Source organism: Anguilla rostrata, chromosome 1, assembly GCF_018555375.3.
Source record: "Anguilla rostrata isolate EN2019 chromosome 1, ASM1855537v3, whole genome shotgun sequence".
In the NCBI taxonomy this organism is placed as follows: domain Eukaryota; kingdom Metazoa; phylum Chordata; class Actinopteri; order Anguilliformes; family Anguillidae; genus Anguilla; species Anguilla rostrata.
The window spans coordinates 68,261,163-69,399,369 of NC_057933.1; the positions used below are offsets into that span (position 1 = coordinate 68,261,163).

At 44.1% G+C, this 1,138,207-nt stretch overlaps 62 protein-coding genes, 7 long non-coding RNA genes and 1 other non-coding gene across 175 annotated transcripts in view; 34 read left to right on the forward strand and 36 right to left on the reverse strand.

Annotated features, from left to right (window-relative positions):
• The window catches only part of LOC135264174 (membrane-spanning 4-domains subfamily A member 4A-like), a 7,669-nt gene extending 4,797 nt beyond the window's left edge, over positions 1–2,872 (forward strand). For both annotated transcript variants that reach the window (XM_064352896.1, XM_064352904.1), the window contains one exon: positions 1,660–2,872. In XM_064352896.1, the coding sequence (XP_064208966.1) occupies positions 1,660–1,746 (87 nt within the window). In that variant the 3' untranslated portion in view covers positions 1,747–2,872. The remainder of the gene's footprint in view (positions 1–1,659) is intronic.
• Positions 2,873–5,003: 2,131 nt separating this feature from the next.
• On the forward strand, positions 5,004–12,183 carry LOC135264169 (membrane-spanning 4-domains subfamily A member 4A-like). The gene is made up of 8 exons (XM_064352883.1): positions 5,004–5,371; positions 6,365–6,534; positions 6,757–6,867; positions 7,218–7,274; positions 10,414–10,578; positions 10,773–10,886; positions 10,998–11,069; positions 11,710–12,183. Exons 2-8 carry the CDS (start codon positions 6,382–6,384, stop codon positions 11,794–11,796), a joined length of 759 nt encoding a protein of 252 aa, XP_064208953.1. The 5' UTR covers positions 5,004–5,371; positions 6,365–6,381; the 3' UTR covers positions 11,797–12,183.
• A 794-nt stretch (positions 12,184–12,977) lies between these two features.
• Positions 12,978–22,122, forward strand: si:ch211-135n15.2 (uncharacterized protein LOC557207 homolog). 3 transcript variants are annotated; one of them, XM_064352872.1, is made up of 9 exons: positions 12,978–13,696; positions 15,249–15,344; positions 16,299–16,459; positions 16,589–16,711; positions 17,047–17,103; positions 18,387–18,539; positions 18,910–19,023; positions 19,806–19,904; positions 20,734–22,122. In XM_064352872.1, the coding sequence occupies exons 3-9, from the start codon at positions 16,307–16,309 to the stop codon at positions 20,821–20,823; spliced, it is 789 nt and encodes a 262-aa protein (XP_064208942.1). In that variant the 5' UTR covers positions 12,978–13,696; positions 15,249–15,344; positions 16,299–16,306; the 3' UTR covers positions 20,824–22,122. The 3 variants fall into 3 exon arrangements, with proteins under 3 accessions (XP_064208942.1, XP_064208930.1, XP_064208935.1); XM_064352860.1 differs by lacking the exon at positions 12,978–13,696 and adding an exon at positions 14,318–14,668; XM_064352865.1 differs by lacking the exon at positions 12,978–13,696 and having other exon boundaries at positions 14,712–15,344.
• A 2,526-nt stretch (positions 22,123–24,648) lies between these two features.
• LOC135264008 (membrane-spanning 4-domains subfamily A member 4A-like) lies at positions 24,649–30,792 on the forward strand. Of its 3 annotated transcripts, none has more exons than XM_064352576.1 (7): positions 24,649–24,707; positions 26,571–26,697; positions 27,001–27,111; positions 27,337–27,393; positions 28,598–28,741; positions 28,986–29,099; positions 29,754–30,792. In XM_064352576.1, the coding sequence occupies exons 2-7, from the start codon at positions 26,590–26,592 to the stop codon at positions 29,805–29,807; spliced, it is 588 nt and encodes a 195-aa protein (XP_064208646.1). In that variant the 5' UTR covers positions 24,649–24,707; positions 26,571–26,589; the 3' UTR covers positions 29,808–30,792. The 3 variants fall into 3 exon arrangements, with proteins under 3 accessions (XP_064208646.1, XP_064208655.1, XP_064208642.1); XM_064352585.1 differs by lacking the exon at positions 24,649–24,707 and adding an exon at positions 24,912–25,026; XM_064352572.1 differs by lacking the exon at positions 24,649–24,707 and adding an exon at positions 25,957–26,054.
• A 1,268-nt stretch (positions 30,793–32,060) lies between these two features.
• LOC135264036 (uncharacterized) lies at positions 32,061–39,679 on the forward strand. Of its 3 annotated transcripts, XM_064352620.1 has the most exons (9): positions 32,061–32,315; positions 32,806–32,883; positions 33,064–33,122; positions 33,909–34,085; positions 35,554–35,700; positions 36,402–36,458; positions 36,990–37,106; positions 37,416–37,484; positions 37,983–39,679. In XM_064352620.1, the coding sequence occupies exons 3-9, from the start codon at positions 33,066–33,068 to the stop codon at positions 38,151–38,153; spliced, it is 795 nt and encodes a 264-aa protein (XP_064208690.1). In that variant the 5' UTR covers positions 32,061–32,315; positions 32,806–32,883; positions 33,064–33,065; the 3' UTR covers positions 38,154–39,679. The 3 variants fall into 3 exon arrangements, with proteins under 3 accessions (XP_064208690.1, XP_064208700.1, XP_064208710.1); XM_064352630.1 differs by lacking the exon at positions 33,064–33,122 and having other exon boundaries at positions 32,179–32,315; XM_064352640.1 differs by lacking the exons at positions 32,806–32,883; positions 33,064–33,122 and having other exon boundaries at positions 32,210–32,315.
• Positions 39,680–43,695: 4,016 nt separating this feature from the next.
• LOC135264024 (ankyrin repeat domain-containing protein 34A) lies at positions 43,696–56,960 on the reverse strand. Of its 2 annotated transcripts, none has more exons than XM_064352607.1 (2): positions 56,481–56,960; positions 43,696–46,503 (listed from the first exon to the last, which is right to left on the reverse strand). In XM_064352607.1, exon 2 carries the CDS (start codon positions 46,440–46,442, stop codon positions 44,856–44,858), a length of 1,587 nt encoding a protein of 528 aa, XP_064208677.1. In that variant the 5' UTR covers positions 46,443–46,503; positions 56,481–56,960; the 3' UTR covers positions 43,696–44,855. The 2 variants fall into 2 exon arrangements, with proteins under 2 accessions (XP_064208677.1, XP_064208668.1); XM_064352598.1 differs by having other exon boundaries at positions 43,696–46,523; positions 56,481–56,958.
• A 3,743-nt stretch (positions 56,961–60,703) lies between these two features.
• Positions 60,704–65,973, forward strand: polr3glb (RNA polymerase III subunit GL b). Of its 2 annotated transcripts, XM_064352654.1 has the most exons (8): positions 60,704–61,216; positions 61,916–62,072; positions 62,283–62,412; positions 62,567–62,635; positions 63,094–63,150; positions 63,790–63,860; positions 64,235–64,348; positions 64,453–65,973. In XM_064352654.1, the coding sequence occupies exons 2-8, from the start codon at positions 61,953–61,955 to the stop codon at positions 64,537–64,539; spliced, it is 648 nt and encodes a 215-aa protein (XP_064208724.1). In that variant the 5' UTR covers positions 60,704–61,216; positions 61,916–61,952; the 3' UTR covers positions 64,540–65,973. The 2 variants fall into 2 exon arrangements, with proteins under 2 accessions (XP_064208724.1, XP_064208734.1); XM_064352664.1 differs by lacking the exon at positions 62,567–62,635.
• A 27,424-nt stretch (positions 65,974–93,397) lies between these two features.
• Positions 93,398–97,419, reverse strand: LOC135264053 (thioredoxin-interacting protein-like). Its single transcript, XM_064352679.1, has 6 exons — positions 96,872–97,419; positions 96,220–96,295; positions 95,955–96,102; positions 95,283–95,642; positions 94,817–95,122; positions 93,398–94,698 (listed from the first exon to the last, which is right to left on the reverse strand). The coding sequence occupies exons 1-6, from the start codon at positions 97,125–97,127 to the stop codon at positions 94,651–94,653; spliced, it is 1,194 nt and encodes a 397-aa protein (XP_064208749.1). The 5' UTR covers positions 97,128–97,419; the 3' UTR covers positions 93,398–94,650.
• Positions 97,420–98,825: 1,406 nt separating this feature from the next.
• On the reverse strand, positions 98,826–108,401 carry hjv (hemojuvelin BMP co-receptor). 3 transcript variants are annotated; one of them, XM_064352702.1, is made up of 5 exons: positions 107,533–108,401; positions 103,180–103,314; positions 102,775–102,958; positions 102,008–102,498; positions 98,826–100,790 (listed from the first exon to the last, which is right to left on the reverse strand). In XM_064352702.1, the coding sequence occupies exons 3-5, from the start codon at positions 102,869–102,871 to the stop codon at positions 100,176–100,178; spliced, it is 1,203 nt and encodes a 400-aa protein (XP_064208772.1). In that variant the 5' UTR covers positions 102,872–102,958; positions 103,180–103,314; positions 107,533–108,401; the 3' UTR covers positions 98,826–100,175. The 3 variants fall into 3 exon arrangements, with proteins under 3 accessions (XP_064208772.1, XP_064208780.1, XP_064208761.1); XM_064352710.1 differs by lacking the exon at positions 107,533–108,401 and adding an exon at positions 104,900–105,523; XM_064352691.1 differs by lacking the exon at positions 107,533–108,401 and adding an exon at positions 104,732–105,523.
• A 1,461-nt stretch (positions 108,402–109,862) lies between these two features.
• LOC135264078 (uncharacterized) lies at positions 109,863–113,565 on the forward strand. The gene is made up of 2 exons (XR_010332598.1): positions 109,863–110,440; positions 111,281–113,565. It is a non-coding gene; the product is annotated as an uncharacterized LOC135264078 (long non-coding RNA).
• A 388-nt stretch (positions 113,566–113,953) lies between these two features.
• Positions 113,954–128,871, reverse strand: thbs3a (thrombospondin 3a). The gene is made up of 23 exons (XM_064352720.1): positions 128,578–128,871; positions 125,703–125,909; positions 124,717–124,970; positions 124,333–124,435; positions 123,766–123,792; positions 123,311–123,393; positions 123,066–123,117; positions 122,361–122,509; positions 122,081–122,221; positions 121,803–121,877; positions 121,456–121,608; positions 120,847–120,957; positions 120,338–120,445; positions 119,966–120,125; positions 119,768–119,886; positions 119,353–119,405; positions 118,922–119,115; positions 118,540–118,718; positions 118,288–118,336; positions 117,992–118,188; positions 116,929–117,101; positions 114,807–114,946; positions 113,954–114,709 (listed from the first exon to the last, which is right to left on the reverse strand). Exons 1-23 carry the CDS (start codon positions 128,669–128,671, stop codon positions 114,648–114,650), a joined length of 2,883 nt encoding a protein of 960 aa, XP_064208790.1. The 5' UTR covers positions 128,672–128,871; the 3' UTR covers positions 113,954–114,647.
• A 14,862-nt stretch (positions 128,872–143,733) lies between these two features.
• LOC135242009 (immunoglobulin alpha-2 heavy chain-like) lies at positions 143,734–148,382 on the reverse strand. Its single transcript, XM_064312873.1, has 6 exons — positions 148,221–148,382; positions 147,143–147,463; positions 146,619–146,921; positions 145,667–145,780; positions 145,291–145,352; positions 143,734–144,996 (listed from the first exon to the last, which is right to left on the reverse strand). Exons 1-6 carry the CDS (start codon positions 148,267–148,269, stop codon positions 144,925–144,927), a joined length of 921 nt encoding a protein of 306 aa, XP_064168943.1. The 5' UTR covers positions 148,270–148,382; the 3' UTR covers positions 143,734–144,924.
• Positions 148,383–149,829: 1,447 nt separating this feature from the next.
• Positions 149,830–160,487, forward strand: LOC135264195 (uncharacterized). The gene is made up of 8 exons (XR_010332629.1): positions 149,830–150,023; positions 151,438–151,628; positions 152,385–152,446; positions 152,714–152,847; positions 153,017–154,230; positions 154,509–154,655; positions 157,302–157,384; positions 158,418–160,487. It is a non-coding gene; the product is annotated as an uncharacterized LOC135264195 (long non-coding RNA).
• A 2,161-nt stretch (positions 160,488–162,648) lies between these two features.
• nudt17 (nudix (nucleoside diphosphate linked moiety X)-type motif 17) lies at positions 162,649–167,552 on the reverse strand. Of its 3 annotated transcripts, none has more exons than XM_064352958.1 (8): positions 167,129–167,552; positions 166,719–166,844; positions 166,358–166,517; positions 166,246–166,271; positions 165,871–165,963; positions 165,446–165,544; positions 164,805–164,941; positions 162,649–164,454 (listed from the first exon to the last, which is right to left on the reverse strand). In XM_064352958.1, exons 1-8 carry the CDS (start codon positions 167,201–167,203, stop codon positions 164,277–164,279), a joined length of 894 nt encoding a protein of 297 aa, XP_064209028.1. In that variant the 5' UTR covers positions 167,204–167,552; the 3' UTR covers positions 162,649–164,276. The 3 variants fall into 3 exon arrangements, with proteins under 3 accessions (XP_064209028.1, XP_064209019.1, XP_064209037.1); XM_064352949.1 differs by having other exon boundaries at positions 166,358–166,541; positions 167,129–167,550; XM_064352967.1 differs by having other exon boundaries at positions 164,323–164,454; positions 164,810–164,941; positions 166,358–166,541; positions 167,129–167,551.
• A 1,491-nt stretch (positions 167,553–169,043) lies between these two features.
• On the reverse strand, positions 169,044–189,640 carry LOC135264199 (semaphorin-4A). Its single transcript, XM_064352935.1, has 14 exons — positions 188,874–189,640; positions 183,949–184,109; positions 183,591–183,650; positions 182,985–183,083; positions 180,879–180,984; positions 174,048–174,170; positions 173,453–173,580; positions 172,967–173,148; positions 172,411–172,555; positions 171,932–172,121; positions 171,314–171,429; positions 170,507–170,670; positions 170,038–170,123; positions 169,044–169,783 (listed from the first exon to the last, which is right to left on the reverse strand). Exons 1-14 carry the CDS (start codon positions 188,971–188,973, stop codon positions 169,044–169,046), a joined length of 2,400 nt encoding a protein of 799 aa, XP_064209005.1. The 5' UTR covers positions 188,974–189,640.
• A 2,829-nt stretch (positions 189,641–192,469) lies between these two features.
• adam15 (ADAM metallopeptidase domain 15) lies at positions 192,470–223,017 on the reverse strand. Of its 5 annotated transcripts, XR_010332638.1 has the most exons (26): positions 222,120–223,017; positions 219,268–219,362; positions 212,297–212,373; positions 211,864–211,942; positions 211,418–211,494; positions 206,913–207,129; positions 206,667–206,732; positions 206,266–206,337; positions 205,852–206,021; positions 204,634–204,718; positions 204,381–204,529; positions 203,753–203,930; positions 203,353–203,445; positions 202,920–203,115; positions 202,504–202,612; positions 201,725–201,920; positions 200,541–200,618; positions 200,336–200,447; positions 200,068–200,224; positions 198,954–199,062; positions 197,172–197,237; positions 196,474–196,542; positions 195,372–195,440; positions 195,041–195,216; positions 194,340–194,930; positions 192,470–192,536 (listed from the first exon to the last, which is right to left on the reverse strand). XR_010332638.1 is itself a non-coding variant. In XM_064353002.1 (25 exons), exons 1-25 carry the CDS (start codon positions 222,397–222,399, stop codon positions 194,864–194,866), a joined length of 3,042 nt encoding a protein of 1,013 aa, XP_064209072.1. In that variant the 5' UTR covers positions 222,400–223,017; the 3' UTR covers positions 192,595–194,863. The 5 variants fall into 5 exon arrangements, 4 of the variants coding, with proteins under 4 accessions (XP_064209072.1, XP_064209084.1, XP_064209094.1 ...); XM_064353002.1 differs by lacking the exon at positions 192,470–192,536 and having other exon boundaries at positions 192,595–194,930; XM_064353014.1 differs by lacking the exons at positions 192,470–192,536; positions 196,474–196,542 and having other exon boundaries at positions 192,595–194,930.
• A 1,704-nt stretch (positions 223,018–224,721) lies between these two features.
• Positions 224,722–235,821, reverse strand: dcst1 (DC-STAMP domain containing 1). The gene is made up of 15 exons (XM_064353055.1): positions 235,644–235,821; positions 235,451–235,525; positions 235,011–235,139; positions 234,750–234,889; positions 234,438–234,609; positions 233,785–233,928; positions 233,555–233,676; positions 233,027–233,184; positions 232,533–232,632; positions 232,308–232,403; positions 231,951–232,077; positions 231,403–231,519; positions 230,694–230,836; positions 225,905–226,015; positions 224,722–225,422 (listed from the first exon to the last, which is right to left on the reverse strand). The coding sequence occupies exons 1-15, from the start codon at positions 235,804–235,806 to the stop codon at positions 225,183–225,185; spliced, it is 2,037 nt and encodes a 678-aa protein (XP_064209125.1). The 5' UTR covers positions 235,807–235,821; the 3' UTR covers positions 224,722–225,182.
• On the forward strand, positions 235,633–247,580 carry dcst2 (DC-STAMP domain containing 2). Its single transcript, XM_064353044.1, has 15 exons — positions 235,633–237,079; positions 237,333–237,503; positions 238,469–238,570; positions 238,894–239,088; positions 240,387–240,452; positions 240,890–241,103; positions 241,242–241,399; positions 241,739–241,903; positions 242,250–242,417; positions 242,967–243,067; positions 243,568–243,698; positions 244,060–244,187; positions 244,566–244,659; positions 244,981–245,226; positions 245,641–247,580. The coding sequence occupies exons 1-15, from the start codon at positions 236,758–236,760 to the stop codon at positions 245,894–245,896; spliced, it is 2,517 nt and encodes an 838-aa protein (XP_064209114.1). The 5' UTR covers positions 235,633–236,757; the 3' UTR covers positions 245,897–247,580.
• Positions 240,185–253,067, reverse strand: LOC135264273 (uncharacterized). Its single transcript, XR_010332648.1, has 3 exons — positions 252,795–253,067; positions 245,629–245,850; positions 240,185–241,917 (listed from the first exon to the last, which is right to left on the reverse strand). It is a non-coding gene; the product is annotated as an uncharacterized LOC135264273 (long non-coding RNA).
• A 45-nt stretch (positions 253,068–253,112) lies between these two features.
• On the forward strand, positions 253,113–267,420 carry trim33l (tripartite motif containing 33, like). Of its 3 annotated transcripts, none has more exons than XM_064352992.1 (19): positions 253,113–253,859; positions 255,278–255,378; positions 256,302–256,440; positions 256,605–256,722; positions 256,836–256,952; positions 257,708–257,822; positions 258,177–258,323; positions 258,496–258,607; positions 259,181–260,376; positions 260,989–261,426; positions 261,516–261,579; positions 262,149–262,176; positions 262,346–262,490; positions 262,749–262,907; positions 263,184–263,359; positions 264,159–264,264; positions 264,734–264,802; positions 264,928–265,062; positions 265,214–267,420. In XM_064352992.1, exons 1-19 carry the CDS (start codon positions 253,643–253,645, stop codon positions 265,475–265,477), a joined length of 3,846 nt encoding a protein of 1,281 aa, XP_064209062.1. In that variant the 5' UTR covers positions 253,113–253,642; the 3' UTR covers positions 265,478–267,420. The 3 variants fall into 3 exon arrangements, with proteins under 3 accessions (XP_064209062.1, XP_064209049.1, XP_064209056.1); XM_064352979.1 differs by having other exon boundaries at positions 253,115–253,859; positions 263,181–263,359; XM_064352986.1 differs by having other exon boundaries at positions 253,115–253,859; positions 263,181–263,359; positions 264,162–264,264.
• A 253-nt stretch (positions 267,421–267,673) lies between these two features.
• Positions 267,674–271,641, forward strand: zgc:171704 (Ras-related and estrogen-regulated growth inhibitor-like protein). The gene is made up of 4 exons (XM_064353070.1): positions 267,674–269,206; positions 269,406–269,459; positions 269,582–269,658; positions 269,836–271,641. The coding sequence occupies exons 1-4, from the start codon at positions 269,092–269,094 to the stop codon at positions 270,241–270,243; spliced, it is 654 nt and encodes a 217-aa protein (XP_064209140.1). The 5' UTR covers positions 267,674–269,091; the 3' UTR covers positions 270,244–271,641.
• An 855-nt stretch (positions 271,642–272,496) lies between these two features.
• plin6 (perilipin 6) lies at positions 272,497–293,918 on the reverse strand. The gene is made up of 7 exons (XM_064301600.1): positions 293,889–293,918; positions 293,215–293,422; positions 292,693–292,775; positions 291,959–292,244; positions 289,236–289,417; positions 279,799–280,056; positions 272,497–274,862 (listed from the first exon to the last, which is right to left on the reverse strand). The coding sequence occupies exons 1-7, from the start codon at positions 293,916–293,918 to the stop codon at positions 274,449–274,451; spliced, it is 1,461 nt and encodes a 486-aa protein (XP_064157670.1). The 3' UTR covers positions 272,497–274,448.
• Positions 293,919–298,548: 4,630 nt separating this feature from the next.
• On the reverse strand, positions 298,549–317,688 carry syt11b (synaptotagmin XIb). The gene is made up of 4 exons (XM_064353084.1): positions 317,377–317,688; positions 307,532–308,463; positions 304,434–304,554; positions 298,549–304,271 (listed from the first exon to the last, which is right to left on the reverse strand). Exons 1-4 carry the CDS (start codon positions 317,408–317,410, stop codon positions 303,961–303,963), a joined length of 1,398 nt encoding a protein of 465 aa, XP_064209154.1. The 5' UTR covers positions 317,411–317,688; the 3' UTR covers positions 298,549–303,960.
• A 1,078-nt stretch (positions 317,689–318,766) lies between these two features.
• smad10b (SMAD family member 10b) lies at positions 318,767–335,629 on the reverse strand. 4 transcript variants are annotated; one of them, XM_064353201.1, is made up of 12 exons: positions 335,346–335,629; positions 333,398–333,647; positions 329,721–329,895; positions 329,249–329,272; positions 328,686–328,925; positions 325,886–326,077; positions 325,664–325,765; positions 325,523–325,576; positions 324,988–325,171; positions 323,133–323,301; positions 322,548–322,686; positions 318,767–322,210 (listed from the first exon to the last, which is right to left on the reverse strand). In XM_064353201.1, exons 2-12 carry the CDS (start codon positions 333,632–333,634, stop codon positions 321,999–322,001), a joined length of 1,728 nt encoding a protein of 575 aa, XP_064209271.1. In that variant the 5' UTR covers positions 333,635–333,647; positions 335,346–335,629; the 3' UTR covers positions 318,767–321,998. The 4 variants fall into 4 exon arrangements, with proteins under 4 accessions (XP_064209271.1, XP_064209258.1, XP_064209266.1 ...); XM_064353188.1 differs by having other exon boundaries at positions 335,139–335,629; XM_064353196.1 differs by having other exon boundaries at positions 333,398–333,643; positions 335,346–335,628.
• A 2,648-nt stretch (positions 335,630–338,277) lies between these two features.
• On the forward strand, positions 338,278–343,824 carry chtopb (chromatin target of PRMT1b). Of its 2 annotated transcripts, XM_064353213.1 has the most exons (7): positions 338,278–338,375; positions 338,549–338,597; positions 339,159–339,248; positions 340,298–340,448; positions 341,116–341,290; positions 342,025–342,159; positions 342,307–343,824. In XM_064353213.1, exons 3-7 carry the CDS (start codon positions 339,184–339,186, stop codon positions 342,495–342,497), a joined length of 717 nt encoding a protein of 238 aa, XP_064209283.1. In that variant the 5' UTR covers positions 338,278–338,375; positions 338,549–338,597; positions 339,159–339,183; the 3' UTR covers positions 342,498–343,824. The 2 variants fall into 2 exon arrangements, with proteins under 2 accessions (XP_064209283.1, XP_064209282.1); XM_064353212.1 differs by lacking the exon at positions 338,278–338,375 and having other exon boundaries at positions 338,382–338,597.
• Positions 343,825–345,599: 1,775 nt separating this feature from the next.
• Positions 345,600–345,671, reverse strand: trnam-cau (transfer RNA methionine (anticodon CAU)). Its single transcript has one exon. It is a non-coding gene; the product is annotated as a tRNA-Met (tRNA).
• A 132-nt stretch (positions 345,672–345,803) lies between these two features.
• ilf2 (interleukin enhancer binding factor 2) lies at positions 345,804–352,636 on the forward strand. Of its 4 annotated transcripts, none has more exons than XM_064353208.1 (15): positions 345,804–345,962; positions 346,691–346,750; positions 347,205–347,247; positions 347,572–347,676; positions 348,118–348,195; positions 348,346–348,448; positions 348,599–348,664; positions 348,835–348,951; positions 349,208–349,286; positions 349,712–349,799; positions 350,337–350,398; positions 350,664–350,778; positions 351,304–351,394; positions 351,531–351,718; positions 352,352–352,636. In XM_064353208.1, the coding sequence occupies exons 1-14, from the start codon at positions 345,958–345,960 to the stop codon at positions 351,680–351,682; spliced, it is 1,164 nt and encodes a 387-aa protein (XP_064209278.1). In that variant the 5' UTR covers positions 345,804–345,957; the 3' UTR covers positions 351,683–351,718; positions 352,352–352,636. The 4 variants fall into 4 exon arrangements, with proteins under 4 accessions (XP_064209278.1, XP_064209279.1, XP_064209280.1 ...); XM_064353209.1 differs by having other exon boundaries at positions 351,531–351,709; XM_064353210.1 differs by lacking the exon at positions 345,804–345,962 and adding an exon at positions 346,392–346,554.
• Positions 352,637–354,319: 1,683 nt separating this feature from the next.
• npr1b (natriuretic peptide receptor 1b) lies at positions 354,320–427,486 on the forward strand. 4 transcript variants are annotated; one of them, XM_064353148.1, is made up of 24 exons: positions 354,324–354,665; positions 361,082–361,350; positions 362,069–362,171; positions 363,217–364,031; positions 381,399–381,586; positions 384,109–384,222; positions 386,392–386,527; positions 404,701–404,795; positions 405,781–405,916; positions 406,134–406,218; positions 406,627–406,747; positions 410,374–410,448; positions 410,673–410,750; positions 410,937–411,041; positions 412,251–412,322; positions 413,276–413,435; positions 413,601–413,756; positions 422,423–422,591; positions 422,997–423,143; positions 423,834–423,957; positions 424,150–424,218; positions 424,652–424,826; positions 424,996–425,094; positions 425,365–427,486. In XM_064353148.1, the coding sequence occupies exons 4-24, from the start codon at positions 363,269–363,271 to the stop codon at positions 425,511–425,513; spliced, it is 3,216 nt and encodes a 1,071-aa protein (XP_064209218.1). In that variant the 5' UTR covers positions 354,324–354,665; positions 361,082–361,350; positions 362,069–362,171; positions 363,217–363,268; the 3' UTR covers positions 425,514–427,486. The 4 variants fall into 4 exon arrangements, with proteins under 4 accessions (XP_064209229.1, XP_064209218.1, XP_064209206.1 ...); XM_064353159.1 differs by having other exon boundaries at positions 354,320–354,665; positions 361,082–362,171; positions 410,374–410,421; XM_064353136.1 differs by having other exon boundaries at positions 361,085–362,171.
• Positions 427,487–430,554: 3,068 nt separating this feature from the next.
• LOC135264300 (integrator complex subunit 3) lies at positions 430,555–443,980 on the forward strand. 2 transcript variants are annotated; one of them, XM_064353165.1, is made up of 29 exons: positions 430,555–430,886; positions 431,659–431,742; positions 432,103–432,186; positions 432,804–432,917; positions 433,407–433,491; positions 433,669–433,735; positions 433,848–433,992; positions 434,308–434,437; positions 434,739–434,836; positions 435,078–435,269; positions 435,397–435,484; positions 435,707–435,786; positions 435,972–436,063; positions 436,493–436,608; positions 437,489–437,608; positions 437,800–437,929; positions 438,017–438,071; positions 438,238–438,341; positions 438,756–438,920; positions 439,150–439,303; positions 439,656–439,724; positions 439,946–440,021; positions 440,573–440,686; positions 440,966–441,014; positions 441,202–441,369; positions 441,682–441,782; positions 442,097–442,169; positions 442,442–442,595; positions 442,827–443,980. In XM_064353165.1, exons 1-29 carry the CDS (start codon positions 430,803–430,805, stop codon positions 442,902–442,904), a joined length of 3,069 nt encoding a protein of 1,022 aa, XP_064209235.1. In that variant the 5' UTR covers positions 430,555–430,802; the 3' UTR covers positions 442,905–443,980. The 2 variants fall into 2 exon arrangements, with proteins under 2 accessions (XP_064209235.1, XP_064209242.1); XM_064353172.1 differs by having other exon boundaries at positions 436,493–436,599.
• Positions 443,981–447,117: 3,137 nt separating this feature from the next.
• On the forward strand, positions 447,118–469,114 carry gon4lb (gon-4 like b). 2 transcript variants are annotated; one of them, XM_064353098.1, is made up of 31 exons: positions 447,118–447,407; positions 448,233–448,498; positions 448,803–448,901; positions 449,125–449,381; positions 449,769–449,843; positions 450,041–450,091; positions 450,244–450,294; positions 450,570–450,665; positions 451,045–451,167; positions 451,395–451,574; positions 452,132–452,342; positions 453,444–453,545; positions 453,788–453,828; positions 453,943–454,058; positions 457,565–457,775; positions 458,165–458,251; positions 458,400–458,571; positions 458,893–459,043; positions 459,321–459,471; positions 459,656–459,772; positions 459,915–462,359; positions 462,558–462,843; positions 463,085–463,248; positions 465,214–465,411; positions 465,782–465,925; positions 466,012–466,323; positions 466,507–466,617; positions 466,859–467,042; positions 467,341–467,644; positions 467,789–467,891; positions 468,281–469,114. In XM_064353098.1, the coding sequence occupies exons 1-31, from the start codon at positions 447,382–447,384 to the stop codon at positions 468,398–468,400; spliced, it is 6,954 nt and encodes a 2,317-aa protein (XP_064209168.1). In that variant the 5' UTR covers positions 447,118–447,381; the 3' UTR covers positions 468,401–469,114. The 2 variants fall into 2 exon arrangements, with proteins under 2 accessions (XP_064209168.1, XP_064209179.1); XM_064353109.1 differs by having other exon boundaries at positions 447,118–447,375.
• A 148-nt stretch (positions 469,115–469,262) lies between these two features.
• Positions 469,263–476,071, forward strand: LOC135264350 (zinc finger BED domain-containing protein 4-like). 5 transcript variants are annotated; one of them, XM_064353204.1, is made up of 5 exons: positions 469,263–470,580; positions 472,412–473,394; positions 474,779–474,875; positions 475,003–475,175; positions 475,555–476,071. In XM_064353204.1, exons 1-2 carry the CDS (start codon positions 470,359–470,361, stop codon positions 473,384–473,386), a joined length of 1,197 nt encoding a protein of 398 aa, XP_064209274.1. In that variant the 5' UTR covers positions 469,263–470,358; the 3' UTR covers positions 473,387–473,394; positions 474,779–474,875; positions 475,003–475,175; positions 475,555–476,071. The 5 variants fall into 5 exon arrangements, with proteins under 5 accessions (XP_064209274.1, XP_064209275.1, XP_064209276.1 ...); XM_064353205.1 differs by having other exon boundaries at positions 474,840–474,875; XM_064353206.1 differs by having other exon boundaries at positions 474,840–474,875; positions 475,008–475,175.
• A 9,603-nt stretch (positions 476,072–485,674) lies between these two features.
• On the forward strand, positions 485,675–493,037 carry LOC135264479 (translocon-associated protein subunit beta). Of its 3 annotated transcripts, none has more exons than XM_064353214.1 (6): positions 485,675–485,904; positions 489,994–490,151; positions 490,484–490,582; positions 491,470–491,578; positions 491,750–491,827; positions 492,353–493,037. In XM_064353214.1, the coding sequence occupies exons 1-6, from the start codon at positions 485,812–485,814 to the stop codon at positions 492,461–492,463; spliced, it is 648 nt and encodes a 215-aa protein (XP_064209284.1). In that variant the 5' UTR covers positions 485,675–485,811; the 3' UTR covers positions 492,464–493,037. The 3 variants fall into 3 exon arrangements, with proteins under 3 accessions (XP_064209284.1, XP_064209286.1, XP_064209291.1); XM_064353216.1 differs by lacking the exon at positions 485,675–485,904 and adding an exon at positions 489,464–489,630; XM_064353221.1 differs by lacking the exon at positions 485,675–485,904 and adding an exon at positions 489,674–489,831.
• Positions 493,038–495,582: 2,545 nt separating this feature from the next.
• On the forward strand, positions 495,583–498,243 carry LOC135264521 (uncharacterized). Its single transcript, XR_010332720.1, has 3 exons — positions 495,583–496,614; positions 497,263–497,358; positions 497,520–498,243. It is a non-coding gene; the product is annotated as an uncharacterized LOC135264521 (long non-coding RNA).
• Positions 498,244–501,980: 3,737 nt separating this feature from the next.
• On the forward strand, positions 501,981–517,994 carry LOC135264563 (death-associated protein kinase 2-like). 4 transcript variants are annotated; one of them, XM_064353291.1, is made up of 13 exons: positions 501,981–502,370; positions 502,983–503,283; positions 508,334–508,493; positions 508,790–509,011; positions 510,668–510,806; positions 512,734–512,863; positions 513,423–513,471; positions 513,838–513,864; positions 513,977–514,129; positions 514,722–514,767; positions 514,918–515,007; positions 515,370–515,456; positions 515,880–517,994. In XM_064353291.1, the coding sequence occupies exons 3-13, from the start codon at positions 508,432–508,434 to the stop codon at positions 515,958–515,960; spliced, it is 1,086 nt and encodes a 361-aa protein (XP_064209361.1). In that variant the 5' UTR covers positions 501,981–502,370; positions 502,983–503,283; positions 508,334–508,431; the 3' UTR covers positions 515,961–517,994. The 4 variants fall into 4 exon arrangements, with proteins under 4 accessions (XP_064209361.1, XP_064209350.1, XP_064209354.1 ...); XM_064353280.1 differs by lacking the exon at positions 501,981–502,370 and adding an exon at positions 502,491–502,728 and having other exon boundaries at positions 502,962–503,283; XM_064353284.1 differs by lacking the exon at positions 501,981–502,370 and adding an exon at positions 502,491–502,728.
• Positions 514,447–516,004, reverse strand: LOC135264687 (uncharacterized). Its single transcript, XR_010332778.1, has 2 exons — positions 515,867–516,004; positions 514,447–515,590 (listed from the first exon to the last, which is right to left on the reverse strand). It is a non-coding gene; the product is annotated as an uncharacterized LOC135264687 (long non-coding RNA).
• A 1,075-nt stretch (positions 517,995–519,069) lies between the features above and the next one.
• Positions 519,070–582,875, forward strand: LOC135264529 (rho guanine nucleotide exchange factor 2-like). 5 transcript variants are annotated; one of them, XM_064353241.1, is made up of 28 exons: positions 519,070–519,304; positions 523,637–523,728; positions 524,026–524,282; positions 526,752–526,935; positions 527,871–528,006; positions 529,169–529,208; positions 529,505–529,658; positions 555,325–555,487; positions 566,907–566,974; positions 568,034–568,097; positions 568,706–568,835; positions 570,401–570,510; positions 570,724–570,867; positions 571,013–571,263; positions 571,828–571,953; positions 572,569–572,686; positions 573,189–573,437; positions 573,891–573,967; positions 574,169–574,341; positions 575,495–575,562; positions 576,339–576,527; positions 576,811–576,909; positions 577,095–577,150; positions 577,374–577,415; positions 577,671–577,721; positions 577,858–578,187; positions 580,115–580,289; positions 581,281–582,875. In XM_064353241.1, the coding sequence occupies exons 2-28, from the start codon at positions 523,693–523,695 to the stop codon at positions 581,358–581,360; spliced, it is 3,570 nt and encodes a 1,189-aa protein (XP_064209311.1). In that variant the 5' UTR covers positions 519,070–519,304; positions 523,637–523,692; the 3' UTR covers positions 581,361–582,875. The 5 variants fall into 5 exon arrangements, with proteins under 5 accessions (XP_064209311.1, XP_064209323.1, XP_064209314.1 ...); XM_064353253.1 differs by having other exon boundaries at positions 570,437–570,510; XM_064353244.1 differs by having other exon boundaries at positions 568,040–568,097.
• A 257-nt stretch (positions 582,876–583,132) lies between these two features.
• Positions 583,133–591,646, forward strand: anxa14 (annexin A14). Of its 6 annotated transcripts, none has more exons than XM_064353310.1 (13): positions 583,136–583,485; positions 585,328–585,387; positions 585,634–585,730; positions 586,064–586,152; positions 587,241–587,354; positions 587,941–588,031; positions 588,210–588,289; positions 588,623–588,682; positions 589,162–589,252; positions 589,382–589,477; positions 589,848–589,906; positions 590,171–590,281; positions 590,613–591,646. In XM_064353310.1, exons 2-13 carry the CDS (start codon positions 585,340–585,342, stop codon positions 590,673–590,675), a joined length of 999 nt encoding a protein of 332 aa, XP_064209380.1. In that variant the 5' UTR covers positions 583,136–583,485; positions 585,328–585,339; the 3' UTR covers positions 590,676–591,646. The 6 variants fall into 6 exon arrangements, with proteins under 6 accessions (XP_064209418.1, XP_064209380.1, XP_064209386.1 ...); XM_064353316.1 differs by lacking the exon at positions 583,136–583,485 and adding an exon at positions 583,840–583,909; XM_064353333.1 differs by lacking the exon at positions 583,136–583,485 and adding an exon at positions 583,864–583,885.
• A 468-nt stretch (positions 591,647–592,114) lies between these two features.
• Positions 592,115–620,293, forward strand: LOC135264620 (tropomyosin alpha-3 chain-like). Of its 4 annotated transcripts, XM_064353361.1 has the most exons (10): positions 592,115–592,392; positions 593,944–594,069; positions 603,908–604,041; positions 604,771–604,888; positions 604,978–605,048; positions 607,617–607,692; positions 611,420–611,482; positions 611,565–611,634; positions 611,801–611,879; positions 612,828–613,237. In XM_064353361.1, the coding sequence occupies exons 1-10, from the start codon at positions 592,279–592,281 to the stop codon at positions 612,829–612,831; spliced, it is 855 nt and encodes a 284-aa protein (XP_064209431.1). In that variant the 5' UTR covers positions 592,115–592,278; the 3' UTR covers positions 612,832–613,237. The 4 variants fall into 4 exon arrangements, with proteins under 4 accessions (XP_064209431.1, XP_064209423.1, XP_064209449.1 ...); XM_064353353.1 differs by lacking the exons at positions 611,801–611,879; positions 612,828–613,237 and adding an exon at positions 619,052–620,293 and having other exon boundaries at positions 592,119–592,392; XM_064353379.1 differs by lacking the exons at positions 592,115–592,392; positions 593,944–594,069 and adding an exon at positions 599,879–600,685.
• LOC135264697 (uncharacterized) lies at positions 592,609–593,977 on the reverse strand. The gene is made up of 2 exons (XR_010332782.1): positions 593,848–593,977; positions 592,609–593,378 (listed from the first exon to the last, which is right to left on the reverse strand). It is a non-coding gene; the product is annotated as an uncharacterized LOC135264697 (long non-coding RNA).
• LOC135264693 (uncharacterized) lies at positions 616,886–618,389 on the reverse strand. Its single transcript, XR_010332781.1, has 2 exons — positions 618,188–618,389; positions 616,886–616,953 (listed from the first exon to the last, which is right to left on the reverse strand). It is a non-coding gene; the product is annotated as an uncharacterized LOC135264693 (long non-coding RNA).
• On the reverse strand, positions 619,981–624,287 carry pmvk (phosphomevalonate kinase). The gene is made up of 5 exons (XM_064353431.1): positions 623,950–624,287; positions 623,759–623,822; positions 623,198–623,350; positions 622,574–622,703; positions 619,981–621,409 (listed from the first exon to the last, which is right to left on the reverse strand). Exons 1-5 carry the CDS (start codon positions 624,045–624,047, stop codon positions 621,258–621,260), a joined length of 597 nt encoding a protein of 198 aa, XP_064209501.1. The 5' UTR covers positions 624,048–624,287; the 3' UTR covers positions 619,981–621,257.
• A 6,165-nt stretch (positions 624,288–630,452) lies between these two features.
• Positions 630,453–637,708, reverse strand: zgc:174935 (uncharacterized protein LOC796019 homolog). 2 transcript variants are annotated; one of them, XM_064353421.1, is made up of 6 exons: positions 637,106–637,708; positions 636,058–636,106; positions 635,382–635,496; positions 634,151–634,268; positions 634,039–634,105; positions 630,453–630,584 (listed from the first exon to the last, which is right to left on the reverse strand). In XM_064353421.1, exons 1-5 carry the CDS (start codon positions 637,400–637,402, stop codon positions 634,073–634,075), a joined length of 612 nt encoding a protein of 203 aa, XP_064209491.1. In that variant the 5' UTR covers positions 637,403–637,708; the 3' UTR covers positions 630,453–630,584; positions 634,039–634,072. The 2 variants fall into 2 exon arrangements, with proteins under 2 accessions (XP_064209491.1, XP_064209485.1); XM_064353415.1 differs by having other exon boundaries at positions 634,039–634,268; positions 637,106–637,701.
• A 1,108-nt stretch (positions 637,709–638,816) lies between these two features.
• On the forward strand, positions 638,817–641,520 carry si:dkey-87o1.2 (uncharacterized protein LOC796684 homolog). Its single transcript, XM_064353444.1, has 4 exons — positions 638,817–639,285; positions 639,949–640,003; positions 640,602–640,707; positions 641,359–641,520. Exons 1-4 carry the CDS (start codon positions 638,989–638,991, stop codon positions 641,390–641,392), a joined length of 492 nt encoding a protein of 163 aa, XP_064209514.1. The 5' UTR covers positions 638,817–638,988; the 3' UTR covers positions 641,393–641,520.
• A 4,113-nt stretch (positions 641,521–645,633) lies between these two features.
• them4 (thioesterase superfamily member 4) lies at positions 645,634–650,601 on the forward strand. 2 transcript variants are annotated; one of them, XM_064353402.1, is made up of 6 exons: positions 645,634–646,543; positions 646,774–646,936; positions 647,103–647,265; positions 647,840–647,950; positions 649,429–649,553; positions 649,841–650,601. In XM_064353402.1, the coding sequence occupies exons 1-6, from the start codon at positions 646,388–646,390 to the stop codon at positions 649,873–649,875; spliced, it is 753 nt and encodes a 250-aa protein (XP_064209472.1). In that variant the 5' UTR covers positions 645,634–646,387; the 3' UTR covers positions 649,876–650,601. The 2 variants fall into 2 exon arrangements, with proteins under 2 accessions (XP_064209472.1, XP_064209463.1); XM_064353393.1 differs by having other exon boundaries at positions 645,643–646,543; positions 646,744–646,936.
• A 4,499-nt stretch (positions 650,602–655,100) lies between these two features.
• On the forward strand, positions 655,101–687,386 carry rorc (RAR-related orphan receptor C). 2 transcript variants are annotated; one of them, XM_064353514.1, is made up of 12 exons: positions 655,101–655,905; positions 664,566–664,595; positions 680,890–680,975; positions 681,365–681,506; positions 681,868–682,224; positions 682,401–682,535; positions 683,042–683,163; positions 683,612–683,744; positions 683,862–683,969; positions 684,187–684,297; positions 684,644–684,753; positions 685,584–687,386. In XM_064353514.1, exons 1-12 carry the CDS (start codon positions 655,845–655,847, stop codon positions 685,746–685,748), a joined length of 1,560 nt encoding a protein of 519 aa, XP_064209584.1. In that variant the 5' UTR covers positions 655,101–655,844; the 3' UTR covers positions 685,749–687,386. The 2 variants fall into 2 exon arrangements, with proteins under 2 accessions (XP_064209584.1, XP_064209592.1); XM_064353522.1 differs by lacking the exons at positions 655,101–655,905; positions 664,566–664,595 and adding an exon at positions 665,690–666,422.
• A 5,201-nt stretch (positions 687,387–692,587) lies between these two features.
• On the forward strand, positions 692,588–700,281 carry ecm1b (extracellular matrix protein 1b). Its single transcript, XM_064353534.1, has 10 exons — positions 692,588–692,958; positions 693,660–693,734; positions 693,944–694,018; positions 694,357–694,431; positions 694,529–694,791; positions 695,507–695,736; positions 696,119–696,377; positions 697,526–697,746; positions 698,053–698,140; positions 699,433–700,281. The coding sequence occupies exons 1-10, from the start codon at positions 692,886–692,888 to the stop codon at positions 699,610–699,612; spliced, it is 1,539 nt and encodes a 512-aa protein (XP_064209604.1). The 5' UTR covers positions 692,588–692,885; the 3' UTR covers positions 699,613–700,281.
• Positions 700,282–701,354: 1,073 nt separating this feature from the next.
• Positions 701,355–718,405, forward strand: LOC135264702 (phosphatidylinositol 4-phosphate 5-kinase type-1 alpha-like). Of its 3 annotated transcripts, XM_064353497.1 has the most exons (17): positions 701,355–701,502; positions 702,126–702,279; positions 708,866–708,900; positions 709,255–709,344; positions 709,859–709,989; positions 710,201–710,318; positions 710,542–710,694; positions 711,113–711,412; positions 713,136–713,362; positions 713,480–713,563; positions 713,806–713,854; positions 713,948–714,032; positions 714,147–714,308; positions 715,255–715,390; positions 715,554–715,616; positions 715,932–716,035; positions 717,164–718,405. In XM_064353497.1, the coding sequence occupies exons 2-16, from the start codon at positions 702,234–702,236 to the stop codon at positions 716,011–716,013; spliced, it is 1,761 nt and encodes a 586-aa protein (XP_064209567.1). In that variant the 5' UTR covers positions 701,355–701,502; positions 702,126–702,233; the 3' UTR covers positions 716,014–716,035; positions 717,164–718,405. The 3 variants fall into 3 exon arrangements, 2 of the variants coding, with proteins under 2 accessions (XP_064209567.1, XP_064209559.1); XM_064353489.1 differs by lacking the exons at positions 701,355–701,502; positions 702,126–702,279 and adding an exon at positions 705,205–705,535; XR_010332783.1 differs by lacking the exons at positions 701,355–701,502; positions 702,126–702,279; positions 717,164–718,405 and adding an exon at positions 705,197–705,535 and having other exon boundaries at positions 715,519–715,616.
• Positions 718,406–723,311: 4,906 nt separating this feature from the next.
• LOC135264743 (26S proteasome non-ATPase regulatory subunit 4-like) lies at positions 723,312–728,972 on the forward strand. The gene is made up of 10 exons (XM_064353569.1): positions 723,312–723,469; positions 724,370–724,510; positions 725,231–725,345; positions 726,389–726,475; positions 726,612–726,680; positions 726,949–727,164; positions 727,313–727,421; positions 727,872–728,009; positions 728,345–728,415; positions 728,541–728,972. The coding sequence occupies exons 1-10, from the start codon at positions 723,444–723,446 to the stop codon at positions 728,709–728,711; spliced, it is 1,143 nt and encodes a 380-aa protein (XP_064209639.1). The 5' UTR covers positions 723,312–723,443; the 3' UTR covers positions 728,712–728,972.
• Positions 728,973–729,113: 141 nt separating this feature from the next.
• On the forward strand, positions 729,114–737,771 carry znf687a (zinc finger protein 687a). Of its 2 annotated transcripts, none has more exons than XM_064353557.1 (7): positions 729,114–729,554; positions 730,380–732,981; positions 733,358–733,650; positions 733,791–733,975; positions 735,127–735,303; positions 735,412–735,574; positions 735,935–737,771. In XM_064353557.1, exons 2-7 carry the CDS (start codon positions 730,401–730,403, stop codon positions 736,217–736,219), a joined length of 3,684 nt encoding a protein of 1,227 aa, XP_064209627.1. In that variant the 5' UTR covers positions 729,114–729,554; positions 730,380–730,400; the 3' UTR covers positions 736,220–737,771. The 2 variants fall into 2 exon arrangements, with proteins under 2 accessions (XP_064209627.1, XP_064209616.1); XM_064353546.1 differs by lacking the exon at positions 729,114–729,554 and adding an exon at positions 729,583–729,961.
• A 3,827-nt stretch (positions 737,772–741,598) lies between these two features.
• Positions 741,599–757,160, reverse strand: otoa (otoancorin). 2 transcript variants are annotated; one of them, XM_064353587.1, is made up of 29 exons: positions 756,994–757,160; positions 754,395–754,489; positions 753,840–753,943; positions 753,321–753,342; positions 753,054–753,093; positions 752,783–752,933; positions 752,170–752,238; positions 751,553–751,743; positions 751,131–751,339; positions 750,223–750,338; positions 749,824–749,960; positions 749,384–749,492; positions 748,943–749,164; positions 748,594–748,755; positions 747,950–748,090; positions 747,811–747,866; positions 747,535–747,655; positions 747,083–747,201; positions 746,700–746,835; positions 745,981–746,174; positions 745,775–745,865; positions 745,299–745,473; positions 744,852–745,033; positions 744,504–744,656; positions 743,798–743,940; positions 743,538–743,674; positions 742,792–742,889; positions 742,525–742,708; positions 741,599–742,002 (listed from the first exon to the last, which is right to left on the reverse strand). In XM_064353587.1, exons 2-29 carry the CDS (start codon positions 754,450–754,452, stop codon positions 741,920–741,922), a joined length of 3,603 nt encoding a protein of 1,200 aa, XP_064209657.1. In that variant the 5' UTR covers positions 754,453–754,489; positions 756,994–757,160; the 3' UTR covers positions 741,599–741,919. The 2 variants fall into 2 exon arrangements, with proteins under 2 accessions (XP_064209657.1, XP_064209650.1); XM_064353580.1 differs by having other exon boundaries at positions 754,395–754,494.
• Positions 757,161–758,631: 1,471 nt separating this feature from the next.
• LOC135264771 (RIIa domain-containing protein 1) lies at positions 758,632–762,157 on the reverse strand. Its single transcript, XM_064353614.1, has 4 exons — positions 761,456–762,157; positions 761,124–761,200; positions 759,446–759,492; positions 758,632–759,267 (listed from the first exon to the last, which is right to left on the reverse strand). Exons 1-4 carry the CDS (start codon positions 761,534–761,536, stop codon positions 759,203–759,205), a joined length of 270 nt encoding a protein of 89 aa, XP_064209684.1. The 5' UTR covers positions 761,537–762,157; the 3' UTR covers positions 758,632–759,202.
• Positions 762,158–762,275: 118 nt separating this feature from the next.
• On the reverse strand, positions 762,276–775,086 carry LOC135264763 (double-strand-break repair protein rad21 homolog A-like). The gene is made up of 14 exons (XM_064353603.1): positions 774,929–775,086; positions 773,126–773,312; positions 772,536–772,665; positions 770,905–771,004; positions 770,377–770,483; positions 769,760–769,960; positions 769,230–769,355; positions 768,954–769,082; positions 767,942–768,165; positions 767,422–767,575; positions 767,063–767,211; positions 766,530–766,703; positions 766,196–766,279; positions 762,276–763,327 (listed from the first exon to the last, which is right to left on the reverse strand). The coding sequence occupies exons 2-14, from the start codon at positions 773,267–773,269 to the stop codon at positions 763,136–763,138; spliced, it is 1,914 nt and encodes a 637-aa protein (XP_064209673.1). The 5' UTR covers positions 773,270–773,312; positions 774,929–775,086; the 3' UTR covers positions 762,276–763,135.
• Positions 775,087–803,007: 27,921 nt separating this feature from the next.
• Positions 803,008–813,926, reverse strand: il6r (interleukin 6 receptor). The gene is made up of 10 exons (XM_064353698.1): positions 813,099–813,926; positions 811,367–811,915; positions 809,796–809,919; positions 809,275–809,450; positions 808,539–808,702; positions 807,644–807,791; positions 806,131–806,177; positions 805,901–805,970; positions 805,233–805,335; positions 803,008–804,045 (listed from the first exon to the last, which is right to left on the reverse strand). The coding sequence occupies exons 1-10, from the start codon at positions 813,193–813,195 to the stop codon at positions 803,835–803,837; spliced, it is 1,689 nt and encodes a 562-aa protein (XP_064209768.1). The 5' UTR covers positions 813,196–813,926; the 3' UTR covers positions 803,008–803,834.
• Positions 813,927–814,626: 700 nt separating this feature from the next.
• atp8b2 (ATPase phospholipid transporting 8B2) lies at positions 814,627–863,671 on the reverse strand. 2 transcript variants are annotated; one of them, XM_064353685.1, is made up of 29 exons: positions 863,414–863,671; positions 855,492–855,559; positions 846,171–846,229; positions 845,776–845,889; positions 843,820–843,918; positions 842,366–842,427; positions 841,701–841,773; positions 840,232–840,302; positions 839,566–839,645; positions 837,894–838,052; positions 837,457–837,545; positions 836,480–836,676; positions 835,279–835,487; positions 834,573–834,607; positions 833,930–834,095; positions 833,091–833,279; positions 831,839–831,954; positions 829,840–830,004; positions 829,292–829,403; positions 828,737–828,842; positions 825,156–825,417; positions 824,059–824,242; positions 822,444–822,667; positions 822,192–822,275; positions 821,780–822,025; positions 820,477–820,615; positions 820,161–820,291; positions 819,043–819,510; positions 814,627–817,006 (listed from the first exon to the last, which is right to left on the reverse strand). In XM_064353685.1, the coding sequence occupies exons 2-29, from the start codon at positions 855,514–855,516 to the stop codon at positions 816,908–816,910; spliced, it is 3,963 nt and encodes a 1,320-aa protein (XP_064209755.1). In that variant the 5' UTR covers positions 855,517–855,559; positions 863,414–863,671; the 3' UTR covers positions 814,627–816,907. The 2 variants fall into 2 exon arrangements, with proteins under 2 accessions (XP_064209755.1, XP_064209746.1); XM_064353676.1 differs by lacking the exons at positions 855,492–855,559; positions 863,414–863,671 and adding an exon at positions 851,946–852,868.
• A 4,574-nt stretch (positions 863,672–868,245) lies between these two features.
• On the reverse strand, positions 868,246–880,218 carry si:dkey-92i15.4 (uncharacterized). Of its 3 annotated transcripts, none has more exons than XM_064353710.1 (7): positions 879,626–880,218; positions 871,163–874,975; positions 870,678–870,885; positions 870,179–870,277; positions 869,627–869,873; positions 869,372–869,488; positions 868,246–869,244 (listed from the first exon to the last, which is right to left on the reverse strand). In XM_064353710.1, the coding sequence occupies exons 2-7, from the start codon at positions 874,453–874,455 to the stop codon at positions 869,087–869,089; spliced, it is 4,122 nt and encodes a 1,373-aa protein (XP_064209780.1). In that variant the 5' UTR covers positions 874,456–874,975; positions 879,626–880,218; the 3' UTR covers positions 868,246–869,086. The 3 variants fall into 3 exon arrangements, with proteins under 3 accessions (XP_064209780.1, XP_064209790.1, XP_064209798.1); XM_064353720.1 differs by lacking the exon at positions 879,626–880,218 and adding an exon at positions 876,142–878,468; XM_064353728.1 differs by lacking the exon at positions 879,626–880,218 and having other exon boundaries at positions 871,163–874,502; positions 874,664–878,468.
• A 388-nt stretch (positions 880,219–880,606) lies between these two features.
• LOC135264834 (ubiquitin-associated protein 2-like) lies at positions 880,607–910,438 on the reverse strand. The gene is given in 30 exon segments (XM_064353743.1): positions 880,607–882,301; positions 883,912–883,984; positions 883,986–884,089; positions 885,155–885,222; positions 886,375–886,527; positions 887,939–888,038; positions 888,581–888,801; positions 889,442–889,523; positions 890,332–890,385; positions 890,945–891,033; positions 891,134–891,401; positions 891,572–891,638; positions 891,735–891,891; positions 892,001–892,040; positions 893,622–893,829; positions 894,147–894,319; positions 895,843–896,150; positions 896,425–896,626; positions 897,004–897,184; positions 897,343–897,428; positions 897,612–897,664; positions 898,351–898,410; positions 899,589–899,695; positions 903,160–903,205; positions 904,106–904,285; positions 905,603–905,777; positions 906,364–906,474; positions 907,090–907,167; positions 907,690–907,826; positions 910,294–910,438. Coding segments are annotated over 29 exon segments (3,636 nt in total). The 5' UTR covers positions 907,786–907,826; positions 910,294–910,438; the 3' UTR covers positions 880,607–882,205.
• Positions 910,439–911,758: 1,320 nt separating this feature from the next.
• On the forward strand, positions 911,759–917,082 carry c1h1orf43 (chromosome 1 C1orf43 homolog). Its single transcript, XM_064353757.1, has 7 exons — positions 911,759–912,031; positions 913,413–913,514; positions 913,719–913,827; positions 913,926–913,979; positions 914,532–914,695; positions 915,424–915,482; positions 916,029–917,082. The coding sequence occupies exons 1-7, from the start codon at positions 911,963–911,965 to the stop codon at positions 916,234–916,236; spliced, it is 765 nt and encodes a 254-aa protein (XP_064209827.1). The 5' UTR covers positions 911,759–911,962; the 3' UTR covers positions 916,237–917,082.
• Positions 917,083–918,462: 1,380 nt separating this feature from the next.
• Positions 918,463–938,036, reverse strand: tuft1a (tuftelin 1a). Its single transcript, XM_064302841.1, has 12 exons — positions 937,627–938,036; positions 927,300–927,377; positions 926,210–926,329; positions 925,850–925,936; positions 925,175–925,243; positions 924,675–924,764; positions 923,616–923,726; positions 922,798–923,009; positions 921,415–921,443; positions 921,003–921,133; positions 920,755–920,852; positions 918,463–920,468 (listed from the first exon to the last, which is right to left on the reverse strand). The coding sequence occupies exons 1-12, from the start codon at positions 937,684–937,686 to the stop codon at positions 920,396–920,398; spliced, it is 1,158 nt and encodes a 385-aa protein (XP_064158911.1). The 5' UTR covers positions 937,687–938,036; the 3' UTR covers positions 918,463–920,395.
• A 5,549-nt stretch (positions 938,037–943,585) lies between these two features.
• Positions 943,586–978,737, reverse strand: LOC135264845 (cingulin). Of its 35 annotated transcripts, none has more exons than XM_064353987.1 (24): positions 978,505–978,737; positions 967,417–968,458; positions 967,083–967,183; positions 966,669–966,744; positions 966,271–966,366; positions 961,945–962,063; positions 961,545–961,677; positions 960,965–961,177; positions 959,493–959,641; positions 957,959–958,079; positions 957,020–957,232; positions 956,683–956,904; positions 955,999–956,247; positions 953,172–953,342; positions 952,761–952,922; positions 951,751–951,840; positions 951,305–951,388; positions 951,031–951,149; positions 950,395–950,503; positions 949,272–949,435; positions 945,588–946,152; positions 945,471–945,507; positions 945,332–945,367; positions 943,586–945,297 (listed from the first exon to the last, which is right to left on the reverse strand). In XM_064353987.1, the coding sequence occupies exons 2-21, from the start codon at positions 968,455–968,457 to the stop codon at positions 946,008–946,010; spliced, it is 3,777 nt and encodes a 1,258-aa protein (XP_064210057.1). In that variant the 5' UTR covers position 968,458; positions 978,505–978,737; the 3' UTR covers positions 943,586–945,297; positions 945,332–945,367; positions 945,471–945,507; positions 945,588–946,007. The 35 variants fall into 35 exon arrangements, with proteins under 35 accessions (XP_064210057.1, XP_064210076.1, XP_064209923.1 ...); XM_064354006.1 differs by having other exon boundaries at positions 943,586–945,080; positions 945,226–945,297; positions 945,332–945,449; positions 945,482–946,152; XM_064353853.1 differs by having other exon boundaries at positions 943,586–945,449; positions 945,482–945,643; positions 945,961–946,152.
• A 3,039-nt stretch (positions 978,738–981,776) lies between these two features.
• Positions 981,777–990,627, forward strand: she (Src homology 2 domain containing E). The gene is made up of 6 exons (XM_064354096.1): positions 981,777–982,850; positions 984,599–984,725; positions 986,607–986,858; positions 987,582–987,783; positions 988,239–988,358; positions 989,327–990,627. The coding sequence occupies exons 1-6, from the start codon at positions 982,371–982,373 to the stop codon at positions 989,508–989,510; spliced, it is 1,365 nt and encodes a 454-aa protein (XP_064210166.1). The 5' UTR covers positions 981,777–982,370; the 3' UTR covers positions 989,511–990,627.
• Positions 990,628–993,392: 2,765 nt separating this feature from the next.
• On the forward strand, positions 993,393–1,006,888 carry chrnb2 (cholinergic receptor, nicotinic, beta 2). The gene is given in 8 exon segments (XM_064354110.1): positions 993,393–993,724; positions 999,292–999,437; positions 1,000,000–1,000,044; positions 1,001,000–1,001,109; positions 1,003,297–1,004,183; positions 1,004,288–1,004,327; positions 1,004,329–1,004,401; positions 1,005,934–1,006,888. Coding segments are annotated over 8 exon segments (1,497 nt in total). The 5' UTR covers positions 993,393–993,681; the 3' UTR covers positions 1,006,087–1,006,888.
• A 2,314-nt stretch (positions 1,006,889–1,009,202) lies between these two features.
• s100t (S100 calcium binding protein T) lies at positions 1,009,203–1,012,111 on the reverse strand. The gene is made up of 3 exons (XM_064354137.1): positions 1,012,043–1,012,111; positions 1,010,565–1,010,739; positions 1,009,203–1,009,736 (listed from the first exon to the last, which is right to left on the reverse strand). The coding sequence occupies exons 2-3, from the start codon at positions 1,010,736–1,010,738 to the stop codon at positions 1,009,560–1,009,562; spliced, it is 351 nt and encodes a 116-aa protein (XP_064210207.1). The 5' UTR covers position 1,010,739; positions 1,012,043–1,012,111; the 3' UTR covers positions 1,009,203–1,009,559.
• Positions 1,012,112–1,012,355: 244 nt separating this feature from the next.
• si:ch211-105c13.3 (uncharacterized protein LOC325758 homolog) lies at positions 1,012,356–1,019,439 on the reverse strand. The gene is made up of 3 exons (XM_064354150.1): positions 1,018,740–1,019,439; positions 1,015,131–1,015,275; positions 1,012,356–1,013,857 (listed from the first exon to the last, which is right to left on the reverse strand). The coding sequence occupies exons 2-3, from the start codon at positions 1,015,254–1,015,256 to the stop codon at positions 1,013,681–1,013,683; spliced, it is 303 nt and encodes a 100-aa protein (XP_064210220.1). The 5' UTR covers positions 1,015,257–1,015,275; positions 1,018,740–1,019,439; the 3' UTR covers positions 1,012,356–1,013,680.
• A 61-nt stretch (positions 1,019,440–1,019,500) lies between these two features.
• Positions 1,019,501–1,021,735, reverse strand: LOC135264997 (protein S100-A11-like). 3 transcript variants are annotated; one of them, XM_064354179.1, is made up of 3 exons: positions 1,021,539–1,021,735; positions 1,020,915–1,021,055; positions 1,019,501–1,020,260 (listed from the first exon to the last, which is right to left on the reverse strand). In XM_064354179.1, exons 2-3 carry the CDS (start codon positions 1,021,041–1,021,043, stop codon positions 1,020,126–1,020,128), a joined length of 264 nt encoding a protein of 87 aa, XP_064210249.1. In that variant the 5' UTR covers positions 1,021,044–1,021,055; positions 1,021,539–1,021,735; the 3' UTR covers positions 1,019,501–1,020,125. The 3 variants fall into 3 exon arrangements, with proteins under 3 accessions (XP_064210249.1, XP_064210232.1, XP_064210240.1); XM_064354162.1 differs by having other exon boundaries at positions 1,020,915–1,021,145; positions 1,021,539–1,021,642; XM_064354170.1 differs by lacking the exon at positions 1,021,539–1,021,735 and adding an exon at positions 1,021,361–1,021,475 and having other exon boundaries at positions 1,020,915–1,021,145.
• A 1,468-nt stretch (positions 1,021,736–1,023,203) lies between these two features.
• LOC135264978 (toll-like receptor 12) lies at positions 1,023,204–1,031,787 on the reverse strand. The gene is made up of 3 exons (XM_064354124.1): positions 1,028,760–1,031,787; positions 1,028,151–1,028,359; positions 1,023,204–1,027,343 (listed from the first exon to the last, which is right to left on the reverse strand). Exons 1-3 carry the CDS (start codon positions 1,031,277–1,031,279, stop codon positions 1,027,196–1,027,198), a joined length of 2,877 nt encoding a protein of 958 aa, XP_064210194.1. The 5' UTR covers positions 1,031,280–1,031,787; the 3' UTR covers positions 1,023,204–1,027,195.
• A 151-nt stretch (positions 1,031,788–1,031,938) lies between these two features.
• On the reverse strand, positions 1,031,939–1,047,260 carry pbxip1b (pre-B-cell leukemia homeobox interacting protein 1b). The gene is made up of 14 exons (XM_064304002.1): positions 1,046,965–1,047,260; positions 1,045,570–1,045,665; positions 1,045,329–1,045,413; positions 1,043,932–1,044,005; positions 1,043,247–1,043,337; positions 1,042,726–1,042,799; positions 1,041,423–1,041,723; positions 1,041,126–1,041,200; positions 1,039,436–1,039,603; positions 1,037,717–1,037,745; positions 1,036,977–1,037,045; positions 1,036,726–1,036,836; positions 1,035,799–1,035,982; positions 1,031,939–1,035,546 (listed from the first exon to the last, which is right to left on the reverse strand). The coding sequence occupies exons 2-14, from the start codon at positions 1,045,636–1,045,638 to the stop codon at positions 1,034,180–1,034,182; spliced, it is 2,697 nt and encodes an 898-aa protein (XP_064160072.1). The 5' UTR covers positions 1,045,639–1,045,665; positions 1,046,965–1,047,260; the 3' UTR covers positions 1,031,939–1,034,179.
• A 394-nt stretch (positions 1,047,261–1,047,654) lies between these two features.
• Positions 1,047,655–1,049,462, reverse strand: lenep (lens epithelial protein). Its single transcript, XM_064354192.1, has 2 exons — positions 1,048,789–1,049,462; positions 1,047,655–1,048,423 (listed from the first exon to the last, which is right to left on the reverse strand). The coding sequence occupies exon 1, from the start codon at positions 1,049,137–1,049,139 to the stop codon at positions 1,048,888–1,048,890; it is 252 nt and encodes an 83-aa protein (XP_064210262.1). The 5' UTR covers positions 1,049,140–1,049,462; the 3' UTR covers positions 1,047,655–1,048,423; positions 1,048,789–1,048,887.
• A 676-nt stretch (positions 1,049,463–1,050,138) lies between these two features.
• Positions 1,050,139–1,082,521, reverse strand: shc1 (SHC (Src homology 2 domain containing) transforming protein 1). 3 transcript variants are annotated; one of them, XM_064354212.1, is made up of 14 exons: positions 1,082,210–1,082,521; positions 1,072,151–1,072,191; positions 1,064,352–1,064,516; positions 1,063,947–1,064,017; positions 1,060,796–1,060,859; positions 1,059,553–1,059,672; positions 1,058,899–1,058,952; positions 1,057,493–1,057,544; positions 1,057,206–1,057,332; positions 1,056,398–1,056,557; positions 1,055,883–1,055,931; positions 1,055,554–1,055,673; positions 1,055,234–1,055,463; positions 1,050,139–1,054,826 (listed from the first exon to the last, which is right to left on the reverse strand). In XM_064354212.1, exons 2-14 carry the CDS (start codon positions 1,072,160–1,072,162, stop codon positions 1,054,698–1,054,700), a joined length of 1,353 nt encoding a protein of 450 aa, XP_064210282.1. In that variant the 5' UTR covers positions 1,072,163–1,072,191; positions 1,082,210–1,082,521; the 3' UTR covers positions 1,050,139–1,054,697. The 3 variants fall into 3 exon arrangements, with proteins under 3 accessions (XP_064210282.1, XP_064210290.1, XP_064210273.1); XM_064354220.1 differs by lacking the exon at positions 1,072,151–1,072,191 and having other exon boundaries at positions 1,082,210–1,082,520; XM_064354203.1 differs by lacking the exon at positions 1,082,210–1,082,521 and having other exon boundaries at positions 1,072,151–1,072,205.
• Positions 1,082,522–1,084,701: 2,180 nt separating this feature from the next.
• flad1 (flavin adenine dinucleotide synthetase 1) lies at positions 1,084,702–1,096,188 on the forward strand. Of its 4 annotated transcripts, none has more exons than XM_064354233.1 (8): positions 1,084,702–1,084,822; positions 1,085,755–1,085,931; positions 1,087,967–1,088,726; positions 1,089,756–1,089,903; positions 1,091,272–1,091,370; positions 1,093,642–1,093,831; positions 1,094,852–1,094,925; positions 1,095,317–1,096,188. In XM_064354233.1, exons 2-8 carry the CDS (start codon positions 1,085,764–1,085,766, stop codon positions 1,095,450–1,095,452), a joined length of 1,575 nt encoding a protein of 524 aa, XP_064210303.1. In that variant the 5' UTR covers positions 1,084,702–1,084,822; positions 1,085,755–1,085,763; the 3' UTR covers positions 1,095,453–1,096,188. The 4 variants fall into 4 exon arrangements, with proteins under 4 accessions (XP_064210303.1, XP_064210332.1, XP_064210312.1 ...); XM_064354242.1 differs by lacking the exon at positions 1,084,702–1,084,822 and adding an exon at positions 1,084,845–1,085,192; XM_064354251.1 differs by lacking the exon at positions 1,084,702–1,084,822 and adding an exon at positions 1,085,431–1,085,555.
• A 15,339-nt stretch (positions 1,096,189–1,111,527) lies between these two features.
• si:dkey-246i14.3 (ephrin A4) overlaps positions 1,111,528–1,138,207 on the reverse strand; it is a 31,793-nt gene continuing 5,113 nt past the window's right edge. The window contains exons 1-5 of one of the 3 annotated variants that reach the window (XM_064354292.1): positions 1,137,157–1,137,447; positions 1,125,117–1,125,412; positions 1,122,652–1,122,720; positions 1,114,267–1,114,293; positions 1,111,528–1,114,095 (exon numbers count right to left, since the gene is read on the reverse strand). In XM_064354292.1, the coding sequence (XP_064210362.1) occupies positions 1,114,001–1,114,095; positions 1,114,267–1,114,293; positions 1,122,652–1,122,720; positions 1,125,117–1,125,412; positions 1,137,157–1,137,227 (558 nt within the window). In that variant the 5' untranslated portion in view covers positions 1,137,228–1,137,447 and the 3' untranslated portion in view covers positions 1,111,528–1,114,000. Of the gene's footprint in view, positions 1,114,096–1,114,266; positions 1,114,294–1,122,651; positions 1,122,721–1,125,116; positions 1,125,413–1,137,156; positions 1,137,448–1,138,207 lie in introns of those variants that run through there. The other 2 variants (XM_064354284.1, XM_064354275.1) reach the window with 2 other exon arrangements.

Consider the following 1,138,207-nt stretch of genomic DNA (forward strand, 5'->3'; position numbering starts at 1 on the left):
CTACCTGTATACTACAGATAATGGATCTCACAACTTGTGCTTGGGTGATTGACCTTCTCAGATTTTATCTTGTTTTATCCTTGGTTAAAGACTATTCTACTGCTCTTCCTCTGGGTGTTTTCCCCAAGCATTTCACATTAATATCTAGATGTGATGTGCATGAATGGTAATGCTTGAAAAGTACAGAGATTGTGTCAGCATCCTATGATAGTGCATCAGTATAAAATTATGCTAAAGAATACAGCAAAGTTAAAGGTTGACAGCAAGATGCTTGATTTCAGTTATGATCCTGTTATTTTCTGGTCTCTCGTTGAATGCAAACCTAAGTCATGCTACATAAAAAACATATACAGTACCAGTCAAAAGTTTGGACACACCTGCTTAAACCAGTTTTTTCATGATAAAAAATGCTTTAAACAGTATAAACTCTTAATATTTTATTATATGATATCTGTACTTATATAAGCAGATAATCATAAGTGAATTGCATTCAAAAGTTTAATTTTTAAATGAAAATGGAAATCTTGTAAGCTCATTGTGAAGGGGGGGTGCATTGTTTTGTTATTTAAATATCTTGGTACGTATTGGTATTCATTATGACGTCTATCTTAACAGGTGCTCCAGGACCTCTAGAATTTTTCATATTTAAAAAAAAAATAAAGACCACCCACCATACTTCAAAATGCATGGAATTTATTCCTACATCAGGTTCACCCTTCTACCCTCCATTGGAAATACACCCACCGGCCACTACATTAGGTACTTGCTAGTACCAGGTGTGGTCTTCTGCTGCTGTAGCCCATCTGCTTCAAGGTTCGACATGTTGTGCGTTCAGAGATGCTCTTCTGCATACCTCGGTTGTAACGACTGGTTATTTGAGTTACTGTTGCCTTTCTCTCAGCTCAAACCAGTCTGGCCATTCTCCTCTGACCTCTGCCATCAACAAGGCATTTTCGCCCAGAGAACTGCCGCTCACTGGATATTTTCTCTTTTTTGGACCATTCTCTGTAAACCCTAGAGATGGTTATGCGTGAAAATCTCAGCAGTTTCTGAAATACTCAAACCAGCCCATCTGGCACCAACAACCATGCCATGTTCAAAGTCACTTAAATCACCTTTCTTCCCCATTCTGATGCTTGGTTTGAACTTCAGAAGATCATCTTGACCATGTCTACATGTCTAAATGCTGCCACATGATTGGCTGATTAGATATTTGCGTTAACGAACAGTTGAACAGGTGTACCTAATTAAGTGGCCGGTGAGTGTATATGGTACTGCATGTGGTGAAAATGACGTAGGAATATACCCCATGCATTTTGAAATATGGCGGGTGGTCTTTATTTATTTTTAAATATGAAAAATTCTACAGGTCCTGGAGCACCTGTTAAGATAGATGGGATCATGAACACCAATACTCCTCCTTGACTGGTACTGTACCTAAAATGGTCATTTTAGATTTTAGACCAGAAATAGTGCACAGGCAAGTATCTTACTAAATACAGACTGAACGTATAATGTACTGGAATAGTCATGTTTGTCCTCTCCACTTCACAGTTGAACTCAAACTGTTGCCGTGCAGAAGCACTTGTAGCTGGCATTAGGATAATTAGACTTTTATGTATTAACCTTTTTCATTCCCTCTCTTTCTCCTTTCTAAAGACAACAGTTTCACCCGTTTTGGGCCAAACTGTGATGGGCAGCATGCAAACAGACAAGCCTCCTCAATATGATGAAGTCCTTCCTTGAAAGACATCAGTGGGCATGTTCATATAGATCCTCTCTTTTTTAATCTAAAAAGACTTTCAAGATAATAAATAATCTTTTGATTTTCCCTATAAACAACAGAAATAGATTAGCTACTTTGTGTTTTGTGTCTTTCATAACATATCCAGTATACATTTTTTATCAGCGGCATCATGTATTTTACAAAATATTGCTATGTATGTTACCAATCATATAAAGCAGGGCCTCCTTACAGTTCAGAAGGCTAAATATGTTTTGGTTACATTTGGTCTGTAGCCATGGAATAAACAGCACCCTTCATGTGTAATTAGTAGTATTAATGACACATTATATTAAATTACATTATACACATTACAGGGGAGATCCCACTTTTGCAGTGGTAGCCCTCAAACTCTAGAACGAGTTGCCTCTCCATGTTAGGCCTGCCCCTACACTGCCTGTTTTTAAATCCCGTCTTAAAATGCATTTTTATTCCTTGGCTAACTCAGTATGAGAGTTGCCCTTCTTTTTCTTTTTTTTCTTATGATCTTATTGTTTTTTTTTTTTTGTTGTCCTTTTGTCTTTTAAACTGGTCTTTGTGTTTTTATTGTGTTGTTTTTAGGGTTTTGCTATTTCTGAGTGTACAGCACTTGGACTGGATTGGATTATACCTGGAAATAAAATGTTTAAATTTCAAAATGTGCTTTTTGTTATCCAAGTACAAGAAACAGCAGTTCAGTGGTCTAGTTGCGAACCCACCCAAATTACCTTTCCAGTTTGTTTGACCTATGGGCAGCACTTTAAATGAGAATCATAATAAAGAGCCAACCTTGAACACAGTTCTGAACGATAAAACCACTATTAATGTACATGTCTTCAAGCCATGATGTGGCGCATGCAAACATTATGTAGCTGATTCATTGCCATGTTGAGGAGGGCCAATGGGGGGGAAAAAATCACCTTTTAAAATTCAAAGAAATCCCCAGCTAAATTTTGATGCAACTAATATTGAACAAGACAAAATTAAGCGGTGAAAATCAATAAAGTGCAGACTGCCAATTTGAGGGTATTTATGTGCATATGGGATGAACCGTGTAGGAATTACAGTCCTGCAGATTAAATCTGACATAAATGGTTATTTCTATGTATATTTATTTTTAAATACATTTATTTCTTTCTTGATTCCTTAATTTCTGTAAATATTTATTTCCATATGTATTCATTTCTTGCTGAATTTATTACTGTATATACATTTTTTTTTCTGAAATTTCTTTGTCCATATGATAATGAGGGGCTGTCAATCAAATATGTCATAGGTGTCACCTTCCCATTGGTTGATCGTACCAGTGTATGTAGATTGACTGTACATGCCTTGCTTCAATAGTTGCTTTTTACGACGTTGACATTAGTAGGGGAGATAAAATGCAAAATGTAACACAGAAGTGGTTGAATTGGAGCTTGAGCAACATATTTCTCAGAGTGAATTTTTTTATCGGAAGTATTTTTGGGGTGCTATATTGTGCGTGTATGTTAAGGAACCCAGATGTATGTAATCGTAAACAGTGGGCAGCACTTTCGCCTCAGAGCAAGAAAGTCCTGGGTTCAAATCCCGGCCTGGGCCTTTCTGTGTGGAGTTTGCATGTTCTCCCTGTGTCCATGTGGGTTTCCTCCCTGGTACTCTGGTTTCCTCCCACAGTCCAAAGACATGCGGGTAGGTTAATTTGAGACTAAATTGCCCAGAGGTATGAGTGTGTGAGTAAATGGTGTGTGTGTGCCCTGCGATAGATAGGTGACCTGTCCTGTATTCCTGCTCCAGTACATACTGGGTTAGGCTCCAGCATTCCCCGTGACCCTGACCAGCAGGTTTAGATAATGGATGGATGGATGGATGGATGGATATATACAGAAATAAATAAATACAGAGATAAATATACACAGAAATGAATGAAGCAATAAATACGGAAATGAATAAATCTTGAAATAGCCATTTATGTCAGATCTTATCTATTTCTTTATTTCTGTGTACATGTATATTTACATTTTTCTTGCATTCATATTTATATATTCATTTATTTATTTATAATTTTGCCATTTCTGATCCTCCACAGCAAACCTCCTTTGTAACATGACACATCCTGCTGAAAGTACCATTTGAAAAAGGGTAGACCGTGGCCATAAGGGGATGCACCTAGCCAGCAATAATGCTTTGGTATGCTGTGACATTCAATTGCCCATGCTCAGCTAAAATTGTTCTCACAGTGTCACGGGAATGTTCTGTCAGTGTTGCATTAACAATACACTGCAGCAACATTGTGAGAAGGTTTTGTATTAGCTGGGTAGTTGGTATTAAGAGGCCTAATGTGTGCCAAGAAAACATCGTTGACACGGATCCATGGATTCATACTGTTTAGGACAAATTCTTACCATCCGCATAACGCAGCAGAAATCGGTTTTCAAGTTTTAGTGATCACGTGCCCACTGTAGCCTCATCTTCCCCTTCTTAGCTGACACAAGTAGAACCTTCTGCTGCTGTAGCCCAGTCGCTGCAAGGTTTAATGTGCGTTGAGAGATGAACTTCTGCACACCACTGTTGTAAAAAGCTGTTATTTCAGCATTTGTGGCCTTGTTGTGGCATCTTCCCATTGCAATGTTTGGCCAAACAATAAACTAAACCTCTTCACTATGTCTGGATGCTTGAGCCAATATATTCGCTGTTTGGAGTATGAGTGTATTTACGTTAACAGGCGTGTGTATAAAGTAATGGTCAGTGCGCGTGCGCGTGCGCGTCTGCGTCTGCGTCTGCGACTCTGCGCGTGTTGTCAGATATAGTGAGAAGGGCAGAGGAATCATGAGCACCGTCAGTTCCTTCCCTAAAATGTCTGTAATGTCAATGACCAAGTTGAGTTAATCTGATATGATTTTTCCCCTTTCATTTGCATTTAAAAATCGCATTACAATGAAATGTTAAAAATAATTTAATATCAACAGCAAATGCTGTTCAAGTTCATTAATCAAATCCGCAACAGCACTTGGTGAATTCGCAAACAAGGCTGCAAGCTTCTGTACCTTAGACTAGTTCCATTCTAAAGAACTCCAGTCACCTTGTTAGTTGCTATAGCACCTCTTCCCACGGGCCTCCCCTGATTTCATCATCATGTTTTCCATCACAGCGTATACATTATTTCATCTTAAACTAGCATAAGCCATTCCACAATTTGAATAAAAACAAAGATTGGCTGTTTAAGATTCTCATTTGTGAAATATGTGTTAACCGTTGTATTCGTAAATTATAACTTGCCAGTAAGCTATTTATAGTTAAGCAGTTATCCTACTTTAACATTGAACAACAGATCTCTAAATGAAATTTAGCCTATAACACGACCACCCTCCTATCAATTAGAAAGACACAGATTTCCAGTTCGCTAGCAAATACTGCTACTTCGCGTGGCGTCCCCTCAGGCTCATATTTTAATAATGTATGCTACTTGCGTTGTTTTCTGGACTGAAACGAGTTAATTTATAATAGGGTGTAGCCTGTAGGCTACTGTTACCAAACAACGGTAGCCTGCTGGGAGTTGTTTCTTGAAGAGGTTTGTAGCGAAGTATCACGTTAAGTATTTACTGCGCAGTTTCTGGGCTCATCGGCGCGGTAAGAACATATACCATAGGCTACACCTTATACGTAGTTTTCGGTTAGGCTTTTGTGTTATTGCAGGAAACTTCATAATAGATGTAAATCATACTTGTCTTTAATTGACCACCAGGCCATGTTTATTTTACCGTATTTACACGCATCTCACAGGTAGCATTCATGTTAACTATTCTACAATTCCATTCCACAAAAACGGTTGGACTTTGTTGTAAAATATTCTTAAATTGTCGGCGCTGGGGTGACCCAAGAAGTCAATATTGCTCTGTAGCCTATTTACTGCATGGGGATCAGTTAGATAAAGTGATGTGAATTTTTAAGCTATTAAAGCTATTTTTATTTTGTTTTAGTTTCAACTTTAATCATTTGTGCATCCTTGACATTTAACTTTCTAAAGAAAATAAAGCCATATGCTGTTTGAATTGCTACTACTTGCTCCTAACAGGAAATATACATGAAGTAAGTATTAATTTCTGTAAGTACAACTGATAATGGGGGATAATGGTTGTTTTGATGTTTTCCGGATCAACACTGCGCATCCACAGAAGTATCAAAACCGAACCGTACCCTTTCTTAATCAATTCATTTTTTGAAATCAATACTAAACTAAAAAGTTGTCAGAGTAGAATATTCCTGTTCTGTCCTTCATTACTTAGGGACACAGTCAGATTCTTTGTTGTATTAGATTTTTCTTAGTACATTTAATTGAAATGGTATAAACACATTTGCAGTGACGTGTACAGAAATGACCTGTGTAAATGACTAAAGTGTTTGTAAAAATGTACGTTATTTTAGTTTTTTGTTCAAAATACTGTGAAAGCCATGTAGAATAACAGCATTAAGTCATTATTTAATAGCCATCCCTTAGAATGTATACAGTTGAATAACAGGATTAAGGTTAAAGTTTTTCCCGTTCATTAAGTGGTTTTCCTCTGGCTAAGTGGCTGCCAGTCATTTCACCAATTTCTTACAGTGCTGTGTCTATCCCTACAGAAACCCCTGCTTGTAATATGGCCAGCTCAGCAGGCAATAGTGGCCAATTCGTGGTCGTCACACAGGTGTACCCTCAGCAATGTGGTCCTACTGTACCAGCTTTCGGCCCTACCCCACATGTTTTCTCTGTGTTGGGAAAGTTTCTGAAAGGAGATACGAAGGCACTGGGGGTAAGATCATTGCTCAATTCTTGCATTTTACCATTCTCTGTCTGGAGAGGGACCTGCAAGCAAAGTCATTGCTGCAGCAATCCCAGACTGTCAGTGGAAAAGCTCTAAAAGAAAGACATTTATATAAGGATGCACTATTATAAAATTCAGTGTCTATATATTTTCTAAACACAGACTCACTTACACAGGCTGGTAACATTTTTTGTTGATTGTCTTTTACAGACAGTGCAAATAATGATTGGAGTGCTGAACATATTATTTGGCATCGTAATGGCCGTCTATGCTGACAGCATTGGTGTTTACTCTGGGATTGTTTTCTGGGGAGCACTTATTGTAAGTTCTTTCATTACCATTTGTTGTGCTTAAAGAAATTTTGCTGCACTAAATTAAGTTATTAGGTGTAAAGGATGTGGACAAAACACTAATCCACTATTAGATGATTGTGCTTAACCTCGATAGCTTGATATAGGTGCTGTTTTACACACAGTGCCTGGATTGAATGCCAGTTTAATTAAAATTCCAGAAATTTTAACTGGATTAAAATACACCCTAAAATATGCAAGGGATATAATGTTTTGCTGTTAGTAGTGTATATTCTCTATTGAATATTTTTTCAATAGAGAATAGACACTATTATAAAAGTTTCCAAGTCAAATTAATTTCCTTTTTTGATCTCCCCTCAGTACATTTCCTCAGGAGCTCTGAGTGTTGCTGCTTACAACAAACTGAACAAGTGCCTGGTGAGTTCTGGTAACTGACTGAATGTGACCATTCAGATGTTTACTGACAGAGTTCAATCGAACCGCTTTATCTTTCCCAAAGTAGCCTGACTGTAAATATTTATTTTGGAAAGTGGTCATGTAATGTGCGGTGATGTTATCTACACAAGGTGTCCTCAAACACAAAAATCCTAAGAGCACAGTCACACCAACTTCATTAACAAATGATTCAGACATCCAGCTGTGACATCTTATGGGTGGTATGCTCACAAAACGTTTGGGGATGCCAGGCCCGCAAAAAAAAAAAGAAATTACATAAATGGTATGCAAACGAGAGTGGACACACTCACACTGGCAAGAACAACTATGTGATGTCGCTCATGAGTTGTAGCCCCGTTAATGTTACACCCACCATTCTTCAGTGATCAGAGTTATGACTGGAGAAGGCTCTGATGAGGTGGTGGAAACACGAAGAGAACCGTTAGCCCACGTGACTTACGGTAAAATAATCAAATGCGTCATCAAAAGTCAGCATAATCAAAAATCCATCTGTACGCAGACAACATAATTGGAGGAGGCCGTGCTTCGCTTGGCCTCCATAAGAAGACACCTCTGTTGGAAAGTGGTCATGCATTGTGCATTGATGTGTTAAAGTACATCAACTTCACCTGTGGCCAATTTGAAACTTGCAATGTTTTTCGTATGTTATTTGTTTAATTTCAAGCCAGAAAGTGTTTTTGTTCAGCAAAATCAATTTACAAATATAGCTGCAAGCAGCGATGCATGGGGTCCATGCACAGACAGCCAATATTATGCCATATAACAAGCAGCTAATCAGTGCCAAGATGAGTTAGTGGCCATCGGGAGGGGCCCTGTACCACTGTGCCAAGTTTCATAGATCTCAACGATGTCTTCAGGCCAAAATTGAAGATAGAGGAAAATGGGCTACAGCATTTCCAAAATGGTGGCTAATCCAAGCGGTTGGCAACATAAAAGGTACAGATCAATCTGCCAGATGAGGAAATTGATCACTACAGCAAGTTTTACATTTCTAAAATACAGCATGGATTTAAAACCATATGATTCAATTGGGCCAATATTTGTGTTTGGCTCTTGATGTGACTGCCAATATAGCTACCAAATTCTATTGAACCATTTGGGCATTATTAGCATTTTTGTGGCAAGCTATATCTACAATTACATTCATTGGCTCCTTCTTCATCCTTATTTTAATGTATCAAAATTCTGCATAGGCTTTTCATAGAACTTGGCGTACTGAGGCTGTCCACCAAATTCTGATGAAATACATCAACACTCAGCTAGCTAAGCAGTTTGGTGTAAATATGTGCAGTATTTATTGAAATTAGCAAGTGTCCACTATGTATGATAATGCTATGTTGGCTCCCACCTCATCACATAGGTGCTCAATTGAACAGTAGGACTATATAGCTGCAGTTTTGAAACAAAGAAGCTGGTGGCTAGTTAGCTGTCCATGACAGAAAAAGTACTGTGAGACTATTTTTACCCAAGATCAAATATTATTTTAATACAAGGTTACGCGAGTGACAGGAAGCCTGGCATATTGGGTTGCTCTATGAATGTGGGATTCATAGCTGGCTGTTCATGGCAAGCTAGCTAACAATGTATAAATGGATGCTTACCATTTTAACGAGCCAGCCATGTCTGTGTAATGTTACCACACATAGGTTAATTAGCCTCTGTCTTGGTTGAATCCATAGGCATACATATTTAATGTTCTATGGTTGAATCTCACTGAAAATTAGTTTGATAATGTTTGCTAACTGTTAGTAATAAACACATCATTTCCTACTGGCAATTTACTGAAACAATTGTGGTCAGCCAGGCTACCTATGTAGTCTCTTAGCCTATCTGGCCAAATGTTACCATTCACAAAGGTTACACTCTGTCAATTTCAAACAGATGGTTATATTTGAATAGCTTTGCAACTGAAATGGAAGAATGAGTAACACAAGTAGATGCACTTAGTACTTTAAATAATTTAGCGAGTCTTACCTACCAAGGTGACGCACTTTTCCCCCAGCATTGTATGCACATCGTCTTTTGTTTACAACCAAGAGAAACTAAATTCTGCATGCATCCTTGGTTTGACATACCAAAGACGGAATTTTTGTGATAAGTCACGCTCATATCGAGGCTTATTAAGTGTTTATTTATTCATATCTTATCTTATCAAAATATTGTATAGGATTTTGATGGAGCTTGGTATGAGAGGTTGTATACCAAGTTTTGTCCAAATTGGTCAATTTTTGTAGGAGCAAAGCATTTTAAGCGCTTTTCAAAAAATGCTAATTTGCTAAAAATCCAAGGACTTTAATGGCCCTTGAGGCAAATGTGTTCGTTATAAAAGACCGGTTGATCGGTTTTTATGAAAGTTATGAAGTTTATGAAGTTATAGCCCAAAAAATAAGGTTCTTCCTATAGTGCCACCATCTGGCCAGTCTGGTTAATTTTTCTTACCTGAAGAGTTGGTGGAATTGGAAACCAGCCTATTAAATTAAGTTGCTCTACAATTAACAATTTTTGCTGTGCGAACACTTTTAGGGCAGAAAAATAATTTTAAAAATGAAACCAATCCCAACTGTTTTTTAGAACCTGCAGTGCTTGGACTCTTAAAAAAAACTTTTTTTAAAATAAAAATCGGAACGAAAACAGTAGGGTTCCGGCACTTTATGGCTGTAAATTCTTCATAATCTGGAGAACAGAAGGTAACTGTATCAAAGGTAAGCAGGTTTCTTCACTAGACATCAAGCCACAAGACCTGGCCCTTTAGCATGCATTTTCAGTTGCAAGCTGGGGACCACCCCCTAGGTAGGTGGCTCCAATGTTGTTTATGAGAAGCATCATGGGTTTAAGCATGAAATAAATGTTCAGTGCCAGAGATTTTATTAAGAATATTTTATTAATAAATAACTCAGTAGAACACAGTTATCTTTTATATTGTGCATAACATTGCACTAGTGCTGTCACTTCATTTGGCAATGCAACACTAGGTACTATACTACATTAGCAAAATGTACGTAAAGATATTGTCGGTTTATCAATCCTGTTCATATCCTGCATCTCCAAATTTACCAACACCTGACTTATGACTCTACTGGCCTTTGTCTCTTTCCCACAGGTGAAAGGAGCCCTCGTGATGAACGTCTTCAGTACAATCACTGCTGGCTTTGCTATCATCATTTTCTCTCTAGATTTGGTGATACGAACGAGATTTTACTACTGCTATGACAGTGACCATTCGTCCAGCAACAGCTTTTGTGAACAGCTTTGGATTTTACAAGAGGTGCAACAGTAACATCAATACAATCTCTGTGTTTAGATATCCAACAATTGAATGTGTTATACAAGTATGTAACTAAACTTGATCATTTGGGCTCTATAATTCTAACTATTAAAGTTTTGTTATATACAAGTTAGTGAATTATGTATGAATGAAAGATATACTGCCGCTGATGTGTTCTTTGTTTCTCTTTGCAGTCTAGATCACGTGGGATCTCAGGAGTGCTCTTGGTTTTCTCCATCCTGGAGTTCATCATCTCCATCTGTGTCTCAGCATTTGCCTGCAAAGCTGTGTGTCACTGCTTCTCAGGGGTGAGAACTACACAGATGAAGTAGAGGGATCATAAGACTTTTTTACAGCTATTTAATTAGCCTTGGGACAATGAGAATTTGGTAATGAACAACTTCCATGTCTTTTTTTAGCAAGTGGTATATATACCACACCCAAACAATGTCGCACCAGGAAACCTCATCCCAGCACCAAGTAATCATGAGGTAGTAATTCTGTTATTTCACTTCCTGAATACAACAAATAATGTCTAATCTTGTTCTGATGTGATTGGCATTCTCAGTTTTTGCTTTATTTTATCCTGGGCTTTAGAGTATCGGATATTCTACTCTGTGGGTGTTTCCTCGAAGCTTTTCACAGAACGTCTAAATGTGTTAATATGCACACAATGTCTATTCTTGAAAAATATAGTTATTCTGTCTATATACTGTGTAGGTTAAACACTTCCTATGGTTCAGTGTAAAATTATATGAAATGTTATTTAAATGATATTAAAGTTTACAGCACAATAGTTTTGACAGTGAGATGGCTGACCGCTGTTAGTATTTCTGGTCCCTTGCTCAAGACCATAGTAAGCCATCTTGCTGTACAAATCACATACAGACTGAAGACAGACATACAAATATTCTCGACTTAGATGCGGGCCATGGTCTTTTGAAAAATCAAAAGTAGTGCATAGCTGAGCACTTGGCTTACTGAATACTCTCTGATTATACTGTATAACAGTCAGGTCAGTCCTCTCCACTTCACTGTTGAACTCAAAAACTGTTGCCCTGTACCAGCACTTGAGGGTAATGTGACTTTCATTTATTAACCTTATTGTTCTCCTTCTTTCTCTTTCTAAAGATGGCAGTTCCACATATTTTGGGGCAAAGTGTGATGGGCAGCAAGGAAACAGAGAGGCCTCCTGCTTATGCTGAGGTCGTTCCATGAAAGAGAGGTCATAGTGGTCACAGGCATTACTGGTGATGTTCCTACACATTTTCTGGTAATGCTATTTGAGAAGAACTTCTATATAATAACAACATCAGCTGCTTTTTCATAACCAACAAAGATCAATTAGGTTTGTTGTACTTAGCGCTTTCTATAATATATTCCATTATATATTTACAGCGCTTACCGACAGCGTCATGCATATTATGAAATATCTTACTGAATGTATGTTACCAATTATATAGAACAGGGCCTCTCTACAGTTAGGAAGGCTAAACATGTTTTGGTTGCATTAGGTCTGTAGCCATGGAATAAAATCTGCTTTTAATGTGTAATGAAGTACAAATGACAGACTGTGCCTAAAAATAAAAATTTTAAATTTCAAAATGCTTTTTGTCATCCAAGTCTTGCTCAGAAGCAGCAGTTTCAATGGTCTATTTTAGAACCCATCCAAATGACCTTTCCATTACATTACATTACAGTGGTGTGGGGATGGCTGGTTTAAGCAGCCACCCCTGCCCTGGGTCAAGCTAATTAGACCTGGCCAATTGGATAATTGGTTAAGAATTAGATAATTGGCCAGGCTAATTGGGCCCAGGAACAGGAGTGGCTGCACCTGTGCGTAGTGAGGTGATCACTGCGCACAGGTTAAATCTGCCATCCCCACTCACACGGGGAGCTTCGGTCATGACTGGGTTACATCTGCTCACTTTGGCTGTTACCATCTTGCCAAACCCTCGTGAAATAAATCTGGACTGCTTGAACATCATCTCCCTGTGTCTCTGTGCTGGAGGGCCCCAAGGAAAGCCACTTCGGTGGCCTGTGGCAGGCGTGTTTGCCACAGTGGCGCCCAACGCGGGGCTGCTCCGGCACAGCAAAGAGGCACAGGAGGGCCAGCCAGGAAGCACACTGGAGAAGGGGCAGCTGAGGTGTTCCCGACAGGGCTTCGGGCGGATCCTCCGGGCCAAAAACGGGGAGCGGAAGATGACCAGGGAGGGGAAGGAAGCGATCCTCAGCTGGGACGCTGAGGAGCTGCACCTGGCCGGGAAGGCAGGTCAGCTACGGGCGGTGCACGAGAGGTGGTCGCGCCGTGAGCTGGACTTGGCCGGGAAGGCGGGTCAGCTACGGGCGGCGCACGAGCGGTGCACGAGCGGTGGCCGCGCTGTTTTGCTTCCTTTCTCGTCCGTTTGGTTGTTTTTAGTTCTTTGTTTGGCCTGGTTGGTTTGCCCGGAGCCCATGAGGGGATAAGCCTGCAGCCGCCCGCCAGCAGAGCTGACTGGCGGCCACCACAGCCACGAGGGTTCCTGGTCCCCAGCGCCACAAGAAGGCCAGCCCACCAGCCCAGCCACCCCACCACAGCCCCTGGAACAGCCCAAGCCGGTGACGCCCCCACCAGCCAGCAGAGCACACCTGCCCTGGGTCAAGCTAATTAGACCTGGCCAATTGGATAATTGGTTAAGAATTAGATAATTGGCCAGGCTAATTGGGCCCAGGAACAGGAGTGGCTGCATCTGTGCGTAGTGAGGTAATCACTGCGCACAGGTTAAATCTGCCATCCCCACTCACACGGGGAGCTTCGGTCATGACTGGGTTACATCTGCTCACTTTGGCTGTTACCATCTTGCCAAACCCTCGTGGAATAAATCTGGACTGCTTGAACATCATCTCCCTGTGTCTCTGTGCTGGAGGGCCCCAAGGAAAGCCACTTCGGTGGCCTGTGGCAGGCGTGTTTGCCACAATTACATTACAGGCATTTGGCAGACGCTCTTTCCGGTTTGTTTGGCCCATTGGCAGCACTTCAAATGGGAATCCTAAAATCCTTTACAAACTTAAAAAAAAAAAAAAAAAAAACACTTAATGTAGATGTCTTCAAGCCATGATGTGGAGTATGCAAACCCTGGTATGTAGCTAATTCAAAGTCATGTGGAGAGGGGACAATAGGATGCCAAGAAGTTTGGTATACTAAACTAATCAATATCAGTAAAATGGTCTTCAGTCTGGATGCCCTTTTGTTTAATGTGTATGTTGTGTGTAAATAGTGGGAAAATAATGTGTCTTAACACCAAAAAATCATGGTTGAATGGAAGATATGAACAATCTTGTTTTCCAAGGCAGCCGGTCAAACAATCCATTGTTTGCCATTTTGGATTTCCCCAGAGAATATTTTAAATAGGTGTATAATGGGTGGCAAGTGAAAGACCAGGCAGGACGTATAAACAATGTAATTTTGTATTACATTAGTTCCTTTTAACCCAACGTTTCTCTGTATCCTGTAAACGCCAGAAAATATTTGGCTGTGTTCTACAATATGAATCATTGGTAGAAATTAAATTCTTTGACATGACCATCTGTACTTGTCTCTGTTGCTGGACCACTACAGGTATGTTTCTGCATACACATAAAAATATAGTGTTAAAAAGCACCTAGTTCAATACATTCATATGCATTCAGTTATTATGCCTGAAAACATCTTTATTATCAAGATATGAGTATGATATTCAAAGTAAAAATAAGTACAAGGTATGTTTTTCCATTGTGCAAAGTGATGAAAGCAACGGGGAAAGCAAGTTTATCCTGAAACATAAAAAAAAGTTCTCCTACTAAACTGCCATAACTGATGTACGTGACATTCTGTATAGCAACTCATTTTAATGTGTTAATAATTAACAATGACGTTCTGTAACTCGCCTCACACGAAGGAGTCCAGAATGCAAAGGAGGAAGCAAAACCAATATTAATAATTTTGTAGACAGAATTTGAGCTATTCAGTCACAACCTGATCCTGTGTGAAACAACCGCCGCTTTAATGTCTTTTCATGCGTACATGCAGCACTGGAAAGCTTGTTTATCCATTTTCTCTGACAAAATATCGGTAAGTACTTTATTTATTTTTTTAATACTGTTCAGTGATTTACTATATACTTAGATGCATATCTAAGTGCACACTTAAGTGAGCTGCATGGCCTGATACTGATAAAAAAATACCATAATTCTGCCTCTTCTATTTTGATATGACTTTTTAATTAAATACTCAATCTTCAGTGTAGTGAGTCCTATTAGCCAATTCTGGGCTATGCATTTCTTTGTTTGACACAATAAATGGACTGCAAGTTGCTAGTGTTGTGAAACCACCTTGCTTACATGTTCTTTCACAAGTTAAACGTGCAATTGTATCAGCAGTTAATTATGCCATCCACCCAAAAAAGGTGTAATGCTGGTTGGAATGAACTGGTCAGACACTGCTGTGTAAAGTGAAGTTTGAACCAAGAGTCATGTGTTGCAGTCTTTATCCATAGCTTGCAGCAATTATGGAGTTATTAATTTTACCATCATACCCTTTCCCCTTCGTGTCAAGAAATTTGTGCTCATATGTATGATGACGTATAATGTTCACTGATTGAAATACTGTATTTAACTGTCCTGCTGACAAACTATACATTTGAAAACACCAGGAATAAAGGAACAACCCACAGATTACCCTCGCACAGGACAGAAGACAAGAAAAAAGAAAGAATAGATGAGACAGTCCATGGTCCATTTGTATTGAGGTATGGTTGCCTTATTAAAAAATTTGGAGTTTGAGCAGGGACTCTACAACTCATCCTTTTAGACTGGCAGATTATAGTTCCTATTTCACTGTAGTCAGGGGAACTGGCTTCTCTCTAGATGTGTTGTGTTCTTCCTGTAGTTATGGCGCAATTTTACAACAAAGTCTTTTGCTAGACACCACAAGATATTTTCCTACTGCCTCTTCTCCTGTTAACATTACTGGCATCAGCTGGAGTGTGTACTGAACACTACACCTGGAAATCATAAGCTTCTTCGCAATTTCTGACTGGGAATAGCCTAGCCACAATATTTTTACTTGGCCCTGCACATCAAACCCTAATGCCGCCTTCTTTTTGCCATATTTCTTGCAACTTTAGCGCCTATTTCGCTTACACTACAGGCCAATGATATAAGGCTACCTGAGATTTTAAAACAAAATAGATAAGGTAGATTAGATTTCAGTTTATTTAATTACTCCTCCAAATCCAAACCCCATTTGCAAAATGATTGGATAGACTTCAAATAATTTAATTGTAATTAAAGCCAAAGGAGGCTATTTTGTGAAAGGTTGTGTTTAAGATTATTTTTAAGTAAAATTCATCTTATTTGTAGGTAGAAAATGGGAAAAAATGTTTATACTTTGGTTAGTTATTCAATAAATGCGCACATATTAACTGAATTCTTATTTACTCAAGGTTTATTAAAGACCACAGAATACTTTTGGCCTATAACCTAGATATAGCCAATCTAGATATAGCCAACTTTTTTTGTCTGTGCCTATGTCTCAGTTTTTTGATTTAACATTAATATGACATAAAATATATTTGTAAAATTCGTATTTAAGCACTCACCATCGTTATCTTTTTTAGTATGACACCTGTCATCAGAATTGGTTTAAATTGTCTTTTAAATATTAACTTGGATGTCTTCTTTCTTTATCTGTCTCTACACAGATTATAAGATGTCCAGCTCTTTCTCAACAGCCAATGGAGTGGTGGTCGTTACCCAGGTGTACCCACGGGAATTTGGCACTGCTGTAACCACTCCCTGCACTATCCCCAAAGCTTCCTCTGTGCTGGACAAGTTTCTGAAAGTCGAGCCTAAGGCACTTGGGGTGAGATAATTATTGGTCTTGCATGTCACTCTTCTGTTCCTCTGTGCTCAGAAAACTATGCAGTGGCAGTGCCACGGCAAGACAAAGAAGTAGATCTAACCAGATTTTCTTGTCCTTTTTATTTTACAGACTGTACAAATAATGATCGGTGTGGTGGAGATATTATTTGGCATCAGCATGCATGTATACATTTCCATATATGGTGACTTAAAGGCTACCATTACTGGGATCACTTTCTGGGGAGCACTTATTGTAAGTTAATTAGTTACAAACAATTTTACTGAATGAAGCTCAGGAATGTTTTTATGAAGAATATATCAAGAGTCGGTTTCAGTGGCAGAATCACTGATCACATGCAAGTTGATTTCAATTGTTAATGGCCTCCTATTGGAAAATAAAATAATTTACCTTTGATGCTTTAATTGTAAACTACTATCAATATGTGCTTACAACTGAACTGGAACAATGACTTGAAGCTGAGGTCTGAAAATAAAGAGTTAACTATTTAACGTTACACAATGAAGTAGCCTAGTAATCTACCTTCCTGACCTGGAACACATTTTATTTCTCTCCTTTTCTATCTTCAGTACATTTCCTCAGGAGCTCTGAGTGTTGCCGCTAACAACAAACTCAACAAATGCCTGGTGAGTTCTGATTACTGACTGGTACTGACCATTCCAAAATTTACTCATTAATTTCAGTAGAACTGTTTTAGCTTTCCCAGATTAGGGAATCAGCTCAATTTCTTTTGCCAGGTATGGTAATTCTAATGATCAATAATATCCTTTCAAGCGCCTGACTTTTTGCAGTTTCATTGCCACTTAATCGTTGACTAGAAAATCTCACTTCAATCTACTTTCCATTTGGATAAGAAATGTTTTGCTGCCGCCTCTTATCATTAAGCTCACCTAAACTGATTTTATGCCTATATTTTTGTCCTGCAAACTCAAATCCGCATCAAATTTGTATCAAATGACAAAGGTATGCATGTTGCCCTAGTCGAGAGGAGCACTGCCTGTTTGCTTACTCTCAATACTGTAGGTAGCATAGAACTCAACAGGCAATAGATGATCCTCATCTTCTAACTGCAGCATCAGGGCAAATGTTGATTGCCAGAGAGTGTTTGTGAGAGCTGACCAATCAGTAGAGCTGAGAGGCTTGCAGGAGCATGTTTGTGGTTGCTGATTTTTATAGAACCATGCTGCATTGAAGTTTGAAAAACAAAAACAGAGAAGGACGCTGTAACTTCTCATGGATGAACAAGTAAACAGGAAACACGCTGTCCGCCTCCAATGATGCAATGTCGCAACGTTGGTGGTATGAATACAGTTAAAAGTCCTGAGTGAATTCTTTGCCGATGCGTGGTTAACTTTAATAGGTGCTTTACTTGCGGCATCTTCTGACTGTAAACTGTTAACTTAACATAGAAAGGCACATTTTTTGATGACTTTGGTTTGGGGCATTCCTCCGAAGGACAAGTGTAGTGAAAATAGGGAAAATTCTGCCTTCAAAGCAGCTGACTTAGTATTCGGGCCACAGGACATAGGAACTGGAGAGGATAGGAGGGGGCAAGTGGCGAAGCCTAGGAAGTAATGGGAAACCGCCTCTACTGTGCATGTTGAGGGAACGACGGTGACCGTTGCTTAGGCGTACCCCTGAGTATCACATACTTGTAATATTGAGATCAAACAACTGCGTTATATTATTAATTTCTGAGAAATATTTTAAATAAAATTGTTAGAGGAATTGCTGAAATATCCTACTGAAGTAGGACATTTTATTTGTCATTATGGTTATGCTGTTCTTGTGTACTAATGAGGCAACCAAAATCGTTGCATCAGAAAGACACTTGGCAGTCCTTGATTTCAAACTGTAGGTATAGACCCAGAATGTTCTGAAGTGACAACACAGTATCTCTTTCCCAAAGGTTAAAGGAGCACTTGGTATTAACATCTTTAGCACCATTACTTCTGGCATTGCTATCATCCTTAACTGCCTGGACATTGCTATTGAAAGAAGTTATTACTACAGCAATGTTTACTTCAACTTCTCACATTGCATATGTGAGCCTACATTTCAGGTACAGAAATAATGTTTCATTTCATAATTTCAGGTGTAATTAAATGTAAATATCTAATATACAGTTGTGCTGTATGACTACAACTCAAAATTATGATTAGATCGGACATCATTGTGCTCTGTTGCAACTTGTTATGGAAGTTGCTGGTATTCATAGAGGCATATTGAATGTGAAGATTTAAGGTTAGGGTTAGAGTTAAGCACTAAAATAAATGTCCTGGTGTAATGTGTGTAATGAAAAAGATTAGGCTACTAACTCTCATACTTTATATATGTCAGGAGTTCCATATTGCACACAAGTGCAGGTGCAGGGATGAAACTGTATGGGGAAGTGGCTAGCGTTCATTTATTCTCTGTCTCTCTCTGTACAGATCGAGTCACATTGGATGACAGGAGTGCTGTTAGTGTTCTCCATCCTGGAGTTTATCATCTCCATCTGTGTGTCAGCATTCGCCTGTGGGGCAGTGTGTGACTGTACCCCTGAGGTGAGGTTAGGTTTAGGGTTAGGTGCATTTACAGTGGTACTGTGGAGCAGTGTGCAGCGCACTACTGAATGATGGGCACAGGAGGGATGTTGACATTTCTTTGGAAAACTAAGAAATGGAATATGAGCTCAAAATAAATGTAACAATATGCCTATACATGGATTTCAAGTCAGCTAAAGCCAACTGTAGTTCACATTTAGTTTTTATAGCCTTTATGAAGTTATATAATCAGTAATCAGCCTGTTGTACTCTGTATTTTCATAGGCCTTTTATGTACTGTACTTTACTGAAAATGATTCACAAAATGCTTCTGAAAGTGAAGAAAACCCAGCTGATTGGCAGGTGAGCCAATCGGAGAAAGAGGGAAAGAAACTATTGTATTTTTTGTTTTATTTTGATGATGCTCTTCACCAAATTATTCTTGTCAAAGCTGAGGCTGTATAAAAAACAATCCTGATGTGTGCGCCTGAGCTTGCCTTCATGGCGCGGAGCATCAGGGCTCTTTCTGGTGCTTGTTCCAATTTTTACATTACATTACATTACAGGCATTTAGCAGACACTCTTATCCAGAGTGACTTACACAACTTTTTTTTTTACATAGCATTTTACATTGTATCCATTTATACAGCTGGATATAAACTGAAGCAATTTCGGTTAAGTAACTTGCTCAAGGGTACAACGGCAGTGTCCTGCCCGGGAATCGAACCTGAGACTTTTTGGTTACAAGTCTAGTTCCTTACCCACTGTGCTACACTCCGTCCAATTTCATATCTTTCCTTTAGGAAGTCGTAATCATGCAACATCCAAGCACTGAAGGCAATACTGCCCCACCAGAAAATCTACAGCTGTCCATTTCAACACAACCATATGAGGCATATGAGGTGAGAAATCTACTTATTCACACCCCCCTCCCCCCTCCACGATTACACTTCCTGTATTTTAGTTCTTGTTTTGAACTGTTGGCTTTCTCAATAGATTTTTGGTTCTCTTTTCCCGAATAATCTCAATTTAAACATAGGACCATTATTTATGCCCACACACTATGTTAGTTAAATCCCTATAACTGTGATAGAGGGTAATTAAATGAAATATGTACTAACAGAAAGGGCGGCATGGTGGTGCAGTGGGTAGAACGTTCTCCCAGTGTTTGCATGTCCTCCGGGTACTCCGGTTTCCTCCCACAGTCCAAAGACAGTACAAAGACTGCAGGTAGTCTAATAGGAGACTCTAAATTGCCCATAGGTATGAGTGTGTGAGTGAATGGTGTGTGTGCCCTGTGATAACTTGCACCTCCCTGCCTCCGCCCACACCGGTACTCCCCCCCCCGTGACCCTGAGCAGGGTATAGATACCCTGAAGTGGGTATAGATAATGGATGGATAGTAACAGAACAATAGTTTGACTGCAATATTGTTAACTTTAGTTATTATCTTGGAATGCAATCAGTCTCTTGCTGAAAGAAGACTTACTGTAAGTACAGGTCCTGTGCTGTTTTATAATTATTAATCACCTTTGATGTGCACCTTTGTCTATGTGAACTGTATGTTAATTATCTCCAATTCACCTGGAATTCACCAAGTTGATATTTAAAAGATTTCAAAAGAAATGTGCTTACAATGTGCAAATAGTGCCATGCACCCCAGCAGGTCTAGCTGCCTTGGGGTGAAAGTTTATATTAATGTCACTTATTTTGTTTCTTTCCCTATCCAAGACAATATCCCCCAGCATGGCTCAAAACCAGCCTGATGTCTTCATCAAGAGTCAACAGAATCCTCTGGAATATGTCACAGTCCCCCCATGAGACAAAGATCAGATTGAGTACTGTTATCAATAGACATGTTCATATGGTTCGTCTTTTCACAAAACTTTATTAGTGTTGAGTTGCCTATACTCTAGATATCCTGTATCCCCAATACTTTAATCACTGATATTGCATATATTTTTTCAAAAAAGGAATATGCAATTAGACAGTTTTTGATCAGAATCATGTGCATTACAAAATATCTTATAAACAAAGCAGCACTCCCGTATAAATCAAGAACACCCAGTAAGTTCTACGTTATGAATGAATGGCTTGAGCCACTAAAGAAATATATGATTAATTCAAATGACATACATGCAGGGTCAATATGATTTTCTACCTTCCATACCTTTACAATGTAAATCTTGCTATATTATGCACAAATCTCCAGCAGGTCCAATGATACCATTTCCTTGCATGTTTATGTTTACTCATAGAATCAGACTGGGAGACTTTATTGTCAGCATTTATTGTGTCGAGACAGACTTGATCCCTTTACAGATATGAACTGGGGAATCAGTGGTGGAGTAAGTGGAAAAATAGTTTCTTTGTTATTCTGTAGCTACTGTATTTCCTGATTTAATCATTATAGTGTGGTATTCATCTTTAGAGTAGATATTAACTAACTTTTGTGGCTTCATTCTGTTCCTTTATGTTTTGGCAAACAAAACAGGCATTGAGGCCCAACTTGTATTTCCTACCAGCAATGTTTTAATCATAATGTTGAGCTGTGCATCTTTAGAGTACATATTAACTAACTTTTATGGCTTCATTATGTTCCTTTTTTGTTTGTTCTGCCTTTTCCTTACTAAACCTAAACAATAAAACCTGTGTTGGATTAATAAGGACCTTGTGCTACATGCATGAGGTGCTTTTAAACAAGCCTCACCTGTTTAAGAGCAGATCTACTCATAGTGATTCTGTAAATACTGATCCCGCTAACACAGAGACTTTACTTACAAGTGTGACAACAAAGAATCTCCTTAGCAGTTTTCCACTGTGAGGCAAAATTCGCCTGGAGTTCTGCAGTACCTGTACAAAGTTCAGGAATAGAGAAATCTAACGCACTTTGCATTTCTCTCTTGAATCAGCTTATGGAAACCAGTGACTGTTTTTTTTTTATAGCTGCTTAATAATATACTGTACTACCTATACTAATAATAATTGATGACTACTCTATTCTTTTTTTAGATTCTTATTCTTATTATTGTTTTGCTCCAATTTATCAACACAAGAATGTGTGTTGCATTTAAAGCCTTGATCTATTTTCCATAAGGGAATAAAATCACTTTCACTGCACTGTGTCATATCAAGTTGTTTTCCTCTATTCGTGGTGGTATAAATTAATATTGTAACTTCCTGAATCTTGCTACACCCTAAATTTTTGCTCACATTTGCTCAGCACTCCTGTTTACCAACATTAGGCTTTGCAAGGGAAATTACAGAGTATTTGTGGTTTCCCCTGCTTATTCAAAGGAAAGTCTTGCATAATTTTTGGTAAATGAATGCAACAGTCAGATCTGTGCATTATTACCAACCTAGGTCAACACTTTACAATAAAACAAAGAACAAAGAATACATAAAATGATATGCATACATATATAGCAAACACACATCTACGCTTTTATTTTCTATAAAATCTGCTTTTCAACCTCAGAATTACCAACTTGTGCTTATTGTACCTGATTTTCTTTTCTTCTCTTTTTTCCGGGGGCGGAAGGGGGGGGGGAATGGGGTTTTTGTGTTGTTTGTTGTAAGAGGGGAAGGATTAAGATATATCGTTTCCGGTTGGGTTTCAATGTGTCTATTATTGCAGTGGCTATAAGACACCACTAGATGGCAGGTATTCTTAAATATCATGTCAGTCCAATGAAAAGAACTGCACATCCCTGACATGAAAATCACTTAGATACACAATTTTTAACGTGTTTAAACACACAGTACATTAATATATAAATATATTTAAAAATGTTGACATTACAGCATATCAGAAAATGCCTTACACTGAGGATTTTATTTTGACAATTTATTTCTGCTCTAGATTTGTCATGGTTCTATGTTTCCCGTCTGTCCTTCCTTGTTGGGCCGCCAGATGGCGGTACTTCTGTTTTGTGTCCTGCGCCCCCTGTTTAATTGTATTATTGGTTTCAATTGTTCAATTATTGGTTTTTGGTTGTCTCGTTTTCCCTTCCCTCTCTGTGGCCTGATTGTTCATGGTGCCCTCCTGTGTCTCGTCAGTGTCTGTTCTATTTAAGTTCCTTCTTCCTTGACTCAGGTGCTGGATCCTTGGTTGTGTCTGGTCCTCGTGTTCCTGCCCCATGTGTTCCTGCCCCATGTGTTCCTGCCCCATGTGTTCCTGCCCCATGTGTTCCTGCCCCATGTGTTCCTGCCCCATGTGTTCCTGCCCCATGTGTTCCTGCCCCGTGTGTTCCTGCCCAGGTTCTGTTTCCCACGTGTTTTTGGACTTTTGGATTTTCTGTGTTTCTTGTGCTTTTGATGTTTTTCTTTGTGTTTGAGAGTTGCCCTGCGAGGCCTTTTGTTCTTATCATTTGGAGTTTTGAGTTTTTCCCCCTCTGCGTTTGGGTCCTAACCCCCCACGTCGCACCCTGACAAGATTGTTGATTTATGAATATATCAATCGTGTCAAATTTGTGTGTTCAATTGAAGAGGTTTATGGAACATATGCTCTTTCCAGTTTATTTGGCTGTGCTTTTCATTTGTATCTCTACAAACTACAGCAACACAGACCAGTCATGCTTGTGAACTCAGTTATGGAGAGAAATGATAATGGTTTGCTATTAAGCATTACACATAAATTGAATGTTCACCTGATTTGGAAACTGAAAAGGAGTTTCTGGACACTTATCAGTATTTATTTGCCTTGATTGACAGGCTGTTTAATCACACAATCCAAGGGTATGGGGCATGGGCAGAAAATTGCTATTAATACTGTGTATGGAAGAAATGTGATGGACTAACGTGAAGAAGCCAGTGCAATGAGTTAAAAAATGTCATTGAAAAGATGTGTACACTTTGTATATACCAGCCATGAGCTGTATGTAGCTTCATACATTCCACAAGACTAAGTTAGTGTACAGTTTGGTTTCTTTTTCATGCTGTTCACTGATTTATCAGATATTTGTAACTGAGCTAGAGCTATAAAGTTCTGGATCTTTTGTCTGTGACCCTAAAAATATACTGCTCCCCAAATTAATTAACTTTTCGTATCCCAACATTTGCTATCTATTCATAGACATTCATGTCCATGACACATGGTTATAACAGGAGCACAATAAGAATTTTGTAAGGGCTGTATGAGAGTTAAGTTGAGATACTGTACATATTTAATCAATGGGCGTGCCTAGTACCAGCAGTAAGAATTAACATTCTATTGATAGTTATTGAGGGCAGATTGACAACATACACACCCAGTATGTCTCTAGGTTATATCATTTAATTTTATGTAAAATTCATTACATTGCATTGATTTCACTGTGCATAACAATTGCATATGACAATAAAATTGAACTTTTACATGATTACTCTTGTGTGCAATAGGTAGGAGTCCTGGACCTCAGATAAACTTTCAGGCAGTTAGGTTTGCGTAAGGGAGGACTTTGTTGCATTTGCTTATAAAAGTGGGTGTGCTCTTCTGGTAAAAGCTGGTGTGTTGAGCTGTTTAAAGTTTTTTATGATGGTGAAAATAGTATCCTTCAAAATGGTCAGTTGTCCAAAATGAACATTCTATTGATAGTTATTGAGGGCAGATTGACAACGTACACACCCAGAATGTCTCTAGGTTATATCATTTAATTTAATGTAAAATTCATTCCAGGCAGCACTATTTAGAGCATCATTCACACCCCTAGGATACATCACAGTCCGTAAGTATTTAGACAGCGACCCAGTTTTGGTTGTTTCAGCTCAGTACGCCAATGCATTGGATTTGAAATGAAGCCAAGAATATGAGGTTAAAAGGCAGACTGTCAGCTTTAATTTGTAGTTCCCACAATTTAGGGGAAATAAGTAATTTGACAATTGGCTGCTCAGCTATTTCTTGGCTGCCAGCTGTGTGTCAGTGCATAATTATGTCATGCACTAGAAAGCTATAAAAAGATCAAACATTTGCCTATACACCAGCATAACCTCAGGGTTAATTGCGAGATGCAAACCACTGGTACGCCTGAAGAACAGAAAAGCCAGGTTAGAGTTTGCTGAAAACATTAAAAACATTAGTGTTCTGGAACAAAGTCTTATGGACAAATGAGATAAATATTAACCTATGCCAAAGTGTTGGAAAAAGAAAAGTGCCAAGAAAGAAACTGCTCATGATCCAAGGCATATCACCTCTTCTGTGAAACATGACAGAGGTAGTGTTAGTGCCAAACGATTAGCAACCAAGTACTAAATACGACGACTTTATTTAAGATTATTTAAATTTGTCCGATTACTTTTGGTCCCATTAAAACAGAACAATGTATAAAAAGGGCTGTAATTCTGATATGGACCATCCGATATGGATAAGAATATCCTTTCATTAAAACTGACAGCTGTCACTTTAACTTTTTTAAACATTTTATTCATTGTGTCACTTCAAATTCAATGTGATGGAGTACAGAGTCAAAACAACTTAAATTGTGCCACTGTTAAAATAATTATAGACTGCATTGTGTATGACAAGGGATTTGGCCTATATTAAGTCCTTATGTTTGCATTAAAGCTGGTCATACTGGAGTCTGTATATGGAGTCTGTTTATGACTTAATGAAGGAGTAAACAATTATAAATTAACTTTCTTTTACCAGTAATTCATCCAAATAATTTTTTAAAGGAAAAATTTACATTGTGAAGCACCAAAAACATATTCAGGACTAAACAGCCCCTGAGGCACTGCCAAAATCAGTGAAAAATAACCATTCCGTCTCATTATTTGCCAAGACGTAAAGCGGTTTTCTGTCAATTGTTGGATTAAAGGACAGCATGAAGGCAAAATGGCAAAAAGTGGGCAAAAAGTTTCATGAACTCTAATGTATGAACCAGATTAATTGGCACCAAATGTGACAGATTGGCATACATCTGTCAGGAGGGTCTGAAGTTCACTGACTGAAAAGATATATCTTGCTCATGACCTGCCTATAAATGCCCCATGAAATCACTGCCAGTAGCATTAGACAAGAAAGTACACAGAACATCCTTGGCCAGAGACAGAAAGTAGGTCATTGGTTCTGTAAGGTAAGGTTGTCTTATACAAATTTAATTCCTCTTTCTATGCAGATATATTCAAACCTTTTTATTATTTAACACAATTATAATTTAACAAACGGTATTCATGCATTTAAGGAGTTATTTAAGTATTTATCTGATCTTTGAACGCAGTTCAGAATGTTTTAATTTTTCTATTAAAAATACCTTTTCACGTGCTATGGTTCTTTTTGGAATAAACTGTAGACTGCAAAGCTATGATTGCAGTCATTGTAAATATTTGTAAAATTTCTCTGTTCTGTTTCTTCTCAGATATTTTCTGGGATCTTACTAATGAATGATACATTTTTATATTAAAATGCTGTCCCCTCAGTATTTTGGGGGGGGGGGGGGCGGCGGCGGGGGTTACGTGGGTATGGGCTGTTGGTTCTCTCATGAACAGGTCAGTGTTCAGTTTTGTGGTAAATGTGGGGGCACAAACTCAACAAAATATACATGGTTCATGTACACAATACAAATAGATTTTCATTCCATGTCTCCACACAGAAAACCTGCCATTTGTAAGATGTCCAGCTCTGTCTCAGCACCCAGTGGGGTTGTGGTCGTCACCCAGGTTTGCCACGAACAAAGTGATACTGCTCTGGGAAAGTTTCTGAAAGGAGAGCCTCTGGGGGTAAGTCAATTTTTCTGCTCTTTCCCTCCGTACTTCCAGCAATTCCCAAAGCAAGGCCTTTTTCGGATGGCCCTCATACTTGACTTATGCCAGAACAGTACTGTTTAATTCACAATGATTTTACTGTTGTAAATACTTCTGTAAAACAAAATTTTTCGAAAAGACAAAAAGTTGTCCTGCTATTTTCAGCTTTTTTTGGTCTGGATTTTATTTAAATAAAGTGATGACTGCTTCACTCAGTTTGATCAACATAGAGTTGTGTAAATTAAATGAATTATTTGTTTTCTCTTTTGTTTCTTGCAGATAGTGCAAATAATGATTGGAGTGATCAACATATTATTTGGCATCCCCATCACTATATATGCTGACAGCACTGGTGTTCACGGAGGGATTGTTTTCTGGGGAGGGCTTATTGTAAGTAAATTCATTGCTAATTGTCCAACTTAACTAACATCAGGAGTGTTTGTATCAGGAGTAAAAGTGAATAAAAGTAAAAGACATTTACATAAATTATGAGCTTCAGTTTCACTCCTTGGTCAATCAGTCATCAACTGAAAGTCAATTTTATTTTAATGAACTTGAGGTTCATTAAAAGTACAGGATACAGATTAATTTATCTTATTTTTTGTGTCCTCTCAGTACATTGCCTCAGGAGCTCTCACTGTGGCTGCTAACAAGAAATTCAACAAATGCCTGGTGAGTTCTGATTGCAGACTGTAGCAGACTATTCAGTCTGTTTCCTTCTTTACCACCCCCACCCCCTAACTCCCCCCCCATATTCCATATTTTATTACTTCCTGTTTTAAGAAGGCATCTGAATGTGAATTGCTAATTAAGATCACATGCCTCCATTCTATACAAACAGTCAAACAACGTTGACATGCCCTGTGTCTCACACCCTTCTCCACCTCCAAAATAGCTTCTCTATTTCAATTGAAGGCCAGAAAAAAGTCACATGCTAATTTGTTCTTTCTGTGAACCTGAATTATGTTAATTCCTCATTGCAACTTCCCAATTACACTTGGTTTGCTTGCAGATGTCCTGTGGGGAGATTTATTTGTTCATGTGTTTGTTTGATTGGTTTTTTTATTCTGATGCACTCCTCCATTGCATTCACCAGTCATTGGATTCCACACAACAGACAACACAGTTCCAAATATGAACTACAGTAACATGACTGGAGGAGAATTATCTCTCTCACTGGCAGCAGCTGGCAGCCTTTGGGTGTCTGGCACATCATTTGGAGTAGCTAGTGCAGAGGCAACATAAGAAACCCTGCCAGACTTAACCAACATGACACCTGACCTGTGATATCTTAGCTGAAGGGGCAAATGATGAGTCTCTTCATCAGCAGTTAAATTCAGTTGATTTGGAGTGAAGCCTTTGGGTGTGAAAATCACAAAGCAATTGAATATTAAAAATAACCCAAGCAAAACCACTTGTGATGGAGGTTTAAAACTGAACAGTGCATTTGTTGGTTTAATACACTGGAAATGTGAGTGGCATGAATGCAAACTTGTTAAAGTTCAATTATAATTAACTTGAAGTTTGATTTAATATTCATTCCTGGTATGATATTTATAAGACCTTAACATAAAAAGTTGTGCTGAAAGTTTCCTGTATCAAATAGTTTGTGAGATTGGGGTTTCGTGAACCCTGTAACAGGTAGCAGTAGAATGAACTGTCAATAACTTTTTAATCACGCTAATGCACTATGAATAGCTCAGATCAGTGAATAACTTTACAGTAATACATGTTGTTCAAATTAACTCTGTGTAAAGAAGCCCTGAATTGGAATCAGTGGATTTTATGGATTTTAGATTTAATTAGAAATATGAATTGTACATTGGCCCCGCCATCATATCCCTGATATCATTTGACATTTATGTCTTTCTGGTAGTTGAGCACATCGCTTAGGATGAACTTCTGCAGCATGGTCGTTGCTGGCGGTACCATCGGCATTTTCTCTATAGACCTTTCGGTTCGCAATCTGGATTTCTTCTGCCAGAGCTATGACTGCGAGCAGATGGGGTATACGTATCAGGTACAACAGTCATATTTCACATTTCAGTATCCTCAGTGTTCAGTGTTCAGTGTTCAGTATCCACACCTGTTCTGCGGACTTTAGGACTAATGCTTGACTCACATCAATATACCATGTCTCTGTATAATGCTGTATTATGCACTGTGCAGTTGAAAAGTGCAAATGAAAGTGCAGTTACGTGGAAGAATCTGTATGGGGAAATGAAGGACTGGCATTCATTTATTCTCTGTCTCTCACTGCACAGGGATTATTTCATGGGATTGTAGGAGTGCTGCTGGTTTTCTCCATCCTGCAGTTCATCATCTCCTTCTGTGTGTTAGCATTCGCCTGCAGAGCCATATGTGGCTACTCAACAGAGGTAAGGTTAGGTTTAGGCTTAGGTTTAGGGTTAGATGCGTTGGCAGTGGTACTGTGGAGCAGTGTGCGGTGAACTACTGAATGATGGATACAGGAGGCATTCATACTATAAGACTGAAAAGAGCTCACCCCCAATGAAAGGCTCATTGCTCCTATAGCCTTCCCATGAAACCAACTCAAGTACATCTCATGTTTGTCTTTTAATGTTGTACTCAATGACCAGCATGTGTTACTTTGTGATGTATTTAATGAAAATCGCAATACTTCTTAAAATCAGGGGAGAAAAAAAACAGCTGATTGACATTTTCTATTGCAGCCTTTCTCTCAGCTCCTATCACAAAATGTAAGCAGACAATTGGGTGTCATGTGCAACTAAATCTAAACAGAAAAAATAACACAGTGATGTGGCCCATGATTCTGAATGCAAGTCAGTCCATGACTGTGGCAGGTGTGGGAAGCAGCCCAGCACACATCTGGCCAGTGTTGTATTTTTCATAACTGTCTTCAACTGATGAATTCTGGTGAAGGCTGAGATTTTGTGGTGAGGTTCTCCATTAGCTCTGTGTATGGAGAGCTTGTGCATGCCTGCAGTCACCAGAAGCCAGAGTGATATGCATCTGTTTGAAATGGTGTCTTGTCATTGTTCTTCTTTTAGCAAGTGGTGATAATAGAATCCCCAGAAGCTCCAATCAACACTGTCTCGAAATGATGTCTACCCAGCTTGACTATAAATTCAACTGACCTAAGAACATTACATGATATTACTTTACTCTCTTAATACAATAGTGTAGATAACTGGGCTTGTGTCATTCTCAGAGTCTGTAAGTTTTCTGTATGTATTTTTGTCTTAGGCTGTTGGAAGTTCCAAAATTCTTTTTTTTCATTTTGCTAATATACACATTAAAGTATAACCGGGAATTTCAGCAAAAAGTAAAACTTTCTTTGAGAAATATTTTACATCTATACACAAATAAGAAAATGATATTTCACACCTTCAGGTGTAGCTGGTATTACCAAAATAAAGATTTTACTTGTATGTATTTTCTCTGTGTGTCTCAGACAATACATGTATCGAGTTTGGGTCAAAGTGTTTTGAACAGCTATGCTCAGCTGGACATCAACAGCGAAACAGAGCCTTCGAAGCTGCAGTAGATATGGCACCAAGGAAGAAAACTCAAACATTGCAGAACATCAGCATAATATTTCATATCAGAATTAGTGTTTCTTTATATCACTTAATGAATATTAGTGACTATTATAAATACAGCCATAATGGCCAACTCGATTCAACATTTGATTGTGTATTTAAATTCAAATAAAACAGAAGAAGACTCCAGGTACATCTCTTATGCGCACATTGATTTGTTTTGCTTACACATTTCAAAGGAATCACTTCGTAAGTATGTTCTGTTAATCTTGAATACTCACTTGTGTAGCACGTTACTACTCTGGGACATTTGTCCTGAGAAACAGGTGTAAAATACAAGCTTGAATAATTGTTGCATTTTCATCTTTAAAAGGACCTCCCCAGGTTGTGTCAGAATTTCCGTTTTAGAATCTTACTGATGTTACATTTCCAGCAACATTTTATACAAATGATCACTGGGGATCCATTTGCTTGTCATGATGATTCGCCATCATCTTCATGTTGTGTGATATTCAGCGTATGTGAATAAACATGTGAACATTTAAAACTGTCCGAAGAGTCAGTTTCTGAAGCATCGTATTTTATTGTTTATCTGTCAGTGCTTGTTCATATGAATGGCTAGATATATATTAAAATCATTTTGACAGAAGAATTGGGCTTACCTCTATACAGTAAGTACATACACTGGCCATTCTACACTACAGTAAATGCACAGACACATGTTCAGGGCACACACTCAATGGCAACTTGAATAGGTACACCTGCTCAGCCTGCTCCTCCAAACAGCGATTCCTATGGCTGCAAGTCAATATATAAAGCTTGCAGACATGGAAAAAAAGGTTTAGCTGTTCTTCGACCAAACATTAGTAATGGGTAAGAAGCATGTTATATGTAACTTTCACTGTGGTATGATTGTTGGTGCCAGACATGTTGGTTCCGGCATCTCAGAAACAGCTGCCGACTTGGGATTTTCACACACTGCAGTCTCTCAAGTTTACAAAGAATGGTGAGATAAAAAAGACATTCAGTGAGCGGCAGTTCTGTGGGTGAAAACACCTTGTTAATGAGAGGAGCTAAGGAGGGCAGACTCATTCAAGCTAACACAAAATAACAGCTGTTTACGACAGTGGTGTGCAGAAGGGCATCTGTGAACGCATAATGAGTCGATCCTTGACGCACATGGGCTTCAGCAGCTGAAATGCCATGCCAGGTTCCACTCTTGTCAATGAGGGTGGATGAGGGTACAGTGGGTGCATGATCACCAAAATTGGACGATTGAAGATTGGAAAACGTTGCCCGGTATGACAAATCTCACTTTCTGCTTACATACAGGCTTGAAACTATGATACTCTGTTTAAACAAAGTTTTATTGGTCTGCAGTATCAGTTAACATTGTTGGCTCCACCATTGTACAGCTCTGTATGATGGAACCAAAGGTCAGAAGGAGTGAAGACACATACACAGTTGCGTTGCTATTCCTAGTAAAATTCCACCGCCCAACTTTCAATAAAAGTTTCCCAATAAAACTATAAAACTGTTATACGTTGATGATATGCTTCCCTGATGCATTGCATTTGGATATTGACAAATGTAAAAGATCATGGTTGTACACTCTGACTGAACTCAGCTACAGTCCTCCTTTAAATCCCATCATGTTGTGTGTACACGCCACAGAGGAAATGACAAAATAGACCAGAAACTTAAGCAGTGAGAATAATTGAAAAGTTACATGATCTCTGTTTTTGCAAAGCAATGATGGAAATAAAATATGCTTGCTGTAAGAGAAAACAATGAAGACTTTTTGTTGTCAAACTGCCACTGAAACTCTGATGCTAAATTACCATTTGCAACCTTTTTTGTTCACAAGTCTTTACAGCCTCCCACCTCAGGTTAGTACTATGGAAAAAGAAGGGAACACATTCTGGTAGATTTGAGGCCAACCTGGAGTTTATCACCAGTGTTTAATCATCAACCCATTGTGTTTATTTCCTTATTGCAGTCAATTCCACCTGACTGCAGGGAAGACAAGCACAGAGATAGCCCCGATTTTGCGTCACAACAACGTGCGAGGTAAGCTTTATGTAAACTTCAACGGTTTCTATTAGCTTTGTTTTGTCAAAAGTAACTCAGCATTTATTTTTTAAAACATTTTGAACATGTTTCATTTTTATATATGCATAATACTCATTTCCATTAGCAATTATTGCAGAAAGCAGGATTAAACATTCCGAAGAATAGAAAAATTTTATTGGCTGCTTTATGTTTTCTCTCACGGGGCTTCTGAATAATGTAAGAATAGACTACATGACTATAATAATAATTAATTCTGATTTTTATAATAATAGAATGAACAACGATTTAATCATTAAAGAAAATATATGCTGTTTTCCGTATGTCCATTACCTTTTGGATCACAAATTATTTTAGGAGAACAATTGTAGTTACTTCATGAATGCTCAAATCTTATAATGGATGAAAATGACCGTTCAAACAATTTGCTTTATTAGAAAAATGCTATTTAGTATTTAGCTTTCTATTGTGTGGTTTTCCTGCCATGCAGAATAAAAACAGTCACTTCCTCAAACTGCCGTTCAGGGGAAGGACTGCACAAACAAATAACTGGGACACATTAGACAATGTAAGTGACCAAGCAACTAATAAACTAAACAGATTAGTGGAGGCCTTTAAGTTATAAGATGGGATTTATCAAGGGTTTAGCAAAAATACTGACCTGGCTATCAGTCAGAATTCTGAAAAATGAACACTTAAACATAGACATGAAGGTGCTGTGTGGAAATTCTACACTTTTCCATTTCAGACATGACGCTACATCAGGAAATCAGGGTTCTCCTCACTCCTAAAATCTGTCGGTTTTTAGTAAGTAATCACAATGCTAAAGTTAGCCATCTTGGAAAACTTTTCAGCCAGTTGGGCAGCTCCCCCTGCATGCATGGCCTTCCGTATCTGCTGTCTGTTCTGGGCCCCTGGTGGTGGAATGAGCTTCCCATTGTGATCTGGACAGGGCAGCTTGCCTTCCTCTGACCCTCTTTAGCAATCCTTTCTTTTTTTAAATTTCCTTCTGAGATGATTTACAGCTGTATTTACTTTTGTTTGCAATGCCAATTATTGGTTTGTTTATTGAACTTTTCACTTATTGATTATAAATGGGCCTTCTGTGGCTTTGTCTTTAACTGAGACTTGAACTGAATTTCTCCAGTTTTGTGAGTCACTCTGGATAAAAGCATCTGCTAAACAATGTAATGTAATGCAATGTCATCAGGCCCATATGGGGGGAGGGGAGGTAGAAAGGGTCCTGCCTCACAGGGGCCCTCAAAAAATATGCTGTAATTGTACAGGGATGGGATGGCCTGGGGTGGTGGGGTGCAATGTGAGGTATTTTCATGGGACTCAAGATTCGAATGGCAATTGAGCGTTGCAACCTCTAAATTGGTAAATTGGGTTGGTCACCAACTAACTGTGACAGTCTATTTTAAAAGTATTTTCAGTTACTGCCAGTTGTAGCCACATACAGGCCTCAGCAGGGTGCACATGACGAACCATTTTATTGTAATTATTATTCTTATTATGACAGTTAGTTTTAAAAATATAAATACATGTCTTACTGTTGCGATGTCATGCCTGCCCACTTTAAATCATTTCCAGACAAAACATCTCAGCCAGAGAGGAGTGATGGCCATCACAGAGATGCAGGAGACCATAGTGCCAAACTACAACCACCTCATGGCACACCTGCCCCCCGCATACTTCTGCCCCCCGCCTCGTCCCAGAATCAAGGATTTTTTGTGCAACATCCTGTTTGGGGACCCAAATGTCCTAGGGGTAAGAATAAAGTAAAACGTCTATTTTAATTCTCAGTCAATGTCATGACAAGATAATATATTTTGGTTTGTATTTTGGGCGATTTAAGTGATGATAATGCGCCTAATTCATTTGTAGAACAGTTTCTGTCGTCTTGACCTCAGATGTTTCAATAAACACAAAGGTTAGAGCTGTTACCGTAAACAGCCAATAATTAGCCAATATACTGACAATATATACTGTAATATGCAATGAGTTACAGGAGGAAATGGCATGCCAGGGCCACCCAAAGAAGACAGGGACAAGTACAATGAAAAAATAGACATGATGGTTAACAACTGTTGTCCTTCCTTCTCTGCTTCATCATAATAAAAATCTGCATGCGATAAAGCAGATAAAAATGTAAGGAAAGAATGAAGGTTTACCTGTGCATGTACTTTATTCACAAGCACCAAGATTCTTGTCTTCTGAGAGCCTTTCAATTGGCAGTAAACATATGCTAAAATGAGAAAGTATAACCTAGAGGATTCTATTCCATATTCTAAATCTTTCTTGAAATATGTCTGTATTTTTTATTTGCACACATTTGAAATATATTGCTATTTTCACAGATATTCCTTTATATCACTTTGTCCAAAATGTCTGTGGTGACACTTTTGGACCTCTAAGGTATACCTAAAGAAGACTTTAAAATGTTGTCCACTTGGGAGTTACATTTTGGCAAGGTCTTCTTTTGGCTATGGCTATGGTTCAGTGGTGCTCTGATAAACAAAAAAGAAGCACCTCCAAAAAACAAGGTGTATACATTTATTTTTCCTGGTGGTCGCTGCAACTGTTGCTACTCATCCAGAAGCAGTCTTGGAAACGAAACAAAAAAGAGAGCTGGGAAATGTGCGTAAATGCATTGCAAAAGATCGTAACACTATCTGATGGACTAGATGGACTAATGAATAAAAGTCAATGCGTAGGCCCTCGTGAATAATTATGACATCTATCAGGAAAAAAATGCTGGAGAAATCTTTTTCATTGACCAATCATATTAGCATAAAAAAATGTTTTTTTTTTTTTGTTTTGTTTATTTTATTAATTTATTTTTGCTTGTTTTTATTTTAATCAAGGGTTTAAACACTTTCGGATGTGACTGTATATGTAAAAGTTAAAGGAGCACTAAATCTGGGGCCCCACTCTCACTGCCAATCAAACTCAAATCCCTTGTTCATCAATATGGCGTCCTCCAATATTTGGATGCCATCTATGATCTTTCAACCAGCCAGTCCCCAAAACCATTCTCCCCAAGGCCTGAACCGGGCCTTTTTATAAGGCCCAATCATTAGATAACTGACTGAAGCCATAGTGATTGGAATTTATCACAACGCTGGCTATGCCTGTGAGTCGGGCCTATGCTGCCCCCTGGTGGCCAGCACTCAAATTCCCTTCCTGGCACCGCACCATCATTCACTCAGAGGTTTAACCATTCTCTTTTCCACAGATGATACACATCATGACCAGCTTGGCTACAGCTGCCCTCGGTATCATTGCAACCTTGAAATTTAAGAGTATGTGGGACTGCACGACAAATATGAGCCCCAGCACCTATACAGTTACCTCTGGAATAGCAATTTGGGGTCCAGTAATTGTAAGTACAGCGATTGCAGTGCCTCATTTCACGTCCCATAATTTAAGCAGCATGTCTGCTGTGGATTGTCTATGTTTGCACCCTCTGACTTAAGTATGATGCTTAGCCTGGTGATGCTCCATGACCCCAACACTCAGCAGGGCCAATGATTTAAGGACATGTAATATGTATGCCACTGATGGACTCATTTTGCAATAAATATGCCACAATGTACTTTTCTTTCTGGTCTTCTGTGGAAGTGCAACATATTAAAAACCCAAATCACAAAACTAATGTTTAAATTCCAAATGTTTGTCAAATTTAAGCTACATTTACTGTTCCAAAACAAACTGAGCTAAGCTAAGGGTGTTTTTCTTAAATGGCACCCTTTAATACACATTTTTATTTCTAATGTACTAATGTACTGGTGGAATCATATGTCTTTAATCTAATTTCTGAAATGAAGAATGAACATTTCATTTAAATATTCAATTGGCAGAACAAGATCTATATACAGTATTTATTAGAAATATGTATGGCATAAACAGGGATTCACGTAAGAAAATATAAATAAATACATATATTTAATTAGAAAAGTGCCCAATTTTGTATTTTTATGATGCCTTCTATTTAGGTCTGAATGCATTCACCAGATAGAATTTCAACAAAATAAAATTTCCACAGGAAATTTCTGCTGAATGCAAATATTGTCTGCTTTGCAGCATGTGGGCACAGGTATCATCTCTATCATGACATACAGAGGCATTAACGGTGATTTGGTGAGTTTGTGTGTCTTTGTGTGTCACAGTTTTTCCCAAGACTTTGACTTGGCAATATTTGTAAGACTAAGACAAAAAAAATTAAATGATAAAATTGTATAGTTGTAATTTTTAAAATAACTGTTGATGCATAGTTAGACTTCAATCAGACATACAACCACATCTGATAGTTTTGTGAGGTTAGGGATAGTGACTATGGGCAGAAATTAGTGCCAACAATCTGAATTGTCTCAGATGTGTACTGTAGAAAATGTAAACTGAGCTGTGAGAGCACTTAAATTTGAATTATTCGAAACTTGAAATTAAAAGTGAAAATAGAATGCAATGAAGACAGTATTCAAATTCAAATTATTTCATTCAATTTCAAATAGTAAAATACAAATTCAAGTTATGCAATTCCAATTCAATTTATAAATACAATAATTCAGTTTTAGCTTTGCTAATTCAAATTACTGCTATTCAATTCAAATTCAATTTCTGCCTATACATGACTCTCGTGAAAGGTATTTCAATGCATTTTTCTCTTTAAAGGTGACCGGTGCTGTTTATATGAATATCTTCAGCTGTCTCATAGCAGCCACTGCTGTTGTCCTTCTCACTGTGGAGTTAATGTGGACTATTGAAGTCCCATGTAATGAAAATCAGCTGGTGAGTTGTCCAATACTTTGATACTGTATTTGACTTTTTGTGAAATATTTCACAAGGCCATTTTCTATTCTTCCCTTAAAAACCACCTCAAGAATGTCCAGTAGAGATGAAAACCTGCCCCATGGTGGAGATATGGGGTAGTGCCAGGGTGGGACTTCAGCTTGTCCCTTATTTATATTATTATATTAATTTAAAATTCCAGTTTCCTTTTTGGGGGTGGGGGTGGAGATTGGGGGCGCAGTTGTACCCAGTTTATTGTAATTGTTTTTAATCAGGGGAGAAAATAGTGCTAAGTGTTTTTTTTCACAGGATGAGGTGCACGGGATACAAGGAGCACTATTTTTTTTCTACATCGTGGAGTTCAGTGTCTCTGTACTGGTAAGACCAGCATTTATGCATATTTATTATTTCATTCAAAGGTTGTGGCTTAAAAGGACATTTAATGGTAAACAACCCACTTAAATTGTAACTTGGCCCACTCTTGTGGTTTCTTCTGTTGGTATAGAGATAAATAGAGATAGATCTACTATAAATAGATATACTATAAAGGGTGACATGTCTGCTGAACTTTAAAGACATTTCCATTATTCAATTGAATACTGCAAACAAGCCTTCTATATTAATATCTGTTTTCAATAGTCAAAACACAAAAAGGGTTTTTGATACAGTTCGAATCTAATTATTAGTGATTTTCATAGTTATCTTTTGTTTATAGACTCAAATTAAGTAATGTCATATTTGTTAGTTCAGATAGATTATACATACCGTATTCTACAGACTTAATGCTAATGATGTATTATTACACTGAAATGAGAGAATGACTGCATTATTTGCCCAGAATCTGTCCCTCTTCCTGTTTCTAATTTCCTGTTCCAGTGTGCCATGGTCATCAAGCAAAGAGCCCAGAGCACTTCAGACCCTCCACTCGACCCACCTCTGTATGTTAATGAGCCAGTAGCCGGTCCTTATTTGCCCATCTCTCTGCCCACGCAAGGGATCTACACGACGATCATGCCTGCAGCTCCGCCTCCAGAGTACACCCCCTGAAGTTTTGGCATGTCAGTGAGCTCTGCTCAGGGCCTGGAAACTGGGTTTTTGGGGCAGCGCAGGCTCCACGGTCCAAACCCAGCACCTGGTGCTCTCTGGCCTGCAGCCTTCCTGAAGCCTCAGATTTCCTTTCCCTTCCAAAAACTCCAGCTCTGCGACCACGCAGAGAACATCTCTGTCTAATATTCACATTGAATTTGTTCTTTTATTTTTGTACCACAGATGAATTGACTCATGCTTCACAGTCTGACTGCTGTACCTCCACTTGCCCCGCTGTTAAATCTCTCCCCTTTGTTTGTTAAGATGAGGTGTGCAGAGCAACTGTAGTGTCAGTTAAATACAGTACAATGCATAATTCTATCCCATTGATATGCAAATAAATCTTAAACTTGGATGTAAGCCATAGACACCTGAGGAGAACAAAATTAGATCATCCTCATGAAAATGCAGTGCATCAAAAATACCCTCCTTACCTCCACCTCAGCAGTTTTCAACAGCAGGTTAATTCATTTATACTGGTAATTATTAATATTTACAAGAAAACCACCATTTGCATTGGAATAATCCCGTGTTCAGCAGATGCGGTGATTATACGGCTCACCTTGAGATGGTTTTGTTTCAATGTCCACGCTAGCCTCGCTTCGGCGGGGGTCAGGGGGCTCGGCACTTTTCAGGGCGCGTCGTATTAGGCAGGGGCGAGCCAGGCTCCAACACTGATGGAATTTCAGATGGAAGTTTTAAAAGGATGCGGACACCGGAGACACAACCGTTCCCTCAGAACTGGCCGTTCAAGGAAAAGCACAGGCATCCTTCGCTCCGCCACTAGACGCTTTGACGTGCCCGTGCGATATTTTTTTTAAAAGGCGTTGAAAAGCCGTTGCTCGGTGGCCGAATTTGCATATTGATAGATGTATGATTTAAATGATCTTGTGGTAAATTGATTTGTCGCCTTGTGCCATGTGTACAAACTGGAGGTAATAACCGGGGAAGGGAAGGCTTATTCCCCATCTGCATATTCCTGCTGATTATTGCTCCCACATTCTGTTGCTCAGTCACAGTTTGATTCGATGCACAATTGCTTTCTCTAGCAATACTTTTTCATCAGGGCAATGGAAAAGAATCTCAAAGCTCAAAGGCAATAGAGGGGATGGGATGCAAATAACTGTTACACAACACCTCAGTGAGCACTACTGTGTCCCAGACTGCTCTGCTTCATGCTCTCCCCTGTACTCGGATTTCAGTCATTCATGTACAGTTATGAATTATGCCCACTTGCTCACTACTGATCTGGGACCAGTATAGAGAAATGAAACTATGTGGAACGTTGTTCAGTGAAGGATGTAATGTAGTTTTATGTAATGTAATGGTCATATTTTTCTGTATAATTTGAAAAATGGATTTAAAAAAGGAATAGGGTCAGTGATGTTGTTAATGAAAATTGTTTTTTTTTTTTTTTGTGGAACCTCTTTATTGGGCAAAATTGGACACTTTCCCAGTCTCCTGTGAAAAAAAAAAATCAACATGCAGATGTTTGGTCATAAAAGAGTTTTTATTGACATCAAATGTCACTCACACAACACAAAGTTGTTTCCTCAGGTCTCCCAGCGCCGTGTGTGGACACTCGAAATGCGAACCTCCTGTGTAGTGCACAATATACCGGGAAACAAACGGCACATTAACGTTGCGTGGCAGCAGCAAAATAATGTGTCTCAAGAGACCAGTCCGCAGGGTCCCTCAGAGTATTCTTCTCTCAGTGCACTGGCCTGCCTAGTGGCCTTTGGCACTCATTATATGGGCCATTGATACAGTCAATTGGTCCATTCCTGTAATCCAGGGTCTTGCCCTCCGACAGATCAGAACACCTGAAGCCTGTCGAGCAAGACATCTTTGTGAATGGATGAGAGTGCGCGCTTTGCTTGGCTCCCCATTGCAATTAAAGCAAGACTACTGTGGACCTGCATAATGCAACCTCTCAGACTCTCACCCGACTTTATTTCACATTCAAACAAACAATTTGTATCAGATTAAAAACAAAGGAAGCATGTACCCGTTCAACAATGCGTATTTCCATTTAGATTATTATCGGTTAGAGCATGAGCCCCTCGTGAAAAATGGCGATGTGGTCTGTGGTAGGGTCAAGTTCTGCAGAAAAAATAAGCTTGTTCCATGTTATAAAAACAATGTATTAGCTGACAGCTCAGTCCGGACACAATTGCTGTTCTACTCCAGACTGCTGCATGCTTTGGACATTGTATAGTTCTCTTTCTTGCTCTTTTCGCTGATATTTAAAATTTGTGGTTTCAAATATTAACGTAGGCAGGTAAGGGTGTTTGAACACACAGACGTTCAATATAAACACGTTTTGCTGAGTTGAGGTTATGGCATTTCTGTTGAGCGGAGGAATGTAACATTTTTACCTCATAACGTTGATTTGCAGTACCTATTTTAAGCATCAGGGATAAACCCCATATTAATACTGACCTTTGAGTACTGTTCCTTGTTCCTTGTTGAGTACTGTTCATAGAATGACTCATTTTTCATTCAAAATGGCTGCATACTAAGGCTGTCAAATAAAGACCAAACCCTAAATTTTAGTTGCATATGAACACTAACTGACACAATTAATCTGATTCTGAGTTCTGGACATTTTAGCATAAAGAGTAATTAGCCTGAATTGTGGGCACATGCAAGTACAATGTGACCTCAGACACACTAGGCTGATTTTATTTTATTTTTTTTGGTTATGGCTTAAAATAAACACCACAAATATCTCATTACCAAGATGCTGCTTGTATAATGATACTGATCCTGTTTCTTTCAGTTTTTGATACTTGTATTAACGCATATCCTGTCATATAGAACAGATGTGTCAAAAAGCAATTGAAAGGAGGGTGATGTCACTAGCACACAAAATTGTTTCCTATTTACAATTATTAGCTTATTGACATGTTATCTGTGCAGCAAAAAATAAATACACACAAATACAGAAATTTAGAAAAAACTAAGGGTGAATATAGACTTTTTTTAGGCATTTAGCAGATACTCTTATCATGTGCAATGTATACAGCTTACAATCTGTTACATATAATCCATTTATACAGCTGTAAATGTACAGAAACCATTCAGGCGCTGCCTAGACTTGCATATCTTTTGCAAGACAGCTGAGCGCAAATCACATTGCAGTCAATGTTTTTTTCTTTTTCTTTTCTTAAGTCAAATGTAAGGACAAATGGTGATTTAATCCAGCCCTAAAATGAACATTTAGCCAGCAGGAATTTATATAGTTAATAACTTGATTTATGAGGTGACATCACAAGCACGGCAATCAAAACCAGCAGATGCAAACAACTACGTGGCACACTGGCAGAGCGCCTATTTTAATTTCAAATCGGGACAAGTGACATAGGGAAGTGATAAACAGCCAATCTTTCTCACCGGTTTTTTCTTCATCGTTTCAGGAAGTTGAAATATAAATTGTCAATGTTTTGCCAGATCAGGAGTTCATCGTGTGGAAGCATAAAGGTTGTAGGCAGTAAAAATGAGAATTGAGGCATACATCGAGAGGGAAAGACAAATGTGGGATATATAGGTTGAAGGACTGAGTGTTGACAACATTGGCAGAAAAAAAATGTAGTTAAACAAAATAATCAGATATGTATGCGGCATGGTGGGGCCCAGCTAAGGACAAAAAGCTATGAGAACAAGCGTACACAGAAGCCTTTCCTAAGTGTGCCAAATGCGAGATGAAAAAGTACAGCAAATGCTGTGTAAAGTTATTGTTGTTAACACACCAGAGACTGGTCATGCCCTTGGACTAAGGGCAACAAGAAGTATCTTTGTTGGTAATCGTTTGGGAAATAAGCCAAAGACCATTTGCCATCGTATGATTCACTGCTTGATGTAATTGGGCAGTAGTGGCTCTGAAAAAGCATGTTCGCAGTTGTAAAAACTGCACTACCTCATACATTTTATCAGGTCCACAAAAGCAGCTGTCTTGCTGTTAGGCCATCTAAGGATTCACAATGCACAAGTTTCTTATTAGCTTGATTGTTGTAATCACAGTGTTCCACAGAGCAAAATAAGTCATGCTAATGTTTTCCAAATACCAACACTGACATGTAAGATATCTATTTCCTGTTCCCCAACATACCCATTTTTGTGATATCACATGGCCCAAAACTCCTTATTGATTTATAATGAAGATTTACATGTTTAGCTACTCTTTTTCCACCTCTCATGGAACCTAAGTTGATCAGAGAACATTCTAAAGCACTTCTTCCCTTCGGGTTTTGATCTGAACCATCTACACCACTAAAAACTTTTTGGCATTTATTTAATATTGACAATAAGTTGGCATGACCAACTCTGCTGTTATGAAATCAAACAATAGCTTTCACCTTCTGGGACTGCTCCTATGGGAAACCATCCAGATGTTTGGACGCGTCAACACTTCATGCCTACAGGTGAATGGCAAATGTGTGTTTTTGTCTTTGGTCATGGTTAATAGGGGTTTGTTAAATGTAATGATGTTTCAGACAGATACTTGAGCTTTTTAAATCAATCTTTCTCTAGCAAACATTCATTCAGTAACTGCAAACTGTAAACATAGGCACTGGTCTCAAGGGAGACGGAAACATGACTGACCCCACTCATCAGCAGCCAGACTGATATGTCAAATGTGGTGTACAGTCATTTACAGTCGATATTTCTACTCCTCCGTTACTTTCTCGCATGGTCCCGCTGAGATTGATGATCTCTTTTTCAAGAGAGGCCTGGTAAACAATTCTTTGTAATATCTTTAAAAATATTTGCTTTCTAATTCCACTCAAACATAAAGCTAAATATCAACATTAAAACCTATGATTGCTCCACAATTGTATTACAATCCATTTCAAACAACAAAATATAGGCAAAATCACAATGAACATTGCTATTTTGTAACAGGCATAGAAAAATATCCTTTGTTTGTTCTAAATATCTAATACATGTAGTTAAACCACCAGAATTGAACACTATATTTTGTTGCACTTTATATTTCAAGACAGAAATATTTCAAACAGAAGCTCAAATTTGTAAAATAGACGCAAATGTCCTATTGTAAGCTTGAAAACATCGTTGTTACAACAACATGTAAGAGTAGACATTATAAATGTCTGAAGACTTTCCTGCTCACAACCTAGCATGTTAACACTGTAGGTTTTTTTTTTCTAACTGTACAACCTCACAAGAAAATGTATTACACTGTAAACTGCCGTTGCATTTAGTGCCGCATCTCAGTTCTATATGTTGATAACCAGCAGATGTTCTCCGGTGGCCTCTGGCAAATTATAAAAGAGCACCTCACACCCACCACATGAAAGTAATTGACTTAGTAAAGCAGTACAGCATATTGCACACATCTTATATATACGATGTCTTATATAAAACACTAATATTTTCATTGAATAAATACACTATTTACATTTTATTTGTGCAGCTCCTTGGCACAAATGTGCATTGATTTGGGAAAGTCTGTCGTAGTCTTTAAATTAGCATTTAGACATTTATTTTTTTGTCATTTATTTTTTAATTTATGCATTTTGCTGGAGTTTCTTTGGAATTTAGAGTCACAGAAATTGCACTTCAGTCAAATATGTTAATATGTTCATAAAAAGATCTCTCCTATGGTATGACTTTATCTTCGATTAGATTACCTTTATGGGTACATAATAAAGCAGTGAATTGCAATAATAGAATGCTATGGGTAGGTCAAATGTGTGGTGGCTTGAATAACTATGATGTGTATGGGTGAAGTATACTTGAATTTAATAAAATAACTATCAATAATGAATTATTTCTTGTGAACTACACTATATATAGTATATATAATAATTGTACATATAATATAATAATTGTCCTTCAATTGATAGTAAAAGGTGTTCATTGGTAATTTGTCCTAATAGGAGATTTTTGTAGTTTGTTGTACCTCAGTGGTAACCAACCCTGTTTCTGGAGATCCTCCACCCTGTTGGTTTTTATTTCAACCCTAATTTGGCGCACCTGATACTACTAACTGTTGAATGAGGTGTGCATTCTTAGGGTTGGAGGGAAAACCTTTCAGACGGTAGATCTCCAAGAGCAGGGTCGATTAGCAATGTTGTACCTCATCTGAAATGAAAAACATTACAGCTGCTGTGTTAACATACATACGTCTAAAAACATTTTTTTCATCATGATAATCCTAGTGATATCAGATTTGAGAACATGCATGTCCTAATTTCTGTTATGCCCACATCATATGAGGGATCTATTTTTTTCTAATCCAGTCGCAAAATTTTTAATTTGTCCTTTAAACATGAACTGTATATAACTAAATCCTCATCTAAAATACACTGAAAAGAAATATTAATAGAACATCAGCATTCAAACCAACTACATGATTAATGAGATTTTCCAGCTCTGCACTGCACTAAAAAAGGAAACAACCAAGCAAACTAGGTCACCCAAACCAAAATAAGCAAAGCATCCATATTCAATACATATTAGGCATGCCTTCTCTGGAGAGGAGAAATTAAATGGCATTGAAGAAAGGTTAAGGATGGAAAAAGTGGTTCCTAATTATTTGTAATGGAAGGAAAATTGACCTTATCGTTTGCTATTTCTATTCCCACTGGCAACACGCCACCCACCTCCCCAGCCTTCAACCCCTGTCGCCTGCATGTCTTAGTCCCCAGTAAACTCAATCACCTTCTCTGCCAGGATCTCCTGGAACGTGGAAAGCTGCTTCATTTGCTCCGTTTGCATGGAGTGCCTCCTCATCAGCTTCTTCTTCAGCTTGAAATCATGGCCCCGCTTGGGGGACGTGGGGGCCACAGGCACCAGGATCTTGTGGCCGGAGTGCACCGGGGATGTGGGTTTGCCATTGGCCCGGATGTCGGGGATGGGTCGCTGGGGGTTCACGTTGAGCGGGGGCAGGAAACCGGGCCTCGTCTGGGAAATGTGATCCAGGAGGAGGGTGCCAGACCCCCTTCTTTCCAGCAGCCCTGGAGGCCGACGCCGCATGGTAATGGGCGACACAGAGTTTGGGATACTTTCCAAGGACTCCCGTGAGGAACTGGTCAGCAGGGAGAGAGGGGAGGCGTTGTACTTGCGACGCTCCACTGAAATCCGGCCTGAGTCTGGAGACCCCGGTATGGACTCAGGACACAGGTGCGTCTCAGACTCATAGTGGTCCATTCGAGTCAGTTTGGGGTGGGCTAAGGGACGGACGGTCACAGCGGCCGGGGCTGCATTCTCCTGAGTTTCAGGTGCAGTGTTCCTGCGGTACAGTATCTGGTGCTGTTGCACTTTGTCAGCCCATGAGGAACCACAGAGGGCCGCACAGTCCTCAGAGCAGGAGCGGTCGATGAGTTTGGGTGAGCAGGGGTCGTGTGTCTCGATGCTGTGCCTGCGGGACAGGAGGGGCCTGCCGGGGCCCGAGATGGACAGGCCATTCATGTCCAAGACCACCTTGTCCTCCTCCTGCAGGTCGCCATCCCCCCTGTCCTGTGGAGCGCCGCTCAGCACAGAGGGGGCCACCAGTCCCCAGGGCTCCGAGTTGAGCCGTTTGAGGAGCTTGCGAGGGGGAGCTCGTTTCTCCCCAGGAGGACGGGCAGAGGGCAGAGGTAAGGCAGAGGTGAGCGCAAAGCGAAAAATTCCTTCCTCTTCCTCCTTTTCACCTGCTGGGGAGGAGGAGGTGCGGATCTCCACCTCCGAGGGTGACATGCATGCGACAGGGGAAACTTTGTCAACCACCCCTGGGGACGGGGGAGAGTTGAGGTACTGTTTAGTCTTTTTGGTACCCGAAGGAGACGTGTCAGTGGTGATTATGATGACCTCCTTGCCTTTGGCCTTGCAGGCATCTAGCAGGACCTGCAGTGTGTCCCGGTCGCCCTTGTTGATGGCATGAACCAGTGCGGAAGACCCAGAGTAGTCCTTGAGGCTGGGGTCTGCTCCATTCTCCAGGAGCAGGGACACCACTTCTTTGCCAGCTTGCTCGGCACAGGCATGCATCAAGGCTGTCCGGCCGGACTTGTCCGGGATGTTGGGGTCTGCCCCTTTCTCCAGAAGATAACGAACCATCTTTTGCCGACTCTGGGGGTCCTCGTAACTGGCCAGACAGGCAGCGGAAATGGGCGTCTCCCCTCGTTCATTGCCCTCGTTAATGTAGGCACCTCCTTCCAGCAGTAGGCGGGCCAGCCGAAGCTTGCCCTGGAAGACCGCTTTGAGGAGGGCGTTGCCCTCTGTATGCAGGGTCCCACTGTCCCCCATGGTGCCTCCTCCGCTCTGTTGCCTAGTCAGGCCCTTCTTCGGTTAGTATTGCCTAGACATCCTAAGGGAAATTTGAACAACCTGAAATAAGATACAGGAGAGACTATATAAATCATGGAAGTAAAATAACTTATTTATAATGCACTAAATCATGCAATTATGTACTAAAACTCCTTATTAGGGTTATATATAGAGCAATGCACACTCTTCCCATCCTATCGACTTCAAAATTCAACCAATAAACGTTCTTGAGGTCCAATGAGAGCACACTTTTACTACTCACTTCTTAATTCATAGGCGCAGTGTTAAAAAGTACTGATAATAAAGCTTCAGAAAATGAATTGGGAAAGCTGAACATACTTTTCACCAAATTATAATGCCTTTAAATATAATTCCCAACGTATCGCTGATAGTCATTTTAAGTTGTATAAAATAAATGGCAAGAACACAAAGCCTATTTGGTAGTAAACCTTTGGGACAGACTCTGTAATTGCTTTGGATGCAATGTTTTGGGGGAATGATCCAAGGCTCACCCATCTCATATATATATATATATATATATATATATATATATACGTAGTACAGTGTACGTGTGCAATGCCTTTCTTACCACAACACTGTATCTCCATAAGTTATTCATAAGCAGGTTTGCAGGTTATTCTCTTCAGGGGCTGATCTTAAAGTCAAGTCAAATGATGTCATATTTGAGAATAACATTTTACATAATGACATCCATCTTAAAGCATTGCCACTGCTTTGTAATGATTTGTACATATCTTAAGAAATGTTAATAAATGCATTGTTCACAGGCTTTTAAAGTATCTACAGGGTGTATAAAATGTAACTGCCCAATGTATCCATTGGTTCTTAGTCAGGCCAAAAGGATTTGTTATGCAGTGTGAGCAGAGGTGAAAGGATGTAGCCTGCAGCCATCCATCATCCATTATGAGTCACTTTTTAGGGTCAGAGGTTAACAAAGAAAGCAAATTAGTGTGTGTGTGTGTTGGCCAGCATTTTAGCCATGGAATTTTTTAAATCTTTCCCTTGGGATTTTAATCAGATAAATTAAAGCAGCTAACAAACCAACAAGTAAATAAAGATTTTAAATATATTTCCATTCAGCATAGTTCTAATCTTGATGTTATGTGGTGTCAGGTGCTGTACATAAACAAAATTAGCTATTGTGTCATTTTAAGTACAAATTGTAACTATTTATTTTGTTAAGAGTCTGTGTCACATTCTTCAGAAGCACAAATCTTCAGTGGATCCAAAGAATTTGCTATTCTGAAATACATTTTGGGAACTGGCGCATGATAGACATATTCCTTTACTCTGCTCAAAGGACCCATTTGAATGTTTCTACAGTATGTAAGGAGGTAACTGTGTGAAGACTAAATTGATGTGACATAAACGATTTGTGAAATGCCTTTTCTTCTCTATCGGGAAAGTTCTTTGCAATGCCCTTTGATACAATTGAGCCCCATGGTGTGACACTGACTATACTATTCACAACGTTAAGCTTAAATTATACATTATGCACAAATCCCAGCATTTTTTCTTGTTTCTTCACCATGCGCAGAATTATAGATTCATCACTATGAAATGCATTGTGAAAAAGACTTTTCATAGCTTGAATTGGTTTTAGCTCCTTCAAGACATTGTGTTGCCTATTATGTCCATGTAAAATTTATATACTTTGAAGAAAAAAATGTTTTTAATTGTTTGAAGAACAATCATGTTTGTACCCAACTAGTGATGGACTGCCAAATGAAGCTGAAAACTTGAAATCGCAGTCGTCTCCATGACACGTTGTGAGATCTGTCAGGATATTACGATGCTGAGAAGAACAGACTGTGCTCAAACAAGTGAGCTGACAAAATCCATGCAAAAGCCCAGGTAAAACCATCAGCCTCACCAACCACTGCCATGATGGACCATGATGGACTTCTGGACCAAGGACAGTGAGCAGCTGTCCTGCAGCTGTCATTCATAAGATTTTCAGCGTTAAACTGACAAAAGGAGACTTTAAAGGGATAGTTTGGAATTTTATACTTTTATAGCTGTATTTATTCGACACATCCATGGTGTTGTCAATCAACAGAGAACATTTTCACATCAGTTGAATCGTAGCGGACATGCAGCGCCTGCTAGTCAGCCGCGGGTTATGGACGTGAATGGAGGCAACCCTCATGCAGCTCCAAAACCACTTAAACATACTTTACAGTGCACCTTCAGTGAACAGCAGTCTATAGTCACAATTTTGAGCCGTTATTTCATTATTTTTATCATTTGTATCATATGTATATCATGTGTATGGCTGACATAAATACATGTCATTTGACTTCAAAATGATGAAACAATGGCATATTTATAATGTAATTATTGACTGCTGAGGGATTCTGTTCGCTGAAGGTGCACTGTGGAGTATGTCTAAGGTTGAAGGTTTCCCCTGTTCACTTCCATTATAACTTGCAGATTACTGACAGGAGCTACATGATGATGTGAAGGCTGGACTGACATGAAAATGTCCTCTATCAATCAACACCAAAAAGGCAGAACGAACCCTTTAAAAATTCGTTTTTTTTTTCCATACATTCTATTTATGCAGCTGGATATATTTACTGAAGCTATTCAGGTCAAGTACCTTGGGTACAACAGCAGCACCCCAGCTAGGAACTGAACCCACCATCTTTGAGTTACAAGACCAGTTCCCAAACCAAAATGCTGCACTGCCATCCCATGCATCTATCCAATGGGAGCGCAGCTGCCCAGCATTCCCTGGTCAGCTGGGCCTGCACAGAAAGGTGTGGGCCCCGAAGAATGGGCAGTAGGCCAAACTGCGCACAGCCGGGGGGCACATCAGGGTCTCTCCTAGTAATGCTCTGCCATTTCATAACATGAAAGCTTCAGAGAGGAACTGCCCGAACTCCTGCCACCTGTGGCTGTCTGTAAACGTCAAACGCACCTCTCCAGAAGGCTGGCTCCCTTCATTTCCAGTTGTTCTCTCGGACTCAAGCCCCCTCTGGTGACCAAGGTCGCTGCTTTGCATTTAATGCCCCCCTTCCGAGAGTGTACAGAGCTTCCCTCTTTGATTTCTTGCCTTTTATGGAAGCGGAATGAATGGAGCCGCTGGTCCATTTTTATTGTAGCACACTGTGTTCTCTCACCCGCCTTATGCATCCCCCATACAGCACAACGGACATATAGACCCTGTCAGCTAACAACCAATGCTAAATTACTTATACTTTAAAAAAGAACAGCATTAATAGTCCGCCTTCCTTTCATATTTGTTGGATTTATTCTGAAAAGGCAAAAAGCGGAGTGAAACAGACAGAAAAGGGATCACAGTAGCGAAGGTGCCATGGAGAGGGAATCGAACCCCTGCCTGCATGTGGCTTGAGAGTTGCCCACCCTGCCGACTGTGCCACATGGCGTGCCCATCAGTTCATACACTACATTTGTATTTTTCCCAAACATGAAAATGTTGCCTAAGCAACTAAACTATATAGTATAGTCCGTTATATATACAGTATATATAATATGTAATATAGTCTGTAGGTAATCAGAGCACTAACTTAGTTAGGAAAATGGCGAGCATTATTGGGCTGAATTGCCTGTTCTCGTCATTATATTATGTTATGTTATATATATATATATATATATATATATATATATATACAGCCTGAATCAGAGGCTTCAGGATGCGTCTGAGGACCATCCCATCAATCAAAATGTGACAAGAGCAGCATGACCCAGCTGCTCATCCTGGAGGGGTGACATGAAACAAGGAAGGCATTTCCATAACAGCAAAGGCACCACCAGCCCAGCCTTATTCAGATGGACAGGACAATTAAAATACTGCCCCAGGAATCCCAGGAATTCAGCTGAGATGGATTTAAAATTGAATTTTCCCCTCAAGTCACCAGTCACATTTTCAGTGGAAACATCAGTTACAGCTACCTGTCAGAGAAGAGTCCATTAATGGGTACTGAGGGGTCCAGTGGCTGGATGGGGTCAGGGGAAAGAAAAAGGAATAAGAATCAGATTTTAGCTAAATTGCATGTGATCATTTTTCTCTCTCAGGTCTAAATTTGTAAAATAGCCACCATCATATCCCCCCCAAGCTCACTGAATGCACCACATATCACCATGGCGCTCAGCTGCTGTTCTTAATGGGATTTATGGCACTGAACTCCCTCGTCAACTGTTGAGCAGAGGGGCAGAGACAGTGACAGAATTTAATTAGTGCAGATGAGCAATGACAGTGATGTCAGAGGACAGAGGATAGTGTCACAACAGGAAGAGGAGCCCCAGGTGTCAGAATTCTTATGATTCACCATAATATTAACCCACAGTTAAATGGATGCCTGAACAGCATGGTAACCTGCAGTAAGACCTTTAACAAAGGTTGTCGTAGACCGCTGAAATTCTGTCCTCCAGTTGTACTTATAATATATGCGTTCACGCAGTGTGTACTGCAGTTCTGTTTTCAGGGCTGAAATAATGCTACAGTGAATGACACACCGTTCTTTTCTTGCCTAGACAGCTTTGTAAGTCATTTGGAATGAAAGCATCTGACAACCTAGTAGCAATAATAAGAATACTGTTACCAAGGCACTGGCATATAGTGCCTTTTATAAACGTACTGAAATCATTTAGGCATTTCCTGATGAATTACTTTATTATTAGCCATTGTCCAGTTCCTCCCTTTGCCACTTGATGGCAATGAATAGAGTAACGTCACTGTTTCTGTGAGCGATATAATTTAAACACTAAAAAGCCTCTATGTGGCAAAGACTTGCAGGCAAGCATGTGTCCATGAGGCAGCAGCCCACGGTGCAGTGTGGGTATCTCATGTCTAACACTCGCCGCCTACAGCACAGCACAGCACAGCACAGACTCAGGTTCCCTCATTAGTGATTCTCTGTGATTCTGCACCGCAAGATCAGCCCCCAGTGAGCAAGACTGCACATTCCATGCATACTGATGCTCCTGAGACAACAGAAATATTCTCAAGCAGTACAGCAAAGCTGTGCATGCTTTGTCTTTTAAAAATATATATTTTATGTTTGTTTGTTTTGTCTGTTTGCCTCCTGTGCTGGAAATAAAAGGAGGGAGAGTCATCCTCAGTTTTTTTTTTTTTTTTGACATGTGCTCTGAAGCATGAGTCATCACCGGCCAGACGGACCAGGACACATGCGCAGGGCCTAGCACTGTGGTTCCGTTTGGATCGCAGGGTCCCAGAAACATCCCACTGTGCCTCATGGCCTGACCAAATCACTGCTGACATCCTGGTATGGAGATGAGGTAGAACCATGTGAGCAGTGGCCTGGTGGGGCTGGGGGCACATTTCCCTCTGAGTGTTGTGTGACAGAGAATGACAGTAGGCATAGAGAAATGAGGGAAAGGGAGAGCTGGGACAAGAAACCATAGGTAGCAAAGTACAGTCCAACAAATGTGTGGTCTTGTATGTAGTATGAGAACAGCTTGTGGACCTGCAGAGCTGAAATTCTGAGGTATAACATTAAAGGGCACAAAATAACAGTATGTATCTGTAAAATGTATCCTTTTCATTTAACCGTAAAGCAATGTAACATGTGTTTAAGTGCGTGTAATTTGAGTTGTAACTGGACTCAAATATGTCCTTTAATGAACCACACACAGCACCAGAAAATTAATTTAGCTGGTACCAAACAAAATTGTATTATTTTCTACTTTATCCATCCATAAAGCATACATCCCTGAGTACAGTTTCAATAGGAACCAAGTGATCAGACTGGGAATATGCAGTATTGATGAATATCCAATGGTCAAAGAACTGGAGCTCAAAACTATGTTTTAATCACCTTGCACGAACTTCAGTACATCTTGTTTCACCACATAAGGGCTTTGGAAGTTGCATTTGTTTGAATCGTCTAATTCTTAAGAATGCCTGCTTTTCTTGGTACTTTAGAAGAGTAATAATTCTTCTAAGGTTACAATTCACTAATGACCCCCCACAATCCCCAATGAGTAAATAAAAAATAGGGAATTGACTGATACAATCTCGCTGTCTTCTCTCTCTCTCACTCTCAACCTGAATTCTCCTTACGACAGAAAAAAATCCTTGTTCATTTGTTGTTCCTTCTGTCACATTGGATACTTATGGAGGTATAAATCTGACAGCTCCAAGAACATAATCGTTTTCACTCAGCCAGTCATTCTCTGTCCAGGGTCTTACAGCACACAAGGCTGCAATACACATCTCCCTTGGCAGTCACTGACCTCCAAGGGGTTCTATGTCTGAGCCTGAGGGTTTTCTCTTCACCTTTAATGGATTTGTGACATCAATGTATAGATTCATAAAGACTTTCATAGATTCTCACATGGAACATGTTACGGCCTATTGGAACCTTATTGGTCTCTCATCCATTTCATTAAAGCTCAAAAGTTCTCTTTTACCCCAGAATCTATTCTCTTGGTCTACTCACTCTCCTCATCCACCTCCACCCCCCATTCAGATACAACTACGATGTGAAAGTCCAAAGCCAATGCTTACGGCCACCTTATTGGGCGAGTAGTGAGTGATGGTAGTGTTAGAAATTAAGTCACCCTTCCGAACCTGCAGTCACTGGCCTGCTGCATGGAATATTAGATATTAGACGATGATATGCATATGCATCAGCTCTCCGAGGCCCTGGATCCCCAGCTGAGACAGCCGCGTGCATCCGCAGCATTGCCGGCTCGCAATCACGCCAAACTGAGGTCGACCCCCTCCGCCGCTGCAATCTCAGACGATTGTTCCACTGATTGCCAATCTCCCCCTGCCACCGGGGGCGAACGATGCCTCATCGGATTATGCCGACCAGCAAGGCGGCCTTTTCAACAGGCCTAATCACAGCCGGCTCGGACAGTTCCTTTCTCCGGCTATATTACCGATATTAAGAAATTGCTGGGTTATGGAGGAGGATGGGATTTGCCAGAATTCTGCTCTGAGTCAGCATATGGAAGGATGACAGGAGCTGACAGGCCAATTTACTCCTTCCCCGCATTCATGTCATTGTTTCATTTAAGAATTATTGTGGGCTCTCTAAGGTTATGTTCAAGAAGCAAACGGGGAAGAAACCATGCTCCATTTTACCATCTGTTTATGGTATTATAATGCTTGTACTGTATTTCACATTGTCTGACTATTTTTTTTTATTACATGTACTCACAAAGTGCATGTTTTTCCACTTCTGAAAATTGCAATGAGTGCCTGTGTGTGTATTGTATATTACTGCCACTTAATTCTCATACACAATCATCATTAAATATGCACAAATCTCAAATCCTCCTTCTTGGCCTCCTGGGACGATGTTAGTAATTAAGCTACACATGCTGAGCTAATGGTATAGAGTCAAGAAAGAGACTATGGGTGTAAAAACTATTGTGAAATGATGGGTCTCTACAAATAAAACAACCATGTGAATGTAATGTAGCCTGTGTATGATATTTACTTTATTAGTACCATGTCAAGTTGGTACAGTGATTGATATTTTCCCACTATACTCGAGCATCACATGATTAGAACAATTGACTTACATGTAATTATAAAACTGGGGTCAAGATCAATGTGATTTAGCCTTAATCGCCACAGTTTAATTGTTAACAGTTAATTATTTTATATGCAATGGGGCTGCACAGATTTTAATATCACAAATGTAAACTTGTTTATGGTGCATGAAGCAATGTTAAACTGACATTTAATTTCATATGAGCAAAAATATCAATAAAATAAATAAATAAATCATGCCACAGTACTATTAAAATAGTTGTGTGCAATAAAATTCACAACGGGACAGTGCAAGGAACATATTCATCTTTCAGTTATCAAGCCATTAAGTTTTTTTGATATTGCAGTGATTACCAACGTCAGGACATTATATTGGCTGTCAGTTATGAAAACTATTAATATAATATAATATAATATAATATAATATAATATAATATAAGTCTGGTGCTATAAAATTATTGGTTAAAATACTTTGGCCCTTCGGAGGTTGCAATGTTCATAAACATTTGGATTTAAATTGATAGGCAACCCATAAATCAGTGTACTATTATTTCAGTCAGTTGTTTTTAATGGTTACAAATGGTATAGAGTACCAAACGAGGCCTGGCGTAGGTTGTCCCTGACTGGCTCCACTTCGCTTTCAGATAAAGCCAATTGCACCCGTCCATTACTAGGGTATTTTTAGCATTTAAAAAGTCCTCTTTTCAATATAAAGTATTATTTCAAAATACAATACTATCGCCTACTGAAGAAACATGTAATCATTTATTTAGTGGTGGTAAGCCACAACATTGAAGCTCAAAATAACAGGCTACTTTAACTGATCTGCGCGATGTTAATCAAGCAAAACAGTCACATTCAAGCAAGTTCGAAAACAGTATTTGCAAACGAATCCACTTATATTTAAATTTCAAAATATATTCGCTGTCCATGGTACTGACACGGCGTTACAACGCAGACGGAGACGTCTGGTTGGCATTGCAGAATTCACCAAAAGTGATGGGTCAGATTTTGAATTAATGGCCAGTGGCAAAAGCCAACATATTGCCACATAGCTTAAGAAATTAGGACATGTTCCTAAGCTACCTCTTTCGGTTGCTGAACCTATAGACGTTTACATTAATACGCGTTTAATGTGTGAAAACATGCCCTATCATAAATAATAATAATAATAATAATAATAATAATAATAATAATATTTGCAGTCAACTTAGTAAGACACTGTAAAGCCCAGTTCCAAACCACTTTAGAAACTAGTCTCCTTACGCCTTAGCTGTTCGAACCATATTATCTTTCTGGGGTAAACCATGCCTTCAATCTTACAATACTTGCCTCTGTCTGTTGCGAAACAATTAGGCTAACTGCGCATTATCATATTCTGACCCATGGATGTCAAAAAAGTTATTTTATGTGTGTGTGTGTGTGTGTGTGCGCGCGCGCGCGTGCGTGTGCGTGTGTGTTTTGTGAGTGTGTATATACAGTAGACTGCAATTCGAGTATATAAGGTTCTTATAAACAATGTCTGCCAATTGGAATTATAACGGCTTATTGTGTGATGATCCATTGATCCTCAGAAATATTGGCGTTCACGCATCATACCTGCATTCTTCCTTGTGTGACCGCCTCCCTCGTAATATTCCATAATCAAGCGATTTTGGCTGTCTGAACCGTATATATAGTAGCCCAGAGGACTGCAATGGATACAGTGCACTCTGCCCAAGACAATTCACCAACGAGCCTACTTGATTTTAAATTGGTTTATGCAAATAATGCACATCAGTCCGATAGCACTAGCAAGATGGACAATATTTGGTATAACGGCATATTAATTTATTATTATTTTAGACCTCAGTATTTTGGACAACCACATATCACGATTTATTACGATGCAACATTGACCTATTGCCAGGGTGTAAGAAGGCATACGAAGAAGCTATCAGAAGTCCCATTTATTTATTGCAGTAATCTTTATAATATGACTGAAATTGGTCACCATTTAAGAGATGCCTAGAGTCGTCTACAGCAGGTTCACTAAATAATGGGGAGGCATCCGTTGCTGTGCTGAGTGTGATTAGAAGTGCTTTCTAGGCGAAACGTAGCATAGATATCTCCAGAAGCTCATTGACCATGCCGTTACAATCATACGGTGCTATATGCGTGATTTTCTCTCAAAGTTCTTGAAAGAAATCAGCATCATGGCTTGTCAGAACATTGAACTACTGAACATTGGTTTTTATGGTGAGACTTGTGCACAAGGTTTTCCATTTGAAGAGGCTATTTTTCCATTTTCACTTAGGAGGAGGCTGTATTATATACTGAGACCAGATACAAATTACCAATATTGCATATCAATAGTCTGCTAACGTACCAATGCCCTTACTAGTAAAAGAAAAGAAACTTAAAACAACTTGTAGCTAACAATATGTTACAGATAACACTCGTCGTTGCGATTTCTTATTACATAACAGTATCTTAAAATAGCGTGGTTAAATATGATGCCTTACCTGGTATGTGATGCGATTATTTATATGGGTTCCATGGACTGGCTTCTTTCCCCCCTAAGCCCAGCTGTACTCAGTCAAGTACTCCGCAGCTATTCCTATTTGACAGTGTTCTGCATTTAGCTTGCCTTCCCCCTCCCCCATATCCCTCTAGCGATCGCGAGTTTAGGGTAAGACGAGTAGCGTCGCTGCGGGGGTGTGGAGTGGGTAGCTTGGTGGGAAAGAGAAGTAGCCTAACGCGCTCCCACTCAGTACCGAAGATACGAAGGAACGCTGAATTTTTAATGTGGCCAGGCTTGAATCTGTGGAATGAGGCAGAGTGAGGGGTAGCGTGTGTGTGTGTGTGTGTGTGTGTGTGTGTGTACATGTGTGTGCGTGTTGTTTTTGTGTGTGTGCGTGCGTGCGTGCGTGCGTATTTAGACAAGACATTCGTTAAAACTCGTTGTAACTAAATTGCAATTCTAAGAGAATATGCCGACCGCAAGATACCATTGGTGACTAAAAATAGATTTGCTTCACAAGCAACGTGTTCACAGCTGACAGTGTTTGCAGTTTCATACTGTTCTTCCCAAATATTTCACAGTTTGCAGCCACAAAATTATTTGCGCGAACACATTATTTACAAAAACGACTTGGCTACACAATTCGCATCTTATATAATCAACAGGCGAACTAATTTAAATGTCATCACATCTTGCATTAAGCAGGTTACCTCGGGGGTTCAACTGTACTGCCTCTCCAAGAAATGGAGTTGTCTGGCAAAAAAAAAAAAAAAACCTGTAGGCTAGGCTACTCCCCAGCTTTAGATTGCAACCCATACGGCCCAATAGTTTAATTAATTTAAATTATTACAATATGCTTTGGCATGGTGTTATACTTTAAATAGGCAGTTGTCATAGGACCAATTGGCTACATGATTTGTTTTGTATAACTGGAAAGTCTCTTCATCCTGGAAGAAAAGACAACTTCACTTACTTGATATAGGCCTGTGTATCCACTACCACAACAATTGGGCTGTCAATACATGGCCATATAATCAATGTGGCTACAAACGTTTAAATTGTATGCACAGTCCACCCACACAGAACGACTGTATCTGTCGCTACTGCCCCGAGAGCTAGATATGAATAATATCAACAATTTGATACAACATATTAATATGTAGGCTACAGCCTACATTGATATCTCTTTCCCGAATTGTTTGTCTACCTCCTTTGCATCACAGCCCTGGAATCCCAGAGTACCCCTCTTCTGATGATAAAGCTGAGAGATCATGCTGACTCACTTCACACTGCTGTCTTGGTGTCCCTTTCTCAATCTATTATATGTGGATAGTGAGCTTTTTTAAGACATTGTAATTAATCCACAATACCAATGTCCAATTGCAAAACATGGTGTACTGAATGCCTTGTAATGTGTCTGTCCAAATTTCATGAACTGTATATCTTATGTAGAAGGTATGTTATTTGAAGGACCAGTTTCTCTAATGATGATTCCAGTATTTTATACAATGTGTAGCAGGAATGGGGATGGAGCTAGGATGATGAAAGGATGTGAGGAGAAACAATTGTAGCCTATTCTCAGACTGCATAAATACCAATTTAGTGACTGTAGCTATTATGGAACGCAGTTTCTATGGCAACTGATTTGCTGGATTCCTACAGAAGCGTTCCCACGGTGACACGCACACTCCACTGCAAGAAAACCTCCGTAAGAGTGAGAGTGACGATGCTCGACTCTCTGGCATTCTTGATTTCACAGTTGACAAGGATGTAGCCTGTTCATGGAATTTACATTATATACATATATATATGTGTGTGTGTGTGTGTGTGTGTGTGTGTGTGTTTGCTGGTCTAAAAGTACATTTTTGCGTGAAAAAAGCTCTTGCTACATGCTTTTAACAAGAAAACTCAGGTGGGCCAAACACAATCAACAATGGACCAAGAAAGATTGGAAAAAGGCAGATATACACCCTTCCTTTTAGGCCAGCAGGTCATAGTTGCCATATTTTGTAGTGAGGGCTACAGGTTTCTTTTTAGTTGCATTGAGTTCTTCCTGTAATTGAGGTACATTTTTACGCCAGTTTCTTTTGCTAGACATCACAAGATTTTTGTCTTCTGCGTCTGATGTTATCCTTCTTCCTCCTGGTCTTCTCCAGTTGACATGACTGCCCATCAGCTGGACCCTTCTGTGTGTACTGAACACAGCACCTGGAAACCTAAGCTTCTTTGCAATTTCTTGCTGGGAATAACCTTGCCACAATAAGTTTAATTAGCTGCATTGGTGAAACTCCCCTCCCCCCCTTCCCAGTACATACTTCTGGGTAGGGGAGGAGTGGTATTGGGGGAGTGGAAGAAAGTAGGTGAGTAGTGAAAAGTAAAATGATGCACCCAATGCGTTCACTGTGATTGATGCCATCTTGTTTTCAAACAGTACTGCGGTCGTAAGTTAAGAGAAAAAGCGTATAGCTCAGGGAAGCCAAAATGTAATGTCACAGAGTCTCAGGAGAACACCTCCATATTATTATTATTATTATTACTATTATTATTATTATTATTATCATCATTATTACTGCTGTTTTTATCCTCCATTGCAAGGCTAACAGGTCAGAAACTAAAGTATCTAAAATATCATTCATCACACACCAAAATTGTATGGCCCAATGGAAAACATGCACAAAAATGTATTTTATTTTATTTTTTAAAGTCAGAGAGTGACCTATTCCTTCAAGCCAGTGCTGCCCAACCCTGTTCTTGGAGATCTACCATCCTGTACATTTTCACTCCAACCCTAACACAGCACTACATCTCATTCAGCAGCTACATTTGAGTGCCATTTATCAAACTTGCATTTTCTGTACATAATAATGCTTCGACAATCTAGTGGTTTTGGATTTTCTGTCATATTTCAGCTTGTGTGATTGTAAACACATCGCTGGCAGGCAAGATTTGCAGGACATATCGGGACAAATAATAAAAAAATTTTGGCTGAAATAAAGGATGCTCTGGTTAATATGATCCCGCGGACAATGCCAGGTGAAATCACCGCAGTGTCAGTATAAACTGACCAGAACATGGGCTTAAAAAACGAAGAAAAAACATGTAATGGGCCCTCACAGCATGCGACACGTGAAAAATGGTGTTTGTCGATACACTTCCACGGTGTCATTTTGCAGGTGAAGGGCACAAAAGATGAGCTTTTAGTTTGAAACAAAATGTTGAGTCTTTTCCACTATACAGTTACATATATTACACCTTTCCGATGGAGAAGTACCCAGCAAGCAGAAACATTTATATTCCATTTAACAGGAAGCTAGTGATCACAAACTGAAACAGATGATATGTTAATTATTGTTCTTATTTTTGTCAAAATTTTCGGTGAAAAAATGGACTAAAAATGACCCGTCTTTGAACTGAGGCTCAATATTACAGGTCCTGTATTTTATATTTTACCAAAAATGCCACATCATAGACATATTATTCACTGATAAGACACAACAATCAATTGTCCCCATCATTGATTAAGCCCAGAGAGATGTGTGAATGAATGTGCTAATCAATACCTTTACCAATGATACCACCACATCAAAATCAAAATTAGTTCCAGGCTTAGCTCCTCACAAATACTTATGAGAACAGTGATGAAGTATGCCTTTCATTGTCTGGTCCTTGGCAGAGACAGGAAAATATAGGAAGGGAGCGCTCTATCTATTAGGTTACCTTTGGCATCAAAATACGAGAGCAGTAAAATGTCTTACCATGGGTAAGAGCTCAGTATATAAAGTGATTAGTATCTTCACAATATATTTTTCTTTCGTTGTATTTTTTTCCACAAAGATTGCACGTATGTCAGAACAAAATGGGAAAACAACGTCGTATGACCAGCGTTTTTCCGAGGGTTCCAGTTTATTTAAATATGAAAATATATGAATTTATTGAAATACGCAGGTTTATAACCGAATATAATGCCTATTTCTAATATTGTTTGACGCAAGTCTTCATATGTCTGCACTTCCTCGACACCACACAAGGAGATAAAAAGACCATCAGTATCTGAAATTCTGTTTGATGCTATGCATGCTATTATCGTCTCGTATTAACACTAATAGCGCCAAGATTATACAATACTCTCGAATAGACACATTACAATATATATTTTAGCAAACTTCTAATTGATTTTAACTGAGTAGGAACCATCGGTAGGAACTTACCTACGCAGTTAATGTTTCCGGGGGAACATACTACACCAGAGGAATGAAAATAGAAAATGTAGTTAAAATTTCTTTGGTCGATGACAGCTGATTATTGGCCAGAACTGCAGTGTGGTGCATATCTTCCTTCAACATACTAATCGTCCAAAGTAGCTAATTAAAAGTACAGCAACATAAGTATGGCAGCTAGTAAATAGTTGGTATCGTAGCTAGCTAACTCAACTAGGACGATGCTGAACAACCACTAAATGAGACGTAGCGATGTTACCTAAAATAAACAAAAACAGTAATAGTAGAACATGTTATGAAATATTGGTTGCATAATTCTGAAAATACGTCGCAACTAACTTTAAACGTCCACCGCATTGTTTAGTTAAGAACAAAAGTTCCAGTGCGTGGAATACGAGTTGGCGCGAATTAGGTGGTTAGCAAGCCAGCCAACTGTATACTGACTTTTTGGATAATAAACTGGATAACTTCGCTTCCAGAGAACTTCATACCCTGGCGAAGAGTGAAAACACCAACTGAGGTAAGAAAAGCGAGCTATCAGTTTGTGCTTGTTAGCTAATTATATTTTACAGTCGTTTTATTTGTGATGATGGTCGGGGTACTGTACATGCTTAAACGCAAGTCTCATGAAAAGTTCGTTTGGTAAGTTAGGTAGCTAAAAAAATAAAAGATGAATTGTTGACCTAAGTAGAATTTTGTAATTTCTTCAATGCCACAATTATAATTAAAGATGCGAATAGTCTGTATCTAACTTTTTTGAGCTGATTGTGCTTTGATTCTAGCTCGTTAAGATAACTTTTATTTAGGTAAAGGCAGTTGTGTAGGCACCACGATTTTGCTATGAACATTCATTCATTCCACTATATGCACAATCATGGTAGTTGTTTCCAAGAAGCATCTTTGAAAGGTAAAAGAATTAACAGATTCCTAGAGGGCTAGCATATCCGTATTATTTAATCACAGCTGATATCACAGCTGATGTCACAGCTCTTAACGAGCATGTGGACAATGCTCTACAGGCTATGCCATGAGACACCCCAACCCTCAGTTTCTTTTGATTGAAAAAAGGAACTGCATATATTGAGGCCATAACAGTGTGTGACATATCGCACATACAAAAATGTACTCATGCGATACTTTTGACTGTTGGCAAGCATAGTGAAAATAATTTGTGAACAAAGCATAAAATGTCATATTGTAAGCCGCTCACTCTCCTCAGGTGTCCCGATTGATTTGTGTGGCCACCTGCATTCACCATGGCGGGAAGGGGTCGCGGCCGAGGCCGGGGTCAGCTAAGCTTCAACATGGAGGCTGTAGGAATTGGAAAAGGGGAGAACCTTCCCCCCTCGACTCTTCAACCCACCCCACTTTTTCCCGTGAGTGGTCCTACAAGACCTCATGAGCATCACAGCTTGAGTCTCTTAAGTTCAAAGTTCACATCTGTACTGTGGATTGGGTCTTCCTGTGGTTGTGTGTCTGTCCGTCGGTGTTTGGGTCATTGGTTTTGTGTCAGTGAAAAGTTGAGGATCTTTGGGCTTTTCCGGGGCAGTGTGAAAGCACATCTGTCCATTCCATTGTTTCCACAGCCCATGGACCACAAGCCCATTCCCCTTCAGACGAGCGAGGAGGCCGAGTACATGCTGGCGCTGAAGCAGGAGCTGAGGGGTGCCATGAAGAGCCTGCCCTTCTACATCAGGCCGGCCGCGCCCAAAAAAGGTTGACGAGTCCGACAGGCCGCTGTCAGGATCCACTGTGTTCCAATAATGGGAAGGGGATGAATGAGACTGGCGAGATTAGGATTTCGCTAGTGGAAGTGGGTGGATGCAAAGTTTTTCCTCAGTGAATAAACTGAGACTGTTTTGATTTCTAGATGTTGAGCGCTACTCCGACAAGTACCAGAGTTCAGAGCCAACCGACAACACCATTGAATGGGATCCTGGTGAGTGTCTCAGGGACACGCCCCCACCCTGGGCGTGTCCCTGAGCAAGACACCTAACCCCTAAATGCTCTGGTGAACGAGAGGCATCAATTGTAAAGCGCTTTGGATAAAAGCACTATATAAATGCAGACCATTTACCATTTACCATAAAGGATGCATTTTTTTTCTGAAAAAAATAAAAAACAACTAAATTTGTTTGGAAAAATGCAGATATACATGTATGTCAATAAGGGCAGCAAAATCAAGTTTCCAACTGTGGATCATCATATGGTGGATCAGCATATTCTCTACTGGATCATCCAATGAACTCTAGTGTCGCTGCAGAAATGGCAGTTGGTGGGAGGAAAGATTATTGAGTAAAGGCTGCCAGCTTTCTTCTCTGCAGTTTGGCTAGGCATTCGCTTGACATTTGGGATTGCAACCTGTGTAGACTCACAACACCTGAATCTTTGTTTTAGACTGGAAAAGACTACCCAGAGAGCTGCGGATCAGAGTTAGGAAGCCGCTGAAAGAGAGTGAGTAGCTGGGCTTGTATTGCATGAAGCATGTAATGGGTGCTGAACGGGTCAATGGTTTGCTGTGCGAGTCATAAATGCAACATCAGTATATCTCTATCTGGAAGGATTTCTCCCAGACTTTCTGTTTTTTACCCAAATTCTTCAATATAAATTTATGTTGGCTTCTTTCATGTAAAAAGGCAAAGAACAACTAGAGGATGATGTCCCTACCTAATCATTTTACATGTGGTTCTGAGACAGTGTTGGAGATGCAAGTGGTTACACAGACTTCTTTTTAATAGCCTTTTTATTATGCTGAAAAGAAAGATGAGAACTATAATTACATGCCATTAATAGGTTGTTTCATTTTGGGAATATTAATGTTTTATAACTGAGCTGGAAATCATTAGTAAAGTACTTCATTATAGTAAGTGGAGTATTTTAAATAGCATTTGAATTGATGTTGAATTTTGTCTTCTGTGTTTCATCGCTATATCTCCAGGTTATTCCTACATCTGATAGGCTTCCAAGCACATTGCAAAGTTTACCTTTTCTACCAGATGGATTCAATTTCAGCATGTTGAAAGGGGAAGTGTGGATTGCAATAGTGTTTTCTTTATCCTTTCTGCACTGTGACCTCCTTCTCTGTCAATCCAGAGGCTCCAACAGTTCCTAGGCCCAGCAAGCAGACTCATGTGGACAAAGAGGAGATTATCCGCAAACTGGAGGTAGGATCAGCTATCAGCAGTAAGACTGGCACAGGCAACATTTTTTGAAATCTCTTATCCAGGCAGCCTTATCCCGATCAATACAGGCTGCCAATTACTCATCACATTCATAGAATGCCTTATTTAGAATTTATACTAGCTACAGTATGGAGCGTCAGTCAGTATATGCAGCTGGCTGCAGCAGTGCCTGGAACATTACACCCTGTCATACATACATCATGTGGCTCAATAAAACAGTCTCATCTCAGTTTAGATTGAACTGTATTTGGAAAAGAGTGCATGTGCATTGCATGCATTTTGTATTGTGAAAAGACAAGGATTTTATGTAATAGAATTTCCATAAAATTTACATTCTGTTTTCTCTTATGTTCCAGACACTTGAAAAGAAAGAAGAAGTGAGCTCTGATGAAGAAGGGGAGAAGAGGAAGAAGCAGGATGAGGAAGAGCAGGAGGGCGAAGAAGAGTATGATGAAGAAGAGTTTGAAGAGGTGAGGGAGCTGGACAATGTGGCAAACCTCAGTTCACTCAGCATGTACTGCTCCACTGTGCTACTGTACCACTTCACTGACCGGGCTGCTGTTTCTCCCCATAGGAGACAGACTACATCATGTCATACTTTGACAATGGGGAGGAATTTGGTGGAGACAGCGATGACAACATGGACGAAGCCATTTATTGAGGAACAACGTGGCTGAACCACCAAGAGAACTAAATAATGTACAACAGCCTTTCATCTGAAGGTGTGGGCCAGACTAAGAGAGGCCAATGCTTCAGTCCATCACAGAGATCTGCGGATACTAGAGAAACCAGAAGCCAGAGTATTTTCATCATTCAGTCTTGGATCGTTTGGACCGTGATTGTATAGTACTAAAAACTCTGTTGGTCCTCATTTTCTCACGGCAGTGGCCCAAATGTAGAGTTCTTTTAGTGATCACCCAGCACTTTTTGATGTAGTGTAGACCAGAATAACTTCTCATTTTAAGTCTGAAACAGTTTCTTCATTTTTCAAAGTGTCTTTACAATTTTACTCTTTTATAGCAAACATTTTAAGGAGCATTTTTAGAGGCTACTTCAATTTTAATGATGATGAAGGTTTTATTTAAAATATTCATGGCCTTAAAATTGGACCATGCAGTATTACAGTTTTTTAGTTGTTGTTGTTCAGTTGTTACATCTGTTGATTTCAGCTTTTCTATGTAGTTTTAACTATTTTTAAAATTATATTTTTAAAGACTACTGTAAATGTAAAAAAAAAAAAAAAAGTAAATGTTTCCCATGTTTCTCTGCTGAGGGGAAAAAAGATCACTGAAATCCAATTGGATATTTTGTTTTATTTCATGGTTTGATGGTTGAGATTAGTTTTTCACAAATGTCCAGTAGGTGGAGTGTTTTAACTTATCTTTCACTACCATGATTTTCATATTAAATTTCCATGTGAGGTGTGAACGCTCAGTATATGGGCAAGTAAATATTTTCAATGTAATTTCATGTGACACTGTGGAGTAGAGGATTGAGGCGCATGTTGGCTGGGATTTGACCGTTCAGACATGACCCAAACACTCCACTTTGTGAATGTTTGGCTGATATTCTTTCTGCATTAACAGGAGAAAGAGGTTGGTTGTCCCTGCCTGCTTTTAGCCACCAGAGGGACTCCACTATTTTTTCAAATAATTGTCCAATTCAGGCATGGCAGGCACTGGAGTTTTAGTCCGGGGGAATGCATGCAAATCTGAAATATTCCAACAGGTGCAGGATAAAAAATAGTTAGTATAGAAGAGAGATTATACCCGCACACTGTTTTATCTGCTCCCAAAGTGATTTAATGGTAGAACGTTTCGACCTCAAAGGTCTTCGTCAGTTACATAAACCCTATAGGCACTGGAGTTTTCCCCCTGTATTATGTCACAGTGATGTGCATAAAGCTGTAGCATACTGAATGTTCCAGTACACAGTGTTAATATGGACTATATTAGGGCCATATGGAGAATGGTTGATCGGAACCATTCTCCATATGCTCCAGTGCTTCTTATAAAAGGCTGTATTGTTATGTCTACATTTGTGTGTATGGGCTGATGAAAAATATATTTTTTAAAACATTTAACTTACATAAACACATACAGTGCAGTCTATAATTATTTTGACAATGGCCAAATGCTTGTTGTTTTGGCTGTGTACTTCAGTACATTGGATTTGAATGAATTAAGGAATATGAGCTTAGAGTGTCAGCTTTAATTAGAGGGTATTTACATCAATATCCTGTGATGTGTGTAGGAATTACAGCTTTTGTATACCTAATTCATCTATTTTAGAGGACTAAAAGTAATTGTACAAATTATCATAATGTAACCATGGCCTCCTTACTGCTCGTCTGAACCAGAGACTAAAAAATATGGACAAAGCTACTGTGACGTCACCCATTGACTCTCCGTGGGTCTCTAAAACACGTTTTGAAGCTCAATGGCGGGCGCGGCCATTTTCTCGATTTGGAGCCAAAACCATAGAGTTAAGCGGTCTTGTGATTTTTACAATTTGATTGACAGTCCGGTGCGGAAAAGCCCATCAACCTGAACGAGGCTAGCTGACTGTCTGCCGTTATGTTTTAAAATATATTATCAGATGTTTACGGAGTTTAATTTCCATCCGTGACTGTACTGTGTCATGTAATCACGTTATATGTATGACATTAAAAATACAACTAGGCTATCCATCTCCAGGGCCCAGAGCCAGTGTTGCTGATTACACTCTGCCACGCCCATCTCCAGGACCCAGGTGTTGCCAGTGTTGCTGATTACACTCTGCCACGCCCATCTCCAGGGCCCAGGTGTTGCCAGTGTTGCTGATTACACTCTGCCACGCCCATCTCCAGGGCCCAGGTGTTGCCAGTGTTGCTGATTACACTCTGCCACGCCCATCTCCAGGGCCCAGGTGTTGCCAGTGTTGCTGATTACACTCTGCCATGCCCATCTCCAGAGCCGGCCAAGACAGCAAACACAGCAGCCACACAAACCACGTAACAGGCAGACAGGGTGGATAGGGTCGTCACACCCCTCCCCCCATAAGACGGGGGTCCCCACACGATCTCCGTCGCCACAACAAAAAATTAAAAATTAATAACCTGAGAGAAAAAAAAGCCGACACAAACTGAATATTACAACTTACACCCCCCCCCCCCCCAATACAAACCTGCCAATCCACAAGCCATCCCCACAGCAACCGCTCAACTAGCTAATCCAAAACGAGCCCACGATAGTGCATCCGCAACCACGCTGTCACAGCCTTTAATATGTCGGATGTCTAGATCATGAGACTGCAGGAACAGTGACCACCTAATCAGCCTATGGGTGTGCCATCGGGTGTGCATTTGCATTATTTCCACAAACAAGCTCGATCTGATTTGACTTGTTAATGTGATTTGTCATGTTCACCTGCCCTCTGCTTGAAATCCAGTCATTTGTGCTGGACATTTCAGGAAAGAAAGGAGGACAATCACCTGAATTATAACAATATTCATCAAACATTTTGGGAGATATTCGGCAGAGAAGACAACCACCAGCATCAAATATGGAGCCATTCTCTCAAACATTTTGGAAGATCGTCAAACATTTCAAGGTTTCTTTATTAATGCCCAAGGATCATTTTTATTCAGCGCTCAAGAGTTTAAAATATAAACAGAAAAGCATCTTTTTGGCTGTTTTTGCACAGATTGGCATTGCGCACACAAGTGTGGCAGTGGCCAAAAGCCGTTGCTGCTGCTGCTCCTGCTCCATTGCCGATTTAGTTTACACAGTACCGTCTACCTATTTTTCTTCTCTATCTGAGTTTTCGACAGGAAGTGGAGGGCTAACATAATCTACAAGTCTTTGGACTGCGGGTGAAAGCTGGAACACCCAGAGGAAGCCCACAGGAGGAGAACATGCAGATTTCACACAGAAAGGCTCTGGCTGGGATTTAAACCTGGGACATTTGTGATGAAGGGTTACTGTGCTACCTGCTACCCCACCACGTCCGATGTACCATCTGGTATTGTATGTACAATACATCCAGAAACTTGCATGAGTACGTCAATGCATGCGCTCATAGTTGAAAGTTCAAGACGATGAACGTAAGCGTTCATCAACAAGTAGCGCCCCCCGTGGATGGGGGAGAACACCTCTCCACGCGTTAACTGAGGTCGCGAGGGAGAGATCAATCATGGACAATAGAAATGATCGCAGGTGAGTCTCGCTAATTTTAATGATAGTAAAAAAAAAGTTTTTAGAATCAGTGGCCTGTATTATTGTAAATATGTTGAGGAATGTAGTAGTGCAAAGACGTAGAAAAGAGGATAGAGTGGATCACTTTTACCGATCGCAAAAGCCTACAAGCTGTTCCTTTTGTGTCCAGCTTAGCATACTGGTGTAATGGGTGCATTGTTATTCTGGATTTAACAGGAAGCTAATGTAAATACTTAATGTGCCTAGGAGTTTGAGCCCGAAAAATAAAATGCTGTGTTATCCAACAAGATGCATTTCCATGCTACGGAGCCGTGTTAGCTAGCTTGAATGCCCGCCCGATTTATGGCCGCGTAGGTAGGAGTTCGTGCAGCGTGTGGGTATGGGAATGAAAATGTGTCATCAAAGACGTATATTTGCCATATAGCCACATATCATCTCCTGTTTGTTTCTATCCCTCTCACAAACTGGCTAGCGATCTCTTCATATGTCTCTCTCGTTAGCTGCCTAGCAAGCGATCTCACTAACTCCCTCACTAACTAGCTGGAAAGCAAGTTGAAACTGCCGTCCAAGCATCATTTTCTGGGGCTTATCAATGTACTATTTTTTTTAAATGTTGCAATTGTACCATAATGATAAGTTGTTATGAGCTGAACAATAATTAGCAAAATGCAATCATATTGGTTGGAGAAATAGGAATCCAAGCTCCGATTGGTTGTTGACGGGCGATGCCCGCGAAAAGTTAAACTATGGGCAACATTTTTCGGGCAACTTTGATTGCACACAGTGCGTTCACACAGCGAGAAACTGTGGCCGCAGGGTCAGTTGCCCAGTTGATTGTGTTGCTGGGCGTCGCTCAGTTACATAGAGAATGAATGGACTTCCGAAAACTCGGTTGACGAGTCGCTTGCTGTGTGAATGCACCATCAGGCTCCAGAAACTATGCCCCTGTGAAGCAGGTATTCAGATGCAGTGACATCTGTATCTTTACATGTAATGTGAACAAAAACAAAATTAATGCCACAACATATGACCTTGAGACAGACAACTGTGATTTCACTCAACTAATTATGTGCTGACTTTTCTCTTGTATAACAGATGCATCCTGCTGTGTGGACTTCTGATGATTCCGAGCATCGGTAATGTATGATTTTATCTTTAAGTAATATTCATAACCATATAAGAACATTTGCTCATTTAAGCCAGATGAAAAGTTAAGTTATCTCTGGTTGGGATGGTGTTATTCGGATTAAAAGCCTCACCCGTTTTCCTCCATACATAGCGCTGATCATTATGGCCAAACAGTTAAATTTTTGTTTAATCTGACCGGAGAACACTCCTCCAAATGGCTTGGTCTTCCTCCTATAGATCGCCGGCAAACTTAATTCTGGCTTTTTAAAATGATTTTATGAATTGTTTCACCATAATGATCAGCACTATTTGTATGGAAGAAAAAGGGTAAGGCTTTTAATCTGAAGAACACCATCCCAACTGTGAAGCATGGGGGTGGCAGCAACTCCTAAGCCATTTTCATCAAACATCTTTGGAGATACCTTCCAAAGGAGAGTCCTAGTGGTTGGTCAGGGTACCTGTTCAGCAGGGAGGGGATCTGGAGAAACTCCTCACTGTCAGGTGAAAAGAAGTGGCTGGTGACTCCACATGTATCGGAGGAAGCATGTGGTAGTCTACACCCTCCCCAGACCGACCAAGGATAGCTCATAAACCAGGACCATGATACATACAGGGAACTGGTATAACAACTAAATTGTAGAGAAAACAGCAAAAAAAAAAAAATCTGAAGCCATTTTTATAATACATGTTGAAAGATATATGCTTACACACAACAACAGAGACATGTAAAAAGTATAAATAGTCATAAAACATGGACACAGGACAACTCAAATGTTACAGGAACAGCAGAAGTAACAAGTTTCTAACGTGATGACATGCAATGCATATGTTGTCTTCCTGCCTAATTCTTAATGTTATACACATATTACTATTTTATGTCTAAAAAAGGAGAAAAGATAAGCAATTTTTACATAATTTTATAACTTGAATATGTAACATGACCTCATGATGCCAAAACATATATACAGTATTTTGATGGTTGTGTTTTTAAATTTATCGCACCAGTGTGAAATCAATGCTCAACAAGACCTATTCATATGAGGACTGTGTGAATCATTTTGATGGAAAAAGTCAGTTTTGAGAAGAGAGAACATGGTTTTGAATGCATGAATGCATTTTGCAAGAGATTTATGTAGTTTTGGCAAAAGGTTAGGCTAACTGTTGCTGTGCTTTGTGTGTAGAGTTTTGAGAAATTGAGCTATAGTTTCAGAAAACGTGTTTAAACAATTGAGAAAAACTGTAAATACTGTAGATAGATTAATAAATAGAGAAAATACTTTATTAATCTTATGGAAAAACTTCTCCAGTAGCATATATTACTATTTTATGTCTTAACTGATTATATTCTGTTTTCTGTTCATTTTTCCAGAGGCAGGGGCTTTACAGGACGAGCCAATGGACTATGAAGGTAAAATATTAAAATCAATCGAAGGGTGAATACATTTAAAAATAAATCAATCAAAGGGTCTGTAACTGATTGAACGTTTCTTCCCATGAATGTCTGTTTATTCATGTGAATGTTACAGTTTTTCTCAATTGTTTACACACTAAAACTGGAACTATGCACACGATGGTGAAAACACATGTGCACATGTGTCAATAACAAAGACTATTTCTGCAAAACTCCAAGCACAATTCCTTTGTTTTCACTCAAATGGCAATTCTAAATCACATTTTTGCACAACTATACACACAAAATCTCATCATTTAGCACAATTTTCGTAATCAAGTCTTGTTTGTTCAAATGGAAAACACTGGCCTTCAAATGCCAAACTTTAAGTACCAATTGGTCTCACTCACGCCACACCTGCTCAAACTCAATTGGCTAAACTTTTCAATTATCTGCCAGAGCATAAAAGAGACCTCAGGTGACCTCTATTGTGTTGGAAAACAATGGAGCAACACGCAGCACAGAGAGGTAGAGGTAGAGGTAGAGGTAGAGGTAGAGGTAGAGGTAGAGGTGGAGGTGGAGGTAGAGGTGGAGGTGGAGGTGGAGGTGGAGGTGGAGGTGGAGGTGGAGGTGGAGGTGGAGGTGGAGGTGTATGAGGTTGACGAGGTGGACGAAGAAGAGGGAGTCGAGCTAATATTTCAAATGAAATATGTGCAACTTTGGTTGATCACGTATTTGTTTTTTGTTTTGTTTTTTACAGTAGGCCTACTAACTACAATTTTTATTTTTGCAGTCTGCTGAACAAATATTTATTTTACAGTAACAAATAAAGATTTGCTTTGTTACCTTTTTGAATTTATTCATTGATTTCATATATGATAACAGATCATCACATCCATTGTCCAGTCTAAGCATGTTCTAGTTTTGAGAAGACACAAATGTTATCTATTTTGGCAAAACTCATAATTGCACTGAAAAGGAAAATGAAAAAAAACACTTCTAACAATTTTCAGTATGACTCATGATGGAAACTGGGTTGTGAGTGCAGCCCAACTGGACCTCTTTGGCAGGACAATACAGTAAATGTGCATTGTATCATACACAATAACAACAACACTCAAAGTGATAAAAGTTCACACACTTTGCTGTACTGTACTGATTTAGAATTAGGTTTACCTAGCAAATGCACTATTTGTATGATGATATATTTACTGTATTGTATCATGGCAAGTCTTTATATTTACTGTAAAATTGCAGCGTGTTTTGGGACCCCTCAAAAGGAAAACTAAAACTTCAAAAAAGGAGAAAAGATAAGCAATTTTTACATAATTTTATAACTTGAATATGTAACATGACCTCATGATGCCAAAACATATATACAGTATTTTGATGGTTTTGTTTTTAAATTTATCGCACCAGTGTGAAATCAATGCTCAACAAGACCTATTCATATGAGGACTGTGTGAATCATTTTGATGGAAAAAGTCCGTTTTGAGAAGAGAGAACATGGTTTTGAATGCATTAATGCATTTTGCAAGAGATTTGTGTAGTTTTGGCAAAAGGTTAACTGTTGCTGTGCTTTGTGTGTAGAGTTTTGCGAAATTGAGCTATAGTTTCAGAAAACGTGTTTAAACAATTGAGAAAAACTGTAAATACTGTAGATAGATTAATAAATAGAGAAAATACTTTATTAATCTTATGGAAAAACTTCTCCAGTAGCATATATTACTATTTTATGTCTTAACTGATTATATTCTGTTTTCTGTTCATTTTTCCAGAGGCAGGGGCTTTACAGGACGAGCCAATGGATTATGAAGGTAAAATAAAATTAATTTGGTAATTAGGGCTTGTAGTCTGGCTTGGAGCGACACTATATTAGAACTGTTTGGAGTTAGTTGGGCAGAAAGTGCAATTAGGATTCAGCTGTGCAGGACCCGCAGAAGTTCTCCTAGAGCGGGCTAAGTATCTGTTTTTTTGCCATTAGTGTAGCTAGATTAGACTTCTACCTGTTTTGTAGTTTGCCCAGCATTAGTTTTGGTGTTTGTTTGTGAAGTGTAGTTTTGAAGTGTAGTAGCTATCTCATTAGCCTCATTTGCTCTTAACTGACTGCATCATTACATTTACATTACATTCATTTGGCAGACGCTTTTATCCAAAGCGACGTACAAGAAGTGCATTTTCATGATCGTAGACAACTGCTGAACACGGGTTCAGTAAGGTACAGTTACTTATTTTGTACAGCTATTTCTAGCCGAGAACAATGAACACTATCCTGGTCTAACATCTGCAAAGATGCATCAAGCAGGTATTGTGTGGAGCTAGTTAGCTGCTGGTTTGTGGGGCAATTGCTTAGTCACCAGCTGCTTTTCATTTGCTAATTAGAGCTTGTAGTCTGGCTTGGAGCGACACTATTGTTAGGATATTTTGCCCTTATTCGTGGAGTCAAATGCAGGACGATGAAGAACACGCTGACAAAGTTTCCTCAGAGGATTTGTGGTTTAATTCAATGCGCAAGGGAGAGACAGACCCAGCACACTCGGGCGCTGCGCTGAGAGAATCTCTGCCCATCACACTGTGTGGTGTCTAGATATACAGTTTTCAGTCATACACATCAAAAGGTTGAGTTAAGTGGCGGACCGGAGACAAATGGTCTTGTCCCTTCCTGGGGACCCTCGCATCCATTTAGCATAGGAATGTGACCTCCTTGCCGCAGACACTAGAGGTGTTATACAGAGACACACTACAGAGGTGCTAGACATACAGGCATGCAAACTACAGTCACAGCATGGTAGGAGAGGGAAATACAATACACTACATACAGTCTAATATATATATAGTAATACATGTACCTAAAACAGGGAACCTATCACTATATTAGAACTGTTTGGAGTTAGTTGGGCAGAAAGTGCAATTAGGATTCAGCTGTGCAGGACCCGCAGAAGTTCTCCTAGAGCGGGCTACGTATCTGTTTTTTTGCCATTAGTGTAGCTAGATTAGACTTCTACCTGTTTTGGTGTTTGTTTGTGAAGTGTAGTATCTTATTAGCCTCATTTGCTCTTAACTGACTGCATCAAGCAGGTATTGTGTGGAGCTAGTTAGCTGCTGGTTTGTGGGGCAATTGCTTAGTCACCAGCTGCTTTTCATTTGCTAATTGGGGCTTGTAGTCTGGCTTGGAGCGACACTAGCGTCGCTCCCTCCCAGTTTGTGTCATTGCATCCCTATCCTTCTACCATCACCCTTCCTCTCTCTACTCCCTGTCCTCACTGCTATGCTATGTTACATTACATTACATTATAGGCATTTAGCTGACGCTCTTATCCAGAGCGACTTACAACAGTGTAACCAAAATGTGCCCATCCCATCCCAACCTGTTCTCTCCCCTTCAGAACTCGCTTCTGCAGGCGAGGCCCCCCGCGGCGACGGAACCCCTCCATCCTTCGCTATCCCTCATTGACCCCCTGTGACAACTTCACGGTCGCAGGAGGGCTATGGAACTGCCAGTCTGCTACGCGGAAGGCTGACTTCATTTCAGCCTACGCGTCCCTCCTCTCTTTACATTTCCTTGCCCTCACTGAGACCTGGATCACACCAGGCAACACTGCAACCCCTGCAGCCCTCCTTCTCCTTCTCTCACACCCCCCGCCCATCTGGCCGTGGTGGGGGCACAGGTTTGCTGATCTCTCCCTCCTGGAAATTCTCTGTTCTCCCCCTCTCTCACCTCTCCATCTCTACCTTTGAATACCACTCTGTCTCAATCACCTATCCTGTTAACTTGTATATTGTAGTTATCTATCGCCCTCCAGGGCCCCTGGGAAGCTTCCTTGATGAGCTCGACACCCTGCTGAGCTCCTTCCCAGAGGATGGCACTCCACTGATCCTCCTGGGAGACTTCAACATCCACCTTGATGCCTCCCACTCCGCAGCCTTCCTGCCCCTACTCCACTCATTCGATCTCACCCTAATGCACTCCCCACCAACACACAAAGCTGGCAATCTCCTAGACCTGGTTATCCTGAGGAATTGCTCCTCTTCCAATCCCACAGTGACCCCTCTGCACCAGTCTGACCACCACTTCATTTCCTTCTCCCTCCCTCCCCTCCATCCACTCCTACTGTCATGGTCCGCCGTAACCTCCGCTCCCTCTCTCCCTCCTCTCTCACTTCCAGTGTCACTGCTTCACTCCCCACTCTTGAATCCTTCTCCAACCTTCCCACTGACTCTGCATCCTCCACTCTGTCTTCCTCGCTCTCCTCAGCACTTGACTCTCTCTGTCCTCTAGTCTCCAGGCAGGCACGCTCGTCCCCTCCCAGTCCGTGGATGTCTGACCCCCTCCGAACCAACCGGGCCAGCCTACGTGCAGCGGAGAGGAAGTGGAGGAAATCCATGGCTCAATCCGACCTGTCTGCCTACCAGTCTATGCTAGCTACATTTTCTACCGCTGTAACCTCTGCCAAAATTAATTATTATCAAACAAAAATTCATAAATCTGCCTCTAACCCTCATCAGCTGTTCTCCATTTTCTCCTCTCTCCTCAGCACTCCTTCCCCACCTCAGTCCTCCCTTGCTGCAGATGATTTTGCAGTTTTCTTCGATGAGAAAATTGCAGACATCCGCAGCTCCTTCACGTCCACCACCACACTTCCCCACTCCCCCATCTGTTCCCTCCCCTTGTTTCTCCACTTTCTCTCCCCTCACTGACTCTGTTTCCCAGCTCCTACTCTCCCACCGCCCTACCACCTGTGCTCTTGACCCCATCCCTTCCTCTCTCCTTCAGACTATCACACCTGACATCCATGTCACCTCCATATGTCCATATGTCACCTCCCTCGAACTCCTCCTTGTCTTCTGGATGTTTCCCCTCTTTCAAGCTGGCCCACATCACCCCACTGTTGAAAAAGCCCACTCTGGATCCCTCTGTCATCCAGAACTACCGTCCTGTCTCCCTTCTCCCTTTCCTATCCAAAACAATTGAACGAGCTGCTTCTAATCAACTCTCCTCTTTTCTCTCCCTGAACAACCTCCTAGACCCCTATCAGTCTGGCTTCAGACCTGGCCACTCGAGAGACAGCACTCCTCTCGGTCAATGAGTCGCTTCACGCCGCACAAGCAGCCTCCCATTCATCTGTCCTGATCCTCCTAGACCTTTCTGCTGCCTTTGACACCGTTAACCACCCCATCCTCCTGTCCTCCCTGGCAGCTATGGGGATCTGTGGCACCGCACTAGACTGGATTGAGTCCTACCTCTCCGGTCGCTCCTTCCAAGTCACCTGGGCTGGTGCAGTATCAGCACCTCGCCCCCTTCCCACAGGAGTTCCCCAGGGCTCTGTCCTTGGTCCCCTCCTATTCTCCCTGTACACCCAATCTCTTGGTCCTGTAATCTCTGCCCATGGGTTGTCCTATCATTGTTATGCCGATGACACCCAACTCTTTCTCTCCTTCCCGCCCTCTGACACTCAGGTCTCTGCTCGCATCTCTGCTTGCCTGAGGGACATCCAGAGCTGGATGGATAACCACCATCTTAAGCTGAACCCAGGCAAGACGGAGATGATCTTCATCCCTGCCCCATCCTCTAACCTTCTCGACTTTTCTATTTCCCTTGGGGACACTGTGGTCATCACCCACCGCAAAACCTTGGAGTGGTGATGGACAACAGACTGTCCCTCTCCCAGAACATCATGGCGGTGAGTCGAACGTGCAGGTTCTTCCTGTACAACATCCGGAGAATCCGCCCCTTCCTCACCACCTACGCAACCCAGCTCCTGGTTCAAGCAATGGTCCTGTCCCGCTTGGACTACTGCAACTCGCTACTGGCTGGTCTGCCAGCATCCGCCATCAGACCCCTGCAGCTCATCCAGAATGCTGCAGCGCGTCTGGTCTACAACCTCCCCAGACATTCCCATGTCACCCCCCTGCTCACTGACCTCCACTGGCTGCCTGTTATGGCTCGCATCAAATTTAAGTCCTTGGTGTTTGCATACCAGGCAGCTAAGGGGTCAGCACCAGGGTACATTCAGAGGATCATCAGACCCTACACACCAGCCAGACCCCTCCGTTCTGCCACCTCTGGACGCTTGGCACCTCCCCCTCTTCGCGTCTGCACTTCCCGCTCCCGTCTGCTGTCTGTCCTGGCCCCTCGCTGGTGGAATGACCTCCCCGTGATGGTCAGAACAGCAGAGAATCTCACCACTTTCAAACGCAGACTGAAGACTCATCTCTTCAGGCTGCACCTCTCCCCACCCCTCCCTAGCCTATAGTTCAGCTCACTGTACCTAGCTAGGATAATTTGATTATGTTAGTGTATCTGGCAGGATTGTTTTTGTATGATTAGGTCTGATTCCAGTGCTAGTTTGTACTTGGTAGGATTCTTGCTTGCTGAACAAGCTTACTCTACAGGGTTGTGGAGTCCTGATCGATGTGGTCGCTTCTGGCACTACGATCCTTACTTCACTCTAGTGTTTCTTTTGCGCCTCTACATCATGAAACCTATGCACTTGTTGTACGTCGCTCTGGATAAGAGCGTCTGCTAAATGCCTATAATGTAATAAAATCAGTCGAAGGGCTGAACGTTTCTTTCCATGAATGTCTGTTTATTCATGTGAATGTTAAATACTGTAGATAGATTAATAAATAGAGAAAATACTTTATTAATCTTATGGAACAATTTCTCCAGTAGCATATTACTATTTTATGTCTTAACTGATTATATTCTGTTTTCTGTTAATTTTTCCAGAGGCAGGAGCTTTACAAGACGAGCCAATGGATTATGAAGGTAAAATATTAAAATCAATCAAAGGCTGAGTAGAGTGTAACCGATTGAAGGTTTCTTGCCATGAATATCTGTTTATTAATGTGAATGTTATATGCTACTGAAGAAATTTTCCCATAAGATTATTAAAGTATTTTCTCTAATTTGTCTACAGTATCCGTCCATCCACCCATCTATTATCTATACCCGCTCATCAAGGTCAGGGTCACGGTGGGTGCTGGAGCCAATCCCATGCATTAGGCCAGTGGCAGGAATTCACCATGGACAGGTCTGCAAACTATTGCAGGTATGTACAACATTTTTATAGGTCTTAACTGAGGATATGTTCTAACTGCTGTGGATATATCCATAGAGCAAGATCCCCCACAATAAGAGTTCATGGAGCATGAAAGGAATATATTCAAATCAATCAATGAGAGAATTATACATTTCTAAATGAATTATATTATTTGTACTTATGTGTGGCCCACAAACAGACAGTACATAATGGGACAAACATGTTTGGTTATGTTTGTGTTACGATCCAGCATGTGTTTTGTGTCTTGTCTCTCTTTCTCCCTCCCTCTCCACTTTGCCACTCTATTCCAGATTTCCTGTTACCCATTGGCTGCCTAGATTCCTGTTACCCATTGGCTGACCAATCTGAAGCAAGCAGCTTGTCATGGTTCTGTTTTGTGTCCTGCTCCCCCTGTGTTAATTTTGATTCTTTAAGGCATCATTGTAACCCCAAAAGTGTAAAAGTGTTACTAATAAACCAAATAGTACACTTTATAAATGTTCAACTGTACAGTTTCATTTTATCAAATATTCTATCACTCTTTAACCATTAATCATGAATTATGATCAAGGTATTGTCCATGTAACTATAGCAAATAATTTTTTTAAACCATGAACTCAATATAAATACATGGCAATAAACCTTTAACAATCAAGTAAATCATTAATTGATTGTAAAATCATTTAAATGCATGTGAACTAACCCTCTTGCATTGTCATGCACAATAGAAGATATGGCTACATCATATACCCCAATGTAGTGCATTTGCTAAGTGCTAGTGCATGGTTTCTAACAGTACTGCATTAGCTAACTTCATTAAAGTGCATAGGCTCAACTAATAGCCACCTTGAATGAGCTATAGCCTACTTAAAATCAACACAAGCTTATTACATGGCACATTCATACCAGAGACTGAACAGTGCAGCTAAAAGCTCTAGTTCTTCATGGTGAAGGCAGTGACATGGTTTAGTCTGCATGTAAAAAAAAGTACACAATGTAGGTACACACATGCATACTTCTGAGGAACAGATCGTGCAAAACTTTTTAGGTGCTGACATCCGCAGAGATGCACTTCCACATTAATCCTGTGACACCCAAGAGAGGCTGTTGATCTAGTCATTCACTTGTCTAGGTATAATTATTTTTATTTAACTTGCTTCTCATGTTTATTGTTCTACAAAGAAGAACAAATGTAATGATGGTTAGCTAATATCACACTTTACAACCCTACCCTTAATGCACGCATCAGTTTCTCTGTGTGGAATGGAATCCGTGTTGTGCAGACTTAATCTGTGTAATCAGTGTACAAGACCACTCTGTCAACTGAAAACAATACTTTCTTAATATGTATTTAATGGTGTCCAGCACTTTATTTCTTCATCTTGTATAGTAGTGGTAAACATTCACATCTGTGTTGTGACATGAAAGTAGCTGCACAGCAAATGTTTTTGTACAGTGACAATAGGCAATGTGTGAATTAACCCTTTGCTGGGTACATAGACTTAATGCTTTCAGTAGTGTCCATGACAACAGTGGATGGTAAAGCACCATGAGTTACTTCAGTGTCCTTTTAAAATGATGGACAGTTCAGAAAACTTAGCATCAGGCTACGGACCTGTACGTTGTTCCCCAGCATGGGGGACAGTTTGAACTGGGCTTTTTGGTAAACAGCATGTTGTTTGTTTGTTTCCTGTGTACCACAGACACCAGGAATCCCAAGTCCTGAGCACTGGCATGTATTCTATTCAGAGCTCCAGCTACTGGTGACGTACGACCATGTATCCAAAAGAGAGAGCGTGACAGTGTTGAACAGCTGTGCAAACTTGTTTGTGTAGATGTATTCTGTGTGTTCGAGTGCATGGAGTATGCTCTGAGTGTGAAAGTTCTATTGAAGCAGATATTTTAAGTGTTTTGTGAATGCAGGTTATGTTCTGGGCTGGATATAGCTTTGTCACCCTTCAGGTACCCTCAGTTTCTTGAATATCTTCAGAATATCTTGGTGATTACATCTTACATTATATTTAATTGAGGATACAACTGTAGTCTGGAAGGGACCCATTCTGTATTGGGTGCCCCTGTCTCTGATGAGTGCCCACTGCGTTCCAAGAGTATAGGGAATCCCAGCTCAACAAAGGTGTTGTGGGGGCAGGAGATTCTATTGCCCTTCATGACCAGCACGCCTGAGATGCAGCCCTGGCACATAGCCTGACTCAAGCAGAAATTCAAGAGAAGACTGTGCTACATTAGCAGTCAGGGCAGAGGGGGCAGCTGTGGATCAGTGGGCATTGACCATAATCATGGCCTCCTTACTGCTCGTCTAAACAGTGCAGCTAAAATCTCTAGTTCTTCATGGTGAAGGCAGTGACATGGTTTAGTGTGCATGTAAAAAAAAAGAGTACACAATGTAGGTACACACATGCATACTTCTGAGGAACAGATCGTGCAAAACTTTTTAGGTGCTGACATCCGCAGAGATGCACTTTCACATTAATCCTGTGACACACGAGAGAGGCTTTTGATCTAGCCATTCACTTGTCTAGGTATAATTATTTTTATTTAACTTGCTTCTCATGTTTATTGTTCTACAAAGAAGAAATTGGAAGGGATTGTAACAAAGCTGCATATAAAAAATGTCTAGGACTTAAAGAGGCCTATGTTGGTCAATATAAGGTTAGTCATATAGCAAATCAGACAATGACAAAAAATCACTGCCATTCAAATAGAGGAAAAGAACTTACTGTAGTTGTCTACCTGCGCATTTCAATTATCATCTCTGGACAGTGTGGAAATCATATTAAATGTTGATGCACTAAAGTTGACATACTGAGGCACATCAGAACCAGAGCTGCGAGCCTCCAATTTACACCACAAGTAGGTCAACAGAGGTCCGAGAACGAGAAATACCCCAAATCACCTCTACAACAGTCAGACTACATTTCCTAATTAAGCTTTTCCCATGGAGGTCTGCTCAGAATAGATAGAGGACTTAGTTCCAAGAAATAGAGTCACTCAGCTTGTGGAATGCTATGGCCATTGAACTTGACTGAAACTAGAGCTGTTGGTCCTGTGGAGGGGTGCATTCAGTAGGGTAAGGGGTAGTGCTGTAAACTTACTTATCTTTATAGCATAGTACATGAGGTAATTGTGACAGTGATTAAATCAAATTGGTTTGTGCTTTGTGCATACAATAAACAATCTCTTTTACTGTGCGCTTATTGCAAACTGTGCACAAGTTTGAGAAATGGCAGTTGCTGTGAGACGTTCTTGGAGAAGTGTGCTGCACTATCCGCAGGGTGGCAGACTTTTCCGCCATGGATTTCCCTGCACGGTTGAGGGTTTGATCCTTTGCTAAGAATCTTTTTCTATGCCACGAACCCTTCTCTGTCTCAATCACTCTCTGCTTTCCCCTGCTTAAATAAATGTTTTTTAAAAATAACACAAAAATTTACTTTCTGCTCTCGTTTTATAAGATGGACATTCTTTTATGGCTAACCCATTTGCAAATCCAGACCTCATGCTTCTTATACCTTAAACAGAGGCTGCTATTACTTTTAAGTGCCCCCATATATTGCATATTCATGTTCATGTATCGATGCAGATTACATACTCCTACCATCAAATACAGTCACAGTTTTATAAAATAATTAATATTTTTTGTGCATTGTTTTCATATTTCATACATTTTTTTCTCTTTGTCCTATTCATCAGTGCTCGACGAACAGTGGTGATTCAATGGTATAAAAGTGCAGAAATACAAACTGTGGAGTGTAGCCAATTAGTGGTAGGTACAACCATTGGCTCAAGTTCAGTAGCATGCACAGCATGATATATGAGCTCTCAGTTTGGTATGTTGCTAGCTCACTGGTGTTCAAAGCTGCACGTAGTCATACCAGTTGAAAAACGTCTTCCCCATCTGGACTGGTAACTCAAAGAGTCAGCGAACAGATGGGGAAGTGGCCCATAAATCAGTACGGTAGGCCTAATGCAAACACTAAATTCAAAAAAATGTTTCAATGAACGGTGCTTTCTCTGCTACTGTTTCATTGCTGATCATCTGAAATTGTGAAATTTGAAAGACAGCAAAGCACTGATGTGTGGCTTTCAGAATATGTTCTTGGTTATATAACAGAGGAAAGGGCACAAGCTTTGAAAGCGTTAGATGTGCATGTCGTATTTACTTGGGGAAGTGGAAAGTACACTTATGTTTGGCAAACAAGCAAAGCCAAGGGCATGTAATGACATATATCTGTGTGACGTGTTACAGATTCAGGTGTACTTTTGTAACAATTACCTTCAATGAATTCACATTCGCAATGTCATGAAAAGATCAAGCATTTAAAAAATGCTACACCATTCAGAGCAAGCACAACTTAAAGAGGCTACATATAGAGCCCCATAACAACAACATGGGGCTAGAATAAGTGCTTATATACAGGATAAACACAGTGGAATCCTTTCGCACTAAATTACATTCCTACCATTAAAAACAAAATAAAATTAATATCCTAAAACAAATGCATGGAGGCATGCAAATCCCATTTTTTCACTATTCAAAAAGTACAAAAACACCTTTTTGTACAGCTCCTAATGAGCACATGCTTAGCACCCTACAGGTTTCACCACAAGACACCCCTGTATGACACTTTTAATGGCTGATGGCTGAGGTTTACTGCTAGTATTAATCACATTGCCACAAGTGCAAAAGCGAATGTCTCTTGCTGTCACAGTCACTGCATGTTGAGGAGCTCATTATCCTTGATTTCTCACAGCACCCCCACCCATTTCCGTGGCGCCGCCAATGGGAAAGTGCCACGCGGCGTCGCCCTTTCTCCAGGTTGACTTTTGAAGTATAATAAGAGGCGCAGTGCCCGCACCTCGCCTCTCGCAGCTCTCGCCCTCTCCACACGCATCGCGGCGAAGGGGAGATAACAGGAGAGCCACTCAGCGGCGGTGATAGTGGGGATGAAAGACCCTTTAATGTGATTCTGAATGCAGCGCTCTCATAACAGCCTCTACGCCCAGGGGCAGCCCTCACAACTGCCGGTACTCAGACCTCTCTCTTAACACACTTGTTTCTGATCGCACTTCTATTGGCAGGCTGCCGCTGAGGCAGCGGCTAGCCATAACTTGACCTCACGACTGGGAGTGCAAAACAAAAACAAAAAAACAAAGGTGGGAATCAGACAAAACAGGGCTGGCCAAGGCTGCAGCATCAAAAGCACTGCTTCTTTGTGCATCTCGACACCGTCTTCAGTGACATCTAGGTTGTGCTTTGCTTTGCTAAGACGTTAGGCCTGGTTTTCTCTCTGACATTCTATAGGCACCTGTCATAGATGTCCTGCCCCACACTTGTTCCTTATCTCCTTAGCCTCAGAGCATCCTTAGGTGATCTCCGGATGCTGATCCAAGTAAGGTGTAACAACCATAAGTGTCAGAGAAGTGTGTAGAAACTTTCAGAGAAGTGTCAGAGAAGCACCATTCTTCCCTTATTAACTTTACTGTGTAAGTTAATCTGCTTGAGATAGTAGCATGTCATATTTATACCATTTAAGCAGTGATGATGCAGTGGGAGGACTGTGGCATGTAAATTCATATAAAGGCCATTCATAAAATGAACTCATAAAATGTATAGTAAAAACAGATTCATATGCTCTTATAAAAGAGTGTTTGTGATGTTCTGTGTTTGTTCATTTAAACGTGCTGAAGGCCGGATCAGTAGGAGAACTCCCCTGTGTCACTTCTCTTGTGGTGTGATGCAAGCTGAAATGAAATATGATTTTTCTCTTCTCCATTCAGCACTAAGAGATACTGAATGAAGAAAGGGTGGTGTCATGTGCGCAGTATCATTTTTCAATCACACGACCTTGTAAGCAAACAGCATAGTTTGGCAAAGAGAACGAGCCGTGTTTACATATACTTTATTATCATCTTGCACCACGTGCGTATTGACCAAGGAGGCAACAACAGCTACGTGCTCAAGTGCAAGGCGATAGAAGTAAATAAGCCTTACCAGAGAGTTCAGAGGTACACCCACAGGGTAAAGAGTTATGGTTCACTGGTCTAGAGAACAAAACGTCCCGTCATCCTTGAACTGAGAAACAGGGCCAAGTCGCAACAATAAGAACTTACATCTGTGACAACACTGTAAAGTAATAAAGTTTTGATTGCTTTGAAATATTCACCTGGGCATTATTCAGAGGGACACCATGAAAGAGTCCAATTTTGTGTATGGAATTCATTTTGGATGCAGTTTCTACATTAACTCTTACTTTGGTCTCAAAGCATGGTATTTAAGCAAAAAAGATCTCTCAAAATGAATGAAACAATACCCACCCTTTTAATAGTTTATCATGAGACAAATGATGATCATTTTTTTGGCACTGCGGACTGGGTGTCAGTTAGTCAACACTGATCACTATTGCGTACAATAGTAAATCATGTCTCCAACGGAAACCATTTCTCCCCTTGCATTCTATCACATTGCTGACATAACAAAATCTTTTCGATTTTACTTCAACAGGCCAGTAGCCTAAAGACACTTTATCTGGCAGGTCACCTCTGCCATGTGTGTGAATGGGAAACAATCCTATCTAACATTTGTGCATACACTACTTGGCGAATGGGTCAGAGACAGCTCGTTGATCCTGCTAGCAGCTATTTCATTCTTTGTTTGGTAATAGTAAGACACATTTTTAAGAATGCCTATGTACACTGTACATGTACACACTTTTCTATTGCTTAAATTAAATTATATCACATTACTACAGTAGATGCTCTAATCTAGTCTGATTTACAGAAGTGGAGGATTCTACAGAACATGCGATAAATAATGTTAAAATGATAAAATAAGGCAAATGACAAAGATGACATCTGATCGTCTGAGTTTCTCCTTACAGAGGAGCCATAACAGTGGAAAAGGGCTGTCCTCTGTAATGTCCCTTTGTGCAGGCCAGAGCAGCGAGATACTGGCTCCAGCTCAGGAACAGGAGAGACCATGCTCTCTGTGAATGATCAAGCTCGTGAACATTCAGTATGACCAATCAGAGCACAAGTGAACAGATGCCAGCCAACCAGACATGAGACCCTTTGACACACATAGCTATGATGTGGCCTATGAAAACAAAATGTATTTTGGTAGCAATAAAGGTTTTTATTTTTCCATTGGGGTAGTGCAGATCATGAAATATATGTTAAAGTTCATGCTACTCTAAATGCAGATGGAATAGGAACTATGAATTTATATTTTCAGTATTTATTTTTTGTGCTTCTAACTGCATTTTATGGCATTCTAATGCCCTCATGAATTCATGCATGCAAAAACTGTATTTCTGTCCGAATCCTCAAACACACATCTCCAATATCCAGTCCCTGAATACATTATCATTTTTCTCTCTTAACATCAAATAATTTGCTAAGAAACACCTCTTGAAAAATCCTACTTTAAAGGTATTTTTAAACATTTATTTTAATCATTAATTTTGTTCTTTTATTTACTTAAATGTCATTTATTGTATATATTATTTCATAGTGGTTCGTGATGGGTGACATTTAAATTGCACAGAAGGGCTTTTCCTGTCTCTGGGCCCCTGGGCAGTCATGCAGCAGTACAATGCCAAACATGGAGAGGGGGCATCTCAAATGTCATAACCCAGTTATATAAGGGGCTTTATATGAAGAGTCCACTGTAGCAGCACTACTGTAGCATTGATATTGATTAGGTACAGTGTATTCAGTGTGGCAGAGGTGTAATTCATTCATACTAACAATATACCTTTAGCACATTTTAGAAGGAAACAATAAAATTGTTCTTAATGTGCATTCCACAGAGTAATACTGCCAGCCTGTGTGCTGGTCTATCTCCAAATAGTCATTAAAAGTCATTAAAAAGAAAATCAGCCAGTTTTCAAAGGTAATGCAGTTTCTACGTTGGGTCTTAATTTTTTATTAAAATCATTCAAAATTATAATATTTTAGATTTAAGCAAATTGTGCTTCCAGAAGGAGACTGCAGATGCATGTTTGGCTGAGCCAAGCCTATCACAGATCCCTATAGCCAGACTGGGGACAGAGAGGAGAGGGTGACAGGCTCTGAACAGGCACTGAGGTCATCAAGGGTGGTCTGATTGGGAAAGGTTAAGTTCAAGACTCTGAGAGTGTGTCATAGAGATGCCTAACTGAAGTAACACGCTCAACTTTACGGGGAAGTCTAGGAGACGGATTACTGTAGAGGCAATAAAAGTAATCAAATCCTTACATAAATATCCCATCCCCCAGTGTGTGGACTCTATCCAATAAATAAATTCAACACTTAAGTGCTGAAACGCACTAAAAATCAGTAGACACGGCAGCCCTTCAAGACTGCAAGTGAATTTTGCAGAATCATAAATATTATTTCAACAATTAAACATATACACTAAAACGAAAGGATGAAATTTACTTCATCCTCCACATCTACGGTTCTGTCTTCCTGCAGTGATGTTCTGGGGTACAGAGATGGTTGTGAATCTAATAAGCAAGGGGAAAACATATTTATACAGTGTTGTAACACATCTGTTGCAGCATGGATATGCTCTCCTTAATCTCTCAAAGCACTAAGCACTGCACTCAGCCCCCCCCCCCCCCCCACCCTTCTAACTTCCCCTTCTTATTTACTCCTCAGAAGAAGGCGAACAAAATGACTCAGCAAAAACATACCTTGCCAAAGGAGTCACATTGCACCAGTCAAAACTACAGACTCATCAATGACTAGGGGTGACGGAAAGATCACAGAATACCACAGAAAAAATCTGGTCAGCATTTATAAGTTATTCATTAAGAATCATTCAGTATATTCTGTCTGGTGCAATTAACAATTACAATGAAATGCAATTAAATGTGTGGATGAATATTCCTGTGAAAATGTTTGACATTGCAGATGAGGACATCTTTCAGCTGGCTTGCTTTAGTTCAAACATCTTCAAATGTACAAAGCAATACAATTGTAATTTAAATGCCTTTGGTGGAGACTGTGTCAGATTGCGACAGACTAAGCACATTCTGATTGGCTGACCTGATATTACTAAGAATCTTACCCTAATTCTACATGTGCAGCATTGGCCCAGACTCGGTGTCCCTGGCTCTCCAACTCTGTGACCCACAGAATGCCAAAGGTTTCATCATTAAAAGTGTCCTTAGTCAGACAAGATATATTTAGACAGATAGCTGCGCCTGCCTGTAATGTCCCTGGAACTGTTACTGCACCAATTTGGTTTTTTTTTTTTCTGTGCAAAGGACAGACTTTTTTCCACTGCAATGGAAAGTTACTTATAAATATTTGTAAATCATTTTCTCATATCCATGAGTACAACAGTTTCAATTACTTTAGATGAAAATATTTCTCTAAGCATTAATTTCAATGGTTTATTCTTCCCATTCCAATAATTCTATATATTTTATTGGTAACCTGGGAACAACAATGAAAAAGGTATAAGTAGTGACACAGGTTCCCTGTCTGGTTCTTATTGGCCACTCAATTAACAAATCCTTTATTGTTTTCGATACTCATGGTTTATATAGTGCTACTTTATTTTTTAATGCATATATTTCTGATATGCTTGAAAGGTACTTTTATTTACATTCAAGTTCTCATGATTAAATTGTGGGGACAGTGATGTACATTATAGTACTTCTCCCAATACAAAAATGTATCCTGTATAACGGAAGTGGAAGTATGCACAGAGGTTTGTTATTATATTAAACATATAAATTATCTTTTAGCTAGTTTACATTTCTGCAGTTGTGCTCATGATTTATTTTAAAACGCATTGTTTCCCAAGTTTACTTTACAACTCACAAGCATAATCATGATGTTGATGCCAAATAAAAGAAAGGATGCAGACAAAATGCAAAGCAGAGTGGTCCTTGCCAGTCAGAAATGTGCTATCTATCAAATATGCCCTTAGAGTTATCAGGCAAGGTCCAGGCAACTGGATTATGAGGTTTTTAACCCAATTATAACCATTAAATTGTAATAAATACTATTAGTTTATCCTGACCTGCTCAGCAGATAAGGACAGTGTGGGCGTGTATCCTACACTCATTAACATTCATATCTGTAAGACATGATATGTAAACCATTCCTCATCGCTTCCTCATTGGTTAGAGCAGTAACCTTACACTACCAGACAAAATTAAAGAAAGCAACACCTGCCATCCTTCCAAGTTGTGCCTTGGCAGGGTGGCATGCCCCATACCTATAGAGCACTGAGAGTTCGACACTTTTCAGGGTTCCCTACAGACCATAGACTATCAGCCCTTAAAAACATTCATTTCTGTATCTCCTGACCACATTTCAAAACACAATTTCACACGTCCACACAATAAAGCCCCAAACTTAGGCGATTTTGCCTTTTCTTCTTCTTCTTCTTCTTCTTCTTCTTTTTCTTGCCAATTACATCATCACAAATGCTCCAAGCCCACAAAGAAAATGTCTCCCCATTGGACATTTAAGTACATCCGCAAATAAAACACTGGAAACAGGCAAAATGGGCGTATAATTATAATTGTATATAAAATTGTGTGTGTGTGTGTGTGTGTGTGTGAACTTGTAATACTTGTAATACTATCTTTGTGGGGACCAAATGTCCCCAAGAGGATAGAAAGATGAGGAAAATCATGCTTTGTGGGGACCTTTTGCTGGTCCCCACAAGGCCAAGAGGCTGTTTTAGGGTTAGGACTTAGGTTTAGGGTTAGGGTTACAATTAGGTTAAGGTTAGGGTTAAGGTTAGGCATGTAGTGGTTGGGGTTAGGGTTAGGGTTAGAGGTTACGGAATGAATGTAGTCAATGGGAAGTCCCCACAAGGATAGCAGTACGGGACTCTGTGTGTGTGTTTGCATATGTTTATAAGAAGCGTGTTTTCCTATGGGACTTTTGGATGAGTGACAGACCCGGTTTCAACTTCTCCCGTGGACACTAATCAACTCCACTGGCTTGTGGGCTAACTACAAATAAAATATTTAAGCTGTTGCTTTCACAATCTTCACATGAAACTCATCTATAGTTCTGAAATCCAAATAAAATGCACCTACACTCCAGACAGTTTAGCTTTTGGCATTTTGACCAAGTTTAACGTTAGCTACCTTGCTAATGAGACAACAGACCCAAGTGTATAACGTTACAACAGGCGGGTCTGAAATTAGCACCAAAATTTGTGCTGCAATTTGGTTGGGTAGGTAACGTTACCGGTCGTATAGAAAATGGCACAAGATAATGACTTCTTCACAGCAGCTATATTAATCTTCTTGAAGTCAAAAGGACCACATTAACCGCTGTGCCCATACTGGTAACACCTTTTTAACTAGGCTTCTGTAGCTTCCCAGCAAGGCCACATTTATATATTAATGTTAGCTAGCCCTATAGATCCTCTACCGACACACAAACAATTAGAAGACCTCTTGTGTACAATAGCCTATTAAAAACACTTCCATAAAAATATGACATACACTTTCATTTATTTGTCTATTTTGTTTTTTTACTTTGTAATTTCCACAGCATGTTGCTGCCGGGGGTGAATTTGTATGTTTCATACTTACATGTAGGACGAATTAATTTGCCCTTCTCTGTATTATTTATTTATTTATTTTGCTAATTTCATATCCAAAACCGGACTCAGTACTCTACATGTGGTTTAATTCCAGCATTGCATTTGTACAATAAAATCTTTTTGGGTTCATGTTTAATTTTTTGTCTAAATATACAAAAAAAAAAAAAAAACATTTTTTTAGCTTCTTAATTTTTTTTTTTTTTTTACCATATGGAATTAGCTTTTATTTTTTATTCAGCACAATGTTGTTTGGCCAGTTATACTTTGGCTTGCTATTATACCTAACTCTTTTTGTATAGTGGACATTCTAGATGCCCCCTTAAAATTACCCTAATTGATGACGTTTGGGATTAGAATCGCTCAGGTAAGCGCGGATAGCTGTAAATTGTTCAGGGAATGTTAGGAGAAGCAGTAATCAATGCAAGACAAAGCACATTTCCATCACCTCATTAAGCTACAGCTATAGTTAACTCAGTTCCCTGAGGTCTCTGAGCTGCAGCTGTTGTAGTAGAAGAGCATGCACTAAGTGAGTGATCTAACATGTGAAAATGAGCTTCCTCCAATCAAAACCACCATGGTCAAGATCATTATCCAACCGGATGGAGAGATTACCTCATGCACACAGATGATGATAACTTCAAAGCATCAAGGCTGGGAGGGGCAGGCCATGGGGAAAAGATCAGAGCTGGTCAGTGCTCTTTTGGGAGGGTATCTGAGAAGTTCACACTATGAAAGTGCACCAGGGCCTAGATGGCTGTCTTAGCAAATGTATTTAAAAGAACTGTGAGACTGCTTACCTGTGACCATTTTTGGGTGTAGGGCAGCAATCTTTGTTTCTATTCTGTGCCGTGGCAGTTCATGACAAATTTCACTTCAAATGCTCTAATAATAACCCATGTCAGTATTATGGCAAATTTTAATTTGTGACTTTTGGGAAACATTTGAATAACTGCTGTATTCAATGTCCTGAATCCACTGTACCAAAAGATTTATCCACGTCAATGTTACGGACAATACCATAAATAAATAAGCAAGATTTAAATATGTGAATAACATAATTCAGGTTATTTATAATGATCTGATTTAACTTTAAAAAACAGGAATATGTTCCAAGACCTCCTTCTGATTGGATAAATAGAGACAACCACAGCACAAACAATAAATATTTCCATGCCGTGAAAACTTGGTAGCTGGCCTAGAGCTGCCATGGTATTAGTTCCAGGAAACAGAATGCGGTACAGTATCATACCTCTAGTCAGGGATGGGCTGGTATTGGACCCTAACCATGTGTGTGAGGGGTCAAGATGAGAGGCTATTTTACACTGATCTTTCCATCAGTGAACTGGACTCTCATGGGTTGCCGCCCTGTTTTGATTTTCAGAATAGAGGAAGTAAAAGAAATGAGGACAGGGTAGAGACAGCGTAGAGAGGTCTGAAACCATTGTTGAGAAGGAGCCCTCCTTCGGAACATCTGCAGAACATAAACAGTGGCGTCAGGTTTCTCAACTCAGAGGAGCCCGTTCATCATACACTGCTGAATCCTGCAGCCACACAGAACTCAAGGGACATTCTATCCGGTTGATCAGTTTATATTTCATAATGTTCCTTCCTTTGCTTTTAAGAGTAAAAATGACTCTTCTTTACACGTCATTTTTGAAGTACTGTTTATTTACAGATTTGAGCATTGTAATTGTGTGTTTGTCTAATTAAAGACACAGGACATTGCAATGTTTAGCTTTTTATTTTTCAGATTCTTCTAGATCTTCTCCCCTCAAAACTAACTTCTGAACACTGTGGATCACCTGTCCTTATTTTATCAAATTCTATTCAAGGTCTGTCTTAGTTCTGGCCATGGGTACAAAATGTAACATTTACCATTAGTGAACTATTACGTGTAGTGCATGGGTATTCGTAAAGGAACAGAACACATAAAAATACCAGTTTTATACTGAGACATCTGTTTTCTTAGTCAGATGAAGTTCTCTGCTCTGGTGCTTGTTGACTAGAGAGTCCATGCGGATATGTTTGTGTGTCTGGCTCCACAGAGTTTAAACATTTCAGGCTGGCGAAAGGAAAAGATGGATCTCAGCTACGGAATGTAATGGATGGGCCTCAGGTCTACGGACAGAATTTGATGAGTGAGAGACCTTGGCATTCTCAGAAGGAGGCTATCAGGCTCAACTGAGCCCACTTAAAGAGAAAATTACCTTTCTGCTGGTGGAGATCACTCTGAGGCTGAATCTGTCATACACTTATGCAGCTTTCCTGTCATTTGTGATGTAATGACAGTTACTTGGGTGCACTCCAACCTTAACCATACTGATTACAATCAGTATCATACACAATATGAAGTATAGACTTGTGTCTTAGAGTTCTGGACGCCTCTTATTTTTCATTTAAAAAAGTGGCAAATATATGTCATTAAGTCACACTGTTCTTTGTACATTGTCTTATACTATCTATTGACTCAATCCTAGTGCTGTGATTGCTGGTGTGGTTGTTTATATAATCCCGTTGATTATTTTTTTTAAAAAGATACTTAATCAAATGCATGAAAAACACAGTATGAACCACATAAGTAATCGCAATGACAATATCTGATTTCCTTGCCGGATTATATTTACAAAGCAGTTGTAATAATATGTGAGGGTGGTTCTGTCTAAGAACGAAATTCTATATTTTTTTGCCTCTTCCTCTGCCCTCCCGTGACCTGCAAGCTCGAGGCTGGAAATTGCTTTTGCTCTGCCGAAGAACGGATTTCCATGTAAGACTGGTGTTCTTTTCCAGCCGTCCTATTCTGGGAAAAGAGTCAAAGCAGCGAAGATGTATGTTAGTTTGCTAGTCAGTCGCTCAGGTGAAACGCATGGTCATTACGTGCTTGACAGCCGCTAACCTGGCGCATATTTTCTGAAGTGAGCAGCGGCTGCAGTAGGTTCTCCTCACGTTTTCTGTGCCTGGCACTGGCAGGTCATTACACAGCTCAGATGCCACTCTGCCGCACCCACCACTGGCTGGTATCGTGCTATTGGCAAGCCTTCGCCATGTGGAATAAAAACAAGAAGCTTGTCCTTGGACCTTTTCCAGCTGAATAAAAAGCGCACTTTGCTTTGCGTTGGGATGACAGGTGTCCAGGGGTTTATTTTAGAGAGTGTATCTCATCTGTTTATTTAAAAGTGTGCCCGTTAAATCCCCAACCTTTCCCCCCATTACTCTGATTACTTGGCATCAGCATTTCTTCACACTAGTTAAGCCATCTTTATAATAATAATAATAATAATAATAATAATAAGGCCTTTTGTGCATTGATTGCAAGGACATTAAAAATAATTTGCATTATCATCATCATCCTCACCATTACCAACACCATCATCCTCATCATTACTTACTAGCAGCTCAAACTATACATGTCATGCCTTTATACAGCTGGAAATAACTTGGAGAAGGACACAATAACAAAGCCTGACTGTGGATTTGAACCTGCAGCCCATTCCCATGTACTCCTATGTGATACTACCGCCACCAAAACATCTCTTTCTGGACTTCCTAGTCCCTGTTTTGACTCCCTGATGAAAGCTTGATGCTGAAACGCGTCAGAGTTTGTTTTTAAAGGTTTAATATGACCCTGCCACAACAATAAAGGCATTTTAATTGTTAAAAAAGAGAGTGCCTTGGAGTTTTCTTTGATTTTGAAAAATAAAAACTCACCAGACCTTAGAGTCGAAAGCTAACGCAGTCTGTAATGACAGAGCTTTTGGTCTAAAGGACATAACAGAATACTCATGTTAAATGTTCCATATTTGGAGACAACACGTGGTCCATATTCACCTAGGTGAGGCTTGGTGAAGGAGCAAACTGCACATTTACAGGCCTCGACTGAAGAATCCACCAAATATGACATCTGTAAAATACTGTGGATATGGAATAACCCCATTTGTTAAATGGGCATCTGTCATGACAATAGGTAACTGAAAACCTGCATTATACACACCTGCGAACCATGAAAATTGTACTAAACATTACCAATGTCATCCAGTTTTGGGAAATGCAATGAAGAATCATGGGTGGAACACAAGATACGATCTGGCCATTCTGGTATGTGATTAGGAGTATTTGTGAAATGCAGTGTTTTATTTGACCAAAGAAAATAACTTCCCAGTCACATGAAACAGAGAGAAACAATGTCTTTTTCAATAGTTTATTTTTGTCTTGTATAGAAAACTAACCCATAGGGTCTCATAAAAAAACACTTCATTCTTAATATATACAAAAATACAAGTGCATTGTAGGACGGATCAATTTCATCCAGCATTCAAGGGGGAAGAAATTGCACAACCTCTTCCAAGATGTCCTTGAAATTACAGGCTGGGAGAAATCCCATTAAAAATGCATTATTAGAATGTGCACTTCCCCGTTTCTGAAAGCACGTGTCAGATGCTTTTACTGAAAGTGCACCCTCTTTTCGTACATTTGCAATTACAATATCAAAACATTTTGGCAAGCAAAGTGTCTTATGGTGCGATGTGCTTGCCTTCAATTGCTTGCATACTTCATCATGGGGTTACAAGTGAATGTAATGGGTAAGGAGCTTCAGTCTGTGATGCACGCTGTAACAGCAAGAACAATATTTTCTGTTACAGCATTATGGTTCAGATTGGGAAGACTAGAGACTATGCAGTAAAACAGCAATCCACATATTTGAAAAAGTGCAATATAATACAAAATGATACATTTGAAAAATGGTACACAACAAATTCCTACAGATGCTACATGCCAGTTCCTAAATACAGGAACACTGGCAGATAGCTTTTGTGACATATTAGCTGCAACCAAACTGAAGTTCTATACACTTCCTCATAAATAAAAACCGTTGTGAATATTGGCTACTTTGTCTGGAAGATCCTGGCTTCTGTAAAAATCCTAAGTGATTTACAGTATATGGAATGACTAATTGCTTTTAAATGGACGGACAGACCAAAGAAAGCCAGATGTTGACGAGAACCCAAACTTGTGGGGTCTCCCCACTACCAAAACGGGGCATCTACATGGGTGCCTTTTCAAAATCCTCAGCTCTGTCTTTTGGAGTGAAATACTGACTGAGATGACCCAGAACTGCAAAGACCTTAACAGAGCGGCCCTTTTACAACTTAAAAAGAGCACATATGCACCTCTGCTCCATCTGCAGTGCAAGACTAAACATGTGTCTGACAGAGCAGGCCCTCAGCTTGGAGAGTTTTTGTCTCTCAACCTCTCCTCTCTCTGCCTCTCCTTCCATGCTGGGGCAGTCTCACGCTAAAGAGTTCCAACTCTAATGGTCCTCCTGCCACTGCCCTCTGTTCTCGCATGTTGGAAGCCCTCTAATTCCCACTGTCTGGAGCAGTAAGAGCTGAAGTGAAGGCGGGCCCACACGGCACAGCCAGAAGTCCTGGAAACCTGCCTAGCAGACCTGCAGCACACGGCCGTTGCCGTTGAGCTTCTCGTCAACCTGAGGGACGCAGGAACAGAAGGGAAACCAGGTTAGATACATGGTTTACAGTTGAGATTAGCTTATAGTCATGGCTTAAGAGCAAATTATCATGTAGCACGCAGATGTTGGCACGTACCTCAGTGTAAGCAGGAGGAGGGTACTGGAACTCTGAGTGTGTGTGAATGAAGATCGGGCCGTCATCGGCATCATGATCATCCAGCAAGGGGGTGAGTGGGCTGTCCAGCCTGTAGTCGCAGGAGATGTCACTGTAGCTGGGCGGGGCGGGCGGCATGCCCAGGGACGCCCAGCTGTTGGAGGCCATGCTGCTCTGCTGGCTGCTCATGCTGTTGGTGCGGCTGCTGAAGCCATTGTAGGGGATGGTCCCAATGACCAGGGGCAGCTCCAGGAGCAGCTTGTCACTGCCAGGGATGTGAACATATATCTGCAGGATAAAGGAAGAGACAGAACGTCAAACACCACACAAGACACCGGTTTGCAAGTTTACAAGATCCAAGGAAGTCCTCAGGTTAAATCTCTAGACAGCTGTGACAATAAAGTAATAAAGTTGTACAGAAGGGGAAGGGCACTGCAGGTGTTCTTACCCTGAGGGCGTACTCCACGCGGATGATATTGCAGCCCAGGATGGAGGGCTTGAGTTTGGGAATGCGTATGGCCTTGCCCTGCCAGGTGTCGCACATGCCCGAGATGATGTGGTCACCACGCACAGCTGAGAGCTTCTCGCTGCGGACCTTGGTGCGTCCATTAGCCTGGTAGGTGTGCTTAGCGATGATAGCCGCCTTGGGCACCACAATGCGGGAGCAGGTGTTTTCAAACTTGGCATTGATGCAGATTTCTTCACCCTCGCAATAGCCCTTGCGGTCAATTTTGGCGCTCAGAGACACTTGGCCGTCAGGGATGAACATGCAAGTGACCTTCTTCTCCTTCGTCCCACCTGTGGGGGCCTAGAAACATTACACAACGATTAAAATTCATCAAACCACTTTACTGATCTTGGAAAAATCTACAAGTGCTGAAATAATTATTCAAATTAGGGATTCAAATCAAACATTTGCAAAGGTAATGACTCAACTTTCCAAAAATTCTTGACCATATATAATTTAGTCCGTAATGTAGATACAATTTTCACAATGAAATCTCTTTTGCAAGAATGAGGCATGGAAGACCACAGAGGTATTACTCCAATAAAGCATATGAACTCAGACTTTAAGTGACCAAATCCAAAGGTCGTGTTTGTGAACCCAGCAGTGTCTCACCAGGAGGTCAGGGGTGTTGACATCCAGCGGCTCTTCCACCTCAAAGAATTTCTTGCACTCCTGGGCTGGCTCGGAGGGCCTCTCCATGACTGCCTTCACATGGTACTGAACGTAACCAAACTTTCCCTTGTAGGACGAGACCAGTTGCCTGCAAGGAAAGGAGGGAAGACAGGCATTCAGAACCTGAAGTCAAATTGAAATGCACAGAAACATTTCATTAATAATCCTTTGACTAGTTATAAATATTGCTTCCAAAGAGACCTACCCGTGCTGAGGAAGCTCAAATCCAAACATGTACTCGTATCTGTTGCCTGGTCTGAGGGTGACAGACCCATCCACATCTGTTGAGAGGAAAAGGAAGAGAAATGTTCACTTAGATTACATATATTGAGTGCCCCCCCTTGCATTTGCTTGGATGTGAACGTGTCAATTTGGGATTTTAAAACATATTCTGACAAGGTCAAGTTCTGGTTAAATCTAGAATCTCAAAAATTCAGCCAAGTAGAGTGTCCAGCATCCCTGATAATATTTCAACACAGAGACATCCCTGTAATTGTATCCACTCCGTCAAATTCCTACTGGCAGGACTCCAGACCAGGGGCAATATATACGCACACTCCCACTTTAATTACTACACAGCCTCCTAATGTGAGGGTATCAATCTCCCACTTCAAAATGACTGGCTGAAGTTAATAAAAAATAAACAGCCAAAATCTTAGGATATCTTAACAGAGGCTTGTAGGCTTATACAGCTAAATTGAATTTTTTTTTTTAAATGTCTATCACGTTATCTTCACACTTCCAAATCTGAACTGCACATTTCTATTAGCTTCTAACTATCTGCTTATTTGGGTGTTGTTCAAGCATTGTAAAACTTAAAATACATTACACCACTATTGTTCCCGGTCATCACTTACCTCGTGGATGGTTATCCAGGTGAACAACGTCTTCGTATTTCAGATATTCAATCTCATTACGGCAACGTTGTTTCCCCTTGGCGTATTCCACCTTAGCGCATCCAGCTCCAATGACTCTCATAGCCGAAACCTTGGTCACCACGGACACTTCCACGATGATCTTCCCCGCTACTTTGTCCCCGCTGCAATAGAAGGTCTTGCTTGGATCACTGAAAGTGATCTCGAAAGTCTTCATCTTTTTTGTCATAGCAACCATATTTGCCTTTCGTTTTGGTTATAGCTACAATTCGAACAAATGAGTAGCAGCACACAGACGTGTACGTTAACTGACTTTGCAGCAGTAAGCTAGCTCTGTTCTATTGCATGCAAATGCTTAAGAAGTAGCTACTACTGAGCAAGGTAGTACTTTTTTTTCTACTGCTCACTGTCACTTCTCACTGTGATAATATTAGAGACTGCAAACAGTAAGGAAGAATACTTCAGTTTTATATGCCTGGTTGAGCCCAGTGATTCACTGTTCTTGTTGATCGGTTTCAGTTATGCATGTGTAAACTGAGTGAGCAGTATGGCTCGCCGCATGCACAATCCTCCCATTGGTTGAATATCGTTGTTTGTGTCGCTCTCAACCAATCAGAGATCAGGACCGACGCGTGCACACCTCATGGCTGAACATAAGCTGCTAAATGCACAAAATCATCCCATTGGAATGGGGGACCAGCGGAGGTGTGGCACTTGAACAGTTATCCAATCGCCGAACGATGTTTTCCTGGAAAACTACACGTGCTCGTGCCCAAAATTCCAAGCTTCCTCAAAACAGCTGTGCGTTTCTCTTTACACGTCGCACCGGGGAGTTGTCAAATGTACCAGAACATTTTTGAAGACACGTCTCCTACCGCCTCACGCACATGTCTAATTCATTTCAAAACTGTTAATATATGATATCTCCATTTCAGAAATGCTGGGGGGAGGGGAAACATTGCAAACAATTTTACATGTTCGCATTGCATTCAAAACAGGCTTACGAATCATATATTGTGATGACAATTTTATGAGGTGAAATGTCACAGGAAAATGATCAATATTGTTTGCAATGATACACTGTTAATTGTAATGTAGCACAGGGGTTCAGATTTTTTCATCTGTGTAAATCGCTCTGGATAAGAGCGTCTGCTAAATGCCTGTAATATCTGGTGACACCCAAAAAATTCTTTCTACTGAAACTGTCCATTACATATTACAATATAACTGATTTTTTAAAATTAATTTAATTCAATCAAGTCTTTAATCTCAGGATATTTACCACTTCACTTTGTAGCCCTCTGTTGTGGTGCATACTAATAACCAGGGCTGATTCATTCAGCAAAACATAAATTATTTTGCGATGTGCATGATGGGAAGTCCTGAATGTATGAAACATTCTCCAAATATTGAATGCTGGACTTAACACCTAATTAAATACTCTGTAAAATGTACAGTAGTGCTCTGTTGAATACAGATAATAAGCATGCTTATTTTTTTAAATCTTCCCTAAAAATGGTGCATTCTCGTAGGCACAAGTTGTGGGATTTTAAACATTGCACCCGCTAGTGCTTGCCTTCCACATACTTATCATACTTATGTGTGGAGTATATCATGCATATATTCTATTTTATACTTTGTTGTGGCGTTAGATAGCGCAGAAATGGTGAGATAAATGTTGCTCGTACCTCTCTGGTCACCATGCTAGCGTCCTGCAGAGAAAAATCTAAACCCCCCTCCCTTCCCCCGCCCACCACCCCCGCGTATAGAGTTTTACTTTTGTTAGGCTGCCATCTACTGGCCATTGTGCCTCAATCACATCCGCTATCTGGAGTTGCCCAAAAGCACAACATTTAAAACAGAGCACTACATTTAAAACAACAGTGTGTGTTATTTAATGTGTGTCTGTGAAACACTGAAAGACAGAGAACCACTCTTCTTGAGTTTGGGACATACACCTCCCTTTTATTAACCATCACGATTGTACATATATGTTACATCTGTATAAATACAATTTCATCATTTTCACCCTTTGGTATCTTGTTATTTTGTTTCTTCTGTCCATAACCATAATGCAGTAGTAGTCGGCCTACGGTCTATTAAAGGATCTCAACAGGACACTTTGAATTTGAACAGAGAATAAATTCAAAAACAACAAAATGTTAAACAAAAAAAGTTACAGCAATACATTCATTCACTCTCACTTGATTTTTTAACCTTTACTTGTCAAACCAGCCCTGATGAACAGGGCCATGTGCTGAGTAGAAACACTTCCACCAAGATTAACACAGCAACTTTTAATGTTTAGATTTATGTTAAATTATTGCAGAACCCTGTGTAAACTAAATGCTTGGAGAACACTGTGAAATATTGATCATTTTATTGGTGCTCATATTGCTATCTGAAAAAGCACCTCACCCATGTCACAATGATCATTTGATCAGCAAAAAATCAATTAACCTTGGCTACTGTCAGTTACTAATACAGACAGTATACATGCACATATGCAGACACACAAAAGGACACACACACATTGCATATGTATGTGCAAATGCACAGGTCATATGCACACACACATACACATGTACGCATGAACATACACATGCATGCCCACACACACCCATACATACATATGCACACATGCACACATTCATGAGAATCACTGCTCCAGTTCTAGATTAGAATATAAAGCAAGTATTATTCTTCATAGAACAGAATCCAAAGTTCATATATAACAAGTTCATGTTTAAAATACAAAATGCATCCAAAAGCATACAGGCAAGACGCTGGAGATAATTCTGTGAAAGTACATTTGCATTTACGACATATCCTCCAGAACACCTGCTTGTTTAGTTTAGACTCTGAGATATGAAGATTCCTGCTGGCTGGAGTTAAGAAATATCCAAGTGAACAACTAGACATAATCTGTATGATATTTGTACATCGCTATCCATACCAAAGGGGGGGGGTTCAAGACTGTCTTCTGCTCCTGCAGGACATAAGTGGCAGCCATCTGAAACTGCACAAATTCAAACTAAACAGGCCTTCCAGACCTTTCAGCTGTTCTTCCGAAATGCAGTCCTGTGAGACATTACACAGCTTGAGCTGCTGCACACTACATTTCCCACTGGGGCCACCAAGACTTCCTACTCTCGTTGTTCCAGAAGGACAGGGACCACGTTTCCTGATCCCAGCTCTTCCAGTAAGGTCAGAGGTCCACTGATGCCGATGGCTCCACTGTGCAGCGGGATCCATTCTGATGGAGTGAGGCTCATGTGATGTGGAGCTATTGATCGGTCAGCAAATTCAGCAGTTGCCCAGCTAAAACGACCATAGCAAGAACTACAGGCAGGCGGGGCAGGTGCTGTGCAGTCCCAGCTGTCACTAAGTGCACCTTGTCCGAGTCTGAAAGCATGACGCGAGCGTCCTCCAAGGCAGCGACAGCGGCAGCGCTGGAGTTGACATCCCCAGTAGCCAGGAGATCGAATACACAAGCCTGGAAATAGACGTCCTGGACGGGGAGGAGGGCGGAGCAGTGGGCGTGGGCATTTGTGGAGGGCTGGGCCGGGGGGCGGGCCAGCTGCTGGGATGCCGGACAGCCCCACATGCACAGCTGCAGGTCCTGCTCGGGGGTGAAGGTGTCCACGATGGCCCTGGGAGCGCGTACCGCCAGGCCCAAGGACCGCCCGCTCTGCCGCACCACCAGGGTGGTCCCGATGTGAGCCGCCCAGATCTCGGCCTGGCGCCCGGGGTCCTGGGTGCGCACCTGCAGGCTGTGCTGTCCCCGCCGCTCCCCGCCCACCATGGAGCCGTCCACGAAGGCCGGCGGCACGTCGTCCAGCTCGGCCTGGTAGATCTGCTGGTCAATGCACTCACGCCAGTTCTTAAAGATGATGGTAATCTGAGAGGAGGGACAACGGAGACAACAGAGTCACAGAGGGACACACAAAACCCTGAGTACTGAGTCCTTACAAGCATACTGAGAAGAACTGTATTGAAGTATTGTGTAAATTAGATTTATTCATTTATATTTACCCGTCAATAAATACTCAGGGTAACAAAATGAAGAACTTGAGCAACACAAATACAAGGAACATATTCATCTTAATGTAGGGAGGGTATTTCTTTTACTAATGGAAGTTTCCATTAAGTGGATAATCTGGCTTTCCTTCATAGTGTTAGATTGCACTATTTTTGCACTTTATAAACAAGCACCAGTATTTCTATAAGGTGTAGGACAAATGAATACTGATAAAACATACTAAGTCTGCACAGTACAGTCATGACTGTAATGCCTGTGCATGCACGAACACACACACACACACCAATATATATTTTTAAACACTCAGACAAGAATGTACAAAAAACATATTATATTGGGAGTGTAAAAGTAGTTTGGAGACTTTATTTCCTCTAACAAAGCTATTATTGTAATGGCAAAACAGGCGTATTGCTCTTGGAAAGTTAGTGGGACAAGCTTATATAACTGCAGCTGAAATAAGCCTGTCTGACTAGAGGCAGTAATGAAAATGTGCTTTCAGTTAATTTTCTAATTATTTTTCTGACATGATGCTATCCCCTATGTTATGCATCAGATCATTGCAATCATAACAGAGAGGTCGCTGCTCGAATACAAAGCAATCTCATAAATCAAATCTCATCCATAATTGTGACTTCTTATGATGAGGTTGTCAGATTGATCGCAAATCTCTGCATTTTAGAAGTTTTGGAATACAGTAGAGTAGCAGGCATTCACCTTGCCTCTAAGAATGTTTTATTTTAAGTTTTTTTAAAGTTATACTTTCAACATACAGCACAGATATGAACATCATAAGCATAGTTGTGTTGAGTTTGGAATCAATCACTGAAGCAAATTCAGTAGAGTCATGAGGCTACAGCATATTGTAAATTATATACTGTAGCTATGGGGAAAGCCTGATGACTCTATTTTCAATCAGAGGAATATTCATTCGTGATCATAATTTTGACATTCACCTTGGGAGCTCAGAGTGGATACTAACCATCATGAAATCAAGGAAGTTTAAATGGTTCTATGATTAAAGATAATCGCAGAAGTATGTAGAATTCCTGTGCAGAGGCACCGCGTGAGCTACCCACCTTGGTGAGGGCCGTGGCGTAGGCGCCCCCTCCCATGGGCGCGCTGGTCGCCTGCACGTACAGGTACTCGTTGTCAATCAGCGGCCACGCCCCTTGCACCGCACAGGTCTGGAACTCGTCCTGGAAGGTGCGCACGTGGGGGTCGCCAAACACCCCGCAGTGGACGTACTCCGGGAGGCGGCCCTGTCGCTGCTGGTAGACCCGCTCGTAGCAGCACGCGTCCCCTGAGAGCGGGGCTTGGGGCGGGGGGCGGGGCTGGGCGGTGGGGCCTGTTTTAGGGCAGCCGTGCTGGATGAGGAGGTCCTCGATGCCTTGCACGGCGGAGTGGTAGGCCAGGTCCCCCCGGCAGGCTCGCGCCATCTTCTTGGTGCAGTGGGCGTAGGAGCGCAGGGGGCTGCAGTACCTGGTGTCCGCACCCTCCCGACCCCCCAAGTGCTGAGTGGCAGTCACATACTCCGAGTTACACCTCAGGATCCGGCACTGGGCCCACACTACGGGGAAGAGGAGGGGAAAGGAAGGGAAAGGAAGAGAAAATGATGAAAGGAGAGAGAGAGGAGAGAGAAGGAAAGGATGAGAGAGAGGCAAGAAAAAGAAAGGGGGAGAAATGCAGAGGGTGTTTTTACAAAGTTTTAATAAACTTTGTGAAAGATAGCAGACATTGTAATTTCCAGTTGTATTAGCAGAGGCACATTTAGTCTGACTCAGTTAAACTCAGTTTAATATTTCTATTTAGGCTCCAGTCACAGGCACGTCCTCGTGTTGTTTACCCTGTGAGCAGCACAGTTGACTCAGCAGCAGTGCCACAGCGATGCTTCTTTTCCATGACAGCAGTGTGTAGCTACTGCAGACAGGCAGTTTCCCCATTCCCTTCCATACAGATAGAGCCTGAGCAGGCCACCAGCTCTCACAGCACACGGGCTGCAGGCCTCACACCAAAATGAATTCACCACACTGCACACCAGGGGGAGACAAACAAAGATTACACTACTAGTGTGTTCAATAAAACAGTTATACAAGTTTTCACACAGTAATCACCCAGAAACCTTTTCAGTGATAAGAACAATCACTTCATATGATTAATTAATTTAATTAATTAATTAACTAATGATCTAGTTAAAACAGATTAATGTTATTGTCCTTCCCTCTCAGAATACTGAAAGTTGTATGCATACCTTTAATGCAAGGGGTTGATTACGAGCGTGGCTGTTTTGTCCAGCACTATAAGCAACACTTTTAGGACCCATCAACTGGACTCTGCATCCTTTCTGTGCTCAGACTTCACTGAGACAACGCAAAGATATACAAGCCTGAGGGAGGAGAAACAGAGATGGTGAGAAAGAGAGAACAGAGAAAGCGGAGAGACAGAAAGAGGAAGGTAGAGAAAAAGTGGGAGGGGCTGAGAGAGAAAAGAATTTGCCAGCTTCACATCAATTTCAAAAAGGCAATAAAATAAGACATTAAATGGATAGTGAGGTGCCCAAAGAAATCAGCTTCTACCCCTCGGAAATAAAGAGTAGGACCGATGTGTAGCTTGAAAGGGGACAATTGCACTCTGGGTCCACCTAAAACATAGTGACCCCAACTCCTATTACCATAAGGCCCAGCAATTCCGAGATCTGAGCCCAGAACAGTCCTATCAATCAGTTAAAAGATGAATTGAATATAAAAGATATTAGAGCTAAATATTTAAGTACAAACTCGGCAGAGCCTAAAGACTTTTGGCCTGCTATGAATGACATTGAAAGAGAAGGAATTATACAGAAATATATCTCGTTACCTTCACATAAAGCGAAAGAGAGGTGTGATGAGTGGGGGGGGGGGGGGTAGATAGGTGATGAGTATACACAGGTGATCATGTTGATGGCCAGTGGTATTACATACTGTTAGGTGCAAGTTCTTATGATGCCATTTGTGTGCTCAAAGTTCAATCACAGGCCTAAAGAAAGGGTTTTATACCACTGTAAATCCCTGGAATGTAATATGTACATCTTATAATTTACCTTTTGTTTCTATTTACTAATTTACCAGCTATTCTTATCCAGAAAGAGTTACATGGCGATCATAAGAGCTTTGTGGGCAAAACAGAAATTATCAGATGTACTAAAGTGTGGAGCTAAAGAATACTAATAAACATATAACTTACATCATACTAGCATTCACACAGTTCTTACACATTGCATCTAGACATATACTGTACACACTAGGCCTATACGGTGGAATTAGCATAGCACACAGTAATATGTTTTGGAAGCAGGGCTCCTCTGAGACCTGATTTCAGTAGGACCTCTGTATAAACAAATTAATAGTTTAATGAGTTAATAAAAAATAATGTCCTTTCTAAAAAATTCAACCAACAGAAACTGGTTAAACTATGTGCACACCAAGCACAGGCCACACACTGAACAGTGCTTATTGATAAATGATTGAGGTGTTCAATGAAACCCTTCCCAAGAGTTCATTCTGCCATTAAATGGAGAACCATTATGTTATTGATAGGGCATTTCAATCTGTGCCAAAACTCTCCAAGTAATTTCTGTAAAGGGAACAAATTGGTGTGCGACTCAATACACGGATATTTTTCACTGCAATTCTGTGAGTCTGCCTCGGCAATCAAACTAACCTCTAAAGTCCCACTGCATTTTTAATATTCTTTCATGCTATCATGAGTTTTTGGTAACGTTACATCAATGAAATATATTTTGTAAGAATAAAACAAACACTTACACTGATCATTTCTTAAAGCACCGTAGCTGTTAGACTGGCACATGATGCACGGATTTTATTTCTATTGCTGTTCCTTCATGTCACGTGTGTCAGCCATGCACCGTAACCGACAATGAAAATACGCCAGACATGGACTCCCAATCTCAAACAAAACAAGCTTGAATATACCTCTCCCAGCCTGGCCCATGTCACTCCGCTTCAATACCCTGCCGAAGGCAATTTGGTAGTTCCTCACAAAAATGAAACATGGGGTTCGTTGGTAGAAAACGACAGTAAGAAAAGCAGGCCACCACTCTCCTTACAAATAATACTGATCAAAAGGACGTTTTGCAATTTGGACTCTCTCCCTCTCTGTTTGCTGAAACTGATGTGCAAACAAATGTTAGAAAGAAGGTGTGCAACTTGAATCTGCTTTTCATATTGTTTCTCATTCTGCTTCAGGCACTGTTTTGCAAAACGCAAAGTGATACAGTGGGAGCTTAATCTAGAATTTAAAAATACAGTGTGGTAGTTTTGTTTGGGCCAGGAGTACGATAGTGACAAGTTTTTCATTGAAACGGGACCATTTCTGCACACAAGCATGCAATCTTTGGTATTATTCCTTAGTATTAGATATGTGTTCCTTACTGTAAGTACCAATTAATATTTTTGCTTTTGTTCATATTTTGCAGAAGAAAATGATTATAGGGCATTGCATAATGCAAACATTTATACAAATACTTTGCAACATTCTTGCGCAAAAGGCCAACATGATACTTTATAAATTGGACAATATGTTCCTATTCTCTTTACTGTGAGGTCATACAGTTAATATGCAGGAGTGGATTAACCTACCTAACACAAAACATTTCGGGAACATTGGGAAATGTGCCCTTTCAATAGGAAAAATAAAAGTTAAAAAAAAATTGAATAATGACTGAAAATTAAAAAAATATATGCGGCATGCATGACACTAGACACACTTACTTACAACTTCTTTTTTTAACAACAAATGTTTTCATCTGACCTTTATCACAGTTTACAAGACCTGGGCCCTTCAGAGACACTGAGGGAGTTGCAGGGCAGAAATAGCGGGCTCTATATATATATATAACTTTGCCAACCTCAAACCCCCCACCCCCCCAAACCCTACCCCACCCCTCCATGTGTCCTGGTCTGAAATAGCTGCTGCTAAACTGGTGGAAAGAGGGACTCAGATGGCTGAAATTCTATAAGCCACTGGACTGAGCATGTAATGTGCATAAAGGGCTGTTCTGTTTCCTTGGCAGATAAGGTTTAATTGGAGTGTTAATGGTCTTTGTTTTTTAATATTGTGCCCCACTGCAGTGCAGTGTCGGTTTGAATTCAATAGGCTTGCTTTCTTTTGTTGTACAGACTGCATTATTCTTGCAAATGTGCACAGTGGTTTGGAATGCAGGCGATTTTGTTGTGGCTGCACTTTTGGGGGGGGGCGTGTAAATTTTCCTCCTTTCAGCACTGCTTTACAAAATCCCATGACATCCCCAGCCTGTGAGTAAAATCACAACATTGACACTCCTGTTATCTCACGCCACAGGACAAACCGTAAAATACACACAAACACCCGCCAATATAGAATGGCATCACTGTCCATCCCTAAGCCATCCCAATCCCAAAACACTGCCCATTTTCTACCTGACATGGACACACTATCAAAAATCACACATCACTAACCCCTCCTGTTATCAGGTCTCCCACAAACCTGCACATGTAAGAGTAAAGCTGGGTAATGATGTCAGCATGTGAATACACATCCATGGGTCAATGATCTCTGTTTACTGTCTGTCTCACACATCCGTGCATGCCTGCATGACAGTGCTCAGTTTCTCATCAGGCAGACATGTGTGGCTATATTGATCTGATAGCCACTTGAAAATGAGCATAAGCAAAGAAGTATCAATGACAGCTAGACTCTTACAAACACAACTCCTCAGTGCCCCTTCTAGCATAGGCATGTGCTATATGATTACATATGATTATGCCACGAACATTGGGAAGAAATCCTGTTTGCAGATGCAATAGTGAAGTACTTACATCATCTATGCAGAATTCCTCAGTACAAGTCTGTAAAACGTGTAGGACAACAATCTAAGCCCTAAAAGCCATGATTTAAGTAATGCTTTTTTCCCCATTTGATTTAAAAAAATTAAAGTTACTTTAGCTCCTATGAAGGCCTCATTTCTATCATCACCCGAATGTATCAATTTGCTTTTGGTGCTTTTACATGTAACTACCAGTAGAGGACCAATTTGAAATTGTTTCTCACTAATGATCAAGTTTTTGTTCTGCGGCAGCCTATTTCTGCCTGAAAAAAGTACATAATAATAATAATAATAATAGAAATAATAAAAAATTACATTAATTCTGTTACAATCTGTTTCATTACTTTTGTTAAAACCAGTATTGCTTGAATAGTTAAAATAAAGTGCATTCTAAGAAGTAGCCTACTCTGTGACAGACTTCTTTTAAGGCTTAATCCGATTGATTGCTTGAATGATGAAAAATCCAACCCAAGTTCAAGGAAAAGGGCTATGTCACTGCCTCGATATTGATGTGGGGTCTTCCAGTTTTTAAAAAAATCATGAAATCTATATTATCAGGGTTAGATGAACCTCACACAAATAATATGATTTCTCAGTAATAACACCTAAACATGATCCTTTGATCTCATTTTGAGAAATAAGACTGTAGGCCTAACAGGGAACGTCGTTTCATGTGATGTCATGACAGCATATAAACTGAATCGAGGAATCATGCTAAATATACATACCAGCATATCTTACCTTTAGATTGCAAGCAGTTCCGTTTCTTGTGCGTAAATGTCCACCGGTCAGTTAATAAAAAAGAAGAAATTCCGAAGACAACTACCAGAAGGCACAAACGCACTAGTAGTGCAGAACGATGGGTCAACGCACAATACCGGTGTCAGTCACAAACTGGCCCCGTTACCACCAGCTTTTCCGTTCCCCCCGATGTCAACTCTCGAATGAGTGAGATTTTTGACAGAGTTCCTCCACGAGCAGTATAAATCACCCACCGCGGACACCTGCTGCTCGCGCAACAACTGTCGGCTTGGGAGCGCACTCATTTAGCAAAGGCAATCTATTTTAAACTGGCACAGCGGAGGAGGCAACCTGTTCTATTTGGAACCTGTTGTTGCTAGTGTGTTTTCTTATTTATATACGCATATATTTTATCTTCTTTACCTCCAAATAGGCTGTTCAAATAAATTGACATTAGTTGGACCTATCTTTCACGCAAAAGCGTGTTTGGACGACTGACACAGGGATCGCGAGTCATATGTTGCCTTTCTTGACAGGCCTAGTCAACGCATTTCTGAAATATCGGGCATTCTGTTAGTTGTGGTGTTCTGAATTAAGTGCGTGCGGCAGAGCAAGATAGTGATTTGTCCGGCAGGAGGTAGGCTAGTCCGCGCAGTGCACACGCGACGCCTCCCAATATTTGTCTCCTACCTTGGAAATTCTAGAGGACCAAGTGCTAATTGGATTGTCATACGGGAACAAACAATCCAACGGGTTACTCATTTGCTACCACAGAAAGGCAGTTTGGTGCCAGTTTTATATATTTGAGGTTATCGTTTCTTCAATGATGAAGGCCTTCTTCCCACACTGAATTTTTAGTGTTTTAGGAAGAAACTGAAAGGGCCATATGTTGCAGATGGTCTGAAAGCAGTAGGCTACCATTATTGTTCTAGTCCTGCATGCATGTTGAAACTAAACAGGAATTGGCTTGGTTAGGTTGGATCGGAAACCTCATAGGGTAAATTACTGTAAATTGCTGCTGGAAGTGATGGTATCCGTCCAGTATAGGGAGAGTGTTTCATATTAAGAAGCATAAAATCAGCTTCCTGGTGTCCTGATTCTCTGGAAACGTTGGCTGTAATATCCTATGGGACACAGAATAAATTGGAATTCGCCGGGAATCCTGGCTAAATTTTTCATTTGGTCACCAAATCCCCAATTTTATTAATTGTATTCAAAATACATGTCAATAAATAGGTGAAATTAGGCGAGTAATTAAATGATTAATAATTAATTTAATAGTTCCCCATAGTTCGCGCGTTAGGTGAGTGAAATGACTAGGCTACGTGGTTGTGGTTGAGATGAATTTATATCCATTCACTGTATATCCCTGAATGATCGTGAGATTATGGTTAGAATTAATTAATTAATGGTTCGAATCCTACAGTAACTCCAAAGCGAAGCCTTGTCGTATCAGCAGATATCCTTCGATGAGGTTCCCGGTTTGATGAGCCCAAACACCAGCATGGCGAGCGACTAAATAACACGAACGCGTATGTGATTTATGTGCGGGTAGACAGGCAACATACTACCTATATTTACTAGGATGTTAACAATCATATAACAAATTACTAAAAATCGGCACGCGACCACCTATGGACTAATTGGCAAGCGTGTGATCAGGTAGGCCTAGCTGTAATGCAAGACAAGAACGACAGGTGGAACTATGCACTAGGCCTAAGTGTGAATCACTGCTTTAGCCATAATAGATATTAGGCATACAAAAATCAAGAATATTTAGTTATCAAATGATTATTGTTCTGATTATTGTGAATATGCTATGATCAGTAAATTATTATTATTCGCTTTTATCATAGGCTTATAATTTTTCAATAATTAGGCCCACTAATAAATTCTACTATTAGTACTACTACTACTAGGCCTACTACTACTACTAATAATAATAATAATAATAATAGCCTACATATCATGCATTTATTACGAGTTTGTGTAGTCGCGAATCGTAAATACAGGACAAATATCAATACAAGTAAGTTTTTCGATATGTCACGCGGACATAACCACTTACAACTGCATTATCTAGCCTACTTGTATGGGCTAATCTGTAATGTTTCCCATCTCAATTTGTTTTTAAAAACCACGTGGCCACCACGTAACAACACTGCATGGGCCATGGGGCTATTTTACAGTCTCTGGGCTATACTGTATCTCTGAGTTTGCTGGGGTGTACATTGGGTAATGTCATACCATGTATTTGAATTTGCTCTTGTGAAATACTGTCCATTTTGCTCAAAAGCGATTGTTGTGTACAGTCAAAAAATAAGTAGTCATAGACATAGGAAACGCAGTACCAAAAGTTGCGGAAAATGCAATGACTGATAAAACCGCGGGAAATGACCCGGGAGTAGTCGCCGTTATTAGAGGAGAGCGATGCATGCATCAGTGAGCATTGCATAGTGGCCTTTGTTTATTGTGGCAGCGGAGGCGGGGCCCACCACCGACCAAAGCAGAGGCTATTCAGAACGAGGGGTCTATTGTGAGGGAGATTTGGGAAAAGCGAGAAACGCCGTTCACTCGATGCAACAGACTGACTAGCTTGTCCCGGGGAAGTGTTGGAATATGCCAAGAATAAACAAGTGAATTTAGGAAGGATCTTGATTGATGATGCCCACTCATTCGACCTGGCATCCCAGAAACATTTTCAAAAGTTGTTAAATTTTGTGTTCTGCTATAACTAAGTAGCTAGCTGGTCATCTTGCTACCAACGTTAGCTTACTAGCAAGCCAGCTAGCCTGCTAATGGTAGCTAGGTTGCTAAAACTTTGATAAACATATAACACGTAATTGTACACATAGCTAACTAGCCAGCTACAGTGCGGACGGTTGTGACATGGACAAATTAGTTTAAGGTAAGTGTGCAATAAATATGTTGATTTAAAGTTTTTGGTAACTTAAGTTAAATGCTGCTATTGATGAACGTGAAACCAGATTGTACAGTGCGCTAACTGGCTACGTGCGTGCACGCGCTCTCACAAAACTGCTGCGATAAAGCAGCGTAAAGTAACATCGGCCTTATATATTCAGCTATTGATACCACATTGATTAGTTACTGAATTTATGTGAAAAGTTATTTTTCTTTGTGATTGCGCCCTTTCATAGTCATTTCCCATTCTTGGTGCTTAACAGATTACTTTATGTCGCTAGGAGACAGTCTCCGTGGAAACTGTTTAACGTCGCTTTGTTATTCATTAGCTCATGTTTGCACTGAGAGGAAAATAAGCAAGACAGCAACAGAAAACACTTGCAAGCAGTTGACTTCTCACAATGAATAATGCATAAGAAAATGTCAACCTTGAATTTTACATATTTAACTTGACAGTACGCATACGCATTGTTGTTTGTTTATTTAATCTTTGACTTGATAATGCTAGTTCTGCCTGAGACTGATTATCTTCCCAATTTTCACCTTATTTCACTGTAATAAATAAAATCTGATACAATATAGTACTGACCATCACTATAAACGTGAAAAAGCAAGAAGTTAACACTTAAAAAATGTGTTGCTCCATTTGTCCTGCATTTTAAAAGAACTGGGAGCTCATAATATAGCCAGTGAAAACAAAGCCTATCACACATTTTAAACCTACTTCGATAAAAAACAATATTTAACTACTTGTGAAATATGTGCCTGTTACACACATCCCTGTAGTTCAATCTGTGACCCTTGCACTGTGATTTGTATCCTCCAGAGGCTGTGGCCAGTATTGCAATGTCAGCTGTGACTCAAGGCATGCAGGGCTGGAATTCGTGATCCAGGCCCCTCCCACCCCTCTCTCTTGTCCACTCCCAGGGTCAGGTAGGTATGGGATGCAGTGCAGTGTTGTACGATCTTCTCCCAATATTGCACTCGTCCCGGCCTCCCTGACCCTTGGGAAACCACATCTCCCTTTCAGGGGAGTGAGGGAAACAATTGCCAGAGGTACCTGGTGGGACAACCAAGAATTTCTCTGCAGGTTCACTGAAGCAAACAGGTGTCTGTTGGACAGATGTTGTCAGATGTTTTAAGATATGGAGGCATTTGATGGATGTCAGTCTCTTAAAATATCTTTGTATGTTTATAGAATATTGGGCCCTTTCTTTGGAAAAAAAATCAGCCATGTGCCTTACTCCTTGCAGATGTCTTTATGGTTGTCTGTGTACACATTCTATTGAATGGCTTTCTGGTACAAATGTGACATTACTGCACAGTTGTAGAAAAGGAAACAAGTTATTCAAGAATTATGTATTTTTAAAAATACACTAAGTCATTTCACAAGGATACTATATATATATATATATATACCATAGCTTAGTGTGTGTATCAGCATTACTATGGCACGATAACACTATAAATGAAAATATCAGAATTGTATTTAAAGTGGATTATAATGGTATACTTTATTGGCTTTCCTGTTTTTGTTTCGCTGAGGACTGCACTGTATAGGACCACTTTTGTTTGGAAGTTTGTGACATTGATGGGGTCATAATACTATAGGCCAACAGCGGCTGTGCATAAACTCGAACAATAAATACGTTTGGTGTGCAAAAACACACAAGCATACCTTAGAAAAGCAAAAACAACAAACAGTAAATTGAAGCTCTTTGAAGTTGGCATCCATTTTATTCATGATGGAGAGGTGTGGAGATTTACACTCCGCCGTGGCAGTTTCGACATGCTTTAAAAGCAAAGAACAAGACTGTGGCAGCGCTCCAGGGAAAATAAACAGGTACTGCATTGTATCTCTGTCCCATTGTGGACCAGGGCGGTCTGCCAGGCCCAGCAAACTCTTCAAAAACTGCGGTTCGCTTGCTCCACCTCCCACTGTCCCTGCCTGACCGCTGGCTGGCTGACTGCCACTGCCGCAGGCCCGTGCCAAGTCCGCCAGAGACCCTGTCAGCAGCCCTGACACCCTGCGAGAGGGCAGCGATGTAGTGCACTGTGGGATTGGGCAACGGCAGAGTATCCCAGCATTCTGAGGGCAGGGAATCTGCCTGGCAGTTGCTAGAACTCACCAGAGGGAAGGGAGTCAGCTTTCACATGTCCAGTTACTTTAAAGCACTGGTCTTAAACTTTTTATTATCGAGATCAAAATTAGAATTTTTTTTTTTCAAAATTAGAATGCTTTTTTTTCAAGTACACATACTAGCATAGCCTAGTGGACTCTAGACTCATTCCTGGACCCATCTCGTACACTCCCATGACCCATAGTTTTAAGAAACACTTTTAAAAGTATCCTTTTAGAAGAAACTTGATTACGATGTTATGATGCTCTGCTCAAACATGCTCTGTCAATGATCTTTTCATGGAGTGACTAATTTTGTTTGTTTTTCTATTTGACATCTTTTATGAAACGTATTGTGTGTGTGTGTGTCATACACATGTAGACACACACATACACACAGACTCAATGTTACTTGTGATTCTGTGGGAGCCTTTTACAAACCCTGTTTAAATATAATATTTATTGGTATATTTATGTCAGGTTTCAAATAGGATTGCTTATGGTTACATTTAAAAAATTTGAATTAATATTTATTAATTCAAATTGTGACTCTCTTGAACAGCGGTCTAAGCAAGAAGGCACAGGTTGAGTGTGCTCTCTTCCTTTGCTACAGAAATAAGTAAGGCATGAACAGTGCCTCCGACAGGGATCTGAACAGCAGACGGTGTTGGAAGTACAGAGATGTGATGCAAGCCACAGTCTTCAGTGCAGAGTGTCTGTGTCTCCTGGGGATAAGTCTCGCTGGTAATAACCAGGTATCTGATGTGTGAATCAACAGCAGATTACTGTAGAGCATGTCAGTGTGGACTGGCGAGCTGCCTTTGTTCAGTGATAATCGCAGAAAGAAACCTCCAAGTTGAAATTTTTGATGAATGAGGAATTCAGCGACCTAGGAGTGGTTGTGGTTGAGGCGAACCTTTCATATTTGCTCCTTAACAGTTTGATGTTTTGTTGAATTGTCATTTAGGAGAAATAAAGGTTTTTTAAAATGACACTCATTTCATTTTCCTTCTTATACAAGAACAAAAGAATGCCTTGTGGAATGCAGCAAGTCAATGCATCTGATTTCAGTCTACCACAATGGCCACTAAGATAAGGATTTAGTTTATTAGTTTATTAATGGAATATGAACAGGGTCAAAGTTAATTTTAAAAAGGCCAAAAAAAAAAGAACTTTGTCATCAAATTGGGCAATTTTGCCATTTTGGAAGATCGTTGTGCTTATGGAAGTAGTTTAGAGGGAAATTGTCAGCTTTTTCAGAGCTGCTACCTATGGCTTATAGAAGTGGGAGCTAGATACGTTCAGTGACTCCAAGGTATGAACTTTGAACATGGTCCATTATTTTGTGCAAGCAGGAAAGACCAGCAGTTATGGAAGCAGTTATATCTAGTATCAAGTCTTTATTTCATATTTAATTATTGCAAGACTCACAGCCCTATAAAGTACAGTATAAAAAAATAATCCATGTACTAAAAAAAGACATTCACACACTCATTTGTGGGTTAACAGGATTGTATAATAAACTGTCTTTCACTATTGAAGTACACATTTCAGGGCCAAAATGTTATTTTTACATTGTAACAGAAATGTCTGGGTAATAGTTTACTGTGTATGAATTTTCTGTTAGTTTTGTTTCTCAAGATTTTGTGATTTAAAAAATGATCCGTTGGGAAATTAAACCCAGTTAGGATAGTTTGTGCGCTTTATTTCAATGGTGACATTTTACTGCATGCACACGTACACACATATACACACGTTCCGTTCTTAACGCTCATCACATTCATCCACACAGTGAGGACGGGACAGAGACATCACTACCCTTGCACAGCACTAATCAGCCTGATGAAAATCAGTTTATACATTTTTGTGTGGCTTGGAGCTAACGTTAGCCCTCTGCTTCAGTTCAGTGCGACCGGGACAAGAAGGGTCTGTTTCCTTTCCCCCATACAGACTCGGTCACACTCATAACAGCTCACATCAGCTGACAGACACAGGCGATGCTGTGGGTTCTGTGTCCAGGCTGTGCGCACAGGGTGTCCATCTGCCCCACACCTCCCTCGCCTTCACCCCTCCCTCACACCTGGAAGTCCATCTGTACTTGTTTACGATAGGCGCTGAAGTCATCTGGGACGGTATCTGGTGGAGGGGAATACATTTTAGCGCATTCAAAGTAAAACCGAATCTGTTCTGTCAGCTGAAAGCTGCGCACGTTGGACTTGAGCGAATGACGTACCGTTGCAGCGGTAGCCCAGGTTGGACCAGATGATATTCTCCTGTGAGAAGCAGAAGACGCCCAGACGTCCGCCCCTCATGGTGGTGTCGATGACCACGCCCGAGTCAGCCACCAATACGTGCCCTTCATACAGCTTCAGTCTGCAGAATGGCATTCGGCACAGCCAGTGAGACAAGGACAAGGGCTCACGGGTCAGAGTAGTCATCATTTTTGTACGTCGCTTTGGATAAAAGCGTCTGCCAAATTAATGTAATGTAAAAGGAAGACTTCACAAATGCTGTATGCCCAGTGCTCATCATCTCATTTTGGCCATATAAATCAGCCCACTGCACACAGAGGTGTTGACGAACTCCATGGCCATCTCCCAGCTTTCCCTAGCTGCTTAGAAAGGGTGGAGTGGGCCACTGGTGGCTGAGGAGCTTGCAGTGGCGCAAAGGCGGAGAGGAGAGGCCGTCATCCCTGCCAGTGCTCAAGTGCTGCGCCGCGCTCTATTCACTCCTCCGAGCAGAATACAAAGCAGGTGCCTTTCTGTTTGTATCTGAAAGGGCCTCACTGCCTCTACAAAGACCTGGCTCCCTGCTCGGCGAGCCCCTGTGGGACCCCCTCTTTCTCCACATGCTAATGGGGAGAAGGCTGAAAAGGCCCAGTTCTGACGAACTCTACACGCGGGCACGTTGACATAAATCAGCCTTCAGCTGTCGTGTCTTTTAATGACTCTGCTAACAGTAGTTAGGCCTTTTGTTTCAGGCTGGGTACTCCATCATGTAGAATGAGCGCACCTTTGTGGCATCGGTCTTTTGGAGCAGATCTTGCGTTTTGATGACAATTCTAGACTACGTTTATTATCGCTCTTTGTCCATCGCTTTCTCTGCTTCTGTATATACTGTACTCTGTTTCAGCATTACCACTGACCCCCTTCATAGTACAGTAGTTCCTTTCCTTATTACTCAATATCACGGTCTGGGAATTTTATGAATGTCTTCTATCCCCAAGCCACTGCTACCATACAAATACATGCTACCTCCATACATGTAGACTGAAATATTTTGCCTGAATGTTATTTTGCCTAATCCCCCAGTTCTCTTATACCCCAGCCAGCCCCAGAGTCCTCTCTCTGTCCTTCACTCCCTCTCTCCCTCCTGGACCCCCCACTCTGCAGTAGCTTCCTCTGGATCTGCATATGAACAGATGCCAAACAAATTCCTGCCAAGGATTTGGTCGGCATGGAAACGGGGACAATGGGTAGCCAGGGGGCCCGGGTTCTCTGTAAAGTCACAGAGATTTTAGAGGAAAAAAATAGAAAATAAAAAATTATGGGAATAACCCCCCCCTATATTTTACCCCCGTTCTCCACTGCCCATCCCACAATCCCTCTTCATATCAACCCATCAGGCACCAAACGAAGCAGCACCCCCTCTAGTGTTCACTGTTAAGACCATGGACCTCACCCACATGAATTCTGGGAGGCTTGTATGATGATGAGTCAAATGACAAACATTCCATCTATAAGCACAGAATAATGTCTATAAATGTTTAAGCCATGAGTTTGTGTCTCACGTGCATACCTGGCAGCAGTAACCCCTTCCACTTATATATATGTACAATCCATAATAAAGAAAATGTATTTCTATATGAAGCATTATGCACCTATTCATTATCTCCTTTTACGTTCCAGGCATTAAAGCCATTAAATAATAAAATGATAAATTCATATGAAAGTAATTCTTTGTTTCCCATATTGAACTTACTAAATGTTTTTGGTAGAATTGTCCTCACACTGAAAAGAACAATGTTTCCAATACATGAAACAGAGCAGGGTGGGTGGTAATAGTATATTAATGGACAAAGCAATAGACTGCAGCGAATTGTGTGTTCAATCCCTTGTTTTCTTAAGTGGATATTTATTAAATAAAAATAAATATTGGAAGTCAGGGCCGGAGAACACAAAAAAGGCAAAAATGGAAACAATATAACTTGTCACGCATAATCAAATCAGCGAAATAAATGACCCAAGTATAAAAATAACTTGTTAAATCCTCTACAAATGAAAAGTATTACAAAACCCTGGATTAAGAGGGCCTGCAGTGAAGAGGTCAGCTACAGCAGCGCAGGGTCAGCTCACCTGATGTAGCCCACCTGGGGGCGGTGGCTGAGCTGCCAGCGGTAAGACGTCTTGTCCCTCCAGCCCACGTTGCGCGGGTCTTTCCAGAGCAGCTTGACCTCCCCCGCCGTGTTACCCGTGTTCCACAGGGCATTGCGCAGGAACTCGCCCGGGCCGGTCCGGGACTTCACCGCCTGCGGAAGAGAGACAGGTGGGGGAACAACAAACAAAGATTTAAACATAAAACAAGCATGTGCTACTGTGGTGTGGGGATGGCTGGTTTAAGCAGCCACACCTGCCCTGGGTCAAGCTAATTAGACCTGGCCAATTGGATAATTGGTTAAGAATGAGATAATTGGCCAGGCTAATTGGACCCGGGAACAGGAGTGGCTGCATCTGTGCGTAGTGAGGTAATCAGTGCGCAGAGGTTAAATTTGTCATCCCCACTCACACAAGAAAGCCTCTGTCATGACAGTTTTAAGATCTGCTCTTTGGCTGTACCACCTTGCCACCCTTCTAAATGAACGTGGACTGTTTGAACATCGTCTCCCTGTGTCTCTGTGCTGGAGGGCCCCATGGAAAGCCACTTCGGTGGCCTGTAGCAGGCTTGTTTGCCACAGCTACTTGTAATTTCAGCTAATTGACTCGGCTGTTCTTGCAGGACAGTATTGTGTATGACGCAGACTGTCATTTCTGTACTCTTGTCCATCTGTAGTAAGACGGTTTAACACGCTTTTATTTAGACCTAATGATTTCCTGTGTAATTCAGACACTAAGACAACTTTTTTAAGCAATCTTCTCGAACTTGGCGATGAGCCATTGGCCCAATGGGCTGAATCTAGGAATGTAAACATGAACTAATTTCTACTGGTAACAGGACAAGCAATGCTAACTCGAACCGAGAAAGAGAACCGTTCATAAGATAACATAAAGCCATGACATCTTTACCCAAAACATAGATTTAACATTTTCTATGCAATAACTGGGGTTTTTTGGTATAACCCAACTTACACCTGCATTGTTTGTAGCATCCATTCACTAAAGCAGATAGTGCCCTGTAGCGAGACTGTCGGTCAGTGCTCACCTTTAGCTGCAGGCCTGGCTCAGCTAAGGCACGGAAGGGCACGGACTGCCAGTAGGTCTGTTCCGTCTGCTTCCACATCACCACGTAGAAGCTGGAGGAGTCCTGGTAGCCGAAGATGAAGCCGACGTAGTCGTCGTCTGTCACTGTGTTGATGTGGAACGTGCCTTCGAAGTCCACGCCGTTGAAGGCCGTGTAGCCTTGGAGAAGAGGTCAATTTTACAGTAAGGGGAGATGGTCAGAGAACTGGGACAGAGACATGGACATGAACGTAGAGAAGCGTGTTTCAGCTGACATACCCACAGCTAATCCAGGATCGCTGTTCATGGTCTGAACAATCTCCATACCCTAAAATCAAGACGCAGCATGTTACGGTTAAATCATATGTCCTTCTGAAATGAAAACAGTAATGTTTTTTACACACAATAAAAACGTAAAGTACAAAATGTGACAATAGCATGCAAAATAAATGATGTCTGTGCTAAAGATTAACTCAAGGGGAACTATGGGTTTCAGGACTAGTGAAGTGCACAGCCGTTGATGTTAGTCACCTGGTTGAGCACCACCCAGTTGGGGTCAATCTGGGCATCTCCCTCAGGGTCCAGGATGACTGTCTGATAGGCTCTGAAGTCCGTCAGTGTGACCTCTGCGCTCTCTGGGCACACGTCAAACTGGTCCATCACGGTATCATTGTCAAAGTCTTTCTCACACACATCGCCCATCCCATTTCCTGTACAGACAGAGTGGAGTCACATTAAATACAGTGAGACATATACATGTACTTGTGCACTTATTATCCCAAAGCATGAAATAACCTGCTTTGGAATAACTGTATTTTTCTCATGCTTTTCCATTAAACGTGTGATATGGAACAGTGAAGTATGGAATATAATGTAATAATGTGTGTACATCTGAATGCAGGTGAAAAGTTACCATCAGAGTCTTTCTGGTTCGGGTTTGGTATGAGCCGGCAGTTGTCAGGGCCAGGATGTACGTAATCTGGGATCCCGTCATTATCATCGTCGTCATCACAGTCATCACCGATGCCGTCGTTGTCCGAGTCCAGCTGGGAGCTGTTGGGGATGTCTGGGCAGTTGTCCCGTGAGTCCTGGTGTCCGTCCCCATCCCTGAACATTGGAATAGTGCAGTCTTATTATAATGACTGCAGTTGCAAGGCAGCAATATTCCTCTATTTAAAGCGTCCGTCAAGTGACATTTTTGATGGAGGACTACAGAAAGTCAGTAAAGCAATCCGTTTTCTTTTAATTATCTATAGATACAGGTAAACAAAATAACTTAAACATTAGAATCATGTGTACTCTTGTGTGTGCATGCATGTTTTGAAGTGCAGATTTCTGTCTCACATGTCCTGGTTGGTGTCACACATGTCTCCTACCAGGTCATTGTCAATGTCCGTCTGCAAGGAAAATGGATCATATGAAATTTTTAAACCATGATAAATGTCAATACATAACCGTAATGATCAAATAAACAACTCTGGCCCATGTGCTTAGAAAAACAAATCACTCCAACAAACTGCATTTCATCCACTGTAGTACAGGTACTCAACAGCTCAAATAAATGTCTTATTTTCTTGGCAACCTCTTATTTGCAAGTATTTACAAGTACACAATAAATCGACTGGAATCACTGGTTTAAATAACATACACTAAATCAAGTATTTGCTGTTACCAGCCCAATAACAATGTACATATATACTCCCAGCCCCCCCTCCCCCTTCTCTCTCTCTCTCACACACACACAGACACACACACAGACCTGCATGGGGTTGCTGATTTCAGGACAACTGTCACAAGCATCCCCCACCCCGTCTCCATCCCGGTCTGTCTGCAGGGGGTTGGGGACTTTGAGGCAGTTGTCCAGTACATTGAGGATGCCTGCACAGAAGACACTCAGGCTTCTTAAACAGTATATGACAGAGGGGTTGCAAACGAAGAGTATGATTGGAGGGCTCACCATCTCCGTCGATGTCATTGTCACACGCGTCACCCTCTCCGTTGTTGTCAGTGTCTTTCTGGTCAATATTGGGGACGTTTGGGCAGTTGTCACAGGCGTCACCAAACGAATCTGTGTCAGAGTTCTGCTGGTCTTTGTTTGCCACCAGGCGACAGTTGTCCTGGGAAACCAGAGTTAAGACGCAATATAATTATGTCTATTGAATATTAAAGGCTGCTGAACACAAATGCACTGGGACAGTATTTGATTGCCCAACAAAACACTTTGTCTGGGGTTAATTCTGTCCAGAATACAACACAATTCCAAGATGATTAAATATATATGATGAATGATCATATCAAGCGCAGTAAACATATAGACACAGGGACACACCTCAACATTCTTGATCCCATCTCCATCAGCATCATCATCACACTGGTCCCCAATACCATCATTATCTGCATCCTCCTGACCAGAGTTTGGCGTGGAAAGGCAATTGTCCTGTTCAAGGCATAAATGGTACGCTAATGTTGGTTAGTACACCTCTGTAACTGAGCCTTAAAATGAACAGGCAGTGCACTTCACTCAAGCTAACCCAATCCATGAAACACAGTCAATAGTCATCCAGGCATCACCCTCTCAGAGCAGAGTTTCAACCTGCAGTGTGCATGGGAGCATGGTGTACAGTAAAGGGAGTATAGTGATCATTGCATGCATATGGGGTGTGGAGTCCATAAATTCTTTGCAGTGTGTAGGAGGTAAAATTATCAATGTTTGATACGTAAGGAGTACAGTGGCCTCCAAGCATTGTGTTTGGAGAGTGTTGTAAATACTGTGCAGTGTACAGCATGTACTGTAAAAGGTGTAGTGGCAGCGCTATGTGTGAACACAGTTTCACTGACCGGCTTGCAGTGTTTGTCATTGTCGATGCAGGGGAGAGACTGGTCCGGGTATCCATCAATGTCCATGTCTGGACCGCAGGTGTTCCCGTTTCCAGCCCAGCCCACATTGCACTGATGAAGATAGAGAGGCAGTGTCACTGCACAGGCACAGCAACATGATGTCTGAGTCACAGACATTTCTGCTCTAAATCAGCCACGAGCAAAAGGCTGTAAATTAAGTTGGCCAGACTGAGTTCAGAATGAGTGGTGGTGCAATTGACTGGGACTGCAGAACTGGAAACATTCTGGGTTGGTTATAACTACTTGGCTTTAATGTTCAGCCTTACAGATGTACCTGTCCAGGGAAACCTACGTTACTTATGCCTGTATGTCTTCTGAAGGCTATTCATTTTTGTCCCCTGTCAGAGACATGAGTCTCAGATCTTAATTTCAAGAACCATATATTCTGCTATGGGGAAACCTACACTGCAAGGAGAATTCAATAAAAATAAAATAAATAATAACTTCGATCTATCAGACTGGCTCTATATAGCTCTATCCCACTGACCCTATGTAATTCCCTTCCAAGCATGGCTGCTGCTCGTTAGGGGTCTATATGGCCCGGCTCACCCTACAGGCTACATCCCCGTTCCACTTGATGACACAATGCGCATTGGCATCACAAGGGTTGAAACTCAGCGTGGCACAAGATGTCCGCGGAAAGCAGCCGACCGACTGGTTTCCAAAAAAGCCTCCTTTGCATTGGCCACACTCAAAGGAGCCCTAGAAGAGAGAGAAACTGGCTATAACTGTTAAATCTTTAAAACTATAATCTGTTAGAACTGTTAAATCACATCAAACAGACAGAGTGCATTCTGCTACAACCTGCATTGTTTTGGTGAAGCGCTGTGTAATGTGCTATAAATGTGACTTGACTTGATCTGGATCTGTCCTGCTTTCCTTTGATTAGGACTCACCACAGTGTTGGTGCACAGAGAATTGGGCACACAGGCATTGCTGACCTCAACACACTCATCAATGTCTGAACACTCCTGAGGAAAAAGAGCAAAGCATGTGGGAGGATAGAGAGAACACACACACACACACACACACACACACACCTTACGCACACCTTCTTTTCAATGTTTCAATCTGAAGCCACCATATGTCTCTACAAGTAGTGAGAGCATTTTTGATTCTGTGAGAAAATTACTTTATAAGAGTGTTTGTCTGTGTATGGATGCTCGCCTCTTACCTGTTTGTGACTCTTGGCGTACGCCAAACCAACCCCAGAGACAGGGGGGCCCCAGAGTCCGGGGGGGCAGGGCTCACAGGTGAAGCCCTTGGCAGTGTTCGCACACCCTGCTGCACTGAAGCACGGCTGGGCCAGGGCACACTGAGGGAGACACACACACACACACACACACACACCCCAGTACTCACTCAACAGGCACCTGTAACCGCCTGCAGGGTAACTCATCAAGCATTAATGACTTTGGGACAAAGATTTGCACACCAATGTGGGCGGTACACACCTCATCAGTGTCCCTGCAATGAGTACCATTGCCTTCCATGCCCTCGGGACAGGGCCCACAGCGGTACCCAGGGAAGTTTGGGGTCTCCTGACAGGACACCCCCTTGTAGCAGGGGTTAGGGGAACAGCGGGACCGTGGCTCAGTGAAGCCTATAGGGAGAAAATGTAAATTTTTCCTTTAAAACAACCCCGTACAGATTAGCCAGTCGCTAAAACAGAGCTCTGCCTTTCCCCCAAGCAGCTCTTATAGCCTAGATATAGAGAGCAGCAAGATGCAGACACCCTCCTACAGAAGGGACCTAGTCAGCAGTTAAAATCGTCCCATGAATCATTTAAAGGGCTTTTTTTTTTTTTTTTTAAATGATTAGCAATTATTTACAACTGCATATATTCTGAAATTCAGGGCCTTACACGTGAAATAATCTGGAGATTGATTGCTGAATTTCGCTTCGCAGACATATTTTCAATAGGGTTTTAAACTAACAAATATTACTTCAAATTGAATTTTGTTAAATATATTCATTTATTGATATGGGTGACAAAGAATTAAAATGCAAGGTTGGATTGTGCTGAACATATCCATGTGAAACACCCTCCTTCAGCCCATTAGCCTGATGTCAGCCTGAAGCCAGAGTAGGAGCCTTAAAGGCCTCAATACTGGTCAATCTGGGTGTGCACTGGAGTGAGTAAGTGCTCTGTCACTCACCACACACTTGGCACTCTAGTATAGTGTTCCTGATGAGAGCCATCTCTTTGACCTGAGGAAATAATGCACAGTATAGCAACAGACTGAGAATCAATAAAATACATCTAAACACCACCCCTAGACACACCTATTAACCACCTCAACCCTACAAACACACACACACACACACATAAACACACACACATGCTTGGAAACACACACACATGCCTACATAGACACACCTCACAATGTCAAACCCCTCTTACCTGTTCTCTGATATCTTCCCGCAGCTCCCCCAGAATTTGGTTGAAGATAATGAGCTGACCAATCAGAGCCTTAGTGTGATCACCTGATGGGAAGAAAGCCAAGTTAACATAGTAAAGAATGGTACCAATACCAATATCAGTTATACATATAACAATATGCATTAAGCAAACAAGTACGATTGTTGAAGAAAATATAAGTATTTATCAATAAATTTAGCATTAGCATTAACTTATCAATGAGGTTCAACATCTAGTTATTGAAAATCTCAGTTGGATATTCTGGATAACTGACATAGAAATGAAGAATCATAATTTCTAATAGAGCAATAGTGAAACACCAGGAGAAAACTGAATGAATTTAATAGACATCAGGGCACAGAATGACACTAAAAAGATTCTTGCACTAAAGTGATGAACCGGTCTCAGGTTGAAATTACATAGCATATAACACTCACCAAGTATGGAGTTTACTTCCCCATTCACTGCAGAAAAAGAAATTAATACTGTTATAACCTTTATTGCAAGCATATTTAGGACTGATACTGCAATCCAACAGATTTAATGTAAATGACTTAACTACTTAGCACTAAGACAACTGTGTAAATATTAGCTATAATTTCAGACGAATGTACTATTGCAGTTGCGGCAAAATAATTTCATGTTTCAGCATGCTTGGCCATTTCTAGATTTTTCTCACTGCATATGACTCAGATATTTACACATAATGACAAATGACTTAGCGAGTGATGGCTACTCAGTGATTACCAAGCGCATCTTGTTTTTTGTTTTTTTTACCACCACTAGATGGAGCTATAAGAAAGGTTACGTATTTGCTTTAGTCATCCTGCAGTTTAGCGAAATATAAATCACTAATAATTTGGGGGCTGGATTGATGCATTGTTCATATAGTTTTATGGGTTGCTCTTCATGGTATCTTGCTGTGTTCAGGGAAATAAGTATTAGTGCAACTGAAAAACTGACAGACACATTTCTGCATAAATGAAAAACAAAGAATGGGTTACCAGTGTTGTACAGTGAGGAGTCTCCCTGGAAAGGGCATTCTGTTAGGGCACCTGCTGTTGCTACACTGCCCCCAAGAGCCAGCTTTAGGGTCTCCACATAGCCCTAAAAGCACACACATGTGCACATATACACACACACGCACGCACGCACACACACCCATGTACGCACACACAAATACACACCTCATTAAATTAAACGGCTCAGAGCAATACAGCCAAATTGTTTGGTATTAACTGGTTATTAACTGGTAGCCATTTTTACATAAAAATATGAAATAAACCAATGAATCCCACCTCAGGTAATTGAGAGCATTAGTGGGGTAATATCCCTTACAGGTGTAAAGGTGTATAGAAGCACTCGAGGCATATTCAGTTGGTTGTCACCTGTAGCCTGGCGTAGGCTTTATAGCCGTTACGGATGTCCACCGACTCTGCATCTGATGGAAGCTGGACCAATGAGGGGAGGCCCTTGCTGGTGTCGGCCAATCGGCAGTCAATGTAGAGCTCCAGGTTAAGGTTTGCCCGGCGGAGCCCGCCCACCCGCAGGATGATTGAGTGAGTGCGTCCGTCGGCCAGGTTGGCATTCTGGAGGTTAACGGTGTGGAGCTTGTCGTCCTTCCGCAGGTAACGCACAAGGACTGAGGGGTGAGGGGAACGATGGGGAAGGAGGAGAAAAATTAATGGAGGCATAAGGAATGAAATGAGTGAACTGAGGGAGTGAAAGAAGAGAAAGGGGTGTAGGTGAAAAGAAAAACCAAGGGATGAGTGACAAAGCAAGGAGTTGAGGGGCAAAAAGCAGTGCTAAGAACATGTGAGGTGTGGGTCACAGGGATAATTATGCATACACCAGTAATAACAAATGGGTGTGAAATATTTGTTTTAAAAATATTATTTCTCACTCTAGCCTTTTCTTTCTTTGTATAAACGATAATTAAACACTAATATGACATGAACAAAAGCAAAGGAGTTGCCTGCTAACAGGTCTGGTTTTATTCAACCAATTGAATCACTTGTTATGTAACCAAGTTAAAAAGAAGTGTAAACAGCTTTTGGCACAATAATCTTTTTCCAAATTTCTGCTACCTTTAATACAAGCTGGCGCTGGTGCATACAACGGAAATTTAAAATAAATAAACAAGAGTCTATCCTGTGGCAGACCTGAGTCAAATATGTACTTTAAATAATTCAGATACCTGTAAAATACGTTTAAACTGAATTTTCACACAAAAAAGTACCATCTTTAAGAATGACTTTATTCTTAATATTAGTGAAAATATGATCCTTTTAAAATAGTCTGGAATCTGGTGTCTGAGGGGCTTTTATATTTAAAATATGCATTTTACCCAGGTCTGTTTACTACGCACAGGTACCTTTATTGATCTTGCCCATGATGGCCAGCTCCAGGTACTTCCTGTTGTCCTGCTTGTTGTACAGGCCGAGCAGCATGCCGCCCAGCTTTGGCGGCACGCGAAAGGTGGAGGCGATGTAGATGTCATCGGCTGTCCCAAGAGCCCTTGCCACCTTCTCCACCGCTGCCACGCTCTGCTTGGCATCATTCAGCGTCAGCACGTCAATCACTGGGCACAGAGAGAGGGGCCACGGGGGAGGGTTATGGCAAAGTATTCAGCGTTAAGTCACCTCTGATAGAGTCTCTGTTCATTCCCTCTGGTCTCATGTAAACTGGTTAACACATGAACCCTGAACGTTTCACTGTGTAGAAGGGAGTATGGCAGGAATGTGAGGACTGAGTGAAGGAGACAGAAAGCAAGAAAAAAGAAAGCAGTTGTCGTTGACTGCGATGGCAGGGAATACCATCAGGAAGTCACCTCTCTCTTAGCCTGTTATTTTGTCTCATGATGCCTGAGGCATTAGCCAAGATCATAACAGAGACAATATGTTTATTATTATGGCATTGTTTGGTATACAATTAGGCTTTTTGATTTTGTTACTGGCAATATCTGTAACTATACTGGTGTTCATCTAGTCTTATTGCATGTACAATTTTATACATTCTTTTAGATAAGAGCATCATTTAAATGACTAGATATAAATGCTGTTGTTATTAATTGACTGATTGAATGATTCAATTATTTATTTAGTTAAAACCTGGGTTCATAGATGAAGGCCATTTTCATTAAATTCCAAATATCTCACTTTATTTCATCTCATATCACTCATACCTTAATACTCTTAGCAGCAGACAACTCAAAGAGTGACGTTTATGTGCTACAAAATACAGGGTTTCCTGGCCTTTGAAAGTAGGTTAATTTAAGCCCACAGCAGCTAAGGTCAATTAATATTATCTCATTAACACTGATCTTACAACTGGATTTGTACAATCTAGCCTAGTTCTCACTTGACCTAATTCTGATATGGCTTCCACATCACACAGAATACGTAAGATTTGTTAGAACTGTTTAAAGAGAGAGGGGTGTGCATGCCTGCATACACAAATACAAATTCCCATGACAAAACCATGAATTTAGTCCCATGACATCACAGTGAGCTCTGTGTCCCCTGATCCAGGTGTTAAGGGACCCCCCCCCCCCACAATTGATTGATTAATGGCATAGAATGTCTCCGTTTCCCCCTGAGAAGTTAAGTTTTGAGGTCAAGGTCATTGGTGTAGCAATCAGCGCCTCCTATTTCAGTAGCCTTTTACTACCCTTTTCCATAAATGCCTCTGGTTTAAACATGGAAACTGAGCCAGTTATGCCCATTATTTACTTTTTCTCTCTTTTCCCAGAGATCCTCTCTTCTTGTCTACACCCTGAAACATTCTCTTTCCTTTAGTCCTCTAGTCACTGTTATACTGTCATACATTTTCACCTCTCTATTTCACTTACTACTTTTCCCTATCACTTCTTCTACCTAGCCATAGCTGCTCTCTCTCTCTCTCTCTCTCTCTCTCTCTTCTCTTTCTTTCTCTCTCAGGCTGCAAGAAATTATGGAACAAAGGAAAGAAAAAAGAAAACGGAGATTTCCACATGCTCTCCATCATTGTTAAAAACAAGAGGGGAAGCGAGAGTAATAATACATTTCCAGACAGAGGGATAGAAAATCAAAGATACTGGTGAGGCAGATTGGAAGAGACATTAAATGAAAGAGCGCATAACATTGTCTGTCCACCTTACTGACCTGCTGGTCTGCCATGAAACTCGATGTCCATGGTCATATGTACATACTGAATGTAAGGTCACACCCCGCATGTTTGAGAAGTGATGCAGAAAAGATAATCAAGGCTTCTTTTATGCAAACATTAAATGTACAGCATTTCAAATGTGAGGTGTGAAGGAAACAAGAACACACAGCATGTTTCTTTCTTTTTTTGTCCAGCAGGTGTTTCTGCCCAGAACTACTTGTTCTAAAAGAATCTGTCAGTTGCATCTGCTGTGTCTCCAGCCATTAGCACGAGCCTGGGGATCTGATACTCGTCTGCAGCTGGAACAGCTTGCTCACCGGCCAGGTCTTTAAAGGCAATGAAAGACCCTCTATTGCCAGTGCTCAGCATGAACTAGAGGCTACATGGTCTGGGGATCTTTGAGAATCATACCGTGTTCAAAATACGATCAGTTGAATGGTCTCAGCCAAATAAAACCATCACTCAAATGGTATAGAACACAAACGATTTCTTTAGGTTTGACTGACTACGCCATTTATGACTTCAGTAATGGGCCCTGTAATGTGTCTAAGGCTAATTCAGTACTACTCTCATGAATTTGGGAGCTGGTAAAATATCCATTACATTGGAACTTTAACATTGTCTAAATTAAATGTGAGATTATACTTAGCATACACTGTGTTCATAGGAAAATAAAGTTTTACGGCACTGCATGAAAATGGTAGGTACAGTACGACTGTAAAAGATAACAGGGATTGTGCCAAAACAACGTGTTGTATAATACTAATACTGAATGGTTTTCCCAAGGAAATGTGCTCCAGGAATTAAAAACAGAAGACAGGTACCACAGCGCGGCACGCGGAGTTGAAAATGATATGTAGGCTACTGTATCTCAGTTAATATGAAGCTTAAAAATGGGCCCAGTCAAAATGACTATGAGGCTAATGATGATGCTGATGAATATTATTTAACAGTAGTAGTATGCATGTATGTATGTATAATAATAATAATAATAATAATAAGTAAAGGGCACTTAAGTGTAACGCACGCAGCCACGCTGTGTGTGTTATTTTAGGGAAAACTACTACTAATACTTCAATGCATAGAAAAATATTTTTTATTACCTTCCATCTCCTGCATATCTTTCGACCTGCATAAGCCGGCGAACAGGGCTGCATACAGGACAAGTAATTCTGGCACAGATCGCCTCGCACCCATGTTCCAAGAAACGGTGCGTGGAAGACTGCCAAAAATGTAAATCCCTCAGTGCAACAGAGATGAACGTGACTGCAACTGAAAAGTTGTTGTGCTTCTGCCTTTAGTCTTCAGCCAAGCCCTGACCCGCTGTTCGGGTTAAAAAAGACACACACATAGATGAGAGATGTCAGCACGCCACTGCCTGCCGCTCTAGTCCAGACTGTGACCGCACTGTAGTGACGGGGATGCTGTAGCTCGTCCCTTTTTGTGATCCTCGCCGGATCGTGCTGCGAGTCAAAAGTTTTTTTTTTCCTTTGTTAAGTCCAGTAATGTTGTACAAGAATGAGACCTAAAAGTTGTGAATGGCAACCTAAAAAGTAGCCAGTGATTGCTATTTTACTTCTTTTTCATGCATTTACAAAAGACAGACTTGCCAGATTATTATTATTTTTTTGATTAAATGGAAAATACCGAAAGATCGTCTTGAGGATATTATAGTATTGACATGGAAAACAAGAATAATCTTAGCCGCACTCAATAGCAGACTGTGGTTTTAAACGATCGAAACTTATTTTTTTTAATAATATGCAGATGTATCAGTACACGGCCAGTTAAGGAATTTACTTTGTAAATGTGTAGGTGAAAAGAATGTTAGGCTACTATAGATGGGGAAACCAGGTAATTATTTCATAAAATAAATTTAAACAGGCAACCGAATGAAATGAACCAACTGTAGACAAATGCCACGGCCTGTACACCTTCATTTGATTTGAATGTAGAATGTATTACCACCTGGCCCCTGCATATCCTTATAATTCGATTATTGATGTAGTCCTTCATTGACGTTCTAGGATATCATTTTATGCGCTAGTAGCTAATGGGTTTTGGAAATGTAATTGTTATATGGAAAATTGATTTTAATGCTAACAAATCAAGTACATTCCGAGAAAGCGTGATTATCCGGAAACGAAAACATACCTAACCCAAATGACTGAAAAATACAGATGACCTCAGCTCGGAAAACTGCAGTGACCGGTGTTTTACTCACCGTAAAATATGAGTCCCCGAACTTCTCTATTTCCCCCGTCTCCTCCCCATAACTTTCAATACTTAACTACAACACGTGTCGACCTGAAGGTAGACAGAATACTGAAGGAACTGAACTCATAAATTAGAATTGTGCATTCACCTTTCTATTGTGGAACTGAATAATAATAATAATCAGCTACACCTATAATGATGCATTTACTGCAACAGGCGGACAGTGCAGCATTCATTTCATCGATGATTTCTACTATATGGAACTTCCATGTCACAAGTTAATTTAAATGTAGGCCTAATTCTAATATATTTGTTTCCAAAACCCATCTGTGTTCCGTTTTCATCCATGTTCCAAAAATAATTTATTTTAAATTACATAAGAGTAGTGATGTGTAATAACAGCTATGGGGAATTTTTCATAACCCCTTTTATTTGGCCCTGAAATGTAAAAGGCACACATTGTTAATATTTTCACATAATCTAACTACCCCTCTCTACAAATGATCTTGTGTGTGTACCTGGTTTTGTATGAATGCCTGGCTCCTGAGCCTTACCGTTGAAGCTTTTTTTCCTAGCAGGAAAATATGAGTAAGTTCCAAGCACAGAGTCTACATTCTCTTTCTGGTCTTCAACATGAATCCAGTCAGCATACTTTTACACACAAATTCCAGCCTTATTGATGACGTGCGTTCAGAGAGCGTAACCTTTCTGCTTCCTGGGTATTTTTTGTTTTGTTAAAGTAATGTGGAAAAGGTAATCAATCACGAAGAGTATTTTTTTTTCTCTGAACTGGAATTCTTTCCCAGATCATTTTCTGTGGTTATTATGTACAGCCCTCTGGAGGAATCACTGTAGGCAGAGGGATTTCATTTAACCAAATGCTTTCTACACAATGAGTGAGGGTTTTGCCCCACACAGATAGACATACCCAGATTCATGCGTGGACATGCATACACACATACGTTTGCCGGCTGGTAGGCATGCGCACACACACACACACACACACACACACACAGGAACCAGTGTGGAGTTTCTTGGTGGCTAAAGTGTATGGTTTGATGCTCTAGTTGTTTGATGGAGTTCAGATATATCCAATGAAAATTGCATTTTAAAAATTTGTATGCTGGATCAGGTTGAGTTTTCTCCTAACGCTGTTGAAAAAAGGGTGTCTTCGAAAAACAGATTCAAACCCTAACCAAAAACCCTCCAGCAGCTTCCAGCTGGCCTACTTCAGTCTCTAGAGCCTATGATGAAGGATCCTCTCTGTCCTCGTCTTATCAAGCTAAGCATGTCCTCTTATTGCTGTTCTGAGCAAGCCCCATCACTTCTCATGTACTTGACTTAGACCCCTTTTTTCAGTTCCTCATTCACTACCACACACTCTGAGGTACATTTCCCAAGACCCACAATACTTAACAATCATTAAAATCACTTCTTTCTGAGTGTTGACTTTTTTGATTTTTTCTTTTGCAGTTTTAGACAAATACTTTCTAACAAGCAATGCCTCACTCCCTCACAGGTTGAATATAATTACTTTATCATTTAAAACTATGAAAATAAACCTAATTGAAATATTAAGTCCTTGAATATTATGATAGAGTGGCTACTGCAACATTTTCTGCGGTGTTCTGTGTTTTGTTTTATGCACAATTCTGCGCCTCTATTGTTGTGTGAAAATGTAGGGGAACAGACAGCAGGATGCTTGTTTCCCCAAGCCCTATGCATCACAGAGGGAACGCCTTACTGGGGCAGCAATAGCACTGTTTCAGAGACCACACAGTAAATCATCGATACAGTGTTCAATAACTTCCTACCTTCAGTTAATAATCAAACAAATAACCTCAAACTTTATCTTGGAAACACGTGCATCCATCAGTCATTTTTAGCACAAAAATCTTAATGGTCAAGGGAACAGTGAGAGACATCCAGCTTTTCTCCATTATCCCTTATTCCTGCTAATTATGGCACTTAATTGGTCTGCAGTTCATTGGTCTGTAATGTTTCACAAGCAGACAACATGTCCAGCAGAACATCATGTTCCACAGGTGCTTCTGTTTGCTCCAAATTTTGAAACCAGAAAGCAGTTGCTGTTACAGTTGCTGTTACAATTTCTACAATATGTGAAGGGAAAGTAATTAAAAATATTTCATAGCAAAAAGACGTAGGAAAAAGTGAGCTATGGATTGTTTCATTGGAAAGGACCTTTTAACATTGTAGCGTTTTTTTTCTTTGGTACAGCACACGAGACTCATGTGTGGTTTTAGTGATCTGGTGCTCCAAGACTGTAATTTACACATCATTTTGTGGCAGCTGGAAAACTGTTAACCGCCCCAAACTACAGGCTGAACATTCCACTGGGACTGTCGCACACCGACCAAAGAGAAAAAGGAAACTGAGCCCTAAGAAAACGCTGGTCGAACCCTGGTACTCATTTTTGTGTGCAAATGAGCAAACACCTTGTCTCCAAATTCCAATCAATGTGAACTTACTTTTACCGTAACGAGCTGTGATAGCATGTGCAATTTACCGTTTGCATTTCCTAAAATAACTTAGACATGTCGTCTAGAAAAATGCATTTCTATGTCATTGAAACTTTAGGATAGTTATCAGTTAATCGATATTGCCAAAATTTATTGGTTTGGAAGTGTAGGCCTTACCATTCATCCATTCGATTACAGCCATTATATAACTGTTCCACTAAACGTCCACATATCATACAGATGCTTCCATTTGGCCCGATGAAGGATTATGAATTCTTCCATTGAGAAGAGCATTTTAGTCCCATGGCAACCATATTTGGGTTCATTACAACAATTTTATGAAAGCAGCTATGATTTATGTTCCTCCAGTTACCTAAAGCATGCCTCCCTCTGACTGCTGTGGAGCCGGACCACTTCTCTCATCACAAATTACATCACTATATTACTTTAATAACTAAAACCCTCAGTCAGGACTACTTGTGCTGCTACCTTAAAACCGCACTGTGCCCTATTTAAAGAGCCTTACTGGTCAACCTCAAATGCTGTTCTTAGCAGCATGCCACCGGAAATGTCAGCACCTAGCCATGGGTGTCATGGGTCCAGTTGCAGTGGAATTGTGAAACGTATTCAGTTCAGCTGTGCTGTCTTTCCTCACTTCTCAGTGCACATGTGTGTTCCCTCTAGCTTCCATGGTCCATGTTCCAAGTTCCAAATAGTCTGCTGATGTACTCCTGGCTTTAAGCTTCTGTCCTCCAAAACGCTTTAAAACAAATCAGTTAGAAATAAGTGGAGGCCATTATGCACTTTCAGTTAGCTGTAGTCCTCACCACACAGTCATTCAGTTGACAGGCTGAGCTTGTTGGGTGAGGAATATGCGGTCTTACAGGACTGGAGGTAGGCAAGACAGACGCTTCCCAGACATCTGTGGCAGTTGCCAAGAGACCAAACTGGAGCAGAAGACGCACAGTTTCCATATCCCCAAGTCTGTCCCACAATCGCCGCCCTGTAAGCTGGCCCTGCTTTCTCTCTGGCTTTAATGCCTCCAGGAGGTGACCAATAACTTCTGCCTACCCAAAAAAAATCTGCCTTTCCAAGTCTTCTGGGACTCTAATCATCATCAGAAGCCACAGTGGTTGGCCAAGGACAACTCCTAGTGGAATTTGTAGGATTGACTGCTGGAAACAGTTCCTCAGGACCACAACACCCCCCCCCCCCACACACACACACACACACACACATACACACACACTCTTCTTGTATTACTTCATCAGACCTTTTCCCTCTTCCTCACTCTTCAGCTGCAATGAATTTCTGTCTGACTCATCTATCAATTCTCATTGCATTTTTACACCTTCCACCACCAGCTCTTTCCCCTCCACCACCAGTCTTTCCTGCCCAAGCCCCAATGCTTGGCTCAGTCAGCGTGCGCTAGCTCTCTGTGTTGATTGATTCCATGTGGGCATCAGCTGTGTCATACATTTTTGGGGGGAATAACCCTGGAGGGGACGTCATGCCTCGAAACAAAAATTATGGTGAAAATAAGGTTCAATTCAATTAAATTTTTATTTGTATTTTTACAGAGACACAATCACAAATATACTTTACAGAAAAAACAGAAAGAGGAAAAGTAGGTAAAAAAAACCCGGCCTGGACCCCTAAAAAATGAGGTAAAAAAAAAACTTAGCAGTAGAAGAAAAACACTGAAACAGCAGTGAGAAAAAAAAAACTCCCCAATGGAAAGAAATCTCTGGTGGAACCCTTCTATAGAGGGGGAGCCCATCCTCTCCTGGCCAGCCCAGTGTAATAGTTAAGATACAATGAATGCTAAAGGAAATGTAGTTATTCTATTCTATTCCATAGAACAGTCTAAGCGAAGAATGGTGGGGTTTGGCATTACTTGCATGCATGTTCCCAGATCTTCCACCACAGCATCAGACAGGATGTGCTGCAAGTTGGCTTCCCCTTTTGCCATCGTCTTTATACAGGTTGTTACCTAAAGGACACTAAGTTTGGTCTAGCAGTCTACATATTTAAATTTGACTGGGGCCCAGGATTTGGGGCCCTCACTGTCAGAAGCCCAGTGGTGACAGTGAGGGAGAATAAAGAATGCGCAGCCTCCAATAATAAAACTCTTGGGGGGCAGCCAGTCACCTGTTTTCTGTGCTGGAGGGGGGTCTCGCTGCCTCCCGATCGCTGATTCGTAGGCCTGCAGGGTGGCTGGCAGGAGGTCGTAATCATCAGAGCTCACACCTGGTACAACTCAGCACTATCCATTTGCTGCAGATGTGGCGTGACCGTTCCGCACAGACAGTGGAGTTTGATGGGACGAGACCATCATACCGTAAAGGAGAGGAAAAGAGGCATTAGGAAGGTATTAGCTATTGAAACCAAGCTACAAAAAAAATGACAGAGCCCAGCAGGAGTGTGACAGGACTGGGGACACAGTATCTGGACAGAAAAGTAAAAAAAAAAAAATGGAAAATGAAAATATAGAATCTTTTTTTCTGATTTGCTACCATAAAATCAGTCTCTTGCTCCCACTCTTAGACTTAATCTCTGCAATGTGGGCTCTATATCTGCAGTAGCATCTTGATTTCTGTGGTTGTACTGTATATACAGTGGTTGAATGGAAAGAGACTGATTAACAAAGCAACAAGTGAGGAACACATTGGGCTGTCTGGAGCATTTCCAAAGATTGCTGATCATTTAAGTGTAATTTGATAGATTATCTGTAAACCTGGTATATGCCCAGAGGAATGACAGATGCACACCAGTCAGTAAAGATGGCATGAAGGACACGGTCTCTGGTCACACAATCCTTCAGTTGGATGTTACATGTACACACACACACACACACACACATGTTTTTTGTAAGCAGACACACAAACACTGCTTCTCCACCTACAGCTGCCTGGTAGCCCTCCCTGAACCTCCAGGTCACCTGCAGAGATGGACACTGGAAAGCGTGAGGATGCTGAACATGAGCGCAGTGTTTACACAACCCGTCTCTGGTGGAATCACGTGCCTAATTATTCCTTCAAAACGCACACATATCTTCAACACCTGACATTACTGCCCAAATGAATTTAATTTGACCTACTGATAAATTAACATCTACTGCCCATGCAGGGAGGGGTCAGGCCACCCCAGTCTTTACAGCATAAATGCTTCTTCTGACATCTCTTTGATTTGTGTTCAATGACTCAGTCCATTCAGTGTCTGAAGAACTTTATCATGTAACCGAAAGAGCTTGTCAAAGTTCTTTTTGCTCTATGGTAAGAGGCTCTGCAGTTTTATGGGGAACAAACTAATTATGATGTTATGGATATGAACAGATACAGTAGGCATCCTGAGCACTTTGCGTGCTTTAGAATTGGTGTCCACAATCTCTGATGTTCTCTGATGTGTTTGATGTGTTCCAGTTTCATAGTTTGTCGATGACTTTATATTTACAGACTGCAAACTAATTCCGCTGGATGATCAGGTGATCATAATGAACCCAGAATACCTAGGTTGAGTGACCATTAAACGCAACTGAAGCACGACTCAAAGTAATTGTTTACAATTTGTACACATACAGTAGTCTGTATGCACTTAATATGTATATTTATATAAATATGTATGCACTGGTGCTATGTTTTCTAACGTAGAGATACTAAATCAGAAAGTAGATAAAACTTCTGTTTGCCAATGAGAAAGAGCTCTCAGAATTCATTCAGAGGTATTTGGACACCACTCATTTTATACAAATTTTGACATGTGACTTGTTGGAAGAAGCTATCCTTTGACATTTATTTAAGTACAGTAGACTACAGTAGTTATGGAAAATGAATGGAAAATGGAAAAGCTTATTCGTAATTCTGAAATTGGTGGGAGTCAGTTTTCCAAACGGCTAAATCTCATTTTTAGTGGCTTACTATTTTTGGCCTTTGTTTAACTTTCTTCAAACTCAGTTAACTTTTGCACTATGTATTCCTTAAGTGCAGTTCAGTATTTCAAGTTTTTTGCCAATTAGAAGTGACTTGTTTTAGCTCATTATGCTAATTATGTTTATCACTTTTACAACTGTATTCATTTGAACGGACAGAGGTACAAACTCTGAGGTTCTCTTGTCAATGGAGGAGTCATCTAGCAGATGCTCTTAGTGACATATACAACTTACATTCAGAATGAGCAACACCCAGTTGACCCACTCTGTAGCACCCCCCCCCCCCCCTTTTTTTAACACAAGCCTGAAAATGACATATCCAAAATAAAATGTTTGTTTTCCAAAAGTCAGCATTACTCTAAATATTACTGAAACAAAATGAACAGAAGCCCAAACATGGTGGAACTGAATTTTTTCTCACCTAAAATCGCGAATTCATTGATTGACGTTTTAGTCAAATACCCCACCCCAATCAACATGTCATCCCACAATTTCACATTTAAATGCCACATTTATTATTAAAGATCAAGCCTAAGCATACTGAATAATAATAAAAATGTTTTGAGAATGTATTTAGATGCTTACTAATATAAAATGGGGTCAAATTCTTCACTGAACATGCCCTCTGCTGTGGAGCTGTTTTCACTGTCCTCGCTAAAACATTTCATTTCATTTATTAGAATCCCCATTAGCTCCAGTAGAAGCAGCAGCTATTCTTCCTGGGGTCCACATGACTTCTTCCAAGGCCTTCAAATGCTGAGTCTTCAACATTACAAACTACATTACAATTAAATATCTGCACTTTTGTGTGTTCCATGCAACAAATGTTCAGCACAGACCGGGAAATATGAAGGGTCCTGCTCTGCTGCAGATGTGGACCCCGCCCCATGGGGTGCCAGCTGGCTGAGAAAGCTCAGTGGACAACGCCCAGAGGGGAAAGGCACAAGGGAACAGAAGGACGGGTGGAATGGTGCTGGATTTTAACGGTGTGTTTTTAGACGCAACACCATGTACCCTGGCAGATATATGGGAGGGCAGGGAAGACAGGACCTGAGATCTCTCTCTCTATCGGTGACATTGCACTTAAAGGGGTTTCCAAGCTGAATAGATCCCCTTGTTTACCCACAAACCTGTCGAATCTCTGTAGGCCTGTTAAAGGAAAGCACTGCCCATAATTCACATGCCATTGTTATGCACTGCAGTTGCGTGTACCTGCAGTAACTGCTCTCAGCAACCAGTTGAAAGATGGGGGAAAATAAACAGGATTAACTAATGAAATGTAGCTGAGCTCAATCCGCCATGAAAATTGAGACATCACCTTCTGTGAACCTGAACGACAAATAAATAAAATGTCTTTCTAACAAATGCTTTCCTGGAAAGGCCTGACGGGCAGACCTGACCGCACTAGCAGAAAGGACTGAACAACGTCACGGAAAAGAAATGTAATTTCTTCCATGGTGTCCAGTAGCCCTCACAAGCCCCTCTCTCTGCCATTTTACTTACAGTGCCAGACCCCTCAACCCCATGCGCTTAAGCACATTCTTTACAAATCTATTAACCTGTAGTACATTGTGTGATACTGAATTGTGCTATATGTAAACTCTTAGCTCCTTGTTTTCAGAAAAAAATCTAACGCTCTTTCAAACTCCAGTGTCTTGCGCAAATCTAAAACGAATGACCCATAACATGAAAGTTAGAAGTCCAGATCTGACTGTAAATTTTGGGTCGAAAAAATTTGAAAAAAAGAATGGGCCTTTCTCAATGGTTTAGTAAAGTTGTGAGTGAAATTTGAAAATAAATTACAGATGAGGTTCATGCTGTCTCATCTATCGAGCACAGGGTAAAACATGGTTCAACATGAAAACAGTAAAAAAAAGAGAATAACTGCTAATCGTCAAAGTCTGCAGTTGAGGAGGCCAATGCTCGACAAAGCTTTTTAAAGTCAACTAGCACATTAGTGCCAAATATTGTAGAAACATAGATTTCAGGTGGACTACCAGATGTCATTGGGGACAGTGACATGCCACCAGTTGTACAAAAGCATTTGTCATCCAAATTGTTGAGCTATGTGTAATTTGCATCAAATTCAAGCACAAAATGTAAATAATTATTTAAACTTGACAAATATCTTTGTCAAAAAATTTATGGTAATGTGTTTATCCAAGTCCAAATGAAAAACTTGAATGTATATATCCCCTTTTACATAACATTTACCCATGTTCAGAAGGTCATGTAAGATACAAACATTTTCCCCAACTAACTTGACTCCTTGAAACCTTTCATGAATACCTAATATTTTGTGTACACATCTGTACAAATGATTTGCGTAGAAATTTGCTCATACCTGAGTTGATAAATGAGGCCCAATGTGATAATCGTGCATTCTCTCATTTTACGCTCACAATTACCTTTTAAAAGAAAAATTTGAGGGGCCGGGGGTGATTATTTTAAATCTCAGAAATCATTTTCAGAGAACTGAGAAGGGCTGGATAAACAAAGGATCATTCTGGCTCTACACGAACAAGTCATCCAGGATGTTGAATACTTGAACCAAAATTTAGATGGCTGAGTTCAAGCCAAGCACTGTAGAAGTTTGCACTGAATCACAAGGCATAAATGACTATGTGCAGTATACTATTGACATTGTAATGTTATTGTGGACCAGGTAATGCTAAGTAAGTGAGAATGCCTAAATGTGACTACTGGAGAGTATGAATCAAGGGGACAGTGCAACAGCAACACCAATCAATAGTAAAAAATATTTATAGCCTTCAATTGCATATATTTATACTGGGTAAGTCGAAGGTGGGGGGGGAGGGGGGGGGCTGGATGGTAGATTGAAGGTGGAGTTTTCCAACAGGTCGGGAAACCACCACCGTAAACATCAAATGCTGACATCATCATGGCCACAGATTTATGAGTAAATTCCACTATAATTTATAGTTTTTGATGTAAAAGAAGCAATGATCGAACATGAAAATAAAGCACCCATACATCTGTGTGCATGGAGCATCAAAAGAGCATAAATCATCATTAAAACAAACAAAAACATCCAAGATTCCTTGAATCAGCCTCAGTGCAACTAACTATATTGAAATATAAAATCACAGTATTCAAGACACAAGACTCAAGATTCAAGATTAGTTCTAATGCTCTGCAAAAATCAGCCAATGTCTGATTACAATCTTTTGACAAAATTGTTCCCATCAAGACCTTCAAATAAAAATGCTTGATTTGTAGGAGACACTGTTTCCGTCATTATTAAGACTATTCACACTCCAAATCTGTTCCCTGTGATGCGTCTCCAGAACACAAATACCCATACACAGGGTGAGGCATGACAAATTCTACGGAGTTAGTTCTAACAACTTTCTTAGTTTGCTACTTAAGAACTGATTGAACATTTTTCTTTCAAAAAATGTTATTTAATCTCAGGCTCCAGCTGTTCCTAAAACTGCAAAGTTTTAAAATAAATGTATGAGAGTACTGCACCAATTCTCTACAGCCACAAAGCATATCTAACAGTATATTCTGTGCTGGTTCAGATCAGTTTGGGAATTTAAGTTTACAACATAACCAGATAAAAGTCTACAATTGTAAAAAAATAATCTTTCTGAGCAGCTCCAGAAAGGTCATAACTTTGCATTACTGTTTCTAAACTGCCTGTGGCAAATGCGCTCACTGGAGGACAAACAAGTAAATTCAGTGCATTTACCTTGGTGCCGGTTCACTGAACAGAAAAAAGTACCTTCCCTCAGGATTCACCCATGAGCATAGATACACACACCCCACACGCACACACACACACACACACACACACGTGCAAGCATGCACGTACATACACACGTGCACACTTGCAAACACATGTATACATGCATGCCCACACACACACAAACACACACACATACATGCATACACACATACACATGCCGTACATGCACACATGCTCACATGCTTGCATGCACACAAATATATGCACACATGCCCACAGACATTAACATACATACATACACACACGCATGCACGCACATACACATGTGAAAAGCAAGCCTGAAACCCCATGTGGATTCTAAAATGATATAACTCTGATAGCTTACGGGAGGTATAGGGGGTCATAACCACCCCCTCCACTATTAATACAGCATGATGATGAGAAAAATAATTTAAAGATGCGAATAGTCAAGATAGGGATTTGGCTATAGGCTACTGATCAGTAAGGCTGGGTGTTTGCCATGGAAGTTGCAAATGTCCTGTTTTCATCATTTCCATGGTTTTATTGTTTGTTTTGGATGCTAACTGTCAACCTTAATGTAGCCTATACGGTGTTATTTGTCTATAGCCTAGGCCTACGCATTTTAAAAACAGCCTATTGTTAAATGCTGGGAGAAACAATGTGCGACTATCTAGGCCTATGCAGATTCTGGAATGTGCTGAGACCAAGATTCCTGTCCTTGTCAGTTGTTACAATCAGATGTTTGGCGGCCCCTTCAACAGTGTTTCCCAGCAATCCTCCCCCCAATTTATTATGATGTGTAATCATGCAGGTACTGTAAATAGAAAACCTATTGGATTTCACCTTAACTGGGTGGTATATGGGTCCTGTTTGATTTATGTTATGATATTTTTGACACATATTTCAGGCCTTTGACCACTGTAAGAGTAATACCTGAATTTTCTTTATCTGTGCTCACTCAATACAATCCTGATGAAATTAGAAAAATGTTGAGAAAATGGATAAGATTCTGTAAAGAAAACAGCAAAATAAAGTATAAAGTAGTGCACCGCTCACTGCTGAAAACAAACTGTGTTTCAGGTGAGGGGGGAAAAGTTGTGGAAAATAATTAATTTGGGGTTTGATTAAAACCATGCACTCTGTGGTTTCTGAATTATACCAGCTAACAGAATGGCCTCAAACTCAGTACCGATAAAAATACCATATAAACTCAGAAGGGCATTTTTGTGTCGACAGCAGACACTATAATGAAATGCTGTAATTAAAAAAAAACTGCAGTTGTTACTGATTACACAACTCTCATTTGGGTCTGTGTGCAAAGTTGCCATGGCAGCAGAGGTAGGATAGCCCCAACAGGGATTTCCTTCAAACGTCCAGAAACTCAGACAGGCGTGAAGTCCGCGGGAACCCTGAATCTCGCCCTTGCTGTTCTCAGTGGCAACCGGAGCTAGAAAAAACATAGCTCTGTGGCTGTTTTTAGATCTGCCTCTCGTAAAGGTGGAAAGAAACTGCAACATGTGGTCATGTAGCAGCTGCTGCCATGTGCACAATATGTTTGAGGCCAGTCTATTCACTACATATGAACAACCACTGTAAAAACAGCCTGATGGGCACCTGGCGCAATGAGGGCTTCAAGTCATGCTGTTACCCGTGGGGTCCGAATGTCCTGTAAGATTTCTCTGTCGTATTCTTCTAGTGATTAAATTTAGCATAAACTGTAGTTTTATAGAGAGAACTCCTGCTGTGAGGGGGCTGGGTTTTTCCTGTTTAATTGTGGCATGTTCTTTTTTGTGACAGTGTGACATATTATGAAACTGTGTAGTACTGGTTTTATATAACAGGTTTAATGCAACAGCATAAATATATCAGCAAATACTTTCTTTTGTTGTGTGCAATTCTTGCATGAGCACTTTGCACGTGTGCGTGTGTTAATTTGCATGTATGTGCACGGGTCTGTACATTGCTATATGATTCAAGTCTGGCATAGAAAACTGTAACAATTCATGATGCTACCACTTGATTGATAATAAAATGTGGAATGATGGTCCTGATGACTACAGTTTTCTTGTGAAATATTTATTGAATGTTAAAGAAAAAGTTAATCACTCAGGCTGTGGTCTTCAGATGTCTACAGGATGTAGCTTTTAAAATGAAGTTGTAAGCTTCTATTTCCTTAGGGTTGCTTTGTTCTACATTGTACCACTCACCTGCAATCATGACCAGCTGGTAGATTTTTCAATGCTGAGGCACCAAATCAAAATACAGTATCACACCCATCGAACATAGTCTCACACTTATCTCAATTACACATTGACAACGCTTACAATTATTGAAACCAACTAACATAGTAAGCTATTTCATTTCAGTTCATAATGGCATCATTTATTTCAGTTTATAAGGTACAAATAACTGGCACCTAGTTAAAGATTCTTCAATAAGTAATGCACTGTTGGTGGTATTACAACCAAACACTGTGCCAAGTGCTGCAAATTTTAAGCACTTTTGTGTGTGGGCCGCTAAACTGCAGTATCTAATGACAGTTAGAAACATTTAAGAATCCTGTGTTGTCATGGTTACCCCACTACAGCCAGGCTTGAAGTGAGGCCAATCACTGTGCTTCCATTAACAGACTGTGCATACCAGAGACTTTGCAGTATGGAAATTTAAAGTCTCTAGTTCCTACAGGGCAGATACAGTGAATGTGGACTATTATTTAAGAGCAACTTAGAATGAAAGAGAACATAAGTGTGTGTGCTCAGTTGTGTGAGCAAAAGTGCAGGGCCAGGCTAAACACATTCCCAACGATATACATTACCTATAATTTCAAATGTTCAGTTTGACTAATAGCCAGCTGTCCACCTCCTTGATCTCAATAGCTAAAGTGGTTTCTTGAGGCTTCAATGGGGCCAACATAGATAATCACTGATAATTTCCTTGTGATGTCAAGATAGCAAATTTGGAAATCTGAATATCCAGAGATATGTAGCCTGTAACACATGACCACAACATACTGCAACTATTTGAAAACAAATTTTAAAGTCACTACTAAAACAATAAAATAATATTTAAAATTAGTTCAACATTCTGCAGTTTTGAAAGATTTACAACTTCAAGGTGAAAGTTCTAATGATAAAAAACTTTGGTTGCAATTTCTCACTCTCCACCTATGAAGATAATTTCATCTTATTGCCAGTAGCTTTACGTACACTGAAAAATGTTCAGAGCAAAGATTTCCTTTAATTCAGCTTATATACTGTATGCATTGCTGCATGAGGTGATAGTAATTAATAGATATTAAGTCAATAGAAGTGAGCTGTTTTTTTATGTATTTAGTATATTAATTCTGACAGCTATATCTCTGGCAAATGATAGTGAATGACCATGGCTTTAAAATTAGTATGCCAAGACTGTTTTCTCTCTCTCTGGTGGAAATACCTTCAGAAAATGTAATTGAGGGTAGCAACGACTGGCAATAGCAATGCAGAAAAAGGCATTTTTAACACACTCAGAACAACTAAAATGAAAATTATGCAGCAACTGTTTTTGCAACCGGGTCAAAACAATTCAGCTCATCTGCTGGTGAAGTCTATGGCACAGGGGCATGCAGAAGGCATGATATCATCACCCTGAGTCCAGGAAAGGAAGAGTCCAGTCCCAGTGGGGAGGGAGACTGGGGCAGAGCAGTTGGTGCTTGGAACTCTCGCCCCCCCACCCCCCCACACACACACACAAATTGAAATCTTGCAGAATTTCTACCACTGCTTCTGAGGTCTACTTAAACTTCATTAAGGGGTTAAGGCAAGTTTTATGAAGACACCTAGCTTTCAATTTCATGGAGAGAACACCGTAAGAAAAGACTCTTTTACTGTTCTGGAAAAAAATCATACACAACCGCCTTACATGAGAGAAGTGCATAATTTTATTTAATTACTAAAAGAGAATATTTATATTAGAAACAGAAAACATGTCAAGAGAATGAAGTGCTTTGAACATGTGACGATTGCATAAAGACTTCCACTTCATAAAGGTTTGAATAAATCCTGAGATTAATTCATATAACGTAGCTGGGAAGCAACTGTACCTTGCATTTATTCGACAACATAAACCTGACCACCCTACTTGGCTTGTGACATGACAACTCTCTACAGGGATCCTCTCTACAGCAATGACTGAGGGTCAATAAAACCATAGGATTAGAAACCTCAGGAGCAGCTTGTGAGTTAATCGGGAAGAGTTCACCAACTCAATTATCATGTAAACTGACTGCTGAATATAATTTTTTTTATTTCCTGTGATTGTGTATCTGTTATTACTATTCTATGTGAATTCAACATTGCCCATTATTTTTCATGGTCTGAGTGGTAGCCTTGTGCAGTGGGGTAATACATACATGGTTTCTGAATGGATACTGCACTGATCCAGTGTTAAAAGTATCATATATTGTAGACAAGCAAAAAAAAAAAAAAAAAACTCTCTATGTCATGAAAGACTCCATACTTATTATTGTACATATTGGTAATCAAAATTATTTACATTTCAAAATATCACATACTGTATATTTTTCCAAGGCTAGTTTCAGAGGTAAATAGAGGGTGGGTTTATATACATAAAAGTTCTGTATGGAGCACTGTTAAACCACTCTCATGGGAAAAACTATAGTGCCATCTATTGGAGAGGTACTGAAATAGCATATGCAATAGATACTCCGGTCGAGAAAACATTCCAGAAAATGAATTAAGTTAGGAATTTAAAAATGAAACAGTATCAGTGGTAATATTACTCTTCAGCTATACTTATACATCTTATGCTAGCACAATATTATGTAAATAAATACATTTGATGGTCGCATAAATTCACATAAATGTGTGGAAACAAAAACAGTTCATATATAGCAACATTAAGTTGATGATAAATCATAGAAGATGAGATTATATCTCAAAGCAGAGGTGGCTTCCCCTTACAAAGTGACACCTACATCACACAGAGGATGCCTTCAGGATGACGAGCAAATGTACAGCCCTGGTCCTGTGTACGGCAGGGCACACACACACACACGTACACACACACACCACACACACACACACACACCGTTTCAGAAGTGAGAAACGGCCTCCCTTCTTGTGCCTCCAAACCTCAGACTAGTGTACTGCACTTGTTCTAAAACCTGTAAAAGACAGACATTTAATATCATTCCCACAGGTACCCAGTAACAGTGCATCATTTTCATATGAATTGTGAAAATATACCATAACAGCATTCAATCAGTTGAATGCCGTTGCAGTATAACAGAATGTAAGCATGACATACTTACTGTACAGGAGTTGTATTTAAAAACTGCATATTAATGAAAAATAGCGAACATGAAATAAAATCATGAAATGAGTGCAAAAAGCCAAACACTGAACGGTGAAATGCAATGGTAAAGTTGTCATCGATATTTCAGCATAATGTCTTTTACCTGTTGTGGCGGTCTTGACCAGTTTATACCAGATTTGGACCTGGGGTGAGACTTTGTCAGTCCTAAAAAAATAAATAAAAAAACAAAAAACAGACTAAATCCATTGTAGATGTTTTAGTGGGAAAATTAGACAAGATATTATTTAACTGTACTTTCTTGAAGCCCCAATAATCTTTACAGTGGAGTGCAACTGTATAAGCATGCAGGGCAAGCAGGAATGAAAGCCGTCCTGTAATAGTATCACTGGTGATGGAGACCTGAGATCCCAGGTCCGATCTGCTGCAGAATGTAGTGCAAACACACGCTCCTGAGAGGGCCGTCTGCATCCAGAACGGGCTCCAGAAATCAGACTCTACTGTGAAAAAGCAGGACTCACGGCTGCGTTTCTGCCAGATGACACAAACAGTCAGAACACTGGTAACGAGGACGAGGAAAGAGGCTCCACCCATAGCTGCCAGCAGATACATGCAGGGGTTCAGAGTCCATATTCCTGCAACCAACACAGTATCAAAAGGGCTGTAATTCCTACATGGTTCAACCCATATGGATATAAATACCCTCAAATAAATGCGGACAGTCTGCACTTTAACCTCATACTCATTGTTTTCTTTCAAATCGAATGTGCTGGAGCACACAGCAAAAAAAAAAAAAAAAGTGTGTCACTGTCTCGATACTTCTGCATTAACTGCATGTCTCTTACTTCATGGGACACAGTAACTTGGAGGAATATGCTTACTTTCCTTCAAGAGACAGTTCACTGACAGAAGTGCAAGCTTAAGACATTACAATCACTAAGAATGTACAAAGCACCTGGTGCTATCCACAATTCTGCACATATAAAATTGAGTTACTCCAGTATATGGCTGCAAATGAGCAGTTACCAGTGTAGTTTTACTGTATCAAAGGTTTCTATACAAAATACTCCCCTGTACTGAATATTGCAGTTATGATCACAGTACAGATGTTTATGTGTCCTAGTGTGAGTCTCCCTTCTGTCTTTAACCCTCGTACTATAGATCAGGGATGGACAGCCATATTGCTACAGAGCCACTGTGTTGGCTGGTATTTGTACCTAAATATCAGCAACCAATTCAGACCTGAGAAGCTAAGTGAGGTCCAGTAGTTAACCGCCTTAATTAACCGAGTAAGTGCCGAGTAATAACAACCAGCACACACACTACGGCTCTCCAGGACAAGGGTCCACCCCCCTGCTTTTGATCAGGAGGCCATTAAACTGGTCGCATTTTCCTGCACACTAAATTAGAATAAAGTTGTACACAAAGAAACATGCACGCTCTGATATGTGTCACCAGACCCTTTTCCCTTACCTGTCCTGCTGACGGTTCTGTTCAGATTCAGCCCCTTGGCGGTCTCCAGCACGCAGGTGACCGGTGCCCCGCTGGCCCAGGAGGGCCCTGGCACGGACAGCCAGGTTCTCACAGAGTCTGAGGCCAGCGCATTGGCCGGGGGCAACTCTGCATGCTCCACCTTCCCCTCCACCTGCCAGTGCACCCTGGCCTTACTGGGGTCCACCCCGGACACCACGCACATCACAGTTACAGGGGCAGAGGGGTCCAGAGGCTGGGTCCCAGGCACCAGGATCTCCATTGTGATATCTTTGACTACTCGCTCTGAATAGATTAAAGGACAGGTAATTATGAATAGGGAACTCCAGCCTCAAAGTTAATGCAAGACAAAAGCAGTCCAAAATGAGATTTTTACTCCATTGGATAACACATTTACTTTACTGATAGTCATGCAGTTGAAATCTTGTGAAATAACCCACAGAATGTGAGTGTCAAAACATAAAAGCCAGCCCTTCATTCCAGCCAGCTGCTACAGCAGGTCTTACCCGTGACGACAAGCGTTGTCCCATTCCCATAATGCACTGTGCGTGAATCGCTGACAGCACAGTAGTAGGTGCCAGTGTCTGAGGTCTTGGTGCTGGGTATGATCAGGATGCAGGCTTTATCTGCAGTCTCTGAGTTCCCAGTGACAGTGATGACTTTTGCATTTGTGTTGCGGTAGATTGTGAGCCCAGTTCTGGGCTGCACCAGCAGCCACCACACAAACGCACATCGGCCCATCGCTCCGCTGATGTCACAGTGCAGTTTGACACTGGTGCCCACGGCAACTCGCAATGATAGGGGGTTCTGCAAAACCACTGCTCCTGCTGTGGATGGACACACACGAGTCAACTCTAAAAGCACACGGCCTAATTAAACATGCTGTTTTTTTACGTTTTAAAGCTGTGGTAACTGTATATGAAAAAAAGAGTTCATCCCGACAGGGTAAAACATAATTGGAGCCATTAATGGGAAAGCTACTGAACTGTCATTGCAGGTTGTGATGTAAGCCACCTGCTTTTGAAATGAGAACACATCCAGTCAGTGGATCTCCCAGGCCAGAAACAGACACAGCTGGTTAAGACATTTTTTTTTTTTTTTTTTAATCAACTTTTGTTGGTCAGACATAGTAAAGTGTTACTCAATTTGATATTGCCCTATTTTGCACAGAATTAGCATTCAATCCATACAACTACAAATGTATAATTGTTCTCTTCATTACTGAAACTGTATGCATATACACAATAGACATGTATCTGAACTTCCTTACAAACAACATAATCCACCTGTGTATAGTTAATAAGGCCACCTCTAAAAACATGCAAAAAGATTTTGACAACAAGGAATACAATTTTCATAAAATTTCAAATATGAATTAAAACCAGCTGTGCACAAATGCAAAAGCTGTAGTAAGATACACGCCATTTTAGTTGGAATGCATTTCTCTAATTATCTTTCCTAATAAAAAATGCAAATGGAACAGCCAAGATAAAAATAGTGTGCACGCGGCCTATCATGCATAAAGCAAAATAATAATTTAAAAATGCAGTAACAATCAAGCATCAATGTAAAATTAAAGTTTACCGTTAGCAATCAGTGCGATGAACCAGATGAGAAGAGAAAGCCGAGACATTGCGCGCCACTGAAATACACCGAGGGCGTATTGCCAGAACGTCAAATAGTTACTGTGTCCCGGCTGAGTACCAAAAAAAGAACGTTAGTGACGCACTCGGAATATGTCACAGATTTCACAGGAAAGGCAGGCATCGTTCTTTATTTAGCTCTGACACAAAGATGGAAACCTATGACACCTTTAAACCTCCTCGCTGTCAGTAATGAGGAACCTATGGTCAGCTGTTTCATCGTTGTTCTCTTAATTGTTTGGGGGTCCAAGCAGTAAAACGGCTGGATACTTGTTAGAATTTATTTTAATTTTTTGGTCCCCTTTCACCTGAAATAATGTTATTGGGTATGGCTGCTTATTACCAAACTTGGTAGGCTTTTTTGGATGGCTCAAATTTTTGGATCCATTAAATAATAGGGTAGACTGAACACCTGGTGGCGCTGTAGTGCATGTGACAAAATTTTGATATTCACAGCCCAGCCCAGCCCCCGCACTCCGTTTGCCCTAAAAAAGGACTCTTTTCACGAGGAACAAATTTGTCTCAATGGCCTGAAGTCCACCAAATTTGATTTTCCACCATATAGAATTTTTTTTTTTTGGAAACACTTAAAATACTTCTCCTACAAAAATTGGCCAATGCGGATGAAATTGAGTATTTTGCCTAATTTTGGACACCTTTATATATGTATCACTTTTCTAGCTGTTATGTCAAATATGGCTGAAAATGTCAATCCGTTATATAGCCTGAACATACAGGCCTGTTATATCTTTTTATACCATGGCCTCAAGAAACCATGGCCTTAGAGACCACAAACGTATTTCGTTATTTCCCATGCGTTAGACCAACTAGGACGCACTTTCGTTGAAGTGCATAACAGCAGGCAGTAATTGTACGTTTACTGGTGTGTCCACGAGACGAGGGGGGAAAACACGACACGTCCTAAAGAAAGGAACCTGCCGATATAAAAGTGTGCACAGAAAGGCCTGGTACGGATGTCTAACCGTCATGTGACTCTAGCAGACAAGTCGTTGTGTTCACAGTTATTCGCTGCGATACGACAAAAAACATTTCTATAAGTGTCTGCTAGAACACTCTAATTATGTCTCGATATTTTACAGTTATTCTGCTCACATTAATTTCAAAAAGCGTGGCATGGGATGTTTAGTGAGACCTTAATGACTGAGGGACAATTCCGGTTAGAGATTTCAATTTGTGGATAATTCGGACACAGATGTTCTACTGCATAGTGCATACACCGCTGGGCGGCACTGCAACCATCGCATTAACGTCAGCGATAACGAAGATTTTATATGAACATCAACCTTGAAAAAAATACATGTGCCAACATAATTGTTAATGTTTTTAAAATGAAAAGTAATATTTCGCAGTATTGCGCCCATTAAATTCATATATGTAGTATATAATTTATGGTCACAAGAAGCGGCCCAAATAAGTCACATCTTGCAGGGATGCCAGGCCCCGCCCCGCGCGATACACCTGCTGGACTGCACCTGTACAGATCATCTGTGAATAAAAGAGGGGTTCTGTTCTCCCAAGATTTCAGATTGCACACACCATTTTGTTAGAAGTACACTGCAAAATTAGATAGGCTAGCTGTAATTACTCCGCAGATTGGATTTGGGCGTCTTTGGCTTTTACTTTTTACGAGGATCTTTCACACTTTTGAAACTTTGGCCACTCAACATGTTGCAACTACTCATATTAGGAACTCATCTTTATTTCATGTCACATGCAGTTTCAGGTAAGACAAAATAATTTATTTTAATTTGTTTATTATTATTGTTATTATTATTATTATTATTATTATTATTATTATTATTATTATTATTCATGTGTTACTCTTATTTTCTTTTATATAATAATGTTCAGATTTGTATTTAATATTTGCTTATTTAAATATGCTGAGAATAGATTTCTGACTTCTCAAAAAATTAATCACATTTAACCAAAATACATTTTACAATCTGGAGTTTTAAATGGTCAAAATCAATATTGTAGACATCCTGAATTATGGTGCATTAAGCTTTTAAAACACTTGAGTATAGTTCTTTTGATGCAGTGTTTTCTTCAGAATGTCGTTGTTATAATATTGGACAATTATTTTCCTTTTTCTGTCTGTTTTAAAAAATATTGAGTCTGTTGCTTGTACTGGGTAGGCGAGCTACTGAAACATTATTTATTTAGTTAGTTTGTCAGTTAGCTATTACACAAATGCATGTGTGGTGAATGAAAAATATTTGCATGAGACACTGGCAGGAGACTGTCAAAATACAAATTCTGAACCACTGATATTACTGGGTTTGGTCTGTACGGTTTGGTCTGTACAGTAGGTCATTTCAGTATCACACATTCCCCAAATAACTTTTATCTCATAATCGTGTAAAAACGCAAAGATCCTATTATCTTGTCACAGAACACTCCAGAGAGCTTGTTCCAGAATGATGTGGGCACTTCAAGCCTTTGAGGCTTGTTTTGGAGATCCAGGGTTGACTGAGGATACAGAAGTAAAAATAAGAAAGGAGCAACCATTGACATGCAACCAGTTTAAATATATTGAATGCTGGCATTAAATGAGGCATTAAATGGAAGTGTTTACTGTATGTTCAGTAATGTTCAAATTAAACGATACTGTTGCTCCCTTCTCTTTCATATTTACTCTGCCCTTTTGAACAACTTCTGTTTTTTCCACCCGTGATTTTGCCACATAATGTATGTCTATAATTGCAAAGGTACAGTATAAGCCTCTAGCATTATAAGAATTTTGGTCATTTTGATTGAGTGGAAATCAGTGCAGCCAAAGCATGCACAAAACAGTTGCTCCATTCAAGGCTTACTCATGAATGCTTGGTACAACCCCAAACAGCATTCTTTAGTGCCATTCACGAGGACATCATTTTTATACAGTGTTAAACTTTGTGCAATGATTTGTGATTTAGAAATCAGAATGTGTTATCCTTCAGAGACTTGTTGACTAAGACATGCAGGATTAGGTTTTATCTGCACTTATGATGTACAGAGAATAAAGACCTTTTTAATATAAAATATGACGTTTTTTTATTTTATTAGCAAGTTTTTCATTTGCTAGTATGGGGAGTATAAATGAATGCCAATTGTGAGTACGTTTTCAATTAAACTTCACTACTGGCCTTTAACAGGTGCTTCCACTGCAGGCATTCATTCTACACCAGATTCACAGGCCCTGGCCCCTGCCAGTAGCACCATCGTGCCCATCCCAGACTCTACCTTCTTCCTCTCCATTAAAATCACCAACCGAATCTTCAATGAGTCTCTCGAAAACCAGAGCTCAGAGGACTACAGGGAACTGCGAGGTGAACTCACGCGACTGGTCAGTGAACAGCAGACCTGCGAACTATGTCATCAAGTAAATGCATGCGCAGTTAATGGGAATGCTATAAAAGGCTTCAGACACTTGAAGCAGTTTTGGAATCGGCCATCTTGGCACTCACACCATCCTACAGCAGCACTCCTCCTCAAATACTGTACATGGTTGTGTATGTACTGTATAGTACCAACAAAGACATTGGCAACATATTCTCCAGATAAGAACTAAATTGTTTTTGCATTATTATGATTATGTTTCATTCGATTCTCATTTAGCTGATGAACATGAAAAACTTCTCAGCCATTGTTCCAGAATATCACATAAATGATTGACTGGGATTAGATCTGGCGAATGAGAAGATCATGACGTATGGATAACATTCCTATCATGCTCCTCAAACTCTGGGTGACTGCTTGTGCTTTGTGCATGAGGATATTGTCGTCATGAAAGGCACTGCAGGAAAATAATTTTGGTTAGATATAATGAAAATGATCACTTAATAAATTAATGGCCATTTCGTCTAGTCTTTGCAAATGAGACTAGAAAAATCTCAGTGGGACTTCCTGGTAAAAAGATTAAATAAATAAAAACTTAAAAGTTCACTTCTGATCGGCAACATTGCCTTTGCCTTTATGGACCCAGTACCACCCTTTGCTTCCATTTTTGTAAACTACCTGTAGTGAAGGCACAGGAAGGGAATGGAGAAAGCTGATTCAGGTGGAATAGCACACTCTGGGCTGTGTTTTTATTGTGTTTCAGCTGGATGATGTCTACACATCAGAGCCTTATAATTACTCAGGCATCTCAGCGATGACCTTCAGGTAGGTCCTTTTTATGCTCCATACCATTTCTGTCAATGCGAACAATAATAGTTTGTGAAGGAGGCAGAACAGTTTTATTTTTAATATAAATAAAAACTAAAGGCAACTTTGAGTGATAAAAATATATCTGAAATGAAAGAGTGCTGGAGTTCAAAGAGGTTAAAAGAAAAATGCACTGGGCAACATACGAGAAATGCACGGTTACACATGTTAAGACCACATTTTTTTATCCATTAATATTTTTTATGTGGTTTCTTCTTGTTTCAGTAAAGGATCTGTGGTAGCAAACACGACAATTGCGTTCAGGACCACAGACATAATCCCCTCTGTGGTCAAAAATCTATTTCTCGATTATGTAAAGAAAAATCCACCGTCAAATCTTGAACTCAACATCACTGAAGGTACAGTTATAATCTACTTTTACTGCTTCCATGTATCTGAGCTATCCTAGCAACCTGTTATTGGTCTTTTCATGTGGCTAAATTGAGATAGAAACACATAACTTCATGCTATAGTTGATTTAGTATCCTCAAACAACCACCCATGCAATGTTTATTTTTTTTTATGAAGTGCAAGAGATTCCCCTGCCAGATGTTGGACCTCAAGAAAATGGCACGACTAGTGCAACTACGCTGACCGTATCTCCACGTCCCAACACAGCAACTGAAACTACTGTAAACCATGAGTCCACCTCTTCATCAGGAATCACAAATACTAAACCTACAGTTTCTGAAACTCCTCCTTTTACTCAGACTGTGGGTAGCATGCCTAACACAACTCGTTTCCACTCAGAAAATGATACTATTATTAGTTCCTTAACAGGTTCCATTAGCAGTACCACGGACACAACTAACTCTCCATCAAGTCCATCAAGTGAAAGTACCCAATCCCAGCTGACTCATGATACTGAAGACTCCACAACTACTTCACATTCACTCAGCAATAGTACTGTCAATCCCATTACCAATTTTTCTATATCAAGTAGTAGTGGAGGTTCCACAAGAAATATACGTTTTACATCCAGTAGTACTACTAATGATTCCTTGTCAGAAACTTCTAGTCCACACATAAATAGTAGTATATATAGTAGCAGTAGTCCTACTGTTCACCCACCAGTTAGTACTTCTATGACTACAGTTATTACTTCCTCACATAATACTACTATTCATTCCACTGAAATCACAAATGCTACCTCTTTAAATATAACCCAATCTCCACCATTGGCAAGCACTACTGACCACCCTATTAATGGCACTCCCAACACTTCAGAAAGGAGCACAGCTAAGTTTCACTCACCAGTTAGTACTGCTATGACTACAGTTATTACTTCCTCACATAATACTACTATTCATTCCACTGAAATCACAAATGCTACCTCTTTAAATATAACCCAATCTCCACCATTGGCAAGCACTACTGACCACCCTATTAATGGCACTCCCAACACTTCAGAAAGGAGCACAGCTAAGTTTGCGACGACTTTTACGCCACACAGCGCTTCTCCTCATCCCAATCCCGGAACCACTGCTCAGCATGCTAGCAGCCGGCCTGCTAGCACTGCCAGCACAAGCAGCCCTCCGCTGGCTAAAACAACAAGCAGTCACACCACAAGAACCACTTCGGCACCACACCCCAGCCCCACCAGTTCAGCGAGCGCTGGCACGCATGACCACACCGCAGCTGCAGCCGACGGAAACAGCCAGGAGGTCCCAGGCTGGGCGATAGCCTTGCTGGTGCTCGCTTCCCTCATCCTGCTCTTCCTCATCCTCCTCTTCGTTGCACTGGTGAGGCTCTGACTCCAGAAGTTCTTGATTTCTCTGTTGCTTTCTTTATTTTTTTTGTTTCATACTGAGGAGCACCCTATTTTCAGAAAAACACAACACTCGACTTGGTTTTGAAGAACCTCTGCAAAAGGACATTAAAAAAAATATATAAGCCACATTTTTTTTTTAAATGCCAATTGTAATGAGTGATCATATATTCCATATTAAGGGTCATAGCCTTCAGTAAAATTCACTGGTTTAGATAATTCAGACCCTTTTGCCTTTTGTCTTTCCCCCAGCTGGTATACTGGTGCTGTAAAAGAAGACAGTATGACTTCATGAACATGTCTGAGGACCCTAGCATCTATAACCAAATCAACCGTGGCGCTGATATTCCCATGTACACCACCCACAGCCCCTTTGAGTCTTCCAATGGCAAGCCCTATGTAAGCAAACCTACAGTATCTGAAACCACACTCTATCAGTAGCTGTCATAAAAGACATTCAGTTACTTCATCAGGTGAGTCCTGGAAAAACACCTCTCGATCGATGTGGAGCAGCAAAATGAATTGAAAACTGCATTTTATTAACGTACAGAGCCAGACACAGTCTAAGTTTACTGGGTTGTTAAGCTGCCTTCATATCCCCAAACTGCTGCTTGCTTTTCAGTGACCCCTCGCTGACATCTTTTGGGGTATAGTAAGGAACTGCCATATCCTGGGCTGAATGTGCTAAAACAACTAATGGAATTCTAGTTTAGTCTATTTAGTCTACTATTTTACCACGATATTGGCATGATATTATGGGTGCTGGTGGACAATAAGTAGGCTCCTACCTATTGTCACATTAAGGAGGGATCTGTCTTAGCCTGACACTCAACATCCAATCAGCAAGGCAATGGTGAGCGGAGTAACAAGAAACGACTAGCACACGGCGAGCGCTCCCTCTCTCAGCAAAACATTCCAATCCGGTCCATTCAGGGTCCGGGGGTGTTGGACTGGGCCCCAGACGCAGTCCAGCTTAACCCCTGGATTCTGTTACTGAGAATCCCCGCTTCTCCCTCGCATCATAGACGCCTCTTTGTGTCCCGCCAGCTTTGACGGGGAAACATGAGGCGTGGGAAACACAAGCCTTCCATGGAGACGGCGAGCCCTGCCCCCTATCGCTGCTGCCTGAACAGAGTCACGCATAGTACGATGTGACTGGCCCCTCAGTGTGTCATGCTAGGTTCTCCCGTAAAAATACCAGCCCTACACTAAGCCTATGGAAAGACACATGTCCGGGTTTACCCCTTTTCGGGTGATCCCTTTGATCTTTGGTCTCATGTGCAATATTGCTTTGTGAGTTGCTTAAATAATGCAGTTCAATGGCAGATATCTTTGATTGAGACCCTATAATAACTTTCAAGACTTCTCATGAAAAATATATTTCCACACTGACCAATTCACCTGCTTGTTTTGCGTGCAAGGCAAAAACTCTGTTTCTCAGTCTTTCATGGCAAAAGGTTGTTCTGAGAAAAAAAAATGAAAAAAGGGAATCAACTTGCTGTGGACTGTTTGTCCTAAGTCTGCAAACAAAGAGAGCACTGTTAACCATGTGCACATTCAGCCATATTTAACATCTCCCTGCAGTTGTTGCCTTGGTTACAAAGACATGTAAGGAAGGGGGGGGGGGTGTAAAGTACATCAAATTGTTTGAGTTAATTGCTCTTTTTTACAAGAGAACAAGCAACTAAAGATAATGGGTAACTGGATCGGTACTGGCTGTGATTCAGTGATCATAGAAGAAAGTTTTGCTTCCTGAACATTGTACACTCGGTGGCCACTTTACTTTGCACATCTGTGTATTAACACAAATAGCCTGAACATTAGAATGGGCAATGCGTGTGATCCAAGTGGTATGAGTGTTGGTGCCAGACATGGTGGTTCCACCATTTCAGAAACAGCTGCCCTTCTGGGAATGTCATGCACGGCAATCTCTAGAGTTTACAGAGAATGGTGCAATCAATACAAAACATACAGTGAGTGGCAGTTCTGTGGGAAAATCACCTTGTGTCCAGAAAGGCATCCTTGAATGCACAACACATTGAACCTTGAATCAGAATGGCTACAGCAACAGAAGACCATGCCAGGTTATACTTCTGTCAGCTAGGAACAGGAAAATGAGGCTACAGTGGGCCTGTGACTATCAAACTTGGCTTAATTTCTGCTGTGACATGCAGACAGTAGGATTAGAATTTGGTGTAAACAGCATCAATCCATAGATCCATCCTGCCATGTGTTAATGTTGCAGGCTCCTGGGGGTGGTGTAATGGTGTGGGGAATGTTTTCTTGGCACACATTAGGCCACTTAATACCAACTGAGCATCATTTGAATTGTTGCTGACCATGTGCACCCCTTTATGACCACAGTCTACCCTTTGACACATGGATAATTCCAGCAGGATAATACTGGATGGGTGTACCTAAGATTTTATGCATCACATCGGTCACTGGGCATTACATAACAATATTAATATTATAATAATAATAAATAATACTAAATTGTTTAAAGGGCTATTTGTCTCACACTGTAAACCTTTCATACAAGGGCCTGAATCAACTATGCATCTTTTCAATTTTGTGTGGTTTGCATGCAAGCGGAAACAAATTTGTACATTATTCAAAGGTGGTGGTCATCTGTTGCATGGAAAACGGAAATAACCTCCAGCATATGTAAATGAACCAAGTTTGAGAGCATTACTTGCTTTTATGCCGCACTGCAATGACTAAGGACCTTTTGATATCAGTGAGGATGAGTGGCTGAGACTCACATGCACTTAAATAAATAGCAGCTAATTTCCATTTGTCTCACAGGCAACACTTCAGCCCATTCTTCTGTCTTTGCTATACTTGTACACTGAAAATGTGAGCACTGCTTCAGGCTTCAAGTGGGGGAAAATGCATCTCTGTACAGTTACAGCTTTTAAATCTCAACCAGGGTCTTTCAAAATGAATTAATCCAGTGAAGGATATTTCTAGGAAGCTGGATGCTGGTCATAGGCTGTTGTCTGTTACGGCTGACTCATCTCATTCAACGTTTTGCTGTGACAGGAGGAGATGGACAAACCAATAAAAAACCGAGCAACGTATACCGTGAACCATCGGTAATTTCACTGAGGAAGATTTCAATGTTGGTATGTACAACGGTTGTTCCTTCTTCATTTTTTTGTACGTGCATACAGTTTATGTAAGAAAGGTAAACAAAAAACTTTATTCTTAGTTTGCTCTGTTTGCTCTGGATGCAGGCTGAGCCCTGCAGCCCAGACACCACTAATTCAGGCCACAACAGTGACAGTGGAGAACAATGACCTGGGGGCTGCAGTGGCTTTACCAGGGTTCTTCTGCTTACCACTATACTGTATAGCCATTATAACCTAGCCTCTCACCAGGCACCTACCTATTGCATTTTAAAATGCACCTCTTCTCCAGTTGGTGCAAGCTCTGGAGTGGGTTGGGTTTGTAGGGGGGAAATAGCTGCGAGCTCAGAGGCGATTATGTTGGAGGAGCAGGTCTGAACTCCTTGCGCAGGTGAAAACAGTGGCGACACAAGATCACAATGCAGTGGGGCATTAAGTGAGAGTGAACCTCACAGCTCTTCAGGGGGACAGAGGGAGGCATTAAGAGGCCATCCCCCATGCAGGGCTCCTCTTGTTTCAGACAAGGGGGTCTGACAAATGCGGAACTGAAAAGATACTCATCTCTTCAGGCCAAAGCGCATTTAGATGGCAAGATCAGTTACACAGGGCAAGAGTCACTGAATGCCGCCTGCATTCACTGTGCAGTGACTGGTCAGCATGTTTTTCACCATCTAAACACACACTCAGCCACTGAGGAACAACAATCCTCTAATTACACTTCACGTCCTCATAACTCTCTCTGATTGATACAGTCGAATCTGCAATGTGATGATTGGACTTTGTATTTTGCATTCATGAAAGAAAGAGACTAATAGATTTGTGGAAATTTGTGGAAACAAAAATCTGAATACACACCAGTTCTCCAGGACCAGAATCGCCCAACCTATGATATTGCCCTTTGCTTTATTTTTGATGACCCATGAAAATAAGAATTCAGATATGTATACGGGACCAGCAAACTATTAAGGTATTGGTTTTTTTTTCCTTACCTTGCACTTTTCCCCCTGAAAATTTCTCTTTTTCTGCATAGACTCCAGCCAGTGGAATCCTGAGTACTGAAGTGCAGTCTATGGACATTTTCTGTAAGACTGGTGGCAGGAGGTATTGCTACTCCAACATACAGGGTATACTCATACATCCGCATCATCAGTGTCAGCCACCTTGAAGTCACACAACGAGAGCAAGTGTTCTTAAACTGTTTCTTTTTTGTATTTTTGGTCATTTTATGGTTGGTTTAGGGCTTGCACACACTCTAATGTCACTATGTGTATGTTTTTTCAACGTACTCCATTCTTCAAACTTGGCTGTATGGCACAAAATATGTATAAGATGTAAATGTGCTAATGACATTAGCATCTGTAGCAAGAATGTTAAACTTCCAAAGGAGCAGACTTTCATGTTATTTATAGCTTTGGCGATTGTGATATACAGCAGACAGAATGTGTAATACACATACTGGGGTTAATATTAAATGGAGGCTCACAGGTTTTTAACAGTAGTTCAAGACTAGAAACCACTTTTATATTCATCCATGTTTTCATGAATAGAATATCAGGGTGATTTCTGTGATCGATTGCTAGCTGATCATTCTTTTCTCATGGCTTCAAATTGGACCATAAAACAAACAAGAATTTGAGACTTGATAAGTGGTGCTTGGTCTGTAATATGTATCATAGCCATTGAATGATATACTCTAGATTGTGTGCATATACAGTACATTTCCAAAAGTATGTGGACTCCCCTTCTAATTAGTGGCTTTGGTTATTTCAGTCACACCTTGCTCATAGGTGCATAAAATCAAGCATACAACCATGCAAGCTCCATTGACAAACATTGGCAGTAGAATGGGTTGTACTAAAGAGCTCCGTGACTTTCAACACTGCCATTGGATGCCATCTTTCCAGCAAGTCAGTGTGTCAGATTTCTGCACTGCTTAAGTTACCCCAGTCAACTGAAAGTGCTGTTATTGCAAAGTGGAAACATATAGGAGCAACAACAGCTCTTGGTTGAAATACTCACTACAGTTCCAAACTTGGCCCCTTAGTTCCATTGAAGGGAAATCTAAAATGACATTCTTGAGAATTCCAGCTTTGTGGCAACAGTTTGGGGAAGGCCCTTTCCTGTTTCAGCATGACAATGCCCCCATGCACAAATCTGGTGGGGAAGAACTTGACTGGCCTTCACAGAGCTCTGTCCCTTACCCCATCAAACAACTTAGGGGTGAACTGGAATGCCGGCTGCGAGCCAGGTCTTATGGCCATCATCAGTGCCCAATCTCACTAATGCTTTTGTGGCTGAATGGAAGCAAATCCCTGCAGCTGTTCCAAAATCTAGTGGAAAGCCTTCCCTGAAGAGTGGAGGCTGTTTCAGGCTGTCCTACTCCATATTAATACCCTTGGTTTTGGAATGAGATGTCCATATGTCCATAAGTCCATATGGGTGTGATGTTCAGGGGTCCACATACATTTGGAAATGTAGTGTATAATATCAATTGCATGTTTTAACCCAACTGAAACATCTGCATATTTACAAATGTAAATATAGGTATTGTGAACATTTTACAATTCTATGATGTTACTGTATGAATGCCTGGAGTGCATTGTGTCTATTTGCAGTATTTATGACAGCAGAATGACAATGAAAAAAGATTTATCTGAGATAGCAGATTACACATTGACATGTTCCTCATGTTTAATTTACACATTACTCACCTGTACTGTTCTGAATGGTAGCTGCACAGGGTTATAAAACACAACATGAAACTGTGTAATGATCACATTTTATCAAAATCCCAGAGTCCCATTACAGTCTTATACCAGCCCAGTAACTGTGCCAAACCAGATGTTCCATTAAAAATAATTCTGTGCACAATGTTATTTTAACCTTCTTGTTTTATTCATATTAACTACATGACATCCTGCCCTGTGCATGCTCAATACTGGTGACTCAAAACTGATTATCCAAAGTTTGAACCTCAGTGACATTCTGTGTGACACACCCACTGAATGCTATTTTGAAAAGGGGAAAATCAAATAATAATTTGTAATATGCATTGTTTTTTTTAGCAGTGTTTAATCAAAATAAAAAAAGCACAAAACTAGATTCTTGTGTGGTTATGTGACTTGTGTCCGATTAAGGGTACTGCAATTAATATACCCAGAGCTATACCTGAAAAGGCAGTTAATCACAAAACATACAGTATATGCACTGTTGTGTCATTAACAAAAAAAAACTACAGTAATTTTAGGTGCTTTTCTCTTTCCAAAGTATGTCTAAGGCCGAGGGTTAAACAGTAGATTGCATCTCCTCCTAAGTGGGGGAGGCAATTAGAGGAGGACAGACATACAGTGTGCTTGTTTCTGTACCTGAGCTTGCACTGATCCCAACACCATTCAGTTTTTCTGAAAAGTGCTTTGTCTGCACTGGTTAGGAATGGGCACAGGGCTGCCTGCTGTCGCTGAAGGAGAGGGAGAACGAGGGAGCGAGAGATAGAGAGAGAGGGCAAGAAAGACAGGTGGAGAGTGCTATATTCAACAAAGAGATACTAATGCCTTTCTTTTACCTTCCAACCTCATTAAAACACTACATCTGAATGAGTGAATCAAAGATCCTGCAACAGAAAACATGGTAAATCATAGCAAAACATTGTAAAATGAGTAAATCATCACAACACAAAAATGTGGAAAAAGGAACATTAAAATACCAGCAAACTGATGTAAAAGAGGTCTGTAAGAAAGTTTTAGAAACAAAAATGTAATAGTAAAAAAAGCTTTCCAAGCCTGTTTATATGATAGGTTACCTTACTGAATTACAGTGCCTTTTGGTCACTGTGCTATTTCCAGTGGACTGAAAAGGTCAGAGTACTGTAAAGAGACACTATTGGTATTTGGATTAATTAAATAAGAATTTACTTAAGTATTGCATTACCAAAACTATTTCCTTCAACGTCTACACAGGTAGACCTACAGCACTTAAATGCCCATAAATTAAGATACTTAGACAAGTTGCTATGAAATATTTCAAGGTCAGCTTTCCCATCATCTGCATACAGCGCATATCACAGTGATAGCCACACACATTATTAAGCCAGAATGAGAAAGAGACACTACCCGTGCAAGGTACTACCCAGCATGGGTACATACATTTGCACATACACACTGTTCCTTCCTAGCACATCCTAATCTCATTCACAGTATCAACTCAACAACAGATATACATCAACAACAATAGAATACATCTCACTGGTGCAGTCACCAAGGATGTAATTCCTGCCAAATAAGGTTACCCATGGAGTTAAATTGTTGCAGCCCAAACATGATTGTGAAGTTGACCTCCCCCCACTCCAACCATCTTAGCCCAGAGATAAATTGAAAGTCTACTGCTCTGAAGAACTTCCTTTGATTTTAATGCACTGCTAAAAACAACCTTCTGTCAGAAGATTCACCATTACAACGTCCAAGGCGTATCCAGAACAACACACTCACATTGTCACAGACCAGGTGGGGTTTTCTTTGAGCTGTGTGGGAAGCCTGGTGCTGGTGGAGAGACTTGATAAGGAGTTTCATCTAGTGAAACAGAAACCAGCTGAACTCCAGCAGGAAAATTGTCTTTCCCATTTAAACTATTGCTTAAGTCCTCATGGAAACCTATAAGCTAAATTAAAGAACTGCACAAATTCTCCATGTGCTATCAAAAAGCATTTTGTATGATGAAAAGATAAAAGCTATAACCTCAATCTCCCCTTTGCTTTCTCTTGAAATGATCCCATTCTCGAAGAATGAAATGCTGCCATTTCTATTTCATGTTTTAGACTTTTTAATTTTGGTTCTTTTCTCTGTGAGCAATCCCCAAAATTGAAAGACTACAGAAAAAGTTGAAAGACCACAGAAAAATAAAAAACCACCAAACAAAAGCAACTCCCCTTAGTATTAATCTATACATTTGCCCAACAATTCAGGATGAAATATAAAAAATGTTTCTGAAAAGAAACTAGCTGTGCTCTGACTTGAATAGGATTATTTTATTGATTTATTTTAAAAGTGATGACTGGGCATTTAATGTCAGCACACTTTGTAAATTAATTTCACATTGAGAGCTAAGGGGGTTTCACAAGTAACAGCTGTCAGTGGTCAGGTAGAGCACCTCCACCTTTGCAATCTACAGTATGTCATAATGAGCAGCAATTTTGACAGGTGTGTTTGCTTGCAGTAATCCCTTGTGCTATGACAATTTGATAGCAATGAATATTAGACAAATCAAAGTTTGTTCAATGTAAAACTCTTTTATTATGCTTTATTTCATATTGTTTCTAAGAGCAAAAGTAAACAGGGGTGTTCACCAGAACAAAGTTAAATTTACTTTTAATGATACTGTTTCATTGCGAGCACTTCCACTTGCTCTTGGCTTGCCACAAAATGATTGCGAGAAGATAAAAATGCAAATGAAAAAAAAAAGAAAATGAAAAATAACCCAATCTGTTTATTTCAAAATAAGGCAAAACAGACAGAGTTAGAGAATTAAACATGCGAATAGCATGGCTATTAAGGTATTACTTGAGACAAAGAAATTAAAAAGAGTTTTTCATCCATCAAAAGCAAGTAATGTAAAGCTACATTGTGAGGTGGTTTTTAGATGGTGTTGCAAAGTTAGTTCATGTGAAAATCAGAAAGAATATGCTTCAAAATCCTCTAAGAATCAGGAAAAGCAACATTACCACTCTCCTGTCGAGTTGCACTTTAATTTTTTTAGATTCTAAAACATGAAGCCAACATTTGGCCAAGCAAAATGAAGAAGTAATCATAAATACATTCTGTTGGGCAACAGAAAAGCGTTCTCCTACCACTCCCTCGCTATTAAATAATGCATGGCTCCAGGGTGGGAAGATCCTGATACAACGGGCTCTCCTGATTCACTTACTGTGGAGACTGTCAGGCCCATGCCAGAGTCCCAGTGATGTAAATGTGAGCTAAAGCACCACATAAATGATTAGGCCTCACCTACCAAATGGGATTCTGGCAACAAGGGCAGGGCCCTGAAGATTAATTCCATTTTAAATGATACAGTTTGTCATAACGCCAGTGCAAAGTCTGAATCACAACGCTAAATATAACCACTCCGGTAACTCTGTACAGGGACTTGAATAACACTGGGATGAACCAGATGAAGATTTCAGAAGTGTTTGGTTTATCATCCACACATTCATCCAGAAGATTGGAAAACATTATTTTAATGGCCACCAGATATAATTTCAATTAAAGCAGACACACAACTAAATATTATTTAGATGCCTTATTATTTGAAGCAACCTTTTCATAATCACACACATGAATAAGGCATGTTTAATTCAGAAATTGTTTTAAAAGTTTTAATTTTCATCTTTTATTCTGTGCTGCACATGAACACAGAAATTTTGTATTTGGATCCAGTATATATTAAGAAAGGTATGGGAAAATATGATAAACGCACTTAAAATACAACACTCAACATTGTTGAGGCCTACTGTGATATAAATGTCCCTCTCATGATATTTGCCTTTCGTTATTCACGATTGCTCTGCCCCCTTGTGGCTTTGCAGCTTGCACATACAAAAAAGCAAAAGTTCCAAGTAAATTGCTTAAATATCCCTGTACCTGCTCTTCATCCCTTTATGAATGGACTCAAAGTGATAGACAGCAGAACTGTCCAGACTATGACAGTAAAAGTCATTAGGCCCTTATTAAACAGATACATTGTAGTTGTAAAACCTGCCCAGAGGTCCTGGTGATGACAATATTAACATATGTATCTATCATCACAAACTGCCAGTTCATATTGACTGGTTTTCTGGAGGCTGAGCTGGCTCAAGCCCCTGAGAAAGAGGCAGGCATGCATGGGGGGGGGGGGGGGGGGGTCACTCTTTGCTGGCTGGTTTCTGGGACTCCAATGTCTTCAGCCAAAGCTCCAGTGCAAACTTGGTACCAGTACTGACCCGTTCCACGTCCTCCCCCTCTGCCGGGGCCTGGTTGCACAGAACCGATGTGGGCAGGACTGATTCCCTGAGCCTGCCATCCAGGCCCACCTCAGACACGCTGCAGAATGATAACGGAACAGTGACCTCATGCAATAGCACACTGGTGGTCAACGGGTGCCGACGGGTTCTGCTAAATTCTCCATTGGCACCTTCACTTGAGATGACTATGTTGCAGCTCTTTCCCCTCATTGAACATACAACACAATATTATTGTGGGGAAAGTGCTAAGAGGAGAGGAGGCAACTTGGGATACAAAGATTCAAAAACATAGTAGAGATATAAAACATGAGGAAATATGCAGTGCTCTCAAGTGATATTCAATGACATTCACTTTAACCTGCAGTAACCTGACAAATAATTATACGCACACATAAATAATAAAGACTGCAAATGACAGGAGCATTCTACCTTACAGTGTGCAGCAAGTCTGCTGGCAGCACCACAGAATCCTCTTCCCCATCCATAGCGGACACAATGGCTTTGACCAGATCAGCATCCACCCACACACAACCACTGACCTCAGCAGGCTCTGGGCACAGGGCAGCCTAAGAGAGGGGGGAGGGGGGAGAAGTGATCAGAGCCAGAGGTACATCAGCCTTTTATAAAGCTACTGGGCCACTAAGACCACCTAAACTACTCCCTACTGACCACCGTCAGCAGCCAGTTCCCCAGGAGTGTCCTGTCAAAGCACTAACCAAGCTCAGTCCTGCTTGGCTTCAGCCGTCAGGCAGGAGAAAGTCACAGTGTGGTAATATGGCTGCTAGCAAAGCGGCTACTGCACACACATACACAGGCATACATACGCCTGTCCTTTTAAAGATGCATTTGGTTTATAGACATTGACAATAAATTCAATAATGCATTTCTCATTTCCATGTGCTCATCTTCATGGATTTTATTGTGATGTATATTAATAAAATGCATCGTTACCACCCAAGGGGTACAACAGTCTGTATAATCCCCCTCTTCCCTTACACTGGAGAGGACCGGATGAGGTACAGTGATTTGCATTACACACAAATAAAGACAAAGACAATCAGGCTCAGTACCTGGAGCTGCAGGTATGTGAGGGAACTGTGTACAAGAATATAGGTGACGATGTGATGTCTCTTTGGCAGGCCTCTGGATAACATGGGGGGGTACACTGACTGGAGAGCAAGATCAACACAAAATAAGACTTTTAATTACTGCTCAATATCATCTGATAGAGGTCAAAATGTTTTGGCTTTAATTCTCAATACCTGTTGAAACCACAGATTTGTTTTTGATGGTAAGATAGATGAGTTCTACGAAAATTGTACTGTAGAAACCACAGTTTAGATGGCCAAAAAGGCACACAACATGACAATAAATGGTTGACTTTTCACGTGCAGAAAATCACCAATTCATGCACCACTGTAAAATGCTGCTTTAGGAATGAGTGTCAGGGTATGGAACAACAGGCGTAATGCTGAAGGCGGAGTCACTCACACACCTCCCAGAGACCAAGTACCCGGGATGAGACGTCCTCTGGGTCCAGCTTCAGACCCGTTTCCTCCCTGAGCTCCCGGAGTCCTGCATCAAGCAGCTTCCACAGAGACAAGGCCTTATGATTACCCTGAAACAGCACTGCATCCACTCAAGCTTTCACAAAGACGGTGATAATAGGGGGCCCCTGAGATCTGATGCCAAGAGCCAACTCATTGCCAGAGAGGCTGTTCCTGTTTGAAACAACAGGGGACTCTAAATGAGGCTAATCTCTGTTGTTATTTGTATAATAGTTGTGTTATTGTGATATAAGAAAGGGGCATTTTCTGTTACTTTGACATTTTATGTTATCGATTTGTTTTTCCCAATGTGGAAGCTATACCCTTTCATCCAGTTCCACATGGCCACCTGCAAAACAGAAGAATGCATTTCACTCCAGGGTGACAAAGCTGTAGACCACGTCAAAAACAGATTATAATCTGGCATTGTCCTACCAGGTGGGACCCACACATTGGGGAAAATTCTCAGGTTCGCTGCACGTCGGGTCAGCAGCACCTTCTGATCAACTGACTGGAGCAGGACGGCAACGCCCACATCCACACCACGGCTCACCACGTCCGCTGGAAGCGCAGCGGCCTCCGTGTTCGAAAGGAACTTGAAGGGGCAGAAGGAAGCTCTCTGGGTGGCGGAAGCAACAACATACGCAATTCATATAGGGTCAACTGTGTTTACATTGCAATTATCTAGCTATTATACAAGTTATTTATCGCAAGCAACTAAAATAACTAGTTTCAATGACCAGACTACCAATGGAAACCAAGGTATGGAACACTGTGCAACCTCTTCATCTCTCACCTTGAGGGGTACTTCAGTCCCTTCCTTCCCGTTCTCATGTCCGAACAAGAGGAACCGATTGTTTTCAAGAGAACAGCTCACCTTTACCTGGTCGTCTAGGCAACCGGCGAAATGCCCAGTTATACTCTATACAGACAGAACATTTAATAGGAGTAAAATATTAGCCGGTATACAGGGTTAATGAGCAGCGCTGAAGCGGATTGAAAAAGCCTACGATGTCCATGAACAGCTTAATATCAATCTTGTATAGCTTGCCCAGGTGCTGTTAGTTAAGTTAGCTGGCTAACAAGACAAATATCTCTAAGACGACTTAGTAGTAACGTAAAGGCAAATGTTTGCTACATAGCAGACAACAAGATGCACGGGTTACTAACGTTACAGCTAGCTAGAAGTTAGAACAGTTCACTGACCTGCACGAAACGAGCACATTGGGGAACGGAACTTTCCTTCGACAAATGGACTAGGATTTTTCTGACTTTTTCCATGATTACTCTCGCACATACAGCTAGCTATCACAGGAGTTCGGGTTTGAAATTGCTTACATGCTAGCTACAAAAAATGCTAAACAAACTATCTGAATCCGCGAGGCACCGTGGTGAAATTCATACTAATTCCGCTTTACGAAGAGCGGGTATGCACTGTAAGTGCCTCACATTACATCTGATCCATGCGTGCAAAGTAAATCAGCTCAAGATCTCCAGTGCACGGTTCAAACGGACAGCCCACTTAGCTGACAATCAAAATCGTGTTCCATATTCCAAAAAGAGAACTAACTGTTAACAGAACTAAATTTACAGATCTGTACGTATAATTTTGTGGACACCCCTGCTTTGCAACGCGAAATGGGCAAGTGAGCAGTTATTGGCTACCCTGGTATTACATGTTATTTTGCGTAATGTTGAACCGCCCTCTGTGTGCGCTTTGACAAAGGCAGTGAATTACAACAAGAATCACTTGCACCGTTTTGGTAGGTGGGTGTGTGTGGAAAGTAACGCTGTTACTACAACAGTAGCCTCGCGAGCCTGTCTCTTTTTTCAACACCAACTACAAGGTCGTCAGATGTGAACATGGGAGTGATAGTAAATTCTCCTTGAATCTTCACTGAGAATTATATTTCACTCTTAAATATCTGTGTTCATTCCAGCAATAGCACTGGAGCTCTATGCCACAATGGTTGATTCTGAGTTTTGAGGTCCAGCAGGAACTGTGGGGCATCTCTAGAACTGGGTATATGAGCAAAGCTGGAGACACCCTGAGTTTCATTAGCCTCCATGAAACGAGAGATGGGGAGTTGAAGAGGAGGATGGGCTGTTATTAACTTCAAAATTTGTAGAAAAATCTGAAGTTGTGTGCATTATAGTTACTGTATTCTCTTCCCACCATATAGACAGACAAACAAACAAATACACACACACACACACACACATTGAATTAGAAAAAAAAGAATAAGCCATTCAACAAGGATTTCAATGCAATCAGACAAAACAATTTAATAAATTTCATCAATTTATTTTTTAAAAGAAAAGAGCGATGTAGCTATGTTTTATAAAACAGTAAGATTAGAGGATTCAGGCATATTGTGTAACATTTCATACATTCACAAAAGTTGAATTGGCAAGAATATGCATCTAAATAAAAATGGGAGAAAAGATATACTCAAAGCAACAACAATAAAACAATAAATAAAACTGAATACAAAAATAAAATCTCTGAAATGTGCATAACCAGGAAGAGTAGCTGTTACCATTTGTAACAGCTAATGGGGATCCTAATAAACTAAACTAAACATAACCAAATTTACAATTTTATTAGGTAATTGAGCCAAAAAATCAATCCGCTATCTCTGCCATTTGCAATTTCCCTTGTACTCACATGGAATATGCGCATATACAAACCTTTTAAAAAAAATTTAAACTTTGAAAACACCAGCCCAGCTTATTGTAAAAGGAATTTGAGATTGTGGTGTTAATATTATCATAATTTATAGAAAACATATTAAACCATAAAATTCTCAAATGAAACCATTAAAATCACATTTAAACACATTTCTGCCATTGTATTTATACCATAGCAATTCTGGTCTTTAAAAGATATGTGTTTGCAATTTAGATTGGTTTAGGTACACACAGTAGAAATCTACATTACATTGCTTAATTTCACACAGGGTGGAATGGGAGGTACAGGTCCCGTGGTTTACACAGGCACTGCAGGGAGCTCCTTGCTGGACCCAGTTGGAGTGGTGCAGCCCACAGTAGCTTCAATCTGCTCATGTCTCAGCACACTGCCAGGGGGTTGATCTTCAGATGGGGGGGGGGCGGGGTGACACTATTTAATGTTGACTGTCTCTTCATATGTGCTGGCATAGCCCTGAAGGGCTGTTTTAACAGAACTCCTCTGATAAAAAATGTAGACTGCACTTGTCATCAACATGCACAGAGACACCACCAATAGAAGGGTGACGGCGACCATCTCACTGTAGTAACTCTTGACATCACTTGAAGGGACGGGCTTCTGAATTTGTTCGAACGGCCTGCTCTCTCTCCAAGAGGAGGGGGTTTCATCGATTGGAGCGGATACAGCATCATCTGTCAGCTCATTCTGCACAGTGTCTGCTTCTGACACAGGCAGCGTCTGCATTTTCTTCCACACCTCTGTCACTTCCTCCCTCCCTGTCTCCGCCCACACCTCGGTCACCACCTCCTTCCCTGTCTCCGCCCACACCTCGGTCACCACCTCCTTCCCTGGTCCCAGATTCGGTTTCACTGTTGTTCTGGGCCGGCTCTGTACGGGGGTGTGGTGAGGGGCGATGGATCGGGGAGATGAACGCTGCTTGACTGTGATGACGGCCAGGGTCTCTTCGTAGCCGTTCTCCAGAGCGACACAGTGATAAGTCCCCAGTGTGAGGGGAGTGGCTAGGAAACTCAAGTTGCCATTGTCCAGCTGCAGGAAGCTGTTTGGGTGATGGCTGCTGCCGCTGGGGTGTTTCCAGCGTAGCTGCGCCAGTCTGGATCTTCTGGGACAGTGGAGGCTCACCACCTCATACAACTGCACATATTCAAACTTTTCTGTGGGACCAGAAACAACCAACAATCAAAAAAGGACATCTGACATTATAAATACCGGTATGTAAATAAGTACAACACTTACTAACTCATGGACCTCTGATTTTGCTGAAAAAACTGGCTTCTGGCAGCAGTAATACTACTGCTCTGGGATAAGATGTTTCAGTATCTAGACCTATTCATGTCTTTGCCTCAGTTATAGAGTACATTCTAAATCTACCTCTACTGCAGTGGTGTAGGCAATCAGTGATCAGAACCTGGGAGGGCTGTTCTACCAGCAGATCTGCCGAAATGTGAAACGCCGCACGCTTTCTTCACGTTTCCCAGCTCCACATCCTGGGCTCTGAAAGCAACACACCAACAGGGAAACATCAGTGTTTGAACATCACCACCCCCTGGCCCTGTTTGCACCACAGGATTGTATAACTGTACAGCAGCTTCCTGTTTTCTTTCATGCTATACAGGGTTGCAATACAACGTGAACCTTGGTTTAGATCTTCAGATCATAATTTCATTACTTCACATACCGTATATTCTACACCTAAATATAGAAATGACAGTGTAGGATATTTATTCTGAGCTTCAGTTATACACTATATATTATTTTGCCCCTTAAGTCTCACATTCTCAGTCTGCAGTGCTGCTCTATCATGAAGCCTCTTTGTACTGTTTGGCATTAATCCCATCCAGGTGGTCATTCCTCACCAGACAAAAAGAGGTACTCACGCATTAGATGAGATGCTGGCCACTTCCGCACAGGCCTGTCGATTGGGGTCCCAGCCACAGAAGGGGTCGCGGGCCAGCACACACTCTGCACAGGTTGTGTAGAATGAGCAGTTGGAAACTGGTATCTGGAACACACCCTCGGAGGAAGCCACGAACACCACTCCCTGTGACAGCAGAAATATCCATCAGGGCTGAGGATCAGGCCACCTACACTGGCTCAGCATACACTGTTCTTCTGCAGATCAGGAACTGTACAAAGGTTGATGACAATTGATGCCCTCACTATGCAAATAAGGTATGATGGTTCAGATATTTTTTTGGAGAAAATCATCCGCCCAGCCCAGGGTCAGGTTTCTATGAGCAAAAGGCCTTTTTTAAAATAAATAAATATAAAAATTCAAAATTCTGAGTCCAAGTGTCCCACAGAAAAGATCACTGCTGACACTGATCACCAACGAATAGTCATGTGAGTCCAATGGACAGTAATCACATGACTGTGTTGTGGAATGATGCCGGCCTTTACAGTACATTCATCCTTATTGCTCGCCAACAATGCTTGGGAGACTGTTCAATACTATCTAAGAGAATATAAACTCTTTTCAGTGTTGCCCTGTGATAGACTGGTCTGTCCAGGGTGTAATCCTGTCTCTCGCCCAATGCACGCTGGGATAGGCTCCAGCACCCCCCGTGACCCTGCCCAGGATAAGCGGGTATAGATAATGGATGGATGGATGGAAGATTCAGTGTTAATGCATAGAAGAGAGGGATAGGATGTGATGGACAGGAAGGGAAAGAAGAAAGGGGTACCTTGGTAAGGGAGAGGAGGATATTTTTAACAGACTGTGGCTGCTTGAAGACCTGGATCTCCTCTATGATATGAGGACCTTGGTCTGACAGCACTGTTTTGTGAAGGAAGCCAGATTCTAGAAAAAAAACATAACCAAAGACCATCAAGCAAAAATTTTCACAGGAACAGAAGATTAACATAAGTAACAATATTTTTGAATATGAAAATGGTACCTGGAATTGCAGATTTAATCTGAAATCAGTTAGTATTGACATGAAACTGTTGATAAAGTTGTTCAATTGTTTGAATAACAAGTGTGTGTATGTGTGTGTGAGAGAGAGAGAGACCGATTTCTTTACCCTGTATTATCATATTTTGTTGGACAAGATTCTTTAGCAAAAAGTTTTTCAGTTGTAAACATCAGAAATTATATTTCAGGAAATGTGTTGTACATTATTGTAGGTAATTAATATATTGTGGTACAAAAAAAGAACATACAATGCTGTGTAAAGCACGTATTGTTACCAGCCCATCTCCCACTCAACATGAATCACACAGGTATAGTATGGGAACTGACAACCTTAGCGTCACATCTACTGTAGTTTGTGTGGATGGGGACGTTCAGCCCTATGTCGTACCAGTGAGCAGGAAGAGCACTGTGAAGTTCTTTCCGCTGGCTGCTCGGGTCCTCTGGGCCAGGATCCTGCTGTAGAGCTGACTGCGAGACACAAGCGCCAGGCCCCGGTCCGCCGACTGCACACTGTCTTCTGCCAGGAAGTTATCTTTCACAAACCGCAGCTTGGTGTCCGAGGCATTGTGCAATCCACACTGTGCCGAGACAGCAGAGATAGGGAGGACTGTAAGCATCAGCAATCCCTAAATGAACACTAAATAGCAGTTTAAAGATTGATGTATGTGGTTGTCTTAATATACTGTACATATAGACCTTTTTTCCAACAAAGAATTAAGCCAATCAAATTTCTATTCTAGCAGTAGGGGATCCAGAAGGAATCAATAAAGCCAAGCCTAGATGGTTTGAATGGCTTGTTTTGTTTCCTTCATTGGATATTCTTATGTGCTTTAAGTTCCACTTCTCTTGGGAACCACAGACACTTGCCTTCCCTGGACTGGCCACCTTCTCGTTGTGAAGAGTATCAAATCGCAGTGTGCCCCGGTTAAGCGTTTTGTAGCTTCCAGCGAACACATTTTTTACGTCCCCAAGTCGAAACCTGCACACTGCTGACTGCCCTGAAGTCACTGACCTGGTTAATGCAGAGAGACGCACAGAAAGCACACAAACAAGCCTTCAAGTTAGTGAAGCAAAGCTCCATGCTTCAGCACTTCTCACAAATGCTGTTGGATTGTAAATACTGTCACTCCATTTCCATTGCAACCCAGAAGTGATGTATTAAGAAGTGTTGATCACACTTTTGTTTCACTTTGCAACATAAGTACGAGTAAGAAGTTTTTTTTTGTTTTGTTAAAAAGGCAGTAAGAACATCCTGATTTTAAAAATAAGTATTCACATGTATTATTTGCCATAGATGCTGAATGGATTTTGAGAGACATAAAAGTCATAACTACTCACAATCTATTCCATTGCGATTGTTCGTTAAAACATTTAACCTCGTATTTTGCACAATTTATAGTGAACAGTTATTTACGTGTCTCACCACTGTGAGCTGAAGACACCGTAAAATAGTGTGTCATCAGTAGGAGCGCCCTCTGGGGGTGGGAGGGTGACCATATCCTGGATGATATTGAATGGTAACTCTGTATCAGCCTGGCAGCGGAGCTGAGCCTTGGCAAAGGTAGTCCAGCACTTTTGCAGGATACGCTTCCCTCCCATATCACTCTGCCAGAAAACAAAAATATTCCAAAATTTAAACAAATTTGGCAATGAGGGTGAAAACAACACTGGATGAAATGGTGAATGATACAACCCTCCCCCAGATCAATGGTGTTGCTGCCCATTCTCACACTAAAGGGAACTAAATAGACCAGGCTTTGGGGATAACTCTCATGGCTGCTTTACTCCAGCTTGTGCAGTAATTACCTGTAATAAACCGTTGTCCAATAGCCTTTTGTCACTGACATAGAGGTTAGTAAAACAGGGAGTAATACATCTGGTTGAGAGGCCCAAGAGAGATGTGGCTTACCTTGCAGACCTGGGCGACACGAGAGACGGTGTAGTCATTGATGAAATCGTACTCCATGCCCGTCTCCCTAAAGAAGTAATAGACTTTGTCCTCACTGGGGATGAAGGTGGAGCTGATGAAAGTGGGCTCTGGCAAGACGGGAAATGATACAAGAGGCTCAGAGTGAAATTATACAATTAATAGAAGACAATAGAAAAACAACAACAAGACTCACTCCTGTCTTAAAGCTGAAGATAAAGTGAACGCAAGTTTGGGGCGTGCAAATTTTCAGGACTCTTTGGCACTCTCAGGTGTAAACATGCCACAGACACTGGCCATAGTCTGAGTATATGACTTCAGTCAATTGGTATCCATTTTTAATAATAATAATATTTAATAATAATGTTGGCATGCTTGACACTTCATTGCAAACCAGAGAAGAACTACTTACACATGACACTTCATTTCATCTTTAGAGTGCACATTTTGTTCAGTCTATAAGAAACCCACAATTATGGTCAGAGCTATTTTGTAAGATTTGGATGAGTGGACGTGTCTCTTTCATTAGAGAGAAAGAGACACGGGTCTGCATGAAAGTCCTCCTGTAGGCTCTTACCTGTCAGCCAGCCCTGTATGTCATCTAATTTGAGGTCTCTTTGCTTCCTTTCACTCAGGAAACGTGAGATGACTGGTCGGTCACCCAGAAAGTTGGCCATAGTCCCTGTGTACAGCTCTCCATCTAAAACACGGTAAAAACAAAAGTAAACACAAGTGAGAGATTCACAGCATACATATCTAATAATAAATATTTTCTGTGTATTTTATAATTGAGCATTCCCAAGAACAATGCTCAGGAAACAATGGGTATTTTGAACAAGCTCTGTAATATCTCTTTTCCCCACAGCACGGACTGTGAGGGCGGGGAAGGGTGAAGACCAGACGCGACCAAACAGGGGATCTATAAGTTACCAAAGGGCACTCCAGTAACCACTGAGTCTCGTGAGAGACGAAATAAGGGGGTGCTATACTCCTAGGGGACGTATCCCAAATAATGAATAATAAACCCCTAAACGGGTAACTGAGGAAGAAGGAGTATATAAGGAAAATAAAGGAATAGGGAAAAGAGAAATGAAAAATAAACAACTTCGAACCGAAGCTGAGAAAAAGAAATGTCTTTTCAAAAACAAAACAGAAGAAGTTCTGAGGCCAACTAAAACCAGGGGGGAAAACTGGTTAGTAAAGGGCAGAAAGGTTTGTGCCCCAACGGTGACACAATAACCCCTTAAAACCGCCGGCCTCAGAATCTGGACCTATACCGTCCTAATACCTTTTTCCAAAAAAACAAACAAACTGAAGAATTCTTTTTAAATCTCTTTTCTTAAATTCCTTTTACCTTGCTCAGGAATACGACAGGGAACTGGCTAGAGCAAAACACGTTATACTCAAGCACCGTTCCACTGCCTACTGACGCTTTAAATACCCAGCCACAGGTGTGGCTGGTAATCAGCGGAAGGTGTGAGCAACCCCCAGGTGAAACCGATCAGAGGTAACCCTGCAGGAATGCATGGAATGTTCAGGCAGGAACAATCCTCCCACAGGAACCAAAAATAACGATTAGCCGAGTGGCTAATCTGCAAGCTCGAACTAATCGTCCCCACACACCAAAATAACGATTAGCCGAGTGGCTAATCGGAATGCTAACCACTGAGCCGGTGCAGGCACAGAAAAATGATCTACCTGCACAGAAACCGTGACAGTACCCCCCCTCTAAGGACCGGCCCCAGACGGGCCCTCGGACCCACGAGAGCGGAAATCCCGGATCAGTTCAGGATCCAATATGTCCCTAGAGGGAACCCAACAACGCTCCTCCGGACCATAACCCTCCCAGTCAATGAGAAATTGTACCCTACGGCCCACACGCCTCTCGGCCAGAATGCGACGCACCGTATAAACTGGTTCCCCATCCACGAGTCTAGGCAGAGGTGGGGGTTTGTCCACAGGAGCCAACGCGCTTACTAGAACTGGCTTAAGACGAGAGACATGAAAGGTAGGGTGAATTCTCATGGACCGGGGCAGCTGTAGGCGAACCGTGACTGGGTTAATTCTCCGAAGGATCTTAAATGGGCCAATGAAACGAGGAGCGAGTTTACGAGACTCCACTCGTAGAGGGAGATCACGAGTAGAAAGCCAGACACGCTGACCCACCCGATAGGAGGGCGCCGGTCTGCGGTGTCTATCGGCAAGCCTCTTTTGACTGGCTGACGAGCGTAGAAGTGAAGTACGAACTCTCCTCCAGGTGGACCGACACCGCTTGACAAATGTCTCTGCGGAGGGCACCTCGATGTTCTTCTCCAATTCAGGGAAGAGTGGAGGTTGATAACCACATTGGGCCTCAAACGGTGAGGTGCCCGTCGACGCGTTACGTAGCGTATTGTGCGCGTACTCTGCCCACACGAGTTGACGGCTCCAGGAGGTAGGATTGGAAGAGACCAGACAGCGGAGAGTGTTTTCCAACGTCTGATTTGTGCGTTCCGTCTGTCCATTGGTCTCCGGGTGAAACCCTGATGAGAGACTGACCGACGCCCCCAGAAGTGAACAGAATGCTCGCCAAAACGCGCGGTAAACTGCGGGCCACGATCCGATACTACGTCTTGAGGTAACCCGTGTAATCGGAAGACGTGGTTAATAACTAACCGGGCGGTCTCCAAAGCCGACGGAAGTTTAGGCAACGCTATAAAATGAGCCGCTTTCGAGAATCTATCCACAACGACTAAGATGGCAGTGTTGCCATCAGAGGGTGGCAGCCCAGTGATAAAGTCCAGCGCTACGTGACTCCAAGGGCGACTAGGAACGGGCAATGGACGTAAAAGACCCGACGGTGGAATGCGAGAACCCTTGTTCCGAGCGCACACCGAGCAGGCCGAAACATACTCCCGCACATCCCTCTCCATGCCAGGCCACCAAAATCGCCGGGATAAAAAATCCTTGAATCTGTGGACACCCGGATGACAAGTCAGATGCGTGGAATGTCCCCAACGCAACACCTGGGCGCGTACCCTAGCAGGGACAAAGAGACAGTTAGGCGGACCTCCACCCGGATCCGGCTCAGACCTTTGAGCCTTCCGGACCACTGACTCAATCCTCCACATAGCAGGAGCTACAATCAGAGTGGAGGGAACAATGGGTTCTGGGGAGCGGTTGTCATCTGATTGGTCATAGATTCTAGACAGGGCATCAGGTTTGATATTTTTTGAACCCGGACGATAAGTAAGGATAAAATTAAATCGGGCAAAAAACAGAGACCAGCGACCCTGCCGTGAATTCCGTCTCTTAGCGCTCTGAATAAACTCTAGGTTTTTATGATCTGTCCAGACCGTGAAAGGATGTTCCGCCCCCTCCAGCCAATGCCGCCACTCCTCCAGAGCCAGCTTGACTGCCAAAAGTTCACGATCCCCGACGTCATAATTCCTCTCCGCTGGGGAAAGGGATCGCGAGAAATATGCACACGGGTGCACCTTGTTATCTAAAGGGGACCGCTGAGATAAAATGGCTCCCGCGCCAAGCTCAGAGGCATCCACCTCCACCACGAAAGGAAGTGCCGGGTTAGGCGTGATGAGAATGGGCTCAGAACAGAACATAGACTTTAAAACCCGGAAAGCCTCGTCGGCTTTGGGTGTCCAAGAAAAATGAACACTGGCCTCCTTTTTGGTCAGCACAGTGATCGGTGCGGCTACTGCACTAAAATTGCGAATGAAACGCCTGTAAAAGTTGGCGAATCCCAAAAACCGCTGCACCTGTTTAACCGATGTGGGTGGGGGCCAATTCTTAACCGCAGAGATTTTATCAGGGTCCATTTTAATAGTACCCTCAGAAATGATAAACCCCAAAAAAGAGACAGATTTGGCATGGAATAGGCATTTCTCTGCCTTCACGAACAGTTTAGCCTCCAAAAGGCATTTCAAAACCTGCCTGACATGACTGACATGCTCAGCAGGAGTGTTGGAAAAGATTAAAATGTCATCTAAATAGACAAACACAAATCTCTCCAACATCTCCCTAAGAACGTCATTAACTAAGGCTTGAAATACCGCCGGGCGTTCGTGAGGCCAAAAGGCATAACTAAATATTCAAAATGCCCGTTATGCGTGTTAAATGCCGTTTTCCACTCGTCCCCCTCTCGTATTCGCACTAAATTATAGGCATTCCGAAGGTCAAGTTTGGTGAATATAGTCGCCCCCTGGAGACGTTCAAAAGCCGAATTCATAAGGGGTAAGGGGTAGCGGTTCTTGACCGTGATATTATTAAGACCTCTGTAATCTATACAGGGTCGCAGACTCCCATCCTTTTTCTTAACAAAAAAAAACCCTGCCCCCGCCGGCGAAGTGGAGGGTCGAATAAAACCATTGGCCAGGGACTCTTGAATATATTCCCTCATAGCCTCGCTCTCGGGAATCGATAAAGAATATAAGGAACCCCTTGGTGGAACCGAACCAGGAAACAATTCGATAGCGCAATCATACGTTCTGTGCGGAGGTAAAGTAGTGGCCTCTTGCTTGCTAAATACCTGCGCAAGATCTACATAATCATTGGGGACATTGACTGGTAATGGAATAGTGACCGTACCCACTGTAACCAGATCCTCCATACTGGCGGAATAAGGATATTCCATTTCATCTTCCGTATCTTGTTCGCTATGGCTTTTAAAAGAACCCCCCTCACCCGAGAATTCCTCTGTGGCGTAATCGCAAGGAGAGAAAGAGTCAAAACACGGATCCCAGACTAGGCTCTCCTCCCTACCTGAAGAGGGCGATGCCGCAAACTGACTGATGGGAGTAACGGTCTCCTCATCACAGTAATCAAAACTGGGCTGGGAACTAGAACCAACCCCAGGAGCCTGCGTAGTCTCCTGCTGACAGTGAGACATGCATTCCAAACCCCACTGAAGGATGGCCTCCCCAGTCCCGCCCCAGTTGATGTAAGGTTTATGCCTAACCAACCAGGAATGCCCCAACACAAGGGGAAAGGTAGGCGATTCCACCAAAAAAAATCTGATATGCTCCACATGTTCACCAAAAGGGACGCGCATCTGAATAAAAGCGGTGGTTCTTTCCACTAGGCCTGTGCCTAAGGGACGACCATCAAGCGCAGTAATCACCCGAGGCTGTGGCAATAGACGCACAGGTAATCCGCGTTTCTTTGCCCATTTTGTGTCCATAAAACAATCCACTGCGCCTGAATCTAAAAATGCGTTAGTGTTAATGATCTGTTTATTCCAGGAGAGTTCAACGGGGATACAGGTGCGAAAGACTGATAACTCACGTCTCGCCAGTGGCTTACGCTTCACCGACGAGACTGATCTTTTGCTGCTAGCACTGGACAACTCTTTATGCGGTGCCCTATCTGTTTGCAATAGTTGCATCTCTTGGTTCTTGATCGAAAATCAGCATCCCTGCGAACGTCCACACTGTCCACCTGCATAGGTTCTGACCTGATTCCTGAGTCTTGGGAACGAGTGGAGAAAATGGGCGTACCCAAGAGAGGTGCGATGTAAGGAGTCGTTCGACCTCTCCTTTCATCCTTCTCTCTCTCTCGTTCCCTAACCCGGTGATCAATGCGGATAGCTCTCGCAACCAATGCCTCGAAAGTAGCGGGTGGCTCGCTCGCAGCCAGTGCATCCCTGACCGGATCTGACAGGGCATTGGTGAATAGTGTCATAAGCGGTAGTTCGGGCCAGCCTGATTCGCCGGCTAACGATCGGAATGCTATAGAGAATTCTGCAACACTATTCCTTCCCTGCCGAAGACGGGTTAACCTAGTGGCCGCCTCGCTGCCCGTAACATCGTGGTCAAACACCCTTTCCATCTCCTCAATGAGGCGGTCTGAACTTGTCATTATGGGTGAGTTTGAACGAAAAAGTGGGTCAGCCCAGGCCAGGGCTTGGCCCTTAAGGAGACTAACAATAAATGCCACCCTTGATTCGTCCGTAGCATATCGTGAAGGGTGAGCTCGAAACTGTATAAAACATTGCGTTATGAACCCCGGCATTTGCCGGATTCACCTTCGAACGGAGCAGGGAGCTGAAGTTTAGGTTCCTGATTACTCGAGAGTGCTGGTGTGTATGTCTGGGGAGGAAAGGATTGTGCTTGAGTACTGGGAGCGCGAGCATCGAGTCTCCGAAGAAACTCAGTTTGGAAACGCCTTGTCTCCTCGCGTTCAAGACGTCGCTCCTCCTCTACCCGGACCCGGTGTTCCTCGAAACCTCGCCTAAACTCCTCAGAAGCCACCTGCTGGCGACCCATAATCTCTAGCAGGCCGGTCAGTGTAGCTTCCTGGCGGCGTGACGCCTCCTCTTGTAGGGCCAAACGCTCGCACAGCTCTGCCTGTTGTGTAGTGGTGTTCACTTGTTGACTGTGCAACATTTGTAGCCCCTCTGTATGGGCCGTCAGGATGGCTTGTTGAGCCGTAACAGCCTGATCCAGGCCGATGGTCGCTGGTACTTCCATTTGGCTTGAGTGTTCTGTGAGGCGGGGAAGGGTGAAGACCAGACGCGACCAAACAGGGGATCTATAAGTTACCAAAGGGCACTCCAGTAACCACTGAGTCTCGTGAGAGACGAAATAAGGGGGTGCTATACTCCTAGGGGACGTATCCCAAATAATGAATAATAAACCCCTAAACGGGTAACTGAGGAAGAAGGAGTATATAAGGAAAATAAAGGAATAGGGAAAAGAGAAATGAAAAATAAACAACTTCGAACCGAAGCTGAGAAAAAGAAATGTCTTTTCAAAAACAAAACAGAAGAAGTTCTGAGGCCAACTAAAACCAGGGGGGAAAACTGGTTAGTAAAGGGCAGAAAGGTTTGTGCCCCAACGGTGACACAATAACCCCTTAAAACCGCCGGCCTCAGAATCTGGACCTATACCGTCCTAATACCTTTTTCCAAAAAAACAAACAAACTGAAGAATTCTTTTTTAAATCTCTTTTTCTTAAATTCCTTTTACCTTGCTCAGGAATACGACAGGGAACTGGCTAGAGCAAAACACGTTACACTCAAGCACCGTTCCACTGCCTACTGACGCTTTAAATACCCAGCCACAGGTGTGGCTGGTAATCAGCGGAAGGTGTGAGCAACCCCCAGGTGAAACCGATCAGAGGTAACCCTGCAGGAATGCATGGAATGTTCAGGCAGGAACAATCCTCCCACAGGAACCAAAAATAACGATTAGCCGAGTGGCTAATCTGCAAGCTCGAACTAATCGTCCCCACACACCAAAATAACGATTAGCCGAGTGGCTAATCGGAATGCTAACCACTGAGCCGGTGCAGGCACAGAAAAATGATCTACCTGCACAGAAACCGTGACACGGACTGAGAAACCGCCCAGTTTTGTTGCCACTGAACAATTTGGCACAGCTCCACCTTCATCCCAGTCCCACCCGCATCTCACCGACAGCAATGGCTGTGTTCCTCTGGTGCGGGTCGAAAGGGCAGCGCCCCCGACCGTCCTCTGGTCTCAGCTTGGAGTTGCTCTGGAGGGCAAAAGCCTCGGTGTTCTGAAAGAGACAAAGACCGAGAGATGCAGTAGGGTCCATCCAGGAACCGAGAGAACATAGGAACTAACTCCAGCCTCGATCTCAGCATCAACCTTTAGTATCTTACAGGTGGGGGAACATTACTGAGACAGAATTGTGCTTTCTGTATCTTCTCTCTATGTCCCTGTAAGATCCCAGGACTGTAGTGGAAAAAAGCCATCGACAGCACTACAGTGCTACAGTCAATACTACAGTATCTCACTTAAATATTAAATGTAATCATTACCAGTTACAGCGGTGGATTACAGTCCATCTCTGTAAACTAGAGGCAGTGGCTGCTCGCTGTACATACTGTATGGATATTGCTGAAACTGGATTGTTTTTCTCATACACAATTACATTTATGTGAATCTGTCTTGTATAAAGTTGCAGATGTTTTCTTTGACAAGGTGATCTGAACATGTCGTATGTATTGGGTTTTTTTTACCTCCTATTATGTTTGGGGTCAATTGGGGGCGGGGGCAAACTTATAATAAAGGCTGCACACACAGCTCTCTAAACCATTTATCTTTTCATTTATGCCTCAACTAAAGATTTTGAAAATGACCACCAGACAGAGGCATATATTTTCTTCCACTGAAGTTCTGTCACAGATCTTGGAGGATGAAAGTGATTTAGATGAGGATATGTCTGAGACTGAGGATAATGTTGAAGAGGACCCTGATTATTTGGCATCCTCCTCTGATGATGAGAATGAAGCCATGGAGATACCACATTCTGACACTCCTGTTGTTTCTCAACCACCAGTAAACCGTCGTCATCTCTCAACAACCAAAAGACCCTCCTGTCATCTCTCAACCACCAAGAAATCCTCCTGTCATCTCTCAACCCCCAAGAAACCCCCCGTCATCTCTCAACCACCAAGAACTGACATGTTCACTTCCAAAAATGGAAAACAACTATGGTCCGGATCTCCAATTGAAAGACAGGGTAGACTTAGTGCTGCTAATGCCATCAAAATGGTTCCAGGCCCCACCAGATATGCTAGCAGTCATGTACTAGACATAAAGCCTGCATTTGAACTCTTCATAACACCATCAATGCAAAAGGATATTCTTGAGATCACAAACTTAGAGGGAAAACGTGTGTATGGTGACAATTGGAAAGAGCTGGATGTGACCCACTAGTAATCCTATATTGGGTTGCTTGTTTTGGCAGGAGTGTACAATTCAAAAGGTGAAGTAACAGCAAGCCCTTGGAATGCTGACACTGGTAGGGCAATGTTTCCAGCCACAATGTCTCTGAATGAAGAATTGTTACCCACGGGTACCTAGTTGAGGTGTTATGTTCATTTTTTATCAAAACTCAATTCTGGAGACTAATTTACTTTTTATTGGTGTTTCTTCATTATTGAATAACTGTCATGTGTTACTTACTGATGTTCTGAAGTGTTTTCTGAACCTACACATTTGAAATGTTTGACATTTTTAATATTTTTTCCTGGGGTCGAATTGACCCCGAACATAAAATGTTACTATGCTTGATAATAAAAGGTGTGTTTCTTTCCAGATGTTATTTTTGTTTTTTTAATGAGCACTTAATACCAACATAAAGCCCTGCAAACACAAAAAAAATTATCTGTTTTCCATTTTATGTCAATGAATGAGATTGTACGGTCATTTGCATATTTTGCATTAGTCATATAAAATCAATACTTGATGTATAAGGGGAGGATGGGGGAGTCATGTTTTATTTACTGGGCTATTAAGATGGTCAGTAGAAAGGCCTAAAGTAGCTGAGAGAGAAACTTGGGTAACACTTTCAGTTACAATTATTTTCTGCAGGTTTATATTGCTGGGGTCAAATTGACCCCAAACATAAAAGTTGTTAGTTAATTTGAACATAATGGGAGGGTTAATGTTACATGCTGTCAAAGGCTTGCAATATCGTTGGCTCATTGGCTTTTAACAGGACAGAGGGAGGGAAGAGAGTGAAGAGCTAGAATAAGCCATGGGTTTTACTATGAAGGTGCAGGTGGGATTGAAGGCAAAGGTCCCGCAGGCGTAGATGTGAGTGGTGTTGAGGAACTGCAGGACCCGGACAAAATTGTGACAATCCGTCTGGCAAAAAGGAAAAAGCCAAGTAAGAGAGATGGGCATGTCTGTACCCCACAATTCACAATTTCATGTCTATTTTTTATGTTTTATGCCTTTGCCTGTCTATGCCTGAAGTCCAAAGTCCAACTTGAGCTGTAGTAGGAAGTAGTGGATGATCCCTCCCCCACAAAGTCATCCACTACTTCCTACTACAGCTCAAGTCGGGCTTTGGACTTTGGACTTTGGACATAGACATGAGCCGAAAATATCATATCACAAAAGTTGTGACTTTCAGTGCTCTGTAATGCAATTGCATTCTACCTCAATTGAACAACTAATGCGATATTCAACAGCTGGGATTCAAACAATATTTGTCTTTAACTTTGAATAACAATTAAAAGCAAAACTTGGTTTTCTTCTAAAACAGTTAGGCGAGTTCAGTAATCACAAAAACATTGCCAAGGCAACTTGAAAGTCAAAGTTAAGAACAAGGGTTGATCAAATAAAATGGCCATTGTTCTCAGATCTTACCTCACTCTTTCCTTTCTGGGTACACTCCTTATGCTCTTTTGTGGCTGGTGACCAATCAATCTGAAAAAGAATGCAGAGTCTCATGTCTGTTCCATCTATTGCTTGGAACACCACTCATATGTTGAAACCTGGTTGGGCTATACTGTACTTGTTCTACTCTAGCTATTACATCATTGACATAGTATATGACTATTCAAAGCAGCAGTTTGTTGCAAAGTGAAGATGTCTGACGAACATGGTCAGCAAACAGGTGGAGAGAAAAAAAGAGCCTCCAAGGTCAGATGTTTCTTAATACTATTACTTAATACCTAATACTATACTAAGACAAATAAGGCATAAAACTTAAAGACAGAGCCACCTTGCTCCTTATCTCCATGGCGCCCGGCTGGCTGACATCCAGAGAAAGCACTGCATCTCTTGCTCCCACATACAGTGTGGCACCGTCATCACTTAGCAACAGTGTGGTGGTGTTCTCGATGCCAGGGCTGGTGAAATGGATGACAGATCTACCTGAGTTTTCTGGGTGACAGGTAAGAAACAGAAGAAATAATGAATAACTGGCATCCACATATGAATTCACTACTGGTAAATTATACCTCAGGTTTTTTTCTGAACCTTAATTTTTATTGTTTACGACTCATAAACCAAGCAGGTGACCGCATGCATATAAACCGTCCATGCATGGCAGTACTTATTGGGTGGATACCTCAAACAAAGCTCATTACTACTATAGCAGTGTATGTCAATAGCAGCTCACCAGACAGTAAGATGGGTACTAGTACATGAGTGGATTCAAGTGTACTGTGTCCCTACTGTCACTAGAGGGCAGCTTCATCAGCGAAAAACTGTTGTGCTCTGAGGCACAGAGAGCTTTGTTTCATGTTAGCTTCATTCTATTATTAATATGCATTCAGGTTCCACTAGGTGAGATAATGTACTTCAGCCACACTAGAGCACATGCATACAATGCACAAATTCAATTAATCAAAATGAAGACTAAGGAAATAAAATGACCACCATTCATTTACTGAGGTGATATTCTGTCAGTGGTATTGTTTAAATATCTGACGTCTGACTGTAATGTCATTATATATTATACCTTCTGCACAAATACTGGACCGATTAAGGATATTTTGAAAAGCTATTGGGGTATTTGAAAAGTGAATGTTTTCTGCTAATAATGGCTTTGAATCACAGAGGCTGACACCATGCATTCTAGAATTTATCTGTGTTTTTGATGCTAATCTCACGATTTGTAAAGAGTGGAAAGTTTGATAAGTGTTGATAGTTTACCGCAGTCAATATAGAGTGGAAAGTGACATATATATACCTAGTTCTTGAAACCACTTTATTTCCGATCACGTGAGATCATTTGCAAGTTATTAATGTCCTGCTGTATACATGTACACCCTGCTCCACCACCAGTGGTACACCACCACTGAAACATTAGTGTAGCACGAAACATGTACTGCACCTCATTGCGCACTCATGGAACTAGCAGTAATGGGAAACTGTAGCATGCTATGTGTGGCAAACGGAGCCTGCATGACATTTATTGCAGTTTATTGTTCAGAGCACCATTTCTGAAGCACAGCTAGCCTTCGTTGCAGTTCAGTGAACCGTGCTATTGCTGGACTGTTCAATAAACTGAACTGTGCATGATTTAAGACAAGATTTAAGCTCAACATCAATGCATTGAATTATATCTCACTGAATAGCACTCCCACTGGATTTATTTGAGTTGATTATGGATTGACAAGGATTCATGGTGTGACATGATCATAAGATGGTGGTTTTCTGACAGCATCTGCCAACCAACATCTCGCCTCGTAATCATGCCTGTGGTGCACACCTGATCAAGCACACGCATAAAGATATGCGGGGAAAGCTTAAAAAGAAACAGACGCAGGCATGACCAGTTCATGAGTTTACTCGCTGTGGTTTCCCTGACCTTTCAGGTTCAGACCTGACAGCCTGCAAAAGGCAAACTGCGTAGGGTGCATGTTCTGCGCTGTAATGTTCGTCAGAGACAGTACACTGAACTACCTTAGTGGGGTACACCTCTGGGATGCAAGCACAGCACACTGCAGGATGAACACACGTGATCACCAAATGTAATGGTGCCTAATTAGAACTGAAATAACTTTAAGTTCAAATTTACAGGGTGAAAGAGGGAGAGAGAGACAGAGATAAGCACACATGAAAGAGTGAAGGAGAAAGCTTCAAGCTATACCTCCTGCTTGTGTGTTCTCTCTCTGACGCATCAGAACTCAGAGACAAACCTTCAGAGGAATATGGTGAATGACTTTTCATTCAAAGCCCAGGGGTTGCTGCGACACAGTAGGAAAGGTAGCAATAATATTAATAATGTACCATCCAGTCTGCAAGTATATGGACAGCGACACAATTTTTGTTTTTGACTCTTTAAAATGATCTCAGCTTTTGCTTTTTATCTGAGGAAATGCCACTGCCACCACCCGTGATGTTGTTTTTGACTCTGCCCTTCAGCTAATTGTATTTTAAATGAAACAATGAATATGAGATTAAAGTGCAGACTGTCGGCTTTAATTTGAGGATATTTACATGACTCACTCGATACGGATGTAATGTGCTGGAGAACAGCGCCATAGCAACAGAAATTGTGTCACTGTCCAAATACTTACGGACAGCACTATTAATGCTACAAATTGGGATAGTAAAGTGTTGCAATTGTGCAAACATTTAGGATATAAGGATATTTTAAGGGATTGATCAGTTGGGGGTGTTCACTTTAGTGGATAAGCAGTGAGTAAAATCTGTAAAATCCTTCGCACACTGGGTAAAACTGGGTCAAAAGAGAAACTTCCTGTTCAGAGAAATGAGACTAGCAAGCGCAGCATTATATCCTCATTCCTGGCGTCAGTCATGGTTTCAGAAATGAGAAGTGAGAAAGGCACAGACAGTCAGAATGGTCACATTGAGTCTGACAGGACCCAGAAATGTGTGATCTCAGGCTAATTGCTGCTCTCTCCGCAATCCATTTTACATCAGCCTTATCAGCCAACCACGCACTAGAAGCATGTTGCCTCTGGGACTGAGTGAAAGTCTGAGAGCCAGGTAATCCAACAGGGGTGAATCATCTCTTGCCCTGTGGTTACTTACCTGTGGGCGCACTCTCAAAGCGAAATTGTCATTTCAATCAAAGCCATAAAATTCTCAGTTCTCCTCTGCATTGACTGTAGAACAGCCTGCATTATAATTAACCGTTAGAGCACCTACACTTCCAGTCTTATTATCTTGGACAGAAGTCTAGAAACTAATATTATCCTTTCCCTCACCTATAACAATACTGTCGTCACAACAATGCATTTCAAAAAACAATTCCTGAAGGAACAAGCAGAAGAACGTCTATGTAGTGATCAAATTTTAGATCTGTAAAGATATTGAACTGTGTGAAACACAATATATTGCTTTTTGCACTGAAGGCATTAAAATTTCAATTAACGCTTGAATTTGGCACCAAATGAAGGGGGAAAAAATGATGAATGTGGAAATGTTTGTGCAAATGTTCTTACACAAATGCTTTGTGAATGAGGCCCAATTACTCTGGCCAGGGTTTAATTAAGTAACTCAAAACCAGTAAAGAAATGGTACTCTGCCAGCTCCACAGACAGGCGAAAAGGATGACTGAATTCATTACAAAAAACGAGCAGTGTTTCTGTCGTTCATAAACTCACTAAGCTCGATAAGCTCCTGAGACAGCAGACCGGCCCTGTGCCAGGGTTATGAGGTTTCACAAGGCCCGCGGGAGACACAGGGCACGACAGCGTGCTCATTTCTGCACAAACATGCAGCCAAGCAGGCTAGTGCAGAGGGGGTGATCACGGGTGGTGGAGGTGGCATTTCCTCAGATAAAAAGTAACGGCTGAGATCATTTTAAAGAGATGCACTATGATACACCAGGCCGGCCAGCAAAGGATAGCCCCCCCTCTTTGTAACCAGGTTTCTACAGCAATTTTTTCCAAACGGGGCTTGTTTTCTCACCTCCGTTTGAGTGTTGCTCTTCCCACCAGGGACTATTTGACCTTGCTTTTTGGGGGTTTTCCCTGGCCAGTTTTTATTTCCTTCTGTTTCTCTGTCAAGAGCCTTTTGAGATATTTGTCTATAAAAAGCGCTACACAAATAAAATAGATTTGATTTGATACAAACTGATTTAGCGAGTTGTATGTAAATGAGAACATGACCGCTCGTGTCTTTCGGTAACACGGACAGCTACTCAGCTATATGAATTCTGAATATTTAAGCCATTCTGGTTGTCTTAGCATAGCAAGAGAGAGAGGGGAAAGGAAGAAATAAGACGGTACGTAACAGTTTGTCACCCTTTAAGTATTAATGTTATTCTTTGATCTCAGGTTCCATGATATGTCCCGAAATGTTTTTTTATTTATTTTTTATTTTTTTTTACATTTTAAAAAAACATGATGCATAAATTGGTTGCAGACAAAATCACTTTCAAAAGAATAGTGACATTAGATTTTCCTTAAAATCAGGATGCAGTACACTGTTCGCTTGTTGTTCTCCATTCTGACTTGGCAAATACAAAACCCACCTTAATTGACTAAAGACAGGGGCAGAACAGGTAAGTGCAGAAGGGCAAATGCAGTTATGGCAGACAGCAGAGTTCATTACGAAAAACTAAGACACATTAATGACAAGAGCCATATGCAAACATATTGAGCATTCTATGTAGCAGTTTTTAGGAACTCATACAATACTGTTTCTGTCACATTTTCATATGTACAACATGTCTACACACTTAAGCTAACTTAGACTTATTGAGGTGTTTTCATTAGTTGTTCCAGAATCAGGTCAGAATTGTCTCCACCTTTTATGAAGTATGCATATACATGGTCCACGCATGGCAGGCTCTGCATTTCATGGTATGCAAGCAGGAGAAAGTTAAAATATTTGAAATAATTCTGCCCCAGAGTAACATTTTTTCACTTTTGATTTTTAAATTGCTAATGCATGGTCAAGTTCTTTCTCACAAATTGGTTATTTGCTTGAATTCGTTTCTACATAAGCAAAGCACTGTACCATCCTTCAGTAGCTACCTTCAATTAGATTGATATTTAACCCTGTTTATTATCAGATATTTCCCATTGGGAGGAGTGTTAACCTTGACCCTATTTCAAAGTTTGCTACGTACTAGTTTTTATCTCACACCGAATCTCGTCTCCATACGAGCCGGGGGCAGAGCTAAAGGCATTAAGCAGACGAACGCAGCGAAGGCTTACTGCTCACCAGCGATGAAAGACATTCGGGGGATGAGGAGTCCCTCGCAGGCATCTAGAAGCCCCAGCAGGACCCAGACGTGCCACGATGTCGGTGCCCAGCGTGCCATGGCGACGGGCGGAGGAGAAGGAGAGGGGAGCGCGTGAACAGAGACGCAGAGCAGATGGAGAGCGTGTGGATGCTTCAGAGGTGACGGGGCCTTTGGAAAACTCTGAGCAGAGCTCTCAGCCTCTGCCACTTCCTCTACTCCGCTAGCATTAAGGCCACCACATCTTAAGACAATGGGGGAGGGAGATGAGCGGCCACAAACTCTCAACACGCAGCGCTGTCAAACATTAGAACGCACTGAGTGGAAAATGCATGATCAGTTGTGTCTTCAACAATTTCACAATATTTACGTTCTGAAATGGTAAAAAGGTGTAGCGTACTGTTTAAAAGCTGAAGATTCTGTTCAGACACGTCATATTTTACTCCTACTATTATTATTTTATTATAGACTTCAAATTTGGACTTTGAAAATGTTACTGGTATGAACTTCATCTTCTAAGTGGCTATATGCTAGAGATGTTTGACATTTTTTAAATGTTCCTTTCATTCAGTACAAAACTGCACAGGTGAATATGTAACTAAATAGTCAAGTGAAAATCATTTCAAAGGTGGCTGTGGCCTTGATCACATTATGACTGTTGAATTACAACCAGACAGCAGACTGGAAATAGACATAGCCATCAGAATGCACTGCAAGTTTCATTTGAACTTTGCTGAAAATACATTGTGCCTGAGACATGCGATGTGTGTTGTGGTTTCTTCTTATAGCTATTGCAGTGTCTGTATTGGTTGACCAGGTGAGCAGCAAAATGCCATTAGGTAGGTCTCAAAGGAAGAGTATTTTTGTAACTCACACTTCCTCCAACCACCATATATTTATTTACACTCACCAAAATTTTCCAGAAATTACATCAGAGCAGAACTAAGATGAATACCTCACTTCTGCAGCCTCCATCTTAGTTACTGCTGCTCGAAGCAGATGTGCTATATGTGATCATGCTTTCAATTCATCTTCTGTGTAGGCACCAGACTCCTAGAACCATATGGGGCCACTGTGTAGAGTTTATCCTAAATGAAACAGGAGGCAGTCAAGACAGCAAAGACAGATTCAAAGTTGTTCGTGTGTAACAAGATTTCATGTGATTTGTATTTGTGAAAAACATTTTTAAAATCTCATTTAGCAAAATAGTGCAGGGTGGATTCACACATGCATGCAATGATGTACACTTTGATATTGCATACTGTTAATGTGTTGTCAAAACAAAATTTCAAGTACTAGTTAGAGGCATGTTTTACGGACATTCTGGTATATAAAAACAACAGATCACACAGATCAGAAAAGGGGAAATAACTACATAGACTTGTAACATAAGAGTCATTTATATCTAACCACTTGCAAGCACTATTTCTGACCAAATAAATCTACAAGAGGAAAGAAATCTAACCTACATCTGAAAAAACACATTCAGACCTCAACCTTAAATAACTACTATTAATTGTCTTGGAGTTTCATTGTGTTATTAATTTTATTTACAGGACATGGCAGGAACTTTGAGGATCAGAGTAGTAAAAACGCTTTCCTTCACAAAGAGTAAACCTTGCAAATATCTACCCACCATTTCACATGTGCGACAAGTACAACGCTCACATCTTGCTACCCAGTAAAGCCATGTGATAAGGCAGCTTCCTGTTTGAGTGTGGCTTAAAGGGTTATGGTTGTGATGGGTTGTTTTAGCCTCCCACAGCGATTAGCGAGTCTTCAATTAATCTTTCACTGAGACTTGATATTAAGAAGGTTCTTCTAGATGGTGACCTTAATTGGGATTGGATGTCTTCAACTGTTGAAAACTTCAAATCTGTCTGTGACTGTTTAAACTTCACACAGTTGTTTCATAGTCCAACCCAACCAAGTACAGTACTTCATAACAATAACAAAGTAACAGTTGGGCTCTGAGCAGTAATCACCATACTGTGAATGAAATCATGGGACTTCTAAATCTTTACTCTGACCACCATGGAATAATTGACTACAAATTATTTTAAGCTCTTCACTTCAAGAGAGACATTGAGAATAAAAAGCAGTTCGGGCATACAGCAGCCACAAATGCCGACAAAGCAACCAAAATAAGTCGGAACTGATCCCTGTACCTGAAACCAAACTAAAACCAAGAGCTCTCTATGACTAGGCAGACCGTCTCACCACTTCCATGGACTGTACATCTTCTTTTACTTTGTCCAAGTTGTTGTAAGGCCACCTTCTACTACCCCTTGGTATACTCACTAATCATTGTGTTTTCTAGTAGCTATCCAACCACTTACAGCTGTTTGTATTAAGCTAAATTAATTCCGAAGGGTGCAAGCAATGCTGTTTGCTGGAATTTATATATACATAGGTTGTGATGTTTAACTCTTCAACTCAGCTGTGTTGCCTGCCAGGAGAGGGATTGGCCTGTGCTGTCAGATGGTGTTCCACATTCCTTCACCCACAGGCACAGGCAAAGGAGACACAGAAGTCAGAAGTTCCCGGCTATTTTCCACACATACACACACACACACACAAACAGAGAAAGAGACTGAGGAGTGATAGTAAAAAGGTGCACTTAGTTACATGGTAAGTGTGTGTCAGTGGAAGTGCATTGTAGTGCGTTTTCCTTCAGAAGAATGTTGATGCATTTGAAGTGTGTGACATTTACATAAGTAGGTCAGAGCTCGTATAACTAATAAATAAACAGAGAATCTTCTGGGCGTAAACCATGTTAATGAAAAAATATGTACAATATGCTTAGCCATCATTCCAAGCCGTTTTATTTTTTGTGACAAATGCAATGACCACTGACATTACTTCCTTATCCAGAGATCACGTAAACAATATTAAATGTATAAAGAAATGTTAAGCCAAATGTCGGGTGAGACAGTGCAATGACATTGCTCTCATGTGCACATAAAATAAAACCACTTACTGTACACAACTGAACTGGGTGTGCTGACATCCGTCCAGCTGAGATCATCAGAAAGCCAGCAGTATAAAACCCCCTGTAATTGATGCAATCTCTTTGGGATGGTTAGCATCTTGAGCAGGACTTAGAACTCTGTGTGGTTGCGGTCCCCTCCCAAGCACTTCTATTAAAATGGCCTGAGAGCTATGTCACTGACTCAGTCTGGACTTCTTTTCCAGCTGCCACCTGAGCTGTCTTTCCCCTGGTTCCCTCCAGTCCTTCAGATATGGTATGCAAGGAGGGATGGATAGGGTCCGCAGAGAGGGATAAAAAGGTTCTGCAGATTGGGACAGGGTGTGGGAACAGGTGTGTCAGGGATAATATGGGACACAATGGGATATGTGAGATTGTGTAGGAGACAGTGGCTGAAGGAGTAGTAGACACGGTGGTAGATGCTATAGAAACGCTTTCAACTGGGTTTACTCAGGACATGATAATCTTTGCAACTAGCTCCTGATAAATGACACTATAGTACCTTCCCTATTGCAATCAGTATGCATTATTGTCTCTTGCCCTGTACTAATCCGAAATCTGCAAAGATATTCATCACAAGCTCCTCAGCTCATTGCATTTCATTTATTTTCATGCAGCCTAGGGAAATCTTCAGAAAAGCTTCAAGTACACCAGCCTGAAAACAAACAAATCAAACAAAAACATAAATAAAAAAAAGCACACCCCAGAAAATATGTTTTTCAACATAATTAATTTTAATTCTCGGGCAGCACAGGCCTCAACATGAGTGCAGAAAGCTGCATACCAAAGCCACATCACATTTTAAGTGCTTCATTTACCTCCCCCCTCTGATAATACTGCATTTGTTTCACAGGACAGATCAGAAGAAAGTTTTATATGGATTGTTCTGTTAACGTTGGAGCACTGAAAAATAAGCCTTGCATTACCACCATGAGAGAAAAGTCAGGAATACAGGAGTGACAGTGTTTGAAAACATGAAAATGACACATGCCAGTAAGGCAAAATAAGAATTTACAACTACAGTCAAGCCTACAATATGTCCATTGTCCATCTGCCATATTTGGTTAGGGGGAAAAACGTAGTTTCAGTCTGACTCTCAGATCAGCAGGGATATTTATGTTGCATATTATGTGCAACAGTGAAGTATGTCCTTGAACATAATTAATGACAGTGGTGGAGAGGTTCACAAACAAAATTAGGTAATGTCATTTTTACATTGATGTATTGCTACTTGACTCACATAATATGCCTGTCACTTTCACACTTTCAACTTTTTGTTTCCGATCACTCCAGTAAACAATGTTAGTGTTCAAGGATTGTTCAGGGGATGAGAAAACATATGTGGCAAAAAAACATCATGCTAGTCCAGCCTCACGCAAAAGATGAATCTACATTGACTTGGGACTCTCTATGGGAACTCTGGTATGGGTTAAGAGTTAAATTGACTTTACGAAAAATAATGATAATAATAAATAATAATAAAAAGTTAATTTTCCCCTCATTGGGTGCAACAGACTTCAAATCAGCTACTGTAAGATTACCTTCAGTTATTCCTCATCAGTGTGACTTAAAATGGCTTCATTAGATCAAGACATTTTCAACTTCTTTCAGTTGACAAAACCACCAAATAAAGGCCAGCGTAAAGTAATGTTTATACAGCTCATCTTATGTATTAAGGCAGAAGCTGGGACCAGTAGTTGATTTTCACAGGAAGGTAAAACAATTATTTTTCTTTACACTACGGGAAACTGTCACTCTGGTTTGAGCTGAAACCACAGCCATGTGCTTGGAGTCCATTAAATGTCCATTAGGGCAGCCTGGGTTCAACCAGGGGGCTGCAAACACATTCTAGAATAAATAAAAGGCTCCCATTATGACTGCTTGCGGCTTCCTGCTGGAGAATTTGTGTGTGTCCTCTTCCGGTAAAAGTCCTTCTGCGAGATCGTGTCTCGCAAGGGATAATAAATCTATTGCAGCAAGAAATCAGTCCGCATTCAAAGCATTCCTCCATCTTCTGAAAAACAACCCACAAGTTCCTGACTTGAAATGCTTTTTCATTCCTGTTTCCAGTTTTTCTCTCTCTCCCCCTCCCAGATACTTGGAGGGATAATACTACAAAGTTTGCAACTGCCATCTTTCTTCATAGTAAACACAGAACACAGAGCCTTCAACTTGTAAATATCCACCATTTAGAATATGTCCCAATATGCTGTCAGCTGAAGTGAAAAATAAGGGTTGTTAAAATAAACAGTTTGAAGCTCTTGACATCCCAGGATTTAGCAAGATTTTTAAGAAAGTGAGGTGAGGGCCACAGTTCTCTTAGTTCACCTCCTTTGGGGGCTACAGTGGTTAGCTTGTAAAGGTGGAGTACAAAACAACCCCCACACCCCTGTGCAAAGATCACAAATTCTGAAACGATGCAGACAGCGAGAGGTGAATGTTAATGACCTGTGCTTACCTCCCAATCCAGACGCTCATTCCAAATCCAGAAACATGGAGAATAAGCACAGGGTATTGGTTTCAGTGCAATCTCTCCAGCATGCTGAAGGCAGTCATGGCTTTATTTAGCCATTTCCTACACACCTCTTGCAGTCTGAAGGGCTTTTCTCTAGCTGAGTGTCCTGCAGTCTTATATAGAAGCTCATGTAAATTTCGCAGCTGATCGATTTTTGCAATTGCATCACAAAGGCATCTCTGGCTGCAGGAAGACGTTAATTGGCTTTCTTCAGGCTCTGTTCCCAGCCGTAACCCAACAGAAAGTGCCTAAACATTGCTGCTAGACTGAGCGTCTTTGTGTTAGGGAAAAAGGACTTCAGGAAAAAGAGCCAATGGATTGCAGCATAGTTAGGGGTTGGGGTGTGGAGGAGCTCACCAACAGGATTCTGTGCAGTTGGAAAGCTCTGAGCAGAGCCCTTATAAAAGATCAGTGCAGTTTAGTGGAGTGTGACCCAGTCCACAAAAATCCCAGCAAGCCTCAGCTGGTTAAACCGGGGGAGGTGCAGGGGACTTGCTGGATTCCGCCATCCGAATTGGTGGAAGAGGAGCACGTCTACAGGGGAGACACAAGGAACATGTCACATGCTTCTGGGCAAGGAAACAGCATCAATGCAGTCAATTTACAATGGATACAGACAGCAAGGTAAGTTAAAATTGGCTCACCTGGCTGGGACAATGGCAACACGCGGGCCATAATTTGGAACGGAAGATACACTGGCTCCAGGTTCCACAGGTACTCCAGAGGTGGGACGCGATGGCGGGACTCCGGGGACAGGATGTGATGAGGGGTCAGCAGGCAAGGGTTTCCTGGGCACAGGTGGTTTGCCCGGCCTGAAGGTCTAAAAAGGGAAAAAACCACCATAACAGCAAGTGAACAGGGGGAAAAGAGCGAAAAGGCCGTTTGATCGAGTCAAGTGAAAGGTCAAGGTGTCTCACGCTGGAGACTCTGACCCTCCCACCCCACCCATCCCCCACTCTTCCACCACACTGGTACCTGTCTGTCTGTGAGGACAGGGTCAGGAGGAAGAGGCTTGTTTGGAGGCGCTGGTCGGTCCCCCATCGGCTGAAACAGCAGACGAGCGACAGAGACGAGAAGAGTGGATGAAACCAGCCGGGCAGTTCCCGCCAACGTGCCTCAGACAGAGTGACCACCACGCACTGCTCCCCCATTACCCAATCACTGCAACCTGACACGGAGGCCCAGGCTGAGATACGGAAACGAAATACGCTTGGGAATTGCTCACAACCTCACATACTGTAATTAGGCCCATTCACAGCAATGGGACTATTTCACTGATGTTGCCAAAATCCTTGCTGCCGAAGCCCTTTTTCTCTTCAAGCAACAGGCTAAATGATTTGAAGCTGATTGGCTGTTGAGGTTCACTCATGTTGTAGACTGGTCAGCTCACACTAGCTGTGTGAGATGGTAAAGAGAGGGAAGTGCAGAGGCCACCCTTCACCATCATACTTTTCAAAGTACAAAGTTCTTTGGTTCTTACAAACCACTTGACAATAAGAGTGTAGGCATTTGTACAGATGTTGGCTAATTATTATTTTTTTAATCAAGTACTTTAAGAAGCATGGGGGTAAAGCAGGACAGTGTGGAAACACTGTAGAAACACTGCACATTCTATGGCATAATAACAACCACCAAACCCCTTTGTCCACATGCAATGACAGTGATCATTCACATCACATACAACAAACGTCCTTAAACAATTCAACACAACACAACACGACACGACACAGGCACAAAAGAAGTGCGACAGGTCTTCACTAACCTACACACTACCGCATGCACAGCACAAACGCTAAAATCACAATGCTTACACCAAAACAAAGACTTGATTGATCCAAATTCAGGAAATTTTAGAAAAAATAAACACCCTGAATTAAGTGAGCAGATGCACATTTCCCCCCACAAACATGATGCAGTTAAATGGTTTCAATTGTGGAAGAGACAATCAGTGGACAGCAGGAAGGGACACTACAAACTAAGGTATTGGATTATATCTAAAGGATCGGGAGCCATTAAGACAAGCACTAGAGCAGAGAGCACCCTGACCCTCATTCACCCAGAACACCTCCACCTGTACCTTGGTGCCAGTGGGAACGGGGTCAGGGGGTAGGGGCTTGCTGGGAGGGGCTGGCCGATCCCCTGCCGACTGAAACGGAAGACAGCAGAAGAGGAAGAAATCGTGGAAGAATGAGTGAATCCACACCAGCGCATGTGTCTGCACCCCCATCCAAATAAGGGCTGCTAAGATCTAATCTGCCAATGTCAGTCCATAAACATGCAGCAAGTCACTTATTCCACAAAATGGAATCCAAAAGTGCCACCCAGATACTGAATGTGTGCTCTGATACACAGAAAACAATCTGTTGGATCCAAAGTTGGGATGAAAATATGGACAGTAGTGACATGCAGAAAAGCCAATAAAATTAATAAATTAATAAATAAATGCATAAATAAAATTCACAATTTCATACAAAAACTATGAGCAACAATTTTCCATCTGATTTCATAAAAACTACATTAAGTAAATGTCAAGTATAACATTAATTTCATCATTTCAAGAAATGATAACTTTTCTGCAATTATGACCTACATGGTAACCAAACACAACTCAAAAATACGCCAAAACCCAACCTAAACTTATTTTATGGATATCAGTTTCCCACGTGGCAAACTGTACGGCAGAAACTGGAAAGTTTGGGAAATGCTAGCAGCAGTCTGTGTGGAATAAATCACTTCAGCTCCCTGTCATCCCCCAGTGGGATGGATGGAGGTTACCTGGCTGTGTTTAATCACTGGATCAGGTGGGAGGGGCTTATTAGGAGGTGCAGGCCTGTCCTGAACCTGTTACGAGAAAGCGCAAGGAAGAGTGGCAGCCCATGTAAATCATGCATCACGCAAGTCAAAAGGGGTTAGGTCCAATCCGGTTGAAAGTATTTGCATAAAATAGATAAGCAATTACAAGAATGTGACCACGGGTAACTTGTTACATCAAACACTGTAGTGTAGGTAAGTAGCTTTTTTGTAGTATAGTTTTATGCATTGCATCATACTTACTGCTTTACATCATGTCATGCATTATGAAGTCAGTATTTCCATGTAATATGCAGTATTGGAATGGTCAGTGTTATTTTCATGCATGCATTAGTCAGCAAGTGATAAAGCTTATGAAAGATAACATGCGATAAATAATCAAACAGATTTACATAGCTTTATAATTACTTTATACAGATATACTTGGGCTAGTTGCTCCCTCCAGTGAAGGCGTTTAAAAAAAATTTGAATTTCATCTCCTCAATATGGTAGATCACCTACAATTTCAAAAGGAATAACAACCTGACATTCTCTGAAAACAACAGAAAAGCATAAACTTGTAGGAAAATGTAAGCACTACAAAAACTACATCATACATCCTGGAATCAAACCTGTTGACCTAGACAGCAAGACTGAGACAAGCTGAGACACAGAGCACATGCTTCCCCCTACAGGCCTTTTAAGATTAACTTCTAACTTCTAAAAGTACTAAATCAAATTCATTCCTGCTCAATGACGATTCTTCACGTTCCCTTACAAGTCAAAAGAAATTTATCCTTGCAGGTTTAACTTAAATTTTTACAACACAGAAAATCTTTCTCAGCTGGCCTATTTTAGAAATATAACCGAAATATAACTCCCGCCATTTCTCGCTCTCCAAGCAAGCTCTCTTTTTACCTCAAAATCCAAGCAGGCAGTTGTTCTTTTCATTGTGATAGTCCTACGAATTTAAGTTATGCTTGTCCAAATGTTCACAAAATAACAACAAGACAGGGACAGTTCTCTCATTGTTCCTTCCTGTTCCCCATTTCCCATAAGCCATTGCACAATGCAAAAACCAAAAAAAAAAAGAAGAAAAAAAGCAGCACAGAAGATCAGCTTTCAGCTCAGACACACTCTGAAACCCTGCTAGTGGATACTGATTTATACCGGGGAATATAAACTACCAGCCTCCAGCATATTCTTGAGTAAAGACAGAACCAATAACGTGAGCCCATTAGATGAAATTATGTGTGGGCTCTGAAACTGCTGTTTTCTGATTCTGGTTCCAAGCTCTCCTGGCTGTAAACACCAAAGCAGGGGAAAATCTTTGTTTCAGACTTAGTAGAGAATTTGTGGACCATTTAACAAAATTTAATATCGATAACAGCTGCAAACTGTATTGTTGTTTGTGTTCGGCTTGTAAAGACAGTTTTACATTTTCATGACACATAATATATGACGCATTACAATCGAGCCATATAGACAAGAATATTCAGGCATTCAAAATGAATGTGGTAAACATTAATCATGTGGAATTTGAATGGTAATACAATAAAATAAGAAAATCAAAACCAGATGTGGGTGAAGTTGAAAAATAAATCATTTTCTCATTTCAATAGAGCTCTGTGACATGCAGGTCGAAGTTAAAATACTACCTCCCTCGTTGCTCTTGGCAACTTCTGCAAGCGTAAATAAGCGATACCTCCATTTTGGCATGGCAAGCTTGTGTGCACATGTACTCCTGCCGCACTAATGGGTCGGTACCTTGTTTGATGCCGGGGTCAGTGGGATCTCCGTCTGGTGCGTAACGTGGTATCTCAGCGGCAGGACCTGTTCTCCATTTCTGGCGTCCACACGCTCCGTCACCGGGGTCCTGTACAACGACAATCACCGGACATGTGTGAGGGTCATGCCACCAAACCCTGACCAATAGATAGTATGAGGGAAGTCTATACAGGGATGTACAATACTGGCTCTGGAGGGCCACATGCATAACAAGAGTTTGGTGCTCAAACTGAATGTGTTAAATTGGTCCCGACGGTGTAACTGGCTGCATTCGTGGATGTCTGACAGCAGTGTTTAAAGGTCAATAAAACTACGGCTCTCCAAAACGGCCACACAAAATATTACACCAAAACACCGGAATAGACCAGTCACCGTGATCATATTACACAGAGAAGACTGCCAGAGGAGAGAAAAAATCAATGAGATCTTTCTCTGATTTCCCATAATGACTCATTAATTATTAATTCACTGGATGCTGGAGCAAAACACATGGGTCAGAATCACTTAAATTTTCCACAACACAAAATTACCAGTTTTCAATATGGTCATCCCGCAGGGTGACGACCCATTACTCCATTAGTGCGACCCCAAAATACGACACAAACAGCCAGTGTGACTGCACTGGTGACAACACAGTTGACAAAACAGTTAGCTTCTACAAATCTTGCTGGTATGATTTTTGTACCAATATCAGACCAAATGGACCTTTCATGTTTAAGACCACTATATTTTCTATTATCTGATCAACAATTGAATTCCAAGATTGTAGATTGATAACCTAACATGATTGATCTGCTGCTTGTTAACTACTGAAATGCTACACAAACTATATATATTTAAACTGAATTCCATGTCCAGATGTGCAAAGCTGTTCACAGGGCAACCAGCTCTCCACCATTTTCCCCCCATTTTCAGCTGTGTGGTTCATTCTTTATTACCCTCTCTGCTTTTTTTTTTACCTGTCTAAATAGAGCAAAAAATACAAAGGGAGGGCAGACTGTCCCACTCTCCTTTAAAAATCAGTGATATATAAATAAACTGAATTCCCTGTTCACCGTTTCAAGGTGAGCGAGGTGTTAAGTGGGGCCCTTACCTGCTCTGCTGGCGGCCGGGGCCCTTGTGGAAGGGGCTCCCCCTCAGGCAGGAGAGCTTTCGGCGACAGCGGGGGTAACGCAGGGCCAGGAAGAGCAGCAGCACGGGCAGGACGAAGAGGAAGGTGACCAGCAGGGCTATGCGCACAGGGTCCGATTCTGGCACCAGGGAGACAGGGATTAATGATGGGCGGGGCAGGGGGGGTGAGAACAATACAGTCACTGTCACACTGCTGCTGCTCATGGCGGGCCACAGCAGAGGAAGTGTACCTTTGGGGTCTCTGGCTGGCCCACTGTCCACACTGCCTCCGTGGCCTGAGTATCTGCAGTCCGGAGGAGCCCAGCCCATGCCACAGTGGCAGTTCTTATTGCTGTTGCAGACCTGGGGGGCAGGAAGGACACGGCAGCTTCGTTAAGGCAGAGTCCTATGATTCCTCCGTCACATGATGTGGGCCGTCACGCGGCGCCGCCTCACCCCATGCCCGTTGCACTTCCTCTGACACTCCTCCACCCCGAACACTGACACGGCCCGGCACCGCTGGTTCACACAGGCCTGGAACAGAATCACAAGCAGGACGTGTCACTGCAGGCGCCACTGGTGCTCAGCGAATGCACCCCAGCATCAACCAGATCCAAAGCCGTACTGGCTATGACAGCAAAGTCGCTTAATAGATAATCACTGTCAAAAGATAAAGATGGTTTCTTTTTCACTTGTTTGGCTCACTAAATAACTGCCAAACATTCAAATTTACAGGGAAATGCAGGTCTCTACAGTTCAGTATTTACGCCTATCGAAAGCAAGGATTCAGCATTTCACAACAGACAGATTTCCCAATTCCTACCACAACTTCACGCTGATGTCAGCAAACAACAGTCCTATTATCGAATGCATGAGCATGAGCATGCTATGAACAGACACTCAATATAAAACTTAATATTTTATATCTTGATATGAACACTTGATATAAAACCTACAAATGTTAACACTCCCCACAGTTAAGACACAAACCCAATATTTTTCACAGAAACTATACTATAGCAACAACCAAACAGGAACCTCATGTATTCTTACCAAGTATGTTTCGCAACAATAGACCGAGAGGACAGGCAAACCAATGCAAACCAAAGTTTTTAAATCAGCTTCTGTTCTTAATTACTACAGCAAATGAAGGGCTGCACTGTTAGCATAATGACGTAAGGAACTAGTCTTGTAACCTAAAGGTCACAAGTTTGATTCCTGGGTAGGATGCTGCCATTGGACCATTGAGAAATTTGCATATGGTACATATCCAGCTGTTTAAATGGATGCAATGTAAAATGGTAAATGGACTGCATTTATGTAGCGCTTTTATCCAAAGCGCTTTACAGTGGATGCCTCTCATTCACGCACACACACTCACACACCAACGGTGAAAGGCTGCCATGCAAGGTACCAATCAGCTCGTTGGGAGCAATTAGGGGTTAGGTGTCTTGCTCAGGGACACTTCGACACGCCCAGGGCAGGGGGATCGAACCGGCAACCCTCCGACTGCCAGACAACCGCTCTTACCTCCTGAGCTATGTCGCCTCCTACAAAAATGTGCAATGCAATGCTGACGCCAGCGGCGCTAAAGAAATAAGAGCTTGTGAGGCAGCAGCACGGCTGCTACGCGGCCTCACCATGCCAGGCCCACAGGCGGCTCCTTGCGACACCATGGCGGGGTCCGAGACGTCGTCCCCCAGGTCGAAATAGGTCCCGCGGCACACGAGGTCCGTGTAGTTCAGACGCACTTTGGTGGTGAGGATCTGCGCGTTCGAGCCCAGGCGGGGGCGCTCTGTTCCCCCCTGACACTGGATCTTCCCACACAGCACATCACTGTCACAGGAAACAAAACTTCACTGCTGTAACCTCACTATACCCGTAACATTTACACTGTAAAATATAGGGAGGGGATTCATTTCATACTGCACTCTGTGGAAATGCCTTGAGGGGAACAGTATTCAGCTAACTGAATAGATTGATTCATGAAGGCAAGAGTTATCACTAACGAGAGGCAGCTGCAGGTCTTCTGTTGCTAACGGCAATTGTGTTAACACATGCTAGGCTTAGAGGAGTAAACTGAGACTGTCCAAGAATTAATTTATGAAAACTCCAAAGGGACGAGTATTTCTGACCTCCATTCAATACAGCAGATCATGTGGTGACCAAAGATGGTCACATGACAAGGAAGCAGTTTTTGAACAGGAAAGGACAGACGATAAACACATCAGCTGGGAAACGTCTGCGGAGGGGATGAAGTTGGCGCAAACCCAACTCGGGCCGCTGGGCTCAGAACGCAGGGTGGGCAGACGCCTTAATCTGGCTCTCTTCAGAAGTGCTGGCCCCGGGGAATTACGCAATGCCAAATGTGGATGATGATCCCATGATCCGCTTCAACTTGCAGATGAGAGAAACTTACGCAGCGGAACAAGGAATGTACGTCCCGTTCGGCGTCTGGCCACAGTTGCCGTGCTTACTTCCCTGCTTGTTGACGGAGGAGAAGCAAACCTCTGGACCCTTAGTGGAGTCTGGGTGGGATGAGAGAGAGAGAGTAACCATTTTCAGCTGAACCTTCCCAAATGGGCTATATGCGTACAGCCTGACCCCTGTAGTATTAGCCATATGTAGCACCACAGGTACAGATATGAACTTTCCCTATAGAGGAAGGTCCTGTGGGAGAATCAGAGACCCTTGGGGTGGCCAGGACCAGGCTCGACACAATGCTCAGCTGTCTCTACTCTCAGGTAAAATGGCTGGCCTTGGCTCGCCCTCTCTGCGGCACGCACTGCTTCTCTGTCTAATGCGGAGAAAAAGAAAAGGAGCTGGAGCACTCACTGGGGCCCCACAGCATCTGGCACTGGGAGTCCAGGCTGGCACAGATCCCGCTGTAGCAGTACGACTCGCCCCCCTCGCAGGGCGCCCCGTTCTGGAGGAAGACGTTGTCGGGGCAGTAGGGGGAGGCCCCGGTGCAGTGCTCCGGGAGGTCGCACTCCCCCAGGGGGTCCCTGCACACCCAGCCAGCCGGGCGCAGCTGCAGGGAGGGGGAGGAACACCACCGTGAGGAGAAACAAGGTGACAAGGCAAAAAAAAGGGGTTTGAAAAAGAAGACAAAAATGAGTAATTGGTTTGGGAGAGAGGGACGGTGAAGGGTTATAAAGGAAAATTTGCCACAACATTAACAATAAAGGAAAAAAAAAGATGGGAAATGCCAGTGTAGAGGTGAAACAGGCAGCTGTATTGCTGGCATCTCTCAGACTGACTGCCATACCTTGCAGTTATTGCAGCAGATACCATCAGAGGAACACTGCGCACCTGGAACCAGCTTGCAGGTGCTGGCGTTGCAGCACGGATCATTGCACTCCTGTACGCACACAAGCATGCACACGCACACACACACACAGTACAAGCACACGAGCAAATACAGAACACAAGCGCTCACAGTTCAGAACACAATGGAAAACAGCAAGGTAGCTATATGATAACATAGCTAAATCGAATACATACACTAATACACAGCAAGAGAGAAACATACTGTAGCACAGACCTGTAAAGCTAATTTTCAGCTAAAGTACTGCAGCACAGCGTACGGTCAGTGAGCTGGTACAGTGCAGAGTGAGACGGTACACTGGATCACAGTCAGGTGTATGTGCGCATGACAGGGTACGTACGTCAACCAGGCCACAGTCGCACTCCTCTCCCTTTTCCACGTACAGGTTCCCACAACGCGGCCCCCCCAGCAGCTTCTCGGGCTGGGGCACGTTGAAGAGGCACATCCCGCCCCCGTGGAGCAGGCTAAGAGACAGGTCCTGCGCGCTGCAGCTACTGAACAGCTGTCCTGGCATGAATCTGGGGGACGGTCACATGACAAAACGGGGATCAGGACACCTGCTCACGAAACTCACAAAAACCGCGAGACGCGCATGTGCCCTTCACTGTGGATTTCACACCCGTACTCACAGTTTTTTTCCCCATACTGTTATTTCAAACACGCAACAGAACACATTCAAATGCACACTCTCAGTAACACTGCGCCCCTTCACAGCACACCGCACTGGACACTCTCTCTCTCCGCAGCCTGGTCATAGGAGAGCGAGGAGTGGAACTATCACTCACTGATCTAAACCAATCGCACTGTTCTGAAGTGAACATGAAAGTCTTTTGATTGGTTCAAAGCAGTTTGTGACACGCAGTACATAACTGTAAATCCACCAGTCACGGGGATCATGAAGCCTCACCCTCCCGTCACTACTTTAAAGCCAGCCGCCGGCTCGCCGCCGGCTCGCTCGCTGGACTCACCCGGTGGAGGGCTCCATGATGCAGCCACCCAGGCGCGGCTCGTTCTGGCACTGACAGCGGCGGTCGGCGGTGTCGTGGCTCATGCCCAGGTTGTGTCCCAGCTCGTGGGCCACCGTGGAGGCCACGCCCAGCACACTCACCAGGTGGTCCTGCGGTCATGGAAACAGCAGTGACCGCAGGCTTCGCGCCACATGACCGCGTTGTGACCGGGAACACGGCGGGTCACGCTGAAGGACCAGGTCGTGTCACTCACCACGTTGACGCCACCAGACCGGTCCTTAGAGCACATGGAGGACTGAGACGCCATCCCCACTGTGGTCCCATCAAACGAGTCCCCCCTGGACACACACACACAGACCCAAAACACACACACACACACACACACACACACACAGACCCAAAACACACACACACACACACACACACACACCCAAAACACACACACACACACAAACCCAAAACACACGCATGCACGCACAAACCCAAAACACACACACACACACAGACCCAAAACACACGCATGCACACACAAACCCAAAACACACACACACACAGACCCAAAACACACACACACACACACACACAGACCCAAAACACACACACACACACAAACCCAAAACACACGCATGCACGCACAAACCCAAACACACACCACACACACCAGACCAAAACCACCACACACACACACAACCCAAACACACGCATGTCGTGCACAAACCAAAACACGACACACACACAGACCCAACACCGATGGACACACAACCCAAACACACACACACACACGACCCAAAACAACACACAACCACAGACCCAAACACACACAACACCCAACCCAAAACACACGCATGCACGCACAAACCCAAAACACACACACAGACCCAAAACACACGCATGCACACACAAACCCAAAACACACGCGTGCACACACAAACCCAAAACACACGTGTGCACACACAAACCCAAAACACACGCGTGCACACACAAACCCAAAACACACACATACACACACAAAATATCAGACAGTAATCCAACTAGCAAATGAAATAATGCTTCATAAAAGGTGTTCAGCTGGCTAAATACTATTATAATACATTACTCCTAATGGTAATGCTGTATGAAAAGCTCTATAGTTTTGCCAATAGAGCTGGTGTTCCCTGCTGCACACATTAAATTGCACTGCATATACTCACTTAGTCATTTTGACTGTTTACATGCTTTGACAGCCTTTTCATAACCATCCCTTGCAAATATCTTGTGATAACTTTAAAGGGGTAGTTCACCCTAAAATGAAATTAAACTATGTTTCCACTTACCCAAAGTGCTATCTATCCAACCAGATAGTTTCAATGAGATTTGACACAAATTTTGGGAGAACTGCCCCTTTAATACCAATCAATAAAGACGTTCCTGAACCCAAACGTGACAGAACTATATTGAAGCCGCATTCACTGGAGGAGGTCGTGTGACTCACATGACGAGCTGGGCGTTGTCATGGTGCAGGCGGGGCAGCAGCTCGCGGGTGCGCCATTCCAGGAAGCGGTTGAGTGTTTCCGTGGGGTTCTTGTCCACCCTGATCTTGTCCTGGTCATTCCAGATCTCCACACCCACCAGGGCCACACGCACATTGAGAGGTCTGTAAAACTGGACAGCAGTGGAAGAAGAGCATCACAAAAAAAGCAGCAGAGTTCTTCACCTCAAACAGGCCCAGGAACACGCCGTTCCAAGCTGCATCTACATGAAGCGTATTTAGAAGGATGGGCTGACTCATTAATATGAATTAGGGGCGTGTGAATAGAGCATTTCTCTGTCGTTAATTTTGAGAAACAACATGGATTAATGAAAGAAAGGGCAGTAACATGGACATGTGACAGGAAATATGCCTTACCCAGTCCACTTGGTTGGCCACATCCAACATGCGGTATAAGACAGTCTTGTCGTTCTTCTGATAGTTCTTGTACTATAAGCACCAAAATAAACAAAAATAAGCGGTCACTTCCATGGTATTTTACAACAGTTTACACAGGCTCAAGTGACATTTTACTGTGCCTGACACCAGGGGGCACTGTGTTATTGAACTCGAATCTTACAGTGACATAAAGTAACAAACAATGACTTAAACTATGTTATGGCAACTGTCCGCACCATTAATGCAAGGAATACATGTGGTCAGGCACGCAAGCTGTGTGGACACTACTGTATGGATGCTGCATGAGTGAGGACCAGTAAAACACCTATTGATAACGGGTTACATGGAGTGTAAAATGTATTTTTATAATCTCATCTTACCTCTTTATGATCAACCACCAACACCAGCTCAATGTACTTAGTCTCAGAAAGAATGTCTCTCTTACTCTAAAAGAAGAGAGAGAGAAAGAGAGAAAGTAGGAAAGAGAGAGAGAGAGAGAGAGCAAATTTAACACAATATATACACTAAACACAAGTGAAAAAGTCAAACAAAAGTCAAGCTTTGTGGTTGGCTGTGATTATCTACCCCACCTTAAAAACCAACCCTTTCCTGTCCTATAACCTTACCCGGTGCGCGTGGGGCACAGCAGCCAGGAGAGGCACTTGGGTGTGGGACACCCCACAGTCCCCGGGCCGAGACTCCAGCCGATGTGTGGGGATGAGCAGGTGCATCCCCTCCTCCTCTTCCTCCTTCCCTCTCCAACCTTCCTTCCATCCCTTAGGTTTTGCCTTCTCTTCAGGCAGTAGCTCAAAGCCAAGAGTTGCATTAATCACAATCACCCCCCTGTGGAACAGATCATTAATACTTAAGGAACTGCATCGAACAGACAATCTATTCTTCTTATTCACTTCATGGAAATAATTGTTATGGAAATGTATCGTTATTATTATTATTATTATCATTATCATTATCATTATCACATTATCATTATCATTACCATCATCATCATCATCATCATTATTCTTATTATTAGTAGTAGTACAAGTAGCAGCAGCAGCAGCAGCATAATTTCCAGTTAATTTAAGTAAACTGCAAACTTATGTTTAAGTGCTGAAATATATTAAGTTAAGCCCAAAACTATGGAAGCAACCGATTAACTTCCTTCTTTTGGCAAAAAAAATAATGAATTAATCAATGAGTGGAAGCACTGCATGAGAACTGCAGAATGTGGCTGACAGTCACATTGAAATAGCAAGTGAAACAGACACAAATATAGGAGCTTCAACATCATTACACTGCTTCACTATATGGCAACACTGAATCTGTACTGTTCTTATGGTAGGCACTAGCAGTTAAATGCACCCTAACAGGTTCCAGGCCTGTTAAAGATACCAGTTAAAGAGATCCCGATTATTATTACTCCTTGACGATGAATAAACACAAGTTCTTACAAACCAGAATTCACACTGACAAAAACAAACACAGAGAAGCAAAGTAAAATGCATCTTAAGCACTCAGGTCCAAGAAGGCTAAGAAAACAGTACAAAAAACTTCAATTCAAATATTTCATCCAAAAAATCCATATAGCACCCATTATATAAGATCAATATTCAATTAAAAGCTTAAATAAAGCTTTTAATATAATGAATTAGCTTTCAGCTAATTAATTGAGCTAAGTTTTAAGGAAAAACAGCATAGATGGTAGTCAGCAAATACCTGTTTGATGAAACACTACCTACAGGCAGACAGTATATCTAATATACTGACAGGCATCAACATTGGAAAAAAAAATTAATACAGTCCCTTATCATACCACGACCATACAGTGTATTCCAAAAATATATAATAACACTGCACTGTCATAATTTCCCCAATTTTCTTTTACTAAAACGTGAAAAGCATCAAGAGTGTATATGTAACATACAGACATGTATGTGGTACAGCATAGATCATACCCTCACAGAATTATGAGACCTGTACAAATTATATGAGAAAAACAAGAACTGTAAGAACGCAAACTACTTTCAAGAACTTTGGATGCAACATATATGTAGCCATGGAAATGTGGAGGCAATTTTGGCTATTTATGCACTTTCGCCTGTGGATAACCGAAAGCAGGTAAATTGCCATGGGGTAGCTGAGGAATGACCCCCAGTGAGGTCAGCTGTTGCTGAGGACGGGAATGTCAAAATGAACCGTATGCAGACATTGCTGTGCTTCGGCTGACAACATTCCACCGGCAGTCACAATAAAATGGAAACGATTCATCTCTTTAATAATTCCTGCTCTGCCAGATTGATAGGGGTATCTCCAGGATCTACTTACTCCTGCATAAAAACTGTAAAAAGTGACACCTGGACGATCGGGCCAGATTGATTCACGCACAGGAAGGCTGCAGCTCCAGATATAATTTCCAGTGCACACCATATAGGCTACGTCAACTTCATGCTGAACAATACGCATTAGGCAATACATCACGCCTGGGCACTAAGACAAAAGCTGGACCATACAGAATACACTGCATAGCACAGAGCCAGTCTGTATTTAACCAGCCTCAAGCTGAAATGTCTTAACACCCAGGTACAAAGCACAGGAAAAGGAGTAACAAAACTGATATGTCGCAGTATTGAATGCCTCTCAGTATAATTAACCCATTTGTTGTGCGTAGCACATTTTACCAGTGTTTCTCTAGCTGAGGTGCATGCAGAGTTTACTGGTTTTCGTTCACACCAGTTTCTCACTTAATTAGGTTGAGCTGTTCCAATACTCCTACTGACCTCTTGACATTTAATCTGCTGTAAATCCTCTGTGAAAGGAAGTTGTGTTTGTGCCAATAGAAACGACACAAGAAAATAGGTTTACTCAGCATATATTCACCAATTACTATTTGCTAATGTATAATTTCTTTCACAGGTACGAAATGCACATAATTAATACTTTTGCACCTTCGCATTAACACAAACACTATTCAACAGAATTTCTTTTCCTACACCGGACTAACAGCCAATATCTGTCTAACGGTCTTGCATTCATTGAGTAAACAGCTGAAACAAACCCGCTGAAGAGCTTAGAGGGAATGAAAACCAGGGCGAACACTACGACCAGGGTTGGGCAACACTGTACAGTAAACTATTCAGGTGAGTACAGAGCCAGACAAGAGTGTGCAAGAGCACAGTCCCACCCATCCTAAGCTCTGTGAGGTTAGCATTCCTCCCGATGGCTTTTAGGACCCCCCCCCCCCCCCCCCCCCCGTCCTTTAGCTCATCCACAGGGATCTCCCTGTAACCCTAGAGGGACCCCACTGCACGTGTGCCGCTTTTGAAACCAGCAGATTAGCCAAAAGGTCAAAGTTCTGACTTAATCTCACCAGGAGTGTGCCAGATCAAAGGTCGCTGCTCAGTTACAGCGATCCCGCACGGCATCTAGAGGCAGTGACTCACTCCCCGCTCTGCTAGCAGCAGTGTTAGCACTAATCAGCTATGTACACAAGGTTTTATTAATGGAATGATTTAATGAGCTCAGCGCTACCCTGAGTGACCGTTTTATTTTTTTAAATAACAATTTCATGCAGAGCCATGAAATGTTAATCTATTAAACAAACCTGATGCTGACAATGCCCTTATATCTCAATGGGAGACAATGACACCATTAGCACTGAAACTGCCATGTGATTTATACCTTTCAAAGCATCAGTAATCTCTTTAAGTCCACTGCCATTTACAAGACTCCATTGTTTCGGTTTCCTCTTTACTCTCGCATCTTAAATCACTGCTATAAATTGTAATCATGAGGCATAACTAATAATTCTGGGTCATAACCCAACCCAAGTTCTATCAGTCTTGGAGAAGGCATTAAACACCAGCAAAACAACATGAAACATGACAGACTGACGGACACACAGCCAGGACTAGTAGCAGGAAGACTGCAAGTCTGATTCCCATACAGCCCAGTGCAACTGTACTCCTAACGGCAATACTTAACCTGAAGCTCTTCAGAAAATATTCAGCTGTATAAATGGCAGATATTTACAAAGGTAGCAACCAGGGTTCGAAATTCGTTGTTTTTAGGGCAAGGCAACTTTGCCTTGGATGACACCTAATTGTACCAGGGCACCAAGGCGAATAGCCAGGGCACCATAGGCAACTGACTCGACTGTTCGCGGAGTTGTTCTGATTAGTCTTGAGGGCACTCCCTGACCTGCTGGTTGGTTTGAGGGCACTCCCTGACCTGCTGGCTGTTATGAGGGCACTCCCTGACCTGCTGGCTGGGTTAAGGGCACTCCCTGAGCATTGTCACGCACTTCCAAGATCTGAGCTTCTGGCTGGGTTGAGGGCACTCCCTGAGCTGCTGGCTGGTCAGGCTGATCTACTTTATTCTGACTAAAACATATTAAAGGGATCAGAAGTCAACTCTAACTAGGTCTAAATACAACATACCATCCAGCCCAGCCATATCCCTTTTTAAAGACAGTTGTACAATTTTTATCATACAATTTTTCATACAATACATACTGTATATCATTGTGAATAGATCACAGATAATAAATTGATTTACAGTGAACTTTATAAACTGACGCTTTATTGAGAGATAAACACTGCACATAAGATTTATTCTACCTAGCCAGCTGTCTAGCTACATTAAACTCATCTCATGAAAAAGGAATCCAGAGTTCTGCTTTGAGCAGCAGATATCTGGAGTAGCCTTTTATTTTGTAATAGTTTGCGTTCTTTTCGCGTTATGGTGCTGGAAAAAAATCATAATGTAGTAGCTAAGAATTAACGCGTGCAGTTAATTGGGCTGTCGCTTTTTTATTCTAACTTCAAATTACTGAACACGTTTTCATGCGCACCAGTCTTGGAGAAGGCATTAAACACCAGCAAAACAACATGAAACATGACAGACTGACGGACACACAGCCAGGACTAGTAGCAGGAAGACTGCAAGTCTGATTCCCATACAGCCCAGTGCAACTGTACTCCTAACGACAATACTTAACCTGAAGCTCTTAGGAAAATATTCAGCTCTATAAATGGCGCATATTTACAAAGGTAGCAATGCTGGACAGATAATGGTGGCATACAAGCAACAAATGGTAGAACTGAGAACAGGAACACAGCGTGTTGAAACTCACCGTAACCCAGAGCAGGTGCTCAGAGCCACTCGAGACTGGGGGAATCCCCTCACTGAACCATGATAGTGGCAGTGCATCTGCCAAGGCAACGTGAATGACAGAGGGAGTGAACCTTCATGAAGAAGCAGCATCCTGAGTCGTCAGTAGGAAGTGTTTGAACATTCATTTCTACTCTCATTGAAGCTTAAAGGATTTTTATCACAACCTTGTTCATTACCATCAGCTACAGTAGCAGAAAACAGTTTTGACCGCACGGCCCAAATAGCTGTGACATTAATAAATACATAAATCACAAATGAACATAGTGCCACTAATACATTGATATGATAAATGCTAGCAAATAAATCTGACTGCTACTGCTTTTAAACAGCAGGAGTTGGAGGATGGTAAAATCTACAAACTCTGCTCTTATTCCCTGGTAGCCTCCACTGGATATGGGTACTCACCGGCAGACTGTCCTCCAGCGAGACCCCAGTACCATTTGGAAGGTAGTGAAACACATTGGGAGGCTTGGGCATCAGACCACTGCAAGAGACAGGGTGGAAGACACATCTATAGAGTGCAAGGCCCAGCAGAGCATCCACTGGATTCCAGAATCAAAGGTGTTGTAGGCAATACGCTCGCTATGGTCAGCAAGAGTAGCTACAAAGTGAACTATCTAACCTGAACTACAGGCACACGCCACATCTGAATAGACTTTTAAAAACAGTACCGATCACTGACATACTTGGTTTCAAATTTGAAAACGCCTTTGAGTAATTTTTGTTATGTCCTAGGTGAGTCTCTATAAGTTCCAACGCTAACCAACACTATTACAGTAATACTGAGGATGGATGGGTAGGCAGACACTTATAATAATAAGTAAATATCCCTCCTTACTGATTTTTCTCCAGGTCCAGCTGGTAGAGGGTGCCTCCAACCTGCAGCTCACACACCAGCTTTTCTGGGTGGCCATCCTGTGGATTGGAAGAAGCATTTGAGTTGAGTGACGAGTACTTCTAATGCATTATCACTGCAGGCAGTATTACCTTACAGTATTACCTTAAAGGCCCAGACTAACAGTAAAAGAAAGATCTCAATAGCAACTGGCCAGGCAGCATATAAGGTCCCAAAACATGGCAGGATTGTATACTCATTGTCATTCCATAAATGTAGATGGTGAGCTACAAACAGGAGAGACAGAAAACCTTACTTTTATTTCATAATCACCCTGAAACCCAGTGAATCACCCACACTGAATGGTACAGAGTTCCTTTTACTTCATGCATCACATATGAATCACTTTCGCTGTAATATATAAAACAAGGCCACCAACTAACTCCCATCTAATCTCGTGATTATAAACAAAATTATTTAACATAATCCAATCATTTAGTTACAGCGAAATACTTGCTTAATGGTAATTGCACAAAAGTATTGCAATCACTGATCCAAATACTTTTAAAGGAATCGCCCGCTGATGGCTAGTTCCAAAATCAATAAGCTCGCTAATCATGAGAAACAAACAAAAACAAGTTCCAAGGAATTAAATTTACAGGTATTTTTGTACCTCCAGTGAATCGGGTACTTACGAAAAAGCAATGTTAGAACCTGCTGGACTTCAGCTGTACAAGACAGAACTTGCTCTCCCCTTGTTCAGACCATCATGCCAATTATTGAGCAAGCAAGGTCAGGTGATGTTATTTGATTTGGAAACTTAGTATTAGATTAACAGTTTCTGGGAAACAGCATAAAGAGGGGGAAAGAACCCAAAATCCCTTTAAATACAACCAAACAATATAGCCTAATCCAAAATAATAAAAGCTTAAAAAACAGAGAACTTCAGGTATCTGTTCTCAGTAGCTACGTGTATTAGTTTTTGTTGTTGTTAATTACCATGGGGTCTATGAGATGAGATTTAAGTCCTGAGTATTAGGGGCCCCACAGAACACACTGTAGCTCAGCATAAGGATGTACTGAGGCAGCAATAAACAAGCTTCTTAGTGTAGCCGAGTGTAACCTTTTGTGCTGCCCTAACTCGGGTCATGACCAGGGTTTAAATGAAGATCTTTTTCTTTTCTGTGAAACAGTCCACAGTCTCAATGGTATAAAGATATATATTTTTTTAAATAAGGGGTTACTTTTTTAATATCCGAATTATATAAAACAGCGATTTAATTATTAAAAGTTATTTGTAATAATTTTGAGGTTTATCCATCCTGAGTCACATGCAGACCTGGCAAAACACAGAGGCAATCCAGGCAAAGCATGTGACTCCGAACTGCAACAGTCCTGCTGGGAGTTCTGAACCCACAGCCTCTCACATCCAGGATCACTGAAAGCGAGTCCTTGAATGCCATCTGTAATCACATTACCACCGCAAAATAGGACGTCTCAAAAATCAGCTGACTGAACGGGGCACGCGCTGACTCTTGGGCTCAGGCCCCCCGCGACCTCTGCTCTGCGCCGGTCATTTCTCCGAAGTCATCACATTATCCGCACCTCAGCCTCCTGACCGCCCTTCCTGTGTTTAGATAAAAACTGGCAGCGGACAATGTATGGCAGGAAAACGGCGGAGAAGGCAGAGCGAGTTCCGCCCCCCCCACCCATCCCACCCCCCCATCCCCATCCCACCCCGGGTTCCGGCCGGCCTGACCCGGCCCTCCTCTCATCACCTCTCCCTGGCATGCTACCCCCACTTCACCTTTGAAGAGAGACCGCGTGAAACGGCGGGACTTCCTGTTACTGCCGCTGCTTCCGTGCTTTCTCCTCCGAAGCAGGGGGGCACGCTGCACACGACCCCTTTACTGCCAGACGTACGTTACAAAGGTCAGTGAGGTCGCACCCTCCGAGGGACGATTACGTTTGGGCTGCCTGATGGTCACAGGCAAGTTCAAGATCACTAACACTAAAGAGGCACTCCACAAAGATCATTTTACAAGATTTCAAAAACGTGATGAAATCGTCAGGCCTGCTTGCCAGTAATCGATGTACAGAATATACTTAAATAATAGATTTAAATTCATCTGTGTGTTTGAATAACATCCCTGGCATATGCTATACACCACCAGTATATAGAGCACACATTTAAACTTTTGAATTCAAAAGCCTTTTCATGTTTCCAAGTATGGGAGATATCCTTAATGAAGATCTTTATACAGGAGTCAAATGCATTTGTTATATGGTTAATGCCTCCTGGTATAAATGTACAGCTGACTGTGACAACTGTGTCAGTAAAGAGATGATGTTCCTTTCTACGAGATCAAAGAAGTAAATGAAAGCCGTCAGATTTTCAAGGTTCAAGAAGTCAACCTTAAGCAAGTGAGCAATAAATTTATCTTAATATCTATTTTTGGTATTGCTAAAGAGACGAGCTTCATGAATCTTAACGGGGTGTGAAGGACAGACAGCCAGATTCCCTGACTAAGCAGATAAGGGAACAGGGTAAAGGCAGAGAGTGCCCCCCCATTCTGGATGTGACTGTGGGAGGGCAGAACCCAAGGCTAGAATATCAGTTATGTCATCTGTTATATTGCTGTTGCAGAAAGGGTAAGACCCTAATTCTGACAGCCACATTAATAATATTTAATGTTTGATGCAGTGTACTCTAACATGACTGGTTAATCGAGAGCTTAGAATTAAAGTTCTAATCTGCAAGCCACAGCTTTTAGATACCAGGCTTTAAAATATCCCATAACATAGCACTGCTCTGAGCAGCATCAATGCAAGTCTTAAAATATTTAGACCCAACAAAATGATATATGAAAGGGCATTGTTATAGTTATGAGTGCAGTCTGTTGTACGACTGTGGACACGGTAAGACTATTGTAGAATGTTATTTGCTAACTAGACTGCAGACAGTCCATTTGTGCCGAGGGGAGTGGACTACGTTCCATAGCAACACACACAAATAAGAGTTTGCTCACATTCCACAGAGCACCACAACACAAACATTCTTTTAAAATCACTGAATCAGTTGACAACGCAAGTCACTTATTGATCCACGACTCCTCCAAAGAGGTTAGCGGCGGGAAACAAAAAAAGTGAAAAACCTCACACTTCTTTTCAGTAGTTACTGCGCACACAGCCTCTCTCTATAAAACGTCTGACATCAGACATCTGGAAATGGCATAAGTGCAATGGGTATGTGTGCAGGGAGGCGGTTCATCTCAGAACGCAAACGTTCGCGTTTGCTCCCTGCGGTCTCAGCCAAACGAACCCCAGATCCAACTATATCAGGAAAGAGTCCACAAATATTCGCCTGTTGTTCACTGACAACACCTTGGCTGAGACTGAATCAAATCGCCGACCCATGTTCAAATGAATATACCCTGTATCTTGCCTGAGCTAGGACTTTGCATGTGAAGAAATGCATTTGTGTATAATAGGCCTTATACGGGCCAATTTTTTATAAGGCATTGGCATGGGTCCAGGCGGTGACCCAGATCTCCACCATATGGGCGGGGACCTGGCTGTGGGTCGGGAAAAACAAGTATGAAAAGTCACTGTGGTGGGCTGGGCCCTAAAGAGGAAGAAAAGAAAGGGAGAGACTGTGGGGAGAGAGGGTGAATCAGACGACAGCCCTTGGCTGCTCTTCCTGGTCCGTGGGAGCAGTCGGAGGACACAGAAGAAAGAGGGCATATCTGGAGCTGTGGCTGGGACGTGGCGTTAATGAAAAATTACACCCAAAGCTCTGGCTCTCAGCCCAGGGACTCCCACCTCGTTTCTCCCCGTTTCTTTTGCTGTCGTCTCTCTCTCTCTCTCTCTCTCTCCTTCCTGAATTAGCAGAGCTTAGAGTGTGTGACGCTCCATGTCAAATTTCACTCCATTGCTCACTGCTCATTTAAGGCTTTTCCACTTTACAGTTTCCCTACTTTGAACACTGTCGCTCAGCATCTTTCATAGCTTCTGCTCTCTCTCTCAATGCCTCCTCCTCTCTCACAAAATCCAAATATCCCTCTTTTCCCCAAGAGGTAAGGGCCTCTCTCTCTTCATCTCCTCCCCCTTCCCTCTCTCCATTTTTAGTCTTTCTCTCTTCCTCTTACTCCCTCTCTGTCTGTCTACAGTATGTGTGTGTTTGAGTATGTGTGTGTGTGTGTGTGTGTGTGTGTGTGTATGTGTGGGTGTACGTGTGTGTGTTTGACTGTGTTCTTGTATGTGTGTGTGTATACGTGTGTGCGTCTGTGTGTGTCTGTGTGTGCATGTGTGTGTGTGTGTGTGTGTGAGGTAATGTCCCAGGATGTAGAGGTCTGGGCCAGCAGGATGAGCTCAGTGCCAGATGAATGCAGGGTGGGGTCCATTCAGAGCTCAGAGCGCTGTAATGAAGAGAAGAAAGCGAGGCGGGACGGAGGTGGGCTGGGGCAGGGGAAGGATTGAGGGCGTTTTGAGCATTTCCAATGGAAGACCTGCCCTTCAGAGGGCACTTCAGAGTCTTTCACTGTTCTTCCTCTCCCGTTAAATCTGCAGTGACCCTCATAAAAGGATCCTGCTTATCCGTCCTCTTTAACTGCAGCAGAGTGAGAGTACAGTATCCTTACCCAGATGTCTGGAGGATCAGGAGGAATGCCTGCTGTGAAGCAGTAGTACAAGGAAAGCTATTATCCTAGTGTAAGATAATACCCCATACAAGTGGTCCTAATCTGCCCAGAGGAGATGGATTCTATCAGCCAGACCCCCCCCCCCCCCCCCCAGCTGGGAGTTTAAGCCATCCAGGGCAGTCCCCACAGCGAGAAGCACTTTCCCACATTTTTATTCAGTCCTCACCTCATCGTTTCATCATTTGCTTTGTATTTTTTCATGGTCACTTTTAGCACTTTAAATGCACATTCTGGGTGCCTCTCTGTCTTTATGTCATCACTTTAAACACTGACGACAGAAAAGACAAAGAGGCACCCAGAACCGGCATTTCCATCTTTATTATGCAGACGATAGAAACCTGGCTCTATTCATTTGTTGATATCAAAATGCTAATCATGTCCTTTTTGTGTATTTTAGCATAATATTCAAGAATTATCACAATGTGATGTATGTAAACCATGTTCTGAACTGTAGGAACTTGTTTCACAAACACAGAATAACTGAAGAAATTGGGGGAAACACAAGCTGTTTCCTTGATAAAGTTTAAAACCTAAATAATGGGAAGTAAAAGTGTTGCTACTTTTTATTTAATTGCCCTCATGAAGCTTCAGAGGAAAATGCCTCTACAATGAGTTCAGGGATTTGGCTAAGCTTTAAAAAGACCATTCTAGAAAAGACTCCCCTTCTCTAACGCCCCATAATGACTCAAATACTTTCACCATCTTAAGAAGATAACGCGCTCCAAACACCAGTACAAACCTCAGCCTACTCATACAATAAGAATGTGTAATAATGCCAGGCCCCCCCCTGCTGTTTCCCTATGCATTTGGCCACTCTGGGTCAGCAGTGGCCATCAATACAAACAATGGCCAGAAAATGGTCTGGGGATTAGTGAGGATCTGCTGCCTTGTCCAGATCACGGTGGAATTCTCTGGAGCGTCTCGCCCGCCGTGGCTTATGGCACGGCTCGGCGGAGCCATTCATGTCCCGGCTGCAGAGCTCGGGTTAAGCAGCTCGGCACACACACAACTGTGAAACCCTTCACAGCAGGACACACGAGGCCGGGGGAGGCGTGAGCCTCATTTGGGGGTGAAGGACGGGGATGAACCCCAATTCTAATCCAATTGACAAAAAAGATACTATGACACTCATAATACTATGACTAATTCTGACATACTGGACAAATGGCTTGGAGTTCCAGCTGGCCCTGATTCTCTGGATCCCTAAACAACACCGACTCTTGTGGTCTATGTGGTTCCAAAACTATTTATGAACTACACCACTTTGGGGAAAGACACACACACACGCACATCTCTTTCAAGTAGATTATCTATAATCAAATGCTCCAAGTTGACTGATTAAAGAACAAATCAACAGAATATTGCATCATCAAAAAAATGTTTTTTTCAACAAAGAAGGGAAAAATACAAAAAAGTAAAGAAAGTTTTAAGTAATTAACTATTTTTTTAACTAAACCAAAAAATGTTGGATGAGGTCATTTTTAAGGAGAAAAAAAACAGATGCGTGATTTTTATCAGCAGAATTGGTTGGACTGGGGAAACCACACTAATCTCATTCCAAGCTGCATTCAATAGATGGGTGGTGAGGGTGGCGACTGGAAATTGTTTTTATTGTACACCCAACAATCCTCCACCTTTCCTCTCAACCTAAGAAAAAGGTCGGCGATCAGACGCCCCAGTAGCCATGACAATTCAATACCTCTGCTGAAAAATTTAAACCATAGCTTGCACAGAACCGCTTGTGATCCATGACACAGACACTATGGCCACACAACGATTTTGATTCACTTAGACATATGTCTTTGTGACATACAAAGCGTTCCTCACCACCATGTTTAAATTTAGACCTTGGCCAACAGACTGCCTGAAAGTGCAAAGATTTACCTCTGTTATCCAGTTCTATCTGCTTCCTGAGTGTGAGAGTGTGAAAAGAGTGGAGGGGAATTTGCTGTCTGGTTTCCGTTCTCCACTCAAACAGCAGAGAAGGAGGAAACTGGAGCTCTGACATATTTCACAGGGAGCTTCCTGCATAAAAGACATGATCTAAGGAGGGGAAGGAGGGGCCACTTTAAGGGGACGGGCACTTCCTGTGCAGCTGACAGGAGGTCTGAAGTCATTTCCTGAAGAATTCCCCCCTTTTTCCCATAAAAATAGAAAAATGAATTACTGCTGTCATGTGGTTGACCCTAAAACAGGAGTCTGAATTGAGACTGAAAACACTGAGGCACAGAAACAGGCTGTTTTCAACGGCAGTTTGGATGTGAAAAAACTCACCTGTAGCGCCTTACTCAGATCTGTTCTGTGTCCATCCACTAGGACAAATGGCCTGGTTCTCTCCAGTGGCTCACCATTCTGTTCTTGGTGGTGGTCTGCACCAGGGAAGGAAAAAAATAGGAGTGTGGATCAATTTGCAAAGCTCAGCAATTTTACTGAGTCTTTCTGTGACTTTAGGCAACCCCTACCCACCAAAAGAATCCATCAACAGCAGTATGGGAAGTAACTAGCTAATCAAAACTCATGAAACCTGAGAACCCCATTACATCAGTTTCAGAGGAAGTTGCCTGTATTTTTATGTCTAAGGCTATAATCAGTATTGATTTAATTTTTACAAATGACTCTTATTAACAAGCAAGTAATAAATCCACTACAACTCCCTAAAGAAGCTTATTATTATTCCTAAATGCAAACAGCTGGCGGGAAGGCAGTAAGATTAATAATGTGGGAGGTAACACACACAAGGAAATAAGATGCATAAGAGGTGTTCATGTATCACTTCAATCACACGGTAGGCTAGTGCAATGCATAGGCTATATATTTATGTCAAATGTGAAGCAGTAATTATCAACTACTCAAAATAATGACCATAGTAAATTTCCAATTCATGAATTAATGTATTAACATTAACAGGTAGCTTTAATACAAAGTGTGACCATGTTTTTAGTACTTTGGTTAACTTTGTAGTAGTTCCACTATACTTACAACTGCCACTTGATAAAGGCCTGATAAGAATAGAAAAATGACAACTCCTGCTGCACTTCTAAAGAGGGACATGAAAGGCCTTTAACAAAGAAAGAATATGATAGCTAATGTAATCAGTGGAAACTGTTCAAGTTCTACACAACGAATTATGAATGAACAATTAATTCATTAGAAAAACTGAATTGATAGTTATCACAATTAATTAATTTTTCCTGCTGGAAATTGCATGGCTTTAACAACAGCTACATATTTGCATTTTTCCATTCATCCTCCCAAACCAGAGAGCTATAGGCTAGTCCATGCATTGTTTAAAGACAAACATGTGGAATACCAAGAAGGGTACATGGGGAACTGAGTGTACTCAGTACATGGTTGCGCAATATATTGCATATTCAATCAAATTATGAATGCAAGGAACACCCCCCCCCCCCCACCCCACCCCCATTTTAAAAACTGTATGTTCAAATAGACAAGCACAGCTGCAAACAGTTGCAAATCATTTCCTGGTCTATCTTCCTGCCACCTGGCTTGTCTGTACAATACATCTGTGTCTATACTGAGACTAACACCAGTCAGATGTCACTCACTGAGCTGAGCTCAGGCTCCCCATCTCCAAGTTCCAGAAGATGAAAAAAAAATGCCTGTGAGATAGCCCTTATGACCTCACCCTGTTTATAAACAAACATACACCAGAAAGAACCTTCTTATAAGATTAAGCACCATCGCGTCAGCAGTAATACAGGGCTATAAATTACTTTAGCCTTAATCACAGGGGAACACTCACTCTTTTGTTGGAAAGAGCTAAAATACTGGGCTAATGACCTACCATTTTTACAGGAGGATGCAATTAACTCTTTCTGGAGACCACGGGGCCCCCTATACATACCTAAAACACACGGGCTCAACAAAGGGAAACCACCGAAGCCGGAATAAAATATGAATAGCGTGAAGGAGGCATTGCAAGCAAATCCTTAAGTCTATCCCTTGTAAAGGCACCGTACTGTACAGTGATATAGATAAGTGTTATTTCACAGTGGGAACAGGCTAATTCACAAGGCTGGACACATACTAAACTATGTCCGATGCCAGAAATCTATCCTAAGAAACTGTGAATGGGAAATCCCCATGTTACAAAATCATCTACATGATAGCCATTCTATAGCAGTAGCATCAAATAATGACATAGATTATTGGGACACTTAAAGTTCAAAAGGACATGCTCTGAATGATTTCTTATTGTGCTAAAACTCCTCATAACCATTCTCAATGTTTACAGATGAGGTAGACTGCAACAATTTCAGGTCTTGTAGTTTTAAGTAATCTACATGAGAACATTTTTCACTACATTAAAGCAGTTATTGAAATATTATGTCATGGCATATGTGCCGCACAAAACTTAGTCACCAACTTCAATTTTTAAAAATCTGTGACACCCAGACATGTACAGTATCCTGGCCATTTTTTGTGAGGGACCATCAGAAATTGGCTGAGTTCACCACACAAATGCTCATTGCCTTCAGGTAGCTAGAACATTGCAGGATCTTTTTACATCCTCCCTAGCTCTATCAATTAGCAATTCCATTCATTTTAAGAAACATAAAATTCTCCCATATGTATACAACTGTCATTTTGTATTTCACAAGACGTAGCCTAATACACTACACGGGCAGAAATTACATCAGTTTATGCACAATTCCTTTACCTTTGATATTCCCATATTTCATGGTCATATGGTCTATGTGGTCATATTGACCCGTTTGTAAGTCTGTAATTAAATGGGTCAAAACACATTTCTCAACACAATACATGATTGGTTGCAAGTTCATACACATGTGGTATATTTTGCCAGACGGCAATTAGTAAGTTATTACAGCTATACATTATTTACATTATATAAATAATGTAGAGGCACCCTTAAATGCTCTATAATTAAAAGAGAATTCATGAATGAACTATTAACACAGCGCAGCGACTAGGATAATTGGGAAATATTACATCTACAGTTGCCTCATGAGCATCACGTTAGTGCCGATCATAAGGCATGTCAAATAGCTGTCACTTAACAGTGATAAAATTGTGACCTACTGTTACGTTCTTGAACAAACCACAATCGACTACAACGGTGTATTGCTAGCGGTAGAACCTACGTTTAGGAAAACGAAGAGGTCTTCTTGTAATGCCATTCTTTGGAGTAAACTTTTCAGTAGTTGTCTCTTTCCATGTTGAGTTCTGATGAGTTTCCACAGGCGAAAGTGTTCCGAAATCACTGTCCTGCAGTAATCCAAGAGGACTGCTACTAGGAAATGTCAGAGTTTGACAAAGGGCGCATTTTATCGTAATTTGTAGCGTATTCGCAAGCAAAATGAGGGTTTGCAAGGCACGAGTAAGTAACATCACGCGGTGACTTTTCTTCCTGGTTATATTCATCTGAGCGTGACTCTTTGGTGCAAACGTTGGTCAAAAAAGAAACATCAAGAAGTTTTCAAGGTTTCCTTGTCATGCTACACGTTTCCTGGTTGCAGCTGCTAACTGCAAGTGAAGCACCTTTCACTTGCAATTTTGTTTCCATAGACAGCATATACCAGCCATGCTGTCATTTCATGTTTGAAAGGGCAAAACAACGTAAACATGTAGTACAAAATTTGCAAATAAATACGAATAGTATGGTCTGTAAAAAAACCTCTGCGAAATATGTCATGGGCACATACAGATTCCTGGCCAATTCACCTGTGCTAACTTCATATAAGCATCCCGCTGAAGTAGCCTGTCCACCCAACAGTTCCTCGGCCCAAAATATGATGTAGAAAGGAGCAGGCTTATCCTTTCCCTGGTTGGATCGCAGCGATCTAGCAAAACGACTGTGATTTAATTCCCTTAACTTTCGCCATTGTACTCCTGCATTGAACTGTCTCACACAGCTTTAATGGAACCGTTTTATATACTTTAAAAAACTCAAAATGATATCTTGCCGTCTTCCGCGCTCTCGGAAAGCAGTCTGACCGCACGCTTACAGGCGATGGTGTAGGCTAGTCCTGCTTCTTTTCTTGAAGAGCAACGAGGCGGGATTTCCTTACAGATCTTAACTCTTTGCTGTCCGAATAATTTTACAGTAACGCTTTCATCGTATCCTACAGCAGAATATCCTATGCCCAGTCGTGTGGTTCTCTCACATATTTAGCGGATAGTAAAATGATTAGGGGAAATGGGTTTCCATTGCAGGTTTGATTGTGAATCGTACTACCGTTGTTAACTTTGTTTTTATAACTATTCAGCTGTAGGCTATACAGTGGCCTCCGAAGGCATGGCAACAGTAGAGTGGAATTGTATTATTTTTGCTATATTTGTATTTCAGATCAAAATATGAACATGAGACAAAAGTGCAGACAATCAGCTTTTATTTCATGGTATTTACACACATATATGTTCTACCATTTTACAGAAATGGCCGTTTTTGTTTTGAGTCAACCCATTTTCAGCTGCACAAAGGTTAATGGACAGGTGTTACCTATTTCTCAGGTCCCCTTTGGATTAATTGTTTACACACAGAAGAGCAGTGAGTCTAATCTTGATTTTAGCCTTTGTTTTCATCTGTACAGATTGCATTTGCAGTCAGGAGGCATACACCACCATGAGAACTAACTAAGGCTGGAAAACAAATAATCTGATGAGCCAATAGAGTTCTGGAATAAAGGTTTATGGACGGACAAGACCAAGATAAACCTTTACCAAAATGACAGAAAGCCAAAATTGTGGAGAAAGGAACAGCCCATGATCCAAAGCACCCCATCCCAATCAGTGAAATATGGAGTAGGTAGTGTCACAAGTAGGCATGTATGGCTGCTTCAAGTACAGGCTCACTCACCTTTATTGCTGATGCAATAGAGGATGGAATCAGTAGGATGAATTTGGAGGTGTACATACAGTACAGGTTTTGTTGGGCTATTGTAAAAAAAAATCCTCCAACCTCATAGACCAGCGCTTCATCCGGCCCTTCATCCCCGAACACAGTGCCTAGGTAACCAAAGCATTCATAAATAGGATAAAAGGTTAAAATATGGAAAATTTTGGACTGGCCAAGTGAGTCACCTGATTTAATTACCTTGCTGAAAAGGAAACTGAAGACAGAAACCCCAAAAACAAAATATCAACTGAAAGTGGCTACAATGAAGGTTTGCAGTGAAGTTAAAGAAGATACCAAATGAATGTGTCAGACTTCATGCAGTTATCACATTTAAGGGCCATGCAACCAAATATGAGAAATATTGCTCTCATTTACTTTTAAGTTAATCTCTTAACTTAACTTAAATGGGTGGACTCAACACCAAAACAGTGGTTTTCCTGAGCTTTTGTCTCATGTTCAACTGTCCAACTGAAATCCAAATGTCATAAATTAATAGCAAAAACAACAAATTTCATTCTACAGTTCCTATTCTTTTGGAGGATACTGTACATGGATTGTATGTATAAAAAGTTTTAGCTGTCAATGTCGCTCTTAATGAGAGTGTCTGCTAAAATGCAATTGGGTTATCTATCAGTATTTTCCTGGCTATTGTGACAGTTTATCAGTGCTGAAAAATAGGTAGACTACTTATTTTCCGTATGAGTTATTGCACATGCTTTGACATCATTGCTCACACCTGTAGGCCTATCACTACATTTTGTCTGCATCAGCTAATTCTGACAGCAGCTTACAATTAGACATCGGGATGAGCAGTAATCTTGTTTCGTGTGAAAGAAATGAACCACGCGTCATTTAACTATACCTTTATAATAACCTTTGTTAATCAGAAAATAATATTAAATGCTACCAATAAATGTGCCCTTATCTTGTTCCTTCAAGCATTTTCTTAGTGTCCAAAATGGGCTTAAAAGTACTATTACTAAATTACTAAAATTACTAAGGCCTTGACCCTAAAACATACATATCACCTTTTTTCCTCAGAGCATCATTTACGATAAATTATCACACATGAGGTAAGCCACATGTTCATATTGCAACTAAAAGTTTAAAAAATCCAGTATTTACTAAAAAAGACAAGAAAGTGCCAATTGTATGTGTGTGTTTGAGCATGTCTTTGTATGTAGGCTTACTGGTGTGTCTACTTGTGTATACATCTGATTGTGCATGTGTGACTGTGTGTGTGTGTGTGTGTTTGTAGTAGATGTGTGCAATTATGCATGCTAATGGGTGCTTGTTTAAATTATTTTTTTTATTCAGGATAGTTGTTATCAGAATCACTCTCACTCTCATCAATGTCATACTGGGTATAGGAGGTGCAGGCAAAGCAGACCCTGCCCAGGTCTCTCCAGCACTGAGGGCAGTAGGCCACCTGGCAATCCTGAACGCTACACTCCACACCCTGGTTCCCTCTCTGTCTCTCCCCACAAACACAACACCACTGAAGCTTAAAGCCTAGCCTCCCAAATCCAGAGGAAATGATGGACAGCACCTGAGAGATAGGGGGAAGAAGAAAGAGTGAGAGAGAGAACATGAGGTAAGGGGAGACAGGAAGTTTGAGAATGTCCATAAAATAACAAAGAGATATTATGCAGTATAAGGCATTTAAAAAAATGTAAAACATGCAATTTAATACTTTCTGCAAGATGATTCCTCATTATCATGAAAAAAGAACGGTGTATAAAGATTGTGCCACAATGCATGACCTGTTGGATGGGAGTGGAAATCTGTACAACAGTTGACTGTGTGGTTTTTGTGCTGTGAAAGGGCTTCCCAGTTAGGTCAATGTCTGGATAAGACTCAGGGAGAATATGATTGTACATGATCAACCAGTCATTTGCTATTCCTTCAAATGACTGAGATTCAGCTGTACACCCAAAACAACTAAGGCCATTGAGGATAGTACCAATACTGTATTTGTAAAGCTACAATAGACGATTGATAATGAATGGCCATAGCACAGAGGGTACTCACGGTCCTCTGCGGTTTCCCACGCTTCATGAGACGTTTGCGCTGCGTGTCCAGATATGAGATCCGCCTCTGGATCTGTAGGTTGTACAGGAACAGAGCCCGCCTCTTCTCCCGCTAACCAATCACACAGGAGCAGATACAGACGCAATCATATGATGAGCACAACAGAAGATGCAGAACTTCAGTCTAGTATTTACTCTGCTCAGGCTCTCTTTTTGGCCAAAATTAAAGATCTACACACGTGGCATTTTGCACTTAAGTGTACACATTTGTCATGACATTTGTGCAGCGAATGTGATGCATGTTCCTGGACATTCAGGCTTCTTCCTAAAACAAGATTTGAAGGATAAATTTAAAAGAAGAACACCCATCTAGAATGTTGAGTCTTGTCTGTTAACAAGGCGCTCATTAATTTTTTCAAGTTTCAAATTTATTAATCATACCCTGAAATACTGAAATAAATACTAGAACTGAGGTTATGAATCTTAATTACTTTTGATGGCTGGACAAGTGAGGAAGATAGAACTACAGCCGGATTGACAATTACATGTCTTTGAGATAATGTGTTTCTGAAGTGTGCATCAATAGTTTCCCCTCTTCACCACTCCATTTGCATTAGTTTAATTGTGTTTGATTTAGAGGCAATCTTTTTAAATAACATAATGAAAGGGGGTAGCAATAATAACGGCACTTCAGCTGATTCAGTATGAATGGATACAGTGCGGCAATACAGATGTAATCCCACTGAATGTGCACGGCTGCAACATTAGCAGGCTCATTACAGGGTGTCTAATGCTATTACAGTAAGCCCTTTCAGCTTTACTGGACACAAATGTGAATATGCATTTCTTACCAGATTGCATAGATGCCCATGTTCATCCAGTGCACACTTCTACAGGTTAAACTGTATGTTGAACACTTGAATTCCTATGCAAACTTTAATACTGGGCTATTCAGAAGTTGTTCCTTTTCTGTAACACACTGCACATATTCAGAATTGAATACTTGTTACTACTTAGCAAGCCACAAGCAACCCGTCAGGGTTTTGGCAGGTTAGGACCCAAGTGCAGAGAAAAACACAGGAGGCTCAAAAGGTAGGGTTCTATACAAGACTATAAGACTTTACTACCAAAAAAAAACAAACAGGGAACAAAGAGGCCACAAGGGGCAAATCTAAAAAACACAAAAAATGCTTGAAAATAAAATAACAACCCAAGGAACTCAAAAACTCAAAATACAGGAAACTCGAAAACTAGAAACACAGGGAACTAGAAACTCTCAAAAGTACAGGGAACACACAGCGAGGGAACACAACAATAGGATCCAGCACCCAACTCAGGCAAACAAAGAAGTTAAATACACAGGGGGCTAACAAGACACAGGAGAACATAATGCACAATCAATAGAATAACGAGACAGACATGTGTGGGATGTGATCACATAATTAACCCATTACCACAACAATTAACAACCAGACACGAAACGCAGGCAGACCAAACTAAGGGGCGCGAGACAGGACAAAAACTATGGGGGAGGCGGGAACAGAGGAGGCACAACCATGACACAACCATTCAAAAGGCTGGTAGCAATAAATTAAATTAAACCTCATTCACACAAACTAGATTGTGAATGAACTGCTTTTCTTTCAAGGTCTAATCAATCTCGTACGCTCCATCTTTTGGGGAACTATTTGCAAACCCTCTGTAAGACAACCAGTAGTTAATGATTCCAAACCTACAGTAAATAATAACACAAAAAATAAATTAATAATACATGCAGGAAAGGCACTCTGTGTGACATTGTTTACTTTCACTTGTTTTTATAATGACTGACAAAAAGGACTAAGAATCCATTACTTGTCCAAACCTTCCCATGCTATGACCATAGGGCAACAATAAAAAGCTGAACAATAATAAATGTTCTCCTGCTGGCGCTTGATAAACATAGGCTTGCCTGGGAGAGGTGCCAGCATATCCATGTGTATTCACGGCATTATCAAGATGCCGCTCTTACGAGTGGTAATTAGTGAATGCACAGCCACTGACAAGGTCACATCTCACCCCATTTCCACAGGGAAATGGTCATAGGAAAGATCCAGTTCAGCTATAAATACTACTGGATATAATTACTGTGCTTTGAGTGCTTTTCTTCTCAAAGTTATTTGCCTAATTTAAAAAAGAACAGTTTTACGTTGTTGTTGAATTCATATGTGCAACAAATCTAATAAAGGAGTACGAAAACAGAATTTTGTCCTGAATTTTGTTTATAATCACACGTGGTAAAGAATGTTAGGGGTTCAGGATTAAGGCCAGGATTAAATGCAAGCAGTGCATTTGTGAGGCTAACACCAGAAATATGTCGCTCATAAAATTGCATCATCAGAAGTGAAAACTGAAAAGAATAAGATCATGGTAGTTTTAGCTGATTGAAAAAAATGTTGCCTTTCCTTTGACTGAAAAAAGAATCAATGGTCTAAAAGCGAGAAAATGTGCTGCCATACTACAAAAAAGTACAAAATCATTCCGCAATAATAAATAAATAAAAAACTGACAAAATATAATAGCAACCCACTTTAAGATGACAGAAAGAATACATAAGAACAATGAAAACATTCAACCTAATCACACACACACTTGCACACACACTCTCTCTCTCTCTCATATACACACACACACCAAGGATTGGTCAAGCACTCTATATTGCTTGAAGAAAATTACATACTTGTAATAAATGTAAATGATTTGACAGATTTAGTTTCATCAACTGCAGCTTTAGCAGTCTGTTGCTTTATGGGTAATAATGTTGGCTTTGAAAATCCTTGCTTCACAGTCTGCATTTCAGCAGCAGTTGTGATTCTAAAGCATTGGAGTGTTCAACATTGTAGCCGTTGTCAAGGATACAGACAATGACACTCAAGTGAAGTTCCACTCATTTCTGGGGGTTTCGAATCAACATGGTGGCAGCATGAATAGAATCCTAATGAATCAAAATTGTTTATAAAAAACATAATCCGTTGGTATTTTTTTTGGACATTGTCATTTTCAAATGAGACTAGGATACCATTGTGAGCAGCACAGGCTATAGACTATATATTCTTTACTAAAAATAAGGCTAATGTGTAGGCCTATTGCATAATGGTTTATGCAGCAAGCTAACTATAGTTAATGATTCGAGTTTCCACTCACTGATATGCTGAAGGAATTAGAACGATAGACAGCACAATATATATAATCTCTGACCGAAAGAGCTTCCATCTGGTCTATTTTTCGGTGGGCAGATGTACAGTTTACTCTGATATACTCTAATAATAAGTTATATAGACGTCCAAATAATGTTGTGTGTCTTCACATCCCTATTTCACCCCTACATTCTAAACACAAACTAGTTTTGTGTACTCCCTCAAGCACTGAAAATCATCCAAATGCCCATCACACACTTACATGAATATACACACATAATACAAACATACAAACACACACACACACACACACACACAAACACTCACATCACATCTCAAAAGTGATTCAACTAAAATGTGGAAGAGGTTTTCTGGTCACATGAGACAAAAATAGAGCTTTTGAGTGAAAATGGCAATTATTTTGCCTGACACATAGCAAAGACTGCACATGTTCCAATGAACAGTGAATATATGAATACCTACAGTGAATCATGGAGGTGGGAATATCACGCAATGGCAATGCCCCTGTTTGTCAGAGGCTAGGAAACTTGTCAGAGTTGAAGGAAAAGTGGATAGTGCAGGGGACAAGAAAATACTGGCAGAAAACCTGCTTCACTCTGATAAAGTTTGATCTGAGGCTGAGGCCAAAATTAACTTTCAGCATGACAATGATCCAAAAAGCACTGAGCCAAAGCAACATTAGACTGGAGTGGCTCCAGAATTTTTTTTAATTGAATGTCCTTGAGCGGTCCAATCAACGTCCTGACCTCGAACCCCATCAAAATCTGTGGCCCACAAAACTGTCCATAAACTATGTCCAAGCAACCTGAGAGAGCTGAAGCAAATCTGCCGAGAAGAATGGGCAAAAATCATTCCCAAACCGTGTGCAACGCTTGTAGAGACCTGCCCAAAAACCAAGTCTCTACGAGCATTAAAATCCCTTAAACGTGTTACTGTGAGGAGACATTAAGGTGCTTCCACCAAATATTTATGTGAAGGGTGTGAATACTTATGCACTTAACATACTTTTTAAGTTAACGTACTCATAAGTTTTAAAATATAGGTCGACATATTACTTATCAAGTGTACCTTCCATTATTTTAATATTTTAAATTTGATCCTACATAGTATATCTAACTATCCCAAGTCAATATAAACTGTATGTACTTGATACTTTGCTGGCTAGCTAACTGTTTGGGGTCCGCACAACTCTACTCAGGTTGCAACAAAAAAGATGATATGAGTTGATTAAACACAGGTGAACACAAAAGCAGTCCAGAGAAATTAATAAATATTTAAGTTTCGTTTTAAGATGACGTGTGCCTAGCATTTATTGTATTTATCTGACTACTGTGAATCAGCTCCATTCAGTCTTTCTGTCACGTCATTACAGCAGGTTTCCACATTCTGAATTTTCTTGGGCAGGATCCAGTGTGACATCACGGGCCAGCATTCCCCTTTTGGAAAGACTAGGTAGAGTAAGGATTTAAGTTCTGGGTGACAATGGTCCCAGGTGGAACAGTGGCCTAATCTGGGCCTGGCCACGACAATGATTAATTTTGTGACCGCCAATCTATTGTTTGCCAGAAACGGACAAAGGACTTTTTGGCTCACCTTGGGAAAGTAAAAAGCACAGATGACCCTGCGCAGGCGATTGCTGTACACCTGCAGACAGCACATGAGGGCCATTATTAGCACGGGTCCTGTCGCCCACAGGTATTCCTCCCAGCTGAGGGCCCGCGGCTGAGGCAGGCAGTCTGCGCAGGGGAAGCAAATGGCTGGTGAAGGGTCACAACACAGAATGCACATAACTGTATGCTGAAGGCCTGTTTAGCCGTTGCTTAGTCAAACATTAAGCAACAGTGATTAGCTTCAGAGCCAAAAGACGGCATTAGACAGCATTTACTGAGAAGCACAGCAGATGGCGAAGGCGATGTCCAGCCTGTGCGCACAATTTAAGCAAAAAGTCAAACAGCAACACGCAGAAAGAAGAAAACACAATTATTATTGATTAACAGCAGGTGAATTATTAATTTTTAGAAACAAAAATTGAACAGTTTAACTAATCTGGGGAATAGCCTATGGTCAAAAAATGCCCTGCCTGCGAAGAGTTATATTAGCAAATCATTAGTCTTCAAAGTGTAGACTTGGATCAATAATTGTTAATGAAGTACCATCAGACATGTGAGGGTCAATTGACTTTCAGTTTCAATTAGTAATTGAAATCAATCACAGGTAACTGCTTGATTTCAAATGTACTAACTGATTGGACCCTGTGCATAATTCCCTGGTAGAGGACAGCGTTAGAAAACAGGTGACGTACGGCGATTGCTGGACATCAAGTCTAAGTTGGAGGAGGTGTTAAAGGCACCAATGGTTTTCCGCAGGAGAGTTGCAAGCATAGATTGTCCACCAATGTTGATTTCTATCTGATGACTGCCTGGAATACAGCAGACATAATAATAATTTACATTAAAATGAATCATTTTGTTCAGCAGTTTCATTCTGTGTAGTGCTTAGGATGCTGTTACAAATTCTTCCATCCTGTTTTATTTTTTTTGTCAATATGTCTGAGTGGTCCACACAATTTAAGAGCTTTTTTTTTTTATTTGGGGTGCCTTTCAAATATTTGAACAAAATATATGACAAAAACAACCTATGTCCACTGCTATTGCAACATACATATCAAAAGAATATATGTCTCACGCTAAGAGCATAATTTTTGTGGAACTGAAAGGTACATAATTAGTTCTGTTTCATCGCAGACATATGCCTCTTGTGTTATTATGCAAATGTGAATAACACAACCGTAAACCCAGATCATGGACCTGAATGCTGAAATAGGCCATGCAGGATTGGGTTAGAACGCACTTGTGAAGGAGTACTCAGTAAATGTGTGCCTGCGGATGATGTCAAAGATGCGGTAAAGGATCCAGTCCATGGCCAACATAATTCCAATGAAGAGGGCCAGACCACAAACCTTCAGCAAGCCCAGAGTCTGTGGGTGACAGCACAGATAAAAAAAGTTCAGATTTCTCGTTTATTACTTAGAATGACCAATGATTAGTTGCTTTACGTATTGCACATTTTGAAGCGTTATATCCATATTTCCTCATAAATCTATTTAACATGACAGGGTTACATCCTGAGACTTTAAAGCATTGGGGCCGTCCCTGTCATTGTAAAAAAAAAAGATATATATATATATATATATATATATGTATATACCACAAGCTTGAGCTCGCTGGGGTGTATGGAAAGACTCCATGGGTATATGAAATTGCCACGTTCGGCTTTCTTCAGGGGTAAGAGGTACCGCTTGCCCTAAAGAGAATTCCTGATATAGTTATTTTTGTCATAAAATTCTCTCTAAATATAAATGTAAAAGAAAACAATGACCAAAATGTTATTTAATGCATTGAGTAAGAACAACATTTCCACTAAGCCTCTTACCGCCTTCTTCCTACGGGCGTCGATCTGTCTGAAGTAAGTGGTTATATACTTGTTGTCAAAGCGAATGGCTTGGCAGTATTGTCTAGCATAATCAAAAGCACTGCAAGAGGGACGGGAAGGTCAGTGGTTTTAATCCTTTATATTGAATTTAAATGCAATTCTCACTATGTCAATTGGTTACACATTAGACATTGTATGGCAATTCAAAACTTAGAACTCCTTTTCATGAAATTGTTCTACTTGTCACAATATAATATTTATCACACATTTACTGTAGATGAAGTTCAATTTAGCAGACTAAATGCAGCCAAATCCACAACTTTATCTTTAACTAGCTTAAAACACCAGATTCACCTAATTATACAAAGCATGCAATAGGAAAACACTATTCCATGATTCCTTTATGATTAATTACAGTATATACAGTATGCCGTTTCATACTGAGCATGGGGAAAGATATGTACTAAGGCAGAGGAAAAGCTGAAATAACTTACGAGTAAAAGATCAAGACAAAGGTACAGGAGAGAAGGACTTGGAACACCTCCAGCACCTGTTCTACAAAGACCTTTTTCTCCTGAAAGCTTTTACGCAGCTCCTCTGTGAATTCCTCTGGTAACACTTCCACCCCTAGCAAAGACTGCTGCTTTGTCTTCTGCAGAGACAAATTTCACTATTAATCACAGATGAACGTACAGCTAATTACCCAGTCTAGTTTTATCACTTGGATTCAACAGAAATAACCATTTCTGGACATAAGATTAGTGACTGGTGTATTTTAAGTATTATAAGTATTAAGTTTAAGTTGCAGAAATATCATACGATTGAGATCAGTCTTTATTTTTTGGCTACAAAAATATGCCAAACATACAGGATTGTAGCTTGCCAAAGATTAGAAACTTGTATTCTAGTTGTATTACCATAAGAAGTTGGACTACTATTAGTAAGTGTTTAATAATCAAAACACAGACAAGAAAGTACTGAGGGCTATTAAAGAGGAGGCAACAGAAATGGCTGTACTGTACTTTGGCAACCAAGACTGTGCTGAAGTCCTCTCCCAGACTGTTGATAGAGGTGTTTATCTTGTCATAGGTTTGTCCAAAGTTACCCTCCACTGGAATCTCCTTTTTGCACCAAGGCGTCATGACTGATGGAAAAAAGAGGACCTGACCCATGAAAAGCACCATAAAATATCATTATTATTGTTAATACTGTGCCCATTGGCTTTTCTCCACACTGCTGCAGAACTCCATACCTCTCATGACGTCACAAAGAAAGTGAAACTGCATGGGCACACAAAGCAAGTGGCTGATCAGAGGGGCCTTGACAGTTTCCATACAGTCCTGCCACTTGAAGTGGAACCAGTCCCGACAGCGATCTATCCCCTGCTGTACAACATCTGACACAACATAAACAGCCCAAGTTTAACCAAGCCAAATCTACAACAACTGACATTTAATAAAATGTATTATTAAATGTTTTATTACTGTAGCATCATGTTAGTTATTAGTCACTGAAGCAAAATAATAATAAAAAACTAACATATGCACAATGAGAGTAGAGTGAAAAAATGTATTTCTGAAGTTGGACGTACAATGAAAATGTTGCTAATTGTTATAATTTAATTTCAATGAAACAATCTTTAACAAAGGTTAAAAGGATGATAATTATCTCCATGGGACGGAGTTATTAAACTGCCATAAAACATATATATATTCATAAGTACTAAATTGGATAAACGACCATACACAACCCCATTTCCACATAATAGGAAGGCCCAGAATTACAGAAAAGGTCTGTTGAATAATGATTTAAATCATACAGTTGATGAGGTCACATTTGTAAGGGTGTATGGACATACTTGTGAAAACTGACAAACAGCACAGTGTATTCATCTAATGACCTCACATTCACACCGCAGCATGGTCTTGGCAACAAAAATCTCTTGGGTGCTCTTGCCCTTCAGGGCAGATTCCTGGTTGAGGGTGTTGTAACCGTATTCCCCCATCACCTCCTCTCTAATGCTCTGGAAGTTTCTGGTCACGTTCTTTGCCTCATCCTGGAACTTCCCTTTGTCATCCTAATGCAGCAGAGCACGATCAAAGCAACGGGTACATGGGGTTAAAAAATGCAGTGCAATGGCAGGATATTAAGAAAAACATTCCAGATTTTTCCTATAATTTTCCACTTCACCACCAGTGGCTCCCACTCTACACCCACCACAATGCTTTGCATCACTTGCATGAAGGGATCGATCACCACCTTCCACATAACCTTGCTGTGCTCAATCTGCAGTTCAATGTTACAGCCCATGGAGAAGGCTATGTTCTGCACGTTGTTGTAGATATTGGAGATGGGCCCTGTCAGGATGCAGTAAGACCATGAGGATCATTAGGCATTATCACTCAAGCAGCCAAACTATATATTTTTCCTAATTTATTTTTAACTGAGCCAGAAGAGGTTCGGGGCTCTGTGATGTACCTTGGTAGAGGCCACACATGACAATAAGCATTATATAGGCTCGACCCCGGGATCCAAGCATACTGGGAAACATCAGGAGAACAGCACAACGGAAGTAAGTGGAGAGTGCCCCACCCACAGCACACAAACCTGTCACAAGCACAGACAGGGAGAATGCTCTCATTTTCATCACTGAAAGTAGCAAGGTTTCACTACTACTAAAATGACAGGCCTATACTGAAATATGGATCCAATCTTATATTAAGCTGAAACAGGCACATCTGACCTGTTTCAAACCAAACCATCTCTTATCGTTTCTTTGTTGATTTGCATTAAATCCACATAACTAGAAATTACTCTTCACATATTTGTACTGTTTCAACAGGTTTCTTTTCAACGGGAACCAGTCCCAATTCTTCTATATTTTCAACCAAAACAACAAGCTCCATTAGCCAACTCACCGACAAAAACACAGGCAAAAATTATTTTGAGTGCGATGGACATTGGGATCTTGTACATAAGTCCAAAAAATAATGCTACAAAACAAAGGCAGAAATACACTCATTACTGTAGCCTCCTCAGTGACGATGGTTTTGTGAAATTAGTAGGCCTAGGCTATCGTAGGCCGTTATAGGCTACAGATCCATGTCTCACCGATACCACTGACAGCTCCGAAAAGCGCACCCATGCATAGCCGACGCAGGCGGAACTCTTTTGGCTTGCTGAACAGAAATGTGTGTGCGAAAACCGGGAGAATCCGCGAGCTTATCCTCTCCACGGCTGTGGAGAGAAGAGGTCGATGTATTTCACTGGTCATACGATTGTTTATAGGCCACCAAACCTGTCATTACGGACTTGGATAATATTAGTCTATATCAGAAAAAAAATTACTAAACTGTACTTATGTATGGTTGCTTTCTTAGATATATCCGGGCTTATGTCTAGAAGAAATGCACAGCTTTGTGTTAAAGTCTATTTTACCAAATATAATCAGCCGTTCTTTCCCATACTTTGTTGTAATTTTACACACCAGGATACAAATTCATCTGAAAATTAGTTCGAAATTGCGATATGACAATTTATTTAATCCAAACAATTGGGCAAATGTCTAGCGTTACCTGATAGCCTAATTCGTAGCCACTAAGAGAATTTGGCTAAATGTACCTGGCTACTTACTGGTATGCGCGGTTTTTATTTTACTGATCCTGCTTGACTGAATCATAATTTACTGTCTTTAGTTTAGCCTAATCTACCGAGTTAATTACGACATTTTATGGTAGCAAATTAGCTAAAATTTGCTCGTCGCGTTTTTACGGACACAATAATTTTGAAATACTGTGAATTACGTTAGCTTGTTTGGTTGCCACGCAACAAAGTGTTCTTATTCTTCAGTCCCATTTAATTCGTTTATACTTGGCAACATGATGTTCTTACGGATATTTTGATTATAGAAATATTTTTTTTCAGATAGGGTAGGCCTCGAGGAGAAAGTTGATTGACCAGCCTATTAATAATAGTATGATAGCTAGCCTAAGTAGGCCTATTTGGCAATGTTAGTTGTAGGCCTAGTTATCTAGATGAAGCGAACGTTAATGTAAGTATTGCAGCCATATGATTGCAGCCTAGCTGTTACCTATTTGTGGTTTTATTAGGTTGCTGATATATACTGCTTTCTTATTTGTATTAGGCATAATAACCTTGCTGTTTTGTTTTCAATTTCCAGTACTTTAACTATTATTTTGCCATCTTTACTTATTGGTGCGAAAAGATGGCCCACAATGGAAGGACAGAAACCAGCTGTTCGTACAGGGCTCAAACAGCTGTGGGAAGGAGACGTAATGTTAATGGACGAAAGTCTACGAAGTCGCACGATTCCCCACTTATGGAGGCAATGCGCAGTCTAGGCGCGTTCGCGTTTGGGCTGTTTCTTACCACCTTGTACGGAATGACAGCGCTATTCTTACAGAACTATGGGCTTTGGTACTGTCTGATCACTACAGTTACCATTGCCGGCTTCATCGCATTCGGCATGGGCCTCTCAGTCCGTGTCCGTTGCAATGTGATGCTCATGCTACCGATGCTCTGCTCCAGTAAGTGCCCATTAGTAAATGCACTGTAAATGTTTTGACTGGTTTCTTTGTGAAAGCAAGAACATATTGACCTCGGTGAAGAAGGACTGAACTGTTCCAGAAGTGCAAATATAGGGCTCTATGCCATGGAATTTAAACATAAAAAGTTTGCAGCTGTAACAAAAAATTAAATAGAAACAAATAATATTCAGTAACAACATTAATTTTGAGCGAAAGTTTATCTACCTTGACGTTTTTTTTTCTTGGCCCCCAGTGAAGGGACAAAAGGTGCTGTTATTCCTGATCTTTTCCCTGGTGGTCCAGGGGCCCATAGCCAACACGTTGGAGAACTTTGACCGTGCCGCAGGCAGCGTGGCTTGCGGGGCTGAACTAGCCATGAATCAGACCCGCCAGCTGATGGAGCGAGCTCGAGCACCGCTGCTTCGTGAGTGCCTATTCAGAACACACGTTTTTAATGTAGGCTACAGGTCAGATACAGACAAGGCGTCCAAGAAAAATGTGGATCTCGAAAAACAATCAAATGACCACAAGGCCTCTAATCGCATATCGTTTTGGATTATATTGTTGCTACAAAACACAGGGAAGTGCCCAGTGCTATATTGTTTTTCTGAAAAACGATGTAAGTACACTGGCCGCTTTCCTGTGTTTTGTAACAACAGAAAGTGATATATTTGAAGTGATAAAACGTACTATTTTCTGTCCAGTAATTCCATTTTTATGTTAAGTTGGGAGTAATGACATCATGCACAAGCATTTGCTTGCCAAGAAATGTAGAAGTGGTAAATATATCATATCTGGACATACATTCACTGTTTCAAAAATTGTAAATGACATGCACATTCTGTAAACTGGTACCATGTGCATTCAGACCATAATATAATGTTGTTGTGAGGGATACAAGGGCTTTTGGGTTTAAATAGGCAAGAGGCTGACCACTAATAAAATTAGATGAGCTGGCTGTAATGTGGTGGGAAGGAAGAAAAGAGAGCCTGCAAGTGAGTTGTGGTTTATTCTTTTTTTTTAGCATCTTGGATTTGTCCTCCGGCTTTCTATTTTCAACTTGCATAGCATTTATTTTTTTATCTATGTTTCATGAATGCAGTCATGTGACATGGTTGACTCCTACACCATTTAAAGACTACATGAAGGATTGTTTTATATTTGGATATTAACAGCGAGATAACTCAATGGACAGTCAGATGATGCTTTTTAGTACAATAGGCTTTCCTAAGAGGGCGTCTTCAGACTATTATTAGGCAGCTAGAGGATCGCGTACTGTATATGTGAATGTGTAAGTAAGAAACGTCAGCAGTACATCAGCAGTCCTCCAGATCTTTTTGCAGATCATGTGAAGGCAGCTGACCGTGGCACATTTGTTTCCCCTCACAGCTGTGCTGAATAAGATAAAGCAGATTACCAGGAACACCTATGCAGTTGCGGGGAGGGTGCAGAACCTCGTAAAGGCCTTAACGGAGTCGGTGAGGCACGTGGGTGAGTCAGTGACCTACAGAGGCCCTGCCGTCCACAGGGTTTTACAGCTCACTTTAATTCTCATCCCCCTCGAGAAAACACAGTTGTTTAACTGGTCCTCTAAAATACAGTTTTCTTAAATCAGTAAGTTGAATGGTTAGTTTTCAGTCATTGTGGACTATGGGCTGGGTTACTTTGACTGAAGCATAGTTCTCGTAGAATATTTAAGAAAATATTGGCGAATTGATAGTATTAACACAGATTGTGTTTTCTTAAACTTCAGGTCTTTCATTTTTGTCTGCACCCTTTGGCCCCCCCGCTACTCTTTTTCTCCTCCCTCCTAGCTCGTACCCTGAGGAACGTCCTCCACTTCCTGGTCAACATCGGCGAGGTGTGCAATGACAAGCTGGGTACCCCCTACAGGAAGTGCAACATGTTATTCGACGAGGCCCGTGACAACTGCATGGAGCTCCTGTCTGTGTTCTCCTTCCTCTGTCATGTGGTGGATGGCTTTCGCCCCCTTTGTGGTCTTGCTCGGGGTTGGTATCAGTTAGTAATTCACATGTACAACGTCTCTATCATTGCTGTTGTTTTCCTCTTTCCCCATTCTCTGTGGTGCCCAATGTTTGGGTCTTTAAATCTCCCAGTGTTTAGTTTGCTAAGGTCCCTGATGTGTGACAATTTATTGCCCAGGCTAGAGTCTCAGTGATTATGTTAGGTTCACCACAAGTTAATGGCTCCCTTGATAAGCAGTTGAACCAAATAGATTTCTTTGGATTTCTGCAAATTTTTGAAAGGTCTGTTGGATTGTGGTCTAAACCTGGAGACGACTGTTTTGGCTGCAGCGTGACAAGGTGTGAGAGAAACTGGGCTTCGGTTCCCACTCTGTCGAGATGTCTAGCAGCACTTTCTTAGAAAAGAAGAAAACAGTTACAGTGTATGACGTACTTGCTCGCCGTGTCTGTATTTCTTTTAAAGTGTATCATTGTATAATATCTGCTTCTGGCCAGACCCAGTCAAACTGGTACCGTTAATTGTGAATCCAAGCATGACCCTGGTCTGAGGAGAGCAGAAAGAAAAAAGGCAGGATAGAGCTGACTTCCACTGATCCTCGCCCTTTCGGTTTCTCATACTTTGTCTCCTGCCCAACTGTCTGTGCACTTTCCCTGTCCTTCTTACTGCTATACTCTTAACCCTCCTGTTCTGTTCATTTTTTAGGTACAGCAAAAATGTTCCCGGGTCAATCCCCATACAGGGGGGGGTTTGCAAATACATGAAATGAACCATTTTCATTTAAAATGTTGATTACACTAATTAAGGCCAGTAGAAGAAGTTTCATACTGAAAAAATAATTTTAAGTATTTTTCCTAGATTTTCAAACTTTAAAAAGGGTCAATTTGACCCGCAACATAACAGGAGGGTTAAATATTTAGAAGGGTTGCAAATACCATCTACTGACTCCACTCACATAAATTAAACCTATTAACTGAGCAGCAATGGCGCGGCTGAATTCCTAAATGACTAAATGTCAGTCAAAGCAGGGGGCCAAAATAAGGAAGTTTTTGGGGTTAAGTACTATGGAGGAGGTTGGAAAGAAACAACACACAAGGAGGATGACAAAGAGGGAAAAAATGTAAAGTGTTTGAACTGTATTTCCCTTAGGGACAGATAGCATATGGGTCTGCAGACAAACCCAAGCAAGTAATAGAATAACATAGGTCACAGAAGACACAACAGACTTTAGTACATGAATGTTTCCTATTGTATTTCATCTGCTGTACAATTCTAGCATACTCTCTCTCTCTCTCTCTCTCTCTCTCTCTGTCTCTCTCTTCAGTGCTACAGATGTTCTGTATAATACCTGAATATATAGCAAGTCATATGAAGACCAGAGTGGCTGCCTGTAAGTAGCATCCCAAACCATTAAAGATAAAGACGTCCCTAAATGCCATGTGCACTCCCTAATGGTAGTATATCATGCTTTGAGACAATCAGAGAAAAAATTATAAGCATATGTTTTCTGTCATACTCCAATTTACATCAACAAGACAACTGTTCAATCGTTATAGTTTACTAAAACAAACATACAAGGTAAAAAGGGCAGTGTATACAAGAAAAAAAAGATCATTGATTTTGGTTTTTGATTTTGGCCTTTCATTTTTTTACTTAAATTACATTTTTTTACATTTCATTATTGATCTTCTTAACCTGAGATCACCATGTAAACCTCATTGTTATTCATTGTAAGGAGAGGTATTGTAAAACTGGCCTGCACTGAATGTTGAATAATGTGTGAGTTTATAGTTGGTCAGTTTCTGATGTCATACTATTTTCTCTAAGCAACTATTGCTGCCTTTGAGCAGATGAAGCAGGAGTTTGAGTTCAACATCTCAGCCTCCATACACTTCGACACACAACTCGACAGCAGCCAGTCTCTACAACAGGTGGCCCAGGGAATCATGGGAGAGGTCTCCGAGGACCTTAATCGCATCCAGGAGTTAATGGGACTGCTGGGATATGTAGGCTTGTTCCTTCTACTGCTTATGTACCTGCAGTGAGTCTAATATAACTGAGCTCAAAAATGGTCTTGTTATCTTATTATCTCCTCTCTTGCATATAAAAGAGAATTGCACGGAAATATACAATCATGTGCTTATATCACCCATGTTGATTTTTTTGTGCCCGTGGGAAGGGCTGCCCTGTACAAAAGCAGGTTCCTCCACCAGGACGACTTTGACAACATATACATCACCGAACAGTTTGTGCAGATAGACCTTATGAGATCCAGACAAGGGAAACCAACTCTGCTGCCGCTCACTGACAAAGAGGCTGTCACCTACATCAGCCCTTGTGAGTCGAGATGGGGGGGGGGGGGGCGGAAAAGGGCTGAGTGGAATGAGGAGAGGTGAGCATGAAAGAGGGGAGGGGGGGGAGTGAGAATGACGCTGATCTCAGAAAGAATGAACAAAGTGTGATGGGCGGTGGCGGGGAAGTGCTGATAGTGGAGGCGAGGAAAAGCAGGAAGGAAGTGCTGGAATAGAAGAGAGGAGGGAGGGCAGGTAATGGAGAGAGGTAGAGGAAATGAAGCAGGAAAAGGGTTATTTTAAAGGGAGGTGCTGTGACTCAACCCTACAGTGCAGCGCGCCTCCCAGAGGTTTGATCCCTGCTCGTGCCTTCGTCTGTCCCCAGGTTCTCTGACCCTGACGGCCAGAGAGAGACAGGGAGCGGCCGTCAGCTCAGTGTCTGTTCTCAGGCACGTTGCCATGGGCTGCCTGGTGGTGCTGCTGGACCTTGTTGTCTTCTGGGCATTCGATGTAGTGCACCACCTGGCCCAGGGGGAGATTGTAGCCAGAGGTGAGACAGGTGTCCTGTTAGAAATAGGAGGAGACCCAACTTGTGGTATTGTATATGAAACACAGTGTACACACTCATAAGTCCACCCAGTTTCTGACTAACTGTTTTGTGTAGAAAAGTTATTTTACAGAATACTGTGTAATCCCTCAAAGAAATTAAGTGTAACAAATTGAAACACAAATACTCAGACAAAATAAGTACTCATTACTCTAATAATCCATGATGTGATGGTTTCAAAAAACCTTGACCCAAAAGAGCAGAAATAAAAAATACTGTGTACAATAAAGTGTTGGGAAATTAATGTATTCCAGCTCTAAGCTCTATTATGGGTTGTGTGTCTCCCCAGCCCCTATTGTGGTTGCAGTTCAAGTGAATGGTTCGGGCTACGCCTCAGATATCTTCAAGGATCTTGTGGCCTCTTTTGAGGTCCTGCAGAAGGGCAATATCACTGTCCTGAGTAAAAAGTGCCTGATGTTGCCCTCTGAGCCTGATTACTATGGCTTCCTCATTATAGGTAAGGTCATGGCCAACGTGGAAATTCACCTGGGGGTAATTTCACGAATCAGGATTACTGAGTTAGCTGGATAACTGCACTGAGTAAAACCCAGAGAAACTCTTTCTACTTAAGTCCATGTTCCAGATTCGGGAGGGTTCCAGGTTTTACTCTGTGCATTTATCCAGCTAATTCAGTAATCATGCTTTGTGAAATACCCCCCTGATCTAAACTGTGCTGAGCTAGAGCGCTTGGTGTACTTTACTGGCAAATCGTGACATCTAGTGGTCAGGGGACAAAATAGATGCATGAACACGTATGATACAAGGGAGGGCAAGCAAAGTTGAAATTGGTGCTGTCCCGAAAACCAAAATTGAAATTGAACACTGTTCAAAATCTTTCAAAATTATGAACCTATATGTGCATCAATACAATTTTATTTGAAATATTGCATCTGAAATAACACTGATTTTGTTTTAAATACACAAAATGGATCTTAAAACATGGGATGATAGGATGATGTTTATGTCTCCAGACCTCCCTCAGTTTTAATTCTCTTTTCCACCACAGGGTTCCTTTATGGTCTCTCCTTCTTTGTTGCAATGGCTGGTAGCTACAGCAACCGTTTACGGAGATTGATCTGCGCCAGTTACTATCCAAAACGCGAACAGGTGGGTCCACAAAATTAAATAATATACTCAAATTATATAAAAATTATATAATATACTCAAACTGTTTTACATTAACAGTAATATATATAATATCCACAAATTATATTATATACTGTTAATGTCAAACAGTTTGCCTTATACAGCAGCACCACCATCAGCAATGCTTCAGGTCCTAAAAGCTTCACATAAACACAGTACCCCCCGCCAACTAAACCAATCAAGGCACCACATGTGTGCTTCACTCCCTTAAAAGATTACATTAATCACTAAAATGGAGATGATATCACAGAAAAAAGGAACTCACTTGAATGTGATGATTGTAAATAGATGTGCATGTATATGTGCTAGAAAAAGAATTTGCAGTGAGCTGAAGAAACATCCTTGCCTTGATACTGCAGCGCTTCACAGGAGCCAAAACGGAAGCCCCCCAGAGGCCAACAAATGAAACAATATGTAATTTCTCTAAGACCTGTATTAATGTCCTTTCCTCTCTGGCACAGGAGAGGATCCTCTTCCTGTACAACCGCATTCTCAGCCAGCGTACCTCCCTGAGGAAGGCCTTGCTGAGGTCCGTGGCCCAGAGCAAGGCTGACGAGGTCCACGCCACCCTGCTGCAAAGGCTGGTGGCCTGGTGAGGCACTTCCATCCAACGCAGCCTAATTCTCTCTTTGATATTCACATCTTTGCAATTGTTGTGTGACTGCACTCATGTTTCGGGTGGACATCCGGTTGTTCCAGGGATATAGGAGGAAGGTTCGCGTATGATAGTTCAGTAGTACACTCTGCTTTGTGCTATCACTCAGAATTTATACAGTTTAGCCATTTTCAGCAAATTAGTTAAATATAAATGATGATTGGTTGGTTGTGTGGATTGTTTACTGATGACTTGTCAAGGAGTGATTGCATGATGGCAGGAATGGGAAGAAGTAGTTGTTTTATAGTACGCATAATAATCAGAAGCCAGGCTTCTCATTGGCTTTCCCTATACACAGCCTTCCTGCTCGGTCTTGCATCGCAAAATTCTTCAAGGCCCCTGAGGTTCACTGCATGGCTTGTGGAAAGGCAGCGAAAGGGAGGGAGGACCCCAATATGTTCGCCTGCATCACACCGCAGTGCAAAGGTACCTCAAACTTAACGTCTGAACCCACTGTAGGCTATCGCATTTCAAGGTGAATCTGGCGTGGTCAGCTCTTATGAAAGCAGCACTCCCACAAGCTATCTGTGGAATAAGCTGCAGGCATTCTTGACTCTTACATATCAATGGCACAAGATGCTGATCCAGTTAATTTTGAACAGTAAAACCAGAAAGTAGACAGAAACAGGAAGCAAAATTCCCATGAGATTGGAGCTGGCTGCTACTTTGGACCCAGGATTGGGCGGTGTGCAGGGGTTCTGTCAAGCTTGTGCTTCCTGCATGTTCATTGCCGTTGAGACCCACGCTTGGAGGCGCTAGCGCAGCGTCCTGCTCTAACAGGCCCTGTGTGCCCTTGGCCCACAGGCCTGTTCTGCCACCTGTGCCTCCACAGCATGGGCGGTGCGTGTGCCGTCTGCATGGGGCCCATGATGTACCAGGAGGACTGCGAGGAGGAGCTGTGAGTGGGCCCAGTTTTACACCCAAACGTCAACTTGCACGTCAGATACGAAGTTTGAGTAGATGTGAAATCTTTCAATTCATTCAATTCATGCAGAGCTTAGCAACTGAATTTGTCCTTTTAGCCCTGTATGTGGAGCATCGGTGTAGTCAACACCTTTGCCTGGAGATTGGGCCCTGAGTAATATCGTATTATTATTATATTGTATATGTTAGAATATGGTAAATCTGAACGAGTGTATTGCTGCTGTGTATTGTTGGTACTGATAGATAGACCACACACGTGTCTCTCTAGACCAGTGTTTGTGTTATGGCACAACAGGGACTCCAGTGATGATGAGCAGGTGGGCTTGTGGACTGCAGCCCTGAGGAACATGGGGCACGGGACTCAGACCAGCAAAGCCAGGACGTTACTGAAGGGGCGGATCAGGGAGGCTCTCAGGAGGAGGCCGCAGACCAAAAATGGGAGGAGCCAGCAAGGAGCCAATGAAAGAGTGAGGCTGGTGGACACGGATGGAGCCAGTGAAACAAGCAGTGACATCAGCACACAGAGCGACACTGACCACAGGTATGCCACAAGGAGGTCAATTTGCACACATGCAGAGCAATTCATGGTCACTATGCCAGTCATATGTTCCAACTGAGTGAGATGCAAAGTAATCTCTTCTGTATCCAGTGCATTCTAAGTACAGCACCCCAAGTACAGTATAAAATAGATTTTATCTGAAAAAGACTTGGCAGTTGGTAGCAAACTGCACTTTGATGTAATGCAGTTGGTGGAAAAGGGGCTCCCAATTTGTGACTCGAAGATTAGTACTACTGACAGCATAACTGTGGAACCTATGGATGTGGTTAAGCATGATTGCAATTGTCACGTAAGCAAATTTTTATTTTAAAAATAAGATGAATAACTTACGAGAAGGGATGCAATATGCTTGGCGATGGTGAGTGTAAGACTGATTGTGCAAACCTTTTCCATCAGTGAGCCAGACATGGTGTACCAGGACAGGTCAGCGCGGGACAGCTCTGACTCTGGCGACCACGACCCCCAGCCTTTTCTGGACATTTGCGCTCGGAAAGCCCAGGAGATTCAAGCGGAGACCAGCGGCTTTTCCACCTCGCCAGAAAGCAGTCTGTCCCAGGACGAGGAGCTGCGCGCCGTCACCATCGACACCCCCCCCGGAGAAGCCCCCTGCCCAAAAGAAAACATCACAAGAGCTTTGATCAACCAGGCCTGACTGTGGGGGTACAATGATGGCAGTGTAGTTTATGTGGCAAGAGGAAAAGGGTATAAAACCATAAAACACTGAAACATTGAACCACTTTATTCTTAAATGTTCTGGGAAGTGTTAAATAAAGCACAAAGTATAGGCTTTTAGTACACTTTTTAGTAAAACAACACTTTAGTGACTGAAACAGACATAGCTTGTAAGAAGAATAAACTTCTCGAAAGTAAAATAAGTTAATGAAATATTGTTCATAAACAGTCCAGTGCCTATTTTTTGTTAGATACTAGCCTTCTGCTTTTCTCCTACTCACTTACTCCAGATGCAGTGATTTATATACACAGTTGGTGGACTGCCAAGTGAAAAGAAGACGGGTATTATTTTTTAATCCGGCTGAGGTGAAGAATGAAAATAAATGCAGAGAATAGTTTGTAAGTGCTGCAGTGTATGGTTTCTGTAAATTAACATGTTAAGTACAATAAATTGAGAAAAGAAAACATGAGAAAGACTCAAACTGGCTGAAACCTGATATTTGATGTTTGTAAATGAAATATAATGTCCATTCCCAAAAAGTCCTAAAAGGTTCTAGATGTGTCTTGCATAGTGCACGCCTATGAGAAAGACTGAAGTGGAGAAAGTTTAATTGTACTTGTTGGAGCCACTTGACCTGTTCTTGTATTTCACATGCTCACCATAGATACTGTACCACTGTACAGTTTCAAGGTAACAATAGTTGTACACCTGTGTGTGAGGGGGGGAGTGTCTGAGCACAGATTTCAAGCGTTTCATGGAGTCACCATTGGAGCACGTGTATGCACACATGATAAAATCTTTGAGACACTTTATAGTTTAGATTTGGACATAGGGCACCACACGTTGTTGTTTTGTGTCATTTAGCCAGTTATAAGAAACCACCAGAACAGTAAACCTGGGACCGGACTCAAACTTGGTGAGTCGCATGCATCAAATGGCTTTCAATTAGGCAGCTTAGTTGACTTGTAGCCAGATAGTGAATCAGGAGAAGTCATAGACAGTACTATTTTCAAAAAAGAGGAAGAAAGCTACAGTCGTTAGAGTAGAGGTGATCATAAACAAACCTTAACTCCCCCCTGCAATTAATGCTTTTCCCACATTCCTGTATTTGACATGAAAGGTGGAAATCCAGACGCATGTTTCCCAGATGTGTGAGAGGACATGGGGACTGGAGTCAAGATGGTGACAGAAACTAGAGAAACCTCTCTCCCTCATTAGTGAGCACTGCCACATTTCTAAGGCTTTTTTGTGAAGTCTGCAATATATGGATATATTCATAAACAGGAATGACATGCTATTTCTGTACCTGGGCTTGTCATGAACTCAGACTTTCTCTTAGATCATAAAATGTCTGTTCCCAGCAGGAAGATCAGTCAGCTACCAGAGCAGGCACCCCTCAAGGCCTTGTGCATTTTAGAGTATGATGCATGGCATAGGGGTGTGGTTTTCAACCTGTCTTGACCCATGTGTAATGATTATTAATCAATTATTGTGTTTTCTGAAAGATAAATAAACAAGGATTAATGCATTCAAGTCCCACGATTCTGATGTACCCCAAGAAAGCACTAATACTCCTCATATGTTGCAACTACACTGAAACAGCCATCTGTTGCCTATCCATTGTATTTCATTAAAGCATTTCCTGGAACAATGCCAAACATTGGATTTAATGAAACAAGGAACTACTCAGTATTTTTATATATGCAATGTTCTTAATGGTGAAATGGCGTGAATAAATATAAAATATTGTGCATGTTTGCCCAGTGTCGTGGAAATGATTGTCTCTCACAAAGAACAGACTGTCCACGAGGCAGCGATGGATTCAATCAGAGTTGCTTTATTCAGCTGAAGAGAGTACACCCAGAAAACACTCAAAGTGGTGCTGTTGGATGACTCCACCCTAAGGTGGGGTAGGTCAGATCTTCATATACTTCCAGCTCTGCAATCTTATCATCCATATTACCTTATATAATGAACTTGTTTATTGGCAAAATATCAGTGGACCACCAAAATAAGATGGTTGAGAAGACAAAAATGATGGGGTAACATTATTAATGACATACTATAGTAAAATAAAAATCAGTTTGTTCTAAAGACATTCAAAAGGCACAAACAGCACGTCTTGCAAGTTTTTTTGGTTTCCCTAAATTGATGGTTTCATACTATGTTTCCTGCCCGAGACAGGGCAGGTTCCTCTTTTTACAATTTACCGTTACTGCTCAAGCATTTATTGGCACACAGAAATAGACATATTATTTCAAGCACACATGATGAAACATATTGGCACTCTGTATAAGCAAAATGTGTATAAAACTGATTTTTCTCCCACACCCAGCAACATGATATTTAAAGCCACCAACCATTTTGTTTAGAACCTTAATAGTGTTATAACGCTAATGTTCTATAAAAGCTCCCTGTATGTTGTCTTTACAAGAACAGCAGCTGAAGCCGGAACAGTGAGCTCTGTATCAGTCACTCTTCTCTCCTGAGCACTCATAGTAAACTGCCTGACAACCGCACACCGACTCCGACTTAAAGGTAGGTTTTTTCTTCTTATGTTTTAATGTATGTTTTCAATTGGCCCAGGCTAGTATCAGGAAGAATATTTTAGATACTTGCAGAAGATTCTGACAAACTGCAGGCTTTATAATGGTGGCCAGCAGGGCATTTGGAGATTTGTGGTCTATAGAAAATTCACTTGAAGTAGGCTAACTCCAAAGCAGCTACTCTTCTTCATCTCAAACAGTGTTTGTGCCAGTCACAAAAACATGCAGCAAAACTTAATCAAAACCTCCCTTAATCAGATCAAAAAGGGGTAAACTATCCCTTTAAGCAGTTCTCCCTGTATTAATAATTGGGCTTCCTTTAAATACCATCTTCCTACATTCCACGTTGTGGCCCAGGCTGCCAGGATAGTAGTGTAACCCCCACTGCTGACCCATTACCATAAATCCCCCCAACAGGGACAAAGGAATTGCATGGTAATTATCCATCCCCTCCTGCACAGAATAAAGCCGCGTTTCCACCAAAAGTACCCGGAACTTTTAGTCCCAGGAACTACTTTTCAAGGAACTAAAAGGTTCCTTCAGCCCACTGTTGTCTGCGTTTCCACCGCGGTCTAAAGTCCCGCGAAGATTAGGCAAATTAGCCCACTGACGTATGAAAAAGCGACGTTGTCGTCGGTCCATCTGTCCTATGATTTCTTCTGTAACCCCATACTACCACCGAAGTAGCCTACATTATTTTCTAATAACCGGGACAGCCCGGAGGGGTTTATTCCACTTATATACAACGGGTTACCAACAATGACTATATATGGTTACTTTTGTATTTATTGATTTTTATCGATTTAATCACCTGGAATTGAAATATTCTTCTGCAGCCGTTTGGGCATATTTTACCGTTGTCAAGCAAAACTGTCGTTGGTAGTTGAACTTGGACCGTTGTTATGCAACAAATAGGATATAACAGGCCAATAGTCAGATTGTAACTGTTTTATATATTCTCTCAAACACATTCATTGTTTTTATGCGAACATTCACTTGTCTTGACATCCGAGGCGACAGAATGCATTCACATTTCCAATATAACTGGCAATAACAGCAGAAAACATGCACACGTTGTAAACAATTTGCTGTTTGATTACTTTCTCATCGTCAATTCCATATAGGCTAATCGCAAAATGACAAGAATAGAACGAAAACTCGGACTTGTGTAAAAATTTAAATTAGCAGTGGTCCAGCCACCGTTTGTTTTCCTTCGAAGTTACTGCTAGCCGAGCAGCGAAGTGTGCCCTCCAGATGCGAACCATGCACCATAAATTAGTCCATAGCCTTCCTGGTCTTTTTGTGGAATTGAAGAATAGCAGAGTAAAATTACGGCAGTCTGGAAAAGCTAAAGGGACGATTACTAGAATTAACCTGTTATTTTACCCTGACAAAAAGTGCGGAAGGTGATTTCCAGTTTGATTTTACTGTATCACCAATGTGAATTACGCAGAACTACCGCATACCTCACATAACTGTATCAAACGTTTTGAGTCAATTACAACGGGCTAACAAAGAAAATCCAGAAGAAAATATTCAGCAACCGAATTAATCCGTTTGAATGTTTTGGTACGTAATATGCTGTCCCAGCACGAATGCTTAGCATTTTATAAAACGAATACTAAAGCAAGAAAAGAACAGAAGAGCAGACGTTATAATACCAAGACGTTGGCAGGCTATACCAAAACTAGGCTGCTGTGCCGCATAACATACAAGTTTGATTTGAAGTTATTATGAAAATAAATCGGTTTGCGGCTCTAGATTTTTAGATTTTTGGCGGTTGAAATAAAACACTGCAAGTAGTCAACCAATCAGAAATTTTCAGCGCTTGCGCCCCACCCCAAAGGTTCCGGTACTTTTGGAAAGTACTACCCCCCGAGCAGGAACTTTTTTGGGGGTAAAATAAAGCCCCCGGAACTAAATTTAGAATCTAGTTCCTGCGGTCGAAACACACTGAGTTCCTCAAAACGTTCCTAGTTCCGGGGTAAAGTTCCTGCCGTGGAAACGCGGCTATAGCCTATATACTAACATACACTTTCATTTCCTCCATCCCTACACATTACCAACCACACATGTATATATGACCACATTTATCAATTAAAAATATGTACATATCTCAAACAACCACACATGTACTTTCTCACACAATGCAGTTTTTCATCACTGTCTGGATGCTCGGTTCATTACTTAAACTTCTGGCCAGGGCCCTGATAGGGAGGCACCTCCTGAGCACACTGCAACACAGTTTACAACAATGGATATAATTTTTTATCTTTCAGGCACCCCATGTTACACCCCTAAGGATAGCAGGCAACCAGATGGGAATTTCCGTAGGCGGGTCTATTGCTCCCAGTAGGAGGGTAATAATGGGTGCTATTTCGTCCCAGGATGACAGGATGAGGAGGAGCACAGCTGGAATTCTAACAAAACAGGTAGTCGGCCAGAGGGATAAATGACTGTCTGCACCCAGGCAACAAAATAATTTTGCCTCAACCGTATTGGGCAGAACACCCAATGTTCTTGTTGCACACCTATTTGTAAGTATACTCTTACCAATGTGTCTCTCAGTGTGAACACAAGAAAAAACCTACTCCTGTTTTAAGCACTTAAATGCTTGCCACACATAAGTGGTTTATTAATTAATTGTTTCTAGTTTAATTACTTCAAATTGACTCCTCCTTTTTTTAAAGCACTGGATAGATCTCACTGTAAGCTCTCAGTGTAGATTGAGGAAAATATATTTCATATTCATATTTACCGTATATGATTACGGCTACAGACTCATTAAACATACACAAAGTATTTCGTTATTTGAAAAATACAGCTAGGTCTGTGTATGAATCTGAGAGGAAAAGAAAACAAGAACTTACTTCAAATTGACTCACTTTTAAGCTGGTGATCTCTGTCACCTCTGTAGACTGAGAAAATAATCACATTGTTAGTAATGGTACAGTCGTTACTGAAAGATTTCGTATTGAAAATACGCTAGGTCATGTATGAATCGAAGGGAAAAACAGAAGTTAAAAAAATTTGGGATCTATGCAAGTGCATGGTTTAAATAGTTGGGCGAGATTGTTTGGCACAGTCCCTAGGGCAGCCAACTCTACCCACTTACAAATCCCCATAGCACCCTCTGTACTGTGATCCTATCCCTATGTAACCCTCTTTGTTCCCCCCTGTCTGAATAAAGCTTTAGAAATACATAATAAGGGTGGACTGTCTGTTCTCTCTTTTTAAAAAAAAAAGAATTTTCAGTCATTCTTACAATAGTAAGCTGTGTTGTCAGTTACAGGACTTTTCAATTTATATAAAAAGCATGTGCATCTTTCTATGTGTATAATTTGAAGATGAAATATTGCCCTTGACTCATTTCATTTAAAGTACAAACAGATGGGGCCTCTGGGTAAAAAAATATAATTAGACTCAGAATTTACTCTTCATTTTAAAAACAAAACCAACAAATGGTACAGCTGAAAGGCCCTTTATGAAAGATTATTTAAACTCAGCAAGAGCAGAAGATATTTGAGAATATGAAAAACCTTTTCAATCACAGCAAATTGTGTTGAGGACATCCAAGTGAGAAAGAACTGCACTGAGCACTGAGATCAAAACAGAACTTAAAAGAAGAAATGGGAACATTTTGGAGGAGCTATATTTACAGCATAAATTATTCTGCTTGGCTATGATTGTATGTTTGCTTTTTTATAGCCTATAAATGTGCTCTTGAACATAATGTGCAGACTTTGGAAAAGAGATGTTTGCGACATTTATGAATGTTGTCTGCTGTGTATGTAGTGCCTTAAGCAACTGAAATTATCAAGTGGAGTGGAGGTTCTTGTAACTGAAGGTCACCACCGCTGTGTAATATCAAAATGTCATATCACAGTTTCTGCAATTATTTTCACTAAAAATGTGTTGTTTTTTCAAGTTTTGTCTCTTTAGCATATCATTTCAGTACATACCTACACAACAAAAAAAGGTTTTATGCAATCTCAGAAAAAAAACACTTGTCACTGGAGTGGTATCCTATAGGTAGGCTACCTAAAATTGCACCCCTAGCCAGCAATACATGAATATGTACCTTCTTTGCTTGTAAAAGGTAATTATTAGTACCCGAATATAACATTCTATTGTACTTCCAATACATTTGGGAAATTTGTTTCTTAAAGGATAAAAATGTACCTACACTGTACATTCATTTCTGAAAGTGCGTTTTCCTTTGAGTTCAAACGAAGAGGCTCACTTTGAGGCATAAAAGCTAGTCATTCGTTGATTTATTAAAATTTTACCATAACTAAGCAACCCGTGGAATCAAACAAGAACTACTGTACCTCTGGATCAGCTTTTTTCTGACAACAGATTCAAGGGCTTGATTACAATAAGAGCCTTCTGTGGAGCTGGCTCTCGGCTGTTAGTGGAAAAGAAATAACTTGGCGGAAGTTGGCGCCCAACACGGGGCTTTGTATTGCCAATCCAATACCCACCCTAATTTGGACAACCCAATTAATCCCAACGCGTTCATGGTCGAACCCATAGACCGTAGAAAAAGGTCGAACGCTACCACACGCGCTGCATATCCACGATTTTCAGCGGCCTTGCTCGGTCTCTGCCTGGACTGTGACGTACACCCAGAACTCCACCTCTTAGTTTACGGATTGGTCGGGATAAAGGTGCTAGAGATCCCCTAACAAGCTAGTTTGCTATAGTGCGTGAAGGGTTTCATTTGGTGTCGTGTTGTAGCTAGTTTATTTAAAGTTTAATTAAATTATTTGACAGTACATTCTGTGAACTGTTTGTAGGTTCTCTGATTGGACGTTTGAGTAAATCGTGAGAGATTATGTTCAAAGCATTCGCGCGTAAACTTTTTCGTTAGCTATAGCTGATAACTTAGCATTTTAGCTAACTTAATTATTGTCACGAATAGTGGAAGTGGAAAGGGCCCAAATAAATTTCAGATATGCAAATTGTCATAGTCTACTTGTAACGCATATTATGAGATGAGTCCATGGTCTTTCTGTAGAAAACTTTAGCAGCTGAACTGTGTTGGACTCTCCTTACACATGCCGGACTGAAAATATGTACGTTAACGTTACCGGGCTAATGCTAGCTAACTGACATAGCTGGCTATCGCTGAAATTCCTCTGCGTAAAATTTGATTTTGTTCGTTCTCTTATGAGAAATGTGTTCCGTCGATCGTGGAAGTGCTGTCGCACCTCTTGCAGAGGGTGTTGAGACAGTGTCACCCGTTATACCAGCTCCAGCAGCTCATTCTTACGAAAAATGCGCCGCTTGTGGGACAATATGCAGGCCTAATCGAAGTCCTCAACTTCTTCCTTGTTTGCATTCTGTGTGTAAAGTGTGCATACCAATAGCGGGTGTTGGGGAAAGCAAGAGAGGTAAGCTACATTATGACTGAGTGTCTTATTATAGATGTAAACATTCACTAGAGTAGTCATTGGAAGCTTGTGGGAAGGAATGTATTGAGATGAATTAAAATATGAATGTCCAGCTCCACTGACTACTCGAACATGAACATCTATCCTCAATTTGAATGCAACTTAATCGGACATTGAATGCTGGATTTAGCTATGTAGGTGGGGGTTCTGCTTATCCCAGTCATTGGAGATTTTTGCACATTTAACTCCAGTTGCGTTTATTATAACAGCTGTGTTTGTGGACACTGTAATAGCTTTGCAAGCAATAATGCACCTGTATTTTGTCAGTCAGTCCCATCCCATCCATATTTCTAACCCTTTAACCTAAAACAGAAGACCGGTGTTCATTTTACTGTCTCAATGGACAATAAATTGTGGCAGCATGGTCCGACAAAAATAACATACTGAAATAAATTATGCCAAGTTTAAAAACAAAAACAAAAAAAACATAATAGTAAATCGGCTCCTACCTTCTCTCATAATATAAATTGGCAAGACTGATGAGACAAATCTGGAGAACGATCCAGAATAATCAGTCGTTACTCTGATGTTTAGCTGCATGGGATTGCTAGGTAAGGAATTCTAGCAGTGTTTGAGTGTAATTTTCATTGGACTGTACCATCTGGAACAAATGGATGCAAACACAATAGGCCAGCCACATAATTGCTTAACATATGGGCCAGGCATTGTTTTATCCAATCACGTATGCTTATTTGTATAGGGTATTGAAATTGCAATATTGTCACATGTCATGAATTAGTGTGACTTTGTTCAGTGGTTTAAATTTTTAAAGATATTGAGTCATGACTATTGCAGTAGCCTTAACAAAACTCTTGGGTAGTTTTTTGTTCTGCGTTGTATTTCCATCTCAATTCAACTCTTCAAAGAAGTCTATACTTTTTGAGATCTTTTTTGAGAATGGTAAAAGGGAATTTTCAAATAAGTGAGATGCAGACATGTTTATTTTTAAGGCTGAATATAATAAACCAATGCTAAGTATTTGGTAGGTAATTAGTAGAGAATTAGCATGTGTCTGTATAGTGTATCTTAAAACTATCTAGTGCCACTAGCAAGAGGGCCACACCACTGCTGTTTTTGGAGAGGAGACGTCGGCTGGGATTCAGTTAATATTTGTCCTGAACTTTGACTGACTTTTTTTCCTTCACAGCCACAGTTTGAGTTCAGCAATCACTACAATTAACTCACCTCAATGATTGAGTGAATAGAAGGTGTAATGCTTTAAGTTAAGTTAAAGGTGTTTACTTTAAGTTCAGGACAAATCTTGATTGAATACATTACTATTGTTCATTGTAAATGAAGTGATCTGTGCTCATTGAGTCTTTCCTGTGTAAAACAATCCCTCTCCTACACCTCTCCAGAGTGCCCCTCTTGCAAAAGGTCTTATAATATCCTTGAGGTCACAGATAATCCCTTACTAAAGGATTCTGCCACTGGACCAGGCACTCATCCACTTACCAAGGTGAGCTTCAGGTTCAGACACTCCTCTTGCCTATAGCTATATCAGTATTTTATTGCATTGTAGTGATGGTTTATTTATATATATATATATCAAGAATATATTTAAATGTATGTGATTATGGGATGATCTCTGAAGAACACTAGGTATTCTGTGGTATGTCTAAGAATTTGTAACTAAGGAAAGACAGTGGTCTCCTTGTACACTGATGCATACTACCTAGAGAATCTTTGAACCCCAGTTGAAGGAGGGAAAAGTGTAAACATTTACTTAGTGGAATTTTGTAAGTAACTTCTGTTGAGAAACAGTCTTGTGCAGAAGACCTTTGAGTTGCAAGAGAAAGGATACTGACCTAGAAAGAACTGATTTGCTATATCTAGTAAATGTATAGATACGGGAGGTCTCCAGTACCATAAAGACACATAGAGAGTTTCCTTGCATTATGTTTTACATCCTTTTTATACAACCAGATCTCTTCCTACCCTGATGTATCTTCCCTTTAAAATAACCAATCCCAGCCTAGGTCAAACTTATGTTTCATCAGTTAGTTTACCAATAACTATTATATAATATTCCATTTTAATCAATAACAAATATTTCACTGCACACACTTACAGAGGAATGTATATGCATGACTTGAATAACAAGTATTTGTCCTCATGGTTAACAATTGTTCCATCTTCTAGTTCCAAAGTACATGCACTTTACATGCATTCACTACATGCTGTAATCCAACTGAAATATTGACTCATATACACACCACCATGTTCTAACAAACTGTGTTTATATCATTACCGTTGCCGTGATTACTTTGATTTTCATTCATTTTAATAGAATATGATCTAATATAAAAATAATCTTTAGCTTTTCACTCTCTCTCTATATATTTATCCTTCTATTTCTCTCCCCCTCTCTTTCCCTCTCAGTGTGCAGGGTGTGAGGACACAGCCATCAGTAGCTGGTGTGTGGAGTGTGGTGAGGCCCTGTGCTCCATTTGCGTGTCTGCACATCAGAGGGTCCGAGTGACCCGTGAACACACAGTCCTGCCCCAGAAACTGCCCACAGGTATTTGAATCGCAAAGCGTCACGTGCAGCGGGAAAAGTTTGCTCCTTTTCCGTTGAAATCGGGTGTCAAGCGTAACGCAAGTTGTGAGGAGATGGAGACCTGCACACCAACTTAAGTCACTGCTGTTCTGTGAATCTAAAATCCACTATATGTTTCCCCCTAGGATTCATCCCCACCTCGTTTTGCCCCACACACAGAGAAGAACCTATGAAGTTGTTCTGTGTGTCATGCAGTCAGCTGACATGTCGAGATTGTCAGTTGACCTATCACAGGAACCACAGGTATGCCAGTCACAAACAGCAGTGCACATGATCTAAAGACATCCATTGGCTTTTTGTGCCAATAAGCCATCTTTCATCTCTGCTTTATCATTTCTTCTGTATTTTCCCCTTAGCTATCAGTTTCTAGATGAGGCAGTAACAGCCCAAAGGAAAGAGATTGAGTCTCTGATGGTGAAAGTGAGACTGCAGCGAGAGACAGTGAAGCAGACCCTACAGGACCTGGATGGGAGGTACATGGTGTTCTGAACCCTGTCCCATTCGTGCTCTCTACATGGACTTGCACAACTCATTATTTTCAGTCAAGTCATCATGGAATACACTTAATAAATAACCTTCTCCAGGCCAGCTAACAAACAAAAGATTGATGCATCCAGTATATCTACAACTAGATACAGTAGCTAGGCTGCCACTTCAAGATGCTTAGTTTAACATCAAAAGCTGAAAGTATATTCTGTATACTTGCTAGTGTTGTTTTGAAGACACTATCGTCTACTGCTTTTTTGTGAAGTTTATAAAATAATAATTTGCACGAGTGCTACGGAAACAACAAGAGAAACCGAAGGGGGCCAGAAGCCAAACAAATTCAAAAAATGGATGGGGGACTCAATGAACTTGAGCAAAAAAAAATCACCAGCGAAGTGCACAGGACCCAATCATAACTACTGTATAATAGTGGCAGAAACAGCTTTGTTCAACTTCACCCCCGACCTTGCAGGCTGTACACCCGCTTTGGTAAATTGCTTCTAATTTGAGCCCTCCAATAAAATACCACGGTTTAATTGAGTTTTGTCCCAATGGCATATTGCTTTGAAACCATTTGATATTGTGTCTTGGTTACAGGGGACATTTGTTCTTCATTATAGGTCTCTGAATTACACTGGATACTCTGGTTACACCTCGCCTATCTAAGAAAGAGTAGTTGGTTGTACAATTTTCAATGAATTTTGTAATTTTAATGAATAACAGTATCTGCATGAACTTTCAGACTGCAGGACTTGGAGGAGATAAAATCCAGAACGAAGAGTAAACTGCAAAAAATGCTCATCTATATCCGCTGTGCCTTGATGAAGAGAACAGCGGAGCTGTTTAAGAATGTTCAGGTACCCGTTTCTTGTAGAGAAAATCTTTCCTCACCATGCCATATTTTTTTTTTGTTCCCTGCTACTGTGGGTAACATTTTCTGAAGAGGAGCTAAAAAAAAGTCTTTGATGACAAAGTGTTGACTCCAGACCTGCTCTTAAGTGCATTTTCCCTGAAAATCATCTTTGCGAGAGGTGGAGAGCTTCATGGAAAATGCACTGGATTTGGCTCCGAATGTGAAGTGTTTGCTCTGTATTTGTTGCATTGTGGTTTCATTTTTAGAGATAGTAACATCTTCAGAACATGCATTGCCGGTGTGCGGATGTACATGCATTGCACCGCGTACATTGGCATGTTGGTCGATTTGTTTTAAGGATTTGTGTGGGCGTGAGGCACAGAAAATCACTGAGAGGCAGAACAATCTGAGAACGCTGGAGGAGAGACAGGAATACATCCTGTCCTTCACAGGGCGAGCCCTACAGATGGAAAACCACTCAGCACTGCTCTCCTGTAAAAGACAGGTACAGTAACCCTGCACGCTGCTGTGTCTATGTGGCACCAAAGCCTCGCACTGACACAGACATATCATATGTGAATACACATATTTAACATGTATGCCATACATCACAAAGCCTTCTGAGGTCTGCTGTGAGTCACAACCTTATTTCTCCTCCTCCTCCTCCTCACCTACAGGTCCATTCACAGCTGCAGGACCTTTTATCCCAAAGTGCTACGCCTCCGGCTTCTATGATTGACGTGAAATTGCACTTCGAGCAGGAGGGTTACTTTCAGATCTCTGCGTTCGGTATGCTCTCCCCTCCATTTGTGCGCACAAGAGTGTGAGGTGTACATCACAGCTTCCAGCCCCACAGAGCTTTAGTTGTGCAGGTTTTCCCGCTGTGCGCAAATCGACAGCACACTTTGGCATGCGTTTACACCACCTTTGTTACGCATGCGAGAGTCCCCTGCCAGTGCACGTTATTTCGGGTTATGATTCATCTTCATTTGGGTCAATACAATGATTAGGCATCATTGTATTTTTGCCTAAAAACATCTATAACCTTTAAGATATTTTGGGTTTGTCAGTGGAAGGGTTTCTGGACTATCTTACTGAAATCTTTTGTAAATTCTATTTTGTTATGGCTTACTGCCCTGAATTTGTTGATCTTGGTTATGTTGACACCTTTATGACCTGTTTGTTTTACTAAATTAAACCGTTTTAAAATTTGTCAAATATGAGTAATAATTCACCCTATAGCTATTATTTTTTTCTTGGGCAAAATGTGTACTTGGCGTAACAAGTTGAGTTAGACCTGATTTAACTGCATCTGGGCTGCTGTTAAATATTGTTACTGTCGTGTGTTCCCTTTTTTGGCAGGTAAAATTGTGTCGAGCGAGGTCCCTTTTTTCCGCAAAAACCATGATTCTGTTCCAAAGAAGTCTTCGCCTCCCCCTGTACCGAGGCAGAATGTTCATCCTCCGCCCTCCTCCTATCAACCCTATTCTTCGACCGTTCCTACCCCCTCTTCTTCCCCCAGCCCCCTCGCATCTCCCCAAATCACCCCCACCTCTGTGTGCCAGTCCTCTGTTTCCCCTCCTCAGTCCTCTGCTCCCTCTGTCTCTACTGTAACTTCCTGTGCCCCCTTAGTGTGTGTTTCTCAGTCCTCCACCGCGTCTTCGCCCTCTTCAGTTTATTACTCCCTGTTCTCCACTCCTCCACCCACCTATTCCGCTTGCACTCAACCGTCGGCTCCGTCTTCCCCTGGCTCTGTCCCCCCTCCGCTCACGTCTCAGAGTCAGCCCTCCAGAAAGCGCAGGAACAAGCTGACCTGGTCCTTCCATCCCTACCAACCTAAAAATATCAAACCGGTCGCCCCTCAGCCAAACTCCTGCTCCCCGGAGCCCCCCCAGCAGCCGGCTGTGGTCGGGCCCCCTGCCCCCTCCTCCCTCGCTGCGGCCTCTGAGCGTCAGTCCCCCCCTGTCTCTGTCCTTCCCGCGCCCTCTCCCACTTCAATCATGGTCCTGTTCCCGCTGGGCCCTAACGTCCTGGAGGCCTCCCCAGAGCAGTGGAACGGCCGCTCTGGAGCCCCCGCCGCCCCACAGGGCCCTCGGGCTGAAGGCCTGTCCGTGGAGCCCGACAGAGAGGAGCTGCAGTCCAGGGCCCAGCCGTGCGCCCTGCCCGTCAAAGCGCCGGCCGATTCCCCGTGCGAGAGGGCGCCCCCTGCTGGCTGCGAGAGGCCGGCTGACCCCAGCCCTCCCGCCACCGAGAACGAGCCCACCTCCACCGTGGCGGAAACGGACGCCGCGCCTCCCGTCGGGCCGCCTCCGGCCGAGGGGGCGGGGCTTTCCCGCGCCGCGGAGTCGCCGGCCGGCCGCGGCGCCGGAGACGCGTGCGCCTCGTTCGCCGGCGGAACCAGCGCTCACATCGCCGCCCGCGTCGCTGCGGCCAGGTGGAGCTCGGGTCACTCCCCCGCTGTCCCCGCCCGCGCCCGCCACGGCGCGTGGGCCACCGCACAGCCCCGGTCCGCGGCCGCCGGCTACCCCGCCTTCGGCTGCTCGCTCCAGAAGCGGGAGGTGGGTGTCTTCCCCTCGCTCTCTCCGCCCTCTTTCCTGCGGCTCCCTCAGGGTTTCCACGTGCCCGACGCGCTGCAGCCGCAGGGCCGGCCTTGTCCTTGAGCGCTATCATGGCCCGGTGGCTAAATGGCAACAGCTGTTTTGACTATCAATTAGACGGACTGTGAGAATGAGTTTTGATGGAGTCGCAGTGTTCCCAGTCATTCGTAGTGTTGCCCCCCCCATCCCGAGACGGCCCTTGTTACAATAGCTGTCGGGTGTTTTCGCTTTTCCCACCTGCGCCTCTGTTCATTTCGTCTGTGCGGATCGCTGGCTGCCGGTCATACTGTGTCTCCAGTACACTGTGTTCCAATTTCGTTCCCCTGCTAAAATGTGTGAACCAGTGACAGTGATTTGTTTTGTGAGTTTAGGATGTCCTGTGTTCTCTGTTTTTAAACAGCACCTTCTGTCTGCCTGAAGGGGATGTTAGATTGCAGTCCTGTGCTTGTCCTGCCTTCTCTGTTTTTAAATGTCACTCACTGTCTGCCTGAACAGGAAGTTGGAGTGCAGTCCTGTCCTTGTCCTGTCTTTGTTTTTAAACATCACCCTCTGTGTGTCTGTCTGTCTGAACAGGAAGTTAGAGTGCAGTCCGGTCCTCAGCCTCGCCTCACCTCTGCTCTGACAGTCCGGAAGGATCCGCCCGGCGTGCCGTTCTCCACTCAGTACGGCAGCAAGCAGGCACAGGAACCCCGCTTCCAACCAATGAAAACACCACCTGAAGAGGGCAAGGCCTCCGACGTGAGAAACGCTAACCCCGAGTTAGCTGTCAATCAGCAGGCCCCGCCCACCAGAACTCAGCCTATCCAAATTCCCGTGCATCGGTTGGAGAAATGTACTGCTTGGCTACCTTCCAGTTTAAAGGAAATACTTGAAATGCCCTCTAGTGACCCCGCCCTGGCAGATTTTGAAGCGTGTGACAAAAACCCACTTTTACGAAAATTGCTTTTGACAACTCCCAGTGCTGAGTTCGCACCGACAGACCAGGTGGACTATCGGGGCTCCCCTGTGGAGGTAGGTTCGTCAGAGGGGACTGCCATCTGTACATTCATACTGACAGACCTCGCTTCATATTTTCATGGTGTTTCTTTTCTCTTCAATAGACAGAAAAGACTGATGATGATGAAGATGGTCAAGACAGTGTTGACACAGTCGTCAAGAGCGAGAGTGAGTTTTGGCTTTTTATGAAAATCTAAAGTTCCCATAGAATTAATTGAAGTGCCCACTGAAAGAAGTACCCACCTATTATTATTTCTATTGTCATTATCATTATTATGTCATAATTATGTCATTATTTTTCCTGCAGTATCATCCCATTTCAGTTTTAATTTATACCAGTCAAGTTAAACACAGCAGCCGTTTTATAGTGTTAAAGAGATATTTCTGTACACACTGCTGTGGAGTGCAGGTCTGTATACCAGCCATTCTAAAGCCAGTAGGTCAGCTGGAACTTCAGTATCTGAAATATCCTCCATCGCAAATAATAACTTTCTGAACCGTTAAATTATATCCAAAAACGGTAGATCACTAGGTCATGCACTAGATCCAACCCAAATGTCATAGTTATGACTTCAACATTTCCAAAGCAGTATCATGCAGCTCATGCGTGCTGAAGGATGACGACTCCTAGGACAAAAATATACTTAAAACAGTACATATTTCCCCTAAAATAGTGTACTGTGTACTGACTGCTATGCCATTCTCTGTCTCTCCCTGCCTTAATGGTTCTGGTGTAGATGAAGAATCTGGAAGACCTGTGAGCAGGTATTAATTGCGGATCGCAATGTACGTGTGTGTATGTGTGAGCAAGTGTGTATTGTAGTGTGTGTGTGTGTGTGGCGTTGCGTGTGCATGTGTGTGTGAGTGAACGTGGGTGCATGTGTGCGTTTGTGTGTGTGTGTGATTGCAGTGCTGGCACTAATGCTGTGCTCAGTCCTAGGCACTGGCTTCCCCTGGTCTCAGTGATGAGGCTGCCTGTCACTGTCCCCCCCTCCGATCAACCGCTGCCCCAGTTCCGCCTGCTCCCCGGCGTGACTGAGGACGAAATTCTGCTCCAGGTGATTGAGGACGATGACCAGGTAAGACTGGACCAATCCTGCGCTGAACTGTTCTGGGCCTGGATCTTTATGCACATTAGCCATTAAAGAGTGACTTATGGTTCTTTATTCCGTTCATTTTAGCTACTTCAGGGTTCCAAATGTGCATGTGTGTGTTTGCATGTGTGCATGTGCATGCGTGCATGCTTGTGCAAATACACCTGTGTGTGCGCATGTGCTTGCATTCCTAACCTGCTTGCTACTTTAAAGCTGTTGCATTTTGACTCCCGGTCACCTCAGTTCCCAGACATCCAGTCGGCTCAAGCTGCTAAGAGGAGGCCCGCTCCACATCGGCCAGATCAGACAAAGGCAAAGCTGATTGTGCTTAGAGGCCCCCTTGCCAACCCCACTCAGCCCAGGACGTCTCATCAGGGAGCCAATCACTGCTCTGCTCAGCAGGTAGATCAAGCTCTACTGCTGTCTCACTGGAAAAGCCGTTCATTCATCGATTCCCTAAAAGCTTTCTCTCCTCACCTGTGCATGCTAACCTTCCCTCCACTCTAACACCCATTGTCGTCCTCATTCCTTTCTGAAGGCATGTTCTTTTTTTTCTTCTATGATTTCATTGCATGTGTGCTCATATTTCATGTTAATATTTTGCTGCTCAGCCCCTGCATTGCCTCGGTCTCTGTGATGCAGTCGTTAATTTCCCCTCCCATCCCCCCTCTGCAGCAGCCCGTCTCTCTGGACCTGACCTCCAGGCCTGAGGGCTCCGGCCTCCGTCGCTCCCACAAGGCCGTCCAGATGCGCTGCGCCGCTTGTCGGCTTTCTGGGGGTCTGACTGTGTGCGTGCAGTGTGGGAGGGGCTTCCACAGGGACTGCCATATCCCACCAATCAGCTCCGCACTCAGGTGGGACACTCGTGTTGCTGGTCTTCCTGTACTCAGTAGAGACCAGGGCCAGCCTTTACCCCCAAAAAGACTGGGAAAGCATTGTCCTGCATGATGTTTATTTATTTATTTATTTATTTATTTTTAAGCAAAATGTGAGGGGGTTAGGGGCTTGCTGGATGGCTTATTTGGATGAGGCACTACAGTATGCATGGATGCGCCTCATGGCCTTGGATCAAATTTGGACTGCGCCAGTGCTGACTGGTCAGTAGCTCCATAAGGCAGTGTGCTACTGACAGGTGCATTGAGGGTTCATTCGGTTTGGGTTCATCTCTATCTAGCAGTTCATTCTGGTCGATCGGGTGCTTGTAGATTGCAGTCAAAGCCGCATATGAAAGGTCTTCCTCCGCCTCCACTTTGAGAGCTAGGCTGTAGTCTGTGGTGTGTAAACAAGCAGCTGACAACACCATGCGGACATTGGATATTCCAAATTTTGGTGGGATTTGGATATACTTAGCCCTATGTTTGGCACCAAATTTAATTTAATTTTTTATTTAAAAAAACTCTGTGGTTTTAATTGATTTGTTGGCTGGCTACATGAGTTGCTAACTAGCTTATGATAGCTAGCAAATTATTGCATAATTTTGTGCCAGTAACTAGCTAGCTATGCCAGAGTAGTCATTCAGTCCATTGTTGTTGTTTGGAAGATCAGCATTTCTGTGGGGCCTCAGCTTGCACATGGTATACCCATTGGAGAGGGTCTTTGTCTTGCCACCTTGCGTCATATTTCTGCTGTGCGCTCTGGTTCTGTCCTAACTAGCAGTGGGGAGTGGCAGTGCATGCTGTGCCGGGACCTGACGGACGTAGAGGACGTGTACAGTGATGAGAGACCCAGACGACCCTCCCTCAGCCTCCTTGATCAGAAGGTATGTTTGTCCAGTCAGTCCCGCTGCACTTCTCACATTGCGAGGCTAGCTGTGATGAATGCTGCTAGTTGATCTTTGATGTGAACGGTACCCTTTGTCATTTATGCTCCCGGCAGCTTGCAGTGTCACATTCCACTTCTAGCCCTTATGCACAGCAATTGGCCATTGCTGAGCAGAGCCCACTTTTAAAAATGCAGAAGAGCTGTCATTGGCTGAGGTCCCTAAATTGGTCATTATAACTCCTGGGACTCTCCTCTGCTCTCTAACAGGAGCCTCGTCTGTACTGGCACGATTTTTGGCAGTCCCCTAGGTTTTTAGCTGTGCAATTTGTTCAGTAGTTGCATGAGAAGTATGTCTTACAGTGGCCCAAAGTCAGCTCCTGAGTCTCTGTATCCTTGTATATGGTGTGTTCATGTTCTGCGATGCTCCATCTTGAGTCTTTATGTGGTCTTTCTCCCAACGATGACAGAAATGTGAGCATCTCCTACTCGCTCTGATGTGTAAGAAGTACAGCAGTGTCCTATATCGCAAAGTGGAGGTGGGTATATGCTTTAAAAGCAATGCACGCGTGCAGAATCAAAACATGAATTAGGCTGCCTTCCAAAGGTAGTGAATCGCTCTATGTTCGTAATGGATTTTAACTGAACTCTGTCCGTTGTTCAGCTGTCCTCACATTACATTGACATCACACTGATTCGTGGACGGCTGCTTCGGAAGCTGTCTCCTTCGTATCGCACCCCATCGGAGTTCGTCTCCGACATATGGGTTCTCCTGGAATCCCTGGCAAAGAATTCTGAGGTATGAAACCTGCACCTTGAATGTTTATTGGATTCATTTCTCATTTATCCAGTACTGTCACAGTTGCGCTGTAGATATCCTGTGTTGCACAGTGCTGTGCAGGAACAGAAATCCACACGTTACCACATCTTTCTTAACCCCCGCTTCTCAGGAATCTGCGCTGGTTTTCAAGATGCAGAAATACTTCCAGAGGAAGCTGAGTAAGATCTTTGGGGATGCGCTCCACCCGTCCCTCCTGAAGTGTCCCAGCATGGAGGACGGCGAGACTGCGCAGGACGCAGGGGACGAGACGGTGAAAGTGAGGGAGACGCTGAAGAGGATGCGGGCCTTCATCGCAGCAAACCGCCAGGGCCTGGCCAAGAAAGCCTGCAGGGAGGAGACGGAGCCAAGGGACCAGAGCCCAGGCCCTGCGTGAAGACCCAGGCCCTGCGTGAAGACCCTGGCCCTGCGTGAAGACCCTGGCCCTGCGTGAAGACCCTGGCCCTGCGTGAAGACCCAGGCCCTGCGTGAAGACCCAGGCCCTGCCTGAAGACCCAGGCCCTGCCTGAAGACCCAGGCCCTGCCTGAAGACCCAGGCCCTGCCTGAAGACCCAGGCCCTGCCTGAAGACACTGGCCCTGCGTGAAGACACTGGCCTTGCACTGCGGCCTGCCCTGCTAATATAGCTCACAATCTACCTCAGGTCCCCCTTATCCATAGGACAACTGTGAACATTTATGCAAACGCCCACCATCTTCCGTTCGCAGTTTTGGTAGGCAGCACTGTTCTAGCGTGACCTCGTAAAAGCTAGCAATCGCCCTGAAATCATGTGAATCGCTGGAACTTACACTGCATGCTAAATGCGTACAAGTTGCAACTTTTCACAGAGGGTTGGCCTCACTTATTTGTCGCTAGAGAATATAATTTTTACATTGCATTTGGGATTTGTATTGTTTATTATTTATGTAATTCTGTTTATTTCTTTGTATCGTCCGCCATTTTTTTCCTCCCAAATTTGGAATTGGCCGTTGTGTTTGGAGTGTAGCCTGCACTGCATGAAGACCGCAGCAGCTGAAGAGCATGCACTCCAAGTGCACCTGCCTGCAAGCCTCTGACCATTTCCCGCTCTTCAGGTGATAATAATGATAATAATGCACGGGAGGCTTCAACTTCCAGTGTTTTGGCTTTGGGTCCCTACCTGCTTCCATTATTTACTGTGTCTGAGACTGAGCAAGCCTACCAAATAATGCTTCTGTTTAGCATCGATCTGACCACATTAACAACGGCTATTTTCATTTCGAAATCAAAGTTCTTTTTGTGCAAGTATCGCTTGTGGTGTCCATTAAGGGTCCATTTTTGGATGTTCTTTGTTGCTGATGGAAAAAGCACTCTTTGATTTGGACCTTTGAGTGAATGATTACGTAGTTTTATTTTTATATCTCGGAAGTACTTGAAGTTTTTTTTTATTTCAGTCTGTTTATTCTGAGTAGATTGTCAGATCAATGCGCTTGAATAATGATTGGCCGGGCTGAGCAGCCCCTGCTCACTTCCTCTACATTTCAGTCTGCACGTATTTGGACAGTCGTGCAGTTTTGGCTCTCCAGCACATTGGATTTGAAATGAAGGCATGAATACGAGGTTAAAGTGGAGACTGTCAACATTTAATTTGAAGGTAATTATGTCCATATATGTTGCTGTTTATTCATTGTTTTACTTCAAATACAATGTGCTGGAGTGCAGAGTGAAACGACAAAAATTGTGTCATTGTCCAAATATTTGCAAACTGCCATGTTTGTGCTCCCAGTTCTTCGAGTATAAATTTTTTACTCTTAACTTTTAATTTGTAAGAAGGATGGTGTCTGGGCGCTTGTTTAAACTGTTATCTGTCTATGCAAAAGGACCCTCAAGTGTGAAGACACACAGGAAAGGACTTGCATGTGGCTTTCCTTAGCACAACAGATTAGTTATATCCTTTGTGGCATTTTTATGCAAAATAGTGACCTATTTCAGAACCTGTTTATTAATTCTGTAATCATCATTGATCTAAATGCGGTCAAACGGTCTATGCATCATTTGTTTCTTAAATGGTACGATTCCTAAATTATTTGGAGAATGTCACACAGTATTTGAAGTATAGTTAAAATTATCCTTTTGGGATTACTTTGGGGCCTTGATGTCAAATGTCTTAAATCCTCAGGTAGAGATGGAATGTTAAGTGCAATGTGTTGATATTGACTAATACAATATATTTTTGTATATATATTTATTTCCATTTATCTTGCCCATAAAGCTTTTGCTTGAACTGTGCTGTCTGTTCAACTGCGCAAACAAGCTGAGGGTGTTTTGCTATTGTACAGAATAAAAACTTGACTATGCACAAGCACACTTTCTGAGATCATTTGAAAATGTTTTGCAAGTGGCTTGGAAATAATGTAATATATTTTCTGAACATAGATATAAATATTTGCATGAGCAACTTAAAGGTCCAATAAATAGTTCAGATGAATCCTTTCCAGCATCAAAAGTGATTTGAATAATTGCTCTGCAGTTGAGGGCAATTAATCGGGATCTAAACAATTTGTGCGTGAATTATCCACAGTACGATGTAGTTTCAGATTAACATGTGCCCTTGCAGCTTTTCAGTAAACGCATCCGCAAGGTGACAAGGTTACAGTATGTGGTCATAAACCAAGTGTGGCCAGCCTGTTGCAGCTACACTGTATGTCCACTAAGTTGTGTAATTGAAGTTTGTTCCACCAGAGGGAGTCATATTCTATTACTTTTTCTCATCGTCATCCTGTAGCCCTGGGTTCTTCAACTGCTTCTTCCTGGGGCCCAGATTCTTTCTATAAATGGTGCAGACGGGCCAACACAAATGTCAAAGTACCATCTATAAAGCAATTTATGATATGAGGTGTTGTACTTGTTCGTCATCACGAGTTTTCTATTATTATTCAGTCACTGGTGGGATGTATACTCACACTGAGCAGATGCAGACTTGGATATACTCACAATCTGTGATGCGTCTGAATACTCAAGAACCTAAGTGACTGATAAATGCTCTAAAAGTATGTCTGTTAGGCTGCTTTTGGCCTCCAGACCATGAGTTGAATAGCCCTGCTTTAGCACGTCTGATAGAAAATCTGACCTGTTGATGACCTTCTTTTTCTTTTATTTTTACTGAGCCAGGTCTGAAATGGGGACCAGGTTCTTAAAGAGTAACACATCACTGATGCATTTGCTGTATGTCTCCTCTGGTCTCATGACAATTTGCTATTTTCGGTATCAGAAGACAATTATTTAAGGTTGACCTTCCAGTCATTAGGCTCCTACTGTAACCTGGCAACAGTGTTTAATGCAAAAATGTTGATCTCTTGCAAAATAATTTTACTGCAACTTTGCATAACAATGGGTAGGTTATATAGTGATATGCGCTGGAAAGTAAGGGTGACCCTTACATATTATTTTGATGCCCATACATGCAATTAACAGACGCTTCCAGAGCGTTTTACACAACTTCCTCGGTTTGTTTTCGGAATGTGGACTTCACATGGTGAGAAATAGTTTTAATAGCTTGGTCCATTTTCCTTTATAATCAGCTGCATACATTGACATAGTGTGTCCAATCTACGAAGTAATAAACTATTCACGTCTGCCGTGGTGATTGTGTCAACTACTGTGAATGTCATTTTGCCTGACGCACAGAGCTTTCTTTTTATATATTGACGATATAACAACTTATTTGTTGCGCAAGACAGAATGACACCAAGTCAGTTCGCTCTCACACGTCCACCAAACAGTTTATCCTTATCTTTCTGGAGAGTAGTTTCATGTTCAGCATCTCACATGGTGGTGGGCGGTTAAATGAGAATTTATCAACGTGACAATTTCTTTGTTGTGAGTTTCCTCAACAGGCTTCTCTCATTGGCTTAGCTGAAATTCATCCCTCGTAGGGATCCGCCTATCTGTATATATATACGCTCTGTTGTGCATGCATGTGGCATGACAGTGAAAACTCTTTGCAGTAAGAGCAGTACTAAAAGGCTTTCAAATGGTTGTTCAAGTCAAACCCAACACCAGTCATAGCGGGAAAACAATGGATGGAACGCAGCAAAAAGTGGAAGCTAACATATTGCTGCTTGGAGCCGAAAATGTGGGGAAGTCAGGTGAGTTCTGTGGTTATTTCACGTCTTAAAATTAATAGAAGTTAGGCTACACGTGAACGATGCTAGGTTTACATTATTTATGATACAGCCAAATCTGTGTCCTGTAAATTGTTTACAGTTTAGCTGTCTTACAAGTGTGCATTTACTTTTCAGGCTGTAGTAATGTCACATTTACCGTGTTGTGTTCATTTTTTCACAGCGCTCACTGTACGATTTCTCACAAGACGATTCATCGGCGAGTACGGTGATATAGGTAGGCTAATGCAAATGTAGATTTTGAACGTTGGCGCAAGTCGCAATCTTGCTGTTAAGTCTAAATTTCAAGAGCCCTTTGTTATTCGTTGTTATTAACCCGACTTCTTTATTTCTGCACAGAATCCATATACAATCACAACGACAAAATCGGCGGACGGGAAATTTCTTTCAACATCTGGGATTCGCTGTACCCACAGGTAAGGGAAACATGATTTTGTGGCTAAACATTGTGGAAACGTCTGGGTTAGGCTTCGTGGTTTATAAAAAGCGTTAAACAAATGACAAAACAGCGTAATATTTTTGGTTATAGTCTGTTATGTTACGGCGGGTGAAACTTGACCACTTCATTAATGCACTCTCTCTCTTTCTCTCAGAACTGCGAGACTACGGAATCAATCACCGAAAAGCATTTGCAGTGGGCGGACGGTTTAATTCTGGTGTACAGCATATGTGACCGTTCAAGCTTCGACGTGGTGCGACAACAGGTGCATCGCATCAAGCAAGCAAAGAAGACCTCCGGGGTGTCACCCATCATAATCGTTGGCAACAAGCGTGACCTCCAGCACCGACGCACGGTGTCGAGTGAAGAGGGTCGGCTCCTAGCTCTGTCTGCTGACTGTGGTTTTTTTGAGATATCTGCTGCTGAAACATACCATGGCGTTTTGCTGGTGTTCCACCAACTGTTCGACCTCATCAGGGAGGCAAGGGCTCTTAAGAAGGGCGGCATCAAGGGCATCGTAAGAAGCGTGTCGGCGGTTTTTGGGAGAAAACGTGCGGAGTAGTATAGTAATAACCTACTGGTTGTGTGATGTTCTAGGAAATGTCATATTTTCAAAACTCTTGTTTTGAATTGTTGGATGACAGAGCCGACGCACTGGACGATGCCTTCGTCGGTCGCCCCGTGTGGAGCATGTGCAGGCAGGATTGATTTTCTGTAGGTTGCGAGTTTGAACTCGGAGGGCAGGTGTAGAGTTTTGACTACTAGTGCTTTAAAAGCACTACTCTCATGCCTTGTCTGACTGTTTGGATTTGAAATGTTAGGCTGCTGACTGACATCAGGGTTTTAGTGATGAAAATGAGATGTGGTCAGTCTGTTGAACAGAAAGGAATCCTGGGCTATAGGTGTTAAGCATTCGCCAATGTTTTTTTCTTAACAGTTCGATTGACCATCATTTCAAAGTGAAGAGATGTAGTTTGAAGCCGTAGCAGACACTTAAGGATTGAGACAATCTGAGTGATGTTCAGTAGTAATACCACTCCAATATGATGTAGCATTTTTTTTTTAAAGGATGGGGAAGAGGGTTTCATGTATCTTTATGTATAGGACAGGGGAACTGTGCGTTTCTGCTGATGATGTGTGGCCGGACTGTGCAGAAGGCCATTCAGATCACTAAATGATCAACTTTTTTTTCTGCTGGTTAGTGAGTCACGCATACAGAGAAATATATGACCATTTGGTCTTCTGACAGGGGAAAAGTCTGCACGTTTTGGCTTTACTACAGCACTCATTGGAACTGAAACCATGTGAATCCCATTTTACAGTTGACCCATTCTGCTGTGTGACCGATGACACTGAGCAGGCCCGTGCAGAGGCTTTTTGAGGGTCAGGTGCTCAAAGTGAGAAAAGGACATAATCTATAAACTGTTTTATGACATCCAGTTATTGTTCAAATATTATTTTTCAAATATTCAAATTCAAATAATGTAAAATCAAAGGGGCACTTGGGGCAAAAAGGGCAGGTGCTCAGGCACCCAGAATTTCACCATCTCCCCTCGGTATACCTGGTACAGAATATTAGGCATTGTATGTTTTAGGACACTGGGAACACCTCTTTGCCATTGTTGCATCCATCGCTGCACTATCACTATTATGGTTGGATGCGATGGTAGCTGTTTGAACTGTATTGTTCCCAGAAAAATGTTAAATTTGCAGCTTATTTTCAATGTCTGAATCTGAAAAACTGCCATTTGTGTGAGCTCGTGCACATGCACATTATAGGGCATTGCAGGGTTTACCTACAGTAGCATCTTTCCCAGTTTGGAAAGGTATTGAAAATGTTATGAAGTTTTATTTTTTGTTTGTTTGTTTTTGTGTTATTGCTGAGATTTATTACCTTGTTAAAAGTGAAATTAATGAAGCAATTCCCCACTGTTTTGCTAAATAAATGTTTGGAAAAGTAGCAGTTTTATTTGTTTAATCTGGGTTCTCCCATAATGGCCCGAAGTTTGAATCGAACATTGTAAATGTAGTTTTCGGGGACTGGACAAAGAGACATTAGGGGGTATATAAAGGTTGTCATGCGATGAGGTATACACTGCAAAATCAACTTTATAAACCTTATTAAACATATTCCACACCAAGAATTCAATATTTTCTTTTATTGAAATCATGTGATTAAAATTAGGTTCCACAACACAAAGGTTAATTGCAAATCCTCAGTGGGTAACTTAACAGTGGTGTCCACTGTAGGCCCTAGAGGTCCACTGTCTAGATGGTTTTAAAACTTCAATACAATTAATATTATTGACATAAGTGCTTTTCCAAGGTGTCTGAACCTATTATTCATTTATACAGTTGTGCATTTCCAGAAGCTATTCAGGACAACCGACTCAAAGTCCCATAAAATCACTGGTTCATTGATTCAAGCCTGAGTATTAAACAAATTAAAAAATATACGAACTCTTGGATCTTCAGTGGACGCCACCGTTGTACATAAAATATATCAAAACATATTTAAAGAATACAAATGAAAAGGTGTAACATATGACCAAAAATTGCAGTGAAGGTATGATTATAGTAAGCATTATGAATTGAATGTGAATTTCAAGATTATAGTTTTGATAAGCTAAAATATATTTATAAACATTTTCACGAGTTAACTGCTTTATAATATTAAAGCCATGTCATGTATATCTCATATCAAGTCAACCACATTTTCCTTCAAAAAAAGACTACCCATTCACTCTCCCACACATCACCAAAACATCAACAGATATAGCAACACATTTCAAACATAAAATTTTAACTTTATGTCTCTTCCGTTCAGTTTTTGTATTTGAAAGAACATTTTTAAATGGGTTGCTAATCACAGTCAATCAATGTAGGCCCTATTCCAATTTCAAACATCCAAGTTACTATCCTGTTACTCCATTCATATGTAGCCTATGTTCTCGTCGCAAAAAAATACAACTGCTTACCACAGATTAACCTTAAATCCTTAATTACTAACATACTTATAGACTCTTGTATAAATTCTAAGTAATTGCAGCTCATCCCACAAATTTATAAGGCTGGAATTACTCAAACTACCAAATGAGAAACAGATACTGGCAGGCCCTACCGATAACCGCTCACGTCTGCATGGGCCTCTGTGGGTAAATTTAAACCGCAAATTTGTATGTTTTGGACACCAGTGAAGGTAAGACGGGCAAATGGAAATCCCCCACAGCGATCGATATAAAACCAGACATAAACAACACAGCGACAGGCCCCTGGTAAAACCCACAGAAAACATCACTATTCTTCCTCGCGTTCCCCCTCGTGTGGGCAGGAGTGTGGGTGGCTGTTGCTATGCACGCAGCCACGGCTTCTACCTTTCACTATCTAATATTTCTGGTGTCATTACCGACGCGTCTCTGACACATAGCGCCGGTAACGGAATTCCGTTCCTTTCTAACAGCGACATATAAGGCATCTCATGAATATGCAAGACTGTGACGGACACTCAGGCGTGCGAGCATCGCTCGCACTGGTCTGGAGGCGGCGTTTGAGTGGGTGGAATGAGGCCGGGTGAAATGGCTGCTCTGTGAAGCAATCCTGACTCAGATGTGAAATCTTCTCATTACGAGGGACACGGGAACTTTGAATTAAGGATTCACAACACAAAAAAAAAAGCTGTTCACCTTGCCAATGTTTTCACTGAGGCTTGTTTCCTCATACACACGCTGTGCATTGCTTTTGGCCCCCCTTCCTCCAAACTAGAAAAAAGGCTGGGTTGCCATGGGACTGAAGTGTATTTTATTTTTTTTCTGATGGGCGTGCATTAGGGGCAGAGAAGATCCAGAAAGAGATGGTTGGTAAACAGAGGTGAAAGAGAACATGGATATGAATTACTGAGGATGCTAAAAACCAGATGAAGAAAGGATGGGGTTAGTGAAAATGGAGGAGAGGAGCGGAGCTGCAAAGTGGAGAATTGGGAGAACAGTGAGGTAAGAATGATGGGAACACTGAGGAAAAGATAAAAAGCATTTTTCCTAATGAGGATGCCACGTCACCCAATTCTGTTTCCAGTTACATTCTGAAACAAATTTGTTTTTGGTATTTTTAATTGACAGATTAAAATGGACGTATTTGTACTAGCATGGTGGTGGAAGGGGGGATTGGCTTGAAGAGATTGGTGACAGGGGCCATGCAGTACTGTTTCACACATCATACCTGTCATACAGTCTAAATTAAGGGCCGGATCACACAGGCTCCTGCCAGTGGAAGTGTACTGCAGCTGTGCTACTCCTTGCGCTAGTACATCCAGCGCTCATTATGGTTGTGAGTCAGAGCAGGGAGAGCAATCAAAGGGGGTAAGAACAGACAGCATCTACCGTCTACAGGGAAAAACACAGTCTATAAATGTGGGGCAATTTATTCCTTCTGAAATATTTTTAGTTTCTAGTGCACAGAAAGGGCCCTTCCTGTGGGCAAAGGATAAATAAGACTTCACAAGGGACTCCAAATGACCCTTAGTCCATAGGAAGATGCTTCACTCGCTGCAAGTTGTTATATTTCAGATTTATATCTCGGCTGGGGCCAATAACCAAGTACAAATCTAAACATGAATACACTCTCATATGCATGAGGGAACAGTGGCTGACACAGCTCAACAATGAAAAGCTCAAGAATGATTACTTCTAATGACAGTCCTTGGCTAATATTATCTATTTGTTATCTAGTCGTATTTATTGGGCTTCACACTGGATACACACGCTCTTGGGCTTAGGGCTCTGAGGCTTCCTCCACAGGGGCTCCTGTGTCCTCTGGGTGTGGGGCGGGGCTGAGATACTCCAGGGCCCGCTGGCCCTGGGAGACCAGCTGCTTGATGGGGGCCAGCAGGGCCTCGGTGGCGGAGGAGCGGCGGCGGACCGCGCTGGCGGAGGGATCGGGCGTGGCATCGACCTCCGGGGGCGGGGCGGGCAGGCTGTCCTGCTGCTTCAGACTCCCCCGCCGCCCGTCGGCGGGGTTGGCGCCGGACGAGCCGCGGCGGAAGCGGGAGTATAGGCTCCGGCGGCGGCGGCCGTCCGGCGTCTTGAGGAGCAGGCTGTTGACGGAGGCGCGGCGGGAGGAGTCGCTCTCGGACAGGTACTCCTGGATCAGATAGTCCTCCAGCTGCTGCTCCGCTGGCTTCTGCAGCTGAGAGATTGAGATGAGCAGAGGACAGACGGAGGGGAGAAAGGAGAGAGGATTCAAAGGGTGGGGACAGAGCGAACAAAGAGGAGAAAGTATGGGGAGAAATAAATTACACACAGGTGAATGTATAGAGGTGGAATACAGATAAGTTGAGGAGAAAGGGGAGAGGGATATGCATATGTATTGAGGACACATTTGTGACCAGATGAAAAGGAGAGGGTGGAGCAAGAGAAACAAAGGAGGACAGGAGAGATAGAGAGACACACAGTGGATAGCAAGGAGAACACTGAGGTGAAGAGAGGAAATACCACAGAGCATTTCTCCTAACAAGAACGCCAGATATCCAAACCATTTGCTGTCTTAAGCCAATTAATCGTCTGCATTTTTCAATGCAAATGAATAACAACAAGGACAATTAATCAATATAATGAAAATACAGCTGTGAAAATGAACCTAAACAGACCTGAACAGACAGAGCTGGTCCATGAGTCCGTGGGGCCATAGGTGAGATCTTGAAAATTGGCCCCAAAATAATAAATAATAAAATGATAAATAAAAAAAACACGGGGGCCTCATAACTGTGCCAGGGCCCTAAATGGTTGCTTACATGGGTAAAAGGATGGGCTGGCACTGCAAGCAGGAAAGAAACGGCGTGAACAGAAACTGTGAAGCCCATTTTAACTGTGTGCTCATTTAAACCACTTGCCACAAAGAGAAATTGTGTATGTGTATAAGAGAGTGTGCTTCTCTGACTTTGGGCCACAATTTGGGCATTGTGATGCATGAACATACTCCTGCTAAAATCCTTCAAAGAGAGAGACAGAACCATCCATTTTGATGATTAAACAGTAATTACATTCAAGGCTAATTTGTTCCCCACTCTATACCAGTCCTTCCCACTGAAAATCATGACTGAACAAGCCAGTAAGTGTTTCTATATCAGGGCAATCGAAGGCTTAGAAGATAAGGGTTCTTGTCTCTGTCTCTGATACAGGACAATTCCAGTTAAGGGTGCAGCAAAAATGTTCTGATGGGTAACCTTTAATAGAATGGCAATGACAGAAAGAGAGGCCGAGAAACTAGAATCATGAGATGGTTAAGGTGCAGGTCCTGGGATGGACACCAGCTCAATGTATCATTCTTTATGAAAAATGATGCATTTGAGCGCATGCACAGCACATGCAGTGATGATAGTGTTGTGAATGGAAGATGAATGACTCATCTGACAAACACAACGGCAGTCTTTGGCTGTTTGTCAAGCTAAGGCCAGAATGAGTGTAATTACATGCTATTTTCTTCCCCTGAGAGGTCAAACTGTCTCCATTGATTAGGCTAATCTTCATTCTGTGAATCACAATTCATCACTCAGTGGCTGTGTTTGAACCCAGATGACTCAGAGTCAGTACTTTTCCTCCTACTGTGGCCAAAAACGGCTAATATAAAAGCTTGCCAGATCAACCAATCCCCTCAATGCTGATTACTGAAAAAAACAATTTACATGCCAGTCTTTGATGACACATGATGACACATGATGAGCTGAGAGATGTCATGGCTTTACAGTGCTTGGGTGTAAAATCAGACCAGTATGCCTCTCCCTATAATGTGCATCTTTCAAAAAACAATGTAAATAAAAAAACATAAAGCCAAAACTTCTTGAAGTCTGCAGCTTAGCTATTGGAGGAATAGCCTGTAACATTCCATTTCTACTGCATTATGCAGGAGTTCCTGCAGACTGCCACCTCACGGCACTCCATATTCAATAAGACAGGAAGGACATGCTGCCACCCAGTCATCTCCAATTCTGTCTCAGCATCGCCTCGCTGCAGACAGGCACTCACAAACAACGCACAAGCATGCACACACAGGTCGAGTGCAATGTCCCTGGGGCAAGGGTAAATAGCTGTAAATACAGATTATGCAATGGCAATATATATTACAATAATGCCAATTATGGTTCACCAGCATCTGCACATTGCAAGCGCCTGTGACTCTTCTATTCAGTGTTTGAAAAAACGCAATGTATCACTCTCATAATCATGCCCTGAGGAAGACTGACTAGCTGAAATGTGGTTACAGGACCTTTTTTTGCTATTTTTTAAGTCTATATTTTTAACAGTGAAGATGTGAAACTAGGCGTATTGGCCTATCCAATAACTGATTCATGGGACTGCTGCCTATTCCCCACTTTCTTTTATTGGCAGAAGCTGGAGAAATCATTGATATTTATGGTTCGAGGCAGCCGGAAGGTTACCAGCTGTTCACAGGTGGTGACTCAAGACTGATCTTTCATTACATCCATCCCCTGAAAATCTGCTACCAGTGTACAGGAAATCACATCCAGGAGCCCCATCTCAGACTCTGGAAAGACCTCTTATCTCTCTAGGCTTGGGTACACAGTTCCTGTACCGAGACAGAACCCAAATAACATATCATTGATCTCTCAGCACCTGAAGGAAATTAAGCCAGTGGCTGCCGGTAAACAATGGAAATGCGGGAAGCACATTTCTTATCGTACCCATCACATCTCCAGCTCGCCCCCGCACGGGCATAACCATAAGCGCACATGTACACACACGCACACACAGGCACGCACGCACACACACACACACACACATACACACGCATACACAGAAGCACTAGTCTCAGATTCGGAGACAATCACTCAGGAGTGACTCCACAGAGGACAGAAGAGAAACTCCAACTCAACACAAAATCAGTCACATTGGCAGATACTGTACAGTCACCTCTTGGCACATAGGTACCATTTGCTGGTTCCTGGACCCCCAAGACAGCAGCAAAGAAAGCAGCATTTAGCAAGCTAGCTGCCCAGAGTCTTAAGTCTGGGTGTGCAGTAACCCCTGCTGAAATAGGTTACGTTCCTAAGTGTGCATTGGAACATGAAAATCTCCCCAGAAGGTCTCATGCAGGACAATGGCATGATGCCGATCCCCTAGAGTGCCAGTGTGCCAAACCATTAACTGACAGCACTTACGGTACCTACCCCTCACATCATGGCTTGTGTATGTGTCTCCCTTACTTATTTTGGAGGTACACTCCCACTAAAACCATTGAGTCCAAGAATTCTTTTACTATTTGGCCAATACAAAAATGACTAAGAAAGGCCTATCTGTTCTTTTTATTGTGCCCCTTTTACTTCTGACAGAAATTGTGTGATTATGCTGTATCACTGTTAGAAAAAAATACATGCATTATTTTTTAGTCATGATTTAAAATGCAGATGAATACATTTAGTTGTGTGCTTTCCCCTTCTGCATGTTGTGATTTCATCAGTGTGGGTTTCTCCCCCTGGACTGTGACAAATAAGCATGGAGGGCAACCGTTAACTGTTAGTGACCACTGTGGTCATCACTCTTAACATATAGAGTGACATATTGCTTATCTTATACAATATATTACTTATCTTATACAATACATTTGTTATACCACACTTGGAGTATTGTGTGCAGTTCTGGGGACCGTACTACAAGAAAGATATAGAGGCTCTGGAAAAGGTTCAAAGAAGAGCAACCAAATTGATTCCTGGTATGAAAGATAAAGGCTATGAGGAAAGACTTAAGATGCTTAATATCCTCAAGTTTAGTAAAAGGAGACTCTGGAGTAATTTGATTGAGGCTGTTAAATTCATAAAAGGGATCAACAAAGTGAACTAAAAGATATTCTTTAGGTTGAATTCTGTTAGTAGAATGAGAGGACATAAATGGAAATTAGCAAAACATAAATTCCGTGCAGACATTAGGAATTATTTTTTTCATGCATAGAATATTCAATTTGTGGAATAGCCTGCCAGGTCACGAAAAAGAGACAGAATCTCTGGGGATTTTCAAGACTAGACTTGATACAGTGTTAGATACTATCTAGCCTGTAGGTAATCAGAGCGCTAGGTACAATTTAGTCAGGAAACTGGCCAGCATTGTTGGGCTGAATGGCCTATTCTCGTCATTATGCTATGTTATATAGGGCATGAGACGTGCAGTCCGGCCGAAACAAGGACCTCTTTTCAAATAAGTAACGTGAGTCTCCTGGACGGCGGCTAAAAGATGGGCATTCCTGACATGGCGGTGAGCGTCCTGCGCTCCCCGTCGTCTCCGCATTCCGCACATTTCAGAAGCGGAAAGCCACACAGGCCACGGCAGCCGAACACAGGACCCTCCTCTCTCCTCTCTCACGCACCTGGCCGACACGTCGCTCTCACTCAACAGCCTGCATCAGGCACCCAACTCCACACCTGTTCGGCCTGTATCGCTAGCCTAGCCGCTGAAGGAGGGGCACGTGAGGAGGCTAAACGCTGCTGGATGTTTCATGCTCTGACACAGATTGACACGGTAACCCTTGGGTTCCACAGTGAAGAGCTTTGAATGGCCAGCTTCCTAAAGCCTTACTAAATCAGTGCTGATTAAGTCAAGATGATTGATGTATTATTTCTGAGCATTTCACATTTAGTTCTTAGAGCTCTGAGGTTCCCACCACAGGGGCTCCTGTGTCCTCTTGGAGTGGGGCGGGGCAGAGATGCTCCAATATTAAGAAACATTCTGCAGATGATAATGTCAACTGCTTAAATCAGAGAAAAATTGGATATACAGTATTTTCTCTAAAGAACAATTAATTTTGATACTGAAAAATTACAATGAAAATAAAACAAAAAAACACTGCAATAAACTGTACTTCATGGGCAAGACTCGCGGCTGTTTTAAATATTTATTTTAACGTTATTTATTTAGAAAGTTTTTGCTGATAATCAAGTATGTAACATGCAACACTCCGGATTATATAATATCCAACACAGGGGAATAACACACACATACGTGTACACACACACACACACACAAAAGGAAACTCAAAAATACATACACACATCTTAGCCCATCTTATAGAGTGCCATGATATAACGATGTCATGGTGTCAGCGGTGGGATCCTCACCATGTTGTAGAGCGGCGTGGTGTTGATCAGCAGCTGGAGGAGGAGCTTGCTCAGCTCCTGCAGATCGCTCAGAAACACGGCCAGGTTATCCAGGGCCCGGCCGATGGGAGGCAGCTCCAAGGCCATGCGGATCACCTCAGAGAGCTGGCTCATGACCGCATCCTTCAGTGCCACCAGCTGGTGTCCCCGGGCAACGGTGAAAGTCATGAGTCGCCGAGACAGCCGGATAACTGCCTCCACCAGCTGGGTTAGACCCATCTGTTAACGAGAGGTAGGAGAGAGAGAGAGAGAGAGACAAAGATGGATGTTACCCTCAATGGTTTGATTTTTTTATGACCCAAACATGTTTAAAGTACAGTAATCTGTGAGGGAAGCTGGCTGGTGCATCTCAGGAAGGATTCTGTGCAGCTGACAAGAGTGTTGGCTGTCAGCAGGGGATCATCCTCAAACTACTGAGCAGCATCAGGAAGCTCACATCTGCAAAAATCACAAAGTTTGACTGAAGTACTGCACAGTTAAGGAAATTAATGAACTCATGAACGGAGTCAATGAAGCTCATGTGGAGAGTGACCATGCCTGGCCTGTTATAGACCTTCTGACCTCATTTAACAGAACCCCTCCTCCCCTCCTCTGCCTGGATCAATATGACTCTACAGGGGGTACTAAAAGTCACCCCAAATGCCAACCAATCACAAGCCTCAGTTCCTAAAGCTTTCCTCATTGTATTTCATCTAACCAGCAGGGTTCAGAAGGTCTGAAGCAAGTTACCACTACCCTGTGTAGCAAGGACTGACAGCCACAATGTCATTAAAACCCCTAAAAAATGTGATTTGCTCCTCTGTTAAGAATGCTTTTTATTATTTAATTTAGCCCCTTTTCCTTGGTTCAGATAGAGATAGTGATCTATTGAACTGCAGACATTAAAGGGAAAAGATTCTACTTCTGTCATGTTTGTGTATTATAATGTGAATGCAGTACTGTAGTGTCAAAGTACTGTCAGATTTCATACTGTAAACTACAGTACCTCCATTCAAACTATATAATAGAGAGCATTGACCCAAATTTTCTCCATTTTCCAGACACCCTTTTCCAGCCAAAATGCAAATGGGCAGCCCAAAATCTAATTAAAAATTGAGCATAATAAGGTCCATAATAAGGGAGCAGAGAAAGAGCACATTCAAAGCTCGGCACGTGAATCAGACACCACAGTGCCCAGTTTGTAGAGCTGCAGCCAGATGGACAAGCACAGGCACAAAAAAACATCCTGGGCCACATCAGCGACCTCCTCTCTTTCAGAGAGCGACCTCCTGTGTTCCCTCAGTTCAAGGCCCCCCCCCCCCTTCCCCCTCATTTAATAGAGAAAATAGGCTGGACAGACCGATAGGTATCCTGATCTCTCTGCTCGGTCAGAAGAGTCTCCTGGTGAGCGAGTTCTGCACCGGAGCGGAGATGTGGGTCAAACGTGACGCCACGCCACCACGATGACAGCTGGCGGTCAGGGCCGGGCCACAGCAGCCAGGTTCTGTCAGCAAGCGCCCCCCGCTGAGTCACCTTTCTGATCGCCTGCCTTTCAGAGTGCCCGCAGTATTTTTAACGAGTGCCTTTAAAGTGGGCTTTGACCCCGCGGGCTACCAGCCATAGCCTTTCTCTCCAATTACTAGCCGCCAATTGCTGGGAAATTGGAACTGCTGCCAGTTCTTCTCATGCACTTGACTCTCATGATTTGGCACCAGTCCTCTGTTAGTCCAGTGTTACACATGCACACACACATGCTGGATCCATCCACCCACCCGTGAAAACAGGATTTCCCAGCTCCACACAGCCCAGGGTACTTAGTGCTTAGACATTCATCAAAACACTGTCCATCATGATGGAGGTAGCATGCGATACCATTGATGACTTTGATTAATGCAAAGCATTACACCAGCCAACGAGATGACTCAGAATTTTTCTTACAAAGGGATGAATGTGTGAACGAGTAATGTTGAATCAGATACACAATCAGGTGATTAAGTGTGAAGGAGAAACACTTAGACAACATGCCAAACACACACACACACACATACATATACACTTACACACATGCACACACACACACTTACACATTCACACACAAACACACACTCATATGCAGATGCACGTGCACAGGCACACACACACATACACACGCATATGCACGTGCACATGCACATGCACACACACACACACACACACACACACAAACCCCCTATTCTGACCCCTTATTCTCCCAGGTTCTGCACAGTGTGGCTCCTCTCCAACCTGCCTGTATAAGCAGCCTGTTACTTATCACAGGAGGCAGTGTGAAGCAGGATTCAGCCTCAGTCTCCCGCTGGCTCTCAAGCTCCAAATACAACAGTGACAGCCTCTGCACATCAGAAGGCGGGCAGAGAGCTGTTTAATGAGGGCACAGAGCAGCCATTATACGGGTCAGGCAGACCACGGAAACAGCAGGGTGCCGAACACCAGCTCGGCTGCTTCTGTAAGACAGAAGTCAGGCTAACGATACGAACAGGGGTCTCCACACTGTCGGTCTCTGGAAGACAGAAGTGCTTTAAATAGCTATGTCACCTAATGACGCAGTAGGCTACACACGTCTAGCTATTAGGTTTAACAAAAAGGGGCAATTAGTTAATGCAGGCCAATCCAGTGCAGTGCACGGCATAGGTACTGTCGGGGAAGCTATCTAAAAGCCTCTTCACATCAAGCCAGTGCTTCTGGACTATTCCAGGATGGGCAGTTCTTTGGAAGTAATTATCATTTCTTACAGCACATCACAGGCACACAGGAGCCCTGGGCCTCTATTGAAATTTCCCTTGTAGGAAGAACAGAATTAAATGTGTGAGTGAAAAATGAAGGTGGTTGTCCATACGGAACACTCGATAAACAGCACATGTAGCAGCAGTAGCAGGAAAGAAAGCAATAGCATATTTTTTAAATAATAAATATTTTTATTTTATTCAATACGTCAATCGTATAGTGTGGTATGCAGGATTATCCACATGCTTTTTTTTTCTATTTTATATTTCTCATTGGCTAATTTTTCAAATAGTTCAGATTTTCTTTCCTGCATTTTTGGACAAAAAACGATGTCAGCTGCCTGTACTGTCTGTAGTGTTTACATCAAGATTATTATTATCAAAATAATCCTGCCTTCCTACTGCCATATAAGGTCTTTCCTGATGGCAAGACAAGGCATAGTTTACTAACTGTCTCTCCTGTAATGGGCTGTTGTGATCACAAAACAGTCTATATATACAATTGGTCCTCCCAAAATTTGGAATAAAAACAAAATGCAGGATAAATGGTTAAAATGAACAAATAAATGAAATAACCGAACATTGAAAATCCCTTTCATAATCAAAGATCACATGATATTGTCTGTTATTTATTATCATACACTCTTTGTTTGGAACAAAATCAGCTACAAAAGCACAAATGGCAGTGCTTTCCTAAACAGAACACCGCAAATATCTTGCCTGGGACCAGCGAGCTCTGCCTGGTGGACAATCTAAAGGGTAAGGGGGTACTGAGAGAGGGGAAGTCACAGTCCAGTGAACATTTATGTGGTGAAAAGTCTGTGAAAATGGTGAAACACCATCTTTTCTGGTGAAAACCCAGCTATATTTGGTGCATGTTTTTTTAGCCAACTAGGACATAACCAGGCTAAATCCGGGTAAAACCTGAGCTATACTGGGGTTAACCTAGTCCGTTCATGTCCAAATGTCTTGCAACCTAGATTTACACCCCTCTAGACATCTATATTCTCTCTTTTCCTCACTGGAAGACCAGCCACAGAATGCAAGAATCTGGTTTAAGTGAGGACCTGCATTCCCCCTGCAGACTGTACAGATTGTCTTTTCATACTGACAGGTCATGTACAATTTGGTGAATGAGAAATTAGTAGTTCTTACTAACTGCTAATTATGGATATTTGTGTTGATCAATTCTGGCACGGAGCAGTGTTGAAAGGAACAGACACTGAAAGGGGTCTGTCGTTTTTACATGCACGGCTGTAATTTATATATAACGGCATGCTGGCACAGTCGCCTGAAAGGAAAACACTCTTCAGAGCTTGTTTGTGCTTGTGTTCAGTCCAGGTTCTGCACATATATTTCCCAAAATGGAAACTACTTTCTGAGGCTTCAAAAAAGGGCAAATAAAAAGCAGAAAATGAAAAGCCTTGATGTACTGATACTACTTAAATCAACCCTAGCTGAGATCATGGACTCAGAAACATTCTGAGTCTCCCTCCCTGTCCTCTTAGTAGCCTACCTCTTGTAAAAGTTATCACTATGCCCATCTGCTTACATAGCACTGTTGTATATGACTCACACCTGCCAATTTTTCACCACCTATTTTAGCCTCTTACTGATACCTAACTTTAGCAGACCACTCCTCCAGTGCTGGAAAAACCCAAAACATTACCTAGAACTTCTCAATCTCTCTTCACTCGCCGTATAACTATTTTCTGTGGGATGGACAACATACAATTTAAGGACAGCACTAGGTGCTCACTCTTTCTCTGTCTCTCTCTTTCTTTCACCCTCTCCCTCTTCTACTCACTCACGTTTGTACTGTCCTCACCTAATCCAATTCTATTTCTCTTCACTAGGTCTTGTCTCTCAGCTGACCGTCTCCCATTCTCTATCTCTCTCCACATCTTCTAGCACAAGCCCTTCACTGATGTCAGAACAGAACAGAACAGAACAGAACAGAACAGAGTCACTGAAGCCTTTAATTGGCTTCAGAACACTCATGCCTTTGGTCTGTTCCTTGGATTCTCAAAATGAATTAGTTCCAGAGCACTATGCCTGTAGTATGCTTGAACTATATGACTGTACCACTGAATTATCATTCTTCTGTAAAAGGTAAATGTTTTTGTGTGTAGTAACCAACTATATACAACTGAAATATAGTTAAAACGGAATTACCAATAAAATAATTGTTGCAATTGTTGACAAACCAAAACATTCTTTCATAAACTGTACTTTTGTACTTTAATACTTTGCCAGGTACTTGTATTTCCACTAATACTCCATTTGATGCAATGGATAATGGCTAATGTCAAAACAAATATATCAATAAAAATAAGATTTATGCTTGAACAACTTTGCCTAAATCCCCACATGTCCCATACTGTATATTCTATCACCCTCATTGCCAAGTCACTCCGGCAAATACTGTCTGGGAGAGTCACAGAATACAGAAAGAGAGAGAGTAATACAGAAAGAACCAGGCCAATTCTGCGTCCTTACTACCTGTGGATTGAAGGCGACGGGGACAGGCGATGCACAGAGGACAGAGCCTGCCAGGTGCAGCATAAAGAGCACGTAGACCCGGGTCACACAGGCCCCTACGGCAGTGAGACCAGCTGACGCTGCCCAGCCTGTTTCTGTGTGAAGGGGCAGGCTAATGACGCCGAGCCATTATCCTAGTGCCTCCGATTAGATTTAAACCCACAGAGCCCGTGGCTTTGAAGAAGTGGCTTTACATTTGAATGTACGAGTGGAATTAAATTAGACTTTGATTCAAGACGGTTAAGTAACACAGGGAAGGCTCAATCAGGGCTGACTGGACGTCATTTGAGCACTCAGTCAGCCAGACAGAACCTCTTCTTCTATCATTCATTACGTGTACTTAATTCCCCCAATCATAAGACTTGAAAAAAAATTAAAATTGAAGTTAAAAGAACAAATTTACACAGACTATTGCAAATCACCGTCCCATAACCGAAAACCAGACACACTTATTTTTTGTCACACTTTGTCCCAAGCTGGTTTTCCCCCGCCCGTGCCCTCTGCTGTCCGCTCCTTATCAGTCCGTCTCCGTCCCGGAGCAGCAAGCTCCAGGCCTCACGTAGGCCCGCATCCCACGGGGCACAAGCCTCGATCTCTGCCGCCCTATCAGGCCAGACAATCGCACATTCTTTCCCCGCTCGCAGCCCGGCTCCGCGCAGATGTTTGGACAAAGAAAAACATATCACGTTTTCTTTGGCTTGGCTCGACCTCTAACATGACATCTTTCTGCAAATCTTAACGCACGACTGCTATTTATTTGTGTTTAGCACAGACTGAAAATAATAAACTAAAGTGAAGATTGCATGAGTGAAAGACAGGGCGCCCCTGTCAGTCAGTACTTAGCAACACCTCCTTTTGGCAGATCTAACAGCTTCAAAACATTCCCTGCAGCCAGCTAAGTCCTTACATACTGAATTTTGGGAATTTTTTCCTACTCTTTCTTGTAGAACTCTTCTACCTGAGAGAAATTAATAGGTGTCCTTGTATGCATTCTTGAATGAAATCTTCCCACAGCATCACCAAGTAAACATCTGTTCTGTTCACATAGAGATTCCTTCTAATGTAGACTGACCAGGGGTGGCCAAACTTTTGCACGCAGTTGTATAGATACACTTTCATACATTCTATCCCTCAAATAAAGAGATATGTATGAAGAGGATATAAGAACATACTGTAGGTGGGTATATCTACCAGTGTCTTGCAGAATTGTTATGGGATATACGTGCCACCTGTTTGTGTTTCTTTCCTCTCCCCTCTCCTTTCAGACGAGGGCTGGGCGTCACCCTGGGGTTTCCCTCCCGCCCTCTCATTGGCCGAACCCCTGGGACCCGGGTCTGGAACATTTAATTAGCCGGGTCGTGTCCTCCCAGGACGAGGCCCTGCGTCTGCTCATGTAGGCAGGAAGCGCGGCGAGTGCCAGGAGCAATCTGACTGCCCAAGCCATGGCACGGGGCACGTAGCCTAGCTATTTTCACCCCGAACCGCGCCGAGTTAAAGAGAGGGAGGATGTTTTGATGTTCTTCAAGGCTCCTTCAAAGTAAATAACGGATAACGGTTAACGGAGATCCAGGCTTTCAACGCCGCCATCTTCGCTTCTGATTGTTTATTTGGGCTTCATTATTATTATTATTATCTTCAGGGCTTAGAAATGTGTGCACCGCATGAGAGACATACCCCTGGCTGTGCTAAAAGGAAAAATCCATCCTATTTCAAAGCATTGCTGTTATCTGGAAAAACAAAAAAAAACTAAGGGAATCTGCTGTGGCACAACTGCCAGCATCTAACTTGTCATTTACCTCAATCAACAAAACTCTTATCCAATCAGAAAATAGTCAGCCATTAATGAAACCGCCACAGAACTTGTTCTTAGTGGTCTGTTACGATGACTTATCCAGTACAAAAGCGAAGTACGTTGCTCCCTGTGTGTCTGTATATTTCACATTAATACACTCACCAAGAGTCAATCACTAGCCCTCTGTATAATTTCAGGCTTCAGAAACATTGATTATACACAACCTTGGAGCTCTTAAGACACTGACTCATATGCTTTGACGAAGTGCTAAAATTACATCGGAAATGACAAAAATAGGTACAACTGAAACAGTATTATGAATTAATTACAGCAGTTGTATTGAATTTATATGTTATCTTCCTCCAAAACAACATTTGTGAAAATAACAATGTAGAATATGATAGAACCATAGCTTATGATTATATTTTTTAAATGTTTTTGATGCTTGAGGTTTTCACAGAAACACTGACCATATTACCATATATGTAAACCAAATTCTGAAAAGCAGAAAGGTAGAGGAGGATAATATCATTCACCTCACACCCACTTAAGCAGCTCACAGAGAAGTCAAATGAACTGGCCAAATACTGGGCGTGCTGATCATTCTTTACATAACCTGATTAAGCGGAGACATTAGCCTCTTTACGAAAGATGAAAGTGAAAGGAGTGAGGAATGCATAAACAGATCCCTGCTTACAGGAAAGATAAAGACCACTTATCAGGAACTATAACACATGTTGTGCTCTGTGAATGACAAAGCACTGTATGGCTTCCATACCGGGATGTAATGTAATGTAATACTGTATTTATACTATTTATCTTTATCAATCCATTTTATAAATCTGCATATTACATTCACAACAGTAGCGAAACAGTAGCGTTGCTACACTGCAGTTGACAATGCTACACCACACAATCCTGCACAAACCTGGGCTGCATGGGGAATTTTTCTCTTCCAAGTGTTATAGTACAAAAAATGTCAACATGTGAACATTATTTCCTGATTACAGTTCTGCCTGCTGGGGAAAAAAGCTGTTTTAAAAGGCTTTCCAACTGAAGTTGGTTTTGATGATGGGGCTCTTGACCTGTTGAAGGGGTATCTGACTCCTCAGATCATATTTCCATAAGTGGGATGGAGAATAGCAGTGAAATTCTTAGACGGGAAGGCTAGTACCTCTCAATAATATGAGATGCTCAGAAGAAATGACATTCCACATCTGAAGCTTCTATGCTGCAGGCTATTCTTATTCCTCTTTTGGCATGCTATGTTCCTGTCTTCTTTGTGTAGAGTAATGATGACAAATTAACCCATCCCTTTTCACAACTGGAAACCATTGCTTTCCATTATCTCCAGGGTAAAAAAAAAAAGATTTTCTGTGTCATTAACAAACTAATTATAGCAGGTTGTTTAACGTCATTAAGTGGATATCGATATTTTAAATGTAAGTGATGCCAACACCCTTAATTTCTATGACAACTTGGAGCTTTCTAATACTTTATTTTAGTCAGTGTTATATAATGCAGCATAAATTAAGTATTGCTTTTTTTAAATTTATGAAGCTGAGAAGCATTAGCCTTTGCGCAGCTGCAGGCTGCCTCTCTACCGTGAGGGCAATCTGACTCACTGTGCCACCGGCTGAGTTTATTCCACTCAACTAGGCTAAAGTGGTGAGTGTGAATCCCATGGAAACTGCTGCACCGCTGAATATAGAGCTATAAATACTCAGTGAGCACCACCTTCTCCCTTTACCAAACTCGGGGAGAACATGACAAGACCTTTGGTCCGGAATAAGCTTTTACCCAAGAAATATATGGCATTTCATTCTCTTCAAAGGTGAATAGTTATGGCCAACAGCACTGTATTATACAGCTCATACAACACACAGAGGCTTCAGCGCTGTATCGTATTTTGACTCACTGATGGGTTTTTATACCCATAAACTGCATGTGCCTCGATACAAAAGCCAGCCGTATGCACAGGCAGCATGCATGACATGAGCTGTGTAAGTGCTATGCAAATAAAGTGCAATGACACTTTATGGAGGGAGGCTGTGAGGGGATTTGGGGGAATGAGATGCTGACTCAGGGCTGGCTGACCCTGGTCCTGGAAATCCACAGTGAATCAACTTCATTGATTAATTAAAGCAGTTCATCTCACTGCTGATTCACTTTACCGGGTTCTTTGGGTCTGAACTGGTTGCTGATTTTATGTTAATAAAAGCCCAGCATACTCTGTGGCTCTGTAGCACCAGGGTTTCCATTACCTATACTGGCTGGTTAAGGGGTGTTAGGGAAGGGGCGGGGGGGGTGGGGGGGGTTCTGCTCACCGTGTCGCTGAGCCCCCCCAGGATGTACTGGATGGGCTGCAGGCTAGCCATCAGCAGCAGGGCACGGTGGTACAGGTACAGGTTCAGCCAGAGCTGCAGACTGCGCACACGAGTCCACATTCCCGGCTCCTCTTTGTCATCCTCATCCTCGTACTCCTGCCTCCTCAGCTCCAGCTCCCCCTCTGGGGCACAGAGAGACAGTCATCCAGGGTACAGAGAGACAGTCAACCAGGGTACAGAGAGACAATCATCCAGGGTACAGAGAGACAGTCAACCAGGGTACAGAGAAACAGTCAGCCAGGGCACAGAGAGACAGTCAGCCAGGGCACAGAGAGACAGTCAGCCAGGGCACAGAGAGACAGTCAGCCAGGGCACAGAGAGACAGTCAACCAGGGCACAGATAGGCAGTAAGTCAGGGTACAAATGAAATAATGAATGCATGAATAAATTCTGAATCATAGAATTATGGAAAATGGAGGGCGAAAAATGGAAAGGGGTACAAGCAGGGGTGATTAATTTCCTGAATTGTATGCAAATACGCACGCATGCACATGCACACACACACTCTCACATATACACAAACTCTCACACACACCAACAGAGCAGTCATCAGTAATGTAGTACCATCTCATCTCTAACACTTCACTGACACTTGGATCATCACCAGTGACAGATACATTCTTCCCTCATACAGTTTTTCTTATCAGACAGCCCAATCAAGCATGACTCACACAGTCTGGGCAGCATCAATGTATGCTCCTGGCTATTTTCAAAACCAACTATAAATACCTCATAAACCTGGGTTACTGCAACCTGCACATGACATACTTTGTTACTTTAAATATAAAACACTGCACTGAATACAGACTTACACTTACATGTAAGTGTCTTGAAAAAAATATATATATGGTGTAATTCACAAATAAATGTGACCTTTAAGGGTACTGGTTTCAGTTACTATCATGTTCTAATTAAAAGTGTGGTAGCTACTTTATGAATGTATTTATTTTTTATTTTTTAGTTTAACCCAGGGGTGTTCAATCTTATACGAAAAGGGCCAGTGTGGGTGCTCGTTTTTGTTTTAGCCCAGCATTATGACACTTGAATCAGCCAATTAACTAATCATGGTCTTCAGCCAAGACTTTTATAAGTAGCATCAGGTGTCTTAGTGCTGGGCTAAAACAAAAACCTGCACCCACACTTGGCCTTCTGGTAATGCAGTGGACAAATACTGAACAGTAGAACATCAAGCTAAACTAGAGCTTTGGCACTGACAGTGTAACACTGCCCTCTGGTGTCCATATGATAAAAGTATTTACAGCAAGGCTTGTCGATCGTAAAGCTCAATACAAACTGCGTAGTATCTTAATTGTTCATTAAGCAACTAAATAAGAACACTTTCCAGATGCACAAACAGGAAAATCATGATATTTCCTTTTGACGTAAAATATTTAAGTTCTAAACATGAGAGCTGGAGGGTGACACCATCTGAAAAACTTGTCTGTTCTGTAATGGCTATTCACTTATATTTATGTCTGATTGGTAGTCTCCTGAACAAACATGCTGATGATTGGTTAAAATGTAAATCTCCATGCAGCTTAGAAACACAGCCTGGCATTTGAAAGATAAATAATAATATCGTCCTCTAGTGGGCAGTAGAAGAACTTTATTGCCTTCAGGGTAAAAAAAAAAGAAGATCGCTTTTTCAGTCAAATAAAATTTGTTCAGACAAATAAATTTGCACATATAATAAAACCCTTTTAAGTTTTGTTGCACCCTTTTTCATTGATTTATTTCTAATCTACACAGCACAAATAATGTATGTTTGTGTTCTTTTATCCGGGGTAGATTCTCTCTAAATGAATGTCGACTGTATGTTGACTGAATTCTTACAACTCGGATGCATTGAAAGCAATGAGAACATTTTTACAGGAAGAAATCACTAAATTACATTTTATTTATGCAGGCGGTGGTGAGACTACCATGATAAAGGGGCTGTGAGATTGAGTATCCAGCTAAAGCCCACAGCCTGCATGTAAGACACTACTGCAGCCAAGAGCTTCATGGATAAGACTAATGAATAATAATGAAGCGGATGCCATGGAAATGGATGAGTCTATAATGTTTAATCATTTATTATTCACTCTGCTGAAACAATTAAGCTATTGGCAAAAACATACTCTCCAGGTCACCTGACTTGCTTTCAGCATCTCCATCTTGTGGAAACAACGGCTATCAAACGCACGAGGCATTGGCATTATGTAGGCCACTGGTTCTGCTATGAATTAATATGAAATCTCTCATTTGTTTTTTTGTTAGCAGCGCCAGGTGGCACAGCCCATTATCATTTCCATAAGGTGGAATAAAGGAGGCTCAGTCATGCAAGCTGCTCATTTGGCATTCATATACCAGAAATCCATATTTATGGGATATAATTATACAGCAATCAAAAAAGGAGAAATGTCTGTGCAATTATAAATTAAATTATGGTGTGTATTTTACTGTAACTGATGTTGTTTTTGATACTATACATGTACGTATTTTACACCAGTTAGTTTATACATTCTCAGATGTTTTCAAGTTTCATAGATATTTTCTGGGGGAAAGACAGGCAACAGACAACTAAGACAGCGCTAGGTTCCCTCTCTCTCTCTCTCTCTCTCTTTCACTCTCTCTCCTTCTCTTTTTCCCCCACCCCTCTCTCTCTCTCTCTCAGTACTCACGCAAATCGGGTGGAAGATGTAGGAAGTAGTCAGCGGCCTCCTCAGAGTACGTCAGCAGGTTGTCGATCCCCGAGGCCACGGATGTCCTCAGCGTGACCCCAAGGGCATTCTGGGTCCCTCCCACCAGCCGCTCCACCCCGTCCCTAATCCGGTCCAGCTCCGCGTTCACTCTCAGCTGCACGTCATCCAGGGTCAGGAAGAGGGCATCTTTCAAGTGACCCATCACCTGAGGGAGGACAGCGAAGCACAGGTGACACAAAGGCCCAGGAAGGCACAGGAAGTCACCCTTAAGAACGGCACATAAAATTTAAATCCAGTGCGTGGCTGTGCGTCTGTTGTTTTTCAAATTTAAGTGGTTGCACACAATTATGCCACAATAACTTCTGTTCAGTCCTGTCCTTAGGGACGAAAAAAGAAACCAGTCCAAACCATTCCTCAGTATTCTGAACAATTTAAGAGCTACTCAAACAGCCTGCAAAGAGGCACATTTAACCTGGTGAAACGGCACTCTCAGACAATGAGGCGTGGAAAGAAAAGATGTGAGTGCAAAGTGAGGGAACAGTGGGAGAACCATTAAAAGCAGAGGAATGAAAGGGAGAGAGAGTACAGCGCACATGCAGACGGGCGGGGGGGGGGGGCGGGGGGGGAGGGGCGCAGGTGTGGGCAGGCCAACTCGATGAGTCACGGGCAGGCAGACGGGCGGGTGGCAGGGCACCACGGTGCGGTACACCCACCTCCTCCACAGACTGGTGCAGGATGGGAACTCTTTTCTCCAGCTGGTCCAAACCCACACTGGCGAAGCTGTTGGCCACTCTGACTGTGGGAAGAGAATGGAGAAATTGAGAACGTTCTGTCCAGCACAGTGAAATGACTACAGTTAATTCAATAGGGACCATATGTAATAATAGTAATAATGGTAATAATAATAATAATAATAATAATAATAACATTATTTATATAGCACTTATCAAAACATGCTGTTTTAGTACTGAACATTTTACAGTGGGCATTAGTTTAAATGCCTTAGTGGCCTATACCAGCCATTGTGAAGCTGACGAGCTGTGAATATTTAAAATATACTTTATCTCAAACAAAATCTGTCCAGGCCAATCAAAAACAGACACTTAAATGGGAATAAAATATTTTTTAAACTCCAGAAAGTGAACTTTCCCTATAAATATGGCGCTATACAGTGCAAAGCACGGGCTGGAGACTGCCTTTGTCGGTCGGGTGAACGGTGCCATCGGTGGACTCACTCTGCGGCTCCAGCCTCTGCAAGAGGGGCGTGGCCTGGCGGGCGGCGGCCTGGGACACGCTGCGGACGCTGTCCTCAGCCACGCCTCCCACCAGGCCCACCAGCGCGTAGCGGCCCTTGGCGTCGGCGTACGCCGAGCTCACCATCTGCAGCACCGAGCTGAGCAGGGGCAGACGGACGATCCGCCCCGCCACGTTCTCCTGGACCCACTGGAGGGCAAACAGGAGGGCAGGGGTGAGAGGGGGAACAACTGCTGCTTTCCTCAGGCTGCATATCAGTCTACATAACCATAACACGTCTTCAGTGCATTTTCAGTACATGTAACTCTTTAATTTAGGTTAGTGTCATTTCTTTCTTTTTTTTAAAAACACTACATAAGACTCCAGCATTAAAAACACAATGCCAAAAGAAGACATACACTGGGGCTTTTATTTATTCATTTCTCACCCTCGCAAAAGAAATGCCCATAAAGCAAGTATAATTATAACATCAGACAATAGTGACCCTAATTAAATTAAAGACTAAAGAAAGAAAGTGTGAGTCAGTTCAGACAAACATTGGGCTTGTCACCCCATGGCCTTATATTATTCTCATTAGGGCCCAGCGTGAGTTCAAATGCAGCCCTGATCCGCCCCACTGCACCCACTGCAGTTCAGACAGGAGAAGGACACTCACCTCACTGTCCTGATGTACTGATTGCGACATCTCCCTGTAACTAGTTCTCTGGAACACAGACGGGGAAAAGGGGTTTTACGCAAGTCTTGCGTGAGTATCGGACCAGAAAAACCCCCCATCAAACCATTTTTCCACGTAGCTGTGGGTAACCGTCCTGCCCTGTTCTCCCACGGGGAAGTCAGCTGCTGGAGCTCCACAATGCCTCTGTCTGTTCACAGCACCATAGCGTGGAAATCGGGATTTCTCAAAAATCAGGATGCTCAACAACATCATCATTAACCAAGGCTGAACTAATGCTGGCTGACAGGTACCAAGCAGACGTATGACCTGTGAGCAAATATACAGGGCAAAGATTGCCTATAGAATAATGTACAATTAAGTTAATAAAACCAAAACTACTTCCTGATTCCTAGAGCACGAAAAGCTGATTAGCATCGTATAAACCATTGTGCAAATTACAACAGACTGGCCAATATTTAATAGACAGATTTTTTGGCTTTTCACCAACGGACAAAAAGAATATACACTGATCAGCCACAACATTAAAACCACCTGCATTTTTCTGCTTTTTTCTGATCTCATATTTTATTTTCTCTGTTTGTAATCAAACAATTCACACATGGTCAAAGCACAGAGCACTCAGGGCTTTTATTAAAGGGTATTCTTATACATTTTGGTTTCACTATGTACTAATTACAGCACTTTTTATACATAGTCCCCCATTTCAGTGTTTTAGACAAATTAACATGATGTCAAATAAAAGAGTCATGTTTTGTATTTGGTTGCATATCCTTTACATGCCATGACCTTCAGAGTCTGGATATCTTATTGTCAGGTTGTCCTACAAGCGATACAAAAACTCTTTGCATTTGAATGGATCTCTATGGGAATTGGGGGGTGGGACTAGATTCAGCTGTAAATTATGCTGATACAGTATGGAACACATTTGTTGGCTAAATGGCTTTAAGTCATCAAGGGTCCAAGGTATCAAATGAGCCTCAAACCACCGTGCTGCTGCCAGATATGCAGTAGATACTACAAGCATTGTTTCTCCTGAATATTTTTTCCATTGAGTTCAACAGGAAAAATGAATCAGGAGAAACAATGCTTGTAGTATCATGCAGGTTGTTTTAATGTTGTGGCTGATCGGTGTATAATAAACTCAAATGTGTATAAGGTAAACATCCACCTTAATGTCACTAGTACAATACAATTTATTTTTTACTTTTTCAATCGCGATCACCATGTTCAGCAAATAGGAGATTAAGAAAGAAATATGTTCACAAGAACTAAGCCAATAATTAAAATTATATCCAGCAATACAAATTAGATATTAATTCAGCACATGCCATTGTAAATTAAGGGGAAAGTATGGCTGAATTAATCTGAGCCTTCATAAACTTTGTTACACTCCACAGACATGTCTGTTGCTCAGAGAGGCATTTTGATGAAATTTTAAGAGGTGCAACTGCTAAATTGTTCCCACTGGAATGGGGAGACAGCAATTACATTTTCTCAGTGATGTGGCAAACTAAAACACTGCATAAACATGTTTTTTTGTCAAAATAAAGGTAGATGGTGGTCTAATCATCTTCCACAGCACATATTCATACTGTGTAAAGATTTGGCAGTAACAGACCTAGTATTAGTGATCAGAGGTCTTAAATGTGATCAATGAAAGTATGGTGTATAGGGCGCTAGGATGTTGGTGTTGTACACAGTACACGCAAAAGAATAAGAACTGTAGTGGCTACAAAGAAAATACTGGCAAACAGTCAATATTTGTTTTTTTTTACGTGTTTGAAATATACTTTTCGAAGTCCAGTCATATCCGTATCATGGATGGATATAATCATATATCCATATATGATTACAAGTCTATCATGGACTATATGATTCTGTTCTCCTTGAACATTGTTATTCCTTCCATGGTTTCCACAGGAAGACAATAAAGACAAAGAAAGTTGTGACACAAACAACATGTGAGACACCACAGTAAGCAAATCAAATTCCCATTGTGTGCCACTTTCTCCAGACAGTGGTGAAGCAAGTCATGCCTGGTGTGAGGAAAACTATGATCATCAAAGCTTTGTCATAAATCTATCCATAAGGCACATAGAAAATTTTTTTTCATTAGATACAGAGCAAAACCACCTTCAAATCTTGACTAGGTCCACAAAATCTCTAAAGCATCTATTTGTCTATGTTAGGACACTGCATCACATTGTCTTGAAACTATATCTTGGTTCCGGCAACCCTTATTTTATTTTATTTTTTACCTTGTCTAAAATATGGTGAGGCTGATGTTATTAAAATATGCTGAGAAACTGTTTTATATTTGCTGGGAAAACATTATGGCTTCGTCACAAGATATTATTTCTTTATTTATTTGTTGCTATTGCTGTTGCGGATAATGAATGAAGTAGGCTAGTTAATAGTTATTAGTTTATTAGTAAAGGTGTCTGTGGAACATCAAGGAAACATCTGACTGAAATTATATAATTGAAAAGCATATTTTCCTCTTACACAGACCGTATCAATTTTGAAAATAAAGCCCATTTGTTGGAATTATAATTGCAAAGGATTCTAAATACTTTTTTCAGTGATTTTTTTATAATTCATATTAGATATATAAAGTTAAATATGAATAAAGCTAAGTATAACTTAATAACTTAATAAAATATAAGTTTTATTGAATTGTATTATCTCATGAAATGAAACCTTATATCAACCATTGACCAAAGCCCAGTCGTATTAGGCAATTTAGGTAAGACACGTACAAACATAATTAACATACCTACTGTATCTGCGGTACGTAAAATAACCTTCTTACCTGTGAGGAGTTCGAGGATTCTGTCTGCAGCAGTATGTTGGTGTGTGCTGGCTATTTTATGGCACTGCTGGTCTTAAACTTCTGACTCAATGACCAGTTAAATCTCAGCTCCACACAATTTCTGTGAAATACAAAACCTCATGCAGAATAATATGGGGGTTTTTTTCATTTTCACGGTTTGCATTTAATCGTTGTTAAAAGAGAGTCTGGAAATGATCTCATTGATATGTGGAACGTATCAAATCTGCATGCAAAAAGACCTATTCAGTGATTCAGCTAAGTAATAATCACAGTAAGCAACTGACATTAATTCAGCAACAACTATCACTCGCACTGCTCAAAGAACTATATACATTAACCATTAGTCGTAAAACTTACTGTTATAAACAATATTTTTTTTACACAAATGGTTCAATGTATCTTGTTTCATTAGAGTTAAACCCCTAATTCCTCAAGCTTACAACTATGACTGTTAGGATATGAATGGTCAGTGCAATAGGGGAGATGGAGAGAATTGGAGATCATGGAAACCTTGTGCAGTAGTTTAGCATTCAGTCCATAGTTTTACCTTTAACATTTACCATTACTTTACCTTTATTTAGAGGAGACAAGAGAAGAATTTTAAAGGGCGATGAGGAAGATCTCATTTTGACCCGACTGAGCAACAACAGAATGCGAAAATGATGTCATTGAAATGGAATTCAAATCCAAATGAGGTCTAAACCACCCAAAGCTTGGCAAGCAGAGATTAGCAGTGCGTTCATTTGTCTCTGTGCTTGTGTACTATTCAGAAGTAAAAAGGGGTGTCTCTCACATGGGGTAGCTGCTGTTAGTGCAGTGACACACACACAATGGTCCAGATCAAATCTGGATTGTGACTGTGCCAACTGCGGTCTGGGGTCCCACAGGGCAGGACATCATCCGCCAACATCATGCGTCACCAAAATGGGGAGAAAACGATGGCAGGAAATGCAGAGAAAAGGGAAAGGATTCATTTGAATTTGCGCCGATGGATATTCAATGACAACTTTAAAAAAGAACATTTAAGAGATTTTTCACTTACATGTTGTTATTAAACGGAAACTAAAGTGAAACACAACATGAAATCATTTCTTGAACAGTGTTCCAAACACCTGTAATAGACGCAGTACATGGCCAAAAGTAAATTGACACCCCTTCTAATTAGTGGGTTCAGGAGGGGCAGTTAAAAGTTCATTGGTTCCACCAGAGCCAGATATGGGTATTAAAGATGCAGACACAAGCTAGCCTCATCCATTCTCACCTGACAGAGGAAGATCAACAGGGCACTGTCACTCAGACACAAAGCAGATCCGCAGGTTTTTACAATATCTGGGCTGAGAGATGGAAGAGTGCTGTACATGCAATTTATATGCAAGTATCTACCTTTACATTCGGATGTTTCACCACTAGTCTGAATTTCCATATGATGTAATGCACTTCATAACTTCAAAAATTTGGAGAAGAAATATATAGAAATCTTATGTTAATAGGAATTGTTAGTGACTTTATTTATTCAGGTTTTTAATATCGCATGCTGCCTAACAATTTGGGTTAACAACCTAACAGTTTAGGTTGTCGATTTTGTTCATTCCTTGTAGCAATATTTAATACCAATTTCATGTCATGAGCAAGAAAACTGAATAGGAGGGAGTGAGATAGTTGGAGGACAACTTATCTCCCCCCCTTTTTTTGTTAGCTGTGACGAAGTTTATACTGAAAAACAACACTGTAAAATGGTTTGTTGAGTGAAGAGGATGGAGGAGAAGATCGTGGGAGTCAAATGGGAAAAAGACATAGTCTGAAAAGTACTGGTGTATCAGTTTTTATTTGCACGTTCAATGTGTATTAACAAATTCAACATAGACGTTACCATTAGTGTAATATATTTAGCATAGACTTTATGGTATTATGCAGTTTACACAGTTAAGGTTTCCTGTTTTTTTACTCCATGTCTTTTTCACATGAAAGTTATTTATTCTGAATTGTGACTGGTATCAATTTAATATTCATTGGTCATTACTTCTATTACAGTTAATTTATTGACTTTTCATATATCATCCCCAGTTCAATGTACAAGAGAGCAGACAACAAAACCAAGACATGGGGTATCAGAGAAAGCCAGGGTAGGGGGAACTGGGCAAGTTCACACTTTACAGCAGTGGTAACCAACCCTGTTCCCAGAGAGACCTACCATAATGCAGGTTCTCATTTCAACCCTAATTTGGCACACCCTAATTTTGGCTGTTGAATGTGGTGTGGCTTTGTTAGGTTTAGAGTGAAAACCTGCAGAATGGCAGATCTCCAGGAACAGGGCTGGTTACCACTGCTTTACAGGGAGATCTCTAATGTCCGTGAGCAACAGTATGCAGACACCAAAGGGAAAAATGCTGCCTGGAGCCTTGAATTAAAGGAATATAAGGTAACAGAACCTGAATCACCTCCAAAGCTAAGAGGATAAGGAACAGAGAATAGTTAAAAATAGTGTACTGGGGGGTTCACACTTAGGAAATTGTGTTCTTGTAAGTACATCCTCTGCTTTTCAGGGCACCTTCAGTACTTCAGACTTTCAAAGATCCACTGATCAACAGAGGAACCAACTCGACAAAAATTTGATTTGCATTTGTAGGTAGGATACAACTTGTTACGATTTTTTTTTTTTTTTGCACTAAAATGTGCCATAGCCAAAATGCTTAAATTAGGCACAACATTATCCTCTGTTCTCTTCTCAAGAGAGAATCAATATTAATTTGATCCTTCCTTCTGTAAATCAAGATGTGGAATGGGTGATCGGAAGAAATTAAAGAATTGAGAGAGAGTGGGGGGGGGAGAGAGAGAGGCACAGCAGAAAAAGGGAGAAGGGTAAGCTTGGACAGAATGTACAGGACTACAGGAGAAATACAGAGAGACAAAGAGGAAGAGGAAAGTTCCCAAGGTCAGCCACGGGGGCTGCCCACGCATGCCTCCTCCTCCACCTGGGCTTCAGCGGGCCCAGACCGCAGGCCCACCGGCCCGCTGGCTCTCCCTGTGATCCCCCTGTCTACGGCTCCACAGAGCGCTCAGCCTGCACTCCGCAGCTGCACACAGCGCTGCGGGCGAGGGCCTCGCTGGGCGAGCCCCGCTTCTCACGCGCGCACCGCTGCGCTCTCCCTGTTCTTAGGCCCGCCGTACGGCATCATGGGAGTGCAGTCAGCAGCCTTTTAACACTCTCATCCAAACGCCTCACAAATGACTCATTGAGTTGTTTTTTTTTTTCCTGTTTTAGTTCCCACAAGGTGTGCTTTTGGCTATGTGCTCACACAAAGATGGACAAACAGAGCTTCCCCCTTGAGACTCTAACATGCTACACCATTAGAGATTAGAAATGACAACATGTATCTGTCAGATAGGTATCATAATCAAACACATGGGGCCCCAGCAGGCACAGGTATCGGAGGAGTTGACTGTGTACGTATACATCAGACCATGGATGGGCTTAAGATACAAAGTAAAAGCTGATTGGATTTGATTGCCGCTCAATAGCTTTCATGTGTGTTTATTGCAATCACCATGAAGACTGACAATTTTTCAATAAGTCAAGAGGAACTATACAAAAATTCAAACTAATACCATTTAATGGCCCTTTTCTTGTTAGCAGCCCAATAGCCATTGTTTTTGTATACCGTTACACAGAAATACAGTATATACCATATTTTAACCTGGTAGTTAATGCTGTAAAAGCTTTTCACAATGAACCAACCGACACATTGTGGTACAACAGACCCATATTCAACCAAGCACAAAATTGGATTCTTTTGCACAAGAGAATTCATGGGAAGGATTTTGCCCACAGTGTTTTCCTCACATAAAAATGCAAATGTTGCAAAAATACAAAAACAGACAATAAATAATGTGCATCCAATTGCTCTGGCTGCCCACAACCATGAAATCTTTCTCAGGATGATTTCTGTCTGCGACTTGTTACCTTAATGGAGAGAGAATGAAGACGAGTAGGGACATTTCTGACATATTAACGAAAGCACATGCTTATATTACAGTACATTTCCTCTTCATTGTTCCCAATTTGACTCTAGAGTTATATTTCAATTTGTTAAAAAAAACAATAGTAAGGTTTCAGCCTTCTATATTACAATATGTACAAGCTACCATTTTTCTCCCTACAGTAAGAGCAGTGAAACAGAAAATATACTATCTTTGAGTCTGAAATATCAGATGTCTACCACACCTTTAATCATGAAAGATGCATTTAACCAAACCCCTAGGCTATCCAGATGAGATAACTAAAACAATTCAAAACGCTGACACTACACTATATCTGCTAGCTTATACTGTACTAGCATGAGCTGCTAGGGTGTTTTTCTACAGGAACCAAATCCTTTCATGAGCCTTGCTGTGTGTGAATGTGCACATATACACTGTAAAGAGGTAGTTGCACCAAATTTACTTGTGAAGCCTCTAACTGGAAAAAATATTTTGTTTAAGAAACTGAACTGCACTCAGTGTGTCTATTTCAGAGCCATTTCTGCAGCTCAGTGTCAATGCCACGTTCTTGACCAGATGGTGTGCCAAGATACGACTGGCCTGATGCACTGTAGCTTAATTTAGCCACAGTCCCAGTGGTTCATACAGACTGGTCTACTCTATGTCAGAATTATTAGGGTGTAAGTACCCCAGTTTTGCATTGGGGATACTGAAAAATGTACTGGGGAAATATTTTCATAGAGGTAAAATCAGTCCATATCGCACTGTTGTTTTAAGTGTCTGATGGCCAACCCTCTCTATAGATGATTTGTGTTTAGAGTAAGCAGTTATGTATTACAGTAACACTCTCTGTCCCTGCAGCAGACAGAAACATGCTGTGCTACTCTGCCTCCTGGATCACGCACAGTTAAGAGTTTTCAAAGGCAACTTTGATGCAGGAGTCCCCAGGCTAGATCAGTGTATCAGTACTGTGATTATGACAAATGCAAATACGAGAAAAAGAGGGAAGAAATAACCTATGACATAAATGTACAACCTCCTTTGAGTCATTCTACGAACTCTGATTCAACTTCTCACTTGCGTGCGCACGCGCACACACACACACACACACACACATTTAGTAACCAAAGGGTCCCTTTGAACAATAAACAGTCGTGTGAGATTGGACAGCTACATTGAATTAATGTTTTGTGTTATCACCAAAGCATAAATATAATGGATATGAAAGTTCCATTATGAATCAAATGATATCACAACATAGTACTTTTTATGACATTTAAATAAACCCATGTCAGTCAAGTGAGCTCTATTAATCACCCAAAAATTATTTTTAAATTAGGAATGTATCTGAAATTATTACTGCAAAACTGACATGACATAATCAAGCCTCCAGATCTTTGGCAAATATAAAATCGAATCTTATGTGCAGGTGTCTTTCTAAGAGTCAGTTTGGAATGATTTCTTCACTAGCAACAAGCATATTTGAGTCATGGAAAATGCAAACTCGTCTTATTCATTTATAAATAGCAATGTTTTTTTCTATAGATCGTATACAGAAAAAAGCTGGACATCATCCCTGGCCAATTACACACCCGTGTTTCCTCTGCATACGCACTGCTTGGGTGAGAACATGTCTCTTATACACTCAGTGGGCACTCTGGTACATCTGTGCAATACAAGGTAGGACCTTTTGCCTGTGGAGCAGCCTGAATGCTTTCAGGCATGGATTCGACAAAGCACAGGAAACAGCCCTCAGGGATTTTGGTCCATGCTGACTCAATAGCATCACGCACTTCCTGCAGATTTTTTTTATTTTTATTTAAATTCATGCGGCGAACGTCCCATTCCACCACCTCTCCAGGGTGCTCTATTGGATTGAGATCTGGGGATTGTGCAGGCCACTGGTGTTAAACTCAAGTGACAGTTATTTTAGTAACCAGCTTGAGGTGATGCCTGCTTTGTGACATGGTGGACTATCCAGCATATCTCACAGAACTGCCGCTCCCTGGATCTTTTTGTTTATCGCACCATATCGTAGACTCTAGAGACTGTAGTGTGTGAAAATCCCAGGAGGGCAGCTGTTTCTGAGATGCTGAAACAACCCCGTTCGGCACCAACAATCACACAAACAACTGAACATCTTCACCATGTCTGCATGCTTCATATGAGCTGCAACCACATGATTCGCTGCTTGGCCAAGCAGGCCATTTGCGTTCATGTGGTGAGCCTAATAAAGTGGCCACTGAGTGTATATTTGCAGTCTATGTTTGTAAACAGAGGGGGAAACTCTCTGGGAAACAGAGAATATCTTTTACGGATGCTTGAATCCAACACACTGAAATGTCCGCAATGTCCACAATGTACCAACACATTTATCGTGTCATGGACTTTACAGCTGACATGACCCTTATAAGAGGTGATGAAAATGGTATATGCATATTTGAGATATAGTTAATCGAAAGATATTAATGTAAGGAGCCTTGTATCTCTGCCCACTGGCCTCTCGCTCACCCCAAGGAGATATCAGAGCACACTAAGATGACCTCTTTTTAAAATTCACTAGTATTAGTACAAGTATCATGAATACCCCTCTGCTAGCATTAGAAACACGAGAAAAAGTACTTGTCATTCTGAGCTCCAGCAATACGCACTTCTTTGTGTCCAATGTTTTTCATTGTTCAAACATGCAATACAATGAACGTATATACCACCGCAGTACAACCAAAGGAAGGGGGGTAGAGGGAAGAGGAAGGGTGTGAGTCCCCACAAGTGAGCAGTGTGTGTGTGTGTGTGTGTGAATGCATGTCTGTGTGTGTGCGTGTGTGTGTGTGCGTGTGTGTGTGTGAGCACATGTGCTCGAGTATTTCTAATCATATTTTGGTTCTTCGTGATCAGTCTTCTATTGTCATTGATAAAAATGCGTATTTGCGCACGTGTGTGTGTGCGTGTGTTTTTATCTGTGCACAGGAGGGTGGGGAGGAGGGTGTGAGCATGTGTACGCTGCTTTTTTTAAGGATACAATTGTAAAAAGTCCTTTCCGTAATTCACTTCGACCCCGTCATCATTATCACCATCAGGATGACCTTTGATGAATGAGAGCAGTTCACTGTACAAGTCCTCCCCGGGGGGTTTGTTTATTGGCTTGTTTGTAATGGGGATGTATGATGTGGGAGCATGCGCCGCTCTCTAAGAGAGGGGCATTTCTGCGGGATCGCTCGCGCGCGGGGTGCGCCGGCGCCGCTAGTACTCGACGAGGCTGTGCCACTTGGCGATCTGCCGACGGGGGCTCTCGCAGACCTCCCGCCAGTGGGCGGCGCCAGAGGAGCACGGGCTGTGCGCGCCCAGCACCAGCCGGCCCACCACTTCGTTCTTGGTGGTGCGGTCGAAGTCGATGACCAGGAACTCCACGGAGATGTCGGGCAGCAGCTCGGCGGGCACGTCGTAGATGAAGGACTCGTTGAAGATGGGGTTGAGCGTGCACTTCTTCACGTGCGTCTTCTTCTTGGCGATGCGCTTCCGGCCGTAGAACACGTTCACCTTCACGTAGGGATCTGGCGGGGTTTGACGGGAGGAAGTGGGAGGAGGAGAGACAGGGAGAAATGTCGCACTTTATTACACCTGTACAAACTACAGTGGCAATAAGATCAGTACCGTTTCCAGAAAGGCAGGGGAAAGCAGAGTGCAGGCTCAGTGCGCTTGTGTCTGATACTCACTGCCTGACAGGCCGGTGATGTCCATCTTGGGCAGGTGTTTGGCCTTCAGCACCACCACACTCAGCCGGTGTGTGACTGGCTGGTAGGACAGAGACACCAGCAGCTCCCCCCGGCTTACACACTGCAGGGAGAACAGCCCCTCAATCAAAGAACAATCACAGCAGCACATACACACACACACACACACACACCCGCACACATACATACACACACACACACACACACACACCCGCACACATACATACACACACACACAAACAGCAACACGCCTACACACCCGCAAACACCCATGCATATTCACGCAGTCTTTCCCTTTCTACAGTACGTTCCTGCTTTCGAAATCCCCCCACCCCCCGTGAAGCCTCCTGGCTTCCTGTCTCTCTCTCCCCCTTTCTGTGCGCAGATTCCTATGTTGCTGCTGAGGTTCACCATGGCAACATGTATTGGGAAGCAGCCTGTGGCTGTGGCTGAACTTTAGAGAAGGCCTAAGACTAATGTGACCTACTGTGAGAACCCAGTCCACATTACGTCATGTAGCATTGTGTGTGTGTGAGTGTGTGTGTGTGTGAGAGACAGTGAGAGAGTTAGCATGTTTGTGTGTGTGAGTGTGTGACTGTGTGTGTGAGAGAGGGAGATAGCATGCATGTGTGTGTGTGTGTGTGTGTGTGTGCGTGTTTGTGTGTGTGTGTGTGTTTGTGCGTGTGTGTGTGAGACAGAAAGAGTTAGCGTGTGTGTGTGTGTGCGTGCAAGTGTACATTCTATAGACATCAGTGTTCTAATACAGACATCAGCATTCTAATATAAGTACCAAACTAGAATGATTCCTTCTGCTAATTTATACCACACTGTAGTCAAATCCTTTGCGGGAGTTTAAAACTGGTCCTTGAATCCCTCTTGTGGCAAATACAGCAGCATAGACAGCAGTATTCACTTCCTCAAACTTGGCTTAAGTACAGTAGAAAGAAGGCAGATGGCTTTGAGCTGTATGGACACATTCTGTTTATGTGGTAACAAATTATCTATGTGTTTATATGCATGCATTTTACTGTACTACTTATCCATGTGAGATATAATCCTTTGAAAATACAATCTCCCCAAAATGTGTGTTCTCTCCATTATATCCATTCATGAGCGCATGCTATAACTGCTATGTCACAAAATGGATTACACAGGCCACATTCTACACATGGACAAATAGTACAGCAATATGCACGCATAAAACACACATAGATCATTTGTTACCACATAAACAATGTGGTAGACTACATACTAAATAATAAACTTATATCCTATATAATATATTATAACTAAGTTTATTATTTAGTATGTAGGCTATGACACAGGGTCTAAATCAATCAACTGGTCAAATAAAAGATGGACAAGATTTTAATGCCTTCTACCATTCTGATTTTTATGTGTTTAGAAATGTAACCGAACAATAATGTATCTTTTTATAAGAACCATAACACTGTCACTTGGTTGGTTCCTTGGTACTAAATTATAAGTCCCAAGGCTAAAATACATTCATGTTGTCCCCATATAAAACAGTCATGGTCATCTGTGCTGGAATTTAAAATGGAATGGCGGATTTTGTTGTTGTTTCTTTGTAATTTCAGGTTTATATCTGCTCTACCGCATCAATATGACTCTACCTCTCCCTCTTAACCAATCCAGGTTACTGCGCTTTATCTCCCATATACAGGAGAATAGATAGGATTTCTCAATTCCTCACAAACCCCCTATTTCTCAATTGTTCTCAAACCCACTTCTTAATTCTCCTCAAACACAATCAATTAAGGGCGATCCGCTAATTTGGTCAGGAAGGAAAGTGTGTGTGTGTGTTTGTGGTTGAGAGGGGAGGGTGGGCTCAGATATGTTTGTCTGTGGTTCAGTTTGGCCTTGGTGGACAGCCATCCATGTTGTATACCCAGCATTAAAAGGCTATGCAGACTTGGAGGGTCCTTGTGTGGAGAGCTGGGCTGGCGTGTTTATCAGAGGTTGAAGTGAGAAGGCTTCAATGTTCCTTACAGAATTCCCTCTGCTCCAATCTAGCACTTGACTTTTACTGACAGGCTTTCTGATAATTTTTTTTCCCTGTGCAATAATTTCCTGTAAAAGTAGAAAAAAGAACTTTCATCCTGTTATTGTCCCTTCCCAGCAGCGAAATACTTCTTGTCCTTCCTAGCGATTCCCGTATGTCCTACTGACCAATTAAGATGTCATGTATCTGGTGCATGGGAACAGCAGCAGCCTGGGCTGGTCTAAATGGCGAGTGAGTAAACTCTGGCCCTGTGTCAATAGCGTTTAAGGCCTGGTGTTCGCAGCGCTAGCAGAGGAGCGCAGACAGCAGTGCTCTTATCAGCTCTAATTTCTGCACTGGGCTTTAATTGATGCCGGGCTGCAGGTAGAGATAAAGCAGAGCTTTATTTCACCGCTCTCTGTTCTGTCTGCAGTTAAGACATTAACGGCGGCAGATTCAAAAGAGGCAGTGACCTTTCTGATTAACACTCTCCTTGGCTTTGCCCGCCTGCGAAACGTGTGTGTGCATAAACCTATCCTCCTCAGTAATGCTTTCATCACAGCACCTGTAAAGTGTGTATGCCTGTGTGTGCGTGTGTGTGTGTGTGTGTGTACATAAACCTATCCTCCTCAGTAATGCTTTCATCACAGCACCTATAAAGTGTGTATGCCTGTGTGTGCGTGTGTGTGTGTGTCTATGTGAGTGTGCGTGCGAGTGTGTGTGTGAGTGGTGTGTGAGTGTCTGTGTGCGCACGCATGAGTGTGTGTGTGTGTATTTCTGTCTTACAGCCTCTCTGCTCTGACTACCCTTCAGCAGCTGCCACAGCTCCACTCATGGAGACCCATCTGCTGCACTGGCCTGTCTCACTCTGCGTCAGAGTCCCTGTCTATTTTCTGTATTCCGCAACTGCCAGAGCCACGGAATCCTCCCTCCCTCTCACACGGACGTCTTCATTGTCGACTGACAGTCATTCACACTCCGCACTTAGTCACGGTCCGTGGGCACCGTGAGCAGCAGTCACTGTGTGGGTACATGTGAACGGGGGGGTTTGAGGGGGGTTTATGAGGGGGGCTCTCACCTGTATGTTCCTCTTGCAGATCGGCTGGGTGAGCTGGACGCGGCCGGTGCTGGGGTCCACGCCGGCCAGCGGCACCACGGCCTCGCCGATGACGTCGTCGCGGGAGAAGCGGTCGAAGCTGAGCACCAGGAAGTGCAGCACCAGCTCGGGCAGGGCGCTGTAGGGCACGCCGTAGAAGGTGAAGGTCTCGTCGAAGACGGGCTCCAGCGTCTTGCGCAGCACGCGGGTCTTGACGCGGTGCTTCTTCTCGGGCAGGATGGTCATCTTCACGTAGGGGTCGGAGCTGCCCGAGCGCTCGTCCACCGCCGGCAGGCCCCGCGCCTCCTGGATGGTCACCACCAGCGCCTTCTTGGGGAAGTTGTAGTCCACGGCCAGGCTGAGCTGGCCCAGGCCGGGCTCGTCGGCCGGGGTGAAGGGCGTGGCCGTCTTGCTGGCGGCGGTGCTGCTGGTGGCGCTGGTGCTGGCCGAGCTGCTGTCCAGGCAGCAGTAGTCGGCCCTGATGGGCAGGTCGCGCTCCAGCTTGGGCTGCCCGCCGCTCACCAGCTGGTTCATCTGCAGCTGCGGCGGGTGACGCAGGCCGCCCTCGGCCGCGTCCACCAGGAGGACCCCGCCCCCGCCGCCGCCGCCGCTGCCGCCGGCGACGCGGCCCCACTCGCGGTCCCGCTCGCCCCGCCCGCCGGGCCGCCGTGCCACCCGCACCATCTTCTTGCTGTTGCTGAGCGTCTCGGGGTAGATGCTGATGCCCTTGAGCATGTGGATGAACTTGTAGGGCGGGTCGGCGGCCGAGTCGCAGTGGTGGGCGCCGTGCAGCTTGTAGCCGCCCGACATCTGCCGGTAGCGCCTCTGGCAGCAGGTCCACAGGAAGACGGCCACCACCACCACCAGCACCAGCACCCCCGCGCCGATGAAGCCCGCCAACACCGGAGACACATCTGGGGACGGGCAGAGACAGACAGCGCAATCTTAATTAGACAAGCTGTTCAGCACTTTACCAGAGAGATTACAGAGAGCGAGAGAGAGAGAGAGAGAGAGAGAGAGAGAGAGAGAGAGAAACAGAAACAGAGAGAGAGAAAGACCTACTAATGACCACAGTAAAGCAAATCCTTGGAAAGATATACAAAGGTCAAAGAGTTTGATGAAAGAGCCAATGTCTTAACGATACATTTATGAAAACTGGCCAACGTGTGTTGACCTGATACTCATGTACAGTAACAATCATTAAGCTTTTTGCCAAAGCACGTCAGTGTAGTTAAAAGAGCGCAAACCAAGGTGGACCACAGTGTTAAATCACAAACTGAGTAATGATACACAGTAACAGTTTCTCTTCAGTTTGCTGCAGTGCTGTAATCTTGGTCTCAGTGGACCTGGGACTCTTCACCGTGTTTCAGACAAGACTAAACATGGCCACTAATGAGCTCAGCGTTGCGTTTGCACAAACTGTCACACGACCTAGTCTACACATCCTTTTATAATCACGCCTGAATGTGAGGGGGTGGGACACAAGTTCAGCAAAGGCCACCGTCAGTGTGGATTAGGGCATTGTGAACCGGCAGAGCCTGCATCTGTGCTTCTGTTTGTGTCAGCAAAGCTACACAGGGACAGGTCACAGAGGGAGAGGGAACGCCAGAGAGCGAGCGAGGAGGGAGGAAGGAGGGGGGAAGGAGGGGATGTACGGCCACTGGCTGCTCACCGAGGCAGACGCTGAACACACCAGGGGAGAGGAGCGGGGGACGTGGGGACGTGGGGGGGGGGGGGGGGGTGAGAGACAGAGGGCTACAGCGCCTGTACAGAGCCTCAGCCAGCCACACATGCACAGTGACCTTTCCTCCCTGTCGTGTACTAGCAGGTTGTACTCCGCTGTTGAAAATGGGCCCCTTGCTGTAGGCCGGTCGGAGCTGCCTCAGTGAACAGGGCCAGCCTTACGAGCCTGTTTTTATTCTTCCAGTGGGAGAACTGAAAACCAGGAAACCGTGTTCCAGGCTCAGGAAGGGATCTCGAGAGTCACTGTGTTTTATTTTAACAGTGTGGGTGGCTATTCTGCTAGAACACATAAAAATACTTAAAAACTAATTAATGAGAGTCATTCAGTTTTACACCCAGCCATAAACCTTTCATTTTCAAGACCCTATCTTTTTTTTTTTTTTTGCAGAATATTTTGTTGCTGACATGAACATTTCCTACACTCACAGGCAGAAAAGAGGAATTACGTATGACACCTTTATCTGCACCAATTTGTCTCCAACAGTAGAACGAATGTGATCTCATGCGGATTGACCGTGAAGCTAACAGCGCAGTGGCTGCGGATGACGTGGGACACAATGTCCATCCTTCCCTGGCAGGCATGAGAATCACAGCAGGCGGATTTCTAAAGGCGAGCGGAGAATGGAGACAGGAAGTGAGGCGTTCCAGCGGTCGGGGCTCTCTCTCTAATTGGCTGACCTGATTCGGGGTGTCTTATGGTCCTGGGGCACTGACACAAAGGGGACTCTGGCTTAGCTCCAAACTGTCGCCACTGCCCATGCTCTCTCTCTCCCTCTGTCACCTCGTTTCCTGTTTTTTTTTTTCTTTCTTTGGTTGCCATTTGCTTGTTTGGAATGTTCCTGGATAGGCAATGAGGCATGTTTCTGATTCTGAATTCAAACAGAGAAGTGTCAGAGAAGAGGAGGAGAGTGAGGGAGTGGAGAAAACAGGGATGGGACTGGAGCTGAACGGTGGGGAAAAAAAAGGAAAACAGGTTGTATGTTGGAAACACGTTGAGGAGGGGAATGGTTACATGGGGTTTATACAGCTACTGAGCAGTTCCAGGGACATCTCTCTGTAACCTCTTCTGTCCTTTCATTTCTGCAAAATTCATAACTGTGAGCATGCGCAGTCGTGTCTGCTATCGCCACAGTAACACAATCTGGAATTTATTACACCATCGGCACTATAAACAGCGCGATCAATGCAATAACCGCCGTGCAGTATATCTCATTTAACTTTCCGCTGTCACAGAATTATGTTATGCCAGTCAGGTGGAAGAAAACCACAGTCACACACCACAGCATGAATCACTTCAATGGTGATGTAGTGCTGACGTCCTCTGACGCACAATGCTAATCAGGGAAAAGTACAGCTTATGATGCATAAACAGCAGTGTTTCAGATTGGCAGGTAGTGGCTTGTGGGTGGGGGGGTGGTGGTGTGGTGGTGGGTGGGGTGGTAGGGGTTGTGGTGTGGTGGGTGGGTGGGTGGGGGTAGTGGTGGGGGTGGTTGGGGTGGGGTGGTGTGGGTGGGGTGTGGCGGTGTGGTGGTGGGTGGGGTGGGGTGATGGGCAGTGGTTGGGGTGGGGGTGGAGGGGTAGCGGGTAGTGGCTTGTGGGTGGGGGGTGGGGGTTGTGGTTGGTGGGTGGGGGGTGGGGTAGTGGTGGGGGGGTGGTTGGGGTAGCGGGAAGTGGCTTGTGGGTGGGGTGGTGGGGGGTTGTGGTTGGTGGGTGGGGGGGTGAGGGTAGTGGTTGGGGGTGGGTGGAGGGGCAGCGGGTAGTGGCTTGGGGTGGGGTGATGGGGGTTGTGGTTGGTGGGTCGGGGGTCATGGGCAGTGGTTGAGGGTGGGGGGGTGTCGGGGTGGTGGCTAGTGGCTTGTGGGTGGATGGTAGTGGGTGGTTGGTGGGTCGGCGGGCGGGGGGGGCTGGGGGGGGGCGGGTGGTGACTGATGGGTGGGGGGGATTCAGGGGGGGCAGTAGCTGGCCGTTGTGGCGTTCTGCGTTTGTCTCGGTCTCGCCCAGGGGCCTTGAGAGCCGACCGCGCGCACCCCGGCCCGCACATAAATCAGCCCGCCCTCCCCGCGAGGGGAGACAATGTGGCACCGCCAGGAAAAGATTAATAACCGGCGCGCACAACAAAAGAAAAACAGGTGCCGAGGCCAGGAGCCCACACACGAGCCAACAACGCCAGGGGGAACGTGACCGGTTGCCATGGAGACCGGGACCAATTAGAGGACGGCGCATTGGGCGCGATGAGTGAGACGGCCTGAAGGTCTGCGATACCCGCCCCTCCTCGCTGTTTCACCCCAGGGAGTCTCGCGGGGTGGGGGGTGGGTTGGAAGGCAGGCGGGGGGGGGGGGGGGTTGGCGCGGCTGCTCTGATAATAGGAGGCGCTGTAATCCGAGAGTAATGCCAATGACTATGGCTGTAATGGCACTTGAGTGAAGAGAGCACCAGCAGTGAAGATAATCCCCCTTGTCTGCCCTAGAGAACTGGGGGGCGCGGCTGCCTAGTGCCCTCAGCAACAGCCAGTCTGCTCTTCTCTGGATCGCTGCAGCACTGTGATACACCACGCATGCCCACGCCTTGTACAAGTACAGCTCAGCAGTCAAGACTGCTTGGCTCTGGCACAACATCACATTTCTATCCATCTCACCTCTCAATTTGAGGAGGAAAATTCTGGCACAAACTATAACACATAACAAGCAAATAGGACCCAAAAGCCCAGGCCAAGGAGATGGACGGAAGCTTTCGCCTCACGCAGTCTAGACTTTGGCTCCAGCTCCTAATTGGCTCACAAGTATCCAGTGGCAACCAGAGTCACATAATGCTTCAGAATAAGGGGTATTTTGAGGAGACTTCACAAGCACCCCCAAAAGGGTGTTGGTTCTTTGGGAAACCGTGGTCGCTGCTGTGGTCGACCGCAGCCCTGGATGCACACGGCTGTCTCTCTGCGAAGCTGACCGTAGTGGACCGGGCCCTCGCAGCGACCGGACCTCCCCCACTGGGCGGCGCTGGTCAGAGCCAGAACCACACTAATGAGAGGCAGGGCTCTCATCCACAGCAGAGACGCACAGCAGGAACGACCCTCACAAGAGCACACAGCCACTGATCACAAGGATCAATAGAGGAAGAGGGAGAGGAGGAGACAGGAAAGAGCAGCCACAGAGGGAAGAGTGACAGAAATGTATATGGAGTGGAAGAGCCGTTTGCTGCTTCTGCAAACTCTCTGTGGCCAGATCCAAAGAGTGTACAGCTACTGACAGAGTGATCGCTGTACATGGCAACACCATAGCGACGGAATTCAGAAACTGCCACTCAGAAATAGCAGATGCTTTGTGACGTTATTGAGCCAGAAACTCATCTTTTTCACAGTTCAACTCAACAATGCGGTTTTATTCAACGCATTGGCATATGTCTTTGTTATTCTTATTCCCCTAGATTATCACACCATCCCTCCAGTTTCCTCTCTTCATTGCCTTGGGGCTTATTTCACAATCTATTGTGTTTGTTTATTTTGCATAATGGGCTCTACTCTTTCTCTCTCTCGAGCACTGAGTTTTGTCCATGAGATTTTTGACCAAGCTCAGTTTTATCCTTAGTGTGTAATGTCCTTTAGAGTGGAGACAGTCACATTTTTGGACAATTGAAACTGACAATCCAACAATCATATGAGGAAAAACAGTAAGGTGAATCATCGTGTAATGCTTGCAAGAGAATTTAAAAAGATGCAACCAGAATACCATTTCCTTTTCATGACCTCACAATCCTGATTCATTTGATGTGGGAACAGAATGCACTAATGTAAATTAGGAAGGGGAGCTGGAATTACGACCAAGGTTAGGCAAAGCAATGTCCTGTAAATGTTCTGAAAATATTCACCACTGAGCGTGCGTCTCGTTTCTCACTTCAGGTGGGACGCTGATGTTTTGCTCTTGGACTGTCATTCGCTCTCCTTCTCGTCACAGACTCTAACCTTCCCTCTCAGTCACACGTTCCTGGAGCCCTAATGGGAATTCTGATAGGCTGACATCAGATTTTAAGATGTACCCAGCTGCTCCAGTTGCCTGGAAACATCCCCTGAGAGAATCCAAGCCATTACTTCATCCTTCCTTTCCCCGAGATCATCACACCATCCCTCCATAACCCTTTCTTTAAATCCAGTCGCATGGCCACGCCACACAAGTTATGACTTCCGCACCCTCACCATTGACCAAGAAGAGCACTGGATGCTCATCTCGGTAAATGACCAGTATTGTATTTTTTCAATCACTGTAATTCCAAGACGGACAACTGTTATTACACGTTCGTTTTTTCTGCAGTAATAATGATTAATTACCCTGGTGTTTGGGTGGGGCCAGTTTTATAAGCATCAAGCTGTTCCACTGAGATTGTAAAGACTGAAAATTTGTTTTGCACTAATCCCTTTTTTTCATATTTGTGTGAAATTATTTGATGTTTTACGCAAGCGGTACAATGAAATTGACTCCACCTTATCTGTTCTTCTGTTTTTCATTAGAATATGAGTACGCCAACTGTAACTAGCAATTAAATTGTTTGCATTTATCATTTGCTGCAGACTTTTTAAATAACTATGCAACTTTACAGGTTTTACCAGTTGTCACAATCACTTGAAGGACAGACAGCTACATTAAATCGTGGCTTAATTCTCCAAACTGTCTCTCAGCACACACTGAACACAATGCATGGACACAACCTACAGTATCTCTTTTAAAGAGCAGGTTTTAAGATTCCAGTCAGTTCCGAGGCAGTGGGCGTCGACGCTTTTGACGGGCGCTTGACAGAATGTGCTGGTTATGCAGATGGGACTGCAGCCTTGAGAGCGCCCTGATCTAGTGGAACAGATTAATGCCTCTCTCTCTCTCTCTCTCTCTCTCTCTCCGCCAAACGTTCCAGGATTAAAGAGCTGTGATGGGACAGCAGGAGGAGCATATTGGAAAACGCTGCCCCTAGACAACAGAGGGGCTTGCGGTGTTCCAACTGTTCCCCAGCACAAATGTTCTGCTCAGGAATTCTGGATGCACTAGCACTACCTCCAGAGAGCTCTCCAGCTCTGGACAGATCCTGGTGCCTACACAGTGAAATGCCCAGTGTTAATTCAACTCTAACAGTGTTACTTCAGCTCTGCCAGATAACATTTGGTGCCAATGGTTAGAGCTGAATTAACACTGGACGTTTTACTGTGTATATATCCCTGTATTCTTCTCCACACTTCCGTCTCTCAGAACAGGCCTTAGGGCCACTGAGTTTAAATAAGTTGAGTCATATCTGGCGTGAGACGCAGACAAACCCTGTAGTGTGCCATGGAGACTGAAAGATCCCCTGCAGGGAGGGGGGGTGGGCTGGGGAAGAGGTGTGGGGGCCGGCCGGGGTACAGCGCTGAGCGTGGAGCGCTGGTGGGAAGGTGACGCAGCTCTAAGGACACCCACTGAAGACACGAAACAGGAAAGAGTGGGAGTGGGAGGCTGTCCACACACCCCATGCGGGACATTTCGACAAAAGACTTCCGGTGACAGCACAGACTAGGAGGAACTGGGAAACGGCCTAAAGAAGCCAGAGGAATGGGGGCTGGCTTCATCAGTGGCATCGACAACCAGTGTGAACCCATTCACAGTCAGTTATTCTATTTTCTCCAATTTTCTACTGAACACTTCATAACTACAATTACAAGAACTGCACGTTTAGATACACAGAAGCTTTCCTCTGACTGCTTTCATGAGGACCCTATTAGGCCCAACAGCCTCCTGTACTGTGTGTATTTCAACTGGAAGCGCTGCAGACGGCTACATAAATATGAGCTATCGGCTAACATTCTGTCATGTTACAGGGCAGCTGTCTTTCACAGCGAGAAGCCTGTCAGCTTGTCAACAATTGTTACCACATAAATCACAGCTGCCTTCAGCCAGGCGAGTCTGGCAACACTTTAACCCCCTGCTACATATCATCAGAGGTCAGATTTGTTGTTTTGACCCTGTAAACCTGCTAAGTGCTGCTTCTGAATACAGCAGTGTATTTGGCCTAGTCCACTGCTCTGAAATACAGTACTGCAATTCAGTATTTAAGGAACGCAAAACAATCTCTAGTTATGTACGACAAACATGGCTACTATATGCAGGAGTAAATAAGCCTCCAGCTTAGATTATTGTTCGCTAAGCGCCAATAAAGCCCTATGAAATGTACATCTCTACACAGTACACAAGCAGCTATACATAATTTTATATTGCTATAAGAACTATTCTCGCAGTTTTGAGCGCACATTTGACAGGCTAAACATGTGCATACATTGCACACATTAAGCAAGCATCCACATGACTGTAGCGAGCATGATAACTGATTGTCAGATCACAATGGTGATTCATTCAGTATCTTACTTTTGCCAGTTTTCACAGAACCACCTACTCGTTCAGGGTTTCAGACCAAACGCGTTACAGAATTAGTTATTTTAATATATAATTACTCGTGTCTTGCAAGAGTAAATGCAACATTTAAATGAACAAGTGGGTCCATGTGCCTAAAGCATACAGACATAATATACATCCAATTCATTTTCATAGCCTTTTTGTGTTATGGATGCCTTAAAGCATCAAATAAACTCATAATTTCCCTTTCCATCGTTCACAATATTTCACAAATTGAGGTACTTTGATGAAGAGTTGGGCTTTGTGAGAAGCTAACAGTGGGCACGATTCGATTATTTCCTGAATTGAAGCCTGTTATCGTTCCCATGTCTTTCCGGCACATAAAGGAGGCAGCGATACCTGGTGTTCCGCACATCCTTTTGGGATGTCTGTAAGACCTTTAAGTGCAGTCTGGCGTGAGGGTAGGCTTCTTCTACGATTAATCTTTCCTATTCAACATAAAACATTTTAATTCAAGCCTTTCGATGTCAATGCCCAAATACATTTCTGAGAAGTATCGCTATATTTTATTGCAAACAATATCTGCCATGTAAGACCATAAATTAGACCAATAATAAGACGTCATGCAATAAAATGGCCATTTAATGTTATCAATGATGTAATATATTTTGATAAAAGAGCGCGGACGCAAAGCGGGATCCGAGCAGGTTGTTTTAACAAAAACAACAGATAAACGGGGAAAGGCGATGGCTTCCCAGGAATAGACATAACGTCATACTCGTCCACCCCATCGCACGCGCACAATCAACGCCAACGCCATTATAAAAAGCGGGGATCAGTGGGTAATAGCGAAGGCCACACCGTTGGATATTTTTTTTTGCTTTCACAAAAATAAAAAAAAACTGTATTATTCCATCTAATTATTCAACAGATAATACGGAAATATTCCTAGCCTCCCTTAATGCGCTCCCACCAGCCGCAGCCCCAACAGATGCCAATATTTTCTCCCACTCCCTAAGAGTGCGCAAATGACGAAGCAAGTGACAACAAGCAGAAACAGAATGATGCTATAAAATGCCGTATTATTTATACAAAAACGTACACTGTTCAGTAATAAGATGCGTTTTAATACATTTTGCTGTTTCCACCCAACAATATCTTTTTCGTTTTTCAAATGTTATGGCTACTCCACTTCGTTCTTCCGACAAGATTCAGAAAGGGTGTACATTCAGATATAGCACTAATAACCGACTAAAACCGCATCAAGTTTACTTTGCTATAATATACTGTATTGCTACGCGTATTGTGATAAAAATGAATACCTATGTTTTATATAGCTAGCCTACTGCAAATAAATCAGTATTGATAAATTCAGTCTGCTAGCGGCATGTTTATCGAAGCGACACGTAGCGTAGCCTATATAGCCTTGTTCATTTTTAAACTAAGTAAGAATTAGGCACAAAACATCCAACATCTAAACAAGAAATAGTCTAAGCCAATTAATTTGTTAAAATGACGCTATCCAGCACCATATGTCGTTAGCGACCAGGTGGCTAGCAAGCAAAACACAGTAGCCTACATCCCTGTGTCCTCGTAGCTCAGATTTATTAAAAATATCTCTAATTAAAATAAAAAATGGTACAAACTGTATTATATTGTATAATGGCAACTTCAATAACATTTTCTTATAATTGGCTACAGCAATTGCCGTAGCTAGCTACTCACCATATTCTGGTTTTAGATTGGTAATCTCAGCCATTTTGAAACTCAGTGAAGGATGCGTTGCTGTCAGAAAATAAAATAAAATAAAAAAAGAAAATGTCACGTCTCTATTTTATTTCCATGTAGCACAATTTCTCCCCCTTTATATTTATTTAGGTCGATGTGTTGTCTGACCGAAGAACTTCCAATCCTTCTCCTAGCGGAGCAATAATGGCTGAAGGTCTCAACAATGCGTTCTTGCTTGCACTACCCTTCTTTCTATCGAGCCCAGTGATGCTCAATCTGGGATGCAGCAGCAGCGCGAGACTGGTACTCGCAGACAGAGAGGAGAATTCAGCTCCGCCCACGTGTGGTGTCAGAAATTAAAAACACGCCCAGAGTGAAGCGTGTGTGTTTTGCAAATTAACGCAACTACGCCCTGTTTCTGAATCGTACATGTCAGTCACTCTAGACAAACCTATCCCTCAATTACCAAAAATGTGTCGATCAAAGGCGTTCCCGCCTACCAGGAATAATTGCCACCAGAAGACCGCGCCCAAGCCTTTGATTCCATGTTCGACGGAAATGAGTTAACCAATTTGAATTATAATCTGGTTTAAAACGTTCATTTCTGAACAATAATGTTAACAATGTTAATTATCAACTATGTTTGTGATCAATATCATTAATAAATTGTTTATATTAATTCATAAATAACAATTCGTGGAATTACTGGGGAATAATAATGAGCATTTGCACAGTAAATGTGTTTCGCACTCTGTCCTCCACACTGATTGTGTAACTTTTCCTATCACTATTAGGATCCAGCAACAGTATCCCCGCTAGCTACTGTAATAAGCATTTCTGGTACCTGAATCAGAAAAGACATTCAAATGATGATCACATGATGCACTATGACAGATTTAGCCACCCTTTCATTAATTCATGTCAATATAATGCACTAGTTTCTTCTTTTTGTGCAGAAATTAGAACTTCACTTTATACTGGTATTAGTACATGTCATCATTATTAAGGGTATTTAAGCTGTGTTTTTAATTCAAGCCATGGCATAGAACACAGTTCCACACATGGAAGACTTGTGATTATGACAGGTAAACTGTGATACTTCTTTATTACATGAGAAGTAAACATCATTTTTTTTCCATATTGTAGAATCTTTATGATTCTATTAAAAGCCCAAAACCAAAGGACATGTCAGTGTAAACAACCAACAACGAGGGATCTGAAATGGGCAACATCAGAGATAGGCTACATCGTTTGAGTGATGAATTATAAGTAATAACAGAGGATTATCATTTACATTACACAATCAAAATGACAGTGTACGTCAACGTCATGTTAACATTGCTAATACAGACACCACCAAAAACAAAAGACTCATTTTCACTGCATATTATATGAAAACAAACTTTTTTATTTTGCATTTGTACATTCAACATGTTGTACAGTTAACGCATCTATTTTTATAACAAACATAATTCTACCAACAAATCAACAAAAGCAAAAATAATTTAAAATAGCCATGTAGAGCAAATTCACATTATATAACATTAGATAACAGATTACATTTCTGTAAAAATAGAAAGAAATATAGAAATGGGTGCAGTGAGTGAAGTGAGACATTCCACATGGACGCCTGCACCATCAACAGCATCCATCTTAAAGCAACTGCTCACTTCCTAGGTTTTTTTTACACATCAGTTTCATTGTATGTTTTTGATTTGGTCCAGACAGTTTTTATATGCAATGAAGGCTATTTCAGATATTTACAGAAGATTCTGACAACCTGTCAGGTTACAATGGGCAAATATGGAAGTATTCAAAATTTGTGGTCTAAACCAAAAAATATGTTTTACTCCAGTTGGTACAGCCACATGGCATAAGAAATAGATAGAATCGGAAACAGTATTAAACACTGCAAGGACAATCAGGTAACATACACGTGTAAAACCACTAGTGGCCTAGCATTGCTGTATTTGTAGTTAATCTGGAGTTACGTGAAATGCGCTTTCTTGCTTTAGACTACAAACTGCAAATTCCCCACACCAACTACTGTAGGATAAAACAGGCAGGTCATCATAAATTACCCCCATTGCTGTCAAGGCCAAGTAAAACTAAACATATAAATTGTATTTTTTAAAATCCCAGAAAGTGAAACATCACTTTAAAGCATTTAAAGGCTGTTAATCAACATCTTGCAATATACTTCTCAGTCAATATTACAAAACTATATGTTTATATCACATGAGCTATAGAATGTATATACTTAACAAAAGAATATTAACAGCATCAGTGCTGATCATTTGTGACATGGTTACCATATTTCATTATTATAAATATATAACTATATATATAATAATATAGTTCATAATACCAGGGAACTGTATAGTTTATAACTATCATACAACATGGTTGTATTTCATGTTGAATAAAAAGGTACATATTGTGTGCACCCTGTATTGCAGTATAAGAAATTATACTTAGGTATCAATTGGATTAATAACACCATGATAAGGATCACTTAAACCTGACCTCATTTTCTAATCACAAAGCCCATGGGTTTTTGTCCAGGTTGAAATACCAATGCCTGCTGTGTCACAATGAACCACTACTAATCACCATCACAATATTTATAAAAAACTACCTCACATAAAACATTGATTCTACAAAAATACAGAACGGTGTCAGCGTGTAGTACCAAACAGGATCACTAGGTGTCAGCCCTGAGTGGGCTGATTGGTCAAAATGTTTAGATATAGATATGCATGTGTACATCTTTGTTTTCTCCACAGAAAGTAAGTGCATGTAGTAGGTTATGCTACCACAGACATACATTCAGTGCAATGCTTTAAAACAAATAGGATTACTGTATTTTTACAATGTAAAGTTTCTACTTAGCAATAAAAGGCACTCATCTGTTTCAGAGAGAACCTCTAACAAGTCTCCAGCTCTCTGAAAGTCATCTCTGACCTGAGACCATCTACAGTTCACCCAGCTAACCACTCAGGCTACAATTCAATTCCTTAGTACATACAACTCTGATGGCTTATACATATCAAATATGATTATGTTATAAATAATAGTCAATGAACAAAATTGTGGCAGTCAAAAAGCCTGACTGCACCCTCCTGTTTACACTAAATACAAAATATGCAATTTTATTGCCCTTCTATATTTTGGTTAAAGGTGGCCATTTAACTTCATTTACCACTCGGTCTCTTTTATGCTAGCGCCACAGATGGTTCTGCTAGCAAGAACAAGAATGGTTACAGGAGCAGTCCTAATCTTAGATGCTCTAATGCTCAAAGAACATACAATTTAGGTTTAAAACAGGGTAAATCAAGACCTCCGCCACAGTAAAACATTACAATTTCTAATACTTAGCAAAATGCATGGGTGCATGAAATAGACAGAAAAGAATCTGTCCTTCCACCAGTCTATCCATGGATCTGAGGAAGGTGAAGCCCATTGTTCATTTGGTTTTACAAATTGCATTTGTTTTAGCGTCCCTTAAAACCAGCCGTTTGCTAAATGGTGAGTTGGAGAACCCAGACTATGGCTCATTTGGTATGATGGCATTTAAGAATATTGTGCTCAATGTTGACATTTCTAGCACCCTATCACATTAGCCCCACTACATCAGCTGAAAGGTGCCATTTTCCATTAATTTAGTGGCTAGTATTGGCTAAAAATGCATATTTTACTCCTGTACTCTGCAATACAGAGTGTGTATCTTCCCCAAGCGGAATTACATTGGCACCGTTCCACAAGGACCAGACCAACAGTCAGGCCCCATCCCCACAGGGTGTGGTCAACCTACAGACTTGTCACAGTTCAAGCAGAGGTCACGGAGGTCAGAGGTTTCGGTAGTGGAATCAGTCGTGTGCTCCAGATACCCTGGCTTTGGTCATTTGTGTTATATTTTTTTTGGCAAGTGCAGTGCTTCACTGTCTTTTGAGATCCATACTGTTATTTTAAAGCCATTTATCTGGCTTTTTATTTTGGTTACTTTCACTCATTCAGAGTAGAACATTTAACATGAGGGAGAAGGACAACCTGAAAACGTCAACTTTTCAAATACACTATATTTAAATACACGAAGACACCAGGAAAAGAGAGCTTTCAGAGGAAGTTGACTATTGGGATTTTTTTTAATGCAACATCATGCTGGTCTGAGCAGCAGTATGTTTCTCTGTCAGGGTTTGGTTTTATAAACCAGATCTCTGTTCTTCAGTTTTGAGTAGGCTCTCATCAAAGGGCCGGTTCCATGTGAACTAGCCATGTGGTCCCAGCCTCTTCCAGATTCTTTCTAGCCTCTTGGTTCAGAGTCTCACTGGTTCCTCTCTACACCAGAAAGGGAATACAAAGGTGTCCGAACTCATTTTCAAGATCCGTTGAAGGGAGAAGCTTTGTTCTCTGTGCGTATACAGAATTTGGGTTCTCCTGCGGGGGAACTGGGGCAGAGATCAGGGTCCCAAACCCGGTTCTGACCCAATGAAGTCTTGAGTTCAGCTGCTTGGTAGTGGGCAGTGATAAATATAAATCAGGGTTTAGTCGTGGGAACCTTTCTGAGCGAATCCAGCGCCAGCTCTTTCCATCACGGGGCCCCGCCTCCTTCCCGCGGTCTAGTTAGCGGGGCCGGGGTCGGCCAGCGGCATGGTGTGCAGCACCTCGTCCAGCAGCTGCAGCGCCCGGTGCAGGTGCACCTCCACCCAGCAGGGGGTGTGCTTGATGCTCTGCCGGGGGTAGTCCGGCCCCCAGCCCTTCACGAAGCTCAGCCGCAGGATGCAGAGCCTGCGCAGGTCATCCACACCGATCCCCGCCGCCGCCGACAGACCTGGGGGAGGGAGGGAGAGAGGGGTCCAAACAAGAAAAAAAGATAGGGGAGGGAAGAGGTAAATGGAGAGAGAAATGGAGAGACAACGTGAAAGAGGGCCACCCACAGCCTTAGCTAAACAAAAGAAGTCAGTGGTTCAGAACAGTGAGCAGGGTAACAGAGAGAGAGAGCGTTAAAGTTTCATTTGCTGAAGAGCCGATGCACAAAATCATGAACCTCCCTAAGACAGGCACCCTGCATGCAGGAGAGGGGGGGGAGAGAGAGAGGAGAAACAGGAGGAGCAGCCCAGACAGGGAGGCGCTCAGAGGGCCCCCCCCCGCCGGCGGGTCGCACTCACTGACGGCGGGAGCGATGCCCCCCACGCTGCCGGGGCCCGGAATGTTCCCCGCCACGGCGGCCGCCTGCGCCGCCGCTGCCGCCTGCGCCGTGGCGGCCTGCTGCTGCATCTGCCGGTGGCACTGGCGCAGGTCGAACACCTGCGGGGAGACGCACGTCACCCACCGTCCGCGTCACATTCTCCCTCTCCATCTCCCTCGCCCTCCGTTTCGGCAGTGTAGTATAACGGGTAAGGAGTTGGTCTTGTAACGTAAAGGTCGCAGGTTCAATTCCCCGCTAGGACACTGCCGCAAGGTACGTAACAGCTGTATTACTGGGATACAATGTAAATGTGTAAAAAGTGTAAGTCGCTCTGGATAAGAGCGTCTACTAAATGCCTGTAATGCAATTTAATACTGCGCTCTTCCTCCTTTCACGCCTTCCTTTTATTACACACACCCCTCATTCAGGAATGACACCCAAGCTGTGTCACAGTGTAATAAAGGAACATTGTGTCTTTCTCTCTTATACTTTCATTTCCTTTGTCATCCTTTTATTTGTGCCCAGATGGCCTACTGTGCCTCCCTGGGGTCCCCCCCCCCCCCACCTTGATGTAGGCCCCGGGGTAGATCTTGTGCACGGCGTCCCCGGGCGCCCTCCCGGCCTCCCGGTCCAGGTAGTAGCTCTGCACGAAGACGGCGTGGTCGCTCAGGCAACGCATCCACACGTCGCCCTCGCCCCGACACTCCAGCTGCACCCCCCTCCCGATGTGCAGCCTGCGCCCAGCAGGGGGAGAGCGGGGGGGGGGGGGGGAGAGAAAGAGAGAGACAGAGAGAGAGAGGGAGAGAGAGAGAGAAAGAAAGAGGGAGAGAGAGATACAGAGAGAGAGAGAGAAAGAAAGAGGGAGAGAGAGGGGGGAGAGAGAGAGAGAAAGAAAGAGGGAGAGAGAGAGAGAAAGAAAGAGGGAGAGAGAGAGATACAGAGAGAGAGAGAGAGAGAGAAAGAGGGAGAGAGAGGGGGGAGAGAGAGAGAGAGAGAAAGAAAGAGGAAGAGAGAGAGAAACAGAGAGAGAGAGAGAAAGAAAGAGGGAGAGAGAGAGAGAGAGAGAGATTGCAGGCTTATGCTTATTTGTTCACGCTCTAAAGATAATTACCTGACAGACACAAGCCGACGGGCAGAAGGCTTACAGAGCCCACAGACAGCACAGATCCCCCAGCACAAAACAGCCAATTAAATACACACGGGCACTCGGGCACTTCAGCCACACTATCAGAGACACGCACAGGCGGAAGCGTCTTCAGGCACACGCACAATCAGCAAGTCCCTGTTACAGGAAGTTAGGCTCATCCACTGCACTTTCTCAAGTGACGTACAGCATGTATGCATGTGAAGCTCTGCCAATAGCCCAGAATAATAAAGTTATAGCCAAGGCAATACTAAACTAAAACAAAAACTGAACAACACCCTGAAGGAATGGATTTTCATTAAGCCACCATGCAATGATACTGAGCTGCACACCCTGTTTTGCCAGCACATTACTGTTTATTCCCCTTCAATTACCCTATTTTTGCCAGATACCCTATTGCAGCATGTGAAAATCCCCCTTTATTTCTCTCTACACTATGAAAATGTTATCACTGCAAGCACTGCCCTGGTAATTACACTGCATATTGTCCTCTGCCCAAGTGTCTTCAAGAGTGAACATTTCTTCAACGGATGACCGAATCACTTAATGCCTCCAGTCATTTCCGAAAGTATTAGAATCTGAAATTGCACATAACCCTAGTGGTAGCCGTTTAACAAGCTGAGCTTTTCCCGTGTGAATGAAATCCACCCTCTCACGCCCTCCCTGAGCACAGCAGGGCACGGGCCTCAGACGCAGCACAGCCCTGCGGCACAGGCTGTCCACAGACACACACACAGCCCACATCACATTACCTCCCTGTCTCACTTACAGGGGAAACAATGATCCAACCCACATTTTTCAGTGTGCACAAGGGCTTATGGGTACACAGACAGACACACACACACACACACACACACACACACACACACACACCCCAACACGAGACAAATAATCTGAGAGACAATCACATGCATGGCTGGACAGCCGTAGAGACAGACAGACATACAACCCAGAGTAAAACAGTCAGCATGACACGCACTCAGATAGGCAGATGGACATATGACAGAGAGTCAGATGTAAAGAGATACAGACAGACAGACAGGTAGATGGATACAGACACAGATGCACACACAGACAGAGAGGTGGATGGATACAGACACACAGACACACAGACAGCCAGACAGGTAGATGGATACAGACACAGATGCACACACAGACAGACAGAGAGGTGGATGGATACAGACACAGATGCACACACAGACAGACAGAGAGGTGGATGGATACAGACACACAGACAGACAGACAGCCAGCCAATCGGCGGTGGTGACTGACAGACCTGGCCCTCTCGCTGGCGTCGGTGCGGTGCACGTTGCTGAGCTGACCCAGACAGAAGCGGTCGCCCCCCGAGGGGTCCACGTACCCGTCCACCGTCACCACGGGGCAGCTGGCCGGGACCTTGAACATCTCCCCCACGTGCATGTCCATCTCAAAGTAGGAGATGGAGCACCAGAACTCCGGGCCTGCGGACCGATGGGGGGCAGGACTGAAACCAGCCACCATCACAGGTGCCTCCATGCGCTAACGCAGCCGTTCCCAGCCTCTTCCTGAAGATCTCCCACTGATCTCCGTTGTTTTCCTTCCAACCCCAATTCGGCACACCTGATTCTATAGCTCAAACAGGATTTCATAGCCGCAGAACGAGGTGTGGCTATGTCAGGGGGTGGAGTGAAAACCTACAGGACGGAAGAGCCCCAGGTACAGGGTTGGGAAGCGCTGCTCATGTGTAACACTAGTGCAGTCAGGAAATGCACTGTGAATGTGTCTATGCATGCGGAGTATCTGGGTGCGAGTGAGACAGCTGCAGAGTTCACCTGGATGACCGGAGACAGGCGGAGGAAACGGGGAGGAGCTGTGATGCTGAGACCCTAATTGGAGACAGAAACGTATTAGACAGAAGTTGAACGGAAAAACGGCAACATCATAAGCCTCCACTCAATGACTGACGGACATACAGAAGTGGGAGGGGTGGTGAAGGGGTGGTTGCTGATGGCTCCTCCCATTCTGCTGGGGTCCCACTGGGGTGTAGGAGGCCGTGCTGCTGCCTGTCCAGGTAGCTGAAAATTTTTTACAGAGAAAAGGAGAATTAAAAATATCAAAGCGCCTGCCACAAACAGCCCATACACAGAGGCCCTGATGAAGAATAAGAAACAGGCAACAGAGTAGGGGGGGCTCACTGTGGAAGGTCCCCTGCGTTTGCTTGTGCTTGGAGCCGCCGTAGCTGTTTTTGGAGGGAGGGGGGTGCTGGGGGGGCCCGTGAGCGGGGGCGGAGGGGGGCGGCGTGGGGGCCACGCCCTGGCCGTGAGGGGAGGCGATCTGCAGCAGACCCTCGCCGTGTCTCCCCTGCATGGACAGCATGGAGCTGCTGGCTGTGCGAGGGGACAGGCAGAGAGAGAGAGAGAGAGAGAGAGAGAGAGAGAGAGAGAGAGAGAGAGAGCACAGGAGGAACAGAGCAGGGAGAGGGAGGTGAACAACAGACAGCAGAGACGGGGAGGGGTGGGGTGAAGGGAAGACAGAACAGAGAGTACAATTCAGCGGAAAAGAGGAAAGTAATGGTGAAGGAAGGAGGAAGCGATAGGGAGGAAGAAAACAAAAGTGGTTGTTACAGGAGGAAAGGAGAAATGACAAGATAAGAGAAGGGGAAAAAAACCGCATAAAGCAGGAGACAGACAGAGAGAGGGTGAACTGGTTAGTGATGCAACGAATTGTATGTCAGCAGGTAAACCGTGTTTACACTCTGCTATGCCCTGTGACAAATCTGCCCCTCAGACTGCTTTCAGCAGAATCTCTCCTGGCCTGAAGCGAAGCTCTCTTTGTCAGTGATTCGTTTCTATGCCCGGGGTTTGTCTGCAGACTCCTGTGTACGTTCCCTTCAGTCAAAAGGTGCCTTTGTGTCACAATAGAAAGCCTTTATCTGCAGGGAGACAGAAAACCTCCCAGAACTTAGACACAGACGCGTGGAAGCATACCTGCGTAGGCGTTTCCAACCCTATCTCTCCTGAGTTTCCACATTTTCAGACTTCCATCAGATAAGCCGCACTTTACAGCAGATTGTGTTTCACGCGTCTGACACGCTTTTGTCCATTTAGTGTCGCGCAATTAGCCGCAATGCCAATGAAAGCTAGCGCACCGAGTAAAAACTCATGTCATTCTGGCATCATGTATGTGCGTACATGGGGCATGTAGCATAAATCATTCACTCATTTAAGTTAAATGATAGCATGCCTGTCTTCTAAAATATCTGTTTTTCAGTGAAACCATTTTAAAAACACCTCCAGTAGTGCTAAATAATCATACACATTACAAGGGATTGTGCGCCAATGGAGACAGAATTGAATGTAGATAAGTGATTGGGAGAAGTACAGAGAACTCTTGAAACCACAATAGCCCGTAGCATACATGGATACGTGATCAAGCGGCTACTCAAGCCAACCATTTGGAATTGAGTAGGTCAATAGTGATCAAACGGCTACTCTGGCCAACCATATAGAGTTGAAATAGTATTTAAGGTCACAGTTCTCACAAACCAGGATTCAGACAAACTCTGCTGAATCCAGAGTGCTTGCTGGTATTCTTGTATTACCTGTCATGTACTTTGTCACCGTCGGTATCGGAATAAAGCCTTTTTCATCAAGATCGGAGCTGTGTTTTTTTCCTTACACTAGCGCCATTTCTAAAATACCACTAAAAACAGTATCACTGCAAAAATATTCTTGATTATTTCAATTTATCAGGCAAAACACTGAAGAGAAAGGCTGGTTGGATCTGCACTTTTTGACAAGAGTGGAGATCAATCACAAATGAACTAACCCGCAACCAGTAAAGCAGCATATTTCTCTCTGAAGCAATTTCACTCACAGGCAGAGCGTGTCATTCCACCCACGGCCATGTCCCCCGGGCAGGCATCTCTCCCTGCCTCTCTCTGTGTGCGCTTCTCCATCTCCTCGCTCTTATAAACGTACAGGGACAGCACCTTTATCTCCGAGCGCGATAAAACCTGCTGGCTGACGCGCTCAATATCAGGGGCAGCCAAAGCTTTCAAACCTTTCTCTCCCCTTCGAGGGCCATATACTATTTATTTAAACCCTGCATGCTCTACATTAGACGCACGCAGACGTGCACACGCACACACACGCAGCCTACAACTGCAGCTGCATTTCTGCCAACGCTATCTGCGCCTAGAATTATGGTTTATTGCTTAGCAACATTTTCAAGGTATTTCAGCGGAGTTTATGTAATGATTATTGAGGCCTAATTAACCTCGGCAGTAGGCTGTCTTGCAGACATCCCACATTCCACATCCTATCGGAAGAGTCCTTTCATTTATTTCCATCTGTGTGCATGCAGGGGGATATTCTCAGTTGCTTTTCTTCTTGGTCTCTGAAGACTTTATTTCTGACCGGCTTTGACGCGTGCGGTCGATGAGGCGACCCGGGCCAGTCAGAGGCGAGCGCACACGAAGCGTGCGCGAGAAACCGCCACGCCAAAAACAGGACGCAAGCGACGCTACAACCAGCCGTGCGTTCTTCCGTGCTTTCCCTGTGTGCAGGCTGAGCGACCCTCTTGGGTGCGCACCTCCCCGCTTTGCCGGTGTAAAGAAACACATTCACATTGTCTGAGACGGTGAAGAGCAAGCCCTGTCTGGGCTGAGCACATCTGTGCTCTGTGTACAAAGGGATTGTTTAGTCTGTACCAGGAGTGCCCCATAACTGACACACGCGCGGGCAGGTTATTTACAGAAAGCCAGCCAGCGGGGTCAGGACAGAAGAACAGTGGAGGCATAAAACGTATCTTAAAATCATAATCAGATGTCAGTAAAACAGCACCCTCCTGAGTAATTAGCATGTAGGGATGGCACTGGTGGGCTAAGACACACACAGGTGCAGAGTGACCGTCTGCATCAGGCTGTACACACGACACCATTCTGTATATATGACACTCTATGAGCGTGTGTCTAAGGACAGTGTGCGTACTGACCAGGCGGCGAGCGGGGCATGCTGGGGTAGAGAGTGACGGGCGTGGGGGTGTGGGGCGGCTCCGGGGGCAGCTGCAGGGGCGGGAGGGGCTGGCTGTAGCGTTCGGGAGGGTGCAGTTTCAGGTGGTGGTCCTGCGGGGGCGCCATCCTTGGCGGGAGGTCCATCTGAATGCAGTCGTGGATGTACTCCTCTTTGATCTGTCGGCCTGGGTGCGCCAGCGGCAGCGGAGGCGAGGGGACCCCTGTGTAACACACACACACATGCGCGTCGCTGGCTAACCGGCTAGCATAATTATGCAAGTCATCACACCGTTCAGGTGCCCCAATTTAGCATTCCTTTAGCCAAGCCAACCGTGTCATTATTTTACTAAGCGCTTTTGTCATCTGGCCACTCATTTGGCAGAACTATTGTAATACGGAATATATCTCTGTATCATTAATATTTTAAACCTGTTTGTGTAATAGCCTACTGAACCCCTGCAGATAAGAGGACGCAGGGAGGACATGGAAAGGTAATGATAATTAAACAGAGACGACTGCAGCCGCAGCGCCGCGTGGACCTTACCTGTATTCTGGATACTGAGACCAACTGGATGTGGAGGCAAAATGCCCAGTCAGAGAAAGAGCCAGAGAAAAAGACAGAGATACAGAGAGAGAGAGAGAGAGAGAGGGAGAGGGATTACTTATCGGTGCATACAAACACAATAAAATATGAGCTTTTGAAATGTTCTGCTCGAGTCAAGTCAGTCTCCTCAGTGACATCAGGGTGCTAATGTCTAGCTATACAATCTAAAAACCTGATAGCATGTTAGAATTAATCATACAGGGAGATGGTGAATTCAAAATCAACCCACATCTTTCTTCGTTTGTCAGCGCAGCACATAAATGCTATAATGCTCAAGGCGTTTGTCTGTTACCATAGTAACATGTCACTCCATTTCACATAACGTTTTGTGTCTCTGTATGCACGTCTGTTGGTGTAATGTAGGTAGACAGCTTCAGCCTGTGTAGGTATGTGTGACGGTATCCAGGTTTACCGATGCCAGGGGACACCACTCTCTCGTAGTGATAGGGGTTGACACAGACGCTGTCGTACTTGAGGTCGAAGGCAAACTGGCAGAACTTGACGTGCTTCAGCTCGTTCTTGTGCAGGTCTGGCCACCGCCACAGCCGGGCGTAGATCACATGAGGGAAGCCCTTACGCCCTGCAACCTGAGAGACAGCGGGAGGGAGGAGATGGGGTTGAATGGGGGTTGAACAGCAGGAGGGAGGACATGGGGTTGAAAAATAAATGTAATGTAATGAACGGGAGTAGGACAGCAGAGCCAGGATTTGGGGTGGAGAGGGGGGGGTAGGGGAGCAGTAGTGTTGGGTGGGGGTGGGGTGAGGGAGAGGGGAGGGAGGTAGGAGAGCAGTATCAGGGTTAGAGGGTTGGAGGCGGTAGAGGGTAGTGTTGGGGTGGGGTGCAATCACACACATACTGTTGCCTTAAGAAAGTTCAAATGAACAGTAAAGCAAGATGCAACAGAAAGGGAATATGTATAAAAATCTTCAGGTATATATTTCACCAGTGAAAACACAAGGACAGGGAACTAAGAATTGTTGTGAGGTTTTAAAAATTCGGACACTGTAGCACTACATAAAAAACAGACGCTTTTATGTATTGCACTTGAATTCCAGCCTTCTGATGCATCACTAACGGTTTCCTGTGTCTGTGGGTGTGTGTGTGTGTGTGCGTGGCTGCTCAGTTTGCCTCTTTATTCAGCCATCGTCATATTAAAATGTTTTAAACCTTCCCAGAGAAGCTAAGATTTTGGAAAAAGCAATCCAGAAAGAAAGGAACAGACAGGAAGACAGAAACACTGCAGTTCACAGTCCTAATGCCACTACTGTTCACGCTCTGTTTTTCATGTATATTTTTCTACTGGCTCATGAATCCATAATAACTTGAGTAATTCCTTTGTAGTTAACTTGCCTTTGCTTTTTAACCCATAATACTTTCATGGTTTGCATTTTCAACATAATGATTTAACTTAAAACAAATGTTTAGCATATCAAATGTTACCATTTCATGTCCTTTGATCGCTCAAAGCAACCCATTTGAATGATACTACCACTGTTGCCACAGGGTTATTGTTGAAGCAAAATTCTGAAGGACTAAATTAGCGTACGTCACTAAGGTAGAGACAGGAGTAGCATGCAGCTAAAGCCTGTTTAAATTGAAGAGATTAGAGGAAGGCCGAGAATGTGTGTGTTTGAGAGAGGGAGAGAGGGAGAGAGGAAAAGAGAGACAGAGAGGAGGAGGGGGGAAGTTAATTCAATCCATCCAGCCAGAGTGGAGCCGAACTGATGACTGAAGTGATCACGTCACACCTCCTATGACCTTTGAGAGAGAGAGAGAGAGATGGAGAGGTAGAGAGAGCGTGAGACACACAGTCACACACACACACACACACACGCGCGCACACACACAGGTTTGGAAGCCATCTCATTCTTAACCTGGTTGAAAAGAAGTTTATTGGTGTTCTTTCCATTCGCCATGTTCATAAAACTCCACCCAGAAAGCCGACCTTTCAAACTTATAAGATTTGGATGAAAATGGTGAAAGTTCAGTTTCTCTCTTTCTCTGTCTCTGACACACACACACACACACACACACGCATGCACACACACACTACAGTGCTGCTGTATGGGAAGGCATACATTCATCCCACTACAAAGCCTCTAGTTGCACATAAGCCCTCAGTGTGACATGAAGGCAAGCAGTCACTGAGTGTGCACTCACACACAGAAATAACGCAAAAGGGTTTTTTGGCACAAAGAGAGGCTGGCAGTCAAAAGTACATTCATCCAATCACTCTCATACAAAGTTTCTTTCACTGTAAATATATGCATGCATGCAGATACATAGATTTTATACACACACTCTTACCCAGACAAAAACTAGGACCCACACACACAGACTCACATACTCACGCACACACACACAGACAGACAGGCTTAGCTAAACCCTGCCCCTTTCCTGTGTCTCAGACAAAACAACCCTCACTGCCACTGCACCCCTCCCTCCCTCTCTCCCTCTTTCTCTCTCTCTCTCTCGCTCTCTCGCACATATACACACACTCTCTCTCTCTCTCTCTCATACTCTTTTGCTCTCTCACTCTTTCTCTTTCCAAAAGCACGGGGAGGGGTACAATATACCACTGTCATCGTTTCTTTCTCTTTCATTCTCTTGAGATGATAGTTAATGTGAACTATGCACGTCAAACCACTCAACCGGAATGTCTCAATTGATTCAATTCAGCATGTATTTCCCCACCCATCTGAAAATAAATCTTCAATATGTGATCAAGGTCTATATGGTGTCACAGTCAATGGAACCATGAACTCCAGTAAGGACCAAGACATCCTACTATCCCCACAACGAAGCTAAATACTTGGCTGCAATTGGATCATTTCACGAGACAATGACCTCAAGCATAGCTCAAAATCACCCAAAATCAAATCAACAAATGCTCCCCAGAATTACTGTTTTGCAGTGGTTATCTCATTCCCCAGACTGAAAATGTATGGTCTGAATTGAAAAAGCAAGTCAACAAGTGCATCCCAAATAATCTTGCATGATTCTGAATGGAGGAATGGTGAAAGACCCCTCCAAATATGTTCACCAATCTCATAAAATACTATAGAATACCATTCAGTAGTTTTAACCGTCTGGAAAAGGGGTGCACAAAGTACTGAAAACAAGGCAAAACACAAAGTATAGCAAACGGTCAGCATTTCAGCTGCTCAAGTGATTGGTCTGCCAGTCAATGACTGTTACTGGTACTCCCTCCACCTCCTTTTTATACAATTTATTCCCTCGGGCTCTCAGGAATGTGTCAGTATGTCAGTCAACGCTTAAATCAGACATGTCAGTGTGAGCCAGAGAGTCATAACACTGTCGGTACGTATCTCTAATTTTCCAGCAGTGATGAACTTGCTGGCTCAAGGTACAAATCTCTCGGGGTATCAGTTAAGGTATCCGATGTAGTAGAGGTTAGGGTATCCGTTGTACTGAAAACTGAGAGGCAGGGCTTGATGACATGAGAGCTGGAAAAAGTGAGGTTTACTTATTGTGAGAGAAAAGCAATGGACTGTGAACTGGAGCAAGAGTGAGGTTAAAGTACGGACAGGAAGACAAGTAAAGAGAGAAGGGCAAAGCAGGGATACAGAAAGGGGCTGTAAACCATCTACAGGCCAGTATATAAAGTCAAAGTAAGAGCCAGTGCAGAGTGTCAATCGGTGAAGATTCAGTGTGCCAGTACACAGCCCAGTATGGATGATTCAGTGTGTCAGTACACAGCCCAGTATGGATGATTCAGGGTGTCAGTACACAGCCCAGTATGGACGATTCTGTGTGTCAGTAGACAGCCCAGTATGGATGAAGACCTCAGTGTGACAATGTGGATCTCAGTGAGTCCGTATAGCACTGAATGTCACATCAAACCTCAGTGCATCATTCATTTATTGCTGCGCTCACGTTTCAGACAGTGCAGAGGCAGCTATATCAGCTGGAGAGGAGCTCAGTGCAACTGCACAAAGCTTGATGAGATTTTCAGTCAGTGTTGCTCTCAGTGTTTCAGACAGTGTAGAGCTCAGTGCCCATCGGTATGAACCCCACTGGAACAGCGAGGGAATCTAAACGTTTATAACAATGCGTCAGGACGCTCACCTGCAGTCTGCCATCCAGGGTCCTCTGGATGGTGACACACTTGCTAGGGTGCACGCCATTGGTGGTGATAGCCGTGATCAGGGAGTCCAGCTCGTCCTTCTTCTCCTTCAGCTTCTTCACCAGGCTCTCGATGGCGCGCTTGGCGAAGCCCTCGTTCTCCCCGCCCTGCCGGTGGCACATCAGGCTGTGCACGATGCTGAGGCAGGCGTCGTTACTGCTGGGGGGGTTCACCGACATGCTTCCACACTGGCTGAGGGTTTGTGTTCAGACACACAAAGAAGCGAAATTAATGCACCGATGCACAAGAAAAAAATATAGAGATTGTACAGATATTAACACAGACTTCATAGAGAATGAGGAGTTTATATACATTAAGGAAGGAGGGAAGGCAGAGGGAGATAGAGAGAGAGAGAGAGAGAAAGAGAGAGCACAATACACTGCAGTTACGGAAATGTCTATGAAGAAATTGGTGTTACTAGTTTTGCCAACTGTTCGTTCCATAACAGACTGCACTGTAATATGTTATGGAAGAAGGACACAGTCAACAATCTACTCGGGGACGACACAGCGGAGTGTTTATGGTCTTAGCCAAAGCTATATTAGACTTGGTTAGAAACCTCTGACGTGCTGTACCATGTCTTCGGGATCAGTTTATGAATGGCCTTCAATCTATTTATGGCTCGAATACAGAAATAATACATTAGCCTTGGTAGAAAATGTTCTGACGTTTATGACATTCTCGCATCAGTACTATTGAATAGCCTGAAAAAGACCTACGGCCCGTAAAATCGACACAAACTCGCAAGTTTAGTTTGATCGGCACCTAGAAGAGTAATGCACAGACATTCAGGACAGAGAAATTAATTAAATATTAAGCTAATGAACTTTGACCAAAACAAACATTTACATTATTGCCTCATAAAGTTTGTCAAAATATTCGTTTGAATCTGCTGACACCCTTAGAGCAAACCCTGTTGAGGTTTGAGTTATCATGTTAATAGTATAGAGTAACGTTTAATAAATTAAATTATGGTGTAAATGGCAGATAGCAGTATATGGCCAAAATCTCATATTGTCATAATGTCCAAGCCAAACATCTTCTCTGATAGCGTCATGCAGTTGCAATTTGCTTTATAAACGCTACTTAAACGACTACAATAATTAGACTAGTGAAAGTTTAAAGCGGAGTTGAATTAGACTGAATAATTAATTCGCAAACATTCCACCTTGACACGATGCATGGCGAAGAGATGCTGCTAGCGAAACCAATACCAAACAGCTGTACATACAAGAATTGCATAGTGTATATTATGTATAAAACGCACGCTTCTTTTCGTAGTCAGGTTTGCTGAAAATGTAGCTATGTAAAACATCTGAGTACCACTTCCTGGTAGAATAAAAGTCGGTAAGCTTCACAGCACTGAACACACACGACAGTGATGCCACAGAAGTTCCCAACAGCTAGCTATTCTATCATATCCTGCATGCGTTGGGTTCGATAATATTATAATTTGGGGAGATATTCAAAATCTATGTAACGTCACGGCGATGTGAGCAAGGTAGCTTATCATGCCACAATACGAAAATATTCTCACATCTGAAGATATCTTGTCTTCTGGAAGGGCAAGCTTTTGGGGACAAAATTGTTAGTTGGCAAGCTAGCAAGGTCTTTTCGCAAATATAAAAATGTATTTTAAAGGGCAATACAAAGTCATGCTGTCTTGCTTTCTGAAATACACACCTGCCTCTCTTCCCAATCGTGTTTCTGGATTGTGATACAGAACACGTCTCGGGCGGGGGTGGAGTGAGGCTTCCCTGGTTCTCTTCTGTCTCACTTGAGAAACAAACTGATCTTGTGGTAAGGGACACAATAAATAGCCTGCTGGTTCGCACAAAAGAAAAAGAGCCACCCGCCGCACAAATAAAGTCATCAGCTAAGTGTACTCACAAATCTACAGAAGTACTTGGAAACAAGCAGAAGTGGTAGCTATAGGTGAAGTAGTATTCCAAATTGCCTTCCCCCTTTTCCACCTCTTTCTTCCAGTGGCTGTGCCTGTCTGTGCCTCTTATCTCAGTTGCTATCAGTCTATCAGCCTCTCTGTCTCTGTTCACACATCCTGCAGCTCCAGCAGCCTCTCCTAGCAGCGCGCTCGCTACAATAACAAAAAGGCAAGGCACCGCGAGCCCGAGTGTCTCTGCGAGCTCGTCCAATCGCAGCGCCTCTCTCTTTCGGGAAAGTGGCTTTCCGCCAACGATGACGCTGCTCTCACCATTGGCCGCGAGTCTGGGGAGCTGAGGTTTGTCTGGGGCTGTATTAGATTGAAAGGTCAGGGTGGCTGTTTTTTAAGGTGGCGCCGCAAAGATTAGGCCTACCCGTCCTCGTCCCCTCCCTCCATTTTATCCCCTGACTTTTCTTACTGTACTGTTTACTGGGAAATGACGGCTGTTGAAGTTTCCTTGAATTTCCCTACATCCATGTAACTAATTTATGTTAGAAGTTTTGTCTGTTCTGTTTGTTTTGTCTTAGAAGGGGAGAATGTGATGCATAATCAATATTAGTACAGTCATTCACATTGCATTAATATTTATATTTGCAAGATGGTTTACAGCTGGGGTATTAACATGTGCAGTGAAGATGTGTCCCTAAATCAGACTGAGAAAAATGATTTGGATTGAGTGTGTGCAACCAGTGAGATCTCTTTTGTCATGTAACTGAAAGCAATTTTCTGTGATCAAGATTATCTTATCAGCAGACCTAGACCCTAGACCCTAACCCAACCCATCAGAGCACAGGAATTCCAATGAGAATTGTTTATAATGGGCATCAAGCCGATCAAGGTAAGGTAAATATTAGTCTTAAATCATGTTTCCGTCAGAAAGGGGGCAAAGAAGGTAACACAGTGGGTTCCATTGTATTGCAGAGCTATGAATGACATATTTAAAGGGGTCTTGTTTATCGTTTGGATGGGTTCCGTATCATCATATGGTTTGCTTGCTTAAAAAGTCATTATTACCATAAATAGTAACTATGACAGTTAAAATGTAAATGTAATAACACAGATTTGTCAAGCAGTCGAAGCTGTCAGTCTCATTTGTATTCTTAATATCAGATGTTCATTGTAGCTCACAAACTTGGTTTAGCTGCAAATGCACAGAAAGATCCACTGAGAGTGATCCCTGAGACCCAGGGTCTTCTGTAGCCTTTGTGCCACCCTAGGCGAGGTTGCGGAGTGTGGTGGGGGGTGTAGTCAGGGGCACCACCAGAGATTTTGGGCTCCATGAAAAGATCTCACATTGGGCCCCACCAACCCAGAAAATCCAATGTTCTAATACTTTTTTTGGTCCCCTGTCAGTCAGGGCCATTGGAATCATCCTAACTTGCCCTCCCCTTATGGCGTCCCTGGATGTAGGTTGTTGAATCCCCCCCAATATGGATGGCGCCCTAGGCGACTGCCTAAATTGCCTGTTTTTATTGTCTTACGACATATGTTCCATCTTCATTAAAAGGTGACATACAGTACCTGCATGATCATATCTCTTTAGCCTCGCTTGTCAGGCTAATAAGCTGTGGTTCTTTGAACCTGACCATGTTGGCATAATGATATCCTATGCCCAAATTCCAGGGATGTGCTTTGCTAATAAACTGATGGATGAATCATGACCTGATATAAATTGGTAGAATCAATTTCTACAGTCTATTTAGTATTACATTACTTGTGACCTGTTTTCTTAAATCGTTTGAGTGTATTAAAACATGTCAAGCTGACAGAACCTACCCACCACCCTGGATCCAACTATACATCAGGGTTTTTGCCACACTTACAGTACACCATGTAGTGCAAGAAATACAGTGACCCCATGGCAAGGCACTTCTTAATTTCTTCATCAGCTCTGTTGACAAATTTTAATTGAGTAAGCCTGCACCGTGAGAAAAAAAAAAATGATCTTGACAGGTAATGGGTAAATATCAATATAGAAATCTCATTTTAGGTTAGTAATTAGATGTTCTTAAAATTCTCTTAGATCTAATAATCGAATGAACCTACAAATAGCAGGCTTGTCTAAAGCGCACGACCATAACCAGTACCAAGAACTAATGCTGCCCAATGGAACTCTTTTTCGCCTCGTGTTTAGCATTTTTTTATTATCGCGGATTAAAGGTCTTACACTACCCTCTAGTGGACACAGCTCTGAAAAATGAAAATGCAGCAAAAAATGAGCTACTTAGGGCCATATTTACTAAGCATGTCGCAAATTACCGTCAATACCGGGTTGATCAATGTGATCAATTTACAAAAAACTGCTCTCGTCTCTTATTGGACAACACTAGCATCCATAACTAGGATCATCCTGTTAAGGCATTGGCTATGTTTATATAGCCCACGCGCTAAATGACTGAAGACCGTGTGGTTATTACGTCGATACCCATGAACCAAGTAAAATGTAGGCAACAAAGACGTACGTGAATGTTATAAATTGTACCAACATTAAATATACAATTGGATATTGAAAACCTGGTGAAGAAAAAAATCAGGGATATAATTTTGTTTTGAAAAATCGGACATGTCTGCCTTGATTTAATATTTATTCATATAATATTTAGAATCATAAAACTGAATTTCATTTTTTCAGCACTTATTCAGATTTTAGTGATGCTTAGTCTTGGGCAGAGGACTACCATATTCCCACAAATAACAATGAACTTGAACACGGTACCTGTAAACAGCCATTGACAACACGCTTTTCCCGTATATTTTTGTTTTTTCAATCAAATCCCGACTGTTCTAAAATTATTTAATTGGTCTAAACAGCGCATGTGAACCTTGTCCATTTACCATTTACCATTTGTCCAATAACATACGAGTGCGCCTTGCACGCATAGAAATAAACGCAACAAGCACGCCACATGTGACGTAGCATTATAAAGTGCTCCATTTTCCCAATTTTGAACCTCGTTGACTACCATTTTGGGTACCTGGTGAGCGAGGAATGGTTTATTGGAGGCTTTGTGTTACCCAACAATGAATAATAGACACTGTTAGAAGAGCATTGGAAGTAGCCTAACTGCTAGCTCGCAGATAAAATATAAAGGATACCGTACTTGCCCTTATTGCTGCATCAACTGTTACCATTGCATTTGCTTGCTTACAGCCACCCTGCTCTCTGTCCAGCACGCGATATTTTTGGTTAAGATAACACCGTAAGTGTAACGTTATATTTTTTCATTACGATTAAATGTACTTCTGATTTTGATCAGATTTTCAAAGCCGTTTGGTTAGCAAGCTGTGTAAGTTGCTGGTATACATCACCAGCCAGTTGCTAGCTGTCGATACGTTGTAGTGTGGTAGTATAGGCTAGCTTAAGCATATTATGTTATATAATATGGAACGTTCGTCGTTGCTTTGTAAATCTATTGAGTCGGTGCATTCGCTTGTTTTTGGAATATGTGGTCATTTAGTTAACGTTATCTTGCTAGCTAGCTCATGGAGGGACAGGGAGGAGTTATAAGAGAGAAAGAGTCGGGGCGATGCGGCTCTTCAGTACAAATAGGCTAAGTTGCGAGTTGACATGGTGGCTCTGGCACCCATGACCTGTTTTCAGTGAGCATAGAGTAACGTACAACTTGTTTTAAGCAACGATGGTCGCATCTCTCTCAGCAAGCTCGATTCTCATGCGTCATAACAGTGTAGTGTAGAATTTCCAGGTAGCAAGTTACTGACTGTTCTCATCTCTGAATTTCCTCTCTCACGCCCCCCCCCAGAGCGTGCCAGAGCTGTGAAGACGCAATGAGTTCTCCCTCTTCTCAGAAGGTCGTGCTGAAAAGCACCACCAAAGTGTCCCTGAACGAGCGGTGAGATGCGCCCGACTGACAGAAGAGGGAGCGATATGTTCATGTATAGAACCAGAAAAAAACAGCTTGTACTGCTGCCTCCAAAGTCCTGTGCAGCGTGGAATTATAGCAGGACAGAAGAGGATACATGAATGGAATTCGGCTGTGCTGGGTTTATGCTCGCAAAAAAATATATATGATGGCGGTTGTAGGTTGTGTGTGAGAAAAGGAACCTACAAAGCAGCAGAAATGAATTCCAAAAGAGTGGGCAACAGTAGTGGGTGGTGAGGTGTCTGTTCTAAAATGAGCAATGCCTCCTGTGCTGAGATGGGAGTGGAGAAATGGTGCTGCTGCTCATCAGTGCTGCGATACAGCCACAGCGAGAGGCGCTCAAACAAATCTCCTCCTCTTCTCCAGCCCTCTCTAAAGCATTCTTTCTTCAGTCACCCCAGCACTACAGTGTGTCGTCACCTCTACCATTTCACATTCTCATGTCCTTCGATTTAAAGCCAGATGCCCAGTCCTAGCCCAGACGTGCCCTCTCCCCTCCACCCTAACCCCCCGCCCCCACCCCACTCCGCCCCGCCTCACACACTGCAGAGCACGGTCTGGGCTGTAAGAGGCTGGGTGCCTGGTCTTCTGTCCGGTCCTGGGCCGTCGACGCCTCCACTCTTCCCGCCATCATGGCCGCGGGGTGGCAGGCGGCCCGTAAGAGGCATTTCCTGCTCCAGTTCTTTCCCTTCATGGCTCAGTCTTTCAACTGTTTTGTCTTTGTCTGCATTCTGGATCCTTTCTAGCCATCTGGAAGGGTTTGCTCTTTGTTTTAGTCTTTCCCACTACTATTACTGCTACATTGTTTGTGCAGACATTGGCAGGTGTGTCGACTGTCGGAGGGCATTCTTCAGAACAAGGGAGCCGTTCTGAAATGCCTTCGGGAGAAAAGCGGGCATTTCATCCCTTGCTTGGATCGGTGTGCTAAAACGATTTGCTTTTGAACCTTCCCACCTCCTCCAACCCTTCCTCTCCCTTCCCTTTCCCCTCCCCCCTCCCCCTCATCTCTGTTCCCCAAGCTTCACTAATATGTTGAAGAACAAGCAGCCAGTGCCGGTCAACATCAGGGCCACCGTGCAGCAGCAGCACATGGCCAGCGCCCGAAACCGTCGCCTGGCCCAGCAGATGGAGCACAGGCCGTCTGTGCAGGCCGCCCTGCAGCACAAACAGGTGAGGGACAGCAGGGGAGTGGGGGAGGCTCTAAAGAACCATAGCCTCAGATGTAGTTGAGGGCAGCAATGGGGTATTGGAGCAGTGATAGACGCGTAGGAGTCTGAGGCTTGGGTCAGTCCTGGGCGTGTGGTCCCGTCACGCTTTCAGGTTGCGAGTTGCCTTGTAACTGAATCTTGTGGCTGCACAGTTTGAGTGTTCAGTCTGAGATTCATTCAAATGGAAAAGTAAAATGATTTGTTTACAGGTTAGTGCTGCTAATAAGTGCCCAACAAATGAATTTCCTTATGGCTGTCCTGGAGCAGGGCTGAGCTGAACTGGTTTCAGTTGGTGAGGTTGGCAAGGAGTGATGACTCGAGTTGTGAGAAGTGGTTTTTGATTCTGACTCCTACACCCTGAGGAAGGACTGGAGTTGCACTGTGTGTGGACTGCATGAGTGCATGCATGTTCTCGGATTGTGGAATCAAGACCTTGTGTCACGACTCTACATACACAGTGAGAAGTTCTTTGCTGTAGGTTTTTTTTTAAATCAGTTATTAGGTTAATTGAACTGTAGCTGTGGACAGTCACTCCAATGCAGTGAGGTGGTCCTGGACCCTTCCTTGCTCAGTCCCAGTCGGTGGCTGACGTCATTTCCCACTGTTCCTCCTCATTCTCTCGTACCCAGAGCCTGAAGCAGCGGCTGGGGAAGAGCAATATCCAGGCCCGGCTGGGCAGGCCCGTGGGGGCCCTGAGGGGCGGAGCTGTCGGCCGGGGGTTCCCTATGGGAGGACTGCGAGGGACGACTCGGGGGGGCATTAGAGGGCGAGGTGGTACCATGAGAGGAGCAATGTCTCTCAGAGGTGAGGTTGGTTTTGTTGTTGGTGGAGCTTGCTGCTTGACCGACATTTGCCATTAACCTTTGCTGCTGTACAGTGCTTTCAATGCACTAAACAGGACTGGAGTAGTTTTCAGTATGAGCAAAATAAAATGCTTTTAATTTGTTTCAAAAACAACACAATTCATTTATGTATTTTCACACCATGAACAGCAACAGTTTTTTACCAACAGTCAGTCCTTGAGAGAAACCCCCGACACTGGCTTTGGTCTCCATGGCTCCTTCACATTTCACAGAAATGCAGTTGTCATTTCAGGCTTGTCAATTACAGAAAAACAGGACCAGTTTCTCTGCTCCTAACACCTCAAACTGCTCTAGAAGCAGCCAGAGTAGTTAAACTAGCCCCTCACATATACTGAGAGAGCCATCAGGTTTTGGGTTTGAATCTTACAGTTTCAGTGTATTTGACCTATTGTAATTTGGTAACTGGGAATGCAGTTTATGCAAATTTAGTCAATGGTCCTGGTTGGGATTAACTGTCTACCAGTGTTATCTAGAGGCACAAGCTGCCACGTATTCCGTGGGAGTCACTCAGCAGCTCCTGCTGAGCTCCTGGGCTTGGGCTTGAGGTGCCCTGTCTGTGCTGCAGATGGTTACATGACATTTACATTACAGTCACTTGGTAATGACACTAAACCACTTAGTGCCTGAAATACCTAATGTGGAGGCGCATCCTGCCTGATGTGTCCCTCCTTGCAGGCATGGGGCAGATGCGTGGACGGGGAGGCCCCACCCTGCTGGCCGTGCGTCGGGGGTTGAGGCATCGAGGGGGCTTTGTGGGCCGTGGAGGGGCACTGATTGTCCGAGGGACCCGAGGAGGATTTGGAGGGAAAGGTGAAGATGATGCGATCGTGCTCATTTAACTGCTTGGCAGACTCCTTATCTGGGGTGACTTGTATTGTCTTTCCTTTCTGCTTTCATTACAGCTGTACATTTTCACTGCTGGTGAACGTGTGTCTGTGTGCGTTTCGCTTTTTTCAGGTGTGCGGGGCCGTGGCAGCTTCGGGGGCTGGGACCGTGGGCGTGGCCAGGGCAGAGGGGTGGGACGTCCCGTGGTCACCCGGGAGCAGCTGGATAACCAGCTGGACGCCTACATGTCAAAGACCAAAGGGCACCTAGATGCAGAGCTGGATGCATACATGGCCCAAACTGACCTGGAAGGCTTGGAGTAGGCTGCTGCCAATGCCAGCCCTGAGACTCGCTGCACTACACGCACAGTCCAACTGAATTTGTGTTCATGGCAAGATTTACCAAGCCACCTTTGGCACAGTCACCGGTTTACCACACAGGAGCATGGAACAAAAATACTCAAACCCCAGCAAAGACCCTCGTACCCTCTCTGCAATCTCCAGTTGACCCCAACTCCGACCAAAGCTTTAACTGACACCGTTGGTGTCTGTTGTAGACTTGTAATTTACCGTAGGCTTACGCACACTGACCAAATGCAGTTGTACATTTCAGGGATAGTTTCTACCTAAATTTGCTGCAGGTGGGAAGGAGAAAGGGGGAGACCATGCTCATATCATGTCAGCGATTCTTACTGGAATCTGGGACTAGGATGGAATGGGTTGTTAACAGGCCAACAGGTACAGATTTATGAAGGGTGGCTGTTGCTGTGCAACACTGGTTCAGATGCTAAGTTGGACCTTCAAAGGTCATTTGAACTTCCATGGTCATGTGAACTGAAGTTACTTTTTCTCTCAAACGGATGAGCCTCACTCCCCTCTTCTGCTTCTCCATACCTATTCCCCCTCACTACATGACTTCAGGCTTTTTTATTATTATTTTTTATTTTATTTATTTTATTGCCAGTGTCTTAGTAATGTATAACTGCTAATAATGCGATGACTGAACTGCAGCTAAACTGAAGTCCGGTAGCATGCTGAACTCCTGTATCCTGACCTGCAGATGTCTTTGAAGAAGTCTCATGGATGCTGAAGTAGTTGGTTTTGGTCTTTAAAATTTAATGAATCTGTTTTGTTTGAAGTTTATGCAACATATTCCCTCCTCAGTTATCATGCGTCCTCCCCTTCTAGAACGTATGCTCATTGGATCTGATCGTTTGGTTTATTGGCAGTGTTTTTTCAGATCTAAACTTTCCTCTTGTGAGTCCATGATTATGTGGATCATTTTTTTCTAACTAAAATGACCAGAGAATTCTTAGTTTTGCTGAATGTGTTCAAGTTCCATCTTAAGATGTACAATTCTGTTCAATACTTCAATACTTTTCAGCACAGCTGTTTAAATATTTTGGAGATTCTTTTGCTGTTGAAAAGAGGCCTCAAACTATGTTTTCCATCTCTTAAATGCATTTATTTTTCTTTGGGTACAAGGGGATTGTAAATCTAAAAAATAAGGTTCACTTGTTGGTAGTTATTGAATAAATAATTAGAATGAGCATTTTTGTTGAAAACAATAGTTCTGTATTAAATGTTTTCTTTTTTTATTCATATTTGATATGATCCTGTTCAGTATTTTAATAAAGACCAAATGCTTTAATTGCTGTGGTCTAATGTACAGGTCCCTGAATGGTAAGTTTTGCAGGAGACAATAATTTTGAGGGCCCAACATGAATGCTACTGCAAAATACACGCAGGCCAACATACGATTTATGAAATGGAATTTGTGGTGTGTGTCAATTCTTTGTCTGTACTCAGACATTTTTTTAATGGAAATTCTTTAAATTTTGCCTTTTACTGAATGCAGATTTGGCTTATTGCTCCCAGGGACCACATTATGATTTTAACCTCAAAAAGACATTGTATGCCACAAAGTGAATTATATGAAATGAAAGCATTGGTTGCCTGAACAGATCTGCCTGAAAAGGCATAACAATAGGAGCGTTCTTTAGCCGCGTTTCCACCAAAATTACCCGGAACTTTCAGTCCCAGGAACTACTATACCAGGAACTAGAAGGTTCCTTCAGCCAATGGTTGTCTGCGTTTCCACCGGGGTCTAAAGTACCGCGAAGATTAGGCAAATTAGCCCACTGACGTTGTCGTCGGGCCATCTGTCATATGATTTCTTCTGTAACCCCAAACTACCACCGAAGTAGCCTACATTATTTTCTAATAACCGGGACAGCCCGGAGGGGTTTATTCCACTTATATACAACGGGTTACCAACAATGACTAGGCTATATATGGTTACTTTTGTATTTATTGATTTTCATATATCCTCTCAAACACATTCATTAACAGCAGAAAACATGCACACGTTGTAAACAATTTGCTGTTTTATTACTTTCTCGTCGTCAATTCCATATAGGCTAATCGCAAAATGACAAGAATAGAACGAAAACTCGGACTTGCGTGAAAATGTAAATTAGTAGTGGTACAGCCACCGTTTGCTTTCCTTCGAAGTTACTGCTAGCCGAGCAGCGAAGTGTGCCCTCCAGATGCGAACCATGCACCATAAATGAGTCCATAGTCTTCCTGGTCTTTTCGTGTAATTGAAAAATGGCAGTAAAATTGAGTAAAATTACGGCAGTCTGAAAAAGCTAAAGGGAAGATTACTAGAATGAACCTGTTATTTTACCCGGATAAAAAGTGCGGATGGTGATTTCCAGTTTGCTTGTACTGTATCACCAATGTTAATTATGCAGAACTACCGCATACCTCACATAACTGTATCAAACGTTTTGAGTCAATTACAACGGGCTAACAAAGAAAATCCGGAAGAAAATATTCAGCAACCGAATTAATCCGTTTGAATGTTTTGGTAGCCTACGTAATATGCTGTCCCAGCACGAATGCTTAGCATTTTATAAAACGAATACTAAAGCAAGAAAAGAACAGAAGAGCACACGTTATAATTCCAAGACGTTGACAGGCTATAACCAAAAGTAGGCTACTGCGCCGCATAACATACAAGTTTGATTTGAAGTTATTATGAAAATAAATTGGTTTGCCGCTGCATATTTTCAAACATGGCGGGTAATGGCGGAAAATAAATACAACACAAATGCTACGAGTACTCGACCAATCAGAAATGTTCAGCGCTGCAAGCTCCACCCAAAAGGTTCCTGTACTTTCGGAAAGTACTACCCCCCGAGCAGGAACGTTTTGGGGGGTAAAACAAAGCCCCCAGAACTAAATTTAGACCCTAGTTCCTGCGGTGGAAACGCACTGAGTTCCTCAAAAGGTTCCTAGTTCCGGGGTATAGTTCCTGCGGTGGAAACGCGGCTTTTGTGAGCACGTCGCGTCTTTTTCAAAACGTGTTTGAAATTAACCATTCTTTTGGAAGAATGGAGTGAACGAAATGAAAAACGATTTTAGCAGAGGATGGTTTCGATCCATCGACCTCTGGGTTATGGGCCCAGCACGCTTCCGCTGCGCCACTCTGCTGTACGAGGAAAGGGGCTCTCGTATTGTAGTAACATGCCTGCAATCCTGTGTTTATACATTCATTCATTCATTGAGGGCTTGTGGTTCTATCGCTCGTAGTTCCACCTCCAGTAGTTGACGTCCAACCAGCACGCAGTACAAGCATCTTTCTTCTTTCGTGATTGGCTGCCGTACCCGGCTCAGATATCAGTTGTTCTGGAGGACACCCGCGAGGACCGCAAGGAAGAGGGGGTAGCTGAACATTTCTCCTTGTTGGGTTCCATCAAATTCCAAAACGTCTTACGCAATGAGGTACATTTATCATTATTATCCTACAATTATTTGGCAACTATTTTATGTTTTAGCGAAAGTGTATGGTGACGAATGAATGATCACTAAAGGCGGCGCAGTGTCTAGTCTGAGGTAGGCCTCAAGCCTCCGTGGAGCCAATGTTTGGTTAACGTTAGTAGATCTTGCCGGCCAGTCCGAACACTGCTGCAGTGATTAAAGCAGAGTGTGGTGTTTGAAATTTCACGTGGATGTCGGTTTTTTGATGAGCAAGTTGAATTACTTAAGTCACGATAAGAATGTGTGTGACTGTTTTCAATGATTGGCTAATTAGCCTGCTAAGTCTGTGACGCTAGCTAATGAGGCCTAGTGGCTGTTGCACCAGCTCGATTGGAATTGTATCATGCTCATTGGTTGAGTATTTAGTTTTTGTTCTAGTATACTAGCTAGCTAGTTTATTAATACCATTATTGCACATTCCCATGTAACTCAAACAGTGCGCTGGGGTATTGCAAAATTGTGAACTATCCGTTAGTTATCTAACAGTATCGTATGTGTGGCTAATCAGCTGGGTCGCTTCCATTGACTTTAACCGATTGATCCACTGATTGAGCTGGTGAGGCTAGCTAGTATGTTTATTGTTACCGTAAAGCATTTGTAGTGCCATGTACATCTTGGCGTTTTCCATTTCATTCGTTTCAGTTGTGTTGTAACTCATGATGGAAAACGTCTATTCTTTTTTGTGCTTCCAGAGGCGATCGGGGCCGTGGCCGGGGTGGCCGGTTCGGCTCCCGAGGGGGACTTGCTCAGGGGTAAGTATCTAAAAAACTACTTTGGGCTTTGTCTTTAAATTCGTTACTGAAACAACAGTGAACGAATAACTTCGCTTTAGTTGAAATATATGCTCTAGAAGTATTTTTTCACTGTTTTTTGGTAGGGTCCTTTACTTCCGTCATATTGTGATCAATTACATGTACAAAAATTACCATTTCATACACGTGTATGTGTTTTTATGCATACCTGCATACTCCCCCTTAAATACCGTTTTATTGCACAATTTTTTTTTTTTTACAACATTCTCTTTTCTACTTGTTTCTTTGAATTTCTGTTGTATGTGACCCCAGTTTTTGATGTTGATTGATAATATGCCCGGCAATGAATTGGGATAAGTAAAGATTATTAAATTGAATTACATTTTGTGAAGTGAACAGCTGAATTAACTGATGTTTGAAATCTATCTGACTGATACTGGGGGTTGTGTTTCAGGTATCGTCCCTTTGTCCCACACATCCCTTTCGACTTCTACGTGGTGAGAATCTCCCTATTCTTGTTAAACCTGCTGGCCTGCTGTATTTTAAGAGTGTCGACTGTGTTTATAAAAGTGGGTTTTATGTATTCACATTGTTTTTGCAAAGCGGCATTTCCCTTCACTTTAGTCCATTTATGTATTGAATGCGCGCAGTACGTGTTTGATGAAACACGGGGGCTGGTGTATTCTTACAAAGCAGGTCATGCTGTGGGATGTCATTCTTGGCTATTCCATGTAAATTCAGAGAGGCTTTGTTCATACATGGTTAAGTCCAGAAAGTGTGATGGTGGTTTTTACCGGGCGATGAACCTCTTCCCTCTCCAGTGTGAAATGGCATTCCCTCGAGTGAAGCCGGCCCCAGATGAAACAGCCTTCAGTGAGTGTCTGTTGAAGAGGAACCAGGATCTGACCCCAACTCCTACTGAACAGGTATCTGTATGTCACCCAAAACTTACAGCCTATGTTTGGTTAGGTCCTTAGTCAGGCCACTTTTACAAATATAAGTACCATTGCTGCTGCCAGCCTTCTCTGTTGCCGCCCCCAAACTCTGGAATGCCCTCCCCCCTGACATCCGTACCTCAGACTCACTCACCTCCTTCAAATCACGTCTTAAAACCCACCTCTTCCCTAGCCATCCCTTGATATTTGTCTTCCCCCTCTCACACCCCCTCCTACCACCACTGCACCATTGGTCCCACTGCATTTTCTGCATTGTATGTTTTTTTTTAATTGTATCTTTGTCCTTTTTTTCTTTTTTTTGATAATTCACGTATTGTAAAGCAATTTGAGAATGAAAAGCGCTATATAAAATTTGTTATTATTATTATTAGCAACCATCTGTCCTCACACGCCTCTCCCTCTCTCTATTAGTCCTCCATCCTGTCCCTGGTGACCAAGATTAACAATGTAATAGACAACCTCATCGTGGCCCCTGGAAACTTTGAAGTGGTGAGTGCTGGTTTACCCTTCCCAAAAATGGCATAAATCCTTGTTGACGGTCTGTACATTTTAACAGCCAAATAAATTCCAATTTTGTCATGAAATGGGTAATATTTTGGGGTCGTTATCGAATGCCTGTATGCTTTACCTCTTTTTCAGCAAATTGAGGAGGTTCGTCAAGTGGGCTCTTACAAGAAGGGTACCATGACAACAGGACATAATGTAGCAGACCTGGTCGTCATTCTGAAGATATTGCCTACACGTAAGTCATAGCCTAACAGGAGTGATGCTTGGTGCTTCAAAGTGAGCCTGAGAAGAGAGGCTGAGTTTCTGTAGAGCTGAACTTGCGTTCTGTCCAATGTTGGGGATGTTTGCATTAACACGCACACTTCCATTAAATGTTTTTTTAAAGTCGAGGCAGTGGCAGCCCTGGGAAACAAAGTTGTGGAGACCCTTCGCGTACAGGACCCCGCAGAAGGTTTTTATCATTCTTTGATTTGGCCTCCATCTTTGTCTACATCCTCTTTTATTGTCGCCAGTCTAAAAGTTCATGCCGTGTAAAAATATGTTTATGCATGCTAATGTTAATTTTCCACTCCTATTTTCTTCATATGGATACTGTGTATTGAACTATTCCTCCTCTCTCAGTGCTGTCCATGCTGACAAACGAAACGGGATTTGAGATAAGCTCTGCAGACGCCACAGTGAAAATCCTCATCACAACCGTGCCCCCCAACCTGCGCAAGCTGGACCCTGAGTTACACTGTACGTACTAGGAACTTGGGGGGTGGGGGGGGTTGGTTTGTAGTAATGTATTGTAAGAATCAGAGTTACTGTAGAGAACGGGGCTATAACACACCATTATAAGCCATTTTATACTGTAAACACCTCTTGTGGGGGACAGTAGTGAGGGTGAACTTTAGAAAGACTTGGAGAAATGTGATACGGCACGTTGGTGCTCAGGCTGTTGGATTGTTGTCCTGAGTGATGCTTTGCTAATCAGTCTCTCCTTCCCCCACAGTGGACATCAAGGTGCTGCAGAGTGCTCTGGCCGCTATCCGCCACGCCCGCTGGTTTGAGGAGAACGCGTCTCAGTCCACGTAAGCCCCTCCCCCTTTCCTACAGCGTTAGGCTCAGTCAGTGCTGAATAAGCCAGAGGTGGATCGTGTAGGACTGGGGTGGCCAACCCTGGTCCTGGGGAGCCGCAGGGTCTGCTGGTTTTTGTTTTTACCTTAAATACAACAATCACTTGGACTAAATAAACCAGGTGAGGCGAGTTAACTGTGTAATCAGCTTCTTTAATTGATCAATTAAGTACCATGTAGAAACAAAAAAACAGCAGACCCTGCTGCTCTCCAGGACCTGATGTTGGGACTGAGATTTCACAACTTTGCCTGTGCTGTGCTCTTAATGTATTACAATATGATGTATTGCATTACTGCAGTTACAGGGCATGTCTGATACTCTTGGCTTTGGCTCTTAGTCATTTTGACTTGTAACTTGCGTCCTGGTTCCTTTCCATCAGGGTCAAAGTTCTGATCCGCCTGCTGAAAGACCTGCGGGTCCGGTTCCCCGGATTCGAGCCCCTGACGCCCTGGATCCTGGACTTACTGGTGAGTTTGCTTTACTCGGATAAGCTGACATGTGCACTGTTTGCATGTAGCAGGTGGTGTCCCCTGGGTGAACTACCTAATGCCTGTGGCTTTTCATGGCTTTTCTGACCTGTCATTTTGGTTTATGGCCAGGTGCGTGTTTTGCATGATATACTTACTGTTTCACTGAAAAAGAGTGGAAGTGATCCAGTATGTATTTATAAAATGTGCAGCTTGGGTTTTCAACACATTTTTTGGAAGAAATAGAAGTCACATTATTGGATATGCATTCCATAGTATGTTTTTCCACAGATGGACATGATTTGCACTTAGCTCAGCCCATGCACAGAAAAGCTTGCTCAATCACATTTCATGAGAAACATTGTGAGTGCCAGAAAAGAAAGCAAGTCTACGCAGTGCAAATAACACACGTTCACTGAATTAAAATAAGTAATACAGAGCATCTGTTGTGGCAACCATGGCTGTTTTGAGGTGGTGTTTTGTGTTGTGGATGTATTGCTGTTGAAAGTGAGGGGGGATTGCTGTTGTGTTTTCCAGGGTCACTCTGCAGTCATGAACAACCCCTCCAGACAGCCCCTCTCTCTGAATGTGGCCTACAGGTAAGAGCGGGGCATTGGACCATCGCAATTTTTCGATCATCTCCTGTCATTTGTTCTTCTGCTCACAAGCTGATACGGCCATTAATTTTCAACTTGGCAGAAAGTTCTCTCTGTCACTTTGCAACCCAGCAGATGTTGAAACTCCTAGGTCTTGCGCAGTTTTTAGTTTTTTTTTGGATGCTTGTCTGCAGTGTTTCTCTCGGGCTCTGAGGGACTCTGAGGGTTCGGGCTGACGCGCGTGGGTTTGCCTTGCGTCTCTTTGCAGACGGTGCCTGCAGATGTTGGCGGCAGGGCTCTTCCTGCCTGGCTCCGTGGGCATCACCGACCCCTGCGAGAGCGGAAACTTCCGGGTGCACACGGTCATGACGCTGGAGCAGCAGGTGGGAATGCACACGCTCGCATCCTCTCACAGGCAGGCAAGCCCTGCAGAAACCACTCGCCCCTGGAACCTTTTCACATTTTGTCCTGTAACACCATAAAAGTGTAATGCACCGAGATGGCTTTTCTTCCCCTTAACAAACATAAAACAAATTCTACACTTATGATCATTTATTAATCAAAGAGCTCAACTTTAGCATCTCCATACCACAAAGTCATCTTTCAGAAGGTCTCTGTCTGTCGCATGGCTTCTGGCAAACTCCCAGCGTGACCTAATGTTGGTGCCTCTCTGAACTGGCTTCTGTCTCTCTCCCAGAGAAGTGCTGACGAGCCTGACCTCTTCACAGTTTCTCCCATTTCATGTGATTATTATATTATGGAAGTCATCAATACATCAAAATTTAGACTCACAGGAACGATGATGTGTAAGTAAACGTGGTCGCTGAAGCTGTGAGGGCTGGGCTCTCTGCCTTACTGGAAGCTGTAACTGTTACTGTTCCTGACCTGTGTGTGTGTTTGTGTGTTAGGACATGGTGTGCTTCACTGCTCAGACACTCGTGAGGATACTCTCTCATGGGGGTTACCGGAAGATCCTGGGCCTGGAAGGGGATGCCAGCTGTGAGTTCATCACCCTTCACTTCCTGTGAAATACTGTCCTCATGTCTATGTTAAACACACACACACACTGAAGAATTTAGTACCCTACCACACCCCTGTTTTTCTAAACTAAAAACTGAAACCCTCTCCCCCCCAGACCTGGCCTCAGAGATGTCCACCTGGGATGGGGTGATCGTGACGCCGTCAGAGAAGGCGTATGAGAAGCCGCCGGAGAAGAAGGAAGGCGAGGACGAGGCGCTAGAAGATGGAGGGGAGGGGGAGGAGGAGAGCATGGAGACCCAGGAGTGACCGCTGGGATGGTCACACACACCGCCAGTCGGGGAGGTGAGTCGGGTGTGGCCACTGAGGAGCCAGGAGTGATGAATTATGAATTATGCATACGCAGATAAAAATTGCTATATCCACATGTGCTGTTCATTACTGCATGCATCTCACAATCAACATGCCAACCAGTTGATTCTTGCATTTTGAATGGACGGTCGCACAGCATTCTCTATGCCAGTATATAATCCTTTGAATGTCATGATGAGTTCACGTGACTCAGAAATTTGGTAACATTTGAAATCTTATTGGGGACTTTGTAATAAGCGAGGTGTGTCAGTGGATCAAATTAGTTTACTTTTTCACATTGGTCTGGGCGTGATGCGAAAACCAATGTAGAGACATGCCAATAGAAAGCCAACCATTTAATGTTGCATCAACTGCCAACCTTTGCATGCTAAATTGCAAAAAGTGGAATAATTGAGTCATTAAAAAAATCCATCATTTTTTAAAATATTGCATCATTTACAGGCATGGCATGATGCAGTACATTTAAGGCATTTCAAATCTTTCTAAAAACCCTGTTTTCCCTCAGTCCCTCCCAAAACGCATACATGCAGGCCGGTGTTAAAGGGATGTCAGTTGTACTAAAAAGCAAACGTTTTATTTACTACCTTTTTCAAACTCTCCTTTAAGGTATCTACACTCTACACCCGTTCCTGTCTTGGTTGACACGACACCTCAAGAAGAGAGTCCGAGGATTTTTTTTGTTTGGTTTTTTAAATTTATTTTTTATTTTTTATTGTTGCATTTTTGTACACCCCTCTCCTACACAGACTAACATTTGTGAAGGCAGATTGTGTTTACCTGGACCAAAGGACAGGCAGAATCGCCTACACACCTGGTTTTGACTCATTAAATATGAATGTTTTCTTATGTCTGTAGGAAACTATAAAAAATAAACTCCTTTGGGTTTTTAAACAGTTTTTTGCCGTTGTTACTTTCTTGCTGTTTTGTGTGTTAATTGAATTGTGGCCTTGTACTGTGAATGAAGTTGAAGAGGTAATTCAGAAATGGTGCTTGAAACTGAACTCTCAGTGGGAATAGATTGCTTTGCATTATTTTTGACGTGGCTCTGCTTTGTTTTTAACTGCATTGCTGAGGAACCATTTGTGCCAGTAATGGCCTGCAAAGTTTATTTAACCGATGAGTAGATTCACGCACAACCTCGTTCTCCAAATAGGGTTTGAAACAAGCAATGGGTGTCATGGAGCTTTTGAAATGGTTATCCCTCTTGATTTTGGAATGCGTGCATTTGTATTATGTATGCACATAAATTAATTCTAGGTAGGGGTATGCAGTATTTACATCTTAGATGTTTAGCAGACTCCTGTCCAGAGTTATTTACATGGATATGTTGTACAGTCCATTGATATAGCTGGATGTTTACTGATATTAACTTTCGCTCAAAGGTACAAAGGCCGTGCTCCACCTGGCAAACAAGCCTACATTGTTGGAGCGACAAACTTGGTTCCCTACCCCTTATGCTACACTGTTGCCACAGTAGTGTTCTCATTGATGGTAGTGTTAAGTAGTCTGTTGACATTGGCCGGTCTGCCAGCTTTGTAGAAAAGAATTGCACACTTTAGTTATAATGCAATCTGTAACAAATGGAAGTGGCTATCAATGCCTGCTAGTAGAGGAGCGTTGCAATAAATGTAACGGTTTTTTGATTTTGGAAAATGTTTAGTCTAGCACTATGAAAATTTACTTCCAACAGCTTTGACATGTCAGTAGAGTTTGCCCATTTCATTTATGCTCTTTATCTAGTCAGATGCAATTTAAACCAAAGTACAAGCAGTCCAATGTTCCATTCACATGGCCGTGTCTGTATAATTGTCTCAAAGGGGCAAAATAATTGTAACGGTAAATAAGAATGCCCTATAATACAAGTGTCAATTAAGGAAACGCATTTCCGATGGTAAACTGAGACCTGCCACATCCTCAGATTATGAAGCAAGGGACGTCATGATCAAAGTCTGTGTGCAAACATTGATGCACAAGCCCCTTCCTAACCTACCGAAAAGTGAGCTGTGGCAATGCCAAATCAATGAGAAACTGCTTTTGTTTATGAGCACCCAGGTAAGCATTTACAAAGCAAATAGCCTACTATTCAAACCAATCTTGTGTGTGCTTATTAAAAAGGGGCTGTTTCTTTTCCATTAATCATTGGTATTCCAGCAGATGATGCTATACCAATACAGTAAGCAAACTGGCTGAATATATTTAACATTAAATACTGAACAAAAGAAGTTAAACATGTCGATGAGTACAATTAATTTCTTTAACAAATATTAAACACCATTTAAAATGTAGATGGTTTTCAACACCAAATCTGAAGCCATCTCCATGACCTCCCTGGGTCTCAAAGCTCTCATTTCCTCTTCAGATGGCATTCTGTAAACATGTAACCGCAAAAAGCACTTTGTTATAGCAAGCCTGATGTGGCATAATTGTAACACTTGTAATTGTTACATTTATACAGATGGGGGCATAAGGTTTTTTTTTTTTTTTTTTTTTCACTTAGGAAACAATTCCAACTAAAATTGACTCAGGAAATCAGTAACTTTTCTGATTTTTAAGACAGGTGACTGCTTAAAATGATGTATGATTTGATTTATTTAAAAACAATTACTGCCTTTTACCTGAAAATGACTTCTGGAACAGATTTTACTTACCCCCACTCAAAAATGTTCAGCAGTGTACGCTTTCGCTAGTCAAATTCAATTGCCAAGACTAAATTTAATTTGCCGTGTTATGCCCGAGATTTACCACGGAGGGTCGCTGTCTAGACATCCAAAACGAAAAATTGAGACCAAAAACATTTACCGCGCTGTTTCTGTACCGGTTTAATTAAACATATGCACTGCCTTAATATACCCCAGTCGTTTTGTCTGGGGTCAGCGAAATAAATAACTCTGTCATCAATATTTTTTGGGCAAGATTCCTGGTGAGTAAGACTTCAAGGTGTGGGGGGGCTGTTCACTTCATTATAATTGTAACTATTTAAAAACTATTTTTGTATTGGAAGGCTCACTTTATACAATGTTTATAGTACAGTCAAAATGTCGAGTCCACTACAGCAGTAGACTGTCAAAAATTAAAACGCACGAGAACGAAGCTTGTAGCGCGCGTGGTCAACGTTTTGATTGCTTTAGGGAATTAGCTTGGCTTTAAAGCTCATTTTTAAGCTCTGCGCTTATCAGCGTGACAAACCACCATACAACGACTGGAATTTATTTTTAAATTCCCTTAGTGTTGAGAACCATGTCGTTATTTCTGTAACCCTGAGGTTATGTTTTTACCGTATAGCTGTCTTGTACGTTCTTTAGTTTTCTATCGTTGTAAGCGAATCGCAGGACTAATTGATTATGATGGGCAACCAATTAAGTTTCTTTTTCGTTCAGTGGTTTACACTCAGTGGCCACTTTATTAGGTACGCCTGCTTGTTCACTCAGATAGCGCATCAAGTGGCTGCAACAGGCGTATAAAGCATGCAGACATGGTGAAGAGGACGGTTGTTCTACCAAACCTTAGAATTGGTCGTCTAAGCGTGATTTAAGCGACTTTGACCGCGGTATAATTGTTGATGCCAAACGCGATGGTTTCAGTATCTCAGAAACAGTTGCCCTTCTGGGATTTTCATGAGCTACGGACTTTAGAGTTTACAGAGAATGATACAATAAACAAGAAAATCCGGAGAGTGGCAGTTATGTGGGCAAAACATCTTGTTAATGAGAGAGGGCTGAGGAGAATGAGCGGATTCAATGTTCAATAACAGATGTTTACAACAGCGGTGTGCGGAAAGACATCTCAGAATGCATAACGTGTCAAAACTTGAAGCGGGTGGGCTACAGCAGCAGACCACCAAGTTAGGTTCCACTCCTGTCAGCTAAGAACAATAAGATGAGGCTCCAGTGGGCACTTGATCACCAAACTCAGAATATAGAATATAGGAAAAACATTTCCTGGTCTGATGAATCTCAATTTTTGCTGCAACATGTCGATGTTAGGGTCAGAACTTGGTGTAAACAGCATGAATCTTTGGATCCATCCTGCCATGTGTCAGCAGTGCAGGCTGGTGGTGGAGATAATGTAATGGTGTGGGGAATGTTTTCTTGGCACACATCTGGCCCCTTAATACCAGTTGAGCATCATTTGAATTCCACATCATACCTAAGTATTGTTGCTGACTATGTGGTCACTATATGACCACAGTCTACCTTTTTGTAAATGGATATTTCCAGCAGGATAATGTGCCTTGGCATGATGCACACATCATCTCAAACCCGTTCCACGAATACGCCAGTGACTTAAGTTTACTCCAGTGACCTGCACTGTCCCCTGATCCCAATCCAGTAGAGCACCTCTGGGATGAGGTGGAACGAGAGGTTTGCCGCAGGAATGTGTGGCCGAGAAAATCTGCAGGAACTGGATGATACTATCAAGTCAGCATGGACCAAAATCCCCAAGGAATGTTTTCAACACCTTGTCGAATCCACGTCGGAAAGAATTTAGGCTGTTCTGGAGGCAGAAGGGGGTCCTGCCCTGCACTTGATAGGCATACCTAATAAAGTCGCTGTGGTGACTGAGTGTGCATCGCCCTGAATGCCACCACCAACTAAGGTTAGGCACAGCTGGGTACACTTGAAAGGCTTATATGGCGCAAGCCTGCCACACAGCTGTGTTGATTGCCCTGTTGAAGGACAAACTGATTGGAATATTGAAAGATGAGGTCTGGTTCGTGTCTGAAATTTCTGAGGTATTCAGAAACAAACCTCTGCTAAGTTACGCGTTTATCATTTCATTTTCAGTCTCAGATGAAGGGTTGCTCCTCATATACGCCTGAGCGATGAAATGTTCACTCAGCAAATTCTGTGTTCCTGAGTCCCCCCACAATTCCTCGCATAGGTTTTAAAATAGAATAAAGAGGCTGACTTTAAGAAAAACAGTTTCCACTGACTGAAGCCTTGTCATTTTGAAATATTAATTGTTGTTCAAATGTCTGTGGTGCACAGCACCACAATGTATTAAATTATTAATGTGAAGTAGTTTTCAGTATGCACCATTTGAGAAGTCATTGACCTCAAGAAAGCGTTCACCGTCCCAGGTTATAACCGGTCTGTTTTTTTATTATTTTTAACTAGATGATTAATTGTAATTTCATGTAGAAAACACATTTCATTTTGTGTTTTTGTCCTGAAGTCACAAATGCTTGTTTTGCATAGTGTGTGTGCGCGTGCTAGCATGCGTGCGAGCATACATGTTTGTGTGGTTTTTTTTTTTTTCATTGGTGCACACAAGTGTCTGCACTGATATATGAACCATGAACACAGGACTGGCTCTTGGCAGAGATGACATAGTATTCACCACAAAATCTGCCTGGTATATTTTTTCACTTAGAATAAGTGAATCCAATAAGATTTTCCATGATTAAGTGATTATTTCAACCAGCCTTATGGCGATACTCAGATGTTTTGCATCAGCCACACTTTAATTTTTTGCACCACAAAGATCACTGCTTGTCCACCCCACTGATAAAACTATAACTGAAGATATATCACTTATGAATGAATCAGTGAAGCATCAGTGCATGTAGTCTGAGCCATACGGCTCATTGTGGTTGTTGTTGGGTCAATACTGTGCGTCAGGCTGGTACAGATGATCAATGTTCCCCTCCTGAAAATGACTTTAACACCACTGAGGCTACGTCTCTCTGGAACCTCCAAACCCCTCACTAAGAATTTGTGATATCACTTACACTCTGTGGCTGGATTAGCACTGGATATGCTTCTGACTGAATATCCAAGTAAAATACTGTGACCAGATTCCACTGTTAGCTGAAAAACATTTGAATTAAATAAATCACTCCACCATTACCTCGGACATTTAAAAAATGATTTTCTATGTGAAAGTGTCTAGTGCTGAATTGTTTCTTTTTTAAACTGTAGAACTCAAAGGCAACCTTAAAAATGACGTTTGTCACTTGCACAAAGTCAGGAATGTGTTTTGTCCCTAAAAGGAGTGCTATTTCTTTCCACCCAGATTATTTTCAAGCCTTCTGGAAAGGAATCAGAGTGTAATGAAAAGGCTCTGCTTATCCAATTCACAACTGCCCTTTCCAAAATCAATTTCTTTTCATACTAAATTTATTTATTTTTCAGCATTTGCAAAACCGAGATTTGCATTTAAGTAACTTTTAAAAGGAGCACATGATCTTTCATAGCTTTCCTTTGTATCCAGCTCAATAATCTGTATTTCACTGATTTGATATACTGCAAATATATTTGTATAAAAGGAAGTTATTATAAGCCATTTAGGCCATTGAACATTTTCAAGATACGCTTGCTCTTTCCCAAATCCTTAAAAATCTTAAAATCAATTGTGTATGTATCTCTAAAGCATCTAGAATAAGATGCCTACCTTCTGAAGGTCAGTACATTTCCTGTGCAAAATGCAAATAATTCAGTAGTCTCAGCATTTCACAAAAGTTGCAATTTATTATAAAAATGTGCTTTGACATTAAGTATATTCCAAAAATAGGATGTTGAGAGGACTTTAAGCGGTATATGTGAAGTGTTTTGAAAGTTGTATTTTCATCAGAACACAGGAAAAAATTTGTTTCACACTACTGAGTACAAATTACGTTAAAAATTATGTTCACAACAGTATAAAGAAAAATTAACTAAATTCATTCCTACCCATCTCAAGAGTAACTGCAACATAATTTCTCAGATACTCTTGGTTAATGAGGACTGCTATAGTGTGTGTGTGTGTTTCATGCATGTGCACAGATTAATATAGAGTTACTGGCATGCCCCAGGAAATAGATGGCAGAAATTTAGAGGGTTCTTAGAAAATATATCTACAGTCTCTAAGGAAAATTGGGTGAATCCGTACAAGAAAACTGCATAGAAATAGAAATGATTAGTCTCTGAACCACAAACATATTGCAAATGTGCTTGCTTTCAATTACCCAGAGACTAATATATAACATCAGTGTTCCAGGTTAACATATTTTCTGGTGCTTTTTTTTTCAAAACCCACAAGAGACAGTAAAAGATGAGAGTTTGCAAGGTGCTTTTCACAACAATTGTCCTATCCCCAATTCCACTTCCTACTTATCACTCAGATTTTCAATTCTGCACTTCAGAAAAAGTCAAAACAACAAAAAGTGCTGTCAGAGTGACCGTATTAGCTGTTTCCAGAACATTTTCATATGTGCATGATTACAGAAAGCAAATTAATATCTATTTTCACGCTAAAGTTCAGCTAAAGTAAATTATTTCTATGCCCACAAGACCGGACTGGATTTCTGTGACATGGTAAATACCAGCCTCGACTGAAGAGCTTACGAAGCGGCAAAGCAATTCACGCCTCTGGCACGGCAATAATAAGCAAAACGATGAACAACAGAACAATAATAAGCAAAATGATTAACTGGTATCCCTGTTTCCCCCGGCGATGGGGGGGTTAATGATACTGGTGTAATGAGAGGTAGTATGCCAGGGGAAGAGAGTCTAGCTTATCTGAGATATATACCTGAGGAGAGAGGGAGAAAAAGAGAGAGAGAGAGAGAGAGAGAGAGAGAGAGAGAGAGAGAGAGAGACATCAGTTTGAAAGGAGCTAATGACTTACTCCTACACAGACACACGTATGGGCTCATGACAAGCTGCCTCCTCTGCACTGTAGGTAACACATATTTGATGATAGAAAAGGCAAAAAAAAAAGTGATGGGGAAGAAAATAAATTAAATTCCTGTATTAACGGCGGCAGTGCACTGGAGGAGTATGGGGTACCTCTCCAGCCCTGGCACCGCACCTTCCACCCTGCAGGTCTCTGTTCAGCCGCATGATCAGCCACACTGCTGCGGTGCCTTTGAGCTGCAAAATATCTTCTTCTATAAAAACTCTCAAATAATAGTTAATAGAATCAGAAGCCTCTGGGGCTTCACAAGAAAACAGCATTTGAAGGAGAGCAAATAAATCACCTGAAGGGGATGGGCAAAGTTGAAGAAAGATAATTTAAATTAATTGAGAAAATAATGAGAGAGAGAGCGAGAGAGAGAAATAGAGCCAGACAGAGAGAGAGAGAGAGGGTAGGGAGAGCGAAAGGAAGAGAGGCAGTTAGAGCGAGGGTGAGAGACCATTGTTTTGCATCCTGTTTTGGAAGCACTTTCTGCACTTTTGAAGTGACTGGAGGGCTGCGTTTCACAAGGTGGACTGAAGGGGGCGATATAGAGTTAGCCTGGTGGCTGGTGAGGACGTGGACACGGTGACAGTGTTACTTAATTCTGCAGAGAGATTGTTTGGTGAAGAAACCTTGTTCAGTGTTAGTTTGTTGAGCAATGTAACCTATAGTTGACACAGACCAGTATGTACTGTATCTCTGATTAAGATTTTTTTCCCTTTGCATATTATTATTGTTCTGAGCAATTTTCAAAGATCATTGATCTGTAAGCTGTTTGTCAGGAAGAAGGGATGTAGTGAGAGAGATGGGAGGAGAAGTAAGATAAGACCAAATGAAAAGGGGTTCATATAAGGACAGAAAGGGGGAAGGTTGTATGGGAAAGAGGAAGAAAACAGAACACACTGCGTTCACACCACAGTACGCGTTCGGACCCAGACAGATATGGTGCCCTCGCCTGAAACCCGCCACATTGACTGCAAGCGCACAGACCACGTATGCGCCACCGAGCCCCATTCACACATGCCGATGAAGGGGGGACTGCACAGCAGGCTTCGCACAGAGGGAGCTCATTCACAGAGCACAGCGGTGAGCTCCTCCTCTGCACACAGCATGCAAAGACATGCTGATCAGTGTATACTGTGAAAACAACATGCAGAGCTTACAGAACACACGGGTACCGGTGCAAACATAGACAGCTGTTAGCAGCATACAGTCCACATTGACATAAAATACTCCTTGTGATGGTCAATGACTAAAACATAAAGAGACATAGGTGAATAGACAGACACAGACACATGTAGACAGACAGACAGATATACACGCACACATACACACGCACACACACACATAGACTTGTCTTGAGCTCCAAACTCAGTTGCCCTCCTTGCCTGTTACCTGTTGCCTCCTTGCTGTCATAGACTGCTAACTAGACTGACAAAAATATAAAAATTATTTTTTCTTTTTCTGTTTCAATTTCAACATGCTTTGTTGGCATGACATGCACAGTGTTGCTAAAGCAAGTGTTACAAAGAACAACAGTAATAACAAAACTAGATAAATAATCTATTATCTATATTAACTAAATTCTCTCTCTCTCTCTCTCTCTCTCACTCGCTCATTCCTTCTATCTTGCTCTCTCTGTCCTCCCTCTCCGTTTCTCGGAGGTGGGATGGGCAGTAGAAAGGGAAGCCAGCCCCTGTGCCTGAGCGAGGCGCTGCCAATAAGGTGAAGGCACGCGCACGCGCTCACTGCCGCCTCACCTCCAGGCAGCCAGCCAGACGGGCCGCCGCTCACTCTGCCCCGCGCGCCCCGTTTAGGCTCAGGCTCAGGCTCGGACTCCGCCACGCCGCGACCGAAGAGAGCAGGGGGTGGAGAGAACCCCGGGAGCCAGCAGACCCGCCGCCCAAGCCCGGACGCCGCCACCGAGGGACGCGTGGGGAAGCGCGGTGAGGGAAAACAGGACGCCTCGTGCGCCCGAAACTTTGGCCGGCTGGACGCATTCCTGCTCTGCCCCTTGCCTTCTCCCCGGCCGCTTCCTCCACCTGACACAGCAGGATTACAGCAGGATTACGGCAACACTTCCTCTGCTCCATCAGGCTCCGCAGCCCACAGCTTTCTACCAACTTTTTTCCCCTCCATTTTTTGATAAACATGGATATTCTTCCATAGATCTGTTGTCAAGCGGATGTGTTTTTGACCTGTTTTTTTTTTTTTTTTTTTTACACCAGGCAGTGTCAAAATCTTGACCGTTTTGTGACCTGTGTCTGTGCCTTCTGTGAAAAGGGGCGACAACGGAAGAGACAAGAAAAAATTTTTCTTTATTTTTTTTGTTTAAAAAAAAAAAAAAGAATCTGCTTTTCATCATAAAGTTATGGACATAAGGATGTGAAAAAAATTTCACTTGTAGAACAGTGGCCAGGTGCGCCCATGTGTGTGGCTTTTAGTGCTGAAGTTCCTTGAAGTTGATTTTTAAAATTAATTTAATTTAATTTAATTTTTTTTACATTTTTTGATTGCCAGCAAATTCAAATGTTTGTTTTTTCACACTTCAGTTCTTCAGGAGAAAAAAAAAACCTTCTGCTGTTTTCCAGTAGAAATAAGGCTTTGAATCCAGTCCCTCTCTGGGTGTAGCAAGCAGCTCATTCTTCTCTTGTTTCTACACAGCTTCTAGCAGCACGGCAACAGCTGAGAGATATTATTCATAGATCCCTGGACTTCAGCTCAAAATCAGAACCAGACATGGAGATAACTAACTCCTCCGTTTAAGGTAATCCGATTTTATAAATTACTGCAGCAGTGGGTGATTTGAAGGGACACCTCTGTAAATCACCGAAGTCATTAATGTTAAGTGAGGCATAAATCTTCAACCTTTATTTCTTTTTTTCCTGATCTGAGGGACATTAGTCCCCTGAATACATGGGGTACATAATGTGAACAGTTGCGCAGAGGAACGCTCAGCAGTTGCGCAAACCTTTTGGGTGTTTGGGCTGTTTTGTTTTCTGTAGTTTAAGTGGAGTAGGCATCAAATGTGAATGTTGGAGAGTGGCTGTGCGTATCATAATGAGAGCAGAGATGTTTAAATTCAATTTCAGATCTATTCCTTTAAAGTTGTATTTGTAGTTTGTGCTAAAAATGAATCATTTACACAAACTATTCGTTATCTTTAATAGTTAAGCAGCCTCTTATCAAGTTAGCTCTTGTAATTTGCGGTGTGTCGATTTTGTACTTACAGCAAAGCTCGTTTAAAATCTCCCATGTTCTCCGGCAGATTTAATGTTTAGGCAAATAAGTAAATGTCAATAGGCAGGTAACCAAGCCCAGTGTTATCTTGATATATCTAGATATCTAGATATATATCTATCTTCTATGCTCTCCATAGTGAAAAAGCATGCATTGAAGTCCAGGTATAAATTCTGAGAGGAAAAGAGTGGTTGAAGGAATGAAAGAGGACCAGAGAGAAATATTTGACATTGACAGGTATAAAGAAATTGTGGAGCCTTTGGACAAAAAGCAACATTCTTTTTACATTTTTACGATTTATGGGATACATTATAACACAACCGCAGGGTCTGACTTCATAGAATATAATGACTGGGATACATGGAAGAAGGGTATTCGGCTATGAAAGTATTCTTCATGTGGCACTTAATTATCAGGTGCTGTCCACAGGATCTTCGTAAGTGAGAACGTGAGAATGAATTTGTACATGACATACACTGTTGCTTTTTCATGCTTGTGCTTGCGCTTTTGAGAGAGTGTGTGTGTGTGTGCGCGTATGCCTGAATATATGTGTGTGTCGTGTTTTCCTCCAGCTCATGGTGATAAATAATTAACCCAAGGCTGGGGACTCCAGGACAGGGAGGGATGAGGCTCCAGGGCTGGAGAGGGGGAGCGAGGCTGCCGCTCCTGCTGCTGCTGCTGAGCTGCTGGGCGGAGCAGGCGCACGCCAAGTCCCCGCGGCACCGCGAGGCCCGGAGGCAGAGCCGGGAGCCCAGGCAGCCCCGGGAGGTGATGCTGGCGGTCATCCTGCCGCGGCACAACCTCACCTACCCCTGGGCGTGGCCCCTGGTGGGGCCCGCTCTCGTGCGCGCCATAGAAAGGATCAACGAGGACCCGACCCTGCTGCCGGGCTACCAGCTGCGCTACTCCTACAAGAACAGCGAGAACAAGATGGGCCTGTGCGACGAGTCCATCGCCCAGCTGGTGGCTGTGGACCTCAAGTACACCCACAACCCCTGGGCCTTCATCGGGCCTGGCTGCGACTACACCTCCTCCACCGTGGCCCGCTTCACCGACTACTGGGGCCTGCCCTTGGTGACGGCGGGCGCCCCGGCCACCGCCTTCTCGGACCCCAGCATGTTCACCTCCATCACCAACACGGGACCCACGCACATGAAGCTGGGAGAGTTCGCCCTGCACATCCACCAGCACTTCAAATGGCTACAGCAAGCAATGCTCCTGTTCTCTGACAACAAGGTGGACCATCGACCGTGCTTCTTTGCCACGGAAGGGTTGTACGCGGAGCTGCGGGCGAACAACCTCACCATGGAGCACATGTCGTTCGATGAGAACGACCGGCCGATCGACTACAAGAGCCTCCTCCGGGACATTGAACAGGGAGGCCGTGGTGAGTCACTGTCAGTCATGCCTTTTGCCGACCAGCGAGAAAATATTCTCGCAGTTTTGTTCCATCCTATTGTTTTAACAGACTCCCTGGTGACTTACATAGTTTTTCACTTTCATACTTGCATAATTTTGTAGGCTATTTTAAGTGTTGTGTTTTTACAGTTGCAATTTAGATAAAAAAGAAAGACTTTGATCAAGGGTACAGGAGCAAAGTTCAACACGGGTTTAATATTGGACACACACGGCCCTTGAGATCTACAGTCCAGAACTTTGAAGTTTAAACTGACATATGATTACCTTTAAACAAAAATTGTAATTATCACCTCACCAGTAGCCAATAATCACTTGGTCAACAACACGCTCTATTTCACATGCATTCCTTTTGATGACCATTTAAGCTATAGGGTGGTGTGCACATTCTGAGCATGGAGCATTCTGCTAAAAAATGGCAAAAAAAAAAAAAAGAATTTTCATTGAAAAATATACAAATCCAATATCCACGTCCAATATTTTCTAATGATAAAGATATAGACACTCTTGGATTGCATTGTTTCTTTCTGATCACTGTAGCATGTCATTCCAGATCTCCAGGGTCCAAGATTTAATACCCCAACATATGGTCGAATAAACCAGTGAGAAAAAATTACAATAAACATACATTTTTCCTGATCATTTAATGGACTTATTAACTGCTTGAAATTCACAATGGGTTGGATGTAGAAGAAACACCCTGACCGACCCATAGTGACTCCCTGTAAACTCTTCAGTGATTCTGTGACCTCGAGATGCACCCAGACGCAGAAACAGATTAGCTGAATTGAATGCCCTCTTCAGCCACTGTTAATGTGCCAATGGCTTTCAGAAACTGAGGGGCTTATCTTTGTAGAGATGAACATCTCAATTATTGCTGCTAAATTGCTACATTTATGCTCTTGTTCTTCGAAGGCTGTATGCATAGGTTAGACATTGGTATGATAGCATACGCCTCTTTCTCATAGCAGAGATACTGTGCTACTGCAGGAGTGAGGAGTATATTGGGGAAGGACAGAGAATGGGTGCCACAGGGGCAGCCTGTCCAAATATCAAAGAGAAATCCTCTCAGTCAGCATTTTCTGCCTGGCAACGGTTACAAAAACAAAATCGAGACAAAACTAAAAAGGAGAGGATGAGTGAGAGGGAGAGTAGTGTGATGTATCTGAGTACAAAAGGTAATACTGATTACACATGCGCACAAGCACAAACACACACACACACACACAATGCATGCACACACTACACACGCACACCCACACACACACACACACACACACTCACGCACTAAGGTAACACTAGTTTGCCTCATAAATAATCCCCTCATTGGTTTCTTATGCCAAACGTTTTCAGTTCCCACATGGACATTAAAATGTCTGTAGTAACAACATTTATTAACAGAGGTCAAATGCCTTGTTTCCTTATAAGGGAGCTGTGCACAACAATCAGATCTGTGGGTATTTCCTGTAAAACAGAATTCCTCATGAGTCTGTTTTCTTCAGGCCATGTGACTATCATTTAGTTTTATTGTCTGCCATTTTTCATTTCTCACCAGCGCTAACAGTCATGTGACCAATGAGTTAGTCTAGATGGGCAAGAATTAAGGTGGAAAAGTGTGCCCAAATCGGGGCCCTCTCTCAGTCATCCATAAGGTGCATTTCTACACGGTTTATATGTGTTTTTTTTTTTTTTTTTTTGCTTTATTTTTGTATTCTTCTGTCCGAAAGGAGCCACTCCCTGAATATGTGGCGTGGAACTGGGAAAACAAAGTCAGTGCTTTGAATGAAATGATTCAGAACCGCTGTGTTTTGTTGGCCAGCAATCCAGAAAAGTCCCACAGAAGTCTGCATCCTTGGCATGGACATGGGAATATAACTCACACAGCAAGGGAACGGGAGCAAATGATTCCCAACCAGTTGTGGTGTTTCTATATTCGACGTGCTGTTCTGCATGTCCAAATATACTGTCCATAATTCAAAATGTGAACACAAATCTCTGAGGTTATTAAGCAGGTTGTTGACAACCAAAATAATTCAAGAAGAATTTGAAACCACAATTGGGCAGAAACCTGGCAAATGAAATTTGACATAGAAAAATGTGGAAAATAAGAATTTGAATCAGGTTTACTTTATGGGAGGGAGAGAAATGTGAATGTTCTTAATGTATAATCTGGGAGTGATAGTTGACCAAAGTTTAACATGATCTAGACATTGTGCCATTACAGTAAAGAAGACCAGCAGGATGACCAGCTCTGGGTCTTACAATATGAGAAACGCACCTGAAAAAGTAAAAAGAAGGGCAACTGAACTGGTTGAAGATTTGAAACATTTCAGGAAAAGTCTTCATTAATCTTTTCTAAGAGGGGGCAACTGAGAGGGGGATTGTAGACCAGGCTTGATGTAGTGCTGGGTAATCTTCGCTTAGGGTGTGCAGGTTTTCACCGATGCTCAGAACTGAGAATGGATCAGTTAAAGCAGCTGATTAACTCACCTCGTCTGGTTTCTTGGGTCTGAATTAGGGGAGGCGAATAAAATAATGTAAAACCAGCCGCCAACAGCAGGGGTGCAGACCGCTGCAGTCGACGGTATGTCTGACAAGGAAACGTCCAGCCACAATCACAAAATACTTCTTGCATTGGATGAATTCATATGAATCATGCAATTTGGGGCATAATTTAAACTAGGTTTTTGGTCTTAGTTTACGAAAATCATTTATATTTAATTCCGTTTTGATGTGTAGCACCTTTTACAGAGACACCATCACAAAAAGGCTTTATAGGAAAATAGGAAAACAAGCTTTTTTATTAGACCAACAAGACCAACTGGTTTTTAAATGAGAATATAATGGTCTGTCATATCAAAGGCAGCATTTAATCAAGTCAGTGTGGAAATATAACTATGATCTGAGGAGAGAAGCCAATCATTCACTATGAAGATAATGACTTGTCTCTCAGTACAGCGATGTTTCCTCACCCCAGATTTAACCACTAGATATGTTATCACCTGCGGAAAAAGGTAAAAGTGTTAGGCAACACATTTCTCATGCATCTTTGAAAGAAATAGGTTTGCAGTAAGCCTGCCATTAGACAGGTCTACTGGATCCAAATTTAGTTTCTTAAGCAGTGGCTTGATTTCTGGTATCTTCAAGGATTTGTGAAGCCTGAGGCTGGTGGGGAAATTCTGATATGCAGAATTAATTTAGCAGGTATGGGTAATAGCTCTTTTAGTAGCTTTGTGGGTATGACGTCTAGAAGGCAGGTGGATGAAATAGAGCAAGCCACTGCTTTGACTAGTTCAGTCAAACGTATGAGAATTTGAGGCATCTTTGAGAAAATTCAGCATGTATACAATTTGCAGTCTGGGGTAGTAGCTTTTTATCTCTTCTCTAATTCCTATCATTTTCCCAATAAAGGAATTCTGGATGATGTTACTTCCACAGGATTTTGAGGGTCTGTTGCTGCTGTTTTGGAGAAGTAAAATGACCTAGCATGTTCATAAAAACCTAAACTTGAATACTTGCATTCCAATAATTGTTTTAAGCTTTGTTTAATAGCATGTGTGGTCAGCATACCAAGCGGAGAGCCTCTCAACTTTTAAATTTTTAGTAGATTAACTCCATCTCCAGGAGTCTAGTGGCATGGATCTAGTGAGGACAATGGGGACACTGTGCTGTAGGAGATTTGATATATTAAATGAGATTGTAAAGCTGAAACCTAAATCACCATGGTCATTAAACATCCTACGGCACTTACAGCTGGTGCCCTGGGCAAATCTAATTGGTTCTTAATTTGTTGTCTTAGTAAATCCCTTTCTCTCCACCTCCTGGTACAATAAGCTTCAGACATGGCCCTCTTTTTCCCATCGCTGTAAATAGCTTTATTCTGAATGCCACTGTATAAATGTTGTCTATTCTTCTTCTTCTTCTTATTCTTCTTCTTCTTCTTATTATTATTATTATCATCATCAATAATGCATTTTGAATTGCTATTATAAATTCAGAGGCTAAGGCTTCTTACAACTCATCAGTATTTATAATAGCAGTAATTCGTGAAGACAATTTTTCCAAAACGGGATCACCTCAGTGTTTTCATCCAGCCAGCTTCAGTTCTTGGCGCAGCGATGCACCTTGCAGTCCAGAGTGGTCCTTTTGCCAGCTGTGGCCAGGAGTCCTTTGGCACAGTGCACAATTGGTCAAAGCATTGCTTAGGGAAGGAGGAGGAGAATGCCCAATTTCAGCAGCTGTTCTGCGAGACCTGGGCGCCTTCGCTGGCCGTGCTTCAAGTGTAGTCCTGCAGTGCATTTGACTGCACAGGTCAGATGGTGCACGGTGCAGGAAGAAGAAGAAGCTGCAGCTGGCTGGAGACGCCTTGGTGGGCACATTTGTTAGTTTGTGGCCTTCTGAATGTTGCTGTGATGGGACAGGCCTACGAATGTGACTGAGCATTCCCCAGGGAAAGAAAAAAAATAAGGGTTTAAAAAGAAATTTGATTGAAAATATTGACTATTCCTTAAATATTTTCTGGAATGATTATCTCTCATTTTAGATTTTTTATTGATTGTCTCCCATTTTAGATTCCTGGATTGTACATAACCACTTTGTACCTTTTGGATAACTAGTCTACTTGTGCCCTGGGAAGTGAGCGTGTCTTTAGGGACCACGCAGATACTTTTTTGCAGTGAGCAATGAATGGCTGATGTTTGCACACAACCCTGAAGGTGGCATGCCTTTTATGGCATTGCTAGGGTGTTTCCTTACGCAAATCATCATGAACAGGCACGCACATTCAATTTACAAACAGCTGGCATTCATCCTGTGATACACCTGGGATACACACAGAATCAAAGGCCTGTGCATGTTTCTTGAATCCCACGTTGGTTTTTCTTTTCTATTAAGAACATGAGTAAGAACAATAGAAGAAAAGTTTTGTGAATGAGGCCCATTAAGAGTGTTTTTTGGTGCTTTCCATTCAGGCAGTCTGTATTTGCCCACTTTTAACCTTAAGCTCCTTGCACCCCTGTGCCTCAGCTAGTCAAAGTTTATATGCTGCTCAGCTAGTCAAAGCACACACAGGCCCAATGCATCCGTGCTCTCTGTGTGTAACCCGTCCCACTTCTTCCAAAGGAACCCCAGTGCACCATAAATCTAAACCCCTTTTTTTCAAACCAGCCACAGTCGGCAGCCATATGTTAAATTTCCAAAGGAAATCGTGCTTGCTTAGCTAGCTCTGTACAGAGAAGATTTTTGGAGGTTCTACAGTCAATCTTTGTTCCTAACTTAACAAATTTGGGCCTTGTAGGCCCCACTTCACATTAAATACCTGAAGTGCAATGTAACTACAGATGTAAATATAGTGTATATTGTGTCCATGCACATTGTTACATCATACAACAGTAGAAACTGTATCACAACGTTTCTTTGTGGAAGTTAGAATGTTGAATCTCATATCATGAGTGTGGGAACAAAATGCTGTGAATTAGCTAGCTGACTCTTGTATGTTTAAAGGCAAATCTCTACAGAGATTTAGTGCTAATATTGTAAAACTTAATACAGAATTCCCTATTACGCATTCATATCTCTGGGTCTCTATCACTAAGTTGATTCTGACTAAAAAAAAATGTCAAATGCACTTCAAATTTACTGCAAATAAGTATCTGCAAATAATTTTTTTTTTTTGACAAACAACACTATTATGGCAGGATGTATCTCAACAATAAAAATGAATGAAATAACTTTTGTAATCCGATAGAATATGACTGTGTGAGGTAGGGCTCCTCAACTGCTTATTCCTGGGGGCCAGACTGCTTTTCAATGTGATTATTTCTGGCCAAATATTTTTGACTTCAACTTATAAAGCAATGTATGGATATATTGTTTCTATTATTGATATATAATAATATATATGATAATATTATATAATATATAATATATATTTGATATCTAAGGATCAAGTGAATGCTTCTGTAAAAAACTTATTTTTCCCTACCACTAAACCCCACAACTTTACCAAACAAAATATTACCTACTGAATGCTGATTACTATGTAAAGACAGATTGGAATGCGGTCAGGGGACACGAGCCGATAAACAGAAATGCTAACACTGGAACGTATACGTTTAAAGAAAGAATGGCCTGGCGTGTAAACAGCGGGCGGGGGGAAGAGAAGGTACAGGCGAGGAAATGAGTGAAAGGAAAAGAGAAGTGGCGGGAGGCCGTTGTGCGCGGTGAAGTCAGCCGGGGCAGGTAGGAGCCCCCATTCTCCGGGGATTTTCAAAGCCTTTTTGTCTGTCACCAAGCTGTGAGCTGTGACCTTCTCCCTGCGACTCATCAGTGGAAAGGAAACATTTCACAATATGCCCCCTCCCCCCCCCATCCCCCGTCCCCAGGGCCCAATAAATAAATATCCACATCATCAACAGCAGGAAAGGACATGCAGGGGGGCTCCTAACTCAGCTACTTCCAGCTCAAGTGTCGCTGTCGACGCCTAGCAAATGGCTTCTTACTGTGACTGGGTCTCTTCTGCGCAGACAGCAGTGGCGCGTCCGTGAGTCGCAAAAGTCACGGCTCTGGAACTGTAGCTGCTGTTTTAAAGCCGTAGTCAAAGAGTTGTAAAGTCTTTGCCTATTTAAAAATGCACTGTTCCTTCCTGTGAGTGTGGACGGGCGGTGTGTTCCCTCCTTGTGTGTCCGTCTTTAACATCGCGTCACTATCAGTGCTGTCCATCTGTCCAGTTTCTCAGCGCTGGCACTGCCGGGAAGGGGTGCACCTGCCGTTGCCTCTTTTATGAGCCCGAGTTGAAGACACGCGCCTTTGTGATTTTATGTCGACTGGTGCGGTTGTGCAACATGCAAAAAAAACGCCACCGTTTAATCTAACTGTGCCTCACGCAGGGCAGAAATGCCTTCCGACTGTGACTGTGGGAGACGGACTGGTCTCATTCTGTATGGGAAAAGCACTTTGTTAATGCACAAAGGAAAATGACTGTATAATTAGCAGAGAGTGATTCAGCTGAGTGTGAGATTGTGTGACTACATCCTTATTATATCTGTGCCCTCTGTCTCTATGCAGAGGTTCTGAGAAGTGTTGAACCCTTTTGTTCTCTTTACTTAAAAGCACCTGTCAAACTGTCAACCTGGGTCAAATATGCCCAGGCTATTATTGGGATTTTAATGCAATAAAGAATAATATTTATCCAAAATGTAAATTGAACACAAGGATTAATGGAAATACTTGGAAATGGAGGGGTTGGTGGGGGCATCTGACTGCTCAAGTTACAAAGGGGTGCGATTAGACCCAATGCATTTGTAGCCCAGGAACTACATTTCCCAGCATCCATTATATAAACTCCGACCCCCAATTAAGTGTTGAATCTCTTGCATTTTTGATTTTGCTTGTAGCACCTGTCACACGTGTGACCTGTGTGACTCTGCGTTCCTTCAATAGAGCCAAAGGAATTGGGACTAACACATTGCATACTCTAAGTTTTAAAATGAGAGTATCTGTCACCACTGCGACTAGAATTTATTCCTGAATGTGCTCCTTAGGCCCATGCTTGTAGACCATGGTACACAGTTCTTCTGCAGTTCTAATTAACATTTTCAGAAATATCTGAATTTGGACCATGGGCTGTAGGTGGTCGCATATGCAGTCAGCATAGCATTTTTGAATGTGGCATTGTAGAGTGACTTATATTCAATTACAATTTCATAAGTTGAGAGTTTAAAAAGAGGCTAGAATCAAGGCTTATATATTTATGCAGTATTTACCTGGATTTATGAGTCATTCATTTTGGGACATGGTGCTTTACTATTGCAGTCCTTTATTTCTGATTTATAGTCTATTCTGTGTCTTCTGGGGACACAATTATGGATGAGTTTGAATGATGAACCTCAAGCACTATATCACAACTGAAAAATACTTAAATGTTAATGTGGATTTGTCAAAATGTCAACATTTTAATATATTCTGGGTACTAAAATACATTTTAATGGTGACACTGGAATTAATGCTGACTTCTATGCAGGCAGTTAGCTGTCTGTATATGAACAAGCTGGAGTCTCTTCCCTCCTGAAGTGTCGTCAGTGAGATGCAAAATCTATCACAGTGTAAACCAGAAAGGTGGTGGGAGTACACACTGAGCCAGAGCTAGCTGTGTTTAGTTTCAGTAAATAGAACTAGTCCATTGAAATGACTCTGTGGTGTCTATTTCTCAGATTGGCTCACAGAGAAGGGGATTTGTTGCCTGTTTTGATTAGCCTACGCAGATACAGCTTCATGAGTAATTATCGTTCAATGGGAATGATTATAATTGGAGGACAGGAAGGGGCCTGTGGGACTCAAAATCCTTGTTAATGATGGGATGTGATTGCAAATGCTGAGACAGCAGAGGAGAGTGACAAACATTTCAGCACAGAGATGAATCAGAGGATTTGTAAAAATGAAAAACTGATATATGTATATATTGTGGTATGCAAAAGTTTTGGACATCCCTGGTGTCACATAGCATGTTCTTGTTGATTTTCTAAGTGAAAAGAAGCTAACAAAATCTCTTCTTTACAGGGAACAAATTTACTTTTTATTTGGTAGATTTAACAGATTGAAAAATAAATGAAACTGTAAATATGACATGCAAAAGTTTAGGCACACTTGTCAGTCAGTACTCACAGTATAACACCTCCTTTGGCAAAAATGTACAGCTTCCAAATGTTTCTTCTCTTTCTGTTCTTGCTTTGGGTTTTTCCACACTCTTCCTTGCAGAACGCTTTTAGCTCAGAAATATTCTTCTTTTTCTTCTAGCATGCACTGCATGTTTTTAGATCTCCCCACTGATTTTCAATAATAATAATAAGTCTGTGGACTGTGAAGACCATTCCAACGCTAATCTTTCATTCCTTTAAATAGTTCATGATTGATTTTGAAGTATGTTTTGGATCATTGCCTTGTTGAAAATATTCAAACTCTTTTCAGTTTCTTCTCTGACTCTGGGACATTAGGACTTGTTGATATTTATTTGAATTCATTCTTCCCTCCACTCACGTGATATTTCCTGTGCCACTGGCTGCAACACAACCCCAAAGCATAATAGATCCACCTTCATTCTTAATGTTTGACAAGGTGTTCTTTTCTTCAAATGTTTCCCCTTTTTTGTGGTTGTGGCCAGAGAGTTTAATTTTTTGTTTCATCAGTGCAGTCCACTTTGTTGGAAAACACCTCTGGCTTATCAAAATGTTGTGTTGCATACTTCAGATGTTGACTTTTGTGATGAGGTCACAGGAAAGGTTTTCCTTCTGACAACTCTTCCATGCAGATCATTATTGTCAATGGCTGCAGATAGATGGCACTAGCTTAGCGCCTACCTTAGGATCTACTCTAATCCATCTGTAGCAAGTGAATTTGTCTAGCATCGTATGTTGATTTTACTCACTTTCCATTAGCATTGTTGCAATAACTTTCTTATGCTTGGCTAATTCTTTAATGGGAAAAGGGCTAGCTATAACTAATTTGACAGTATCTCACTTCCTCAATCTATCACGTCACAAAATATGAAGTAGGTGATCATTCCGAAGATTGTTGTGAAAAGGAGACTGGGCAAAAAGAGTAAGCAGTTAGATTAAGGGCTCATTTCTTGCCCTTATTTTTAAAAAATTGTGTTTTTTTTTTACATTGTGACTCATAATATAGGACACCTACCATTTGGCTGGTGAAATTCATTTTTTAATATTATCAGGTGCTTACCCTTTAACAGTTCCCTTTAACTTCCATTTCTTAATGATGTTTCTGACAGTGGAACTTCCAGGCTTCTCAGCCATAAATCTGAGCTCTCTGTGATGAAACCTTTAATCACTGCCAGTGACAGACTGCTCTCCGCAGGTGTAAAATCAATCCTCCAGCCCTGAGGATGAGATTGGAGGTCAAATAGCCTCCAGGAATTGATCCTCCATTATACTCCTTTCATCAATATTATTTTGCTTACATGAAGCAACATGTCATATGAAAACAATGTTACTGTACGTGTTGTATTGTCCAGCTGTGGGGCGATAAGTACACCCTTTCTATCTATCTATTTTGAATCAACTATTGTTTTTTGCTGTTGTGTCACTGCTATGGCACCTGCATCCATGTACGAAGCAATGCAACTGAAGCATGTGCACCCGTCCATTACAATCATCTGCAGTTGCTCTTTTCCATACTAGTGTCCGCACAGTATACTACAGGACAGCTAGCGTGGATCGGCAAACCCTGCAACTGGTAACCAATACAGCAAATACCTTTTAGCTAATGGGCCCTTATGCAGTGATAAATTTGGGAACCCTGGTTAATGGGAAGAAGCTGACTGACTCCCACCATTGTGAACGCCCAGTCATGGAGTCAGTTAATGACATATCCCAGGCTTAAACTAAGCAATGTCTATGCTATCGAGGTCAGCTTGTGGTCATGACAACAACATGCTAACTGATGACTTACAGGCCGCTGATTGCAGGACATTTAAAGATTAGGGGAAACAAAAATATACTTAGCCATTCCTGCCCACCAACTCTTCACTCTGCAGTGGAGGAAGTGGAACATATGATATGCAATATAGATGCAATATTTAGTGAGATTCGGCTATTGTGCAACAGTCAGTCTACTAGACTGAAACATAAACTTAAGAGCAGATGAAAACCTAATGGATTCATCCATACCAAGATTCCTTTGAAATGCACTGTAAGCAGGAAGAGGGAGGGATTATCATCCAGAGGGGAGTAAACTCATCACAGATGATCCAATACCAGAGGAACTGATGGGTACAACAGATCTCACCCCACCCTTCGCCTTTGGACTTTCCAAAACTGTGTCAACGGTATGCTGCCACATCACTCTCCGTCACCATGACTGCTGAGCAAGAGAGCGACCATGCTGAACTAAAGTACCCACAAGGCCGTGCCGAATCCTCTGTTTTCCCTTCCTTCCTGGTCCCCCCACTCCATATGGTGCTGGTTTAAAAATTAATCCAAAATCCAGACAGTTAGTATGACAGAGAGGAACGGGAGAGGTGAAATTAACGAATTGTGCTCTAATGCATGGGGGAGGATCTCGCGCGAATGCTCACGGGTCGCGCGCTAACTAGCTCCCTGACGTTCGGGCCTGCTTCTCGTCAGAAAGGGGTGTTTACTGCTGACTTCAGACTCCGAGGGTTTCTGTAGTCCGTAGGCTGTAGTATCCCATGCCTGTGAACAGAAAAGCAAACTGTGGCTGCAGTCTTCAGTGACAGGGGTGGTTTGATCTGTGCGATTTGTAACAAAATGCAGATGGCCAACATTATGAGAATGTTTGGTTCTGATTACCAATTACCAAAAAAGTTTTTTTTTCTGACTTAAATGAAGTCCACATGTAATATATCATTGTACAAACAAAATAAATCACTGAGGATTTCATGCTTATTTTATTCAGCATTTATTGAAGCAGTATTGAAATGGCTTGAGGAATAGACTGTTGGATTTGAATTCCATAACCTTTCAGCTTGTTATTTAACTATGTTATATTATTGACTTCATAATAACTCCTGGCAGGGTAAACTATGATGAAGATAGGGCCTCGTGGTGCAGTGACATATTGAAATCTTCATATTTATGAAAATGGCAGTTAATTTCTGCAAAGGTCAGCCGCTAAAATAAATATATTAGCATGAGTTCAAATGTACAATCATCCTGCAAAATTAGAGGATGTCGGGCTGCTTTATAATTACATCTGTTTGAGATTCAGGACCTTTCATCAGAAGATGTGCCTCATGACTGAAAATTCACATTCTGTACGAAGGCATGGCTTCCCAGAGTAATTTGTTTTCTTAATTAGGAATTTGTTCTTCCCAACTGTTTTTGCTGTAGCTACAGGCTTTTTTAATCAGTTGTAATGTCACACATGACAAGTCCTCATTGCCTTGTTTGCCCAAAATGCTCAGGTGAAAGTGTTTTCTGTCATTTTACCCCATGCTTATCAGAGTGTGACGTAGAGAACACCAGATACGACAATAAATATTATCTCCTTTCTCCAGTGCTCCAATTTAGCGGGTCTGTTCATGGCTTAACCATTAAATAGTCAGGTCAGTGAACAGCCACACTAGTCAGATGGCTTTGAGGCCCCAATGGAGATAATTGGTACTTCAAGCCCTGGGTGCCTGAGGCCCAAATAAAACCAGAGTTCTCATAATGATTTGTGTTCCATGATTTATAGCTCAGTCTTGTCTCTTCAGCGAGCTTTCAGTTGTCTTCATGGAGCAGTATCTCTTAAACTTTTGCAAAATGATGTATTTAATTCTCAAAATCTAGTAAGATGTTTCAGTATCTTGTACCCTTTCTGTTCAGAAAAACAAAGAGCAGGATTAGGCTTGGAAAGACTGGTCAAAACAGAGGTAGAGCTCTGTAAATCTGTGGCCCAGGGGAATGCATTAAACTAGATTTATTAAACTTGACAAAAATGAAGTTTGCTAGCCCATCATTATTAAATATTTACTCAAGCAATACATTTTGAATACAAAAACAAACCAAAAAACGAATCTTTATTGCACCATAGCACAAGTCCAAACCACCTACATTCATTTGACAAAAATTTCATTTACTGTCACTGTCACCTTTGGAAAAACAAAGAGTACAGGGTCTACAGATCCAACTGATTGCAAAGTACCGAAGTGGCTATAGGTTATGTCTCCTGTGATGAATGTTTTCACAATGCACATAGCCAAGAGAAGTATCAGTTGATGAGCTGAAAATAAACGGGGTGGAAAACTTCCTTTCAAATTGTTCTTTGGTCTCAATCACTCCTTGATTAACAAGGATGCCAACAATCTGAATGATCAATTTTCTGGTAAACATACAGCATCTTTCTTCACATCATTTTTGAGAGAATAAACAACAAATTACATTTTGAAAAATCAGCTTTAATCAGAAAGTATACACTGAATGGGAAAAAAAAACATCACTGTTTAGCTATGGCATTAGCTTCTAACACAACACATAATAAAGGCTAACTAGCAAAGCATGCACTTCAAGATAATTAAAATTACAAAATCTGTGGCCGATCGTCGATCTTTGCCGTGATTATTCTATGAGTCTGGGTACAGAGAATGAAGGTATTCAAAATTTTAAATGATGTCGATAAAATACTTTGTAAATCAAGTAAAAAGGATTTTATTACTCGCCTGAATGGCGTAAGTGAGGAGAACTGCAATATTGTGATTGCTGTTTTGTAATCAAGGAAAATGAATCAAAACGGGTCAAGGCCAGTGACCAGTTTTTTTTTTCCCACCCCTTCTATTTTAACTTGAACAACCACCACTGGTCAAGAGACAGTATTTTGTGAAAAGGATTACTTTTTATAAGAATGTACTAAGTAGTCAAATAGCTTGGCACCAGTAGATGCCGCCCACTTTCTTAACACTTGTTATTGCTGTAGTTTCGGTAATGCAAATGTATCACACAGACAGATGGTCTGGTCTGAAGGAGGCTATAAGGGTACGTGGTCTTGTGGATGTTTGACTCCTCTGCACTGAAGATCTGAGGCATCTGTGCTGTTCTTACGATGTGTACAGCCCATCCCCGATGTGAAAATCCCGAATGCTTAACGGATGCTAATGTGGAACAGGCTCTCCGCCAGTACCCAGTGGGCCCCTCGAAGACTTAGAGGTGCAGCTGTTTGAAACCGGGAGGGCTGCATGCATGCAGAGTTTCCTAACTGGTTGAGCATATGGCAGCCTTTGCATTGGTTCTGTTTGAGATTGTTGTCAGGAATGTAGCTGTCCGCACGCACTTCTCATGCATTGTATGAGTTACGGTCTCCGATCTGGTCTCAGTGTTCAGTGACTGCTGCCTTGTAACTCAGAGCATTATAGCAATTCTGCCATCTTCACAGGTATCCTTTTGGGCATTCTTCTGCAGTTAAAAAAAACAACTTATTTTTTGTGTGTTTTTGCTCAATTAAACAAAGTCATGTGTAAGGGGTTTACATCTTGATTTTACAGTTCACTTATAGTTTTACTTATTTGCCTCCGTTAAGTGAGCAGTGCTCAGCAAAGCAAGCAGGCAAGCGAACGTGCATCCTTATAATGCTAGTGACCGGACATAATTAAGCGATTTCCTGTTGACTGCCAAGATTAGTCTCTGTGGATGATGTGTTGTTCAGTCCCCCATGTGATGCGTGGTCATTAAGGCGCTAGAATGATGGCCCTTGGCTTTCTCAGATAAATGTAGTTTCTTCTGTACCCCCCTTTCACGATTGGTCCAGGATTGCTGCCTGGCAGTCGGTGTGCATTTGAATGCGGGAATATAATTACACTTATTTGGGAGTCTGTAGATACAGAGTGAGGTTCCAGTAATCACCTCTCGCTGCACTTTTTAAGGGTGGGGAGAGGACTTACGTCATAGAGAACAGCAGTCCTGGGTCACTCACAATCTGCATGTGTTTCAGGCACCGGTCAGCTTCCTGACTCAGATTGCTGTGACATGACCTGCTGACCCGAGGGGCAGTGGTTGTGATCTGTACTGTGCTTTTTACCCCCTCCCTTTCTGGTAGAGGTGCTCAGGGACATCATTTTTGGAGCCTTTTTTTTGGGAGGGGGTAGGGGGGGGTCTCCATGTTCACATCCTGCTTAAGCCATTAAACCTGAAACAATAGCACAGGAAAGGAAGCCAAGGCCTCTGGAATGTCATCACACCCCTGGAGACTTCCTGAGCCACTCGTCCCCGCTACACCAAACATGCCACGCGTCCCTGCTCCGCCAAGCGTGCCACTCACCCATGCTCTACCTAACATGCTGGTCATCACTGCTCCGCCAAGCGTGCCACTCACCCATGCTCTACCTAACATGCTGGTCATCACTGCTCTGCCAAGCATGCCACTCACCCATCCTTTACCTAACATGCTGGTCATCACTGCTCTGCCAAGCGTGCCACTCACCCATGCTCTACCTAACACGCTGGTCATCACTGCTCCCCAAGCTGCCACTCACCCATGCTCTACCTAACATGCTGGTCATCACTCCTCCACCAAGCGTGCCATTCGCCCATGCTCTACCTGACATTCTGGTCATCACTGCTCTGCCAAATGTGCCACTCACCCATGCTCTACCAAACATGCTGGTCATCACTGCTCTGCCAAATGTGCCACTCACCCATCCTCTACCTAACATGCTGGTCATCACTCCTCCACCAAGCGTGCCATTCGCCCATGCTCTACCTAACATGCTGGTCATCACTCCTCCACCAAGCGTGACATTCGCCCATGCTCTACCTAACATGCTGGCCATCACTGCTCTGCTAAATGTGCTGCTCACCCATGCTCTACCTAACACGCCAGTTATCACTGCCCTGCCAAATGTGCCACCACTCCTTCATGCTCTAACTAACATGCTAGTTATCACTGCTCTGCCAAATGTACCACTCACCCATGCTCTACCAAACATGCTAGTTATCACTGCATCAGTTTTTTTCTCTCCTAAACCATCTGTCTCACTGTCTTGGTTTCTGTCTACACCATCTTTGTTTATCCGATTCTGCTCAGCAGTTCTATCTGTTTGGCCTTGATAGCCATGCTTGTCTGTCTGTCTGTCTGTCTGACTCAGCTCACTAAAGTGTCTGTTCCTGATCCTTTGCCTGCCTGCTCCCTATGTGCCTCTGTGTGCTTGGCTCCCCGTTATGTGTGTCTGTGTGCACCATATCTGCTTAGTCTTGGCATCCCATGTGTTTGTTTGTCTTCCGCTTCTCTCCTTTCTCTTTTTTCTCCTTTTGCGTATCTGCAATAACTAGGTGTAATGGCACTTAAGCTGTTTACGTTGGATGCTCCCAATGTTTGTTCATCAGTATCTAGCTGGCTCGCCAAAAGCCTGACATACTTCCCTGCACAGCATAAGAAGCATTTGACTGGAAATTGTGTCATTAACTGTTTGTTGATAGTTGTGTTCATTTTTTTGACAGCTTGGAACCTAGGATCTGTTTTTGTTCTTTATATTATTCTGGGTCGAGGGCCATAAATTATTAAGTTTGTCAGTTACGGGGGAACATGGAAGCATTCTATCTTCATGCTGATTTCCTTTTTAAAAATGATGGTCTTGGTCATGACATAAAATTATCTGCTAAAGATAATATTAACCATGTCATGCACAGTGTCCACTACAGTGGACAGGGCTTTCAAAGTCAATTTTTATTGAGTCAAAAACATTTCTGATCTCCAAACTGCTTGATGGCAGATCTCTTGGACCTTTGCCTAAATTTTGATGTGCTCCATTTTGTTAAATTTGATTAGCCTTTCTAGTTTTGATACATTGAAGGTGAAAATGGTGAGGAGAGGAGGAAACATTCAAAGTACTTCTGGTATAACTCTGAAAACCTTCCATTCAGGAAAAAAGCGCAGGTTAAAAATATATATTCTTGTCAGGTAAGATGCTAGGAGCACTGTAAGTTATGTTTTAAATAAAAAATGACATTAGTTCTTATATTGTGTATGAAATATCTTCTATCCACTCTAGTGGACATCATGTATTAAGAGTTGTAATTTGCATGTGTGGCCTATGTTTTCATAGAGGCAACAAATTTTATGTATCGCTGCTCTGTTTAGCAATAATGAATACATGAAAGGGTTAAACCAGCTCGGGCCGACACTGTTAATAGAACTTTCACAGCCACTGGCGAACGAGGGAGCGATTTGTGGGAGCATGGCTGAGGACCTGCTCCCCGTGATTACCGCATTATGAGAGCTAATTGAGCCGGTGGAGGTTGACACAGAGGAGAGCGTCTGTAGCGGCCATTTCGGTGCGATCGTTATCGCCCCCCGCGTCAGCAGCGAGACTCATGCTGCCCCCTGTCAGCTGTGACAGACCGCAGGACCGGGGCAGCGTCGCAGGCCGGGGAGGCAGACGGGCATTGTGCTGTTTGTGCGCAGAGGTGCCTGGTTAATATCGTCTCCTCCGAACCGCCATTTTCACATCACTGAAGACAGAGTTACCGTAGCATGAGCTACCACCATTTCTCATAGTAAATCCTACAGTGAGAAAACAAGCATGTTAATCTGACTAAAGACTACGGTATATGTATAAGTAGTGGTAAACATCAGCTTCATGGGTGCAGTTTTCTTATTTGAGTAAATTATGTCAATGTGTGATAAAAAAATTTTTAAATGTTATTTGGAAAAAACTGGACTGGTTTCAGTCAACCATAGTCAAATTCAGTCAAAAAATATGAATGTTAAAATAAAATTATGATATGGTCATGAAAAATGTCTATTTTGGATAGAATATCATACATTCGTAAAATTTAAAACAGTTGGTCGGTATTTTTTTAAAATAGTTCTCTCCCCTGTGTCTGTCTCCTGGCAGTTGTGTATGTTTGCTGCTCACGGGCAATTTTTCGGCGGCTGATGTTGCACTTCAATAACTCCACCCTGCCACGGGAGGAGTACGTGTTCTTCTACATCGATATTTTTGGCGACAGCCTGGGCACTGAGCCTGCCTACCCCTGGGCTGGACAGGATACAGATGACAGCAAAGCCAAGGAAGCCTTCCAGGTAAGAGGGAAAAAGAGCCAAAACTTGGCAAGACTCGTCACACATTAGACAAGTGTAACAAAATGTTTCACACTGGGGGCTAACTAAAACTCGACTTTCCTGTGATCTGCAACTGCCATCATTAGTCCTGTAAAGTAGATCCTTCCCTCTCAAACTGCCCTGAACTTGCTATTTCTAGATAATTAAAAGTAACACATATAGTTCAATAAGCCAATAAACCTACCCATGAAATTACGAACTAATCTTTCTTTGGAAGTCCGGTTTACTGATGTGCAATAACTGTGTGCAGTGTGCAATGGTTGGAGGTAGCCATCCTCACTGTCACATCTTAGCCTCTTGAGTATTTTCCGCATTTTTACTCTGGCCGTTCACCTTCTGAAGTAAGCTAATCATCAAACTTTTCATGACTCATAATGTTGCTTAGTTACTAAAAGGAGGACACAGAAGACAGGAGTCAAAGAAATGTGTGCTTCTGGTTGCTCAGCTAAATGATCGCCTTCTTATATGGTTTCAGAAACAGCTGGCTCACCAAAGGTATAGTAAAAATCAACCATTAACAATTTCCCTGAAAAACGTGATGTAATTCCCACTGGTACCACCTCAGCTACTATTTCGGTATTTGCTCATAATTTTTTTTATTTTTTTATTCATGGCTTCAAAAATCCCTGAAATATTCATAAATAAAAAATCCTGCTACAGATTGTTCTAATAATGTATGTACATGTAATCCTTTCTCCTCAGCTTATAGCTAACAGCTGTTCAATGTCAGGAAACAAGTTATTAGTTATTGTAACATATTTGCACATGTACATGTTATTCCAAATGGGGGAAATGCCATATCAAAGTGTCCCTGGGACAAGGGGATATTATTTTAGTAATTTTGAAATCAGCTGTACCTCTGAGACACCCAAAGATAGCGGCAGAACAATCGCCATTTCCTGCTGTTATTGCAGTGCAAAGGGTATTATAAGAGGATGAAATGATGATCTAAATAGTTTTTTTCTCGCTGGAGCAGTTTGGTTTCCTTTTTTTAAAACTTTTTTTTAAAAGCGGCATTTCGAAAAGGCCAGTATAACACTGCAGACCAAGAACTACTGGTCCCTGTGCTCTTCATAATCTTCACAAGCTTCCGAAATGAAAGTGAGATGTGGTATGGAGCACACCTCAAGTTATTTAATCCTTTGTTATATCAAATCGCTGAGGTCAGTCTGTCTTTCAGGAATCAGATTTCAGAACACTGCAGTGCCCAAGCAGTTGTGAGGGGGAAAACACTATTAATTGAATTTACACACCCCGTCCCCCTCCAATTTGGAATGATCCTTCGTGTAATTGGCTCATCCCATCACAGCAGCATCTTCCGTGAATTAGTGAGAGTGCTCATGTGGCCTCCATAACCCATCCAGCCAGCCACCCTGCAAACCACCGGCTGAGCTCTACAGTGGAGGATCACATGACTGGGCGAATCGACCACACGGTGATGCGGGGAACACCCTTCTGACTATAACCCGGCCCTTTCCTGGGAAACATAATAGCCAATTGTGTGTCACCCCATGTGACTTCCATTCACGGTCAGCAATGGCACAGAAAGGAGTGATGAACTTTTTTTTAAAGTTACACAGTATGCTCTGGGGCTTCCGGAGAGAGGCAGGCCCGAGCTCAGAGTAATGTGCTTTGCATGGCTGGCAGAGGACAGAGGAAAATAAAGTTCAGGCTCAAATAGCAGAGGCCTGGCGCAGAGGGGCCATGGGCCCTGGGAACCCAGGGGAGAGGGGGGCCTGCTGCTGAGAGACCTCCATGACCCGTGCCTCACAGCTATCAGCTAAGCTACAGCAAAAAAAAAAAAAGTTTAAAAAAGAAAGAAAAGAAAGAGACACTTAGGGATGAGGAGTGAGCAGAGAACAACTGAAAAGAGGTTTTAGCCAAAGTGAATGGCCGATGAGTTGATGGGGGACGATTGAGGGATGTTTTTGTCCTGTTTTTCTGAATCTGTAATCACTTTGCAAACTACCCCCCTCCTTTGGATGAGATTGATTGCCGAGGGTAAATCCTTCAGAACGAGGGACAGAGGAACAGAGATCAGTGTGTACTGTTTCAATGAAGTCAAGCTTATACGCAGTAATGCAATACGTTTTACAGTAAATACTGTGTCAGTTAAAATGGTTTGCGTGTTTTTTTTTTTTTTTTTACATTTGGTATTTTCATACACATGCAGGGGTAAAAAGGTGGGATTAGCAACATTAGCAGTGAACATCTGTTGTCGTGGACAATTTAAACACAAGAGAATCAGGCTATAGCAGACTTTTTCCAACCCTACACTTGCAGTTCCTGTATCCTGGTAAATAGTTTCAAGTCTAGAAGGACGCCAGGCTACCACTTTTAGGTCTTCTTCGGGTTCCCCCTCCATACCTGCTGCCACACATGTGGTCTGCCCATTGTACGTCGGTTTTTCATGATAACTGCAGTGCATGTTGACCTGTGTGCACACTGACCTACTGATCCGTCTCTCTTTCCCTGTCTCACAGTACGTGAAGATACTGACATACCACGAACCGCAGAATCCTGAGTACAAACAGTTTGTGTCTGACCTGAAAGAGGACTCCAAGAAGATGTTCAATTTCACAGTGCAGGACTCATTGGTGAGAGGAGTGCGGCGGGGCAGGGCGGGTCTGGTTGGGGGGGGGGGGGGTGAAGTAAAGAGTGTTAGACGGGGAAAGAGGAAATGAGGGACATACAAAGGGCAAAATACATAAAAGGCAGGAGATGACAGCAGAGGGAAGCACAGAGGGAGTGAAAGTCAAAGAGGGCGGTACACTGCATGTAGAGAGAGTAGCAATTCTGGAGTGAGAATTCACATATACACAAATCAGAGAACACTGGATCACCCAGGCTGGCGGTGAGAGAAATGCAGGCTGGACCATTATTTTCTGAGCCTGAGAGGGGCCAGGGTCTGAGCTCTCACCGCAGGCCAACACCTATTTTCATAAACAGACATTTTTAATCCAAAGCTGCACTCTTTAGAAGGCTCCGTGCGGTTTTCCTCTATAACTGCAGGCCTTTATTTGCACTCAGCCCCATCCCCTCCGCAGCACCTGAGCTTTGGTAATTAAGGCCGATGTTTTTCCAGCACAAACTGTTCCCTCGCCTGAAAAGCACCTCGTGGAAGAACAATCACCGCATGATAATGGATTCTCAGAAGTGTTCTGGTGCTATTGCATCTTTGTTGTAAAACCAGAACTTCCCATTCAGAAACGAGGCATCTGTCAATCTAATAAATACTGTTATCACTCTCGATAATGGGGCATGTCTGCTCGTTACAGATTACAGCTGGTAATACCCACCAATGATACAGAATTTAAATATAGAATTGTGAGATTGAAAAAACAGACGTGAAATTTGAATATATGGAGAACAAAAACAGACATGAACTAAGACAAAGACATGAATTTGGCTAGTCATATAATTCCTTTAGATTGATTCAATCAGTTGGTTTCAGAAAGTTTATACTAACGGCAGTTATGAGTCCCTTTTTGCACTTCAAGTTCATACATGGTACCATTACAAAGAAAAACCACAACTGCAACAATTCCCAAATTGTGTAGAGGTTTGCATTATAGAAGGAAAACATGGCAAAAAGACAATAAAGGTTTCAAAAAGTGAGGCAAATCAAGTAACTCTGGCAGGCGAAGCTGCCTATGGCTGATTATGTGCCATTGAGCAGGAGAGAAATGGGTAAAGATGTTACTGACAATTACTAAAGGACTAAGTAGAGTAGGCATGGCCTCTCTCTTCATATCACACATTGGTGTTTCCTAATTTAATTTCTAACCCATTTCCATGTCATTGATATTTCACCACCCTATCAATCCTCAGTTGTTATGAAAGGCTGAAATTATTTCAATATATTTAATCAACATAAAAGAAAAGAACATTTTTATCACACAATTAAAAAGGCAAATACATTTCCCTAAACAACTAAAGGCGCAGGGTACTTCCAAACGGTATGCGGACCTCTATCTGTAACGGTTGGATCTACACACCCCATCTTACCTCCCACTCTCAGCTCTGGTTTGAAATGGAGTGGATGTGTGTGGGCTGGCGTGTCAAAGATAATTTAGAACTTGAAGGGAAAAAAAACATTCAATGCCTGATTCATTCACCAGCTAACCTCAGCTGTCCTCTGGGCCTCCCGTGAAAACAATGATATTTGCTAGACTGGTATTTTGTTATGGTGGAATGCACCGCATTTTTTTACCATGCAGTTTAGTCAAATAAATAGAGTTGTGATGAAGAATGCACACCGTGCATGGGGTTATTAGCCCCTGATCCCCCCCCCCCCCCCCTAGAGTAACCTGTGCCCCCTGCCTCGAGAGTTTCTTAACACAAAGGTGGCAAGGCCCCACGGTGAGGACAGAAGACCAAGCCGCAACTGTTCTGGTCATATTTGTGAAGCCAAGGAGTATCGACAGCTTCAAGTAGATATTTGAAATTGCTGTTGTGGATCTGGTCTACACTGGTACTGGTGAGAGAGTAAAAAGAGGAAGTCATAACTGTATTTATGAGTAATATGAACAGGGCCTTAGCAAGGGCAAAAAGATCAAAACGTTAAAGGAAGAGCTTAATTAAAAGACAAAAGGAAGATAAGATAAAAGCCAAAGATTACAGGGAGCAGGGAGATTAATCCATAAAGGTAGCTGAAGCTAGAGTGGTGATGGAGGGGGGAGGGTAAAGCTGGCAGTGGTTATTCTGGAGAATGAAAGAGGTCAACGGAAAAGACGTCACCCCATGTCTTTCATCTCTCCCCCCAGAAGAACATAATATCTGGAGGCTTCTATGACGGGCTGATGCTGTACAGCCATGCCCTGAACGAGACCATGGCCGGGGAAGAGGGTATGCCTCCAGGGACAGCCGTTACCAAGAGGATGTGGAACCGCACCTACTACGGTAAGCAAGGACCCCCTTTAGTTGAATGTATAATTTCTTGCCGTTGACTGATTGAGACGGCCATTCTGGTGGTACCACTGCTGTCCAGCTGAGGCACAAACCGTTAGGTCGGCCTTCTTGAGTTCAGTACTGAACCCATCAAATGGCTCCACTGGCCAAGATGATCAAAACATCTGGACCATCTGAATTCAGACCTAGAATTAGCGTGCAATCACTGAAGGGATAACTTTTCTTTGGCCAGTTTGAGTTTTTTTTTTTTTCTCCTGTGCAACTCATTTCCTGTTATCTTGCATTTACTGGCTTGGGTCAGAGTGTTCCAGTTACAGTGGAAAAGGAATTTTTGAGGATCGGACGAAGCCAGCCAAATGTAATGCATTCTCAAATGCGTCCCTGTACAGGGGTCGCTGCCGGGATTGAGAAGTTATATGAACAGTCATGAAAAACAGAGGCTTGATCTAATTCCTGTATCCGAATAGCAAGGAACCATGAAAAGAGATTAGACAGCCTGGTGTGGAGTGAGAATCAGGTTCTCTGTTCGATATTGGATTAAAGAAGGTGCTTTTGTTTCTTAGCCATGCCGCATAGTTCATAGTTTGTTTGGACTCCCGTTTGGATGAGCAGCTGTTTCTTTTCTTTGTCCACACAAACAGACACACATCCAGAACTGCATACGCTGCTGATTCTGTTATTAAACGCCACCCCGCCCCCTTGTTCTCCTCACCCAGTTTGCTGGTCCTCTGCCAAACGTGAAAAAAAAAGTCCCTCTCCCTAAGCAAATCCATCCTGCCACTGAACTCTGTGAAAACACTTTCCCAATTCCTCAGTGTAATTGATGAGCCATTTATCTAGTCAGGAGAAGCTCTGGTATTCTTTCATGCAGCATTTCCAACATACTTAAAACAGGGTACTGTAGTGTGACTTTCACTCATTCTAAATGGGATCTGAACCAGCAACTTGTTTTCTCTCTTCATTTGAACCAAAGCAGTAACTGGGAACTTTCTCACACATGGGTGTTTCTAACAAAAGCACCAGAGCCAGACGCCATGGCTGGCACTGTGCATCCCACAGTACTTTTGCAGATGTTGCCAAATGAGGGAGCACCCGTGATCCTAGGCAGCCGTGGTGTTGCGTAATAATCCCGGCAAATAACCCGAAGAGCCTTAGTGTAACATAGTGGCTTTGAGAACTTTTTCAAAGGCACCTAGAACTGTCAGCTGGAAAGTATCCATGCTTTTATCTGTGCTGTCATGGATGAACAAATCTTACTAGAGCTCAAAATGAATTTTAAAGTCAGGAACTTTTGAAAATGAAACACACACTGTATTAAAAGGCCACCAGATTTATGACCATTACAAGGCTGATAAATGTTTATTGTTGTTTGTTCGAAAAAGCATTTTTGTGCAGTCTGAGAGCACACCCGTAGGTGGGCCTGAATAATCGACTGAGTAATAATGATTTCTGGAGAAAGAAAGAGGGCTAGACAGGTCAGAACCAAACTCTTTCTGTGGAGCAGGGGCAGTCTTTGTTTTTCTGTTTGGGTATTCAAAGGCCTGCAGACGCAGTGTCTCTCTCATGGCAGGGGTACCCCTTAATCCCCCCCCCCCACTGAAATCCCCCCCAACCACCCCCTGTATGGCTTGCACCATCCCAGATCCACGAGGCAGTGACACGTGTTTGACATTATCAATGCCCTGTAAACAGGATGGAGGTTATGGGCCCCACAGACAGTTGTCATCACTCCCACCTTCCCATCATCCTCTCTGTTTATTGGAACAGCGGAGGGGGTGGGGGTTGCTGTTCTTCCTGTCCAGCCCCCTTGCCATTTTTCTGTCCACAGTTGTTTACTTGATGAGGAATGCCGGGCTGCTGTGTGGGCAAATGGCAGAAATCATTATGCAAGAATGACTTTCTTCAATAATACATTGCAAATGACAATACTAACAAACCCTAGAATTTAAAAATTCAGGATAATCCTACACCAGACCTGGGTCAAACACATATTTGTTTTGGATTCAGATACTTTTCTGTGCTCTGTTGATCTTGCCTGGTGCAACTGAGCCTGCCAGTAGTACCAGAATGTGGGATTTGCAGTTTTTGGGAGTATGTCATGGGTTCCAATACACCAGACAAGCTCAGTTAAGTGTAGAAAAGTATTTGAAGCCAAAACAGACCTACACTGTACAGTTTATGTTTACATCTATTTATGTAATTTCTCTCCGCTTTAATGAACACAAATTAATTCCTTTACATCTTGTTTACTGCATATGAGTCACGTAAGGTTTTAACTTAAAGATTGATGGAATATTCTGTGTATCTCCTGGCAATAGATCTCTTTATGACATCTTGGCAAAACATTCTGAAGCACTCCTACACTGATGACTATGGCACTATTCCTAGGTAGTATGGCCAAAAACAGATATAAATTGATTAAAGACTTAATTTATATTGTTACTGAGTTAATAGTAATACACATAACATCAGAATGGACTGTATGTTCAAAAAATCATCGCGTCAATAGACTAATTAACGAATCTCGACACAAATATAAAATAGAGAGAGCAAAACAGTGCATAGCAGAATGCAGAACAGCCCCGTTTGAGATTACCGAGGCAAGCGGGTGAGAGGTATTCGTCCGCAGGCCTGCGTGTTTGTGCGCGAAGTCAAAAGCAATAAACCGAGGAAAGGAAACGGTGTTACCTGGGTGCCGTTCCGAATCAGAGGCTCGGGCCGCCGCTCTCGGACTGTTTGCTGTGCACTTCCTCCCAGCGTCGGCGGCTGTCCTTCGGCTCGCCGTTATCTCCCCGCGACCGTGTGACTTTTCCCTCTCGTGCCTGTACGTCCTCTCGTTTTTTTATCTGCCGCCTAAATCTCTTCCATCAGTACGAGCAGCGAGGTCCAAAGTGCAAGTACCGTAATAAGCACTTCACTGAGATTAGCGTGGAGGCAAATAGTAAAAAGGAAGGAAGAGAATAATTGGGTCGCATCCACACAAGGCACAGTTTTGATTGAGATTTCAGCTGGTGATTTTTAGTTTCGAAATTCAGTATCATGTGATTCTTTGTGTTCCATCTCTGTAGCTTTCATTGTACCCATAACACACTTTTCAGACGTTAAGTTATTGAGTGCCAAAATTTTATTCCATGGATCAATTCTGCAGGAGAGTGAGAAGCTATTATCTACTGTAGAACCAAATGGCCCCCCTCCAAATCACAAACATCTGAATTTGGACTTCTTAATGTTTTATGATTATACTGTTGGTGACAGGCAGCACTTCAATGGGGTATCAATGGGGTGGGGGGTGGTCTAGGAATTAATGAGTTGTCAGTTCCAGTAGGTTTTTGCTTATGCTATTTTTAAATGTGGCCCTCCTCCCCCAGTTAAAAATAAGTAATATTCACTTTGTCTTCCGTTCAGTGTTTTATTTTGTCTGTATTTACGTATCTGTATTTTCTCAAGTCCTGCAAGTCTTCCTCTCTCATTATCTGCCCCCTCTCTCCCTAAGTATTCCTTTGCCACTTCCTTGGTGTTTATTTCTCTCCTTTCCTCGGCTATTTTCTCTGTCCGTCTCCATTAGTGGCCACACTCTGTACTCCAGCTGCACTTCTCCGTCCTGCTCCCCTCCCCTTCCAGCTGCACTCTCACTGAAGCATACATCTCTGTGTGGTCACCACACAAAAGGCCCCTGCACTGCAGAATTAGCAAAAAGGGACGAAAATCTAATCAGGCAAAGCCAGGCCTCCAGTAATGGTTTAGCAGTGTGTGCTGCTCTGACAGTGTCCCTCCAATCTCTGTTGCTTCCCTCAACAACTCCTTTCCCCCCACGTCCCTGCTCTCCATCTATGTCATCTTCCCTCATCTTCATCACAATCTTCCCCCCTCCTCCTCCTCCTCCTCATCCATCACCTCTTCCCTTCTTTCATCTCTACCCACTCCTTCTCTCCTCCACTCCTCGGAAAGGGTTCTCTGTTTCCTGAGTGTGTCGTAACTGACGGCAGGAGCTCTCGGCCTGGCCCTCGGTAATAACAAAGGAGTGGTCTTCCTAATGGCCTCTGTCACTCTGGCGGCGAAGCTGGGCGAACCAGCCGGAGCTCTGTGCAACCTGGGTGCCATGAAGTAATGGTGCAGTGCTAGCTCTGGCCCATGCTGATTTAAATCCTCTTTGGGGAAAAGCACGGGGGAAACGTAACCCTTGGGGTTCCATCTCTTCATCAGCCTCTTGAAGGACAGGACCAATGATCAAGTGAAGTCATACCATCCGAAATGGTGAAGAAAAGATAGAGAAAAACAGTGAATTTACCGTGTGTAGTAAACTCGGATAATGTCACACTAATGGACAGGGCGTCAACAATTACGATCACTCAGATCTGCGGTAGGTGTGCCAGTCTCCCCTAGTGTAATCCATGCTAGGAGATCCTCCAGACCAGGACATGCAATTGCCTGGATGTTCAAAATGCACCCTGCAGGTATCACCAGATACCTGGTGAAGCCTGTAGGGTGGGCAACTCTCAAGCCACAAATGAGCCCCCTGAACTGCTGGGGGTTGAACTCCCATACCATGGTACCTTTTGAGCCGCGATCCCTTCATTATCTGCGATCCCTCCTCCCTCCCAGTCTGAATAAAGTGAAAACATATAAAAAGGGACTGGGCTGCCTTAAACCTGTATAGGGGCCAGCTGCCACACCACCCTGCAGGCTTCCCATGCTGAGCAGATGAAGCTAAGTGCCATTGGCTTCGGTTAGTACAGGGGTGTCCAATCATATCCGAAAAGGGCCAATTTGGGTCCAGGTTTTTATTTTAGCCCAGCACTAAGACGCCTGATTCTACTCATTAAGGTCTTGATTGACCATGATTAGTATAATTAATTGACTGAAATCCCAAGATCCTCCTCTGCACGCGCAGTGGCTGACTAGCCACCCAGTCCTTTTCATTCCTGACCCTCCTTGATTGGACAAAAGGGGGTAAAAAAAAATGTTATTCTAGACATGATTTAAGAAGGCAATTTGCAATAAAAAAAAAAAAAACCTTGGTGGCATTACTCAGGCACTGAATACATTTTCCATTTAAAAAAATTAAAATTAAAAAATTAAAAAAATAATTTGCTTAATCCGTTTAGTGGCAACGGGCTAATTTAAAAAATGCGCATTGTAGCTGGAATGACTTTGTTTTTTGCAGGTTCTGCTGTTTTGCAGCCCAGGTGCTGCCCTACTTATGAGGGCTCTGTGGGAGGATCTGTGGGCTGAATCAGCAGGCAATAAATACAGCAGGGAGATGTCACACATTCAAAGGAAAAGGAGCACACGGATGAGAGGAAATACCTAGAAATACACAGCAGCAATTAGGCTACACTTTATGGACTTTCCACGGACTTTACACAGTCATTCCAAAGCAATGCCGTGTTTGTCTTTCTTGTGTTTGCCTGTTCACACCCTGCTGGAGAAAAAATATTTTTATCTTCTCAGAAACAACAACGGCAGCCGTTTTGACCAATCTGGGAAGGTACAATAACCTTTGCCATTCAAAACAAGCAAAACCAGTGTCCCAATGTCCATCCTTAAGCCCTCAACGCCTAAAGTCTAAGTACTCACACAGTTTCCAATGTGCATTAGGGTAATTTTTCAGAGTTTGAGTGTACACCTGACCAGACTGTAAAATGACATTATCACCTATGTATCTGACTTAACGTGCTTCATTTAAACATGGCCCTGGTGCCAGTTATCTGAATGATGTTTGCTCCTCAGTCCTCATGTTTGTTAGGTTGCACTCTTCTATTACTGTAGATTAGAGCAAGTTAGTTAAAGTGGGACAAATACTTGCCTATGAGGCAAGCCTAGCTTCTGATTAATAACTGTTACATAAAAACATGACATCATAGCTGTTCAATAGGTTATAACCTTCTCCACTATTTACTTCTGTTGATTAATTGAAATTAAGGCTGCTATGTTATAGTGTTGGCTCCTGGTTGTCATTTGATTCTGGAACATCATGGCAATGTAAAGAAATATGGGCAGTGGGCAATGGGCAAAGAATTATGGGTAATTCTCTTCATCAAAGTGTCTGGAGATCCAGACATCAGAAAAGTGCTCATTAAGTACTCATTAAGAGCAGTTTCACGCCCTGCGACACTTACAAAGCTTCTTATATGACACAACCTTAGCTGTCACTCACTCAGCTGTGAATGTGCATTGAATTACAGTATGTGAGGGCTCAAGGGTAGATTTTGGGACGGAGGAAACATTGAAAGTCAGTTCTCCGATGCTCTCAGCCGACCTCTGACTCGCTGATGTCCTTTCTACTGGTACTGTTGATCAAAAAGGTTCCAGGGTTCGGGTACCGATTCCCTCATCTTGTACACTACAGCATGATTGCAATGCAAAATAAGTTAGCCTATTGCTAATGACTAGAAATAGGTGGAGAGGAAAGGCGAAAATACGTATTGAACTGGTAAGCGCAATTACATAAGCTTATTTTCCTTCAAAAAGAAAGGACAAGGACATTTGATTTAAGAGAGTTGGGCATGCCATATTTTTGTCACCTGTTACCACCATGGCAACTACAATATTTGCAGGATCAACAATGCTGTCGCTCTACTGTTCTCCACACAGGTGTTTCTGACCCTGTGACAGTTTCATCACATATCGCTTACAGTGGGCAACGGCTGTTAGTACTGTGTTTTGGAAAAGCTTCCGCTTTGGACTACAGACAAAGTCCAGGCCTTGATTTATTTATCTGGGATCATTCCAGAATGAAGAATAACATTGCACTGGCTATGTTCTGTTATGAATGAGCTGTGTTGCAATTAGAGCATGAAGCAAGTAGTGCCGTCGCTGATCGCCACATCGTTTGACATGCATACATTCCGAACAAGGGCATTGGAATCAGAAGTGGGGGGCGGGGGGCTGGGGGGTTTAAAGCATGGCCACTCTCTGTTTCTGATCTCACTCTGTCTGACACCACAAGACTGGATGATCATTCATTACCACCATGCACCAAGCTATTTTTAATGGCTCTTTGGCTTGGCAGCATGAAGGTCGTCCTGCTATTGCCACTTTACTGTCTTCGTGAATTTGTTTATCTAATGTCTTAGAATAGACAGGAATTAATCAGAGCTCATTTATTTAGCTCTACATAGTGGGGGTCCATCAGTACGGAGAGACTCGCTAACATTTCAAAGGTGCCCAAACTTGAAGTATACAAACAGCAATTACATGAAAATCCCCAGATGTGTTCTTCCGTACTTGACAGAACCCAGAATTTCAGTATGCACTGATGCCTACTTGTATGCATACTCTTCCTTCCTAGAAATCATTGCACTAAACATAGCAATCATTTTCTTTTTGTGACCACCGGTAGAACCATGGATGAATTTGTTTACAGATGTAACCATTATGAAGGAACTTGAGGGTAATTATGTGATTATGTTCTACTTCATTAGATATTTCTCAGATATCGTTAAAATATGTTGCACTCTTGTTTTGCCGTTAGGTCAAAGGCATTGCAACTCTTGTGACAACATCATCAAGTGTGTTCCAAATTTTAAGAAAGTGAAGCATACTTCTGCTTTTGCATATTATGAAGAATTTTCAAGCTACCCTGCTAAGCCACCAGGTCCTACAGGCTTATAAGTCACTTTGAGCTTCAGCTTAGGCTAGGCTTGTTCCAGTTCTCCTGTGGAAAAGGGGTGAAGCCATTTTCGAGAGCCTCAGTGAAAATTGTCTGCTGCATTGTTTATAGTTGTTGTCAAAAACACTTGAAGCTCATGAGTGTGAATGCCCACTGTTGAAGCACTGTGGTGCTGGGCACAGTACCCATCTCTCCTAATCATGTGTCAGTCACCTCCAGCACATTTTCTGGGTTTGACATTATTCCATTCTACAAGATGTCCATATCTGCGGGCACAAGTGGCTGAAAATTGAAAGTGAAGAAGTGGAATCTCTGGGTGATTTAGCCCCCGCCCCCACCGCCTGTGTACTTGTGCCTGTTGCTCTCCCACTTCCCCAAAGACCTCAATCACTCTCAGTGAATCCCCTTCCCCATATTAGATTTTAGCCACTTGTGTCTGTGCAATGCATGTGCCTCTTCCATCGTGGAAATAAATGTTTGCCCATTTACTCATGAGACAGAACAGGGAGCCCATAGACAGGGATGACTGTAGTTTGTCAATGGTCATTCACCTTGTTCACCTCACACAATTGTTTCATTGTAAGCACTGCTACTACTCAAAGGATATGCCAAAATAAATTTTTGGCTACAAAAGAGGTGTATTGGACAAAATATATATTTCAATCTATTGTATAATATCACCGGAGATCCTCTGCAAGGAGAGAGAAAACTTACTGGACTGTTTTCAACCTGTTTAAGAAAATAACATTAATTATCAAATTTAAAAAGCAGTTTTTTGCATAAGCAGTTTTTTTTTTTTTTACTTATACTTAATCTTATAGAATAGCAGCTCCTTTCTCAACCTTACATTAAGTCATTGAAATTTTGGCTTAGAGAGTTATTTACATCAAATATGTTTGCTCCTTGTAATTAAAAATGCTTTATTGTGCAAAAGAAAAAGTAAGTTAACCGCTACAAAATACAAATGAATGGGCTGGTAATGGATAATACCTATCCGAGCATGATTGCTAATCACGAAAAACAAATAAAAAGCTTTCAAGGTGGCTATAAAGCTATAAAAATCTGACTCCACTACAGCTCGCCCACCATCAGTCAATAATAAAACCATATGGACCATAACTGCACAACATTTCCAAACGTGTGCGGACACCTGAACATCACACTCATATGTGCTTGTTGAACATCTCTTTCCAAAACCATGGGCATTAATGTGGAGCCGGACCCCCCTTTGCCGGTCTAACGGCCTCCACTCTTCTGGGAGGGCTTTTCCTGTAGATATTGGAACATCCTCTGAGAGGATTTGTTTCCATTCCGCTTCACGACTGAGCTGTTGTTGCTCCTATATGTTTCCACTTCACAAAAACAGCATTTACTGTTGACTGGGGCAGCTCTAGCTGGGTTGAAATTTGATTAACCGACTTATTGGACAGGTGGCATCCTATGACAGTGCCACGATGAAAGCCACTGAGCTCTTCGGTATAACCCATTCTACTGCAAATGTTTGTCAATGGACACCTGCCCCATGTGCCCCTTTGATTTGATTAAAAAATATATAAACTGAATTGTTGCTGGCATTCATTTAGGTAAAAATCTTGCCTTTTCTCAGGCATACTGCTCTGTACCAGTGGTCCACAAACTTGTCCCTGGACCACCCCTGTGTATGCTGGTCTTCATTTCCAGGCACATTTGCAGTCCCAAAATTTTAACAACCAGTTCATTTTTCTTAATTATGCCTTTCATGTTTTGAGGGATTATTTACACTCTTGAGCCACATTATGTCAGAAATAGTTATGTATGCCACAAAGAATAAAAGGCAGTGTTTAAGTATTTGGACAGATATGCAATTATTGTTGTTTTGGCTCTATATACTCTAGCACTTTGGATTTGATAAAACAATGAATATGAAGTTAAAGTGCAGGTTGTCAGCTTTAATTTGAGTGTATTTAGAGGCAACAGACTCCAAATGCAAATTCCACACCTAGAATCAACTCTCAACATTTTGTTAGCTTTCTTGTGCATGAACCAATGATGCAAAGACACACAGCTGGCCAAGAAACATCTGAGCAGCCAACTCTCCAATTATTTATGGGAGGACTAGGTATAAAAAGGGCTATAATTTCTGCATGCATCCCCTAATATGGATATAAATGCCCTCAAAATAAAGTTGGCAATCTGCACACTAATACCATGTTCATTATTCCATTTCAAATACAATGTGCTGAAGTTCAGAGCCAAAACAATAAAAATTGTGTACCTGTCCAAATACTCACTGCATTGCATAGTGTATATTGTAAACAATAACAGGAAAATAGGAAAATAATGTTTTTAACTTTTAACTTTTTTTTTTAACTAACTATCAATAGACGCCTCACTGGTGAAAGTGTGGAAACCTGGCCACTGAAGCGAACCATTAGGTTCTATAATAAAGAATTCAAAGACAAAGCAAATGAGAATCCACCAAACGTGAATTGTGTTCATACGATTAGGAAAAAAAAATGATGATCGAACTTAAACACATATGTTCAACAACTGTAATTGAGCGAGACATTGGCTGTAACAAAAAACCAGAATACACAGGGGTCCGCAGGACTGTGTTTGAGAACCACTGGTCTATAAAAAAACATCCAGTTGATGTTTCCTTCATTGCAACATCATCCGTGAATTTTGGAGAGCCTGTTTCATCACTGTCCTATGAAACCCATGCCAACAGCTGCCACTTAGGCAGCAATTAATTCAGCGCCCACCTTTTTATTGTTTGGTTGTTGTTTGATGCTAATTAGTGTTTATTGGCATTTAAAATCCATATGTGGCACTGTGCAGTTTGCTCTGCTGAAGACTGCCGTGTGGAAATTCATCAGGGATTAGCCGTTGTGGTCCCAGGCAAAATTAATTAACTGTATGGTGCAATGGGAAATAAGGGCTAGGTGATAATAAAACCGTGTTTGTCTGTCAAATTTTAAATCTCAGATGAGAGCTCTGTTTAGCTTTGTGATTGATTGCTGTCAACTGGAGCAGACTGCAGATGTTGCCTCTAAACTTTCTTTGAATATCGTAATATTTTTAATTGAATGCGATGAAGATAATGATTATACTTTTCACAGAATGAAACAACAAAAACATGCCCCTAATAGCAGTTCTGTATCTGTGCAGGGCTGCGACCACTGTACTGTACATATTTCCATTAAAATATGTTGCAAAGTAATTAACAGAATAAAATGGAGAGCTAATGACCTTAGATGAATGCATGTCCATCAAAGGGTTTGCTGTTCTGGGTACTTTCTGTACTTTTTAAGCCACAATAGTGAATGAAATAAAATTGGACAATTATTTAAGCAAGAAAAATGGATGAAAGGTACAGTTATTACTTGTGCATTAAGTTCTGATATAATTTACAGCAACTTACAGCTTTGAGAGAAGAGACGCTGAAGTGACATCACTCCACTTCCTACATTCAAGCAAAAAGCAATTGTCTGTGATTTTTTAAAATTACGTCTGATTTTATTCAAGCAAGAAGGAATTACCAGAAGGGATTATAATGGAGAATGCGCCACACTCAAACTTCAAAAACCTGCTTTGAACTTGGTTATTAATTACATTCTACCTCAGGTAGACTAGTGTTGTTGTCAGTACTATTAGCCACATATGTTTCCATGAGTAAATATTGATTTTGCCTTTGAAATTGTGTCCTTTTAACAAAGCACTATTAGTACAAGAGCAAAGTTGTACTAATTCAAAGTTTATGTACCTTTCCCCAATAATAAAAGTTAACAGATGTTTATGTAGAAACCTCCCAAAGCAAAGGTGCTTCCATTTTTTTTGAGGGGGCATAGTTAATGTCTCCCTTTGGTGGATGGATTGATCATGTAGCTGCACTATTTGATGTATTTTGGATATTTAGCTAAATGTATGAATCAGCAATTTATGAAATTGATTGTTTGACTGATTTATTCAATATTTACATTAATAGTACTTATAGTTATTGTTCATGTCAGAATTTCATCAACTTTAAGAATAATGCTGGAAAAATGTATGTTCTTCAATCACACTTTGAGGTATAGTATTTTTAATACCTTATTTGCCTCGTTGGTCTAGGCACTACCCATAAAAACAGAGAAGTAATTAATTTATGAGAAGACACATAATTCTTTTTAAAATCAGGGACCACTAAGTATGTTGTCATACTTTGTACGGACTCTGGTAGTAAATAGCATCTCTCAGAAGTCAGAAACCTGTTGTTAAGTAGTCTTACGTAGTTCTGGTAGACCATTTTGTCCAATCCCTAGCTCTGGCACCTATATCCACAGGCAATTACAGAACACATGAATTGGAACACACCTGCTACATTTCCAGAAATGGGTGCAGGCTTAAACTCAGCAGCTTCCCTTTGATGAGAAAACACAGCAAGCTATGTTTGGATGTTTAAATAGATATGTACCATATACTTTACATACGTCATACTGTAAGAATTGAACATGTCAGACTAATCTAATTGACTACTCATTACAACAAAAACAGCTGGCTCCACTGCTGTACCTCCAAATTTACGGACAGAACCTTTGCACAATTTCCTACGAGAAACCCCACAGGCCATATAGTGCACATCTGGAGATTCACCCCAGGAAAATAGTGGTATCAAGAAACGATGTGGGTCATGGTAAATTTAGCAAATTAATAACATGCCGTGGTGGATATTAAATTGGATGCTGTCAAACTGTATTACTTAGAATGTCAGTAATCATTTTATTATTTTTACCCTTGTCAAAATCATTTTGTAAGATTTCATTTTGTGAAATAACACCCTCTCAGAGATCATGCTCTTGAATGTATTTTTGTAGCTGATCTGTTTTTTTCTTTCTTTCTTTGTGGTGGGTAATAATGCATGTGAACCTTCTGGCCGCAGCACCCAACAGTCCCCCATGCACCATAAACATACATGGAAATAAACCATGTACCAAACGGTTTCAGTTAAAAATACATGACTGTATTTCTGTTGTATTTTTACATGGGAATTGTGACAACAACATGCAATGCACAGTGAGAGTTTTCAGAGGAGCATTTTTAATGGGCCAGTAAAACATTGCTGCCTTAAAGGGCTACTATGCAGGATTTCTTAGTCTGCGTTAACAATCAAAGTCTCCTCTGTCTTCAACACCACCCGCAAATGCTGAGCAAGTCACCCCATCTAATGTAGCCTGCTGGATAGCTAGAGGTAATGGTAGAACCGTGAAATGAGCGACTGTGAGTGACGGTAAAAAGGCACATTTGATTATAGCTTAATTAATTTCATTATGAGCGTTAAACGTAATTGTGGTTTTATCACTGGAACTTTGTGTTTAAATATTTCCCACCCTAGTGAAAGCCCTGTTGGCTTTTTGCTTCGCTATACCTGGATTTCTTCACTAGCTAGCTCTGCAGCCACACCCACCCCTCCCCACACAGAAAACAGAGCCACACCCAGAAACATCCTGAACTAATTTTAGAATAACAAATACACGTAAAGGTGCACAAATTTGGTGAAAGTGTGTAAAGACAGTGATTGCCAGTGTATCATAGATATGCTTTGGCGTGGCTATTTTATAATATTTTAAAATAAAGTAAAATTTATGTGTAGTATGTCTTTATCATTTAATTACAATCAAAATTGGGGAGAGGATTATGCTGCTTGAAAGTGATAAAAAAGGTACAAACCATACAGAAAGGAGGCAGGCCGGTGAAATGTGTTTGTGGTTGAATAGCATTAGGCATGACACGGAATGTGCCATTCATGTTCTAAGCAGCCACAAGCGGAAGATCAGAGAAGAACAAGGTGCACTGAGCTACTCAGGCAGTCTGTCACCCAAATGCCTCTGTTTACCTCCTTTCTGTACGGTTTGCACCACTTCATTTGGCTGTGCAAGCCTGCACCTCAGACCTTGCCTATTACAGATAGTTGGAGAAATGCCAGCAGTGCCCAGGGGGGGAATCCTCTGGCCTCTCCCCTGAATCGAGGCTTCAATTAGCCCTGGGAACTAAACCTTGTGGTCAACTGGTTATGGTAATCCTCCCCCACCCTGGATAAAATCCTGCCACCCTTTCCGTTTCCCTCTGCCCTGCCAGAACAGCCTTCCCAGGCTCTGCAATCAACCACTGTCCCACAGGTATCATCAAATGGAGGGTGTTGTTCTAAGCCCCTGACCCAAAAACTAAGCCTTTCTAAAGTCATCCCACTTCTACAGTACCTCAGGCCTGTGAACACCTTACCATATTTCACTGATCATTTCATTGATATGAATGCTGTTCGGCGGTATTTAGATTTCATTTTGAAACGATGGAAACGCAGACATCAGGAAAGTGTTCTTACCTTTAGGAGAAAATGACGTCAACCGCAAATGAGGTTGATTTTGTAAGCATCATCATTGTTCCGATTCTGACTGCATATTCAAGTCCGAGATGTAATCGGAGCTTCAGCTGGTTGGCTTTATTATTTAGCCTTCTGCTGTCTTTTGGTGCTTTAAAGTGAAATGTCCAGTGCTGACAATCAGTCGGAAGACGGATCAAGCATTCTCTTTCACTGTTGATTTGAATTGTTCTTGCTGTACGCCCCTCCTAATCATTCACCTTATCGGAGTCATTTCTGACTCTGTGAATAAATGGTCAATTACCTCAGTTTATTATGTGCTCACAGTGGCCCCTGCCAATACCATGTAATTTGATCTCATCAGTAGGTCTTTAAATGGGGCCATGCTGCTCTTTTGTCAGCTGTTTTATAATGATTTTGTTCTCTTTTTTTCTGGCTTGGGGGAATGTACCTTCAGCTTTCTTTGTCCATTCATCACTGTCTGTTGCTGCATGACCACCCTCGCACAGAATGTACATTTTGAGTGTGAACGTTGATTGCATGAAGGTGAAAGTGAGTGGGGTGGCTATTCAGGCAAGCTCACAATCATCTGGACTGCCTGACTAGGGTCACACTTTGTGTCCATCAATGCAGAATGGTCCTCTAAGAAAATCAATTGTCAAAGTTTCAACAGCATTTTCAGCCGATGGATTTGTTCTTCCTTTCTTTGACTTTTTTTCTTTATTTTTTATCTATACAGTATATGCTGTTAGCACCAAAACTACTTGCATTGTGCATTGATCTATCTACTGCTGTGACTAGTGCTAGTATGGGTAATTTTACACTGTATAATGATACCCTGATCAAGATTTTAAGCTTCATGCATTTTGCATTTTTTAAAACGAATAACAACGTGAGTGGAATTAATGGCAACTGACGTTAGCCACCTGGAAATGAAACAGGTGGCTGTTTTGGAAAAACAGTGTTCAAGATGTTGTGAATGACAATAAGCTGTGAATTTCTGGCTGTCAGAGAGATTGTTTGTGTGAACATTAGGAATACTTACAACGTGTTTCAGATATTCAGGCATGATAGGTTGTATGCAGAATTACATATAAAGTGTATATGTGAGGCAAATATTCACTTAATGGAAATGCAGCGGGCATAGCAATCAGTCTATGCTGTCTGTCTGTCTGTCTGTTAGTCTGTTAGAGTTGAATTAACACTGGACATTTTTGCTGTGTATGACTGTTTATCACTAAGAAATTAATAAAACGAAATACAATACATAACTACAGAACATGCAGAACACAGGTGCTTTAGTCATAATTTCTACCCACAACCGGGGTATTAATTTCTATGTTGTTTGTTACAACTTCTGTTGTTTGTCATGGTGCACTTAGAAAACAGATCGAGGCAATGCTTGTCCTGGCAACTTTACCAATATGCTTTTCTTTGCCTGAAGTTTTTTCAGTGTCAAAATCTATAATCTATTAAAGGTGCATTTATACTTACATGGTGCTCTGTCTTTCAAAAGTACAGAAGCTGGAAGCAGAGGGCATATTCAGGGAACTATTCACATCCTTTCTATGTTAGTCTGAAAATGGTTGCACTTCAGGAGAGCATTATCCAGGTTATTACTGTATGCTCACGTTCACAGAAGAATCTAATGAGACAGGGGTCTTGTTAAATACAACTACCCTCTGAATGCATTGGAGAAATTCAGTATGGATGAATGCTAATATTGACGTGATGTGGGTTTATTTTATTTATTCTTTGGCCAGGAAAAGAGTACAAACAAAGAGTATTTTTACAGAAGTTGAGGAGCATTTATAGCAGCATTATAAGCATAGCAACCGCCTCATTTAGATGTAACAAATTGATATTGGTTTTGCTTTCACAAAAATAATTTTTTTCCCTTTGACAGTATTTCTCAGGTTAACAATGTAGTTCTGAAAGTGTTTTGTCATACATTGCAGTTGTTGCCATAAGTTCTGTGATAGCCAGCTTTGGAGTCACTGATTAACTATATAAGTTGAGCATGAGGTTTGCTGTACTGCTTCAAAGGTTTTTAGGGCCATGGGGTATGTAATCCATTTGACATATAGAAAATTGGACTTTGCCCAATGTTGTATGCCTTAAAGACAGAATTCAAGGTATACATCTGTAAATTATCATCTGTTTTCACTGAAAATGTACCTCTTTGTTTAAAGCAACAACAAGAACAGTGTTAAGAGGTCCCAAGACCAAACCTTGCTCAGTGCTGTACTTTCTAACTTCTGAAATTCTGGAACATACTGCACAAACTGAAATCAGTGTATTAGACACTTTAGGTAGAACTACTGAGGCATGAAACATGAGGTAGGTCTCAAAGCTGTTTACAGGGTTCAGTATAGCCTGTCAAGCTACACACTTCTCAAGTGTTTCTGAAGGGAGACAAACTGACCTGAAGTTAATTTGAAGATTACTCGAGGTCAGGTTTGGTTTAGTCAAGTTTGGCTTTGATTGCGGCTGATCTAATGAATTTAGCACAAGGACATATTCATGACACTTAATGTCCAGATTCAATATGAGAACTTGGGACCCATCCCCATACTGGACCAAAAATAATGGCTTTACTTCACATGGCACAGAAAAAAGATCTTTCACAAGCATTATATAGGATTACGTAAACAGATTGACGTTTCGGATTACTTTTTTAAACAATTTCTTAAATTTATTTGCCATCATATATGACAAACTATCAAAACATCGACAATCTGTAGGAGATATGAGAACCCATGCAAAAGCATTGAGGTGAATGCGGAAATACATCTCAATCATCAATTGAGGTTGAACTCTTCTTCCTGATGTAAAATTTTCATTAGCTCTTTATTGACCATCCCTTTGTAGAATACATTTTTTTGAAATATAACATAACAAATATAGTCTAAGGTGTATAGCCAGTAGAAGAAACATTTTACATATAAAAACAAGAGAAGACACATCTACTGTTCTTAGCAGAACTCAATATATACCCAGATTGAAAAATAATCAGTGAAAATGTTATTTCAAATCACTCTTATTTTGCAATTGGAAGTTGTTAACTTCACTTAAACTGTTTGGCTTCTTCTGTGGCAGTAAATCCGAGTCAGATACACTGTGGCATTTTGAGGCAAACTGCTGTGACTGTAGCCTAATAGCAGGAAGCCATGATTTTATGAACAAGCATTAGACACAGGGCTAAGAAATCTGGCACACCAGTGGAAATGCTAATACAGCTAATACAGTTCAAAGTACTGTGTTGTACTGTGTCATATATGTCACTGTGTCATTTTAGAATGGGTGAATATGGGTATATATTGAATTCACAAGGTGGGGTTGTGTTTACTTTCACGGAAGCTATATACTCTCTAAGGCCTCCTTCCTCCTATTCCACTTATCTGGGTAATTAACACAGAGCACTAGCTGTCATGATCCTGGAAAGCAGGGCAGAGTCATGCAACCTGTTGATCTGTGCTGCATTTATATGGCTACATATTTAATATGTCATCCTGTGTTAGGTATTAAATCATATTCATGTCACCTCCCATTCACCTTCCTAAAAATTCACAAGGTTAATGATTCTTCATATGCTGCCTGTGAGTCACGCTAGGATATAGCAATATGGCACTTTTTTTTTTTTTTTTTTATGTAAAAGCTTCAAGCCACTGGTAAAATCCAGCAAAATCTTGATTAATCTACCAGATTCTGGGCCATAAGTCTTCCTGAGCCTTAAGTCTTCTCCTGTTTTGTCTAGGATGTGATATTTCCCCAACAACCCGTACCCCCCCTCATATATTATTTCCCATGATATGAACCTGCCCTGCTATAAATGTCATGCCTCTAGTGTCCTCTGTGTGTCATAAAAACATACACTGCCCACGCAGCTGCTCAGGATAATGTACGGCTCCTCCCAAAGAATTGCATTCAGAAATGACGGTGCTTTTGGGAGACCAAAATTGAACTTTCATGCACACTATAATGCACACTATATAATGACACTTAAATTTCTGTATCAGGCTTGAAAGTATTTCTGTAAAAAAAGCACTCTTTTCGTAAAATGTGAATTTATTACAGTTATTGTAGGTTATTGTGAAATTAAAATTATCCGCAATTTGCTTTGAAGGCAAATTTCTCTGCAGATTGCACAGGGCTTATTGTATGCAGTAGCGATTATTTATTTCTCTTCTTCTCCTCTGTCCCTTCTCTCCTCAGGAGTCACAGGATCAGTTCAAATAGATGAAAATGGCGATCGAGAGATAGATTTTGCCCTGTGGGACATGACTAACAATGAGACCGGCGTCTTCCAGGTACCTGTCAGTGCCCTTGACATTGTGTGACTAATACTGACTGATACACTATTAACAGATAATTCAAAGGGACATTATCTCTCTCTCTCTCTCTCTCTCTCTCTCTCTCTCTCTCTCACACACACACACAGACACACACATAAACACACACACACGCACACAAACACACACACATTCACACACACACACACAGACACACACACACACCCTGAAGACTTGTACTTGAGCATGTACGTTCCTCAGAACCATGTCAGCCTCCTCGCAGGCTAATATCAGAATTAATATTCAATGTCCCCACTTTGGGAAAATTATTATTTTTCTCAGGGCTGGGAAGGCTGGGTGCGATCATGAATTACATTCATGGCCACCTATAGAGGGTATTGTCCCCACATGACCAGGTTAAAGCCACATGACTGGTCTCAGGTCTACAATATAATGCGCAACTGATATGCATTCCAGGGTTGTTGAATGTAGTCGGTTGAAAGCCTCCTGACTGGTTATAGAAAGGTCAGCAATCACAGTGCAGGGAGAAGGCTGTTAATTCGCTCCAGTGAACATTGTGTTGTAGGAGCACGGATGCGTTTTATGCCGTTGCCTTTCGAGAGATGGTCCACTTTCGTTATTATTACTGTCCTGTCTCATACGCATATCTATAGCTGCCTTATCCTGACCCACTTCCTTTGAGGTCTGTTGCTACACATGCTCGATTTTGTTCTGTAATACCAGGTGTGTATTTTGCGTCTAGTCTGTTTGCTATGTTGTGTTTCCGTTTCAATGATCAGTTAACCTCTGTTCAGTCAGATACTGTACCTGTACCTTGTCAATTGGCCTTTGGTGCAGTTCCACTAGCTTTGAACTCCTTAGTCCTTTCTCCCAGGACTTACTACCTATCTTCCCAACATTCATACAGGCAGATCTGTATCCGTCCTAATGTTTGTCCTCCTCCATCCCTCCCCCCCCCCCCCAACCCCCATTTTTCTGTCAGATAGTGTCTGTCTATAACGGCTCCCAGAAGCAGATGGTATCAGTGCCAGGAAAGAAAATCCAGTGGCCGGGGGGATCCGTACCCCGTGATGTGCCATTCTGTGGCTTCAAGAGAGACAACCCGGCCTGCATAACACGTCTGTAGACCCACTGTCTCCCTTTTCTGTTGCCAGCATCTGTAATTGGTGCCACTGTCCGTATTACAGCTATTAACCCTTGGTGTTTCGCTGCCTTTACTGAGCAAATCCGAATAGAGCAAAGCAGCTTTACTTGTCTGTTTCAAAGTCCACATCTTACAAACATTTCTCAAAAGCAAAGGGAACTAACAATTATTTTTTCTCTCTCTGTCATCAGGGACCATCACAATGCACCAGATGGTCTTCATTGTTTTGTTCTTCGTCTTGGTCATTATCGTCACCATCACTGTATTCGTATACAGGTCAGTGTGCCCTGTCCAACAAGTGTTTGTTTTTGTTCTTTCTGCATCCAAAAGGCATCATTTAGATTCTATTAAAACTGTTGAACCCACACCCGCTCTCTCGGGTAAATTATGAAAATTCGCTTGGTTTTGTTGAGCTTTGTGTGTGTGTGTGTGTGTGTGTGTGTGTTTATGCTGTTAAATAACATTGATATTTTAACAACTTTAGTTTAAAGATCCAATACTCAAGTAACAAATTAAGATTTAAGAACCGACACAAATTTGTATGCATTTGTAGTTAATTTAAAGACAATAAACTATGATACATTTCTTAAAACTCAAGAAACTCATCTTTCTTATTGCTGGGTATATGACTTTTCCCTGCTGTTCATTTACCGCTCTCTCTCTCTCTCTCTCTCTCTCTCACAGGAGGGTGAAGCTGGAGAATGAGCTGGCTGCTCAGCTGTGGAGGGTATCATGGGAGGACATTCAGATGAGTAATCTGGAGAAGGTGCTGCGCAGTGTTGGCAGCAAGCTCACCCTCTCGCTGGTGAGTCTGTGCAAGCCATTACACACACCAGGCAGGAAAACAAAAGTGGGGAACTATGACCTTTATTATCGTTGCTGTTGCTCCTTTATTATAGTTGCAGTTGCTCTGAGCTGTGTAATTCCCTCTTTAATCATTCCTGCACACGGTCACCCGTGTATGACCCTGGTTCAAGGTCAGGCCTAAGCCTCGTCACTACACTACCCAGCTCAATTTAAACTTCTTTTCACATAATTATTCCTTTCAAGAGTAGGTTTTTAGGCATTTTTATTTTTTTCAAAATTCCCAGTCAGCGTTTTAGAACTCTATTGCTTTCAGTTACCAGTCGTGATTGTTACATCAGCATTAGAATGTTCAGTTAGGAACACTCTATTTACATATTTGTGATTTCGAAAGAGACATTGCTGCTGAGTTACTCGAATGTCAATTTTTGGCACATTCAGCTCCACAAAAAATCTAGGTCTATGGCAGTCTTTTGTATCAAGGTGAACTGCATAGTACTCTGGTTAAGTACTTTGGGTCCCCCTTTAATGCTTAATTTTTCAACAATGATAATGTTGGAATATATGTACTGTAAAAAAATAATCTTGAAAATGCATAGTTGCTTGTGCTTCTTCTGCATTCATACCCTGTCCTGTTGACCAGTTAGTCTAACATTCTGAGGTTTCCGTTGTTCTGTATGATGATCTAATGGATTTCATCAACATTTGGAATGGAAGACCTGTTTGCTGAGCTACGAGGGGCAACAGTGTTCTCAACAATAGATCTTGTCTATCACCAAGTGAAGTTGCGTGAGGAGAGTTGTGATATAACCACTTTTATTACACATAATGGATTGTTCCAGTTCTGCCAAGTCCCCTACGGCTTGGCCTTGGCACGTGCAGCTCTTTCAGAAACTGATGCCAACACGGTTAAATGATCTTCAAAGTGTCCAGAGCTGCTTAGATGATGTGATCATTACAGGAAAACTGCTGCTGAGCACGACTGTGACTTACAAGCTGCGCTAACCGCACTACAGCGAGCAGGCCTCAAGCTGAATAAACGCAAGACAAATGCAAATTCAGTTGCTAAAGCCTTCCCTTTCTTGGACATACCATTAAACCCCAAGGTCTGCTGCCAGGTGATGGTCACATTCAGGCCATTCTCAATGCCCCTGCCTCAACTGATCCTACCACGTTCAGATCGTTCTTAGGTCTGGCATCCTGGTATTTATGCTTTATACCCAGGGTCAGGGCTGAGGGTGCTTTCACCTGGACTGGCAAAGCTCAGGAGAGCTCCGAGAGACTCAAACAACTCAGTATAGGCAAGATGGGTGCCATTTTGACCCCGCCTTACCTATGCTGGTGACATGCGATTGCGATGCATCAGATTATGGCATAGAGTGCTGTGTTGATACAAATCAATTCTGCCAGTTCCGGTCGAATTTTCATCTCACTCCCTTTCTGCGGGAGAGCGTAAACATGCTATCGTAGCGGAGGGAGCACTCACCTGCGTGCGGGCCGTGGAATGATGGTGGACGGCCTGTGGGGCTGCCGCTTCACACTCCACAACGGTCCCACAGGGGCAACGAAAGTAATGGGACAGGCTGGGAAGTGCACAGCAAGATGGTCAGCATGCCTGCTGTGTTCCAGTTACGAACTGCTGTACTGCCCAGGATCTGAGAATGCAACTGCGGCCTATCTTTCACGCCTGCCCTTGTCTTTCAGTGACAGTTCAGACCCTATCACTGGACCTGAATTAGTGGCCCTCCTTTCCACTGAAAGAGTGTGCAGCGTCCACAGATGAGTTATCTACAAAGTGTGCTGCCTGCCCAGAGCTGTGTGCTTTGCATTGTCAGCTGGAACATGGCTGGCCTTGAAACAAAAAACAGTATCATCTGAGCTGGCACCTTACTTTTTTATTAGTGAACCAGTGAACCATTGTTCAATCGCAGACTGAGGATGAAACTAGATGTCTTACTACCCCGGAAATCAACCGTGACCAATCGATTCCGTGCTCACTTGAGTGCATGCTCACCAACACATGGTGAAGATTTACACCGAACATACAGCAACAGTATCGGGTTTGAAAGAGGGAAACAAAGTGTGAGTTAAACTTCTCTTTCATGTGAGAAAAGGTGTGCCAAAATTCAGAGATAGGATACCGCCATTGTGGCTTAAGGACTTTGTCAACTGAACGGCCTCGTGAAAAGAGTAAAACAAAATCGAAAGAAATTGTTACCTTGTGTGGAAAAAAACTGCAATTGTTTGGTTGTTGAGCTGATTTTGTTTTATGCATAGTAAAATATCCTTTGAAAAATGTATTTATTTAGTGGTGGAGCAAAACACTATTCTGCTTTAGTGTTAGTTAGTTAGTGTTTTACAGAATCTGTAAAAAGGACTGTTTTCTTTTTACATTGTTAGTTACATCATTAGTACTGGTTGTTTGCTTGTGCAATCCACATACATTTATTTTCTCACTCAAACGGAAAATTTTATATTCTGGTGTTATTCTCTACAGTCATCTCATACATATATTATCCTCTAGAGAGTAGTGTAGTTGGAGAACCTGTGATTGTGTAGGAATGTAGAAGAAGTCTTAAGTTATGGAAAGCAGATGGTCTGTTTATGCAGAGCTGCACTCTTACTTAAGTTGGTTAATTGTATCCCCGCTCTTTGTGCTTACATTGGAAACACAACACTTTGCCAACATAATTTGGCAAGTTGAAAGCGAACCAAAACAAACTTGTCAATTCCCAACTGTGTTGAAAAAGAAGAAACTGAACATGCCATTTGTACGACAACATTAAGGACAACAGTTAATCCAGTTTAATCCAGGCTCATCTGTAGCATTTGTAATTCAGTACAGGTATGAACAATCTTATGAAATATAGCTGGACCTACCACACACCAGTGTTCAGAGCCTGAGGTCCAAATCCACAAATTAATTTTATGCATATGCAGCTGCGATTTAGCTGAACCCCAGGTTGCCGTTACATTATTCAACTCAACTGGAAATATTTGAATTTCTTTTCCCTGTAGATTAAAGATTGTTTTACATGCAGCTGTGTAACATTCTTTTACATTACATTACATTACATTACATTTATTTGGCATTCTTCAGTACACTGTGATATCCCCCTTCAATGACAATTAAACTGCTAAAGGACGGTCTACAGAGCAAACTGGATTCAGTTGTACCAGTGTAGCAAATCCTTTTGTTAGCTTTCATGTGCATGAACTAATGATGCTAGCCAAGAAACAGCTGATCTGCCAATTGTCCAACTATTTATGGTCCCCAAAAATGGGCAAACTATATATAAAAGGGGCAGTAATTCCTACTGGGATCACACAGTATGGATGTGAATACACTCATATCAAAACTCTCAGTCTGCAAGTTAACCTCGTATTCAGTGTTATTGCTTCATTTCAAATCGAATGTGCTGGAGTGCAAAGCCAAAACAACAAAAATTGTTTCGCTGTCCAAATACTTACAGACTACCCTGTACCCTGTGAGCCCACTTGGCATGTGTGAAGGCGTTGACTGTGGTCAAGTATCTACTTTAAGTGTCACAGAGGGAGAGGCTTCCCACTCATGCGTCTTTGCTCAGCCATTCAGGTTTGTTTGTCTCTCTGTCCTTCTCTCCACAGAGAGGCTCCAATTACGGCTCTCTCTTGACAACAGACGGCAACTTCCAGGTATTCACAAAGACAGGCTACTACAAGGTACTCCACTCAATATCCACACCTCGCTTCAAGAGAATTTACCGTGTTACATTGTAGAGGCAGTTTGCATGCACAGCCGCGACCTTCACTGTCGGAGGATTAAAGGAACGGTAGTGGTCTACGTGAGGACAATTTCTGCAGCGAACTGAGTGACTGGAATTCAGCAGAACATGCTGGAAGAAAATGTAAAATGACTCATGGGTTGAATTGTTGTTGCTTTTCAGGGGAACATAGTTGCCATTAAGTACGTCAATAGGAAGCGGATTGAGTTGACCAGGATGGTGCTCTTTGAGCTGAAGCATGTGAGTGTGTGTCTCTTTGATGTCTGAACACTGCACTGTCTGAGCTGCCATTGATTCTGCGGGGTAGAAAAGCACATACGTTGTGCAAGCGTGCGATCAACATCTGCTTTTGTCCAACGCTCGTTGCAACCCCCCTCCCCCCTCCACTCCGCTCAACCCCGCTCAACCCTCTTTCTTCGACTCCAGATGCGGGACGTCCAGAACGACCATCTCACTCGCTTCATCGGTGCCTGTATCGACCCTCCAGATATCTGCATCATCAGCGAATACTGCCCCCGTGGCAGCCTGCAGGTGCCTCTTCCTGTTCAAAGCCATAGCGACCACCACAAATCCCTCATTCAGACATCTACAGGCTACATTCTGATGCCAGTACACAGCCAGTACACATGGCAGAATTTACATTTTTTTTACAGTCTGTGGCAGAATATGGTTTGATATCAGTATTTTGGGGGCTTCAGATAAGGGATATCAAAGGTACTGTTTGTTAATATTTTACATGCTCTGCATGGTCAACTTTAAGGTTACACTTAAATCAGGAATACTTATATATTTAAAGCATAATTTTCCCATAGAGCGCACATGTTTTAGCCATAATTCCTGAGGAACCTAATGTAGGCACAGGAGAATAGTTAAGAAGGCTGTACGAGGAAGAAATGCATAGTTTCTCACAAATGTATGTTATGATCTGCATGGCAGAGTGATACTTATGTCATTTGGGATTCATTCTTTTGACTAGACTGGGATCTTGCTCAAATGACACATGCTGTTTCCCAGTGGCGGTGTCTCTTCACGCGGTTCTCTCCGAACATCAACATTTAGCAATTACGCCAAAAATGGGCCCATTTACTGCACTGTGGAATGGATAGAGACACAGAGATTTGAAGGGAAGGAATGTGTTTTCGGTTCGTGCCCAGAAAGGTGAGCCCTGACCTCATTCGGTGATGGAGGAGTCCGAGAGCGGCGAGGGCAGGCTGGAGCCTCTAACAGGGCTCTCCTGAGAGGCTACATGAGCCGAACGACGCCGTAGTTTAGAAGCGCGAGGGAGGAATTTCATTAGCGCGCTTGTTTCATTTTAAAGAACCAGGGGACACAGCGGGAGGCTTTGGGAGAGCTTGTTCCCAAGTTTTTTGCGGAGGACAGATTTACGCACCAAACTGTCAGAGTGTGGAGAGGACAGGCCAAAGCCGCGGTCCTTCGCAGACTAGGAGACACCGGGGGCGGAGCGTAATTCATGCGTTCTGCCTCGGCTGGGGAGCCCCCTAAGACCGTAAATCTGCGCGTTGCGTAATGTAATTTCATATCTGTGCTGAATATAGCATGAGCTATGGATATTGAATAAAACATGGCATCAGCGTCTGATGAGTGCATTACGATGTGTGTCTGTGGCGTACAGCAGGGCTATAATGTGGGGAAAATATAAAGTTATGTACTGATGATTCTGTGTGTGTGTGTGTGTGTGCATGTATGTGTGCGTGTGCGTGTGTGTGTGTGTTTATTCAGGATATTATGGAGAATGAGAGCATCACATTGGACTGGATGTTCAGATATTCCCTCATCAATGATATTGTGAAGGTGTGTTTTCTCATTATTTGGTTGTGGGTGTTGGGCTTTGTTTCTGACGTTTTTACACCTGTGCTGTACATTCTTCCATGCAACTACAAATTATTCCCCTGAAATAAAATATTGTGCTCATTATAACCTAAACACAAGAACCCTAGAAGCAAGTAATATACTGTTGATGGATCACAACTGGTAGCAGGTAAGAAGAAATAATTAATTTTTAAAGCATACATGCTAGCAATGGTACCCAAGGCAGAAACTGAAAAATATAAAAGCTCAAATAACAAAAAGTTGGTTGGTCTCTTTATTTCATATCTTCAGAATTGTTTATGTAAAAAAACATGTTGCATTGGCCAGGTGGTATTAATTTCAAGAGTATTAGTTTCAAGATTAAAGGCAGCCTGCACTTGCTAAGTCACAGGAAACCACATTAAACTCACCATCAGTACCATTAGCAACACTAGCTAACTTGCAATTCATAGCTTTTGATCTCAAGCAACTGATGTATTTTAACACTGATGTTTTTGAAGGTCAATACAATGGCTTTTTTTGAAAATCACGAGGCTAGCTTTTCACATCCAACTTACAGCATAGCAATTGTATAGGTAACACAGCATTATCAGCATTTGTAAGTACAGTGGCTTATTTTGAAATTATTTACAATACAAAGCAGTTATAAATCCTTCATAAAATGCTAATAACTACATTGTACTTCATTCTACTAATATGCAAGTACATTGTGGAGTCCATTGTTGAGTCCAACAATAAATAAATAAATATTTGAAAATATGTTATTACAAATAAGGCCAGGACTGTCAGATCTAGAGATTTCACACAAGGTCAGTCTGTCAGTCTTTGCCTTCTTAATCACCCTTCTTTAAAGTCCCTGAACTTGTATGATGGTCATATGCTTCAGTATGTCTTTCTGTCCCTCTCTACTTCCTCCTTCCTTGTTCCTCACACAGGGCATGGCCTTCCTTCATAACAGTGTGATAGATTGCCATGGCAACCTGAAGTCCTCTAACTGCGTGGTGGATAGTCGCTTTGTGCTGAAGATCACTGACTATGGGCTGGCCAGCTTTCGCACTGAGGCCGACTCAGAGGACGCGCACGCCTACTACGCCCGTGAGTTCCAGAGCCTCCTTCCTCCTCCTCCTCCTCCTCCCTTCTCCCGCCACTGTCTGACATTCTCCAGGTCAGACCTAAAACAAGTGCCATCCTTAAACTTTTATTCCCGCTGGTGTTCACTCTCTCTCTCTCTCTCTCTCTCTCTCTTTCTCCGTCCACCAGGGAGGCTGTGGTCCGCCCCGGAACTGCTCCGGATGGAGAGCCCACCTCCTGGCGGAACACAAAAGGGTGACATCTACAGCTTTGGAATTATCCTGCAGGAAGTGGCCCTGCGCAGGGGAGCCTTCTACCTGGAGGGGGAGTCACTGAGCCCCAAAGGTCAGACGTACCGACAGAACGGGCAAACAGTGCAGGGCAAAGGCCAAGAGTGAGAGACAGCCAAACCAGAGCCTTTTCGTAAAATTTGCTGTTCCAGTGAATAATGTAGGCCTACCTGCACCACTGTGTCTACCTGTGTTGTGCTACAGTATGTGAGTGGAAAACTATAAGGCCTGGGACTGGATCAGCATACAGCTCTTCCATACAGTTCTGATATGATTGTGCAGGTTTGGATAATTATACTGCATCAGTGTATATCAGGAGGGGCAGCAGTGCTCTCTCTCTCTCTCTCTCTCTCTCTAGCTCTCCCTCTCTCTGTTTCTCTTTATCTTTCCATTGCCCTTTTCTTCAGTTCACTATGCCTCATTTACCTGTTTGGCAGTAAACCTCATAGGTTGTCAGGATGCGCACATTAAAGTAGCTTCAATAGACTCTCCCTTTCATAGCCCTTATTTGCATTCCAGACACATCCACTGCTGCTTTGCTGAGGCCCACAAAATACTGACATCAAGAGATTTAGTGCTGAATTTCTCTCTCTCATGTCTCTTTTTAAGCATATGCCTTATTGACATAAAATACAAGCCAGAGACTATTACCACAACACTAAACCACATTACATTATGACATATAGCAATGACTTACAACATTTAGGCTTATTTATGGAATTAAAGAGAGAAAAAAAAACATGTTTCAAAAAGTGCAGTTCAATGTGGTAACCCCTTTCTTTTTTATTGGCGGGTGCAACAGTAGTTACCTTGGGCTACAACTGGGAGCTGTGTACTTGACTATCAGATGAATCATATCCATATCTCCAAATGCTTCTGCACCCCTCCCCCAGTCTGAGGAGTTTTTCAGCTTTGGTAACGTTGGCTAAATCTGGGATAAATTAATTGATTTTCCTATACATTTTTCCCTTGCGTGGCTGTATCTGGCCTATTATACTGGCCTATACTGTGGTGAAAGCCCTTTTCTGAAGCTCCTGGAGTTCATAGGGTGAGCATAGACTGTTCTCCCTCAGAGAGCCGGGTTTCATTGACTGTTGAGCTGCCCACTCCAGTGTGGTGAAAGTGCTGGTGCATTTTCCTGCTCTGTGCTTGAGCACAGGAAATGGGCCCGTGTCCTTCGTCTGCAGGTCATCCATCAGCCTGCCTTCCCATCAGGCCACCTGCTCCCCACATACATTTACTCTCTTTCCATAGGGGCAGTTCTCTTATACTGAGTGCACTCTGAGCCCTATGTTTGTATGCCATGGACTCCAAATGAATAAAAAAAGAGTCTCCATAACCTCCATATAACCAGTAAATCCCTAGTTACCCTCATGACGCAGTTGGCAAGCATGGACTGCGGGCTGAATCTTTCCTTCTTTTTCTTTGTACTTTGGGTGGAGTTCAGGTCTTTTATTATCACTGTTTTATTAGTGACAGGGCAGCAGTGTTGGGTGCTGGTCCATACCTCGTGAACAGACTGTTGTTCGTTTAAAATAGAAATCCTTTGTGAAAATCCTGTCAGTTAAGGAAGGCTGCAGACCAAAGTGTAAATGGACAACATTACAAACAAAACCCATGCACCTTGTAAATATGTCTGCGCTAAAAATGCTTCCATCTGTGGCTTAAAGAAAGAGCCTTTAAAACGATCTTAGCTTTTTTTACTAAAATGATTCCTTCCTTTACAAACACAGAACCTTCTTTTGCGATGCTGTCCATTCGCAGTGCTGTAGCCTTGCTTGACCGACAGGATTTTCACATAGGATTCTAATGGACAGCAAGCCTGGACATGAGTTCACGGGCCAGATCGCCACCCTTTGCTACTGCTTTGCCACTACAGATAATTCAGAAAGACCTGAACTCCAGCCAAAGCAAAGGAAAACGGCACATTGCCCTACTGCAATGAATCAGCCCACATGCAGGCCACGCTCACCCATAGGGTTATGAAGGCAGAGTGTTTTTTGAGTGGACACTTGAGATTACACTAGAGAGGGCCTTCAAAAAGAGCGCTGATAATCGGCATTCACAACCACGCCCTTATACCCCTTACAGAAACGAAATATATATGGAAATATATAGTAAATAAATGTTTCAGATGTTGAATTGTTTGAAAATGTAATAATAAATATATTTCACAGCAGTGTTTGTAAAAAATGAATTGGCACAGCTGGAAGTGTTGCGCCAATAGTAGCTCATATGTTGTGAATATTTGTAATATATTCATAATATATCTTATTTCAGTACATTTCCAGTATTTTTACATTTCTGCGAGCAATTAGCTTACAAACCCAACTGCTGTGGACTTGCAGGCTATTCCCTTTAGAGCAGTTAAATTCAAGCTGTAAGCTTTAGCAACTGTCACAAGACAGATATTATGGTTTGTGAAATTGGAGACCTTGTCATTTTCTATGGAAGTAATTAGATTAGATTAGATCATTTTATTGTCCTCAATGAGGAAATTCTTTCCAGGGCACGAAAAGGAAAACAAGACTTACAGAGAACAGCTGACATCATAATGTAAGTGCGTCAAATTAAAATGCTGGGAAAACGGGTCGTTATCTCCATTCTCCATACTGTTGACATTCCAGCTGTCCAGTCATTTAGCAGCTTGAATCAACAACTGAGGAGCATTTTGGCAGTGAGCATGAAGCATTAAGTGCTATTTTACAGTGCACAAATAGCCTGGATTAATTGTGTTGTTTTTTTGTAACAATCAAGTGAGATTTGATTATTTGAATAAGCAGTGCAGGTACTTCTAATAGATTGGAAGCAGCAGTCTCCTTGACTGAGTTGGAAAGATCTTGCACTGCACATGCCGTGCTCTTGAAATCCAAGGTCACAAGAATGACCAACCTTTTTATATTTCCCAATAGAAGGAAACACAGTTCACGGCAGCAACAGTGGTTTCCAAAATGATTGCCACCCTAGATAAAGATGACCAAAAAGGATGTATAATATAATCAACACAGCTAATGCGCTAATGTTGCATGCTCAAAAAAATATTCTTTCATACTAATACAATATATCGGATAAAATGTTTTTTTTAGCCAGTAATAATTTTATTTTCCAAAATCACAGGTGTCAAAATCATTGCGGGCCCTGTCAGTACTTTAGGAACCCCTACAGTACTTTTATACAGTGTTATTTATTTATTTATTTTTGGTCTTTTTATTTTAAGTGACAATAATTTTAGAGTGTACTGTACATTTTCCTGGGGTTTCTGCCTCATTTCTGAATCACAAAACAGTTTGTGTAACAGTTTCTCTGATGAGAAAAGGAGATTACTGCAGCACATAATCCTTGGTCAGATGCACCCCAACAGTCTTTTTATCAATGGAAATACTGTACTTCAATAATAATAATAATGATATTCAAAAAAAAAAACGTCTCAGGGCCTGCACAGAGAACCACTTGTCTATGTCCCTGTGAAAGGACTCAGAGGAGTATCTAAGAGAACAAATCCAAAAACCAGACCATTTGAATTTATGTTCAGAAGGCAAGAAATCCTCTAAATGAGGTAAGTGGGAGGCCCTGGGGGCAGACAGACCCACAGCAGTGTAGGGGGACCTGTCTGTCTGCCCAGCCGACCTGCTATTCCCGTCCCTTAACCACATTACCTCCACAGTTGACAGTGGCATATCCTGTTTTCTGTCTCTGTGCTTGACGCCATCAGGTCTTCATTAAAAAAAAAGGAGTGAGGGGGTTGGTTTTGGGTGCATAGATCATCCCTCTTTCAGACGGGGACACAGAACATGCACACTTGTGCTCTCTTTTTCTCTCTCTCTCACACACACCCGTGTACCTACACACTTGCATACGCACACATGCCCCTACACACACACACACACAAATACACACAGGCCACAATGCCAAAGACATCAGCTTAGAGATAGGCCTTTTGAACATGTGTATGTCATTTGTGTGCATGTTTTGGTTCTGATTTAGTGCTTTATGATTATGATTTCTGTGGCTGGTGGAAATTTCATTTCCATGAATGGTCAGATCAATGCAGTGTCCATGGCAATGGGATTATGGAAGTGTTAATGCCCTGTGCTCCTACAGGACAGTCTCAGGCAGATTGAATTTGGACGTCAGCATGCTGGTGGTGAGATGGAGAAGATAAGGGGGAGCACAGGAGGAGGGGAGAGAGTGAGTGCAGGGGAAAGGAAATAATGCACAGAAGCCAGGACAGTGTCCTGCGTTGATACAATTACCATTATGTACTGCCTTTCAACCAGGAGCCTGAAAGCGCTTTATTGTGAAAGTGTGACTGGGGTTATCATTGTCTGTCAATGCACAAACACCCACCTGGGTAATGCAGAGCCTCCATTTTATACCAGAATGTTCTGTACCCATCTGTTGCTGTGGAGAAGCCAGGGCTTATGCAACTAAGTCAAGCAGGGAATGATGAGATGGCCAGATTGCAAGAGACAGATCTGGAATTCAGATAGAACACCAGGGTTAATACCCCGATATTTTCTGAATGTGCCACTGGATTGTACTACTACAAAAAACTGGTCTGTTTTGGGTGAGTGGGTTCCGTATGAAGCTTGAGATCAGACTGCAGGAGCCTCATCACACATCGTTTTAGCTCCTGGAACTTCTCTGCTTTTGTCTGGTCCAGGCTATAATAAACACAACGATTAAAAACCACACCTTGTTATGAATTTTCAATGTCAAAATAAGAAAATACGAATGGGACCGAAATAAAAAAACCGATAGAAAAACCAATGGTGAGTGGATCAGAGGTGGGAAGGTAGCCAGGAGAAGTAGAAGCAGGGGAGCAGAGTGGGAGAAATACAGAGGGAACGAAAGAAATTGATGTACGCAGTTCAGGGGTGCAGTGAATTTGTGGGAGTGTGAATGAAAGAGGGCAGCGAAAATGGGTTTTTGTAAAAAGGGGTGAATGGAGAGGTTTTGTTTGAAATTCAAAGGAAACTTATTCTCTTGCTTATATAAAGCTTTTTCGGTGTGCTTTCGTAAAACAATACAGCAGTTATAGGGAGAAATGGATCAAATATAGTGAAAGCAAAGTGGAGGGGATGTACAGTACTTCAGAAAGGCCATACAAAAGAATTAAGAAAGTGGACAAGGATCAAGAGAAACCTAGAGAGTTAGGTTAGATTATGACAAGAGATTTTGGTAAAGGAATGGAATGGGAAAGGGAGAACAATAAGCATGTGTTGACAGCATGGGGATAAAAGGAAAATTGCAAAAAGCTGTCATTGGAGACATTGGGCCTCATTCACAAATTAAATTTAAATTGTTCTTACTTTTGTTCTTAAAAATGTTCCTACAAGAATATGAGATTCATGACACATGTGCAGACCTTTGTTTTTGTCCATATCCCAGGTGTATGAGATGATGAATGCTGACTGTAAATTTTATGCGCAATCCTGTTCATGTGATTAACATAAGGAAACCAGCCATGAACATATACAGATAAGAAAAAAAATGATGAATGTTGAAATGTTTTGGGAAACGTTCTTAAATGCAGTTTACGATCAAATGTAATCATATACATGTTTCGTGAATGAGTCCCAGTGATATCTCAGTATTTCTTTTCTATATGCCTTGAGAATGAGTAAACGTCATTTTTTTCATTTAATGTTGTCATGTTGTCAGTGTTACAGCTACAACAATATATACCCTGCCAAAGAATATCCCAAAAACTCAAATGAGCTTGGCTTTCAGAGGGCATAGAGGTTAAATTTACACTGGATCAAACCATGTGTATGCAAACACACTATATGACCAAATGTATCTGGACACCCCTTGGTCTGTGACTGTTTTTCATGGTTTGAGCTAGGCCTCTTATATACAGTAAAGGTTTAATCTTAAAATCTTAATGCTACAGCATACAATCACATTCTAGACAATTTTGTGCTTCCCCAACAGTTTAGGGGAGGTCCTTTCCTGTAAAATCTTTTTTATTTTCACTTCAATATTTTTCATTGTTCTCAACTAACCTGTTGTAGGGCAATTCGCAGAAGTCTTATCAGGAGTAATCTTATGTGATGAAGTGCTCAGTTGCAAAACATCTGATTGGAACAGAATTATGTGAATTTTAGGTTCTCCATAATGCATTGTAATCATGTTTTGTATTGTTGGAAAACTTTGGTCTTTGATGGTGGGGTGCTAAAGATCTTGATACCTATGGGTCAGCACCCAGCCAGACACAAAAGTTAACTCAGTGTGATATTCTTACAGAGGTTGTGCAAGCAAGATTGTCGTTTTTATACTGTTTTGTCATGATTGTGTCTTTATCTGATAACTTGTCGTTTTGCTTTGATCGTTTTGTATATAAGGGTAAACGTGCAATAGTTCAGGGAGACTCGTCAACAAGATCTCCTGCGCGTATAAGCCATTTACACGTATAGCAGTTTCACCACGCACATTTTGCTCCATTGTATATTGTCATTATTGCTAGACACACACCAAACAACAAACTGCATTCATTTCAGCCTGGTATTTCTCTTTGACTCCTACCACAGCACACCTAGCATTTTTAAGGTTCTAAGATACACACAGAACTTAGGAACTTAGAACTTACATCTGCACCCCGTAGTCAGTCGCCTGTACACAATTGTATTTATGCAGGCTACACAAACCAAAGACATGTCCATATCTACCAAGTTAGATAGCAATTTTTTGAAAGCCACACTACCGGTGGACAGTCTCCTCTATCTATGCATGACTGTTAGCACAGAGGAAAGGTTAAAACACTATTTTTGGAGCCAGATAACTGAGATAACATTAAATTAACTTTTTGAGACCTAGGGTGATTTTGACGATTTTTCATTATCCTCACTTTTTTTTTACAGATTAAACAGGTTTATCTAATAAATAACCACTCATGTAACCCCTTATGTTTTTCATAAGGCTTGTCCCGATCAGGAAATGTCAAGGATATGATATCAATTAGTTGGTAGGCCCTATTATTTGAGAAAAATTAATTTTTGCTTGTGAAAAAAATGCATTCACTTGACTATATCACTTAAGCCAAAAGTGTCAGCTCAAGCATATCATGTTACATTATGAGAATAGGTTGTATGATGTATCACTATCATAGATTCATGTCAATACAACATACCATTGCTTTATAATGGGTAAAAATATCAATAGAGCACCTGGTGGAAATACGTTCATAGAACTGAAATGGTAAAATAAAACTATTTTCTTTTATTTTGATGATACTGCAACCAATTCAAACAATAATTATGTCTGCTTCAAAAGTTAAAGTGACACGAAATCTGAATGTACCAAACATAGTGTGAGGATAACTGCAGGTTTGGTATTGCCTGTAAAGCAATGGTTCAATAGCTGTAATAGTAAATATCGGTAGAATTTATAAGTAGCTAGTAACGTTCGTATTTTATTACACAAGCAGCATTCTATTAGAATAGTGGCATTCATCGGATTTAGGCCGTCCTCGATTGGGTCCACTGCATGCAAATAAAAATCCACATCCCCAGAAAGTGCACTTTCACATATGAAATGAAAAAATATGACTTGAACTGCCATTGAAGGCACGTTCTGAAACATAACAGCTACAAGAAAGTAACTTCTCCGTGGTCAGTTTGTGTTTTCAGAAGCTACTACTCATGGTGACGAAACAGTGTAAACAAGCGAAAGGTAGCCGTGGTTTTCAAATGTAGCAATGATTTTAATGTCGGTACATCCGACATACGTGAAAGTCGCAAGTCTCTCCTGCATAACAAAAACAAGAAAATGATCCTACGTTCAGAAATAAGAGAGTTATTCGACGGAGATTAAAGAGAGCAATTTGCGTTCCTCGGCCTCAAAAGGTTAATCCCATTCCAGTAGCCCCGGGTAAGACTACACGCCACTCAGATACTTCCGCTGTTTGGCGTATCTGAAGGGGTTATTACACTGTGGTGTGTATTTTTGTGCCTGCCATCAATAGGTTCACTCTGATAGTGTTCATCATTAACCAAGTATGACGTTAAGTAGATGAAAGACTGCGTAGTATATTGTATGCTTACGCCACTTGGCCTTGCTAAAACCGGAAGTTTGTAAATGGATTCTCTAATATTCGCCATTGCACATATCAGGCAGTTTTATCAGACCATTGTACCTTGTACCACGCAATCAGTTGTTATTGTTGTGCAAATTTCATGTCTTGCTGCATATCCGTTACCAAGGTTCCAACTGCTGCGTGAATCTTTGTAGAATAAGGGTTGTCCAAAGTTTATTACTGTTTGTGGGCCACAAAGTGCATTTCAGTACATTGTACTATCTCGTTACAGAATGCTAAATGAAGAATGTTAAGCTAACTAGTCTGTAACTCCCTGGATCATCAGCATGACTGGTATGCTTATGTATTGGTAGTAAGCTGCCTTTTTTGGAAAGGTGTTTGGAAGTGTTTACAGAAATCAATATCCGCTGATTTTCTTTCTGACTTTGTCAGTCAGAAAGTGGGCTGGTGACTGAGGGATTGTTGGACTTGTAGCATTTCTGGAACCAGCCACTGAAAGTTCTTTGTGAAAATTTCACAATGAACGTAACAGCCACAATGCTGTTACAGTGGGAACAAATACATAAGGTCATGAATAAGTCCAGTGAAAATTTGGCCTGCAGTCCCTCTCTCTCTCTGCAGGTAACCAGGTGACAGTTGTATGGTGTGATGTGACACCCTGTTCCTCTCCGTGTACCCCACAGAGATTATAGACCGGGTGGCCGTAGGGGAGTGGCCCTACCTGCGCCCCACAATCTGCTCCCAGAGCCACAGCGAGGAGCTGGGCCTGCTGATGCAGCGCTGCTGGGCCGAGGACCCCGCGGAGCGCCCGGAGTTCAGTCAAATCAAGATCCTCCTGCGCAAGCAGAACAGGTCCGTTTTCAAAATGTCACCGTCCTTCCGTCTGTCCGTCTCCTCTCCACAGTCTTCCTCGTGGGGCTTGAGTTCACCAGGTTTTCAGGTAACCTTAGCCAAAGGGTAAAACTGCCAAAATTACAGGACAAAATCCAGACCATTGGTGCTTCTTTATAAAGCTACAATATTGTGTTGTTTATAAGTATCATTGAATATTATTTAGGCTGAGAAGAAAATGGGCTAAATTTACTTTGGAATTTTTTGAATATCTTGAATATATGGCTGTGATCTGCCTTCTGCAAGAGGCCTGCATCCTCCATCATCTGTTGCTTTTGTGACTGAATTCTTCTCTGCCATTCTCTCTCTTTCAATTGCTTTTTTTCCCTCCTTCTCTGCCCTCTACCTGTTCGATGTCTACATCAGAGAGAACAGGTCCAACATCCTGGACAACCTGCTGTCCCGCATGGAGCAGTATGCCACCAATCTGGAGGAGCTGGTGGAGGAGCGGACTCAGGCCTACCTGGAGGAGAAGCGCAAGGCCGAGACCTTGCTCTACCAGATCCTACCGCAGTGAGTCCAGTCATCTACATTTCCCACCTGAGATTATGGCCTAAGGGTTTATTTCAATGGCTGACGGCTGGGTTTTGGCTTTTCATTTGTATTATATATTTATATACATTTAAATTCCATTTAATGTCAGACCCAAGACCAAAAGATAATTAATAAAACAAAACACACAGAGCGCAGAAAAAATTAAGTTTAGGATGAAGAACCAGTATAAACCAGCGGGGATACTCATGATCAATAGATAACTGGCAGCTGCCCCAGATCATTACAGCTAATAGACTGCGACAGGGCGCAAGAGTTAACGGCTGCGTGGTCAAGTTATGGAGCAGGTCTTCTTCTGTACGGCGCTGCCACGGTGTCAGAACGACACCGCTGCCACGGGGCTGCAATCTCCACTGCCCCCTACAGGCAGTAACACGAGACACACCCTTCGGTTGCGCTGGCGGACGTCCAGTCGTGACGCTTTAGATCAGGGGTCCTCAATCTTATCCAGAAAGGGCCGGTGTGGGTGCAGGCTTTTGTTCCAACCAAGCAGTTACACACCTGATTCTACTAATCACACGGATCTTTGCAAGATCTGACAGCAGTCAGGTGTGTAACTGCTTGGTTGGAACAAAAGCCTGCACCCACACCGGCCCTTTCTGGATAAGATTGAGGACCCCTGCTTTAGATCATTGCTGTTCGCTCTCACAGCTCGGTGGCGGAGCAGCTGAAGAGGGGGGAGACTGTGCAGGCGGAGGCCTTCGACTCCGTCACCATCTACTTCAGCGACATCGTGGGGTTCACCGCCATCTCCGCCGAGAGCACCCCCATGCAGGTGAGGGACCCCGGGCCGGGTCAGGTGACGCGCACAAGATGGGTGTCCCCCCTCGTTCCTTTTTCCCTTTTCCCCTGACGCTTCGCTCATTCAAACGCTCCTCATCTTCACTTTAATTCAGTTAGCCCTGTGTTAGCCCTGTGGAGTTCCCCATGCTGTGCTCCTGATAGTCTGCTTGCCTCTCCCCTCCAGGTGGTGACCCTGCTCAATGACCTGTACACCTGCTTTGATGCCATCATCGACAATTTTGATGTTTACAAGGTGAGGTCGGCTGTGATGTCAGTGTTGCGACAGTAATGACACTGCATTTCTCTCGTAGTTTGCCTGTGACTTCAGTGGCATTGCTTCACCTTCTCAATAATCTCAGAATAAAATGGTATTTGATTTAAGCCATATTTGTTTTCGGAATAAGCTTAATCAGCGAAGTAATTAAAAAACGTCTATAAAGGAACCCATGTACATGCCAGAGTGCATTCAGATATGCATGTATGTCTTGAGGCTGAAATGTTAAACTTGCTCAAAGATTTGTATAAATGTATTGCATTAGTGTGTAGTTTGCCAGTGATTTACGATATAGATGTTGAACTTAAATAGAGCTGGGTTTTCAGTGGCTTCCAGTCCTTTGAAGCATCAGTGTAATCAGAAAGGTCTTCAAGGCCTCGCCTTCATCCTGTGCCTCGCTGCCTGCCGGCAGGTGGAGACGATCGGCGACGCCTACATGGTGGTGTCGGGGCTCCCGGTGCGGAACGGGAAGCTGCATGGGCGGGAGGTCGCCCGCATGTCGCTGGCCCTGCTGGACGCCGTGCGCTCCTTCAGGATCCGCCACCGGCCCGACCAGCAGCTCAAGCTGCGGATCGGCATCCACAGCGGTGAGGAGGTCCCCAGCGCCGGCACGCGGGCGTTTGCATAAACACGCTCGCAGTCGCGCGCGCACACGCTCTCTCATTCTCACACGCGTACGGGCGCAGACAGTGAGGCAAAAGCGCACACACACACGGGCACACGTTCACACGCTGCGCTGCGCTTCTGTGTTTCAAGGCCCGGTGTGTGCGGGCGTGGTGGGGCTGAAGATGCCGAGGTACTGTCTGTTCGGAGACACCGTCAACACCTCCTCGCGCTTGGAATCCACCGGGGAAGGTGAGGCCACCTCTGCGCAGAATCACCTTTTATTTCCTCTTTGTTTTTAATCTTCCGCCCTTTCGAACATGTACATGCTGAGTGCAAATGGCATTAGCGTTAGGGTCTGTTTCTCATACTTTGGGAAGCGCTAGGGTTTCCAAAAGCAGCAGCTTCCCCATATAAATTACACCGGGTACGTTCATCTTAATTAGCTCCAGTAGAGTTGCTGTCCTAGCGCAGTAGCGGCCGGACTGGCAGTGAGGCGCAGTGTCATCTCGTTTCCTCCAGCGCTGAAGATCCACGTGTCGGCAGCCACGCGCGACGTCCTTCAGGAGTTCAACTGCTTCCAGCTGGAGCTGCGGGGAGACGTGGAGATGAAGGGCAAGGGCAAGATGAGAACCTACTGGCTGCTGGGGGAGACCACGAGCAGCGCGTGATGGCCGAGGGAGGAGATGGAGAAGCAGAGGAGACGAGGAGCTGCGGGGGAGCAGACGTGCCGTGCGAGAGCCGTGTACCTGCTAGCGCCCCCTCACAGCCTTCCAACACACAGCACAGTATCCACACCCTCCAGACTGTTTGGGCCTGCTACCAGCCGAAGTGTGTTTTTCAATGTACTGTTCCTCTCCATCGTATTATTCTCGTCTTGTTTTTTTCATTAATGACAGGATTCAAATTTTTTTTGTATACAGCATTTTAGTTTCCCGTTGTTCTTCTAGAGTTTAATCTGCCATCGCCCGAGTTCTCTCACCATACTTCTGAGACAATGGTGGAATTTACAGTTTGTGTACATTGCCATCTGGTGGTCATTTGATGTAACTGTATTTTCATTTGTGCTTTACGTGGACTTGTGTATCCTCAAGCCCCACCTTTTGAACTGTACTTGTACGGGGGCTAAAAAGTGTTTTAGTGTTTCAGCGTGTTCTTTGTCTTTGTTTACAGCAATATCACTATTTTTGTAGTAGTATAATACGATTCGTCCTGTATTTTTGCATTCACTCCATGGGAAAACCCAAAGTAGCCTATATGCCATGTCTTTGATTTACTGTAAATATAAAGACAAGCATGCTATGTACACAACGCAGTGTTTCACAGTTCACAATGCACATGAAATCAATGTTTTATCACTATAGTATTTCTCCTGGCATTCAGACAAATGGCATTCAGCGAATTATTCTCATATAAGAGTAGAATAATGCTCTTCTTCCGTCACATTACTGTGGTCCAGGTTTTTTTTTTTTAAGTACACAAGTGAATTGTACAGTTTTTGTTTTTGGGGTGGTGCCTCCAGACCTATTTTGGGTATTGTCAGCTGTCATAGAAAAGCATTTATATTTGAATTTGACCTTGTCATGGAGATTGTTGCCGTGGGCTTTGCTGACATGCTTAGGCATGTCATGAATTATCTGTGATGTCCTGAAAGAGATACTTTCCTGGGACTCCAGCCTCAGTATAAACTAGAAAGGGCCTGGAAATAGAAACAAACAGTGGGGTGCCAATTTGGAGTTTTTCCCAAATCACTGCGGCATTAGAACCCTTTTCAACAAGACAGATGGAGTACATTCTGGGATGTAATGCCTAACCCTATAGAGGCAAGGTCAGTCTTGTGCCCATGCAGGTGAGTAAAACACTCCACAGTGGTTAGGGGACTTTTACTGGTCTCTTCAGAGACCTTCTTAGCTCATTTTAATCATTTTTCAAAGGCCAGACAATTAAAACATTGTTTCCATTGTCTGGCCTCTTGTAAAATGCGTGTGACTGTGCCAAGTGTTGTAAGCCCTATGGAATCGCTTTGCTTCCGAGTTTGGCTGTAAGTCTGCAGGCATCAGAGTCTTCATCAGCATCAGTCATTTTTGTGGATGTCTTTGAAGTACTTTTTTTGAAGTAGTAAAAACGTGAACGTTCCTGGTATTGAATTCTTGTGTTTTCTGTATTTTTTAGACAGTGGATGTCTTTTCAACACACTTTCAGCAATTGCGTTCAGCACCAGTGAAAAACAGCTCCGAACTCCAGTACTGTAGACTACATTATAGAGTTTTTCCAATATTTTTCTTCTGCCACTGTTTATCACTAATTTTATTTTATTTTTGCTTTGTATGCTGCTCACTTTGGTCCAAGCAGACTGGGAGCATCAGAAGGTCATGTGCTGTCTATTAAGGTTACATACACACACTTGTCCCGTATAATTATATGCCATCACATTTCTGAACAGTTGTAAATTTTAGCTTCCCTTGTTTGACAGTGGCCCAATCAAATTAAAATTTGACAGCATAAAAGCACCTAAATTAAGGACACTTCATTTTTTATTAAACATAAAAAGCACAATGATGTTAGCTACTCTGACACTGTTTGACACACGCTTTGGGAGGGGGAATGGTGAAGTTATTAAAGTTTATTTTTCTCACTGTCAGAATGGATGTCTTTTTCTGTCAGCTTAGATGGGGGCTCCTGTGTATTTTCACCTGCAGTCTAACAAAGAGATGAACCCTGAATGGCAAATGGGCTGAACGTGTGTGTTTCTGAAAAGCGACTGCCCATCGGTGAAAATGACCTCCTGCTCATGTTTCAGGCTGTTAACCTGTTAACTGTGGACAGAGTGAACACTGGACTGCGATCAGCACTGAGCATTTCGATAGACTTCTGCTGTTTTAGCATGTTATATGAGCAGAAGTGAACGAAGGCTGCTATTGCTCCAGATATGATGATGTGGAAGACCAGGGGACTATGTGAACTGTTGGAAACTGGGGTTTAGGCTTGTAGATTGAACATAGTATTCTGCTATAAGCTTGGTTAGCCTGCATTTTTAAAAGCCATCATCCTTTGCGAATTGAGCCATCAGGATTTTTTTGGTGTGTTTGAACAGACAGTTGGATTTATAGAGGCATGGTAGATATATATCTTGGAGTCTCCCCACATAAGCCAAGTATTTTTTACTGTTTCAGAATTATTTGAGAACCTGAAGAAGCATAAATATGTCACAGAACTGGAATTAATTAGCATTTGTTTCATATGAAAACACTGGCACATACTTATTTTGGCATCGTCTTTGTTTCAAATCATTCTTCCATGTAAGGTCTGTTCTATTCATTAAAAGGCTGGGCTCTCTTCTGAAGAGGCTGCTCAATAGTACTCTCACAAAAAAGCAGCAAAATGCATATTGCTTTGTGTCGCAGAAGGTATGAATGACTCATCTGATCATCTGCTGAATACTCTCCGTCTACAGTCCACCTTTAATCATGCTGTACCTTTGTCCACCTTATATGCCAATTTCTCAATTCCCTTCATCATCCCTCAGTCTAATGTGACACAGCCGCCATGGCTCCCTCCGTAAGAGGATTTGACATGTTGTCTTGCGCAGCATTTGGACCATGTCATTCTCCCTCGCATGCATGCGCCACTGATGTCATGCCAATCAGCCACGATCAAAGCCCGCAGGTCAGAATTATGACAAGCAGTGAACTGTACACAGAGTCAAATTTCTGTCGCGTGGTATTGCATATCGATTAAAAAATATATATATATTTACATATTTCACAGTAAATGGAGCATAGACTTGACTTGCCAACTGGTGAACTGGTGCAATCAAACTGGAACTTAGGGAGAGTGGGACAGAGGCCACATCTATAAACTGTTTCGGTAATGGCGATGACGTAACCCATTCTGGCTTGAGAGCTGGAAAATTTCTAACCCAACACGGGCTTTAACAGATCAACTCACAAGCTGTTTACTTCAGTCAAAAATAGATACATGCATTATGCTACAGCAATTACCAGTGGTTACTTGAAACATCATATACCAATATTGTAAAGTAATACAATAAAGTAATATTACTTAGTATTATTACCTTTTTAGGCCAAAATATTGCTTTATTTAATAATTAAGGTATCCATAATTATTCATTGGTGATAATTAACATCACATATTACATAATATTAATAAACACATAGTATATTTGTGTTATGTGTTCATTAATAGTTTAAATATTTTGAATGTGTAATACTACAATGTAGATAATATTGCAATATACAATAATATACATAAATACCTATTTGTTTAAAAACACAACAGTCAACTGAAAAATAGTGGTATTCGACCTGGTGTGTGTCATATTTTCATATTCCACAGTCCTAGTTCCTGTTCCTGTACTTCAGAAACAGGTAGACTTCTACACAAAGAATACTGTATACAAAATATTTCCAGTTTGGGCAGGCATGCTGATTCTTGTCAAAAACTGTCACATCAATAACAGGTGCTAAAGCAAAAATTTTTGGAGCTGTTAATGCATGTTCAGAACATCACATCTTTCTCCCCAATTATTGAACTTGCTGAAAAATTATTTCTCAAATAATTTATATTATCATTGGAACAAAGGAACTTAACAATATAAGCATGAAGGCAAAATAGATTATCCATGTAACCGTGTGCAAATGAATTGTTCTAAATAATAAAAAACAAAAAAGAATGTATAAGTGTGAATCACATCTAAAGCACAGATCACATTATTGATGGGTGTAATGTGTCATTGACTGAGGTGCATTCTAGTGAATCTCTTTTTGCGTGATGAATTCACAATGCTATTGTGTAAGGTCATTGCGTAAATCACCCATTACCTGGAGAAACATGGGCAACTCAAAAAATATCTCACTCTGGAGGATGGAGAAAGCAATTGCAGGTAAATGGAGAACAGTAACTGTACCTATTACACAACCCCTGAAGGAACCTTGTGTGACCACCACTTAATGGTGCATTAACCCTGTCATGGTAAAGGGTACTTGTTCTCCCTGTGTCCACGTGGGATTCCTCTGGGTATTCAGATGTCCCCCCACAGTCCAAAGATCAGCAGGTTAGGCTAACTGGAGAGTCTACATTTCCTGTAGGTATAAGTGTGCGAGTAAATTGCGTGTGAGTGTGTGTGTTTGTGTGTGCGTGTCCTGTGATGGATTGGCGACCTGTCCAGGATGTATTCATGCCTTTCTCCCAATGCATGCTGGAACACAGCCTAGGAACACAGGCATTGTGTGGCTACAGGAATAGATTTTGGCACCACTGACTTTTAACATCAAAATGGAAACATGATCCAGTGAAAATGCTACAAAATGTTTTGGGTTTTTTTCACAATAACACTTTCCAATGGGAATAACTGTATTCCCAAGAATGCTCTAGCAACTTTTTCATTTAATGATAAACTTAATATTTAAAAAATAAAGATTGTAAGATTGCAATTTAAGAACACCTAAAATAGAGGGCAATTAACAATATCGAGCACTAGATCAAACATACCGAACCGTGTTCCCATTCGGTAACATAATCGATCATTCTTCTTCCACTGTAACCATTTATCCCTGATTGGATTTTTCACAACCGACAGTCGTGCCACTTGCCTTCCTAATTGTTTCACATGCATTGGTTGAATCTGACGCCATTCTACATGAGTAAGCGATGATTGGGTAAGAAGCGGTTCTCTGTGCTCCTCCCTTCCCTGTTTGTCGCGGCACTGCTTCCGCAAGGCCACCATGCCCTCCGGAAGTTAGTTTGTTGTAGTCGGATACTGGAATGAGTGAAAGGTGTCCACATACTGTTTATAAACAAACCGTGCATGGTGGCGAAGGGCAAATAAATATAAACAAGAGACACTAGAATATATTCGCGAACTATTTACAATATACCCAAACCCCGTTTTTTAAACTGTTCACTCCGCTGGAGCCAGACGGAAAGCGAGGCGGGAGGATATGGAGCCCTCGCCGGCAAAAGGGAAACCACAGGGTCGGCTGCTGGTATCCACGACCCTGGACGCAAAAGATGAGCTGGAGGAGGTAAGAGGCACTAAGCGCAGATCTTTTGCACGTGCACGGAACCCTTTCGCGTGAGCGATTACTGTGGAAGCTCAGTTGTATCACAAAACCAACAAGCAGGAGCGCCAACGAGCTGCCAAGCTAGCATAACAAACTATAATTTTATGATTTGGCGATCGATTGCATGATTGAGTGTAATTAATACCTAACTCTAGTCTTCTATCTGCCTGTTTGTCTGACATACTTGGCAGGATACCCATACGCCCAGTTCTTCGAAATTAAAACCCATTACACCTGGAATTTCATTGAAACGTCCGTGTCTGAGACAGTACCTGCGTCTCTCTCTCGGATACTCTCTTTCTCTCTCACACACACCCACACAATGTCAACTGGTGCACAGTCACATAGATGCCAGTGCACCAGTTGACATTGCAAATAAACCGGTGTGTACGTTTATTCATTTATTCATAATAAATATAATCAGGGTTTACTGTAATAAACAATACATATTTTTTATAATTACATTTTGCTTCTAGTTTTTACAGGCAACAGCAAAATGTTCTAATGGATTTATCTCTTCCCTTTTATTTGTCTGCCTCTGCACTCCTGTTTTTCTGTTGTGTTGACGATTCCCTGGGTCAATATGCTTTGTTATTATAATGTTGTCATCTGGCCACGTTGTTTTCATATTGCATTGCCTCTCTAGGTATCCTGGCCTGTGTATCCGTTTTGCTTGCATCTGAGTCTTTCCTTAATCATGATAAACGTCTGTCATCCTTTCTGTGTGTATCAGCGGTTGGAGAGGTGTGTAGGCATCGTCACCACCCTCATTAACGGTCTTTCAGAGCGCGAGGCTAATGATGCCCTCACAGCACACGTGAGTTTCTCTCCTCTACCTCTGTGGTGATCATGCATATTTTCTATACTGCACTTTGTTGCACTGATATGCTGCTTCACACATCGTGTAATTGGATTGTACATTGGACATATGAATAATTACTTCAACTGTTTTTTTCTAATCCCCAATTCCCTTCTGTAGTCGACATAATATACATCAACGCCTAGAAGGATTACAGTGATAATTTTAGTCTCTTTTGCCCTTATTGGGCTGAAATAAATGATAAAATGGGTGTCATTACTGAAAACAATCAAATGCGTGATAATGTAGAGTGTGGGTGGATGATTTCCCCTCACTGCCCTCTCCACCTGTGCTCTTTGCCCCCCCCCCCCCCCCCAGGTGTGTAAAGGCTCCCAGCAGCATGAGGAGGTGTGTCTGGGGCTCTTCTCATTGCTGTTAACAGAGCCCACGCAGGCACAGCGGGTACGGCACCACCCCTCTCTCTCTCTCTCTCTCTCTCTCTCTCTCTCACACAGCACACCCACTCACCTCTAGGCAGTCCCGCAGAAACACAAACTAGTCTGTGTGGGACCTCCCCCCTCCTCCCAATTTACAATCTGTATTGCAGTCCAGGGCTCTACGCTAACATTTTTATTTTAATTTTTTTGAGAAAAAAAAATAAGAAAAAAAACCTTTAGAATTTTTAATATAGTTTATATAATTGCAAAGCTTCATAATTCATTTACAGTAAAAACACCGCTCTCTGCCAATATTTGAAATAACAGGATAGGTTTGATGTATCGGTGGCTGGAATTTGCAATCGCATAATAAGTGAGCAGTGCACAAATATGGATTCTTTTTATTTGTGCCATGTTAGTTTTTAATCATATGCTTGGGGGTTTGGCTTTATAATCATGCAACTATCTAAAAGCTTCAGCACCTGGCAGAAATAGTTTGTGTTCCAGTGTCTGTGAAGTATCTTATTATGGACTAACACAGTGGTCTTTCTGGATGTACAGCAGAATTGCTGCATGAGTAGTGTGTATCGGCTGGCTGGGCATTAGTGTGTTTACTTTGTGTCTTCCCCTCTTCCTGTGCAGTGCTACAGGGACCTGACCCTGGTGAACCGGGACGGGATGAACGTGATCCTGATTAAGATCAACCAGATCCTCATGGAGAAATTCCTCAAGCTGCAGGATGTCTGTCGCACACAGGTGACCCTCATACAGCCTCCCTCCTCAGCAGCACACACACATTCATGCACACACACTCGCGTACACACACACACACACCCATACATATATACACACACACACCCGTACATATATATACACATGCCGGTGCACACATACACACTCGTACCAATATGTGTACACACACACACACACACACACACCCATACATACATATACACATGCAGATGCACACACACACACTCGTACCTATATGTACACACACACACACACACTCTGACCTCCCACCATCCCTCCTTTCTCCCTTCTCTCCTTTAGCCCTTGTAACCGTTTGCCTCTGTGATGTGCACTGGCTGAGTTTTCCATTTGCGGGCTGTCAGATTCATGTGTCTGAGTCATGTGCACTGATTCAGTGAGGAAGCCTTTGACAGGATCACTGTGGTTCTGCTGACTAAACCGTGAACCTGTGGACGTCTGTAACAGCCCCCTTTCTCTCCATGCACTGTGCAGTTGGTGTGGCTGGTGCGGGAGCTGGTGAAGAACGGGGTGATTGGGGCCGATGGGGTCTTGATGACCCTCATGAAGCAGATAGCAGGTCAGTCCTCCCACACATTCGCACATACCAACTTGGCCTGAGTCTGGTACGTCTCCCACGTAATGTCTCTCTTGGCTGGGATTGGCTACGCATTTGTTGTATTCGTGGCAAATCATTGTACTGTTGCACTCTGTTGACTTCTGTGGTTCTTGTTTACTTGTATGCATTTCTTGGCAGGAGGGGACATCTCCAGCAAGAACCTGTGGCTGGCAGAGAACGTGCTGGAAATCGTGGTGGATCAGAGGTGAGTTAGGAGACAGAGGGGGACCAGGGCACAGAGCCATCGGTGTGCTACGGGTGGCAGCTGGACGGGCTCGTCCCGTCGCCCTCTTAGCCCGTGTGTGGCGTTTTTGCAGGGAGTGGGTGCTGAAGAGCGGGATGCTGATCGCCATGTCCGTGTACACGTACCTGCGGCTCATTGTGGATCACCACGGCTCCCCTCAGCTCCTGGTGCTGAGGCAGAAGGAGGTGGACTTCTGCATCGGCCTGCTGAGAGAGAAGGTGAGCTAAGTACTGTACATTTCATAATGTGGACTCAGCGTCATTGTGGGTGTGCAATGAATTGCATCCCCCATTTTTTCCTCTCAACCTCAACCTCTACCTCTCTCTCTCTCTCTCTCTCTCTCTCTCTCTCTCTCTCTCTCTCACTCACTCACTCACTCACTCTCTCTCTCTCTCTCTCTATCTCTCTCCCACTCTCTCTCACTCACTCGCTCTCTCTCTCTCACTCTCTCTCTCTCTCTCTCTCACTCATTCACTCACTCACTCTCTCTCTCTCTCTCCCACTCTCTCTCACTCACTCACTCTCTCTCTCAGTTCATGGACTGCTTCATCATTGGGAGGGACCTGGTGCGGCTGCTGCAGTATGTGGCCAGGATCCCAGAGATGGACCTGCTGTGGAGGGACCTCCTGCACAACCCCCAGACCCTCAGCCCTCAGTTCACTGGTGTGTGTGTGTGTGTGTGTGTGTGTATTTGCATAGGTGTGAGTCCACACTGTGTGTGTGTGTGTGTGTGTGTATATGTGGATGTATTTGTGTAGGTGTGAGTGCACATGGTGTGTGTTTGGATGTGTATATGTGTGTATATTTGTGTAGGTGTGAGTGCACACTGTGTGTGTGTATATTTGTGTAGGTGTGAGTGCACACTACGTGTGTTTGTATGTGTATATGTGTGTATATTTGTGTAGGAGTGAGTGCACGCTTGCCTTGTCTGTCCTGACTCCCCCTCCTCTCCCTCACCCCCCAGGTGTGCTGCAGCTGCTGACCTCCCGCACCTCCCGCAAGTTCCTGGCGTGTCGCCTCACCCCGGACATGGAGACCAAGCTGCTCTTCATGACCTCTCGGGTAACCTGGCTCTGCGCCCGCCGCACCACCCCTGATACTCAGCCTGGACACTCCCGGCAGTTCCCTAAGCTTAGACACTGAGACGGCGAAGCAGACGCATCATCGCACGGGGCGCCATGGGCCCGGGCCACACGGAGCATTAGTAGTAATGTGTGAGAGTGAAATGGCTGCTGAAGCCACCTTTCTCTCTCACGGAGACGCTGCTGACGCCCGTCCCTGACCCCGCCTCTCCTCCTCACAGGTGCGCTTTGGGCAGCAGAAGCGGTACCAGGACTGGTTTCAGAGGCAGTACCTGTCAACGGCAGACAGCCAATCGCTGCGCTGCGACCTGATCCGCTACATCTGTGGGGTGGTTCACCCCTCCAACGAAGTGCTGAGCTCTGACATCCTGCCCCGCTGGGCCATCATTGGCTGGCTGCTCACCACCTGCACCGTAAGGGTCCACCAGCCCCGCTGTGTTTGGTGGAAAGTCGTACAGCCTACTTAAGCAGCAACAATGGTATCAACATCCAGCGACTCGATCACCGTGTGCTAACACTATATTTTTTTCTCCATATTAGTCCAATGTTGCAGCCTCCAATGCCAAACTGGCTCTTTTCTACGACTGGTTGTTTTTCAGTCCAGAGAAGGATAGCATCATGAACATAGGTGAGAGGAGGTGAAGGATGGATGGATTACAGAGCTGGAAATAAAAGATGTCAAATTTGTGTCTCGGTGTACAGTGAAACTTTGTGCCTTGTCACTGTTGGTGCCTGATCGCTCTTCCTCTCTCCTTCTCTTCCTGTCTTTTCCACTCACTCCCTCTCTCATCCTCTCCCTTCACCCCCCCCCCCCCCCCACCCACCCTCTTTTCTCTTCTTCTCTCCTCAGAGCCTGCGATCCTGGTGATGCATCACTCCATGAAACCCCACCCTGCCATTACTGCCACCCTGCTGGACTTCATGTGCAGGGTCAGTCCTGCTACACTTCGCATTGCAGGCGTTTAGCAGATGCTCTTACCATATTAGGAGAATTTCCTTTGTTTTATGAAATGTCTGTTTTACATCAAACAGGCCTGAATGTTGGTGACATTTTTCTGACTTTTTTTTGATGATGCTGATGGTGAATGTGACTTCTTTCTCTCTCTCTCAATCAGATAATCCCTCACTTCTACCCTCCCTTAGAGGGGAACGTGCGGCAGGGCGTCTTCAACTCTCTCACCTTCATCATGGAGAAGAGAGTTCTAGCGTGAGTCTGCCATTCCGCTGACATACACGTGCCTGAACACGTATACACACGTGCGCACCAATGCGCGTACGCTCACAAATACTTACATACACCACGTACATATAGAGCACACTTGCATAGACGTGCATACACCACACACATGCACGCTCGCGTACGCATTCTTACACTACACACACAAATACACACTCACATAAACATACACCTCTCACATGTGCACTCACATATACTGTACACACAGCACACATGTATTTCACACTCACATATACATACATACACCACACACATACCTATAATACACACACTCACATAGGTACATACACCAAACACACATAGTACACATTTGCATATACATACTTACATGTGTACTCACACACTCACTCATTTGAGAAATTGTCAGTAATAATCGCACCTCTCCCCTCTCTCTCTCAGTCACCTGGCTCCCCTTTTTGATAACCCAAAACTGGACCGGGAGCTGCGGTCCATGCTGAGGGACCGCTTCCCAGAATTCTGCAGCTCCCCCTCTCCTCCAGTCGAGGGTGAGAAAGGCACGGCTCCTACTTTTGTTTTTTGTGCCATGCAGCTTCATCAGGCTTCAACCAAAGGAATTATTGTTTATGCTGTAGCCAGTTCAGTCTTACTGGGAAAGCATGACCTCAGCATTGCAGAAACAATAATAGTCTGGGCCCTGTGGAGTCCCAAAGGTGTTGCTGAACAGCACAGCCAGTCCAAAGCACTTGTTTTTGGTGCACTAATGTGACCTGTGGTCCTGAATCAAATCCTGACCACTGCTTATGGTTGCTAGCGATCAACACTGGTTTAGGCACTGTTCAGAACTGAACATTCTAAATTTGGCAGGGGGATTTTTAAAAAAGATGTCAAAATATTATCCCGCTCGACTTGCATAATTGCAATGAAAGAGCCCTGTTCAGCACTGGAAGATTATATAACCAGCTACACGGTCCAGTTATTATAATGCTAGCTCACCTGCTAGAGCCTTGTTCTCACGGCAACTTGAAAAAACTAAAACCTTGAAATAAGGCGGGGGTCCAAATGCAACAGCTTTAGCTGGCTTGAGTTTCGACCAATAAACGAATGGGACTGGAATCTCCCTGCTGGAGTCATTGCAGTTTTTCCTGTGCATGACATCTATGAATTGTGAAGTTTGTTGTTTTTTAACATTTGTCTGTGGACAGTTGAAATGGAAATTAAAATTATAACTTCAATTCAAAACACAGAAAAAAGGGTTGCAAAAAGCCATAAATAATTTCAAAATGATGTAACATTATATGATTTTGTGTACAGGTCAAAATATTGTGTACATAACGTGCACATTGTTCATATTCTTAGATGGGTTTATACTGTATGTTCCCCTGTTAAATCTGACACACTCAAATCTGACACACACTACCTCCTGTTGATGCACAGTTAAAATGGAGGAGTCTGCTTCCTTGGAAATGGACAATCATGTTCTGGACAAGGAAGATGGTTGCTATGACAATACGGAGGCAGCGTTCAGTGATGATGAAGAGGAACTGAACAGCAAGGGTGAGAGGGCGTATGCACGCTAGTCAGATTTCACTATAAGTGCAGGCTTGTTTATGCAGAAGTCACTTTGTGATCGCGTTGCATCCATCTAGATTCACATTGAACTTTTTTTTATTCTGCACTGAAACTGAATTCATGTTGCTTTCGCATTGTGTTAACTTTGGCCCTTGTCCAATGTTGCTTCCTCCAAGGCAAGAAGCGCGAGTTCAGGTTCCACCCTATCAAAGAAGCGTATATTGAGGAGCCTGCTGATATCACACCCTTTGTGGACCAATTGGATGACACGTTAAAGGAGAAGATGTTGCAGCTGCAGAAGGAGAGGTGAGTGGCGCAAAGGATGCTGGGGTTTGCATTTTCACAGCGTAAGCACGGACCCGATCCTCATGTCCTTCCTCCCCTCTCACACAGCGATACTGAGATGCAGTGTGAGGTGATGCAGGATATAGTGGACCTAATTTTGGAGGTAAGTGCAAATTGGGTTTCATTTCTTCCCCAGTTTATTCAGATAGTCCCCATTGGTGTTTCACCTTCTGATGTGCAGCAGCTGCAAAGGACACCAGGCATTAGGGTGAAGTGCATTATCGCTGATGATGACCCGAGACTCCCGCGCCCCTCTCTCTCTCTCTCAGGAGGACTTTGACGCGGAGCAGATGTCCTCTCTGGCCTCCTGTCTGGCGGAGCTGTTTAAGGGTCACTTCCGGAGCGACGTGCTGCCCGACGAGATCACAGAAGAGTAAGTGGGTCCGTCAGACCGACTGGACGGAGGACGGAGTGTAGCACAGTGGGTAGGGAACTGGACTTGTAACCGAAAGGTCGCAGGTTCGATTCCCGGGTAGGCCACTGCCGTTGTACCCTTGAGCAAGGTACTTAACCTGCATTGCTTCAGTATATATCCAGCTGTATAAATGGATACAATGTAAAATGCTATGTAAAAAAGTTGTGTAAGTCGCTCTGGATAAGAGCGTCTGCTAAATGCCTGTAATGTAAATGTAAATGTAATGACTGGCTGCAACATTACTGCCAATATTTTTGGATGAGATGTGGAATGTCGGGTGTCCGCACACTTTTGGCCACGTTGTGCATCTGAACATTATTTGGATGGTACATTTTATGCAGCACCGTTAAGATGCACGTGTACTTTGTGCAGGTCCCTGGAGGAGTCCGTGAGCAAGCCCGTGTGCCTGATCTTCAGGAACCTGTGTCAGATGCAGGAGGACAACAGCGGCTTCTCCGTGCTGCTGGACATGCTGGCCGAGCTGTACCAGAAACAGCCCAAGATCGGCTACCACCTGCTGTACTACCTCAAAGCCAGGTGAGCCGGGGTCTCTGGAGTGCCCTGGGAAACCTGTACTTCTTATTACTGGTCGGTTCAGAATATGGAGACGCTGCCAAGCGACCATCAAACCCCGCTGTTAGCTCTGTAACGCTAGTCTCTTAACGCACAGCAGTGTGGCAGTGAAGGGCCGTGTTTGGCGTGATGAAGAGAGCTTGTTCTCGGGGCGTGGCCGCGTGCCTGTGAGCGTGTCTTGTGTGCCCCGCAGCAAAGCGGCGATGGGGAAGATGAGCCTGTACGAGGCCTTCGCTCAGGCCACGGCGCTGGGCGACCTGCACACCTGCCTGATGATGGACATGAAGGCCTGCCAGGAGGACGACGTCCGGCTGCTCTGCTACCTCACCCCCTCCATCTACTCAGAGGTCCGTTTGCCCGGGCATGCAGAGTTTTCACTTTACCGCTTATGCGGTTAAATGATGAGAATTCAGTAAGCATTTTAAATGCCCCCTCCCCCCATAAAAAAAACATTTAAATGCTTTCTGAAATTGGATGCTTTTTTTTTCTTTAAAGATATTAAGCATATTTTGCGAACCCTGCTTAAGTGTTGTCTTCCCCCCCCCCCCCCCCATTTTAATGGAGGTTTCCATTTTATGGTAAAGGTTTCTATGTAGTCTGTTCCATGTACTCTGACCTTAAGATGCGGTAAAGCGTCTGAGCTTCTCATAGCTTACTGTAGCACTCTCAGCGCCTCGTTCTCTCTCTCTCTCCCCGCAGTTTCCAGACGAGACTCTTCGTAGCGGCGAGCTGCTCAACATGATAGTGGCTGTAATTGACTCAACACAGGTATGGTGAACACGTATGTGCAGCAGTAGATCAGCAGTGGGCCTTCAGTAAAAGTGGAGTGGAGCCGTCTGGTGATGACTGGGCTGTTCTCTGCAGCTGCAGGCAGGAAGTGGTGCAGGAAGCATTGCGTCCTGCGTGTCGTACAGTTATGTATGCACAATGAACAGTACTGTCTCATGAATGCTTGCTTGAGCGCGCTCTTGTCTCCTGTCTTCCATCAGCTGCAGGAGCTGATGTGCCACGTGATGATGGGGAACCTGGTCATGTTTCGGAAAGACTCTGTTCTGAATATCCTCAGTGAGTTCTGCACCCCCGGGCTCCCGTATATCACTGGCTGACACTGACGGATCGTTCGGGTTGATTGGCCTACTGAGACACAGGCACATGCCCCCCCCCCCCCAAAGATGGCATCCTTACACATGCCACCAAGTTGTTTTCTGGCTTAAAATTCACTTGTGTGTCTACAAAATGGTAAACTAAACTATTGCTTGGATTTTTCTGGACATTCTCAGTTGTTCAGCTGGCCACATTGTTATATTACTGTTACATTAAAATTTAGCAGGATACACCTCAACTTTGACTTGAAAATGTAACTTTATCAACTGCTTTTATTATTTTCATTTTTATTTCCACTCATCGTAATGTCATACCGTTGAGTAAATAACCTCAAGTTGCTTAATATCACCAGGCTGTGTGCTGTCATCAGCCATGTAGCCAGTAATCATGTGCTAGTCACAGTGCAAAATTGCAGTGTTTCAGGGTGTATCACAGCACCTGTGTTAGCGCAGTGCTGTGTGCGTCAGTACACGGTCAGGGGGCGTAACCAGGCGATCGTTGCTCTGCTACAGTTCAGTCTCTGGACTGGGAGACGTTTGAGCAGTACAGCACCTGGCAGCTGTTCCTGGCCCACAGCATCCCCCTGGAGACAATCATTCCCATCCTGCAGCACTTAAAATACAAGGGTGAGGGTCGCCCTGCGCCGCTGTTCATTTATATTCATTGTGCATTACACCGTGCCAGGCAACATTCAATGGCACTATGGCGTTATATAGCATATAGCGATTGTGGCAGGATTGAGAGTAATGCTTTTTGGATTGGATTAATGTTCTGCACTGTGTTTCAATTATGTTAATTGTGAAACTCACTCACAATACATTTTGGTCCACACACACACACACGCCACACGCCGTTCCATTTTGCCATATCAGTCACTGTTCTGAAAATACTCTCTGTTGCTGTAGAACACCCTGAGGCCCTGTCCTGTCTACTCCTGCAGCTCCGCAAAGAAAAGTGAGTCTTCCTTCCAATTTGTGTAATAATACTGTTTATTTGTTGGCTGGTTCTGACCTAGCATACCCACTGTTCCCACAAGCCATGGCTTATACACGTGTGTGAATGTATGTGTCCGTGTGTATGCGTGTGTGTGTGAACGCGCCCTGCAGGCGCATGGATTTTAACTTGAATCTGTGCCCCCCAGGCCCACGGAGGAGATGGTGAAGATGGTGCTGAGCCGGCCCTGCCACCCGGAGGACCAGTTCACCACCAGCATCCTGCGCCACTGGGCGGCCAAGCACGACGACGTGCTGGGGGAGCACATCAAGGCCCTGCTCATCAAGAACAACAACCTGCCGCGCAAGCGCCAGAGGTGGCCCCACCGCCGCGCCCCGCCCCGCCGCACGTCGCCCGTTCACTAGCGCCCATCTGATAGCGCCCGCCCGCTACCGCCCGCCATCCGCCCTCCTCCCCTCTCCTGGGGACAGGCTTTTTTGTTCCATCTGTTAAAATGCACACCCATTTCAGAGCACAGATTTGGATATTTACCTAGTGATACAAAAACGCAGCCTGTTCCCCACGCCTTCTTAGAAGGAAATGCTTTGGTACTGCCTCTATTCTCACTGTTTTCTCACTCACCTGCTTTCTTTCTCGCTCTTTTTCCCTGTTTTTTTTCCTTTCTTAGTCTGCGAAGCTCCAGCAGTAAGCTGGCTCAGCTGACCTTAGAGCAGATCCTGGAGCACATGGACAACCTGCGGCTGAACCTCATCAACACCAAGCACAACTGTGAGCCTTAAACACAGGGACATACGCCAAAGCCCTGCACTGCACGCAAGGAGGACACACACTGCCACTCTCACACACTTGCACCACCGTCTGCCAGCAGCAAACAGTGAAAACACAGCATTCAGCATTACAGTCCCATCCATTGAGAAAGAATTATGCTTCACACCATTATCACATGCTAAAATTCACCCTAATAAACGAGCACATTTTATTTATTGTACAACACTGAATTTGCGAATCACAGCCGAGTTGGTTTCACTCATTTTGTTCTGGCGGTTCCCTGACCTTTGACCCTTTCCGTCTGTGTCTCTCAGTCTTCACCCAGACGCCCATCCTGCAGGCGCTGCAGCATGTCCAGGCCAGCTGTGATGAAGCGCACAAGATGAGGTGAGTTACCGCCCGTGCTAAAGCTCAACGTGTGAAAGTTAACCTGGTGGAGTTGAAAAGATGTTTTGGAACAGGCTGTGGTCCTCACCACAAGATTCAATGTAAAAAAGTGCATTGGGCAAAGTAGGTCTGAAGTAGGTGTAATGAGGGAAGAGTCTTTTCACTCTTCACTGTTTATGTCACACGGGACAGTGCGCTGTGGTGCTGTACAATGGGTGGGCTGGTTGTTGGGGTTTTCAGAAAGCAGGCTCTCCCTTTCTTCCTCCTGCCAGGTTCAGTGAACTTTTCTCATTGGCTGAGGAGTATGAGGACTCTACTAAGCCCCCGAAGTCACGGCGCAAAGCCGCAGCGACCAGCGTGCGAGCCCGGAAGGGCGCGGCCCCGCCCGCCAGCAACGAGGAAGAGAGCGCGTCCAGCAGCGCTTCGGTCAGTCCCGCCTCTCAGCGTCCGTGCGCCTGCACGGGTGTCCGTGTTACGATAATGGTGTCTGTGAATTTTCTTTGGCTTTGAAGAGCAATGCCATATGATTGGGAAGCAGCTATAAAATCTGCCTGTCTTTATTCTGGACCACTGATGGTGCGCTTTTTGGCCATGCGCTCTAATGCCTGTGTCCTTACTCATTCCTTTGCTAACTGCACCTGATTCTCTCCATGCCAGGAAGAGGAAGACTCCAAGCCAAAAGCCCCGAAACGAAAGAGGAAAGGCTCGTCTGCTGTGGGTTCTGACAGCGACTGAGACACGCCTACTGACTCTGCCCATTATTGTGATGTCATTGGGGAGACGCCCACTGCCTTACTTTGCTCCTCCAATGCTGAGCAGCCCCTGCCCAAAAAAACAGTCCCACTGCCAGGGGGAGGGTACCTACTTGCAACCACTGTCAAGAAGCTTGGTGTGGAGACAAGCCCCTCCCCCCACCTCACTGCTCATTGGCTGTTTAAAGTGAGTGTGGCTTGGGAGGTAAGGCAGGCATTGGGACAAATAGATATGTTTAAAAGCTTCTGTCACTGTGGCTGAGACAGACTGGATTGACAGACTCAAGAGATCCTGCATTGCAGACAGGAATGCACGACTTCTGAGGATGAAATTGAAGTGCCCCCCTCCCCCAATGCCAGCTTCTCACACACAGGAGTGTGTGACACTGTACACTGAGGTCTGCTGTTACTCTTCCGTTACCCTGGGGGTACGGCTTTGACTTTTGAGACCCCTTCTGTTTTTCGAGCCATGACTCAACAAGACCTCCCACCCCTTTGAGTCTTCTCAAACAACTCTTAACTGAAACAATGGACTAATTATCCGTACCTTGAAAACTAAGGTTGCTGTTGATGACAAAGAAGACTAATGCAGTACTTCAAGTGATGCACAATGCTTGTGTTCATAGGCTCACAGCTGTTTTCTGTTGTGGAGAATACAGGTTTCACTGGGCTGGGAAACGAGTTTGGTAAAATAGACCTTCCCTTGAAATTCTCCATATATATCCAAACCCTGCCAACACCATCCTATACTCTGACAAATGGGTATAGAAGCTGCTTGCTACACCCCATGCATGGTGTTGACATTCACCCTCCTCTTGTCTAGTTTACTGCCGTGGATGTCTGAACTGTGAACTGTAGAGAGACCTCTGCATGGTGACCAGTCTGATAACTTTACTGTACATGGGGAACATGCAAGGATCAGCAGAAAAGGACTCAAGTGTCCAAAACACAACAACCCACGTGACTTTTTTTAATCACCTGTTTCAATTGACTTATTTTCATACACAAAAGATCCTAACTGTGCTAATGAGAATAAAAGGATGTAAATTGTGCTTTGAACTTGTGATTTTGCCAGAAATTGAGACTGTTGTAGTTTTCTTCCAATTAATGATTGCATTGATTTATCTGCAGTTATGAAACTAGGTTACAAGGGAGGATGTTCAGTTTACTGATTCAAATAGCCGCACACAATACAATGACTAAATATCACTCTCCTCTGTTTAAATCTTTGCTGTGTTTTCAGTGCATCATAATAAGCTGTGTCAGTGTTTGAATCTGGCGACACCAAATGCAAAATCGCATTATTTAGCATTAAACTGTTGGAAATAGGTAGTCTTAAATTTCATGTCCCCAGAAAGATGTGGAAAAGATACATCTCCAAAAAAATTCAAAGGGTCTTTAAGGCAGACTGTTTTAATATTAACATGGTTTGACCAAAAAAGGAAAGAAAGACCAAGTACCAATTGGACTGGCGTCTAGAAGCACAACAGTTCTTTGCTGGAAATTACTGTGACTCCCATGAGAAGAGAAAAGAAACAGACACAAATAAATTAGAACACATTTTATTTTATGATATCAGGCTCATGGCACAAAAGAACGACAACATTTCATCAAAGTTATGTATACTATTCCAGCATTCTATGCATTGTTGTCATGGTCTCTAGTGGGACAGTGCATTTTTTTCCGGTTTAATGTCAATGGAATGTCGCTTTTCCACGCAGCGACTTGGTTTTAGTGTCCTCAGGGCGGCCAGGCGCTTCTTTAGCAGCCGCTGCAGCCTCCCTCTCCCCGGGGACGCAGACGCTGGAGGTATGGACAGTCGTGAATCGAGGCTCGTCTGCAAGCTCTGTGGGTAGGTTTCAGAATGGCGGGGGTCACAGCTAAAAGAAGTCGCAGTGCCGCAAGAAAAGGAGCGCAAGGTTCTTATCGTCCGGGGGAATTTCTCGATATCGGAAAGTGGGTAGGATTGTGTTCGGACAATCCGCGAGGAAGACATGGTGCTGAGTGTGAGGTGTTTTCCCCCTCCAGTTCCAGAGATGTAAAACCGTGGAATTTCGTCTTCGAAAAAGAGCGATTCCCTTCGCCGAACGCTTGGGCTTTCTCCCAGAGTGAGAAAGCCGTATGGGGTGGTGATTTTGGGCAGGTGTGGGATAGACATTGCAGCCCGCGACAATGGGTCCGATAAATCCTCCCTGGCAATTTCTCCCCAGAATATAAGATCTGACTCCGGTCCTGGGTTGCATACTCGGTGCGAAGCTGGAGAATGCGGCAAACAGGTCATTGTATGCCGGCGCGAAACATGGGGGGACCCCAACGTAGATTCATCCAGTCCACATGAATTTTGCGCACGTGTCCGGCGCGATGGAGCCAGGGCTGGGATGGTAAACTTGGGTACGCGATCAGGAGTCACCACCATATCCCGCAGTGACACTTGTCTCGTCTTCATTGCCCGTGGGGTGCCCCGACCCCCCGACAGCGCAGAGGATCCATTTCGTTTGTATTCCGGAGCACATGTCCCAATGACAGAAGGGTGTCTAGTTTGGATCACTGTCAGAGTCGGCATTTCACAGATTATTTCCTTAATTGTTAATTTATTTCAGTCGTACTTGGAGTTATGGTGAATATCAGAGGTTCCTCATAAACTGTTACTATCAGTAACTGTGAGGCGGTAGGCTAACAGTTATTTGATCTGCTCATAGTTTGATATCGTTTCATTAAAATAAATAGTAGCCTATGTCTATTTTCCACAGGTTACACAATTTGACGAGGAAGAACAATGCACTCAGTTATTCAAGTTTCACTATAAAATTAGCTAAAATAATTGCACGATATAGATAAATAGTCTGCGCAAGTTAAGCTATAGGCATAGCTGCATGTCACAGTAACCATGTAACTTTCAATTGATCGTCCGAGCAGTCCGCGGAAAAATATATCTCACGATGACGTCAATTCTGACTTTTAGGTGTCTGCGACTGAAACTCCGCCCAACAAGCTACTGATGCGGTCGACGGCTTGTGGGCTGCGGGAAAACAGGTAGCCTAAAATAGCAAGACTGCAAGCGGAATGCTATGTAGCCTATGGGCGGAAAAGTCTGAAAGCTAATGACACACATTTTAGATTTCTAAATAAAAAAAAATCGGAGAATTTATTTTCGCTACCGTTCTAATGAATCGCAGAACACATGATTTCTGATTTCTGTCACGAGGATGAAACTGTAGGCCAATTGAATTTTTTAAAACAAAATACATTTATAAGCTACAAAATTTATAAGCTATAAAATCAGAGGATATCTTTTTGGTGGATAAGGTTTCTAGAACATGCCATCAACAAATTGCAGGTATTGCATATAACGTGCATAAAGTGCTATTTTTCTAAATGCATTTTACATTTTAATAAATAGGGTAAATACATTTAAAAATACATGAATTCATATAAAACTGGAAAGTATATTTTGAGGAAAACGTAGCATACATTGTGCATCCTAGAGGGCCAGAACACTCTGATCTTTGTTTCAGATCTCTGTATCATGAATGGATCAAATGTTATTGAATTTTTAACACATTTTAATAAAATAAAATTGTTCTGTATAAAACTGTAGAATGCATTTTTATTTATTTATCTATTTTTATTTATTTTATTTTGATTTTTTGGGGGGTGGGGGTTGCAACCTTGCTTGAGTCCCTAAACATATTGCAGTTGATTTCATGCAGTCGGGCCCTTACCACAGAATCTTTTTAGTACTCTACATGCAATTTATATACAAGAGGCAGTATTAAAGTGATTCCAGTTTATGGATCTGGGGCATAAATCGAATTGTATTATTTTGGACCGTGCCGAATGGTACAGTATCAAAGCCTACACCTGTTAATCGGGAAACACAAACGCGTTTTAAAATGACATCGTGGTTTCCTATCAAAAGTTTGTCATATTATAGGCTATTGCACACTGTAACTTACCAGTCCACGGCAAGACCCAACCATTCTGATACATTCAGATAACAAATAAATGATCCAGTGAATAAGAAATAAAAAGATGAATTAACAATGACCGTAGGCTTTTCGACCTCCATACTCAATTCCTATCTGTTATTTCTTAAACTACAGGCCTGGATCATTACCTCATCCTTCCTCAAATTACTACAATCCTTGGATTGGGAGCAATGAGTTAAAATAGCGAATAGCTACATCAGTGCATCTGTGGGGAAGGGTATGAACGCAACACCCGGAAGTTGATTTTCAGGGATGGCGGATGAGGGGTTTGTAGTAGTTTCTATGATGGAGAGAAGCACGACCTGGCGGGCTCTGACTAACTGACTTGCATTATATAGCAAAACCCAACAGACCACTTGCATTATCGGCTGAAGCATAGAGGAAAAGGACAGTGCAACCCATAGACGGACAAATCTACAAGGTCCATGAAGCAGTGCGCTGCGGCGCCATGAAACGAGAAAACGGGTACGAATGAAAACATCAACAGCACTGACCAGGTGATTTCATCTGACTGCAGCCTGCGACATAGCTAGTAACCTTCTTTTGATAACGTCTCTGGTTTTAAATCACTTAACTGTGTTATAGAAAATTTTGTCTTGTGACGATAATTCCAGGTACATCAACTCTCCTGCAAAACATTGGTCCCTTGCTAGCTGGCTAGCTGTTAACTTCCTATGTAGCCCATCGATATATTTTGTTTTCTGGACAGCCGGCTAGCTATTTTTACGATTTACTCACTCAGTCTTGTACACTGCCGACGTATTACTGCGCGATAAAAATTGAAAATGGCTTGGCATATAGCCTGCTAGCCAATCTAATAAGTTTTACATTATCCTTGGGTGCATTACATTTTGTCAGTGTAGATTGCTATAGCTGGTGACCGAAGCTCTTGCTTTCAGTTTTAGGATTCCGTGTGAATGTGTTGATGATTGTCAAACTACGCAAGAGTTTTAGATTTGTTTTACTAAGCAGCCAGGTTAAAAAAACTTTGCTGTCTACATGTGTATATGGTGACAGACTATGTCATAGAATCGCGCAGTGTAGTTTAAGTATGGAGACTGTTTACTTTAGTAGCAGTAACACTTGACAAGACTCCGTCTTAGAGCTGTGGGGCCTAGTTTGAACTGGTTCCCAAGACTCGTTCGATTTTCAAACTTTTCTGTGTGGGTTCAGTAATACCAACGGCATTATTTGCTATCAATAACCTAAGTGGTTAAATAGAATGCATTTGTACATTTAACATGAGAAATTTCGTGTATGTCGCTCATATTTGCTGCAGCTAGTTCTTTTACCATTATTAATTATATGGTTTGGCCCGGCAGGTCCATCTTAAACATGAAAATGGCACGGAAACGCAAATCCAATTCTCCAGAAGAAAGGCTTACTCGTTCCAAAGCTCTGAAGGAGGATTTTGTCTCTAGACATCAGCCATCCCACAATGCACCTCTGAGGATAGAAAACAGGAAGATATCTACCCCTATCAAGAGGAAGGTCCAGGGGATTGATCCAGATGTACCATCGCCAAGACGATACTCCCCAAGGTTCAAATGTCAGAAGGAGACCCCCAGCAAGGGGCACAGTAGCTCAGGTACTGGACAGAATGAAAAACTGTGTAGTGTAGGCGTCCCCATCCTGGGTCCTTTCAGATCCAGTACATCCGGTGTGGTGCGTTAACTGTGCAATCACCTGCTTTGATTGTTCAAATAAGTGCTGGGTAACTATGGAAGCCATCAGACTGTGGATCACCAGGACCTGGGTTGGCAACCTGCTGGTGCACAAGTCAAATTGTGAAAGAAATTGCTGAGATGGATGATGAATCCTTAGCATATGAAAATATGTGCATTATATAGATATCAGTTAATCAATGCAATCACATACTCCTGTGTTTTTAGGCCAGGCTCAGATTGTGGAGCCTCAGCTGTGTTCTAGCCCAGTACAGCACCCCCTACAGGAGGAGGAGGACACTGAGCTTGGTCTGGTCATCACTCTGGGTGAGATTTGCACTTCATTTCTCATGCTAGTGTGCTCACAACTACTGTCAAAAATATAATTTTTTTCAAAATAAATTGAGCTGAAAGCAGTTGCCTGAGTGAATGTTGAAATATTGTCCTTTGCGTCTGTGTTCCTCATTGATGTTTTTTTTTTTTGCAGTCGCTTAATGCCAAGCCCTTTTTTGATCTGTTTGTTCTTGCCTACCACTCCCCCCCCCCCCAGATGAAGAGCAATGTACGGGGCAGCGGTTTGGAAGGAAGAAGGCCGGGGAAAAGGGGAAGCAGAACGTGACTGATGATGACAATGATGATGATGAGGAGGAGGGGGAGGGGCTTGCATCCTGTGGGGAGGAGCATGAAGAAACGGGCCTGGAGGGGCAGGCGGAGGAGGAGGAGCTCTGCAGGCAGCTGGACCGAGCGCTGGAGAGGAAGTCTCGGCGGCTCAACCTGACCAACGCCAACGTGCGCAGCATCCTCCACGTGAGTCCCTGCCCGCAGACCCCTGCCCGCTCCACCCGGCTCCAGAGACCCAGCTGGTCACCTCGCCACCTCTTTCCTAAAGGCAGCCTCGCCACTTCCTCTGAGCGAGGTCTTCCTGTCACGCTTCCTCCTGCTGATGTGGACATTTCCAAAACTGCCCTTATTTCTTGGCTCTGTTCTTAAGGTTGCCTTCATTACGGACAGTTCCTGCTGCTCTTTCAGATGAACACACATCGATGGCGCCTCCTTTAATCTTCCACAGCTTACCTGATTGTCTTTCAGCTGTTGTCCTTAAAGTAGCCTGTATTACATATGCACAGTGACACCGACCTAAGTGTCTGACATGTGGACAAGCTGTGATTTAGCATTTATTCCCTTTGCCCACAGGAAGTGATTACCAATGAGCAAGTGGTAGCCATGATGAAAGCTGCGATCAGAGAAACACAGGACATGCCCATGTTTGTGAGTCTCAGCGTCCTCTCATTAGTAGTGTGCTGCTTGAGAGTGCCGTGTGCACTCTACTCTCCTGTCTGTACTCTTGCAGAAATATTTGCAATTCCCTGTTTGCTTGTTTGTCATGTGCCCAAGACCATAATGCATCAAGTTTTTGTGTTCTCAAATTGAAGTTTTTGTTAATTTATTTATGTCTTTTCTCTTAGGAGCCCAAGATGACACGCTCAAGACTGAAGGAAGTGGTTGAGAAAGGAGTGGTAAGTTTTCCTGGCCAGTTTCTGCCATGTCTCTGGATCTCCTCCCCATGGCTTATCCCAATGGCCGATTTCTAATTTGTTTTGTTCAGTGTGTGCAAGCCGCTAGTTTTTGCTCTGAATCAGCGTGAATGTGGCTTGTCTTTATCCTGTAGGCCATTCCAACATGGAACATCTCTCCCATCAAGAAGGCCAGTGAAGTAAAGGTTTGTGCCTCTCATACATATGGGCTTCTGTCAGCATGGCGTCAGCAGACAGAAACGTCGCGCTGGAGTGGGAGCAGGTTTGGTGGGGGCAGTGGCAATTCTATAAATATTTTTATAAAATAGGGGAACTGCTACCGTTGAGTTTGTATTTATACACAAATGATTACTGAGACTGTTTAAGAACACGTGTAGGACCCAGTTAATATTGCGTTCTCGTCAGTTACACAGTGCAGATGACTGCCATACATTTGTTCTGCTCTCGACCCCCCTTCTAGCCTCCCCAGTTTGTGGACATCCCTCTGGAGGAAGAGGACTCATCTGACGAAGAGTACTGCCCTGATGAAGATGAGGAGGATGAGACTGCTGAGGAGGTGAGTGAGATTGAACACGTCCTCCATTACTCTTCAGATAAAAGTCTGTTACTCATTCTGTACCCACCATCAGTTTGCATGACACTGTTAGGATAAGTGCTGGGCACCATGTTTTTTTTATGGTTGCGTGTTTTTATTTTAACACTGCCATTTCAGCTTGATTTGTTATAATTCAGGCTTTTCCGTGCTCGTTTCTGTGGCTTTTGTTGCACGTGTCACGTGTTGTACGTGTCTCACTGTAATGGCCCTGTAACGCTCTGGGTGACAGCGCCTGAATGACGAATAAACCGTTAAATAAACGGAAACCTTGTTGTTGTTGTGTCAAATGTACGCTCCCCCTGAGCCTTACGGTCCTCTCTGTGCCGACGGCGTGTTGCAGACGTTTTTGGAGAGCGATGTGGAGAGCACGGCCTCGTCTCCCCGGGGCAGCCGGCTGGCTCGGCCCAGGACCCCCATGGACGCCTCTGAGTGTGACGAGGACCGGAGCTGCAGCCCCAGACAGGTGACCCGCCTGCACGCCCTAGCGTCCCGTTCCTGCTCAGCGGGGCTCCTCCACCGGCTGCACTTTTCACTCCCTGACCATAAAAGTAGTGTTTCCTACTAGAAGCGTTTTTTATATCAACCACCGTTGCGCTTTGAGTAAAAGAGTATTTCAAACGTCCTGTAAAACTTTCACCCGCTCCCGCCATCCCCCGTTCCGTAACCGGAACGCCTTCCCTGTTCCCCCAGGGATCGCGGCAGTCCCGACATCTGAGGGTGGAGGCCGTTCCCATGGGCCCCCCTCCACCCCCCCAGCCTGCAGGCCCCCCGCGGCCCCCCAGAGCCCCGCCCGACTGCAGCTTCCTGGAGAAACTCCACGCTGTGGAGGAGGAGCTGGACTCCAGCCTCATCACCATAGAGCCCTACCAGGTATTGCTATGCAGTCAGCTGTTTGACTTGATGAGGGTTAAAGGCCTAATTCTATAGACCAGCTCAGAGCACAGAAATACTTTACCCACAGCGACCACTGGTGACCTCTGTCTACGGCCGTGTAAATTATGTTAAATAATGTATTTCTGGAAAAGTATTTTTTTAGCATTCCCTTTAACAAACATGGTACATTTTTTTAAATGGTCATTTCAAAAAGACTTATTCCTGGTGATATAATCACATTAATGCTAGTGCTGTGCGCTTTTGCCCTCCTCAGCCATCACTGTGACTAGTATATGTGATACTATTATAGGGTAGAATATCCTATGGCTTTTTTTCATGAAAAAGATGTTTTCTTTAAAGGGCAAATGTATTAAAAATTATATATGATTATATTATACTCATTAACTGAAGGGATTCGGGTTGATTTCCTTTTGAATTCTACAAGCCCAGTGCTGTAATATCTGTGCTACTTTGGAACCGAGCATGAACAGAACCAGCAGTTACTGTAGACATCAGTAGAGCTGGCCAGTAATTAATCCCCCCCCCCCCCCCAGATGAGCGGCGGTGGGGGCGGGGAGGACAGCCTGATGGCCTGCAGAACCCGCTCAAAGCGCCCGCTGCGGGACGTCCCGCTGGGCCGGCTGGAGGCGGAGCTACGGGCCCCTGACATCACGCCGGACATGTACGACTGCAGCTCGGCCCTGGAGGACCGCGAGTGGACCCACTGGCTGCAGAGCCTCATGACCTCTGACGGGGAGAACGAAGGTGAGGGAGGAAGAGGGGATGAAATGGAGAGATGGAGAGAGGGATGGGGAGAGATGGGGTTAGAGACGGGGCTCCATTTAGACCTTGATGGTGTTTGAATGTAAATGTAAATATTTTCTGTTCGTTTATACATTTTGCAAAGCATTCCTATTTCTATAGATATACTTACCGTGTGCGGGTGAATTTTTCGTAAACACTTCTGGCCCCTTTGCTGAAATTCTTTATCATATAAATAATTTATGAATGAAGTCTTTGAGCATTGCAGTATAAATACTGAGAGAGTTCTGAGAAGGTGAAATATTTCTCTATGCCAGTATGATGCTGAGTGAATTTAGGACCTCAGTCCTATCCTGCACAGTAAGAGAAGAGGCAGTAACCTCAGAGAAAAACAAGAGATTTACAGGGAATTAGCTTCCAGTCCACAGGTTTGAGTGCGGCCGGTAGATATCGGTCTATATTTAGCCCGGCGATGTACGTGTGGCTTCAGGCTGAGGCTCTGCGCGTCCGTCAGACTGATGACTCTCACCTTTGGAGCCTTATTGACTGATGGAGCCATAATTTCCCCATTACTCCCCAGCTAACGCACAAACACTTTCAGACAAATGGGCTGACGGAGCGCGTCTGCGGGCGGCTAGCAGCCCGCCGCGCGCGGGAGCGTGAGCGTGAGCGCGCCGGGCGTGTCGCTGCTCTAATGGCGCTCCTCTCTTGTTTGCTCGGACGCGTCCCTGTTTTTACTTTTTTTACCCGATCCCTGACCTTTTCCCCACTTCCGCCTCACTTCACCAGCTCCCCCATGTTTGTCTCTCTGGCTGTTTTCACTTGGCATCCCTTATATGACTAGTTAAGTGCATCTTGAATCGGGTATCCAGCCCCTCACTAACAGTTTTGATGTGCTGTGTTGTTGAACCAGCATGTGAACTGTATAATACGTGTGTGTGCCGGTCTAATATTAATCCTCTGTGTGTCCTCTGCTTAACTGAGGACTGAATGATTTGGTCTAATCACAAACAGCAGAGGAGTTTCCCCTGAGCAGTATCCTTTAAGTATGCGTACGGTTTGCTGTCACTTTGTGCTAATTCTTCTCTCTCCTCTCTCCGTCAGAGGAAGGAGACGACGAGGACGACCCTGAGTATAATTTTCTGGATGACATCGACGAGCCCGACCTGGAGGACTACCGTAACGACCGGGCCGTGCGCATCACCAGTGAGTCCCGCGGCTCGGCTGCCTTACGTTCTGTTCGGCGAATCAGATCCCTCAAGTAGATCACTTGCTTCAGCTGCTTAGTCAGCGCTGTCATTTGTCAAGGAAGTGATTTTACTATTTAAAATTTTCAGCTGAAATGTTTTTCCTTTTCGTATTCTCTAGTGTTCATTGGTCAACGCCCCTTAATTGTCATCCTCTGTGTTAATTTTTTATCTTTCCCCTGTTCTGTCTTTCCCTCACAGAAAAGGAAGTGAATGAGTTGATGGAGGAGCTGTTTGAGACGGTAAGGGTTGTATTTTAACCAGTACAAAGTGTTGAATGTTTTCTTCAAGGTTGTTGTCGTGTCTCACTGGATTGCGTAAGTTTAATGATCTGAGTCTCTGTACCTGTCCTCCAGTTCCAGGATGAGCTGGGGGTCCAGGAGCGGGATGAAGAAGGGCAGGAGGAAGAGGAGAGGTCTGAGAAGACTTCGCCTCAGGGAGCACCCAAATTCAACGTCCCGCAAGCCATTCGGTAGGGCACTCTACCTCGTGTCTGTGTGTCTTCGCCACACACCCATTAGCTGTCTGTGTCTAACTTGACGCTGTGATTACCGCTCCCAGTGATGGATCACTCTCTGGGCCTTCCAGAGGACAGAAGTGCGTTCGTCTGACTGCACCTGTGCAAACAGGCTTCTGGCACTGATATGATGACATCAGGCAGAGAAAGCTGTGCCTAGAATTCTGCATGATAAAAATACAGCAAACGCCTTTCATAAGCCTCATATGAAGTATTATCCAACGTGACAAGAAAAAGCACGCAAGTTTTAAAAAAAGCCGATAAAAAGGGCCTTAATACAAAAAGGCAGACCACCTAGTTCAGATCATCTAGAATAAGTAAAGAAAGAAAAAACAGTTAAAGATTACTGAGTGATCCTGTACACAAACATTACAATACATTAAAAAATGATAGAAAGTATGATATATATCAGCACAAATGGCATGGTAGGTGCACTAATATCCCTCATTGTGGTAAAGATAGCTACTATTTTCTTTCTTTCTGTCTACAAACTTGCTGTTTATTATTTTCACTCTTGTGTCTTTGACTTAGAGCACATTTATAATGAAAGGTGCCCGAGTATGAGAACAGTGACACTACAGGCCAGTTTAAGCCCGATTCCCTGTCTGAGTCCCTGTCTGAGTCCCTGTCTGAGTCCCTGTCTGAGTCCCTGTCTGAGTCCCTGTCTGAGTCCCTGTCTGAGTCCCTGTCTGAGTCCCTGTCTGAGTCCCTGTCTGAATCCCTGCCCCTCTGGTTGTTTCATACATAGTAATTCGTTCAGTAGCATGGATCGGTGGGACGTCTGTCGTGTGTCTGCTAATCTACCGATCGATGTTCCTGCCTCGGTCTCCATCCTTCTCCATCTCCCCCAGGCCCCTCCCCTCCCTGTTGACACGAGGCCCGTCGCCGGGCGGTGGGGGTGACGGGCAGCTGCGGCGGTGTCTGTGTGAGCGAGCGTGTGCCTGTGAGCACGTATGCGGTGCAGCTGCCTGTCCAGCTGCCTGTCCCGGTGTTTACAGGGCTGTGTGCCGCGCCGATGGGGCTGCTCGTTCCGCACGTAGCGCACGCGAGCAGAGCTGACTCTTTTATGGGGCACTCCGGGTCCTGATGGACTTCATGTGCCGCTGCTGTCAGCGCTCATAATAGATATACGATGCATGCACACACACGCACACACACACACATATATACACACTCAGACGCGCACACATGTACGCACACACGTACGCGCGCACACACAAATGCATGTACACACACACACACATTCACACACACACACACACACACACACACACACAGGCCTCTCTTTGGGACAGAGCAGCAGAGGGTTGCTGTCTCTGCTTGGGTAGGGAGGCAGAGAGATGCTCTGTTGGTGCAGATGTCCCTCACTCCAGAGACAGGAGTCAGGGCTCCCAGGCAGCAGAGCTACACACACACACACACACACACACATATGTGCACATGAACGTGTACACGCATACACACTGTCACACCCATGCGCATATCACACACTGTTCAACAGCACAGCACACGGATGAAACAGCATGCATAGCTTATATCGTCAGTGAGAGTGTGAGGGAGTGAGTGAGGCTCCAGGGACGTTGCAGCCCTTCTCCTTCTGAACCCACACCGTGCTCTGAACACCAGACGTGAGCCCTGCATTTCACACAAGGCTCCTGCTCTATACTTTAATCCCACACTCAGCTCATTTAAATCACCTGCATGTTGTTCCAGGTTCGATTCAGCTGTGAAGGACCATGGAATTGTGTTATTAGGCCCCTGGGGGGGAGGGGGGGGGGGGGGGTTGTGGAAACTGTGAGCAGGCATAATGGTTTTATTTAAGTGCACACTTCTGTTTGATCAGTGCTTAATCAGCCAGGCTGTTGTTTTCGCAGGCATAAATGTAAGGGTTTTATCAGGTCTTCAAAAGAATCGATGATTTTTTTAAAGATCTATGAATCGGAGAGGAAAGTGATAGCGGGTGACGTGTGTGTGCGCTGGCTGTGCACGGGGTGCGGAGGTGGGCGGGGAACGAGTGTTCCACTGGCGTCACCGCGCGCTGATTACACTGCGGGGTCTGTCTTTTGTCCCCGTCCTCTAAATGCTAACAGCGTGATGGGGGGAAAGGCTGGAGCCTGGCTGGAGTCTGTAAACCTGTGGGACACGCGGCCTGCAGCTGCTTCACATTAGACCGAGGAGAGGCACTGTGTGTGTGCGTGTGTGCGTGTGCGTGTGTGCGTGTGCGTGTGCGTGTGCGTGTGCGTGTGCGTGTGCGTGTGCGTGTGTGTGTGTGTGTGCGCGCGTGCGGGCGTGCGTGTGTGCCTGCATGCGTGTGTGTGTGTGTGCGTGTGTGTTTGTGTGTGTGGTGCCTATGCGTGTGTGTGTGTGTGTGTGTGTGGTGCCTGTGCGTGCGTGTGTGTGTGTGTGTGTGTGTGTGTGTGGACCTACACCAGTGTGTCTTTGCTGGCCGTGTGGATTTTAAAGCCGCTCTGCTGCCTTCTTTCAGACGAGCGTTCTTGATCTGTAGCGCAAGTTCACCTTTCTGTGGGGACACTCGTGATGCTTATCGTCGCTCACGAGCCTCCATTTGCTAAATGAAAGCAGGACGGGACTGAGAGAGGGCGCTGAAAATGAAGGGGCAGATAACAGGAGGAAGTGTGATCACAGTCCCCCTCCCCTCCCCCACTTTATCTCCCTCACACATACCAAACACAGCTGTCAGCGCAGCCGGTTGCTTGGGACATTAACTTGTTTTGCTGTGTTGGTGTACCCAGGCGAGCTAAAGGTTAATCACTGTGTGCCACAGGGATGTTTTTAAAGGGTCCTGACTGGCAAAGGCTGAGTAATTAAAGTGGTATGAATCACAAGGCTGTTGTTCATTTAAAAAATAAATGGTAATAATATTAGGGCATGTGTCATTCCTGCAAAATGTAGTGTTAGCAAAGAGCCTGAGCCTTTTCTAATGTAATTTGCTCAGTGTGTTTTCTTTCCCGGTGTGATGTAGTTTACTTACATTTGATGTTCAGTATTATGTGCTTATAGAGCTGTTTCTTCCATCATATTGGTGTCATTTTAGATTTAACTGAGTGGCATAGCGGCAGTGTCCCATCCCCTCAATCCAATGGCCATTTTTAGTGTCTTAAGCCTTTAAGGTGTAAGATTTCTAAAATGTGATTAACTGAACATTCTAATTGCTGATGTAACGATCATTACTGGCAATTGAAAGCAGTGGAGTTCTAGAACGCTGCCTTAGAATTTTGAATAAACAATCCGCAACACCTACTCTTCAAAGGGTTAAATACCTCTCCTCTCCGCAGCCCCCTGATCCCGTTCGCTCCGGAATGGTGGCTAGTTCATTTTCTGCTGTCATAATTAGCGATGATTTACAGAGGTGCTAAATGGCAGCTGTAATAGTTTAAATGTCGCGATGCTAAATCTGCGAGGCGTTGGCCGGCTGTCACCGGGCCCCGTTTGTGCTGCAGGTTCGAGGAGCCCCTGGCCAACATGCTGACGGAGTGTCACCGCGCAGTGAAGGAGCAGCTGGAGGCCCTCCATCAGCGGCGGGCCCTGATGGAGAGCCAGGCCAGGGCCTCCCAGAGCCCCCCGGGCCCCCAGGTGCTGCTCGTGCCCCCGCCCTGCGCCCTCGTCCTCAGCCACACGCAGAAGCTGCAGCTGCAGCAGCAGATGCAGCAGGTAAGGCGCCCTCTGCTGCCCATGGAGGGAAGTACAGCAGCTGGTGGCAATGATGGGTGAACTGCAGTAGGGAATCGTAGTCATCAGTCTCCTTCATTTAAACTACAGCACTATTTATAGTTGTAGTTTGCTAGTACATACATATCTTAGCAGCTTTTGTTAGTTCAGTAATATTTGGACCCTGTCAGTGTATTGTTGAAAATAGATGTCACTGACACTACGATGATGCCCAGTCCCCCACTACCTATGAAATCCCACTTTCCTGTGCTGCTTTTCTGGAAAAGCTCTGACCTAATCAGCCATTTGGGCTCAAACACGGCTCAGCGCGTGGCTTCCTTCCGCTGCGGTTTCCCCTGCCCCTCCTTAACCTGCGGTTTCTCCTGCTGCAGCACATCCAGCTGCTGACCCAGGTGCACATGCTGAGCAGCCCGGTGGAGGCCCTGCAGAGCGAGGCCAGCACCGCCCTGCACTTCCTGGTCAGTCCTCCACCCGACTCGGTCAATGGCAAGCGGTCTGTGTGATGTGTGTCTCAGTGGATGCTTTACCCTGAGGATGGCTGTGGAAGTCACGGTATGAAAGGATGTATTCTGAGTCCCCCCCCCCCCTTCTTCCTTTGCACCCCAGTCAGAGCTGCAGTCGTTCGCCCAGCGCGGGGAGCAGGGCCGAACCGCCGTGGAGCCGGGATTCACCAGCATCTTCAGGGCCTGCAACCTGCAGGGGGCGCTCTCTCTCCTGGAGGAGCTGAAGCTGTCTCCCGCTCCAGCAACGCCCACCAAGCCCACGCGTTCCTACTGCGGTGAGGGGGAGAGGGGTGTGCGCATATGCGTGTGTGTGTCTGTCTGTGTGCATGTGTGAGTGTTTGTATGTGCGTGTGCACGTGTGTGTCTGTGCATTCATGTGTATGTATGCGTATGCGTGTGTGCATGCGTGTATGCGTGAGATGGAGAGACCTTGCAGGCAGCACTGTTGGTATAGAATAGCATGCTACATGTTTTCTGCTGGTAAACACCTATACTGTGCAAAATAGGTTTGAGTTCTCGCAGATGAACTGGACCACAGCTATGATCTGCGTAAAGTAGCGCAGCCTCATCAGCCTGTGTTTCGGCTGCCTTTGCAGTGCGCTCATACCCTCTGCTGCCCTCCAAGCTGGCCTGGCTGCTTGCCACTCGGCCTGTGTTCCTCTACCCCGAACTGCTGCCCCACTGCAGCCTGGACCCCACCCTGCACCCCCAGCGCACCAAGACCGGCTACACCAAGGGCGAGGACAGGTACGCGCCGCAGTTGCGTTCTCTGCCTCTGTCTGCTTGCGCACGTAGCATAGTGAGGAGTAATAAAATAGCCTTCATTAGCCTTTGGTCCTTTTTACACCGTAGAACCCGAAAAAAAAAAAATCTTTTAAAATCTCTATCACAATAAAGACACAGAATTGGTACTAAAATATTCAAACGATACCCTCCCCTAGCAGACTGTCCCCTGTGTAGTCACACTGTTCAGAGCTCCATGCAGAAACCCCGGTGTTCTCCCTCTCCCTCCCCCCTGCTCCAGCCTCATCCTCCTGGGCCTGAAGCACTTTGGCGAGACCGAGTTCCCCTACCAGCTGCTGTGCCGCTACCTGATCCGCACCAAAACGCACGAGCAGGTGCGCGGCCGCGTCCACGACATGTGCCACCGCCGCGGCCAGGACAACGTGTTCAAGGTGCGGCCCGGCTCGGCTCGGCTCGGCCCGGCTCGGCTCGGCTCGGCTCGGCTCGGCTCGGCTCTCTGTCGCCCGCGCGACGTGTCAGAAGTCGCTCGCAAACTCGAACGGGAGAGGAGGTTTGCTTTGCTCCTCTGCTGTCACACCCTGACCCTGACCCCCGGCTCTCTCTTTCTCTTCCCAGCTCTACTTTCAGCGCAAGCTCATGCCTCCCATGCCTCTGGTGTGCAGGAGGGTGATGCCGGGAGAAGAGCGCCCCCCGGTGGAGAGAGAGGAGGCCGTTCTGCCAATCTGGCTGCGGGTACAAAGACACTAAAGCTACTTTTGTGCTGCATTGCTCGTGAAGCAACTGATGGGAATGTTATAGTCTGCGTTTGACGGATTTAAAATGCAATTATGGTAATGGAACGTGCTGAAAATATTTTTTCCCTCTCTCTCTGCAGAAGAGCTTGCCATATATCCACAAAGCAGTGATGGAATATAACCAAGAGCCAGGGCAGGCCTCGCCTGAAACCGCGCCTTCCACCCCCCCTTATCTCTTTCCCCCAGGGACTCGCTATCCCCTTGCCCTCCCCAAAAATGTCACTCTACGACTGCACCCTGGCAAAAGATTGCACCCGCGCTCTGCACCCAAGCCCCGGCCTCTCCGTGGCTACAGACCCCCGTCCTTCCCCTCACTGGCCAAAGCTCCTGGAAATACCCCTTCCCAAGGGGTCCTCCTATTGGCTAAAGCCCCTTTCACTCCTATACAAGGAGCCCTCCCATTGGCTGCCGCTCCCTTGACCCCTGCTCATGGAGCCGTGCCATTGAACACTGCATATTCTGTGCCCTTAAACCCACTGTCTCAGGGTTTTGGGCAGGAGATTGGATGCGCTGTTCTCCCTCCCCACGATGTTTCCCCCACCCTCTCTCCTGCCGTACTCCAGGTCCCCTCTAACGCTTCCCTGAACTCTGCCCTCTTCAGTCCGGGAGGAGTAACTGCATGCGTAATGCAGACACCACAGGTGCAGGCAGAGGTGCCCAACCAGCGGATACGGCCCCGTAAACTCCTCCCGATACAGCCTGCTCCCCCAAAGCCTGCTCCCGAGCTCCTGCAGCTCCACAGCTTCTCTGTGCTCCCCTCGGGTGGAGGCGCAGCGGCAGGAGCAGGAGTAACAGCAGCAGGAGCGGGGTCAGGAGCGGGGGAGAAGAGTAAAGTGGGGAAAGCGGTGGGCGGAGCCTGCAGCAGGGCTCCGCCCACCATGATACTCAACCTGGCTGCCCCGGTCGGCACCGCTGTTGTCTGTCCCTCCACTGTAAGTCCGGGGCTGCCCAGGCCCCCAGCTGAGCCCACCCCTCCGCCGCAGGACCCCGTCACCCACCCCGACGGCGCCCTCGCCAGGCTCCGCAAACTGGTGAGGCCGCTGTTACCGGCACCGCCCCACTCCGACCCGCCCCAGAGCTTCCCCCCCACGCCGCCAGATAGCGCCGTCAAACCCAAATCCAGCCCCCTTTTCTTCGCGCCCGCCCCTTCTCCGCTCAGAGGCGCTTCGGGGGACGGAGCGAGCCCAGGCTCCCCTGCGGTAACCGTGGGAACAGAAGAGATGGCGGGGTGTCTCGCCGTTCGGAGCGCAGTGAATAAAGCCCAGTCCGTCCAGGACCACAGGACGCCCTCCGATGCTTCGCATTTCGCCTGCGCGGCTCAGTTGGATCCCAGTGTAAATTGCGCCGCTGCTGTTCCTTGCGCCACCTACACGGAAACGGTGACCCCGCCCCCCCCTGGCGACCAGAACTCGCTCATCTCCTCGGCCGAGGCCAGGGTAGCCGTGAGCCCAGCCGCGACCCCAGAGCACGCGGCCGGTCCCCAGTACATCCTGGTGCGCACCACCGCGCAGGGCGCCGCCCAGTTTCTGCTCCTGCCCCAAAACTGCCTGGTGACGGAGATCGCGGCCTCGAGCGGTGCCGCTGGCGACCCCTCCCTGAGTCGGGCGGGAGCACCGTGGGCTTCTGGGACCCGGAGCGGAGAGGAACTCCCAAACACAGCCCTCAGTGCGGGTCCACGAGAGCCTGAGCCTGTGCCACCCCGAACGGCGTCTGCAGGCCCCGGGCCCCCCTCCGGCGAAGGACAGGAACAGGCCCCTGAGGGGAGCGAGGACAAGCTCGTCAGGCTGATGGCCTGCATGGACGGACTGAAGGAGGAAGAGGAGGCGGACGAAGAAGGAGAGGACCTGGGAGAAGAAGAGGGGGGAGATTTTGGGGGCGCCCTGCTGGCTCTCTCGGAATCTTCCGGAAGCCCCGCCCCAAGCCTGGAAAGCTGCGCAGACGCCTTGGAGAGGATGATGGGTACGGAGGTGGAGGGGGGGGAGCGGTCGACACCCAGGTCCAGCGGGGAGGTGGGACAGAGTGACATGGAGAGGGACGGTGATGCAGCTGAGGGCGGAGTCGGGGACAGTGGTGGGGGCGGAGTCGGGGACAGCGACGAGGACGGAGAGTGTCGGGTGACCTGTGTGAGACTCAGCGTGACCAAACCTGCCTGGGGGACAGTTGTACTGAGCAGTGGGAGTGAGGGGCAAGAGCATTCTGGGGGAGGAGGAGAGAAGGAGGTGGGAGAACAGAGAGAGGGAGGTGGAGGAGAGGGCAAGGAAGGAGGCCGAGAAGGGCAACAAAATGGAAAGGGAGAGGATGACGGAGAGAAAGATGGAGACGGGGAGGGGGAACGAGGTGGAGAGAGGGGTGGGGACGGAAAGAGGGGGGGAGAGGGAGAGAAGGACGGAGATGGAGAAAGGGAGCGGCAGGGAGGGGACGAGGAGGAGGAAGAGGACTTTGATGATCTCACTCAGGATGAGGATGAAGAGGAAGTGATGTCGTCTGCCTCGGAGGAGTCTGTTCTGTCCGTGCCAGAGTTGCAGGTGTGTGCGCATGCGTGTGTGTGTGTGTGTGAGAGTGGAGTTAATTTTTTTGTGAATGTCATTTCATAGATTACTCTATCACTCATCCAATGCTCCATTGGATGTCCATCAGAAGAAAGTGTCTGTACGTTCAGTATGCTGCAGTGAGCCTGGAAAGGCTGCTTTCATTTGAGCCGCTGTGTGTTGCTCACCGTGCAGGAGACCATGGAGAAGCTGACCTGGTTGGCGTCGGAGGGGAGGCTGTGTGGGGAGGGGGATTCTGAGGAGGACAACTCCCCAAACTCCCCCAATTCTCCCAACTCCCCCACCTCCCCAGTTTCCCAGAACTCCCAGGAGGAGAACTCTGAAGAAGAGGAGGAGGGGCCGCCGAAGGGGGAGGAGTCGGAGTCCGGGGAGGGCGGAGCTGGCAAGCTGCCCGGCGGGGAGGTGCCGCAGGGGGCGGGGCCACATCAGGCCAGCGGGAAGGGGGCCGGCCGCGGCAGAGGTACGGGCGCAAGGCGGGGAATGTCTGCTGTGTCTCTGTTCATCTGTGTGAGAATCTGCTGCTCGACTCGCTTGTGTTCTCCTCTTTAGCAGCTGTGAAGCCAGGCTGTGGAAGTGCTGTACAGTGTGCTCTACTGTAGCTCCTCCCATCATCACTGCTGTCCATGTAGCTCCATCTCACATTTAGCTGAACTGCTTTCCCTCCCTCTCTCTGCCCCCCCCCGTGCCCTCCTCCCTCCCAGGGCGTGGCCGGCCTCCCCCCCGCAGCCTGAAGCGGAGCCGGCGCCAGGAGCGGGACAGCAAGGACGCCTCCAAACTGCCGCTGCTGTACGACGACCACATCCTGGACAACGACCCCCTGAGGGAGAGCAAAGACATCGCCTTCGCCCAGGCCTACCTCAACAGGGTAAGGCACAGCTAGCGCCCGCTCAGCCTGACCGTGTGCACCCATGCAGCTAGCGCCTGCTCAGCCTGACCGTGTGCACCCATGCAGCTAGCGTCTGCTCAGCCTGACTGTGTGTACCCATGCAGCTAGCGCCCGCTCAGCCTGACTGTGTGCACCCATGCAGCTAGCGCCTGCTCAGCCTGACTGCGTGCACCCATGCAGCTAGCGCCCGCTCAGCCTGACTGTGTGCACCCATGCAGCTAGCGCCCGCTCAGCCTGACTGTGTGCACCCATGCAGCTAGCGCCCGCTCAGCCTGACTGTGTGCACCCATGCAGCTAGCGCCTGCTCAGCCTGACTGTGCACCCATGCAGCTAGCGCCTGCTCAGCCTGACCGTGTGCACCCATGCAGCTAGCGCCCGCTCAGCCTGACTGTGTGCACCCATGCAGCTAGCGCCCGCTCAGCCTGACTGTGTGCACCCATGCAGCTAGCGCCTGCTCAGCCTGACTGTGTGCACCCATGCCTCCCTCTCACCTGTCCTGTAGTCCACTCCATTAGCTGAACGCCTTTCCCTCCGCCTCTGCGTGCCCCCTCCAGGCTGGCCTGCTCAGCCTGACGGAGCCCGCAGAGCGCCAGACGCTCCAAGCTGCTGTGTGCACCACATCTGCAGCCCTGAGGGAGCAAAGCTCGCCTGCCTGTGCCACCTCACAGTAGCAGCTAGCGCCGCTCAGCCTGACTGTGTGCACCCATGCAGCTAGCGCCTGCTCAGCCTGACTGTGTGCACCCATGCAGCTAGCGCCTGCTCAGCCTGACTGTGTGCACCCATGCAGCTAGCGCCCGCTCAGCCTGACTGTGTGCACCCATGCAGCTAGCGCCCGCTCAGCCTGACTGTGCACCCATGCAGCTAGCGCCTGCTCAGCCTGACTGTGTGCACCCATGCAGCTAGCGCCTGCTCAGCCTGACTGTGTGCACCCATGCAGCTAGCGCCTGCTCAGCCTGACTGTGTGCACCCATGCAGCTAGCGCCTGCTCAGCCTGACTGTGCATGCAGCTAGCGCCGCTCAGCCTGACTGTGTGCACCCATGCAGCTAGCGCCCGCTCAGCCTGACTGTGTGCACCCATGCAGCTAGCGCCCGCTCAGCCTGACTGTGTGCAGCTAGCGCCCGCTCAGCCTGACTGTGTGCACCCATGCAGCTAACGCCTGCTCAGCCTGACTGTGTGCACCCATGCAGCTAGCGCCCGCTCAGCCTGACTGTGCACCCATGCAGCTAGCGCCCGCTCAGCCTGACTGTGTGCACCCATGCAGCTAGCGCCTGCTCAGCCTGACTGTGTGCACCCATGCAGCTAGCGCCTGCTCAGCCTGACTGTGTGCACCCATGCAGCTAGCGCCTGCTCAGCCTGACTGTGTGCACCCATGCAGCTAGCGCCTGCTCAGCCTGACTGTGTGCAGCTAGCGCCTGCTCAGCCTGACTGTGTGCACCCATGCAGCTAGCGCCTGCTCAGCCTGACTGTGTGCAGCTAGTGCCCGCTCAGCCTGACTGTGTGCACCCATGCAGCTAGCGCCCGCTCAGTCTGACTGTGCACCCATGCAGCTAGCGTCTGCTCAGTCTGACCGTGTGCACTCACGCACTTAAAACACAGTACAATATACACTTTGCTGTTCCATTTGGGACATTTCTTTTTGCCAATTTGCTGCATTTGCTTTATCACCATTCGGTTATCAAATGAGGTAAACGCACATCACATTGAAGATTGTAAGATAAAGAGTGTAAAATTAAATAGTGCACTAGGCAGAGTGAAAGTCTTCCTGTTTGTCAGCTCTTTTACAGTGCATTTCTTCCCCAGATACACGAAGCTCCGTTTTTTATTCAGATCAGATTTCTTAACATGGAGCTAAGTTACCTGAGGAAGATACCGACAGGTATATTTTGGGAAAATGGGGGCAGTTGGGCGCGTGTAACACTGCCTGCGTTTATGGGTCCCCTCAGGTGCGCGAGGCCCTGCAGGACGTCCCGGGGAAGGTGGAGGAGTTCCTGGGGCTGCTGTACGAGTTTGAGCAGGGGGGCGAGGGGCGCAGCGCGGTGGAGCTCTTCACCCAGCTGAGGCCCGTGCTGAAGGACTGGCCCGACCTGCTGCGCGACTTCGCCGCCTTCCTGCTGCCCGAGCAGGCCCTGGAGTGCGGCCTGGTACTGCGCCAACCCCGCCAAACCCTGCAAAACCCTGCCAGCAGGGCTTTCAGTTACCGCTGCTAGCCTGTCGCGTCCAGACTTACACAGACCTAACTGCAGCTGTGTCCATTCTGTGCTGTTTACACTGCAGACTGCCTCGTCCCTCTCTCTCATAGCCCCTCTCTCTCTTTCTCTCTCTCTCTCTCTCACCCTCTCTGTCCTCTCTCTCTCTCCACCTCCCCCTCCCTCCCTCTCTCTCTCTGTCTCTCTCTCACCCTCTCTCTCCCTCCCGCTCCTCTCTCTCTCCCCCTCCCCCTCCCCCTCCCTCCCTCCCTCCCTCTCTCTCTCTCTCTCTCTCTTTCTCTCTCTCACTCTCTCTCTCTCTCAGTTCGCGGAGCAGCAGGCCTTCGAGCGCAGTCGCCGCTTCCTGCGCCAGCTGGAGATCAGTTTTGGGGAGAACCCCTCGCACTACCAGAAGATAGTGCGCGCCCTGCAGGGGGGCCCCAGCCTCAGCGACGCTGGCATCGACGAGGTAGGGCGCGGGACGTCCTGGGGTTAAAAGGGCGGGGTTGGGTGTCTGTCGCCATGGGAACCATCGCTTTGCTCTTTCCCTTCCAGCTGAAGGCTCAGATGGCCTCGCTCCTCAAAGGCCACACACACCTCCAGGGGGAGTTCTGGGTGTTTTTTGACGAGCTACGCCCGCCCCCCTCCCGCCCAGGGCAGTTTGAGGAGGCCGCCTGGCCCGAGGAGGGCGGGGGAGTGACGGAGGGCGGGGACGGCAGTGGTGTGGGACCTGGGGGAGGAGCTAGCGGGGGCTTCGAAGAGGTCACTCTTCCGGATTTGGAAGAAGAGGAAGAGGTTCACAAGATTCCACCAATGACAGCCAGGAGCAGGAGGCGGAAAGAGCTGGGCACGCTCAGTAATGACAAGGTTAGAGAAAATGCACAGGAGACCATGGCTCTCTAAATAAAGACAAAATGTGCTATTACAACATTAATGATGTTATAACACACAGTACAATAAATTTCACTGGGACCAGATACAGAACTGAAAAGGCTAAAAATCCTGCTGTGACATGCTGACCTGTAACTGGTTGTGTATTGTTGCTTACAGGAATGTGATTGGCCAGATAAGGACTGTTCCTGCCCCTGCCATGATGTAGCCCCTGATGCCAAGCTGCGGAGACACAAGAGAAAGGGATGCTGTCGTTGCCATACCAACAAGGTCTGCTGAAAATGATATTGGTGTCTGTATACAAAATGTATAGGGGATGGTGTGGGGATGCTCTGTTCAATTCAAGTATATTTGTGTTATTTATTCTTTAAATATTTAAACATAAATATAAAGCCGGATCAAATTTTAATCATTAAGGGGGGTGGGATATTGCATGAATTTTAACATTTGAAATATCCTTTAAAATTTTGGAATGGGGATATTAACAGAAGATTCATCTTCCCTCTCACAGGTCTCTGACTCCTCCAGAGGAATGAAGGGTCGGGACCCCTCGTACCCTGGATCCAACAGCCTCCAGCAGGACAGCCAGACGGAGAGAAGAGTGGAGGAGCGGGAGGAAGAGAGAGAAGGGGAGAAGGAGGTGGACGCGGAGGTTAAAGACGAAGGAGGCAGCGAAGCAAACAGCCCTCATTCCGGTACTCTCTCAGGACTGCACTTCCAGCATAGTCAGCTCTCAGAGAGAACAGTTACTTGTACTTATAATTTCCATTTATGTACATAACATATTGAGAAAAGGCACAGATGTGGCGTTTTGTGGTTATTTGGTTGTTATTGGGATTATTGGAAGGGTCAGGTCACACAGCACCTCAGCAGTTGTTAACTTTTTTTATTTAACTTGGTGTGAAAATGCAGTAGGTTCCCAAGAATGCACTGAGCAGTCCAAAATATGCAGCTTTCAGATGATCTCTCTCGTACCCGTTCTCACTCCCCCAGCGGACCGGGGGCCACAGCTGTGGGACGGTCCCGAGGTGGGCCCTGCCCCCAATTCTGAAGAAAGGGAAGAAGAGGAAGAGGAGTGGAAGGAGGTTGAGCGAGAGGGCAGCCCATCCCCAAAGAAGAGCAGGAAGGACGGGGAGGGAGCGGCGGTTTGCGATGGCCCGTCGGTACCCCCCTCAGGGGAGAGGGAGGCGTCCCCGGCCTCTGCTCACCCCCGTCCCAGCCCCGGCGCCGACCCCCCTGTCTGTGCCAAAAACATCTCCCTCACCCCCAGCGGGGAGAAGGTGATCTTGTGGACGAGGTGAGAGGAGGAGCCGAATGAACGCCGTCGTTCAGTGTAGCATCGGAAAGGGCCGAGGGACATGTATGCTAAGTGTCAAAGCTGTGAGAATGAATGCTCTGTCCTTTTTTATAATGACCGTTTCACTGCCTGTCTGGGCAACAGGGAGGCGGACCGTGTGATTCTAACTGCCTGTCAGCAGCAGGGAGCCAATCAGAGCACCTTCCAGGCCGTCTCGGCTCAGCTCGGAAACAAGACGGCCAGCGAGGTGAAATATTTGCGCCGTTATTTTTTTATCTTTCTGAGTGGAGGCTGTGACTAGAGAAGCCTGGATGAAGCTTTTTGTGTCATTGTTAAGCTATCCAGACATCAAAGTGTTAACCATACCAGGACAGTAGACGAACCTAGAGGAAGTACGGTCCAAGTCAGGCAACGCATAGTCATTGGAATACTGTTACTAACACGAGCAACAACGCACTAGGAAAAATAAATAAATCAAGTCGTAGACAGTGACTTACCGTGTGTGCTCATCCTGACTTGGTTTCAATGAAGGTGTGCACGTTTCATGTTGTTGAACAGTATGTGAATGTGAGGCGGGCTCGGTGTGGCTCTCCACGGTGACTGCCCCTGACCCGTAACCCCTCCCTCTCCACCCAGGTGTCCCGGCGGTTTCGGGACCTGATGCGCCTCTTCCACACCGCCGCCAGACAGGTCAGCTCAGAGGACGAGGCCAGTAACGCTGAGCAGCAGTCCGCCACTGATGAGGAGCTAGACTGAACAGAGCCTGAGGGCTCGGAACCAAAGACGACAGGACGGACGTACACTCCGTTACCGGCACGGAAGTCAATGACGCGGAGATGGAGCAAATGGGAGTGTGAATTTGCAGGAACCATTTGGGGACTACAGTTTTAACTTGGTTATTTATAAGATGTGTTCCAGCCTTTAAAAGTGTTAGTAACTATTTAAAGGTCAAAATGACCTGGTCTTGAAACACTTGAGGTGTCATGGTTGTTAAAGTAAAATACTGTGAATCTGAATTTCTGAATAGCAAACTTGAACCAGTCATACAGAAGACATGGGTTGACAGGAATTGAGTCATTGGAACCAGATGCTGAAAATTACTACTAGTTTGCCAAGAGTTTTATGATATTTGGAGACTTAGTAGACAGGAGACTGGAGTAACTGAATTGCACCTTAGACCAGTACAAGATATACCACTGAAAATATCCCTGAAACACACCAGCATAATGCTTTTAAATGTATAAAGTCCAAAGTGACAAACCTCTGTAAATACTGTAAATACGAACAAATGGGACTGAGAATGTACAGTATTTTTTAACGTATTTGACACTTTTATTCACTTTGTGATGTGCTTGCTCGTAAAAGCTGGAAAACCTGAACATACAGTGCTTGTATTGCTTGTGTGGTTGTGGAGGGAAAGATCTGTGAATAAAGTGCTCCACAAGAAGAGTTGTATTTGTGCAAGAAAAATTTGCAGGATTTATCCTTTACAAACTAATCATACCTGAGATGAGTGTGGAAAGTTTAATAACATGAGGCAATACTTTTAGGCTCTTCGTGGGTAGTAACAAGGTCTCTATTTTCCAGATTTTTAAAGATGTTTCATTTTATTTATTTGATTTAATACAACCTTAGAAATAAGATGCGAGATTTCACACTCCAGTGCAGTAGGTGGCGGTATACACCTTTCCGTTGGTTTAAAGTCCGCCAATAAACCATAGACTGCAATAAACAAGAAATCAGAAGCAGCAGCAGCTCCGGATTGAACTAGGCATGATTGTATTGGCTACCGATCATACCGTATACCTTGGTATTTTTTCTCGGTGTACTTTTACTGGTTTAGCATATTTGCCACAGATTTAAAAACACAATACAGGTCTGATTCAATCAATTGTATGCATGCATCAATCGCAAATGCGTCACGTGAGGTCATAGTAGCCAGAAAAATGGCGAACGCTGATTCCGAAAGTTTAGTCTCAAAGAAAGGTGCGAACTCATCCATTTGGCAGTGCTTTGGATTCGTTGGAGATGAGAATGGTGACCCACTTGACACTGATACTCCCATCTGCAAACTGTGCATGAAGAGCGTTGCAGCAAAAGGCGGGAACACTTCAAATCTCCGAACTCACCTTAAAAACAACCACCCTCTCAATGCCTCAAGACTACCGGTATCTGCTGACCAGCCGAGGTTTCCGCGAACTACAGCAGTCACACAAACCACCGGCCCATTTACTAGGAGTAGCAAGTGCGACAAAGACAGTCACAGATGGAATTTGTGCACAAGCGCGGTTACAAGATTCCTCGTTAAGGAAATGCTACCTTTCCGAACTGTGGAAAAACCGGCATTCAGAGATTTACTGAAAACTTTTAATCCACATTATGAGCCGCCTTGTAGAAATTTCTTTGCCGACAAAGCAATTCCTGAGTTATACGACCAGATTCGTCAGGATGTGCTTTGCTTGTTGTCACATGCGGAATACTATGCTCTCACCACCGATATGTGGTCGTCTGTTGGCATGACCACCTACATGTCCCTCACTGTTCATTTTATCACACGTGACTGGAAGCTTCAAACTTAGTGCCTGGAGACGTGTTTTTTTCCATCAGATCACACCGCCAGCAATATTTGCGCTTGGTTGCGCGAGGCAGTTTGTGAATGGGGGCTGGAAGACAGCAGAATCTCGGGGATAACAATTGACAACGCACCCAACCTAATGGCTGCAGCAAAAGACCTTGGCTGGCCATTGGTCACTTGTTTCGGGCGCAACGTGGACCTCGCTGTTAATCTATCTATCCAGGCCCAGAAACGGAGGACAGATAGGCTGTTCGGTCTTTGCCGCTCTATCGCCGGTGCGTTCTCGCACAGCTGGCGGCGAAAGCGTGCGCTGATAAAAGCACAGGCAGAGCTGGGACTTCCACAACACAGCCTAATCACAGTAAGTGCGATTGTCGTCAATCGAACGTACGTGATGCAAATATGATGCATTCTGTTTACAATATTGTATTTACGCTTGCGTTATTTTACTTCGTTAAAGGATGGGTTCGGTGTTATTGACCCTAGGCCGTATTTTCGCATATTCTGGGATGATCGCGAAGAATAGAGGCTATAATTTCGCTTATCGCTTCAGTTTGAGTTTGGTGTTACTCTCTTGCTGCATCCATCCTCCATTCAAAAGGAATACATTGGGGCAGCATTAGGATCCATGATAAATGCATTTTTCGAAAACGGGAAGCTCACTATAATGTCAGTCATACATGTCTTACTAGCTACGTCCTACTGAAAAAATTGGTCGCAAACACACAACATTGTATCAAAAGTTACGGGCTTGGTCAGTTGCATTCTTCCGGCTCTAATCCTGACTACATCGCTTAGAGCTGTGGGGGGCGTGGTTCTCGTTTGTTTACTGATCTGCTCATCTGTCGCTAGCTTGCAGCCTGTTAGCGTCCAGCTGAAGTAACCTGGTTAGCTACCGTACCATTAGCTTTTTTATTTCTTTTTATTTATTTTTTTACATTTTTTGCTAAAACATTTAGTTTGTAGCACGATGAATTCCCACCACGGCGATTGCATGTCAGACGAGGTTACATTTGGTTTTGATGAACGCCGAAAGCGGGTTTCTACAGTGCTACCATTTTAGGAGCATTTGCTCCTGAAAATGGATGTGTGGAACAAATAATTTAGGAGCAAATCTACTATTTGGGATGCATTAATGTGCTCCTATATTTTTCAACTTTGGAACACGTGCTCCTTGGAAGAACAATTTTGGCGTGTAACCCTGGAAAGCAGAGAGGCATGGTGGTGGAAACTGTCCATCTGCATAGTCAGGGCTATTAGAACTACTACGTCTCCCCAATGGCAGAGTACTGTTTTCCAGGAGGCACAGGACACCTGGATACTTCCGTGAAACTGTGACCTGCTACAGATGATTTTTACCCCTGACAACTCCCAGCAGGAAATGACTGCTTTTCTGGGCACCACGATCCCCTTCAGAGACATTTTCATGCTATCCTGATCACGTCCTTGATACATATTCCTTTCTTGCTTAACATGTTATCTTATTAACTAAAAGTCATATTTACCTAGCCAAGCTGTGTTTGTGATGTGTTCAGTGTCAGTAATAGTACAGTCATTTTTACCCTCCAAAAAGGAGTAAACTTTGTACGCGAGACACTTCATTGAGGGGGAAAAGCGAAACAATGGGCCGTTTCACCAATATTCTGGAATGTGGCCTATTTATATTATACCCTGCCATCAGCCACTTTAGTTTGATTGCCCTTGAATCTTGACCGGTGTTGAGAAATTCACTTGGTAGTTGCGACCCATTCGCTGTCTTGTAGTTGGCTAGACTAAAACTCTTAAGTCGTTTGGCTAGTTTGCAACTGGTTGGGCGGTAGTGCTTAGATTGAGGAAAATAGTTCCGACTCAAAAAGAACATTGTTCTTGTTCAAAACAATTTCGGAATAACTGAAAAAAACTTGAGGCAGGAATGAATATGCTGTGAGCCTCCAGTTTAAAAAAATTGCATTTATCTTTGTTTTTTTGAAGGCTGCAAAAATCCTATTGGAACCATGTCTGGAGATGGTCTCTACTTTTAGCGATCATCCCAGAATATCTTGGTATTTTACGGTCTAAAATACCAAGCCCTATCATTTAATTATAGCTGTGGTAGGCTAGTAGGCTACTCGGTAATTTAACAGCTTTTTATTGAGAGCATAGCACATAAACACAAAAATTTTATTTTCTTCTCTTGTGTCCATGTTTGACAGGACTGTGCTACTGGCTGGGGAAGCAAGCAAGAGATGGTCGCTAGAATAATTGAACAGAAGCAGGCCATACAAAATGTTTTAGCGGACGACCCTAAAGCCTCTCTTACGTTGAGGCGGCAGGACACTGACATGCTTGCAGCTGTGAACGAGGCACTGAAACCGGTGGCGGAGTTCACAAGCGTCCTCTCAGGAGAGACCCACGTCACCAGCTCCTCTGTGATCCCCATGCTGAGCCTGATACGAGAGGACGTAATGGCCCCGTCGGACGACGACGTCGCGCTGACAGCCGAAATTAAGGCGGCGATCGTGCGCAAGCTGGACGGGAAATACGCCGACGAGGCCGCGCGTCTTCTGCTGCGTAAGTGCACCTGCGTGGATCCCCGCTACGGCGGCACCTTTGAAGCGTCAGATGAACTGAGGCAAGTGATCGCGGGAGAGATCGCCGCGCTTCGGAGAGGGAGACAAGTGGCCGTCAGGGTGAAGGAGGAGGAGGAGGAGGAGCAGGAGGAGGACACGAGAGAGGGACAAGCAGCCGTCGCGGTGAAGGAGGAGAACAGGAGTGAGCGACAAGCGGGCATCAGGGTGAAGGAGGAGCACAGGATAGAAGCGGGGGGCGAGGACACATCAGCGGAGCAGCCCCCTGCAAAAAAGATGAGGACTCTGGGAAGTCTGCTGGGGAAAAGGACTACAGCTGCTGTTTTAAGTGTGGATGAACTGGCGAAAGCAGAGATTGGAGCGTATTTATTGGAGCCCGTGATAGAGGGGGATTCTGATCCACTGCAGTGGTGGCAGCTCAATGAACATCGATACCCAACGTTGTCACAACTCGCACGCAGGTATCTGTGCATTTGCGCGACAAGCACGGCCCCGGAGCGACTTTTCAGTCCGGCAGGGAACGTGGTCATTTCGTCCCGTGCGCAGCTCACACCGGATAAGGTCAACATGCTGGTCTTTTTGGACAGAAATTTGGCATAAGTGTTAATGTAAGCCGACGGGCTCGTCCATCACTGTTTGTTCACATTGCATTGCGTGATTGATGATGATGTGATTTTATGTCGATGGGAAGGGCCTAATTACACTCCTTAAGTGTTAATATTTTGCCTTTTTGGGCTTGGTCCCTTTTTTTGCCAGGAGTGTATGTGTTAGCCTGATGAAGTTTCCCCCTGTTTACAAGTTTCCCTTGGCCAACCAGTAATGCTGTTAATAATTTCTTTTTTAAACAATAGTGTTTTTGTGTATGAATCCCCTAATGTTTTACTGAAATATAAAGCATATTTAAAGGCATACAATGCAAGATTTTTTAGCCTTACTGTGGTCCTGTGTTTATAGTCAAAGAAGCGTCTTCCTCAGCCTTTAACCCCGCCCGCTTGCTCCTGAGTACCGACCAAGTCACAGACACAAAAATGTATTAAGAACTAGCGGCGAATAATAAAAACATTACATTGTCCGATTGGGTCCACAAACTGGACATTTCAGTATAAAACCTGACGTCTGGCAACCCAAGCTGGATAGCTAGGTGTAACATTACTTACAGGTCCAACAGAAAACAAGCCAACTCCCTGTTGATTTTTGTCCCCTTGGTGAACTTCAGCTGACGCCACGGAGGAAAAGCAGTTTGAAGGTTAATTCTTGTACTTGAACACGTCCTGTCCGCGTGTCTTTTTGCTTCGCTGTATCTGGGCCATTACAGTGACTAGCTAGCTAGCAACAAACGCTCATGATCCCGAACAACAGGCACTGTAGCCTCACCCACCTCACCATCCCAAACACATTTTAAAATGACAAGTGCAGGTAAAGGTGCACAAATTTTGTGAAAGTATGCAAAGACAGGGATCGTCTGCATTACAGACATGCCTTGGCATGGTTTTTTAATATTTAATATTTTCAAGGTAAAAATCCTGCATAGTATGCCTTTAAAACATGTAAAGTGATAGATATCGGTAAAATAATTTTGTTCAAGTACACAACTGAAAAAATGTACCACACGTTTCCTTCATAATACAATGTAATTCAGGAACAGAGGTTTTAGTGCATGGTTGAAAATGTGAAACATGCCAAGCGCAGTGTTTTATGGAAGGACTCCATTACCTGTTGAAGCGAGGAACATCACATTACATCACACTTTTTATTTCTAATGTTCAGATTTTGTGAACCAAAAATGAGTGAGCCTGTAGTTTGTACCTCTTGTACAATGGTTTCTATGTCCTCTGATGGTCCTATACCCTGTCTGGTGGTGAACATCTCATGGTATGTTGCTTGATTTCTCTCTCTCCATCTCCCTCTCTCCCTCCTCTCCCTTTCTCTCTCTCTGTGCTGCTGGACCCCACTCCCACTCTGGGGGCGAGGCCATGGAGATGTCATCAGCAGTGAGTGATCATCTGTGAGTGATCGTCTCCTTTGTCTGTGCTCTTCTCTCCCATCAAATCAGCTTTCGACTCCAGCAGACACTACAGCCCTCCAGAATGTGAGTTTGAGATCCCTGCTGTAATCTGCAAACCTGTTCGTGGGTTCTCGTGTTTGGTCCTCACGTTTCGTCCTCGTTGGTCTTTGAGTTTCTCATCTCGTTTCTCTTTCTCTGCTCCACTGTGCAGTGCAGCCGCACACTAGCCGATGCTCTCACACTCCACACTGTGCATACAATGCAGACCCAGGAGGGCAGTGCCTCCCTGAGGGGTGAATGGGGAGAGATACTAAACATATGCCATATTTTGGTATCTGGGTACCACCGGCGCTGAAGACCCAGGCATACTAGCCAGCAGGAGAGGTGAGTTTCCCATCCCAGCAACTGCTCTGCTCTGGCATATACGCCTCTCTAGTTCGGTAGGGAACCCATGCTGTTGTTTTCCTTAAATCGCATCCATGGGGATGGAGATGACATTCGTGACAATTAAAACTGGCTGGATTTTAGAGTTTATTTTAAAATCCGTACCCAAGACCCAGTGAGTGAAGAAAAGAAGTTTAAAAATAAGTCTTAATTCCAGCTTGTAAAATATATTTTCTCAGGTCGTGTTTGTGTCTGGATTCTGTTGGCTTGATGTGGCAAACTAGAACTGGGAGATGGAGGACTGTTCGGTGCTTGTGTTATTGTAAGGTGATCCACTGAAGTAGACACATTGATCCCCTCCGCATTTCTTCACTTACAGGCGGCTATCTTGCTCCTGCGTATCGGAACACAAACAGAAGGGAGCGGAGCAGTCAGATGGAAGTCCGGGTGCAGTGTAAAGAGACACAAAAGGGGAGGATTAGGGATGGGCAGCAATGTAGTACAAAGGGGATAGAAACTGGGCCGGCAACCAAAAAGGTTCAGGTTCGAACTTGGATTCCTACGTAGGCGTACTGCCGTTGTACCCTTGAGCAAGGTACCTGAATTGCGTCAGTATATATCCAGCTGTATAAATAGACACTGTAAAAGAAGATTTAAAAAATAGTGAAGTTGTGTAACTCACTCTTGATGACAGCATCTGTTAAATGGCAGTGATGTAATATAAAATTGTAATGAATGGAGGTGAAAAGAAGGCATTGGGGCTGAAGGAGGGACAATAAGAATGAGAGAATTGCAGTATTCACTGTGATAACTGCTTTTTATATATGTCAGTCCTTCCTGACGTTGAGTTGTAAATTAGTTTTTTTTTTTATCATTAAATCAATTTTGTATAAGTATATTTTGACTTTATGGGATTATTTTAAAATGTGACATTTTACAGTTCTTGCAGGTTTAAAGAAAGGGTGAAAGGTATCCTGGCAGGTGTGCCTTGCATATATGCAATACAGAGGAAAAGACTTTGACGTGCTCAAGTTTATTGTGAATGGCATTTTTATTGCCTTAATTGACAAACAAACCATAAATCCAGTAATAAACAACCCTGTTCTAATTCAACACCACATTTCCTTCTGTACAAGAACTGATCTAGTTACAGATACACCACCACACACAATTTTACTTTCACACAAAATTACAGCCTCTTCTGTTGAGCCTTTCCTTTTCTGTCAGTGCTCATTTTCACAGGGGAGTTATTTTCACAGAGTACTCCACTGAATGTAAAAGTGAATGTATTTTGTCTTTAGCTTTAAGTAATGCATTTACAACATTGTTTCAAATTCAGCTGCCAAGGACAGTAACCGAAAAATACAATACTGTCACAATTTGTCACAAAATGTTAAGGACAGAGCATGAGAGCGAGGTCAAAAAAGGCCAAGGTGTAAATGGAGATTGACAGTTGGTTTGAGGATATATACTTGCAAAATGGGTCCAGTTTGTACTACAGTACACAAGTGGCCACAAGAAAACAAAAAAAAATGGTATCTGGGAGTTGGGCTGAGTGAGGCTGTGCACATGAGTAAGGGACAAATATATTGAGGGGCAAAGGGACTGATTTAAGGGGAAAGTTTCACCTAAAATTCTTGGATAAGTTTCACTGGGGTGCCTGTAGTTTGTCTGCAGCACTTGCGTGTGAAGTATACTCCAGTGCATACTTTGCAGGTCACCCTTTTTACTGGGGAGTGAGAAACAGTGGCTTATCTAATTGCACTGCATCACTGCCGCGCCATAATTTCTACATTTGAACTTCCTTTGCTGCTTACATAATTAAGGCATCAAGGAAATCTGACTTGAAAAATAAATGGTTGATATTACCAATATAACTGATGTCCATCCATTGGGGGTTAAAAAATGTACACAGCAAATTCAATAAGCAATGGCATATGGTGCAAGAGGCAGTGTCAAAAAAACTTGCAATGAGCCTAAAGTGTGGTGAAATGCAGAACCTGAGATCTGGAAAAGTGTGGTAAAAAATTTTTAAGTTTTGCAGGCAATGGAACTCCAATAACCTGCAATCTGAGATCATGCTTATTACAACTACATATCCCAGGATGCTCTATTACTGCAGTCATTCTGGCTTCGCACCAAAGCATATTTTCTTCTACTTTTTTCTGTAAACAATTTTTCTGACTGAATCATTTACTGGATATGCCAGCCTTTCTATTTTATTGTTTATTAAATTTTTTGCCCAAAATTCACAACTGGCAAGGTCAAAATTCAGTCCAGGCTGCAGAATTCACACTGGACCCAAATTTAGCTGACTGTGCAATATGAACTCACCCCACTTTCTTACTGCACAGCACACGTGTTCCACCTTAACAAACCTGTTTTTTTTTAAACCCAAGGTCATATATCCACACATTTTCAGCCTGCTCACCTCCACAGGCGGCAACAGTGACATACTCGGTATGTTTTTTTGTCCAATAAATGATGGTTTGAGGCTCACAACAATTCATTACTACATAAAATACGTACAAAATTCCTCAAACTGCTTACACAGGAGTGTGTTTTCATGAAAACAGGCAGCCAAGACTAACTATGGCTGAAGGAAACCTTGCTCTCCACACAAGTGCTTCACCAGAGCCTTCACTCAGTAGCCCCCTCTTCAGTTTCAATGAAATAAAACTCAATTTTCCCTGCTGCCATTCCAGCTGCCAAGGCCTAGTTTACTTATAAGAAGCACAGGGAATGAATGAGGAACAGATGAATTGATCATTCATTGAAGACTTTCACAATTTATAAGATGTCTGAGCTCCATTCACGTGAGCCTTACAGTGTTGTATTGGACGGGGGTAATCATTAAGACCGTGACAAAAACCACCCGATTCTGAGAAATCCACACACTTACCAGTTAAACTATTATTCAATTTGCTACGTAATAGGCAGCCTATTCATGAACCCAAACAAACAAGCAAATTATGGATACCTTCACTTTTAAAAAGACAAAATATATACAACTAGATAAATTCCCAGCAAGACAGCATCGCAAATGTGCAAAAAAAATATACAAATGGTTAAATTCCCAGAAAGACAGTATCGCACATGTACACCAACCACGATTTGCCTTCAGTCTTCCATTTGTGGTGATCCTGGAGACTCAGCCTTGGGCTCTCTCTCCTGTCTCAGGGTCAACGCCATTGTCCAGCTCTGAAAAAAAGCAGCCACATCAGATGAACAACTCGGTCCTAATTAGTAGATAATCCTCTGAGATTATTTTGAGGAATACCCTGGGGTGCCACAGAACTGGTGCTGATTTCACCCAATTCATTTTTAGCTGCTTCAGAAAAATCGCTTTCACTCTAGTTTGAAGTAATCTTGAAGCTAACAGGCTCCAGGCTACTACTCCTGATCCACCTCATCTCTTTTCCTTCCCTCTTCACCTGACTTTCTCCCACTCTCCAGTACATTTCTTTTCCCTGCAATTTGTTTGCTGCCTTGTTCACAGTAGAGGGAGCACAGACTGACCTGGACTTACTAAGAATATTTAGCATCAGGCTGCTGGGTAGCTCACTCAGTAAAAGTGCCACTCGCGGCGTATGAGCGAGCACCAGGGTCTCGGATCGAATCCGACCCGCTCCAGCGCCGACTGCGGCTGGCAGCCCCACGGCGGCACATAATTGGCTCTGCATCGCTCAGCGATGTACGCGGGACACAGGCGGTAGGGATGCAGCATTGCTCAAAGGACTCCTGCTGGCCGCCTGGGCGCCAGTGGCTTCCTCACTGCACACGCACACACGTGTGTATGAATGGGTCTCCTCCGCCCCTGCTCTGCACGTGCGGCTGTGAAAAGAGGAGTTTTTCACGTGTTTTAGAGGAGAACCCCGGAGATTGTCTTCACTCTCCCGAGCTACCAGCAGGGTCTGTGTTTGAAAGTGCTTGTACATAGTATGCAAATTGAACATTCCAAATTCAGGTGGGATTGGAGATGTCAAATAAATTTTTTAATTATATCTGAGGTCAAATTTTTAAAAAATGAACTGGGTGAAAATGACAGCAATTCTGTGGTTTACAGGGTGGTATTCCACAACATAATCTCAAGGCATCTATAAATGACTGTTGAGCTGTGGAATGGGAAGAGCTACATTCTAATTACTTGAATTGGACACAGGAAAATGTAGCACACTCTACACAGCGGATCACGTGACTCACCCATACTGCTGTCAGAGTTAAAGGTCTGGTTCTGTAGGTGCTGGGAGACGGGGACAGGGGCTGAGGGGCTGGGGGCAGGAGAGGATGAAGCACAGGGGGCATCTGAGGGGCCTGCTTGGGATACAGCGGGTCTCTCATTGTCTGTGTCCATGGCTGTGAAGTATGGACAACAAAGGGAAAGCAAAACAATGAGCAAAATGTGAGGGTGGGGAAAAATAAGCTGGCTGACAAGTGGCTTTGCTACACGCACAGGCTGAACCATATCACTTAGATGTCCATCATTCTCTATCCCTGTGAGAAAAAGTGACACGTTTAAATGCAGGTGTTTACGGAAGCTGGAGGAAATATTACAACAACAAATCGTTCAAATCAGCAAACAGCCCAACAGAGCGCTCCACACTGCAGTGAAATCCACACTATTACTCTCCATACTGCAGCACAGAGAAAACAAATCTTTGGCAAGGTTCAATAAGTTACTGCAGCATAACTGAAAACTGGCTACTTAACATTTACCTACTGGCTGTCAGTTGTTTAAAGCTGTGTGGCTCAAAGTATTGTGAAATAGTCATGGGATCACGGACAATCAATCTGATCTAGAGGAGTGCACAGACCTTCCTACATTCGTGGGCGTGGATGGCATTTGAGTGACATCAAGCACCATTCACAAAAATGTCAATGATGTCTTCACTTTTGTGGTTAAGGAAGAGAACAGTCCAAGTATGGGGATTTTGTTTATTTGTATGCATGACAAAGTTACTTACGCTGTTCCTGTGATCGGTCGAGGCAGCAAGTAGACTGATGGAAAACCCCTTGGGAGCAGGGCTCCAAGCAGACGACAGAAATTCTACTGTCTACCTGTGGCAGAGCCAGGGTGGGGTGATCACTGAAGTTGGCCCAGTGGTCCCCAATGTTTTTAACTGGAACATCTTCAATATCTACACATTGGGGGGGAAAATGAAAACCAATACAGCTTTTAATAAGCTTACAGCTTTAACTAAATAACTATTAATTTGTTGAATATTTAGACCATCAGTGAACTTCCTGAAGGCTAGTGGGGTTAGGAAGCATATAAACATCCTTACTACAACTTTGACTACTCGAATCCGCGGTGATTTTGTAATTATTTTAAAGTGTTTATAAATGTGCTAAGAATGCGGCAAAACAAGCGAAGAAATTCTGGTCAAGTTAACTTGCTGACCCACTGAGGTTGTACGGCGTGCTTCCACTGAATTATTTTGGATGTTCCTGAATGCTTTCGCTTAAAAAAAAAACCCCCAAACTTCCTCAAACTTACCGTACAAAGAAGGAACATGATGCGTTTTATCGGCAAGCTTACTTCTGCTTCTGCTGACTGTTGTCTAGAGCATTTGATTTGCAACCAAGCGACTGTAGCCTACACAGGCTGGACACGGCACATACTACTTGAAACTATGAAGCCATTGCCTGATATAGAAATGCTTTTAGGGACATTTATATCTGCACCCTTTTCCAAATCTCTTGTTCAAAGCACTCTTTCAGAACATGATCCAGTATGTGCAAATGTCTATAGTGAAGCTGGTAAATAAACCGACAAACATTCGACGGAGAACGCTAATGACAGTCTAGAAGTAGCACGTATGAATCTGATGTTGCGCCTTATACAATACAGTTCCCCAATGATATACAGTTTCTATTTTAATAGAAGTTCCTTCTCAGGTACTGCGAAACTAAATTTAATATTTATAGGCACTGGCCGAAGAGATATCAACTTCCTGGAAATGCTTCAATGATTTCGCAGGGAATCAATTAAGTAAAGTACTGTTTAATGTGGCGTTAATTATTTAATTCTAAACGTGTTGATGAGTTTCTTACCGTAGCATTTGTTCTTCCTTAGTTTTCGGAACGGACAGTGTTCTTTGATCCGGAGAAAGCAAGTACCATGTTTCCTTCGTCCTTGCGTAGCTGCCATTCCTGCCACCCCTAATCCCTCCCCTGCCTACACGTACTAGCCTTGGTCACGTCTACTTCAGTCCTGTCACAAGTGCTGTGCGGCGCTGGTATCTCCCGCGAGAACCCTGTCAACAGCTTCGCCACTCATGACTCGGGGAGACTTCTTGCTTCGCGATCACGGCGCCCCCGGTGGAAGCGAGCTGAATCTTGCCCACGGCGTCGAATTTTTGCCCTCCGACAGGTAGAAGTTAGAAACCTGTTGGGCCTGTTTTTGGCTTGACGCCACAGCCACCTTGTTTACTCAATGAGGAACGCCAGAAGTGGATCGCATTCTTCCAAGAATTCAATGGGTAATTATTATGCACTCTCCACCACTGAAACTGTTCAACGTGTGATTTATGTTTGTGTACAATGAGGTTCCCAGTACCCTTTTGAAGTGTGTATTGGTCTTTATTTTTTGACGGTAGCAGGTAACAGCCCAAAGAACATTGTTTGGATGCATTAATTTCTTTGAAATGAAGATTAAATATTACGTAACCTGGTATGTCTTTAAGCTCCGTGGATTTTTGCCAGCAAGAACACGCTATGTCAGTGGTAACCAACCCTGTTCCTGGAGGTCTTGTAGGTTTTCATTTCAACCCTAATTTGCCACATCTAATAATAATTATCAGCTCAATGAGATCTCTAGTTGTTGAATGAGGTTTGCTTTGTTTGGGTTGGAGTGAAAGCCTATAGGACAGTAGATCCTCAGGAACAGGGTTGGTTACCACTGCACTATGCGTTTCAGCTGCTATCTCTTGTGATTGCAGTGTTGGTACTGATATGTCTCGTGATTGCACTATTGTTTTTATTGCCTACCTTTTGTATGTGCAGGACAAATTCCCCCAAGGGGCAAATGAAGATCTATTCGAATGGCTGAAAATGTATACACTCAGGTCACACAATGTATACTTTAATGTGCTTTAAATCAATGTTTCACAAGATTTTTTTAGAAAAAACTGCAAAGTTACAAAGTAAACATGGACTCCAAGCACGACCATTGACATTATGTCTTAAATGTGCAGGAAAAAATAGTTCTCTTAACAGATGTAATATTCACAGTACAAACAATAAAACAGGGTAAATCATTTCCATGTAGTGACTCTCAGATATACAACTTGTCTCATTCATTCAGTTTATACTTCATTTTAGCACAGAAATATTGTAACGCATAATGCTTAGTATACACAGATTGAGGCTGCAAGATTTTTGACAGATTGAACTATATTACCACCACTGGCTCAGCTATATATTGCTTTCAGGGAATATCCCAGTAAATTCAAATTTTGTTCCATGTAATATGTGGACTTCCTGGAAAGTCAGTCCTTGCTGATTCTCAAACTGAATGCTGCACTCTGTTATTAAGGTACTTGTCTATAGATGGAATGGGGAACATGCCCGCCATGTCTGTTTCTGGATTTCCCACCAACTTTTTTGAATTATTTAACTTTACATTGACATTATATTTCAGCTACATCCATCCATTCATCCATTATCTATACCCGCCTATCCTGGGCAGGGTCACGGGGGGTGCTGGAGCCTATCCCAGCGTGCATTGGGTGAGAGGCAGGATTACACCCTGGACAGGCTGCCAATCTATCGCAGGGATTATTTCAGATACATTTCTTGGTAATTTGATCAATTAATGTAAAGACTGTCCTTGTGTGTCTATATAAAGCATTTTACTGTGATATAATCTAGGAGTGACCCAGTATTTGTGTATGTACAGCTAATCAGCTAATTGAGTAACTGGTGGAAATAGAACTTGCATACACACTAGTCCTCCAGAAATGTACTTCCCACCCCTGTTATACAGGGACACAGGGAAAGGTGGGGGTGTCTGCATTATGGATACTAGTCGTTCTGCTGAGAAGGGGGGCACAGCATCATCATTCAGAGCAGTAGTGTTCTAATCTGGTCCTATACATTTGATCCAATGGCATGACATTACAACACATGGGTTTTCTTCTCCCTCTAATAGTGAGAATCAACACATGATAAAGCAGCAGGGAAATACACATTAAATATCAGTGTGCAGGTACACCGTTCAGAGCTACACTATCATATCACTGGTAAATACAGTGCAGCCGGTAAAATTCATTCCAGCCCAGTTTTTGCCAAAAACAGGTCTTCACAAAACCAGCCTCAATCAAAACCAATAAACTAGACTGACTGATTTGTCGACTCGTGTGTCACCTTAAATGAATGGGCAGGTAGCCATTTTGACTTACAATCCTGTCCACTATATTGTCATGAGTCTAAGCTGTTAGAAAGTTGATCCTCATCTGGGCACTACAAATAACATTTACACCTACTACAAAGAAAATAAAAGAAAAATGTACAAAAATGCAGGAATAAAATGGTTCAATTGCAGAATATTTCATTTTTAGTCTATGAGACTGAACAAAGGCCCTGTCCAACACTTCCCACTGAAAAACATTCCAGCCTATAAAATCCAGTCGATTCGAGTCCAAATATGATTTAGTCCTCTCTCCCAGTACAGTCCATTGCAGAGCTCCATCCTGGCTCTAACCCCAGAACCTTTGCCTGGGGGGAGGTGGGGGTTCTGGGATAGCCAGGTCATCCATGGCAAAGATGCTGCCCCCTGAATCCAGCATGAACATGAAGTACAGGTTGATTCCAAGCATGGCCAGTGTAGGCAGGAAGGAAAAGCCGAAACCCACACCACGCACACTGCTGCCCATCGCCAAGGACACCCAGTAGATTAGCCTGTATGGCAGAAGAGATCATTTCACCATTACGCAAAAAGGATAAAGTGCTTAATTATTAAGCAATATATATGATTATAGTACACAAAGCAATATTCCTAATAATGGCAACTGAAACCGGTCTAAACAATGTCATTATAGATCTATATATATATAGATCTAGATCAAATAACATGATTTAAAAAGCTTTTGAGAATACGATTGCATAGACTGCATTACACATGTACACAATGGGCAATATTGCTAGTATTTACCACCCAAGATAAGGATGCTTGGAATACAATCAAATTAAATAAACTGCACTCACTCCAAGTGCATGAGCTGGGTATATGAAAACGTGCATGCCTTTGTGCAAGAGGATAACATTTCTCATTTGTTTACATAAGGATATACACTCAGTGGCCATTTTATTAGGTACACCTGATCTTTAAAGCAAATGGCCTGCCCCTTTAAACAGCAAATCACAGGGCTTCCAGACACTGTGGTTCCAGCATTTCAGAAACAGCTGCCCTTCTGGTATTTTCACACACTACAGTCTCTAGAGTTTGCAGAGAATTGTGCAATAAACAAAAAACATCTTGTCAGTGGCAGTTCTGTGGGGAAGAACACCTTGTAACTGAGAGTGATCAGAGGACAATGGGCAGACTTGGTCAAGTGAACAGAAAGGCCACAAAAAAACTTTTTACAGCAGTGGTGTACAGAAGGGCATCTCTAAATGAACAACGAGTCGAATCTTGAAGCGGGTGGCCACTGAGTGTATATTAATGTTAATGCCATGTATCATAATAGTCCTTGCCTTTCATAGACAGGAACTTTTTCTTGCAGCTGAATTAGTGTCCCAGGAGTATTTTACATTAAGTAACGTGTATTTGCACAGTGTTATATAAAAATTAACTAGGTTAGATACTGGACTTCAAAAACAGCACATCAGATAAAGTATCTAAGCAGTTGTTTTTCACTACACTTATCACATACATACATTATTGTAAAAGGGTTTTTAAAAAACACTTGTTTTTCCTTCTAACCATCTAGTATAAACACAATTTTTCCACAGTGCAGAACATTAATAATGCTATATGTATGACAGTATAGATAGGTTCCATATTATTGTTGACAGTACATTTTTCTGAATTACACCTACACTATTACCCAAAAATATGCCAGTGTAACTCCAATATATAAAATGTATCATGTATTTCTGTAACAGTAAAGTATAACCTATGAACTGTATGTGTGTCTGAGACGTGTATTACCTGCCAAAAGCAAAGGTAATGGTCAGCAGAGGCACTAGTTTGAGTAGTTCATGGCTCAGGTACGTTGCCATGACGCCCAGCTGCAGGAAGTAGAGCAGGAAGAGGGAGATGGAGTCGTTGACGTACTGCCGGTGAACGCGGACCTCCCTGATCTCTTCCTCGCCCTCACACTGCGCCTTCACCGAGCCGAACCGCATGCGAGACACACCCAGCACGAACATGCCTAAGAAAGGAAGGAAGGAAGGAAGTGGGCGAGGAGAGGCTTAACAGGGAAACTCACTCTGCAGCCGCACAATGTTCAGTTGGGCACAGACAAGGCTCAGCATCATTCCATTGGAAGAATTCGCACGCTCACCCAGTATTATAGGAACCGTGGCAAAAACTGAGCAGCGCAGTGTGTAGATCAGCCGTAGGGGGGCGCTGCTGAGCAGTGGGGCATCGAAGGGCAAAAAGACGTAACCACCCCACACGAGGAGAGGGAAGATGAGGGCTCCTATGAAGACCGACACGCCAACTTTCAGAGCATCGCGGTCAGTACCGCAACATCCACCTAAGAGAGGGACCCAAGATCAAGCAGTAAGTTTCATTTGGGTTGTTTCCATCATACTCTGACAATCCCCAGTGAGAGGGGCTGAGATCTATTTTTAGGTTAAATGACCGCTGATGACCTACAGATGAAACCAAAGCATGCCGGTATTATCCCCTGTGACAATCTGATAAAGTGTGTGATTAAATTCATGCATTTATTTTTACATTTTTCATTTTGGATGTTTTATAAACAATTTATTCACTGTTGTAAACCGTTACAAGCCATTAAACAGAGAAGCTCCCCATTTTGGGACTGATTCCATGCTTAAAATGATAAAGTGACTGGCCAAATAAATACTAGCAACAGCAAACTATAACAATAAATGGACGACAAATAAGAATGTGCCTACACCTGTGTAGGCACATGTGCCTATATCACAGCATTTGATTCCCTGTATGTGTGTGTATATAACTAAATGTTGAATGGTACATAGGGCCTGGGGGGGGGAAGACTGCCAGGGTTCAGATGGGAAATGTAGATTGACTGATACTGTTTGCGGAAATTTGGATGTGTGGAAAATATTGATAAATAAAGAGTTTATCACAAAAAAGTATGTCACCACACATGCATTACATGCTTGGGTGTGTTTTAATGTCACACCTGAGATTAGTTCTTAGCATTACTCAGTGTGTTGTAAGCAGTTGAAAGAGAGTAACTGGCGATAATGTGTAATAGAAGTGCGGATGGTATTGTGTTCACTGTGATTAAGAATTTTATCATTTGTGCTGACGGTGGTATTGTTTTGTAATTTACAGTTGTATAATGTTTTTGCTGTGAAACAAATTTGTTTTTCCAACAGGTATGGGTAGTTACTACTGCCAATAGTTAAGCAGCATGTTATTCATATCTGACATTCCAATGCTGGTGTTGCTAATAATAGTACTGATAATTACATTTTGGCTTCTCTTTGGTCCAGTTATGGTAGTAGCCGTTCGGCAGGGTACCATGGGGGCCGAGGAAGGGAGCCTTCTCTGCGTCCCCTATCCAGAGTTGGCTGCTCTCTTCTGGGCACTCCGGGTTGCTGGACGAGTGAAGGATTGTAACATTGGGCCTGAAGACCTGAGCGGCTTTTTCTGGCATTGAGTTCATTAGGGCATCTTCCTCTTCCAGTTCTATCTCCAGAGGGTTTGGGTTATTTTCGTCCTTCATCCCAATCTCCTTCTCAACCTCCATCCACCCCTCCACCGACTCCCTGTCCCTCCTCTCCAGCTCTCGGTCACTCTCAGTCCTGCTCTCCTGTCCTTTTGCAGAGATGCACATAGACTCCACGCTCCCATCCGCTGTCTCTGTTTCTTTTTCCCTTGCTGCTCCTGCCCCCTCTTCCTCTTCCTCATCTTCCTCCTCTTCCTCAGACCCTGCACCTCCAGTCATATTAGCCTTTTCACTCTCTTTGTTATCTGGCCACTGTAGAGTGCTTGGCTCTTTTCCTGCCCCCTCTTCTTCCTCCTCTTCATCTTCTTCCTCAGATCCTGCACCTCTAGTCATATTAGCCTTTTCACTCTCTTTGTTATCTGGCCACTGTAGAGTGCTTGGCTCTTTTCCTGCCCCCTCTTCCTCCTCCTCTTCTTCACCTTCTTCCTCAGACCCTGCACCTCCAGTCATATTATCTTTTTCCCTCTCTTTGTTTTCTGGCCACTGTAGAGTGCTTGGCTCTAGCATGGCAGAGCTTACTGCCTCATCCTCATCTTCTTCTTCTTCTTTGTCCTCTTCATCCTTTTCATTTTCTTCATCCTCACCCTCATTCCCTCTGTCCGCTACATTTTTTCCCTCCGCCTTGTTCTCTTCGTGTTCAGTTTTTACCGGTGTTTGAGGTCCTGCAGCGACTCCACTGGTTTTGGAGTCAGGCTCCAGGTCAAGTGTCAAGATTTCAGGCATTTTGGCCTGTTTGCAAGTGTATACAAGCCTCTGCCTGTGTATCCCTGTTTTTCTCCCCCACTTAATCCTAACAAATCTCCTCCCTGTACACTAGGTCAAATTCTCTTTTTTTAAATCAGGTCCACGTGCTCCTTCTCTTTTCTACCTGCAAAGCATACATACATGGTTATGTGCCATGCAATCCAGTTCAACTGATGGGCTGTTTCAAAAAATAAAATAAAAAACATTTTTAAAAAGGTATACATTTTATTTAATCAGACGGCAAGGAATTTTGTGAGTGGCTGTCACCGGCCTGCCTACGATCTTTCTCGCAAACCCAAAACAGGTTAAAATACGTTACTGATTACGTTGCTTCGTTTCAAACTTCAATTCTCCGCCATCAGTAAAATAAATAAATAAATAAATACATAAAATTTAAAAGGGGGGGGGGGGGTGGGGGGTTGGGGGGCGGCCCCTATATTACTCAGGATTGATGTGGTTGGCCTGCACAACCTTCACTCAAATTAAACCCTATTTTGATTGGACAATTAGAGGACTTCTGACGGCGAGCAAAAGTACTTGAATTGAACTTCAAATTTAATTTTGTAGCATTATTCAGTTGACATATTGTTATATGGGCTATCGGAGCCGGTCTATATTCACACATCCTGGAATAAATTAAGGCTGTCTGTATAGGTGACTCTTCTGTTTGGCCAGCTTACCAGGTAGTTCAGTTCACAACCAGAGCTTTAACCAGACCAAAGACTGTCAGAAATATAGACGCTGGCGAAATATTAGCGATTCTTATAAAGATCTTACCTTTATATTTGAATTCACCTCTGTGGACCCATTTTTATCAGACGTTAAAATGGAATCTGTCGGAAACGCAGTCAGTCTTCCGTTGTTGTGAAACTTTTACGAGGTGAGGACTCAGGTGTGGCAGGTGAAGCATTAAAGGGGAAGATATGTCATAAAGGGGACGTACGTTTGCTTCCGAGGGTAGGTAGCGGGGCTTACAACAAATAAGCATTCAAACGCCAATTCTGTACACTGAGCAAATTTCTTCGCTGAGTCGCATAAGTTACATTCACACACACACTGCATCTTCTAGCTTGGCGACTTGCCATTGTGTCCCTGTCCATATCATGCTTGAGAGAGAAGGCAATTAATCACGAACGAGCAGTAGAATACGCAGGCAAATATAGTGTAAGGTTATCGCATATCCTAGGTAGCCTAATTCCGTTCTTTCCTTAAGGAAATTGTTCCAACGAAAAATAATATTAACTTTTTCAATAATAATTGCGTATTACACACATGCGCAGCCTTTGAAGATAACTTCACTGTAGGCCTATAAACCACTTCGGAGTTACTTAAATGTTATTTATGTATATATTTAAGTATATTTTCTTTCACAAACACCCAAATTCTCCTATATCAGCCACTTTAAAGCCAGAATGTCGACAGGAACCTGAATAAACTTCTAAAATATAATTAATCGCGCACTAAAACTGTCTGGGCCGAACGAAAACATAATCTAAAACAGAAATATTTTCTAAAGAAAAACAGAAGTGAGTGCCGACATTTTAGAAAGTGTGTTTCAGAGCAATGTTACTTTTTACCTGAATCAGGGGAGTAGCTTAGGCTATACATTGCTTTTGCTTATCAAGGGCCATGCTTATTTCGTGGACGTTTTGATCCTTTCGGCTGTCCGTACCTTTACGTCAGCAAAGAAGTTGGTATGGGCATAAACTTTCGCTGTGATTGGCCAAACTGTGAAGCCAACGCTTTGCTGACAAAGCTCAGGAAGGAAGTTGTAAAGTCAGTGGCTGTAGTCATATCGCTAGCACACAGAGACCACGGTGAGTCTTGAATGCTGATTCAGTACTACGATAGCTTACGTTTAAATTGTATTCTATACCAGTTAATATGATTTCACGGCGCGTAAAATATTCATAAGATTGTCCGTCCGATAAACGCTTCACAATACAACACTCATTGCAGAGAATAATTCTTAGCCGCTTAATGAATTATTCGACGAACTAGCTACTAGGCTTGTACACGTAAGCGTATTCAACTGGGTTCTCATTGATTTGCCTTTACATTCTGAATCGTTGCATTAAAATAATTACTGTCCTAGATAACTAGCTAGGTCGTTATTTTTGTCTTGCTGATGCAATGCTCGCTTTGAACAGTTTTCCATTAACGCTTCTATTTTGTTATAGATGGGAGCGTTGTATGTATTTGCTTTGCTGGCGGTGTTTGGCTATGTGACCGGCGAAGAGGGCGCTCGGCTCCTGGCCTCCAAGTCGTTGTTGAACCGCTATGCTGTGGAAGGAAGGGATCTGACTTTACAGTACAACATCTACAATGTTGGGACCAGGTGTTGTATTGCAGAAAATTTTGTTGAAAATTAACTTGTACACGCGCATGCACCACACTGTTTGAATTCATTACGATGAATACTAAAATCTGAAGTCTACCCCTTGTGCAACACTACACTTCTACAAATCTGCAATTCTGTTTGGTGCTAAATCTAATCATCAACTGTAAGTTACTCGTGGCAGTATTCCAATGGTACAGACACATTTTTGTGCATCACAGTTTTAAGTCTAAGGACCTTGTATGCATACTCACCAAATTATAGTAAAGTTAAGTTTTGAGAGCTTTGTATGTGAACACATTGTTTTAGACTCAATTTGGTTCTGTCAACAGCGCTGCCCTGGAGGTGGAGCTGTCCGATGACTCCTTCCCACCAGAGGACTTTGGCATAGTGTCTGGGATGCTTAATGTCAAGTGGGACAGGATTGCCCCGTATCCTTTACCTTGTGGCCGTTGTGTGTTCTCGTGACCTTGTCTGTTGTGCACTTTGGAAGAATTTTGTGCTCCTTGGCCAGTCACCCCATGCCTGCTTACACTTTCATTTCTGTCCTTCATGTAGAATGTTGTTTGTCCTTTATTTAAACATGTAGTGTCACTGAGATCGAGAACTTATTCAAGAGAGACCTGTTTTACAATGAAAGATGCATAATAGGTTTGCACACGACGAACACAGTTCAGGCATACATTAGCGTATGGCCGTCACACATCAGACAACAATTAGATCAAAGGAGACCAGTACAGGCAGTATTTAAAAGGTCAGCATTTAGGACTTTAAAATCTTCAGTTGGAATGAGAGATTCTAAGTTTTTTGTATTTCATTCCATTTATAGGGGACATGGTAATTGAAACCTGTTTTTCCAAGCTCAGTATTTATGCATGGATGGGCTAAGTAATCCTGTGAGCTAGTACTATAGTTGCTGTATTTAAAAGTAATCAGGGAGTAGAGATAATGGGGAAGTTTCTTGAAGGGATTTCTTATAAGCTTGCCAAATTTCATTAAAATCTGTGACGATAAAGTCCGAAAGTGTGTTTAATTGACCCGGACATACACTACTGTGCTAGATAATATGGTGTCTCTACACCTGACCCCTAAACAGTGATGTTCTGAAACATTGCATCTGTGAAAAGGGCTAATGTGTAGCCAGTTGTCTACCTCTACTTCTTTATTTGTATATTTGATTTCTCTCTCCTCTGTGTCTCCTTAATCTATTACCTCTGGCCTCATAGGATGCCTCTGGTATCTTAGATAAATTATATTAAAACTAAAAGTGTAAATTTTCTGCTTTATCTAGTTATCCTCCTTTAATCCATTCTCCCAGTGCCAGCAATGTCTCTCATACTGTAGTACTGCGCCCCCTAAAGGCAGGATACTTCAACTTCACCTCTGCCTCAGTCAGCTACCTTGCCCAGGAGGGAGGACAGGTTGTGGTAAGGAAACTTTCAGACAAAAGCTCACACATGGCAAATTGTGCTGTCATATTTACTCTGTGTACTCTGTTGTTTGTAAAGCCTTGTGTTGTCACATGCATTTTAGCTTCAGGTACCAACAGGCTCATAATCTCTCCTTTCATCCTACCGTCTGCTTGTCTTTACCTCCAGGTGGGTTACACCAGCGCTCCAGGTCAGGGTGGGATCTTGGCTCAAAGGGAGTTTGACAGGCGTTTCTCTCCTCACTATGTAAGTGACGCTGCACCAGTCTTCTGATGAATATCCTGTCATGCTTTGAAAACCGCATTCCAAACGTTCTTATTGGTATAAATCAGTTACCAAATATATCTCTGCCTGTTTATTTTTCCTATGGTAAAGTTAGTTATTAAGCCACAGAAATGGCATGTGTTCCTTGGAAGTGTGTATTTGAACTACACAATTGCTATGATTGTGTGGGTATATATACATATCAGTTTCCCCATTGTGTGGGAACTGACAGAGCCCTTAGGAGCACATGGCAAGAAACCCCTTTATCTTGATTGCAAAAGTTAATATTTCAAGGGAGAGACTCCCTAGCTTTAAGGAGCCAAAAATCTTTCTTGTATTGTGCCCTTGTCATTCATATCTCCTTGAATCCTTAAGTTTAGGGGCTTTTTCTCATTGTATTTGGTTTTTTAATGGCCCAAGAACCACCACATCATTAAGCCATCATAGAAGTTATACTATCTTTAAAAAAGAATAAAGGACAGAAAGAAACTCATTTGCTTTTTGCAGCTGGATTGGGCAGCATTTGGAGTGATGACCTTGCCTTCCATTGGCATCCCTCTGCTGCTTTGGTACTCCAGCAAGAGGAAGTACGACACACCCAAGACCAAGAAGAACTGAGCTCTCTCTCTCTCCCGAGCGATGGGTTATGGGGATGGTGGGGGATGGGCTAATGAATAATTTAAATAGTGCAAGGCAATGGCATTTTGACATAGGCCCAAGTACCCTCAAGGTATGTCTTAAAGGTCAAATGTGACCAGTACAGAATAATTAATAATTTATTATAATTTGGTCAGCATTGTCGTCCTGACAATGGTGCATTGGATGTGAACATAATAATGCTAAATTCGATCTTGCCTCGTTGTAGGTATTTTACTCAAGGAATATTGGATAACTCAAATATCAGCATAGGAAGAGTATGCGGCGCTGTTGTTCATTTGAATTTATTGCCCTATTGCAGGTGTGATGATATAGTGTGTTTTACAGAACTGCAAAGCCTGTTGGGTTTGATGTGGTTGAATAATAATTTGACATCCAGAATTATAAAATTGCAGCTGTTGATCCATATTTTTCTGTTTTATAAATACATTTGCATCCTTCTGGTGAGGAATTTTACCAGAGTAATTGTATACACCTGTAAAGTTTCATGTGAGTTGTACTTGTGTTTGGAAAATAAAGGTGCCAAGTTTTGTAACTGAGTGTTTGAGCAATATTTCTTGGTTTTGGAGCTTTCCATTTCCAGAAGGTAATCCTGCTTCTGTACTCCCAAAATGATTAATCAGTCAAATTATTGTGGGAATAGACTAAAGATTAATTGATGTGGCACAGTATAAAGATGTAGAGTTGGAGGGTTGATGTTTGGAGCTGTTGTAGTTATGTGAGTCAAGCAATAAAGGTGAATTTATTGGAGAGCCAGCACGTGGCAATTTTCCAAATGCACAGAAATCCTGTGCTTCATATGCATCCTATAGCTATTAAACAGTAGCCTGCAGGTGAGTGGGAGATGTACATCTCTTGTCTGTTGTGTGTCAGAAAGAGTCATTGGCTCTCTTAAAGAAAGGAAAATGTGCACTTGGGGATTACGAATGTGAGAGGACTGTAGGAATTTATTCACATTCAGTAGAATTGGTATTAAAATGTTTGTAACTCATGCAATTCTGTAATTACCTTGACAAACTCACTTCAAGGGCTGTTGAGTGTTGCATTGCTTAAAAGCAGATCTTAAGTTTAGCTTGGCTGTGGGTATTTCCTCTTGTTTATCCTCTGCAAATGTATTCCGTCTGCATAACCTGCTGTATCTTTTTCCAGTATTGCGTTTGTTTTGGAGGTTTACCCGTGTTCAGCAGTTGTCTACGACCATGAAATGCACTTTTTTTGTACGTCGCTTTGGATAAAAGCGTCTGCCAAATGAATGTAATGTAATGTAATGTACTTGTACAGCGGCATGCTAATTTTATAATCTAATTTTCTAGCCTATGTTTTATTCCATGGCTGCTTCGCCTCTAAATCTTGGTTAGACAAAAACCACAGTGAACCACAGTTAAAGAAACACAGATTCCTACCTGGAGATCATCCAGAAATGATTGCAAAAGAATTCTGAGCTCCCACCAGCAACTACAGAACAGACCAGCAGTCCATAAATCAGAAGATGAGACTGCCCGTGTGTGTACGACTGTGATGGCTCAGTGTCGTACCAAAATTGGAGACGGACAAAAAGGAACACTTAACATGGTAATAGGTGTGATTTCTGTAATCTGTGTATCCTCAAAGTTCAAGAGGCTATAATAATTCTTCAACCTCTCAGCCTGTGCTGTGGATGTTTTCGTGTCCCAGATTTACTGGCTCTACCTCCAAGGCTGTTTTCAGAAGCGGAGCTATTAGAGTGGGGCCTGTACCGATAAGCACAGGCATTCACCCAGGGTCACTTTTTCCCTTAGAGACTTTCTATAGAGATTAAACAGGGGCTGGAAGGGGGAGTTGACTGTAGCTATGTGCACAGGAATGTTATCAGGGATTAAATATTTATATAGGACTGGACAAGGATCATGGCTGGGTCAGTAGCAACCGCCAAGTCTGATGTAGTGATTAATACCTCAGGATCAGACTCCAGGAGCTCCAAAGATGAGACTGCAACAGCAGGTCCAATAAGTGACAAAACCAAAAACACCTGATCATGCCCGTAGAATGTAACCACCAATTACAATGACAATCATTCCTCTCCCCGGGCAGTGCTCCTCTCTGTTTACCTCATCAGGGTGACCCTCCCCACTCCTCCCGATGTTCAGGTGGCTGCTATCATGTGACGAGTTAGCTTGCCATTGTAGCCTTGAAGCAATGACGTCTGATACGCATTGGTTCCAAACATTAAGACAGTGGAAAACAACTGTGATTAAACACAGCTGAAACCATAATTAATCCAAAGGATGACTCCCGGACCCAGGCCTGAGCACATCTTGAGATAATCAGGTCAACTCCAGTGTGGTATGCATGAGATGTATACATGTGTCAGTGCAAGTGTATGTATGCATGACTGTGTACATTTGGAATATTCATTCAACACATTCCACTTCCCTCTCATACCATCCATCAGACCCATTTCCCTTTCCTTATCGATACTAGGTCTATTATAATTGCATAGGCCTCAGGACTTTCACCAGAAGGCCTGAACCAGCCCAGCAGTACTAGCAGGCCACTTCAGTTCAACAGACCCAAGCTCTGTTAAACTGACTCAGACATTCATTTTGGAGAGAAATTGCTCCATGGTGAAAAGCATTTGCACCTGGTCCCCAGTTAGTTGTAAGACACATTGGAGGGTACATCTCCTAGGGCACTTCATTCTCATTATCACAGCTAACCTTTCAATAATCAGACCCTGTTGTCTCCGATATTACAGTTATGGCACACAAACCAGTTCAGACAAAAGTTTGATATTGACCAGAAAGTGAACTACCTTTGATATTCAGTTGAACAACAAGTTAAAAACTCATTTTGAGACTATTGGGGCATTCTAATCTAAAGTAATATTTAGCACTACAACGTTTGGAAGGTTCTTCGGGACTGTAGAGGACTGTTTTCAAGCCTGGACATAAATGCAACATCCAATTTCATTGTTATGCTGATGATACACAAGTTAACCTACCAATCTGACCCAATGATCAACTAGTATAGCAACCTTTCCCAAGTTTCTTGCTAACACGAAAAGTTGGATGTCTGAAAATCTTCTCCAGTTCAATGTCAATAAATCTGAGATTATTATACTGTTTGGCCCTCACCATGCCAGAGTTCAGATTGAAAACGAGCATGGTCCACTGGCCGCTAGTTTAAAGCCATCTGTGAGAAACCTTGATGTCTTATTTCACCCAGACCTCAATTTAGAGCTCCAGCTAAAGAAAGCAATCTGATCTTGCTGCTATCTTTTTAGAACAAAAATGCTAAAATCAAGTCTTTTGTGTCTGTCACTGATAGTGAAAGTTCATTCTTTTTATTTCTTCTTGCCTCAATTATTGTACTTCTTTGATCACCTGTCTCAACCAGAAATCTCTCCATCATCTTCATTAAGCACACAATGCTGCTGCTCGACTCTTAATAAGCACCATAAAATTAGACCGTATTATGCCTATCCCAGCATTTTTGCACTGGCTTTCCAGTCGATAAATTATGTTCGACAAACGAAGACGTCCAAACGGCGTCTAAAAGGTTCAGTGAATGTATCGACAACATTTCACCGTACCAGAGACAATCGACTTTTCTGTTATCGACCCCCCATTCCTTACAATTTAATAGGCATTCTACTGTAGGCTGATTACATTTAGAGCAATCTGATGCATCTGATCGACACTACAAAGGTATGTCGGGACGGGGGAGAAATTGGGAAGACGAGGAAACAAAAGCATTGCTTGTCATTTGGTCGGATAGTAAAATACAACGGAAGCTTGGAGGGATGCGAAATGCGGCAGCTTATCGGGATATAAGTGGACGGCTGGCAGCCATGGGTTTCTGTCGCACTGTCGACCAGGTACGACGTAAAGTTAAATTGATGAGGTGTGAATTCAAAAAAGCCACAGACCACAACATAGGAAGCGGATCTCGCGGGAAAATGTGTAGATTTTACAGAGAGCTATCTGATATATTAAGCAGCACAGCGGATATGAATGTGCCGCAGGGTTCTGTGTCACCAGCACCGGCTTATTTCACCTCAAGTCCTGAAAGCAGCTTCATAATAAAGGAAGAGCCTACTTCTGAAGACGAGGAGGATGTGAAAAAAATGAATGGTAACGTGAACAACAATAGTTTTCAATTAAAAAGCAATGCTTAGACTCATTTCGACTAGCCATTGTATCAGTCACGCGTTGGCACCTGTCAGTAGGCTGTGTATAGCCATTGAGGAGCTTCAATGTTATTGAGAATGTATACGAATAATTATTGGCTTTCTATGTGTCTGTATATTGGAAAGTGACCAGTGAACTATGACAGTTCTAGTTAGCTGGCATAGCACGTGCGTGCGTGTGCGCGTTTATCATAGAGTATGCCCTAGCCGGAGTGCGCCAGCCTATTGACAAATTATGCGCTGTGTTTGTACATTTAAAACTGAAGAGTCCGTGGCATATTACGACTCCCATCGAAGTTTGATTAGTACAGAAGACTTCTACTAATTGTATGTCTAAGTTAAATGTGTAATGTGTTGCATTGTCGTTAAGAAACGATTGACATCGACCCTGTCAACTCAAACCATGCCACGACCATGTGTCCTAGAGCATTACACAGAACCAACAGACACCTTAACTGTTCCGTGCTCACCAGATACAGTTGTGTTTCCATTTTTTCGTTCGGCACCTGTAAGCGCCTATAGTTCCATGCTTGTTCACCCTTGCACTGTCACAATGCTGACCTCTTCCAAATTAATTTTGCTAACCCTTCAGAGCCCTCAATCAGTGCAGATTCTTCAAGTCTAATGGGAAATGTAACCTCCAGCAATGTAACTTTTCAAGGAGACACAACATCAACATCTGGTACAGGTAAGAATTAAGATTGCATGTTAATAACAAATGTTTTCTGAATTATTACATGTCAGGAGCTCGTAAATTATTCTCATCTCTGAAACATTCTTTTCTTGAAGAGAGACTAATTTCGTGGAACATTTTTGTTGGCTCAGTTTGCCCTGCAATTTATTTTACAGCCCAGAGAAAAGAATGCAAAGGCACAGTCTGTGAGGTTTTGAGTCAGCTGGCTGATTTCGATGCCAAATTCCTCCAGCTTCAACAAGAAAAGTTTGCCTTTGAGCAAAAAATGAGAAAACAGGAACTGGAGTTCCAGAGACAGGAGCTGGAGTACCACAAAGAGCTCACAAACATATTATCTAAACTTGCAGAAAAACTTGACCTGCCTTAAATGGATTTACAGTAAGAACAACTGTCAGCAATATCCTTTCAATCATGATTTTTTAAATGATTTTGGGACTCTCATGTGGGTATTGTACATAAATCCTGTTTGATATTTTTGTTAACATAACATAACACAACATAACATAATTTCGAGAACAGGCCATTCAGCCCCACAATTCACTAAATTGGTGCTCTGATTACCTACTGACTAGATCGTATATTGTTTTTATCCTTTGACTGTAAGTGTACCATAGATCATGAGAATGTGTTCTTTTAAATGAAGTAATTTAGGGCTCTTTAAGCACGCTGTCACTAAAGGAGAATGTGGCCATAAGGAGAATGTGAGTGATTGGTAAAGTTCACATTAACAACATTTTCAAGTTATTTTCAAATGGAATAATACATGTTCTCAAAACTTTAAAAAGTTTAAAGTTTGAGACATAACTACAGTAATTTTAAATATAGTTAACTACTTGTTTTGTGGTTACACTGAATCTTCTTTTTTTATTGCATCTTTAAAATACTCTAAGTACTTCGTACTACAAATGATATACTATATCGAGTGGGTAACCCGCTAAAGTAAAAAGATGACTGTATTGCTCACCACATGACTAACAGCTGATTCAATTGCTAACTCTTCACATGAGAGCATATTGTATCAGCTGTTTAGTGCATGTGTGGCGCAAATACATGGTCATTCTATGCGATATTCATGGCCATGTCGAGAAGATTAAACCTGGGTTTCATCTCGGGATATGATTCTTTTTGAGTGGATGAAATGTATGCTAAAATGACTGAAAGGCTGAACCCCATGGATGCAACACGAGGGGCAAGTTTACAGGCAGTCCAGCACTGAGTGGTGCGCAATTCAATTTACCTGCATTTAGTTTTCAGTTTAAGTTATTCAGTGAGGCTTTCAAGATAAACAGAATGCTTCATGAGCAGAACAACAGAAACAGAACATTTTAATATTAATTTAAAACAACATGAAGTAAAACTGAAAGCACTACAAAAAAACATGATTCTCAGGGTCATAAGTAGACATGCACAGCCAGCACAGTTTATCATCCATCCATAATATTGTTGTTTTCAACACCAAACAAAACCCTTTTGGTACATTAAAAAAGAATTGTGTTTAATCTTTATGTTCGCCATTGATGTGATGTTCTACTGTACATTTCCAATTTTTGATTTTGTAATCATGCATTTGCTTTGCAAATTTATTATTTACAAATATTTTGTAAAACTTGTATGTCCTTGTTGAAATGTTGCAGTGTGAATGATCATGTGTGTTTTCGATACAGTGCAGTGTGTAAGTATTTGGACAGTGACATATTTTTGTGTTATTTTGGCTCTGTACTCCAGCACATTGGATTTGAAATGAAACAATGAATATGAGGATAAAGCACAGACTGTCAGCTTTAATTTGAGGAACTTTTTATAAAACTGTTTACATAAAAAGTTGATTGTGACACCCCCAAAATTTTGACTATGTCTATGATTAATTTATTTTGATTTTCAGCTTCATGATGGTCTGCTTTACTGGCATTGACACTTTTTTGGTCCTTGTGTTGAGAGATTCCTTAATTGCTCTGGCCTGTAGGTTTTTGGGTCCCATTCACTGAGTTTCAGTTACACTTACTATTTCTATAGGCACATTATATTACATTTTTTATGTATATTTATTTTCTCATCCTGTCATAAAACCTGGGCACCAGCTTTTCCCCTGACCTTTTCCAGTGTTTGAAATGGAATAGAATCAGAAAAACACTAGTTTATTTATGGAACCATCTTGATTATGATATTAATAGATATAAAGTATTTGTCTATTAATTACTCAAAACTAAATGGGATCATATATATTTGTTTCACTGTTTAGAAAGATGGACAACAAAATGGATTTTCCCATTATTTCCCATATTAACAATTTCAGGAAATTTTCTGGGACTATTGTAATTAGTGTAACTGTTTACAGATATCATACACTGTATGTTTTGATTTTACATTACATTACAATCAGCAAGCAGATGCTCTTATCCAGAGAGACGTACAGAAGTGGAAGAACATCACTGTCCGTCTCTGGAGTACAAAGCGCAATATCGCCAAAGAGCCACAGGTGTCCCATTTATCAATAATTGGAACATTAACCTAACAACCAACAATTTGTACTGTGACAAAAGATAATATCACTCAAGAGACAACCTTTACACAGCCATTCATATCGCATTTTCCCAAAAGTAACGCCAAAGAAAGAAAGATTCAGTCTACCTATTTTGATGCTTTTGATGAATTTTTAATTAGTTGTTCATTGCAGTTGCATTTCACATTATATTACATTTTATTTGCCTGGCACCTCTATCCAATGCAACCCACAGTAAGTGCATACCGAAGGTCACTGGAACAAATACAAACAGGTCAGATAAAGTAAGGTTGGTAAGATAGATCCATCTGATTTGACAGAGCTGTTGCTCTGTGTCATTTCTGATGGCAGAGACATCTACACAAGCAGTCTGTTTAGTATGCAAGAATGAAAGTGGGGATCCGTCACTGTGGAACATATACATATATAGCATATACAGGACTAAACACAGTGCATCTTTTTAATTGAAACACCTGCTTTTCCTCTGAAAGGTTCAGTCAGATGCAGTTCAATTATGAGCCCAGTAGGGGTCGCGAGAGTCAATGGGGGAAGCACCAGACTTCATAAATTCATGCAGTTACCAGCTTTTTCCTTTTTTTGGAGAGTTGGGCAAAGGTCTTCTTAGGGGAGATAAACATTGAGGGATAATACTTTCCGCTGTTTTTTTGTTTGTTTCTGCTGGTATGACTACACCTTACTGAAACATTGATCTACTTGATTTCTTTTGAGTCACCAGATGACAGAGGAAGGATCCTAGATTAACTTGGCTAGAACACAGTTTACAGGTAGATATTTACTTAGTTATACATGTGCATTATGGTTATGGTTTGTGCCATGTATACAGAAAAAGTATTTTCCCCTCCCTGATCGCCTCCATTATTGCATATTTGTCACACTCAATGGATATGGATCTTTAGAAAAAAATGTGATATTAGGCAAAGGGAAACGGAGTAAACTCAAAATACTATTTTTAAATTATTATTGTATTTATTTAATTTTCAAAAAGTTTTCCTACTCCCATATCAACCATGTGAAAAAATAATTGCCCTGTCTGTCAGGTCATCCATGAGCCTGACAATGCAGCAAGCAAGACAATGATCCAAATCGCAACAGAAATCCACATATGAGTATATAATGTTTGGTAAAGGCATAGCCAAAGGCCTGACTTTAACCAAATAGAGACGCTGTGGCAGGACCCGAAAGAGCTGTTTATGCTCAAAAACCTACCAGTTTGTTTGAATTAAAGCAGTTCAGCAAAGAACGGTGGGCTAAAACTCCTCCAAAGCGATGTGAAAAAAGATTGATATCAAATTATAGGAAGTGTTTGGTTGCAGTTAAGCTAAAGGTGGTGCAACCAGGTTAAGCTTAAGGGGCTTAAGGGGTCTTTTCACATGGGTGATATGAGTGTTTGACAACTTTTTTCGTGAAATACATGAAATAATAACTTTAAAAATGTGTTTTAAGGTTGCTTGGGTTCCCTTTGTCTAATATTACATCTTGTCTAAATATCTGAAACCATGCAGTGTGACAAACATGAAATAATGGAAGAAATCAGGAAGGGGGAAAATGGGAAATATTTTGTTGTACGTTGGTATGTTAGAACAGGCTGTCCATAAAATGGTAGGCTATCTTAGGTTAGTTAGAAAGAGGAGAATCGATTTTTTTATATATATATAATTTTACTATGACTGCTAATGGTTTTTGAGCCATCGGTTCAAAGGAAGAAACTGTGCGGGTAGCAAAAAGAAAAAGAAAAAAGCACAGAGAAGTAGCATATGTAAGAAACATTTCAATATACTATGTTCGTGCGAGGTCTGCCATATAGTATTAACAAATGCCTCAACTTGTTTATACAGTGAAATATCCTATTTAATCCTGAATTACAACCTGTCCGTTCATAGTCTCGGCTAGAGCCACGTGATTCTGACTGGACCTTTTAAATAGTAGTTATCAACCGAAATTATAGTTTACGTCCAGTGATCTGTATTTACAAACCAGTAACTCACCCAGTAGTAGCCTATTCATTAGGACAGCTACAATCGGGAACACTGTAGCGTAACTGAAGACGTCGTGTTCTACGGGTCTAAAAGTTTAATTGCAGCGTTCCTACTGGCATCGAATCATCGAACCCGGACAGGCTGCAGAGCCCCAAAAAGCCCCCACAACCGCATCTGCTTTCGTTACGGGCGAGTCCTCCAAATAGGCAACATAACCTAGTGGAATTACGCTTGAAATTCAACAGCACTATTTAGAAGTTTAATTGCTGTCCGCTATGTCGAACTGTGTGCGCTCGGGGGCCTCTGGAATTCTTTCGTTTGTTTTTTGTCAACCCAAATTTTCAGCGTGAACGCGCGCTCTTACTCTGGCCTTTATGTTTGGCTATTTGTTGCTACATCGTTTTCAGAGAAGGGAGTAGGCTGCACATTTTCTTCCTCTTGCTACTTTTAGATGAAAAAAGAAATTAAACACAACGAAGAAGTACATTTTTTGGGCGAGACTTGGCTTGGTAGGGAGTTAATTTACATTTATGGAGCTTGTTCCGCTATGCTCGATTTCTCCTCTCCCTCTCTCTCTCTCTCTCTCTCTCTCTCTCTCCCTCTCTCTGTGTTTAATGTTATTTTACCCTGGGGGGCAAGGACACCATTGAGCCTAGCCTATTGAATTACCTTGCCTCGCCCAGAGAAATTTACATTGTTTGGAAAACTGCAGGACTTAAAAGTTCTATTCAAACACGCTGTGGAAGGATGCACTTGTGGAATTGGGTTATAAACTATTTCTGTCTGAGCCGATATTAGAAATTCCGACAACGTTTAACATAATCTACTTTGACACATTTTATACGTTGACCAAGCACATCCTGACAGGTGCGTGACATAGGTGCAGCAATCGGCGAAAGAAAACTCGCCATTGGTTACTTGGCAGTTAGGTTTCGTTTGATCTGGCAGCGTTTTTTAATGATACAAAAATTGTTTTTGATTTAAGCACTTCGTTATCTGTATCGATATTCCAAAAGATACTTGAGATGCAGCGCACATGCCTTAACTTCGTATATAGGCGAATATATGTACTCATCTGACCAATGTTGGGGGACCAACAGGTCTGTTTTCTTTTCCTTCAGAATCACGATGCTGAGGGACGGATGTGTGACTTCTGATCTGGAATTTCTCCCCAGCCCCCTCAGGGCTTAGCGAAACACAGAATGCTCTCCGATTAAGGGAGCGGTCGGACAAGTCGTTCAACTGAGACACGGAAACCGCCAAAGGAGAGAGCGGGGAGAATACGAGTACGGATAATATTTCAGAACAACTGCGACGAAGCTTGTGGGATAATGAGTAAATCGCAACAACAACTGCGCACTGGAACTCGGAATTGATTGCCACGTGAATTATCTAGCCTACATTAGGCTACGGGCTCCACAGGTAGGTTTATGAAACGAATGTACCTGCTTTGAACTCCAGATATAGCCCAAATGGCAACATTGTTTATCAGTCTAGCTGTCTCCTGGCCACGTGGACTGTTCACATTTGGGTTGGTTTTAATTGCCGTTCTTAATTCTCATCTGTATTGTTTATGTTTCCGTATTAACCATGTTGGCAAATGGAACGATGTAAAAATGCATCTTTTTGATCCTCGTTGGTAATATATTACTAGGCTATAGGCTAAAGTACTTTCTGAAAAGAAAAACGCAACAGAAAAAGCTTTCGGCTTTAGCTGATGGGCGTGACGTGTCCGTCCTTAAACCAGCGCAAGTCTTTTTGCGCAATTCTACAAAATGTCTTTGTGCGGGACTTCGTTTAAAGTAAAAAATTCCTTGCCTCGTTTGTCTTTGATTGTAGGTGTGATTTGTCTGTTGAAATACGTAAAAATGCTCACCCAAACCAGTGTTAAAGGTCTATAAAACAACTAGAATTCATTGGGTTTTTTCTCATTTTTATTAGAAATTATGAGCAAAAAGGCCCAGACGGCTAAAGCCTTCCAGTCTTTGAGAAAATGAAAAACGCAACCACGTACCTGTCCTTTACTTACGTGTATACACTTTTTTTTTCCAGTGAGCATGTGTTTGTTAATGTGAGTGTTTTATGAGCATGGCTTTCATCTGAGCACTTTGAGGAAGGAACGGGTGTGATTTACACCCTTGTGCATGTGAACCATGTGCTAACCTTCTGGATAGGTCATTGGGTGTGCTGTAAATCTCCGGGAGGAATTCCTGGTGAGAAGGAGTCCGTAATCAAATCCACACGAGAAGGGCTGGCTAATTCCGTTCCCTAAGGCCGTTCATTAGCAGTTTCTTTTTTCTTTCCTCTTCAGTCCCTCCCTCTATCTCCTGGTGCTCAACTTCGTACTGTAGGCCTCCTCGGCCAGTTTGTTTTCAGTCTCAGTGCGTCGCTCCATGTTATTCTCTTTTTCTGTTCACATAGAAAAGGTGCTTCCCTTTACTCATCCTGCTGTTATTACCCCTCTCTCTTTCCTCATCTGAATTCAGGCATCTGTGTTTTTTTTTACACCTTTAACTCCATTTGCTCCAAATTTAGAATGCCCAATTATATTCACCGCCAGTCACACTCTGTGCTGCAACCGCCGCTGTTCACCGCGAAAGCGCAGACGAGCACGAGCTCTCCCGAAAAGCCTGATGTCAAGCAGCTGCTTATTTTCACACCGCGGCACACGAGTTCCGCCGGCACAACTCTGGATGGGGACTTTACTGTATGTGCCGCTTCAGCAAGCGGACTTCGCGTAGCGACAGCGGTCACTGGTGAGCGATGAGACACGGTTAGCCCGGCCGCTTGAGTTCCTCCCACGCTGGGCGACTTCGCTGGTGAATCTGAGTCACCCTGTGGGGCTGTCAGATACAGCCAGCCCTGTCACAGTCCAATCGTGATATCAGACTGCGGGGCTATTTCACGCACTGGAACAGTACCTTAAGAGGATGTGCTGCCTACATTACATGACGTTACAGACGTTTAGTAGACGCTCTTGTCCAGAGCGACTTACACAGCATTCTACGTAGCATTTACATTGCTTCCATTTATACAGCTGGAGATATACTGAAGCAACGTAGGTTAAGTACCTTGCTCAAGGGTGCAACGGCAGTGCTCCACCCGGGAATCTAACCTGTGACCTTTAGGTTACAAGACCAGCACCTTACCCATTATACTACACCGCCGGCCCACGCAGCCTAGCAGCCTGTGCCTCTCTAAAAGGGATGTTTTTGTTTCCCCAGCAGCCCCATTTTCTCTCTGCTGGAGCATCCCTCTGTGTTCCATTCTTCACCCGCTGCCCTGATGCCCTCCCTCTCCCGTTCATCATTCGGTTTGGTGATATCCTATCTGAGCCTTAATCTCCAGGGCTATATGTGTTTTTCTCTCTCAGGGCTTGACTGTCCTTGACATTTGAAAGGCTTTTGTGCCATTGGAACACAGGAAGGATTGCCTCTGTGGTCCGCGGTGTGGCTCCAGCAACCACGCAGACAGACAGGCGAATACGTGCGGACAGTAAATCCTAGGAACCGCAAACGGTCCTAAGAGGCTGAATACAGAGGTGCCACACAGATGCAGGCATTGCACACCATTAAGTGCACACACACACACACACACACACACACGCATACCAAGAAACACTAACACCGATGCACGTTTGCACATACACAGGAACACATTTACCAAGAGAAAAACGCACAAAAACGAGACGGACTTGCGCGCATGAACACAAACACACGTACACACGGCATTGTGTAGCTCTTCATTACACCTATATTTGCAGAAACAATTTTTTTTAGGTTGTTTTTCTTATTATTAATGCACCTTTTTTTTTACTGTGGTTGTGTACTCTGCCCATCATATTAAGAAATTTTACATCTACTTGTGTTGTAAATGTGTTCCTCTGGCCATGAAAACCGATTCCATGATAAATGTCAAGCAGTTATCACTTATTGCATATGTGCAGAGTGCAGGCTGCAGCTGATTCTTGTGTGGGAACCACTTTACTGAAGTGATTAATGCTTGGTTAATCAATTGTCTGATTGCTTTTGCCTCATCACTCACACTAGCATGCAAGGATGTGAGGACCGGTGCAAACACTATGGGAAGGTCATTGCACAAGCACACGCTGTGTCGACTGAATGGTCTAGATTCACAAACAAAGTCCCTGCGACACATAGCAAACTCAAACAGATGTTAAAATGTGTGCGCATGCTCACACAGACACGTACGTATACATATGCACATGGAATCATATGACTAGAATAGGCCTAAGCATTAAATGCAGAGCTTAGATTTCAAGCACTGCGCTGCCATACTACCACAATAAGCATCATAATCCTTTTCAAGCCTCAGTGTAATTCTTAACCTTCACTTCATTTATATGTATATATTATCTAGTTTAAACTTCACAGATTCCAAGGTATTACATAACCATTCCCTAGAATTTGTGTGTACGTCCCTGTGTGTGGATGTTGAGCAGAATGTGTGTATTTGGAGTTGTGGCTGTACATTGGCAAGTTTACTTCAAGTGTTCGATTTGTGTTGCTTTTGTTTTTTATTTGTTATTTTGGATTGATAACCTTTAATTAATCATAAATACCAATTAAAAACTTGGAGTTAACTCTAACGTATGTACTGTAGAGCTCAGTACCTACCTAGTGCCCTGTCTTGTACTGCAGAGTGCAGTAGTTGGAAACTTTATGGAATGTGTATACAGAATAGCTGGTCGTATCACCATTCGGTGAAAGATACTGCAACTTTGTTTCATTTTATATAGGAGTAAGTGGATTGTCCAGGACACAGACTGAGCTCTCTGACAGAACCAGAGGCCAGGAATACGTACCTGCAAATGTGTGCTGTTAGGCAAAGCTTCTACCCAGGTGGAGACTCACCTAGATGCAGAGATGCAAGGAAATAAGTGCCACTGGTGTGGCTCACAGGTGTAATGACACATTGAAAACCTATTACACAGACATACTGATGTGTTATGTACAGTTATATTGCACAGATACCCTGATCTACAGTATAGATATTTGTATAATACTGATCATAGGTGTGCAGTGCACAGTTTTATACTCAATGCATTGATGTGCAGTGTAGATTAATATTACACGCACACACAGACATGCAGTATAAAGATGCCATATACGAATTTATTTTAGGCAGACATACAGTGGAGCCTTTGCACAGATATATATTACGTGTGGGCTCGGGTGCGGACAGATAGGAGCTCTTCTGTGCGCACGCCCATCTGGGTGAATTCTCTCTGATAAGCACAGTACAGTCGCAGTCTCTCTGTCTGGCGACAGGCCAAGACACACTCAGACTGAGCGCATTCAGCTTATCAGCATCAGGCCTTTAACATCAAATGCTTTCCTAGGCTCGACTCATTTGTTCCTTGCAATGGTCCTGTGGAGAGGGTCATTGGAAAAGGCATGGGGTGGTTTGGTCCCCCCCGCCCCTTCCCCGTTGCTTTTTAGTCTAGCTGGTATCCTGTGACAGGATGGGGTCTGGGTAGGGTTCTCAGAGTAGGGAGAGTTTACGTGACATGGATTTCATTTGGGCCTGCTTGCGGAACAGGAATCAACAACAGCTGGGAGGGGTCGGTGGGAGCAGTGGACAGAGAGACAAAGGAGAAGGAGGGATGGACAAATACAGAGAAAGGAGAGAGAACAGAGGAGGGCTGGGAGCTGAGCAATTATGCAAAGAAATACGTTGATTTGTTTGTACAATATTTGCTTACTTCTGATTACAGGAAAACTAGATTGCGTGTGTGTGAGAGAGAGAGAATGCAAATATATACGCCCAGAAATATCTCCAGTGGGTAAACCCCACGATAACTGCCAAATAAACCCTTTAACATGTGTTTCCCATCGGCAGATACTCTGTTTCTCATTTTCTCGGCCCATGGGACACGCATTCTCTCTAAAGACATTGCATCACACAACATACGTCATTCACGCCTCTGTCTTTTTAACAGTCCAACTTCTACTTTTTTTACTTGCGGTTCTCTTCCTTTACTGCTTTTTTCTCTCTTTTCTGACCTCCACCCTGCTGCACATTTCTACAGAGTACAGTACCTATTTTTGTCATTGTCGGTCACAGTCTTTATCTTTTTTTTTCCTTCCTCGCATCTTTCTTATCTCATCTCTGTCCTCTGGCATGTTATCATCAGACTCTCTTCTCCTCTACTGGTGGGCAGCCATTAAGGTTAATTATTCCTAATCTCTTAGCCCATTTCTGGAAGTTTTAAGGTTTTTTTTATTTTTAAAGAAGGCCATTAAAAAAAACATTTTCCTGTGTCAAGTCTATCTCAGCAGGGGACTCGGCAGTGTTATGGTGTAATATTTTATTTTTCGCCTTCAGCCTTCACAGCTGTGTCCTTTAATGTCTCTGCCTTGTCACCTTGGGTTGGTTCCTTCCTCCCTACACACTCCTCTCTATCAGTCAGTTTACACTCGTCTCTCTCTCTCTCCTTGGGTTTCTGCAGGTCAGTGCAGCATGCAGTAGCAGGCGCATGCAGTGGGACCAGTGAGAGAGAGAGAGAGAGAGCGAGTGAGGGCAAGCGAGTGAAAGACTGCAGGCCGGATGGCGCTCTTCAAGCTGCAGAATGTGGAGGACTTCTATGAGATCGGACAGGTGCTGGGCAGGTAAAGAAGTGCTGCAGCATCAGCTGCTGTAAACAGTCTCTGCTAAGGACCGGTTGCATTCCTCTCTCAAAAGCCACTTTCACAGCATGTTGTCATTCGTACTTTGAACCATTACCAGGGTCCCCTGCCAATTCCTCAAGTTCTGGTAAACCCAAAATGTAATTAATGAGTTGTTTAACTACCTGATGTTTTGTTTTGATTTTAAAACTGTCTTTAATTGACCTGTCATGTCTGTACTAGAACAGGGGTGTTTCACAAGCTACTCTCCTCCAACCTTCTCTCTGTCGCCGCCCCAGTGGGCACTTTGGGCAGGTGCGGGAGGTGCTGGAGCGGGCCACGGGCGTGCGGTGGGCTGGCAAGTTCCTGAAGCTGCGAAAGAACGCCAGCAGCAGGCTGGGGATCGAGAGGAAGAGCGTGGAGAGGGAGGTGGAGATCCTGCAGGCCCTGCAGCACAGAAACATCATGGCCCTCAAGGACGTGTTCGAGAGCAGAGCGGAGGTGGTGCTCATCGTGGAGCTGTGAGTGAGGGAGCAGGAGAGAGAGAGGGAGGAGGAGGAGGAGGGTGGACGGAAAGAGGGAGGCGTTGAGAAGGATAATGGTCGCATTGCATGTCACCTGATTTGTGTATTACACTGTAATAATTCATCGCAGCTTAGATTTTGTCCTTATATGGATTGCGATCTTCCGTTGTTTGAAGGAAGGGATATTAATGGAAGGGCAACACAATAACTTTCTAACCGGCTCTTTTGCGTGTCTGTAAGCACACTGGGTCCCGTGTTCTGTGTTTAGGGTCCTGGACAATGGCACAGGGCGCGCAGGACCTGCACAGCATAGGTGTTAAGGAATGGCAGCTACTGGAAAATGTATCAGTCTGTCAAAGATAAACAAACAGTCACAGTGTATTTGTCCTGCAGCTTTTTTGTTTTGTTTATTTTTATTTATTTTATTTTTTTGGCTTGGGGAACCCGGTTTTGCATTTATTGATATGATTAAAAAGATCAAATGTCTGTGTACATGAAGTTTCAAATTAGTTTCACTTCACAATCAATGAAAAATGATGAAATAATTAACTCAACCATAATTAATGAATATTATATTTCTATAGCAAATATTTACTATTGAATGTACTGTATGTGTACAGTGCTTTCATTACGTATTTATTAAGGTTTTGTTAAATTAAGATTGTTCCAGTTCTCAGATTTATTCGTGTTGATAATAGTACTGATCAAAAATATTTACCTTTATTGAGTTGAGTCTTAGAGCAAGCGCTGGATGCTTATTTAGTGAGTTATGGACTGGCCTCTTATTTGGGAAGGGGGGAGTGGTGAAGGGGCTATCTGAAACAGAAGCATTGGGAAAATGGGATGAGAGGGTAACCTGGTGTAAGGGGTATTAGGAACATAAGGACAGAAAGCCGTTCTCTGTGGTTCGGGGGACGGTATGAAGGAAGGATTAAGCTGTGGCACGTTTTTCCAGATCCGTTCGTCCCTCGGTATTTATAGGGTGAGCCGGACCTTTAAATCTTCTTTCTGATTGGCGAGTTTTGTACCGCCGTGTTTAAACTGATTGGGGGATTAAGTGACAACGGGGTCTGGCTGCCTGTGACAGTGTCTGTGACAAAAGTTGCCGGGGTGACATTTTCGTCGGCATACATCTGTTGTGGGGTGAGGTCACAAAGACGGGGCAGTGTAACAAGAGACAGGGTTTGGCTATTTAAAGACAATGTCCCGAACCTGATCTCATTGTTTTGTGTGGGAGAGGTTCACAGGACAATTAGTCAAAATGGAACTCTCCAGTTTTGAGCGCGGCCGCCTACGTGCACTGTAGTTAAAAACTTGGTTCCCTCAGGTTCTCTTCTAGCTGCTTTTTCTAGTTTCTAGCCATGGTTTGTCTGTTCCTGATACTTCCTCTCAACTGAATGTTTTTTGTGGTTGTTTTTGTTTGCACACGTATGACTGCGTTGTTTGGATTTTGTCTTGCTCTATCTGTTGAGGCAGGCAAAAGTATTGACTCCTGTTAATTTAGCCTTTGAAAAAGCAAATGTAAAATCCATCAAACAGTCTGACTAATTTAGCCTAATTGGCTCACGTTGAGCGCTGAATTTGCTCTCTTCCTCTATCTCTTTGCACCTGTGTTCTATCTCCCTCTCACTCTCTCTTCCCTCTTTTACACAGTATCAGTGGGGGGGAGCTGTTCGACTTCATTGCGGAGAAGGAGGCTCTGACAGAGAACGAGGCGATTGAGTTCATCAAGCAGATCCTGGAGGGGGTGGGATTCATGCACAGCAAGCGTATCGCCCATTTTGACCTCAAGGTAAAGATTCTGCCTAATATTACTGCATGGGGCTCAGTCCTGACCCGTGGAGCACTTATTGTTGGCCTTCAGTCACCTTTCACTGCGGTTTGCAGTTACCCAGTATAGCTGTGATGTGGGTCCATTCTGAACCCTAACGTGTATGACCTTTCATTCTTACGTCATAGGTCAGTAACTGTGGGGCTCTGAGTGTGCTGGCATACCACGTTCAGTGCATTTACTTTCATACTTCAGTGCAAAGAGCAGTCAAAAAAGCAGCTTGTGACTGTGACGCTATTAAGGACAGATGCACCCTCATACTTGACTATACTAGCTGGCAGTGACATTGGTCCTAAAGAGCTGGACTAGTGTAAGGCTGCAGGTGTGATTTTCCCATGGGACACTGGATTTGGTCAGTAATCTGTATTGTATTATATTACGTGGATTTACTGGATGGTCATTTACAAGATGACTTTAGGGAAAGCAAAGCACATAAATGCTTTCAGTTAGCATAATAAGAGCTATAGCGCCGTATTTATTCAGCATGTCAGTTACAATCTGAAGCTGAAGCAAACTGGGCAGCAAGGTCAGCGGAAGGTCAGGGGAGAGATGATCACCGGTGTCATCTTCATCATTGTGAAATTCTCACGATCCTTGTTTCCCGGCAGAAACATTCTCGCATCGTTCAGAAGGTGACGGTTGCAACATCTGCCTCACGCTCTCTTGCCAAGTCATCTGGGATGCTATAAGCCGTGTCCCTCTCTCGTATTTCCTGCAAAGCCGGGGCTATGCCAGCTTCGCGGAGCAGGCAGCACAGGCTAGTGTTCATGCGTGTCGTATGTACATAGTGCAATATATCACTCTGCGGGAGTGGGCAGGTGCATTCCGGAACAGCTGGTGCATATGCAAGTTTTCATTGTCACCAGTTACACTAGCCATATGAGCTGAAAGCTGAATGCGCCGATGCCGGTTTTACCGTGAAGTAGACCACAACAAGGTGTTGTTTGTCGGGACACTGGGGCAGTCTTCAGCTGTCATTCATTCATTAACTTATCAAGGATTGTGGATAAAATATTAATTATTATAAGACCGGGTTAATGAAATAAAAGAATTAGCATGAAATCGACAATCGAATGCCCACCCCTGTCACACACAATGCAGTCCCTGCTGCACAAGCCCCTGCAGTCCACTTTTCATGCAGCTGTCTGTTGGTCTGAGGTTATGAAGCTTGGCTGTCAGCGCACCGAGTGGAGAACTGATCACTTACTTACCAGCAAGACCACATATAACATCCTGTTAAAAACAAAAGCTGAATGTGATATAGTACCTTGGTTTACTTCTGCAAAGTCAGAACAAGCAAAAAGAAAACAATTAAAATTTATTCCGCATTCAGTATTTTATTGCATTATGTACAGATTTGAGTGGGTCTTTTTGATTGTCAAGTATTTGAATCATCCCACATGGATGTAAAACAAAGCTGATTTGATTGAAAAATAAAATGTACAATCAATACTTCCTTTTTGTTTTCAATTAAGATAGGCTACCCAAGGCTATTATAATTTCATTGCAAGGAGAGATGTAGCTAATGTACCTATTCCCTTGGATTTTGCCACAAATGGACTGAAATCCTGGAGACAGTTCATTTATGACATGTTTGTGGACAATGTGTCTACTTTCGGGGGAAAAAAAAGAAAATGGACTTCATAGTGGAAGCCCTTGCAACGCTATAAATGCTGCACATAAAACTATCTGGGTCTGGATTGTCTGCGCCCTGAATGATCTTCTGTTAAATGCATTAACTCACAGTGCGTTTTATTGCGCTAGATCAGTAGTATCGCTGTGGTTTCTGAACCCTCAGTGGTATGAGTTTCTTGGCTGATTAGAAGATGAATGGTGTGAAATTTTGTCGTTATGTGTTCTCCCTATATTTGCCCTGTGAAAACCTCAGCCGGAAAACATGATGTTGTTGGACAAGGAAGCAGAGCACCCACACATCAAGATCATCGATTTTGGACTGGCCCACTGCTTTACCCCTGGGGAGGTGTACCAGAGCCTGTGTGGCACCCCCCAATACATTGGTGAGTGGTACAACTGGTTGTTGTCATGACTCTGCATATATGTGCATTTCTTGGTCGTTTTATGTCTCTGTATGTACAGAGGTTAGTGCAGAGAAGGGGTCCAAGGGTCTCGGGTAACCATGGAAATGAGCAGCGCTGTTTCAGCACAGGATGTGACATCACAGCCTTATGTGGGGTAAAGCGGTTGTGAGAGAGTTTTGTGGCTGAGCGTATGAAGTTTCCACAGTTCAGACAGGAAGAGCCCAAGGGAGGGTGTGAACCTCTGTAGGACTACAATGCTTAAAGACAGGCCTTCTGTAGCCAGGTTCTCAAAGCATCACAATAGCACTGCGGGAATGCTGTTTGTCATCAGTTTCTTTCACTTCCCCAAGTTTCTTCAGTGGAACAGACACCACAGTACTGCAAACATAGCCACAAACTCCTGCCTTGTTCATGGCATTGGGTGCATTGCATTAACCTCTGCCTGTCTCCCTGATTCTCTGTTTCTCACTGGGGGTTCTGTGCACAGGCAGACTTATGTGTATCTAAACTGTGTCCTAACTTCTCTTCACATCTTCAGCTCCTGAAGTAATAAACTACGAGCCCCTAGGTTTTTCAGCGGACATGTGGTAAGCTGTATCATACGTTAATACACACGCAAGACAATAATAATAATTAGTTTATTTGCTTAGAGCTTTTCATGCATTCCAGAGAAACTTGTTTAACAGAGATGGAACTGGGAACAACAGAAAGGAGGATTATTTTTTTTTAAGTTTAAAGCCATATGAAAAGGACTTTAGGTACAATCAACACAGATAAAAGGGACAGTTACAATTTCAATCTGAACAACTAACAACAAATGTCACATGCCATAACCCTACCTTTAGCCTTTAGCAATGTCTTGACTCCCATGAGTTAAGAACAGTAATGAGTGTAACGCTTTTAAAATGAGTATTTTTTGTTTCTGCTCTCTTTCTCTTTCTCCCTCTCTCCAGGAGCATAGGTGTAATCACCTACATTCTGTGAGTATCAAATAGCAGAAGTCAATAAGAGAGGTTCAAATGTACTGTATTTTGCGACTTTTATGTTAGTACGCAAAAGTGCAAACTTTGACTGTGCACCCCTGTTCTACAGGCTGAGTGGTATGTCCCCCTTCCAAGGAGATTCAGATGAGGAGACGCTAAGAAACATTGTGGAGATGAAATATGAGTTTGATGACCAGTATTTTAGCCAGACCAGCGCCATGGCCAAAGACTTCATTCAGAAGCTGCTGGTGAAAGATCCAGTGTAATGAGTTTATTTGTATCTGACCATCAATCTTGTGTTTGGGGGGGTGGGGGGAGGGGTTGTGGTGGGTGCAGTGCCAAAGTAAAGCACTGTATCTTAGTGCAGGGATGAACGCTGTGTTTCTACATTGAATACTGACTGTCACAGATGTGGGCAGGGGTCCTGGGGGATGAATAATTGGTCAGAGTTTCTTGCCAGGAGGGAGGGTCTCAGTTGGCAGGCAGAGTTTTCACTACATGTGAGGGACCACACATCTATCTGTGCAGCTCAGCTGGTGGACTGCAGAGTGAAAAGACACAGCACCTGGCGACATATAATAATATTATAATAAACTTTATTTATATAGCACAGATACAATGTGCTTCACAAAAAGTTACATTACAAACTATTGAAAACTCACAAACACCATATAATTTTTGTTTTTAATTAATTTCTTCTTTTAATCTACTGTTGTGTGTGCTTTTGAAAGCAGTATGAGGTCAGGAGATATTTAAAGTTCCCTTTGGTAAATGATGATGCCTCTGTTATTAATTAAAGCTGTAGAGCTCAGCTTTGGTAGAGTAAAACCACCGCTTTCCGTCTGTCTCCACAGTGAGAGAATGACATCAGAGGAATGTCTGCTACATCCCTGGATCAAGGTGAGGAAAGAGCTGGGGGGCAAGGGGGGGGGAGGGGGGTGGATTAAGGCTTGAGCAAGCATCAGAGAGTAAAAGAGAGGAATCCTCAGTAGTGTGGTATCGTCATAACATGTTAAATGTCATTTACTTTTCCTTCATGTCCCAATTCAGCCACTCACACGAAAGCAGAAAGCCAACAGAAGTCGCTCGTCAATCAACATGAAGAACTTTAAGAAGTTCAATGCCAAGAGGAAGTGGAAGGTGAGACTGAATGTGAGAGTGAGACACACTGTGGATTCTACTGTATGGATAAGTCATACTTTTTAGACTGACTGTGTGCGCCCTCTGCAGTTCATAATGTATATTGCATCCACTTGCACACATATACTGCTGTTTTGTCTCGTGTTTCTCTTCTTTCTTCCTACCTCGGACACTAACCATTTTCCAGGAGTCTTTTTATGGCTTTTCCTGGGGTCATGGAATAATTTTGTTTTTAACAGTTATCTCAGGGTGTTTTTTTTAATTCCCTCTGAATAGCATGCTGTCCAGTGCTTTGAGACAACTGAAAGTATATTTTGACTTCTTACTGTATCTAACAGTTACTGCTGTCTCCGTTTCTGTAGATGTCCTATAACATGGTGTCGGCCTGTAATCGGTTCTGTCGGCTGAGGCTGCTGTGTAAGACCAGTGCTTCTCAGGACCAGGAGCTGGTGAGCGGGGGGCGGGGGGGGATTTTATACTCCCTTAAATTTCTGCATAACATCACATGATTCATGACAGAGTATTGTAATACTGAAAAATGGGGATTTGTGAGTTCAAGCTGGAGTCTCCCTTAAATGTTTTGCTGTGGAAAAAGGGAAGAAGTTACTACACTAAAAAGGCTCGTATTGTGACATACCACAATCACCGTGACAGCATTGCAAAAGATTTTGACATGACATATTGTATTCAGGAGCTTAACTTTACAAAGCAACCCCAATTTGCTGCCAGAATACTTCTTATCAATACTGTGCTCTCTTCTAATCAATGCAACACACTTTTGTAATAGCATATATTGGATACAAAAGTGAATTTTCCTTAGTTTATATTTCCATAAGTATTGTTAATGCACAACCATCACCTTCTCCCATCAGAGACAGTGTGAGAGTGACCAGGAGGACACTGAAACCAAGCCCGCCTCCCTCATCCGTCGCAGACTCAGTAGCAGCTCATAAAGGTGTCCACAAGGGGGCGATAAATCTCCAAATGGGCTTCCTCTCAACACAGCAATGCAGGTCTCCCATTGTACTGTCCAACAATGGGTAAAGGACTGCCTGAAAGATAAGGGGGGAAACATTTAATATTTTCAAAAATTTACCATTATGCTGTTTTTTTTCTTGTGTGATATTAAGGGTGATATTTATGCAGAGTGGTCACTAACATTACCTAGATAGAGAACAGCTAGTCCCTGGTGCTGAGAAATTAATGTTGTATATATGACCATCCTCTAATTCAGTGGAACATTTCTTCAATTGAATTTTCAGTCAGATCTGGTTCTGCTTTGGGAAAAATAGCTTTTCTGCACACAAAGCATCATTAAAGGATATTAAAACAATGACTTTAGAATATTGTGGCAGTTGTAACAGCTAAGTAATATGTTTAAACTGCATATCTGTATTTAAAAAAACAACATTATCAAGCCAGCATTTTGTAGACAATTTTTAATTTTGTGTTTCTTATTACTGTCTAGAATACCTACTGTATCAGACTACAGTAAGAGTTGATTTTATTCTCTGAAATTCATGAACATCCCAGAACATCATTGCACACTCACTGAAGTTTCCACATTATGGCCAGCAACCATCTGAAGCATGAGAAGGCAGTGCAGTTTTATAATCTCAGCTTCTCTGCTTTGGCATGTCATTTAATGCATACTTAACAATGTTTACACTAGGAGTGTTCATATTTTTGTTTTAAAGTTACTTGAAGTGAAGTTACTTGAAACTTTCATGTAGTAAAGTTGATAGTGCTGGGGTTTAGGTCATTGAATGAACTTAAGCTCAATCTCTTTCAAAAGGAGACTCATTCAATCAACAGAAATGGATAAATGAATGTACAGAGCTGCGCGCGTGTGTGCGTGCGTGCGTGTGTGCGTGTGTGCGTGTGTGTGTGTGTGTTGGGTTGGAGAGCAGTTCAGTGGATCCAAGTATAAGTCACATCCCTTATGGAAATTTAATATACTGCATAATGAAATTGTATTATCAAGAAAAGAAACAATTCACAATAGATGGGCAACTGTAGATATGATTGCCCCTTTCAGATTCTGCATTATATTTTATAAAAGTAGAATTCTGTGAAATATATTTATGATTATATGATTATATTATGATTATAAGGCCACATATTTACAATATATTGCAATGTATTCCGTTTCCATGAAGGATTACATCATTATTTACGCCTGCTGGATTACATGCTATAGCTTTTGGGTTTTGCATACTAAGTTGTCTATGCAGTTGAGCAATGTGACACTTGCAGTATTGAAGTACCTGGTTTAAGGACATGCTGATGCTCAACCAGGAAGCTGTACAGTCCTCTGGCTCTGTATCTCTTCAGTACCACTGTATGCCACATTTGTCTCCCATGCCTCCACTCGTGCCTACGTTTTTTAACCTTAGGCGGGCTCACGGGTACAGGCAGGGGCGTCGTAGTGGGGGGAAAAGTGGGACCGACTACCCAGGGCCCGAATGGGGGGAGGGCCCTCGAAAAGCCTGGAATGATGCGTGAGAGACATGGATCAAGAGAGGAAGGGGGCCCACAGAGACTGCTTATGTATAGGGCCCAGAATTTTGTGCTACACCCCTGGGTACAGGTCTTTTTTCCCTATAATTTAATGTATAATATCCCTCTAAAGTTCAGCTTGAACCATGACAAAGCTGTAAGGACATGGAGGTAAGTTCAGCTCAGTGAACTGAAGGAATGGGAGAACTGCTAAGGTAGTATATGGTGATATTGAAGTGCAATAAGCTGTTTTGTTTTTTTTTTTCATTTTTGGTAACCAGTACATTACAGGATTTCAAAATGTTGAAGACACAAGAGGTGCACAGCATTTCCAAATGTCCCCCTGTTTTTTAAAAATGTAGTTTTTTAGTGTGTATTTTTAACATTATTGTTTGATGTGCCATTTGTGTGCATTACAAGTAGTTACAGCAATTGCAATTTTACAAATGTGTGCATTGTGTGAGGTCCAATAAATAATTTCTTGTAAATTCTCATCTTTGCTAGTTCTGTTCTATACCCTTCAGTCTAAAGACTGGAAACCGATTTTGAGATGAATATAAGTGTTTATATTCATTTTACATATTCGTGTTTCATTATGAAACCATACACGTTCACTCAGGTAGCTTCAAACTATCGACAATATGCCTAAATTCAGAGTAGCCTACGTGTTTTTCTTGTTTCCCTTTCTGCAGTTATCGCACAATATTTATCATAGGCCTACATTTAATTTACCGCCACAATCTTGCAAGTACCAAAAAATAATACTTGCTTCAAAATGAAATGGAAAGTGCACCACACTTTGAATCTAGCCCTCCCGCAGACGCTACATCGAAGCTAGACTAATCCTGTCCTTCGGTCATTCTGGTCAGTACTGAAAAGTTGAACCGATAATCACAATAATGTTTACAACAAGTAACGTTAGCTGAAATCCAGCTAATTATTTGAGAAATATTTAACGTTTTATGAAACATTAAGCGCTAAAGCGTGTGCTAATTTGCATATTTCTGTTAGCATTTTCAGAGATACGGAGGCTGGTTCGGCAATGGCACAACAGTTCAGTGAAGAGGGAGTCAGCATTCCAGAAGGGAGAGAGGGAGGGAGAGGACAAAATGAAGTTCTTACTTTGTGCATTCCAAACGCTGCCCCTGCTCTCTTTCTCCCCTCCTCTCGCCCCCATGCTTTCCATCTGTTACCTTCGCGTAATAAATAATAAAAGTGCCAGTACGGTGGGGAAGGGATCTCCATTGAGAAGCTGACACTGAGACCTGTCAACTACAGAAATAAACACGCACACTGAAGGACAGCAAAACAGTGATAAACGTCAGCAGGTACGTTAATTTCAGGTAAACTCACATTAAAAATCGACTGTAAAAAAAGCAATGGCCACATCAATATAATGAGGTAGAAAAAATGAACAGATAGATACACAGACACTCAGGCGAAACTGTAACAGGATACATTCACGGACAGGTACTTGAGAAAACAGATATGCATGGGAGTGGCGACTTAGAGGACTAGACAGAAAAAAATGGTTAACTTATTTCCGTGTTCGGGTCAAGTGACACCATCCACCTGTGGACCAATTTCGCGTCGTCAGGCACGGGGAATACATATCGGATACAGCCACGGGAAATCTTAAATAGAGGTGGTTAGATGGTCTGAAACCTTCACTCTGCAGATAAAACAAGACTATGTTATGACCTGAAATTGTGCTTACCGCGGCGGCGAGGGAGGCGGTTGCCAATACAACAGCCAAACTTCACTGGGCAACCCGGACGAGAGAAAATCGATCTAACAGGTGACTATATACTGCGAATATCTTTTTGATAACAAATTGGCAACATTCAGAAATAGTAATAATTAAGAATCTAAAAAACGTATGCTTTTTGCCATGGTGATTCAGTTTTGTCGAAGTGGGCAAGCCTCTGCGCTTTCGCCTGAAGCATGACATTTAGAACAAAGTGCTAATTGTTGTAAAGCACCAAGCCGAACCTCTGTGCTTATCTTGATTAACACCACGCCTAGCTGATTTATAGGTTACATGTTTGAATATTTAGATGTTAACGTAATTTTTTTTTAGCTCTAAGACATTAAAAAAGTTTAAACTAATCCGCTACCGCAATATCGCTCTTCCATCAATCGACGCCTTAATAAATCTATAACTGCGATTATAATAGGCTACAGGACGGATCACTGGTGCAACACGACCTTAATATAGCCCTAATGATAATGTCACTGCACATTGAACTGTAATAAAAATGTGTACATACAGTGTTACTCATATTTACTCAGTCTTGTGGACAGATAATTATTCCAAATTCGTTGAGTCATAAACCCGGTCAACAAAGCCGTAGCTGAGGATTGATTCCACCAGACGTGTATAGTGAGTGTGTAGCCTACAGAAGAGCTGTTACGGATACGTTATATGCGGGAGACCAAGTTCCGTGTGTGTGAGTGTGAGAGAGAGATTGTGAGGAGATAAATAGACAGGATGGGGTGAGCATTAGATGTGCACGGGAGACTTCCTGCTACCTGCAGTCTTGTTTCACCTTGTTTACACGGTTGCTCACAGTACAGTTTATGTAAAGAATGTGAGAGATGGGGAGGGAAAGATGTACAAGCAACAAAATGGGGGAAGAGTGACAGCAAAGAATTGTTGTGTTTGACCTCCTGCATATTTCTGAATTCCTGTAGTTGTCATGTATGGAGACGTGTGGCTGCTGGTCTGGAGAAGTTGAGGCAGTGTCCTCTTTGTTATTTTCCATTTAATGGTGCTAAACATTATAAATAGTGTCAGAAGTCTTTTAGCTGTTGCCAAACTCCAGAATAAACAAGGCGGAAAGGAAGGTGAAGACAAAGGAGAGGGGGGATGTTTGTTTCTATAGGTGACTGATAAGAGGTGGGGGATAGAGACATATGATGAGTACAAACAAGGAAACGTGAGGATAGACTGACAAACCCAGAGTTTCAGCGGTTGGGTATTCCAATTTTAAATGCTGTACCTCTACATTGTCTCCCCCTCTCTTTGTCCAATCACAATGCTGCATACAGTATGTACAAATACACCTGTTCTGAAGGAAATACCTTTGCCCAGAGATTTCTGGATTCTAACAGAATTCATTCATTCATTGTAATTGTGAACCTTTTTCAAAAGTGGTTCAGTCCCATTGGAAGCAAGTAAAGGTTGATATAATAATGATTGCAGTCTGCCCAAAGCTTTGCTCTGTACATGAGATCAATTATATATTTGTCCCTAAGTTTAAATCACAATTAAATGTAAGTTAGTCATAGAGCTTTGTTTCAAGATCGCTAGAATTAACTTGCTAAATTTTGTGAAGAGAAATATTTCATCCATGTTTATTTATTAGTAGAAATTAAGTACAAATGTCTGACTGAATCCGGGCCTATGATACACCTACACACACTCACACACACACAGTGCACTAACATAAGCTCACACCCACATACTTAACTTGCATACACAAACAAACATTCTTACACACAAGATGGAAAGATAGGAAGCAGGTGGATTCCTCTCTTTGCAGACAGACAGGTCCACGTTATGTTTTATTTTAGTCAGAACACACAAGAGTTAACAACAGGGCTTTCATATTCAATCAGCAGCAGTTTAATAAATTATAAATTTGAAAAAGTTGGCTTCAGAATTTAGCCAGAGCCAGAGGGTTAGTGCTCCAACTTCCTTGTGTCCTGTGGTCTTCAATAACCCTGGTGAGTCATAACCTTGGTTTTAATGATTTACGTTCAAGTGTAGGATAGAGGGAATCAACATTTATGAGAAATAAGAAAAATTTTAAACACTAAATGGATCAGATGTTTGAATTGAAAAGCCAAGTATGTCAGAGGTGTAGGAAGGGAAAACACATGGACAGTGTTAACTCCCTGTTTCTGCCTGATAGTGGACGTGTGTCCAGTGGAATTGTGTAATGGGGTACAATCCCCAGCTGGATCTAAATAGGCTTTTATCAGAGATGTTTACCTTGTAGGCTGTATGAATGAGGCTCTCTCAGTAGATGCTTGTGCATAGAAACTTGTGCGTGCGCATTTGTGAAATCACAAGCTCTGCTCTGTAATGGACAACGTTTGCTATAGCAATGCGCATTTCAAACAAAATATAACAAAGGTTAATTCCAGCTCATAGTTTTGTGTACTCTTTGAGGTCGTTTGGGTGTTTTTGTTCATCAGAGCAAGACCCATTCTTAAGTGTTATTATTGTGTTTATTGAACATTCCATTACTGGTCTATGTAATATGAATAGAAAATGAGGCTACACCTAAAGTTTGGCCCAGTACATAATTACAAAATACAAAACCAGTGGCAGTGTCTTAAACTGGCATTAGTGTTGGATTCAGTTTTTTTTTTTAATGAAGCCTAATCTGCTACTTTTAATGAAGGCAGTATAAAATAATTTGTCAATGTAATGTATAATGTTTTGTCTTTCATATATAATGTGTGTATGTGTGTATATGAAAGCACACATACTGTCACAGACTAACTTGTGTCCATATATTAATACCAGGAAAAAAATGTTTTATTGTCAAGCACATACAGTTCTTTTAAAAGGTATATATTTCATTGATTATTTTTTTGTTTTGCTGTGTTTTACATGATCAAATTAGAATATAAAATCGAATATATTTACATGACCTAAATTTTCAAAGCTCATGCAGTCATCCCCAAGAATACTCTGAGCTGTAACTGCTGCCAAAGGCTTTTGTGTAAAGTATTGAACTTGCTCTAAAAAGGTGTAAAAGGAAAAACTAAAATAGTTCAAGGGGGTGAATACTTTCTGAAGGCACTGTATATGTATGCACACATTTGCATACAATCGTCAGGACATGATATCTGTCCTGCACTTGCATACAAACACATGCATTAGGAAAGACAGTGGGGTGGGAATAAGACTCCCTTTGTGCCTGGTCCTCTGTCAGAAAAGCTCTTATGTAAACAACTACAGTGGGAGTTTTCACTGGACATTTTTGGAATGAGGGAAAAATGATGCATAGTCACATTTTGGTAAATATTTGTGTAACTGTTAACAAAGTCCAGTCAAACCCATTCGCAGCCTGACACAAATGGCCCCATAAAACAGGCAGTTTCCTCCGCTTCAGCTGATCCCGGCTTTTTTGTGTTGTTTCTGCAGCATGTGTGTGTTCATGGTTAACCCTCTCCTTTCACAACCTTCTCCTGTGGCAGTCTATCATAAGGCATGTGCATGTGCAGCGCTCCAGTCACTCCAGCAGGTAGTGCGCAAGTCCCTCACATCAATGGCTGAAACTCGCTTGAGATCATATGAACCTCACTACTACTGCACACGCGTTTATATTTTAACGATTTGGAATGACTTTTGTTTCTTAGTTTCGCTTGGCTTTCTTCGGGGTAGTCCGTGTTCACTGAGGTGCTGAGATGCTGACAAAGAGCGGAGATAAAATGCTTTGGACAAGGGGTGTGTAGAGACAACACTATCTGCATCTGTTAAACCAATCTATCTGGAACAGGGGGATGTTAGCACTTAAACTGGGGCTCGGTGTAAAGTGTTATAAGATCAGCGTACGGACTCTAGGGAAGCCTTCCTTGCGATGATGTAAAGAACTGTGGCTTTTGATTCCGTGTGTGGTCAGAGACAGTGTGAAGTGTTAATGGCAAATTTAGAGAATATAGTAACGATAAGCATTATTCAGTTCTTAGGAAGGCAATATTCAGTCATCGCATAGATTCAAGCACAATAGAGAGTTACATGGTTACCTTGTGAACTCAGGTGAACAGCCAGGAAGGTTCCAATGGTAATCGAAAATTCAATCAGCCATAGATGTATGTAAATGTGATGTAGTAGGACAAAAGCATGACAAAAGGACGATACCATCAGCGGTCTGTCCTAAGAAATACCTGTTTTACTTCTTCACTTCTGACGGGTAGCAGGTGTACACAAAAGGTAAAGAAAACCCTTTCTCTCTGCCTGTCTCTCTATCTGTCTTTCTATTCAAATTCCTGATATACGGCTTTATTGTGTAAAATAAAATGAACTTGACTGTGTAAAATTGCCCAAGAGCAACGTTAGACTTCCGAACGAATGATTTATTAAGGCCCTGGTGTTTCTCTCTTTTGTCTGCAGTAAAACGGCGATGATGGTCGGTTACCTTTAGGGGGCGCTGTGACCCTCCCTTCCCAATGGGTCCTGAGAAAGACTGTGCACCGACAAACACGGTACTGACTGATCCTGCGCGGTTCAATGAGAGACTGTGTAAAAAATGCGGCGCACGTTAATGTCTTTGACCAACTCATTTTGTTGCCAGGCTTTATGTCTGTGACTGTTTTGTGTCTCGGCCCGTATGTTACCCTGAGTTTATGTTCGCCGTTTGCATATTTTCTATGCGTGACGACGAAATAACTTAACTAAAGAGAAATCATGTGATGTGTGGACACGCGTGGCCGTCCTTAGAAACCGGCGAACGCTCTCTGTGGAAAATTCGGTATGCCACTGACACTCATCTCTCCCTGCAGATGATCAGCACGCCTCCCCCCTCCCCACCTCTCCCTGGCTCCCCCAGGCTACGAGGGTGCCATGTGCCCTGTCCTGCCGCCCCGCCCTGTTCCCCCTGCCCCTCTCCCCGTATGTCACCCCGCAACAGCTCCTGCCCTGTGGGGGCCCCTCTGTACCCCCCTCGCTCCGGCCACCTGGGACTGCCGGACCCCCAGCGGAGACACAGCTGGGATCCCGGGGCAGCGGTGCTGGGCTACCTGCAGTATGAGGATCTCAGGTAGGGGGCGCCTCTGAGACCCACCTGCCCTTTCACTCGTCAAATCTCTCCCAGTCTGTGGCTCACCTGTAATGTCTTTCTAATTGGCACACTGTTAATGGACTTCCCTTCGTGTGCTTACACTTCAGTTTGCCTTATCACACAACTGCCTCATCACACAACTGGCTCTCCAAGTTCTTATCATCATCTGCCTTATCAACTGCCTTTCTGACTACAAACTGTGTTCTCTCTGACTGCCTTATCACTCTACTTCTCTCTTGATTTGATAGATCCTGATTTACTGTGTACACAACTACCTCGTTGACTGACGCCCCCCCCCTTTTTCTTAGTATGCGTTTACTTCCTTGCCACCTCTCCCCATCCCTCCCTACCTCCCTGTAAATAACTGTAAGCTTAGGGTTGTCACTAGGTAGCTGTTCTGTAGGTGACTTAGTTAATGCACCTGTCTTAACTACTGCTTGTATTTTTGCATAGACTGCGTTGTTGCTGTTCTCGTTTGTGTTAGTGTTAAACAGTTTAACCTCCAGGGTCCAAGTTGAACTATGCGGTTGTTCCCTGCACTTGGACCGGTACTTCTCTCTAGGGTTTTCGTCATACTTGTTCCTGGTTATGGTTATACACTTTGTTGTACGTCGCTCTGGATAAGAGCGTCTGCCAAATGCCTGTAATGTAATGTAATGTAAATGAAACTAACACTGGCTAATTGCCTTGTTCTCTCACTATCAAACTGTGAATCACACATTTACCTTACCTCACTACTGTCTGGAACATATTCCCATTATCCGTACAGTAGTCTTCAAAATTACAGTGATGACTTTTTTTCCCTTGCTTTCAGTGTGATAACAGGTATGTCAGTGATAGATACTTTTCTTGGTGGCTTTTAAGTGTAGCTGTTCTTTAGTAAAAGCACATTTGATGTAATTAATGATATTACCATACAATATTCTTATATATTTGGCATAACCTACATATGTCACAGCAGTCCACAACATGCTGGACATTTCATTCATAAGCTTTGCATATCACTTCCCTTCTGTTCCACAGTCACATCACATGATAGTTTGGCATTAACATTTGATTAATGCATGAAGCTGGATATTTACTGAAGAGTTAAGTATCTTGTGAAAGAGTACAACAATGCCACAGCTGGGAATGATATCTGCAACCTTTGTGGCACAAGCCCAGTTTCCCAGCTGGTATGCTATACTGCAACCTCCGTGATGTGGAAATAGCACTAGCTCTTTTACAACAACATTCTTTATGGTTAAATGGCATTGAGCATGGTATTATTGTTTGAGATATGTGCATGTGATTTAATAAATAATCACATTACTGATCAATATCTGGTGAGTACATAGTGATTGTAATGTAACTCATGGTGTAGAGTTTATTGTTTTTGTGTGTGGAAGAGAGATGTCGGTCTCAATGTTTCTCGAGTTTTTCTACCCAACAGATTAATAAATACATGAGTTCCATGAAACAGTGGTGTTTTAGAGAGCGGAGCTCTTGTCCCTGTCATCAGAAGTGTGACGGAGTGTGCGAGATGCCCCAGGCGCCCCGCTGTGACCGTCTCGCTGAGGGGCCCGGGGGCTTCCTCACCAGGCTTTTTAAAGGGCCTCTGGGAACAGAAGTGTGCCAGTGCGTGAGCGGCTGTGAGGAAGAGGAGCGCTCACTGTCCCTATTGTGTGTGGAGGCACACGCCGTCCCCCCCCCCCCCCCCCGCTGCCCCATTGTCTCCCGCCACACTGAGTCCCATTGTCCCGCGCTGTGCCAGTGTTGCGCTGGCACCGCTGGTGCAGGAAGTCGCCCAGCAGGTTTGAGGAGACTGAGGGAAGGACAGCTGTTGGCAGGAGGGGCAGTCTGAGCTACGCCCAGCCGTGAAGACGTATAGGGCTGTCTTACCGCTGTGGACGTGCTCTCACCTTGGTGCCATTAGCAGCAGATGCTCCTGTGAGAACGAGTGCAGCTATTGGGCCGACGGACAGAAGAGTAACTGCCGAAGCTGTGTGAAGCAGGGATGGAGAAACTCCTTGTGAGAGTGGCAGTGGCTATAGCAGTAATAGGAGTTGCAATAACAGTGGGCATAGCAATAGCTGTTACCTGTGCAGCGATATCAGTGATGGTGACAGCTCTGGCAGTGGGGGCGGCAGCTGTGGTTGCTGTATCAGTGGTGTTAAGGTCTGTAGTGCAGTGGCAATAGCAGCATGGCAGGTTTATTAGGCATGTTGGGAGTGGTAGAGCACAACTGTGAATGCAGTAGAAGCAGAATCTGGGATCATTAGAGCTGCTTGCTGAACAGATTATTTGCAAAGACCATCAATCTTTCTCACCTGCTCTTTTGCTCCTTGTCTCATTCTGTCTCTGTACTTCTGCTTTTCTACCTGTGCTGTCCATTTCCCCCTCCACCCATTCCCATCCCCATCCCATCCCGTCATTTAATTTCTCTCTCTCTCTCTCTCGCTCTCTCAGTGTGAGTATGGGGGATCTGAACCCTGAGGAGTTAGAGAAGCTGGTGGGCGGAGCCCTGGGCAGGCTCAGAGGGCGGGACCCACGGCGCGCTCCAATCACCAACTATGCCCAGGATTTTGGGTCCCTGCTGTCTCTCACAGAGGAGGAGGTGGCCCCTGACCCACCGCGCTTCTCACTGCTAGAGGTGAGGTTTGGCCCAGACAGGTGTGATTAGGCCACCTGGCTGTCACTCAGACCTAAGCATTCTGAATACTATTTAAAAATGAAAATATGATACGTGCAGGAGAGGGCTCCAAGATAACTGAAAACAGTGAGTCAAACTGCTGGGGCTAATGGGAGAGTTTAACTTCCATTTTAAAGAATGTTCAGTGAGGAGCTGTGATTGGCTGCCTGAGTTTGTACTTTGGGCTATTGTCCATCCTGACTGATAGAACCATTAGGAACATTTGCCATGTAGGAAGTGTGATTGAAGTGTAGTCTCTGTGTGTCTGTGCTGAGACAGTGCTGCACAGTCTTTTTGTGCGTCTGTGCTGTTAGCCGCTCTGTGCAGTATCTCTGTCTGTCTGTGCTGTTAGCAGCTCTGTGCAGTATCTCTGTGTGTCTGTGCTGTTAGCAGCTCTGTGCAGTATCTCTCTGTGCTGTTAGCCGCTCTGTGCAGTATCTCTGTGTGTCTGTGCTGTTAGCAGCTCTGTGCAGTATCTCTGTGTGTCTGTGCTGTTAGCCGCTCTGTGCAGTATCTCTCTGTGCTGTTAGCCGCTCTGTGCAGTATCTCTCTGTGTCTGTGCTGTTAGCAGCTCTGTGCAGTATCTCTCTGTGTCTGTGCTGTTAGCAGCTCTGTGCAGTATCTCTGTGTGCTGTTAACAGCTCTGTGCAGTATCTCTCTGTGCTGTTAACAGCTCTGTGCAGTATCTCTCTGTGCTGTTAGCCGCTCTGTGCAGTATCTCTGTGTGCTGTTAACAGCTCTGTGCAGTATCTCTCTGTGCTGTTAGCCGCTCTGTGCAGTATATCTCTGTGCTGTTAGCAGCTCTGTGCAGTATATCTCTGTGCTGTTAGCAGCTCTGTGCAGTATATCTCTGTGCTGTTAGCAGCTCTGTGCAGTATCTCTCTGATCTTCCACAGGAACAGTCCAGCCAATTGCAGGGCTGCAGCGCCTCAGCTCCCTCTCTTTGCGACCCGTTGGCCGAGTCCCGATCGCAGAGCTCCGCCACTTGCCCCTGGCCACGCCCCCAGCCTCGGACCTACTCCCACTACAACGGTGAGCTCCCGCTCCAGGGTCACGGGGTCATCGGGGCCTTACTTTCGCTTTTCTTGGGAGTCATCATCTGGGCCGTCCTCCTTCCTGCTCTCACGCTGTCCGTTTTGGGTCCTCTCTCAGCTGGCTTGAGGCTGACAGGCTGGAGTCAGGCAGCTCTTGTTAGTGTGAGAAGCTGTGTGGCTGCAGCTCCTGTGCACTTCTCAGCAGGAACATGGTTTTTGTATCAGTGGGTGTGCCCGTTTGCTCATTTCCTTTAAATAAATGTGAGAGTGTGTGCATGTGTGTGTGTGTGCGTGTATGTGTGTGTGTGTGCGCTTGTGTGTGTGTGTGTATGTTTGTGCATGTGTGTGTGTGTGCGTGTATGTGTGTGTGCATGCGCTTGTGTGTGTGTGTGTGTGTATGTTTGTGCATGCGTGTGTGTGTGTGTGTGTATGTTTGTGCATGTATGTGTGTGCATGTATGTGTGTGCGTTCGTGTGTGTGTGTGTGCGTGTGTGTGTGTGTATGTTTGCATGTGTATGTGTGTGTGTGTGTGTGCGCGCACGCGCATGTGTGTGTGTGTGTGTGTGTATGTTTGTGCATGTATGTGTGTGTGTGTGTGTGTGCGTGTGTATGTGTGCGCACGCGCATGTGTGTGTGCAGTAATGCGGAAGTGGTCTTCCTGTGTTTGTTCTGCTGTGCCTGTGTCAGTCGTTAGCGTACAAAGACTGTGTGCGGCGTCTCCTGTCCACGTCTCCATCTCCGCTTGTTTGTCCGTTGCTTTTACTGCTTTTATAAAGCAGAAGCTAATTTCTCTCTGTTGTATTAACCTGGGTCTCGCTCTCTCTCATACCTTCAATCTTTATCTGCATGTCTCTGCTGCTGTCATTCTTTCTTTATAAATCTGTCGGGCTGTGTACCTTCTTCTCATGGGCTCTGCCTACCTCTCTGCCTGTTACATTTTTATTATTAAACATTTGACTGCAGCTGGTGGCCTGGGAATAGTCTGGTGACCAGGTGATGTACTTGTTATTCATTCTATTTCCTTATTGACTTTACCAAGGCCACTGTTTGCATGTTGGCTGTTCTTTTCAACTTAAACTATTGGGCACTGTTTTGCAATAGCATCAGAGGGAATTTTCATTGTGGACGTGTTTAATAACCGCCCTCTCTCTCTTCTTCAGAAACCTCTCTGTACTCTGTGGTTGGAGGCTCCACACAAAGGTGAGCAAGACTTTTTGCTTGTGTCTCCATTTCCTCTGCAAACATTTTCAGCGCAGTTCCGTCTCGCCCATTGTCCTACTTTTGTGGCTTTTATGAGCTTTCTGTTGGCTTGATCTGTATGGAAACCGAACTCCCGCTTGGCCAGGTTAAGCAATGGGCATTAAGTTCTGTAAGGCTATTGTTGAGGTTTGCATTAAGCTCATAGTGCGTGTTTTATGTCTGTTTAATTGATTTGGGTGCAGAGCAACAAGCATGTCTCTTTCTATTGGTTGCCGGCCCGTCTCCCCCACCCTCAGTGTGGATGCAGGCAGCGAGTTGGGCTCACTGGACTGGGGGACAGAGGAGAGAACAGAGGGACAGCAGGGCGGCAAGGAGGAGAGGGAGGAGAAGACGGGCAGCCCGCTCGGGCGCACGCTCAGCTTCCTGCGCAAGATGGCCGGGACTCGCAAGGTGAGAGAGCGAGCGAGAGAGAGAGAGCGAGAAAGAGAGAGAGAGAGAGAGAGAGAGAGAGAGAGAGGTAATCACTCCCTCTGACTGATGTGTATAGTGCAGAGAGATTGCAGCTGACTTTCTGTTTCGGTTGATTGGAGAGGGCTTGTACAATTGATTGGAGAGTTAGTTGTGCAGTTTGTGTACTTTTTCGCAGAGGCTGATGATGTTGAATACTTGGGGACTGAGCTAGGTTCCTCCTCTGGGTGTAGTCAATGTGGAGGAAACTGAGTAGGTCAGTGAGGTGATTGTGGTCTGTTCAGTAATTCTATTGAAATGCAGTTTCCTTACCCCTGTGGTTCTGGAGTTTAAATCTTCTCTGCTCGTAACTGGCTACAGGGAAATTGTCTCATAACTCAGTAAATATCAGCTGTCATTTCAGAATCACCATAATTTTATTTATTTTTTTGTTTCTTTGATCCTAAATATATTTAAAAATTTAGAGTTAGGGGTAAGAAATGATGAATTATGGGAGTTTGGGTATACCATTCACATTACTGGATGTTTTACTAAGAACTTTTAATATGTAAAAGATGTGTTACAGATTAACTGCTCCCTCTTTCAGCTTTAATGTAATTGGACTTTTTACATAATAAGAATACAGATATGTAATTATTGATACAGCACAGATATTGCATATTGAAAGTAACAAACTATCTTAAGCTGAAATAATTTTCTATATTAAATTATCGTTTTTATTTTAAAGTGCTCATGCCCTTGGTTACCTGCAATGTAGTACTGAACAAGATTTTGCATGGATGAAAGGGCAAACATAAAGTACTTAAGTTATCTCAGTTATTTGTTTTGAGACTGCCTCTGTGTACCTTGGACTGTTATCACTTTCTCTTCTCTTGTTGGCATGGCTGTGTTCTCTGGCCTTGCTGTTTGACGTGGCTCATGTATGAAGAAAGCGACATTGCTCCTGGCTTTAGTGCTTTGGAAAGCTGTATGTGCTACAGTAAACATACATAAAGAGGCTTATTGTTTTACAGTACTTTTTAAAATTCCTTAACTACTTCCACATGCTTTTCATTTTCAGAAGTATTTTTACTGTAGATTTTGTTCCATTTCAAATTATTATTTAGATTTATTGAAATTGCTGATGTTGCTGATGTTTACTGAAAAGTATCAAACTGTATTATGGGTTCATGAGAGGTGTATTAATAGTGTACAACATTTTTGGCACGTTTGCATGATTATTGGCAGAGACCAGCAGAGGGCAGTATTTATTCCATTATTTTCCGTGAAGGCGCTTGAAGTTCACAGTGAAAAGATTGTACAGGATGACAGTGTCGTGGATGGAGGAGAAATCAGGAACCCAGTAATCTCTCGTCATCAGACTTCCTGTGAATTCATTAGGGCATTGCTGCAGCACTGTCTGATGACCAGCAGTACTCAGCACCTCCCCGCATACAGAATGTGCAGTCAGGCTCTGTTAGAGCACTTCAGCGATGCGCCTTGCCATGTGTTTGAGGTTGGGGGTGCACAAGGAGTGAGATAGGTACTGAGTTTGACTCTGGCTCTGTATGAAGTTCTTATACATTTTAGGCACCGCCACTGTCCAAAATTGTGTTGTCCAAGTTATTTGAATTGCCCTTCTGTGCATTGTCTTGCATATTTATTTACTCAGCTCATAGTATTATCATGGGTGACTTTGATCTTTTCTATTCTCTCCTCTGCATATTATTATTATTCGGGCAGGTCAGATTCAGCTGTAATAGCAGTGTTGCACTGGGGGGCTGGAAACCTAAACCCTCCTGGTTGCACGTCTTGTTTTCTCTCGGCACATGTACCATGTAATGGGCCCGGCTGCATCCAGGGTATGTTCCTGCCCTGTATCGCATGCCTGCTGAGTTCACATCCAGCTCCCTCTAAAACACGACACAGTCTCTGCAAATTATTGAAGCGTGAGCTATGTGTATGCAATTATCTGGGGGACACACGCGGTGCATTCTGTACAGTTTAACGGTATCTCTGTATGGTTTCTCATACATGGATACATATTTCCCTTGTACACCTCAAAAATCAGGCAGACAGCAGTCTCACTTTCTGATGTGACAAAGAGCGGGGAAGAGTGGAAGTTGGCATGATGCATGATTATTGTTACGCATCGTGGCAAGTCAGGATGTTCCAGCTCCCGCTTGCCTTCCATAAATAAACAACGCCGCAAAGAAATGCCTTTTGTTTATTTTATTGCGTCACAGGAAAAGCGTATTAGAAGAATAAAAAAAAGTGGCCGGTCAAAGTTCTTGTTTGGCTTCTAAGAAGGAGGAAGTTTCCACCCTGTGTTCATCCCCCCCCCATAAACCAAGACTAAATGATGAAGATCAGCAGTTGCTGAATCATTTTATGTGCGTCAGTTCCCATAGCTGTCTATTTTCACACTAGCGCCCGTACAGAGAGCTGTGTTTGCAGCGGTACAAACACACAAACCAGATTCCTTCCGATGCTGTATTAACAACCGGTATATAGTGGCTGGGTGAGAGGTATTTAAACTCAATATTGAAAGGCTCCAAGCCTAATAGTTATGAACCACCTACACCACACTGCAGCTAATGAGAAACAGGCATTATAAATCATTGGCAAACTTTTTTATGTCTGCAGTATCTATACCACCCACGCCTGTGCTGGAAACCATGGAGTTAAAGTATATGTACTCCTCTGGTATGGTACACTTGGCCATAAGCCAGGGACTATTTTCCATGCAAGGAGTCACACAGCATACTACGAGAGAGCTAGCACTAGTGGGCGTATTATCCAGTGGTATCCCAAGGAGCCCGACATACTCTAAGTCACAGTTAGCATTATGTCATGAACCAGGCTGAAGCTTCTGATGTCTTAGCTGTGGGGCTCAGTCTGCACTGCAAGTGTCTTTAGGGACTACACCTCCCAGGAGCCCCCCTGGGGCTCAACTGGGTCCTGCAGTTTTGGTCCCTCCTTTTCCCAAAATGTGGAGACTTGTTGTGCCTGACTGTAACATTCTGTACTTAACACTACCAGTGTGGATTAATGACAGGGGAAGGTTTCCTCCCTGACAGAAAGAACAGTGAAGTCTTTAGCACCTCGATCTGTGGTTTGATTGTGAAATGACATCAGTCGTCATGATTTCCTGTAATGGAGAAGTTGATGGTTCAAACAGAGGAGGATGTTTCCAGACTGTGTTACAGAAAGACCAGCCTCTTCTGTACTTTTCTGTGCTGCAAGGGTGTCTTTGTGTATGCATGTGTGGGCCGTAATGGGCCAGGTTTGGGGCCTTGCAGGCTTGGTGTTATGTGGGTAGCAGCAGGTTGACACGGAACGACGTTGGAACGAACGCAGACTGTGTGCTGTACCTGGGATACCAGCATAGGCTCTGAGCTCATATCCCTGTCCCTGGCAAACACAGACACTGTGAGCACCGTCTGACAATTCTCACTTCACAGGAACAAGCGGCAGGAAGTCAGCAAGCTGGATCTTGTGCTTGTGCGCGGTTGTGTGTGTATTTGTGTGGGAAGATCTCATTTTATATCTGCTTGAGCGTATAACTATGAATATTCTTAAGTTTGTGGTTATGCGTAACTGTGTCTTTGTCTATGTCTGTGTATGTGTGTTCGTGCGCGCGTGTGTGTGCGTGTGTGTGTGCATACATGCTTAGTGTACTCGTGATTCGCAGGTTTGCATTTATGTATGTTTGTGTGTCTTCATTGCTATATCAAAGCATTAGAATCAGTAGGTTGCATAACGCTGATATTGTACCTCTGTACTTGTCACTTCACCCACACTGGACTCAGCTTTTTGCATTACGGTCTGAAAGCCCTCTACAAGCTGTGTGTTTTGCAGCAGCTTACATTTCACAGGGTAGCTCAAATTTGCTTTGTCTTTCCCACCTGTGGACCGCTGTTAGTGGGTGGATAATTCCAAGGTATTCCTTGTAAAAATTGCAGGAGCTTGTGATTCACCGCCAAGCTGACACTGACCACCCCTGCACTCAGTTAGTGGTCAAGTGCTAAGCAGATACCATTACAGCAAATACTGTGTATTTGTATGTTGTGCATAGCAATGCTAGAAAACAGGCTTTAAGAACGTTTTGAAAAAGATTAGAAGTGCATAATTATGTGTATAATTACACAAGGTGATACTGAGAGCCAGACACACTTATTATGCACACATAGAAGGAGCTAGCACACATCTGGTCAACATATGTACCATTGTTAAGTGTGTGTGTGTGTGTATGTAGATTGCTGTCTCTCTTTTAGTTGTTTGCTGTTTAATCAGACACAGACAGCACTGTGTTGTGTATTTTGACACCTATGTTTTTAGAATTAAACTGCTTAACATAGTTAACTGTTAAATTTTGAATAAGTACTTTTTATGTCTCTCTGAGAAGCTTTTGTGAGTGTGGCATATAGCTTACTTTGTCTGTAAAAGTTAGGGTTAGGATTAGGGTTCTATTTCACTGATGTGTGAATGTATCCAAATATCCAGCACACCATGTGCTATACGGTGTCCTGTGTGTGCATACGTGGTACCCCCAACACCCCCCCCCACCCCCGTCTCCCTGTGTTTTCCTTCCTCTCGCTGTCTGGCCTTTTTCGTGTGGCGTGGTTGAGTTGCATCAGCAGGAACAGCCTCTCTGTTGCCTCCTCCTCCTCCCACCTCCTCCCCCTTCCCTCTCTCCCAATCAGATGTCTCACTTAGAAGCAGCCCAAAGTGCACGGCCGGCAGAGTGAGCTGAGAGCTGTTCGTAGCGAAGCGGATATTTAACATAGTAAAGACTGCAGTGAGCTCTGTATGGCCAGCGGCAGAACAGCAATTTTGAGTAAATTTACCCAGCGTGATTACAGGTTAACCACATCTGTCCACTGACTCCCACCTCCCTTCCACTGGCCTCTCTCTCCTCTTCTTTCCTCACCCCTCTTTCCTCTCTCTGTCCCCAGATTCTTCCTCTCCTTTCACTGTTTTCTGCTTCTATCCTGTCTCTACGCAGTCTCAGCATCCCTGTCTTTTTATCCCTCGTTATTTGTCTCACTCCATTCTCTTCCTTCTTTCTCTCTCTCTCTCTCTCTCCCCCCTCTCGCTCTATCTCCATCTCCATCTCTCTCTCTTTTCTCCCTCTCTTCTCTGGCTCATCCCTCTGTGTGTTGCAGTGTTTGTCCTCCCCACAATGCCTCTTTATGAGCAGTGCCGTGTGACAGCGAGTGCCTGTCAGTGAACGTGTGTTGAATAGCAGGTCTATGCAGCTGGCAACACCTGGCCATGATCTTAGAGGAGCACAGTGAGATCCCACACACCTCCTCTCAGCTGTGGAGAGCACCTCCGGTTCCACCCTAGCACTGCAGCTCAGCTGTAACCCATAGCAACTGACTTACAAAGGGCTGTAGAGTTTTAACAACTGGACTGCAGCAGTGGTAGAGCAGCATATACTGACTGAATGTTAATACCAGTACAGTACAATTAAAAAGATGTATGTAAGTGTTTGGACAGTGACACAATTTTTGTTGTTTTGGCTCTGTACCCCAGCACAGATGCTGGGTGTCTTACCTGGTTATGCTCTACCAGGCCTGTACTGCAGCCATCCTGTTTGTTCCTGGGGCATTTTGCCTTTGGTCTTGTCTTCAGCAAGTGAAATGCATGTTCAATTGGATTCACAACAGCCAATCACGAACATTCCACTTTTAGGCCCTGAAAAACTTCTTGGTTACTTTAGCGGTATGTTTGGACTCATCAGATCTGAGTAGATAAGACGTTTCTGTACCCTTCAGAATTAATTCTACCGCTGCATTCAGTAGTCTCATCGTCAGTGAAGCCAAGTGAGACGGTTCCAGTGGCAGCCATACATGCCCAAACCATAACACTACCTCCACCATGTTTCACAGGTCAGGCTTTGCTTTGAATCATGAAAGTCCACACTTTCCTCTTTCCAACACTTTGGTACAAGTTAATACTCATCTCATTTGTCCATAAGACATGTTCCAGAACTCCTTAAAAAAATTTAAACCTGGCCGTTCTGTTCTTGAGGCTTACCAGTGGTTTGCATCTTGCAGTGAACCCCCTGTGGTTATGCTGGTGTAGTCTTCTCTTTATGGTTGTCTTTGCCACATTTATGCCTTCATGCTGAAAAGTATTATTGATCTGTTCAACCGTTGAAAAGGGGTTTTTCTTCACAATTGAAAGTATTTTTCAGTCATCCACTGCAGTGGTCTTCCATAGTCCACCAGGTCATTTGCTCTTGCTGAGCTCACCAGCGAGTCCTTGCTGTGATCGATTTATTGTGATTTTACAACCTCATGATTTTTTGCTTTACTGGCATTGATGCTTATTTTGGTCCTCATATTGATGGACAACAGCAAAAGACTCCAAATGCAAATGCCATACCTAGAATCAACTCCAGACCTTTTGTTTGCTTTCTTGTGCATGAACTAATTACACGAAGACACACAGCTGACCAAGAAACCACGGGGGCCGCCAGTTGTCCCATTACTTTTGCTCCTCCAAAATGGGGGAACTATGTACAAAAAGGGCTGCCTATACAGATCAACGTATATGGATGTAAATACCCTCTACAAGCTGACAGCCTGCATTTTAACCTCATATTTATTGTTTCATTTCAAATGCGACGTGCTGAAGTACGGAGCTGAAACAACAAAAATGTGTGTCACTGTCCAACTGCTTACACACTGCACTGTAACTACGGATGTATTGAAATATAGCTCTAGAATATAGCTCAGTCAGTCTCTTTGTAGTCTGAGATGCTTGCCTACATTTTATATGATATTATTTTCATTATAAAATGAGAATCGTAGCACTGCAATAGAGAATGCTGCTTGATAATATTGTCAAACAAACAAGCAGATAACATTAATTATGGAACAAGTCGTTTTAATATGTGGAGATTATAAAAATGTCACTCAAATGTTATTATTATTACGATCTGCCTGGGCCATTGGTGCCAACTTTCCACTGAGATGCTATAAACGTAGACTTAATAAGGTGACAGTATTTACAATAACTATCATCATGTGGATGGTTTTGACTCCATTATTAAATATCAAATTGGAACAAACATTTCAGGCAAAGAAAATGTCCTATTTGTGCTTTAAGGATATTTTGCTGAACGACTGACTAAAAACTGATCAGCTGTCATGCATTATAATTCAGCTAAGGTGAGTGTTAAACGGTGCATTTTGTATTACTGCAGTAGTTCACCAGGTTAGGACCGAGCTGTCGCGCTGATGGCTGGTATTTCCCGTGGCACTTGAAGCAGCTGTGGGCGCCATTGGGTGTGTCCAGGCCTCCACCAGAACTGCATTCTGTACCCAAACAGTTTTATGACCGTTTAAGTGAAGACCAGCTCAGCACTTGTAGATGAGGCTCCTGCGGGGCCAAGCAGGCCAGCTGACACGGGCCGTCCCGGACCGTAACAGACAGCCACTGCTGCACTGCAGCTTTGCTCCGCTCAGCGTAGCGGGGCACGTCCAGGCCTGTGGGGCCAGCAGGCCTCCCCGCAGGGACCCTTAGGGGCCCGTTCTGATGCTATGCCCAGCAATGCCTATGGCGCTGGAGAGCCCGGGGCTGCGGGTTCGAATCCCAGCCAGGGCACTGCTTGTTGATCTTGAAGGCCCATCCTGAAGTATCCTGTTGCTGCATAAACAGGTTTACTGTCAAAGAGGAGACTTGTGGGTTAAAAACCAGGTAAAATTCTGATCTCATCCAGCATCCATCAATCCACAGGCAGCCTTGGGGTGGGAAGAGCCCAGAACCTTGTGTTGGCCCAGGGGCCTGGGTCCAGTCGCCCTGCTGTACAGTAACGGGTGCCGCACTGTCTGTTGAGAAGTGTGAGATAGAGACAGAGACTGGGGGACGCTCATAAGGGTGGGGGAGAACGGAGCAGGCTGTTGTGAGCTGTAAGGCCGTGAGCTGTGCAGGCTGCTTGATGTGGGGCCGGTGACAGCGATTAGCACTGCGACTGAACGGTGAAGAGCACACTGATGAGAGGGGGAATGAAGAGACTCTAAATTACTGGGCGGAATTCCACCCCCGGAACAATTTGTCTTCATTATTATTCTAATGGGTGGTTATATTTATCTGAGGTGAAAGGGATGGGGGGGGGTGGGGGGGTTGAGATGCAGAAGGACTTTTCAAAAGAGGAGAAAGAAAAGAAAGTGGGAAAGAGAAAAAATGATTTTACTACCTATTTACATGTTCAGGAAAACCCACAGTTAACTGAAGAATGATGAAGGCATGGTAGCTAGAATGCAGAAGGACTGTGAATAATTATTTTAAACAGCACCTGTAAAGCATGGCACAGATGCAGTAAAATTGTTTGAGAAGGTCCAGACCGTGTAGATGTAATATTTCGCAGTAAAAATACATAAAGGCTGATATCTTTTAAGAAGAGACTTTACAGTTCCTGGAAATAAATCCATAGCTGGAAATGTAAATGCAATTTCAGCTAAAAGTCTTGGCATCGTTGGTCTCTAGTGACACATTTAGAAGGACTTTGTGTCCGTTGTGTAGTTTTTTTTTCTGTGAGGGAGAATAATTCATCAAGGAAACAGTTGCCAGCAGTTCTCTGGCACAGAAGTAATGTCAGAACTGAAGTTCCCAACAGTTATACAAACAGAAACAAAACCGCAAAATGAACTCAGGGAAGCACATGGCCACATTTTGGGTCATGGAATTATGGGGCAGGGGTGAGCAGGGTGAAGTTGCTAAAGAAACACATTTTGGGTGAATTTATTTCATTGTCCTCCATTCAAGGGTTTAAGAGTGAGCTAGAGAACATAAATTGGTGTAATATGCTAAAAAGACAAATGTGTACACTCATGGCGCACCAGATCACACAAGGACAGAGAGTTACTTTTGTTGGGTACACATGCACACATGGAGAGTGAGTTTTGTGTGGGCCCGATGGAGGGTGTATATGCTCGTACAGAGAGAAAATTACAGAATAGTGTTTTTTTTTTTTGGCTGCGAGTGCGGTTGTGGCACAGGGCGTTCCCTCTCTCTCCCTTTGCTCTCTAAATATAGACCAGGGTTCTCTCGCTGCCTCCTGCCTCCACTTACCTTCAGCGCATCCCTTTTCTGCCTTTCTCCCACATTACTGAACTGATTTAAATCTTGTAGCCTACATAATTTCAGTTGTTTAATGTTTTGCTGACGGATTAATGTTTTGCTGACGGTAGAAACTTTTTTATTTTTCCGAGCGAAGAACACGCAAAGTAAATTCAGCTGGCATCGGAAATATTTATTAGCTTAACGGGCTGCCAGCATTGCCTGGATTCTATGCTAATTTGACCATGACTAAACATGATTCTTAGCCGTGAAATAACATACTTATGTGAACGAGAGATCCAAGGTCCATACATTTCCCACTCCGGAATATTTCGGGCTAAGAAGTATATGTTTGCCACACAGATGGAGTAGCCTCAACGTTAACTGCGTCTGTGAGCGCTGTTCAATCAATGGTACATTAAGGTACTGGAAACCAGAATCTTTACCGCAGCTATTAGCACACTACATGAAAGAAGCAGACGTGGCCTGCCCATCTCAACATCGCTATAGAGAAATACTCAGCAAACCCGCACCTCGAACCACTTCATTATGCAGAAGGCGGTGTTATTTAAAATAAAATACGAGCTGAGATTTTTATTGGTCTTGAACTCTACCAACAGAGTCTAGAGGTTGGCTCATGCAATAAGGATACGCTGCTATTGATCAAAAGTATGAAAAGGGCTGGTTTAATAACTTCTAACCCGCCCTAGAGGGCGTGGCTTTGTACGAAGTGGAATTTCTGCGAGACATACCTACTCCGAGTTTCCTGTATGAAAAAAGTGAAGACCTTGCTCCGGCGCATCCGAGAGAGTCTCATATAGGATAGAGAAAAGTTAACGGGTTATTATCCATGGTGTAATTCGTAGAATTTACCTAACCCGTCGCAATCACTAAGCCGGAATTAAATGAACTGGCGAGAAGACTGAAAAAAAACACTATACGTAGCAAATAAACAGTTGGGTATTAATCATATTTACTAGCTAATTTTATTAGCTAAAGGAAACCACGCTATGTCCCGTGTTACGGATCCTCTGCCAAAAACACGACAAGAGAGAATGAGAGAAATTAACTTACGGGTGAGTAGGCTAAACAAGTGAAATTAAATACAGTTTAATGTTGTTGTTGTATTGTCAGAAATCTATGATGGACCTGTAATTCTGTTGGGGTTGTATTTTCTATATCTGTGCTTTGCGGTATTAATCTATTTATAATAGCCTATTGATGTGTAGCCTGTCTGTGTATGAAACATTAAATGTTATTTAGAATTTTCATCTGTAATGGGAATTCCCCATCGCGCGTGGAGGTCGATGTATTTTACGAGTGGAAAGCAGAGGGGGTAGGCTACGTTCTTTTCAGTACCATGTGTACCGGTTAATGTGTGTATTTATAGATAATGGGCTATGTAATAGAATTCTCTGTGCTATTACTTCGCTTGTTTGCATGAGGTTCTGTGGACTGTACATCACGAATGTATATGCTATCATATGACGACCGTACTGCGCGTTATGTAGCCAGCCAGCTCGCTAATTAGCAAGTATTTGTGCAGAGGTGGAAGTTATTGTGTAGCACAGTAGCTTAGCCCTTACGGACCCCGAGCACGTTGTGGATTTTGGAGAAAGCGTGAGGGGAGAGTGACCAAGGGGTCGCGGGTGTGTGGCATCGGATCGGGACGAAGTTTGAATTGAGCACTCTGTTTTATTGATTTTCCGCGAGAGAAATTGCCGTTCGCTTCCCTGAACAACCGGTTTCTTTGAAAGTGCTGTTACAAACATTAGTTTCAATATCAGCGACAGTAAACTGCAATGTAACGTGTTCGAAGCATGTGTATAATTGTTCCAAGCAAAGGTCACGTGACGTGACTCGTGTATCCTCAAAACAGCATTCAAGTTCCTCAGTATCAATTTATGATTTCTACACAAAAAGTCCGACGGTCTGCCCGTTTGTGTTTTTGTGATAGGCTAGTGAATTTGACCTATGTTACTGAATGTGTTATCCTACTGTCGCCTATTTTGAGATCATGTAGGGATTTGCGAATAAAGTTGATTCCCCATTTTCATGATGATTGTTCATTGCCAACCGTATTTAAAGATCAGTAAATACAATAGCAGTAATCTGAATTAATTTTATTCAATCATACGGCAGATGACAGTAATGTAATGGCTGATTTAGTGTTCCACACACACGACCTTACTTTTATAGCACTGGGATCTTCATATGTTTATTGAGTTTTTCAAGGGCACATTTTTGTCCAGATAGTAATCTTTCCACGTGACCTTATGGAGTTTTATTGAAGAAGGATTTGTTTTATAGATACTGCTGCCCTTTGCTCGGGGCACGGGCATGACAGCTGGAGGGAATTTCCAGCACACAAGAAATGAGATGTTTGTTAAGATCGATATGAGTGTGGATTGGCTGTTTATGCATTTACCTTTTCAAAATGGCAACCCAAATTTACTTTGTCTTGTGTTTGAGAACTGTATTAGTGGCAGTGTTAGTATTTTTTTGTAGTAGAGCCACTGTGTGTGCAATGTTGATTTGTCAGTTTAACATTCAACTATGTGCATTACAGGGAGTGGGGCTGGGGTATCTAACTGAGATACTGATCAGTTTAATCATTTTTGTATGATTGTTCGACCATTGCTCCCTGTGTGTGTGTGTAAGTGTTTTTCTTTTTTCTTTTTACCTTACTTGTTTGTTTTTGGGGGTTCAGCCCTTGTTTTTGCCTAGTTTTCTCATTTCTTTTTTCTCTGCCAAGCATCTTTGTGACAGTGTCCCTGTAACAAGCGCTTTACAAATCAGTTTGGAGTGTGTGCATGTGTTTGCAAATGTGTGTGTGTGTGTGTGTGTATGTGGCTGAGCTATTGTGTGATTGTCTGCCAGTGTGTTGAGAAACATTTGCTTCTTCTTTCTGTTTCCTGTTTTTACTTCTCAACCCTCCTTGTTTTTTGAGTACTTTATATCCCCACCAGCCTGTCCTCTCTTTTCCTTTATTTACCAACCTTCCCTCTGTCTATGCACTGCTTGCCTCTCACTGTGTCCCAGCTATGAGACAAATCTGGAGCCCATCTTCTCTGTTTTCCTCTTCTGTCCTCTGTTCTCTAAAGACATATTCTCTGGAAGGAGTGTTTCCTTCTTGGTGAAAGGCATTTTCCTGTGAACTGCCTTTCCGGAAGCTTGGTAAAATGCAAATCATGCTTGGAATGACCTTTCGTTTTGATCTCAGGTGTGGGCACGGCGTGCGTGTGCACCTGTGCACACTGCTCTGATACTGCGTTCATCTGTGAGCGAGAGATATCGACGTCTGAATATATGTGCTTTGTGTTTGCTGTGGTTTCCATGGAAACTCAAGTCTGCATGTTTGCGGGGATATTTTTGTTTCGCAACTGATACTTTGGAGATGGCGTATATATCCCCATACCAGAGGACTACTTCCAGGAGCGCTGTGACACCGTGCATAGCATTGTGTTAGGAAGAGCCAGGAGTGGAGAACGACGTGTCACCTCTCAGCAGGAAGAAATGGAATCGCATGCCTCTAGAGACCAGTGACACAGTCAGAAGAGAGCAATGCGGTGGAGCCAATGGGAAGAATGAGTGGGGGGGGGGGGGGGTGGTGAAGTGAATCTGTACAGGTGCAGAGGGAAGTGCTGCAGAAAGATGGAGGACAATGCAAGTGTACTTAGTGAATTCTAATGGTTCACTGTGTGGGAGTGTGTGTGTGGGTGTGTGACCAGCAACTATGTCAGCAAGCGAGAGAGAGAGGGAGAGAGAGAGAGAGCGGGTTTGGAGTACAGGAAGTGCTGGTGGGTAGTAGCTGTGACTCAATTTGGGCAGAGAGTTCACTGTATATAACAGTGGGATTTTTATTCGCTTCACCAAATGTAATGGAGCTTTCCAGTGCTACCTTTCCTCTGGGGCTAACACACATGTGGCCACACACACACACGCCCATACACACACACTCACCCTCACACAGACACATATGCACTCACACACATACACACCCTTGCGCACACACCCAGCTGAAGCACATTTTATATGTAAGGAAGGTCATTATCTCTCTCACACTTTCTCTCTCTCTCTCAGTATCTCTCTCTCTCTCACAGTCTCTCTCATTCTCTCTCTCTGACTGTCTGCAGTCACATGGATGCCACGGTCAGTCCAATCTGATTTTGTGTGTGGGAATATGTGGCGAGTGCTTCCAGTACTCGAGCCATCTTTACTCCCTTTAGGCAACACTGCAGATGCCACACGGCCAGAGCGGTGCCTGTTGAAGGTTCACCGCTGGTTAGCGGATCTGCTTTAACGCAGTATCACCAGTGCTAGCGTACTCTGACCCCGCCATACCAGCCCAGCAGAACTCTTGTCTCCATTCCCCCGGAGTAGAGGGGGAGATTCTGTTCTCTGAATGCACTCTGCCCACCCTGAGGGTATTAAACACAATGGGGCTGCCCTCGGGGCAGGTAGGTACAGCGCAGGACAGAGTGGGATTGTGTCCAGGGATACGGGGGGAGGGGATTCCTGAGACTGCATAGAGATAAACAGTAGCATGTGCTAACACAACGCTGCCATTGTTACAGTGGGGGAAAGGCTTTTGCTGTCTGCCCACTCGCATTACCAGCAGGTAATAATTATCGTACTTCTATAGTCAAATCCTGTCCATCCCTCGTGGATCGGGGGTCGGGTTATAGTTTCATGTCGTTCATCAGCTGTTGTGTTTCCTGCAGTTTTTTTATTCAGTTCTATCTGTAGAGATGTTGACCAGTTAAATCCACTGGAGTCCCGGAGGTATCACATTGTACTGTCCAACAGACGCTTCTCTATGACTAAACAGTTTGGTCAATGCTAACTATCCAATGTGTTGCTAAAGCAGGTTTACATATTACATATATTAGTAACTGATGAATCAGATATCACCTTGAAACCTTGAAGCAAAGATGTCCTTTCTGACTGATGTGTGTAGGTGGCTGAGTGTTTGTGTCTGTGAGTCAGTGTGTCTGGATGCGCAATTGGTAGTGAGTCAGTGAGTTTCTTTGTGCAGTAGAAGGAGCCGTGTGTGTGTGTGTGTGTGTGCGTGCAACGTGTGTATTTCACATTTGTGCGCCATGCCTGTGTGTGTGTGTTTGCTCTTTATCAGCATGGGCTGCTTATTGTGAGCTGGGAGAATTTACATGGAGGACCTTTTCTCCCTCTCAAGTGTCTGACAGTTGGGTCCACACACTTGCAGAATGGATTTGGGCTGCGGTCCTCACCCAGTCACACTGTGAGCCAATAGCAGAACTTTCCGGACTGATGATGTGTTATTCCGCTAGAGCGTTAGCTTCCAGCAGACATCCGCCGGTGCTTATCTCCTGACCATGTCCAAACCTTAGCCTTGGCCTGGAGCCATGATGTGTGGAAGAGAAGCCTTTCCCCCACAGTACTGGTGGGATGTGTGGGGTGTACCTATTCTAGGCCACTCCCATGGTAGTTATACTGAACTGCTACAGTAAATATGGATATGGACATGTTAAATTCAAGCTATGTAATCTCCCTGGTTAAAGCATACAGTATGTTAAGCAAGTAAATGTAAAACTAAAAACAATGATAATAATTCTTCTGTGTGGCTAATTGTAATCAGACTGGCATTGTACATCGTACATCATTCATGTTCATTAAAGCTATGTACTCTTAACTACGATCAAAGGAAGGAGAAAATCCATTTCCCAGTTTTACAGTTGCCCTTTCTATATTTGTGTGCATAGTTATGTAGAGCTGGTTTAGAGACCAGATGCTGAGTCACACTTACAATGTTCTTGACCAACTGGGCATTTGTCAATTTCACGCTGATGATACACTTGGATCTGGAATGAGGCCACAAAGCAAAACTAGTGAAACTGAGCGAAGCTAGAAATTCCGTTAATGCGGGAATACTTTTGAGCTAATGGCAGTAAAACTGTGGCACGAAGAACGTGATGTCAATACCAAACGCCTGGCTAAAATATAACCCATTTTTGTAGCCAGTGGTGAGCTGTATTTTATCCTTACAGCCGGGGTGGGGTTTTATGATCGAGGGGGGGGGGGGGTGTTGTTATTTTAGCACTGTCTCCTCCCAGGGTGAAAATCTGGTGTTCAGGACAGCGGCTCCACACATGGCTGCCCTGGCCAGTCGCTCTGTATCAGAAATCCTGCAGTACTCACCGCCTGGCAGGAAACGCCTGTTTCTCATAGACTTCAAAAGAGCCCTACGACACCTAATACACTACGTACTCAAAACAATCGCCCTTCCAGGCCACGTACTCTTGATCTCTTCTCGATTGGAATTAGTTACACAAAGAGGTGTTATTCGGTGAGGTCTGTTTAAAAAAGCCCGGTCTGCCCCTCTGTAAAGCGTTTGAATGCTGATTTTGCGGAACAGGTAGAGATACTAACCGCTTTTTTTGTGTGGTTACAGCATTCTCTAGCTGCCTCGTTGACACACCTGTTTCACCAATCTTTTGCTCTCCTGTTACCCCCTCTACAATGTGTCTTTTCAGGCCTGCAACCTGAGAGCTTGGGAAAAACGCAATGAGAGAAAGGAAGAGAAAGAGAGAGAGTGAGGAGTCCAGTTACATGGAGGTTAGGGAGGTTAGGGACAGATAGAGCACTCCCGCTTTCTCCTGAAGTAGATTAAAGCACTGAGACTCTCACAAAAAACTAGCCATGAGAAAGGTGTACAAACATAGGGTCAATCACATGGACATGGTGTTGGTGTGTGTGTGTCTGTGTCTGTGTGCGTGTCTGTGTCTGTTCTTAGTGGCATGCACACATTCCCTGTCGCATTCTACATGTGATTTGTGTGTGACATGCGATTGTAAAATTGGCATTTTATGGCTGTCATTTGTTAGGTATGATCATTCATTTCTGTGACACGTCCAAACAGCCTAACAGCTGAGTAGACAGACAGTGAAAGGAAGAGATCAGAGGGAGGGAGGAGATGGGAAAAATGTGAACGTGTTTGGATAAGATTTAGAGGTTTGCAGACTCGGTAGCAGGAGCTAAATTCCTAACGCTTTGATATTTTTACTGCATTGTTTGCCTTCGCTGGGTTTCTACACAACTATCAGTAGTCTGGACTCTGTTGTCATACATTGAGCCCATTCAAACCAAAGCAGTTATCACTGACTAGCTGGGGAAATGGCAGTATTTGAGCCAAGCATGGAGGCTAAGGATTTATATCCACATATCCAGGTTTGCTATAGTTGGAATTGCCACATAATGCCCTGCTTAGCTAATTTTCTCTTCTGTTTTTATCAATTTATCTGTTATTACCAATTGTAAACAAATATGTATAATAAATGGATTAAAGATCAGCTGCAGATGAGGTGAAAAGAAACATTATTATTTATTAATAAGTAAATAATTAGATATTTATTATTGGTTTATTGTTGCTAATGTTACCGAATCCTTCCAGACTCCATAGTGCGTCAGTTATGGTGTTTAAAAATCTTGAATACGCTGAAAGGACACTGGAGAATTAGTGCATGAAATAAGAAATACATTTTGTAGATTATTAGAAGGAGGAAGAAAATCATGCTCTCAGCAAGAGTCAGGTCAGCTGAGAGCTCCACAGGGACCTGAGTTGTGGGAGAATAAACTTATTATATCAATCTGTACTCAATTTGTAACAGCCTAATTCTTTAAAAGTGGAAAAATATCTTTCTAGTAATGGAAGGCAGCAGTGACCTCTCTTGCGTTTCGTAGTGTGATTCAACGTGTGGCCAAACGACATATGTGAACACCATAGAGCTAAAGACGGACACTGCATAGGAAATAAAGCGTGATTCTCGTGTGAATTCAAATCAAACCATCTACGCGTGAGGCAGACTGGCTTATGCTTGACCCGGGGAAGGGGAGCCCGTTCCCATTCTGAACTTATATCGACGGTTGGCCACAAGCCCTGGCGTCGCCGTACGATGCACACGTAGTACTTTGACCTCACATCTGGAAGCCTCATGTATCCCCATAGACTTCAGTAGAGATTTTCTGCATCTTTATGTTGATGCCAAGGATAAACAAGTTATATCGAAGCCAAGGGTAAACGGAAACAGTGTATCTTGCTGGATCGTGACATAACCGAAATTAAAATCTAATGTAGTTGTAAATATTGTTTTTTTTGTATTTCACGATGTTACGAACAAAAAAGGTATACCGTTCCCCCATCCCCCGTCTACCCTTGGCGTCAATATGAAGATGCTGAGGGTTTCTATTGTAGTCTATGGGGATACCTGGGCAGTCCAGAAGTGATGCCGAAGGACTCTTTGTGCATTGTACAGTGACGCCACGGCTTCTGACCAAGCGTCAGTACACGACGAGTTGGGATTGAGAACACGGTGGGAAGGGAACACATGCTCAGCGTCTCAGCCCTTACAGTGGACCGTGGTATTGGACAATTCAGTGCGTAATCCTGAAGGATTAGCCCAGATGACTGCGGCTTGCATCACGCTGTTTATTTGCTTAACAGATGTCCACCTCCGGGGTGACGTGCGCTGCTACACCTTAGACCATCTGTCACTCACTCACACCTGGAGCCGTCGAGACGAGGGACCATGGTCAAGGGCATGTCCGAGAAGCATGGTCCAGTGCTCTAACTGCTGCACCATGTATTTCCCAGTTCCTATTTCCCATAGTCCCAAAAGTTGTTTTATGTCCAGGTTGTACACCAGTACAATATCTGACAAAATGTACTAATTCAGTGTGGCAACCTCAACTGTAATGGAGCCATTCTTTAGGGAGGAAGTGCCTTCGTTTGTCTAGGGCGGTACTGATACAGAAAAATAAGTTTAACAAACAAACAAGCCCGTTCGGGAGTGTATGCTTGTGCAGGGTCGTCTGTGAGAGCTGGCTGGTGGCGGCTGACAGATCACAGCCCGGCATTAGTGACGGCTACAGATCCCGCCGCACCGCCACAGGAAGTGGCCGCGCCAAAGGCTTGCCCATAGAAAACACCCTGGGTGAACTCTGGGACCCACAGTGCACTGTTCCTCTTTCATCCCGCCACCTCCGCTCGCGCGTTGTTCTGGGTCAGCTGATGAGCGCGGCGCCTGGTCAGGAGCCTGGACCGTGTCCCCCTTCCTCCCCCCTTCCAGGAACACGCAATGGAAAGAAAAACTCAAAACCTGAAAAACAAGGTGGATTTGCGGAATGAGAGGGAAGGAAGGATTGGGCCAGAGACAGACGGAAATTAAATGGAGACAGTCACCGAGACCAAGTGCAGCTGTGCACTTGGCCCAAGATATACAGGAAGGCTCAAGTTTACTAAGGGTGTCATAAGTGTGTTAGTGTGTAGAAGAAGACTGATTCCCCCCATGTTTTCAGCAGCAGTCCCCACTGTTCATTATGCGCTGGCCATTGCAGTGACAGACTGTTTGTCCGGCTTTCTTGCTCTAGTATTTTTTTAAATGCCGCTAACGAACTTATCCTCGTTACCAGACACAGGGGGGGTCCTTTTGTGTGTGAGGCCTCTGACGCACACAGGTCAAAGGGCGCCAAACTGTGTGTTGGCGGCCATCTGTCTCTTGACGGTCTGCAGGTCCACATGAATGCACAGGCTGACACACATGTCACATAATCATATGCAATGTAGGGACACATGAAACACACTCAACCAACGAAACAAATAAATTCACACACACACACACACACACACACACAAACACACATAGAAACCACAGATAAACACACTTTGTGGGCGTAAAAAAATAGTCATTTTGGCTAAATTCACTTTCCTGGTTAAAGTGACCTGCATTCAAAGGCAAATAGATCACTGAATACAGCTAAGCTCTTTATGTAAGATACGCATTTGTCCAAAACTTACTGTTACTCACATTCTGTTACCGCAGGGATAGATGCATCAGCAGAGATACCCGTCTCCTCTGGTTCCCCCTTCTATCACGGCTCACGTTTTCTGCCCCCCTCTCTCCGTCTCTTTTTGCCTGATGCCCTCATTGTTGGGCTGTCAGCACACACTGAAATCAGGTTACCTGCCCGTCTCCTGTGCTTTGTCACTTATCCTCTCCTTTGCTTCGTTTTTTTTTTGACCACATCACCCTCTCTGGGGCGTCTGTCTGCTGTATCTGTTTCTCCATCTGTCTCCCCCCCTCCCCCCACTCTCTCTCTCTCTCTTGCTCACACACACACTCATGCATTGCTTCTTTCACAGGATAAGAACATGTTTGTGCTATAAAAGTATACATATATATATATATAGCAATAAAGAAGCAATGATGTCACAAGTGCAGGGATATAATGATACACCACAGCGTTCCCAGTGCATTCTGGGCTACCAGCACTGACCAAAACTGTCTTTCATCAAAGAGGTTAACTAAGCTCTACCACAGCTTCATCCGAGAATAGATATATGTTTTTTTCGCATCTCTCAATCCCTCACTTTCCAGAACAATTCTCATTTTTGGAGCTCCTTGCCTCTTTCTCCCTTTCCCCTCCCCCCTCCCCCTTCTCTTACTCTCCCTCTCTCTTCCCCCTCTCAGGTCAGGTCTTTAGCTCAGCTGCTGGGTCTTCTGAAAGCCGCCCTTTTACTGAGCCCCCCGGTAGGATGACCCTGTGCTCCGGGTCAAGGTGCAGGAGGAATGGCGAGAAGCCCAATCGGGCCCCTGTGTGTTTTCAGTAGAGGCCTCCTTCGTGCTGAAAGGTCCTCCGTACGTGAACACAAGCAGGGCCTGAGTGCAGCCTACCTGCAGCCTGTGCGGCACTGAGCTGTAGCACATACTGAGCTGTATCTAAAGGATGACTTTCTGTCCGTGTGGCGTTCGGTAGCTGGCACATATGACGGGTTTATCCGGTTTTGGAACCCTGTCACGATTCACTGAATCACCCTTAATGTTTCACTTGCCACCTCCTGAATGACTCTGCCAGCGCCGTCCTTACAGATTCCAGGCGGGCAGGGCGGGCAACACAATACGATTAGCCAAGAAGCCGAGCATTAAACAGGGCAATTAAGAGGCTCAAAGTGCCTCACCACACCTCTGTGAATGTTGCAGTTACTGCATTTGGAACAGCCCTTGAAGAGAATCGCGGTGGAAGCTCGTTGTCAGGTGACGTCAGCGTAGGGTCGCGGCAGTGGAGCGGAGTGAAAGTGGCACAGAGACGCACTGAAAACCTGGTCGCCTGTAATTAGATCATTCAGCCCTCCCATCCTCCCACGGGGGAGCGGCGTGCTGGTAATTAAGGCTAACCTCCTAACGAAGGGGTCGTGTTTAACGAGGTTGGCGGACGGGGAGCATGTGCGCGCGGGGCCTGGGAGCCCTAGCGCTGCCGGTGTGTGCTCCTGCAGTTTTTGGGCAACGCTGACAGTGCCCTCCACCGTGAAGCTGCCCGAGGGGCCAAGTTATGTAATGATTTTTATTTTCTTCTGGCCAAAGCACTGTTACATCGCGAGTTTTCTTGTAGATCCACCTGATACTCAGACACTGTTTTCACTGCGCATTGCGCACCGCACTGTTTACAAACAGTTGTAGGCAGCGGGTGGTAATTATGGGTCATATTATTCTGGTAATGATATCAAGCTGATCACAATCTTTGTTCCGATGATAAATAACATTGCCATGATAAAATAAGTGATAAATAACATTGTCATAATAAATAAAATGATCATGTTAATTGTTTTTACCTGACTGCCTGTATTTCTGAACCACTTAACTGCTATCCGCATGATTGTAGACTGTCATAAGTCTTTAAACAGAAATCTTGAAAATGATGATCTTAAGTCTGACTACTAATTTTCTGTGTGTGTGTGTGTGTGTGTATGCATGTGTTTGTGTTTGCGCATATGCACACACGTGTACATGAAGTACAGGCCGATTAGTCTTGTTATTCATCACTGTAAAATTACTGTTAATCTTGTTAATAGGGCCGTTTTTGGTGTTGCCTGAGCGTCAGTTCAGCCCAGATAAGGGCGTGAAGATTCCAGTTCACTGAACCGAGCTGAATCAGGTGCTGGTGTTTACTGCCTCATCTTTCTCAGAAATCTGAGTGTGTTGAATGGACATGCCTTGTGTTAGCTACAGTCTGCTAGAACCCTTAATGCCCAATCCTGCCGGTACTGTTCAGCACTGTGAAGCTAATAGTATACACATGCACACAGGTTCATATTCACACACTCATGTACACACATGCTGCCAAGCACATATTATATAGATGGGTGTTTTCTTTCTTCTTCCTTGCTTTTGCCATCTGTGAACCCGGTGCTTTCGTTGTTATTGTGCAATGCTCATATCTGTCTTCCTCTGGCCATATCTCTAGTTTAGCAACGCTGTCTTTTACGTCCCCCCATTCCCGTTCCCATGGCAACGTCAAACCCCACCCTCTCAGGACTGAAGAAGGAAGTCGGCACAGTTTACTTCCTGTGCAGGATACAGTGCTACTGGCGAATGCATTGTCCATGCAGAAACAAATCAACCGAGAAAATGAATTAGCCCATGCTTAGACGAAGTGCAAAAGAATTTAACCCTTGCTTTCCTGAAAAAGTCCTTCAACTTGGTGCATTAGCGCTTAACAGTGTTTGCACATGAAGCAAGATATAATTATTTATGTAACGATTGAAGCAACAAAGCAAAAATGATATTGTATCATTTGTACCACTGTAACAGTATGGTGGTATTTTATGTCACTGTGACATTTTTGTGGTATTGGAGTATATTTTAGGAGGATGTTGTTGTGAAAGTGGGAAGTATAATGTGTGAATGTTTTCTGAAAAGGTAAAGTAAAGAACGGGAGGATGTGTGCACGTGGCGTGTATTTAATGTCAAGAGTGCTCTTATGGGTTCTCATTGAGTGCAATCTCAGCATTCACAGAACCAAGGAAACCCCCCCCCCCACCCAGCTTGGTTACCCTTTCTAAATATGTTCAGTTTCCTCCCAGCACAGCAGCAGCAGATTGTGTGCCGCGAGGAGGAACTGAAACTTCCTGAACACGGCAGCCTGAGTTGCCGAACGCAGAGCTCCATTTTAGCACTTAGGGGCCCTGGCCTCTGCGGGCCTCCTGAGTCTGCCGTCCCCCTCGCCGCTTGCCTCGGTCAGTCTGGATTCACACACCGCCACCTCGCCGTCTCGCGTCAGCCGTTAGCCTGGCCAAATCTAGTCTCGGTGAGGCCACGCTAGCTACCAGGTGCCACAAATCTGAGCGGCCTTTCAATTAATAATTGAACCGAATCATTCACCTGTTGCCGGAACTTGGAATTCCCCCTTGTGACCCGACCATTGAAATTAACTGCCTGAAAGGTTTCTGGATATGGTAGTTGTTTTCTTTGCATGGCAGGTTGTTTTTTTTATCGCTTGTCCTCGGACTCTTATCTCAGTTTATTGCCTGTGTAAGATCAAAGTTTCGGAGTTTAGATGCAGTCTGACCCGTAGTCTGGCGCTGCTCATGTGATCTGGCACCGTCAGATTGATTGATAAGGTCTGTTGCGTGAGGTTTGTGTGTTCGTGTGACCGAGCGCCTGTGAGATCTTGTGCACGCCTGCCTCAGCGTAATTATCACATGATTATGTGTTTGACAGGCCCCAGTAGAGAGAGAGCACAGGCACTTATGGAGGTGGGAGAGGGGAGGGGCGGGGCTCAACAGTTTAATAAACAAGCCGATGATAGATTTTTTGCATTACTATTTGCCAATGACTGGCTGAAAGGCGACAGAGAACAAAGCGTCTGAAAGCATTGAAGACCTGCCCATTATCCGAGACCTTTCTCTTCACTTAGAGGTGATGTGCCTAAATGTAACAATTTGAGGAAGTTTGGGACCAGGGTTAGAAAAAAAAAGCCAGAACCACCTGCATCTGGCAGTTTGCAAATCCCACACATACAATATGGGCTTCTCTTTCGCCCCTGTCTTTGTTCTGTGCTCAAAAGAGCTATTAAATACCATATGGAGGTAATTTGCTGTTGGCCGTTTTTCAGTAAAAGTGATTTAAGGATTCCTCTCCTCCCTTAGGTAAACCTACCCCTCTATAGCCTGAGATACTGTATTGAGAGAAATTGAATACGAGAGAGGCTGTTTCGTGTAACACCTTAATGGGTCTGTTTCCACGCTGACACAACGCATGTGAGAGTATGAGATGGCGTAACTTTGCCAGAACTGCGAACGCTTTCGCCACACGGACGAACCGTGGTCCGAGAGAAAGGGGATTGCCTGGGCCCACAGGTTCGGGTGTGAAATTGCCCTGTGCGCTCTGCGATTGGTGGAAATGAATAGCCGGCTTGTGCAAACGTCCCCTGGCATGCTTCATGCCTTTTCCCTTATTTTGAACGCGTGTCGTGATCGCAGTGCAAAAAAACATCAGCCGTAGCACATTTTCTCTTTAGTTCCAACTGTGTAACATTGGAGTAATGCTTCATCTAATGGTGATGGGATTTAACCCTGTTCTGCGTGTGTGCTAAACCGTCTGCCAGAAGTGTATTATTAAGCAAGAGTTTGTATAGGCTATATTGTGTATAAAAAGAGAGGAATTACATTGATAAAAATAAGACCTGTGCAAATGCATTACAGTAATAATGTTTACTGATATGATATCACTATAATAGTAATTATAGCAATAACATTAGTTTGGGAGATCTAGCCTGAACTTGCTGCCAGAGGATTGCAACGGCACTACTTTAAACCTTACAGTTTGTTTGTGAGAAAATGTTCTCTGTAGATCACAAAACTGATTTCTGTTCATTTCACACAAAAATGGCTTCGGTTATTTGAGGAGCTTGGATATGCATTCATATCTTTTGTGATATGAGCAGAAAGATGGGGCTTTACATACGTCAGGGGTTTGATTCCAAATTCCGACCGAGAGCAGATGTACTTCAGTCACGTGACTGCACCGCCGCTGTCAGCTGACCAAACGCCGCGGGAGCCCCACTGCACATACCTTAGGGTTTCCCTGCCACTGATCGACGGGTGGGCTGATCTTTTACCAGCCACAGCTGGGCCTCGCAGAGACCAGCCACAACACTGAGATCTCATCAGCTGTGTCCACAGCACCCCATCAATGACACAGGTCTACTCACTGCCCACGTGCAAACTGCTGCTCACAATGGCTTAAGTGTCTCTCTTTAAAAATTCAGGGTCCTATCTGTCTATCCTGTCTGCGGAACCACAGGAGAAACCTACTTACTTCACATCTCGTTCCTGTGACCTGTTTCGAAATTCCCCTGCTTTTTCGTCTCCGTATCTCCCCCGCGCTGTTCCTTTGGTCTGAAGCGTTGCGTAAAAACCGCAGCAACATCTTTGTCGAAACAGCCGCAAGAAGCTCTTTGCAAATTTCATTATCAAAATTTTAAAAAAAGGTTTGATAATGAATGTAGGTCTGTGGTGTAGATAGATGGTTAGGGAAATGGTTAGCTGTTGCTCTGGGGTTGCAGGTTTGATTCCCAGGTGGGGCACTCTTGCTGTATCCCCGAGCAAGGTGGTTCATACGAATTGCTTTAGTAAAGATCATACCATATAAATAGGTTGTATGTAAAATAATGTAAGCTGTGTAGGTTGTCCTGGATAAGAGTGTCTGATACATAACTAAAATCTAGAGAAAAAATAAGTAATTCAGTATCGTTCCATTTTTGGGTAGAGACAGGTCTGTATAATATTGTGGTTAAGGTCTTGTGGGCTTTGTTGTATATGGAATTAATTTTCCTCCCGCAGAACTGATCAGCTGATGTGTTGAAGACTGTAGGCCACATTGAATCTGATAGAACTGTGCTTTGTTCTTCACTTTGATTAATCAGCTCGAGCGCGTATTTGCCCCAGTTTTTCCCCATACAACCCCGTGAGCTTGATTCGTGGTAAAATTAACAAAAAATGCATGACGGTGGAAAAAAAATTCAATCCACAAACCACATTCAATTGTGTTGGTTTGATTGTATTCAGATTTCCTGCAGAAGTTGCAAATGCAGCATTCATGTTCACTTCCTGAATTTTATGGAAATCGTAATCCAGAGCGATTTAGAAACCTCTCAAATATTATTTAGCATGGACCACTGCTTGCCAGTAGTAGCAGTAGTCATAGCGAAGCAAATATCTTCAACTTCACGGTAATTTTGGGGAGTAAATGTAAATTTGTTGTAAATGTGCGCGTTTGTTGTTTTTACTGTCTCCTGTTATTCCTTCTGGAAATTTTTGTGCATGTCTGGTCATTCCATGAGCAAGCACACATACTGTTATTAAGAGGATAGCAATTCCTTATCCAAACACGTCTTAATTTGGCTCTTGAGTTTATTCTGTGTATGTGTGTTTATGTGCTTGTGCACGTTTGTAAAATATTACTTTTACTTTTCTGGCCTACACTATGGTTTAAAACATACAATGGTATCGTTACTGCAAATTGAATATCTGAAGCAAAATTTATTTTGTTTTGAATTTACACATTTCTGAATTAAATATGAAACTGTACAGTATCTCTAAATCTTTTTGTTTTACTGTATGCATGCACCTTTTCTGTCATTGTTCAGATGCATAATCGGTTCAAAAGGATTATTTGTGTGGATTTTACAGTTCTCTTTCGGATGTGATTGATGCTGCCATCTGTAATATAATGAAAGATCAGTTCTGACGTGTGATGTTGCGATCCTGTTTTCCCCTCAGAATAAGGAGAAGGAGAGGATGAAGGAGCGAGAGAAGGAGGCGAGAGAGAGGGAGGCGAGGTACAGCAACGGTCACCTGTTCACCTCCCTGACCGTTTCGGGAACGACGCTGTGTTCTGCCTGCAACAAGAGCATAACTGCCAAGGAGGCCCTCAGCTGCCCCAGTGAGTGACTCCGGACTCTAACGTATCAGTGAATTTAAACAAAGTCAGTTAATAAACAGAAATCTGGGTTGTCTGTTGGAATGTTATCGTTATATAGTACTTAGTTATGATAAAATGTTCTGTATTTAAAATCCCAGATAACAGAAAACGTTCTCACAATGTTGCTTGGCATGTAGTGGTTACAACTTTGGCAAAACATTGTCGGAGAATTTTATCGTAGCTGGGATGTGGCATGCTGGTATGTGATGTTTTTTTATAATAAACAGCGCCTGCCTTCATCCAGGGGGGGAATTGCTTCTGGCTTTTGATGTCTGCGTGTTTGTCCTGCGTCAAAGGGGCCGACAGTAACAGCGTTTTAAACATTGAAGTCGATCCTGAGCGGCGGAGGTTAGCGGTACGCGCCTGCGCAGCGCCGATGCGTTTACGCGCTTCGCCGCGATGCGCTCTGCCACGCTTTTGTTCTGGCACGCAGCCCTCGTGAATTACCAGCGACAGTTTGAGGGGGTCGCTGTCGGGAGGCCCCGACCACCGTGACCCCCTGTTCAAAAGGGCTGGCTTTGATAAGTAATGAGTATGCAGTTGGAATTGTGCGGAACATGTGTAGATTACACAGCGCATAGTTATAAATATAGCCACGTTTATGCAACAAGATTAGAAGGGCTCGTACTCGGAGAACAGAGGTGAAAATAAAGGACATTTTTCTCCAAACATGAAGTTACAATAGAGAACGTTTGTACTATGTTGGTACAAAAACCCAAATATTTGAAGTGATACAACATGAAGTAACAAATACGCCTTGAATATCTTAATTTATTCTAGCTATACATGTGCTTTACTGGCTATTTACGAAGTGGGTTCTTATAACCTCTGGTGTGCTCCAGAGTTTGGGGAAGCTCGTAGTTTTGCTGAATTGTAGCAATGGGACCATGAAGCTTAACAAACAACTGAGTGGCTGGTGCTGTCACATTGTAGCAGTTACTTATGCATCTGAACCAATCAGTGTTTTGCAGTGCAGAGCAGAGTCTTTCAATAGGTTTATTAGAGTCTGATTGGGTGACCATGGTGGTGTCAAATATTATGAGGAGGATGAAGCCTCACCTTTGCCATGGAAGCCAGTGTAGAGGTCACAGGTTTGATTCCCAGGTAGGGACACTGGCTGTTGAACCCTTAAACAATGTACTTGACCTAACGTTGCATAAATGAACATCCAGCTATGTGAATGTATTATATGTTAAATATGAGCTGTGTAAGTCTCTTTGAATAAGAATGTCTGCTAACTACCTAAATCAAAATCTAAATTATGGCTAAACTGGCTGTGTATGAACACGGTCTGTACTTGGATCACACTGCAGGCCTTCATTGCCACGGTAACAAACACTGAGAACAGGACTATGGGGGTGTTTGCTTTTCAGTACTCTGTAGACCAGTCATACGGTTATGAAATATAAAACGAGAAAAGAAGCCTCCTTCTCACTATCACAATCAGAGAGTTACTGGAAAAAGTTCAAGTCCGCGCAGTGTTTTCTCTGCGTTGCTTAACTGCAGTTTATACAGCACACTAGCCTTCTGTATTGCAACATTAGACACTGCTCAGTGCTAATTAAATGCGATCAGCGGTATTAATGACTAGCAGTGCGCTGCACTACATAAGCAGGTTTTAATACATCGGACTGGGGCACCATACTGCCCTGCGCAGATGCACACTGGCACCTTGCAGCAGAGGGATAATATTTTGTGCACATATGGGAGCTTACTGCGTTAGCCTGTGCGATTTGTCATCATCAGACCCCTCCCATAAAGCAGCTTTGCCGTGGAGTGGGGAAGTGCTTGATCAGTGCACTGGCCAGACAGAGGGAACTAGAAAGGGATGAGGCAGCGTCGGATCAGAGGGGTTTTTTTGGGGGGAAAAAAGAATAAAAAGACATCAAAAGAAGAGAGGGAGAGAGAGAACAGGAGCGAGGGAGCAAACGGGAGTGATTCCTCCCTTGTCCACTTCCCCCTTCTTTTTTCTTTTTTCTTTTTTTTTGGGAAAATCAATCAGCTGCTGACTTCCAACAGCACCACCCCCAACCCCACCCCCCTCCACCCACCCCCACCCCGCCCCTCTGCACCACCCAGACAATGGTGTCAGTGTGTGGGGAGAGAAGATCAGACGGCCTGCCTCCCTCCCCACCGGGGAGGAGGAACAGCTGGGGGGGAGGAGACAGGCAGGGCGAGGGGCAAACAAATAAAGGGGTGGGAAGAGATGGGAGCAGGAGCGCTGTTTAGAAAGAGGGGGGAGAGGCACAGTTTAAGTTGTAGCATATAGGTTTAGGAGAATAGCATGGGAGGACTAGAGGCCAGATTAAAAAGCGATAGCTAGGAGAAGACAGAGCCGAGAGACAGCCTAAGGGCAGCCATACGTAAACCCTGCTCACTGGGCAGTGAAAAGAAGACTGAAGGGGAGGTCTGAGAGAATGGGGTGAATAGACAGAGCACACGCTATAGGCAGAAACAGGAAGTAATGGGGAATGGTGTAAAACAGTGTGGATGAAGGTGTAGGAGACCTGAGGGGGTCAAAACTCCACTTTAGGACCTGTTGTTACGCTCCCGTGCTGGGTAGTTAGCTTGCCCTGTTAAAATGGGCATCTGTATAAATGGATTATGTGTTAAGTGCAGGTGAGGGCCTAGTCTGAGTAATGGGTGTATGCTGTGCATGTAGACAGCAGTAGTAGAAGTCAGATGGTTTAGGATCCCCTCGGAGGAGCTGGACTTGGGTATTTGTGGGTCGTTTTCAGTATTGGAGGGGGAGGTCTCTCGTCAGGCTCCGCCCCACGCATCTGTCATCAGCTTGTCATTACGGCCCAGCCCCAGCTCAGTGCCCTCACCTACACGGCTCCCCGTGTCCCTGTGTCACCTCCGTCCTCTGTCCCCCACAATGCACCTGCACCTGTGAAGCAGCCCACTCCATGGGGAGTGTGACGTGTGATCCCACTCACCACACACTCTTCTCACACACACACACACACACTTGTGAGTGTACACTCGCACACACACACACACACACTTGTGAGTGTACACTCGCACACACACACATCACACTTCTGAGTGTACCCTCACACACCATACACGCACACTTCTTAGTGCAGCATTTCCCAACGTTTTTCCTGCCTCCGCACACTTTCCAAATTTACAGAATCTCGGGGCACATCACTCAAAAGCAAGTGACATACTGATGTTGATGTAGGCCTAAAATGTTCTTTTGAGGTTTCACTTAATGGATATGCATATTAAATACATTTATTTTGGCTTTTGTTAATGGGATTTGTTCATTTAAGTTTTTTTAATTAATTTGAACATAAAATTTTTTTTTAAAGGATTTTTCACACAGACCACCTGACCTCGCCTGACGGCACACCAGAGTGCTGCAGCACACCGGTTGGGAAACGCTGTCTTAAGCCGCGTTTCCACCGCAGGAACTATACCCCGGAACTAGGAACCTTTTGAGGAACTCAGTGCGTTTCCACCGCAGGAACTAGGGTCTAAATTTAGTTCTGGGGGCTTTGTTTTACCCCCCAAAACGTTCCTGCTCGGGGGGTAGTACTTTCCGAAAGTACAGGAACCTTTTGGGTGGAGCTTGCAGCGCTGAACATTTCTGATTGGTCGAGTACTCGTAGCGTTTGTGTTGTATTCATTTTCCGCCATTACCCGCCATGTTTGAAAATATGCAGCGGCAAACCAATTTATTTTCATAATAACTTCAAATCAAACTTGTATGTTATGCGGCGCAGTAGCCTACTTTTGGTTATAGCCTATCAACGTCTTGGAATTATAACGTGTGCTCTTCTGTTCTTTTCTTGCTTTAGTATTCGTTTTATAAAATGCTAAGCATTCGTGCTGGGACAGCATATTACGTAGGTTACCAAAACATTCAAACGGATTAATTCGGTTGCTGAATATTTTCTTCCGGATTTTCTTTGTTAGCCCGTCGTAATTGACTCAAAACGTTTGATACAGTTATGTGAGGTATGCATAATTAACATTGGTGATACAGTACAAGCAAACTGGAAATCACCTTCCGCACTTTTTATTCGGGTAAAATAACAGGTTATCTAGTAATCTTCCCTTTAGCTTTTTCAGACTGCCGTAATTTTACTCAATTTTACTGCCATTTTTCAATTCCACGAAAAGACCAGGAAGACTATGGACTCATTTATGGTGCATGGTTCGCATCTGGAGGGCACACTTCGCTGCTCGGCTAGCAGTAACTTCGAAGGAAAGCAAACGGTGGCTGTACCACTACTAATTTACATTTTCACGCAAGTCCGAGTTTTCGTTCTATTCTTGTCATTTTGCGATTAGCCTATATGGAATTGACGACGAGAAAGTAATAAAACAGCTAATTGTTTACAACGTGTGCATGTTTTCTGCTGTTAATGAATGTGTTTGAGAGGATATATGAAAATCAATAAATACAAAAGTAACCATATATAGTCATTGTTGGTAACCCGTTGTATATAAGTGGAATAAACCCCTCCGGGCTGTCCCGGTTATTAGAAAATAATGTAGGCTACTTCGGTGGTAGTATGGGGTTACAGAAGAAATCATATGACAGATGGACCGACGACAACGTCAGTGGGCTAATTTGCCTAATCTTCGCGGTACTTTAGACCCCGGTGGAAACGCAGACAACCATTGGCTGAAGGAACCTTTTAGTTCCTGGTAAAGTAGTTCCTGGGACTGAAAGTTCCGGGTAATTTCGGTGGAAACGCGGCTTTAGTGTACCCTCACACACCACACTTCTGAGTGTACCCTCACACACACACACACACACACACACACACACACACACACATTTCTGAGTGTACCAGCAGGCACACACTTCTCTGAATGTAGCCTCACGCTCATGGCCAGAGGCAAAGCTGTGGTCAGAGAGAGACAAAGGTAGACCTGTGAAAGCAGAACAGAAAATACCAGAAGGTCAAAGAGGAGACAGAAAGGATCACACTAGGCCACAGACAGAAACAGACAAAGGAGAGAGGAGAGACGAAGTCGATAAGAGAGAATCATTAGCGTTTTTACATTCTTTTAACAGTCACCGCTTATCCTGATTTAGCCTCATGGCTCAAAGCCTTGTGTTGTTTTGGGGCATTTTCGTGTCGTAGACATGACAGAACATGCGTTTTGTAGAGCTAAGTCTACCTCTGCTGTTTCACCTTGACATGGGGGGGTTTTGAAGTAGGATTTCAAAGAGACAGACAGTGGGGAGGGGGGGGACAGAGGGAGCAGGAGGGGGTAGCCTTTTGGGTTGGGGGAGTAATTACACATGTCTGTTGCCAACGGGAGCGGGGGGCGGGGGTCTCTGTGCGTTTGTTTGGGTATTTGGGGAGGGGGGGGGGAGGTGCTGGAGAAATGGCAGGGGGAGTCGTTAAAACAACAGCTGCATCCCAAGGGGGAGGATGGGAGGTTATTGATTCGGGATCGGGGGTATAATTACATTTTGGGAGTAAGTGAGGGTAGGGGCGTGTCATGAATACATTATCATTGTGGACACCGCTGGAGGGGGGGGGGGAGGGGCTGAAATGAGCTGGAGGGATCGAGTGAGAGGGGGAGAGAAAGAGAAGAAGAGTGTCCTTCATTTGTTGAACCTTGATGGAGAGGTAGTGATTATTTGCACGCCAGAGGGCGTTGGGACTAGACTGTGCCCCGCGTGTCTGTGGGTCTTGGCCGTACTGCGGGGTCGTGTGAACTTTGGCTTCCATCGATGCATTGTGTTGCCGTTGGAGCTGAACCGTTGTGCATGGGTCTGGACTGCGTGTGTCTGCAGCTGTAACTCCCAACAGCTGTCCCCCTGTGGGGGGGGGGGGGGTCTACCTGCGTAAAGAGAGCCACCACCAGCACCTGCATTCCGCATTCTGACCCGCTGCCTGTGAGCCTCCCACTCCTGCTGATGACTCAGACCGGCCCTTCTGAGCACACATGCATGAATTGCGATTAGTTACGAAAGAGAAGAGGAATATAAATAAATGAATAGGAATGCAGATTTGCATTTCCGGCAAAGGGCACTTATCTGGAAAAAATTTCAAAAATCGCACGGAAAGACTTGTAAGAATACCGGTGTTTAGTTTGCTATTGTTTAGCTCGGCTTTCAGTCAGTCGTCATCACGGTTGTCATACAGTGAGGTAAGGTTTCTTCTGTGCACTGATGAATTTTAACCCAGTGCACATGCTCCTGTGGGCGGTACAGTCCCCTTCTCCTCTGATTCATATAATTTTAGTCATTTTTTCATCAGCCCTTTGCTGGATTCACTGCTGCCCTTATATATTAAGTACAATGAAATGCAAATCCCCCTGCCCAGCCCATCAATCTGAAATGAGCTTCAGATCCTCGGTCTCGGCTCCATTCGATGGTCCGAGCGGTTGTCATGGGGAGGAAGAGGAGCATTCTGGGATGGTGAGCTCCGTAGGCCGTCGCACAGGGTACAGCCTACGCTGACGACAAGGCCTGTGCCAAACTGCAGTACTCAGATTCTTTGTTTGCCGTATCTATGTCTCCCCCCTTTTCTAATACACAGCTGCAGCCTCCCCCCCCCCTTCCCACAGCGCCCCCCACCTCCCTGTCAGTCCCCATTATAATCCAGAATTAGTACATCTGGGGATTCCAATGGGGGTGCGAGTGATTAACCGCCAGTCTGTCGCCCCCCTCCAATCCCCCTCCTCCCCCCCCCATACTTTCATATTTAAAATACCTGCCATTTACAGCTCTTAAATTCAAATGATATATTGGCTTGGTTCAACCCTTTTAACCCTCTCTAGGGTTAATGGTGGAATGTATGTGTTTAAAATGTGCATAATGATTGATGCAGTATAATGCAGTATTACCATGGCAGACAGGTCAATGCTACAGTATCAGGATTTTGTCATGATTTGGGATAGGATCCTATGTCTCTGGAAATGATTTAGGGTAATGCTGTATTTGGTGTGATGCAGTGTGTGTGTGTGTATGGTGTGTGTATGTGTGAGTGTGTCTGACTCACAGAAATTACTTTCAGTCCTTGTCACAATTACGGCTGTGACTGGTATTACAAAGGCGATGGCAGGTACAGTGAGAAGTATGGCTCTCAAGAATTTAATGACAAAGAGAATTATTCATTTTTCAGGAGGGCGTTCTTCTGCTAAAGTGAGTATGTACTGCACCTGAAATACATATCACAGGAGGAGGAACACCACCAATCGCTTATGTACAGAGCAGATGCATTGAAAAGCCATTGAGCAGAAAAACAGAGGCACAGGAAAAGTGCATAACTGCCAAACCGTTATGCTTAAACGCAGCATAGCATGGATACAAAAGTGAACACAGAGCCTAACCATGAACTACAAAGCCAACCTGTTTATATGGTGCCAAACACTGACCCAGAAGAGCAAAGTGAACTTGAATTTTGCCACCACACTAAGATTTACCTGTAAGTATTAATACATATTTAATGACATATTGTATTCATGTAGCAAACACTCTCATCATGAGTGATTTACTGTGCTGTAGAAATGTAAATGCGTTACTCTGGTACGCTGGATCAGAGTTCACCTAACGGTCAAGTCCACAGATCGTGAGTGCGTGAATTCTGGGTGCCAGCCTTACGGAGGTGGAACCGTGAGCAGGTTTTACCTGGCGTCAGAGTGCGATTGGCCCTATGAAAGCAACGGCCAGCAGGCGCTGACTGTAAGACACCTGCAGTCTTTCACGTTTATCTTCTCAGCAACAGCTGATTCTGCAGCAGGTCTCGTCCAGGTAGCACAGCGAAGATGAGAATACGTATGCGTTAGCGTAGCCTAGCCTCCGCCCGCGCGCAGCGGCGGCGGTATTACATCACCACGGGTCCGTGTGACCCGGGAGAGACGGGGCGCGCGGTCGGAGCGGGGGTCCACGGCGAGAACGGTTCTCGCCGGAGGGTGCGGCGTACAGACAGACGGGTCGCCCCGGCAACGCTGTGTCAGTACACACGGGATTATCCCCACAGACACTGATTAATGTCCGGATTACGGGCCCTGGCTCAGCCCTATTGTTTCACTCCCCAAAGCCTAATCTGAGGGGCTGAGATTACGCAGGCGGGCAGATTACACCAGAAGGGTGTTCTATATCAACACACTGTGCGGTAGCATGTAGTGCTGTAATAAACAGTTTAGACTTAACGCATGCAATAAGAGGCAATTCATGTTTCTGTCGCCCTATAGAAAAGCATTGTATGAATATGTTCTGGGACTAGTGCTTTGGCTGCAGTCAGATATATCTATAAAAGATGATAAGGAGAGGTAAAGCCAGTGTAATTTTCAGCAAACATGAGCCGGTGCATTTCAGCCTCATTCCAACACCACGTGTTGCGGTTCTCTAGCTATGGGTCAGCTGGAGATTCACTTCTTGTCTAAATCTTTTTTTTTCTCTCCTCAAATTCACGAGGGATAATTCAGCTGTACGTAACTCCATTGACTTATTGCTCTGGGCAGAAGAGACTGCCTACTGAGCAGCAGAGGTCAGATCCATGCAGTAGTCCTGTGGAATAATATGATATTGTACAGAACACTCTGTGGCAGCAAGCAGGTGTGAGGCTGTATTGTATTTGTGGAACATTTGTTCTGTGTAACTTCGTTAAGGTGCTTCTGTTTTTCAGAGCGCTGTGGGAAGTTAAAATCTGAACGGGGAGAGAGGGGAGAGATTTTTTCCCTTCAGGGAAAATGTTTTTAGATTTGCACTCTGGGACGACCTATTTCCAAACATATTTCACCCGTGGAAAAGGCAGCGATTGTTCTAGCATAGGCACAGGCCCTGTTGGTTCAGCGAGGCAGTACCAGGCCTGTTTATTTAGGGCTGAGTGGGGAGTTGGTGAGTATGTGTGTCTGGAGTCTGGGCAATGAATAGAGCACAGTGTGCTTGTGATTTTAATGATCTGGGAACAGGAGGGAGTGTGAGCAGGGTGTGTGTGTGTGTGTGTGTGTGCGTGCACATGTGTGTGCGTGTGAGTGTGTGCGCATGTGTGTGCATGTGAGTGTATGCATATGTGTGTGTGTGTGTTCATGCGTGCGTGCATGTGCACGTGTGTGAGCATGCACTCGTGTGTGTGTGTACGTTTGCGCGTGTGTTTGTGTGTGCGCGTGTGTGTGTGTAATTGTGTATAAGTGGTCGTCTGTGTCTGGTTTGGTGCATATGAGCTCACAAGTCCTGGCCTGGGGCCACAGTCTGAGAGAACAAGGCCAGCCCTGTCCTGCTTAACACACAGACACACACACACACACACACATACACAGACACATACACACACACACACACACACACACACACACACACACACACAAGACACATACACACACACACACACACACACACGCGCAGACATACATAGACACACACACACGGACACACACACACACACACACACACACACACACACACATACACACACACACACAGACATAGACACACACACACATATACACACACACACACTCACACACAGACACATACACACACACGCAGACATAAACAGACACACACACACACACAGACACATACACACACACACACACACAGACATAAACAGACACACACACACACACACAGACACATACACACACACACACACACACACACACACACAGACATAAACAGACACACACACACGCACGCAGACATAGACACACACACACACACATACACACGCACACACACACACAGACAGACACACACACACACACACACACAGATACATGCACACACACACAGACACCCACACACATGTATCAGCTGCACTATGACCCAGTGTACCTACAACCACGTACGCATGGAGCAGTATTGTATCTACACTCTGCCTTTACGTCAGACACAGTTCAGCACACGTAGACATGAACACCTAAGGAAGTGACAAACTGCACACCACCGACACCTCTGCTGTCTCTCGTCTGCTGCACTTTGCTCCAATTATCATCTAATCTTCTGTGATGTTTAAACTGTAAATTATATGGACTGATTCTTGAAATTCTAAAGTTTGTATTCAGTCTTTTTAAAGCATTTGCGCGCATCTAATTTTGCACTTTTTCAGCACTTTGCCGAGCAATCGGTCTGAAATAACGCCCCTCCCCCGCTTCATTTTGGGAGGAAGTGACCTCGCCATCTCCTGATCATCTGTTTTCTCATAACTAGGCTTTTTATAAATATTGCTTTTACTGACGAAACTGAATTTCTGTCTGTCATGGAAACAGATGTCCCTGAGAGGAGTGTGTTCTCATTTGTAAAATGGACAGTAAATAGAACGATGTGTGCCATACTTGGAAAGAGAACACGTTCTTTATGTCTGTACAGTGGCTGAGAGGCTGAGCGGCAGAGTATTGCTGAACCAGGGACTCTGCACTTGCACAGAAGCCTTTGTGTGTAAGAGAAAGAGAATAGATGACACGGGAAGAGACACAGGGAGGGTTGAATGGCATATGTATGCATATAAATGAACACTTATGTACTGGCGCGCTGGTACACTGATGCATGTTATCATCCCGGCACTGTGAATGAATAGGAGCTTAATGCTACCAGCTGTTCTCTCAGTGTTTAAGAACCTCTTGAGGACCTCCCTTTTCACCCCCTTTGACTTTCCCCATTCCCCAGCTCTTACCCACTGTTCCCAAGACACAAACACCCCCCCCCCCCCTTCCCTGAATTCCCCCAGCACTGTTTAAAGAGGACTTCCTGTCTACACTGCACAGGAAGTGGGGGCCCTTTAACAATAGACCGGACTAAGAGAGTGGGTTAAGGGGGAATGGAATAAAGAAGGTGAAGAGGTAAAGTCCAGTGTTGCTGCAGTTTGAGCGGTGTGTTAGCCCCCCCAACCCCCCCGGTCCAATGCTGCCGCAGTTTGGGCAGTGTGCTAGCCCAGCTAAGCAGGAGCTGTGAACTGCTCCGCCGCCGCTGCCGCCGCCATGACTCAGCGATGAGTCACATGAGCGCTCAGACGCCAGGCGACGCGACTGCCGAAACGCCCCGAAACCGAGGGCCCGGCCCGCCGAGTCTGTGAATAAAACCAGCCAATCGGCCGCGTGTCCTGAACGAGCCCTGATGTGTCTGTCATCAAATGCCCTGTGGTGCAGTATTCTACACTTGTTACACACCCAAACAGTGCTTTGAGGCGTTTTACGTTAACTCACTCCGTTAAGTGTGTGTTTGTCTTTAATGTAGTCGGTTACTAATCGATGTAAAACGTGAGGGATTCCGGTGTTTTTATTGCCGGGCCTAACTGTCACTGTCCCGGTCGGTACTGTATGGAGACGAAGGACCGGTTACTTGACCTCCGTGCTTTCACAGCCTTTATGTGTAAATGCCTTTAGCTTTTGACTTCCCGGCCCTTTGTAGTGTTACTGAAACAGGTAGTGTTTTGATCTGCTTTTCTTTTGTGTCTTTCAGCCTGCAATGTCACCATCCACAACCGCTGCCGAGACACCCTGCCAAACTGTGCCAAAATGAAGCAGAGGGTAAGAGCCAGGCCACCGCTTTGGCCCTCAGTCTAACTGTCATACTGCAGCTGGGCGACACCAGTCAATCCGTAAATATTCTGGATATTTACTGTGATGTTTAGTGCAATAATTGGTGTACTCTTCAGAATGTGTAGTGTAATTTAAGAATGTAGACGTTTAGTCACTGATACAAGCTCTTCACACAGATCAAGGGCTGTGTTAGAATGCATTCTTAATTTGTTTCGCAGACAACAGTTTCCAGGGCAACGTACATAGATTACCATTCTTTCTTGGACTTTCATGGACATTGTTTCTTATCCACTTCAAATATACTACTGGATATGTGCTGAAGTACTTTGCTATAAGTAGCTTGTTCAAGGGTAAATGGTAAATGGACTGCATTTATATAGCGCTTTTATCCAAAGCGCTTTACAATTGATGCCTCTCATTCGCCAGAGCAGTTAGGGGTTAGGTGTCTTGCTCAAGGACACTTCAACACGCCCAGGGCGGGGATTGAACCGGCAACCCTCCGACTGCCAGACAATCGGTCTTACCTCCTGAGCTATGTCGCCCTATAGGGTGTAACTACATTTATTGAATTTGGCCTTGTAACCATGTTAAATGCTCATCTAAATGTAAATGTCTGTCTAATATAAATACAAAGGAGATAGTGTGTAGAGGGCATATACAGTTAACTGCAAAAGTATTAGGACAGTGGCACAATTTGTATTGTTTTGGCACTGTAATCCAGCACATAGGATTTTAAATAAAACCTGGAATATGAGGATAAAGTGCTGACTGTCAGCTTTAATTTGAGAATATTTACATCCATTGATGCATGTAGGAATTACAGCCCTTTACATACATAGCCCCCCCCCACCATTTAAGTGGAGGAAAGGTCATTGGGTAAATGAACATGAAATGAAGTCATATTTAGTACTTTTCAGGGCTTGTTTTTTGTACATGTAGTTGTATGCCTGCCAGCCTCTCCTGTCACAATGTGCAGATTCAGTCTACTGCCACTGTGTGTGTAAATGTGAGTTGTGATTCGCTGTTGATAATGAATCTGGCTTCCAGCAACAGAAGTTGGCTTTAGTGAGGAACAGCTCAGCACTACAGAACGTGGCCCTTCGGACAAAAAGTGAGTGCGTTTTTCGTTTACCTTTCCTTTTCCCACTTTTATCTGCAACTTCAGTGTCGTTTGCCTCAGCTTTTTTTTCGCTCACTTTTTCCATGCTGTGTGATTCTTTTCTTTCTGTTTCTGTCACGAAGTTGCTCAGTAGCAGCGGCAGAGGTGAATATGTCCGTGCTGTACGGGGTGGTGCTGCCACCTGTTGGTCAGACCTCAGGGCTGCAGTTCACCGCCTGGACACAGTGATTTTCTGATCAGCTCTAACAGTAACATAGCTGCGCCCGTTGCTGGGGGAACAGGCCGTGCCGGTCATAGATGACGGTCATGTGTCGACATGGTCTTAATCACATTGTGCTTCGCTATGTGTCCCTGGCTTATAGACTTTGGTAAACACAAGTAGTTTCTGTTCCTTTCTTTGCCGCTCTCCCCCTGTGTCGGTCTGCCCCGTAGCTGCACATGAAATGCTCCTTTATCTGCCCCCGCCGGACGACTCACGGAGCTCTCACTCTCTCTCTGCGCCTCTCTGCCTGCGGTCCTCTCCCCCCCTCTCTCCTCCATGTTCCCCTACCTCCCTCCCTTCCGCTCCCTGCCGCTCTCGCTCCCTCGCTCCCCTCCAGGCCCCATGCTGAAGGAGAGGCCCAGCTCCGCCATCTACCCCTCCGACCTGCGCCAGTCCCTGCTGGGCACCCGCCGTGGCCGGTCCGGCCTCTCCCTCTCCAAGAGCGTCTCCACCAATAACATCGCAGGGTGAGCCCGCTGCGGGGGGGGGGGCTGGGAAGGAAGGGGGGGAGGGGGGTGGAGTTTGGGGTGCCGGGTAGATCTTTTTTGGGGACAGGGGACAGGGCCATAGCCCGGAAGTGTCAGGCTTTTGCTGGGTGGCGGACTAGCGGCGTTAGGCCGGAGTTACGCGGGACGCGGGGCGTTCGCGTAGCGGAGGTGAAGCGAGCCGCGTACGGCGCGCACTTCACGCACGCGCGCTCTCTGCGCATGACCTCGGGTGTGTGCAGCAGCTGTGAGTCACTAGCACGGGCGGGCGAAAGGAAGCGAGCTCCAGTGCGCTTCCTCTACGCGAGCGCTCTGCGCAGCGGTGTGATTCTGACCTCACTGAACCGATACCTTTCACTACATGTGCTGTATTTAGGTTGAGGATGTAGGTTAAATTTACACACACATATACAGTGTACACATACACACGCATTCACCTGCATGCAGAAACATGCACATTACAGGGCAGTAGATAGCTCATGTTACCCTTGAAATCTTTCGTCCGAGTAACGTGCGTATCCGGTGATGAATTTGCTGTAGTCTAACCCGCCACAGCTCAGCAGTGTGTGCCACATTGTGAACGTGTGTGTTGAGTTGGTGTGCTATGCATAGTAAAGCATTACACTGGCTGTGTGTTACTGTCTGTGTCAATGCATTAGTCTGTACTGTACTGTGCTACACCGGATTGTACTTCATTGGTTTTGACGTGCCGTAGTTAATTGTGTCATTGTGTCTTTGTCTTTTTTTTTTTTGGTGTGTCTGTTTCTGTATGTTCTCACACTGCCTCCCATATCGCTGTCTGATGTGGTCGATCTGCATGCGGGCCTCTTTGTTTCTGCTGAACTGTGCATCTGTCTGGGCGTGTTCCTGTGCCTCTTCATGCTCGCCGACTGTGTCCTGCTGCCTGTGTCCTGCTGACTGTGTCCTGCTGCCTGTGCTTGGCTTGCTTGCTTCTCTGTGCATGTGCCATGTGCATGATGACTGTGTGTTACCTCCGTGTGTTGTGTGTCTTTCTTTTTCTGTGTCCATCCATCTGTCATGGCTTTATGTCTGTGTCCGTCTGTGTTTTTCCCTCCATGCCTCTCTGTCTGTCTGTCTGTCTGTCCATCTCTCCCCCTTGTGTTTTTCTCTCCATGCCTCTCTGTCTGTCTGTCTGTCTGTCCATCTCTCCCCCCTGTGTTTTTCTCTCCATGCCTCTCTGTCTGTCTGTCTGTCCATCTCTCCCCCCTGCGTTTTTGTCTCCTCTGTTTCACTGTGCGTGTGTGTCTGTATGTCCATCTGTCAATCCCTATTTGTGTTTTTTGTGTGTGTCCCTCTGTGTGTGCTCCTTGCTGTGTTTGCGTGTGTGTGTGTGTGTATGTGTATGTGTATTTCTCTGTTCCTTGCTGTGTGTGTGTGTGTGTGTGTGTGTATATTCCCTCCTTTGCTTGTGTGTGTGTGTGCGTTCCTTGTTCTGTGTGTGTGTTTGTGTGTTCCTTGCTGTGCGTGTGTGTGTGTTTGTGTGTTCCTTGCTGTGTGTGTGTGTGTATGTGTGTGTGTGCATGCAGGAACCTGAATGATGACTCTCCCCTGGGGCTGCGTAGGATCCTGTCCCAGTCCACAGACTCTCTGAACTTCCGGAACCGAGCCATGTCCATGGAGTCTCTCAACGACGAAGGTGAGTGGGCCAGAGAGGAGAGAGGGAGCTGTGCAGTAAGGGCGAGCGAGTAAGTGTTGGGGGGAGGGCCGTGGAGAGGATGATGAGTGCAGGAGGGAAAGAGGGTAAGGGGTAAGGGTAAAGAGATACAAAAAATTATTAACTATCTAGCTAGCTGTAGTTTTAATGAGTGTGCTCTTTCTCTATCTCTCTCTCTCTCTCTCTCTCTCTCAGGAGAGGTGTACTACGCCTCCATGCTGGAGGAGCTGGAGCGGGAAGGGCGGGACTTTGAGGTGGACTCCTGGAGCACAGCGGTCGATTCCTCCTACCTGCAGGCTCACCGTAAAGATGTCATCAAGAGGCAGGATGTCATCTATGGTGAGGGCGTGCTGCTTCCTGCCTCCCTGTACATATAAATATCTCTCTCTCTCTCTCTCTCTCTCTCTTTCCCCCCTGTCTGGGGCCCATTATTTGACTGAGGTAGTAATGCTGGTTGGGTCCCGGGCCCCCCTCTCGCCCGCAGAGCTGATCCAGACGGAGCTGCACCACGTGCGGACGCTGCGGATCATGGACGGGGTGTTCCGGCGGGGGATGCTGGAGGAGGTGATGCTGGAGCCGGGCGTGGCGCACGCCGTCTTCCCCTGCCTGGACCGGCTGCTCAGCCTGCACTCCCGCTTCCTGGCCCAGCTGCTGCTCCGGAGGAACCACAGCCTGGCGCCCGGCAGCACCAACAACTTCACCATCGACCAGCTGGGAGACCTGCTGCAGGAGCAGGTACGCTGAGAACCTGAACACCCTAATGCCTCCACACCCTGCTGTATCAGAGCCTGAACACTCTGCTGTTTAAGAGCCTGAACACCCTAATGCCTCTACACCCTGCTGTATCAGAGCCTCAACACTCTGCTGTATCAGAGCCTGAACACCCTGCTGGGTCAGAGCCTGAACACCCTGCTGTATCAGAGCCTCAACACTCTGCTGTATCAGAGCCTGAACACCCTGCTGGGTCAGAGCCTGAACACTCTGCTGTATCAGAGCCTGAACACCCTAATGTCTGAACACCCTTCTGTCAGAGCCTGAACACTGTGCTGTTTAAGAGCCTGAACACTCTGGTCTATCAGAGCCTGAACACCCTAATGTCAGAGCCTGAACACCCTAATGTCTGAACACCCTTCTGTCAGAGCCTGAACACTGTGCTGTTTAAGAGCCTGAACACTCTGGTCTATCAGAGCCTGAACACCCTAATGTCAGAGCCTGAACACCCTAATGTCAGAGCCTGAACACCCTAATGTCACAGCTGTCTTTATGGGAAATGTGTGTGTGTGTGTGTGTGTGTCGCAGTTCTCAGGGCAGAACGCAGACGAGATGAGGAAGGCCTACGCCGAGTTCTGCAGTCGACACCTGAAGGCCGTCAAACTGTACAAGGAGCTGCTGGCCAGGGACAAGCGCTTCCAGTACTTCATCCGGGTGAGAGAGAGAGAGAGAGAGAGGGGGAGAGGAAGGAGAGGGGGAGGAGGCGCTTCATACATGTGAGAGCCAGAGGAGAGGGGGGAGGGGCTGCGGGACTTTTAAACAGAAGGTTGTAAATTTGGAGTCCCTGGGCAGAACAGTGATGTTCATCTCCTTTGTGAATGCAATGTAAAAGTAAGCTGTGAAAGTTTCCATGGAAATGGTATTCCACATGCAGTAATGTGGAAATGAATGATACGGTGTAATTAACTGAGATGGGGGAAGAGAGAGGGTGAGAAGGGGGATGTCCAGAGGGAATAAGAGAGAGAGAGAGAGAGACAGGGAGGGAGAGTGGGATTGAGGAATGCAGAAAGAGGAGTGTGTTTACGTAGCTGTACCAGGAAGTGTCTGCCAGACACGAAACATTCCACTGGCTCGGACCGGAGGGGAAAGGTTAGCGTGTGAGCCAATGAACAGAGAGGAGGCTATTTGTGCAGATATACATTACCCTGTTGGGGCCGTTTATGACGTGAGACAGAAGGCGACATCACTCAAATCGCAGTCACAATCATGTCCTGTTTCCATGCGGTAGGAGACGTGTAAATAAAAACACCTGTCTTTCCCCCCTGGCAGCGCGTAAGCCGGGGGCCCCTGCTCCGTCGCCATGGCGTCCAGGAGTGCATCTTATTGGTCACTCAGCGCATCACCAAATACCCCGTCCTCATCCAGCGCATCCTGGACAACACCAAGGGTGAGACTGAACAGCACAGCGCGCTGGGTTATAACACAGTGCAGACCCGGGGAGGTCAGCTGAGGGCTTTAGCTGAGTCAGAAGAGAATAACATCTCCCGCTTCCACTTTCACCCCTCATTGACTTTAACATAGCAATATCCATCATCATCACCGCGGTAACCATGCATGCAGTTACATCCGGCAGATCAGTTCAGTTTCTCTGAAAAAGCTTCAGTGTCGGATCTTTAGGAGAATGGTGTTCAGTCAAGGGTGTTCATGTATCAATCCTGTACAGTGTCCTTACGAAAAGGTGCTTTGTGGATATTAGAAGGATGATGATGATGGTGATAGTGATGGTGGTGATGATAATAATTATTTTGATGGTGATGATGATAATGAAGATGATCATGATGATGCTGATGATTATTTTTGTTATTATTATTATTATTATTATTATTATTATATGAGGGTTGTGGTATTGGAGTGGGGCTGAATCCTGGCTCGGTCTTGTGCTCTCACAGGCAATGAGGAAGAGGCTTCCTCTCTGAGGCAGTCTCTGGTGCAGATCCGGGAGCTGCTGAGCTCGGTGGACCAGCAGGTTCTGGAGCTGGAGCGGACCCAGCGCCTGCAGGAGATCCGGGCCCGGCTGGACCCGCGGGCCGAGACAGAGGTGCGAGGAGGAGGAGTGTTCCGAGGAGGAGAGCTCCTGCGGCGCGGGCTCATTCACGAGGGGACCCTGCTGTGGAAGACTGCTGGGTCCAGACTGAAAGGTGAGAGAGAGAGAGAGAGAGAGAGAGAGAGGGGGGGAAGAGAGAGAGCGGGAGAGAGAGAGGGAGAAGTAGAGAGAGTGGGAGGGAGAGGTAGGGTGAAGGAGAGAGTTCAAAAAGGAAAGGGGAGAAGAGAGGGAGAGGGAGAAGAAAGAGCATGGAAGAGAAAGATAAGAGAAGGAAAGGGAGGACTGAGAGGGAGGAACAGAGAGAAAGCAGGAGAGGAGTAGGAGAGGGAGGGATGCGGAGGAGAGAGGGAGAGAGAGGATGTGGGTGACTGTGTGCGCATTTGATTCGTTGTGTAATAGTGTGGGCGAAGGTCTTTGAGAACGATAACTTTTATCACTGTTAATGCAATCGTTCCACACAGCAGGACACAAAAGCAAGGTGCGTCCAGGCTGCAGTCGTGTGTGCATGTGTCGCGAATGACATGTGTTTTACCCTGTGTATGTGTAGATGTGCAGGTGCTGCTGATGACAGACATCCTGGTGTTCATGCAAGAAAAGGACCAGAAGTTCATCTTCCCATGCCTGGTCAGTCTCAGCTTCTTCACCGTGCACTAGCACCATTGTCTGAGCTAACACACGCACTAATCTCTGCACTCTGTCTTCACTGTGCACTGACGCATAATCTGAGTTTGCACACAGTGATCTTTGTACTCTTCGCTGCGAGTGCAAACGCTGCTTCTCTGCATCACCCTGCATGTTAAGCAGAACACGCCTCTCCGTTCGCAGGACAAGCCCGCTGTGCTCTCCCTGAAGAACCTGATAGTGCGAGACATAGCCAATCAGGAGCGCGGCATGTTCCTCATCAGTGACTCCACCCCTCCGGAGATGTACGAGATCCACGCCGCCTCCAAAGACGACAGGAACACCTGGATGAGACTCATTCAGCAAACCGTCAGCTGGTGAGGAAACTGCAGCACACGAATACGCATGCAAAGACATGCAGAGACATGCACACGCGCGCACATACAAGCACACGCGTGCTCGCATGACGACTGCTCAGTAGCCCTGACAGATTTGCATTAGCCCATGAAATGCAAAATAAGTGATATATTTGGTATAAACAGCTTTTCATTGGTGGGTGAGTGCTCTGCACCGTATTACTGTTACTACCTAAATTAAATTTTCTGTAAATATGCACTGTGTTTCAAAGTAATTGAAGATGAAAGTGACAATTTGAAAATGAAATTTATGCCCAGGGAAAAACTGTTCACTTCTTTGCCAAAGTGGCACATTGCATAAGAGTCATTTCACACAGCACAGCTGAAGCAAATGATAATTGCTACGTAAAACCAAAGGAAGGAAACTTGGAACAAGGTGCTGTTGTTAAACCTTGGTTTGTCGTTTTATAAAATGCTGCTGTAGAGCCAACAGTTTTAATTCACTTTATTCCCATCTACACTCAGTATAGAGTTTTAATTTGGCATTCGCTGGTATTCAGTGTTGAGAGGGCGGCCTGCAACACGACCATTTTCTGAGCCATTTTGTGAGGCAGCAATGTACTGGCACACCCCTGATCAGCTGCTGCGGGGCTCATTTGTCAGTAACGGCAGAAAAAGGAATTCTCCATGGGATTCCAACAGAAATGAATTTAATGTGGGGACTTTGTTCTTCTGACAGTTGCTATGGGTTGCCCATGAAATCCTCCATAGAAACGTGGCTGTATGAAGTGCTTAATATATCAGTCCCTTTGAAGTGTCTGCTAAATGCTTTCATGGACAATATTTTCTGTATCAGAACCAATGGCGCCTTACGTACACTACTGTACTTTGAATTTTATGGTGTTTTATTAGCTTGGTGAACATTAGGGGGATCTCGACTATTCCGCCACACGGAATCTCTCAGATCCTTCAGATTTCTCCTGCTCGGTTTGTGGCCTGCCCTCTTCAATTCACACCATGAATTTTCTGTTGGGTTTCGGTCTGAAGACTAAGATGCATATATATGCCATAAGGGTCTCCTCAGGGTGGAGGGGCAGTATTTGCAGGTCCCAGGTATACAGGCGGCACACTGCCTTGAACTGCCCCGCCCACTTACTCTGCTCCCCTCCTTCAGCTGCCCCTCCCGAGAGGACTTCCCCCTGATCGAGACCGAGGACAAGGCCCTACTGCGCCGGCTCAGAGGTCAGCACTAAACCCACCCACACACACACACACACACACACACACACACACACACACACACACACACACACACACACACACACACACACACACACACACACAGACACACACACACTCATGCTCACACACGGTGATATCATCCGCTGCACTTCCTCTTCTCCATCCCCTCTTTCTCTCTATTGCTCTATACTCTATGAACCATTATTTGCACATTCTGTCTCCCACTCTCTCACTTCTGACTAACTTGCTAACTCTGCGTTCCCTCTTTCTCTGTCTCTTCCTCATTCTTTCAGTCTCTCTCTCCCCGCAGCTCGACGCTGTGTCAGTGTGCTGTTGCCATGTGTCAGTGTGTTAGCTTCTCCCTCCCACTCGCTCCAGCGCGGTGGCAGAGCTGTGCAGAGCCCAGTGTGGTGCACTGTTCTTCTGCCTGTCCTTCCCTCTCAGCCTCGGAGCAGAGGAAGTGTTAGCCTCCTGCACTCTCTCCCTTTGAGTACAGCACACACTGGCGTACATTTAATCAGTCTCCGTACGTCTCTCCCCATCTGTCCTCTCTCCTCCCACCTTTCAGTTATCTGCCGCAGAAGGGACATTGTGCCCCTGCCTGCTGAAGGGGGTTGATGGACTAAATTAGCGTTTGTCTGAAACAACGGCGGATGTTTCTGTTGAGTTACCTCTGATTAGCCCGCCGCCGCCTGTCACCCGAGCGCGCTGGCTGGTTGACGCGCTACGTGCTGTGGACGCGCTGTTGGTGTGTGACTGGGCTGTCCTTCTCTCAGCCGATATCCAGCAGAAGGACCGCGAGGTTCTGGAGCTCCTGCAGGAGAGGGTCACCCTCTTCTCGGATCTGGCCGAGGTCACGTCGGGCCAGGAGGTCGCCCTGCCCCACAATCCCCGAAACCTCTTCCGGGCCGACACCCCCCAGGCCCCGCAGGCCGAGAAGCTGCTGACTGAAGCCATCACTGAGGGTACGAGAGAGGGCGTCGGGGGGGGGGGGGGGGAGGCATGATTTCCACACAGTGTTTGGAGTAGCTTCATCCTCTGGTATATCCAAGGATGACAATTTTGACACAGAGTGTTGGAAGATTTGTTTGACTCACTGATGTAACTATGTATACAGTAGCATCATGCAACACAAGACCCAACTGAGTAAGTCAGATACGGAAACAGTCTGATGTGAACTGACTAGCTGTCTGCACTGAAAAATGATTGAACTACTTATTAACTTTTCTTAATCTCTCTCCCTTTCAGTGGACAAGCTGAGTGAGTTGCTTCTGGGCTCGTCTCTTGAAGTACCCCTGTCCTGCAGTTCCAATGGTGACCAGAACCACACAGTGGAGCCAGTGAGCAGTGAGTGTCCCTCTCTGTCTGTTTGTTGGGAATCCTGTCTTTGAGGACCAGTGAAATGGTCTCTGCCTCCATTCCTGGCTGTATGCCTGACCGTCATAAATCAATGAAATACTGTGCTAATTTAGCAAAAGTTTTCTTCATTCCTGCTACTTGTTTTCCATTGCATCTCTTTCCTTCCTGAACAGATGGAGATGAAATATCAGTCAATGGAACTCATGACCAGAACAGCCCAGTGTCTAAGGTGAGGGAGGGGGAGGGGGTGAAGAAACAAATACCTTCCACTGTTCTTAACCTTAAACCTCAGCTCAAAACAATGAGTCATGTGTGCATGCTGGGAACTTGAGTTCATTTTTTTAAAGAGTAGACCGTGTAGTCATTGTTTTAGTTTGGGTGTTGGATCTTGTACATTAACAGTGCAAAGCTGTCTTATATTTAAAGTTGTATTTGCCTTTAATCCTCTCCAGGACAAAAATGGGAACCAGTTGCAAGACAGGCCCCCAAATGAGGTACATTGTATTCACTTATTAGTTTTAAAGGTTTCATAAATCCCTGAGAGAGGTGTGAGATTGTGTTGTCAGAACCTTTTCATGTGAATCCTGGCTACCATAAAAAACTGGCAAGGAATTCTCCAGTTAGCATAATGGACTTTTGCCTGGAAAATCTGGATTGTGAAAACTTTACACAACCGCTTGTTACGGTTTCAGTTTTTCATTTGAGAATGTAGTATATTGTTTCCTCACATGTTGACGGGTTTCTTTCAGGAGGTGTGTCAAAGGCTGGTAAATCTTAGTGCCCATCTCCACGCACTACAGGTGAGCCACAGCGCCAATATCTCCATGTTTATTCCGTCATTTCATTTCTCTTCCTGTGGCTCCCTCTCTCTTAAACCTGCGCCCTACCTGACCCTAATCTCTCTCTCTCTCTCTCTCTCCACACCTCTCTGTTCAGGCCACTGTCATAAAGCAGGACTCCATCGTGGAGCTGAGTCTTTGGGAGGGCCCGTGCTCCACGCCCACCACGCCCGTCCCGCTGTCCTCCGCCCCGGCCAAGCTGTGCCGCTCCATGTCGCGCGACGCGGGGCTGGACGCCAGCGCGGGGGTGGCGCCGCTGGGGGAGCTGGCCCTGCTCCAGCGGCAGCACAGCCTCCTGCAGGAGGAGCTGGTCAGGCTGAGGGTGGTGGAGGGCAGGCTGAAGGACAGCGAGAAGGCCCGCGTGCAGCTGGAGAAGCAGGTGAAGGACTTGAAGGCCGCCCCGGTGGACGGTGCAGGTTTGGAGCAGGTAAGCGTCAAACTTCCAACCAATGAAGGTGTGTCTACGTTGATCTGGATTCTTCTGTAACGGTAGAGAAGCTGAAGGTTGTCTCAAGGTTATGTTGCCTCCAGGTGTAAGTCTGCCTAGCTTGGTAGTAGCCTCTCTCTCGCTCACTCTCGATGTCTCGATGTGACATGCAATGTGGTTCATTGCTGGTGGGGAAGAAGTAGCAGTGTTTGTTTTGACATGGATTGTGGAATCAGGGTGTGTTCATTTGTACAGAAAAGGCACACGTCTGCCAGAGCTAACCTTACATCAAAGGAAACTCTTTGTCTTTCTTTACATTGTGTGACTATGAGGAGTTAAATGACACTGGGTAAAAGGTGTGAACAATTGGAATGATGAAAGCTACTTTTGTTGGTTCAACAAAATGTTGTAGTTAATGAAACGTTGTAGCTCTTGTGATAATGGACAGAGTTCCCTAAATAGGGAGCTGCATTGGTAGAGCCTGAGGGCGAGGGGGGGGTTGAGGCAGGTATTCTGCATGTGGGGTGCTGCTGAGTCAAGTGGATACTCAGCTGTTAAATCCACAGAGCAGGGGAGTGTGCATCATCACGTGGCCAATGAAACTATACTCACAACAGTGTTTATTATAAACACGATAAGCTTTGATTTCTGTAACTGAGCAGTTCCAAGTCCAATTTACTTATTACTGCAAAGGCCAGTTTAACTGTAGTCAGCTGGAATTAACTTTAATTCCAGTACAGCAGCAGCAATCAGTTAAAAAAGCACTCTTCTGTTGTGTAAGTAAAGTGAAGTAGATCTGCAGTCCCATGAACTGTACCATTATTTAACATTTGTGTTTCCTAACTTCCACAAAGAGGTGAAGTACCAGTACTTAATCTCTGATGGTGTGGGAATATATCGAGTATACCTGCAGAGTTTTTTTTAACTATTTGGAAAATTTGAATTTTGAATAGCTCCAGGCTGACTTGGTATGTGCCAGGTACACTTGAAGGCCAATTCAACCATCTCATCCAGCCAATCTCCATGAGTGGGTGTAGGCTCTGGCAAGTCAGGGAGCAGAAAGCCTGGCGTTACCACCAGCAACAAAAAATCATTTTGAGGCAATTTATGTAATATACATCAGTTCGGTGCAATTTCGGCAAATGGCAGATAGATATGAGTGTAATAGATATGATTTATGTGCGTTGGAATTTTTGTCTTGATATACTAACGTGTTAAAATGTCATTCATTTTTAGCACTTAGTATTTCCTCCTCAGGGGAAATGGTTTATTACTTTTGTCTATGTTGAAACAATTATACAACACTATTCCTGCGTACTGTGTCCACACATCCATGCGTAGAATGTTTGTAGATGGATAGCACATACGTGCTCTTTATGAACATGGTATGTGACTGAATAGTAAGTTGTTGGCCCATGAGAGAACATGAGAGCAGCACAGCAATTTTCATTTCTCAGTTATAATGCAGTAGACCTAAAAGTTTTACACACAAAAGCAAAAGTTTATTTCAGCCACCTATTTTGCCACCTATCCAGCACAGGAGTCTAATTAGGACATGCAGAGACAATGTGCAATCAAGATGGATGTTTTAAAGCGCCCTCCACTTATAATTTAAACTATTTTAGAACTGTGCCTCCGGTGTTCACAGCCCTATTCTGTGTAGTCAGCTGTCATACCCACCTGCCATTAATGCTACCCGATCATAAGTATTTATGAGGCTTTAATATAGATTCAAGGGCATTCATTTGTAAACTGGCATGCAGGAACTCCTTATTGGCCAGTGTGCAGATCAAAGCAAAGCGATTGGCAGTCAAAGCTGATGCACAGTTTCTCCAGCCTTTCTGTGTACAGGAGGCAGTGTATGCGTCACTGAACACTGAACTGCTGAACGGTGCCTGACCCCTCCCCTTCGACCTCATCTCCGCAGGCTCATCTCCAAAACAGCAGGGGCGAGGGCGAACCCAACCCCGTGGCCCCGTTGGCCAGCGAGGAGACCGTCGACCAGCTGGACGGCCTGCAGGAGAGCAGCGACGTGGACGATAACTCCGACGACGACGACGACGACGACGTGAGAATCTCACCGCGGTCCGACAGCCCCCGAGGTTAGTGCATCGCATCGGCGCAGGGGCGGGGCGGGGCCGCAGGTTGTCCCATGTCTATTATTACCCAAACGGAGACGCACTCACTGACTGCTGCCATGGTAACGGTGTGTCTGTGCCTCCGCTCATTACGCAGAATTAGCTCAAATGCCTCCGTCTTAATATAACCACCCCGGCGTGGAGAAACCGCCAAAGCCGACACTGCTATATATACCATAGCAATATGCAGCTGACGGTTCTGAAGCTGATATTAATCAGCTGCATGCAGCATTCTTAGAAACATGCCCACTTCAAAGTATTCTAACTTTCTCTTTTTTTACTTTTACAGTTCAGATAATTTAGTTTAGCAGGTTTATCGATGTCAGCCGATTAGAGGGCGAGAGAAAAAAATTGCGGCCGTGGTCAAAAATTTCAAACAAAATTCGAAAGAGGAAAAATTCCTGCTTTGGGACAGCCCTCAATTCTGCGCAAAGCCCATTTGTTTTATTTCAGGAGAGGGAGAGACCCTGACCTTTTGTTCAGACTTCTAGGTTTCACCGCGTGCCCACACACTTTTATGTAACGTGAATTGATTTTGTAACTAGTCGCGCGCACACAGAAAAACGCTCATTTTCTCCCCCTGCCCTTTCACCCTGCGTGTTGCTCCAGCTCTCTCGCTGTGTATTGTGTAGGTGTGTCAGAATGAGAAATCCTGTCTCTCCAGCTACATTGCTGTGTTTGCAGTGTGGGTGGATAGCGCCGCACTGCCAATATTTAACCCCCTACATTTTTGTCCTATTTATTCCTCCCTCTCTCCATCGCTGCCGAAGCCTTCACAATTTGCTTTCGCTCCAAAGCTGTCCAAGTCAAACTCGGAGGAAGCTTTTATTGACATTACATGGCTATTTATGTTGGACCAGAGCTCTTAGCAAGGGGGGATTGACAGTTAGCGGGAATGACAGATTAGGAGAAATAACGTGACACGCATTTTCCTTCTATCCACAATTCCCTCTAGACCTGCAGGACATTCCCGAGGAGAGCGAGTGTGGAGCAGACTTGCGGGAAACGGAAGCAGACTGTGAGACGCACAGCTAACGACAGCTTCACCCGGCCTAGAACCTACAACCTGGAACCGAGAACCTGGAACCTAGAACCGGGAACCTGGAACCAGGAACCATGCTCTCATCTCAGAGGGAATTGCAATCCTGAACTCACCTTTCATTTTGTATATAGAAGTCCACCTAGAAAGCAATTATCATATTATGTTAAGGTATAAACCTGCAATGGAGATGTGCTACAGTTCATAACACATGGTATACTATCATTTTAGTTTAAATTATGTCTCTAGAATCCTCCTTTGAATCTTGTTTCTTTTCAGTTGCTCCTCTTGCTCCTTCCTCCTTTCATTCCATCCCTTTTGTTATCAAGAAGATAGATGCCAAATGCCAAAAGGAGATGAGAGGAAGGAGCATAGCATTAGCCACGCCAACGATAGGATTCTAAGGTAGATTTGAGGAGCTGTTTGTGTACTAAAATATAGAGTATGATTAATAATAGGCTAACCTATTTTAGCTGTCATTTCATCCAGTATCCTTGCATTTTCTGTGGTCTGGACAGCTCATTGACTGAAGCTCAATGTTCACACGAGGCAGAACTTGGGAGGAAGATGCAGAGGGCTGGGGGAGGGAGGAGGGGGGCATAGTGATATGTACTGTATATAAATATGTTAGAATGCTGTGCGGGTAAAGATCTGCTCTCACCCACCTCCCCTGTTTCAACACGTACACTTGAATTCTCTTGTACTTTGGAAGGAAAAAAAAAACCAAAATTTTTTTTACTTACATTTTATGAAGGGGGTGGGGGGAATTAAGAATGGATTTTTACTGAGGCGGGGGGGAGGGGGGGTCTTGCAATTAACTGTTCAGAATTGCGTGGGACATTCTTTAAAAATGTAACCAAAGCCAATTTATAATAATTATCATTTCAAAATGCAGGAGCTAATTTTTTTATCAGAAAGGAATCATACGAGCACTAACTATCTAACTGGATTTTTTCACTGGTGCATACATTAGATTTGAATATTGATAAATATTGGTAACTGAATAATCCAGCACACTAAACCACCAGAGGTTTGCCTTTATCACCCAGAGTTTCCTGTCATCTACCTCCCCAACTAGTTTTCAGTTTGGAATTAAAAAGCGTTTTCATTTTATGAATTCATTCCAGGGATTGGTTAATTAACTGGAAGCTTCAATTTCTATGTATTCACAAAGCAATCAACTGGAACTCAAAGCCAGTGTGTTTTTTAATGGCTTCCCTCAGTTCTGAACAGCTGTAGAGTAGACAGGGAATGTAGTAGATAAACTGGATTTATAGTGTTTCCTTGTTTGAATTGCAAAAGAAATTCAGTAGTGTTTTTTCTATATCATATTATATATATTATATATATAAAGTATGTATTTCTGTGTATAGATATCCGATCTGTGCTGAAAAAAAGAGTGTTGACTTTTTAAACTTATGTTGTAATTTTATTTTAATTTTAAGTTTTGTTTTTGTTTGACTATGTATTTGGTTGGTTTGTGTTATATTCATAAATCTGGCAGAAATTAATGGTATTGTGTTTGTATTTTTTCCTGTTTGATATTGAAAAAGTTTCACAACACTGAAATAAAATGTCATTCTTAAGTTTAGTCACCTGCTTTGCACACAAAACATGCACACTAACTGTCACTCATTTTAAGGTGTTCTCTTCTATTTGCACATAACAAGAAGTAATATATTAATGTTGGAAATGTTTATTATTTCCATTTTCGCTTCCCTATCCACGTGGCCTATTGGTAAATGAGTAGATATAGTATTGTATAGAGGTGGAAGAGAAGTAAATTCACTCTCTTGTGCACCAGTGAGGTATTTTTCCAGGAGAGAGAGACACACCCGAAAGCGCCGATTTATGAGCAGGTTGTTTGCCTGCCCTGCAGTCCCAGTCCGCTATCCAAACGGGATACTCTCCTCGTCGTGGTTCAGCTGCCTGACTGCACATCCGCTTTAGAAGTTGCTAGTGTGGTTCAGCGGCTCACGGGTTTACAGAGAGACGGATATCAAATAGGACTGCCTCAACGGAACAGTAAATAACAGTCGGTAAAGTATTTTGGCGGAGGGGGACCAGACGCTTAGGACAACATAAGTAGCAAGACAACGCACAGCCCGGTGCAAAACTGATGTAAGTCATGGCCGATTGCTCTTTTGTAGTATTGTTTTAAAGAAAATGACCGTAGACGTTCCGGAGTATTCTCTGGCCTAAAATTACAACAGTTGCTGTTAGTTGAAAATGCAACCGTTTTTTACTTACAACTGCTGCAAAATGTTAGTCCTCGATAATTAGGCCTTAATCGATAATCGGATCGAACTTACTTCGAGTGTTTGGTTGAACTATTTGTATTAAGTATCGGTGACATCACAGTTGATTGATCACAGGTTAAATTATGTTTTCCGTTATTAGTGCATTTTTGTGCGCACTTACATTCTGACGTAGCCTATTTAATACATTTTAAAGGAGGGTATTGAAAATGATAGGACATGGACAATATCGACGTTTCTTTTTAATTCAAAGGAATATTTAGGTAATTATACTGGGCTGGTGTGAAGTAAGATTACCTTGAAACAGTTAAATAGTTCAAAGTGTCAAAAAGATTGACTTTGGAGGTATGCAATTATTCTAAAATCAAAACTGATTGAAAGTCCAATATCCGTAGCACTGAGTCACAGCCACACCTACACAATTCACAGGGGGTTGGCTACCTGTTCTGTCCAGCAGCACACATACAGGTGTGCTCACCCTTGGTCATGTCTTGCATCTGCCACTCCTGTTCATTGTGTTGAGCTCACTTTCACCTGGAATTCCCGGAATGAAAGGGGCGTTAGACACTCCCTGTTAATGGGGCACTGCTGCCAGGGTCGACTCCCTCGCCCCTCCCAGAGAGAGAGAGGGAGAGCTGAGAAATTATTTAGCGTTACGGGGAATGTATCCAGACTAAAGGAGTAGGTGGCACCATGTGCAGTTTGTTGCATATCTTACATTTATTGGTTTACCAAATTGTCTTTTCCAGAACAAACCTCCAAAGCAGTGCGAGCAATTAGGCTGGATGAACCTCAGTGCAGGTGTAAAGCATTCAGAACTCTGAACGCTGCACAGTGCTGCAAACATGTTATCATACACAAGTGACATAGTGACGAGTCAAATGTAAGAACTGAAATGTCGATTGCAAAGTGCTCTGTTAGTCAAGGACTACTTGAAGCTCAGCAAATCCTGGATATTGCTTTGATTGGTGAGTCTGAATTGAGGATGCTTAGATGTAGCTCAGGGAGTTCTTGGTGTGTGTTGAAGGGTGGTCTGTGCCCCTGATGTTCTGACTACTGGCCCATACAGTGGGGGCAACATGCTCCACCACTGGGGGGCAACAAACAATCAGCTATGTGTCACAATTCATAGCTCCAGATGAAGTTAACCGAGGTGCGTGTTAAAATTTGCTCCTGTGCCATGGTGAAAAAAATTGTAGCTAACTGTTTTTGTAAAAGAATCAATTGTATTTGCAATTTAATTTTATTCTTCAGAAAATGTAAATGTTTTGTATTTTTTAAAGTTTTGTATCGGAACATTGGTGTGTCTCAGTGGTTCAGGAACAGCATTAAATCAGGCTTGAAGACTGGGGAAGCAGCTTTTAATTAGGTGCATACTACTTGTATGCCTTGCTCTTCCTTTCAAATCTTGCATGGAGGCCATAATCTTTTGAAAGCAAATCTGAATGGTATTCATGCTGCTGTTCTGACGGTTACTGTACTTTGGTCACTTGCGGTTTATTTCAGTGGCGGCAAGTGGTATTCTGGGTCTCATTCGGATGAACAACGCTTGATACTTGACCTGTTGTCAAGCACGTCATGTGACGAGTGTGATGAATTCTAAGCGCTGCAGTTTTACAGTTTTAGAGTTTTCTGTACTCTATACATATTCATGTGCAAATCTGAACCACTGTGAACCACCTCCACTGTTTTTCTCTGTCTCTAGGACCCATAAGACATGGAGGTTCTGTTGAAGACGGCTGAGACTGTGCCAGTCACCGAGCCTGTAAGCCGGCCAGCGTTTAGTTTCTCGGATTCCAGATTCAGTTTTTTTCTATCTGCCTCTCACTCTTTATTCTCCCCCTCTCTCATTTCCCTCTGTTTTTTCTAAACGTATCCCTCTTCTACCCTCTAGTTCACCTTTTCCAGAGCTCACCAGTGCTACTGGAACCCTGCTTGTAAGTTTCTGGAAGAAGTGCTAATGACAGCTTCCCCCCTTCCCCCCCTTCACCCCTTCGCCCGTCTGTTTCAGGAGATGTGGTGGGGAACGTTGGGCACTATGCGGCCCTTCCCAAATTTCAAACCTGAGAAGGATGTTCGGGAGATCCAGGTGGCCCTGGAGAAGAAAGGTACTGTGGCTTCTTCAGTTTCAGGCCCAGAAATATCACGCTGTCCACTATGTACTGATACTGGATTACTGTCTGTTGTATCATACAGTATCATGGTATAGTGGTGTGTTGGATACCAAGACTGGATTGGTGTATGCATACCATTTATTCCAGCATCTGTTGAATGTGCATATTTTATTTCCCCATTACGGGCTCAATGCTTGTTGTTGTTGTGTTGTTTTTTGTCTTTTAAGTACCTGTTATTTTGGAGATGAGGTCACTTGATTGTTGTCTGTTGCTGTGAGCTTGGCAGCTGTGGTGTTATTCATTGGATGGGATTTGTTTGCTTGATAGATGTTAATACTCTGGTGAGGATCTTGACCAACCGCACCAATGCACAGAGACAAGACATCTCCCAGGCCTTCCGTACCCTCAAACAGCAGGTACCACTGCGCTCAGTCAGGGCTTTCTTACGCAGAGCAGTTCAGTTCGTCTGCATGCTGCACTCTGTTGTCCTGTGCTTGCTGCTGCTATATGACTGGGGACTGCAGATGTAAACTGGCTTATAGCAAACTCTGCTGCAGTGCATCAAGGCTCATTTTCTGAATGTAATGTTAAATGAAAATAATGAAAATAAAAATATACTACTCATAGTATGCAACACAAACTGTTCAACATTTATTTATACAGGGCTAACATGTCATCTGTATTTTATAAGTATAATAATAATAATAATAATTATTATTATTATTATTTTTTTTTATTTTTTTTTACAGTAGTGGTAACCAACCCTGTTCCTAGAGGTCTACCGTCCTGTAGGTTTTCATTCCCATCCTAACAAAGTACACCTCATTCAACATCTGGAGATCTTGCTCAGCTGCAAATTAGTCAAGTCAGGTGTGTCATATTAAGGTTGAAAACCTACAGGTTGGTAGACCTCCAGGAACAGAGTTGGTTACCACTGCTGTAAAAAGAATATTGGAGGTTTGGTTACCTCTGTTTTCACAGGTTATATAAAATAATGCATTTTGTCCTATTCAAATCTGCGTGTACTGTATCTTCTATACAAAGGGGGATGACTAAGTAACTGTTTGAGCCAAATACAAATATATCACAGGCTGGAATGCTCCTACTCCTATGAGCCTTGAGCAAGAAGCAAGACAAAAGGAGAAGAAGAGAGCAAGTTTTATTTTCTTATCAAATGAGGTGGTTGTCCTTGATGCTAAGAGTCCCTCTTAGAGTGTATAAAGGGTCACTGTAAATAAGGCTTTTTAGCACACCATTGACTCTGTCAGCATGCCTGCTATTTCTACAGAAATGAAGACCTTCATAATTGGATCTAGTGTCAAATGTTTTTTCTGACTGGATTGCCTCTTTATTACAAGACAAGGGTGGATCCCATCTCATCCCATCACTACACATACTCTTACTCAACAGGTGTATTCTAGACAGTAGTGCTGTATACAGAAAAGCACTGAAGTATTTCCTATTTCCAATAAAGCAGATACGTCTGTCTCTCCCCCTGTCCCAGGACCTGAGTCAAGCTCTGAAGAAACTGCTGTCTGGGGCACTGGTGGACCTTCTGCTGGGCCTCTTGATGACCCCCGCACAATTTGACGCTCATCGCCTCCGGCAAGCCATGCACGTAAGAGGGCAGACACAGACCGGTGGACAGAGGGGTGAACATGATCAGACTAGAGGGTGTAGACTGTGTACAAGCTAAAGAGGGGCAGACAGCCAGAAGGAAACAGAGGTAGACGCCTGAAATTGGGTTTCCAGGTTGATTTACAGATCCCAAGTTGACCAATGTTATCTGCCTGTCATAGCAATGACGTTATATGGCCAAAAAAGCCCATGTCCTGAAGGATGCTCCCTTTGGAGTAAGTGAGAAACTTCTAACTGGCTTCTTACTGCAATTATGTTTCTAAGAAAACATAAATATGGCTGTAGCAGTCCAGAAACAAGTCCTCTTGCTGTTTTAATTCAAAATGTCTGTTGATATTAAGTTGACATTATTTTCGAAAAATTCCAAAATGTTATATGGCCTTTCAATTCAACAAGTCTGCGTGAACTTAGTGGCAGTTGGTAATGCGGATGCTAATGTGTAATGACAGGTTGCAGACAGGTAGGCTGTGTAATGGTACGTGGTTCAGACTGTGCATGTGTAATACATCTCAGTGCCTGCTTAGCTGTGTTTCTACAAATGTGTTTGTGTGCCTGTGTGAGCGCAGGGTTTGGGAACAGACGAGGAGACTCTGCTGGAGGTCCTGTGCACCAGATCAGCACAGCAGCTCAAAGATATCACTATAGCCTACAAGCAAGGTGAGAGAGTTATTTAGGGATTTAAATATTCCCAACTGCCATAGCAGTACAGTATCTGTACATCAGTAACACCAGCCAAATTGCACATTGAATACACACACACACAGACACACGCACACAGACACACGCACACACACACACACACACACGGTGGACTGATGGTGCTCTTTGCCTGCAGAGTTTAAACGGTATCTGGAGAATGACCTGATCAGTGAGAGCAGCAAGGTCTTTACCAACCTGATCCTCTCCATACTCAAGGTACGGCCCCGACCCTTCAGAAACAGGAAGTGCAAGACCTGCCGCTGCTGCATGATCCCTGCATGTCAGACACTGCCTCCCTCTTCCCTGCACTCTGCTATTACCCTCCCCTTGATCTTTGGGCCAGACAACCTCATCCATTTACGACCCTGTAGGGGTTACAGTGCCAAATACAGATGGCAAATAAGCAACCGCCATAGCCCATGGAATGCCATGGCAACTTACACACGTCCATTTGCTCGTCATCTTGAGAATTTTATTTTTTTAGAAGGCTTTTACAGTGGCAGTGCAGAGAAAATGGTTGCTGGAGATTCTGATCTTTCCTACCAACAGAAGGAGCAGGAGAACATGCAGGGGGTTATCGAATACCAGCTCATTGATCGAGACGTCAGGGTGAGTCTCCACACAGCAGGGCTGTCTTGTTAAGACGAACTGTTATGCTGTTGTTATTTTAACTGGTCCTTTCCCAGCATTTGATGGTGACACACATAGGAGTTAAAAAAAGCTTGATGTTTGAAATTGTTGGATCACTCTCATCCATTGGAAACGGAAAGTATGCCATCTGCTGGAGTTGTGACTTGTGGGGGAAGGTCTGTCAATCCCAAATGATTAATTATAGCTGAATGTATCATTTCGTTCTCTCATTATTCCATGCAGTCCAACCTGACCTTTCAACAGTTGCTGGTAATAATAGTTGTAATAATAGTAATTGTAATAATCATATCTCTGCTTCCCATAAGCTGGCAAGTAAACCAACTTCATCTCATCTTTATTTGTGTTCTTCTCTGGCTCTAGTGTGAGTGAAACAGTAAAACAGGTCACTGATGAGTGTGTGTATGTGTGTGTGTGTGTGTGTGTGTGCGTGTGCACAGACTCTGACTGAAGCCCTCAGTGGTAAGAAGGCGGACCCTATCCCCTGGATCAGGGTACTCACGACAAGGGATTATGACCATCTTGACAGAGGTACAGTGTGTCTCCCTGCCAACCCTGCTGTCCAATGGGCGTAACATGTGGAGCATCTGGCTTTCTCTTTCTCTCTCTCTCTCTCTCTCTCTCACTCTTTTCTCTTTATTTATTTTCTTTCTTGTTTAGTCTTGTTCAGGTGGGAGTGTATTCAGGGTGAGACTGTGGACAAAGCACTGCAGAAGCACTTTTCTGGGGACCTCAGACTGGGGTTGCGAGTATTGGGTAAGGTAATCATTTTGTAATTGCTGCATGCATGCTTTGGCAAGCATATATACAGGCAGGCATGTGTGTGTGTGTGTACATTTGCATGTGTACAGGGCATGTGTGTATGTTTACTTTAATGCAGGGGCCTGTGTGTGTACATTTGCTGGTGCACGTTTGTATGTATGTTTGTGTGTGTGCAGGTGCATGTGTGTGTACATATACGTGCTTGCAAGTGCATGTGCCTGTACATTTACGTGCATGCAGGTGCATGTGTGTGTGTACATTACATGTGCATGTGTGTGTACTGTTGCGTGCTTGCAGCTGCTTGATTGTGGGTGTAGACATGTTGTATTGAGGTCATTATTCCACTGTGTGTGCATGTCCTCAGTTCGTACTATCCAGAACACCCCTCTATACCTGGCCCAGCGGCTGCAGGCCTGCATGAAGGTGAGCATCTGAGTGTGCGTCATGCCTGTGTGGGCATCTGGCTGTTGCCCTGTCCCACCAGCTCAGTTTGTGTGGGCTGCCCCCTGTTGGTGCCATTGGCCTATCTGCTTATAGTCAGACATTAATTTCTCCCTGCCTGTTTCGTTCTGTGAATATCTCTGGATGTATCCTAAACATATCTCCCCTCATGCCCATATATGTGCATGTGTGTGTGTGTGTTTGTGTGTGTGTTTGTGTGTGCGTGTGTGTGTGTGTGTGTTACAGAAAAACAATGTGCTGTTTGGTATCCTGGTCTCTCGCAGTGAGGAGGATCTTCTCAGCGTGAGAGTGGAATATCGCAGATTGACCAATACCTCCCTCTACTCAGCTCTACAGGTCACACCAACACCAGCTCTCATACCTTACTTTACACTGCTCTACAGTTCAGACACACATCTGCTGTAAAATACAAACACATTTTTTTCTTGTGGACTTCAAACACATCTATATTCCAAATAAGATATTGACAAGAATCAACAAAATATTCTGAGCCAATGATTTATGCTAATACTGTGGGCGCATTAATGTACTGTATGCACGGTCGTATGCAAATGAATGATTGATGAATGATGATACCAAAAACTAGTGCTACTCAGAGGAGCTAGCTGTTCTCTGTTTTACTGTGAGGTGTTAATGTAAGTCCTCTCTCATCTCACTCTATCCACAGAAAGAATTTAAGGGGGATCTTCAGCTGGCCCTATTAGCCTTGTGCCGGGCCGAAGACGTGTAGCCAAACAGAGGGGCAGAGAGAAAAAGAACAAACAGTCGTCAAATATATACTATACTCTATATGATTACCTACATACTGAAGCACACCACAGCTTTTATTCACACACAGAGCCCACCTACATCCTGTAATCACAGGCATGGTCTGTTTTTGATCTGCCAGCGTTAATGTTCATCGCCACCCTAGCTATCCAGGTAGGATTTGATGTACAGATGAAATGGCTGGTTTTGTGCACGGCACAATTCAGTCATAGCATTAAGTGGCCGAGTTTCATTGTTCATCTTAATGGAAAAGCCAAAACTTGCTCTCTGAATATTTAGCTTCTCTCTAGCCCCGACTCCTGTGCGCCACTAGTTTTAAAAGATCTTCTGAACTCCAGCAGCTGAATGGCTTAAAAATTTTCACATTAATTCGATTTCCATTATAGCCAAAGAGCGCGAATGCGCATGTCGGAAAACTTCCGGACTGCGTGCGGACGTGGCTCCCTCCCGCCTCAGAGCGAGTGCGAGGGATTTCGGGCGGGCAACTGTGCGGGATTCTTCACGTTTAGGCTCCGCCTCTCTCTGATCTCACAAATCCCAAGACAATGTCAGCCAAGAGACAATTATTAATATCCCCGTGCATAGCTGCCATTTCTCCCGACCCATCAATCTTCAGCTGCAGACTGGGAGTAGAGTTTCCCTCCTGTTTGGGGGGGACGGGGCAGGCAGGGGGGTTGAGTTATATAAAGGTTCACATATCCAGATGAGGCCATCCTCTCTGGCCATTGTATGAGTCAGGTAGAAATGTATGTAGAGACTGTCTTTGTTCATAGGGGGCAATGAGCATTTTTTACTATTGTCTCCAATTTCCAGAGAGTTTCCTGAGATGTTTACATTGATTTGTGTTTCTCACATAATGGACTGTGATTTAGTTTGATTATTGTATATTATTGTGTCTAAATCAAACACAATAAAGCAATTGTTTTTGATGCATTTCTGTCATTTGTTTTTTTAACTTCACGAATTTGAATAACTGTACACCAATATCATAATTAGGGCTCATAATTGTGATCAACATTGTTATGAATCTCACTGTAGTTTGTCTATAATAACACCAAATTCTCAATCTGTCAGTGAATTCAGACAGTGTTGCTTTGCTACATCACACTTTTTTATTTGGACATCACATTTATTTCAATGTACGTTGTCACAACTGTGTGTGTTTGTGTGTGTGAATGTAAATTAGAATAAAGGAAGACCAAGGGAGGTACGAATGGAGGAAGCAGAATCGAGAAGCAAAAGGAAGGATAAAAGTGAGTGCCAAAAATGACTGATGTCAAAAGAGGGCGGGACAAAATATGAGGGAGGAGCTAATACAAATGTGGAGTGGTTGGGAATACAGAGGTGGGAGGGGCTAGCTAATCCTACAACTTGGATATAAAAAAAGAAAAACCCCAACTCAGTGGTGGTCTGGGCTTGGACACTCTTTCTCTCTGCCCTTGGCCCCATAAAGCTTCTCTCTCTCTCTTTCCTTTTGCGCTCTTTCTCTGTCCTACAGTGTTAGTGGTCCATTACTTTTCTGCCCCATCTTCCTTGGCTCAGAAGCTCAGTGAAACCCAGCAAAAATGGAGGCCGTTAAGAAGAAGATGCTGATGCTGAAGCTGGATAAGGAGAACGCCTTAGACCAGGCTGAACAGGCAGAAACCGACAAGAAGGCGGCGGAAGAGAGGAGCAAGCAGGTGGGCCAGCACAGAGATGTTTCTCTGCCAAAAATATAATGTAAATCACGAAGGCAAGGAGGCAGGTCAACTTGTGTGATTTCTCCGGCCTAGTAGAGATTTGAATTTAGTATGGTACAGTGAATTAAATAAGGCAAAAAAATAATAAAATTAATAACCTGTCATGAGAAAAAATTGCTTGTGGACAGGCATTGTTAAAGGAATAAGGACCGTACGTTATGTATCATGTCGCTTTATTGACTTAACTGGAATATTCTGTACCCTTTCAATGGGAAACTAAATGCAACTTGATGCAGCAACTTTCAATTAATAGTGCTAATTAAGCTAAATAAATTATTAACATTGTTTTACTTGAACGGTAGGAAAGCTTAAGTTTATTAATGAAGCAGAACATTTCAGTTCCAGGGACAAAGCATGCCTTGAGCATAGTGTAGCACAGAATGTAACAAAATCTCCTGCTACTCCTTAAAAGGCAATATGAAGGTGTTCCCAACTTTAGATGTTATTCTGAGCCAGGGTATAGACAACCCTGGTCTGGGACATCTCTGGGATTTGTTCCATCTGAGCTTGATCACCAGAGTTTGATGGATGATTAAAAGTCTGAGCCTGAATATTCTGAATGGTGCAATGCCGAGTACGTCCAGCACATTGGTCTCCTGCATTCATTAAACCTGATTAACTTCAACTCATTCAAAGGAGTCCAGTTGTATAGTTACATGTTTAGATGGAGCAGGAACCAGGACCATCTCTGGCACTTGAGGACCAGGGTCGCCTACCTCTCATCTACATACTGACCTTATGTGTACACAGAAGAAATGCTACATTTGTTCCATGTCACTTAATAATTGCAAGGTCCGGCACTGACACTGTATTTATTCTGTATTTATGCTGTAACGGTCCTGAGCACTCTTTAGGAATTACAGCTACAACTATAACGGGAGTGAGGGGCCAGGTCTCCCTAGAGACAGCAATCCACAGTTGGTGATCTAACGGGGTAAAAACAGTACGAGAGAGAGAGAGAGAGAGAGAGAGGAATGATTTTACTCAGCAGGAGTGAAAGATGAGAGCTCAGAGGGAGTATTTATACCCACTCTGTGGTGGCATGGCAACATAGCATACCTCCCCATTGTTATATGTACTTGGGTACAGACATGCATCGCTTTTTGATGATTATCAGGTTCTCTGCGCAGCCCAAGCCCACTCTGCCACTCTGATTCTACAGTCCAGAAATCATGTTAATCTAAGCCGCAATCAGCTATAGTATAGTCCACAGTTTTGGCTTCTGGATTTCTTTTCATAATGTTCCTTTCTCCCCCGTACCTCTTTATCTATCTCTGTGTATTTCTCTATACTCATCTTTCTCTCTCTTCCTATCTGGCTCTCTAACCCCACAGTCTCTCTCCTTCTCTCCCACTCTCACCCACTCTACCTATCAGCTCATTACGAGTCACTCACCTCCAGTACTTCCTGTCCTCTGACTGTCTCTTCTCCTCATCCACTGTCTGCATATAATGTTCTTCTCCCTCTTTCTGTCCCTCTCTTCTCCCTCAGCATGAGGAAGAGCTGCTGGCCATGCAGAAGAAGCTCAAGGGAACAGAGGATGAGCTGGACAAGTACACTGAGGCCCTCAAGGATGCCCAGGAGAAGCTGGATCTGGCGGAGAAGAAGGCTGCAGACGTGAGTGCCAGGACAGCTGCGCAGGGCCGTCAAGCATGCGCATGCAACAGCACTGCATCCAGCCTGCTGAGCTCACTCACAACAACAGCAAGCCAGTCAACAGCCGGCTGCTGCACATTCTGTAGCGGCAACACAATTTAGCAGAGCCCAGAACAATACACATAAAAACCAAAGGGCAACTCTGCATGCTACATCAATCAACGTTTTCTACAGACATGCTTTTAAACCTTTGAAGGGTACATATTTGGATTTTTTTTCTCTCCAAAATTATAAGTCAGTGTTCTAGAACTCTGCTTTTAATTACCAGTATTTATTGTTACATCAACATTGGAATGTTCAGTTATGAACATTCTAATCACGTTTTTTGTGATCTCACACCTCAAAGAGTAAAAAATTCAGTATAAATGCAGAAAAAGATCACTGTAAGATACAAACTAAATTTTGCCTGTTATTTTTCTAGACTTATCCACGCCAAAAATTCGACTCTTTCAGAGTCCAACCCCTACCCAGATAATATTCAGACACATTTGGACAGACAGACAAACACAAACACAAATGCTTGCATGCATCCAGGCACATGCATAGGTAGACATATATGTACAATTCTGTAGCTCTGCCTCCTGTTCCCTTCATTCGCTGATATTCTCTGCCTCACAGCTGTTGCACTCTGATCCCTCTCATTTGACAATGATGTCATCCTATAAAGTTATAACTGTGCTGTCCAACTATCCATTGTTGGCATAAACGTTTTAATACCCCAAACCTCAAACCAGCAGGATGAAGGAGGAGCCAGGCCTAAGCACTGACTTGCCCCCAACTCAGCTGTACAGTCTATCAATGTTAGATAGTCGGTTAACATATTGATCATGTACTGTAAATATCCTTTATATTTGTGTCATAGGTGTTTCAGTCTGTAAGCTTCTCACGGCCGAAAATCAAATATTTAGTTATGTAGCTAACTTCACGGTGTCTATCAAAAATCTGTCAAACAAATTACAGTCAGCAAGAAAAGATGGCCAAACATTTTGGCCAAAACAGCAGTACTACCATATTGCTGAATTGTGGATTTTGACCCTTACCCCAGCTCTCTCCCAACGTCCTCCATGGCTGTGATTAAACAGCCTTGGCTGGACAGCGCGCTCCGTATATAGAAAGCGCACCTGTTGCAATAATAGTTTGCCTTGTTATGGCAAAGTCATGCAGGGACAGGTCATGCCAAAATACCAGAGGGGATTAAAACAGACTACCCGAGGACCCACAGAAGGTGATGGGGCGTGGAGGGGAAGCAGTATGCGCAGATAGCTTTGCAAATGGTGCTGCACTGATCCAGGTCTGTAAGATGACGCAGTATTGCAGAACATGCTAAATACTCCCCTTTACCCATGAACAACATCAATGATGACCACGCAGTAAAGCATGACAAATATATTGTACATTGCAAAATACAGTAAATAGATAATTAGCTATTTCTTCATATTTCTGGTTGAGAAAGGCAAAATCAATAGCAAATGCAGAAAATAAGTAGCAGACCAGGTTCCCAAGGCTTTAGGAGTCATATTGTAAGGTTAATTATATACATGACCGAGCTAAAGTTTTACGCCTATTGTTGCATATGCATGGCCAAAAAACATGCACATTCATCCCTTTTTTTTATTACAAAGTGGACATGCCTCCTGCATAATTGACTATATGAATGGCAAGGACAGTATGAATGGCTTCCCACCTACAGGATGGATAAAGCCAAGCAAGCTTCCCGCTGCCACTTGTCTTTTTTCTGCTGCAGAATGACGCTAATATCTTCCCTAATCTTGCATAAATTCACAGAGCACAGACCCAGGACACCAATATGCTGATAATTAGGAAAGGCAAAGTGCTCTCAAGTCTTTAATCTCTGTGTCTTTCAGATGTTATCCAACACCTAGAATGGCTCACAGGGCCTTCCACAAGAGGCTTCCAGTGCAACTGGATCCTAGTCCTTAGTTTATACTGCTTGTTCTCTCAAAGAACAGGGTCAAACAGATTTAGACAGTGAGCTGCCCCAATTGGCCAGTTGGCTTCTTGTCTGTAAAGTAAGGGATTAGTTATGTTTGAGGTGATGATATTGCTATTATTACTACTGTCATCATTGCCGGGGATTTCCTCACTTCTTCTACAACCCAAGTGAATTTTGATGATACCAAATTCCACTACGCATATAATCCTGTCAGTTAAGCTATCCATTTTCACAGGCAGGAAAAATAATACAATGTTAATGAATCCTGAGTCACGACAACCAGATTCAGGCATCCTGGGAATGGAAGGCTTTTGTCCTGAGCCAAAAAAAAGACAGTGAAATGCCTTTCCTGCAGGCACTTACTTTCTAAACCAAATCTTCTTATTTTAAATGTTTGTGAATCCCAATTCCAGAAATTATTTCATAGATAAAAGTAACATATATAATTCAATAAAAACATCTGTAACCTTCTTGATTTTCAGCATGTTTACGTTTTCATTAATGGAGCAAAATTCTACAATTCCCACAACTAGTGTGTTCTCTCCCTCTGCGTGTTTGTATGTGTGTGTATATGTGTGTGGTGGGGGGGGGGGTCTGTGTGCAAGTCATTTTATATACAGCTAATTAGATAGCTAGCTCTAGTCAGTGCTGGATGGTGGATATACGTATTCACTGAAATTTATTGAGAAGATACTATTTTTCATTATTTGACCTTTATTTAACTGTGCAGCTCAACTGAGGCCTCGGTTCTCTTGCACTATCAACCTGGAAAATTAAATGAGTCAGGAACGGAAGGGATTTCTTGTCCAGTCTCGTTGAGGGGTAATGATTACATTTCAAGATACAGGGAACTCGTTTGGGAACTTGACCTGGAAACAAGATGGAACAGCCCTATTCCTTCAGTAAATTCAGTCAGATCTTTAATGACCACCATGAGTCAGGCCCTTTGTTTCATATCTGATCAAAAAGGACAGAATCCTCTATAGCAAAATACCCCCAACTCTGTATTTGAAGGAAGACTTCCCCCTACTGGCCAATCAAAATCACTCCCAGCAGCTGCAAAATGGTTTTCAAAACTTTTCTAATTCAAGTACTAACCACACCCAACCTCACAGATCTTCAGCTTTGCAGTACAAGTTACATGACATGGTATGGTGTGGCAGCTGTATTGCAATGCTGCTAGACCTCAAGCAATGTGACTTAAGTCACTGTGATATGCCAGTCTGAAGTCATTCTTTCTATTTAGGCAGATAGACATGTCCTTAACAATGCTCCTTCGAAAAGGGAAAAACTCAGATATTAATGAGATCACTAGAGGCAGTGAACGAAAAATGGAAACAACAATGTAAATTCACATGACGGTGCTGAGCCATCACTATTCTGCAAGAGGAATTTGAATGATAGCAATTGTTGAAAAGAAATCCAATTAAATTACAGTTGGGTGATGGAAGTAGAAAACGCTGTCTCAAACGTTGTTCCGAAATATCCCAAAACATTACACTAAGATCTGGCTACTGGAAGGCCTTGGCATATGAGTAATGTCAGTGTAATTTTCCTCAAACCATTGGCTGCCTACTCATGCTCTGTGAACAGAGGTATTGTTGTCTCTGTGCAGGAATTAAGTGCATTAACACAGGGTGAAGATGATCACGCAGTACCATTATGTAATGGCTGACATCTAGCTTGCCTTCTAAGGGCATGATTGCACCCAAACCATACCAGGAAATTGCACCCAACTCCATTTACAAAGCCACCGGAAGCCTGGAGTGCTGTGTTTCCATTTTTCTGTTAACTACTCGTATTTTATTCAGTCAAACTAGCTCAAAGTAGCCTGGCTATTTCTGAATAATACATGTACATTGTCGTTTCTAAATAACTGATATTGAAAAGGCTCCCGTACATGATTGGCCTATTGATCCCAAAGTGTTGTATGCTTTCTGTACGTGGCCATGGGTATATTATGACAATATATGTACATGCACAACAAGCAACGTCTGTGCCAAGCTCATTTAGTCTGGCCCTTTTAATAGGAATACATGCAACCATTATTATATGTTCTTTATGTCTTGGCTTAAATGCTAGTGGGTTCTTGAATATTCTGTTGCCATTTTTTAGTTGAAGTGTATGTTCATTGGAACCACTTTGGCAAATTATATTCCTCAAGAGCACAACAGCATCCCCTGTCAGAAAGGCACAAAATAACTACAGGCCTGGAATCATTCCATTATTTGCTGCCAAAAATGAACCCTAACTACATGATACTGGAGATGAAGACAGGAAGGAATGCAGGAGACGGCCTGGGAAAAACATGGCGTCCTTTGAAGTGAGGTCAACCGGCCAATTTGGCCCAGTGACACCTATGCTTAAGTAATGCTCAGAGCAGTGATGGGGGTGATGGATGTCAGATGAGACCTTAAAACGATGTCCTGACTACGGGTCATTAAAGTTCCCGCATTGCAAAGGAGGGTGTTCCTAGTGCCCTGACCAAATTTGCGGTCTTCAGTCTGGCCCCACAATTATTTCCCAGTTTAGTCTGCTAAATAAATCTTGCCTCACCACTCTAGAAGATGTGTCGGGCAGAGTGAACTCTGCATTAGCCAAGCAGGTGCTGCTCACTGGTGGTGACTAAGAGGTGTGATCCTTGTAGTGCACATGTAACTTCTTCATTCGGGCCAACTTCTCTGCTCTTATCTGAGAGACACCAGTACCAGTCCAGGCTTAGGTATACCTTGGGAGAAATTTAAACTACATTTTCAGAGATTCAAACCCTCTGGTCATTTTGAGGTATAGCCGAATCAATTTTTTACAATTACAATTTCCAGTTTAGTCATTTGATAAATCTTTGAGCTAGTTGGCTCAAAGCTCAAGTCATGAGTCCCTCAACAGGGTTTGGGTGGCTGAATACAAAATTATCTGACACTTTCAAACAATTAGATTTGTCATTGATTTATATCACTGCAGTCAACTGTCCAATGGAAAATCCGTTTGCTGGAACAGCAAGATCACATAGTTTGACTATCTGGACATCTGCTGGTCAAATATTGACATTACATGTGATACCTATTCAAGTCGACAACAATACAATCAACCATTAACCCACAGCTACTGGATTCCAAGTCCTGCGGGCCACAGTGTTTGCAGTTATTCGCACCAGTCATGCAGTACACCACCTGATTTCACCAATGAACTTCCTGAACCAAGCAGGTAAAATAATTCGTGAACTGAGGTGGTGAACTACATGGTTGGAGTTAATACCTGCAGACACTGTAGCCTACAGGAAATGGAGATGAGTAGCACTACATTGGTCCATTTCACAGACTTTATGGTGAACACTTGATGAGTGGCAACATAAAATGAGCTTTAATTTTATGGATAGCCATGCACCATAACAATGAAATTGGTTAATTGAGAATTACTGTTGCATATCAACCTTCTATAGGTATCATACGAGGAGCACAGCTGCCAAACTCCAGGCCTGGAGGGCTGCACTGTCTGCTGGTTTTCGGGGTGTCCTCAGCACCAGTGGTCATAGATTGACGAAAGAATTAATCAGGTTGAAAGGAACCCGCAAAAACCTGCAGACACTGTAACAGATGGTCATTGTGTGTGCCTTTGAGTACAGTGTTCCTGTGCAGTCTGTGTGGATTATTGATTTAGTGTCCTGCAATGTTATGATAGTTCATAGTATGCTCTGCCATAAATTAAGCAAAAATGGTTGAATTACCGCTTAATGAAAGATCATTTGCACCTGTCTAATGACGCACACGTAGTATGGCGGGAGGAAGTATGTCACTTCCTGCCCAAAACCGGGCGGAGTAAACCGGAAGTTAGCTGAAAGGAGGAAGAAAAGAGAGAGGTGATTGAGCGGTTAAGGGGAGGATTGTAAAATCGCTTCCAATATTTTTTTCCCCAAACGGTTAGCTAAATTTCGAAAATACGTACATTCAGACATTATTTGATACGTATTTTTCAAGTCAATTGCATTTTATTCCGTTAATAAAAATATATATTTTAGTTAGCCTCAACTTCGGTAGCTAACGGGTTAGGCGGTGAGCTAAGTAGATATCGCGATACCATAGACATTTAGTTATTAGCTATCAAAAAAGTAACCAGAGTTTACACCTCAGTAATTGGGAGGATTGGGGGTTACCCTCAAGAAAGCGAAAGACAACGCATAGATTCCTGGTTTAAGTTAAAGCGAAAGCTAGTTAACTAACGTTAGTTTGCTGGCTTCCCTAAGTGATCTGAAGAGACGAGAGAGGCTCAGATTTTCTAGTTTTGACTCGTTGGCGGGGCGTTGCTGCCTTGTCGGTAAAGCCTACCCTTGAATTGGAAAATTAGATCGCTAGCTAGCTAACTCTGAAAGTGGACAGCAGTTCTGTTTTTCCCACACCGATCTTAAATTCCAGCAGTAAAGCTTGATAACATTCCGTTTTTGGTTTGTTTATTACAAGTAATAATTTTCAGCAAAACACCCACAATTAATAGAAAATGGCCGGGGTGAACAGCGTCGAAGCGGTGAAGCGAAAGATTAAAGTTCTGCAGCAACAGGCAGATGAAGCTGAGGAGAGAGCCGAGAATTTGCAGAGACAGGTCGAAGAAGAGAAACGGAAAAGGGAACAGGTAAAAAATAAAATGTATCTTGCTAACCTCACATGTGAGCAACTGTTGAGAGACTGATGTCACTAACGTGACTTTCTGCAAATACAGTCTACATTAATATCGATGGCTGGCTACCTCAGTCATCTGCTTACTGGGTTCTGTTTTAAACGAGAAATATTAGTGTGTTAACGTGAATTAAAGTATAATTGCCAGTTTACTCCCAATTTCACGTCATGACTAATTCATTGTCTCGACGTCACACGAGTAGTTGCAAATTTAGATAGTGAGCTTGCTTCTGATTGTAAATCGGATGTTTCTGAGTTTGTTGGCTGGTTAATGACTTAACTTATTTCTTAGTGGTAAATTCATAACCGCTCGCTATCGATAGTTATCTGGCTTGCTGATATTGATGACTAAAGTTACATTTTGTGAGCTAGGTGGTTAGGTGAGCTACTGGTTAGGTATAGCTAGCTAGTGCGCTTTGGAATGTGCCCAGATTTTAGCTAGCTACCTGACTAACGTTAACAGCTTGTGAGCGGCAGCGGACTTAGCTCTGCAATAACGTTTACGCGGTTAATGATTGTCCATATTTAACTTCTTGCGTTTACTTCTTATAGTTGGCTTTCTATATATTGGCCGTGAACGTGAAAAGATTAGCTCGCTCAGTCAGTGGCATTTTCGCTAATGGTATTGTGCAGCATCAACTTGGTATAACGTTAGCGAGCTAGTTGTGAATGAACGGGCGGATAGATACATCGTAATGCAAAAGATAAACCCATTGACTATGTGAGTTACTTATCCCAATTGTAACAAATTGCTAGCTGTACAGGTAGCGACCTGCATTATTTGAACTAATTTAGTGTAACTTGGCTCATTGGCCTATGTTGGCTAATGCTAATTATGTCATCATAAAATGGCCTAGTTGCTAGCTGACCGCACACTGTGTTAGGCCCATTTGAAGACACTTACTTTTGTATACTCCCAATTCCTTCTCGGAATTCCTAAGGTTTGCTCAACTGTTAGTCGGCAACAATTCGACAAATTCCTTCTCTCAGGGCAGTAACCTGTGCAGAATGCATTGTTACACAACGCAGCGTGCGTCGCTAGGAATGTCTGCCCCAACGTTGGCCCAAAACTATTCGTGGATGTAGGGTTGAGGTATTCGACTTACCTGTGCGCACAGGTGCATGCATCCGCACATACATGTGATTAGCAATAAAACTCCATATGAACTTGTTGATATTTTCATAGGCCTTCTCATTTTTAATAACTGTACTTAGTGATTAGCCTTTATTACTTTACGAGAACCGGAACACTGACATGAACCTATTGCTAAGATCTTTGTCGAGCGGACGCACTAAGTAGTAGATTGTAAAATAGATTTGAACGACAGTGGCCCTAGCAATTGCACATATAATTGTCTTACAGTGATTAAGTGCATCGTGTGTTTCCACCATATCTAAGGGTGGGTGTTTTACAGGGGCGGGGTATAAAGGAGTTGTAGGTAACTGGGAACTGTCTGGAAACAGCATCGATAGTAGGTTTAGTGAAGAAAGTTATGGTGGTAGTTTGGTGTTGGTGGTGTGCTGTTTTTGACAGTGGGTATGTTTGTAGGGAAATAAACTACGCTAAATACGATTTTCTCGCGTAGTACCAAATGCTTAACAACAAATGTAGAGGCCATGTAATTGAATAGATAATGATGTGAGCTGCACTGTGCCCTTTTAAAACATTTTATTTATTTTTTATATAAAGTGTGCCAACTGCTGGCTGTAGTTTTTGAAAATGGGGCGCTGCCGTTGAGAGACGTTGAGAGAGGCCTGCAGCTCCTGCACAGTCATGCTGTGGTGACACAGGAAATGTCTTAACTGATTGTGGGGACTATTTTGAGTCTTTTTCTGATGCCAGTGAGGAAATGACTGTGAAGATTTTGTTCTTGGCATCTCGGTTTAAAATGACTGAGCCAATGGGACCACTCTCTTTCCCCAACCCCCTGCTACTGTTCATCCTCCAGTTTTGTTCGGGGAGAAAATATAGAGAGCAAAAGATGGTGTCTGAGTCGGTATTTCCCGTTTCTGTTCAGTGACTCGTTGGTGTCTGCTCTTGTGAAAGTATTCGTTAAATGAATGCTTTTTTTCTGGGTGGGGGTTATTGAAACTGCAGTTCAATTCTCAGGGTGTGGCGCTTATACACCCACCTGTTCTTACAGTAATGTTACTATTTAACTATATTTATCAGTTTTGCTCTGTTGATCTTTTAATTGACCAGTGGTTACTAAATAAACACTTATTTGCCAAATGCCATTATATGTAACCCTGTCTGCAGAAGGTACATTGGGGGCTACAAATGTACTCCTTCAAAGGTGTGATGAGTACTGTGTACATGGGGGTGAGAGTATGAGATGCAGGGGTGGACAGATTTGCATATCGCTATGGCGATCGCCTGCAAATGAGTGCTGTAGAACTGCGTTGGCGAGAGGACAGATCATGTCGACCATCATGCGTACACAGACGCTCTCGCACACCAGTGCCATGGCAACCAGGATCAATCCTGCATCCTGAAGTATGTGTTTGAGAGAGTCTGCCTTGACAGTTTGGTTTATTTGCACTGTTATTAATATGTGTTGGCTATGCACATGGCTGCATTCAGGCAGCTTTTACAATGCAGTACCAGTGATCGTTCCGTTATGAGAATGCAGAGTTGGCTTAAATGTTGATTGTGTGATTCCGCACTTGTCAGTCTCTAGCCTGCCTTTTCACTGCAGTGTTTGTTCGTCCCTCATCTTTCTCTTGCCAAAGCTTGCATTTTTTGTCCTCCTCTGACACACATTCTCTCCTCTCCGGAGGCGTGTGGAGGAGATGGAATGAGGCAGCTCCATCCAGCGTACTAAAACATTCATACAGTCCCCCCGCTCTGTAATGAGCCCACTGCATTTCCTTCCTCCTGTCGAGTACTGCAGGGAACCCGGCTTTACTGACTCAGTCAGGAACAGCCGCATCGGTGGCCTTGAATTAGGGCCAGTCCGGGTCTGGGAGTGCGCTGGCCTGCCCTGCAGCGCACCTTCACGTCGTTAGCGTGAGCGCGTGTACGGGGCCGAATGTGATGTATGCGTTTTGACTGGCGGTGGAAGGCCCCGCCCCCACTCTCTCCCACGCGCTGTCCTCCAGCTGAGTGGAGTGCTTTTGCAGCGTGCTGTCCTCCAGTGCTCTTACCCCCCCGTCTCCCCCTGTGCCTCCCCCGCAGGCCGAGGCAGAGGTGGCCTCCCTGAACAGGCGTATCCAGCTGGTGGAGGAGGAGCTGGACCGGGCCCAGGAGAGGCTGGCCACGGCGCTGCAGAAGCTGGAGGAGGCGGAGAAGGCCGCGGACGAGAGCGAGAGGTGAGCGCGGTGCGCCCTGCTGACCGGCTGGCTGATGGGCGTGGCCCCCCAAGCGACCTCACGCTGGGTCCTCCTCTCTGGTCAGGCAGAGCCTCCTCTCCACAATAGGGGAGCGGCTGCACCTCCAGGCTGTCTTTGTGTCTCCTCAGAATCCACTCTAGAATCCTCTCAGAGTTGAATAATGATTCGCATTTAAAGATCTAAGAAATCAAGACTTAATATGTACTGTTTGGTGTTCATTAGGAACCTTGCAGAGTTCCTGTCCAAAGGTATTTGAGTATGTTGCAAGATTTCATTAGAACTCATGAAATTGTGTTGTACTGGCGAGGTGTGTAGCACAGTCCATAGGGCCCCCAGCTCACAGGCATTTGTTGGGGGTTCAATCCTCCATCATTGAATATTCTGTGCTGTGACCCCAACTCTGTCTGTTACCTCCTCTGCTTTCCTCCTGTCTGAATAAAGTAAAAATGCAAAAGTAGGGCAGACTACCTGCTCCCTGTTAAAAATAAAAGAATTGTGCTGTCCACTGAACCAGAATTTTGTGCTGTCTGGAACAGAGGCAAACTCATAGCCAGGGTCACATTTAACAGTCTGGCTTTCAGTTTATCCAGAACTTACTCTGAGCCAAATGTATGGCCCTGCAGTGATTGATTATATTGTTATTGGGTGGTGGAGGCAGACGGTGAGGCTTGTTTGACCGCCCATTTCCGTCTTAACGCACGCACACAGAGGCATGAAGGTGATTGAGAACAGGGCCCTGAAGGATGAGGAGAAGATGGAGATGCAGGAGATCCAGCTTAAGGAGGCCAAGCACATCGCTGAGGAGGCCGACCGCAAGTACGAGGAGGTGAGCTCTCCGTGCCGGCCCAGGAAAGGCTGTTCTCCTCCCCCCTGCCTTGCTACCGCTAACAGCACCTCTCTGTGTCCCTGGTGCAGGTGGCCCGGAAGCTGGTGATCATCGAGGGAGACCTGGAGCGCACGGAGGAGAGGGCAGAGCTGGCGGAGGCGTGAGTCGCATTCCGGTCGACGCCCACACACCGCGCTCGCGCGTCTCCCGGGAGCGTTCTCGCCGACTGCAGAAGCACACACTCGTACGCCTACGCCGTTGAGCAAACGCACGCTCTCCGCTGTGCTCAGTGCCTGCTGTATGTGCTGAGCTACAGCCAGAGGGGGACCTGAACACACGGGAGATCGACACGCACACACGCACGCAAGTGCGCTCACTGCTTCGGTGCTTCGTGCGAGTGGGAAGTCTTGGAACAGCGCCTCACGCATAGATACACCCTCACAGGCACATGCGAGCGGAGTCCTATTCCACAGTCACACCGCTAACTGCTTCTGACACACCGAATCATTTTCTCAGAGTGATGCAGTGATGCGTAGGCATGCTCACCCATCCTCATTATTAGTAATGCTCTTGAGACCCCGCGACTGCACGTCAGGGTTTACCCACTACAGGTACCACAGAGCTTGTTTTCAGGCCTAGAGCACTTATGCTCCAGTGTTCTGACCTGTCCACATGGTGCTGTGGGGTCAGGTTTATGTGAAGACAGGCATTGGGCTGCTTTCCCTGTTTGCATGCAACTCCTGCATTCCTGATGCATGAAAACTAGTGCAAGCCCACTTCTATGGTAGTGTGTCCTTTAGCCTAAGCTGTCATCAGTTAATTGCAGATCTGCTTAATCAGCGTTGAAATTGCTTAATTGTCTGGTGTCAAAGAGATTACTGTGCGTTGGTTTAATTTGAGCCGCTTACTGTTGATTGCTTGTGGTTGCATTCAGGGCCAGCGCTATTTTACAGGCTTGTCTTTACCTGCTTTAAAGAGAGAGCATTGTGTTTCAGTCAACCTGTTTTAGAGGAAATGACGAAACCAACGTAAGGCTTTAGTACAAAACAAAATGCAACTGAAAAATCTTGCTAGGAAGGAAGATGGCATAAAAGTGGGAATGCCATAATGCCATGTCATAACATTATGAAACTGTCCTCCCCTTCTATCTGTTCCATGTCTTTGCATGTTTTTTAATTCAATTTAATTACATTTTTTCCTGGATTCACCCAAACCTCATACATGGCCCTCTCCCCTTTCTTACCTCACTACGCATGCCGTTTGTGGACACTGAGGCTTCGACCAACTCAACAGAAAGTCTGGAGGCCCGAGGACACAGGTACGACCCTCCCTGACAAGTCTGCAGGGCACTCAGAGTGCAGGCTCCGCTCACCCTCCTGCACCCCGTCCACTGTTCCGTCTCAGCGCGACTGTGCGAGTGCGAGGCTCCTCTGAGCCTCAAGAGTGCTAGGCCCCTGAGATGTAAAGTGTGCAGACGGGAGCATGAAGCAGGCCTGCTGAGCACGATAAGAAGCAGGACCCTGAGACTGAGGTGGTAAACGGTGCATTGAAGGGGCGCATGAGCACGGATATTCATTACAAACCCTTCCCTCATTTGTCAAAACCGTGTGTGTTGGGTGGCGCGTGTTTCGTTAGCATTCTTGTTGACAGATGTGTGTGGCGTGTGCGTGTGCGTGTGCGTGTGCGTGTGCGTGTGCGTGTGCGTGTGCGTGTGCGTGTGCGTGTGCGTGTGCGTGTGTGTGTGTGTGTGTGCGTGCGTGCTTATGTCTGCTGAACCCGTGCAGACCGCTGCTTGCACAAGGATACCAGGAGTCCGGTGAATCTTGCCCCCTCCAGCCCCCTTTGAGGATTTAGGAGTTTGACTCTGAAAACCCAGAGCCCCTCCGTAGGCTTGGCTGCTTCACTTTCATAGTAATCTGCTGCTTGTTCCCCTCGCTCTCCACACTCTCTCCCTCCCTCTCTCTCCCCTCCTCTCTTCCTTTAAAACACTTTAAAACTTCATACCTCCTGCATGAGTTAACCGGCATTTCTGCCTTCTCTCAGAAATGCACAATTTAACACTTACCACGTAGCTTATGTGTGAAAGCAGAGTCTGCGACCACGTTCTTATCCCCAGTCTCCGGTTCTTCCCAGCATCTCGTTCTCATTTTCATCCATGATTTTAATTTCAAACTCTTGATTTCCTGCTCCCAGGCGTGCCCGTGTGCTTCCCGTTCTTCATATTTATTCTATGTTCCCAAGTTCTGCACCCGTAGTCCGCTCCGATCAGCACTTAATTTGGATCATGCTCATCTCTTACACTAAAATACAAATTATGTTGATTTTAAATGCAATACAGATTCCAGTAATGTTGCATTTGCTTGATATTTGTTTTGAGGAGGCTGACAGTAGTAGCCTTTGAGTTCCATATATTTTCTTTTTCTTTAGTGATTGACAGGGGTTAAATTCATGCCTTTCTCTCCTGTTTTTTCTCGTTGTAAATCTCTCCTGTCTCTTTTGTCTCCGACCCCCCTCCAACCCCCTTCTCCCCCACCCTTCTCTTGGTCACCATTCAATTTTGCTCTCCCCTTGTCTTTCTTCCTCTCTTCTTCCCCATTTTATCATTTCTTCTGACATTCCCCCTTTCTCCTATTTTCACTCCTCCCCCTCTCCCATCACTCCCTCTCCCCAACATCGCACCCCCTTTCCTCGCAAAAAAAACGAAACCAAACTAAAACGTAAACTGCAGCAAATGTGCCGAATTGGAGGAGGAGCTGAAAAATGTCACCAATAACTTAAAATCCCTGGAGGCTCGAGCTGAAAAGGTAGGAAGGAGCGAGGTGTGCGTGTGCATGCATGTGCGCCCGGGCGCTACGTCTCAGACCATCAGTTCCAGGCCTAGAGATAAATCTTTGCCTTGATAGATTTCGCAAACTTCCGTTTGGTGCTCCGTCCTATTACAAATCCTCTGAGTCCAGCTAGCATTTGTAAAGAGACTTGAGCTCTGTTTTCTATCACCAGGCCTGCATTACAGGCTGTGTTCATTAATAGCGAATCAGATTAGCAGGGTGTGTCTTCTCCTTGTCAGTTCCCCTAAGCACCCTGCTAAGCACACTCATTGGCTGTTATCAGATACATTGTGCCACATAAGATTGGGTGCTGAGGATGACTGGTGATCAGCCCATAGTTCCTTTCAGTACCAAGTGAAGGATTTCTGTCCCTCCAGTGTGACAATTATTCAAATATAATAGTTTTAGCTTATTGTCACTTTGTTGAAAGTGGACTCATCAGAACACTGCACATGTTCAGTGCATGCATTTCTTTCATGTGGATTATTATTATTTTGTTTAGCTTTACTTCAGTATTTTTTCCCTTGATCTTATACTGTGAAATATGTACTTTTCTCATCTGTTATTTTGTTAATTTTGATAATCCATCTTTCACAACTGTTAAATGTGACTAATGTATTTGCTATTGAGTGCATTGCGTTAAGCGTAGAATGCAGTTATTTGTGGGATAGTTTATTTTATTTGTTTTAAATGTGGCCTTTTTACATACCCCAAAAAATGGTAATTGTCAAAACCACATTGCGAGATTATTTATGACTGCTGAGCTGGATGATGTAGTGTGGCTGTCTGGTCTCCTTTGGGATTCTGTGGTGATGACGACACAATTGGCTGATCATTCCTTCAGAGCCGTTTGGACTGTATGCTTAGTTGAGACTTGCTGCTGACGCAGTAAGACGGGCTCAGTAAAATGTATATTGACAAATAAGCCCTATTTATAATTAATGCAGGAAATGAAAGAACAAGAAGGTTGGGAACATGGTGGATCAGCCCATATAGACTTGATTCACTGTAGACAACAGTGCATCTAACTCTGACAGGCCTCCTAATGAACAATTAAAAAAAAAAAAATAATAATAATAATAGGATTGTTAAATACGACAAGTCCTATTTTTCAGTATTCAGACTGTAAATGGTCTTTCACTATGCTTTTCTGTTATAGATAGCTGGCTAGCCATACTTCAAATTTGTCATAGAAGAACCTTAGCTAAACTCTTCATTCAGTTGAGCGCCTACCTGATGACGCTTCCTAAATTAAATAAATATGGTCCGTGCCAACACCACACTGCTTAGCTAGCTCAGTGTTGGTGTAACTGATGTATTTGATGTAAATGACATAGTCTGCTGCTCATCTAGAACTGCTGACATTAGGGTGCTGCATGAGCTGGATGAGGCTCATTTGTTTATTCTATTTTTTTCCCCTAAATTTGAATTCACTTTTGAGTGAAGCTGCTGAAGGGCCCGTATATTCTTGAATGTTCTTACAGGCTGCCACGTGTTCATTTGCACATGTAAAAAGTTAGAAGTGAAATTTCATTTTGATACAGCACTTTTTATAATGGGATGTAATGAGTTTTGGCATGTTTTTCATTTCACATGCGTACGATTTCAACTTTCTACTGCAGTCAAATTAGAAAATAAATATTTTAAAAGTAGTAATGCATCTCCATATCCAAGCACAATACTAAGTATTGTGATGTGGTTTTTTGCGATACACTTATCGCATTGTGGCCCAAGTTCCGCAGTAATATCGTACCGTGAGGTCCCTGCTGGCTCCCACCCCTACCGGTCACAGCTTTGAGAGCCTCTTTTCCCGCTAACATGGCCATGCTGACCAGAGCCATTTGCTGCAACCTTGCTGGGCATTGCTGACAGAGCCTGGTTGGTTTTACCGTTATTGTGCGCGATCAATAATTCGTCAATCAAATATTAATGGAACAGACTGGGCCTACGCTGTCTTGGGCTCTTCTGCTGTAGAAGAGAGGCTTTCAGGCTCCCCATGCCTTCTGTTTGTTAGAAGGCATAACCATTGGTTGCTATGCCTATTTGTAGAACCTCTGTGGTATTGGTCCTTTTCTGCTGGTGAACCATGCCAGCAGCTCGTATGTGGCGTAGAGTGGACATGGTTCTCGTCTAATAAAAAGATAACGAGAGCCTTTGTCATATTCACTGTAAAAAAAATTTTTTTAAAACATTACGAAAGGGATATGATGGTAATTGACTGGAGAATCTCTGGTCTAGATCTATCCACAGCCTTTTAAAAAAACTGGTTAATCCTGAAGAATCAGCCAGAAGAAATATGTAGGTCAGCGTCACACATCGCTAAGGAGACCAAAAGAGCTGTCCTGTCATTAGTCATCGCTGATGTGATTCTACAGACTTTAGAAGTTCAGCGTTGAATTGGCATGGCAACCGGCAGTCCAACCTGTTGGTCTACCAGTGCATAGTTGGGCTGTTTGCACCGCCGCACGTCGGGACAGCGTGGCGGCGAGACCCCAGGGGGGTTGTAGGCTTGTGCAGCACGGGGGCCGCCACACACAGCTGGCCTCGCGTGGCCACACCCCTCGCTCGCACAGCTGCAGGAATGTTGGCCCACGCCCCCGAGTGACGGCACTGGGTTCAACAACAGCGCCACTCATCCGCGAAGAGAGAGGGCCTGTACAGCCGTGTCTGCTGCCTCCCTCGCCCCCTCCTGTGTGATCGCAGAGCTCTGAACCACACGAACGGGCTCTTCTGGAACTTTCTCTGGAGTGTCAGAGTGTGTAATCCAGGAGCATATGTCCCCTTATGTAGGTGTCTGACATTTGGCTCTGTTGGGGTAAACACATTTCTGGCCTTAACAAGTATGCTTGTTGATCTGTTAACTGGTGTGAAGATTAATGTCTACAATTGGCTGTTTTAGTTGGCCGCTCAATGTTTGTTTACACATCATGTGTGTTTGTTGCTGAATGGCAGTGCTTGGTCACAGGAAGAACGCCATTTCTTAGCCATTTCCACAGCAGTCACATTCTGAGCTTTTGGTGTTGCAGTGTGTTTAACCTTCACAGCTGCTCTGATCCGGAACATTATGAAAAATGTGAGGTAAAATGACCGTTTATGCTGTGGGGCTATGGATACATTAAATGGCAGGTGGAGGTTTAAAAAGCAGATTGGAAATGCGGAACAGGGTCTATTTGTGAGTTGAATGTAGGTGTTTGTACCAGAATATACTGCCTTCCAGTTGCTCGGTCTCTTCTCCTTTTGTTTTTATTCAAATGGGAAAAGGTGGTTCTGAGCGGAACTAGGGCATCCCTCTCAAAGGTCTGGTTTTCTGTTCCTCATCTCCACATTCAGGTTTTGTTCCAGTTTTCCACCCAGTATGTCTTGGAGCTATGAGCACATGAATATTCAAATGTTGGATCTGTAAAGCCTGGAGAGAGTAGTCAGTCTTCCATAGTCAGGGACTGCTATGCACTGGGCTAGACTGCAGCTGCTGTTAAATCTGACCTGGGTGCTCTATGAACACCCATCTGACGAGCTCTGTTGGGCCACAAAAAAGTTGGTCCTTTTGGTGTTTGAATTGTACAGTCCTTGCTTTACATTCTGTGTCTGTATGTTCTCTGTCGCACTTGTCTGTGCTGCAGAATTCAGATCTGACCATGGTCTGGTCTGACTGATGGTCATGAACCAAGGGGTTCTCTGATTGCCCTCCTTTCTGTCTCTACAGTACTCTCAGAAGGAAGACAAGTATGAAGAAGAGATCAAAATCCTGACCGACAAACTCAAAGAGGTGGGCCTCCATTCCTCATTTGGGCCTGCTGACGTCGTCGGTCGGTGCTGTGGGTGCTAATGTGTGACTGCTGTTCCTCTAGGCGGAGACCCGTGCTGAGTTTGCCGAGAGGTCAGTGGCAAAGCTGGAGAAGACCATCGACGACCTGGAAGGTAGGGCCATTTTTCCACCCTCTTTACCCTTTATTCTTCTCCTGCCTTTTTTCCACCATCTCTCTCTGGGGTTTTTTTATTTTTTATTTTTGCATCTTCTCCCCACCTTTCTCTCGTTCTCCCTCCCTCACCTCTCTCTCTCGTTCTGCCTCCTGCGTGCCCACAGATGAGCTGTATGCTCAGAAACTGAAGTACAAGGCCATTAGTGAAGAACTGGACCATGCCCTCAATGACATGACCTCCATGTAATTGCATTCTCTTGATTAGACGTGTTGCCTGCGTTTGCTGTGAGCTGGCGAGGGAGTGGTCTGTGTGACATGATTGCACTAACTTGCACACACCTTCAAGCCTTGATTTTGTTGCTGTCCACACAGAGAGAATGATTTCATTTTGTACACATCCAGATTAAATTTGTTGGGTAACACAATGTGTGTATGCCTATACGTACCCCTTTCATGTACATACATGTTGAGTTGCATAGTCAAGGGTAGTATTTATTCTGATAACAAAGCCCAGATCTCCATGTGCCTGTCTGCCATTGGACTGTACTGAAGTCTATAATTACACACACACACACACACCAGGATATCGATGAGCAAATTGCAACGGAAGACAGATCTCTCCTGGAGACCTCGAGCTTCCTCTTTATCTCTGCACTAACTTCTCCAAAGTAACTGCCACTAGCTGTAGCCATGGTAACGGCACAACAGAGATAAACACAGATCCTCACATATAGATAGGACCAGTTAGCTGGTTGAGGAACAGAGAAACCGTGTGTAGATGCAGACTGGGGAACATGTCTACCCGTTAACAACCACACGGCTGCACAGTTTTGAGTAAGAGCACATGAATACTGTAATTTTTAGGTGGGGTGTTAGTTGTAAGTACAGATGTCAGTGCCCACACATTTTTTGCCAGGCACCAGGTGGTGTTTAACATTTAATGGCTCAGCACAGCATTTTTTACGTCTATCGGAAAGGTTTGATAAACCACTTCATAAATATAATGCACTTAAGCTAAATCCTGCACGACAGAGGGCTTATGTTTTGCTGTGGAGTCATTGGTGCATGGACTGAGGTCTGCTGTGGGTTTACTCCCTTTAATCCCTAATAATAATAATAACCTCTGTTATTATTATTTGATGAGCTGAGCAGCCATGTTAAAAGCCTATTGCTCCACCTTCTCTATTGCAGATAACGGTGGGACTCTTGTGTATCGTGAAGCCCTTGTGTGCTCTGACTGCTTGTGGGCTTGCAAATTCTGGTCCACACCAACGTCCATCTCGGTTGTTTTGCCTCTCTTAAGCTGCTCTCTTTTTCCTTACTGTCTCCAGTTCATTACTTTCCCTCCTTGTGCCTGTCCTTTTCGCCTCTTCTCTTCCCCCTTGTCTGTTCTATCTCTTGTTCATGTGCTCCTTTTTCCACTCTGTCCCTCCCTCCCTCCTGTGTGTGGCTCAGTAGCAGCTGACTGGCTGTGTTACTGGGTTACTGCCTTGTCTTTGTTCCACACGTCTGCGCTGTTCTCTGTTGCACTGCTCTCGGTTCACTCTGTGCCTGTGACACTCTGTACAGTTCAATGAAGGAATGAAAAAACAAAAATCAAAGACTTTTGCCATCACTGTGTTCACTGTCTGGATGCTACTTTGCACTTGAGCATGAATCATGTCACCTGCATCACCTTAGATGATTGGCTTTGCTATTTGCAGGCAAAACGTACGTGTTTCAAGAACCGTGACACTGGGCACAAAATACTATGCAGATAGTCTGTACAATGTTGCCACTTATCATCATTAAAAATCATGTACAATGCCTACACGAATACAGCTGCTGAGCAAAATGCAGTCACTCTCCCACTCTCCACACCCAAGAGGTACAAGTAAATGTGTGGTCACAGTTAGGTCTCACAGAATAAAAAATAAATAAAAAATTTTTTTTGCCCATTTTTGAAGTTGGAGCCATGCATTCACATTTCCATAATCCATGTACCCAAAATCACCTCAACAATTTTGATGAATGATGCTGTCTAGATGTACATTAAACCATACTCACATCAGTTGATCAGAACCACACATGCTCTGTCTTGACTCAGCTGACTCATGTGCGTGTGCAGTATCAAAGAAGACTCCCTGATACATGAAGACCTCCAGAAAGACTGGTGCTGTCATTCCATTTGCCACAGTATTTAACACACCTGCTTCCTTTAATCTGGCTTTTCACCTTGCACAGATACAAATTCACTAGTGTACTTTGAAATTCTGTGTTCCATCTGGTTTTGGACACACACTACAAGTCCAAGCGACTTGAGTTTTTCCCAGACCTTACCAAGTCCTAAAAGAGTTAAAGTGAATGACTGCTGGTTACATTTCTTCACATGAAATTCAATCCAGATCAGACATGCACTTGCCTTGCTTCTGAAGAATATTCATTACCATTTGCCGTATAAACACCAAGGTTCATCCATGCAGAGACAGGACTTTGAGTGGTAGAGCAGTGACTTGCTTGTGAGTAGTGTTGGGTGCCACCATGTGGTGACATCGTTCTAGTGGTGATATCTGGTGTGCCTCTCCTGCAGCAGGTAACAGAACATTTAAATTTTGGGTCTTTGTTAGCACTAGCTTGCACCCCTACGCTTATTCAAATTGAATAATGCAGTATGAATTTGTTCAGTGTTTCATTTTTAAAATGCGGTGTTCAAATGTTTTGTGCGTGTTCTGAAAAAAGATCCTGAAGCCACATTTCAGATGTGTTGAATTTAGTTCACTTGCTTAATTTATGGCTTGGGCCGTTAAACCTGGCATAGCCAAAATACCAAAGTACAGCTATTTAGTGTACTATTCAAAATACAACTATAGCATGACACAGAGAGGGTTCATAAAGTCTGTTGGATTTAATGATTCAAGTTGGATTGGTTTGCAGACATTTAAACCCTGAGACGTTGTAATTCCTGAAACCCAGTTCGGTATTTTTGCGGCCTGTAGCGAATGGCTTTAATGGATTTCCAATTTATAGCATGTTTCAGCCACAGAAAGCTGTTTTCTTCTGTCAGCATAACTCAGTTTATGGTACCCAACCAGTTCTCCCAATTCACCCACGCCTTTCAGACCAGCGTGAAAGCAAGTGAAGACAGCTCAGATCCTTTTTACATCAAGCCTAGCTGAAAAGGACATTACTCACAGCCTTAAAATGGCTCCTGAATGACTTGCAGTATGAAACATTTTATTTATTATCTGTGAAATGCCTGGTATTTTGAGTTGACTTGCAGTTTGTCATACCATTTATTTCATTTAGAAATCATTAACATTTTCTGCAGCTTGTGGTATTCATCTAGATTTGCACTGATTAATCACCTCAAACTTAGTTGTGGTTTAGCCAGGTATTTTCAGTGATTTGAGGTCCCAAGCTTATTGCACTTATTCCGTCCTACTGTAGACAATGCTGTCAGTGGTTTATTCCCATAATATGAGCAATTTATTTTCAGCTGCTGAAATTTCGGATGTGCTTCTGGTGTTTTCAGGTACAACTTAAAACCACATAATTGGTCTTCCCAGTGGTGATCATGGAATGAGTTACCATCTGGTCCCATTAATACATCCTTGGCCTTGTACTTTCAATTGAAGCTGCTTGTTGTATTCAGCTCTGTTTAGGGTGGAATCACCTGTTGCTTGTACTGCACAGCCCATAATGTACAATTTTACTTGCCTGTGATGCACACAACCTCACCAGCAGGTGGAAGCGGTTACCATAAATGACCAGGACACCCATCATATATCGTTGTATTTTGAAATGCTAGGAAACTTGTTGTTTCCATTTGTTGTGTTTCCATTGAGTTGCTATGTGGATTGTCTCGTAAAGGTACTGGGCAGCAGTGTTTGGATTAACTCCATGGTCATTATTGAATGCGAATCTTTGTGTTTGGGACTGTAGCTGGTTGCCCAGGAGGGCAGTACATAATTGGGTGTAGCATCCAAGGGACGAGGGTACCGTCAGTGGTACAGTGCTAGTTTCATTACACACCGGTTTCCCGGTAGGGTTGGGTTTTCATGAAGTGTACTGTACTCATCTCTGATACGCTAACAGCACACCTCAGCTAGTCGGCTGCAGAGTTATTGGGATGGGAAACTAGCTGGCAGTAGACACTTTAGAAATGGCTATCCTACAAATACCATTAGACATTACAGATTTGGAGAAAAAAAGTAATGTTTGGAAATGACAAATAAAAACACAGCAAAGTGCAGAGCTGCTAGCTACATTGACATACATTTCCCAGTAGTGAAATTGCATCCTCCTAAAATACAAAATGAAATTTTGATGAATTAATGTACCCTTGTAATTCTTGAAGGGTACTAGCTAACATAAGGCAAGTATTTTATGAATTATTGCATATTTTACATAGGCAAATTGCATAATACATTTTGGCATAATCCAAGTCAAAACTAGACACACCAGGGATTTGTTGGAATAGAAGTTCTTACAAGTGGGAGTAGTTGCATCATCACAGATGTTGGTTGCAGAAAACCACAAAAGTTGCAAATGTGACTTGTATCAATGATTTTGGTCGTCATCATGGTTTTATGTAAATCTAAAAAGCTGGAATTTGTCCAAAATAAGTGAACGTGAATTAACTTAACGCCCATGATTTATTCTTGTATGCCTGTAGGAGGGGCATGACAGAAGTTTTTGTAAACTCATGCATGTAATAAGTTATTTCCAAGCAACTATTCTACACTACATTTCCAGAAGTATGTGGACACCTGAACATCACACCCATATGTACTTGTTGAACATCTCATTCCAAAACTATGGGGATTAATATGGAGTTGATCCCCCCCCTTTGCTCCTGTAACAGCCTCCGCTCTTCTGGGAAGGCTTTCCAGTAGATTTTGGAACATGGCTGTCGGGATTCGCATCCATTCAGGCACAACAGCATTTGTGAGGTTGGGCACTGATGTTGGACGTAAGGCCTGGCTTGCGGTCGGCGTTCCTATTCATCCCAAAGGTGTTTTATGGGGTAGAGGTCAGGGCTCTGCAGGCCAGTCAAGTTGTACCCCACCAAACTCAGCAAACCATTTCTTTATGTGGCGACATAGCTCAGGAGGTAAGAGCGGTTGTCTGGCAGTCGAAGGGTTGCCAGGTCGATCCCCGTCCTGGGTATGTCGAGGTGTCCCTGAGCAAGACACCTGACCCCTAACTGCTCTGGTGAATGAGAGGCATCAATTGTAAAGCGCTTTGGATAAAAGCGCTATATAAATGCAGTCCATTTACCATTTATGGACCTTGGTTTGTGCATGGGGGGCATTGTCTTGCTGAAATGGGTAATGGCCTTCCCATTACATTACATTACATTACAGGCATTTGGCGGACGCTCTTATCCAGAGCGACATACAACAAAGTGTATAACCATAACCAGGAACAAGTAAGACGAAACCCCTAGAGAGAAGTACCGGTCCAAGTGCAGGGAACAACCGCATAGTTCAACTTGGACCCTGATGGTTAAACTGATTAACACTAACAACGAGAACGGCAACAACGCAATCTATGGAAAAAATACAAATAGTCGTTAAGACAGTTAATGCACCTAAGTCACCTACGAAACAGCTGCCTAGTTACAACCCTAAGTTTAGTCATTTACAGGGGGGAAGGGAGGGATGGGGAGAGGTGCAGCCTGAAGAGGTGAGTCTTCAGTCGTCGTTTGAAATGGGTCATTGTCTCAGCTGTTCTGACCTCCACAGGGAGGTCATTCCACCATCGTGGGGCCAGAACAGACAGGAGACATGTTCTGGAAGTGCAGGTGCGAAGAGGGGGAGGTGCTAGGCGTCCTGAGGTAGCAGAACGGAGGGATCTGGCTGGCATGTAGGGTTTGAATATCTTGTGGAGGTATGCTGGGGCTGATCCCTTGACTGCCTGGTATGCTAGGACCAATGTTTTGAATTTGATGCGAGCTATAACAGGCAGCCAGTGGAGGGTAGTGAGCAGGGGAGTTACGTGGGAGTGTCTGGGGAGGTTGAAGACCAGACGAGCCGCAGCATTCTGAATGAGTTGCAGGGGTCTGGTGGCAGATGCCGGTAGTCCAGCCAGAAGAGAGTTGCAGTAGTCCAGGCGGGATAGAACCATTGCTTGGACCAGGAGCTGGGTTGAGTAGGTGGTGAGAGAGGGGCGGATTCTGCGGATGTTGTACAGGAAAAATGTGCATGCCCGGGTTACTGCTGCAATGTTCTTGGAGAGGGACAGCCTGTTGTCCATCACCACTCCGAGATTCTTGGCGCAGGGTGATGATGTCACTACGGTGTCCCCTAGGGAAATGGAAAAGTCGAGGAGGGGAGAGGATAGAGCAGGAATAAGGATTAGCTCCGTCTTTCCCGGGTTGAGCTTCAGGTGGTGATTGTCCATCCAGCTCTGAATGTCCCTCAGGCAAGCGGAGATGCGGGCAGGGACCTGTGTGTCCGATGGAGAGAAGGAGAGAAAGAGTTGCGTGTCGTCGGCATAGGAGTGATAGGACAAGCCATGGGCAGATATTACAGGGCCAAGGGATCTGGGATGTTACAGGGCCAAGGGACTTTCCCCAAACTGTTGCCACGAAGTTGGAAGCACACAGTTGTATAGAATGTCATTGTGTGGTGTAGCATTAAGAAAAGCATTTCCACTGCTCCAGAGTTCAATGGTGGTGTGCTTTACACCACTTCACCCGATGCTTGGCATTGCATGTGGTGATCTTAACACTTGTGTATGGCTGCTCGGCCATGGAAACCCATTTCATGAAGCTCTTGACGAACATTTCTTGTCCTGATGTTTCTAGAGGTAATTTGTAACTTTGTAGCGAGTGTTGCGACCGAGGACAGATTATTTTTGCATGCTAAATGCTTCAGCACTTGGCGGTCCTGTTCTCTGAGCTTGTGATTGGTTTATGGCTTCATGGCTGAGCTGTTGTTACCACTATACATTTTCACTTCACAATAACAGCACTTGCAGTTGACAGAGGCAGCTCTAGCAGGGCAGAAATTTTGTGAAGGGACTTGTTGGAAAGGTGGCATCCTATGACAGTGCCACATTGAAAGTCACTGAGCTGTTCAGTATGACCCATTCTACTACCAATGTTTTTCAATTGAGATTGCATGACTTAATGCTTGATTGTTTTATTTATTTGTATGCACCTGTTAGCAATGGGTGTGGCTGAAATAGCCAAAACCACTAATTAGAAGGGATGTCCACATACTTTTGGAAATATAGTGGATCTTTTATATAACTATTGTATTTGATTTATTTCTGATACTATGACTTGACATTACTCGAAGGAAGCCTTTTTATCCCAGAGATGTTCCACCTTCGGACCAGATGAACGGTTTCACATGTATCCGACCTTGCCCGGTGACACGTCCTCCATGTCTGCCTCCACGTCTCACCTGTGTGTCTCCCTTTTCCAGAGAGGCTGGCTAACGCCAAGGAAGAGAATATCAAGATCCATGCCACCCTGGACCAGACCCTGGAGGACCTCAACAGCTTCTGAACCCCCTGGAGCTGGGGACTGTCCCTCTGCTCCCTCTCTCCCTCGTCTATTCACTACCCATTCACACCCCATATCCCCCACCTTGTCCTGTCTGTTGGGTGAGTGTGTTTGGGTAGGAAGGGGTAAGGGGATAGTATTTCTTTTTGGTGAAGGGAGCATTGAAAACAGTCCAAACCTTGACCGGCATTCTGTGCCTGTGTCCTCACAATCTGATTACATTCATCTGCACCCCTGGTCCTCCCAGCTTCTTGTGTATACGCATCCCACCATGAACCAAATCAACAGTAGACATCCCACATTTGAAGGCTGCTGATGGACCCATCCCAACAACTGTGCACTAAAATCACCACCGGACTTTGATTTGTCCATTTTGATTGCTCCATGTTGACTTCTTTGGCTGATGAGTATGTTCTTCAGTATTGAGGCTCTTTGAGTCTGCTTTTCAAGTCCTCCTTCATTCATGTGAATGGGAGGATGGGAATTGCTCGGGAAGATAATTTTTATTGGGAAAAGCTCTTAATAGCCAAATGTTCTGTACATCTCCACCAAAATATGGGCCTGGTAACATACTGGATTACGACATTTAACCCATTGCTGTTCCTGACCTACACTACCCCTGCACCCCCAAATGCTTCTCATTCCTGTCCCTACGCTACTTCTATGAGCCATTATACCCTGGACCTCCTTTTTTTATAAGTACCATTTCGGCCATGTGTACATGCATTACTGTGCCAACCGATTGGGACCATGACCATGTTACCTTAGTTGTGTATGTTGCATTATAGAGGTACAGGGGGACCACTTGTTCTTATAAGGGAGCTATTTCTAAAGTTTACTTGCATGAAGTTTCTTTTTTTTTTTTTTCTTTTGATCCATGTTCCAAAAAGGGCCAATATCTCAAAATACTGTACTAACATGGAACGGTTTTATTTTCACCTGCCCTCCGCCGCCTACAAATTTCATAAGGGAAAATGGAGGAGGGGGGTGTCGAGACGAAGCGTAGCCCAGTGATCAATTTATCAAAACATTTTAGGGATTAAATAGGGACATTCTTAGCCTTTGTCCTCCTTCTACCAGCTGATATTTTAGGATGAGAGCAGGGAAAAGGAGGGGGAGGGCTGTACGAAATTTCAAAAAAAAAAAAAAAAACTGCCAAATTAGAGAGGCCAGCTGAAAGAAGTGCAAGTACAGTAAAAGGGTATTGTGTACACCTGTCAGTGTAACTGTTCTAAGAGTGAAATGAAACTTTAAAGTTGACAAACATTTTTAAACTGGAATCTCACCAGAGCTAAAGATGTAAACTTTTTTTGTTACAGTCAATGTTTCATTGTAGTAATCATGATTATATAAAAAAATGGACAAATGATTTTTAAATAAAGGACCAAGATTCTTATTGACTTCCAAACTGAGCTCATGTTGTCTTTTTGCAACCACTATTTTTTTTCCCCCCTCTGCTGTGTTTTCATTTATTTGTAAATGGAGATACGCATTGAGACTTTTAATTCTTTAATTGCATTACAAGGTTCTGTTGGAAAATGCATAATTGTGACAACCATACTCTGTGGACCCTAAAGGCATGGTTTATCAAAAATGTCTTGCAGTATTGTCCCCCTATGGACCTTCCGTTGACAGCAAAGCTACATGCAACAGAGAAATGGTGTGGGAAAAGCACAATTGTATACTTGGTGCTCTGTACAAGGCCAGTACCACTCTGGGTCGAGAAGTTCAGCGAACAATACCAATGTGCTGTAACTAATGGTGAGACTACCGGTTTCAGTTATTTCAGCTTGGTATAGCATTGAGCATGTCACTAATCGTATACCAGTTACATTTCAGTATTACAATACTGTTTCCTTTTACCACTATGTTTTTGCTGCATTACCTGAAATATCTTCAAACTTAAATTGTGATACAAGCATTTTAAGAAGACATGGTGAAAGTTCTTTTCTGTATAAATGCTTACCACCATGGCAACATTCATCCAATGCAGCCTGGTTATACCTGGTTACGCACTGGTATTTTGCATGGGAAAATTAACAGTATTGTGTACAAAAATATGGTCAACTGCTTCTAATTTCTGTAGTTTAAAATGCTTTTCAGTTCATTGCATAGGTTAGCTGTTCTCAGCTGGCTTCTGATCCTGCTTTCTGCTCTGCCAATGAGAGGAGCACTTGTAGTTGTTCCTCCAGTGGCACAGCATCTTCATCATTATGGATGATCCAATCATAATTTACTCCATGGTCCAGCCCACATTCTGATTCTGCATCATCAATTCCTGCAGAAAGAGGTAGGCAAGTGGCATTCATAAAATCTTCCAGGGACCGGTAAAAACATTAGACCAGAGGTGTGCAACAAAACCTGTATTGTTTTCTGGTTTCCATGCCGACTTCTGGCCTGAATTACTTAATCAGCCCTAACGTTTAAGCCATCTGACATAGCTACATTTCCTGAGAAGCATGTAAATGGAAGCCGAAGGTGTAGAAGTGCACCCTCATATTTTAACATCCTTCCGGTCAGCCATTCTGTAGGGCGGGGGTGCACAACAATTTCAGGATTTTGTGCCAGCTTCTCTCAATTATTTAAATATCTTGATCTGACATTTATATAAGCACGTCCTACAGCTGCAGACTAAAAGTGTATCCTAAAGACTATTGAGATCAAGTACAGGAGTGAACCAGTATAGTTTATAGAGCTGCCAGGATATGGTAATTGGTTGAAACAATTTTTTTTTTTTTTTTAAAGCACACAGACCAGCCCACCAGGATTAGAGTTGTGCAGCCCTGCTATTGGGGTTTTTCCTCTTTGGCTGACAGTGATTCATTTGTCCTGATTTTTCTGCTGTGTGTTTGTGCATGTAAGCATGTCTTTAAGCACAGATACTCAAAAAGGCCAGCATTACTGCTGGTTCTCATTCTTTTCCTTTAAACAGGACTGATTTAAACCTGGTTAAATCACGAGTTAAATCTCTGGCCAGTCAGTGGCATTAATTGATCAATTAACAAGTATCAGGTAGAAAGAAACCCTGCAGTACTACAGGCATCAAGGGCCAGATTTGAGTATCCCTGTCTTAAAGTACTGAACGACTGGATTGGTGTAAGACAGGGATCTCGTACAGAAATCCTGGAGGGCCGCTGTGTCTGCTTGTTTTTTGTGTGTACCTGCACTTAAGTGCTTTTGTTCAGTCACTGATTGACTAAAGAGAAATGCTTTGTTTCAAAGGCCTGAATTGACTGCTGATAGAAGGGAAATCAGCAGAGACTGGAGCCCTCCAGGACTGGAGTTTGAGACCCCTGGTGTAAGAGAAAGAAAAATTGGTCCGACACGAGGAAGGCAGGCTGAAATGAGTTCATAAAAATGGGCAATTAGTGGGAATGGATGTACTAAAGCAATGTGCTGATTTATTTACCATTTAACAAGCATTTCACTGTAGCCTACTTACCAGGCGTGAATTCCCAGCCCCTCTGGCGCCTAGTGTTTTCCGAAGCTTCTACCCGAATACAGCGCGTCTGACCTGGATACTCCGTCCTGAACCACTGTAGGTCCGACAGGCGTCTGGCGTCACTCACAATCTGGATCAACGTATCGCAAAACAAAGTAGTGAATGTAGTGGCAAGTCCAGGGGTCAGAAAGTAAAAGTCCTGTCGTGCTGCTGATTTCACTAATTAATTCTACCTCCTGGCTGGAATATTTTGCTAACTAGCAAATCCATGCGATAGGAACAAAATACTGGGGATGGCATTCACTTTCTTAACCTGAATTTTCCACCTGCTTGACACACTACGTCATATACATTTAAGAGCAGGGGTGGGCAATTCTGGTCCTGGAAGGCCGTGCGTGTATGCAGGTTTTTGTTTCCACAAATTAACCTGGCTAAATCAGCTAACTGGGCACACCAACACTGGTTCACTCGCAGATTTTCACAGTAAAGTGTTTCACATAGGGACATAAGAACCGTCTTTGGCTGACATTCATGCAATTCATCGAGAAATGTAGCAAAAATGATACAGATACGGCCCTCTTTGCCCACCTCGGTTTAAGGGTGAGTATCTTTCTGTTGACTCACCCACACAGGTTGTGTGACGCCCATCTGCGCAAGGCGACAGAAAAACCCTGGGTCCTGTTCTCTCCGCCTCTCGCCCCATGCGATCATGTCAGCACGGTACTGCTCCTTGTACTGCCCTGACCCCAGCAGTTCTTCGAAGTCCAGTCCCCGTTCCTGTGTCGATTACAGTCGCTGTAAGGCTGTCACTACAGGCTGGGCAACCTCTTTTAATTCACAACGTGACAAACGTGTGATAAAGTAAGTTAAGGTTCAAGACCTCTTATATTGGTAAGATGAGAAAAGATAAGATAAGGGAGATAAGGGTAAGAAACTTAGACACGGGGGAGCTGGTGTGATGAAGATGAGGGATGCTAGCCAACTAGACGGGGTCGGGGAGAAAGCACGTGTTCACTTTTGTTTTCAATAGAATTTATGAATAATGTACTATAATAACAGGGTCGTAAAAGTATAGTCCAAATCAATGATCTGCAACAGTAGCTTTCTATCTTCGCTTCTGTTAACGAATCGGTTGAAATATAGCTCTGAATCACAAAATGAATGGGAGGCTGCATGCCAACTCACCCGTGCATACTGTTCTTTGAGTGGCGCAGACAGTCGCAGGATGCAACATATTTCATTGCCAAGTCTGATAATAGATTCAGAAAGAATAGTATCTATCAGAAGCTGTAATATTATTGACAATGCAATGCTATGATGACAGATAGTCCAGTAACACGGTAGCTAGCTTGCTAACTTCGCTGTAAATCTCTTACCTCTGGTGAATGAAGTCTGTAACGTAATCTTTCCCGGATTTACGCTTGCCGCTGAAAAGAAGTATGAGCTTCGGTCTGGCCACCACCATCGTTTCCATTAGCAAATTTCAAACTTTGTTAACACGAACTCGGTAGCTATACAATTCGGCATATTGCAGTAGTGCCACAGTGCATGACAAACACAGCGCACTGACTCTGTAATTACCGTAAATCATAGACAGTGTAGACAGTTTGGTGTTTATTTAAATGTTTCCGACAAATTACGTTACACGTGTGACAGTGAATAATGTAGCATTATTTACGTTATCATTAATCATTATGTACGCCCAATGTATTGTAATATGGGACCATGTGAGTAAAGTGCTAGCGATAGTAGCAATTTATAAAAACACAGTGTACAAGTTTTTACGGTAACATCGGAAGACAGTCGTGCCATAGACTATCGTATTCTAATCGGAAAATTGGGGTAAGCATGTCGAAAGTAGAATAAAATATGTTGTAAATAAGCAAGACGGAAATCAATAAATGAAATCCATCAAAATGATAAAATTCTAAAATTAAAAGTGAAGGTTCCATGCATTTCAATTTTTAATTAATTTACATATTGACAATGACGTACTGCTATACGTCCCCCATCTTCATAATGATCCCGTCCACCGTGTGGTCATGTATTTAGCACGCCTTCAGCCCATGGAGCGCAGATAGGAAGTGGAGACGGTAGGAGGCAATGGTCTACATAAGAAATGACATATTACATATTTTTACAATCTGCTTTTCATTTGAAACGTAACGATCGCTAATAGAGTTTCATAATACCATCGGGGAAGTTTTATTTTGCCTTCAAATGTCTGATATTTCCCATTAAATTGTAATGGGAGCTCCAATGTTTTGCCCTCAGAATGCGCAGTACAGGCTTACTTCTGGGACGTCACAAGCTTAGGTTAGCTGAAGGCGTTCTTGCTTTCTAGTTAAATTTGAATGTCTATGCTTCTGCTCCACCATAAAATTAAGTTTTGATTTCTATTTTCTTTGTTGTTCCAAACGAAACATTTGTGTGGGGAAAATTGTACTTGAACATCATCGACCATTATATTAATGCTTTCTTATGAAACTATGCAAGTTTCACGTGAAGTTTCCCCACATCATAAGGACATTGAAGTAAAAAATGTAGGCCACCAAGTTTCTGAAATGCATAATTTGGAACTATTATTATAATTAGCTTTTATAATCAAATTAAATAACATGAAGTCTAAAACATTTGTGATTTCACTTGTCATTACTTAATTTTGTGAGGTTTATTTTTCCAAATAAATTTGAATAATAATTTATCTAACATACTACCTGAATGTTTTGGTAATTACAGTGAAGAGAAAATATGTGATGCTCTTGATAGCCTCAGCCTTAGTTCATAACTATGTGGTGGCGAAAAGATCAGGATCTAGTCATAGGTTTTATCTATGGAAGAGCGTCAGCTAGGTGGATTTTCAGAACTGCAAAAATGATGTAGATGAATTCTATTTTGATTGGACCTGAAGAAATGCAGGATTACTACAAACGTGACAAATATTTCATAATGCATTATTAGAAGAATCAGTATATTTTGGGAAATCCAAGACAAGACAAGGCAATTAAATCATTTAACTTTTTTATTAAAACACAATGAAACACCAAGAAAGACCATATTTCTGATTACATTTGTTATTATATGTAAACTAATAAGCACCAGACATTTCTCATTGTAAAGGTTTAATTTTCAGAGTTCTATGACTTTTTCAGTTTTGACAATAAGGGTGATTGGCATCCATGGCATCCTTTTCACCTGTATACATTCTCAGGTGGCTATTTAAGTTCATTTTCTACTAAAACACTTTGGATACTGTGTACAGTTCTAAGCTGTTTCACTTGTGTGAATCCTCTGATGGTTGTAATTATTAATATTGCATATATCCTCTGGAAATAACATTTTAATTTAGCAAAGCACAGTTTAATATTCTCATATTGCCCAGGGACTACGGGTGGAAATTAGCAAATTGCTATAACCCGGTACATTACATCTTTCCTTGTTTTATATAAGGTTAATGTTCTTTGTACACTGTCCCTGTTTAAATAAACTAAATAAATAAATAAATAAATAGACGAACTATGTTTATCATTAATGAACAATTATGGGATGAAAGTCATAGCAGTAAATTTTGATACTGTAAATTTTAAAAAGTATAATAAGCCCAAAAAATTAAGTATAATCTGCTCTGAGAAACATGACGCAACATTAGCAAAGACAAGGATAATTACAGATAATTATTTCTGTAATGGGAGGAATGTTACATTATAATCACAACTGGTTGTGACTTGTGTCACTCATTGTTCCGATCTTCAGCATGCCCTGCCATCTCTGCAGAATGTGTCCAGGCTCTGTAGGAATATGTCTGATATTTAGTTGACTTGTTGCACAGGAGAACAACCGAATATCAAACATATCACACAGCTCCTGGGCAAGATGGAGCCTGGCCTTTTGTCCTTCTGCCTAAAAGGTAAATTTGAGGGATTTTATTTTATTGGGGGGGTTTCTACAATACAGGTGGGAGAGGAAAGGAGGAAGGGGCGGGGGGAGTGGAGAAGTACACAGAAGAAAAAAATGATAGGAAAGGGAAATACTATATAAAGCAGTAACAAATCAGATATTTAAACTAAGGAAGGGTTGGCACAGAAATATCCTGGAAGCGAAAGGCAAGGTTAAGATAGGATGTTCACACTTGTGTTGCAATAAATCAAGTCTGGCGAGAAACCACACCCAAACAGGTTCACTCTTAATGGTTAGTCATATATTCATACTGGCACAACCAAAAAACAGACGCAGGTAAGCACACCATGATTCTGGTCACCACATTCAACTGCAGACAGTTTAGAACATTCACAGAGACACAAACAAATGCTGGCATTTGTACTCACACTCAAGATGTCCATTGTTGGCCAGGTAGTCCCCAGAAATAGAGAATAGGTCAATGTAATCATTTAGCATGCAATTAAGTATAGTACAAGAATCCTTGTTCTGATCATGCATTGTATACTTGAAGTCCCTTTTTGTCATAGATTACAGTTAGTGTTGTTTGTTATCTCCCAGTCTATTTATCCTGGCAAATATAATGTGCATTTCGTTGTGAAGGTATTTTCATATTTTACAAGTTATGGTGTTTTGCGTGTGTCAGTATAGTGCTAAGTACAATATGTGTCCTATACTGGAATTTGAATGAATGTGTGGAAAATGTGCTGACCATGCATGGTCTACTCTTACATGTAAATGAATGGCTTTATTAGTGCACTAATCTATTAGCGTGGTGTTATTTGTATCAATGTAGCAGCAAGGGTATTAGTGTTGCAATTTGAGTCTCTGTATAGAAGTGTAAGTGTGGAAATATGATGGTTTGTGCTCCAGAACACAGCAGGTGTGTATAAGTAAGCTGCATGTGTCAGTGTTAAGATCTGTTATTTCAGTATAGCAATGTTTTCCTGATAGCGGTCCATATTAACGCTATAAATGTGTCCCTACAGAGTGTGTGTGTGTGTGTGTGTGCGTGTGTGTGTGTGTGCGTGCCACTGAAGTTGTATGTCAATGTAGTGGTGTGAGTGTCAGTATGTGTGTATATACCTGTGTACAACAGTGTTTTTATACCCCAAGCTGGTATGGGGACGCCCCTCAGCAGATGGATTCTTTCGTTGTCTAATTAATGATGTATTGATCAGTGAGGTCTGCTGCTCTTCCCCCTGCATTATGGGATCAATAGGGCTGATTTCCGTTCAGCCATGAACTCTCATACTCAGATTCACGATTCAGCAGCCTAAAACTATGCAGATATGAATATTACGTATGTGTGTAACTTAATTTACGTATACATTCTTTGGGTCTGTGAAAAAACGACTGCTTTTGACCACTACATTCACCATAAAAAACAGCAACATGGCCTTGAAAAGGAAATATTAGGCGCACTTCCCTGTTAGGAAGAAAGAGAATTATGTGAGCCATCTGCTTTAACTTATGAATTCAGGACATATAAAAGTCAGACTAAAATAGAAAGGCAGTACTCCAATTAGGAAACGCAGAGTTGTGCTCGTTGCAGTATTTAATGCTGCTTATTGTAATATTTAATTGTGCTCCATGGTGCGTAAAATCATCAAGAAGGCTGTATTCTGAGTATCCGATCCTAAAACCGTCAGTTCAGCAGCCCCCCATGGCCAACTCTATTTACCCTTACCCTACAGTGACCATCACATGGATTAATGAAACCTTATGCTCAGTTCCCCACTATTTCAATGATCAACAGTCTGTCTTTCACATGCGAGTGACCGTGAAGGTCACGGTTTCATATCAATCATGCAATGATGTGTTACTCCTCTAGACATAACAGTTTAAATAAGTCACTTAACAGTATTACCTATCATTATGTGACATGTAACAAGCCATCATAAATAAAAACAGTTTCAGGTACACCAGATTTTAGCTGCCTGCTGAGTTTTGCCTAAACACATTGTTGTTCTAAAGATTTCACACCATATCTGATGTGAGAAAATAGAAGAAAACCTGAAGAATTTTCCAACTTGAAGTAGTCTGATCACCTGTGCCAGTAACAATGCTAAAAGTAATCTACTAAATTAAATTCATTGCAATTCAAAGAGCTTAAAATTATTTTATAATAGGAAATAAATAAATATGAAAATAAATACAGAAATTAATTAATAAGATATAAATACTGAAATAAATGCAGAATAGATTTTATCTATTTATTAGATATTTTGTGTTCATTTTGAAGTTTCACTGTTCACATCAAGAGGGTGGTTTTATTTAAATTTTTCAACATACATATAGTGTTTTAGTCAAAATGAAACAGCATGAAAAGGTATGCATGAAAAGTCACATTTGATATAAAAAGCTGGCGTGTGATTGGTTGCCTGCTGGGCTAGGTTCAGTTCTCAGACTGTCCAGATAGAATGGAGTGAAGCCAGGTATGCAGTATGCAGGTATGGAGTATGCAGGTATGCAGCCTGTTGTCTCTTGCCTGCTATGGCAGTATTTTCATTTAACATGAACCCCCAACTAATTTGCATTTTCCAGTTGTTGTAAATAAGCACATTATTCTTTTTATCTCTTCAACCAACAAAAACAATGTGCATACAGCACATGACCCTATCACACTGATCAGTGTATTTGGTTTTGACATAAGATTTTACAGTTGCTTCCGCTTCCCTCATGCCACCTACACTTCCCCCTCTGTTTGTTATACAACCGCACCCCCTATCACCCCTATCAGAAACAATGACCTTCTATGATCAGTTGGGCTGGAATGGTGGTGACCTAATTCCTTTTCTAATTGTAAGCCTGGGGCAGTGTTGCTAACTGCAGAAAGAGAGAGAGGGAGAGAGGGAAACACAGAGGGAGAGAGGTGCTTTGTAGTGTAGACGCACTCAATGTCATATTATTCACATTCTCTTAGGTACAGTACAAAAATGTTGATAGTGTTTTTGTACCAGAAATGTCTGTTTCGAGAAGGAGAACCCTGCTTCCCTGAATTAACAGTTGGTTTGGAGCTGTCTTGTTCTAGTCTGACCATTGTACAGCTGGCAACACAAATTCTTGGTGAATTTATACCAGAATATATTTACCCTTTCGCATCTTTCATAAATACTGACTGTCCACCAACACTGGCTTTGAAATTATGCTTTCTGCATCACCAAGTAAAGTTAACAGCAATCAGCATATTGTTTGGCCTTAAGATATTCATCATGTCTTGAATTTCTTTTAAAACCTCCTTATTGGCTCCTACATCTGGCTACCGGGTTGGTTGCCAGAGCAATAGAACAGTCATTACGAGGTGACCCCGTGATGACAATGGGGATTGACAGGGAGAGGATACAGCGCTCCCAAATGGTCAATGAAAGTGAACAGAGACATGCGTAAATGTACAGAAGTGGCATAGGCATACCCTAAGGCAGGGGGTGTGGTTAGTGGGGTGGGTTGTCAGAGAGACACACACAGTCCAGGCAAGGTTAATGATAGGACATGGGGTACGGGGTAACGGCATTCAATATCAATCCATGAGTATGTGTAAAACAAAAAATTGGTTACATCATGGACAACTCCTCCCCCTTTCCCCTACTCAAATATAACAAACCATAAAGGAGGGTGGACCACTGTACAAGGAAATTATATGGCTTCCCCAAAAAAAGAATGCCTTATTTTTCTCAGTCCCAAGAGGTCTAATATTTATGTGCACACTCTGGCGATTGAGCTTGGAGCACAACACATGTCATCATTTTACTGTTGAAATATAAATGTATATAGTTAAAGCTTACAGCGTTAAGTTTGCTACAGATATGCATTATGTATTATCAGTTATGCAGACTGTTTATAGACTGTATAACATTTAGGTGTTATACTTTTTTATGTGTGTGACATTATTTCTTTCAGTGATTTTCTTTTTTCATTGTTCACAAAACTTTCAGTACAGAGGTGGAGAAAAAAATTGCTATGGTGAAAAAGAATGCAGAGGAGAGAAAGGGAAACAAATGTCCTGCTGAAGGTTTTCATCCCCTTGTTTGCTTCTCTTTGTCTTTTCCCTCTGTCTGTGTCCATCCCTGTTTGCCTTGAAAGGGGAGAGAAACGCACCTGTGTCAGCTGAGCATGAATAGCAAGCACACATTCAAATATCTGCCATCATAACAAAACATGCAGGTCTTTGATCATAATTTGACTATTGCCTCCATATGTAAACAATACTGGGTAATGCAGAAGGAAGGGATAAGAAATAGGTAAACTGAGAAGAGGGAGAGCTGACTGTGCTTTTGAGAGTTTGACTTTTATCATAACTGGTCCTTACAAAGCAGAACAACTAAATAAACCAATTGAAGTAAACAATACAAAATATCCTGTATGGTATAAAATGAAAACAATGTCTACAAAGTAAATTAGTTCATACAAAACCAAACGCACACTGACACACCATGTTTGTTCAAGTTAAGACCCATTGCCACAGTACATGACAAACCTGAATTACAGACAAAAAGTGTAAAAAAAAGTATGTGAGCATCATGTGATGATATAACAAGACCAGGTCAAAACCTAGTATATGGCTGGACCTATCACACGTGATCCGGCCAACCAATGGTGTAACTTCATAACTCGGCCGACCAATGGTGTAACTTCATCACTCACACAGTCACTCAGTCACTCAGTCACAGACATTCGCGTTTGTAGGGCTGGCCCCGCTGTTGTGGTCCAGCCAAAAAGGAGGAAGAAGCAAGTCTGCTATGAATACAATGGTCTGCAGGGGGCACCGGTGAGTCTGCATATTAGTGAAAAGTGAAAACACACACTTCTGGTTATATTTAACTCATGATCCTCAGGTCAGGTTCATCCTTTTTTAGTGTCACTAAAACTTTTGTAACTCTTGCTCTAGCTAATATCTAGCTAATCATGCATGTTTTGCATGCGTGTATGTGTTGGGGAGGTGTGCATGTGCATGAGACAGAGCTATCCAGGGTGAGGTCAGAGTTAAAATGTATTGGTCTGCCAATGTGTGAGTTGTATTGAGGTAAACTGGATCTGAACCTGTCCTGTGTCAACCCTGATTAAGAGAAAAGACTCTATACTAAATTCAGAGGTCTAACCCCTCAGTCCTACCTATTTCTGCAGTGGAGGTGATATGGCCTGCAAGTTATCAGTGACAGTGTTCAGTGGTTGTGAAATAAGGACTTTTGTAGAGCCTCAGTCCAAGAGGGAACATAGCTGTTGTACTACTGTACTGAACATTAATTCCCTTAGGAAATATCCAGCTGTGCACTAGCATTATGTGTTATATAGAGGCAATGTTACTCAGCCTGGATAATGTGTTTACAAAAAAACATTGTTGTCCTCCATCATGTATGTTTTGTAAAACTAATAATTGGTTCTAGAAATCAATATATTTTGCTAACAGCAAAGATTCATTATACAATATAATACGTAATACTATATAAACTAATTTATTTAAATTAAATGAATATGATTTATCTATGAATATGTGTTGGAGAAAAGCTTTTTGTTTATTTTTGCCTTCTCCCTAGCCTGGGTGTAGTTGAAGCCAGTTCGAAAGAGCGTGCGTGTGATTTAAAAGCTATGCTCCTGAGGGCTGTTAAGCCAGTTTCAGAAATACCTTTCTGCCTGGAGGTGCCGCACACACGTTTCACACGCATACAAATAACACGTGGCATAAATTTGCCTAATGTACGGGGCCATAGCCCACATATTTTGAACATAGGTGTTAAATGTGAGTGTGTGTGTGTGTGTGTGTGTGTGTGTGTGTGTGGGTGCACGCACGTGCTGAGGACACTATGTACTACATTACTTTTAACCATTTAGCAGATACGCTCATTCCAGCAGTGCAGTCAGGACAGCAGTTTGCTGCTAATATGTTTTGAGAGGAATCTTTTCATGTATTTTTATGTTTTTTTTCTCATAGTTTTTTTTTTTAACAGTTTTTTCACTATTTATATGTGGGGGGGGGGGGGGAATTACCATATTTCCATTTTCTGAAATGCTTTGCTGATATCTCTTTCGTGCTAATAAAGTCAGTTTGAATGGAGTGAGGGAACAATAGCCACGGAGAAAGATTGAGGTTACAACAGAGATGGGTGATAAATGCTTGAATGCTGACAGACCAGTCTACTAATCAGCTGTGGAACCAGTGGAACATGTTAACAGAGCAGGACATACTAAATTTTCTAGTTTTATTTTTCAGACCATTTCATTAGAAAGGTGGGATCACTGTTCATTTCTCAGAAAAGCCTTTCAAGTCCTTTGTAAAAATGTATTATGTTACAGCGGTTGTTATCCTTTTTTTGTATACAGTTTTTTTTTTTTTTTTACTTTGAAACTGAAAGAAATAGGCCAACTAGTTTCATTGGTCTAGAATTCATTCTTTTTCCCATTAAGGGAACTTTTTCCATTCTCTGTTGTATATATAGATCATAGGGTGTAACAATATTATTGAGTTCTACAAAAAGGTAGCAAGCTGAGAATACATCTTTGTTGTTATTAGTGTGCTTGCTTTCAAGCAAAACAATTTTAGTACACCTATCTCCTATAGTTTTAAGACTATACATATCATATATCAAAGCTTTTTTAGGTTTATGTTATGACATTTTGTTATTGGCACTGTTTATAGATATACCAGTTGCAAGATATACCAGTTTTTTTGGGAAGAAAAATATCATTCAAATGAATGGCAGAATGTTGACCCTTGTGGTGTCATATTGTCCTCTAGACCTCTAGCAGCTGTGTTCTGGCCCCTGCAGCTGATGATGTCCCAATGCACTCTAGCAGCTTTATAGTACTTTCATTCCACCTCCATGCATTATGCAAACAGAACCTCAAATCAACTCTCTGATTGGCTGTTATGGGTACCTAGCAATCAACTGCCTAATAATACTCTAGCAACCAGCTCGTAAGACCAGAGCAACGATCTAGAAACACTTTAGCAACTACCTAGTAACTGCATAGCAACCACCTAGTAAGGCCCTAGTAACCACCTAGTAAGACCCTAGCAATCACCTAGTAAAATCCTAGCAACCACCTAGGAACACCTTGGCAACCACTTTATCTTTTATCCAATTAATAAAACTCAACAAAAATCACTAGCAGATAAAATTGTAATGCATTCTAATATCAAGAGCTAATGGCAAATGTGCATTTCCTATTCCATCACATTCTGTAATAGAGCTTCCATTCAGCTTTATATTTCCAACTGCTCCAACCACTCCTTCCACCCTTCCTCCTCTTGCTCCTCTTTCAACTTTTTTTATACTATTAAAACTCACTCAGTGTCATATTACAAGTTTAACTGTTCATGCATTTTCAAACATTTCATACAATTAAAGGTATAAAACTTGGTGAAAATACAGGTGAAATTTTCAACTGTATTCAAGTAATTGGCTTTGGTCAAGTAATTGGATGCTTGTGCATTTTCAACTTCTTCATGGTTTTTAATAGAACCTACATTCAACTTTATACTTCATGCTTCCCACTCCTTCATATTACCTACAAAACACAAATGTACCTACCTGGGCATTTTGTTTTTTGATTGGGTGGTTATTTCTATTTTGGCTTTGGGGCCACTGCTTTTGGGGCCTCTGCTTTTGGGGCCTCTGCTTTTGGGGCTTCTGCTTTTGGGGCCTCTGCTTTTGGGGCTTCTGCTTTTGGGGCCTCTGCTTTTGGGGCCTCTGCTTTTGGGGCTTCTGCTTTTGGGGCTTCTTGTTTGGCAGGTTCTGGAATTGGGTTTCCACACAGTTTCCTGAAATGAATAACAATTAATTTCTGTCACCATTTCTGATTTCTAAGAACTCTAATTTCAAGTGTAGCACAACATTCTTTACATTCTTTTTTACACACTTTGAGGAACCTTGTGTGATAACCAGTGTTGTGTAAACGCCATTTATCCACCTTTTTAAAATGAGGCAGAGGGTTTACTCACCTATTTTCCGTTTGAGCGTTGCTTAACAACTTACATTCGTAGTAAACTCAATGCAAAAGATATGGCTTTTAGAAAAACTAGGGAGGCAACTATGCTTACCATTAGCCAAGGATGACTCCGCTGTTGTCATCACTGGGTAATGGTAAGCCTGATTAGTTCTGTAGCAGTTTATTTTGTTTCATACAAATGTGTACCATTTTTGGTTTGCATTAGTTTCAGAGGCTGTTCAAAATAATTTTACTGATTATTTGTTGTAATGCTAATGATAATTTCACTTTTTTATGATAAAAATTGTGTTACTGACAGAAACATAGAAAATCATAAAGAAATAAAATATTAATTGTTTAATCATTCTATTGTCAGTCATTGAACAGTTATGAACAGAATTTAAGTGAATTGATACTAACTTTTTTTTGATACTAATGCTTTAATGGGAAACAATTTTTACATTAATTTATATTTATAAGTGTCTGTATTGATCTGAAGAGGGGATTTATGCCAGTCCTGAGGACAATAGTGATTAAATTGACCATTTTTAGTCTTTGTTGTCTTGGTCAAATTAGCATTTCTTTTTTTTTCTTGATCTGAATGTGTTTCAGATTTGGAAATGTCAGCAATGTTTCCAGACATCTGAATGAATTGCCCTTTAAAAAAAACCTATTCAAAACTACATCTTCAATTGACTCCCACAATTCGCATGCCTCCTTTTAAAATCCCACACCTGTCATTGACTCCCATACATTTTCACTGTGAACTTCCCCCATGAATTCTTTAAATTCCCCTACATTTTGGGGTTAACTCCCACTCTGGCAACCATGAACATCACTTGGAATATTCAAAGCTAGAAACAACCCCAAGCTGATGGGCCAAGGGAGTGGATCCTCGTGATTGTGTATAGTCCAGAGCCCCAGATTAAGACTGTATACTACTTACATGCCCTCTGCTGAATCCTTCTTCACAAAGTCACAAACTTTGCTCTTCTGCTCCAGTTGCTTTTCCAGGTCAGCAATCTCCTTGGACCAGTTGGCCTTTTCCTTCACAAGTTTATCTAGATGAGGCATTAATTAAACACATTAGACCATTTGCTTTGTTTGTTAGATGCCCTTATCCAGGGCAACTTGCTAAACCTGCTAAACCTAACTACTAACCACCTAATTGCATGCAGTGATCTTCTTTGGGCATAATAAATGCAATAAATACAGTACCAAAATAAAACAAAAATGAATTTAAAAAATTAGAAGTTGTGTTAAACAAGTACTAATCATTTCAAATTCCTATATGTGTTAGTATTTTTCTAAATAAAATGAATATATTCATGCAAAGAAAACAGTTTTTTGGCTGGCATACTATTTCAAATTGCTGATGGTCACATAATAGCATGACCACTTGTGGTCAAGAAAAGAACTACATTTTTACAGATGCAAATGGGTCCAAGAAACAACAACAGAAGAAAGGGTACCGATAAAAGTTTTGAGTACTAATCTTCTTCAAGCATGGTGTTTTTATAATATATATATATCTATATATATATATAGGACTGTATATACACAATGTATACACACACACACACACACACACATAAAAGCTAGAGCTAAAAAAAGTGTTTTACCAGATTTCATGTCCTTCTCTGTAGCAACAGTTTCATCTTTAATTTTTTTCTACAAACAACAACAGAGAGAGAGAGAGAGAGATGGATTTCATGTTAAAGTGAGTGTTTAGTGACCTCCTGCAGGCAGAAACAGTTTGTCAGGATGAACCAGAATATAAATACAATAAAAGAATGTTTGGATTTTCATTCGTTCCAGTTTCTCTGCAATCCACACCACCACATTTAGGCAAAAAGGAACAAGAATAAGGGAGAAACAATAGACAAGAAGCACGAAGGTCTTGTTATGCCCATAAACAAACATGTATGTCACCACTTCCTCATTACTGAAAGCAGTATTAACAGTCTTGATCCTTTACTTGACTGCCATGCAAGGAATGGGTGTCCATAGAGCCCTACAGTTCTCATTTTACTGCATCCTACACCTGGCTACCTTCCGTTTCCATGCCACCTTTATGTGCTTCCTCTCTCTAGCTTCTCAGCACTTATATTAGTAAATTTGCATGGTCTTCAGAGTGTTGTTAGCCCGGCCTATATCACTGCACATAATTGTCATTATTTTCTTTTGGATGCACTTATGCTCCTTGCATTGTAAGTTACTGGGTACAAAGCATGTGCTAAATGAATAATGGTATGTTCACTGCAACTGTCAACTCCTCTTTTATGTCCTTGGTTCTATATACATTTTTTTCTACTTCCACACTTTTACTTACCACTGGGGTGCGCAACTCCAGGCCTTTGTTGGTCTGTGTGCTGGTTTTTGTTTCAAACAGTTAACTTAGTTTTCTGACAGCTCTATAAACTGTGCTGGGTCACTACTCTACTTGAGCACAGTAAAATCTGATACATTTGCAGTCTGCGGCTGTAGCTGGTGCTTATACAAAACAAATGTCAGATCGAGATATGATTTAACTATTTAAATATCTAACAGCAGATGCTGGCACAAAATCCCGAAATGGATCAGCCCTCGTAGTACACCCCTGACTTACCTTACTCTTGCCCCCTCAACCCTTCTCCACCCCTCATATCTGTACCCCTCTCCCCTCCTCACCAAATCATTCTGGCAAGCTTGCAGTTCGGCATTTTTCTCCTTGGCTTCAGTCTGACCAGTGTTTAGAGCCAAGTTCAATGCTTCCAGCTCCTTGGTGCCCTCATCCAGGCTCTTCTGCAGCTTCTCCGCCTCACTTTGGTACTCTCCCAGCACATCATGTGTCACTCGAACCTTTATGTCCATGAAGGTGGCTTTCTTAACGATCGTCTCCTCCTCATTCCTCTTCAAGTACATGAACACTGCCAAAGTTATGCTGATCGTCACAGAAATTACTATTATCACAGCAGACACCTTCATGATGATATGAACCACAAAGTTCAGATGGGCCCCCGAAGCGTTCGCAAGTGCCCACCCTCTATTCCTCCCCTCTCCTGTCTACCTGTCGTCCACTTCCTTCTTCCTGGATGACGAGGATCGTTGTCTAAATTTGTATTTTCTCCTCTGCCGTTCTACCGCGTTCTGTTTCCGTTAAACGTATTCTGGCTCTTATATCCACGAGTTTTCGTCTCGGACGTTTTCTCTCAGATGCAGATAGATTCTTAGTTCTTTCCTTCTCCTGGTCTGCCGAAGAATGAATGGTTCATTGAAAGTGGTTTCTCGACCAACCTGTTGCAGCCTCCGCCCTCCAAACCCAGTCAAGCAACAAAGCACAATAATACCTGCGAATGTGTAATGAGTGGATTCCCTCAGATATCACCGCCATTAAATATCAAATACTTATTTAACATATTTAGTCACAAGAGTTCGCAGAACAAGATATTTAGCTTTGCTTTAATACTGAAAAACGTTTTAAGTTTGATTAGACACGTTAATAGATTTCCGTGCATTTACCTAAAAATATTTATTTGTTTAAGTAGTAGGCTACTGTATAATTTTCTATTGTATTGTATTTTTCGTATTTCTTTAATTTTGCGGGGAGATGATATTAGTATTATATGAAAACAGGGGGCAATGACTACACAAAGCAGAAATGTTGCCGACCTTTTTTAAAAGCATAAACGGGTATTTATGGCAGGGGATTGTTGCGTTCAAATGTAGTTAAACAGAAGCTAATAAATAGCCTTCAGTTGGTTATTTGCAAGCATTGTCCTAAAATTGTAAATACATATACATTGATGAATTTTTTAAAAGTGCGTTTGCCTTGTAGTCTGGTGCCTTTTGTCTATTTTTCAAAAGTAGCCATAATAGATACAGTAATTTCGTGTGGAAGTGTTTCTTCTCTACTCCCACGTTTCATACTGTAACCTATTCGACAGTGGACATAGATATGAATAAGCGTTCCTGATTTTTACATTGTTTTCTGATGGAAGATTCCCGAAACCGGGTTGTGGTTGGGGTTACAGAGAAACTAAAGAGAATGAGAATTGTAACCATTTTTTAAATGCAATTGCAATCTGGTTCATCCTGCCAAACTGCTTCTGCCAGCACGAGCTCACTATACACTCTGGAAATAATTAAGCTGCTGGCTGTAGTGTCAGTTCACCTTGGTTTCCACTTGAAATCCCCCCTGGCAATACTGTATGCGCTTCAAAGTGAATGAATAAATAATTTTTTTGTTGGTAAAATAATAACAAGTTCTGATTAAATCTATGATTTTTTATTTTCTGTGGTTATGGGGGGAACCAGGAAAAGAGAGCATCTCTCCATACGCATTCTCTCTCCTTCTCTCTCTCTCTCTCTCTCTCTCTCTCAATCACACACACACCTCTCAACCTGTAAAACAGGAAAAGTTGCTAGATCTGAGGCAATGAATTGAAAGAAGGACAGAGAGCCTGAGTGCAGGGAAGAGAAAGGGAGACATGATTGTTTGTTGAGAGAGGGAGAAAAAGAGAAAACTATCCTCGCGCCACACACACGCGCCATCCTAATTCACATGTGGCACGATGCGGGCTGTCTCTGCGCTGGTGCTCCTCTGTGTCGGTGTCTTGGTGGTGTCGTCGATCCAGTCCATTCGGCAGGAGCTGTCTATACAGGCACTCAGGGACCACATAGAGAAAGCAGGCAGCCAGGTGCGTAAATACGAGGACGCGATCGTCCAGGCAAAGCTGAAGATCCAGGAAGTCAACGGCCACCTCTCTCCTATCAACTCCAAGAAAGCCGAGCTGGCAAAGAAGAATCAGGATATGGGCAAAGCTGGGGCCTTGGTTCTGAAGGATATCCAGGAATGCCAGACTCAGAAGGTACAGCGTTTTTACACACAATTATCCTCATTTCCCTCCCAGCATTCCGGCATCTCAGTATTCAGTCTGTAGTATTTTCGAGGATATAAAGAGGTATGTTTAATCAAAAGTCAATGGAAACAACCATAGTAAAACAAAATAGTAATTGAGGTTGTGTGGTGTTTGTTTCTCTGAGTCATGGAGTAAGATACATTTGTCACCATTAATTGATGAGTGTTGAATGACAAAAAATGAATAATACAATATGATAATGGTAAGACATTGAGTTGCATCTCAAACATATTGAACTTGGACTGTTTCACAGGGCTTATAGTGACTACTTTATTAATGATTGCTTCAAATTCTTTTTCATAAAACCTTAGCTCACTGCTACCAAAAATATGACATCCAGTTTCCTAGATTGATGAGAATTATGTGGCACAGACCTGTCTAACATGTGTTTTATGTTATTCTGTATAGTCTGTCATAAGACAGGATAAACAAAGTTTCTGAAGCCTTGAAACAGCTCATTGCAGCTTCCTATTATTTAACAGTTTCACCTTGCACACTGACTTAATTTTGTCTTTCCAAATGTATGATTGCTATAATCACAATCATGGTCTCTTTTTCACCCCACCACTCTTTCTGTCAATCCTCGATTCTTTTCTTAATTCTCCCCTGAAGACGGAGGCTGAGAGTTTGATGCATGATGCTTTTGAAAATCTCGAGAACTCAAAAGGTAAGGTGTCCTAACCAGGGCTTAAAGTACCCAAGCAAGGCAATTAAGCATAACCACTCTGCCCTTCTGCTGTTCCTTTGGACCAATCCAGCCCCATGGATACACCTGTAACTTCATTCCACTTTCATTCATAAAACATCCTCAGGACCACTTGACTGGTAAATCCAGCTGAGGCACTTGATCTTCTTGTAATGATGCACCCTGATCCACAAAATAAGACCCCAAAAAACAAGCCAGGAGACCCCCAGGGTGACGAATAATTGTCATTACAGCCTGGGGGGGGGGGGGGGGGGGGTATCAACAGGACACATCCACACATCATTGCTTAATAACTACTCAGCAGGTGCTGTTCAGCCCTCTGTCACAGTAACTGTGGGACCTCTGCTGGTGCATCTTCCCAAACTGATGGACTACCATTTTCCTAAGACTATTTACACATTTACCTTTCCAAAAGTGAACCCAGTCTGTTCAAAAAAGCATCTACCTTTTCTGGGAAAAGTTAAAGGGCATGTATGATATTCAAGACCACAAATGGACCAGCAAAAAAAGGGTTTAAAGTTCTTTTTCTCCCTCCCTGTTGCTCTTGCTCTCTCTGCAGTTCAACGACTGCAAGCAGAGGAGGAAGTAAAAAAATTAAAACAACAAATTCTGGACAGGGACACCAAGTTGTGTGAATTTGTGGACATAAAACAGGAACAAGGAAGGTAAGGATTATCATTATTATTATTATTATTATTATTATTATTATTATTATTAATAATTGTATTTATATAGCACCTTTCAAGCATAGAGTACAAAGAGCTTTCCAGAACAGATTAAAGAATAAGGTACAAATTAAAATGCAAGGTAAAGCACAGTAAAAGTAAGACACAGTAAAAAAAAATAAAAAAATAAAAAAGATAAAACAGTAGCAATAAACCCCAGCAAGTAAACAGGAAAAAGCACAGCAAATAGCAACCAGTCATGACAGGAGGCAATTTTGTAAAAATCAGTTTTTAGGCTAGGTTCAAAAACAGAGGCTGTACCAGTAAACTAATATTATATGGAAGGCTGTTCCAGAGCCTAGGGGTCATTGCAGCAAAGGTTTTATTACCTCTTGACTTTAACCTGGACTCTGGAACAGCCAAATATCCAAGGCTGGCAGAACCAAGAAGCCTCTGAGAACTATAGGAAGTTAAATATTCACTAATATACTCAAACCATGTAAAGCTCTGTATGTCAAGGAAACTTTAAAGTTGATTCTAAAAGCAACAGGCAACATTGAGGTGGTGTGGCAAAAACATTCTCTCCTGATGAATAGATGTCTTTATTTTCAGCCCTGTATTCTCTCATGTTGCGTTGTCTTTGCTTTTCAGAAAGCTGTGTGGAGTTGCTGAGTCCCCAAAATAGAAGTTACAGGATTACATTTGATGCCCTCTCTGTCCCCCCTTACACACACATACATGCTCACACACACACACACAAACCTACTGTAACCTGCCTATATTTTGAAATAAAACATTTTTAACTGACACTAATTCTGAACAGTCATATGTATGTTCTTTCTCAACTGATTTGGGTTTTTGCACTCATATATGGCATGGGAGAGAACTTGCATAGGAACAAGTAGACACAATATTGATAGTCAAAACAGAAAAGCAGAAATGAAGCAGAGAGAAGAAAAGGAAAGTACTGAAACGGAGGGAGGGGGGATGGTATATGTCTTTGTGTTTTAAAAGGTCTTTAATGTCCTAGGTCAGCTCTAGTAAATGGTATTTTTATACAATCCAGTTTTTGCGGTAAGTGCTTCACATTTCTGATGTGTGCATGCTAAGGTGCTAGTCTTCTCCTGAACAGGTGTTCGGTATTTTGGAACAGCAGATGAGAACATGCCCAGTGTGTAATGTTTAGCAGCGTTGTGGCACAGTGCGTACCCATGTGTTGTTTTCAGGGCTCTGCCATCATTAGCTTTGGCATGGAAAAATAAAATTAATCGCTTGCATTCATACAGCTGAGCCAGTTTGGCCCACACAATAGAGGATCTGGGCTATCTCACAGCCAAACCTGTCTGTCTGCATTCTGTGCATTGACATTCAATTGCCTCATTCCCATTTCAATCCGTGATACATACTCAAAGCTCTACCTGAATCACTGCTACTGCAATTCCAGTTTGATTTAAAATACATTTTACTGGTACAGCATGGGTAAAACATGAGGAAATAAAACATTTTCTGTTCCTTTGGCTTTCAAATTCCGGTACATTATTGTGTTATATAGATAACCAATTACCAATTGCCAGCATCATAAAAACTGTGTCTCCATTTTTAAAACTGATACATGAATAGAAAGCTTGGTTGTGGCCTTCTTTATATAATCTCGCGACTGCCTCAAGGTCCACTTGTTTGGTGTTATTCATTTAGGACCAAGAATATCTGAGTGTTATGAATTTGCACCTTCATTGTTGTGTTTATACCCAGACATACTGGCTTCTTTTTGAAAGTTTGTGTCAAAGTGTACTCTGGAATGACATTTCTGCAGACTAAGGCAGATTTTATCATGTATTGGGGAGAATGCACGTGCCGCTCTCAGCCATGTAAGCGCAGTGGTGGTAGTGGACTGGATTCATATGCTATTTAAGTCACATGCTTTGTTTTCACGCGTGAAAATTATAGTTCACATTTGAAAAAGTCAATCACGTGAAAATGTGGAATTCCCATGTGAAGGTACAAATTTCACATGTGATTTTGTATCATGCTTTGTTTTCGAATGTGTGAATTGTAGTTCACGTAAAAAAAGCCAATCACATGTGGACATATGTTATTCCCTTGTGACCCATATTTTTTTCACATGTGGAAAAGCCAATCACATGTCCAGTTCACAAGACATTTTCTTTTCACATGTGAATATTTTAATTCAGACGTGAAAATGTAAAATTCACATGTGAAATTAACATTTTATTAGAAGTTTTATTAGAAGTATGTGTGCATGGGATTCTAGGGTTTATATTCTTTGTTGGTAAAAGGCTTTTCCAATCAGGCCCAGTTCCATGGAATATTGCTGCTGCTCCTGTTCCAGAAGATACTGCAGTGCCACTCTGCGCACCTACAGGGGGAGACATTATTCATTAATTTCAGTACAAGTGGAGACTGTACTGTGACGTGGTTTACTATACCACTACTAAAATAACATTTCATACAAGCCAGTATCCATGCCTTGGATTTATGTGATCCCAAAATAACAATATCATATAGATTCCAAATTAATTACGATACATTACATTAATTATGTATTGTAATTAATACATTAATTCACAATCCCGCTAATTCCAATCCAATCCGTACTTACCTCACTTATGACCGATTCAGTAGGCTCAATATTAAGCAAATTTTCATGAAGAAGTTGATGAGCACCACAACATCCAACTCTCTTCATATTTTTCAAGGTCTTTCTCCCAGTTTTGGCCCATGCTCCTTCTCACAAATAAACACAATCACTCCACACATTCACCCACCATGGTCAGTGCTTTGTTCCCTAGCGTAGTCTCTCCCTCCAGTGTTAGTTGCATCCCTCTATCCCTTTGGGACTGAGCTGAATCTGCCTGGGCCTGGCACTCTGATTGCATCTTCTGAACAACTTCCCTTAGACTGTAAACAGGGTAAGGAGTCAGTACTGTGTTCAGGATTTGTGGTTTGCTTATAGTTTGACAAGCAAGGTAGTCCCCATATAATCAAGGACTGAAACATTACATTACATTGCAGGCTCTCACCCAGAGATTATTATTCATACAACTATGCCTTTGTTTGAGGTCGTAGTCTCACAACACTACAGATTTAAAGGTTTAAAAAAAATAAAAAAAATAAAAAAGCATCACACCTGTTGAGTTCTGTTACTGGCGCTGTCATCTCTGCGTTTTTCTACAACAATGAAGAAAAAAAGAAAACTTCACGGGCCAGATATAAAGCCAGGAATGATTGAGATTAAAATATTTACACTGGCTAGATGAGCGAACTAGCCAGCTTTTACATTTGCGCTAGAGCTACGTTTACAAACTATCGACACCAAAGACACCTAACAAGGTAAATAAATATTAAACTTTATTAGTTTAGCTAGTTATGTTCTCATTTGCACCGTGCATGACAAAAGCCGTCCTGTATCATCGGAAAGAGCACAAACGGGAATTGACAAGTCTCTTTACGTTAACTAGGGAGGTTTGTCAAACCTTTTTCATTCTAGCTAAGTTAGCGTAGTTGGCTAGCTATATGCAACGATCAGCAGTAGTTTTTTTACCAAGGCTAGCCACAGTGTGATGGGAATTAAAATATTAACGTTAGCTAACTAGTAACTTAGTCTACAGCAAGCAAATGTCACACTTGTAAAATATACAACGCTCATCAGTAGTACAGTTCAGGACTACAGCTAGCGAATGCGAACGTCTTATTATCATCTAGACTATTTAACGAGCTATCTAACGCTATATTATCTGTCCCAGTGGGTGACCGATTATTACCTTCGTCTGGGCCTTCTCTCTTCCTTGGACATGAAACATTATGTTAATGTTTACCTTAGTGATAGCTATATGCACCAAAAACACGACCTTTAGGATCTGAGTTGAACGTTTACATTCAACAGCTTTCTTTTCTTTTTTTTTTAAAGCAAACGATATGCAACTACTACCTATCAACAATCTTGTTTTTTTTTAAATATAATACGAGCCATCATTAGCCAGCTAACGGCGTGTTCTCATGCTTCTCCGTTGACATGGCAACAGAGTAACAACAAGACAACGTGACACTCGCATTAGTTTTTCGAATGAGTGTTTCCCAGGTTCTGTGGACATTGGTTGACATATTCATTATGCGGATTGGGCTCAGTAAATACATGAAGGTATCCAGATTGTTTAAAGATCCGCGAGAGTACACAGCATTGGGAAAAGGCCATGCCATGTGGGAACTCCCAGCTGAAAAGTCCAGCTAAACCAGCCAAACTGGTCAGTCACCCTCCAATACACTACAGTTCATGTAAAACAGAGGGCTACTGCTATCATTCCTGTATTTTCAAGGGGAATGATGGTGGTAGCAGGGAGTGAGTCTATTGTCAGCTAATACATACATGGCTGTACTACCACTGAATACCGTATACCGAATAATGTTGTATTTTTGCAACATGGTCAAAATGACCTAAAAGTAAAAGTTGCATTGCTTTGCTTCATTTATTAAATAAATGTATTATCCGCATGTACATCACAAATTTGGCATCGCAATAAAAAATATTTTTATGGTAATTTACTTGAAGTGGTGGAAAATCCCGATGTTATGTGCGACAAAGGGGATCCGCATGAGGAACCTACGTTGTGTGTACTCCAGACACGCAGTTGCACGTTTTACTCCAAATATCCTGTTATAATATAGTACAGGGCCAAAGGAACTGGGAAATGTTCTAAACTGATATTTGGCAAAATGGTATATCTGGTATATATATATATATATATATATATATATATATATATATATATATATATATATATATATATATCAGCTTGCTAATAGACATGCATATTTAACTAGACCACTGAACTCAATGAACTAGACAGCCTGAGCACGTCCTCGGCTAAATCCCGGAAGTACAGCTGTACTGCGCACGCTGAGGGCAAAACAGTGGAGCGCCCATTAAAATGAACCTCCCATTGAAAGTGTGGAACTATCATCCACGTTTTGAAAATATGAAGAAAATTTTTATACATCAAAATTTCTAAGATGATTCGTGAATCGGAAGTACTTTTACGTTCAAACCACGATGCTGTAATCTAATTCTTCAGCGCAGCTACGACAAGGAGGACACCTCAGAAACCAGAAACTTGGCGCCTGCGCAATATTGTACGAGAGGCCGAACAGGAAATAATATGGATCGGCTTCGCATCTCTCGCCAGTATAGTTCATTGCATTTCGCCCATTGAAAAAAGCGACGTCCCGTCGCCCATGTGTATTCTGTGTTTTCTATAACACGACATGAAGTTACGCGTTTTCGTCCCTTCCTACGAATGAACTGTTCGTACCCCAGGAAATGCCCCTCCCCTCCACTGTCCAAGTCCTTCACGGGGTCATTTGGTTTACCGGCCGGCAATGCTGACGAATGTTTTGTGAGATAACGCTCGCTTTATAATGGTTATTATTAAGTGGTATTCATTCATATTTAGCATACAGAGCGAGACTACTTTCAGCTAAGTGGTTTTGGTTAAATGGGTATGCCACAAACTAGTCTGTTGGCTCTTGCGAATACTAAAGTTAGTGAAATTCCGGGGAAGCTAAATTAACTACCTGGTTAGGCAGCTAATCGAAAAACTGGTTTGAGCTACTCAACTACACTTTAATCGGACGCATCGGTGTTTGTCTAACGTTTGTATTAGTCATGCTTCGACATAGTTTACACATTACAAGGGCACTCTGTCGGTTCATGGCCTGTAAATTATCGACTGGCCTCTACAGAAACATCTTGAAAACTAAGCATCCCACCGGCGACATGCGGTGCACTCGGTCATGCCTCCAGAGTATTCGGGGAGTTACGGTAAGGGAATTATTGTGTTATAATGCTAACACGTTGCACTGTTGCTTTTGTACTGAAACCACAATTGTAACGTAACAACAACTGAGTGTATGTGTATTTAGGTAAGCAATGTTCGGTCGTTTTTTCGTGACTGTGTGAGAACTGTCTAAGTTATAGAGTGTCCCTCTAACTGTCTTATTGCCGTGAATGACCAACACTAGGTGGCGCCACGGCCTTTCTCCTCCTCACAGCCGCGTGACTACAGTTTACCAAACACTTCCTGGAGCTCAGAAATGCTGAGATTATATGAACATTACAACATCATGTGTGAAGTGGAAACAGAGCGAGGTGACAAGATCAAGGGACAATGGTCGAGATTGCCCAGCTATAACCGTTTTCTGAAGTATGCCCCTGGTATGAAACTGATCAATGTAACCATTTTTGTAACATTTTGTTGCTAAGTTGCCAAGGTTGACCATTACACTTGTGTTTATACAAGAATCTGTGAGGGAGAGCATGTGTATGCGTGCCTACAAGTGTGTATCTTTTGTTTTGTCTCAGTCGCTTTCCGTTTCTATAGGGGGGCAGTATCTCAGCAAGCTCCTGCTGGCCAAGGCCCGGCTCTTCACCCGGAATATTGAGGAGCAGGGGGCAGGGTTTGAGTATGTTGTCTTTGAAAACAAGCAGGAGAAGACGTGCGTCTGTGTGTTCCAGGCAGGACATCTGCTGGAGGGTCCCCCGGGGTGAGTGCAAGTGTAAATCACGCACACTTCACTTCTAAAACCTTCTTTTGCAGGGTTTCTTAACTCTGGTCTGTTCACTCTCACTTCCATGCATGGACATTATGTTTCATTAACTCAGTAATCACTAATGGTACCTTAATGACCTTTTTGTGTTGTTTTTTTAAAAACATTTTTTTTCTTTTTTAAACGCCCAGTTAAAAAGTCTTGATTGGCTAGGGAGGTGCATTCTGTCAGCCACCACCCCATCTCACTCTGTCCATCCACTGAGCTTCAGTCATTGCTGTTCATGCATCGATGGGAGTATTGCTGATCAAGGATTCTGACTTCTCCCTCCCACAGTGACACTACAGCACGTTATAAATCACCCTGCAGAGCTGTGGGCCACATTCAGCCTCAGCCTTAGCCTTGAAGCTCTGGCACCACCACAGGAGATATGATCATCATAACAGATCTATCATTATCAAAATCAGTAAAAAGAAATTTAAAGAAGTTTTATTTTTTTTCTTGAAAAGTTAACTAGGTTTGTGAAACATTCCGTTAAGAAGCACAGCATAACTGGTGCATTTACTCGCAGGCATGTCCACGGAGGGGCAATAGCTACCATAATAGACTCTGTGACGGGTACCCATGCCACGTGCCATTCTGGACCTGCCATGACTGCCAACCTCACCATCAATTACCGCAGGTATCTGCAACCTAACGACTCTTCTTTATGAAGCTATCCCTTTGTTAAGTGCGCAACCTTTATATTCACCAGTAGTCCTTCTCGATTACTGCTATTTTAAAAATGAATAAAGCATTAAAATGCATTAATGATCGTAACTGAGCGAGTTGTCAACATGATGAACAATATGTGTGGAAATGTCAATGTGGAAGTAACAAGAGGCACTAAGAAATATGTGTGTATGATATATGCCCAGTTGAACAATCAAAGCTGTGTGACTTGAATGGTGTGTTCATTCCTCTGTCTGTCTCAGTATCTGTCTGCACCCCCCTCCCCCCGCACCCCATCCGTCATTGTTTCTGCATGTGTTGGTCTGCAGTAGTTTTTGGTATTTACTCTTATATGCGTAGTGATTTTTACACACTGTCACTAAGATGGTGCTATATTTCAGAAGAAAAAAAAAAACAGGAAATGGAGGAAAATTTGGAACAACCAACTGCCCTCAAAAACAGCAACAACAACAAAAAAAACAGCCAATGAGGTTAAAAGAAAAAATCCCTAGTGGGATGAAGAAAAAAAATACTCCGACTGTGGCAAGAGAAGCTTCCTGTTGGGAAGAAATAGGAAGAACCCGGCTGTAGAGGGGGAGCACATTCTCCACTGGCTGACTCAGTATCAGTAGTTGAAGGGATAGTTCACTTCCTGGGGTTTTTGGATATACTTTCAGTTTTAGTTCATGTTTTCAGTTGGCCCAGACAGGCCAATGAAGGATATTTTAGATACTTCAAGAAGTTAATAACTTGCCAGCTTCACAGTGGTAGGCATAGAGCATTCGGGGGTTTGTGGTCAAAAAGCAAAAAGGTATGCTTCAAGTAGTTTAACTCTAAGCAGCTTTTAAAGAGGTTGTATGTATGCATTTATTCTTCAAAAATTATATTTAAATAGCAAAATTACAGTTATAATTTTTGGTGAAACTGTTTTCTGTGCTGCATGCAACCTGAGATCACCATGCTCAAGGAAAGAAGTTAAATTGATGTTTGTGTTATGAGGATAAATACTATAAAAATAGAGCTGTTCCTGTGTACACTCTCTGGAGACGTAACATTGCTGCACAAGCTGCTTTGGAATGACTTGAATATTTAGTTGCTTTAAACTACAAACCCCGGATTATCCTGTACCTATCATTGTAAACCCAGCAGGCCATCTGAAACCTCTCTAAATATCTTGCATATCCTTCAATGCATACAAAAAATATATGGACCAATCAATAGCATACACTAAAACTGAAATAATATGAACTGTCCCTTTGAAGATGGGCGAAATCAAAATGGGAGATATGCGGAATATATTGGAGCAGATAATCATTGTAAAAGCAGATTATTCCACGAGACAGGAACTCCATAGGAGAAGGTTCTCACTTCTATTGTCATTTATGTTGTTCTTAGAACTTTCAAATTGCCAGAACGGTATGATCTAACTGTTTCCATCTTTCCCTTTAGCCCTATCCCCTTGGGAAGTGTGGTGCTGGTTCACTCTTCTCTGGATAAAATAGAGGGGCGGAAGATATTCATCTCCTGTCAGGTGACCAGCTCAGATGGCTCCAAGCTGCACACAGAGGCCACAGGTACAGAATGGCAGCATGTGGTTCCCACATGCTTAATGGCTGATATTACACACCTGACACATTTTCAGGGACTGCATGTTCTTCTTAGGCTGCATTCTTTCCACACAGCCCTCTGTCTTTCTCTGTCACTGCTGCAGAACTATAGAGCCTATTGTGTCCTACAATAGAATTGTGTACACGTGCTAATTGCTAATTATCTGACCGACTTATTTCCCCTTACCTTAGGATTGGCGCGTGCTGATGTGTTCCACCCTCTGACTGTCTCCTTTCTTTTTCTTCTCCTTCAGCCTTATTCATTCGGTTATTTGAGACAACCTACTGAGACACAACATGCCTGGTTTGTGGACAGTGATGGCCATAGTCAGGATAGAGTAATAGCATTTGTGCTGGTCAAAAACCTGTGGTCAGTGCAGGTGAATTTGAATGCACAATCTTTTTATTAATGAACAAGCAACAGGTTTACCTCTGCCAGTCGCACGAAGCACCTGGTGTCTCCATATTCGCACTGAGTAATCCCTGATTCTTAATGGATTGACTCCAATGTCTCTGTTACAGACTCCTATCGTGTTTTCAGTTCTTGCTTGTTTTACATTTACTAGACATCAAAGGTGTATTCTGTAGCTTCTGGTGCATATTCATTGCCAATGTTTTAAAGTATTTTATAGTTTGTTGTGACTACTGTATCTACATACGTAATTTATTACTATTAAGTTATGGATATTATTGGTTTGGTAGGGACTTTTTAAAGATTTTTTTAAACTAACAAAAATGTGAATCGTGGTGAAGGATAATAATGACTGATGTATAGGACCATTTTTAATAGTTTGGGCATTTTTCTACACTTTATATATATGAAAAGTGCTTGGTTGTTTTCTGAATTTTCTTAGTTTTCTTGTGATTGCATGGTGAAGGAAAAACAATAAAACTCTAGAAATGAACAGTGGTGTACTGCAATATGTATTGCCCATTTATTGCCTTGTTTCAAGTTTTGCTAAATTGTTTATGATCATTGGCTGCTGCTAGTAAATCGCATTGATCTGAACACCAAGTCAAAGGCTTTGTTGTGAATTAATGCTGTCCCAAATGTACTTAGAAAGATTTATACATTTTAGCCTTGAGGGCAAAATGCATTTGGAATTTATTTAAAGGTCTGATATAAACACTGAATTTACACCAGCAAAAAACGCTAGCACACACTCTGTGTTTTTCATTGCTAGTGTAAATTTATTGTGTACATCACACTTTTAAATAATTTCCAAATGCATTTTGACCGCAAGATACACATTTTAAGAGATGGTGCCATCAAATAGCTTTCACATATCTGCTAAGTTTGATAGAAACCAGTGCTGGATATTGGGCTGTAAAGTCCGCAGGAGATTATTCCAGAGCCAACGGGATGGTTGGATTCTGTGTGTTAGGTAATGGGATTTTTAATGAAGTCACAAAATTGGTGTGAATGAACAAAGTAAAAAGACTGCACTACACTAAGACATGGCCTGTTTAGTGTATGTATGAAAAACATACTACCCAGGTTCTGTCTGCTTTTATCGTGCATGCATTAAAGTCAAAAAGACATTCATGTGAAAAGTTAATTTCTGTACTAGACATTTAACAGTGTTTGATTCCTTATGTCATTCATGGATCATCAAGTTAGTGTGTGTGTGCGTGTGCATGTGAGAAATCATGCATACACACACAAAGAAAGTTAGAGCTTGCAGGTGAATAACATTTTCTGGTATGGGGCTTTCCAGGACCCGAGACTGCCAAGTTTGACAAACCTAGGCAGTTTCAAAAACCTATGGAATTAAGTCAGAGGCACACAAAGGCAGAGAAGAGGTGAGAGGCAAGGAAATTGTAATGAGATGATAAAAGGATCTCATGTCCGCCCACTCTCTCACGCTCCTCTCTTAACTTCTAAGTTTATGAATGGAGATGTTCCGGTAATGCTTGTGCGACAACTGGCCGAATGTTACTGTAACAACTGAGACGTTGTCCACATCTGATGGTGCACAGCTCATTCAAGAACGCTTTTGAACAGAAGCCCCACCAGATCAAACGCTTGATTACTCACTCAGGACTACCACATGGTGTTCTAGACCAATAACAAAGTTGTTATGAAAGGATGAAATAATGAGTCATTAAAAACTTTGTCCCCGGTGAAGCAGTATATCTGCAAAAGATAATTATGCAGATATTTACGTTCTCATAGTTGGTTTCCCCTGACTGTATGTAAAATAGTCTCATTGATTGAAATTAACCCTGTCTGTTTGATCAGAACTGTATACCATGCTGATACAAATGATACTGTCTCTCCATTTTTATTATTGAAAGGTAATGAACATTAACAATGGATGATAACGACATTCCCTTGCAACACTAGTACTTATTTAATATGAACGTAAAGAGGTCAAATTTCAGTTTTTTTTTTTAACCCCCCACGTTCCCCTCCACGAGAACCCACACGGTTGAATTGACAGACGTAGGTCCATGCCCTGAGTCTGGGCTGGCTGGTGTGGTTTTCAGTGTCGTCGTGTCTCATGCTGTCTGAGCCTCTGTGGTAACCTGCTGTGAATATCCATACTAATGGAGGCCCCTCATACATAGCTGTGAGGTGAAGGTATTTAGGACACCAGCGGGGGCCTACAGATAGCTGATGCTGAGGGTATAGCTCAAGATAAGGGTTTGGTTTGGGTGATAGCGGTCAGGAAAAGAGCAGGGGGCGTGCGGATGCGTTTCGGGGCCTGCTTTTTACATTAAAGCTGCGTGTGGAGATTAGTATACCAGAGGGTGTTCACGTGCATCCTTATGGTTCATTGTGAGGTGTGCTTGAATCATACTGAGAATCCCGATCCACAGAAATTACATTTTACTTGTTATGCATGTAATTCAACATAAAATTTTCTTTGTTGAAAATTTTACAAAAAAGCATACAATATAGCTTGTCGGCTGTGCGGCCTTTTTTGGCTCTTCATCAAGGCTTCAATAATTTTGGAGAGCACTGTTCATGCTTCTTGACAGGCTGTAAAACAAAAATGGGGAAAGCTTGCATTGGGTGGGCCTAAAGGGTCTAATAACTATTACTGTACCTCTTTACATTGAGGTGGTACAGTATGCTTCTTTAATTTTGCAGGTATGCAGTACATTTGTCTGCCAAGTAAAAAATTTGAGCATCATAAAATATTTATCAGTAATGCCAGTGCATTTTTATATTAGACAAATTGTGTTCCAATGTTTAAATGCCAAATAATGTAATTAAAAACATTTTTTTAATGAACAAGACTTCAAGTTAATTAAAGGCACAAGAAAAATTACTATAGCTAGGTAACTCCTGTAAATTTATCCCAAGCATTTGAACAGAAAGGAAGCAACTTTCCAGTATCACTGCTTGGCAAACTATACCTACCAAAGCTATGTCTTTATGTCAAAATATTTATATGAAATAGTATGTGTCTTCTCATATTTTGAAATCTAATGTTATACGCATGAAAACTGCTCACCCAAAATGTGCTTCAGGAAAACTTTAGATATCTACCAAAAGCTGTTTATTGAGTAGAATGCACCGATATTTGAAGATATTTTAATAGTTTTTGGTGTCTGGGCACAAACACAAATGCACATAGATACAGATATCAATATAGAGATGTGCAACCATGCCTAGGGACACTGAGACATGGAAAAGGTATGCAGATTACCTTATGTTTTTGTTGCGCTCTATTTTATGCACTTTAGAAAACGTGAAAATCAGTTACTGTTTCAAGTCCAGAGGAAACCACACGTACGCACGCAGCCCCAACAAAAAAACAACAAAAATTAACTCTTAACAGTCTGGCTTACGCAAGGTTGTGAAATAGGGTAGAAGGGTCTACGCCATAATGCTAGTAGACAGTGGGTGGAATGTGCTGGATTGATGAAAACGGTTACCGGAAACATTGAATTTTGTGTCCCTCCACTTGGGGTTGATTGCTTAAGGATGCTTGATCAAAAATGGTGGATGCAGGTCTTCGTTTTGATAACAGCTCCTTTCCACTTTCTTAATTTTTTATTCAATCTTATTTAGAAGTGCAACCCTACTACTTGTAGTTTAAGTCCCTGCAGAACCACTCCACTCCTCTGAATCCGCAAGGCTGTATTGGCTGATTACAGAGTCATTGTCCTCATTAAATAGCAGATTAAGCGATGATCTTCTTTACTGTAACTGTTAAATTGACAGCTGGTCAACTTAAGGGATTTGGTATGAAATCAATACAAAGCTACTTTTATGCATGTTTTTAATGCAAACAGCCACGGGGTGTTATTTATGTAACTTATTTTAGTTGTAAAATTAATACATAGGCCTGTTTATTTAAAACTTATTTTAGTTGTAAAATTAATGCATAGGCCTGTTATTTAAAACAGGACATTCAAAAATATAATGATATTGAAATGAAAAATGTAACTTGCACCTATGTCTACATCTGCGCATCTGTCCATAATTTAATGGCCTAGGCGAACCTTCGGATTAACAAAACTGTCCTATATTTGATGCTGCCACCCGACACTAAGGGCTTTTTTAAGTTAAAAATAATTTCCATTGCTGTCAAATGGTTTACTGTGGAGAACCAGTCCTACGTTATGCTTCTGTGTTTTATTACATGCTTTGGTTTGGAGGTACATCAACTGTTTGAAAACTAAAGAAAAAGTATGCCATTACAATACAGTTTTACAACTTTATTTACTGGTAGAAACGACACAATACATTAGCCTATATTTAAGAATGATCTTATTTTGGTCATTTAGTAATTTATGAATTTTGACACCGGTCTCCGTTTAGTTTTTCTCTCTTCTGGTTTGATTGATTAAATAAATAAACTGGCCAGCAAATAATGCGACCCTAAATCACCTGTAAAGAAAAAACAGAACCATCTCATTAAAAATGTTTAATTATTATTATTTTTTTAATCCAAGCAATCATGAAAAATAATGCTGGCCTTCAATGGCATGGGTCAATACGGAGAAAATGGGTATTTCGAACCACTCTGGCGTTAAGAGCCAAAGTCTGACAACCCTGTGTTTCACCCCGGTTCTAAGAAATCCACACGAAAAGTAGCTCCGTTTCCCTGTGTGCTCGAGTGCATCTGCATTGGATTACATCTGTCTAGGAAGTACTAGTGAGCCCTCAAAACAGAACGCTGCAAGTCGTGCACTGAAATAGTTAGAAAGTAATTTAGAAGTGAACGCAACAGCACAAGGCAAATATATTGCGAGAAACTAACGTGCAGCTTCCGTGTTCAAAATTCGGTTTTACACCGAAAGTAAATTTGTGCTTTGCTGTTGATTACATAACAGTGAGCTTGAGCCGACTGGGATATTAACCCCGGGTTGTCCAGCTTCAACTCGGAATGAACCCTGTGTGCTAATAGTGATTGTCAGCTCTTACAAAAATGTATGAGCACGAATCCCATCATTTTTGTAGGTCCAATCGGTCACAACTAGCCAGTCATTACAGCTCATGTTATCATATGTCTTGGTTTATTAAACTGCTACTCTAGGCAAATGTACCTACCTAGCGCAAAAACGCAAAACAATTTTTTGAAATATGTTTTCATTAGTTTCTATGAAATACTTTGTTTCGGCTATCATCAGCCGAATGTACATCATTATAGTAGCAGGTTTATTGGTAGCTAGTGTGCATGGAAAACTACAGCCAGCACGCGTAATCTCTAACCTCATCACGAAGAACAGTATATAACGCAAAATTTCAGTATTGCGTAATTGCCCATTTTTGACCTGACACAAAGAGGATTTTCGAAAAAAATGTTAACAAAATAGTGGGTGAGCTGCAACCATTCTAAAGCGGTTTGTTTATTGACGGTAAAGTTCATTGCTCTGTCGTCCTGCACTATTCTGCGATCAGCTACTTCTCCCTCCCTTAGAATTGATCCTGGAGTCCAACTTTAGCCGAAGGAAAGGGGGAGACGAAGAGGGTGCCGGAGATCTAAAGAGCGTGACAGAAATAATAATAAAACAACAACAGCAACCAGACAACACTAAAAACCGAGATAAATATTTATAAGATTAAGTGTGAAATGGCAGTAGACTTATTAAAACGTTTGCGACGGCCGGGGCGCTAGAGCAGTAGTTCTGGATTGTACAGATAAGTATTGCTTTCAAGCAAATACTTATCAGAAGTTAACATTGGCCCGCGTTTATAACTATTTAAATGTAGGAAGTACACCTGTATTATTTCTCTAAAGCGAGTGAGATATTCTCAGGGCGGTAGACTTCAGTGGATAGTGTGGCAAGCGAAAAGTAATGGAAAATGACGACCCGCAGTCACCGGACCCAACTAACAGCGACGCACCATGCAAGAAAGGTGAGAATTTTTATTGTATCACTGTACTTTTCACACCGAGCGCTGTAAATGCTACTATTGCCATCAGCAATAATAATAACAACGATAGTCAAGTAATAACGATAATGTTGTTATTATTGTTGTTGATAATAATAACCATTTGTGCTCTGTAGAAAAGCATTTAGTTGAAGTGTTTCTTTCAGGTATAATGACGTTAATCTACAGAGCAGTAGATGTTTCCCGGACACTGCTATAATACTGTAAATTTGGTATGATGCAATATTCATGCAAAATAGAGGGGTGGTGTACTAATGTATCTTACTAGTTGTGTGTGTGTGTATGTGTGTGTGTAAGAGAGGGAGAGGGAGTGTGTGTGTGCGTGTGAATTTCTGAACGATCAGTTTTTCAGAATTTCGGGCATGCACTGGCAGACATGCAAAGAGAAAATTGAAAGAAACAGTGACTAGTAGGCCATGATTTTAAAAAAATTTTTTATACGTGCTTGCAAGGCACCAATAATGAAACGGATGCACCAAGGCCAGTGACATCACAGTAATGGACAGAGTATACAAACTTGTGACACGGTCATCTTGTGTGCCCTGTGTCTGTTCTCCACTCAGAGGTATATTGCAGCCGGCCTTTTATATGTAGGTTCCCAATAGCACCCATTATATAATCATTTCATGCTGATTTAAAATTAATGCTCCTTTTTTTTTTTTTTTAATACAATAACTTGAGTGATTAGCCATTTTCACTGGAGCCTTTACAGCAGGTGAACATGTGAGAAACTGAAAGGAGTGCGCCAGGAAGATTTCAAATGCAGTGTTGCAGAATATTCTGTTCCTTGTCTTTTGCTAAAGGTCAGCAAATTATTATGCAATCAAGCTAAAACTCCACCACAACACTTACACCAGCAACACTGTTGGATACTGTAGATATAGTCAGACTCCAGAAGCCAGTAACGCCAAGGCTACCTTCCTTGGATTGATGCCAGACTGATATCAGATCAATATATTTCAATTCTAGTGTACACTTAAATTATTTAGTGAAGAAGACTTTGCAATACACAGTTTTTGCCAACTGGAGAACAACAGTCACAAACTCTTTCTGTTGCAAAAACAGATAATTTGAATTTCAAATTTGAATTAAAATAGTTATGCTCTTAACTGGCAAGTTTTTTTTCTGTGTGGTTGCGTATACTTGTCATGGAAGCAGACTACGTTTATAGTATTTAAAATACAGTTGCAGATTGAGGATGTGACTGAAGATGGCTTTCAGTTTAGTCCAATTTGAAATCATGGTCTTGTGCTTGTGTAGCTTTAAAGATATCCAGTAATTGTTTCATATGCGTAGGTAAAGTACGCATCCTTTATACCTGAGCCATCAAAATGGTCTTATTACTGCAAAAGGTAGGCCTCATTATTTTTCATCACATTTGCATTATCTAACAAGTTAGCTGTTAAAAGTAAATTTAGTCTTTCATTATTATATTATTTAATATTCTGCAGATTTTATGTATTTTGTTGGCATTTTTGAGTTACACATGACAAGTCTGTTTGTTAATCAGCTCTGACTTCTCACTGTGACCCAACAGGGGCCTCTGTGAAATGTTCTATTGACCTGGTCCACAGGCGATCGTTAAGTGTTGCGGTACGGGTAAAAAGTCTTACTGTAAATGGACTTACGTTTACATGTGCTGTAAACTGACTAAATGTGCTGTCAGTAGATATACATGGACTGCAGGAGGAGTAATGCAGGTCTTTGTGAGCCCCCCTGTGCCTCAGGCATAGGCTTATCTACCCCCTTGCTCTCCTAATTCCCTTCTATCTTAAACTCTTTTTCTGCTTATCTACCCTTCTCCCCTTCTCTCTCTCTATAATTTCCCCCTACTCTCTTTCCTGGTTCAGTTTGTTCATTCGTCACTGTCTTATTTCTGTGGCCTCCCAGTTCTCATTCTTGTTCACTTTTCTCTGTGACATCACATAATTGATTTGCTTAGTGGGTGCTCTTACATAAGTTAAAGTTTTTACATATCATTCAGTTATATAGCTGCATTTTCACTGAAGCAATTCATATGAATTTTCTTATAGGGGACAGCAGCAGTGGGCATTGTTAGATTTATAGAAGCTCATTCCCCTAATTACAGAGTTCCCCTGCTTGTTCTTTTTCTTCAGCTTTTTTATTTAAAATGTTCATGAAAACTGGTTCATTTTTTTCTTCCTTTTCCTGTTCTGCATTTCATCTTTCTAACAGTCTTTCAGCCTCATCCACCTTAATATGAGCCCTTCTTTGTGACTCATTTTTCTCTCTTTAATGCTTCATCTCACAATTTCCCAGGCTCCTCTATCACTCCTCATTATCCAGAATTTGACCATGTTTCTGTTTGTGTGTGTGTGTGTGTGTGTTCATGCATGCATGTGCCTGTTCTGTTTGTGTGTGTGTGTGTGTGTGTGTGTGTGTTTGTGTGTGCACATGCCTGTTCTGTCTCTGTGTGTGTGTCTGTGTGTATGTTCTCCCAGTCACACCGCCGTAGGTTATGAGTGGACTTAATCTGGTCTAAGCTCTGGATTTGCAGTTTGTGTGTCTGTTTCTGGTCCAGCTCTATTTCTAGGGGGCTGATTGTCTAATTTCAGACTCCAGTCCTCAGCTTCACTTTGCACTGCCTCTCTGTGCAGAGGACACTAATGAGTCTGCCAAGCAGTCCAGAGTACCTGTAGGGCAGTCCAGTGTTTGGGGAAGAGGTGTGGGAGTGTGTGGTTCTGACTGAGGAGAAGAGCGGCCAGGAATTGAGACGGGATGGAAGCAAGACAAGGAGGAGGAGGAGAAGGAGGGGCAGTTCATTTCATAATTAGAATGATTGTTTGAGTTGGGGACAGCCCATACTGAATTGCTTTGATCAAACAAGAAAAGACAACAGTAGAATTTGCAAGTGTGTGGTGGTGAGCTTCCACCCATGGTTGAGCGACGCAGATTGTCGATTGTGTGTGACTGTGTGTGTCTGAAACAGAGGGAGAGGCGGACAGCTTCTGCCTTCGTGATTGGAGCGTTGGCCTGTTACTTTGAGACCGAACACAGTCGCCGGCGGGTGGGTGTGTGAACGGAGTGATGTCAGCACAGGGCTGTAGGCTGGACGGTGTCCACAGAAAACAACAGTGTGTTTTTGGCCCAACCCAGCAAGAGAGGGTTTTGGCTCAGCACGTACAGATAGACTAATCTGACACACCAAGAAGAGCTGGCAGTGCTGCTCAGCATGCTGCTTACATCACCGCCCTCTCGTCCACTCACAGGGCACGCACACTAATCTGGAAGCACACACCGAAGTCCACTGCTTCACCCACCCTCACTTGATTGCTCTTTGCTGATACCATAGTGTTGGAAAGCCCTTTTAGGAAAGCATTTTGAGCATTATGTATGAAAAGCAGTCTATAAATAGTGTTATTATTATTGCCGGTGGTGTCTCTCCTCTCCATCCCTGTAGTCTCTAATTGACTATGTGATCTTAGGGTTGTAGCTAGGTAAGCGGTTTATCTTAGTTGACTTAGTTATTACACTTGTGCCTATTCAACTATTGCTTGTTTTATTTGCATAGACTGCTTTGTTGCTGTTTTTGTTGTGTTAATCAGATTAACCTACAGGGTCCAAGTTAAACTACGCGGTCGTTCCCTGCACTTGGAACTGTTCTTCACTCTAGGGCTTTCAACACACTTGTTCCTGGTTTTGGTCATACACTTTGTTGTACATCGCTCTGGATAAGAGCGTCTGCCAAATGCCTGTAATGTAATGTAATGTATTGTAGGGTCATACAGGCTCTGTCTTGTCATTCATTGACTGCCTACCCGTCATGTGCTATTTTGCTCCCATAAATTGCTCTCACACTCTTTCACACTTTTTCTTTCGTTTGATTTTCTTCTGTGATCTCCGTATTTGCCTTTCACACGCTTCAGTGGTACAGTCCCTTCCTCTCTGTTACTCACTCTCCCTGTCTCTCTCTCTCACACACACACACACATATACAGACACACACACATAGTTTTATTCCTTTTGTAATGGCGTGACAGTTCTCTCTGACATTGCCACACAGTAGGCACCATAATCATCCCTCCACTTGTTGGAAGCAGCCAAATTTAAATACCCCATTCAAGCTTGCTAATACTGTAGCTGAGACCCCCTTGTTTTACCAGCTGAATAAAAGTCAGTAAATAGACCATACATCAGATTAAAAGGCATAAAAGACATGTGCAAATATAACCATTGTGAGACACTTAATGGGAACATTAAAGGACACTTTGAGCAACTGATTGCTAAAGAGAGTTATTCATTAATGAGGAGAGGTGTGTACATGGCATGCAACGATTCCTGACAGGCATTCTCATTGGGCTGCCTGTGCTGCTGCAGGGGACCTTGCAGCGAGTGCTGTTATGTAACAATCACTCAGCATAGCTGAGGACAGATGCCACCTCATTGGCTGACTGTGACATCATTGCAGGGGTGTGTGTATGTCAATGTGCTTTTGTGTCACTGTGCAGAGTCCATACTAATTTATTTTGTGTCAGTGTGTATGCATTTGTATGATTTTTTTTTGTGTGTGTGACAGTTTTCATGAATTTGTGACATTTTTCACATTGTGACTAGTCAGACATGAGTGTTTGAGCTTGTTTGTCAGTGTGTGCGTCGCTCTGTTGGTATGGTTGTGTCTGTCAGTCCACAAGTGTCACTCTGTGAGTATGTGGGAGAAGCTGATAATGTCGGTTCCTGTGTCAGTGGGCTGAGAATCTCTGTCTCTCTGTGCGTCTGTGTCCGTGTCTGTGTCTTATGCCTGTGCGTGTTTTAGTATGTGTGTCAGTGTGGTTATGTCGCATCTACGTTGTTGCACTAATAGATATACAGGAAAAAGCAATGGTGATGAGAGAGGGGAAAATAGAAGCACCCGCTATGTGGTCTGGGCACAGGTTTACCAAGCTCATCTTTGGCATAGGTTCACAGAGAGAGGAGGCATGATATAAAATAGAGAGAAAGAGGCAGAGAGATGAAGGGTCGGGTAACACCGGTTTAGTCATCTGGAAACGTTTCCGTGTGTCCATATACATCGCTGATCATCGCTGTGAATGTGAATATGACTCACCATTCACCAATGAAAACCTGTGACTGAGGTGTTTGCCCCTGTCTTTTTAAATGTATTCATTTTTATAAATTTTGCACCCAACGTGGGGCTGTACATATCCAGTTCACACCCTAACTTTGGTACGTTCAGCTATCTGCAACAGCGGCTGCGTTCATGCGCGAACCCCACTGCCGATTTCGGAGAGTGCAGACATCCTCTATACTTAGTGTAGACAGCTGCTTCTTTACACACCACGTACTACAGATAAGCTCACGCAGAGCGGAGTTCGGAGGAAGACCATGCAGCCCATGGACATCCGATTGACCAGCAGGGGTCGCTAGATAAGGAGGAAATGCGGACCCTAGCCGACTGAGCCCTCCCATAACTGCCAATTGTGTGTCGCCCTATGGAGCTACGAGCCACAGTTGGCACTGGCACAGTCTGGATTCGATCGGAGACTGCAGGACTCATCCATGCACCACAGCGTGGTGCCTTAACCAAATGAGCAGCCCAGCAGCCCCCGTGGCTTCCTTTTTTTACATTAGTTTTCCTATTCTGAAGATCACTGCAAAGAGAAAAATACATAATTTGGACTTTTGTGGGGAAGAGGGTTGAGCCACAGTGTGTGGATAGCCTTTTCCTATGGACATTCATTAAAGTATCACGCACCTGTGATGCACACAAAGACGGAACATTTGCAAAGATCCCTATTTAAATGTAGATTTCCGTCCACTATCTATTGGCCTCATTTTATATGTGCTCATGAACCGCGCAAAGTCTCAACTAAAAAAATCGGTAGTTTCCTAAAGCACAGCCATGTGGTGGAAACACTGCTGTAGACAATAAAAATGAGTTAAACACCAAATTTAAATTCGACAATGTGTTACTGTAGGCCAAAATATAGGACTGGTTGTTTGCAGTGGAGCAGGAAAGAAAGATAAATAAACTTTATATTATCTAATAAGCGAGAAGTCTCGCTTCTTTACTGTGGGAAACTAAACTGAAAATTCCTCCCACCGCTCTTGACCTGTGTGTGCACTCAAGGTGACAGACGAAGGTGACGAGGACAAGATAATGGAAAGAAAAGTGTTAGGCAACGCGTGTATGTGTTTGTGTGCGTGTGTACGTGCACTCTTGCGCGTGTCTGTCTCAACGCTCTCCATCGCCATGACGAATCTCCCATTCTTGGGGCTCAGTGATGTGTCTTGTGGGACAGACTCACATGGGTGAAGGGCAGGGGTTACCAATTTAATTTAGTGTCCCTTATAGTACCTACTGGCGGGTTGTTAGATTTAGATTATACTTCATGTGCAGATTTTTCCGAAATTTGTCTTGTGCCGTATTTCCGTTTACATAGAGGGGGACAGACACACGTTCATACAGTAAAACTAGCCAACAGTTGTAGTGCATTTGTCATATGACTCCTGAGTTTAACAGGCAGCAGGCTAAGCATTGGAAATGGGCTCCTGTAGTATTCTGTCTTGGTTTGTTAATCAATGGGCAAAAGCACTGCCAATGTTGGTACTTTATGAGCAGTCTATTTTGTTGGCTGTATTTTACATTAATTAGCAAATCTTTTACATAATAAAATAGCACATTGGCAGCAGCAGGTTTTGGTGTCGGGGGGATAAATGCAGTGATTTCACTTTGTCACCATGACCTGGTGTTAGTCTGACAGACTAGATCAGAGAGGGCCTGAGCTGTGGAGACTGCATAAAGAGAGCAGCTCTCTTCCCATTAGGTTAATAAAAAACCTCTACATTTAATGAGAATTTAATCAATTTATTATTTATTATTTTATCAATTTTTACATTTCGCTTAAATGTAGTTCTGCTTTTATTAGATATATGTGATAGGATGATAACGAGATGTGGAGCTCATCAGCGATTGCTGTTTAGTTAAACCATTAAAGTGAAAAAAGTCCTCCATGCCCCCCTCTCTTCCTCCTCCCTCTCTGCCCACTTACCCTCCATCTCTGAAGGGGCCTGTTGTCAGCTGTCTATGTGATGTGAAAAATATAGTGTTCCCTTAAGAGTGTTTTAAGCTTTTTGTGTGCCTTGTCAGTGTGTCTGTGTATGTGTGTGTCGGTGTGTGTCGCTAGGCGCGCCTGTTTCCATACGCGTCTGTGTGACACCGCTCCACTGCGTTCTGCCAAACAAGCAAAACCGATTTTATGAAAAAACAAAAAAAAACCCACATAGGCCTTCAAAGGTAAAGACAAAGGGGAGAGTGATTTCTGCTTCACCCCACTGATGCTTATCTCCTTGATCTTTTCTTTCTAGACACGCAAATGGCACTAAAAATAAATATCGGAAACAACCCCCCCACCCAAACATGATCCAGTTTTAACTTTCTCAAACATGTGGTCAGGCAGGGGTCTTATTGCGCCAACAGAAACACCCCCCGCCCATTCATTCTTGTGTGTAAAGCAGCAGTTTCCCGACACGTTTCATTGGAATGATTTAATGATTCCGTTGAAGATTCTGTGATGGAAACTTGTTTCTTCATCATTTTTTCAAATAATGATAGCTCCATTTTGTGTGTGAATATCTGCTTGTGTGTGTGTGACATACACAGTATCATAACTATATTTTGTCTGTATCGATGGATGGATGGATGGATGGATGGATGGATGGATAGATAGATAGATAGATAGATAGATAGATAGCAGTAATGCATAATTGTATATGAATATGTGTAAAACATTATGGTAATGCATATGAATTCCTTCACAGTCGGCATCACAGTCAGATTCCCTGTGGCGCAGGGCTGAAGATTCTTAAGCCGTTTCCTTTACAGGCAGAAAAAAACAAACAATGTGATGTAATAATGCCGCGCAGTTGGATGTACAAGGTTTGGCATGCTGACATGGACATGCAGTGTACTCAGTCCACAGCTTCCCCTCCACTGCACTTATAAGACACACACACATGCACATACACACACACAAACGCACACACACACGTACACAATGGACCACATGCAGGGCCACTGTGCAGACCACCCCACAGTAGGGGGGAAGGAGCCTGCACTGGCACTACAGCCAAGATCAGCCAGCACTGCTAAATATCCACTAATCCGCAGAATTAGAGTAAGAATAGCACACGCGGACTGTATGGATTTCACACATTCCTCACCTGTGACCGCTGAGATGCATAAACTGAGCACTCCTGTCATACAGACACAGTATGGAAGCCTTTGTGCAAGGGATTGGCCTGCGGGTGGTACAGTAGCCAGGGGAGAGAAGAGGCTGGAATTTAGAGGTGGAGGTGTAGAGGGGCGAAAGAATCCTCGACATAAAGCACTTCAGCTTCGATTGGATTTTCAGATACTTGTTTTGAGCCAGAGGGGGGAAAAACTAATGTTGTCCGGCAGTGCTGCTTCAGTCCTGCGGTCCGAGAGTACTGCAGGCTGTGGAACTGTGAGTTCAATGCTCTTTTACTTCTCTTGTGTGGTAACAATGTGACTCTGGGCCTGTGTTCCTACAGCACGCCGATCAGCACTGTCGAGAGTGTGACGTAGAAGTGGATGGCACGGGAGTGTGTGAATGGACTCTAATGTGTACCGTTCTCTCTCACAGGAAATGCAGCGGCTAAGAAGACCCACTTGAGTAAGTACAGTCCTTTCATCGCTGTGCTTATTACAGTATTGTGATTTTGTTGCTTAGGACTCAGCCTTAGTTACAAAAAAGGAAAGAACACGCACACACCCAATGAGGTGCAGACAGCGGAACGAAGTCTAAAAACTAAAGGAAAAAGAGCACGCGTACTCTCAGTATACCGCGATTCATTTTAGCCACCACCGATTGGCAGAGAGCCTTAAACAGGGTATACCTAAAATAATTAAATGAATAAATCATGGCGTATGAAGAGCGAGTGTCTGACTTTTTCCTTTACCTCTAAGACTTTTCTTTACCCATTCACCCTGGATATACTAATGTCTGTCTGTCTGTCTGTCTGAATGTAATACAGATGGATGCCTTTTTATGTTACATTTTGCCTTGTCTATGTGCATTTTGTATTGTCTATATACATCTGTGCTGTATTATTTTTAACTATTTGTGGCATAATGTATAGATCGTTTTATCTAGGTGGTTGTGGTTTCCATGTATTTTATATATTTAAAAATATAGTCAAGAAGAGGTAGTGCATATATTTTATAACATTCCTCATGGTGATCATGCATTTCAGATACACTTGCCTGAGAAAATTTTATGAGGAAATTGAATTTGATGCTACATATTCTGATACAATATATAACATTTTGCTCGTGTAATGTACTTTGTTGTCAGCGATTAGTCATAGTTCCCCTTAAGTGTGTGTGCACGCACGTGTGTGCATGCACGTGTGTGTGTGTGTGCATGCACGTGTGTGTGTGTGTGTGTGTGTGCATGCGTGAGTGTTTGTGTGTGTGCATATGTTTCTGTGTATGTGTTTGTGCATAACTGCTTTGAGTGTGGTTAAAACAGCACGCTTGTATGTGCTAACATATGCTAGCGGGTGAATGCTCACACCTGTGATGTTTTGGAAGTTTCTTTGTGCAAATTTTACTGACGCCATCAAACAAATAGTTATCTTGCAGCTGTTTCCTTGCATATTTTTTCACCTATTCAAGTTTTTCTTTGTGGATGAGTGTGTAGATACCCATCAATCTTTCACCTGAGCTCATTCATATTTTGAGAAATGTATTTGGGTGTGCAAAATGTAATTCCATTATTTATATTCTGGAAACGATTACTACTTTAGTTCTTACTTCATTACTTTACTGTTAAATGGCATGGCATTTCCTCCACTTTCCCACAATTGGCTATGAATGATGTCAATCAATGCTATGGGCGTGGTTTGCATCCCAGCTGTTTCCCGTGACTTGATGGGTGAGATGGTGTTATAGGGAAAGAGAGAAGGATGCAGTGTTTTCTGCATTACACTCAGGCGTTGGTGAAGGAACACAGACACAAAGTGGGGAAGACGGGGGCAGGCAGGTGCTAGATTGGTTGAGTGTGGTTTCTCTCAAGCTTGCTTATTCAGGTGCTAAAACAGAAGGGAAAAGGAAATAGATGTAGAGAAGGGGGCGAGTAGACGATCAAAAAACCACTGAGTAGTTTGTGTGTGTGTGCATGTGTGTTTTTTTGTGTGTGTGTATCTGAGCGTGTGTGTGTGCGCGCGTGTGTGTGAGTGTGTGCGTGTGTGTACGCGCGCGCGGACACAGTCAGGGGCAGGCCCACCTACTCTTATTTTGAGGTCTAGAGAAAAGTAAGGTAGACACAGAAAGAGAGACAAGCACCTGAACCTCTTGATAGAGGCTTCAGTCAGAACAAGTCACTGTTTTGGTGAAAGAGAGCAAAGTTTCAGTGTCAGAAAAAACAGAGAATATAGAGATCAAGGGTAAGAAGGAAACGTCAAGAAGACCAGAAGAAATTAAAGTGAAGACATGAGAGGTAGGACTTTTGGGTTGCTGCAGTTATTACTGTTCACTGTTATTTCAGAACATTAATATACCTTTGCTTAACGACTTTAATACCTTTTCTTGCTTAACGACTTTAATGCCAGTGTTCACTGCGCAGTCTGTTTGCTCAGCTGTAGGAAACTGAAGCTGTAGAAGGATGCTGTAGAATGTCAATGCATAGCTTCCGTTTTCCCAGATCAACTCATTAATGAAATTATCTGATCTTTTGTCTCACTTTCTGTTCAATATCCTTAGCACTGCCCCCTCAGACTCTTTGTTGGTAGGGCTGATAACAGTGTTTGCTGTCAAATAAAAACTAAAAGAAAATTATAATCTCAAAAATGAATGGTATTGATCTATCCCACCTATTTTTCTGGCTGAATATGGTCCATCTGTAAAAATAGAATCTATTACATCCAATCAAGTTACTGTGTCTGATAGGGCTTGTATCTATCAGTAGTTCAGTGTACACAATTTCTATACAAACACTAAAAATCAAAATTCAGAGAAGGGATATGAAAGTCACATAAATTCCAAAATGACAAGATATTTGTTTCTGATTTTGTTGTACTTGGATGTGGATTTTTTAAAAGCAGGTACATTTAGAATAGGTAAATTTAGAATATTTGGTAGAATTGTATTTGTTGGCTATATTGTGAATAAATGTAACTTCTCTGAAACCCACAGGTTTGCTTCATTCTCATACTGAATTGCATTGATTTCTACATAATGTGTTGTTGCTTGAGTTGTTGATTGTCCACATTACTTGCTCTGGCATTTAATATTGAATACCACAGAGCTTAGACTAAAAAATAGGTATCATGAAATGGAACTGGTTTCCAGAGTTATATTACTGTTGTCCAACCACTTCTGTGCTATGAACCATGCGCAAATGAAACGCAACATAGAAGGAACTAGATCAGGTCGTTCTTTTGTCTGTCTGCTGTCATCCTCTCTCAACAAGTATAGATTTCCTTTTGTCCACTTTCTTTTATTTCTCTCTTTCTATCATTCTGTTCTATTTTTCTTTCTGTGTATTTAATGTCTTCAACTTTCTTATTACAAAATCAGTGTTGCAATTTTGATGACATCAATGTTATTTACGGGAATGGTATTCCAGTAATGATACGATGAGTTTAATAGTAGGCCTACTAATATGAGTATTAGTACTGCTGCTTCCACTAATAATAATAATAATAATAATATAAATGTAATATATTATCATAATATTTTTCTTTTACTTTTAATAAGGAGGTATTGTGACAAAAAAAATAAATAGCTAAATATTTTAAGCTACTTTCATAAGCTTCAATTCAAAGACCAATTATAACTTTTTCTATTTGCTAAATTTAAGGATCTTTCATAGTATTCAACTTAAACTCATTAAAATAATAGGATATTGCATATGCATTGTGTAATGTGCTACTATAGTTTGATTTATATATTTCCTTTTCACTCTGATCTCTTTCTATGTGAATTTACACAGTCATTTATTCATTTTAACGTACTTCTTAATCAAGTCATATTAAACATTTAAATCATTGTTTGCGTGCTTGCATACATTGCTATGCAATCTGAAAGGATACGTGGCCTGTATTAACAGGATACTGTGCTATTACTTTGTGATAGGTTGTCACTAGTAAAATAAGAAGACTGTAATATAATTGAAATATGTGTGATTTGAGTTTAGATTGTTAAGTATTTTGAGTCACACAGCTGGTGTGGATAATCAGCCACCACTTTTTCTGCTCTGAAGCACACGTCTCACCTTTGTGGTAAATGTCTCTATTTTGAGATGACTATATATTTTGTCTTTTTTCCTTTTTTCAACACTTTCAAAACCTGTATCAAAAACAGAAAAAAAAATTCCACCTGTGTCACCCCACATCACTCACTGGCAAAAACCACGGAGTCGAGCGATTTTTTAGGCATGTTCCTGTGCATATTTTTGCAAGCAGTTTAAGAGTAAGTTTAATTTTAGTTATTTCATTTCACTTGTCCTCTTCATATTAGGTAACTGAATTATTACATTGTATTTAATAATTAGGGAATGATTGTTTCCAGGTCCATATTCAAGACTTAAATCTAGTACTAAGAGAAATTGTCACAGTCACAGCATTTGTTGGTGGAACAATTGCAAGCCATAAGTAAGACTTGAACCTAAGGGTGTCAGTGAACGCATCTCATAGCATTTAATACCAAGAACACCTTTTGCTGGAGAGATTTAATACCAAGCACACCTTTTGCTGGAGAGACATAATATGGTGATAGTGTGCATTTTCGTGCCTAAAAGGAAGTGATTGATGGAGAGATATTGAAGCCATGTTGAGGCAGGTAGTGCAGCGATAGTTGGCTCACCCAACCCTGTGAATGTGCGAGGCAGAGGGATTGGGCATCACAGGAAAAGCTTAAAGATGTATTTATAAACTTTACATTTATAAATACTGCAGTCTGAAGCCTCGCTGGAGATGAGCGGAGTAACCACAGCTCTCACCCTGCACCAGTTTGCCGCGCTCTCGGGCAACAGAGCACAGCTGCTTTTGGCTGTGGTCGTCTGTTCCCGACGCGGGCGAGGCACTACCAATGCAGCTGGCTGCAGCTCCGGTCCCCATGGCACAAGGGGGGGGGGGCACACACACCTGTATTGGAACAACATCTATCTTAAACAGGGCGTGTGGCTGCGAAGGCCATTTAGGATCCCGGCGGCAATATTGCCCTTTTGCCGTCATGCCACCGGGGACACGGCAGCTCACCGTTTAAGTCATACTGTCGTGCTGTGGTTACAGTGGCAGTGGCAGCTCTGCGCAGTCACAGCGCTGAGAGCTCCTGCAGTTTACAGCGCTCGCGGACGAGCGTAAATGCCGACCGCCATCTTTAGACGCTTAAATTTCCCGGCTTGATTTCATTAGGAAGATAATGGCGCGTTGGGCGTGGTGCCACAGATGTTTATGGAGCCGATATGAGTCCTGACGTTGAGCAGTGGACTCGGTTTAGGTCTGAACACACTGACATTTTCTCGGGTGTTGTCTTCATAATATCGGTTAAAAACCTTGAGTCCGGGCAGGCCCTCTCAGACCTCCCCCTTTGCCGTTTGTCTTCAGATTCAGTGGGATTAAGCTAAAACAGCACTGCTTTCAAGTTAAATACACGTCTTTGGTTTGGTGCTGACATACATGAACCACTAACATTTTGAACATAGGATTGCATAATTTCATATTATTAAAATGTTAACCCTATGCAAATAGAGTAGTTTTGTACAGAGCAATATGATGTTATTTACAAAAGGTGACAAAAGAATTTATTTTACCTGCTGGAGATCGAGAGATGCTGACTTTATGTCATATAATACAATCATAAATACTGTAATTGTGGCACTTAAACTGACTACTATTTTTGGGCTATGGATTACGGCTATTATGGAGTGTGTTTTACTATTAAGTACGCAAATGTTCATAGGTTGTTGTTAGATGTCAAAGATTTATTCACAAAAAATAATGTACATTAAAAAATGTCTCAGTAAATTCAACTTAACATGTCTCCCAAATTACTGCATTAATTCACCTAGTTGAACATCAGGAGCAGTGCACAGAAATGCATTCTGCTTTTTTTCATCATATATTTGTGGATTATTGTTTAGGTGCTGTATATAATAGCAATGTCTAAATCTAAGTTCACTATAGTATATTTACAAGACAAATTCAGATTTTAAAAAATGAATAGAACTGTAGACTTTAGGTAAATGTCGTTTTTGGGGGGCGATTTTTCTTTCAGTATGAGTGTCTCAGATCAAAGTGCTTGCCTTGTAGTCATGCATGCAGTCACTACCTTTAAGCTAAGCTTTCTTGTACTTCAAAGAGAAGATACTGAAATCATAGTTTTTATATTTGCAAAAAACCCGTTTAAATCAAAGAGAACATTCACATTTCTACCTTTTTAAGTTATTCCTACACCTCTACTTTCTCAGCCGCCTATTAACTCTTGATTACTTCACGCAAACACTTTCTGTAACTTGATGACAACCATGAGACTTTCTCTGTCAGAGTATGATTGTTATAATTTGACATTTTTTTCCTCCCTCCATCTTTCCTGTCTGTCTTGATACTGGTGCTGAACGGTCTTGATTGCTTGAAGTAAAAACGTGGACCCTATCTGATTAGATATACTAATTACTGATGGTAAACCATGCATTGGTTTAAAATATGTAGACAATTTATTTGTGTTTACTCTGGAAAAAAGTGTTGAAGGAACCTTTAAAGTTTTGATTTAATTAAACACAATATGACATAATTGTTCCTGCACATAATTGGTCATGAAATATGTACATTGTTAAAAATAAAAAAGTACTTAAAATCATTCTGCAGACTTATACAAACTAAGTTTTTTAACTGCAGGATATGTTACCATGGGGTTCCTAGTTTAATATTTTCTCCAAATCCAGAGTATTCATTTTCTGAAGAACTAACCTTTTTTGTATATGTAGTACATTCTTTCCAGTTTTTATTAATCATGCAAGAGCAAGATGGATTTTCTAAATGCTTTTTGTTTATCTGAATTATTTTCAGATTTTATTATACCTTCTGTGTATTCTGACTGTCTGTTATAATGATTATTTTTGTTTATTTTCTTCATCACTTTGGCATTCCTGCTCAATTAGATATTGTTCTTGAATGATTAAATTTGTACCCAAATTTGTAAGTGCATAGGTGTGCCGATTGTATGTAACTGTTACTATAAGTGTGTGATTACTTGGTTTTGATAAGCTAATACTAAACCTTTCAAGGCCGTTGGGGAGAAATCTGTTTAGATTCCCTTTTGGTTCTGAGATAGTGTTATGATGAGAACATTCTCCGAACAGTCTAAGAAATAATTTATTGTTCTAAGCAAGTTCTGTAGAGTCATATAAATGTTTTCCAGGGATGTTGCATACTTGTAATGCCATCTGAAGCAAAAACTGAAATGCAAGGTTCCTTGCTAATTTTTCTGATGAATTTGACATCAGTAGCCATCAGTGCCGCCTATGATTCAAATCTGAGTCCGACTGGAATTAAGATTGGAATTGTGTTCTAAGATATTACTACAGTGTTCCCCAGTGATTTAAAAATAACAAGGGACATCCAGCAAATGGGACAAATTTACATTTTGGAATTAAAAAAAATATTTCCAGGAGTTTCCTGGAAACCAAAGATTGTTAGCTAAATGTGCTTATGTCTGCGTGTGCTTGCAGAGCTTTTTCTGTTGTTTTTATATGAGCGTTCTTCCCTGTTTGTCTACATCACGTCAGAAGTTGACATCTAGGACCTATATGACAGCATTGAAATTTGAAGTTTGAAATCTGTCAAGGCATAGTCTGTTTTAATTAAAATGGCCCTTGTGTCATAATTTACATCTAGTTTGTGTGTATATGTGTGTCTGTGTGTGTGTGTGTGTGAGAGAGAAAGAGATTAACACTTTGTGAGCATAAGCTTCATATAAAACACCAGAAGTTAGGTGTTGCTATTTGAACATTTTCATTTACCTGGTATAGGTTCTGAACTTTTTTTTATTCTGTTGTCACATGTTGGCACATCTGAGTTCCTTTCTGTAGTTACGGAGGGTTTCCGTCTGTGGAAGATTGAGGTTTTTCTGCAGTTTACCGTGCAATGTGCTGATGGGGGAATTTTGAAAACAAAAACTGCTGATTTAGTTTTTTTAACCCGTATGACTTTCAGCTTGTTCTGTATGTGTGTGTCTCATGAGCTTGTTTGTTTACTAAACCCTTTGAACAATTATTTCCAGAAACTTCATTTTACAAACAATTTTCCATTGTCTTCCTCTGTTCTGTACATTTCCATTTGTCCTTCTCTTTGACTGGATCCTCCACTGACAAACATCTCTCGTTTGCCTGGTATTTGGTATTTACTGTAGGAGAGCAAGGTACTGTGAGAGAGTGAGGTACAGAGAGACAGAGCGAGATAGTGATTACCAATCTGTCTGCGGCTCAGAGTTGCATAATGGTAGCATTTATCACCGTCGCTAAATCATTATACATCTCTCTTGCGCATCCAGGTTCTCTCTCTTCTGCAAGGCTTTGCGTGTGTCTTCTGAATTTGACCCCATGTTCTCATTAAGCTTGCTTGGATTGTTGTGACAGGCTTTGTAATTGAGTAAAGCTGATAAAAGGGCCGGTTTCCTAGGTAAATATTTGGAAATTACTGGGAAATATTGAGCCAGGATAACTTGGGGACAATCCGGTAGTCTGCAAAGGGCACCATATAATGATTTTCAGATTAATTACATAAGTCAGTATAGTATGATTGCTGTTTAATGCCTCATAGCACTGATAAGAGATGTGACTAAGGCAGAGTTTTGATTGAATGTGAAGGAAGCAAATCAGGGACACAACAGAAATGGTCTTAAGTCATTGGTGTTGATGTGTTTTTAGATAGGCATACGGTGTACGTGTTAAAAGAGGCCGTTACTGCTGATTCAGCTGTTCATACTGCTCCCACGGCCTCTGTGGGTTTACTCAAGACTTCTGTGAAGTGAACTGGCATCGTATGAGATTGCCGAACGAGATACATCCGAACTCAACTGTAAATATTTACAACTGAAACTGCCGATAACCGAGCCGTTCTCCTTGCATGGCCACAGCTCCCACAGTACACTGTTCATGTTGGCCAGGCGCATATCTTTACACTGTAGTTGTAAAGAACCAACAAAGACTTGACGTAATTTGAACGGAGATTAGATGACACTGCGAAAATGCAGCATACTGGGGAAAGCCAGGTACACAGACCCAGTTGGGCCTGTACAACGCTGACTTTCATATATATCTGTGATGGATTTCTTCAGCAGCGGTTTGCTTGTGTTTTAATAAAGTTGAAAAAAAGGGCCGCACTTCTGCACGATCTGATTTTATTTTTTATTTTTGTCAGAACGTCTCAGCACAGACGCGTCTGTCGGCGCGAAACGCGTCTGTGCCTAGACGTTCTGACAAAAATAAAAAATTAAATCAGATTACGCAAAGTGCGGCCCTTTTGATTTACACTTTTTGGTCCAGCACTCTGAAAGTTTCAAACAAATTTTGGGAGTGAAGCCCGTTTTCTGTTTTTGCTTGTATTTTAATCAGTTTTCAGGAGCAAAACTAAACGAAGAGAGCAGGGAGGTGCACATATCAGCCTCATCTCTTATCAGATACTGAACTAACCAGCTTTCCACTGGTTACTTTTTTTTTTTGTCAAAACTTAAGATATCTGCTTCTGTTCTCTATCATTGTGCGGTCTTGGTGGGAGAAAGAGCGATAGAGTGGGGTGGAGCGATAAAGAATGCGAGCTGGAGAGGTGATCGCACAGCTTCATTTTTGCCTGTATCAGCATGTGGTTTGAGAGGACACAGACACAGACAGCAAGGCAGAGGAAAATGAAGAGATATTTGTCCTCTATCAGTTTGTGGTTTCGGTTAGCGAGAGGAGGGAGAAAGAGAGAGGCGGAGTAGGTAGTTATTGGGTCTGTTCCAATCGATGCTGAGTTTCATTCAGAAGGCTGCTGAATTGAACTTCCTTTTCCACCTTTTCACTCTCGCCCTCCTCTTCTACCTACGTCTTCCTCCTCTTCCTCGCGTGCATTTTATTTTTCTGAGCAATCATCGTCCAGTTCCTCCCGTCTTTTTCTGCTCGTGGCCCTGTGCTCTTCCTCGGGACTGTTTTTGAAAGCGCCAAAGGTCACGAGCGAGAGGATGTGTCGGTTGAGGCCTGGAGCTGAGGTGGCAGGGGATGTTTGGATATCTGGGCTGGTTTGATGTAGCAGCGGTTTGCGGAGAGACGGCAGTTTTCAGCAGTTTTGTGCCCTGCGAGTACTCGTCCACAGTTTGTGCCCTTTTTGAATTCAAATAATCTGGCTGTAGAATGTGGCTGGTACTGCCGCAACTGATCTAATTTCAGTGAAAGAGAGAGAATATATTGTGTGTCTGTTTTTCTGTCTGTCTGTTAATGTATGTGTGTGTGTGTGTGTGTGTTTGTGTGTGTGAGTGAGTGAGTGAGTGTGTGTGTTTCTGAAATATACTATTTGCACATTAAATGTGGATACCTCTGTGCACTCAGTGTGTAACTATACAAGTGTGTGAGTAAGTGTTTTTCTCTGGCTTTGTGTGGGGTTTGTGGTGTCAGTGTGGGCCTCGGGTGTTAACCTTGAAAAAGCTTGAGTGTCACAAACTCTATTTCTGTTGCAGGGCGATATCAGCAGATTCGGGATTCAACTTTCGCTTCAAAAATTCTGTTTAAACTCCATGTCAGTGAGAATCTCCTGCCCTCTCTATCAGCCTTGTTTTTTCACTACAGGGAATGTGTCATTGTAGCGGCATAGATGGTGATCATATAGGGCCGAGGGCAGTGGCATCTGAATTTTAGAGAAAAAGCTTTCTCAGTGAGCCTTTCTCAGTGAACAAGGGGGTACATCAGGTGGCTATAGCTTTCCCCCTGCATGGACTCAGTACCTTTTAACAAACATGCCAGTCAACATGTACTGAAATTGAGCTTGTCTTATGCAACACAGTTCTCATTTGTTCATTTGTCATTCGGTTTTTGCAGTTAATATCCCTCTCCTCAAATTAACCTCAGGTGGATTTTGTAGAGTATTATGGTAATGCTTAAACCAAAGGAAGCCAAAGGAGAGATGTGAATACTTCTCTCTGTAGCCCTTTCTCTTTTATTTGATGTAGTAGGTGAGGTATTTCCAGGCCTTAGAAATTGCTGATTGAAGAAAACTAATGAAGGTCAAAGCGCTTTGATATTTGTATGTGACTGTGGGTGTATGTTTCTCTGTTTGCATTGGCCTGTGTGCATATATTGGTCTTGTGAATGTGTGAGTGGGTTTGTGATAGTGTGTGTATGTGTGTGTGTTTTGTGTGTGTGCACGTGTGTGTGTGTGTGTGTGTGTTTTGTGTGTGCACGTGTGTGTGTGTGTGTGTTTTGTGTGTGATTGTGTGTGTGTGTGTGTGTATGTGTGTGTTTTGTATGTGATTGTGTATGTGTGTGTGTGTCTCTGTTTTGTGTGTACGTGTGTGTGTGTGTGTGTGTGTGTTTTGTGTGTGTGTGTCTCTGTTTTGTGTGTACGTGTGTGTGTGTGTGTGTGTCTGAGAGACAGAGAGACAGAGACAAGGGGGCTGGAAAGAGAGACATTCAGTGGTCTCAGCTCTCAGGTATTTCACTTCTGATTCTCACCCACAAACAACAGGAAACCATCCTGACCCACAACCTTTCACTGTTCACTCAAAGTCACTGTCAGGCACTCAGATTCACTCTCGCATTCACTCAAACCCGCGTTTGTTCGCACAGAAACACATGCATCCCAGTTTCCCAGGTTTCCGAGTGCACAGAGACAAAATGTTGTGCTGTTCTACTTGAGATGCCTACTTGCTTGGTCATATATGCCTAATATGTGGCCATAGGTTTTCACTGTTCCCACAAGCTGGCACAACCACACCCTTGCTCTCTTGTAAAAGCAAACCTTTGCATTGTAATTGTTGAGACTGTCTGGTTATTTCACATTTTTTCAGCTGTACTGTGTTACATCAAACGCCATGCCTGTGTCACCCTTAGGCGTCCTTTGTGCTTGCAGGCCTATTTTCTCAAGTGCTTTCTGGGAGTTCCTTCCTTGTGCATAAAATTGGGGCATATAAATCGGCACAGTGACACACATGCTTTGGCACACTGACACACTAAAATAGCACAAACACAGAGAAGGTCTCAAACAGGGTAACATTTCCGATACCTTTTTTTGATCAAGTCTGCATTTGTTTGTATACATGTTAGGGATCGTTTTTTTTCTTCATATTGCTGCATAACCACAGATTGAGTGAGTCTTGGGAGCAGGGTTTGACATTATGCGGGTACAATTTGGAAATGGCTTGCAACTCGTTCATTCTTACTAGCCACTTTGGCGGGTGATGTTTCGATAGCATCAATTACTGTAGTTTCCAAAAGGCATCTGAACTAGTTAAGTCAATTCGTGGTGATACTTCATGATACTACAACTCTCATATTTGTGGCAAAGATCTGCAGTGTACAGATTTTGAAATTTAAACGATCTTAGAAGTGCATGTTTTGTTAAAGATAGCTTTTTAGATTTTTTAGACAGATTTTTCTACTCACACACACACACACAGACTGTTTCCTCAGGTTGGATAGCTGTAATCGTTCTGTACAAATAAAATGTTATGTCCAAACAAATGCATGCAGATACAATTACCTAGGCTATATTTTTTACTTTTTTGGGGGGAGGGGGGATTTTGGCTGGTGAAAATGCTGAGTGGCTACTGACTTTGGGAAACCACTTGCCTCAGTGGCTGTTGAGGCAAAAAATTAATGTCACTCCCTGCCTGGGAAGATTATGCCATAGCACAAAAAACAATGCAGAAAAAGTAGTGAGTACTCAAGCTATCCTTGAGAATGGAAAACTGTTCTGTGAAAAATTATATAACAAGTAGCGGGAGTATGCTGTGACAGACAAAAAAATAACCCTGCTGAAAATTCCAGCTGAACGCAGCTGGGAATCTAAGCTGGTTTAACATCGTTTAAACTGTGTTTTTGACGCTTCTAGCTGGTCATAGCTGGTCTGTGGCTGGTCATAGCTGGTCTGTGGCTGGTCATAGCTGGTCTGTGGCTGGTCATAGCTGGTCTGTGGCTGGTCATAGCTGGTCTACAGCTGGAAAAAGCTGATCAAAGCTGATCAAAGCTGGCCTCAAGCTGGACCAAGCTGGTTAAGCTGGTAGAGCAAGCTGGTGGCCTGTTTGGAAAATTGGAATAATTATCCACGCCAGAATAATCAGCATTGACCTGTGCGATGCATTATACTCAGTCATCCCAAACAGGTCATTTGGAAAGACGGCCAGCCAGTCGTGGTCCAGGAGTGGTGGGAGTGTAAGGTAGTGAATGAACGAGACACACAGAAAAAGCCTTTGACCTGGCTAACAGCCACTTCGGTGTGCGCCCTTCTGGATAAATAAGGTACATTGAGAAATATATAAATCGAAAATATTCCAAAAATGACAAGATGACACAAAAAGGAAGGATCGGGAAGAAAGCAGCTGAGAAGTTCATGCAGCTTACCGCCTCAGTGGAGTATAAAGACCTGCCATTGTGTCGGCCTGCAGGCCTATGGCCACCAGGGGCCATATTTTTATTAATTTCCTTCAACGTCTGTCTTTACTTGGCTAGCGAGAGTTGAAATATCTTGTTTCTGGACAAACACATGGCCATGGATTAGCTTTTCCTCATAACCTTCCTGTTTTATTCAGTCATCGAGGTCAGTTTGGATTGCTGTGTGAAAGGTGATTGCAGTTTTATGCAGCTATGCCTTTATCATTTCTTCAATGGGAAACTAAAATGATATACAACATAATATCAAATACGTCAACATCATATTCGAGGTACACTTCATATGTGTGTTAATGTAGTGCAGACTCAAGGCCGTCAGTGTTCCCGTTTGCACAATATATATTTTTGTGATTGCACAAGTAATGCAAAGTAATGTAAAACGAGCGGACTTGCAAAGCGAAACCGTTATGTTCGGTTCAATATGTGGTTTCCACTTCCCTCTTACCAATAACTCATTTAAAATTCTCTGCCACTTCCTGGCTATCCCTCGAAGATGTCTTCACACAAAACCTACGCGTACCGCTGACCGTGGGCACACCTCACATGAGTGAGCACATCAGTGAGCACCTTTATGGGTGTGATCTAGGAATGCCTAGATGGTACAGTACCTCCACTGAATTATGAGTAGTTTGATTATGTCTTAACAGCTGATAAGTAATTGGCCTACAGGCTTCATAGCAGCTAAAACAGGTTTGTCAGACATAATAAACCTGTTTTAGATTATGTCGTACATATCAGACATATCTACGTTCTTGTAACCACTGGGGGATAATACTGTATTATTTTGTATTGTGTTCTATTTTGTAGGTTCCTGTTCATTTTTTGTAATGGTTTACAGATAGGTTGAGCGGGAGAAAGAACGAGAGAGAGAGAGAGAACAACAGAACGGCGGAGAGAACAACTGGGGGGAGAGAAGGGGGGGATGGGGATTCCTGGCAACTGAAGAAGAGATGAAAGACGGTATTACTGGCAGCCCTGTCTTTTGTGAGTGAGAAAAGGAGTGGGAAAGAGTGAGATAGAGAGCTTGAAAGAGGGATAGTCAGACCGAAAGAGTAGTCAGTAAACCACTTAAAAAGACCCTGAGGTTGACACCTACGAAGCCTCCGCCTCTCTCCAGCCTTAAATATTCCACCCTCTCCCTTTTCTGATATCTTTTGGCTTTTTCAATGTTATGTTTTATCTTGGCAACAGTCCTGTACACTATTCTGTTCTTTAAAAACACACTCTCTCTCGCTCTCTCTATATATATACATATATATATGTGTGTGTGTGTGGATAAACAGAAAACAATTAAAATAGGAACTTACATCCTGAAATTGCTGAAGATAAGACAAAACTGCCAGTAAAAGTAGTTATAAAAGAACAGAATAAATATGATGATTACAGAAATTCATTCAGTTGAGTATTCAGTGTTATCACTCATCAAGATTTCATGTTGTTTCATGTTGACCTTAATTTTCTCCAGTGTGAAACTAAATCTAATCACTTCTCACTGTTAAAGAAGTAACTGCCCTGTGATCTCATCATCTTTGGCATAATGTTGTCTGGTGTGCACTGTTATATTAATTTGGAAATACTAAATCAAATTTCATGGATGGATGAACAGTTTGACTGATGATTTTGGATATTGGGATAAAAGCATTTATTAAAAGCATTTATTTTCTGATCAGATTGTAGGAAACTCCTCAGATACACCAAACAGTGGAAGTATCTGAGTGGTGAAGGAACGCGTGTAGTCTTACCCAGTGCTACTGGAATGGGATTCAGTAAATGGTATCTTGATTACCGGACTCCAAAATTCTACCCTTTCCACTGTGCTAACATTTACTCATAGAAGGAGGAGACTGCTTTCCACCAGTAGTGTGGCTCTATACAGATCACTGTCTGTCTTGGTAGATGCAGACATGCCTCTAGCTTGTGTAGCCTGCATAGATATAATTGTGTATCTTGCTCTAACACTAGTGTATAGGTGAGTGACTATGGCGTGCAGAGTTCTATGTATATCTTAGGACCTTAAAACTGCTTGGTGTTAAAAACAGTCAAACAGAAATGGCAGGTCAGTGCAGTGCGTTCAATAATGGAAATATGCAATGGTGCAAAAGTGCGTGCGTAGTTGAATGGCTATACGCATATGATGCGCAGGAGGCCGTGCTGACACAATTATAACTGAACAGTACATCAGTGATCCTGCTTGCACTGTCTCTGTAAGCATACCATGATTACACTGTATTGTGGATAAACTAAGGTTCACTTAATGCTGATCCAGTAAGATGTACCCCTGCAGACTCCCTTTCAACACAGTAAACACAGTCTGTTTTCTTTTGGGGGTCTGATAAGGGGCACACTTTCGTAATCCACCCTACAGATAAAATGACATAACAGGGACTTGAGTCCCTTGAAAACATTACTCATTTATCCTGGCTTGATCCTTGTTATTATTCATCAAATACTGGTTTGTGCATGTGCAGAAATGGCATTGACGCACAAGTCACTTTTTCAGTGTCGCTACGGTGGTTATTAAAAAGTGGGTTTCCTTGCAAAAAATAAAATTCTGCTGAAAAAATTGTTTAGCGCATTTGTGTGTGTGGCAGTTGTCAGTTGCTTGGTTTGTGATAGGCCACTTGCATTTGACCACATGACCACATTCACAGACCAGGCTTCCAAGAAGTCAACAGGCTAGATTTACTGAAATATACATGGTAGAACACACACACACACACACACACACACATGGAACACCTGCACCCATAGGCCATTTCTTTTTTTTAAGGTGTTTGTGCTCTACATGTCTGTTTTACTAATGTTCTTTATGTCCTCATTATACTCATTACCATTCCCCAGCCTTCCCTCCTTGCTAACTCCCCTAACTGTCCCTTTCCTCCTACTCCCCACCCTGATCTCTCTCTCTCTCTCTCTCTCTCTCTCTCTCCATCTCCCGCTCTCTCAATTAGAGTGGGATTACTCTCTGTGGCTGCACAGGATTAATTTCATTACGCAACATTTGTGTATGCCTGTGTGCGCGCATATATACATGCATGTGTGTGGGTATTTCAGTAAATATTCCCTGGTCACTTTGTGGAAGCATGGACTGCGAATGTTGTTCTTTTCAATAGCCTACCTTTCCCTTTGTGCTGTTATGATGTCAGTTCATGTTTCTGTGTATTTATTGGAGAGACAAAGGGACACTTGGGAGATTGCAATCGACTGCTGCTACAGAAAATACACTCACCACTACCCCCTGCTGGGCAATATATTCAACAGCAGCTTTGCTTTCCATCTGGGGTTCTTTGTAATTGTGTTATGGTGTTGTTTATGTTCGTCTGTGCAGCTCAGATTGAGGTGATTCCCTGCAAGATCTGTGGTGACAAGTCATCAGGAGTACATTATGGAGTCATCACCTGTGAGGGCTGCAAGGTGGGTCAACTACTCCTTACTACAGCCTTAACAACCACCTCATTAATGTTCATAACATCACAACATTTATCATCTTGGCAAAAAGAAAATGCTCGTCCTCATCATGAATCTACTCATTATTTGTTAACACGTCTGAATATTTGCTGAAGAAATAAGGGAGTCTCTCTTGCTTGAGAGCCCTAAGAACACTGCCTCACTCAGGACTCCAGCTTATATCCTACTCTACAAATTGAACACCCTAACCTAACGTGTCTTACTGGTAGCACAGTAGTGGTTTCTCCCACTGCTGCTTGCTGCCTTTCCTCATTTGTAAACCACTTCTCTCTCCATCCCTGCCTCCCTCTCTCTCCCTCTCGCTTTCTCCCCCGCTTTTGATTTCTGTCTTTCAGGGCTTCTTCCGGAGGAGTCAGCAGTCCAGCGTGTCGTACTCCTGCTCGCGCCAGAGCAACTGCCCCATCGACCGCACGAGCCGCAACCGCTGCCAGAGCTGCCGGCTGCAGAAGTGCGTGGCCCAGGGCATGAGTCGAGACGGTGAGGCTCGCGTCTCGCGGCTGAGCGTGCGGAAAGACACTCTCAAACGCTAACAGGGAGAGATAGTGTCATTGGGCACGAGGGACACAGGAGATGGGGCTGTAATTAGAGTGTGCGTGGGGAGGGGGAAGGAGGGGAGTGAGTGAGCAGGCGACTGTGACGTCACAATGTTCTCAGTATCAGTGGCTATCATTGCTTTCATGGTTGCTGTCATTGCTGTTATACTTCAGCTGTTTATTAATAGCAGCCCATTTAATTATTATTTCCATCGATGTGGCATTTTGCTTGAGAAGACAGAAAGATGATCAAGGAAAAGATTGCACGGCTAATCTTTTCCTTGATACTCTTAACTCTGCTGCAGCTGTGAAGTTTGGTCGCATGTCGAAGCGGCAGCGGGACTCTCTCTTTGCTGAGGTGGAGAGGCACCGGCAGCAGCAGCAGCAGCTCCAGGCCAGCCCTGACGAGGCCCCGCCCGCTCTGCCGTACCACAGCAAGGAGCCCCGTGACCGCTCGCCGCACCTGGACCAGCCTGCCGCTCCAGCCTACCCCTTCCACATGGAACCAGAGCTTCCCTCCTGCCCTCCTGACATGCACGTCTACTTGGGCTGCTCCCAAGGAAAGTCCCCGGCTCTGGCCTCGGCCTACAGGCACTCGCTCATGTTACCGGTGCCCAGCTCACAGAGCCGGGGGGACTGCGGTGGCCAGGGAGAGGGGAGAGGTGTGTGCGCTGGTTCTTCTCTCCACACAATGCCCAAATTATCAGCATGTATAAATCTCTCATTTACCTCCCTCTCCACCCTCCCTCTATTGCCTCTCCATCCCTTTTTCCTCTGTCCCACTGCCTCTTCCTGCCCTCCCTGTCCACCCTCTCTCCCTTCGTCACCCCATCCACAGGACAGAGGTTTAAAGTGTTTGATTCTCAGCAGCGGTCCCCTGATCAGCCTGGGCTGGGAATGTCCAGAGGGGACATTGGGGTGAATTATGAGGACATCTTCTGCCCCTACCCCACGTCGTCGCTGCTGCACATAGGTGAGAGCACAAGCCAGAGGAGGCTGTGACCAGGATTCACGCAATAAATTAAACAGTTCTTTTTTTCCACACCGTGTGGCTAATTTATTTCATGATTGCTTTAGAAAATAAAAGAACATCTGAACATATTAAATCTTGAGTCAAAGTTAAGGACAAATGTTCACTGAACGCTGACTCACCTTGTGGGAATGTCATTGTGATAATGTAATTCTATTTTTAGTTAGTGAGATGCAGCATCATTGATGGTAGTATGTATTACCTTAAAAAAAAACTACTCAATTATTCTTTTTCTCTGGTGAGTGGGAGTACCATCGGCTTCCTTCAGATGATGTGCAACTGTGTTGCCTGGTTGTGTCCCCTGTGGTGTGTGCTGATTGTGCCGTGTTGTTGTTTAGTACTGCTTACACGCAGACCCTGCGTTATCCCACACAGAGGGCACTTGGCGTTAGTATTCTCGTGACTGTAAGGCCGTGTCGATTTTCTGTCGGTTTCGTGTGGCTGTGCAGAGGAGGTGTGTGCCAGCATCGTGCGCTCTCACCGGGAGACCAGCCAGTACCGGGTGGAGGAGCTGCAGGCCCTGAGGTGGAAGGTCTTCAGCAGAGAGGAGATCCACGCCTACCAGAGCAAGGTACCGTACACCAGCACGCCAGACAGACCAGAGTGCAGCTCCGCCACCCCTCAGCGTGCACCTCCCTGAGGTCATAGGTCACACGGCAGAGGAAGCAGGAAGCACATAGAACAGTCCTGTGATACAGCTTAAGCACAAAAGCAAATCACAAAGGCACCCGATGCAGTTATTGCCATTTATATTTCAGTTATTTCCCTCACAGTTCAGCTCCCGAAGGGCAATGGGCGTCATTGTCAGCAATAGCAGTAGGAACGGGGAAGACCATTCCAGCGCTGTTGTACGCGGAACAGATGATGGAATGATAAAGCACATTCTCAGTAGGGGCAGGTGTGAATTTTGTTGTGCAGATGTTGTGCAGATGTTGTGCAGAGCCCAGCGGAACAGGGGCACGTAGCCTCCTGAGTGAAGCTCCTCCTCCTCCTCCTCCTCCCCTCTCCCCCCTCTGCAGTCGGTGGATGAGATGTGGCAGCACTGCGCGCTCAGGCTGACGGACGCCGTGCAGTACGTGGTGGAGTTCGCCAAGCACATCCCAGGGTTCCGCCAGCTGTGTCAGAACGACCAAATCGTCCTGCTCAAGTCCGGTGAGGCCAGGATGGAGCACCAAGGATGGGGTGGGCGGGCGGTGAGGGTTGCTATGCCAACCCTGTCTTTATGACTAAAGCGAGGCTTAGCTCTACATGTGTTTCTGTTTCTGTCAGGCTCAATGGAGGTGGTTCTGGTGAGGATGAGCAGAATGTTTAATACAGAGAACAGTACAGTCTTCTTTGACGGGAAGTTTGCCGGCAAAGAGCTTTTCAAGTCCCTGGGTGAGAAATGAAAGCCTCACAGCTGGCTGGCATGAACATGACACACCCACACACAAACACGGCTGACTGACACACAAAAGCACCAAACCAGTTACAGGGGAGATGTTGGATTAATTAAAAAGCTGACCATCTACTGATGAACGAATACACACACACCACCTGACAGTTGAACACTTTTTCAATATTGACTGATACCCCCCTAAACTCTCTCTCCCAGCCTGCAATGACCTGATAACTTCAGTGTTTGACCTTGCACACAGCCTGTGTGCTCTGCGGCTGACTGAACAGCAGGTGGCGCTCTTCAGTGCCCTGGTGCTCATCAATGAAGGTAGGAACTACACCAACAATACAAGGAGGCTCCATCCACACCACTGCACTAGGCCAAAAAAGGGAGCAGAAAAACTGTCATGTTTTTTTCTGACTTTGCACAGAACTCTTGCAGCACTAGAACTCCTACAGTTGCTCAATTTCTTTTACTTAAGAAGCAGCCTATATCCTGCACATTGAAGCTTTGCAGTCGTTGTGTGCCACACACATCTAACAGACTTACAACCATTCAGTGTAAAGAATGGATTGTGAAGCTCCTGACGCTTGCTTATTGTATTAATGGAAATATGTAAATGCAGAACTACTGTATCGTATGTGTGTGTGTGTGTGTGTGTGTGTGTGTGTAGATCGCCCATGCCTGGAGGAGAGGGGTAGAGTTGAGAGAGCGAGGAAAGAGGTGGAGCTGGCTTTCAACCACACTCTGCGCAGAGATAACCAGGAGGCTCTACTGCACAAGGTGAGCTGTTTTTTTTGTTTTTTTAAATAAAAGGTTTACATTTCTCATTCATAAAAGTATTGACCCCACAGAGTCAATACTTTGTAGATGGGCCTTTGGCAATAATTACATTGTGATATTTGTGCTAGTGGTTTTCTATCTTCAGTGTTAGCAGCTTTTGTCACTCTCTGACACTGCCTTTTTCCCAGTTGCTCGTTACGTGGTTTGGTTGGCGTTTATATTGTTTACATGCACTAATGATTCGAGGTTTTTTAAAAGGCTTTGCCAACTTTTTAAACAACTTTCTTCAACTATTTGCCTCTTAACAATTTCATCTCAAAGTCGCAAGTCATTTGTCCTCATGTAAGTGTGACTGCTCTGATCTGTTGTTTCAGTTGTGAGACATCACAGTCTGTGATATTTATTCTGAAATCATGTAATTGAACACAGGTGGATTCAAAATCAACATAGGTGTACCTCATTAATGTATTTACAGTGATCTCAAAAAAAATAACTCATATTAATACAAAGCAGATTATATCAAAATTAAAACTTGTTTTATTTTTGATACAATTATCTAAATAATTTTATATCTAAAAACTTTATTTCATGTTGATATTATGAAGAAAATCCCATTTACTTATTATTTTTGTTTGTTGGCTGTGTTGCTGTAAAAAGATGTATCTGTGCTGTTAAAACCCTTATCAGTATGTGTCCCTTAATTACTTTCAGAGGATGTCAAACTGTGAAAGTAAAATGAAAATAATTGTAGTGATGAAATTAAATAAAATGAGTATCGTGTTTGTCCTGATGGCACCTTTAAATGCTTAAATGTTTTTCTTGTTCCCCAGCTCTACCAGAAGGTGGCGATGTTGAAATCCCTGTGCAGTCTACACATTGAGAAACTACGCTGGTTCCGGCAGCTCTATCCTCTCACTGTGCACTCCCTCTTCCCTCCCCTATATAAAGAGCTGTTTGGCTCAGACTCAGACATGCCCCCTCTGGCCACACACTGAACTGCATCATGGATCCCCCCAGTCACATGTACTTCTACTGACAGTGTTACTCAGATTTTGACATTTTACTTGAAGACGCATTGATTTTTTTGTTGCTGTCAGTACACTTGCCATGTGGAAGGTTATTTGATATCTGATGTAAATCTGCTGTTGCTAAACATTGACATATATAAATGACAATTTACACACACATACACACAGACACGCACATGCACAAACACATACATATGCAAGCACATGCACATTAAGTGGTAAAAAGGTGATCCAATCAATGTGTCTACCTGCTGTGTAATTATATTTTTGTAATTCAGAAAAATGAAAATAGTTGCATTTATAATACATAGTAGGATGAGAACTGATATTGAAATTATTTTTATTGAAAGATAATTTTATAGGGTTAAATATTTTGTGAAGTAATTATTCAGGTATTTGAAGGCTTTGATTGATTGCAGAAAAAATGTATTGAATTTGCAGAAAATGTTTTAAGCAATTTTGGGAATGATAATCTTGCTGATTATATTTGATAGTGATAAGATGTGTTTTACTGTGTATGAGGGTATGCTTCTGTGAATGTGAGTGTCTGGCTCCTTTCTTGAGCAAATAATCAGGTACTGAAGAAATACAGCTCATTGTAAAATTACGTTAAATACGAATATGGCGCTATCAGTAAGAGATGTGTTATTTGGAATTTAATAACATCAGATCATGCATTACATTATCTGAACATGCAATTATTGTGTTTTTAGACAGGGTCAATTATTTTACCCCTTTAGCATTGTCATGTATTAAGCTACTATATCCAGCTCTGGTGCTTGAGCACCAGAGTCACACGGGGTTTGGAGCTTCTCCATTGTCTGGAGATTGTTCATTTTTAAATCAACCACATTCTTGTTTTACTTTGCGAGTAATGGCTGTGTTAATAGTAGAACTATGGCTCCAGAGCAGGGCAGGAGGGTTGAGTTTATACCCCATCCTTAAAATCTGCACTTTGCGACAGTCACATTACTCCCAATTACTCTCAAAATAGACCTGATAATACAGCACTGGTGTCCACTGCTGTTCCTGGAGATTCTGAGGGTTTAGAGATGCTTTGAACGATAGATCTGCTGGATGAATGTGGCTCAAGTTCGGCTAGAAACAAGCACCAGAGACAGTAATGGCCCTAGCCTTCGAGGGACCCTAAACAGGCCCCCCAACCCAAAATTATAAATGATATATATGTTAATTATATATCTGGCAATCATGGGCCCTAAGCAGCTGCCTACGTCGTGTATTGGCTCGAGTCGGCTCTGCCACAGATCCATAGTTTGTCAGTGGGCTCTGATTGGTTGTTTTGGGGAAGCTGCGGATACCCAGAAATGATTGCAGCAAAATTACAAAATTGAGGAACCAAATTATCCCTCATGAAAATGACACGTTCCTGTCAGCGTTCCACCATGATACTGTGGAAAGATTAGTGTGGCTTAGTCACATACTCATGTTGTTCAGTTTTAATTTTAACATGAAGGTTACTCGTGGGTCCGTTCTTGGAAATGCTCTTTATGTTTTAACCCCTCAATTTACCTCTATTTGTTAGCACTTAATTATGTATCTATAATTCTGCCAAGGAGAAGCTTGTAATAAACTGGTGAAATGGCAGTGTGTGTTCTGCTTTCAGGTAAAGTTTTCAGGTGATCCCCTTACACCCACTGTTATTCAAGTGCCATGGGGGTGCTCAATCAGCCAATCTAATTTTAGTTATAGTGTGCATTTTCCAAAGAATTTTTCACAGTTTGTATACCCTCGCCTAAACCCCCACAAAGCAAGCCAGAGGCCACAATAGCAATAAAAAACATCACCATCAATCTTCCATCCTGGAAACATTTAAAAATTAAATTGTAAATCAGTGGCATCGTGGTTAGAACTCAGTTTTTAGTTTTTCAGAACTCCAGCTGAGTGCCTCCCTGTTTTATACCCACATATAGTTCAGTCTTTTGTTATTAATTGGATGTTTGACTAAACAAACTGATTTACAGAAGGGAATTTTGTTTTTCTTTTCCAGAAGATTTGAACTTCTGAAACACAAGAAATGTATTAATTGACTGACCAGCTTGATGTGGCCTAATGCAATCTTATTGAAAATATTCATGTTTTTCTGTGTTCTAGATGTATAAAATGAGAATTGTACTGACCTTAAGCAAAGACATGCTTGTACTGACATGGTGTGGAATTATATTTATTGATATATTTACTACACAGCTGCTGTGCAATATCACAATTCCTCTGCCACACCACCTGTGGTTTCATAATTCCATTACATTTAATTTGGCAGACACTTTTATCCAAACCAATGTACTTGCCAATTTGTCACTGAAACAAATACAAACACAGGTCAGATAAGTACAATTCTTATAAAGAAGCAGCTATCCATAGCCATGAGTATAAAGTCTAGTTCACACAGTAAAGCACTGGCTAAGTCAATAAAGTTATGGCTGAGTCTTAAGCTAGAAGTGAGGCATGATTAGCTAGTGGAGATATGATGAAAGAGTGCGACATGAAAGTGTAGAAGAGCTCGATACAAGTGTTACACAAAAGTTATACTCGACTCCCTGCAGAGGAGTATAGTGGTAGTTAGTCAAGGTAGAGTCTGAGTGGTTCCACCACTGGGGAGGTAGGATGGAGAAGCTCTGCATTCGAGACAAGTGAAAACCATTCCCATGGAGGACAGGAAGTGCAAGTCACCCCGCTGGAGCAGAGCAGAGTGGTTGGGCTGGTGTGTGGTGCTGAATTATGTCCTGTATGTAGGAAGGGGCTGTCCTATTGGCTCCAGTGTAGGGCAGAGCAAGGACTTTGAACCTGACCCTGGCGGCGACCAGGCAGAGTGACCTCAGCGGGGGAGTGACGTGGAATAACTTTTGAATGTAGAGAATTCAGGCAGTCACATTCTGGTTGTAGTGACTATATGGCATAAGCTCATAGGTTTGCGAGTTGCAGTGATCTAGACATGAAATTACCATGGTGTGGATGAGTAGCTGGGTGGAGAAAGTGGTCAGGTATGGTCGAATCCTCCTGAAATTGAACAGGAGGAACCTGTAGGCCTGTGATTGCAGTTATTTGGTCGTTGTAGTCCAGCCGGTGATCCAGGGCCTCCCCCAGGCTCTTTGTGGGAGGGAGCCACTGTAGTACCATTGGCAGTGATGGCAAGCTCTTGTAGTGCAAGGACCCATTTGGGATGAAGTTGAGTTGTTCGTTCTTTTCAAGGTTGAGCTTCAGGTGATGCCTAGCCATCCAGGTTGGGATGTCAGCCATGAATTTTTATTGAATACCATCGAGCAACCCCCTTTAAAGCCAAGCGCAAACATTAGTGGCTTCAATCCATTAAATGAACAGACTGGACTGATGGTAGTTCTCCTCTCTGCATTGCCCATTTGATCAGGTAACATTTTCTCCAACGCTCAACTAACGCAAAGCCAGAAATGAATGAAGTAGGCTAATAGTTAATGATAACCAAGCAGCAAAGTTAGCGATACAGGCTAATTCATAAAGGGAAACATAGTTGAACAATATCAGCAACCTCAGCGCGTAGGCAGGAGCAGCTTGTAAAGGATCATAGCAAGTTTATAACATCATTCAGCTTATAAGGCATGCATATAATTATTAAATTGGCATATGGTACTATGGTATATAGGACATATGCATAGATATTCTAGAAATGGCATACATACCACTTTTTTCCAGAATGAACAAGTACAAACTTAGTTAAGCCAAACTAACCCTGCTTTCAGATCATTTCTCCAAGTTGGGAATATGCCACAACTCCGTCAATTCATGTTGCATGTACAATCCCAATTTCCCTAACATTCTAATGGAAAATTAAATTCATTTAGATATTTCTTGCTCTTTATCACCACATATTAAAATAATGGTCATGAGTCAAAACCAAAATATAAAAGGTTTCATGCAGTGGGTTCAATTTATACCAATACTGAATGTTATATGCTATGGAGTAACTTTTAAATGTTTTATATTAACTTTGCCTCATATTTCTTGTTTCTCTGTAACATTTTCCTCTAAAACAAAGTGAGAATAATATTGGTGGCTTACACCTCTTATTTATTCACAAAGGGTGCATGTGCATGAAGAAACGTTTCTCTCCTGTAGTCAACTTTGCAAACCGAAAACGAAACCTGAGTACACTGAAAAGACAGCTGCAGATGGCAAATGCACTGAGGCCAGATCAGCTTCGCATTAGCATTACTCCGCTTGCAGGAATTTTGGAAGAGTTTAGGGGAAATCTAGCAACTTTCCCATTAACAGGGTCAAACGATGCCAGGTTTGAAGTTGTGAGATTAGTAGGCGTTACATTTGTTTAAAAAAACAAAAAAACACTGAGACTCCAAGCTCCTCCTCTCCATTCTAATTACACTTTGGATCTTAGGCCCAAGTGGACTCAGCCCTAATTTTCTAGACAGTCATTTATGGTTTCCTGTGATGGTGAGTGACCTCATACCAATGCAACTGTCCCCTCATGTTGTTCCCTTTATATCCAGTCTCTTGGGTCTGTCATGTCCTCCAATGGGTTCTCATTTCCTCTTCTTGCCTCTGTCTGACGCACAGGTCTTACTGAGCAGGAATGAGGTCTCATGCTAGACGATCGTCTACTAAAGTTCAACCGGGCCCAAAACTGAAATGCTTTCATTCCCACCAAGTCCATAACATTGAAAGACCTCTCCCTCAGTCTTGATGTTAGAAGAGGGCACTATTCTGTTAAGGGTATATACTATTAAACCTAGTTAATCAGATTTCCTTCTCCTTCCATATAACAGCAAAGAGTCAGGTGTGCAGGCTCTATACAACAGTCAGACAATGTGCCCCTCGCTTACCACCTGGTCTACGCAGCTCTCAGTTCAAGTCCTGGTACTATTGCAATTGCTTTCTTGTCAGTCTTCTGCTTGTGCCATGAAACCCTTGCAGTTAATAGACAAGGCAGCCACATGACTTGCCAGCAATCTTCATGTCACACTGCTTCCTCCTCATGTGACTTCATTCACTGCCAGTGGCTGCTCTCATCAAGTTTAAAATATTAAATTACTAGCCAAGGGGGCAGAGAACGGAACAGCTTCACCCACACCTCCAGTCAATTTTTAAACCCTATACCCGAGCCAGATCTCCACAATCTCAGAGCGACTGGCTGTGTCCTCCCCAGGCCAGAAGTCACTCCTACCAGACACAATGCCTGTCTGTACTGGCCCCCTGAGTGATGGAATGAACTCATGATCCAGACAGCAGAACCGTTGTCCATCAAGAGACCAAACTCTTCAGACTACATCCTCCCCAAACACTCCTAACTTCAGTATTAGTTCAGGTTAAGATATTTTTTTATGATTTTAGCTTTGTCTTCTTATGACTTGTTATGGATGTAATCTTTATGAATGCAAGATAATATTTTGGTTCTTGCTTGGGATAGGTGATTTGTTAAATCGTGAATGTGAATGTTAATTGCATTGCTGCTTTTGTGATTCTACATGTAAACTCCTGGGTCAGTTTATGTTGTTGTCCAGGTTGACACTATTAGCCTACTCAAATAAATCGGATGAGCGCATTTACGCTCCTACAGTTATTTTAATATTTTAAGCAGCTAATCGGCAGTAGCCTAATCTTCATCTGGTTCCCAGCCGGGATGGGGCCCATACTTTAAGAAGTACAAATGTGTGTCACTTAGAAGACTTGTCCGGCTGTTCTAAATGGCTTTCAGTTCCCTGTCAGGAAATCACAATCACTCATGTAAAACTTTTCGTAGAAATTCTCAAAATAAAATGATTTAATGGGGGGAAACATCGGATACGTCACCACGCTAACTTCAGTAGAATTATTTTTCATTCAATTTGAGATTCTCGTGGGCGTTTTAAAGCCAGTTCTCGTAATTGTGTTGGCCAAGACAAACAGTGCTGACTCAGTGTTCCGTGCGATCGGTTCTGGCTACTGCTGAGAAACTCCAGCTTATTTATAAGCGTGGGCGGAACAGTCTGATCCTGACGGATTTTCATTCAGTCATGATCGTCTCTTGACCCTGACCTGCTTCACGGAAAAAAAACAAGATGTAGCCAAATTCATTGCTAAGAATTGTAGCAAACTAGCAATATTCCTTTTACGACCAATTTTTCCTTTAAATTGAACGTTAAATTGTGCCATGTTAAATTCTCTTCAACATCACCACATGACTATTTGCATTTGCAGAGTAGCGAATGAATGACATTTCATCTAGATATAGCCTATTATTTAGGCTGTCAACAATTTCGAGTTTCTCGGGTGTACTGATGTCGTTTCGGTATTAGATTATTTCCAAAATATTCCTTGACAGCGTGGCCACTCGATCGTCACCCGTCACATTTCCCATGATTCACACGTTTCTGCCTCGTGGGAACCCAGCCTTCCGTTTAGTGTAGCCTAAAATGTTTTGGAAATCCAGTTTCACATCATTAGTGAACGCACTTTCAGTTTAAACTGGCAAGACAGAAAGTAGATTGGCTGCATCTGAGAGTTGCCTGTGACCATCAGAGAAGATGTCCTATATGAATATATGCTACACGTGGTTAGGAAAGAAATAGTTACATTCTTGTAAACAAAATTTGGTGACTCATAAAAACCTAGATAAGGCTATACACGCTGTTGACCTGTGAAGTGGTTGCAATATAGTTATATGGAACGGATGCACGCCAGAATTGTTGTCAGATAACAGAGTTATATCGGATGACTCATTTGAGAAAACTGCCATTTTTTCCGGTCTCTTCTCCGGGCTTTTTTTTTCATAAAAGCTTCCAAATATTTTTTTTCACTAACCCATATCAGTCCCCACCCCCAGCCCCACCCCACCCTCAGAGTTTGCGCAACCACAGCACCTAGAAGCAGTAGGCTATTCGTTTACCTAGCTGTTTTACTGTCAATGCATTCTACTTGTGGGAGTTAAAACTGGTTCGCGTCGTTTCCTGCACTTCTACGCTCAAATATAAACGGGCATCCACGGTTGGAACAACGGAAGACAGAAAAAAGAAAGCGCACAAGGAGAAGACGTCGTTTTGTCTCCCTACAGCCTTACATATTTATCATAGACTACGAGTAGTCAATTAACGGCACGGACAAACAGACTGTGTCTTAACTATGGGATCTTTGGTCCTCAGAAGTTTGTTGGTAGTAGTCGCTGTTCTGGAATTTGGTTGCTCGGCATTGGAAGGTATTTATAATTGTGTATTTATAATACGTGATCCGGTTATTGTTCTTCGTTTATACACTACCTTTGTGTTCTTGTAGACATCTTTTATACAATGTCTTCTCTTCATGTTCTTTCCTCATTCTGTTCCCATGTTTATTTACCCTGCATGTCGGATTTGCTGTTGGTCGGTCACTACGTTCTGAATCCTGCGTAGTCATAGTCCTCCAGTGCATCGCCTTTCTTGTTAACAATAAGTTGAATTCGCAGTGATTTGCGCTACGTTCAGTCTATGGCATTGGATGAAGTCACATCATGCACTAACAACCGTTATGCCACAGGAGAAAATAACATGGGAATAAAAGCTAAAACAGTTTTTTGTTGTAGCACTGCTTTGTACACCCTTGAGATGCCACGCTTTTATCCACGGTTTGAATGTATCGTAACTACTGCGCAATTTATAATAGCTTACTGATGTTGTTATTGTCTGATCGTCTGTAAAAAAATAACCAGCTGAACCCGACATGACCCAGCGAGAGATGACATTTGTGAGGTAGCTGAACTGTTCTGTAGACTTTTAAATTAATGACGTTCATTTTGTTTCAGACACGTTTACGGTGCGTGCATGTGTGAGCCTGCTTGCATTCATACACGTCTGTACAATGTGCTTGTCTTGTTTACATATGTTCAGTACTGAAATTGACACTTATTTCCATTTCATTCAGGTACCAGTCAGCTTGACCCTGACATTACCCAGAGAGAGGTGACCTTTGACCTTGAAGATCTTTGGGAACACATAGGTTTGTCCACTGAATTAACTGTACATACAAGTGCTCTGTGTTTGTATATGTTCTGCCTCTTGCACAGCAATATATCATGTCATGTTTTGAAAGGCGTAGTATAGAAAACATTTCCTTAAACTAGTTTATTATGTTGATGGTTACTGCATCTCCCTCATACGTACCTGCACAAAGGTAACGCTGCAGTATGTTCTATAATATGTTTCCAGAACTCCCAGAAGCTGACCCTGATGTGACCCAAAGAGAAGTGACCATTGACCTTCCCAAAATTTTGAGAGAAAGAGGTGGGGTCCTGGACAGGCATCAGATGGCTAAATCACAGTATCGATCTGCTCTTTTCCTAAGGCTTTTGCAACACAAACCATAAGTCATTCCCATAGAAAAATCGTATTTGTTAAGTTAAGTTGGGTGATTAGTTCCTCAGAATCGTCAGGTTGCTGACATGGCATCTGACTCTTTATGCCAAAAAGCATTCATGTTGTATTGTATGTTGATATGAAAAATAACTACACTGCCTCAACTGGATCATGAACAGTTTGCATTTAATCATACATGCTTGTGTACGTAATGTTATAACCCAGGGAGTGAGACTTTTCTCAGTGTTGTATGTGGTCGCATTCAGGCTCCAGGAGGGGGGAACCAGATATGACACAAAGGATGGTGGATCCTGTTCTCGATGGTCATTTTGAGGAAATAGGTAGGCTTGTCTCTACACTTGACTTTTTGCACACAGATTGGTTTTTTTCTTCTTTTGAATAAAACTGTTGATTTTTGTCCATGTCACCCCTTTTCAGATCGCCCAATGTTATTCCCTCGCTCCTTCGAACCCAAACTGCCATTTCCTCCTGCCCGCCCTTACTTGCACAACTTTCCTGCCATCTGTCACCATGGTGAGGGTCGCCATAAATACTCACGAAGCTCCTTCCCCCAGGATCGTTTCACACACCTGCAAAGACAGGGAGATGCCATCGGCAATGTTGAGTCCTTGTACAGTTTCTGTTGCGAGAAGAATGGGACGCTGGGCTCAGAGCTTTCCCTCTGCTGTGCTCAACAGGCGGTGAGTCACCGTGTCCTTTTCTGCTTCATCTGTTGCACCTCAAGAGTGTTCGCAGTGCTATTATTCTAGGGTGGCACACGCCACACTTGTAAAGAACCGTAAGGTGAAATTCAAACTGCGACATTTGCAATTAAACAAAAAAAAAGTTTACCTTATGGAAAAATAGCACAGAAAAACACATATTTTTAATGTGGCCCAGGGTAGCATTACTGGCATTGGATATGTGATCTAAAATGCCATGTTAATTTTTCATTTTCTCCTGTATTACAAACGGGCAGGACTACCATTTTTTCGTAATCATAAAATGTATTATGGTGTTTGCCTGTACTTACGGCATGAGAGGAATAATAGGGCTTTGCTTTCTGTTTTCCCGTTTAGACTAATCTAAACGCATGTAGACAAAGCAAGGTATTGTCCTGTCATGTTTTCCCCTTCAGCTCATTCTGCAGATATGGTGTTATTTTCTTGAAGGCTCTTACCCACCTTTTTTTTGTGGAAGTCTTGTTTAACACTCATATGCATACACATGCACATACTTTTTTTTGTTTGAAGTAATACAGTGGAACTTTCAATCTGTGATCTGTGCTTCACAATGAACAGTGAATGTATGTGAATATCAGAAGGTATGGGTGTTCTTCAAGTGTGTTTGTCACAGGAACCATCTTCATGTATTACCATTTAAAGACTGCTTTTTTTTTTTTTTTTTTTTTTACAGTGGGAGCATGCTCTCAACAATTTCTGTGATGAAGAATTCTCCATCAAGACCAACCATTACCACTGTTGCAGGAAGCGGAGTGTAGCCCGGTGGAGCTGTTTTGAGAAGGGCGCTCCCAACAAATCTTACCAGCCTACCAACAGATTTTACCAGCCTACCAGCAAGGGTTCAGTGGCCCCAAAGTCACCTTCAGAGTCAGAGTTTAACTGGAACCCCGACAACTGTCAGCGGTATGTACATATAAGAGGGCGGAGAAGGGATTGAGAAAGGAAAACGAGGGGCAGTTAAGGTGGGAGTAGAAAAGGGAGGATGAACATGGATTAGAGAAGCAGGATAAGAACAATTAGGTGAGTTTGAAGAAGAGTTGGGACACGAAGAAGATGAAGATGAAAGGAAAGGGAAAGGATGAGAGAGAGCAAGTGGAATTTGTATTTTTCTGTTCGGTGAGAAGGAAGCCGACTGCAAATTAAGGTTGAGTAGATGATGAAGGTTAAAGCGAGCTGATGTTGGGAGAACCTATTCTGACTCTGGCTGTACATTTCGGGCATTCCAAAGCCGGTCTTAGCTGTTTCAGAATGCATTCTTCACCACAGACGTTTTCTTTGTCTCCAGGACAGACTTGGAGCCCAGGGAGTTTCGTGAAGATCCAAAAGTTCCAGACATCCGCTTCCCACCTGGTAGGCCCACTTCTTCCAACATAAGAATGATCTGCGATCTCCACAAGATCCGCCCCCGATACGACCTCAAATGTCTGCCAAGTGACAGATATGGCTGGCTTGCACGTCAGTCAAAGGCCATCAACAGGTTGGAGAAGGGCATAAAGCAGTGCTGTAAGGGGCAGGATGAGGTGCTGGCCTGTGCTGATGGAAAGGTAAGGGAAAGCCGTTTGAGCTCTGAAAGAGATATGTGGTATATTTCTTCACCACTTGTTTTTCTTGCCTTCTATCTGTTTAGTCATGTGAAGGTGTGCACAGCTATGCTAGCCCAAACACGATAGACAAATCTTACTTTATTGTTCTTATTTGCTGGGACATGCTGCTATTTGCACCAGATTTGGAAAACAGTTGCATTTGCGTATGAAAGGAATAGATTTTCTAAAAGGTTTGTAGACGACCAAATTTAAAGACTTCAGAAATATCTTCTGTTAAGTCATTCTGGTGAATGTATATAAACACTTACACCTCACTTGTACTTGAATATTAATATTTGATTATTGAATAGCTACGCGTGGTGATGTTACCAATGTGGTTAGGAAATCAACATGTAAAACGAGAAAGGGAGTGGTTCAGTGTTTTACTCACTAGTGGAGGCTGGGCACCATACCCAAGACTTTTTAAAACCAGAACCAGAACCATCTACTATGTTCCAGAGTTGGCAGTAGTAAGCTCGTATTGGCTTCATCACATTTAAGGAAAAGGTGTGTTTAAGTTGGCCAGGATTCCAGGTAACTGCTCTGTGAATTCCTGCCAATGACGCACCTGCAGTGCATCATCAGCTCCTCCTTCAATTGGCATTAACTCTCCTGTAGTGCTGCGTGGCCTGCTGTGTGGAATATAGGCCCTGGCTTATGGGCGAGCCTATCGGAGCAGTGCATGAATTTCAGCTGCACTGCTCTTCTGCATGGGTGTGGGTGGTATAGCATTTGGATTCTGAAATGCAAGTAAAAATTGGGCGAAGGGAATTGCTAATGAAGTGATATTCAGAAAAGAGTGTATTGGCTTACTGAAATTGCTTTTCAGTGACACTTCTAGTGTTATGGCATGGTAAATCTTGTAAAATATATCCTCTTGTTGGCATACTTTCGATTTCAGATATGGTATCAATTATTACAGCTGGCTGAGAAGTGATGTGCCGTGCCACACATTCGTAATAGAAAAATGATTTAACCATCAAATGTCACAGAAATATACTGTGTTGACCAGAGTCGCAGCCCCATCATATTGAATGCACTGTCATCAGGTCTTGATGCATTTCGTATTCACCTGAGCCTTGGATCTTCTGTTTCCTGTGGTCTCTCAGTGGCAGGCGGAGATGGACAGGTACTGTAAGGAGGAGCGGTCTGTCAAAAGCAGTGTCTTCTCCTGCTGTGATATGCCCAAGGGACAAGACCGTTACAGCTGTATTTCGGAAAGCGCACCCGACTCAACATACACATATGAAATACTCCAAAGACCGATCGACTCTGTTTTTTTCGTCAAACTCGACCTGGTCTGTGACACACACAAGCTGCTCGCAAAGAAGTAAGATTTTATTTTTCGAATTGCCTATAAAAGGTACATGAGAGGCAATCAGTCTTGCTAGTATGACATGAATGTTTTTGTGAGAATTTGAATAAAATTGAATAAGACTGAATACACTTTTATCATCTCATTCCAAGGTTGTTTTACTTCTTTACATGGTCTTCTTTGCATATATTTTATTGAGATTTAGTAAACGTTAAATTTGACTCTTTGAACAAAAAAAAAACACAAAGGTATTTTTTTACAGAAGAAAATGCAAATGGCTCAATTAAGTGGTGGACTTGATGCTCTTATCTCTTCCCACAGATTTCCTGTGCCATTTCCCGTTAAAGGTTTAGTAAGTCAGTGCTGTCACCTACCTGCAGCTCAGAGAACAGCATGTGTGCAAGGAGAGGTGGGTATGATCTAATCCAGCGGTTCTCAAACTTGGTCCTGGGGACCCATGTTTAAGATGGTTTTTGTTACAACCGTTACAACCAATCTCTTGCTCAGTTCAGGTTGTTGAACACACAAGTTTACGTTCTTTAATCATTTTCCCCTTAAACTTATTAACAAAATGTAGGTTTGGCTTATTTGCTTTGTCTTTGAATTCTTAATTTTTTAATAAATGGTTTGTTTTAATGGCTAGGTGCCCACACTCTCACCAATTATATTATTAGCCTATGGACCTCAAATATGATCAGTTATTTTTTTTAAACCGTTTTATGTAATCATTTACAATACAGCGCAATCAATAAGCACAAGGTGAATACTTTTATTCTTCATGGTGTGCATATTTCTATTTCTGACAACATGTGGCTTAAGGGGGTAAATAATCCCTCAAAATATGAAAAGCATTCTAATCCGTAAAAATGAACCTGCTTCATAAAATTTTGGGATTGCAGTTGTGGTTCAAATATAAACCAGCATAGGCAGGAGTTCCCAGGACCGAGTCTGAGAACCACTGGTCTAATCTGCATTCATTTAGCAGATGCTCTAATCCAGAGTGATTTATGATGTATGAGAACGTTCATCTATGTAATATGAACAATAGTGTCACACATTACTAACAATATTTCCAGACCAGCAGGTACAGATGCAACATCAATAAAGCACTAAGCAAAGTTATGTGGGCTAAGTAACCAAGAATAATGCAAAAATACAAATTCTGTACAAAGTACATACGTTGCATCCATCCAACTACTGGTGTATTCAACAATTCTGAACATCAGTTCATTCTAGCACACTGTTACAGTCAGTCCTGAGTGGACTTTACAGGGATAGACCATAGATTGTGTGGGATCACAATTAAGCCTGGTATCTTTCCAATGTCTTGTCTGTTTTGAAGGGCACATTATTGCTATTTAATAGCTAATCTGTAAAATAAGAAAACATGCTCTATACACTATAGTTAGAGAATTAAACTTTCTTAAAACAAAGGGAAGTATGGATAGAAAGACTCTGGATTATGTCTCTTTGTGAACTGAAGTTACGGCAAAGGAATAGCAGTACTTTATAGCAGTGTTTAAGAATCCTTTGCGTACCAGCAAAGATGCTGTTGTGACATAGATGTTTTATCATTTACTAGGGGTCTAAAGGTTAACCACCAGCTGTATAAATGAGTCCCCAAATATTTGACAGAAAGTCGTTTGAGACTATATAGTACATGTGAAAAACAATTGCTCCACCTTGCCTCTTTTCATATAGCTGGATGACCTGATGGAGAGAATGTGTACAGAAAAAGAACCCCTGCCTCCAACCGTTTCCCCCGACTGCTGCTTGCAGACTTCCCCTCCTGTAGCCAACTGTCTCTTCAAGTTACTGGAAGATGCCCTCATCAAAGCAAAACGTTATTCTCGAATCAAGAGGAAGTGCCCCCTGGTCTAGCTTCTGATTAATTTTCCTTGACTTTCACAGAAGTGCTTTTTTCTGCTGATGATCATCGATGTATTCAGATGAAATTTGGGTGAAATTGGAATAAAAATGTCTCTGCAGGTTCAAATAATCAATTATGCGCTTGTAAAATATTTTCTTTTGATATAATTAGAACATGGGCACATTGATATTTGTATTTCTGTCACTACTAATATGATACCTGTTACGCTGTATTCTGGACTCAAGGAGAAGTGCCCCCTGGTATAGCTTTAAATATATTGTATTTGATATTTGTATTTGTCACCACTAAAATGATACTTGTTATATTTGAATTTATTTGCCATGTTTGTAAGGTACATTTTCTCTGCACCATTTTCAGCACTGCTAGCTGGGATGACCAGTAGTTCAAATACGTGTATATGCATTTGTACATATGCATTTCATATGTAACAAGGGATGTTCTCCTTATTTTTTGTATGATTTACACCTCCAAAACAACCTATGCTTCCACTATTTTGAATGTAGTTTATAGATACATTTATTGGAAATGTATTTAGTGTTTCAGAACAAAACACATAAGTGTATTTTTGCACATCTCTGACTCCCAGAACTTAATTTTCACTGTCTACAATCTTGTACTCGAATAAACATTAAAATAAATGTAGATATTTTCAACATAAACTATTTTCTATTTTAACTTGAGTGATGGTTTTCAAACATATGGCAAAGGAGGGTGTCTTTCCCCATTATGTTATTATTGCTTATAAACATGAGTGTATGCATTATGCAGAATTATGAAAGTGCAGTCTGTGGTGCTGTCTATTTAAAAGTTTGCGTCTGGACTGTTGTGTGCTTCTGTGCTGATACAACTCATTCTGCTGACCCAAACTGTGAACTGAATTTGTGCTGAGAGTTTTTCCATCAATGCACAAGAATGGGGTGATGTCAGCAATGCCAATTATTACTAAGGATTTCAGTTTAAGATCACAGCATGCTTTTAATTTTGGGCTGTCAGTCAGTACCTTGTTCAAAATGGGTGGACAAGTCAGGTGGCATACTTAAACATGTCAGGCCACATGTCATGCAGAAATGCACGTGTCCTACAATTGGTTTCTTAAGCTTGTCACACGGTTTGTTTTACATTATGGCTATGTTCAATACTTTTGCACACTATCATTTAATTTTGACTGATTGAAATTTATATTGTGGCTGTGGGCTTATTCAGAACACTAATCAATAATAATGTCATACATCAGTCAGGTTAATCATAATTGTTAATCATGGTGGCTTGTCCATATGCAGTTGCAAGACAGACTTTTCAACATTTACAAGGCTGTGATTATGATCTGGTTGATGGGAAGCTAGACTACCACAATTAATGGTGACCCACTCTCACGATCACAGGAAGTAGGCTAGCTATCTGCAGGTTAGTACTCAGTACACGGAACACTCAGTAAGGCCTTGCGTTCTGTTGAGTGATCTTACAAAACTGGAGCTATGGTGCTATCATATTATTAGGATAGAATGTTGTGGTGATTTCATATTATTAGGATAGAAAGTTATGCCCCCAGGTTATGGGGCATGACACCTATATGTAGTTTAGAAATGATTTGTTGATGTACATCTAGCGGTATATACTGTACATTACTGTGACTGAATGAGTGAGACTGAAACAGGCAGCGGTTGTGTGGTTGACTGCCTCATCTTGCGCATGCGTATTGTGACAGTAAACCTGACGATATTCTCGTGTAGATTTAAAAACATGTAGCTACCTAGCTATAATGATGCTAGCTAGCCCACACAGGACGTGAATTGTGGAATACAGTGAATGTTTTTTTTAAATGTGTACTCATCTGGACTTGGGTGCAGACCACCAGCAACAGCTGACTGGGAAATCAAAGTGTATTCTTCCCGTGGGAAAATTACAAACCATAAACCGTCGTTACCAGTTGGTTTGATAAATTAGTCTATACTGTTATTTATCTATATCTGCTGAGCTTGTTGGAACATTTATGAGCTAGCCTAGCTATTTATCGAGCTAGAGCTATTCTTGGTTATGCGCGTGTTGACATTATTAATTTATTCAGCTGGCTAGCTAGATCTAAGATACATCGATCCAAAATATGAACTTTATTTGCCAACCAGACCGATATCTTGATGAAGTGATCATTTTCAAGAAAATGGATGTAAGGTAGCAGGCTGGGTAGCTGTGTTTGTAACTTAATGGTTTAGTAGCTAGTTGGTTCATACTGTGAAGTTATCTTCACGTATTTTATTTAACATTCATTTGCGTCTGTTATATTCGCTATGGAATTGTGATGTTTATGTAGTGTTCCGCATGCAGTGTATAGTCTACAACTTGTGATAGGTTAGGCGGTTGTCGAACATTACTAGTCTAGATAATTTAGCTGTTTGTGATAACGTGTAGTGCTTATCTTTGGCTTATCTTACTCGAAATTATTTGGCGATGGTACATATAGTGCCCATGTACTCGTTTGGAACGTTTTTCTCAAACCTTACGAAAGACACCACAGAGAAGGGGTTAATCTAACCGGTGGGAGTGGACGTGCAGTAGGGTGCAGCCTGAATAGAATCAAGGCAGTAAGGAAAATCCAACGCCAAACGAAACCAAAATGGCGTCTGCCGGTCCAGCTGATTCGGTATCGATGGCTCCAACAGGTATGTTTCTCGCTGGCCAGATTTTTTTAGTTTAACACATTTATGAATATCTAAAAACAAATATGACATATTGTGTGAAATTGTGGAGGTATACAGGGAGCAAGCTAGTGGCTATTGACGTACACGTTTGTGTTCGCTAGCTAGCTAACTAAACTTTAAAATTGTTGGCATAGACTAGTAGAAGTTATACATCCGCCATCATGTGTTAGTGTGGTAGCTTATGTTAGCTTGTTGTTTCACTGTTGTGTGTCATATTGTGTCAACTACCTCTGTATGTGGAGTAATAGTTTTGGAGTTAACTAGCTACATTACTTGTATGAGTAAGCTAGCTAGCTAACTAAATGGCCAGTTAAAGGCAGTTGTGCTTGCACGTAGTCTGGAGATGGAAGTACTGTAATTTTCCATTGGCAAACAAGGTAACTTCGCTAGGTAGCTAGTTACTGATATCAACCCGCGTCAACATTCTGTTGGTTAGGCAAAGTGTGCTTGTTTGCCAGTTGTACTTGAAATATACACGAGTCCCGTTTTTGGTGTACAGGATAGCAATTAGCTAATTGGTAGTTTCGTTTTTAAATAGTGCTATTCAGCTAGCTGCTGTAAATCAAGTTGAGCTTGTCGATGTTTCTGGCATTGTGCAACTTGCTGGTTTCATTCCAGGTTTCCCAATTAGCCAGCCCTAGCTAATGTTGGACAAGTTCGGTTATCATCTAGTTACACAGTAATTTATTTATGACTAATGGAGTTGTTGATCAGCTGTTGAAGTTATTACTTATCAGTGAAATCTCGATCAAATTGTGGTCGGGTATGTTTGTGCCACCATATCAAAAAGTAAACAAATTTTGCGCAACTAGCTTCCCCCACCTGTTTTGTAAGATCACTAACTATTTAACCGCCACTTGTGTTATGGTCAATTCTGACCCATTTCCAAGTTGAGAAATGCCATATAGTTTGTTTTATTAGAACCATACTTCATGATATCCTCAAGAATAATTATATAAACAATACAAATACAGTGTTGTCCATTTTATTACATTTTAAGTCTATATAATTTTGTTGCCTCTGTTGTTATGGGCCAGATTTGACCCGGCAAAGAATTTTAGTTGTTGATGTCATGCAGCATAAAAAAGTTATGGGTAGTTCTGTTGATGAAATTTGACCGAAACAGGATTCTACATGGACTCTACCCCTCCCCACCCTCACTCCATATTTTGAGGTTGGGGTGTAGTGGGGTTGGGGGGTCTGATCCCCATTTCATTCTGCAGCAGCATCTGCATATTTCACATGCAAATTAGATTCACAACCCATGAGGTTCTTGATCATATTTTTGATTATGACAGTGAACGAGAGGAGAAAGTGTCTGGGATGGAGGATGATGTTGAGTATCATCCTGACCGAGATTAAGGGAGCTCTGATGAGGAAGAGGGCCCCCATGACAAACATGGAAGGGAGCCTTATGCTTGTTAATAGCTGGAAAGAGCTAGGTGAAACTGCTTGTGGGATGCCGAATCGGGCCAGGCAGCTTTTTGTGCTACTATGTCGCTGCAGACCATGTCGTGTCATTTCGAGAGGTAGGCTATTTCATTTTACCATCATGAAACAAGACCTGCTCACCATGTCAAGTTTGTTCTTTGGGATAAATGGGTGGAGCACTTGCCGCATATTTACAATCCAGGGCTTGAATGTACTGAAGCCTAAAGGAATGCCTGGTCCCTTTCAGAGGTTGTTGTCCTTTCAGGTTATGTATTTCAATCTAACCAGGAAAATACGGCATCAAAATCTGAATAGAAATCTCCAGCAATTTACTCTGGAAAAGACTACAAAATACTAAATGAAGTGTAGATGTTATGTTTTTGAATGAACAGTAAGTTTGTTATGAGGTAGACCTATGCATAGTAGATACTCATTGTATTGTAAGTGCTTTGTAATGTCAAAACCTGCTGGGTTAAGTTTGATCCCCTAACACAAAACTGGGTGTGTGCCAATTCTAACACTATAAGAATGTTACTTGGGGTTCCTCAGTCGCATATCTCATTTATAGTGCAATTCCAGTGAGGACCCCTACAATCGGGGACAAAAGCTGAAAGTGGGGTGCTCTTCTATTCGCCCATTGGCGGACTGGTTTTTGCCAGTCTTAAGGGCATCATAGTTACTGACTATGTTACATAGTTTTATGAGACGCACACACAAACGTAGACATGCACACACAGACATGCATATATATATTTTTTTATTTATTTATTGTTGCCTACATCTGACAAACACGTTTTATGTCAGTGTTTCATGCAAATCAAACATTGCAATCATTGATGTAAAATTTATGTTATTACTGTGTCCCAGAGACACATGAACAGGACTGTTGAGGGAATAGTAAAAAAAAAACTCCTACTTCAAGGGTTCCATAGCTGAAGGGTTATGAAAAAACCTCAGAACCTTTAAGAGATTGGTAGTAAATTATATTAATTATGAGCTTCCTGTCCATGTCTGCATTTCAAAGCATTTAATTTAAAGGGCACAATAAGCTCTCTTGCTCCTACCTTTTATAATTTGGCCCTGTTTCTACAGTACCTACCTATTTATGAAATGCACATGATGGAATAATTGAGTGTCTAGCCAATTCATTATGTGATAATCTCTTCTTAAATCCTTCCTCAGTCCTAAAACCTTGCACTTCCCTCAGGACTGTTTGGGTCTCTTACTGGTGCCCAGTATCTTTTTTTTTTCCTTTTAGTCACTGGTGAAAAATAACATGTCTGGTTGTTTTTGAGGGTGCAGTGTGATTCTGCAGCCCCAAATTAGGTTGATAAACAACACAGAGGATCAGGTGATGCATGCAGTTCTCCAGCTCTATATTTAAACCCATAAATGGGACTGGAACAGGGCGCGATACTCTGGTGGGTGAAAATGGAGAGGGTGGTGCCTCTGCATTATAAGTTTGGTAATTTAAATGAAAAATTTGCCAAACAGGTTGTTCGAAGTGCCTGTTAAGTAACACTGCCCTGTCTGGTAAAACAATGAGCCGCAGGGTACTTGAATAGCTTGTGATGGAATGGTGAGGTTTCCATGCCTACTGTCTGACATCTCTTTTTCTGTTGAGAAAATATCAAATCCCTGATTTCATGTTTTCAGCTCAAAACTCCCAGAATGATGTGGTGAGTGACCATTTTGCATGAGTGCTGTATCCATGATGTCTAACTTGACATGTCCTGCCCCACAGACCTGAGGACTCAGTTCTGGAGGAGAATAGCTTCTCGCAGAGGTACCTGCATGGTAGTGCTGTGCTGTGGTGTGTACGTGCTAGTATGTGTGTACGTGCGCAGTATGTGTGTATGCACGCAGTATGCGTGTGCGCGCAGTGTGTGAGTTATTAAGAGTCCTGCTGTAGAATGATCTCGACACTGCTTTACACATATGAGTTTATTTTTTTAGCTGAGCGTGGCCCTCTGCTGCTTCAGTGTGTGCCCTATGCTTTCCAGGGGTGTTGATGCATTTGTGATAGCTAGAGATGTTTTGAACAGGAAGCAGGAAACATTTCTGTACTTTTAACAGACGCACCAATGTCAGCATCCAAATTCATTATTAACCTCTTCAGAAACTTAAAGCTTTTGTCTTTATTTTTCTCCATGGAAATTCATTTACTACTCATTGATTTAGTGAATGATTTGGATCGTATGTTCATACAGCTATGATGTCTCACAGTATATCCCATGTCTTAAGGTATTTATTCATTGGTTCTATGCTGACTAGATTGTCGCTCTGAGTCTTTATTATCTTGATTTACAAAAACAAAAAACACCAGCTTTTGTAGTATTTGTACCAGCATATGTCCTGAAATAATTGTTGCTAGTGGTTACACGCCTGTAGTCCCATTCAAGTGGGTGTGACAGGCCTACATGATTTGGGCCACCTGAGATGGTCTTTCTGACAGACACCTGAGATGTTAACTGTAATGTGTGCATGGGGTCATTGGTCCTTTATGAGTAGGTGCTTCATCGGTTTGTCTCCTCTTGTTTTCTAGCATGGTTTGTCAGTCCTCTGCCAGCTAGTGGTCGCCATAGCTTCTTTGGCAAGCTCCTTCTCAAGCAATTATCCCATTTATACCACCACTTATAATCTAAGTTGATTAAATAATACAAGTTTAAATCCCTGCTGGTCACATAGAGACATTTTGGTGGCCCTATTTACGAGTATGTCGAGCGTCTGCTTTGGCCACTGCCGCATGTACTGTACAGGCCTCCTTCATTTCTCACACGGTCCCGTAGGGTCTGCTCAGTTTGTGTTAAGGCTGAAGGACAGGAGCACTGGTAGACGCTCTGGCCATCTGATCCTCCCTGTCCCACAGCCAAGCTCGTCACTGCCTCTTTCCGGCAGGGGCCTGCCTTCTCCCCTCGCTCTAGCCTCTTAGTCACTGCTCTGTTTTGGACACCAGATTCGCAGACTGAATTCGATACCGCTCCATTTCCTGCCCATTGAATTCTTTGGCAGATGTTCTGAGTGGACAGGCTTTTCGGTGCCAGCACTGGGGTGGCGCTTTCGTCCCTGACCTGCACCGTGGCTCCTCTGTTGCTGTTGTAGTTGGGAGAAGGGCCTCAGCTGTAGCGTTGGAGTGTTTACAGTGAGCCCGTGTTTGGCTTTGGCTGCAACAGGGACTCAGTGTTGGTTGCAGTTTCTCTAACCTACACTGGGATAGGTGTTTCCCCTTGTTTTCGTACGTGATGCTCAGTATGGTCAAAACAAGTTTGACAGGACTGTGGACTGACTGTGGAATGTTTACTCTGAGGCGTGGAAGAAACAGGATTGTTTACTTGCCGCGCATTTCCAATACATACACAGGAGGATGTATTACAGGAGAGAACTGCTTTGTCATATAACATGAAACATTTTATTGTTGATAATGCATTTGGTAGTTGCAATGCTTATTAAATGGTAAATGGACTGCATTTATGTAGCGGTTTTATCCAAAGTGCTTTACAATTGATGCCTCTCATTCACCCATTCACACTCTCACTCACACACCAATGGTGAAAGACTGCCATGCAAGGTACCAATCAGCTTGTTGGGAGCAATTAGGGGTAGGTGTCTTGCTCAGGGACACTTCGACATGCCCAGAGTGGGGGATCGAACCGGGAACCCTCCGACAGCCAGACAACCGCTCTTACCTCCTGAGCTATGTCGCCCTATTACTACTTACTGAGTTGTTTGTTAACGAAACAAGCTTGGTGCTCTGGCATGTGTGGTTGGAGTGAGGGACAGCTTACCTCTGCTGCTGCTGTGGTATGGGCCAAGCACTCTAGAACAGGGGTCCTCAATCTTATCCAGAAAGGGCCGGTGTGGGTGCAGGCTTTCATTCCAACCAAGCAGTTACACACCTGATTCCACTAATCAAGGTCCTTAGCAAAGACTCTAGTGGTTGATCAGCAGAATCAGGTGTGTAACTGCTTGGTTGGAATGAAAGCCTGCACCCACACCGGCCCTTTCTGGATAAGATTGAGGACCCCTGCTCTAGAATGTTGGGAGCAAGAACACAGCGTTGATTCACACTGGCGTTTTTCTGCATAGCGCAGCTTCATTTCTGTAACTCTAACTGTGATGAAGAGTGTTAGTTCGTGCTGAATTGCAAGCTGTGTTCTTTCCTGCCACAGAGGCTGATTCTGTTAGTCTTGTGAAATATCATTTTCCTGTCAGTCCATCCGCTGTGCATTTCATCAGCTGAACGTCAGCTGCTGTGCGCAAGACTGTTTAAATGACGAAGCAGGATTGAAATTTGCGATTAGTTCAGATGTTTGTTTTTTTATGTTTTGGATCAGCAAGAAAGGATGTTTCACCGTGACTGCTCCCACAGTTTTGGGTAAATGTTCGAAATATTTTTGTCAGAGTAGCATCTATTTCCAAATGCATATTAGCCTTTTTCATTCCAATAAAGCATTTAAGTTTTTCCAAAGCCATGACATTAAATACTGAAAGTTGAGATGTCATGTAATGACGTGCCACCTAATTTTAAGTAGGTGAAACCTCTCAGTTGAGAATTGGCACATCATTCACCTTTGGTGTTGAATGCACAGATGGGCTCTAGTATGCAAGCTAGTCTTTGTCAGCTGTTAAGTCAGATGTTTGAAAAGCTTGGTGCAGAATTTTAAGATTATTGACAAGTTGGCTATCTGTCACAATCCCGTTGTGCAACCCTGTGGGCCATCGTTGTGTCAGAAGTGTCTGCTGGTTTTTTTGGTGAGTTTCAGCACCAGTGAATCGTTTAAGCTGTTGAATGGCTACACATCCTGTTCTCAAGGTCTCACGCTGAGCAGACAGTGCGTCACTCCAGGACTGGAGTTTGACATCGCTGCTGTGGGCTGAAGGCATTTTAGGTGCTAACTGCGAAATACTTGTGTGATGTTTAGTCTCTTCCTTCTGCAGTGTCCCATTTTAAAAATCACATTTCAAAGCAGCTTTTACATTGACATGAGGGCCAAAAGGTAGTTTGTATACCGAAAAGCAAAAATAAGAGAATTTCTTTTAAATGTGGCGGTCTTTAAAGGAGGCCCTTTAAACCACAGTTTCTCATGTCTGTCTGTCTGTCTCTTTCTCACCGAAGGGTCCAGTGGAGCTCGAAAGGTTGGCTCGCCGGAGGTAAGCAAAGATGGACCTTTTAATGCTGTAATATTATTTATTTGTCGGCGGAGTATTTTATTTGGCATCATTCAACCCCAAGATTAATGACCACTGCGGTTGTCAGATTTCAAGCCGACTGCTATTTCTGTGAGTCACTGAGCAGAGTTTTGCATTTTAGCAGCCGGCTGGCTCCACTTTGGTTTAGTTGTACATGTGCATGGTAGAAATGCTTCAGTTTTAGCTGTATCAGTTTAACACGTAAAACATTTAGAGAATGTCATTAGTCCTCCCGCTATTTAAAAGTAGCATTTGCGGTTTTCTGTATCCCCATCCCCTCCGCCTCCCCGGACGACCCTGTATTGTTCCCCGTAGGCGGCCGGCTCCTCGGGCACCTCTCAGACCATGAAGAAGACCATCGGTCACCGGGGGGTTGACCCCACCGGAGAGACCACCTACAAGAAGGTCAGCATGTGTTCAGAGGTCAACGCGCTGTCAGAGTGTAGTGGCAAACCGTGACCCTTAAAATACCACAGGACTTAACACTGCAGCGAGAGACAGGATCTAATGAAGAGACGACAAGAGCCAAAGAAAAAGACCAACCGCACCGGGTGAAAATGAGCCTTTGAGCAGCACAGAGCTTAGTCCAGATTATGCTTGCTAAGGACCTCACATTTCAAATCTCGACAAGGAGCAAAAAAAAAAAAAAAAAAGAAAATCAGAAATACCACTGTAAAAATTTGAATGTATAATGATCAGCCACATAGAATTACAGTTTTGGATGAAGTGAGAACAGTTGAAATGGCTGGCCTCTGGTGATTCTAGTGCTCAGCTGATATTTGAAATCATCGCTGCAAGTAAAGCAATGAGTTTACAATAGACTGGCCAATAATAGCAGCCAATTAGAGCCCTCTACTGTACTATCTTTGCCCACTCACCCTGTGCCCTTATTTATCCTCTGTTGCCCCTTCTCCCACAGACAACTTCTTCTGCCCTGAAAGGTGCCATCCAGCTTGGCATCACTCACACGGTGGGGTCTCTGAGCCAGAAGGCCGAGCGGGACGTTCTCATGCAGGACTTTGTGGTGGTGGAGAGCATATTCTTCCCAAGGTCTGCGGGAAATGAGAATGTATTCTCACGCGCATGCGTTTCCTCCTCCCATTCAGCAGGGGGGGCATGACTTTCGAGTCTGTTGCCATTTGTTATTTTTTGGTTGCGTTGTGATTTTGGTTGTGATTGCCTTTTGTTTGCATCTGAAGTTTATCTTTGACTACAGTTCCCAGCCAGCACCTGCTTATGTTTTTTTGTGTCTCTCACGCAGTGAGGGCAGTAACCTGACGCCAGCGCACCACTACAGCGATTTCAGGTTCAAGACCTACGCCCCCATCGCTTTCCGCTATTTCCGAGAACTCTTTGGAATCCGGCCAGATGACTACCTGGTCAGTCTCAGCACTCACGCTCTTCAGTTTCTTTTACTCTCACATCTTATCAGAAATGGGAAGTACATTTGATGAAAATAATAACCAGAATGACATCAGAATGAACCACTGATCTTTAGTGTCTTCGGAATCATCGGTGTACGAATAGCTGCATCACTTGCATTTTTAAAAGAGGATGTTTATGAAATTTCTGTAATTGCCACTGTCATTGTTTGCATTGCAGTATTCCCTGTGTAATGAGTCCTTAATTGAGCTGTCGAACTCTGGTGCGAGTGGCTCCATCTTCTACGTCTCCAGCGATGATGAGTTTATCATCAAGACAGTGCAGCACAAGGAGGCCGAGTTCCTGCAGAAACTGCTGCCTGGATACTTCATGGTGAATAAGGGGCTTGTGTCTCAGCGACACAGCATCTCACAATATCTCTGTGTTCATCATGTTAAGGTCTAGCAGGCTATAACAGGCAAGACTTAGCCATGACTATGTGCAGTGTAGTCTGTAAGTATTAAGCAGTTTCTGTTGTATTGTCTCTACTCAATCACATTGGATTTGAAGTTAAGCAATGAATATGGGGACTGCTGTAAGTGCAGACTCTCAGGTTTAAGTACATTTGCATCCATATCCAGTGATCCATGTAGGAATTGCAGCCCTTTTAAGTACTTACGAACTGCACTGTAACTAGTTTGTGTAATGTACATGCAATTTTTGAGAACATTTGTTATTTTGGTGGACATATATGGTTCAGTCTGTTTTTGCAAAGGTAAAAAAAAAGGTCTAACCTGCTGTTCCTCTCTAGAACCTGAACCAAAACAAGCGCACACTCCTTCCCAAATTTTACGGGCTGTACTGCGTGCAAGCCGGAGGCAAGAACATCCGCATCGTGGTTATGAACAACCTGCTGCCCAGCGCGGTGCCGATGCACCTGAAGTACGACCTGAAGGGCTCCACCTACAAGCGGCGCGCGTCGCCCAAGGAGCGCGAGAAGAAAATCCCCACCTTCAAGGACCTGGACTTCATCCAGGACCTGCCCGAGGGCCTGCTGCTGGAGCCCGAGAACTACAACGCCCTGAGCAAGACCATCCAGAGGGACTGCCTGGTGCGTCTGACCCTCTCTGCGTCCCTCCCTCTCTGCCTGTCTCCCTCTGTGTGTCCCTCCCTCTCTGTATGTCTGTCTCTGTGTGTCCCTCTCTCTCTGTATGTCTGTCTCTGTGTGTCCCTCCCTCTCTGTATGTCTGTCTCTGTGTGTCCCTCCCTCTCTGTATGTCTGTCTCTGTGTGTCCCTCCCTCTCTGTATGTCTGTCTCTGTGTGTCCCTCCCTCTCTGTATGTCTGTCTCTGTGTGTCCCTCCCTCTCTGTATGTCTGTCTCTGTGTGTCCCTCCCTCTCTGTATGTCTGTCTCTGTGTGTCCCTCCCTCTCTGTATGTCTGTCTCTGTGTGTCCCTCCCTCTCTGTATGTCTGTCTCTGTGTGTCCCTCCCTCTCTGTATGTCTGTCTCTGTGTGTCCCTCCCTGTCATTATGTCTGTCTCTGTGTGTCCCTCCCTCTCTGTATGTCTGTCTCTGTGTGTCCTCCCTCTCTGTATGTCTGTCTCTGTGTGTCCCTCCCTCTCTGTATGTCTGTCTCTGTGTGTCCCTCCCTCTCTGTATGTCTGTCTCTGTGTGTCCCTCCCTCTGTATGTCTGTCTCTGTGTGTCCCTCCCTGTCATTATGTCTGTCTCTGTGTGTCCCTCCCTCTCTGTATGTCTGTCTCTGTGTGTCCCTCCCTGTCAGTATGTCTGTCTCTGTGTGTCCCTCCCTCTCTGTATGTCTGTCTCTGTGTGTCCCTCCCTGTCATTATGTCTGTCTCTGTGTGTCCCTCCCTCTCTGTATGTCTGTCTCTGTGTGTCCCTCCCTGTCATTATGTCTGTCTCTGTGTGTCCCTCCCTCTCTGTATGTCTGTCTCTGTGTGTCCCTCCCTGTCATTATGTCTGTCTCTGTGTGTCCCTCCCTCTCTGTATGTCTGTCTCTGTGTGTCCTCCCTCTCTGTATGTCTGTCTCTGTGTGTCCCTCCCTGTCATTATGTCTGTCTCTGTGTGTCCCTCCCTCTCTGTATGTCTGTCTCTGTGTGTCCCTCCCTCTCTGTATGTCTGTCTCTGTGTGTCCCTCCCTGTCAGTATGTCTGTCTCTGTGTGTCCCTCCCTCTCTGTATGTCTGTCTCTGTGTGTCCCTCCCTCTCTGTATGTCTGTCTCTGTGTGTCCCTCCCTGTCATTGTCTGTCTCTGTGTGTCCCTCCCTGTCATTATGTCTGTCTCTGTGTGTCCCTCCCTCTCTGTATGTCTGTCTCTGTGTGTCCCTCCCTCTCTGTCTGTCTCCCTCTGTGTGTCCCTCCCTCTCTGTATGTCTGTCTCTGTGTGTCCCTCCCTCTCTGTATGTCTGTCTCTGTGTGTCCCTCCCTCTCTGTATGTCTGTCTCTGTGTGTCCCTCCCTCTCTGTATGTCTGTCTCTGTGTGTCCCTCCCTCTCTGTATGTCTGTCTCTGTGTGTCCCTCCCTCTCATTATGTCTGTCTCTGTGTGTCCCTCCCTCTCTGTCTGTCTGTCTCTGTGGGTAGGCATGTGTGTTTGTGCTTGTGCATGTGTGTGCCTGCGCACCTGTGTGCGTGCGTGCATTTGTACGTGTGTGCGTGTGAGAAGAGGACCTCCTTAACAAATCCTCTTTAGACCGACCAAATATCTTGTCATCTAATAAGTCTTTATTTTCGCACCACTCATTTTCCCGTTTATATATGTATGTATATAAATATATATCACAGTTTGTGCTTATTTGTCCTTGCTGCGTCCCCAGCTGCTGCAGAGCTTCAAGATCATGGACTACAGCTTGCTGATGGGAATCCACAACCTGGACCAGGCGTGCCGCGAGCGTGCCAACGAGGGCGTGGGCACCGAGGCGGCCATGACGCCCGACCAGAGGAGGCCTCAGGCCCAGAAAGCCCTGTACAGCACCGCCATGGAGTCCATCCAGGGGGAGGCGCGGGGCAAGGGAGCGCTGGACTCCGAGCAGGACCAGGACCAGTGAGTCTGCTTTTTCGCCCCTCCCCTCCTCCGCTCGCGCTGGGGTCGGTGAGTCATCACTAGCGGTGTTCCTGCTGCCTTTGCCGATGACCTGCGATGATTTGTTTTTGTTAACAGCTTGGGCGGGATTCCAGCACGCAATGGCAAGGGCGATAGAATGCTGGTGTACATCGGCATCATCGACATCCTGCAGTCATACAGGTAACCGCTCGGTTTCAGCACTGTGGGATGGTTTGTGTGGGGAGGGGGCTTGAATAGAGGAATGCACATGTTAAACAGAAGAAAGTGGTTTGGAGACACTCGGTCTTTCCAACGGATTTTCTTAGCTGTTCTACTACTCAGTACAGGTGGCCCACAGGTTGTAGATCTGTGGAAGTGTACACCAAGTTAATTTGCTCTAGGACCATTTTCACCTCTTCATTGCAACCCCTTTGTGCTTCAAGGTTCGTAAAGAAGTTGGAGCACTCGTGGAAGGCCCTGGTTCACGATGGGGTAAGTGTGCTTTGTGCTTTACATTTGTGTCCAAACTGAATTCGCAGTCCTGGTGTTAATCCCATGTTACACACGGCCTTCTGCTGTCCTTAGGACACGGTGTCAGTGCACAGGCCCGGATTCTATGCAGACCGCTTCCAGCAGTTCATGTGCAGCACGGTCTTTAAGAAGATCCCACGTGAGTGAACTGGGTGCTCGTTTGAAGAGTTTGGACCCTCCCGCGCACGTCTCTCTCCCGCGTGTTCGTGCACCGTCTGTAACGCGTGGCTCACCCGCCCTTTCCTTCCCTCAGTGAAGTCCTCCCCCTCTAAGAAGAGCCGGGGCGGGGGTCAGGGCGGCCCTCGGAGGACCGGCACGGCCGCGGGGCCGCAGCCCCAAGCTGCCGGGATGCTGGCGGAGCCCCGGCTGGTCTACCACTCCCACTTCACCCAGGCCGAGGCGGAGGGGGAGAGCGGTGAGTGAGGGGGGGGGGGGGGGGCGCTGACTGCAGAGAGGCTGCAAAGATAACGTATGCTGGGGGAAGAGGGAGGATGTGGGGGGGCTGAGAAGGGTTGTGCAGTGGGAAGGTAAGGAAGTGACAGGGTTAAAGGGCAGGTGAGGCCATGAAAGGCGCCATCGGGCGTGTCTTGCATCACGTTTATCCAGACCATCACAGTTAGCTGGATATTATTTAAGGGAGGATTTCATCTAAAAAAGAAAATGGGCCATGTTTTTATAGCCTTAAGAACAGTTGGTGCCATTTTTTTTCCATATGAAAATACCTAAAATGTAGATGAGAACCGAAGTGCTGTACATTGGCTCTAGATGCGTCTCGGAGAACAAAAACCAGTTGAAATCCTGAAGGCTTTCTGGGTGATTCAGATATTACTCAGAGTATTTGAATATAATCTTCTTTGTGCAGACCAGTCATGTAGGGTTTGGAAAAAGTATGCTACCATCCCTGTTAGAATTCAGTGGCTGTCGAACTTAGTCACAGTATTTAACTACTTGCACTACACGTTTTGCCAAAGGGAATGTTTTTGGTGCACGGTAAATGTTTGTCTGACTGGTTCCACCGTGTGTTAGTCAGCAGTCGGTTATTACCGTTGGTTGGGCACTCCCACACAGATTCAGCCAGAGCAGGAAGAGCAGGACACACAGGCATTCATCACAGACAAGAATAATCGAGTGTCAATAAGAGTTTGAACATCATCTGATTTTGGAGCAATGAAGTTTAAAATTATGACTGTGTTTGCAGAACAAAATGCATTTTTTGCATGCAGCTTTTAATGTCAGTAACTACAAACATGTTTGAGCCCAGTGCTAAAATTACCTAGGTGGTCCTGCATAAGAAATTCATTGGCCTTTCAGCATTTCAGCACAAGTGTGCCATTTTGTGTCCTTTTTTTCTTTCTGTACAGGTATGCAGTCGGGCCGTCCAGATCTTCTTCCAAGGACTCCTCCCCTGGAAGGTGTCACCAGCGACTCTGTGGAAACCACACTCTCCACCTCCTCCCTGGGAAGCACAGGCCCCGCCTCCACCTCTCCCCCCCTCAGGTTTGTCTCCATCGCTCCATCTTCCACATCTCTCCTCTCCCTGCCTGCCTTTATCTGCCCATCCTCCTTGCCTGTCTCTCGCTCCATGAGTCTGTCCTCTCTTCTTCTCTTTCCCTATCACTCCGTAGGTGTATTGCCCCTCACGTCAAACGTCTTTCTACAGGGCAGTAGGAGTGGAGGTGCACAAGTCAGCCAGCACAGATCAAGAACACAGCACCCCCCACAGGTAGGAGACTGACTTGCACACAATCAAAATGTTTCACCACTGCTGTGTAGGTGTAGAACCCAGAGGATTAGTGTGTGTAGCTTTGAGTCAACCTCTGCTATGGTAATAATTTGTAATTTGCTATTTTTGCAGAATTGTAGATGGTAGCTGTTCCTTATAATAATCGGAGCATTTTGAAAAATGCCCAATCAAGCAAAATCTAGGGTTTGAGTTTATAACCCCCAGTAGAGGTTTTTCATTGACTGTAGTTGTAGTTGTACCCAAACTGTACTGACAAGGAGCTGATAAGTGCCTGCTCCTCCATCTGTCCCTCAGCGTTGAAGCTACCTCTGAAGAGCTCTCAAACAGCGATGATGCCGCTTCACTCAAAGGCAATGTTCCTGAGACCAACATGTGACCGAGTGCTTCGTTGTTAACCAGTAAGTTTGGACTTAAAGCTTTTTTTTTTTTTTTTTTTTTTTTTTTTTTAAACTTGGGTCTCAGTTCACAGTTGACTTCATGGTGAAAGAAATATCTGATGTGCATTGCATTTGGAAAGGCAGCAGTGCCAAAAATCTTAAAGTTCATCTCGTCAAGGTTGTATTAGAGCTGTTGACATGGGAAAAATTGTAGCGTAGATGGGAAAACTGTTTAGACTGATAGAATGAACGTGTCAACGTGTAAATTTGATTCATTAAAATTTGACGTGTTGACGCATTCATTTTCGATGTGATAAAACTTCATGTGTTGTATAGCTTGATCTTATGAATGTAATAGAATGCGTCAGCTCTTTCTGGACACTTATGTTAAGGGCTACATCACAAACTCATGAATATAACAGATTGCATCAACACATGCCTTGATGCAATATGCTAATCTACACACAGTTCCTGCATTGCTATTGGCTGAGGTTCTTTTAAGCGTGTTGAGGCAAGCAATAATGCCTTCATGACACCAGGTCAAAAATAACCATGATGAGATGTATTTTTGAAGACGTTTTTGGCTCGAGAGTTTGCTTTCCGCAGTTGCACAACCGGCTGACTCCAAGTCGACCACCACGTCTGAAAACAATGAGTCAACAGAAAATGTATTCAATGAATTTAAGTGAAAAGCCAAAGATGAGCTTGCTAGTTGACATACTTTGATATGTTATGTTCATTTCATTTATTGCCTGTAATTTTGTGGGAACACTATATGGAAATAAGTGTAATGTTGTAATGTCACTTAAAATACAAAGCACATTAAAATATTTCATTTCATGAAATTTTTGGCAGGCATATATTGTATTAAGGCTCACTAACAGTCCTACCTCTTATCAGTCGGTAGGTCTTCCCTTTGCCTCTATTCTGTGTTTGTCTTCCTTGCTAATCCTGCGTGTGTTACTTCCACTTTTATTATTCATTTTTATAGTTCTGCCACACCTTGTTCAAGTACTGAACTGAATGTCTGAGTCAGTATTTTATTTCGGTTATTTTGTAGTAATATTCTGTCTTTGCTAAATAAAATGTTACACTGTTGCATGTTATATACGCTTTATCTTGCTGACTTGCCTCCTGTGTCTCTTACAGCAAACACAAAGAAAAAGAGAACTGGTCATGTAAAGGGAGAAATCCCAGAGAGTGAAGATTGAATGGAGGGTGAGAGAACTTGCAGGAAAAAGGCCCCTTCCTCTTTTTCTCAAGGGAGTTTATTTGGGGAAGCGCTCCTGAATGGACAGTGGGGGAACATGGAAGAATGGAGTGCGTGTGCTTAACAGGAGGAGGTTGGGCTATCTCCGGGCTAGTCTTGCCCAACACGGGTGTTGCTGCTAGTAAATCCAACTGCGACTACATTACAGGTGCTGTGTTACCGAACTGACTTCAGATGTCCGATTCCCAGTGTCACAACGGCCCCGTGGCCTCAAACAGGGCCACGCGCTGTTAAGAAAGTGAGTACAAGCTGCCCTGTCCCAGCCACAGGATGGATACGGACTCTGTATGAGAATTGAGTCTTTGGTTGACAGATGGGAAGTAGAGGTCATGGTTCTGGACCTCTCCCATTGCAGGGTGAAAGAAAGCTGTGTGGCAGGGGGAATACCCTGGTCCTCAGCAGTGTGCTTTACCGCTGGACTTTCTGTGGAGCGCTTACACTTAAAGGGGAATCACGTGTGTTCAAAAAAATAAAGAAAGGTCTTTGATGGTTTAAAAAAAAAAGACTGAATTGACTGGCATAAGAAACAAATTGGCAATTATTTTTAAGAAAGTGAAATGCAACTACGAATAATGTCTTGCTCCCATGTTTCAATTATGTATAGTTGGTCATGTCTGTGTAAGGACTGCTGTTGTTCTTTTTTGTATTTGATTGTACTGTCCCTGTACTATTCCTGCTCTATAATGTCACACTGGTACAGTGTGGTAGGCTACAATACTGCCCACTGCTCACGGTGAACTGTGCTTAGGAAATGGGACAGTTTGGCTGGAATTAGTCATTCTCTACTCAGACTTTATGACAGTAAGATTTCCTAGATGTTCTCATGGCATCGCCTTCCATTGAAACAAGGTGTATTTTTTTTCTGGGATGTTTAATTTTACATTGTCATTATGATTTGTTTTGCATTGTCTTATTGCTACTCTTTTTTTTTTTTTTTTTCCTCTCCAAATAATGCTTTTTTAAACGGACTGAATGAAATGAGGCCAGCGTAGTCTAGTGTGCGAGCGGCGCAGCTCTGCTTTCCTGTTCGTGTCTTTACTCTGCAGTTTGCCTCTTGCCTCACCCCATGTGGCAGTGGGGGGAACACAGAGGCTGAAATGAAGCGACAAACCAAAGCGTCACTGACCTTTTCATTTCCTGGACATTGATATACTGACCTGTGGTGCCTGGTGTGTAGAGCTTTGGTGGAACAGGAGCATCAGTGTGGCCGAGACGGACCGGTGCAGTGCGTGCTTTTGTCTGTCTTCATTCGTGTAAACCGTGCCTTGTGTGTGTGTGTGTGTGTGTGTGTGTGTGTGTGTGTGGTGTGTGTGTGTGTTGTGTCTGTGTGGTCGTGTCTGTGTCTGTGTCTGTGTCTGTGTCTGTGTCTGTCCTTTCGGAGTAGTCAGTCGACTCGAATGGCTCGCCTGCCCGTGCTCATTCAGATCCCCGTCCGTCTGAGTGTTGGCTGTGTTGGAGCCCTGCTGGCTGCTCCTGCTCCCAATGCCGGTTCACAGGGACGGGGCAGCTGAGGAGCAGAGATTTTCATACGGTGCGGTTGGAGCGTACGCACCACTGCACCGCCCATGTAGGGGAACGTGAGGATCGTTATGCACGTGGACCCTAAAGTGCTTACGTTGGCATCACTGCCTTTCCCCCCCCCACTTTTCATTTTTGCCACCGCAGTGTCTTCTGTCGACAGTACATTCAGTCAGTATAGCTAGAGATCTTCAAATGGACCAACTAATCTCCGCTCTAATGTGGGGGGAAATGTTTTTAAATGATGGTTTTATGTCATTTTTTGGGGATTTTTTTTGTGTGATCAATCTTGTAAATTGCTGCCCTCCTCTTTAAGCAGTCGACGCAATACTGCCTGACGTGTTACCCCAATATTAAAGTAGTGGTCAATGGGTGTGAATAAAACTGGTAGTGATGCTATCTGTGCTTCCATTGGGAGATGAACAAAAATGAGGGTTAGGGTTAGGAGAACGTTTGAGAGTTCCTGCAGCATCTGCGTTTGAGTCCAGGGGTTTCACGGACGTGCAGGCCGGAGCTTAAGAAGGGAGTGCTCCACGCCGCTCCACACGGAGCACGCACTGCTGCGTAAAGTATGAGTGGACGGTGAAGGTGAAGACCGGCCTTGAATTGTGCTTGCGCCGGTGAACTGGGCAGGGGTTTTGTACAAAGGGGCTGGCTGAGTCAACGCACTGTGTGTTTGTTCCATGTATGAACAGGACCATGTACAGGATATTACATTTAACAGTGCAAAGCTGGATCTGCACACAGTAGACATGCAGTCTATTCAATATGAATGCTTTTGAAGCAGGAGCACAGTAGAGGGAGGTAAAGCATCCCGCAATGTGTTCACATTTTCTGTGCGTTTTGAGATCAATGTGCAAGTTACAAATCCTTGGAGAATATTACTATGTCCATAATGAATTCATATTGCTTAATAGTTGAGGCACGTGTGGCTTCCTTCTAGCCTCAAAACCATGAGCTGCACATTACCGGTTCAGCACCTGAGTTGTAATATGGACTATGTTTATTTCTACGTGGGCTGTGTGGTTTCAAACCTGAAATGTCAGACAACTTCTAGCAAGGGCATCAGACATATTTGGAAATGCCTTTGAAGTCTGTGCAATGAAGTCACGGTTTCTCTGGGACTGACGGGGCTTAAAAATGCATGTTATAACTTTGAGGTGCACACGAAGGCCTGGGATCAGCCTGGTAAATTTACCAGGAAACAATTGCGCCTGCGGCTTTCTGTTGCATTGTTTCCAATTATTTTACATTATGCATTTATTCTTGCTGCTTATTCTTTCTCCCGGCTAATAAGGTTTCAGTTGTCTGCTGTTTAAGGTCTGGAGATGGCTGTGATATGGGCAGTCTCGGCATATTCATTACTTTTCAGGCTGACGATGAGAGACTGCATCCTATGAAACATTTCATTTCCCTCTCTGTAGATGTGTGTTGTCAGCTCTAGCAGGTGCTCTATGAAGCATTTATTTCTGACATATGAATTCTACAAGCAGTTAAGGGGGGGCTATTGATAACCAAATGCAGTCATTAAAGAAAGTATAGACTTGGGCAACTCATTGGCTTGTTCTGGTATATGTGTGTGCCACAGTGCTAGCTCATTTTTACAATATTTTTATTAAATCATTTCTGCTGTAATCATTTCTACCCCCATGTATCGACATTTTAAAAAGTGCGGGACCCAGGATTCCCAGTGTTCATTGCCAAAGGCACCTGTCATAATCTATCATTTCACCTGTTGATTTAAAATCTGTGCTTTTTTTTTTTTTTTAATGCAAAAACCAAATCACACCTTTCATATGTGGGGCTTGTATTTGTGATAATGTTAACAATGTCATTTGCATTCTGACAATGTCAGTCCAAAGCTTTTGTTTGGTCCATCTGGTATTATGCTCGATAGGGTAAAATTTGGTGTAAATTTACCCAACAAACTCTCAGAAAAGATGCTTTATATGCAAGTGTAATTGCATGATTTTCATGATTGCATATGATTTTCTCAATCACTACATCGATTCTAGTTCCTACATCTGTATTGCAGTGTAAACTGCTTTCTGCCATCTAAAAAGCTACACAGATAGAAATCAAGGATTATATTTATATACCTTTTTAAAAAATTTTTTTTTTACCTTTTTGTCATTTATGGTTATTACTGAAGTATATATATATCTTAGATGACTGTATTATTTATGATGTATTCTGCCAGAAATTATTTCTGATACTGAAGTCAGTACTGAAGGGGAGTCATTGGCAATTCAGCCTTTTAATTTGTATTTTTTGAGGGGTTTTACACATCTTTTATAGGTATTCTTGGCTAAAGAGTGTTCTCCCCTTCCTTTTCTGTCAGTATGTCACAATCAGACATATTTCCATCTACACTGTTATGTGCTGATTGCAGTCTGCTTCAGTGATTATATTTTTACCCTGCCTGTATAAACTATATGTATATAGGAGTCACGGAAATGCCTTTTCTTGCTGTTGCAATTACTTGTCTTTACTGCCATGTTTTTAGTGATGTGGTGGTGGTGGTATTTTTCATACTCATTTTCATTTTAAATAAAGAGGAAAAAGTATTTTCATGTGAATGTCATTGCAGGGTAATGGGATATATATTTTAAAAAGTAAAGTTTTATTTATTCAATAAATCATCAAAATAACTAAGCATGATTGTATTACTGTAACAATTAAAATGTACCATTTTGAGTACTACAACTAAGGAAATTTTTCATAGTATTTTTGTTGTAGCTGAAGTCTTTCCTGTAAGCAAAATATAATAAAATATTGTGTTGGGATTTTTTATTCTGCATGCATGTGGCTGATTTTAGCTCACATTACCAGGACTGTATGACTTCCATGATACCCTTGATTCAGTAATTATGAGTAGTGTCCCCAATGTCAAAATAGTTTTCCTCTAGGCTATAAATATATGCAATATCACATCTGTATGATGAAATGTACAAATATACAATCAAGGAATGTAAAAAATAAAAACTAAATGTAATATTATACAGGTTCCAGAATGCATTTTTAATGCAGCCTGATGGCAAGGTTGAAAAGAAGAGCTAAACAATTAGCAACAAGTTAAACATTTCATGAGACCTGTGCCTGTCCAGTGCAAAAGGGTGTATTCCAAGAACCTGTCTAACTTGACTGTCTGCTGTCATTTATAAAAGGCTTCTGGCTGAATGCAATGGGGCAGTGAGAGATTAGTGCAGTACAATGGGTATGGAACTGGTCTTGTAACCTAAAGGTCACCGGGCTTAGTTCCGGTGAAGGCGAATCTTAATGCTACAGCATACAATGACATTCTAGACAATTCTGTGCTTTCCCAACAGTATGGGGGAGGCCCTTTCTTGTTCCAGCATGGCAATGCCACCAGGCACACAGCGAGAATGGTTTTGTCAAGGACTGTGTGGAAGAACTTGAATGGCTTGCACAGAGCCCTGACCTCAACCCCATCCAACGTCTTTTGAATCAATTGGAAAGCCAACTGCGAGCCGGGCCTAATCGCCTAATAAGTGCCCAACCTCACTCATGCTCTTCTGGCTGAATGGAAGCAAATTCCTGCAGCAATGCTCCAATATCTAGTACAAGGCCTTACCAGAAGATTAGAGGTTGTTATAGCAGCAATGGGTGGAGCAACTCCATATTAATGCCCATAACTTTGGATACGTTTTGGATGTCAGGTTTCCACATACTTTTGGCCATACAGTGTATATCCTGCTGTATGTGTACGACGGAGTGTAGCACAGTGGGTAAGGAACTGGGCTTGTAACCAAAAGGTCGCAGGTTCGATTCCCGGGTAGGACACGGCCGTTGTACCCTTGAGCAAGGTACTTAACCGAAATTGCTTCAATATATATCCAGCTGTATAAATGGATACAATGTAAAAGTTGTGTAAGTCGCTCTGGATAAGAGTGTCTGCTAAATGCCTGTAATGTAATGTATGAATGTGTACTATGTAAATGTAATGTACAGAGCTGCATAAGTCACTAAATGCCTGTAATGAGAGATCCAGCACAGGAAAGAATTGTGCACAATAAAAAATCTGAATGGGGAATAACAACAACATTTCCACAGTCAAATGTCAGCAATGCACAGTAAAAACGCTTTTTCTGCCGACACACTCTACACACAAATTAGCTGATTCGTACCTTGCATGGCAGCCTTTCACCGTTGGTGTGTGTATGAGTGTGTGTGTGTGTGTGTGTGTGTATGAATGGGTGAATGAGAAGCATCAATTGTAAAGCGCTTTGGATAAAAGTGCTATATAAATGCAGTCCATTTACCATTTACAACCCCATCAGCAGTGTCTAGGTTATTTTAGCCATGACTTGATGGACCTATGAACAGACCTCCATTGGATTTACCTGACTGCTGTGATATTTGTAAGGAGATGAAGCAGAGGATAAAACACCAAACCGACGAATGAGATGAAATGGGGAGGCCCTCGCCATGTTCAGGCAGTAAGTTCTTTTCTTTTTTTTTTCGAAAAGGCCCGTTAGCGCCTGATGACTACATTTACCAGAATACATCGCCTCTACTTTGTATCCGGGTTACAGATTTGGCTTGACCCAGAGCCCTAGTGGTAGCCAATGGGAAGATGTGTAGTTACCAATCTCTGTGAGCAGTAGAGCCTTTGCAAACATGGTACTCGAAAGTACTATGGTCTGGTAAGAAACTAAAAGCAATATACAGCTTAACTTTTATTTAAAATGTGGCTACTGTTAAGTTGTAATGTGTATTGATTTGGTGAAGATGGGAAATGTGGCTAGATTTAAGGACGCTGGCTACAATAAACGGGGGATGGGGTGTCGTAGCCGGATAAACTGTCTGGTTAGTTAGCTAGCTGTTTTCCTGAGTCATTACTGTCTGACAAAGACATCTAGCTAATGTCACCAACGTAGTGGAAAGCTAGGTAACTACAAAAAAACAAACGCTTAGATATTTAGTAATAGAAGCTAGTTATCGAACTTATCCGACGTTGGCTGGTTGAGTAAATACCGAGCTACCTTAACCTAAATCATTTATGTTTTTTTATTTATTTGAGCTAACTGGCTGCTCTGTTTTGTTTCCAGTCTATTTTACAAGCTTGGTAATGAACCTGGTAGCTTGCATGCCAGTTTCGTCTTTTGTCTCCAGTATCTGTTTTTATCGCTGTTCCCAGGCTAGTTATGTCCTTTATCGATTAGTCTTGGAAGTTTATCGCGTTTTCCTTATTCTTCCGTGATATTTGCATTTAGCTATAGAATGTTGACATGAACGAACGGTAATGTCAGTCATCTGTTATTTCACAAGCCATAGAAGACTCTTACTAGTGTCAGAACTAGAATCACCATGTTTATTTCCTACATACTTCTAGGCAGCTGTGTATATTTTGAAGCGCCATTAACCTAACCTAGTGACTTCAGTTAATAATATATCAAAATGGATTAAATTCAGTCAAAGCCTGTCAACTGCTTAATCACACTTGCTAAAATAATATTACGTATTTGACCCAAATTAGCTTTGACGACTTCATGTAAAATTTAAGTTTAATTTCAGAATTGGTCTTTGTAATGTCTGTCTCTCAGTGTGGACAACAGTGAGTACATGCGGAATGGAGACTTCTTGCCCACAAGATTGCAAGCCCAGCAGGACGCTGTCAACATTGTATGTCACTCCAAGACCCGCAGCAACCCTGAGAACAACGTGGGCCTAATCACAATGGCAAAGTAAGAAGGCCTATGCCTGTCTGCTAGTACATTTGTGAGCACTATTATTATTGAAAGAGATGTATATCTCAAGTGTTTATTTATTTTTTTTTAATAATACACACAAAAACACACAATGGGTGGCATGATGGTGCAGCAAGAAGGTCCTTGGTCAAATCCTGGCCAGGGCCTTGCTTTGTGGAATTTGCATGTTTTCCCTGTGTCTGTGTGGGTTTTTTCCCACAGTCCAAGGACATGCAGGTTAGGTTAGGGTTAGAGAGTCTAAATTGTCCCTAGGTATGAGTGTGTCAGTGAATAGTGTGTGTGCCCTGTACTGGACTGGCAACCTGGCCAGGGTGTATTCCTGCCTCTCACCCAATGCATGCTGGGATAGGCTCCAGCACCCCCGTCAGTCGTGATTTGTGAGCTTATCAGTAAATTTAGCTTAAAAGACAGATGATGCATATCATTTGCCTCGTCACGTTATAAACAGGAGTTTACATTAAGTATGTGAAGTGATGCAGTCTTTCTTGCCCATCCTGAACTATGCAGTACTGTTAGCCAACACTAATATGTTTTTACATTTGATCACAATGGATAAATAATCGAATTTGTTTGTGTGCAAGATGAGCTGGTGCTTGTCATATCTATGCTCGGCTCTATGAATCTTTTGTTTGTCCCTTGCTATGTAATGGCATGTACAATAGTAGTGAAGTAAATGTTGTATTTGTATGTGTGTAGTAACTGTGAAGTGCTCACTACGTTGACCCCTGACACGGGGCGGATCCTCTCCAAACTGCACGCTATCCAGCTGCGTGGCACCATCAGCTTCTGCACAGGCATTAGGGTGGCGCACGTGAGTAACACTGCTATACTCTTTTTGTATATTGGACATGTAACTAAACAAGGGCGTTATCTGGGACATCAACTGTAGTGCAGAGCTTTAGACACAGTGGAAGACCTTGGTTAAAGGCATACTACGCAGCAATTTCTTTTAGCCTTGCTCTCCTGTGTTTACAATCAAAGAAGTCACTTTCCCTGTCTTCAACTCCGTCTACTCACCGCAGAGTTCCCAACCGAGTCACAGACACAAAAAATTCATTAGAAACTACCAGTAAATTTCTCCCATCAATTACTCTGACTGGGCATTACATTGTTCCATTGTACATTACAACCACTTATATAAATAATTTGAAAACTGGACATTCTGGTGAAATAACATCAGACATCTGATAACTAGCTGGATAGCTAGAGATAACGTTACTTACGGGTCCAACTGAAAACAAGCCAACTCCGCAACACTTTTCATCCCCTTGGCTAACTTCGGCTGACACCCTGGAGGAAAAGCAATTCCAAGGTTGACTCTAGTTCCCGAATGAGCCCTGCCGGCTTCTTTTTGCTTCATTGTATCTGAGCCATTACAGCGGCTAGCTAGCTAGCAACAAACACTCTGCTGCTCTGTAGCCACACCCAACCCTCCTGATACAGAAAAGAGTGCTGCCCCCGGAAGCGTCCCAAACACATTGTAGAATAACAAATACAGGTAAATTTGCATTCAGCAAAATTAAGTAAAGGCAGAGATACCCAGTGCATCATAGACATGGCTATTTCATAATATTTTCAAGGTAAAACTCCTGCATAGTATGCCTTTAAAAATGCATTTGAAATACTTTAATGTTTTAAACACAGGAAATGCCTCATTAAATTCCTGAAACTTTTTTGAGACTTATATTTACAACAGAATGTGATTCTAGAAGTTTTTCTCGTAAGGATGTGCATGCTTTTGAAATTTTACTGGACCTATGTCTATAGTGATGCTGTAGATCCTTTCAACTGTTGATCAACTATCGAGTAAGGCTGCCACTTTGTAACTTGCCATCTTGATTTCTGCTTCCCCAGCTGGCTTTGAAACACAGGCAGGGGAAGAACCACAAGATGCGCATCATTGCGTTCGTGGGAAGTCCAGTGGAGGATAACGAGAAGGATGTGAGTTTCCCTTCACTTTGTGTTGTCTCTTTCTGTCTCTCTGAGCCAGAAGACAAAAGGCATGCATGGAACACTTTGTATTTGTTTTGTAAGCCAGAAATCTCTAACCCATTCACCCTCTTGTTCCTTTGTACAGCTGGTTAAAATGGCCAAACGGTTGAAGAAAGAGAAAGTCAGTGTGGACGTAATCAACTTCGGTGAAGAGGTAAGCGTGCCACATCAAGCACTACTACCCCTCTTTCTTAATCCCCCTGTTTCTTCCCTCACCTTCTGACCATTTCTCTGCACTCACCCACCTTCACCAGGCTCAGCTGCCTACACCCTCCACAGAATCACCTTTCATCTATTCCTCCTTAAAGTACCCATGTTCACTCTGTTCTCTTCTACTCATGCGCCCTTTCACTTCTCTTCATCCTCCCTTGTGTCTTTCTCATCGCTTGTTGTGCGGACTCTTCGTGTTGGTCACTCCCCAGGAGAGGAACACAGAGAAGCTGACTGCTTTTGTTAACGCCCTGAATGGGAAGGAGGGCGGAGGCTCCCACCTGGTGACCGTATCTCCGGGCCCGAGCCTGGCCGACGCCCTGCTGTCCTCTCCCGTCCTGGCCGGGGAGGGAGGCTCTGTGCTGGGCCTGGGGGCCAACGACTTTGAGTTTGGAGTCGACCCCAGTGCGGACCCCGAGCTAGCACTGGTGAGAAGGGAGAGGGAGGGTGTAGGAATAGAGGGAAACATGAAATCAGGACGCTCTTTGATAAATGCGTCCGCAGTAATTGAGGGTGTGCGGTTTGATGCTGTGGTGGCTGTACCGGTAACCAGAGCCAGCTCCTCCCTGTCTGTAGGCGCTGCGCGTGTCCATGGAGGAGCAGAGACAGCGTCAGGAAGAGGAGGCGCGCAGGGCAGCTGTTGTGTCTACAGGAGACGCCAGCGTCCCCACTCCCACCGGAGACGGTGAGTGAGGGGCAGGGGCCAGGGTCTATCACAGGCTGAAGGGGAAGAGGAGGAGGTGAGGGCAGGAGGTGGGGTGGGTGGGGGGTCACAACACATTTGTCCCAAGAGGTTGCGCTGGTGGAAAACGGTATTTCCAGCAGGCCCAGGAGGACTGCTGCTCTCAGAGTAGTAGAGTACAGATTGGTCCAAACACGAGAGGAACCATTTTCAACGCCAGCTCACCAGGAGCCGGACTGTTCCCATTGTTCAAATTTATAACCTCATCTACTGCAGAATGTAAGGAAAAGTTTGATCATTAGGATGAAAGGCATTTGAATTGAAGATGGAGAGTTAGAAAAAAAGAGAGGGGAGGCTGAAAATATTCTTCTTTGTATGCTCTTGTTGGAGCTGTATCTGGGTGGGTGCAGCATACTGATCTTTTCTCCACTCTCTGTTTACCCCTTCTGTCAGAGTCTGACGAGGCCCTGCTGCAGATGTCGGTGGCACAGCCGGAGACGGGCTCCCCAGGCCTGCCGGACTTCAGCCGGATGACAGAGGAAGAGCAGATTGCCTATGCCATGCAGATGTCCCTGCAGGGGGCTGGTGGTGGTATGCTACAATCACCGTCCACACTGCTGCTCACTCACAGCGCAACACTATCTCTCACTCTTTTTACTCACACCGCATAGACTGCCCCGTGTTTAGTGGGGTGCCATTGGTAGATTAACATCACTTTGTAAGCCTCTTTGGCTAAAAGCATCCAAATGTTTAAATTGTAAATTGTAGGGTTACCACTGCTGAAATTTATTGTTTTTCTAGCCCGTACCATTTTTTATGGATGCTGTGTTGTGTTCCGCCAGCTGTAATTTCACTCCCTCTCCCTCTCCCATTCCCTGCTCCTCCCTCCCTTCCTCTTCCACCAAATATCAAATATGTTTGAGCAGAGTATGGTGAAGCTGAGACTTTGGACATGGACACTGGGGCCCCCATGGAGACTGCAGAATCTGTTGTTAAGGTGTGGCTGTTTTCAATGGTGTAAATTCGTAAATTATATGCGTGTTTTTTTCCCCATGATATAACTGGCCGTCAGTGGTGCCCCTCCACCCTTCAATGGCAGTTTGGTTTGTCCCCCCTCTATAGGAGGAAGACGATTACGACATGCAGGATCCGGAGTTCCTGCAAAGTGTCTTGGAAAACCTGCCAGGCGTGGATCCGAACAACGAAGCCATTCGCAACGCCATGGGCTCCCTGGCTTCACAGACAGGCTCCAAGCCACCTGAGGACAAGAGGGATGAGGAGAAGAAAAAATGAGACCTACACTGAGACCTCACTAACTGACAATTGGACCAGCACACATTTAAAACCTGAAACAAACATGATCTCATGACGCACACATGCACGTGCACACACACACACACACACACACTTTGTTGTAGGTAATTCTGATCATGACTGATTGATGACCTCAACGAAAACGTGTAAACACACAAACGCGTTTCCCCTTATGTACTACGTATCCGCCTTGTTTTTTCTTTTTTTTTTGCATTGCCATTAAAAAAATGAACAAATTTAGCTATGAAGGCTCTTTTTCCTTTTCTCTCCGTTACTATTTGTATTACATCTTTGGTGTCGGATTTCCGGTAGTCACCCCGTGTTGTGATATTGGATTATGATAAAAATGTATTGTGTAGAAATGGTGGGGTTTACAATCAGAGCAAATCCGTAGGATTTATATGGACGAACGAACAGTTCAAAATCGATCAGCTGCACTCAGAGTGGAGGGTCGGAAAAACGCGTGTTTTAGAGTCCAATCGCAACACTTAAAGAAATGTAAATATTTTAACCTGCTGCCGACGTTCTGTTGGTGTAAAAAAAAAAAAAAAAAAAAAGTCATAGTTTAAGGTCTAAGAAGAAAAATGAACGATTAATGAATTGATTACGATTAATGAAGACGTGCAAAATGTTAATGACTTATAAATCATTGTGATTTTGATATTTTTCCAAGACTAATTCATACCGAATACATAATTATGATTACACGAAGTCAGGATTTACGTTTTAAAAAATTTTTTGGCTGTCAGGACCTGCCTTTCTCCAGTGACGTCAAACTCAGGCGCTGCAACGAGCTAGGAAAGTCGGGAGTCTCTGAACCAGGTAAACAAATGAAACATTTCTCATGGAAACCCCCAAATTGCAATCTGTTTTCTTACGCAACACTGTATATTTAGGCACGTGGAAACATAAGCATAGGACCAAAGCACGCCAGATCGCCTCAAAACAAAAGCTTTGCAGCCCCGATAAGGCCGCTATCTGTATGACCCTTCGCGCTGTGCAGATTTTTTGGGTTTAGTCTGTAGTTATAGCGCTGCCTTAATGCAGGCAGCAAATAAGATGGCTGTAAACTGTTTTGGTAGATTTCGGTGGTCGCTCTTTTTGTTAGCTTTTTGTACAACAAGGAGAAAATTGTGGAAAAAGTAGCTAGTTCATTACAGTCGGAGTGAATGGCTGTATCGCTGCAAGATATCACAATATAAATGAAACACCCCGAGTCTCTAGGACCGGTAAGGTTAAACTGTGGCTGTTTTGAACGGATTTAAAAAATATATAGAATCAAGATCATTTTTGTCGTTAAAAAGTGGTTATTTGGTCGTTGATTCCATAATTTATTCCATAATTTTTGTTTGCAATGCGTGGACCGTAGTGGATTGTATCGCAATGCTATGCTATTGTACCTCCTTCGTACTACTGTTTCCATGACAGGACTAACAGCTTTTTCGTTGTTCTCTTTGCACTTTTAATTTGCTAGTGCTCTCATTTTTTGCTTTAGTTGCTTTAATATATACATGATTTGCTTTCAACCGCTAATTACTGAACAATTTTACGGAACCTATTTACAAAGAGAGCTGAATTTGAGTTTCCTTTGCTCGTGTTCTTACACTTGATCATTTTTTCATCTGGTTTTTCCTTTTTGTCCTGCAGGTTTTTGTCCGTTATCCCGTTATGGGGGACATGAAGACCCCAGATTTCGACGACTTGTTGGCGGCTTTTGACATTCCGGACATTGATGCAAAAGAAGCTATCCAGTCTGCCCCAGAGGAAGCAGAGGGACACCATGGAGCTGCGGGGGGCGTGGGAAAGTCAGGCAGCAGTGGGGCAGGAGGTGGAGGGAGCGGAGGTCCTTCCCTAAGACCCCCCAGCCCTCCAGACCATCAGCACCACCCCCAAACCTTGGGTCTCTCCTCGCAGGGCGATCCCCCTGTCGTCAGTGTAATTGTGAAGAACAGGGTGCGTCCTGACGTTTTTGGAGAGGCGGGAGTAGACTTGGATAAAGAGGGCCTGGGCAGCAGTGCAGAAGCTGGGCCAGGGAACGGGGTGGGAGGAGCTGTCATGGGCGCCCGACCCAGAATGGCCCCCTCAGAGCCGCTCGTCCACAATGGGTTCGAGGCCACGGCAGCTTCCACCGACCCCGCCTTGCGTCAGGCCCAGACCCAGTCTAACGGGGAAATATGGCCTACCTGCTCTCCAAAAACTGCCAGCGAGGGAGGGGGCAATGGGCTGGGAGTGGAATCGGCCAGCACCGGCAAACACGGCGCCAACATTTTCAACAGACTGAAGCCCCTGATGGCTCAGAGTCCTGGGGATCCCATAGGCAAGGCCAGGAAAATGCTGCATTTGCAGCAGCAGCAGCACGAGGCTGGCCTGGAAGGGCTTGACCCATCCAAAGCTCTGGGCTCTTCCAACACTGCTTCCTCTCATGGCCCTGTGTCAGCTGGGATCTCATCAGCTTTCTTTCCCGCCCCCTTACCTGTGCTTCCGATTCCCTCCACCCCCTCATCCTCCCACCCCATCGCTTCCTGTCTCTCTCAGTCCTCCCTGAATGAGGTGGGCTCTCACCCCTCTGGGACCATCTCTTCACCCATGGTTCCCACCTCTCAGCCTTTTAACGGCCAAGGGGTCGCATTCCGTCACTTGGAATCAGATGATGAGGACTCGGACCCTGATTTCGGGAGTCCGTTAGTGATCCAGGAAAGCCCCGATTCCCCGGCTTGCACTCCTCCAAAATTCCCCCGTCGCCATCATTCCCCCTCCAGAATCTTCAACTCTCACCCAGCTCCCCCGACGTCCGCTTACACCGAAACGGGAGACGTCGCCCCAGCGCCGTCCTCGCCCTCCGCGTCCACCTGCCCCCAGGCCTCGCAGAGCTGGCTCCCCTCACCCCACTCAGAGAGCCCCACCCATGGGGACCGAGGTCTGGAGCATGTGATCGAGGAGCGGGACTCGCCTGAAAGTCCAGAGCCTGAAGCCCCTCGTTCAGCGGTCTCCACGGGATCAGTGTCCACATCCCTGAAAAGGAGCTTGAGCCCAGCCGTGGCCTCCTCTCCGCTGCCCGCCGCCCGCCAGGGCTCTGTGGAGAGGGAGATGGAGGGAGTGAAAGAAGCTGGGGAGGCCCTGGAGAGCAAGGCCGCCGGGCTGACTGTCGACAAACTCAACCCAGAGAGCGCGCTAGAGCAGGTTAGCGGGACAGAAGATGAAAAGATGGACGTGGATGATGGAGAGAATATTGGTAGGGCAGCTGCTACCAGAGGTAAGGCTTCTTCTGCGGTTACCGTTACCACAACTGTGACTTCCTCAACCACTACGGCTGCTGCTTCCTCCAGGCCTCTCAAAGTCCGCATCAAGACGGTCAAGAGCTCCACGGGGGGCATCACCAGAACAGTGACAAGGGTGGCAGGTAAAGGGGCGGGGTCCGTGGGTTCCAAGGATGCCTCCAAAGCTCAGTCCGTAGGGCATAAAGGTGCCAACAGGCCTAAGAAAACTAGTACCCCCTCCTCCACTGGCCAAGCAGCAAGCTCCCAGCAGCATTTCACCAAAGGCAACATCCTACCAGTGTCAACTATCCAGGATGCCAGCACTGCCATGCTCATGGCGGCCAGCAAGGCCCAAAACAAAATGGCATCTTCGTCCGAAAAGTCCAAGGTCTCCACAACGGCCGTCAACATCACCAGAAGTGCAGCCCTCCCCTCCATCTCATCATCCTCTTCCACTGCTGCCGCATCCCCCAAATTTAGCACGGGGACCAGTGGGATCGGCGTGCGCCCCGTGGGACAGAAGACTGTCAATGGCGCCCCTGCCACAGCCCCGGTGCCGCAGGCATCCAAACCGGTCTCCATCGTCAACAGCACGGGCGCCGTCATCTCCCGCAGCCAGTCCACCCTGGTGGAGGCCTTCAACAAGATCCTCAACAGCAAGAACCTTCTGCCCAGCTACCGGCCCGACCTCTCCACACCGCTTCCCCCCGAGTGGAGCCTCCCGCTGCCCGCCAACGGCTACCGCTGCCTGGAGTGCGGCGACGCCTTCGCCCTGGAGCGCAGCCTGGCGCGGCACTACGACCGCCGCTCGCTGCGCATCGAGGTCACCTGCAACCACTGCGCCAAGCGGCTGGCCTTCTTCAACAAGTGCAGCCTGCTGCTGCACGCCCGCGAGCACAAGGAGCGCGGCCTGGTCATGCAGTGCTCGCACCTCGTCATGCGCCCCGTCTCTATCGAGCAGATGATTGGCCAGCAGGACACCACGCCCATCGGTGAGTTTCTTCCCTTCTCGACTGCTTGCTTCTCAGTGGCAAATATTCAGCAAGCTGGGCGCTGTCCAGGAATGTGTTTTCACAGCATGAACAGAAGTATGAATCAAAGCTTTTGATTGGTCCTCTCATCATACTAGTCCTGCAGTGGTCTTGTTGCCCTCACCTTATTAAAGTTTACGGGTTTGAATATGTGCCTGTGACTGTTGGTATCAGTCTGATGTGCTGTGTCAAACTCTAAAGCTTGATGGATAGTTGTACTTGTGTAATTGTTTTGCGTGTGCTGCAATGTAGTTTACCTCTTTGTCTACGTTGACTGTTTGTTGCTGTCCTTCGTCAAACGGCGACTAACCGTTTTCTTGCTCATTGCCTGTCACAGGCATGCTCTCTCCTTCCCTCTCCTCTCCCGCCACTGCCTCGGCTACTACAGCAGTGCCCCCTGTGGCCCCTGCGGCCTCTGCGGCCCCCGGCCTATCAAAGGAAGACCAGGCCACCCAGCCAAGCCCGGCCCGCCGGGCCCCCGACAGCCCCCAGGTTCTCCTGCCCCTGCCCTGCAAGAAGGGGGAGAGCCTGCAGTACCACAACTACAAGTGCCCCGAGTGCCGCACCCAGTTCGGGGGGAAGACGGAACTGGTGGCCCACTTCCAGGAGGTCAAAGCTGCTTCGACCACAGTGAGTCCCAACACACGAGCGTACAAACCGGGCGTTCAGAGACCGTATGCTGTGTTTACATGGGAAAGCTGGTCTCGATCAGACCCGTCCCTGAGTGCAGCTGTTGTAGTGAGTACTGTAACGGCCGCCCTCCTCTGCAGACCTGCATGCTGTGCTCTCCCGCCATGATGCTGCCCAACGCCTGCAGTGCCGCCGCCCACCAGCGCATCCACAAGCACCGCTCGCCGCACGTGTGCCCCGAGTGCGGCGGCGTGGCTCGGCCCGCCAGCTTCCAGACCCACCTGGACGAGGCCTGCCTGCACTTCGCCCGCCGCATCGGCTACAGGTCAGCTGCCCCGCACGCCTCGCTGTGCCTGTCACTGAGGTGCTGCCTTACACACACGCACACACACGCACACACGCAGACTCAGACACGCACACTAGGGCTGTCAAAAAATATTCAAAGTTCGAAAACTATTCTAAATTCTTTTTTCTTTTTTTTTTAAGTTCGAACCTAAATTTGAGCATTCGAATATTAGTTTTGTATCCCGCGTTTTAGTTTTGGATCCCATGTTTTGTAATTAACATGAATATTTTGACATGATATTTTCACTTTTGACAGCCTTAACACACACGCACGCACGCACACACAAACTCAGACACACACACACACACACACACAAACTCACACACACGCATACACACACACGCACACACACACACACACACACACGCAAACTCAGGCACGCACACACTCATACACGCGCACACATACACACACGCACACAGACTCAGACACACACACACATACACACACGCGCACACACGCATACACACACGCGCACATACACAAATGCGCGCATACACACACAAATGTACACACACACACACGCGTACACACACACATAGGCGTCTCGGTCTTTCATTCACAGGGGACAATTTGAGTCATCCATCAGTGCAGTGAATCGTGGTTTATTACACCATTAGCTGGGGATGCACAGTGTTGTTAGGGTCATATTGTATCTGCCGTTAATAGCTATAAACAAACTAAGCAGCATCAGCCAATAATGTTATTGCCGATATGATGAGCCAGTATTCTGGCCCGGCCCTGCTTACAAATGTCATCCCCAAGAAGTAGCCTAATCGGTCATTTGAACCTCTACTATTATTATTTTATTACTTGTAATTTTTACCAACCAATAAAATGCTCCCATGCTCTCTGCTTAAGTAAGCAGGTTGAAATATTTTGTGATACAAGCAGAATTAGCATTATTTGCATTATTTTCTTCCTTTATAAGTTAAGTCTGCGCTGCTCTACTTCTTCCATGAATGTGGAACTGGCCAAAATGGCCAGCTGAATAATGGTTATTAATATCAGCCCCAGAATTTCCACATGGGGCAGCATCAGTGGCTTTCACTTGTCAGTGACCCTCCCCGTTGCCCCGCCCCTTGTCCTCCCGCTTCACCCGCTTTCTCCTGCTCTGCTCTGCTATCCAGGTGCTCCAGTTGTCAGGTGGTGTTCGGGGGCCTGAACTCCATCAAGTCCCACATCCAGACGGCCCACTGCGAGGTCTTCCACAAGTGCCCCAGCTGCCCCATGGCCTTCAAATCTGCGCCCAGCGCTCACTCCCACATCAGCACCCAGCACCCGGCCCTGGGGGCCCCGCAGGCCAAGTACGAACCGCCGGAGAGCGCCCCCCCCGGTCCGTATCTGTGTACCGCGCACTGCGTGGGCCCTTCTGCGCATGTTCTCACGGGCCCGCTGTCTTCTGTCTTCTGCAGGATGATATACAAGTGCGTGATGTGCGACACGGTCTTTACCCAGAAGCCCCTGCTCTACGTCCATTTCGACACGCACCTGGCCAAGCAGAAGGTGCACGTCTTCAAGTGCCCCGACTGCACGAAGCTGTACGCGCAGAAGGGCTCCATGATGGAACACATCAAAGTATGGGTTACGTTTCCGTTTGGCGTATATGTCAGGGTCTGGATTTTGAAATCAAGTGTCATATGTGTATATATGATGTGTGCTGTATGTGTACATAAAAAAAATATAGTCTATATATACTGTATAAATTTATGAGTACTTCATTCACAATTGCTATATTAACATTTAACTGTCTGCTAGAAGCAGTTCTTTTTTGTTTCAATACTGGACTAAAATCCTCAAAATACCACACCACAAGTAAATGGAGCATAACAATCTATACGTTTTTACAGCAAGCAGAAGTTGACAGCACTTCCTTTTATGTCATCTTCCATCTCTTCCTCTTTCTCCCATAATCCCTTTCCACCTTTCCTCCCTCAGATGGCTCACAGGGGCCTGTCCGTCAAACCGGAAGCCCCAGACACCGTCTCCAGCCCTGCTGCCCCCGCTCCGCCCTCTTCCTCCCTCCCAAAACCCAAGGCCCCCGCGAAGACGGAGAGCTCCGACGGGGAGGAGTGGGCTGGGGAGCAGGAGGAGGAGGGGGACGACGGAGAGGGGAAGAAGGACCCCGACTACCCCGCCAGCGCCGCTGAGGCGGCCCCTGCGGAGTGGAGAGAGGGCGCCAAACCCGCTGCGCAGAGAGGGACCACCACGTCTCCCACATGAGGGAAGAGCACGGCCACCAGGGGGCGCCATGCACCGAGCGCATCCTTCAGACTGCTCCGTTTTGTTGATTTTTGATAATTTATTATTATTTTTTAATTTTTTTGTTGTTTTGTTTGTAAAATTTTCAGCCAACGGTACTTTTACAATATACTTTCACGTAAAACTGTAAAAACAAGTGTGATATCCACCACAAAAAAGCCCTGTGACTTCCTATTGGATTGTTCTTTGTCCTATATGACACTTTTTTTTATGTAAAGGGACAGTGACAGTTGTAAACCCCGGACGTACAGTACACGTAATGCTGATGAGTGCACTTTGGGCCTTCCTGGCCGACGCAGCCCATGAAGAACCCCCCGTGTTGCTTGTATGAGCTCTCCTTCAGCTCCACCCACAGCCTGCAGCGCCACACTCAGACCACCCGCCAGGGCCCTGGGAGAGTCTTTCAGCGCCCCTGAGCGCGTTCCCTCTCGCACTGCTGAGCGAGACACGCACACCGCAGGGATTCTGTCTCTCTCTCTCTCTCTCGCGCGCTAACGAGGGAACACCGACGGCACTGCTGGCGTGCGGGTTCTTGCACGGCAGGAGAACGGACCTTCTAGCAGCCGGGTCGTTTCGGAGGGGGCGCCTGCGGGTCCAACATGAGATCAGAGCCTGGGACCAGACACCCCTGCAGCCTGGAAATAGCCAGGTCAAAACCCCCCACCTTTGCTGGACCTTTAATGTGGACTAGCCCAGTTAACACAGGAGGGATTTTGAGAATTGTGCTGCACATTTGAGTAATTTTAGGATGTAACCCCATAAGCCACAGGTTGCAGCTTCAATTTCCAGGTGGGTTACACAACATAATGAACCTGGATTTCTTCCATAAATATCTAGCTGTATATATGGGTAATATGTCAGGGGGAAATGTAAGGGTGTCTGTAGTTGTACTTGAAAAATGTAAATGGTTTGGTGTGTTACAGTGCAGGGAGTCAGTCCTGGCTCTCCTGAAGTCTGTCGGTCTCTCCTCTCTGTTCCTCCCTAACCCAGCTCAGCACCTGTCGCTGCCTGTGTCTGTCCCTGCAGAGCTCTGCCTGTTGGCTGCTTCAGGGGGCCAGGTGTGCGGCAGACGCTGAGAAAGGCCGGAAGGTTCCTGCCGCACATCCCTGACCTCAGCGCCGATGGCGACTCCCTGCCGCGGCCGCAGGAGGGGGAGGGCGCCGAAGGCGGGGCCGACCGCAGGGGGTGTGGCCAGCGGTTTCGACAGGGCCTCCGTCCTCAGCAGCCTCTGAACACACGTAGGGCGTGGCCTTCGTTACTGCACACAAGACTGACAGGCCAGTCTGGAGGGAAGGAGGGAGGGTCTTCCATTAAGAGCAGAGGGCAGAGGTGGAGAGGGGGGGGGAGGCAGGAGAGTTTCTTAGGCTGTTAGTCCACTGGTCTGTCCTCTGCAGTCTCTCCCTCTCTCCTCCTTCCTGTGCCTTGAGCTCTCTGTCTCAGTCCTGGGGCACGTCAGTGACGTGCTCACAGGAGAGACGATAACACTAAAATGCCACTACAGCACTCCACACATGGGAACAGTCCGACTGGAGAGCCTAGCTGAACACACACTGGTTCAGGGGGGCATGCTGGAGGGCTTGCTGAAGGGTGGGGAGAGGGGACCTCAATTCATTACAGTCACATTTTGGCTGTCTCAGTTTATAATAGCAGTGTGATTCCCGTCTCTTCTCATGCAGCTCCCTGAGTTCTGGATTTTTTTCCTCTTTGGGTTTTTTTTTTTTTTTTTTTAACTGTAAGACTGTAAGACTGATCCTTACAACTCTACATTTACCTTGAGCTGTACTGCAACACTAAATCACCTGACCCTGCATGTGTCTTCTGTAATGCACTATATTAGCCCCAGTCTGTTGCTGCTGTTCTGACTGTTATTCGAGCATAACAGTACTGTCAGTTTATCCATATTTTCAGAAGATTCAAAAAGTTCAAATAATAAAGTTCATCATACACACAGCACATTGAATGAGGTTTAGCAACAAGAAGGGAGCAAACTGATTGTTATGGAGTAGTGTCAGTGTCTGTAGTTTATAGGTGTTCAGGTTTTGGCTGTGAACAGAGGAAGGCAGTGTCCCTGGTACATGGCCCCCCTTGCAGGAAGACTGGAGTGAACAGCTCCTGCAGTAACACTGTCTTACCACTAGGTTGTTGCTGTTGAACAGTGCCTGATAGGGTCCTTTTTTGTAAGATTTTTTTTAGAAACACTGTCCCATGTCTTGGGCTAAATTCACCAAGATGACCATTCTGTTTGGGTTTCAAGTGAGAAATTGTAATTTTGTGATTTGTGAGTTTCAGACACTATTGCTTATGGCAATCTTAAGTTCATGTAGAACTAATAAATAGAGGTAGTAATATACAGAAAATGCATTTTTTTTTAACTGTGTGGTTTTGGAATCTATATGCTAGTTACAAACGTTATTTCAACTTCAACCAGCATATAAAATCTTTTGAAAGTTACATATTAATGCCACAGTAGCATAACTGTTGATTTATCTGTATGTGTCTGTATACCTGTGTATATACGCAAAAACATCAATATGGTTTATTTTATGTGAATGAATTTATATTCAAATTAAGGGTCTAAGTTTCTGTCTTTCAACTTCTGAGTCAGTCTTTTCAAGGATTCCAAGCACCAAATTCCCACAAGCGCAGAATTCCACCCAGTTTTGTGTACATTTTTGTATAGAATGTTTATGAAAGGGGTGTGGTTAATTGTGAATTATGTTAACAATGTTACCTGTTCAGCCTGAACTGAAGAAATCTCCACCCCATTTTTGCTTTTGTTCTAGAGCTACAACTGGCGGAACATTTCTTAGAAAAAGTGTAAATATTGCATACTCACAATCCTGAAATCTCCCCTATTAGTTCAATGGTTTGAGAGCCGAAAATGAGTGTAGACAAAGGCGTGAGTGTCGATGAGGTGTTGTAATTATATATTGTGATGAAATCATTTAAAATTAGATAAAAATGAGGGTTTTATTTAATGTTTTTTTTTTTTTTTTACAAAATTTTCAATACACGACCGTGGTCACAGAGTCAGTTCTTGCCATATACAATTTTATATTATCTGGTTTTAGTGATATGTGTCCCTGTCAAAGGATCTTTTTGTGTTTTTTAACCTTCAGTCATGTGATGTTTATAGATTGCTATGAAATTTGTCATTCTTTTTTTGTTCATTTTCTTTTTTTGCCCTCAGCAGTGACTTGCTGCATATAGATCTGGGTGGTTTCTGAAATAAATTTGAAAACACATTTGTCTTGTTTTATATTTGAGAACTATCATGAATGGAAGGTGACTATGCCTGAGAAAAAAACAACTATATTACTACTCGGTGTGACGAGAGGCTGAAGTTGGCCCCAGTTTTGAAATTTAATCAGTAGTCCTGTCCGTTTGCCTTCACAGACTTGCTTGAGTGTTTATAAAGATTATGTTGTGCTTCCATAATAAAATAAAGGTAGAAACAGAACAGTGGGAGGGAGTAAGATTTTTTAAATAGCATTTTGTTCAGGTGCTCTAAGCTGGAGCTTTCAGGTGTCCAAGTGTCACACATAAAAAAATTAAAAAAAAAAACTTTTTCCACATAAAATAAACTCAATGAACCGGTACTGTTTACATGATAAATAATCAAGAACTCAAAACCAGTACAGACTTAAAGTGGGCTAGGATAATTCCACTTTATAAAAAGATCACACGTTCAAAGATCACACAAGGTCCAGCTATCTTGATTTTAGAATATTGTGAAAACAATTGGAAATATTATTAGTAAACTTTTGGTGATACTGTGGTCAGCAATATGAAGGATTTTAGAATTCCAGATTTCCACATTCTACAGTAAAGGTTTTTGAAATTAATACTAGTCTTAGCTGTTAACTTGCGCTTCAAAACTTCACAGGGCTTTGATGAAAACTTATATTAGAAATTATTTTGTTAAATATTTTTTGAATAGGTGTATTGTTTTGAATACCTGGCTCTCTCAAACTTGTTACCTAATCATCCCCTGATTTAACTGGCTAAAATATGTTCTCTCCCTCTCCACCTTAGCTAACGTGTGGTGAGCATTCTGGTGCAAAATGGCTGCCGTGCATCACCCAGATGGGTGCTACACATTGATGGCGGGTGAGGTTAGTTCCCGCTCATCACTGTAAAACACTTGGGAGCGTTTGGAACAGTGCTATATAAATGCAATGATTCATTCATTCAATTATATAATAGCTTAATAAAAGTTTTAAAAAATAAAAGCTTCTTTGAGCTAAATGGCAGACACATTGATATCACACACCAAACATCTTTTGCATAATGGACACAACAATATCCAGTTACAAACAGCTGAGCGCAAGATCCCACAGCTGCACAGTCCAAACGCAAGAGCTGTTGATCACAGAGTGCATAGATGTAGGCTACGTTGGTGGGTGGGATAATTGGATTGTCACTGGGTGAAACTGAAACTGCCATTGAATTAATAAAAGTGTATTTGTGTTGGCAACATGGAATGGAATACCTTAAATCAAAATTCAGTTGGAAAACTCATTAAAACGAATCCCAGTCACAGCTGTGTGCTTGCTCTTCAAAAAACCATGGGATTTTTTAAAAAATTGCCGAATGGAAGGATCGTTTCTTTGAGTTCAAAGAGTGAATAAACGGTGTAAATTCCATTACCCTGTGTATGTTTGTTTTCATTCACCACATGATATACTGGCCTACGGAGAAAACTGGCAGGGAACAGAAATGTACGTTCTCAATAACATGATTGATTTTCGGAAACCAGTGTTTATCTTCTGTAAATCAATCCGTCTGCCGATCAGTAGGGGCTCTGATGCTTCTGCTTACAGAGGCTTAGCCAGGAAACAGTCGATTGTAGGCCGCTATTAATTAAGCCTCTTCAGCTGGAATAGTTCTCAATCACTCACCCCCAGGCGCTGTTCTATAATGGATTGCTTGCTGCATCAGTAGCAATGCCACGCTCGTGTGTGTGTGCGTGTGTGTCGTTGTGGGGGCGGGGGATCCTTATGCACGCAGTATGCACACTTTTTGCCTCCAGAAATTATGCACAGCTATAGTAGTACATGTTACATATAGAGCTTTCTGCCATTTAAACTTTGAAAAGCTCTATCACTGACAATAATCAAATAAAGGTAGCTATGATCCTATGCCATGAAGTATCTGGACGTTTAGCACAGCAATATTGCAATGCTTTTTCATTAAAAAGAGCAAAGGTAAAGAACAGGGCAGACACTGCTGCAAGCTTTTCTTTGGAGCACCTGACCACTCAACCATAGCTGCTGCCATTCTTCTCATTCAAAGCACTGCCGCAAGCATTTTGTCACGGAAGATAATAAACACAACATATCAGATATCATGCCAGCATTTATTATATGCAGATTTTCAAGATATATATATACATGTATAGTTAAATGCATTTTTACTGAGAGAGTGACAATTTTTGCAGTTTTGGCTCAGTACTGCAGCACATTAGATTGGAAATAAAACATACACACTTTTTAAAAGATTAGGTCTACAGTATATGTCAGCAATTACAGCACTTGTATGTATGTAGGTAATGCATTCGTACATATATTTCTTTTGATTATATTATGGTTATGGATAGAAATGATACAGGAAGACAGTTCAGTTCATTTTGAAGCCAGGTTTGCTATGTCATAGTATAACCTAGACAGCATACCAAAGTGTAAGCAATAGGAATTGCTGCAAGAAAACTATAGCTCCCACAATTCCCACCCTGGAGACTCCATCTGAAAGAAAAATAAATAATTATGTTATTGTAAATTACATACTTGTGCTGCAACACTGTCTCCTGTCCTCTTCTCACAACACAGCAACCTTCTTCCTGCTCTGTTGATTTTCTCCCTAAATGCTATATAATTATATAATGCAGCCATACTATATTGTCAACAATTTCTGCAAAGTAGTAGTGGTATTAATTATGTACCCATCCAGTACACACACATATGTATATATATATATATATATATATATATATATATGTATATACAGTATATACTCAAATTCTCAATAGCAAATGTGACGATTTCACACACACACACACACACACACACACACACATATATATATATATATATATATATATATATGCGTGTGTGTGTGTGTGCAATCATCAAATTTGCTATTGAGAAGTTGTGTAGGTGCACCACTACAGAAACTGAATGTGTTAAGAACTGTCTCCAGTTCCACTCTTCAACTTCAGTATTGTGTAAACTGGGTCCTCTGCTCTGCATCTCCTACATTACACTTACTTCCTTTTGGTGGCAGTACTGGAGCTGGGGTTTTCTGGGTGGTGGCTTCACTTCGGGTGTAGGGAACCCCCAAAGCACTCCCCAGGGCCTCTCGTTGCTGTTCACTAAGCACTGCTCTCTGGGCAGTAGTCACCATGGCAGCATTGTCAGCACCCAAGGCCTGTATTTGGCTGACCGACAGTGCCTGAACAAAAATGGCACGCAAGATGACATAAGCATGGACGAGAGGAAGAGAAAGAAAAGATTGAATGAGGAACACAAACTCACAGCCAAGCGTGCCGGGGGGATGAGGGGAATGACAGACTGTCTGATGAAGGACAGGACAGACCCATTGAGACTCTGCAGCTCTGTTTCATTCAGGCCAGCTGAAAGAGAAACATGGAAAATAAGGGCAGTGTCACTTTAAAACAGTTTAATTTCTGTACCACTTTCAAAATTATACTGAGCACGGTTGGCAACTGTGTGACTGCCAAGCACTGGCCAAAATATTGATGTACTGTACTGTACAGAGCAAGACCCAAAATGGGAATAAACAGATAATGCATGGAGAGGAACAAATGACAAGCGCTAAGGTTCCTCTGGCATTTATATCACTTCTCATTTCATACAACCTGATTAATGGAAATAAGCATTGTTATCTGCCGCTCGGAAGTACTAAAGACAAACTCCAGTACTGAAGAGCTGCAGCATGTACATTTGTTTATGGTTTCCTTTCAATCAGCAGCCAATGTAGGTCTTGAAAACAAGGTGGGAAGACTCTTAAGCCTATCAATAACCTAAATGACTCAAATTAAGTTGTTAAGCACAGGGACATATTCCTGCACAGGACCTTGGGGGAAAAGTGAAATAACGCACATTAAGACAAGCAACTGTAATTAGCTAAACATACCCTGTACCTTGGTTGCATTAAAATGCCTCGACCAATTCTCAATTGCAAATGAATAATGATATTCTGTTTCTAGCACTCCAAAGTAAACCTTTTGTGACATCCTAATGGAAATGTGACGACAGACCGATGATGTTTCCCATGTTGTTGACTTGGGCCTCAGTCCAGTCCTTGGGTTTGCCGAACAGAAGCACCGCCTTGCTCTTCAGCAGCTCCATTTTGGAAACAGGACAACTGACGCGACCCATGTCGCTCACGGCCTCCCTGCGAAACATATAATTCATTGTGTCACACGTCTCCTCATTTCATCTTGGCATGACCTTGGCATAACCTTCCCGTCACCGTCCCCGTCAGCCGCAGCCGGACCATGCGATGTCGGTGTCTGACCTGAAGGCGTTGGTGCTGAGGTTCCGCAGCTCCTCCGGGCTCAGCCCGCAGATGAACTGGCCCAGGCCCACCATCTCCACTGTTCCCAGTGTGCTCACTGTCAGCCCGGTGCGATTCACATAACCGCACCACATTCCTTCTCTCTGTCGTGGGGGAGAGTACTTTCTAAGCATCATCGTTTTTCATCGCCATCACTAGCACCACTGCATTTTCAGACACCCGGGCTTCATGTTCACAGAGAAAGGGTTAGGGTTAGGGTTAGGGTTAGGGTTAGGGTTAGGGTTAGGGTTAGGGTTAGGGTTAGGGTTAGGGTTAGGGTTGGGGTTAGGGTTGGTGGTTAGGGTTGGGGTTAGGGTTGGGGTTAGGGTTGGGGTTAGGGTTGGGGTTAGGGTTAGGGTTAGGGTTAGGGTTAGGGTTAGGGTTAGGGTTAGGGTTGCATTTTCAGATAGCACCACTGCATTTTCAGACACGCGGGCTTCATGTTCTCAGAGAAACAAGGGGGACCATTCATAGTGTTTCCATATACATCCTCATTGTTATCATTATCATCATTATCCTCGTCAGAAAGATGATGATCAGAATGATGATCACCATCACCGTAGTCAAAATGGTTACCATTGTGATAGCTCTGGTTGCCATGTTCACCCTTTCCACCACTGTCAACCCACCACCACACTATCATATTTAGGTATGATGGGCTCCTGACCTGCTGCTGCGTCCAGTTGCAAGACTCGAGCAGCTCCAGGGTGTCCAGGGAGGTGATGTTGAGCACCTTCAGCTCTTCAGGGGAGAAGCCCTGAGCCACGCAGCCCAGCTGCATCACCTGCGACGCAGACAGGGAGCCCGGCTTGCCCCACACCTGCAGGGAGCACAGCGCCAGGAGAGGCCTGTCATGTGGGAAGTCATTCACAGGGGACTTCCCACATGGGGGGCAAATACAGTGGCTACCTTCAAACACAGAAGTCCTCATTCGCTGCCCCATTCGCCTAAACACTGCCTAACAAATAGGGAACCCATTCTCTACCCCCCCAGTCTGTTGCCCACAGTGCAGCACCTGGATGACTTTGCTCTTCAGAGCCTCCAGCTGTTGGGGGTTGTAGTTGACGATTCCCCCAAGGATTTGCACCCCGCTATTGAAGTCGTCTGTGGAAATGCAGGCCAGCTGGGCCGGGGTCCATTCAGCGTTCCCCTCCCCCAGTTCCATAATGGCCGACAGCGTGGGAGCGTCCGCACAAGCTGAGATGGAGAGAGAGAGGGAGAGGGACAAAGTTGGGCAGAGAGAGAGAGGGATGAGACATTGTTTGGGCGAGAAGCGAAGCGAGGGACTGTGGGAAAGACAGCCACATGTTTAAAGGGCGAAGGGAGGACATGTAAGGATTGAGGAAAACATTCTCTTTGAGCGTACCCCTGCAGCCAAACACATATTAAGCAGGAATGGCAAGTGGTACCACAGGAGGTCGTCACAGCATTTGGGCGAAGGAAACTGCGTGATCGCACTTACCCGCTCTCTTTCTACGGGCGGCAGGGCTGGGCTGTGCAGGGTAGGTGATCAGGTAGAAGAGCTTCTTGCGTACCGCGGAAAGACTGGGCCTGATGCGAAACTCCTCTGGAGCAGACTGCGACTGGTCAGGGGGCAGACGGTCTAGCACATCCATGAGGGATTCCTTCAGCCCAGACTTTGTGGAGACATGACAAGACAAATGTCATGGAAGAGATTTAGGATCCTGTTATGATGATGCTTTTTATTTATCAGGCGCCTTTCTGAATAATCAAGGTCACCTTACATGGAATAAAACAGTCACAGAAATGACATAATACTGCACATACAGGACATGGTATTAAAAATCTTTGAGAAAAAAAGATGGAACACTGGGCATGGTATTTGTTTTTAAATGTTATGACAATATAGTCAAAGGGTGAAAGAAATACAAAAATACAGAATGCAAGGTAGATTATACAGACAGTGTGAAAGCTCACCTTGTAGGTTAGTGAGTTGATTTCTGTGTCATTCAGTAGAAGGAGACTTCCAAAAGAGGTCATTGTGCTGGAGGACCAATTTGAGGGCGGTCTGTCCCATGGCAAGGAAAAAAAACTCATAAAATTGCAGGAACTGAACAAACTTTGTTTTTTTTTATTTTAGACAGAAACAGATGAATGAAACTATGGAAACAGAAATCCGTTACCCGTATTGTGCCTTGAGCAGTGTGACGATGGCATGCGTGTGGTGGCGGTTAATCTGGATGCATTTGGCCAGGGCCTGCAAGGTGGCATTCTGAGCATCGGCGCTCAGGTTAGCCAGATGAGCAGGCTGCAGCTCACACACAAGCGGCCCCAACCTGGTGATGTCGCCAGCGTTCAGATCTGACACGTTCTTACCCTGTAGAGACGTGGAAGGAACCGTGCAACGTCAGCGGTGTCGCCACGTGTGAATTCACAGTCAAATCACAATAAAACACAGTTGCAGAGCAATGTTCAAAAGAAAATTTACACTAATTAACATAAAATAAAATGAAAATTGGCCACCATTTATGCACAGAACAGTTTAGAACATGATATTTATAACTAAACTGATGTATGCTGCAAAAGTAGCCAATAGATCTGGAACCTTACAAACTTCTAAAACTATTCAGCACTTTGGGGAAGCTGAAAGAATGAGCCCACAGGAAGTGCATGTAAGCTGAATAAGCTAACGTCACCCATAATGGTGTAAGTGCAACCAGTTTAGCTCGAGAGTAAACCTCAGATTTAAATCTGTAGACCACAGGCCTGTATTGGAAAAGCTGTTCCTTATCCTACAGATTAGGAGCAGCTGTTCCAGTGATGTAACTCTGCAGTAGAGTGATCTAAGTTTGTTAAGTCGTCTCAATTGGCAAAGTGAGAATAGCTGTCCCTCTGTATTTACCAGGCAATGCAGCGATCTGTTGGTCAGGGCAGAGCGAGCGGACGAGCTCAGGGGAAGAGTGGTGAGGTTGGCCTGCGACATTTTGTCCAGGAAGTGGGCACACACAGAGTGTGGGAGCGCCATGATTGCCTTCACACTTAAGGGGACAACAGAGGGGGACGAAACAGCAAGAAGAAACAAAGACGACAAAAATAAAATGATTTATAACATTTAGTTTACACGGACAATGCAGAAGAATCGACAAATGACTTAGCCAATTCCTATCTATCCCTAAATCACATGGTGGATGAAAAGTGACCAATAGGGTGCAGATGTGCAGTTGTAAATACTACTTTACAGACTGTACAAAAAGTCATAATGACACAAAAAGACCCAGAACTGACGGCATGTAAATCAGAAGTGGTGTGGGAATGGCATCCAGTTCAGCGTTTGTGATGTTGTTGAAGTAGTCCTTTCTCTCATTCTCCAGGCTGTTGTAGAGCTTCTTAGCAACACAGCCCACCTAAAACAGAGAGAAGCAGAGAGAGAGAGAGAGAGAGAGAGAGAGAGAGAGAGAGCGATAAAGAGAGAGAGAGAAAGAGGGAGAGAGTGGGAGAGGGGTGGAAGTAAAAATATAGTTTCAGTACTGCAATCAACATTATTATTACTATTGTTATCATGGTATGCCATTGATTTTTTTTGTTATTTATATGGTTATACAACACTTTTTACTTAAATTGAAATGAGTGGAAGGGGATATACTGTTTTTACTTGGGTGTGTATGAGGACCACCACACATTCAAAAGAGATAATACACTGATGTTCACACATCTGACAGACTTGAGATAATATGAACCTGTGTCCTGGACAGCCAGTGCATGCTTCCTGTTAGAGCCTGAGACACTTCCTTGACGTCACTCTGATTGGTATTTTCAATCATCTGACATGTCACACCCTGCACCGCTGACTGCAGTTTCCTGTCAAAATAAGCCTCTTTACTTTATAAATGAAATAATCACGGTTCCACCAGTATAACTTTAATGTTCACAGACACAATAACCATAAACTGCAGTTATGCCAGAGCAGACGCCAACAACACGCAAAAAAAAAGCTAAAAGAGAAGCTCCCTCACATGATGTCACTGGGTCTCAACCTCCCCTTCAGGATCTTCTTCACCAGTAAAGCAGACTGCAAAAACATGGAAAGAGAAGCAGTGTACAGAAAACCGTGATGCACAGTGAGGTGGTGGGGCTCCAGGGAATGAAGGTTACCTGAGACTTGGTCCAGTTCTTCCCCTCCAGCTGGTCCACAGACGTGAGGTTAGCCTGTTCAAGGGTGGACAAGGACAGCCTGGCCAGGAGGGGCCCGGAGACACTACGCACCAACTGTGATGCGTTCATTTCACTGCGCAGCTAAGGGTGGATGGGGACAAGGTTGTGACATGACTGTGCTAAGTACACCCCCAGCATGGCTACCATGGTGCTATGACACTGGTATGAAGCTAGCTGACCTGGAGTACAGACTGAAAGTCATGTTGTCTCTTCACCATTCTGCCTCGCCCCCCTAACCTTCCCCAAAGTTTTTTCCCTTGTTTTGCTCATGTATTTTGAGAGATGGAAATGCACTCTACTATGAATTCAAACTTTCAAATGAAACATATCACGAATGCTGAATTACATAAAAAATATACATAATAAAAAGAGGGCAGCATTACTGCTAAGACCTTTTACTTTATAACTCAGGTTTATGCTCTTGACGTGTAATGTGACATGTTAACTGCCTTCCTCAGCGATGCTGTTAAGCTGAATAGTGTTTTTCCTAGCTTCACTACTGCACCATACACATACTTATTCTCTCGTCCCCCGTGTTTCCTTCCCCTTTGCCCCTGCTCGTGTTCCACCCGTCCCTGTCTCACCCCATCCAGCAGGGCTGCCCTCTGCAGTGCGGAAAGCCTGTGGCTTAGCGTGTCCATCTCCTCTGTTCCCAGCAGCCCTGTGAGCTTGGCCTTCCGCAGCAGCGAGCTGGAGACGCCTCGCACCACCGACCCCAGAGAAATCAGCTCGTTTCCGGACACCTCCTGGGAGGGGGAGGTGCAGAAAATTTAGGAGACAGGGGACGTGAAAACCCGACAGACAGAATGGGAACGAGAATATTAAGAAATGCAGAAGAAAAAAACGAGAGAGAAACTAATAGACAAAAAAAAAAAACACACCAGAGTAAATGAGAGAAGGCATGCTAGTGGGAGAGACAAAACCAAAGCCCACCGTGGCTTCCTTCATGAGCATGTCGGCCAGGACCTTGGCCTGGGCTGGGTTCCACTGGGCCTTGCCCATGGAGGGCAGGTTAGCCCTTATGGCAGACGGGGTGAACCTGTTCAACAGGGACATGGACAGGACCGATGCTGCTGAGCCCACAGACTGCAGAATGTCAGGACTGAGAGGTCCGTTTCCCTGAGAGGAAACCTTCATCAGCAGCTCCTTCTTCAGCTGTGGGGAAAAGAGAAGGAAAGTGAAGTGTGTCGAAAGTGGGGGTTCAAAACCCAGGGAATAGAAGGATGAAACACAAAGACGAGATGAGGTATGGCAAATGTGGAAATTTATGTAGTTATGTAGTTTTTTTAGTGCATTACGAAACAGTAACTAGAAAGAATAATATGAAACTCTAAGCTCTAAATGGCCAGTACAGAAAATGTGCTTGCTGGTTACCATGACAGATTCTGGGTTGTCACATTCCCTGAGTCGGGAGAGGAGAACTGAGCTCTCAGATGAATTGAGGGCCTTAGGATCGTCAAAGAAACATGCCAGGCTGCCAATTCTGGTTGGTGAGGAATAGAACAGTCAGGGGGTGCAGTCAAGGACACTTGCTGGAACTTTCAAGAGGTTGATACATGGGAATAGTTTTGCATCATCCTATGGAAGATCTCCAACCCTAAAGATTACTATACACTTTAACCCCTTTAAACCCCTGCACATAACAATAGTTAATAGCAGAACTATTAGTGGTCAATTTAGCCTACTGCTCTATTCAATTACAAAGACAAATCCAAATGCTGCTGGGCAGAGGGTCATCAACATTGCCAACTGCACAGCACAAAAACAAAACGCTAAAAATATTTGTAAATTTCAAATCGGACCATGGTACACACCTGTCCAGGTGTTGGGGGAACTCAGAGCTCTCGGTGAAGCACTTCTTCAACATTTTGAGCAACATCTTGCCAAGAGGACGAGGGACTACCCCACGAAATGAGGTTTGAAATCGTGGTTTCCAGAAGAATGCACATAACTGAGATTTTGGGGGGGGGGAGGGGGGGAGATTTTTTAACATCACCATTCATATTATTACCACAATGAACAGTCAGAAATATTTCTAGCATGTACCCAATTATCCTGTAATGTATGCTAGAATGAATACACACACACACACACACACACACACATACACACACACTTCTTAAGATCTTATAACCTCCACATAAATGTATTTATAAAATCAGCTCTCACTGTGCTGAAATATTGAGAAAGCTAGAATGAAAATGTCTCAGGACCTCATCTTTAGGGGTATTTTCAAATTCAGCAACAGGTAGAAGTGTGACGAATTGTCCCATCATCTCCATTTCTGTAGCATTCAGCCAGTTCTTCCTCTGGCATGGACCATTGTCATCTGGGGAGTGGGGTAGGGGGCAATTTGGTGATTATTTTTCAAACACAGCCTCCCTCATCTGATGACTCCTGTTTATATATTTGCAACTGACAACTTCTCTTTCATTTCTTCCCTTTTCCTATCCTGTTTCTTCCTCCCTGTTCTTCTTCTTTTCAGTTTGCTTCACTCAATGTTTCTATTATCTGTCCCTGCCTCTTCCTCTCCTCTCACCCTCTCCCATTGTCTGTGTTGTCAACACCCACTGCTCCACAAAGCGGGCTTGCTCCTATTGCCATTTTGGGAGAATTTTGAGTTGTTATAGTTTAATTACTCAGACATTATATAATATATATATATATATATATATATATATATATATATATATATATATATATATATATATATACAAATATTCAATAATTTTTAAAAATCATAAAGAAAATTTTTTAATTCATAATTAAGTCCTGGTTAATTTGTGTTAGTTATAATAATAATCATACTATTTTAAATCATTATAGACATATAGTACATGACTATACTGTAATACATCTTCCATTTAAAAGAAAGAGAAGTGGTTTTCATTCCAATGCATGTGTAACCAACAATATGTAACCAATTTAACAGTTACATTTTCGGTTCTTATTATATTGAGCGTGTGCATGTGTGGTGTTTTTGTGTAGGTAAGAGTGTGTGCAGTAGGGGGATATGAGGGAAAGTTTTATACTTATTTGGACTGTATGATATCTTAAATGTATGTTTTTTTTGTGTGCACTGTGACCACTTGAATTTCCCTATTTCGGAATAATAGTCTACCTTGACCTTGAGCTGGAAGTGGAATTTGAGGTCGATCTTCGCTTTTACCTGGACCACGACCTTGAGTGTGATCAGGACGCTGTGTGGGTTTGGGTGGATTCTTACTGCAGTTGACATTGTTTGGTCTGATTTGATCCATAATCCATTTATGGATCTTATCATGATGCTTTGGAGTCAGGGAGCTATACACCTCACTGAACATATTCACCCTGACAGAGACACAGACAGAGAAATTAACCACTGACCTGCACAATAAATGGCTCCACTGACTGACATAGGAGAGACCAACACCAAAACTGTCCATCACACGTCATGCCCACTTTACTATCTAATATGGACTCCAAAGGATATGCCATGGCAATTTGGGAACCAGCTGAATAACATTCCAAGCCCCACCCCCCAACAGAGAGCCCCTGACTCACATCTCAGCCAGTTGTGGGGGGCGCAGGTGAGCGGGCAGCACCAGCTCAGAGGGCAGCATGTCCTGGATGAAAGGCTTGGCCACCCAGAGCAGCATCTTGAATTGGCTTGGGTCAATTTCTGACCCATTATCCTTCAGAACCATCCAAGAGAAGGGAGCCATAAAAGCCCGCATGAAGCACTGTGGACCATCCTGCCATGAGAGAGGAGCAGAGTGTGTCAGGAGGAGGTGCAAGAAGAGAAAGAGGGCAGCAAGTCAGGAGACGCCGATAGACACAAGGAAGAAAGAGAGCAGGGCAGAAAGAAGAGAAGTGATGAAAGAGTCCAGGAGAGAATAGGAGGAATGAGGGACATGGGAGGGTGCAGAGAGTGATAAGAGAACAAAGGAGGGTGTGAAGTGTGGAGATCGAGTAGTACAGAAAAGAAGAGTGTGGTGAAAACAGGTGAGAAGCAGGAGGCAGAGAAGCGAAGGCAAAATGGAGGATGGTAACGTAAGATGGAGGTAGTAAAAGACACAGCAAAAATAACAAGACATACGACACAAAGCACAACAGGGGAAAGAAAGGTGAAAGAGGGCCGTTGCGAGGATGTGCCACGACCGTGGCATGGTAGCACTGACCGAAATGTTCCTTATGAGGGCAACCATGTGTGGCATGCTGGAGCAGTTCTGTAGCCTTTCAGTCATGTTCTTTGGGCAGGAAGAGACATTCAAAGAAGAAGGAGAAGAGAGATAAAAGAAAGATACATGGCATCCCACAACATACCTGCAGGCAGTCAAAAAGCAGTCATGCCTTATGGTAATGTATAACCACCCAGACTACAATAAAGTGCTCCAGACTCCAGTAACTGCGCCTGATCACATACCAAAGAGGGGTGACAGGATCAATGAATGTATGTATTATATCATGTAAAATATCACTATTCATCTGATGGATTTCTTTCTGGCAATATACTCTTTTTGACTGACACTGTAAAACATATGTAGATGAATATGAATGTTTGACAAATGCAGGACAGACAACTCAGAACAGGTGAACATATTGCACATGCAGACACATCTATACTGTACATACTTGGTTGCAATACAGAACAAAAAAAAAACAAAAAAAGTATTTCTCTCTCACTTACATGCACACACACACATGCACACACACGCATATACACACATACACGCACACACACACACACACATATGCATGCACACTGGAGCAGGGAGGGGTTACAAATGTTACCCAGTCCATGTCATAGGGTGGCTCCATGGTGCCATTGGGCATAATGGATGGTGATGGATGGGAGGGAACCATGGGGTGATGTGCAAATGAGGAAAGAAGTTGGTGAAGCTTAGCTACTGGTTTGGGTACCATGGCATCCAAACCCATGGAACTGAGAGAGAAAGAGAGAGAGAGAGAGATGGGGGAGAGAGGGGGGTGGGGGCAATTAATTGACAGATTGTAAAATCTTGCTTGACAGAGATCAATGACAATATGATTCATGAGTGATCACCTGTTTGGAGCTCCATACATCATCATGGGTACCCTATGTCCTGCACAATAGCACATGGAAAATTGAGCCAGAGAAAAGGGTCGCGTGTACAAGTCCTAAAACCAACTCTTACTGCTCAGAAAGTTATGAACACACACTATACACACTATAACTTAAACACACTTTTTAAAGTCCTTCTTTACTTGACCTTCCTCCTAGAAGACATAAAACACAAATCTTCACATTCAAGTTGTATGCAACTACAACTATAACAAATCATAATCTCACCCATTTTCAGACACTTAGCCATCTGTGAGGACACAAAGACAGGAAGAGTATATTACATTTTTGGTCAGGGTCTTCTTTCCGATAAACACAATTATGCAGTGAAAAAGCAACCACACTACTGCTACAACTTTACCTGCCAGATGTCAGATGTAATGTTAACAAACAAATCATTATCATAGCCAATGTATGTCAGCATTGTATATGTTTGTGCTTATGCAGGTGAGCATAAGTATATACAGGAATCTGTAAAACCACTATTGGAAAGTAAAATTAACCACAGTGCATACCATATCTGAATCAGGCCACTGTCAAAATGTAATAAAATCATTATAATCATGCATTACATTTTGATTATAATCAGTCATATTGTTGTCATTATGTGTTACGTACTAGCCTTATGGCCAAGTAATGGACAGCTTGACCAGCAGGCATAGTAAGGAGTGTGAAAATATTGCACAATGCTAAAGCATTTGTAGCACTTGATACTGCATTAATGGGACAAATAAAAAACAGAGTTACCAGTGCGTGTGATGCATTGATGAATTCTGGATTCAGGGGTGGAAAACGGATCACTGAGTCGTTGAAGCCTGGCATCATGGTTAAATCCATATCAGGGCTCAAAGCTGATTGGGAATACACCACATTTTCTCACTCACTGATCTCAGTTCAGAAAGGGATAGACAAACAGAGATATTGCAAGCAAACAGAGGTACAAGAAAGACAAAGCTACAAAGTGGGAGAGAGTCTGGTGAACACACTCACTCAATGAAATTGCATCAATCAATGTTTTAATCTATAGTTACCCTGTTATAACTGTATTTGTCCGTGGTAATGTCAAAGTTGCATAAAACTGAGCATGGAGCAAGTTAAGTATGTAATGTCATTGTCCCAAAACATCTCTCTAACACACAGATGCAGTCGCCAGATTTTATAACAAGCATGTCATGCAAGGCCACATATAAAACAAAGATGTGAAGACACAAAAACATAACTTCATATTCTAATGAAGACATAAAGATAGACTACTGAATGAAGACAGTCTGTGTCACAGAATGTGGTCATTGGAAAGCTCACCTAATAGTCCATGGAAGGTGAGGAACAGGGTGAAAACTGTCACTCTCAATGCAGACATGGTGAATCACAATCTTCCTTTCTTCACTCTGCAAGCTCTGTTCTTTAAGGGGGTGGGTGTGTGGGGGAGAATGTGATGAAAAGGCCACTCAATCCTTGCAAGGTGGGTCTGCTCTGGGGCTGCTCACTCCCTGGGCACCAAAATATGACTGAGGTTGTAGTTCAGAGAGATCATTTCGAGAAGAACTGGCACACCAGTGAGAAAGTGGAAATGAATTAAATTAATAGGTGCTAACTCTGACATTAGGTCAAAGTTGAGGCCCTTGTGCTTGTATTGATAAAACTATTAAGAGTTCATTAAGATTATTAAGAGACTTAATTTAGGTAACTGTAGAAGTTGAAGGTAATTACTTGAAAGGTCTAATATCTCTCTGTACCTATAGGTTTGATTCATCATCACCGTGGAGGGACTGATGTGGTACTGTAGCAGCTAGATTCAGTATTTGATTACAGATGAAGGTTTGTAAGTGGAGCTTAACCAAGGAGAGAAGCGGCACATTCTTATGTTCAATTTGAGGTGTTGATTGTGCAGCTCTCTTACAACCACTAGAATCAGGGCTACTCATTATTGTCAGTGAAGGGTCACACACAAGCATTAGTTCACTTCAAACCTAGCATTTAACCGCCCTTCTCACAATTGTGCTCACTGAAGATATTTATCTCTTAGGCCTGGTTCATAGAATGAGCCCTCACGAAGCTAAAGAAAAACATTCTTCATTAGAAACATTAAACATGATGGTCACAATTCTCACAAAAAACGTTTTTCTGAAATATCATTTGAAGTGTTGAAATGAAGAAGTAGGCCTACTTTGTCACCCTCCTGGCTTTATATTGTTTCAAATGTGGCTCCTAGTCTTTACAATTTCCTCTGTTTTAAAGAATGGGCAGTGAAACAATGATACATTTAAATCCCTGTCACCAGATTTTAATGGCATCTAATCACACTCTACATGGAGTAATAAGAGATATTAATCTCATTGGGATGAATAAAAAGAAAAGAAAAATAAAATGAAATAAAGTAAAAATACAAACAAAAAATAAATTGAGGGACCACAACTCAGGATATGTCCAAGGTATTCTTTGTTGAATGTTCTGTATCCAGTGACCAAGCCTGTATAATTTTTTGTAGGTGTCTAATTATTGCATTATGAAACCCTAGCAACTCAAACATTGTGCTTGCTGTTTATTTGGTTGATGTAAAGTAGGAACAAAACCTCTCTGTGGGTAGCAAATGTCTCTTGAGACAAAATCATGCTCTTTCTATGTTCTCTTTTGTTGCTACCATGTCTTAATTACAGGACTGAAATCTGTCTTATTCTGTTGTCATGGTACTGGTTACTATGTGAGCTGACTCATAAATGCCCTCTCCATCCTAATACTTCCACCTTTGTGGCCTGAAGTACATAGCTGCCTAGATACCCACCCATAGGGAAATATCCCATTGGACTTGAAAAGGAACACAGTGAGAAAAACATTGGCCTGTACCTGCGCAATACATGCAGTACTGTTTTAATGTTTTTTTGTTGCTGTTGCATTTCTTAATGATGCGTTTATGAAATTGTTTAACATACAGGTGAAAGATAAACAAAGACAGGCCCGATGTTCTATTCTTGTCTACTAATGATCTACATCACATTATTTTTCCATGATTTAAATAAAAAAATGAAGCATGTCGTGATTGTCCTATAGTTTCCTATTCCTTCTATTCTTCATTTGAATATGTTCTTGTCTGTGCACCACATCCTTCCTTGTCTGTTTAACAACTCAATAGCCACCAATAAAACCTTAAATAAAATGCTGTACCATTCATAACAACTATTTGCACTTCCTAAATCCACTTCAGAAATATCAGTTTGCATTATTTTAAAACAAGACATTTCTGTTCCATACATTACTCTGTCATGGATAATTTGTATTTGATGTAAGAGGAAAAAAGGTATTATTGCCTGGCAGAATTTTTCTTCAAGTTTCAGGACATTTAAATTGTGTAAGACCAATAAATTATTTTTTTAGATCCACGAAAAATGTAACATGGTATAAAAATCAAATGTCCAAGCCTTCGTGTGGGTATGATGTAAAAGCCTCTATTTAGACGAGTGAATGAGCATTAAAAAACAACTTGTCCACGCCCTCAGTAAATTGTAAGCTGCAATGCGTGGTATTTTTAAAAAAAACTTATATACCACATTACATTTTTTGTGGATCAATAAAAATCTTTTTTTGGTCTTACATAATTTTCCCAGTCCGTGAGCACCTGTGACTATGGACTACCTGAAGCTCATCTCATGTTCTCTAGCACATTTCAAATGTATGCTTCAAGTTCCGCACGTCATAAATGAAGTTCCAAGTCAACTCTAATCAATATATCTTGTTTACTTGGATTTAATAAGAGGTTAATCATGTTTTTATATATTGTCAGACATATTTATAATAATGATTATTATTAGACTGATAATGATTTCGTATTTGAATTCATAATAACATATTTAAAAACAACTGTTCAAAAACTAGCTGTAACCACGTAAAACAGAGGTGTACTCACTGTCCCGTTAGAGGTGAAAATCTGAACAGCAGAGAAGTGTAGCAGGTGCAGAGCATGCGTTCCCCAGAATGACGCCGCAAGATCGTTGCGTTCTCTTTTCTCTAGTCCTGCTGCCCCTCTCGCTTCCTGTCCTACAGGTTGCGAGCTTAGTTGAGCCCAGGTGTGCAGTGCATGCAGGTGCATGTGTTGTATGGGTGTGTATCAGTACAGAAATACATTGTGTTTTGAAATGAAAACAGAGGATTACCAAGGTCAAGCTAGGCCAAACAGCTTACTCACAAAGGACAGCATTCTAATTACATTGCTAATATTTCAGTCCTGCATATGCAATATAGTGATTATGGTAACTACGACAAAAAATGCACACGTATACGAGATTTACAGATACAAAAACCCTTAGACAAATCTTTTACAGGCACATATTAGACCTACACTAAGTTTACAAATTACACTCGTCCTGTCTTTTAAAATACTTTTAAAATAAATTTTAGGGATTCAGTGCCTTCCAGCAAAATCAAACCTGCATCAAATGTTATGGATGTAATGTGTATGGATGTTTAAAATGCTACCCAGTGCTTCTCTACTTTGGCTTTCAGCATTAAAGAAGTTGGACCGGGGGGTAATTTCACTATGACAGATAAGTATCAGTTGGTTCACACCAGAGACATCGGGATGAACTCTAATCCTATCAATTGCTCAGACAAGCCTCCTCCCTTATGTCAAAATAAAACTACAGAAGAACCTTGGGGAAAGGACCCTTTGGTCTTTGAATGGAAAAAAACCACACTTCCTATTTTCAGAACACAATGTGGGAAAGTCAACAGTGTTTGATATGAAGACGAGCAAAAATAAAATACTATTGTCAAAAGAGGACAATGAAAGCGGGCAGCTAGAAATGTCATGCATTGTTCCATGAGCCAGCGGAGATGATAATGTCATGATTTGCATGCGGGGAATGACGAAACCCAAACAGTGTGTCTGTCATATTCTGTCACAATTACATTTAAGGGATTTCAAAAACTGCATTTAAATAACTGTATTTCCTACTTTTTTCACCCTTAAAAGAAATATATTTTAAAATGCCTGGTCTCATAAGTAACCATAAGTTGATCTTAACAAACAACAATCAAATCAGCTGTACACCCAATCCCACATGGTCAACCCTTTTTACACATTGAAGGAGGAATATAAAAGAGAAAAAAACATAAGAGATCTGCCTCTGGTTAACAATACAGTACATAATAGAAATAAAAGTGCACCCGGATTTAAGGACGTAAGATAAAGCCAGTCTTAATAATCGTTATGAGTTTCGGTCGAGTTTTTTCCTCTACTGCTGCGGTGATGATTTGCACTTCCAACCAAATGTCATAAAATACCACAATTCCGTGGGTAACAGCCCACGGCTCTGCCACCGGTCAAACAAGAAAACAGAATTCTGGCACTGGTGGGCGTGGAGGTTAAGAGTCCGGCTGGCTTTGTGTTGCCTGTGCCTTAAGTGTTAAATAACAAAATAATACAAAAAATATATTCAGAGTGATCTTACATTCAACGTGTTAGCACGTGTCAACATACACCCCCCCCCCCCCCCCCTTACTCTCGGGCACAGTCTCACCCACTTTTTTCAGAACATCTATTCCAAGCTCTGTGGGTATGGGCTACATTCACAAAAAATGTCAGTGAACAGGAACTGCCAATTTCAGTCCCAACATTGGGCAAAGGAGCCTTCTAACCTATAGAGAAATCTTAACATTACAAATTAAACTGAACATAGAAGAGTAGCAAGCCTAAATATGGAATAAAGTACCTTTTTGGGAAGGTGCATATTAAGGTGGACAAAACATACAGATCTATTGATTAAAAAGAGTTTAATAATGACAACACAAAATTAAAAACTACTGAGTGGCATTGTCTTTTTAAATACAGATAAACAAGCCCAAACTTGCTAATCCCCCAACAATGGAAATACTATTGTCTAATTATCAAAGAAGGCTAATGAGAAAAAGTATACGAGATTCTTTAAACTGGCATGATCTACTATAGTTCACATGAAAAACATACAAAAGTTATGAATGCAGGCAGAAATCTATACTTAAAACAAAGATACAGATTGCAAAAATCTTGTAAATAAGCTCATGGTTTAATTGTCTTAATAAGTAATAAATAATACTTCGATAAATACTTTAATTTTTCAATCAAAGTTGAATACTTTTCAATCAAAGTTGCCTTGAAGCTTAGAGCAGATTGTCTTCGCTAAGTCTGGGTCAGTGAAGTGATCTGAGGGAAAACAAACATACAATGCACTTAATATCAATCAATCACTGACTCATACTAACATTTTTAACCTCTCCAAATATCATCTACAGTATTTGCCCCTAGCTTTATAGTTATTTAATAAGTTCATGATCATTTTTAACTGTAGGTACTATAACTAAAATCATTTTGTCATACTTACTTGCAGCAAACTCCCGAATATCGGCTGGTCTTTTTAAAAATACTTCCCTGCCAAACATAAGAAAAATAATACTTAATACATCTTGTTTGACAAAGGTAACAATTTAAATACAATACAAAGACATTGCTGTTGGTTTAAGCTATGTCAACTCAACTCACCTTAAATTCCATTTTAATTTTGATCTCTCTTACGTTAAATACATTCCTTGTCTTGAATTTTAGCTTGAAACTTTCATATATCCTTATTTTAATCCTGTATTTCAGCCTCGTGCTGTGCATGTCCACTGCAAGTGGAGAACCAACTCCGGACTGTACAATTACAGGGTTCAAATTCACATTTTGGTCAAAAATGGGTTATTGATATGAGATTCCTCTTAATAGTGTCTTTCAGTTGCATGATGTTATCTGTTATCTGAAATGCAGGTAATGCAAACGTTATTTACTAAATATAGCAAGTAGGACAAGATCGTATTGCATATACAGAACAGGCCAAAGATATTAAGCCACCTGTGGGTTTTTTTTAATTTAATTTTTTTTAACTTTAGGCAGAGAAGAATTCAGTTAGTATATGTGAATTTATTGAATAACAAACCAATGCATAAATATTTTTTTTCTATTTTTACCTATAATAATGCAAAAAGATTAGATTACTTAAGACAGTACCTTCCTTGAAATAGTCTTCTTTGGCATTTATTACAATTTTAAAAATTATTGTAAGTCTATCCAATCGTTTTGCAAAACGGGAGGTGAAGGGTAGGAAGGAGGGGGAGGGGTACTTAAATTGAGTGAAATCTTATCTTACAATAAATTATTTAAAAACCATTGTTAGCCTAATACCTTTTGCATGAGGTATAAGTAAAGTAGGCCCTAAAGATGCAGTTAGGCTTTGATGTGCGGGAACAAGTAAACATAATGTCGCAAGAAGTTTATTCCCACCAACAAATTACAATGAAGCTTAAGATTTCAAGTTGCAGAGCACACACTCAGAGGGTCCAGCTGATGGGCAGCAATGTTAACAGGAGAAGTAAGAAGAAGGAAACACTGCACCTTGAAATCGTAAACTTCCTTGCAATTTCTCACTGGGAATAACCTTGCCACAATATGTTTACTTGGCTCTGCACATTTAAGTCTAACTCCTTCGCCATATTTATTGTAGCTATAGTGCCTATTTTATTCACACTACAGGGAAATGGTATTAGGCTACCTGTGGTTTAAAAACAATTAAGGTAGATAAGATTTCAATAAATTTAACTACCCCTCCACCTCCCTCCCACCGCTCCACCTCCCACTTTGAAAAACGACTGGACAGACTTACAATAATATAATTGTAATTAAATGCAAAGGAGGCTATTTTGAGAAAAGTCATGTCAGAGGTTATTTTGCTGTTTATAACAAGCTAACACAGCGCTATAACATTATTTTTGTTCTTGGGGCGTTAGCTAATTTTTTTGTTCCAAACAGCCACTCTCATGCAAAATGAGCCACTCTGGTTTGTGCAGTAACATGAATATAAACCATTTTAAGATGGCTTTGTCTCGGATCCAATTTATGGTTTATTCTTTACAATCAGTTATTTACAGTTTTATTCTTTACAATCAATTCATAATCTGTCAAGTTGAGCAAAATTCCAGATCTCTGAACCAGAGCATAGCTTTCCAGCTGACCTCTAGTAACGTTACCTTAAAAAGTCGCTCAACAGCACCTCCACTTCCGGGTGAGATCTCAGATATTTCTCGTTACCAATTCTCGTGTTTATCTAAAGAAATATGAAACTATATTAGAAAACCATCAATAAACTCGTAAATAGGTTCGGTCTCTATAGCTAAGCAACAAGAAAACATCTTTTCAGTTTTTCTAGCCAAGAAAATCAATTTTTCGCTAGCTGGCTTTCTTCTGCTAACCTTAGCACACTAGTAAGGTCTTTAGCTAGTTCATTTGGCCAGTTATTGATGTTAATAATATTAAATATTTATTATTATTGGTTTTTTATCCTTGTTTATGTACTTGTTACCTTGAATTGGCGGAGTTTCTCTTGTTGTTCTGGGCTCAGTGCACCAATATCTAGTTTCTCCATACCACTTTTTTCCGCCATCTCTTTACCACCTGTTGTCGTTGTCGTTTGGTCGTTGCTAGGGCAACCACGCCTTTCTATGGAAAGGCACGTTAGATTTTAACGTTATGTTGTGAAATTGTGGATTCTTTCATCATTTTTTATTATTGTTACTAATAACGGTGTTCGAAAATAATAGGGTATGTTTTACATTTGTAAATGTCAGATCTATGAGATTTACATAATCACATTTGTGAAACCAATTGAAGCGTGGCCTGACTAGCCTGATCAATGCAAAAATGGTAAGTTATCAACTGAATGGAAATGTGAATGTGATTTGTGTGTCACTTGGGGCATGGGGCGGTATATCAGGGTGTTACTGGATGACCCGGACCCCGCCTGGACAAGAATATAAGGGTACCGCCTTTTCCGTACTGCGTGGTCTCTCGCTACAATTTATAACATAGCGCCACAAAAACTGGATTTCCATGGCTTCACAACGCTTTTTGCATGCCAATGGAAAATGTTTGAAAGCCTATGGAAAATCAGAGGTTGATGTCACCGTCACACTATCCTTGTTTTTTTTTTTTTTTTTAAGTCTGTGGTCTAGATATGAAAATCAGGCCCCTTCAGTTTTCAAATAAAATTGAAATTTGCAACATGTTTTCTTAGTACTAGTAATCTTCCAACAGCCAAACACCAAAAATTATATATATTTCAGCTGCTGAGTTTTAAAACTCTAGGAATTTTTGGAGGAAGGAGAAGCTGCTCAAACATTAACTTTCAATACCAAACAACATTTTTTTAATCTTCTTTTTATGCAATTAATAATGCAAGTATACATGTACAAATAACAATGTCAAGAAACAAAAATACGTGATTTAATGCAAGCAAATGAGTTGATTTAAGACTAAAAGAATGCATGTTTCTTTGTCAAAAAATGTCTTCATTATTATGTCTGCAATGGTCACTATGCATATTTTTTATTATTTTTTAATTTTTTAAATGAAAGTCTAAAATAAAGGTTGGATGTCACAAGAAAATGACCTTTTAAAATTAACAATTAATAATACATAATTCCATTTAAAACTATATGGGGAAAAAGCAATTCAGTGATGCATATAATACAAGTTATCTACAAAATATGTTTTAAAAATCATGCAGGGCTTTCTTTGCCCCCAATAAGCTCCTTTTAAGACATGGGAAGGTGTAAAGCAGATAAGTTAATGAGTGCACATCATTGGGCTTCAATAAAAACATGTGGAAGTGACATATTGCAACTAAGTGTAAACACAGGAGTGACCTTAATGCAATGAAGGGAGTGAAGAGAAGACCCAAGTGCATTCAAAGACCTATACACACATACCTCAATGATTGACAGTTTCAAAAGCTAACATCCAATATAACACAATCCTCTTGGCTGTGAAGTAAAAATGCAACATCTCACATATATATAAGATGTAGATAAAAAAATAAAATAAAAAAGGTCTCAATCCCTGACCCTACCCATTGCCTTCCCCCAAATCACATGAAACACAAAAACACAAGGTCAAAAAATAACCATTAAAAAAAAATTGAAAGAATAAAACCTGCCAGTCACAAGATCTCCCCCATCCCCCCAGCCCCCTGGTTTTGTTTTGTCTATATAATGTGGAATCTTGGCCCACGGGTGGCGATGATGTCGCTGTAAGGCTCGGCCTGCGTGAGGTCCACGGCCTGCTGCTTTTTCAGTACCAGGAAGCTGTAGAACTTGGCAGCCGCTTGCTTCTTGTTGTTATTCCTGCACAGCTCCAATAGGCTGACCGACTCTGCCCCTGTTTTCGCCATGACTCTCTGCGGACAACCGGGTAAAGAGTCAGCCAACAACCACTCGACAACAGTATGCAGTACTCAAAAAGCTACATCCTGAAAAGACAATATAATGGTGATAATAATAATAAACGAGAACAAACTTGCTTCAACAACTTCAAACAATCATCACCTCTGGACCTTTCCCAATGCCTCTAATGCCGAGCCAACTATTAAAGCTGTGCTATTCAACTTTTAAAATGTAGACAAGAGTATTGCTTTTCCAAAAAAAAATTATATTGACTACTGATTTGTAATTTCAAATATATTTTACACTTCATAAACAATGCTGCGTTAATGTCTGTCTGTGACATCATACACTGAAGTCACCACATCCAACAACGCTCCTGACCTAACAGCACATCCATCTTTTTCTCATGAATGAAATGCATAGCAGGTTGCCAACTGACGTTGCTGGTAAGCACACGGCTCCACCAGAGAGCCAGCTGAGCCCAACCAGCACCAGCCCTAGAAACCCAGCTATCCAAGCTGAGAGATTCTGAGAGTTGTTGAAATATTCAACATCATTTTGTAGGGGACACAAAATAAGCAACATCGAGAATGTGCTTATACTGCGCGTTTCTGTGACTAAATTAGTTTCTTGAAGACCTGGCCAGTCGACGTAACCATGCAGCACGTAGAAGACGTACCTGTTCGGCAGACATGGACGACAGGAGCAGTGCCCTAACCTTTGGGGATTCTGTACGAGTAGCGTTACTGAAGCATGTCAGTCAACACCGAAAGCGCTCTACGCACAGTGCACCAACAGATTATAACGGGCTGCTCGGAAACTGTCTTTAGAAACATGCTTAACAATCCCTGCACATTATTGTTAATGAAATCGCAATTAGTTACATTTTTCAAGTCATGCTTTAATGAATAATACTTTCTCTTAAGGCATACTATGCGGGAGTTTTAGTTTTGCCGTGGTCCTGTGTTTACAAACAAAGTCGCCTCTATTCTCAATTCTGCTGTCCCACCTCCGTTTAATATTTATATACAGGTTCTATTTTTGTATCTCCGTTGTCTTGATAGCTGTCCCCGTCAAAGGACAGCAGTTTCAAGGTTGACTCAGGTTTTTGAACGAGCCCTGGCTTGTCGTACTCCCTAGGAGGGCATTTAGTTCCAGTGGCAACATTGTGTCATGCCACCAAGCATCACTCAATCCAGAAACTAGACAGACTTGGTGTTTCTGGCTAAAAGAACTTGTAAGAGGAGCTGAGCAGCCAGAGAACAAGTTTGCCTTACACAAGTCAGGACCCATGCACGCCAACATAAAAGGGAATATGTGGAAAAATTACTTAAAGAAGCCATTTTTCCCACTTTGTTTTCTGTGTACCTTGTGCTCATTCAGAGTGGACTATTTCTACCTGTGTATCCCACAGAGCCCACTCTATATTTTGGATCTATTGAAAAAAAAATATTGTGTACTGGGGAGAATTTTTGTTTACCTTTTTATGCCATGTCATCGAGCCAATGAGCAATAATTTATTTTAATTTGACAGTTATACATTAGTTTTGTATATAGGCCATTAAGTAAATGATTCTGATTTAAAATCACTCTGTTAAGCATAGAATGCATTAACAGAGATACACATCACGTATCGCCAGAAAAGCTCAATATAAAAATATTGAGATATCACCATGTCACCCAGCCCAAGCTTTGCCTACGATCTCATTAGTCAGACAGGACCCTGACAGGCTAACATCTGAACATTTGCTATATTTGGCTAAAACGTGATTTTAGAACTACGTGGTACCTGTATGTAGAGACACAGCAGTTTGCTAACGTTAGCTAGTTCTTGTGGTGAAAACATCACATGCAGCCTAACTCGGAGCTCGTGAAATAGTTGTGTTGTGCAGAATGCAGACAATCAGTGAGCTAGCCTAGCTAGTAAACATAATAGTGGATGTAGAATTTTGCAACCCGTTCTGTAATTTTAGCCTGTATAAGCATCTAGGTAGCGAAAGCTGGCCTAGCTGTTGTGTTGTGCAGTGGCGTTGCAATAAGCTGCTATATAAACGAAGCCATGATGACGTCACCAATTCATTTTCTATGGCTAGTGCCCACTGAGGCATGAAGCCCAAAACAGTGTCACCATTGTATTTTTGCAACCAACACAAGTGCAGTGGAGCGAAAGGGTGGAGTCCATGACTATAGGAATTAGCCACGCTAATTACCATGTTTTTTTTAAATTTATTTCCCTCACATGCACTTGCATTCAGCAGCTCGCTGCAGGTTAGGACAGCTGGAACCAGAGGCCTGCTGTCAGCCACCTGTAGTGAGAGGACCCTCCCAGTACAACAATGCTGAAATGCTAATATGTTTTAGGTCTCTCTGCCTTGTAATGAAGGCATCCACTTGCTATGGGGTAGTGGAAGGTGAGGTTCAGGCCTGGATTTTTCAGCTGGCTGTTGGAAGCAGTAACTTAGTCTAGCTAAAGAAGCCACTGATCCCAGCCCATCTCACTGGTTTTAATATGTTTTATGTCTGAAAAGTTACACAAGCACTCCTGGCTACCTAACATGCTGAAATGTGTTTTCATATTTTTTGTTCACTCTTTAGCCACTGGGAAAAAAAGACTTCAGAAATTGAGGTGGGCTGTTGCCGCTTGCATAAGACTCATCACTTGATATTTAGGACGCTACAATAGCCAGCTTCCCCTCAGACTACATTCAGCACTATACCACCACCAGAAAACCTGACAATCGCTCACAGGAGAACAACTAGCGAGGCAGTGTCCTGCATTGGGTTGGGATTGTAGTTCTCCCTTGTGGGCACTAGATGGGGTATCAAATTACCTATTGCTCCTTTAAGAGTCCGTAAGTGCTCCGATATTTGCATTTGCTTACCTGCAGACCATGAAGCATCTGCTGGGTTCTCTTGTTCCATCTCCTCTCCTCTTGATCCTGATCCCCAGCCTGGCCCTCTTCCTCCTGGCGAAAAAAAAAAGCAATATCAAACCGCACACCAACTAATCATCCAGTGCAAACTACAACATAGTACTTTGGCAACTTAAATGACCACATCTGCCATTGCCTCTGGTGGATTTGAATAGACTACTGTACTCACAAACCAGCACCCAATTTGCTATGAAACGTAACGGCGAATCACACACATTCCCCCTCCCTCTCGCCATGTCACTGATGCAGGCTGAAAGGTAACCGTTTGTCTGTGCCTCCTCACCTCCTCTTCTTCCTCATCATCCTTTTCTTTGTTCTTGCCCTTCTCGCTCAGCAGGTCGAACTCCGGCATGAGCTGGCTGAGGCTGGCCGTCTCCTCCGGGGGCAGCTCCACCTGGGGCATGTCCAACTGCTGGGACAGGGCGGAGCGATCAGTCTGCGGCTCCAGCGCCCCCATCTGTGAACACACACACACCAAAACACACACACAGACACACACACATACAAACACACACACAGACACACACGCACGCAGAGACACCCACGCACGCAAGCGCACGTGCACACACACACACAAACACACACACACACACACGCATGCACGCGCACGTGCACACACGCAGACAAGCATTTCTGTTAGGAGCTCGACCAGAAGACTTTCATGCATTCTGGTCTTAAAGACTATATGCCTTCTTATATTTTTTAAAGAATGACCACAAAAGCAGTCCATTTTGATTTTTTAAAAAAAGAGCAGTGGCCACCCGAAAACATTGCCTGAAACGAAGACAAAGGAGGAATGTGAAAGGCTGCACGTACGGGCAGAGCCGGCTCCGTGTCCTGCTGGGCCTTGCGCTTCACCCCACGCTGCGAGGACGGGGGGGGCATGGCCGACTCGTCCAGGGCGGTCCTGCTGCCCTCCATGGTGGACGCCTGCAGCATGCTGGGCTCCTCCAGGATGGTCTGGTCTGCGATGGAGACGGACACAGAGTGATGTCAGGCGCGGCTGCTCATGCGCGCCCTGCCTGTCCTACCGTCCCGCCGGGCCACAGGCTCTGGTCCCGCACAGCCCGGCTGGCCCGCCGGCGCTGGCGCCGCTCTGGATTGGGGCCTGAGGAGGGGGTTCCAGCGTACCCGCGTGGCGTGCGGGACAGCCACAGACACTGCGAGGCCCTCACCGATGATGTCCCTCTGCTGGGACATGGCCTCCTCCCTGGGCACCTCGGGGTTCTCCAGGTCCTTCAGGAACTCGTCCAGGCTCTCGGCCTCGCCGCCCTTCCTCCTCTTCCTCAGCTCGTCCGGCACCAGCGGGGTCAGGCAGCGTGTGAACATCTGCGCAGAGCACATTTTCCCCACGCAAACCCAGTGAGCCACAGGGCCAGAAGGGATCAAAATGGCTTCCGCAACAGGACACAACATTTTTTATAAATAAATAAATAAATTAATTAATTAAAAAACCACACTCCCCTTCCTCAGACCCCAAGAAGTATGACAATATCGGGTAAAAGTGCTTATCTACTTTACTTCAAGCAACAATGTGGTAAAAATGTAACGGCACTGAGAGACAGACCATCAGGGCAAAACAGCTAAACTGGACTGAATTCCACACAGGTTACTGCGGTAGGTCCCATTGCAATGCTGCTCCAAATGCTTTATGATACGATCGCTGCAGCCTTCTGCCCTCCCTGGACTCATTACCTTGAGCAGCCTGCTGTTCCAGAGAGGCTGGGCGGGGAGGGAGAAGAGCTTCTCCACACCGCCCGTCTCTTTCCACATCATCAGCTTCTTGGTGGGCGGGGCCAGGTCCAGGGTGGTGACGATGTCGGAGTAGTCGCTCAGCTGGGCGCGGATGGTCTTGCTGTCCAGCTCCTTCACGCTGTCCACAATGAGCTTCCTCTTCCTCTTCGCCTTGGTCTCTTTCACTGCAGGTGACACCGACGGAAGACATGATTTCAGCGCAGATTTCTTACGCTTAAAGGAAGCCTGCTATAACGGTTACAACTGGCTCTGTAGCCGTTAAGATTTATGTTTGTGTAACCAGGTTGTACCGCTGAGACAAAAAAATCTGTTACTCGAGTGCCCTGAGGCCTGTATCACAGAGCAGGCTAAGCGGGTTAGCCAGCGAACTTTGGGTGTTTCCGGTATCATGACAGGGTTCTTCCAGCATTGGCGGGCCGCCTAAGTGTTTTTTTTTTTTTTTTGAGTCGCCAAAGTCACATATCAGAGAAATTGCGCCAAAAAACAAACAAACGGAAAAAAAAACACCTGTCAAACAATAGGCAGGTAGGTTTGTGCTACGGGCTGTGATATACACACTTACTAATCATTTGTATTCAGCACTAAAAGTCTATCTAATAAAACAAAGCCGCGCCTGCCCGTGGCAGATGGGTTCCCTCTCTGAGTCCGGCTCTGCTCAAGGTTTCTTCCTGTTATCAGTCAGGGAGTTTTTCCTTGCCACTGTTGCCCTAGGCTTACTCTTTGGGGGCTGGTTCTCTGCAAAGCTGCTTTGTGACAAAGCTCCTTTGTTAAAAGCGCTATACAAATAAAACTGATTGATTGATAAATAAATACATGTTAATCTGTGGTTAAATTACATTTTGTACAAGGAGACCAATTTCATTATTTATTCTCAAGTTCATGAAGTAGACAGGATAAACTATTTAACAACCCCCTTTGCCTTTCTAGCCAATCACCAGGCAGAGGTGCTCACCAGTAATATCAATGGGTTCCAGGGCAAAGGCCTCGTCCTCGTTGTGGACCAGGGTGGTCTGCTCCGTCTGATCGGTCATAGTGGGGAGGGGCTCCACAGGACCCGAGCCTGGGCTGTCTGGCCCACCCGCTACACACAGACAACACGACAGCGAAAAGCAACGCGTTATTTAAACGCAACAGCTACGTTCAAATCCACAGCATGGAAATGGTGCCCTCTCACTGGTCAAACAGTGAAACACAAAATTCCCACTCAAAATTGTATAAAATCGCATACGTGACAAGTTGTCGAAGTCATCCTCGTCGTCGCCACCATGATCCGGGGGCATCATCACGCTATCAGTAATGGCTGGGGGGTCGTCGAAAATGCCCCCACCACCCTCGTTGCTGAGGAGCTTGTCCACTGAAAAAAGAAATTTCCGGAACTTGAGTGCAGAACTCTCATCTTATCCATTCCACACTGTTGCATGTTATTCTAGCTGAACACCAATCCCCGCCACACGTCTCCACAACTTTCCCGAAATCACTCCTGGTGTCAATGTTCTACTGCGCTCCCCCTAAATCCCTCTAACCCAGCCAGCCTCTGTCTAACCAGGGCTCTACAATAACATTCATCACAAGGATCACATGCTCCTAAATTAAACTAATGCATCCCAATCGGTAGATGTGCTCATTAATTATTTTTACAGTCAGCACACATCAATTTTCAGGGGCAAATGCTCCTAAAACGGGAGCCCTGTACAGCCCTGCTAACCACTCGACCGACTAAGGCTTTGTGCCCGTTCATGCGCCCGCGCAGTCACTCACCCAGCATGCCCCCCTCGCTGCTCTCCATGGGGTTGTCCCCGAAGTCGTCGTCGTACTGCAGGTGGCTGGACTTCTCGGCCATCTGGCCCGCGCCCGGCTCCGCCTCCAGCAGCAGGGTGGTGCCTGAGGAGCCGTGGATGATGTCCACCTCAAACCCGCTCTCCTCCCGCATCATCTCGCGGTCGTCCATGCCGAAGTCAGCTGGGCAAGGAGAACACAGTTCAGTTTAAAACTGCTAAACACTCACCAGCGGACAGGAAACAGAAACGTTCACTGTCAGTATGCCGCCATTTTGGTTATGTAGGTTTATGTGCTATGTACCAGTTGAATCCAGTGGGAAATTGTATATAATTTTAGTTCACTCACTCACTCAAACACACAGTCTCACACACACACACACACACACACACATACACAGCCTCCTTTGGTTCAAAATTCTATAATGATTCATTCACAGGACTACAGTTTTTCCTACTTATCTCATTTCTCCATCTACATAAAGTATGACAAGCATAAAGGCTGTACTTGTATCGGGTACTTCCTGGTTTTAACCCTGGTTAAAATAACACCCTGGGCTTAAATATGTAGGAATGTATGCAGAGCTGGAGGGAACATACCAAAGTCATTCTCCTGCAGGAGGCTGAGGCTTGCCACGTCCTCCCTCATGGTGATCTCCTCAGCTCGACTCTGGTTTAGCGTGAACTGCTGCGCTACATCAATGTCACTGGAGCGCAGCCAGACGACAGCGATAAACATTAACGGCATCATTAAAACTTAATCTGAGCGTTATCAGAACACATTAAGCGGGGAACAAGAAAAAGCACAGCTAATCTGGAGTAAAAATACCCCCCCCCCCCATCAGATCCAAAAAACAGCAAATGAAACCATCTCACAAAGCTCTGACCAATGGACATCTATAAAGTTTGTAGATTGGGCTTAAGTATAGTATGTGTGGACACAGAAGCTGGGAATGTAGGAAAATAAGGGAAATAAAATTATTTTTCTTTTAAACATCTGTTCCACTATTAAGTCCTGTGGAAAGCTAAACATAAAGCATAAAGCACACTGCTTTTTATTTTATTTATTTATTTAACATGCCATAAAATAAAAAATGCAAAGGACTTCCTTCCCATGGAGGGACTCACTCTAGATCTGGTAGTGGTTGGTCAAAGTCATGGAACTCCTCTGGCAAGGTGATGGCGTTGTAGGCAGCCTCCCGGTTCTCCTCTGGCAGATCCACCACACCTGAGGTGGACAGAAAGGGCAGCAAAGTGCAGGATAATGCACGGCTGGTCAGGCTCCCCACGTCTCATACAGAAGCACAGGGATGTGCAAGACCACCAAACTTAAAAACCCATCCTAAGAATCCTACAATATAGCATCCCTTGCAGAGGCAGAACATCCTCCGCTATACAATGTGATGTCAGGAAGCAAATTTGGGTGCTGCCCACCAGGGGGCAGCACCGGCCTGACAGACAGGTATGGCCCAGCTGTGGTTCAATATAACCACATCAGATTCGGCCCATTACCTAATTATGGGCTCTACAAGAGGCCTTGCTTACAGGCCTAGTGAGAAGAGAGCTGTGAGAGTGTTTGGGAGTAGGGTTATGCAGTTATACAGTGTGGTGGGTTGCTGCCAGTTTTTTTGGTTTTTGGCTTTTTAGCCGTTTGATTGCCAGACTGGTCTTTTCTTGATTTGTTTATGATGCGTTGGCATTTTGTACCAATAAAAAGAAGTACGCCAAACACTTCTTTTCGTGTTTGTTCCTGTCTCTTCACCACGTGAGCAGTGGCCACCCCCAGCCCTGCCTCACAAAAACTTCAAAAGACCATCAATTTTTATAAACAAACTTGATTTTCTACTTAGGACATCTCAACCGCAGCCCTCCCATTCCTAGGCAATGCCAGAGCCAATCAGGCTGCCAGCCACAGTCGGCACTGGCACAGTCCAGATTAGAAACCAGACGAGGCCCGTAATTGTAACAGAACAGTGCCTTAAAAGGATGACCCACCCAGCAGCCCCCATACCATCGCTTCAGTTGTAAAAAGCATAGACTACCACGCATGTCTTCTAGAGCAGGTACGATATATTATATATATATTTTTTTTTATCTCTGCAGTCCTAGAGCTCAGCTGCATAGTCAGAACTGGGAAAGCAAACCTCAAGCACAGGTGGAGCTGGCAAGCAGCTGGCACCTGATCAAGCTGGAGTCAGTCAAGCGCAATGAAGCGGGAGCAATTTGCTGTCCAAAACCCTCCCTGGATGACACTACAGTCGATTTCTCATTGGTCCCACAGGATTCCCAGCCAGTCGGCACTGGCACGGTTAGCTTTCCACTAACACCACTGGACAAAGGGCTGCGGCTTTAGTTTGACACATCATCTGGGAGGCTGGAGCACCATTTTTCTTTCCTTAATTTGCCAGTGAAGCATAAAAAAAAGGCTCTCCAAACAAGCAAGAAAATAAGCACAACATCGTAACCAATGAAAATCAACAGGAAGTAAATAACAGGCAAGTTGAATCCTGTGACATTACCATGGTCAGAATCTTGAGCTATATTCATATTTTTGTGACACCTATGAAAAAGACTAAGCAGAAAGAAACACACCAAACCCATTGCTCTTTTTCATATTGAACTTTAAGGTTATCCTGAATTTGCAACTTGTGAGACAGTAAAATCCCATCAAGGCCCTGTTAAGCAGACATAATAGCCGACTCACTTTTTTCCAACAGATAAAATACAACTATTCCACAGTTCCACTCAGGAGACTTTACCTGGACGGAAGGCCATCTTTATTTTGATGAACGCCTCATTACAGTCAGCCAGCAGATACTTTGCTTTCCTGTGGTAGATTCTGACGACACCAAGGAGCAGGTGACCAGAAGTCCGCAATGCCATTTTCACCTATGAAATCAAACAAATAACGAAGATGAAATAAACTTTGGACAAAAGTATATAATGTAACACTTTATGCTTTATAATGTACACAAAGCACATTAAATGGACCAGAAAATAATTTCCACCGAGCAAGGAAATAACAAGGGATCTACATTCCCATTTGAAATAAAACAGCACCACATACTGGTAAGAATTGTGATGTGCATAAAAATAGATGGTTACTTTACTCCAGTACTGCATAACGGTAACGTCACATTCAACAGCTGTCCGCCATATCGAAATTAAACAAGGACACAGAGAAGCTACATCTGTTCAATCAAAACTGTGATTAGGTTAAAAAAAAAAAATTTAAAAAAATTAGCTGGGTGGAACAAAAGCCTTGTGACACCAGAGCCCTCCAGAGGCAGGGCTGAATAACTGCAGGTAGCCTTGGTGTATGCAGGCGAACGCATAGACAGCCCCTCACCTTGGGAGAGATGATGCTCTCCACACTGCTCTCCAGGTTACACTCAAACACATGAGCTTTGGTCAGCTTCTTATCCCAGTGGGCCGCCAGCCAGATTTTGGCCAGCGGCCCACGTTTGCTGAGGACAAAGTGGGCGTAGAACATCGCCCCTGCTCCTTCTCACGCCCAGCAAGGGGGACCGCCAAACCTGCAAGTCGGAAAGAGTTACACCAGACGTCACACAAGCAGACAAGGAGATCGGGATAATATGGTGACAAGAATATAAAAATGGTTAAGATTGTGCTGGCTACTCTGAAGGGACAAATCAGAAGTAATGCCCCATATAAATGTGCATGGATGCACGGAAAAAGGTGAATGACACGCTTAACTTTCATCATGTGGTCTTCACCTAAGTGCTTGAGATCTAGGTCATGAACAATTTCTGGAAATTAGGATTCAAGAAAAATGTTGGACTTATTATTATTATTATTATTATTATTATTATAATAAAAAAGAATTTTTACTCCTGGATTGTTCTGTTCCCAACATAACGTCAGAGGAAGGCGATACAGTACATCATAAAGACATGCAGTATGCAAAATGTTCATTCTGGAAGGGTAAAAGTTATCAAACATTAATTCAATAGACAAAACCATGTCCGAACGGTACCTTCTCGCTAAATGCATCTGACAGAGAAATGTATTTTCTACTTTCTGAAGGTTTTTTGCCATGAGAATCTCTGATTCATGCGGCCAAACATAAAAAATTAACCTAAAAAATGAAAATACAGCATGTATGTAATTACGACATGCTAAGATGACAAATTGAAAACAATGTTTCAAATGTACAGCTAAACCGTGTCATTAGCCAAAAAAAAAAAACGTTATCTTGATTGTTGAAACACACTCCCGTACTCTACACACCAGCCGTAACATGCTCTGTGATAATAACCAAAGTAACTTAATGATATAACTAAGCAGCTTATGGTATGCACCATTCGTCTGCACCTTGGTAAGTCTGACAATAACTACCCACAAATTAACAATACTGTAAAATATTACAGAATGTACCTTGACGTTGGAAAGCTATGAAACACTGCGACTAATTTAGGTCGCATTAAAGACCTGGCAATTTCTCCTCAATTTTAAACTCATTTACAATTATTATCAAACCGTGTGCCAAGATAAAATGCAACTTCTAGCTAGCTAACGTACACATAGCTAACATTACGTGCACAGGTCAAATCAGATACCGTTGTGGGCGAAAATAATTAGTCAGTTACCGGACCAATGAAACATATCTTGCAGTCAATTGATTAGCTGAACCTTCAACAGAAGTGGTCATTTTGCAGTGGATTTTGCTATACCAAGCAACCAAAATAAGCGGGCCAGTGCGACCTGCCACTTTCCTAACACTCCCATCCCACGATTTGTATTGGTAGTGGCAAATCGCAACTCTGTAGATTAGCTTCCTTGCTAAACTGGGTTGACAAAGGGGGTCACGCGAATTGCAATTGCAGCTAAGTGGCCAAAGTTCATTTAATTACTTCAAGAAGCCAATGTGCTATCTCCGTAGCGAGATTATGTTAGCAAGCAGGCTAGCAAGCAAACCGAAGCAAACGCACAACATGTAGAGAAAAGAATCCCTGAATGCAGCTCAGCTAGCTAACTAGGCTAGCCAACGCTAGCTTGCTAATCGACTCTTACGACAGGACAAAACAGCAGACTAGCTAGGCATAACTGGAGCAACTCCGCTACCAATACGTGAAAATAACTGGCGCTTTATTTCTCGATTTGCTCATTCAAAATAATGTATATTACTTACAAGTTGAACTCCTTTTATCGGCTTCGCTTTAAGGTATCCGTACTATGTCACGCTAATGTTACTTTTTCAACTCCTCCCTCCGAATGGGCTCACATTTAAACAAACAAAATGGCGCCGACTTGTTTCTTCTTCCTCCCGCTCGACTCCTTTTAAATCTACAGGATGTTTACAGTCAAAATATCCAAGTAGGGGGTGCGGGGGCCCTATATATGTATATATATATATTTATTTTCCCGCAACAAAAGCATAATAAAAGATAATGCATTACAAAAAGTTGTACAAAAAGATGTACATTTCATTGCAATTATTACAATTAGTTATTTGCACAGATACTGATCCTATAGAAGTAGAATTTTACTATAACCAGTTTTAGTATGACCATAAAGAAACCCTGCAAAAAACAATGCGCGTATTTTCATTTATCATTCTGCTTTTTAAAATGTGATTCTGTTTTTTAAAATGTGTGATTAAGATGACCTCACTATCTTTTTAGGGAAATACATGAATAAATAGACTACGAAAAGCGTCGCAATTCTGCAAGCACCCTATCCTTGAGTGCCATCTTGTGGTCAGTGGGAAAAACACGCGGACAATATGCAATTATTTGCATATTTGCCTGTGTACTGTTAAGTGTTGCAGTATCTTGATAATATATTTTATTTAAATATAATTTGAGTGCTTTTCTGTTAAAGAATGGTAGTTGTTTAGCATTAATAATTTTTGGACAGGAAAAGTATAAATAAAGCAGGTTTCATTTTAGTATGAACCCTGACCTTGAAGCAATGTATTTCCATGTTTGGAGTGGGCAGATCCTGAACTGACCAAAAAATTGAAGCGGTGAGTGGCCAGCAAATGTTATCTTACCTTACGTTATCTTATCTTAAGCCAGGAGTTTGGGACAAAAACCAGTGCATGTAATTGCAATGCAGCATAGTCTGAAAGAGCATTTGTAGATTCATACAGGGGATTGCCATTTCTGTGGTTCCCACCGTACTTCAGCCTTTTTTCAGCCACAGATCCTGGGCAGACACAAACATACTCACACAGTGGCAGGCGATAGATCAATTGTCACCTTGCTAAAGAACACCAACCTCACCCAAACTCACATTAGGCAAAGATCACTCATTTATTTGCTGGGAAAAGTGGGAAAATAAATATTAAATTCACAAAAGGATTACAGGGGGGTCTTGAATAGATTAAGGGCTGGTCTCACAGACAGATTAAGTTTAGTCCTGGACTAAATTGAGCTTTGCTTGGAGAATCTCCATTCAAAATAAAATTTAGTCTAGGACTAGGCTTAATCTGTGTCTGCGAAACTGACCCTATATGTCCCAAGTTTTTCAACAAAATTTTAATTTTCATACCAGAAACCAATTTAGTTGCCTTTCATTGTACTTCGAGGGCTTGTATCTTGCATGTCACGTGGTTCCCCTCAAGTGCGCACAATATCAAGGATGTTTGTTAGGCATGTTTGTGGTCCCGTAAGATAATGTTTTTTCAGGAAAAAATTCCAAATTGTCCCTGATGGGTTACAAGATTTTACATGAGATACAAGGTAATCTTACAGGGCTGTAGTTTCCTGGATCAGTATGGCTTCTTATACATTAGCATGTTACTGCCTTACATCCAGTCATATAGCATTTCTCCAGTTTATAAGTTTACGTAAAAATACATGTCAGTAGTTTATAAATTCTCCATTTATTTTACCCCCACCCCCTTTATTTGTTGTTGTTGTTTAAATATTAAATAAGGTATAGCCTACATTTACATATCTGGTCAAAAAGGAGCACACGTGTGACATGTTGTCTATGAAAATAATTATACATGGTCATGCATATGAAATGTTGATCATTTAAGTGAGGCATATGTATGCAAGGTGCTTATAGTGACAGGTGGGTCCATCACCATTTTTCAGAGGTTTGCTCAAATACATTTAATCTATTTGTAATAATTATGCTAACTATCTCTGGAAAACTATTAAAATACTTGGTTCAAACAAAGCAAATAAAAAAATAAACATTCAGATGCAGGTTTCACCATCAAGGGGTTTGTTTTTTTTATTTAAAATGCCCATATAGTATTAGTAGCATAGTAGAAATGCTATTAAAAGAAAAAAAGAAAAGAAAATCAAAGAAAAAGTATGCCTGGAAATGTACAAAAAGTTCTGTAATTTCTACATGGTGAATCCAATTTATAAAAATGCCCTTTAATAAAAGCTGGAAATGTGAACTTTAATCACATGAATTGTTAATTACAAATTTTAATTTATTGTGGAGTACAGAGGCAAAACAATAAAAACATTATTAAACATTATAAAGGGCACTGTAGTAGCTCTCACAAATTATACAGTATACTGTAAATATTTATATATATATATATTTGAAAATGGTTAACAGATCTGAATGATGCAATATGCAGATTACATAATATAATACACATTTTGTGTAAAGTTTTACTTTCTGGTGCAAAGTCCATATTTTACTTTAAGAATCTCAATTCAGATACACCAAATAGCAGAAGTACGCGACATGGCCAAAGTATGTGGACACCTGTGATGCGTCCACATAGTTTTGGTCATGTAGTGTATCAGAGTGGTGAAGGGTCGCATGTAGTCTTACCTGGTACTACCAGAACTGGATTCATTTAATGTTATCTCCAAAATAATGTTTTAACCTTTCCGCTGTGCTAAGAGTTATACATAGTGAGACTGCAAATGAGGGGTTATAGCCTCTATATGAATCGCTATCTATTTTGGTAGACGCTGACAGATATGATCAAATTTGTTCATATTGCTCCTAGAAAAGTCCTAGTATAATGCACATTCACTGTGCATGTATATTGTAATAATAAGAGAATATAATATTGTCTGTGTGTAATATACATTTTGCATCATTAATATGTATATAAAATTATATAGTTCATGTAAATTTAGTCTTCTGATATGTACATATAACATCACACCATTTAATACAGCATAATCTTACTATATACATACAGTACACACATATATATATATATATATAGCGTGAGTGCAAAACATCATGGGGTGGGGGGGCTTGGTTTACCGCCCAAGGTTCAGTTCACTTGCTTTAAAAATGTTGCTTTATGTCTAACTATGTTTTAGGCACTCACAACTTTATAGATTTGTGCCATTTACATTTGATATACAACACTTAAAATAACAAAAACAAGGGTCAGTTAATTCATGCTGCCTTCATTTAAATAAAAAATCCAGCACATCCATCTGCTCAGGATAATGTCAGATAAAATCAGGCTGCCATTGGCAATGGTAGTTTTTCTCTGCTTTACCAAAGGCACAGACCTGAAACTGAACTGAACCATGAGCTTTGTGAACCATTGCACCCCAATACATAATATAATATAATATAATATAATATATGGTTACTTTATATTTATTGATTTTTATCGACTTAATCAAATCAAAGTGAAATATCCTTCCGCAGCCTTTTGTAGCGCATTCATTTTAGAACTGTTAAAAGGCCTGAGGTGTCCCTTTACTGAGAAACAATGCCCAGCCTTTGGATCAATCAGAATGGCTTGGCTGAATGCTTAAGCTTCACTTTAGTTATATCCACTATAACGTCCACTGTTTCAACTTATATGAAGCTCCGTAACAGTTAAGGCTATTAGGTCATACTTTTGGCACGATGTAAAATTATTTCTGTTGAATAGCAAATTGAACACAATGCTTTTGATTGAATACATTTAGCAATAAAAATTCACAGGAATAACAGCAAAGAAAAGATAAGCACCCAAACGTCCCCTTGTCTGTCTGTTTCACGGGCTGTCTAAAGGTCTTTCGTGGCTCCTACACCAGAGGTTCATCGCTGGATGATTTGTCGACATTTTGGCAGGGCTCCTTCCTGTAAGTGTAAGGGGTGGGGTGTAGAAATGAATACTTACTGTAAAAATCATTGAAGGGTAGCTTTGCATTTGGGATTTCTGTTTTTTGGGTGGGTTAACACTGCATTGACACATGTCAGTTTTATCCCTGCTCGGCATCTTACCCTCACACTTTCAGGGAAAGCAGGACTGCTGTACCTCCGCTATGCAACAACTGTGCTGAAGGATCTAGGCTGATAACTAGAATATGCTACATGTTCAATCCCTGATGGGCTTCTGCTGTTGCACCAATCAGCAGAATTTTGTTTACCTGAACTGCGTCTGTAAACATATGTAAAGTATTCAAGTCACCTTGTATAAGTGTCTGTAAATGAATATATATATATATATATATATATATATATATATATACATACATACATGCATATATACACACACACACAATCGGTTGTTGTTACTACACTGACAAATCAAAGGACCTTCTGAGGGGATGACACTATCTGAATTGTGGAGGAGCAGTGTTGGGGTCCCAATCTGCAGCACACCAAAGTCCAAAGCAGACTTACCTCTCAAAAACCCCTCGACCCCTTCGAAGTCTGCAGAACAATAAAATGGCAGCCAAACACAGAATGAAGATGATGGGTATGAGAACAAACCACCAATACCCTGCAAACCACAAGAAGGGGAAATAAAAACAGGCTCTGTGGTGCAGCAATAGTGATAACAGATATGAAAAGTTCAAACAAAAAAATTAACTGGATGATGAAACATTCACCAGAGAGCTGAAAACTAGAATGAAAAACAGTTTGGATTCAGGACACTACATGCACTTGAGTACTTGAAGTAGTAAATAACAACAAAGTTTTGTGTCTTATTTTACATGCATATAGTGTTAGGTTAACAGAGGGACACCACTAATAAAATGAGGATGATGTACGTAGAATTACTGGTCTGCCCTGCAATAAGATCCACCTCATCAGATCACTCTTGTACTGTAATGTGCACTGAATGAAGTGTTAAAGTTAACTAAATGTGAATTAACATCAAAATTTTAAAAAGGAGGTGTAGCTCTCCAGGGCTAGGACGAGCCACCCCTTTACATTAAACGAAACTAAAGGTCGCATGAATGCACCAGGCTGCATAGGCAACTCACCATTATCAGCAGCATTGGTAGGGTCACTGCCTGCAACACAAAATTGGGTAAGACACAGAGAGCTACAGATGCATGTGCAGACGGGTACATGCATAATGGTTCAAATTAAAGCTGACAGGCTGCACTTCAACCTCATTGTCATTATGTCCTTTCAAACTCAAAGTGCTAGAGGACAGAACTGAAATAACAAAAATGTGTCACTGTCCAATGAATTATGGTGCTCACTGTATGTGGTTCACAGAGAATGCAAGCCAAATCCAAGCAATGATTTAAGATGGTTTTGTGGGAACAATGAAATGGAATGCTACTTACTGTGGAACTGGATTTTCTCAGAAATCTGTAAAATGACAAACCCATTAAATTAGACCATCACCATATTGAACAATATTCCACAATATGCTCTGTATCGGCAAGACTGCACCAAAGACCAGCAAAAGTTATACATTTACATCACTATAGCCATTAAAACGAAATCATAATTGCAATGTTAACATTATTAGCGTTAATGCTGCCTCTCCCATCATTATTCACTGGTATTTCATTTTGCTTTGGCAATACAATTTATGATATTTAACAACTTTCAAATCCAGAATTCTACATTTCAGCCTTCAGATTTGCACACTGTTCCCACCCATTCACATTTGCTTACACCTCCACCTTACCCCATCGATGCAATCCATATGATAAAATAGATCTCTCTCACAGCGGTCAGTGAGAAGCCGGTCATCTTCAACACGGACTGCAGGGGCAGTGAAGTTAGGGTATGGATGGCGGACGGCAATCACTGTCCCATTCTCAAATAAAAGGAGAGAGCTAACGTTAGACACCTTTCAAGTTTCCTCAAGCATAAAATTAAGCATTAATTATGCGATTATATCAGGAATTCGGTGATTAATTTTGTTTCTTACTTTAAGAGTCCAATATACATCACAGCCGGGGTCTGACCGGTTTCCAGAACTGGTGGCAGGTAGCAGATACAAATATCCATGGGCTTCTCGGATCTTTTCACACTCCACTAAGATATGTGACACAGCCATTTTGCTCTGCAAAAACAGAAAATTTATCGTTAAATATCTTCATATCACATCTTGCACTTCCGTCATGGGTTCCCTCGGCAAATTTCAAGTTGATTTTTCCCATAGGCATTTTGTTTTCTGTCGATAATAAAGTCTGAGGTTGACGTCTAAAGGCCAATTCATGCTCCAGACGTAGCATACACGGACTCAGCTGGGGTCCGCGCGGTCAAAATGACGAAATAGCGGACCCCAGCGTACGTCCGCCTTGGCATGTCCGCGCGAAGCTCAATTTTTGTGACCGCGCATACCTAGCGTACGCGTACCTGTGTCACACAAATCATGGCTCGGTACGAAACTGTCTCACATCGACATGCATTTCATGTGGCAGTGGAAACACGCGGCGAGTCTCTGTGCGGAATACACAAAATAGACATGGGCTGTGTCCCAAACTGGTCTTGACTTTAACCATTAGGAGAAGAAAATAACTGACTCTGGACCAGCAGATAGGGCCAACTGCACCCAACACCGGTGGCTAGCTAGCTATACCCACGACAGATGCGGTGTCACTGGTTAGCTTAATGCGTTTTTTCAATGGTCAGGACAATAATGTTAAGAAGGGAGAAAATCATTAAAAATCCAACCATGTAGAGCAGATCATATACAGCCTGGGTAGATTAGCGGGTCTGTCAGCGCCAGCATGAAAAATATCGTTTATAAAGTTTCGGTTAGCTAACGTTAACGTTAGGAAGGGCTGGATCAGCAGGTAGCTAGCTAGCTGCCAAAGTCAGGTTTATTTGTCATTACAAACCATATGCTGCGCAGTACACGATGTAACGAAACTTCGTTTCGCAAGGTTTCGGTGTAACCAGAGACTGTAAAAAATATGGACAAAGCTACTCTGACGTCATCCATTGACTCTCCGTGGGTCTCTAAAACACGTTTTGAAGCTCAATGGCGGGCGCGGCCATGTTCTCGATTTGGAGCCAAAACCATAGAGTTAAGCAGTCTTGTGATTTTTACAATGTGATTGACAGTCCGGTGCGGAAAAGCCCATCAACCTGAACGAACGATTGCAGAACGAACTTGAGGCTAGCTGACTGTCTGCCGTTATGTTTTAAAATATATTATCAAATGTTTACGGAGTTTAATTTCCATCCGTGACTGTACCGTGTCATGTAATCACGTTATATGTATGACATTAATAATACAATTATGTTCAGTTATCTTAAATGTATGTTTCTCAGCAAAACGAGTATGCTTAGCTAGCATATCAGCTTGCCAGTGAGCTAGGTAGGCTATCCGTGGTTAGCTCACGCATTAGCAATATGAACCACAGGGGAAGAACATCGACTACACTGATGGTCAATCAATCAGAGATGTGTAGGCTACTGGTGATTTGACTAGGCTAATTTTCGTATAACTGTCTGGTAGATCTGCTGTTAACCGAGCAAGTTATCGTCGTAGGTTTTCGCCACAGTCAGTTAATGAGCCAGTAACTGCTACTAGCTACTCTATCGCCGTTTGTGGTATTCACTTGCTGTGTGACGCTAGCTGACCGATCGTTCGCAAGTCACTTTCTACCGAATAAAAATTAACACTCAGCGGTGATTAACAAATCTACCAAGTATTTTAATAACTGATCTGCAGGCGTGTAAATATCACAACGCACTTTGTACAGCAAGTTTTCCACCTGGTGCATGAAGACAAAAATAATGTAGCCTACACTGAATTTCTAATTATTATTAGGCTATTATTTTTTTCTTGTAAATCATCAAAACCAATGGAGAAAAGCCAATATACACAAGGAGCCCCCAGGACCGATGCCTAGCTTGTCGGTCTCTTAAATGCTAAAAACGTGTTCCTTTCTAAATGCCAAGATGGTTAATTTCGTTAAATTCTGTGGGTGATTTCATCGTGTGTTGTATGTTATTCAGTAAATGAACCTTGAGACTCTTAATTCGCTTCGTGAAACTGAAAAAGTGTTTATTCCAAAATCGGGATTATAGTAGCTTTGTTACATGCGTGAAGCATAGCCCAGGTAGACATTTACGGAATGTACACGACTGACAAGCCGTCAAACACGTCTGACAGATTTAATGTTTGCCGGTTTAGGTTAGCTAGCTAGTCAAATGGCTTGTTAGCCGAAGTTGCGAACTGTTTTAGCATAGGCTACTGGACTACCAAATATAGCAAGCTGATTACGCTTTCTGCCAACTAATTATTTGGTTAAGTAGGCTAAAGGAAATAGTAAAAATGACTCGGCTACCGAAAAACTTAAGAGGAGGATTATTTTATGGTCGTCTAGTGCAGCTGTAAATAGCACACGCTATAATGAAATCACCACGAAATGGGATGCCTGCATTTTCAGACTTAGCACAGGCGGACCGTAGCCGGAGCCGCAATGTCAAGGCCAAGAGACGCCACCTCCCATCCCAGTGACCACAGATTGTAGCCCCTACTATAGCTCAGTCCTCCGCAGTAATCCGGAAGTGACGCAAGCTGTACCTCATTGGTCCAGAACAAATATTGGCACTGTGCCCAAATGACGCAATAAATCATGAAATCGACCCATGGACAATCATAAGACGAATAAAATACACCTATTATGACTATTTGTTCTTTTGAGAAAAAATTATTGACTTTGTATTTTGATCGCATTTGTACCGTAGACTTACATGGAAACCGGATATGAAAACACCTATACTGGAGCCATCCGTAGTGGCGCTAGTGAGCAACCAGGAACTACAACACCAGGAAATGAGCTTCAAAAACGAAGTCAGAAAATACAGGCATCCCATTTTGTAGTGGTTTCATTATAGCGTGTGCTATTTACAGCTGCACTAGACGACCATAAAATAATCCTCCTCTGAAGTTTTGCGGTAGCCAAGTCATTTTTACTATTTCCTTTAGCCCACTTAACCAAATAATTAGTTGGCAGAAAGCGTAATCAGCTAACGCTTATTTGCTATATGTGGTAGTCCAGTAGCCTATGCTAAAACAGTTCGCAACTTCGGCTACCAAGCCATTGGACTAGCTAGCTAACCCTAACCGGCAAATATTCCATCTGTCAAACGTGTTTGACGGCTTGTCAGTCGTGTACATTCCGTAAATGTCTACCTGGGCTGGGCTGTGCTGCACGAATGTGACAAAGCTAGAAGCTAGCAAGAAAATAATAATAATTAGAAATTCAATGTACATTATTTTTGTCTTCATGCAACAGGTGGAAAACTTGCTCTTCAAAGTGCGTTGTCATATTTACACGCCTGTAGATCAGTTATTAAAATACTTGGTAGATTTGTTAATCACCGCTGACAGTGTTAATTTCTATTCGGTAAAAAGTGACTTGCGAACGATCGGTCAGCTAGCGTCACCCAGCAAGTAAACACCACAAACGGCGATGGAGTAGTAGCAGTTAATGGCTCATTAACTACTGTGGCGAAAACCTACGACGATAACTTGCTTGGTTAACAGCAGGTCTACCAGACAGTTATATGAAAATGAGCCTAGTCAAATCACCGGCAGTAGTCTACACATCTCTGATTGACTGACCATCAGTGCAGTCGATGTTCTTCCCCTGTAGTTTATATTGCTAATGCGTGAGCTAACCACGGATAGCTTACCTAGCTCACTGGCAAGCTGATATGCTAGCTAAACATATTCGTTTTGCCGAGACACATAAATTGAAGATAAATGAACATAATTGTATTATTAATGTCATGCATATAACGTGATTACATGACACAGTACAGTCACGGATGGAAATTAAACTCCGTAAACATTTGATCATATATTTCAAAACATAACGGCAGACAGTCAGCTAGCCTCAAGTTCGTTCAGGTTGATGGGCTTTTCCGCACCGGACTGTCAATCACAATATAAAAATCACAAGACCGCTTAACTCTATGGTTTTGGCTCCAAATCGAGAACATGGCCGCGCCCGCCATTGAGCTTCAAAACGTGTTTTACAGACCCACGGAGAGGCAATGGGTGACGTCACAGTAGCTTTGTCCATATTTTTTACAGTCTCTGGCTCGAGCTTTACATTTATCACAGAAAAGGTCGTTTGTCACCTTTTTTTAGTTCATTACAGTGGTGATATTTCCCACAGAAAAGGTCGTTTGTCACCTTTTTTAGTTCATTACAGCGGTGACAGAAGTGACTAGAATTAAGTGGTACTGTGCGGTTAGCCTTTATCGATCGCCGTACAATGTTAATGTGAAGTAGCTAGCACAATCTGACAGTACTACCCCATAAAAATGTACTTTGAATGGTACTTGGTCGATCGAACGGTAAATGTGAAAACATTCGATTATAGTCAGAGGCACCGACATTTTCTGTTACACCCTCAATAAACGGCAAAAGTCCCATTAGAAGATTGAATTAAATATTTAAAAGTAATACATTTTCTGAAACCTTATCGATTCCGCTTGGCCGTATTGAGTGAAACTAGGGGATCTGAGCATACAGTCGCTATGTAAGTTACGTCAGAAGGATTCAGCCTTGTTTGCTACCTAAACTTCACAGCACACTCAAATCCGTTAGCATGCTTGTAGCATGAAGTGTCTACTTTAAAAATCAATTTAAACCATTCACAAATGACTTGGGACTTTGAAGTTATAAAGCGGGATGTATCAAGTATCAAGTGAAAATACTGACCTGGCTATCAGTCAGAATTCTGAGAGAACCAACTGCCACAAATGACCGCGTAAAATCAACCAGTAAGAGTTATTATGATGCCACTGGTTCAGAATCCCATAAATGTAAACAGTCGAATGTTCAGTGAAATCTATCGGTCTTCGGTGCCGTCGGAGTCCCGATCTTTTCATTGATGGAATTTTGGGAAAGTGCGAGCTAAAAGGCCACAAAACAGCCAATATATCACATGAATATTCAATATATGTACGATCGCTGTTCAGAATACGTTAATGTAAGGCTAAACTGGTATTTTAATCAAAATACTTATGTTAATTTCCGGAAATACATTTTTCGATTGTCCTCTCTACCTCAGGCCCCTCCCTGTTGGGACCACTAAACTCGAGGCAAGTGCATTACACTACACACATTGAATATACACATTTCCCAATCTGGAGTAGACACTATACTGTACCAGCTATGATAGTAAACGTTAATCAAGTTTAACTTAGAGAGTTGGCTTCTCAAAGAAGTCACGGTTAATAATTCTAGGACTTACCTGCCCAGCACGGCTAAGTGACTACTATACTGCTTCTGTATCCAAATGAACGCAAATGTTCTAAATCAGTTCTGTGGTTTGGGTTGAGCCCTGAACTGTATAAAAAATAACTTTGATAGGCTGTTGACCAACGTTGATGCTCGCGAAAAGTTCAACTGTGGGCAACTTTGGTTGCTCGGTGGTCCAGTTGCTCGTGTTGCCGGCAAGCGGACAAAACCAGACTTCGTTTTTGAAGCTCATTTCCTGGTGTTGTAGTTTCTGGTTGCTCACTAGCGCCACTACGGATGGCTCCAGTATAGGTGTTTTCATATCCGGTTTCCATGTAAGTCTACGGTACAAATGCGATCAAAATACAAAGTCAATAATTTTTTCTCAAAAGAACAAATAGTCATAATATGTGTATTTTATTGGTCTTATGACTGTCCATGGGTCGATTTCATGATTTATTGCGTCATTTGGGCACAGTGCCAATATTTGTTCTGGACCAATGAGGTACAGCTTGCGTCACTTCCGGATTACTGCAGAGGACTCAGCTACAGTAGGGGCTACAGTCTATGGTCACTGGGGTGGGCGGTGGCGCTCTGGCCTTGCCATTGCGGCTCCGCTACGGTCCGCCTGTGCTAAGTCTGAAAATGCAGGCATCCCATTTCGTGGTGATTTCATTATGGCGTGTGCTATTTACAGCTGCTCTAGACGACCATAAAATAATCCTCCTCTTAAGTTTTTCGGTATCCGAGTCATTTTTACTATTTCCTTTAGCCTACTTAACCAAATAATTACTTGGCAGAAAGCGTAATCAGCTTGCTATATTTGGTAGTCCAGTAGTAGCCTGTGCTAAAACAGTTCGCAACTTCGGCTACCAAGCCATTTGACTAGCTAGCTAACCTTAACCGGCAAACATTCAATCGGTCAAACGTGTTTGGCGGCTTGTCAGTCGTGTACATTCCGTAAATGTCTACCTGGGCCATGCTTCACGCATGTGACAAAGCTACTATAAGTATAATCCCGATTTTGGGATAAAAACTTTTTCAGTTTCACGAAGCGAATTAAGAGTTTCAAGGTTCATTTGCTGAATATACAACACACGATGAAATCACACACACGGAATTTAACGAAATTAACCATCTTGGCATTTAGAAAGGAACATGTTTTTAGCATTTAAGAGACCGACAAGCTAGGCATTTAAGACAGTGGTTCTCAGAATCGGTTCTGGGGGCTCCTTGCGTATATTGGCTTTTCTCCATTGGTTTTGATGATTTACAAGAAAAAAATAATAGCCTAATAATAATTAGAAATTCAACGTAGGTTACATTATTTTTGTCTTCATGCACCAGGTGGAAAACTTGCCGTACAAAGTGCGTTGTCATATTTACACGCCTGCAGATCAGTTATTAAAATACTTGGTAGATTTGTTAATCACCGCTGAGTGTTAATTTTTGTTCGGTAGAAAGTGATTTGCGAACGATCGGTCAGCTAGCGTCACCCAGCAAGTGAACACCACAAACGGCGATGGAGTAGCTAGTAGTAGCAGGCTCATTATCTGACTGGCGAAAACCTACGACGATAACTTGCTCGGTTAACAGCAGATCTACCAGACAGTTATACGAAAATTTGCCTAGTCAAATCACCAGTAGCCTACACATCTCCGATTGATTGACCATCAGTGTAGTCGATGTTCTTCCCCTGTGGTTCATATTGCTAACGCGTGAGCTAACCACGGACAGCCTACCTAGCTCACTGGCAAGCTGATATGCTAGCTAAGCATATTCGTTTTGCTGAGAAACATACATTGAAGATAACTGAACATAGCCTAATTGTATTTTTAATGTCATACATAAGGTGATTACATGACACAGTACAGTCACAGATGGAAATTAAACTCCGTAAACATCTGATAATATAATTTAAAACATAACGGCAGACAGTCAGCTAGCCTCGTTCAGGTTGAGGGGCTTTTCCGCACCGGACTGTCAATCAAATTGTAAAAATCACAAGACCGCTTAACTCTATGGTTTTGGCTCCAAATCGAGAAAATGGCCGCGCCCGCCATTGAGCTTCAAAACGTGTTTTAGAGACCCACGGAGAGTCAATGGGTGACGTCACAGTAGCTGTGTCCATATTTTTTACAGTCTCTGACATGTCCACTGCAGCGTCAAACATCGCGTGTCGACGCGTGCTTTAAGTCGCCTGACTGTTTGGGGGCGTGTTAAAAAAATATGTGGTGGGCGCTGGCGGGTGTTACGAAGTCCTGCTGGAAATGTGTTCCCGTTCATGCAACGTGTATAAATATAGGAGCATCACAATATGAATTCGAGGCACTGGGAAAATTAAACTTGAATTTTTGGGCGCCTGGTTTTTTAAGATTTGAATTTTTGGAAACTTAATTTTTGAGATGTGAATTCAAAACAAATTTCCGAGTGAATTAATTCAAATGTATTGAATTCATAGTTAAATTCAAATCTGTTACATTGAATGTTATTAAATTTAAATCTTTTCAAACTTTATTTTCTTCCATAGTTCCACTTTTTGAAGGTCACGGTATACATGGCTACTGTGCACACTCCCAAATAAAGTGTGCAAAGAATATTTCAATGATGGGACAGGTGTGCAATTACTGAACAGTTATGCCTTCCAAATTGAGGGAGAAAAGGAAAAGTAGAGAGTAAAATAAAGGAATCAATGACTTGAATATCATAGTATTCTAAAACAAGGAACCTAATAACAACTCCACATCATCTACTATCACTTAATAGTAACAAATGACTTAAGGTTAGCCTTAATCAAATAAGGGCGTTCTTCATTAGGGACTGACCTTGTGCCAATTGTAAAGAAGTATGTGTATGTTTTATGTAGTATTTATAACTATGGTGCCTGTGTAAATACGAAACCAAAGACCACATTTTCAGAAGTTGTACACCAACCATTTATTTGAAAAAGATAGAGACAGATAAGATTAATAAAACATCACAAATGCAACATAAAGGGACAGTGGCACAAAGTTTCACTTAAGCTGATCACAACCTTCACCTACAGCATTTCAAATAGCTTATTTATAAATCAAAAATTTACTTTTGCACTAAATTTTCTTTGCATATTGTTTTTTGATAGTTTTATTTGCATATACACACATTTCTCAAACATTCAGTTCCATTGTTCATTCATAAATCAACCTTTCCATATTTAACTGAAAGTACACTATATGACCAAAAGTATCTGGACACCTCTTGGACTGGTCATCTTAATGCTACAGTGTTCAATGACATTCTAGATGATTCTGTGCATTCCCAACAATTTGGGGAATGTAATTTCCTGTTTCAGCATGACCGTGCCCTTGGGCACACAGCAAGATCCCTACAGAACTGATTTTGTAAAGAATGGTGTGGAAGAACTTGACCATCCTGCACAGAGCCCTGAACTCTACCCCATCCAACACGTTTTGGATCAATTGGAAAGCCAATTGCGAGCCAGGCCTAATCACCAATCAGTGTCCAACCTCATTAATGCTTTTCTGGCTGAATGGAAGCAAATCCCAGCAGCAATTCTCCAATATCTAGTATAAAGCCTTCCCAGAAGAGTAGAGGTTGTGATTGCAGCAAAGGGTGGACAAACTCAATATTAATGCCCGTAATTTTGAATGAGATGTTGAATGTCAGGTGTCCACATACTTTTGGCCATGTTGTGCACACCTATGCAATGTCATAACAGCTGCAATTGGTCTCGTTTGTATTTTCTATGACATTGACAGGGACACTTCTTATCACCCTTCAGTAAATTAAATTGCATAGGCTCCAATTACATCAAAAATGATCCCAATCTTTTTTTAGCTTTTCTATTAGGCTTCAAAACAAGATGGCTACCTGCGATTGCTCTGGCCATTAAAAACTGTTAGCTGAAGTTCAATTACAAAGCTGATATTTAAAAAGAATATCCGAAGGCAAGGGGACTAGCATACCCTGCTGAGATCCTTTTACAAACACAGAAGCAGCTGGAGCTCCTCTGTTTGTTAGTAGGCTAAAGCAGTAGCTTTGAATCAGTTAGAGTGGGAAAATGATGCACCAGATGTCGTAGAAGTCCTTTTTGGCTTTTAACGTTTTTTGACTTATTGATGTATTAGGCATTATATAATAATAATAATAATAATAATAATAATAATAATAATAATAATAATAATATGTATTATGATTAAATTGTAATAAATATATTGCTATATATTCATATGTATTATGATTGAATTGAAACACCATAATCAAGGTTTACTAGTCACAGTAGTTGGTAAAGGAGGATTGGCACTTGGTCAACATTTTGAAACCCAAAATTAATGCATTCTTCTTCTAATGAATTACTTGTCCTAGATGGGTATGCCTTTTATTGAGAGTGGAACTTGCATTACAATGTCTTCAGTTTATAAACAGTTCATCAACCCAAAGATGGCAGTTGAGTGTTGTCAGCCAAGACATAGTACTATAAACCAGACACTGGTTGAGGACTGCAACACCAGAAAACAAGCAATACATGACGATCGAAGGACAAATAAAGGAAACCTGAAGACCCACAAACTGTTCTGGGCGACATTAGAACTGGCCAACAGGTTTGGATCATATTGCCTCCATCATATTAGAACAAATTCTTAGGCCCTGGGAAAAAGGAAAAAAAACTAGACTTCATTCTTACAAGACTCATCTTTTACAAGTAACTCTGTTCAAGCAGCTATTTTGACTAGCCTTTATAATGCTGCAAATGAATCGCTTCCTTCAATTTTAGATGGAAGACTTAGAAATCACAAGGACCAGCCTGTGATCCCAAAGTTTCATCAGCACTACAACAGAGCAGCTTGCCATGTCAGAGGGCAAAAGAGGTCACCCCATTACAGGTATTTAGCTTATCGAGAGTGATTTACACAACATTTTCTCATAGCATTTACATTGCATCCATTTATACACTTGTATATAAACTTGTGCAATGTAGGCTAAGGACCTTGAGTACCTCAAGGATACAATGGCAGTGTCCTATCCAGGAATTTAACCTGCAGCCTTTAGGTTACAAGCCCACTTCATTACCCTTTATTACTACACTGACATGCAGCTGGACCCTCAACAATGTAGGAAAGGGAAGATCATAATCTCACAGCCAATCCAAATTATTAGACATGCCCTTTGTTAGGATAAGTGTTTTGTGCCACGTTTTAATCATAATTAGTTAGGCGCTACTGATTAAAATAAACGGAAAAATACTGATATCCCCTGAAATCATTATTTATTTATTAACTTATGCCCGAGGACAACTAGATGTAACTCGGTAGATGACCCAGACGAGTGGACTCATGCTTCATAGCAAAAAATGCAACCCAATTAATGGTACACTGATTTCAGGCTCAATATGGCCAACTTTCAAAAAATTAATTTAATGTGTATAAAAGTATAACAGTATGCACTAGTTTACACCTGACCCTATACAACCCACTTGAAACTGACTAAACATGCACACCAATGATAATGTCCCTCTCCCAGTCATTCTGTGAGTGACCCTGGGACCAAGAGTACTTCATTATTTCTTCTCGGCTCAAACAAGAGACTCCAGCAGTCATCTCTGACTTCATAGAATGTTCTGCCCTTGTGCAACTTCTGAATTGAGGACAACGACATGAAATTCCATCATATTAATGGCTGTGTCCTTGGCTTACTAACTATATTTCTGCATCCATTCAATGAAAGATAAGATTCACGCATCATTAGGCATAGGTCAAGGTGCACAACAAGGGCCGATCCATTTCCCGATTCCTTTTTCAGCTCTCAGTTATTCAATTAGCTCAATCACATCTTGAACTGACATTTGTATAAGCACCAGCTGCAGTCTACAAGTGTATCCTAAAGATTTTACTGCGCTCAAGTACAGGAGTGGACCAGCACAGCGTACAGAGTGGTCAGAAAACTGATGGGAACAAAAACCAGCACACAGGCCAGCCCTCTAGGACCAGAGTTGTGCACCCCAAGCATAGGCAATGAATGTGACAATTTATTATCTAAATGGACTGTACATTTGCCTGAGACCTCACCTTCCACAGCATGAAAGTCCCACAGGTGAATTATTCGACTATACCACAGACAATCTAAATAACCAATTGTAGAACTGGCACCACCACCACTGCCACAATTCTGAAATCATGTGATCTGTATGGTCTGACAGAACGCCCACACAGATTACACATCGCACTTTCAAGCCATTAGCTTTCCGTTGTGGAATTGCAAAAAGTGTAATTTGATGTAAATGATCACATGCGGTCGCAGGCATACACAAGCTAGAGGGTTTCAGAGCGTTGAGCGTGTCATCACAAGTCATGGGGACAAAAAAAAAAAAGTTCAGATCTACTGTCCTGACAGTAATGCCCAGACTGATGTTTCAAGACGTTTTCATAAGTAGCATTTGTCCATTCACTTTACAAATGCTTACAGGTATACGGTGAAGATGGAACCGTTTTAATGCTTCAACTGAATAAATACTATAGCACTCCGTGGCTTCAAAGTTTAAAGTATGATTAAAGTGCTCTTAAACTCATTTTTATATCAAATTGTTTCTTTTTCTGACAATTTTGAAAAAAAACCAGTTCATTTCAGCTTGCAGTATTTGTAGACATTTAGCGGTATCATAAAAAAGAGGGTGGGGGGTGGTTGAATACTTTTGGCCACCTCTTACTTTAGTACAGTACAGCTACAGACATCTTAATTGGCAAGCTTAGAAATGGTGACAAACATTTTCTGCCTCCATTACATTGCCATTTCCTAGTGCTTTTAACGTTTGCAGAATTCAGTGTGGCAGATGCTATGGATTTCTGTATATAATAAAAAATATGTCAGTAATAATAAAAATATGTTCATTAAAACTAGCCTATATATTACATATAAATACTTACGCATCAAATATAAATAGGTAATATAATTAAATATACAGTACATTGTTTTAAGTGTTTTATATATAAAATTGTGCTCTTCAATATCATTATTAAACACTGGTTTTCGACTCTAGTCCTGGACTACCCTGTGTATGTGGGTTTTCTGTTCTAAGCTTCATTCCAATTTCTGAAGCATCAAGAGTGATGAGGATGAATAATCTCAGAATGACAGATAATTCCGTTTTGAAAAGAATAAATAATTCCATATTAACAGAAGAACATTCAGTCTGCAATGTCAAATTTAGGCAACTAATGCTTCCACTATCTGTTATGTGCCACACATTGATTCATTTACCATTGATTGATTTTGTAAAAGGTTACATTATCTATCGGTAGGTAATTCTTCAACTAAATGCAAGCTCCCCTTTTACCCACCGATTCTTAAAAAAACAACGGAAGTTGACAGAGAAAAAAGGATAAATGGTACACTAAAATCTACCAATAAAAACGCACATAAATGCAAGAATGGTACTGTGGCATTTAGACATGCTTCCGAATGTGTCCCTCAGTGCCGTGGAACACAGTCCAGACGACTGAGCCTTCACTGTGGTGTAACGGTGTGCTGCAGTACTCATCTCCTAGACAAGGAACCCGTGCCTGTCCCCTTTCAGTCCTCCTGCACACCAGCTGAAAGATAAAGATAAAAAAATAAGCCACAGCGTTTTATAAAAGATTTACAATTATTGCAAACCACGAATGAGAAAATGGGCTAAGATTGCATGAATGCACATATTACAAACATCCTCTTTCACATAAACATCTCTCAAAGTACATACCCCCCAGAACTATTTCCCCTGCAGCAGCACACAATGATGAGTACGGCGACGAAGAAAAGGAAGACAATCAAAATAGCAATCGGCACAATGTGGGTCCGGTCAGAGCCCCCTGGGTGGGTGGAATGCAAGAGAGACTAATTCAACACACATATGGATACAAACTTACCCAAACTTAGGACCTGGGGGTTATGCATTGTTGTTGTTATACTTATTATTGATAATAAACTTTTAATTCATTCAAGATGATCCGAAAGGTTACTGTTTGGGTTCAGGATTTTAAGCAACACATAACGGTAAGGTAAAATAAGGCCTTGACCTCTACAAAAAAATAGATAATAAAATGAAGCAGCACAAAACAGGTCCACAACACACAAGTGAACACATGCATGTACACCATGAGATGTGGATTTCCATACCATTTACTTTGGGTTGGTCTGCATCTCTAATGCTGCAGTTATCTGTAAAATACAAGCACATGGATGCATTTTACATAAACACACCTACTTCACTCTAACTGGAGTTAACATGACCTCAGGGCTGTCTGACTGCACAATTTCTTTGGCAATCAGTTTTTTTCTCTCTTATGGGAAGTCTCATTCCATTCTAACTAGAAACAGAAGACTAAAGTGAAACTGAAAGCACCAAACACAAAGCTACAACATAAACTTTTGCAATGTATTCCTGCTTATTGTTGTACTATAGTTTAAGGAGATATGAAGTAAGGATTACAGTATGTGCAAATAATAAAAGCACATACTTTACAAGGTGAATACAGAGAACAAAGTGGATTATACTCACAAGGACATTGGACGCTGTTGAATACCTGGTAAATGAAAATAAGGACCACTGTAAATAGACTAATATATCCCAGGGAGACCACTGTTATGGACATATGCTCTTCAATATTCATACTGTCAAAACTAGACAGACAAGAAGCAATTTGGACACAGAGCAAAAACAAAACATGACTCCACCCTCATCCCCTTGTACAAGTTAAATTAGGATTAATATTGTTCTATTGCACAAGGTAATTCACCAGCATTGTTTCCTCCAGGTATTAATTCCAAAGCACATCTGCAAACGGAGAAAATCAATAAAACCTGTAGTTTTCACAGTGTAGTTTTCACCAGATCAGGTATAGGCTATACCATATGAATACCATGGCTTTTCATTTCTCTGTCACACATACACACACACAAGCAGAAAAATACATATTCCTACCCCTGAAGCAGGACAGTCTTCCTTGTAATGGACACCTTTCCGACAAGTCTTCAAAAGGATTCGGTAAGAATCTTGGGACAATACTTCCTCATGTTGCCCGCTCCCAATTTCATCTTCATGTGCAATCACTGTCCCCTAAATTCACAGGCCGATCAAGAAGAAAAGCAATTCAGAAAGTTGCATCTAAATAAAGCAGACAATCCACTATTCTAAACCTTTACACAAACTGTAATAATACAATCAGTCCAGTAATTATGATCAATATCTCTATTCATAAAATAATGTATTACAAAAGCATAGAAAAGTATACCTTTACATTTAGAGTAAGATACATTATGTTAAACCAGTAGGTAACAAAGTTGAGAGTCACTCCAACACCAAGTTGAGGTTTATGCAAAAACAATGTGGAGGAGAGGTCTGTGCAGAGTTGTAGTGTTTTAAAAACATTAATTTATTAAATTAATAGATTACATACATGAAACATCTGAAATAACATGCACAACTGGAGCAACAGTAACAAAAGTGCCTGAAGTTCAAAAGTTAAAATAATTAAAGTTAAAATAATTAGAGGGTTGGGCTACCATGTGTAGATTTTATTTGTTTAAAGTTTGTTTGGTACTACATGTTTTACATTGCAAGGTTTCAGTCTTTGATGAAGCATATTGTCACTGCCATTTTACTACAAAGCAAAAAAGAAAAAGGGTGGGAAGTCATGCAACTGCCAAAAATGGCAATAATGATGGAATCCCCCCACCATTCTTCACCTCCCCACCCTCTTAGAGAAAATGAGCACTTGAGTAATCTATCAAAATTCACCTAAATTCATTCAAATGCCCATCGATAGAAGAAGCCACTTTGTTTTTGCTTTTACTGTATAACATAATAGCACAGGAAGTCTACTAACAGAACACCCTAACTGTTGAGTCATCATCTACTGGCACCATGTTGAATCAACTGTGGCTGGGAGTCCTGCAGGGTTGCATTAGGTCACAGCCTTGCTCGGGGAGGCTCGGTCTCACTTGGCAGAGTACAACCCCCACCCACCCCCCCCCCCTATTGTTTGGGTTCTAATGATCTGCATGTTCCACACTGGCAACTTACACCTCACGTTCTGCAGGAATAAGGGAAAGCATTTGGGCTCTAGGCCATCAAACTTTCAAGCTTCAGCAGGTCTCTCTCCAGTGTTGACCAAGTTAAATACAGATTCAACGTGTGTAGATCCAAAAAATACTATTCTAAATGAGAAGACCATATAATTTATTAAACTAGTAATAGAAAGTATGAGACACTGTTATCACTATAAATTTCAAAATTTATTTTAAAAATGGATTCTGTGACTCAACGAGTATTAGTTTTTCACAGGGGCGGCTATGGCTTTGATATTTGGAGTGGGAAATAAAAGCAGAATCATAACATTAATAAGGTCAGGCCAACTTTTACTTACATTATCAGACCACTGAAATGAACAGGTTGTTGATGACTGCCCACCAGTGAGGTTGTATGAAGTGGAGCCATTGGCATGCTGAAACACCTCACATTTCAGGCCATGGACTACCTGACAGGACAGCAGGGCTAGAACTTCATAAAAGATAGAGATTATCAAGACTTGCTCTTTCACAACATACAAAGAACAATAAAGTGAAATATTTTTATTGCACAGCAATGTATGAATACACTGATTGTTGGCAGTGAATTGGAATTACAAACAAATTTTCAATGTAAACGCAATTTACTCATCATGCATGCTAAGTAATTATGTAAACACTGTAGATATAGATGCATTCAAAATATAAATGAGTTTCCAAAAGGTTATACAGCTGTAAAAGCAGTGGTTTTAATTTTTTGACAATTATTTGTTAGCAAGCAAACTAGCTTCCACACAATACAAAATTGGTCACCACAAAGTTTTTTTCTGCACTTCCTTATATGTCCATTTTGCATGCATATCCGAGCATCCTGCAATTGGCTACTTTCCAGATCACATGCTGTTATTCAAGATGTGCAAAACGTAGTGGGCAATTACTATGCTGGGACTGGCATTACTGGAATTTATTGCGTGGACGTGTGAATGTGTGTGAGTCACTGTGGTTATTTATGTTGAAAATGCTGAAAAGTGCCCCGCTAAGCTGTAACTTGCCAGAGGATATACCTGCCAATATGAATATAAAGCTTATGGCCTGGGTAGTTTAATTTTACCGCAATGGCAGCTGTACACATTCCCAGTGCATATCCTGTTGTTACACCACCAGTACAAAAGTCCGTTAAATTACAGACTTTGTGAGGCTTGAGACTGTTGCAAATAGTTACTAATCGTATAAATGTTCAGCGATCCATTCTATGTTCTATTCTGCACAACTTGGATTTATACGTGCTTACTGCAACCTTTTCAAATTTACAAAGAAAGTCACAAACTAACCATTAGGAAGATCTGCTCTATAAAGTTACGATATCAATCTATTTCAAACAATGATGTTGCATTGTGCTGCAGCAGCTTGGTTACTTTTGGGAAAACATGGTTTTATCCTTCTGAGGTGCTCTTGTGTGGGCCAGTTTCAGATAGCATTGATGTTTACCCACACTCAGTCTAATAACCTGTTAATCACACCCTTTGTGCTCACTCTACGCCTGCCCATGTCAAATTGTCTCATTTTTGCAGTACCATTGGTGATCTCTACCCACTTCAGTCAATCTCCACACCTTTTTTCTTCCCAATGTCTGATTTACCTCCCCCTGTAGCCCGTGTGATGTTTTAAGATACCTTTGCCCTTTGTTTCCTTGAAGGACAGGTATAAGTATTACTGCTCTCGTCATTTGTTGGTTACTGGTTTATCTTATCTGGGAAAGACCCACAAGTTCTTTGCTCATAAACACCATTTGAACGGAGGTGTGCCTGCATTTATTTTTCTACAACAACATACATAGCGGATATAACGCTAAAAATTCCTACAGTGACCTCTTCTCAAGCCTCAATTAGGAGCCCTCAGCAACCAGACTCCCTTCCTCATTTGTTAGGAGACATGTAATAAAGCAAATTCCACATGCACTTTGAATGCTTAGGAAAATCCAGAATTCCAACTGAACTAAGAAATAAAATCCCACACACCTTGAATCCATGTTTGATGTTTAAATTCCTGTATTTTCACAGATCCTTGCCATTTAAGAACTGCATTTAATTTCTAATTCAGGCGTATGATAACATTTAAACAATTAATCAAAAGGTCCCAATGAAGCTTCTAAAAATCATTACATCACTTTCTGGAATCTTCCAGACTGTTTAAATAGACAGTCAACTTGGTGTATGTAAACTTTTGACTGACTGGAATTTTGATACAGTGAATTAAAGCCGAAATAAATCAGTCTCTAATCAATTGTTTTAAAATTACCTCTGATGTGAACAAAGTAGATGCCCTAATTGACTTGTCAAAAGAAATGTATGGTGACGTGAAATGTGCGGAGTTGTGAAAAACTTAGTTTGAATATATTTAGCCTAGCTGTATGTAAACTTTTGGCCTCAACTGTAGCTCTCGCATCATTAGTATCAAGGCTAGGCAATGTTGCCAGATGGGAAGTTCAGCAATATCGCATTGAGACTTTAGAATTACCTGATTTTACCACAAACCATCACACATAAAAAATGACCAGTAAACATAGGTGAAGTTTGCCATCACTGACAGATGGGCAATTTAAAGATTATGGACCCGGGTGGAATGACTGAGGGCTATTTTTAGAAAAACGTTTTTTAAAGATAAGGGTAGATAGAACATTTCTGTGCTGCTAACATATCCCTACAGATCCCTCCACAAGGCATCCCAATGAAGATGCTGTCACTGTTGTACTTCGTATAGATTTAAACTTGACTGTGCCCCAGTACAGCCTTAAGTCTAGCAACGCCTCCAGTTGAGGATATCATGAAATGGTTCCCTGATCAGTGGCCAGATAGCATTTATACTTGGTTGAGAAACCTAGCATATACGCAATACTGCCATAAATGCAACAGTCTGAATATACTAGTCTGCCAATATCTGCATGAGCCTTAACGGAATGTTTTGCTTCGCTTCTTCGAAACGAAATCGAAGAAGAAAAAACCGGAAACCGTACTACTATGTGGACTTCCGCTAACAAAATAGGTCTTTGTTCTATTTGCTCACAAGGGAATCAAAAATATACAAATATCTAAATATTGAAGCAAGCAACCTAAAAACCGTCTGGGATGCACACAAAACTCCCTGTAGGTGTGAACTGAGCCCAGAAGTGTTATAAAGTGCAATTCCCCTTTAAACCGTTTGAATGTTTTAGTAATATGCTGTCCTAACAGGAATGCTTAATATTATATAAAACAGACTTTGCTAAAGCAAGAAAAGAAGAGCACACGTTATAACCCTCTATAATTTTTCATCTGTAGACGTTGGCAGGCTATAACCAAAAGTAGGCTACTGCACCGCATAAAGCCCTGGTCCCCTGCAGTGGAAACGCACCGAGTTCCTCAAAAGGTTCCACTTGACGCCAAATCACGCCGCACGCGGCTGCAGACTTGAAAACAAAAGCATTCCGCTGAGGCAGGAAATCCCGATAGTTAATTTCAACAGTATTGGTTTGGATTAGCTACTAACCAGGAGGCCTTGCCTAAATTCATCGCAACGTAAGTACAACTGAAACCCTGGGCCAACAAGGGGTCCTGTGTGCTAAGAGTTGTGTTGCTGAAGGGCTACAGAAATTGGACCGAGGAGTACAGCTATGACATTGAAAAGCAGACCCAGGAGTTTGTAATGACGTTCGAAGTAAACACTCGAGAGGGTTCACCGGGCGTCACCAGAGATTGATAAAGACTGAGAGGCTGGATATGGGTGGATGTTACTGGTAAAATTTTTACACGATTATCGATACCTTACTCACTGGTTATAGTCAGCTCAAGCTAGTCAAATACAAGATATGGAAAATAGCTCGTTAGCCAACAGTTTGTCGTCTACAAATAAGTTGGATAATTAGCCAACAGCCATAAGGTTCGCTAACAAGCTAGCGATGGTTGGTTTCACTTCTAACATTCGATTGCCGAAGCTACAATATCGTGCTAGTGCCGTATCTGTTGCTAACTGCTGGTCTCCTGCTTACACTGCTTCATTTAACTGCAATCAATGGCATGCCTAACGGCTAGCTAGGGTTCACTACTTGTGACTCTGACTTGCATAGAAGCGAAGTGTAAAAATGACATTTTGGGTTTCCTGTGATAATCGTACCGTTTCGCACACGTACACGCTACGTACAATGCTATGTCCTAAAGCTCTATTTTGCTCTATTAAGCCTTCTGTAATATTACAACGGAATGAAGTGCATTGTTTTCTGCATACTTTTGAGGACAGACTTCACGACTCGTGGGAGAAACTAGCACGTATTATTAGCTTGTTTCATTTACGCGTCTATTTGTTTTCTAATTCGGTTAGCTAAATTAGTCGGAGCCATATGTTGATGTTAATCTGGTTTTAGATTATTTTAAAATGTGTATGAAATATTGATACTTACCACCAAGCGTGTACAGTATCATGGTGTAGATTATCCAGACAGCACCCTAGGCCACAAGAAGGACAAAGTAGCTAGTTAGCTAGCTAGTTAATTACCGCCGCCACACAATGCAAACCCAGGTATTTTGCATGCACATGCTATCTTACAAACGTGGATAAAAGGTAACTAAGTAACTAGTTTCCCAGCTATATACAGCTTTGCTCAGATTAGGGCGAGAACACCTATTATCACCAGCTGTGAATATGTACGGATTCCTAGAAGTGCGTATACTAGCGACCACCCTTTCTTATATTAACCTGAAATACGCAAGACAGGACACATCTAAAATATGCTAGCAAATTTAAGACAAGTTCCATTCATGTATATGGGGTACAGAAACTGAAAAAATCGCCAGTACTGGAAAATAAGAACCACCGGAGCATAAATTTTTTTTTTCTACATAACTAGGTACAGGTTATTACCGATAGTTCGCATATTTTATATACAGTCGCAAATCTGTTTACGTTTTCATGTCTGTAGAACGATAATCTTACAGACAGGTCGACAATGGGTGCTCTCAATTCTACGTATTTAGCTATCAGTGAACAATACACTGGTGCGATAGTTTGCCTACCTAGCTTTGATCTTCAAAGTACCATCATCGAATTTGGTCCTGTAGTTTTCTTCTTGATGCTGTGCTGATACGTTGTCACCTGAGTTTGTGAAGTTCTTTGGGAAACCGGCGCAGTCGCAATTTACGAGATCTACGTAATTGGTCCAGTCCTGACTGGGGTCTCAACTGCTGATCAACAACAGCCAATGAGTTGCAAGCACAGAATTGTGCAATACTATACTATTTTTTTTCTAATGATACAACTACATCGGCTTGCATCATCTTTTTTTCTTCTTGACGGTAATACTCCTCAGTACTCCTCAATACTCCTCAGTATTACCGCCACCAACTGTTGAAACATCGTCACGACCTTATATCGGTGTGAAAATTAAGTTTGTTGAAAAAACGAGTTGTGCTAAATAACACAACTGTTGATAGCCTGTCCTCCCTCCTGCGGTATCGAAATACTTGAACCAGAACTCCACGTAAGCACATCACTTCCCCCAAGACATTCGCATGTCAACAACTGCTCATTATCTCAGGAACTTTGACTCTGTTGCTGCTGCTGTTGGTATTGTTGTCGTTGTGTTGCTGATGTTATGCGCTTCATGTCTTGTAACTGGGGTGGCAGAGGGATGGGTAGGCTGGTAAATAAAAATTTAATTGTTGGAACATTTTATGTTTTATAAAATGTGACAAAAGTGAACTTGGTATTCCTTCCTCTTTTCCGGAGCTCCATCATTTGCAAACAGTAATTTGCCAGTATCCAATCCTACTTGATCATATATGTAATTTATAATTGAGAATAGAAATGGACTAATACCACTACCCTGAGGAGCATCATTTTCAATGACATTTAATTGCACATGAATGTGCTTCCAACCCAAACCTGAATTGATCTCCCAAATAAAAATGACTTAATCCAGTTACAGTATAAGCCTTCCCTCCAATATCCCAGTTTATCATCAGTCCTTCTTTCCACAACTTATAAGCTTTCTCAACATAATAAAACAAAAAAGGTGATACATATTTTTGGCTGGACCGCAACAGCGTCGGAGTGATATTCACTCTGACGCCGGCGGCACGTGCGCACCACCCATGGAACCATAAAACCCTTACCCCCACTGCTGAAAAAAATCCTACAGGAAACGCTGTTAGGTCCAGCCATATACTAGGTTTTAACCTGGTCTTGTTATATGAAATATGTGAATCTATCCATGTCCATCATTTCCATTTGGTACAGTAGGTGTTGAACTAGAGGGATTTGTGTCTTTTCCAGGTTTCTTTTTGGGAACAATGATGGCTTCTTTAAAGACAGTCAGTTTGCCCTCCACCCCAATCCTATTATACATCTCCAACAACCTCACCAAAGCAGCATCAGTCAGATGGGCTAGCAGTACAGCACACGCTGTTCTTTTCTGGTGCTGTCACTCCTGACTTATCCTCAACTCACCGATAGTAAATGGTGTATCAAGAGTACTCAGATGACTATTTCTTCTCTCAGGAACACTTGATACATGTCTCATTAAATTATAATATTAAATCATTGTTATGCATCTAATGTCTGCAAATATTTCTGCCTTATCCAAATCCTTGACATTCCCTCCCCCGCCCCCCCCATGCAAGGTGGGGTTTAACAACGAGTACCCCAGTTAAAGACAGGCCACCAACACTACCTCAGCTCGCTTACATCTGCTTGTATTGAGTTCCCATTACAACTGCTCTTATGTAAATCTTATGTAAATGCTTCCCTTTACTCCATGTCTCAGAAAGCCTGACAATGACCTACCACAACCAATGAGCCAACTTTCATAACTCATTTATGTTAAAAATACTTATTGACATGATAAAAAAATGCATAGATGTATTTAACAAAAATATATTTACAAAAACAAAAACAAAAAAAAAAACAAAGGAAATATTTACAACGTAATCGATTCTGGCACATTCTTTTTCTGTTGCACATTAGCGTGGGTATACAGCACTTATTCCATTACACAAACTTCATGTGTGTTCAGTTCTCTTTCCTCATATATATTCAGATTCAGATTCAGACAACTTTATTGATCCCAAGAAGGGCAATTCATTTGCAGCTTACCCAGTCCATACACGCAGCTCGAAAACTCACAGAAAAGGTAGTTATATGTCAGAGGCAACAGATCAACATACATGGGTCGATACAAGGAAACGAGCAGCAATAAATAAAATAAAACATTTTGTTATAGTTCATATAAATAACCGAGTTTAAAAGAATGTAACAGTCATTTAAAATGACTACTGTCGGTGTTTAGTAGCCTGATAGCGGAAGGAATGAAGGACTTATAGTAGCGGTTTGTTCTCCTAAGGGGCACATTATAACGATAATTATAAAAAGTAGGGGGGACAGGACACAACCCTGGGGTGAGCCCGTATTTGAGACCTTGGTGTTGGTAGGCTACTCGAGTCGCACACTGTGAAGCGCCCCAGACATGACATATGCAATGGTTTGCGCAAGCCGTGCGTACAATTTTAAAAAGTACACAGTGTTTTAGTCGATTGCATGGTGTGTGTGCGTGTGTGTGCGTGAGCGTGTGAGTACTGTGTATTGACTACAGCAATGAATTTGCACACATCTCCGATGTTCTCTTTTCTCAATTTGTCTGTACCAGGAAGTAGCCCATATTGTTGAGGTGAATGCCCTCACCCCTGTCTTCTTTGTGCTGTAAGGGAGGTGCAGAAGGCCCCGGGGACACTAGGGGGCTCCCTTCTTCTCTGGGCAGCTGAGAGGGGGCCGGAGCTGGAGTGTGTGAGGCGGAGCTTCGAACCAGCTTGTGAAGTTTAGATATGAACTGCTTTCTGTGTCTGGACAGTGAAAGACAAGAGTTGAAGAGACCAAGTGAAAGTGAAAGAATAAAGGTGAGATTGTTTAAACAAATGAGAGTATGATGCATTCTGTTGTGTTTTTTTAAATTAAACAGCAGTCTTTTTGTTTGTCAGTTTTGTTCATTTTGATTTTAAAGGCAATAGAATTGGATTTTACCACATTGAAATCTGTAATGCCCCCCTTCCTTGCATTTGTAACAGTCAATCATGGAGGTGCAATGATCATTGCAACCTCCATTGTTGATTCAGAGGGTGCAAACTGGCATGTGCTCTCTTCCGGTGCATGTGACATCAGTTGGCACTTATCAGTGGTTCAACAAGCTGGGCTCACACAGACATGAGTTGGAAGAAGACACTTCCTGTGCAGCTCAACAGATGAAAATGCAGGCACTGGATTGCCAAGTAGGGGTCACCATTGCACGATGAAATGCTTTCTCCTCAGCCAACCAATACTCTCTCATCCCTGGACTGCTTTTATCAAGTTTCCTTTGCCAAAAATCAGTGTGATAATTGACAGGCAGCAAAGAAATATCAACAGCTACATGAGCAGCGCTGAAACCACAGTGTACGGTTCCTGTGAGAAATGTGCTGAGCTGCTGCCAGTGTGGGAGATTTATTTAGTCTGACCATGAATGGCTTCCACTCAAACAACAGAAGCACAATAAGTGCAAAGAAATGGCTGGGCAGAGTGACATAAACCAGATACAGTGATGGGCTGTTTGCCGCAGTTAGACTGGTCAGAGGTTATGACCTCATAGGGCAACACCAGCCACCAGCGTGCAACAAGGCGGCTCAGAAATCATCACAGAGTCCTGTGGTGGAGACACGTAGCACCTGTCCCCAATTTAAATACTAATGTCAACCCAGCTCCCTCAGTCTGCAGCTCAAACCTGTAAGGCTCACTCGCGCCATCGTACTTTCAAGAAAATATAATAAACATTTTTATCCCTTGGGGCACTTTGAATAGCTCTTTCCAGTTTCCTGTGATGTGTCAAATCCAGTGTGCTCACGCTGAAATTGTCCTCAGCTTTAGGTCTTACACCTTGCAATGCGTGTTATGTTTACTGACAACACATTTACCTGCGATTTTCAAAAAATGTAATAAATATGTGTACTTCAGACAGAATCCTTGGATGTAGGACAGGAGAATGAGAGGAGACATGTACCTGAGGACGTAGACCGCCAGCCCTATGAATGTCACGAGCACGCAGGCTGCAAGCACCCAGGACAAGTGGAAGGTCAGTGTGGGACGGAGTATGGATGGGGACACTGGGAAGGAGGAGGAGTGGTGGGAAAGGAACTCTAATTACATTGATCATCAACCACTAATCAGCAGTAATCATTACATTTCTTAAAGCACACTCAAAGTATATTATTTCAAGTTATTTTAATTCTTGCTTATTTGCTAGTGATATTCTGCCCTTAAATTTCTGATAGTGTGAATAACACCCATTTGGTACATCCGCATGGTACATCAAGATATATAGAAGGACAGGTCTCCTATAAAATTTTTGATTTTATTTATTTATTTATTTATTCAATAATTTATTTTTCCTACAGAATATTGTCAAAATATCAGTGAACACAATTTTACTTTCCATTCAGTGGTGGAGACTGCAAAATTTACAATACGCTCACTTATAAACACAGATGCCCAACAATTATACAGGCCTACAGCCTTTCTGATGTGCATGAACATGAGCATGCGCACACGCACACACACACACACACGCACACACGCACACGCACACACGCACACACGCACACACGCACACACGCACACACGCACACACGCACACACGCACACACGCACAGTGTCAGGCAGTGCATTTACCTAACTCTCCAGGTGGTAATTCATTCTCAGACCAATCGCCAGAGCCTGTCATAAAGGGGTCGAGGGGGTTCTAAAACGTAAATTTGCACAAAGAGAGAGTATTGGAGGGAGGGGGGGAAAGGAGGAGAGAGAGGGGATTGGTTATCTGAAATTCCTGTCTACTCTGCTGAACACTGACAAGACAACGTGTGAAACTGCAACACATTTGGTCAGACAGAGTGCCTACTTACAGTTTCTGAGCCGACGTGAACTTCACTGGAGGCACTGGGCTCCGGGGCTGAAAGAGAAAAGGGCTGCGGTCATTCCACTACTCAAATATTCCACTGCGCACTCCCGCCTGTGTGGCTCTCATGCACATCAGAGAAGAAACGCATTCACTTAACTCTGAAATGGAATGCAATCTCTTAACTCTGAAATGGAACACAAATCACTTAACTCTGAAATGGAATGCAATCACTTAACACTGAAATGGAGCACAAATCACTTAACTCTGAAATGGAATGCAATCACTTAACACTGAAATGGAGCACAAATCACTTAACTCTGAAATGGAACACAAATCACTTAGCTATGAAATGGAATGAAATCACTTAACACTGCAATGGAACACAAATCACTTAACTCTGAAATGGAACACAAATCACTTAACTCTGAAATGGAACACAAATCACTTAACTCTGAAATGGAATGCAATCACTTAACACTGCAATGGAGCATAAATCACTTAACTCTGAAATCTCATTGTTCTCAGCCAGGCTCAGAGACATCCTAGTTGTGTTTCCACCCTAACAATAGGGTACATTTACCCAGAGGCATAAGGGAAATCTTGAGTGACACACAAACACACATGTGCTATATTTCCACATAAAAAATCTGACCCACACCAGCATCACATCTCCATGTCCTCTCCTCCCTGACCCCTATACCTAGCACACACTTCCCATCCCCACACTAAATGTCATCAAGGCACCAGGTGCCTTGGTGATAAAACAGATAAGGGATTACAGAATAGGTGAGGGGGGGGGGTGCCTTTCAGAGACCTCACGGTGTGAAACAGCTGCTAAGCCCACAACACAGACAGGGCAGGTATTAAAATGTCATGGGCCAATTACTGGTCACATAGTCCGGGAGAGAAAGATCAAAAACCGGTCTAACCTTCTGAGAGAAGGAGAATCTAGAAACCAAATAGAGCATGACACAGTGAGAGAGAGGAAGACAAAAGCCACACAATCATTTTGAGTTTGAGTACCTACCAGGCTAATTTTGTGTCTTTATGCTACTCTCTCGTGTGACAGTTCAGTGAATGCACGCTGTGTTAAATTAGGCACTGCACTATGTCTTTTTTATTTGCATTAACTCCCTGAGAGCCGTACATGCTCTTGATCTGCGCTCCGCTTTTATTGTGCTAGACTGCATGTAGCTGTGTACATACACGTGTTGTATGTTTGTCATTAAGTGAGAGTACATGCATGCTCGATTGTGACCGCACATGCAGTCAGGCGTTTATATCTGTGTGTATGTGTGCAACGCATTTGCATGTGTACATGAACACGCGTCATGCGACTGCAAATACTATTAAACACAAAATGTCCTCGTAAAAGGGTTTAACAGAGCAAGTCCACTAGTTAAGATATACAATGAATTTTAATACAGGAGTATATACGTTCTTGTGCGTGTGTGTGCGTGTGTGTGTGTGTGTGCGCGTGTGTGTGTGTGTGTGTTCCCTGCAGAGGTGAGACTCACCTGTCCATGAGTGTGCATACACAGGGGGGCTCCAGTCGCTCCACTGGCCCAAATCAAACTCCTCCTTGGCCCTGACGCGCAGCAGGTAGGTGGTCCGTGACAGGACGTCGTTGATGGTGTGGTGCCCTCTCTTGGTGTGCACATCCTGCTACGAGTCCCAGAGACAGGAGTGGGTTTCAGAGTCTGGTGCAGGGCAATGCCACTGGAGCAATGCAGCATATGTTTGTGTTGCGCACAAATGGTTTTACTTTTAAAAAGTTCAATATTATTCAAAAGATTTAAAAAAATAAAAATAAATAAATAAATAAAGCTTTGTTCACAGGCTCTCTACTGTGTTACTGGCTGAGGTAAGATGAGAATTCAATAAAAATAACTGGGAAGGGAGTACCTTCGATGACTTCCTCGAATGTACTCCCCCCTATTTCCAGTTTTTTAATTCTGACCTATTCTGTCGACATGGGTATTGACAGAGCAAGAGTACATGTCAGAGAGGAAGCATGTGGACTTTTAACCAGTTTTCCATTGATTGGGTCAAAAACGAGCTTGCACATAAAATTAACTGACCACTCACACGTCCTCACGCACCCCAGCCCCACACACAAACTTAACAGCGCTTAAGACATTAAGGGTGACCTGGTCAGGAAAAAAGACATAAGGAAAGCATTTGGTAGGATTTTGCAGGTATCTATAAAAAGATATAATAATAAAATAATACAATAACATGACATAATAATGCATTATTAAGGTATGTGTTACACATAAATAAAATATTGTTATTTACATCCAGGTCCCTGGGTGTAACTACCATTATTAAATTGTAGTGACTGAGCTGAGCAGCAGCACTCTATATCGGGGCAGTTTTGTGAGGACAGGGGTACTGTTAAATATCTCTCACCATTTCGTTCGCCTCCCCGTTCTGGATGGGGAAGTACTGCAGGTGGAACTTCAAACGGTAGAAAGCTGAACTCCAGGTGCGCGGGTACTTCCAAGTCACCTTCAGCCTGTGCTCCATGCCGTCCTGCGCATGCACCGTCACATTGGCCGGGGGGTCCGGTTTAACTGCAGGGGTCAGATAGATCTGCATCACTGCCACGGCCAGGTGCGTCAGGACTGGTGTATAGCACAGGACTAGTGGATTCTCAGTCATATTGGTGATTTGCAGGGAGTGTGTGGGGGAAAAAAGCGAAGCAAACACTGAGTCGTGCATTCACAGGTGCTGAGAGAACTACAGGACACCTTGTGAAGAAAGAGCCAGACGGAGAGAAGACAATGAAGCGAGTCGCATTAGCAGATGGGCTCTGGAGGTGGGCCCATAAGCTAGTGTTACCATCCTGTGAATTTGCGTAAATACATTTTTTATAAATGGCCAATTCTCAAACTAATAAAGTACATGTATTTTCCTGTCAATGCAAAACCAAAAAGAGAATAAAGACCCTGATGGCGTCTGGCACAGTATCATCTGATTTCTATTTGATCCTTTAACTAACAATACGAAAAGGGGGCTTTATTAGTCAGTAAATCAGGCTGCACAGTTATGTGTATTTGGGCCAAAGGCTGAGAAGCACTGCCCTGACCACAACACTACCTGAGGACAGAGAGAGCCAGGCAGGCGACAGAAAGGCAATACTCACTGATGTTCTTCGGATGGACCTGAATGGTGGGACTCGTGACGTTGCCGGTAATGCTGGTCAGGCACAGGGTTGCCTGGAAAGCGCTCTTTTCCACATCCCTGCGCTCCAGCACGCACCAGCAGCGAGCCCGCGAGGGAGAAAAGGAGCACTGCTCCTCCGTCAGCTCGCCGTGCAGCCTGGGGTGAGAGAGATGGTATCAGACGAGACGCATCGTTTCCAAAATCGGCAAGATATTCACGGCTCTTTAACGGTAGAATTACACTTGATAGAGTCCAATACGCACTTCAAAGAATACATAACATAACATAATGAGGAGAACAGGCTACTAGAACTAAATTAGTTGTCTGATTACCTACAGGTTAGATAGTACCTAACACTGTATCAAGCCAAGTCTTGAAAATCCCCAGAGTTTTTGCCTTACATCATATATCTTAGTACAAGTAGCTTTCGTACTGCAGCACGTGGGTACTTGCAAAGAAGATTTTTTGTTTTGCTACCAGGTACCAGTCTCTAACACTCACCCCATCTTCATAATGAGAGAGCACTGTGGGGTCGGGGTCACTGATTGATTGGCTGTCCAATCACAGCGGATCTTGCTGGTGGGTGTCCTCCTGTAGCAAGAGAGGGTGGGCTGCTCTAGAGGGGCTGAAAGAGAGGGAGAGGTATGAGAAAGGGTTTTTTATTTAATGAATGTGCATATATTAACTGAATTGTTCCCTATGTAAAGTTTGGTGGCCCAATACTTTTGGCCTGTACTGTACATGCACTTACATACAACAAACCGTTTGCTCCCCATAATTCTGAATCCTGACTCCTCCAGACTCCAGAACAGACTGCGATTGGGAATCCCACAGGGCAGCACATAATTGGCCTTGGCAGTGTCACCCCAGGAAGGAAGAGTTCCCATTGGCAGGCTAGTCTCGTTTTATGAGGTACCTGCTTTCTGTCTGTGGTAACTGTGCTACTTGTATAGTTCGCCAGTGCAGTAACTGTACAGCTAAGCTGGTGAGCTACAGAGTGAAAAGAAGTGGCGGTTTGCTTAAAAAGTAAAATGCAATGTAAAATGAACAGACAGTTCCTTTAGAAAAAATATATAACTAAATTATATTTACAGACTGTACATATATCCAATGTATTTGTATGCACACAATTACATAGTTTGAACATATTTTGTCTAACCAACAGTTTTACTAAAAAGGAGCTGCCATTTTCATTTTACATTTGTAGAGTACCCTTAGTTCTAGTAGTCTTCTAATAATACGGCATAAACTTCATGACACAGATGCAGTACTTCGGCAAATCCATCTCCAGCCACCCACACCAAACCATTGAGACATTTAATGACATATGTCGGAGAATAAATACCAATATATTTAACTGCAGTAACAATAAATATATATAAACATTGTAAATATAGCTATAACAATATATGCTCTCATAATATTAAAACCTTTTATTTACTTATTTTATTTTACAGTATCTGTCCAAAATTAATTTGGGGAGGAACTAGTTACAGTTAATTACATGACAGCCTCACGACAGTCTTTTTAGTGGAACAAGTCAACTAGCCTGGATATAGTACATAATACAATATATGGCCAAAAGTATGTGGACACCTGACATTCAACATCTCATCTAAAGTTATGCACACTAGTATGGAGTTGGTCCACCCTTTGCTGCTATAACAACCTCCACTTTTCTGGGAAGGCTTTACACTAGTTGTTGGAGCTTTGCTGCTGGGATTTGCTTCCATTCAGCCAGAAGAGCATTAGTAAGTAAGGTTGGCCACACCTCGCTGTGTGTCCGGGACATTGTCATGCTGAAACAGGTAAAGGGCCTTACTCAAACTGTTGGAGAAGCAATGAATCATCTAGAATGTGATTGTATGATTGTATTAAGACTTGCTATCACTGGAACTAAGGGGCCTAGCCCAAAGCATGAAAACAGCCCCAGACCAAGGGCCATCCAGATACTTTTGGTCATACAGTGTATATGAGTGCAGTGTGAGTAAAGCTATGTAAATGCATAGATGTGGCATGAGTAACGTGCACGAATGGCACAAGTAATGTAGGTGCAGCACGTATGCACTCACCCGCAACAACGATCTCAACGGAAAAAACCTTTCTCCCCCCTCGGTGGCAGCTGTAGTTTCCCTTGTGACTCAGACGGAGGGGGGCGAGCCGCAGTGTGCCCCCTTCTTCCTCTCCCCTCGTCCCGAGACGTCCGTTCACCCTCCACTGCACCCTGGCCTCCCGCCCCTCTGTCCCCGGGGCCCCAGCGTACGCCCCGTCTGAGCCAGATGCGTTGGCGTTTTGCACCGCCCCACCCACCTCGCTCCCGTTCAGCCCCGTGCCCACCCCGCCCCTCTCCTCCATGGTCAGGTTGACCGTGTCCCCTGCACCACCGGCCAAATCCGGTTCCTCCATTAACTCGGACCGGTTGGCGCGGATGGTCTCCACACCACCGTCCGGCCTGGCATGGACTCCTTCCTTGCCCGGCCCTTCTCTGACATCGCCTTCTGCCCTTCCTGTGGAGGCCCCGCCGGTCTGTGCGATGTCCACACCGTTCACAGAGATCCGGCCACTGCAGTGCAGGGTCACCTCAGTACCTGGGGCCAGCACCTGCACACCACGTGGAGGAGCTGGAAAGGGTCAAATGGAAAGGACTTCAGTCTGTAAATATGGTGCTTCATGAGGGGTGGGGGGGAGGTCAATATTATTTAGAAAGATCACAAATAGGTACCAAAAAGGCTTTGAGGTGTGTGTGTGTGTGTGTGTGTGTGTGTGTGTGTGTGCGTGTGTGTATGTAAGTAGCTGACACAGTGGTTGTGGTTAACTGGGCAGCCCTGATAAACACAGCTGAATTGCACAACTAAGCAACTGCATGTTTCAGTTCCTCTTCCCATCTCTTGTCATTCTCTAATATGTGCACACAACCAACAGTTTCATACATCCTCCCTTTATCAACCCATCTTGTCCATCAGATTGTGTGAACATTTTAACTTCCAGGAATTAATTAATGTTATTAAACTATGCCACTTGGTGTCCCAGAAATTGATCTTTCAACACGTAAAGGTTGAAAGCTCAAAGTTTAAATTTACTCTGATGTATACAGACCCCATTTAGTTTCTTCAGGGTTAGTCAAAGTGAAATTATCATTAGCAATCACTATTCAGGAATGTTCTTTTTTTCCCGATTAGACAGTGGTGAGAAAATAACAGCGTCCATTTTAAATGTCACCATTTCGTTTATATGCTGATCAGATGCCTTTATGTGGGCAAGAACACATTAATACCACTTATGGCACATTTTTTTAAATCTTCCCTTGAAAAAAAAAAAACGACAATCTTAAAAAATCGCATTTACTAGCCATGCTGATGAAGCGTTTGATATTGTATGTTGGGTTTCATGTGGAAACGGGAACAGCCTATAATTTAAATACTTCGTTTTCGAAGCTGAGGGTAGGCCTACATTTTGTAAGTCACTTTGCGACACAAGTGACCGGTTCCAGTAATAATTTGTCAACAGAACATTTAACTGTAGTTGAGATGTGCAATATGCTTAATGAAAACAAGACGTTAAAACACATCTGAAGCCAATGAGTAGGCTAATCTTAATTGTTAAGGTCATAAGTTCATGAATACAATAAATTAATATTGTCATAACCTACGTTATAATGGATAAATGCTTTCGAAATACTACTAATGAAAATAAGCAAATGGGTAAATAATAAGCCTACTGAACAGCTTAAACGAATTAATACAAAGTAAACAATAATAAATTGTTAATCAAACTAACAACAACAGCAACAACAAAAAGACAAACCTTTTTGACGGCATATTCCTTCTTGAAAACATTGGACCTGGATCTCGATCAAAACACCCAAAATGAGATGAAATGTAGTCCAAATACGCATTTTCATCGCTGTGATGTCTCTCTCATACCTCTAAAGAAATTGACTAAGTATGCAGCACCAGTTCAGAAAACAACGACGCTTTTTTCTAGTATTATGCAATATAAAAATATGTAGGCTATTATGTTGTAAAAACTAATCAAGCAGAAGCAGATATCGGTTGAAACTACTGTGTAGTAACCGATATGGGTTACTACAAAAACCTCTGTAGCGACAAACTTGATATCTCCTTTAGGTTAACCGTTAACCTGTCACAGCGTTCCTTCTCAAATTAGTACTGGACCCAGAGAGGATGAGAAAGAAATACGTGTTCACACTTCTGTGGTTTGAAATCCAGAGGATGACAGAGCCGCAAAAGGAAGACTTGTCACTGTTGCCTTCCCATTTCTCTCCACAGACATACGTATATAGGCTGCTGTTGGTCTAGAAACCCGGTCTTGCGAAACCTAGAATTATTAAGACAAGTGCGGTATGACTTTACCCAATCCTTTTGAAAATTATTTGTATATGCTAAACTCAAATTAAAAAAAACAAGTAGCCATAAGCGCAACGGCAAACCACAACAATGCAATTACATCACTAGCCTATAGAAATCACAAATCAGAGCAAAATACACAATAATACAGTAAGCCTACGTGCATTAGATGAAAGTAGGACAATACATTGTCAAAAAGGATGCGTCAATATCCATCACACAATTTATGTGTTATGAATGGAAACTTTAACAGCGACTGTTGAAAGTAACAGAACGTGTTGTCCTTAACAAGACATGTAGGTGTGTTTAAAAATGACACGTGATTAGTTGTTTTTCACATTTTTGAGTGTAAGTGAGAATTCAGCAAGCAGGTTGAACAGATTGTTCATGTTCACACGTCAAAGAGCTGCTAAACCGATCTAATATTGTATGGTTCAATCATTTTCCCCTTGACCGTTATGTTGCCAATCGCGTCACTTATGTAATGCAAAATTAACAAATAAACAACTGCTTAAAATGAAAATACTCTTATTTACGTTATGCCCTACAGGTCCTGCGCAACGTTTAATGCAGAATTTAGTTGCCACTGTTAACTGATGCTTAGCGCTCCTCAGTAGGCTCATGACAGTTGTCACAATATAATATCTTTAAAAAGTATGTACATCAAGTAAAAGTTTTTCTTGGAATTCTCAAAACAACAGGACCTCCTACAGACAATGGCAACATTTCCTCACTGAACACATGTAATGGCTATATACAATTAGCATTTTTTATTTTTGTCTCTGTGGTACAAATTACTTAGTTTTCCCCCACTCTCAGGTTAGTCCGACTGACCGCAGCCTTCTCTTCGCAGTTTTAGTCATATCTAACTAAAGTCCTTTCCCAATCAATGAAGACAAATCAAAACAGCACACACCCAAAACAAAAGATACATGAAAATGAATAAATTCCATGACTCAAATGGGTACGTTTCCCTCAACAGAGGGACACTGAATTATTTATTGACCACCCTTCAACCTTTCCATTCAGCTTGAGCACTAAGACCCAACAGTCTTAACAAGAGTTACAAGGCCTGATATATTGGATACATTTGAAAACGGCCCAAAAACTCAAACATGTTCTGAACATCCAAACTTTGACCCACCCTCTTGTGCGTGAACAAAACCCTGTCACAGCTTCCATTTTATTGCCAGATGTCTTCCTCTGGGGAAAACAATGAGAGAAGCAACAGTACGCACAAATATTGAGAAGAATAAGCACTTCTTATGTGGGGGTGAGTCAAAGCTCTGGTACGTTCTCTGTAATACTGTTTTCTCTCAACAAATATGACAAACCCCAAAAACGGTACATCCCAAATACAGTTAGCGAGATGTCAGCATTCATATCGAGGTCTGTTGGTCTGTCCCAACTGAGAAACTACAGACCAGTCCAAGGCAGGACCATTGTGATTTGTGACTCCAGGACGCAGTGCAAACACTGTGAGAACCTGAAGATGCAGGCTATTGAAGAGCTAATGAGTGCAGTCCTGTAATATCTCCACAAGTCTCCATTTCAGTTCTTAATCAGATGGGCCACACCGATCTGAGAGAGCTCCTTTTTTAAAATAAAAAAAGTCCAGGCCAGCATGACCTAGAGAGGGGTCTTGTTTTCTTGGTCCAGTACAGCGGAGCCCAAGGCTATCTGTGAGTATTTCGCCTAATCCTGTGCAGTGGTGTGCCTCCAGGCACAGCCCAGTTCGACCTGCATCTGCCAGGGGTAGCTCACCGTGGGCAAGAGCACCAATATGGTGCAGAAAAGGAGGGTTTGAGGGGTAAGACTGAGTGCTAAATCCTGCAGTGTCCAGTAAGGTGAATGTGGCGTTCTCACTGAGAACTATTGTGTACACAGCTTCTGAATGCTCACTTGTACAATTCCATGTTGTCCTGGCAGTCCAAACATGAGGCTTCAGAGTCCGCTCAGTAGCCAACGACTAACAATTCTTCAACTCTTGTTGATATAACGTGGCCGCCCTCACACAGGCTACATTAAATTAATGAGAAAATAATAGCTTTCATATGATATTGTTTTTGAATCAATGTAAGTTGTTGTGTTTACTTTTTGAAAGAGATTAAGAAAAGTTGAGTTTTGGGTTCGTACAGATGTGCCAAGTGAAGCACACACCAAGTTGGTGGGATACACTTCAGGAGTGGGAGAGCAGCAGCATCCAGAAACTGATGGTGACTGACTGACCGTTTCTTTGGAAACATCAGCTGCCCCAAATAAGCCGAGACCTTAAAGTTCACTGACACGAGGCTTTTTTAAGAGTTTGTAAGGAAAACAAACCCTTGAGGGAGGGAGAGAGAGAGAGCGATAGAGAGAGAGACATAAGGGGAAGGAGAGCAGGAGAGAAACAGGAAACTGCCAAAGTGTGATGGGAGGCAACTGTTCAAAGAATCAGTGCAGTGAAGCAGAGACACACGGACTGGTTGCTGGGGAGAGGCAGATTGTAGAACGCTCTCGCTCCCAAAGCCTAGATCTCAATGTGAGATCCCAATGCCGATTCATCAATGGTTTCAAGGGTAACACTTGACATACGGTAAGTACACCTTGATAAAGGTGTCACCATGTGTACAACAATTTGGATATATATTCAGAACCAGAACAGCCCCTTATCTGTGATTAATCTGATAAAGGTCTATAATAATATTCCCCAAGATTCCCTCTCATTTCTCTCTCCATTTCCTGTCCTTCCTGGCTTCTGTCCATCCCTTCAGAGTGAATTCATGGGTGGGATGACAAACATGTATCTACAGATTGAAGCCTATGTTTACAATCAAAACTGAATCACACTGCTGTCACACCTACACTGCATTGCATTTTTAAACTTTTTTAAATTAATGAGCGTAACAGTTCTGTCTCATATCTGAATCGTATGAAAAAATCCTTTGTGTCGGAACGGAAACAACTTTTGTTGTCATCTCCTTTAGAGAGCATTTCTTCAGAAAGAAAGGTGTATGTTGCTTGGATGCCCCCCCCCCCTTCATGGGAGGGAACAGAGGAGAGAAGGAAAGTCAGGAGTCACCTGGGTGTCAGGAATTCCCATTGAGTCTCTGGGACACTCAGCAGTGGCATCATGGCGGTACCTTTGCCTGACATGCCCAGGCACAGACTGGGGGGGGGGGGGGGGCAGTCCCGCTAATCTCAGAGAGGGCGCGGCATTGGTGCCACGCCCGGCACAGTCATCCGGTGGGTCTTCCTGCTTGCTGCTCACTCGGCGAGGGAGCTCTCCTCAGCGATTGGGGGGGGGCCCGGGCTGCTGGCGCCGCTGATGCGTGCCCCCACCCCTCGCCACCCAAGCAGCGCCTCCTGGGGGGACGAGAAAACCAAAACCCTTGAACAAGCAGTTCTGAAACAACTAACCTCTTTTCTCCATCAGAACCACCTGCTAGACCCTCACCAGTCTGGCTTCCGATCCGGGCACTCAACAGAGACTGCGCTCCTGGCTGTGACGGAGGCACTTGCCACTGCAATAGCCTCACGCCTCTCCTCTGTCCTGATCCTTCTTGACCTGTCTGCAGCTATCGACACGGTCAACCATAAAATACTCCTCTGCCCTGTCTTGGTTCGCTTCCTATCTTGCAGATAGGTCCTACCAGGTCACCTAGAAGGGGTCTGCCTCTGCTTCTCATCCCCTTGTTACGGGAGTACCGCAGGGATCTGTACTGGGTCCTCTGCTGTTCTCCTTATACATCAAATTTCTTGGTTCAGTTATTAATTCACATGGCTTCTCCTATCATTGTTATGCAGATGACACGCAACTCTTCTTTTCTTTCCCCCCCTCGGCCACACAGGTCGATAAGATATCTTCCTGCCTGGCTGACATCTCCACCTGGATGGCCAGCCATCACCTGAAGCTCAACCTCAACAAAACTGAGCTGCTCTTCTTCCCATTCAAGACCTCCTTACTACGTGAGCTCTCAATCACGGTTGATGGCACCACAGTGACTACCTCTCACTCAGCCAAGAGCTTGGGGGTGGTCCTGGATGACCAACTGGACCTCAAGGAGCACATCAAGGCAACATCACGGTCCTGCAGATTCCTTTTGTACAACATCAGAAGGATTCGACCATACCTGACGACGCACTCTACCCAGCTACTCGTCCAGGCTACAGTGACCTCTTGCCTTGATTACTGCAACTCTCTCCTTACAAGCCTGCCAGCTTGTGCCATACAGCCACTACAGATGATACAGAATGCCGCTGCCCGACTCATCTACAACCTTCCCAAATTCTCCCACGTCACTCCTCTGCTGCGATCACTCCACTGGCTACCGGTCGCTGCCAGGATCCGGTTCAAAGCCCTGACCCTTGCCTACACTGCAGCCAACAGGACAGCCCCCATCTACTTGCAGGACATGATTCGATCCTATGTGCCTGCTCGACCACTCCGCTCTGCGGCAGCAGGGCGCCTTGTAACCCCTCCCACCCGACCAAAGGGATCACAGAGCTTCTCCACCCTAGCTCCCCAGTGGTGGAACGAACTCCCCGTCCCTCTCCGAACCTCCCCCTCACTACCCATCTTCCGCCGTGGCCTGAAGACTCATCTCTTCAGACTATACCTAGACTAACTACCACCACGCTGTATATTTCACTCTAAATCCACCCCCCCCCCCTTTTACGACACTTGTTACATGTTGCCCCATCCCAGCACTTTTTGGTAATTTGTATTTGTCCTAATACGGTAGCTTATTCTTCTGCCTAGTTGGCTTTGCAGAGGTTAGGTCAGAATAGTGTGAACTAAGCTGTGTTCTTGGCTAGAAATAGCTGTACAAAATAAGTATTGTATCTTATTGAACCTGTGTTTAGTAGTTGTCTATGACCATGAAATGCACTTTTTGTACATTGCTTTGGATAAAAGTGTCTGCCAAATAAAGGTAATGTAATAATGTAATGAGAAGAGAAAGGGCCTTCAGACCATCCACCATGACGCCCAGCGGACCTGTCTTAACTTGATTCTTACCCATGATTCAAAACGTCCACGTCGAACTTCTGTTAGTCAAGTGTTAGCATCTGGGCGCTAGTGAAATCGCTAATTGAGTCTTGTGCAACAGAACATTTTTCGCTTCAGCCCAAGTTGCCACATTATGGTCTGCAATGAACTGCATACTTTCATTTGCCCATGTCGTCACTTATCACTAGAGTCGGACTGAGTTTTACGCAACCAGGCTGGGGAGGAATTGCACAGAGATCTATGACGTGATGGCAGCATCAGTTTTTCCCCCCTCTGTGCATGTGCCCCCCCCCCCCTTTTGGCTTCACCCCGAGCCTGCAGTCAGTGCCCACGTTAGGGCACGTGGCGCAGACGGAGAGCCGGGTGCGGTGCTGACGAGCCGAGGCCTCACCTGTACGGCCCCCAGGCTGATGGGCCAGCCCCCAGCGGAGTCCGCCCCAGGGCTGCGGGCCAGGGTGGGGGTGACGGCGCTGCTGCAGGCGGCCTCCTCCTGGGGCCCCAGCAGCGAGGAGGAGGTGGAGAGGGGGGCGGCGGGGGCGGGGGTGTAGGCGGGGCTGCTCTCGCCCCCCCCGGGGGGCTGCGGCTGCTTCTTCTTGCGCAGCGTGTCGATCCAGCTGGCGCTGTGGCGCGAGGCGAAGGTGGCGAGCGCCAGGGAGCTGAGGCGCATGTTCTTCCCTGAGGTGATCAGCTCCCCGAAGCCCTCCTGGTGGGCGAAGGCGTACCCCGAGCGCCGGGACCCCGCCCGCCCCAGCCGGCCCAGAGCCCCGCCTCCCAGCCCACCCGCACCCCCGCTGGCGCCACGCCCGCCACGACCGCCGGGCTTCCGCTTCTTCTGACGGACCAGCTGGGTGTACCGCACCTGAACGGGTGAGAAAAAGACGCGTTATCAAGGTGAACTTTGCATTTTTCCCTTATTTCCGATGAGAATTTAAATGCAGCGTTCTGGTGCTGTGATGCCCTTGGACAAGATAATAAATCCATCTGAGCTTGAGGGAGAGCAGTTCTTCAGTGTATTTGTTTATTTATTTTATTTAATTATTTGACAGGGACAATACACATTGATTAACATCACTATTATGTGATGTAAATGTGCCAGATTTAGCCAGATCGCTAATTTCCATCTGTTGTCCCTGGGCAGGCTGATGTTAACACATTAATAACATGCAGACCAGACTAAAAACCACAGTACAACATTAAAAGCACATAAAAACAGACACACAGAGCTTGTAAGCAAGCAGGCATGAGCAAGACAGAAGCAGCCACATGCGAAATGTACATATTAGAACTAGCCCTGGTGGGATGAGAATGACAACACTCGCTTGAGTCAATATTTGTTGGACACGGAGAGCGATGAGTTTAGAGTTTCGATATATTTGGTTAATCATCAATGAAGCAAAGGAACATCATGCTAACATTGTGTTATTGACACTGACAGACTGGAAGACAGCAGGGTGACATTCTTACGCCCTCCTTCATCCCATCCCCTCCCCTCCCCTCCCCTCCCCTCACCGTATCAGAAAGCTGGGGCTTGAGGTCCAGTTTCAGAAAGCGGAAGGCCAGGACAGGCACAATGCACACCACAGTGGCCAGAGCAATGGTCAGCCACACCACCGGCTGCCCCAGGGTGTTCTGGGCACTTCCTGTGGGCAGAAACAGAGCAGCCAATCAGATACACCTCTGCCACAACACAACATGTGTCCAATGAAACACAGTAAAGTTTACAGGTCAGTTACGGTTTTGAGCTGTTAACTGCAGTGCAGAGCTGTTAATTCAGGCTCCAGAGTGACTCTGGTTCGCCCAGGGCTTGGACAGAGCAGTGACTCACCGGCAAAGCAGAACTGATTGGGAAAGATACTGAAGAGGATGTTGCTGTGCATGGTGAACAAAATGGTGAAGTAGGCACCCAGGGAGCCCCACACAAAGAAATGGTTAATCGCTGTCCAGTAGCCAGTGTCCAGGGAAATCTACACACACACACACACACAAGAGAAAGGGCATAAAAGCCAAGAATATGATACTTTACACTCACTGTATATTTAATCTGATACAATACACCATACACTACACATGACACACCATTTGCAGAACAGTAAATTGCACACGCACAATCCCCAGCCCTGACACAGCAGAAATGCAGAGCTGCTTTCCCTTCCTCCAGCCCTGGAAGCAGACTCCAGCAGGCTGAATCAGAGCCTGTGATGGCCACCGAGGGTGAGCAGATTCCCCTCTTCAGAGCCCTGCGTGTTTAAGGGCTCCTTCAATAAAGGCCCTGTGCTGAGTCTACTTATAACCACGTTCACTTTACTTTATTTCACCAGGTAGATCGACTGAGAGAGCAGCTCTCGTTCGCAGCCACGACCTGGGGAATTAAAGAGGGTAGGGAATGCAAGGGATTGCAGGGGTTTTATGATGAGATGTAGGGGGGTGTTCAAGGGGCGCAGACGTAGAGAGCAAGTTCTTGTGGGATTTTGACCTGGACCCCAGGACTAACACCCCTCCTCTCCTAAGAAGTGCCTTGGGACAGCTAACAGCCAGAGTGATTCAGGAATTGATCATTTCCTCCAATGGATGGATCAATACATCCATATATCATTTGCAGTTAAATTATTGATAGCTGAAGTCAAGGGAAAAACCCATGAGACTTCTCTCCCTGGAAATAGGAGGATAGGAGGATCACAGACTGAGCCACATACAGGCACTCATGTCCAAAAGAAACAACAGAGCTAAAACAAGTATACTGTACACACACCACCCAAAAATACACTATTTAACCCCCTCATGTCCACAGGAAACAACGGAGTAAAACATGTTGTACTCTATAGACACCGTCCAAAAATACGCTATTCAATTTTCTAGCACATTGGTTTTCAACCCTGTTCCTGAAGGTCTACCATCCTGTAAGTTTTTACCCCAACCCTAACAAAGCACACCCCATTCAACAGCTAGAGATCTTGTTGAGCTGCTAATGAGTAGAGTCAGGTGCGCCAAATTAGGGTCGGAATGAAAACCTATCAGATGCTAGATCTCCAGGCACTGGGTTGGGAACCACTGCTCTAGTGCCACATAGACACATACAGTAAACACCACGTACAGCACAGGACAGAGAGCGCACAGGAAGCGGGCCTCACCTGCACACTGACCACGATGACCAGGGAGGTGGCCACGGTAACGGCGAAGGTCTGGTAGTCGGCGAGGGGGATGCCGTCGTGGCGGGCCGCCTGGGACAGCACGCCGTAGGGGACGAAGAAGAGCACCACGGAGGTGTAGATGCCCTGCGCGATGCAGATGAAGAACTCCCGCTTGTTGAAGAGCAGGTTGAGCTGCCCGGGCTCGTACAGCTTGGGGTACTCCAGGCTGCGCTGTTCTGGGACGTCCTGGGATTGGGGGGATTGGGGGGGGGGGCACACATATGGAGGGAGGGTTAGCGAGGGATAGACTGCAGAAAAACCAAACAGTGAGGGGATGTGTGCACGTTTGTGGGGACAAAAAGACAGGGAGAAGCCCAATTTAGGTTACACAGGCTTTAGGAGGATGACTCACCTGGTCAAAAATCCCCATGGCCAGCACAGGGAGAGATGTGTACACAATGTTGTAGAGCGTGATGAAGTACTGGTCATACACCGTCTAGAGAACGCAGAAGGGGGTAAGGTTATTGTGCTGAACAGTGCTTGATTTGAAGCTGCAGCAATTCAGGGCTCCCCTCTGCTGTTGCATGAGCAGTCTGGAGTATGAAGCCTTCAGCACTGGGCTCGGCCTACCACCCGTGCTGCCCGCCCAGCCCCGCCCCCTCACCTGGGCGGAGAAGCCGCAGAAGAAGCCAAACCAGAAGTGCACCATGGTGAAGGCAAAGTTCTTGTAGAAGAAGTAGCAGAGGAAGCGGCACATGCGCAGGTAGGACCAGCGGCCGTGCACCAGCAGGAGGCGCTGCAGGAAGCGGAACTGCGAGAAGGAGTAGTCCGACGCCAGCACCGCCTGGATGCCCTCCTGCCCGCTGATGCCCACTCCAATGTGGGCACCTGTAAGAGCGGAGAAGAAGGGATAGGCAAGAATTAGAGTTCTTACATGTATAACAGCTTCTGGTGATGCAGAGAGAGACTAAGGGGGAGATTAATGGGGGGCTATATTAATTTCTGCATAATCTTAATTCCTCATGCACTGAGCATATTCCCATTCCCCTCTTCTGTAGAACTGCATAGTATGTTTCAATTCTGCTTCTTGCAGTGGGGAGAAACCCCCAGGACACAGCATGCAGATTAGCACAGATTCTGATCCCAGAGTACTTCTGTAAAATATAAGCCTGCCAATCTGCTCAATAATTAGGCACCTCAAAATACATTTAAATAGGGTTTCAGAGGCAAAAGCAGAAGCATCTTTTTCTAACCACAGCTTTTTATACAGCCCTCCTTTCATTCGCGTTTGTCACTAAAATAGTTTCTCGTATCGTTTAAGTGTTATTTCATCCGTTTTATGTCCTGCTTTTATTACTGTGTTTTATTGCCATGCTCCAATTACCTAATCACTGTGCTATAACATTGTGCCAACTGGTACAACCCTTTCAGGCACTGCATGAAAGGCACAAAATGTTTATTATTATTATTATTATTATTACTATTACTATTATTAGGAAAAAGAAAAAAAGAGAACACATGGAATGCACCATATTCACTTCCTTCTGCCAAAAATATAGTGAAGAAAAATTGTGAAAATCATTGCTAGGTGTGGACATGCAATCTCAGGGCTGCAGTCTCGGAACAAACATCTTGAGAAACACAAAAAAAGAAGTAGTTTCAAGCCAGAGCAGGAAGTGAAACCTCGGTGTGTTCTTAAGCGTTCTAAAAGATGCCCAGCTTCTCTTTTTCTTGTTGTCAGGGGGAGTCAAGGAGAAGGTACATAGGGATTGTGACATTTAGAGGACATGGGAACTTTTCAGGGCCACAAAGTTTTGTGAGAAGAACTGAAGGTGGGAGTTGGGGGTGGGGGTGGGGGGGGGGGTGCTGTTGCCAAACCCAATACATGATAGACTACCCCCCCACTGGCCAGAAGTTATTGACACACTCGATTGAGCAATGCAGCCCACAATTACCTATATACACAAATAGGCACGCAAGCACATGCACGCACAAGTGAGAACTTCTGCATTTGATGGGGCTTTCCACTGTGATGGCGCTGGGTCTTGCACTTTTAGGTCTCTAAAATAAAACCATGCCTCACAGCGAGTCATTTTTTCCTCCTCTTGACCTCCCTTCATCTCTCATAGGCACACGTCCCCGCTCTCCCTTTTCTCCTCTGGGCCCCCTCCCCCCCCCCCCACCCAGCCTGGCACAAACACGGGCGGGCTTGCGCTGGCGTTTCCGGGTCCTGGGGTGTCCCGGGGGGGGGGGGGGGGGGGGCGGGGGGGGGTGCTCACTCTTGATCATGCTGACGTCGTTGGCGCCGTCGCCGATGGCCAGCGTCACCGCCTTCTTGTGCTTCTTCACCAGCTCCACCACCAGGGCCTTCTGCAGCGGCGTGACCCGGCAGCAGATCACCGCCTTGCAGGCGCACGCCGTGTCCAGGAACTCCTGCTCCATGTCCGCCTCCAGGGCGTGAGCCTGGGAGGAGAAGGGGGAGAGGCTTTAAAAAGGATTTTTTTTTAAAAGGCTGGTTGTGCTCTTCTCCTGCGCTGTCTCTCCGTGTCTCCATACCTCCGTTTGTGCTCACTTACACTCTCTCCATCTCTAGACACACAGCTCACTCTATCTAGCACAGGGAGAGACGGATGTGTACACAATGCTGTAGAGAGCGAGGACGTACAGGTCATACACCGTCAGAGAGGGGTGAAGTTATTCTGCCCGAGCAGCGCTTGGTCTGAAGTGGCTGAATAGTTCCGGGCTCTCCATGGTGAGTCACGGCTCCTCGAGCTCTCAGGTTGGGCGCTATCACGTCAGCGACTCTGCCCTCTGCCCGCGTCTCTTTTATTACCTGCCCTGCCCGTCACCTGGGTGGAGAATCCACAGGAGCCTAACACTCTCTCCATTTCTCCAGGTTCATTCATCTAACTTTATCCATAATCTCGGTCTTCGCATGACCCGGAAATCAATCAAGGGCCTGCCATCTTTAAGGAGATTCCGATCTGTTAAGTGCTGCTCGGAGGAGAGAGAAGCGAGGAGGCTCCTGGAGAACGCTCCAGTACGGATACACAAGTGCAGCTTTTTTTTCCCCCCGAACGCGTGACGTATAAATGATCCGCCTCTCTACGTTTGCCACGCGCGTAACTGACGTGGCTTCAAACTAACGCTTGACTGAGCGAGGACGTTCCATTCGCCTAACGCACGCTGCCTCGATTCCTCCGTCCTCTCAGCTCATCCCTGCACCTCTTCCTCGCGTCCTCCAGTGGGCGGAGCTGAGGAGCGAGGAAAGGACACACGGAAGAGATGCAAGGAGTGAAGATAAGCGATGGGAATGAACCCTCCATGTCTCTGGCCCTTTCCCTCAGGCTCCTGATCACTCTCTCTGTTTTCTCACCAGGCTGTGTCCGCTGATGACCAGGGCGAACTCTCCAGAGATGGAGTCCAGCAGGGTGGAGGGGGGGTGAGGTGGAGGGATGGGGTCCTCCTTGCCCTCCACCTGCTGTCGCCAGTCTGCACCTTCTCCTCCACCGCCTACTCCCCCTCCTCCTCCTCCTCCTCCAAATCCGTTACCCAGCAAGCAACTCTCTGCCCATCCCTCCATCTCCTTCCCTCCGTCCCGGGAGCGTGCAGACTCCATCATTCGTTCCCTTGCCCTCCTGAAGGGAATATTAAACAGAAGAGAAAAAAAAAATCAGTTCTGGTAGTTTCTACCAGATGCAAAGTCACACAGTTTACAACTGCTTTACCCCTTAAACTTCACATCAACTGTAAGTGATCTCACTGATGACAGAAATGACTGTACGTGATTGCCGTATATCGACTCAACACGGACTCTATTTCTGGAGTCACGTTGCAGTTTTGCTGCACATTATTATTGTTTTAGTGAAAATGCATTTAAAAAATCAATATCAGATTGCAGAGAAAACTTAAGCGAGATCAAATTTAAGCTGGGCAAATGATATGTGTTTATGATCTCTATGCTCGGAGTATGGAAATTATCAAAAACAACAGAAGCCATTATTTAGTAATCAACAGAGGAGGTTACTATGGCAGCAAGGTCAAGACTGCAGCTCCCAGACTGCAGTTTCAGCTGCACTGCTAAAACAGGAAATAAACACAAACTCCTTGCTGGGGAAGGTAAGAGGAGACGGACCATCAATGACACTGCCGCTAAGCGAGCGTGTGCGTTCTGTACCTGAAGCACCACACCTTCATTGAAGTCAGCCACTTAAATAAAATGGCAATTACAGTGGAGTTCAATGATGTCACAATTGCTTGTTGACAGACGGGCATTTCATGGATGTCTGTTGCAACACTATGCCTAGTCCTGCCGCACAGGAACCCCACGATGTATCATATCCTGACAGCTGACACAGCGCAACCGGTGTGTCTTTCCCCATGTGGACTGGACACAAACACCTGCCCCATAAGTCCAAATGAGTGATGAGGGAGGGAGAGGAGAAAAGGGTTATATTTATTTTTGAAAGGAGAGCGGGCTGTCCGCCCTCCTTTTGTAAGTTTTATTATTTGCCTTATCCAGACAGGGAGGAGTCACTGCTAGAGAAAGGATCATAGCTCGGCAAGCACCATGTCTGACCAGAAAAGAATAGGCCTACATTCATCCAGGTATGCGCACAAATCTACCACAGCAACAGAACCGGGAGCCGTGTACAGTAAGCTGAGGGGGATCAGTGCTGGTGAGTGGCTCTGTCCTTAGCACATGTTTATCACCACCGACGTCCTCACAACTGCACTGGAAATCGCATGAAAGAAGCTAACTTAGTTGCATTAGTTACATACTGAAGCTTATGTAACTGCATTAGTTACATACTGAGTTACATATTCACAGAGATACATACGGCACACGTCACTCTTCTTCATGAAAAGGTTGGCCGGCCCTCTCTGTCTGTGAGACTTCATCAGCACTGCTTCGTTTTCATCTATAAAGCCCTGCTGTGCAGGCTGCCATTTCATTTATCTTCACTTTTGAATCAGAACACTGGAAATTACTGGCTTGTACTTGAGGTCTCCACAAAAAAGTCGTAGGACAGACTGCTTTTTTGCAAAAAAAACTGGACTCCATACTGTCTTTAACCCTCCTGTTATGTTCAAATTAACTAACAACTTTTATGTTTGGGGTCAATTTGACCCCAGCAATATAAACCTGCAGAAAATAATTGTAATTGAAAGTGTTACCCAAGTTTCTTTCAACTGGGGATCTGAACCATAGTAGTTCTCCATTTTTGGAAGTGAACATGTCAGTTCTTGGTAGTTGAGAGATGACAGGGGGGTTTCTTGGGGGTTGAGAGATGACAGGAGGGTTTCTTGGGGGTTGAGAGATGACAGGAGGGTTCCTTGGGGGTTGAGAGATGACAGGAGGATCTTTTGGTGGTTGAGAAACAACAGGAGGGTCAGAATGTGGTATCTCAAAGGCTTCATTCTCATCGTCAGAGGAGGATGCCACATAGTCAGGGTCCTCCTCAACATTATCCTCAGTCTCAGACATATCCTCATCTAAATCACTTTCACCCTCCAGGATCTGTGACAGAACCTCAGTGGCAGAAAATATACGCCTCTGTCTGGTGGTAATTTTCAAAATCTTTAGTTGAGGCACAAATGCAAAGAGAAGTGGTTTAGAGGGCTGTGTGTGCAGCCCTTATAAGTTTGCCCCCGCCCCCATGTTGCAAGAATGATCAGAGATCTCGTGGGAACTATTTGTTCCATGTTCCATGTCCTCCTCTCACACACACACACACATATGCTCTCTCTCTCTCTCTCTTAGGACATTGAAAATAATTTTTTTCAGTTAATTTCATGTTTGCCATGTTTTCCCCATAAAGTTAGGAAAAGTCATGAAATATCTAGCTGAAAAAAGTATGGTAACCATATTTTTAGAAACAGTAAACATTGAATGGGGTCAAATGAACCCCAAACATAATAGGAGGGTTAAGACAATATCAGAAGGTTTAACTAATGTTTTCATTGTTTGTTCTTTGATTATTGTCTTCCCTAATGCTCTTTTCTTTCTCTTTCGTTCTTTTTGCTGTAACTGGGCAGTTTTGTAAATGAGGGGCTCTCCCTCAACGCCAGTCCGAGGTTTAAAGCATGGAGAACTGAGAATTCTCTCAGCACAAAACAAGCACCATAAAACACATGTACACATTTGAGTAGGAACTATTACACCTTTGCACCTGCGTTGTGACTGAAGCTCTTAAATATTCAGTGTTGGACAAAAAAAAAAAAACTTGTCGTGATAGTTCGTGACCTAAAACACAATGCGCTTCAACCTCTTCGGCTCTCTGAACGCGCTCTCAGTTCGTTAGTGATCGATCCATCCGTACTCCCGCCGTGTCATGTCGTATTAAGCACTACGTCGACATCTGCAAGGCGCGCTACGAACAGCCGCGTGGCCGATTCTTCCACCGTGACGCGGTTTTCTCTGGTCCTCAGAATCCGTCACGCTCAAGTGGCATTTTTTTCAAACGCGGGCAGCTTTGATGAGAATGGATGCAGGTGCAGAGGTGCGAAAGAAGCAGAACGAAAGGACAGAGCGCAGGTGAACCGCGCAAATGCGCCAGCTGTAACTCTGACTGCGCCAGACACAGGGACCGCACCCGGCATGCGAGGAGCCCAAGCGTCACAGCATGCTGAACGCCTGCGCGCAGCTCCACCGCTTCTGAATCTCACACAGCGCCCTGTCAAACCGAAAACAAAACCCTACGTCCCCACTGAGCTGTGGTTTCAGATGGACGACCGCTTCACTTTACCGTCAGGATTGTGGTAGATCTGTTTTACAGGTCGTCAGATAAGATGGCGATTCTTTAGTCACCAGTAAGTGCTTTTTCTGTCGCTTCAAGAAGACGACCTGATATCCCCTCTGGGACGAATTAATACCCCGGAAAAATACTTTCATACCACAGCGTAAAATGGTGACGAATATGAGTTAAAATGGCCGCTCTTCCCGCCTCCCCTCACCTCAGGTCCTCCCGCACGCTCTGCACCGTGTGACCGTTGATGACGAACACCTCGCTCATGTCGTCCGTGAGCATCTTGCACGAGTAACCGATATTCACCGCCGTCTCTGACCGGAAGAAATGGGACAATCAGGCATCACAATCGGGCATCACAATCGGGCATCACAATCGGGCATCACAATCAGGCATCACAATCGGGCATCACAATCGGGCATCACAATCGGGCATCACAATCGTGTGACGCAGGCCAGCAAAGTCAGAAATGTGCATGTGTGTGAATAAACAGGCCTAGTCTGGTCATACAGTCCATATTTAGTGTGTGGCTTCAGTAACAGGTGTGAAGATACTGCAGTAGCCCTACGGTGTGTTACTTTACAGTGAACAGAGTGTTTATATTTTCTGTAGTTCTACAGTGTGTTAGTTTGTAGTGAACAGAGTGTTTATATTTTCTGTAGTTCTACTGTGTGTTAGTTGACAGTGAAAAGTGTGTTGACATTTCTGTAGATCTACAGTTTATGTGGAACAGCACAGTAGTTACATGGTGTGTGAGTCTCACCCTGCTTGTCTCCAGTAAGGACCCAGATCTTTATGTTGGCGAGCGACAGGATGGCAATGGTCTCAGGCACTCCCTCCTGCAGTTTGTCCTCTATGGCTGTGGCTCCCAGTAGCTGCATCACAGGGGTACAGAGGATTACTCACAAACGCACACACACACACGCGCGCACACGTTCTCTCACACACACACACACACACACACACGCGCATGCACGCACACACACAAACACGCACGCGCGTGTTTGTGAGTAATTCTTTATTTAGGTCCACATTTATAAAATACATCATAAGGGCCCAAATATATTTCAGTTGCCGTCTGATGTCCTTCACTTGAACACACACACACGCGCACAGGCACACACACACACGTTCTCTCACACACACACACACACACACGTTCTTTCACACACACACACACACACACACACACACACAGACACGCACACACACACGCACGCACGCACGCACACGTTCTCTCACACACACACACTCACAAACACACACACACACACACACTCTGCCTAGGCTGTAGCTGTCAGAGCGCTGTACCATCATGTCCTGCTCTATCTCCTCGTACACGGCGGCCAGTCGGTCCTCCCTGCAGTCGCTGGCTCTCTCAGCCCCGCGGTGCCGCTCAGCCCAGTCCTCCCACTGCTGCTCAGACAGGTCCCTGTAGGCCAGGACCAGCGTGCGCAGGCCGTCGCCAGCGTACTCCTGCACAGAGAGAGAGAGAGAGAGAGAGACAGGCAGAGAGAGAGAGAGAGAGAAGAAGAGAGAGCGAGAGAGAGACAGAGAGAGAGAGAGAGACAGAGTCAGAGAGAGACAGAGAGAGAGAGACACAGACACAGAGAGAGAGAGAGAGAGAGAGAGAGACAGACAGAGTCAGAGAGAGACAGAGAGAGAGAGAGAGACACAGAGAGAGAGAGAGAGAGAGAGGCAGAGAGAGAGACAGGCAGAGAGAGAGAGAGAGGGAGAGAGACAGAGTCAGAGAGAGACAGAGAGAGAGAGACACAGAGAGAGAGAGAGAGAGAGGCAGAGAGAGAGACAGGCAGAGGCAGAGAGAGAGAGAAAGAGAGAGAGAGACAGACAGAGGCAGTGAGAGAGAGAGAGAGAGAGAGAGAGAGAGACAGACAGAGGCAGTGAGAGAGAGAGAGAGACAGACAAAGTCAGTGAGAGAGAGAGAGAGCAGTCACAATGCGGAGGCTCACACTCTCCTTCAGAGGACACAATTACCATACAGGTGTGGGCAAATGCATAAAACACACACGCGCACACACACACTCTCCTTCAGAGGACACAATTACCATAGAGGTGTGAGCAAATGCATAAAACATACATACATGCATGCACACACACACACACACACACACACGCACACCACAATAGAAGAGCCACATAATTCAGGAACAGTCATTTATACACCAGCAGAGGGAGATATTCAGATGTTTCAGACAAGAGAGTGCAAAAAATTAAGTCTTTAATCCAGAATATTTAATGATTCAGGCAAGATGAGAGTTCACTGGGAAAGCTTCCTGAACCCGGGACCTCATTTATCAACATGAATACACCACTACTACCTTTCTGCTCACACATACGATTCTGAATGCCTGCCTAAAGCATGAATTGTGTGAATAGCTCACAATAGTGTCCGATTTGACAGATGAATCACAGATTATCCAACCACTCTGCACATGAGAAACTTTGAAGAGTGGTATAAATCAATGGTGCTAGTTAACCATATTTGGTAGAAATGAAGTTAGTCTCTAAACCCTTCAAAGGAAGAGCTCTAACAAAACCAATATGTATGTTAGAAAATAATGACAACTCTATTGTTGACCACACTGCTCTTTATTGCTCCCATTTATAACACTATTTTACAAGCATTGTTTCAGCTCTCAGGTCTTCATCAGGTCGGGTATAGCAGGGTGTAATCTAAACCAGGGTGCCCAGTCTTACTTGAAAAGGGCTGGTGTGGGCGCAGACACCTGGTTCTGCTTATCAAGGTCTGGATTGATTAGTTAATTCATTAGTTAATTAGGTGAATCTGGTGTAGTAGTGCTGGGCTAAGACCTGCACCCACAGCGGCCCTATTGGGATAAGACTGGACACTCCTGCTTTAGATCCTGAGAGGAATTACAGTGGCAAGAAGACTGAAAAAGCAAACCCATCCCATGTATCCCTCTGTCTTGGTAAATTGCAAACATCACTACGCGTGATTCAGGACAGAAGCCCCACAATTCAAGTGACACACAAGTGCAGATTGCACCGGTCCACCACCAGGGGGAGCTATTGTTCAATTTACTGCCACAACTGATACGCTTATGGAGGCGATTGACATTACACAGAAGAAACGTAGGATGGTGAAGAAAGGAGACTCACTCGGCTGAGACCAGAGACACAAGCAGAGCACGGCACACAGACACAGACAGTCACAGATGTTGAGACAGTGATGGAGGCCAGAGCCAATTGGGAGCTCTGGCAGGAGCTCAGGGGAGGAGGGGAGGAGGGGTTCGGGTCGGTGTGTTAAAGGTAGAGAGGCGTTACTCACGTTGAGATGGTCTGAGGTGACGTTCATGAGGTCCTGGTTACAGGGGTGCAGTCTCTCAAACAGCAGGGTGTCTGCACCTTTACAGTACAGCCGGATCTTCCCCTCCGGGTTCCGTACTGAGACAGAGTCAGAGACACAGACAGAAACAGAGAGGACAGGCACAGACAGAGACACAGAGAAACAGACAGAGAGGTTCAGACACAGACAGAGACAGAGATACAGACACAGACAGAGACAGCAAGGTTCAGACAGACAGAGACACAGAGATACAGACACAGACAGCAAGGTTCAGACACAGACAGACACACAGAGATACAGGCACAGAGACACACAACACACAGGCAAAAAGTGAGGCAGGGACACCCATTTATATACAGAACAGAGCCCCAGCAGAAAGATATATCATGTTGTAAAACTGCTGTATTGTTCACAAACACTGGCTTGTAGACGCGTTTAGCAAATCGCAATTCACCCCGTGATAAATCCATCTCAACTTGCGCTCTCCCGAAACAGTTTGATCTTCCGTCGACAGAAACGGAGGCGGTGCTGTGCGGAGCGCAGGGAAACAGCGAGAGCTTTAAAAGGGTCTCCCGCGGCGACGAGAAGGCTGACGGCTGAGGTAAATCACCAGCCTGTCAGGTCATTTACACAATCCCGGCCGCGCGCGCGTTGGTTTCGGTGAAAAATGATAGCTGCTCGCTCGCTGGCGTAGCTCCAATACCCACGAGCACCGCTACACAAATCCGTCGGGAAAATGTTTATGGGTACAAGAATAAAATGTGAACGCGTCGCCTCTTACAGGCGGTAATGAGCCTTTTACTTTGCGCTAAATAAAGTTTCATTAATTAATGTCCTAGCAAAAATGCATCCACGTTTCCGCGAATAAATGGAAACATTTACAACAAAGTTTGTTGCTAAGGCACTCTAGACAATTTGCGAATGTACACAGTAATATCTCAAATTTGTTCCGTTTTGGCATCTAATGCTCCAATCAACACTCCGGCCAAACACATTCCAGCCAATCAGATGCAGCTGTCACATTCAGCCCATTCTTATACCGGAGATTTTTTAAGTTTGAGCAAATATCTCACAGATATGTCCGTATTTTTGTGACATAAAAAGCATTCCATTTCCCCAGACAACACACAATAGCACCTCCCTACAGTGCACCAGAGACAGATTTTGGGAGAGGACTGTTTATAACCGGATCATATTACAGTGCGGCAGAACGCAGGGGGTGTGGCGTGCTCACCGACGACGGACATTCTCTTGCGGATGTTGTTGAAGTCCAGGATGGCCAGCAGCGTGTACGTGACGGGGCGCCCCAGCTCCTGCACCGTCACCGTGCTGGGGGTGCGAGAGCGGAACACGAAGCCAAAATTGCGGGCCGCAGTCACCAGGGCGCCCTCGTCCGGGGACTGGGCCTTGTACACCAGCGCTCCTGCGGAACCGGAAGGGAAGGAGAGGACGAGAGACAGAGAAAGGGAAAAGGAGAACGTGGGGAGTACAGAGAGAGTGGAGATTAGGAAAGGAGTGTAATGATGCCTGCGTGCATCTCTCCCTCCCCCCTCTGGCCTTTCTGCTGAGAGACAGGCTGCACAGATCAGTCCTCACTCCTCTCCCTGACCGCCCCCAGCCTGTCCCTTACTCATGACATGTGGACTGAAAGACACCCCCCCCACTTCTCTGTGACACTGCGTCACAACAGGAACACTCATTACCTCCTGCCCAGCACTGCGACCTTCCTCTGCTTCCCACTCACTCTATCCCTCCCTCCCTCCCTCCCTCCATCCATCCGCCCCGCTCATTTCCTCACTCGTGACCAGGACAGAGGAACTGCACAGTCTCACCACCCCATCACTCTCCTCCCTCCCTCTCACACTCCCTCTCTCCCTCCCTCCCACTCTCACCCTCACTCTCCTCCCTCCCTCTCACACTCCCTCCTCCTCCCACCCACCTCTTCCTCCCATCCTCTCTCCCTCCTTCTCCCCCTCCCAATCCCCTCTCCTCCCACCTCTCTCCCTCCCTCTCCTCCCACTCACCGTCCCTCCCTCCCCTCACCCTCCCTCCCTCCCTCCTTCCCTCTCTCACCCTCGCTCTTCTCCTCGCTCATGACAGTGTGGCAGAGGGACAGCAGTCTGAAGAACTCGTGCACCGGCGGCTCCCCCAGTTTGACAGAGTCCAGCAGGCTTTGGTCGAAGAAGCAGAAGTCACTGTCAGCCAGGGGGTTGAAGGAGAAGTCCAGAGACTGACCCCGCTGTGGAAAGGGGGGCAGGGAGATTGGAGAGGGAGGGGGGGAGAGAGAGAGACAGAAAAAAGAGAGAGAGAGAGCCTTTATGTAGTCTCTCAACCAAACTGTACACTTCACATCTCAGAAACAAAAAAAACAACTTAAAGTTACATCAAGTATTAAGAACCCAAGCCATCTCCCCTAAGCAGGAGAGAAAGGGGTGAAGGACAGATGGAGAGAGGGTGAAAATAAAATGGAAAAGAGAAGAGGCAGGCTGAGGTTGTTCAAAGAGAAGGCAGCAGGCAGACAAAAAGAGGCACAGTGTGAGATGCATTAAGGAAACTTGAATATTTCAAGAGCCCAGTCTCTCCATGGGAAACTCTGGGGATCACAGGAATCCGTCACCTGTGCTTCGGACCTGTGCTAATAATTAGCACCTGTGCTAATAACGGTTACGCAAGGCGCACAGAGAGGAGGAAGAGGGGGGGGGTTAAATGCGCTTACCTTCGGCTGCACCCCCAGGGTGTCGATCACCTCACCTGGAACAGACAGAGCCGTCAAAACGAGCGCGAAACCGTCCATCACAGACGACACCCGGCCACTATCAGCAGCGCACGCCCCGGGTCAGTCTGTATAGCACTACACACCACTACAGCACCTCACTGTATGCTCAACCAGCTCTACAGAGCGCAGCGCACATCGGCATTCGCACGTGAAACAACCTTAAAATAACACCAGCAGCTTCACACAGGTCAGACGCAGCAGTGTCACGCTGTGGGGCTGGGGAGACTGGAGACATGTCTAGAGCCTCAGTCACTGGCACATTCAAGTCTCTGGGGGGGGGGGGGGGGAGTCATAAATGCTGCAGATCTCTCACTTTGATGCATGAAGGACACTTCCTGGAACATTCTGACCCAGAAAGTCATTATTGTGGAAAACGCTGTCACTCATACAGCAGTTGGGGACTGTCTGTTTAACTAGAGAAATTCCAATTCACGTTGTTACGGACTGTAAAATGCAGGGTAGGAGCATGTGGTTGAAGTAATCACACGGTGAGTGACAGAGCGCTGCTGAATTAGCCATATTACCACCGTCTATGTTCATATTGCACATGAAAGGTTACAATCATGTGCATAGTTACCACACCACGCATGTAATCTTTTCGACTGTGGTTTGGACTACTCTCAGCCCCGCGTCCCCCCTGTCTTACCGTAGGCGTGCCCGTTGATGGAGCACTTGTTGAAGGTCATGATGTTCTGGGTGAGGGTGCCGGTCTTGTCGGAGAAGATGTACTCCACCTGGCCCAGCTCCTCGTTGAGGGTGGTGGTGCGGGCCTCGGCCGGGGTGTTGCGCCGCTGGCAGAACATGCGCCGGTCCCAGTTGATGAAGTAGCTGTGCCCCAGGCGGATCACCTCCACGCTGCCCGCAAACACAGAGAGGGGGAGTGCGCCTTACAAACAGGCCTACCTGCACGCGTGGGCGGGCACGCACACAGCCACACACTCACACACGCCCGCACACAGCCACACACTCACGCACGCACGCACACACACACACACACACGCACGCACTCACACAGTCACACATTCACACACGCACGCACACGCATATACACACACACATGCACGCGAGGAAGCGTGCAGTTACAACACGCTGCCGCGACGCTTACATAGGAGGCGTGCATAACACGCCTGTGTGCACACACACTCTCTCACACACACACACACACCTGGCAGCAGACGGGAGGTAATCACACTAGCACAACCATCCCACGGGTACAGATACAAGCAGGGTATAGGCAGTCCTTAGAAATCCACAGAAATCACATCTCATGGGTGAAACTGCAGTAGTATGGCTGGGGTGTAGGGTTAAGGGGTACTCAGGGAGATAATGGATCATTTGGGGATTCAGATATTGTTATTGCTTTGGTTATTGGTTTGAATTGGTTTGGTTTTGGGGGGGGGGGCAGTTCTTACCTGTTGGGGTAGCTCTGAGGACACCATGTACAAACAAAACAAAAGAAATAAATAAACCATCAAATAAACAAATCGACACAGGTTCTGTAGATGGGGGGGGATTACTGGGCAATCACATTTAACTTCAAATTGCCTTCTCGTTATTAAAGGAGTCTGCTGAGTGATAATATTGCTCATGGTTCCATTAAGCCGACCTCGCCTGGTCGTAGGCTGCAGTCTGCAGCCTTTTGTCCAGACACCAATTCAACCGACGTGTTGACGAACCAAGATGGCGCTGCAGCTCTGGAGGAAGCGGTTTAAAGAGACCAAGGGCTCTGTGAACTTCAGCCCTCTTGGACTGACTGCGTAATAAATGCAAGGGTCGTCACGTGACCCGACAGGAAGAAGAGCTCTCGCCCTTCTCACCCGAGCGCCTCCGTGCCCGGCCGCGCCTACCTGACGTAGAGGGAGATGGGCACCACGGTGTTGAGGATGATGACGTACGACCAGAAAGCCAGGAAGGCGGAGAACAGGAAGTTGTCCACGGGCGGGTCCCAGGGCAGGTAGCTCTGGAAGAGGGAGCCCACCTCCTTTTCCCACACGGCGTTCCCGATGGCCAGGATCACGCCCATGCAGACCAGGAAGCCGAAGATCTGGGAGGGGAGGGGTACGCCGGGGGGGGGGGTCAGTCAGGGTGAAGAGAGCAAGGCGGAACCGAGCGAACAGAAACCCCCCGGTCCCAATTCACCTCCTAATAATGCCACCTACACGCTAACACTGATTTAGCATATTCTCGAGAGTCGCCATCTTGTACAAGGGTTGTACTAGAACTGAGTGAGACTATTTTCAGCGAGGAGGGGGAGTACTGCCTGTTCGGCCCTCTGACGGTCCCTCAATAAAGAGGAAGTTAAAGTGCTATCTTAAAAGCGAGAGAGTCGTTAAAACACGGCAGTGCTGATCACATCTAAATATAATTTGGCTGCGATTTCATACATTTTAAAAGGTCAGTTATCATGGTCGTTGCAGTGTTGTCTCATTAATTGTACTGATAACACCAATCTAAACTGCACTAATCATTATTTGTGATGCATATGTAGCGGTGCAAAGCAGCTCACAGTGCCCAACTGTTTAGTGACATTCTTTAAAGTGCTGATGAATTATTACCAACAGTAAATCACTCTTTGTAAATTTGGACCTGTAAATTCCGATTTGTCGGAGCAGGCCAAAAGTGCGTCCCACACAACTGCTGCTTTTTTATGCTCCCTCTCGCCTGGACGCCTGTCCTCGTTTGTGAGTGGCCCTTACATTAGTGACACTTATAATCAAGCGCAACTCAAAACAGAGGGAGAGCGTTTAGGAGGTGAAGTAGGGCCGGGAGGAGAAAGATACGGAGGAAGAGAAAGGGAGAAGAGGACAGAGAAAGGGACATTTACCCAGAGCACCAGAGTGTTCATCAGCCGGTCTATGCTGGTTCTTTTGAACTTTGTGCGACCGCTGTTCTGCATCAGCTTGGTGTCTGGACCTGAGAGAAAGCAGAGCGCTCAGTGAGAGAGGGAGAGCGGAGAGAGACACCGCACTGCACTGACCCAAAGAAACCACAGCCACTACGGTACAGTCCCACAGCAAACAGGCCAGTCTTTCAGGTTGTTAGGGTAGTGCATGACACACATGTGCACACACACACACACAGGCACACACACACACACACGTACACACACACACACACACAGGCACAGGCACAGGCACATACACACACACACACAGGCACACACACAGGCACACATACACACATGTACACACACACACAGATGTCTGAACAGACACGTGAGCGGGGGCACCAGACTGGCGTTAAGAGCGCGGGCCTGCGCACCGGCGAAGATGACCAGGCCGTAGCAGCTCTCCGTGTTCCTGAGCACGCAGCCGCGCAGCAGCATGTTCTGGTTGCTCAGGCCGTACTTGCACTCCCGCCAGTACAGCGTGCCACAGAAACGGTCCAGCTTGTTATTGGGAGGCTCGCAGATCACCTCTCCTGCGGGGAGAGAGAGAGAGAGAGAGAGAGAGAGAGACAGAAGAGAGAGAGAGAGAGAGAGAGAGAGAGAGAGAGAGAGAGGGGAGAGAGAGAGAAAGGGGAGAGAGAGAGAGGGGAGAGAGAGAGAGACAGAGGGAGAGAGAAGAGAAGAGGAGAGCAGAGGGAGACAGAGAGATGGGAGGAGAGAGAGAGACAGAGATGGGGGGGAGAGAGAGTGAGAGAGAGAAAGGCATGTCACACACCTGCCACACACCTAATACAACAGTACTGTAAGACCACGGCCCTTCAAAATCTATTCACAGAAAGGAAGAGAGACGCCAGCTAAGAATACTGTCATGTCAAAAGCCACCGTGAAACTGAAATTGTAAAATGGGGAAAGGATCTCAGGCACCTGCGTATCCACAGACACTGAAACCTCAGCTGTGGCTGCAACCTCACAAAGATAGGCTTTATTAAACAGACAGTGCTTTCATTAACACACAAATATCATATCATATTTTCTAACATAGTTATCAAATTCGGGGAATTTACATCTTATAGTATATTGAATTTTAATCAGGGAATATGTACGTCTAGGAGGGACGGACAAACAGAGGTTGAAGAAGAGGGACATGGAAAAGGATGTGAGCTTAGTCACTTATCAAAGGCATGTGCAGTCAAGCGATAGTTCTTAATACTGAGGAAGGACATTGCAGAGTGCGAGAGAGAGGCAGTAGTATGGGTGTGAAGAGGCATAGGTGAGAGTTCACACCAGAGAACGCAGATGCGCTGTGAACATCAGCACAGAGAGAGAGGGAGTGAGAGAGAGAGAGAGAGAGAGAGAGAATTGAGATGGTGTGAGAGAGAGAGAGAGAGAAATTGAGATGGTGTGAGAGAGACAGAGACAGAGAGAGAGAGAGAGAAATTGAGATGTGTGAAAGAGACAGAGATAGAGAGAGATGGAAGATTGTGAGCTGGCGATAGAGGGTGTGCGGGGTGTAGAGGGTGTGCCGAGGACTGCGCATTGTGGCTGAGCGCTGTGTCACTGTCCTGTCACATATTTTTCATGTGCTGCTGCTGTGGCCCTGATTCAATCTGACACGCTGAGACAGACCATGAACCTGGACACACGTCTGGAAGAGGGGCAGGCAGAGAGAGAGAGAAGGAGAGAGAGAGAGAGGACACACAAACTCTCTCTCTCTCTCGGTCTCTCTCTCTCTCACACACACAAATGAAGGCTGGCAACAAACATTAATGAGGGACAGAGACAGAGAGAGAAAAGTAAAAGACTGAAGAAAGAGAAGACAGAGAGAAACTGACTCACAGACTCCCCCTACAGGATATGGCTGGTAAAACGAGCGCCGGCGCGGTGTAAAAGGAGGTCAGGGACTGAGAGGTGAGCTAAACGCACACGCGCGGACACGTGAGGCCACGTCCACTCACACCACACACACACACACACACACACACACACACACACACACACAGACAGGATGCTGAGAAACGCGCGCGTAGGTGAGAGACCGCACCGTACCATCAAACTGGGCCAGCTTGCCCGGGTCCCCCTGCTCCGAGGTCACGGGCAGAGACTGTCGCACTTTCATATTGGTCTCTCTGCAGCAGACAGAACAAAGCAAGCAAGAGATGAGGTGACACTGGTCTTTCAAAATGGCGGTTTAAAGTGGGTCTTGTCGTGCACACTAATCAATTCAAACACCACATTGGCCACTGCATGATACTATTCCACATCTAAAAAAAAGCTCGTTAAAGAGTGACAGAAAATGCACATGCTCGTTAAGTGCATCATGGGCATAGAAGTTTTGGGAGGCCCTAACACCATTCACATTTATTTAACATTACTTTTAACATTATAATTCATAATTCGTGTAGCTAAACAGACCTTTACTGATCAATGTCACTCATGTTGGAAATACATTAAAAGCTGGTTTGTCCTCTCTTGGAACAGCTGAGGACAACTGTGCTGGTGGACAAAGCAGCCAAATTTTGTGCTTGAATTATGCATGACTAAACGACGAACGGTCGTTAAATGTCATCGGGACAGTCAACAGTGCGTGCGGTCCTGGTGTTGAGGGCCAGTGTGAGGCAGTGGGCGTAGTGGCCGCACGTCACCCTGAGACTGCGGCTGAGGGCCATCGGCACACGAGGAGGCGGGGCTATGCATTCAGAGGCGTGTCCTCACCCGTCCAGCTCTGCCGTCTCGATGTAGCACAGCCCGTGGGGTTCGCTGCTGGAGAGCAGGAGCAGGTCAGCCTGCGGAGCACAGACAGGGCTGATGAGCACCGACAGAGTGGCATTCAGTACGGACGCCTGGCACGGACAGGGTGATGTTCAGTACTGACAGAGTGACCGGCACGCACCGACAGGGCGATTGACAGAGTGACGTTCAGCACCGACAGAGCGACACTCAGCACAGTGACATTCAGCACTGACAGAGTGACATTTAGCACAGACAGTGTGACGTTCAGCACTGACAGTGAAGTTCAGTAGTGACGTTCAGCACTGACAGTGACGTTCAGTAGTGACGTTCAGCACTGACAGTGACGTTCAGTACTGACAGAGTGACGTTCAGCACTGAGAGTGACATTTAGCACCGACAGTGTGACGTTCAGCACTGAGAGTGACATTTAGCACCGACAGTGTGATGTTCAGCACTGACAGAGTGACATTTAGCACCGACAGTGTGATGTTCAGCACTGACAGAGTGACATTTAGCACCGACAGTGTGATGTTCAGCACTGACAGAGTGACATTTAGCACCGACAGTGTGATGTTCAGCACTGACAGAGTGACATTTAGCACCGACAGTGTGATGTTCAGCACTGACAGTGACGTTCAGTAGCGACGTACAGCACTGAGAGTGACGCTCAGCACTGACGCCACTGTTACCCAGCCTGCCCACCGTACTGCTGCGGTCCACCCATGGCGGGAAGCCAGGGTACATGTCTTCTGTATTTTATTACCGCTGTTAGCCAAATGGAAGCACCACGAAAACATCAATTCACAGGCCAAACAGATAGCCGTCTATATATCAAAATGGATCCAGCTTGTCCTGTGGGGCCAAAAATAGTGAAAGATTGAAAATGTCACGATGTGAGACGTTAGATGTATAGCCAATCTCAGAAGGAAGAGTAATGTGTGGCTAATTGGTGAACAGCTACATGAATCTCCCTCAGGACTGAAGGTACAGGGAAAGAGTTTCATAGTTTAGGGTGAAGGGAGGCCAATGCACAAACGGAAGCTCGTCTCACATCTCTTCCTACGTCAGCACCAAGATCTCAATTCATATTCATATTTTCATTCAATGTTTCTTTATTTTTAGGTAACAAACAAAGTCATGATTCAGCAAGAGATAAATCCCCCCCGCCCACACGCACGCACGAAAAAAGATTTCTCGTTATGTTCTGACCAAACGCTGCACTATTAATTAAAACCAAAAGCCTTAGGCTCATACCGTGCGCTCAACAGTAGGGTAAGCGGTGTTATACTGTGCTCGTTCTAAACAGGTCCAGGTCATAAAATTGCCCTTAAGTGGTAAACATGCCCTTATCTCTTAAGTGGTGAGAGGCTCGGCTGAAGCAGAATGCATCAGATAAGCACTCTCCCCCCGCGGTGCAGCGGTGCACCTCCAGCTCCGCGGGCCAGACTTACTGCCACAAACTGGTTATTCTCCAGCTTAATGATGTCACCCACTCGCACATTCATCCACTTCTCCTTCTGAAGACTGGGAGTGGAAGAGAGGGGAGAAAGGGAGGGAGAGAGAGACATAAAGGGAGGGAGGGAGAGAGAAAGAGAGAGAGAGAGAGGGAAGCAACACCAAGGTCAAGGTCAAGGTGAACTTTATTATCCCACAAGGGGAAACTCATGTGGTGAAGGCAGTCACAGTCGCAGCACGCAGGTTCACATGCAGCCCATCAGTGAGGCTTCAGTACGAAGCCCAAACCAATAAATCACCCTCCCACAATAATCACTAACATTCAATTAGCCAGTGAGTGACCACTCATCCTCAACAGTCGCTCATTAGGAATAATCAATAACTACACATCCACAATAATCACTAACATTCAATAGTGACCACTCACGCTCAACAATCACTCATCAATAATCCGTAACTACACATCCATAATAATCACTCATTATCAATAACCAATGACTACACATCCATAATAATTCCTTATCAGTAATCAATGACTACACTGCCATAATTATCACTCACTATCAATAACTAATGACTACACATTGATAATAATCCCTCATTATCAATAATCCGTGACTAACACATCCACCACAATCCCCAGCCCATGCTGCAGACTCACATGCCGTTGATGAGGACCTGAGACTGCCGGTTGTTCACCTGGTTGTCGCTCTTGTGACGAAACTGCAGGGAGGACAGCAGCACAGTGCATCAGTGGAACCCGCAGCAAATACGAAGATCCACGTTCGCTTTTTTAATATTCCAATATTCCACCTCTTTAGAACAATCCATTTACCCCTCCACACCTCTCTCAAGTGCAGTGACCTACACAGCCTGCATGGCCACTGAACTGCAGGAACAAGTTACCCCGTGTAACCCCAAACACCTGGGGTTACACGAGGTAATCTGGGGGAAAATAAATACAACATAAGAAAAAAAAAAGAAGAATAAAAGCCAGTTTAAATTTAATAATGTACGATAAATGCGTTATTTTTCTCAATTCTGTAAGACCAGGAGCTGTATTCTAGTTGATGTCACTGCGGTGTCTTTTGAGGCCACAGTCATAAAGCAGCCAGTGCTGCAGAGACTCGGCTTCCAGACGCTGCCAGTCTGTCTGTTCAGGCTGACTGAGTGCACAGCCTGTGCTGCAGCGTCTCCCTCACAGGGCAACACCGTGTGCCGCCGCTTCGCGTTAGCGCAGCTAGCGCTGTGGTGAGGCTAGTCAGTTATTCACCCTCTCTCTCTCTCTCACACACACACACACACACACACACACACACACACACACACACACACACACACAGCGTGGGCAGTGTTGTGCCTCGCCGTCGTGCGTCAGCGCTGTAAACTCTGCGGCCTGGGGCCAGTATCTCTCGCTTCTCGTTCTCCTCCAGTCTCCCTCCGCTGCGTTACTGCTCTGTGAGGCTCGTCTTTTCCTCTCTCTCTTAGCCTGGGGAGAGCTGCATTATTTGTGCGCATCAGGCACAGTAAATCTGCAGAGATGAGGCTGCTTCCCCCCTCAGTGGTGGTAGGGTTGTGTTCGCAGTGTGCTGTGAAGAATATGCAAGCCTGGTCTCTCTCTCAGTATCGATTAGGAATGCGTGCCATTGATGTGCATAGGTGCATTGAATGGCTGCGCAAGGCTGGTTTCCCTTAGCAACGTCGGCGTAGGTTGAGCATTGCATTGTGGGTCGGTGCTGTAAATTGTATTTGAGGCTGGTCTCTCTCTTAGGGCTAGTAGGGCTGTGCATCGTTGCGTTCACTGTTGGACTGAAGATGCCTGTGTGAGCCTGGTCCCCTTCAGAATTGGTGGGGTTGTACCAGGGTTGGGGTCAGTCCTAAATTGAGCAAAGAATTGCCAATACATTCCAGTTTGATTTTTGAATTTTAATTCGAACCCGAGATAGGTGACAGGACATAAAATTGAACCTGAATGAAAGGAAATGGAATTTAATTGAATAAAACTTTTATGTACATTTCCTAATGAATCCCTTAAGACCATCGCACTGGTAAGGCTGTGCAGTAGCGCACTTCAGTGTCGTACATGACAAGGCGTGAGGCAAAGTCATCACTCACGTAGTCGTCTGTGGCGTCCTTCACTGCAGTGATGCTCAGCACCAGGACTAAAGGCACAATGGTGGTGAACCAGGACAGAGAAGAGATCTGAGGGATCAGCTGGAAGGGAGAGAGAGAAGCAGAGAGAGAGAGAGAAAGAGAGAGAGGGTGTTACCACAGTCATACATAAGATAATCATAGAGTGACACAGCGTTCCTGTGTGTTCCTGCCCACAGAAAGAAAGGGATGGTGGGGAGGGAGAGAGAAAGAGAGAGGGGGGGAGACAGATGGGGAAGAATGCATAAGCGCCACATCACAACACTTTTGCCACATATTTGAATGCTCTGGCTGGAAACTACCTCAAAAAAAATTACAGGAAAAAAAAGGAAATGTGCATTCCAGGAGAGCTCTCTGCTCTGACTGGAGGACAGGGCAGGAAAGGGGAAAGGGAGGCATTGAGGGGCGACCCGTCCACCCAGCGGAGCTGCGCCTGGGGGCCGTGGAGAAGGCGAGGGAGCCCTCGTCCTGGGAGAGCATCTTCTGCTGCTGCATTACACACGGCCAACATGGCAGGTCAACATCTAACACAGGGGAATGGATGCAATGCAGCATCATTACTGCACCACAACACGCACAGCTCTGAGGAGGGACACGGACAGAAAGACGGCAACCCAGAGGAGAAGAGGCGATGTATGTAGGTCTTTACAGCGTGCAGAATTCAACCAAAAAGGCTTTAAAATAGTAACGTGACTGCGGAACCACAGCTAGAGAGAAAGAGAGAGAGAGAGAAAGGGAATAGTGGTAAACACTGCACCAGCTCCCCAGAGAGGGAGGGGAAGGCCATTTATTTCTTAAACAATGCATTAGCCGCCAGCGGGGATTAGGTGGAATTAATATGCAGCCCGTTGCAAAACCGCGGCTGCAGCACAGAGTCTCCGGCCCCCTCCTCCTCCCCCTCTCTAATGCACCTGCGTCCTTCAGCCGGTACCTGTGCCCTTCTGGGGCCTGTAAACCGATAGCCCCATCTCCACTAGCCTGCGTCCCACTACAGCTGCCTACGCGCTCCGTATCCCCCCACACCCCATCTCCTGCCTTACGTAATGCCTGCCTCCTCACGCACGTATGGGCAGTGCGCACACACCGCTGACTGACAGGTGGTGAACAGCCAATCAAGGTTCGGATGCAGGTTTGCTTCACTAGCGTAACTACACACAGCATTCAAGTAACAAATAGTGACACAAACGGTTAGAGTAATAACATGCTGAATGATAACAAAGTCATCAGAAACGTAATCTAAATATAGGAGTACCTGCATGAGGATATTGATCCACCCAAAACAAAATGTCCGACAACATGGCCTGAAATATAAAAGCTGCGAGTTGTTCCAGACAGCCAAAGCATTAGAATCTGTGTGACTATTGTGTGCGCTTGCCTACATTTTCCATCAGCAGCTAGAATCTCAATAGCAATTTCTATGGACAACTCACAGTGCTTTAAGAATCCATTCTTTGAGAGCATGGAGTGTCGGTGTGCTGTTCCAACGGTAATAGAGGTAATACGCACAGGATGTACACACACACAGAAACAAGAAAAAGGAAAATCCCCCCAACTGGACTGGAATAATACCCAGAAAATATTCTCTTCCATTTTATATGCAAACTGGAGAGCTGTACACACATTTCAGCCTCAGCAAGAAACCGTCATCATCACATACTGTCAGCAGTGCACTGCCAGCAGTGTTCAGCGGCGAGTGAGCATGCTCAGTAGGTGTCATGTCTCATGTGCATCAGCTACTGATAGATGAAGCTTGTAACGGCTCATTTACCACTTTCTCCATGTATCCTTGATCCCACACTTCCATCCTACTGTCTACCCTCACTCTTCTCCCTGCCTGCTTTTCCAAATGCGCCAAACACAAAATCTCTATTTAAACACACGCACACTTATACTCATAGACTCAGAAGGGACTTTGCTTACCTGCAGTATGAGCAGGAAGAGGAAGTAAGTGTTGGCCACTTCCTGGAACTGCTCGAACAGGTTGACCGGCAGGAAGGTGATGATGTTGTACTTGGAGGTCATAATGCAGTTATTCTAAAAGCGAGAGCAATACGGAGGAATGAGAAAGGACGAAGACAACGTGGACAAGCGGGGCGGGGGGATCGAAGGCAAGGAGGACAAGAGAAGACGGAGCGGAGAAAGAGACCGGTGGAATAGGGCCGTGATAAATCCCACTGACATTTTATCTGTTTTTTGGCAAACCTTGAGAAACAGCGCCGCGGTCAGTCCTCGCTCCTTAAAAACAACTGCATTACAATGGACTGGAGCATAATTGACTTGGCAGCGTTTCGCTCTGCCGTTCTTCAATGGCTTACCGCGTACTGGAACTTCTCGTTGTACTCCCTGTCGTTGGCTCTGACCTTCCTCTCCTCCTCTGCGGAACAGGAGAAATAAAAAAAGCGCTTCAGTTTTAAACAGCGACGAGACATGGGATTCACAGCTTTTATATTTCAGGCCACGTCGTCGGACATTTTGTTTTGGGTGGATCAATGTCCTCATTCACCTATAAGCGCGGCTCAGACAGGAATACACTGCGCAATGTTGATTGAGAAGATGGGGTGGGGGGGTGGGGGGTGTTTGTGTCAAGATCGATGAGGCTCCAGAGTTTATTCACAGACTGCTTGTCTGAAATGGAGGCAATTATCTACAATCTTTAATTGTGCCTAATTTGGCTGACATTTCCATCCAGGATGGGGGGAGAGAAACAAGTACTGGATCCAAAGTCAACAGTGTTTTAACAATTCGCTGGCAGCAGGCCAGGTTGAACCGGGACTCAGAACCATGTAGGTTATCAGGCCAGAATCCTGCCCACAAATCCCCGAAAGAGAGCACAGAATAAGATGTAAAACCTGCTATCGATTTTGCTGCTTTCAAGACTGCTACTGATAACTACGCATTTCCACATATTACAGTCACACTGACATTCCTACTGTTCAGATAAAATTCAGTGACTATAGTCCACACAGTGCACGTGGTATGCTAAGCATACATATAACCAGCAGACTTCCCACCTGCAGTGCTTCTAAAAAAATATATGACATGATGCCACAATATACCATATCTGTATATATAGCACAGTTTCAAGAAATACTTCAAATGCAGTAATGCAGAGATGCTCAAATTCAGCCCCTGAGGCCAGTAGTTCTGCCGTTGTTCTCTCTTCTCCTCTTCTCTCTTTCTCCTCTCAGTCCATGAGAGACATCAATCAACTAACTATCAGGTGGAAAAGAAGACCGTCGGTTTCTATGACTGGCCTTAAGGACCATATTTGGGCATCCCTAACCAACAGAAGAATTCAGCAGAACGGTTACATATCAGCTCTTACATTTACCGAAAACATCGCCGCATTACTTAAAACTCAGTGGACCGTGGCGATGCCCGTCCGATGCGGTAATGACCCTGCAATAATAAAGTTCCACAGTCGATACCGCCGGAGATCAGGATGCTGATGCTGTGAGGCGCACCTAAGCACTCGCACAGATGCCTGAGGCAGCAGAAACGCACTCCAAGACAGGGCGGCATCGCTGGCTCCTGCTGCTGTCGGAGATTAGCCGAGGCGCCGAGGAGCCGCGGCGCGTCCGCGGCACAGACTCCGCCGCGCTCCGCGGGATCGCCGTGATGTCATCGGCAGCACGGGAGGACGCGCAGGGCAGTACAGCGGCTTATAGGACTTCTGAGCTGACATGCTGCTTGTCACTTCAGCATATGCACACGCACAAACGCACGCCTTCAGTGCCGCAGGGGAGATGGTGAATAATTAATGGAGGTCACCTTTTCCCTCTGTTTTAGGCCTGTTCAGAAATGTTCAGAAGCTTCCCGTTAATGGTCTCGCTACAGTGAACTGGTTGCCACGTGTGTGTATGCTGCCGTGTGGGCATCCGTGTCAGCGTGCTTGCCGGGTGTTTTGTCACCAACTGCTGTAGATCTGCAGCAGGCCTGCTATGGAAGGCATACGCGTTTCGTAGGCGTCGGGCAGAATAATGCTTAAACTTGCAGCTACACTGCGGCATAGTTTAAGGGTCAGTGCCGGGGGGGTCTCTGTGATGCTTTCCAGTCTGAGCGGGGGGCCGCTATGAGCCCTGGTGCCTCACCGCCAGTCTGCGTGCGAATATGTGGACCTGAGCTCATGCAAGAGCCAGAGACCCAGTCCTCCTGCCTCAGGACTGCTAAGACATAGGAATGCAATGGCCAGAAGAGCTGAGATTTTGCAGGGGTTTGCGCAGATGAGGCGATACAGGCAGGGGCTGGTGAGGCAGAGCCCGGAGGAGAAGAGAACACCCCACCCCCCTCCCCCCCAGCATTTTAAAAGCCTTCCGGCTAACATGGGGGTTATTTGGGAAACCCCATTTCACTCCCTGCCTCTTATAATATTTATGACAGCGCTGTTAAAAATGAAAAGGCAGCCGGGTTTCACTGGAGTTTGTGAGTACAGAAAGGAGGACAGCAGTGCCCATGCATGCATGGATGTACGTGCACACCCACACACACACACACACACACACACACACACGCACACAAACAGCTGCATGGCTTCACAAGGAAGGTCCAGCAGAACTACTGCTCCACAAACATCAAACAGGGCTTAGATGCTACGATTACAAATATTGCACAAAGACAAGGGCAGAAGCCGTTTTTCTTCTGGACTACTAACAGCAAGACCCAGACACACAGAAGTGCATGTTCAGTGTTCTACAGAGATGTGAAAAAACACGTTAAGCAAAACCTCAGCTTGGACTAAATATGCACACACAAAACGTATCACGAAACCTAACTGTTCCCCATTACCATAGGCCACAAGATAAAATGAGAACACCTGCAGCACTTCTGCAGAAACAGGAAGCAGTGGGGGTGGGGGGCAGGTCTAAGCTTTCAAGAGGTGCTTTCAAAAGCATCCCCCCCCCCTCCCCCATGTGAAAAACAGGCTCAAACAGACTCCAACCAGCTTGCTGTGGTTTTCCTGTCCAGAGCAGAGCGGTGAACTGGCTGAGCCGTAACGGTGTTGGCTGAAGAGCTCAGTCGGGCTGACTAAACTCCACATTAAACTGTGAGATGATGACGTTTCCGTGGCGACACACCCTTGCTGCAGCCCCTTTGATAGCGATTCCACATCGCAAAAATCAGGAACAATACATTTACCACAGTGCTCCTGGGTAACGACAGGCTATGGTCTCCCCTGAAGCACCAGTAGTCATTCACTCTGCTCTCCCATTACTACTGGAAAATGAGAAAATGCTCCAGCATCTTTTTTTTAACCGAATTTAGATACAGGTTAGGTACAGAATGTTCGTGTGGTGAATTAATCGGGAGTATTTGATTGCTGCTGTAATTTCATCCGGCCCTCAGTCTCCCATCTCGTCTCTACTCACTCCCTGCTTCCACCTCTCCCTCAAGGTCACTGTGGCTGCCTCCTCCTCTCTGTCCAGCTTCCGTGTGTAATCGCAACTAAGAGTAATCAACACCCCCTCCCCAGCCACACACGCACACACAGACACACGCATGCACAGACACACACACACACACACGCACACGCACACGCACACAACACACACACACACACACACAATCACGTACGCGCGCACTCTCCACTGGCCGATCCTATCTGCCCAGCGATGACTAGGCTAGCGATGACATAATGCCTTATCAACCAAAACAGTAATCCTTGCTGGTTTCCAGTAGAACAAGTCCGCATCACTTCCCAGAAGCGACCTTACATCACACCAGCAGGAAATTTAAAAATGGAGCACCGGGTCTTCCTGCATCACTGCATGTTGTTGACATCAGGCTCACATTAACAGAGTCACGGGAATATGCATACGCATGCATTTGTGGTATTGTGCTCATACCATGTCCACAGTCATACATTTGTGGACATACACATCTCGACATCTGCACCAAGCCCCCCTCTTTTTTAGCATGCAGTGACATTCTGTGCAGAGCTCCTGCGCATGACTGTGAATTCCGGCTGTCCCGACGCCATTCCCCTGCAGGCTGCAGAGAGGACGGCCCGTGACCGCGCGCGTGGTGCCGAATGCTGAGTGACAAGGACCCGAAAAAAGGGCCACGTGCCAACGTGACCGGCGACTGACTCATCACGGATATCGGCAGCGAGATCGGGCACGGTAAGCACGCGCAAGCAGTCAGCGCAAAGACCGCTCTCTCCTTACAGGGCTTCTGTCATCAGCCACAGATAGGACACCATGACAACGTATAAAGACCAGCCTGCAGTCACCTACCGCATCAGGTAGAAATCAACCAATCAGAACCTAAAGAGAACACTACAATTAATGGGCAGAAAATGCGATTTACTGGACAACCTGCTTTGCCTCCTCTGTCGATGAGCATTGACCTGGATCTCACCTTCGTGATGTGAAGGTCCCAGATTAAAAAACCGGGCTACAGCCCCCCAGGAGATAGGGGACAAAGCCCAATCAGTTAGAGTACCTTTAAATGGCATTTGGATACAGGCCATTCTGAGAGCCATACGCACCCTGTATCCCCTTCCGCTTCAGATATAAATATATGGATAAAGACGCACTTTGCCTGTTAACCATCAGCTGCCTGCGCAGGTCCTGCAGTCGGTGTCTAATTCTACACGGTGGAGAGTTAAATCCATACGGTGCAGTAAGTCCCTGAAGCGAATGCTTAAAAAGCAAGGCTCCTGAAGCCTGTGGGCTTTCTGTGGGTAGCCATGGCTGAGCCTCCATTTCAGGTCAGCCTTGGTACTCGCAGAGACGTGACTTCACGCCAGATGAGCTCAACCTGACTTAATCGGAGTCACCTACTGGGATTATGAAAATTAGAATCAGGCATAAAGCAGCCTGATCAGAAATTGGCAGGAGCACCACATGGATGGCCAATGGTGGATGGGTGGCCAACTCCGGTCCTGGGGAGCCGCAGGGTCTGCGGGTTTTTGCTTTGACCTTAAATACAACAACCACTTACACAAAATAAACCAGGTGAGATGAGTTAACTGTGTAATCAACTGCTTTAATTGATCAATTAAGTGCCGAGTAAAAACAAAAGCCAGCAGACCCTGCGGCTCTCCAGGACCTGGGTTGGCCACCCCTGACATGGAGGATGGGAAAATAAGGAAGGTCATGAAGACTCTTATTTGACATTAGCAGTTTGCCAGCGGTGCAAACTGGGCCAATTTAGAACATACTGCCCAGAAAGCCTGACTGGCACCTGCCCTATGTGAAAACTAGCACAGGATATTTTAAGCTTACTCCTGGATTTAAATTGGGACAGGGCCGATTTTAATCAAAGTAGAATGAGCCGCCTGTAATTCAGAAGACTCAGAACAAAGAAGCACCCAGCCTCTTCGCTAAATTAACCCTGTTAAGCGAATGTTTTTTGGATTGTTTTTTCAAAATTCAAAGTCAGAGTTCTAGAACACAATTGCTTTCAATTAGTAGTAGTGATTGCTACATTAACATCAGAATGTTCAGTGAAGAGCATTCTAATCACATATTTGTCATCATAAACCATAAAGGGTTAGAACAAGTGCCACATTTCACTGCAACACTCGGTCAACCTTTAGCCAACACCGACCAGGGCAGCCTTTGCAGTGAATGTGACAGGTGGTAATGTGTGAGTTATGGAGGTTAGTGGTGTGTTGACCCACAGGGTCAGATTTGTTGGGGGGCTGGGGGTGTCACCAATGAAACTAAGGTGAAGTGTGGGCACACACAGATGATGGAGACACTGGAATTACTGTGAGGAAAAAAATGAAATGATGGAGAGAGGAGGGGTGGGGGTGTAAAGAAGGAATGAATGTCAACACAGTAAATGGGCAGGAGACATGGAATGTTTTTATTCACTAACTGTAAAGATTGCCAGGAAGCCAGCAATAAGCATACGAATCCACAATTCTGGTGGATTTCTGTGTTGTCATTATGTTAGCAGCCTAGATGTTACAAAGTAACAGGTATAGCGCAAATGTCAAGTAAAGCACTTAACCCAAAACATGTCATAAACAGTTAGAAGTATCAGGTGTACAACACAAGAATTCAAAAACTTGAAAATGTAAGCATTTCAAGCACATTTGTCCAAATGTGAATGAAGTCAATAATTAAACACAAAGCTGGTACCTGTCCCTTTATTTTTCTCTTTAGCTGCATTGAGTCCGTGTTTTTTCCTTTTGAGTGGCAGAACGATGGGAAACCACTTCTCCGGGATATCTTTCGGGACAGTCATATTTGACTGCCTTTTTGTATACTTATTCAAAGTCTAGTTTACATGGTTGTAATTGTGCATGAGGATGCGCAAATTGAGAAATGTACAACCGGTCGGAAAGCAGCGCTCTAGATTGTTATTCTGTACGCTATTCAAGGCAAAATCACTACATATTGGATAATTTATACATTTCATCCAATTATCTCTCCATCGCCGGACTTATTTTGCCAAAGGTTACTGTGGCAATTTGAGTAATTTTGTTTTAAAGCTCCGATGTCATCAAACTCTCCGTCTGACATGTCATCAATTGAAACGATAGTAGGTTGTCATTAACAACGAATTAGCGGTCACAAAAATAAAACATCACCGAATAAGTCCATCACCGAAGCCGATTTGTTTATCAGAAATCTTCACTGCACAAATGCGAAGCATATGAACCACTGATTCGGAATTAAATGTAACTAAATCTACAGCTTTATACTGTTTAAATGAATCTTTCGGCGGAGAGAGAATTTGAGATCAGGTTGAGCACAGCCACATCACAGCTGGAAAAAACTGGTTACAATCCTGTCAATGCCCTTCGAGATGCAATCAACCATCGTAGGATCCAGTTCTGTGGTTTTGTGATATTTGCTATCTAGCCGCATTTCTTCCTATTCATTTCATTCGGCTTCTGCTTAACACTTATCGACTGGATTTGACAGCAGTCACGCTGTAAAACCATTAAAAGCAATGACTTCCTTGACGATTAGATGCGCCGACTGTTTACGGAGTTCACTACAACCAATAAAGTAAATATTCGCTACAACCAATAACGTAAACATGCTTCCCAGACACAGACTAGCGCCACAGAACTACGATGCTGTTTTTATACATTACGTAAGCAGTAGGGTTGATGATTTGCTGAAGGTGTAACCAATAGATGGCAGCGAATGACGTTGCCAGGGCAACTGCATCTGCAGGGGCGTGGGAGAGAAACGGGTTACGGGAGAGAGAAACCGGGTGCCATTTTGGCTCAAAAAGGGACGGACATATGACAACGTAATAAGGCATTTTGAGCCAAAGTGGCGACACAGACATCACAGTTGTATGACTTTGGCAGGCTGGTTGTTTGGAGGAGGTGAGCGGGGACACTGCGGAAGGTGAGTGGGGAGGCAGGTGTCTGTGCACATGCGGCAGAGACGGTCTTGTGCGAGTAGAGGACAGGCAGTAAGACAAACACTCGCATACGCACAGACGTGTGCACGTGCATCTAGATTCTAAGCTTTTTTGTTGCAATGCGCAACAGTACAGACGCCACACGGCAAAGCCCTGACAGGAATAAATAGGTTAAATAAAACGGCTACATATCTAAACACTATGGAATACATTTCCTATGGTGCTGAACTGTATTTGTGCCTGCTACATTAGACAACTGCACTAACATGACAGATGCCAAGGTATGACACTAATATAACACTGATCCTAAAGCACTAATACAGCAGCCTTATTAATATTGGTTGATTATTGCTAGAATACAAGTATACATTGAAATGCCACCAGTAGTGAAAATACTGATATTTTCTACTAAATACTTTGGTTCAAAAAACACTTTAAAGCCATTAACAACAAACAGTAACTGGCTTGTCAGTACCACTACTGCAGTGTGATCCCACAACCAACGTAAACATAATTTTAGAAAAGCTAAACACACTTTTCCAGCATGACTTAATTCCAAATTCTGCATGTCACACAGGAAGTCAATTTTTGGATGACCTGGACTGTCACATGGTCTCCTAAGATCAAGCTGTGGGAGAGCTTCTATTGCGCTCCCAGTGAATTCTGAGGCGCTCATCAAATACTGTAAATCATCAATGTTAAACGTTTGAAACCATAAAACCCTGCCAAAATTTGATTTGAATAAGAACCAGAAAAGACAGGCATTTTGATGAATATGGACTACTGTAATAAAGGACATACTGTATCCCTGTGAACAATAGCGGACACTGTTTGGAAGGAAGAATGGACTCAGGCAGGAACATTAAGCGACTGGCCTCTGGGAAGAGCATGAGCAAGTCTGTCTGTGCCGCTTCAGTTAAGACCCCTCACAACTGGGCATAATAAAGCAACAGTGCTGAGCGGAGACAGTGCTGCTCGGGCTCCAAGCGAACATTAATAAAATATCCGCTGACTTCATTTACACCAGAGAGGCACCCTCGACCCAGACTGTGCACACTGTGACCAAGCCAGTCTGGAGCAAGGTGACGTGACTGACCATGGTTCCAAGCATTTCAAAAACCCAAAGCAATAATTTTTTTTATCCCGATTTTTTAATTTTCTTCCAAAGTTCACCCTTGATTTGATCTTTTTCTGCCATTTTGGAATGCCCAATCAAAAAAAGTCAACTGGCTTTACCCAGGCTGCTCTTTCATTTTAATCCTGCATTTGGCTTTTCGCCAAACAGTCCAACTGCTTTCATTGTTTCAACAGATGATAAGGCAAGATTGTGTTGTAGTCCAAGCCCAATGCACTTTTTAGACAAAGACAAATGAGGAAGCACTTAACTTTTTAATTTCAAAGCACTTTAATTTTGTGTTATGCCATATAACACAGTTCCCCCTGACTCAGATCCAATGATATAAAAAATGTGCTACCTTATCGTTCATCGATCAATGCAGAAACATTCTTATTTTTCCCCAGAAAGCGAACACAGAGTCAAACAGATGACTTTACTGCATGTGGCGAATTAGCAATTTACCACAGCAGGGCCCAGCAATATCAGGTCAAGCACACACTCATTAAGAACTTGCATGACTAAGAACAATGCATGGATAAACAATGCAGTTTGTTTAATACATTACTCATTTCCAAACCAAACTGTGAATCTATTGTTTAGTGTAAATGCACATCTTAACCCATCCAATCTTCAGTTCCTGTTCACAAAATAATGCATACACCAATGATAGCCTCATCTCCTTTCATGTTGCACTGCAAAAAGGATAGCCATTTTGCTTATTTAAACATTTTTCTATTCCTTTCTGATTCGTACCAGTTACTTCTCTTGAGCAGCAGTTAGCCATATATGCGAGAGTTTGACCAGCCTTTAGGAGACAGGAGGAGATGCAGAGAGTAGAGACAGGTGGCCATGCAGAAGATCACTGACACTAGTAGTGGGCCATCAAGTAGTCATTAGTCCTGGCCAATTTAAATGAAATTATTCCGCTCTCCGTTCTGTCACAGCTCTGCACTGTCAGCTGCCAAATGAAATTGCACAGCATGTCAGCCCTTACTATTGGCTGAGCCTGCGATTCTGTTTAGAAGCATCTAGAATCGACCATAGGAGTGAAAGAGGATCTAGAGAACCTAAACGTCACACGATGCATAGGTGCCATTACAGAGCATTAGCCAATTACTGATAACGGCCATGCGAAGGAACCGTTTGAGCTGGTTGCAACAGGAGTGCTGAGCAGTTCCACACTCACCTGGAGGAGGCTTCTCTTTGAACATTTCCACTCACAGGACGTCCCGCCACAATGTCCCATGGGAGAATCTGAAAGGGTCACACCAGCAAAAGGATGTCATGGATAACAGGGGAAAATTAATTCATTGAGACCCTCAAGGTTCTGAAGCCAATTACTGTTTTAAGCGTACATTACCATTAACCTTCTATTCAGACTCCTGTTTACACTCATGCATCCCTCCTCCCCCATCATCTGAAGAATATCTACTTACAAATTACTCATCCCCCGAATCAGCTATTAAATCTCATACTTAATCCTTCCTTTTCTCAAGCACCTGTTTTGAAATACACACCTTGCCAACATGAGTGTGCAGATTTGCTTTGGGTGTCCCCTTCTGCTGAAGACATACCTGAGTAACAATACCACATCAGCAGTTCCTTTCTCTTCTCACATTTCACTTTGTGCCCTAAATTTACTTTGACTGCATATTTTCTTAGTATTCTCAATTCCACAACCACAGGGTCCCATACATGATGCTTTGAGCATTCCTCCAAAACAGAATCTTTCACAATCCTTTGGTCCACACCATCTTCTTTGGTGGGTTGCCCTCTTCAATTCAAAATTTAAGCTCCCAGGCAGCAGGAACCAGGTTTTTCACCAAAAAATATTGATACTTGCTGGAGTTCATAATTCTGTTGACTTTAATAACAGTCCTAGGACATGTACGTAGTTGCAAAACAAACCCATAACATCAAATTTCACCAGGTACAATGTCCTTTTCAACTTAAGCACTCCCCTTCCAAATTGTTCGGTTTTTTTTTTGCACTTATTGATTATAAGTGGCCCATCTAGGTCTTCTTGGTGATATTGCATTTTTGTATTCCTAAATCTAACACTGGTGCTCTCTACTTCTGTACGACACCCTGTATGAGGGCGTCCTCTAAATGATTGTAATGTAATTTGACACCGAAACCACCTCCGGTATCTGTGGCTAAAACGTTTCGATTCTGGTCTCACAGGAACATAATAAATGGCCCAATCAAATTTCCCAGCTCCAAACTCTAGACACTTTTTTCTCCAATAGAGGCTTTTTTGTTCTAGCAGCCCTTACCTTAACCCTATTAACATGGAGGTGGCATCTGATGACAGCTTTTGAGACCACATTTTGCAGATCTCTAACTGAGGTCAGTGAATTTCTCTTTGCCTTCCAGACTATCTGAACTCTCTCCCAGGCGGCTCTACCAATGTTCCAGTGGCTTTAAACTTCTTAAATACTGAACTAATAGTGGAAAGAGGCATCTAGTGTCCTCTTTGTCTGTAACCATCACCTGATATGTGATGGATGTAAATCCGTTGATTTGTTTCCATGATGACTGATGCCACGTGTATTTTATTGTGTGTTACCTCATTTTCACACCCCATTGAAACAAAAAGCCAGGGGAGGCCACAATACAGTTCCATGAGATTGAGATTAACTGAAAAAGTAGCATGTTAATGCAGATTTATTTTATGTGGATTTCATTCAAAATAATGATTAGGGGTGTGGGTAATTGTGACATATTGCTTGATAAATCTTTTTCTCAATTGTATTAGTATAAAAGAATACAATTTTCAAACGTTTTAATGATACAATACATTACCTGTATCATTCATACTTGATCTCAAGTGCAAAATATAGCCACAATGTTATTTGAGACTATGGGGCACATGTAGGCATGTTCTTTTGCACCCGTAATCTTTACTTGCAGCTGAATTTACTGTTATTACACATCTCCACTTTATTCGCAATGAATAGAATAGCCCAGCAGGGTTCCTTTAAAAAAAGAAAATCAATAATGCTTAGCGTATGTTACCACTCACTTTATACCATTAGGACACTTCATTATGGTTTATTACCTAATGGGAAATGATACCCAAAATCTCTTCACGGGAAGCACTGCTGCCATCTGGGAGGGTATTTCAGAAAAAACTCAGAGTTACCCAGCAATAGAAAACATAAACCGATTCTGCCAGGTTTTCGCCAGTATCCAGACTGACCGTGGCAAAGATAGCTACAGCTCACAACTGAACTTCCGTGGGCGGGGCAGATTATTGCAGCCTTCAGCCAGGAATAAATATGATTAAGATCACATATGTAATATCATAATCATGGGGAAAGAGGTTTCATGACAAACACCCCATTACAAAAAACCCATTAACCTTTATGAAATGCAACACCCATCACATGCAATGGTCTGAGGCTAGCTGTGGGTGGAATCAATGTTGTGAAAGTTGACAGAACCCAAGTTCTGGTCTGACCAATCCGTGCACTGTGTGTCATTCTACATGGCCCTGTGCCATGCTACTGCCCCTTCTCCATATGCAATAATGACTTTAATGATGCACCAGCGCAACATTTGCACTTTCCTGAATCTCCCCTTAGCCTCAAAACAATCTGGTGCTAATGGTGCCACTTTTTAATGGGTGATTAGTGGGTGATTGAGTGTTTGATTGGGCTGAGCCCTTACAGCACATGCAGTGCACAACCCTACAGCCAATACAGGAAGTGTCAGTTTCAGAAAGTAAATTTATCCCACCAGTTCTATGGGTCCCTTTCAATTAAACTCTGAAATAAAACATCCACTTGTCCACTGAGTGCCTTGTTAAATGAAATTGGTTTAGAAAACCAAGAAATGTAAATTGGGGCTCAGACATGATCAGGTTTCAGGTTTAAGAAATCAGGACACAGCCATAACAAAGAACCAGGAGCTCTTAGTCGACTTGCAGACGCATAAGCTTTAGCAGAAAGGGGAAATGTATGAAATGTGTTTCATTAGGCACACTGTTTCTCACGCATGCTATGACTGTATTTACATTTACTTGAATTAAAAGATTCTTTTATAGCATTACCTAAAGTCCGAATTTAGGTTTTCCAAGTAAGTATCATTGTCAGTACTCCGTAGAACCTTGCTGTCCCCTCCAGCATTCAAATCTCAAGGGAAAGAGGTAGCCAAAACAATTTAAAATAATGGGCTCCAACCCAAAATGTGTGAATTTCGCAATCACCATTTGTGTCCTAAATATGCTGCACCTGACTGGGACCTTTTCCAGCACGTCAAATGAATGTCTTCAGGCACAGAGATACTGGTGATAAAACAATGGGGATCTCTGGACACGCAGCATCCTCTCTTTACTGAACCTGAGCCTGTGTGCACGGTTATTTATGTGCGCAAGGACTGGGGAGGATGTGGTAACAGCAGACAGGCTGTAGGGCACGAGCGCGTGTAGAGCGGCTTCAGACAAGGCCCTGTTGCAGTGTTTACTCTTCAATTTTATGGGGAGAAATCACTGCCTCGCAAATGCCCGTCGCGTGCACCCAAAAACCAGGATGTGCCTTCCATTCTTCCACAAGAGATACATTTTGCAACTCACACTCCACTATTTTTGTTCTTTTAATCATCAAATGTAAGAAATGCCTCCTTTCACTTAGGCTACCCTCCGCAGAGGGAACTGGATGCCTGTCTGAAGTTCTTTTGTTTGCTCAAAAGCTCATTGATCCCAGAATCTAATTTTGCCTCACATTCTCTTATACATGATATCACAGATACTGCCTCAGTACAAGGTTGGGGGGAAAAATCCATTATATTTCAGATGTGCTAGAGCATCAGCTCATACTCTGAATAGACTGCTGGGGCAAAGAAGTGCAGAAATATGCAAGATAGCCTAATGTTAAGAAATCAAGATGCCTCCAAAACCACTTAGAACATAACCTTGAAATCTTCACATGTAAAACACCAGTGTAGAAGCTTGTACATAATGTCTCGTTGGAAATCACAGATGCTAATATCCAGCAATATTTTTGCCCTGTGATCGTTTGTATTTGTACTGTACAGAAGCATTTGAGCAGAAGATCCTTGAGTTATTCTGACTGTAGTATGTAGGGATTCTAACAGTCTTGTTTTACTACTGAAATGTGTGCCATGTTATGTTCCTTGCAGTTGAGATTTTAATAGTTTGATGGCAGGAAGGCAACAGAATGTGAGAATAAAAATACATTCACAAAATATGAACCAATATAAGAACCAATCATTCAGGCACTAAACTGTGCGTTCTACTTTGCACAGTTAGCCTAAATGCACACAAATGCAAAATGCTTGCACAAAAGCCCACCATCACTGAATCAAAATGAGAGCAGCATGGCTTGGTTGCAAACTTGGTTGGAAGAGCAGGAACTGAAAATAAACTGTGGAGGTTTCTACAAATAACATTCACAAATTGGCCTTGGATTCAGGTTCAGTTGATTATGAACACACATGCGCCCTTCATTATCACTTCTAGATAAGACCTGTTGTCTTAAGGTACTATATATACAGTAATATAGCCTATCACCCATGGCTCTCTTTGGAAGATGACATTAACTTTCTAGCTCTAAACTGCAGCCTTGCATGTCATGCTCCATACAGGAAGCCAGCCTGTAATCTGATAACGTTGGAATAGTAGGGAACTAGTATTTGAACTGTCAATATTCCCTAAATTAGCTCGATATAAAGCTATTTGTGACATAACCAGCAGTGTATTGCCTCACTCACAGCTAAGTAAAAAAAGGGTCTTAGGGACAGTGGGGTGGCTTATCCCAGGGGTAAACCCACCCTGTTCCTTGGAGATCTACCGTCCAGTAGGTTTTCACTCCAGCCCTAACAAAACACACCTCATTCAACAGCTCTTGTTAAGCTGCTAATTACTACAGTCAGGTGTGCCAGCTTAGGGTTGGAGTGAAAACCTACAGGATGGTAGATCTCCAGGAACAGGGTTGGTTACCACTGGCTTGTCCTGCTGAGAGCAGGCAACAGGACAGCTGCGTCGCATCATGGACCTGTGACCCGCTGCGGTCAGCCGGACCCCCACTTAGCGCCTGCGCAACCTGCTTTAAAATGTGTCCTCCGCAAACTCAGTACCTGCGCAGGCGTAGCGCATGAACTGCAGAGTGCAGACAAGCAGAAGCTGACTTGACGCGTGTTGGAAGAGAGCGTGCGCTCATCCCAGACTGAAAGAGGAAGGTGCCGCAATGAGCACAAAAAACACATTCCACACTTGGAGAAAATTGGATACATTTCTCTTCCACCCCACTGGACTCAATTTACTGCTGTATCTGCAGTTTCAAAAGTAGTTTGAGTCAATGTATTTGATGATAACTTACAAAACAAATTGTTAAGACAACAGCAAGTTTTAAGGGGTGTGTCATGAATGAAAGTTGCATTGGAAATTTCAGGGTGCACTCATTATGACAAGGACCAAGCTATAAAATGCAGACTTAGCCTTCTCCATAAGTAACAGCCAACGACATAAATGTGGGACATAAAGACCAGTTTACTCATGTTCTTTTTCGGTATGGCAGGGGAAATATTAATGACCAACAGACACATACAACTGCCTAAAACTGAATTTGCCTTCATTTCCCATGATACTATGCAGACTGCTCCAGCCCAGGCGGTTTAATAACTGAAAACACTCAATATTTGAACAAAGATTTGCAACTGGTTAGCAGCTGAGAAAACAATTCTTTTAGTTAGGTAAATAAATGTTCAGGACAGTTGAATAACATCCAGAATCCCTTAATGTGTGTGTAAGAGAGAAAAATCTCTGTATTTCTAAGCCTTTTTATCCATGTTTGTGGCCCCCAGAGCAAAATAGTGTCTATTTGACGTACATGGAACGTCGCCAAGTTGTCCGTGGGACGTCTCCCGAGTAACCAGAATGACAGTTGATAAAAGGCTGATATCTGGAAGTCGCCGCCATACGTCCGTACACTTCACTTTTTATTGTGATTTAGGGCGAGTTAGAAGTCACCGTTTGACATTTAACAATATTGTAGCGGTCTAGTTCGACATCAGCAGATACAGCATCTAATGTGGATGTCGACTGGACGATGACAGGAGAGCCAAGAACAACACACCCATTTCCACTTAATATGCTCTTCCATGCGACGTCGCTTGCTCACTGGAGTGTGTGTCTCTAAAATGAGTATAATTATACAAACATAAGTGTAGAGCAAGGGAATGCAAGTGTGTGCTTTCATTTGCATATAACAGTACATAAGCCATTTTTTGTGTGTGCACTCGCCTCTATGCATGCTAAATTTCCATTTGCTAGACGCTGATAAAGAAAGAAGGTGAATGTGAGAGAGGCCGCCTCTGTGGCAGGTGTTTATGCTGCATCTGCTCGGTTGCCTGGACCTGCCTCCAGGAAACTCAGTGGGACGGATGAGGGGCCCAGATCAATACGGCTCAGAAAATGCAGAGATAGACAGGGATGGATCACCTTTCAACTTCAACGGCACTCCTGTACAGAGTACCCCGCCCCCACCCCCACCCCCACCCCCACTACCCAAACCTCGGCTTTGGGCTGCTTGCGTAAAGCTCTGGGCTTGATTGACCTTACAGAAGTAGGCGAGCGAGTTGGGGAATTAAAAGAACGAGGGACGCTGTGATTTTATAAGCACCTTCTAAAGCACCTTTCTTGGCTGCTGTTCAGAATTCCTTTCGACACGCCGGAGTCTGCAACAGGAATTTCAAGAAACAAGGGAACAAAACAAAGCAAAATCCCTGCTAAATGACCTTCTTAAAACTTTGCATTAACTACCCTTTGCATAAATCTCAGACACCACAATGCCAGTGTGTCAGAGACCAATGCAAACAGCTGCACCTCTGCAAGCATCTTTGACACCACAACCTAATGATGACAAGAATGACAAGCTACAGTTCACCTACATCACAATCACGGTTCACAACATTGTGTACAAATACAAACACTTTTGCATTGACTATTTAAATTAGGACACATGCTGAATTGATGCCCTTCTGGTGTTATCTTGGCTACTTTGATTTCCACTTAAACGCAGAATGGTCAGATTGTGAACGTCAGACATGCCCGTTACCTGCAGCCCTGTTTGCTTGTAATGTTAAAGCGTGAGCTGTGTTATAAGTGCTAGTTATAGCTGGCAACAAAAAAAAAAAAACTTGACAAAATGTGCGCTCCCAGTTAATACGTCTTATGTTTTCGAAGAAACGGGGCACTGTGGTTTTATTTATGTATTCATTGATTTATTTATTCGATTCCGTAGGATAGCTATGATACAATGTATAAAAAGTTGAAAATATCATTACTATAACTTCGACGTAGTAGTGAACAAACAGAAGAGGGCTAGCCATTCTTGCTGCTAACTTAGCTACTAACTGGAGATTTTAATTAAAAAGTGACGGTACCACGAAAGAACATCCTTAGAAAGGGACAAATGGAACTCAAGAATTTGGCAGCATACTCTTGAATAACTTAGCTGCTATTAGTCTACATGAAAATTACAGCTGGCTGGGTTGTTAACGTAGCTAGCTAAATGTGTCGACACAAGCCTTTACTTTACATCAAACTGCCAGTTACCCACCCAAGTTACTAGTTAACGTCAGGTGGTTGTCCGTTATTTCAGTCACACTCACACCAGGTATGCAACGCTGACTGAAACAGCTGGCTGCTGCGCACTTGTCCCTACCTAATTGAAACAAATTGGTAGCCAACAGTACCCCCAGGACAAAGGTGAAAATGGACACTCAAAAATATTGCGGTAATTGTCTTCATCAAATGAATCGTTGGGAAGTATATCCTGAAATAGCCAATTCGATGTTGAGGGAAGTATATAATCTGGTTTGGAAATCCGTTAACAAGCGAACGTTACATTTATCGGGCTACAGAGATGGCTCGCTAATGTTGGCTTGCTAACATCACCTAGCTAGATGGCTAACACATTGTGCAAGTAGTCATCTTTCTGTATATTAATTCATACACCAACCAACAAGCCATTTAGCCCAAACCTACAGGATTCTGGTAACATAACAACCAGGTATTAAACAATAAGACAATTTCAATTTGGATAGCAACATCAATTGACAAAACTGGCGAGCATCGCACCTTACCTTTTCAGGTTCTCCCGTTTCTACAGTCGCATGTGGGAGACATATCTCTCTCTCCCTCCTTACACCTTTCTCTGCCCTTCTCCGCTTTTTAAGGCCACATTGGTATGGTTTTACATGCACTACAGACCCTAACTACCCCATCCAACGCGTGCACTGGTACTGTTCAAGTGCGTTTATTAACACTGGCCAAACCACTCAATGAGAAGTAAGAGATAGGAGGAGAGATGGGAGGCGGGGCGGTTTTTAGCTATCTCTGTCCCCTCCTCCATCTCCTCCTCTCAATACCCCCGAGTATCTTCGTTTACTGCTATTCTTCTCCCCCTGGGTCGTTTCGCTGTCATTAATCTTATTTCTTTTGTCTCCAGACTCCCCCCTACCCGATCATGTAAGAAGTACGAGTGCCGTTAAGTTAGCGAATAAGTTGCTGTATAGTTAACATTAATTGTTCTATTAATTAGGCAACGTCCTGTAAAATTCAACGGATAGATATCGATATATCATAAGGCGTACCAGTCACGTAAGTTTCGGCGGGAAAGAACTATACTAATAGCTAACAACTGGTTATTGCAAACTAAGGGCTTTAATAACAGCACATTAGTTGGCTTATTTATAATGTTAACTGATTTTAATTTTTTTTAAGAAACGCTAGCTAATTTGTAAAGTAGTAGCCTATGAAGATATACTGGAGGGAGGATATGGAGGATGGAAGTAATCAATTGCAGTCATCAATTCCAACTACGCAGAAAACACTGGCTGACATTCACAAAAAGTTCAACCATGGGACAAAAGCTATTTTTACAGAGCTATTTTAACTGAGTTGTGAGTATGGATGAGTAGTGGACACCCCAGTGCGTTCAGCTTCTTCCTATCCCATGACTCCCTCTGGCGGTTGCTTTTGTCAAATTGGTACTTCGTGTGTAGCATGCACGCTTGTTTAGATAAAAAAATAATCAAATGATTGGGAAATAGAGCTAATCTTTAGCTCTAAATAAAAGTACATTTAGGGCATATCACTACAAAACATTGACTGATGCTCAAGTCTGGTTAGTTAGGGCGATTTGTTTGCAGTCTTATTAGAACAGCCTTTATCGGGACAATTTGAGAAAAATACTTCATGACTTTTAAGGTAAGGGGTGCTGCTAGCTCCACCCTTGGCCTCCCCAATGCGCCCCATTATTACAGCACAATTTAAAATGCTATGTAAGCTACTTGGCATTTGACAAAAGGCAAAATGGGGGACTCAACACACAAACAGAAAAATGGTCAACCGGATACCATTAAATTAAACCTGATGGTCTGTACTTTGTGTCATTCATCTTTTTATCTCAAGTACAAATGTCTTAAGTTAAGTATATAGTGAAAATAACTATATATAAACCTGTATAACCTGTAAGCTCTCTTGGGTATGTGCGTATATACATATCTAATCTGATATGTCTTTTTTGTGGTTCAGTTGTCTTGTGATTTTGTTTGATTGCAGTGAAGAGCAAACAGGTTAAGATAAACTATCTGTCATACCACGAGGAAATGATGCCATATGAAGTATTTAATATTTTTAATTCTACTGTAGAAATACAAAACTGTTATTTCCATTGAACTGGATCTGGATTAGAGAGGCCCTATGTGATTTCTTTGGCAAAGGTGGTGGCCAAGTCAAAGTCGATATTTATTAAGATGTACCTATATCTACTGTTGGTCATAACTCCTTTCCCATCGCACAGTAATAAAAAATATCTGTCACTCACATCATATCCAGTTTCAGCATAATGTCATGTTAGTATCATAATTCATACCTTGTGGATTATTGCCTAAAATGCAACCAGAATAGGGAAACAGTTACATATGTTGCAACTAAAATTGAATTAGGTAAATCTGAATTTATATTTCATAATTTGAAATTGTATTGATTACATTGAATTTGTATTATATAAATGAAAATTGTACGTACAACTAAGGTTTTTAACTGAATGCTGTGATTTGAATCTGAATTTCAAAAACTTCAACTTTCATGGATCCCCTTGAAATTAAGTTTTTTCAATATTCATTTTCAGTTAAATTAAAATCTAAATTTCAAACTAGCAAGCTCTGTTCAGCCTTTCAACTCTTAAAAGCCATGATTTCAAATTAAAATCTGATTATGATAGTATATGTGATTGCACACTTGCAACAAATTATTTGCATGATACAATGTCTTTAGCTTTAACCATATCATCTTCCCAGCAGTTTGGCATGCCATCAACATTGTTTAGAAAATGTCAGGCTTTTCCCGCTTATCTCAATAATGTTTGCTCATCTTGATGTTCAGTCGTGTTCCTCCCCTTTGAACTGATTCCCATTTTTGCTTCTGCCAGCATCTAGGTCTGGAAAGTGCTACTGGATGAAGACTAGGTAGAGTCCAGTCCTAGATACTCGCTCAGTGATACACAAGTTCACTCTGACATGGCAGTACAGTTGTTGTGAGGTAAAGCCTTTTGTTGAGTATATTGTATAAATCAGGAGGGATCTAAAAAATTATATTTAAAAAAAAATCCTTAATCAACACAATCCATGGCATTCTCTTGTTAAAGTGATAAAAACCTGCCATTGCCAAGATATATAATCTCAATCTTAACTGTAGCGTGTGGAAAATGCTTGTTTTTTCCCAGTAATTGTTTGAGACAAAAAAAAGGCAACAAAATACTAACAAACATGGATGTGATAAGTATTTGAATGCATTTGAGAGTTCAGATTTCTGAAACCGCCAGTCTGTGGGTTTGTTTTCCTGTCTACCTACTGAGAGATGTTCAGGCTCTCATCTCTCCTTTAGCTTTAGAGCTAGTGTAAGAAGCAGCTGCGGCAGAAGTTTCCACTCCAACAGCATCAGCGCTGACATATGATGCTGACGAAGTCATGGCAACTCCTTATTTTTATTGATTTATTTTTACTTCCTCACTGGAAACTGGCAGCTGTGTGTTAAGCTGTGGAAAGCACTCCAGATCCAACAGCAGTTGCACAGAAAACAGTGGCGTGAACGTTAACCTTAGCAATAGTGACAGGCACGCTTTCTTCACCTTCTCATTGCATACACAATAACCTAGCCAAATCAAGTGTTGATGAAATATGTCATCAATATAGACAGAATCAGTGGTAGCACTGCGTGTACAAATGCTGGCAGGTTTAACCGCAAAGAAATGTGTTTACAGCACAGTGTAAACACCTTTACTAAAATTCTTTATAAAACCATGTGACAGTACAGGACTGGCAGGTCATGATGTTACAGCAGTATGAATATAATGAATTAGCCTAGCAGGATTCTCTGCCTCTCTTAACTCCCAGTGCAGTTGCCACTGTTTCAGCCCAGCCCAGTGTTTGACCGCAGGGCTCGCTGAAGACATGGAGCACACTCAGGGCCCCAGCTGTTCTGGAGGCTCTCTGCTGTCTGCAGGGTCACTGGACTGAGTAACTGCAGGTCCCTCTGCTGTTTGACACCCACACACATGCATAGACACGCTGCAGAAGACACAACAGGACACCCATGCGCATACATGGCTTTTGTCACACAATAGCCAGTTAGCCTTGCACGTACATTACATACACACACACTGGACACTGGAGGCAACTTGAAAATAAGCACAATGATAACCAGGTCATTTGAAATGAAACTGATATGTTTGAAAAGACTGACAGAAAGTCTGCATGTGAAAATCATTCTGTACAGCAGACTGGGTCACCATGGTGACATCACTTGACCACTAGAACATTTTTTCAACCACAGACAAAAGTGGACAACCATATCAAGATAAAGCAAAAACAAGCTACAAAGTTTTATTCTGTGTAGCAGGCTAGCTGAGTAGTACATAGTTAGTACCAGTTTAGAATGATAGATTGATTTTCATTTTTATCTGCATTTTATTTATATCTTTCATTTTTGGTTCTCAGAAATGTACCCTAGGATCTCCTATGTATGGACCTCCTATCATATTAGAAGTCAGATTCAAATTTGAAGATTTTTCTTTACGCCAGTGAACTTCATTCCTGGTCCTGGCAGGTAGCTGGGTCTACGGGTTTTGTTGTTTACTCGGTATCTCATCAATCAATTAAAGCAGTTGATTACACAGTTAAGCCACCTCACCTGGTTTCTTGGGTCTGAATTCGTTGCTGATATTGAGGCGAAAACAAAAACCAGCAGACCCTGTGGCCCGATTGGACCAGGAATGCAGATCGCTACTTTACTTTATCATCCGAAACTCGCTGCTGATGTGTGAAAGCATCCCTGTTTTCTCATTGGCTACCTCTGCGTGTGGTGTGACAGTACACAAGTATGTATTCAAAACAAGGTGTCTATAAACAGTGTTGTGGAATGTGCCTTTCGTCGAATATAGATTCTACTGAGCTGTTTCATTGTGTTGACGCCCTTAAGAGAGGTGCCACTCACTCCCATCTCTTCTTTCTCAAAACTAGCCCGGGGAGGGCATGACTCATAGCTGGGAATGCATACAATGAAGCAAGAGCGAGAGACATTGATACTCTCCTCGTAATTACTGTAGCTGTGAAAAATCACTGCAGCCGAGAGGCACGTAGAGGCCCATACGAGGTCACAAGCAAGGCCAGGAACTGAAACTGTAGGGAAAAAAGCAGCACATAAAGGCTGCGAAAACAAAGCAATAACCTTAAACGTCCTCGTAACCGAGGTGTCCATATTGACAGTGGCTGCTTAGTCACAAGTGCATGCGGTCATTTTACTTGCTGAACAAATGCAGAACTGATAGATGTCTCCTGATATCACTGTATATTCTGTCTATCGTATAAACATGAGAGGGAGTTCCATATAGTCATAACAACACACAACAATGCATTATTAGGCTTTCATTGCCAATTTTTTATGTTTTCATTTAAAAACAGATACAAACTTAACACAGTTATCTGAAACAACAAATACATCTAAAATCATGAGGGGATGCCTACAGGTCTTTTATAATAATTTAATACTATATCAAAGAAAATCTTTGAATGCTTTTCAAATAAATATATGTGTAATTTAAAGAAAAAGATATACAACATAACACATTTAGGAAATTATTTTTAGTTTTTCCTGTAAAATCAAAGAAACTTTCATTTCCTCCACACCCTTCTTCAACCAGTGTAATGTGCTCTCTATAGCTAGTTCTCCTCTACATTCCTGAATTCCACCTCCATCCTTCATTCTGTCCCTCACTGCCATTGCAGCCGGTTTCCTTGGTCTACTTCACATTAATACCCACCCCCCCACCCCCCACACTCCCTGCCAATGAAATACGTTTTTGTTGGTTATTACCGTGTGAACCTCCCTCTGCCATGAAACTTTCAGATGCTTTGATTCAGTTCCATATCTTTTTATCCCAGGGCTCAGCCAGGAGTAAGAGGTCAAGTTTCCTTCAGTGCCAAGTTGCCTAGTAGTGGACCTTTAAGAGCCAGAGCTGAAGACCCTGCTTGTGTAGTTTGCACCTCTTCCTGTGTGTGTGTGTGAGACATCTTCAGTTATTCACACTTTGAAATCATGCCTGTTGAGAATACGGTGCAAAACCGCCACTCTTTCTCTGGCTCTTCGACCCTCTGAGTCGAAAGTATAGCAAAGCCATTTCTGCGTCTCCTCTTTAATCGGCTCATGAGTCCTCTGAGGTCAGAGGTCCGGTTCGTGTTGTCACTTCCCCTTTCTCATTGCGGTCTGAAAGGCCGATTCAGCACCACGTCCACCGGACCAGGTGGAAGTTTCTTAATCAAGTTCCAAGCTTCCAACCGCCGCAGTCCCTGCATGGTCTGACCTTCAATTTCCAGGAGCTCATCTCCAGGAAACACATGATCCACTGGGCCCCCTGAAGGAGAATGAAGGGATAAGGTTCAGGATGCGGAGCACATGCAGCAAATAAAGACTTGTTCTATCCAAAGCAAAACTATGTGCATGTCCCCTGTGCTGAAATGTGTTGATAGCCTCGTTCTCACCTTGGAAGAGCTTTTTCACAGTGAGGGGTCTATCTCCTGTGTTGGAGCCCAGTCCCCCCTCCAGACTGAAGCCCAGGTCTGTGCTGAATTTGTTCAGCACCACTTGAATTGTCCTGCCTGATGGGGGAAAAATTTGGAATGAATCACCCCTGTCCAGCTTGTGAATGCCAGTGAAAACCGCTACACGCCCTAATCTCTTTTCAATGTGATTTGCATTAAACCGTGTGCAAGCCCAATCCACCCGACCCCCCTCACCCTTTTTTGCAGTGTGCTGGTCAACCGCTGCCTGACAACAATCAGCACTGTTTTTCTTTGTCTCAGTGGCGCCCCCTTTCTGCAGCACCACAACAGCCATGGGCCGAGTGCGAGCCCTCCTCAGAATGCGCAGCGCCTCCCAGTGGGCGGAGTCCTTCAGCGCCGTGCCATTAATGGACAGGACCTGGTCACCCTCCCTCATTGAGCCCTCTTGGGACGCCAGACCAGAAGGAAACACTTTGTGAACCTAGACAAGATTTTAAGAAGTTCAGCTTTACAAAGGCAATCTTCTATTAAATCTTCTAGATTATATTGTGTATGAAAAACATAGACTTCCTATTTGGTCAGTGTCTATTGCATAACTAAATTTTACAAATATATTAAAAAAAGGTCATTATTTAATAATATTTTAAGAATACAAAAAACAATTAACAGTTGCAGAAAACGTGACCATAATGCCTGACTGATACTGACATTTTATTTTGTATTTAGGAGCATATACAGTGCTACACTACTGCAGAGTAGACGCAGGGTGCAGGGTGCCAGACTCACGGTGATGGGCTTGTTCTGATCCACTCCTCCAGCAACAGTGAAGCCCAAACCACAGCCCACCTCTTTGTGTAGCACAACCACCTGCACGTCCTCATAGTTCTGAGTGAGCAAGGACCACACAAACAAGAGCGAGAGAAAAGCAGAACGTTAGGGGAGACTGGGTGTAAATTGGAGCTCGAGAGTGGGAGACTGATGCCTTAATTTTGTATTTTATTCCCATAGGATATTAGGCAAATACAGCAATTTATTATGCACATATTTATGTTTGAACAAACTAGTGTGCATGTGGGTGAGTGTGTGTGCTGCATATTTTTGTTACAGAACAGATGACGATGCATACCAGTAATAAATCTTTCCTGTAAAATATGTAAATTTAGACACAATAACAGATTTTTTGTGAGGCTGTGAAAGAGCATAATGTTTAAGAAGGCATTTTGCACGTTCTGCTTTTAGAACTAAGGTAGAACCACTCATTGTCTGAAAGCAGGCCAGGATTTACCTGCAGAGTCTCCTCTCCTAGACCCTTGACTTCGTCCAGCAGCTGATCCAGCTCTTCCGCGGGCATAATGGAGATGGAGGAGAGCGCGGAGATGTCTGAGCTGAGCGAGGCTGTGCGGTGTGACAGGCGACCTTCCACGTCCATGTCGTCTGGGTCGTCATCCTGGCCCTTGTAATCCAGTGCTCCAAAATTACACAGGTCAGCCAGGCTGCGCGTGAAGAGGTGGATTATGGGAGGTGAGTGTGAAATCCATGCAGAATATGATGGATGAGCCAACTGTGTATTCTAAAAGTTGTTCATACTGAAATCTTCTGAGACTGAACTAATTTTATAATTATTTAAATGCATAAATTCAAGATGACTCACAAAGCAAAAGGTTACAATGGGGGAGGATCTACTATTTATTAAAAAATGAAGAAACCCTGGGTAACATTGTGCACTGGAAATTTCTTCACTGAGTCGTTCAACATAGTGACAGTACCCACCTGACTGAGAAGCTCAGGCGATCCGATTGGCTCATGTTGCTGGTGATGGTCACCGATGATTCTCCTGAGTCTGAGTCATAATTGGAACCTTTCTCTGTTCCTTCATCATCATCATCATCGTCCCACAAATCTTCATCGGAGCTCCACCTGGCCAAGGCGGCACCGTAGGACTCCTTGGGGCCCACGGCCTGGTTTTGGTGAGTCACTTGACTGTAGAGTTGAGGATCAGTGGAGGAGGAGCTTGTGGCTGGGTGAAGGAGGGAATTCCTTGGTGCTGACTCTGGGGCTGGTGTGGAGGAGGCAGATGGAATGCCGTTGACCCTGCACACAGGAGGTGGAGCTGCTTCTGTGGTGCTTCGAGTGCTTGCTGAAGTTTGAGGTATTCTTTCTGAAGCTTTATCAGGACATGTGCTGCCAGAAGTGCCATAGCTCTTGTTGTTGGAAATGAAGGGTGATCTACTGGAAGAGTTAATGCGCGTCTTGTCCCCCTTGTCAGTCTCAGATATATTTTTTGAATCACAGGTATTCTTGCCACTGATATTTGTTATGCCAGTGACTCTGCCAACCCCATTGGAATTGGAGTTGTTGTAGTTGGTTTGCAGTGTGGGCATCCGGTCTTTTGTAATAACTGGCTTAGAAATCTCTCCTTGTTGTCCTGATGCATACTTAGTTTCATGTTGGCTGGCCCTGGAACTGTCTGGCTCATCTGAAGGAGCTTTGAAATCCCTCTGTGGTTCTGTATTGATTGTGGAGTTGTAAGAAGCATCTTTATAAGCACTCCATTTTGTTTGTTGGGGAAAACTGATCCCACTATCCAAGACCTCTCTTCCTCTGCAATCTCTCCTCTGTTCCCCTTCATCCACAGAAGAAGACCTCACCTCCCAGTTTCTTCTCACCCCTTCATCAGCCTCTCCTCTCCCTACTCTCTTAAAGTATTGCTTCTCTGCTGGGCCCACTGGTCCTGGTCTTCTTATCCCACCCAAAGCTTTGTCTGAATTACTCTTCGTAACCCCTAACACCTCCGTAGGGTGGTCAGGTACAGACAATGCCCTCCTAGACCACAGCTGGTGATAAGGAGGCATCGACCGGCTCTGTTGGGACAGCGTCTCAAATCTGTTGATCTTACTACGCACGTTATCCGAAGACGTGGAATCAACCCCTGTTTTAAACTCTCCATTTGGCCTGTTTCCCGGAACCCTGGGTGTACTGTTCAGTCTAAAAACATCATCCTGCTCTTCACCCTTTTCCTTATGTCCCCTCCAGTTTATTGGCTGGGATGATTTGAGTGTAGGTTGAATGACTAAGCTATATTCAGGTCTGCCTCCTGGAAAGTCTGCCAAGTCTTGTTTTGACTCTTTGTTCACCCCTCCCAAAGCTGAACTTGCTGGCTGTGATACTGATGCCAGTTTCATTTTGGGGAGCGAGTCCGAAAATGAGTCCGTTCCTTCACAGAATTTCACTGCAGGGCTTCTCTCAGAGAAAGCCTTGGCTTTGAGCGGTTTGGGCTCCTTGGTTTTGCTGCAGCTTTGCTTACTTTCCTCATGTTTTCTTAGCTTCCCTTCAGTCTTTCTGTCACAAAACCCTCCCTCATGCCTTATCTTGTTCCTCTCCTCCTCTCTTTCTGGATCCAGATCTGACCCCATAACCTTCATTTCCCCTTTTCCTTTTTTATACTCCCTCTCTTTCTCCCATCCATCTGTGACAGCCTTGGACTGAATAGTCTGTGGAAGATCTTTAACAGTTATTGCTGCACTGTCTAATGTAGACTGTACCTGCTGTTGAGGTGATGTGACCTTCGGTGTGCTTATCACAGATCTGGGTTTAACTGAGAAAGGTTGACTGTTCCTGCCTCGGTCTAATAATCTGTAATCCTTTTCGTCCCTCTCAGTCAGTGAAGTCTGAGTTTGCTGTAGTCTCCTAGGAGATCTGTCCCCTGACCATTCAGACCATGCCATGGCTCTGTTTGAGCTCCTCAAACTGGAAATATTGCTTCCATCGTTACCATTTCTGCAAATCCAGGTACTTCCTGTCTCACAGTCTTTCTTCTCCTCTTTGCTGTACCTGCGAGGGAACGTTCCTCCCTGCCTCCCCTCGTATGGCACGCCGATCCACTGACGTGGCGGTTCTGACACCAGCACGGGGTCATTCGAAAATGAGCTGCGGCGGTGGCTCTGCTCGCCCCCCTTCCTGTACTGAGACAAGTCCTCAGCAGGCAAAGAGTTTCGCTTGATTTTCAGCCTTTCTGAACCAGCATCACGTTTTGTGCTCATGTCTGATGTCACTGAACCAAAAATAAATTTGTTTGAAGACACATCCCCAGCTATCCTTCTTCCGCTCTGGTGAAGGCCCCAAACACTGATGTCCCCTTCGACTTCACGGTCACTCAATCTTGGTTTTATCCGAGATGGCAAAGACTGACCTCTATTGTCCATCTGCAAAGGCAGTGACACTGGTCTGCTTCTTCTTAAAATCACTGGCTGGTCAGCAGACACGATCTTGAGGTTCTTCAGTTCTACTTCCTCACCTAAAATGTACTCATTGATCCTGGATGAAACACTTGTACAATTTTGGTCCAATTTCTTTGTTGTTGGGGTAGTCATGTTGTTTCCACCTCTGCCTCTCTCGAAACTTTCTGATCGTCTGGGTAAAAATCCACCACTGTTATCCCTGTATCCCTGTAGCCCTGTCCTTTCTCCCTTGTCCATGTGAGATACTCCACTTCCCCAGTCCAAACTCTTACTCCTGTTTGAGGAGTTCACCGTCTTCCACTCTGACCTCCCCCTCCTCCCTGTCCCCTGCCCTGATTGGCCACCTTGGCTCATGGGATCTGTTGGTTCAGGCTTCACTTCACGTGTGTAATCAGTCCGTCTCATTTGTTCAGGAGCCGTAATTTTTGGCTGGTTTGGGTTCTTTGGCCAGGGCTCACTTTTGGATGTAATCCAGGTATCTGGTATTTGTCTGTTCATCACCATGGAGACCTTGTGGGTGGGTGTTCCCACTGCACCCTCCTGACTGTCTGCTTTGCTCCCCCTGCTGATCTCAGTGCCAGTCCCAGGCTCAAAGATACTCACAAGCTTCCTCAGGTCCTTCTGCTTGTTCCGAGTGCCCAAGTCGAGGGAAAGGCTTTTGGCAGATCGAATTCTAAACCTTGGAGCTGTAGACTGCACAAATCCAGCTGTGGGGTGGGTTTCAGTTTTTGCTGGAGAGATTCTGGAGACCTGTTCTGCATCTACAGGTGCTAGAGCATGGTTGCTGGATTCAGGCAACAAAGTAGATTCCAAATACAAGTCCATCTTTACGGGAATCACTCCCCTTGTTATCAGTAAATCCAAATTGATAGCTGTTTGTAACCAAAGAATAAAAGGGTAATTGAAAACCGAGTCCCCAACAGTGTGAACCAAGCATTGAAGTCCTTGTAGCACTGCTTAAATCATTCCAGAAGTTACAATAAATCTGAAACCTTTTTAGAAATTAAATTTTAAGTTTATTCCATGCACATACCAGGTTTTTATATCGACATCGGCAGATCTAGTGCTCCTTCTGTGGAATTATGTTTTCCCTTTTTGCTTCTCCTTTGAATCTCAGGCTGCACGCAGTATTCCAGCCAGATTGGCTTCTCCTGAAGCTTGGATGCACATGTAATATGCTGCTGCTGTTTTTTGTACTTCTGCTCATTTCTTCCTCAGGGTGCCTTTAGTATGTAAGTCCCAACACAACCTCTTTCACTTTCTTTGTTGTTGTGTGTTCGCTTCTTTTTGGTTCTCGTCTTTAGGTTTTCTGGTAGAAATGTTGTGTTCACCAACGCCCACGGCCCTGCAAAAGATAGTCATTTTCTTGAAATCCCTTCCTTAAAATAACCAATTGAGTCTCAGGAATGCTGGGATAATTATAGCCGGGTCACTCTGGAGCAACACCCCACAAAACTGCAAAAAAACGAATTACTGTGCAGTTACAAAACAAGGTCGTTTCTAACCAATAGGCAGACATCACGGTTATGACAGCAAGAGAATCAGAGAAGAGAGGGAAGAGTGAATAGTGAGGCTGAGGGAAGGATAAAACAAAGTGTGACTGGTTACAGTATTAAAGGATCAAATGCAGTCATTACATGACATCAAAAATCAAAATATGAAACCAAACATACCTCAAATTCTGGAACTGCTGCCCGAAACTGACTTTTTCAAGAGACAAAGCTGCCCAACAAGGGCCTAAGAATAGCACGTCAATAAAATAACAAAGTACTGCACATGCCTTAAACAGAAGCAGACAGCATTTTTTGGGCTGTATGTCATTAATACTTCCAACTAAACCTGACTTGCAAGGAAGGCAAAGAGAAAAATTACAGCATGCTACATGTAGAACTATGTACCCACTTCCCACACTGGCAACCCCAGCTCCACTGGCACACACCACTGAATCCAGAGTACATGGCGAAAAAGTGTGTAATTAAATGTGAGCATTTTCATACTGGAAAGGAATTCTGACTGAGTGACTGATAGTGAACAGTAGTTAGGCATCACATCAAAAACACAGCAAAGATTATTCACTTATTTTGATGGTTTTGTTGTTAATATATCCGAGTTATATATGAGAATTATGTAGGTGTATCAAATTGTTCCAAAAATTATACTTCACCTTAAGTCAAATACAATGTTTAAGCTATACATATATTCCATTCAAGATGACAGCATAAGCGTATTCAGTTGCGGAATTTGTATTCGTAATACATTCATCTATGCACAGAAGATTGATACTGTATTCATTTTAATTCCATCAAAATGAACAGAGGTATATTAGAAAGTTTGACAGCATGTTTTGTTATAGCACATTCGAGGCTGTCGTGCCTCTCATTAATGCACAGACACCAAGTGTTGGCTTACAAGGACACCTGTGCTGTTCTAATCGTTACTTCCCTTCCACTTCAACTGACAAAATACGGTTACTCGACACACCGCCAAATTCTGAAAGGAAATGCACAGTACCTTTCAGCGACACATCCTTGCGGGGGCTTGTTCCTTGGTTTCTGTCCCTCAGAGAGAGACAGCGAGAGAGGGAGAGCATATTCCCCTCATCCTCCGCTTTCTGAACTCTTCTGTCATTTTTGTACGGTGCATCCGAACAGCAGTGTGAAACCTGTCCCACTGGTTCCTCCTCTTTCCCCCCCCCCCCCACTGCATTGTTTCTCCCTCCCTCTTGCTTAGTCTCACAGAACAGCATTCCTGACACAGGTCTCTTTGTGGTTCAGCTTACAATAGGCGATAGATCATTTCCTCCATGCAAAAACTGACACGCCAACTGAGAGCATGCTGTTCAAACCAGTACGTGACATTTAGGGCCAGAAATACTCGCGATAAACTGTTCAATCACGAGAGGCTGGCGTTTTTTTTCTTTCTTTTTTGTATCATCACGTATTTCTGCATCCAGTTTCAGACCTCATTTAACCCTCTTGCTTGACCTTAGCCTGGGGCAGGGATAATATGCATGTACTGGTGAGAGATTTGAGAGGGATGGAGGGAAGAAAGGAAAATAGAGGGAAGGGTAAAGAGTAGGACATGATGCAAGGGAAGACGAGGGAGAGAGAAGAGGGGGTGGAGGGCTGTGTGTGTTGGAGGGGGGGGGTGTCGGTCCTGGAGGGCTGTGGTCTGGCAGGTTTGCCAAGTCTTCATCCATAACATGAACTGATACTGGGAGCAGTTTCTTACAGAGAGGGATGGGGAGTTTGTATTACCCCCTCTATGAAAAAGGGGGCACACTTAAAAGGTCATGGAAAGATAGTGGAGAAAACAGGTAGCAGGTGGGGGGGTTTACAGAATGAAATGGCAACTATCAAGGTCTCTAAGGAAATTTCATAAGCAATAATTATACAGTGTCTTCCTGAAGTTGTGGTAACAGTAGAGTGAAATTTCTTATTTTTGCTATAGAATTAAGGCATTCGGATTTGAGATCAACGGATGTATTATGAGACTAAAGTCCAGACAATCAGCTTTTATTTCATGGTATTTGCATGTATATGTGTTTTACCATTTTACAGAAACAGTTGTTTTTGTGTTGAATCACCCCATTTTCAGCTGTGCAAAAGTAAGCGAATGGATGCTTGACAGGTGCTAACTGATGCTCACGCATTTCTTTTGCATGTATTTTTGACATATAAAAGAGCAGTTGGTATTATAGTCTTGGTTTTAGCCTTTGTTTTGATCTGTGGAGATTGCATTCAGTCAGAAGGCATGAATGACCAGAGAACTAACTATGGCTGAAAAACAACTAATCTGTAAGAGAGCGGAGAGAACAGAAGAATTCATTTAGAAGGATAGCACAGAACCTGGATATATCAAGTTCTGCAGTTTGGAAAGTATTGAAAAAGAAAGAAACCACTGGCGAAATAAACACTGCACAGAATGGCCCAGGAAGACGACTGCAGTTGATGACAGACAAATCCTAAGCAGTGAAGAAAAACCCAAAAACAATGACCAGTGACATCACCAGCAGTCTGAAGAGCTCTGGAGGGGAAATGTCACAAGCCACAGAATACTTGGAGAGCAGATCTATAGAGGTTAGACTGCGAGATGCAATCCCCTCAGCAGCAAGAATTGAAAGGTCAGATTAGAAAAACGCAGACATGAGTGCGTTTTATGAACCGATGAGACCAAACTAACCTTTACCAAAGCGACGGAAAGCCGAGAGTGTGGCGAATGACTCCTCCTGGAGAAGGCTCACTCGTCGTTATTAATGATTAATGGAGGATGGCAGCAGTAGGACAAATTCAGAAGTATGCAGACATATTTTAGTCTGGCTATGCACAAAGTAATTCCTCCATCCTCATTGGTCTGCGCCTTATCCTGCAGACACACAGTCTACACAACCAAAGCAGTCATCAATGGGGAAAAGTGAAGTCTTGGACTGGCCTAGTGAGTCACCCGATTTAAATTTCGAGCATGCAATTCACTTGCTGAAGAGGAGACTGAAGACAGAACCCCCAAAAAAAAAAAAACAGAGATCAATTGAAAGTGGCTGCAGAGAAAGCATGGGAAGGAGATACCAAACCAAACCAAGATACCAAACGTTTGGTGCCATCAATGGGTCATAATAATAACTGACTTCAGGCAGTTATTACTTTTATGGCCTATGCAACCAAATAAAAGACTTCATTGCTCTGATTTACTTTTAAGTTCATCTGATAACTTAAATTTGTAGAAGCTGAAAATGGGGGGACTCAAAGTGAAAACAGAAGTTTCTGTAAAATGATAAAACATACAAGTGTAAATCCCATGAAATAAAAACAAATTCTGTACTTTTGTCTCATATTCATCTTTTGATCATTTCACTATCGTTACCATACTTTGGGAGGGCACTATATATTTTTCACACCATTATAAAACTGATGACTGACAATGTTGGTGATGGAAAGGCACTTCCTTCCTGGGGAGACACTACTGTGAATGATTCAACGTATCTTGTTTAACAAGGTCCCTGCACTACTAAACTGAACCAAACCTTAAATACATACACTTTACACTTTTAATGACAACCCAATGACATATAATTCCTTAACTCAGGAATCTCTCGGTATAGACCATTACTACATATTAAAAAATAACCATGATCCATTTAGTTTATTTCCTACATATATAGCTTTGGGGTTTAGTACAATCTTTCCAAAAGCATTAACTGCCAACTCCATAATCCAGTTTGTCCTCAGTTTAGGACATCTTTCACAAATCTCGCAAAACAAATGTGCACAATGTCCAGCCTGTCAATGTTCAATATAGCATTAACTATGAATTCATGCAGTTTTCATATATTTTTTTTGCTGAAAAATCTCAGTAACCACAATGAAGATGTGACCTTAATTATCAATTGACCAAAGGGAAAACTCTGAAAAGAAACTTTCTTTCAACACAAAATACTCTTCTCAGGATAATGTAAACAGGAAATGGTGTTGACGATGTTAATATTAGGAGATGAAAGCGCCATAAGTGAGCACATTAATAGCACACGCCAAAATGAGATGCACTGGTGAAAACACCAAACGGCTTCTCTCATAACAAATCATTTCCTCTTAAGAGGTTTGCGCCATATTTTCAATTTGAAACTTCCCCCAGTTCTGCAACCGTTATACATGCATTTAACACTTTTCTGAAAGACATGGCGCCCACAGTATGTTTTTTAATCATTTGGCGACGCTACTTCAATGCATTACCTCGAGCTCCATGGTGGTAAAGTATCAATGTACCATTCTTCATTCTCATCTCACACTGCTGAAGTCAGCACGAGCCTTGTGGGTTTAGCTAACGTTCGAACAGCGACATTTAAGGAACATGAAATACCAGTTCTGTTGAATAACTCCTGTATAATGATGTAGAATTTCACATTTGAGTGGATTATTTTTTTTATAAATGAACCCATTCATAAATACTACAATCAAAGTAGGCGGTACAAATGCAAAGATATAAAAGTAAAGCACTATACCTTTGTGCCTTGTGGACTTCTTGCATCTGCAACATCAACTGAAACGAAAGCAGCAGAGAACCACTTCCTGACAGCTTCACAGCAGTGCACATGCATGAGGCACTGTGCTCACGGGCACCGTCTCTGTGGGTATCTTAAAAACAGGCCACCATCTGCAGAAGCTGATAACGGATATCCTGCCCCTACTAACGGTAATCTCCTCTTTATGTCACCTATGTGCATATCCAAAACCCTCATCTTAGGACGTTTCCTCAGGGAGGCTAGTTACTAATCGGAGGTGAATCCGCATTCCACTGGAATCGGTCAGTTTGCTTTCTCATCGATTGACACAAGGAATGGACACTGAGAGGGCTGTTAATGAAGCGACCCTGTCATTGAATGCATGAGCTTACCTGTGCAGTCAAAACCAGTTCAAACTGTATGCTTAATTACCTGGGGCTGGATGAATCATCTTGCACTTGGATCAGCAGAAAAAAGTGAATGCAACTTTAAGGCATCGGTAATATGCAAAGGTCCACTTTTCCAAGATCCAGGAGTACACGGATGAGTTAATGTTTTAGCAGGTTCATGCAAATTTTAAATGTTACAAATGTATGCAAATTTAATCATTTATTTTTCATGCAAGCAGCTAGGAGTTGCATGAATTGCGAAACACAGATTCCTAAGTCTGGCATTCCTAGTTTCACTAAATTGTTGGCAAAAGTGTGCCGTTGTGATTTACAAAACGCTTACATACGACATTGTCACTTGAATCAAACATCATAACACCCGATGCGACAGCCAGAAAGGAGACAGGCTGTGGTTTTGCGGGTGGCAGAACAGTCAAAGCAGCCAACTACAGCCCTTCCTCATCCTGACTGATCAAGGGTTTAGTGGAGTTTATTCATATCAGAACGGCACCGTGCAAAACTACGCAAATAAGATGAATGACAGCCGAAGGCAAAGTGAGCAGTTGTGTAGAAAAACAAGCACATGCCATGGTTTGATTTGTACGTCTCTGAGAATTATTCACTTTATTTAAACGTCTTAACCCTGCCCATCCCAACCTCCCTCCCTGGTGACTTTGACCATTTATGAACCCAAAACAAGGAAAATTACAAAAAACCTCAACTGCTTCCGAGATAAAAACCAAAACAAAAACGCCTGCTATAATTACAAGCAATGCAAGCTTTAAAAATACATTAAAAAACATTCACATCCCTATGATGAAAACGTCTTTTCTGGTTGATTTCCTTAATATTTATATAGATGTATATATATATATAAATATATATATAGTTTACAAAATAAAAAGGAAACAAAAAATGTAAGTTGTGAGAGTGAGGATCTGGAGAATACAAATAAAAAATATTAAGCCATCAAACAAACCAGGACTACAGTACTTCTGTGTGTTTTTATATATACAAGTTTATCCATTTAAATTCTTTTTAAACGCACAGTACAAAAAAGGTCACTGACAAAAATGCAGAAAAAAAACATTACAATTCTGTCCATTAATCAGGGCTTTTAAGTATCCTAAGTAATAATAAGAGGGGAGATGGGAGAGAGGGAGGAATAGAGAAGCACAACACGTTTACATGGGGTGGCTGCCGGTCGATTCCACTCGACACAGAAAATGCACAAATGAACAGATTAAGTGAAGGAAGCCCACCCTGCGAGAACTGATTCAAATGAAGTTCAAACTGACAACTTGATTTCAGGGCAAAGGGGGAGGGGGAGGGGTGAACTGGCTACCAGGGTAAATAAACACAATGAACAGGTGGAATAGAGAAGGCTGCAATGTTACCGCAGCCCAGTGAAGGTAAGCATATGGAAGGGGGGAGGGGGAGGGGGAGGGGGGGTGGAATCTGCCCGCCCACATTGGCTTCCATAGGAACAGTAAGAACACAGGAGCAGGACTCCACCCCCCACCCCCACAAAGGGGAGGGGCCTGGAACAGTTGGTCAGCTCCCCTCCAAGTCCAGTCAGTTCACAGCCACAGGCACACATGCACACCACTTGCTTCCACATCGGGGTGCGTGCACACCATATAGATATACATGAGATATGCTGACCTTTAATGTAGAGAATCTCTCTGTAAAAAACAAAATCTGATAACATCCAAAAGATGAGAAGAAAGAAATTAAAATCATTTTTTGTTTTTTTTTTTGGGGGGGGGGGGGGAGGGAGAAAGGCTAGGAAAGAGAAGGGGAGAGCTACGGGATGGGGGTGTGAAATCACCAGACCCCCCCCCCATCCTCTCAAGCCTCTCCTTCCCAAAATCAGTCAAAAACCAAAAAATAAAAACAAAATGCCTTCATAGAAAAAAAAGGTCCAAGTGACATACAAGAGGAAGAGATGTTGAGGGCACCAATTTTAAAAAAAGGTCTGTGATTTACCCTCCTACCCTCTCTATTACACACCCTGCTCTCCTGCCACAACACCCACAGTGTGGGCGCTGCCGCAAGGCTGGCTCCCTGTGTACGGCGACACCTGTGGCCATGGTGGGAACTGCAGGGGAGGAAGTTGGCGGGGTTCAGCAGGGGACACTCCAGGGCAGGCGGGGGGGGTCAGGCTTGCGTCGGGCTCAGACAGGTGCTGCTAGTTAGCCCCCCAGGTGTAGCTGTTGTAAGCAGACTTGTTGACCTGTGACTTCTGCTGAATGGAGGAGTTCTGGCTACGCTGGCCAGAGCCGCTCTGTGAAGTGGAAAGAGACAAGAGCGCGGTTCATATCCCAACTGCCACAGTCCCCTCCCTCAACCCACTGGCAAACAGTGTCTGCAAGGGAACGGGGAGAACACCGACACTCCAAGCCCAACTGTTCTTTATCCTTCTCTTTAATACAACACAGGCACAATCTCACAAGTTTGCATTGTATATAGACACATTAACAAATACACCATCAAATATGAGACCCCAATGTAACGGTCACACCTTTTAAAGTACAAACACAGAACTACAGGCAATTAAGTGCTGGAAGAGGATTCAAATTCCTTGGCTATGACATCAGCAGGGACACACTGGGGAAGTACTGTATGCTGCACTAAGGATCATTCCAGGGTTTAGCTAAACCAGGTTCCAAACTCCCAGCAGATTCTCAGCTCTGTGTTCCTAAGGCTGAGAGTTCAGTCTCCCCAACACCGAGGCTGAAACGTTTCAATTTGATACGCCTCATGAATATTAATGTAAAAGGGTGTGACCAAGCACAATACCGTGATAATGGGAATGAACCATGTTTCCTAAAATGAGTTCACATTAAAGGGGCTTCACATGGTTGTTAATGTGAAAACACATTTTAGGAAACAATGGAGACAGAGCACGTCCAAAATCTCCCGACACAGATCTAGCCCACCGAGCCTCACGGGTCACATCAGAGCTACGCTCATTATACACGCTGCTTATAAAAAGAACTCTAAACTCAAATGACTACTACTTTACTTTTTCCAGCAATGTGCAATTATCGGCAATAATGAGCGCAATTAAATATGAACTACAGCTCCCCCCACATATCTAAAAAGATTTTTTTGTCCTAGTATATCTATTTGCGTCTGAACTCTGCAAGAGCCAGCTTGCCAGTGGTGTCTTATTCACTAGTGAAATATCCCATTGTTAATGCTTTGCGTTGAAGAATAATGGGTCACCCGTCTCTCTCATTCGCAGACGCAGACACACACCTCCCTGCTACCCGTCAGGCTAACAGAAAAGCCGAAGGCTATGTGGATTACTTTTTATGATTCACTGCATAAAAACTAATTTTAAACTTTTCTGTAGTGATTGCAGAATACAGTATAAGAGCAGCAGTGTAGTATGACAGGTAAGGAACTGGTCTTGTAACCTGAAGGTCACAAGTTCGATTCCTGGGTAGGACACTGCTGTTGTGCCCTTGAGCAAGGTTCTTAACCAGCATTGCTTCAGTATATATCCAGCAGTATAAATGGAAGAAATGTAAATGCTATGTAGAATGTTGTGCAAGTCGCTCTGGATAAGAACGTCTGCTAAATGCCTGCAATGTAATGTAATGTCTGCTAAATGCCTGTAATGTAATGTAATGTCTTCTAAATGCCTGTAATGTGATGTAATGTCTGCTAAATGCCTGTAATGTAATGTAATGTCTGCTAAATGCCTGTAATGTAATGTCTGCTAAATGCCTGTAATGTAATGTAATGTCTGCTAAATGCCTGTAATGTAATGTAATGTCTGCTAAATGCCTGTAATGTAATGTAATGTCTGCTAAATGCCTGTAATGTAATGTAATGTCTGCTAAATGCCTGTAATGTAATGTAATGTCTGTGCAAAGTGGCTGGTACCTGGCCGTCCTGCTGCAGGTGGTGGTGCAGGATCTGGATGGGCCTGTCGGGCCAATGTGATGAATGATGCGGCTAAGCTGGCCTGAGGTGATGGGATGGGGCCCGCCCCACCCAGGGCCGAGGGCAGGCTGAAGGAGGCCGCCGGGGTCCCCGCGTGGAAACCCTGCTTATCGAACGACTGGAGGGAGGGGGGGGGGGGGGGGGGGACAGCAGGCACATCGCTCAGTCAAGGGGTCAAACTAGAAGACCTTTTTTTTTTTTTGTGTGGTTTGAACAAGTTGCTTATTCTGCTTTTGGTCCAGCCAATTACTCTGGCCTGCTTCTCCATTTTATACTTTTTTTCCCTCGTACTTTGGTTAAATGTTTTCACCAAGGATATGCGCGTGGTTTGCAGCTTTAACTCATGACTTCAAAAGTGGCAGACAGGGGAAAAAAAAGAAAAGAAAAGAAAAAAGTAACAGGTGAGCTGCACAAGAGGCACTCACTCAAAAAGGGAGAAGCATTTGACAGATCATTTTTCCCCCAAAACTTTCACATTTAAAAATCACCATTTCCATTTTTGGGGACGACTTAAACTATAAAAAAAAGCATCAGTGTGATGAGCGAGTGAGAAATTCCTCTGGGTACTTGAGAAAGGTGATGAGAACACTTCTGGGCTGCGATTTCAGAGGGTAGTGTTCTTATTAGTACCACAGCCTTCTCACAAAGCTGCAGACCGTGTATGAAGCGCACTACACAGACTACAGGACTCAGGGCACGCGGGTCGCTTGACTGCCCTTCTGCCAAAGGACACTGAGGCGTCATACTGGCCACCTTTATTTATGTGGGCATAATTCAAGAGCTGATTACGTGACCTTACTTCCTGATAAGAATCAAAGCTTGTGTTCTATAAACACTGTGGTTGTGAATTGGCCTTACGACAGGGCATGTTGTACGCTTCCCTGTATTTACTCTTTATGGACTGGGGAGGGGAACAGCCATGATTCAGGCTCTGCAATCGCACTGATTCTTCATTGCAGGCGACACATGTGAACATGAAAACAGGTGGAAATGGATACAGATCTGCCTACAGCAGGCACCGTGTGTGTGTGTGTGTGTGAGTAATGCCATTTTGTTTGCTTATTTTAGTTTAAATCACTTATCCGCACTTCCACAATCCAGCTGCTCAGATCATATTGCTGATAAAGGCAGATCTACATGAGTGCGAGATGACTGACATTCCAAAATACCTGGAGTAGCTCACCTGTGTCTTTGTGTAAACAGACCCTGAGATGTCCGGAACCCCAGTGTTGCTGGACGTCACAGAAACTCCTGGAGAAACAGAAACGGGCGAGAGGGTTGGAAGGGCAGCGAATGGGAGGAATGGGGATTCTCACCTCATAAGGACTGCACTATGACCTCTCACGATTCACACGCCCTGCACTCACCACCAGAGGGAGACAAAGCGCATCTAACTAAATGCTGCCAGTCTTGGGCAGAACATGGCATAAATGCGTGTGCACAGAACACAGAGGGTAAGGATGTGCAAGGGGTGGGGGGCAAGGTGCTGTGCATGATCACCACAAAGGGGGAAGAGATGAGAATGAGGAGCAGGGAACGAACAGAGGCAGGGGAATTCAGTTCAGTACGCCGCTGCACATGCAGGCCTGACCCTATCCGAAAGCAGCTCCTGTTCCCGTACAGCCAGACCGGGTCAGCTGGTGTGTAAGAGTAACGCAGCGAAGCCCATTTCCAGCCCAAAACGACACCGCCCCCAGGCGGACTCCATTCCCCCGCAGCTGAGCGCTGAGAGTCTGTCTGTAAACCAGGAGGACGAGCAGACCCCAGAAGCACTCAGGCTGGCAGGATCCAGATTCCCCCCCCCCCCTCGGATAATTCCCTCATCCTGACATTCTGAACCTGATTACAGGAGTCTGCTCCAGCTGCACTGGGCTCAGCAGAGCCTGCAGTTTAACACACAGTGATGTGCAGAGGAGAAGCATCTCCTGCCCAGCCACAGCCTGATTTCAATTACCTTGCTGCAGCGCTGCTGAAGATTTACAAGCAGTGAGGGGCTCGCTCAGTAGGGAGAGACTTCATCACGTTCGGGGTGTAAAAAGAAAAGCTCTTCCTCAGGTGGGATGATGAGAGCGTGACTGAAGTGCAAAATCACATCCAGCCGTAAATTCTGTGAGGATCTCGGTCATGTTCTCTCTGCCATGGGGTTCATTCCAGGCGTGTGCACGTGGGGCGGGCCGTGTGCCCGTGGGGCGGGGCGTGTGCACGTGGGGCGGGCCGGGGCGTGTGCACGTGGGGCGGACCGTGTGCACGTGGGGTGGGCCGTGCGCACGAGGGGTGGGGCGTGTTTAAGAGGGGTGGGGCGTGTTTAAGAGGGGCGGGGCCCAGCCGGCAGAGGGACAGCGGGGAGAGGAGAGGGGCGTGTGCTGTGACTCTGTGGCAGGTGAGGGACAGTGACAGACTCACCCACTCCAGGCCCGGTGACAGAGCTGGCCGGCTTGCTTTGTGCAGAAGCAGCAGCAGCAGCAGCAGCAGCGGCGGCGGCGGCGGCGACAGCAGTGCTATATCCACCCTTACAGAAATCCCCACTCCCAGAAGCCTGGCCCATATCCTCATACCCTGCAACAAGCAGACACACACAGCCAGGGCCCCCACATTACACACACAGCCAGGGCCCCCACATTACACACACACACACAGCCAGGGCCCCCACATTACACACACACACACACACAGCCAGGGCCCCCACATTACACACACACACACACAGCCAGGGGCCCCACATTACACACACAGCCAGGGCCCCCACATTACACACACACACACACACACAGCCAGGGCCCCCACATTACACACACAGCCAGGCCCCCCACATTACACACACACACACAGCCAGGGCCCCCACATTACACACACACACACACAGCAGGGCCCACATACACACACAGCCAGGGCCCCCACATTACACACACACACACACAGCCAGGGCCCCCACATTACACACACACACACACACACAGCCAGGGCCCCCACATTACACACACACACACACACACACACCAGGGCCCCCACATTACACACACACAGCCAGGGCCCCCATTCAACACACACACACACAGCCAGGGCCCCACATTACACACACCACACACAGCCAGGGCCCCCACATTACACACACACCAGGCCCCCACATTACACACACACACACACACACACCAGCCAGGGCCCCCACATTACACACACAGCCAGGCCCCCCACATTACAAACACACACACACACACACACAGCCAGGGCCCCCACATTACACACACAGCCAGGCCCCCCACATTACACACACAGGAGAGGCAGGGGGACAGGGGCTCTCAGCACGACACTGCGCTGTACTCTACACTCCACTAAGAGTGAGGGGAGAACTGTGGGGTTTCATTTCAATGAGCTGGAGAGGGAGACAGAGGGAGAGGAGAAATGAGAGATAGAGGAAGAAGAGAAGAAGAGATAAAGGGGGAAGAATGATAGAGCGAGAAGAGAGGAAAAGAGGGAAGACAGACTCGTAAGCTCTACAGCATCAGCAGTGAGGGGAAGGATGTAGAGGCAGGAGGAGGACACACTGAAGAGGTGGATAAAAGGACAAATGAAGAGATGACTTCATAGCAGCACAAGAGGGGAAACAAGAGGGTGGAAGGAGTCGCTATGGGAACAGGAAGCACCAATGACTGGCTCTCTCTGAATAACGCTCTCCAGCACCAGTATCAACGCTTTGCACATGGCCTAATCGCCACTGACCGACTACAACTAGCTACCAGCAACTGAAGCAGAACGGACAAAATCAGTTAAGGCCGTGCTCTCCCCCCCTGTCCCACACTGGCCACGTTCCCCTAGAAACACCCGGAAGCTCCCGTGCCAACATGCAGAACCCGAGGCGTGAGGGTGAAGTGGCGATGTGGGGCGGAAGCGAGTGACGTGCGGTGGCCCAGGCAAACCCGACAACCCCGCCGGCCGCATAGTGTGCGGGGCGCCGCGTGCGGAGCCTCACCAGTGGTGTACCCGTGGGAGCCGTAGCCGCTGGCCTGCTGGAAGGGCGTGGCCGACGCATTCACGCCCACGCCGTGCTGCTTCGATGAGGTAGGAGCCACCTGGGGACACAGACACACAGGAGGTCACTGAAGCTGAAAAATGCTGCTGATCTATGGTGGGGGACCTTAGGCCTAAGGACTGAGTGCTGAAGCATGAATCTTACGCATATCCTCACTGACAAGAAGAAAAAAACAGTGTCCCCATTAGTTTTCTTGTTGTCATTTTGGGTTTTTGGCATGTATTGAAAGTCCTTACTAAGCTTCTATGTACTATCAGTGTTAACTAATTCAAAACTGATACAACTGGTTCAAAGCCTCAGGTGACTAAACTGAACTATAATACTAAATGTGAATATTAGGATGTTTTTGTTCTACTGAGAAACCTTGGAGATACAAGGTTTTGCGCAACACATACAATGCGCCACATACAATATGCTAAGTGAACACAAGGGGCTGTGTATGCCTCCTTAATGAGCTCACTGCTGGGCTCTCGGGCTGTTGTGCTAGCTATGTGTGCTCGGCCTCCTCGGAAACACAGTGGAGCTGTACTGGAAGGTGCTGGGGTCAGGGGTCAGGGGTCAGCAGACGGGCGCGTGGCTCACCGGAAACACGGCGGGGCCGTACTGGAAGGTGCTGGGCAGGCCGGGCACGCCCGTGTAGTAGGGCAGGCTGGTGTAGCTGTAGCCGGGCGGGAGGGCGGGGTTGAGGAAGGGCTGCTGGGCCGTGTGGTGCGTCTGCGTCTGGCTCTGCTGCGGCTGCGCCAGCGTGGTGGCCGGAGCCGGGGAGGGGGCGTCGCCCCGCCCGAACTTCGACAGGTCGCCCGCTGCGGGAGAGGGGCGGAGGCGTTACAGGGGGGCGGAAACAGAACGCCACACACACACACGCAGGCAGGCGGAGATGTGAGAGCGATTCCGCTCGGGCTGACCGCAGCACACGCAGGCCCGTCCGTACGAGGAAGCGGCTCCTGTGTCTGTAGCACACACTGTCCCCCTGTACCGCCACAGGCAGCCAGACAGGGTCAACTGGTGTGCAGGGCCTGGAGCCCCCGGAGCTACACTCAACTACACTTATATTCAGCCGTCTACCCCAGGGGTGTCCACTCGTACCCGAACCAGGCCGCAGTGGGTACAGGTATTTGTTTTAGCCCAGCACACCAAGACACATGATTCTACTTACCAAGGTCTTGACTGAACATCTTGATTAGTAAAGTGGAATCATGCGTTTTCGTGCTGGGCTAGAACAAAAAACCTGCACCCACACCAACCCTTTTCAGATAGGACTGGACAATCCTGGTCTACACAGCACTGATCTGAACTCACTTTCATGCCACAAAAACCAGCCGTAATTCTGCAAGATGGAGGACCCGTCACGAGGAGGAGATGGCACAGAATGTCCAACCAGGAAACTCCAGACAGAAGCGCAGAAATTACCCAAGAGGAGGGCAGCCTGCGCTGAGTGCTCACCAGAGTAAGGGTTGCTGGTCAGACTTCCCTCTCTGCCGGTCAGTGCTGTGGTGGGGGCGGCGAAGGGGATGCTGTAGTAGTCCTGATAAGAACACAGCACAGAGACAGCAGTTAACACAGGGGCATTTAAAACAAGCCGCTACAAACTATGAACCAAGCGGTGTGTCAAACCCTGGAGCTTCTACACCTGAGTAAACCCACCAGGGGGACGGAGGACAGCGTTGCTCTTCAGCCAAATACGAGCTGAGCTGAGGTGCAGCTGTTTGTAGCATGCTGAGATAGGACCTTACACTGCAACTACAGACCTCACAAACTAAACATGAGCTCTGCACTCCAACACCGAAAGTTCCGTCCACTGAGCGCTGAAACTGAACATTACCCAGGACAAAACCATGGCACTGATACTCTACCACTGTACATCTACACATACATCTCTCTATTCATAAACTCTAAAGCACCAGTAGCTCCTCCTACCAGCCAGCAGCGGCCTGCTGTCAGGATGTAGTAGTTCGTAGGTGACTTAGTTAATGCACTGGTGTCTTTAACTACTGCTTGTATTTTTGCATAGACTGCGTTGTTGCTGTTCTTGTTTGTGTTAATCAGTTTAACCTACAGGGTACAAGTTAAACTATGCGGTTGTTCCCAGCACAGGGATGTACCCTGCAACGGTACATCCCTCCAGGGTTTTCGACACACTTGTTCCTGGTTATGTTTATACACTTTGTTGTACGTCGCTCTGGATAAGAGCGTCTGCCAAATGCCTGTAATGTAATGTAATGCAATGTAATATGTAGAGGAAGGAACGCAGGAGCAGACAAATCCAGTCAGTCACTAAAATCCGGGTTGTGAAGGTCGCCAGTAGGTCAGAGGGGACGGGGTTAGGGACTCACCAGCGGTATCCTGGTCTGGAGCATCTGCAGGTCATCGTAGCCGTACATCTGGGGCTGAGACACAGCGAGAGACCACTGAGCTTATTTACCAACGGACGGATATCAGCATGACTGACACGGAGCCTTTCCCAGCATGCTTTGCAGCACACAAGCGATACAGTTAGTGGCTAGGCCTAATTACGTTACTGCAGTAAAGGAGTAAACCGCCATGGACTGCCAGGCAGTCGATACATTTTCAGAGCAGCACATTTTTACCACAGAAATAGCAGAATTGACCTTTGTAAAGCAAGCTGCTAAATATTACACAGAATATTATTATTTATTTTTTTTTTTTTTAAATGTGGCTTCACTTTGAAATAGATTTTGCATTTATTTAGCTGCCGAAGGTGTACACTTATTTAGACTAACGTTAGCACATGGGAGGAAAATGTTCATTTATTTGAAAGAACGCAGAGCAACAGACATGCTAAAGGTCCCCCTCTCCATCAGTTACTCAAAGAAAATATAGTTCCATGTTTCAGAGGCTTATTATAATGAATGTCTGGGTTTAAGCAAAGAGTCCAAAAAATACCACTGACACCCTGCGCATGTAACCGGGTACACCAGTACTCACTGGGTAGGCGTGTAGTAACCCAGGGGTCATGATGTAAGGGTTTGGCAAAAGGGGGGGCACTCCAGGGGGCAGGTTCGGAGGTGCTTTCCCTGCAGAGACACAAGAGAGGCCCAGAACATTTCAGAAACGTTCACGTTTCCGTCTTAAACCCAAAGCTCAGCGACGCACAGAAGGGCCCGTGGAGCTGACCTGACAGCGCCGCCGAGCCTCGCGACGAGGAGGACATGGCGCTGGCCCCCGAGGACGAGGAGGAGGAAGAGGCGGCGGGGCCCGCCGAGCTGGAGCCACCGAGGCCCATGGCCAGGCCGCTGACGGGGCCCAGGCTGGGCGGGGCCGAGGCCATGCTGGCGGAGGGGGGCGGGGCGCTGAGCGAGGAGGCGGGGCTGGAGGAGGCCACCGTGACCGAGGAGGGGAAGGAGGACGAGTGAAGGCTGGAGTCGCCGTCCACGCTCGGGTGCTGGAGAGGAGGCGGAGGAGTCGGGGGGAAAGGGCGGGAGGACAGGAGGAGGCGCAAGTGTTGACAGAAAGAATAAGACTGAACACTAGACAGGGAATGAGTAGGGTACTGTTGACAATTCAGGGCTACTGCAAATAGCAAAATGTGCCCCTGCTCTGAGCTGCCCTCACCAGTAGACTGGAGTTAGTGGTGCGGACTGTGGAGGAGACCAGGCTGTTCTGCTGAGTGGAGAGGGAGCTGGAAGAAAAGAGGAAAAGCATGTCAGTCATCTCTTGTCGTCCAATCCTCCTCGTGGCCCAACCCCCTTTTAGCCATCAGCCAATCGCATCTTACTTGCTATGCTGGGCCTGGGTGACTGCGTTGGAGGCGAGATCGTCGCCGTGTCCCAGGGCGCTGAGGGCCGACTGGCTGGGCGTGGTCAACAAGGAGGCGGGGCCTGTGACGCCGTCCATGACTGGCATGGAGACGGCGCCGCCCGCGTCAGCGCCACCTGCAGCCGGGGAGGAGACCAGCAGGGTGAGTTCCACACAGACGCCACACAAACAAGCAGGGGCTCCCGTGTTAAATTTCACACCGACCCCAATCGCTCACTCACTCACCTTCCAAAGACTGCGCGGCCTGCATTGAGCTGAAGCCATTCTGCAAAACAGCAACAGAACAGAGCGTCACACTCGTGCACTGTCCCCATACCAGCTCAACACGGCTGCAATCTCAGTGTCATTTTCAACCAGGCAAATCTTACAACCCCAACGTTAAATGAAATTCTCATTACTTTTTAAGGCTAAACCTGTTTCAACTCTGTCTAAATCGAAGAAAATCGTAAACTGCATTAAGGGCTAAACACGGTAGTTCATGTGCTGATGAGACACGTTTAAATGCTAACGAGTTGTCACTGCGATCCAAGGAATTAAACCAATGAACAGAAAGGACAATAAAACCTGCCATTATTTTAATTGCGTTCGCTACCTTTCGAGCAGCTTAGTTTGGACACCAGCGATCTGCAACAAAGCAAAGCGGTACACACCCGTCAGTGAGAACTACCCTGAGGTAAAAGCACAGAAGGCGGCGGTGTTAAATGACTTCTCAAACATCAACAACAGGCAAAATGTTACACCCAGCAGCCCTGGATCTTAACATCTACTAAAACTCTGCCACAGCATTATTCATGCCTTTTCCACCTACAGCCAACTAAAAACTCAGCTGCACTCTGGGAAAAAAAATTCACTCACAATAGACGAGAGCTTAATTTAAAAAGCGGGGAACAATTGAAACCAGCAAAGCAGATTTTCAGCTTAATCAAAGCAACTCAGTCAGGTATATGGCCAAATGGCCTACACAGCACAGTCGGCGGTAGGATTTCAACACACCCGTTGCTCTGCTAAATTTCCATTTGAAAACCTTCAAATTGGGGGGGTTCAAAATGTGACCAATCACTGAGTTCCAGCTCATATAGCCACACCCAGGAAAGCACGCGCTCTCATTTTACAGATGGTCTTATCCTGGATTGGTACTCTGTATGAACCAGTGATGATGGGCAGCTGTACGGTTTTTCTCCAGGCCCAGGACGGGAGACCACAGAGAGACACCTCCTGCACGCACACAATGGATCCCCAAATCACCTCCACTCACACCACTGCTGCTCCACTGATTTTACATTAAAAGTGAGGGAGGGGAAACAAAAAAAAAAAAAGTAAAACGTCTCAACACTCTTCATTGGCCAGAATCCCAACCCTTTTCATCTGCACACACTCCTGGAGCGCAGCAAAGATCACACTGATGGCTCCATTTTAACTGTACTGAAGGCTGAAGAAGGAGGGTTGCTACGATACACATTCACAATCAACACAAAACCGAAGGGGAGCCAGAAGCTGCAAGACTGTCAGGGAAACAGTGCAGTTCAGAAAGCCACGGCGCACGCAGGCCTGTCCGCGCGAAGCAGCAGCTCCCCGTTTCTGTAGCACACACTGTCCCCCTGCACCGCCACGGGCAGCCAGACAGGGTCAACTGGCGTGCAGGGCCCGGACGGGCGATCCTAAAAACAGTACGGCCAGGCTGAGCTCATTTTCCATGTGACTAGCCATTAGCCAATCAGACGAGCTCGTTTAAAACGGGCGCAGGTTAAAGACGTTCAGACAAAGCGTTCCTTTGAAACGAGCCACACTGGGTGTGGTCATGCAAAGTCATCAGTGATGGGTAGCTGGGCGCTCAGCTCAGACTCACCTTGCTGGGCTGCATGTCCTTCTGTGGGGAAGAGGAGACGGAGGGGGGGTACCGGCGGGTCTGCGTGGCCCTCTGCTCGTACAGCGTGGGCTGCCCCACCCCGCCCGCTGGGCCCGACTGAGGGGGGTACGAGGGCCCGCCCCCTGGGAGGGAGCTGCCCTGATACGCTTGGTCCTGGCTGGGGTTTGGAATGGTTGGCATGGACTCGCTGGAAAGAATGATTGACAGGTGGAAGGCTTAACACACACAGTATGCTACATAGTGCACACAACAAACAGATAAGTTTCAGGCTTGGACTAATGTAGTTCCACAGCCCGTAACATTACTGAAACTACATAGTAAGGCAGCGTATCTGATGGGTAAGGGGTGGTAGAGCAAAATATTTCACTAGCCAACAGTGCAGAGATCAGGGTACACCTAAGTAACTGTAATAGAGAAGAACAGCCCAGAGAGGAATTGCAGGCATGCTACTTCGGTACTGCAGGGGCAAAATGACTTCTCTTCTGTAAGAAACGGACAGCCCACCTGCTCGTGCTGGTGAACAGGCTGTTCTGTGCCTGGCTGGCAGTGGCGCTGGTCACCGGGGCGGAGTCGTACTCTGGCAGCACTGGTTCTGACCCGAACTGCAGGGCCCCGAACTGCAGGTTCAGCCCAGACATGTCTGCAGAACCAGGCATCTCCACTGCAAGCGCTGGGATCTGAGCAAGCCAAAGTGTGCGTGTGTGAGGAAAAGGATTTTCACATCATTGACACGGGCACCCATCAGGCAGCTTTTTAAATAACGATCATTATGTTCCATCACGCCTATTTTGATCCGGGCTGCAAAAATTATCCGGGTGACGCAATGACATTCTAAAACAGTCGTCATACCCATTGTGCTGTACTTGAAGTTTCGTTGCAGCCATAGACCGTAGCATTCGTTGCTATGCCGACGCAGCCAGCCTTGCTACATTCTTTGGCGATAAAGATTCTAAGACAACTCAGCAATTTCTCTGGTTAATGGGTTATTCTCCAGCCTGAAATGCGATTGTATTAGTAAATGGCTACACACGTCATCTATCTTGCAAGTAGTTAGCGATCTCTCTGGATATGAATTAAATGTTTTAACAGAAAATAATAATAAATGCGATTTTATCCAGGGAACTGGCTATACAAAAAGGCAAAATAAATGTTGTGGTCGTGATCGCCGTCATAGACGTCAGAAGGAAATGTCACTGACAAAAAATTTTAAAATTTCGCTCTATTTGTAGTGGTTTGGGCTGGACACGAGCTGTAAGAGCGGAATAAGCCCCCGAAGTGAAGCACAACACTGCCTACTGATCGTAGATGAGATCGCTGTGAGGTTGATTTCCGGCGTAGAGGATTTCAGCTGCATGCTCCCATATTCCTGAAAATGCTGCAGCGTTGGCTAGCTGGCTATAAGTGCATACCGCCGTATGAGTGCTGTGTGCAACAGCGATCGCGACCACAACATTTATTTTGCCTTTTTGTATAGTCATTTCCGTGGATAAAATCGCTTTTATTATTATTATTTTCTGTTAAAAACATTTAATTCATATCCAGGGAGATAGCCAACTACTTGCAAGATAGATGACATGTGCAGCCATTTACTAATACGATCGCATTTCAGGCTGGAAAATAACCCATTAAACCAGAGAAATTGCTGAGAGTTGTCTTACATTACATTACTTTGGCGATAATGATGTCTTAGAATCATTATAGCCAAAGAATGTAGCAAGGCTGGCAGCGTCGGCATAGTAACGGACGCTGCAAGGAAGCTTTAAGTAGGGCACAATGGTTTAAAATGTCATTACTTCACCCGGATCATTTTTGCAGCCGACAATTCCACTCGGGAGCGGCTGAGTCACCTAGTGGTAAAACTCGGTATTACCGGCCCGGTCCGGCATTTGGCTTAATATCAAACCGGTTTGAAAATGATTACATCAGCCCAACCCAAGCCCTCAGTGAATCATTCAAAGGAACCTGTCAGATATGGGTGGGGAAAACACAGAGTCTGCTTTGATGAGCTTAAGCCATTCTCGCGCCAACATGGATGAATACAGGAAAACTATTAAGAATGAGGTTGTGCTATTCCCTGCGTAAACTATAATAAATGAAGCGAACTGGGTAGGAATGAGATAATGCTATTCCCCATGTGAACAGAAATAAACAGAGTGAACTGGGTGAGAGTGAGGTCAGGCTGTGTTATGCGGTTGTATACCTTGGAGGCAATGGCAGTCCTCTTCCTCTGCTGCTTGAGCTTGTGCTGCTGCAGGGGCTGGGGGCTGGAGGACTGGTTGTCGGAGGAGGCGGGAGACATCTGCTGCCCGGAGACGGGGCCCGCGGGCTTGGGGAGGGGAGAGGCGGGGAGCGCCGGCGTGTGCAGGGAGGAGGAGGCCGAGGACGAGGAGGGGGCCTTGTCCTGGAGGAAGGCCTCCATCATAGAGGAGGCGGAAGAGGAGGCGGGCTGGTAGGGCTGGCGCTTGGTGAAGGGGCTGTGAGCTGCAGCCTCAGGCTGGGGCTTCCGGTCTGGAGCCGGGGGAGGGCGGGGGAGAGAATGAGGGAGAGAGAGACAGACAGAAAGAGAGACAACGTAAGAATGTAATCTCCACAAAATAAAACAACCTCCCCCATGGTAGTTTTGGTGGAAACGCGGCTTAAGATTACGTTTCTTTAGACCCTTCAAAATGTGTCTTCCATTTAACCCCCATAATACGTAAAATATAATTTGTCCAAAATGCAAGATTTCTAATAAACTATAAATTAACTATTTCCATGAAGTTGATCCCAGGGGTCTACTGACCGTACTGCCCGAGAGAGGCGGGGCTTGTGTCCCAGGAGGAAGAGGGGGGGTTTTGGGGCGCGGTCTGAGAGTGCTGAGCAGCCAGCTGGGCCAGCGCCTGGGCTGTCTTGAACTGCTCGAGGAACTGCGAGCCGCTGGTCGCCCCTCCGTTACCCCCCTTGGGGTCCACGACCTCGCCGAAGCTTTTGCTTAGCATACTGGCCTGTGCAGGGAGGGGGGCCGAGGGGAGATAAAGAGGGACAGACAATGGAAAGGGTGAATGAAAGAAATTAAGAAAAGGACAAGGAAAAATCTTTTGTTGAAAAACCTAAATAATCTAAATATGGAATGAAACACCGATAGACAAAGACACAGCACCACCAAGACACACACACACACACAGCACACACACACCACACACACGCGACACCACACAACAGACACACACACGCACACGCCGCACACACGCACGCACGCACCACGCACACACGCACCACACCGACACACGCCACAGACACACACACACGCACACAACAACACACACACCCACACACAGAACACACACACCACAGACACACCAAAGCACCAGCAAGACATGACCATGCTGTGCTGGGGGTAGGCAGTGCTGGAGGGGGGCTGGGACAGGGAGCTGCCCTGCGTGGGGCTGCTGAAGACCAGTGACTGTGACAGGGCGGGGGGCTGCGAGCTCTCCAGACCGCCGGCCTCCGGCTCAGAGGACGAGGGGGCGGGCGTCTTGCCAAGAAGCACCGCCAGGTCGATCCTGCAGGGGGCAGTACTGAGCATCACCAACAGGGCCCGAGAGAGAGAGACTGCGGAATCCAGCAGTCTGAGGCCTCTATTCACACTCCATTAAAGCTGGAGTTTTCACAGACTCCTGAAGAATGAGGGGAGTGAGAGATGGGGGGGGGGGGGGCACACCTCTGTCCTGCAGTGATGGTGACACTCTCCTGGGCCAGGGGCACGGGCGCAACGCTGGAGGCTGTGAAGATCTTCGTCTCTGTCAGCTGAGTATAAACAGGCAAGGGCAATGAGACTCCACCTCTAAAAGTTCCTCATTTCAAAGCCTTTAACAAAGCAGTTAACAGCATTTAAATAAAGGGCCTGCAGCCTTGCTCCCATCATTACAGACTGCCCACACACTACTGCATGCAGCGTATTAATCACGCATTTCCCACTGCCGTACTCACGTCTTCGTTCCAGTCCTCAGTGCCCCACTCCTCATTGGCTGTCCTCCAGGCACCTGTGGACGCAGGGGACACCGTCAGGCAACCTCACCAGCAGAGGTCACCGCTAACTACCGCCACAGGCACCCACAGGGCCAGACAGAACTCTGCAGACACAGCTGGTGCATTGGTTTAACTGGGAAAACCAAAAGTGCAAGCAGGTTTCACTAATTTCATAATGAGTTTGCATAGAGGAAACACCTGAGTTTGTGTGGGTCTCAACCTCCAAACCTCCCCGAAGCACAGCAGGAGAGCTTCTGCTTTCCTCCATTACAGCATGTGAAAGCTCTCATATCAGAGGGCCATATAAAAGCTACATAAATCATGATTCCTGGGGAACTGAAGTAAGGATGAGTCTGAGTGAAGATAAGAATGTGATGGACCTGCAGCAGAGAACCTTGACTGGCTGTGCTGCTTCGCTAACCTGGATCAAACCCGCACACTCCAATTCCATGCATTACACAGAAAAAGGTATAAATGGAAAGGGGGTCCCTGGTGTTATCCCATAACAGTAGAAATGAGATGAATACTTCAACAGATATCCTCAGAATGTCAAAGGAAAGAACAGAGAATAAAACAAAAAGTCCATCACGAATTAATTATGAATTAATAAATACTTGGAAGTATTTATTAATGAAACAACTGCTTCAGAACAAGAAAATAATAAAAAAATGAAATTAAACGAAATGAAATGAAATCATACCATGAGCAGAGTCAAATTTTCGGGGATAACTTGTTCCCTCAACCCCAGGGAACTCAAGCCCTGGAAGGAGAGAGAGACGAGAGGATCCAATGAGGCGCAAACAGAAGCCTCGCGATCGCAGAGAGAACTGAGCGTGCTCAGAGAGAGAACTAGCGGCAGTGCCCAGGCGTGAGTCTCTCTCCCTCCCGCTGAGCACCCATGGAACCCCGGCACTAGAGACTCAATCCAGCAGGGCTCAGCCCCTCCGGCAGCTCCAGGGGAGCCCAGGTGGCCGAGGCAGGAGAACAGGGCAGGAGGGACATCACCACAGACACCACCACATCACCACAGACAGTCTAACACCTTTATTCTTAGACACAAGGACAGGTCTCAGCCTGCAGCTTTCCTGCTGCTTTAAAAACACAAGGTTGCCCCTTCTCTGAACAGACTTTATAGGTTTGATCTTAACAGCTGCAATGGAAACAATGGAAACAGACCATTCACTGTGTGCGGAGACTTTCAAGGGAGGAAAGTGGTATGGCAGCCTCACGAGTCTAAATGAATGCAGCAGGACAGATTCAGCACAGGGAAAGACACTGCAGAAAAGCCAGACTACAACATGCTGGACTGAGCTCTAGACTTCTGTTAGTACTGCTCCCTACACACACAGTACACCTGTGGATATACTGCAATTAGACAACCAAAACAACTGAATAAATGACTCAAACCCTAAAAAAGATGCTTGTGAAAGCTACGCATGTTAATGAGCAATGGGAAACTAATAGGGATGCAAGGAGGCTTTTAAAACTCGGCCATTATGCTGCGTGTTGCAGTTCTACGTAACAGGAACAGTTCTAAGCTCCAGCAACAGCCATCTGACCGAAAGAGGGGAAACGGAACGGCCAGTAAACACCGAACGCTGTGTCAAAGAAAAACACTGACACACAAACACGAGACAAAAAGGAAGTAGGGAATACGGGAGATGAGGGACATGCAACGTCCACACAGAAGAATGTTGTGCAAGTTCCACAATTACATACATCTGTACAGAGAGAGAGAGAGAGAGAGAGAGAGAACGAGAGACAGAGACAGACACACACATTAGAAGTCACAGGGCAGGAATGAATGGATGATGGACAGACGAGAGAGAACAGAGACGGATCAGAGGAGAAGGACGGGGGGGGGGGGGGAACAGTGAGCCAAGCGGAGGTGGCGGGAGCGATGAGAGACGCAGCGGGGCGGCGGAGAGGGACACTGACTGGTTCCGTCATCGGGCTCCAGGCCGGCCGTGCTGCTCCAGGCGCTGCCCCCCGCGTAGCCCTCCTCCGCCTGGGCTGGCTCGGCGTAGTCTGCCGGATTAAAGATCCTGGAGACGGGGGGGACGGGGGGGGGGGGCAGAAGAGGGGGCGGGTCAGCCTGATGCGGGGCGGGGCGTCCCTGGATTAGATTGCGCTCTAATCTCAGCAGTGCCCAGCGTACGGGCAGTGGAAGTGGAAGGGGGCAGCAGTTTCCCGAAAGGTTCGGATTAGGACTCATTCAGAGCCGCTGCGGTGCTCCAAACAACGCTGCCGAGACAGAGCGGATTCACAACGCAAGGGCAACGAGCCGCTATATCAGCGTGAGACTGATGGGACACCGCGATTCAGAGTCACAGAGCAGAACTCATACACACTTGCTCTCACTCCTCTACGGCTGTCACACACGCACACGCACACACGCACGCACACGCACGCACGGGTGCGCAATACAGTGATCTTAGATTGTGAAAGATTAAAACTTCTCCACGATCTGCCTTTACAGAGATCGGAAGTATCATGCTTCAGGGCTCCAGTACATTATACGTAAGAACACACATGGAAGGCGGTCACTTTAAAAATGCAATACTGGATTGGGTACCCGTTTACTTCATTGCCATTCTTTTCCAATTGCCCTCTAACTTACAAACATACCCGCGCCATGGCTGACACAGACGAAGACTTCAGTTTCCATAAAAAAGGTCCGGTTCAGTAATGTGGAACTGGTTTGGATTTGCGAAGTCAAACAGTGTTCAAAGTTATTTGTACAGTCATCTGTAGAGTTTACAGAGATAAGGTTTGTACGTCGGAGGGCAAACCTTCTTAATCACCTGAAAGGAAAACACCCCCAAAGCGCATGCGGAAAGTTTAACGTTCGCGGATCCCACGCTTGTCCATCTAGCTCAGCCACTTCTTTCTGTTTGTCTCTGGTTAGAAACCGGATGTTTTGAACAAAGCGGTTTCGTTTTGAGTTACACCGGCGCCCGCACAGTCAAAGGACTTCAGAGGACTTGCAAGTGTCCAGTGATCTTTGTCATGCCACTTTTGGGTGCTGCTTTTACGCACAACACAGCTGGGCTTTACTGAGCACAAAACGTACAAATCACATCGTAACAGTTCAGTAGCCTCACCAGTTTAGCTAGACGTGCGACACTTGTTTCCTTAAAAATAATAAAAACAAATCTCAACAGGTACCAGACAGAAAACGAATCATATGAGACAAAAGTAGAGTCTGCACACTGCACATGGAGCGATACTTTCACCCTGGGAGCAGAATACAGTGGGCGGACTCCACTTTAACACTTGTTTCATAAACCAGGTCAAAGAAGCTGGAGGCTACTTCCTTCTGCCTGACTTCAACGACTGATTCAGCTGACAGTGTTCACCCCCACCACCCACACATACACTGCCCGACACACAAGTCACAGTCGTCACAGTCCAATCATTTCTCTGCCTTTTACCAACCAGGCTTTAGAGGAAAAACAACTTCAACGATCACTGCAGCCAGAGGTATCAGTGAGACAGCAATACAAGCACAGAGGGGCAAGGAGATCTGCTGGGGCACATGAACCATGTCAAGCCAGTCACTGAAAGATCATGCGCAGTGGAAATGATGCATATAATGCATACCGACTGGCATTCCTTTGAGTGGTTATTGTAAAATGTAGGCGCTTGTGCAAAGCACACAGGGCAATCAACAGTCGAGAAAAGCACTGTCTGGAAATGAGAGCTCCTGAGTATCACAGGAAGGAAGGAAGAGCCATTGGTTTAAAGGCATGAAAGGGAATGTACAGTGGTTTCACCTTTGTGCACAGAGAATTAATTCAAAGAGAATTCATTCAAAAGAGGCTCAAAGCTAAAAAGTGTAGGGTATAATGTGGCCAAAGCCAAGGAGCACAATATATTAGACATCAAAATGCACTACAAAAATCCATTACTTCCACACGTAACAGTGAAGCATATACTTGCATTAAAATAATTTTACATTTCATATTTCATGTAAGAAATAAAAAATATTAATTGTACTGCACTATACGTGCTATAAAACCATTTCATTAACAGTAGTGGGTCTGTTCCATTTTTAGGCAAGAAGCTGTACAATGGTTCTCTCAACAATGGGCCAGTATGAATGTCAGCGATGCATGTAGAACGGATACAATTACAACTTTGAGCAATCCGTAAAAACTATGCAAAGCTAAGCTGAACAGGGACTATTTAGGCCAGCACACCCAACTCAGACATAGCCTATGTGCAACAAGCTCGATTGTCCCAAACAGACTCGTATTACACCAGAACGTCCACTCAAATTTAATCAAAATTACAAAACACAGAAATCACCAAAGCTGCTGAGCAACAACACACAACATACCATCTGGGAGCTTCAAAGCGCATACCATAGAGTTCAGCGTGAATGGCGCCACTAAAGACCAGAGCTCAGACACGCCACCACTTCAGACCCTGATCGCGGGGAGCCTTGGTGCAATTAAAGAGCCAATTAGCGGACATTTAGCATTTTCCTTCCCCGCGCTTCTCTACACCGCCCACAGAACGCAGCAGCCAGGTCAAGGTTCAGGCATTAATATGCACAGCTCGTCACCACCGCTCCAGAGGCTTAACCCATCGCTTTAACGAGCCCCTATGACAGCCAGATATGCCACATAAAACCGCACACAGATTCATGAGCTCGTTTGTTTAACCTCACTGCTTAGCGGTTTCAGCGCTTAAGAGTTTATCTAAATGACACACAACACGTAAACAAAACACATTATTCTTATTACTATCACAGCCCCCAGTACTCTCATTTTGTGGACAATTAGACCACCGGTGCACACAAGACACACAAGTAATTTGAATTACAAATGACTCTCGTAACAGACGAGCTGCATGCAGACAGTCCCGCGATGACCAATGAGAATTCGGAACACAAGCGCTCCAGGACGAGGGTTAGAGACAAAGCACGGGCTTCCTTTTGAAAAACAATTAGTCTGCAATTGCCCTCAGGTCAGGTCAGGAATGTGTGTCGTTCACAACCCGAGTCATAATAGGTGTTTTTTCTTAGTCTACCATTTCTCAAAGTGCCAATTTGTTAAGTTATTGTGACATTTGAACAATATTTTCATTCCCCCCCCCCCCCCCAGTCCATGGCTCTGACACAGCTCATACATCGTTCAGTGTTCAGGAACCTCCCCGCACGCAAAAGTTAAAAAAGAAAAAGGACAGCAAAAAGAACACAAGGCTGCCACTACTGCAGGCACAGCGGGTCACACAGGGAAAATGAAGCAGCTGTAGAGACAGAAGAGGCTACCTAAACTGCCAATAAGAGCAGCTGAATGCACAAGACCTGGGAAGCAGCAGTAATACCAAAGTGACTCCCGCATCGACTACGATGCCAGGACTTCAAGCCTTCAGGCTTTAAGCCTCCCCGCCACTGCACAGTCTGAGGTATGGGGCGCAGGCGTGCGCCACTGTGAATGAATCTCAGTATGAGAGGACAGAGAGATACGCCCCACCGGGATGCGGACGGGTGAAAACTTACCCCATGCCCTGAGCCGAAAACCTGCCCCCACGCCTTCCGGAGGCTGCTGTGGACAAGAACACAGCAAGAACATGGATTACAAGGAAGTAAATTTGCTTTCAATGAAATATTGATAATATATCTTCACTTTAAGTTACAACAGCAGCCAAAATGAAACCAAAAACAGTATACGGTTGTGTGTGTAATGAAGAAATCATTATACACACAAAGACTTCCCACACACATATCAGTAATGCGCTCCCCAGACATTACTGCACACAGGGTCGTCGTTAAAACACCAAAGTGGTGCCAAAAACCGGAGGATAATCGAGGCACTGACATGCTTACAGCTTCATGTGCTAACTAATGTACACCTTAATCACTCCTTGGGAGATTTCTGATTGGATGAATTAGCATCTCACTGCTTTCCTCTGCTGTAGTGAAGATTTGACTGAAGCACTTCCACAGCATGCATCAGCAGTGGGCTAAATGTGAGGAAGCTAATGGCAGCTCCTAAATGTGAGGAAGCTAATGGCAGCTCCTAAATGTGAGGAAGCTAATGGCAGCTCCTAAATGTGAGGAAGCTAATGGCAGCTCCTAAATGTGAGGAAGCTAATGGCAGCTCCTAAATGTGAGGAAGCTAATGGCAGCTCCTAAACCTGAGGAGGCTAATGGCAGCTCCTAAGTGAGGAGCTAGGCAGCTCTAAAGCTGAGGAAGCTAATGGCAGCTCCTAAATGCAAGGAAGCTAATGGCAGCTCCTAAATGTGAGGAGGCTAATGGCAGCTCCTAAACCTCAGGAAGCTAATGGCAGCTCCTAAATGTGAGGAAGCTAATGGCAGCTCCTAAATGTGAGGAGGCTAATGGCAGCTCAAAACTACCAACCAGCGCTGGCTGAAGGCTGGTGCGCAGCCGGACGGCTGAACCCAGGGAAGTAAGAGTCCCCAAAAGTGCTGAAGCGTGACCCACCTCTGCCTCTACCTCTGCCCCGGCGACCGCGCTCCGCACCGCGCTCCACACCCCGCTCCGCACCTCGCTCCAGACCCCGCTCCGCACCCCTCTCCACACCCCGCTCCACACCCCGCTCCACACCCCGCCCCGAAGGCCCCGCGCTCCTAGCAGCGTCCAGACCGTTCTCCTGCCCACGAACTGAGAGAGAGAGAGAGAGAGAGAGAGAGAGAGAGAGGGGGGGGGGGAGAATGTAAGAGACAGAAATTCAGCAAAAGGAGAGGGTGGTTGACCAGAAAAGGGGGAGATGATAAACAAAATTGAGAGACGCAAAAGGTTTACCATGAGCAGGCAGAGATATGGAGAATGGGGAGGAGGGAGGTGAGAGAATGCGTGCGTTAGAATCTGTGCTTACACTGTAAGCTAGTGTGCTACAGAGCTAATGGTGTTTGTCAGAGCTCAGTGTTGCCCCCAGCTCAAACTGAGAGAGAGCATCTGGTAGCGGCTCCGGTTTGGCTTTGGCACACGCTGTCCCCCCTTCCGGGCTACGGCAGGAGCAGGGAAGGGTCTACAGGTGTGCAGGAAGCGTTCCTTCAGCAGCACGGCCGTTCAGCCTAAATAAGGACAACCAGCAGCGAGGCCAGCAGTTCCTGAACTCTACCCCTGTGAGTGAGCACTATCCCTGGGAGCTCTACCCCTGTGAGTGAGCACTATCCCTGTGAGTGAGCACTACCCGTGAGCTCTACCCCTGTGAGCTCTACCCCTGTGAGTGAGCACTATCCTGACTCTACCCTGTGAGTGAGCACTATCCCTGGGAGCTCTACCCCTGTGAGTGAGCACTATCCCTGGGAGCTCTACCCCTGTGAGTGAGCACTACCCCTTAAGTGAGCTCTACCCCTGTGAGTGAGCACTATCCCTGTGAGTGAGCACTACCCGTGAGCTCTACCCCTGTGAGTGAGCACTATCCCTGTGAGCTCTACCCCTGTGAGTGAGCACTACCCCTGTGAGCTCTACCCGTGAGCTCTACCCCTGTGAGTGAGCACTATCCCTGTGAGTGAGCACTACCCGTGAGCACTATCCCTGTGAGTGAGCACTATCCCTGGGAGCTCTACCCCTGTGAGTGAGCACTACCCGTGAGCTCTACCCCTGTGAGTGAGCACTACCCCTCTAAGTGAGCTCTACCCCTGTGAGTGAGCACTATCCCTGTGAGTGAGCACTACCCGTGAGCTCTACCCCTGTGAGTGAGCACTATCCCTGTGAGCTCTACCCCTGTGAGTGAGCACTACCCCTGTGAGCTCTACCCGTGAGCTCTGCCCCTGTGAGTGAGCACTATCCCTGTGAGCTCTACCCCTGTGAGTGAGCACTACCCCTGTGAGCTCTACCCCTGTGAGTGAGCACTATCCCTGTGAGAGAGCACTACCCCTGTGAGCGAGCTCTACCCCTGTGAGCGAGCACTATCCCTGTGAGCTCTACCCCTGCCGGTGAACCTGAGGCGTGGGGTATCGCTGCGGTACTCACACTCTCTGCCCCGGCTGGTCGCTCGGCCTCTCCGGGGGGCCCCCCCTCTGCGCCGCGTGGCATCCCTGTCTCCCCCTCTGTCCCTGTTCTCCTTCCCCTCCTCCCCCACCTCCGTCTGGCCGCTCTCCTTCTGGCCAGACACTCCCTTCTTTTTCCCCACCATCTCCCAGGAGTCCTGAGGAAAGGAAGAGGGTGAGAAAGCAGGGGTTAGTTCCGCTGTTTATTCTAGCACCACCGACGCAAGGACATCCCCTTAGAGACAAGCCTGCTAAGGAGTAACTGCTCTTTCCCTCCAGTGCAGTCTCCCCGTGCAGCTGGCCACAAACTGCTCTGTTCTTCCACGTGAGCAGCGCGTGATAACACACCTCTCAGGCCCTGTACTGCTTTTTCAGAAGGCTGAGCAATGCATGTCTCCAATACCCTCACCCATCTAAGCTCAATATCACTTTCCTTCAATTACACAATGCCAGCACCCACACCTCCCACTCCATGTGCCAAACCCACTGATGATGTTACACCATCATTACATGTATTATATTTCATTCACTTGTCCAGAGCAACTTACAATGTAGAAGAAACACAATCATATTCACCCCGTTATTATAATACCAGGCCTGGCCAACAGCATTCCCGAATCAGGGAGGATAAACACAACATGACTAAAGAGCTAATGCATGTTAGCTGCGCTGATCAAACTACAAACACACGCACGGCTGTGGGGAGCCAGCCTGGCCCCCCCCGCGCCCCGACGCTGCACTCACAGTATCGGGGTTCCCCTCCAGCAGGACGTTGATGGCTCTGTTGACGTCCCCGTTGCAGTCGTGCAGCGCGATCATGGACTCGTCCTGGTCCTTCCCTGTGATGTCGATCAGCTGCCGGCGCGGGGAGAGACGGACGGACGGACGGACAGCGTGAGCGCACCCGGACAAACAGACGCAGCGCAGGCCTTTACAGAGCCAGTACATGATACCGCCGATGCGTAGGACCATACAGATCAGCACTGTGACTGCGGGTCTCCCAGCGTCGGGCTGAGGACCTCATGGGAGAGCTGACAGCGGGATGTCAGAGCTGGGTGTTGCCCCCGGACTCAGACAGCGGCTGAGAGAGAGCATCTGGCACCGGCTCCTGATTGGCTGTGGCACACGCTGTCCCCCCTTTGAGGCTACAGTGGAGCCTACCAAGGGTCTACGGGTGTGCAAGGAGGTAACACGCAAGGGAACTTTGCTAGCAGTGGCACGTCACTACCTACAGACCACATGAGATTACTGACAGGAACTCTCTAAAGCACTTCAGAGCCATTAGAGAAGGGGTTAAATTATTCTAGAGTGGATGCTTTCATAGCAGTGATCTAAACAACAGGAACAGCTTCAATGAGTTTCTCAGATGCATATTTAATCACGCATCACACTGATGCAAACAGGACTTAGCTGTCTGAGCAGAGCGGTTTCCGCTCTCCGACTGAAAAGTAAGGCCAACGAGCGGCTCACCTGCTTGACCTTCTCTTCGAAGTCTGCATCGTTGTGGTCCGAAATCATCTGTGCAAGTCGGATCTGCTCTGCGGTGGCCTGGGGGGGTGGGGGGGAATGAGTGAGCGCTGAAAACACCCACTGCCTCTGTACAACCAGCCCACACAGAACAGAACAACAACACTGGGCTTCCCACAGCATAACTCTCTTTTTACACCCAACAAAGACTGCAATATTAGGCTCTGTAAAAGTAACCTTAGACAACACATGAAAATTAACTAATGTCAATTAATTACAGTACACTTTACACTACGATCTGTTCATCCCAAATGCACATCTGCAATAAAAACACAACAAACAAGACATTGCCCAGGGAGCTACAGGCAGTGCAGTGTGAGGAAGGTGTGACAGTCACTGTAAAGGCACAGGGCAGTGTGAGGAAGGTGTGACAGTCACTGTAAAGGCACAGTGCAGTGTGAGGGTGGTGGCAGTCACTGTAAAGGCACAGCGCGGTGTGAGGAAGGACTGACAGTCACTGTAAAGGCCCAGCGCGGTGTGAGGGGGGTGGCAGTCACTGTGAAGGCGCAGTGTAGTGAGGGGGATGGGGTGGGGGTACAGTACCTGAGGCCTCTGCTTGTGCTGTGTCTGGCTCTGTGTCTGGCTCTGCGTCTGCTCCCAATTGCCCCGGGTGCGGCTGCTGCCCACCGACGTCATCATTTACAGTATATACAAATAACAGTATTTACAAAGGAAAACACCTGCAAAGGCAGACGGACAGCATTAGCCAACAACCATTCCCCTCTCCATCGTTGCCAATCTAGAATAGAGACCAACCAGAAACTGGCCCACTGACCCTCACAGCTTACATTGACTTACATACATACCTAAATATTACACATTACAGAGTCAAGAGAACATAAATTCTGAAATGATACGCTTCAAGGTTAGTTTACCATGAGCCCTTTGGTTTGAATGTTGTGCCTACTCCCATCATCGGACAGTAAACAGCAGTTAATAAACACCTATTACCAATACTGTAGTATCAAGCAAAACAGAACAAGTTGATATATAATGAATACTATTCTTGTATATCGGTGGAAACAAGTAATATACTGCCAACACCTTTCCATAAGACTCTGCCTCTTGCAGCAAGATAGATAGACAGAAATCAAACAAAAGGGGGACAGGTTAACTGTTGACCTGTTCACTTGGTAGGGGGAAACCTAAAGGAAAATAATAAATTTTGCAATAATTTTGTTTAAAAAAAACCTGATTTAAGGGGTCCCTTCTCTTTTGCACTTGCAGGAAATAGACCTGCTATTACCTACTTATCACCCGACGGACAAGAGCAAATACAACCTATCTTTCACTATAGCCTATTTTTGCAACGTATGACAGAACAATCAAAGTGCATTATGTACCACAAATGAGAAAATAGAGAGATAAATACATTTCTGCTACCTGCGCAATAATGGAGTAGCAAGACTGCGAACTAAACCACAAGGCCCACAAATCACCAACAGGGTAGATGTCTATGGGGTCGCCTAACAAAGTTATCCAGCTTCCTGTTCTTAGCGGACATTGTCAGTGGAAGCCAGCTAAGACGAGCTTTCGACGTGGAAAAAACCAAAACAGCAGTGATTTCATGCAGCGAAGATCGAAGTGGCGAATGGTCAGCTAGCTAGGTCTAGCACCAGCAGTTTGGGAAGTTGTACATTTTGAACCAGTGGTGGTGACTGGCAACTTCAACCTTGTTAGCTAGTCAATACTATTAGACTAGTTACGTAACGTAGTTGACAGATTAGTTTAATTGACTCAAATTTAAACGTTGGCGTGATAGCTTGTTAGCAAAAAAAAATACCTAGTCTAGCTAGTTATCACCAAGACAGCACATTAGCTAAAGACCTGCTAACGACTGACCTTACAAAGTTAGTCTAACGTTAAATTGCTAGTACGAATTGGTTTGATAGTCCTAGTTATTAGCTAGCGAACTAACTCACTAAACGAACTAGCTAGCTAATGTTATTAATACGCAAAATATTAGGAACGTTAGACTAGCTAGTTATAGTACTACCTTGCCAACAGCAACGATACAATTACTGACTAGTTAGCTAGCACGTTACTAAAAGGTATAGTCTATGAATTGCGAGCTTTGTGCAATTTATAGAGAAGGAATCCAGATTAGTTATAACTTTACGTTAACACCTTGGTATTCGCTTATTCGTTATTTTCCTCACTGAATGCAGAAAACTATAAGTAAAGACAGTATGTTGGCCAACGGTATAGAGGAAACAACTTTTAATTATTAAAAACACCATCTTTATCTTGGATGGATGTTTTCTGCTATCGTTAGACTAGTAATAAACTTAACGTTGACCGGCTATCGTATAGGCACATTCAATTAATTTAGATAGTCTAGCAAGCAAATCTAGCGAAAATGTAATTTAAACTCAGACTAGTAACTTAGACTAATTATCATACGTCAGCTAGCTGCATCCCTTCGTTTACTTTCACAACCAGTAGCTAGCTTGGTAACGTCCTAACGTTACTTCTTTAACCCCTCAGCATCTGTAGCCTCAGCTTTGGCAGCACCACGGCTGTGCAACACAAAAAAACTAACTAATTAAGTTATAGCTAGCCATTTGGTTTGGATTCCTCCAAAGAGCCCTAGAACTTTAGCAACCAAGCTAGTCTAAAAAGTTAGCTAGCCGACTTACTTAGCTACCTCATGGTCGATACAGCAGCCATTGGACGCTTAAAACCCATGGCTTTGCACTCGGTAACAATTTGCAGTAATCCATATTAACAAGCACCTACCCAATCAATCGAATTTAGACAAATCCAAATGAAAGACAACACATAACATATACAATCTCCTCCGCCACATTGACATTATGTCCCTATAATGTGCTCTAGAAAGAGCTACCGTACACTGCTGAGCCCACGAGTCACCGCAGCTCGACAATGCCCTCTGCGAGCGAATACTAATAAACTTGAAGCCGTGGCTGTGGCTAGGCCACAAGGCCTTGAACAACCGGATACAAATATCTGGCGATATATTCACCAAAAACTGCCAGGAGCCCATGTTTTTTAACGTTTATCTCAACCACGAGACGTACATGTTGACGTCTTAGTCGTGCTAAACAAAACTGAACCCAGCAAATTATCGTCGGAAGCAATAAATTACAGACTCCTAAATACAATAAGCGAGACGCTCGAGTTTACCTGTTTCTCATCCACACTGACACTCCGACAGAGCCCCGTCACGTGGTTAAGGGAACGCAAGTGAGTTCAGCGGGGATACTCCGGTCAGATCACGTGACCTTAACCCAAACCCGCGCCGTAAAATGTTTTTGCAAGGTCCGAGCACGTACTTTTCAACTATGCACATGTTCTTTTTAAAATGTTTATTTAGATAAAAATACTGATTCTAAAATGACTTAATATGCTTTATGTTGTAACAACAGCAAATTGCTGAATGACAAATTACGGAAAATATCATATCAATATTTTACGGTTAGTTGTAATAGTTCGTTCCTTCAGGCTCTCATGTACTTGACATGCTTATGGCACGTTGCATCAGAGACTTGGGGGAACATTGCCAATTGATGACCTAGTTTACCCCCTTGATATTCCAATTAAGCCGTCGTATCGCAGTCAGTAGTACTATTGTGATATGAGCTCCCCCTGTAGGATGAGCCATGTGCCTCGTCTGATCAGGCTAAATAAATCAAAATGAAACAAATGGCAATCAAAACAAATGAAGCGTGACTCGACTTCAGTTGCACACTGCCATCATTGGTCTATAGACTGTAGGGGCAAGGCTAAGACCAGTCATCAGCTGAGATGGGTATCTTTCTAGCCAACAACCATGCCACCCTGTGGCTGTATGCACCTTATATCAAACTACTGAATTTGGGTTTGGGCAGGTTGGATGAGAAATCTCCAGGAGATGCTAAATTGTTGCTGGATGCACAGGGGGCACTATTCTCTCTTTGGATCAAATAAAACCAAATTCCCCAGCACAGTGACGAGGGTACTGTGTTGTACACATTGCTCTCCTCTTGATGGGATGGAAAACTATGATCATTATAGTCCCATGGCACCTGGGGTGTTAACCCAAGTATCCTGGTCAAAGTCCCACAAAATCGAAAGTCTATCTGGCCTCCATCATCCCCCTGCATCAGGTTATATAATCCCTTACGTTCCTGACCCACTTTTCAAGGTCATCACTTATTTGCATTTGACCACCAACCTGGTCAAATTCAGGTAAAACACTTTTTTTTTAAATATAAAAAATGGACTTTGATAAATCTGCCTATGACTGTCAGCTAGTTTGGCAGTGTTTCATTTTTGAGCAAAACTGGAAAAGGAGTAATCAAGCCATTCTTTGGTTTTTAATTCCATATTCCATACTTATCTTTATGCAATATGGATTGGTTAATATTGAAATCAAAGCATGATTGTTGCTTCTTCACTGACATCAGCTACAAGCAGATATTGCGTTGATCCACTGATTGGAAGGTGATAACCTGCCAACCGGTACTTACACTGACACATCGGGATTCGTGGCACTGAGTAGCTACCGTAAACGAATGCGCGTGTATGTTTCAGATTAAACAAATATTAGACTCCGATACAGTAGGTGGCAATATTTCACAATTGAGCTGCTGAATTCCTACTTCCTGGACAAAGAACAAGTGGTCACATGACAATGCGATTGTAAATAATAGGGTTTGAGTCTGGATGGTTTGTTGGTGACGTTTCCGGGATATAACTGAATGTTAATCTGCATATTTTTAGACCTACAAAGCAAATGAAAGGAACAGTTTCAAATGAATAACTGATCAAACCCTACAGGCTCACTGTTTTTTTTTATTTTTGGGTTTTCAACATGGGGTCTGACTCGCCAACGACACTGTCAGGTGTGAACGTAGTGCTCGTTATGGCCTACGGAAGTCTGGTAGGTTACGACTAGCTAGCTACTACATACCTAGCTACCGCTAGGAAGCTTGATTTTCTTATGAAATAACGTTAATTCTAGCCTGTATCGATGTTGCCAACACTTAACTTTATTATATTAAGTAACCAGTTAGCGATTGTGTTAGCTTAAGGATATTGGTTGTCAACATGAACATAATTGGAAAGCATTTGCCTAGCTGTAATCGATGATGCACCAGTAGCTTGCTAAATAATATGATTAGGTACCAACAAGCTACCTACAAAACTTCTGATTAAATTCGAGTACACATTATAGCTATGCAACGAGTAGTTATCGTTTTGAAATTAAATAGATATTCGGCAAACGTTTACTGTCTGTCCAGCAGGCATATTTAGTGATGCTGTGTGCGATACCGGAGTGCACAGTTTACTCTTATCTTGGAGCTAAAAGATTCATTACCAGCTGTAATGTACTCACACATTATTGCACCCTGTATGGTAGGTTTGACTGGCCTGCAATTGCGACCCGTAGACTAAGTCACTGGTACATTTTTATGTACTAGACTGGACTTCTCGGTCTACTGACATCTTACTTATATGGCTGTATCTCGGTGAGCGCTGGAGGTCATTGTCGTCGTTCTCGGGTTTTATTCCCGTTGTCTGTCGCCAGTGTTCGCACGGAGATGGTTAAAAGGACCTTCATGTATTCTCCTCCCTCTACATTGAATATGCTTTACGGAATGATTTGAAACTTGCTGAGCTGGTCTCTCTTGGCGTTTTTAAATCTATGATTAAGGATCCAGGGGCCATGTCATCCCTGCCATTTCTATGTTCGGTCTAGATTTGGTGGCACGTACCATATTTATGATGTTGATTTTAACTAATTTCTTGTATTTTGATATCTGTTTTCTGTCTGTAACTTTGTGTAATTGACTTGCTGCTACCTGTCTTGGCCAGGTAGCTCTTGAAAAAGAGATTAAAAATTTCAATGAGATATCCTGGTTAAATAAAGGTTAAATTAATATCAGATATCATAGTTCATTCGTTGACAACTAGCTAACATTGCCGTTAGCTGGCATATTGATATTACCGTTACCGTTCTTTCCAACTGCTGTGAGTCACTGACTTTAGCTGACGTTGTCATAAAATTTTTCCCGAAAACTCTTCACGGTAAAAAGAAATTTTAGGATAGCGCATCCGATATTGGGTGGGACAAATGCAACTGTTTCCAATATATTATATTATAAGCTGGCAGTGACAAGAGAGAGTTATAATATAATATAATATAATATAATATAGGCCTAATATAACTATAAAAATGTTTTCTGTGATTTTTTTGCTTTGACATTGTGTATTGTATGTAATTCACACAGGAGTGAATGTTAATATCTAACCGTGTGTAGGTGTTCGTGTTGCTGTTCATCTTCGTGAAGAGGCAGATTATGCGCTTCGCCATGAAGTCTCGCAGAGGACCGCATGTACCGCTGGGACACAACGCACCCAAGGCGAGTGCTTCTGTTTGTCTTGTCAATGGCTGACGCAAAGACCTCCCGAAATGGTCCCTTGTCTTATAGTTTCTAGTAAAATAAGTGGAAGAAATGTATCACGTTTCCCACCCATTTCGCTGTTTTTGAACGGTGCAGGCCGTCTGCTTGTCTTGTCCATGTTGGTATTTTTGTATGTGTAATAAGTGCCTCTGCGTTCCCCAGGAATTGCGAGAGGAGATTGATTTGCGTTTGTCGAAGGTGCACGAAATCCGGTATGAGCCGCGGCTGCTCTCGCCGGATGACGATCGCTTGAAACACAGAGGCCAGAATGGTGAGATGTCCGCACCACAGCTGATGTCGGCTGATAATACGATTAGGTACAATGTTGAGGCCCGGGAATACTTACTAATGTGTACTGTTTGTCTTCAGGTTGTTATAATTACCTGTACAGAATGAGGGCCCTGGATGCCATCCGAGACTCTGGTAAGAAAGTGTCCGTCTATGTAATCCCTTGTCAGTGCTTCTGAACGTGGATCCTAGGGACCCCCCTGTGTTTGCTGATTTCCATTCCAACCACAATAGCAATCCCAGAATTTTAACAATATGTTACATTGTGCTATATTGCAAATGATTACCTGAAGAGAGGTAAAAATTCAGCTGATCATATTAACCACTTAACCAGTAGATAATGAAGAATTCAAAGAGCAAGCCGTTGGAACAGTGAGGACTGAGTAACATGTGTTTATGATAATAAGCCAAATCTGCATTGCGCTGTGATGTTTAAGGATGAAATGATGAAAGAACGTAAACACGTGTTGAACAAACTTGATTGGGCAAGAAATTGGCTGTAGCAACTGAAGTCGAGAACCACTGCCCTGTGCGATCCCATTAGAACTCAGTCCCTGTTTTTGTGGTCTTTGTCACTGCGTAGCGCTTGCCTCCATCTTGGGTCCAGCCCTGGCACCCTGGCTGCAGTTCTCGCTCGCTCTGAGTTGCCCCCTCCCTCCCTCCCTCCCTCCCTCCCTGTCCCGGCAGACATCCCGTTCCAGGAGATGGGGCAGAACCCCAGTGCGGTGACAGGCCGCAGCTTCCGCACCTGGCTGCTGGAGCTGCGCAGCTCGCACGCGCTGCTGAAGAGCCGCGCCGGCCTGATCGACGGGCTGCTGGAGGGCTACGACTGCGCGCGCCACGGCACGGGGGTCAGTGAGGGGCACGGGGGTCCGTGAGGGGCACAGGGGGGGTCGGTGAGGGGCACAGGGGGGGTCGGTGAGGGCACAGGAGGGTCAGTGAGTGGCACAGGGGGGGTCAGTGAGGGGCATGGGGGTCAGTGAGGGGCACGGGGGTCAGTGAGGGGCACGGGGGTCAGTGAGGGACACTGCGGTCAGTGAGGGGCACGGGGGTCAGTGAGGGCCCCCTGGGGGCTTCTGCTCCCCTTTCAATGTTCCCTTACTGATATCCTTTATATAGGATTAAATCCTAAATATCCATCCAGTTGGGATTTCTGAAGTAGTAAAAATGAACTTTAAATTTAAGTAACCATTCCATGGTTCAGTGGTCAAATGGTTCAAATAAAAATTTTGCAAAGTTACGAAAATGTCGGAGTTCTGAACAACCCCCATTCTTGAAGGGATTGTGTGGAAGGTTCTGCTGTATTTGTGTAGCGCAATATATAAAACTTTATCACTGAATGTCAGCTGGTTAGGTCTGTTTAAGATGATGTTCGACTGATAACTTTCGGTTAAGATGGTAATATTTAAACCACCAATGAACTCTCTGACTTCATCTGTGATGTCTTGCATTGAGTCCTAAGCATATATAGACTTATTATCATTGTTGATGAAAATAAAAAACATGCTGCGATGATAATTTTAGGCCGTGTGGCCAAACCCTGACTGGTATCAGACTGCCTTTCCCGTCTTTCTCGCAGGTCTTTGGGGAGGCAGAGTTTTTGAAATACCAGGAAGCTCTGACTCAGCTGGCTGCTGTGTGAGTATATTGAGCTGAAACCTCCCTCTATCTCAGACCGAATTCCCTTAAAGTCAGCTCACTCTTCCAGTATACTGCTGGTTCACTTCTCCATTTTCTGGACAAAGCTATACTTAGGAGGTTCGGGAAGCCATTGTGGTGTTCTGCTGACACAAGGGCCCGAAATAGTTTGAGTCAGGGAGGAATGCAGGGTGCGTTAGCCAGTCGTAGAGCACAGCTGTGAATCCCAGCCCGTTTGGAATGTGAACTGTTGAACAGGGTAAATGAAGAGCTTTGTGCACAGCAAATCCTCAATTTCTGAGCAGAACTTGCATGCCCTGTTTTACCTAGGTTCGTGTCTACTCTAAATACCATGTCTTTCATCTCTTTGTCTGCTTTAGAATAAGCTTGCTATATATATATATATATATATATATATATATATATATATATATATATATATATATATATATATATATATATATATATATATACAATTGCAAATGTATGTGCTTTTATAACACTGAGCTCCCATTCTATTCTCTCTCTCTCTCTCTCCTTCCACAGTGTGAAGGCCCACTCCAGCTCCACCAGTCTGAACCAGCAGCATCAGTCCGCAGCCAAAGATCTGACCAGCTCCCCAGGCCCGCCCGCCTCCTCCACCATCCAGGTGACCTACCTGCCCTCCTCCGGCCAGCGCAGCAAGAGACCCAAACACTTCCTGGAGCTCAAGAACTTCAAGGACAAGTACAACACGCTGGAGAGCACGCTGTGAGGCTGTGAGGCTGTGAGGCCCAGAGCCTGGGGCGTGCTTGGCTGGCGGGGGAGTGTGACGCGTTGTGTCGGACGCGCAGAGCTTTAAACGTGGAACGCCATGGAGAACCACATGGACGGGTACTGCTGTGGGTCACGCACACACAGCAAGATCCCTTAAGTGTATAACTGCACACTGCAGCCCAGTTCAGTTTAGATGTGAGAATGACATTAAATCCCCAAAGTTATTGAACTTCAGGAGGCCCCTCCCCTTCCAAAATCTCCTGTGCTTCATGGAGAGCTACAGAGCAAAGCTCTGCAGAGAGCTGCGTCTCAGTAGGGAGTGAATTGGGTAACACTCGAGCGGTCACAGCACTGACTGAGACAGAACCGAAAGGCGTGACACTGTGATCCAGTAGGGGAACAGGCACAGAGTGGTCAAATGTAGCATGCAGAATAGCACCGGGCCCAATTCATCCTGGTATAGACCAGCCGATGACAGAGATGTGACATTCACTATAGCCCACTTCAGTATCCTATGGCCATTAAATATGCAGTAAATTGCAGTGTTTGCAACACCTGTCACTGAACTACTGAATGATGTTTTTAAGTGAATCAAAGAAACCTGAATTCTAATGCGATAAGTGCCCTTCTTGAATATATTTTATATTTCAAATGTACATCTGTAAATAGATGCAAGAATGTATTTTTAATTATGTGTGAAACATAGGTTTGTGTGAACTGTGTGTAGCTTGACCTTGGTGTAATTTAAACTGCTGTATGTCAGGAGTGTCTTACCGTTGTTGAAATTGTACCGTTTCTTTTTTTGGGCAGAATTAATCCGAGTAAATGGAAAATTTGTCTATTATTTGGCTGGACTGCATGGTACTTTCCAGGCATGTTCCTCGTAGAATTTTAATAATCTTGTGAGGCCACACACCCATAATGCCCCACAACTATTTTGGTGAAGTGCCCAAGAACAAAACACAATGGGTGAATCACTGTCAGACCTTAAAGAAGTCTAAACATCTTGTAGCACTTAAACTGTTTTGTTGTTGCCTCCATTTTGTTGTTTTGTGCTCCATGAATGAAGGCCTGGAGTATGCAGCCTCTGTGGTGGCTAGCAGTGTGTGCTACAGCAGAATACAAACCTCAGGCTTTATTGTATAAAATTTTCTGTTACAACCCAGTCTCCCCTATTGATGGAATATTCCAGAAGGTGGTAAATCTAGGGAATATTTCAAAACTCAGCTTCAAGTTATCATGGTAGATTCCAGCATGCAAGTCACCATAGGTGAGTTAAGTAGTTTAGGTTTTTAAATAAAGCAGCTGATAAGCCAGGTAGTCTGTAGGACGGGTTATTCATTTCACCGTGTGAGAGGAAAAAATTCACAATTAGGAGGCTAAAGGAAAATTAAAGTGGTTTTGGTGAACAATGGCGCGAACTAAAAAGCAGCGTTAAGAAAACCGGCCTGTAACATGCCCTCGGGTCTTGAGACATTCAAATTAACTACATTACAGACTCCAAAAAATAACTCATGGCTCAAATGAATCAAGCCAAGCTGGGCTGGTACGGCCTGCTGACTGGTTCAGAGATGACATCACAAATAGACCTGGTCTAAATAGTTTGGAACGACTGATTAACAGCAGCGCATTATAATGCACATACCTGCTTGAGATGGGAAAGCAAATGCTTTCCTGAAGCTGCTGTTTGATGTTACAGCTCATGAGGATGGATTAGGGAGCCTTCCTGCACATATGGCATTTCTACTTGATACTTCCAGATGTTAAGCACCAAAGGGCAGTGGTTTTAAAGAAGTTTGTGTATGTGAGCCTAAACTATGAACCCCGAATATCGTTTCTCTTTCATGGGAGGCATACATTTTGATTATTCTTCTGAAAGTGGGAAACTGTGAAGTGAACTTATTGTCAGTTCTGGGATCTCGCCACTAGAGGGCAGCATCAGCCAAGTACAGTGTGTGAAAGCAGAGTTAACTCTTCGATACGTCCAAATGCAAAAATGGGCTCAATATGACTGATATTTGACACTCCATTAATATTCATCCTCATATTTTGATAGGGTAATCAGGGCTACTGTCAAGCAGAGGGTAATTTTCCTGTTTAGAATTATTACATATAAAACATACAAATGTATATGTTTTAACTGTAGCATTCTAATAAGATTCTGAACTGTGGTTCTCATATCAGGATTACAAGCTACAGCACAAAAGAAACTGTAGACAAAAAATGCATTTTGTCCCTTGGGTTAAATATATTTATTCAAAAACCAAAACATAAGTAAGGAACACCAGTCATCGTAAGCACACTAAAATGTATACTTGTTTCCTCCAACACAATTTTCACAGCAAACGGTATGCAGTTTCCTTCAGGTAAAGCACTAGGCTAACATCTGCTAGGGATATGTACTGTCAAAAAGGAATCTTTTGGAAAAGAGAATTAGATGACTGAATATTCTACAAATTAGACAAATTATTTTCATAAAATGAGGACATTGAAAAATCAAAACATACAAACATAAATATAGTATATGGGAAAGGAAATGAAATGCTCTAAGTGAACAAAATTCAGCTACTTTCTACAGACAAGTGTACACTACTACACTAATGTCTAATTAACATCATTCCCAACATACTTCATTATTGTGATAGATCCAGTGAGTAAACTGACTTTGCTGTTGTTCCTATAAGTGCTTGGGTGTGGTCTCTCGTTGCCCCCCATCAGCTCAGTCGCTGTAAATCTACTGCACTGGACTGCAAAGAGTGGGCGAGAAACCCTCGTTCACAAAACCGCTATGTATCCGAATGAGTGGAAATGGAAGGACGTGTCCAGCTGTAATGAGTGAAGTCACAGCATCATCATCATCATCTGATAATTAACATGCGGAAGGACAGTGGCCAGCCTACCATGGCACAGGGGTGTCAGACTCCAGTGTGTCCTGGAGGGCCGTGGTGTCTGTTGTGCTCTTTCAATAAGAAGCCAGCTTAAGCCTTAGAAACCAAGGATGTGTGGACCTCTTGGTAAAGCGGTGATTTAAACGAATCAGTTAAATGCTGGAACACACCGATAGCCTACGGACCGCGTGGACTCCCAGAACTGGGGAGTCTGACACCCCTGATTTAACATGGAAACCGCCACACACAACTCCAGTCTGTCATGCTCTCCATCTCAAGCTATTCCAGTGGTGATACCTGGACCACAGGGCCAAGGCGGTTGGGCCAGTGCGTGTGAAAGTCAGCCCGCAGGGAAATATATAATTGCTTCTTTAACTGGATCCATTGCTTTAGGGACACCAGTTTCCTCAATGCAACAGGTTACATAAAGCAGACTGTGTCACACATATGTATGCTTGGCTGTATGCACTGTGAGAATAGTATCACTGTACAGTGTTTCTGTCTGACCACCTTCATCTTCCTGGTTCTCTCAGCTCGGCACTGCTTGTACGCCATTGGTTAAATCACCAGACTGACTGAATGAATGAATGAATGAATGGGACTGATTTTCCTGGGTCTCAAATAACACAGTGTGCTTTGTGCTAACAGTACATTATTACGTCACTGGCGTGGTGCTGTGGTTTTACACCAGGGCTAGTCTGCAGTCACTCCCACTTCTCCTCCCCCTCCCCCCCCATCTTGGCAATGACCCAGACCAGACTCCCAAAACCCAATCGTTGTAGGTGCCTCTTAATCAATTACCCGAGTTTTCTTCCAGGAATATTCTACTCAGTGAAAAGATTTACTGTCTCTCGGTCACAGGGAGAAGGAGGAGGCCTTGACAGTCTGCATTATATCCGCTGACCCAAACACGGCTATCATCACTGACAGCCCTAATACAGACTCCATTTCCTCTGGGCTGATCTAATGGAGGCATTACGCATCCGCTACATTATGTGCTGAAGTCTGACTCAGACCGGTTCACTCAAATGGGATGGACTCTGATAGGATATTGGAAAATATTTTTTAAAGGCGAATCTCTGCAAGCTGATGCCTATCTCCACGTTCGCTTCCATCCGTGTTGGTACCTACACTGACGCCAGTGTCCGCGCAGAGATGAGTGTGAGCCATGCAGAGGGAGTGTGTTCCAGGAACAGGGGTAGATAATACTATGAGGTGTTTCCGTGGTGACTGTGGCCTTGAGCCGGCCCCTCCTCCCTCTGAAGGGGCTCAGGTCTTGATTTCGACGACCTTGATGAAGGGCAGAGACTTGTTGCCGTGACTGGAGGGCCTGAGTGGTTTGCTGTGGACACAAAAGAGGCACAAAGTGTTCAAGCTCGAGAGCAGCTGACACAAAAGGAACTAAGACTGATATCTTTTGCAAATAACTCGTCCTTGTCTGGTGTCTGAGAAGCGAAGTCTGATGTCAACACTGACAACATCAAGACAAGATACTGTGAGGAGGCAAATATGAGCTTAGGTTGTGTGTCTGTGTGTCTGTGTGTGAGTGTGTGAGTGTGTGAGTGTGTGAGTGTGTGAGTGTGTGAGTGTGTGAGTGTGTGAGTGTGTGAGTGTGTGAGTGTTTTTACCTGTAGACGATCTGTGGGCTACGCTCTGGTGACGGCTTATTTAAGTTGGGCCTTTGACCACCGAGGAAGTAATCCATCTGGTCATGCAGCTCTCTGTTCTGAAGGGAGGAAACCAAGCACACGGTCAAAGTTCATCCAGGAAGACAGAAGACCCAGAAAAAGAAAGAAAGACAGAAAGGGCGTAGAGAGAGGGAGAGCTCCAGGGACATGGCTGCACAGCTAGGGCGGACAGACGCACAGACACGTACCTCCGCCTCCAGGTAAGCCACCTTCTCCTCAAGCTCCCGGATCATGTGGTCTCTCTCCTGGATGACCGTGCGCGAGTTCTCCAGCTGCGTGAACACAAACACGCACAGCAGGCAGCAGGTTACGCTCTGACCTCAAACATACTTTCACACACTGAATAATTAACATGAAATCAGGACACGGCTCATAATAATTTATTAATACGCTACACTGATATCTATTACACCGCCTGCATGGACTTCAAAGCACAGTACACTATGTGCTGGGAGAAGCTCACAGAACCCAGCATTCTTGATCATTTTACCACTTCCTCCTCAGCTCCTTCCTGCTTATACAGTTTTAATCCTGGCTCCTCTCACGTTTGAATTCCGGCTCTCTCTCTCCCTGTCATCCAGTGCGGATCTTCCTTTCATGATGGCCAGCTGTCATCCAGCTGCTCGGACCTGCGACAGCAGCACAGTCTCTTTCTTAGTGCTCGACCCTGCGACACGGGGGAGGAGTGCATGTTAGGCCACACCTGTGTCAAGGTGGGTGTGGAGAGTGACACTGTGATAGGGAGTGACACTGTGTGATGGAGAGTGACACTGTGTGATAGAGAGTGACACTGTGATGGGGTGACATGGATGGAGAGTGACCTGATGAGAGTGACACTGTGTCTGATGCAGACACTGTGTAATGGAGAGTGACACTGTGTGATGAGTGACACCATGCGATGGAGAGTGACACTGTGTGATGGAGAGTGACACTGTGTGATGGAGAGTGACACTGTGTGATGGAGAGTGACACTGTGTGATGGAGAGTGACACTGTGATGGAGAGTGACACTGTGTGATGGAGAGTGACACTGTGGATGGAGAGTGACACTGTGGAGAGTGACACTGTGTGATGGGGAGTGACACCGTGCGATGGAGAGTAACACTGTAAGGGGGAGTGACACTGTGTGATGGGGAATGACACTGTGTGATGAGTGACACCTGCGATGGAGAGTGACACTAATGGAGAGTGACACCATGCGATGGGAGTGACACTGTGATGATGAGTGACACCATGCGATGGAGAGTGACACTGGGGGGAATGACACTGTGTGATGGGGAGTGACACCATGCGATGGAGAGTGACACTAATGGAGAGTGACACCGTGGGATGGAGAGTGACACTGTGTGATGAGTGACACTGTGTGATGAGTGACACCATGTGATGGGGAGTGACACCATGTGATGGGGAGTGACACCATGTGATGGGGAGTGACACCATGTGATGGGGAGTGACACTGTGTAATGGAGTTTGACACTGTGTAATGGAGAGTGACACTGTGTAATGGAGTGTGACACTGTGTAATGGAGAGTGACACTGATGGAGAGTGACACCGTGGGATGGAGAGTGACACCATGCGATGGAGTGTGACACTGTGTGAGGGGGAGTGACACTGTGTGAGGGGGAGTGACACTGTGTGATGAGAGTGACACCGTGTGATGGGGAGTGACACTGTGTGATGAGTGACACTGTGATGGAGAGTGATACCATGCATGGAGAGTGACACCGTGGGATGGAGAGTGATACCATGCGATGGAGAGTGACACTGTGTGATGGAGAGTGACACCGTGGGATGGAGAGTGATACCATGCGATGGAGAGTGACACTGTGGGATGGAGAGTGACACCATGCGATGGAGAGTGACACTGTGTGATGGAGAGTGACACCGTGGGATGGAGAGTGATACCATGCGATGGAGAGTGACACTGTGTGATGGGGAGAGCTGCTGTTCCAGAGGGCTGCGCCTCAGTCAGGGCCTCCTCACCTCTGGGTGTCCTCCTTCTGTTCCCGCAGCCGCAGCAGCTCCCCCTCGCTCTTCCTCATCTTGTCCAGCAGGGCGGCGCTCTCCTGCTGCATGCCGTTCAGCAGTCGCTGCAGCTCGTCGATGCGCCTGTCCCGCGTCTCCACCCCCTCCTCCGCCCGCAGCAACTTCTCCGCCTGCTCACTCAGCTGCTGCCGATACTGACCGCTCTCCGCCTGGGAGAGAAGAGGAGAGGAGAGTCAGCACATAGAGCACACACACCACACACACACATACACACACGCACCCCACACACTAACCCAATCAGCACACACACACACACGCATGCGCAAACACACACACTAACTCAGTCAGCACATCCACACACACACTAACTCAGTCAGCACACACACAGACTAATGCACACATCAACATTAACTATGATTAAGCAGTCATCACGCAACCATACACATGGTATGAAACCTCAAAATTGCACAAGAAAGGAGAAAGATAGAAAGTGAGCTGCACAGAGAAGGATTATCACGAAGTAGCACTTAATACCAAGTTAATCTCCCAACACTATTAATATAAAATTACTTTTAATGTCTTGCGCCATTATAGAACTGCTCCTACTACAGTTTACCTCTTTACTACTGAATACAATATGAAATGTCACACTCTTTTGAAAAAGAAAGCAGGCAAACAGGAAGAAACGCATTACAAATGCGATATAAAGAGAGTATGAATCTAATCTTAATACTAAACTAGCAATGAAAGCGAGAACACAAGGGGAGGAGTGTGTAAACACACACACGGGAGGTTAAACAGCCTTGGGTACTGACCTGCAGCCTCTCTCTCTCCGCCTGGTGCTTCCTCTCGGCCTCCTGAAGCTGTCCGTATAAACGCTTACTCACTTCCCTCAGCCGAGCGCTCTCCTGCTCGTCCTCCCAGTCCTGACAGAAGGAGGGGGAGAGGGGGGGAGGGACAGGGAGAGATGAGAGTGAGGGAAAGACAGAGAGAGAGAGGGAGGGAGGGAAGGGGAGAGGGAAAGAGGGAGGAAGAGAGAGAGAGAGAGAGAGAGAGAAGGAGAGAAGGAGAGAGACAAAGAGAGAGGGGGAGAGAAAAGGAAAGAGAGAGGAGGAAAGAGGGAGGCAGCAGAGGGCCAGTGAGAGGGTAGGTGGGAGAAGAGGATAACAAATTGAGACAATCGTACTGAAATCCTATTGCCCTACTGAAATCAATACATAAATCAATAACTATACAAACTATCATAACCCTGTATTATTTTTCCCCTAGGAGTGGAACCAAATAGATATATTAATCTGCTGTTCCATCGATTCATTTTTACAGTTGCATTTGACAGTCATTTCATTTGTGAGGCACTGCCTTTTATTTGTTTATTCACTTAAAAACTGAGAGAGAGAGAGAGAGAGAGAGAGAGAGAGAGAGAGAGCGCGAGTGAGTGAGAGAGAATTTATTTGAATGTGTATCAGGCACAGGGTGTGGCCTGGGGCAGGTGCGTCACTAGTCACTCCACTTCTCTTCCCTCTGTTTTTCCTGCCCAGGTACAATACAAGTCTTTCCAGAACATTCCGTTTGCTCTAATGTTTCTATAATGCTTGGAAAAAAATGGCACAATGTGCCTAATGCCTGCAGCCCAAGCAGCATGAGGAGGTCGCTTTAATGAAGCAACTCTCAGCCTCGCACCTCGAGGCCTCGGGTGAAGGGCCTATCGTCTTACCTCACTGGGACGGCTGCATTGTGGCCGTGGAAACGTGATATATGTGCGAAAAGGCAGCCAGTGCTTCTGTGTGCGCAGTCTTTCATTATCGCTGCCCAAGCGATGATGAGACAGGCAGCGCGCGTGCGCGCGAAGACAAGGCGTATGAAGAAGCTCTCACCTGCTGTTCTGCGGCAGTGCCGTTCTCCTGGTGGCTGGACACGCGCGGCTGACTGCTCGGCACATGGACCGTGTAGCCATTGGGGGGGAACTGAAGAGGCAGAGGGGAAAGGGGCCCATGTGTTAGGAACCAACAAAACAGACGGGGGAATTACAGCATGTTTATGAGTACAGTAATACTTATATGTACGCTTGTGTACTGCAGCCAAACATTCATATGCACACACACCCAAACACATGCACATGCGGTCACACACACACCCACGTGCACACACACACACGCACATACACGTGCACATACATAAACACACACACACACACACCCAAACACATGCACATACATAAACACACACACACACACACACATGCACATACACGTGCACATACATAAACACACACACACACACGCACATACACGTGCACATACATAAACACACACACACATGCACATACACGTGCACGTGCACATACATAAACACACACACACACACACACGCATACCCTATGTTCTCCGTTGTTGTTGTTCCTAGCTGCCATAACCTCCCTCAGGGTCTTCAGACAGTACCTGACCTGGAGAGACATAGCACAGTTACACTGGAGCAGAGAGGACAGAGGGAAGATGGAGAGACATAGCACAGTTACACTGGAGCAGAGAGGACAGAGGGAAGATGGAGAGACACAGCACAGTACATGGAGCAGAGAGGACAGAGGGAAGATGGAGAGACACAGCACAGTTACACTGGAGCAGAGAGGACAGAGGAAGATGGAGAGACACAGCACAGTTACACTGGAGCAGAAGGCAGAGGAAGATGAGAGACACAGCACAGTTACACTGGAGCAGAGAGGACAGAGGGAAGATGGAGACACAGCACAGTTACACTGGAGCAGAGAGGACAGAGGGAAGATGGAGAGACACAGCACAGTTACACTGGAGCAGAGAGGACAGAGGGAAGATGGAGAGACACAGCACAGTTACACTGGAGCAGAGAGGACAGAGGGAAGATGGAGAGACACAGCACAGTTACACTGGAGCAGAGAGGACACAGGGAAGATGGAGAGGGACAGACAGGTTCGGGAGGAAGGGAAAGTATGTTGGGTAATAAGAATGAAAGGAAAAGAAGAGAGAGACAGTGGGGAAGCGAGGAGGGAAGAAAGAAGGGAAGGTGATGTTCTCACCTCCTGTATCTGTGACACTTCATCTGACAGCATCTTCAGGTTCTGCTGGTCCCTGGCCTGCTCCTGCTTACGCCCCTCCAGGTACACCTGCAACACATGGGATTCAGTACAGTACAGGGCTACACACTCACACTTACTCATTATGGAAAAAGTCAATCACACACACGTACACACCATACACCTGCTACACGTCCCCACAGTACTAACAAACACATAAAACATCTTTATTACACAAACCTTACCGCACACACACACTCGGGTACAGGGTGCGAAAAAAAAAAAAAAAGTATCTCGAGATGCAAATGTATGCACTATAAATACACTATAAAATGCATGCTGATCCAATGCAGCAACACGTACCTTAATGATCTCCACCTTCTCTTCCGTTGGCTTGATCGATTCGACCTTCAGCGGCGGCCTCTCGATGGGCGGCGGCCTCTCGGTGGGCGGCTGCACCAGCGCAAAAGCTCGGCCAATCGGCTGCATCGGGCAAAACCAGGCCGGTTAGCCAACATGTACGGCACACACATACACAGTACAACTCCGCTCACTGCGCACAAACGCCATATGGACATGATTACATAATGCTAAAAAAGGACTTTGTTCACTCAATGGTTTTGCACACATGAACCAAACATAATTTACAGTTCATAGTTATACATTATACTGCGTATACATTCACTACAGTGAGTTTCACAGTGAGGAGGAAAGTACCATAACAGGCTCTGGTTGTTATGTAACCGCTACGTTCTGCCATTTCTCTCTCAAATTAGGCCCTGACTTCTGCCTATTATGATTTGCATGAGACGCTCACATTTTGACGGTTAACACGCCGGTGGGGAAAAGCAGACCGTACCACCTCTGAAGAGAAAGAGCACTGCAGAGACCCGATTAGCCTCGATCCCAGGGCTAAAACTCACATGCGGCTAATTATGGGAGTCAGCCCGAGGTAATTCAGCTCTACGATGTGCCCCGTCCTCATGCTCTCCAGTAAATGTTCTTTTCTTAATTTATTCCTACACTAAAATAGCATGACTGCACATCCCATATCAACTCTTGTGCCAATACCAAATTTGATGAAATGTCCATATCTCGAGTAGATTGAATGGGTTATATGGAGAGTCAATCTCCTTTGTGTATATATATTTTATTGCTTTGGCTTTGAACAAAACATTTAGTTCCTTCAATATTAATAACATCTCCGTTTTAACGACAGTGTTCATAAGTCTCCATTATATGATACTTTTTTGAGTTTAAGCATTTAATCTCATCCTTCGTGAGGATATTTCTACATTACAACAAAAATAACAATCACCAAGATGATCGTGATTCAGATTGTGTAGTCCAGCTGTAAAGTCACTCCTAACGCGAGTGTGCTGAGGATTTGGTGGGGTGTGTGTGTGTGTGTGGTGTGTGTGTGTGTGTCTGTGTGTACAGGACGGGAGGTTACCCTGCTTCTGGGCTGGGCTGGGCTCCGAAGCGGCTGGTTCTGCTCGTGCAGAGTGAGTCTGAGCCGCCTGCAGCCATCCTGCAACACGGGAATCATGGGAAATAAACAACGCGTGATGACAACGGCGAGAAAGAGGCTGTACCTAAGAGGCGGTGTCCCTCCATTTGAACTGTATTCTTTTAAAACTCACAAGGTCTACAACTATATCAGACTAAAACAATCAAAATTTAAAATTTTGGAGGATACTAGAGGAAAACATAGTCATAACTGGCCTTCTGAAAATAGGGCGGAAAACCCTTTTGGCTCAGAGTCGCTCAGCAGCCATTATAGATTTGTTTCTATAGCAACACAAACACGGGAGTGTAGACTGCCGCTCACAATGGTGAACGGGACCATCGGCGGCAGTGCTGGGGCTCCGGCGGAGCTGGGCTACCCGCGGACGGGTGGAGCGGGAAACTGGGCTATTATTTCACACGTACTGTGAACTTTGGAATGGAGACTCCACCCTGTAGAGCTGCACACCGCAACCGAAGCCACACCACACACGCACCACGCACACACCACCTTCACACAGCACCTGCACACACCTCTTCCAGAGCATGAGACCCCCACTGTGTGCTGTGGTGATGAGGGTATTTGACCGGCTCAGTGAGAAAGAGAGAGAGAGAGGGGGAGGGACAAGGATTACATAACATGGAATTCAAGCCGTCTAGATCCTTGTTTACTTATTCATTCTTCTGCACACTGCGTGCATTCAAGTGTGTACAGTATGTGTACAAGCTCAATATCGCTCCTTAAAATAACATACAATATTCAATAAACTGATTTTTCAAGCTTCTGTAAGCATTATAACTTCTGACCTTCGGTATGATGAATGTCTAGATATTATCTCTAAGCACAAACGTATTTGACTTTTTCATCTGTTCCCACCCAGCTCTATACATCTGACTACAAATACTCCATATCAAATGTATTAGATAAGAGCCAGTGCATGTGTAGAAACATATGCGTGTGTGTGACATGCATCAAACGTTCGGAACAAAAGATATAACAGGTTCACCAGCCATTTAAAACAAAAGACGGTGTCATTGTACTGTAAAATACAGAGCCTGAAAGTGTGTGCATTCGTGTGTGTGTGTGTGTGTGTGTGTGTGTGTGTGTACACACGCGTGTATAACGTACACCGTGATACGTTCCCGTGCCTGCGATGATGCTCACTCAATCACAGCAGAGATCCAGCTGTGCTGAAGAGCAGTCAGTCAACACTGAATACGGAACGCTGATAATGATCATGTCAGTGAACTCGGTCTGTTCTGAACAACAGACCTAACGCCCTTCACTTTCTCCCAGTGTTGACACAGGGGAAAAAAAAGAACATGTATTTAGAGAGAGAGAGAGAGAGTGAAAGAGAGGGGAACAGATGAGAGGTATTCCTGGCATAACTCCGCCGGCCTTGACAACGTTTCAGACTCTGGGCCCCGGCGGCGCACAGTTACTGATCAACTCGACTGCGTCTTCCACAGAAGCGTTAGGGTTACCTAATGGTTAACGAGGACGGAACGGAAACGAGCGCCGTTTAAAATTCATAAATAAATACGCATTTGTTTTTATTTAAAAAATGGGCACAGACTTGGAATCCGTTCACTTCACTTCCTAATCTACTTCACGCAATCCTCATCCACATCCCACAATGCACTGCTCCATTGTTTTTCCTCTCCACAATTATATTATGTTGTTATGTATTTAGTCCAGGCTTCGTTTAAGCACGGTTAACACAAATACAGATAAAATAAAACAAAATGCTTTCCGAATTGTTGATGTTAAAAGTCTGCTCTCTGTACTTCCTTGTCTGTAAGCTATATCTATTTTATATCTGTGCTTTATGTGTAAGCTATATCTATTTTATATCTGTGCTTTATGTGTAAGCTATATCTATTTTATATCTGCGCTAGCTTTGTTTTAAGAAGCAGATGTAGCCTTATCAGCAAAGCTGTGTATTCTTAAGAATACCTGAAGTGTAAAATAGTATAATTCAGGCATATTTTAGCAAGCCATTTTTTTCACATGAAGAAGACGGAAATGGAAAAAAATGTTTTGGTTCAACAAAAATGATTTAGGAATATTAATACTTTTAAAAAAATGCTATGACAGACAGCCGCTTGTACGTGCTTTTGAAAGTTTCAGGAAGTTATAAATCAAGAGTCTATTCATTACACTGGCGTGAGAAAGACAAACTATCACATGCCCGTATCAGAGCGAGCAATTTCTGCGGAAGTGGAAATTTTTCCCAGCACCAAAACCGGTTCCTTGGTTGTGAAAATATGCATATCAACTGAGAAAGAATGGAGCAACAGAATGGAGCAACATATTGGGACACATCATCTTCACTGCGATTAGGCTACTCACACATTCTAAAATTAACCGCAATTAGCCTTTGGTTGAATGAGAGATTTTCTAGAGTTTTCTAGTGTTTTATTTATGAAGAGAATAATCCTCCAGCTTATGCACAGAGCCGAACTGCGTGCCACAGCCTCTGACTGGGGGGGGGGGGGACCCCTCTACACCCAGAAAAGCCCCCGGCAGCACAAGCAGCCCCCAGCAGCACCCACGTTCCCCTGCACTCCCATTAGCACTGCCCCCTCCCTGCCCTCCCCTCTCACTCACGGCCTAGCCTGGTCTACTAGTGCCCAACTGCCCTGCCATTCACTTCAACAGAAACTCATCTTTCCCAAAATGGCTCTCTCACACGCCCATCGTCCTGTCAGCGCCCTGCGTAAACTGCTGTCACGGAAAAGAGGCGAATGGAACAAAACAAAACAAAACAAAATAAAACAAACAGGAGGAAATGTGCCTGTTGAAAGTGATGTACGGACAACCTGGAAAAGCCCGGCAATCTCTCCCAGAAGCTCTCAAATTTCTGAATGCATTTAAACTCACAAAAAATGCACACGGAATACACACAGACACACACATGAATGCATACATGTACACACACACACACACAGAAAAAAAAAAAACTGCATATGGACGCTACAATTTTACTAAATTTACATTTATGGATTAATAAAATTCAGAGACTGCTGAGTACACCTTTTGTGGTTAGCATGCAGGTGGTGGTGGAATTACCTTGAATTAGTACTGCCAGAGCATCTAAACACTGGGAGCTGGGTTTAACATCCTGTTCCTGTGGTGCGTGCCCGAGCACATGGCCATTATCTTATCTGATATGAGAGCGTGCATGAATAAGACTGCCCACAGCCAAAACACCGCCATGCAAAATAGTACCACTCACATGCACCACAGTCTCCCACAGACAAAGCAGTGACTCACAATAGCACACGGCATTACTGCCTCTCAGACAAAACAGATTCACATTGTATAAATACAGGACGTGCAGATTCATACAAAAACCGAAACCACCACGCACAGCACACCGTGATAAAGACGAAGGAGGGCTGTGAAGGTCTTTCCGTGAAACGGTGCTTTGCTAGGCTACATCAAGGGGAGAGAAATGTGACCGTGCGTGATTAAGATGACATTAACTTGAGACTGTGGGTTTCACAATGCTACACATCTTACAGCCTTCTTACACTACACTGAAGTTTCCAGCGTTTCTCCAACGAGACGAATCAACATTTCTGAATGATGTCAGCTTTTAATAGCTTATCAGCAACACAGGCCATCGCTGATACCACAGTGTCACGCCACGACAGGCAGCCATTTCAGTTAACATTTAACTAAAGCGGACAGCTTTACAATGAAGTCACTGGACTTCATTCCTCTCCCTAATCAACAGTTCATTACTTCAAACCTGATAATGATTGACAGCCCTGTGTTCTTAAGAAGTCATCTGCAACACAATTCAGATAATATTTAAACAATGTTTGCTTCAATCAGTTGCCTTGCCAGCAGCAACCTAACCTTTACACTTTTCCTCAAAACACACATGGTAGCCATACAGTAATCAGCACTGGTGTTGTATCACCTGCGTCTGCCTCATATAGTAAAAACCATGAGAACCGTCACACTACTAAGCCATTATAAATATGTGAATGGCCTCATATGAAATTCAACATTGTATTTACTGTAAACAGTAGTCCAGTATACCTGAGACCATGCAGTTGTTTCCGTGTAACAGGGTTTGAGTCAATGCAAAACTCACCTGCTGATTTCCATACCAGAGTGTCCGCCCTCTCTCCACAACCAAACCCAACGCAACCCAACCCAGCCCAAAGCAGAATTTCAGCACTTCAAACGTGCCTTGTGCCTCCACACCTCTCCCTGAGGGGATCTGAGATGTAGCGCTGGGGCCCCAGCTACTGGTGGAAGGGGGGGGGGGGCGGATAATTCAAACAAAACAAGCTCACTTTAAATGATTAACTCCCTTGTGTCATTATTTTGTCTGCAAGCAGGCCCGAGCATCGTGGCTTTAGGGGTGAATATTTGCGATCTGGATCTCTGGCAGGGCAGTTGAAGGGTGGGGGTTAGAGGTTCAGGTGAACAATGACGATTCATGTCAACACCTGGAACAAGATATTCCCTCACAGGACTAAGCAACACAATGAATTTGGGTTTGTGTGTGCGCGTGTGTAAATAGAGAGGGTCGGAGTCAATGGCAATGTCAGCAGGTGAAAAACTGTGAGGAAAAAGGTAAACTGTTAGCTATCAATCCAGTGAGTTCCTCTTCAGTTCTGCAATGCCAACGAGAAGCAGCAAGGTGCCACGTCATTTCAGCATGATTAATGAATAAGTGCTATATACCAGACCACTGTGCATCTGCAAATTTTTTTTTTTTTTTTTTAAATGACCCGTTTGGTCTGCAGTGTAAACACACAGTTTAACAAACACAGTTCGGCAGAACAAACAGAGCTCAGATTGGAGGGAAGGAGGGAGGGAGGGAGACAAAGGGTTGCCCGGGTTACCTGTACGGACAGGGGTCTTGGGGATTATCCATAATAATGAATTTCAGATGTGAGTGCTGTAGATGGGCGTGTATATGTGAGTTTGAGAGATATTATGCTTTCTGGCTGATCCTATGACAAATAGTGTGTTTTAGGGTTACAGGCTCAGTTGAAGTGGAAAGATGTTTTGCATGAGTGAGTGTAAAGGTGTGTTTGCGAACGTTTAGTACGTGCCTGTGTGATGTTTAATGCAAGTTCATCTAGCTGTGACAGTGGACGTGCGCGAACGCACTGCCACACTGTTTTATGGTTTTGGAGTAAGTGTGGGAGTAAGGCTGCGTTCAGACCAGATCAGGCAATGCGGGGAGAAACGGCAGGCCTCCCATCCGTTTGAATGGGGGTAGTGCGTTTAGGCTGCGGGAGTGGGGACCGCATGGGGTGCAGAAAAAAACCGCAGCCGCCGTGCGGGAAGAAGTAGAACCAGAAACAACATTTGCCATAACGCAACCCGACGTCACGCTGCGGTGGCCAATCAAGCCGGTGATCAGAGCGGAAGACGCCCACGGGAAGAAGAGCCTCGTTTAAATTACCACGTAGCATTCCGCTGTTTACCGAGCCACTGTGTAGATATGGAAGAGAGACTGAAATATAGCTGAAACCGGGCGCTATCCAGGCAGAGTTCATGGACCAAACGATGACACTCTCCCAGTTGTGTCCTCGCTTGGTTTATTTCGTGTACCCAGCTTCGACGTCTGCGTCTGGCTTACGGTCTACGCTGCAAAATAACGATAGCAAGAAGCTTCCTTCGGTTTGTGTCCAATTGTTTGAGTTAGCGGACAGGAAATGGAGGGGGATTAAAGTTCACATGACGTCACACAAATGGGCCATGTAGTGACACGTCCACACCTCCGCACAACCCTGCGGGAAGGTGCCGCATTGCCTGATCTGGTCTGAATGCAGTCCAAGGGTGTTTTTGACTCGCTCTGTAACTCTAATATGTGCTCAAACTGTCCCTGGAATATCTAAAAATGCGGTGATTCACATATAAGCTAACCCTCACATAAACGTACGCACCTGTGTATGTAGGCTACTTCCTACTTTTTGCTAGTTTGGAATACCCGGGCAAACTTGTCGCAAGTGTGCTTGATAAACTCCCATAATCCTCCTCTCCGTAGTAGGACCATGGCTCCTCCACTTTCGCTCTCCAGACCTCCTCTACTTTTAGAGGACAGACACAGGGCAGAAGCCGGCTTAACAGACCCGGTCGCCAGTCGAACCCGCTCTTCTCCCACAAGCGCCCATCAGTGTCTGAGAGTGTGGCCCTTTTTCCACCAGAGGGACCACAGAAAGGGGATCCGACGCTGAGAGAGGGCCGTGTGCAGGACACGGGCCTCTAAGCTGTGATAAGAAGGGTGGCAGAGAGCTGGCAGCCCACACTGTATACACACAACTAATCCACCCACGATTACAGAACATTCCTGTGGCCCAGTCACTACTACGACTGATGACAAATCAAAAATCTAAACGTGCTCATTTTAGCATGTCACCTACTTCTGCTTTGAGAAGGAAAGAAATGAGTGAGTAATTGAATAAGACAGCGTGTGTGTGTGTGTGAGAGAGAGAGAGAGAGAGAGAGATAGAAAAACACATAAAGAGGTCCTTAAGTCTGAGAGTGAGAGACGAATTGCAGATCACAGCTAAAATATTTAGCTGGTAATCGAGATGACTAAAGATAGCCTCGAGCCGTTACAAAAAAGATTAGTGTAAAACTAAAAACAGCTGGCCAACTCTGGATATGATATGTGATCTGTAATGATAGGACTTGTATCTAACATTACCACAGATACAATAGTCCTTTTGCTTACTAGCTGTTTCTATGATACAGAACTAAATTGACTAGTTTCTTTGAGTTCTGTAGGGTGGACTTTAAGAAACAGCTACATAATTAATTTAAGATTAATTTCAAATACATTCATTGTTATTCAAAGTAACTTAAAAATAGCTTAATACTTTAGTTCATGGTGACATCCAAATTAAATATGCGTTTTCTTTGAATATAAACAGGATTATAAACTGCCCTCGAGCAATGAAGTGAACCTGAAAAGCCTCAGCAAAACCCAGCGGTATGAATGGATTGTATATAAAGAGAAATGACAGCAGTGCGTGTGGAAGTTACTCTGGAAGGGAGTGTCTGCTAAAGACCTCCTGGGGCTAACAGCTATACTTCTGGATAGCTGTGTATATGACACCTTGGTTCAGAACATCATGTTACGGGCTGGTACAGTAAAGTTCTCTGTCCTTTCCCATTTCGTGACCAGAACATGCACTCGTGCTCCCTTTAAGACCGAGAACACAAAGCATTCCACTGCAGGGCCAGAGATGGAATGTCACCATTTTCAGACAATTGATCCTTCCCGCCAGCACTGCAACAAAAGCCACCTGACATCAAACTGACCTGAATAAATCACCCCATTAAATATTTTAAATAACTAACTGACAATTGAGCTAACTGTAAAAAAAAGAAAAACAAACTGAAAAGTCCCATCTTCCCATTACTTCCACACAGAAAAACTTCCTGTTTTACTTCAACTCAAGTGGAGTTTCAGTCAAATAGGGCTTAAGTGTATATTACAGAGTAGATTTATCAGTTTGACTTTGGACCATGCTCAGATGATAAAATACATGAGAATATCCAGTTGAAAACATTACTCATAACCTGGTATTATGCCCATCACACAAATGTAATCCCAGTAATGTCTCACGTTATATAACTAATTGGATCGTCCACAATAACAACAATGGAGGACTGACGCATCCAAAAACAACAAAGAGAACATTACATCATGAAAAAACACACTGCAACTTCTGTTTGTGAGCTATGCAATGCCACTTATTCAGTAAATGTAGCTGTACTGTACAACGTGTAATTTAGGGACACGTAACAGTTGATGTAATAATGGTGTGTGCATGATATGTGCCCAAAACCAATGCAACTGTGCAGCACAAGCCTCAGGTTTTACCTTCTAACACATGACAACCCCCCCAAGAATAGTATTCTATCTAAAGACCTATATATAATTACTCAAAGGACTGAAAACAAGGACCGATAACACCTAGGCATACTCATTACAGCACACTAACATCTCCGCACATATATCATTTACCACACTAAAAATACACTGTTAAGCATTACAAACACCAAGTTACACTGTATACAGTCAAGCACCCTGTGCTAAACCACGTCTAAAGAGACTTTATTTGAAAACTATCAGGACTAAATGAACTGTTGATATTATGTAAAATTCCTCCATGAGAGTAAATTAAAATGTCTTAATTTGTCCCATTCCATTAAAGAAATTTTTTTGGCAAGTACAAAAGTTTATAGAAACAATAAAAGGAAAAATCTGAATTTTATCAATATTACAGATTTCCAATGCAAGAACGTGGATTACTCACTGATAAATAATGAATAAAATCAACCAGTACAAAAAAAGTACTAGTTCCCCCTCCCACCCCACCCTCCAATAAAACAAATTAAGACATACGTGATGAGCACATCCAGAAGAACAAGAGTAAAAAGCCCAAAGCAACTCTATCATCTCTCTGGAAGTTTTAGTTTGCTTCAAAAACACAAGGGGGTGAGTTCTGTTAGGTCACTGCTGTATTTGTCAGGTAGTGAAGAAGAAAAAAAAAAAACAGCATTTATTTACAAGTCAAATTTAAGAACAAATGTTGACTGAATCCAGCCCAATGCGCAAAACACGAAATTCCATTAAATGTTTTCCTCAAATATACAGCCAGATACATATTCCAAAGCCCACAAGTAGGCTACATACTGTCTTAATAAATGTACAGTAGGCCTATCTAGAAATATAGGCTATATCTTTATGAGACAAATTAGAGCAGGACTATTATATAACACATAAAATCTAAAAACAATGCAAATTGGACATTTTGAGCCAACTTCAGTCACTACTGCTAGTTGTTGAAGTATTTCTGTTCAAGGGAATCTTTTAAAGCCTCTTTCCTTTTTTGTTACGCGTTTACAATGGCTGAGTTATGGAATGGACAAAGTGTTCTCGGAGTAGTACAGACGTTTGACTGTGCATACGCTCATGTCTATAATTGAAAGAAGATGAAGAAGAAATCGTCTGCGGACAGTGACGTAGTCCTATCTGTTGCTGGTCTTCTGTGGTATTTTTTGCGAAGTGTAATGTGTAGGCTACTGAGACACCTACCTTTCTGATCAAATATATTTTGAAACAACTACGTCTACTTTGTAAACAAAAAGTAGTTTATGGCCACGCATTAATGAGTAAATTGTGAACCGTAATTCTTGGGATGGTGGGACGCTGCAACGCGGTCAGAAGAAAATGACTGCATCTCGGTTTTAACTAACAATATCCGCCTTCATCAACGAACGGATAGTAAAGTGGATCTCTGGTCAATAATTACAAATGTCGTGGCGGAAATGAAACTTTAGAAATTGGACAGAGCGGAGCACTGCAAATGAAATAAGCATAACAAAACGTTCTATTTAATTAACCCTTAAGCAATTACCTGAGTCATACAAGCGTTAGGATTGTTGTTTGCTGAACAGGTTACTCTACAGGGTTGGAGTCCTGATCGATGTGGTCACTTCTGGCACTACGATCTTTACTTCACTCTAGTGTGTTTCTTTTGCACCTCTGCACCTTGACCTAATGCACTTGTTGTACGTCGCTCTGGATAAGAGCGTCTGCTAAATGCCTGTAATGTAATGTAATGCGTAGGCCTATGGCATACAATGTGGTATGGCATAAATGTATGACAGAAGTCGCCTAACAATGATAGTCTAATATCATAATTATTATAAGGAAAAAAATGGTTTTGAATAATATTACCACTCGACCACACTCATTTTGGTTTGTAGTTGCCTATTTCAATAAGTTCCATCACTGCGAATTAAATTGGTGTTACGATTACAGGGCACCATTCAACACGTCAACAGGTTCCAGAGACAAGCGAACCCTGCCGCGCAGTTACACAACATAACCCGATTACTGCGGCCGTCCGAAACCACTGGAATTCAGTACTCATACCTACCAACCATACAGCCCGGGTGCTTATAATAACAAAACCAGTTTAAATGGGATTATTAATAGGTCGCATTATTGCATAAATCAGTGTGTAGAAAACAAAAAACACCGTTCTTTTTTTCTGCGAACAGTTGCCGAAATACTAGGACAGACTGAAACTTTCCTCTTTGCTACCTGTCTCTTCCAGCATCTCAATTGTCCGTCTCTGTACAAATGAATTAGCCTACCTACTCTAAAATGCTTGGTTTTTGTATAGAAGTCGTTCGTTAGGCTATCACCAGAAAAAGCACATAATGCAACTTCCACTAACATCAGCAACGAAGCAAGTCCGGTGAACTAGTCACTCACCTTCGAACCGTCCGTTCTGATGTCGTCAAATGTACACATGCTCCGCGTAATCCCGTTCATCTTCCCGATCGAAATGGGTGAACTTAATAAATATCTAATAAATAGCCTATCAATAAATGATCAATTAAGTTTTTCGACCTTTCGAATAAATGTTTCAATACGTCTTACTTGCCTTCAAATGTAAAGGCTACGTTAGTTAACCTGTTGTTCGATATAGTGACTTGAGCTATAGCCTGTATTTTCCTGCAGCCGATATAGGACTGCTGCTCTTGCTGAGACTTATTCTCAGTTTTAAATGAGGCTAATGAGCTACGACTGAAGTTGAACGGTGAACGGGGTGTTTCCAGCCAATTCCCTCCCCTTTACCTTTCCTCTCTCCTTACGTCAAACCAGTACAACTAAACTTGTCCGAGAAAATCTCGTGACCTCATCACCAAAGCAGCTGTCTTTCCCGGCACGCCCCGCGAGAGTTACCTACTCTCCTTCGAGTACTTTCACAAATATAATTGCGTCAATAACCGTGAAAATTGGGTAATGAGCTTGAACGGAAAGGGGGTGTGGAATATCGCACTTCACACACGTAGCCATTTCACTTCTGGGACACAACACGGACAATAATTTCGACAAATTAAGCTTTCAATAGGGATCAGGGATTCAAAAGTTTCTACAGAAATTGCATGTCAATCGACCCCCCAATAATATACTGCATACACAAGTACGCGTTATAATAATAATAATAATAGCTAAAATATTTTTTAAATAAAAAAAAAAATTTTTATGGCCTCTGAAAGCGATTGCACTAACAGTTAGTTGTAAAAAAAATTGATATTTTAATTTAAGAGACTATTCCCAGTTTTTAAAGTTTGATTATAACCTGTTATTACATATTGTTCTTCTTACTCAGTTTTTACTCAATGAATGTTTCTTCAATCCAACTGCCATGTGGTCTTGTTTATCTGTCTGCTAGCATTGATTCCTTGTGTCTTAACTGAAGGAATGTTCAGTGTTAGGAATACTGCTCTAGCCTGCCTAAAAGCTCAACCTTGATCCAGGGCTCAGCACACTGCCAGCACGAAACTGGATGATGGCTTAAAGGTAAATAATGGGGATTTTGCGACTGGAGAACGGATGGACGTAATAAACACGATCTGTAACAAAGCACACGGTACGTGCGCCTGCAAACCTATAGTGGAGATGTATACCATGACATCGCTTTTAAAGAGAATAATGGTGCCCCTACGTGGGCATAGGAAAAAGTGGGAAAACGTTTTACCTTATTTTGTGCCACAGGTTTGATATCGCTGTCATGAAGATCTCCCATACAATGCATTTCCCAGAAAAACACTGAGGACCCACCCCTAGGGAGAGTAGCAACATTACTGAATGTCCTCCATTTGAAGACAACTTGTCTTATTGTGGATTGATGAACACACAGGCCTTCAGAAATGGTTTTGGAAACTTTTCCGGCTTTATGTATCACTGCAATTTTTCTAAGGTAATCTAGGTAGTCTTATTCAGTGCATCGTTCACATAAACAGATGTTTCTGGGGAAGAACAGACTGTCAGAAACCAAAATTTGTGTGCCTTTTTATAGGGCAAGGCACTTCCAACCCACACAATCTCCAATTAGCTTTTTGAGAAGTCATTAGCCTATAGGGTTGCATTTTTCCAAGGATTTTTCCAACCTAGACTGTGAATGTTTAAATGATGCATTCAGTATTGACAACAAGTACGATTATTTGTTTGTTATGAGTTTAATCAGATTGTGTTCGTCTATTATTGTGACTCAGATAAAGATTAGACCACATTTAATGAGTAATTAATGCAGAAATCCAGGTAATTCCAAAGGGTTCAAACTTTTTCTTGCAACTGCTGTGTAAAGCCAATTATACTGGCAAACATTGCTTTCAAAAAGGCGAATACGTGACTCTGTTTCAAAGATTACATTTTAGCCAAACTTCTTGAAAATGATAAATGTGACCACAAAATTCCTTTGCTGAAAGCACAGGGACAAAAAACTTAATGACACGTAGGTACTCAATTTTGATTACGGTTACTTTGGCATGAAGAGGTGATCAATCCCAAGAGGAGCAAAGAAACTTTTAATGAAATGCAGTAAAAGTCACACCTCATCCTTTTTAAAAGTAACATTTTTTCCCTCAGGCTGCGCTGCTTACGTATTTGTGTCGTTGACACAATCGGAATGGGCAAGGGTTTGGAATGTGAGAATGAGAGTCACATGAGTAAGCGCTCCGGCACTTCATATGTAAAAATATCCCGAGTACTGCACTTCATTCCGTTCAATATATTCCCGTATCATCCTGAAAAGGCACACAATATACTCGAGTAATATATTTACACCGTCACAGTTATACAATTAAAGCGGTTAATACACACATGCTCGCATACGCATGCCTCGGACAATGGATGGCGTGGTGGCGCAGCGAGTATCACTGTCGCCTCACAGTACGCGTGCACCGAGTCCCGATCCCGCGTGGGGTTAGTGTGTTCTCCCCGTGTCCGCGTGGATTTCCTCTGGGTACCCTGTATTTCCCCCCCCCCAGTCCAAAGGCACGGACGTTAACTGGAGAGTCTAAATGGTCCTTGGGGTACGAATGTGTGAGTGAGTGGTGTGTGTGGACCCTGCGATGGACTGGCAACCTGTCCAGGGTGTATTCCTGCCTTTCACCCAACGCCTGCTGGGATAGGTTCAAACATTACCCTGATTAACCCCCATTGCCCCGAACAGGAGTAAGCGGTTTACAAAATGGGTGAACAGACAACTACAACAAGAAATACCTGGGCACATCCAATGCCAAACACAACTACTGACATATCTGATGTTTAATTAATGCTCTTGGTAAACACCCTTGTCCCGAGGGACGTATTGTACAACACTCACATTCTTACACCGGCACGTACACGATCAATGCTGCAATTCCCAGCCATTGCCCAAGCCCAAGCTCGTAATCGCAATGTTTTTGGAACGAAAACCCCTTTGACCACTTGTAAGTTTCATATGTAAGCAAACGCACAAATTCATATTTTAGTTTCAGATCCTCCCTCCCTCGGTCACAATGAACACCTGTGAAACACCAAAAAAAAATGTTTTACTGATTTTTTTTATCTCCTTCTTTTATATTTTTACGATGCTCAGTTCAGTGAAATGACACTGGATGATGGGATTTACATTAAGCCCGTGGTGAGCAGAAAGGAGGCAAACACTGGAATGCAGTTTTTTTTTAAAAACAAATTGCCTCAGCTGTTGTTGTGACTCAGGCTCAAGGCCAAGCCCGTGCGATCAGAGGCACTTGCGACTGCAGCATTTGTGAAGGTGAAAACACACCCGCGGTTAGTTACACGTCATCGTGTTTTGACCGGCGTGTAGAAACAACAGCCGTTTCAACACGGCAGCTATTACCCTCCGCAGAGACGATACTGCAGCCCACTCAGAGAGGATGTCCCAGGTTTTATCATGGGAAAATGGAGACACAGGAAGCTGAATTTTTCCACCTTGTCACAGTATGAGACTCAGTGATGTAGCACAGATGCAATCTGTATTAATACATAGCGTTCCACTACAGCTATACAGTGCTCGGATGCAGTACAAAAATGTAGGCCTAAATATCCTCCATTGTGAGAAACTTTTTTCCCCACAGGGGACAAATAAATACCAAGAAGCAGGGTGCGCTTCAAACCTGCGTTCCGGCTGAATTGCTACAACTGCTGGACTTACACTCGGCCGGACTGTGCAACGTTACATTTTTCGAAATCATACAACCAAAAAAAAAAACCAAAACGCACCATACTTCATCAAAAAACACGATGCCGCACACGCGCCTATTATTTTGCCTAACGCACAGAGCTGAGGCGATGGCGGTGTGGACGTCTGAAGCGTGACGATAAAATAAATTTAAATCCTTCACAGATGGCACGCTGAAGCTCGATGCCACGAACGTTCGCGAAGCCAAATGCAGGCTTACGTGTGCTTGGAGAGCCGGGGTGAGCTTACCAGCGTGTCTGGCGAGAGCTAAAAAGTAATAAAATCGTGATGAAAATCAGGATGAGCGGAGTGCGTTCTTGGCACGTTTGTAGTATGCAGGTGCACCGTGAAGCACCCCGACCGGTTCGGATGAAAACGCTGGTATTAACCCGGCATTGCTTGCTGCCCACGTGAATACTTGCTAATTGTTTGTGCTCATTAACTCAGGTCACATGGAACGTCGCAATGGGGGCAAGAAGCCAAGATGAGCGCGCAGCGTCTTCACGTGGGGGGGAGAAACGGGCCACGTTCACGTATCTGATTGTTTCAAAGACAAAGGCCCGAGCGCTCTATAGTCAAGGAACTGACACTAAACTCCCTCCCCCCCCCAGTCCAAAGTGCAGAACTTATCTCAAACGACCTAACAGCGGCCCACCTGCTCCCAGAGACTCCTTTTCATTTTTTTATTTCAAACGCAGCACGTTACTGACCGGACCGTTGTGCGTCTGCCCCAACACGCCCCAGCCAATCGCTGCTGGTGGGGCCAGCGGAGCGTGTCACTGGGGCATTATGCTGGGGGGGGGGGGGTGAGATGGCAGACAGGTAAATGGCAGTCTGGAGGAGGACAGAGCAGAGGCAGTAATCCGCCGTCTGCCTCTCCGCTCCTCCTCAGGCGACAGAGGGAGGGAAAAATGGAGGAGGGGACAAAGAAAGTGCCAACAGAAGGGGGAGACTCAATTAAAGCGAAGGCGAAGACGCGTAATAAGAAGGCAGAGAGACATTACAGCGCCTCAACGTATAATTACCGGCAGCGCGGAGACGAGGTACATCTTGCTGTACGTGAGAAACGCCGTGCAATTTTACATCCAGGCGCATAATTACGCTACGGCTTATGAGGGCTCGTTCAGCACACGCTGAACGGCTTTCTGTCCTCATTGTAGTGAGAGAAAGCACCCATAATCCTCCTCTGGAAACCCGCGCACATTTCCCTAAAAGAAAAAAAAGAAGAAGAATGAAGAACTGGATAAGCGGGTGTGCGTGTTCATAATAGAAATTATTTGCATTATTAACGCAGACAGAGACTTGAGGAACCTGACTGTGTGGGTGCACATTTTTTTGTGGTTCTCCCCTGAAAGAAACTCCCAAGCCCACACCGGTTCCCCCGCGCCTCAACGCTGCCCGCACAAAAACACAATGAAGGGGCGTGGTTGTTTTTGGGCGAAGGTGCCAAAACATTCCAGAGACGTACGCTCAGACCGCGTCGCCATAGCGAAGGCAGCCCTTCGCGCGGGGAAACCCGCCGTTTCCACGGTGGCGGGACGAACACGTGCGAGCCGCTACGGAACGCCACGAGCTCCCGCTCGGCCGTCATTACATAAGAGCGCCGGCTCGGAGGAGCGCCAAGCCGCGCAACGCGGACGAGGCCCAGCGAGGCCCAGCGAGGCCCAGCAAAGGCCCAGCGAGATTTTTTTACAGTCTCTGGCCCAGACGCCGCGGGCGTGCCCGCCGGACCCAGCTGGAGACGGGCCGGTTCGCCCGGCGCCGGTGTCTGGATTTGCGTGTCGGAGGCGTGCGCTCACGGCCCAGGTGACAGGCGGGCCCTTTGATGCGCGCGGGCAACGTGCGAGAGGCGCTCAGGGAAAATGCAAATTCAGCAGGAACGCGCAGGTCGCGCACGCACAGTGCAGACTCTCACACACGCACACAGCGCGGGTCCAAGACCCGCAGGTGGGCAGAGTCTGACCTGCTGCTACACAAGGTGTGAGCGCTCGCCAAGGAAGACATAACCAGGCATCTGAATCTGGGAGGAACAGACGACTGACAGGGGACACTTATAAAGAGTAAGAGAGTGAGAAAGCAGTAACGTGGGAGTGGGAAAGAGTGAAAAGGATAGGGCAGCAGCGTGAGACTCCAGAACCTGGTGCAGACCCTTCTGGCCTGCGAAATGAACACTACAGACAAAATTACATTGATGCATTTTTGTTTGTTTTGTTTGCCGAGTTTTATAAGAAGGAAAATGCAAACAAAGTTGACGGATTGCAAAAATACCAATTCACAGTTGAAATTATCTGATCTAACAATTTTGTACCTTTCTCCAGCATAGAATCATTAAAAATCACATAAAAAAGGATTACTTTTCACATAATTGCATATGCACAAATAGTTTTTTTTCCAGAGAAATGAACCAAATTATTGCAGCAATTGATTAAATCTTGTCCAATAATTTCAGTCTTTATCAATCAGCTTAAAACTAGCATCATTTTACATCCGAAGAATCTATTTAAATAACATCATTGTTTACAAAATCATTTTAAAATACATTGGAATAATTACTATAAAAATAATCTTAAGGCATTTGAGTGAATATATATTTACAAGTAAATGTTCCACTGAGGAGAATTATAAGGAATGCATAGAAAGTGTACTTAGACTTGTAGAAAGGGTTCAAAAAAAAGACAGGCGTCAGACAAAGTGAAAAGACACAGAAACCGTATATAACACACTCCATATAAAACATACACATGATATCCATACTGAATGTGTTGTGCCGACAGCAGACACTTATGTCAGAATAAGAGAAACACAAGGCCGTCTCTCTTGCGGTGCTATTTTCAGTCCGTGATAAGACCTGTTGTACAGATTACATTAGCTACAACACTTGAATACGGTGCGCAGTACACAGATAATAGTTTCTAAATAGTATTCTGTATTCATAACACATTCCTGACCTTCCCAAGCAAGGACATGTTTAAAAAATCCAAATACAAGCATATGATACTGAACCAACTTGTTTGACCCTAATTGTTCAATGCGCTTGCAGTATTTCAACTACAGCAAGGGCCACAGCTGGGCTTGAACCGGTTTGAGCCGAATGGCGGATTCAGGCAAACCAGACAGCACGCTTCATACACGGCAGATACAAAACAAGCTGCGTGTGACAGAGAAACAGAGAGAAAGAAAGAGGGAGAGGGAGAAAAAGAAAAGGCAAAAGAGACAGAATGTACATACACCTGCTCCATACGTTGCCCTAATGGAAGCGAGTGTGGGCGGTGGTCAGGTTGTGTGCTGCTGGTTCAGTCATACTGTACAGACCCTCTGAGTGCACTGCTAACGCCAAGTTACGCAAGAGGTCTGCCCCTCAGAGTTACTAGCCTGTAGAGTATGGAGCAGCTCTTGATGGTCAGAACTGTGTTGGGACTCTCTCTCTCTCTCTACCCCTCCCTCTCTCTCCCTTAGTGCAATGTTCCTTTAGTGAAGTATCCACTGTGCCTTCCCCCAGCCACCTGCCCTTTCAGTCTCTCTAAAAGTGCTGTACAACTGCAGCATAATTAAACACAGTTCCAGTGCACTTCATATACCCTTAATCCATGCAGTGTACTCAGTACCTTTAATCCCCTCTCCCTCCTTCACTCCCTCAGTGTAGTGTACTCTGTGCCTGATTATTCCTCCCTCAGTGTAGTGTACTCTGTACCTGATTATTCCTCCCTCAGTATAGTGTACTCTGTACCGGATTATTCCCCCCTGTGTAGTGTACTCTGTGCCTGATTATTCCCCCCTCAGTGTAGTGTACTCTGTACCTGATTATTCCCCCCTGTGTAGTGTAGTGTACTCTGTACCTGATTATTCCTCCCTCAGTGTAGTGTACTCTGTGCCTGATTATTCCCCCCTCAGTGTAGTGTACTCTGTACCTGATTATTCCCCCCAGTGTAGTGTACTCTGTACCTGATTATTCCCCCCTCAGTGTAGTGTACTCTGTGCCTGATTATTCTCCCCTCAGTGTAGTGTACTCTGTGCCTGATTATTCCTCCTTCAGTGTAGTGTACTCTGTGCCTGATTATTCCTCCTTCAGTGTACTCTGTACCTAATTTTAACTTGCCTCAGTGTAGTGTACTCTGTACCTGATTATTCCCCCCTGTGTAGTGTAGTGTACTCTGTGCCTGATTATTCCTCCCTCAGTGTAGTGTAGTGTACTCTGTGCCTGATTATTCCCCCCTCAGTGTAGTGTACTCTGTGCCTGATTATTCCCCCCTCAGTGTAGTGTACTCTGTGCCTGATTATTCTCCCCTCAGTGTAGTGTACTCTGTGCCTGATTATTCCCCCTCAGTGTAGTGTATTCTGTGCCTGATTATTCCCCCGGTATGTATTCTGTGCCTGATTATTCCCCCCTCAGTGTAGTGTATTCTCTGCCTGATTATTCCCCCCTCAGTGTAGTGTATTCTGTGCCTGATTATTCCCCCCTCAGTGTAGTGTATTCTGTGCCTGATTATTCCCCCCTCAGTGTAGTGTACTCTGTGCCTGATTTTAACTCGCCTCAGTGTAGTGTACTCTGTGCCTGATTTAAGTCGCCTCAGTGTGCACTCTAGTTTGTTCCACTCTCCCCATCTCTCTGGTCAGCTCATTAGCAGGAGCTGGTCTGCAGATGGCTCTCAGTCAAGATGGAAGTGATGCTGGAGGGGTCATAGAATCCGTCTTCGTCGTCATCTTCCTCGGAGCTCAGAGCGGAGGAATCCAGAGCAGGGCGTCGTGACTGCTGTACCTTCCGCCTGTGAGAAAGGACAATGGTGACATCAGCTTTGATACTTTCACATGCTATGATGCAACATACATATAACATTTCATAAGCATTTCTTTTAAAACCCACTTCACCCACTTCATATCCCAAGAAATGAATGTCTGATGAAAGTGTTCACAGTGTAAAGGAAAATGGTGCCCTCTGCTGGTGAATCTGGCAACGCTTCGACAGAGACGAGGACACAGCCCCGGTTTCATACTCAACCTAAATATTTTATAACGACAGACTTTTCATATTTTCTGGGCTCATATAGTAAAATAAAATCCAATTTAGCAGTTGTCTACCCAATTCTGTGTTCTTTTTGTATTTTCTTGGGTCGGTTCAGTAACGTCTTGTCCGTTTTGTGCAATTTGCACATGTAAACAATGTACACGTCACAAATAGCTTTATATCGGGCTAATTTAGGGAATAATGACAGTTCAAATACTGTTCCCTGCGGGACTCCGTGTTCCTTGGCACCATGCTCAGACTTGATCCTTCCCCACAACTACAACTGCACCTTGTAATCTCCCCTGAAGCCAACTCATTCAGCTTTGAGGCAACTGCTTAATTTACTACTGCGGTAATTGGGGTTTAACGAGTTGCTTATGTGGGACTTTGCCAAACCTTTTTTTAAATTCAGGTTTTCAACCATTCCATAACATCCACCGTAGATCAGGAAATGTATGTAGTGTAACCTTTCCCTGGATTCACCTTACACTGGCTACTGGCCTTCAGTTTCCTCGATTGGGTTACTGGCCTCTAGTTTCCTTGTCTAGCTCACTGTCCTGTAGTTTCCTTGATTGGTTTACTGTCCCGTAGTTTCCTTGTCTAGCTCACTGTCCTGTAGTTTCCTTGATTGGTTTACTGTCCCGTAGTTTCCTTGTCTAGCTCACTGTCCTGTAGTTTCCTTGTCTGGGTCACTGTCCTGTAGTTTCCTTGATTGGTTTACTGTCCCGTAGTTTTCTTGTCTGGGTCACTGTCCTGTAGTTTTCTTGTCTGGGTCACTGTCCCGTAGTTTTCTTGTCTGGGTCACTGTCCTGTAGTTTTCTTGTCTGGCTCACTGTCCTGTAGTTTTCTTGTCTGGGTCACTGTCCTGTAGTTTTCTTGTCTGGGTCACTGTCCTGTAGTTTTCTTGTCTGGGTCACTGTCCTGTAGTTTTCTTGTCTGGGTTACTGGCCTGTAGTTTCCTGGATCCTCCTATATTTTTTAGCCTGTATCCTAGTCAGCAGGTATGTCTCCATTCCCAAACATTTACATAAAAACACTTCTTGGCAGTTACTCTGGCAGTTGCCAGCCTTGACTCACTCAACACCACAATATCACCACACATATGCTAATGAATTAGACTGGAATGTCCTCATACAAACAAGGTTCTGACATAGCAAATGCCAGAAAGAACACACATTCGAACAGATGCGGCTGAGATTTCTTAAAAAAATCAGCGATGAGTTCACAAAATGCAGTTCAGTACCAGGTAAATGCAAACACTCCACTTGGGAAAAAAATAAAAAATAAACAGGACAGAGAACCCGAACCGTTTGGCACACGGCCTTCTTCAGTGAAAGGGTGTAAACACACACACACACACACACACACACAAACACACACACACGCACGCACGCACGCGGCGCTGGGACAGTCCTGGATCAGCGGCTCAAGCTCCGCCCCTGCCGGCGCGGCGCAGCGATTCTCTCGGCCAATCGATCTTCAAAGCGGGGAGGACCAGCGTTCCGTGCCGCACGCGCCCCCCCCCTGTCACATGACTCTGACCCGGTCTGGTTTCGCTCACGCGCACCTGGGCCCTGCTTTGAAACGCGCTCGGGCGCTGATGGGCTCAGCGTTCCGCGCCGCCGAGTTTGGCAAACGCTGGGGGCCTGTCAGAGGGGCGCGGGCGGGCACGGGCCGGGGCTCAGCTGGAGCCGAGCCTACAGGCCTCTTCCTGTCCCGGCGTCGGTGTCGCTCAAAACGCCGAAACCATCTTTATCGCGTCTTAAGATAAGAGACCAATCTGCCCTCATCTGCTCTTTATCTGATCGTGTGTGTCTGTATGCAGTTCACACCCTTCAGGGGCCTGATAAGGTTCCGCTCCGTGGATCTGCCCTCCGGCCGCAGCCAAATAATCTGGTCCAATCAAAGGGGACAGACGCAGGAGAAGAGAAATACGACGGGGAAGCGCTGCAGAGAGAGGGGGAGTGTAAGGGGAAAAAGAGGCACATGGGGAGCATAAATTGCAAACGTTGTGTTCATGTGTATGCAGCTCTAGCAGGGCAGCAATGTGACGAACTGACTTGCGGTAAAGGTGGACTCCTATGACAGTGCCATTTTGAAAGTCACTGAGCTCTTCAGGACAAACCCATTTTACTGCCAATGACTGTCAATGGAGATTGTGTGGCTGTACGCTTGATTTTATGCACCTGTTGGCAATGGGTGTGGCTGAAATAGCCGAAACCACTGATTATACGGGGTGTCCGCATAGTTTCGGAGCGCTGTAAAAGGGGAGATGCAGGAGCAGTACTGACACTGTTCATATCTGAGGGAGGAGCTCAGTAAAAGGGGAGACATTGCAGTACAGACACTGTGTTCATATCTGAGAGAGGAGCGCTGTAAAAGGGGAGATGCACGGCAGCACTGACACTGTGTTCATATCTGAGAGAGGAGCGCTGTAAAAGAGGAGATGCACGGCAGCACTGACACTGTGTTCATATCTGAGAGAGGAGCGCTGTAAAAGAGGAGATGCACGGCAGTACTGACACTGTGTTCATATCTGAGAGAGGAGCACTGTAAAAGGGGAGATGCACGGCAGCACTGACACTGTGTTCATATCTGAGAGAGGAGCGCTGTAAAAGAGGAGATGCACGGCAGCACTGACACTGTGTTCATATCTGAGAGAGGAGCACTGTAAAAGAGGAGATGCACGGCAGTACTGACACTGTGTTCATATCTGAGAGAGGAGCACTGTAAAAGAGGAGACGCAGGAGCAGTACTGACACTGTGTTCATATATGAGAGAGGAGCACTGTAAAAGAGGAGACGCAGGAGCAGTACTGACACTGTGTTCATATCTGAGGGAGGAGCACTGTAAAAGGGGAGACGCAGGGGCAGTACTGACTTGAGCTCGGCCTCCAGGGAAGTGAGGCGGGCCTGCAGCGCCTCCTTCTGCTCCAGCTGCTCCTCCATGTCTCTCACAGCCTTCCTGCGCAGTCCCTCCAGACGCTCCATCTCCCCCTCGCCCTCATCCACCTGCCTCTTCAGCGCCTTCACCCGCAGGGCCAGCTGGGGAGAGAGGGGCACAGAGAGGGACAGAGGGGCACAGAGAGGGGACAGAGGGGGGACAGAGAGGGACAGAGGGGGACAGAGGGGGACAGAGAGGGGACAGAGGGGGACAGAGGGAGGACAGAGAGGGGACAGAGGGGGACAGAGAGGGGACAGAGAGGGGACAGAGAGGGGACAGAGGGGGGACAGAGAGGGACAGAGGGGGACAGAGGGGGACAGAGGGGGGGGACAGAGAGGGGGACAAGAGAGGGGGACAGAGAGGGACAGAGAGGGACAGAGAGAGGGGACAGAGGGGGGGACAGAGAGGACAGAGGGGGGACAGAGAGGGGACAGAGGGGGACAGAGAGGGACAGAGAGGGACAGAGAGGGGGACAGAGGGGGGGACAGAGAGGGACAGAGAGGGGGACAGAGGGGGGACAGAGAGGGGGACAGAGAGGGGGACAGAGAGGGGGACAGAGGGGGACAGAGAGGGACAGAGAGGGGGACAGAGGGGGGGACAGAGAGGGACAGAGAGGGGGACAGGGAGGGGGACAGAGAGGGACAGAGAGGGACAGAGAGGGACAGAGGGGGACAGAGGGGGGACAGAGGGGGGGACAGAGAGGGACAGAGAGGGGACAGGGAGGGGGACAGAGAGGGACAGAGAGGGACAGAGAGGGACAGAGGGGGACAGAGGGAGGACAGAGGGGGACAAAGGGGGGACAGAGAGGTACAGAGAGGGACAGAGGGAGACAGAGAGGGACAGAGGGGGACAGAGAGGGACAGAGAGGGACAGAGAGGGGGACAGCAGGTGGGACAGAAGAGGGGACAGACAGTGGCACAGCAGGGGGACAGACGGGGGGACAGAGGTGTAGAGAGGGGACAGAGGAGAACAGCAGGGGGACAGAGGAGGGGAAAGTTAGTGCATGCCTGTTTGTTTGCGTGTGTGTGTGTGTGTGCAAGGTGTGTATGTATGTGTGTACCTGGTCTCTCTGATCAGTGTGCTGTTGTCTCTCTTCATCCAGTGTGATGCTGAGCTCCTTCAGCTTCCTCTCAGCACGCCGCTGCCCCGCCAGCATGCCGTTCTTCTCCCTGCGACACACACACACGCACACACACACACACAGCACCGTCACACACTTCAGCTGTGTCATCACACACAGCACCGTCACACACTTCAGCTGTGTCATCACACAGAGCACTGTCACACACTTCAGCTGTGTCATCACACACAGCACCGTCACACACTTCAGCTGTGTCATCACACACAGCACTGTCACACACTTCAGCTGTGCTGTATGCGCTGTGCACAGTGTGCTGTATTGCTCTGTATGCGCTGTGCACAGTGTGCTGTATTGCTCTGTATGCGCTGTGCACAGTGTGCTGTATTACTCTGTATGCGCTGTGCACAGTGTGCTGTATTGCTCTGTATGCGCTGTGCACAGTGTGCTGTATTGCTCTGTATGCGCTGTGCACAGTGTGCTGTATTGCTCTGTATGCGCTGTGCACAGTGTGCTGTATTGCTCTGTATGCGCTATGCACAGTGTGCTGTATTGCTCTGTATGCGCTGTGCACAGTGTGCTGTACACTCTGTGTGTTGTGTCTCAGTGCACTGGTACCTCTCCTCATTGCGCAGACGCTCCTCCAGCTCCTGCACTTTGCTCTCCAGCTGGGAAACCCCTGTAGAGGAGCGCGACTGGCCCTCCATGTCCGCCAAGCGCGACCTCAGCTCCTTCATCTGCAGGAGACCCAGGGGTGATCAGTACCATACAAACACACACACACACAGAGAGACTCACAAACATGCGCACACATACACACACACACACAAACACGAACGCATGCACACACACACAAGCCCACACACAAATGCATGCAAGGGGCACAGTGGACCTGTCTCTCCAAGGCGATCTTGTCCAGCTCCAGGTCCTGCTTGGACGACTTCTCCTGCATCAGCTCAGAGCGCAACTGATCAATCTGAGAGAGAGAGAGAGAGAGAGAGAGAGAGAGAGAGAGAGAGAGAGTATGAAGGGAAGACAGAAAGAGAGACTGTATCAGGTAGGGGACAGACTGCTGTAGAACACTGAAGAGTACAGTCAGTACAGACACTAATACAGACTGCTGTAGAACACTGAAGAGTACAGTCAGTACAGACTGCTGTAGAACACTGAAGAGTACAGTCAGTACAGACACTAATACAGACTGCTGTAGAACACTGAAGAGTACAGTCGGTACAGACACTAATACAGACTGCTGTAGAACACTGAAGAGTACAGTCAGTACAGACACTAATACAGACTGCTGTAGTTAGGGTTCCGGAATGTTCCGGGGGTCAGTACCTGGTCCCGGCTGCGTGTCATGCGGTCAGTCAGCAGCTCCACGCTGTTCCTCTCCTCGTCCAGCTCCAGCTCCAGGTGCTTCACCTTGTCCTGGCACACAGACAGACAGGCAGTCAGAGACACAGACAGGCGGACAGACAGGCAGACGGACAGACAGATACACAGACAGACAGACAGTCAGAGACACAGACAGGCAGACAAACAGTCAGACAGACAGACAGACAGAGACACAGACAGACAGAGACACAGACAGGCAGACAGACAGACAGACAGACAGACAGACAGACAGACAGACAGATACACAAACAGGCAGACAGACAGTCAGATAGACAGAGACACAAGCAGGCAAGGCAGTCAGACAGGCAGAGGCACACAGACAGACAGTCATACAGACCGACACACAGACAGAGAGGCACACAGTCAGACACAGACAGACAGAAACACAGACAGTCAGACAGCCAGACAGAGGCAGAGAGGCAGACAGACAGTCAATCAGACACAGACAGACAGAGACACAGACAGTCAGACAGGCAGACAGAAGGGCAGACAGAGACACAGTCAGACAGTCAGACAGACAGAGACACAGTCAGACAGTCAGGCAGACAGAGACACAGGCAGAGAGACAGAGACACAGGCAGACAGACACAGACACAGTCAGACAGACAGACAGAGACACAGGCAGACAGACAGAGACACAGGCAGGCAGACAGACAGAGACACAGGCAGGCAGACAGACAGTCAGACAGACAGAGACACAGTCAGACAGACAGACAGAGACACAGGCAGACAGAAGGGCAGACAGAGACACAGTCAGACAGACAGAGACACAGACAGACAGACAGAGACACAGGCAGGCAGACAGACAGAGACACAGGCAGGCAGACAGACAGTCAGACAGGCAGACAGACAGAGACACAGACAGACAGACAGAGACACAGGCAGATGAGCCGGAAGGTGAAGCCCGCCCCTCTGCAGACTCTCTCTCTCTGGGTCGCCCCCACAGCGCTCACCTCCAGGCCCCGGATCTCTCGGCTGCGGTCGGACTGGGAGCCCCTCTGGCTCTCCAGCTCCCCCTCCAGGTTTTTCACACGGTTGGTCAGCATGTCCTTGTCCAGCTGGGCGTTGTCCCTCTCCTCAGTGCAGGCCAGCAGCTCCTTCTTCAGACGGGACACCTGGGACACAGCGCATCGTCATGGAGACGTATGTTTGGGGGGGAGAGCACCAGCTGAAGGCCGCTCAGCTAAATTTATGCCTCTCATCCAAAAAGCGCACAACCTGGAGTTGAGCGTGCCCAATAAAAAGAACTCACTTGTCCAGCATGCTCTTGAGCAAAACTACTGAACTACAACTGTGAGGAAAACATGTTGGCCTCCCCCTGGCAGCGTGTAAGAGCGCGAGTGAGTAAGAAAGGAGGCGCTCACCTCCTCCTGCAGCGTCCGCAGGCTGGCCTGCGCTCTCTCCTGCTCGGCCTGCCGCTCCTTGCCGTGCCGCTGCGCCTCCTGCAGCTCCCTCTTGGAGCGCTCCCGCTGCTCCTCCAGCTGGGCCTGCAGAGCCTGCGCAGACTGCCGGCTCTCTGAGGACAGCTGCTCCATCTGCAATGCAGACAGAGGGGTCACGCAAGGGTCACACAGGGGTCATACAAGGGTCGGAGAGGAGTCACACAGGGGTCATACAAGGGTCGGAGAGGAGTCGCACAGGGGTCAAACAAGGGTCAGATACGGGTCACACAGGGGTCGGAGAGGGGTCACACAGGTGTGTGGAGAAGAGCCCCTCCACCCTCCTGCCAGTTCACACTCACGGTCATCATAACAATGTTACATAATACCCATTTGTCATAGTTACTATATATATCCAGCTGCCAAGCAATAAAATGGGCATCATTCAAACCTGTATAACGAGCTGTATAATGAGAGGAGAAAAAACCCACTCCACTGGAATGGGTGAAACAGTTCTGCATGCACTGATCCGGTTCATTTCATGAGAAATGTTAACAGTCAGATAAGACTTAAGTGGAAAAGCTCTTCTGTGAACAGTACACCGGATGTACAGGAAGTACCCTGGAAGCCTCCAGTAGACCTGTGAAGGCAGATTCATCTCTTTTCTCTCTCTGTCCAATAACAGCCTTTAATGTGGGAGCACGGTAAACCTCTGCTTCTCAGTGAGAGACAGACTGAGCGAGAGACAGACTGAGAGACAGACTGAGGGAGAGACGGACTGAGTGAGAGAGAGACTGAGAGACAGACTGAGTGAGAGAGAGACTGAGTGAGAGACAGACTGAGTGAGAGACAGATTGAGTGAGAGAGAGACTGAGAGACAGACTGAGGGAGAGACAGACTGAGTGAGAGAGAGACAGACTGATTGAGAGACAGACTGAGTGAGAGACAGATTGAGAGACAGACTGAGTGAGAGAGAGACAGACTGAGAGAGAGACTGAGTGAGAGAGAGACTGAGTGAGAGACAGATTGAGAGAGAGACTGAGTGAGAGACAGACTGAGTGAGAGACAGATTGAGTGAGAGACAGACTGATTGAGAGACAGACTGAGGGAGAGACAGACTGAGTGAGAGACAGACTGAGGGAGAGACAGACTGAGGGAGAGACAGACTGAGTGAGAGAGAGACTGAGTGAGAGACAGACTGAGTGAGAGACAGACTGAGTGAGAGAGAGACTGAGGGAGAGACAGACTGAGTGAGAGACAGACTGACTGAGAGACAGACTGACTGAGAGACAGACTGAGTGAGAGACAGACTGAGTGAGAGACAGACTGAGTGAGAGACAGACTGAGGGAGAGACAGACTGAGGGAGAGACAGACTGAAAGACAGACTGAGGGAGAGACAGACTGAGTGAGAGACAGATTGAGAGACAGACTGAGTGAGAGAGAGACTGAGAGACAGACTGAGGGAGAGACAGACTGAGAGACAGACTGAGGGAGAGACAGACTGAGTGAGAGAGAGACTGAGGGAGAGACAGACTGAGTGAGAGAGAGACTGAGTGAGAGAGAGACTGAGGGAGAGACAGACTTAGTGAAGGAGAGCCGGATGGCGGCTGCAGCCTGTTCTCTATGCTCGATAATGTGCAGGGTCAGTGCGGAGCTGAAAGCCATCTCTCTGGAAAACTCCCAAAACCAACTCAAAACCCCTCATACAGACAGTATGCACAAAGACCCTTTTGTCCCTTTGGACACCAAGGGTAGAATAGTCCCATTGTCAGGGTGCAGGGAAGCACGTCGTGTGGAATAAGATCCAGCAGCAACCTTAAGAAATTCTTACCTAGGTTGGAAGACATACATGGAGACATGGCTGGCTGTGGTTGGCTTTGCCGCCTTAATTATGCCTAAAATAACAGCAATGGTATGATTGCTGGCCTTCATTAATCCACCAAGCTTGGTTAACTCTGTCAATAAGGGTGCATTCACAGAATAACAAGCTATCCAGTAATCACTGTTGCCAGCAAGCTGCACAGAAAACACTACACATGCAGCAGTCGCTATATTTAGCAAGCTGGCAAGCAATCAAAATATCTGCAATTCAAACGTGTATAATGAGCCAGAAAGACAATAACATTCCATTGAAATACGTGAAATTGTTCCGCATGCTCTGATTGGGCTCATTTCACGAGAAATGTCAATACAGTCAGATAAGAGTTCAGTGGAAAAGCTCTTCTGTGAAGAATAAACAGGAAGTAGAGCCTCCTGAAGACCTGCCGTTAAAGGCACCCTGCTCTCTTTCCTCTCTCTGTCCAAGAACAGCCCTTTAATGTGGTGAAACAGTAAACCTCTGCCTCTCATTAAGAAAGCATGGAGCAGCATGAGTGAGTGAGTGAGTGAGTGAGTGAGTGAGTGAGTGAGTGAGTGAGAGAGAGAGAGAGAGAGAGAGCGGCCTGGACAAGGAGACAGATCAACGACCGGTGAGAGGAGAGAAAGGACGGAAGAGGCAAGTGAAGACATGAAGGAGGGGTGAAGTGCAGGGACAGGGTTGTTGAAATGATCTGTACGGCAGTGAATGTAATATGAAGCATTTTAGTGTACATTTCCCAACAAAATGTGTGTGAGTTACAATAGCCACTGCATCTCTGCAACAACTGGAGGACAGGATGAAGGACTGAGCTGTTGGCCAAATGAACAATAACTTTCTTGAAATAATCCATACTTGGCAACCCAGCAAACAGCTCTCAGCAAGATGAACAGACTGTGCGCTGCTGGAGCGCGGCGCCCTCTGGTGGGCAGTAGCGTTAGCGCAGGCGCACACACCTCCTTGTTGGCCTTGTCCAGGGCGCGGTCCAGCAGCCTCTTCTGCTCCTCCAGCTCGGTCAGGCTCCGGCGCGCAGCCTCCTTCTCCCGCTCCCTCTCCTCCAGGCGGCGGGCCAGCTCCTCCTGCTCCTGCCCCAGCCGGGCGGAGGAGCGCCGCGCCTCCTCCAGCTGCAGCCGCAGGCTCCGGTTCTGCTCCTCCAGGACCTGCTCCGCCTCCTGGCTCTGGGAGGCGCTGGACTGCAGGCTGGCCTTAAGCGCGGAGGCAGCAGAGACTCATCATTTAAACCCATTTAATACCCCCTCTCTGGCCCGTTAGCATTCAAATGAGAAAGGGCTGTCGTGAAAATATTTACACGGCGGTGAAAAAAGCAGGAACAATGTCCAGCAATGCATTTTTTAACACATTTAACAATCAACACATTTAATCATTTTTATTAGCACCGTCATTACAGTACTAAACCACGGCACTAAACACTTAATGAACAGAGGGCAACAGTGAAAGTGACACAGAGCAGTGGCAGACCCGCCCCAGTGAGGCCCCGCCCCAGCGCAGCCCCGCCCCAGTGATGCCCCGCCCCAGTGGCAGCCCCGCTCCAGTAACGCCCCGCCCCAGCGCAGCCCCGCCCCAGCGCAGCCCCGCCCCAGTGACACCGCGCCCCAGCACAGGCCCGCGGCGAGCGTTACCTCCAGACGGGCCGCCTTCTCCCTGAGCCGGGCGCCCGAGTCCTGCAGCTCCTGCTGCGCCTCCCTGAGCGCGTGCAGCTCGGCCTGCGCGGCGGCCAGCCGCTCCTTATGCGCCTGCAGCTCCTGCTCCGCGCAGCCCTGCGCCTCCTGGTGGCGCTGCGCCTCCCTGCGCGCCTGCAGCAGCTCCTCCTGCAGCTCCTGCACCACCGTCGGAGCCGGCAGCTGGACACACACACACACAGGAGACAGGTCAGAGTCCGTCGCGAGCGTCTGAGCAGCCGGGGTAACCGACGCGGACAACCGACACGGACAACCGACAGCGCCCGCCGCCACACACCTGCTTCACTTTCTCCTGCGCCTTCGCCAGCTCCTCTTTGTCCCGCCGCGATTGGCCCTTCAGCCTGTCCGTCTCGTACTTCAGCTCCGCCTCCCGCTCCTGATTGGATTTCTTGAGGGATATGATCTCCAGCCCCCTCTTGTCGAAGTCCACCCTCAGCTTGTCCAGCGCGGACTGGGCCAGTTTGAGGTCTGCGAGGCAGGTCTGCATCTCCTGCAGGAGCACGCGTGGGTGAGGGACAGGAAGCTGACGTTTCCCACAGCCCGGTGAGGAGCCTTCAGTTTATTTTTATGATTGTTCCACTTTTCCTCCCCAGTTCGGAATGGCCAACCACTCTTCACACTTCAACGCTCATCACAAACACCGTTACAGATTCAAACTAGTGTGTCCTCCATACACCTGAGAGAAACAAGTGATGTGACACACATATGGGGCCTTTGTGGTGGTGGGCCATCAATCCCCTCAGGTGTAGCAGGTGGGATGCATTTCAGACGTTTTCAGGACCTCTAAGGGTGTTATCCCTGCATGAGTATGATGCACGGTGTGATGAAGTATTAGATGGGGACCTCTAGTGTATATGTACCTGCATGGTGAGAGGCATGGGTGTGTTGTGATTGTAGTGTGAGGGTGCTGTGTCTGTGTGAGGGCGTATGTGTGTACTGTACCTGTGTGAGGGCGCTGGTCTGTGGGGGGTTGTATGTGTGTACTGCACCTGTGTGAGGGTGCTGGTGTGTGTGTGTGTGTGTATTGTACCTGAGTGAGGGCGCTGGTCTGTGGGGGGGGGGTGTATGTGTGTACTGTACCTGTGTGAGGGCGCTGGTCTGTGGGGGGGTGTATGTGTGTACTGTACCTGTGTGAGGGTGCTGGTGTGTGTGTGTGTGTGTGTGTGTGTGTATATACACACTGATTAGTGGGGAGGGATGTATGTGTGTACTGTACCTGTGTGAGGGCACTGGTTTCCTTGGGGTCAGGAATCTGCTCCTTCATAACGTTCACTTTCTCCTGAAGCTCTTTCAGCTCTTCCTCAAAATCTTCCTTCTCCAGACGAGTCTGCAGCAGCCTATAACAAACACACACACACACACACACACACACACACGCACGCACACAATACCGTTACAAAACATGCAACCCGTTTCCCACCAAACAGGCAGCTGTTAGACAATGCATACACCCACTGACTAACAAGGTTCTAACAAATACACACACACAAAGACAGATAAACAGCACAAATTTAAACCACACCCAACGCACGCACAATCTACTCGCAGTTCGACACTCATACGCTGTCATCCGGTTGGAGAAATCTGCGATTAGTACTAGAATGTATGTGCAGAATCAAAATTTCGAAATACAATCCTTTTTTTTCCTTCTCATAAGCAATCAGGGCTAAGTTCTGACACTCCCTTTCAGGAAACTGGCTGTAATCTTGGTGGTGAGGTCAGATTACAAGTCAGACAAAAGCGCACAAAGGGTTTCGCTGATCCTCGGGGTCAATGGCAGTTAAAGCGCTCTGTCCCAACTCAAATAAAGGGAACTGAACGCTGAAGGGACACAGGTTAACATTTAACAGAGCGGAATTCCTCCACAAACAGAGAGACACAGGCCCGTGTTTAAACTTTGATTCTGTACTTTTCATTTCATTATAGTATCAGTTCAGTGATTCCCTTCACTCTGTTCAATGGGTGGGGGGGGGGGGGCTGCCACACTGTCTACAGGATTCACATAATCACAGGACAAAGCTCACAAATGCACAGTGATCATCACACATTACATCTCACTGAATTAATCATTTTCAAGACCAAAGCGACTTCAAAGAAAACACTGTCAATCAAAACGTTTACTAAATAATCTCCTTAGTTGACGTTATTGGACGATTATTAACGACACAAAGCCAAACAGAACCAGAGAGGCGAACGAGCTCTACGGACTACGCGACTACGGCTACGCGGCTCAGACGGCAGGAAGTGCGTGACCCTCACTGTGGCGCGCCGACGGGGGGGCCGTCCCTGCCGGAATGCAAGGCAAAAAAAAACAAAAGGAACATTCATTGTGGGGGGGGAGCAAACATCAGAGAGAAGGACTGTCTGAAAAACCAGGTCGCAGGTCAGTTCAATACATCTCAGATTGTACAAGTATTAAAAAAGGTATTAAACACTATGCATACAATAAAAATAAATTAAATTTTTAAAAAAAGCTTTGTTCTGCATGGGTTATTTCGGTAAAGACTATTTAATTTGACCAGACAATGGGAGATTGATACCAAAATTGACAGGAAGTACAATTAGCTGTCAACCTGACTGGTCTGAACCAATCACAGGCTTCTGCTGTTCACACTGAAACACAAAGGCTGGCCGGTATCGGTGTGACCGGTAGCACACGTTAGCTGAGCCCATTGTCAGGGCCCTGCTATCTCGCCCTCCCAGCAGTACTGTCGCCCCGTTGGGGGGGGCGGGGGGTTTGGGGGACTCACTGCTGCTTGGTGGAGCGCAGCTCCTCCCGGGTGGACTGGAACTGCTCCCTCCAGTGGCCGCCCTCCTCCCTGCAGTCCTCCAGCTGCTGCTGCATGGAGCGCATGCTGCTGTTGACCCGCTGCCGCTCGGCCTCGATGTGCTGCTGCGACTGCGCGGGGGGGGGGGAGAGAGGAGGAGAGGGGTGTGTACCGGAGCAAGGGAGGGAAGGAGAGAGGGAGAGAGGAGGATAGGGGTGTGTACCGGTGCGAGGGAGAGAGGGAGAGAGGAGGAGAGGGGTGAGTCCCAGAGAGAGAGAGAGGGAGAGAGGAGGAGAGGGGTGTGTACCGGAGCAAGGGAGGGAGAGAGAAGGAGAGGGGTGTGTACCGGAGAGAGAGAGAGAGAGGGAGAGAGGAGGAGGCGGGTGTGTGCCGGAGAGAGAGAGAGAGAGGGAGAGAGGAGGAGACGGGTGTGTACCGGAGCAAGGGAGCGAGTAGAAGGGACACGAGCATTCATCCTCGTGTCTGAGTGAGTGCATTTAGAGTTGGCTGCAAAAGGACTGCATCGTTTCATTATCAGTTATTCTAACTGCCGTGTGTAAGCTGTGCTGAATTTGCAGCCCATTTGCAGCCCATTTGCATTGTGGGATAGACGCTGATTTGATGCTGGAAGCCCTTTCATGTGCGGCCGTTTGAAGTGACGCTGGATCAGGGCCCCGTGGAGAGGGGGCAGGAAGCAGAGGCGGGGGGGGGAGGGGGGGGGGACGGGCAGGTCGCCGGGGCGCGTGTCCCGCTGCCTCTCTGATTCGCTGCCCTGCTGGGACACTGGCCTTTCATCATCACAGCGAATCGCAGCGAGTCACTGCGTGTCACACCCCCCCCCTCACCCTTTGTGAGCATTCTGCTCACTGTAAATCAGGGTTACACAGCACTGCGAGCTTGCCTTAGAGATCTGCTGATGATGTGTGTGCGCGTGTCTCTGTGATTGTGTGTGTGTGTTTGTGCGTCTGTCTGTGCCGGCTCATGTTTGTGTCCGTGCCTGTGTGCGTGCGAGTCTGTGTGTGACTGTGTATGTGTGTGTGTGTGTATGTGCGCGTGTCTCTGTGATGGTGTGTGTGTGTGTGTTTGTGTGTGTTTGTCTGTGTCGGCTCATGTTTGTGTCTGTGCCTGTGTGCGTGCGAGTCTGTGTGTGACTGTGTGTGTGTGTGTATGTGCGTGTGTCTCTGTGATGGTGTGTGTGTGTGTGTGTGTTTGTCTGTGTCGGCTCATGTTTGTGTGCATGCCTGTGTGCGAGCGTGCGTGTGTGTCTGTGTGTTCCTGTGTGTGTGCGCGTGTGTTGGTGTGTGTGTTTGTGTGTGTTTGTCTGTGTCGGCTCATGTTTGTGTGCGTGCCTGTGTGTGTGCGTGCGTGTCTGTGTGTGTGCGTGCGTGCGTGCGTGTGTGTCTGTGTGTGTGAGTGTGTGTGCGTGCGTGTCGGTGTGCTGGTGCGATCGTTACCTGGGAGACCTGCTCCATGCTGCTCCTCAGTCTCTCCATGTCCTGGCTGTACTGCTCCCTCAGAGCCTCGATCTCCCGGTCGTGTGTGGCCACCTCGTCCTTCAGCGCCCCCTTCAGGGCGGTCAGCTCCCGCTCCCGCTGCCGCAGGGCGTCCTCCTGCCGCTGCCGCAGCATGGCGGCCTCGGCCAGCTCCGCCCGCGCCGACATCAGATCCTGCAGGGGGGACAGGGCAGCGCAGGTCTCAGAGGAGCACACGGGTGAACAGAGAGAGAGAGGGACAGACAGGGAGAGAGAGGGAGGGATGGAGAGAGAGAGAGGGGGAGAGAGGGACAGACAGGGAGAGAGGGAGGGAGGGAGGAGGGGAGAGAGAGAGGGACGGAGAGAGAGACAGGGAGGGAGGGAGGGAGGAGGGAGAGAGAGGGGAGAGGGAGAGAGGAGAGAGGGACGGAGAGGGGGACAGACAGGGAGGGAGGGATGGAGGAGGAGAGAGAGAGAGAGAGAGAGGGACGAAGAGAGGGACAGACAGGGAGGGAGGGAGGAGGAGGAGGAGGAGAGAGAGAGAAGAGAGAGGGAGAGGTACCGCTTGCAGTGAGTCTGACTGAGCTCTGCTCTCTGACTCCTTCTTCAGTTCCTCCTGCAGGCCGGACAGTTGGTCCTCCAGCTGTCGAACCCGAGACTCTGCAGACTCCCTGTCCATCCGCAACTGGGTCAGTCTGGCAGAGGGAGAGAGCATGGGTACCTGCCACAAACTCACAAACACGCACACAGACCCCAACACAGAGACCCCAACACAGCAGCCATACGTACAGACACACACACAGACTCACAAACAGGCACACAGACACCAACACAGAGACCCCAACACAGCAGCCATACGTACAGACACACACAGATACACAGAAACACAGGTACATACACAGACACACACAGATACACACACACGTACACACACACGTCCACACGACCCCCCTCTTCCTTACTCAGTGTGTGTCTGGTGCATCTCGGTCGTCTTCTTGTCCAGCTGTTCCTGCAGCTGCAGGTTCTCATCCAGACAGTCCTCCAGCTCGGCCTTCAGCTTGAGGTCAGCGCTGGATGAGCCCTGAGACACAGAGCAGCACCAGTAGTAACAGCTTTCTTTACTCATTTCAAAGAGATTCTAAAGGAGAATTTTAACAGGATCTTCCTTGGGCTTCTATTCATTTAGGAAATGAGGCCTTGTCATCAAGGCTTTTTTGAGGAACTAAAAAGATCTCAAGAAATACACTAAGGAGAGCTGCATTGCTGCTTCAAGAGACATTTGATTTCTCAAGGTAAGAAATTTAAATAAATATAATGAATTATTGGGTGAACTATCCCTTTAATGGATAATATTCATGGCTAATAACTGGCTGAAAATGAAGGAGGAAGGACTATTTGAATAAATCCCCTGAGCTAAAACACAATGCATTTTTAACAGGCATTGCCTTTCTGCTGGTATGAAGCTTTCCACAGGGACACACAAACTGCTATTTACGTCCAGCAGGTGTGCAGTAAGCCTGTTATTACAGCGGGGGCAGTGCAGGTCTGCCCTGTTCCAGGGAGCAGGAGAGCCGTACCTCTGCGTGTGTGTGTGTGTGTGTGTGTGTGTGTGTGTGTGTGTGCACTGTAATTAAGGCCAGGGTAGGACCCAGGTCAAAGCCGGCATGTGTTTTACCCCCACAGTGAGTGGATACGGGCCCTGCTGTACCGGTGTGGCGACAGACAGGCTACACTAACAGGGCTCCGGTCCAGGGGGAGCGCCGCGTCCACAGGTGTTCACTCCAAACACGCAATTAGCCGCCCGCAGTTACGGAGCTCTTAAGTAAATCCTCGGGTCCTAATTAGGATTTCGCTAATTAGCTTTTCCACTGGAGACGGGATGCTAAAGCCCGCGTGAAGCAAACGGTGTTTGGCTGAGCTCTCCCTGCTAATTAACGCCCCGCACACGTGTGGCGACCGTGCCGTACGGGAGGGCCGGGCTCCTCGGGCTGTGTGTGATTGGCTGGTCGGGACGGCTCCAGAAGGGCGCTGAATGCTCAATGGAAGGCCATTCTCCGATTTTCTCATTTTCTCATTAAGAGCTGGAACTAGATTTAATTGAGGTCGAGGAAATGGTTCGATCGGAAGGCACAGACGGACAGCGACTGACACAACTACAGAGCCACAGGCAGCACTAGAGTGACTGACAGACAGCACCGCAGAGGGACTTAAACAGACCTTCTGACAGACAGACACTGCAGTTGTTTTCCATGAGCAAGAACGTCCATTAATCTCCGTTCAGTACTTAAATCACAACGATAAAACCGTGACATCATCTTCATTAACAAACAAAAGCGAACATCCATGTCATGCAAACAAAATAAATTAGCAATAAACATGCGGCCGTCAGCATCTCACAACAACTGCAGACAGTGCTGCTTCAGCATCTGACTCCACCTACCGTCAGCTTTCTTTACGCGCCTGGCTACCCATACAGCATCTCTCCATGAGTCACTGTATCATCAGAACTCCTCACAGCCAGTTACAGTGTTCCTTCAGCACGTCACTGCACACGCCAGTGTTACTTCAGCATCTCACTGCACACGCCAGTGTTACTTCAGCATCTCACTGCACACGCCAGTGTTACTTCAGCATCTCACTGCACACGCCAGTGTTACTTCAGCATCTCACTGCACAAGCCAGTGTTACTTCAGCATCTCACTGCACACGCCAGTGTTACTTCAGCATCTCACTGCACAAGCCAGTGTTACTTCAGCATCTCACTGCGAGTCACAGTGTTGCCATAGCATCTCAAAACCAGAGCCATAGTGTTCTTTCAGCATCTCGGTACACCTACAGTCACAGTGTTCCTTCAGCCTTACACTCAGTGCACTTTGGCTCAGAAGTGTTCCCTTCAGCACCTCAGCACATCATGACCTCTCCATAAATAATGACTGAACATCCTGTCCGAGTTCGCAGAAACGGACTGATTCAGATGATGCCAGCAAATAAAGTCGGCTAAAGAGCTGCCCTATGAGTCATTTAAACCCTCAAATGATTCGGTCATACAGTGACAGAGGCAGGAGAGCGGGACAGCAAGTCCAGTCCTGAGTCCTGACAGGAAGGCAGCAGTGTGGCAGCATTAGGACCCAAGGGGGCCCCTGTGCTACACTGTGTCAGACCTCAGGGGGCCCCTGTGCTACACTGTGTCAGACCTGAGGAGGACTCTGTGCTACACTGTGGCAGACCTGAGGGGGACTCTGTGCTACACTGTGGCAGACCTGAGGGGGACTCTGTGCTACACTGTGTCAGACCTCAGGGGGCCCCTGTGCTACACTGTGTCAGACCTGAGGAGGACTCTGTGCTACACTGTGGCAGACCTGAGGGGGACTCTGTGCTACACTGTGTCAGACCTCAGGGGGACAGAGACCGCACTCCTCTCTGTCAACGAAGCTCTCCACGCAGCCCGGGCAGCCTCCCTCTCCTCCGTCTTATTACTTCTGGACCTATCGGCAGCCTTCGACACAGTCGACCACCCCACCCTCCTGTCCTCCCTATCTGCAATGGGGATCTGTGGCACAGTCCTCAATTGGATTGAGTCTTACCTCTCAGATCGCTCCTTCCAGGTAGCCTGGGCTGGTAAAGTATCTGCGCCACACCCCCTCACCACCGGAGTCCCACAGGGCTCGGTCCTTGGTCCTCTCCTCTTCTCTCTCTACACCCAGTCCCTTGGCCCTGTCATCACAGCTCATGGTATGTCTTACCATTGCTATGCTGATGACACACAACTGTTTCTCTCCTTCCCACCCTCTGACACACAGGTCTCAGCCCGCATCACTGCCTGCCTGAGTGATATTCAGAGCTGGATGGTCCGCCACCATCTCAAGCTCAATCCAGGTAAGACAGAGCTCATTTATATTCCGGCTCTTAACTCCCCTCTCTCTGATCTCTCTATCTCCCTAGGTAATACCATCCTCACACCATCACCCTCAACTAGAAACCTTGGCGTGGTGATGGACAACAGACTGTCCCTCACCGAGCACATTTCAGCAGTGACACGTTCATGCAGGTTCTTCCTGTATAACATCCGGAGGATCCGCCCCTTCCTCACAACTTACTCGACCCAACTCCTCGTCCAGGCAGTGGTCCTGTCCCGCCTGGACTACTGTAACTCCCTGCTTTCTGGCCTCCCAGCATCATCTATCAGACCCCTGCAACTCATCCAGAACGCAGCAGCGCGTCTGGTCTTCAACCTCCCCAGACATTCCCACGTTACCCCCCTGCTCACCACCCTCCACTGGCTCCCCGTGATGGCTCGCATCAAATTTAAAACATTAGTGCTAGCCTTCAAAGCAGCCAGGGGGTCAGCCCCTCCCTATCTACGTCAACTCATCAGACCCTACACCCCAGCTAGACCTCTCCGTTCTGCTGCCACATGTCGCCTGGTCCCTGCCCCGGCTCGCACCAGCACCCGGTCACGCCTCCTGTCTGTTCTAGCCCACGGTGGTGGAATGACCTTCCTGTGCAAGTCAGAACAGCAGAGACCCTGGCCGTCTTCAAACGTAGACTGAAGACTCACCTCTTCAAGCTACATCTCACCTCATCACCCCCCACTACCCTCTAACATCCATTAAACCTCAACTGAGCAACCACGCGTCATGTTATTTTCATGTAACTAGGTTCATCTACAACTAGGTGGGTGGGGGGTGGGAATTTATATATATTTAAAAAAAAAAAAAAAAAAAAAAAAAAAGGGGGTACAATTCACACTTTTTGCAAAGTTATACCTATTGTAGCTCTCTTGCAGGAATGTTGTAAAGCGCTTGTCTCTGAGTTTTGTAATGCACTTGTTGTAAGTCGCTCTGGATAAGAGCGTCTGCTAAGAACCTATAATGTAATGTAATGTAAAATAATGGGGAATCTGTGCTACACTGTGTCAGACCCGAGGGGGACTCTGTGCTACACTGTGTCAGACCTGAGGGGTTCTCTGTGCTACACTGTGTCAGACCTGAGGGGTTCTCTGTGCTACACTGTGGCAGACCTCAGGGGGACTCTGTGCTACACTGTGTCAGACCTGAGGGGTTCTCTGTGCTACACTGTGTCAGACCTGAGGGGGACTCTGTGCTACACTGTGTCAGACCTGAGGGGTTTCTCTGTGCTACACTGTGTCAGACCTGAGGGGTTTCTCTGTGCTACACTGTGTCAGACCTGAGGGGGACTCTGTGCTACACTGTGTCAGACCCGAGGCAGACTCTGTGCTACACAAACACACTGACACAGCGCAGAGTACACAGGGACAGAAGGCTGACCTTTCTCTCCACGCTCAGAGCCGACTGCAGCTCAGCAAGCCTCCTCTCCAGATCCCTCTTCTCCGCCCTCCATGCCTCACTGGCGCCCTCGTTGGTCTGGAGAGAGAAGCGCAGCCATCAGCACACACACTTTCACACAGGCACACCTTGTACAAGACGGTTACAGCACAGGCAGAGACACACCAGGGGCCATTTCACAAAGTGTGAGCGAGGAGCTAACTGGCTAACTCATAAAAATATTTTCAATAACAACAGAATCTTATTGGACGAAAGCCTGAGCCATTTCAAAATATGTATGCTATCTATCCAGCTAAATCCTTAATCCTGCTTCATAATATAAGTGTCACGCAAGTGCACACAAACATCCACGCCCAATATAATGGTAAAAATAAACACACCATTACCCTCAGGCCCTGAATCTTCTCAAAGACCAGGTTGACTTTCTGTTTGGTGGCAGATTCATTCTCATTGGCCCTGAAAGAGGAAAAGGGGACAGGATAAGCAGAGGAGTTACAGACGGCACCGGACACACCTCGCCCTTACTCAGCACTTAACGCGTCAGATCATCCACCGTCAGCTCCACTGCCGCTGCTCTTAATCCCACTGCCAGGCACTGCTCTTACCCGCAGGCCTACCTGCCCACTGGATGTGGAGCAGTGTCCAGGTACTGCATGGCTTTTCACTCCAATCACAATTATACTAAAGAGACGGAGGGCAGTCCTGAGGAGGCGTACTGAAGTTATGGAAATGCGGCTTCTTTCTGAAGTGAGAAGAGAATAATCTATTCAAACGTTTTTGAGAATAATCTATACCCCAATCTCAGGATGTTGTAGATGGCCTGTTTGGTTCGTTCCTCTTCGGTCATGACCTCTGAACCTTGACCCTGGTCCATCAGCAGCAGGTCAGGCGTCACCTTGGTGCAAATCACAGGACTTAATGTCAATGAGGTCACAATACCAACAAACAAAAATCATTCACGGATTCACACTGTATGGCAAGAGATACTAAAGCATGTTAAGTTACAGCTCTTTCAAACACAATAGCTAGCTGAGCGCTCACATTAGGTATTCTAATGCAGCCTCATCCCCCAATCAAGGCATTCCTGCAAACCATCAACCAATCACAGAATTCCACCAAGCCGCTTACCTGTGTTTCTGTTTGACTGACGGGCAGCGGCTCCCTAGCAACATAGCTCCCTGTTGACCAGTCGCTAGCTGGTGAAGGAGCAGAGAGGGCGGCCACCCTGGCGACGGACCCGGAGCCCCGCCCCAGACTGCTGTAGGAGGAGGCGGAGGACGACGGAGGGGAGCTGTAGGGGTTGGAGATGGACGAGGGGAGGGGAGGGGCCACCGGCGCGTCCGGCGCCCTGTCGCCAGTGTCCACGCTGCGGGAGCGCTTGTGCTCCTCCGAATTCATCCGCCCTCCAGCTCCGGAGCGCCCCCTAGCTGGACCGGCGGGACCAGCGGGAGCGCTGCCGTCAAACCTGCTGATGAGCCTGTTGATGGGGGCCAGAGAGTTTCTGTCCACAGCCTGGGGGGGATCCTGCACGTACGATATGGGGGGCGGGGGGACTGGGAAGGGCTCTGTAGGCGCATAGTTACCCCGCTGTAGCCCTCCCTCGCCCCCTAGCGACCCGTTCACCCCAGCCTGGGGAGGCCCTCCCCAGCTGCCCCTCCCTCCCCTGCTTTCGGCCGGGGGCCGGGGTTCCACACCCCCCCTCTCCCTCTCCCCTCCGATCCCGACCCCCCCGTCCAGAGTCCCATAGCTGCCGGAGCGGCCGTCTCCAGGGGGCCTCCCCAGGGGCTCGGAGAAGTCCCCCGCGGCCTCGCCCTCCAGCAGGGAGCCGTGGGACCGGGCCCGGCGCAGGGCGCTCCCGCCCCCCTCCCCGGCCAGCGAGCCGGGGGCCCCCCCGTCCTCCCTCCTCCTGGGGAGGCTGCCGTAGGCCTGGGGGGAGCCGGACCTCAGCTGCACCCCGTACGAGTCGCCCTTCTCCCCCTCCTTGAGGACCACGTAGGGCTGCCCCGCGATGCCCTGCACCCGCACCGCCACGCCGTACTTGTGGGCGCCGGCGCCGCTCTTCCCCGCGCTCCGGGCCCCGCCCCCGCCCGTGTCGTGGAGGTCCTTGATGAACCGGATCTGGACGCCGTAGTCCAGGGGCGTCCTCCTGTCCGGGGACGGGGCGCTCATGCTGCGGGGGGCGGAGAGAGAAAAGCGGGGACAGGGTGAGGAACCGAACCGAAGACCGCAGAGGTCCTGCGACAGGACCACGGACACACGTCAACGTTTAAGTGACGGTTCAGCCAGCATCAGCATTTTTGCCTTCCAGGGCAGTGCAGTGAGTATCAAGCACATAGTATGTCAAAAGAAGGTTTATCAGCATTTATTGTACCATCCAGCAGTAGCACATTTGTTGTGTCCGTGGTGTGTTGTGTCCGTCTGGGTAGTATACCAAAATCAACTTCTAACCAAGTTACTCAGCTGTGCGGTTCTTGTGGAAGTTCAGCACGCTGTACTGTCATTTTCTGCAGAGTTGTGGTTCAATCGAAAGTAGTCCGCTTTCAGAACATACTACTAGCGTCGCTGATGAAATCAGATTTGAATGGTTTGTGGGTGGAATGGAAGGATGCGTGTTTCTTTTTAAACGCCGCTGGGTGCCTGTGTGAATGAATGCGCCGTGCTGCCCCCCAGAAGGGCTTGGTAAGAGTGGGGCAGGACCCCGCCCCAACGCCAGAGAGACACGCTTATTTAACCGGAATAAGCGGGGGGGGGCGGCGTTTGGACTCCGGACGGACTGGCATTTGGGTCTCGGTGTTTGTGAAAAGAGCAGCGCACACAAGGAAGCAGTCATTTCTCCACCCCAGCAGCGCAACGGCGCAGCTGCGATTGATATTCAAATGAGGCCCCCGTGGCCGCTGTGAAATGCTCTTTCTGAAAGGAGAAAGATCACGGCGGCCGTTTCCCAGAAGCAGACAGCACAACACAAGCCTGAGAGTTAATCGCATGAGGTTTACGTTCCGGTTAGCTAGCTAAAGTCCATTATGAAGTTATTTCATTGACGTATAGTTTTTCACAGGGCACATGGACTCGTCAGCTGTTACCGTTCATATAGATTGGCACACTAAGGAACCAGAGTGAACTTGGCATCATTCATACTGTTATTTCTGAACGCTGTGTGTGTGTGTGTGTGTGCTTGAGTGCACGCTTCGGGCTGACTTGAAGCCATAGGGAAAAGCAGGCTATATTCCTAGTCACTGCGTTGTATGTTCATCCTCATTTCTCTGCATGAGTCCGCTCCAGCCAACCGACCGGACCTCCGGCTGTCTCTGTGAAGGAGCACAGCTGCTAACCTAAAGGTCACATCATCCCATACACTCTGTTGTACGCTACACGAACCATATTCCCAGCTGTACAAAGGATGAAATTTGTAATCGCTTTAAAAATTACAGAGGCTGTGCATAATCCAAAGCTGTGGCAAGAATAACCTATACCCATTTATCATTCCGTTCCTCCACATTCCACCTGAACAGCAGTCGGGTGACGAAGCCTCATGACAGATGACCTGCTTCATCAGAGCATGCCAAGGCTTCCCATCTTCCACAGGTCCTCATCCAGGCAACAGCCTATCCTCATTCTTCTGCGACACAGGAGCACACGCAGCTAGCACATCCTCCGTACACTCAGACTTGAAAACCGAAAGTCGCTTTCGCCGCGGCTAGGACATCCGTTATCCCTTAACAAGGAGCTTGCAAATTGCTTGCAGATATACACAACCCTTACAACTGGATGACAATTTTAACTATGACAGCGAAGAAGCTGATCACTGATACCGTCCTCGGGAAAGAGCTTCCCATAAATCCACACAAGTAATGTAATTAATGTAACAAAACAACAAAAAAAACACTATCTGAAGGGCACCGCCACCTCCAGCAGTCTCTGTCAGTGTGAATTTAGGAGACAGTGGAAAGTGGGTTCCCAGGTTTCCTGAGTCTAATGGAAGCTTTGCTCACAGCTCTGCAGAAGGCCCTTAAAGCACCGCTGGAGCTCAATAAAGGGAGAAAAGGTCAAGAGGAGGAGGCCGGGAACGACGAGTCTCATCTGCTCATCTGCGTCCTCCCCCAAGCACAGCCTCCCAGGTGAGCTCTTACCATAATGGGCATCATTAGTTAGTAGTGGACAGCAGCAGCAGCTATAGCCTGGACAGTGGAGTGTGCATTAAAGCCAGTGCTGTCTTCCCCCCAGTACATGATTTATAAAATGCAAATCATGCCAGCGCATGATTTTGGGAGTGTCCACTGTATATTTTTAAAGATAAATTAACTTCAAGGTTAAAATGAAATTCCCCAAAACACACCATGTGGGGGTTTTCCACACACACACACACAGACGCACACACACTCTCTCGCTCACGCACACACACACGTACATGCGCCCAAGTGGGCATGCACACACACACACACACACACTTCTCTCGCCCACATGCTGGGCATGGAATGAGGAAGTCTGGGAGCGGGCCCAGTGGATTATGGCTCTTGGCTCTGATGGTATTTACCTCATTGCCTGGGGTGCTCCACTGTTCTGGCATTCTTTACTTGTGACCTTGATTAGTTATTAACTTGGACTATCTCACTCTCTCCCCCTCTCCTTCCCTGTCCCGCTCTCTCTCTCTCTCTCTCTTCCCCTTTCTCACTCTCTCTCTGTCCCCCCTCCCTCCCTCCCTCCCTCCCACCTTTAACTCTTTCTCGCCCAATCTCTCCACCGCTGCACCTTCCTGTCCGCGGTGCAGGCCTGAAAACACGTTGGTCCTGTTTCTGCCTGTTTGCACACAGCACTGGAGCTGCCACTCGCTTTGTCACTTCCCGTTACTGCTCCAGCGCTGATCCCGGAGCAGCGAGCAGCTGGCTGAGCTGCGCAGTCACTGCAGCACAGGAGCCTGCGCTCCCAGCGGACACAGGCACACACCAGGCGTCCAACTCAGGAGGAGGAGTTAGCTTAGCTTTGCGCCACAAAGAGGGAAAAATCCTGCCCACTAGTGCCCCTCCCTCCCTGTGTAATGCTATGAGCCCAGACCACTGAGCCCCTCCCTCCCTGAGTAATGCTATGAGCCCTGCCCACTTAGCCCCTCCTTCCCTGGGTGATGCTATGAGCCCAGACCACTGAGCCCCTCCCTCCCTGGATGATGCTATGAGCCCAGACCACTAAGCCCCTCCCTCCCTGGGTGATGCTATGAGCCCTGACCACTAAGCCCCTCCCTCCCTGAGTAATGCTATGAGCCCAGACCACTGAGCCCCTCCCTCCCTGGGTGATGGTATGAGCCCTGACCACTAAGCCCCTCCCTCCCTGGGTGATGCTATGAGCCCAGACCACTAAGCCCCTCCCTCCCTGGGTGATGCTATGAGCCCAGACCACTAAGCCCCTCCCTCCCTGGGTGATGCTATGAGCCCTGACCACTAAGCCCCTCCCTCCCTGGGTGATGCTATGAGCCCTGACCACTAAGCCCCTCCCTCCCTGGGTGATGCTATGAGCCCTGACCACTGAGCCCCTCCCTCCCTGGGTGATGCTATGAGCCCTGACCACTAAGCCCCTCCCTCCCTGGGTGATGCTATGAGCCCTGCCCACTAAGCCCCTCCCTCTCTGAGTAATGCTATGAGCCCTGCCCACTGAGCCCCTCCCTCCCTGGGTGATGCTATGACCAGATGAGTGTTGCTTTGTGGTTATCCTGGCCACGGGTGCACCTTGCAAGTTCAGGTTTTTCATTCTGTCCTGTGGGGCGTGTCACTCCAAGCACTTCAGCTGAACATTATAAGCAGTGGCCCCATTTACTACTGTATTGCATGTGCGTCAGTTTCAGTTTTAAATAACTGTACAATAACCTGCCATTACTACCGTTAGCAGCAACAACTAAAATTGTTCATCAGACGTCCTGATCGAAACGTACTTCTGTTCATATCTTGATAACGTCACCTGGCTTGAGCAAACTCTCCATCTTTAGACTTTGTGCCACTTCAGTTTTTCCTCCCGCATTCTTTCCCTCCTCTTTCCCTCCTGTGCTCCGCGCCCAATTTCAGTCAGGAGAGCTTTATTGGCGTGACTAACAGTGACACTGCTCCCGAAACGATTTCACAACACGCTCCATTAAACCAAAGGTTGTGAGCGCTGCTGAAGCAGAAGGGCTTCAGTAAATACTTTATCTCATTTCTCTGCCCTTCCTCGGTTTCTCCCGACCCATTAGCACACGCGCCTCCCCCTGGCACCTCCCCCAGGCGCCCCCCCCCCCCCCCAGTCTCAGCCTCTCAGTTCACAGTACCTTTTCAGTTTGCTCTGCTGATAACGGTCACGTCACGTCCGAGCCACACCTTGCACCAGTCCCCCCCCTTCCCTCTCAGGAACTGTCAGCTGTGCCTGGGAAGACAACTCTGGCTCTGAGGGGAAAGGTAAACTATGTGCTGCGTGCGACGCAAAGCACACAGACCTGCAGCACACTGCAGAACCGCACACTATCGCTATCGAACGGCACACCGGAGGACTGCGTATCCCAGAACAGCTTATCTCAGGCCTACGCACTGCAGAACGGCATGTCTCAGAGCGAGGGCTATCAGCGGTCGCGCTAGCTCACGGAATGCTGCGTCTTTGGAAGACAGGACTGTTCAAAATCGGCGTTTTACGCCAATTCACTTGCACTCTGATAAGAAAATAACTGTTTCTGCCATAATATGCGAACAAACAATAATAACATGTAGGCCTATGTCGTTCTTAATTTAATTATGACACGTGCAACAGCAGAAGGATTAGCAGAAGAAGCTAATGTTTGGCCATACAAATTCTTGTCACACAGGCTAATGATATAAAATAAACCAAGGAGTGATTTCTCTTCTAATTTACTCGTGCTGAGTAAGCTGGCCAGAGCACAACATCTCGCTTTCGAGTTTTCATTCAGATCAATGGCTTTCTTCAGAATCTCGCAATGCTATTAACGGCTCTGCGATTATAACGATCGATAAATGACACAAATTTAGGAGCAATTATTTTGTTGTGGTTCAAGTTTGGGTCAACGCCCGTTGCCATCTTAAAAAACTGACCATGGGATGTCTGTGAATGCAGCCCCCCCCCCCTGCATTTTGGCTCTTTCCGCATAGAAAACCGCTGGGCTATGCACCACAGAACAGCTCATCTCAGACAGGCAGTGCACCACAGAACGACACAGCGCAGGGACACGTCATTAGTTATTAAGAGGAGACCTGAGGACGCAAGCGAGGTAATGTGCTCAGTTAGGCGAAGTAAAGGATGACACAGCACACAGTACGCTGGGGTCAGATGACACTAGCAGGCCAATGGTCTGTTATAAAGTAATGCTTACTCACCTATGAGTAGTGCTTATCTTCCCTTATGAGCTCTGTGGATCTGACTGTGCACAAGACCCTGTGGTGCCATAATAAAGGCTGGCATGAGGACAGGCTCCGGCAGTCGATTAACCCCTACTTTGCATCTGGGGGACTATTTGTTTCAAAACATCTAGGCCTGAACAAGCCCCTCCCCCAGATGATGATCTTTCTCCAGGTGAGATGACAGGTAAAGCAGACAGGTCACAGTTAAAGATCTGTTATGAACGCAAATCCCATCGCCAATCTGTGATCTGAGAGCTTCTTTTTTGTTGAAATGATCCAAACACACAGGTTTGCAAACACTGGCCTTCATTTCAACAGACCTCCAGTCAGGTAGCTATACCTTCTTCTGGCCCAAACAACAGAAGTCACACTTACTGGATAACTACTGGAGTATACATATGAATACACATGCATTTATAATACACTTTAATTACTTGCGTTTTGCATACAGCACTGTTTTTCAGGCTCAATACGTGGTTGTCTTTGTGTCAGGAACAAATGTGCCTCAGCGCATAAGCCTTTAGTATTTGGACAATACGGCGTTTGTGGAATTTCCCATTCCTGGGAAATCTCTCGAACGCGTCGGCGGGGCAAAGGTCTCCTGTACGCCGCTTTGTCGACCTCCTTTAGAAATGCCAGCGCCCCGACAAAGGAGCCCCTCCAGAACAGGGTCAAGGGGGAGCGCTGGCTGCAGGCGGGCTGTGAAGGGCGCTGAGCGTTCCTCTGCTCCTCCAGAGCACCTGGAAGCTGAGCGCAGTGCGCTCTGGTGCCCCAGGACTGAGTGGCAGAGCCCTCCCCACCCCCCCCGGGTCTGACTGGCAGAGCCCTCTTGAGCAGAGAGCAGCCGGGCTGTTCTCTTTGTGTGTCAGTGTGTCAGCGATAAACAACAGTGCAGCCCAGTGTCTCTCAGTGCGAGCCCTGCAGGGAGGGGGGGGGGGGCCGAGCCCCGTCCGATTGTCCGAATGATGTGGAGCAGAAAACGAGGGCAGCAATGCTGGGAACGCATCGCGTCCTCTCCCTCGCTACGCTCCCCTCGTCTGTCTGCCTGTCTGTCTGTCTGTCCGCCTGTCTGAGGGTCTGTGTCTGTCCGCCTGTCTGAGGGTCTGTGTCTGTCCGCCTGTCTGTGGCTGTCCGTCTGTCTGTGGGTCTGTGTCTGTCTGCCTGTCTGAGGGTCTGTGTCTGTCCGCCTGTCTGTGGGTCTGTGTCTGTCAGCCTGTCTGAAGGTCTGTGTCTGTCTGTCTGTCTGAGGGTCTGTGTCTCTCCGCCTGTCTGAGGGTCTGTGTCTGTCCGTCTGTCTGCGTTCTGCACACAGGGACTCCACAGGACTGGCTGACGAGCGGCTTCCTCTTACTTTCACAGTTTTCCTTTATTTTTCCTCATGACCTGCTCACTCCGACCCTTCACGCCCAAGCTGATGTGAAAACTGCACCGGTGCTTATCTAAACACTGCTGCCGGAATGGTAAAAACGGAAGAATGACTGAGGGGGAGGGTCTGGCTTTGGAAAGTCGGCACACTCTACTGGACTGATCCGCCTGAGAACACTGGCCCCCTGATGCCCATTCCCTCACCCCTTCTCCTCCAATGGGGAAAAAAACCCCCCCTGAAATTACGGTAGTTCACGGCTCAGGAATACCCCGTGTTGCTGTGGAAGTGGCTCAGGATAAAACTGCGTTGCTGTAGAACAGGTTAACACAGTCATGGCAGCCCTCAAAACTGTTTAATCATGTGGCTGCTACTGATGTTTATGCACCCGGCTCTAAAATGTATTAAATAAACGGTCAGGGGAGAGTGAGCTTGACAAAAGCACAAATTAAGCAAAGCACCACAGATAGAGACTGACTGAAAATGCATTCAGTAGGATACATTGATTTAGCACAAATAAAATTAAAATGGTGGAAAAGAACACAGACGATTAAACTGTAACCTATGGCTCAGGATTGTAAGCTCTTGACAGGAACGCATAAATGGTTCATAAGCAGCGTTTAAACAGCGAAACCGCAAGCCCGACCCTTGCCAAGAATTTGCACGTGTCCCTCTAAATTAATTTGGCATGCACCTTGGTTTGAGTCTGAGAAGGGAGCCAGCTTGTCCTGGTATGACTGAGCAGCGGGTGCTCTACTGCAACGGTGAGCGATTACAGAGTGAATTAAAGGGCACAGTGAGGAGGGCAGAGCAGAAACGTACACCACCTGGTTCTGCAACCGGCACAGCCCGGTTCTGCGACTGGCACAGCCCGGTTCTGCGCCTGGCACAGCCCGGTTCTGTGACTGGCACAGCCCGGTTCTGCGCCTGGCACAGCCCGGTTCTGCGACTGGCACAGCCCGGTTCTGCGCCTGGCACAGCCCGGTTCTGCGCCTGGCACAGCCCGGTTCTGTGACTGGCACCTCCCGGCACCGCGGCTGCCCGGCTCAGAAGGCAAGCTGCCAGTAGGAATTAGAAGCCTGAGGAGCTGTGCCGTGTCACTCCAATCCAGAACGGGAAGAGTGCAAATGAGGCGGGACACGGAGGAATGCGCAGGGGCTCCGGAATGTAGGTTTCTACAGGTTTCCCACTCACTGCACGTTGCCCAAATGAGTGGCAGGAAAAAAAACGAGCGCGGGGCATGTGACCGACATTCTGTCCGTCCTCCTTTCATGTTGCCCTGCCGGTCACCGCAGAACACTTTCCCATCATCGGTCAGAATTCTTTTTACTTTTTTTTTTTTTTTTAGAATAACAGCCTGATAAGGGACCAATAGGAGCGCGCGGCTGTTCTATTCTACCCTGATGCCCCAAGGCCCTTGGCAACGGGGACAATATGGAAAAAGGGTCCCAAGACACAGAGGCTCTCATTCAATTCAAAATCCCTCGCTTTTCAAAATGGAATTTTCCTTCCTTAACGATAATTGAGCTCTAATTATTTTCTATGACAAGCAGAACTCAACATGTGATTAAAAGCGGACAGAATTGGGAAGTAGCAGAGGCACAGAAAGATTTCATCTCTCCCCGCAGTAAGCTCTCCCACTGCATCTCTAACCGTCCCCAAATCGCTCTCCAGGTCTCCCCACAATCACTGCTACTCGCATAAGAAATGGCCATGCTTCTCCATACAGAAATGCCATCAGACAATAACATCCATGGCACTGATCTTTCTGCTTCTATTCCTTGACACTGAGAGAAGAGCCCATTGCTATTTTATATGACACTGGTGGCGTTGATAGTGTGTGTGTGTGACTTGAGCATTACATTGAGGAAAAAGTTTTTTTTTTTTTCTTTGTTTTTTCTAGAACCCTGTTTCTCCATTACACTTAGCTCTCAATCACTTACGCACTCTCCATGTATTCTAGCTCTCGGAGACTTACCATTTCACTTTCTTTCACACTCAGACAAACAAGCATTTCTTTTGCCACTCCAATTCAAATGCGCCTCATTGGCATTACAAAAGGGACCCTGGGGTTGCCAAATAGTTCAAAACAGCACCATATAGAAATGTGGGACGGAGCAATCGTGCAGACCCACACATTCCACGCGACACTGTAAACACCTTGCGGATACTGCCATACCTGCACGAATGAATTCTTTCAAGATGAAAGGTGACATTTTCACAATAACAAAACCTCATTAACTTTAACGTGGTAAAGATACGCCCCGAGCATGAAATAAACACTCACTTTGCACCAACTACATCAACATAAATAAATAGGCCGTGTAGTGATAAAAAAAATATATATATATATATATACAACTCAAATGAACAATACGCTACGTTTTGAAAAAAGCTGAAATTAAATTGAACGCTTTTATATATTAACGTTCCGGACTCGTTTACAAAAACTTTAAGCTGTCCAAGTAGTCTTCATCACGCCACAACAGACTTTACTGACAGGTCTGGTGCCAGCTAACGTTATCTGGGAAAATGTTACAGTGAAGAATGAGCTGTTCTCGGTATCGTGTATGCGTCACGCTCATAGCTGACCAGTATCGACCCTGCTAGACTACAACTGAAACTTGGTAGCTAACTCTGGCTCGCGTTACCAGGCTCGGTTGCTTGATACGGATGATATGTGTTCTGGCACAGTCAACCTTTCATCTGAAGCTGACAGAAATTAAATGATCTTGGGATTAATCTGATTTTTAAAAAATCGTTTCCAACACTTTTTTTTCAACTGCGAGACAATGCAATGAACCTTGCCGAATTCACTAGGAAACATTAGCTAGCTATGTCAACAGCCAATTTATGATAAAGCATCGTGTTCTGCCCATACAGTTAACCTTAGCGATCCAGCTGGCGTCATACATAGCTGGAATCATGCTACTGTGTAAAATAGCCAAGTTAATTACTTTTATTAGCTGCATAACGAGTACGTTCGCTAGTCTACCGTTAACTTAGGCTAGTACTGACATGAACACGATTTTCTTTCTCACAGTTCCCCAGCGAAACTATGCTAGCAATGCAAACTAAATTCCTTCTTCAAATCTAAATCAAGGTTGCTAGTTAGAGGCATCTCGCGAGCGCCACAGGTGCTGCACCTGCTCTGTTGCCTAAGCACTCTTTTCCTACCAGTCTGTTACTAGTTACTTAACTAGCGACTAGAGGACGTTAGGCAGCTAGTCAGCTAAAACATTCCGTGAAACACCAGCCATATAAACATTATTTCAAAACAGATCATTTGAAAATACCAAAAAAAAACTTTACACAATAAATGAAGTGAATTAAAAGTTAAAAAAACAAAGACCACTTTCGAAAATAAATTACCGGCAACCAGGTTACCGACTAGTGATTAACGTTAGCTGGCTAAACGTAATCGGCGCGCTTGTGTAGTGCTGGTAGCCAACTAACGTTAGCTAGGCTGGCTAGCTTCAGGGTACATACCTGCTGCTGTCAAAGAAGTCTAAATCCTTTTCTAATTTCTTTATTGCTGCTTGGTCCGCTTTAGTGATCCTCCGTCTGGTGAACTGTACGTTTAATAATACTCAGTGTTACTCAATAAAGAAATAAGTCCACTTGAGTAATTTTTTGTGTTTATTGAACGGACCCAAATTGCTTCGCTCGTACAACCTGTTACCTTTCAGACCGATACGGAATTATCCCGCCCATCGGTGCCTCTATGGACTATTCGATTGGCTGAGAACAAATTTGTAGGTGGTACCTCCTAAGTCATGTCTGCTATGCATATTGGTGTGGCAATTATGTCAATCTGTTATAACTGACGCTAGGGGTAGGTCTCCGGTTGGCGTCTGGGCCATTAATAAAAGCCATCATTAATTATCCTTCATAAAATCTTCAGGAATTAATTTAAAACGTTTATGTTGTTCCTCTCTTAAAATGTAGCGAAATATTCTTTTTTAGCAGGAGCCCCTCGCTCTATAGAAATATATATTCAATATACATGTCAAAGTCAATTTATTAATTTTAACATTCTTTAATTATTCATTGTTTTGATACATTCCTTGGTATGGATGACTACTAAGAAGTAAATATTAAGAGAGTACCTACAAAATGCGTAGCTTACAGCTAAAATAAACAGTATGTCTCAAACTCAACTTCAGATGTTATAACCAACGCCACTATTCAAAACAAATTAGCCGAATGAAAAAATTAAAACGCACATGCAAAACAAGGAATGTATAATTACTATCTTTAAAAAAAAAAACCACAGAATTCATTATCTATTCCCCACTGAGGACTGTTCCCTACAGACACCACTAGAGGGAACCAGTTTAAAAGATGCTGAAAGGACTGCTTCTAATCAACCAGTACAAATGACCAACTTTCAAGAATTCAGTGCTTGAATACAAACTCTATTTAAACCTTTATTTTACCAGGAGGTCCCATTGAGATCAAAATCTCTTTTACAAGAGAGACCTGGCCAAGGTAGCAGCCATATAACATCACAACAATATTAAAATGCAACATGTACAACATGATATACAAAAATCTACAATAATACAGAAGAACAGATATTCAAATCTCAAGATAAACAACCACATAGATCGCAGAAACAAAATAAATAGCTCTTCAGCCTCAGGCCATTGATTTATTCCAAAAACAAACAAACAAAATAAATTTTTAGTTATTGAATTTATATTATACTTTTGAGAAATACTGTATCTGCACATGCTTGCATTTTTTTATACAGCCATATTTTCATTAGATTGGGAGATCTATCATAAATTAAGCACACAGTGGAAGTATTTGAGTGTGAGGTAATTAGCTGGTCAGTGCACAGGGCACCTGTGCAGCATCTTGAAAGTCATTGCTTCAGCCTGCCAGCCTACATGCTGTACTGACATACTGTAATACCATCAAGAGCCAAGAGTCACTTCAGTCAGACAGGTAACGGACATGGCTGACAGCCAATCAAAGCTTGATTACATGGTTTTGAATTTAAGCATAAAATGAGTGCCTGTGGTGCTGTCCCCAATCCCTCTGTGGACTGTCTGAGATGTGATGTGATGATATTCCTGGTCATGTTGTTTCAGCTTGACCTGAATGACCGGTTGAACATGTAGACATTAGAAATTGCAGCACCATTTATACATAGCTCCCATTTCAGGGCACCATAATATTTTGTACATATTATAGTTACGTAAATGAAAGTAGTCATGTTTAGAAATTTGCGCATATCCTTTGCATGCAATGACTGCTTGAAGTCTGTGACCCATGAACATCACCAGCCCAGGTACTGGGTATTGTCTCTGGCAGGTCTGAACTGCAGCCATCACAAGCTAGATGCTCGTGAAGTTTTCTCTTCAGAATATGAAACTCATGCTCAATTAGATTCAGATTGGGCGAATGACTTGGGTAACTGAGAATTTTCCAGATTTTGACTTTGCAAAATTCCTTTGTTGTTTTAGCAGTATGTTTGGGATCATTGTCTTTGAGTAGGATGAAGTGCTGTCCAAAGACTATGGTGGCATTTGGTTGAACTTAATGAGATAAGATGCTTCTGTACACTTCAGAATTCATTCTGCTGCTGCTATTAGCAGTTACATCATCAATGAAGACAAGTAAGGCAGTATCTGTGGCAGCAATACATGCCCAAACCATAGCACCTCCACTACCATGTTTCACAGTTGAAGGAGGGGGGAGCTGCTTTGGATCTTGGCCGGTTTATTTTGGCCTCTACACTTTAATCTTGCCATCACGCTGAGAGAAGTGAATCTTGGCCTCATCTGTCCACAAGACCTTTTTCCAGAACTGGCTCCTTTTTGGTACTTCTCAGCCAAATGTAACCTGGCCATCCTGTTTTTGTGGCTAACAAGTGATTCGCATCTTGCGGAGTAACCTTGGAAGTTCTGTTCATATAGTCTTCTGCGGACAATAGTCACTGACATATCCACACCTGTCTCCTGAAGAGTGTTTCAAAACTGTCAAACAGGTATTTGTGGGTTTTTCTTCATTATGGTGAGAATTAAACTGTAGAGGTGTTCCTTGGCATACCTGGCACCTTGCAATTACTAAGCTCACCACTGCCCCCTTTCTTCGTAATTATGTTCCAAACAGTTGATTTTGGTAAGCCTAAGGTTTGGCCTGTCTCTGATCTTGGTCATTGTAATTTTGTATTTGCTGACAATAAAGAATGGCCTAATTTTAAACTGCCTAACTTAAAATAGAGGCCTACAGCAACTCTATTTAACCTGTATTAGAGATTTTTAGTCTGAATATAGGTTACCATCAACATATGTCCCCATTTGACCCAGGAAGACAGTAGGCTATGCCAGCATTCCTCCCCTTTCAAGAACAATGCTGTGAGACGATAATGAATGTATTGCACTTACTCAATTAGTTTGACATACACAACTAATTTTTAACCTGCAATATTTAGTCATAAATGTAAAATCTATGAAATGCTGGTTTTCATGAAAAGAATTTATAGTTTAATTAGGTAGCCGCATCATATTGTATTATTTTGTATAGCATATTTATTCTATGTTTAACACAGTACGAACATAAATATAAGATGGCAAGTAATTTAATTATGAATGTGAGGTGTAATTTGTATTTGTAGTTAATTGAAATTATACCTTATGACTACACTGCTTTGAACTAATAACCTACTATTAATAGGCTGCCGCCTGCAGCTGTTCCCTCCTCCCACGCACTACCCCTCCACCCCTTCCTCATTTTGAACCAACCCATACCCCTACTCTCTCAGTTCACCTCGGACCCCGGTTTCTTCGAGTTCTCACTCTGTATTGGACAGTCGCTCAGTCTAGACGCTCTGGGAATGGGATCTTTTGTAGGAATCAAGAAAAACTTTCAGTTCTTTCGAGTTTACCCACTCCAAAGGCTACTCTTTATTCTACGAGAATAGCTTCAGGAAAAGAAAGGAGAGGGTAATTAATTATAGGCCACACCAATGTAAGAAAAAAAGAAGGTAAGAAAGGAGCAGTTGGAGGATAAGAAAGGGAACGAAACGAAACATAGATGGGATAAAGTCATTTAAAATCGCATTGTACTATATGTGTAATATATGCTTTAGCTTGCAGTTTAGATAATCGTGTATTATACCTTAGCGGTGGTGCATTGTGAACGCAGTAGTTAGTCGCGAAAATCACTCAATTAAGTAATAGCCAACTTGTAGCAACAAAATAGAAATTATAATAACTCTGTATTGTAAGCTCCTGATAACATATTACCTGTACAAGTGCGGAGAATTCCTTAAAGTGCATATCATTAAGTGTATGGCGAGGAGAAGTGATAATATATATTTCAGTATTTCACCATAAGCGGATATGGCAAAGTGGTTCAAAGATTTCCCCATGACTTTGAAGAACGGTACCGACAGGATCCGCTCCGCATCAGAATCTGGCTCCCAGACCCGAGCCAAGCCCGTTTCGGCAGCTGGGAAAGGGACTCAGCGCAAAAATTCGGGAGTTGAGGGAATTAGTGGTGGGGTGGGCTCGCTCCTGTCCGGTAGAAATCGGAAAAATTCGTCTATGGATATGGGCCGGAACGGCACCGCCACCAGCGGTGTAACTAAAGACGTGAAAGTTTGGGATAGTTTACTTCCAGGCAAGGGTCGGAAAAATTCCAAGGTCGAGACAGGATTAGAAGAGTATCGTTCACTTAAAACGTCAACGTTTGCACATACCTACATCAGCAGGCTGATCAAGGTAGACAAACAAGACAAGAACCAAAACTACAATAGCGGTACTGGCGGTCAAGTGGTACCAGAAACAGAGAAAGCAACGGCAGCTAGCAAGACAGAAGCGGTGAGTATGGTCAGACGGGGTTCTGTTCTGGTCATGGTTTCTATGTTTTCGAGTCTGATTAAACGTGATATCCTTACCTGTACCAACGCAAACATGTAAGAGAATTTAACATGAATAATGTACAGGATCAATCACAACCCCTCTCTTATAAACACAATGATAATTATGGACTATCAAAATTTGAATGTTAAAATGAACTTGGATTTTTGTGTGCTTGTATGCTTTGTTTGACAACATTTCCGAGTTTATTGAAAGCCTGTCAAAATATAATCTTCACATATTGCACATACTTCTTTTCCAATGATGGTAATTACCCTGCTGTGTGTAGCAATATTATTTTAAATACATTGTAATGAACTGACAGAGAACAGGAGTGGTTGGCAGTGGTTTAGGGTTGAATAGCATATTAAACTTAAATGAGAGGCAAACTGCTACAGTTAAAGTGGGGCCACAATTAAGACATCACAACATATTGATAGTTTTAGCTTATGCAATCAAATCACTGCAGTAGTGTATGAAGGTGATACATTATGTATCTATTTATAAGATAATATTATATCAACTTAGTCAGGCAGATTGTCACTGGAGACAAAAGAAAGAGTCGAAGTTGAAATCATAGATTCAGTATTTCTCCCCTCCCTTGGTCTTTGTCTTCACTCTATTGTGTCACCTCCTCCCTCCATGTTTCCCTCTCTGTCTTTCTTTCCTTTCCCTTCCTCCTTTCTCTCCATCCCCCATCCTCCCTATTGAGCTTACACTTGTGATATGATCATATAGGCCATTATGCCCATGTCATACTATGTTGTGAATTTAGTCTTTTCCCTTCTTCTCTCTTTCTCTTCCTCTCCCAGATCCCTTCCAACACCATATACACTTACACTTACACTTACACACACACACACACACACACGCTCTCTCTCACACACTCACTGACTTACATGCATTCTCACACATTCACACAAACACTTGCATGGATACTCATGCGTTGCTCACATACACATACACACACACACGCACACGCACATACACACACACAAACACACACCCTTCCTCTCTTTTTTCTTCTAGTCTTTCAACCTCCAATAAAGACTATCAGGTTGTTTAAAGAGTTGTGTCACTTGACACTTACGTGCAAAGCACTTCCATTGTGACTATCCCTCTGGCTACGCTTTTTTTGATCGTAAAAAATACATGGCAGGATGGTGCGAGACAAAGGAACACCAGTGAATCATTTGGGCAGGGGAAAGGAGAAAGGAGGCGGCTCAGATTCACATTTCTAGGAATGTAACCCTTTCCCATTTTAGTTTATTGTTTTATTCTTTGCTAAGTTCCTCAGTTCTTTATTAATTTATTGTGGCATTTTACTAAAATCTCAGACTGTTTTTGATTCTTTGACAACATCAGCTTGGCATGTTAGGGATAAGCTATTTAGTCTCTAGAACCAATAGGTAATCGCACCTTAAAAAAAGAAGTGTAAAATGCGATGTAAAAACAGCAGCGGCTTCCTCAGGTCATAAAGCGTGACAATCTGGAAGTCTGTCTGGAATTGCAGAACCTGGTTGTTAATTAAATCATGATCATTATTCGCTAATACTCTCTGTGAATTTATATAGGTTTTTATGAGTGTATTGAGTATAAATACCTTGCTGATGTGCACAACCTGAAATATGGTCACTCATGTCCCCTGTCCTCTAACCGTGCCTCCTCATTGTGCGCTGGATGGTAAACTGCTGTTCTCCCTGCGGTAGCTGATCATTTTGGAGGACTACGCAGACCCCTTTGATGCACAAAAAACCCGGGAGCAGAGGGAGGCCGAGAGAGAGGGAGAGAACGACGGGTACATGGAGCCATACGACGCCCAGCAGATGATTACAGGTGTGTGCAGGACCGGTCCTGGGCGTCGCTCACATAGGCGGCTGCCGAGGGCGCCATTTGTCTGGGGGGTGCCAAACGGGTCCGCAGTCACTCAGGCGATCTGCCCCCCCCCCCCCCTTTTGGGCCTCAATCCACAACCTCCCCTAGTGCGGTAGAAAGGCCAGAGCTGTGCATGGGTGTGTGTGCGCGTGTATTCATGTTTTTATACGTGTGCTTTTCTGTCTGTCTCTGTACAGAAAATAAGGAGGGACAGGGAAAACAGAAGTAAAAAAAGTCAACGAGCACTGTACTCTAGTTTAGTTTCCCTGGCAGTTGCCATGGTGATGATGTTGTGCTGGGACAATGGGTGCAGTTTCCTGTCTCTACTTCCTGTTTCCTGTCTCTGTTTCCTGGTCCCATTCTCTGAATAGGATGGTGCCCCCCACTGAACCCCTTCTGCTATATGCTCCCCCCACCCGCTTTGTGAGAAAGCCCACCCCTTGCCTTCACTCAATCACTTCCCAGAATCCAGGAAGAGGCCCAGTCAGTCAGCCAATCACGTGCTCCCATGACCTTTCATGTCATTACTCCATTGTTTTGCTCAGAACACTCACACAATAGCCCTGGTACATAGCGAATGGTCTGTAACATTGTGAGATTATAGTGACGTAGAAAGCTATTAGTTGTTGTTATTCTCAAGAAATAAAACTGTCTTGCTATATAATTATGGATTAAGTAATAAGAAAGATACTGCAGCACTATAGCGTCCTGCGTATTATACACAATAGACATTTTGAGTGGTTTCATCCACTGTGTGTGCCATCACAGAGAGTCATACATACAGCATGTGTAGTACATTTATCAGGTACTGGGCGTCCACAGACTATTGTCTCACACATGCCTATGCTACTCTGTTGATCATACTTGGGAGCTCAGCCTAATGAGTAGGTCAGATTCAGTCCTTCTAGCCGGGTAAGTACATCACCTAAATGAGGCATGCAATTGCTTTTAAAACCTACATGTTAAAAGGCCCAAACATTTGAAGGGAAATAGATGTGCCCATTCACATAAGCTGTCAATGAACCAACTGACAGTGTTGAGGAAACTACTCTGAAAGTGTAGTTGTTCAAACTACTTATTACTTCACATCGAAAGTAGTTGAACTGTAGGAAAGCTCCCCTAAAGAGAAATTAAGCTGGCAAAACAATTATTCAAAAACATTTTTTATCATGTTCCCCAGACATGATGTACATGTGAGCAATGCCTTCTTTTTGCATGTGTGGGAATTGGTGGTTGACCGTTAGCAACTATAGTAGAGTGGAGTGCTTCTCACCAATCACCAATCAGGATTAGAGGGATAAGAGAGAAAGGAGGTGGTATTTGGTCAACAAAGCTAGGAAAATAAATATTTTAGGGCCAAAAGTAGGTGGTTGTTCCTCTAGTTAACTACACTTCAAAATGGCAAAAAGATAATTAACTACTACAATCAGTATACACATTTGAATGTAGTTGAACTAGCTGCAAACTGCTCCAAAATTTAATCAAACTACAAGTACTTAAACTACTCCCCAACACTGCCAACTGATGCCCAGTTATTTTATTAGATTGTATTTGTGCTTGCTATTGTACAGCCAGCAGGTTAAGAGAACCTTGTGTAAATGGTGGGTTGGGCTAGGTGGTGTAAACTTTCGGAGATGCATTCATGAAATCACAGTCAACATTTCAAGCAATGAGATGGACAAGTATGTGAGGACCAGGCAGAAGAGTGTTCCTCTTGAGGCCCGGACCGTCATTGAATCTTGTGTTCTTCTGCCTGTGCAGTACGGCTGAGTTAGTTTGCACTGATGTCCTGGTTCTCCTAGTCATATACACAGAGTAATGGGGTACGCTGTTCCCACACAGAAATACGACGCAGGGGATCAAAGGACCTGCTGAGTGTGAAGTGTGTCCTGCTGGAGGGGGGAGAGGGAGCCGCAGAGGAGGGCCGACCCAGCCCTCCCCTCATATATGACACCCCGTATGAGGGGGGAGTGGAGGGGGAGGTGGGAGGAGGCTGGAGCCCGGTCACCCGGCCAGAGCTGGACCCCCGTCCCCCTACTGATTACGAGCTGCCCTGGGAGTGGAAGAAGGAGCAGATTGTGAGAGTCCTGTCAGGTACTTCAGTGACCCAGACACACATGCACACACACACACACGCATACACACACACACGAAAGCACACCACAAACAACACAGCACACACACCACGTACACACACACAGCACACACACACACACACACAGACACACACAATACATGCACACACACACACACACACATACTGCACCACACACACACGCATACACACACACACACACACACGCACAGCATACACACACACACACGCATAATGCACACACAAGTACACACACGCATACACACACACGCATACATGCACACACACACACACACACGCATACATGCACACACGCACACACATACACACACACACACACACACACAAACACACACACACACACACGCATCATGCACACTACACACAGCACTCGTCTCGACACGCACACACCACACACACACACAAATCACTTAAGCTCACATTTCGGGCAGTGGAAAGTCATCGCAGTTGCGCTGCCACACCAGTAATGAATGGAGCATGGCAGCTTAGCCACGCTATCTGCGCATTACACTGCCTCCACATCCCACAGTGCTGTGCCTCTACATTTCCCATGAGCACTGTGAAGCATTTCAACTCCGTTCCATGCTTACGGCTGACATGCAACATCCACGACTCTGCACGTTATCTAAATGAGTGCTCTTCCACTTCATTTCTTTGCTATTTATTTCTCCTCTTACGTTTCTCCCTCTCCGTTCCCCCAGCTCAGTTTGAGGGAATTGAGCACCCGCCCCTCACCAAAGAGGAACCCCCCCACCCCACACGGCAGCAGCAGCAGCACCTGCGGCAAAAGAGCCTGGGCCAAAAGATCCTCAAATCCTCCCCTCCCCCTGCCTCCTCTCCCAGCCCCACATCCGAGGTGGAGACTGCTAAGGTTGACCCCACTCTGCCCCTGGAGAAACAAAGGTGTGTGTGTGCGTGTGTGTGTGTGGGTGTGTGTATACGCACATTTGTGTGTACATGAATGTGTGGGTTTGTGTGTATTTCAGAATCAAGCTTTCATTTATTATGCACATTGTTTATTTATTTATTTATTTGATATGGATAGAGGCGGCCACTTGACTGTCCCAGAATTAGCTATCATGCTAAATTTCATCTGGTGTCCCTGGGCAGTGTGCATTATCAGTATGATGAATAGCAGTCTGTGTGTTCTCAGGTTAAGCATTTGCATTGTTAGCCCCTGTTTTAAGTGTGTGTGCGTGACCCCTGACCCACGTTCTTTGCACATGTATTTGGAACGTTATGTAAGTGTGAAACGTGCTGTCACAATTTGTGCCGCTGTACAGTGTGCTATAAAACAGGATTTGTTTTTTATGCCAACTTAATTTAGCTAAATCCGTGCTCCCATCCTCCCTCCACAGCTGGTACCATGGCTGCATATCGCGGCAGGAGGCGGAGTCACAGTTGCAGTCCTATAAAGAGGCCAGCTTCCTTGTGAGGGACAGCGAATCAGGCACTAGCAAGTACTCTATCGCTCTCAAGTGAGTAGCATCAAAGTGTTTCTTTATTATGTGTGCATGTTTGTGTGTGCGTTTGTATGTTAGTGCGAGATAGAGAGAAAGAGAAAGAGAGTTAGCTTGAGAATTAGTGAAAGAGAATGGGAGTCAGGCAGATTTAGTGATAGGTAGATAGATAGATAGATAGATAGATAGATAGATAGATAGATAGATAGATATTAACCTATTGGAAATATAAGAAAGAGTTCCCCACATTACTAAGTACGGTAGATAAAGACCACATGGCTACTTTGGCCTGTCCCAGCTCAAAATATAAAAGCTCAGGAAGTGATGGATAATGTTTAAAACACGAGGCACCTGTGCGTTTCACATTATCATGTATACGATCATTACTTTGTGTAGAATGGCAGGGAAAGCCTGAAAGATTCTCTAGTCTGTCGCAGTGCAAACGTACACCACGCCAGAAATAGTGTGTTTCTGGGGGGCTGTCCGGCCCAGCGAATGGCCGTAAGACCCTGTGAGAGTGGGCCGGCGAAGGACGCGCCTCTGCAGGGGCCTCCCGACCAGCTGGGGCCTGTAATCTGTTTCTGTGCGGGAGCCAGCTTAACTGCGCCGTCACAAATTCCCTGCCCGCTTACGAATTTGGTCGCGGTCCAACGGAAGCTGCGTGCGTCGCCTTCGCACCCCGCCGACACGGCGGCCTATTCTCAGCGTCATGACACACCGCTTCCTGCGGGATTCCCGCTTCTGACAGGAGGCCTCTTTAAAGTGAGAGCTGGGCCAAAGGTGGACCTTGTAAAAATGAGGGACACGCAGCGCCCCCTACCTGCCCTGCAGGGTCAGGATGTGGTGTGTCCTTTCTGTAAAGAACACTGGCCTAACACGGAGCTCTGCTGCATCATTCTCTCAGTGCCTACCAGTTCCAAGTGTGTCCGCACAGTGCCATATGTCTCACTGTGTCTCCCCTCCCTCCCTCCCTCCCTCCCTCCTAGGACCAGCCAGGGCTGTGTGCACATCATCGTGGCTCAGACCAAAGAGAGCGGCTACACCCTGGACCAGAGCAGCTGCGTGTTCCCCAGCATCCCCGAGGTGGTGCACCACTACTGCGCCCAGCGGCTGCCTTTCAATGGGGCCGAGCACATGACCCTGCAGCACCCCGTGCCCCGACCTCACTGACTCACTGACTCCGCCCCCCATCTCTCTCTGCCCCTGGGCAGGTCTCTGATCTTACTCATTTATTTTCATAATCTGGCCCTGTCACTTTCTTTCAGATACTCACTTGATCTCACCCACACTCTTATCTTTATGTTTTGCTCTCCTTATGACTGTTTGTTTTCTTTTTATCAAACCATGTCATATATTTTTGTCTAGTGTTGACAATACCCATTTCAGTTTAGGGCAACTCTTTCAAATACGTAATTAGAATAACAATATTTATCATATTGCCATTTTATCTTCTGTTCCCCATAACTCAACCTCTCTCTGCTTTATCCTGTCTGCTGTCACTGTTTATGGCGAATATAAAATAACTGTCCTTCAATGTGACTCTTGAGCTATCTGCCGCATAAACGAGCATAAGAAGTCAATCTCACGTCCCCCTCTAGTGGACAAGCTGTTAAACTGCACCAAAACACGAGCAATGCTGAAAGGTGATATAAATTCAAAAGTCCTTTCTGCCAAGGGCTTTAGGATTTACAGACACACTACATTAAGAATATTTTGGTACAGAGAAAATCTACCTTTCTTTTTATATCTATCTCCAATGCATTGCATGCGAATGTAATCTCCCCCACCCCCTTGTGACCCATGGAGTGAGTAGGCCCAATACAATGTGCTGCCTTCAGTATTGACCTTTGCCTGATAACCAGCCTTAGCTTAATGACCAAAAATCAATACTGGAAATCAAAGTATGCTGAGTTATCAACTGAATCAATGCTGGTGTATTGAACTGGGCACTGGTAAAGATTCCCATTGACTGGACTTATTTCAGATGAGGAGCGAGGACTATTTTCACTTCCCCTTCATGCATCTACTTAGTTTAGCAATGGTTAGTTGTATCTTTACTCATAGTAATCTTTACTAGTGCTAAATAAATTGTCTTGCAAACTATTGTTATCAATAGTTATTGAATTAATGTAATTGTTTCAGACAAAGAATGCCAAAGCTTGTTTTAAAAAAATTATGCCTTAAAATGTTTTGTTGCAGTCTGTTGTACATATATACAGTGTGTTCATGAGTAACCATGAATTATTTGACATTATTAATATCAATAAAGTTTGACATCAATAATTGACTGGATTGTGGACCTGATTGGAAAGTCCCACACACACGCACACACACGCACACAGAATCCGAAGCCTGTCTCAAATGATTTACCCCTTATAAATGTTATGTAGAACAGACAGAATTAACATTGTATTGGATCCATTTGCATCATTGGACTGGTAAATCATTTTGTATATATATGTAACATAAAAGTTTCAGTACAAACATACATATATATGAAACCACACTCATCCATGAGCAACCTAGTATCTCTCTCTCTCTCTCTCTCTCTCTCTCTCTCAGTTTTTTTTGGATGCATGCAAAGCCACTGACCTGGCTGTGAAATCAATTACAGTTTAGCATGCCCATGTACATATAAACACATACACACACACCACATTAACCCTTACACAGAATCACGCATGCATATGAGAGATGTCATGTATGCATTTATGTTGCCTAAAAAAGCAGTACTTTTGCAAAAGATTTAGGATACAATGTTCATGTAACCATGTAAATAAATGAATGTATCAGTGTGTGTAAGTATCTGCTGGCTGGCTGTGCATGTCCTTGTATCTGTATGTCATTGAGTGTGTCAGAATTTTCTGCTAGATAAGGGATTACCAGGTTGCCATGGTGATTAGTAGGAGTGAGGTAGGGCAATTTCTACTGGGAACTGAGGGGGGAGAGAGGAGAGATTGGGAGAGGGAGAAGAGATAGACAACACAAAGAGGGGTCATGAAAAGCTGCATATGTGCACACATACGGACATACACAGGGGCACCCGTAACGACCAATGAACACTCAAATTAAATTAAACATTTGGGCAGTGCTTAAGCAGTATGGATATCAATGGCCGTGTCTATACTGAAAAAAACCTACACAATTTCCATGAAGCTCACATAGCACCGCAACTAAATCCAGCCTATCTCTCCCATATGATCCTTATTCTTACACTCGTCCTCCTTCTCTCCTTTTTTCCGGAGGTTTCTTATTCATAGCACTAACTAGGTCAAGATGAGCTAGAGGGTAGAACAGCGCAGGGCTACGTGAGCACGTCCGTCCGTCCGTCCGTCAGTCCCCCCGGTCCGCCAGGCGTCTGCATCTGCCATCCCGGCAGTCAGGAAGCCGTCCCACCTCTCCGTCTGTCAGGGAGCGCCACCGTCCGTCTGTCCACGAGTCGGGCCTGTGGCTGTGACGTATGTCTGCTGCCCTGCCTGCCGATCCGTCTCTCTCCGCGTCAGTCCGGCGCTGAATTCGGACACAGTTCACATCTGTTAATCAAGCGATCGATCGATCAGAGTCTCGGGCAACATCTGTAGGAGTCAGTCAGTGTGTCAGGCTGTCGCAGTATATCAGCGGCGTCAGCAGGGGCGAGGGAGGGCGGGAGGGAGGGAGGGAGGGGGAGGGGAGAGAACGCAGAGAAGAGGATGGCTGTGGCGGGGGAAGCGCGGCACTTGTGGGGGTCCCAGCTTTTTAATTATTCATAGAAAGACTCAGAGCATCCCGTACAGAGTAGGCACACTGTCAGGTCCACTCATCCACTGTGTACACAGAGAGGGAGGGGAGAAAAAGAGAGCGAGAGAGAGAGAGAGAGAGAGAGAGAGAGAGAGTAGTGGGAAATGATCACACACCGTTTAATTTTCATATCCTCTCTGGTCCCTTCCTGTCTCATCTTTTTATTTTTTAATTTGTTCTTTATTTTCTCCCACTCTGTCGCCATCCTTAAACATGGCCTCCCACTCCAAACCACTGATATTTCTCTCAAGACATCCTCTCTCCAAATCTGTTCATCACTTCTTCCTTCAATTACTCATCCTTTTACTTATCATTACTACAGATCCCTCTTGTCTTGTTCACCTCTGTTACTCTGTCTGTTGTGTTCCCTTTTCCTATCAGTCATCTCGTCACTGTCTATTGTGGACCTCGTATTGTTCTCACCCACCATCAATATGTACTGCTGCATATTTTATTTGCCAAATCACACTCCTGCCTGATATTTGCATTGCCAACTCATTTGATCTCGTCCTCACTTGGCAATAGGAAAGTAGAGTGGAAATCACTTAACGGAAAACCTCCAAGAGGACAGAAATGCTGAAAATAGACCTTCAAGCTGTTGACGGAGGAGGACGTGAGTGACAGGGAGAGGAGGCCCCTCTGATATCAAGATTACAGTGTTGTAATCCATTTAATGTGATTACACCAGAGTGTGGATGCGCGAGGAGAACCACCGGTTGAAAAGGACAAGATGACGTGCTGAAAAAAAGAAAGATTTCAGTAATACTCGTATTCAGACAGAACCCAGACACAAACAGACACCATATGACAGAAGGATATCAACTGCGACTGAACCCTGCAATCAGCCCTGTGCCAATCGCCCCCGCTTTTTGTCGTAAATGACGCGTCTTGAAGTCCCCTTGCTCGTTCAATTGCATCCGCGGAAGCGCCAACACCATCGTAGGTAGACACACAACTGAATTAAATAATAAAAAGCGAGAGACGTTAATGAGAAGACACAACAATTGTTTAACTAAAATTATTTTAAAAAACGTATTGTAGCGAGTGAATTGGTGAAATAAAATATAGAGTTGTGATTTCACATTGAATTTCGGTCGCTTAAAAAAAATTACGCGCAGACGCAACATATGAATATATTCAAACCACTACTGACGTTTGACTACATTTAGAACATACTATATAGCCTAGAGTTCATCCTTTCTTTCTCGTTTTTGAATGAAAGAAAGGAAACAAACCGAACAGCAGAGAGCGGAGTGATGGGGAATACTGAGGTATTCCGCTTCACCCATCCTCCCCCCACCTCCTCACTCGCGCTTCTAGTTCGTCGCATCGCTTAGCACAACACGAGTACACTCGGCATACCTGAATTCTGTTAAAAGCTACTCTCGCTACAGGGGGGCAAATGTCTCCACCCAGAATAACTTCGGAAGCCATGGCATTTAAAATAAAATAAAACCAAAGACGAACACAGCGCTTCTCTCTTAAGACGTTTGTATTCGCGCATCTGTAGATACGCGCAACCATTAAATATTTCACCCGCGGCGAATGTGCTCTCATCTTGGCGATGGATCCGTGGACGCTGTTTTACCTCCTCGCCATTGTGAAAAGTGAGTAACTTGTTTATCGATGTTGTTTAATGGATGGATGGAGAGATAAGGATGCTCTTTTGCACGGCTTGTGGCGTTCGGGCTGTTGGCAGAGGCAGGGACAGTCGTATGTCTTGTGGATAAATATTAGCACCACTAAATGTAATTAAAGGACGTCAAAATGGCTATATATGTAGTTTGAAAAAGAAAGAGGGGGAGGAGGATCTAGGGCTGTGTTATTGTGTGCATATTATACTGTATTATTTTAATTGCCTGTTGGTAATGAGTGTGTGAGGCCATTTTATATGAATTCGCGATCTACAATGTTTTGTTTATTTAGGCTACTCAGAGATGTTTACATGTACATACCTATGTGTAAGTTTAATACACATTGCCCTCTTTCCTCGCTCGGTACAGAATGGTACTTTTTATTGTAAATCTATTAGATCATTAGTAATCTTGTAGGCAGCAGACATATATTCTCTGTCTCTTTAGTCACATTCTGTTGAACAACGTCTGAAATCTAGCTACGCACGAACAATCCTTCTTCATTTTGATGACGACAGTATAATTGTTCATAAAACCGAAATGCAAGCAATATTTGGACCGCAAGGTATCTGAGCTGCTCTCTGCCATCTTAGACATGTTATACAGATGGAAGTGGCTGCAAATACACAACTGGTTATATGCGCCATCATCATGATACCCCTGATCTCTTCAACTAAACTTGACACTACTAAATCTGAAAAGTGTCTGTCACACACACACACACACACACACGCAGTCAAATGTCCAGTGTTAATTCAAGTCTAACGAAGTACACATGGTCCCACTCTGTACCACAGTGGGGCCATATGTAGGGCCTACTCTGTTAGAGTTGATTTAGCACGGGACATTTTACTGTGCACGCGCGCATTTGAAGTACCCAATAATTGCAAACCATAAAATGACCTCGAGGCTGAGGTTTCCTCGAAATCAAACTGAGTCCCTCTGTCTATAGAGTGAGATCCCGCCAGGCTAATGCTGCTAATTAACTCCAACAGAGAACCAGGACAGATGTGCGAGACTTGCTGCGAGAGGGGGGAACAAGCAGGGGCTGGAGATAGCAAGGTTGACATTGCGGTGAAATCGCTCCGGTACTCAGCTAATGAAACGCCGTATAGCGAGAGACGTATGGAGTAGCCTACCTTTCGCTGTAGGCGACAGCAGAGCGCCGGCTATCTGGCGCTTATACCTAAAGTATCTCGTTAATTGAAATGCTTAATTAAGTAATCTATATGGGGTGTCAATGATGCCTCTGTTGAGCATGAAGTATGTGATGGAAGAGGTGCGATTACAGATGACCGAGGCGAGTTATGTGTAGTTCAGAAAACATTTCCGTACGAATCAATAAAAGCGGCAGTCAGGGATATACATTATTTGCGTTAACCTCCTATACATCAGCTTCCCAGCTTTAATGGATGAAAGCAGTTGGAGAGTCATTAATTACAAGAACAATAAGCAGACATATTTTAGCCCTCTTTATACAAGATAATGGAGTCCTTAGAATTTTCATGAAAATATTTATTCAGCACTAAAAAAAGACAGACTGATGACACACTCAACACACAAACACACACACACACATCTCAGTCACACATTTAACACAGAACAAATTCAAAGTAGAGAGTGTGAGAACAACAGGACTGTAAGAGAATCATCTTCTGTTCTATTTATATTGGAACGATTTGGCACCTGGCCAACACGCATGCACTGACTCTGCAGACACATTCAAGGACATTACAGCACTTTTTTATAATAGAGCTGCTATTATCGTAACAGTTGTCAGCATTATCCAAAGGATGTCAATACGATAGGCTGGTCAGAGCACTGGCCTCTGAACCAATTCACTCCTACTTGAATCTCAGAGTGGGGCTTGAACTACCTAAAGTTCTCTACGCAAAATCCTATCCATTTAACTTCAGTATTTGTTTTATACGATATGCAAAATTGTGAGAACAGTAAAGCTTTGTATTTTGAACTGAGCAATCTGGTTGAAGTTGGATATTCCAGTTAAGATTTCTGCCTTCTGTACGCTGTTTACTGAAAGCGTGTTCTTTGTAAAATGGAAGCAGTAATTATTAACTGGCTTGACTTAAGAAGGCTGCCAGCCTCCATGCCAGACACCTCAGTCTAGCTGGAGGCAGGAGTGCATTAAATGCTTCTAAGCATTCGGCTTCACCAAAAGAACTTAATGCTTAACTTAATGCTCAGTGAGAATAACCTAGTTAAATAAAGGTTAAATAAAAAAATAAATAAATGCCCATTGGCTCCAAGTGGATATGCTTGTTTTAATCCAGGGCTGCCTAACCCTGTTCCTGGAGATCTACTGTCCTGTGGGTTTTCACTACAACACAAACAAAGCACACCTTATTAAACATCTAGGGATCTCCTAGAGCTACTAATTTGCAGTACCAAGTGTGCCAAATTAGGGTTGAAACACAAACCTGTAGGACGGTAGATCTCCAGGAACTGGGTTGGGCAGCGCTATTCATTCATTCATTCATTCATTCATTAACTTTCCTTATGTCCTGGAACAGTTCTGCAGCGGTTTGTGCTAACCCTGGGCTAGTACATTGAGCAGATTCTATAAAAATCCACAACGAATACGTCTAGCGGATTCAGGAAAAATACATGTGCACATCAAATGGACACTATAACAATAAGCTAATCACTTCAGTGCAATAGCTTTCAGTCATATAGTTACAATATTTCTCCCTGTAGTCCAGAAACGGCCTACCTGTTTTTATAGTCTGTCTACAACTCACAATTATGCCCTTGATTTATAAGCTGCATTCAATAATTCATGCCTCTGCCATCGGCCTAAAGCCGGCTCCTGTTTTTTTTTTTTCCCCCGAGTGGCTGCCACTGGTGCCTCATTGATTTTAAAATATTTTGGCATAAAAAGGTTTCCGCCGCAGCCAAATTTCGTCCCGACTGCGCTGAAGGCCAGGAGATTCTTGGCGTATGGCCCCCCGTCCTACCGCCATTTGCGGGAGCGTAGAACGTGTCAACCTCTGAACAGGATGATTCAATCTCTATAGCCGCGTTTCCACCAAAATTACCCGGAACTTTCAGTCCCAGGAACTACTTTACCAGGAACTAAAATGTTCCTGCAGCCAATGGTTGTCTGCGTTTCCACCGGGGTCTAAAGTACCGCGAAGATTAGGCAAATTAGCCCACTGACGTTGTCGTCGGTCCATCTGTCATATAACCGGGACAGCCCGGAGGGGTTTATTTCACTTATATACAACGGGTTACCAACAATGACTATATATGGTTACTTTTGTATTTATTGATTTTCATATATCCTCTCAAACACATTCATTATGTTTTTATGCGAACATTCGCTTTCATGTCTTGACATCCGAAGCGACAGAATGCATTCACATTTATATGTATAACTGGCAACAACAGCAGAAAACATGCACACGTTGTAAACAATTTGCTGTTTGATTACTTTCTCGTCGTCAATTCCATATAGGCTAATGGCAAAATGACAAGAATAGAACGAAAACTCGGACTTGCGTGAAAATGTAAATTAGTAGTGGTACAGCCACCGTTTGCTTTCCTTCGAAGTTACTGCTAGCCGAGCAGCGAAGTGTGCCCTCCAGATGCGAGCTATGCACCATAAATTAGTCCATAGTCTTCCTGGTCTTTTCGTGGAATTGAAAAATGGCAGTAAAATTGAGTAAAATTACGGCAGTCTGAAAAAGCTAAAGGGAAGATTACTAGAATTAACCTGTTATTTTACCCGGACAAAAAGTGCGGAAGGCGATTTCCAGTTTGCTTGTACTGTATCACCAATGTTAATTACGCAGAACTACCGCATACCTCACATAACTGTATCAAACGTTTTGAGTCAATTACAACGGGCTAACAAAGAAAATCCAGAAGAAAATATTCAGCAACCGAATTAATCCGTTTGAATGTTTTGGTAGCCTACGTAATATGCTGTCCCAGCACGAATGCTTAGCATTTTATAAAACGAATACTAAAGCAAGAAAAGAACAGAAGAGCACACGTTATAATTCCAAGACGTTGACAGGCTATAACCAAAAGTAGGCTACTGCGCCGCATAACATACAAGTTTGATTTGAAGTTATTATGAAAATAAATTGGTTTGCCGCTGCATATTTTCAAACATGGCGGGTAATGGCGGAAAATAAATACAACACAAATGTCGCGAGTACTCGACCAATCAGAAATGTTCAGCGCTGCAAGCTCCACCCAAAAGGTTCCTGTACTTTCGGAAAGTACTACCCCTCGAGCAGGAACGTTTTGGGGGGTAAAACAAAGCCCCCAGAACTAAATTTAGACCCTAGTTCCTGCGGTGGAAACGCACTGAGTTCCTCAAAAGGTTCCTAGTTCCGGGGTATAGTTCCTGCGGTGGAAACGCGGCTTATGTGTCGCAGTTCCCCTCCAGTCCATTTCTCTTTGTGTATTTATCGATTTTTCTGGGATACATTTCACAGCCATTTGCTGGGTGGTTTCTCTGGGCCTCCAGCAGGAAGCCTGTCCGTTTTCATGGACACGCACTGAGGGCCGCGATCATGGACAGTCAACGTTGCGTTAAGTTTGCGGCGTTTGTAACTGGGTTTCTGCTTCGACACCGATGAATTAGAGGCACTTTGTCGCAGCATTAGGATGATGTAGGGAGGCTGCGTTACGTAGCCTTCCCGGACGGCTGGTGAGTGCCGTGATTTATTAAAAAGGCTTTGTGAATACAGCCCGGCCTGGTGAGGCAGCGTCGTCGAACCGGAGTCGGTGTTTTGCGCTTACGCACGTGCGCTGATCTGCGAGGAGGCGGGGCTTGTCGTGAGCGTTCCCGTGAGCGCCCGCCCCCCCCAAACACGCGCTCACGCCTCCGCAGTGACAGACCGAGGTGAATTTACAGCAGCACTGATGTAACAGGGGATACCCTAATAACGGTGCTGTTTATGTCAGAGAGGGAGATGGAGAGAGCGAGACGGAGGGAAAGAGAGAGGGAGAAAGAGAGAGGGAGAGGGGGGTTTATGGGGCATGATTATAGTCTTCATTGATCCAGTCCCTGAAGCTGTCATTCCTGCTCACTGAACACAGGAAAGGGGGAGAGAGAGGAAGCGAGAGAGCGTGTGAGAAAGGGATGGTCAAGAGGAGAGGAAGGGCCTCTGCTTCTCACAGTGCTAACCTTTCGTTTCTAGCATCGTGTCAGTTTTCGACCCTGCTGTTTTGACAGTTCTGAATAAAGTGGGCCAGTACTGCTACAGAATGTGAATGTGTGTGTGTGTATTTTTAATCCAAACATAACTGGCTTTTAATACAACATGTTCACATGCTGCATGCCTATTTGGGATTAATGCAAATGGCACTGATGCAGTTCGCCACGGTGTGGCAATTGGCTGTGAAATTAATAGAAGGCAATTGGGGGGAACGGGTCACACGGTGTCATTCAGAAGTGGCTCTGGACGTGGCCTTATTCAGTTTGCGTCCTCAGGGAGGTTGTGCCCACGTGTGCATGCACGTCCGCTGAGGGAGGGGCCTCCCTGACCTGTTGCGTCCGGTTGCAGGCAGCCTCGCGGCGGACACCGAGGAGCGCTTGGTGGAGCACCTCCTCAACCCCGCCCATTACAACAAACTGATCCGCCCGGCGACCAACGGCTCGGAGCTGGTGACGGTGCAGCTGATGGTGTCCCTGGCACAGCTGATCAGTGTGGTGAGTGAGTGAGTGAGTGAGTGATTGATGACTCTTCCACCGACCGGGCTGTGCTGCAGCCCTTTTGTTTTGACAATTCTGAATAAACTGTGAACGACCTGTGTCTGTGCTGTGCCTCGGTGATCCTGCACAGTCTCCTGTACCGCCAGTCTGCTGAGCTGGTAACAGCAATGCATTGTCCACACCCTCTGCCGTGTGTTACCTCACAGACACGTTGCTGCTCCACATTGTCATCATGCCCTGTTGGCCTGTTATAGTGAATCACCAGTTCTCGAGAGCCAGATGATCTCCTGCTGTTTTGTCGTTACCCAGCATTTAATTGGCCAATCAAAGCAGTTTATGACACAGTTAACTCGCATTTACTGATTATCTGGGCCTGAACTCTTACTGATTTTAAGGTGAAAACAAACACCAGCAGACCCTGCTGCTCTCCAGGACCAGGACTGCAGACCATTCTGTATCCTTCCCAGGCCTCTACTGGTTGACCTGTCCCTGTACTTCACAGTATAGTGTTCGGTCAGCCTTGAGCGCTAACTGTTTTTTTTTTAAACCTCTTTTACAGAATGAGAGGGAACAGGTCATGACCACAAATGTCTGGTTAACTCAGGTGAGTCTTTTCCAGTCATCCTTTCTTTTGTCTTGATCTGATCTGCTGTCAACCTCAGGCACGACCCGGTCTGTGAGATCCTCCTCAAGCCAGCCATACTCTGATTGCTGCCCTATCCAGGCCTGTTCCAGACCAGTGGACCAAGGCCGCCTGCCCCCCTTACGCCTGAATGGGCCCTGTCACTGTAGCCCTTCTGATATGCTAGCACTGTTAGTCTCCCTGATGTCCTCACGGTGGAACACATTGCACCTGTGGTCACTGACCTATGGGGGGGAATGGAGCTCTGAAGAACACTGACTGACCTGTGGGGAGGAATGGAGCTCTGTAGAACACTGACTGAACACACATTTGCACACATACACCTTCAAACATGTAGGCATACATGCAGGTGCACACACACACACACACACACACATGCAAATACACACACACACACACACAAACACACACAAGGAGCAGTGCGTTACATCCTCACGTTGGTGCCGAGAAGCCTGAGGATGGCTGAGGACAGGGACCAGAGGCTGATTGATGGGGGATAATTGAACAGAGAGAGGCCATCAATGTTTTACGAGCTCCCTGAGTGGACACTGAGGGGTGCCAAGGACACACGGCCCTCCAGCCAATTCAGACCACACGAAACGCAATTACAGCCGTAAAAAAACGTCCCGTCGAAGTGAACCCGGGGAAGACTGCGGCTTCACGTTCTCCATTAGGCGGGTCAGAGGAGTTTACTTTGAGGGAATCGCTCTGCAGCCAGGTCTGGTTTTGCTACCGTTATTGCAGTCCTGGTTCCATTCAGAAAAGTGCTCCCAAACGCTCTCATTGTTGTGCTGTGAGTGATGAGAGTGCCGTGAAGGGGGGGATAAAGGTTTTGACTGACCGCGGTGACGCTCGCTGGGTTATGACTCCTGCTGTAATTGCCGCGGATCTTCCCGTGGGTGTGATTGGTCCTCAGGAATGGCAGGACTATCGGCTGACTTGGGTCCCGGAGGAGTTCGATGGGATGATGAAGGTCAGGCTGCCCTCCAAACACATTTGGCTGCCGGATGTGGTGCTGTACAACAAGTGAGTCCCCCGCCTGACCCTTTCATGGCTGAGTGTACCTGGAAGAGCATACGCTTTTTTTTTGTTGTTGATAATTTCACATCTCGTCTTCATGACCGGAGCTGCAGTCGAGTTCACAATCGCATTCGTTTCGAGGTCATTTGATGAGTCAGTTGCATATGCTTTGTATTTATTTGGTTGTTAGCCTCCCATACTCAGCTTGCTGTTTTGCATATTTTCATTTTACAGTTGGATATTTGCCGGAGCAATTCGGGTTAAGTACCTTGCTTGGCGGTGCAAACTGGGAATCGAAATTGCACCCTCTTAGCTACGAGCCCAGTTCTCTTAATTCCTCACCGGGGGACGGAAACCGGACCCTAAACCTCTACACTGTGACTGCACTGCCAGTGCTGACATCAGTGGCAGCTTAACTTGATTATGCAAATAAATGACTGCGCCCATACCTGCTCAGGTGTACCTATTATAACTCCCTGACCTACATATGATATCTTATCGGCTAGGCGATATCTTTCCACCCTACTTAGCCTAATTCTCTAAGTATATTTGACTTCCTGGCCGTAGCTGCCGGATTGACCTGAATGATTCCTGCTGTGGCCTTCCTGTGCACAGTACTGTCTCAGTTCTCCTAAATGAGTGCCTGTGCATTCATCTTCAGCGGTGACGTCAGTTGCAAATGGATTATTCGATGGTTCATTGATTTCTTGGAAGATCTGGCACGGATATCAGGACAGTGACCCAAAAGGCCTGTCCTGTCCAGCGCAGTTAATCAGACCGGTGCATTTAATCAAACATGCATTTAATCAAACCACTTCACCTGTCCGTGTCCGTGTCTGCCAACCGGGGCGTCCATTTGTTTGACTGTAAATTAGAGTGTATCTGTTGACTGCGTTATCTCGGTCATCTCTTGGCCTTACAGTAAAGGTCTGACATAAATGCTGCCGGCAGGTCGTGGCTAATTGGAGTGGTCGTTTTGGCCGGTGCTGTGTTACCATACCTGTCCGGCAGTAACTGTAGTGCCCTTTCCGTCCTTATCTGACATACCTGTCTCTGCCCTTGTCTTCCTGAGTCCTGAGTCCGTGCACGGCTTAGTATTTGCTAATTAAGCTGGTCGCTGGACATGCTCGCTGCTCACTGGGCTAATTACCTAACTCAGCTTGCTGTGTTTCTGCACCAGTGTGGAAACACTCCTTAGGTCAGTTATTTACGACCATCTAGAAGTCTTAAGTCCTTCGAAGGAAGGGTAATGTGGTATTACTAGTCTGCAATGTCACAATACTAATAACACTAAGAATACTAATACTAATACTACTCCTACTACTACTACTAATAATAATGGTTTTATAAAGTGCACTTCATGAATCGTGTATCTGGAGCACTGTACAAATGCGTGTTAAGCTCAGTGTTCAAATTAGTGAATGTTCTACAATCCCTGATATCTTCAGGCAAACCACTATAAACCTGATGAAGACCTGATGGGCCAGTAAGATGTTGGTTGTTGATAACACAAAATGACCTCACTTGAATGAATGAATGAATGAATGATTTCATTTACAGAACCATCTTTCTCTTCACACCTCCTAGTTTGATCTCAGTTGTCTTATCTTCTGACATACAGTACATGCGGAGGAGCTCAGCTGGACCACTCTATGCTTGTGGAGCACTGACAGCCTCTAGATTTCCATGTTTCAGATATTTGTTGACAGGACAGAGACTTGTGTCACCCTGGATCAGCGGCCTGTGTGAATCTCCGAGGTCTTGGGTACAGGATCTTGTACAGGATCAGGCCCGGATGCCACTGCAGTCTCTACAGGGGCCTGATGTTTCCACCCTCTCATGTCTTGCCTACATACTGTATTTTGGGCTGACTGTCCAGCTGACAGTGTGCTCCAGACCTGTAGATGCAGGAGTATGAATGTTTAGCTGTGCATGCCTGATATAATTTGGCCTGGTGCCTATATCTGAACACTGCTCAGTCAACCTCACCATACCTGAATTATTTGGAACCAAAGATCCTCTGGGGTTTCATTTTGTAAGCACAATTACATTTTTTTGCAGAACAAATTGAATTTCATTTCAGGGATTTTCATTAAATGAAACTTTACGAGATAGCACAGTATTTAGGGTGGATTGAAACATTCCAACGAGAGGAATGCTCTTATCTGTCTCCCTCTGTCTGCCCTTTGCTAGTGCTGATGGGATGTACGAGGTGTCCTTCTACTCCAACGCGGTGGTGTCATATGACGGCAGTGTCTTCTGGCTCCCGCCCGCCATCTACAAGAGCGCCTGCAAGATCGAGGTGAAGCACTTCCCCTTCGACCAGCAGAACTGCACCCTCCGCTTCCGGTCCTGGACCTACGACCGCACCGAGATCGACCTGGTCCTGAAGACCGACGTGGCCAGCATGGACGACTTCACGCCCAGCGGCGAGTGGGACATCATCGCCCTCCCAGGCCGGCGCAACGAGAACCCGGCCGACACCACCTACGTGGACATCACCTACGACTTCATCATCCGCCGCAAGCCGCTCTTCTACACCATCAACCTGATCATCCCCTGCATCCTCATCACCTCGCTGGCCATCCTGGTCTTCTACCTGCCCTCCGACTGCGGCGAGAAGATGACCCTGTGCATCTCCGTGCTGCTGGCCCTCACCGTCTTCCTGCTGCTCATCTCCAAGATCGTGCCGCCCACCTCGCTGGACGTGCCGCTGGTGGGGAAGTACCTGATGTTCACCATGGTGCTGGTGACCTTCTCCATCGTCACCAGCGTGTGCGTGCTCAACGTGCACCACCGCTCGCCCACCACCCACACCATGCCGCCGTGGGTCAAGCTGGTCTTCCTGGACAAGCTGCCCGCCCTGCTCTTCATGCGCCAGCCCAGGAACAACTGCGAGCGCCAGAGGCTGCGCCACCGCCGCCGCGCCAAGGAGCAGAGGGACGGGGGGCGGCCGGGCGCCCGGGTGATGGCGGGGCTGGGGCTGGCCGGGATGGGCTTCCCCAAAGAGAGCCCCGACCCCTGCACCTGCTACGTGAACCGCGCCTCCGTCAAGCAGCTGGGGGGCGAGCTGGGGGGAGGCGGGGGCGGGTCCCCGGACGGACTGAACGGGCTCCGGGAGGGGAGGGAAGGAGGAGGACCCGCGCCCCTCCAGTCCTCCAGCCTGGCCCGGGGGAAGCAGCAGGCCCCCGCCCTCACGCACGCCCTGCTGGGTCAGGCCGTCCCCGGGTTCGAGGAGGCGGTGGAAGGAGTGCGGTTCATTGCCAACCACATGAAGAGCGAGGACGACGACCGGAGTGTAAGTCTCCAGCGTTTTTAAAAGGCCGTCACTTGTACGTGTTTTCATCCTCATTTTACAGTCACCTGTTATGCCCCGTGAGTCAACACTGCACCACCTGCTGGAGAAGTATGTGTACTTCCCTGATCCACTCACTCATGGGCCCTGTAACCTGTAGTCAATATCTAGCACATTTTCTAGAGTTCTCTATTTAGTTTGGTATTAGTGAAGACTTCAACATGTACCCACAGAATGCACTGGGGCTGACTAGAAATCTGTATGACCTCCAGGCTGCCAATTGCTAGCTCCCTCATTGGTTACACAATTTAGCATCAGAATGAAGTCGCTAAGATCTCAGGAGTGTTACCTTTCGAGATCCTTCAGAGCTGTGTTGCCGTGGCCCGGAAAGGATGAACAGAGGTGGCTCAGAGCATGATTTTGGCTGTGGTTCCTTTAATCTTAGGGTTTTACTGTCAAACTGAATTTTTTTCTTCTCCTCTGTGAGATTTTTGCTTGTAGGAATCATGCACTTCCAAGTGACATCTGAGTATGTTGTAAACTACAGTTTCTGTATCGCTTGGGTAAAAAAAGAATGTCTGTGTGAGAAGTGAAACGTAAAACAATAAAATTTCTCACACCTGGTTTTACAATTTGAATACCAAATGCAAAGTGGCTCTTACTGAAAGTATTTGGGATGGAGTTTCATGTGGACAGTTTCATTATATGACCTTTTTAAACAAATGCATGGTTTGACGAGGCAGAGATGTTGTGGCACTGCAGGGCCAGGATAGCCTTTCCCCATAGACCAGTGGGTTTATTTGATTAATTTTTGTATTTACACACATACTGCTTTCTGTGAACAGTATATGAGCGCATAATGAGTAAGATTCTGGTTCATATGCACACTAGTGGATGAAGTAGTGGAGTAGGTGGTAATTTATTTCTGTAAGCTTGATTCATAGCTCATATAGCCTGCATGCTCTGCATATGTGTATCCTCACAATCTGTCCGATGCCTCTCAAACCTGTTCTCGTGGTTACATTAGGCCCTGTTCGAGTCTTTAGTGTTGTGATATTAGATGCACTGTCCTTTGCATTCGTTTTACTGAACTCGTTAATGGTCCCTTTGAAGGCAGATGCTTATGAATATTCAGAAGCAAGGAGCCTGTTACCCTTGTTTAGTTCCCATTCTAATCAGGATCCGCATGTGTAGAAGTGCTGTAAGTCACACTGCCAGTTATTTAGGATACAATACATGTCAGGCATGGCCACTGTTGAATATTCATGATCCGGTGACAGGAAATTGCCCAAACTCATTAGTAGAGGCTGAAAATAGCATTGACTTGTGTCTTTAGAACATTAACTGGTTTTGGCTACATTCATATGGACCACGGTCTCCATGGTTACAGTTAGTCTCCATGCCAACAACATTAAACCCCCTCCTCTCTGGAGCCATCACTGGGGTCATGAAGTGGTTCCCTGTGTCAGCTTCCATCACCAGTGTTGCAGAATCCGTCTCTGTGCGTATTAACCTTCTCTCTCACCCCTGTCCAGGTAAGCGAGGACTGGAAGTATGTTGCTATGGTGATCGACCGCCTCTTCCTTTGGATTTTCGTCTTCGTCTGCGTCTTTGGCACGGTGGGCATGTTCCTACAGCCTCTCTTCCAGAACTACACAGCCAAGACCATCACCCACACACCTGGCTGACCTATCGATGCTTCCCACCTCTTAGACAGACACTGCCCTCAGCCAATGAAAATCAGACTGGGGCACAGAGGGACGAGGGAGAGACCTGTTGAACGTGATTCTTACTCATCGTGAACCTGGCCTTATTGACTGCCACGCCCAGCTATGTTTATATAAACCTAAAAAACAGGAGAAAGAAAGCAAACTGCTTTTGGGGATTTCTCCCTTCCAACCCCCCGCCTCTTCCTTTTGAGAGACAGCCACACAAGCCAATCAGGGAAAGAGGACGCACCTGTTTACTTAATTGAGTGCTATGCCAGCCAGTCACACTCAACTCTCAAAGCGGACGACGATACGAAGATGCAAACACATTCCCTTCCCAAATGCTACACACCTTGCAACAGCTTTAGGAGTCTCTTGGATGACAACTTTACGTGCAAACCAAAACCAGAGAGAAGAAAAAACATGCCACATTTCAGTTTCTTTCTTGAGCCACCACTCAAATAAACTACCATTCTTTAGCATAATATAACATAACATGGTATAGTATGAAGTATATTGTAGCATTAGGACATTTTTCTGTGTTAGCATTTAAAGGGATATGTTCCTGTTAGGGAGATATTGCTATGGTCAAATATTGTATAGTAATATAAATTAAGCAGGAATGTGATGTTAAGTCAAAATCTATACTAACACACACACACACACACACAGACACAGACACGTACACATATATGCTTAGAGAAAGACATGGTGTTTTAACAAAAAGGTTTACATTCTGTGACAGCAATAAAAAAAATACGAAATAAATCTTGCAAAAACATTAGTAGCAAGATTTTTTTTGTAAATTCAATATGTGAGTATGTGAGTATGTGCGTGTGCGTGTGGTTGCATGTGTCTCGGTACGTTGAACCGCCTGGCCTAGTCGTATTCACTGGGAATCTTCAGAAGGGAAACTGCACGACGCCATTTTGGAATCAAGCAACTGATGAAGTTGCTTCTGTTCAACAGAGATGTTGTGCCAAGATGCCTGCGAGTGTGAATATCATAGAAAGTAGGGATTTAGAGGGATGTTTTTGTCTAAAAGTTTTCATCTTTGACTACGCAGTTTTGATTTGTGTCTTACCAGTGATAATTTGAATCAAAACGGAATAGTTTGTCTTGTCTCCTGTTACGGTGTCTTACTCTCTTTGTACAGCGCCTGTGTACGTGTTTGAGTGCATTACTGTTGTGCATCAATAAGACATAATGAGCACAGTCTTATTTGATCTTATGTTGTTCAGCTGTTTTTTTATTTTTGTTTGTTTTAATGAGCTCCACCTGAATATATTTTATATAAAATAAATATATTAATATATTTACTCCTCTCCACCCCTCCCCTCATTATATCTCACGTACATGTTTTATTCCCTCCCACTCATTGCCTTGCAGTCACTCACTCTCCATTCTCCTTTCCCTCCATCCCTCCATCCCTCCCTCTATTCTTCATCTCTTCGTTCCATCTTGTGTTGCTGCTCGGTTTTCCCCACCTGTTCTCCCAGCTCCTCTGTCAGCGAGAGTCAGAGCCACTGCTCCTCTCTCTGCAGCATCGGCCCAATAAAGAGCGTAGTTTCAGCTGAAGTGCCACAGCCTTTGCAGGTTGTTTTCTAATTGGAGTGTGTTTCTGTCAGATAACCAAATGCATGCACGTACAAGTAAAAACACATAAACACATGCACACACACACACACACACACACTCACACACACACACACACACATGCATGCACACACACACAAACACACTCACGTGCACACACGCACATACACACACACACACTCACTCACACACATATTCCGTATCTGTAGCATTTTTAGTAAGGTGAACGCTATTCAAAAAGGAACAGTAAAATGATCGGTAAAATGGAGCTGCTATGTGAAGAGTTCAGATTATGACAGATTAGGGCACAGGCTCTTTGCCAGAACGCGCAGTGACAAATACACGATCCGACAGACTGGAGATACACATTTACGTAAGTCAGCTGACAGACATAAGCAGACATGGCAGCGGCTTAGGCCGATATATGCCAGAGGTTATATTGAACCAAAGAGACTTATTCAGTGCCATAGCCCCACATCTATCTCAGGGTTATCATCGTCCCCAAGGTAGATTCAGTGTACAGTGCAGTACACTGCATACAAGTCTTGCGCTGCTTCAGTAATGAGAAAAAAGAACGTATACTTAATACTGTTGTTTTACATATCGGGGCATAATTAACCCTCCTCTAGTTCTCCTAACACATAACAGGTTTGAACTTGTCATTATTTTTTCAACCAAAAATAAGGCAACATGCAGAAGCCAGGTCTGAAAACGTAAGTGCAACCCAGGATTCAGTGTCTTAAAGAAGGCCCCTTAGCAGCAATAACCTGAAGCGTTCGTTTTCTTTATGAGTTTATCAGTCTCTTGCATGGCTCACTCCTCTCCCAACAGTTTCTGATCACTCATTTTTGAGGGGCATTTATTTATGCAGAGCTCTCTAAAGGTCCCGCCACAACATTCAGTGTTTATTTATGTATGTGTGTATATGGTCATAAACAGTACATTAACACAAACAAGTTAATTTAGGTTTAATAATTATAATAATAGCATTAATTTCTTGACTGTGTTGCTTTAGATAAATTAAGTCGGTAATTTATTTTTAAAAGAAGGACTGGCCTAAAAAGTTATGGGTTGCCGTTGCTAAAGAAAGGACAATGGATACTCCCGTCATTCGAATTACAATCATTAAAAAGTAAGAGATTTGCAACAGTTTACGGTCGTGCAAGTGTTATGCCTCGTAGATCACAGCTAGCTAATGCGATTCGAGTAAATTACACGGTGTAAAAATAAGTTTGCAGTGTACTGCTATACAGTACAGTTAAATTTGAGATACACAAATAGTGCCATCTAGTGGACAGGTTGCTGAAAATTCGCTTTAAAAACGCAACTGGGGAACACTAACCAGGAATAATCTGTTTCATTACAAAAACACACTCGCTGAAGTGCTCTAGAGGAGCCATGCCAGGTTCAGAAAGGCATGGTACACCTTACTTTTCTTTGGGCAAAATGAACACGAAATAAAACACAAATGTTTCAAAATCAAGAACTGTGGTCGCTGCTGGTTAAATGTCATGGTTTTATTCTTACGAGGAGGAAACTGTGGTAATCATGAAACGGTAAAGGTTACAAAATTAATTAAAAGAAACAGTCAAAACATATTCACATATTCAACAATGAGCGTTATTGCATGTGTCAAGCGAACACTCCATTTCACAGTGCATGTGCTATGTGGTAGGCATAGAATTTCTGTGTGGATTTAAGATACAGGCCCCTCTGCCCCCTCCACTGGTAATGAACAGGTGCGTGGATGAGTACAGTTTGTAAGTATGAGGAGGTGTCCCCTCCTGCTCCTCCGCCTCCTCTTCCTCTTCCTCCATAGTTTCCGCTGTAGCATTTTTTGGGGCTGTAGCCAGGGCTCAGTCCTTCTTCACCTCGTTCTTCTCCTCCTTTTTGTTGTACTCCAGGAAGAAGTCGTTGCAGGCGACGGTCAGCGCGCCCACCAGGATGATGAACTCGGTGAAGTCCACCTCTCCGTCGTTGTTGGCATCCAGGTCTCCCATCACCTTGTCCACCGCGTCCTTATCCTGGGGATTCTGAGGGGCGCGGAGGGAGGGGAGCAGGGGGGGCAGAGAGGGAGGAGAGAGTTAGGGAAGGAAGGGCAGAAATAGCTATGCTAGTTTGTTTTTGTGTAGTTGCATGCCCTGCACACTGTAATGTGAATGTAAGTGAATGTCTGGCCAGACTTCAAATGGGTTATAACAATGTCTGAATGGGCTTGGATCCTCTGGCTGAACTGAAGTTGTCTGTAAAGCTTTAGGAGTCAATCGATGCACAAATGTGGTAAGAAGAAGCATGTCTGCCAGAATGGATCACTGCATTATACTGCTGGGCTGCTATCACTGTGTTTGTGAGTGTCATCAGATTGTATGCCTGCGTGTGTGTTTGTATCCATACATGTATGTGTGTGTGTGTGTGTGTGTGTGTGCTCAGTTCAAGTTTATTTGCATGTTTAAAAACATAAATTGTAAAAAAAAAAGCAATGACATACTTACTCACCACAATTAAGAAATGCTTACTCACCACAATGACAGCTCTAATAAAAATCACCAAAGAAATGCAAACAACTCAAGTGTGTGTGTGTGTGCATGTGTGTGTGCGCGTGCATGTGCTTGCATATTTGGGTGAGTTTGTGTGTGTGTGTATGCGTGCGTGTATGTGTGTGTGTGTGTGTGTGTGTGTGTGCATGTGTGTGTGCGCGTGCATGTGCTTGCATATTTGGGTGAATTTGTATGTGTGGGTGTGCATGTGCGTGTATATGTGTGTGTGTGTGTGTATGCGTGCGTGTGTGTGTGTGTGTGTGTATGCGTGCGTGTGTGAGAGAGTATCTGCATGTGATTGTAATCATGAGCGTCTCTCCTCACCCCCAGGTAGTTCCCCAGCTCCTGGGTGAGCATGTCCTTCAGCTCTCCTCTGCTCAGGGTGTACTTGTCCCCCTCGTTCCCGGAGTACTTGTGGAAGGTCTGGATCATGAGCTGCATGGCGTTCTCCAGGCTGGACTCATTGCCAGTGCTGGTGCCAGTGATAGGGCCTGACATGCTGGGGGAGGAGAGCGAGATCAGACACACCCAGAGTGGAGGGGTGGAAGGAAACCCTGATTAAACCTCCCGACTTTCTGCATCTTCGACAGACTGTCGCATCCCGGGCCAAAAACACGTCTGTTTTTACACCATCAGCAAGAAACCCAGCGATGCTACAATTGCTGGCGGTACGGAGAGCAGATCAGAGACAGACAGAGTCAGAGAGGACAAGATAAGGAGGCACAAAAGTAAAGAGGAGGATCTGGCCGGGCTGATAACAGTGAACACAGGTCCACTGAACTGCAGATGCCAGGAAAATGATACAAATGCAAGGAGCTGTAAAATACTGCAGACAAAGACAGACACACATACATACACACACACACACAGAAGCACACACTCACGCACACATGCACGCACGCACACACAAACACAAGCACGCACACACGCACAAACACACAGACGCATGCACACACACACAGAAACACAAACACACACAGACACGTGCTCATACACCGTACATGCACAAGCACACATGCATGCGCATAAGTGAATGCACAGGCACATACAAGCAAATGACACACACGATTCACAGATGGGTCTGTGTATCTGTTGGTCTAATGACGATTAAGTCACTACAGCAGGGGTGGCCAACCCAGGTCCTGGAGAGCCGCAGGGTCTGCTGGCTTTTGTTTTTACTCGGCACTTAATTGATCAATTAAAGCAGTTGATTACACAGTTAACTCACCTCACCTGGTTTATTTTGTGTAAGTGGTTGTTGTATTTAAGGTCAAAACAAAAACCCGCAGACCCTGCGGCTCCCCAGGACCGGGGTTGGCCACCCCTGCACTACAGAAACTTCATTCAAACACAGTTCTGCCCCCATCCCCACAGAAAAACCAATGAAACGAAAGGACTGATCTATAAAGCAGAGGGATAAGAGAGACGCACACAGTACAACATGGTGGGATAAGGCAGGAGAAACGGGCAGGAATGAAAGTGCAGTCCAGACAAGTCATCTGGACACGAGCCACAGGTCTACAGTCAGCCCCCAAAGCTGAAACACCACCAGAGGAAAACCCGCCAAATACAGGGATGGGTGAACACTGCTGAACAATGAACCCTCTTTCAGAAGCTTTCTGTAACCGGCCACCTCAATGCAACAGTGGATTTCTGCTGCTCCCTAGTGACCTTAGCGTACACAAGAGAGAGAGAGAGAGAGCGAGAGAGAGAGAGAGAGAGAAAGATAAACACAGAAATTGCTCCCAGTTCTGAAAAGAGGAACACTGTCCTCCACCCTTATCTCCTGCTTTCTTCCTTACCTGGATGATGATGGAGTGATGTGCTTGTGTTTTCAGAATCCGAGAGAAAAGGCCGGTGAGAAGACCGTGCCGGGCCAGGACTTAAATACCCCCCATCCCTCCACCCACCTCACACCTTTCTCCTCCTCCTTCCACCTGTCGCTCTCCCCTCCCATCTCCTCCTCCTTCCACCTGTCGCTCTCCCCTCCCATCTCCCCCCCCCCCTCCCGTCCCTCCTCAGCTCCCCCCCGTTTACACAATCTCCTAATGCCGTCCCCAAACACAGCGCAGGTGGTGTAACCGTTACATGTATCACAATGAAGAGACCCTCAAGCGTGTGTCACATTGTCTTTTATTACTTGGCGCAATGACATGCAGGCGGGAATGCACAGGGGAATACAAAGTGTGGCATTAGCAGTGGAAGAGCTCGTTGACCTCATGCGTAACAATGGACAGAGTAGCTGCGCTGGCCTGGCTAAGGCACCACTGCAGAAAGCAAGTTAGCCGGGGTGAGGGCTAGAGCAGTGGTCTCAATATCAGACAGTCAATAGTCCAGCCATAGTGGCTTAGATGTGGATGAAAAATCATTGGGGCACACATATATAAACTACCAAACCACAGTGGGGTACAACAGGGCACACATGCAAACTACCCAACCACAGTGGGGTACAACAGGGCACACATGCAAACTACCCAACCACAGTGGGGTACAACAGGGCACACATGCAAACTACCCAACCACAGTGGGGTACAACAGGGCACACATGCAAACTACCCAACCACAGTGGGACCAAGCAGGACACCGGTTGCCACATTTGCCCAGTTGCAAATGCATACAGGTTTATGGTAATGGTGGCAACTGGGCATAGACCACAGCGCAGCGTTTCGTTACGTCGCCGGATGAAGTGGACACGCTATTGCGGAGTGTTTGCAACAGAGCCCATCGCTGTGAGAGTGAGGGGGTGCTCTGTAGTCTTTGAGGCAACAGTGAAAAGATGCATTTTAACTCTGAGATGAGCATTGCGATTACAGCAGGGCTCATCCTTCTCACACTGCCCCGTAGCTGCAGGCCACGGTGGTGTTGGTTCCCTCAAAGGTCTTAATTATTGACTTTGGCCCATTGTGTTCCTGGGACGTCACACACCTGATATTCTCAGTCAATCTTAATCCTTTGCTAATTGAAAGGTCTCCATAAACCCACCCCTCCCCCCCCTCCCCCAACCTCCACACACACCCCCTCCCGCAAGCACACTACTCTGTTCTACGCAGTGGTACATAGTAAAGACTGTTTAGTAAAGACTAACCAACACTTAAGCTTAGCTCAATATGTTACTGTAGTAGGGTGAAAATGATGCCAGATATTTGACAGCGCGTTCTATGTAGCGTAGCCTACAGCACTACAGTCTAATGAAAATGTACGCACGCTGTCAGTGTGTTAATGTGTCAGTTAGTACAGCAAATAGTACAGCATGTGTAATGTGGAAATAGTACAGCATCTACTGTAGCGTGAAATGTGAGACTAATATTTGGAGTGAGGCCAACAGTAGGATTAGATAAATCAATGGCGGGATAGTGCAGGATAGCCAGCAGTCCTACGGACGTTTCTGTGCAGGAGTCATAGCCGTGTGTAGTGTGAGAGCACGCGGTGCAGAAGAGACTCTATAGGGCTTCCGGACTCTCGGCGGGAGGCTCCTCTGAGACCGGCTGCTTCTCGCTCAGCTTCGTGGCCACGCATCCAATCACGTCCATGAACTCCTTGAAGCCGACTTGCTTGGCCCCCTGCTTGTCGGGCAGGCCCTCGCGGATCTCGTCCACGGCCGAGGCGCTGTCCGTTTCCTGGGCAAGCACGAGAACGGCAGTGGAATCGCAGCGGGCGGAACACCTACACCGTGACTCAACGCTAGCGTTAAGAGTAAAACAACGGCAGCTTCACAGGGTTATTTAAGCATGTTGTTTATTCTCTGCCTTGAAGGCCACTGCGCTAATGACTAATTGCAAGGGTTTGCCAGTGTTCAAACAAAACAAAGTATCATACTCAAACATTGACATTTATTTCCATCTCTCTCTCTCATCTACACAGAATAACTACGTCTGTCAATCAGGGAATCATTTCGCTTCCTAGCATTTCCAAGGTTCATTTTCATTGGTCAGCTAAAGGAAAAGAGGTTTGAATTTGGAAGTGAGCAAATGTACAGCCTAGCGTCACGCAGCACATTCGAGAGAGGAGCACTGGGCTAAAACGGCGGTAACCGACGCTGGTCCTGGAGATCGGCCGTCCTATTGGCTTTCACTCCAACACAAACACACCGTTCGACAGCTGGAGATCGCTAATTATCAGGATCAGGTATGCAAAACTAGGGTTTGAAATAAAAACCTACAGCATGGTAAGATCTCCAGGAACTGGGTTGGACACCACAAGGCTAAAATATTGGAGGAGTATTGGGACTGGGTTCCAGCACAGGTTTAGTAATACATTGGGAGACATATACACTGTCTGGCCAAAAAACAATGTCACCGTTTGGATTTTTTTGGACAGTGCCCAATGTACAAGCCTCTGGAGGCAGTGTTATGATCTGGGGTTGCTTCAATTGGTCAGGTCTAGGCTCAGCAATATTATGCGGCAATAAAATTAAGTCAGCTGAGTACCTGAATGTACAGAATGACCAGGTTATCCCATCAATTGATTTTTTCTTCCCTGACGGCACGGGCATATTCCAGGACGACAATGCCAAGATTCATCGGGCTCAAATTGTGAAAGAGTGGTTCTGGGAGCATGAGGAATCATTTTCACACAACGAATTGGCCACCACAGAGTCCTGACCTTAACCCCATTGAAAGTCTGCTGGAGGAGACTTTACGGAGTGGTTTGACTCTCCCGTCGTCTATACAAGATAATGCAATTCTGGACGGAAATAAATGTTGTGACGTTGCATAAGGTTGTCGAAACAATGCCACGACGAATGCGTGCCGTAATCAAAGCTAAAGGCGGTCCAACGAAATATTAGAGTGTGCGACTTATTTTTTGGCCAGGCAGTGTATGAATACACAGTATTGTGGCGGGGTACTGAAGAATATTTGGACTGTGCTGTGACAGAGTGAAGTTCCTCACCGCCATGATGTTTTTCAGCTGATTCGTCACTAGCTTCTGGAAGTCCTTCTCCTGCATGTTCTCCCTTCCTTTGCTAGCCTTCAGGAAGGCCATCACAAACGTCTTAATGGCTGACTCGATGCTCATCCTCCCTGTTCCTTCACCCCTGGGGAAAAAGGGGGTAATTGAAGGAGTTTTTAAAAATTATTTGTTTGAAATAAACAGATGTACACATACAAGCAAACAGGATAAGAACTGTCACCATGTACAAAATCTGTTCAAAGGAAATACGGTAAAAAAAAATAAAAATAAAAATTATATATATATATATATATATATATAGCTAATCATTCAGGTGGAGGTTTCTGGAAAATGTACAATATGAATAGACAGATGATGTCAGAATATTAAGCAAGTGAGAGGAGAGGCTGAACAGGAGTCACACAATGGAACCTCTGATCTTTGACGGACATCTGATCTGCGGAACGCACCAGAAGGCCGAAGGTTCAGGTTACCTGGGGGATTGCCTAGTACCTGCCTGTTTTTCTCGCTATATATGTCAAACATAGACAAACACATACATTTAAACAATGACCACACACGCACACACACACACACACACACCTGTGACCATCCGTACAGCTGTCAGATGGGAAGGCCCACAGGCACCACATTCGTTTGGATCTATACTCCGTGACCCTAAACTCAGGGAGGGCACGCAAATTAACAGATAAAAGAAGGGAAAGGCTGCGAGAACAGGGCGAATGGACCGGACGGCAGAAATGCAGGGGAGCAGGAGGATGTGGGTGCGCTTGCGGATGGGGGGGGGGGGGGGGGGGGTAAGCGAAAAAGATTATGGAATAGAGACGGATGGCGAGAAGGGGGACAGGGGAAATAGGCACGGCCCAACAAGGGGGTAACCCAAGATTTCCCATCTAATGCAAATGTGTCACGCCTGGGCACACGCACCGCGGCCCACTCCCTTCCACACTCACAATGCGCTCGTGGGCAGCAGCCAATTAGGCACTGCCGCTATTGACCTAATTACTGTGAGAGTCCAGGGCGCTGACTCTGGCCTCCTGCGCGCTTCCATTTTCAAAAATTGCATAGCATATCATTACACTGAAGCGCGTTATAAAGAAATGTTGAGGCGCGCTCGCACTGTTACTCAGTCCGCTGCACCCCGTGAAAGGTTGCCAACATCGCCCACATCGGCCTGTCTGAGGGGGTCTTTGATCAGGTGATGCCTGGAATTATTTTTGCTGTTGTTTCATGCATCAAGGGCAGTGCCCACAAAAATGGCAACAAAGGATCGAAATTTTCAGAAAACCCTGAAATGAATGTCCTTCACCAATTGCATTAACGTGTTGAAATGATTTCTTTAAGGGGATTGGCACACGCTGCCCAACCTGTGTGACGCCCCTGAGCAATTTAGACTTGTATAATAAAACTCTCCTTACATTTGACTCCAGCTGTCGCTACATTTAAAAGCCTAGAATTAATTTACTATACCACACAAGTGTATGGCAATGTGCAGTTCTAATACTTGGTTGATAGAGAAGAAGCAGATCTATATAGTATTTCTATACTCTGACAAAAGGCACATATTATCATAAGTGTGAGATGCACTGAATGTGCTTATTGCTTGTTAAATATAATATTAGCTATTTTTCTTGGTGTGTTTACATGACACTGCATTTAGTTACCAGTGTGTATGGTGTTTTCTCTTCCATGGGTCTGGTTAAAAACTTAAACACCCTGATGCAACTGCCAAAATTGCTGGAAGGGCATACAAACTAAAAATTGACCAACTTTTAATTTATATGCAGTGCACAGGGGAGTCTGCAATCGCCAAGAAAGACTGTTTTATTTCCTTCCTGAAACATCAAAAGGAATTCTACAAAACAGCTTTGTTCATCATCCGTACTCCGAAGTCAAAGCGCAGTGGCCCGCAAACTTCGCGCCAGTCCCTGGGTTCCAGTGGGCCGTATGTTCAGACAGGGACGCAGTGGCAGCCTTCATAAAGTACGTATAGCTAAATGAGCAATGTTTATTCACGCACATGAGTAAACAAATGAGTTCAGGCCTAGGTGTGAATCATTTCTCCCACAGCCGTGCACGCAGGCTGTCTGTCATCACCCTGCTACCGGACAAACCATTTCTTTAGCCTAGCTTTAAGTACACATAGTTCTTGCCATTCGAGTCTTATCAACACATTCATTATTAAAACTACGACGGTAACTTGGCTGCTGCTACTGACTGTCGACCGTAGGAAGGCATGGGGCCGGCCAGCCAGCATATACCCGCAGGGAAGAAGCCGGGGCCCTTCCTTGCGCGTCCACGCCCATCGTTTAGCGGACAACAACTAATCCCAATGATTTGTAGTAAAACCAAGCACAACCTAGAAAATAGGTAAATAAATAAACGAGTGGTTTCTGGTTTCCCCCTGAAGTGTAAAAGAGATTGAGAGTTAGGTTACCAACAAGGAGAACGTGATACGTGTTCTAGCTAAGTAATGACAGCAGCTACGGTCTGTGGGGTGTGTCATGAAATATTAACTGTGGAACGGAAGAAATTAACTACAACTGACACACAATTTTCATCTGTTTCGGTTTTGACAACAGATGCACCGAAAGATAAGCCCGTGTAAAATATTCACGGTGTGGGTACACACTATGCACTACAATAACAAGGTGAAGGTTTTTTCTGTAAATGCTTTTCAATATTTACTGTTACTGTATGTTCAACAAAAAGTTATTTTGTGTTGTATAATTTTAATGAACAGGTAATGCCATCCAACCCCTCCCAAAAATAGTACATAGTTTATTTAACGTATACTTAAAGTGGGCTTCATCAAACGTTTATTTTCAAGTATTTTATGATAAGTAGCCTACTTTACAAAACGAAATTGTCCCATTTTCAGGATACCTAAAATATTTCCTAGAACTATATTCCTTAAGTAGGCCTATAGCCTACCATTTATGAACTACTTATAAACTTAATCCATTTGGTAGACATTAAGTCCGTTAAACCGTTATCCAAGTATACTCCTGGAAAGTAAAGTGAAAGTGCACTTTAAGTAGGCCTACACTACTCGGGATTTAGTTCAGAAGTGTACTTAAGCATAGGCTACTTTTATAAACTTCTTTGTTAAGGGATCCGCTATTCTTGTAAAGCGCGTTCGTCACATAGGCTTCTTTTATATAACGCTTTAGTCTAATAGTCAAGTGATAAAATATCACTATTGCATGCTCCCTGGCGTATCTTGCAGTATTTCCATCGTTACACTTTCCAGAATAGATGTCAGGCTGCCATGGTTGCAGTGTAGAAAAATAGTAGCATATAATAGCTACAAACACATATTTGTGGGGTGTCCAATTTAATCAATTAAGTAAGAAATCTGTTGTCGACTGTTTGGTCAAATGCGAGGCTAAAAAAATGTATTAATAGGCTAGCATTGTTATAATTCCATATCGTTCGATCTTTCATGCTAGACTTATAAACTATAAACATGACTAATATAAGGGTGTATATCGAACGAGGTGATACGAATTAATCAACTCCCACTCTAACATCAATCCTGAAGGCTATGTCAATTCGTTAATCATAATTTATAGACAAATAACTTACCAAAAAATTATGACCAGAATTGGAGTACGTTACTGCTCTGTTTGGCACTGGTATCCATATGCTATCTTTTTTCTCTCCCTTCTTTCACCCCCCACTGAAAAGACATCAGTTAACGAACTTGTCTAACGAGACCGACATGAGGAATTTCTTTCATGATTCAGTTTTTTTTCCCCAACTGTTTTTGGACACATCAAAGGGCGTGTACCTGGGAAAATGAAAAAAGAGGGAGGAAAAAAATCCGCGCCGTTATGTAGTTTTGTTTTTCTAAATAACGACGCAGATAGCATTTTCACTTGAATTTGTCAGTTGGTGGTACCAATTTAGTAGGCTATTGTATTTATGTATATAGACCTGCTGTGAAAACTTCCACGCCAATTAAGTTGAATTCAGTTTGAACGAGTGACAGGAGACATCAACGGAGTATAGGAAGAGAAGGAGGAAGTGAGTAACGGCGCGCTCGTGCCAAGCCAGGCTAAATCTTATTGCTTCCTCCCCAAGGGATGCCTATTTATAATTAATACAGTCGATCATCGAATTTCGATCATCGGCTTTCTTCTAGGCCAGTGGTTTCGTCTGTTTCGTAGCAGTAACGTGATGATTTTTAATTCAAATTTTATTGCATTTGCATATGAATTTGAATATTTAAGCATGTGTGAGAGCAAATGTGCCCGTGTGTGTGTGTCTGTGTGCACGCTGGTATTCGTACTGAACCGGTTTATTAATGAGTCAGCGTACAAACACAGTTACGTTTCAGCCACACCTTAATTTTCAACGAGTTGGATTTAATTAAGACTGAAGCCCTGGGTAGATCACAGATTCATGAGGTACACAATTATGAAATATGAGACTGCTTATGAAACAACTATATCATAACAAATTAACAAATTCCTAACAATACATAAACATCTAGTACAGAAATGTACTCTCAAATCCACAAACACAATTTACTGTCTACCGTTCCATAATTGGAGTCTTTTAACTCCCACCTGGTGCGAAGACCACCAATTTTTTTTCGTATGTCTATGAATTGTCAGGAAATAGCATTGCTTCTAGTCTAGTTGGTGAGGTGCAGTGCCATAACATAATTACACTGGTTAAACAGGGAGAGAGAGATTTCTGTTGCAACTGGCAGACAAAGATTGTTTAGAGCGGTGCAGTGAGAAGCTGACGGTAGCAGTGAGGTGCAGGGGATGACTGAGGAGTAACGGAAGATCCAAAACTTTACAGGGCAAAACTTTGTCAATAAATAAATTCATTTTTACTCATTTACAGAACAGAAAAAACCCAACAAAAACATTTTCATTATTGTTGACGTTTGGGTCAGCAATTCAAAAATACTTGATCTTTCCATCAGGGTATGGAAATCCGGCTTGTACACCTGTTCTCCTATTGGCTGAAGCCTCCGTGCTTGTTGGCCAGGCTGCCAATCAGTTGCCAGAACTCCAAGAAGGTCAGCTCGCCGTCATTATTTTCATCCAGTGAGCCCATGAGCTGGTCGATCACTGCTGGGTCACTGGAGTTCTACCCAAAACCAGCAAGAAGGGGAAATAAATTTCTCTCGCACTTTACAAACAAGACTTCTGTGTGATAACACCTCCTTGTGGTTAAAGGTGATACTGCATCGACATTACACTGAGTTGCTCCACCTCCAGGGATTTAAATTAATTACCATTTAGGTAAGTTCACGTAACCCTCCTATCCCGGTAAGGCTAAATTACACTGACATCATGCTCTCGTGGTTCCCTTCCTGGAAACAACTAGCAGTGATTTACAAAGACTACCATGCCCCATTTATTTATTTACCATCTTTACTGCAAATATTTAACACTGTTAAATAAAATTTTGTGGTTTTATATAATTAGGTCTGAGCCTCATATCCAGTATTTCCCAGTGCTTACTGTATAATTTTACTCATAATGGATGCTTTATCTACTCCAAGACCTTTTGGATCATATTATAATAGAATGGTTTTTCTATGCACTCACTGTCCTAATGTAACGTATGAACACAATATAAGGGTCTGCTCCAAGGCATTGTACTAATAACAGCACAGCAATAGCCTTAGTGACAGTACGTATTAAATTCATTGAATTAAATATGTACAGAAAGGACATGCTCCAAAGGGAACCCTTGAATGGCAGGCTGTTTGCACAGGTGAGGATGATGCTGCTTTACCTTGACGAAGGTGGGCAGCTGGGATGTCACCAGGCTGCGAAACTCCTCTTTGCTCAGCGTGTCAGAGGATCCGTCCTTCCCTGCGAAGGTCTTAAACTGGGAGACCAGGGTGCTGATGGCAGATTCCATTGTGCAGGGAGACTGAGATGGAGAGAGGTGGCCACACAGATAGATGTATAGAGAGACAGAGAGAGAAAGAGAGAGAGAGGAGTAGACTGGGTTTGATGGGATCTGAGAAAGACAGATTAATGAAGTAAACAAATCATCCCAGAGGAATTATAACTTAATTTTGTACACAGCTGTTGTCATTTGCATCCTGTGAAGAAAGATCCTACAACAGTATGTACTGCACAACATATAAACCAATAAGACTTTTAGCAAATAGACATTTAGGAGGAAATAGCTTGCCAGAACGAGGAAGAGCGAAGAGTGAAGAGTGAATTAACCTGGGAGTGAATGAAAGAAAACTAAAAACTTTTTGAAGTACGAAGACAAGCAAGATGAGCAGAATGCACACCTGAAAGGAAACACAATCAGAAAAGTCAAGTTGAGAGAAAGGTATACATTAAATAAATGAACAAGCCAGCGCATACAGACACAGACAGAAAGAGGACGTTGCCTCACCTGAGGAATGGCACCTGTCCCAGAAGCAGCAGTGGGGTTGGTGGAGGTTAATCTCTCTCTTTCTCTCACTCACTCTTTCTCCTCTTATACTCTCCTCCTCCCCGCTAGAATCACTGATGTCAGCGGAAAATTGATCATTCACCTTAATTCCCGCTTTCTTTGACCTGTTCACTGTTTTCTGATGTGTTCAGTTTTGAAATTTCCATGACAGGAAGTAATAAAGTGAGCTGCATGTTGCACACATGCTGTATTTTCCACAATGGAAAAATATACTTATATACGTAGATGCAGATTTAAACACGCCCATACACACAAAAGCCATAGGTGGCCAAACGCAAACCTGTCTTTGAAAAATGTTGGTGACTGTTGTTGAGCTGTTGATTGCTTTGGGTACGGTCATTTCTACTTTTTAATAATTAATTTTTTTTCGTACACTTCCTCAATAAGAAGCTTTGTGTTTGCATAAACGTGTATGTGTGCATGTCAGAAAGGGGTAACTGCACAGACTTCTCTTTTGGTCATTCAGAGGATGGAGTCAATGGTTAACGCCTTTTCATTGAAATCTTCCATTGCATCCTACCCTCTAGTCAAACTGCAATTAAAATTAAACCTAAAACAAGTACACAGAGGACATAATCAATGTGCTAAGTTACAGGAACACACCCCCCAAGCCACCCACTCTCCTGTGGTTTCCTATGTTGTAATTTGGTATATACTATTCAAACACACACAAACACACATACACGCGCACACACACACACACACACAAACATATTCACACTTCCATAGAGCTCACATAAAACAAGTACACAATCAACGTGAGCACAAATGTCCCCCCCCTTCACACACACTTATGCACTTAAACTCAAACACTGATTTACACTTGGAATGGTGAGATTCCCCCAAAATACACAATAGAACACATAGCAGATTCTGCTAAAAAGTCAATACACACCCTCCAAGCAATAACTGTTTACTTGTGTAATGTGCTTTACCAGAGGTTGCTCAAATTTCGAGATGCTCTGTGTTGGAAGACATGCTTGTCACTGTCTCACAAATGCTTGCACACATAACCACACACACACACACCTCATGAGGTGGCTGTCTTACCATACCATCTGACCATCTGAAAGTGCATCATCAGCAAGGAAGCAACAAACAAACTATCAACAAAGTACAATTCTCTCTCTCACACACACACACACACACGCACGCAGGATGTATGCACACCCCCCCACACACACACAGTTACTGGGGGTACGATACAATGGAAGGTTTGAATGTTCAGGGACATACTGTACTTATAGCACTAAGGGATTACGTAGTTTCTTAAGTCCATGTCATCATACTCCAACGCATTTATCACACCTCAAAACTTCATCATTCACTTACTAAAGTAGAATTTCCTTTATAGCTTACTGCCATTGTTTTTTTATACACATCCGTGCCATACAAACTCCATCTATTAACCTCCCTAGTCAGGGAATACAAGATGAATGCCGCAAAATACTGATGACTGGACAATTTCTGTTCCACTTGCCCTAATTACAGTCTTGGGATACACGTGTATAAATATAGCTACTCAGTCAGGCCACCGGAATCAGGTTATACTCGCCTGTAAGAGCAGCATCAGCACAGATGCAACCAGAGTTCCAAGCAGGCACATTCCCCTTAAAAATACTTTATTATGCAGTTGTTTAAGTTTGATGGGTGTGACGCTTAAAATAAAGTTACAGCTTTTACCAATGTTCTATGTCATATACTGTATACGTGCGTTTAAAACATATTGATCTGCATGCATTGTATGAGAATATTTCAACTATCTAAGTAATCTAGATCAATTGGACAGTAGGATTTCACAGCATAAAGGCTCAGATCACTTATTTTGCATTACACTGTGTTTCTTCTTGGTCAATCTTGCAGCGTAACCTTGGTCATGCAACATCAGAAAAGCAACGGCACATTTTAAAAGTTACACCTTAACTTTACTGACTGTGGTTAGGGAGCGCCCAGCCAAACCTGTCCCAACCCTGACTCAACATGGTCTGCCTCCCCTCCCTCAAAATGTACGCCCACCCTTAATTAGAATTATGTAAAATACGTGCGTACATTTTTACATTCCCCTGTCCTATCACCAATTTCATAAGTAAAATCAGAATTGACTTAAAATAAATCATTTAAAAGTACTATTGTAAATGGGAGGTTTTAACCTGTACCCGCTCAAATGACTATGCTGTGCACCACTCCTTGGTAATGATTAGTTACTGGTGTCTGTTCTGGCTCTCTCCCTGTGTGCTGGCCTGTATTTATGTGAATTGGGCAACAATTCTCTCTCCCCACTGCATCATAATTGGCGTTGGCACAGTGTGGGGTTTTAAGTACAGCATATACATGAATATATCGCCACGGAAACACACAGCTTCACGAAACAGCAACACACATTAGCTGGGAGGTGGGGAAATGGCTCCTGTAAAAAAATAACTCATACACACTTACTAGGTATTACATTTAACATTTTTCATTTTAGCTCAGAAAATACAATACAGTATGAAATCATACTATTCATGAGTATACTAAATACACACAAAAAAGCCTTATTAAAATATTTACTTAAAAGCACGAAAGCATAATTCTGATAAAAGATAATGAAAAAAGATACATGTCCAAGAACAATCCTGTCAGAGGTCACTGGTTTCATTTGTGAGTACTGTATAGCATTAAACATCTTGAAAAACAAACACAAAAAAAACATTCCAGTCTTGAGTTACTGCAGAAATGTGTAATTGCATTAGAGACAGTCACACACATTTGTACTGTTACAGGACATAGTATTCACAGTATGGTAAATGACATGGTAAATACTGCTTTTATAAACTATGATTTGTCGATTAAATAAAAGCACCCCCCCAAAAAAAAATAAAATAAAATAAAATAAAATAAAAAAAGCTGACTGAATATATGACCGAGCAACCATTGGCACTTCAGTAATGCCACGAGGATTGTTTTTTCTTTATCGACCTTTGGATCCCCTACAACAGTGACAACTACTGAAACAGACAGAAGTGTCAATGCCACGTATTTCCAAGTCTTAGCTGACATATTAACCTGCTTGAAATCCTGAAGTCAAACCAAATGCCTTATTTGTATACTAGATTTTCAAAAAAACCTGAAACCAATTTGAATTGAAAATGACAAAATGTAAAAAAAACCTTTATTTGCATAATAGTAGCAAGGCGGGATACACAGAGCAAGTTCGTGAGGGAAGCCTTGCACTAAATGTGTAATCTTCAATGAACACAAAGGGCATGCAGCTTCAGATACCTGCCACAGTCCTCCTTTCATTTAACACTGTTAGAATTTCAGGCGCTCCAAAAAGCATGACAGTCACCTCCCCTTAAAATCGTTGAAATTTGGTGCATCAGAGCTGCTGTTCGTTCCCTGTGGGAAAATGGTTTTAGGCCATATTCTTGCCTGTGTTGTCGCTTTGTTTAATGACAAAGTAAAGGCATTCTTGATTTTAACTCTCTCCTCTGTCGTCTTTAAAGCCCTCTCCACTCAAAAACATGTTTATAAATGATTAACTTCTCTTTGAAGCATGACTTTATTCAGATATTTGTGTAGAACACCAGAGTGCCTTTTTCCACATTACTCCACTGTGGATGGGCAGCTTCGCCGTACTTCCCTGAAATCTGAGTCAGATATGAGCAAATATCAAACCTCATCATGGTCCACTATACACAGATATGTAAATTACAAGCAATGTGTTAGTGACATTGTTGAGAGTTTGTGTGTTGAATTTGGCAGACTGATGTAATCCCGAGGTACAGTAGGAACTTCGTTCCACTCATCACCAAAAATGGCCATCATAAAACAAAAATGGGTGCAATTTGTTTATAAAAAATCCTGTGGATGCACCTGACAGCATAGAGGGAATCTGTGTCTGTAGCACACATTTTACAGATGGCTACATGCAGAACCTCATGCATAAGTCGCTGGGTTTTGGAAATAAATTGATTTTGAATCTGGATACCGAGCCTACGATAATGAGGGTGTTGCAATTTGCATATCCATAGCCTGTCTTATTAATAATGAGGGTAAAGGTGTAGAGATGCCACGAAGTCATTTTCATTAGTCTACTGAACATTTTTTAGTGGAAAACCATATTAAACTAATTATTATTCAATATAGAATAATTTTTAACATTTTAAAATACATCTGGAGGGGTTAATTTCATATTTCTTGGGTAACAACAGCTCAATAAAACAATCCAGCGCAATTCGTTCTGCTTCCTACAGTAAAATACACATATTGAAAACCTTCTAATTTAACCTATTACTTATAACGCATCTCTTATTAAAGTACATGCCATGACTGATATTAAGATAGTGATTCGGATTTTATTCGTATCGTCACAAAGAACGGCGTATCGCTGTGAAAAGCTTCACGTGCTGACTTCGCTAAATCCTGATCTGGGGCTGGTATCATTTTCCTAATGACACAAAGAGGCTTCCTGTTGGTGATGCCATTGCTCGTGCTGAGCCAAGCAACTGTGCGACATGGCTCAGGAGGTAAGACCGATTGTCTGGCAGTCGGAGGGTTGCCGGTTCAAACCCCACCCTGGGCATGTCGAAGTGTCCTTGAGCAAGACACCTAATCCCTAACCCCTAACTGCTCTGGCGAATGAGAGGCATCAATTGTAAAGCGCTTTGGATGAAACCGCTATATAAATGCAGTCCATTTACCATTTAACTGCGCCAAATGCCAAGCAGTAACCATCTGGAGGTGCCGTCCCCAGCTAGACCGCTATCAGTCATCTCTTTTGGAGGAAAGGAAGCGCAACGGATCTACTTCCTTATTGAAACTAATAAGGGTGGGGAAAGACGACCAGCCTCTTCAGACTGTATCTCCGCTCCCCTTGCGTCCGCACCTCGTTGCAATCCCGCCAGTTCAGGTTATGGCAAAAAAATATGATTTTAGATCTTATTTTTTATTGTTTAATTTTTCTCTTCTTATGAGTTATAGAAACAGGCTGTCAGTATTCGGAATCTGAACTTTGGATAGCTTGGTTAGCATTGTTCATTTGCACTCGTGCTTCAGTGATGCTGCATCTTTACTCTCTGGTCTGGGAATGTTGTTAGCCAGGGCTGGTACTACTGATCATATTAAGGTGAATGAACTAACATTTCTCCGACATTGTAAGTCACTCTAAGAAGAGCACCAGCTAAGTGAAAAAATAAATAAAGAACATTCAGACAAAAAACTGAACTACCAGATAACAAACTGAACTACATTTGCATGTGCACTGTTCCAGTTCTAGCAGACTTCAGTAGTGTAGTAGACACTAAGTCTAAGGTTTTAACCCTTGAACGAATAGGCTGGAACTCATTCTCTAGACATTGTACATACTACATGCTGCATACATATTCTACATAACTGGCTGGTAGACTGTACACGCTCCCAAATGTCCCCACCCAACCCCCCCCCCCCCCCCCCCCACAACACACTTGCAAAAGCAAAATAATCCAGGGGGGACATGTTGGTTATAATAACATCAAATAAAGAAATAATACATAGCTACAAACCAAATTACACACAAGGTAACTGAGCACAGATTTCCTCAAAGCAGCAGTAAATAAAAGAGACAGTGTTGGGAAGGTTCAGAGCTCAGCCTGTCCACCTCCCCACCTCTCCTGTCCTCCCTCTCTGTCTGCAATGTTTCTGCGCAGCCTTTCCCAGAATTCCACTCTGTTCCCCTCCTCTTCTGGCCAGTCCAGGTAGGTGCGGGTTTTAGCCAGTTTGGCCAAACTAAAGGACAAACATACAAACAGCACAATGAACCAACATTAGCTGTGCCAACAGTAAAGTGATGTTATGGGGATAACCACAAAATAACTACGAGACTGTGAGTGGTGAACAGGTACTGCACAGAGTCCATTTTCCCTGCTCTGGCCTCTGGCCATCATTAGATCACTTGCATGGTCACAATGGTGGTGTTTCCACCTTTCCAATACTTTTATAAATCATGCAGCACATGAGAGCTTTGAGCCACTTACGGGGTTTGTCTCTGGGGGTAGAAACGCATTTTGCTCAAGGGTTCTTTCCAAAACACAAAATGATCCATGATTTAAAAATAATACAAATAATGATATTGTAGCAAATATATAATTATTAATAAACAATAAGCAATAAACTTACATATTTATGTAACACTATATAAATATATATATATAAAATGATATTTAAGTTGCCAAAAAAGCAGTAATCAGATTAATGCTGCCTGTGAATAGTAAAAATACAGTGACACTGCCCCCTACAGGAACGTTAAATAATTGCAATAAGAGCCTCTTTCTAACGTAAGATATTATACAAGCAGAATGTATCGAGAAATTCATGCTTTTCTGTCAAAAACAACATTATGCCAGTAGCAAAAAAACAAAAACAACATTCAGATGTCTTTACATACATCTTCAGTGATAGCACACAAATGACCCATCCTGTAACTTCATTTTCCAGAGTACATTTCTTGTATATCACTATTGCGCATATTTATAGAAAACCATTATGAAGTAAACACGTTTTAGAGGTGAAATCGGTGTTGAAAAACAGATTTACCGGTGGTATGGAGAGAGCTCAAAGGGTGAGATGTGCTCGAGGAAGATGAGGATCAGGCGGTGCGTGTTGTCGGCCAGCAGGCGATGCGTGGCCACGCGCATTTCCAGCGTGCACCAGTCACTGCGGAGGTAGCGGCGGCTCAGCACGCACACGGTGCACCTGCTGCCGTACACGCTGTCGGCGATGTTGTCCACAATGCCCTTCCCCACCTGCGGGAGAGGCGGCTCAGTCAACGGCAACCAATACAGCCTCAAGTTTTCCTTCTCTTCAGATAAAACTACCCAGGTTTTGTAACCGCACCAAACAGCTGAACAAATGGACTGAATCATAGTAGACATAACAGAAAGTGGGGTCAAACAGTTTCTATGAAACAAACACCCAGCCAGCAAGGTGAAGACTGTTGGCGCATGACAGCAGAAACTGTTCAAATGCTTTTATATATGGGAGATTCCATCGTAAAAAGGTTAACAGACTAATCAGTGATCAGGCAACACTACACACTTGAGTTACCTAACGTTACAGGGATGGAAAAACAGCCTGGGCGGAAACGCATTGCACAACATCTTACAGGACAAGTGCAAGTAATAGCAACGGAGCCCCACAACTCACCTCAAAGTCCCGGTTGTGCAGACAGAGCCTCAGTCTCGTCTCCCCCTCTCGCTCCAACTTACGCACCATCTCCTCCGTCACCCAGGCCTCATCCTTACTGCTGTAGGACACAAACGCGTCAAACATCCTCTCTTCCTCCTCCTCCTCCTCTATCCCTCTCCTTTTCCGCCTCTTCTTCCCCAGCTTCCTTTCCACCCAGCCGCTAACTCTGAAGAACAAAACCAGGCAGGGCCAGCGAGCGAATCGGTACCCCAGGGCAGAGGAGAGGAACAGGAGGACCAGCAAGGCAGTGGACAGCCAGCACAGGTAGTGGGCCTGCGTCTGGCAGAGCCACTCCATGGTGGACAGGAAGTTGAGGCGCCGGTAGTGCATGACGCAGATCTGCTTCTGGATGTTGACCACCTGCAGACTTCGCATGCCCTCCATCCATTCCAGGAGCCAGACATTGCCGCATTTGCAGCTGAAGTCCAGCCTTTCGAAGGACAGGACCGAAAGCGAGACCAGCGGGTAGAAGGCCCCTTCCAGGATGATCAGCGGGTTGTCGCTGAACAGCCGCAGGAGGCGCAGGGACCGCAGGTCGTGGAACATGCTCTCTGTCAGGTAGCTGAGGCGGCAGTTGAGCAGCACCAGGATTTCCAGGTTGCTGAGATTTCGGAAGGTCAAGCTCGGGTCCGTGCGATCGTTGAAGACGAGGTTGGAGAGCATCAAGCGCTTCAGCCTGTGGTGACGGCTGATCCCCGTGTACTTTATGCTCATTTCTGGATTAGCATCACACTCAAAGGATTCTAGATTTTCGAAAAACGGCACCATGTAGAGTTTACCACAGGTAAACTGACCGGTGACTTTTAATTTACGTACGTCCTGGTACAACGGGCTCTCACATTCAAATAACATCACTTTCTCGCCAATCAACTCCAGGTCAAAGGGTGTACCACGTGGGGGTATATTCCCCACATTCAGATAGACCCCAATTCCAGCATCTATCTTTAAGCGACGTAATTTTGATGGGAATCCGTAAAAGAGCATCTGGAGATACAATTCATAGATGTACTGCAACTTTCCAAGAGTCAGCTCTTGCAAACCTTCCTGTTTACTGAACACACCTTCCTCAATACTTTCTATCGTGTTGTCAAGTAATTGCAAAACCTCTAAAGCTACAAGACTAGCAAAGTCGGATTTCACCAGCTTTTTGATTTTGTTTCCTGCCAGGCTAAGGGTCTTCAGCTTCCTTAGGCCATGGAAAGCATCGCTTTCCAAGCATTCAATTGCGTTAGCCTCCAAATCGAGCTGCTCTAGGAGAGGCATACAAACAAACTGATTCCCTTCTATAGCAGTGAGGCTATTCCGAGGCAAGTTTAAAGTTCTGATGTTCCAAAGCTTGCCTTTACCAGCAGTACAGAATGAAGCATTTTTCAGCTTCATTTCAACCATTTCCAGAACCTTTATCCCGCTTGCACTCACCCAGAACCCAAAATCCAGACTTTTTACCTCACCATGCCACATGGACAACTCTCTCAATCCATCCCTGCATTTTTGGATCATCTGTACAGATATATCATCTATAACAAAATTTTTGATTGTTAAGGACTGTATTTCTAATTTTGAGACGAGGCTGCATGTATCTTGAAAGTTAAGTTTAAGAGTTTGTTCCTTAGCCAAGCCACCTGCCAGGAAAATCTCCTTTACGCTTCCTATTCCAGATTCCCAAATGCTGCCCAGCCATTGTCCTTTGAAGTACAATCCAAGGCTGGTCAGGTTCTGGAATATCTTCAAAGACTCTGGTACAATGATTTCAATGGGGTTGCCAGTCAGATCCAAATTCTTAATTCCAGACAGAACTGGAGTGGGCCAACTTCCTGATCCCTCACATCCTCCATTTTGGATTTTGCCAATATAGTTATCAGACAAATCCAAAGTCTCCAGATGTGACAGTCCCAGTGGCAGACGACAAAAAACCTTGCTGATGTCTTCAACACAGTTACTTCTAAGTTCCAGTTTTGACAACTTCACCAGAGGGGAGAACAAAGAGTTGGGCACTTCGGAAAAATTCAAGCCAAGCATCATTAGTTCCTCCAAGCTGCACAAACCTTGGAATACTCCTGAATCCAAAATAACATCTCTACAGAAATCGTCAGAAAACTTCAAGTGCAAATACTTCAAATGTGCCAATCCTAAGAATGCCCCAGATTGTATCTTTTCTAGCTTCCCATCTATACGCAACACCTCCAGAGCTTTAAACTGTGAGAATGAATTAGAGGGGAGGGTAGAGGCGCTGTGTGTGAGGCGCAGAGACCGCACTTCGGGCGAAACTTCCAGCAGATCGGACCTGAAATCAGTCACATTACTGCATTCAGCATAGAGACCCAGCCCAGGGATGTACGGAGGTACTGGGTATGCGATGTCTCGAAAGAGGTCCTCCTGGAAAGACACACAGTGGCGCATAATCAGTGCCCCAACTCCACCTTTACTCCCGTCCCAAATGCCGGAGTGAAAGAGCAAAGTCAAAAAAAGCCTCAGCATCCTCAGCAACGTTTTTGAAAATAAACCCCCCGAAAGAGTAGCAGAATAGCGTTTGCTCGCTGCAAATTCAGCTGTTGTTCTTCAGACGCTGGTGTCTCGCTTTGGCGATTTTGTTTAGTTTGACGCTGTTCCTCTGCTGGGGCACACCCGATGCACAAAACGCCTCTTTGCTTTCTCAGTTCCGCCTGCAGCAGCGATGAGGCATGTGTCAAATAAAGCCAGAGGCTATAAATATGCCATCTTATACTCTTCGCCATAGCTCAAACACAAAAAACTCGTTTGCCTCTTGACAAAACCTTAAACAGTGAAGAACAGTGACTTAAATGAAAGGTAAAACCATGCAGTTGAGACAAATGATACGCTGCCTTCTAGGGCTAGGGAAAGCCCTTCTAGGGCTAGGGCTAGCACACAAATACACCCCCATGGTAAAAGGAAGTGAAAACAGCACATCTTCCGGCTTCTAAACATATTGGTTATTGGTCAGTTTCTTTACCAAATAGGGTTAGGGTTAGGGTTAGGGTTTACCAAAACAGACTCTGGCTGCACAAATGGGCTGATGAATGACAGGCGACTTCAGACAGGAAATGGCACATCTCGTTGAGGGTTCGAAAAGAAAAGCAGAAAACGCACGCACATACACAAATGACCTCCAGAGCAACTTCAGCTTTTCAAGTTTTTTATTCACGTAAATATTTTTGCAAAAAGCTAAGGAAATCCTACAATTAGTTGTGCTTCCAAACGAAGGAAAATTCCTTGCCTTGTCTCCTTGAAACAAACGGGCTTTAGAATATATGATATGACATTTTCCTTCCAACTAGAGTTTTTGACAACAGTGTAACTATACTTTCCGCAGTAGAACACGGCGGTACTGTTCTGAACTGGTGTATGTGCTACATTTACACTCTACATCAAAGAAAACGTTATCCACAGACTGTTTTAGTTCCACACAAATGTCTTATTGAAGTGAAAATACTCAGCTATCATGATTTTACGATTACTCAAGGAATTCAGATTAGCACATTCTGCTAGTTCCAACACCATAGCAACTCAAGTCATTTCTGCACTGTTCATGTAGAGCAAGACACCTCGTATGATGACTATAGTAAATATGACCCTTTAACCCTGAAGAAACAGTGTGCATTTACTCATTTACCAAAACAAAAACCAAAAACAAAAACATCACAATCTTATGTATGGAGTGATATCAGACTGGGGTTCCATAAACATTTGACATATTAACATTGTCTGACATTATCAGGTCAGTGACAATCTTAAAAGCAACATTGATTTTCACAATTCAGAACAAAATTCTCCTGTAATATGATTGTATACTTTGGTTAGCAATAGGTTTCAATGGAAATTCTCAGGGATAAGCAGGTTTGTTGTCAAAGTGTTTCAAGTACTTACAAATGTAACTGATGCAGGCCTGAATGTTATATATTATTTTTTAAATGTACCTCACTTTGTGGAATATTTATATATTACCTAAATTACCTCAAAATACCTTAGCAATGTACGTATAAAAGCAAAAAAGTATGTTTCATTTAATTACCCACTTTATAATGCTCCACAGTACATCTACATTTGTAACTATGTAGTAATCAAACAATACCAGTTGAAAAAGTAGTCTTCAACAAAATAGCATTTGAAAATGCTTAATAAATAAAAACACAACCATAATCAAAACCTACAAAACCAGAGCAAGTGAAACTACAGTAAGCAATCTATATACAGGACCAAACACGTCCTCATCAACTTAAATTTTAGATTTATGCAAAACATTTAACTTTTAAATCCAATTTCACAAAAATATTAGACTTTCCTGAATACACCAGATATTAAGGTTCTCAGCCCATCTCACAGAGAATGACGTTTTACCTGCCGTAATCCAGCCTAACCCTTCCAATTCACAGGCAGAATCAGGTTCCCGGCATTCCTAAAGACGTGCTACCCTATTAAGCCTACCACAGCCTATTAAAGCTTTAGCCTAATATGTAATAGTCATCAAAAGTAAACCATAGCCTACAGATATAGGAAAATACACAAGATCTGTTACATTCAAACAGTTAAATAGCTTGAATAAGTTGCAAAGTAGTACAAAAAGACAGTATTGAAACACTAATTTTAAACGCATGGAACTACAGTAAACAGAGCTTTAATTATGTTTTAAATGGACTTATGCCCATTTGGAGAGATATGGAGGGGCAGTGTGGATGGAGGCTTGCCACGGATGGTTCCAGAAGAATATGTTCAGCTCTATACTTGACTGGCTGAGCGCTGCACTACTAGCTGAAACACGAGGAGTCCCCACACGGTTGGGACTGGTTGTGGACTACATGGTGGCAGACAAGCCTCTATGCTCAGAAGCCCCAGCTTCAGGCTCTGTAGCAAAGCACATTTGTCGGTGGCTTGTCCACATGGAGTAGAGTAAATAACACATGACCTGCCCGTGGCATCGGAGAAAATCTCCTTTAGACTACAAGTAGTTACACCTACTGGTAGGCGGTAATACAGGACAATGCTTAGGGAACTGGGGGCTGTAACTCAAAGGTTGCAGGTTTGATTGACGGTGCAGGGTGCTACTACTGTACCTCTGGGCTGTATAAATGGATTGTGCATAAAAATGTAATCCGAGTAATTTGCTATTAATAAGCGTGTCTGCAGAAATGTAATGTTGTACAAGCTGAACATCTGTAGTATGAGGAAGATGATTTATAGGTTTAATATAATCCATCCTTGCAGTAAAATTATTAAAAGATTAAGCTGCTGTTAATCTTAACATTTTAAGCAATTTTCCTCTAAATGCAGACCTCCTGGGCATAATCTGTGCTAACTCTCCCTCCACCCCCTTCTCGTACCCTCATTCATTTTTCTTCAACCGTTTCTATAAGTCCACCCCTTCACCCTCTCACTTCAACATTCCCTCTCTTCCTCTCACCTCTCTGGTCCTCCGCCTCTCCCTCTGTCACTGAAAACTTCCTCAACGCCTCCTTCTCAAACTCCTCCATCTCATCCTCCACCTCATCATCGTCTTCTCCCTCACCCTCCACCATATCCTCCAGAATGTCAGCTACATCTTCCACAAAATCCCTGAAGGAAATTTTGTCATGGGTGAAAACCCCATCCACAAAAAAATCCTTGACTAGCTTGCTAATTTCTTCCCCACCATCACGGCCAGCCTCCTCAATCTTGCTCAGGTAACCCCCTAGGAGGGCCTCAAAATCAGTGAGCGTGACAGGAGCTAGTCCTTCAGCTTTGGCACACTCTGCCATACCGTTACACTGCACTAGGGGGCGATAGAAGTGCTGGAGTTTCTCTTTCTTCCGCTTCCAATAGTCGTTGTGTTCGTGGTGTCTGTGTGATGCACTCAGGGGTGTCTTGTCTGGTGTACCCTGCCAGTGTCTGTCCTTCTTGGCCTTCTCTTTTTGCTCACCCATGCCTTCTTTCCCATTCCTGTCCTCCTCATTCTTGTGAAAATGATCTCTATGATATTTTTTCCCATCTCCATTTTTTCTATCCTCCTTCCAGCCATCTCTTTTCCTCTCCCAGTTTTTGTACCAGCCTTTCTCCTTCTCCTCTTCCCTCTGTTTCCAGTCCTTTCCATCACCCTGGTCTCTATCTCCATCTCTGCCTGCTTTCCACAGTTTCTCACCTGCTCCTTCCTTTCTCTCCTTCCATTCTTTTCCTTCTTTTCTTCCACCATTCCTCCCCTTTTTCCATTCCCTTTCTGCCTTCCACTCTTTTCTCTCCTCCCTCTTCTTCCAAACTTTACCAGGTTCTCTGCCTCTGTCCCCCCCTTCTTTCCATTCTTTCTCTCCTCTCCACTCCTTTCTCAGTTCTTTCTCCTTCCAGTCCCTGCCTTCGTCTTTGCCGCCATTTCTCCATTTTTTAGCCTCCTTCTCTCCCCTCAACTCTTTCCTCTGCTCCCGTCTCTCACTCCTCCCTTCCCAAGGTCTCTTCCTCTTCTCTCCTCCCCTCCTCCCCAGCTTTTCCACCTCCTCGGTCAGCCTCCTCTCCATCTCCACAAGCCCCTCCCTCACCCCTTTCTTCCCACCTCCCTCCATCTTCATCCCCTCCAGCCTCTTCCTGCTGCCCTCCAACAGCACTTTTTGCCGCTCCAGCTCCTCCTCTAGACTCCCCACGGGGCTCTTCTCCTCCGCTGCTCCCACCGTCTCCTCCACCACAGGGGTCGGGGCATCACTCTGGTTTTGGTCAGATGGGGGCGATGTGGAGGCGGAGAGTGGGGGTTCCTGAGACTCTTCCTTGGCTGGGGAGAAGGAAGTGAGAGTCAACTAATGAAAATTTTCAAAGAAGTATGAAACCACTATCACTATCAAGAAAGTCATAAAGGTAAGCTCAGTCACTCAGACCCTCAGTACAATACCCGTGAGCAAGGTAAGCTCAGTCACTCAGACCCTCAGTACAATACCTGTGAGCAAGGTAAGCTCAGTCACTCAGATCCTCAGTACAATACCTGTGAGCAAGGTAAGCTCAGTCACTCAGACCCTCAGTACAATACCTGTGAGCAAGGTAAGCTCAGTCACTCTGGCCCTCAAGGACTCCAGCTCGCTCTGGAGGGCAGGCAAAGACGACAGCTCCTCTTTCATCCTCTCGTTCTCTTTCTCCAGCTCTCCATTCTGGACCCTCTCTCTCCCATTCACCTCTGCGTGCTGCAGGGCCAGGTCGAGCTCCTCTTTCTGAGACTGATGGGGAGAAGAGAGAGAACGGGCGAGGGTGTAAAGCAGGGCAAGGAGCAGAAAGCTGGGGGTTGACAATTTCATGCCGAGAAGAGAGAGAAGCGGTACCATAGATGTGTGTTAACCATAGATGTGTGTTACTGTAACCATAGACGTGTGTTAAACATAGATGTGCGATGACAGTGATGATATTACACTGCACATGAAGTACATCTCCACCGCTATTCATTGAGCAGAACGGGACCGGCTTTATAGAGCTCATTGCTTATTATCAGGCTTGTTATCAGGTCTATGTTACTGCATGACCATGTAATGTTTTATGTATATAGTGATATCACACAATGCACTGTGCATACTTATCATGGCTATGGCCGTTAGCTTATATCAGAATGGCTTCTCTGCCTGACACTCAACCTTTGATGTGCTGCACGCTGTTCACTATTCTCCATCCATGCCCTTGTTCTACAATATCCACCATGTTTCTGCAGCCAGGATGTGTTTGCAAGTTTCTCTGTCTTAGCTTTGAATCAGACAATACATAGATATTTAAACATTAAGAGACTGTTTAGCAGTGAAACCCACATATGTTAATGAAGATAAGAGAAATTAAAAAGGAATGTAGGAGGGGGAAAGGAAAAGAGGGAGGCTAGAAGGAAGGACAGAAACTAGGAGGGCATTGAGTGGAAGATCTATAAAAGAATAAGGCAGGATGGCAGAGGAGAGGAAAGGAGGATGAGAGGAGGTCTAACCTGTAGCTGTGCCTGTAGTTCACTGATCTGCTGGTTCTCTTTAGCAAGTTTATCCAGAACCTCTGCCATTTCCTGAACTCCCTGGGGGTCAGCGTCTGCGTTCTGAAACGCCTAACCCAACACACACACACACACACACATGCACACAGACAAAAGTGAAAAGAAAGACACATGCCTGATGAACTTGCCATCCCCACAGTGAGTGGTGGAAGAAATAAAGAAAATGAATAAAGAAAGCACTGATGGCCAACCTGACTTCCTGGCAGCTCCTGGTCATTCAGCTCTCTCACATGAACATCCTCTGCTAAAGAAAAACACTCCTGTTACCACTACAATACACACTCATCCAATAACAGACGATACAGCTAGTATTATCACAAGCAGTCACAGGATTTACCATTATAATACTGTCAGCACACACTCAAATTTAACACACTGCAAGCACAACAGCTACCATACAGACACAGGCCCAAAAATCCCGAATGCCAAACTGCCATAACAGCGAAATCACAAAACCTGTCACGCAGCACATGCGCACCATTACATAACACGCTACAGTATGGAGCAGTACAAGAGCAATGCACATTTGTGGCACTACAGCAGGATATGCTGTATCGGATAATGGCGTAATGTTCTCTCTGCACAAAGGGTTTGCATCCATTTCCAGTTCTGACATCAGAATGGTCTACTGGCCACACTGGCTCTGTAACACAAGTAGGCCCACACACACACACACAACTTTCTTTTCAAACTCTTACTTCCAATTGTTTTCTGTCTTTAGCAAACCCAAACCCATTAAACCGCTAATTCAAATAGACTTTGGATCGCTTGGTTCAAAGCTCTTTTTAGTATGACAGCTGATTAGCACTGCAAGCTAGCTCTGCTTGTCTCTGCCTACCTGTCTAAATGGTTTAGGCAGAGGCTCTAGGATTTGTCAATACTGAGCTGTATGTAGATGGCAGTTAGCCATGGGAGACCACACCTCTCCTACTCGCAAGCTTTCAAAAATCCAGAACCTTTCTAGAGACACATGACTGACACAACTGCTCCACACTCCAGCACCTTTTCCAACAAGTTAGGTTGTCAAATTTCTGCCCTGCTAGAGCTGCCCCGATCAACTGGGAGTTCTGTTATTGTGAAGTGAAAACATCTATGAGTAACAACAGCCCAAGCATGTAGCAGTAGGCCACACAAGCTCATACAACAGGACCGCAGAGTGCTGAAGTGTGTAGCATGTAAAAATCATCTGTCCACCCTCTGTTGCAGCACTCAATGCCTCTGTGGAACCAATGTCAGCACAACGTCAGCTCGTTGGGAGCTTTATGAAATGGGTTTCCATGGCCATGCAGCCACACGCAAGCCTGTGATCACCATGCGCAATGCCAAGCATCGGCCGAAGTGGTGTAAAGCACACGGCCATTGGACTCTGGAGGAGTGGAAACACGTTCTCTGGAGTGATGAATCACCCATCACTATCTGGCAGTCTGACAGACAAATCTGGGTTTGGCGAGGTCCATAAAGACATGGTTGGAAGAGTTTGGTGTGGAAGAACTTGACTTGCCTGCACAGAGCCTTTAAGATGAATTAGAGCGCAGACTGCAAGCCAGGCCTTATTGACCAACATCAGTGCCTGACCTCACAAATGCTCTTGTGGGTGAATGGAAGGAAATCCCCACAGCCATGTACCAAAATCTAGTGGAAAGCCTTCCCAGCAGAGTGGAGGTTGTTATAGTAGCAAAGGGGGGACCAAATCCATATTAATATCCATGGTTTTGGAATGAGATGTTCAACAAGCACATATGGGTGCAATGTTTGAGCGTCCACATACTTTTGACCATGTAGTGTATTTTTAACTACTCTACAGTTAGCCCTGGCCAAAATGCTAAGGGGAGGGGGGGGGGGGGGGATGGGCATTTCGTAGAGATTAAAACTAAGTGCTAAGAATAGTTTGCAAGATGGTCTTAATATTCTAGGGCATCCACTGGCCATGTGAGTTAGTCTCAAAGCTCAGATCCCCCACTCAATACCTACCATCATCCAGGTCAGTGAAGACACCTGTGGGGACAATAAACCTTCAATACTTTTTATGCATCATATGAGTTTCTAACTTAGTACGATACGTCAGCTAGCAATGCCACCATTACTAAGGTTGTAAGTTGCCACTAGTTTACATTTTGGTTTAAATCAGTGACTTCACAAAACGATTTTGGTAAACTGGAGAAAAACCTTCAACAACCACCCACGGGCAATGTATTTCACTTTTATATGAAATCAAATAAAATAACTAATCGTTCAGAAATGATTTTCCAATTGCCATTTCCAATGGATCTTTCCAATTTCCAACATTCCAATGGTAAACTTACCACTAAGAAGAGCTACAAAAGTACTGGCAGCTACTGTGATGACAGTCAGTAATAGCAAATCTGGTTATCTTCACCCCCTATCTTCAGCTCTACTATTTTTGAGAAACAGCTGTGGCACAGGGGCTGTCTCTCTTACTGGAAGTTTGCCAGTATCTCCTTGACACTGACAAACAACAACCCACCAAAACAATAGCAGTACAATAGTACCAATAGTACCAGTAACACTAAGAAATAAATTTCTCTACCATTAGCTTCTAGATCATGATACCTGAGAAAACAAAATGTGCTCACAGATACCAAAAAAAGCCAAGCCAGCAAAATGCAACCCAATGCCTGTTAGGTGAAGCCGCTTCCGTACTCATCACCCTCTCTGGGCCTAAGCGGTTGGTCTTCGTCCACCTCACCACCCTCCCTCCCCGGCTGGTCCAAGGGCCCGACTGGGAACACTTTTCTCTTCCTCAGCCCCTCCCCCTCGGGGCCTTGCTCCGCCCCTAACTCAGAGTCGTAGGGCAAATCTACCCAAGGAAATGAGAAAGGAAATTAAACAGCCACATCACACACACCAGCAAAGCTTGAAGTTATTTTTAGCACGACAGATGATTAGTACTGAAAGCTAGCTCTGCTTGTCTCCGTCTGTCTGTCTAAATGGTTCAGGCAGAGGCTCTAGGATTTGTCATTACTGAGCTGTATGTAGATTGCAGTTAGCCATGGGAGACCACACCTCTCCCACTTGCAAGCTTTCAAAAATCCATAACCTTTCTAGAGACATAAGATTTACAACGACCGCTCGACACACCAATACGTTTTGCTATTATTTGTATGCATTCTAGTGTTCATCCAGAAGTAAATATTCTCTTTTCTCTATTATTCTAACAGTATTCAGCAGAAGAGTTTTAAAGCAGCACAGCTGCGCTTCAAGCTCGCATAGCCCTCCACAAGCAGGCTCCTCAAGGAATACCATCACAAATCTGGACACCACAAATAAAGTTGCCTGCTACACGGTCAGTGGTAAGCGCTGATGGTAATCCCCCTGTGCCTTCTATTTTTGCTCCAGCAAACTCTAATTACTTTGTGAATCCTTAACTGAACCGCCACTCCAGTGATTTACCTCCCAGTTTAATTTTAATTTCTATATAAAAGCCAGTATGACCAACTATACACAAAAGATACAGTAAATACTGTACAGCACAGTATCTTACAGGCAGCAGTGGACAATTGGCATAGAAAACATTTGCAACTGTATGCACCCAATTAGTAACTGTATACGGACAATTAAGTTGAATTCTACTGATGAATTCGTTTTTTATTAGCAATTATATGCAAATTTGATAACAGCTTCAGTGTGCAAAACAGCTAATTTTCCATATCACGTTCAACCAAAATGTTATACTCTTGGGTACCCCAGGCAAGCCAGATCAGTTATACTGAATAATAAAATATGTATCCAAAGTTTTTTTTGAATCTACTGCAAATTTCTTGCATGCTGGGAAAGATAAAACAAACAAAAAGGTTCATTAAGCAGCATTACAAAGCATTCTGGAAATGTACTGAAAAGTGCTGTACAAAAAAATATTTATTTTTATACAAAGCCACAAAATGTCCAATCAACACCAAGTGGACTGTGTGGCCGTTTCCTGTAGCTGCCATCTTGCTTATTCAGATAAACATTTGGGCCAATGGGAAGTGGCCAAGCAGGAAGATGAACAATAATGACACTAACAAATATAACATGGAGCCCAGAATGAAGGGCTCCCTCCTGAACTGAGAGTGCAGTGGAGCAAAGATAAGAGGACATACAGGAGAGAACCACTCTCTGCAGAAGCTGAAAGGATCCATGTCTTTTTAAAAAAATGCAAAAAACGCATATTTGAAAACCCAAATTATATCAAGATAAGTGGCAAAAAAAAGCAATCCGATCCGAATGCTCTTCCCTTTTCTCTTGGAAAATTTACACAAAATAAATAAATAAATAAAATCATGCTCTCTATTTGCATCTACCAATTTGCATGCATCCCTTCCTGGGTGCACTCCTCCTACCAGAGATTCCTCGTCTCGTCAGCTTCCTTTCCCAGACATGGAACATGTCCTTGACCAGCTGATCCACCAATTGCACTTAAACACAAACACGTTGAGCATTTACCCAACGGCCCAATGAGGGGAAGAGGGAGGGGCTAGATGCGTCACAACAGACCTTAATCTCCACATCGTTATGTTACTGATTGAACAGTGCAACAATTAGCTGAGCCTAGGGAAGAAGGTCCCACATACATCTCCAGCTTTAATAACTTTGATTGTCACGCGTGCAGAGCTTACGTTCCACCGCAGTTTCCATACCTGCTTGTTTCCCCACTTCGGCCACTTTTTTGGCCAGCTCAGACCCCTCCTCTTCCTGCTGAACGCCGTCCCTTCCCGGTGACTCGGACTCTGGGTAATGGCCGATGGGTATGTGGCTCTCCTCGGGAGAGGAGCTCACGTGGGTGTACGTGTCGGAGAACGTTTCGGGTTCATGGTTAACGGAGCTGCCGCCCTCAAGGTTGCAGCCAAGGGAGACATGGCTGGAGGGGGCGGGGCCCAAAAGGGTGGGGCTGGGAGGGGCGGAGCCTTCACTGCTCTCAGGCGCGGTTTCTTGGCAAATCTGGGAATTCAATGCGCAAAAAGTGTGGGGGGAGGTCACCATGTTATCATACCTTCTGGTGATTTTAAACATACTCTCTGTAGGGTTTATTGAATAGAGCACAGTGATTTTAAACATACTCTCTGTAGGGTTTACTGAATAGAGCACAGTGATTTTAAACATACTCTCTGTAGGGTTTATTGCATAGAGCACAGTGATTTTAAACATACTCTCTGTAGGGTTTACTGAATAGAGCACAGTGATTTTAAACATACTCTCTGTAGGGTTTATTGAATAGAGCACAGTGATTTTAAACATACTCTCTGTAGGGTTTATTGAATAGAGCACAGTGATTTTAAACATACTCTCTGTAGGGTTTATTGAATAGAGCACAGTGATTTTAAACATACTCTCTGTAGGGTTTATTGAATAGAGCACAGTGATTTTAAACATACTCTCTGTAGGGTTTACTGAATAGAGCACAGTGATTTTAAACATACTCTCTGTAGGGTTTACTGAATAGAGCACAGTGATTTTAAACATACTCTCTGTAGGGTTTATTGAATAGAGCACAGTGATTTTAAACATACTCTCTGTAGGGTTTACTGAATAGAGCACAGTGATTTTAAACATACTCTCTGTAGGGTTTATTGAATAGAGCACAGTGATTTTAAACATACTCTCTGTAGGGTTTATTGAACAGAGCACAGTGATTTTAAACATACTCTCTGTAGGGTTTATTGAATAGAGCACAGTGATTTTAAACATACTCTCTGTAGGGTTTATTGAATAGAGCACAGTGATTTTAAACATACTCTCTGTAGGGTTTATGAATAGAGCACAGTGATTTTAAACATACTCTCTGTAGGGTTTATTGAATAGAGCACAGTGATTTTAAACATACTCTCTGTAGGGTTTATTGAACAGAGCACAGTGATTTTAAACATACTCTCTGTAGGGTTTATTGAATAGAGCACAGAGGCTTTATCAGACAGGGGAAAGGTTAACGGTTAATGTGCTGACCTGCAGACCTTCCTCTGAGCGGATGTCCCCAGTCTGCTCTGTACTCCCCCCTGTCTCCGCCTCAGTGACAGCCTCTGTCACAGAAAGCAGGAAAGACGTCACAATACAAAATAACACAAACCACCAACACCACAATACCAGTACACAACGGAGCACACCAGGGCTGGGACCAATTCCGTTTCAGTTCAGTCAATTCAGGCTATGAACTTGGTGTGAAAATGGACTTAGAGTTCAATGATATTCACATCCCAAATGGACCAAACAGAATTGCGCAACAACGATTAAAATGTCACACGTCAACCCGGACAATTCAATCTGAGACTAAAAGGCGCTAGCCAGCAAAAACTTTTTTTCCCCACACAACACTCAAACAGCACGCGCAGCAACGGTAGCACAAAAAGACACAGCAGCAAACCGCGCACTACACACAGAGAAAGCCTGCAGAGATCAGCATATGGAAATGAAGGCTGAACGCACATCAAAGCAGTGAAAAGGGTGAAACGCACTGAGCTGCGGCCTACCTGTCACTTCCTGTGCTGAGCTAGGCATATCTGTGAGGCCTTCGTTCACTTCTGCTTCTGGGCCAATATTTTCAACAGCAGGTTCTTGAAACTGAAAAACATACATACACACTAAAATAAAATAAATAAATAAATTACATATCTGCTGTGTAGCTGATTTAGGCCCACACTTCCAGTATTATAGGAGCCGACTCAAGGTCAGGAATTTGAAACACAATATTAGGATTTCTGAAGCTGGATTATTAATGTCAACTGCCACCACATAAAATCCCACGATGAGCAGTTTTCAGTTCAGTATTCTTATAGAAGGGTCTGCACAGCTGTGTTTAGTCCACTGAATTGCAGTGGGGGAATCAGGGTTGGGGCTAAAGAAGTGTGGTGGCAGCTTAAGGAGATATGGCAGGGAGGGCTGGGGTATTCTTGTGATCTGGATGGAAGTGTAAGATGATTATAGGATGCCCTACGACAGTGGTTCCCAAACATCTCCTTGGATACCTCCAGCCAGATCCGGATATTCAATGTGTTCCGACTCAAACAGACCTGCTACAGCTAATCACACCCTTAATTAGTTGCATCAGGTGTGCTTGGGATGGAAGACATTAAACACCTGGATCAGGTTGGGGGTACCTGAGGAGAGGTCTGGGAACCACTGCCCTACGATTAAATAGTGAGCGATAGGCATTACCTGCAGGTCCTGCTTGGAGTGAACTCCCTCCATTTCTGCGGCACTGTCACCTGTCAGCGGCTCTGTCTCCTTACCTGTTGGAACACACAGCAGAGGCGTTTCTTAGCACGGGCAGCCAAAGTGCACAGGCGCCAGCTTCCTGACACAGGAAAGCTCCAGACCAGGGCTGCCCAGCCCTGTTCCTGAAGATCTGCTGTCCCACAGGTTTCTAATTCCAATCCAAACAAAGCACACCTCAGTCAACAGCTAGAGATCTCTTCGGGCTGCTAATTAGTAGAATCAGGTGTGCTTTTTTTTTGGGTTGAAGTGAAAACCTGCAGGACGGCAGATCTCCAGGGCCAGGGTTGGGCAGCCCTGCTCTAAACCAACACGATTCACCTGCAGCAACAAAACAGAAAACTTTGGTTATGATGAAGCCCAGCAGCCTTGACCCCCCCCCCCCCCCAGTCTCATCATTCCACTGTGGCATCCAGCTAAAGGATGATTGCAAAACAGTGCTAGACTGTCTATCCTTCATTTTACCTACTTAACATAATTAACTTCATCCATTAATGAACTTAACCGCTTACTAATTCAAAAACAAGCAAGAAAGAACACTACATTTAAAAAATCTAATTGGCCTGACAATGTATGCGTGTTCCTATGGTGAAAAAATGTAAGCGATATGAATTAGATGTTGCTAGGCCTGAGTGTGTGAGCCAATTAACCTTGCAGTGAATGATGAGGCCGGGCACTGCACCTTGTGCCTGCCGTTGCATGAATTATTAATTGGAGACTTTTAGTTAAGAAAACACCATTGTGACTGTGTGCTGTGGAGAGCCCAACAGTGTAAATGCTCCTCTTCTTTTTTCTCAGCCACTCATACTCCCTGCAGCTCTCGAATCAAGAGGCAAAGGCTTCGAATACCACACAACACTGTCATTTATTAACTATGACTTCCACAAAGCTAGCTAAGTGTAGCTTCTTTAGTATTTAGCATTTATGAATGCTAAAATTTTCTGGCTAGCTAACAAGCTAAATAATGTTGTTGCATGTCAGTTCCCTCAAAAATATTTGTTTGTTAAGTACCTTAAGTTAACTTAACACAATAATTTCTATTGTGTAATACTATACATAAAGAAATTACATATAATAAATAAAGGAATGGAGTTTCCACTGGTAGAGCAGCTGGTGAGTTATTTTTAAAATGCACAAATGTTCGAAAAAATTACGTAAATGATTAAAAATATTCTTGTATTTTCAGAAGTAAAATAATACAAATTGAAGTGATCATAGTCTTGAAGATGAGGCGAGTTTTACTGGATTGAAACTTTTAAATTATACATTCAGACAGTAAGTCAGCACAAACACATACAGACCCCATACAGTAGGTGAAATGCACATCAAAGCAGCGCTACCTCTTTCTCCCAGTGCCAAGCTGGGTATGTCTGTCAAACTTTCACTCCCCCCAGCTCCGGGGTCAACATTTCCAACAGCAGGCTCCTATGACGAAGTGAACAACATGCTTGTTTTTGCTGAGAAATGTAATTAATCTCTACCCACATACACAACAATGAGGGGCTTGCATACCACCACAACCATACCACCCCCCCTTAAAAAAAAAACTCCACACAAAACACACACACACACACTGCATACCTCGGACGGGAGGACGGACCAGCTGCCTCCGGAACTATTACCGTTGGTGATGTCGCTGCTTCCAGACATCACCCCCCTAGTGGTTTAGCCCAGCACCTGCTGGACAGACATCATCAACGCCGCAGTCTGCACGTTATCGTCGGTGCATTGTAATTGGGTTCATAACCCGGAGTTCTTTTCACCGACAGAGGGGAATCTGAGCGCATGCAGCAATACGGCATCCGGCCGCACTTATTTCTCAAAAGAATGATACATTAATGAGAAGAACATATACTAGTTCCCTATAGGAACCTGGTATAGGGACACGTTTTCTGTGATCTGCATGTTGCTGCTTCATTAGCAGTTAGTCTGTGTTCTGCTTGTTCTAGCTTTTTATTGCCCAGTGAATGCTTTGGCAGATAAGGCGGTTACTAAGGAAGTAACGGTCACTGGGGAGACGGGTCTGCTAAGGCCAGTGCAGCTGAACTGGAGGGATAAATGTACATCTACCCTTCTTTTACTGATGTTGTTTGAAAGACAACAATACATATACAATACACAAATCATCCTGACACAGCATAAGGGTCAATGGGCGATGTCAAAGACACATTATGCCTACTCCTAAATTACTGTAGATTCATTAATCAATCCTAACACTAAAATGCTTTGAAATTCAAATCTATGGGGAAAAAAGAGAAAAGGAGAGAGATGTGATGAGATAAAGCCAGGTGATTAAAAATCATACTGAATCACTGGAACAACAACTCTTTTGTTGTTCCATTTGGTATTTGTTTTCTGCTTATATGTTTAGCTCCTTCCTCTTTCTGTGATGTTGTTACATGCTTCCTTCGTCTATGCCAGTCCTTATCTTTCGGTCAGTCTCGGTTCAAAAATGACCAAAAATGGTAAGACCAGACGTCAAGCGCATAAGCAGAGTAAGAACGCGCTTAGGCCTAACGGTCTTCCAAAACTGAAGCTAAAACGGGCATAAACATGTTTTGTCTCTCACTCTGTCCACCAAGCGCTTCCGTGTATATGCGGCGCGTGTCTAGCCTACAGCGACTTAACATTTGCATGTTTGTGAAAGTATTGACAAAAGGGGAGTGTACTCTTAAGTGGCTCAGAAACCCTGCAATCTGAAAAGAATATACACGTCTGCCTTACAAATATAGAAAGTAATTTACGTAAAACCAATTTCATACCAGTTGCCATTGTGAGAAAAGGTGGTCATAAATCAATTTATCGATACTTCAATCAAGTCTCGTTAGCTGACTAGCTACTTTTTTCCTCGCATTTGACGCAACAAAGTATCTTTCAACGGAAAAGGGCGGAGACATTTATTAAACTAACCAGCGAGCGACGCAAGTGCCATTTTGTGCTCAATTTCATTAAAACAATGAAATGCTACACACTTACCGTGCTTTCGATCTCAGCTATTGCTCACACTCTTCCCCTTAGCTAACTAGGTAGCCAGCAAGCTAAACTCTTTTCTCGAACTTCAGAACTCGGACTTGACGGACTCAACTCTTTGCCAACAGGGTAGCGACATTCACGAAGATCCTGCCTCCCTAAAGTTGCATGAACCAATCGAACTGGAAGTGTCTTGTGGATCAATTGATTGACATTCGCAGGTGTGGGTGAATGGCTATAGATATACTTTCATACATCGAAGAAACTGAACACTGATTACTCACTTAAGCGTACTAATGTTCGACTAGACATGTGGCACGTCTGCGGTGCTAAATTTGTAGCCACTTGTTATTGAAGTATTAAGTATTTCAATTCCGTTCGGGTATGTTAAGCCCGTTGCGCATCGTTAAGTATCCAGAAACAAGAGTGAATCCATACCACAACATCATATTTTCTTGTATTATGCTTCTTCCAGTGCCAACCTTGCTCATAAGCTTACTCCCCCTTTTGCGTAGTGGTGAGAGAGAAAACGCAACTTTTATTGTAAATTGCAAAGCAATTAAGTGAATGAAATTCTAAGAAATTCTTAAGAAATTAGCTTATAATATTATGTTTTCATAAAAACCGAATATCATTGCCAGTAGCTCTGCACAGTATGATCATCATATTCTCAAAAAAAAGTCAAACAACATCCGGTGAATCATGTGTCATTTTTATTGTTCCCTGTATGAAAAGTGAAAAACTTTCACAGAAATGTATTATTCCATTACTTTTTTAAGCGTACATTCACTGCAAAATACTGCCACTGTTGTGAAACGGTCCTGAGACATCCAGAATTTGTCTCCTCAGAGGTAAACCTGGAAAAAAGGTTGACAAATAAGCTTCTCTGGAAATTTTGCAGGTGCCTGAGCAGAGAATGCAATACTGCAGCTGCCCACAGGATGTCGAGTTAAATCAACTCATCGGGCCGCTGCTCTTGAAGCCGAAGTGAATGACCTACTTCACACTAATGTTTTATCACTGTGTCATGCTGACGTTTTTTTTACATCCTTACCTTTGTATTTATTTATTTATTTGTATTCATATCTGAAGTATCACTATGCCCTATCAAATCACTTTCCCACTCTAATTCACCAAAACTGCATTCAGTTTCAAAACTGCAGGCTATCAGTGGGGATATAACTTTGCAAAATCTCTGTTTGCGCTTCTCTCTGAAGGATTGAAGTGACGAAGAGTATTCTTCAGCACCGTCAGAGAGCTCTGGGTCTGGTTTTCGCACACACACCCACTTCTCCAGACTCAATGGCCTGACCTTGGCTTACGCATATGGGAAGTTTACAATGTATCTATGCAGAAGACATGCGTTGAGGGAGGGAGATATTTGCGTCTTAAATACTGGCAACAGGAAATGATGCATCTTTTTCCCCAACCACAAAGAGCCTTCCAGTCTTCAATGCATCAGACACTGCAAAAGAAAGTACAAGATTAAGGTCTTATTCTGCATCCTGATGTTATCTTGGCTCAATTAGCCCCCTGCTGTAGTTTCCCCTTCCCCCCCAAACAGGTGGATGCTGTACTGCCTTCCAAAAGTGATGTAGACAATAGGTGAATAGCAGCTTAGATCTCAGTATAATCCCTGTAACTGACATGTTCTATTAAAATGTAGTCCTTTGGAAGATATCCAGTATGCTGCTTTAGGGTAAGATCTCCCCACCAGCCACGTGAAGCCAACCCACTATTCGACACTGCGATAATTACCACTCCTTTTTGAAGCCTTGCACCACAGTAGCCCTCATAACACCACTCCAGCGACACAACAGCCGCACTTACCTCCGCATTACGCGAGGACTGGAGCAGCCCAGGTATGAAAGCCGAGGGGGTGGAGGTAAACTTATGAAGGGGGGGGGGGGTTGTGGCTGGGTTCCTCCCTCAGTCCAGGATTTCCTTGATGCACCAGCAGCACAGCAGAAAGTACAGGCACTCTTTGAGAGACTGGATGAAGCCGTACCCGAAGTTCCCGCCGAAAAAGTTCTTGCCGCGTCCCAGCCCGAAGCCGCCGCCGCCGCCACCGCCATCGCGTCCGAAGCCGCCACCGCCGTCGCGTCCGAAGCCGAAGGCGTCTCGGATGTTCTGCCCCACCGAGGCGGGCATTGCCTGGGGAAGGGGCCGCTGGGGGTGCATCAGGAGGCGGGACAGCAGCGATCGAAGCGAAAGGAACGGAATGGTTGCAGAGCGAGCGGAACAGGCAAGGAGAATGGTACCGGTGGTGCCTTCCTTCACCAAGGTGGTCCTGCACCTGGATTTCAAGCAGCGGCCAACCTAGATTTCCCCTCTTTATACCTCCTATCCTTCAGCGCCTGCTTTGTGGTTGTGTGGGAAAAATAATAGTAAAGATTTGGGTCAACCTCTCTGCTTTCTCGCTGGTTCCCAGGCACAGGTGTTCGTGGTGCTGGCTCTGGGCTCTACGGCAGTTTCCCCCTCAGCCCTCAGTCTCCCACTCGTTTTATATGGGTCTGGAAAACTCCAGCTTACCGCTCAGATTCCTCTCTCACTGCTTTCCACTGTACTCAGTAAAAACTATTGAACACCACTCCCCCCACCCCCCCCCCATTTTTTTCCTCACCATTCCAACATTTTCTTTCTGTTATCATCACTCTGTACTATTGCACAATAACAACGCCAGCCCTCTCCCCCCCTCCACTCCCGCATGATTCACATTTTTCCCCCCCTTTCTCTTTTGTTGGGTCTTTCTACCGTTGTGTTTCTGGAAAGCTCCATTTTGCCTTTCCGGAAAGCTGAGCGGTGACAGTGAAAACACCGACCTGAATCAGTTATCACCCCCCCTACTGTGTTTTCAAAGTGAAACGTAACACCGTTTCCAATACTCTCACAGCTCGAACCCCGTCTGTTTCTTACTTCAGTGCCAATTCCCCATCCTGTTAGCCTCCTCTTCCAGCCAGTCCACACAGAACTTCCCCTGCCAGAAACACAGATGTGTGATGCTCACAGTTTTTTGGGAGAGATGCATTCTCCAAAATCAGAAATTTAAAAAATGTAAAACGAAATCCTGGCAAATTGACTTTGGTTGCTTTGAGCCAGAGTCCAGTTTCATGATGAAAAAAAACAAACCAACAAACCATTTTGATCTTATTCTGCAATATGCACACGTACACACTCATATTAAGTACATCACACAAAGTTTATTGTGTAGAATAAAAGAAATTATATTTCAAAGATTAATGACAAATGCATATATGCAATTTATAATTTTTAGATACAAGTGTAAACATACATTTCCCCCAAATAACATATGAGTAGTAAACACCAAAACAAGTTTAAAAAAATAAAACAATAAAAAATAAACATGTGCAGGCTGAATAAAACAAACTTTGGCTTGCAAAATACAAGAACAATAATAACATTATAAAATCTCAATGATTTACATGCAATAAAGGCAGCTGTGAAAACAACGGTTAAATTGGAGGGAACATAGGTCCTTTTCTTTCTTTCATTTTTTTAAAAACACACAAACACACACACGTATACAAGCAATCAGCCTTATACATACGGTGCTGAAAATTTGCCTCCGTACAAAAATTACCGCTCGTTTTGTTTTTCTGTTGGTTCACCAACAGAGTTGTTCAACGCAATGCCAGTTGGGCCCAAGTGTTGTAAACTTGGTGCCTGATCAACAGTAAAAAAAAAAAAAAACTTAAAAAAAACCCTCCTTGTGCAATAAGCATGCATCTGTGTCCAGAGCAGTCAAATATCATCAAAGTAAAAGTCATTTACAAACAGGCACATGAAACCTGCAGAAATAACACCATGATGAAAGCCATGGTAATTCACTGCCATAGAAACACACAGCAACTCGAGAACTAGTGTTGGCAAAGAAAGCAACAGCTGGAAAAAGGATGGTTTTATTTATCTGTCAACAGGCTTCCAAATAGTTAAACCGCGTATGTGTTTATGAATGAATGCATTTGCACCAGTGTGAATTCCATTACGGAAGTTCTCTAACACTGATGCAAAATGGCAGGTGCATGTAGGCGTAGATAATGCACATGATCTCACTTTCAGCCCTGCTCTGGTTCCACACCGCCACTAAAACTGAAAGGAAAAAAATAATTGACTTCATTGTGAAAATCAACAGAGTCCGATTCATTTACAGTTCTCTTATACTCACTCATAAGGACGCATAGATTGAGGCTTGTTGATTATCTAATATGGAATCATGCTTAACAATGCCTCAGACAAAGGCGGGGATCAGTATAAGAACATCAACCATTGAACAGAACGCGGAGTGACTTCTTATATATATGTGACGAGTGCCATTCGTTACTGCAAAGTCTTATTTTGACAGTTTTGGTTTCCAGTGGACACGCTATGCTGACTGAAGACATACTATGCTACCGCAAGTGCATAAATTGACCGTATTCCACCAATGTGGCTGTACTGTCTGCACAAGGCACAATCTGGGGGGGGGGGGGTACCCCACACCCACCCTCTGTCCTTCCATACAAACTGCAGGTCAATTCCAGTTAAACAATCAGACATTAAAAATACTCATTTCAGACATGTTTTGGCGAACCCACGTCAAAACAAGGACTATGCAGTTAATCTTTAACAATAAAAGCACAGTTCACTACATCAAAACACAGTTTCACAATTCACAATTCATTTTGCCTTTTAAAAATAGCAATGGGTTTTTTTTTTTTTGTGTGCCAACATCACAACACTAAAAATAGCTATTGTTGCATCGCAGGCTTGCCAGAAAGGAAATAAAGGAGTGAACTGAAAGATGCCACATCTCTCAAAAATGTTTTCATTTCCCTCTTTGTAGTCAAACACCGTCGGCCTGGGCCACATCACAACACACACACACACAAAAAATGAAATGGCACTCAAAGCTAAGAGGTAACATTTACTGTATTTGAGCATATAGACCAACCCGGCTCTCCTCTCAACGTTAGCCTGTGCAAAGCTCACTGCACCCCACCATCCCACTAAAAACAGATTCCTGAAAATAACTAGCCGCACAAGCGGTCTCACAAGTTGCTGGACACAATCCCTTATGGGAAAGAGACTGACTGCGTTGTTAAAACAAAACAACGATTCCTGAGGAACACTGCTGTGTTACTTTGTGGATTGATTTCGACTTCTTATGGTTATGAAATCTGGAACTAAAAATGTGCACTTCCCCCCCCCCCCCTTGTTTAAAATATGTATCAGTTGTTAAACTGCCATGTTTTACTGATTTGGGAGCCATTAATCCGCAATCACCTTTATTCTCCGAACCGTTTCATTTCAAAGCGTGCGCCTCAGCTGGAGCTCTCCCCTGAGGGAGGCTCGCAGTGTGGATAATTAATGCCGCTTGAAAGGGGGAGGGGGGGGGGGGAGCATTGTGTAAAAATAGGAAACAGCATTGTTTTGAATGCTATTGTGACCGTGGGTGTAAGCGCTGCATGCGTCTTTAACCTGGCAGCACTGGTAGGGAAGCAGATTGATGGGTTACTACTTGAGCTGTACACTCTGTAAAATGGCCGAACCGTGACATCACACGTTTCTCCAGGGCACCATGCACGTACAATGCACATCTCTCCTCTGCTTTCCCCGGGGAACTCACGTGATGGTAGATTGTCAAAGCACAGACGATTTTTTTTCAAAGTACACCCAAAAGCAACTAAATGAAAAAGTCTGACTGGATATTTCCCCACAACGCACTGAGAGGATGTCGATAAAACGTAATGTGTATTAGACACCCAGACTGTATGTGAGATGAGGATATGGCACATGAGAAAGTGAGCAGGAGGAGACTTCTAGGACAAAATCTCACTCGAAAGGCAAATGTTGTGCAACTGGCTTTCAGTAGGAAGAGCAACTCTCCGCTCTTCAAATTCCAAATGATAAAAAAGTCCACAAGACTGACTCCAAGCTACACAAACACCTGGAGGGGCACTGTATATACAACAGGTTGTGTGTTCATATGTGATCAGTATACCTGAGAGGCAGCTTCATGTATACATAGACATAGTTGTCAGCCTCAGGGATCTGTGATTTGGTTGAGATTTGGTTCAGCCATTAGCTGCGCAGCAGGGGTCACCGTACGTCCCCAGAGGCTAGCGTCGGGTACGCAGCAGTAATGAGCAACATAGCATCGCACAGATTTGGACCTTCCAAAGCCAGTGGTTTCTGTGAGGACCACCTGCTCTTCCTCCCCCCCGGCCTTCCACACCCCCACCATTTCAACAGACTGCAGCCATCGACCTTTATGCTTTCCCCCTCCATACCGCTCACACATCCGCAGCTGTGAGCGCAAAACCTTTTCTTTGGCCTAGTTAACGTGGGCTGCAGAGAGCTTGTTGGAAAGGGGACAAGGGGCAGCTGCATCAGGACCATCCCTCTGCCGACAACCGTTACCCACCAAAGGATCCCAGAGACCTGGGCTTCAACCACACCAGTGCCTCCACACGCAGCTACAACTCTGAATCCAACCCTCTTAATTCATAAACCCGGAGCCAATTTTCAGGTTACCTTCAACTTACAGTAGTGTTCCTTTTTTTCTTTAAAAACAAAAAAGACAAGTAGTTAACTCACCAACGTTACAATTAAGAGGCATAGATATCATAATCTTATTTGCGATTGCCTAACAACATCAATAAGTCCCATGGAGACAGCACTGGTGACTGAGGTCCCTTTCTCATTGAAATCATTTTCCCACTGAGTTCAGTTTTTTCGTGTTGTTCCTTGATACAGTTGGGGGTGGTGGAAGCGGGCAGCTGGGAACAGGCTCCACCGTTGTCTGATTACACTGTGACGGTCTTCACAGCACCAGAAGATCAGAAGAGTAGCAGAGGGTCGAGAGTCCAAATGACACTCTATATTCAGATGGGCTTCACCAACAAATTCTTTTTTTTTTTTTTTTCAGAATGGGGTCATTTGACCAGAGGACCATAAGACCCAAATTCTAGTCATTGCATAAAATGCATGGGCTCCACCCCGTTCGAATTCTACTTATTTTGGCGGTACGTGGCACTGAACTTCACCTGACGTGGAGAGTATGTTTCACGGCTGCAACGCACATTTCTGACGATTCCAACGCGACTTTGGGTTTTGTCTTTGGAAACGTTTCCGTTCTACGCAGACGAAAAGAAAATGAAGAAAGGAAAGGTCGACGGCTTCACGCGCTCGCTCGCGGCGTTCAGCACGCTCTTCTTTGGAATGAATTCCAGTCATTGACAGTGACGCAGCCTCGATCTCGACTCCATCGCAGTCGCTCGTCGCTCGCCGAACGGCGGTCCGCGCGGCCCAGATACGAGCCTCTCACAGGGCTGAGCCCCCCCCGCCGAGCCCGCGCCCTTCTCCGGCCGTGTTTGACAAATTCGAGAGGACAGGATTTCATCACGATTTTACACAGCTCAGAGGGCACCGGCGCTTCCCGCGCAGCGTCTTCACTTCCAATGACACGGTCCGATAGATCTCTCCGGCTTCGCTTCAAGTAAACATTTAATTCCTCTAATGACGTCAGGTGCGCGCTCACTTACCAAAAACAAAAAGAAAAGGGGAAAGGAGAAAGGAAAGGCCTGAATACGATGACACGGCAGGACGCGTGAAGTCCGTCGCTTAAATTCCTACGAAATCTTGAGACGCGACTTCGGCGCTAATTGAAGACAAGGGCGCCGGACTGGACGGGAGGGACAGGCGTGTGGGCGCGGACGCGACGCGACGCGGCGCCCCCTTCAGGCCCGGCGCTCCACCGGCTGCTGCAGGCACACCTCGCTCCCCGCCGACACGATGGGCAGCCGGTTGTCCATGTGATAGCTGATCAGGTGACTCACGCTCTCGAACCGGTGGTCCTTGGTGCGGACCTGAGCGAGGGAACAGGGAGGCAGAGGAGGAAGGGGGTGGGGGGGTGGTCCAGAACAAACAAGCAGAGGGGGGAGTAGGAGGGAGGGAGAGATGGAGGGAGGGGGGTAGAGAGGAAAGAGGGAGAAAAATATTTCAGACACAAATATAGCACAAACAGACGTTAACCGGAGAGAAAATGGCCCCCTGGCCACAGGGTAGCAATTACAGTCCCGAACGCAGCCTCCGACTAGACACATTTAATAACCCGATTCCTGGTATTTATAGCGAGCGGACAGCAAACTGTGCGAGGCTTTCTGCTTGGGTAGGGTGTGCCTACAGTTTCGAGTTTAACTCCACGAAGCTGCTTTTAAAACGCAGCGAAAATGAGCGCCCGCATTTCGGCCACGGCGAAGGGTCCTGTGCTCACCACGCCCTCGGGGTCCACCAGCAGCAGGTGCTTGGGCTGACCGCCCTGCTGCCCCGTGAGGACGTACTGCCCCGGGGTGGTGCCCGACTCGCGCACCAGGAAGTCTCCGTCGCGGGTCAGGAGCCTCTCCGCCTGCCGCCGGCTCAGGCTGCCGTGGAACCAGGGCTCGCTCGCCAGCTGCTCGGCCATAGGGGGCGCCGCAGCGCCGGACAGGGCGTCGTCGAAGGGCTCTGAGGAGGGGCGGGCAGACAGAGAACGTTCCAGAACACAAGCGGTGTAACATGCCGGGGTATTCTCACGTGACGGGCAGAGACTCTTACTCATGTCGAATGCATCCCGGTGCGCGCTGCCATTGGCCGCAGCGGCGGGAGGGCGGGGCTTATCCACATTGACATAAGAAGGGTCGTCGAACAGGTCACGGCCACCTTCCTTCGCCCCGGCTGCGGGCGTGCGTGTGGGCGTGCGCATGAAAGAGAGAGAGAGAGGCAGACAGGCAGACAGCACAAGGCTAATGAGTTACATAATCTTTTGTCAAATCCTACAAGCGATAAACACAGCAGTTTAACAGCACCAAAAGTGAAATGTACTGAGACGCTGTGGAATGTCTGAAGCGGCAAGGGGACAGTGTGTCTTCGGGAAGCAGACGGACCTGGTAGAGGCGGCAGGGGCTGCTTGTGTACATCGTTCTGTCCGTACGGCTGCAAACGCAATAGCAGAAAATGACAGTTATTACGCAGTAACTACTGCGCACACACGGCAACGCAACACTGCACAGCTGAGACTGTCACTGGCTACAGGTAAGGCCTGAAGAGGAATACGCCTGTGTATCCTTTAGATTTAGTACACTAATATTTCTGGGACAGGAAAAAATGTTATCGATTTTTTACAAATAAAAAATATCATTTTTTCCCCCATCACACATACTGAAAACATTTGAAAATGTTACTACTTCCTTCAGGCCCTCGGTCATCATAATCTGGTTCACAGCCAAACAGGTTTGGAAATTCTTTAAAAAATGACCTGATCAACGTTATACAGTTACACAGTTACACAGCTGGTCAGTGAATACAGCATGGGAGGATGAGGATGACGTAGGGACAGCAAGCAGCGCTGCCGTCTGACCAGTCTCCTGCGTGGGGGGGGGGACTCCAGAGGCGCTCTTACCAGCGTGGCCCCTGTGCTGTGGCCCTGGCGGCCCCGCATGTCCACCAGGCCGCCCGGCGGCGGCTGCTTGCCGGGGAAGTTGTTGTAGTACGGCACATCCGGGGCGGGGACGCCTTCGTCGTCCTCCTCCTCCCACGCCGACCCGTCGAACGGAGCCATCCTGCGGCGAGAGAAACCTTAGCGGGGCCCCCTCTCCCTCCTCATCCTCGCCCAAGAGAAGGCCTGTGATAGGCCGCTCGCCTTCTCCAGGGGTCGCGTTAGCTCACGGAATGCTGCGTCTTTGGAACGCAGGACACATATAATAAATCTGCGTTTCACGCTAATTCACCTGCGTTCTGCAAAAAATAACCATTTTTGCTGTAATAAATACTATGATGTTTGTAGGAGAAATGTGTTGAAATGTGTTGTTCCCAACAAATAATGTTTTGGTGTTCTCACCTCATCTCAATTTTTGCCGCACAGGCTAATAATATTACTCATGTTGAGCTAGCTACAGCATGACATATTGTTTTCAACTTTTCATTCAAATTAAGCTGTTTCTCTTAGGATATTGCAATGCCACCAACAGCGGTGTACATATTATGATCAATAAACAACACAAATGGCAGACACGGAAAGAGGACTGGCTCAAAGAAACAGGAGCAATTATTTTGTTACAGTTCAAGTCTGGGTCATGGCCTGTTGTAATCTTTAAAAAAATCTTTTAAAATAAAAATGCAGTGTAAAAAAAAAGCGGAATTCTTGTTAACGTTACCACCGGTCCTCCCCGGGGAAGCTACAGACTGCCGCACCCTGCTTGGGCACTCACCTGTCGTGGGGGGTGACCAGTTTGGGGGGGTTCTTCAGGTACTGTTTGAAGCGCAGCTCGAAAGCCTGCCCGATGGTGCTGATGACCTCCTGCGCCAGACCCTCAGAGCACTCCAGGATGTGACAGGCTGCGGGCGGCCAGCAGGGGGCAGCGCCACATTACGGAGCAGGAGAGGAACTCATTATTCCACTATCCCTCCGTGCCGTCAGTAAACACACAGTCCAAAGTTTACTTTAAAAAGTTACTTAAGTTTACTTGAGAAAAGGAGATAAAATGGTGCTCCTCACCTCTCTGGTTGACCGGGTCTTTGGCTACGTAAGCTACATATTCTGCTGTGTCCTGTGAGAGGGGGATAGAGAAAAAGAGGGGGGGGTGGCATGTGGGGAGGACAGCAAGTGAACAGGGGAGGGAGAAGAGGAGAGGGGAAAGGGGTGAGAAGCCGGGAGCAGGTGTAGAGAGGGACAGACAGAGGGAGGAAGATCGGCAGTTAAAGGAGTAAATCCTAAAATGACAAGCTGGAAAGAAAAGGAAAACAGAAAACTACAAGACGACAGACTTAGAGAATGTATGAGGAAAGGAACCTGCCAAAAAATGTGTGGATGGTGGCTCAAGGGATCCATCCATTAGCAGGGTGGGTGCAGTGCAGCACACCTGACATGTTGTTGCCACTAACGAGAACAGTGTTCTGGTACACAAGACGGGCCACTTGGGTCAATCATAAAGAACGGAACCAAGAATCACATAATTGCCACTTTTCTACTATGCTTCAAATTTTGAAACGTTCAAATGTCCCATTAACGGAAATTCTAGGAAATATGTGATGAGGTTCAATAGGTACTACTTAAGTATTATTTCCACGAGGAAAGTCGGCTGTAATTTACTAAGACCTAGGCACCTTCACTTTTTATCAACGCTTCCATCTCTGTAATTGCACCAGATATTGCTCTGTGTTCATTAGGAAGATTCTGGAAGCCCTGCTGTAGCCCACTATGAGTGTGTGCACGCACCGCGTAGCGTACGGCCAAGCCGAGCCCGGCCACGCGTCTCGGGGGTAGCCGAAGAGACACTCGCACGCAGAATATTCCAGACACGAGAGACAGACAAATTTCCAGTGACATCTCGAACAAGGGACAAATTCCTCGTAAACCCGCTTACGCGATCCGGTTCGTTTAGCACGTCGTTACACGCTGCGGTGACCGACACGCTCTGCGTCGTACGCACTCAGACGAAACTCCGGCGCGTGCTGAACGTCAGACTCCCGCGCGTCCCCTGAAGACGCGCGGTCGGCTCGCGGCGTGCGCGGCGGCGCAGATTTCACGCGCGTGAGCGCGTTCCCGCGGGCCCGGGGAGGCGAGAACAAAGAAACGCGAGCGAAGGACGGAAACTGGAAGGAAACTGCGTGAGCTGTTGTGACATGAGCGGCGGGGCGGACGTCACGAACAGATGCAGAGATAGAGAGAGAGAGAGTGAGAGAGTGAGAGAGAGAGAGAGAGAGAGAGAGAAAGAGATAGAGAGAAAGAACGAGTGTGAGAGAGAGAGAGAGAGAGAAAGAGAGATTGAGAGAGAGAGAGAACGAGTGTGAGAGAGAGAGAAAGAGAGGTTGAGAGAGATAGAGAGAACGAGTGTGAGAGAGAGAGAGAGAGATACAGCGCCTCAGACAGAGGGAGAACTGAGAGAAGGGCGAGGAACTCACGGGGTCTCCTCCAGAAGCGAAAGAGATGGACTGCATGTGATGATTGGCGATGATCTGGAGGTGTGGGGGCGGTGAGAAAGAGACACAATGGAAAAAAAAAGGGGAGGGGTGTGAGACAGATGAATAAAAGACGGATGCATGGATTAGAAAAAAACAAACAAAGGGGGGGGGAACATGGAGAAAAAAAGAAACATGGACAATTCTGAAAACGCCATTTTATAACAGGAGAACCAAATAAAACTTTTAATTAGTTCTACAGTGCATCGTGGTTTCCCTCCGTGGATGACCCTTCCTTTGAAGTAGCTGTTCTGCGAGTTTGAGTTTCTCAGCTAAGATTACAGAGCAACCACAATATTGCAGAACCAAAAACCACTTCCTCCTCGCTGTGTACATGAGGCGCAGAAAAGCTTTGCTTGGAACACAAGAGCAAAAAAAGTTCCCCTACCAGCAGACCTGTCACAGTCCCCCCTCCCCCTCAGCCCTGCCAGAGCCCCTCCCCCTCAGCCCTGCCAGAGCCCCTCCCCCTCAGCCCTGCCAGAGCCCCTCCCCCTCAGCCCTGCAAGAGCCCCTCCCCCTCAGCCCTGCCAGAGCCCCTCCCCCTCAGCCCTGCCAGAGCCCCTCCCCCTCAGCCCTGCCAGAGCCCCTCCCCCTCACCTGCTTGCAGTCGGCTGCCAGCAGGTTCAGACTGCTGGTGGACACCGTGAGGCTGATTGTCATTCCAGCGAACTGAAGGTTGCTCTTCCCCAAGATGGAGGAAACACAGCGTGCGGAGGGCTGCGGGGTGGGGAGAGAGGGAGAGAGGGAGAAAAAAGGAGAGGGAGAAAGAGGGAGAGGGGGGGGGAAGAGGAACGGAGGAGGAATGAAGAACGGCAAAAACAACTGCAACGTGTCTGAACACACTCCTGAAATCACAGACTCAACAAGACGTTCTCGGACGGACAGGACTAAGATAGCGATGGTGGGGGAAAGACAGCGAGGCGGCAAGAAAGACTCAAAACGGCTAAATAACTCAACAACATCTGGTTCTGTGAGAATGTTGGGTGCTGCCAGGGGTCGAACCAAGACGGTCCCTGACCGAGCACAGACTCGGCGACCGCAAGGCAACCACGGAAACCAGCCGGCCTATAAAAGCCCTGCGAGCGGAGCGCCCCGTGAGCCCCCATTGGCCGAGCCGCATTCCTGCTGCCGTCTGGCACAGCGGGCGCGGCTTACGGCACAAACACAGCAATAAAGTCCAAGACCAGGTGGCTATATTCAGAAAGCCATCTCATCTGGAAAACCTGCCCGTCCTCCACTAGGCCGGAAGGCAGGCCTTTAAAATGGAGCACACAGAACGTGAGACATGAAATGAGACACAGAGCATATTCTCACTGTTACAGCAAGCGGCAAAGGCGGTAAATGTTTGCAACACCACACTCCGGTGAATAATATTCCATTTTAAAATGTATTTTTCCCTCTTTATTCAGACAGGAGGGGAGCAGAGAGGGTTACAGACAGAGAATGGATCATAGAGAGTAACCGTGGCTGAGACTCAAGCCCCTGGATGCACGGGGGTGGGGTGGGGTGGGGGGGGGGGTGTTCCTGTACTCAGGATGAGTCTGTTACAGGGGCCCTGGGTGGCCGCCGTGTCTGTGATGAAGGAACAGGCAGCAGCGCTGGAGATCTCCTCAGGGAGACAGACAGGTGATGAGAGAAGGGAGGCTGGGCTGAAGTGGGAAAAGCCCCTCCTGAGAGGGAGGGAGGGAGAGATGGAGAGATGGAGAGAGGAAGGAGAGGGAGGGGGGGGAGGGAGGGAGAGGAGGAAGGGGGAGAGAGGGGGAGGGAAGGAGAGAGGGAGGGAGAGGGAGAGAGGGTGGGGAGAGGGAGGGAGGGAGAGATGGAGAGGGGGGAGGGGTACCTTTCTCCTGCGCTGAGCCCCTTTGGCACCAGGAACCGCCTCACACACCACGGAGATCGCTTCCCTGCAACACAGCGCATCGCCTTACTCAACACACACCGTGCCCACACACAGCACCTTTACTGAACACACAGACACACGCCGTTCACACCTAACACCCTTACCGAGCGCGCGCTGTACACACACGGCCCTGCACCCAGTCTCCCACACCTCTCACGCACATTCTGTCCGACTGGCGCGAAGAGCTGGGCTGTGACACGCAGCGGCGCTCTCCCGCGCGGAGGAGTCCGTGTGACACGCAGCGGCGCTCTCCCGCGCGGAGGAGTCCGTGTGACACGCAGCGGCGCTCTCCCGCGCGGAGGAGTCCGTGTGACACGCAGCGGCGCTCTCCCGCGCGGAGGAGTCCGTGTGACACGCAGCGGCGCTCTCCGCGCGAGGAGTCCGTGTGACACGCAGCGGCTCTCCGCGCGGAGAGTCCGTGTGACACGCACGCGCCTCCCGCGCGAGAGTCCGTGTGACACGCACGGCGCTCTCGGCGGAGGAGTCGTGTGACAACCAGCGGCGCTCTCCGCGGAGTCCGTGTGACACGCGCGGCTTCTCGCTCGGAAGGAGTCCGTGTGGAACGCAGCGGCAGCGCTCATAAAACTTTCAGCAGCACCCTCTGCTCTTCCTCACGGCCCGGCAAAAACAGCAGACAGGAAACCAGCAAAACTCAGATTCTGCTCTAAATGAGAGACTGAAACAGCGCGTTTGGGCCCAGCTCAGATTCTGCTCTAAATGAGAGACTGAAACAGCGCGTTTGGGCCCAGCTCAGATTCTGCTCTAAATGAGAGCTGAAACAGCGCGTTTGGGCCCAGCTCAGATTCTGCTCTAAATGAGAGACTGAAACAGCGCGTTTGGGCCAGCTCAGATTCTGCTCTAAATGAGAGACTGAAACAGCGCGTTTGGGCCCAGCTCAGATTCTGCTCTAAATGAGAGACTGAAACAGCGCGTTTGGGCCCAGCTCAGATTCTGCTCTAAATGAGAGACTGAAACAGCGCGTTTGGGCCCAGCTCAGATTCTGCTCTAAATGAGAGACTGAAACAGCGCGTTTGGGCCCAGCTCAGATTCTGCTCTAAATGAGAGACTGAAACAGCGCGTTTGGGCCCAGCTCAGATTCTGCTCTAAATGAGAGACTGAAACAGCGGTTTGGGCCCAGCTCAGATTCTGCTCTAAATGAGAGACTGAAACAGCGCGTTTGGGCCCAGCTCAGATTCTGCTCTAAATGAGAGACTGAAACAGCGCGTTTGGGCCCAGCTCAGATTCTGCTCTAAATGAGAGACTGAAACAGCGCGTTTGGGCCCAGCTCAGATTCTGCTCTAAATGAGAGACTGAAACAGCGCGTTTGGGCCCAGCTCAGATTCTGCTCTAAATGAGAGACTGAAACAGCGCGTTTGGGCCCAGCTCAGATTCTGCTCTAAATGAGAGACTGAAACAGCGCGTTTGGGCCCAGCTCAGATTCTGCTCTAAATGAGAGACTGAAACAGCGCGTTTGGGCCCAGCTCAGATTCTGCTCTAAATGAGAGACTGAAACAGCGCGTTTGGGCCCAGCTCAGATTCTGCTCTAAATGAGAGACTGAAACAGCGCGTTTGGGCCCAGCTCAGATTCTGCTCTAAATGAGAGACTGAAACAGCGCGTTTGGGCCCAGCTCAGATTCTGCTCTAAATGAGAGACTGAAACAGCGCGTTTGGGCCCAGCTCAGATTCTGCTCTAAAGGGAGTAAACAGTGGAGCTAGATGCAAAGAGCGAAAGCGTTTGGGCCCAGCTCAGATTCTGCTCTAAATGAGAGACTGAAACAGCGCGTTTGGGCCCAGCTCAGATTCTGCTCTAAATGAGAGACTGAAACAGCGCGTTTGGGCCCAGCTCAGATTCTGCTCTAAATGAGAGACTGAAACAGCGCGTTTGGGCCCAGCTCAGATTCTGCTCTAAATGAGAGACTGAAACAGCGTGTTTGGGCCCAGCTCAGATTCTGCTCTAAATGAGAGAGACTGAAAGAGAACGGTGCATTTGGGTCATTCTGACTTCACACAGCAGGCTGTGAAGTTAAAAAAAAAAAAAAAATGCAACAATGCTCTGAGAAATGGTCCAACCTACACAGTTACACAACCAGACAATCAGCAGAAACCAAACACATAACAACAGGAAACGACGGGTGGGAGAGAGGGAGCGTGAGACAAAACGAAAACGACAGAGCGCTGGGGCGCACATGCATATGCGGTCTGAGCTCGGCTCTGCGATCTCTCCGCCAGCCCCCCCAACCGTACTGACCACAAAGGGCGGGGGACCGGAGAGGAGGAAAGAGTAAATAAATCATTTTAGAGGGCCTCTTGACAGCAGAGAGGAGAATGAAAAAGGAAAGACGAGTAAAACATAGAGTATCTGCTAAAAAAAAAAATCTATACCCGTGCAGAGCAGCACACTGCCGCCACCCTAAATTGGTGTCGTGTTAATTACCCATTTCAAATTAAAGGACCCCAAGGCGTCAAACAAGTTTGCCTGTCTATAAATACATACTCTCTGATACACTGAATCCCTACAATGTAAGAATTTGAATCAAATAACAATAACCAATATATTTGCCGTCCATCAGTGCAGACTGGCAGAGGTTAACACACCTACTGGAGGAGGTAGGTGATGACATTTCAGTGTTTCATTACAGGGTAACCAGTACTAATTAGACTAGCGTTCAGCGCAGTGTAGAGCTCCAGTCTTAAATAGTGTAAATTGCTGTAGCGTCAAATAATTTATTGTCCCATGTGAATTCACTCATAGTCCTGGTGACTTGTACAAAGACAGACTGATTCGCTGAGATGATCACATGACTTGCAAACCACTCACGCAGAGGTGATATGGATAAAAGATTTTGATACACACAAGCATTAATACTGGTACTGGAAGCCTGATGACAACAACCATTCAAATTCTATTTTCTTGTCATTGTAAGCACACAGAGCTTCAAAAGTTCTGTGGAAATACACAGTAAGAGAAATACAGAAGTTCTCGTTATCACAGCATATGAAATTCTCCGTTAATTCAAGCTAAGCACAGACACGTATGCGTCAGCACACTCGCACAAACAGACTCGATGCGGGGGGGACACGTGAAACATACCGTGTGACCTGAGTTCTTGTATTAAAGTCCAGAGCTCTCATTGACTGCAGCACCTCCACACATCCCATATACTGCGGAGAGAAAGAGGAGAACACCACAAGACGTGAACAGACCGTAATTACGCGCGACTATTTTTAGTGTGCGCGCGATGCGAATCCAACGGGGTCAGAGTAACATTTTTCATTTCAAAAACTGGCACAAACACAACGTTAGCACCGCCGCCGTCGACAACGCTGACGAGATAATCTACTCCGGCAGCGCTAACAGCCGGCCCTGCTGAATGGGTGACAGTGAATCCGGGGGCGTGCGCTGGCGCGCGCGGGAGTGTGAATGTGACTAAGACCGGCGGGGCGCCAGCGGGATTCGTGCGTGCGTGAGCGGCGAGGGAGAGAGAGAGGGGCGTACCCGGACGGCGTAGGAGACTCCGGCGGAGCTGACCACGCTGTCCGAGTGGAGCCAGCCGCGCGTGGGCTTGTTGACGAAGGATCCGTGACGCGTCCACTCGTCCCCGCCCAGCTGGCCGCCCTCCACCCGGGCCCGCCGCGAGGCCCCCCCGAGCCGGTTCATGTCCTGCGGGGGGCGGGGAGGGGGAGAGGGGGCGATTAGAGAGGGGGGGGGCGCGCTCTCCGTGAGGGCCTCTTCGGCCGCCGCGGGCGACGGCTGCGGCCTACCTCCCGCCCTCGGACCGGGGAGCGGAGTGGCCGAGACGCCCAGCCGCAGGGGGCCCACTCGGGGGAAGAACGAGCAGAGGGTGGTGGGGGTTGCTCGCCAGGGCCCGGGGGGATGAGGGGGGCAGGATTGGGGTGAGGGAGGTGGAGGAGAGAGAGGAGGGTAAGCCGGGAGGAGAACCGGGGGTGACGGGAGCAGAGGGAGGCAGAGAGGAGTTTGAGTCGGAGTCATCGGCCGAGCTGAGAAATTCGCTGCGGAAATGGCTGTACTTTGCTCTGGGGACCGAGTCCATTCCTGTTCTTCTTTGGATTCTTCACACTTCTTTCTATTTATAAACTCAAGCAACACTCTCTGCGTGTTTTGCTGGTTAGTGGGTAATTTTTTTTTCTTTTTCTCCCCTGTGGTTCTCCAGAAAAACAACCTTGCCCTTTATTCTGAATTTAATGTCCAGTGTCTCTCTGTCTTCATGGCTTCCTGTTTTTTTCCAGCATTCTGGGAAACTGCAGAACATGCTGCGGCATGCAGTTCAACCCGACACCCTCAGCGAGAGGCAGAGAGCGCAGAGCAGGCCGGCTCATCCTGCGCTCGCCCTGCGCTCGCCTCCGCCATTCCGGCTCTGTCGCCGCTCTCAACAGTCTGCTTTCACACGCTAGCCCTCGACCTGCACGTAGCTGCTCGTCTGCTGCTTTGGGAACACTGAAAATAAGCACCATTGAAACGGACACCAGAACATCTAAACAGGCCCGTGGTTTTCCGCGTGTGAACGATGCACGTCTGCGTGGATCCTTTTTTTTTCTGAGTGTGGTGGTGTTATCTTTGTGTCTGTCCGCGCTGACGCCCGCCTCCCCGCGTCTCTAGAGTAAAGCGGTTAGTCAGCGCGCGCTGCAAACGCGTGCGACTCCACGGACCGGGTAGCCGCCAGCGCGCGTGCTTCTGGGGGGGGGGGGGGGGGGGCGCTGTGAGATCCGGTCTGACGCCGCCTCGCTGAACAGCCTGTGTTAGCTCCAGACTCGAGTTTCTGGTTGGAGCCACGGCGGTTCGTCTTAAAAAAAGGAACGCGCGCACGGCAGGCTGATCGATACGCCAGCGGAGAGCAGAAATAGTGTACAGGCAGTGCAGTACACAGCACTGTCTAGCGCTCCAGACGAGTATAAAAATGCAACAAGATGTGCCACTCACACACCAACTAACTTTCTCTCTCCCTGCTTCCCTCCTCCCTTCGCTTCTCACCTCTCCTGCTCTTTCTCAGACGCTCTCTCCCTCCTCTCACTCCTGCTTTTCTCCTCTCACCTCTCCCTCTCAGATGCTCTCTCCCTCCTCACTCCTACTCTTTTCCTCACCTCTCCCTCTCTCTCTCAGACGCTTTCTCCCTCCTCACTCCTGCTCTTTTCCTCACCTCTCCCTCTCTCTCAGACGCTCTCTCCCTCCTCACTCCTGACCTTTTCCTCACCTCTCCCTCTCTCTCAGACGCTCTCTCCCTCCTCACTCCTGACCTTTTCCTCACCTCTCCCTCTCTCTCTGACGCTTTCTCCCTCCTCACTCCTGCTCTTTTCCTCACCTCTCCCTCTCTCTGATGCTCTCTCCCTCCTGTTCTCTCTTCCTCACCTCTCTCCCTCTCTCTCAGACGCTCTCTCCCTCCTCACTCCTGTTCTCTTTTCCTCACCTCTCCCTCTCTCTCTCAGACGCTTTCTCCCTCCTCTCACTCCTGCTCTCTTTTCCTCACCTCTCCCTCTCTCTCAGATGCTCTCTCCCTCCTGTTCTCTTTTCCTCACCTCTCCCTCTCTCTCAGACGCTCGCTCCCTTCTCTCACTCCTGCTCTCTTTTCCTCCAGACGGTTGCCTGCCCCCTCTCGGCCGAGCGGAGTCTGCTCCTGTCTTTGTCCTCCTCCCCCACCCTCTTTATCCACACCACCTCCGCCTCCTGCTCCGACGCCCTCTCGTTCCTGAAGCTGTTCTCCCTCTTCTCCCGGAAGCCCTCCCTCTTCCTCCAGACGATGTACTCCTCTTCCACCTCCGGCCTATCTGCCTCCTTCTCGCGCACCACCACCCCCTCCCTCCTCTTCCAGATGACCTCCGCCTCCACCTCCCCCCCTCCCTCGTCACTTCGACCGTTCTCCAGATTGTCTCCTTTATCGGCACCTCCCTTCTGACTGAACCCTTCCTCCTTCCTCCTCGCGCACACACACGCACGCACAAAAACTTCAATTTCACAAACGTGATACAAACAAGCACAAATCTGACAGATATACAGACAAACCGGTATAAACAGGGGACTATAGACGTGTGTCTATAACCCCACCCCTGACAGTATCTGTATGGAACAGTATGGCTCTATTGTGTTAAAGCAGTGGGGTGAACAACAGCACCGTCTGATTACAAACAGCAAACAAAAGTCCCAGGTGTGAGAGTGTAGAGATTAAAACGGCAGCACAAACAGTGATCAGAGAGTGGATTACGGGATGATCACAACCATTAGCATCGCAATTATGCGGCCAAATCCGAGTCCTAACGACCCGGTTTGAAGTTCCACCTTGGGATCCCTGAACATTAGGTTCGTTAAAACTAATTAATAAATCAATCGCACGCTCATTAAACTGCGCCCTCTTAACTGGAGGGCGATACTACAAAAAACAGTCTTGGTTTGGCGCGTCAAGCGTGGCTGTTGTTCGTTGGTTCCTGAGTGACCAGGGTTTCTGCCGGTCAGATAGTGAGAGCAGCGCACAGAGCTCCTCGCTTCGTGGCGGTCGCGCGGTTTCATTCACAACGCTATGATAGCACAGGGCACCTGTGGAGCGCAGGTCAGAAGCGGGGACTGCGCCATCTGCTGCACTACAAAAACATAGTCCAACGGAGTTCAATTCGCAGTCGGTGAATGTAGTATTGAGCAGCTGCGCATCGATGTCACTTATCTACTCATAACGTCAATGGACCAGTTAACAGCGGTTACAGCCAACGCGACGATAAACAGTCAGTAAAACTCTAGCAGGCGCTAACACCCAGGAGCGACTGTAGTGCAGCGGCCTACAGTAGTTTGACTAAGCATCCAAACCAAGTTAAACCAATTGCATCGATTTGGTTGTTACTAAATAAATGCTGTTGAAACGTTTAGGAGGGTGCCTTTGGTTCACGCAACAGACAACACCTCAGTGTAGTGCAGTGTAAAGCATAGTACCACAGTGTATATCAGTGCATAAGAGTGAAGAATCACATGGGTCAAAGCAGCACCATAGACCGGTAAATAAGTTAAGCCCAAGACAGTTCCAACGTCTAACAATGCGCTGCTATATAGCAACCGTGTAGCGCCGCTGGCTCTGATCAGTGATAGTCAATGCAGTGCTGTAAAGGGCTATATGTAGCACCCAGTTAGTGCAGCGCATAGATAGTCAACGCAGTGCAGTGGCCATAAGGTCCAGTGCAATGTGGAGAATTGCAGTGCAGAGCAACAGCAGTCTGATCAATGTGGACGACGTGAACGGACGCACCTTTCATTACCGAGCGTTTAAAAAAAAATCTAGAACCGCAAGTACAAGCATCAGTTAAAACGCGTTAAGAAGTCGCACAAACTACCGCACGAAACGAGGTGAAAACGTCGCACCTGCGGGTACTGAGATCCCGCTCTGAGAGAGACAAACAGAAATGCACAGCGTACTTGGGTGCATCTAAGGTCAGAGTGTAACTGCATGGATTTCCTTAGTCAAATATCATACGGTCAAAGTGGATCAAAAAAACTGTAGGCTAATGTTCACTACAGTTGTAGATCGGCACTGACCAATAAAAATGTGTAGTGTAAGTGCAGCATAGTATGGCGGAGGACAGACCTAATTAGTGCCTGTCAAATGAGCGTGGTGTTAATTAGTGCAGAAACAATAGCAGTGTGTGGCCGCCAGAGCAGAACGGTTCTCTTCAAACTAAATGAAGCCTGAGTAGACTACACCTCTGTATTAAAACGTTAGAAAACTGGCGCGCTTGCATACAGCACGATTTATAAATCGGTACTGAAACGACTGTGTTTAGCCTATGCCTACCTTCGAAGGAATGACCGGTTTTTGCCGCCAGCGCTCGCGTTAACGAGAGCGTCAGTGTGGTCTTAATATCTCACCGCGTCTAACATGAAGTCTACCGGGACAGGGTCACGGTAGGACAAACGATTCGCGAACGTGGTTAAGACTGTATGGCTCTGTGAGTGAACGAGCACCTCAAACCAGATTTGGTTCAAAGGCACGGCTTCTGATACTGTACACAGCCTGTCACGTAAATATATATACGTTGTTTTAAAAAAAAAAAAAAAACTATAATTACACAAACTGGTTCATTGAGAACCGATAGCACCAGTTAACTCTAGTAAAAAAGAAATGAAACTTACAACATCATTGGCACTAATACACTATGACAACAGTCTACGTACAAATCCATTAGATTTTTAAAAAAATTCTTTTTAAATTTCTACAATACCAAAATCATTGCAACTATTACAGCACTAGCACAATTTGAAATAAATCTATAAACTATCAACTACACACTAAAACTAATCATACACAAATTCTCTTAACAATTACATTTATTTACAGGAGATAACAGGATTCTATTACTTCCCCCCCCCAACTTACTGTGAAAACAGTGTAACTAATCAGTATTAACATCCAAACAGTACATCATTCAGAACTCCAAAAAGGAGTCCTGAAAAAAACACGAAATATTGCTCAAGGAAATCATTCACAACAGCTGTAGACACTAAGCCACTGTGTGTGAGCTCCCAAGATAAAATCACTTAAAAGCATTTTGCATATCTCCACCCTGAATACTTCTGTGAAAAACAAGTGACAAGTTAAGTGACAGCAACAAGAAATACTTGAACATCACAGACTGAGACGTAAAAGGATTCAAAGACAAAAGAATTGTGTAAAAATGTATATATAAATCCTTCAAATATCACTAAGATTGTGTATTTTTAAGAAATGCTTTTTTTTAAGTGAAGTGAAAATCTATATTGTTGTTCCCAGTTCTGGGAGTAACCGTCTAATTTTCCAGCCTTTATCCTCAGTTCACCCCCTCGGTGTGAAAAGGGAAATATTCCCCTGCACCTCTCTCTTCCTCAACAACAGATAGTACTGCTGGGCACCGGCATGCTATAATGGCTGAATGTGTTCATTTATTTGAACAGGTTTGCTTGGTTCAATAGCAGCTCTACTATTTTAATAGACCAAGCCAGACAGTGACTCCCCTCCCTCCCTAAACTATTTCCCCCTTTGATCCTGTCTCACTCGCTCGCGTTCTGCCAGAATCACCGATTCGGGGCTAGCTTTTCATTTCTCCCGTTTATCGCTCGCTTCTCTCCCTCTCCTTGGCAACCAGCTGGTGCTGGGAAAAAGCAGGAAGCCTTCCTTTCTTCTTCCTTCCACCTGCCTTCTAGCATCCCCTCTCTCTCTCTCTCTCGCTCGCTCTCTTGCTCTCTCTCTCTTTCTCTTCTCAGCTCGCGTTGCCTGGCGTGATGCAGTGGTCCTCTGGCTCTCCTCTCCTCTCTCCTCCCCGTCTGGTCCCGGGCACTCCGTCTCCTTCCTTTTCTTTTTCTCTCCCTCTCTCCCGCTCTCTCTCTCTCTCTCGCTCTCGCTCTCTCTCTCGCGCTTTCCTCTCTTTCCCTCCCCCATCCCCCCACCTTCCCCCTCCCCCATTCAGAGGAGCCGCTGCTTCCACATCCCTCGCTCCGTCCCCAGCAATGTCAGTCACCGAGCGCGCACGCGCACACACACACAAAGGCGCGCACACACACACACACCCCACACTGCTGCCTGCCCTCACTTTCTCCTATTATGTACACACACTACGGAAGGAAGGAGGGAGGGAGGGAGGGAGGGAATAATAATGCAGACAAGTGCTTCAGAAATAGCTCCTCCCTCTTTGGTCCCAGGTAACCTGAGAGTGGTGGTTGTGGGTGTGGGGGGGTGAACACGGAGGAACAGAGGAAGAATGGGGGGGGGGGGAGACTCTTTCCTTCCAGTCTCCCATTCTTTCTCCCACTGTCTCGCACCGGTCGGCAGTGTGTGTGGCTAGACAAAGAGGCAGAATGAATGATCTGCCATGATACAGTTTAATGTGAACAGGCTAGTGCAGCGACATGCTATTTCACCATTACAGTACGCTGCATCATGACTGTCTGACATCTGCTATTGTGCTGTGCTGCTTCAGGTTCTGGGTTGAAAGAACACCAGAACAATGGCATATGCTAGACTATTAGGCAAACATCCCTGGGTGAATTCAAGGGTTTACCAAGCCCAGACTCACTGAAAGTAAAAGACAAAAAAAAAAAAAATTCATATAGAACAGCCAATCCTAGGGTCAATGATGAAACAGTCCTGCCAATGCGGACTACGGCAGTGTCTGAGAAACAGTTTTAGATGTGTTTGAACAGTGCTAATGCAGCGGCGGTGGCGGCCACAGTCAGTCACAGAGGCCCACAGTTATAATGAAAACCCGTCAGTAATGGCGTCAGTTCTCATTAAAACGACCCTTTAGTGGGTCAGACCATGAAATGTCAAGCACGTAACAACCGCACTGGAATTAATTCAACATCAGAATTACAATGTCAATGACCCCAGGCATGACAAGAAATTAGAGGGGGGGGGGGGGGCTACAAAACACACGTTCACCCACACACACACACACACGCGCGCGCACGCGAACACACATGTACACACGCACAGGCACACAGGAAGGGGAATACAATTTATAACGCACACACAAACACACACGCGCACGCACACGCGCACACACACGCACGCAAACACACACAGGAAGGGGAATACAATTTATAACACACACACAAACACACACACACGCGCACACACACGCACGCAAACACACACAGGAAGGGGAATACAATTTATAACACAATCTGAAGAGCCTACAAGCAAAGAGTATAAAACCCCTGGCAAAAAGAACCAATCAGAGGAATGAAGACCCAATCCACCGACACCCCCACCCCCCCCCCACCTTCCCAAGAGAACTCATCAGGTCGGAAGAGAACCCAAACGGGAGCCCGGCAGAATTGGGAGAGGGAACGAGTGGGGAACGCACACCACAGCATACGGAGGGGGAGAGTGGCCAAAAAGCTATGTGCACCAGGCAGGAAGTGATTCTCACACCCATCCCTTCACCAGTGAAATGTCAACACTTTGGCATAGGGGTTGCTAATAATACCTCACGCTTGAATGGGCAGACGAAAGCACTGCCATCGACGGCAATGCAGCTGCACAAGGGCTGGATCTTAAACTCAAATCGCCTGCTGGTACAGTAGTGCTCAGATTTCCCAGCCGCTTGGGCAGTTAATCCCAGTGTAATATTTTTTACTCATTCCCTAAGGGAAATAATCCATTCTGTTCCTCGGGGGGAAATATTCACCTGGAACGCACCAGGATCTAACAGCGCAGAACAGCGTCTGCTGCGTAAACTGCATCATCGCTGGCGAGCTCCGGCCCGTGAGGTGAAGACGCGCGCAACCCCTATCCCTCAGCGGCGCTCAGGGAGGTCTCAGAGTCTTACCACGTACTCCATGGCGCAAAGCCCTCTGCGTGCCTGTGGCCCTGGAAACACCACAAAGCGCATCAGACGCACATCGCGCACACACACACACACACACACACACCTGCCTTTTCACAAAGAGAGAGAGAGAGAGAGAGAGCGGTTAGGGAGCCTCGCTCGCCCTGGCCGGGCGTGTCGCTGCGTGCGCGCCGGGGTGCGCCTGGCAACAGCCCACCGACTGCCCCCCCCCCTCTTCCTGGACGGCGAGTCACAGGCGGGTTGGGCGGTCGTGCCGAGGCAGACGGGGAGGAACGAGAGGAGAGGAGCGGCCCGGGGTGGGGAGGGGGAGGGGGAGGGGGAGGGGGAGGAGCGCGCGTGCTGCAGCTCGCTGTCCTCCCCTGCCCCCGAGCCCGCGGAGCCTGCGGCAGACGGGCGCGCATCCGCGCGTATCAGCCCATCGGCTGGAGCGCTGCGCCCTCGGGGAGCCGCCGCCGCCGCCGCCGCGCACCGCGCGCCGCCTCCCCTCAGATGACTCCGGACGCCGTCCTCCACACTCACCGGGACTCCAGCCTCCAGGGGGCTGCAGAAACAGGACCTGAGACGGGAGAGCCAAGCCCAGGTGCCTCTGGGACAAAGAGCTGGGCTGTCTAAGGAGGGGATGCGAGGGGGGGGGGGGTGGAGCGCATTTTAGGATGACTTATTGGGAGAGCTGGATACTATAAGGATGCAGACGGATATTGTAGAGGTATCCCCAGTTCCCCCCGAGCTACATTAAAAAAAAGCCCAGTTTTTCCAGTATAAATGCCCCCTTTAGGCACACGTATTCCTTCCCCTGGCTGGAAGGGACGTACGCAATATTACTGGAAAAGCGAGCGAGTTTCAATTCTGAGAAAGATGCACAAAAATGTATTTCCTGCGCGCCCATGACCGGCGCCGCCCCCACGCCGATCGACGCCCACCGCTACTACGCTTTTCTCCGTCACGCCGCCCGCAGACGGTGTCCTCGCTCCGTTCCTGGCGGCCTCCGCTCTGAGCGCAGATGGCGGGGCGTCGTGCTCGCGCCGCGAGGCGCCAGACTCCCCTCCTCCGGGACGGCCTCTCTACGGCTCGCGCGGGGCTGAGGGGGCAGATCCAGCGCGGAAAAGTACAGGGAGGTTCGCGTCCCGTCTGTCGCGCGACAGGCTGCGAGAGCTAGCCGCGAACGCGTTAGCGACCGATTCGCCGAAGCGCCCGCGCGCGTCGGGTAACTGAGCAATCTCAACCGACGAGGGCGAGGGGCACGGCTCACAGGCGCAGTGACACATCACGTATATGTGGGGTTGCGAAACACGCTCCGGCCCGAAGAACGGCCTTCCTGAGGCATCGTCTGAGCGAGGGTCGCGTCAAGTTTCATCTTCTCCACGGTTTTAGTTTTCATTTCAGGCTGCGTCTAGTCTCAGCTGTCTGAGCTCCATTTTATTTTCTTTTTTTCGAAAAATGCGTCTGGCTGTCAGGTTCTCCCTGAATGTATAAATAAATTAAAGTCTGTTTTTTTTTTTGCTCGCGACGGCTTCAGAAGCCGTGAAAGGGCTCGTCGAATAGCAGAACTGGGAAAAGCGCCTCGTTCGGAAAAGGGATTCATGAATTACCACGAATGATGGCGCAGGAATAAGAGCGACTAAAAAAAGGAACCATTGAGCGGCAGACAAGATCTGCTGAATGACCAGCAAATGGCTTGCGTCAGTACTTCATGGAACATCTTACCGTCTCAATTCGTAGAATTCAAACTGTAAATTGAATACTTTTTCCGTTTTTTAAAATGAAAGTAAGATGGTAATAAGGATTTGTCTAAATATGTCTGAAGACAATGACATGGCCTACTTAAAAGCACAGGAGAAATATGAAAAAATGAAAGGGGGCAGGTTCAATCTAATCTTTGTCATCAAGCAATTCCAGTACTGCATGACTCAGCCCGTCATGATGAATAGTGTTTGTCTCCGTTAACCCAGAGACGGAACGTCCACATCACCGCCAGGTTTCAGTGCATCGTAAAAAAAGTTCACGTTTATTCTGAGTAGTCATTTCCTGTCATATTTATAAATCAGACACGCCCGATCTTAAGTCCCTTTTGCCTAAAGATTTGCCCCTGGCGGTGCAGCAGGGTGCACTGTACCCACTACACGAGCCTTGTGAATCACATGTAATTTTTTATGGCCCTTGGAGATGGTTTAACGGGTGCACAAGCTTTGAAAGCCTTTTGTGGTCCCCACCACCTCCAAGTATTTCTTACCCTAGTTTTGATTTCAGTAAGAGCAGAACGTTTTGTTGGTCTCCTTTGGTCTGAGTAGGCACAGACAGGGTGACGTTACGTACCTAGGTCACAACACATTTGATCAACTTCAGACAGCAGTGACATAATCCCGCCTTCTCCACCACACTCCTGTGTGAGGTATAGTGAGTGTTGTGGCATAAAACTGCTGTCATCTAGGCCAATCCCCTTTACAGTAAAGAACTGAGACCCTGAGATGACCACATCTAAATGAATCAAAGTTATTACTTAATTATTACTTATTATTTTTGCTGAATTAGCTAGCAAAATTGGGTAGTGTTTCATCTGCACCAGAAAGAACAAAGAAAAAAAATCCAGTGTGCAATTTCTGCATGTGAAACTGAAAACATCCTCAACACTGTGCTCAGCCTTATCGCAGAACGGCTTGATCTGCCGAGCAGCATCCTGAACGCAGGCAGGGGCGCATAATGCAGGCTCAGCATTTAATTAGAACTGATGTCAAAGATATTGGGCGATATTCATTGAGGATAACAGATTTAGAGACCTTGGGGATAGGCACAAATTATAACAGTGGGTATCTGCACTGTCAGGGCATAATGCAAATCAATAGAGACGTGAAACATCACTTATTAAACGGAACATACTTGCCTCCTACGTCCTAAAACAAAACCATGAAATCCATTTCGGCCTGCGGCGTCAGAGAGTTTGGTTTTAGGCCACGGGATTTTAAAACTACTCCTACTCAGACCATTATCACACTGAGGCAAAGCCACCCACCAAATAAAGCTGTGGAGGGAGAGAGGCTGTTACACCCTCAAACACAACACTAACCACACACTACACTAACCAGAATGCACTTAATACTAGAGACAAACATCATTCATGGCTGGTCTTTGGACATTAAACAAGATCTACCCCATATGCTATTCATTCATACTAACACATAGGCTAGCTAGCGGGGTCTACTGTGAAGCATGGTGGAGGTAGTGCCATGGCTTGACCATGTATGGCTGTCACTGGAACTGGCTCACTTGTCTTTATTGATGACCGCTGATGGCAGCAGGGGGATGAATTCTGAAATGCACAGAAACATCTTATCTTGCTCAGATCCAACCAAAAGCCTCGAAACCCATTGGGCTGCACTTTATCTCGCAGTAGGACAATGAGTGCAATCCACTGTGCTGGAGTACAGAGCCAAAACAACAAAAAATTTGTCACTGTCCAATTACTCATGGATTGCACTGCAAGTCATGGAATCTCAACATTTGAGTCACAGAAAATCATTGAATTTTACATCCAACTTAAAGTGGGAACCCTGGGTGATGTTGCTGGGAGGCAAAAAGCTGGAGAAGATTTTTTTTAAAAAACTGAACCTTCCAAGGAACACAGTTAATTACTTAGTGACAAAATGGAAGAAATATGGCACAACGCAGACGCTGCCAAGATCAGGCTGCCCGACCAAACTGAGCAACCGTGTGAGCAGAGCGATCGTCACAGAAGTGATCAGGAAGCCAGCCAAGGCAACGACAGTTGCAGGCTGCGCTGGCAGAAACGGGACCGATCGATGATCTCCTCAGCACTCCGCAGATCTGGCCTCTTCGGGGGACAGAAGCCACTTCTGAGAAAGGCCAACATTAAGTTCGCCAGGAGCCGAGTGACAGACCGCGAGACCAGGTTTTGTCATCTGACGAGACCGAAATTGAGTCATTTGGCCAGAAAAACAATTTACTGTTCAACGCAAAGCAAACACAGCCCATCACCCAGGGAACCCGATCCCTACCACCAAGCGTGGTGCTGGAAGCGTGGTGCTGTGAGGCTGCTTTTCAGCAGGAGGGATTACATTTGTTAATGAGAAATCAAGATCATTCTTTTTTTTTTTTAAAAGCTGAATAAAAAATGGTTTCTGCATCTTGCGTCGAATTTGTGCAGGTGAACAGAAAAAATATTGCAATGCGTTAAAACCGTAAAGTGTAACAGGACAAAATGTGAAAAACTCCAAGGGGGCTGCACATATTCTGAATGAGCTGGGTATCCATCTTTTAAGAGTGGGTTAAGACACAGCTTTGCACCATAGTTGGCCGAGTGCTGTATTCTTCCAAAATATCGAAAGAAATGACTGGCAGTTACTTAATGTACATAAGTTACTGATCTGGTGAGCAGCCAGCACAATTTAAAATCCTGACAGGATCACAAACCGAAAATTCCCCAGTAAAACCACAGACAGAATCAATGCCATTTGGCTAGTACACAGGAAGCAGATTTTCCCTATGTAACCTGAAACTGGTCACTTTTCTGGCATAAAACGTTCCACTGACTCTAAAACTCGTGTCCTAATTGGCTGAAGCCTGCCAAATTTGAGCCAAGGAACCAATGAATTCGGTCAAACGACAGCCCGGTGACTGAGCAGACTTCATGCCAGGGACACGTCAGCCAAGTAAGCTGGTGATTTTCTGCCCTTCTACCTAAAAATCTTAATGCCAAATGATCAGCCATAATTGGCACAGACCCACTAGAGAATGCCTTCCTGCTCGATTGACTTATCCTATCAACTTCCAGCATAGAAGGTCTCTGGAGGCTGAACAACTTTATGAGACGGGCACACACACACACACACACACACACACACAAGCGTAGCTTTTCCCTACTTAGTACAGATAGCACCAAATTACACGTTACATTCTACAATTCATTACCTTGAGCAGCCATACGCTCAACGTGACAGAAATGACAAAATGAATGCAGAGTGACACGCTAATATTTGTTAGCGTCAAGGCAAAACACCCATTACACTCATGGCGTGGCAATTTATTTTAAAAGAGTGGGAGTGTCACTGATTATTATACCAACTTCTAATGGCGGGATCTATGTTTGAGGCTGCCATGGCATACATTGACAGTACTAATCCAGTAACATAATCTAATATCTGAACCCGGAAACACTGCAGTTGAAGTTTACAGGCAAACATGTGAGTTTTCTATTTTGGGTCTCTCTCTCTCTCTCTCTCTCTCTTTCTCTGTCTGCCTCCTCCTGCCCTTCTCTCTCTCCATCTGCCTCGCACTTCTACCGTTCCCTCCCTCGCTCGCTCTCCCACTCAGTGTCTGTCTGAGGCGGCCGATCGTTCAGGCTCTTTCTCTGCGCGTCTCGCTGTCTCCAGCGCGGAGACACTTTCAGGGTCACCCTCCACAGCCGCACAACAAAGGCTCCACGTTTTTTAGACACGGAACACTTCGGCGGTGACGAGGCGGGGCTGGCTCTGACAGAGCAACGCTGCCGCAGACAGCCCGGTCCGGCAGACAGCGATTAACGATCGGACGCGGGAGCGCCCTCCTTTGTCAAACTCCCCACCTGTGGGGAATGATTGACAGATGGAAAGGAACAATGGCAATATTGACCTACCTCCTGCTCACTCCCCCCTGCTATCAGCCCAGGTGCTGTACCTGTAAGTAAATATTAGCCACTACACGCTGAAAACCGGGTCTGAAGTGTAAAGACACTCCGGTGGTGCCGGCCTGTCCAACCCCACAGCAGAGCTTCTCACTCTCGTGACTGAGCGGCTAAACCACCGAAACGCTACCTGCCCCCCCCCCGATTGAGTCTGGCTGGTCTCTGCAGGCAGTGCTAGCCAGCTGGAAAGCCCCTTAGCCGCAGCCTGCTAGCAGACCCAGGAGGGGGGGCGTCACACGCTGCAGCTGTCCACAGACAAGCTGTTTGTCACAGGGCCAGTGCTGCCTGCCTCTCTGGGGCCTGTGCACGCAGTCTTCACCTCCGATTTCAGCGAGTACTTTGACTATATAATCTGTATAATGTATACAAAGTCTGTAACCTTTTTCCTTTTTGTATTTGTTGTGTCCTTATCCTACAGTGATTAACTACGTTGTTAGTTTGATGTAAGTGAAAAAAGTTTAAAAAATTTTTTTTTTTTTTTAAACATGCGTGCGTGCATACATACGCACACGCACGCCCACACACACCAGCTGGTTACCAGCTCCACATGTGGGACAGGAAAAGCGACCAAAAACGGTTCCTGTGGCCGTGAGCCAGATCGGTGGCCACTGCCAAAAATCACCACGGCCTCTGTGAAACACTGGTACCCGGCTCTCCCGTGCCAGGGAACAAAAGGATTTGTCACGGCACAATTCACGTCAGAGCAAAAAAGCCCCACGCCACAACAAAGAGAAAACCAGTCTGTGTAATTGCGCTAGACTACGCATAGCATGACGCTACAGGTGCAGCGCACTGGTGAGCGCCAGCCTTCCTGTTCGATGCAGCTCGGGTTCTTAATCTTGTGACTGGCCCAGCGAAACTGCAGTGGATCTGGGGCATGTGGTACGGTGGGCTGCGCCGTGCCCTGCAGAGCAAGGTGTGAGGTACAGTTCAGACCACAGAGCAGCTGCTGGCAGAAGCTCAGCGTTTGGGTCGTGTGTGGGAAACGTGTCGTATGTTACGGCGATTCCGTGTAGATTGCAAGTCGAGGTCGGAGCAGGAAATTGCACCCTATTGTTTAAAACATGGCTGAAGAGTTGACTGCAAGCTGGGTGACAGGGCCAGATAAGAGCCGCACAGCATCAGAGGCACAGAAACACACGGCCATTACTCAAGCCACACACACAGGCCCTCACTGCAGCTGCACACACAGGCCCTCACTGCAGCTGCACACACAGGCCCTCACTGCAGCTGCACACACAGGCCCTCACTGCAGCTACACACACAGGCCCTTACTGCAGCTACACACACAGGCCCTCACTGCAGCTACACACACAGGCCCTCACTGCAGCTACACACACAGGCCCTCACTGCAGCTGCACACACAGGCCCTCACTGCAGCTGCACACACAGGCCCTCACTGCAGCTACACACACAGGCCCTTACTGCAGCTACACACACAGGCCCTCACTACAGTCACACACACAGGCCCTCACTGCAGCTACACACACAGGCCCTCATTGCAGCTACACACACAGGCCCTCACTGCAGCCACACACTCAGCACCATGGTCCCTAAAGGCCAGCCTCTATTCCGCAATCAAACCCCCCAAACAGTTCTGATAAGAACCACAAACCAAAGAGCTGGCAGGGCTCCTGTTCAGGTTTCCATTCAATTTTATTTCACAGTACTGCTACTGCCAATCACCAAGCACAGCCAAGGTATCAATAAACTTTAATAATGTATGATGGACCATCTAGACCTAATTGTCAATAAGGCAAATTGGTTAATTTCTATTCCTGGAGACATGCCTGCTTTTAGGCTGCAGAGTGGATTAACCATTTAGCTCATCACTGGCCTATTCAAAGATAAAGTGTGTGCTCATAGCTTGTCACGGTAAACCTGTAAAATTGCCATATGCTATTGCCACTGCATCCCGTACAGACGTCAAGTCAGACTGCCATCTGCCCTGCTCCCACTGCCAGCGTTTAAACTGTCACTGCGTGCTCGGGTGGGAGGGAAGTACCTCGGCCATTCTGGTCAAAGTGAACCCCAGGTACCACAGCAGTTTATGTCCGGTAATATGCACCAGAAACAGAGAATCATAATCGTCAATAGCCCACGTGACTGTGTCCCTAGCTCTGGTTAGCCAGCCAAAAAAAGACCCCACCAACAAAAAAAACATAAAACTCAAATAAAAACACTTGGAACCAGGGCTCTACTGTTCTGAAAGGTTTTGACTCTGATAAATGGATATGTTGTTGACACTTTCCATTATTGAACATTTGTTGGGGCAAAGCCATAAATCTTCAGTCAACAAAAATAACTAAAAAACTTAAAACTGTAGACCTCACCCAGACCTCAACAACCACGTGTGTGTGTGACACACATGCATGCACGCACGCTCACACACACACACACACACGCTCGATCTCTCAGTGGCATTTCTGAAACTTTGCCATTACTATTGTTAAATAGAACAGTCATGCACTGTACTTGATGGAGGGGTTTGTGCAGAATACACTAAACACAGTTCAACTAACAGCAGAGTCTGAGGCACTGAGGAATTCTTTTCTGAAAATAAAATAAAATAAAACGGAACATGCTTTGCCATTTGTGGTCCGTGGGTTTCATTTCATTCTAATTCCACCTAAAATTCCAGCACTGGCAGTCAATCGCTGGGGGAAATGTCACAGACGGCAGCCTTCTCAGTCACGATCACAAGCAATCTGCCATTTATCCCAAGCTTTGAGTCACCAGACGCAGCTGACTGTCAGACAGTGCGGGGATGACCAGCCTCCTCCTCCTCCACCTCCTCCTCCTCAGGGAAGGGAGCGGGAGTTCTATGACGGGAACAGTGCTCCCACCAGCACCAGACCGTCTCTCACCCACCCCGTGTCAAAACAGAACCTCACATGAAAGCAGTCGGTGCATTGTTTGTTCTCATATGCACATTTTGTTTATCCCATCTGTAAGGCCTTCTGCCTACTTACATATATAAACAACACTGCCAAAGATGCTGAATGCTGTTATTAGCATAAGTGCTGCAAGTGCCAAAGCAGGAGTTGGCCATAACTCAAGACCACCAAGTGGTGAGATCCAAAATGAGACAAATGACTCATTCCAAAGAAGGAATGTACCTTTCAGATTTACATACACTTACTCATCTGAGCCCATGTACGAATCTCTCAGAATTATGTAATAAATCTACAATATAAAAAAATCATCATGTGGATTTATATGTGAACAGCATCATGAGAATACAAAGAAGGGAGGCCATTGTATTAATACATTGTGTGTTTTTTTTTTTTTTTTTTTTTTACATTGTGGCGCATTACAACTTAAAACAAACAAACAAAAATCACAGGGCAAGCAGCATGATAATAAATACACTATTCTGTGAGTGGTGTGGACTATTACCCTAATATCTGTTTTTAACAAAGCTATAATAGCTATGTAGTTAACAAGAAACTAATACACTGGCGAAGTGTTGGTCGTTCATGAGAATGTAAGAAATCCATGCCTTTACCCCTTAAAGGGCAGCGTCATTACAGCTACTACAGTAATCCTCTTCTGACAAGCGGTCATTGAATTAGTGATGTGAAAGTAATCAAAAACATCGCCACATTGGCCCACTATTAACATTAGAAACAATATCGCTATACAGCACAATAAGTTAAATAAAATGGTTAAATTGGTTAAATAACTGTTACAATAATAAAGCCATCATAAAAAATGTAAAAGCTATATAAAAGTTATTATTAATGGCTGTTTCGAAGTGAACAGCAGCAGGGTATGCTTTTCTTGGCTAACTAGTTGCTTTGGTTAACGTTGCCGGCCGGATTTATCCCTTGTCTTGGATAATGTCAGCTAGCCCAACAGTACTAATTAGCTAGATGGCCTGAAACAGCATGCCTCTCATCATAATTCATAATTCAGTGCTAACGAACATGACTAGCTAAGCATCCATTTAGCTAAACGCCGTTATCGATTCATACACAAGTGATTCACAGCTACTCGAATAATTAAATACGGATAAATAATAAGGATAAATAATAAGTAAAGTAACACACACCTCAATTTAAGCTAGCGGACGACCCAACTATACTCTGCCTCCATATTTAGGCTAGCAAGCTGCCACAACATATTTTACACGCTAAAACGTGCTTAGTTGGCTTGCTGGATAACTATTGAAATTATATCCACATCTGCCCAAATGAAATTCCTTGCAAGCAAGCTTGCTATTCGTCTAAATAACAAAGTTGTAAAGTTAATCGAATGTCTTTTACACGTTTACTAACTCACAGTACTTAACATTCCAACCAAAATCTTAACAGATAACAGTATGCTAGCTGCTGGCTAAATGATTTACTTAGCCAAGAACTTACCAGCTCTCTCCCTCGCTTTTAATTTTTATTTCGTCTTTATTTCGCCTTGTTTTCTTAATGTCCAAACTCCCTTTGCCCCTTGAAATACATGAAATAACTTCAAAAAGGTTTTTTGAAAGTTAGAACTAACTTAGTACGCTGTCACTACACACTACTGGGAGGGGGCGAGCCGAGTACTAAAACTTTTTCCTTCTTTCCTTTCCTTTTCTTCCTCTCTGATCCCCCACCCCCTACCATGGGCATCGGCCAAAAAAAAGCCACTTCCGCGAACAAATGGCGACGTCATTTGGCTTGGCGTCCCGCACCTGGCTTGTCAACTCGTGGCCTTCATATCGCCGTCTATTGGCGTTGTGCAATAACTTAATTCCCCATACACCTTTGAAAAACTCGTTCAGTGGGTATGGGCTGAACATAAATATGTTTGTTTCATTTTCAACTTCATGTCAATACTATAGTGTAAAATAGCCAACGCTTTCTGCAGATGAAGGACGGTTGAAAGACAATGCAGTTTCGTTTAATTAAGCCTGAAGAAAGGGTCATACGTGTTAATTAAAGGAGTTAAGCTCATCGTCGCTATGTCGGCCACTCACGCTCATACTGGACAAAAGTCATCAACGCGGCTGAGCAGAACACCATCCATGCAAAGTATTTAAACATGAGCCCACTACATTACCTTATTATGACAAATAAGTTGCTATATTCTAAACACTATTTATAAATTTCACTGAGAAGTTACATTACATTTTTAACCTATATACATATTTTTTAATAAATCCAATTTTAAGAAGAATAAAGAGCCTGTCCCATTACTGCATCTTCCATCTCCAATTTGGGGGAGTCCAGATTTCCCTCCACGTTTCACACAGCAGTCCACCAGCTCAGCTCAGCGTCATTGCTCTGGATGAGATTCAATTCTGGAGGAGGCTGACTGCAGGCACCCAACTGATTAAAGTTTGCTTTTGGTAATGAGACAAGGAAATTCTACTGACTCTAACACCCCGTCCCTGACATATACTATGGCTAATTGTGTGCCTCTTGCAGGGATCCTGGCCACAGTTGCCACTGGCTTGGCCCAGACATGTAGGGACAAGCTTCCTAACAATATCGTATCCAAGTTTTCCTGTGTTCTGCAAGTGGAGAATTCCCAGTCCCAGTTATCACATAAACCTGTGCCGTAGCATCAATATTTTTGTCATGTGTGCGTCAGCAGTTTTGCTATCCATGGCACAACTAGCTTCCTTCCTCAGCTGGGACAGCAGTCACTCAACACCTTCACAACCTGGGGTCACCAGACTCAGATCAGCCTTATTAAGCCAGTTGAATTCATGCGCATGTGACACACCTGCCATCTAAATAACTGTTTGATGTGTGCTTATCGGGCATGACGGCTATATGCTGTTTTGTACATGTGTGCTACAAGATAAATCTCCAAGCACAAACCCCATAAAAAAAATATTTTCTTTAAAATAACCCTTTGTTGTGTCAAAGCTAATTGGCTAAAGGAGTGGTTAGATTCACAATTAAACAATGTATGGTTCTGTTTCTCTTAGTATCTAATTTCATATGATCCTTGTACTTCTGTACAGAGGCCCACATGCCTTTTACTCCACAAATCTCTCAGTGATGCCCTCATAAAGAAGGGTGGAGGGAGGTGGGGCAGACACAGCAGGGAACACAAAATGGAGCCCCTGGCATAAAGCTGAAAAATAAGTGTGTAACACATTGAACAAGATATCCTCAGTGCGTTAGGGCAGAGTTACACTGGGAAGAATATAATTTGTTTACAGGACACTGTCCTGTCACTGACTGTTCCACCTCCCATCCTGGAGAGTAACGGTGTCTCAGTGCTTTGTGGGACTTCAATATAGTGCTTTGGGGGACATTAACAATATTATACAAATGAGATCTTATACGCACAGCACCATCTCAGATGTTATTTAGTGAAACAGGTTCCATGTCATCGTTTAAATAAAATGTCAACTTCTAACCACATACCTATCAAGAGTGCCTGTGTGAGTTCAGGGTCTGTACATAAGTGCCCCCTTGTGGTATCTATTAGAGTGACATAAATCGGTACTTGCTACACCAACATCCTGCAATTAAGCTTTTTTTTTTTAAAAAAAAGAAAAATTAATATTGGCTTAACGTTTAGACTTGAAGCAGGAGCTTGCCATAATTAGAGTTTTGATCTATTTATAAATAAAAGCTGTAATTGTGTTATATAGAAGCTAACATTATCGAGGAATATAACCATCTAAGTTGTGGTTACAGTGTCATGTTAACACAACATAAATTGCCTGCTTCTTAAAAACACTATTATTTTCACGTTATTGTTAAACATGGGGCAAACACATCACTAACAGAACGGGAAATTGTACCGCTCTGAAACGGAATCTAAGAAACACACTTATTATGATGGTTCGGTAAGATTTCAGTGCAACACAACTGCACACTTCCTAGACAGATCTTTAACTCCGCCTTCTCACAAATTCATTGGCTATGTAGGTAAACAACGACACTCCTTTAGCTATGATTGGTCATTTTGTTGTCGTCGGGCTTACAAGCGACAGCGAGGAGTGGTGATACCGGACAAGAACGCTTGCGATTAATAAGGTAAATTATTAGTTAGCTAGCGAGGTAGCTAGTAAGCACACCGCATCCATGCCCAGACCTCTATATTACAATAGGAATGATAGATCTAATGGCAATAAGAATGATAAAGCTAGTAAACATATGCATTTTATATCGCGAATCGGAGGTGATAGAAACCGATATTGGCGAGATGACCCGTGTGAGTTGCCATGCTACGAATGCATTGATGGCTAACAAGCTGTTTAACTCCCTAGCTAGAGCTAGTTAGTGGCCCCAGCCTAGCTACTTGTAAAATTACGTGTCCCCATGTTTGCTCATGCATGACATACATATGTACGCTGCATCTATCAGATAACCAGCTACGAGTGAGTGATTTACTTTAAGATAAGAGGTGAGCCAACGGACACATTACTTTGTATTCAAATAATTTACTATAATATATTGTCAACTCGACAGTTAGCTAAATCAAAGTTAAAGGTTAGATCGGTTATTTATTGACTGACAAGTCGCCAGTTAAAAAGCTAAAGTTAGGTCGTTGACTTGAATATTGCTAGCTAACACGACAGTTAAATAGCAATCGTTAGCTAGATCTGTTACTTAGCGCTAACTGGTTTCTAACAAACCGGTACGGGTTCAGTACTAGCTATATATGTGTATATTGCACGACGCTAAAATAAGTTATCTGTACATTCCCTTTCGAAAATCCAGATTATATTTGAATTACTTTTCATTGCAAGTGTCCCGATTGGAAACGGTAACCGTTTAAGTATAACAGTACGAATGGATGTATAACTCGTGCAGCTATCTTATCTGTAAACTTGAACTTTTGCTCGGTCACTGTGACTATTTCATGATATGCTAACTAGCTTAGTCATTCGGTTATCGCTCTCTGTAGTTAAGTTGTGTCTCTAAGAATTAGGTATATCCCCATTTTCCATCTCTCCTCCTTTCAGCCGGCCTGAATGCTGCAGGCCTTGCCTAAACTGTGCAGAGCAGCGGCGCGTGTCAGGCGACTGGGAGCTCAGGTCACTGCCATGTCCCAAACCTATCAGTCCTGCAGTACCTCCTCCCGCAGAGATGGGGACGCTGTCACTGCTGCAATCATCATCATTGGCGATGAGATACTCAAGGTGAGGAGGAAACTTGTTTTATGCTAGGAAATTCAAGATATTGGCAAAATGAAATGTTTACCTCTTCAGGTCGACACAAAGAAAATTCCTGTATTTTCCCCCTTTCTTAAATTTCATCCTTCCCAGTGTTGTACTGACTCCCTGCGTCATATGTATGAGCCATTCTTAATATTTGTCAACCCATTGCATTTCCTGCTGTCTATGGTTGTGTGAGGTAGTTTTTTGTTTCGTTTGTGTGTGTGTGTGATTTTGTAATTGTGCTTTTGCTACTAGTTTGCAAGGTCAAATAATCTGCTGCAAGTTGTCAAACGAGATCCGAGAATTAACTTAAATTTGATAAAACCAGACAGATGCAACATAATTATGTCAACATTCATTTACCACGAGGAGACATACCAGTGCCCTGTGCAGACCTGATAAATTCTGACAAATGAAAATGGCTTTATGGCCTTTAAGTATGCACTGATGTGAGCTCATAACAGCAGGATTCTATTTACAATACTCTCAGGAATTGAGAATATTTGCCATATTTCATGTGTGCATGCGCAGTGATTAACGTGATTAACGTGAGCGGCAGTGTACACATGGGTAAAGGGAAATGGCTGTAACGAAGGTCGCAGGTCGATTCCGGTAAGGACACTGCGTTGTATCCTGAGCAAGTACTTAACCTGCATTGCTTCAGTATATATCCAGCTGTATAATGATACAATGTAAGTGCTAGTAAAGTGTGTAGTCGCTGAAGAGCGTCGCTAATACCCGTAATGTAATGTAATGTGATGTTAGTATAGTAATTAATTTTTGTATTTTTTTTTTTTTTTTGGTATCCACACATAATCCAACGTATCTGTACTCAGTTCTCCAAGTGACAATGTTTGGTACAATGGCTAATGAAGATTGGCTGATTTTCTGAATGTCACTAGCAATGTCAATAGCAATCGGACGGGTGCGAGGGGGGGGATCGGGCAGGGGGGTTGGGGGGTGGGTTTGCTTGTCAAACTCTCAAGCTTTGGCTCCGTAAGCACACGAAAAACAGTGCAACTGAGGTGCGTGGTTAGTCTAATAATTGCTTTGGTCTCAATGAAAGTAATGCACGAAGAAGCAGATTATTGATTTTTTTCAGTATTTCTCAGTTAAGGCGTGTGTGGAATATAGTCAAGGCGCACTACCTCAACTACAGAGCGCTGTGGGAAACACTTAAGTGAATGCAGATTATCTGTCTTGTGGCAGCTGTGTTCTTTCACCTGAAAACCTGAAATTAAAGCTGTTCTATTTAAGTCCAGAGGCTATTGTTACCAAGATTAGATTAAGTATAACATTTAATGTGTTTGTTTTACGCGTTTTGCAAACAGTGGAAGAGCTACTGTGAACCAAACCACAGAAGGAAACATATGGCGTGAGTGCAAATGGGTTTCACAAATTTCAGATGTCTGGTGTGTCATACTGGTGATGTTCATCTGGATTTTCAGACAGCTGCTATTACACCATTACAGAGCTGATTAGCTGCTTACAGTATAGCTAGGGTGTCAGTTCAGTTCAGCATAGGCCTCTGTGCGTTTACCGTTTCATGGGTTTTATACAGTTGGTGTGTGACCCAAATGGAAAAAAACAGGACCATGAGAGGAAAAAAAAATGTAATGAAAAGGAAAAAAACGGGTTCAGCTCCTTATTCAGCGTACCTGTGTCATCGAACATGAACCCAGATCTGGTGTGCTTAGCTGTAATTTGCCCTGGATTTAGAGAGTCTGCTGGATGAATGCTAAGGGTTTTATCTCCGCTCCTTCCTTTCATTTCTCTGTAGTACCAGCCTGTCTGTTTTCCTTTCATGTTAACCCATCACGAGTCAGCCCCTATTACATCACCGCTGTAACCTTGACCTTGAGTGAAATCTTAAATCTTTGATGACTGCTCCTGATTATTACATCCTCCCCCCTCCGCCCTTTCCCCTGCTGCCCCCTCCCTCCTCTCCCTCTCTCCTCTCTCTCTCCCTCTCCTCCCCCTTACTCTCCCTCTCTCTGTCCCCCCCCCCCCCTCTCAGGGACACACCCAGGACACAAACAGTGCCTTCCTGTGCCGCGCTCTGCGTAAGCTGGGCGTCTGTGTGCAGCGCATCACGGTGGTGCCCGACCAGCAGGACGTCATCGCCAGCGAGGTAGCCGCCCTCTCCCCCCTCTACACCCACCTGATCACCTCGGGGGGCATCGGCCCCACCCACGACGACGTCACCTTCGAGAGCGTGGCGCTGGCCTTCGGGGAGCGGCTGCACGCGCACCCGGAGCTCACCCGGCTGGTGGAGCAGTTCTTCGGGGCGTCGGACCCGGACAGCGCCGCCATGAAGCTGGCCATGGTGCCCGAGTCGTCCCGGCTGAACTACGGGACGGACCCGCAGACCGGGCAGCAGCTGCGCTACCCGCTGGTCAGCGTGCGCAACGTCTACATCTTCCCCGGGATCCCCTCCCTCCTGGAGCGGGCCTTCAACGGGCTCAAGCACCTGTTCGCCGGCTCGGGGACCACCTTCCACACGCAGGAGGTGTTCGTGGACACCGACGAGGCGGAGATCGCGCCCGTCCTGACCCGGCTCCAGGGGGTGTGGGGGAAGAAGGTGGCGCTGGGCTCGTACCCGGACTGGCTGAGTAACTACCACCGGGTGCGGCTGGTGCTGGACTCGGACAGCGCAGAGGAGGTGGAGCGGGCCCGGGGCCAGCTGGTGGCGGAGCTGCCGAAGGGGAGCGTGGTTCCCCTGGTGACCGACCCGATCTCCCTCGCCACCGCGGAGGTGTACGCACTGGGGATCAGCGGTGAGAGATGGGACAGGGTACTGGGGATCAGCGGTGAGAGATGGGACAGGGCACTGGGGATCAGCGGTGAGAGATGGGACAGGGCACTGGGGATCAGCGGTGAGAGATGGGACAGGGTACTGGGGATCAGCGGTGAGAGACGGGACAGGGTACTGGGGATCAGCGGTGAGAGACGGGACAGGGTACTGGGGATCAGCGGTGAGAGACGAGACGGGGCACTGGGGATCAGCAGTGAGAGATGGGACAGGGCATTGGGGAACAGCGATGAGAGACGGGACAGGGTACTGGGGATCAGTGGTGAGAGATGGGACAGGGTACTGGGGATCAGCGGTGAGGGACGGGACGGGGCACTGGGGATCAGCAGTGAGAGATGGGACAGGGCATTGGGGAACAGCGATGAGACGGGACAGGGTACTGGGAACAGCAATAAGAGAGGGGACAGGGTACTGGGATCAGCGGTGAGAGAGACGGGACAGGGCACCGGGGAACAGCAGTGAGAGAGACGGGATAGGGCACTGGGGAACAGCAGTGAGAGATGGGACAGGGTACTGAGGAACAGCAATAAGAGGGGACAGGGTACTGAGGAACAGCAATAAGAGAGGGGACAGGGTACTGAGGAACAGCAATAAGAGAGGGGACAGGGTACTGAGGAACAGCAATAAGAGAGGGGACAGGGTACTGAGGAACAGCAATAAGAGAGGGGACAGGGTACTGAGGAACAGCAATAAGAGAGGGGACAGGGTACTGGGGATCAGCGGTGAGAGAGACGGGACAGGGCACCGGGGAACAGCAGTGAGAGAGACGGGATAGGGCACTGGGGAACAGCAGTGAGAGATGGGACAGGGGACTGGTGAAGAGGAGAGATGGAGAAAAATTAAGGAGGTGTTTTGAAAGGAGGTTGGGACATGCTCTACAGGAGAGGCCCAGCCAGTCTGGATGCAGAGGTGTGAGAAATGCAAGCTGATGGGGACAGAAAAGTGCAACAGATTGGTGGGCAGAATATCCTCATTAGGACTCCATCTCCCACAGGCACCCCGCTAGGAGAGAGAGTTGCGTCGGCGCTGAAGACCATTGAGATGGCCTTGGATCAGTACTCAGCAGGAGAGATCTGTGTGGGCTTCAATGGGGGCAAGGACTGCACAGCCCTGCTGCACCTGTACTATGCTGCTATGAAGAGGTGAGACCTCAGCCAGGAGGAAGATAACATTACCTGCTTATCTGTGCTGGCAGGAAGGTCTTCATAGTTTATTCAGGGTTATAATAATGAGTAGAAAACTCTACACCTGTGTCCAAATCTCTCTCTCTCTCTCTCTCTCTCTCTCTCTCCCTCTCCTGTTTTGGTCAGATGACTGTGTTGGAGTCCTTTTTGTTTCTTTTTTTTGTTGGTTTTAAATGATTTATTTTATATTTTTCTCCTTTTTTGTTTTGTGTGTGCTTAAAATTTTATATTCATGGGTGTTCTTTTTTCAGCTGTTTTACATTCATTGTTTTTTTTGGGGCTGTGTGAGTTTTCTTTGAGGTCTCAGATCATAGCAGCGGAAATAAAGGAACCTTAAAAGTAAAAAAGTTCTCTGATCTCGCGACGAGCTGATCAGAGATTTGCAAAAAGGCATCTGACATTATTCATGGGCTCTGATCACCGCTGAATGAAAGCCTGGCTTTTTTTGATGAGTGAAGATTCAGTGGCAGTTCCAAATTTGGGGGAGGGATCTATTCAGTTAGATGTGAATAGATTGCCCCCCTCCGATCTGGAACTGCCGCTTTTGGCTTGAGTTACGGTGGCGTTAGCCACACCTTAAGCAAGGCTCACTGCAGCAGATGCACGAGCACTCCTTCAGTGCACTCCTTTGGGCCAGAGCACACAGTACTGCAGGAGAGGGCTAGCACCGGATGAGAGATGTATCTCTCTCTGATGGCAATTATTAGCTTGTCAGTCTCATGTATTTATTTATTTATTTAATAAATAAATAAATTTGGTGCCCTCTGTGGGTCTGAGAATGTCCACTTCCCACCCTGATGTGGATTGGCCAGCCGTCCGCCCCCGCAGCCGCGAACCCCGCTGCCGATTCGGGGAAGCGCAGACAGCCGCGGTCCTCCGCCGAAACGCGCGGTGTCGCCCGTCTGCTTCTTCCCACGCCGCGGAGCACAGCTCAGCCCGCGCAGAGCGGAGCTGGACGTTCCACACGCGGCTTTTAACACGCGCTTCTCACGGGCTCCCCGATCCACCAGCGGGGGGCGCCAGGTAGCGACGCAGCGCAGACCCCCGGACTGGCCGAACCCTCCCGCTCCCTGGCCGGCGCGGTCGCCAGTCGCGCTGCCCCAGGTATTCTAATCGGAGGTGCGAAGGCGGCCGGTAACCCGACTGATTTAGAGCCGCGCCGCCCTGTCCTGCCACTGCCGGCTCCCAGGCACGGTTAGCCAATGACAGAGCGGGGCCCCCACCCTGCCTGCGCTTCAGGGCCCGCGGCGCTTCCAGCGGCCGAGGCGCTGAGGAGAATGGTAAGAGCCCCACTTGTTAAAACTGCGCTCTCTCTCCCCCTCTCAGGAGGTACCCGGAGGGGAAGGACCGAGTCAAGGCACTTTACATTCGAATCGTCTCCCCCTTCCCCGAGATGGAGAGGTTCCTGCAGGACACCATAAAGAGGCAAGTCGTTTGTCTGTCTCCTGCCCTTGCCGCACGTCGCCCCCGTCGCTGTCTCTCTGTAGCTGTAGTGTCATGCATGCGCTGACACGGTAGTGCTCATCCTGTCCATAACAGCGCGCGAATTGGCATCTGTTGGCCAATAAATACAGTGATTTCACGTATAAACCACTTCTTGCAGTCTGGAAATGTAACGCATATAAAAATGTGATGATAAAAACGTGCAAAGCAACTTAATGCGCAGAGAAACCCCTGATTTTGGGGGAGAGAGTGAACAGAATCGTTCAGTTGTTCTGATAAAAGCTGGATTTGAATAGATTCGCGGTCCACAAGCATGCATGCACGAGGGCTCACACGCTGCATGGATATGGAACATGTAAATGTTGCGGGGGGAAAAAATTAGTATTTTTTAAAACTGTTTTAAATTCCATTATCGCTGATTTCTTTCTGGCAGCCTGCTGGTGAAGTGGAAAGTGGGTATTTATATGCGCTGTGAGGTTGACATTAACGCGGCTGAAAAAGGGAGTGCGATTGAAGGGCGTTGGCTGAAAGGCTGTCGAGTGAAGAGTAAGTCTTCTGTGCTCTTAGCCGTCCTTTAGCTTGAGTGTGCCCTGATGTTTACTGTCTTGCCAGGGCCAATTTTTTTTTTCCCCGGGAGTTCACATCAATTTCTTTTTCATTTTCAAAAGTGCAGTTTTTTATTTTTATTTTTTTTTAATGTGTGTGTGCCATTGGAAGCCCCGCCTCGCCGCCTAATGATTGGTGAGCAAGGGCACCGTCCCCGCCATCACTCACCCTGTCAGGGCCTCCCTGGAGCCGCGCCATTGGCTGCCCGCGAGCCGTCGCGCCGGCTGTCCGTTCAATTAGGGGAGGGGGCGAGTGGGCGGGGCGAACGCGTGAAGGTCGGACGCCTGCGGCCCGTGCCGCACGTAGCCCCTCGCCGGGGGGGGGACGTGCGTCGCATGTAATCGCTCCGGCCCGGACTGCCGCGTAGCAGACAGAACATCGGTCCGTTCTTTAAAAAACGTACGTTCGGCTGCGCTGGGACCGGTCGCACGGACCGCAAGCCCTCCGGCGGCGTCCAATCGCATCGCAGAGGCTTTGTCGCATAATAATCACCTGGAGATGTTAGTTACCTCCCCCGTTCTTGGGTTCCCTCTCATTGGCTCTCTCGACGGTTTCTGCAAGGTGTGACAAAACTAAAGCACGTAGCAGCAGTTTTTTTTTTTTTTTAAGGAAATTGAAATGTCCTGAACTTCAGCCTCAGCCTGATCCAGCCGGCCATTTTTTAAAATCTTTGACACGGTATTACCTGCATGCTTGTAAGTCAGCTTGTAACTTATGACATTTTTGTATGCGTGTAGTCATGTTACGTCTTATAGGCGACTGGATGTCACTCACGCTCTCTGTCACTGAAATGGCGTTGGAGTTGTGATGCATCGCGTCGTGTACCTGTGCCACGGCGTGCCGTCGCGTCGCACCCGATCTGTGCGCGCGCTCTTTCCTTGCGTGTAAATTGCTTTCCTGTAACAAGGACTTAAGGGATTACCGGTGCTCTAATCAGAGACTGTGCAACCGCAGGTGTAAGGATTACTCCTGTCTGTTTCCCTCCATATTCTAGAGTCTGCCTGTGTTCCAGATGTGATTAACAGCTGGGGGGGGGTCGGGGGGGGGGGGGGGGGGCAGGGAAGAGTAATCATCCCCTCGCTGTGCTCTGATGTAACTCACGGCCCGCTCTTATTATTTAGAGCCCTTTCTGAGCGAAGGGCAGGATTCGGCAGCCGCGTCTCCCCTGCACTCCCCGGGGAGGGCGGTATTTGGCACGGCTGTCTGGCTCCTTCATAAATAGGCATGATTTAGAGCGGTGCACTGCGGAGGGTAGCATTTAGCGGCGCGCTAGTTTAGCGGCTAGCCTCACTTGTTTACCCCCCAAACCCCCCCCCCCCCCCCCGGTGTGGACGTGGGTGAGCGCCGTGCGCTGCTTTTGGAGGTAGTGATTAGTGTACGCTGCAACCCGACTCAAACGGTTGGAGGTTCGATCTCCCAAAAAACTTGGAGGCCTACCAGGGACTTAGAAAGCGGTCCCCGCTGGCTTTCTGCTCGGTGTTCAGCATTAAAGTGGATGGATTGGGGGTAATGAGCCTGCGATGCTGTTGTCTGGCTCTGTGTCCGGGGGCTTGCTTGTTTGCTCGCACACAAAGATGTTTCGCCGCGCGGAATTCGGGCGACGCCGCCGGGCCCCGGACGCGGCTCACCCCCCCCTCTGTCCCGCAGGTACGACCTGGAGCTCTTCTCCGTGGAGGGCAGCATTCGGCAGGCCCTGAGCGAGGTCCAGGAGCGGAGGCCGGAGCTGAGGGCGGTCCTCATGGGCACCCGCCGCAGCGACCCGTACTCCCACACCCTCACCCCCCTGTGCCCCACCGACCCGGGCTGGCCCCAGTACATGAGGGTGAACCCGCTGCTGGTGAGGACGCGCCCTGTGTGCCACCCCCTCTCACAGGGCCGCCCCGCCCCTGTCCTAGATTAGGGGTACTTAGCGCTTGTTCACACCACTTCATGCTTGGCGTAGGGTTTTTTTAAGCAGTTGTTATCCTATCCAGTTTCATTCTTTCTTCTCGCTGTTGGGAGTGTGTAATTGTAGTTTTTGGGCCTGTTTATTGCCGTGCGATCCTCTGTTGATTTGGGATGACGCAGGTTGGCACGTTCCCTTCTCCGACACACGCGCTGCCAGCCCGTGCCTCTTCATAGTCCTCAGCCCGCCAGCTGAGCTGTGCAGTGTCTGTGTCAGGGAGTACGCTTCAGATGCAGACACTGCACACAGCCTGGCACGACAGGGGACTGGTGAACCAGCGCGGGTTGCTGGTGCCCAGTGACATGGGGGCGAACCTGCTGATCGAAACCCTCCCTCCCTCCCTCCCCTCGTCCCTCGTCCCTCCCTCTCCCTGGGGTGCCGCGGTGCGCCACAGTCAGCGACGGAACATTCCGGATTCGACACCAGAATGTCTGCTGCATCCGCACACTGGTGGAATGCCTTAGCAGGCTGAGCCAGCCGCACGACACCGGAAAGGGCTTTAGAAACGTTCCCCTGGTCGCGCACGCACGGAAACGGCAACGTTCGATTTATTTACCCGGCAACCGGCCAGGTGTCATTTCCAGCTTAGTGCGACTAATTTAAGATGAAAAGAAAATGAATAAAATTAATTAATGGAACATCTCAAACCTGAAATCAAATGATGGTGCTCCTCCACAGGAGCAAAGTGATTACATTCCCATCATAATTTAAAGTACTGATGCATAATCAGCAACATTAATTTTCACTGTTATCATTCCGAAGAGCCTCTGAGTGGGTAATAGAGCCAATCAGGAACGCAGACATCATTTTTGGCTGGAGGGTCGCCTGCAGCTTTTCTTGTTTGGGCCTTTATGTTGCTGCTATTTCACACGTGAAACATATTAATGGTGTCCTCCCCGCCTTCTCTTCCAGGACTGGACGTACCACGACATCTGGTCGTTCCTGAGGACCCTGTATGTGCCGTACTGCATCCTGTACGACAAAGGGTGAGAACGACGCCCCTCTTACCATTGCATTCTGGGAATTCGGCAAACGCTTTAAGCCAAAGCGACTTACAGAAGGGCTTAAATGGTGGCCATCAAAACCCGCAAACCCAAAAAAGCTCCTCTTACAATATTGGTCTCAAGTAGACTTAACTTAAGACAAGCTTGTATTTTCTACTTGATATTTTTCTACTTGAAGAAATCTCATTAAAGCCAAACTTCAGACAGCCTTTTTATGCGCAGACGCTTTGATCAGGCGTTCTGCTCTTCTCTCTCAGTTGCCCGCTTCTCCGAGCCTCTCGCCGTCCGGTTCCTCGTTTGGTTTCCCCGCCCGTCTCCCCCACCTGTCGGTCAGTGCCGTGCTCTGAGGGTTTGACCGCCTGTCTCCTTGCAGCTACACCTCTCTGGGCAGCATGGACAACACCACCCGGAACTCCGCCCTGCTGGTGGTGGACGGCAGGGGCGTGACCCGCTACAGGCCGGCCTATCACCTGGAGAACGAGGAGGAGGAGCGTAACTCCAGGGAGTGATGAGGACTGCAGGGAGGCCCCACTACAGAAGCCCCACATCACCCCACCCCACCCCACCCAACCCCCCCCCACTGTGCATATGAACCTGCTGTGGGCAGAGGGCAGCAGGGCACTGAAGGATCATGTCAAAGAGGGATCAGAGAGATAACCGAGATCAAACAGACAGGTCATAAAAAGAGCGGGGGAAACTGGAAACACTGAAATCCGGAGGAGGTCTGGAGAGTACTGTTGAGAGAGAGCGCTCACTCGCTCAGAATCGGGTACATGTGGATCACGTTTTTATTTATTCCGAAAAAAAATATTTTAACTGGAGGCCAGTTCTTTTTTTGTTGTTGTTGTTGTTGGTTTGTTTGCAAACGATGCTTTTGCAAACAAGGGCTAGGGGGTGGAATGGTAGCGAGCCTGCCGTTGCAAAATGGCTGAAGTCATTCCAGGTTTTGTTCCCAGAAGGGCTGTTTGCACGTAACTCCTTTCAGAGCCGGGTGTGACTCACTCGCACACATTTTTAATGAGGCTGCAGACATGGGACTTCGATAAGATGGCCTACATTTATTATATTTCACGGCCTCAGAGCCGTTTGTGTCTAATCTGCTCCCGATAAAACCTGAAGTGGATCAAACCTGCGTTTCAGCAGTCATATTGCATCTCCAGTCAATCACTGTGTGACTCAAGCAATGACCATAATGTATGAAATAAAATCTTTGATACAAAGTAGACCGTAAACTGAATATCAGTATCAGCGAGTCCGTGTGGTGTCTGTTTATCTGCATGACAACCTTAAACCGAACATGACGGATAGGCTATTTCATTTATGCCACTGCATTATACGTGCTTGTTATAAATTGTGAAGCATGTCACTACCTTAAAGGTGTATTTCTCCAAATACAATACGCCATTGTAGCATTTGATAACTTGAAAATGTAAATACGTATGAAACAATAATGAGCGACGATTGAAATTACTCGGTTAAAGTGGGGATAAGTTCGCCGGAAGTGTGAGAAGTGCTTTATTAGTCTAAACACCATCCCAAGGAGCGCATTTATTCAAATGAACTACACAATATATACAATAAAAGGCCATATTCGATCTTCACAATGAAGTGTAACACAAAGTATCTGCACGTCATTAAATAAAAGAACGTAATTCTTTTGAGTGCAGCCTTTCCATTTGATATAATGACAGACTGAATAAGGGTAGGTTACTTATTTGAAGGACAAACACTTTTCTGCATCTATTATATGGATATATAATGTACCATAGCTTACATATTTTCGAATGACAGACGGTTTTGAATCCTAATTATACATTAACCGAACAATTGAAAAAACTGCACGCATGCCACGTAGGTATTGAAAAAACATGAACAGGCTATTTTACGACATATTGTGTATTATCAAAAATATCCGTGTCCGTTTATGTGCAGTTAAACCCAACTCGTTTAAGAAAAGTTTATAAAGTCAGAAACTTTACCATGCTAACGTATTAGCAGGGGAAATATCGTTTCCATATAATTTCCTTTAGTCAGTTTGTAGGCTACGTTTGTCAGACGATGTTGTATAGTATGTGGGTGTTCGAATGACTGACTCCAACCATAAGCGTTCATCATGCAGTTACGATTCTTAACCTCACGGGTGCGGTGTATTCCCGTTTTATATTCTGCGTCATCATTACAATAAATTACTTTTTCTGTATTCAGGCTAGATTGAATCCTAGTGTATTGATCGCTTCTCTCCGCCTGGAAATTAGTCAACGCTCTGGCAACAAGGATCGATGCAGGGCAATCTAATAAAGCGACTCGCTTACGACGACGCCCCAGGACGCGCAGACGGTTACACCTCCAATTACCACCCCTCCCCTCCCACCATTTCGCTCCAGCCTCGCTTGCGTTCAATTGGGTGGTTGTTCGTAGACATAAATAAGAACAATCAAGGATAAAAGTGTGAACAAGTTATAACAACAGAAGAAATAAACACTATATTATTGTTATTATTATTATTATTATTATTATTATTATTAACAACCACAATAATAATGATCACAAACAACATTGACATTTGGCTTGCTATGATTGTATAATGAATAAATGTTAATTTAGTCTTATTGTATTTACATTTTTTGTATTCCTTTCAATGACAAAATATGGCATAAGTGCATCAGCTGAAAGGTATGCCAACACAAATACATCTCCATGCACTCAGTCTCTAATTCAGAGTCCATTTTATTTTGAATAATTTATTTACAAATTTACTTTTATATGATGTACACAATGCACAAGCTATCATTTGTCATATACAAGGCTAGAATAATATGTATGTCTAGTTCTGGCTGCTGATGTTGAATGAATATTTAAAAATCTGTGATGTCGTCCACTTCATTTGTTGCTGATAAGTGTATGCTTTTGATAAGATCATAATGTCAAGCTGGACTTGTACGACTAATAAAATTAAAATATAGTTTAATCATCATAAAATTAACAACAGTCGACATACATGCCTATACAATTACAAAAATATGGTCATTTTTTTAACTAAAAGATTCAACACTTGACTATCCCAAGAAATGCGTTCGAGAGAGAATGTAAAAATAAATACTCATGGGCTGCACACTCCAGCTCATGCCTACTCATCTTCATGGGCATCAATGAGGAACCTCCTGTGTGAGCACAGCTATCCGTCCGTATTTCTGTGAGCTTGCCTGACTGCGTGCACGAGCATTATGTGTGCGCGTGCGTGTGTGTGCGCACGTGTGTGCATGTGAGTGTGTGCGTGTGTATGTGAATTTGTGTGTGCGCAGTTACGTGCGTGTGGGTTTGTGCAGTCTACAGCAGGAGCAGTGAGGTGTCGCAGGTGTCTTGTTTGCTCAGAAATCAGGGTCAGTCTTTACAGGGGGGAAGGCTTTGCTGTACAAATTAACTCTCAGTCCCTCGCACTCGCTCCCTCTTTCACTGCCGTTCTCTCGCTGCGTCTCAGAAAAGGACCTACTGTAACCGTTTCTGTGAATCTAACAGCAATGTACTGCTCACAGAGAGAGAGAGAGAGAGAGAGGGAGGGAGGGAGCTGCATGTGGAGTAACAGAAGGAAAAGAGAGAGGGAGCTGCATGTGGAGTAACAGAAGAAAAGAGAAAGAGAGAGAGAGAGGAAGCTGCATGTGGAGTAACAGAAGAAAAGAGAAAGAGAGAGAGAGAGGAAGCTGCATGTGGAGTAACAGAAGAAAAGAGAAAGAGAGAGAGAGTGGAAGCTGCATGTAGAGTAACAGAAGAAAAGAGAAAGAGAGAGAGAGAGAGAGAGAGAGAGCGAGAGGAAGCTGCATGTGAAGGGTGAGAAGGAGTCTGCATGGCAAAAAAGGGGAGATGAAGGGCGGAAAGAAGAAAGGGCCAAGGGGGGTGGGGGGGGGGGGGAGACCAGTGAATGGGCGAGGATGAAAGAGAAGAACAACACATCCCCGAAATCTCAGGGATAAACTGCGGCTTTCCTGCCACCACCTGACAAAACGCGTGTCAGCCGGGAAGAGCGCCGCGGTCCTCGGGGGAGACGTTACAGTCGGCCCCCGAAACCCCCCAAGGTCGTCCCGCAGGTTCGGCTGGGCGCGGCGGTGTCAGCTTCCTGTCTCGCTGCCACCTGGAGTCCTGCTCTTCTCCCCAGCCCCGAGAGCCTCGGCTCCCGCACTGCCAGTGTCACCGCGGCCTCCCTGGGGGGGGGGGGGAGGGGGGGGTGACACTGGCGGATAACAGCGGCGGCACAGAATCAGAACGCCGAGGTACAGATCGAAATACAAGAAGCCGTTGATGAGACCGAGGACGCCACGCCCGCCTCGGCTGTGCGGCGCGCGCGCCTCCGCTCAGACGCTTCTGGAGCGCGCCGACGCCGAATTCTGCTGGGGCGTTCAGCCTGATCAACATTCCCCTTATGACGCTCCTTCGGTTTAGCAAAACAAGGCTGCAGATTCTGTTGATTACTCAATTAGATATTATTAGCATGAGCATCACTCCAACAATCATAATATCCAGATCTCCACAGTCTCTTATCCAAAGAGTGGGTTCGGCAGTGGGTATGGCTTTTTACCTTTAATGCTGCAGTAGTTTTGGTTATCTTATATGGTATGTTCTATATGAACTTTTAAAACAGGCTGAACATTACATCAGCAGGATTTGAGGTGCAAAGTTTATTTATTTTCTTCATTCTTATGCAATATGCAAAGCAATAAAATTTGAACATAAATAAATCATTATTTATTGACACATATAAAGTGGGCACTTATATACTACATAAATGCTACATGTGCCGTTCAGACAGTTTCTAAAATAAACAGTATATTTGTAAGCAACTCACATAAACTGAGTTATGAAGAACAGACGGAAATTTCAATACAGTACAATTTGATTCTACATTTATCCATTAAAATCTATGTTGTTGCCATTTGGCTACTCAACTATGGTGCCTGTTGTGCTGTGGCTAAACTTTAGGGTAAATATTCTGTTCCTCGTTGCTGGTGTTGAAAGTCCTCAATCTGGCCCCAGTCTCTTGCGCCTGGACCACATACTCCCGGAATACAGTATGAGCCATCACGTTGCTGTTTTGTTCAGATGTCAGATTAATCTGTCGGCACACAAGGAGCTTACATTGCTTGGGAGAAATTAGCAGCCTTCTCACCACCTGCCCCATCCACAAAGATCAGAGACGCGGTGACTAAGGGAGTCTCTCTGTTCTGTCCTCCAGTTGAATACCCCGGGAGGCTGCTGGATGATTCATCCTGCTAATACACTGGATTTACACCGAACCCCTGCGGTCCTGTAGCAAAATGGCCGACAGCCCTGAAGGGGGGTGCGTAATTGCCCGTAGAGTCGCGCGGCGAGGGAGGTTTTACATCAGCGGTGTTTGTCCTCGATTCATCGTGCAAGAGGGACTCCTCCAGTCAATGGGGCACCTGCAGCAGGCCCGCCTGGTGACCGCGGGCTAGCGACGCGCGCTCCTTCGACAAAATGTCAGCGCTGATCGGCCGGCGGACGGAGTGAAAGGAGGAGGCGGAGCCGGGCGGAACGCGCTGCGTCGGCGCTGTAAAGGTCAGGTGCCTGTCTGCGTGCGCTTGGTGTCCACAGTTGACGGAGGGCATTTTTTGCAGAAATGATAATGAACACAACAGGACGTTCCAGAGACAGGCGACAAAAAAAAATTATGGATGAAACATTTTCCCTTTCCCCTGATGCCTGCGTTTGTGTATGGGACTTGTGTGTACTGTAAGCACGGCCTCCCGTCAGCCTCCGCATTGTTATCCTGTCTGAGTCATCTGCTGTGCTGATTCCGTTTCCTCGTTGGTAACGGGTGCAGTCTCCATCCTCACGGGGGTTCTCTGTCCACTCACTCTGCTCATAGACGGATCAAGGGCCCCTGGGCGTGAACGCCTCTAGGGCCCCTCCCTTACAGAAAAACAGTAGTATGCATTCCACAGTGGGGTTTGTTGGGCCTCTTGAGGGCCCCTCTGGCCTATGGGCCCCTGGGTCTGGGCCCGAAAGGCCTGGTCAGTAATCCATGCTTGACTCCGCTTTTTCCTCTCGTCCCTCACACCTGTTCCTTCTCTTCGTTCACCTCTCATTAAGAGCAATGCTACGCTCTACTACAAGGATATAAAAAGAAAAATATCTCACCTCTCACATGAATCATTGTGTGCTCTATTCTCACATTTATATATATAAAAAAACGCAACTACGTAAAACTCCATAGTACACTCTGTCTCAAACAACCCATACAAACATTATTTTCTCGTCTTCCTTCTGCATTGTTTGCTCTCCTCCCACCTCATCATCTCTCTCTGCTAACAGCTTGGAGGCATCCTCCTAAACAGTGGATCTGAGTAGATTCCTCACCACCACCACTGGCCCTCTTCCCACCTCCTTTCAGACTCTTCTGTCCTTATTCTCGCCTGTTCCAGACTATTGACCTCTCTAATCTCTTCCTCAGCACACCCAGCCTACTACTGTTCCTGTCTGCAAGACTATACTCCCTCTGCAGTCTCCTCCTCCAAACAGTACCTCCAGATGTCTTCTTTTCCGTCTGTGCCACCCTCAGTTTATACCTCATTACTAGGTACCTGTACGCAGGTCTGTCGCAGACTCCTGAAGAAGAACATCATGGAATGGATGCACTCCTGAAGAAGAACATCATGGAATGGATGCAGTACAACTTTCAATACCTCACGTTTCAGCCCCCCTCCCCCCCCCCCCCGCAATTATAGGTCACGTCATGCGTTTCGGCTCATCTCACTGACATGTCTTTGGTGACCTTCAGCTCTCCCAGGTCAGACATGGCCGCCTTCTCCATCCTCCCCTTCAGATTCTCAGTGCCTCCCTTTAGTGCAGCATCTTGTCCCTTCTCCGCCACAGCCACAGACCTAGGAGTGACCCCTGACAGCTCTGAGAAATTTGACACTTCTACAGATCAACACGAGGCAATCCAACACTGGCAGATGTTCTTCCTGGCCCGCATCAATCTATATACTCGATAGCCTATTCCGTGTTACACAACAGCTGACCAAGGCCCTGGTGCCTTCCGACCTCACTGTCTCCCTCCCAGCCTTCTGGGCCACACAATCAGTCCTCTCGAGCGCCTTCACAAATTCTATTGTCCACAGTGTATTCTCCCTCCTCCATTTTCCCCTATCGTTTCTCCCACCTTCACACAAGATCGCACCTTGATTTTGACCTGCCGCCTCCCACAGGGGCGGAGCCTGGGTTCTGACTTCTGAGTCCCGTCTCCTTTAGGACCCACAGCACAGCCCCTCTGAGCTGAAGCCACTGGCTGGTTGGTCCAATTCCCCCAGCCCTCACCCTGAGACCCCTATGAAAAAAAACAACTTGTTCTTCCTCTGCTGAGACAAACTGCATGTAGCCGGAATGGCGACTTCCACTATCCCTTCTTAAGAGTCACTTATTTAAGTGAGTATTTCAGCAACCTCCACCTCCCAAAAAAAAAAAAAAAAAAGTCCATTCCCGACATCGTATTACACAGCTTCTTGCAATCCAGCGAGAGTCATTTGGCTGTTGGTTTGATATTGATATCTTTAAACGCTATTGATGTATGTAGGAAACGCGAGGCTGTTACTGCAGGATTTGTGTTGCTCTCAATTTACAACTGGCCTTTTTTATTATTTTGTTTTTACCTCTGTACCACTTTGTTACAGCGTTTACTTCTAATATAGCCTTGAATGTTCAGCACTCGCCTTAAGCTTGGTAAACTGATATTGCTTTGTTACCTGCCAAGCCTCCACCAATTTTATTTTATGGCTGTGCCCTTGATGCCTCATAACTAGACATAACCATGTGATGGGTCTTTGGGGTATCTGCCTCATAAAAGATAATGCAGCAAATAATAAACTGCATGACACACTCAAATATTTAACCAACCCGCTCATCTGAAACTACCAAGGATTTCTTTCTTTATTGGCAGGTGTAGATTTTATACACCGTTACACACTCTTTCGATACAAGCTTGGGTGAATGTGTCCTTAACTGTTTAAAAATATTATTTGATCCTTGACAAGCTGGCTGTGCAAAGATTTGTGATTCCCCTGATTAATCACAGCAACCAATCCCATGACTTCACGACTTTCACAAGGTGAAATCACAAGGTCATTGTGAAGAGTTTCATGATTACAGGTATCATTAGATTACATCATTATTGTCAATGAAATAATTCTGCTAAGTTTTCTGCTACCAACATATAGTCTACAGATTTAGTTTAGCACTGGATTCAGTGAGGAAATGAAGGCACAAGCCTTTTGTGCGAAATCACCACTTCCCTAGGCCTAGTCTGTCTCTGTCAGCCCCAGTGACATGACCTATAGATCAGTTGGAAACCTGGATGACAAGAGTGGAAAATATTTAGAAATTCTTGGGCCCACAATTTGTTTCCCTTCACACATTTGGGCAGTGCCATTTTTGCTCATACCTCTGAGGTGACAACAGCCATTAGGTCAAACTGATTCCCTCCCATGCTCACTGGCAAAAAGGCTGGCATGGCTTTCAAAACAAACCTCATCTGTTTGATCAGAGGACAGTGCCAGAGAGAGAAGGGAAGAGGAGAGAAGGGCCAGGAGAAGGAGGGTACCTCAAGGTATTTTTCATTTTCCGTTCACAAGGGGTGAAATTAAGGCAGAATTGTTCTGAATAGTCTCAACAATACTGTCGGTTACCATGCTTGGCTGGTGGAGACTACACAGAGATGTATGATGTAATCAAGTGTTTGACTTCAGTAAAGAATGGGAGCAAACAGACGCTGGCCAGCTGTCACTGCAGTTTTTAGCTTCCCTGACTGCGGAACCCTGTTCCATGTCGTCACCCCGTTCCGCAGCTGTGCGCTGGATGGCTTCAGATGTTCTATCCAGGGAAATTACTTTTTTTGGCACTTTCCTTGGACCTCCGAATGCTCGCGACTGGATTTCCGGATGGCGTGGAGAAATTGTTCAAAACCCGATGCAAATGAGCTAAATGAGAACGTCCTCCTTCTTTAATCTGGTCTATGCAAACCGCTAACGACTCTGCACACAGGGCCAGCAGGCAGCGAGAATGTTGATGGCGCTGTGCAGAAGCATCGGACTGTCAAAAATACACCGAAAACATAAAAAGCGACCACGTTCTGAACCTCTGTAATTAACCACTGCATTCGTGATGTGGCGGTTGGGTGTGTTTTGTGAATGTCAGGGGACTGCGTTTGTTTTCCATGACTGGCATTATAACTGCACTCTGCCATGTGGCAGCAATATTCAGCTCCAAAACATTAACTTTGTGCTGATTGTTGGCCTAGTTAAGCGTGTTTCCAGAGATGATCCTTCCGTAAGAAAAGGTTAGGCTGACAGACCCTGTCTCCTCCAGAACGGATTACGATTCCCTTGGTAACAAGTGCAGCTGGGATATATCAAGATAAATTGAAATTCTGGGTATTGAATTGAATCAGATTGAATCATTGGTGGTTTTTGGCATTGGTAACATAAATAGTCTAATATTAACACATCTTAATATGAGCCAATTGCATTTGTTACCCTAAACCTTGGTGTTTTGAAATTAAGCTTTGGGTGATTAAAAATAACCATGTGAAATAAAAGGCTTGTTACTTAATACTCTGTGCTCCTGGTGAGGTTTAAAATGCAATGTTATTCTTATTTTTGTTTGATGCTGAGAATCCTTGGAGAGCAAAAACTTCAAATGACTCTCCTGATTCAAAGACTCCTGTACTCCCAAGAACGTGACACAACAACAATTTCCTGGATTTACTGTCCATATTAGAACCTATCAATTCCTAATACCTCATTCTAAAAGCATAACATTTCATAAAGATGAGGTGCAGTTATTATGCGGTAGACATGGGCTACTGTAATTAAGGTAGTTTCACATAACCCTTGCATAGTGTGAGGAGGACACTGACAATTATGGCTAGAAGGCTCAGCTCATGATCCCGCTTATGCCTCTTTGAATTAGACACAAAAAAGTAAAAAGAAAAAAGAAAGAAAGGTTCTACGCAAAACACAGGGGCATGGAAATAAAGAGAGGCACATCGCCACGAAGCACTAATATTGTGCTTCTTTAATCCTTCCCGTTGTAATGAACCGGATTCTTTTTTTATCTGCTATCAAAGAGACGGTCCTGGAGAAATTCACACAGAGAGCAGGAGCCATGCGAACCAGCACTACTGTGCCCCAGCTGAGAGGCTGACCTCAGAAAGGACTGAGCCAAAAACAGGAAGAAGAAAAGAAACGAATTTCTTCCTCAGCGTCTGCATGCACGCCACATCTCATATACACGAGAGGCAAATTCAGATAGGAGAATGTTTTTGGGGTATGAAAATGATAACGCATTGTAAATATTAACAGCAATTGAATGGATGGGTGGTTCCGCAAGTGCTTCTGTTTAACTGGGTGTTCTGCACACATCCCTCGGATCACAGTTTGCGAAATGAATTAATTTTGCTCGCGACACACTCCATGGCAACGGCTGGCATGCCTGCACCTGCACGCGATGTGTAGATTGACTCTGATTTGGGGCGTGATTGGGGTAATGCGTGTCATTTTAAAACAGCGGGCAAGCCGCACTCACCCCCACTCGCCCTTTCAATGATCAGTATGAGCCGCCATCCATCAGGACGTACAGCCGACTGCAGCGCCCATTTTTTAAAACTGAAAGAGCTCCCAACAGCTTCTTTTTTTTCTCTTCCAAAAACCGATAGGTCTTTTAAACAGATAGTCTTGAAAATTTGTTTTTGTGGATGCTGGGATGTCTTACGTAGTTATTTTACTGTCCTGTCTGCAGTCTGTTTTTTTATCAACTTGTCTTGTGCGTGCATCAGTGTAATGAACTGTTCTCTGCTTTTATAGCGGTTGTATTGCACATTTTATTTTTGACACTGATATCACAATCAAATTTCCTCGGGGAAAATAAAGTTGCTGAATTGTATTCTGCAGGGAATCATTTCTCTCCCCAGCATGGCTTAATCTGCTGTATTTCCGAACTTAATGTTTACAGTGGCTTTGTAGACATAGCATTGATTCCTTTTCCCATCTTGTCCAATCATATTCCAAAGCTTATAAAGGGTGGCTCTACCACTCTAAGAAAAAGAAAGATTTGTCGTCTTCAGGGACTTGTTCTTGTTTTTATTTCCTTATGCACCTTCTGGCCCTGGCCCAAATATCAAAAACAATTATCAGCAAACAACAGGTTTTGTGAAAGGAAAAAAAAGCAATGGAATCACACTATTAAAGCGTTTAGAATTACTGGAGAGCTCTGGCTTCAGACATTCCTTCATGTGCTTTTTATGGAAAAAAAAGCCGATTAAAATTTTTCAGTACTTTATGACAATAAGGAGCATTCTATAGCATATGAGGTTAAAAAAAAAAAAAAGAATTTGCAATACTTGCAAGACTGAGAAAACTCACACGGCAGATCACAAAACATTGAGATTCAATATCTGGTCACTTTTTTCTCTTTTTTCATTTGAACTCATTGCTGTTATCACAGTTTCAAGCACAACAGACTGGAACATAGTCAGATGAAGCACACTCAGTTCCCACTGATATTTTACGATATCATTTCAATAAGAAATGGCTTATTTCAGTTCAGCCACCCATGTACCCTTTCAAGTCTCATAAAGCGATACTGAAAACAGAATTGCGGCACGGAGTTATCATGATAATCTTTATTTTTTTCTTTCATTTTTTAAAGTGCCCAATAATTCATTTTGCATTGGGGGGAGGGGGGGGGACCTAAAATTTTGATGACAGAACATGGAAAAATCTTGGAAGAGAGCAAACATGCAAAACTGCTTCTTTGTGCTTCAATGTGATTTTCAATTATTTAAATTATTGGTTAACTTTAAGCGAGTAGTACATGATCAAAAGCATACCAAAAATGGTGGTATTTTCCTATGCTATACACTGACATAGAAACTACCAACTATCATACTCATCTGTATCTCAATGCTGATTTTTATTCGTGTTTCATATGTTTACAGTATGACACATTGAGTACAGTGAGATAATACTGTGGTAACGTATAGCTGTTACCACGGTACATCACTTACGCCACATGTAGTCACCATTATTTGTGGACTCCGAATAAAAAGCAAAAGCAGAAGAATAGTAGCTGTGCAGATGATGGACACAGCCAGGTCTGCGGGGCTCCAGGGTAACTGCAGAATATCTCATGCTGTTTATGCGCTTTTTCCATTGTTTTGGTTGAGCACTGGTATACACAAGAGCTGCTTATTTCTTTTCTTTCGCTGTTTTCACCAAGTGGAAAATGTAGGTATTTGCTGCTGGCATTTTATGCATATCCATACCCTGGAAAACATGCAAACAGAGTACACTAAGGACAAAGCCCCGAGGTGGTTTTCCGTACAGCTCCTCTCCAGAAATGAAAAAACAATACGGTTTGAACCAAAATAAATCACAGCATTGTCTGTCTTGCGGGCGCCAGTGTAGCATAATGGTAAAGGAGCTGGTCTTGCAACGTAAAGGTCGCAGGTTCGATTGTACCCCTGAGCAAGGTACTTAACCTGCATTGCTTCAGTATATATCCAGCTGAATAAATGGATGCAATGTAAATGCTATGTAAAAAGTTGTGTAAGTCGCTCTGGATAAGAGCGTCTACTAAATGACTGTAATGTAATGTTGCGGTTTGCATTATAAGTTATGAGACAGGAAATCTTATTCAGAAAGAGTTACAAAATTGAAGAACATCAGATATGGCTGGTGTGTAGGGTCAGATATAAAGGAACAGTCCAGTCCCTTTAGCTGCCAAACAAACAAGCACCAAGGTATTGAATGCAAAGTGAGCTGATATAGGTAGCCAGTGGAGGGAGATGAGAAGGCAAGTGACTTGGCTCAGCCTGGGAAGGCTGTAGTTCAGGTGAGCAGCAGCATTTTGGGGCGAGCTGCAGAGGTCTGATGGTAGAGGCAGGGAGGCCAGTGAGGTGGGAGTTGCAGTGGTCCAGCCAGGAAATGACTAAGTAGTAACTGGACTAATAACTGAACTAAGAGCTGGGTTGAGTCAGTGTGAGGAAGGGGCAGATTCTCTGAATACTTGTAAAAGGAAAATTGGCATGCCTGATATACTGCCATGATGTCCTCTGAAAGGGACAATTTGATGTCAAGTACCACACCTATGAAGAGGATGACACTGTCAAGGTCAAGCAGGAAGGAAGACTTGGCAGGGAAGTATAGCATCTCAATTTTAGTTCATCTTCAGATGATGGTTTGCCATCCAGCTCAAGATGTCTTGTAGGTTAGCTGACATGCATGCTGAGGGGAGAGGAGAGGATTAATGGAGGTGTACACAGGTACTGGAGCACCATCTTGAAGCAGTTCATAAGTGTCACCAATAACAGTCATTTTATAACACAGAACTTTGGGGGATTTATTTATGTCTTTGATAAACATTTTTTACCAAACACTTTCATGTTCAAATACCTTCATACATATTTAATGATACTGAACTACTAGACAGAGTGAAAGGCTGGCTAATGTGCTTTCTAGTTCACAAGGCATGCAGCAAGGGAGTCATTATTATGTTTATAGTATACTATTCATATGATATGGTTATTACCACAGTGAAGATTACCTGGTGCTATTTTGTGCAATATGTAATAAATTGTTCACCCTTCTGAATGTACACAGTCTATATGCCGAGACTATGAAGACGATAAATATTAAAGAGACTTTATTGATATCTTTAAAATACAGCTTGCGCTGTTGTGGGAGACTGAACGGGAATTTAACGTGGTTCTCGATCCTGACATGAACAGAAACTCCTCGACGGATGATAGACAACATTCCTCCTTGCGGCAGTTTGTCCAGGAATTCATAAGTTCTCTACACCCGGTAGGAAGTTCTCTACACCCAGGTGCTGCTGGGAAAAGAGCACGCAGTGAAGAAAAGCTTCACTCTTTCTGAGAAAGGCAGGTTAGACATGTTCTTCATGCCGGAGGACACAACGTTGGATGTGAAAAGATGTCAGAGCCTAAGAGTGAAAAACATTTCACATTTAAGATCATGACTCCCCCCACCAAACACCTCAGCCAGCCACAGCAGCCCTTCCTCCCAGGATTCACATTCACAGTCAGAAACACCAGCCCAGCCTCAGCATTATAGGTAAAGGACAACCAAGAATCAACACCAGACAAGATAGCAGGAAGCATACATAGAGGAGAAATCCTAATGGCCGTAGAGTCCCCGACTGACTCAGGAAACCCAACACCAGATGGCTTCAATTCCAGGGCTACATGACAATCCATTCCCCCAGTTTTAAATTCTCAAGATTAGGTTTAACCATGTACTTAAAAATAAACTGATAGCGCCATGCTTCAAAAAGTCAATTCCCCCCTCTCAGAGCGTGGAACTCTTTTACAATGTTAAAAACTTGATCCCTGCCGCAATACCCACCCGCCATTCGCAGGCCCAGCTGCCTCCCTCTGAAAAAAATGAGAAGAAAATTTGGCCGTTAGTGTTCTGTTACCGTTGTCTTTTTCTCAACTGAGAGAGAATCTTTCCTGAGGAATGCCCTCTTGTCACTGAAACGTCTCATACCTCCAGTCCCTTGTGACTCCAGCGTCTTGGAGGAGCTTCATCCACGGGTCAGGAGGCATCCCAAGGCTCCTGAAACACCTGCACAGGGGCTGCCCTCTCCCCCCGCCGCTCCTCGCTCTGTGTCTGGAGAACCTGCCTCACAAGCTACAGAAATACAGCTTCGAAAATCTTCCGTCGCAGTAAAAGGCTCCCAGTTTACACAGATGTTTCCTCAAATGCCTCTAAACAAATGCCAGTGTTACTCTGGACTTCTGTAGAATATCAAGGCTATATATGTATATTTCTCCCATTCTAAGGAAGGACACACAGGTACATGTTCCCTCCACATACTCCTGAATTAACAGAAAGGGATGTAGGTTTCATTTACTGCATATGTCTATATATACAGGTACCATGTACATGTTATTTATGTATTAAATAACATCCTAGTTTTCGGTCTAGCATGCTATTTAATATGTAAAGATCAATCTATCATGAATGTATTTATAGGGTTACTTGAGCACTACAGAATCTTTTTTGGATTAAAAAAAAGGCATTTGACAGTTTCCTCTATAATAATCTAATGTTTTAAATGTCAAATAAAAATGATTTCAACTTTTGACTCATTGCTGCGATCACCTTTTAATAAATCTAACAATGTGACTTTAATAAATTTCTCACCTTTTGTTACTCTGGCAACGCTTTTGCCATGCCCATTACTCTTGATTATTACCTTCGATTTACAGGCTTTGATCGCCTGCCAGCCGTTTCCATTTTAGCTGTTGTGAAACACAGGCAGCATACGTTTATGGCATTTTGTGCATATTTATGAACCGCAGCGCAAGGCTGCACATTAGCATCTCCACATGCTAAAAACGCCCTACGGAGAAAGCGTTGCAGTGGCATTTGCATAGGGCTGTAACCAGCCCTGCACACCTCTGTGTGTAGCAACGGCCCATGGCCCATTGTGGTGCACAGGGCTTTGCACCAGTACCGCGCAGCCACCCCCCCGACCCACCCCCACCCCCACCCACTGTCACCCCGCCTGCTGTGTGACAGGACCTTGGGAGGGACAGCTTGCGGCAGCCCAAGATCCCCCAGCCTGTCAGAAACCATGGCGCTGATCTGCCTTCCTGGAGGACTAGTCTCCTGGTTGGCTGAGGGGGGGAAAAAAAGAAAGAAAAAAGAAAGAAAAAGAGTGCTACACGTGTGTAACCAATGAGCACGTTATATACCCCAGCGAGTTCATCCATCCAAACAGCTCACGCATCCGAACGCATCGGCCGGCAGGCTGACAGGAAACCGCTTTCCTTCATCAGCCAGAGCAATTGTGCCAAATCGCTCGGAGCAACATCAAAAGGTGGAAGTCCTCCACACCGAGGGCTCGCGCTGCTAGCGCATACCCCCTTGTTGATAATTACAGCATGTGGTCATCCTTTAATTCTATAACTAACTTCTAAGTGTGTGAGTGCTGTAACTGCCTAGTCCGCAACAAACTGTTGAACGCCATTAGCCTTGTGGAGCTGAACGACTGCATATCTCCTGGGTCAGTAACAGGATGATCCTATTTCTGGAAGAGAGAAGTTCAAGCTATCTCCCCATTAAAATGATGTCCCCAAAATATAATAAGTCTGAAGTGCTATACAGGGGATATCAAAGCAGGTTTTCACGGTATGGGTACACACACTAATGGCACCCTGAGTAACACTAATTGCCAGAGACAAATGTCATGTCTGGTGAAACATAAAAAAACAAATAACAAAAAATCCCAGCATCCTTGCATTGTTGTGGTTTCAGTGTTATTTGGTCAATAGGAAACTGAATCGAGCTTTTTGTCAACACATTTTTCACGTTATTTCTGATAATTTGCAAATATATCAGGTATGAGCTAAAGCAAATATTGTTTTCAAAATATTAAAGCAAAAATGTTCTGTAAATTTTCACTCTCGCTCTCTCTCTCCTTCTCTCTCTCGCACACACGCACACACACCACAGGACAAGCAGGGAGAGGAAAAAAGAAAAACTAAAGGAATGGCCTTCTTGCAATCAAATTTATTGTCTAAATCTTGCCTTAGAAAAAGGACCCTGATTGCAGGTCTTCATAGAAGATGCTAAATTCTTCACTAAAATGTGAAAAACGAAAAACAAAATACGAATATACAAAAATAATACTTTGTCCTACGTGATTGTGATAGGGTCTGATTCTAGAGTCAAACCAGATTACAGATAATTTGCCTCAGACAAGAACACTGGCACCCATTGCTATTTTCAGCAGAGTAGTTCATTTACATGTAGTTAAAAAACAATATATGTATTCAAGGCTAGCATCGGCAAACACTAGTTAAAATTAAGGCAAAATTAAAAGGCAAAATTAAAGCTTAACCATGACCAATATTTCCAGATATAAAATGTTACCTTCCGACAAAATGTACTCATTATGCCGTGGAAAAAAAACACTTAATGAAGGCAAATTAATAGAAAATACATTTACAGAACGCTTTTTTTCTTTTCCCATTTCATGGAAAAATAATACTGTTTACATTTCTGTGAAGTCATTTTCACCCAGAACATGAAGGTACAATTTTAAAATAATGCCGCCTCACTTCAGGAGGGAAATATATTTTTATATTAGCTCAAAATAGCATCATTAACAGGACCACTTGAATGGCCACCTATGGCATTTTCACCGGTCAAGCAATAAACTGAATGAATACCTTCGTGTAAATGGGCTGCATTCATTCATTCAATGCAACTGTAAGAACATTCTACTTATAATAAACTTTTCACATTAGTCCAGATTTAGATCATTCATAGAAATTAGTTCTCTCATAATGAACATCCACACCAGCTGTTTCTTGATTCATGCCTTAATTAAACCATTTCCAGGTAAGTAATGCCCATATAAAGTTAGCTTAATTTGGACCATGAAAAGGTATTTCACGAAACAAATATTTTTAAAATCCCTGACTGAGAAAGGGTGCAAACACCAGTGTCTGAAAATGCTACAGAAATCACCGTGGAGACAAAAACTAACAATTCGCACTACATCGACTACATTTTACAGAAATACTGAGAAATCAAGAGCGATCCTGTCCTGTTGGCTGATTCCACACAATGCTAAGCACTCAACAGAGAATAAAAAAGGGTTTTACGTCTTCCATAGCCGGTGTTGTAGTGCGACTGCTGGTGTAAATCAATGCTCTTATTGGCCCGTGGCTGTTTACAGTGATGAGCAGCAGGCTATGCGTAAGAGGGAGGAAGGCTTATGCGGCCTCTCGCTGTCCAGCTCTCCCTCTCTGCCTCAAAATGGCCGCTTCAGCGCAGTCCAGATCTCCTCTGCTCGTGCCAGTCCGGTCTGGCAGAGCACGGTACCACGAAAAACCCGGCCCGACACAGCCCCGTCCAGCTTTCAGCAAGTTCGATTCCACCCCCCATTTCAGCAAGTTCAGTTTTTCCAACCCGAGGTACCTTCACATTTAACGTCGTCCATTTTAGTCCAGTTGTTCCCACTTTGGCTCAGTTTCAGTTGCGATAAATATTTAGTTTGCGGTCCACGTCAGCCCAAACCGGCCAACATTTTACAAGTCGAAGAAGCTGCGATCAGATTTAGCCAGTGTGTTTTGGTCCAGTGGACAACTCTGGCTGGCTGATTGTAGTGCTGTTGAGTCCAGTTGGCATTGGCCTGCGTACAGTCTGTACGCCTCAGAGTCAGGTCCATTGATCCATTTTGGCTCATCTGAGGGTCCACGTACAGTGATAAATAGAGAAAGGCAGATGCTACAGGATGAAAAGAGAAGGGAGAAAGAGAAAAGGGACAGAAGTGTGAAATGAATGGATATGCTTTTATCTGAGATTGTTGGGTTTTTTTTCAGGGTGAACTTTTATCAGAGAAGAAGGGGAGTGAGAGGGGGGCAGAGGGGGCCAAAAGCCTAAAAGAGGATTTGATAGAGAGCAGGAAAGGGAGGGGTGTAGAGAAAAGAGCAGAGAGATTAGTGCCACTCCAAAAATGACAGAGAGAGAGAGAAGAGAAAGAGGGAGAGAGAGAATGCCCAAGGGAGTATTTTCCTCTCTGTGTGTGAGACAGTGAATCAATGCAAAACCCTGTGTGTGCGTGTGTGTGTGCGCGTCTGTGTATGTGTGTGCGTATTGCTTTCAATGACCACAGAACCTGAGAAAAGGATGGTTCATTGTACAGCTGTATGTAGGAAGCAGATGGAGTGGTGTGTTCGATATATAGCCGTGTGCAGGAGATAGATGGACAGTGTGCAGTGTATAACTCAACAGGGCTCTGCTCTGTGCCTACGGACGGATATGCACCCTAATGAGAATGACTGTGCAACCTCAGGGTAGCTGATCCATCGCATGTATGAGGCCGAGGCGTCTCCATAGATTTCTCAGGTGTGACCTATCAGCACCATGTCTGGCCCTCTCTATCAGGGGCACACAAAGGCAGACCCTCGGTGTGCGCTCACACATATTTGGGTGGGCATATAGAGAGAGACAGGTCAGATGGATGAGAGGAGGAAGAGAGGGATGATGAGGACGAGGAGCCATGGAGTTTCCATCACTGAACGGACCGCACTGCGAGGTGCTGGGATACCTGGGGGGGGGGGGGGGGCAGAGAGAGAACAAGACAGAGAGGAACAAGTCAGGGATGAGGCATACTGTTTAAATGAACACATTTTCAGAGAGAGAAATGTTTACAAACAAGGAATTAATACAGGGGCAGACTGTGGAAAATGGACAATAGACACGCTGCTGAACAACTCACCCTGTTCCTGATTAGGTTGTGCTGTTACTGCGAGAGAGAGAGAGAGAGAGAGGGGAGAGAGAGGAGGGGAGAGGGAGAGAGAGACGGACACAGGTGTAGAGGGAGACAAGTTATTACATTTGGTTTCTCTGAACATGATTACTGCCAACCTAACTGTACTCCATGGAAAATAAGGAGCAAATGAAAAGACTGATGCATTTACCATTACAGAAGTGCAAATAGCATGAGAAACGACTACCACAGCAGCACAGTCCAAAAATACATCACAAATGCAGATTTCTTTAAAGGTCAAATGCAAAAGAGAGCAGACTGAGAGGTAAGGGGAATATAATATCCAGAAACAGAGAGCAGGAAGTGAGAGAACGGGGAAGATTTGAAAAAGAAAAGGGGGGAAAGTAACCGAAAGAGAGGAGGAGGAGGAGGAAGAGGAGGAGCGGCACAAAGAGATGAAGACAGAGTGACAGAGCGAGACAGAGGAAGGGACAGAAGAAAGAAAGCGCAAGGGAGACGGAGGAAAAGAAGTGTGAGAAAAACAGAGAGAGAAGCGGGAGAGGAGAACCTGAAAGAAGGTCAGATGGAGAGGGAGAGAGGGAAGAGGAAGGGAGGGTGTTTGTGTCTGGGTGTCATCTGCATGGCAGGGGGCCGACTAAAAGGAAATAATGAAAGGAGAGGGAGTCAGAATGAGAGAGTGGCGCAGGAGCGAGAGAGAGAGGGAGAGAGAGGGAGAGAGAGGGAGAGAGAGAGATTACTAAAAAAGTGCACATGTTGCAGCATTGTTCCCGTTAATGTCCCCCCCATTGCTGCTGAAAGCCTTGAGCTCCTCATTTTAAGCAAAGTTCTGTTTTATGAGTACACTAGACCAGACTTATTGATAAATGGCGTTTTGTCAGAGTGTCCAGTATCGATCCGGGACGGGGAGCGCAGGAGATATCGCAGTGTTGAGTCACGGCCAAGAGGGGCCTATGAACCATGGACCGCTCGCGGCATTGATTTCCGCTGAAATTCGGTGTTAAGTCTACGGGTCAGCTGACGTGACTGACAGCGAACCTGGGCTCACTCCGGCTCCAGCCGGCTCCGCAGCAACGTCAGCCGCGCGACTCGACAAACGGCAGGTTTCCGTTTAGACAAAGCACTGCGACGCTACTCAAGAAATGCGTGTTCCGTGTCCCGTTTGCTTTGCAGAAAAGGAAAAATGGATTCATATTTGTTGCTGCCCTTATCTGGGCCTGGGTCATTTGCACAAAAATTACGATTATAAAAATAAAAATAAATTTAATTTGGAATTTAAACAGAAGAAAATTACAAACTTCGAGGACAGACACCGAGACAAAAATTGGGACGGATCCTTTTCACGAAACTGAATTTTTCCATTCTATTTTAGCAGTGTTCAATTCCAGTTATATTTGGCTTTCTAAATTTCTCAGAACTCCTGTAAAATAGAAATCATTGGGGTATATATATATCATAGGCTGTACCTTTCTCATGACAGTTTTACAGCAGCTATATTTCTCTTGTTAATACTTCTGCATCTAAAATGAGAACATGAGAAAGACCAAAAGCCATAAAAGATTTTGTTTTTTTGTAGCTATTTGGATGTTACTGAGCAAATATGGCACACAGCTCCTACATTTCCACAAACAATTCATACATTGGAGTCTTGCCACTTCAATGCCATTATTGAAGTATGTACAATTCTTATTTATAGCAATTTGGCTCAAACTGTTCGTGAATATGATTATATGATTATAATGCACTATTGCGAAAAATGCTGTGTTTTCCTGAGATAAATATTGTGGAAAACCTGCTGTCTCAATGGAAACATAAGAGCAAAAGAAGATGAAATTAATTTTTACAACTAAAAAAAAAAAACTAGACTCAGGACAGAACAGTCCTGATTATGATCAATCTGCATAGGTTTTTGGGTAATGAAGTTTTCTGTATGACCCACAAGCCTACGCAGGTAAACAAGAATGCGAATGAGTAACAAAGCCAAAACACCAAACTTGTTTTTTTTTTTTATTTTTTAGATTTTTTTTTCTTTTCCAGAATTCAAAAAATGCTTTAAGGGATTATTGGGCACTCTGTCAAGGGTAAAAGAAATAAACACAAAAGAAAACAAAGAACAAGCACAATCATCTTCAGAAGGAAAACAACCCCAAGTACTGCACACACACAAACACAAAATCAATACGTCAGAAAGGTAGCTTTTGAGTTGTACGTAAATACTTACAACCATGCCGCAATGCCGCTTGGAAGACCATCACACCTCTGTGCCACATGCTACGCTACCACAGACCATTACACAAAATATACCACTTATACACGCATTACAACACACACCAGTATGAAGTAAATCTCTTACACTACATGCTCGAAAAAAACCCATCTCTATGATGCAATATACTACTGCATAACACACCGGGATAAACCACATCCCATAACTCACACATTATACCCTCATAAAAACCGATATCCACAGTATAAATCACTATTGTACACATCAGGTTAAAACTACATCACTCACAAGGGCTGCCAAAAATATTCAAAGTTCGAATACTGCTCAAACGTAAATTTGAGGATTCAAATCTTTGTTTTAGGGCCCACCAAATCACATTCATAAAAGCAACTATTTTCAAAGCCTATGTAACTATCTAAAGTTACATTTATTAATATTTTTAATGTCCTATTGTGCCATACGACACCTTTATGGATGATAAGGCTGAGGCCTATAATAGATTACAGGTAGCGTATTATATAACCTACATATTGCGCCCCGACAATATACATATTTATGCAAATGATATTCGAATATATTCAAATTCATACCAATTTTAGAAGGTTAAATTTGAACTCAATTTCAAGCCAATGTTGACAGGCCTATTCTTTACACTATATCTTCATAAATAAATCTTTATTACACGTCACTATACCATACAAACTGTCAAAGACAAGTTTATGGTACACAGTATTTCTAAAATCACATTGTGTACCGACGTTAAACTACAAAAGTATACCACATATTATACCATCAGAGACTAATTTTATACGATACAACCCTTCTATACACATACCAAGGGCAGACCCCACCCCAGCAAACCATAGAGTATTCTGTTACGCCACAGGTTACCCTACGCAGCAGTGCTAATCGCACGCCATCGCACAGCAGCCAATGCCTTGTTCTAAAACTTGCGCAGTCGTATCATGCGCCAACTCAAATCTGCGCAGCTCTGCATCAGTCAAACCTCACGCCAGGTGGAACAACACGTCAACATGGCAGACGATCATGTTATTCCAGGGTTAACTACACCCCTCAACGTCCCGCGGTCGTGTCACGAGGGGGGGGTGGGGGGGGGGGTGGGGTCAATCCGTCGTGGAGACCAGGGCTGCAGGCGCCCCTCGGAAAACAAAAAAAAAACCGCCACGCCGCCTCTCCGCACGACGTTCTCTGCTTCTCCCCGCCGCCATTTTGCAGACCCGCCACAATATTTAGCCAGGCGGCCGCCGTCTTTTGTTCGCCGCGGCGCCGCGGGGGCTGCTAACGAACGCGGGACCGTTGGAAACCGAACGTGGACGCAAATTCGTCGTGAAAAAAAAAGGACTTTTCGCCACGGGTCGCGAAAAGACGAGGGAGGCACGAAGGAAACGGAGCGAGAGGAAGGAGGAAAAAGGTAGCGGGGAGGGGTGTAAAGTAGAGATGGAGAGATTTAGAATGGAGAAAAAAAAGGGGAGAGAAAGAGAGGGGGAGAGGAATTGCAACCTAAAATGACCATGATAGTGGGCTCACAGCAGGACGGAGAGAGGTAGAGAGAGACGGAGAGAAAGAAGAGGCTAGAAAAGGGGGATCAATTAGAGAGAGACTAGAAATGGCTGTAATGGCTTTTCACAGCAGGGGAGAGAGGGAGAGAAAGAGCAGGAAAAAAAACAACTGCAGAATTAATGTTTCCACAAGATGCCTTCTGAAAATGGTGGGAGGAGGAAGACAGGGGGGAAGAGAGGAGGAGTGCGGTGAAAGAGGACAGAGGGAGCGCAGAGGAGCCAGGGGGTGAGGTCCCTTCCCTGGGACATCACTGCCACTGCAGGGTCCGCAGGGAGATATTTAAAATGCTCTGGCAACCCTGTCTAATGCCAATACATTATTTGCGCAGGACATTAATACTGGGGTGACAAATATTGACAAACGCATCCATCAAATTAACAATAACGGTGTAAATTAAAATAATTACCAGACAGCTATGCACGTCTTTCTGTCTGGAAGGTCTCTTTCAATGGAGGGCTTAACTGCTGGAGTAAAAGCTAGGTGTTTAATTTATGCTACAAACCTGGCTAAGACCTGAAAGGACAAATGACTGACAGACAACCCAGCTGCAAGGATTACCGTTACAACACAGAGCCTTTTGAACAGAACTAAACCGAACAGGGAGAGCGGGGAACTCGGGGGAGCAGAAGGGAGGAAACAAAGCAGAAATCCATTTAGCCCAACACAGTCACACACGCGCACACACACACACACACACACACGCACACGCACACACACTTACTCACACGCATGCCACACACACACACACACCCATCACACACACACACCGTACACACACACACGCACAACAACACACACACATCACGCTGCAGCAGACACAACACACCCACACACACTCACATGAACAGTACACCACTCACGCGCGCTGCACAACACACACCCACACACCAGCGCACACACACCACACTCACACTCACACGCATGCACACACACTCACACACACACACTCACACGCGCACCACCACCACACACACACACACGAACCATGCACACACCGCACACACACACACACCACACCCCACACACCACACGCGCACACACACACACACCACACACACACCACACACACACACGCGCACGCACACTCACACACACACGCGCACCACACGCACACCACACTGCAGCACACACACACACACACAGCGCCACATGCACACACACACCACACGCACGCACACTCACACACATGCCACACCCACACACACCCACCACCCCACACACTCACGCACGACACACAACACATGCACACACACAGCACAAAACAAAGCACGCGCACCACATCATGCATGCACACACGCAGGCACGCGCACACACACACACACACACACACCATGGACGCATGCACACACTCACGTACACACACACACGCACAGGCACACACACACACACACCATGGACGCATGCACACACTCACGCACAGACACACACACCACACACACACCACACACCAAGCACACCCTTCGCCTCCGCATTCACTAGCTCTGCTGATTATTTTCCCCACTGCACTCGGGCGACATTATAGGAAATCCACTTTCACTGTAATTACTTAATTGGACTCTTTTCATCGGCTGTCAGTCGGTGAAAGATTGCGGACGGCCCAGGTGAATCTTTAATAAAGACGCCGGAATATCTAACAGCAGACGCTGCGCTTCCACGGGGCGAGAGCAGACACCCACTGCCTCACGCAAGCGACAGCCTCATGTCCCCCCCTTCAGATGAAAGGGAATCCTTAAAAGGACCATAACCAGCCGCGGAGAGGAGAGCTGGGCCGGGATAAACAGCCCCCCATCACGGCCTGATGCCGCCGCCGCCCGCCTAACAGTCTCATTTCAGCCAGGTTATTACCGCGTGATCACAGGACTGCACACTTCAGAGAGAGGGAGCGAGATGGAGGAGGAGAGAGAAAGAGAAAATGACAGAGCAAAGGGGAGACGGGACAGAGCGAGAGGGGGGGGAGACAAATCGGAGAGACGGAGGGCAAAGGGGGGGAGAAGGTGGGGAAGGGGAGGAGAGGGAAAGACACGGGGAGGGAGGGAAAGGGAGACGCGGGGAGCGCAGGAAGGGAAGACGGGGAGCGCAGCAGAGAGGGGGAATAAGAGAGGGAGAGAGAGAGGGAAAGAAAGCGGGGAGCAAGGAGGCGTAGTGGATAGAGAGGAGATTAGCTTTGCTCCGGTGGCGACAGATCATAAAAACAAGAGAGGGAGGAAAGAGGAGAAGAAACAGAAAGAGGGGAAGATTAGTGCCACTTCAAGAACGACAGAGCACTAGAAAAGGGGCGTGGGGGGGGTGGGGGGTTGGGGGGGAGGGGGCCAGACGGAGAGGAGGGGAATCCTACAGTTTAGTCAGGATTAGTTTCGCTCGGAGAGCACGGGGTCGCAGGACAGCGGGGGAAAGGAGGGCAGGAGAGACGGGCCATCTCGGAATGAAAGAGAGAGACTACGGGGGGGGTGGGGGGGGGGCACACATTTACACACCAGCGAGACGCGTGAAGGGCCTGCAGCTTTCCTTGGAGACGCAAAGAGTTTAAAAACACACTGATCTGCACCTGTAGGCAGACTGAAAAAGCGCGAAATGTGAGAAACCGTAGAAGGGTTATAAAGGGTCATATTCGGAATGCTACTGCTCAGTGTCTCGGGTTAGCAGGAAACAGACCGATGTCTTCTGCGACGCTTAAAAACTTTTCCGGGGGAAATACGCGTTCACATTTTCTCAGCATTACAGCCACTCCAGTCCTGGGGGTGTATTTTGTTGTAGGTCAGTAAACATGGCGCTCCATCAGAAACGATCTGCAGGTAACTTATATTTTAATTAAAACCCATGGGCCTGTAGAAATTAAGAGTAAAGCCAGGATTAAGCAAGATATCAAAGCTCAGACCCAGACGTGTAATTGCACCATACGCACATTACTGTGCAAATCCTTCCATCAGTTAATTTGGAATAAGTCTCTTATTAACTCCTTCACTTAGTATCTTTCACAAAGCGTGATTGATTTAGCCAGTAATATTTTTAAAATGGCTGAGAGGACCGAACAGGGGTTCAGACGGGGGGTAGTGCGGGGCGCGCTAGCGTCGGGTATTCCTACGCTAGCCGAACGACCGGCGTTCCCCATCAGAAACCCGCTCGTCCGACCAGAAGGTCAACGTTTCTTCGGGCTCCCTCAGTGTTAAGTCAACCCAGGGGAGACGCCATTGATTCACAGACAAAGGTTAGCGAGCAAACGGCGTCGAGGAAGAAGAAAAAAAAAAAACATTTTTAAAATCTAAACGTGCGGCACTGTCTCGAATGAAAGGTGGGAAATCGCCGCCCCAGGACTGTGCGTCTGGTCACCCTTCTGTGTAGTGCTGATGAGATTACAGCTTTGGCCACCAACGTGTGCGTTACCGCGCCAATCGAGGCCCTCCTGACTGCGATTGGAGAGGGAATCTGAGCCACAAGAGCAGAGAGGAGGAGGAGGAGGAGGAGGAGGACGAGGGAGAAATGAAGGGTTGCACTCGTTGCAAGCACAGTCACTCTGGAAGAAGGAGGGCAGAGAGAGAGAGAGGGAAGAAAGGATGAAGCTGAGGAAAAGGGGCACCCTCCACATTTGCACAACCCCCCACCCCCCCCCCGTCCTATCCCATATGCCACTGCAGAGTCAGAGCAGACAGAGTCAGAGCGAGCGGGACATGGATAAGGAGAGGCAGGTGGGGTGACATGAGAGCGCATCGCTGATAAACGCGTGGAGAGAAAAAGGAGGAGACGGACGACAGGAACGGAGGGGTGGCTAGATGGAAAAGGAGGAGAGGAGGGGTGAATAGATGGAAAGGGAGGAGAGGAGGGTGATGGACGGAAGGGGAGAGGAGGGGGAATGGACGGAAGGAGGGAGGGGTGAATAGATGGAAAGGGAGGAGAGGAGGGGTGAATAGATGGAAAGGGAGGAGAGGAGGGGTGTAGATGGAAAGAGAGGAGAGGAGGGGTGAATGATGGAAAAGGAGGGAGGAGGGGTGAATGGATGGAAAGGAGGGAGAGGAGGGGTGAATGGACTGGAAAGGAGGAGAGGAGGGGTGAATAGATGGAAAGGGAGGAGGGGGTGAATGGATGGAAAGGAGGAGAGGAGGGGAATGACGAAGGAGGAGAGGAGGGGTGAATAGATGGAAAGGGAGGAGAGGGGGGTGTGAATAGATGGAAAGGGAGGAGAGGAGGGGTGAATGGATGGGAAGGGAGGAGAGGAGGGGTGAATGGACGGAAAGGAGGAGAGAGAGGAGGTGAATGGACGGAAAGGGAGGAGAGGAGGGGTGAATGGATGGAAAGGAGGAGAGGAGGGGTGAATAGATGGAAAGGGAGGAGAGGAGGGGTGAATGGATGGAAAGGGAGGAGAGGAGGGGTGAATGGACGGAAAGGGAGGAGAGGAGGGGTGAATGGACGGAAAGGGAGGAGAGGGGCGTAACTCACCTGGTGTTTTTGCCCAGCACACCGGTTCATGAGGGGTGAGTGAGGGCGGGGGAGAGGACAGTGGATCGTAAAGGTGGGGAGGAGGTAGTCAGGGACAGGTGAAAGGATGGAGGGATGAAAAAGAGGGGTTCACTCACCAGATTCGCAGCACACCGTGATTCGGAGTTTGAGACAGGTCAGGGGGGGCCCGTCCTCTATGGGCATCGCTGGGGAAGGGGGGGGGGGGGGCGGGAGTAGAGACAGAGAGAGAGTCACTCAATAATCACCAAAGTCAGACCTGGAAATGGCAGCAGAAAGGCTAAGCGCTACCCAGGAGCAGAAAAGAGCACTTTAAAAATAATGAAAAAGTAATGGACTGATCACCCCTGCCTCACAGCCCTGGGCTGAGAAAATAATATAAAAAAATAAAAGCTTAATTTTATTTCCGGATTTAAACTGCATCAGGTAGCGCCGTTTGGGCCGCCGCACTGTTCCCTTATTCATGGCCCTCACGCTCTCACGGGGTGGACCCGCCCCCCGTCCTGCATCAGCTATCAGGTAGGCCGGTTATTACAAAACGTCCCCGCGCCCATCTGGACTTCCTACCCATGACTTTGAAGAACTTCAGCAGTGTACTTAAGAGGGAAGGGGAGTGAGAAAGAGATACAGAGGCTGGGGTAACACACACACACACACACACACACACACACAGAGACACACAGACAGACACAGACACACACGCGCGCACACACACACACTCACTCATATTCTCTCACTCTTCCACACATGCACACATACACAACTACTCACACACAGGTACACACACACACACATGCACAATCACACACACACACTCTCTCATACTCTTTGACACACACACACAATGATATACATCCAGGGTACCAACAATGTCACCTAGGAGAAAAAAGAGGGAACAGGAGGGAGATGTCTGGACACTGAGATTCACTTGGTCAACATGGAGGAGATGGAGAAAGAAGAGGGGGAAGAGCGGGGAGAGGGAAAAGGAGAAGTAACACAGAGAAAACAAGCCGTCAGCCCTCGCCTTCCAAAAGTGGAATGAAAACCCACTCATTAAATCAAACGGCAGTTTTAATTAAACATTGGCAGTTCTGCTGCTCCCAAATAAATCTATAGGTCCGGGAGGCTTTTTCAGCATTTTCACACAGATAATCTGTAAGCAACACCAACAAGGGCAGAAATCCATTCACTCTCCACTGGTGCAGTGAGTCAGTAATTTAACACCAGCCTTCTGGAGAGTGAAAAAAGCTTGCCAACATAACCTAAACTCCCACAATGCAACACTAAACAAAACCGTTCTTGCTCTGTGCTACTGTATATGGTCAAAATAACAACTGGAAAATAACCTCAGAATATTCGGGTCACTTGGACAATAACTGATATGACAGGATGGTCAGAGGTTACCCATAATGCATCAGGGGAACAAAGGTCTTTCCTTTTTGCCGTCGCCATTTGCTCTCTGACCAGCATTAAAACTAAACTGCAGTGTATAATTACTGTAATTACACCTTTACGCAAAGTCTGGCATATTTTACAAATACCAAAAAAACCGACAGAAACGTTATGTGCCGTCTTTTCCGGTAACAAAGCACACAAAAATGTGAGCCCATATTGTACTCATGCAATCTGGGGGAAGCCATTGTTAAGTTCACAAGAGCTGAAGTGACACAATGGGGTTTCCACTGTTGTGTGTAAACTGTCTCATGGCCCGACAATAGGCCATTGTCCAGAAAACCCGACCAGTAATTTATGCAAAGATGTTCTCTCCGTCTCTCCCCCTTTTTTCCCCCTCTTTCCCCCCCACCCTCTCTTTGTTGGTTTTTCATTCTCTTGTTCTGCCTTTCTCTCACAACCCCATGTTCCTTCATCCCCCCCCGTCCATCTCCTGTCCTTTGTCCTCTCCGTCACTCCACGCTTCCCTTGCCCCATTTTCCCCTTCCCTTTCTTTCTCTTCGTTTGTCTCCCCGCGTTTGTCTCCCCGTCTCTGCTCAAGTGGCCCTCTCTCTCTACCAGTTTCAGCCTCTGTGTCTCCCCCCTCATTCTCTCTGGTGTTAGCCATCTTCTCTTTCAATTTTCCAGGAGGGTGAAAATGGTGAGAGGGAGAACAAGAACTTAGAAATGAAACAGAGGGTTGTAAAAAAAAAAAAAAAAACCACACACACACACACAGAGGAAGCAATTGTCCATCTTCAAACACGGTTCCTATCTTTCCATCTTGTCTTGGTTTGAAATAAACGAAAGAGAGGTGAAGGAGAACAGAAATGAGACAAACTCAAGCTCTGTTTTCTCGCCCAATATTCTCTTCATCTGGGGCTCTGTAATACAGTTCTCACAAGTGCAGGCATTTATAGCTGCGTGACTGACAGAAGGAAATTGTACAACATTAAAAAGTTCTCCATTAACGACAAGTACACACTCAAACAAACAGGCACACAGAAATACACGTAACAGACACACACTCACAATCTCTGTGTCTCTCTGTCTCTGTCTGTCTCACACACACACGCACACGCACACACACACTCGCAATCTCTCTCTCTCTCTCTGTCTCTCACACACACACACACACACACACACCACTCACAGCTGTAATAGTAGTGATGCCCGGGCAGGAACTCGAAGCCCAGGGAGAAGGGAGTGAACCTCTGGATCTTCTCAGAGAAGCGCACGGGGCCGAAGGCAGGGCGGGGCTTGTTGCACTCCCACCGCTTAATTGCCCCCCGCGTCTCCACACAGCCCCGGAACCGCCCCTCCGCCACCAGGTAGAGCGCCAGGACCTCGGGGGGGGCAGAGGTGGGGGCCTCAGGCGGATAGTAGGGGCAGTAGATGTCCAGGTAGTCATTGAGGTCCACCTGGATGGAGAGGTCTCCTTGCACCAGCCTGGATGGAGAGAGAGAGAGAGCAGTAATGGGCACTGGAGCACTGGGAGGCCTTCACTTACGCACTGATTACAGCAGCCAGCCCGCGGCCGCCAGAACAGCACGCGGGGCCGCTGATGACCTAACCGTTGCCAAGGCAGCCTCTGGGCTGTTTCTGAGAGGCGAGTGGGAGGAAGCAGGAAGTTACGGGCACAGGCCCGGTTCCCTCTGTGCGTAGGTTCTCAGCTCGCTCAAAAAGAAAAGAAAAAAAAAACCGGAACAGGTCGCACTAACACTTTTTCAGTGCACAGACGCGCACTTGCTGTACGGGGAAACGTGTCATTGTTCTAGCACACATTCGCCCTGCTTCCTCCCACAGATCCAGAGCCACTCCACAGCCACCTCAGCTCCACTTACACGACTGGGCCCCAGGGGTCTGGCCCTGGGTGGACTGTAAGCTGAAAGCATAATTTTCAGTCATCAAAGTGAGGCTTTGACAAATACTTTACAACGTGTAATATACATTTTGAACTGAGTGGCCCCTTTAAAATCTCATGTCTTGAATCATTTCTAATGGTACGAGGAGCGGGTGGCAGTGTTTTTTTTTGGTTTTTGTTCTTCGTTGCAAAGCGAACGCGCTATAGATTATGGCACTTCAGCGGATGTGTGTGTGCGCGGCATTTTCATCGGGCGAAAATATAAATCAGGGGAATCGATTCGATCGAGCGGCGCTTCGAAAGCAACAGCGGCGCTCGCATCGCAAACAAGGTCAAACGTCTCCCGCCGCTGGACGCCGGAGCACGGAGGGGGCGAATCTGTAAACACGCGCGCCGCCCCTGCATAATCGAGCCACGGCAGGGTGTGTGAAAGGAAAGACTAATGGCCGCAAAAAAGCGCGCACGTGCGTCCCCGAGCAAAGAGTCGGCCATCTTAGGGTGCAAACGCATGACTGGACAATATCGTTAGGGAGACGCCGGTGAATTCATAACCAGCCTCGTTTTGACACTCATCCCCACACAGCCACTGCAGAAAGCCGCAGTCCATGTGCACTGTTTCACAGGGAGTATCACCCCCCCTCCCCCCCCACACACACTCCTAACCCTGACAGATACAGGGGCTGGGGGGTGGAGAAGGGAGAGAGGTGAAGATGGTGGTGGGGGGGGGGGGGGAGGGAGGGAGAGAGAGAGACAGAAAGAGAAAGAGGGGGTTCTGTTATAATTAGAGGCCCTGGAGAGTGCCTTGTAAGAGACAGCGAGAAGACAAGTTGTATTTTAATTGGTCTTGCTCCGTACAGAGGGAAGGAGAGAGGGATGAGGGGGGGGGAAGAGAGGGAAAGAGAAGACAGGATGTGCAGCCAGGGCTGCAAGTTCAGGTCCGTCACTGGGGGTCTTTATAGGAGAGCGACAGAGCGGAGGAAGGAAGGAGAGACGAGTGCGAGAGTCAGTGAAGGAAGGAAAGGAGAGGGGAAAGGGCAAGGAGAGAGGGAGTTAAGACGGCGACTATTGAGAAGAATAAGTTTCTGGACTGAAAAAAGAAAAGAAGTGAAGGGGAAAAAAGAGGGGAGAAAAGAAACAGCAGAAAGCCAGAGCAATATTAAGCGAAGGAGGGAAAAAAAGAAACACCTGAGAGAGGAGAAGAGAAATTGCGGAGAGGTGGACTTAAATGAACCGGAAAAAAAAACAAAAAAAAAAAACTGTGAGACCACCATTGTGAAGCAGCGCACAAGGGAGAGAGGGGGGGGAAGAATAAAACCGACGCGCGCGGAGGACTCCACACCATTCTGCATCATGACTACAGCCCCATTACACTAACCAGCGCCGCGGTCAATACCAGTCGCGCAATATCGGCAATCAATCAACCTGACGGGACGGAATCGATCCCGATTGCTCAAATGCGACTTAAACAAGCCAATGGGATCAATTCGCTGTCTGCGCGCAGAACACCCCAGAATAACAGCGTATCTCAATTAACAGCGCCTTGGAAACGCCGGGCGCCGCAGCACAGATGCGTATCGGGGACCTCGGCCGGTTCCAGGCTCCTGTCTGTCAAAAGCACAGCTCTGAGGTGCAAAGCTCTGCGATCTATTATATATCACATCTGGGTTCTTGCAGCAAGGAAATTCATTTTAAGATGAAAGGGGTTTATGCAGGTAACACTTCCACATTTGACCATATTTCACATTTTCAGGGACAACTGGCACAATGAAAGGACTCCGGGGCTTGTACCTAAATCTCTAATTTGTGACAGGAGTGACGGTTAATACCTTCCAATTCCAGGGTCTCAAGATGTCTCGATTTTAATGTGTGGGATACAATCATATGTCACAGACGTGTGCCATGATATGGTAATCCAGATTCCTCAGTGCATTTCACAACAAATACAGATATGGGCAATATAAATTGGCCTGGACACTGGGTGGCTAGGTTAAAAAAAGATAAAATAAAACAAAAACAGAAGGGGTTGTGGGTAATGGCTACTTCAGTTCTGAAGGAAGCATTTGTTTACCGACTGATTAGAACACAGCTCTTTCCTCTCCACATAACAACCTCGCCTTTTATTTTCTCACTCTTTCTGCAGCTTTACTCTCTATTCTTTCACACTCCTCCATCACAGCTCCCTTCATTCACTCACCCCCACGCAACCCCCGGATGAAATGTTTGTGGGTAATTGCAGAGAGGGTACTCGCGTGTGCGCGTGTGTGTTTTTGTGTGTGTGTATGTGTATGTGCGAGTGAGTGTGTATGTGCGTGCGTGTGTGTATGTGTGTGCGAACGAGCGCGTACGTATGTGTGTGTGTATGTGTGTGCATGTGCGCGTGTATGTGCGTGTGAGCGTGTGTGTGTGCGCGTGTGTGTGTGTGTGTATGTATGTGTGTGTGTGTGTATGTGTGTGTAAGCGTGTGTGTGTGTGTGTATGTGTGTGTGTGTGTGTGTGTGTGTGTGTATGTGTGTATGTATGTTGTGTGTGTGTGTGTGTGTGTGTGTGTGTTGTATGGTGTGTGTGTGTGTGTGTGTGTGTGTATGTGTGTGTGCGTGTATGTATGTGTGTGTGTGTGTGAGTGTGTGTGTATGTGTGTGTAAGCGGTGTGTGTGTGTATGTATGGATGTGTGTGTGTGTGTGTGTGTGTGTATGTATGTGTGCGTGTGTGTGTGTGTGTGCGTGTGTGTGTAGCGTGTGTGTGTGTGAGCGTGTGTATGTGTGTGTGTGCGAGCGTGTGTATGTGTGTGTGTGTGTGTGTGTGTATATGTATGTATGTGTGTGTGTGTGTGTGTATGTATGTGTGTGTGTGTGTGTGTGTGTGTATGTGTGTGAGCGTGTGTGTGTATGTGTATGTGCGTGTGTGTGTGTATGTGTATGTATGTATGTGTGTGTGTGTGTGTGTGTGTGAGCGTGTGTGTGTATGTGTGTGTGTGGGTGTATGTGCATGCATTGGCAGCGTTCAGCCTCTCTGTCACTCTCTCGCTCCCTGGCTCCCTGACTCTGAGACGGGCTCGCTCTAATTACAGGCAGCTCCTGAAAAGCGTCGGCGCGCGGCGCTCAGAGAGCAGGCCGTGCAGCATGCAGCTGATCCTGCGTCCGGGGCCCGCGACGTGACCGCAATACAGCACCAGCCCGCTCAGCTCCACTCCTAACGCTGCGGACGGCTGCGCGGGAGAGGACGCAATTTATACACAGCTCATCACTTTCCCTGCGCTGCTGCTAAACTACTGCTGTGATTTAATGCAATGAGTACTGAAGGCTTTTACACACACACAAGCACGCATACGCACCCACACACACACACACACACACATGCATGCACACACTCATGCACATACACAGGCGTGCACACACACATGCACACACACACACAAGCACGCATACGCACGCACGCACACACACACACACATGCACACACTCATGCACATACACAGGCATGCACACACACGCATGCACACACTCATGCACATACACAGACGTGCACACACGCGCGCCCACACACGTGCACACACACATGCACACACACACAGGTGGATAAGCCCTTGCATATCATATTTTTTTGTTTTTACACAAAAGTCCTTATTCAGCTCAGTGTATCCAACTCACGTTGCACAACTCAATAACTGGATGTTGGTGATTAAACCATAATGCTGTGGGTTATATTGCTTTATTTATTTGTCATTTCTGTAAATTTCTGTAAAGGCTTTTGTGTGACACTACCTATATGTAAATATGTTTATATATGATTTATGTAGAGGATGGCCACATAAGCATATATAAATATTCTCTATCTCTGTATATACACAGACACATACATTTACATATATATATATATATACATACATATATACATGTATAAATATTTTTATTATGTTTATATATGTGAGAGTGCATATACGTATGGGCACTGTTATGCGTATAGACACACAAACGGTCACAACACCTGACCCAGTAGAATGACATTATAATGCAAACAAGTGAATTTCCAGGATATCTATTCTGTGCAATGCTAATAATTCCCGAAGACGTATCAAAGTGCTCAGTGGAGTGTGCTCATCACTGCTGAAAGGAATAAATCACAGTCCCTAATTATTCATTCTGGGTATGTGGCTCAGCCATTTTTTTTGTACGTTGTCCAGGAACGTTTAGCGTCCAAGGAATATGACAAAAAAAGAGAGGGAGGGACAGAGAGGCAAGCAGGGAAGCATGGTAGTGTGTAAAATGGGGAGAGGAGGGGGTGGGGGGGGGGGGGGGAGGGACAAACAAAAAACAAAACAGAAAGTACATTCTTTCCCCCAAAGGATTCCATCGCTTCAGTGCCCTTTCACTCCACAGGCCATCCCTCCATCACAGAGCGAAAGAGGGGAACAGACAGCGCCGCCCGAGCCAATGGAGCGAGAGGGAGAGAGGGAGGGAGGGAGGGAGGGAGGGAGAGGGAGGGAGGGAGGGAGGGGGGAGCGCAGATCAATGGCTCATTCCTCTTCTCCGTCGCTTTTCGCCCGTCTCGTCGCGGCGCTTTACGTGACTTCCTCTCCGCGCCCGTGACCCCGTCACCTTTCCGTTCCCCTCTGCTCTTCACCCGCCGCCCCTCTCTCCCTCTTCTCCCTCGCTCCCTCTCCCCCTCTCTCCCTCGCTCCCTCGTACCCTCAATCTCTCTCTCTCTCCCCCCTTCCTCTCCCTCGCTCCCTCTCTCACTCGCTCCCTCAATCTCTCTCTCCCCCTCTTCCTCTCTCCCTCGCTCTCTCTCTCCCTCTCTCTCTCTCCCGGGCGGCCCGCGGGGTCAGCGGGAACGCCACGCCCGTGTCAGCACGCCGCAGGCCGCATAACGAAGAGGGCGTGTGTGCGGGCGTGCGTGCGTGCGTGCGGCGAACCTCCGGACAGCAACACAAGGACGCCTCGCACATTAGAATATCACAACCCGCACCACAGACAGCCCGCTTCCCCAGCTCACAAACACAGACACAGACACAGCAGAAGAAGAAGGGAAAAAAAAGAAAAGAGAAAAAAAAAACAGGATTGTGAGAAACGAGCGGTGCAGACTTCTCTGTTGTGTCTGGACAACCCGTCAGGCAGCCGCAGACGAACACGCACTCAGAGTTCGGCCATCTGTTCTCCCGCGCAGACGAACGGAACAATCCTTCCCCGAGCTATTTTCCTCCCTCCTTCGTATTTATCCATCTGTATCTCCGCACATTTTCTGAAGGACGGCAGGAAAGGGAGCCTTGGTCTTGACCTTTCACAGACCAAAACAACCGGCAGGCCTTTTTTTTTTAAATCTGCGGTCTGTTTGCGTTTCATGTGGCTTTTCCGGTCGTGCTGCGGTCATCGGTTCCGTACGCGTCGGTATCCGGCTCGGTCATGCTCCGTTCGTTCCCGAGTCGAAAGTACACATCCCGTCAGGGAAACGCGTTCTGAGGGGGCCTGCCGGCGTTCTCGTTTACTGTGCGATTGTTCCGGGGGGGATTCATCGGCGGTCTGAGGAACGGAATTGATCCGCCCCGTTCCGCGGCCGGGAGCCCGGCGTTCCGGCGTTCGGCTCGGAAAACCGAGCTCACGCGGAGTTCTGAAGGCCGGCTCCTACGGGGAGAGCGCAGACTACTGGAGCTCACCCACGCTGTGAGCTGACCTGTGCGTGAGCACGTGTGTGCGCGCGTGTGTGTGTGTGTAGTGTGCGTGTACACGTGTGTGTGTGTGTTGTGTGGTTTTGCGCAGTGGTGTGTGTAGTGTGACCATTGTTGTGACTGTGCTAGTGAGAGAGGGGTTGTGTGTGGGTTTATTCTGAGCAAGTACAGTGGTACAGTGTTTACGTGAATGCACACATTTGTTTATGACTGTGCATGTCTGCCAGAGTGTGTGAGCACATGGAAGAATAAGTGTACTTACAGCGTGCACATTGTGTGTGTGTGTGTGTGTGTGTGTGTGCAGATGCGTGTGTAGGCACATTTGTCTGTGTGTATCCGTCGGTGTGTGTGTGTGTGTGTGTGTGTGTGTGTGTGTGTGTGCGTGCGGGCCTGTGGGTTAGCCCGCTGTTAGCAGCCTGATAGTTATGCGCTCCTGTCTCGGCGGGGGAAGATTTAAGCGAGCGCGCCCGGCTCGGCCCCGCAGGAGCCGCTGGCCACACATCCTGAAACGTTCCGCAGAGGCGTTATCTGGGGACTCTGCCGTCCATTTCCAGGACACGGTGGTCTGCGGGGCCTTCTGCTGAAACGCGCGCAGCATACATCACAGAGCGCGGGGCCCGGCGTCCCCAGGATGGAGGCACCCCTGGCTCCTCTGCCTCCTCACAGCTAATCTGGACCCCGCTCTGCGAGAGGGTGCCATCTGGGGAGGGGGATTTAATTTGGGGCACGCTGCGGAAGGTGGCCAGGGCCTGGGGTCTCGGAAGCTGATTCAATGTGACGCTGATGTCGAGCCTACAGGTCCCTATCGCCGCATAGCCTTGGAAAAAAAGAAAAAAAAGAAAAAAAGACAGACTGTTCCGAGCTCAAGTCATGCCAACTCTCACACCGCTTCCCATCGCCTCAGTGAGACTCCCGAACCCAAACACCTCACCCCCCCCCGCCCACACCGGGAGGGAGTCAGAGCTGAAGAGCTGGAGGCCCAAGTGAAGCAAAGGGCTTTTCCCAAAGCCCACAAACACGGGCGAAAACATCCCATTACTTGTGCACGCTTCACGAGGGCGTGGAGGGAGCAAACAGGGTTAGACACACAGCGGCCAGGGCCAGGGCCAATACCGCACTGGAGCTAAACCCGCTACCGCTCCCGCCAACCGCAGTTCCACAAACCTGCAGCGCTGAGCTTCAACGTGCACGAGTCACAAGGGCTCCTATCCTCTACAGGTTTATAACCGCGTCATGGAGGCCTGCTCTGTGCGTGATGGCAATGTTGTGTGTGTGCGCACGGTGTGTGGTGTGTGTGCGCATATGTGGTGGTTGGTGTGTGCATATTGTGTGCACGTGTGATGTCTGTTCTAGCGCTGCGAATGCTCTAGCGACCTACGCGTCGGTGTCACGCGGTCTCGCGGGCGCAGCGGCGTACAGCAGCGGGCACGCCGGCGGACCCGTCGCCAGGGCGGGGTCAAGCCTCTGGTGGAAAGGCGCTCCGCGGGCCTCATTGTTCTCGAGCGGAGCCGCTCGGGTGAGAACGCCGGCGGTGGAAATGGGTTACAGCGGGCGGGGAGGCGGTAAAACGTGCACGCCGGGCTGGAAAAGGGCGCCTGCTAAGCAGAGAGGTAATAACAATAAATCAGGCCCCAGTTTGGAATTCATCATTAGAAAGTGGGTCACAGTTTTGATGCTGTGGAAATCTCTCTCTTTTTTTCTCCCTCTCTCTCTCTCTCTCTCTCTCCCTCCCTCTGTCTCTCTCTCTTTCTCCCTCTCTCTTTCTCTCTCTCTCCTTCGCTCTCTCTCTCTCTCTTTCTCTCCCTCTCTCTCTCTCCCTGTCTCTCTCTCCTTCTCCTTCTCTCTCTCTCCCTCTCTCTTTCTCACCCACTGTCTCTATCTATCTCTCTTTCTCTCCCTCTCTCTCTTTCTCCTTCTCTCTCTCTCTCCTGCGCCGCCAGGCCAGGTTTTGGGAGCCTCAGCCGCGCCGCCATTGGCCGCACGCTCCCCGGGCGCGCTCGCTCGCCGGCGCCCCCCGGGGGTGGTTGGCGTGCGCGCGACCTGCAGCCCCGTGAGCTCGGCCCGCGGACCCTCGCTTAGAGATGTCAGGCAGACGGGACCCAGCGCACGGGGAAGGGGCTGAATTATTTAGCAGGGGCCTCCTGAAGGAGACAGCTGCTCCCGCCATCTCCGCTCTCTCGCCCGACGGGGAAGTCCACCTCTCCTTCGCGTTCTCTTCCTCTCCTTCTCCTCATTCCTCCGTCCGCTCCCTGTTTCTCTTCCTCTCCTTGCCACATTCTGCTCTGCTTCCACACCCAACCCCCCCCATTGCCACCCATCCCCTCCATCCCCCATCCCTCCCTCCATCCCTCCCCCCCTCCTCTACTCTCTCACAGTGTTTACTTAAGCACTTTCACGGTCACTGCATTGTAATCTCATGGGACAAAACTGCCCTTTTTCTCTCTTCCTCTCTCTCCCTGTGCTATCCTTACCATCCCTCCCTCCCTCCCTCCCTCTCTAACCTTCTTCATCAGAAATTTTGAGATTCAAATTCAAATGCGCTTCAAAAAAATAAAAAAGAAAAGAAAAGGTGAGATGACACAGCAGGGCCCTCCTGTCAGTACGACATGAACGCACTCTCTCACCTGTCATTTACATAACTGACATTAGCGGTCACATTTAACCCAAAGATTGTGACCACGACGAGGACGGCAACAATGGTTCACCATCGTCGCCGTTTAACCTCCTTTTAATTCTGTGTGTTTTCCTCCTTTCCATCACGCGCTTGCTTCCCACGTCCCTCGCTACAGTCCTGCAGGGATCGGGGAGGGAGGCGACGCTGGGAACACGCGCTCATTTCTAACGCAATGGGTCTTTTACGGCATCTCCCTCTGAGAAGCAGTCACGGGCAGCTTTTACAGCCAAGAGAAATTACACTTTGCGTGTGTGAAATCGAAATCAACTGAAGAAAACCGTCGATTCCAGCTTTTTCGCTCGCGAGGCGAACGCAGCCAATATACATGGAGCACGCGCTCCTGCATTATCACAGATATGTATATTAATCCAGTGTACGTGGTAAACAGTTAAAGGTGTGAGAGAACACCACCGCCGCTGTGAATGCTAATAGCCTTGACACTGCAGGGGGAGAGCCTAGCGACCCTATTTTATTTACACATCAGTGACCTTGCAACAGAGCCGGCGAACGCTTTTTTCAGAGGGGAACAGAGAGACAGGTTACGAGCACCGATGACCTCACATAAGCAGAAGGAAAACATGTCTGCCAGACTGTGGATGCTTTTCCGACCGCTCCTCCATTTGTAAATTCGATTCAGAAAACGGAGAGAGAGAAACTGCCGGCTTAAATACATATTTCCCCTTAAACGAAGTTATGAGTCTGCGTTGCATAATTAGAGAAGTAATTACGCTCCGACACATGAGATTGATTGTGCTGTTAAAGAGCATTTTAATCGATGAACACACACGCTATCATCAGAATAAATAAACAAATATCCATCTACTGTACTGCCGCTTCAAATAGGACTAAACAAAAGGGCCAAGACATTTGCTTTAACTGCACGCTCCACTGAAAATATATTTCACAAAGTTTGACATAAATATTATTGCTCGGCTACACGGCTAGATACTTCTTTTTTTCTTTACATTTTACTTGAAGGCAATGGAATTTTCCTTATTGATGGCAGAAATCTGCTTAATTACTTGTGTGAAATTGTCCTGGAATGGAGCGCATCAAATTGCGCTGCACAAAATCATTTTTCATCGACGGGTGCCGTTCCTGTATTTTATGGCGGCTCACTTTAATCAGTGCTCAGACACCCGCCCCGCGCACACACCCGTCCCGCGTGCGGTATTGGCGGCTGTATGGAATCGGAGTCAAGCCAAAGGTCTGCACCTCTGAGCGATCATCCAAGTCCACCCGACGCCAACATAAATTGGGTAAAAAAGCACCGTAAATACAACTGCCAAATCTGACACAAATGTAAAATGTAAGAAAATTTAATTTTAAAAATGGAACCCTAATACGATACAGATGCTCGGTAGTGGGCAGGGCGGGGTCGGGGGGGCGAGGGGGGGGGGGATTGGGGAGGCAGTGCGGGGCAGCAGGACTGCAAGCTGCGGCAGAGAGATATTTCTGGGCGAGGAGGAGAATGTCAGCACGGCACGGCTAGCTAACGAATGCTATCAAGTTCTCCAATCCCCTTTGACTCCATCAAGCAACAAACCCAACTCGTAGGGGTGTGGCCTGTAACTCTTTCGAGTTTTCTAATATGAGATTGACATTTGCGTTCGCAAGCGAACTGGCATTCGTAAAAATTTATTTAAAAAAAAAAAAAAAAAATTCCTGTACAACTGGTATGGCACTCTGAAGACAGAGACTCCAAAATGTAACGGGCCCTTTTCTGAGACAGCAAACACAATATGTCAAACCATTTCATACCGGGGAAGAATCGCCTACCACATATTTAAATATGAAACGCCTTGTGGTAGATTTCAAAATAACGCAATAACGCAATATCATCGCAGAGCGCAGCCTGAGAACACAGAGGAAGCTTTTATTTCACATTGTAATATTGGCAGCATTACTGAAATAAAAGACGCGTCTGTGTAGTGCATTTAAAAATAGAATACGAATAAAAAGCAACTCCGTATAATTGGATTCTGGTTGCAAACGTGATACAGATTCTGAGGACTCAACCTAATCACAGAACAAAAATACATTTATTTGTTAAACTGTAAACATTTTTTTTTTCAATATACAAACCTAAAGTTGGTTCACTTTATTTACAAAACACATCACTGAACAATGGCAGCATGAAATGTGGTCTTTTGGCAGGGAGGGGGGGTTACTGAAAACCTTATTTTGGGAAAAGAAAAAAATAAAATGAATTTGCTAGTTGAAGCTTGACCCCATTTTAATAAGCTGTCTGGACTGACAGTGTGTGACAGAGATAGGGAAGGATCGGGACAGAGCAGGTAAAGTGGATTCCACAAACAACCTGAAATTTATGTGCTACCAGTTATTGCAAGAGCAGCTAAAACAACACATGCACATTCAACTGTGTGTGCAGGCACGCATACACACGCACGTGTGCACAGACACACACACACAAGCACGCACAAATACACACGTATGCACACACATGCAGGCACACACACGCATACACACACACACACACAAATGCACACACACGAATGCACACACACACACACGTATACACACACACACGCAGGCACTCACACACACACGTATACACACACATGCACACACACGCATACACACACACGCACAAACACCCACACACGTACACATGCACACACAAACACACACACACACACGTGCACACACACAAACGCACACACACAAAGTGCATGCCTTTGTGAAGCCACCACATTGGAGACCGCAGGACACATCTTATTTGGCATTCTATAAACATATTGTGCCAGAGTGACATTTTGCCAGTCACATTTTTCAGATTAAATGGTCAACAATAAAATGTGACATTTTCAAACAGGGGACATTCCTACCACGTCCTTCTCCTCAGACTTACAAGCATTGAGAGGGAATTTTCACAAAATGTGTCCTGACATTGATAGTAATACCTTCTGACACCTTCTCCCCCCCTCGATCTCTCCCCCCCACCTCCTCTCTCTCCCTCTCTCTCTCTCACCTTCTCTCCCTTCCCTCAGGGGTTCCCTTGCTGTTTTGGGAGTTGAAATCTTTTGACTCCTTCCCCATCATCCTTTCATAATGCGTTTTCCATCCTTCTCTTTATCCGTTGCTGGAATAATGGGTTTTACATTAAAGGTGAGCTACAGCCGGCAGCATCTCTCCCAGCACTCAGCAGCCAGGGCAGATTTTTACAGAGAAAATAAATGGTTTCAGAATTAATATGTAGTATGTAATGGGGAGAAATCAAATTACCTGATGAAGCTCTTTCCCATTAGAGGGCAGCCATAGAGGTTTGCTGTGCTTCTCACGTTCCCTCACCAGTGTCCCCATTTTCCCTCCACCCCCCCCCGCCCCCACCCCCCGCCCTCTCTGAGCAAGTGTGCTCCGCCTCCATTTTGCACCCGTTTCTAAATCACGAAGCAATATTGACACAGTGATAGGAAAGTGAACTTCAGACTGAGGGGCACACGATACACATGCACACACACTCACACACACACACACACACACACAGACACACACACATGCACACTCTCTCTCACACACACACACACACATACACACACACAATACACATGCACACACACTCACACACACACAGACACACACGCACACTCTCTCTCACACACACACACACACGCACGCACACACACACGCACACACACACGCGCACACACACGCGCACACACACACACACACGCACACACACACACACACACACACACACACATCACCACTCACACACTCACACACACACACACACACACAGACACACACACACTCTCTCTCACACACACACACACACACGCCCACACACTGAATATGAGACTACGCTCAACTGGGCCACAGCCATTAGTGGACAAAGCCCTGTTGGACGGCACGGTGCAGATTAATGAGCATTGCACCGTGTCGCGCGGAAGTGTGCCATCCTTTCCTAAGAGTCTGTGGGTCCCGCTGAACCGGAGTGGCCCCCCCCTGCCACAGACCGAAATCTCGCTCCGCTCCGCGCCGTGCATTAGTGTACCTCTCTGCTCCAAATCCACCGTTCG

Excerpts from the sequence above, each read along its gene's own strand:
- LOC135264169 (XM_064352883.1), top strand. The coding sequence starts at position 6,382 with ATGGCCAGCTCAGCAGGCAATAGTGGCCAATTCGTGGTCGTCACACAG. Across the intron at positions 6,535-6,756 it reads GAGATACGAAGGCACTGGGG|ACAGTGCAAATAATGATTGG; the intron begins GTAAGATCATTG and ends TGTCTTTTACAG. Across the intron at positions 7,275-10,413 it reads ACAAACTGAACAAGTGCCTG|GTGAAAGGAGCCCTCGTGAT; the intron begins GTGAGTTCTGGT and ends TCTTTCCCACAG.
- si:ch211-135n15.2 (XM_064352872.1), top strand. The coding sequence starts at position 16,307 with ATGTCCAGCTCTTTCTCAACAGCCAATGGAGTGGTGGTCGTTACCCAG. Across the intron at positions 18,540-18,909 it reads TATGTGAGCCTACATTTCAG|ATCGAGTCACATTGGATGAC; the intron begins GTACAGAAATAA and ends CTCTCTGTACAG. Across the intron at positions 19,905-20,733 it reads AACCATATGAGGCATATGAG|ACAATATCCCCCAGCATGGC; the intron begins GTGAGAAATCTA and ends TCCCTATCCAAG.
- LOC135264008 (XM_064352576.1), top strand. The coding sequence starts at position 26,590 with ATGTCCAGCTCTGTCTCAGCACCCAGTGGGGTTGTGGTCGTCACCCAG. Across the intron at positions 26,698-27,000 it reads TGAAAGGAGAGCCTCTGGGG|ATAGTGCAAATAATGATTGG; the intron begins GTAAGTCAATTT and ends TGTTTCTTGCAG. Across the intron at positions 27,394-28,597 it reads AGAAATTCAACAAATGCCTG|TTGAGCACATCGCTTAGGAT; the intron begins GTGAGTTCTGAT and ends TCTTTCTGGTAG.
- LOC135264036 (XM_064352620.1), top strand. The coding sequence starts at position 33,066 with ATGACGCTACATCAGGAAATCAGGGTTCTCCTCACTCCTAAAATCTGT. Across the intron at positions 34,086-35,553 it reads GGGACCCAAATGTCCTAGGG|ATGATACACATCATGACCAG; the intron begins GTAAGAATAAAG and ends TCTTTTCCACAG. Across the intron at positions 37,107-37,415 it reads CATGTAATGAAAATCAGCTG|GATGAGGTGCACGGGATACA; the intron begins GTGAGTTGTCCA and ends TTTTTTTCACAG.
- LOC135264024 (XM_064352607.1), bottom strand. The coding sequence starts at position 46,442 with ATGGGGGACAGTGGGACCCTGCATACAGAGGGCAACGCCCTCCTCAAA.
- polr3glb (XM_064352654.1), top strand. The coding sequence starts at position 61,953 with ATGGCGGGAAGGGGTCGCGGCCGAGGCCGGGGTCAGCTAAGCTTCAAC. Across the intron at positions 63,861-64,234 it reads AGATTATCCGCAAACTGGAG|ACACTTGAAAAGAAAGAAGA; the intron begins GTAGGATCAGCT and ends CTTATGTTCCAG. Across the intron at positions 64,349-64,452 it reads ATGAAGAAGAGTTTGAAGAG|GAGACAGACTACATCATGTC; the intron begins GTGAGGGAGCTG and ends TTCTCCCCATAG.
- LOC135264053 (XM_064352679.1), bottom strand. The coding sequence starts at position 97,127 with ATGGTTGCTATGACAAAAAAGATGAAGACTTTCGAGATCACTTTCAGT. Across the intron at positions 96,103-96,219 it reads TTTGAGCTTCCTCAGCACGG|GCAACTGGTCTCGTCCTACA; the intron begins GTAGGTCTCTTT and ends CTTTCCTTGCAG. Across the intron at positions 94,699-94,816 it reads CTCCTCCTGCTTACACTGAG|GTTGACGAGAAGCTCAACGG; the intron begins GTACGTGCCAAC and ends TGCGTCCCTCAG.
- hjv (XM_064352702.1), bottom strand. The coding sequence starts at position 102,871 with ATGGGGAAACTGCCTGTCTGCAGTAGCTACACACTGCTGTCATGGAAA. Across the intron at positions 102,499-102,774 it reads TCAACTGTGCTGCTCACAGG|TGTGGGCCCAGTGCCGGATC; the intron begins GTAAACAACACG and ends TCTTCCCCGTAG. Across the intron at positions 100,791-102,007 it reads ACGCCACGGCCCTCACCAAG|ATTACCATCATCTTTAAGAA; the intron begins GTGGGTAGCTCA and ends CCCTCCTCTCAG.
- thbs3a (XM_064352720.1), bottom strand. The coding sequence starts at position 128,671 with ATGGGTGCGAGGCGATCTGTGCCAGAATTACTTGTCCTGTATGCAGCC. Across the intron at positions 118,719-118,921 it reads GAACCAGAAAGACTCTGATG|GAAATGGGATGGGCGATGTG; the intron begins GTAACTTTTCAC and ends CTGTCTGTACAG. Across the intron at positions 114,710-114,806 it reads CCTGGGCTACCGCTGCAACG|ATACCGTCCCAGATGACTTC; the intron begins GTACGTCATTCG and ends CCCCTCCACCAG.
- LOC135242009 (XM_064312873.1), bottom strand. The coding sequence starts at position 148,269 with ATGTCTCGGCTTTCTCTTCTCATCTGGTTCATCGCACTGATTGCTAAC. Across the intron at positions 145,781-146,618 it reads CAGAACCGTCAGCAGGACAG|GAATATGGACTCTGAACCCC; the intron begins GTAAGGGAAAAG and ends TGTTGGTTGCAG. Across the intron at positions 144,997-145,290 it reads GGTCAAGACCGCCACAACAG|GTTTTAGAACAAGTGCAGTA; the intron begins GTAAAAGACATT and ends TGTCTTTTACAG.
- nudt17 (XM_064352949.1), bottom strand. The coding sequence starts at position 167,203 with ATGGAAAAAGTCAGAAAAATCCTAGTCCATTTGTCGAAGGAAAGTTCC. Across the intron at positions 166,845-167,128 it reads AATGTGCTCGTTTCGTGCAG|AGTATAACTGGGCATTTCGC; the intron begins GTCAGTGAACTG and ends CTGTCTGTATAG. Across the intron at positions 165,964-166,245 it reads ATGTGGAACTGGATGAAAGG|CTGCTTGATGCAGGACTCCG; the intron begins GTATAGCTTCCA and ends TCTCTGTGGAAG.
- LOC135264199 (XM_064352935.1), bottom strand. The coding sequence starts at position 188,973 with ATGGCACGCTGGGCACCGACATCGTGGCACGTCTGGGTCCTGCTGGGG. Across the intron at positions 183,651-183,948 it reads CCATGGAGATAAGGAGCAAG|ATTGATTGGTCACCAGCCAC; the intron begins GTGGCTCTGTCT and ends ATTCTTTTTCAG. Across the intron at positions 180,985-182,984 it reads ATCCCACCTGCACCTTCATA|AACACCGAGGCTTTTGCCCT; the intron begins GTAAAACCCATG and ends TGTCTCTTTCAG.
- adam15 (XM_064353002.1), bottom strand. The coding sequence starts at position 222,399 with ATGAATATAACCAGGAAGAAAAGTCACCGCGTGATGTTACTTACTCGT. Across the intron at positions 212,374-219,267 it reads ATCTGAGTAAGGCGCTACAG|GATGGCCACCCAGAAAAGCT; the intron begins GTGAGTTTTTTC and ends TCCAATCCACAG. Across the intron at positions 201,921-202,503 it reads TACATTCCTTGTTCCGCTGC|TGATGTGCTGTGTGGGAAGA; the intron begins GTAAGTTTCTCT and ends TTCCTGTGACAG.
- dcst1 (XM_064353055.1), bottom strand. The coding sequence starts at position 235,806 with ATGACCAGTGAAATACATCGACCTCTTCTCTCCACAGCCGTGGAGAGG. Across the intron at positions 233,185-233,554 it reads GCACAGTCTTGGTTGCCAAA|AAGACAAAGCAGCAGTCTTT; the intron begins GTACAGTACAGC and ends TTGTCTCTGCAG. Across the intron at positions 225,423-225,904 it reads GTGGGAAACCGCAGAGGACC|GTGCTGTCCATCATTTCCTC; the intron begins GTGAGTACCCTC and ends CCTATCTCTCAG.
- dcst2 (XM_064353044.1), top strand. The coding sequence starts at position 236,758 with ATGGCCCACAATGGAAGGACAGAAACCAGCTGTTCGTACAGGGCTCAA. Across the intron at positions 241,904-242,249 it reads GGGGGAGATTGTAGCCAGAG|CCCCTATTGTGGTTGCAGTT; the intron begins GTGAGACAGGTG and ends GTGTCTCCCCAG. Across the intron at positions 244,188-244,565 it reads CATCACACCGCAGTGCAAAG|GCCTGTTCTGCCACCTGTGC; the intron begins GTACCTCAAACT and ends CTTGGCCCACAG.
- trim33l (XM_064352979.1), top strand. The coding sequence starts at position 253,643 with ATGTGTTCCGTCGATCGTGGAAGTGCTGTCGCACCTCTTGCAGAGGGT. Across the intron at positions 253,860-255,277 it reads TGTTGGGGAAAGCAAGAGAG|AGTGCCCCTCTTGCAAAAGG; the intron begins GTAAGCTACATT and ends ACACCTCTCCAG. Across the intron at positions 265,063-265,213 it reads CCCTGGCAAAGAATTCTGAG|GAATCTGCGCTGGTTTTCAA; the intron begins GTATGAAACCTG and ends CCCGCTTCTCAG.
- zgc:171704 (XM_064353070.1), top strand. The coding sequence starts at position 269,092 with ATGGTTGTTCAAGTCAAACCCAACACCAGTCATAGCGGGAAAACAATG. Across the intron at positions 269,207-269,405 it reads CGAAAATGTGGGGAAGTCAG|CGCTCACTGTACGATTTCTC; the intron begins GTGAGTTCTGTG and ends ATTTTTTCACAG. Across the intron at positions 269,460-269,581 it reads CGGCGAGTACGGTGATATAG|AATCCATATACAATCACAAC; the intron begins GTAGGCTAATGC and ends ATTTCTGCACAG.
- plin6 (XM_064301600.1), bottom strand. The coding sequence starts at position 293,918 with ATGTCGCAATCAGTACATCAGGACAGTGAG. Across the intron at positions 292,776-293,214 it reads GCAGAGGCTGGAGCCGCAGA|TCAGAGTGGCCAACAGCTTC; the intron begins GTGAGTCCACCG and ends CTCTTCCCACAG. Across the intron at positions 280,057-289,235 it reads TGGGGGGGCTCAGCGACACG|ATGGGTCTAACCCAGCTGGT; the intron begins GTGAGCAGAACC and ends TCTCGTTAACAG.
- syt11b (XM_064353084.1), bottom strand. The coding sequence starts at position 317,410 with ATGGCTGAGATTACCAATCTAAAACCAGAATATG. Across the intron at positions 308,464-317,376 it reads CAATCTAAAACCAGAATATG|ATGTGTCTCCGGTGTTGGCG; the intron begins GTGAGTAGCTAG and ends GCCCGTCCCCAG. Across the intron at positions 304,272-304,433 it reads CATCACCGGCCTGTCAGGCA|ATCCCTACGTGAAGGTGAAC; the intron begins GTGAGTATCAGA and ends AAACCCCGCCAG.
- smad10b (XM_064353201.1), bottom strand. The coding sequence starts at position 333,634 with ATGTCGGTGAACCCCCCCAGCAGTAACGACGCCTGCCTCAGCATCGTG. Across the intron at positions 328,926-329,248 it reads TCTCAGTATCCAGAATACAG|GGGTCCCCTCGCCTCCGCTG; the intron begins GTAAGGTCCACG and ends TGTGTTACACAG. Across the intron at positions 322,687-323,132 it reads ACCCCGGGGCCTACATCAAG|GTGTTCGACCTGCGCCAGTG; the intron begins GTGGGGGGGGGG and ends GTCTCCCCGCAG.
- chtopb (XM_064353213.1), top strand. The coding sequence starts at position 339,184 with ATGAGTTCTCCCTCTTCTCAGAAGGTCGTGCTGAAAAGCACCACCAAA. Across the intron at positions 339,249-340,297 it reads AAAGTGTCCCTGAACGAGCG|CTTCACTAATATGTTGAAGA; the intron begins GTGAGATGCGCC and ends CTGTTCCCCAAG. Across the intron at positions 340,449-341,115 it reads CCGCCCTGCAGCACAAACAG|AGCCTGAAGCAGCGGCTGGG; the intron begins GTGAGGGACAGC and ends TCTCGTACCCAG.
- ilf2 (XM_064353208.1), top strand. Across the intron at positions 346,751-347,204 it reads CGAGGGGGACTTGCTCAGGG|GTATCGTCCCTTTGTCCCAC; the intron begins GTAAGTATCTAA and ends GTTGTGTTTCAG. Across the intron at positions 348,449-348,598 it reads TCTGAAGATATTGCCTACAC|TCGAGGCAGTGGCAGCCCTG; the intron begins GTAAGTCATAGC and ends GTTTTTTTAAAG.
- npr1b (XM_064353148.1), top strand. The coding sequence starts at position 363,269 with ATGAGGCTCCAGGGCTGGAGAGGGGGAGCGAGGCTGCCGCTCCTGCTG. Across the intron at positions 423,144-423,833 it reads CTCTACCAGATCCTACCGCA|CTCGGTGGCGGAGCAGCTGA; the intron begins GTGAGTCCAGTC and ends TCGCTCTCACAG. Across the intron at positions 424,827-424,995 it reads GCGGATCGGCATCCACAGCG|GCCCGGTGTGTGCGGGCGTG; the intron begins GTGAGGAGGTCC and ends CTGTGTTTCAAG.
- LOC135264300 (XM_064353165.1), top strand. The coding sequence starts at position 430,803 with ATGGAGCCCTCGCCGGCAAAAGGGAAACCACAGGGTCGGCTGCTGGTA. Across the intron at positions 433,993-434,307 it reads TCGGCCTGCTGAGAGAGAAG|TTCATGGACTGCTTCATCAT; the intron begins GTGAGCTAAGTA and ends TCTCTCTCTCAG. Across the intron at positions 442,596-442,826 it reads GCGCGTCCAGCAGCGCTTCG|GAAGAGGAAGACTCCAAGCC; the intron begins GTCAGTCCCGCC and ends TCTCCATGCCAG.
- gon4lb (XM_064353098.1), top strand. The coding sequence starts at position 447,382 with ATGAAAACATCAACAGCACTGACCAG. Across the intron at positions 452,343-453,443 it reads CTCTGACGGGGAGAACGAAG|AGGAAGGAGACGACGAGGAC; the intron begins GTGAGGGAGGAA and ends TCTCTCCGTCAG. Across the intron at positions 462,844-463,084 it reads GGGGGCCGGCCGCGGCAGAG|GGCGTGGCCGGCCTCCCCCC; the intron begins GTACGGGCGCAA and ends CCTCCCTCCCAG.
- LOC135264350 (XM_064353202.1), top strand. The coding sequence starts at position 470,359 with ATGGCTGCAGCAAAAGACCTTGGCTGGCCATTGGTCACTTGTTTCGGG. Across the intron at positions 470,581-472,411 it reads CACAACACAGCCTAATCACA|GACTGTGCTACTGGCTGGGG; the intron begins GTAAGTGCGATT and ends CATGTTTGACAG.
- LOC135264479 (XM_064353214.1), top strand. The coding sequence starts at position 485,812 with ATGAGGGCTCCTATGAAGACCGACACGCCAACTTTCAGAGCATCGCGG. Across the intron at positions 490,152-490,483 it reads ATCTACAATGTTGGGACCAG|CGCTGCCCTGGAGGTGGAGC; the intron begins GTGTTGTATTGC and ends TTCTGTCAACAG. Across the intron at positions 490,583-491,469 it reads AAGTGGGACAGGATTGCCCC|TGCCAGCAATGTCTCTCATA; the intron begins GTATCCTTTACC and ends CCATTCTCCCAG.
- LOC135264563 (XM_064353291.1), top strand. The coding sequence starts at position 508,432 with ATGGCGCTCTTCAAGCTGCAGAATGTGGAGGACTTCTATGAGATCGGA. Across the intron at positions 513,472-513,837 it reads GGTTTTTCAGCGGACATGTG|GAGCATAGGTGTAATCACCT; the intron begins GTAAGCTGTATC and ends CCCTCTCTCCAG. Across the intron at positions 515,008-515,369 it reads ATGCCAAGAGGAAGTGGAAG|ATGTCCTATAACATGGTGTC; the intron begins GTGAGACTGAAT and ends CCGTTTCTGTAG.
- LOC135264529 (XM_064353241.1), top strand. The coding sequence starts at position 523,693 with ATGGGTCCTGAGAAAGACTGTGCACCGACAAACACG. Across the intron at positions 529,659-555,324 it reads AGATGGCCGGGACTCGCAAG|AATAAGGAGAAGGAGAGGAT; the intron begins GTGAGAGAGCGA and ends TTTTCCCCTCAG. Across the intron at positions 577,416-577,670 it reads AAGACAGGCCCCCAAATGAG|GAGGTGTGTCAAAGGCTGGT; the intron begins GTACATTGTATT and ends GGTTTCTTTCAG.
- anxa14 (XM_064353310.1), top strand. The coding sequence starts at position 585,340 with ATGGAGGTTCTGTTGAAGACGGCTGAGACTGTGCCAGTCACCGAGCCT. Across the intron at positions 588,290-588,622 it reads TGATCCTCTCCATACTCAAG|AAGGAGCAGGAGAACATGCA; the intron begins GTACGGCCCCGA and ends TCCTACCAACAG. Across the intron at positions 589,253-589,381 it reads TTATGACCATCTTGACAGAG|TCTTGTTCAGGTGGGAGTGT; the intron begins GTACAGTGTGTC and ends TTTCTTGTTTAG.
- LOC135264620 (XM_064353361.1), top strand. The coding sequence starts at position 592,279 with ATGGAGGCCGTTAAGAAGAAGATGCTGATGCTGAAGCTGGATAAGGAG. Across the intron at positions 592,393-593,943 it reads CGGAAGAGAGGAGCAAGCAG|CATGAGGAAGAGCTGCTGGC; the intron begins GTGGGCCAGCAC and ends CTTCTCCCTCAG. Across the intron at positions 605,049-607,616 it reads AGGGCAGAGCTGGCGGAGGC|CAAATGTGCCGAATTGGAGG; the intron begins GTGAGTCGCATT and ends CGTAAACTGCAG.
- pmvk (XM_064353431.1), bottom strand. The coding sequence starts at position 624,047 with ATGGAAACGATGGTGGTGGCCAGACCGAAGCTCATACTTCTTTTCAGC. Across the intron at positions 623,351-623,758 it reads TCAAAGAACAGTATGCACGG|GAACGGGGACTGGACTTCGA; the intron begins GTGAGTTGGCAT and ends TAATCGACACAG. Across the intron at positions 622,704-623,197 it reads GCGTCACACAACCTGTGTGG|ATTGTGAGTGACGCCAGACG; the intron begins GTGAGTCAACAG and ends ACGTTGATCCAG.
- zgc:174935 (XM_064353415.1), bottom strand. The coding sequence starts at position 637,402 with ATGAAGGTGTCTGCTGTGATAATAGTAATTTCTGTGACGATCAGCATA. Across the intron at positions 635,497-636,057 it reads AGAGAAGGACATGAAATCTG|ATAAACTTGTGAAGGAAAAG; the intron begins GTAAAACACTTT and ends TGCCTCATCTAG. Across the intron at positions 634,269-635,381 it reads AAGGATTCAGCAGAGGGCAT|GAAACTGTGTGGAAACCCAA; the intron begins GTAAGTAGTATA and ends TATTCATTTCAG.
- si:dkey-87o1.2 (XM_064353444.1), top strand. The coding sequence starts at position 638,989 with ATGCGGGCTGTCTCTGCGCTGGTGCTCCTCTGTGTCGGTGTCTTGGTG. Across the intron at positions 639,286-639,948 it reads AGGAATGCCAGACTCAGAAG|ACGGAGGCTGAGAGTTTGAT; the intron begins GTACAGCGTTTT and ends TCTCCCCTGAAG. Across the intron at positions 640,004-640,601 it reads AAATCTCGAGAACTCAAAAG|TTCAACGACTGCAAGCAGAG; the intron begins GTAAGGTGTCCT and ends CTCTCTCTGCAG.
- them4 (XM_064353393.1), top strand. The coding sequence starts at position 646,388 with ATGCTTCGACATAGTTTACACATTACAAGGGCACTCTGTCGGTTCATG. Across the intron at positions 646,937-647,102 it reads TTTTCTGAAGTATGCCCCTG|GGGGGCAGTATCTCAGCAAG; the intron begins GTATGAAACTGA and ends CCGTTTCTATAG. Across the intron at positions 647,266-647,839 it reads CTGCTGGAGGGTCCCCCGGG|GCATGTCCACGGAGGGGCAA; the intron begins GTGAGTGCAAGT and ends ATTTACTCGCAG.
- rorc (XM_064353514.1), top strand. The coding sequence starts at position 655,845 with ATGGAAAATGACGACCCGCAGTCACCGGACCCAACTAACAGCGACGCA. Across the intron at positions 680,976-681,364 it reads TCACCTGTGAGGGCTGCAAG|GGCTTCTTCCGGAGGAGTCA; the intron begins GTGGGTCAACTA and ends TCTGTCTTTCAG. Across the intron at positions 682,225-682,400 it reads TGGCCAGGGAGAGGGGAGAG|GACAGAGGTTTAAAGTGTTT; the intron begins GTGTGTGCGCTG and ends CCCCATCCACAG.
- ecm1b (XM_064353534.1), top strand. The coding sequence starts at position 692,886 with ATGGGATCTTTGGTCCTCAGAAGTTTGTTGGTAGTAGTCGCTGTTCTG. Across the intron at positions 694,019-694,356 it reads CAAAATTTTGAGAGAAAGAG|GCTCCAGGAGGGGGGAACCA; the intron begins GTGGGGTCCTGG and ends GGTCGCATTCAG. Across the intron at positions 694,432-694,528 it reads TGGTCATTTTGAGGAAATAG|ATCGCCCAATGTTATTCCCT; the intron begins GTAGGCTTGTCT and ends ACCCCTTTTCAG.
- LOC135264702 (XM_064353489.1), top strand. The coding sequence starts at position 705,478 with ATGTCCTGCCCCACAGACCTGAGGACTCAGTTCTGGAGGAGAATAGCT. Across the intron at positions 710,319-710,541 it reads TCCGGCCAGATGACTACCTG|TATTCCCTGTGTAATGAGTC; the intron begins GTCAGTCTCAGC and ends TTTGCATTGCAG. Across the intron at positions 714,309-715,254 it reads CGAGGCGGAGGGGGAGAGCG|GTATGCAGTCGGGCCGTCCA; the intron begins GTGAGTGAGGGG and ends CTTTCTGTACAG.
- LOC135264743 (XM_064353569.1), top strand. The coding sequence starts at position 723,444 with ATGGTACTCGAAAGTACTATGGTCTG. Across the intron at positions 725,346-726,388 it reads CAGGCATTAGGGTGGCGCAC|CTGGCTTTGAAACACAGGCA; the intron begins GTGAGTAACACT and ends CTGCTTCCCCAG. Across the intron at positions 727,165-727,312 it reads CGGACCCCGAGCTAGCACTG|GCGCTGCGCGTGTCCATGGA; the intron begins GTGAGAAGGGAG and ends CCCTGTCTGTAG.
- znf687a (XM_064353546.1), top strand. The coding sequence starts at position 729,935 with ATGAAACACCCCGAGTCTCTAGGACCG. Across the intron at positions 729,962-730,379 it reads ACCCCGAGTCTCTAGGACCG|GTTTTTGTCCGTTATCCCGT; the intron begins GTAAGGTTAAAC and ends TTTGTCCTGCAG. Across the intron at positions 732,982-733,357 it reads GCAGGACACCACGCCCATCG|GCATGCTCTCTCCTTCCCTC; the intron begins GTGAGTTTCTTC and ends TGCCTGTCACAG.
- otoa (XM_064353587.1), bottom strand. The coding sequence starts at position 754,452 with ATGTCTGCATTGAGAGTGACAGTTTTCACCCTGTTCCTCACCTTCCAT. Across the intron at positions 753,343-753,839 it reads TCAATGCATCACACGCACTG|ATGGCTAAGTGTCTGAAAAT; the intron begins GTAACTCTGTTT and ends GTGTCCTCACAG. Across the intron at positions 746,175-746,699 it reads ACAGATCGCTGCATTGCCTG|GGTAAGAACGTGTCAGATCT; the intron begins GTAAATACAGAG and ends ACGTCTCTACAG.
- LOC135264771 (XM_064353614.1), bottom strand. The coding sequence starts at position 761,536 with ATGGCGGAAAAAAGTGGTATGGAGAAACTAGATATTGGTGCACTGAGC. Across the intron at positions 761,201-761,455 it reads AGAAACTCCGCCAATTCAAG|ATAAACACGAGAATTGGTAA; the intron begins GTAACAAGTACA and ends ATATTTCTTTAG. Across the intron at positions 759,493-761,123 it reads CTGTTGAGCGACTTTTTAAG|GGAAGTATTTTTAAAAAGAC; the intron begins GTAACGTTACTA and ends TATGTTTGGCAG.
- LOC135264763 (XM_064353603.1), bottom strand. The coding sequence starts at position 773,269 with ATGTTCTACGCCCACTTTGTCCTCAGCAAACGTGGGCCGCTGGCCAAA. Across the intron at positions 772,666-773,125 it reads AGAGCATCATCTCTCCCAAG|GTGAAAATGGCATTGCGGAC; the intron begins GTGAGGGGCTGT and ends TTGATTTCATAG. Across the intron at positions 766,704-767,062 it reads ACACGGAGCCGGCTCTGCCC|ATGGGGGCGCTGGAGCCGCA; the intron begins GTACGTGCAGCC and ends GTGTGTTCACAG.
- il6r (XM_064353698.1), bottom strand. The coding sequence starts at position 813,195 with ATGAAAATGCGTATTTGGACTACATTTCATCTCATTTTGGGTGTTTTG. Across the intron at positions 809,451-809,795 it reads TCTCTCATTATGAAGATGGG|GCTGCACGGCGAGCTGACGG; the intron begins GTGAGTGTTAGA and ends CTCTCACCCCAG. Across the intron at positions 805,336-805,900 it reads ATTACCACCTGGAGAGTTAG|TGTCCCCATCCATACTCCGT; the intron begins GTAAATGCACTG and ends CCTCCTTCCCAG.
- atp8b2 (XM_064353676.1), bottom strand. The coding sequence starts at position 852,051 with ATGACTGTCCCGAAAGATATCCCGGAGAAGTGGTTTCCCATCGTTCTG. Across the intron at positions 836,677-837,456 it reads TGAACACTCTGGTGCTCTGG|ATCTTCGGCTTCCTGGTCTG; the intron begins GTAAATGTCCCT and ends CTCCCCTCCCAG. Across the intron at positions 817,007-819,042 it reads TCAGCCTGGGGGCCGTACAG|GAGGCGCTGCTTGGGTGGCG; the intron begins GTGAGGCCTCGG and ends TCGTCCCCCCAG.
- si:dkey-92i15.4 (XM_064353710.1), bottom strand. The coding sequence starts at position 874,455 with ATGGACTTGTATTTGGAATCTACTTTGTTGCCTGAATCCAGCAACCAT. Across the intron at positions 870,278-870,677 it reads TAGGAGAGGAGACTCTGCAG|AACTATGAGGACGTGCAGGT; the intron begins GTAAATCCTGGC and ends TTGCTCACTCAG. Across the intron at positions 869,489-869,626 it reads CCAGCACACTGCAAAAAAGG|GCAGGACAATTCAAGTGGTG; the intron begins GTGAGGGGGGTC and ends TTCCCCCATCAG.
- c1h1orf43 (XM_064353757.1), top strand. The coding sequence starts at position 911,963 with ATGGGGTCTGACTCGCCAACGACACTGTCAGGTGTGAACGTAGTGCTC. Across the intron at positions 913,515-913,718 it reads TGGGACACAACGCACCCAAG|GAATTGCGAGAGGAGATTGA; the intron begins GCGAGTGCTTCT and ends TGCGTTCCCCAG. Across the intron at positions 914,696-915,423 it reads GCGCGCGCCACGGCACGGGG|GTCTTTGGGGAGGCAGAGTT; the intron begins GTCAGTGAGGGG and ends TCTTTCTCGCAG.
- tuft1a (XM_064302841.1), bottom strand. The coding sequence starts at position 937,686 with ATGAACGGGATTACGCGGAGCATGTGTACATTTGACGACATCAGAACG. Across the intron at positions 925,244-925,849 it reads AAGTGTCACAGATACAGGAG|GTCAGGTACTGTCTGAAGAC; the intron begins GTGAGAACATCA and ends ATGTCTCTCCAG. Across the intron at positions 921,134-921,414 it reads GCTGGATGACAGCTGGCCAT|GTCAGAGCGTAACCTGCTGC; the intron begins CATGAAAGGAAG and ends AGTATGTTTGAG.
- LOC135264845 (XM_064353853.1), bottom strand. The coding sequence starts at position 968,457 with ATGAGCGCCCCGTCCCCGGACAGGAGGACGCCCCTGGACTACGGCGTC. Across the intron at positions 958,080-959,492 it reads CTGCGCTCCACCAAGCAGCA|GCTGCTGCAGACTCGTCTGG; the intron begins GTGAGTCCCCCA and ends TGTTTGTTATAG. Across the intron at positions 952,923-953,171 it reads TGCGGACGCTGCAGGAGGAG|GTGTCCCGTCTGAAGAAGGA; the intron begins GTGAGCGCCTCC and ends GCTGTGTCCCAG.
- she (XM_064354096.1), top strand. The coding sequence starts at position 982,371 with ATGGCAAAGTGGTTCAAAGATTTCCCCATGACTTTGAAGAACGGTACC. Across the intron at positions 986,859-987,581 it reads GATTGTGAGAGTCCTGTCAG|CTCAGTTTGAGGGAATTGAG; the intron begins GTACTTCAGTGA and ends CCGTTCCCCCAG. Across the intron at positions 987,784-988,238 it reads CTGCCCCTGGAGAAACAAAG|CTGGTACCATGGCTGCATAT; the intron begins GTGTGTGTGTGC and ends CTCCCTCCACAG.
- s100t (XM_064354137.1), bottom strand. The coding sequence starts at position 1,010,738 with ATGTCAGGCCCTATCACTGGCACCAGCACTGGCAATGAGTCCAGCCTG. Across the intron at positions 1,009,737-1,010,564 it reads AGCTGGGGAACTACCTGGGG|AATCCCCAGGATAAGGACGC; the intron begins GTGAGGAGAGAC and ends CGCGCCCCTCAG.
- si:ch211-105c13.3 (XM_064354150.1), bottom strand. The coding sequence starts at position 1,015,256 with ATGAGCATCGAGTCAGCCATTAAGACGTTTGTGATGGCCTTCCTGAAG. Across the intron at positions 1,013,858-1,015,130 it reads AGCTGAAAAACATCATGGCG|GAAACGGACAGCGCCTCGGC; the intron begins GTGAGGAACTTC and ends GTGCTTGCCCAG.
- LOC135264997 (XM_064354179.1), bottom strand. The coding sequence starts at position 1,021,043 with ATGGAATCTGCCATCAGCACCCTGGTCTCCCAGTTTAAGACCTTCGCA. Across the intron at positions 1,020,261-1,020,914 it reads AGCTGCCCACCTTCGTCAAG|AACTCCAGTGACCCAGCAGT; the intron begins GTAAAGCAGCAT and ends GGTTTTGGGTAG.
- LOC135264978 (XM_064354124.1), bottom strand. The coding sequence starts at position 1,031,279 with ATGCTGAGGCTTTTTTTGACTTTGCTCTTTCACTCCGGCATTTGGGAC. Across the intron at positions 1,028,360-1,028,759 it reads TGCACAACCGGGACTTTGAG|GTGGGGAAGGGCATTGTGGA; the intron begins GTGAGTTGTGGG and ends CCTCTCCCGCAG. Across the intron at positions 1,027,344-1,028,150 it reads GAGCTCTCTCCATACCACCG|TTTGGCCAAACTGGCTAAAA; the intron begins GTAAATCTGTTT and ends TTTGTCCTTTAG.
- pbxip1b (XM_064304002.1), bottom strand. The coding sequence starts at position 1,045,638 with ATGTCTGGAAGCAGCGACATCACCAACGGTAATAGTTCCGGAGGCAGC. Across the intron at positions 1,041,724-1,042,725 it reads GCTCAGAGGAAGGTCTGCAG|ATTTGCCAAGAAACCGCGCC; the intron begins GTCAGCACATTA and ends TTGAATTCCCAG. Across the intron at positions 1,037,746-1,039,435 it reads GGGTGATGAGTACGGAAGCG|AAAGGTTCTGGATTTTTGAA; the intron begins GCTTCACCTAAC and ends ATGTGTCTCTAG.
- lenep (XM_064354192.1), bottom strand. The coding sequence starts at position 1,049,139 with ATGCACCCCCAGCGGCCCCTTCCCCAGGCAATGCCCGCCTCGGTGGGG.
- shc1 (XM_064354212.1), bottom strand. Across the intron at positions 1,064,018-1,064,351 it reads GAGTCTCCTACGCCGTCCGG|TATATGGGATGTGTGGAGGT; the intron begins GTACGCCCCTCT and ends TTCTCTCCGCAG. Across the intron at positions 1,055,932-1,056,397 it reads ACAGCACAGGGGCCACGCTG|CCGTACGGACAGAACGATGT; the intron begins GTAAGAGCGCCT and ends TTGCGTTTGCAG.
- flad1 (XM_064354233.1), top strand. The coding sequence starts at position 1,085,764 with ATGCTGCAGGCCTTGCCTAAACTGTGCAGAGCAGCGGCGCGTGTCAGG. Across the intron at positions 1,093,832-1,094,851 it reads TGAGGGTGAACCCGCTGCTG|GACTGGACGTACCACGACAT; the intron begins GTGAGGACGCGC and ends CTTCTCTTCCAG. Across the intron at positions 1,094,926-1,095,316 it reads TGCATCCTGTACGACAAAGG|CTACACCTCTCTGGGCAGCA; the intron begins GTGAGAACGACG and ends GTCTCCTTGCAG.